The sequence below is a fragment of the Tiliqua scincoides genome, chromosome 3 (assembly GCF_035046505.1).
Source record: "Tiliqua scincoides isolate rTilSci1 chromosome 3, rTilSci1.hap2, whole genome shotgun sequence".
NCBI classification, from domain to species: domain Eukaryota; kingdom Metazoa; phylum Chordata; class Lepidosauria; order Squamata; family Scincidae; genus Tiliqua; species Tiliqua scincoides.
Window position 1 is genome coordinate 149,958,233 of NC_089823.1, and position 1,147,060 is coordinate 151,105,292.

General features: G+C 43.3%; 11 protein-coding genes, 1 non-coding gene and 1 pseudogene across 20 annotated transcripts; 8 read left to right on the plus strand and 5 right to left on the minus strand.

Moving 5' to 3' along the window:
• Positions 1-22,772: 22,772 nt before the first annotated feature.
• Positions 22,773-831,271, minus strand: CTNNA3 (catenin alpha 3). Its single transcript, XM_066622270.1, has 18 exons — positions 831,148-831,271; positions 826,739-826,845; positions 814,218-814,410; positions 796,901-797,067; positions 784,376-784,495; positions 688,912-689,175; positions 663,518-663,721; positions 403,424-403,504; positions 397,721-397,873; positions 323,407-323,499; positions 283,236-283,392; positions 232,710-232,910; positions 181,224-181,375; positions 93,740-93,832; positions 79,929-80,110; positions 44,390-44,495; positions 38,697-38,831; positions 22,773-25,287 (listed from the first exon to the last, which is right to left on the minus strand). The coding sequence occupies exons 2-18, from the start codon at positions 826,838-826,840 to the stop codon at positions 25,000-25,002; spliced, it is 2,691 nt and encodes an 896-aa protein (XP_066478367.1). The 5' UTR covers positions 826,841-826,845; positions 831,148-831,271; the 3' UTR covers positions 22,773-24,999.
• On the plus strand, positions 479,427-611,802 carry LRRTM3 (leucine rich repeat transmembrane neuronal 3). Its single transcript, XM_066622271.1, is given in 3 exon segments — positions 479,427-479,449; positions 479,451-481,023; positions 611,614-611,802. Coding segments are annotated over 3 exon segments (1,785 nt in total).
• On the plus strand, positions 665,209-665,325 carry LOC136647035 (5S ribosomal RNA; annotated as a pseudogene).
• Positions 831,272-843,383: 12,112 nt separating the features above from the next.
• On the plus strand, positions 843,384-846,737 carry LOC136645154 (plasma membrane calcium-transporting ATPase 1-like). Its single transcript, XM_066621397.1, has one exon. The coding sequence runs from the start codon at positions 843,384-843,386 to the stop codon at positions 846,735-846,737; it is 3,354 nt and encodes a 1,117-aa protein (XP_066477494.1).
• A 14,341-nt stretch (positions 846,738-861,078) lies between these two features.
• Positions 861,079-861,160, plus strand: TRNAS-UGA (transfer RNA serine (anticodon UGA)). Its single transcript has one exon. It is a non-coding gene; the product is annotated as a tRNA-Ser (tRNA).
• A 12,648-nt stretch (positions 861,161-873,808) lies between these two features.
• On the minus strand, positions 873,809-884,774 carry DNAJC12 (DnaJ heat shock protein family (Hsp40) member C12). The gene is made up of 5 exons (XM_066622512.1): positions 884,697-884,774; positions 882,209-882,287; positions 876,247-876,386; positions 874,315-874,510; positions 873,809-873,903 (listed from the first exon to the last, which is right to left on the minus strand). Exons 1-5 carry the CDS (start codon positions 884,772-884,774, stop codon positions 873,809-873,811), a joined length of 588 nt encoding a protein of 195 aa, XP_066478609.1.
• An 11,862-nt stretch (positions 884,775-896,636) lies between these two features.
• SIRT1 (sirtuin 1) lies at positions 896,637-922,295 on the plus strand. 2 transcript variants are annotated; one of them, XM_066622024.1, is made up of 9 exons: positions 896,637-896,955; positions 900,699-900,824; positions 902,427-902,668; positions 903,095-903,247; positions 906,880-907,027; positions 910,716-910,795; positions 914,045-914,231; positions 915,039-915,614; positions 920,279-922,295. In XM_066622024.1, exons 3-9 carry the CDS (start codon positions 902,456-902,458, stop codon positions 920,596-920,598), a joined length of 1,677 nt encoding a protein of 558 aa, XP_066478121.1. In that variant the 5' UTR covers positions 896,637-896,955; positions 900,699-900,824; positions 902,427-902,455; the 3' UTR covers positions 920,599-922,295. The 2 variants fall into 2 exon arrangements, with proteins under 2 accessions (XP_066478121.1, XP_066478120.1); XM_066622023.1 differs by lacking the exon at positions 896,637-896,955 and having other exon boundaries at positions 900,732-900,812.
• Positions 922,296-924,682: 2,387 nt separating this feature from the next.
• LOC136645408 (cytochrome c oxidase subunit 5B, mitochondrial-like) lies at positions 924,683-933,836 on the plus strand. Its single transcript, XM_066621640.1, has 4 exons — positions 924,683-924,885; positions 928,287-928,357; positions 933,126-933,225; positions 933,634-933,836. The coding sequence occupies exons 1-4, from the start codon at positions 924,783-924,785 to the stop codon at positions 933,744-933,746; spliced, it is 387 nt and encodes a 128-aa protein (XP_066477737.1). The 5' UTR covers positions 924,683-924,782; the 3' UTR covers positions 933,747-933,836.
• A 2,263-nt stretch (positions 933,837-936,099) lies between these two features.
• HERC4 (HECT and RLD domain containing E3 ubiquitin protein ligase 4) lies at positions 936,100-986,579 on the minus strand. Of its 3 annotated transcripts, none has more exons than XM_066621638.1 (25): positions 986,371-986,537; positions 982,165-982,261; positions 980,667-980,954; positions 974,540-974,699; positions 972,917-972,993; positions 971,136-971,357; positions 970,294-970,385; positions 967,859-967,989; positions 964,946-965,106; positions 963,975-964,051; positions 959,828-959,961; positions 959,430-959,489; positions 959,164-959,275; positions 958,062-958,251; positions 957,025-957,197; positions 955,832-955,951; positions 949,091-949,189; positions 946,712-946,879; positions 945,840-945,983; positions 944,639-944,805; positions 941,400-941,466; positions 941,136-941,218; positions 939,944-940,127; positions 939,023-939,125; positions 936,100-936,468 (listed from the first exon to the last, which is right to left on the minus strand). In XM_066621638.1, the coding sequence occupies exons 3-25, from the start codon at positions 980,890-980,892 to the stop codon at positions 936,260-936,262; spliced, it is 3,159 nt and encodes a 1,052-aa protein (XP_066477735.1). In that variant the 5' UTR covers positions 980,893-980,954; positions 982,165-982,261; positions 986,371-986,537; the 3' UTR covers positions 936,100-936,259. The 3 variants fall into 3 exon arrangements, 2 of the variants coding, with proteins under 2 accessions (XP_066477735.1, XP_066477736.1); XM_066621639.1 differs by lacking the exon at positions 986,371-986,537 and adding an exon at positions 986,223-986,237; XR_010794126.1 differs by lacking the exons at positions 936,100-936,468; positions 939,023-939,125; positions 939,944-940,127; positions 941,136-941,218; positions 941,400-941,466 and having other exon boundaries at positions 944,722-944,805; positions 945,840-945,970; positions 986,371-986,579.
• Positions 986,580-993,451: 6,872 nt separating this feature from the next.
• On the plus strand, positions 993,452-1,073,990 carry MYPN (myopalladin). Of its 2 annotated transcripts, none has more exons than XM_066619480.1 (21): positions 993,452-993,508; positions 1,018,945-1,019,814; positions 1,035,033-1,035,208; positions 1,036,277-1,036,328; positions 1,037,460-1,037,586; positions 1,038,687-1,038,758; positions 1,039,110-1,039,251; positions 1,041,918-1,041,941; positions 1,044,121-1,044,237; positions 1,045,198-1,045,567; positions 1,046,921-1,047,541; positions 1,049,078-1,049,222; positions 1,054,967-1,055,059; positions 1,058,803-1,059,024; positions 1,060,835-1,060,984; positions 1,063,890-1,063,972; positions 1,064,188-1,064,314; positions 1,064,597-1,064,804; positions 1,066,427-1,066,592; positions 1,068,533-1,068,666; positions 1,069,928-1,073,990. In XM_066619480.1, the coding sequence occupies exons 2-21, from the start codon at positions 1,018,946-1,018,948 to the stop codon at positions 1,070,095-1,070,097; spliced, it is 4,068 nt and encodes a 1,355-aa protein (XP_066475577.1). In that variant the 5' UTR covers positions 993,452-993,508; position 1,018,945; the 3' UTR covers positions 1,070,098-1,073,990. The 2 variants fall into 2 exon arrangements, with proteins under 2 accessions (XP_066475577.1, XP_066475576.1); XM_066619479.1 differs by lacking the exon at positions 993,452-993,508 and adding an exon at positions 1,005,212-1,005,392.
• A 3,382-nt stretch (positions 1,073,991-1,077,372) lies between these two features.
• Positions 1,077,373-1,077,819, minus strand: ATOH7 (atonal bHLH transcription factor 7). Its single transcript, XM_066621398.1, has one exon. The coding sequence runs from the start codon at positions 1,077,817-1,077,819 to the stop codon at positions 1,077,373-1,077,375; it is 447 nt and encodes a 148-aa protein (XP_066477495.1).
• Positions 1,077,820-1,099,347: 21,528 nt separating this feature from the next.
• PBLD (phenazine biosynthesis like protein domain containing) lies at positions 1,099,348-1,115,648 on the minus strand. Its single transcript, XM_066619798.1, has 9 exons — positions 1,115,565-1,115,648; positions 1,110,156-1,110,255; positions 1,109,494-1,109,592; positions 1,109,290-1,109,399; positions 1,109,169-1,109,198; positions 1,107,874-1,107,962; positions 1,103,799-1,103,965; positions 1,100,768-1,100,830; positions 1,099,348-1,099,460 (listed from the first exon to the last, which is right to left on the minus strand). Exons 1-9 carry the CDS (start codon positions 1,115,646-1,115,648, stop codon positions 1,099,348-1,099,350), a joined length of 855 nt encoding a protein of 284 aa, XP_066475895.1.
• A 6,593-nt stretch (positions 1,115,649-1,122,241) lies between these two features.
• HNRNPH3 (heterogeneous nuclear ribonucleoprotein H3) lies at positions 1,122,242-1,140,975 on the plus strand. Of its 5 annotated transcripts, none has more exons than XM_066619800.1 (10): positions 1,122,242-1,122,383; positions 1,135,045-1,135,163; positions 1,135,673-1,135,811; positions 1,136,339-1,136,523; positions 1,136,878-1,136,964; positions 1,137,361-1,137,476; positions 1,139,725-1,139,860; positions 1,140,178-1,140,258; positions 1,140,340-1,140,429; positions 1,140,681-1,140,975. In XM_066619800.1, the coding sequence occupies exons 2-10, from the start codon at positions 1,135,049-1,135,051 to the stop codon at positions 1,140,755-1,140,757; spliced, it is 1,026 nt and encodes a 341-aa protein (XP_066475897.1). In that variant the 5' UTR covers positions 1,122,242-1,122,383; positions 1,135,045-1,135,048; the 3' UTR covers positions 1,140,758-1,140,975. The 5 variants fall into 5 exon arrangements, with proteins under 5 accessions (XP_066475897.1, XP_066475898.1, XP_066475899.1 ...); XM_066619801.1 differs by having other exon boundaries at positions 1,136,339-1,136,478; XM_066619802.1 differs by lacking the exons at positions 1,135,045-1,135,163; positions 1,135,673-1,135,811.
• Positions 1,140,976-1,147,060: the final 6,085 nt, after the last annotated feature.

Genomic DNA, 1,147,060 nt, shown 5'->3' on the forward strand with positions numbered 1-1,147,060 from the left:
AGAAATTGACAGAAATCAAATACTCAGAAGTGTAGCTTGGGGGGGGGGCAAGGGGTAAGTACTACAGGCACCACAACAGGCCGTGTAAGCAGCCCCTTCCACTCACCATTGGAGCCATTCCGGGAAACATTGCTTGGTTCAGTGAGCACCTGCATGTAGGCTTTGCTGTCCAGAACGGCTCTGACAGCACGTGGGAGGGGCCGCTTACACGTCATTGCAGCACCTTCTGTACTTATCGTTTTGCCCCCCCCCAGCTACACTACTACAAATACTGACCATTTAATACGCAAGGCTTTACTGAAACTGCACGGTTTAGGGATGATTGGCAGTGGTGAGCAATCTGTCTGTCAGGGAAGCTTGCCATTCCTCTTTGTGAGGAATCTGACAGTCTTCCCAGGGACCACAACTGGAAAATCCAGAACACGGTTGGAAAAGCACTGCTTGAGGGTTGCAGGCCCAATGGAGTTCTTCTGTCAGCTGCCTGTGTGTGTGTATATGTCTTGCTTTCCAGTAAATCTAGTAGCTATGGATATTTTTGGGGAAAAGCATAGTTTTTCTTCTGCACTGCAGTCGCTAGCAAAAAGTTGATTGCTTTTTCCATAGCAGAGATGCCAGTCACATCTTGAGCAGGGCATTTAGTGATCCCATTGAAGATAGCAAAAACAGTGAAAGAGATGTCAAAGGAGAATACATTTGAGAAGAAAAATCAATTTTTTATCCATTCCAATTGCTTATATTATGAATTTCATTATATCCAATTCCATTATATGAATCCATTCTCTCAACATAGCCAATAATTGGAAAATGAAAGTTCAACTGGATTTAATAATTCATTCAGTGGTCCCTTAAACTACTTCAGTTTTCTTCAATATAATATAACAATTATGGAAGATGATACCATAAGAGACAAATTGAAACTCTTGTGCCCAAATGTTTAAAATATATTTTTAGTCTCTGTACATTATATAAACTACCATACTAGAATAATTTATTAAAGCTTAGTAGCAGAATCAATTGGTTTAAAGTCATAATTCATTTATCTAGTTCAACTAACAACTGGTTCTGAGATGGCTGAGGTAAATAACAGGTATCGGCTTTGAAAATACTGGTGGATCAAGACATATGACTTGGGTGACACAAGTGTGTGGCCGAATTCCATCCCTCCCCTCTCCCTTGTGGCTGCCTTTAAATGCTTTGGTTCTGTGCCGGCCACATAGGGCAGTGATTCTCAAACAGGGGTGTCGCGATACCCCAGTCAGAGAGCCCTGGCCTCTGCCCTCTTAAGAGGTGGGGAGGGGGGAGGCAGCGATGCAATTGCCTGTATAGCGTTGCTTTGGATGCACGCAGGGGCTTGGCTGGACTCACTGCAGCCTACAGCAGCCTTCCAGGGGTGCAGGGAACCCCGCACCAGCCTCTGCAGAGCTCCCCAACATGCAGAATATGTAAAACTAATGAACATGACCCACTTCCAGTTTGTGATCGTGAAATCGAAAGTGGGTCATGATTGTTATTTTCAGTCTCCACATGTTGGGGAGCCCTGCAGAGGCTAGCGCGGGGCTCCCACACCCCTGGAAGGCTTCTGTAGGCGGTGGTGAGTCCAGCCAAGTCCCTGCACCTCTCCAAAGCAACGCAATCCTGGCGATTGCATTGCTGCCTCCCCCCCACCTCGCAAGAACTTATTGTGGAGCTCAGATTCCCTATGAATTTGAGAACTGCTGCCATAGGGACTTTGGGAGCTTTCCCAAGGACAAATGAATAAAAGTTCATAGAATTATAGTGTTGGAAGGGTCCCATAAGGTCATCTACTCCAATCCCCTGCCTGTAGCAGGAAATCCTCCTGGAGCATCTCCAGCATCTGTAGACCTTTTTGAGCCTCTGCTTCAAGATCTTCAGTGAGGGAGAATCCACCATCTCTCTTGGTAGTTGGTTCTACTGCTGAACCACCACCAAGAATTTCTTCCTGATATCAAACTGGAATCTCCTCTCCTGCAGTTTGAACCCATTTGATCTAGTTCTACTCTCAGCGGCAGTGGAGAACAAATTTGTTCCGTCTTCCATGTGACAGCCTCTCAGGTATTTGAAGAGCACCATCATATCCCCTATCAGATTCCTCTTCACAGCTTTCACTTATCCTGATGAGTCCTTTCCAACTGCCCCCTCCCATCATAGGATGAAGCATGTGCCTCCTTGGTGTGCCTGCATGCTGTGGGGAGGATTTAGGTTGGATTGAGCTGACAATTTCCTGGCAGTATCTTCCACTGAATTTAATTGAGTTTCCTTCTCAGTGAACATGTCTAGGATTGCCCTGTCAATTTCATAATCTATTCCACAGCTGTGCTTCCGGAAGAAGTATCAATTGCACTCCATCACCACTGTGTTAAAGGTGTGGGGACAACCACTGTAATTGTCAATATTTATGCCAGATTTGTAAAACAGAATTTGAACGAATGTAATTTATGTTTATTAATATTTTGTATATATTGACTATCCAGAAGGAGGCAGGACAACATGTCAGTGTTCTCCACACAGCCTTGCCTGGTTTCTAATATTCTGAATTACTCTCTTTTAAAGGTGTGATTTATGTATGGGAAAGGTTGTGGTAGATTGTACAATGCAGGTAGCAACTAAGGGTGCAATCCTAACCAGCACTTATGCTGGCGTAGGAGCCCCGGGAGGGTTGCAAATGTGCCGTAAACCATGTTTGCGCCTCCGTGCCATAAAGCACGTTTGCTCCTCTGTGGGAGGAAGCTGCATCTGTGCATCTAGTTGTGCCGACGCATGGAGGCCAGCAAAAGCCTCCACATCAGCTTCCTCGCCGTCGCTTGTGCCAGTGGTGAAGGTAGGCATGGGGGCGTGGAGTGGTGAAGCAACAAAGGTAGGTGGCGAAGGTAGGCTTGGGGGGCATGGAGGAGGCAGGAGAGAGGCGTTTCTGGGTGGGGGGAGGGTGGGTGATGGGTGGCCCTGGGGGTGGGCGTACAGGGAGCCGGGGGTGGGGCTGGGGCCCAGCGGTTATGCCAGATCCCAACCCCCGTCCCTGGGGAGAACGGAGCAGCTTCAAGCCACCGCTCTCCTCGGACTTGCACCACCTCCAGAGGTGGCGCAAGTCTGAGGAGACACATTGGAGCGAGCAGCCCTTACCCAGGGGTAAGGGGAAGAGCTTCCTCTTGCCTCTGGCTGAGTCGCTGCAGCCAACGAACCTGTGTTGGATGCATTGCAAGCCTCCTGGCTTGCCGCTCCAGCGCAGGTTTGGATTGCACCAAAATCATTATTATTATTAACAGTATTTATATACCGCTTTTCAACTAAAAGTTCACAAAGCGGTTTACAGAGAGAAATCAAATAACTAAATGGCTCCCTGTCCCAAAAGGGCTCACAATCTAAAAAGATGCAAAAAGAACACCAGCAGACAGCCACCAGAACAGACACTGCTGGGGTGAGGTGGGCCAGTTACTCTCCCCTGCTATAAAGAGGAGCACCCACTTGAAAAAGTGCCTCTTACTCAATTAACACTATAATTGAGTGGCAGGCATTGAGAATCTAGACTCAGCTGCTAGAGCAGTGGCTCTCAAATTCTCGTGTAGAGTTTGAGCTGTTCTAAGTGTTTGCAGGGGCGGGGGAATGGTGGTGGTGGTGGTGACATGATCCCCCAGATTGTGCCACTGCTGGGAACAAAGGGGCTTTTTAAAACTCTCCTCCATCAGCACTGGTCTCCAGGGGGTGTGGGGAACACTATGGAGCCCTCTCCAGGGCTCCCCGCATCTCAGAATATCTCCAAATGGCCATCACAAGCCATTCAGCTCCACAGGGCTCCTCGCAGCCCCTGAAGGCCAGCACTGCTGGAAGTGAGGTGTTGTTTTTTGAAAGAAACAACCCTTTGTTCCCCTGGCAGTGGCACAATCCTGGGGATTGCGTCATCACCCCTGCCCTGCCCCTTAAGGGGGAGGGGACAGGGCTTCCCAGGCTGGTGGGTCACAACCCACTAGTTTGAAAATCCCTGTGCTAGAGGAACAATACAGTAGGTAACAGCAAGAACACTAACAGGAAGCAGACAACAGGGAAATAGACAGTCAGCGAGAATGCTAGTCTCTGCTTCCTGTTAGTATAGTTCTTGTTGCCTCCTCTATCATTCCACTAGCAGCTACTATTCATGGTTTTCAGGATTCACAATAGCAGTAGAAATGTATCCCCCATGGATATGGGGGGACACCTGCACCAGCAAGTGGTGCAAACAGAGTCTAAGGCCCTGAGCAGCCGCCCAACCCCTGATGCCAGCTCTTCCATGCAGCATGATCCTAACCACAGTTACACAGAAGTCGGAATAACATTGATATGAATGAGACTTACTGTTTTGTACTTAGATTTGCAACCTAAGTGCGCTCAGGCTGGAATCTGCTCATCATTTTTTTAAGCACACTTTAGCCAGAATTTGCCCTTATTCCTTTGATTGCTAAGACGGAACCAGGAAATTCTCTTCGAGCAGTTTTACTAAGCTTGTTCAATTAGAATCTGTCCTTTCCTCTCTTTTTTTGCTGACTCAATAAATCCAGGCAGTGAATCACAAAGGTCTGTTGCTTCAGATTGGCATTTTAAATATGAAATAAAAATCACACTCGGGGCATTAAAGCGCATGATGGTGGCGGCTGAATATTCATTCATCCTACGGTGCTTCCATGAATTCTTGTAATTACGGGCTCTGTAAGTTCTGGTTTCTCTGCAATTTATTTGATAAATGCTTTTGCACAGAGAATGTAACTGACACTTTTCTTTTGCTAGTTTCTGAAGTTATTTCAAGAAGGGGGTGGGCAGCACTTTCACAGAATTGGCGATTCCACATCTATATCTTAAGATGAGCCCAAAATGAATATTTGTGTAATCTGGGATACTTAAATGACATGGAGTAAGAGAGACTCATTTGTATGCCTTGGCAAGATAATTAAATATGGATCCTGATGTAACACTTAAAGAGGCTAATTAATAATGGGCATGCTAAGCTTTGCAACAAAATCCAGTTTCCAAAATTTCAATATTTCATTCAATATATACATCAACGACGACAATTCAAATCCTGCCAAGGTGTCCATAGCCGATCAGACCCATTTACGATGCATACACATTTGATTTGACTCTTTGCAGCTAACATATGCAGTGTTTGCTAACAAAAATCTTGATCGAGTCAAAGATGGGTGCTTTAAAATCTCATTGATTTTAATGAAAGAGATTGAAGTATGTGCTGAATTTGCCAATTGAAATCATGAGTTTTTACAACTCTGAATTCTCCAGTTGAAACCATGAGTTTAAGTTTTGCTCTGTTTGTGCAGATTGTGTCATGAGAATATATCAAGCTGGTGACAAAACATCCTGGAACTCCAGCAGTGTGGGCAGCAATTGGGGGGGGGAGCACGAGACCTATGCTGTGGAGAGAATGCAATGCCATCCTTTGAATGGGAGGGGTATATTGGTGATGTTCAGTCGAGTCTATTACTGCTGGGTTTGAAGGATGAGGGAAATAAATAGGCTCTGTAGCCACAACTCCGATACGGAGGAAGCCAGATCATCATGTCTAAAAGCATTTGCACTTTCATCTGTCCTCTCCAGTCTGCCTGATCAAGAGTTCTGTGCACTCCCGGCTCCTCCGTGGACTCTTTCATGAACATAAATGGGTTCACCAAAGAGTTCATATTTTTCCCCAATTAGAAAAGCTAGCATCCTGGAACGCTGGGCACATATCCGCCCTCAGGAGCTCTCAGTAGTCCAGCCAGGCGTTCTGTCATTTCCATCACACTGTGCCTACAATGTGGCCTGCCCTGTCATGGCTAAAGCAGACATTCTTTGGAACTTTGCACCAATAGACAGAGGTAAGCACCAGCTGTAAGAGAAATGACTCTCATATGACTAATGGGGGGGCACTAAAGGTGAGCTATACATTGTTGCTGAAGTTTGGTTTCTGGTATTATTGTATTTTGCTTGTCCACTGAGAGAGAACCTTCCACTGAAGAGCTCAAGCAATTTTTTTTTTTTAAAGTGTTTCCCTGGGAAAGGATGGGATATAGAAGAATAATCACTAATCTTGTTCTTTGGATCAGCTTCTAGAACTGACAAGTGAAGCTTAAACCCTTTACATGCTGCTGGGCTGCACTAGCCACGGGGGCAAGGGCAGGGGATTTACAGAGGGTATATAAAAGGGGTCTGCCTAAGCTTTAGTTCAGTCTACTATTTCAGCTTGGTCAACAACCTCAGGACTACACAGCTCCTTTGTTTTCAAGGCTCTGGAGCTTCACCAAGCTGTACTTGTGAAAAAGCTCAGGGAAAGCATAATTCCCACAGCCCAATCCTGCTCAACTCCCTACGCAACTGCCCCAATGTGGCACACAGTGTATAGGGGGGGGGAGTTTGGGGCTCAGACCAACAGGGCTCTTCCAGCCTAATTGCTATCTCTAAATACTTGAGTGGGAAAAGTTGCAAGGGAATTGACAATGGGCATGTCAATAGCAACTCACAAAATTGCCTGCAGTGGCCACTCCAGATGCGTGGGCATGGAAGTTTGTGTGTCAGAGTTATTCTCTTCATCCTTGCCCTCCCACCCCAATCTATAAGCCACATAAGTGACTAGTGCAATGCCTGCCTTGCTGACTCAAATTAAGATCCATTAAATGCAGCAAATTGGTTCTAACAGCAAGCAATTGCAGGCATTGGGAGAAAAGGAAGTGACAATATTTACCACAATCAAGTGTTCTTCTCTGGCTTCCCAGTGCCTAATATACCTCTCCTAACAAGAGACTGGCCATATTAGGCCAATGTGCAAGCAGATGTGGGCAGCCAAGCTTTTTAAAAAATGGATAGCTTTTCTCAGCTAATTTGCAAGATTGTTGTACAGCTTCTGGGGGAAAAAAAAAGACACCTTGAGAGCAAGGCTACATTTTCCAAAGTCGGGCAGGAAGCACAATGCACACGGTCGTCACCACCTTGGATTGGTCACTGGGGCAGCCCCTGTCTATAGTGCATCTCTTCACCAAGTGTGGCAAACTGTGATTGCCAATATGCAGGGAGGTCTATTGTGAGAAGATGGGAGTGCCACTTCTGTGCAAGAGGCTGGCCTTTTGTTCTCTTCCAACTCTACAATCAAAGCCTATTATTTTGAAATTATGCTTTCATTGTCTACGCCTCCATAGTCACCCAGAGAAGACAAAAGATGACAAGTTCCTCTGCAATCAGAAAAGCAATGCCGGGTGACCAGCAGAACCAAGAATGTGTCATGCCAGTGCACCACAGACCAGACTCTCTGTGATCACTTCTGTTTTGCTTTATTCAGCTCCTAATTTGATCATTGGTGCAATAGTCCACATTCTTTTATACTACTCAAATGATACAGGAACACTGAGCTCCTTTAGCTACTTTTTGCCATGGTTCTGCTAACTTCAGCCCACCAGTCTGCATCCATGAGTTCTGGTTTACTTCTGCAAGGCATTCTGGGGCCCGTGTAGGCCAATTGAGTGGGTTGTGGGTCCAGCATGACCCAGGAGGAATCTCTGGTGGCTCCCAGTAATGTTTTGCAGTGTGATAGCAAGCATCTGGTCACAGCCCAGTGTGGAATAAAAGGTGGGTAGTTTCATAAACACTGTCAGGTTCCAACTGTCAGCCCAACGAAATCCCCCCTGCCAAGGCAGCCTGCAGGAGGGGGCCCCAGAGGTCACCACCGTGTAAGGCAACATTTGTTCCCTTGCCCAGGAGGAAGCCTTCACTGCCCTGATGGGTCTCATCAGGCATGTTGCCAACTACACTGCTGTTCAACGCTGGAAAGGCAGATCAAAGCCTGGAAGGGTGATAGAATATCAGCAGTGCTGCCACCATCACCCACTTCCCAACCTTGATCCACCCCATTCCTCCCCCTCTCTGCCCCATTCTGCCTAACCCTGCCTCCCTCCTGCCTCTGCTCTGACTTACTGGTGCTGGGAGTCCTTGATGGGCCGCAGGTACAAGACCATCCTGAATGGTGTGTCACCATTAGTCACAGCCAGATCCGGCAGTGCAAGGTCCCCAAAGGACTGGGGTCTGTGTATGTAATAACCGTGTGGAGAATATAAACACTATCTTTATATATGGTCTATGTTTGGAATTAATTCTTCAAATGGGTAGCTAGGGACTTTGTTAGTTCGCTACATTTTGTCACAATAAAAATGCACAAAAAATGCTTTCGTATGTGATTATCTGTAGGTACAACATGTAAATTTTCTCTCCCTGCACTGTTGGTATTGGAATACCAGTCACTATCTTGACAGTTAAGGGCAACTTGATGGATGGTGGGATTTAGCCATCTTTAAAAATGTAAGGGTAGGAAATGGAATTATCGAATCCAGCAGCAGCTATATAAACATGTGACCTCCTGCTGCTGTGACAGTTGTAACGTTTAATGTTTGAAAGATTGGTTGCAATTACATTGATGTTGAATAGCATTCTTTTAATCCCCCTCACCCATAAAATGCACTATAAATTAATAGTGCTTTTAAATATGTTAAAGAGATAACATTATTATGGGGCAGTTACTGAGCATAGTTACAATCCAATTAAGCTATATGAGCACACTGGAAAGAAATGACATGCGCAGCAGCTGATTTCTTTGAAGTGCAGTATTGGATACCAAAGTTGTGCCAGCCAAAATGGCAAGTGACTTTTCTAAATTGAACAGTGGCTTGCCTCTTCAGCCATGGAACAGCTTCAGTAAGAATCTTTGGCTGCATATGTCTTTTCTTTTTCCTTTTTAAATGAGTATAGCTCATGCTCTAAAAAAATTTTAAGTGTGTTTTGTGGGGAAAAAATGGTTCAGGGAGAAAATGAAGCTCTGTCCCTTTTGTTGTTAAGAGTTCATGGTGTGGCAAAATGAGAATCCATGAGACTCCTATGTGTGGTATGACTCAATCTTATTCACACATTGTACTCATGGACTGCAAGGGCCACTGGTGCAACAGCCTCTCCACTGTTCTGCAGAGCGCTTCCACTGGTATGAAGCCTGGAAGGCTGCATGCCACCAAGGTTGGTGCACAGATTGACTGAAGGACCTTGCCAGCAGCAAGGTAAATTCAAGGGCATTTTGAGGGGTGGATAGGAGGTGGGAAGGGGCAGGGTGGAAAGGGTTGGGTCCGATCTCAATGGCTCTGCTGCACTCTGAATCCTATACCTCCCTCCTGGCCTGGACATGCCCCCAGAAGGCTCTTCAGAGCCACTGCAGCAAAATAGCCAACATGGTTTTGAGGAGTCACTTGGGGACCTATGACAGAAGTGGTGGAGGTCCTCAGCCTGCCATGATGAGTGACCATTTGCTTGTCACAAGTAATTATGGACACTTCAAAATTAAAACTGGCTACCTCTCCCACTAAAACAGTGTCTTACTTTGAATCCAGTTTCTAAGAGGCAAATAGCAGCCCAGTGACTTAAAAATAAAATAACCATAAATATTATCATTTTTCAGTATAGGGAATTTCATTCCTGCTCTTGAATGGCCCAATCCCATCCATCATTGTCACGTGGGATGCAGGACCACCAGCTTGTACTGCATTGTACATGCCATCTGGGGACAAGGCCAGTCAAGAGGGTAAGAGGAGAAATACTTACCTCCTTGGCCACTATATGGTCCTGAATGGAACTCCTCAGATCTATGCCAGTTGTGTTGCTGGTGGCTTCTTAGGAGACTGCTGGGGGATGTCTGGCCAGAATCAGAGGATGATCTGGAGGCTGATCTGGGATCTGGAGGCTGCTGACTCCACTGCAACCCACCTTGTCCCACCCCCAATCCCCACCCCATTCCTGCTCCTCAACTGGCAGAACTCAAATGGTGGCTGGTCCGTGCCATGCTGTTGGCAGCGCACAGCTTTATGGCTGCTGCACCAGTGGCCGAGCAGCAGCTACCACCAGAATACCTGCTGTGATGGCAGGGTCCTCGTTAATGCTGACCTGTCTGGTGGTACGCCAGTGCAACTAGCCCCTTGTATTCAATGAGACTTTCTCCCAGGAACTTGTGCATAGGACTGCAACCTAAAGCTTTAGCAAAGCGCTCTGTTTTGTGTCACTCTGAGATACATATGCCGCATCCAAACCAGGTAGAGTTGAATATATACCTTTCTATAATTTAGGAGTCTATATGGTGACCAGCTGACCTTGAAATAAGACAGGAAGGAAGGGGATCCTTGGACACACACTCTCTTTTCTTTATGTGTCATTTAGTTCTTCCAGGCAGAATGAATTAACTAAGCGATGGGGCCATAACTCTGTAGTAGAGCCCATGCCTGCCATGCAGAAGGTCCCAGGCTCAGTGTGTGGCATGTCCAAGAAAGGGCACACCCCTGCCTGAAACCCCAGAGGCCTGCTGCCAGCCAGCAGAGGCAACACTGAGCTAAGTGGATCAGTGGCCTGACTTGCTACACAGCAGCTCCATATATTCGGTGTGAGGAAAACACATTAGAGCCCATCCAGCCATGGCTGAGCACTTTGGAGTCTCATGGATTACAGGAGCAGAGAGTAAAGCACGCCCTGAATTCAAATGGAATGTAAAAATGTGTAGCCTTGGCTGAATTGTACCCATTAAATAGGAAAATATTTATTGGAGAGGAAAAATAGAAAACTTTAAATTTTTATGATACAGAAATAACAGGCTATTATTCATTTTGTTCCTCTTCTAAATTTTAATTGCAAGCTACATAAATTGATGTCATCTCGAAAGAGAACTTGCTAGATGTACATGAATGCAAGGAAGAAGATCTTAGGGAGACCAAAAAAGAAATATGACCATCAAGGCATTTTTTTCTTCTAGCTTTGATTGCCAATATATTACTTTTACAACATCCTGTAAATCTCATCCAGAGAAGAAGCAGAATAAGAAAACATCATGTTTTATATGCTCCATTCTGTTGATCAGCAGCATGAATACATGGGCAGAGTTTATTCCAATGCAGGGCACTGTATAAATACTATTAATTTGCATGCCCGCGGTGGACTGGTTTTTTGTCTATCTAGGGCAGTATTGTACCCAAGAGCATTATTTTATTCCCCCCCATAAGATTCAAAATGCACACACACAGTGCGCTAAAAGGGCATGCTCTAGGCAGGAATTGCATCAGCAGTTGGCCTGTGTGAGGCTATGCCCATCATAGTCTACAGTGGCCTATAGTTGGCCTATAGCGAGACTATGCTCATCAGAAGGTTCAACTGGCTGGGCTGACCCTGAACTCTCAGTACTGCCCAGTGCACTATCAGGGGGTGGGTAAGTGCAATGCATGGAAGGCCCAGTGCAGAGCTTTGCCTCAGCAAGCTGATGCTGGCACCAACTCAGGCATCACTGTGGCTAAATTCATCCATGGTGAGCTCAGTGCTTGGGAGGAGGGCCAGGTTTTGCCTCTTTGAACTGTGTTTCAATTTGCAGGCTAATTGACTTTGGCTGCAATCCTAACCACACTTTCTTGAGAGTAAGCCCCATTGAACAAAGTAGGACTTACTTCTGAGTAGACCTGGTTAGGATTGTGCCCTTTGTCTCTAGGATTCAAGTGCAATCAATCCAAAATGGCCCTGGCTGCATAGCCTCATCCTTTAATAGGGTGTCACAATTATTACATTATTAATTGCCCTCAATTTCCCACTGACATCATGGCAAACTGCTAAAGCAGCAATTTTCAACTGCTGTGCTGCGGCATCTTGGTTTACAGGTGTACCGCAAATGTATGAGGAAGAGTCATACATTAGTAGGGCCATTGGGTAATGTGAGCCCCTGGCCATCAGGGTAAAAAATTGTCAATTGTAAAAAATCTGATGGTGTGTTTTGAGGCCTTGTCAGTGTGTCTTGAGATTGCCTCAGCAATCTCTGAAAATCAGAGCAAACTGATGGGCTACCAAGGGGTGTGTCCATCCCTTGGTTAGTCTTGGGTGTATGAACATTTTTTGGTTTCTTTTTTCTTCTTTTGTTTTTGTTTTTAGTTTGGAACCCCATTTCCACAATCTGTTTGAAAGAAATGGTCTTTATTTCTTGAACCCAGTATCACAATCCCATTGTCAATCTTAGCATAGCGCTTATTTGACAGTGGCGACTCCTAGAACAAGACCATAATTGTTCAATTTACCCTGGCCTTTGTTCCCTTACAGCTGCCTCATGTCTTCATTATCTGTGGATGCTCTCTGAACTCCCTAATTTATATTGGTCAATTACAGTCTGGCCAGAGAGGGTGACTGAAAGGAATTGGAATGGGGGGGGGGGAGGAGAACTACTCTGTGCAAAGAAAATGGTGCTCTTCCTCCACCACAGTGTATACCTTTTGTACCCTTTCCGAAATAGCCTTGGCCAACAATCGAAAATATCATTAGACCATTTCAGCCTTAGACAGGAGCAAAGGTGATCCCAAGCACACTGATTTTGAAGGAAGGTTTTTGTTTCACCAGGATGCGAAGCATTCTCTTTGAATGTCCTGCATTTAAAAGGCAAATAAGCCACATGGGTGAGAAAAATAAAAAAGATACATTTCAAAGCGGCCCTCTTCTGCTTTCTCTTGTGCATAAACACTCTACAAGTCAATTACATTCAGGATAAAATGCATTCTCTGTGAAACACCTCAGTGGTACCACTTAATGTTTCTGTAGCACTTCACCTTCATTTTTCTCAACAACCTGTACAAGAATGTGGAAGGGATCATCCTGCTCATGTTAACAAAGAGAAAGGTGAGATTTGATTCCAGTTGTCAATTCCCAAGAGACAAAATAAAGTACCCAGGCAGGGCTCTGGGATGGAGTGTGGAAGGGTCAAGCCCTCAGAAAACAGTCCATTCATTGACAGTGTACAAGTAGTCTATATGCATACAAATCCATTGCAAGCAAGCAATAAGTCTGTATATGGTCAGTGGTGTCACTAGGGTTCGTGTCACCTGGTACGGGAGGCCAGCACGTCACCCCATGCAGTGGGCAGAGCAACACCCCAGGTGGTTGGCATGGTGATGTACCATCACTCCAACCCCACTGGTTTTTTGGCTGTACCTTTGATAGTACAAAGATATTTCAACATGGTTTGTTCCATTGCATAATGCATGAAATTACACATTGTTTGATATATAACATGATGGTATTCTTACAAACTGCGATCTTAGTGATTTTGGTCACTAGTGGTGTCACACACACACACGCACGCGCATGCGCGCGCGCACACACACACACACACAATTGTGTCAACTTACTAACACCTTATTGCAGCAGTTCTCAAACTTTTAGCACCGGGACCCACTTTTTAGAATGACAATCTGTTATGCATTTTTTGTTTTCCGTTTTTTGGGGCAATAGCTTTGGATAGAAAGGAGATATTTCACTCTGGTTTTTTTCATTACGTTCTGCTGGAAATTCTGCTTTCAACAGTATATAATGTGATGGTATTATTCCTAACCACCGCGATTTTAGCGCTAGTTAGTACTTTGAACTGGGTCAGGACAAACACACTGGTTCTTGATCTAGGTAAGATGAAAGTGCTATTGGCTGCAGTCCTGGTGATCTTGGAGCAGATGTAGAGCCTGTTTTGGATAGGTTTACACTGCCCTCTGAAGCAGTAGTTTTGCAACTTGATATTACTCCTGGAGCTGACCTTATTCCTGGATGCATAGCAAGTGGAGGGGAGCCAGGAGTGATTTTTTCCCCAAGGTCTCCCCCCCCCCCAGGTTTGCTTTTTCACCAGCTGTGTCCTTTCTTGGAGGAACTTGCTTTGGTCTCAGTCACTCATGCCCAGGTTAATTACTGTAATATGCCCTACATAGGTCTGCCCTTGAAGACAGGTTGGAAGCCACAATTGTCTTGAAATATAACTGCCAGGGTTCTGAGTGGAGCCAGTGGAATGGATCACATCACAGTAACCTTTACCTGCTGTATAGGTGACCAGTTTGTTTCTAGGATCAGTTCAATTTGCTGCAATGAACTATAAAGCTGTTAACAACCTGAGGCTAGAATGATTCTAGAATTGTCTCTCCCCATATCAAGTTGCTCAAGAACTTGGTACTTCTTCTGAAGCCCTTCAGTGGGGTCTTCCACCCTTTGAAGTATGTCAGGTTGGCACCAGCAAGAGGGTTTTCTTTGTTGTGATGCCCCAAATTTAGTCTACCCCCCACCCCAAGAGTGGTATGGCTGGTCCTTTCATTGCTCAGATGTGGGCAGGCAACAAAACCATCTCCAAGCAGGGCTCCTGAAATATCATTTTCAAAGAATGTTCTTTGATGTTGCTTCTATGATTGAGGGATGCAGTTGGGCTTTCTTTCAGATCAATACTGTTTTTTAAAAAATTGTTTTAGCATTTGTAAGCTGAACGTTTTGAGAAAAGTGAGATAGTAATTCTCTAAACAGACAAAGATCTATCCTAGACTCTGACTGTATCAGAAGCATAATACCAGAACTGAAAGAGGATAACTAAGTAGGTGAGTCCATTGTAATCAATGGAAGGGCTGCTTCTTTTATTGCCATTTTGACCATCTGAGTGAATTTGTAGGACTGAATTCTATAAGTGAATTGGGCGTTGTGCAAAGAAGGACTTTCATCTGCAATGTCTAAAAAGCACCCAATGGCTAGCACTGTACTGGATGCAGTAGTGACTTTTTAGTGCTCTGACTGCACTCATCACATGCCTTAGAACTAGGGGGCCTGAGTCCAGTACTGTCATCTTCCTCAAACTGGTAATCAACAAGCTCAGGACTGCCAGTAGCGTTCATAGGATAGTGACAAACTTGGTGTGTACCCAGCTATTGTATAAAAAGATCTTTGGATCAGGTTTTTGTATTTGTCCGAGTGGCTAACAACAAAGATAATGTTGTCTGGATTAAGCAGTAATCAAATCTGCATGCTTAATGTCTATATCAACGTTTGAGAATGATCCTTTTTAAAAGAAATTAGTTACCAAATCTAAATGGAAATTATGATTAAAACTGAGCATTTGAATCAAGGCTGGCTTGTTGTTAAATCGTGATTAAAACTCGTGCTGTAAATCAAAGTGATTTAAATCTATTCGGCCGGCTCCTGAGATTATTGGAGAAATGCTAATTAGATTTGGAAGCTCGGAGATACTGTAAGAGGGAAACGATAATAGAGACCCGCATCACATTGATTGGATTGGTAAAATAATTAGGGGTTTGATTTAAATAAAACAATAGAAATGACTCACTGAGTCACGACTGGTTTGAAATAATTGAGACAATTTGCAGAAAACGTAGTAGGGAGTCAGGGTGGCAGAATGTGGCCTTTACTAATCAGGAGCATTAAACACAGAAGGAAACCATGACAACAGCTGAAGGAAGTTCATTGAAAGAATAGCAGCCACGGAACCCTTTAAGTATCAAAAGCATAAAACTTGGGAAAGTTGCCGTGTGCCCCTCCCCTCCAATTATGGCACCCATTTCAGTTTCTTCCCTGAGTTTCAAAATCGGTTTGCCAGTATTTGGGGGTGTGTATGGGACTGGTGTACAGTCTACCCCTTGGACTAGGGTAGCCTCGTGAGGTACTGACCCCCTCTGAGGTACTCCATATGAGGACTGCACATCATTGGGATGGGGTGTGCTTCTGGGTTGCTCTTTGCTCCCTCACAGAGGCTAGAAGAGCAAGAAGAGGAAGGCAATTCTGGTGAACATTCTAGAATGTGGAAAGAACTACACAGCAGGAGCAGCCATGACCTCCTGATCTAGATGTTATCTGCCCCTGGACTGGATGACGGTTAACATAGAGAGGCTTACTATTTGTCATGGGTAGTATCAGAGGTTGGCCAGGTCAGACATGGGTGAGGATCCACAGAGCCTGAGGGCCCGTGCATTCAACCCTTGAAGCTTCCCAATGTGCACTTGGGGCAGCGATGGAGACATACCCTCAAATGAGCAGGTAACTCCATGACTCCTCTCTGCTGCCCTTCCTCAGAGGCCCTTGAGAAAGCCCATTCACAGAAGTGGAAGGCAGGAGGAGGAAGTAAGCCCAAAATGATTCACTCTGCTGAGCAACACAAAGCCAGCAGTTTGTTTTTCCTCAGCTGTGTTGAGGGAAGCAGGCATCTTACCTTGCTTCAGTTCTCCCTTTTGCAGTGGCTGAGAAAGAGAGGAAGAGTGCTATTGTTGCTTTGTTTGTGCAACCCCCCCCCCCAATGAACACTCGAGACAATGGAGCTGGGAGAAAGGGCCACTTTATTAATAGGTAGATAGTATAGAAGGAGAGACAGAGAGACCTGCAGATGCTGTGGTGCGGAGGCTGGACCCTCGGAAGGCACCAGAATCGTATCTGTCCCCCGGGCTGGGCATGCACCCGACTCCTTTTCAGGCCTTCTGCTTGCCAAGCAGTGCTCTACCACTGTGCTATAGCCCTGGCTGTGCTAAGCAAGTCAATGAAACAAATCAGCCTGATGGAGGGAATAAAACACGATTGCATTTGCTGATGTATCCTGCAAGGGGGAGTCCCTCTAGCATTAATTAAACAGGCCTCCTACTGACCCCAGCTTCACCAGTCCCATAACCTGCAGCCTGGGCCTGAACATGGGGAAAGGAAATATTTTACGGGATCTGGCAGCCAAGAATGGCCTGGCTCCGTCTGCAATCCCATTAATGTGATGAAGAGAGGGAGGTGCAGTTGTCAAGCATGCTGGAGGCTGCATATGCACACTGATTTTCCTTGCTCTGTTTTGCAAAATCTTTGGTTTAAAAGTCAAGGTGCTTACAAATTCCGGAGGCACCAAAAAGCATGGCACACCAAAAGTACAGACTCTTCTTTCCCTTTCTTATCAATTAAGCAGTAAATGCATCCTGTAGTCACATTTATTGTGCTCACTTCCAGCTTAAAAAATGCTACTCCTACATCTGCTTAGTCCTGAATATAGGTCTTGACTCCTCCTCCCTCTTTTTTGCATCTTCTAAGAAGAGTGCCTCTGGATCAGGCCAAAGGTCCATCTGTCCCACTTCCTGTAACTCACAGTGGCCCACCAGATGCCTCAGGGAGCACAAGGCAACAAGAGACCTGCATCTTGTTGCAAATCTCTTGCACATGGCAGACTGAGATAGCCTACTTCTAAAATCAGGAAGTTGCACATACCATCATGCCTTGTAAGCAGTGATAAACTTTTCCTCCAGAAATCTGCTCAGTCCCTTTTTAAAGGCATCTGGGCCAGATGCCATCACCACATCCTATTGCAGAGTTCCACAGACTATTTACACTCTGGGTAAAGAAATAACTTCTTTTGTCTGTTCTAACTCACCCAACATTCAATTTTAGTGGATGTCCCTTGGTTCAGGTGTTGTATGAGAGGGGGAAAGAATATCCCGCAATCCACTCTATCCATCCCCTGTATAAATCAGGCACCTTTGTTCATCTTATGCAGAAATTGACACATCCTCAATGCACATGTGACCCGAGTTGTGCATGCCTCTCTGCACCCTTCCTTGATCACCCTTGATTCCCATGAGGGTTGTGTCCTCTCCCCCCGCCAGTGTTTTCTCTTATTTTTCGAGGCTATGTGTGCAAACTCTGCCAAAAGGCTCATCAGCTTTAATGGGGGGTTTGTTCTTAGAACTTCAAATGTTGCTGCAGTGAAAGCACTGTATGTTCAGTAGGGTTGCTGGGTCCCTAACTGCTGCCAAGTGCCATCTTCTATTCTAGAGTGAACCCAGCCCCCCCCCCCCAGCAAACACCAACAATTTCACATGGGGCTGCCCATGAAAACGAAGGCCCCTAACACCACTTTTTTTCTGGAATTTTTGAAACCAGAGCAAATATTTGGATCAAAATCATATGTGGCTTATTTGGATCAAAATCTAACTTGTTTATATCACTGATCTCATTTCAGAGTCATTAAAAGTTATGGAGAAGTCTTTTATATCACAATCCTATACAAGTTCAGCATAAATCTCACACTTTTCAGTAGGGCTTGCTTCTCAGAAAATATATGAGAAGCAAAATATATGAGAAGCATATACACAATTTATTCTATTTTCCATTTGGTTATGTTAATAGAAAAAAAATGTGAGAATCCAGTTGTGTCTGTGCCATGCAATATTTATTCAAACTTATTAGCAATGTGTTCCATCAAACTGTGAGTCACACCATGACTCACAAATAACATGGTTCATGAATACCAAAGTGCACTGTAACGAAGATTTTACCCCAAGAGGTTAAAGACTTTGAATAAAAGCATGATTATGTAGGCGTGTTGGAAGATCTGCCATCTGAAGCTTCTTGTGTTTTAGGTTGGTTAAATTCTGTGGCCCAATTCAGATACTTCTTAGTTCCCAGATGATCACCTGCAGGAATCCACATGTCTGCAGGTGGGTTCATGACCCAACTGGGACCATGCAGAAGAGGCAGCTGAATGAACTGATGCAGTCATGTAGAGCAGCAATTTTCAACCACCATGCCGTGGCACATTGGTGTGCCACAAAAGATCCACAGGTGTGCCATGGGAGTTTGGGGGAAGGTCATTTATTAGCAGGGGCATTTGGGGATGTGAGCCCCCGCGCTGGCAGCACAGTGTGCCTTGTCAATTGTAATGCCAGTGTGCCATGAAATGAAAAAGGTTGAAAATCATTGGTATAGAGGGTATGCACACAGATGTTGCCATCTGAACAACTCTTGTAGCCCTTTTTTAAGCTGCCATGATTGCCTGATCAAGTGTCTAGGCCCTATGCAAAGACACTCTGTTATACAACTGGCATCGCCACACAATCCCAGCCAAGTAACAAAGCAGCATCAGTCGCATGGGAGCCAAGTGCATGAACCAGGCCAAAATTGCCAACAGGAGACCAACTTCTAAAAGTGTGCACTGCATTATTATTATTATTATTAACAGTATTTATATACCGCTTTATAGATGTTGTATAGATCGGGGCACAAACCCTCACTCCCCTTGTAGTCTGTGGTAAAGTTATAGTCCTCTGAATCTAATTGAGGTTGCACAGGATTACAGCCATAGAAGACAAACACCCTAGTGTGCCAGGCTACAATCTAGGCATCCAGGCGGGCCAGCAGAAGGTGACCTTCCGCCTCTGCTGTGCATCACCCACCCCACAATGTGGAAGGTAGCAAGCCTGCCTCTTACCCCTAAGTTTTCTTCTTCACTGTCCCTTCAAGCAAAATAGGAAGTGTGGAGTGCACTGGGTTGGTGCCCAGCATGTCCCTGTTGTCACAGGGGCTGCAAAAAAGAAGCAAGGAAAGGAAAGAGGCTTGGAGGCAGACTTCTGATGGAGTTCCTGCTCACATTTAGCAAATGGGCAGGAATAGCTTTGTTCACAGTTAGCTGCAGGGCAGAAGCAACAGACTTGGGGTGAAAAGCACCTCAGTCTTTTTGCTGCTTCCCACTGCTCACTGTTCATTGTGAGCTGCAACAGTCATGTCACCCTTGGGTCGCCCTGGTGTTCCAGAAATAAAAGTTGTCCACATACACTAATAAATATCTAATGGAGGAGGAGGCATGGGAAGAAATAGTTGTCTTTGAACCAATTCCTCAAAATAAAATGAAAAAATGAGTTGAAGCAGTAGAGATTGCTTCTTTCCAACCCTACCTACACTTGCTAACTAATCACAGGAGCTTTGAGGTCCACTAGCTCTAATACACATTTGCCTGGATATTATTAGCAGTTTCCTAGCAACTGCTGTAACAGATGCAAAAGCTTTGTTGTGGCTCATCCATAAAAAAAAAAAAAAGGATAGTTTTTTAAGACGGCACACAAAATTGACTTGAAAAGTGGAGAGAAAAGCTATTCTTCTATTATACTTAAAACTTAACCCCATGTTATGTGGCATAATGTTGACTCTACAGAGATACTTGCCGCCTTGGATAAAGATCCAACATTTAGTGGAAGGAACGGGGGCTATTATTCTCTTCTGCCAAAAACACTAGATCAGCAGTTCTCGAACTGTGGGTCACAACCCACAAAGTGGGTCATGGCCCGATTCTGGGTGGATTACGGGGCTGCCATGACCCAGAAGATGCAGGGCTTTCTGGGTCACACTGTGCCCCAGAATAGCATTCTGGTGTGTGATGCAACTGCTGCAGCCAACAAAGTGGGTCATGGTGGTAAAAAGTTTGAGAACCACTGCTCTCGAGTATTGATGGAGCTTGAGCATTGACAGCCTGCTCCTGGTATAAAATGGAGTCAGCTTCAGACCTATGATGTATTTCAAGTACAGGTAAACATGGCATTTGGCCAAATTAGACATGATTTTTTGTCCAGGAACAAGAGGCAGAAGTGAACATAAGAAGAGCCCCACTGGATCAGGCCAAAGGCCCAACTAGTCCAGCTTCTTATATCTCACAGTGGCCCACCAGATGCCTCAGGGAGCACACAAGACAATAATTGCCACTCCTTTGCACCTGGCATTCTGATGTAGCATTAGAAAAGGTATTGAGAACAAAACGGCTAATATTATAATGCCGTTGTACAAATCGACGGTAAGGCCACACCTGGAGTACTGTGTCCAGTTCTGGTCACCACATCTCAAAAAGGACATAGTGGAAATGGAAAAAGTGCAAAAGAGAGCGAGTAAGATGTTTACTGGGCTGGGGCACCTTCCTTATGAGGAAAGGCTATGGCGTTTGGGCCTCTTCGGCCTAGAAAAGAGGCGCCTGAGGGGAGACATGATTGAGACATACAAAATTATGCAGGGGATGGACAGAGTGGATAGAGAGAGATGCTCTTTACACTCTCACATAACACCAGAACCAGGGGACAGCCACTAAAATTGAGTGTTGGGAGGGTTAGGACAGACAAAAGAAAATATTTCTTTACTCAGCGTGTGGTTGGTCTGTGGAACTCCTTGCCACAGGATGTGGTGATGGCGTCTGGCCTGGACGCCTTTAAAAGGGGATTGGACAAGTTTCTGGAGGAAAAATCCATTACGGGTTACAAGCCATGATGTGTATGCGCAACCTCCTGATTTTAGAAATGGGCTAAATGGGCTAAATCTATGTCAGAAGCACTGGAGGGCACCAGGATGCAGGTCTCTTGTTATCAGGTGTGCTCCCTGGGGCATTTGGTGGGCCGCTGTGAGATACAGGAAGCTGGACTAGATGGGCCTATGGCCTGATTCAGTGGGGCTGTTCTTATGTTCTTACTTCTAAAACCAGGAGGTTGCACATACCCATCACAGTTTGTAACCTGTGGTGGACTTCTAGAAATCTGCCCAGTCCCTTTTTAAAGGCATCTAGGCCAGATGCCATCACTACATCCTGTGGCAAGGAGTTCCATAGACTAATTACACTCTGGGTGAATATTTTCTTCTGTCTGTTCCAACTCTCCAAACATTCAATTTTAATGGCGCAATTTTAGTGTTCTGGTGTTGTGTGAATGGGAGAAGAGCATCCATCTATCCATTCTATCCATCCCCTGCATAATTTACTACATCTCAATCATGTCCCCCCCCCCGGCGCCTTTTTTTCTAAACTGAAGAGCCCCAAATGCTGTAGCCTTTCCTCAAAAGGAGGGGGCAGCTCACTGCCAAGCGGGACGATACAGTCTCATAAGAATCCAGGACTTCCTTCATCTCACCGCTTGTTACCAGTGTCAGAAAGTAACATCAGATACTCAGCCAAAAAAAAAAAAAGGAGAAAAAATTGATGAATGAATGAATGAATGAAGTTTACAGTGATATATCTGAGCTTGTTCATTCTGCATATCTGATAATCAACTATTTCAAAGCCCTGTCATTGTCTACTTTGAAATATAGTAATGCAATAATCTTCTAAATTATTCTCTTTCTCAAACTGTCGGCTTTCCAGAACTGAAGCATCACAGGAAAAGCACAGACCTAGCAAGTCACCTTATCACAATATAGTGACATTTTCTTAATACTGTGGTATTTTTTAGGATCTCAAATAATGGTGTTTTTGTTAATTTTTAAAAAAAAACTTGATTGGTTGCAAAATCTTATCAAGTACTTTTTACGGTTCAGGGTTTTATAAGAATTATACTTTCTTGACACAGATGTGAGGAATAATTTGTGCAACAAGATCAGTGTGAAGGGAGAAAAAGTCACAATTAATGGGAACATGCCAACACTGCCAGTGCCACAACTGTCTTGTAGATAATATAGAAAGTTACATATCATATGCAATGAAAGGGGGCTTTCTCTGGCAGTCAATAATATCATTCTTTAATGTTTTGGCAGATATTTAGTATTTTGGGGGGGTTTGGGGGGGAAACGACACTTATAGCTTGATTTTTTTGTTTGTTTATTGTGTATTTGGTTTTCTGATGAAAGGCCCAATCCTATCAACCCTCAGCACAGGCGCTGGATGTTGCAAACATGTCACAAGGCATGTCCGTGGCACCTGGAGAGGAGGGGCCTCCAGCACTGGGCCAGCGCCAGTAGGAGCTGAGCCTCAGCACTGCATGGAGGGCTGGTTGGTGCTCCTGCAGTGCCAGCCAATTGTATTTTGGGGGCAGGGAGAGGCAGGGAATGGGGTGGGGGAGGAACTGGCCCAGGAAGGGGGTAGGATTGGTGGAGCCCTGCTCCACCACATCCTATCCCGTGTTGGGCTGCAAAGCCCGACACAGAGGCTTCCAAGTCTGCACTGGCAAAATAGCTGGTGCAGACCTGAGAAGCCCCATTGCGGGATCTGGGGCTTTCCCCGGGGGAAGGGGATGAAAGCCCCCTTCGCCCAAGGGGCCCTCTGGTGACCCTAGTGGTGCTGCTGGATGCAGCAGTAGCTATTTTGACACTGCTGCACCAGGCACAGCTACCAGGGATAGGATTGGTCTGGAAATCTACAATATCACGTGATCTCATTACACGATTGTATCAGCCAATCAGACTATGCCATTGGTAAATTTTATTAAAGTAATTAATCCAAGTGGTAACATATTGCACAGGGAAACTAAAAATATGAGGAACATCTTACAAATTCAAGATGGGTCCTTGCTGTTTTTGTCCTCTGTCAGTATTACACTTTTATTACACATGACATCTGTCAGTATTACACATTTTTTTGTTATCTGTCACCAGTATATTACACAGAGGGATGACCTTATTTTTCCCCCTCTACAGCTTGTGGTTCTGTTTGGGAGGTGGGAGGGGCAAAATGTGGGGCAACTCACTGCCAAGGTGGGAGTTCTTTGTGGTGACTGCTGTTTGATTCTGTAGTGTTGCTCTGAGGGGGCTTCTGGTAAAAAAACTGCACTGTCCAATTTTGGGACCATATGACCTTAAAAATTGCCTGGGGCAGAGGTTCCCAGCATTGTGTGTGCTGCGGGCTGCACAAACAATGGTGCCACATGTACTCTTCTTTCTGGCTCCCTGGGCCAACATCACGCAAAATCTCACACAAATAATGCACAATTTTGTGCTATGTTGGTATGGCAAGCTGGGAAGAAGAGGATTCACACTGCTGTGCCCCTGTGAGTGTGAAGGGTGCCATGATCCCAGTGAATTTGGGAATCACTGGTTTGGGGTGTTGTCTCCCCAGTTTAAACCAAAATTATTAAATATTCTCACTGAAAAATGTACTTTAATTCAGTAGTGTTCAATGTATTGCGTCACCGCCAACACTAATATGGGACCTATCTGCAGGAGCCCAGTGGGGGGGAGGTGATTAAACAACCACATGTCCTCATCTTTTTACACCCATTGACAGCCAGCCAGCATGCATTGCTACTGTGTCATTCTGCTCCTTCTGTGTTTTCAAGCCAATTGGAATGTGAAGGGGGTCAGGACACCAGTGTGCGCTCGGTTTTGACAGGTGGAAGGTGAGAAAGAAGAGGCAAGGCAAGGGAAAGGCAGAGGGAGTGCTGAAAGCAGGTGACAAGCATTGGATGAGAAGGAGTTTGGAGGGGTTATCTGAAGACTGGAGGGCTTGGCCAAAGAACCTCTCCAAAGTCAGAGTCTCTGGCAGCATTCACCTCATCCAACACTGGCTACTGTTCAAACTGTGCTGTGCGTAAGGAAAGAGGCGATCGTGGTGTGTCATCTGGAAGAATGAGCAGGCTACGTGAAAAAGACAGCTCTGGAACACAAACAAAAAAAGGCGAGAGAACCAGGCAAAAGTTGGCATGAATCATAAGGTTTTCATTCTGTCCTGATGCTCTGCACATCCTGTCCCTGTACCATTTCCCATCGCTTGAAGTGCTGACCCAATTATACATTCTCCTTGTTGAGCTGTTTATTGTAAGATTTTCTGAAGGGCGCCCATTGACTTTAATTAGACCAGCTTTTCATAACATGAACAACAATCCAGTTAACCAGATAAATATAAAGGAGCAGGAATAACATGTGATAGCTGCTGGAAAACAGTGCTTACTAGAAAAGTGATTAGACAAACCTCTCATTAAATCTCAGCCACCAAGTCACCAGTTGACACTGGGCAACCTGCTTTCTCTCTGCTGCAGTCTCAGCAAGGTGGGGACAATGCTTATCTACCTTACCTTACGAGTTGTTAGGTGGATTATTGAGATATTGTGCATGACACACTTTACACTTTTTCAAGCTTTGAATACACGTGAAATCTTAAAAAGCAATATACTGTGGTTTGTCAGTTGCACGACTGTTCCGCTGTCTTCCTAAAATGGTGTGCAAAATGGTGATGTGCCAAATCAAATATATAACAGTGAGTGATCTGGATTCAAGCACATTTAAAAATAAAGGAGTACATGTTTAAAAAGATGTAATAGTAACTATGGAAAAATGGGTTGAAACATATATAGGTTGCTTCATTGTGAACAAAGGAAGGGCCCAGTCCTATCCAACTTTCCATGCAGCCATGGCAACGGGATACAAACTGCATCCTGTAGTGGTGGAGGCAGTCACCAAGGCCTCCTCCAGGTATGGGATTGTTTGTTTCCTTACGCTGGGGCTGAATTGTGGCTTTATCAACCCTGGAAAGTTGAACAGGATTGGGCCCGAAATAACTGATTGCAAGTGTTACAAATGTGAAAGAAGTGGTCAGATATGGCTGTACTTGTGGGATTAAGAAGTGAAAAAATAACTATAGGGATGAGCAGCGTCTCAGTATATGAAACCTCTGCAATGCACAGAATAATAACTTCAGTTTATTTCCCGTCCTCGAAATTCACTCATGATTTGAACGGGATGGATTTTCTTCTTAGCCGAACCTTTCCTGACAGCTGCATAGATCTCCTCCGGCTTCTCTCTCTTAATCAAAGGCTTCTTTTCGGGAGCCTTCATCCGCCACATCACCACAGGGTGTCGTGGGCCAGCAGGACTTTGAATCCTGATGATCTTTGTCGAGGCGATGTAGGACATCTTCACTGTCTGCACTACGGCATTCATCAAGTTTTTGGCAGCCTGAATTAGTGAAGTCACACTGTCCAACTGCAATAAGAGACATGACGGTTAGCTTCATCACTCAGGCAAGTTTAGTCAGACACAAAAGTATTTAAAATGCAGTTGACTTCTGCCTCCTTTTCTACACTGCATGCAAGGAATGACACCACAGGAATGTAGAGGGTCAAAAGAAATTTGCATTTTTGGCATTTTGTTCTACCTGCAATCCCAAACAAAACACAATACAATCTTGTAACGGTAAAAAATCATTAGATCGTCAAACGAATAAAAAATAAATTTTTCTTTAATTCTAGCAAGTGAGGTTACGCATCTAGTAATCTCTTGCACACCACTAGACATCTAATGATGTCATAAATAGACATTGATGCTGTAATTCTGCCCCTCACCATTGGTGCTGATGCAGCTATGCTATGGAGGTGCATGCATCATCCAATGGTGGTGAAGGTGGGGAAAAATCAGAAGGCCTCCTCAAGGTAAGGAAACTTTTGTTCCCATACCACTGGGTAAGTCTCCTGATGTCCTCCTCAGACAATACCAGCTCTATAGCTGGCATAAGTCTGAGGAGAAAAAAGGGGGGACTGGGTGAAGGGACCTGAATAGGTTCCTGGCATGTGGCAGGTGCCACAGGGGCCACCCCTCCCTTGCCCAGTCTACCCACCCCTATTCTGCCCTAAAGCTCCTCTGCCCTCTGTCTCCTCACCCATGGTACAACTTTCCTGGTATTTATTTATTTATTATTTATTATCCCGCCTTTCTGTCCCAGTAAAGGGCACTCAAGGGGGCTTACAAAAGAAAGAGCTCCCATAGCACCACTGCACATACCTCTCTGTGTGCCATTTGTGGCATGGCCTGGCAGCGTGCGATAGCATGTTGCATTTTGCAACATTGTACAGCACGGTACACTGCCAGAATGCAAGTTCTGGCAGCACGCATAGCCCATATGGCATTGTTAGTCTTATCATGTCAACAGGTTTCCTGAAGCTGCTGTAAGCCCCAGGAGGGAAGCTTCCATTGTGTTTGTTTGGGCAAAGGGAAAGGGTTACATGCAGCCTCCCCATCTACCACAGTCCCTTGTGGTTGCCATTTTGCCATTGTCTTTTAAAAGCCCACAAGATTAACTAGCGCATCTGCTGTGACCTAATTGCATGCAGAAGGAAGCCTGCACCAGAATAATGAAAGTGAAGTCAGTAGGTGTAAGGGGATTTATTTACGAAGTGAAAGCACACTCTGGATTTTCATTTATCTGGGAATGATCTAGTATTTGTGCAGGTGTCAGTCACTCCTGAGGAAGAAGACTGCAGTCACGCACTGGGGAATTTGGTAAGCATTCACCACTTTGCATTTAACTTTGCCTCTTCTGCCTCTCATTCCACTGCCCTTAGGATAGGATCAGTGCTTTCTTGACCCCAATACAGCTAGGGATATGGAAATATTCACCAGATATACTGTATGGTCAATTTCAATTATACTTTATGCATTATGAAGTCCTATATAATTTTTGGCATGCTTTGATAATCTTGATAAAATGCAATTTTTGAAAAAAGATTTTAGGGCACGGAAACAAGCTTCTGCATGTGTTCCCCTAACTGGATAGAAATAATTCATGCAGATGGGTCCAGTTCACAGCCAGGGTGGCATGCATACAGACTTATGAGATAATTGGTGACAAGCAGCAGTTCTGGGGAAGGGGGTGGGGGGCATGATCAGTATGATTCTTGCTCATTACAGGGTTATTGTCATGGGTTCTCCATGCTCATCAAAGGGTCTCCCAACTGGATCAACCCCTGAACACTAAGAATTGGTTGCAGCAGTAGTCCAAAGGAGCCATCAAGGGTGCCACGGTGCGCCAAGGCAGAATTTTGCAGCAGGGCCCTCAGCAACCTGGAGTTTGTGTCGGCTTATCCCACATTTCTCCCCATGTGAGGTCAGCCCTATGGGATATGCTCACACAATTTGGGATCTCTAGTTTGTTCCATTTTCCGGTCTGCCCATACTTCATTCTTACTCATACTCTATCCTGATAGAGGATAGTCCAGCATTCTTGGCAAATTTTTCTGTTTTGCATTAAAGCCTCTTTGTATTCTTAAGATTTATTACACTTCTAACATTGACTATAGGCCCTTTAAACACCTGGGTGGGGGAACAGGAGGAAACTCTAGAGATGTTCCCAATAAGCAAATGAGGGGACCAAAAGAAGTGAACCCTTTTTAAGTCAAATTATTTCCAACACGGACTGCACAGCACTGCAACAATGTCATATTTCATTTTGTGTATGGGCCTCTTGGTGAATGTTAAAAATTCTTCAGCGTTCCTGTTTCTGTGTTATCGATGCTACCTTCAGCATTAAGCTGCCTGTGCTGTTGTCGTTTTGCATTGGAAAATTGGCAGGGGATAAATTTACTGTAATTCATAGTGGTGACCTGAATGAATAACTTTAAAGCTTCAAAGAGTCACTATGCTCATATTTAATTATAAGGCTGACAATTTCAATTTAGAAATGCAACTCCATTTTGAAAACTTTAAAAGAATACTGTGTTCTGATTTTCTTCCTGCAAATAAACCTGATTATTCTGTCCATTTTTGAAGTTTGGATGTAAGTGAAACAATATGCAGTTTCCTGACACAATTTATTTCAAATACTACTGTGGGAAACAGAATTAAGAATGAGAAGGATTTAAGCTGAACTGTGAGGAGATGATCAAGTGAATTTTGAAGTAGTGCTCAAAAGTTATTACCTGATTTTTTTTTTCTTATCATGCCACAGTGGCAGCCAACCTTTCTGATATTGTGCCATACTTCAGGACCAAAGTAGGAGTCATTATTTTTGAAGTTGTAATGTTCATACACTGCCTTTCAACAAAGCGCTTTACAGAATGTTTGATGACAATTAAAACATGCCAACCTGTCATATGGCCCAAGCCTAATCCCCTTCTCACCATGGTATAGGCTTCCTCAAAAGGAAGTTGCTTGAACCATTCACTAACGGAGCTATGCCGTTTCTCCAAAACTAGAAGTGATAGGGCCAAACTGATGCCATTTTTCAAATCAGCGCCATATCCCAAATATGCTCCCAAATAGGTCTAACTTTTAAAATGCTTGTTGGCCTGTGATATCTGACATTCTTTTCTGTTACTAGCTATCCCCATTACAAAGAAATGGAAGCATCAAAACAAGCTTTCTCTTATCTGTCAATTCCACTAACATTCATAACTGTAAACACCTTTTATAAAGATTTTAAGCAATCATTTAAATAAAGATGATCTTCTAACTCAGTGTTCTGTACTCGTTTTTATCATTACATATTATGGTCTGTGCAAGAATGCATAAAAAGCAACGGCAACTTAATTTTCAAATTCAAAACTCTCATTGGAACCTCCCATTTTAAAGCTTGAAGTTCAAATTCTGAAACAGCCAGAATCATTCCCATACAAAAACAGGTTTATACTCTCTGCTCTGCCAGGGGCACAACTGGCTGACACAGTGAGGAAAGTCCTATGACAGACTCACAGTGCAATTGCATGTCTCGCATGTCATTATTTGCATGTTGCAGTGTAGTTATATGTATGGCTGCAATCCTAACCACACTTTCCTGAGAATAAGCCCCATTGAACAAAATAGGACTTACTGCTGAGAAGACTGGTTAGGATTGCGCCCTATGTATATCTACTCAGAAGTAGGTCCCACTGAATTCAATGTGATTAAGGGTGCAATCCAAATGTGCCCTTGGGCCGACGCAAGTCCCTTGTGCCAGGAATATGACAGCACGGAAGTTTGAATTTGATCCCTATTCCCACTGTAGATTAACGTTATGGATGAATCCAACTTCAGAGATTAATATGGAATCTTTTTTATGGAGGAGCTGGACTGATAGGGCAATTTTTACATTAGATCAACTTATTGATAGGATCAGGATTATTTTTCTCATTTGATAGACTTAGTGAACAGTATCACCTTCCAAAGTCCACTAGCTGGCAATATTTACACAGTTGCAACATTAGTTTTTTAATTTGGTTCCTCTGCACTATCTGCTTCACAAACTCCCCCACTCCTAGACGTACTTATGCAGTCTGTTGATATGAAGAAACCAGTAATATTTGTTTATAAATATCTAATGTCATGTACTAATTTTGATACACATTTACTCTGAACTAAATGGAACTCTGAATTGGAATGCCCTATCCTGGGTGAGCAATGGGATGTGGCACTTAAGAATATACACACAATATCTAGAGACCTTAAATTATACCTAATACAGCAAAAAATACTATTTAGAATATATTGGGACACCACAGAGAATATTTCTTAAAGGGCTTAGCAATGAATCTAGATGTTGGAAATGCTCTAGTCTGAATGCTACACTTATACATATGATGTGGTCATGTCCTGTTATTGTAAGCTTTGGGGATGAAATAATAATAATAATAATAATAATAATAATAATAATAATAATAATAATAATAATAAACAACTTTATTTTTATCCCGCCCTTCTCCCCAAAGGGACCCAGGGCGGCTTACAACATATTAAAAAAAAACAACAGATTAAAACATAATTTAACAGATAAAAACATATTAAAAACACATTAAGAGAAACCATAAAAACAGTAATCAGATAAAAGTCAGAATAAAAAGAGCATAAAACAGCAGTTCAAGGAGGAATCACGCCTGTAAAAAACTAAAAGATGTATAAAAGATGTTTAAAAGGCCATAGAGTCAGAAGGCTTGTGTAAACAACAAACAATATTATAAAGATAGTGCTACAGCAACCTTTAATTTTTACAGATATATATGTAATTCTTAATTATCTACCCGTTATCTGGAGACTCACACCTGGACAATTGAAATGGACTCTCTGTGCCCTCACGGTAGCAAAGACTTAAATTACTTCATTGGAAGGAGAGACGCCCACCTACATATGCCCAATGGATGAATGATATTTTGCATTTATCAGTATTCGAGCGAATGGAGGCTGCCATTAGCCTCAGCGCCAGCTTCCTCCTCGACACTTGCATCGGCCTGGCTGGAGAAAAGGTAGGCAGGGAGGAGGCGGGAGGGAGGCGTTCCTGGGCGGGGGGAGGGTGAGCAGTTATGCTGGATCCCAACCCTGGGGAGAAAGGAGCGGCTTGAAGCCGCTCTGCTCTCCTCAGACTTGCGCCACCTCACCTCTGGCTGAGCCGCTTATGGCCACAATCCTGCACTGGATACAGCGCAAGCCTCTTGGCTTGCCTGTTCCTGCACAGGATAGGATAGTGCCCTTATTCCCAGGACAATATGTATAGGATTGCAGTCTCACAGCTCAGTCCTATGGGCAACTTACAGCAGCAGATCTAGTGATCCACTTCCATAAATCACACTGCAATGGCACAAATGTCGTGCCGCTATGGAGCTGCTGGTGGAAATGGCTGGGGACTCTGTGCATCACAGTGCTTTACCAGTATAGGTAAGGTGACAGAAGGGGCTGTTTGTGGACAGTTTGAGAGGGTGGGCCAAATTGGGTGGGAAAATTTGAGGGCAGGAGGGGTGGATTTCAGGGGCAGTCACACAACCAAATTCTATCCCTCTTTCTTGGCCCAGACCCACCCACTGGTTCAACCCCCTTCCTGCCCCGATCCTCCCACTGGAACTTTCGGTCTAGTCACAGAATTGAATTTAGACCTTCAGTCAAAGCAGTGATTGTTTATAGGGGAGCCAATAAGATGTTTTTCTGCTACTCGCTACGTGACATATTACTCTGAACCAAGGGTAATATTCACTTGGATGCTCCTTCCTCAGCTTTTCTCTTTAGCCTTTGTCAAGGTCTTATATCATCACAGCAAGGAGAACTGATGAAATGATGCTCCTCATAAATACAGAATTGAGAAAATACTTCATCATGGAATACTGAAGTTAATCTTTCAAGGCTGTGTCTTAGATGGCATTTTATTGTCTGCTTCCTGAGAACAAAATACATGCATCTTGCATCCATTAAAAAGCACATATCCTGAGATAAATCACCATTTTCCCCTTCCAAATACATAGGAAATTATCAGACCCTGATTCATGTGTAATGGAAGGAAATGGAAATGACTTAAACATGTTTTCCCTTCCCTAACTAATGTGGGATGATTTGATACTTGGGCACAGAAATCAAAATGCAAAACATCATACCAAATTTCCCTTGTTTAGACGTATGGGGCTACAAATGCTTCCATCTAAAGATGCATTAGCTTGGTGGCAGTATTGACAGGCTGGTCCTGCCTGTGTGTGTGCTTAACAGCCCACTCCTATCCTCTCTTTTTGCCTGCAGAACACTCATTCCATTGTCAGAAGTGAGATGCTGGCAGAAGTGACTTCTGCCAGGGTAATGGCTGCCAGCTGCATGGGCCAATGGAGAGGCCACCATTCAGTGGCAGTAGAGGAAGGTGGTAGATAGAATGAGATGGGAAGGGGTGTGGAGGGGGAAGGGCAGGAGACCGAATGGAGGCGGGGGGCAGTTACTGGATGCAACTCGTGTGTGCCCGTATTCTATGCTCTCCCTTACTCACCTTGGTTCTGCCCCAGCAAAATGGGTTACTGCAGAGTAGAGAAGACCTATCAGGGAAGCAAAAGTTCCCTTACCCGGAGGAGACCTCCAGGACGGCCCCCACACCATAAGATGTGGCAAATGCTCCTTTAGCATGGCTGCATGGGCAGCAGGATTGAGTTTTAAGTGAGTTTGTGGTCCTTTCAGAACCTCAGTGGCAGAAACTTAACACTGGGGCAACTGGTAGTTTTCGCATGCAAAGCACGTGCTCTTCCACTGACCTATAGCCCCATCACTAGTATTTGAAAGGAAAATTACCATATATCATTCTAACACCACATCTCTTCCATGTAATACCTATTCAGGGAAATGCTTGACATCCCATCACCACGTCATGGATTACCTCACTTGCTCCCAATCGCAGGCAACATTTTGGAGTGGGGAAGTATACGGCATGGTGATGCCATCTTGTGCATTCCCCTAACTAGTTATTGACTTTTAAAAAATCTCTGCCCTGCACTTTCTATTCTGAAGAACACTCAAGAGAGCTTCACAACATGAAATTAACACAGTTGGGGTTCTATAAAGGTTTAAAAAGATGGGGAAGAAAGTCAGCATAAAACAAGCAGAACATCATCAGAATCAAATGGGAGGCAACTTCACATCAGGCTGAAAGCCCTTTGGAATAATATTGTTTTTGTCTTACATTGAAAAGGCATCCAGGAAGGGCTAAACAGATCTCTAATGATAGTTACAGATTTTGAATATCCTGACCAGAGTACTGGCTGACTATACTTCCATCAGTGGCTGAATGTGGAGCAGGGCCTCCTGAGAGATCTTAGTGGCAGGGTGGAAAGGTGATTTTTTAAATTCAGCTAAAGCTGGCTGGACTAGATATGCAGCTACCATTGATGGCATTTACAATATCTAGTTATATGCTTTCCACATGAAACCATGTGATTTTCCCACACTTGCACTTTAAAGTGGTACCACCATAGGTTGGTCTGCAACATGATAAGTCTGAACATGTTTTTCAATGTCAATTCAGTTGTTGGTACTGCAGACAAAAAAAAGTTATCTTAGATACTGCTTCATTTGGTGGCCTTATTTGTTTTGTTGGCTTGTTCCAGCCATTTGCTTTGCTTTTTACCCCATTTGAACTGTTGCTTTGTTTCAGTTCTGAGTCATTTTAAAATTGTTTCCCATTTATTTCAATGGGCAAAAATCAATTCACTGCAGCTTTTAAATTATTTTTCAGAACTAGATGACATTTGCAGGGATGGAAGCACTCCATAAGGGGGAATAAAGCCAGCTAAATGTCATCCAAATAGCTGCAGGGGCTTTCATTTTAGGGGCAATTGAAGTTTGATCATTTTAAAAGGTTTCTGCTGGCCTTGCCACATGTTCTTGTGACCAATTTGTATGAAACTCAGAGATAATGGAGAGGCACCCCTAAGTAAGATCTCTGCTAAATTTGAAGAAGATTGGTATAGGAATTTAGGAGTTATCCATAAAAATAGTATTTGAGGTTTGAACTTGTAATTGTTTTGTTTTGACTCAATTTCCACCAAAGTCACAGGAAATGCAGGGCTGATCCTAGGAAAGTTCCCTGAGATTTCTCAGAAAGATAGATGGAGGAACTGTAGTTTAAGTGCTGAGTCAAAGCAAAACTAATACAAGATTCAGGAACAGGTCAGGAATAGTCTAGGACAATTTGGTTCAAATTAGCTGTTGGGAGAATGGGTCTGGGTCCTGGAAAAAATAGAAATGAATTGCACCCACAAGAAACAAGGTAACTTTGATGAGGAAGAATGGATAGTTTTGGAAGAATGGAATGGGAAAGAATTTATTGAGTTAAGAACACACCAAAACCTTATAGAAGCTATCAATACAAGGCAGAACATACACAGGGCAGGGAAAACTGCAAAAGACCTCTATAATTTTTTTTTTCTTTGGTAGTACCCAGGTCAAAATCACACTAATTGGAAGAGGAAGAAAACATCTTAAGCAAAATGATTCCGTTTGGAGTGTGATTATTTCAGAATTGAATGCACACTTTCAGTAATTATTATTACATTAGTAATGGCCCAGTCCTATTGGCCATTTACATTGGCAGCACTCGTGTGGCATAAACGGTTTTATGGCTGTCACAAATATGACAGTGCAAATGTGCACAGCATGGCCACTGTTGCAAGCAGCTGGGTCCACTGAAAGACAGGTGCTGGACACCCACCAGAGCAGGTAAGGCAGTGCAGGGGTCGGGAGCTGGGGAGGGGTGGAACAGGGCAAGGGTGGGCAGAATGGGGAGGAGATGGGGAGGGGGAGGGTGGATTGGGCCTGGGAAGGGGACAGGTTTAGTGGCAGCGGCATCTGCCAAATCTTAACCCCATTTCTTGGCCTGATCTGCCTTCATGGATCAACATGGGCCTTCACCAGCAACTGAGCTGGTGTGGGTCCGATCTGACCCACAGAGACTGCTAGGGCTTACTGCAGGGCAAGGGAACAAATGCTCTGTTACCCCAAGGAGGCCGCTGCATCGCCATGCAGGGAGTTAGTTAGGACTGGGCTGCCCAAAGACTTCTACAGCTCTTCAACAGTAACAACAACAAAATCACAAAGCCATTTACACAGATAACAAATACATTTTTCCCAGTCCCAAAAGGGTTCAACATCTAAAAAGATGCAGAAGAAACACCAGCAAATGACTACCGGAAATTTGTCATGGTGGAGTAAAGAGGGATGACTCCTCTCCCCTTGCTAAATATAAGAGACGCACCACTTGAAAAATGCCTCCTTGCCCAGTTAGCAGGGGTAGCTATCCCGCATCTAAGCACCATATTGAAAGGTATGAACCAGCTGACAATGCCTATTTAATTTCCTCAAGTATTAGGAACCATGTGCTAGACAGAAGGTGGTTAGTCGTCTTTAGGCTAGGGTTTATCTAGAGATTTTTGTACTCAGAATCTCAATTTGGAATGGAATAAGGTCTGTCTGTCTGTCTGTCTAATTATAGAGGAAAGCTTTTCCAGGTAATTTGCCAAAGAGCCCAGGGAAATTCCTTCACTGTTGCAAGCTCTCCCATGTACTGGTTATCCTTTCTTCTTTCCTGTGACCTTTGATTTAACTCTCATAACTGTATCTTTTCTCCCTGCTTGTCAATGAAACCTCCACTTCCCAGAGCTCACATTGCAGGAAGTCCTTCAAAGACAAGAACAGCTTCAGCAGTCTTTGGCTTTATCCTTGGCTGCTGTTTTCCTCCTCCAAAAGTTGCAGTTTGGTAAGCTTCTAAAAGGAGGGGGGACAGGAGAGAAACTGGCAGATGAAGGGTCTGTTCCCAATCATTACCAGTCCAGGTGCAATTCCAAGGGGCTGCAGTTTGGCTTGTAATGGCTAGGAGAGATCAGAAATGGAGGAGTCCGTTTCTGACTCCCGGCACAGTTTCTCAAATTGGTCTTCAGCCCTTCTCTGGGTCAATTTATTTTCTGTGCAAAATGTGAAGATCAGATGACTGCCAAGGTCTGCGTTTTATGTTACAGTATTTTAGATAAACTGCCGTCCTGGGAGAAAGAGCAAGATGTAAGAACCTGCCAACTGGAAAAAAAAATGCAGATTAAACCAAAATCAGTAGATGTAAACAATTCCTCCTCCTGCTGAACAAATAAGGGCTTGCAATTTTTTGTGTTTCATCTTGTTTCTGTTGGTCTCCTCCACTCACTGTTACCCAGTCAGCTGTTAAACATTTCTGCACATATGATCCAAAGAATACAAGACAAAATCATACATAGCGTCAGGCCATGAAAATAAACATCACAATCCAAGTGTGCAAATACAAAAGCAGAGGCTCAGGGATGTCTCTGATTTGTCTACATTTTCCTGGTTAATCCGTACTGCAGCAGCTGAACATCTGTAGCAGAAGCTGGCATACAAAGGAAAGTGCAAGAGGGAAGGGCAGGCCATAAGGAACACAATTTGAGCAGAAGTAACTGAGTTTGGCAAATGCTAACCAGAGTTAGAATTGGCCAGAAATCAAGGATCTGTAAATCAAGATCAGCAGTTAAGAAGGATAATAGGTAGAGTCTCCTGAAGCATCCAAAATGAGCCCTGAGGCAAGCCTATCTGTTAAACCTTAACAGGAATCAAGAGAATGGCACATGAAAGATACTATAACATAGGAAGGTTACAGGAAGAAGAGACAGGGATGGCAGCAGGAGAGCCAGAGGCAAACTTGGCAACGGCAGAGAAAAGGCATGAGGTGCAAAATAAATGAAGATTGCTATTATTTTTCCATCTTAAGCAATTGGAGTACTTGAGGACAGTTTAGTACACAAGTTCCTGACTTACAGATTTACAAATGTCCTGACATACAGAGAGCCACTTCTGTGCTGGTGCAGTTCAACCAGCCTTGAGCTTTCAAACCTACACAGTAGCACTGCTCCAACTTACACCTGTTTTGACTTCTGGACAAACATCTGGACAAAATACCTGTAATGTTGTTAAGGATGCCTATCACCAGGGCTTCATTCATCAGTACAACTGCTCAATCCTATCCCGCACCATCAGTGCCAATGCTGCCATGTTAAAAAGGGAGGGGGAACCTGAAGGCAAACTGGAAATAAATTAAAACATGTTTACTTGCCTCCAGTAAGCCCTCAGGCCACCAATAGGTCCCTTCAGATATACACCACCTACTTTGGCCCCTCTCAGTTTTTCATAGACAAGAAGCAGAAAGGTCTGAGATGCTTTTCACTGTGATAAATGCAACACAGCGTGGGAGTGGCAGCCCTTCCAAAAGAACAGTCTTTCAAATGAAAAAGCTATCTTATCTAGCAACATTCCTTATTCTAATTCCTTATTCTTATTCTTATTCTGGCAACATCCCTTAGTTACAAAAGGTTCCATACACATCTCAGTGAGTCCTCCCCACACGCAGATGTTCACAGGTTGCCCTTTGCAATATCTTTGAATGATTATCAATAGACCGTTAGCTCTCCTGCTCTCTTATGTATGCTGTGCAAGTACTTATCTGCTTTGAAGGAAGATTGTCAACTTACTTCTGTAGCATGTGTAGCACATTGCTTGTTCCAGGGACCAGAATTCATTTATAGACACTATGTATTGGCTGGGTGTGAGGTATCCACTTAGTGTATTCACATGAAAAGATACAGACTGCTAGGGAAAGCTCATGGGATATGCCTGTGTGTGTTTGCATGGCATGTACACGCATAAGAATAAAAGTACGGGTCAGGATACAAAAGAAGGAGTTGCCTTCAGGAAAAGAGTTTTCTTTCTTCCTGCCTGCTGCATTGATTTTCTGTCCTGCATTCACTTTTGTTTAGCAGTTCATTTGTCATTCTGCCAGTGGGTGGTATTTAAGATGATTATGAAAAGCTGGATGTGCCATCAGTTTCTGTGTGCTTTTCACCATCATGAGAACTTCATTAGAAGTGGGAGGACTGTTTGGGGCAGCGGAGAGGGGGCTGCTCATAGCCCATGTCTTAATCTCATTTTCAGGGTTGGTTGCTGGTTGATGCTCATGCTGGAGATCCTGATTGGGCAGAAGTGTTTGAACTTCATTCTTCCATGAGAACTTCTCTAGTCATGGATGGCACTGGCACATCATGGCCAAATGTCCCTGGGGGCAGCTGACAGACTGGAAGCAAGTCAACCAGTACATGAGACAGAGAATGTCAAAGGTTACTGCCGCAGCACCAAAGAGAGAAATCCTGATGTTTGTTTAATTAATTTATATCTCACATTTCCATAAAAAAGTGCAAGGTGGCTAACACACTTCATCATAACTACAATGCAAAAATCGTATCTTACAAAATCAATAATGAAACCATCAAATTTACGAATTCAAAAAATTCCAATTTTATTATAATTTTTTGAATTTGTAAATATAATTGTTTCATTATTGATAGTACAACAATAGCACATCAATTGAGCCAATGAAATTTAGTTAAACAACCAGCACCCAGATAACAACATCCCATTGATGGACCGTCAGCACATATAGCTTAGTTTTACTTTCCATAGGGCTCAATACATTCTTCAGCTTGAAGGGAGGGACTTCCTTCTTGGGTGTTTTTGGGGGGCTGCGTTCATTGGATTGGGACCATTCTGATGTTGTTGACTTCCTCTCAGCCTGCCCTTCACAATGGACCAGCGCGCCTTCATCTCCTCATGAGTAAATGTGCTGTGTGGATCAGTTTCACTTTCCATAGGGCTCTCTGTGCATTTTGCATCTGTTATCAGTTTCTCAGTTTCAGCTTCGTGACCCACCAACAATCAGATCACAACCCAACAAGTGTATCGTGACCCACAATTTGAGAAACCTTGTTCTACAGTAATAATAATAAATATCAGACTGGATCAGGGCTGAATATTATGGATAGCTTCCAGAATTATTCTTCCTTTAGAGGAAAAACTCTTCCTCTAGAGCAAGCTAGTCTGGATGCCACCCCATACCTCCAAATATATTTGATATATTAGTAGGGCAATAAAACAATGTAGGAATTCTCCCAGTAAAGAGACGTGAATTGTGCAAAGAAGGTCGGCTCAGAAAAGAAACATGCCAGTTTTCTATTTTCTGGAGCTGAAATAATCTGATGCAAATCCTCATACGTCCATTGCTGACTAGACTATTTTTCAATTGAGAGTAGAATACTAATGATAATCTGACTCAAATAACCACTTTTTATACCATGAAATAAGAAAATGAATAACATAGCAAAATGTGATTTAACTTAAACCCAGATTAAAAATCCAGTATCTGCATCAGTTACAAAACTGTGGGCTAAATTGCTGCACTCCCAAAAGCATAAAATACTGTCTTATGATGTGACACCCTGTCTAATTATGCACAGGTCTCAAATGGGAGATAACAGTATATCTGAGTGGTACAAGGAAATGTCCTCAGGACAATCTGCACTTACTGCTGACATGATGAGCTCTCCACCTAAATTCTGGATTTCCGCTTTAACTTGGCTGCAGATTTTGAGCTGATGAGAGTACAGTTTGATCTGCTCCAGGTAAGCCAATAAGTCCTGCTTACATGACAGGTCTGGACACTAAAAAATAAATACAATAATTGTCAGGATAACAATGACTTCATTTTGCTAATATTTTTTCATTGCCTAAAATCTGAAGAGCAACTGAAGAATTTGGATGCAGGCACACAATGGGATCTTTTCCCTTGTTTCTCTGTAAAGCACCAGGACTTGCATATGATGCCCTAATTTATGACATGGAGCTGAGAGATAGAATTTCAATGTTCCCGTGTATGTGAGGTAGTTGTGTGGCTCTTTCAATCTTCCCCCCATGCCTGACTTACCTCTCTGCCACCAGGCACTTGGAACAGAGTGCCTGGCAGCAGATTGCCGGCCTCTGACTGGTACTATCCCAGCACAGGCTCATGCCGGACCAGCTCCAGTGCTGGGCTGATGGTAATGTTCACAAATGTGCCTTACAGCACATTTGCAACAGTGCATGCCGTCGGTGAGCCAGTGCACACACAAGACTCTAAATCTCTTACCTATTCTCAAGACTCTAAACCTCTTAACTACAGTTTGCTTTTGCATTCCTGGCTTCAGCATCACAGAGCCCAAATCCCCACTTTCCAGTGCTGATGCAGCTGTGTCAATGGGATGTGCACTGCATCCTGCGGTGGGGGGGGAGCAGTCCCAGAGTCCTCCTCTAGATAAGGGAATGTTTGTTCCTTTACTACGGAGCTGCATTGCAGCTGGCTGGAAAGTTGGATAGGATTGGGTCCACAGTGATGTAAGCATCAGCTCTAGTATTTTAGCTGCTAGGTGACCGTTCTTTGTTAAGTAGATTACTTGCTAATAGTCAGGGCTGATTGTGAGATGTCGCCTCAATGAGAGCTGATGACTGGATATGATCCTCTGAATAGGCAATTTACTTGCAGGGTGGGGATGAGACCAATGCTGTGTGGTAGTTAAATGTGGCTGAGAAAAGGATTAGCAGTTCTGAATTTGGGGGAAGTTTGGGGAGAGAAATTAAAATTGGCTGAAAGTGAGTGGATGAAATCTGTTTTGCATTGGTTTGTTATTCTCTACTTGTCAGGAAATAAAAGTCATTACAAAGTCATCCTATATCTCCGATGTGCTTGTTCTCTCTCCCTCTCTCTCTTTCTCATCTCCAGATGTTAAACTCTTGGACTACTTATTGCTTGAGGTAGTGGGAAGCCCATTTTTTGAATTACAAATTCAGCATCCTAAGTATTTGTGGTTTCTTGGATTTGCAGCTGCTGTTCCTTGCATTCTGTGACTACAAAAAGTGAGCAGTTCATTACAAATATATTCTAACTCCTTCCAGGGAAGTCACATAATTTTCAACAGCAATTATGTTCTTTTTCAGTTTGATAATATATGCATTTACTGGGAGCCTGAAAGATGTTCTAAAACGAAACCAATTGAAAACAAACCTCTACTAGTAAGGAATGTATCTGAAAGATATAAAACAGAAAATATAGACAGACTGTCAAAGTACCATAGATGACAATTACAAATTCAGTGGATGTAGTCCATGTTTCTAGTTAGATGGATGGTCTCCCATTGGTTTCTAATTTGATTTGCCTAGCCAATTTATTTTCCCCAAAGGCAATAAACAAATTCAAACTTAAAGTTATCAAGATGTAATAGTTATATCTGAAGAAAGTACAGCAGTTCAGGTAGAAGAAAGTAGATGGCTGGTAGCAGAGAATGTATTTTGCTTTTAGTTATAAATATTTTCTCTTGTGGTTTTGAGATTTGAACTGGGAGGGATATGATATGAACTGGGGATGTATCTTTAATTTGGGGCTAAATATCTTCTTGGTTTAGACCATTATTTACCTGATGGAATCTCAATGTCATTGTGAGCCAAATCTTATTCACTTCAACATAGAACAGCAGCATCTGCGTGTTTTAAGGAACTCAAAATATGCCTAGACTGATGATGACAAATGCAAAAGAAGAAAATGTGCTTTGAAAAAAAGCATAGTCAATGAATAGACTAGTAGTTAAACTGCTGAACCAATCAAAGCTTCAGCAAAATGAATGTGACTTGCACATTAGCCACAACACTTCAGACGGCGTGAGCAGTGGCGATGAAGTGAAGTCATGGGCATGCATACAGGGCCAGAATGGAAACAGTTTGCAATGCATCAAACACCTGAATGTAGCAGGAGTCCAATGGAAGTGTCAGGGACCCTGTGGTTATGATCTCTGCAGCCCTCACTTGGAGACTAGAATGTAGGGGAGGAGGAAGGCTAAGGGCAGAGATAAGAGATGATCTACAACTGCTACCCTTTACCACCTCTTGGGAGTATAACTGCAAATCTTCTGCTTGTGAAACAGCAGACACATGAGGTGTCTGCAGTTTTGCAGGTGTCTTACTGACAATGTTGAACATAACAAATAAGCTTGCCCCCAATGCTAGGAAACAATCATTCTTCAAATTAGACACATTTTAAAATGTGTTGTTTACAACTTAGCAATGAATAAATCCTTACCAAACATTACATGGTTTTTTTGACAGGTAGCCCAATCTTAATGTGCCCTGTGGGGCCAGAGCAGTCACCAAAGGACTCCTCAGGATAAAAGGAAACCTTGGTTCCCTGCTGTCCTCAATGGGTCTCCTTGGATCTGCGCCAGCTCCTGAGCTGATGCAGAACTGAGGAGACCTGTGTTGGGTTCTGTGGCTCGTGAGGAGGGATAGGATTCAGTGGTAGCCTCTGCCCCCATCCCAGGCCCAATCTGCCCTCCAGCCCACCTGCCCTCTGCCCAGTTTTGCACCCTTCCTGCCTTCCCCCCTCCTTCCCACTGTCCAGTAGATATACTGGCCGGTGCTCCTCTTCTGCGTCCTGCCAATGCAGAGTCCCAGCACTGAGTGGTGCAGACCTCTCTGCCGGAGCTGCACATCTCCTGCCAGTGGCAAAGTGCCTTACAACACTTTTTTGACACCCACTGCCAGTGCTGGGGCTGTAGAACCATCAGTGGGCACCATAGGTTTGGGCCCTAAAAGTTGTTGATGTACTTTAGACCTGCAGTGAAAGTGGACTAGAACATGAATGGACTCAGCTGCTTGTATTGCTGTGTGTCATATTTTTTTTTAACAGCAAGAAGTAATGTTTTTTCTGTATATTTTCAAAATGACTTTTGGTAATATGATACGGCACAGTTAATGGTAAGACACGGCACATTCCCCCCCCCCCCCCAGGTAAAAATCTGCAAGGTCTAATTCAAACACTTTCACAGTTCTCCATTTTGATGATCTGAAATTGCATGCAGTCTCAGTAAAAGCCATTCGTTTGAAACTGTTCTACTTCATGAACTGGAAAAGGTCAAAGAGATGCAACGATGAGTCTTCATTACACAGTGATTGCTTATTTCAGCTGCTCTCCCACTTCAGAAACTTACATGGAAGAAAGAAAGATTTGTTTTTCTCACTTGCATGTCATTTAGGGGACTTAAAACTCTTTCGCACATGGAGGCTGGGGAGCTGACTAGGAAAGCAGTGTCAAGCTAATAGAGCTGTGCTCTGTGAGGTCCTCTGAGTGATCAACTGATGTGGCCAGACAAAAAAGTGACAATATGGACTCTGACACCAGCGACTTAAAACAATTCAGTTATGCTTTACCTTTGGCAACTGGAGAAAAATACGTGTTCAAATTTCACAACATCTATAGCCCCAATCTAAGCATATATAGAGGTTGGATACTCAACAACAGTCAACTGGCTGTGCACAGGGAAGAGGGGGAGGAGGATTCAGGGGCACTAAATCCAGCTCCCTACTCTACCTCCTGAATAATGAGTTTGGAGTATTGCCAGTTTCCCGACAAACTACAGAGCAGCTAGATCAGAAGAGTAAATTCACATACAGTGATCCTTTGCCATCTGCTGTATCGGCACCTGCAGATTTGATTATCAGCTGATCTGCAGATCCCTGATGACCCAACTGCAGGGCAGTCTCTGGCACTCCCAGAAGCCACTTCCAGAAGCCACTTCTGGGTCACATGCAACGGCCTGTGACCCCTTCTCTTGGCCAGGGTCAAGCCAGAATGCATTGTAGAAGTATTTGGGGAAACAATGTGTGATTCATTCCAAAGCATGCCAGGGCCAAGGGAGGGGGTTGCAGGTCTCAGCATGACCCATACAGCATACCTGTGAAACAACAGGCATTTCACCAAGCACTGATGGAGTTTGTAAACCATTTGACCAAGATGGTTTCAATAGGTTGACAAACCAAGAAACAGTCGGTGTGCTCCTGGCAGTGGCCATTTCCTCAGGGACAGGATGCCAGCTGTGACAATTCTCAGCTACCCATCTGGAACAGAAAATAGGCTCCTGAAGAGGAAGGGACTTTTCTCTAAAACTGCTGACAGCCTTTCCTCAGGCACTTTGAACAGCCCTGTGATCTCCTCTCACTCTCTCTTTCAACATCTTTCTCTTTGGGTGCATCTACACAGGTCATCTTGCAACAATGGCCTCAAACAACATGTTCACCATCTTTAGCCTGTGCTGGCCATGTCTGCATCTGGAGATCATATTTCAAATGATCTCACAAACTCTTCTTTCAACTTTTGTTCCTCATTCCCTCCCATAAACACTCTTCCTAAAGTCCCTATTTTGAAGCCCCCATCACCCATTATTTGTATCACTCCGTGTGTCTCAAATTCCTTCCCTAAAATCTAAAAAATTCCTTCCCTAAACCTAAAAGAGTTCTTTTATTTCCACCTTTAACTATCACCTTGATTCAATAGTCAGGATCCAAAGAGGCTTACAGCGTGTCTTGCCTTTTCAACAATATGGGTGCCTGTGCAGTGTAGACTTGAAAGAAATCTCTGGTTGTGTTTACGGTTCTCCCCGCTACAGGCATATAGCAAAGCTGGTTCACAGCCTATGTGATCTCAACCCAGAAACCTCATTTATGTGATGCTTGCAGAACGGATGCTAATGAAGCTCATCATATCTGGAATCAAACACAAGCTTTGGGAGCTCATAATACATATCTCCAGGAAGAGGCAAGTATTGTGCTCTGAAGCCTTCTTCGGGTCAAATTAAGCAATTTCTGCCCAATGCTGCATATACGCATCACATGTGTACATCTGTGGGCTAGGCAGAAATGGGTTAACAGCCCAATCCTATTCAGCGTTGGCGGAGCAGGACTGCACAGCCTATACCAAATCCAGTGCTGAAACTGGGCAGGCTGGAGGTCTTCTCAGGGTAAGGAATATTGGGCTGGATTCAGCACTAAGCGGCAGGTGGCCAGCCCTGGCCACTTGCAAGTTGTCACAAACAAGCTTTATGACACATTTGCAATGGCTAATGCTAGTACAGAGCTACAACAGGATTGGACCATTATTTTTACAGCATTTGTGTAGAGCTGCATAGGTAGTCCTGTTGAAAATACATTTTCCAAAGGCCACCAAGGGCTTTGGATTCTTGTGTACACCTGTGATGTGTGTTATGCAATACCCCAGGTGCTTGGGAGGGAAGGAGAGGCCTTGCTCCTTCCTCTCCCTGCAGCCAGAGTCTACCACTGCTGCTGTTGGCCTGAGTAAACACATTATGGTAGCAGTTATAAAAATTAACAGTAGATTTAATTCACTACTGTGATCACCTACCTGGTTAGAAATGAGCCTTGCAAGTATATCCATCCTTGATCCTGATTCTGAAATCATTTTTGCTGCATTAATCACATCTGATGTGTTCTTCAGTGGCCCTCTTCCTCTTTAATTAAAGAATATTTATACATACAATGAGAATTTGGTACAAATTACAATACTGACAAGCATGAGAGCAGAAAACATGTAAATTCAAACTTTCTTTACAAACTAAAAGCAATTCATATTTGATTGCTATGGTTTGAGAGGCATTGCATCATCTCAACTGTACTGTTTGTTCCTTGTTTAATTACACTTATAGCAGCTCTACCCCAATGGTAGAGCTACTCCAAAATAGCCCCCAAAGATTATTCAGACAAGCCAGTCTGAATAATGGCATCGTATATGGGGTAAGCAACATTCTCTTAGTTAGCTTAGCTTGGGGCTAAACTAGCTTAGTTAGTACAAAATGCTTTGGTAACTTACTGCAACGTATTTCTTTACTTACATAAAGAAATGTTTGCCCACTATTCTGCCCACATAGGGGCCACTGGGGCAGCTCACAACAAATATAAAAATATATACAACAGACAAATCATTAAAAGCATAACATAAGAGTACAGACGTTCAGGTTCAATCTCAGAATCTGTGGGAGTTCTTTTCCAGAAACCCCCCCACCCCCCCACGGATACTGGAATCTGCAGATACTTGAGGTCCCAATTTCAAGGTCTTTAAATAGGAAAAAAGCTATGCAACAATTGGGTTTCTTACCTTGAAGCAGCAAAAGCATGTCATTTCCACGGCTCTCAGAGTTAAAAATAGCTCTAAAGACCCACTTCCAGGTCTATGCTGCATTCAGCCACAAGATGGGACTGCATGTAATGCAATTTTATGGAATGAAATTATTCCATTCCATTCCATTCCGTTCAGCTGTCTAGTGGCTGAATGAGTTACAGACCCGGAAGTGGGTCTTTAGAGCTATTTTTAGCCCCTAGCGCCTTGGAAACAGTGTGGTTTTGCCAGGCCAAGGTAGGAAACCCAAATTTTGCATGGTTTTTTTCCTATTTAAAGATCAATCAAATGCACAGATGCTGGATCCATGGATGCCGAGGTCATATTATACCCCTTAAAAATCATATAACCCCTTAACTTATTACCCCTTAACATCATATTAAAAAAATACAATACAAATAAATCAATAAAACCCATACCAAAGTGGAGTAAAATCAATACCACAATATCATAGTCATCAGGGAAACATTACAGTCCAAAAGTCAGCAAGAAAAGATGGGTTTTTACTGGCATTTAGAAGCACCAGTAAAATGCCAGTAAAATCAATACCTGGGTCAATCAGTCCTCCTGGGGAAGGGAGTTCTATCATCTGGGTGCCATTACTGAGAATGCCCTGTCCCTTGTCCCTGCCAGTCTAACCTCACCCAGAGATGGGGACAAGAAGCAAGGCCTCTGATGAGTAGCAAAGTATGCAGATAGATACATGTGAAAGAAGGCAATCCTTCATGTGTCCAGCAGTACAGAACTTTAAAGGCAATGACCAACAACTTGAATTGGGTCTAGACGCATACTGGTAATCAGTGCAGATGGTAAAAAATGGAAGTAATGTGGTCAGATCAATGAGCCCCGCATAAGCCTCCACCTCAGCTTCTCTGCAGTCACTTGTGTTGGCGCGCTCGTGGGCAATGGGCGCCCATGGGCAATGGGCGCCTCAGCTTCCCTGCAGTCACTTGTGTTGGCGCGCTCGTGGGCAATGGGCGGCCCTGGGGGTGGGCGTGTGGGGAGCTGGAGGTGGGGCTGGAACCCCCCCCCCCAAGCTGCCTCATTCTGGACTAGCTGAGACTTCGGTTTCCTTTTCAAGGGCAGTTGCATGTAGAGTAGATTGCAGTAAGCATGTTAAGACCAGGGCACAGAGCATTGTGACCAGATCTGCTTTCAATATTCAGGATGCAGCTGGTACACTAGTTAAGCAAAAGCATTCTTGGCCACAGATGATTCTTGGGTCAGTGTTGGGGCCAGGAGCACTCCCAAGCTATGAACCTGATACTTCAAGTGCCCTTGGGTCTAGAAGCAAGTGCAGAACTCGGCCCAGAACAGCTGCACTTGCGACTCCAAATCAGTGCTCCTACTAGCTCCTAATTGTTAATAAATCTGTGATTACATGGAATTCCTCAAATCTACACTCACTTCAGTATGTTATTAATGTCACAGATTCATATTTATATTGGCCAAATCCAGAATGAAGAGTAAGAACTCAAAACAAGGTCTTATTTTCAATGAATTTTTAAAAAGTAAATATTCGCTTCCAGACATGCATTTCAAATGAATTTTCAAATGAAGTAAGCAAGTCTGCTTTTAGCTATCCCACTCATTTACTGAGGGGAAAAGGATAATACCTTTCTAATTATGTTCTCTTCAAAAGCAAATAACATGGCTTAAATTTATGCCGCCAGTCCTTGCAATTACTTCTTAGAAATCACTTGGGAATTAAGTTCAAAAATTATTGTCATCACAATTTCATTTTCTAAAGAACTAGAAGAGCTCAGCCTTTTTACCAAGGGTGGTGCCTCAGGTCAGCCAGGGCAGGCACTGGTAATGAGTTCACATCCATCAGAGGGCCCATTTAACCAGGTCAACCTCTAAACCATCAGTACCTGGTGTAGTGGTAACACCCAATGCATCATCATTGGGTAGTAGGAGCATCATGGGGGGAGGCAATGTAGGAAACTGCCCTAGCAACCCAGCATTGGTAGCAATCAGGTTGACTTAGGGCGCAATCCAAACAGTGCCTTATGCCAGACCACATAAGAGGGTCGCAAACATGCCGTAAAGCATGTTTGCGCCTCCTTGTGGGGAAGCCAGGCTGGCGCTCCAAGAAGCGCCGGCCTGCGGAGGCTAGCATAAGCCTCCGCCTCGGCTTCCCTGCAGCCACTTGTGTTGGCGCGCTCGTGGGCAATGGGTGGCCCTGGGGGTGGGCATGCGGGGAGCTGGAGGTGGGGCTGGAACCCGGCAGTTATGCCAGATCCCAACCCCCATTCCCGCGGAGAACGGAGAGGCTTCAAGTTGCTCCGCTCTCCTCGGACTTGCGCTACCTTCAGAGGTGGCGCAGGTCTGAGGAGACCGATTGGGGCCAGCAGCCCTTACCCAAGGGTAAGGGGAAGAGTTTCCCCTTGCCTCTGGTTGAGCCGCTGCTGCCCACAAACCTGCTTTGGATGCAGCGCAAGCCTCCTGGCTTGCCTGCTCCAGCGCAGGTTTGGATTGCTCTCTTAGACTCTAAATCAATCTACTCAATTTTAATTTGAGATTGCTGGCTTGTTTTACTGTGTACATTTGGGAGATGTAAAATAAGCTGTATTTTGTGACTAGACATGTTACTTAAATAATCACAACAATAGCTCACTTTATTAGTAGTAGGCCCAAAGAGATTAATTTTAAAACAAACAAAAACCTCATTGACGAAATAGAAGTGGAGCAAATAAGGGAACCTGGCAGGAGGACCCAGAAAACCTACTTGTGGCACTACCACAACATAGGCACATGGTCTTAGTGACCTCTGCTGTGTTACAGCACCACCCAAAAATGGACAGAGACGGTATTGCAGCTCATCAGCCCAGATGACATAGGGAGCCAAACTGATATTCCCTCTAAGGCAGGGGTGTCAAACCTGTTTCATACAGTGGGCTAAATAGCATTCATGGTGCCTTCTGAGGGTTGGAAGTGGTATCGTTAAACAGGAAGTGACACCATTAAGCATCTGATGGTCAGAAATAAGTACTTTCTTCTCACACAGAAATTCATTTGCTGCAAATGACAGAAGAGAAAATGTGCAAATCCTGTTCATAATCTCAAGAGGAGAGCCCAATTATCACACTAGGAGTTCCCAGTTATAATGGGGGGGGCATATAAATTGCTTCTGGAGGCTGCATCCAGCCTGCTGACCTTAGAGGAGAGACACTGCTGCTTTAAGGGGTCCACACAGTAAAAACTGGAAGTGCCTTCATGATGCCTCCAGGAGGCTTGCTGAGGCATGGAGAGGCAGTATGCAGACACATCCAAGAGATCCTTTACGGGCTTTCCACAGATTTAATTATCTGCAGAAATCAGTATCTGCAGGGAGGTCCTGGAACGGATTCCCCACGGATACCGAGGACCCACTATATATGCTTTGTTCTTCAGGCCCTTCAGCAATTTCCTTCATACTGGTAAGTTCTGTTTCTTCAGGTTGGCTCAAGAGGGGAAAGAGACAGAGGCAGCATCGGCAGGAGCAGTGAAGCTGCATAGATGCAAATGCAATAATATCACTGTGTACCTGGTGAAACTATGTTGAGTTTTTAAAAATTCAATTAAAAACCATCTGTATTTATACTCAACATATATGCAAGAAGGCTATTTTGCATTAGGACAATCATTATCTGTCTATAGAATCACAGAAGATTAGAGTTGGAAAGGACGTTGGAGGTCATCTAACCAACCCCCTGCTCAGTGCAGGCAACTGCTACACCATCCAACCTCGGCTTGACAGCCTCCAACAAAGGGGAATCCACTATTGCCCAGGGCAGATGGTTCTAGTGCTGGACAACCCTTTTACCAGGGAAATTCTTCCTCATGTCCAGCCTAAATCTACTTCCCTGCAGTTTCAACCAACTGGTTCTAGTCTTGACTGCAGGAACCACTAGAAAGCAAGACCTGCCATTATTCTGTGCAACAGTCCTTCATCTACATGAAGACAGTTTCCCCATATCTTCCCTTAGTCTTCCCTTCTCCAAGCTAAACACACCAAGCTCTTTTAACAATTTCTCACAGGACAGTTCCCTGCAAGAGCAGCTTGCTTTTAGGATAGATCTTATGTTACAGTGATGCAATGGTTCAAATGAAGCATTTAGATCACATTCTAAACATTTTGCATCCTCATTATGTAATAGAGAGACCTAGTTAGAGTCATTATGTTTGACATACTAGGCCTAAGATGGACAAGTCAGCACTGGTTGCTTTTTTTTTCTAGTGGTCACCATGTACTGCTAAAGAATTGTGTACAAATGAGTCAATGAATTGGCAATGAAGATGTTAATGCAAAATTAACGGCAGGGCAGGCATCTAGAGCGACGGTGGCAGAAAACTCGTGATGAATCCGATCGGACACGGAGTAGAGCTCATTACAGAGCCTACTCCGTGGCGGTGGTAGCAGCGAAGAAATCATTCTTCTCTGCTACCATTGCGTCTGCTGATAACCGTCCGGCAGAGCTGTTCCGTGTGGTGCGGGGCCTCCTCCATCAGGCCCCGCCAGTGGACCAGGAGGAATACACGGTCAGCCGCTGTGACGTGTTTGCACAACATTTTGCAGATAAAATCGATCGTATTCGTCACAACTTGGATGCCACATTGACAGTGTCTGACGATGTCCCCCTGGCAACTGCTTGTCCAGTGTTGTGGGATTCTTTTCAGCTTGTGCAGCCTGAGGATGTGGACAGACTCCTTTGGAGTGTGAGGCCGTCTGCCTGCCTGTTTGACCCTTGCCCAGCTTGGCTGATAAGAGCTGCCCGGGGGGGACTGGCTGAGTGGACGGGGAGGGTGGTCAACTCTTCTTTGGGGGAGGGGACACTGCCGCTTGCTTTGAAGCGGGCGGTGGTTCGCCCCCTCCTGAAGAAGCCCTCCCTGGATTCCAATGTGTTGAACAACTATCGGCCAATCTCCAACATCCCGTTTCTGGGCAAGGTAATTGAGCGGGTGGTGGCGGCCCAACTCCAGAGGGTCTTGGATGAAGCGGATTATCTGGATCCTTTTCAATCTGGTTTCAGGCCGGGCTTTGGGACGGAAACTGCCTTGGTCGCCTTGGTGGATGACCTACGCCGGGGACTGGACAGGGGGAGTGCGTCCCTGTTGGTCCTGCTGGACCTCTCAGCGGCTTTCGATACCATCGACCATGGTATCCTTCTGGGCCGATTGGCCGAGTTGGGAGTTGGAGGCACTGTTTTGCGGTGGTTCCGCTCCTACTTGGAAGGTCGGTCCCAGATGGTGGTGCTGGGGGATGCCTGTTCGACACCCTGGCCATTGAGGTGCGGGGTGCCGCAAGGCTCAATTCTGTCCCCCATGCTATTTAATATCTACATGAAACCGCTGGGAGAGGTCATCCGGGGGTTTGGAGTGGGGTGTCATCAATATGCTGATGACACCCAGCTTTATCTCTCCTTTCCTCCAGACTCCAGGGTGGCGGTTGAGGGCCTGGAGCGCTGTCTGGAAGCAGTGAGGATCTGGATGGGGGCTAACAAGCTGAAATTAAATCCGGATAAGACAGAGGCTCTCCTGGTTCGGAAATCCTCGATGCAGGTGCTGGATTATCAGCTTGCTCTGAATGGGGTTGCACTCCCTCTGAAGGAGCAGGTCCGCAGCTTGGGGGTCCACCTGGACTCGCAGCTGCTCCTGGATTCCCAGGTGGCGGCTGTGGCTAGGGGGGCCTTTGCTCAGCTTCGGCTGGTGCGCCAGCTGCGTCCGTACTTGGATCGTGCAGACCTGGCCACGGTGATCCATGCTACGGTGACATCGAGGTTAGATTATTGTAACGCGCTTTATGTGGGGCTGCCCCTGAAGACGGTTCGGAAACTGCAATTAGTGCAGAATGCGGCGGCCCGTGTGGTCACTGGAGCTAGGCGGTTTGACTCTGTCAGCCCGCTTCTCCGGGGGCTACATTGGCTGCCCATTCGTTTCCGGGCCCAATTCAAGGTGCTGGTTTTGACCTTTAAAGCCCTATACTGCTCTGGGCCAGGTTATCTTAGAGATCGCCTACTCCCATACAATCCGGCTCGTCCTCTCAGGTCATCAGAGAAGGCCTTTCTACAAGTGCCGCCGCCTAAGGAGGTACGTGGGGCGGCGGCAAGAAATAGGGCCTTCTCAGTAGTGGCACCAACGTTGTGGAACTCCCTTCCCCTTGACTTGAGAATGGCTCCCTCTCTTGAGTCCTTTCGGCGAGGCCTGAAGACCTTGTTGTTTAACCAAGCCTTCTGACGTTCTGGCCTTTTTAACATCTTTTATATATCTTTTAGTTGCTTTTTTACAGGCCCGATTCCTCTAAGAACTGCTGTTTTATGCTCTTTTATTCTGACTCTTCTGACTACTGTTTTTATGGGTTCTGCTAATGTGTTTTTTAATATGTTTTTATCTGTGAAATTATGTTTTAATTTGTTTTATATGTTGTTAGCCGCCCTGGGTCCCTTTTTGGGAGAAGGGTGGGATAAAAATAGTTTTATTATTATTATTATTATTAATACAAGGAGCTTCTGAAAGCTAGGAACTTATTACAGCCTTCCTCTGTTCTGAGCTATGTTCTGTATTTCTATTCAAGACTTTCCTAAATTTTTAGTCACGATGCAATTACTTTGAATGGATTTTTTTTTTTAAAAAGGAATAGTACATTTTCTACTAAGCAACATATTTTTTCAGAATAGTTTAGTTATGTATATATATAGCTTTGCATTTTCTTACATGATTGTTTTTTAAATGTCATTGACATGTCAATTATCTGCACAACTCCAAAACTCCTTAAAACATCCTGAACGGGGGCGGGGGGCAGTAGATCCAGTGGCAGTCACACACAAAATGGGTCCTATACCCCAGTTTTTGGCCCACCGAGACTCCTAGCTGTTCTTGGAATTTTGCCAGCTATTTAGCTAATGTAGCTCCGAGGAGACCCACAGGTCATCAGGGAACCTAGGCAGAGGCAAGGGACAAATATTTTCCCTTCTCTTGCAAGCCTCCTGATCCTCCCCCCACCACAGCATGTGTCCCACAGCACCCCCACACCATGTTGGAGAATAGGATTGTGCTATATATTAGATTGCTTTCTTATCCTGAACTAATTTTGCTTCATTCAAAGGTGTCACCCATTTCATCCCAAACTCCTGGAGTCAGCTACCTCTGGATTGGGAGACTAGATGCAAAGCGACAAACACCAGTAAGAGGCTCGGGGCAGACAGGAGGGCTTTTTTGAGCACATGAAAAGTGCACACTAGAGCTCTGCCTGCTGAGCCAAGATTCTTACTTCTGCTTGTTGTGTTGCATTGCTGTTCTTGCTGCCAGGCTTTCTCCCATTTCCTTTCTTCACCCTATTTCTGTCACATGAAGCCAGAGGAACATTGTACACACAGGGCTGGGACTTAGAGATGCCATTCCATATGTACAGAGAGCCTGGAAAGAATAAGATTACATATGAAGTTATTTCCAAGAAGCAGACCAACTTGACTGAACCATTTGCCAAAACAAGACATGTTGGGATGCAGGGAAAGAATACCGAACATCTGTACAGCATTTTCAAGTATTCAACGCACCTCTCGTATATTATCTCCTTATAGTCCTCCCAATGACCCTGTAAAGGAAGTACATTTTATTATCCCCATACTGCAGATGAGGAGAACCTCTAGTTTGACCAACCATCCAACCAGTCAAGCAGTTTTCTGGCAGTTAGCCTGTCTCAGGGTCTGAAAAGTCAATAAACTTGAAAAACAGCCCATCAAAGATTTTGCATTATTGACTCTGCCTCTGAACTTGTGACTTTCTGCCCCATAACTCACTTGGAAAAAAGACTGATTCAACTAACAAAATCAATTCTCCAGAGGGTTTTGTCTTTTCAGTGATATAAGATCTTGTGTATGTGTGTGTGTGAGAGAGAGAGAGACTATGGGCACAGTCTTAACCAACTTTCCAGCACTGACATAAGGACAATACAGCTCTGAGGTAAGGGAGCAAACATTCCCTTACTTTAAGGAAGCCTCAGTGAGTGCCCCCCAACTGCAGGATGCAGCACATGTCCCATTGGCACTGCTATGCCAGTGCTGGAAAGTGGGTTAGGGTTTAGGCCTATGTGTTTTAAAGAGCGGAAAATACCTAACAAAGCTTTTCCAGAGCAAGGCAAACCACTAGAATATGTATGTATTTAGTAGTCCTTATCAAACCTTCAGGGAATGATTGTGAGATCTAATGCAGATAAGAGGTTTTGAACTTGACACAAACATGAAATATCTCAATGACAGTCTCTCCCTTAAAGAAAGAAGCCAGGCTAGTGGACAGAAGTGTCTGAAAATGACTGAAAGTGACAGCACTGATTCAGCTGCCAAGTGTTGTATTTTATGTTTGTCACAGGTGCTTTTTTGAAAAGGTTATTTTAATAATGTTTCCATCTTACCATGAGAACAGAACCTGGTGAAGAGATCTGTACCCAGGCATAAGTAGCCACAGTTTTGAAACTTGCACAATGAGGACAATTCCAGTAACAGCTAGTCACAAATACAACTGACTTTCAACAAAGCTTTGTCACAGTCAACTTTTGCCTGATTGGGCCCATTGTGTTCACAGGTTCTTCCCAAACTTGAGTGCTATTAACTTTAAACCAAGCATCTTTCATGCCTTTTCTAAATAGAACATGTCTCTATTACTCCGACAGTTTCCATAAGAGAGGCTTGCCAGTATCTCTTTTGTGTCTATTGAATCCACAACTAGGGATGCTATGTAACAGCCACTATAAAGCTTCAATGCAAGGATGCTTTTCTCCATTAATCCACTGTATCTCAGTTTATCTTACTCCTCAAATAGACATTAATTATCCATGGGGCCAAGCAGGGAGGAACACAGGCAATTAGCAAATAACAGCCCCATCATACCTACCACCACCTCTGCCAATGCAGTCACGCCACTGGAGCGCATGCTACATCGTTGAGGTGGCGGCAGACTGGGAGGTACATATCTTGTGGTTACAGTGAATCCTGTGTCCCGATAGGCACTCGCCTATAAGGCGATCTCACAGATAAGGCGAGGGCAGGTTTTTAGCCAAAAATCATGGAATGTTCCATGACCCTGGGAAACACTGGGGGTAAAACCTGGGGAATGGTGCTTGTGAGGAGGAACTGCAGCTTGCCCTGAAGCCAGATTGAAAGGGGAGAAAGAATCTGAGCCAGGCCACTGTTTCTGAAGACACTGACAAGGTGCTTAGATAGTATTGTGTGCTTCCCCCAAAGCAACAGAACAGAATATTGTGTTCACTGAATTACTTAAAAAAAATTCAGGTTTGAAACTGTAGGAAAGCATTTGCAGTTTTAAAAACCATCCAAAACAAAGCAACATAAATGGCAGCATAACACTCTGCTTCAATTGCTGCCGGACATCTTCATTTACTGTTACTGTTGTTTTAAGAGGCACTCCTGGGTTTGGAGTTAGGGAGCATGCGCAGAAGACTGTAAAATGGAGCTCCAACAAATGTCAACAAAGCTGCCTGTTTGTAAGCTGTCTGCAATCACTCAAAATGTTCCTCAGATGCTTCACAGACCCTCCACAGATGCTTTTAAGGCTCCTCCAGGCTTCTGGCTGCAGACACACACCTGACCCAGAGTGACCCACAGATAAGACGAGGTGTCAATCTACACTTGATTCATCGGCAGAAATTTCGCCTTATAGGTTAGGTACATGCTTAGCCGTCACTCCATTTTTGTTTTTCCTGTACTTATCAACATATAAGTAAATTTCTGTCATTATTTTTATAGGTGTAATAACCAGCATCTCTGAAAAAACATAACGTAACAAGAGGGAACACAATCCAGCCAAGGCAAAGCACTTCTAAGCCCCATTAATCCAAATGGGAGAGATTAAAACATTTTTGTTAACCTCTCATTTAAATCAGTGAGGTTTAAACATCTTCTATTTGGGGTGTTTTATTTGAAAACATCCATATCCCACCTTTCTTGCTAGTGATGATCCAAAGTGGCTAACAATAAAAATAAAACAGAACAAACAGTAAAAACACAATAATAAATTTGGGTAGATGATACCCCAAAATGTGCAGTCTCTATAAGTAGTCAGTTGGACTTTGAAATATGGAGACCAAAATGAGTTTTTCTGGGGCTGAGGAAATACCACCCTGCAGAGTCCTTGAGAACAGGTCCCATTGGAATGTGAGAGCTGTGCAAGAACAGAAATAAGTGTTCATTCTGTTATGGCAGTCTTTTGTGACTAATATAGAGTTTTCTGGACATTAATTTTAGAAATTAATATAATTTCCAGCCCAATCCACTGTAGCTCCCTCTGCATGGCAATACAACAGCGCCAACGTCCACTATATCCTGCAGGGGAGTTTTGGCAGTGGTGAAGGAACATTTGTTTTCTTGCCCCAGGACAAGGCCAATGATGGCCCAATGGGTTACTTGGACCTGCACCAGTAATACCATGCTGACCCATGAAGGTGGATCAGGCTCAAGAAGGGGATAAGGATTTGGTGGGCATTGCTGCCACCAAACCTGCCCCCTTTGAGGACCCCAATCCACCCTCCCTCTGCCCCATCTCCTCCCCATTCTGCCCCCCAATCCCATTCCGCCCTCTCCCCACCTCCCTCCTGGTCCATTGCCACAGGACCCAACTGCTCGCCACTGGCAGCAGCTAGGATGTGCTCTCCAGTGCTGTCAGACTTGTGACAGCCAGAAAGCATGCTATGCTGGTGGAACACAAGCGCACAGTGAGGATTGGGCCTTGCATATGTGAATATTTGTATGTAACAGAAGGTTCACACAGTTAGAAGATCAGTCCAAAATAGATGCAACTTGAAGTGAATCCCCTTAATTTTAGCTGGATTTCATTCCAAATAAGTAAACAGGAGGCATTTACTTATTGCAACCAAAGAGCAATTACAGTTTTCACAAGGCAGCAAAAATCAAATAGCAAATCAGCTTATATTAATCTGATTCCCTGAGGTGCCAAACACAGCTTTTGAAAACAATGAAAAGCAAAGGATCTCAACTTGGATAATAAAATTAAATACGGTTAGGAACAAATGGACTGCTTTTTTTTGAATGATTGAACATAAATGGGAGTAAAAGTTAGCATTCATGGCCTGCAAAGAAATGTTTATAGAGTCATACTGTGAGACTGAAGATGTCTGACAGGTAGGAATTCTTCTAAGAGGAAAGTGGCAGTTATGAAATAGAGCACTTATTCAGAAAGATGAAGTGAAATGATCTGGATAAATTACACACCTAAATGAATGTAATTGAGCAATAAGCATATTTATGGTTGATGGTCCAAACAGCTGACCTACCATTTTTTAAATCAAATTGCTTATAATCTTGTTAATCAGATGGCTGCAACAACTGGAAGGAAAAGTTAATGCAAAGCTGTTTGCTTTGACACATTTCAAGCCAACATAGTTAAATGGTATGTCTTTATTACTGAGGCAATTTCAAGTGTTTGGTAGTAAAGGCCCTGGTGACCATCTAGATTGCCCAAGGATTCAGTTCCATACCCATCAACATTTTAGAGATGGAAATAGAACCATCCTATAGGACTATCCTGTGATGTGATCCTGTGATGCAGGGAAAAGCATCCAAACTTTGGGCAGCCCTATCCTATCCCCCACCAGCCTGTGCAGTGCAGCAGCGCTGACAGAGCACATACTATATGCAATGGTGTGCGGGAGGGAAGGGGGTGACAAGAACAGCATGAGAGAGGCAAGTAAAAATAATTTGTACTTACTTCCCCATAAGCCACCTGGCTGCCAATGGGTCTCCTCAGATTTACACAAGCTACTTAGCTGGCATAACTTCACAGAGCCTCAGGGGGTATGTCAGGTCTGGAAAAGGGGGATAGGACCTTGGGTGTGCACTGGTGCCACTGAAATCCTCCCCTCCCACCTCCAAACCATCCCTGGTTAGGCCCAGTCTGTGCCCTGATACTTTCCCAAACTTACCTGCTTTGGCAAGGCATCTGGGAGCCACTGAAATGTACGTGGAGCCTCTAGCTGTTTCCACCAGTGGTGCCAAAGCACACAAAGGTGGTGTGATTTTGGCGACACCAGAATGGAGCTTATGGCAAAAGATTGCAAGATCTACTGCCAAAGGCCTTGAATAGAATTGGGCCATATGTCTACATGTCCCAGAAGCAGAAACAATGGAAGAATAATATGCACAAAAAGCACATTTCTCCAGATGACCAACGCATGCAAGTCAAGTTACAAACTTAACAAAAATATAATATGCACACACACACATGCATGTGGAATATATTGTTATTAAATTAACTATGTGTACCATTTAGAAGATAGCGTATAATTCATTTATCCTGTTTTAGTAATGGGAAATGTTGAAGATGAGAAATATGTGACTTGCTAAAGGCAATTAATGAATTCACGGTGGAGAATTTTGAAGCATAAAATTGTATACATGGGGAATACCAAGAGAATTTATATAAGCCCAAGGACAGATAGTAAGTCCTTGGTGGAAAATTCTTAAGCACACAAGAGACTGAATCTACTCCAGTTTATGAGTATTCATAACTTTGTACTCCTAAAGATATGAATCCAGAATAAACAACTACTTCTCCAATTGTATCATTCTAGACAAAAAGATGAACAGGAGTGAGTGAAATTGTGAGTGAAGAGAAGATTACATACCTTGGGGGGAAAAGCACTACCCCCAAAAAAATTTCTACTATAAATAAAAACGACTTCCTAAGTCCAACAGTACTGATCAGCTGTGTCTTAAACTGTACCCCCAGATATGTAGGTATCTACCTACAATATCCACCTACATACCTGGATATTCAGCGAAAGCATTTTTCCCAGACCACTATCACTGATGCTATTTAAACAGAAGCCACTGTGCATATGCTCAAATGCTTATTACATCTCATCTACAAGCAATCAGAAGCTGTACCTCTGAATCTGAACCCCAGTTCTCAAAGGAAGGAAGGAAGCAAGGTAAGAATTGCCATTACCCAGCAGCATCATGGGGCCGAATGGCGCCCAGGCAGGGTGACATGGTGACATCATCCCCTGCGTCACTGTGTTGACTCCTCCCCCCCACCTGCATGCTACACCCTCAGCTTCTGGAATGGCTTCGTTTCGGAATCAAATGGACATGGGGGAGGGTGGGAGGGTGCAACTTTGCTTTTACCTCTGCTGCTACTTGTCATCACCGCTGCCGCCACTGCTGCCTGTGAATCCATGCCGGTGCGCCACCTGAACTGGCACCTGGGGCGCATGCCCCCACCCTACTCTAGATACACCTCTGTCATCAGCATTCCCACCTGTTCTTTTTTGTTGAAAACTGTGTGAAGTGTGTTGGCAACCACTTTGAGGGACTCTTAAGTAGTGCAAAGGCAGCACACAAATACCGTAAACAAATTCTACCCTTGATCTGTGTGATTTTTTCCCTCCTCCTACAATACCAATACCTGTTAATAATACTGCTATTATTTAGTAGCAGGGTACTTTGGCTTTGCTGGTGTATTGGCAGACTGTGCAGACCTTTATATTTCAAGGAGTTAGTGGTCTGCACAAGTTCTTCCTGATGGACAGTCTGCCCTTTCACAGCTTGGTTAAATCACTAAGATTGCAATCCTAAACACACTTTCCTGAGAGTAAGTCCTTCAGGGTGGTTCTTTCTTGAACATTTTGTTTCAGTCCTACAAAATCTGGTGAGTAAAATGCCAAATTTGAAGACAACTCTGTGCAGCAGCGAGAATACACACACCGTGGCCTCATCATGGAGCACCTGCCCTGCATGCAGCAGGTTCCAAGCACAATCTTTGGTCTATCCAGGGAGAGAACAAGAAATTCCTGTCTAAAACCCTGGAGAGTCGCTGCTAGTCTGTGTTGGCAGTATCGATCAATAGTCTGGTTTGGTATTAGTCAGCTTTGCATGAAGTTTCCCACAGGCTTTCGTTAACATATTTATAGGGCAATTAACCTCTCTTTTAACAGGAGTTTATTTAAGTTATTTGTTGTTGTTTTTCGATGAAAGGACATCGTGGCAATGTGCAATTTTGCCACGATCAGCAAAGCTGCCATTTTCCTTCTCCCCGTTTCTACCACAGTCTGCTCAAAGCACTCAATTATGTCACATTTGTGTTAATCACCTAAAAAGCGCAACTTGTTTTAAAAGCCTCCGAGTGGCTGACCATTTCCATCTAGCTGCATCTCACTGCTTACTGTAAAATTAAGCCCACCTGTGAGAGAATCAAAGGAAACTATTTCCCGCGCTTTTCTCACTCATTCTCCTGCCTCCAAACAGACTCAGCTCAACTCAGGTTCCTCAGAAGTTGTTTTTTTTTCTTCTCACATTTTTAGATATTCATTTTACTCAGATAGTCACTAGATACAAAAAGCCAGAGATCCTTCTTCACTCTACACTTGTTAAGTTCATTTCAGTTACTGCATTAACAAAAATTAGTAGAGAGAAAATGACATTTGTCTTTTAGTTTTACCTTGTAGCCACCTCCTATAAGTCCAAGATGCAAAACCATCCAGCAATTTTAGCCAGAGGGTATAATGAGCAAGAATCAGCTTGACTGGCATTCAGGTTGATTGGCTAGTACTACCCAATCAACCTGAAGGTGGATAACTTCCACCTTCATATATAATGTATGATCCATCAGTCTTTTTCAGATGCATATACAGTGAATGCAAGTTAGAAGGAGGAGCAAGATCTTCATGGTAGGTTCCACACCTGACCTACATGTGTTCATTAGACTGTCTGCACAGCCCTTGTACCCCTAGTATGTGTGTGTGAAGGGAAAGAACAGACTGTCTGATGTACACATGTGAATTGCGAGTACAATTCACATTTGCCTTAGGGTACACTCCTAACCTGCGCCAGTACAGCCAGGCCACAATGGTCTGCTGGTGGTCACTTTGGGGTGTGGGGATATTTTTCCCCTTACCCCATGTCAAGCCATCCTGTCCCAAGACTCTTCTCAGATCTTCGCAAGCTGTTTAGCTGGCACAAATCCAAGCACCTGTGTACAGTTGCCAGGTCTGGAAGTGGGGATTAGGATGCTCTATTGCAGTGATTTTCAACTTTTTTCATCTCATGGCACACTGACAAGGCACTAAAATTGTCAAAGCACACCATCAATATTTTGACAATTGACAAGGCACACCATACTGACACCAGGAGCTCGCATCTCCCAGTGGCCCTACTAACAAATGATCCTCTCCCAAACTCCTGCGGCACACCTGCAGACCATCTGCGGCACATCAGCGTACCACGGCACAGTGGCTGAAAATGGCTGCTCTACTGCCACCAATCCTGCCCCCTCCTGAACCCGAACCTCCCTTGGTCCACCTCCCCACCCAGAACTACCCACTCCTCATCCTTTGCGCCGCCCAGCACAAACTCACCTTCTCCAGTCAGCACAGCTGTGGGATTCAGCCGAGAAGCTGGCATGGGCCTCTGCAACAGCCCAGGCAACTCTGGACTCAGTCCAGATGTGCCTTACAGCACATTTGCAACACTCAGGAGTCAATACGGGGCCTGCGCCAGCTCAATGCCAGATGTGGATTGGGCTGCCTGAATGTACTGTTAGAATGAAAAGTTTAGTCTCTTCTTTTTCATCCTCTATTACAGTAACACAGCAGAATAAAATAACTTTAAAAACACATTTATGTATGTGTGCCCTTAGTTCATGGATCTGACAATTAAGATTTCCCCTCATTGTTAAAACTGGGCCGTACCAATGAATCAGCTAAAGCTTTCACTGAATCATCTGTCAATTACATCAATTAAATTCTGCACATTAATTAAAGGGCATGAAGAAATTCTTCCACTGTGATACTGTAGGAGATGTGAATGCAGCCAGTGGGTTGCTGAGTTCTAAGTTAAAACCTTTTGGCTTTAAAGGTAATGTTGTCATTCAGTTTTCTAGTGTAAAAGTATTGAAATGGCTTATAGAATTTGCAAGAGTTGGACATATGGTTTTACATTTATTTATGTAGAATTAGATATCATCCTTTGCATGAAAGTAAATGCTCTCTCTCTCTCTCTCTCTCTCTCTCTCACACACACACACACACACACACACACACACACACACACACACACACACAACTCTATTCTAGTAACGAGATGGCTAAGAAAATGACAAGTCCAATATGTTCAGCAAGAATTGCTAAATCCTTTTCTGTGGTATTCAGTCAGCCACAGAAAAACAAGATTACATGAATCAGCTTCCGGATCCATAGAGGCTCAAGTAAATCCTGGCATGATATATCTATGTGTTTTTTCAAATAATTCTCAGACTAGAAGAGAAGGGAAACAAGGACAGAAATGAAAGATTTTATGCTTATAAGGCATAATTTCAATAGGATGTAGCAATACTGAAATAAGATAATAATAAAGCAGGAACACAATTTAGAAGGGCGGATTCCACAGAGAAATTCCATGAAGGAAAAATTCAGGAACATCCCTAGTATATTATCATCTAGGATCATAAAGTCCAGACAAACACAACCAGCAGTATATCTTTATAGCTAAATAATAGCCAAAGGATGATGCTCCAATTTATAGTTAATGACTCAAACCAATCAAGCACTCTAAAATCCCACTGGTTTCACTGGGATAATTCGTCATTCTCTTAACACATGTTTAAATCACTTCCATTGACATCTATGAGAATTAAGGCCCAATCCTATCGCTTGAATGCAAATTCTGGCACTGCAGCGCAACTTAAGGCACCACAAAATGCAACACATTCTTGCGCACTATCCAGATGCAGCCAGAAATGGCAAGTGGCACTGGTTGCATGGCAGTGGCCCTCCTGGATCCCCAAGCACTGGTAAGTAAGTGGTGAGGGTGGGCCATGGGCAGGGAGGGGGAAGAACAGGGTATTTCAGGGGAGGAATAGGGGCAAGGACAGGGAGGTGGATCTGGAGGAAGTTACACAACCCAGATCTTATCCCCTCTTCATAAACCCCCCCCCTTTTCTCTTTTTGGACATATGCCACTAAAATTGTGGCATATGTCCAAGGAGACTCACAGTGAAATCCTAACTTGTACTGGAACGAGGAGGACAGCAGGCCTGCCCCATATCCAGCGCGAGTTTGGAGCTAGTTGCGGCTCAGCCCAGTTGCTGCTCAGCCCACTTCCCCTTACCCTGGGGAGAGCCACAGCAGCCCCAATGGGGCTACTCGAATCTGCATCACCATCTGTGTCTGTCCTGCATACATGTCAGCTTTGCCTCATTCAATGATACCACATGGAGCAGAATCTCAAAGATCTCATGGACAGGTAGATTCATATTGATGTTGCCTTGGCCTGAATACCTACTTCTAGAGTTGGCTGACTATGCCCCATGTGGTTTCAGTGAAGTGAAGTAATCATTTCAGGATACTCACCATGCTCCCCCACAAGGCTGCCTCATAGATGTGGTTAAAGAAAAATGGCCTGAGCTGGAGGAGCAATGCTTCAGGTAAGCTACGAGGGTCGCCCAGAAAGTAATGCACCACTTTTTTTTCTCAGCCTACAGTAATGGTACGAATGCGAAACTTTAGATATACATTATTTGAATTTTCAGGAGTGCACACACAAATTTTTGGTTTCTTCAGACAGATAGCGTAGCTGCAGCAGTGTTTCGAAATGGCGTCTGTAAGTGATGTACGTTACAAGCAGCGTGTCGTCATTGAATTTCTCACTGCGGAGAAAGAAACTGTTGGGAACATTCACAAACGTTTGTGTACAGTTTATGGAGAATCTGCAGTCGACAGAAGTACGGTTAGTCACTGGGCACAGAGGGTGAGGCCATTAGAAGGCGGTTCGGCAGAGCTCCAAGATTTGCAGCGTTCGGGGCAGCCATCCACGGCTGTCACACCTGACAAGATGCAGCTTGCTGATGTGCTCATTCGCGAGGACTAGGCAGTTGGTGCTGAAGCTGTCAATCAGCAAAGGAAGTGTGGATGCCATCATCCATGCTCTTGATTACTCGAAAGTGTGTGCACGATGGGTTCCGCGCTGTCTTACGGTGGACCACAAATCTCTCAGAAAAAACATTTCTTCTGAGTTGCTGAAACGTTTTGAAGATGAGGGGGAAGCGTTCTTGTCCAGGATTGTGACAGGTGACGAAAACTGGGTTCACCATTTTGAGCCCGAAACAAAACGACAGTCGATGGAATGGCGTCATCCTCAATCTCCACAGAAGAAAAAATTCAAAGCAACTGCTTCCGCTGGTAAGGTCATGATCAGTGTTTTGGGACTGTGAGGGCGTCATACTCATTGATGTGATGCCAAGAGGCAGCACCATTAATTCTGAAGCTTATGTGAAGACATTAACCATACTCAAGAAGCGCTTCCAGCGACTTCGGTGCCATAACAACCCAGGTGAATGTTTGATTCAACATGATAACGCTCGGCTTCACACAAGTTTGAGGACTTCGGAACACATCACTAAACAGGGTTGGACTGTGTTACACCATCCACCCTACAGCCCTGACCTAGCTCCCTCAGACTTCCACTTGTTTGGGCCATTAAAGGATGCCATTCGCGGAAGACATTTTGAGGATGACGAAGAGGTGATTCGCGCAGTGCAGAAATGGCTTCGTGACCAGAACAAGCAGTGGTACTGACAGGGCATACATGCCCTTGTGTCTCGCTGGAGGAAGGCCATAGAACTGGACGGAGATTACGTGGAAAAATAGGGAGTGTAGAAGAAACATCATTCTTTCTTGTGTGTAAGTTTCATTGTGTTCAATAAATAATTGTTGAAGAAAAAAAATGTGGTGCATTACTTTCTGGGCGACCCTCGTATTTAAGGGCAATCCTAGCCAACTTTCCAGCAAGGAGGTCAAGGCAATGCAGCTCCGAGGTAAGGGAACAAACATTCCCTTACCTTGAGGAGGCCTCCATGTCTGCCTCCCAATTGAAGGATGCAGCACATGCCTCACTGGCACAGCTATGCCAGTGTGGGAAAGTTGGTTAGGATTTGCGTCTTAGTGCATGGAGAGGCACCCACTGGATGGGATCCATCCAGGATCCCAGTCGCAATTACAATACCAGGGTAATTTGCAAAGTAAGCTTCACAGGGGAGGTTAGTTGGCAACCTTCAGTCTCGAAAGACTATGGTATCGCTCTCTGAAAGGTGGTTCTGGAACAGCGTCTAGTGTGGCTGAAAAGGCCGATTCGGGAGTGACAATCCCTTCCACACTGGGAGCAAGTGCAGTCTGTCCCTGGCCTGTCTCCCTGGCTACGGGCCTTCCTTCTTTGCCTCTTAGCCTCAGACTGTTGGCCAAGTGTCTCTTCAAACTGGGAAAGGCCATGTTGCACAGCCTGCCTCCAAGCGGGCCGCTCAGAGGCCAGGGTTTCCCACTTGTTGAGGTCCACTCCTAAGGCCTTCAGATCCCTCTTGCAGATGTCCTTGTATCGCAGCTGTGGTCTACCTGTAGGGCGCTTTCCTTGCACGAGTTCTCCATAGAGGAGATCCTTTGGGATCCGGCCATCATCCATTCTCACGACATGACCGAGCCAACGCAGGCGTCTCTGTTTCAGTAGTGCATACATGCTAGGGATTCCAGCACGTTCCAGGACTGTGTTGTTTGAAACTTTGTCCTGCCAGGTGATGCCGAGAATACGTCGGAGGCAGCGCATGTGGAAAGCATTCAGTTTCCTCTCCTGTTGTGAGTGAAGAGTCCATGACTCGCTGCAGTACAGAAGTGTACTCAGGACGCAAGCTCTGTAGACCTGGATCTTGGTATGTTCCGTCAGCTTCTTGTTGGACCAGACTCTCTTTGTGAGTCTGGAAAACGTGGTAGCTGCTTTACCGATGCATTTGTTTAGCTCGGTATCGAGAGAAAGAGTGTCGGAGATCGTTGAGCCAAGGTACACAAAGTCATGGACAACCTCCAGTTCATGTGCAGAGATTGTAATGCAGGGAGGTAAGTCCACATCCTGAACCATGACCTGTGTTTTTCACAGGGGAGGCTTACTGTCATAAAACCCCAGTTAGCAACTGAAATGGAACAAAATAAAAACAAATAAATTGCAGGATAGGTAATGTAATTAAAAGCACAGTGAAGTCTCCCAAATTTGCATTTGATATGTTTTCAGAACATCTGTTATGCAATTGTGACAGGTGTTTATTAATATGGATGTCTAATCACATTTCAAGGTTGCTAATGCCTCAGTAATTCATCTTTCAAATATGTACGTCTTTCATTAGACATTACAATCACTTATCAAAATGTTTTACATTTATCTTTTGCAGATGCCTGTATCTGACCCACCAGGAAAATGTCCTTGCCGACTATATTTCAAAGTCTTAATAAAATGCTGCTTTGATTTCATATCTTAATATGACAAAATTGATCAATATCAATAATGAGCACCATATGGCCGCTCAGAGTGTGTTGATAGCTCTGCAGGGGTTTCCCACACATTGACGAAAACTTGCATCTGTGCACAAAAGTGGGGCGCTCTGAACACCCAAGGCTCTAGGTACCTGTGCCTCTATGTTGAGTTAATTGGGGGTGCATAACAAATACTGCTGTGATTATGCACATTTACATGAAGGTTGTGCAGAAGTCTGGAAGTCTTATGTTATAAGAAGTCTTATCTCCTGGGGGCTAGGGATAAGAATAGGCCCTCAGTTTGGCTGTACTTGTCGCAAGAGCCGACTAAGCCACCGGGTAGATGGGACTCGTCAGCCTGGGAAGGCAGCTCATCTGAGCAAAGAAAAACTCTGATCCCAAACCTCCACTGCCTTGTGGCTACATCCAGTTATGGAAAAGGCTTCAGGAGTCAACCTCGAGGCAAAATCCGAAGCCGGAGTCCTTGAGGCTGTTCATGGCTGAACACAGTCACGTTCTGGCAACTCCTGCGACGCCGCTGGAACCAACCGTATTGGCCTCTGCCTTTCCATTGGACCATTTCAGCGACGTGGAGAGGGGGGATTTGCTGCATGGGTAACAGTCTATCCTCCATATCTACTCTACCCAGGCTTTGCGCACTGGAGAGGACACTCTGTTCCAGAACCACCATTCAGAGCACGATACCATAGTCTTCTGAGACTGAAGGATGCCAACAACTGTGCAGAAGTCGGCAACTCAGAGGGGATTTTCCACAAATGCTCAGTCGAACTGAGAAAGACTGTGGGAGGACATGACTTGATCAGGTAGGTATGCAGCAAATACAAAGCGTTTTCAGCCAAAAACATGATCGCTCTGTCTTTCCAAACACTTCAGTGAGGAGTGGAAGTACCTTGTGGAAGGAGCCTGCAATGTGTGACTCAACAAGCCAAATACAATGGATTGTTGGCCTGCCAGGTGCTTGACAACCACCCCCCTCACATTTTGGTGCTTTTAGGCAGGCTCCAAAAGTCGGAGTCCATGATAGGTTGCCATTTGGGAGTGGTAAGTAGAGTTTGGTTTGCTGGGTGACAGGTTGTGGAGGCTTGATTTAGAATATAAATAAGAAGACAAAAATGAGAGTAGGGAGGACAGTGGAGCAAGAATGTATAGAGCAAAAGCAGCTCACTCAGTCCCACTGGTCCAGTAGGAGACTTGGGGCCCAAACCTATTCAGTGCCTGCCAGCTCACCGCTGGTGCACACTGTTGCCAACATGCCATAAGGCACATTTGTGGGCCCTAGCACCAGTGGAGCACCAGTGGTAGCCCAGCACTGGCCAGAGCTGGCCTAGTGCCGGTGGAGCACCAGAGCTCCACCACTCAGCGGTCACTTGGACCGCTGGCCAGTGGAGAGGTAGGTGGGGGCGTGGGGGGCAGGCAGGGAGGAGATGTTCCATGGCGGGGGAAGGCAGAGGGAGGGCAGGGAGGATCCATGCCGGGGGGAGGGAGCGGGGCAGGAGGGAGGCAGGACAGGTGGAGCTTCACTCCACCAGATTCTGTGCCTCCAAGTCAGACTGTCCGTGCTCGGGTCATTGTAGAATTGAGTAGCCCCATTGCAGGGCTACTCGCTTTTTCCAGGGGGACAAAAGTCCCCTTCTCCCAAGGAGGCAGTGGCAGCTGCCTGGGGCACGCTGGATGCAGCGGCAGCCATTTTTGGTGCCACTTCAGCCCCGCACGCCGGGCGGCTCAATTGGGCTGCTCAAGCCAAATCCTATGCATATCTGCTCAGAGGTAAGTTCCATTACTCCCAGGCAAGTGTGGATAGGATTGTAGCCTTACAGTCAAAACTCTATGGGAATTCTTCTTGAAAGAAATTCTGCTTTCCAACACTACTTTGCAATTCACCTCTTCCTTCATTAAACACAAAGATAATGCTTTGCACTATGTAAAAAAAAAAATTGCTTTCAACTGTACTTTAACTGTACAGTGTCTGAAACAAAATAAGCCAAAAGTTATCCAGTTGGGACAACATCCAGATGGCTTCTAAATAAATCATAAAGGAGCCTTATGGTCAGGGCTTGGATCCAAAGAAGTCATGTGTGTGTACAACCTGAGCTTCATTTTATATTTTTCCCCGTGTATTTGTTCCCCAGCCAAATAGACTGGCTGCTTTGAAATGAGCCAGAGGCTTTTTTAGAATGTTATGGTGGATGTCATGAAGAAAATGGCAAGTATAATCTTGCTGTGTCTTTAAGAATCTTCGAAAGAAAATTCTCATGACATCTCCACATGGAACAGTGCAATGTTGTGCTATCTCCTACTCTGGAACTCTGTCTCACAGCTAGTGACCCAGTGCCCTGGCAGCAATGATCTTGCTGAGTTTCACCCTCCACACACAGTACAAAGGCATTTGAGACATCCTGAAGTTGAGCCTTTGAAATCCAAATATAGTTTCAATCATCCTGAAGCTTTGATGTGCACATGAAGAGTACAGGAAAGACTGGATACCCACACCAGTGTCATCAGATTTCAGTTGCCTCCAGTAATGTTTTTCATTCACATCAGTGCATTTTTTAAGTAATCATGTGCCTCTCAGAACTCATGTCACAGAATAAATCAGTCCTGCTATTCATCATGTAAATGACTCCACCCCCCTCCCAAAAAGAGCTTTAAAGTAACACACTTTAGTTCTGAAATGATAGAACAGAACAAAATCTCATATGAATATAATTGGAAAAGAAAATAAGCAAGTGGACTTACCAAAGGCAGGAATTGTACAGTTCATACTTTTTCTGTTTCTTTTCCTGTATTAATAATTCTCTTTCCAGCAGAAGGAACAAATCTAATTATTAAAAGAATTGTCTATCATAGACCCCCACTTTACAATAGGTTTACTTTAAAATCAAATCACTTAACAAAGGACCCCAGCAATAAAGCAAGTTCTACTATATGGTAAGTTATTCAGTTTACAATCGGCTCAGGACTGTCACCAGCCAGGCCTCAAGGGATACAGATAAGCCAATCAGGGAGGCAAATGCAAGAGTTTGGTAGCATTTCAGCCAATAGCAGTGTTTTAAACATGGTGGCTGTGAGCATTGAGGGAAGGATATAGCTGATGCAAGCACTGATGCTAATGCAAGCCCTCTAGGTTGCATCTCAGCCAGCAGCAGTGATGTCAACATCAAGGCTGTATGTATTGAGGGAAGGATACAGCCCTGTGATTTGTGTTTTATAATTATAACATTGTGTAAGCTGGTAACCATAGCTCCTATTAAGCGCAGTAGGCACCTTTAAACCACCTTTTGGAGAGGGAAAAAGCTTATGTCTGTGGCAGAAACGTCAACTTTTTGGGTTTTGGAACAAATTACCCAAAAACAGAGAGTTATTGCCATTATGCGTCATTAAGGCAAGGCCCAGTGACAAACATTGCTGAGCAAAAATCACTGCATCTTTTTATTGTTAATCCAAAAAATGCCCCCTCACCCTGGAAGTTGAAAGAAAGAACCTTTGCCTGATAAGCTTTTCACTGTGAGGAACGTGGTCAACTCAGTTCCAGCCTCATCTGAGGTCCTGTGCTGAATCCTGTTGCCATCAGAAGTTTTATTTGCTGGGATGTGGGACAGCCCTTTTTACTGCAGCATCCAAATTGTGGAACTCCCTCCTACAAGAGGCCCAGTTGGCCCTGTCACAAACATCATGTAGGGAAGGACCAGGGGAGATTCCCAAGTCAAGCAGGATTTAACCCTTCTCCACCTACACCATCCTCCATAAACCTCCAAGGGCAATGTTTTCTATTTTTCTTACTTCAAGCCCCAGGTTCTATTAACATACATTTCCTTGGTCAATTATTGCACTCAATTTTCACGTATAAGATTTTTATTATAACTTTAAGGGAGCTTCAATTGCTCCCAAAAACATATTTACATGAATTACAGTAGCTAAAACAAGAAAAGATCATATAACTAAAATAGGCTAAAATTACCACCTTACAGGTCTCTCAGTATTTCTTTCAGTGTAAAAGCTGTTAACCCCCAGCTCCCTTATTCCTGCTGTCCATTCTTTTCAGGCACCCACACCCAGGTTTTATTCTCTAAATTACTGATACACTACACCTGGGTAGCCAACAACCAACTTAATCCATCTTAAGGGGAAAGGCACTTGCCCCACCCCGTGAAAGGCCCCCACTTATTTTGGTTTTCAGTGAGTGGTAAATACATGTTTATTTCAGCAAACTTTTGGTGTGAATGGATTTTTGTTTTGACCTGCAGCAGTATGTTTTAGCTGGCATTCATTTCTAGCTCTCTGTTTTCATTAGCTTTCTGTTTTTTTATTATCATTACGGTATATTGTATTGTGGTTTTACCATTTGTGACTATGAACCATCTTGCAAGACCAATGTAGTGGAGGGATAAGACTATTTCAATAACTGACTACAAAAGCTTAAAAAAAACCTGAACAGAGAGATGACAATGACACAAATGTTGTGGAAGACAATTCTTAAAGCTGAATATTGACAGTACAGCAATGGTATTAAAAATTGGATGCACTGGATGGAATGCCATTGCTTGAATTTTCTGTTCTTAAGTATATCTCTAAAAATATTTGCAAATATTGCAATGCAATCCTATGTGAATGACTCAGGAATAGTTCCACTGTATTCAACAGAACTAAGAGCCCAACCCTATCCTCCTCTCCTCTACTGGCGCAGCTGCACCAAAAACAGGTGTGCTGTAGCCAGTGGGGGGGGGAAGTTTGGGAGACTTTAGAGGGGATTTAAATCCCCTTACCCCTCTGTAAACCTCCTGCTCTGCAGAAGGTCTCGTCAAGCCTGTGTCAGTGATTTTACTGGCACAAATCCGAGAAAGGGGGTGGAGAGGCTTGAAAAAGAGGGGATAGGATCTACCATGCACCACTGCCATCAAATCCACTCCCTTCTGCGACCTCCCATTCCACCCCCTCCCCGTTGCACTCCCTCCTGCTGCAGTGGGTACTGGGTCAGAGTCCACGCTCCATTGGTAGCCATTTTACAACAGTGGGACTGTGTTACACTGTTGTAAAGCCTGTGCATGACAGTCCAATGCTATTTAGGATGGGGTCATAACTCCCAGATAATCCTGTGCATAGGATTGCACAGTTAAACTTGTCCATTACCTAGTACTGAGAATGGCAGAAATAGGAGTAATCAAGAAACAGGAAATCCAGACCTTTACTGTTGGGTTAAGGAGCTTTATGCATTGTTGACATGATCATTTCATATGCTTTATTTAAATACCAAACTCCCCAGTAGTATAAGGCTGTTTGATTGCTGAGGTCAAACCACTATGTTTATATACCCAAAACTAAGCAAATTTACATTCACAATCCTGTTCACTGTGATGCAAAGTAGATGGTTGCTCTCCCTTTTTGTTTTCTTTACTCTGCGTAAATCATTTTCATCACTTTTGCACATTAAAAGGAAATCATGACTAGAAATAGAAAATGGAACATTGGGTGAAGACTCCCCCCGCCTAACTTTACAATGCATCAAATGCGACCAATGGAAAAAAGTTGTCTGCAATATATTTTAAAACCATTCAACGATCATGTTTTAGGGGTGTTACCAGTGTGAGATTTAGACATAAGCCTAAAATTAGCAGATTAGGGCCTCACGAGCTGCAGTGGCCTCAACAAATAAACATAAATATATAAAACATACATCTTATTTAAACACCTCGTGCAGCAAATGTTGGTGTAATAAAATATTATTGGGGGCTTCAAGCTTTACACAGCTTAGAGCCGCACCAAGTGTAAACCCAGCACTGGATGTTACCCATTTAATTCTGCATGGTGGTCATTTTCAGATTTACATACAAAAGCAACCTGAATTTAAAAATAGTGGCACAAAAATGGTAATAGTGATGCAACAATGGCAGTGATGGGTGTGAAATAGAGGGAGATACGACAGTGCCAATAAATGGCAAGGATCTATATATGGATGAGGATAGAAAAGGAAAGAGGGTCTCATCACGCATGGTCACTTCCACCTTTTCTTTTAGGGCTGTGGAAGTGTCCCTGTCCCTGATGCAAATTTGCAAGGCTCATTTAGCATAGCAATATAGAAAGGGAAAGTTTGAAGTGAGTTACAACAGCACGTCCTGGATTGCACTAGTCCACCTTCTAAGTACAGGCAATTTACCATCATGATTAGAATATGTGAAGAATTATATACAATAATATAAGGGCTATAATTGACAAAGCCACATTATAGCTGCCTTTCTAACATCCTTAGAAGCAAATAAAACACTGAAAGGTGGTCTTTCATACTGCGAGGGCATCTATAATACGCTGTATAAAACCTCAGTTCACATGGTACAGAGTGTGTACTTCTAATTTTAATTAGAAGTGAACTATGATTTGGAAATACAGTTTCTTGTAGAGACCTTTTCCACGTACACCCTTGAGATAGTCTCAAATCTCAAATACAACCGACATGAACTGGCATTTAATGGCAAACAGTAAAGAGTAGGAGGGAACAATGGGAAAGAGTTGTGATGTATATAATTAATGTTGCCTTTCAACTGATACTCTTATTTCTGACCTTTCTCTCAGTAAATATCTTGGCTTTTCTGCAAAATGTAAAATTGAAAAAAACATCATGACAAGATGTTATACCACCATAGCACCATTCCCAAATCTCTGCAATGGAAGGTACAGCCAGGATTGAGTCCCCAGGCTGGAGTTTTCTAACCCTGTCTGTCTGGTCTCCTGTCATTGCTTTAGCTATTACTTACCTACTACTTACAACTGGATTGGCAAGCCTCCTGGGAAATGTAGGCAGACTCTTGATCATGAATTCAAGCTGCTGAAGAAGAGGGCTTTGATTTAGTTCTCCAGCTTCGTTTTTCAAAATCTTGCTCTCCATTCTCTGTTTTCCCCTGGACCCTTGCCTGACTGCTTGATTTGCCTGGCCTGCTTCCAGGTTTTTTCTGAGCTGAAGAGCTAGAACTATACCTCAGTCACCAACAGCCTAGCATTTCAAGACTTGGCTTGCTTTCCTGGAATTCCTGGGTCATAAGATGGGCTAAGAGACTCCACATAGATTTGATTCGGGTTTTGTTCCTAGTATTGGCTCTGGACCATGGCTCCAGGGCTGTCCTACTTCCACCAGCCCCACGTGGTTTGGCTCATTCTTTCATTTTACTGATGGGATGGGCACAATCCAGTAGAATATGTCAGGTTCTTAGATTTGGAGGCCTGGATCAACAAAGGAGCTGTCCAGAAGGAAACAGGCAGCAGGAATGTTGATGGAACATTCATGTAGTGGGCACCACTACCCTTCCTGGAGATCAGCAGGGCTCTAATCTAGAGCACGTGTTAATGCTTGCCTCCTGAACCCAAATAGAATCTTGGGCTACTATCCTGTTCAAGGTTGTTGTTCAGCCAGAACAGGGGTCCAAAGTAGTAGCACTGGCCTACACAGGTGATCTAGACCTCTAACAGCTCTGAGGGCAGGCAGGAGTTCCAGCATGCAGAAATCAAAACAGAAGGTCAGCACCTCTAGAAGATCCATGGGTAGGAAAGAAGATCTGGTTGAATACAGATCTCAGAACGGGCTCAGATGTTCCAGCACTCAGTGAGAGTTAGCAAGCATCAGTATAGCGCTCAGTGAGAGTTCATCAGTGTTACAGCATTCAGTATAGAACTCAGTTACTGCAACTAGTTAGTTGGTTCTGTCCCTTTCCTTAGGGAAACCTCCTTAATCTTAAATGACCCTTGTCCATTTTTGCAGGAGTTTGCTCCAGTGAGGCTGGGGGAGGGGAGAATTGTGGTTAAATTACAAGAACATTCAGGGCGCAATCCTAACTTCTTATGTCAGTGCTTTCCAGCACTGGTGTAGCAGTGCCAATGAGCCGTGTGCTACATCCTGCAGTTGGGTGTCACTCACAGAGGCAGCCTCAAAGTAAGGGAATGTTTGTTCCCTTACCTCAGAGCTGCATTGCCCTTATGTCAGTGCTGCTATAAGGGGTTAGGATTGCGCCCTTAGTCATGTTTTGTGGCTTCAGAGGGGGAGAAGGGTCTGACTTCTGACGTCCCCATTTCAAGAGGTTTCAGTCGAATGGGGGCATTTGAAATCTGTGCTGAGTATTTCCTTCCCCAGCATGTCTTCTCCTTGAGGTTATCCATATCATCCCCATGTTGAGTTCTCAGGGATATAACAAATGGAGGGGCTTTGTCTTTGGTTCTGGGCTGTAACATAAGCCCATTGTTGCTTCTGATCCTGAGATGCACAGGACAACAGTGGAGCATCCTGAACTGGCATGCAGATCCACTCAGGAAGCATTGGGTCCTCCACTATTGCAGACTTTCAGGTATGGAATCATCTGGGATGGTGGCTTTGACTGTGTCTCAGAGGGTTTTGACTCCCCTGACAGTCCATGCTGGTGTCTTGCTCCTCTACCTCTGAGGCTGGGTGCAGATATGTTCTGATAAGGGATGAGACTTATATTGTGGGCACTGTCCTTAGCTGCACTTAAGCCCCACTCATTTCAAAATAGAATAGCCTGGAGAGCTAAACCAGCAGCTCCACTTCCCACATGATAAACACCTGGACTTCAAACATGCCAACATTTTGCAAGAGGCTTGTTAAACAGTCCCACCAGATTGCAGCTGGTCACAAGGAATAGACGGGATTGAAGCCCTCGCACGAGCAGGCCAGAGTGATCCAGGCAAGGGAGTTGATCTTGAGAGTCGGCCACTCCAAAATGTGGCGTTTATGTGCAACTCTGCAATTTTTAAATGCCCCTAAAACAGGGATTGTAACATATATCTTCTGATTTGTACTTCACTTTAGCTATATTTTCATTGGGGCTATATACATTCACAAGAATCTCAGCATTTCATTCCTTGTTTCAGTTTATAGCTTTAAAAAAAAAGAAAATTCGCATAACGTGTGTTAAAGTCATGTGTTTTCTCAACCCTGTGTAAACCAGATGGCACCTTTAACTAGGAAATTCTTTCTTGTCTCCAATATAATAGATTGCAAAAATCCCCATATTAATTTCATACCCACTGCTTGCGGAACACCACATCTCAGTATTGCAAGCCCCAGCACTAATCCACCATCTGCCTTCCAGATCGAGATGCCTGTACACTTTTTAAAAATATGCTTCTGTTTATTTTACTGAGAAGAATCCATATGGCTGATGCAGTGTAAAGTGAAGAGGCTTTTATGCGCTTTGTGCAGCTTTCTTGAAAAGTCAAGACAGTAAATTTATAATTTAAGCCAGTGGTTCTCAAACTTTTAGCACAGAGACCCACTTTTTAGAACGAGAATCTGTCAGGACCCACTGGAAATGAGGTCCTGACTGGAAGCGACATCATCAAGCAGGAAAATTTTCAACAATTCTACGCTGCAATCCTACCAACACTTACACAGGAGTAAGTTCCATTTACTATCATTGTTAAAAGTGTATACATAGTAACTTGTTAAAAGTACAGATCTGCAACATTTCCTCAAATGCAGTCACATACCATGGTGGCATCAAGTATAATATATTAAAAATAAAATACTGAAATGAATGGGGACCCACCTGAAATTGGCTCGCAACCCACCTAGTGGGTCCTGACCTGACCCAAAGTTTAAGAAACACTGATTTAAGCTAAAAGACTGTATCTGACAGGGCATACTGTGTGGAGGTCGAGGGCTGCTCTTATATACCATTGAGTGAGTGACTGGAAGTGTGTGAAATGCAGGCTCCTGAGCTGCAAGGACCTGTAAAAACAGATCAGAGATAGCAGGTCAGTAAAGTCCTTAGTCGAGGTATCTATTTTAATCCAAACTGGAGGAGACTAGAAAAAATGGTGTTTACGTGCATGATGCTTAAACTTAAAATAAAACAATCAAGTGAATGTAAAAACTACATTGGCTACAGAGACGCAATCCCATTGACTTGTTCTGTTAATGCTGCTTACATTAGTACTGGCAGCAGAAGATGTATTTGAAGATTGTCAGCCCAATCCTAACCTGTTCTGGCACAACCAGGTCATTTGGCCTGTGCTATATCCAGTGCAGGTTAGGAAGCATCTGGAAGTCTCCTTAGAATAAGGGAATATTTTTCCTCTTATACTATGTCAAGCCCCAGACTACCTTACAGGGCTTCTCTGACCAGTGTTCACTCTTTAGCCAGCACAAATCCGGGAAACCAGGTGCAACAGCAATATGGCTGGGAAGGGGGTTAAGGGCCAAATCCTATCTAATTTTCTGGAAATCCTGCAGTGAGGAGCATCCTGCAGTGAGGAGGCAATCATGGAGGCCTCCTCCAAATAAGGGAACATTTGTTCCCTTTCCTCAAGGCTGCATTGTGGCTGCACCAGCACTGGAAAGTTGGATAGGACTGGGCCCTAAGATATAGCGGCCACCACCAATCCCGCCCCCTCCTGGGCCTGTTAACCTGTTATAACCTTCCTCACCCAGAAATGCCTCCTCCCTGCCTACCCACTACCTTCCTTATGCCCTTATGCCGGTCAGTGCAGACAGTCTCATAAGAACATAAGGAAAGCCCCACTGAATCAGGCCAAAGGCCCATCTAATCCATCTTCCAGTATCACACAGTGGCCCACCAAATGCTTCAGAGAGCACAAAAGATAGCAAGTCTCAGCTTCATGTGTCAAAGTGCTTTTTGAAGACATTTCCCAGCAGTATTTGGACAAGTACAATGTCTTCTTTTACGCTGCAAATTTTAGATGTGATGGCAGATAAGGTCTTATTTTAAAACTGAAGCTCACTGTAGATTTATACATCAGAATGGAGTCATTTCTGTATAAGACAAAGGATATTGATTCAGGCCTTGTAAAACCTACGCTAACATTAAGGATATTGTTTACCTGACTTTGTAATTCTCTTGGATTGTATTAAAAATTTAGTATGAAATCTTATGGACAAAAATTAGTGATCCTTCCTTAAGAAATTCATAAAGACCAGAAGTAGGGTTCTTCTTCTAATTCTACCTCTCCTCCAGATAGAATCATATAATCATAGGGTTGGAAGGGATCCCACAAGGTCATCTAGTCCAACCCCCTGCTTATAGCAGGAAATCCTCCTAGAGCATCTCAAGCCTTGAGCGTCTGCCTGAAGATCTCCAGTGAGGGAGAATCCACCACCTCCCTTGGCAATCTGTTTCACTGCTGAACCACCCTTACGATCAAGAATTTCCTCCTGATGTCCAACCAGAATATTCTCTCTTGCAGTTTGTACCTACTTGATCTAGTTCGATTCTCAAATATATATATAGAGAGAGAGTAATACAAACATAGTAAAAGAAGCTATCGTTTTCAGAGGACACTGGGGAAACCCTGATGTATTCAATCACTCGGGCATGGGCAACGGGCTGTTTGGATCATCATCTGTCACTTTGCCAGCTTCTTGGGAACTCTTTCGGACAAAAGGGGAATAAAACTGCAATGTTCTCTATGCCATTGCCTTCCCCTTTTACAATGATAGGATCAAATCATCAATAGAGAAAGGTGTCTTTTTTGAAAGTGTATTTTTTTTTAAATGGTGCAAGAGAATTCAATGAAAAAGAGGCCTCAAGAATCCTGATACATATGGGAGATCTCCAAGCACAGCTCCTTGGATCCCAGTTATGAACTGGGAAAAATTCAATATAGACATAAAAAACCACATTCTCACTCCAGGGAAAAAAACAAAGATCCATATCTGGGCCATCTTTCTACAAAAAGAAACTGCAACGCTTCTCCAGCACGTTTACTTACAGTTCCACAAAGATGTAATGCCTCACAATTTTGTGCAGATCATTACATGGATTTGCAACATCCTTAACACTTTACAAAGCTAAACCAGCAAACAGCCATAACAGGGCACTGAAGCGATGATAAAAATTAGGGTTTTTTCTGAGTAGGTAACTGAGACCATGAGACAGACCATCAATAAATTCAATTTCTCACCAGACGCTAGTTATCGTTCTTGTTTTCTTGACATCCTTACAGAATCTTTTCATGCAATGGGTGACTGAAAAACAATTTAAATGCCTACAATCTATAGTTTTCAAAAAGATCTATCTGTTATTTAATATTTTACTATATTGTTTGCCAGGGAAGGGAAAACCCAGCACAGCTTGGCTTGAGTCGAGTCACTGAGTCACAGTCCTCTGCAACTCAACTTGAAAACAAGTCATAAATGGGCACTTTCTGCATTGCCTAGTCACCTTTCAGTGACGTCACAGGACCCGAGCTGCCCCGCCCCCTTTAAAAAGCCTCCTATGGAAAAAAATGGGGCTGCTGCTGGGTGTATGTGTATGTTGGAGTTCTCTTTACTCACTCCCCTCATGTCCTTGCCCATCTGTAAACAGGGCGGGAGGGGTGGGAGGGATACCGAGAGAATGGGGATGGAAACGACAAGAGGGAGGAGGGTCACGAGCAGCAGCTGTGAGGCTTACCAGGACGACCCAATCCTTGGCAGTTCTACTCAGAAGTAGTCCCACTGGAGCCAGTCATTGAATGAGAATTCCTCCTCTCAAGTAACAATGGAGCTCGGTTTACAGCAGCCAATGTGGAAAATGTGACCGCTACGAACCTCCCCCCTTTCCGCTCCTACTTTAATCTCCTCCCTGGGCTTCTGCAGCCAATTGCAAGGTGCCCTTGGCTCCTCTTCCTGCCCTCCCTCAGTCAAAGACAATATGAGAATGCCCATCCTTTGTCCTATGATAATCTGTTTCTTTCTTCCTTCCTATCAGAGACGGCAAAAAGCTCACTCCTGCTTCTCCCCTCCCACTTGGTTGGAACTCCCTGCTGCTTGCCCAGCTGGAATGCTGGCCCCACAAAGTTTTTCATGCCACAAAAACAGTAAGCAAGCAACCCAGACACAGGCAGGCTTGAGTCAGCATGCACTGAGTCAGGGGGGGCCCTGAACTGAGTCTTTTTCAGTCTTCCACATGCGTGACTCACAAGTCGCAGAGTCAGCAAAAATCACGCATTTTTGCAACTTGAGTCCAAGTCATTGACTCAAGTTCCCAACCCTGTTGTTTACTAGATGTACTCTGAGTAGTAAACTCAGCCCTTCTATGTTAGCATTATGAAGAAGTCAAGTGTCATGCAGTAGTACAGAAACATGGATATTTTGCTTCTATCTAGAAAGGCCACACACTAAAACTATTTTTAAAGATATCCTATCCCATGTGAACCCTGGGAACTTAGGGTCCAATCCAATGGGTCTCCAGTGCCAGCACTGGGTGTCGTAAACATGCCATAAAGCCCATTTACGGCACACTGTGAGGAGGGAATGCCAGCATGGGCCCACACCAATTGGTGCTGGGCCCAGTGCCAGACAGCGGATGCCGTGGGAGCGCCCAGAGACAAGTCACACTGCCGGGTGGCAGTGTAGGTTTTCAGGGCAGGGGGAAGTGTTCCAGGGTGGAGGGGGGGAGAACTGGCTGGGAGGGGCTGAAAAAGTCTGATACAGGCTGAAAATTCAGCTTTTCATATGCTAAAAAACCCAACACGGAGGTTCTCTTGTCTGTGCCAGCAAAATACCCAGCACAAACTTGAGAAGCCCCATTGTGGGGCCTGGGGCTTTCCTCAGGTGAAGGGGATGAAAGTCCTCTTCCCCCCAAAGAGATCTGTGGCAGAGCCACTGGATACAGCAGTTGCCATTTTGGCGTTGCTGCACCCAGTGGCCCTGCCGAGCATAGGACTGGGCTGTTAGTTTGTGAAGTGGGATTGAGACCCCTTAACAGGAAATTCTTCACTCTCCCTAAACCAGCGGTTTTCAAACTTTTTAGAGGCCCTAGAGGCTGCTGCCTGATTTATAAATGCCAAGAGTTGTGGCTATAATGGTGATTGGGCAACAGTGCTCCACCCACAAGTAGCAGTTTGTTTAACCCTTAATGCACATAGCCTAATCTGCCCTGACAGTTTTGCAAACCACCAAAAATTGGGTCACAACCCACTAGTGGATCCTGCACCCATAATTTGAGAACCACTGCACTAAATTATAACTCCAGAATTGTTTGGGGAACACCAAGACAGTCCAACCAGTATAAAACAAATGCTAATTTCTCTTTCAGATAGGTTGAAAGACCACAACAAAGAACAAGTGCTCTACATGTTCAAGACTTATCTGTTTTCATATATGCTCGTTTTTTAACACAGACTTGGCGACCATTAGGTCACTTTGCTGTTTAACAGTGCTAAAATGATCATCCAGAGAAAAGGCCCCAAAGCAAAAGAGAAGGAAAACAAAAAGGACAAAGATAAACATCACACTACCTCTCCCCAAGCAAACTCAGTGTACAATAGTTTAAACATGCCTCCTGGCATTTCAGTATCTCATGGTGAATATTTCAATTTTCAGTTCTATTTGTTTTGACACTCACTTGTCACCTGTCATTATGAATCCTTTGTGCTTTCCAGTCTGAATGCGACAATAGCTTCTAGCACTTACAAATATATAATATATTTGAAAGCCTGCATAATTACCTTGTGAAGTCTGTCAGCTCCATCATAATTACACACATCCGTTTTGCCAGAACGATGATGTCATTGCTGGTATCGTCCCATATTTCAATTTCTGCATCAAGCTTACTCTTGACTTTCTTAAAGTCAGCCACTTGTTCAGCTATCTTCTCTTTCTCAGCTTCTGGCAACTGAGTCATCTTTGCCTGTAACAAGATAATGTGATTTGCAAAACATCTGCCTTTGTCAGAGGGGATCCTCTTTTTGCCAATGCAAAGGGACATTAGCAACCCACTACTCTACATCAGATGTCATCCTGAGACATCAGCTGAGATCTGAACCCCATATTCTTGGGCCATCTCTTTGACAGACACCTGGCTATAAGGCACCTGGTGCATTCAGCACATGCAGGAGCCACATATAGTTCACTAGCAAATACCCATCATAATTAGGGGGGGTTGTGCACACAGTCAGAGCCTATATATTGCAAAGGGCAACTTCAGGATGCAGGGTGTATTCTGCATATTACAGGTTGAGTCTCATTATTCAAGTGGGTTACACTCCCAGAACTCAGGTGGATGGCAAAAATCATACTATAGTAAATCAATTTAAAAAACAAAGTCCTGTTGCTCAGGTGATTTAAAAACAGCCTTGCTGACCTTTGTAATGTTGAGACAGAGTCATTAAGATGACAATCCGACAATCAGTCTCTCTCCAGGTCCTTAGAAAGATAATAATCTTTCTTTCTGTTCAGGGGGAAGGGAAGAAGTCCCTTGGAGAGAGAATGATTGATGGATTGTCAGCTGGCTGCCCTCTCTCTAACTATTGTAAAGGACTGTCTTCCTTTAATTTAAAGGGCCCTTCTCATCCTGTTGAGATAAAAATCTCTACAACAATAAGAAAAGCATTTTAAAGGGATGCATTTTCCCCCTTCTCCAGGGATCAGCACATTCCTTCTCATTTGCAGTGGCCATTCCTGCTGAGTCAAATCTGTGTATAAAAAAATCAGTGTATAACAAGGCTGGACCTGTATTCCTCTCCATCCCTTCTGGCTGACATAGGGCCCAATCTGAACTAAATGCTGCCCGCAAAGCACAGCAGCAGCAGCAGCACAGACTCTGCTGTATCCTGCAAGCAGTTGGAGACCATGCATGGGCAGAGAGGTAAGTAAAACATTTTTTAACTTACCCTGTTTACTGCAAGCTTGCACAGCTTCCAATGGATCGGCTCAGATCTTCACCAGCTGTTTATTGTGAAGTCTGAGCAGACCCAAGGGGGCACATGCTAAACATGAAATGATGGTTGGCATACCAGCAGAGAAGGCCCTGCCGATACTTGCCCACCGTCCACCCACAACACATCCACCCATGACAAGTTGACATATCTTTGGATGACTCCCTCAGCCTCTGTTCATATTGCCTCTTTATTCAGGTAACTGGTGTTAAGTTGTATAAATTTTAAATCAGTAGTTCCCAAACTTTTTAGCACTGGGAACTGCTTTTTAAAACAACACTCTCTATCAGGACCCATCTAGCTTTACTTTAAAAAAAAAAAAGTTTCACTTTACCATCCGTTCAAGCCTCTGTTTTTATCTTTTTTACTATGCTGGGGCAGGGGACTACCTTCTGGAACATTTTGTGAGCTCTACATACATCAGATCAGGTCCATTCTGGTGGCCTTGCATTCCCCTTCATCTGACTTTTGAGAAGGACCAAGATGTGTTTGCCTGCTTATGAGTAAATGTGCATGTGCCTCTCAGTTTCCATAGGATAATACATTTTTCCTTGTCGGCATGGAGAGGAGAAACTTCCTTGCTGAGCGTTTGTTGGGGCCTGCATTCATCGATTTGGGACCATTCTGGTGGTGCTGCATTCCTCTCAGCCTTTGAAGTGTAGTGAGGCATATTTGCCTACTCACAAGTAAATGCACATGTGTGGTTCAGTTTCCCTTTTCATAAGGCTCAATACCTTTTCCTTGTTATCAGCTTGTCAGTTTCACGACCCATAAAAAATCTGCTCATGACCCACTATTGGGTCCAGACTCACAGTTTGGGAAATACTGTTTTAACTATTGATATGGGTATTTTATTCTATAGACTTTTTGGAGGATGCTGTTTTCGATGTGCCTGCAGACTTCAAGTCCTTGAACATGAAAAAAATCAGAAATCTAAACCATCTAAAGCAAGTTGAGAAAGATGAATTCCAGTCTCTCTCAAATGGGACTCTCTACCAGTAGGACTGTTGAGCAAGAGGCGGGAAGCACTGGCAGAAAACCCACACACACAGAGCAGCACATGTAGGAAGGAGTGGGGAGGCTGCAGCAGGAAACTTTATCCTGACTCTATAGTGTCTTCACTACACTCCTAAGCAGTACTAGCTGAATTCAAATGCTCTTTAAGCCAATGGATATATTTATTTACAAAGACAATAAGAAGCTTCACCCCCTAAGGCATGAGCTATGGAGAAACTGCTCAGTCATTTTCGATGCCCATCTTCCTTCCTCCTACTACATATAGGCTCTAATTTTCAGGAATTTGCCTGGAAGCTTGTATTTCAACTTGTTGGTTTGTTGTTTTTTTAATGATGGCCAGCCTCTCTGCAGCTGTCTATGATTATACCATCTGCCTTGCCAAAAGGAGCTTAGAATAAATGCTTGAGGAGGGATTACTTTGATATTGTAAGAGGATTGGCCAACATTTTAAAAAACTGCCAATGCTGGTCTGACATATTCAGAAACAAGATGGTAGCCCCCAGGTGTAGAGATTTTCTCATTTGTGTAGTCCCCATGGTACAAAGCAAACCTATTACAATCTGGAAGACTGCAGAGCAGGGACAACACCTCTTTGCTGGATAAATAAACTGGTCCAGTGGGAGACACTGTTGAAATGGAAGGCAAAAGACACATACCACACTAATGATTAAAGAATACGCAAACAAATATATGTTTAACATTGGCTGATCAGCTCAAAATGACTCATCATGGAGGAAGAGCTATTTCACTATCATTAAAATGGTTCACATTTCTGTGTGCTTTTCAAAAGCCTTTGGACATGTCTGAAAGCCCAATCTTATCCTTCTCCACCCCCTGCTGGTGTAGCTGCATCAAAAGCAAGTATGCTGTATCCAGTGGGTGGGGGTAGCGTGGGAAGGTTCAGAGGGGAAGGGAGGCTTACCTCTCCATAAGCTTCCTGCTCCACAATGAGTCTCTGCACCAGTGATTTCACTGATGCAGGTCCAGGGAGTCAAAGGGGGGAGGACTTGAAAAAGAGGGGATAGGATACAGCATGCGCCATTGCTGCTAGATAAACCCCCTCCTGCAGCCTCCTTATCCCATCCTGTCCTTCTCCCTGCCCATTTCATTTGCTTGGGCAATGAGAAACACAGAATGGAATAGTATTTTATTGGACCTAATGTAGCTCAAAATATATTTTGAACCAGATGCATTCTCCACAAAGCAAAAAAGAAGATAAAATGAAACAGGATGTGTACATATCTGGGATTGATAGGTACTTTATTATTTGGTTTTAGGAAAAATAATGGCCAAATTTACTCAACTGCTTTGGCGGATTTTTTTAAAGGCAATAGAACTTGATTTTTTGAGGTGATTTTGAGCTCAATCCTGTGGTCCGCGACACAGAGCTGTGCCACAGACCACAGTCGCAAACGTGCCATAAGGCATGTTTGTGGGGCTCACCGCTGGGCTCCTGCTGGTGCTAGCCCAGCACCAGCTGGTGCTGGGCTAGCACCGGGCGGTGACCCAGGTTCCGCGGCTCGGCAGTCTCCTGGACTGCCGGGCTGCGGAATGGGAGGCGGGGGCGTGGACGAGAGAGTGGGGGAGGCATTCCGGGAAGGGGGGAGGCCGGCGGGGGCGGGTGAGAGGTGTGCCAGGGGGCAGGCGGGAGGTGTGTCGGGGGAAGGAAGAGAGGTGGATCCGAGGAGCTGTGCTCTGCAGGATGCAGGGCTGCGCGCCCTACACGAGTACCTTTACTTTAGCGCCAACCTTTTGGACAGCGCTAAAGAAAGTAGCCCCATTGCGGGGCTGCTTACCTTACTCGGGGGAAGGGGACGAACATCCCCTTCTCCCAAGGTGCCTCCCGCGGTAGCACAGGAGGCGTAGGATTCGGCGGGAGCCCTCCTGTAGCTCCTGTAGTTCAGGACTGGGCTGCCCGGCAGCTGCACTGATCTTGTGAACACATCCATATGTGGAAAGATTGTGAAGGGCCAACCCTCTTTTCCATACATTTTGCAATGTAGCAAGTATGAACTAGGAACATATTGGTTTTGATATTTTAATAATGTGTTAATTGGATTCAGGTAAATTTTAATTAAGTTTAGCCACTTAAAAAAAAACAAGGGGACCAGTTAAACAAAAATGAAAACAGCAAAATCTGTTCTGCAAGAATAACAGTTGAAAACATCTCCCCCCCCCCACTATGTGCGTTTGACATTTTACTGTTCTCAGAGTAAGAGGTTAGCTCACAACTAAAACATAAATGCGATGCATTTACAATGAACTGTGAAGAAATTCTACAGTTATGTTAGATGAATCATTTAAAACTGTGCAAATGATGGAGATTACCATTTCTCTTCAGTTTTGGAATTCTGACAGTTCTACTAAACCTCAGGTAAACACGTTCCGTTCATTGCAAAACATGTTCCATACACTGTTTACAAGGTTTGTGATATTCTTTGGCACAAATATCAGGGTTCGTGATATTTTTAGATGCTAAATCATACATTTAAAACCTTAACAAGCAACATGTTCAGAAGCAAGATTCTCTAGGTCATTCACTCTAACTTCTATACTAGCACAGTGCGATGCGGCTCATAAATCATACACAATAATCAGACTATCGGGATTGATCTCTATGATAATCTCCTCTGATGTCTAAGTCACAGATACAAGGACTTTTCAGATTTAAGTGGGACAAGATTTAAATATATTGCCAACTGAAACAGAAGTTGAGGCTTCCTCACAGCTACATTAAACTAAATTTTAACATTCAAACCAGAAATTGAATTCTGTCTCTCACTTTATAGTGCTTGAATATCTCTTCGTCCTCCTCTTGCCCTTTAATAATGCAAAATGCAAGATATGACAATACTGGTTGAGTATCCCTTATCTAGATTGCTTGGAATAGGATGGTGTCTGGATTATGGAATAATTACATAAATATAATTAGAAAGATATTGCTCTTTTTACTGTTACCCATATGGATGTCTGCTGGCCTCTCTGACATTTTTCAACAAGGTCTATACAGGTACACACCACAGAGCAGAGAACAGAACAGCCTGTACCTGCACTGTACATAGGGAATGAGCACAAGACCTTCAAATGTTCACACTATAGTAAACACTACACAAGTGCTCCTTGTATTTACAATGAGTTCACACTTCCTCTGTTCACACTTCACCAGTGCACCTTCTACAGTCCAGTGTGTTGCCTGCTCGGCTCTGCACTTTGCCACTTTCTGCACTCCTGGGAGTCACAGTGCCTCAAAATTCAGAGCCACAGAAAAGTCCCTGCAGGCTTGCTGCACTGAGCCCATGCAAAATTTAGCACTGAAGCGCACCCTATAAAGCATTGCGACTGAAAAAAATCCCTGCTGGCTTCCTTGCTAGGTTGCGCTGAGCATGCAAAAACTGCCTACAACAAAAAGTTTGCTGCTTGTGAGTAGCACCTGCCAGGTTTGGGAGGGGGAGGAGAAGGTAAAAAATAAAAATCTTAGACAAAAATGTCTGGATTTCAGAATAATCTGAATTTCAGATGTCAGGATAAGGCGTTAGCTACCTGTATTGTATTTTTAGTTACCCCAACCCCCATAATTTCATTGGTTGTGACTGCTGGGATCAGTACACTTGCAATGCAAAAACTTCACACCACTTATTTTGGATTATGAAGAAGTACTAGGTGAGACACATTATGGGTGATAGCCATAATGGCTAGTTATGGCCTGATACAATCAGCCGGTTAATATTGATCTATACAAAGTGGGAGAATATTTCATGGAGGAAAAAAATAGAATAATTATTTTTTTTTTGAAGGAAGCAAAGCAAACCTACCAGAAGTTTAAAAACAAATCAGTAGGTTAGCTGCATTGCCAAGTGAGTGCATTGTATTGAACCAATGAAACAATGAACGTGATGGAGCTGCCTGCACCTTCCTTGCCAGTGCTGCATTTGGAGGCCCAGAGCAAGCAGGTAAGGCACTCAGCAGCAAACGGGCATGGGGAAGGTGGTAAGTAGGCGGGGAGGGGGGGTTTCAAGGCAGGTGATGGGCAGGGGGCAGGTCCAGCCCAGGAGGCGGCTGGGATCAGCAGAACAGCCCTCTGTCATATCCTAAGCCCCTTCCCAGGTCAGGCAGTCCTATATGGGGCCACTAAGACTCCCTAAATAGCTGGCAGAGATCCAAGTAGCCCATAGGGGTGTCTGGGATGTTACTCAGGGTAAGAGGAAAAATATCCCCTTACCCCGAGGAGACCTCTAGCCAGCTCCAAACTAGCACTGGTTACTGCACAGGCCAGGTGGCCTGGCTGCGCCAGCACTACTTATGATTGGGCTGCCTGTTTATTAAAGATGGGAGTGCACTTATAATTTTGTATATTATAGTAAGACTGCAATCCTATGATCATTTTCCTGGGAGTAAGACCCATTGAACTTCTGCATAAATATGTGCAGGTTAGGCTGCTTGTGCACTGTATATTTGTTTTGTAATTGGCCTACAGAAGAGATTCTTAAGTCAAAATGTGTTGGGCCTTATAACATCTGATTCCTGTAGATCTGTACTTTTCTCTTCATTTCTGATAGTGGCCCATTTCTTCTTTCTTTTGGTTTCATGTTCCTGCACATCTCTACCAGAAACCGCTCCTGCAATGCAATCATATGCATGTCTACTCAGAAGTCATACCCATTAAATTCCATGGGACTTCCTCCCAGGGATCGGTGTATAGGATTCAGTATGGGTTTAACAAGAAGATATTTCTTTTGACTCAACCATTTGATGGGATAATCCCATGAAGAGTTGTGACCTGCTGGAAAAGTATTGTCTTGTGACTTCTACATATATTGCACATTATAAAAAACAAATAAAGAGCTTTTATAGCCTATTACTTTCTTACCTGTTATGAACAGTAACTGCAGTGGAGCGCTATTAGGTTTTGACAAAGAAGCACAGCATGGAAATTCAAGAATGTAGAGAAAAACAAATAAAGAGGAGGTTCCCCAGAGACAACTGTAGAATAAGCTTGAAAATAAGGAGGAAGCTGAATTATTCTTTGTAAATGTCCTCAGTATCCAACTAGTAGCTGTTAGTAAGTGCCTATTATTGTTCTTTAGAGCTGAAATCAGGATGTCTTCTGAAACCCTTCAGTCTTCAAACAAGGCCAGTGTTTTGTGCTAGGATGTATCTCATACGTTATGTGTTTTTATAATCATCATAGCTGAAGGACATCTACTCCTTTAAGCACAATGTGATAGAGTCTCCTTGCTTCTCTCAAAAATAATGTATTTGGAATTTCAATGGTTTGGGGGGAAAAAACCAGCTTTTGCTTGTAACTGCTCAAGGCATCTTATTAACATAACTTTTATTGACTACATAGTCAACTGTATGGAGATCTATTCTAGCTTGCAGCTCACTCCCTGTTCCTTTCTCTTTCAGGCATGTGAATCTTACATGTATTTAACTAAAGGGAAAGAGCCAGAGGGAAAGAGATGCCAGCCCTCCCATGCCATTCTGCTCCTTAATGAAGTATCAGTCTCCCATCATTATTTATGGTACTAAAAAAAAATGGGGGGGAAAGGTATACATGACTTGAGTGTGTTCATATTGCAATATTTTTCTGAGCTTTAAATTTTAACACATTAGTACTGTTGCTTTTATCTGTGCCCTCTCGTTAAGCCATATATTAACCTGAAAATGTATTCAAGTACAATGCTCCTTCAGACTTCTATAGGTTGCTTCTCCTAGGATCAAGATGGGGTTAGTTTTCTGGTTTGGCATATCTCAAAAAAACAGAATTTTCTTCACTGCCGTTCTTAGCCTATTAAATTAACCTGGGCCTTTGGGGTGGGGGGTGTCCCCTTTTGCTGTTTTTGTTTCAGTCTGAATACTTCAGCAAAATGATTCTTCTTCCCCATACAAATTACATTCTTTTCTTTTTACAGGGCCTGCATTTTTAAGGGAATAGTTTCCACCACAGAAAAAGGAATTTTCTGTGCTGATTGATTCAGCATTAGCCCTGGATTTGCTTATTTTATTCTTTTTTTTTTTTTTAGTTTGTTGCACTTCAACAGTTGGCACAGAACAGTGTTTTAACACTTTTGTTATGCAATATGTTCATAAATCAATATGATTTACATGATGTACATTCAGTAGCATCTTGCACTTTCGTCTGGTTAGGGACCAATATATATGTACATTCAGCAGCAGCATCTTGCACTTTCGTCTGGTTAGGGACCACAGCATGGATGAAAGTTTTTTTTTGTTTGTTTGTTTTTAAAGATGAATATCAAAGCATAACCTTATTTAGCTTGCAAATTTATTTTGGCCAGAGAAAATGAAAATAACTATATAACACATGCAAAATACACACAAGACTTAAATAACCAGAAATAAAAAAACATAACGTTGGAAAATGTAATGGAAGGTTGGATAAAATCAAATTAAAAAGCATGCAGACAAAATTTGAAATGTGGTGATAACTGAAAATGACTGAAAGAGCAAAGCAATGAAAGTCAAGTGGATGAAAGTCAAGGTATTGCTGTACACACATGTAAACCAATAGATATGAACGTACATGCCAAATTTCCCACAAATTTTCCAACACAGCCCACATCCATCTTAATGTCCTTAATCTGAAGAGAAATAGCATACCTAGACAGAAATGTGCATTTGTGCACTCTCTTTAATCTGGCTACAAATTGATAACTTGGGAATTAATGGTGCATATCTCCATCCATTAATCTATATCATCGTTATGCCATTAAGCCAGAGAACTAACAAAATTTCTATAAAGATGTCACTGATCCTTTATTGAATGCATTCTTGGCCTCAAAAGACCTTTAAAAGATGTAAGATCCCTACATTCTGAGCCCAAATACTAGGAAAAATCAGGAAGTACTTGTACCTACTTTTGTGATATTAGAAAAAAAGGAATCAGTATGCCATAGGATAGCTTTTGAAAGGCTGTTATCTTCAAGGTTCCAATGGTCTTCCTGAAAATATTTGGTTGCCCACAGTGGGCAACTAGAGTATTGGATCTGATTAACTCTTGGTCACTTTTTGTTCTCTTTGGCTTAAAACAATAAATGTTTTGCCAAAACAAGAACTTGAATGCAAGGCATTGAATGCAAGCAGAAATGCACTTGTGCTCATGTGGGGTAAGAAGTCTAAAATTTCCAACAATATCCATCTCCATCTTCCGTCCTATGCTCCATATCCCATAATCTTTGTCAGCATCCATTAGGATCAATTTTTCTGGAGGGGTTGAAACTGCAGCTGAGAAGAGTGGACCAATAAAACCCCTTCTGTTAGGAGGACACAACTCATAGCTCTTGGGATCCAACAACACAATCCTATGCACATATACTAAGGAGTAAGTCCCACTGTGTTCAGCATGGCTTAGTCCTGTGGTTTTCAGACTCGTAGGGAGTTTGAATCCCGCAGTAAGTCTTTGCGGGGATGGGGGGAGGCAGCGGCGCAATCCGCAGGATCGCACCGTTCGGGGGGCTGCAGGGGCTTGGTGCACTTGGCCAAGCCCCCTGCAGCCCCCTGGGGGTGTGGGGAGCCCTGCGCGACCTTTGGCAGGGCTCCCCAGGTCAGGGAAGGTGACATCGGAGCGATTGTACCCCGCTCCACTAAACCGGAAGCGGCGCACAATCGCCCCACTTCCCCTTTTGATCGGGCTGCAGGGACTGGAGTGCACCCTCCAGTCCCTGCAGCAGCCGTCCCTGGCTGCAGAGAGCAGGGCGCAAACACCTGCAGGGCTCCTCGGGTCAGGATTCTCACTTTCCCTGACCCGAGGAGCCCTGCAGATGCTCACGCCTGGCTCCCCGCAGCCAGGGATGGCTGCTGCAGGGACTGGAGGGTGCACCCCAGTCCCTGCAGCCCAGTCAAAAGGGGAAGTGGGGCGATCGCGCGCTTGGCTGGAAATTGGTGGAAATTTTAGACTTCTTACCACACATGAGCACAAGTGCATTTCTGCTTGCATTCAATGCCTTGCATTCAAGTTCTCTGGTTTAGCGGAGCGGGATGCGATTGCTCCAGTGTCACCTTCCCTGACCTGGGGAGCCCTGCCGAAGGTCGCACAGGGCTCCCCGCACCCCCGGGGGGCTGCAGGGGGCTTGGCCAAGTGCACCAAGCCCCTGCAGTCCTCCTGAACGGCACGATCCTGGGGATCGTGCCGCTGCCTCCTCCCTGCCTCCTGGCTACCCCCACCCCTTAAGGGGAAAGGGACCAGGACCCTCAGGCTGGGGCATTGCCACGCCCCAGTTTGAATATCACTGGCTTAGTCCCAGGAAAGTGTGTATAGGATTGCAGCCCAAGTTACTTAAAAAATAAGTACACCATTTGACTGGCCTTGTATGCTTTATTCTTATTGTGACATTTCCCAATTCAGAATCAACATAATTTTTCTAACCCATTGTTGTATTTCCTATTCTCTGGGTCAAGCACAGTCAATATAAGATGGCAGTGCACATTTTAAGGCTTCCTACTGCAATGCTCTCTACCCCCTTCCCCCTTGCTCAGATCATGTAATCTTTCATTCTTTGGAAGTGTGACTGTGGTGTTGAATGCTGAACTGCTGCGGCCCATGAGGAGCAGATCTTCTTGGATACCCTCTTGGCTTTATTTTTAATATGACCCAATACAGAAGTGCGCACAGTTCTCAAAGGGCTCTGACAAAAGCCGGTTTCAAAGAGACAAACTGTTTACGAAAGAAATCATGATTCTGAGGAAAGGGCAAGTGGGGTCAAAACTGGCTGTTATATTCAAGGACAGCCAACCCGCTTTGAGGCGACAATGTGCATATAAATCCATTCTCAAAAGGGAAAAGATAGCAAGAGGGAGAGTTGGAAGGCCAAGCAGAAGCTACTATGAAATCATGCCATGCATCTTTTGCAGAACAACCACTTCACTGCGAGAGTTCTCAAAAGTTGCACAAACAGAGAGCTTGTCTGCGAATTCCATTTTGTATTTAAGATAGAAGATCTGGTTGGGTATCTCTCATAAAACAATACAAGATGAAAGAAGGTCACTGAATGTTAATGTCAGTGCTGTCTTTTGCCTTCTCTCCCCACTTCTGCTCTTCCATTACAATTAGGTATCCCATTCTTGGGTTTAGGTCATTTTGCCTGGTTTCATGTCACAGTAAAGACCAGTGTGGTCTGAGACCATTGGTACTATGGGCAGTGTTTTAGGCACATGATCATTAACATTGACCTGACCATACTTTCAAACCCCCTCAAAGAAAGTCAATATGAAGTGTTTATGCACTTATTTCTGTCACTGCATATCTTATATGCATGAATAACAAAGAAACAGCCTTCCATACAGAAAGTTTCTGAGGGAAGAGCTTTATCTGCCTTAGCCTTCAAAGGTAGTAATTTTAAGGCATAATTCACAGTCAAATAGGCAGCTGCAGTAGCTTAATTGGCAAGTGTTTAAGGCCTTATTGTTTAGTTATTCTTGGAGGGTGTCATCATTGCACACAGTATGTTTTCAGAGCTGTTGAAATTCAAACACAGTTAAATCGTTGGGGAAGTAAATGGCTTGGGTCCCACACTGTTTGTTGAAAAATATAGATACATTTTTGAACATCATAATATGGTACACCATCCTGAGAAGAGATTTTGCCCAGTTGCCAATAACAACTGGTCAATAACACAGAAAAGGAACAAACCAGTATGCCTTTACAGTGCACAACCCTCATTCCTTTTGAATGGAGTCTGCATTGGTTACTTACACCTGGTTAACACCAACCACCACAATATAATGACCCTTGTGTGCTTGCTTTTTTGTAAAATAGCACCTGTGAAGGTGAACAGGATCAGTGCTGTGATGTTAACCCTTTTCTCATGGTCTTGATAAAAATTGGTCCCCTGGCTATTATCTCCTCTGGATAGTAAACTTTCATTTCCTCCCTTCCACAGGAAATAGCAGCTGCAGAGGAGGGATTCTAGACTGAGACAGAGCAAGTGAAAAGGTTTAAACCAGTTTTGCTTGTGCTGTGGTCTTGATCTTGATTATTCCTCCAACTCTTCACAGCTGCTAATTCACTCTGAAAAATCAAGCACACAAGAGCTAAACTACATATTTAACATAATGTGTAGTTGCCTGGTGAGGATTATGATCCTCTGATTGCTCTTTCACCTGGACCAAAGCAGGTGTAGCTCCTGGAAAGTGTGTAAAAGACAGCCGCTGATCAAGGTTACCGCCTTCAACAGCTGCCAAAGTGTGACTGTTCAGCAGCCATCTGGCCAGTTTGGACACTTCTCCAATTTTATTTCACTTCCAGCAAAAAGGAAATAGTGGCTTTGCAGCATATGAGTTTAACTGAATGAATGGCAACTAAGCAATAAAGCTCTCAAGCCCAGACATACTGATCCCTAGGAAAGTATGCTGTTTTGCACACAGAAAACAGATTACAACTGATTGACTAGCTCACCTAATATACAGTTGCCCCTGCAAACTGAGCAAGTTCACCCATTGTTTATTGTCAGAAGGGAATTGAAAGTTTAGTCTTTCATCAAGTATGTATTAAGTATGCATTATGAGAAGAAAGAGTTTTTTCCTTGTTCTGGGGTTGCTCAGAACTCCCTCTTGATTGTTCTAGCACACGAAAATGAGGAAGTGTTATTAGCTATGTGACAGGCAAACAAAACAATTACCCCTAAGGTGTAATTACCACTAAGGTGATTTCTGTGATCATAGGAGTTAATCTTATTAACAAGGTGTCCCCAGCTGAGTTTTTTCTTTCTTTCTCTAAAGAAGTTGTGGTATCTGCATTGAGTTGTATGCAAGACTAATACAGGAGGTTTTAAAAAAAAAAAAATTTCCAAGATGCAGAGTGCTTTGGGCTCATTGTAATATGACTAACAATCCAACCAGACATAATCATTGGGGGAAAATAAATTCCAGGAAGGCATTTCTACCAGGTCATGGCTAACTCTATTTTCTTTTCTTCCAGTGAATTGTGGGTTTTAATGGAAAATTGCAAGATGCATGAGTGTTAAGGTCATGTGGATTTTCTCAGTCTTCTTAACAGTTTTTATTTTATGAGTCTTGTAGATTTTTTTTTTCAAAAATGGATAAAACCATGAACTTAATCAAATTTTCACATTCTTTTTCAGAGGAACACACGAGTCCCAAAGTTCACATTTCTGGAGGTCTGGCATCCTCCTTGAAAATAAGATACCTGCAGTCTTATTTTCCAAATGTTCATGTCACAGCCATTAAAATAAATTTAATATATATTTTCATGTCCTTTAATGAAGTCTGACTGGGAATTTCTCATTTAATTCTGTTCTCTCAATATTTACAACTTCATTGGGATGGCCTCTTTTGTGTCATTGTGTACCTATTTCAATCTAAATCTTGTATTAAATCATTTTTATATTTTGCATTTTATTATATTTTATATTGCATGTGACCCCAGTTTGCAAGGAGAGAGGTAAGATATAAATCTTTTAAAGAAAATAAATATGCACATTCAGAAATCAGTTGATGAAAGACATAACGTTTTGGCATGATTCACAGCCTGAATTGAAAGTACTCAAATGAACAACAGTACAGGCCATTTTTCAAAAACTTCTCAGTAAAACGAATCTGAGACATACCCTATCTGTTTTCCCTTCTGTTTGAATACTGGTGCGACTGCATGCGTCATGGTCGTCTTCAAAATCAGATACATCATCTAGTTCTTCAGCAGTCTGGGAGAAGAAAATACAAAAACAAAGATTAGAAATGAACTCTAGAAATAATCTGGCCTACAGGGTTATGTTTTTGGACATCTGTCAATGCTTCCTCAATAGATAAGACCTGGTATGCCCTCACTGCCTGAAGATCTTTTAGACCTGCAACAGCAAACTAGGCCACAGCCTGAAGGTAATATTGGGGTCCTGGCATGCTACCCTATTCCCCAACAGCTCCCACTCCCACACTGGATGTAAATACAGGAACAATGTAGGAGTTTAATACCATCCTTGTTACCTTTTCACCTTATCTAGCCAACTTTCAACTTTACTTTGTATAACACATTATTTTATCCAGTAGCATAGCGGAGGGTGTGCAGGGGGTAGCAATTGCACTGGGCAACAAGCTTTATGGGGGCAACAAGCTAAGCTTGACACTAGTGGCCAAAATTGTGAAAACTTTGGTATGTATGAATAACACCATCATTTTATGAATCATTGGAAAGGTGATCTAATGCAGAATGCAATTAAACCAACTGCACTGAAATTTCTAAATTCTATCAAAAGGTATGACCAATTAACCAGAAAATGAGAACACATCTGCCTTATGGATTTCAAAATGATGATACAGCATGGAACCAATAAGGTGTCAATATAAGTCAGCTCTCATTTCCATGTATCATAGTACAATTAATACATAATACTTCTGCTAACTGGATAAAGAGGCACTTTTTCAAGTGGTGCTCCTCTTACATTTAGCAGGGGAAGAATAACTGTCCCTCTTCCCAACACAATGTCTTTAACCAATAAGGGGCATACTTTTAATTTATTTATTACATTAAATTTGATTTTGCCATTGGGGGGGCTACAAAATCTTCTTTGACCTCAGGTAGCAGGTAGATGCCTTAGCTATGCCACTGGCTCGTGGGAGGTGGTAGCACAATTGAGTGGTGAGCTGCTGGGGGAAGGAGGCAATTTTCCTTCTATCTTCACTTTTTTAAAAACCTGGGCATGATGTCACTTTCAGTTCTGATATCATTATTATTTTGAACTTGGCACTGGCTACACGATCATTAGCTACGCCACTGATTGTATCACACTGAGACAGGTGTGTAGATGTATGCACAGTCTGTTTCTACTATATTTACATTTTACAACTGTGATCATTCTTTATTTTCTTTCATGTATTATTGGTGACAATTGTATGTTGGTTACCTATCTACGTGATAGGTTAAAAAAATGCTCTACCAGTTTTCTATTACAATGTTTTATATCTAAGGTTCCCAACCCATAGTCCGTGGACCACTGGTGGTCCACAGCGTCCCCCCAGGTGGTCTGCGATGTCTCTGGTGAAAGAAGAAAAAAATGCCCTTCTGGGCAGAAAAAAGCCTCTGCAGCGCCAGCAGTCAATCAGAGCAGCTCAGAGCCAATCAGAGCATAGCCTTTCTCCATCTTCTGCCTCCCCCCTCCACCTACCTTCCCTCCTTGTCTGTGAGTGCCCAGACAAGCAAAAAAGTGAAGTGCAGGTGCCTTGTAAGGTGCGCGTGTTTGTGCAGCCTTGTGGCTTAGCTGCATGCAGAGGAGATGTGCCCTGCTGCCCACTGCCACCAGCCTGCTGCCTCCATTCCTTCACCCTGTGCCTTCAGGTGAGCCCTTGCAGCCTGGTTTCTCAGATTGGGAGGGGGGGCTGAGGAGGAGGCGGTGGGGGGACCTGGGAAGGGGGAGGAGGGGGGCCTGAGGAGGGGGAGGAATGGGAATGAGGAGGAGGAGTAGGCTCCCAAAGGCACTGCTGGCTGGCTGGGGGGGTTTCCCTGGGAGTGGGTTTCTATGATTTCCCTGGGAGTCCGGACTCCAGCTGGCCAGGGAACACAGAGGAAGGGAGTTGGAGGCAGTGTGGCAGCAGGAGAGGGGAGAAACAGTATGCTCAACCCCCAGCCCTGGTACCTCCTCCCCAGTTGGCAGGATTGGGCCCCCTGGATGTGCTCTTCTAACACCCAGGGGTGGAGTAAGGGATCGAGGCAACCAGGTTTTGGCACCCCTTTTGGAGAGGGAAACAGGCAGCACCTCTGCTGTCTTACTACAAGCTGCCCACCCGGGGAAAAGCAATCCCAGAAGTTGCAGAACAGGCACCACTGTAGCCAAGCACAGCAGGTATAACCCCTGACTCTTCCTCCTAAAAAAGCAGCAGCAGCAGCAGTTTTGTCTATGGGGAGCCCTCCCCCACCCCACACTTGGCCAGTTCCCTATCTCCTCAGATTGCAATCCTATGCATGCTTACCTTGGAGTAAGCCCCACTGACTATAATGGGACTTACTTCTGAGTAGACATGCCTAGAATGGGGCTGTTAGTCACACTGTGGCTGTGATGAACTTCTCCAGAAATTTCTCCAATCCCCTTTTAAAGGCATCTAGTCTAGACACCATCATCACATCTTGGGGCAAGGAGTTCCACAGACTAATGGCAGAGTAGGCAGCTGTTGTTTTGTGGCTGCAGCCTACCTATAGGCTTGCTCACTCTCTATTAGCTCCAACCAAAGTAGTCCACAGCTAGAGCATGATAGCAATCAGAACAGGAAGTGAAGAGAGGCTTCCCCCCCCCCCCAAAGACCTTGCAGTGCACACCAAAAGGACTTTTCTTCCTGAGACATGCAGCAGCCATTCTGAGATGTCTCTCTGAGCTGGTGCTTCTCCCTCAGGACTGACCTGCCTAAATTGTGTTGAACACTTTCCTAAGGACTCTGGACTCACAAGTGGGGGGGGGGGGGAAGCAGGGCCAGGGCTGTGTAACAAAAGGAACTGTGGAGGGATGTGTGTGCTTTTTGTTGGCTCATTTAACTACCTTGCATGACTTGTCTATAATCCCCTTGTGCTTACCCTCTCCCTTTTTGAGGCGTTTTTCCACACTTAAAAAGGCAAGGGTCTTAATGCGTAATGTGGTCTGGTGTGGGGGAAAAGAGACTGGATTGAATTGGGTGGGTGTGAAAACCTCTGAGTTGGGGGGAATTATTTTGTGTCCCATGTAAACCCAAGACTTTCACAGTTAGTGAAGCAAATGCAAGCACAACCATCACATTAATTATTAAATAATCTTTTTATGTATTACAAATTTAATTGTATTTTTTGTGTGCGAGGGCGGGGGGGGGGGTTGCATGTGGTCCCCATCGTCTCCAAATTTTGCCTTAGTGGTCCCTGAGCTCCTAAAGGTTGGGAACCACTGTTTTATATAAACCTAAACTTTTGCAAGTGAATATATGAAGCATGATATAAAATATTTCTCATCATATTCTCCTAATAAGTGCTATGATTTATTTTGTTACCTTATATATACACATTGAGATGTGTATAGGTTCTCGGATGTGAGACTAGTTGTTTCAAAACTTTTCTGTATCAGTTCCCCCATTACACTCTTACACAAATGCACAAATAAACACACTACTTACATACACTGTTCACACCCCACTATCATACACACAAAAGTCTTTGTCTCTTTCTCATGTGTGCATGCATGTACATGCCCACATACATATGTGCACACACACAGAGGGCCCAATTTAGTTCTTTTTTTAACTTGGTTTTCTCCCTCTCCTGCATGCACTACAGGCATTTCCCCCTATGGGCACCCTCTTAGCCTCCCCATGAACAGAGAACTACGTAGGACAATGGTATGCAACTAATGGTGAATGTATGGGTCTGATTGTGTGGGATTGGGCCCACACAATTTAACAACTAATCAACATTTCAAAGATGCCTTCTGTCTTCTTTGCTGGAATCCCTTTGCACCAAAAGCATCTCACCCTCTCTGTACCTATCTGTTTTTTTGAACTTCAAAGCAGGAACATTCTGCAACACCAATGATATTAGAACTGTGTTGACGTTACAGCCCTTGCAGCCAGTAGCAATGAAATTTCAAAAACTGCAGGCTGCCATTTACTTCTTTTCTTTAGTCATTGTTCTAAAAAGGATGGGGGGCAAAGTTTGCAGAAACGTGGCTTTGCCATAAAATCTGTGATTCAATTTCATGATTCAACCTCATTCAACCTATCATTCAACCTGTGACTCAACCTCATTTCTTGTCTCTCCTTGACTACAATAACTGCCCTAAAAGATTATCCAAACTTGACTTTACAAAATTATGTACATTCCATGCTTCATATGAGTGGAGTTATAGTATCAATTGGGCGCCCCTCCTCCTGCTGAGATTAAAGGCAGTTGCATTTTCCAGCAATGCTTACATTTTCAATTTGGTACTCAGTGTCAGACTGAGAGCAATGGGAGCTGCTGCGTGGGTGTACCTCTGCTCATTTATTTATTGGCGCATGTTGAGTTTTCCATTGTACAAAAACTATTTATATAGAAACAGACTGCTTAGATTTGGGTAAATGCACTTTAAGATGCATATAACTTTACATGTGAATTGATTGCTCATAAAGTTTGTATTTTGAGATAACAAGAAATTTGGTTTGACTACAATTGTTCCGTACTTATCCATTTTTTAGTTTGACTTATGAGTACTAAAAGACAGCATAGGTGGTGTGCTTTCATCATGGCAGTGAAACTGACGTCTGGAATAACCAAGGCCATCTAAAACTTGTCTGCACACCATGCTTAAAATCTATACATTTAAACAAATTCTAGAAATTCCTGTACTGTTTGAGCAAATATATGCCAATGAGCAAAGCATGCAAAAATCTCTTAAATCAGTATCACAAAAAAGAATGATTGTACATTTATAACTCCTTTTTTTAAAAAAAAAAAGCAGACTTTTATTGGAACACAGTTCTAAATGTCCTCATGATCACTAGAAATGTTTCATCTAATTCATTGTGTTACAGCTACTAAAAGTTTGTCTGTGTACCACCCAATGAACACTCGAGACAACAGTTATGGGAGAATGGGCCATTTTATTAACAAAAATTACAAGAAAATAAGAGACAGAGACCTGAAGCTCACATGACAGCGAAGCACCTGCAGAGCAGAGGTTAGATCATAGAGAGGCAACAGGAATGTTTCTGCCCCTAGGCCGGGTATGCATTTGACTCAAAGCCTTGTCCCTATTCAGGCGACACAGCTTATCCTTGTCAACCCATGAGAGACTGGGGCAGCCGGACCACACAGGGCCACCTTGCGCCAATGAGCCTTTGAGGCAGCCCCACAGTCTTGGCCAGGGACCACCAATCCAGACTCCTGTGCTGCTGGGCCTCTGAGGACCCGAAATGGGTTCAGTCCTGCCTTTGCTGCCCCCAAGGGGCACACCAGTGGCCATGCTCATGTCTTCTTGCCCACACTACTTGCAACATAAAGTGACCAAGATTAGATGAGATTGAGAGAGCCCCCCCCAACCACGAATAGTCTGGGGTAGGCGAAAAAACTGCTCAACACAGGCCTAACAAGATGGACAGAAAAATTCCTACCTGGCCCTAATACACGACCAGTAAGACTCAGACTGCTGTAAGGGCGGGCAGGTGGATGTCAGTAATTTTGACATCCGTTTGCAAAGAGGAAATGTGTCTGAATTGGGTCCCCTTACAAGCCCTCAGAACCTGCCCTGCTCCAGCTTGCCACCAATCCCCTGCAGTGGGGAGGAAAGGCTCAAGTGCCCCAGGCAGGTCAGACAAACTTAGATCCCAGGCTTGGTAGCTTGTGATCGGCATTCACTACATTCCAATGACAAAGAAAGGCAGGTTGGATTAAATAATTTGCAGACTGAAATACAGTATCTTTCCCCAGCTGCTTCTATTTTTCCAGATCCATGGTCACTCGCATGCAGGTCGACCTTGCCCAGCCCTTGACATCTTGCAAGACTAGGGCAAGATGTGCAAGGAAGCGAATTGGTGACTGCTGGTGAGGGGCAGAGCGTAGCTGGCAGATTGCTGCTCTTCCAGGGACTGCAAAGCAGTCCTGCTCTAGTTTTTGACACCTGCATGCCCTCCCTCTTATACAGTCTGGGACTAGCTGGTTGCCTTTGGAGCTTGGTAGGAATTTTTTGCAGTTCGCTTAATTGGCCTTAATTTTTTCCCATACCCCAGACTTTAATCGGTTGGTTGTTCTTCCTTTCCTACTTTGGTTATGTTTACATGGCAGGTTTAGCGAGGGCCAGGGAAGGAAAGAGAAGGGAATCTGGTGCACACTGAGGTCAGCAAAGTCAATGGGAGACCCACCACTCCTTAGAGACTTGTTGGCTTGAGGAAGCTGGCTTGTGAGCCCTCTGGTTTGGATTGCAGTGGCCATTTGGGGGCTTCTGCAGTCCAGCTGCCTTAACCTTTGGAATTAGCAGTAAGAAGCGTGGACCACTCACAGATGGTTGCTGCTTAGAGTCAGGGCAGGAACGCTCATCCTGGGAAATGGACAATCAACTTCTGTCTCCCCAAAGTCGGCTGTCCGCACTTAAGGGGGGAGGAGATTCAATAATTATTTTGCTGCAGGTTCCTTACCTTTCTGGAATTGCCTGCAAATAAAGTGGCCCAGTTCACCCAAAGCTTTTGTTTCATGTGGTTATTGGGGGGGGGGGGTGCACAGGCCATCCCTATAACCACTTTGTTTCTGTACAGTTCAAAAAAAGCTAAGAAAAGCTCTTGGTTCTCTGAGCACAATTTGCTCTTTTGTAAACATAGACCAGTTCCTGTCATCGCTAGGCTACATAGTTCAAGCCTCTTCTCATATGGAAATCTTTTTATGCCTTCCATCATGTTTGTCTATTCTCTTGCTCTTTGTCTTTTATTCTTTTTATATCTGATGACCCAAACTGAAGCGGCTTTTGATGTACCAGTAGAAATACAATACGTTTGGTTTCATGTATATCTTAGGAAAGCCTGTTCGTTTTCTGCAACTGTTAACAGTCCATTCAGAAAAGGAACTTACTAACAGCACAAGCCTATGCACGTCTACACAGAAGGAAGACTCACTGAATTCAATAGGAGTTACATCTAGGGAAGTGTGTATCGGATTGCAGCTGAGCAGCCCAATCCTATGCTGCCCCGGTGTCCAGAGGAGTAGCGGCGCCAAAATGGCTACGCTACATCCTATGCGTGAGAGGGCAGCTGCCAAAGTCTCATCAGGGTAAGGGATCAAACATTCCATTACCCCAGATAATGCGGCTGCAGCCCCAATGGGCCTACTCCAAACTGTGCCTGCTATCAAGCGGGCACAGAATTAAGGAGGCCTGTGTGAAGTTTTCCAGGCAGGGAGGAAGCACAGGATATTGTGGCCGAAACTGCCACTGTCTCCACCCCCTCCCGGGCCTGAATCTCCCCTCCCCTGCTCAGCTCCACCTTCCCCCCACCCTCCTTGTCCTGAAAAGCCTCACTGCCAAGCAGCAGCAATACTCACTGCTAGTTGTTCTTTGGGGACATCTTCCTGGGGCTGGCCCAGCACCAGCGCTCCCTCCTCTTTAGGTGCTGTGAACGTGCTTTGCAGCATGTTCGCAACACTCAGAGCCAGCAATACACGTTTGCTGCAGGCACAGGATGATAGGATTGGGCCCTAAGTTATTAATTTAGGATCCAGCAATAATTCCGCATTCCGAAAATCCTCTTGAAGTCCTCCAGAGACCTCTGCCATTGGTGCAGTACATTGCTTCCTGCCCAGTTCTTTCAGAATTTCTCTTCTACCAAACCACTCAACAACCACCTCTCCTCTCCTGCGAAAAACTGAGGATACTTTTTCAGTGCTATACAGGAACATATACGAATATATGAAAATGGCCTTATATTGAGAAAAACCTTAAAGTTGCAAACCTACACACATTTATGTGAAAGATAAGCCTCAGTGAACAAGGACAGCCTCACTGAAGTCAATGGGATTTACTTCTGAGTAGATATGCATAGGATTGCACTGTTACTTCATCTAGTACAGTTCTCTACTTCAACTGATGGCAGATCTCCAAGATCACAAGTCTTTCCCCATCCTGCTTTTCCGCCTGTGCCTCTTTCCCATAATGCAGTAGGATTTAAGGTGTGCCCCTCGCCATAGCTCAATAGCAGTGTAATCTGTATTCCATGTGAGTGGTTAAATTGCATTTAACCACTTAAATGTTAAATGCAATTAATTTTAAGAAAAACTTTGCTCCCTGGAGACAATCACCATTTATTGCGACAATGAGCTCCATAAATTATGTATTGTGTGGAAAATACCCTCTGTTGATATTTTATCAGATTAATTGCTTGTAGGTATTGCAAAAAAAGTGACATGGTCCTTTCCTGTCTTGGAAAGTTTCCAATCTGTGATATAACGGGCAGCCCAATCCTAAACTGCACTGGTACATCATCCAACACAGCTTAGAAGCAGGCTGGAGGGTAAGAGAATATTTTCCCCCTTACCTCGAGTAACGCCTCAGCCTGACCTATGGGACTTTTTGAATCTCTGCCAGTTATTTAGCTATTTAGCTGGTGGAAGTTCAAAGCAGCCCAATGTAAAGCCAGCAGGTCCGGGAGGGGGGTTAGGATATGGTGGAGACCTTCTCCACCAATCTTGGCCCCTTTTGGGCCTGAGCCACTCCCGTTCTATCTCCCCACCCTGAAACGCCACATCCCTGCCTGCCAGCCACCCTAAGGCATGTTGCAAGACCTGGAGAGTAAGCAGAGATGGTCTGCTGACGCGGCATCCAGTCTGACAGCTGCTGGCAGAGGTAAAGTTTGTGCCTTTGGTCGTGGAGGGACGTGGGGAGGGTTGCGGGGAGGCAGGGATGGGGTGTTTTGGGGTGGGGAGAAAGAACAGGAGTGACTCAGGCCCAAGAGTGGCCAGGATTGGTGGAGAAGTGCATATTTTCCTGATAGTAAGTCCCACTGAAGACAATGGGACTTGCTTCTGAGTAGATAAGCACAGGATCGTGCTCTAAAGCTACCCAATACTTCTCAGGCATTTTATTTAGACATATGTCACTTCTTGTCATACATCACCTGCCATCTACCCCTCTGCCACTGGGCTTCTTTTGTTATTCTTCACATCTGGTTTATGCTGAAACCTTACACTGTACCTTAAAGGATCTGTGCTCCAATTCAAAACACATGTTCATGCAAGGCTTGTGAATATCAGTAGTTCTTCCTTCCAACCATTAGCTGTGATCCCTGAATAGAAGCTTCATGTACAGAGGCAGCATCTCCAGATATCAGGAGACAAACAACAAGGGAAGGCTCTCCCTTTCATGCTCTACTTCTGAGCATCCTGCAGCATCTGGTTGGCTGCTCTTGGAAACAGAGTGCTGGGCTGGAGAGAACAAATTAGAGCCAGCAAGGCAATTGTGTTCTTGAGATCAAAGAGTATAATCCTACATCTACTGGACAATGAGAGCTTTCAATAAGGTTAGGAGTGCTTGCTTAGTAAAGAAAATGTTTAAAATATTGCTTCATTAAATGGGTATATATATATATTATGCTCGCAGGCAGAGATTTTATCACTCTATAGTATATGTCAACTTTTTCATTTAAGTAAAAGACAATTACTGCAGGCAAATATGCAAAGTCACCAGTCATAGTGAAGGGTACGTAATTGGACATTTTTTTCTTTAAAAAAAGAAAAAAAAGAACTTCAGACCCCAAAGCAATGCTCTGCTGGTATCTTATCCGTAACGCAAAAAGAGCTTGACTGATCTAAACCTACAGCTTTCATCAAAACAAACACTAGTGTGCTTCACATGCATGGAAATATAGGACTCAGTGTTGCTTTTGAAACTTGGTCCAGTCCTTTTATGAGAGGAGTTAACCAAAACAATTAAACAAACAAAAAAGGGGGCTCATCTCTTTTCTCAATATTTAACAGAAAACACACACACACACACACACACACACACACACACACACACACACACACACAAGGAAGTTATAACCAGTGGCGTTGCTACGGAGGTGAGGCCCGCACCAGGTAACACACACAGGGGTGTGTAACAGGCACTGGGAGAGTGACATGACTAGCGACCAAAATCGCTAAAATCACGGTTTGTAGGAATAATACCATCATTTTATACACCATTCAATGTGTAATTTACAGCAGAATGCAATGGAAAAAACTGGAGTGTCCTATCTCCATTCTATCAAAAGGTATGGCCAAAATACCAGTGGGGGCAGGGCAATGGTACATCACCACAGTCACCACCCAGGTTGTTGCCCCGCTCACTGCATAGGAGGAGGTCCATCATGGGGGTGATGTTCTGGCCTCCCGCACCGGGTGACACAAACCCTAATGATGCCACTGGTTATAACCCCACTGAAAAGAGTGTTGGGTTTATTTTCCCCCTTCTCAAATTCACTTGAGACAAAATATTGATTAAAAATAAGCTTCTGTTTTGGTATAATCTATTAAGAAGTAGTTCTAGCTGATAATCCACAATAATAAATATATTCACACTTTAATTAAACCATAAACATATCATTTTAAATTAAACACTTAGATTAAAATAAGTATACAAGTCCTTTCCTTTTCTCTGAGAAGAAAGACAACATTGCAATGGTGAGAGACTGCACCCATTGTTCAACAAGTGCAATATAACGCACCCTAGATTATATCCATGACAGGGCTCACTGTCCCCACTGTAAATTTTTCAGAGAAAGGCTATGTCAAAATGTACAGGCTGACTAGTGGTTGTGTTGTCATTTACTGAGATACACATCTTCAGAAAGGGACTGCACAATTACTACTTTGATGTTGTCCCCACAGAGGTTATCCTTCCAAGGGCTTAACAGGTGAAAGTGAAATCTGGTTCACACTTCAGGTGGATGGATGATATGAGACTGTCTATAGCAGTGATTTTCAACCTTTTTGTCTCATGGCACATTGATAAAGGACTAAAATAGTCAAGGCACACCATCAGTTTTTTGACAATTGATAAGTCACACCATGCTGTTGGTGGGAGGTACACATCCCCCAATGGCCCTATTAATACATGATCCTCCCCCAAACCCCCGTGGCACACCTGCAGACCATTCATGGCACACCAGTGTGCCACGATACAGTGGTTGAAAATGGATGGTCTATAGTCTCCTCTCTCCAACCAGCACTTCACCAACATTACTCCAATGTTACTGTCTCAGGCCCTCCCATCAAGCAGAACTCAGGCAAGCTGATTTATATACCATTTCCCAAGGCCATTTTACATAGATGTAAGGAGAGATGTCAGTCCATATGACGCTTTCAGCCTGCGGTGGTTACAGTTTTTAGTCAGCCTGGGCAGATGTTTAGCAACGTTGCCACAGAATGAGCCAGTTAGGTGAACAGCTGATCCCACATGCTGAAGTCAGCTGACGTTTGCTTCTGTTACTTTGTCTGTTTAAATGAGCTATATCCCACCTTTCCTTCCAAATAATCAAGAGTAATAATCAAGAGTACCCAAAAATTATGAAAATTAGCAGTTTTAGTGGGACAGAGTTTTTTTTAAAGAAACAGTGATTGTAAAAATATTCACCTTGTTCCATGCAGCTGCCTCGTCCTTGTCATTAGTCACATGGGAGAGACCAACCAATCCTGCCATCAGTAGGATGGGGCCTTATTGCCAAACAATTGGCTACATGACAACACTGTCAAGGGCCATATAAATGATTGCCATTGCCAATGCAAATGATTGCATTTCTGACACAGCTGAAAATGCTCGTAAAACTATGAGAGGTTTTTGGCTTTGCTCTACTTTTTACTAGGAGAGTTAGTAGATTTTGGATTTTGCCCAGAGTGAGCTTCTCAGTGAATTCAGAGGTTCCTACTCTGATGAAACCACTGAGGCATTCTGAGCGCTTGTTAAAACTACAAATGAGATTATTTCTCTACCGTCCTTGTCATTAGTCACATGGGAGAGACCAACCAATCCTGCCATCAGTAGGATGGGGCCTTATTGCCAAACAATTGGCTACATGACAACACTGTCAAGGGCCATATAAATGATTGCCATTGCCAATGCAAATGATTGCATTTCTGACACAGCTGAAAATGCTCGTAAAACTATGAGAGGTTTTTGGCTTTGCTCTACTTTTTACTAGGAGAGTTAGTAGATTTTGGATTTTGCCCAGAGTGAGCTTCTCAGTGAATTCAGAGGTTCCTACTCTGATGAAACCACTGAGGCATTCTGAGCGCTTGTTAAAACTACAAATGAGATTATTTCTCTACCGAGCTATTCTTCAACAATGTATAATAAATGTTGTTTGACTCAATTAATACGCATTTCCTGAGGGTCCATTCTTCATCTCTCAGTTATTATAGTATTCATCAACAAACCTATGTCTCTAAGACAACATGTGCTAGATCTGCCTGTAAAAATTAAATAGCAGTATTAAGTAAAATACCAAGTGTATTGAACGGTAATACCTCCAATGATGCAACTCCCTGTAGCACTGTTTCATTAAAGCATTCTTCAACCTAGGTCAATTGGTAGCTAATACAGCAAATATAGTAGTATATTTGCTGTAGTAGTATACTACAGCAAATAGTATATAGTAGTAGAGAGCAGTATATTCAAGCAAATCAGCACTGTTTTCCTGAACTATAATCAATGAGGTTTCCAATAGTTCTGTTTCAGACAGCACTCCACTTTCTAGGAATGGATTGGAGGTATTACTGCACTTGTAATGGAACTTCGGTTCAATGACCTAAAAAGTCATAAGTGACCTGGGCCAACATACCTAAGAGATTACTTCCAAATCAAGTTACATCACAGTCTCTAAAGTCAACTGAGAATAGACTCTTGAGTTCACTAGCTTTGCGCCAAGTCAGAATGATAAGAGTGTATCCAAGGTTGACTCTTCCCCTGGAAGCTTGCCAAAGCTAGTCAAAGGTCCTCTTCAGGCCATATTCCTACTTATAGTTAATCCATGAAGGGAACACACCACCTGGTCATGCCCCCTGAGACAACTGGTCATGCCCCTGGTGTTTACACATTCAGTGCTTTTCTGCATAACTGAACACACTGACATTTTGTCCAAGTGATTTGGTATTCAGATCAGTTTAGGATTATCATGGTGCAATCATAAGTTCAAGCAACACTGGTGTCCCTGTTACATTGGTGCAATATCTGAGCGATGTTGGCCAAACCCTAAGGCGACCCAGCACAAAAGGGGGAGGAAGAAAAAGAGCCCGAACTACTCCACAGTGCTATAGCCGCCCCCAAGTAACTCAACCAGCATCAACAGAAACCCAACATCACCCACCAATTACAGGTTGGCAGACCCACAACGGCCACACATTAGTCAGATGCGCAAGAAGCTGATTGCTGCAACCGCTCCATCCCCAATTCCAGCTGCTGGGGAAGTACTAACATAGCTAACACTGCACGATGTGGTGTGACAGGCACAGGTCCAATGAATGGTCACTGCCAGGATGGCAGCCCTTGGGCAGATAAGGCCAGCTTCTGTTGCTACCAATGAATAGCAACTGCTGAACCAACACCCCTACAGTCAGGAATGAGTCACACAGCGGCAGCCCCTGCTGCCAATCATGGGGAGGCACGCCCATAATACCACACACACATACACACACACACACACACACACTCAAGGATGACACAGCACTTTCACTGCAAGAGCTACTATGGCCCAGGTATCAAGAAGGCAAAAGCAGAGAAGAACTGCTTGGAATCCCAGCATCCAAAATTCAAGACTATTTATGCTACTAACGTAAGTATACACTTCCATGAAATACCTTTTTGACTATAGCAGATCAAGGGAAGGACGATAGCTCCCTTGGGAAAGACCATGCAAATAAAATAAACATATGAGCCTCACCAGGGCAAAGGTTCACAAAGGAGGAAACCTAGGAGGAAGTCCATCAGCTGAAAGGGGAAGGACGAGGATGAGCAACATGGGGAGCCCTAACAACATTGAGACAAGCTAGGATATTGATATCCCACTACAGAAATCTGAACTGGAAGCTAGGAAAGGTAAGTTCAAGCCTAGCCAAGGGGCTTGCTATAATCAACATCACAATTTTCATGTGTGACCAAAAATGCTCAAGGTTGGCAAGTGAGGCACGGTGACCCCAGATTGTAACCCACAGGTAAAGGCCACTGGAGCAACACATACGATGGTAACAGAAAAGCTGCTTGAAAGAATCATTTTGGTAGCCAATTGTTAGTTTCACAGAAGTTTTGCAGAAGCTGCATGGGGCCTCAAAAGCTGTGTTATATGACGGAAGGTGACAGCAACCTGGGTAACATACCATTTGTGCAAAAGCTTAAAAGCCACACTGCTAAAGCATAGAAACACACAGAATAGTAAAAGGCTGCTTGACTTCATTTAAAGCAAAATTGTTATTCTCACAGAAGCTGCTTAGGTGTAAACACCTTGGAATGCAAATAGAAAAAGATGCTAGGCAACAAGCAGATAAGCCTCATTTTGGCAGAAGTAGCAAGGACAGTCTGCCTGTGTTTACTCATAGTTTTAAAATTGTTATTCTTCCATGCTTTCAGAGGAAAAGGCACATATAGGCAAAATATTCTTTGCCCTAAAGTGTAACCAACATGTATGGGGACATAGAAGTCATTAGAAGTAAGTCTTAATGAACCAAAAGTTTGCTTGATTTTAGAAAAGTCCTAAGAACAGACAAAAGCTTTAACATTGCAGGAAGGCTTCACAGGTGTTCTTATGTTGACATTAGCATAAGAGAAAGGTATGCAGATAAAGATAACATTGTGTCATCTCTTTTAATGATAATGGTACGGAGACCTGTCAAGGAAGTCCTAATTGGATTGATGGATGTGAATAAGGGTCAACACTGGGTCAATACTGGATAAAATGATATTATAGCACTCCCTGCTGGCTTTTGAAAACTTTGTAATTCAATGTGCTTAATTGTTTAATTTCACCTTTTTTGGAAACCTGTAACTTGAAACTCACCTATGAGGTGTCTCTAAGGTTATCTTTAGGCTATTGAGAGTTAGCCCCATCTGTGATGTCAAATCTTCAGTGAATGAGGACAAAGAGCTATGAGAGGTATAAAGGTTAAGGATCAGCATTCAGACAGGGCTCTCAATGCTTTGGACATTAGTCCCATGAGATGCCCGTTGCTAGCAATGAAATGAAACCTGCAAATGATCACCCTTGAGTACTGAGTCTTGCTTTCTTCAACCTTGCAACAGCAAGGACCAAAAAGGAGGTAGACATAGATCTGGAACCTGTAGCGGCAGTTCACAGGGCTGATCTCTAGCCACCCATCACAACCAGACAAACACAAAGAGTCCCTCATGAGGAATTTAACGTTCTGCAGCATCGCAAACAGGCACACTTGGCTGGGAGACTGTAGCACATGAACCTATCAAAGGGGGTGCTGTGAGGGCCAATCACTGGGTTTGTACATAACACAGGGTTCCTACTGTGTCAGCCCACCTGTTTAGCTAGACACAGACACACTGTGCTCTTTGCATAATTTGTTGGTACTTGCTGCACAGCAGCCCCGGTGTAGCTATCATAAGGGTGCCCTCTCCTCCCCTTCCAATAGTATGCCTTATACATCATAGCAGAATAGAACAGGAAGCTAAGGGGAGCCCAAGAAGATAGTGAGGATACTGCAGATCCCAAGCCCCAATATTGTCGAAAAGTGATTTTTTATAATAAATAATAATAATAATAATAATAATAATAATAATAATAATAATAATAATAATAATAGAGAATGAAGAAGTTAAAGTGTTCTAGGATTTTAGAATACAAACCAACAAATATCTGCCACACAACACACTAGACATAACCATCATGAACAAGGATAAGAAAGCCTGGATAGTAGACATTGCAGTACCTGGTGACAGCAGAATACAAGATAAAGAACTGGAGAAAATCATCAAGAATAAAGATCTACAAATAGGAATTGAAAGACTGTCAGCCCAATCCTATCCACACTTTCCTGGGAGTAAACCCCATTGATTTTAATGAAACTTACTTCTGAGTAGACATGCATAAGATTGGGCTGTGTGACACAAGAAAGCTAGAGAAATCCCAATTGTCATAGGGGCTTTGGGTGCTATTCCGAAACACCTAGAAAAGCACTTGGGCACCATCAGGAAGAGCACAAGCACCATCGGTCAATTACAAAAGGCCGCCTTATTAGGAACAGCGCATATATTATGGTGATACTTGTAACGTGACAATATAAAAACAAAACTAGCTGCCTATCCTAGGCCCTTGGGAGGGACTCAATAGGTGGATATATACAAAATACAAAGATTTACAAATAGAAATTGAAAGGCTGTGGCAGAAGACCAAAGTGATCCCAGTGGTGATTGGCGCCCGCAGTGCTACTCCAGAACACCTTGAAGAGTACCTGAATAGCATTGGGGCCACAGAAATTAACATCTACCAACTACAAAAAGCAGCATTACTGGGAACAACTTACATTTTGTGATGGTCGTGATAGGATAAAAACCAGGCACCCCAGGTCCTTGGGAAGGACTTGATGTCTGGATAAAACAAACCAATCAATAATATCTACCTGACTGTGCGAAAATCTCATAATAATAATGGCAGAAAGGCTCCTCCCCATGCAGAGTCCCAATTAGAGTTGGGAGAAGGGATCCCTTTATGACAACCAAGCGTGACCAAGTCAAAGTTATATTCCACAGTATCAAAGATGAAGCAACCCTTGAAAGAGAAACATAAAATGGAGTAACCACCCAGCTCATCCAAGCAAGATTCTTGTCCTTTGCAAGGTATCCACCAGGCAGAAAAGTAGCAAGTGCCATTCTTGCATAGCCCGTGAATGCTTAATCCTTCTTCTCCAAGATAGTTGGAATTATATGGCAGCAGTAGCACTTAAAGCAGAATTGTTTAAAAACTCACCAAAGGAGGGTTTTTTTGGTAGCAGAAAACATAGCATAAACTACAGGAAGGTGTGGCATGGGGTAGATTTTAATGGTATGAATGTGGAACACTTTCATTATATGCAATTGAGCTGTTTAGGTCATGCCAAATGAATTTCAGTGCAACGTTTATACTCAGCCACACTGCAAAATATCTGATGTATAAAACATTTTACAGAAACAGTATTTCAGAGATGCTTTTACAGAGTTCCTCAACATTTTATTGGTATGATTTTTCACTCTCCTCTGCTCTTCAAGCAGAGCTTTTCTTGGTGCCATAGAAATAATTCTACAGGCCTTGCGGGAAGAAACAAAAAATGACAGTTATTTTGAAAAGCTCTAAAAGGACTCCTAAAATAACTTGTCTGGATTTTAGACAATATTTTACATAGGGCTCTGAAGCTTGAAGGAAAAGTTTCACAATGCAAAAGTATGTCTTACCAAATGATATAAATTCTTGGGGATGTAAAGGAACTATGGATGTGAATGAGGAACTTGTCAGGAAAGGAGCCAGAGGCTGACCAAGGGGATTAGGGCCTAGGGCAGCAGTTTTCAAACTTTCAGGGAGAGTCTGAACAGCAGTAAATCTTGGTGGGGGTGAGGGGGAGGCAGCAATGCAATCCCAAGGATTGCATCACTAACGGGGCTGCAGGGACTGGGATGCACTCACCAGTCCCTGCAGCAGCCGTCTCGGGGTGTGGGGAGCCCTGTGCAAGCATCTGCAGGGCTCCCCAGGTCTTCAAAAGCAAAAGTGGGGTGATCGCGCTCCACTTCCGCAAAACTGGAAGTGGCTGCTTCCCCCCCCCCCCCGACTCCTGGCTGTCCCCGCCCCTTAAGGGGACAGAGGCTAGGGCCTTCATTCAGGTTGGGGTATTGCGATGCCTCAGATTGAAAACCACTGGGCTAGGGGATTTGCATTCAGGGTACCATATCAAACCAGGCAGAGAGGAGCAACCTAGCACAAAACCAAATACACTGATGCTTTCTTGTACTTAGCCATTAAGGTGTGTTCTGGTGTTTCCACACAGTTCTGGCCAAATGCTCTTTCTGACAAAATGCACACATAAACCCTGATTATTTCAATGAGGCATCCAACAATTCAATCATAAAAGGTACATTTTTTTAAAATTACAGATTGAGTGATACAAGAACTTTCCCCTTCTATTCTGCCCTACTATTTCCCTAATACTGTCTGAATAAAATATTGCAAAACATTGTACAGGCTATCTTGATTTACAGCACAATCCTATGTACGTCTACACAGAGGTCTCACTTAAATTAATAGGACTTCCTCTTAGGAAAGAGTATATAGGATTGCAACCTTAGAGATTTTACAGAAATCCTGATCTTGCCTGCTTGAAAATTAATTACACCAACTAATTTATTGATATTATCATTCTTCTGTGGCTGCTCTAGTACTGCTTATTATCATATTCTGTAATCCAGCGGCATCATGATGGTTTGCATCACCTGGTGTGGGAGGCCAGTACATCACCCCTATGATGGACCTCCTCCCATGCAGTGGGCGGGGCTATGCCCCGGGCAGTGGACGTGGTGATGTACCATTGCTCCACCCCTGCTGGTTTTTTGGCTATAACTTTTGTTGGAATAGAGATATTTCAACGCAGTTTGTTTCATTGCATTCCGCATGAAATTGCAGATTGATTAATGCATAATATGATGGTATTATTTGAAAATACCACATTTTTAAAAATTTTGGTGAGTAGTGATGTCACCCCTCTGTGTGTGGCACCCAGTACAACCTGCTGCTGCTGTAACCACTTGATCTACCCTAACTTTAAGGGTAAAAAATGTAGACATTACCCCTATAGTAGCATGGTGGGACCACAGGTCACAATTAACATGTAGACACGGCCTGAGAGTATGTCAGCATTCGTACCTAGTTTTTTCCCCCTTTCAGGGACTTTCATTCATGCTGATGTCCTTCCATTCTCATCCGATTTATTCTAATAATATTTATAGTTGAGCCCAGTTCTGGTGTATTTTACGCCTTGTTCACATTATGCTCCAAGCTGCTGTAGTCAGTCCGGTCATAACTCATATAATTCACATCTACCTATGAACTGCCTTTGGCTAAAAGAAAAAGCATCCAGCTGATTTCATAACTTCTGCATTTGATTTACTAGTTATAACTGAACAGCACAGATCTGCTGCATTAAGAAAAAAATTGCTTAAAGTGGACTGTGCCAATTTCTGTTCCACCTTCAGAAAAAAAAAAATAGTCCTCAGTTCATCAGAAAATTGATGGTGATATTGTAGCCATGTTATACTAGTGCAGCTAGCCAACATGCTGGGACAAAGATCTGGGGCTGTTATGGAAGTAGAATGAATACAAATCAATATACAGGTCCAACCTTGTTATACATGGATTTGACTCAACACGCATGGCCACTGCAAATGAGAAGGAATGTGCTGATCCCTGGAGAAGGGGAAAATGCATAGGCAAGGGCCTTTTGCATTTCTAATTGCTGACTGCCTTTCTACAACAATATGAAAAGCTGTTTTTAAACCACAATTGTAAAGGGACACACTTTTTAATTTTTTTAAAAAATTGCTTTTATTTAACAGATTTTATGGTATCAGCAGGGAGTCCCAGAATCAAACCCCTGTGAATGTCGAGAAATGACCGTATTAGGAGCAATGGAGGGGCAAGAAACCTAGAAGTGGGTCTTTAAATATATTTTTCCACTTTTTTAATCCACTTTTTTTAATCCACTAGGGGTTCTGAAATGGAACTCTAGTGGATAACGAGAAATGACCTGTATATAAAAACGAATGTCCTTATTGGCTCATCAATGCCCAGCCCAAACCCTTGAACCTAGAAACATGAAACTCGGGGAATATATTCTTTCCATGATGTAAGGACCCACTAAGGATTTTTAGAAATTTGAACCCGAAGGGGGTGAAAAGGGGTAAAATGTGTTTTCACAGATTCCTCAATATCTCTTAAGCCTGATATCGACTTGGTTTTTGCTTACAAAGGTTATCAATACAAATAACTCAGGATTATAATAATAATTATAAAAGTAATCCTGAATTAATAATTCAGGATTTTGCCTTAATCAACCCCTACAGGGGTGAATCTAAATTTAGGGGTGAATTATAGAATCCTTCCTATTACTTTGACCTGGCTGAGGTTTTTCCCCTGTGCTACTGCCTGAGAGAGGCCTGTGGCCTACATGGCAATTGAGGCCAGGCCAGCCCTTTTAACTTAACCCTTTTAAAGTTAGCATGGCAAGGAGCAGTAACAATAAAATAACAGAAAAATAACAGTCATTTTAGTGTTTACTCTGAACAGTAAAATGAAGTGTATTTCTGGCTCAGTGCGACATTCTGCTACCCCAAGATTCTAACAAGCTTTTCTCCTGAGAACTTGTGTTATTACCAGCCCTTGCTCTGCTTATCCCTGTGTTCCAGTGAGAGGGCAAACTGCCCTTTGGCAAAGCACGGGTAGTATGCTATTACAGCACAAAGCCAATTCAAAATACAAAAATAACATTTTATTAAACAAAAACATTCAATGGAACCATGACTTGCAGTAATTAACAAGGTCTTGCCTGACATGGGGTAGTTGTGCTAAATTTCATTGCAATCAAAGGAATGTTTATTGGATTCAAAATGGATTTAGTGAAACATCATAGCAAAGCATGGGTATCACACTAGTATTTTATATTTTAATAATAAAGTTCTTTGTATTCTTTTAGTTAGTCTTTTTACAGCCTGATCTGTACACTTACACTACTCAGAAATCAAATTGCCCTGAGTTCAGTGGCTTAATCCCATATTAGTGGGTTTAAGATAGCAATTAATTCCACAGCTCTTGCTAGGATTCACTATTTTATAAAACAGGAAGCACAAGTGATAATATGGCCACTGTGCTCCCCTTGGCAGCACTTGTACTTTGCCCCTGTGACAGATACATAGTACATTGCAGATGAGAACAATTCAGCAGCAGCCATTTTATTAGGGTTTTGGATTAGTGATCTTCTGCACATAGGAGAATGGGAGGACATCCACAGCCCTCCCTCATCACCTCTGCTTCATACATATCTTGCTGGTTTCTGATAATGTAATCAGGCAGAGCAGGGGGATCTGATTTTTGCTAATATTATTCAGTTGTCAGTCAAAATGTTGCCAAACAAACCACACACTCTAAACAGCACATTTATAACCAAAATCCCCATACGTACATCAAGCCATCAAAACTATAGTGAAGAGACTCAGCCATGAAACTTAGGAAATTTAGAGGGAAGGCTGAATCTCAAGGTAGACATTACCCTAAATTTACTCTACTGTGTAAGCAAAAACAAAGGCACAATGACACGAAACAAAATAGAATGTCAATCTCTCTGCAGACTGACTCATGGGCTTGTCAGAGCTTATGCTAGAGATCCTTTTGTTTCACAACACCCTTAACAATCATATGTTGTTTCAAATAAATGGTGACTACATGGTCCTGATGTACTTGTGGACCCAAGAGAGAAAAATGGCTCTTCCAAAGCCACTATACTAGATTATGAGTATACACCAGGACAAGGCTGTCTATAATCTAATTTAGGCCCAAATCCTAACCCAGTGTCCAGCACTGGCATAGCAGTGCCAATGGGACGTGTGCTACATCCTGCAGTTGGGGGCACTCACTGAGGCCTCCTTAAAGTAAGGGAATGTTTGCTCCCTTACCTCGGAGCTGTATTGCCTTTATGTCAGTGCAGGAAAGTTGGTTAGGACTGTGCCCATAGTCTGTCTGTCTGTCTGTCTGTCTGTCTCTCTCTCACACACACACACACACACACACACACACACACACACACACAATCTTGTGTTATATCACTGAAAAGACAAAACCCTCTGGAGAATTGATTTTGTCAGTGTCAGTGCTGGAAAGTAGGTTAGGATTGCATCCTTAGTGACCCAAAACAGGCTCAGCAAACATGCCAAGTTTAACTTCAGCAAATCAAGCAGCACATTTCAGTGGTGTTGATGGATCTATTACTGAAATCTTTTATCATTTTTAGGCATTTGTTGTCCTTAGGGCTCTCAAATCAACAGTTTATTCTGGTCTGATCCTTTGCATATCCTAAGCATCATCAAAAGAAACATTTACAGTGCAATCCTATAACATCTACTCAGACATAAGCCCCACTGAGTTTAATAACTACTCCCAGGTAGGAATGCACAGGATTGCAACCTTAGAGCCCAGTCCCATCCAGCTTTCCAGCACTGATGCAGCTGCAATGAAGGCCCAGAGTAAGAGAAACAAAAGTGCTCTTACCTTGAGGAGGCCTCTGTGCAGGAAAGCTGGATAGGACATGGCCCTTAATCAGTTCACTGAGGCCCAGGTAAACTTCATGATGTATATCTAGTGGTACATCTACTTAACTAGGGGTACCAGATAGAAAGAGGACCTCTACCTTATAACCATTGTATAGAAGAGGGAATTCGGGCAGGTGCAGCTTTTGAAACCCTTCCATGTTGAGATGCACCTGCCCAAATTCCCTCTTCTATAGAAAGGTTAAAGATATAGGCACTCTGTTCCCCATTGTATCTGGTATAACTGCATGCACACAGTCCATGCTAGGAGCTTCCCTTGTTGGCTTGGGGCACCTGACAGATAACTGCAATGCAAACAGAAACTGAGTGAAAGTTCCCATATTCCCTTGCAGTCTCATCACTCTAATAGAACAGCACTTGAGTTTGAAATCTCACAGCACAATCCTATGCATATCTACTCAGAGGTAAGTACCATTGTAATCAGTAGGGGTTACTTTCAGGAAAGTAGGTTTACAGGATTACAGGCTCACAGCCCAATCATATCCACACTTTCCTGGGAGTAAGCCCCATTGACTCAAATGGGACTGACTTCTGAGAAGACATGCATAGGATTGGGTTGTCAGTCTACAAACATTATCCTGATGCGATCTTGACAGAGTGGCAGAAAACACCAAAGGACTATACAGGGTTTCACTGTTAGATGCCGATGATTAATTACCAAAAGAACATCTGTTATTTTTTGATAAACTCATTCAGCTGTTTTTCCCCTTACTTACTGAGCAGACATACATGTGTGCCATCTAGTGGGAAGACAACTTAAAAATATGACACTCCATTAAAATGTTCTTTGGAGGTTTGTGGACACTTCCAGTGGTAGCTCCCCCAGCTCTCAAAACAAGATTTTTTTTTTTCTTATTCAAGTTGATAGACTGGTTTGGTACATTTTCCTGAAGATTCTGAAACACTTTTCACTTGGAAGAACCCATACAATGTGACCCTAGTGGGCCTCAATGGACAGAGGGTTCACTGTGTGAGAACTCTCAGCATTGCTAGTTTGGCCCCCTGCTAACTGGACAAAGAAGCACTTTTCAAAGTGGGCCCTCTTATATTGAGCAGAGGGAAAGCAATTGTCCCAATTCAATCCAACACTGCATTCTTCCCAGTGGTTGTTCTTGGTGTCTCCTTCAAGTTTCTTTTCAGTCTGTAGTCCTTTTGAGACAGAACACTTTGAGATTAGAACACTCTTCTAATTCCTTTTTTACAGAACGAACTGCTTTTGTGAATTTTTTTATTGAAAATAAGATACAAATAATTTACATGAAAGAATGAAGGTTCTTTTGCGCTCAGACTTCAGGTCCATGACTCAGTAAGAACAATAAATGACAATGCAATAGTATAATGCAACCACATGGCTGCTCTTAAGATATGAAATATGAATATGAATTCATATGAATTCCAGAATATGCCAATCCAAGGAAGTCACACAGGAATAATGGAACTGAGCTCACAACAAGAGCTTTCTTTTCAATTTCCAAAAGCTCCCATGGCATTCCTGAAGAAGCAAGCCACCATTATGTTTAAAACGTGGCTTGGCTCTTTGGCAGTAAGAAGGAATGAAGTGCACAGCCAGAGCTTTCTTTAAAATTATCTCTGAAGTAACTTAAAAGAGAGATCTGGATGTGCACTCAGTTCCTTTATCTAGAGTCACAGCCTTTTCATATGAAATTCAACATCTTGCATGAAACATCAATGTACCAAAGGGCACAGTTTTACACCATCTAAGTCTGTATGTTAAGCTTCTTTTTGGAGTCACATGGTAAACTGAGAACTTTATGCAGCTGGCTTTTTTTTCTTTTTTATTCTTAGAACTGTGCTGAAAATAATAGACTTCTGCATGAATCTACAAATGAAAAGCATTGTGAATATTCATACTTTTATGCCAAAGAAATACTCAAAAAGTGAAATAGCAGCAATCTCCAGTATAACATTCATCTTTTAAAAGAAAGCTTCTACGAATATGACTTTTAAATTTGCATCTGGAATGAAATGTTTCTAAGTGACACACAAGAATGATCCATATTCTAACTGAATTTTGTATAAAATGAGAGAAATAAAAATAATAATGCAAAGTTCTAGAAAGTGCGCTGTTTCAGGTCGATAAAAACAATGAAAAAATATATATTCTGAAAAGGGTTTCAGGATTCCAATTTTACTGTATATCAAAACATGAACAAAGGACCCATTTGGCCAACAAAATGTCTAGTTGAGATTTGTTTTCTGCTCCTTTTTGTGGTAATTGGCAGTTCATCACATCAACTGCTACAGAAAAATCAGACAAGGAGGTGGTGCAATGTGCACACAATCAGTGATCACTCATTACTGTTGACTGCTCCACTTGCAGATATCTTCCTGCTCTCCCTGTTCCTGGTTGTTCCCCTGCCCCTCTTTCCATCATCGTTAGAGTCTATCTCTTAACAAATACAGCATGTTACATAATCCAAATGAAATGTAACCATATGGAAAATCATGATCAGGTCTAACTGACCCAGGAAAGGATACAGCTGGTGCACCAGCCCAAGCTGGGCAACAGTGCTTTGGACCATGGTTGATGCATTAGCATCTGTATGCAGAGCCAGACCCAGAAGTACTTCCAGGCTAAAAATCCACTTCTTCAAGGGAAGCGCAACCCCCTCCAGAATGGGCTGACAATTCATAAGTCGGATCACAAGTGTCCTAACCAATAGCATCTCTATCTTGTCTGGATTCAATTTCAAATTTGTTTGCCCTCATCCAGCCAACCAGTGACTCCAGACTGTGATTCAGGACCTCTACAGCCACCCTAATACCATATGGAATTGAAAAACAGAGCTGCAGGTCATCCACGTATGGATGTCACCCAACCCAATATCCTTGCATGTTAACCTCTCCCAGTGGTTTTGTGTAGATGTGGTATTACACAGGGGACAAAACTGTGAGACCCTAAAGGCCATGGCATCAAGCAGGAGTGTCCCAATGCTGCCTTCTGAAACCTACAAACCAGGAAGGACTAGAACTACAGCAAAGCAGCACTCCCAAGTCCCACTTTGATCACACAATCCAGGAAGATATCATGGAACTGAACACTGCTGGAAAGACCAGAATGACCAAGCCTATTTTTGGTCTGACCATAAAGACCAAGTCTGACCAAGTCAGTCCCCATCCCAAAACCAGACTGACAGGGTGTTGAGATAATCAGTCTGATCCAGAAATTCTGTGATTGAAATCACCACCACCTACTTGAGCGCTTTGCCCCAAAACAGGAGGGCTAAGACTGGTTGACTGAAGAAGGAAGGTCACCCATGTAGATGGAAAAAAGTACTGCATAAGGTGGGTGGGCTGCAGAGGTTGTTCTAGGGCTGCTGCTCAGATAAGGTTCTAATGACCTAATGAGTCACACCACAACTCTGAACTCTGTGTTGAAGCAGCAAAGTGATTTTTAAAAACTAAAATCAAGTTGAAACTTTCTTTGATGTGAGGGAATTTCCATAGTGCTTCTGCATCTGGGGACTGGAAAATTACACCACACGGTCTCCACTGCAATCCAGCCAAGAACAAATCAGTAAAGGGTCAGCAATAGCAGTGACTTTATGGACAATTTCAAACCTTGCCCTTTGTAAATGAATCTGTGATCAGGGTCAAAGAGCAAATGTAGTACACATGACTGCTTATGCAGGCAAAGATGCTGGAAGGTGATGCTGTGGGAGTTTCTGCTATGAGTAAAAGAAAAAGCATATGAAATCCAGGTATGGAAAACTTTGTTTTACAGTAGCCTAAAAACAGCTGAAGATAAAGGACAAAGGTCTTGATGAAGTCAAATAATGTTTAGTTTTTTTAATACCTAAAGAAAATATAAACATCTTTGCTGAAGTACAGCTCTGTTGATCGCTTTGGAATATCGGGCCTATGGTGTTTTTCCCCTAAGATACAAATGTTTTCTTTTTCTACAAGGACCATAAATTGCAAGACAAATTAGGGCTCTATAGGAATTGCATTGTAATGCTAATTAGATAACTAAGTCCTGTCAAATGGGTGCAAAAAAAAAATCCAATAATCATTATGCTTGTTTTTCATTATTGCAGCATATTGTTAATTTCCTCCAGGGCTTATTATTGCTTAATTTAGAGAATAGCGTTTACAGTATGGGGACACTGAAAATGCACTCGTCTAGATAGGAAAAAAATAGGAGCTAATGTTATTAGTAAAATAATACTGATTCACCCAGTAAACCTGTTTATGAGATATGTAAGAATAATTGGGTAACGGGCTGAGGATGAACACAAGGGTCTGCAATGTTTTTGTGGCAGCTGAATGCAGATTAGAGTCCTAGGAAATAATAAAATCATTTCTCACTGAAATTTCACATCAGTTGTATCTTATTTTAAGTAAGCCACCTTAGGCACATGGGGGGGGGGGCAGAAAGGCAGGGTATAAATGCCTAAACAAGATACATTCATTTAAAAAAATGTGTGTGTGTGTGTTGGCATTTCCAACTCCAGCTACATTTCAATTGGGAAAGACATTTAAAATAAAAAGCAAGACTTGATCCAGCAAAAGGGACAAATGCGTGAAAGCATGTTCTTTAATAATAACAACAACAACAACAACAACAACTTTATTTTTACCCCGCCTTTCTCCCCGAAGGGACTCAAGGCGGCTTACAACATATTAAAAACATAATTTAAAAACAAATAAAAACATATTAACACATCATAAAAAACAGCAGTCAGAGTAAAAATAGGTAAAAAGAGCATAGAGCAGCAGCAAGTCATAAAAGAATCAGGCCTGTAAAAAATATGAAAAGATGTTAAAAAGATGTTAAAAGGCCGAGAACTCAGAAGGCTTGTTTAAACAGAAGGGTCTTCAAGACTCGCCGAAAGGTCTCAAGAGAGAGAGCCATTCTTAAGTCAAGGGGAAGGGAGTTCCATAGCGTTGGTGCCACTACTGAGAAGGCCCTATTTCTTGCAGCTGCCCCATGTACCTCCCTAGGCGGCGGCACTTGTAAAAAGGCCTTCTCTGATGACCTAAGAGGACGAGCCGGATTGTACGGATCTCTAAGATACCCTGGTCCAGAGCAGTATAGGGCTTTAAAGGTCAATACCAGCACCTTGAATTGGGCCCGGAAATGAATGGGCAGCCAATGCAGCCGCTGGAGAAGCGGACTGACAGAGTCGAACCGCCTACCTCCAGTAACCACACGGGCCGCTGCATTCTGCACTAGTTGCAGTTTCCGAACCGTCTTCAAGGGCAGCCCCACATAGAGCGTGTTACAGTAATCTAACCTCGATGTCACTGAGGCATGGATCACCGTGGCCAGGTCAGCATGACCAGGTCTTTCTGGACTGGGAAACCTATACACCAAACCAGTGTGAACAGACAACCAGATGTGCATTTGTATAGCACTGTGATGCATCCTTGGCCATGAAGGGGGGAGTTGGAGCCAGGCTCCAGCCCTTCTGCATTAGCAGTGCTAGTTTCTTGGCAACTCTGACAGACTAACAACCTAATCCTATCTAACCCTCTCACCCCCCTGATTCAGCTGCACCCCCAGAGCTCATGCTGCATCCTGCTGGGAGGGGGCAGACCCAGAGGTCTGTTCCCTTGCCTGGGGGTAAGCCTCTTTTGCCCAAATGGGTCTCCTTGGAACTCCCAGTCAGTAGCGTAGCGAGAGCAGTGCAAAATGGAAGTAGCGCAGGCTCCCAATCACGAGTGGAAGCAGCCCGTCCCATTTGCCCTCAGAGCCATTCAGGCAGCAACAGCAACAGGCAGCTCATTAGGACAGACCAGCACAAAACATGACCTGCTAACCAATTGCAGCACTTTCCCTGGCTATTTGTGGGGGAGTTTTAAAGACTGTTTGAGATGTTTCCTGCCGTTTGATGGAAGTATCTTTAAAAATATGTACTAGATTTTAGAAAGACATAAAGTATTAGTTATAGGTCTATATGCTTTCATGTTTATGGGAGTGCTAAGGCCAAGCCCATCAAATGTGGGGATGAGGATAAGCAGGGGCCCTCATCCAGAGTGACCAGATACAATGGAGGTCAGACTGCCTCTACCTTTAACTATTGTACAGAAGAGGAAATGTTGGCAGTTGCAGCTTTTGAAACCCTTCCATGCTGAGTTGCACCTGCCAAAATTCTCTCCTCTCTCTCTTCAAAATGGTTAAAGGTAGAGGCACTCCGTCCTCCATTTTATCTGGTCACCCTGCCCTCATCACTACCAGCACTCTCTCTCTTCTCCCAAGATTTAGGGAGCTCTGGCACCCATTTCCCTTTGGATGTTACAAATAAGGACCACCAGCTGATTGTCAAAGAGAGCGACACTGCTGGCTGGCAGCACTTGTCCATCATGTCCAAAGACGCCTGTACAGTGTAAGCTTCCTGGACAGGATCTGCAACATTTCAGTGCTTGACCCTTTGGCATAATAAAGTAATGTTCATAAGTTTGATCTACCTGGCCCAAAAAACATTACAGTCATTGAACACCACTGATGTTATTTGGTCATGGTTATACTCTGATCAGCTCTGAATGTGAGCAGATGATAACTGTGGCTTGCTTAGAAATTAAACACCCTTTGACTCTGATTATACGCCACTTGTGAATGTATAAGTTTGTTGACCATGTAAATTGTGCTGTGTATGTAGGCAGTGGAGCAGTGAAGTGTGCATTTCTCCAGTTTCCATAGCAAAAGTAAGAGTTTATTTTTAAATCAGCTTTTTTTTTTTTTTTTAGATGACATCCAGTCACATATATAATTAGAAACATCAACTGGGAATTGGAGATGTCTAAGGGGAATGAGACAGTCACATTTGCCTGAATTTCAATGTAGCTGAGTGCCTTTGAAAAGGATGGATCAGTGAGGGAAAGAAGGCAAGAGGGAACAAACATAGAATCCTTGTGTATCCTATGACAGTAGCTGGACACAGCTCTTAGGCAGCATTTTAAAACATTTTCTTCCAAGGACACAAACCAAGGACACAAACCATATTTCCACATGTGAAACCATTTTGGGCAGGCTGTTGTTTTGCAGTGCTAGACAGCACTTCCAATTTGTTCTCTTGCCATCCATTGTTACAGGATGGTGTTTTAAGCTATTCATACAGCTCTCAAATGATTGCTCTCTGGAGAGCTGATAAACCTCTTAGCTCATCATCATAGTCCAGGATAAACTGAAAAGGCACATCAAAGCACACACACACACAATGTCCCTTTGCTAGGTGATTTAAAAACAGCCTTGCTGAACTTTGTGATGTAAGACAGGGTCACTAGGCCATTTCATGGCTTTCTTAAGAACAGAACAGAGGCAACTCTGCCTGCTGCCTCCCCAGAGCTTGCTGATGCAAGCATCTTGCCTTTCTTTTATTGGAAGACAGACACCCTGCCTGTTTTTGATTGGAAGCCAGTCATGGCTGCAGCCTAACCTGCTGAGGCAGTTCTGCCTGTTGCCTCTCCAGCAATTGCTGATGTAGGCGTCCTGCCTGTTTTTCATTAGAAGCCAGCCATGACTGCAGTGAATCCAGTGGCATCACTAGGATTCGCGTCACCTGGTACAAGAGGCCTGTGTGTCACCCCATGCAGTGGGTGGGGCAACACCCCAGACGGTGGGCGTGGTGATGTACCATTGCCCCACCCCCACTGGTTTTTTGGCTGTACCTTTTGTTAAAACACAGATGTTTCAATGTGGGTTGTTTCATTGCATTCTACATGAAATTACGCATTGATTGATATATAACATGATGGTATTATTCCTCCAAACTCTGATTTTAGTGATTTTGAAAACTTGTAGAGACTCACACACACACACTCACACCCACTCATGTCAACTTACTAACACTTTATTGCAGCAGTTCTCAAACTTTTAGCACTGGGACCCACTTTTTAGAATGACAATCTGTCCAAGACCCACCAGAAGTGATGTCATGGCCGGAAGTGACATCATCAAGCAAATTAAAATAATTATAATTAAATTAAAATAAAATAAATAATTAAATAAGGGGGAGCCAGTCCTGTTCTACCAAGTGAATCTACTCTGAAGTAAGTCCTATTGTGGTCAATGGGGCTTACTCTCAGGAAAGTGTGGGAAGGTTTGCAGCCTGTGAGCCCAATCCTATGCATGTCTACTCTGAAGTAAGTCCCATAGTAGTCAGTGGGGCTTACTCTGTAGTCTGCCTGCAATAACAACCCCCAAAAAGAATCAGTGAGATTTCCAGCCCTCCCCAGTGCCCAGTTTAAAGTTCTTCTATTTCAGGCATATCAAGATAAAGACCCACCTGGCTTTGCAAGTGCAAAATAGGAAACTTTCCCCTTACCATTCAAGCCTCTTTTTTTGTCCTTTTTAGTGGGGGGGGGGGAGGAGGAGGCTGCCTTCTGGAGCATTTGTTGCACTCCAGCTCCATCAGCATTCTGGTGTCCTCACATTCCCCTTTGCCTGGCCTGACCACCAGCCAAGGCACGTCTACCTACTCACGAGTAAACACAACCGTAAGGCTGCTTCACTTTCCACGGGGCTCAACAAACTGCAGCTGGGAGGGAGGGACCTCCTTCTCCCTTTTGATTTTGGGAACTGCATTCATGGAATCAGGACCATTCTGACATCCTTGGAGTTCTCTCAGCCTGCCCTTTCTGACGGACTAAGGCAAGTTTGCCTACTCATGAGTAAATGCAGCCACATGGCTTCGTTTCGGGCTCAATAGACTCACAGCTTGGAGGGGGAACCTCCTTCTCGGGTTTTTTGGGGGGCTGTGTTCATTGGATAGGGACCATTCTGGTGTTGTTGGATTCCTCTCAGCCTGCCCTTTCCGACGGACTATGGCAAGTATGCCTACTCACAAGTAAATGTGTGATACAGCTCACTTTCCATAGGGCTCCATGCATTTTTTTCTTTCTGGTTTTTTGGCCATAACTTTTGAAGGAAAGGAGCTATTTCAATTCTGGGTTTTGCATTACATTCCACTGGGAGTTCCACATCCAACTGTGTATGGCATGATGGGGTAGCTCCTACTGCTGCAATATTAGTGTGTCCTCCCCCAGGGCGCATCACCCCCCCCCCCCGTGCATCACCCAGTGTAGCCCACACACCCCGCACCCCCTAGCGATGCCAGTGAGTGAATCAGCTGATGTTTCCCATCCTTTGTAATGTGTAGGCATACTGCTTAACTCACTGAATGTGCTGGAGAAGAAAGGAGTGGAAAGGCAAGGTACCCTTTTTCTTTTCTTGTTGGGTCTGATGAGGCTCTGCCTCCCCTGCCTCATTTGACTGCATGTCACTGCTCAGAAGTAAGTCCCATTCTGTTCAATGGATATTAATCTCACTAAAGATTGTTACCTGAGCTAGTTATCAGTTCAATGCTGGATTTCAGCTCCCAGGATATAAGCCATTGTGAATCTTCAATATTAATTTACACAGGGATTGAATGAATAATACCATTGAGTTCCAAGAATGAAGAGAGAGTGTTGCCATACAGCCAACCTGGGTCAACTGTGGGGTTTTTTTTGGGGGGGGGGGTTGTGGGGGTTTTTTTGCATAAAGGGGGAGGGAGACAGAGCGAGTATTTAGAGGGAGTCACTGAGGAGACCAGTAAACTTACAGAAAAGTAAGGGGGGGGAGACATCACTCAGGCAGGTGAGATCATCAACTTCAAAGAGCATAGTTTTTCCCACCATTGCCTAAGGGGCAGGAAGACCTGCAACTAATCATAAACAGAATTGGCCCTATAATAGATGAATACTGCCTGTAGAACAAGCGGGCTTTCACCAAAATCGTAGCTGTGTTGACCAGGTGCTGAGCTTGACAAGCTACATTGAGGTTGGCTTTCAACAAGGTTTAAAAACCACAGTTGTATTTATTGACCTAACTGCAGCATATGACATTGTGTGGAGGGAGGGACTGCTAAATAAAATGCGTCACATCATCCCCTGTGAAAAACTGTATCGATTAGTCAACAATATGCTAAGTGACAGATCTTTCCAGATCATAATGGGGGACAACGCAAGCAAGGTAAGAAGGCTAAACAACGGCCTCCCACAAGGCTCTGTAATGGCACCCACGCTATTTAACCTGTACATCTCAGACTTGCCAGTAACAAGGGGATGTAATTTTGGATATGCTGACAACCTGGCTCTAGCAGTGCAGGGAAAAAACATGGAGATGTTGGATGGCCTCCTCTCAGAAGACCTTAAGATTCTGGGAAAATATTTTGCTGACTGGAGGTTAATACCCAGTATCAGCAAAACAGTGACTACATACTTCCACCTAAATAATAAACTAGCTAATGCAGCCCCGAAGGTCTATCTAAATAACAACCTACTCCTTTACAATCCCCATTCAAAATATCTTGGAGTAACTTTGGACCGGACTCTCTCTTATAAACCACACCTCAAGAACAGGGCTGCAAAAATCAATACCAGGAACAACATACTCCAGAAATTAACAGGAACAAGATGGGGAGCTTCAGCCACCACTCTCAGAACATCAGCATTCAGATTGATCTACTCCACAACAGAATACTGTGCTCCAGTATGGCTTAACAGCTGTCATACTAGCAAGACTGATGCCAGATTAAATGAAACCATGAGGATCATAAGCGGCTGTATAAGACCCACTTCTGTCTGTTGGCTTCCCATTTTGACCCACATAGCACCACCAACCCTACAGAGACAAGAGGCTTTAGTGAAAGAATATAGAAAAATCACCAACAACCCACTTTCACCAGTGCATGCTGATCTTCCTCATCTATCAATCAGTAGGCTCAAATCCATGAAGACTTCTCTGGCACTCGCACAACATCTGCTCAACAATTTCAACATCAATGCCCAATGGAAAGCTAAGTGGGCAGTCGAACGCCCAGAAATGCGTAGATATATAGACAATCCTACATTTAAGGTGCCAGGTTTTGACTTACCTTGCCAGCACTGGAAAACTTTGAACAGGATCCGTATCCTACATGGTGTTTGTCAGGACTCAATGTTTAAATGGGGGCTAGTATCTATCCCTCAGTGTGATTGCGGGTTCTCCCACCAAACCATGTACCACAGTGTGTCTGGCTGCAAACTGAGGGCGTATACTGGCCCATAGTCTGACTTTTTCTTTGAAGGTAACTCTGTTCTTGAATGGCTGCATGAACTGGACATTGACATTTGATCTAGTCTAACTGATATATAAGTCCATATATGCCATACGCTAAATAAAACCTGCAAGAAAAGGTACAAATCTGTTCATCTCTTATTTCTCTTTGGGGGTGGTGCCAACACTTCTTACTTTGCTATTCAAATAACATTTGGAAAGTGGATTGTCTGTCAGTGCTGTTTTAATTGCAATTCTTTGATTGTCATTTATTCTCTTTTCTGGCTTGTTTTGTTTCGCTGGGTATTTTTTTTTTTAACTTTGATTTTTGTCAGGGCTTTCCCTGTAGATTGATTCTCAGTATCCAGCAGCTCCTGAGCTTGATTCTCTGTGGGACAACTGGCCAGTTAACAATTGGAAAGCTGCTATTTCTCACATTTTAATGAAGCATCATGCACTTACTCTTCAGGAAGTTGGTAATTGCAACGATTTCCAGATCTAGAGCACCTCCTACCCAGCAGATTATTAATTCATGGTTTCTAGCAGTACAAATGATACCCAACAGGGTATGATGAACAGAGACACAAATATTTTAAAGCCTTTTTTAAAGCCTTACCCTGTGCATATATTTGAATGGCCAAACCGCCATGAGTTTAGCTGTACATCTTCCTAGTTGAAATGACACAGAATAGTCAATCACATGCTCTTTGGCATACCACCCTTAAGGGTACTTAGTTACTGCAAGATTTTAAGAATCTAGAAAGCTAATTAAACATTCTAGAAAAGTCTGTTTTCCTGAAAAGGAGAGGGCGCCTCTAGTGGCTGCTTAGAAACACACACATCTTTAGGATGCAAACCTATACACACTTCCCAGGGAGCATGCTCTACTGAACACAACAGGACTTCTGAGTAGAAATCCATAGGATGGCCCTATTAATCTTCACCATGAGTAACTGCCGTAGCATTTCATCTCCCAGTACGTTGCAGAAGCACACACAGCTATAAATGATACACGTTGTGACATCGACTTTTCTCTTTATTCACTGCTTTGGCTCCACTGTGTGTTCCAGCAGGCCCAGAGCTCAGCAGCTTGGTGGCAAGCCACACAGCAATTTGCTGCTGCAGATCCTTTAATTTACTGCCTTACCTGATGCCTAAGGCTATGTAGCTTTAGCAAGGGACAATGCAGAGTTGCCAGAACAGATAATGATTCATTTACACTGTAAAAGACATGCAGCTATTCTAGAATCACCCCTTCTGATGCCATTTTCTGGCTTTTTTCATGTCAGTCCAAAACCATCTGCCACTAGAAGATGCAATGGGACACTTTACTCACACCTTGAGGTTGCATGGGTTTTCTTTCACACATTTAAACTACACATAAATTTGTTTCATTGTCCTGGCTTCCCACACAATGGATTCTGGAAAACAGTCCTATGAGGAGGCTTGAGATCTCTAACGCCTTCACAAAATTTTCTCAGGTTTCTTGGAATGTAGTCTGCAGGACTAAACTTCTTCACTCATAATCTAGAAACCTTCTCACCCAAGGTTTTGGTACTACAGGTGCAGCCTATTTATCCACAGATTTTTTTATCTGCAGATTTGTCTCAATGCTAATGGGGTGGGGGGAACTGAAAGTCACACACACCTTTGCCTCCTTTGCCCTGTGCTGGCAGCCCAAAACACTGCCAAAAGGCTCAAAACAGGGAAATAGCCCTGGAGCCTGGAAGAGGTTCCCCTTGCGAAGGAACAGTAAGACTCCTGGAGCCTCTGAGCAGAGGCATGGCTACAGGTGGGGCAGTGCACTAAGTTTTGCAGAGAGCCTTCCTGCAGAGTGCAAACAGCTCCTCCCTCTCCATCTGCCTCACCCTGCCCACATGGCTCCCAACGGGAGAGGGAGGAGCTCTTGTATCCTGCAGGAAGGCTCTCTGCAAAACTTAGTGCACCGCCCCCCCCTAGCAACACCTCTGCCCCTGAGCCAGCAAAGAGCCTGAAGAGGGGAAGGGGGGCTGGAAAATCTCTGTAGCCAGAGCACATGCAGCAAGGTGGAGCGCTCTCTCGCACGCAGGGGCAGGTGCACCAACAGAGGGGATTGCTTTAAAAAACCCAGGGAGTGTTTGCCCAACCCTCCCCCCCCCCATGGTGCAGGCTTTCCTCCTCCAGCCTAGGGAAACAAAACAGCCCAGCAAGGCTACAATCCTCTCCACCCTTTCCTGGGAGTAAGCCCCATTGACTACAGTGGGGCTTACATGAAAGAAGCAGGACAGCTGACAACAGGGAGGGCTGAGGGCGGAGGGGATTGAGAACAGCTGCCTTAGTTTCCTTCCATCCGGAAGTGTCAGGCTGCAGCGAATTTGCTTAACTGTATGGAACTCAGTACAAAGTGTTTTTTTGTTAAACACGGCAAATCACAGAACAGAACTAACGCGGATAAATAGGCTCCACCTGTACTGCTTCCTCTTTCTCCTTTATTTTTTTTGTAGCAGTGCAGAAAGACAATATAAACCTATCTATCCATTGGTTTTCTGAACTGCATAGCCTGATGGATCATAACATTCTGTTAAAAATCTCTCTAGACAGGCAGACAGCCACTTCCACTGTCATCTTGCCAAAGTCTGTGTCAAAGCACCTTTCTGAAAGAGTTAAGTGCCAAATGTGTACAACAGAAGCATGCCTCCAAATGCCTCTTGTTTGTAAAATATAACTGGGCAGCGTTCCACTGTGGAACTGAATCCTGTTGGAGACTGGGACGTGCAGAATGGGGGAGCTTCAGCTTTAAAATCACTTTGCCCAGTGGAAGAGTGGACCTGCCCTTACCTCCATGAGCTCACCACTCCACCCTGTGTATCTCTATTACACAAATAAGGGTGCAATCCTATCCTGCGCAGGAACAGGCAAGCCAAGAGGCTTGCGCTGTATCCAGCACAGGATTGTGGCCACAAGCGGCTCAGCCAGAGGCAAGGGGAAACATTTCCCCTTACCTCCAGGTAAAGGCCGCTTGCGCCTATGGGTCTCCTCAGACTTGTGCCACTCTTGAGGTGGAGCAAGTCCGAGGAGAGTGGAGTAGCTTCAAGCTGCTCCGTTCTCCCCGGGAATGGAGGTTGGGACCTGGCATAACTGCCGAATCCCAGCTCTGCCTACTGCTCCCCACCAACCCACCCGCAGGGCCGCCCACCACCCACCTTCCCCCCGCCCAGGAACGCCTGCCTCCTCCCCGCCTCCCCAAGCCTACCTTTCTTCCTTGTGTTGGCCCAGCAGGGAAGCCACCACAAAGGCTGGATTCAGCCTCTGCGTGTCAGCACATCTCCTTGCGCCGATGTGGCTTCCTCCTGAGGAGGCACAAACGTGCCTTACAGCATGTTTGCAACCCTCCTGGGCCAGTGCAAGGGACTTGCGCTGGCCCAAACCCAGGTCAGAATTGTGCCCTAAGAGGCATTTCTGTTTGGAGGCAGGCCTCTGCTGTTTGGCCCCAAGTCATGTTATTTAAATCAGCCTTGGGCCTTGAGGTTAATCTGAGAAGAATGGGGAAATTTCATTTATTGCATTTCAATATATTTTATTTGGGGAGGGGGAGCTTTTCTTTTTCTACTCTTTGGAGCAGGGCAAGCTATCTAGGCCCAATCCTATCCAACTTTCCAGCACCAATGCAATCGCTATGCAGCCCTAAGGTAAGGGAACAAATGCTCCTTTACATTGAGGAGGTCTCTATGACTGCCCCCACACAGCAGGATACAGCAAGTGCCCCTTTATGGCTGCTTCAGCACTGGAAAGTTGGACAGGATTGGGCCTTAAGTAAATTACAGATGCTAGTAGATATGTAAACTCCTAGGAACATGGAAGTCTGAAGGAATAGCCTAAGCCTGGCACCTCCAAAAGCAATAGCGTGGACTGTGGCCAGGGTATTAAAATTAGGATACATGCTATATCCTGGGATAAATATGAACATAATTTTAAATCTAGATGGGACAAAATATTAGGAATCTCAATTTTTTATTTATTTTAGGTCCTACGACTATGCCATGTATAATAAAAAAGAACTACCTTGAGGTGTTGTATACTTGCTGCACTGGTGAGTTGCACAAGGGGGACTGATCAGCCTTAAGTGGGCATGAGGCCCAGTGGATTGGGATTTGGCAGTACAGGCACATGTCCCCTGCGCCCTCCACCAGCTTGGAAGCTGCGTGGAGAAGCAGAGCATGGGGGGGGGGCTGGGCTGGGCTGGGCTCAGGCAAGAGCTTGGAGATGGGGGTAGGAGGGGGTTGTTGTGCGGTCAGGCAGAGGCCAGGTGCCCGCCCACCCTGCACCCATCCAGCGAATGCCTCTGTTTTGCTCCCCCCCTCCTGGAATGCCTCTGCAGGGGAGGGGTCCCTGCAAAAAGGTGCCAGAACGCCATCCCCCCGTGTTTCATTAGAAAAAAAAGCCCTGGGTATACTACATTATTTTGTCCCTGCCATATTGAATAAACTTGAACTTAAATTAAGAATGAACACAATACACAGATGATTATCACATCACAAACTCACCAGTGCACAAGACTGATAATACTTAATGTCCATATTAAATTGAAAAGAGATATAAGATCGATGACCAGTGTTTCTCAGCCAGTATACAGTATACTCTTGTGTAAGAATTCCTTTTTTGTTCTTACTCCCACAGTTGCTTAGAGTAATTTTACTACATGGAACTCATGTAAGCCATTTTTTGGAATCCATTCACTGCTTCTTCTACTCAAAGTAGTGCCACACTACATACTACATGCTGCAAGTGCACCTGTACAGTATTTTTCCCCATGTGTAAAAAAAGTAGCTAGGGGGAAGGGGATGTGGAGATTGACAGCCCAATCCTATGCATGTCTACTCAGAAGTAAGTTCATCTTTAGGGGGGGAAGCACATAAAAATATTTTATTTCTCCAATTAAAAAGTTTAAAAATAAATAAATAAATAAACAAGTTGTGAGTTCCTGCACTTTTTTTTTTTTTTTTACAAAAAAGCACTAAGTATACCTAACCCCTGCACTAATATAACTCCTGTTCTTGCTCTTCTTCCCTTGTTCTGGCATTAGAGCCCAATCCTGAGCTTGGTGCACACTGCTGCAAATGCACCATAAAGCATGTTTGCGAGCCCTAATGTCAGATGAGCGCCTGTGCTAGCCCAGCGCTGGGCTAATGCCAGGTGGGTGCCTGGCCTCCACTGCTCAGCAGTCGCACGGATCACCATGCAGCGGAGAGGAAAGCGGGGGCATGGGGGAGGCGTTCTGGGGAAGAAGGTGGAGGGCAGGGAGGAGGTGTGACGTGGAGGTGAGTGGCAGGGAGAAGGCGGGGGGAGACATGCCGGGGGAAGAGAGTGGGAAGGGAGGGAGGCGGAACCAGTAGAGCGACGCTCCACCAGATCCTGAACCTCTAATGTCAGGCTTGGTGCCTGACACGGAGACTTCTTCCTCACTGCTCACCTTCTGGTTGGCGGTGAATCTAGTAGCCCATTGCAGGGCTACTCTCTTTATCCAGAGGAAGGGGACGAAAGTCCCCTTCTTCCAAGGTGCCGCCCATGGATGCCTTGGGCGCACAGGATGCGATGGCAGCAGTTTTCAGTGCTGCTGCAGCCGCGCACCCTGGCAGCTCAGGACTGGGCTCTTAGTCAGTGTGTGATCAATCATATCTCACTTGGGATGTGCTTTCTCTTTAGAAAAGACAAAGGGCTTAATCCTATCCAACTTTCTAGCACTGATGCAGCCACAATGCAGCCCTGAGATAAGGGAACAAACATTCCCTTGCTGTGAGGAGGCCTCTGTGACTGGCATCCCACAACAGGATGCAGCACATATCCCATTTGCATGGCTGCATTAGTACTGGAAAATTGGATAGGATTGGGCTCTAGGTGAAGCAAACATTTCAGTGTAACCAACAGGGTGAAGAGCCTCTCCATGAATCCTTACATATGGGTAAATGCCTCACTGTCCCACAGTCCCACATTGACTGCCTCTTCCCCCTTCTAGTCCTGACTTCTGCATCTACTGACAGATGCCATTTCCGATGTGATGGGCCACAGCACAAGGACCCAGCTTCAGTAGCTAGCACCTTCTGTTAATATGGACCTCAGGAAATAGCTGGACTGAGATCTGAAACAATATTTTGTGAAAGGGACAAGGAAATAGGAATTCAGGAATAGGGAAACAGAAATGTATAAAGAGTAGGGGATAGCTATGAGGACTGGCAGAAATCGACAATAATCACAGATGGGCGTACAGATATATAGTGCATTTTATGTGCATGCATTACGTGCAGCCCACCTCTAAATTAAATGGCCATTTTAAAAAACGGACGATAAAAAGATGAATTCATGGCATTTTGCCCACAGCAAATTCTACCAATACAACCCTAATAGAAGTGCGAAAGAGACAGAAAATTGAAAAATGAAATTGTAGGAGTTTGTGCCTAATTAATTATTATTGTTGTCAGCATACAAGATTACTGTGTATTTGAATGGCCTAAGAAGAAGAAGCGCCCTCCCTCCACAACAGAGATATAGGAAATATTAATCTGAAGTGTTTGGTAATAAATTTTGTTTTATACAAAATTGAATTTGCTATCTGGCTACTTCTAGTTAGGTTTAATAGTGCTATTCTTTGTGATTATTTTTCATTAAGCAACTTGTTATTAAATTATCAGTTGCAGCATGGTATGAATAAAGGTTGGATACAGGCTTCCTAGTAACCCCGAATAAGGAAAAAGATGCCACTGGCTTAGAGACCAGAAACAGCCTCATAATAAATTAATTGAAATATTACACAGCCTTACAGTGGCGTTGCTAAGGGGATGTGGTCCACACCAAGCAATGCGCACAGGGGGGTGACATCACTACTTGACAAAATTTTCAAAATCTTGGTATTTTCAAATAACATCGTGTTATATATCAATCAATGTGTAATTTCATGTAGAATGCAGTGAAAGAAACCATGTTTAAATATCTCTATTCTATCAAAAGCTATAGCCAAAACACCAGCGGGGGTGGGACAATGGTACATCACCATGCCCACCACCTGAGACCTTGCTCTGCCCAATTCATGGGAGGAGGTCCATCATAGGGGTGACGCACTGGCCTCTTGCACTGGATGACAAAACCCTAGTGATGTCACTGCAGCCCTAACACTATGGAATTATGCCTCTCATACAGTGCAATTCTTTACATACAGTGACTCAGAAGTAAGTCCCACTGTATTCACTGGGGCTTACTCCGCGGATAGTGTGTACAGAAGTGCTGACCCATTCTTGACGACAACTGAAGCAGCCAACCCACCCTGCCTACCCATTTGCTTCCACTGATTCGCCTCCCCCCACTCCCTCGATTGGAAAAGAAAGAAGACAGAGCAGAAATGTGGAGGAAAAGAGAGCAGTGGGCTAGAGTGTCAGAGGAACACAAGCCAGCAACATTACCAGGTTGGGGGGGTAGTATTTGGCATGCCACCTCAGGTGCCAGGTGGTTTGGGGCAAGCCTTGGTACATAAGATTGCAGTCTTGTGCTACAATCCTATCCACACTTTCCTGGGAATAAGCCTTATTGACTATAATGGGACTTACTTCTGAGTAGACCAGCACAGGATTTGGCTGAATTGTAGAAAATAAGGAAGATACTATCCAAACTTATGCAGTGCTAAAATGAGACTTGGAATAATAACACACTGAAGAGAACTGAACTAATACTGAAATACATCGTGACCAGACTTGAGACTAGTCAGGTGAACTGTGCAATGAAGGAGAAGTTACCAGGTGTCACTCATTAGGATTGTTTTCATGCTAGCCATATGTATTTAAATGGTTGTGGAACACTGCTTGGTGGGTAGCCTCCATTAGTCGGAAATGTTGGCCATCCGTTGAAGCCCATGAAGTCACAGGAGGGAGCCCAGATTCTTTTTCACAATGAATTAGAAGCCCAGAGCATTCCTCAGCTGCTTCTAATGAGTTCGAGATACTGGTGAGCTCAAGGACCACAGAAAGTAGAATTCTTGGTGCCCTTGACAAAGCTAAGAGGTTATATAGCCAGGTGTATGTTTAAGGTCATTTCTCATAAACATTGGGCACATAGAACTAACCTGAAATTCCTGCATGTCAGCTCTCTGTCTATGACCAGTCAACTTGTATTCAACCCTTCTTTCACGTTAAGCCATTTCTGCCCAATGTTGCATATACGCAACAAGGATCAAATGTATTCACCTGTGGGCTGGGCAGAAATGGGTTTTAAAGTTTTTGACAAGAAAAAAAAAATAGTTTGTAGCTAATGAAAAGTAGCTTGTCTAGTTTAGTTATCCATTCAACAGGAACTTAGGTGGAAAGATAAATGGTTTGCCCAAAGGAAGATAGGAAATCTGCAGCAGAAAATTCTCATAGATATTCATACTCAAATCCAATTAAACTTAAAGGCTGTTTACACATTATGCTGTATCCAGGAATGGGTACACATGGACCTGGGAACAGTTGTCTGTACATGGATACATACGAGTATTTCCCTGTGAATACCTGTACTTGGGTTAGAGATCAACAATCCATTTACACTATTCACCGATTGTACCTGCATTGAAAAGAATGTGTGAATAAACTGAACCCAGGTTCATATTAATGTTGACTATACTCAGGAACACCAGTGTACCTGGGTGCAGTTTATTGTGTGAACGGCCCTTTACTTGTTACTCAGGCTACATTAGTATCAGCCCAATCCTAGGGAGGCTGTACGCTGGTGGAACGCGTATTCTGCCAGTATAGGCTGCCTTACTGCAGTCGTAAAAGGTGCTTCAGCAATGTGCAAAGCTGCATGCTGCATGAGCACTGGTGGAAAGGCCAGAGTGACCTCTTGTGTGTCACCAGATCATCATGGGTCTGGTGACAAAGGCAGGCGGGGGGGGTGCAGGGCAGGGGAGGTGGGAGATGGTGGAATGAGGCAGTGGCAGGGCAGGGTGGATTGGTTCTGAGAAGGGGTCAGGTTTGGTGGCATCGATGGCTGTTGAATCCTCACTTCCTTCCTAGACCTGATCCTGTGGCACAGATTCGTGTGGACCTGTGCCAGTGATTTTGTACCTCAGATCCAAATAGACACCTTAGCACTCAGAAGGCTTACTGCCTCCTTGACTGCCCCTTGTAGGATGCAGTGGTAGTCATTTTGGCATTGCTACATAGCGAGGTGGGGAGATATGGTAAGGCTGTAAGTATGCTTATTTAAGGAAATAACATTGCAGTGCTATGCATGTCTACTCAGAAGAAAATTCCACTGAGTTCAATTTGGACTTACTCTCAGGTAAGTGTGTACAGCATTGCAGCCTGTGTCACACTGAATCCATTGAGATTTATTTCTGAGTAAACCTGGGAAGACTGCATCTCCCCTTAAAAGCAATAAGATTGTTCTGTTGCTTTCAGTGCAATTTAGGCTGTAATTCATGCACAACTACACTAAGCCCCAATGAACACAGTGGGACTAACTTCCAAGTAAACATGCATAGGATTCCTTGAGTGGTCATGATTAACAGTGCTGTGCAAGAAAATGTGATCATTGTGGTTGAATTACTCATTCATGAAAAATCACATTCATTTCATTTTTTTAAAATGTAATTTTATGTGTGTGCGAGGGTGACATTATTTTTTGAAATCACAGACATTATTTTTTGATACCACAATTTATCTCATTTGGTGGCTGTCTCTCAGTCAGGGTGACCAGATGCAATAGAGAAACCCTTTAACCATTGTATAGAAGGTGGGATTTTGGTAGGTGTAGCTTTTTAAACCCTTCCATGTTGAGTTACACCTGCCAAAATCCCCTCTTCTATACAGTGGTTAAAGGTATAGGCACTCTGCCCTCCATAGGATCTGGTCACCCTGCTCTCAATGGCTATCATTTTCCAGGTCATTCTGGCAAAACCAGTAACCCACACTCTGAATTTTTCCCATAATACTCTGAAACAATGCAACATAAGGCATAGTGGGTTAAAAAAATATGGCAGTTGGGGGTTAGCGCCCCCCCTAGTTCCACCAAGACTAGGAAAGCTTACCCAAACAAAAACAAAGCAGCAGCGAAAACAGTTGAGTTTTTTTTGTTACTCCTGTGGTTCATTTTTCATTCAATCTGAACAAAATGCATGTTCCTAATTACTACAGTTAGCTGAGTGAAGGCCATGAACTCCTGCTCGTTGCTATTACTTCCGTTTCACAGGCAGTGAAATGAGGGTGATACTTGCATATGACTCTTCCAGAAAACACATTTAAAATATGCCTTGTGCAATTTGGGTTGCATCCTAGTAAGATGAAATCGTCTCCCAAAAAGCTTGCATACCTACAGTATCTCCCTTTTCATTCTCTGGGAAGGAAGGGCTGGCATTCCTACTGCTGGGAGGCAGGATTCGGACCATGATGAATGGATACTCCTCCCACGTTGGGGGAGGCATCCTTTCCTGTCCCAGTTCCAATCCTGCCTTCCAGGAGTTAGGACGGACCTTGGTCATGCTCCCACATGACCTCTCTTAATCTCACTGATTTCGTCTTGGGGTGGGGGGTGGATTCTCCCTGCAAGCCAGCGAATACAGGCTCTGAGAAGCAGCCGGAGCACTCCGGCTGCCAAGGGGGCTGCTTCAGGACAGCACTGCCTCCTCTCCGCACTGAAAGCCAGCAGGAGTGGCAAACAGTGGCAGCAGGGGGCAGGCAGCAGCGACCCGCGCCCACAGCCGAGCCTCCCCAGCGGAGCAGGCGGCAGTGGAGCTTCGGCCACGTGGCGGGTGCCATCGTAGAGCCCTCCCCCTCCTGCATGGGAGGACTCATGGCCGAGGAGTGAGCTGAAGCCCCGGCTCCTCAGAGAAAAGGAGCGCCTCTGCAGCCGCCGCTCCCCCCCTTAGTGGCAGCGGAGTGGCAGCCCAGGCGACAAGGCAGCAGCAACAGGCGGCGGGGCTTCCCCCGGTCGGTGCACCCCCCCACGACCTCTCACCAGCACTGGAGCTGGTAAGCACCCCTGACGGGCGCCACCACCCTCTTCCCACGGGACAGCGCGCAGTGCAGAGAGCAGGCAGGGGGGAAACCGGGACCCGCATGAGTCCTCCCCTCCCCCCAAGCGCCCCAGTCCCCAGGGAGAGACCCCTCAGGGTAAGGGGGAAGGGCACTCGAGTGTATGCTCTGCTGACCCTTTCCCCAATTTCCACCTTCCCTGTCTTCCAGCACCACGTGGCCCCATGGAGGACGGGAACCTGCAGCGACAGGGGCTGCAGCTCCTCGGCGGAAGGGGGGAGTACCAGGCAGAGCCATCCGGTGCCTCAGACACCACATCTGAGCAGGGACTAACCCCAAGCCTCAGGGGGGGCTATCTGCCCAGTCCCAAGCCCAAATTGAGGCCACTGTGCTGCATATCCTGGGGGATTCCAGGGGGCCCAGGTCCACAGGGAGCAAGAGGAGGTGCAAAAGGACCCCACCATCCTCCCCCAGCTCTGACTCCAGTAGTCCTGAGAGGGAGCCCCCCCACCACAAGTGGCAGAAGGCCAAGAGCTCCAAGAGCAAGGCAGCCAGAGTGCCACACCGCAAGCAGGCCAGGGAAGACAAAAGGGCAGACCCCTGGGAATCGATCACCCCATCTGAGGATTCCAGGGAGGAGGGGGAGCTCACAGGTAAGGAAGAGGACCCCCCAGAGGAAGGGACGGCAAGCTTTTCCCACTGGATGTCTACCCACATCTACAGGCCAAGGCGGCAAGCATCCTGAACCAAAGGCCAGAGGGGGTAACAGAGGCAGCCGAAGCCTCAGGATTCCATGGGCCTGGCTCCAGATTCCTCCTCCCCCAGAAAACTTCTCCCAAGACCGTGGTCCCCTTTCCTGACCCCTTCAGGGAGGTCCTGGAGGCGGAATGGGCAGTGCCCACCAGGTCCAGGTGCACCCCACGCTCAGTGGACAAATTTTATTCGCTCCCAGCAGATGTTATGGAGCAGCTAAGAGTCCCAGGCGTAGACCCCCCCAGCGTAGCACTATCTTCCTCCGCTGTGCTACCCTCATAGGGGGAGGGGGGCCCCAGGGACCCTTGTGACCGCCGGGTGGAAAGTGCCCTCAAGAGGGACTTCAAAGCCTCCACTTTGGCCATCAGAGCATCTGCTGCCAACTCCTACCTGTCAAGGGCCCTTATGGCTTGGGTGGAGGACCTATTGGCATCAGACAAGACCCTGTCTAGGTCAACCCGCAATACCCTCAAGAAGCTGTTGCTGACTGCAGCCTTCTCTGCAGACACAACACTAGAGGCAATGTAGTTCAGTGCTAGGGCAGTGGCCGCTAACATAGTGGCAAGAAGAAACATCTGGCTACCCCACTGGGATGTATCTGGTCGCTTTCCCCTTCACGGGTCCAAGCTGTTCGGACAGGCCCAAGACTCCCTACTGGTAGAAAGTTGAGACAAACGCAAGGTGCTGCCCACGGCACACAAGGAGGCCAGCAAATCGTCCAGACCAGGCCGGTCCTTTCGTTCGCAGTGCCCCTCATTCAGGCTCAGAGGCTCATTCAGGGACTCCAGCAACCGCAGACCCAGATGGGGCAAGTCTAAATTCTTCCCTAAGTCTCACCCCCCCCCCACAGGAGGAGACTCTTCTTTCTCTTCCAACAGGACCGCCAAGTCCAGTCACCCAGTGTGACGCCAGGCCCCAGACGGAGGACCTGAAGATTAGGGGCCATCTCCAGCACTTTATGGCATATTGGAACAAGATCACCACAGACGCCTGGCTGCTGGAGACAGTGACAAAGGGTTATGCCTTGGAGTTCAATAGCCAACCCAGGAACCACTTCTGGAAGATGCCAAAATACAAGATCCAGGAGAAGCACTAGCGCATGCAAGCAGCAATTCAGCACCTACTGGACATCGGAGCAGTCGAGCCAGTCCCACAGGCACAGAGGGGCAAGGGAGTATACTCCAGCTTCTTTCTAGAACCAAAGAAGAACGGGGATATGCGGTCAATCCTCAACCTCAAATGGCTGAACCAGTTCCTGTGGAAACGCTGGTTCAATATGGAAACCTGGAGATCCATAGTAGCAGCCCTGAAAGGGGGGGCACGCTGTGTTCTGTGGACCTTTCAGAGGCTTATATGCATATTCCCATGCGCCAGGACCATCACCATTTCCTGCGCTTCTGCTATGGATCGCGTCACCTGCAGTTCCGGGTTCTAGCTGTTGGCTTGACCTCAGCGCCACACGTGTTCACGAAGGTTCTGATAGCGCTCGTGGCACACCTGCACCTGCAGGGGATATTCCTGTACCCCTTTTTGGACGATAGCCTTCTCCGGGCTCCCTCCAAGGCACGTGCCCTGAGGGACATCCAGATCACAGTGGACACCCTCGAGGAAGTGGGGTTCGTGATCAACAGAGAGAAGAGCTGCCTGCAACCAAGTCACCAGTTGGTGCACCTGAGCCTGCTCCTAGACACTGCCAAGGACACAATCTCCTTGTCTCCGGAGAGGTGCAAGAAGATGTGGCAACTTCTGGAGAAGTTACTCATGGCACAGCAGCAGGGCATGTTGTCCCTGGCCAGGCTGCTGGGCATGATGGTGTCTTGCCAGGACATTATACCATGGGCTCACTTCCATGCTAGGGTGCTCCAGAGATTCCTCCTCCACTACCAGCAAGAGATAGAGGACAACAACGTCAAGAACTCCATCCCCCCCAAGGTCAGGAAGGAGTTGACATGGTGGAAGAGACACCCCAGGCTGGCGGCGGGCTCCCCCTTTGGCCACACGGATTGGACAGCGATCACCACGGATGCCAGACTTCTGAGCTGGGGAGTCCACACCATGGGGGCAGTGGCACAAGGAACATGGTCCAAGGAGAAGTCCCGCTCGCACATCAATCTCCTGGAGCTCAGAGCTATCCGTCTGGCACTGGACAAGTTTTCACATCTGATTCAGGGCAAACAGTTCCTGGTAAGAATGGACAATGTGATGGCCAAGGCGTACATGAACAAACAAGGAGGCCTGCAATCCACAGCCCTCCACAGGGAGGTGGCAGCCATCATCACTTGGGCTGAAGTCCGCCTCGAAGCCATTTGGGCAAAGCACGTGGCTGGGGCAGACAACTCCACGGCAGACTGGCTGAGCAGGCAGCAAATCCTAGAGACGGAGTGGCGACTAAACCCTCGGGTCTTCAGCCAAGTGAGGGAGCATTTTGGGACACTGCTCGTGGACCTCTTCGCCACGAGAGAAAACGCACAGCTACAGAGGTTCTTCTCGAGGGGTCCTCAGGAGGGAGCAGAGGCCATAGACGCTCTCCTCAGCCCCTGGCCACAAGGACTACTGTATGCATTCCCACCATTTCCGCTGCTCCAGTGCCTGCTCAACAGAATCAAGCTACTCAGGGCAGAAGTCATCTTGATTGCTCCAAGGTGGCCCAGGCGACCGTGGTTCCCAGAGCTCTTGCGTCTGTCAATACAGAACCATTGGACACTCCCCCTACAACAGGATCTACTGATCCAGGGCCAGACCGTACACCCACAACCTCACCTCTTCAATCTGACAGCATGGAGGTTGAGCTGGGCCTGTAAGGCAGGATGGGATACTCTGACAGAATAATGAACACCATGCTGGCCTCATGTAAGTCCTCCACCAAGAAAGTGTACCAGTCCATCTGGCACACCTTTACCAGGTGGGCAGAGACCAGGGGGGTAAGGGCAGTCAAGGCCAAGGTGAAGCACGTCCTGGCCTTCCTTCAGGAGGGCCTGGACAAGGGACTATCCACCAACACCCTTAAAAGACAGGTGGCGGCTCTAGGCAGCATACTGGGAGCGGGCTCAGGGGAACCCTTTTCATCCCATCCTCTCGTATGCAGACTCCTGAGCGAGGTGGCACTCCTGAACCCCCCAGCAGTCCACAGGTTCCCCAGCTGGGACCTGAACAAGATCCTAGAGGCCCTCACCGAGGCCCCCTTCGAGCCATTGGCCTCGGCTCCCAACAGGGAACTCTCTTTCAAGGTACTGTTCCTGGTAGCGATCACCTCAACTAGGAGGGTATCGGAAGCTTGGGGCACTCTCCATCAACCCCAAGTTCTGCATATTTCATAAGGACCAGGTGGTACTCCGACTGGATCCGACATTCATACCCAACTCCTTATTTCACAGGGCCCAAGAGCTAAGACTTCCATCCTTCTGCCCCAAGCCGGTTCACTCCATGGAAAAGGTGTGGCACACCCTGGACGTACGCAGGGCCCTGTGTTGCTACCTGAAGTGTACCAGGAACCTTAGGAGGTCGGAGGCCCTGTTCATAACCTACAAAGGCTCCAACCAAGGCCACAAAGCCTCAGCTAGTTTGCTAGCACGCTGGCTGAAAGCGTGTATCCAACTGGCCTACCAGGCCAGGGGGAAAACTCCACCAGAGGGGATCACGGCCCACTCCCTCAGGAGTGCTGCCACTACGGCAGCATTCGACGGATACGCATCACTTCTCAAGATCTGTAGGGTGGCGACATGGTCTTTGGTCCACACCTTCACCAAGCACTACTGGATAACCGCAGCCGCTTCATCAGACACCACTTTGGGGCGTAAGGTGTTGCAATAGGTGGTGAAGCCGTGAGCTAGCCCCTCGCTGGCCCACCCTTCCTGGTCGGCTCTGGTATATCCCAGCAGTAGGAATGCCAGCCCTTCCTTCCCAAAGAAAGCAGGAATTTCTTACCTGAGAATTCCAGTTCTGGGAAAGGAAGGGTGGCATTCCGCCCACCACTTCTCCAGTTTGGGGGTACACTGGTAGCCAGGCTCCCCCACAGGGGACATCTCTCCTTCCTTTCCACCAGGGGCGGGACAGTTTTATCATTGTCTAGCTGTTATCCTTATAGTTGTAGCTGTGCAACTACAGTTGGATAGGTTTCCTACCAAGCAATCCTTGCAGTGGATACACGACACGACACGGGACAGACCACAGCAGAGGATCAGGGGGGCATTCGGGGTTCTTTCCTGCTTGTCGAGTCCGGACTGGGACAGGAAGGGAAGCCTCCCCAGCGTGGGAGGAGTATCCATTCATCGTGGTCCGAATCCTTCCTCCCAGGAGGAGGGGTATCCCAGCAGTCAGAATGCCACCCTTCCTTTCCCAGAACTGAAATTCTCTGGCAAGAAATTCCTGCTTTTTCATGCAGAAGCCTCCCTCCCCCCAATCTACAAAGGTTACCCTGCTCCTATATTCTATAATAGTCTTCATTTATAAATACAAATATTAATGCTTTGCACTAATAAAAACACAAGTACCGTTTTGAAATAAATACAGTGCAGTTACTTCTGAGCTAAAAACCTCAAATGAATACTGTTATTGTCTCTTTTACCTTTATCCTCCTTTCCTTAATTTTTTTTTCTACAGCTTTTTCCCTAAGTAAATGAGCATTTAAGCAAAGCCATTTGCAAAGAGTGGTTGCAGTTATTCATAAATCAGTAAGGAAACCAGTAAACCTATTCTACATTTACATTTACTTAACAGGAGAGGAGAATGGGAAAAAAAAATAAGATTGACTTTAAAGGGCAAAAATGTTTTGCTCTGCTTTGGCTATTCTGTCTCTGTTTTCCAAAACAAAAAACTGCCCCAGATCCAAAGAAGGATGCAAGCCGACAATCCTGCATGTCCAAAGAATGTTGGAAGGGTGAGTAGCTGCAAAAGCGGCTTGTGATATGGCATGAAGGCCTGCTGGATGAAAATGGAAATTCAGAATTGCCACTGAGCATGCCCAAGCCCCTAGGCTCATGTACAGTTGCTCTGTGGATCTTCACTATTGATTTGTATCATAATCCCAAAGCCTAGGCAGGGGAACAGCCTCCTGAATACAGACAAGAAATCCCAAAGTGTAGAGGTTCTGGTGTTGGGCTTAGACCTAGAAGATCCAAGTTCAAATCCCCACTCAACCATGAAGCTTCCTGGGTGACCTTGGGCCAGACACTATCTCTCTGCCTCACCTACCTTGCAGGGTAGTTGTGAGGACAAAAGGAAGGGGAAGAACTACATACACCACCTTTAGTTCCTTGGAGGAAGGGTGGTATAAAAATGTGAAAATAAATAAATATTTTGGAAAAGGTGCCCCTAATTCTACGACCCCACAGAACCCAATGAAAATCATTTTGTTCCAAGCATCATTTTCAGCTTAACTTCATTCCACATTTTGGAGTACCATGTTCAAGTGGCACCATCAAAACAAAATAAATTAAAGGCTATTTTACAGAAGAAGGAAGCAGAAATGGCCCCCATCCTACTGAAGCCACCAAGATCCTGGTGATGAGTTGAAGAGGGGTAAAGTAAAGGTAATCACGCCTAGGACCTTCAGTGTTGAGAAGGGGAAGTGCGTGTGAAGTGTCTGGAATGTTCTTCCACCTGTGATGGGATTGTGATCGTTTTGGAAACAGGCTTCTGTTAAAATGGATATACACTGTTCTGTTACATTCACAGTGTTACAAATGAGTGTTACATTTCTCTGAAAATGACCATCAGGATGGTCTGTACAGGACTTCTATAATTTTCTTATTGCTTATTGCTTGACTAGAGCTATCCTGTCGCTGGAAAAATCAGCAACCATCCATGATGATGTAGTAATATCAGTGGAAATGGACCTTGGCATTAATGGACAAATTAACACAACAAATCCATGCCTCTAACAGATGAGTTGGCCCAGACTCTTCCACTGACGTGTGCTTGCCATTCATCTCATTTGTAAACAAGGGCCCATCTGTTAAATGATTTTTGCGGAGACAAAGATCGTTTGGCCTGATTTACTCACTGTATTATCTTTCCAATTTACTGTTTCTAATGCCCTAAATTAGGTCCCTGTTGAACTTTTCCTTTAGCAATGTTGTTATTATGTCACAGCTCATGTATTGTGTTACTGCTTGGTTTGGTTTGGTTTTTTTTTAAAAAAACAAAATAGGTGTTTTTTTTCAAATAAAAACATAGAATAGGAGGGAAGCATAGAACCAAGAACTGGCACATATCCTCATACAAAAGATTATGTCTTTGTACTCTGTGTGAACACAGAATACAGAATAATTACCACTTCCTAACTCAGTCACTAAGGGTCAGTCCAGATGTGCAGCAGTGATGATTCTGCATTTCATATGTGAGAAGTCCTCTGGCTTGCACTTCCCAAGGTTGCAAACACTAAAGTATTTGGAACTAACAGCCCAATCCTGAGCTGCCTGGGGTGCATGGCTGTGGAGGTGCTGAAAATGACTGCCGCCGCATTCTGCGCGTCCAAGGCACAGGGACATGCCCCCGGGAAAGCACATTAGCCTCACAATGGGGCTGCTCGATTCACCGCCAACCCACAGGTGAGCCCTACACAGGCTTTGAATCCGGTGGAGCAAAGCTCTACCGGTCCCACCTTCCTCCCCCCGGCACACCTCACCCTGCCCTCTCCCCACCTCCCTGACACACCTCCTCCCCACCCTCCACCCACCTCCTCCCCATTTTCCCCCATGTCTCTTCACTGCTCGGCTGTCCACACGACCACCAAGCAGCGAAGGTCAGGTGACCGTCAAGTGGCGGTGGTTGGATGCCTGTATGGTGGTAGCCTGGCGCCAGCCAGAGCTAGGCTACCACCGGCGCTCGCCAGGTGGTATGACCCACAAACATGTCTTACGGCACATTTGCAACAGTGCACACTGGCGCCAAGCCCAGGATTGGGCTCTAAAGCACTGTGGTAAGAGGGAGATTTGGTCACTAGGGAGATTTGCAATGGAACAAGAAAAAGCAAAATCTCATTTTTATGCAGCCTTGGGCTTGCACACAGTGGTCCTGAGTGTCCCACTTCACACTGTCAGAACCAAGAGCCAATCTGCATATGTCACAGAATGAGGCAACAGGCTCAGTTGGTAGAATTCTTGGCAATACCACTTTAGGCTGTGGGAGCATCTGTGTCATTTTTTCTCCAAGAAACTCCCTGCATGTAGCAGCCCAGAATATCTGGGAGAAAGGGCACATGGAAACATTATCTCTAATGTGCTATTTTACTACCTGCATGAAATTTAATACATGAAGAATAATTAAAAAATATGACCATCCTTCTCACCTGCAATCTCTACTAGAACAGTCCAGAATTCTACAAATTTATTCTGGGGAAGGTCAGCGAGTCAGCATGCAATGAAGCTCTCCCTTTGTCTACTGGAGCATAGCCACCTTGAAGTATTGGTGCCAGCTTTGATCTGACACAACACCTGCATGATCTGACACAACACCTGCATATCTCTCCATTTTCTGATTTTTAATGTGAAACACCAGGATTCCTCCCACTATTTCTGCCAGGAAATCTTCGGAGTGGCTTTTAAAAGCAACTTAATAAGCAAAAAAAAAAAAAATCTATACCTTTATAACTCTGTACTTTGAGCCCTGTGAATTCTGCCCCCACCTAGTTTTGAGCGCATCTGCCAGCAGGCCTGTCAATAATGGTCTAGTGGAAGTCATTAGAGTATCCAATCACCTTCAATACCTGTGTAAGGCTGACAGGATGTACTTGTTCACTGCTGAGCGACTCCTCCCATACCTGATGTATGGCTAGAGAGCATGAAAAGATCAGTTTTAGAGAAATAGAAGAGCAGTCATGCTATGAGCAAAAATAATATTTCACAGATTCCAGCTAGCGAGAAGAACAACTCTTTTTGTTGCTCCCTAGATTGTTGAAATGTCTTAGTAAAGATGATTCAGATTCTGCAGAAAGTAGTTATGACAAGACTATGGGATGACAGGATGAAAGAAGAAATTCATAAGATGCAGGGATGATTTCAACAGGTTTTGGTTCTAAGCGCTCTGACTGAAGGCAAAAACAGGGAATGTTCTTTAAAACTTCTGAAAAGATTAGCTTGAGGAGAAGTGATACAAAATGAGAAGGCTTCATTGTCACTGCCAAGTTTAAGGAGGGGCCACCCGCTTCTGATTCTCTCTCCACCTGTACTGTCCTCCAGCAAAAAGTAGTGGGCTCACTCAGGGCCCATGAGAGGGGGTACACGAGGTATATTATACCCAGGCTGAGGGTCAAAAAGGGGGCCCTGGAGCTAAAGTATGTCATTTCTGGCCATGATTTCACTTCCAGATTAATGACATTACTTCCAACATATTGCCATTTTAAAAAGTGGGTCCCAGTGCTAAAATGTTTGAGAACCACTGCTCTAACCTTAATGTACACTAGCTGTGTAAAGTGAAATTCAATAACAATTTTTTCCACTTTAAGTGTCATGGGCTGCCCCAAAGAATCCTGAGAATTATAGTTTGGTGAAGTTCTAAGAATAGAGACCCTAAGCCATAGAAGTTTAATTCTCAGAATCCCCTGGATTTTGGAATTACTATTAATTAAGTCAGTACTGAGGTTATGCTCTTTGAGTTTTGTCACATGCATCCTCTTCTCAGATCAAATATTTCTAAAATTGTATATTTTCTGTTGTATATGGAGCAACATTATTAATTATTAATTATTAACTGTATTTATATACCGCTTTTTAACTAAAGTTCACAAAGCGGTTTACAGAGAAAAATCAAATAACTAATGGCTCCCTGTCCCAAAAGGGCTCACAATCTAAAAAGATGCAAAAAGAACACCAGCAGACAGCCACTAGAAAAGACACTGCTGGGGTGAGGTGGGCCAGTTACTCTCCCCCTGCTAAAAAGAGGAGCACCCACTTGAAAAAGTGCCTCTTACCCAATTAGCAGGGGTTAATTGGCTCCCTAATAGCAACCATAATTCCAGGGGAGGTGGGGGTGGGGAATCAGCGGTTGGTCATGTTGCACACTGGTCAAGCGTCTATCTGAATAGGCTGACACCATGACGTCACCACAGGCTTTCACCATGGTGGCAGAAACAGGGCCCAGTCTGCTAACAAGGGTGCCAAGGGGAGCAATTTAGAGCTTGGCCAGCACTGATTCCCTTTCACTCCTGAGTACCAAGTTATTGCAGCATCACCCTGCATACACAGAAGTAAGGCAGAATAGTCTTTTTTCATACAAACTCTGTTTTTAAATTGGAAGAAAATCTTATTGAATGAAATTGATATCTTGCTTTGAATAGAACCTTTCTCTGTGCTGCAGGGATGTTCTAAGGATTACCAGCTATTAATTTTTTGCAAACTTCTAAGATGCTAGAAAACTTAATCCCAAGATTACTGCAGTGTTATTTTATTACTTGTCGTAAGTGGCCAAGAAAATGGGCCGTACACAGGAAGTGCACGGACAGTCATGAAAGTCACCTAGTTGCTTCCAGTTAAAGGTGACCCAAAAAGAAAAGAAGCTGATGTGACGTTAATTGTTTAAAGGGCTTTTAAAAATGCACCATAGTCTCTAATGCCCAGAACCCACTTCAGAACGTCCTGTTATCCCCTCTCTCACATTCTCAACATTAATAATAGAGAGCCTAACAAGTAAAGGAGACTCTTTAATTAGAAGTGTTCCAAATTAGTTAGGACACCGAGAGGCCAGAAAAGTTCAGGAGCAATTTTTCTCTCCAGATTGAACACAAGATTAGGAAAGGTCCTGTGCAGAGAAAAGCCTCAGACTAATTGCATTTTTATTTCTCTTCCTAGACCCTGTGATTCTGGCACTCCATTCCTAAACATATATGTTCCAGGAGCTTTGCTGTAACAAACCCAATTACCCAGCATAAAATCAGGGATTGAAACAAATGCTTGGTCCCAACTGTTGGTTGCTCCTCCAACCATTTCTTAGCTGGCAGAAGAAGCCTACGGTAAAAACTTGTTCACAAGATATATCAGAATTGACATGACCACATGCAACCTTCAGAGTACTCTGGGAAATTTCAGTTTGAGTTTCGAAGCCAATGTAGGTTTCTTGAACCCTGATCAGTATAAGGCCCATTCCTCAAGCAATTCCCCGTCGAAGCAAGAGGGGGAACTTCCCCTTGCATGAGTTGAAGCAGGAAAGGGGGATAACATTTGTGGGGTATCACAAAGGGGAAGTTTAGGGAGAGTCAAGAGGGGCATAGCTCAGTGTTGCTTCCAGGGCTGCTGAGAGCTGGCACTGGACCTGGGGCAGATGCCTGCGTGGGGCCCCCTTTCCTAATTTTTCCTACAAATCAGGTGTTACTACATTTTAAAGCAAGTTTTAAGTGACAGTTTTAGGACAGATTGAGATTGGGATTTATTTTGTAATAAATTTGTTTAGTACTGTATAGTTTGTTTTATCGTGGCCCAAGCTGTGTGCAGCCCAGGCCCCAGGGATTTTGCCCCGTCCCCCTCTCTTCAGGCCTGTTTGCTTCTCGGTGTGCCCTGGAAATCAGAGTGGCCCCTCACACCATCACCATAGTGGCACTCCCTGGAGGATAGTCTGGAATTAGCTGGCTGCCCTTGAGGGGAGCAAGTGGAAATCTTTTTCCTCCTTAGCTGATTGGCACGTGGTAAGGATGAATCAAAGGTCTCTCTACCTTCATAAAAAAGTATCCTTCAAGGAAATTCTGTCACTATAGGTAGACCCCACAGCATGTCCATGCATTCCCCTCTTCTTCTTTCTCTCCCCCTCCTCAATGCCCGGAACCTAACCCTAAACATGTAACCCTATTCTAGATGCTGTGTTCCTAACACAGAGAAAGCCCTGTCAAAAAATAAGTCACAATCAACTTGAAAAACATTAACATAGATATTCACCTATAAAGAAATTTCTGCCAATAAATCAACTGTAAATCAAAGATAATCTCCTCACCTTATCTGTGGGTCACTCAGGGCTGTTCAGGCCCAGCAAGAGAACAATGCAGAGATAATTAGAGAACTATTTGTCTCCAGGGCAACAAGGCTGAATGCTTCAACCAAAGTTAACCATTTCAGTCCTCCTGGGACAAAGGTAAGTCAGGGCTCAAAGCTTTCTTTTAACTCAAGCAAGCCTCATTCTCTTTGGCAGAATCACACCCAACCTTCCTGCACCATTTGCAAATATTTGGCAAAGGTCTGGTTATCAAAACACCAGAATCTAATCCTCATTTCCATCTGAAACAAAGTTCCAGGCTATAATTCAGTGCACCATTACTTAAGAATAACACCCTTGGAAAGCAATGAGTCTATTTCTAAGTAAATCGAATTGCAACTATATGTATCTGTGCTTGCTCACAGTCATTTCGTGTTTACTTGTCTCTCCACTGCGAAGTGAATTGCACACTCCCAGTTATGTGTTATAAATTGTATGTTATATGTTGAACCTCTGGCTTAACACAGCAGGCACCTTATAGAAGGATTTGATTAATGCAGTGGTTCTCAAACTCACAGGGAGAGTTTGTAATTACTCTCAGGGAGAGTTTGAGCCACAGTAAGTGTGTGCAGGGGCGGGGGGGAAGACAGCGACATGATGCACTAGATTGTGCCGCTTTGGAGGGACACAGGGGCTTGCTGCCACTTACCAGAACCTAAAGCAGCCTCCCAGGGATGCAGGGAGCCCCCACGCCAGCCTCCGCAGGGCTCCGCACACTTCAAAATCACTATTGCGACCACTTCTGGTTTTGTGTTTGCAAAACTGGAAGTTGTCATGATCATGATTTTGACTGGCTCCTCATGGAGGCTGCTGCAGGCTCTGGTAAGTGGTAGCAAGTACCTGCACCCCTCCAAAGTGGCATGATCTAGCACAGGGGTGTCAAACATAAGGCCCGGGGGTTGGATGCGGCCCCCAGAAGTTTTTTATACGGCTCTCAGACTTTTAGCTGCTGAGTAGTGCTGAGGTGTTACTGCTGAAAGGGCAGCCCACATGAAAATTGGACTCTCCCATATCTTGAAATATGATCAAGGTTCATATATTTTCTCTTTTGTTATTTGCAGCTAATGAGTTCCTAAGTGAGAAAAAAGTGTTTATTTTTGTTATGACCTGTTTAATGACATCACTTCTTGCCTAATGACATCACTTCCGGCCTCAGCAGGCATCATGAATGCTATGTGGCCCTCCGTATGAAATGAGTTTGACATCCCTGATCTAGCGCATCATGTCGCTGCCTTCCCCCTTCCCCAACCCTTAAGGGGGCAGACGCCAGGGGTCTCTGGCTGACGCCCTAATTTGAGAACCACTGGATTAATGGTTCTACTGGTATGTTGTTTACACTGCACTTACCCAGAAGTTGTGAAAAACAGAGTTCAAAAAGTTAAAGAATAAAAATGTATCTTATGATCTTTTATTATATTTTTAATAAATTAGAGACTTTAGGTAGCAATTACTGGTAGGGTATTTTTCAGAATCTGGCCTAGGGTAAAATCAGACAAAATTATAGTCAGACACCCTCCTAAGTTTAAACCCCCTCCCCCCCCCCCCAATTTATCCAAAGGTCATAGAAAATTCCATGATTTTGGCTCAAACCTGCCCTCAACATATATGTGAAATCATCTTATACTTGAGTGCCTGCAGTGGTATCAGTGGGATTTTCTTACTCTGTATTGCAGGCAACCATTTCCACAATTATACTTGCAACACAAGGAGGAAATGCACCTCTATGCTTTCATGGTAGCCATGAATTGAAATTTTTCAAGAGTGAAATGAGATACCTTATACTTGAGAGTAACAGGTCAGAGCAAAAATACTTGAAAGTAAGTGTAACTCATAGAATATAAAGATGGGCTTTAACTAGGCTGATGCATTTACACCGTTGTGCACAGTACATGATAATAACTGCCAGAATTATTTTTGTACAGATGTAGAATTATATAGAATATTGCCAGCATGAAAAGACAATTCATCCAACCCTGCCAACAGCACGATTTTGCAGTACAAAGGTAGGGAAGGCTGTACTCTTACTGATTTTTACTTTTTAAAATGTTTTTAAAAAGGAACCACAGTGTCTGCGGATAGTGAAATTTGCTTGTGCGGGACCCAAGGAGAAGGCAGCTCCACTGTAATTACAGACAAGATGTTCAGATTCTAGAAAGATCATTAACAGGCCAATCCTCTGGTTCCCGGTGCCTGGGGGAACAGCGGAGCCAAAATGGCAACCACAGTATCCCACAGGTGCCAGGAAGCAGCTGGAGGTCCCCTTGAGGGAAGGGGACTTTCATTCCCTTCCCCCAAGAAAAGCCCTAAGCCCTGCAATGGGGCTTCTTATGTCTACACTGACTATTTTGCCAGTACAGATGAGAGAACCCCCATGTTGGGCTTTTCAGCCCAACATGGAGGATGGGATCCAGTGGAGCAGGGCTCCACCGATCCCACCTCCCTTTTGGACCAGTTCCATACCTTGCCGCCATGAAAGCCCACACTGCCTCCTGGAGCTCTTACCTTGCTCCAGTTGGTGTCCTTCTGGCACTGGGCCCAACGCCGGCACTCCCTACTCAGAGGGTGCCATAATGCTTTACGGCATGTTTACGACACTCAGTGCTGGTCCTAGGATTGGGCTCTAAGTATTTTCCCTTAGAAGGTGGGGCAGCTCCAGAGACTGAATAGGATTGGGCCGTAAGTATTTCCCCTTAAAAGGTGGGAAGGCTCCAGAGACTGATTACAAACATACACATATTCAGGATGCAAACCCCTACACACTTTCCTGGGAGAAAGCCCCACTGAACACAATGGGTCTTATTTCTGAGCAGACAAGCTTAGGTTTGCTCCATAAGTCAACTAAGGACCCAATCCTAACCCCTTATGTAAGTACTTTCCAGCACTGGCATAGTGGTGCCAATGGGACATGTGCTGCATCCTGCAGTTGGGTGTTACTCACAGAGGCCTCCTCATAGTAAGGGAATGTTTGTTCCCGTACCTCAGAGCTGCACTGCCCTTATGTCAGTGCTGGAAAGCACTGACAGAAGAGGTTAGGATTGCACCCTAACTTGAATGAATCACCACTGAGAAACTGGGAAAATTGGAATGATGAGCTTCTCTCACTTTTCACTTGGCCCCAGCTGCAAAATACTTTGGGCCGGTGGATGGGGAAAATGGCCGCCTAGTAGGTTATCTCTGCCGGCCGCTCCTGTCGTTTCTACATTCTTTTCCTTCCCTAGATAGGACCTCAGGTTTACTTCTTCTCTGGGAGGTTCCAGTAATTGTCCCTGAACCGAAAGGCACTGGCAGCTCCTGTTTTTGCTTACAATTACGCGTGGATTACAGTGGATGGTTATTCCAAATCTTGAAACGCGGAGACCATGGGGAAAAAGAGGAGACAGAGAAACCATTCAGAACATGATAACTCCCCCGGCAAGTCATCAAAACAGAGATGCCTGGATGAACTCTCCTGGATGCAGCATGTGAGTGAGCCTAATTTTATCTCCTCTAATAAGTTTTCTGTCCTTGATGTCCAAGATACTGCCGTGGAGTCAGAAGGGGGAGACCAACTGCCCCCCTCACCCCAGCTGGGAGATATCTATAACTCACAGTCGCCACATTTCCCCGCTCTACAAGACAAGCTCTCGCTACAGGAGGAGAGTGCTACCAGTAATCAGTTTTTAACTGTTTTAGGAGATTATTCCATAACAATGGGGAATACGATTGTATACACCTGCCGGCAGTTCAACTCTGTTTTATCAAAGCTGGACTTGCTTCATAAGGATATCCAGAGCCCTCCTCTCTCACCCCCCCATCCTGCACAGCATTTGGACACTCACTTCAGACACCCAAGAAACCCACTCCTGTCTGTAGAAGGGGTGAGCCCAGAACCCCCTGTGAACTCGGACCGTCATTTGCTGAGAAACCAACTGATGTTAGTGATCTGGCACACGCCCCTTAACTGGGGGAAATGGACAAATAAACCACGAGCACTCGACTCTCTATCCAGGCTACTCTGTCTCGACGTACACGACATTGATTTAATTGAATTGATTAGGCTCCCTCGGTGGCACCAAATGCCACAATGTTCCCGCATCTTGTTGAAATTCAAGACTCACAGGATTCCTCGCTTGCTTCATGAGAGGAAGTACATTCTCGAAAAATGCAATATTTTCCAAAACCGGGTGTTTCGTGAAACACATACTACTCCACTACTCCAGAGAAATCATTTGAAGCCTCCATTATCAGCCTCTTCTACAGTTCCAAGGCCGGCCAATTTTGGCCAGATGCCCAACCCTCAGTCAGGTGATAAGTGTAATCAGCTTGCTGAAAACGCAGCTGATCCCTGGTCCTCATTACACTTGGATGTTATGTCAACAGTCTCTGATCTAAAAGCGGCCACCGACAGCTTTGCTAGTCTACTACTGAAGTTAAAAGCCTCGCTCCCAGTGCAACAAGGCAAAGCATCCAAGGATGCATACAGCCCACCTAATGTCCAACATTCAAAAGCTGGGAAAGGAATGCCTAAAAGGAAGAGCCCAGCATCTAGCAGCAGCCCCCAGGCTCAATCGCTGGTTCCCAAGCCTCCACCCAAGGTACCAGTAAATTTGCCATCACGGAAGAAGACCTTCAGACCCCAAGAGGACCTGCATGGGTCTCTGAACGGACAGAGTACAACTGAAGCTGCTGTATCCTTGGAGACAATTGCATCAGTAGTCCAAAATGGCCTTCTTTGCAAAGCATGTGCACCTTTAGATGTCAGCAGTGCACACACAGAAATAGACTGCCCAATGGAGACAATGCCTGCCATTTCTAGTTGCCCTGTGAGGATTACAAACTCATCCACAGAGGTACAGGATGAGTTGCCTGCCTCAGACACAGTGCGTGTCAGGAATCATCTTCTGAGGAATTCTGTGTTCAGCTCAGAGATCTCAGACACTGGTGATATCACTCAGTGTTTGCCCAGTGTTTCTTCACAAGCTACAACGTCTCCTCAGAATACTAGCCCTCACAGCGGTGAGACAAGCTCCCAGTCCTTGGACCTGCTGCTTCAACTGGATATAGACGAGGACACACTAACCAGAGAGGCTCTGGAGGCATACAGAGCTCTCCCTCAACAAAAGCAGTTACAGATGGTCAAGAAAATTGAGATGGTTTGGCAGGAATTAACAAACATCATTCTGACCCAATGTTCTTCTACATCTTTGGAGAGTTCACCTCCACCAGACCCTCAAGCATCATCTCTAGAAGCAGACCCCCTTCGGAAGCTGCCTATTCAGGCTGAGATCCATCAGGAGCCTCCAGGTGGAGGAAATTTGCCTCCCTCCCCTTCTCCAGAAGAAGATGAGATTGTGGAAGGAGCTATAAATGCCTTCAAGAGTCTTCCAAGGATGGAACAAGCAAACATAATAAAATGCCTGGATAAAGTTAGAGCAGAACTTATTAGCCCTAATGAGGAAGCTCTGACTGGCAGAACGCATCCTTTGGTTCTTCCAGAGCAAGTTTTGGGTCATCAATCTGATTCCGAAATGACTTTACCCAGGGAACATGTTACTAATTCAAGAGATTCTGTGTTACTCATGGAGGCAAACTTAGCCTCATCTAACTGTGTGTCTCATGCCCCCCTGGAAATTGAGAACCTGCCCATGAATGAAGCTTGGCTGATCAACCCTTCTCCTGACTTGGTCTCTCCCTTTTTGAGAATCCTTTCTTGGAATATTGCAGGATGGAGGAGCAAGAAAAATGACACCAATTTTTTAAGTTATCTTAGAACTTTTGATGTAATTATGTTGCAAGAGACATGGGTCCAGGGCCAATTGCACCTTAATGGATATAAAGCTTTTTTGCTCCCTGCTATTAAACCTAATTCTAGTGGGCGCCCATCAGCAGGTTTAGCCATACTGGTGGCACAGCATCTTAAATCTTGCCCCCTACTCACAACTTCAGAGTGTTGTAAGATGCAAGCTTTAATGCTATCCTGTGAAGCTATTGACTTATTATGTATTAACGTTTATATCCCCCCTATACTTAACAGTTCTCAGAGATCCCAGCTCTGGAGTGACCTCTTGACTGGTATAGATGACCTCAAGAGGAATCATCCTCTAGCTGAGGTTGTTTTGCTGGGCGACCTGAATTCCAGGGTTGGAAACTCTAATCAAATCTATTCTAGAGCATGGATGGTGGATGAAGAAGATTCTTTCCCCTCATTTTGTAAGTTAGATAGATGGTCAAAGGATTCTCACTACAATGCTAATGGCTTGGCCCTTGCAAGATTTTCTGTTATTTCTAATCTGCTCTGGCTTAATGGGCTAAAGGAGTACCCCAATGCTGGTGAATTTACATGCATGTCCCCCCGTGGGTCAAGCGTCGTAGACTATGCTCTCGTGTCCATGTCTTTGAAACCACATGTGAAAGAGTTTGACATTGGGGATCTTACTATTAGTGATCACCTTCCTTTAACCCTGGTGCTTGATCTACACTCGGGGAGAACACCAGCACACCCAGGGGTTGAAGTAAACACAGAGAGTAGCGGCAAAATCATAGTGAACAACACCCTTTCCCTAAATTTCCATCAGTTAATTAGGGAATCAACAAGTATAGATTCATTATCATCCACCTTGAAGGAGCCTGACCCCTTTGCCCAAATCCAGTCATTTGAATGCCTAATTGACCACATCCTTAGGACCCTGGGTTCCAACCCTAAGCGGAGCACTGTACATGGTGTATCCGATAAAAAGGACTGGTTTGATAAAGAATGTAGAGACCTCAAGGCATTGATCAGAACAACTTATTTGGCCTTCAGAAAGTCTAACGCTCCATGTGAGGCGGTTAAATATTTTTTCTACAAAAAACAATTTAATGCCTTACTGGTAGATAAAAAGCAGAAGTATACCCATGCTCAATGGATTAAGTTGTTGCAAGCGATACAGCAAAAAAATAACAAACAATTTTGGGCCGTGGTATCAGGCTCTCTTAGCTCCAAAACGGATGACCCAGTTGTAATCTCTTCTTCTGTATGGATTAAACATTTTTCAGAACTATTTTTTGATAAGTGCAAATCCCCAGATACCCAACTCGACTTCAATTCATCTGATCTACCTACTTGGCCCCCTGTGATGCCAATGGAGATCATACAGATAACAGATCAATTGAAATCAGGGAAAGCTGCCGGACCGGATCTAATACCTCCTGAACTTTTAAAATGTGACCCTGAGTGGTGGGCTCACTTGCTTGCACCCCTCTTCACAACGATCGATAGGACTGGCTTAGTTCCCAAAGATTGGGTCTCGGCAACAATCATCCCAGTTTTTAAAAAGGGTGATCCTAATCTCCCTGCGAATTACCGGCCTATCAGCTTGCTCTCTATAATAGGCAAAATTTATGCGAAATACCTAAATAATAAGCTTTTTACCTGGACCAACTCTAAGGATATCCTAGGTCCTGAGCAATCAGGATTTTGTCGGGGCAAATCAACAATGGATAACTGTTTAATTTTATCTCACCTAGTTTATAAACAGATTAAGAAAGCCAAGGCAAGACTCTATGTGGCTTTCCTTGATCTAAGAGCTGCGTTTGATTCCATTGATAGAGATCTTCTTTGGTCTAAATTAGCCAGCATGGGGATTGATAAAAGACTATTGATGTTAATCAAGATCTTATATTCTAACACATCATGTAAAGTTAGATATACCAGGAGTGGTAGCCTCACACACCCCATTGCTATAAACAAAGGGGTTAAGCAGGGATGCATTTTGGCTCCCATGCTATTTAACCTGTTCCTGAATGATTTAGCCCCAGCCTTGAAGACAGTGGATAGTCGCTGCCCAATACTTGGGTCCCATCCAGTGCCGCTATTACTGTATGCGGATGATGCGGCTCTTATTTCTCGAACAAGAATTGGCTTAAACGTCTACTTAATCAATCTATAGAGTATTTTACATCCAACAAGTTACAGATTAACTACTCTAAATCTAAAATCATGGTGTTTGCCAACAATTGGAAACCATTTAAATGGTCATTTATGGGCAACAAAATGGAACAGGTAAAGACATTCAGATATTTAGGCATTAATTTCCACTATAAGCATTCGTGGGTTTCTCACCGTAAAGCAGTCCTAAATGCATCAAAAATCTCATCCCTTGCAATTTCCCGGTTTTTTTTTAGCCAAGGTAACAGATATGTCCCGGCTGCTTTAGAGGTATTCAAGGCTAAAGTACTTTCGCAAGTTCTTTATGGCTGCCCAATCTGGCATAAGGCCTTGAATCATTCAACTGAGAGCATACAGGCATCCTTCCTGCGGAGGATCTTGGGTTTTCCCAGATGTGTCCCATACTCTGCTATGTGTCTTGAAGTGGGTTTTATTAGACTTAAAACATTGGCTTGGTTGAGATCAGTAAAATTTTGGCTTGCAGTCCTCTTCAGTGCTGCCCCATATGGGCTAATGTACCAGCTTCTGGCTGATCCAGTACTGCCTGTGGCGGTTGCGGATTTACTCACCAAGCTTAAATCGATAGGACTAGACACAGCAAGCCTGGGTATGATTGGTTTAAGCGAAGCCTACAGGACTATCAAGGAAAGATTGCTCGATATTGAGCGTCAAGAGCTACTCTGTGCAGCTAACACCATTTGCTCCCCTCTCCATCTGCACATCCCAGTCAGCTTTGGGAAGCCAGCTTCTTTCCTTTATCATCTGCAGTGCCCACAGGCTCACAGAACATTCTCCCTTGCGAGATGCAATGCCTTTCCATCAGCTCTGCTAGCGGGCAGGTTTAGTGGCATTCCCTACTCAGAAAGAGGATGTACCTGTGACAGGAATTGTGTGGAGACATTACATCATATATTACTGCCCACTCCATGATACCCTTCGTAAGATCTATCTGGCTCCACTGCTGAACAAAATGCAGGGCTGGGAGGATTCATTTAAACGGAACTCTTCTTTCTATAGAGGAAACTGACTCTCTTGACAAGGTTGCCAACTTTGTTTCTGGGATTCTGGCAGGACGGAATTCTGGGTCTTCCGCTATATTATGGTGAATGGGGGGAGGGGGTATTGGATGATTATGAGTGCTTTATTTTATTGTGTGTTCTGAATGTTTAATGTTTGGTTGTTGTTTCGTATTTCCATTATCTATGCCAATAAAGGTCTTATGTATGTATGTATGTACTTTGGGCCAGGGAATCTTCTGAGAACACTCTACGCTGTCGGATTGTTAAGGATGTGGACCTGGAAGAAATGATAGTGCTAGCTCTATAAGATCTTTAAAGGTGATCAGGCAGTATTTGTTCTAATTCCTGGCTCCTGCAGAGTCAACCTCTCTCTTCTGGAATACAGAGCTCATCATCTGAAGCAACAGTTAGCATTTGTGGTATTTCCTCTGATGAAGCAACCAGAACTTGTCTTACAGTGCCAGCGTTTTGTGAATTGTGACCCTGCTTTCTCTTGTTTCATTTAGAGCTTTTCTAACAGCAGGCCAGAAAGTATTCCTTAAAAGTGCTGTCTCTCTCCACACTCCTTTCGCAGGAAGCAATTAGATTTTTTTCTCTCCCTTTTTGGTTCCCAATTGTACAATGTTTGCTCAATTCTTGTTTCAACTGGGATTTAAAATGTCAAATACCACAGCAGGGCCATGATAAAAATGTATGTCATACTGTGACTTCTGACATTGTTCTCTAACCTGTGCAGTTTTCTCATTCATCTTAACAGCTTTTCTCTATATTTTTACACCAGCTGAAATTTTCCTTATAAAAGGTTGCAAGGCTATTTTCTTGCATGGTTTTGGGGTTTAAAAAAAGAAAGTATATTGGCTAGATCATTGGAGGGCGGGAAGTGCCTTTCGATGAAATGTCATTGGAACTGTGGTAATTTGGAAACATCTAATACTAGAGAAAGTATCACACCATTTCTCTCTGGGTGGGTGAACTTCTGCATTGATGAAGGAAGGAAGCTGGAGTGCAGCCAGGAATCTGTTCTGCTCTGTGCACATATAATTTCCATTCCTGGAAAAATAATGTGGCACTAGAGGCATGCCTTGTGCTCAAGACTTAAGTTCATGTAACAGAAACATGAGAATGAGGAGGAATAATTATCATGGTGCTAGAATAAAAAAGAGAAAAAAAACCACACACCCAGAAGCTCCCACTAGACACACTCAGGCCCTTGGGTAGCTGTCTGGATCTTTGTAACAGGATGGCAAAGAAGGGGGTTTGCATCACTGGAAGTCACATAATGTTTTGATTTTCACAGCCTTTCATCCCCCCCACACACACACACATACAGAAGTGAAGTTGTAAAGCCACAAAAAGACAAACATAAATACCATCCCAGAGCAGAAGCTTCTGGTTCTTTTTCTTTCTAGAGTAATTCCTTCTCTCCCCAAGTCAAACAGAACAGCCTCTAATAGGCATGATCCAACATCTTCTAATCCACCTCCTGATGGTTTGCATGATATACCAAAAACACACATCAGCAAATAAAGGGTACAAGTCACCAGAGAACTTAGCAATAGTTAAACACAGATCCAATTCTGTACTTGTGGTGTCATGCCAGGGCCTGCTATTGTTCTACCAATCTGCCATCTTGTTTCTCAAACTGTATTCAGAAGCTCTGGTAGAATCTGTAAGTTATCCTCCTGCTGTGTCTGGGAATGTTGCCAATGTTCTTATGCTAGCATCCATCCATCCATCCATCCATTAATTCACTCACTCACTCTATATCCCACCTTTCTCCCCAAAGGGCATCCAAGGCAGCACACACATTAAACATACATAAAACTATAAAATATATAAAAACACCATATTAAAACAGAAAACAGCAATAAAACAGCAGCAATAAAAAACGTCAGTCATAAGAACATAAGAACAGCCCCACTGGATCAGGCCATAGGCCCATCTAGTCCAGCTTCCTGTATCTCACAGCAGCCCACCAAATGCCCCAGGGAGCACACCAGATAACAAGAGACCTCATCTTGGTGCCCTCCCGTGCATCTGGCATTCTGACATAGCCCATTTCAAAAATCAGGAGGTTGTGCTTACACATCATGGCTTGTACCCCATAATGGAAACATTAATAAAAATCAACATGCACCAGTCTGCAACCAACAAGAATTCCAAAGGTTTTTTGGAATAAGAAGGTCTTCATACCTTATGAGAAGGCTTCTAATGAAGGAGCAGTTCTCAACACAAAGGGGAGGGAATTCCATAGAACAGGCACCACTAACAAGAAGGCCCTATTTCTGGTCACCATCCCTCTATCTTCTCTCAATGGTGGCACATCTGAAAGGGCCCTCTCAGGTGACCGAAGAGAGTAGGCTGGATTATACAGAAGGAGGCAGTCTCTCAGTTATGCTGGTCCCAAACCGTAAAGGGCTTTAAAAGTCAAAACCAGCAGCCGAGGTCCAAAAGGACAGCATAGATGCACTCTCCCCCTCCAAGCCCTTGGTGTAGGTCAGGGGTGGGAAAACTTTCAACTTCAGGGATCCTGAACCTTTAGCAATTGTACAGAAGAGGGAATTTCAGCAGTACCTGAAAGTACCTGCTGAAATTTCAGTTGTACCTGCTAAAATTCTCTCTCCTACACAATTGCTAAAGATCCAGGATCCCTAAAGTTGAACGTCTGCCCACTCCTGGTGTAGGTCATACACCAAGGCGACCAGGCCTTCTCTGTCCCAAAGCCCAGCCTGAAGCCATTACCTCTACCTCTTTTGGCGCCAGCCTATCCTGAGGTACTTTCTGTCAGTAGAAACCAATGGCTGGATGCCTACCTCCCAAGCCTCCTCTTCTCCTTGCCTGCAGCTTCTTTGCCCTCATATTGCTGCCCATTTTAATAAGAGAGAAACCTTGCCCACAACTCCTGCTTTTGTTCTCCGCAGTGAGAAGGATGTATGTGTCCACACATTGCTGCTTCACGGAGAGATATAGGTTCCATTGTGACCTCAGGCTGAAGGTGCTTTCCTGAAGAGAAAGAGGGAGGGTGGGAGGGACTGGGCATTCTGACCTCATACTGATGGTGCCTGCCTGAAGGAAAGTGTTACCATGGCTACTCCAGGACTCATATGGTACACTTCATCCATTTACTACACAGGTTCCCAATCCATGGTCCCTGGACTACAGGTGGTCCTCAAGACCCTGAGAAGTGGTCCGTGAGGTCTCAGGAAAAAAAAAATCATCTTCAATCACTTCCAACATCTTACCAAATGAGCACTCCCCCATGGACCACCACAGAGGGTGGAGAACGGACTGCCCACAGCTTCACCCGGCAACAAAAGCAGCAAGCCCCAAATCTTCTCTAAACCAATGGACGTCGCTCATCCACCAAAACAAGAGTGCAAAATAGGAAGAGTGCAGGATAAATGATATAAGATTCATTACAGGATTGATACAACAGCAGGGCTAGAAAAGAAAAGAAATCAGAACCATTTAATCCAAATAAACAAACTGTTTTAAGATTACAATATTTGAAACAACCTGGAATGTCATTGTTTTTAATGCAGATCTAAGAACTGAATATGGCTATATAATGTGAATTTGAATTCCTATGTAAAAACTGGAAGGAGTAGTGAGGAGACTGAACCATCAACCCAGGAAGGAGAATTCCAAAAAAACACAACAAAAAACAACAACTGTGATGTGGCTAAAATAAAACCTAGTTTTTCCGGAGTCAAATGGCTTTGGACCAAGGCGGGTAAGCATGCCCAAGCTGTAGCCCTTTTGTGGGAGTTTTTCCATCTCCTAGGCTTAGCTTCAGATAAAAGGGGTGAAAAGATTAAAGGGGGGAAAAGATGTTCTTTTAAAACCAAATTTGGACTCCATGCTCCATTTGACTGCTCTGGCAAATTCACCTTTCCTATTCCCCCTGCAGTCTTAGGGGGTAGGACTTACAAGAGAAACAAACTGTTGCGACCTTATGCTGATGCTGCCTACCAGATGGAGAGAGAAACTGACCAACATGCCTTCTTCAGCTGCTCTCCACCTGAGAGAAAGAGATGGGCTCCTGAGTGCACATATTGCTGACAAATATTTCATGAGAAAGGTATTGTGGTGCCTTGGCTGGGCTGGCCCATCACTCCAGGAGGCAGCTGATTCACCTGGGGAAGTCCAATACAGCACCTGGCCTTCTAGGGCCAGCCCCCATCCACTGACCACTTGGTAGAGAGGCTGTGGAACCAGATGATTTCCTCACCCAAGCAAGGGGAAACAGTGTCCAACTACATGGTTTATGGTAATCTCTGAGCAGCCCCTGAATGGTCAGAGAGACCTAGGGGATCCCTGACCCTGCCACAGCCATGGACGAAACCTCCCTCTTGACAGCAACTTTCCTGAGGAGTCCTCCAGGCTGCAGATCTGCACATGGGTGAATATAGGGCTGCAGAGCTGGGAGCTATGCCCTCTGAGCAGGATTAGTGGCAAGCATGAGGCCTGGAGGGATGGATATTTTAGGTGAGAAGGAGCACGAACCTTTTGGTGGATAGACACTAGATGCCAGTGATGTCACTAGGAGGTGTGGATCACAGAGGTTGACACCCTCAGGAGAATGACACTACTAGAGGCCAAAACTTTGGAAACCTTTTGGAAAATTTGTATTTGTGACTAATACCTTCATGTTATATACACTGGAAAGGTAATTTCATGCAGAACATAATGAAATAAACTGAGTTGGAATTTTCTGTATTCTATCAGACATTGTGGCCAATTAACCAGAAAAATAAAACACAATTGCTTTATGTAACAAAAAGTAGAGTTTCTTAACTCAAAATTGACCAATGAGACTGATTGTTCTGAGAGCCAATGAGGCTCCCTGCCACAGCAGAGAACCTGTGTTAATATGAATCAACTCTCATTTCCATGACTCAGCTAATACTAGAACACTTATTCAGTTGTCTCAGTGTTATCAAATTGGTCACTGGCTTTTGTTGGTTACTGATGTCTGGTCCAACAAGAAGCTGACAGAACATACCAAGATCCAGGTCTACAGAGCTTGCGTCCTGAGTACACTTCTGTACTGCAGCGAGTCATGGACTCTTCGCTCACAACAGGAAAGGAAAAACGTTTCCACATGCGCTACCTCCGACGCATCCTCGGCATCACCTGGCAGGACAAAGTTCCTAACAACACAGTCCTGGAACGTGTTGGAATCCCTAGCATGTATGCACTGCTGAAACAGAGACACCTGCGTTGGCTCGGTCATGTCGTGAGAATGGATGATGGCCAGAACCCAAAGGATCTCCTCTATGGAGAACTCATGCAAGGAAAGAGCCCTACAGGTAGACCACAGCTGCGATACAAGGACATCTGCAAGAGAGATCTGAAGGCCTTAGGAGTGGACCTCAACAGGTGGGAAACCCTGGCCTCTGAGTGGTCCGCTTGGAGGCAGGCTGTGCAGCATGGCCTTTCCCAGTTTGAAGAGACACTTGGCCAACAGACTGAGGCAAAGAGGCAAAGAAGGAAGGCCCATAGCCAGGGAGACAGACCAGGGACAGACTGCACTTGCTCCCGGTGTGGAAGGGATTGTCACTCCCGGATTGGCCTTTTCAGCCACACTTGACGCTGTTCCAGAACCACCATTCAGAGCGCGATACCATAGTCTTTTGAGACTGAAGGTTGCCAACTACTAATTAGGGGACCAATACTATTATATATTAAAATACATAAATAAAGTTAATGAAGGTTACACCAACCCTAGTGATGCCACTGCATTTAGGCTGTGTGTATGATATTGTAATTTATTCTGTATGATCTGTTACAGGAGGAGGTTCATCATGGGGGCAATGCAGTGAGCTCTCCAATCCGTGACCATTAATGCTTTTGCTAGATGCTGCTGGTTTGTGTGAGGAAGAAGGGGCAGGAAAGAGGCACACAGCAGCAGGAGATATCAACCATGGAAACTGGAGGCATTTACAAGCAAATAAAGCAAATGCACAAGCATGGCAAAAAGCAAATAAAGATACAATTGCATGAGGGAGACTGGGTAAATGTAACCCTTTCCAACTGTTCTTCTGCTTCCCAAATGGATTCAGAATACAGAGAAAATTAACCAATTCCCTGCTTCTTGGTCATCTTTTCCTACCATGATGCATGGGATTTTTTAGCAAAGCTTTTGCAAGAATTTAATATTCGTCAGTAAAACTTAAAAAGAAGTTTTTGAGGTTAGCTAAGGGGATCTCACCTATCACTACTCACATTCGTAAAACTTGAGTCTGATTTTTTGAACTTTCTTCTGCTTCACCATCCCAAAGGCCATGAACTTTAAGGCAAGAGACAAGTAATTGGAACGGTTGTCATTTTAGACCTTTGACAAGCTTCCCTTAAATATGAACTGGACTGACTAGGCAATAACCTTGGGAGACTGATGAAGTGGCCCATTTTCCTCTTGTTGGTTGGAGGATAATTTTCAGTTGAAATAATGATCCTGAGCTTCAGGCAAGAAAGTCTACATTCTTTCAGTCAGCCTACTTTCAATAGTAGAAGGAATATGCAACAGAGAAAAGTCAGGGTTGGATTTTGTGAGAGGACCAACCTAGTGTCTTTTTTTGACACCAGATAAATATTTTTCTTTAGTTGGTTTCTCACAATAAAGTTTATATCAGAAAGCAAAGATCACAAGTCAGGTCAGCAGATAAAACCTTTAGTCAACTCCACCCAAAGGAAAACCAAAAGAAAACGGAAAGAAAGCCACTATGGAAATGCTTATAGAGACAAATTGTCAGCAGGATATTCACTTCTGGAACGGGAGATTTGAGCTTACCTGTGAATTCCCCTTCTCAGTGGATTCCATGGCACGGCCTTGGTGCCCCCCCCCCAATAAAAAAGTGAAGGTGCGCTGGCTTGCCAGACAAGCCAGCAAGCAAGGAAGCCCAACCTGCTTCTTCAGAGGCAAGGTCAGTCTGGGGAACAAGGGGGAGACCCTCCACTCAGGAAGCTTTTGCCTGACCCGCCTATAATGAGAGGAGGAGCTATCCACTTTAGGAAGCAGACTAACCATGGAGAACCCACCAGAGAACTAGCAGCAGTTGTCCCTCTCCTCATCCTTTCCTACCTCTGCCACTGTCTGTTCCCTCTCCAACATTAACACAGTGCTGGGTCCTGAATGCAACAAGAAAGGAAGCAATTTATCAAAGGTCCTTACTGCAGGAACTCACTTTTCCCAATAGCTTTGGGGGGCATAGAGAGCCATCAAACCATTTATCAAGTATATCTTCACAGAGCTTCTGGAGGCCTAAGGAGCTACACGTTCCTCCCAACTTCTCAAAGAAGGCTGATCACATTTTGGTTAATAAAAAGTGACTGGCACATCCCAATGATCAGCTGATGAACCTGCAGCCTTCATCACACTCTTTCCAAGGTGCTGATGGTCTGGTTGAAGTGTTGATGACTGTCTACTCCTCAGTCACAGTTGAGCCACTCTGGGTGTTACTGCTTCTGTCTTAGATTTTTTTCACAACATTCTGCCCATCTGAATTTCTCCCTGGGTGTGGAGAGATCCATATTCCTGATTTTGTTCATGGAACGGCATCAGGCATTAGCAACCATTCCTCCATTTTTTAAAATTTCTGAACATAGTTCAGACCTCTACACCTCTGTGAGGTTCATCTCAGTTTTCAGTTTACTTCTTTTGTTAAAAGTTATACATGTGCACAAACACAAAGGTCATGAATTAAAAACACTGTCAAAAAGGAATCTTGATGCAATCACAAATGCAAATATACGGCTGCGTGCACTGTTTGCTTCACAGAACAAAAACAAATCCTGAAGTGATCGTGTGATTACATCATGGTTCCTTTTTGACAGTGTTTTAATCAATATTCACATGTGCTTACATCAGCATTATGTTGGGGGGGGGAGGTCACAAACTTAAAGTTGCAACAAACTGAGCCTATACCAAGAATTTCACCAAATAAAATGGGAAGGCAGGCAGGGCAGAATGCAGAACAGAGCTAACTCACCAAACAACAATGAAATGAAAGGACATAGACTTATTTCTATTTCTGATTACCAGGTTATTCTGTTAAGGGCATCCTTTACAGGGCTGGGTGCCTGGTAATGGATTGCATAGAGTGCTCTTGCCTAAGATAATTGCTGTGTTGCTTCCTCTCTCTTTTCTTAGACGTTTATTCATGTTGGATCTTTGAGCCAAGCGTCTCCAAACTGGTACTTCCAACTCGTTCATTCATACCCCACCTCACTTTGGAACTCTGTGTCAGGGACCCCCTGCTGGCAGCTCGGGGGGGCGGTGTAGACCCTAATGGGACAAGCGGCAGCCCCAAAGCAACTCCCTTCCCTTTGGGGAGGCTCAAACAGAATGGCCTGCAGGCTCAGGGCCTTCAGAACAGGGCAGGAGGGAGGGACTGCTTCTTTAATACTTTGGGGAGGGAAGGAGCAGGGCTGGAAAGCTTCCAGGCATAAAAGCTGGCCCAGTCAGGGATGAGAGAGGAGAGGCAGCCTGATGCAGGGAAGCCAGGCTGCCAGTGACTGGAGAGCTGGGGAGCCTCTGCCTGTGGGGAGAAGGAACTACTCGTAGGTGGAGCAACCCCCTTACCCCACACACCCTTCTGAGGCAACTTGGGGCCGGCTGATTGCCTCAGGAGCTGGTGCCCCTCTGGGACCCCGCCACTGCCTCATGAGACATAGTGGGCCCCCAAGGGCCCACAGCTCACACTCTGCAAATTTGGTTCCAACGTGCATATTTTCATATCACTACACTGAAAACAACGATGTGGCAGGTACTTGCCAACATGGAGGAAAACTGAGCGTTGTGTTATTTATCATCATGCATCTAATGAGATTTACTGCAGTCTATGAAAGTTTATGCTGAAATAAATTGTTTTGTCTTTAAGGTGCCACAAGATTCTTTGTTACTTTAACTTTTCTTTTCATTTATTTTGGAGCACCTGTGAGCCCCCCAAAGCCTTCTTTTACTGCAAATATTTATTGTAAATCCATACAGTAGGTAATTTCATTTAAATCTCAAACAAAGTCTAAGCAATTTCTGTAACAGCACAATCCTATTTATACCTACTTAGAAGTAAATCCCATTGAGCTTAATGGGACTTACTCCCAAGTCATTGTACATAGGATTGCAACCTTAATGCCCTGCAATCAGGCCCCTACACAATCAGGCAAGCTTGTCATACATATGTGGATTTTTCCTGACAGCATTCTCTCCAGTGTCAACTGAGACTCCATATTCCCACTACAGTGCTCATATAATAGGAACTTGGACTTAGTTCTAAATTCTTATATGAAGTGTAGGAAGAAAGCAATATAGCATCTAATAATCTGGGTCACTGCACCATATAAGGCACAATACCTTCAAAAGCCTCTGATCTTCTCTACTAGATGCAGTATATTTCCCCAGATATTAAAAGGAATAGAATACTGTAGATCTAGTTCTTCTATGTCCTACAATAGAGGACCTGACAAAAAGGAGGGCATTTTTGGCAGTAATGAAAAGTACCCCTTTAGAGATCCAGAATCCATCTGCTGGTTCAGATCCATCTGCTGCTCTAGAAAGCTATACTCATCCTCTTTCACTATGCAACATTGACTAGGATTTCTGTCTCATGGCAGTGATCATGAATCTATTTACATTCTACAGAATAACTCCAGTGCAAGACAAACAGAGGGAAAAAGTGCCTGGATTGTGTAGCCTGACTTCACAAAAAAATTGCATTCTTGACTAGATCCCCTTATTGCTGCCAGCCTAGCTTCAGTTATGAGGGGCACTCGGAGGAGAGCCCTTTCAGATGACTTCAGGGGACTAGCTGGCTCATATATGCAAGAAGGCATTTCCTCAGATACCCAGCCACAAGCTGTCAAGTGATGGGCAGTCCCATCCTATGTCCCGCTGTGACGTACAGCGCACCAATATGGCCACTGCTGTATCCTGCAGGGCTGGGGCAGCCGCCAGAGTCTCCTTCGGGTAAACAGAATGTTTGTTCCCTTACTCCGTGTTGTGCTCTGCTGGCAACAATGGGTCTCCTTGGATCTGCGCCTGCTAAGTGGGAGGATGCTTTCAGGCACGGGAGAGGGCATATAATTTGGCAGCAGACTCTGCTGTCATCCCCATCCCCTCCTGAGCCTCATCCTCCCCTCTCTGCCCTCTCTTCGCCCAGTTCTGCCCTCTGCTCTCACAGAGGTACTATAATCTCTTTCAGGTCAAGTTTACAATCCAGCACTTCAGTCATAGTCACTGTAGTTGTAGTTGATGTTATTGTTGTTATTACTATATAGTTGATGGTCATAAAAGCCACTGAGAGGTCTAGCAGATCCAACAGAGACACATTGCCCCCTTCTAGTCTCTGGCGCAGATCATCCCAGGATGACCAAAGCCACCTCTGACTCAAAGAAAATATGGCATGTAGCCAGATTGAAAAAGGTCCACACAATTCACTTCATCCAAGACTAAATGTATTGGTATTGAAGACACCACTAGAAATGGGAAGTCTGAAACTGACCAGTAATTATTCAATATGGTGAGGTCCGGGGGAATTTCTTTGGGGAGGCAGCTTCAATATTACTAGCAACCTCCTTTGTCAGAGATGAATTAATCACTCTCACTGCCTCCACAGCCAAACCCCCCTCCCCCTGTCTTGGGCAGATTGAATAAGCAAAGCCCGACAAGGATCACACAGGCAGGCAGTAGGCTTCACATTTCAAAACTTCCTGGTCACATCCTCAGATTGCACAAGCTGAAAAGTATCCAAAATAACATGACCTACAGATATCACAAGGATATTGACAAACACAATGGATGTGACTGATTTTACTTGCAAAGTGCCTAGAAAATGGGACACAGCAAGCAACCGAGCTGTTAGTCCCCTTAGGAGCCGGATGGAACAAGCCCCATATAAACTAGAAAGGGACAGCTAGACAAAAGCAAAACAAGGAGGGACACTTCCCATGGGGAACCTGACTAAACTGGTTATTTGTCTCTAATCATCTTGAGTCAGACTCTTGAGTTATAGGATGGTCACTGACCAAAAACACAGAAAATAGTGGAAACAACTTCTGTCAAGATGTATTCTATTTAATGGAAAAAAAGTTTCAAGCCACCATTTTAAGTAATTCAAAGAGTGAAGTAAGGTAGTTTCAGCAGCATGTCAAGAAGCTACTATAAAGGAAAGTCTTCCCTGCTACTCACAGTGATGGAGCAAAAAGTGAAGCTTTTTACTCAAGCAAGAAGTACCTTCAAATTCTTTTAACAATTTGCATTGCTAGAACATTTCATGTGCATATATGCACCTGAGTGTGTGTGTAGGGGCAGTGCACATGAATGTGTATGCCATCTTTGAGGCCAACTGAATTGGTCACCTCAGGCAGATTAGTGGAGAACGCCTGTCTCTGTCTGCCAACCTGCCTCCATTAGTCCTCCTCCTCCTTCCACTCTCTGGATTGGAAAAGGACGAGGGGGACAGAGAGGAAGAGGAAATACAGGCACACGTATCTGGGAGCTGGTTTCATTGAATCCAGTGGGACTTAGGGCCCAATTGTATCCGTCCAGCACTGATGTGATCTTAACAACAGGGTGTGCTCTGCATCCTGCAATGGAGGGGCAGTCACAGAGGCCAAGGTAACGGAATGTTTCTTCCTTTACCTCAGGACTGCACACACAGGGGCAACCCAATCCTGAGCTGCCTGGAGTGCAGGGCTGCTGTAGCACCAAAATGGCTACCGCGGCATCCAACTTGCAACTGGGCAGCCTGCGGCGGCTCCTCAGAGAAAGGGGACTTTTGTCCCCTCCCCCCAGGTAAGGGAAGTAGCCCTGCAATGGAGTTACTCAATTCTGCAGCGGCTCTTGAGATAGGCTCGTGAGCCTGTGTCAGGCTGCACAGCCCGACATGGGAATCAGGATCTGGTGGAGCCAAGCTCCACCGGTCCCGCCCTCTCCCCGCCCTTCCCCCCACCCTGAAACGACTCATCCCCACCTTCCACCACCTCTCTGCCACCCGATGGTCTGGGTGACCACCGGGCAGTGGAACGTAGGCCCAGCATTGGAGCTGACCCAGCGCAGACTCACGCTGGGTTAGCTCCTGCGCTGGGCCCATGGTAATAGCTTGCAAACATGGTTATGACACATTTGCAACAGTGCACGCTGAAGGTAAGCCAATGCACACTGTTCAGGATCAGGCCCATAATCATACTGGACTGTGCTGCATGAATCTAAACTAAAGATACAACCTTTGCATTGAAAACCCAACTCAATTATTTTTAAGAAAGCAACAGTTTCAGAAGGGGTCAGTTAAAAGGGGTGAACAGATGCTCAACTCTTTTTCCCTGTCCACTTTTTGCTCTGCTCCCAATTTCCTCTCAAGTTGCTTTTCTCCCTATGGGGCTGTAAACATGTGCCTGCATGAGTATACACATTTCAAATGCTGTAGGAGGAACATTTGCATAGTGCATAGAGAACAATTTTGCAGAGTTTGCAGTTGAACACCCCCTGACCACTTCTTGAGTTGAAATTACCCTCTCTCCCAAAAATGATTTCCTCTTTCAAAAAGGCCACTCAGGATTCCAACAATTATTTGCATAAAGTGCTTAAGGCCCAAGAAGCACTGCTGCATAAGTAAACAATGGGCTCATCTAGCTTAAAATCCAAGAGAGAGAGAGAGAGAGAGAGAGAGAGAGAGAGAGATTGTTTCCTTTTCTTCACTCTGTATGCATTGCCCTGTTTGGTCCTAAGCAGCATGGCCTCCTACCACTATGTATGGAAATGATGCCTTTTGATCAATTAAACAATTAAGCATGTAGGCTGCAAAAGAAAAACAAACCTGTTCCAGTTGTTAAGAAGTGATCTGTCATTTGTATTACGCTCATTGGGGCTGTTTCTATGCTCAGCAAATAAGAGAAAGAATTACACAGATATAACTGGTTCCTATTTTTTAATTAATTTCATTGTACTGTGTAGAATCTTTATGTATCCTATTGATTTTCAGCTCTTTCTTCTTGTGTGAGTGTTGTACTCAATGCTCAATACATTGACCATGGTCTCCTTTTGGCTGGGCTGTCTAGGTTGAGAATGAGGCACTGTACTTCAGTGTTTAACATCTACATGGAAGAAAGTGCTAAGTGAGGTCAACTGGAGGTTTGGATAAGGTGCTATCAGTATGGTGATGAAACCCAACTCTTTTTCATCTAACTGAGGTGTGGCAGCAAAAAGGCTGAATCAATGCCTGGTGCACCAGGATGAGAGCAAATAAACTGAGGCTTAGGGCCCAATCCTATCCAACTTTCCAGGTCTGATGCAGCCACGCCAATAATAATAATAATAATAATAATAATAATAATAATAATAATAATAATAATAATAATAATAATAATAATAGCAGGTATTTACATACCGCCTTTCTTGGTCTTTATTCAAGACTTGAATAAGGCGGTTTACATAGGCAGGCTTATTTAAATCCCTTATTAAATAGGGATTTTTACAATTGAAAGAAGGTTCTTTCTTTCAAAAACCACTAGTTTCTGGAGGAAAAATCCATTATGGGGTACAAGCCATGATGTGTATGCGCAACCTCCTGATTTTAGGAATGGGTTAAGTCAGAATGCCAGATGTAGGGGAGAGCACCAGGACGAGGTCTCTTGTTATCTGGTGTGCTCCCTGGGGCATTTGGTGGGCCGCTGTGAGATACAGGAAGCTGGACTAGATGGGCCTATGGCCTGATCCAGTGGGGCTGTTCTTATGTTCTTATGTTCTTATGTTCACTACATTCAGGTGTTTCATTCCAATCTGGCTTCACATTCTGGCCTCCATCCTCCCACGCTCAGAGCAGATGGAATAGCTCAGCTTCAGCTTGTCAGCTGCTTCAAGGTCACACGGTGCCGGTGGCCTCGAACTGGCGACCTTGTGGATGTTATCTTCAGGCAGACAGAGGCTCTACCCTCTAGACCAGACCAGAATGGGGTGCATGCTGCATTCTGTGGTGGAAAAGTAGTCACAGAGCCCTTGTAAAGGTAAGGGAATATTTGTTCCCTTACCTCGAGGCTGCATCAGTGCTGGAAAGTTGTTAAGGATTGGGCCTTCAATCATGTCAAGATGAATGTAAGTGATTGGTTCATCCAATGCCCTATGTGGGAAAAACTGCCCTCACTCTGAATTACAGGTCCAACCTTGTTATATATGGATTTTTTATACACAGATTTGACTCAACACAAATGGCTACTGCAAATAAGAAGGAATGTATTGATCCTTGGAGAAGGGGAAAAATGCATCTCTTTAAAATCACAGTTTAAAAAATTTGCTTTTCTTACTGTTGTAGAGGGAGAGTGAGAGTCATTCAAGTGATCATTCCATTCTTCAGCTGAGCCAGGCAAAGGCAGGGGGTCCTTTGCATTTCTAATTGCTGACTACCTCTCTACAACAGTAAGAAAAGCTGTTTTTAAACTACAATTGTAAAGGGACACAATTTTTTGATTTTTTAAACTGCTTTTCACATTTTATGGTATCAGCAGGGAGTCCCAGAATCAAACCCCTGCAGACATGACCTTATTAGGAGCAATAGAGGGGCAAGAAACCTGAAAGTGGGTCTTTAAATCTATTTTTCCAAGGTCTTTTTATCCACTGATTTTTTTTATCCACTAGGGTAGGGGTGCCCAAACCCCAGAACCACTTGTAGCCCTCAAAGACTCCCAATCTGGCCCTCAGGGAGCCCCCAGTCTCCAAAGAGCCTCTAGCCCTCCGGAGACTTGCTGGAGTCTGCACTAGCATGATGCAACTGCTCTCAGCATGACAGCCAACTGTTCAACCTCTTGTGTGAGCTGTGGGACAAGGGCTCCCTCCACTGCTTGCTATTTCACATCTGTGATGCAGCAGTGGCGGCAAAGGAGACCTTGCTTTGTGCAAGGACTTTTATAGGCCTTGAGCTATTGCAAGACCTTCATTCATATAAATTCAATCTCTAATATATTCATTTATGTAAATTCATTCAAATTTGAAATGTAAAATTTTTTTTCCTGGCCCCCGACACAGTATCAGAGAGATGATGTGGCCCTCCTGCCAAAAAGTTTGGACATCCCTGCACTAGGGGTTCTGGAACAGAACCCTATCAGTTAACGAGGCATGACCTGTAGTGTCATTTGCTCTCAGTTTCATCATCGCATAGTCAAATCTCTTTGACAAATCTACAAGTTTGCAAAACTATTACTACCCCCCCCCAAGTGGGTAGTACAAAGAGATTTTCATACAAAGAGATTGTGCTGAAGCTACAGCTAATGGGAACTACAAACAGTATTAAACTGAAGCTGTAAAAATGAGCTTAAGTGGGGTCTTTTTAAGAAACCTTTTCCCACTTCTGAAACCCCCCTTTCATGCAAAAAAATAATCACTGGTGAATATCCAGCTCACCTGGCAGGTTACACTGAGACTGCAATCCTAACCACACTTTCCTGAGAGTATGCCCCATTGAACAAAATAGGACTTACTTCTGAGTAGACCTGGTTAGGATTGTGCCCTGAAATTGTAAAAGCAAAATATTAAAATGGTCACGATTCAGATTCTGAAATGTTGCTGAATTTCAAATTATACAAAGTTTTCACCAGTTTGAATTCTTTTCTAGAGATATCATGAAAGGTAACATCTTTAGAGCCAATTTGGATTTCACATTATTAGTATGAACAGGAAATGCAAGAATTGCACTGAATTCAATTATTCACCTGTATTATTTGCCAATATAGGTGGAACCTCTGTATCTGCAGATACCAGAATCCAGTTTTAAAGTCCCTTAAACACAAGAAAAGCAGGCAAAATTGGGTTTCCTACTTTTGCATGGTCAAACTGTGCCATTTCTAAGCTTCTTTTGCTATTTTTTGTGATGCATTCTGGGTTGAGGATGGGAGGAGCAAAGAACCTCTGTGTGACCCGGAAGTGGGTCTTTGAGTCCTGAAAATAACCATAGAGGCTTGGAAATGGTGTAGTTTAGCTGCACTAATGTAGTAAACCTGATTTTGGTTTGCTTTTTTGTGTTTAAAGAGCTGTAAAATCGAACCTAGGTATCCACCGGCATCTCTGGTGAGTCAAATCCATGGATGCCAGATCCACAGATGCCAAGGTCCTGCTATAATGCAATGTGCAAATTAATTATATATTGATCTTACCCATAGTTTGTTCTATGTTTTGAAGTGACATTTTGAGAGATACTACTCTAGCCATATGAAAAATCTATGTGCCAATGAGTTGTACATCAGTACAAATAATAACATTAACATGAATACGTCTACCTTCAATATATTGCTCTAACAATATATGTAAATTGAAGGCTGTAACAAAACATAATGTAGAAAATGTGGCAATGGGAAAAAATCAAGTAGGGAAGGCTTCAAGGCTCTCTGGCACTTACACAGAATTGACACACAATTTTATAATTTTAAACCAGTCATCTGGTTTGGGTTTATTTCGCTCACTTCAGTGGACTGGTTGGAAGGACAATAATGGAGTCTGCAATAGGAGAGATGTTATCCAGCAGTTCATTCAGCATTTCACAACCATTTCAACAATGCATCACAGTACTTGCTTATGATCTTCTCTCCAATGCCCTACAATGTTACAGCATTTCAAGGACTGCTTACACTTTGAACTTCACCACTGACAATGTGAGCGAACAATGGAATTTGGCAGAAGGGTGTTTTCAGCAGTTAAGACCTCTCTTCACAGGAAAAAAAAATCCCAGACTAATTAGGTGGTTGAAATTGTTCCTGCGGAGCTGCTGTGGAGAGATTCTCCTTTTCATTTCATTTTGAAAAGAATCCCATGAATTGGTGTCCTTGTTCATTTACATCACCCAGTTATATTTTGATCAAGGATTTCTTTGCTCACATTGGTTCTGAGATCCTGTGTAATCAGAAACCCAGTGTGTCTGGCAGATAATCAATGTGTCCCAGCAGCTGGCTGGAAAGCATGTTAATTTCTTCACCTTGGCTGCTGTGAATAGTGCAGATGCCCAAATAACAGTCAGATTTACCAAAGCTTCTTATAGGCAGATTGAAATAAGCCTGGCATGGATTGGACAGGATCTCATTAGCGATGTAAATGTGTCTCCCCTTTCAAAACACAGGTCATTTTTCCCAAGGCAGTGTTCAGAATCACATTGTTTTGAGTTCACGTATATGGGAATTGGGGTAAGGAGAGGACAGCATGATTTTTTATATTCTGCTAAACCTCAACAAGCCTCAGAAAGTCATCTCTGCATGATGAAGTTCAAGAATGGACAGATTCAGACATCCTATTTTATCATTTAACCTTTTCAAGTGTTTGTGTTGCTAGTGCCAAGCATTTGAATACAGATAACGCAGAGGCTGGAATCAGCACCAAACTTGGATAGCAGCCTAGGACCAGTGGATATTACAGGGTCCACCAACCTGAACTGGAAGTCACTGTGATCCCTAATCCATTTTCCCTCCTGCTTTCCTAGCTTGTATTGGCAACCTTCAGTCTCGAAAGACTATGGTATCATGCTCTGAAAGGTGGTTCTGGCACAGTGTCTAGTGTGGCTGAAAAGGCCAATCCGGGAGTGACAATCCCTTCCACACTGGGAGCAAGTGCAGTCTGTCCCTGGTCTGTCTCCCTGGCTAAGGGCCTTCCTTCTTTGCCTCTTTGCCTCAGACTGCTGGCAAAGTGTCTCTTCAAACTGGGAAAGGCCATGCTGCACAGCCTGCCTCCAAGCGGACCGCTCAGAGGCCAGGGTTTCTCACTTGTTGAGGTCCGTCCCTAAGGCCTTCAGATCCCTCTTGCAGATGTCCTTGTATCGCAGCTGTGGTCTACCTGTAGGGCGCTTTCCTTGCACGAGTTCTCCATAGAGGAGATCCTTTGGGATCCGGCCATCATCCATTCTCACGACATGACCGAGCCAACGCAGGCGTCTCTGTTTCAGCAGTGCATACATGCTAGGGATTCCAGCACGTTCCAGGACTGTGTTGTTAGGAACTTTGTCCTGCCAGGTGATGCCGAGAATGCGCCGGAGGCAGCGCATGTGGAAAGCGTTCAGTTTCCTCTCCCGTTGTGAGCGGAGAGTCCATGACTCGCTGTAGTACAGAAGTGTACTCAGGACGCAAGCTCTGTAGACCTGGATCTTGGTATGTTCTGTCAGCTTCTTGTTGGACCAGACTCTCTTTGTGAGTCTGGAAAACGTGGTAGCTGCTTTACCGATGTGTTTGTTTAGCTCAGTATCGAGAGAAAGAGTGTCGGAGATCATTGAGACAAGGTACACAAAGTCATGGACAACCTCCAGTTCATGCGCAGAGATTGTAATGCAGGGAGGTGAGTCCACATCCTGAACCATGACCTGTGTTTTCTTTAGGCTGATCGTCAGTCCAAAATCTTGGCAGGCCTTGCTAAAATGATCCATGAGCTGCTGGAGATCTTTGGCAGAGTGGGTAGAGACAGCTGCATCGTCGGCAAAGAGGAAGTCACATAGACATTTCAGCTGGACTTTGGACTTTGCTCTCAGTCTGGAGAGGTTGAAGAGCTTTCCATCTGATCTGGTCCGGAGATAGATGCCTTCTGTTGCAGTTCCAAAGGCATGCTTCAGCAGGACAGCAAAGAAAATCCCAAACAAGGTTGGTGCAAGAACACAGCCCTGCTTCATGCCGCTTCGGATGTCAAAGGGGTCTGATGTGGAGCCATCGAAGACAACAGTGCCCTTCATGTCCTTGTGGAAGGATCTGATGATGCTGAGGAGCCTGGGTGGACATCCAATCTTGAGGAGAATCTTGAAGAGGCCATCCCTGCTGACCAGGTCGAAGGCTTTCGTGAGATCTATGAAGGCTATAAAGAGTGGCTGTCGTTGTTCCCTGCATATCTCCTGCAGTTGTCTAAGGGAGAATACCATATCAGTGGTGGACCCGTTGGCTCGGAATCCGCACTGTGATTCTGGATAAACACTCTCTGCAAGAACCTGGAGCCTCTTTAGTGCAACTCGGGCAAACAACTTTCCTACAACGCTAAGGAGAGAGATGCCACGGTAGTTGTTGCAGTCACCCGTCACCTTTGTTCTTGTACAGCGTGATGATGTTTGCATCCCTCATGTCTTGAGGTACTTCACCTTCTCTCCAGCAGAGACAGAGGATTTCATGCAGTTCAGTAGTGATGGTCTCTTTGCAGCACTTTAGGACTTCAGCAGGGATGCTGTCTTTTCCAGGTGCCTTGCTGAAGGCAAGGGAGTCCAGGGCCACGTGAAGTTCTTCTAGGGTTGGTTCACTGTCAAGCTCCTCCAGCAAAGGCAGGCACTCAATGTTGTTCAGCGCTTCTTCGGTAACTACATTTTCTCTGGAATATAGCTCAGAGTAGTGCTGCACCCAGCGTTCCATCTGCTGCGCCCGGTCCTGGATGACCTCGCCTGTGGCAGACTTCAGAGGGGCAATTTTCTTCTGTGTTGGACCTAGGGCCTGCTTGATGCCGTCATACATCCCCTTGATGTTGCCTGTGTCAGCTGCTACCTGTATCTGGGAGCAGAGCTGAAGCCAGTAGTCGTTAGCACATCTCCTGGCAGTCTGCTGGACTTTGCTGCGAGCAGCTCGGAGGACCTGCAGGTTGCGCTCACTGGGACAGGCCTTGTCTGCTGCTTGAGCTCTCCTCTTTTCCTCAATGACTGGAGTCAACTCCTCAGAGTGGGCTTCAAACCAGTCTGCCGTCTTGTTGGTCTTCTTGCCAAATATGGACAAGGCGGTGTTGTAAACGGCATTCTTGAAATGTTCCCATCTGTTGGATGCGTTTGCATCGACCAGGCCTGGAAGAGATTCCTCAAGCGCTCGTGCAAATTCCTCCACTTTTCTCTGATCCCGGGTCTTGCTGGTATCAATGCGAGGTCTTCCTTCCTTTTTCGTGTGATACAGTCGCTTTGTTTGCAGTTTCACTCTGCTGCACACCAGGGAGTGGTCAGTGTCACAGGCAGCACTCTGATAGCTGCGTGTGATCTTGGTGCTGGGAAGGCTGGAGCGTCTGGTGAGAATCAGGTCGAGCTGGTGCCAGTGCTTTGATCTTGGGTGTCTCCAAGAGACTCTATGTTGGGGCTTCGTGTTGAAGAACGTATTGCTGACACAGAGACCATGATGACAGCAAAACTCTAGCAGGCGTTGGCCATTCTCGTTCATCTTCCCAATGCCGAACTGACCTAAGCAAGTGGGCCACGAACTGTTGTCAGCACCAACTCTAGCACTGAAATTGCCGAGGATGAACAATGGCTCTTTTATGGGGATCTTCTTGATAGTGGTGGCCAGGTCATCATAGAATTTGTCTTTGGCTTCTACTGGAGACGACAAAGTCGGTGCATATGCACTGATGAGAGTGACAGGTCCTGCTGATGACTGAAGCTGCAGGGACAAAATTCTTTCACTTCCCACAGTAGGTGGGATGATGGACTTCAGCAGGGAATTTCTGACTGCAAAGCCAACACCATGTTCCCTGGTTTCGTTTGGTGGTTTTCCCTGCCAGAAAAATGAGAAATTTCTCTCCTTGACAGATCCAGAATCTGGCAGCCTCGTCTCTTGAAGGGCGACGATGTCCATCTGCAGTCTGCTCAGCTCCATGCCGATGACAGTTGTTTTGCGTGTGTCGTCTATTTCTTGCAGGTCATCAGAGAAGCCAGGTGTCATTGTCCTAACGTTCCAGGTGCCCAGCTTTAGGGCAGGAGTTTTCTGTTTTCTGTTGCATGGTGCAGAGTTGTCGATCCGCTTGTTGGTTTTCACCCTAAACCCCACGCACCCCGTGAGGTTAACGGACTGTGGCGAGGCAGCACCTTACTGGCTGGGGACTGCCCAGCTTAAGGCGGGTGGTAGCTGCCCAATGAGATGCAATGATCTCTCCCACCGTCGGAAGCAGCCCCTGGCATCACGCTCTACGCCAATCGAGCGGAGACTTATAACCGGTAAACTGCTGCTTCCCGTGTTGTGCCGACGCCGTATGGCGAAGTTGGAGTGTCCTCTCCAGTGCGCGAAGCCTGGGTAAAGAAGGTATGGAGGATAGGCTGTTACCCATGCAGCAAATCCCCCCTCTCCACGTTGCTGGAATGGTCCAATGGAAAGGCAGAAGCCAATACGGTTGGTTCCAGCGGTGTCGCAGGAGTTGCCAGAACGTGACTGTGTTCAGCCACGAACTGCCTCAGGGACTCTGGCTCCGGATTTTGCCTCGAGGTTGACTCCTGAAGCCTTTTCCACAACTGGATGTAGCCACAAGGCAGTGGAGGTTTGGGATCAGAGTTTTCCTTCTCCTAGATGAGCTGCCTTCCCCCCTCCCACCCCGCACCTTCCGTTTCACTCACACATCTCTCTTTCCAATGTCCAGGAACCCACAATGCCCTTCCCCCCCCTGCATCTTCCGTTTCACTCACACATCTCTCTTTCCAATGTCCAGGTACCCACAATGCCCTTCCCCCCCGCACCTTTCTTGCGGGGTGCGGGGGGGGGAAGGGCTTTCCTAGCACTCCATAGCAAAGATGGAAGGGAACCACTTTGAAGGAGGGGCAGTTCCCCTATCCACAGTATATCAGTGCTCATGAGCATTTGAGAAACAGAACTTGTCTTTTTGCTCATGAGAGATAAGAAAGTCAACATCCCTTTGAAGTTTTGACTCCCTGCAATTGCTCAATAAGTTCAGACTTTCTTCCCAGATTATGTAATGAACATATTGATACTGTAGCAAAAAGTTCACTCTGCATAATTTGCATGTATTATGTGAGGGTGACAAATGTGGAAGAAGGCTGCCATTTAACACAATCATGACATTTTAATGGGGGAGAGAGAAGTCTATTTTTCTGAAGGATTTTTATAAGCCTAAAGAATATGGCGTTCGTAATGATAATCCCAATCTTATAATGCACCAGGAAATGAAGTGGCCTGCTCTTCTCAGCTGTGTCAGTAAAATGGCATGCAACCAAGTTTGTTCTTCAGCAAGAGGTATATTAGAGAGGATCACACAGGGTCTGCCCAGCCAGACCCAGGGTCTGCATCAGCATGGCAAATTCCAGGTGCCCTTCATCCTGAGTCTGCCACTGCCTCCCTCTAGCCTGCCATGGTGTAAGCCACACTGAGTCACTTCCTGGTTGCTAAAAAAAATGGAAAGCAGATCATCTCCTTGCTTTCGGTATTCCATCACACAGTTTTCACAAACCAGGAAGTGTAGGGCTTCCAGTGTTATGTAAAGGGACTGCGCAAGCAAAGGAGCTGCTTCATTCATGCAGTCTTTTTAAATAAAACCAACAGTCTCTACTTTCTGATCTGCAAAAATTGTACAATGGAGCACAGGGGCTTGTTTTTAGCATGCCATGGCAAATGCACCACAGGAGGACCCTGAAATCATGGTAATATGACAGCTTGGATATTGAAGTAACTCAAAGCCCCATGCAGTACAAATTCTTCCCATACCAACAGGGTAGCATGAGAGGCCCTAGCTGTATGGGAGATGCCCATGCAATACCTCCTCTGTTTCGAAGGAGTAGGTCTGAATTTCTGATCCAGTTTTTTCTGTGAGCAAATTTAAACAACAGGCTTAGGGTATGGATCGTTTTATTGCTGAATTTGGTACCTCTTTATTTTCAACCCTCACTTGTAAAAATGCTGCACAGCAAAGTTGTTCACAAAGTGATAACTGGTGAAGAATGAAGGACTCAAGACTTACCCGAATCATCATAACGGAACATCTGATGTCATGAATGGTGTCATAGACCTTCTTAGAGATGTCAACAAACTGATTGTCATCAAACAGGTGAATTGCATTGTGGCTTAAATGTTCCAGAGCAGTGTTGACTTGAGTAACAAACTCTGGAATCACTGTCATAATAAAAGGAAAAAAAAGTGACGATTATAGAAAGCACTTCAATCATTACTTTGGTTTTACAAAATCACGTTTCTGGTTTATGAAACATGTCTGAAGACTCAACTGGGAGAAAGAAAAACAGAGGGAAGGGAGATAGAACACAAACAGCTATGGATATACCATTCCTTTAGTTCTCATGAAAACCTGTCAGTGGTGAACAAAACGCTGACTTACAAGAGAACCTATTGCACTGTAGGCAGTGGAAATCTACCTGAAATTGATTTTGGCTCCCAGCTCATGTCTGAATCAGCCCTCAGTGTAGTAGGTCTAAGAAAGGAATGAATGTACAGATACCAACAAGAACAAATGGCAAGACCGGAAAGAAAGACTGGAAACAAGGGGCTGGGAAGATTGGAAACAGGGAGAAAGAGAGAGGTGAGAGAGGCTGTTCAATGGTGAAGATCCCAACCCAGTCCCTGCAGTTTGACCCAAAGTATGTTTAAAATGAGGTTCATGGAAACCAGTAGAAGTTACTTCCAGGAAGATATAAGGACTGTGGCATTATATAGTGGGACCCCTCTTGCTCACAAAGTGAGGGTGCATCCAGAAAGTCAAATTCTATGTGAAACAGCACCAGAGGAGACATTGCTACCTTTCCAGGACAGGAAAGTGGTGCTGATTGGCCCCACATTATCCGTTGCTCCCATTGGCTAGAATAGCTGTCAATCACTCTGGGAAAAGAACACTAATGAATCAACACTAAAGGAAGCAGTGTAGTGTTTGTATATGTGTCTGTAAATAAATTTGTTAGTCTTTAAGGTGCCACAAGACTCTATTCCAGTGTTTCTCAAACTGTGGGTAGGGACCCAACTAGGTGGGTCATGAGCCAATTTCAGGTGGGTCCCCAATCATTTCAATATTTTATTTTTAATATATTAGACTTGATGCTATTATGGTATGTGACAGCATTTGGGGAAATGTTACAGAACTGTATTTTTAACAAGCTACTATGTATATTCTTTTAACAATGATAGTAAGTGGGACCTACTCCTGGGTAAATGTGGGTATGATTGCAGCCTAAAATTGTTACAAAATTTTCCTGCTTGATGATTTTCCTGGTCATGACATAACTTCTGATGGGTCCTGACAGATTCTTATTCTAAAAAGTGGGTCCTGGTGCTAAATGTGTGAGAACCACTGCTCTATTCTTCAGTTAAGTTCAGTGGAAGTTTCACCTTAATGTGAAGTGCTGGATTAATTTTGATTCCTCTTCTCATTTATTTATTTACAATATTTGTACCCTATGCCTCTGCCAGCAAGCCTTTCAGTGAGACTTACAGTCAATTAGCAGGACAATCATTGCAATAGAAAAGGTATGTGTGGGGAAACAGGCATGCCTTGCCTCACAGGTTTCTTTGTTCTCCTTTTCCTCACCTCAGGGCAGCTGGTGGTCCAGTGTTGTATGGTTTGGTTCACAAAATCAGTTGCATTGTTCCCCAATGGTAATGTATGTCTCTTCAATGAATTTATCATTGCTGAACAATGCTGCCAAACGTGTGGCCCCAGACTGCCAAAAAACAGGCATTGCTATTGCCTTTCTTAAGTTGTCATGACCCAAACCAGCAGCTGCAGACCTCCGCAGCCCTGCACCTGGGACAAAGCTCCATGATGGTGCCCCCCATGGGCTATCACCACTACCCCCGCACAGAAACCCACCCCCTTACTCACCAGAGGCTCACGGAACCTCGCACGACCTCCTCCCACACCAGAGAAACCTCTGTAAGGTTCCCCTGTGCTATAAATTGTGCTTCCGGCAAACTGGAAGTACAGTTTCCACACACCCCCCCCCCCGTTGAGAGCCTCAGAGAGGCTTCCGCAGGGTCCTAGTGGCCGGTGCCTGGGGCATTTGCCCCAGGGAGGTCTATGGCAGGCACGCAACTGCAAACCAGGTATATCATCTTTTCTCATGATGAGGCTTTCTCATAAAAGCTATGTGAGTGAAGACATATGTTCTGACTGAAAAATAAGAAAGTAAGCAAACCTTTGACATAGAAGCTCAGGCATGAGCTGCTTTTTTGCAGTTGCAAGAATCCTGTTTACCCACAACTTATGAGGTGTTCTGTCTGTTGCATTGTAGAGTTTTTGCATTATATCTAGGGCATTCCTTGATCTGTAAAAGAAGGACTGAGGAGAAGCTTATTGTAATGCAAGAATTCCTGACTGAACAGCTTTCAACCTTCTGAAGACTTCAGGGGAAAGTACTTGAGAGCTCTCTAAAAATCTGAAACAGGGTCTTTAGTAAAAGATCAGGCAGGTTAGTTAGCTAGAGAAAGATTAATTTATTATAATCATAACAGCCGGTATTGCATTTCATAGAAAGTGCCTCATACTAAGTCAGACCATTCACCCTCTAGTTCAGAACCTTCAGCAATCTGGCAGTATTTCTCCAGGGCTTTTGAGAGGAGTCTTTGCCCTATCTGGAGATGTAAAGGATTAAACTTAGGACCTTCTGCATATAAAGCATATGGACTACCAATGAACAACAGCCCTTCCCTAAATTAATATACTGTATTTTTTAGGCTTGAGTTAAGCACTATAGGATAGGTACACACTATTGGATAATACAAGAGGGAGAGAGAGAGAGAGAGAGAGAGAGAGATTTATAAACTGTGGTTTATAAACTGATTAGACAATAATATGGAACAGTCATTATTACTGATTAGTAGCAAAGTTAATCCTGACAACACAATTCAAGGAGAAAAATGCCCTGATTCCTAGTTTTCATCAAAACTCAATAAAAGAAACTGGCACTCCAAGGAGACTTTTCTTCTCAAGTAGATGCTCCTCCTACCAAAGTAGCAAATTCATATGACTGCTTTGAACATGTTGGGATTTGGTTTGGTTCATATGGTGATAAGAAGCCTAGGCTAGTACAGGAGTAAAGGCAGAAATCCTATGCCAGTTTACATAGCAGTAAATTCCACTTCGGATGTCAAAAGGGTCTGATGTGGAGCCATCGAAGACAACAACGTGCTGGAATCCCTAGCAAGTATTCACTGCTGAAACAGAGACGCCTGCGTTGGCTCGGTCATGTCGTGAGAATGGATGATGGCCAGATCCCAAAGGATCTCCTCTATGGAGAACTCGTGCAAGGAAAGCGCCCTACAGGTAGACCACAGCTGCGATACAAGGACATCTGCAAGAGGGATCTGAAGGCCTTAGGGATGGACCTCAACAAGTGGGAAACCCTGGCCTCTGAGCGGTCCGCTTGGAGGCAGGCTGTGCAGCATGGCCTTTCCCAGTTTGAAGAGACACTTTGCCAGCAGTCTGAGGCAAAGAAGGAAGGCCCATAGCCAGGGAGACAGACCAGGGACAGACTGCACTTTCTCCCGGTGTGGAAGGGATTGTCACTCCCGGATTGGCCTTTTCAGCCACACTAGACGCTGTGCCAGAACCATCTTTCAGAGCGCGATACCATAGTCTTTCGAGACTGAAGGTTGCCAATACAAAAAAAAAAAAAATTCCACTATTTCAGTGGAATGTTAATCTGAGTAAACATATTTATTTGTAGGTTGGACAAGAATTTGAACTGGAAAGTGCCAGCTTCTTCTTCATCATGCTGGTTGATAAATTTAGAGGAGTACAGGACGGGAGACCTTCAGATCTGCTTGTGCAACATAAGAGCATCTCCTCCTTCCCAATACACTTTTTTTAAGGATCAAACTGTAAATACTCAAAGGTCTTTATATCTTCTTTCCTAATAATAAATTTATGAAATACAGCATGTGATCAGGTAAATAAAATAGGACAGAGAGAAAAATAGAATGCCATTCAATATCTCAGATAGTGTACTGAATTTGTAATACAGAAAAAAGAAAAATTCCAATATCATAGGACTGACATATTTAGCTTGACAAGACAGTTGCACCCTCAGATCTCTAACAGTACCAGCTGGCCCTAATGCATTTTAAACTTCAGCAGATGAACTGATAATATATTAAGTATGCTAAGGAGCCAAAGATATATTTTGATTTTGAATGTTGGTGAACTAATGTTGCTTATCTTAAACCTCCATGTTCCAATTTCCAGTGCTATCTATAATTGAAGTACTAACACGAAGGTTTTTGATGGCTGTTTTTGATTTGTGTTACATACTTTGAAAATAGATGCTGTCTGTATGCAAGCTAGGCAAGGCAACAGTGTGTCTGTTCCTGGCCACATGATTTCCAAAAGAGAATTCAGATTGATGTGGATGTTTTGGTTCTGAAAATGACTTCCCGTTAGAAGTGACAGATGGGGTGACAGATGGAGCATCTGGGCGAGGAGAAGGCAAGGAGATCTCTGAGTTTTGGAGAAGGAGAGGAGGAGGAGCAGGAGGAGGAGGAGGTAAGTGTACTCATTCTAACTCCCTGTCTTTCTAACTCCCTGTCTTCTAACCTTAACCTTACCTTTAAAGCAACCTTAAATCAAAATTGAAAGTTAGCACCTAAGGGAGGTACATAGGGCTACTCTGAGCAGGAGCAGAGTCCTACTCGTGAGTAAGAGCAGCGTCCTACTCGTGAGTAAGTGCCCAAGGGTCAGGCATTTAAATCAAAATTGAAAGTTAGCTGCACCTAAGGTAGCACTTAATCGAAGGAAGGGAGGAGGATAAAGTGAAAAGCAGGTTTTCTACTTGTTTAAATTAAACCTATACTTAACCCAGGTTAAACCTAATCTAAGTTAGAACATAACCTAAACAGGTCAGTAAATTGGGACACAGGATCTAGAGAGCAATAAATAATTAAACAAACCCAAATAAAAACTAGCTTGAGGTTACAAAAACAGTCCAGCCTAAGAGAACAGAACTAGGAGGGAAAGGACCTAGGAAGGGCCAATTCCCAACCCATTAAGAGCCCCAGTAGGCTAATCCAAGCAGTCCATTCAGGAGCCTGCAGAGTAGGTCACGCCCATCAGCAGCCATTTGCCTTCCTGAGCTTTTGTAAACTCACCTGGGAAGGCCAGCCCCCTTTCAATCAGGAAGGAAGGAGGGGGGAGGAGCCAGCCAGGAGTAGAAAGCTAGGCAGGCCATCGCGTGAGGCTCTCTGCAGACGCGTGTGGCCTCTGGGACACCAAGTGCCTCTGGGAACTAAGTGCCAGGTAAGGCACAAGAGTTTAGCATCTGGGCGAGTTCAGCAGCAGGGCGAGGAGGCCAGGGCCCCATACACTGCCCTTCCTCTTCCCTTGAGAAGAGGGCTGCTATCCAGTGTACGGTTTTTTAAAGGACCCCTAAATAAAACAACAACAACAACAAAAAAGCTATGCAGTCAGACAGCCAGCAGCAGGGTGGGGGCTATCCAGTGTTCTGCATCGAGTGCCACATGTATGATTATATGCCTCTGGGGCATAAGTCATGGGTGTGTCCTCGCTGCAAGGAGCTCCAGGCTCTCAGGGAACGCGTCCGCTCCCTTGAAGCCTTGGTGGCCGACCTGGAGAAGCGCAGGCAGCCAGAGGAGGACCGTGGGGAGACTTCCGGGGACGATCAGGCTTCGTCCCAACCTCAGGCGTGCAGCTCCTCGGCTGCCCGGGTGGGAAGTCTCGGGACTGGAGGACGTCATCCTGGAGAGGAGGGAAACAATCCCCTAGGGGGGATCCCTTCTCCAGGGGATGGGCCCGTATCCGGGCGCACTCGGGATACTCCTCGGCGGGAGGGGGGTCGGGGGCTTCTTGTAGTGGGGGATTCGATTATTAGAAACATAGAGAGGGGGGTTTGCGACGGATGTGAGGACCGCATGGTGACTTGCCTGCCTGGTGCGAAGGTTGCGGACATCACTTCTCGTCTAGACAGGCTGGTAGACAGTGCTGGGGGAGAGGTAGCGGCTGTGGTGCATGTCGGCACCAACGATGTGGGCAAGTGTAGCTGGGAGGTCCTGGAGGCCAAATTTAGGCTTTTAGGCAGGAAGCTGAAAGCCAGGACCTCAAAGGTAGCGTTCTCTGAAGTGCTACCTGTTCCACGCGCAGGGCCAGCTAGGCAGGCGGAGATCAGGGGTCTCAATGCGTGGATGAGACGGTGGTGTAGGGAGGAGGGGTTTAGATTCGTTAGGCACTGGGGAACGTTTTGGGACAAGCGGGGCCTGTACAAGAGGGACGGGCTCCATTTGAACCAGAATGGAACCAGACTGCTGGCGCATAACATTAAAAAGGTGGCAGAGCAGCTTTTAAACTGATCCCTGGGGGAAGGCCGACAGGAGCCGAGGGGCATCCGGTTCGGGACTCCTCATCCCTATGGGACGAGGATGGGGAGGTTAGAGAACAACAAGACAAAGGCAGGGTAGGAGAAGAAATTGGGAAAGTTAGGGAGATGGGATGTGATAGACGGTTTGGCACAATGAGAGGATGCGGGGACAAAGGAGCGAATAAGCAGCCCATCCTGGGGCATTCCGTGTATAAATGCTTTTATGTGAATGCCCGAAGTCTACGAGCAAAGGTGGGAGAACTGGAATGTCTGGTGACAAGGGAAAATATTGACATCGTGGGCATAACGGAAACCTGGTGGAATGCGGAGAATCAGTGGGATACCGCAATCCCGGGCTATAAACTCTACAGGAGGGACAGGCAGGGGCGTGTTGGAGGTGGGGTGGCCCTTTATGTTAAGGAAGGGATAGAATCCAGCAAAGTAGAGATTGAAGGTGGGTCCGACTCCACCGTAGAATCTCTGTGGGTTAAATTACCAGGCTTGTGCAGCAATGTAATACTGGGGGTGTGCTATCGTCCTCCAGACCAGAAATCTGATGGGGACCTTGAAATGAGGAAACAGATCAGGGAGGTGACAAGGAAGGACAGGGTTGTAATCATGGGGGACTTCAATTATCCTCATATTGACTGGGTCAATTTGTGTTCTGGTCACGATAAGGAAACCGGATTTCTTGACGTGCTGAATGACTGTGGCTTAGATCAGCTAGTCACGGAGCCCACCAGAGGACAGGTGACTCTGGATTTAATTTTGTGCGGTACGCAGGACCTGGTTAGAGATGTAAACGTTACTGAGCCATTGGGGAACAGTGATCATGCTGCGATCCGTTTTGACGTGCACGTTGGGGGAAGAATACCAGGCAAATCTCTAACAAAAACCCTTGACTTCCGACGGGCGGACTTCCCTCAAATGAGGAGGCTGGTTAGAAGGAGGTTGAAAGGGAGGGTAAAAAGAGTCCAGTCTCTCCAGAATGCATGGAGGCTGCTTAAAACAACAGTAATAGAGGCCCAGCAGAGGTGTATACCGCAAAGAAAGAAGGGTTCCACTAAATCCAGGAGAGTGCCCGCATGGCTAACCAGCCAAGTTAGAGAGGCTGTGAAGGGCAAGGAAGCTTCCTTCCGTAAATGGAAGTCTTGCCCTGATGTAGAGAATAAAAAGGAACATAAACTGTGGCAAAAGAAATGTAAGAAGGTGATAGGGGAGGCCAAGCGAGACTATGAGGAACGCATGGCCAGCAACATTAAGGGGAATAATAAAAGCTTCTTCAAATATGTTAGAAGCAGGAAACCCGCCAGAGAAGCGGTTGGCCCTCTGGATGGTGAGGGAGGGAAAGGGGAGATAAAAGGAGACTTAGAGTTGGCAGAGAAATTAAATGAGTTCTTTGCATCTGTCTTCACGGCAGAAGACCTCGGGCAGATACCGCTGCCCAAACGGCCCCTCCTGACCGAGGAGTTAAGTCAGATAGAGGTTAAAAGAGAAGATGTTTCAGACCTCATTGATAAATTAAAGATCAATAAGTCACCGGGCCCTGATGGCATACACCCAAGGGTTATTAAGGAATTGAAGAATGAAGTTGCAGATCTCTTGACTAAGGTATGCAACTTGTCCCTCAAAACGGCCACAGTGCCAGAAGATTGGAGGATAGCAAATGTCACGCCTATTTTTAAAAAGGGAAAGAGGGGGGACCCGGGAAACTATAGGCCGGTCAGCCTAACATCCATACCGGGTAAGATGGTGGAATGCCTCATCAAAGATAGGATCTCAAAACACATAGACGAACAGGCCTTGCTGAGGGAGAGTCAGCATGGCTTCTGTAAGGGTAAGTCTTGCCTCACAAACCTTATAGAATTCTTTGAAAAGGTCAACAGGCATGTGGATGCGGGAGAACCCGTGGACATTATATATCTGGACTTTCAGAAGGCGTTTGACACGGTCCCTCACCAAAGGCTACTGAAAAAACTCCACAGTCAGGGAATTAGAGGACAGGTCCTCTCGTGGATTGAGAACTGGTTGGAGGCCAGGAAGCAGAGAGTGGGTGTCAATGGGCAATTTTCACAATGGAGAGAGGTGAAAAGCGGTGTGCCCCAAGGATCTGTCCTGGGACCGGTGCTTTTCAACCTCTTCATAAATGACCTGGAGACAGGGTTGAGCAGTGAAGTGGCTAAGTTTGCAGACGACACCAAACTTTTCCGAGTGGTAAAGACCAGAAGTGATTGTGAGGAGCTCCAGAAGGATCTCTCCAGACTGGCAGAATGGGCAGCAAAATGGCAGATGCGCTTCAATGTCAGTAAGTGTAAAGTCATGCACATTGGGGCAAAAAATCAAAACTTTAGATATAGGCTGATGGGTTCTGAGCTGTCTGTGACAGATCAGGAGAGAGATCTTGGGGTGGTGGTGGACAGGTCGATGAAAGTGTCGACACAATGTGCGGCGGCAGTGAAGAAGGCCAATTCTATGCTTGGGATCATTAGGAAGGGTATTGAGAACAAAACGGTTAGTATTATAATGCCGTTGTACAAATCGATGGTAAGGCCACACCTGGAGTATTGTGTCCAGTTCTGGTCGCCGCATCTCAAAAAAGACATAGTGGAAATGGAAAAGGTGCAAAAGAGAGCGACTAAGATGATTACGGGGCTGGGGCACCTTCCTTATGAGGAAAGGCTACGGCGTTTGGGCCTCTTCAGCCTAGAAAAGAGACGCTTGAGGGGGGACATGATTGAGACATACAAAATTATGCAGGGGATGGACAGAGTGGATAGGGAGGTGCTCTTTACACTCTCACATAATACCAGAACCAGGGGACATCCACTAAAATTGAGTGTTGGGCGGGTTAGGACAGACAAAAGAAAATATTTCTTTACTCAGCGCGTGGTCGGTCTGTGGAACTCCTTGCCACAGGATGTGGTGCTGGCGTCTAGCCTAGACGCCTTTAAAAGGGGATTGGACGAGTTTCTGGAGGAAAAATCCATTATGGGGAACAAGCCATGATGTGTATGCGCAACCTCCTGATTTTAGGAATGGGTTAAGTCAGAATGCCAGATGTAGGGGAGAGCACCAGGATGAGGTCTCTTGTTATCTGGTGTGCTCCCTGGGGCATTTGGTGGGCCGCTGTGAGATACAGGAAGCTGGACTAGATGGGCCTATGGCCTGATCCAGTGGGGCTGTTCTTATGTTCTTATGTTCTTATGGGTGCAAAAATGTAAGCCAAATTAAGGAGCAAGCAAGCAAAATGATACTCCAAATTGCCAGTGAGAGGATGGATCCTGTTCCTCTTGGTTTATTCTGGTCTGTACACACAGTCAAATGCTCTCTTTTTCACTGTCTTCCTTTTTTTTTTTAGAAGTTCCAGGAGTTGAGAGATTCCAGGAACCAAATTACTTAGAAATGATAGCCTCTAACTTGCTGCAGGATGTGATTATTTAGCAATGAAAGGGCAGATTTCTACATATGCTCACAACCAGCCTGATTACTATCACTCATGACTCTGTTGTCAACATCTTGAAAACACCAATCCATTTCATACAATATGTAAAGAAGTCAAAAATAATGGCTACTATGGCTACTAATCTAAAAGAATGGCACTGGCCAAGATTTTTCAAGTGCAGTTGGGTCATCATTCATAACTCGCACAATTTTCTCTAGAGCTTACCAACACTGCATTAGAATTCCTAATGAGTTGTTGAGAAATGATGTGTTCAAAAACAGATCACAATTTAAATTAAAAAATAACTGTGACACTAATGTGGTAAAAATCTATTTTGGCTCTTTGCTGAGGTTTAAACGGAATGACACAAGCAATCTTTCAACATCATAGACCTATAAAGTTTTTTTTTTTTAAATAATTAGCCCTTGCAATACAGTGCAGAAGAGGAAAAGTTTAAATTGTTTCTAAATTTTGCTGCACTGTGATGTGGACATCTTCTAATGTTTCTATAATTAAATGTCATTGGTTTCACATTTTGCACAATATCATGAGAGACAACTGATAAAGGCTTTCATAAATGGAGGGCTAACCAGATCTGCCACAACCTGCCTTTGATATCTGCTCTACATCTTAGTCCTTTATTGTTCATATTTAATAATACATTACATGCTAACAGACTTGAGTAATACAGTCAAGAAGGTGAATCAAGCACATTTCCGAAATAAAAACTGCAATGACTCAGGGCCCAATCTTATCCAACTTTTCAGTGCTGGCAGTTGTGCCAATGGGGTGTGCACTGCACCCTGTGGTGGAGGGGCAGTCACTGGAGCCTTCTTAAGGTATGTGGTTGTCCCTTACCACAGGGCTGCATTGTGGCTACACTGGAGTTGGAAAGTTGAATAGGATTGGCCCTTAATTCCTTCTTGGTCAATCTTCCTGTGGGAAATGCTCCTAGCAGAAAAGGCTCTGGCCCTCCAAAAGCCTTCTAAGGCTTTCGCCCGAAAACCAGAAGTGGGATTTTAGGCCTTCTGGAGGCCTCAGAAGGCCTTCAGATGGCCCCAAAATGCAGGGGGGGGGCAGTGGCAGCAACATTCCAGGAGGCAGCATTCTGCAAACTTGGTCCCAGGTGGCACAGGAGTGAGGTTTGCAGGTGGGGTGTCACCCCAGCATTGGCCACTCTTCAGCCCTGCCCCCAGGCCTGTTCACCCTGATGGTGTTCCTCTGGTCACCAGCACTGGGGCAGGGTGAATGAAGTGATTGGCTCCTTGAACATCATACCGATGATGCACAGACATGCACAGATCAATGATGCATAGACATGACACTGATAACATATGAATGTCGTTCCAATGACATATGGATATCGCGGACATCATGCAAAGGATGTCCTGATGTCAGGATGCTGTTCTGGGGATGAAGGGCAATATTTGAATTTCCATGGGTGCTATCAGCATTGCTGGGAAGGACTATGGCAGTGTTACTGCCAATACCCAGGTTAATATTACTGAAAGGGCTATGATGGTGTGGCCTTGCCTGGGTGGGCTTAGGATATGATGCACATCACACCACAATGATATAACACCGGCAAGATGTACAAATAAGGCTAGGCCTTTAATCTTTCTGCCTGATTTTCACTCACACAGACTCTCAAATGTAAGTTTCACTTCTTAGGCAGGCAAGCAGGCAGGCAGGCAAGTCCCACTGTCCACCAGTGCTGTGAAGGACATGGGATGACTGCTCTCTACCTGGGTGCTAGTGATTAGCATCTCTCCATGCCATACCTGATTGCTGCTTACCAATTATTTCCCTAATGAATGGGAGCCACTGGAGAGGTTGCATGCACTGTTTGGGGATGAGAAAGCATCAGAGATGCTTTGCAGTTATTTCTATACAGAGCAATGGAAAATGAAACAAAAAACCTAAACCTAAAACCAAAATCAAAACTAAAATACTGTTTCCTATACATTACATGCACATTGTTCATTTTGTATATAACGTGACAGTCGTAGTTGAGAATATCTTTGTATGGATTTGGATTCATTTATTTAAAAAGATGTAATGGGAATTGTTTTCAGTGGGAAAAATGTGTTAAGAGAAATGAAGATGAATTGAGAGTACTTGTGCCTTTCATTATCATAGCAAAGTTAATTTAGAGGTCAGTAATAAAAAAAGGAAAATATTTAAGTAGAAAGGAAGCATGTTACAAATATAATAACACTGAGGAATAAATGATTGAAGGTAGACTTACTCCCAATCCTATCCATCACCATTGGTGCTGATACAACCACACTGGTGGACCACGAGCTGCATCCAATGGTGGTGGTGGGGGGCAATCAGGAGGCCTGCCAGCGGTAAACAAACCTATGTCTAACTTTATTTTGCATAAGCCCTCTGATGACTTGTGAATCTCTTCAGACCCATGCCACTTATACAGCTGGCATCAGTCGGCAGAGAGAAAGGAGGAGGGGAGCAAAAAATGGGGAATAAGATCTGGCATGCGCATTTGCAGCTGGGATCTTCCCCATTTGGCCTACTCCCCTCTCCTTGCCCCAATCCCGCCTATCCACCCCCACTGCTAACTTATTGGCACCCGTGGAGCCTCCTGGAGCCACTGCCATGAGTGCTGCCTCTCTCAAAATTTGTGGCAGCAGTCAGGCAGCACACAATAGTGGCCCTAATTTTACAACACCAGAAAAGGATTTTGTGGTACCAGAATGCTAGTTCCAGCAGTACAAGGCCCCAATAGGATTGATGCCCTAGTTTGTCTTTGCATGTTAAAACAAAGAAAAAGAATTATTGCTTTATTGCTTGTGAAAATAACTTATCTAAAGTACAGACATGAAATACAGCACTCAAACCTTGTTGCATACCACCTGATGGGAAAATACCCACTTCCACATCATTTCATTACCCCTTGATTCTAGGAAGAAAGACAAGAGATTGCAACTAGAATAAATACTGACATACCTGTAACATGATCAGGGAGCTGTAACTCAGCATACACTGTGTGAGCTGAATCTGCTCCCACCAAAAGAGCAAGGGAGGTGACACATGAGGCTATACCGGAAGGGAGGAATTTCAACAGTCAGATAGTGTTTCCTTATACAATCCTCTGCCTTGCATCCCATGACATTCCTAAGGATCCCTTGGCTGTCAGGAGTGGCTTTTCAGGGGACTACACTGGAATCCCATACAGTGGAGAGGAAGAGTTGAAAATGGCCATTGTATGAGCATCATTCCACTTATACATTTGAATACTATCCAACATACACAGGATCACCCCTTAGGATTCTGGAGTTCTATTTGGTCTGAAGAAAGATCATACCTGTGAAACTATGCTTCATTAGCAGCTGAAATACTATGCAGTTCGATACATTATTTTGTCAAGGCACCTCTCCAAAACTGTTTCCATAATAAGGCGGGGGGGGGGGGGAGGAGGCTGCCTCCGGGGCTGCACACGTTTACTTGAGCTCCGTCTAAAAAACTTCCTTTTTTCCTGTTTATGTGTGCCTTATTACAATATTTTCTTTTCTGCGGCACCTCTGAATGCAGTTTTGCAAGCCAAGTGTTTTGGTTTGCAAATGTCCCTATTGGGGATAAGAAATCAGCTTTTATCTGTAAGTATGAAGAAACGAAGTAAACGACAGAGAACCAGCCCAGCTGCCTCCGGGGAAACCGCCCTGAAGAAGAAACGCAGCGTCAAGGTCTCTAAACAGCTGCTGTTATCGGAATGTCCACTTAATTATGGAAAAGTGAGTAAGACTGTGGAATTAATCTCAGAGGGTGCCGAGGTGGTAGAAGAAGGGAGTCAAACATTAAGTCATCCTGGAGAGAGGAGTGAGACGCCATTATCCTCCGGTGCTTTCAAGGGGGCAGTGAATTCCAGCTCTGTGTGTAATGCAGCTACCAGCACAGACAATTTGGAATGGATAGGTCTCAAGGAACTGAAAGCCCTGTCTGGCAAACAATGTGCTCTTATCTCACAAACTCTGCTTACTATCTTCAGAGGCCAGCAGGCTATGGCCTGTAAGTTAGAGGCTTTGTGTCGTCAGTTGAAAACATTCACAGTGAAGGGCAGGTCTCCCTGTGTGGGTGACATTCCTGTTGTTCCCTCAACGTCAGAAGTGAGGACAGGAAGAAGATTGCAACCTTGCAAGATCTCCCTCTCCATTTTTCAAAGCCAGTTAAACTATGGCAGATGGCACACAAAATTCAGAGCAAAATCTTCTCTGAGCAGTCTGTTACGCTGTGATTTGCACGAAGTGGACTTGTAGAATGTGACCAAATTAAGTTCTTCTCCCAATTGGCAAAATATCCTGTTGTCTTTTCGACAGGATGTTAAACCTCAAATGCTTCTTAAGTCATCTTCTCTTTTACATCATTTTGGAAAACGACCTAAGAAAGTCTATTATGAACCTCCCATTATTACTTTTACTCAATCTCAGGGAGTTAGACATCCCGATACAGTGAGGGCAGAAGTTTTTCCTATTAGGCCTAGAACTTTTGAGCATCTGGATTCGCAATTCTTGGACCCCACTTTTGAACTTCAGTTGAAAGAGTCATTTTCAGAGCTAGCTCTGCTAGAACAGGAGCGTTTGATTTTTGCCTTGAAAGAGCTGGTGCAAGATTGAAAACATACAAGACACATCAGCTTCTACTCCTTTCCAGAAACAGGATGATTCTCCAGAAGATTTGATGGATATGGAGGTAGCTGTGAAGCAGATACCTGCTCCTAGGACTTTTCATCCAGACCTACAGTGTCTAATGGACTTTAAAGAACAGTCCATGATATCTTCTCTTTCTTCAACTTCTCTGTTGCTCCCTTCTCAGGTTGGAGAGAATACCCTGGATGAAGTAGAGTCTGCGTCTGTTGCCCATGGCTCGGTGCTCCTATCTACACAAAGTGGATGTCAAACCCCTGGATTAATAGAAACTGATGTTTTACAGCAAAGTCATCTATCTAGTAATTTGACTGTGTTGGAGGCTGTTGAACCTTCATCTGGCAATGATCAGACAATTTTGGATTGTCCAGCTCAGGGTTCTCCAAAAACTGCAAACTTGTATCCTGTTGTGGAGTTGGGCTCAAGCCCAGTTGGGATTCAAAGAGTTTCCAATGGGGTTCCCTGTAGAAATGTGGGGGCTGTGACCCCGATATTGAATCCCTGTGTGGCAGCCGATACTAGTTTTACCATCTCCTCTGTTGCAAATAGTCAGGCTCCTTCAGTGGGTATTTGACCCGAGTGCAGCTAATGTACTTCATCTTGTTTCATGGAATGTGGCGGGGTAGGCCGGGAAATTTGGGCAGTCTGATTTTTTTGATTTCATCAAGAAATGGGATGTTTTGTGTTTTCAGGAAGTCTGGCTTTCCTCTCCCCCCCAAGTAGATGGCTTTAGAGCTTTCTTAACTCCGGCGGTCCCTGGTTTGGGAAGGGGTAGACTTAAGGGGGGATTACTTTCATTGGTTTCTACGAATTTGTCTATTGTAGTGGAATCCTTGCCCGCTTTTGACCGTTATACTCTGGTGGTAAAACTTAATTTACAGCCAATTCCCTTAATTTTGGTAAATGTGTACTTCCCGCCACTTGTGGGTTTAACCACCTTAAGGCAAATATGGATCAATTTTGAGAAGCATCTCGGGGAGATCCAAGAGGCATATCCTTCTGCTCAGGTGGTCATTTTGGGGGATTTTAATGCAAAAATGGGCAGAAATGATTTGGAACTTTTTACAAAATTTGGAGCTTTCCCCCCGACTTTTTCTGACCCTCCTCCATTGCGCAAACGGGTTTCTAACGACTGTAGGTGTAATCGTCAGGGCTTATTTTTGGCCCAATGCTGCATAAAGCAAGATCTAATAATCCTTAACGGCTCATGGCCGGAGGATCACCCAGCAGTGTGTTCCTTTTGGAAGGGGACTAAACCCTCACTTCTTGACTATGTGGCTATTTCTAGGTCGTTGTTACCGGATTTGTTGGATTTTAGGGTACTCAGTAGATCAGAGAGCTACCATCTCCCTTTATCGCTCAAATTTTCAACAATTGAGCAGTTTAAGTCAAGAGAGATCCATCACCCTACTGACCATTTAGGTCCTGTGACAAGTTGTGTGAAATGGACCAGTCAGGTTAGTGCTAAAATTCAAGGGCTTTTGAGTTGTGAGCGGGTAATGGGCTTTAGGGATGCAATTATAGCTAAGGAAGGTGATCCTTTGTCACATTATAATAATGTTGTTGCTGCCTTAAAACCTTTTTTAAGTAGTTATACGCGCAACAATATTAGTCAGAGAAGTAGATCTTATGACTGGTATGATTCTGAATGTAGGATCCTGAAGAAGCAGGTTACTGCTGCTTTGATTATGGCGAGAGAATCTCAATTGGAGGTTCATTATGTGCATTTAAAAAATTTAAAAAAACAATTTAAGGAAACTATTAAATTTAAGAAGGAAATCTTTATAAAGAAAAATTGGGAAGATTTAATTAGTGCAGCTAATCAGAAAAATACATCTCTCTTCTGGCACATAATTAATCCACTACTGAAGGTGTTTCCCTCGGGAACCTCAAATTATATTACAGCATCAGAATGGGTGGAACATTTTCAGGGGATTTATGCATCGGAGGAACCCCCTTGTCCAGATTTAAGATCTAAATTATTAGCTGAAGATCTCCCATCTTGGGAACCTGTAACCAGTGAGGAGGTTGTCTCTCTTATTAGGAGAGTTAAAAGTGGAAAAGCTCCAGGGGAAGATTTTATTAGAAGTGATTTGCTTAAAGAACATCAGGATTGGTGGGCTCCAACTTTGGCTGCCCTATTTTCGTATATTGATGAAACAGCTAATATGCTGATCGTCATGTTCCTGTTCTGGCATATGCCGACGATGTGCTTATATTATCAAGAACACAGGTCGGCATGAGGAGAGCTCTTCGCCATCTAGCCCTGGTCAGTTCACAGGAGGAATTAATTATAAATTCTGATAAAACAAAGGTGCTGGTTTTTGCTAGATGTTATAAGGCTTTTCGATGGCTCCTTAATGGGAAACCCATTGAGCAGGTTAAAATAATAAAATACCTGGGGGTGATCTTTCATTATCAAGGAGGCCGTTTGGCCCACAAAAACTATGTCGGTCAATTAGCACAGAAAACATCTGGTGCCATTTATCATTTTTATTCATCTAAAGGCGCCAAATTTCTTCCTGCAGCTTTAAGGCTGCACACTGCTAAAACTAGGGTTCAATTGCTCTATGGCTCTGAGATCGCCCCATATTTAAATACCAGGTCTTTGGAGGTGATCCAGACCAAATTTTTGCGCCAATTGATGTATGTTCCCCGATGTGTACCGAACACTGTGGTCAGGTTGGAATCCGGTACCCCAAGTATAGAGATGTCGATGTGGCTAAATGCCTTACATTATTTTTTGAAGATTCTCTCGCGACAGGATAACTTTACTTATTTGATCTTTTCGGATCCTTTTGTAGGCACCTGGGAAAAAAGGTGCTTGGATCATTTCAAACTCTGTGATCTCTCCCCAGAGTGTTTAATGGTGATGAGCCCGGGAGACGCAAAAGAAATTTCGCGTCAGAGGTTGGTAGACCTTGAATTGAGATCTGCGAGAGCCAGACTTTCTGTGTATGTTTTTCTTGGGGATCAAGCTCTTGCGTTTTCTCCTGCCAGATATTTTTATAATATTGTTATTCCTAAATTTAGGATTGCTTTTACTAAAGCTAGGTGTAATGCACTTTTATCAGCTGTTCTTTTGGGTCGTTATGCAAGGCGTCCCTACTCAGAGAGACTGTGCCCCTGCCCTCAAAATGTGGTGGAGACAACTGCCCACATTCTATTGCAATGTCCATACTATGATGATTTGAGATCTAAATTTATCTCCCCAATCTTCGGTATTGAAACGGGGATGCAGGTGGAGGAAAAGCTTGCTTTTTTGCTTTCTGATGTATACTCAGATATATCACTCAGGGTTGCCCGCTTCTGTTATGCTGCACAGTTGGTAAGGAAGAAAATTGAGAGTGTAAATCTCTGATTTTATGATTTTATATATGTGTAACGGGGTGTTGGTTTTAATTCTGTGTATTTTGTTTTGTTGTTTGTGATCAGCTGGTTGGATGACCGTAAATAAAGTATCTATCTATCTACTATGCAGTTCCTAAGTGTAGGATTCTACAGAGAGCATAAAAGAGAACTACATATTACACGAGAACGCCTTTATCAAAACCCCATAACCATTTTTTTCCGATGGAAATGCAACTTTGGGAAAGGTGCACTGGAGAAAGAAATGATGGAGAAGAGAGAGGTATTTAACTCCCAGTGTTGGGAAAACCCAGCGGGGCTCGACTCAAGTCGAGTCGCAGAGTCACCTCTCCCTGTGATTCGACTTGAAAAAAAGTCCTAACAGGGGCACTTTCCACGTCTCCAAGTTACTCTTTAGAGACTCTAATGGACTTGAGTCAAGTCATCCCCCCTTTAAAAAGCCAGCTGCGGAAATAATGGGGGTGCTGCCAGGGAGTGTCTGTGTGTTGGAACTCTCTTTACTCACTCCCCTGCTGTCACTGCCCATCTGTAAACAGGGCAGGAGAGGTGGGAGGGATGGAGAGAGCGGAGACAGAAGCAGAAAGAGGGCGGGGGAGGGTCACAAGCAGCAGCTGGGAGGCTTACCAGGACAACATGATCATTGCAGCCCTACTCCGAAGTAGTCCCACTTCAGCTGGTCATTCAATGAGGTTCCTCCCCCAAGTAACAACAGAGTCAAGAGCCCCACCTCCCTGGGCTTCTGGCAAGAAACCCCTTGGGCTCCTCTTCTTGGTCTTCCTCAGCCAATAAAAATATCCAAATGTCAACCCTATGTCCAATGATCATTCGTTCATTCCTTGCTATCAGAGATGAGGAAAAGGACTCACTCCTGCCTCCTGCCCAATTCATTAACCCTTCCCTGTCTCCCGGCTGGAACTTCCTGCAGCTCGCTTTTGGAATGCTTGCCCCAAGAGGTTCTCCACGTGGCGAAAACAGTAAGCAAGCACCCCCAGACACAGGTAGATGAGTCAGTACACATGGGAATGAGTGCTGAGTTAGGGGGACCCTGACTCAAGTCTTTTTCAGAGTCTTCCATGCATGCGACTCATGAGTCACCAAGTCACCCCAAAACACGCATTTTTGCGACTTGAGTCCGAGTCACCTGACTCGAGTTCCCAACACTGTTAACTCCCCCCTCACTTGTCACTTATCCTCACCAATTCTCCTCCCTCTGCTGCTTTGTCCTTCATGTGTTTCCAAATATGTGTCTTCCCTCGCCCGGCTTCTCCCTCTAAGGTGTTTTTCCTCCAAAGCTGTGGCCATCAAAGCTGTGTTACATGTATTCATGTGTAACATGTAGTTCCACCCTCAGTGACCAGTACTGTGTTGGCAGTCAACAGTGATTTGTTTACTATCTCCATAGGCAGGAATATGCTCAAAAACAAGTCCTTATAAAAATGCCAGTCTGAAACATTGATCATGTGTAACTCGATTAGTGCTAATGAGCCAATCTATGTCTAAGTGCATCCAGTAGTGGATTCATTTCTGTAGATGCAGTACTAGAATCTGTGCCAGAAAAACATCCCTTATTTTCTCATCCAACAGCAACTCTATGCATTTTCCCAGAGGATCTTTTAAAAAATGATTTCTGCTTATTCTATTTACAGAAGGAGATATATTCTGCTGATTTCCATTTGCCTACATATTTGCCTTTACAAAGCTCATAAAATAGGAGAATTTAATAATAAAATAAAAATAAAAAGATAATATTCATTTCTGCTTGAATGACAGAGAATGGTTTTTGAGCCATTGCCTGGAGCATGCTTTTTGCAAATGCAAAAACAGAAAACAAAGCAGTTTCCTGAATGTTTCCTAGCTGAGGCTGAACTGAGGCTGAACTGAACTGAGGCTGAACTGGGAGAGTGATGGCATGGAGCAACAGTGATGACAGATAATGGAGATCTGGTAGGGCACAGTGGAAGGGATTGGTCTCTCCCAGGTTTGTCTTCCACATTTCCAGGCAGTGACCACAACCAGGGCTTTGTGGGGCAGGGAAGTAGAGTTGCAATAGTCTGTTGAGCTGCTATTTCCTTGTCCAAGGGTGAGGAGAAGTTCATTCAAGTTTAACGTTCTGCTCCCCATGGCTTCAGTTTATCTGCTACTGGAGTATGCAATATTTCAGCTCCATATCCAGATGGAAACACAAACTGCTGAGCCTCTTTCAGACACTGGGATCATAAAGGGACAGGAACCCTCTCCAAGTAGGAGAAAAAGGTGCTATCTTCCAATGAGGCATCTGCTAGCTTGCTGAAGGCAAGATGCCAATGAAAAATGGGAAGGAGGCCTTGTTTATTCACTACAATTAATTCCGAAGGAAAACCAGCCTCTTGAGCATGGAAGCTGGTGGTGAATCACCACCTCCCCAAGGTTCCAAAATATCTCTGGGCTATTGCTTTCAACTTCAGTTCTAACTGGAAATATTCAGCACATTCTCTGACATAATGGTGTTGTAATCTTATGGCAGTTTGTCTTCCGCTGTACTACTTTACATAGTCCGCCTATGCAAGTACCACTAGAAGTAACAGGCAATGACATGATGCAATGCAACAAACACCAGTAAGAGGCCCAGGGTAGACGGGGAGGGGGGTGCTTTTCAAGCATGGAAAAGCATGCTTTGGAGCCTCCTACTGCTGTTGGTTGTGTCACATTCCTGGTCTTGCTGCTGGGCAGCAGGTGTCCAGGAGACCAATGAGTACCACCAGGCACTACCTTAAGTGCCATTGGTGGTACCCGTACCACTGGTTGAGAAACACTGCCATAAGGGGTCCAATGATCATGTAGCTTAACCCCTGCTTCCAAGCTAGGCCACAATGCACTTGTCAACCTGTGCGTTGACCCATACCACACAGGTATAAAGGAGACTTTATACCACACAGGTATAAAGGAGATCATTGCAAATGAACCTTGGGACAGAAGGAACAGTAATAAGTCAGTAATGAAATATATTAAATATATACAAGAATAATCATATATCCTATCATGATGATACAACAGATTCAAAAAGTAAAAACATTGTAAGTGATAGACAAGGTACAGTTAAAATTCTACCAGCACATGTTCAGATTCTGTAGACTGACAAAATTCCACAGCAGTTCAAAAGTTTAATGATCTGTAAAAACAGAGGGCTTAATGCATAGTTGCGCAACCAGCTTCAGAAAGTCTTCATCAAGAATTAATTTTTATACAGAGCTTTCTATACAACACACTTTGCAGGCTAAAATATGCTCAAGCATGACAATAAAAGTCCTGCGGTTTCCCTGTATTGGCAAAACTGGCATACTTCTCAGATTTTCACGCCACTCATCCTGCAACATTGTAAAAGATGATGTGAAATCAATCTCAAAGACAACAAAAAAAAAGTAAGGTACTGTGTCAAAAATATTTTGTTATTTTTAACTTGTGGTCAACACTTTTAAAACCTTGCCTGAAAGTCATAGAGCAAAGCTCTCTCAAGGGAGGCACATCAAATTAGTCTCTATGCCTAGGAAATCAAACCAAACGAAAAATGTAGGATCACAGCCTAGCAAATGACCCCATTCGCCTGTAGCACACAGCTTGACTAATTTGCTTTGGGTCACCTGGATTATTTTACTTTGTTTATACAAGCACCTCTGCCTTGAGTGACCTTGTTCACCCTTCCCATTTTTCCCCCCAATAACATGGCATTGGGTAGCATGAAGTAGAAATGAACCTCTGGGAATAATAAATCACACTACATGTCACGTTTAGTCATATGAATATGTCCCACGATAATTTATACAAACCAAAATAGCTGCAAGAAACGGCACGCTGAAGCCAAAGTCCATGCAGAGGAGGAGGAGGTGCTTATTTCCTTCACCAGGGGTCATTTTTTTTTCAAATTTGCCTTCTCCAAGCAGCTTTTCCCCCCTTATGAGAACAGAGATACAGGTATCCATACTGTCTCCTCAGCAGGTTGAAATTTGATAAGCAAAGCATGAAGCGACCCACCTCCCTGAGCTTCCCACAGCTGGGTTGCTTAAAAAACCCTCACAGAATTTAGCATCACATGAAGTTTAACTCCCAGGATGCTCCCATTGTCTTCAATGGGATTTAAGCAGGCTTACAGTATGCAGGGATGCAATCAGGTTTATTAGCATAGGCACCCATAATGCAGGTTTCCATTCCTGGCACAGGTCCAAAGCCTTCACTTAGATGTATTCAGTGTTTATATTTTAAGAGCATTTATTATAGTTATTCATATTTTCTCTTATACAGGCAAAAAGTACTCCAGGGGAACCATCACATGAGACAACAAGTACTGAAAAAGGTCTGTTTCCGATATCCCTAAATGGCACCCCTGATCGTGAACAAGCCTAACCTCACAAAAGTCTCACCAGACCCTAAATATGACAATTAGTTACCACATAACTGTGAAGCAAAATCTGTCCATTAAGCATTTTCAAAAATGAAGGTATTATTGATTTTCTGCAACAAGGTCACATCATCAAGCATTTCCGTTCCAATTTCCAACTGGAAAAAGAACAAATGCTCTGGTATCAATGGGCCCATATAGAAGTGACAGATTCAATAATAAAATACGTTTTGTGTATTTTTTTCATATATGAGTTCTAAAACTCATGAATTTGTTTCCACAATTGTCTCATCAGGTTATAACAGAAGTGTGTACTTCAAATAGTTAAAAATGGCTTTCTGAGCATCCATCTAAATTCATGAATGGACACTATCACCTTTAACCCATTTGTGCCTGGCCCACAGGTGTACACATTCAGTCCCTCTTGCATATATGCAATATTGGGGAGAAATGACATAATGCTTTGTGCCTTACCCAATGTTATTGTTTCTGCACTATTCCTTCTGGAATTGCCAGGTCCAACAAATCCCCTGCTTTGCAGCTGCATCACAAGGCCAACTAGCACCTGATAAAGCTCCCCAGGTTTCTTTCCTCCTTTGTTGGTTCCAGCTAATGGGTTCTCAGACAATGCAAATGTTTAAGTATCTTGCTCTTCGTGAAATGAACATAATCCAATAAGAACTGTTTAAAATATTCTGATGAAGTTCCATTAAAGTGCTCCATTGTTGTGTACACTTATCCCTTACCTTGTGATGCTCTTGAATGGTAGAAGACAATATATAACCTACATTTTCAATGACAGAATGTTTGAATTGATTCTGCTTTATATTCAGAAAGTTGCACACATGTAATCCATTGTTCATTCCTATTAATGGATGTTGTTATCCTGATACAGCTTCAAAAGGATTGAAATCCCTGGCTTAGGGCCTGAACCAGAGCCCTGCGTGCTGTAAGGCACGTCAGCTACCATTATCACGGGCCAAGTGCTAGAGCTGGCCCAGCGTGAGCCTGCACTGGGCCTGCGGTCCACTGCCTGGCGGCTCATCCAAACCACCAGGTTGTGGAGAGGTGAGTGGGGGGAAGTGGAGGGAGGCATTCTGGGGTGGGGGAGGGCAGGTGGAGAGCGGGGAGAAGGCATGGCAGGGGATGGAGCATGGTGGGAGGGGTTGGGACTGGCAGAGTTCAACTTCACCAGACCCTGAGTCCTGCGTTGAGCGTCGCAGTCCAACATGAGACTCCTTGGGACTCAAGAGCCACCAAAGAATCAAGTAGCCCCATTGCAGGGCTACTTCCCTTACCCAGGGGAAGGGGAGGAAAGAGCCGGTGCTGGGTTAGTGCCAGGCGAGTGCCAGAGCTCTGCCACTCATCGGTCTTGCAGACCACCAAGCAGCGGAGAGGTAGGTGGAGGCATGGGGAGAGGAGGGGAGGGTGCATTCTGGGGAGGGGGGAGGTGGAGAAAGGGTGGGGAGAGGGCGGGGAGGAGGTGTTCCGGGGGAGGGAGCGGGGCAGGAGGGAGGCAGGACCGGTGGAGTTTCACAACCCGACACGGAGGCTCTTGATTCTAGGCCGACCTTTGAGTCAGCTTGGAATCCATTGTGGGGCTACTCGCTTTACCCAGCGGAAAAGTCCCCTTCTCCCAAGGAGCTGCTGGAAACTTCCTGGAGTGTGCAGGATGTGGCAGTAGCCATTTTCAGTGCCGCTACAGCCCCATGCGCTGGGCAGCTCAGGATTGGGCTGCCCATCAGAGGATGTGGGGTACCTGTACTGAACCCAGTTTCTTTGTGTATATTGCCATTCTCATAAACCACATTCTCTTCACTGCAACACATGGATTTGGGAGGCATTTGTTCTCCCTCCACTACACAGCATTAAGAGAGTATTGTTATCTACTGCCCTTGTATTGGTCCTGTTTGCATTTTCCTGAAGGTGTAACCATGGTTACTGGTGAATTATCACCATTTTCTGAATTGCCAGGACTTGTAATAAAGCCAATTACAGGAGTTGGAAAGTTACACACTCTTCAGATCTCTCTCAAACACCCTCAGCAATACTCTCTTAAATTCTGATTTTTTTTTTAATTGCAACCATAAGGATTTGACCTTTGTGGATATACTGCTAGAAAATGCCAGTTGACTGTGATAGAATTTCCTAAGTTAACAGGACTCTATATTAGCTAAGCTTACATTTGTGAGAGCTGCAATGCCACACACAGTTAGATTGTTTTAATTCCACTAGCTTTAGTGGGTTTTAAGCAGCCCAAATATTTGCAGGATTGAAGCCAAGATCTTAATGCATTTATTTGACTTTTACTTTTAACCTCATTGAACAATTACACTCCCTGACCCAAATAATGCTGAATATATCCCATTTTTGTCTTGCTGGTTTGGACTTAATGAATTGATCATTAAACATGATAACATCTTTTGACCACATCTAAAAGTTGTCAAATGGATACCATTTTACAAAATCAAACTTAACTCACCTTTTTAAATGGCTTCACAAGTCTGCTGTCTTTCCACTATAGTTTAAGTAAAAGTGGAAGAGGCATTAATTTGTTGAAATGGCCAATGCTGCTTAGGGTGCTATCCTAATTTACGCTGGAACAGGCAAGCCAGGAAGCTTGCGTTGTATCCAGCGCAGGATTGTGGCCACCAGCATCTTAGCCAGAGGCAAGGGGAAACTTTTCTCCTTACCCCTGGGTAAGGGCTGCTGGCCCCAATGGGTCTCCTCGGACTCGTGCCACCTCCTGAGGTGGCACAAGTCCGATTAGAGCACAGCGGCTTGAAGCCGCTCCATTCTCCCTGAGGACTGGAGTTGGGATTCGGCATAACTGCCAGATCCCAGCCCCGCCTCCAGCTCCCTGCACGCCCACGCCGGGGCTGCCCATTGCCCTCTCTTCCCCCACCCAGGAATGCCTCCCTTCCTCCCCGCCTCCCCCACGCCTACCTGTCACCCTTGCGTCAGCTCATCCAAGCTGACGCAAGAGCCGGGAGGAAGCCAGCAAGGGGGCCTCCGCCGGCCTCCGTAGGCCGGCACTTCTGGGAGTGCTGCCCTGGCTTCCTCCCAAGGAGGCAAAAACATGCTTTACCACACTGTTTGCGACCCTCCCAGGCTGGCCCAAATCCGGGCCGGCCAAACTCAAGGTTAGGATTGCGTCCTTATTTTCTTAATGTTCTAAAAAAAGACTGACTCAATGAAACCTTGTCGATGTCTTGTACATCTTTCCAAGAAATCATATTAGTGCAGTTTGAATTATTCTGTTTAACATCAAGCAATAAATGCAGATACCCCAGTCCAGGGTTCAGGCATCTTATATGCACACATCCCTAAACAAATGAGGATTAGCAGATGCAGATGGCTGCTACAGTTATGGTTCATTTTCTGATCAAGCGGAGAAGCTGCACACATATAGCTTCAATCAGAAAACCAGCATCAGCGCTTGATCGCTTGAGCAGGATGTCTGGATTTATTATCCCTGCTCCTTCCTTCCACTGAAGAGGAATTTATATTGGTAACTGTGATGTAAGTGGATTACTGTAATGTCAGTATTGTCCTGATAACTAAACAGAGCTGGCGCAAGCATGAGGCCGGCTGAAGTGGTCACCTCAGGCAGCAGATCAGTGGTAGGGGAGTGTCCATCTTACCTCCACAGCTCCTCCCTCTCCTTCCACTCCCTGGATTAGAAAAGGGGGAGGCGGGAAGAGGAAATGTAGTTTAGTATGACTAAGGTACATGTAGCAGTTAATGCAGACATTTCAGAGAGTGTGTATGGTTGGTAAACTCCAGATTATAGGATCCTTTTGGAGGGTACAGAGACTGAGTACAAACAATACAGGATCTTTTGGGAGGAATTCCTGAGAGTAGATTGTTAAACAGACTGAGGGCCAAACTACACATTGCAGCAGATGAGGGACTAACTTTGAAAATGGCACACTGTGTCACACTTCCTCCTTTTCCTCCAAAATGTTCAGTTTCACCTGATGTCACCTTAAGCCAAATCCTGTCCCCTTCCCAGGCTGAAACTATGGTGCAGCCATGCTGAAAAGGAGTGCACTGTCTTCAGCTGGGGGGGGGAGGGGGCAGATAGGGAGACTTCAGAAGGGAAAAGGGATTTAAATCACCTTAGCCCTCTGTCTCCTTGGATCTGTGCCAGCTCTTTAGCTAGTGCAAGTCCAAGGAAGGAAAAGGAGCAGGAAGGCCAGGGGGGAAAGGGAGAATAGAATCCAGCATCCCCTGGCAAGTCTGATTGCCTGGGCTGGTGGTAGTGGATTCAGTCTCCCAAGGTTTTTCCCAGGTAAGGGAAATCCAAACAGGGGAGTGGGAAGGGAGTGAGCACGCTAAACACTAGGCACTACTGGTGCTGGTTTTGACCTTTAAAGCCCTATACTGCTCTGGATCAGGGTATCTTAGAGATCGCCTACTTCCACACAATCCGGCCTGTCCTCTTAGGTCATCAGAGAAGGCCTTTTTACAAGTGCCGCCGCCTAAGGAGGTACGTGGGGCGGCGGCAAGAAATAGGGCCTTCTTAGTAGTGGCACCAACGTTGTGGAACTCCCTTCCCCTTGAATTGAAAATGGCTCCCTCTCTTGAGACCTTTCGGCAAGGCCTGAAGACCTTTTTGTTTAAACAAGTCTTCTGAGTTCATGGCCTTTTTAACATCTTTCTATATCTTTTAGCATTTTTACAGGTCTGTTTCCTCTATGATCTGCTGCTTTATGCTCTTTTTATCTGCCTTTTTATCTGACTACCATTTTTATATCTGTTAATGTGTTTTTAATATGTTTTTTATCTGTTTGTTAAATTATTTTTTTGATTTATTTTTAACATGTTGTAAGCTGCCCTGGGTCCCTTTTAGGGAGAAGGGCGGGGTATAAATAAAGTTTGTTTATTTATTATTATTATTATTATTATTATTATTATTATTATTATTATTATTATTATTATTATTATTACTGTCCTGGATCAGCATGCAGTCACTGGCATGCCCTTTCTGGACTCTGACAAAGGGGAAACCTCATAATTCTAAGGACACTGGGAAAAATGTATCTTGATTGCAGCAAAAAACCAATCTTATTGTGAAGATACAATTTTCAATACCAAAACCTGTCAGCAAATTGTTCTTTCAATTTATGGTTTTTCTAAGGTTTCCCCCCCTCCCAGGGAGGGGCGCTTGGGTTCTCTTGGTTGAAGTATTTATTTTTCTGTAGCTCTGCCAATTTTTAGAAACTTATTATTAGATGGTTTTATTTTTGCCTGCTTTTCACAGTAGAGAGCTAGTGTAATGTAGCGGCTAAGAGACGGAGCTACAAATCTGAACTTCCTCGGTTTGATTCTCACCTCTGCCATGAACAAACTAGCAGCCTTGGGCAAATCATTCCCTTTCAGCCCCAGCTACAGTATAGGGATAAGGGCCCAATCCTAATATTGTGCCGGCCTGGGGTAGTTGCAAATGTTCCAAAAGGCACGTATGCGATGACTCAGAGTAGCCAGCAGACTGGTACACGTGTGTGTGTGCTGGCCTCTGGAGGCCAGATCCAGCCTCCGTGGCACTGATGGAAGGGTAGGTTTGCACTGGCCTGGGGAGGCTTGTGTGGAGGTTTGGGGAGGGCAGTGGGAGGGCGGAACAGGGGCATTCCAGGGCAGGGGGAGAACAGGTGGCAGGTGGGCTGGTGGGCAGACTGGGCCTGTGGGGGGGGGGTGCCTGGAGCTGGCACTTAGGTCGGATGCTAACCGCCCGCCCCCCCGAAGCAGCCTGGCATTACACTGGCCTACATGGATCTATGCAACTGATTTTGGTGGTGCAGATCTGAGTAGCCCCACTGGGGCAGCTGCTGTGCAACACGGGGTAAGTGGATTGATTCCTCTTACCCTGTGTCGCGCAGCAGCTACCCCAATGGGGCTACTCGGGTCTGAGTTGCACTGCAGCCAACCCCAACCTTGTGCTGGATACAGCGCAGGCCAGTTGCCTGCCTGTTCCAGCACAGGTTAGAATTGGGTTGCCCGACTATTAACTTACTGTACAGGATTGCTGTAAGGGTTACATCAACATAACGCACCCGAAATGCATTATATGCTCAGAAAGCACTACATAAGTGTTGTGAGTTGGTTTTATTTTAATTTTTGTTGTGGATTGCTTGGGACTACTCTGGCAGGAAAGATGAGAGGTAAGTGTGTTTAAATATATAAATGGCCTATGGTAAGGGAAACGTCTATGTGTATCCTCTGCCTGTATGCATCTTTCCCCCTTTTCCATGATTATCATAGGAAACATACATTCCCTTGGTTTTCAGATTAGCAAGATTTCCAGAATATAGTAAGGCACTGATTACTGAGGAGGAGTCATTCAACTATTTCTTTTATTTTACTTTTTTCCTGCAATATGTTCACACGAACTATCCCAATCTCAAGTTCAGACAGCCCAATCCTAAGCTGCCTGGTACGCAAAGCTATCACGGTGCCAAAATAGCTATTGTGACATCATGATTGCACCCTTATGGCATGTTTGGGACAGTGTGCGCCAGCGCTGAGGTGGCGCGATGAGCTCAGGACTAGACTCTAAGCCATCCCTAACTGTGGATATATATTCCATTGAGTATACAGGCAACAAGACACATTCAGCTTCAGCTACAGTTATGGGTAAGGAGGATATAAATCCATTAGATACAAACATACATATATACATACAAACACAAACATACACAGGGTATATGTGACTCTGCATGGCTCTGATAATTGCTAAGACAGAGCCCAATGTTCTCTTTAGAGGACATTTGACTTGAACATGGCCTGCTACAGAGGCAAAAAGCTGATCAAAGCTACCCCTGCCTCTAATCTTTCTTGCTACTGCCTGTTTTGCTGCAGTGGCACTACTTTCATTGGCTGGTGGTTGCCAATTTTTCCCCACAAGTCCTGCTAAAATGAGAATAGGAAGCACTGCCCCCATTCTGATTTATTTCAGAATAACACTATCATCAGATAGCATCATTCTGAATCCTTGCAAAGTGAGACAAATGCTTTTTCTAAGGGATTTACGGGGGACAAATGAAGGTCACCAGGAAGGGTCCGAAGGTCTTGCCTCCACCTCTTCACGAAATTAGCTGAAATGAACCCAGCAAATGTGATGCTGAAATCGGAGGGGAGTATAAGCTCAACCTTCAGATTTGCTACATGTACAGCCCAATTATATCTTTCTTTCCCCTGCTATAGCATGCAACCACACCAAAACAGCCTACATTGTATGCTGTGGGGGGGAGGCGTGATTTGAAGGATTGGGAGAGGTAAGGGAAAATATAAGCCACTACATCGCCAATGGGTCTCCTCAGACCTGCATGAGCTCTATAGCTGGTGCAAGTCTGAGGAGACCAAGGGGGGAGTGTCAGGAGGCTCCAGAGGGAATAGCATGTAACACGTCACTTGCACTGGGATTCACCCCATCCTGCCTCCAACACACCCCATCCCTCCCGATCTGCTAGGATTCTCCCATTCCAGCCCCATCTTGCCCACCCTGCCTACTTCCTGACATCATTGGGCCCCCTCCTCACTGCTGTGCACGGAGTCCTCCCTGCTGTCTGTGACAGCAGCCTGAAAGCATATACCTATACGTGCTTCTGGAATGGCATTTGTGATGTCTTAAAGTGAGCTCTACCACTGGAACAGTAGTTCTGTGGCAGATCCATTTTATAAAATTGGGCCAATAGTTTCTAATACAGAATTTGACTCAAATGTTAAGAAACATTTTTCACCTTCTAATTGGGTTGTAGTTTGATAGAATCTCCACAGCCTATCAGTACGCAACAGTGGTCTTGCAATTTAAGTAAATCAAAATCAACCAAGAAAAAATGTTCCTTGAAATCCTCTTGTGATATCTGAGCTTTTAATTGGAAACAGAAACCCAGGTATTTTGTCCCTATGAGAACCATGTTAGCAAAAAAAAACAAAAAACCCCGACAACATAAAACCAGACCAAGTGGCCTGTGGTAAAACCTAATTTAGGAAAAAGGTCATTCTGTTTCTTAGTACTGTATCCAGCCATTACAGTAAATAACTTGGAAAAGCTGAAATCATAATTTAATCAAGGCAAGGTACCTTTCTTGGCAGACAGCTGACATTTAATGGTAACTAGAAAAAAAAATCAAAATAAAACTCCTAGAATCTTAATTAATCTGAAAACCAGCAGATATGCAGCATTGCCAGTTGCCAGGAATATTTTCAACGGACTGGCACCCGCAAGATATTAAATTTAAGATTAATAACCAGTATCCAGAATGAGCTCAGGTATACTAAAAGATAAAGCCCCCATTTGTCAGTTTCCTGCACTTTACTGTGTCATCTCTGCTATTGCATATTGTCAGTTCCAAATGTTTTATGCCATTACATATATTCTCAAGTAAGAGGAAATAGCTATCTTTCTTATTTAGGGTCTAATCCAGAGCTGAAGGAAGCAAACTTGAAATCTTCCCTAAGTGGTTCAGGTTGGCTATTATAGTCATACCATTTACTCTAGTGCTGTGGCCATTAAGTAAAGAGGTGTCCTTTTACCTTTGCTTTTAGCAGTTAAACAAAGCTAGCTGCCACCAGCCATCAACACTCATTTCAGTACCCATTGAAGTAGCAATTTCTTAGAGCAGTGGTTCTAAACTTTAGGAGTCCGTGGACCACTGAGGCAAAAATTGGAATTGTTGTGGACCACATGTAACTCCCCCATCCCCCTGCACACAAAAAATGCAATTAAATTTGTAATAAAGGAGATTTATTATTTATAGAGAAGATTTGTGAGTTGCTGCTTTTGTTGCCAGCTGTTGGTGATCTGTTCTCTGTCCTCTCTGGTGGTCTGTAGGGAAGCATCTCTCCAGAGAACTTTTCCCCAGAGAGGGTTGAACAGACCATCCAGAGCCACAGCTGACATTACAGTGCTGGCTGGGGGTGGTCCGTTCTCTGGTCTGTCTTGTGGTCCGTGGGGGAGTGCTCACTCAGCAAAATGCTGGAAGTGATCAAAGATTTATCATTATTTTTTCCCTGAGACCCTGCAGTCCACTTCTCAGAGTTTTGCAGACCACTTGTGGTCTGCAGATCATGGGTTGGGAACTAGTGTAATGGAAGATCAGAAGATCATTAGGTGGATGATGTGGTGTTGACAGCGATTCCCTGTTTTGACAGCTGTTTGACAGCTCTGGGAAGTGCAGGGCTGGCTCCACAGCTGTAATCAATCAAGGCCAATGGAGACCTGGATGGACACCTGAGCTTCATTTGACCTTGATGAGACTTTGAATGGACATGGACTCATGGACTGAAGAGATGGCTCAGCTGAGCCTAACTTGGACTTAACAAGGTAGCTCACAGCTGAGCTGAGTTTGGACTTAACAAGGGGCTGCAGGATAAAAGGCAGCTTCAGAAGGAGCAAAGGGCTGGCCAAGCAGGACACTGACCCAGCTGAAAGCAGGATGCTGACGGAGCCAGGAGCTGGACCCTGACCTACAGGAAGGGAGGACTGCCAGGACCCTGCTGGAGGAGACACTCTGCTGGAGAGGACACTGCTGGAGAGGAGGGACTCTTCTTCAGAAAACTGGACTGTGGAGACTGGATTGGACTTGGACTGGAGGATTCAGACCTTTACTCACTAAGTTAAGTGGAGTTTTGGGGAGGGAAAGCCTCTGGACAAGAGGACTTGCAGGGAGTATCTGTGTTTGTAGCAATAAATTCTTGTTAATTGCTCAAACAGATAAGGAGTTCTGTATTCATTTCTTTGCACACTGCAGCTGTTGTTCTTGGAAAAGGAGGGTGTTAATTAGCCAAAAAGCGGGCATTAGAAGGGAGTTGGAATATTTGGACGGGACAAATTGGTGTAGTTGGCAGGAGTCGGATATTTGGCAGAACAACCAGTAAGTTAGAGTTACAGCCTCAGTGGACACTGAGTGGTAAAAGATGCTTGCTTAAGTTATCGTTGATGTCTGGTGGCTAATAGTTCCTGAATGTATCCCACTTAATTTGGATGAGGGCTGGAGGCATTAGGAACGTAATAATGAAGGAAGCTCTGGTTCTGTAGCTGGCTGGTGAGGAGCAGCCTTGGGATGGTACAAGGCCATGCTGTTTGCTCACAGGGAGTACTAATATTGCTTTAAAGACTATCACTACTTATCTAGGTGCCTGCCAACTCCTCCATGCTCAACTTGTTTACTTGTGAATAGACATGTATCATAAAACACCACAAATCTCCAATGTCCTGCTTTCCCCTCATACTGAAAGTGACTGTAAAAGGTAGCCTTGGGAATCTCCTGCTGCTTGGGGAAGGAGGGAGCAATACAACACTAATTGTTGCATTGCCTTTAACAGCAGGACTAGCAGAGGGAATGTGGTTTAAGAATCACACTAAATGAAATCATTAAAAGAAACTTAAGAACGTAAAAAGAGCCCTGCTGGATCAGAGGCCCTTCTAGTCCAGCTTCATGTATATCACAGTGGTCCACCAGATGCCTTAGAGTAGTGATTTTCAACCTTTTTCATCTCACAGCACACTGACAAGTCACTAAAATTGTCAAGGCACACCATCAGGTTTTTGACAATTGACACCATGCTGCCAGTGGGGAGTTCACATCCCCCGTACTAATAAATGATCTTCCCCCAAATTGCTGTTGCACACCTGTGGACCATCCACAACACACAAATGTGCCCTGGAACAGTGGTTGAAAATGGCTGCCTTAGAGAACATAAAAGACAACAAGTTCCCTGTATCCTGTGCTCCCTTGCATTATGGACTAAACTTAATGCTTCTTTAATTGAATATTTGATTCTTGTGCTTGAGACCCCTGACATTTTTGATACAAAAAGCAATTGTGAGGGACCCCAACCAAGAGAGATGGGCATGGAGATAGAGAGACATACAAGGTGTTTGTTGTAAATAGGTGAATCTTCTGAACTGATAATTACAAAAATACCCATAGATACCTGGGCTTGGTAACATGGTTCCAGAGGTTTCTGATGGTTATGAGTAAACAGTGCTTCTTCATTTATTTCTTTAAGAGCCCCACTTGGAAATGTTGCAGCTACACCTAGTGCAGAAGGCTGATTGTGACCTGTTAATACCGCATTAACAAATGTATCATTTCATCCTCCCTGCCCCAATCAATCAGCTAAGAGAGGCACAACTTAAGTGGTGGTATATATTTAGCAAGGAAAGAGCAGCTAATCACAACAGTGAATAGTGTCTTTTACAATGGCTGTGGCTGGGGTCTCTTTTACATCATTTTTAGACTGTGAGTCCCCTGCGACAGGGAGCCATTCAAAAAAATTATTTTGCTATGTAAACTGCTTTGTGAACCTTTGGTATTGTAAATATTTTATCATCATCATAATTTTAAAAAATGAAGTAAAACTGGAGCATGCTCTTTTTATATCATATTGGACCCATCTTCTCCTGGACAAAGTAATTTTTTTCTTAAGACACCACTGACTTTGTAGGACACTACAAGTACTTTTCTGATGGATTCCTCGGGTGCTAGCTTACCAAGCAGCAGTGGCATCACTCGGAGAGTGTGGGGGGCGCAGGCTGCACTTGGTGATGCACGCAGGGGAGTGACACCATTACTTGCCAACATTTTTAAAATCTTGGTATTTTTGCAAAATACCATCATGTTATATATCAATCGATCCATAATGTCATGCAGAATGCAATGAAACAGACCACACTGAAATGTCTCTATTCTATCAAAAGTTATAGCCAAAAGAAAAAAAAAAAACAGCAGGGGCATAGCAATGGTACGTCACCATGCCCACAGCCTGGGGTGTTACCCCAATCACTGCATGGGGTGACAGGCTGGCCCCCTGCACAGGTGACGCAAACCCAAGTGACGCCACTGCCAAGCAGTACAATCCCAAACATGTTTACGCAGAAGTAAGTCCTATCAGGCTTGCTTCCACATAAATGCGCATAGAACTATAGCCTTCTATTCTGAGCTGCACCAGATCACCAAATTTCAGCTGCCCAAAAACATCCTGAGTATAGAGGATTTGTTTTTCTCACACATCTTATAATGTAAATATGGTGCTATTATTTGATTTGTTACTAATATTTTTTCCTAGAAGAGTAATTTTCCAAATGCTTACAGTAACACTGATCTCTCTAAATCCCAGCTGGCAAGATTATTAAACAAAGAACATTCAAGGTAAAATAACAGAGCATTTCAAAATCAATTATCTTGCCACAATTTGTTTGTTAGGAAAAACAGAACAAGGACTCACAAAATGAATCCTTTTCAACAAGTACTAAGAGTTTAGATACATAGATACACTAAATATAATTAGGGAGTTAAACATCATATGCTGAAAATGCAATTGCAGTTCTAAAAAGGCAATCTCAAAGTCCAGGGATGTACTTGCTACTCTACCCTCCAAAAGCCACACACACACAGCATTTCAAGAAAATGTGCACACACTTTATAGTAAAAATTTATTATGCTGTAGTTCACACATATACTGCACATAGTATACACAGAAATGATTCCTTGACCCTTTTAATTAATTAATTTGACCAAGTGCTCGAAATGTTCCCCACTGGCATCTATATGCCACTGACATTGCTGACAGGAAGTCCAATCCTGAACTTTCCGGCAGCTGCTGGAGCAACAGTGCCAAAGCAACTACTGCTATATCCAGAGGGTGCTGGGGAGCAGCCAGAGGTCCCCTCAAGGGAAGCCCCAAGTCCTGCAATGCGGCTTCTCACATCTGCACTGGTTCAGTGTATCCTGAACTTCCAGCCTGACACGGAGTTCAGGATACAACAGAGCAGAGCTCTACAGATACCGCCCCTTCCCGCCCCAGTTCCTCCCCCTGCCCTCATTCCACCCTCCCCCCACTCCTCAGAGGCCACACCACCACCCAGCAGTTGAACTTACCCCTGCTGGCAGCACATCTTCTGCCTGCTGGCCCTGGACCTGACTGTTAGTGCCAGCACTCCTTACTAGCTAGGTGCCATATACATGCTTTATGTCACCCAGCGCCAGCGCTAGGCCTTAGCGCTGGTGCTGGGTGACCTTAGGATTGGGTTCCAAGGGGTCTGCAGATATCCACCAATATGTATGCTAGGGTGGTTCCATACGGGCCTTATGTTTGACACCCCGCCATAGCTGATGATGCAAGGAGTGAGCGGCCACTTTGTCCTGCCTCCTCTCAGTTCTTCAGTTCAAAGCATACATTGGTACAATCTCTGCCCATTCTAGACATTTTATTTTTCAAAGATATAGGAAAGAAAAAGAAATATTTGAACAACTGTGAAAGCCACAGAACAGTAAAAAAAAATGTTTGCCTTCCTAGGAATGAAATCTTGCTCTTTGATTTGCTACTACAGTAGGTATGGCAAGTGTAGTATTCCTCTTCCCTATGACTTACATTCTCTTCCTACGGATCACAGACATCATGCTTTTTAAGGCGAAGAAGCTTTAGTGCCCCGGCTGGCTGGCTGGCTGTCATGCTGAGAGCTATTTATTTTCACAATGTCCTTTTAACTATGTGGTGTGCCGTTTACCAAAGACAGGTTTCCTTCAGTCCAGAAAAATGACAATCAAATCATTTTTCCTGCCTTGCATGTTACAATGAATTCCAGTTTGTACATCCACATGAGAGTTTGTTTTTAATTTTATGATGATTAAGTGCCACAAATTTGACAGCTTTCCTCCTCCAGCCATTGAAACCACAAGTTTTGTTACCATTTTATGCTCAGTTCTCTGTACAAATGACTGTATTTGGCTAGACAGCAAATGATTGTTCATATACCCAATTTATTTTGAAAGTATTTTAAATTGCAGAACAATTTTAATTAATACTGCATATCCTTTCCAGTTTTACAAAATAAAAAGATTTTATTGCCTTCTACCAGATTCCAAGACGAGTGTCATAGCAGGGGGAAAAAATCAATTTTAATTGCTGATTCCTCACAAGGGAGTACTAACTCCATGAGGTTGTCATTGCTATCTGCCCTAATCACTGGGGAAAAAAAATATTTTATATAAAGCCAATTGAATTGGTACATCCTTGTTAGGTTTGGGAAAGCAGGTCATTGTTTTCAAAGCTGTGCAAAAAAAATTTCCACACGTAAACAGAACACATTTAAAGAACAAAGCAAAGGGGCAACCTCAGAATAGGAGGGGTTGGAGCTGGATCTCTGGTGACCCAGCCCAATCAAGAGGCACATGCTGGAAGATCACTAAATGATGATTACTGTGAAAGTAGAACCTCAGATTTTGCAGTTCCTCAGAAGTTCACGCTCACAGGGTTGGATAAGAGCCAGTCCAAAGATTTGATAGATGCACGTATTCTCTGAGTATTTAGCTTCTTAAAGATTCCCTGTATGCTTCAGAAGACAGTGATGATGAAAGGTCTCCCAACCTCAGCTGGTGAATTGCTGATATCCTCCCAAAATCCACAGGTTGCTTAACATCCCTGTCACTGAACAAGACAGAGGTCCCCTTGGTTTAGAAATCCATGACTCAGGTGTTGAACTGTTAACCAGCTTAGCTGGTGTATTAGCTGCAGCCATAGCTGAGCCAACTGGACCAAATCATAGTGGTCCATGATTTGATGACGTTGAAATTTAACTACTGTAATGTGCTCTACATGGGACTGCCCACGAAGACTGTCCAAAAGAAAAATAAATTTGCACTTAGTGCAGAACGCACAATGGCAGCAACATTGTTACAGAACTTCCTCTTGGTAGAATTAAGAACTATGCCCACCCTACCAGCCTTCCAGAGAAGGCTAAAATGTTTACTTTTTCACCTTGCTTTTCCATTTCACATGTTATTTTGTACTTGGGATTTTCATTTTCTTCTTTTGATTTTCTTTGATCATGTGCACACACCCCATGCACTATTGTTGTTGTATGCTATAAATAGGATGCTATCAGGGCGCAAGTTGCAGCAAGATTATGTACTACAGTCTCCTTATCCCCTGCTGTTATTTCGAGCTATTTTGCCTCCCCACTATTTGTTTACACAGTAAATAATTATAGTCAATAATACTGTGCACATCTCAGTTTCATTGGATGACCATAAACTGTAGTATGTCTTTCTGTTCTCTCTACGCTGTTCTTATTTCATTAGTGATGCTTTTTCTAAACTGAACCTGCTCAAAAGCTTTGCCCATTTCTTGTAAGAAAAGTGCTCCAACTCTTCAATCCATTTTTTTTTGCCCTTTTAAAAACTTTTTCCCAGTTCTACCACATCATTGTTTAAATGAGAGCCCCTATTTTGACCTAGTATTGACAGGTTCATCTGTGTGACTCATAGGATGCTGAGTTTGAAGAAATTAATGGTCTCACTGAGACTGGGAGATTGTTGTTCCAAATAATGCAGTATATGTTCTTGAATGAAAGGGAAGATAATACATGGAGAAAAAATCAGTAATTTCAAACAGTGATCAAATTATGAAGACAGAGGCAAGTATGAAATTTATGAGCCCCAATCTCTTATACCCCCAATGTGAACAAAATCATGAACCTGTAGTCTTCTAAAATAAGAGAGCCATCAGAAAAGCTGACAGGGCCAGTCCCCCTCTGGACCCCTATAATTCAAGCACTGAATTACTCAAGCTAAAGTTTAACAATTTATAATATCCCTGTTATAACATGATCAGTCTCATAACAATTTTCACTTTTCAGCTAGTCTTTGCTTCCTCAGAACTAGACTAAAGAGACAGAAATGAAAAAACAAAGAAAATTCTTTAAGATCTTTTGGGAGGGAAGAATGGAAGGTTTTAATAGAACTCAGTGGGACAAGCTGTTTCCGTCACAGCAACTACCTGCACAAAAAGTAACAACAAAAAGTGGTGTGTTAATGGCCCTAGTTCCCTCAAGTTTTCAGCCTAAAATCTGTGACATTTGTGACAACTCTCCACAGGCAGACTGGAAACCACCAATAAACTAGCAAACCAAATCAAAAGATTACAGATATACCATCCCAAAATAATGTTTGGTTTTGCCTTTGAGGTTTTACTTTGAGATTTTGTTGTTGTTGTTCAGTTGTTATTTCTGACTCTTCGTGACCCCATGGACCACAGCACACCAGGCCCCCCGTCTACCATTAACTTCCTGAGCCTGTCTGGAGATGGAGATTTTACAGTGGGGCAGATCTCATCCTAAAACGATTCTTGAAATCAGGACGTAGTGATGATCGCATAACCACTTCCATCTCTTAAACAAGAAATCATTTGTTAAAGGAAATGAAAACTAAAGTTAGATGCTTTCCAGAAAATATCTCAGGTAACAGACTGAGAGCCCAATCCTAAATGGGCCTAGTGTGGCACTGAGCGTCACAGACGTGCTGTAAGGCATGTCCATGGCACCAGTGGCGTACCTAATGAACGTGTAGCCGGGTGCAGAGCTCAAAATGATGCCCCAGAAGCAGTGGCATAGCTAATGATCAGGTAGCCCAGTGCCAAGCTCAAAATGTTGCCCCGGAAGTGATGTTACAACCAGAAGTGACATCACACTCAGGCTTTTTAAAAAGTGAAAATTGGGAGGAATCCACCTCCTCCCCCCAGCAGTTCACCGCCCACTTGCTCTGCTGCCTCCCTCCAGTCAGTGGCATAGCTAAGGCATCTATCTGTAACCTGGGGTCAAAGAAGATTTGGTAGCCCCCCACGCATGACAAAATCAAATTTAATTAAGTAAATAAATAAAAAGTTATTGGTTCCATGCTGCATCATAATAACATCTCATTGGAACTCAGAACAATCAGTCTTATAGGTCAGTTTGGAGTTAAGCAAATCCACTTTTTGTTCCACGTCAGTTATGTTTTCATTTTCTGGTTAATTGGCCATAACTTTTGATAGAAAACAGATATTCCAGTGCAGTTTGTTTCATTGCACTCTGCATTAAATTACCTTTCCAATTATATATAACATGATGGTATTATTCATACATACCAAGATTTTCACAATTTTGGTCACTAGTGTCAAGCTCAGCTTGTTTCCCCCCTAAAGTTTGATGCCCGGTGAAACTGCTACCTCCTGCACCCCCTTAGCTATGCCACTGCCCAGAAGTGATGTCACAGCCAGAAGTGACATCACGTCCTGGCTTTTTAAAAAATGAAAATCGAGGGAAAACCTGCCTCCCCCCCCAGCAGCTCACCATCCACTTGCTCTGCCACCTCCCCCAGCCAGTGGCATAGTTAAGGCATCTATACGCTACCTGGGATCAGAGAAGATTTTGTAGTCCCCCCTCCACAACAAAATCAAATTTAATTAAGTAAATAAATAAAAAGTGTGCCCCTTATTGGTTAGAGACACTGTGTTGCGGTGAAAGAGGGACAGTTATTCTCTCCCCACTAAATATAAGAGGAGCACCATTTTAAAAAGTGCCTCTTTACCAGTTAGCAGGATTATCTATATTATGATACATGGAAATGAGAGCTGATGCATGTTAACACCTTATTGGTTCCACCCTGTGTTATAATAACATCTCATTGGCTCTCAGAACAATCACTCTCATAAGTCAGTTTTGAGTTAAGCAAATCCACTTTGTGTTCCATAAGGCAGTTGTGTTTTCACTTTCTGGTTAATTGGCCATAACTTTTGATAGAATGCAGATATTCCAATGGGGTTTGTTTCATTGCATTCTGCATTAAATTACCGTTCCAATGAGATATACCATGATGGTATTATTCATACATACAAAGCTTTTCACAATTTTGGTCAATAGTGTCCAGCTTGTTGCCTGGTGTGACTGCTACCCCCTGCACCCCCCTGTGTGGCACCTGGAGAGGAGGGATTGCTGGTACTGGATGGCCAGCTGGTGCTCCTCCAGCACTGGCCAGCAGTGAGTATTTTCAGGGGGGTGGAGAGTGGGAGGAATGGGGAGGAAGGGAGGGCAAAGGAAGGAGAGGATTGGGCCTGGGAGCAAATGATCCTTACCCCAAGGAGACCCCGGCGGTAGCCTCAGTGCCCACAGGATGCAATGGCTGCCATTTTGGTGCAGCCACTCCTCTGAGCACCACCTGCCTTAGAATTTGTTTGCCCTCCTCGAACTTCCCCAGGTGATAAAGTCTAGAATTCAAAGATTAAAAGATTTATAATATTTCTATAACTTTACATCCTTTCTTTTTCTACAAAATAATTTTGTTAGCACTTCTGGTTATATGGGGAACCAACAAGGGTATCCATTGTCACATCTGTTGTTTGATATAAAAGTAGGCTTTTGTAAGACCCATCTGGGCAAGGATCCTGAGGATACACTGGGAGTGGAGGCTAGAGGGCTATGCCACAAGTCTGATCTTCTTGTGGACAATGTATTTCATTACTGTCCAAATGTATTCACAGCCCAATCCTATCCTCCCCCATAGCTGCACCAAAAAGACTTGTACTCCATCCTGCATGGGGGGGGGGGAATTAGGAGAGTTGGAAAGGTAAGGGAAAATATTTTCCCTCACTTCTGGGTAAGGCTCCCATTTGCCAACAGGTTTCCTCAAACCTGTGCCCACTCTGGAGTTGGTGCAAATCTGAGGAGAGAAGCGGGGATGGTGGGAAGAAATAAGAGGTCAGCATACTGGCTCAGGTCATACACACCAGTATATAAAGCGGTATATAAATACTGTTAATAATAATAATAATAATAATAATAATACACAACCAATCCTGCCTTAATCATGCCCCCCACCTTCACTTCATTCTACCCACCATCCTCCCCGCATCTCCACCACTGAATTACCAGGTGTGGCGGGTGCAGCAGGATCCAGAGGCAGAGTTGCTGCACTGTTGCAGTAGCATGCACAAAATTTCCACCAACGGAGCCCTGCGTGTGCCAATGGCAGCCATTTTGTGATAGCAGAAGTCACTTCTACTGTTGGAATACGCTCTACCCTGCAGCTCAATCCTGCATAGTGTGGGGCAGGGTGAGTGGAATGAAATCCTGTCATTTTCTGAACCTTCAGCATACAAAGTATGGGTTCTGCCACTGAGCCATGGCTCCAGTTTCCTTTCATAGTCCAAAATCTTCTTGCTACTTCAGCTCATAGAAAGATTACTTTTACTTCCCAGGGCCGGATGCTACTTAACTAGCTGTAATCTCCTATTCCCTATTTTTAACAACAGGCTTGTCATACCCATTCCAGTTTCTAGGGAAACACACACACACACACACACACACACACACACACACACACACACACACACACACACAGATATAACTTAATTATCCACAGATTTTTCACCTGCAGTTTTATCTCAATGTGATGAGATGCGCCCTTTAAATTAAAGGGGAAAAGTCATTTAACAATAGCCTCGTTAATGCGAGAGAGGGCAGCTGGCTGACAATCCACCAATCTTTCTCTTTCCAGGCACTCAGAATGGCTTCACTCCAAGGCAAGCAACCCCTCCCTTCCCCCTGAGCAGGTGAAAGAATGATAATCACTCTGGGTGAAGGGAGGGATCGCTGGCTCAGAATGAAGCCTTTCTAAATGCCTGGAGAGAGACTTATTGAAGGATTGTCTGCCTAATGACTCTGCCTTACATCACAAAGGTTAGCAAGTCTGTTTTTAAATCGCCTAGCAAAGGGACTTTGTTTTTTAAATGGATTTGCTTTAATGCGGTTTTTGTCATCCATGTGAGTTCTGGGAACAGAACCTTCGTGAATAATGAGACTCAACCTGTATGCACTTCAACACTGAACATATGCTTATAGATTGTTACAGAGGACTCATATGATCTAGACAGAGAACAGAAATTTCACTTTTACACATGAGGATTTCTCCTATTCTAATGCTAGAATTATTATACTATCTAGTGGTTCTTAAACTGTGGGTCTATGGCCCACCCAGTGGGTCATGAGCCAATTTTTGGTGGTTCATGAAACTGACAAGGCAGATTAGGTTATGCAAATCAAGGGTTAAACAACCTGCTTCTGTAGGGGGGGAGTGCACACTGCTGACCAATCGCTATTATAGCCACAGAGGCTTGAGTGACTGGGAAAGTGAAACTTTTTTTAGGTGCGTCCCAATGCTAAACAGTTTGAGAATCACTGTACTATACAAAGGAGCAAAGAGAACCTGAGCAGTTGATGGTTAATTTGTAACATTTGATTGTTCGCTGATTTAAATCTAATTCTGAACTGAGGATTCCAGACTGGATCACTAATTTCTCTCTGACCATACCCAATTTTCTCTGTCCCTTTCATTTTTTGAACAAAGCTAGTGCTTTTATCTTGCAAGAGAAACGCAACAGGCAAAGCCAATTAGCTCTGATAATAATTCAATAAGCAATTCCCAATTCATTTCAAATATTTTCATCAGGGGAAATGGCTCAGCAGTTAAGTGGACACAAAGTTGTATCTCCTTCTAGATCTCTATCGGTAGAGCAGATTTTTTTCCTCATGCAGATTTCCCCCCATCCCCTCCCTCCCCCCGCCGCTGCCACCATCCCTTCCCAATTAAACATCAGAATCAGGTTTCTGTTTCCCAGTCTGATCAACAGTCTCAATCTGTGTAGCAATCAGCAATTTCCCAACAACTGCTACTATTAGGCTGGTGTCCAGGCTTAACTCAACTAGAGGGTTGCACTACACTACAGGGAAGCAATTCAGAATCAGGAAAAATACTGAGAAAAGGTGCTGTTGCTGCTGACCTAATTTAGCTGATTTTATTTCTGAGTCAGTCAAACAGAGCAGCCTGGCAGTCCGATCCTACACGTATTTACTTGAACAACTGGGCATATTTTTAAGGACACTGACACAGGACTATAGCTTTAGGTCGCATAAGATATATAACTCTAGAGGAGCCACTGTAGGTTTTCTCCTGTACCCTTTACTCCTTTGTTGATAAAGGGTTCTGTCTCCAATTCCAATAGAGATTTTTGCCCCTCCCCAATTCTCTAGGTAGCATTTTGTTTTATTAAAAAAAGACTCAGGCATTAACATATGTTAATGTAGTTAAACAATTCAAAAAGCCAAAATATTCATTTCATTTTAAATTTGAAACATTGCTCCCAGTAGGGCTGAGAGGAAGCGACTCCATGATTGTCACAAGGGCCAGCCAATCAGCATTCTACACAATTGGGGTGGGGGAATAGGAGTGACTTCTTGACTATGCTAAGAGCCAAATGATCAGTACCCTGCACAGTTAGTTCCTGCTGAAAACTGGAAGAACCCGTTGTTCTTAGATTATCTTAGGAAGGATGCATGACTGTCAAAAAAAGAATGAGTGTTGATCCACAGTGGCTTACCATTCAAGACACGTATGGCTGTAAATACCTTCAGTCTACTTTTATTTGATACTCAGAAGTTGACTAATTATCTTGGCTCAAGCTGGACTCTTTTGACCTGTTGACACATAGTGTCTATGCATTACTTGATTATCCAGAACTAGTTGATTCATCGATTCATGAGCAGAGGTGGCATCAGAGATCATCCATTCCAGTTTGAGTACTGAATGCCAGTCATCCACTAGGGTGACCAGGGTAATTTCTGAACTAAACTGAGCTGAAAACCCAACTGAAAGGGGTTTAGATAATCATAATTGTCCTGTTGAACTTGACAATACAGGCCAGAACAGTTTGACTATTTCCAGTTGAAGGAAAAAACAACACATTCACAAGAAAAAAATGGACATGAGAGTTTCATAAGAGATACTGTGGTAATACTCCATTTCTTTACTTTTTAAACTTTCTGGATACATTTCTGGCTGGAGCAAAAGAGATTAGCCTGGCTCATTCACCAGCGAGTAGCTTCAAGCCACTCCGAGGGTAGACTTTTGCAGGTCATTTTGTACTCAGGTAGAGACACTTAAGTAGAAGATAGATTCAAATCAATTGCAAAGGAGGCAGACGAATATAAATCTAATCACATTCTCTTTTAAAACTCATGGAAGAAGCACAGGGAAAAGGCTGTAGGCCCTGCCTTCATGTATATTAAAGGGAAATAAGGCTCTAGGTGCATTCTGATAGGCTTCACATTTGACACATTACAAATGAATTTTGTAGTTAAGTATCTATACCAGAGAGAAAAATGTTAAGAAGGTGGATCAACCCATGAAGTGGGTTCCTATTGCTCTTAATAGCTTTGTAGAGGCTTGGAGAGACCTGCAGAGGCATCTTTGGGGCTCCACACACACCCTGGATGCCAATAGTGATAGAGATAAGTCACAAAAAATCCTTTTGCGCCCCAACAGCAACGCAATCATGGTGATCGCATTGCTGCCTTTGCCCCTCCCCCCACACACTTACCTCAGTTCTCAAACTTCCAGAGAGTTTGACAATTGCTGTGGTAGGGAGAAAGTAGGATCTTTCAAATAAATAAATAAGTAAGTAAGTAAGTAAGTAAGTAAATAAATAAATAAGAATTTCTAAAACACCAGATTGCACATTCTGTTCTCTTAGGGAAAATCCCACCACTATTGGAGGAAATGTGATAGGGTGAATGAAAGAAATTTGTTCAAACTAATCACTGGAAGGCAGTACCCGTTCAATGATATATGATGCAGCCATAGCAGTATTTGCGGGTAATAAATTGGAAGGAGAAACTGCTATTCCCTTGTTCCTATCTTTATAAAAATTGCTGCCATGTTCAGTCTACGTTTTCAAATTTGTGGGCTACAGGGGATTGAGGGTAGTGGCTGTGATCAAGAGAAGGCCTCAGGCATTTTGCTAACCAAAGCAAAACATTACACACATATGAACACAAATTATAGACATACTGTAATGAATCTTTATCTTCCATGCAGAAGAGAGAGGAAAAGAAGCACTAATCAAGAACTATCTGGGGCAGGCAAAAAGATAAGGTTTAAACAGTAGTGACAGAACATCGTAAGCACATGGGCTGGTGCAGGAAGTTGAAAATAAAGCTGGTTCAGACAATGAATAACAAACATAAGAGAGACCACAAAATTATCAGGAAGATGTCTGCATTAATGTTCATTATAGCTAACATTCCACTGAGGGTTCTAAACGTTCCAGCTACTGGCAAACCTTGTCATTTAAAAATTACATCACATACTGCTCTGGGCAGTTTGTATAGAGATTCCTAGTACACTGGAGATCCTAAATAGTGACTGCACTTATCCATGTTTTGGACCACAACATGAATATAAACACATAGACCACCCAAGGGTCTTGCTCCTGTTGCCCTTTGGTGGCATTTTATAGCAATTCATGGAAGACAACACTTGAGCCCTCTCCTCATATTCTTCTCCCCCAGTGAATGCAGGGAGGAAGAGATGGACTGCATCTGCTGACACATATGATGGCCACACTCCCAGAGGCTACATATTCAACCTACGTGAGAAAGGGGCAGTGCTCATGTATATTACAGAAGCAGGGATACTATCTGAATCTGAGAGGACACGGGAAGATTTATTTAAGAGGCAAGTTCTACCAATGCAGTTGGTAGATAGGGGGATAGGATTGGGGGATAGGATTGGGCAGTAAGATACCCATTTACCCCTTTCTATCTCCATCCCATTTGTTCCCTTACTACAGGGCTAAATTGCAGCTGCACTGGCACTGGAAAATTGGATAGGATTGGGTCCAAAAATGTATTAGGCACTGTTGGCTGCACACTAAAGTCCCACTGCAGAGGGCCTTGCATCTGAAAACATAGGATTGGGCTCCATGATTGTCAAATCCAAAAAACTGAGAACACAGATGATATTCTTTTCCTCCTCCAAACTCGGCAAATCCTATCTGACAAATTTGTACAGGATGTATCTATAATCCTATTAAATCACTTCTTATTCCTGCAGGTGAAACCTCTGCTCTGTCTCTGAGGACGTATCTTCTCTAATCCTGTCAGTTCAGTCCTTCTCCAACTTTAATGGGGAGCTGTATTTTACAGCAAATTTGTGACTCTTTGGATCAATGCTTATGAATGATTTGCAATTCAAGGACTATTAAAGTACGGTTTGCCTTTAAAATAAATCACTCTGCTGAGAGCTGGATGTTGATCCTACAACTATAAGCATCCAAGTTTGCTCCAAGTCAACTGAAATATTTATATGTGTAAAGATACTCAGGCAGTTGCAGTCTTTTGTACAGAGCACAGCACAGCACAATAGGTCAATGTCATACCAGTAGATAGCTACTGGTAGAAAGATTATGAACTTTCTTAAGAGGAGAGTATGAACGCTCTCCTGCCCCCGGCCCCTTATTCTCATCCCAAAGAGGCAGGTTTGCATCAGAGAGTGTGGAGTACATGACATCAGCAAGATTGGTGAGAAGAGTGGGGGATGTGGCACAAGCATCCAGGGGACACTGCTACAGTCCTTATTGCTAGTTCCACTGGGATGATAACATCAGAGGTGGTTTCTCTGGGGTTTTTCTAATTGCCGTTCACTCCCATAGTTGAACTTGTTGCTGGATAGTTGGAGCTTCTATGAGCTTTCATCATAGATAAGGATGTAAGATTTCTACTGATCCAGGATACAATCCCTCCTGATTCTTATGCCCACCCTTTTATCCAGGTTGCCTGCTTAAGATGGTAGGTGAGGGTGACTCTCAGTTTCCTGACCCCACCCCAGAGAAGACTGGCCCCTTCTTCCCAAGAAAAAGTCATTCTGCGTCCATAATCAAAGTTCTGCCTGTCTCTTCTCCTCAGGCCTTGGCTCCCTTCCCTCTGTCCTTCTGCCTCGCCTCTTTTTCCATCTCCTTTCCCCCTCATTTTTTTTCCTCCCTGTGAACTTTTTCCTTCTTTTTCCATCTCCTTGCTGCTTGGATATTTTTTCTTCTTTGTTTCCCTCTCCAGATCTTTTAAAGGGCTCCCACTGAGCACTTCTACCCTCCCTCCAATCACAGTTAGCTGGTAGACTGATAGCATCACAGAATTTCCCAAAGCTTGGTGATGAGACCCTCACACAACAAAACCCCAGGTGGAACTTGCACAGCAAGTCATATCACTTCAAGCACAAAGGTTTTCAACAGAGTTAAAACCACATTTTCAGTTGCCATTCATGAAATATAGAGAAATCAGAGGATGATGAATGTATGAGCCAGTCTGGAGTAAACAACAGTGGTATTATTTAGGGATGAGCAACTCAACCCATAAGGCTCAGTCACCAAACACATGCTTCCTGGACTCCTGCAGACTTGAGACACATGCATTTTGAAACCGGAAGTGACACCAGAGTTTTTCTCAGGAACAAGTGGTTGCAGGGGTTCATAAGAAACCCATCAGCACTTTCTGCACTGCTGCACTCACTCAAAGAACAGAGTTTTGTTTTGTTTTTGCAGATGGGGACATCAGGGGAATGTTAAATATGTACTCCGACACACACACACCGCCAGAGGCTCCGATTTTTCTGCAGAGTTGCACCTGACTCCTTAATTGAAAAAACATGGACTTGAGTCAGAGTTCCAAAAAGGCTCTGGCCAAGTCCTGAAGGTCACCCATCAAGACTCATACATGAGTTGAGTCTGAGTACGAGGGGACTCAGAACTTCTCAAGTCTCCCTGCGGTGGATTGGCACATCCCTGATAGTATTCTTAATAACAATAACAATAACAATAATAATAATCCACCTGAGTCACTAGTTGCTATGCAATAATAAAGTTAAAGAGAACAAATTCTACCACTGCTCCCTTTTAATTAGTATCCAGAGGCATACTACCTGGAGGTAGTGAATAGTCATCATGACTAAGTAGCAAGTGACAGACCTCCATGGATTCGTCTAAACCTCCCTTTAGTCATCTAAGCAAGTGGCCATCACCACATCTTGTGGTAGTGAATTCCATACGCTGGTTATACACTGTATGAAGAAGTATTTCTTTTTGTTCATTCTCAATCTTCCACCACTTACAGCCCAATCCTAATTAAATTCCCCCTGCCAATGCAGTCATGTTATTGGAGCACATGCTACATCCTGTGGGGGGCAGTCATGGGGCTGTCCTCCAGATAAGGGAGCAGTCATTTCCTGACTTGGGGGTAACCATTTCTTAGCCTAACATACATAGCCTAACAGTGTTACCTAAATGGGTAACACTGGATCTGCACCAGCTACTTTGCTGGCATAAGTTCAAGCTAAGAAAGAAAGAAAGAGAGGAAGGGGTGGGGGAAATGAGACAAGGATATTGGTGCAAGTCTCTGCTGCCAATATTCACCCTGTTCCAAATCTTCCCCTACCAGACACTCCCCTGTTCCTCCCCCTCCCTGCCCAGTTCTGCCCACCCCTGCCTCCACCACTGGCTTTCTGATTCCAGAGGTGAGGTTGCAGTGCTGTTGCCTTTATGTGAAATGCGGTAGGGGGGCTGCCCCAATGTGTATCACTTTATATTTATTGGCACTGATCTGCATTTTGCCCATCCACCCAGCCTGGAGAGATCCTCTTGCTGCTGATCAGAATTCATTTCCGTTTTCACCACCTGAAGAGTTGGGTGTCATCTGCAAATTGAAGCACAGTTTTGTGCCAATAATGAGCTGCACTAAGGATTCCCCCCACCTTATATTTAGCAAAAATCTCCTACAGACTGCTGGTTTAGCTGGGATTCCACAAGCCTCTGTCTCTTATGCTATAGCTAAAACTGTGGACACAGTGAATAAATCATTGGGATGGCTATAAAGGAAAAGTAAAGGATAAGAAGGAGAACAGTGGCAGAGATTGCTGGTGTAACAGAGGAATGTTTTATTCTCCTGGAAAAGAAATGTACATAGTGAAGCATGTTTTGGCAAAGTGACTCTATATATTGAGTAGTTTCTGATTTGGAAGAAAATGTGTCACTGTACTTTGCTTTCAGTGAACATGTTTTTCTTGGGGTGTAGAATGAGAATTTCTTGGAATTTCAGTTTGATTCATTGCTCATGGTTCAGGGGTCAGGAATCGTTTATACAAAGTCCATTATTAATTATGGAGGAATCATTTAAAGTGGATTGTATTTTTTTCTTTTGATGCTGAAAACTGAAAACTGAGTGCATCACATCCTAGCGATGCTGTGCCCAAATTTTCCAACCCAAAGGTTCTAGCTGCAGCTGTCTTTTGTCAGATATGGATTTAGAAGACCCAGGTCCATTACTGTTGCAGCTGTGCAATAGAACAGCAATCAGTGCCAATTCACAATGTCCTTGAACCATGAGGAAGGCCTGAATTTCTACACAGAGGCCAAGGTTTTTAAAAATATTTTCCAGTTGTTTCCTTCAAGAGATAATAAAAAAAATGTGTTGTGTCACCAGACTTCAGCTATTTCTTTCCGAGCGTCAAGAAGGAATAGAAAGAGTGCCAACTGGTTGTTCTAAACTTTCTGCCATCAGACACTTTTGACAGCTCTCTGGGACCACAATCTGATGGCAACAATACTCCTTTAACTGTTTTACACCCAGGATAAGCTGAACACACAGAGCACAGGAAATATAACTTGAATGTAGCCTTGTTCAGATAGACATTTATCTGGCTCTCACGCAGGGATGTGCAGTGTGGAGGAGCAGGTGAGGCAGAACCTCCCTATTGTAGGCCACAGAAAATAGTTGCAGCTTCCCCGGAGTCCCCTGACTCAGAAAGTGAGTGCAGCACGTGTGTAGTTTCAGGGGAGGCTGTGGCTATATTCCAGGGGAGTCCAAACTTTTTGGCAGGAGGGTCACATAATCTCTCTGACATTGAGCCAGGGGTTAGGAAAAAGTAATTAATTTACATTTCAAATTTGGATAAATTTGAATAAATTTATATTAATGAATATATTAGAGAAGGAACTTATATGAACGAATGAAAGTCTCACGATTGCTCAAGGCCTACAAAAGACCTTACGCAAAGCAAGGTTGGCCTTTCCTTTGCTGCTGCTGCTGCTTCACAGACATGAAACAGCAAGCAGCGGAAGCAGCCCTTGGCCCGCAGTTCATGCAAGAGGTCAAACAGTTGGCCTTCGTGCTGAGTCACGCTGGGCCAGCACGGGCTCCAGCAAGTCTCCAGAGGGCCAGAGGCTCATTGGAGACTGTAGGCTCCCCACAGGCTGGATTGGGGGTCCCTGAAGGCCACAAATGGCCCTCAGGCCGGGGTTTGGGCACCCCTGCTATATTCTGTGGACTACAATAGGGTAGTTCCTCCTCAACTGATCCCCCCACACCACTCGGACCTGCTCCACATTTAGGAGGAAGTGCATACTCACATTTCCTACTCCATGCAAATTATCTGGTATATCAGCCAGGTACCCATGACAACATCAGTTTACACAAATGCCCTATTTGTGAAATTACTCTTCCCACCCTCATTTTCAAAAGAGAAACTGTTTGAGTAGAAGTCTGTGTAGCTCTGAGGGGAGGGGAGACCCTACTTCTGTAATCCCACACAAGACAGATATTGAACTAAGCCTCTGACTTCAAAATTTTGAAAGTTGTGTTTTAGTAGCAAATGAATAATTATCGTAGTCAGCTTTTAAAATGGCATTCTACAGGGGCTCAATGCACTTCACAGATACTATCACAACAGGCTGAGAGAAAAGTGGCTGTACCTGAGGCCACCTGGTTGGAGAAATCTGAACTGGAGACTTTCCAGTTTCCATCTTGGCACATGCTGCACAGCTCTACCCATGCATTTTGGCAGCCAAACATGTTTCAGTTAACTGAGACAGCAGCAGAGCACAGGATCCAAACTAAAAGTCCTAGCACTAGGATTTCACTGCATTGAGGTGGCAGCATTAGGTCAAAATTACTTGATAAGTTTGCTGGTCAAATAACGGACCAGTGCTTAAAGCACTAAATTATTAGAATTGTAACAGGAACAATTACAGTGGGCCTTCAGTATCCACGGAGGATCTGTTTCATGACCCCCTGGGGATACCAATTTCCATGGATAATCAAATCTGTGGGGCGGTGCCCTGCCAGCACACAAGAACTGCCTGTCAGGAGCCTCCAAGGGGCCTCAGAGGCACACATGCTGCACACAACCTCCCCATGCCTCAGAAGTCATCCTAGACGCTGGAGAAAGGTACTTCTGGTTGCAACTGGGAGGTCCTTGAGGCCCTCCATATGTCAAGCCTCCTCCTGGCTTGACATCCAGGTGCTGAATGCACGGATAAGGAGGACCCATTGTAATCCTGACAGTATTTAGCTAGTGGTATACAATGAAGAATATGCATCACAGCACAATCTTATTATGTCTACTCAGAAGTAAGACCCACTGAGTTCAATGGGACTTACTCTCAGGTAGATTGGTACATGCCTCAGTCTCCAGAAGAAAAGTATGATAACACAAAGCTCTTGGGGCGGCTGAAAGACTTTTGGTTCTTATTCTCAACCTGATGCATTTATTGTCTTTTTAAAAAATGAAACAAAAACATTGTAAGTCCAATTGCAATTTCTCTCTGAAAACCCAACGCTAATTAAATTCCAAAGGGAATGTTCACCTACCCGCATCGGTCAGATACTGCACATTTCTCATCACTCCTTCGCTGTAAGCTCCAGGCTCAAAACTGTCCATCTCACCAGAAACAATGTGTGCCACTCTTGCTGCCCGCCCTCGAATGGCTCCAGCCGCACGATCTAAATCATCGGCATTGTGTTCTCTTAGTGCAATGATACACTTGTTGACATCCTCAAGGATATGACTTTCTGTGCAAGAGAGAACAAAAAATAAAAAAATTCAGACTTAACTACTTGACTGTTTCTTTTCAGCTGATGACAAGTGAAATTGACCAGATCAGTCCATTTACACTCCAGCTGATTTTTCAAATAGGATCCAGGAGTCAGGTGTTCCATACAAACAATTCAAATGTATATATGAAATCTTTGTTGACCTCTACGTAGAATGTTTAATTCTGCTTTTCAGTGTTTCTTGAACACTTGAAAAATCATACGTTCCTTCCTTTCTCATCTCGCATTTTTTTGCATTTGAAATTTCCTGCTGCCTGTCCTTTTTATTAAACTTTTAATCCCCATCCTTCCTCCATAGAGTTAAGAGCACTAAACATGACCCCACTCTCCCTACATTATCATCATATTATAACCCTATAGCTGAGAGAAAGTGATTGGTCCACAGAAACCCACCAAGAGCACAATCCTGAGTTTGGCGCGCTGGCTTACCACTGGCACACACTGTCACAAATGTACCATAAGGCACATTTGTGAGCCCTAGCACCAGGCAAGCACCAGTGGTAGTCCAGCACTGACTGGCACTGGGCAAGCGCCAGGTGGGTGCCTGGGCTCTGCCACTCAGTGGTCGTATGGACCACTGAGCAGCGGAGAGGTAAGTAGAAGCCTGGGGGAAGGCAGGCAGAAGGCATTCCAGGGAGGGGGGAGGTGGATGGGAAGTGGGGAGAGGGTGGGGAGGAGGCATTACAGGGAGGTGGGGAGGAGGCGTGCCAGGGGAGGGAGGTGGGACCGGTGGAGCTTTGCTCCACCTGATCCAAAGCCTTTGCATCAGGCTCACCACCTCGCATGGAGGCACTTGATTCACCGCCCACCTTTTAGTTGGCGGTGAATTGAGTAGCCCCATTGCGGGGCTTCTCTGTTTACCTGGGGGAAGTCCCCTTTCCCTGAGGTGCCACCGACGACTGCCTGGGGATGTGCAGGATGTGGTTGCAGCCATTTTCGGCACCACCACAGCCCTGCACCCCAGGCAGCTCAGGATTGGGCTGTAAGCCAGGTGAATCAGTGGGAACTTTAACCTGAATCTTCCCTACTTTTTTTTAATTTCATTTTTTATAATAATAAAAGAAAAAGGAAAGTTAAAACACAGTAAAAAGAGAAGAAAAAAGAAAAAACAATATAAAAGATACATTAAAAATATAAAAAATTCAAAGAATACCTAAAAATGTAGCACAGGCAAAGTCTAATGTTCTAATTACTTACAGCTTTGTATCGTAATAATCTAAATTTCCACCCATATAAATCTCCAACAGCTCCTCTTATCTTCTCATTATAAGTATTTCATTTCAGATTAGTGTTCTCTATTCCTTTCAATCTTCAAATCCACAACTCATTAATTCATTATTCTCTCATGTAGAAAGTCAATAATTGATTTCTAGTTCTTCATAAAAATTTTTGTTGATTTCTCTTTAAGTAAGGTCATACGTTTGTCCATTTCTGCAAAGTTCATAACTTTCAGAATCTTCCCTACTTTAAATTAAGAGGCAAATGCCTACTTGTCTTTTAAGTCTGGTCCAAGACTACTTTCATAGCCTTTGGAGAAAATTTAAATTCACATTCTTAACACTCCAGCTAAAAAAGAGAATACTAAGTGAAGTCTCTTAATAGCACCTCTTAATGACACTCAATTTACTCTCCCTCTGTTTAGATCAAAATGTCACACTTTGTTGTTGTTGTTAAGAATACTTATAGCCCACTTTTTTACAAAGTGGCCGAAATGGTTGTGGAGCTCACGTGAATTTCACACAGGATGTGTTGCATACCATTTGGGCCTTCAATATTCTCTCTCCATTCTCTACAAAGGTATCTGCTGTTTCTGAGGATTTTACAACAGCTGAAAATGGGAAGAAAAATCGGTTTTCTCTAAAATTGGTGCTTATTAATAAGGAAATTGTCAGGAAAAAAAGGGATGAATTTGGATTATTTTAGAACTGCAGATAAGTGTGGTTCTTGTTGAAAGATGTATATCATTATTTGGACTCCTCAGAGGTTTAAAACTATCCTCCATGAACTGAGAAAACCAATAAGAAATATTGGAGAAGATAAAAAAAAGATACTCTACAGAGCCATAGCATAATTAAGTAAAGTATAGACTTGCTAATAACAACACTATAAAGTTTAGTATTTGTACAGCTGTTCTGAACGTGAAAAGCACATCACAGACATTCTCCAGGTTGATTATAAACCCATGAAGTAGATGATTATGACAGATGGAAGGCTGAAGAGGAGATTTGAACTGGTACTAGGGTATTTGTGTCCTGGATGATTGAGTCCTTGTCATTGGCATCCCTGCACATCTAAGTTTTTATGTAACCTAGTTATTTACATCCCACTATAACTGGGCAACAACAGATTATAACTGGAGAACAAACCTCATGTTATATGTCCTAGGACCCAATATTTTACTTGGGCAGTGCTGGTGGCTGCTGTGCTGCCCAGGCAACCACAGTCACAAAAGTGCTGTACAGCATTTCTGCGCTGGCAGTGAAGACACAGTGCCAGCATTGAGGCTCGTGCCAGTTGGTGCTGGGTCTCAGCACCAGGAAGACAGCTTCGCAGAGCAGCCTGCGGTGAGAGTTCCCACTGGTTAGCAGAGAGGCTTTTTAGTGTGGGAAAAGGTAGGGAGGGGCTAGAACTGAGCAAGGGAAGGGCATGTCAGAGAGAGGATCAAACCTGGGAGGAGGGCGGAGACTGAAGCATTCTCTGCCGCCAAATCCCATGCCCCCTCCCAGCCCACAAAGCCCTACACAGAACTCTTCTGTGCAGGTAAAATAGCTGGCACAACTCCAAGGAGACCCATTTCAGAGATGCCAGTAAAATATTATCAGAGCATAATGGTCATCTAATATCAATATACATATACTGGGACACAAATATCTGGGACACAAAAAAGAATGGGTGCAAATGTCCAATACTAGGATGCATTTGACCAAGACACAGTTGTCCAGGATGCAATGTTCTTGCCACTATTTGAACCAGAATACTGGCAATGTCACACAACTAAGCTCATGGCTGAATTAAAATTTCAACTGGGAACTATTTGGTTCAAGTTTCATTTTAAATCTTTCAATACTACTTCTAAGTGGGTACAATGAATCTGTGAAGTAGCAGTGTAATGGTAGTCACAGTCAGTCAGAGTAAATAATACTGAGCTAGATGGACCCATGGGCAGATTCGAGGGGACCATGGGTTCAGGCCCCTCCAAACTGAAGTAGAGGGGAAGGGTACCTACCAGGACAGGAAACAGCCCAAGCTTGGCCAGGAGCCCAGGACTACTCACCTGGAAGAGGTGGAATGGGAGCCCAGGTCTACTGAGCAGGTAGATCTGGGTTCCTAGTCCAGGCAGAAGCACAGGTCTATCCACGCAGTGAACCTTGGCTAAAGAGGCCATAAGTTCAATTGGGAGTCCAGGTCTACTTGGCAGGTATATCTGGGCTCTGAATCCAGGTGGGAGCCCAGATCTACCAGCCCAGCAAACCTTGGCCAGATATCACAAGTGCAACCGGGAGCCCTGGTCTACCCAGCAGGTAGATCTGGGCTCTGAGTCCAGGTGGGAGCCCACGTTTACCCACCCAGTGAACCTCAGCCATGGAGGACATAAAAGTTCAACCCAGAGCCCAGGTCTACCAGCCTGGTTGACCTGGGCTCTGGAGTTGGTAGTGTTCATGCCCCACCCCCAAATAGAAACACTGGATCTTCCCTTGGATTGACCAATAGTATAAGGCTGCTTCTTACATTCTCAATCTGAAAGAGCCTATCTGGTTAATGCTTGATTGCTTATTCACACATGCTCATTTTACTCACTTACATTTGATTATTCTATGCTTGATCGATAGATGATATATAATTAAACAGATGCCATGCCACCAAATGGATGCCACTGAATTGCATTTCAAAATGCTCTGTCTGTAGTTCTGTGATGGCTCATTCACACATGCCAATCATCACCTGTTGTTGCAGCTATCAAATTCTGAAAATGCCTGTGTGAACTGGCCCCAAGTCTGACAATGGAGACACCAGTTCCTTTGTTATCTCTCTCGTCTTGTATCGTAACCAAGTGGAGGTTACCACACATGCTGCTGAATGCAGGAGTTGCTAACTTTTCCCACTACTATCCATTTGAACCTTAATTTAGCAAATTGAGCAGCAGAAATCTCTTCATTTCTTATCCATAGCTAATCAAATCCCACAAAGAAGATGATAAGAAAGGACTGTTTAAACCCAGGACGTTTTCAGCAGCACACATGAAAAACTTTTTCCAGTTGCTAAAAGATACTGTGTAGTACTAAGACATCTGCCATTCTTTTTTGATAATCACAACAAAATAAGCACACCACAAAATGGGAGCTAGACTACATTTTCAAGGTCATTCAGTGCTGATGCTGAAAAGTAAGAAGTTTTTTACACTCCCAAAAATGTTTTTGCAACTTTTCCATCTATAGCCAGAGGGCCTCAAGTCAATTCAGCACCTTTTTATGACAACTCCGTTCACTTTGAAACAAATAAATGAACATTCAAATTTTAAGTCTTTCCCCCCCTTTGCTCCATTATCATTATATGACTGCAGACATCTCAGCAATGTTTTTATTCCTTGTGCAATGTGAATAACAGAGTGAACATCACATCAGATTATGCATTGCTAAGTGCTATCCATTTCAGAGATGCCAATAAAATATTGTCAGAGGATAATGGCCATCTGCTGCTCCAACATAATTGCTCAGGTGAAGACACTGATTTTGTGGAAATTTTCTATTGTAACTGCTTTACATATGCTCTACCAAACCCTGACACAAATAGGATGTCTCTGCAGCAGTGAATTTGTCCTCTGTGTCTTTGTTGGATAGCAGGTGGAATGTGGTATTTAAGGCACAATCTAGATACCATTTTAATCTAGGCTGGGGGCCACACCACACACAACTGTTTATAATTATGTACCAAGTGGTATTTGCTTGCTTCAGACACCAAGGAGGGGCCTACTGGATGCACAGAGAAGCAGTGCTGGCAGGGATACTTAAGCCTTTCCTTTCTGGCTGTTTCCCCACCTTAAATTGTCTCTAAGTAGCTTCCCCCCCCCCACTTCAAGATTACACTATCATACCATTGAAAGAATACAAATAAGCAGAATGATATTGACAGGATTCAACCTGCATGTCACGGCCCCAGCCCCCCTGTTTCATCCTAAGGGGGCAGGTCCATGTCAAACAATGTGGGGCACAAAACTTAGAGGGCCATGGAGAAGGGCCGGAAATACAGATCCAAGCAGCAATAAATGTTGCTGAATTTTTTCGCCAACAGTTCAGGATGTAGTTCTTCTTATAGTTCTGATGTAATTCTTCTCACTTGGCCTTGTTGGCTTTAATTGAGTGTGCTTTAACACAGGGAGGCAACAAAGGATGGAGGCAGACCTAGCTACAGATCCTTCTTGGCACCCATGGACCTTCCACAACAACTTCAGGAAATAACCCTTGACTTCCGACGGGCGGATTTCCCTCAAATGAGGCTGGTTGGAAGGAGGTTGAAAGGGAAGGTAAAAAGAGTCCAGTCTCTTCAGAGTGCATGGAGACTGCTTAAAACAACAGTAATAGAGGCCCAGCAGAGGTGTATATCACAAAAGAAGAAGGGTTCCACTAAATCCAGGAGGGTGCCCACATGGCTAATGAGCCAAAATAGAGAGGCTGTAAAGAGCAAGGAAGCTTCCTTCCGTAAATGGAAGTCTTGCCCTAATGAGAAGAATAAAAAGGAACATAAACTGTGGCAAAAGAAATGTAAGAAGGTGATACTGGAGGTCAAGAGAGACTATGAGACTAAGATGATTACGGGGCTGGGGCGCCTTCCTTATGAGGAAAGGCTACGGCGTTTGGGCCTCTTCAGCCTAGAAAAGAGACGCTTGAGGGGGGACATGATTGAGACATACAAAATTATGCAGGGAATGGACAGAGTGGATAGGGAGATGCTCTTTACACTCTCACATAATACCAGAACCAGGGGACATCCACTAAAATTGAGTGTTGGGCGGGTTAGGACAGACAAAAGAAAATATTTCTTTACTCAGCGTGTGGTCGGTCTGTGGAACTCCTTGCCACAGGATGTGGTGCTGGCGTCTAGCCTAGACGCCTTTAAAAGGGGATTGGACAAGTTTCTGGAGGAAAAATCCATTATGGGGTACAAGCCATGATGTGTATGCGCAACCTCCTGATTTTAGAAATGGGCTATGTCAGAATGCCAATGCAAGGGAGGGCACCAGGATGAGGTCTCTTGTTATCTGGTGTGCTCCCTGGGCCATTTGGTGGGCAGCTGTGAGATACAGGAAGCTGGACTAGATGGGCCTATGGCCTGATCCAGTGGGGCTGTTCTTATGTTCTTATGAGGAACGCATGGCCAGCAACATTAAGGGGAAAAATAAAAGCTTCTTCAAATATGTTAGAAGCAGGAAACCCGCCAGAGAAGCGGTTGGCCCTCTGGATGGTGAGGGAGGGAAAGGGGAGATAAAAGGAGATTTAGAGATGGCAGAGAAATTAAATGAGTTCTTTGCATCTGTCTTCATGGCAGAAGACCGTGGGCAGATACCGCTGCCCGAACGGCCCCTCCTGACCGAGGAATTAAGTCAGATAGAGGTTAAAAGAGAAGATGTTTCAGACCTCATTGATAAAGATCAATAAGTCACCGGGCCCTGATGGCATCCAACCAAGAGTTATTAAGGAATTGAAGAATGAAGTTGCTGATCTCTTGACTAAAATATGCAACTTGTCCCTCAAAACAGCCACAGTGCCAGAAGATTAGAGGATAGCAAAAGTCACGCCTATCTTTAAAAAGGGAAAGAGGGGGGACCCGGGAAACTATAGGCCGGTCAGCTTAACATCTATACTGGGTAGAATGGTGGAATGCCTCATCAAAGATAGAATCTCAAAACACATAGACGAACAGGCCTTGCTGAGGGAGAGTCAGCATGGCTTCTGTAAGGGTAAGTCTTGCCTCACAAACCTTTTAGAATTCTTTGAAAAGGTCAACAGGCATGTGGATGCGGGAGAACCCAGAGATATTATATATCTGGACTTTCAGAAGGCGTTCGACACAGTCCCTCACCAAAGGCTACTAAAAAAAACTCCACAGTCAGGAAATTAGAGGACAGGTCCTCTCCTGGATTGAGAACTGGTTGAAGACCAGGAAACAGAGAGTGGGTGTCAATGGGCAATTGTCACAATGGAGAGAAGTGAAAAGTGGTGTGCCCCAAGGATCTGTCCTGGAACCGGTGCTCTTCAACCTCTTCATAAATGACCTGGAGACAGGGTTGAGGAGGCTAAGTTTGCAGACGACACCAAACTTTTCCGAGTGGTGAAGACCAGAAGTGATTGTGAGGAACTCCAGAAGGATCTCTCCAGACTGGCAGAACGGGCAGCAAAATGGCAGATGCATTTCAATGTCAGTAAGTGTAAGGTCATGCACACTGGGGCAAAAAATCAAACTTTACATATAGGCTGATGGGTTCTGAGCTGTCTGTGACAGATCAGGAGAGAGATCTTGGGGTGGTGGTGGACAGGTCGATGAAAGTATCGACCCAATATGTGGCGGCAGTAAAGAAGGCCAATTCTATGCTTGGGATCATTAGAAAAGTATTGAGAACAAAACGGCTAATATTATAATGCCATTGTACAAATCTATGGTAAGGCCACACCTGGAGTATTGTGTCCAGTTCTGGTTGCCACATCTCAAAAAAGACATAGTGGAAATGGAAAAGGTGCAAAAGAGAGCGAGTAAGGTGATTACTGGGCTGGGGCACCTTCCTTATGAGGAAAGGCTACTGCGTTTGGGCCTCTTCAGCTTAGAAAAGAGGCACCTGAGGGGGGACATGATTGAGACATACAAAATTATGCAAGGGATGGACAGAGTGGGTAGAGAGATGCTCTTTACACTCTCAAATAACACCAGAACCAGAGGACATCCACTAAAATTGAGTGTTGGGAGAGTTTGGACAGGCAAAAGAAAATATTTCATTACTCAGTGTCTGGTTGGCCTGTGGAACTCCTTGCCACAGGATGTGGTGCTGGCGTCTGGCCTGGACACCTTTAAAAGTGGATTGGACAAGTTTCTGTAGGAAAAATCCATTACGGGTTACAAGCCATGATGTGTATGTGCAACCTCCTGATTTTAGAAATGGGCTATGTCGGAATGCCAGATGCAAGGGAGGGCACCAGGATGAGGTCTCTTGTTATCTGGTGTGCTCCCTGGGGCATTTGGTGGGCCACTGTGAGATACAGGAAGCTGGACTAGATGGGTCTATGGCCTGATCCAGTGGGGCTGTTCTTATGTTCTAACCCAATGAGGTCCAGGAGGAAGCAGTGCCCTGTGCCCTCTGGCCCTCTCTCTACTGAGAGGAGGATAATTCCCCTAGTAGGACACCCTTCTCAAGCCTTGCAGCCAAATCTGGCTTCTCCTTTCTCCCTTTCCCTCTTTGGTCCTTCACTGCTCTCTCCTCCCCGCGTCTTTGTTCTTTGATTCCTTCTGTCTCACAGGTCTTCTTTGTACCTTCTTTCCCCTCTTTCACCGCACCTTTCCCTCCCCGTTTTTTCCTTTCTTTTCCCTTCCTCATCTTGGTTTCTGGTCTCCCCTTTCCTGATTCCTATTCCTTCTGTGACTTTTGTCCTGCCATTGGAGCAAGATGGAATCTGGGACGAGAGAGTGAGGCTGACTATGCGTACCTCTCCCTCACTTTAATCCAATTCATGTGCAAGTCTCTTCCCTGGGGGTTGGGGGTTAAGAATAGGCCCTCAGTTTGGCTGTACTTGTCTTAAGAGGTGACTAAACAGCCACCGGGTAGATGGGACTCGTTAGCCTGGGAAGGCAGCTCATCTGAGAGAAGGAAAACTCTGATCCCAAACCTCTACTCCCTTGTGGCTACATCCAGTTATGGAAAAGGCTTCAGGAGTCAACCTCGAGGCAAAATCCGGAGCCGGAGTCCCTGAGGCAGTTCATGGCTGAACACAGTCACGTTCTGGCAACTCCTGCGACGCTGCTGGAACCACCCGTATTGGCTTCTGCCTTTCCATTGGACCATTTCAGCGATGTGGAGAGGGGGGATTTGCTGCATGGGTAGCAGTCTATCCTCCATATCTACTTTACCCAGGCTTCGCGCACTGGAGAGGACACTGTTCCAGAACTACTATTCAGAGTGTGATACCATAGTCTTCCGAGACTGAAGGATGCCAACATTGATTGAACATTGATTCCTTCCACAGTTTGATTCCAGCCCCTTTAAAGGACTTCTGCCAAGGACTGAGTGACACCCCCCTCAAAATCACAGTCATTCTTGCAATTTCATGGTGCTTGATGATGACAACATTGGCCAAGCCCCCAGTATTTATACCAGACCTGGCCAATCAAGGGAATTTACACTGCCTGCCAATCACAAAGGTCAATGTCACACACTCCATTCCCTTCTACACTGATGCTGGCAGTCCCAAGCAGTTCCCCAAGCCATTCTCTAAATATAGAAACTTAAAAGGATGTATCTACTGAAGAGCAAGGAATTAAAATGCTAGATAGAATAATGTTTGGAATTACCATAGTAAAGTAAGAGATGCCTGTGTTAATTTAAAAAAGTGTGCCAGCCAGTTTTTAAGGCTGCTGCTGTTTGTGGTGCAAAATACAAACAAGAGACATCATAGGGAAATAAGGAGAGACCAGCTGGCTCATCAAACTATTCTTCTTTTAGTACTAACCTTCTCCTGTCACAGCATCTCATCAAACTTTCTTGACGGAAATCAGCATTATTGCCTGGGAGGCCATCCTTTGCTTTTAAGCATATCATGATGAGAAACAAATTCACATCTGCTCTGATGTTTGTGTTTTGTTAATTTTTGTTTTGCTGCTTCTTCCAATCATCTTTATTAAGACTGAACATAATAATTCTGAGTTGCCATCATCAATTCTCATTTCACTGCCTATCTCTTAGGTTACAAGTCAATTTGGCTTATGCAACAAGGCCGGTTGTGCATGGAAAACATCTATTAGTTGATTAATCTAGAGAGAGAGTCAATAAAAATACATTGGCTGCACTCCATCCTAATCCACTATGCATCAGCTATAATGTAAGCAGCGATCGTTTGAATCAACATTTTATCTACTTCAACAATATTTTTTCCTATATTGCATTTTAATAATGGTTCAGGGAAAAAAAAAGATCTTTAGCATTCAACAGTGTGCTACAAATTACTACTTTTTAATTAAGTAAAACTATAAATAATAATTCTTGCATTTTTGTAGAACTCTAGTGAGTTCAAAGCATTTCAGACACCTGATCTCACTGCAATTGTTATAGTAATACTACAAGATACCTCAGTATCATTGTTCCTGGATTGCCTATCACCATCTTTGAGTTCATGGCTGAAGGGAGATCTGAACTAGGAACTTCTTAGTTCATAGCTCAATAGCCTATCTATAGCTCAATCCTATCTAACTCCCCACACAGCGATGCAGCAGCCCTGGTACAGCTACTGTTGCATCCCGTAGGGGATTTTGGGGAGTTTTAGATTTTGGGGAGTTTTAGAGGTCTCTTCAGGGGACATTTTTTGCCCTTGCCCCAGGGTAAGCCACAGCAGCTGCTATGGGTCAACGTGAACATGCACCAGCTCAATCACTGACACAAGTACATGTTGACCTAGGAAGGTGGATCAGGCCCAGGAAGTGGGTCGGGATTTGGTGTGCACTGCCATCACCAATCCCACTTCCCTCCTAGGCCTGATCCACCTTCCTCCCTGCCCCATCACTGCCCCGTTCCACCCACTCCACCCTCCCATTGTCCCATTCCACTTCCTGCATGGTGCTCCATTCCACCCCCTGCATGAGACATGATCCACCCTCATTCCACCCCTTCTAGAGACATGATCAGATGCCAGTCTGCTGGTGCATACACCAATAGCATGCATGCACTGCTAGAGCATGCTTCATGGCTGCTTTGTAGCAGCCAGTGCCAACAAAACACACATTCCACCAGTGTCATAGCCCATTAGGACTGGGCTGCTCTTAGCCAATTGGCTTACATGAACAAGAGTACACACTACTGCAGATACTCCCTTACCTTGTAGCCTTACCTTTTTTTTCCTACCAGTTCTTCATTTCAGTTCTTTGGGGTTTTAAACTAAAACTCAGTTTAGAAATAAAGTTTAAAATCCCATTATCTATTTGCACCATACCAGAGACAATTGCGGTGACACACATATTTGTTATCCTCAGAACAATTCTAAGGTGATTCTACCATATAAAAACAAGAGTAAGCTAGCCAGCTTTCACAATAGGACCTAACATGAGGTATTGTCACCATTTCATTCCTTTTTTTAAAGACAGAGTAGATCGGAATTCCTGGAGTTCCAACAGATGGGATAGAAATGAATAGAGTTCTAAGCACACCTTCCGTAATTAATCTGGTGGCTTTCCAAAATCTCATTTAAACCCTCTGCTGCATTTGCAAAAATTACAAGTATCTAAGTGGGGAAAAGTTTTTATGGGTCGATGCTTTTCACTTCAGACAAAACAAGAAATCCAGACAAAATTCATTTAAAGGAGGGGGGAAAAAGAACATACATTCAGTCATATGAGAAAATCAAAGAATGAAGTAATAACCTCTAATGAAGTCATTTAACTTATTTTTTTAGAAAGTAGAAAATTGAACATCTTATCATTTACATACAGATTGTTTGTGCAAAATCACCCTCCTGTTTCTTCATTCTCTTTGGAGAGAGAGCATGCGGGGATATGGACTAACAACACATGAAGCCCTCATAACACCCTCTGTTCCTCCCAGACTGAGGCTCCCAGGATACAGCATGAAACTCAGAATGGGACAAGAAGCCCTGGATCTAGCAACATTGTTTACAATATCCTGGGGATCTTGATCTTATCCAGGAACAATTGTGCACTGCCATTTTAGTGTTATTGAGTTGTGTCTTAGAATAATTAGGGTAACCTCATTAATGCCCTGTGCGGTTTACTATTAAGCTCACCAGTGGGGAGTTCGGTAAAAATATCTTTTTGTCAGTTATTGGCTCGTACACACCATGAGTGCCAGTGGTTCCTTCTACTTATGGAGATGGATGAAATAAAACACATCCAGATGCTTTGTATAGTTCATGTTGAAAGTACTTGGCCTAAAGATTTCCCGAGCAAGGAACTAGAGAAAAAGATTGAAAGACAAATCTATACTGAAATACTTATGGATGAGTACAGAGTGGCCAAGATTCCACCTCCAATGCTAGTCAGTTTGAGTAAATCAAGAAATAATCTAGAAGTACATCCCACACAAAATTAGCAAGTGATAATATCAGTCCTGCTATTTTGACTTTCTTGGTAATTGCCAATGTCTGGTTGCTTAACTCCTTTTGTGCAAATGTTCAGCAGCGTTAACAAATAAGCAGAGTACATGGCAGACATAGGGAGCAATGGCCAAAGGCATTTTGCATTTGCTTCCTGCTCCAGCACTTCAGAGAGTACCACTTCAAACGAGGAAAGGTGAATTGTGTCCTCTGATGAATTGTGTCTTCTGGTGAACTGTGTCCTCAGGGAATGATACAAAATTACTGAACTGAGGCAGTTAGCAGCCCAGACCTATCCCCCACAATCTTCCACCACGCAGCTACTGCCATGTATTGATGCAGCACACGCTGCATGAAATGGGGGGGACGGACGGACAAGAAGTATGTTTTACTTAACTCTTGGTAGGCCGACTGGTTGAAGGGTACATACACATCCAGGCCACCATCAAAGAAATCAAAGAGAAACCACCCACATGCAGGCCACCATCTCCTTAGCCAGTTGAGAAACCAAGTTCAGCATGTGCTTTATTGCATGTGTTGGGCCAGTGGCTGGGCCCTGTGGTTGTCATGGAGGCCATAAAATCCTGAGCTGCCTCAGATAAGGAAGACTTGGCATGGAATTTTAGGTCTCCTGAGACAACAAGACTTCATCTAAGGTTCTTCAGCACTATGCTTGAAATCAGCTCAGGTGGGGAGATAGGCAGCAGGGTGATCAGCATACCAACAGACTCTCCACTGTCCCTAGCGCTCAACGGCAGGCACAAACATTCAGTCACAACTGGAGAGGAATCTGTGGAGATGGAATCCCTTGACACCAGCAATACTTCCTTCCTAACCCTCAAGAAGATGCTAATGTGGCACCAAGACCCAGATGGTCACAAATAAAAGAACTCACTCTCTCCCCCTGTTCATCCACTCAGGACTCAGCCGGGTTTACACCATTTTTCAAGATCAAAATATGGATGGCAGATACATTAAGCAGCAACAGTTTAACAGCAAGGGTCCAGTTTTAAAAGATCATTATGGTTGAAGGCAGAACCAAATCAGGAGATACTTAAAAGTATCTAACCTCCCTTTATGAATCCAACCTTCCCCTCACCTGGTTCACTCAAGGTGTATCTTGAATTATGCTAAAAAACAATTATACTCACTGAATGATTCTTGGATCACAAAGTGAACAGGCATCTGACAAGATGTTAAGTGTACCTTCCACAGTGTATTTTTCAAGTTTTGTTCTACCAGAAGGTGCACATTTGATGAGAGAACTTCATTTCACCATGTAATGAATGGTACTGATGTTTACTTGGTATTTTTTTTATCAGGATGTTAGTCTTATTTAAATCGCACTGTGATTGCAAAGAAGAGTGGGAAAAATGCACAAAATAATAAGTGAAGAGATGTTGTATATAGCTAGTGTTCTGTGGGAGGTTGATTGATTGCCTAAGGAAGAGATGTGCTCACTCACTGCGCTTTCTTAACAGTGCCTCTGGAAAGGTCAGCATTACCTAGCAGGTGGTCATTTCACTCTTAAGGCTCCACAGCACAATGAAAATTACAGCCAAAAATCAGTAGTATGTGAGGCAAAAACTGACTGCAGATACAATTAGTTTGCAAAGGAGCTGAACTAATGCCCTAATCCTATTGAACCGGTGCGCAGCAGAGCACACAGTCTACCAGTGCACACTGTCACAAAAGCGCCATAAAGCACTTTGTGAAAGAGATTCTAGCCAGCATGACATGGGAAGGCCAGAGACTTCCTGCACAAGCCAGCAATTGTAGGGACACCTGCCGGAGTGGGTAAGTCCAGTGCAGGGTCAGGGAGAGGGCAGGAAGGGCAACAAGGGGCAGGATTGGAAGAATCAAGCCTATGAGAGGGGACAGATTGGTGGTACTGATGTACTCCATATCCTATACCCCTTCCCAGGCCTGATCAGCTGACAGATCAACTAGGACTTGCGCCAGAGATATCCCATAGCAGCGATGACCCATAGTGGCTGCTGGACCCAGGGGCAAGGGGTCAAATGTTCCCTTACCTTGAGGAGATGTCCAGAAGCGAAAACTCCCCCATAGGATGCAGCGGAGCTGTGTTGGAATTTAGTTAGCATTCCCCTTGCCACGGGTTGAGCCGCAGGTAGCCTTGACCTTGCTCTGGATATGGGGGAGGTCAACCGGTCTCCCCATTTCAGTGTGGGTTAGGATTGGGCTGACCCACACTCACTCACTTAGTCACTCAGACACACACAAACCAATCCTAACCTCTGCTGGAACAGGAAGGCTGGCTGGCCTGCCTCATATCCAACACGGGGTTGGATGCAGGCAGCTCAGCCCAGGGCAAGGGGAATTCCTTTACCCCGGGTAATGCCACAGCAGCCCCACTGGGGCTACTTGAATGTGCGCCAACTCAAAAGCTGGATCCTGGATCCAACACCTGCTCACCCACAGCCCAACCATGGGCCTGTCCGCCACCTGCCCTCCCCCACCCCGAAACAACTGTCTTGGCCAGTGTGGCCTTACTCTTCTGCTGGCTAAGTGAGCTTGTGTCAGCCTCCCTCCTCAAAAGGTGATGTGAATGTGCTTTATGGCACTCTCACGACACCGTTGGGTCAGCGCAAGGGAGTTGTGTTGGCCCATCATTGGGTCTGGATTGCACTCACCCCCCCACACACACACACACAGTGCAAAGAAGCTGTGCTCAAACACAATATATTTAATTGAAGATATTACCAGACTATCAGGAGGTAGTCTGACTTGTCTGCTAATCTGGAACCACCTAGGTTCTGAAGGGCGCCAGATTGTCGGAAGTCTTCTGCATTTTTAATGTGCATAAAAATGTTTAGAAAGTATGCTGCATAACAGTACATTTTTACAATCAGTCAAGCAGTACAATCCCTAGGCATACCTTCTCAGAAGTAAATTCCACTGAGTTCAATATTTAAACAAAGTACTTTGAATAATTACTTTTTTCTGCCATCTGTATAACTTTACGAAAATGAAACCTAGAATTAGCACTGTGGGGTGTACTCATCAGATAGCTGGTTATAGGGAAAGAAGAATAATGTCAATCAGACCTTTGAACTACTGATGGAAAAGTAATTGCAAAGAGAAATAAAGATAAGAAAGTCTAAGATCTCAATCATTGTGCTAGTCACTATCTATTTACAATATGTTCTGCAATTTGCTTTGAATGACTTGGAATTTTCCAGATTATATCTTAATGTCTGCAACTTGTCCAAACTAATTGGAAGTATAAGGTTGATTATCAACTAAAATGTAATGTCACACAATCCCATTATTCAAGATTTTTGACTAGTGCAAGCTGTATTCACTTGAATTGGGTTTGCACCAGTGGATCATTACAGAGGATTGGTCTAGCTGTGGCTTAAAGCCGCATGGTCCAAATGGAATCTTTGCTAGCAGAATGTCTACAGCTTGAGCTTAACATCTCAGAGTATTGGGGGTTTTTTCCCCTAAGAAAATGTTATTTAGTACAATGATACCAGCTGCAATAACATTTCAAAAGAGTGACAAGTTTTAGCTTTAAAAATTGCATGTTCTTCCATCCCAGAACCCCAAATGAATATGAATATCTGACATTATAAAGCAGCTGTAAGTAATACACAGTTTGTATCTACAATGCGCTAATTTGCAACTAGTAACAAGGAAACCTTCTTATCTACAGACAATGCTGTTTTAACTCATAGATGATGTCCCCTAAATTGGAAGGCAAATACTGTATTGCAGAATCACAATTTCCTAATAATTAAGAATGCAGACTACTGTTTCTTTCCACAATTAAGAGCCTAATCCTATTCCTGCTATGCTACAGCATGCAGTCACGCCAAAAAAGTGTGGTGGTGGAGCGACCTGAAGGTAAATGGGAAGTAAGTTTTTAAAAAAATACTTACTCCCATATAAGCCCTCAGGCCACCTATAGGTCTCCACGGACATAGACCACCCACTTTGGTAGCATATGTCTGAGGACAGAAAAGAGGCAGGAAGTTTTAAAAAGAGTGGATAAAATCCAGCAGGCATGATTGCCACTGCCTCCCAATCCCTGGTTTCTCCCAGAAACACAGAGGAAACTAGCAGCTGGGTAGTGTGTTTGGCAATGCCATAAATCAGGCCATGGTGCCAGAACATGAGTTCCAGCAATGCAGCCAGATGATAAGATTGGATAGTAAATCATACTAGTTCTACAGGTAGAAACAGTCAGTTTATATTTGAATTAACGTGTTTCCATCTTAACTGCGGGCAAGAGTATGTTGATCTTGGCATGCCAAGATCCTATCCCCCTTTCCCCAGCCTAAAACATTCCCTGAGTCTCCTCAGATTTTTACTTACCTCTCTCAGGTTATCTGGCCACCCACCCCCTACCACAGCATGCGCCATGTGCTCTGTCAGCAGTACAACATGCAATAGTACAACTTGTATATTGCCATTCAGGGCTGTTCAACAGAAATGTTGCCCTCCCATGCAGCTTGTAGTATGTTACTGATAATTTCATCAAGTAATCGCTGATACGCTTCTGAGGAACCAGTTTGGAAAGTTTGAAAATCCCTGCTTTCAAACAATGCCATAGCTACTGCAGGGTTGGCTGAAATTGAGGCTGTAGCCTCTTCCATCACTGCAAAACTGTGATGGGAGAAAGTGCACATGCTTCTAAACAGCTATGAAGGGAAGCAGAGCACTCGTGAAGTTGGCAACCCAACCCCTGACACAACTTCATTTAGCTGTCTTGTCAGTTCTAGACAAAATCAGTTATCACATGTGCAACCCCCCAAAAATAAGGGAAAGATAAATTGAAAATGATTTTTCAATGTTGTTTTAGTGTAATAAATTATGTTAAGTTGAAGATTGCCAATGCCTTTAAAGAACATTTTCAATTACAGGAAAAGCTCTGCTTTTCAGCTCATATAAATTATAACCTTCAGTACAATGCAGCAGCTACCGCATTACCAAAGGGCATCTATCCAGCTCTAGCAAACACCACCATAGTCTTGAGAAATTCAGTTGATGACTCATAGTGTTCAGCTATGGATCATTTTTAATTGCTCCTTTTGAAACTATTAGAAACCATATATAGCAGAACTTAAGTGATAAGTTAAACATTCCAGCACATTATTTAACAGTAAGACAAACTACATGTATGATTCTGTTCAGGGGCACCCAACCACAAGGCAGGCCAAAGTGCTTGCTTTGAGGAGTGGGCTGGCAGTCCAAGCCGTCAAGATGCAGGAAAGGGTGCTGGACTCTTGAGGCTGATGGGCAGACAGGCCTCAGTTGCTTATCAGAAGTTATGGGGTGATAGTAAGTGTACTGGTAGCCTGTAGTGTCATGAACAACCATCACAGCTACAAAAACAACATACAGCATATTCGTTCTTTGGACCATATCACAGAAAGGACCACCCACGTCTTCAGCTGCATCACACTGTACCTCAACTACCAATCAGTTACAGAGGCTAGATAGTCTCCTGCTCAGAAGCTGTGCAGTGACACATAATCCTTACTTAACTGGAAACAAGGGACTATCATGGGGAGTTAAGGAAGCAATGGGTTAAGTAATGTAATTCAGTGGTCTTCAACCTTTTTTGCTCTGTGACACCAATATAGAAATAAGTAAAATATGAGACTGGGGAACCCACTGTTGGTCTTTCCCCCTTCCCAGGCCCTTGCCCAACCGCGCACCCCATCACCACTCACTCCCCATCTTCATAATGCCCTCTCAGAGTCAGCACTATTCACTACAACCAAATATTCTTATTAGAGAGAACAGAAAAAGTTACCATGAAGTCTGGCACTAGTGAAAGCTGTTTTAGTATAATTGCTAAGAACCTGAGCAGGACTGGGACACAGTCTCCTGGAACCTGAAAGAATACATCAGATGCCTCCCCCTTTACCTGGTGGTGCTCTAGTACAGCGGTCTTCAACCTTTTTCCTTCTCATAAGTTGCAGTGACCCCAAAACTGAGACTTCATTACCTCATTGGGGTCCTGACCCCAAAGTTGAAGAACACTGATATAGTTCGTAAGTCTCTGTCTGATGCTGTTTCACTTAAATATGCCTGCTTTCCTAACAGGTGAAGCTGCATATTACTATTGATTCTCCATGTTTTTCATCCCTGTCCAGTATTACAAACTAGTCAGGTCATGCTATTCTGTCAATTTTGCAGGCAAGGTCCCTCAAATATACAGGTTCAACCTTGTTCTACATGGATTTTTTATACATGGATTTGACTCAATATGAATGACCACTGCAAATGAGAAGGAATGTGTTGATTCCTGGAGAAGTGGAAAAATGCATCTCTTTAAAATCACAGTTTAAAAAACTGTTTTTATTACTGTTGTAGAGAGACAATCATGCAATTGATCATTCCATTCTTCAGCTGAGCCAGGCAAAACCAGGGGGTCCTTTGCATTTCTAATTGCTAACTGCCTCTCTACAACAGTAAGAAAAGCTGTTTTAAAACCACAATTGTAAAGGGACTCACTTTTTAATTTTTTTAAATTGCTTTTATTTAACACATTTTATGGTATCAGCAGGGAGTCCGAGAATCAAACCCCTATGGATGTCAAGGCAATATCTTATTCCATTAGATGCAATGGAGGGGTAAGAAACCTGAAGTGGGGTCTTTAAATCTATTTTTCCACTTTTATCCACAGATTTTGTTTTATCCACTAGTGGTTCTGGAACGGATCCCCAATGGATAAAGAGGGACGACCTATACACCCAAGGCATTGATTAAGGATCTTCACTGGGATTTGGCAGAAGCTATACTCCCTAAATTCCACATTAAGAAGAACAGAGAGACAAAGACCAAATGAGTTTTGATTTCTGGCTTAATGTCTTATGATAGATCCTCTGCAGTTATGTAAGATATAGCCTACCTCAGTGTTTCTCAAACTGTGGGTTGGGACACACCAGTGGGTCTCAACCTGATAGTTGGTGGGTCCTGAAACTGAAACTTACAAGCTGATAGCTGACAAGGAAAATGTACGAAAAACACTTAAGAACAGCCCCACAGGATCAGGCCATAGACCCGTCTAGTCCAGCTTCCTATATCTCACAGCAGCCCACCAAATCCCCCAGGGAGCACACCAGATAACAAGAGACCTCATCCTGGTGCCCTCCCTTGCATCTGACATAGCCCATTTCTAAAATCAGGAGGTTGCACATACACATCATGGCTTGTACCCCATAATGGATTTTTCCTCCAGAAACTTGTCCAATCCCCTTTTAAAGGTGTCCAGGCCAGACGCCATCACCACATCCTGTGGCAAGGAGTTCCACAGACCAACCACACACTGAGTAAAGAAAGACTTGAGAAGGAAGTCGCCCCTCTCCAAATTCACAAGGAAAATGTATTGAGCCAGATGGAAACTGAAACAGAGCAGCACATGTGCATTTACTCATGGGTAACATGTCTCATCTCCTATTGAAGGCCAGGAGAAGGGGAATGCAAGGCCACCAGAATGGTCCTGATCCAATGAATGTGGAGCTCAAGAAATGCTCCAGAAGGAGGTTGGCCCCCACCATTGTAAAAAGGATAAAAACAGAGGCTTTTTGAGCAGCTGGTGAAACTTTTAAAAAATGTCTTGTAAAGCTAAGCGGGTCCCAATCGAGTATTATTTTATTAAGTGGGTCCCAGTGCTAAAACGTTTGGGAACCACTAGCCTATCTGCTTATTTCATCAGCTAGTGTAAGTATTAGAAGTTAGAACTAACATTTTCTCTGTTTACTTCTCTGACTGCAGTTCTATGGTCTACGTATTTTGTTAATAAACCTCAACTTTTGGTTAATTAAACTGGTGAGAGTTAGTGTAGTCTACTAGCAAAGAGACTGAGCTGCAGCTTTCCTGGTTCAGATCCCACCTGTGCCATTAGCTCTCTAACAGCCCAGTCCTAACTGGGTTTTACAACTGTGGAACCAGTTCTGCTGTTGTAAATCACTATAATCTGGAGCATGCAGCACACTGCCAGTGGCCATTCTGAGACCACCACTGCAAGCTGTGGAAAGGTCAGAGGCCCACTGGCGTAGGAACACAGGTAAGCCAACATGGGGCGAGGGCAGTGGGAGGAACAGGACAGGGAGGCAGAGGAATGGAGAAGTGTCTGGGCAGGGAAGGAGAATGGGAAGGGACGTGGTGGATCCCAGCAGCACTGGCATGCATTAGGATCCTATCCTCATTCCTCTTCCTTACTCTCCTTGGCTGACACAGATGTGAGGAGAGCTGAGATCTGCACCTTAGTAAGGGAACAAAACTAACAAAACTTTGAGGCCTCCAAGACTGCCCCCTGCAGGATGCAAAATGTGCTCGTTTAGCATGGCTGTATGGGGGGGGGAGGTTGGAATTTAATTAGGATTGGGCTGTAAGTGGCCTTAGGCAAGCTGTTCCATTTCAGACCCCTATCTGTAATACAGAGATAGCAATACTCACAGGGTTGTTCTTGATAATATAATTGACCTTGATAATATAAGGGTAGCACTTGAAAGTGCTAACAAACACTTAACATTATCTGGGGAGATTCAGGAAAACATTATCTCACTCATTTCAGCCAAGTTTCTGGGAAAGTGTGTTAACTCTCTAGGGGAGCTAAATGTGTAGAGACCTGGAGCTGACAAGAGGTGTAACTCAGAACCCCATCTGACCTCCCCCTCAAAAAAAAAAATGTTTAGAAGTCTTTTAACTCTAGAGGTGGTTATAGCTATTGAATCTCTGGATCTAATCCCAGTGCCAATACTAAAGCACCTAGACCCAGCCAATTCAGAGTACCCCCTCAGGTGGCAGGATAAACCACTTTGGTTACAAATCAAGCCACTTGTGGTAAGTAAGTAAGTAAGTAAATAAATAAATAAATAAATAAATAAATATGTCTCCCAAGGATCCCAGGGACATCACAGAAACCTTAATGAACACATTAAGAACAAAGAATGGTAAAAAATTTAGGATAACATTTCAACATCTGTGAGTTTTGCCTTCCACATAGCTAAAGGTACAGCAAATTGTAACATTTTAGTTCATCTTTTAATTCTACTCGAGTTTTTTTAAATTAAGTATTCATTTGTAATTTAAGTTCCCATTGTTTTCTACAAGAATAACCACACTTCTTCCCAAGGTGATTCTCTGATGCTTCCTCTGTTCTGTTAGCGGCTAACTCTTGCCCGTATCCTTCAGAAAAATTACTAATGGGCTGCACACAGGCATAGAACAAAGAGATCCTATCCCTGGGAGTCGGGAAAAAATTAGAGGGTAGTCATCTCATGTACTAAGTACTTAGACAGGGAGTCTGACTTCTTAACTGAGGAGAAGTGAAACGTACATTCAAGACTATTGAAAAGCAAGAAAGTTAAAAAAAAAAAAAACCCTGCCAGCTGTAGGGTACAAAGGAAATATTCATCATGAAAGTGGGAAGCAATGTCCAGAGATGAAGGTCAGTGCTTCTTTTTAAAAGGTAGACAGCAGTTGTAGGACAACACAGTTTATCTCTCCTTCAGCTATGTAGCATCAGTATGAAAGCACAATAGCCAATCTTTCTCCTTTAGGCAGGCAGCATCAAAAAGAGGTCACAATGGCCAATCTCTCTCTTTAGTTGGCAGTAACAGCCTGAGGATACAATGATTACAATGTTTGTTTCTTACTGAGAGGAACATATGAAGGAGCGTGGGGGTACCTTTAGACTACCACCAGTGGTACTGGACACTATTTCATTGCTCCCCAAGGAATCTTTTTCATTTCAGGCAAGGAAACAAGATGAACTCCTCAACATCTTCTTGTTAGTGATGAGAAATGCTTACTACGAAAGCTAGAAAAGCAGAACAACACTTTTAGTGTCTGTACGGTTTCCTTAGCTGTTCCATGAATGGTTCTCCATCACTGAATGTATTTTTCACATACATCTATAAGTCAGTCTAGTCAGCTAGTATCCTGAGCGTACATGGGCAGAATCTCATTTTACATTCTGAGTCAGACAGCAACTTCTGGGGGAAAAGTGCCCTCTGTGTAATGCATCTGAGCATTGTGAGTGGGATAAATTTGTATTCCTCTTTATGTAATTAGCAAACTTTGAAAAAAAAATTTTTTTTTTGCTTCTAACTGAAAACAAGCTCCTGGAATGTCATAGCAGGTAAAAAATAAACTGAAAGCAGAGTGCTAAACTTCCTACCTGGATCTAACTCTGAAGAACCTGGTAGAGAGAAAGCCAAAGACACAGTGGTCAGGTGAGGTTGTGTCATGATGATAAGCAGAAAGGACAAGAATAAATTATTCAGGATTGTAAAAATAAGAGACAACTAGAGCCACTGAACAAAAATTCATGGGGTGAAAGCTCACAGATTGGATCAGTTCCAGTGACTTTGGTGCAGCTTGAGCACAAAACAAAATCACTGTAAGTTTAAACCTCTACTGTTTTTATGGATAACTCCAGAACTTCTCTACCTGTTTTTTTTCTTTTCTGAAATTAAGCAGGGCTCTTACTTAAGGCATACCTACATTACTTGCAAGCTTCATGCAAACTGACCACAAAAATATGTGGCAGTACCAGCAGAAATCTTTAAAAGGATCAAATTTCAATTCCTCCAAGAACAAAAAAGCCAGCTCTATTTGGATTAATGTTTGCTGGATCTGTCATCTCATGGAGGGTTTCAATCCTGTAAATGCCATACAATTCTGATATGTAATTACCGTAGATACTCAGCTATAGTACCTGAAATTTTTGCCAAGTAATCAAGCTCCAATTCTCACTCCACCTTATCTCTGGGTCAATCAGAGGGCAGAGCCTTTCAACTCTGAACAGGTTCTTTCTCTGCTAAGCTTAGGCAGGTAGCTGGTTAGTTGCTATAGTTACTTTCCTGGGATGTTTCAGCCAAAGTTAACCTTTTATTCCCCTCTGTTCCCTTTTGCTGCTGCAACCCAATTCCCTTTTGCAAAGGCTTTGCATTTGGCAGAGGTCAAGCAACAATTCCCAGGGTACAGTTCAATTCAGCATTACTTAAGAATAACACCCATGGAAAGCAGTGGGTCTACTTCTGAGTAAAAAGGATTGCAAATATATGCAGCTGCATCTCTCTGCTCTGAATTGAATTGCACACTCTCAGTTATGTGTTATGGGTTGTATGTTGTATGTAGAGCTTCTGGCTTAACACACCAGACACCTTAAAGGTGGATTTGATTCATGGTTCTCCTGCAGTGGTTGCCAACATTTTTCACTGGCATATCCCTTGGCAATAATAAATTGTACCCTTCATATTAGCAAAATGTTTGTAATAATACAAGCCCTCATTTCCTCTCTATGAAAACCCAGACTTCATGTATTCATCACTGTGTTTACTCTTTTGATCTGTTTGAGGAACAGAAGAGTCTGCCTTTGCACTGTTTTGCACCAGAAGTGTGCTGAGAAATTCTGGGTGATTGATTACATATTATGCTTCAGCTTTTTAACTGTGCTGGTTTTCAATCACTGGTTCATACATGAATTGATGACCAAAAACTAGCTGTTGGTGGGGCTTTCAAAGCCAACTACCTCCCTCCCTTCCTGCCTTGCTGGTCCTTGCAAGGCATTCTGGAGCATGACCTGCCTTTTTCTACCATTATTCCATTCTTTTTCAAGTACCCCTAAAGGTCCTGTTGAGTGTCCCTGGGAGTACATGAATACCAGGTTGGGAACCACTGATTTACTGGTATGTTGTTTACAGTGCACTTACTCTGATAGTGTTTACAAAAAGGTGGTGAAGACCAGAATTTAAAAAGAATAAAAATGTATCTTATGATCTTTTACTATGTTTTTAATAAATCAGAGGCTACAGTTCTTAGGTAACAATTAGTGGTAGGTTATTTTTCAGGATCTGGCCTGGGGTAAAATCAGACAAAACTATAGTCAGACACCCCTCTAAGTTTAACCCCCGAATTATCAGAGGGTCATAGAAAATTCCATGGTTGTTGGCTCAAAACCTGCCCTCGGCTTATCTGTGGGGTCGACTTATAGGATGGTGATGCCTGAAAATCAGTCTCGAGCCCCCCCCCTCTCTTCCCAAAGCAAAAACTTGTGACAGCCATCAACACAGAGCAACACAGAGAAGGAGAGGGAGCAGCTAACAGAGACAGAAAAAGGCATGATTTAGAGGAAGTTAGAACTTACAGCTGGCTAAATCTTATCACTAACAGACCTTTTTTGCAGACAAGCTAATAAAGTGCCTAACCTAACTGCGGACATATCATCAGACACTAGATGAAAATAGAACAGCAAGCATCGCGAAATGGTCAAAAACAAGACTTCCCTTTGAGGAGGAGGGGACAAGCAAAAGAGAGAGTGAAGAGGGTGGGAGCATAAGAAGGACATTTAGGAAAGTTACCAAGGGAACTTCCCCTTTTTGGGGGATGCTTTGTTTTGAATGACAACTGAAATGTATAAAAGGGGTCCCACCCTTTTGAAAGATGCCTCTGAATTTTAGTGTGCATCTCTCAGAGGTCACAGACATGTCTTGTTGAATGAACCTTCATAGCCTTCCACCTTCAGTGTCTTGCTCATTGGTCTCAGCGGCACTGGACAGAACCTATATCTATACCTGTCTACCAAACTGGCTCTGCCCTCCGGGGCAGGGGTACAACATGAGTATCTATAGTACATAAAAACACTGCAGTGAAAGGGTTTGAAAATACCATTTGAAAAGTCATTGGGCTCATTAGCTTTTAAAACCATGTACTCATTACTGAATAAATACCTTTCAGATATGATGGAACACTTGTTATTTCCCACACCAAAATGCTTTCTAGCTATGTGAATGACTATATGCTAAACAAATACTCAGCCCTCCCCCCCAAATCCATACCTACCCATCAAATCTATGCATGATCTCATTTGAGCTCTGAGATGGTCAAGTCCTTCATTCATTCAAATCCACTTGCAAAAAGGTATTCATACTACCGTACTTCTACCCCTAGCAGTCGTCTTGGGTTAACACACAGGAAAGAGTTTAGTGTCTGTGCCAAACAAATGGCACAATGGACATTTCCTGTTTGTAAGGTGGAAGGGGGTGATCTTTGGCAGAGATCTGGTTTTTATGCACTCCAACAGAATCACACATTTTTTATAATGCTGGAAGATGAGAAAGTTTGGCAGTTTTAATTAGTAATGAAAAGAAAGACAGAGCAGGATGAGAATTTAAAGAGAACACCTGCATACCCGGTTCTTTTAGCACTACCTCTGTAACCTGTTAAGTATTTTGAAATGTTCTGTATGTTTATTATATTTTCATTCTCTATACTCTACAAAGAATCCCTGCTCGCTGCTGATGCTGTGATCCTGATCTCTTGATGGCATCTGAGCATTCCACCTACAACACTCCTTTCAAGTTAGCTGGCCAAATGCTCAGCAGGTTTAGTTTTGACAGTTCCACTGAAGCTTCAACAATTTACGTCAGAAGAGATTCTGATTCATTTGCTTCATCATTAGAACTACGCCTTCACTCCTACATTTTTCCATCGGGTGTAAATGAACCTACAGAAAAATCTCTTTACCATCTGTGCAATGTATCCTTTTATATCTGCAGCAAATGCCTTCCAAGTTCCCTCCAACTGCAATCTGATCGTTGTTTGCCTCTTCCTCAGTCTCTTGGTGCTTATTTTAAAAGTTTTTGGTAACAGGAGTTGCTTTGGCTCTTTTTACTTCCTAAGATGAACATGTCTCAGTTCCTGTGTCCACCCACTGATTTCCATTGTGCAGAAAAAAAAACCTGTCTACTGCATTCCATAATTCTAAAGGCACACACTCTGCTGCACACCCTTAAAAAAAGTTTAGTAAACTTGCCTTCATTTTGGCCTTCTACTTTGCTTGCATTTGAAAATCACTTCACTTCAATGCAAAGCATCATTTGCAAGCAAGTATCATTTTCCTCAAACTCCCTGTCAGTCTGAAATACCAGCCATCTTAGACTTGGCAAGATTACCAAGGTTGAATAATTTGCTCTTGCTCTGCAGAACCCCATCAAATGAATGGCAACATTCATGTCCCTTAAAAAAAGAAAAGAAAAGGCATTCCTACTTTCTCCACTGGGTGCATTTTCTGCAATCATAGTAGTTTTCCTACAACACTGGCAGAATAAATGTCCATATTAAGGCACGTATCATTTACCTCCTGCATAACTCCTACTGAGGGATGAATTTTCAGGAATATCTGCAAATATGGGAATGTCACAATATTGAAACCAGCATGTAGATTTGAAATTACCCACCTTTAGAAATGTGTAGGACTGGGTAATCAGATCAGGTGTCTAGTAAGTTCTAAGAAGTGTTATGATGAGTTAAAATTGTAACAGAATGCTTTTTCAAAAACAGAACTATTGATGAAATAACAGCCCAGTCCAAACCCGCCCCTCCCCACCAGTGCTGATGCAGACAGGCCAGAAAGGTGAACTCTGCATCCTGTGGTGGGGGTGAGGGGGCAAATCAGACAGCCTGCAGAAGGTAAGTAAAAACATTTTGTGCTTACCTCCTGGTTGGTTGCCCAATTGCTAATGGGTATCCTCAGACATATATCACCCATTTTGGAGAGAGACGCAGCAGGGAGAAGGGGATACGGTGCAGTATATGCCTATGCTGCTGGATTCATCCCCTCCCTGCCTCCTTCCTGCCCCCAGGTCCTCTCTCCTCGTGCCCAGAAATGCCCCCGTTCATCCTATTTCCTCCTGCGTCTGTTCCACTGCCCATCCCCTATCATTGCCTTACCTGGCACTGGTGGACGGTAACCTCACTACAGGCAAACATGCACAGCCACCACCAACTGTGTTTGTCAGTAGTGTGGACAAACATGACAATGCTCCGCATCGTTCACCAGATCCAGGCACCTCTACCTGAATTTTGATGCTTCTGCCAATGGAATGTGCATTCCGCCAACAGTTCCAATCCAATAGGATTGGACCATTAGATAGTGACACTAGAGAGAGCAACCCACTTTTACCAGTACATGCCGATCTTCTTCATCTATCAATCTGTAGGCTTAAATCCAGGAAGCCTTCTCTGGCACTCGCACAACATCTGCACAATAATTTTAACATCAATGCCCAATGGAAAGCTAAATGGGCAGTCGAACGCCCAGAAACGGGTATATAGACGATCCTACACTTAAGGTACCAGGTTTCAACTTACCTTGCCAGCACTGGAAAACTTTGAATAGGATCCGTACCCTACATGGTGTTAGTCAGGACTCAGTGTTTAAATGGGGGCTAGTATCTACTCCACAGTGTGGTTGCAAATTCTTCCACCAAACCATATACCACATTGTGTCTGGCTGCAAACTGAGGGTGTACACTGGCCCATGGTCTGACTTTTTCAGTGAAGGTAACTCTGTTCTTGAATGGCTGGACGAACTGGACACTGACATTTGATCTAGTCTAATTGATATATGTCCATGTATTATATGCCATACGCTAAGTAAATAAATAAATAAACTAGAGAGAATGGCTTATATGCACACTTTTACAGCTGAATCCAACCTAAATCCCTATGCAGCAGGGGATTTAGGAACTAATTCTGTGGAACTAATTTTGCAATATTATGGATCTTGATCTACATGTCAACATGCAAATGATTAGATGTTTAAACCTTTCTTAGATTGTACCACTTCAGGCAGCAGATTAGGAGGCATAAGGCTCCTCTGAATGCTTCTCCACAGGGAAAAGCCTATTACAGAGAACACCAATATGTCAGGAACAAGCCTTATCCCCACCTTACCTCTGACATGCTGTTTCTCTAGGTGAAGGAATGCTTCACTGGGGAATATTCAAAGTTGCCCAACTCCCCACCTGCTATTGGAGGAAGTACTGTCCCACAGAAGTGCCACCATTTCATTTTGCTGAATGTAAAAGGGCCTGAAATCATGCCACATGGTTTACCCCACAACTGTGCAATGCTCCTCCAATGGAAATTTGCCAAGCAGTAGATTTGAGCATTTTCTCGAAATCTTTTCTTGCTTTGTCTGGCTTTTATAGAAGCTGGGAATAAGGTGGTAAGGGGTCGTTTCCATTTGCTGACAAAGTTAACCGAGACAGTTTTCATTCCCATGTTTAAATGTTGATTTGGTGCTAGATCTTCTCACTTCCCACTCTGATTGCCATACTATCATCTGTCACCCCCAGTATCTCTGCTAATGGAGATGGACTCAGTGCAGTAGCAAGAGGCTGGAATCTGAGAATTCCTGCAGCACATCAATCAAAAGGTTCAGAAGTATTTCTAAAGGCTGTACTCTTACCAGCAAAGTTAAAGTTTAGAACAGTCTAAAGGGGTTGTTGTTGTTGTTTTGTATTTGTGTGTTTTAATCTGCAAAACATAGCCCTGAATCTTCTCAAACCTCCTATCCAAAAGCAGCCATTTCGAAGGCTTGTTTTGCTTCAAACAGATCATGCTGAGTTATGATTTTAACAAGCCTCTGTGTACCTACTAAGTGAAAGATGTTACATTAGCACTCACCTGTAGATCTTTTTTTTTTTACTTGACAGGAATATAAATGTGAGGTTTTTCTATTTATAATGGTTAAAGGCAGAAGAGGTGAATATGTAACTATTAATGTAAAAGCGTTTTTGACATTTGTTTTCTCTTTTTTCCCCTCACTCACATTCAGAACACCCAAAACCCTGCTCTGACTGGAATGTTTTCAATAACTGAATAACAATAACCAAAGTATTATAATAATAAAGAAAAGCACAGCTCCAGCTTCAAGCTGAAAACTTGCAAAAGCCAACAGAGTTTAGAGGAGGTCATTCAAGGTTATGGGGTTGGTTGTCACCAGCGTGCAGATGATGCTCAGCTCTGTCTTTTCTATCCAGTGCTGGGGAAGTTATGGATGTCCTGTATCACTATTTGGGGTCAGTGAGGGGGTGATGAGGGCTGCAAATGGAAATAACTGGTCGCGACAGAGGTGCTTTTACGTAGAACAGAGGCCTCCAAACTGGAAACCACTGTGTCTCAAAAAAGCCCTCCCAGTCCCGAGCAGTGCTTACTATTTTGCCATGGTGCCACGTTTCTTTCAAGCTGATCTGGGCACAAGGATGCAGAATAGTAAACACCACTCACGGGGGGGGGGGGAGCTTTTTCCAAACCCATATTCCAATCTGTGGGCCAGGATTTGGAAAGCCCTGACTTAGAAGATCTGGAACCCAGGTAGTTGGCTGTCACCCTGTCCTTGAGGGGTTTAAGCTCTCCCTGAGGGATCAGATTCACAGTTTGAGGGTAATTCTAAATCCAGCACTGAGCTTGGATTATATGATGGAATCTCTGCAAAACTGAATCCATTAAAGAAGTTCATTATGGTGAAAGACTTCATTAACCCAATACACAATGACTCTTCATTCATGTTCTGAGCACCGTTGAAGGAAAGCTATAGAAATGAGTGCATCAAATTCATCTCCTCATCTGCCTTATATCTGACTAAACACCACAAATATACAGTAGTTCCACACCAACTCTAGGAATCCTTAGCACCTTTTCTCCAAGTGTGATGCCCTCCTAAGGTCTGTCCCTTCCCCAGTGTTCTTCGCTCCTCCTTTTCAAGACTCTTCCTCAAATCTCAGTATCAAACTTGAAACCATCCACTCCGATCTCCTACTCCTGCCCTCTCTCTTCCAGGGTTTCCCCTTCCTTCAATCCTTTCTTTTCCCCATCTAACTTGATGAATTGTGAACTTGTTGTCCTCATCAAACCTCTATATGTGATCCTATACCCACCAAATTCCCGGTTTCCACCTCTGCCACCATCAAACTATCACTCCCCTGGTTCCTTCCCTACAGTATTCATACATGTCATTGTCTGTCTCATTCTCAGGAATCCATCCTTGATCCTTCCTCCCTCCTCTCCCCACCCAGGCTCCCTTCTACTTTTTGCCTCTAAACTCTTGGTATGTGCTGCATACATCCGCGTCTTGACTTTCTCCTTCCCAACTCTGCTCTTGATTCCTTCCAGTCTATACTTCCTTCCTTCTGTACTTCAATAATTCTGCTCTCAGAAAATTAACAATGGTCTCATTGCTAAAACCAAAGCCTCTATGCTATCCTTATTCTTCTTGACCTCTCTGCTGTATTTGATATACTTCATCATTCTCACTTACTTGACTCACTTTATGACTTAAGTATCCATGATTACTCACCTTCCCTTACTCAGTTGTCCCCCTTGTTTCTGTTTCAGATTGTGAGTGCCTTGGGGCAGGGACTTGTCTTCTATTGTAAAGTACCATGAATATTGATGGTGCTACCCAAATAGCTAATTATAACAATAGTCCAATCTTATGCATATCTACACAGAAGTAGGTGCCACTGAATTCAATGGAACTTCCAACTTAGTGCATAGAACTGTAGCCTTAGGGCCCAATCCTATCCAAATTTCCAGTGCTGGTGCAGCTTTCTAACAAGATATACAATGGGGCATGCACTGGGGAGGCAGTCACAGAAGTTACCTCAAAGGCAACTTGTTCCCTTATCTTGGGGCTGCATTGTGGCTGCATCAGTGTTGTAAGGTTGGTTTAGAATTGGGTTCTTGGTGAGCAAAACAAATTGAGAGGGAGGGAGGGGTTACAAAGTATCTCATTCAAAAATCATAGCCTTACTGACATGTCTTAAATAAAAGGTGTTCATAAGAGATGAGTCCTTTGTTCCTGCTTTTAGTACTTAATTCTCTTCTGTTCTGAGGTTAAGTTTAGCCCTCTTTTGTAAGATCAGGTGCTCTGCTTAATCAGTTGATGGTAAACGAATGGATGAATTGCATATAGAATAAGATACTGTCTTTTAATTTGATGTAGTCATTTGTTCTTTCTTGAATGACTTTCAGAAATAAATCTTGTGACTTCAAACAACTGTGATCTCCTTACTTGCTCCCTCCACCTACAATTTATGATACTAGCTTCACAAAATTGAAATAATGACATTTCTGAAAGTCAGAACCATAGCAACCCCCCTCGTAATTAAATGGGGGAGTCTTTAGGAGAGCTGTTTCTAAAGACATTCATATTTCAAATTGATCTAACCAAAGTGCATTTGCCCAGAATTATGGCAGGAAGAAGCAGAAAAAACAGCAGCTGTCACAAGAGGAAAAGAGATCCTTGAGGAAGGATCTTGAACAGTTCATGTTGTGGAAACTACATGAAAAGCAATTTCTAGCTCAAACCATAAACTGCTTGCTCCGAGAAATTAGGGCTGAACACTGTAACTATGAACAGCTCTTCAAGGCTGTATCCATACAAGCAGTTCAAGTAATTATTGAAAAAAAACTAAAAGAGAGTGGGCAAGTGAGGCCAAGCAAAGTCATCATTTGAAAGGTGTTAACTTACAAGTCAAAACTGTTAACTTAGAAGCTGTAAAGCAGTAATTTTCAACCACTGTGCCAGAGCACATTGGTGTGCCATGAATGGTTTGCAGGTGTGCCACAGAGTTTGGGGGAGGGTCATTTATTAGTAAGGCCATCAACGGATGAAAGGCCTCTACCAGTAGCGTGGTGTTTGTTGTCACTTGTCAAAAAATGGATAGCGTGTCTTGATAATTATAGTGCCTGCTCAGTGTAACATGAGATGGAAAAGGTTGAAAATTGCTGCTGTAAAGTATATTTTTTCATTTTGGAATTGTAACGTTTAATATTTAATTTTATATTTAAAAGTAAATATACATATGCATTAGTAGAATGGTGCTATTATGAGGACTACTTCTAAGTACTGAGATTGAGAGTGTCTCTGAATTGAAGGTTAGGTACCAATATGACAAACTGCCCACACTGGAGAGACGAAGTGCAGAGACCACAGCTTAGCACTGAGACTTTAGAATGCTTTTAAAATGTGCGTTTGTAAGCAGTGGTTTTTACCTCAACAACATCCTGGTTGTCAAGCAGACAATTCAGACATGACAGACTCCGGGCCCAATCCTATCCAACTTTCAAGTATCGATGCAACCACAGTGCAGTCCTGAGGTAAGGAAACAAACATTCCCTTACCTTGAGGGGGCCTCCGTGACTGCCTCCCCAGCAGGATGAAGTGCACCCCATTGGCATGACTGTATTGGTGCAAGAAAGTTGGATAGGATTGGGCCCTCCGTGATCAAAAGCTGAGTGACAGCTTGCTTGAGTGTGAGCACCCAAATCCTTTCCAGGATGAGTCCCTTTAAGTAGTACAAAAGGCTTATAGTGGGGCCAAGGAGTCCTCTGTCTCTCAGGATAAAGCCAGTTTTGTCAATTTCAATACAGAAGGTTTATGCCCAGGCCTCAGCTTTATACATAGCACATGAATATGAAAACCACGCTCTCTCAAGACAGAACCAGTCTAGGCAGCATCAGCATCAAAGGTTTATTTCCACTGTTGACTTCATGCTTCCTGCATGAATCTGAATGCCAGAATCCCTCACAGAATCAAGCCTGTTTAGTCAGCTTCAGTTCAAAAGACTCATGCCCAGCCCTTGGCTTCAAGAGTTGGATGCCAAAATCCTTCCTGTGATCAATCCTGTATAGGTAGCTTCAATTCAGAGAACATGTCTAGGTCTCACCTCTGTTCCTCCAGCATGAGCCTTAAAATTGAGACTCCTTCCTGGGAAGCATATTCAGGCAGCAACAGTTCACACCAGGAGGAGAAAAATATTTCCACCTTTTTTTTTTAAACCAATTAAAGGAGATAGGTTTAGAGGTATGAAGTGGTAAAAAAATATTCTTTTACTTTCTTCTCACATTTTTATTTCTAAAAATCCACTTCACAGAATTATAATGAAAAGAGATAAGATCACATAAAATATACCTCCTTTCATTTCTTGTCTTCTTGTTGTAGCAGGAGAGGAACAAAATTAAGAAAAATCTGAGGTAATTATTTTTCTCTTTTAAAAGTAATCCTGCTTGTCATATGGCTGTGTATGTCCATGGTGGGATCCACGCTCCCCCTCAGGGGCTCTAAAGGTGATCTAGACAGGGCCCAAGTGGCAGGAGACTTGGTAGAGACCACAATGAACACTGGTTGCTTGGATAGAGACAGTTTATTCTAGTCAGGTGCTTGACATTCATTAGCCTCTCATTACGCCATGAGGCCTGAAGGGTAAGGGTTAGTCCCTCCCTCCACAGTCGTACCACCTTTTGCCCTAAGAGTCCATAAGCCCTGAGTTCTGTTGGGCTCCTCTATTTGAAGTTCACACACCCAAAGTTCCAAGAGTCTCTATCAACACAAGCTCTGGTACTGCCACCTGGGGCATGGTCGGTAGTCCAGTGTCTGTGATGGGAGCCTGCCACTGGTGGATGGGTGCCGGGAGGCTCCAGTGCTCAGTTGTTCTTCACCAGCCTGCTGGGTAGAGGGCTCCTGGGGCAATCCCTTGGTTTCCTGCCTGCCTGTTGTGCCATGGGGTGCCTTTGGGGCTGCTTACCCTGCTGCCGAGCCAGGAAGCTGTCCCCACCAATCTGGGGTCAGGGGTCCATCTCTCCCTTCCCCTGGTCTCCCTCTCCCTGCTGTGAGATGGTGTCTTCTTTCCAAGGTCAGAAGAGTGGCTCCTGCTCTCCCCCTAACCAGTGACTCGAGCCTCAGAGGAGAGGGGTAAGCCCCAGGGAAAGCCGTCTCTCCCTCTGGCTGCTGGGCTCCTTATGAACCCAGCAGTCAGCCCCGATGGCTCCACTCCTTCCAGCCATGTGATCATCCTCAGATCTCTACGCCCACGGTGACCATTTGCCTGGGGGATGGATCTGGGAAGTACTTATCTTTTTCCCTTACTTCCAAGGAACCCTTTACTCCCAAAGAGCCCCTTGCCGGGGCCGGGCCCTGGTGACAGGCTGAACAAGGAACAACTAATAAACAAGTATTTCTTTTTTTGCTGTTTTTTGTAAGAGTGCTAATAAATATAACCAAAAATTAAGGTACAAAAATGCTCATTTTTTCAACTGCATAAGGTGAGGAAGAGAAGGACAAGCCTGAAGAGTTCCTTTAGTGATGCTTCTGAGGCAACGACCAAAAAGAAACTGAAAAATTAGGTGTTCTTTTCAGTCTTGAGGCACATAGTGTGTTCATGGTTTTTCTCACACTTGAGAATAGGGGCTAAAAGCTTGACAAAAGATCAATGGCACAGAGACCCAAAAAAAAGCCAGGCCCCAGTAACCCCAGAACTGTACACACCACATGATTCCTGAATAGTTTTTATCCCACAGCCATAATTACATTGAATAAGGCGATATAGTTGTTACCATGCTTCTGGGCATTATGGTCTGTTAAACTGTTTTTATATTATGATGCATGTTGTATAGAATGTGTGGGTGAGTGTGTAGAGTGTGATTGTTGGAATTGTAGTATATATTTATACTTGTATCTCAAAGGTGCATAAATTTCCTTGTGCTGTAGCACAATGACAATAAAGTTACCACTACTACTATTTAAAAAGGGATGAATTGGAGGCAGCACACTTATTTTTGAGAGCAGAACTAACCAATCAAGATGACCCATGCTTCCAGTGATGAAGAAACCTTCTGCTCTTTGTTCTGCATAATTCAAACTCAACATTTATGGTTCACAGTGGTGAACACAAATGGGGGGCTAGGGGGGCCATAGACCCCATGTGCCAAGCTGCAGGAGAGTGACAGAGACCGCCTCCCAATTTTTAAAATCTTGGTATTTTTGAATAATACCATCATGTTATATATAATTTGATGTGTAATTTCATGCAGAATGCAATGAAACACACTGTGTTGAAATATCTCTGTTTTATCAAATGTTATAGCCAAAAAAGGACAATACAACTGCCTTACGTAATAACAAAAAAATGAATTACACTGCAAATCCTGTAAAAAAATAAATAAAAGTTATATACTGTAACAAAAAGTGGATTACACTGGGATTACCACTGGGAATAATTAGCTTGTTGCAAGCATTTCAGAATAGCAACTGTATTATACATAAATGTGCGTATGTTTTGCCTTTTTAAATATATTACAACAAAACTACTTTTATATGTATGATAGACTACAAGCTCACTGCATATTATCTTGAAGGGCATTCCTTCCTTGTTTTGATTTGGATTATGATCTCTAATGTTCACAACATACATGAAACCTATTACATATAAGTTCAATAAAAGAAAATGTTCACTGTCTGTGCCTCTTCTCTGGCCATTATTATTATTATTATTATTATTAATTTCATATCATGACTATTACTGAAAATAATTTTGTCACGGGGAGGGTGCCAAAAATGTATCAGCTCCAGGTGCCAAATGACCTTCATACGCCACTGCACAGCTCAACCAAAATCCAAAACAACCAACAATGTAAATTCATAACATAAATGACTCTTCAAGAGTCCACTGATGATGACAACATTTTCAAGAAAGCCTATTTTTCTATGCCTTAAGTAATTTCTGCATGCTCTGTGTCACTGCATGACCATCTCAAAATACCTTAGACAATCTTTTAATAGAATTCTTGATTCTATAGATGAGATGTGCAAAAGTGTAGGACAACAACGAAGCACTTGATTCCCTCCTTGGGTATATATCTCTTTGTCTGGGCACAGTCCCACACTCAAGACAACACATGTAGGAGAAAGGGCTACTTTATTAGAATTTTAATACAGAAAAGGAGGCTGAGACCTGCAGTTGCAGGGGCAGCAAAAATACCTGCGTGGTGTGGAGGCGGGACCACTGGGCGGCCCCAGAACCAACTCTGTCCCCCAGGCTGGATGTGCACCTGACTCCAAGCTGCGCTCCGTTCTTGGGCGACACAGCTCATCCAGGTCTGTCCCATAAGGGGAAGGCAGCCAGACTGCGGGCTGTGACGCCTCGAGCCGCTGAGCCTCTGAGGAGGAGCCCCGCGGTCTCGGCCAGGGCCCCAGTCAATGTCCTCATGCTGGTGAGCCACTGAGGACAGCTATTGAGCCACTGAGCATGTCCTCATGCTGGTGAGCCACTGAGGACAGCTATTGGGTTCTGCCCTGCCTATGCTGTCTGAAGGTGCACTCCATAGTCCCAAGCATGCCTCAACCGCACCACCTGCCACAAGGAGGGGTCAGCCTGACCCCCCCCGTTCGCAAACAGGGGAAGAAGCGCCTTAAGGCCATCCTGCAGGTCTCTCAGAAAGATGTCCACCACCTGCTCAGACAAGTGCCCCCATCTCCTCTGTAGAGAGCAGGTATCGAGAAGGCAATGGCTGGATTCACAATGACCTGTTCACCGGTCCGTGCCACAAACTGGCCAATCTCTTTGGCAACCTTCCTCATCCTCTCCACCTTAGCACAGCGGCTGGCACCACACCACACCCGCTGTTGTAGGAAGTCCAACCCAACCACCAGGATGCCGGGCAGCCAACCCTGAAGGGTGGCGAGCTCCTTGCCTGCTCTGGGCCTGAGCGGCAGCCCGGACATCCAACACAGATCATTTTCACGCCGGTGGAACACCAATACGTCAGGTGACAAGTTCTCCTTCAATTACTCTGCCATTGCGGGCAGCAGCTGGCCCCACTGCATCCCCTGCTTGGCCAGCCAGCCAACTTGCAGGGCGGGGCCAAGTCCCAGCTGTGTTCCAAACTGCCTCGCGGCCGCCCACTTGTGGGTCCAAACTACCATGGAATGGCTGCAGAACAGTTCACGAACCGGCTTCTCACCGCATCCTGCAGAAGGGGAAAGAAGTTATTGCCACAACCCCTGTCCTTTCAAAGCAGGCTGTCATCAGAACATTGCCCCTCCCTCACCAGAGCAGGGACTGCTCACCTGTTAAGTGAGTTGGTGGCCTTGCCCCTCTCTACAACGGAATAGGGGTTGCGTACCTGTTAGCAGGTTGTTGACAGCACATTCCACCTCTCCCACTGCAGCAGGGACAGTACGCCCATTAAAGCGGTTGGTAACACTGCCTGTTAAGCAGGTTGGTAGTAACATTGCTGACATAAACTCCCCCCTCCCCCGCTTCCCTTGGCTTCCACTCAAGCAGACGGGGGGGGGGTGTAACACAAAGTTAAGCAGCTAGTAACTATCAACCACCAAAGACCATTAAGAAGTCCCTCCAGCTAGCAGACACTGAGGGAAGGTAATCTGGCATATCCAAGAAGCATGCTGACGGCAATATACTTGCAAACAGCTCTTCAAAAGAGCTATTTTGCAAAAAAGCAAAAGTGGAAATTTTAAAACAAAGCAATAGCAAGTTTCATTCATCAAATATTTTAAGTACAAGACTTAACGTTTTCCTAAAACAAAAGTGAGCAAATTGGAGATCAGGGGCTGCAAAGAAACCAAAACTACTGAAAAACAGAGGTATTTTCCAAATTTGCTCCCTAAAAGGTTTGTTTAAAACCAAGCTAAAAGTTGCTCTATGGCTGCTGATACCTGGAGCCTTTTCCAGGGGGGGAAAAAAGTGTGAATATTGCTGCTGGTTATATCTAATTTGTAAATAGATTCTGGACAAGAATAGTCTTGAACAGTCTTGAAGAAAAGAGAAGTAAAATTCATCTGGAACAGTTAAAGGTCTCCGGTGACGCAATTATTCATAATTCTAGCACATACCATGCTCTCCAATTTTTAAATGAAAGTCAATCCAAAAATAGGATGCTTCATTGACTGCAATAGTTGTGCAATATTCTTAAGACATTCGTTATCAAGGCATGCAAGCAGTGGTATCACTAGGATTCGCGTAACCCGGTGCGGGAGGCCTGTGCGGCCATGCAGTGGGTGGGGAAACGCCCCAGGTGGTGGGTGCAGAGATGTGCCATTGCTCCGCCTCCACTGGTTTTTTGGCTGTACCTTTTATAATAACACAGATATTTCAATGTGGTTTGTTTTATTCCATTCTGCATGAAATTGCGCATTGATTGATATATAACATGATGGTATTATTCTGCCAAACTCTGATTTTAGTTTGGGCTCCATTCATTTTTTCTTTCCATTTCTTTGGCCATAACTTTTGAAGGAAAGGAGCTATTTCAATTCTGTCTTCTGCATTGCACTCTGCTGGGAATTCTGCATCCAACGGTGTATGGCATGATGGGGTAGCTCTGAAAGCCGCGAAGTTAGCATGTCCTCTCCCCAGGGTGCGTCACCCCCCCGGCGCATCACCCGGTGTGGCCTGCACCCCCCGCACCCCCTAGCAAGGCCAGTGCATGCAAGTATAAAAAATTAGCGTTGAGTAGTGAAATGATATACCATGAGAGGATACGGGGATAAAGAAGCTAATAAGCAGCCCATCCTGGGGCATTCCATGTACAAATGCTTTTATGCAAATACCCGAAGTCTCCGAGCAAAGATGGGAGAACTGGAATGTCTGGTGACAAGGGAAAACATTGATGTAGTGGGCGTAACGGAAACCTGGTGGAATGTGGAGAACCAGTGGGATACCGTAATCCCGGGCTATAAACTCTACAGGAGGAACAGGGAGGGGTGTGTTGGAGGTGGGGTGGCTGTTTATGTTAGCTGTTTATGTTATGTTATGTGTTGGAGGTGGGGTGGCTCTGTGGGTTAAATTACCAGGCCTGAGGAGCGATGTAATACTGGGGGCGTATTATCGTCCTCCAGACCAGAAACCGCAAGGGGACCTTGAAAAGAGGAAACAGATCAGGGAGGTGTCAAGGAGGAACAGGGTTGTAATCATGGGGGACTTCAATTATCCTCCTATTGCCTGGGTCAATTTATGCTCTGGTCACGAAAAGGAGACCGGATTACTTGACATGCTAAATGACTGTGCCTTAGAGCAGCTAGTCATGGAACCCACCAGAGGACAGGTGACTCTGGATTTAATATTGTGCGGTACTCAGGATCTGGTTAGAGATGTCAATGTTACAGAGCCATTGGGGAACAGTGATCATGCTGCGATCCGTTTTGACATGCATGTCGGGGGAAGAGCACCAGCCAAATCTCTCACAAAAACCCTTGACTTCCAACAGGCGGACTTCCCTCAAATGAGGAAGCTGCTTAGAAGGAGGTTGAAAGGGAAGGTAAAAAGAGTCCAATCTCTCCAGAGTGCACGGAGGCTGATTAAAACAACAGTAACAGAGGCCCAGCGGAAGTGTATACCACAAAGGAAGAAGGGCTCGACTAAGTCCAGGAGGGTGCCCACATGGCTAACCAGCCAAGTTAGAGAGTCCGTAAAGGGCAAGGAAGCTTCCTTCTGTAAATGGAAGTCTTGCCCTAATGAGGAGAATAAAAAGGAACATAAACTGTGGCAAAAGAAATGTAAGAAGGTGATATGGGAGGCCAAGCGAGAGTATGAGGAACACATGGCCAGCAACATTAAGGGGAATCATAAAAGCTTCTTCAAATATGTTAGGAGCAGGAAACCCACCAGAGAAGCGGTTGGACCTCTGGATGATGAGGGAGGGAAAGGGGAGATAAAAGGAGACTTAGAGAGGGCAAAGAAATTAAATGAGTTCTTTGCAACTGTCTTCATGGCAGAAGACCTCGGGCAGATACCGCTGCCCGAACGGCCCCTCCTGACCAAGGAATTAAGTCAGATAGAGGTTAAAAGAGAAGATGTTTCAGACCTCATTGATAAATTAAAGAGCAAGAAGTCACCGGGCCCTGATGGCATCCACCCAAGAGTTATTAAGGAATTGAAGAATGAAATTGCTGATCTCTTGACTAAAATGTGCAACTTGTCCCTCAAAACGGCCACGGTGTCAGAGGATTGGAGGATACCAAATGTTACACCGATCTTTAAGAAGGGAAGGAAGGGGGACCCAGGAAACTATAGGCCGGTCAGCCTGACATCTATACCAGGTAAGATGGTGGAATGCCTCATCAAAGATAGAATCTCAAAACACATAGACAAACAGGTCATGCTGAAGGAGAATCAGCATGGCTTCTGTAAGGGTAAGTCTTGCCTCACAAACCTTTTAGAAATCTTTGAAAAGGTCAACAGGCACGTGGATGCGAGAGAACCCATGGACATTATATATCTGGACTTTCAGAAGGCGTTCGACACGGTCCCTCACCAAAGGCTACTGAAAAAACTCCACAGTCAGGGAATTAGAGGGCAGGTCCTCTCCTGGACTGAGACCTGGTTGAAGACCAGGGAACAGAGAGTGGGTGTCAATGGGCAATTGTCACAATGAAGAGAGGTGAAAAGCGGTGTGCCCCAAGGATCTGTCCTGGGACCGGTGCTTTTCAACATCTTCATAAATGACCTGGAGTCAGGGGTGAGCAGTGAGGTGGCTAAGTTTGCAGAAGACACCAAACTTTTCCGAGTGGTGAAGACCAGAAGTGATTGTGAGGAACTCCAGAAGGATCTCTCCAGACTGGCAGAATGGGCAGCAAAATGGCAGATGCGTTTCAATGTCAGTAAGTATAAAGTCATGCACATTGGGGCAAAAAATGAAAACTTCACATATAGGCTGATGGGTTCTGAGCGGTCTGTGACAGATCAGGAGAGTGATCTTGGGGTGGTGGTGGACAGGTCGATGAAAGTATTGACCCAATGTGCGGTGGCAGTGAAGATGGCCAATTCTATGCTTGGGATCATTAGAAAAAGTATTGAGAACAAAACGACTAATATTATAATGCCGTTGCACAAATCGATGGTAAGGCCACACCTGGAGTATTGTGTCCAGTTCTGGTCGCCACATCTCAAAAAAGACATAGTGGAAATGGAAAAGGTGCAAAAGAGAGCGACTAAGATGATTACGGGGCTGGGGCACCTTCCTTATGAGGAAAGGCTACGGCGTTTGGGCCTCTTCAGCCTAGAAAAGAGGCGCCTGAGGGGGGACATGATTGAGACATACAAAATTATGCACTGGAAGGATAGAGTGGATGGAGAGACACTCTTTACACTCTCACATAACACCAAAAGCAGGGGACATCCACTAAAATTGAGTGTTGGGAGAGTTAGAACAGACAAAAGAAAATATTTCTTTACTCAGCATGTGGTTGGTCTGTGGAACTCCTTGCCACAGGATGTGGTGATGGCGTCTGGCCTTGATTGGACAAGTTTCTGGAGGAAAAATCCATTACGGGTTACAAGCCATGATGCGTATGGGCAACCACGTGATTTTAGAAATGGGCTATGTCAGAATGCCAGATGCAAGGGAGGGCACCAGGATGAGGTCTCTTGTTATCTGGTGTGCTCCCTGGGGCATTTGGAGGGCCGCTGTGAGATACAGGAAGCTGGACTAGATGGGCCTATGGCCTGATCCAGCGGGGCTGTTCTTATGGAATAAAGTTCAGCACCAATATTATTGAGAGTATTTATTTTTATTTTCTCGAGAAGCACATGAACCCTGATCTCTGGGGCCATTGTATCCTAAAGCCTAATTCACAGCGGAGAAGGAAAGGAGGTACATTGCTAATCATCAGTTGCCCATTATAAAAGCATCCGGTCACAAAGTCATAACTGAATTTCTGCAATAAAAAGTATGTCCTGCACTTCTTAAAGAGATGACTTGGTCTGGATAATTAGCAAGCATGGCACAATCCTTACAAGGTATCCCTTTTCATATAGAACAGGGGTGTCAAACATAAGGCCCGGGGGCCGGATGTGGCCCATGGAACCTCTTTGTCTGGCCCTTAGGCTCACAGTACCACCATCAGCTGCTGTCAACTACTGTGATGTGCTGAGGTATCACTGCTGAAGGGGCAGCCCTGAACAATAATTGGACTCTCCCATATCTTGAAAATATTTTCAGTATTTGCATATTTGCTCCTCTGTCATTTGCAGCTGAATTCCTTGTGAGAAAAAAATTTCTGGTCATGACCTGCTTAATGACATCACTTCCTGCTTAATGATATCACTTCCATATCACAGAGGGCCAAATAGCATTCATAGCCAAATAGCATTCATGATGCCTGCTGAGGGCATCCTGATATAGATGGCTTCATTCCAAGATACCCACTTAGGCAATGTCACCTCATTATCTACTTAGTGCAAACACAGCCAGCCCTTAATTGGTACAATAGAAGATATATGTATCCTTTCACTTCATAAACAAAGTGTTCTGTACAAGCACACACACGGAGTTTGATAAATTGTTTGTGCCAATTAATACATGGCCACAGACAAAAGGGTACAGAAGGGGCAGGAGGTCTGGTCTAGAGGGTAGAGCCTCCTTTAGCCCGAAAGTAACATCAGAAGGTCACCAGTTCGAGGACACTGGCAGCTCCCTGAACGTCTGAGAATGGTGAGACCTTGAAGCAGCTGACAAGCCCGGCTCAGTGATTCCAGCTGCTCTTGGTGTGAGCAAGAAGTGTCTTGGCTGCCCTCCATGTGAGAGATGGAGCTGCTTGTCAGCCTGCCTGGGAGAACTGGAGGCCAGAAGTGAGACCAAACCAGGAAGATCCACTCTGAAATGTTGTTGGTTCTTGAAAGAGAGAACCTCTATGTTTGTAAAAATTCCCTTGAGGGATTTATAAATGCCTGCCTATGTAAACTGCCTTGAATTAAGTCAGAGGAGTAATCTGATGACCAGAAAGGTGGTATATAAATACCTAGTTATTATTATTATTATTATTATTATTATTATTATTACTACAGAAGAATCATCTGTGGGGAGCCAGAGGCTAAAGAACAATCATCAAACCAGGGGGTGATCCCCAAAGAAGGAAGCTAAATACAAAAAGTATCTGCCTAGAAGTTCCTGTTGGCCAAGTCAATGAGTCAGTCCTACCCTTCAATAGTTCTCAGTAAGCTATGATTGTCAAACCCTAATGGACTGTTGCTGCTATTCACCCTCTGACTCTAGCCCAGGGGTGTTCAAAGTTTTCAGCAGGAGGGCCACATGGTCTCTCTGACACTGTGTCGGGGGCCGGGGAAAAAAAGAACTAATTTACATTTAAAATTTGAATAAATTTACATAAGTTTACATAAATGAATATATTAAAGATGGAACTTATATGAATGAATGAAGGTCTTGCAATAGCTCAAGGTCTATAAAAGGCCTTGCAAAAAGCAAGGCTGGCCTTTCCTTTGCTGCTGCTACTGCATCACAGATGTGAAAGAACAAGCAGTGGAGGGAACCCTCACCCACAGCTCATGTGAGACGTCAAACGGTTGCCCTCACACTGAGAGCAGTTGTGTTGGGCCAGTGTGGGCTCCAACAAATCTCCACAGGGCCAGAGGCTCACTGGAGACTGGGGGCTCCCTGAGGGCCGCATTGAGAGGCCTCGAGGGCCGCAAATGGCCCCAGGGCCGGGGTTTGGGCACCCCTGCTCTAGCCTTTTAATAAAGTGAAATAAATTTTTAAAAAGCATACTACACCACCACTGCACCACAAAGAGCTTACAGAAACAGAGAAAGATCTGTTATCTGACTCCAGACTATTTAGTCATTCAACTATATTCATCAGGTGTGCTTGTGAGCTTCTGGCTGGCCACAACTGAATACACTGGACTGAACTGGACTGAATGAACCTTTTGTTTGATTCAGCACAGTCAGTTCTTCTGGTCACTGGAAGAGAGGCTCCCACTGTTGCCTTAAGGGGAGGAGCAAGTGTCATTCAGGCACCAGTTGTGTTGTGTCATACAAAGCTGGAACATATGGGCTAACACAGTATGCCCTTCTTAGGTTCTATTTATACAGTATATTACCTGAAATGGATGGTTGACCAAGTAACCAGTGGTTAATTCCCATACATTAAGTTGAGGGGTGCCTTAATGCAGTTTGGATATTTGTGGTTGCACTTTGTCACAATTAGTTCCGGACAGCATCCAGTAAAAGTATGACAAAAAAATATCAAAGTTAAGGAAACCAATGGAGACCCCTAGGACATTCCGCCAAAATGACCTGAATTGCTGAAGATTGACCTTTGAAAGATTTGATGATTCTTCCAAGAGATGCTAAGGCAGAATCAGACCCATAATACATGAGAAATAAGGGAGCCACTTGTCATCCCTTCTTTAAATGCAGAACAAAGACCTTGCAGAAAACCATCTAATGTAATCGAAACAGTGAATTTATACTGAATACATCTTTAGTGCACTCTATTTTACAGTACATTTTCCATGACTAATATGTATATCTTTCTGAGACTTTGAAAATGTGGATTTGGTACAGTATATTTGTTCAATTTAGGAAGCGCTTCAAAATAAATCACAGCATGAAAGTGCAGATTATAGAATTTCATTAAAATATATATATCCACTTGCCTAGCTGGGAAATGCTTCCAAATATATACATTTATTTATTGTTCACTTTGTTGCAGCTGAAGACTAGATACGTACAGGTGAAACTGTAATGTCAGACTCTACAGACGGGCATCTTGCTGCTGCTAAATAATATTCAAGATTGCTTTATGTCCCATTTATCTTGACAAATCTGATGCCAGTGTGACATACAAGAGGCACCCTTGTGCCTAGCCTTTGGAAACTAATAGAGAGCCAGGAGGTAGCTGAAGAGTCTAAAGGGAATGAAGTGGCAATTACTTCCTTCCCCTGGCCCTAACATGTGCCCAATATTATCAGCAAGGATGTCAGGTATCTTCAGAAAGATTCTGCATTAAGGACCTAAATCACATAGAAGTACAAGTACTTCTGTCTCTCTCATGCTTGCCAAGTCCCTCCAGTATATCACCATTATCTTTTCCTTTTGTACTGGTATGTTACTTATTCAAAATACTTCAAACTCTGCAAACTATCAAATGTGGGATTTGTATTTCCTGCAAACTACCTTGAGCCTAAGGTTGAACATTCTAATTGATTATGTACCACTACAGACTATTCCTGCACCAATGAGAATGTTCATAAGGCTCTGAAAACAATTTTGACTATCCTGACACTTTCTATCAAGAGCATTGTTTCTATACAATCTTTCTATCTGCAACTATGCACAGTGGCATAGCTAGCAGGGGATGGGGCAGGCCACCCCAGGTATCATCTCAAAGTGTCAATTAAGGAGGTGCTATGGGAGGCCACCAGTCAAGATGTGGTCATTTGAACCAACTGCAGCACCAGTCAGCATTAATCTTAATTGCAGAGACATCTTTGCTCTCTTACAATTAGCAGGGGAAGAGTAACTACTCAGCGCAGCATCCCTTGCAATGGCTGTTGCTGGTGTCTCCCTTGTGCCCCCATCAAGAGTAGTTCCCCTCGCCACACACACTTGGCTTGGACTGTCTTACAGACTTTTTTTATTCTGCCAGGGTTTCCACTGTATTGATTATCCACTTGCTGAGTTTGATTTGTTTTTGCTTGGGCTGTTCTGGTTTTATTTTAATTTTGTTGCTGTTTGTTTTAATTTCTGTTTTATATTTTGTTCTTCTAATTGTATATGTTCATTTTATTCAATTCTCGTTGTGAGCCACTTGGGAGATCCCTTTGGGAGTTGAATGCCAAGACAGACATTTCTAAAAAAACAAATATAAAGTACTTCCCCAAAGCCAAATCAAATCTTCGAAAACTTGCTTCCCCCTCCCCAGCCTCAGCAGTCCCATGTTGCTGCCATGCACTGATCATTCCACCATAGTCATTTTATCTATTTTACAGTGCATTCTAAGACAATTAGATGATGTATCACATGAGATGATGATCCTAGGATTAAAAAAATATATATTCACTGATATGTACCATACACTCTAACCAACACTATTTATCATGACTGGTCCATATTTTAGACTTCCTATGCCTGGCTCTGTTTTGTTTTTTTGTTATGGTTTAGAGGAGCACTTCCCAAAGTGTAGGTCATGATCCACTGGTGGGTTGTGAGGCCAAACACAGTGGGTCATGATCTGGGCCCTCCCACCTATTTTTGCACTGGTTTTGCTCCAAATAGGAGCCATTCCAGAAGCCCCATTACTTACATGAGCCTCTGGAGGCCTTTCCTAGCCCATCAACCCAATCTATAGTCCTCCATGAGCCTCAGAATGGCCCTCAGAAGCCTCCATAAGCCACATCTGGTTTTCAGAAGCCACTTCTGGTTTGCTTCCAAAGACAAGAAGTGGCTTACTGAGGCTTCTGAGGGTTGTTCTGAGGCCTGCAGAGGCCTGTAGAATTGATTTCCGAGCCAGGAGAGACAAGAGACCACCAGGAGTGTCACAACCTACCACAGAGGATGAGGTGGTTTGTGGTGCTGCAATTTGTGAACCCTTGGTTTAACATTTTGTCCCTATGAACAGTTGTTTGTGTCTACATAGGTGCACCTTCTTCCCTTCCTTCTGCCTTCCAGTCTCAGATAATAATTGTTGCTTAGCTTCACATTTTTCAGGGGTTATTCCCTGACTCAGGAGCACTTTTCCCATAAAAACTCAGTTAGTCACTTTGCCCTTTTAGAACATTGCCTTAGCAGTTTGATGCATAAAATTTTCAAAGGAAAATTCTTCCAATCCACAAAAAAAATACTTGGAATACAGCATCACTCAAGAAACCCACTGGGGTAACTTTGCACCCCAGTTAAGTTTCATTAGTGTAGTTCCGCTCATTTTAATTTCTTCACTCCAGCTAGTTTCTCCATCCCAACCTCCTCATTTCTTTGTGCTAGAAAAGTACTCACTGCCCCTCTTTCAAGTACAAACAATCAGAACAGATGGCCCAAAGTGATCTATCTAAAGAGGGGGAGTAGCTCCGATGTTTAGATCTTAATGAACTGAGGCCTCATGGGCAGCCCAATCCTGAGCTGCCTGGAGCACAAGGCTGCCATGGCGCCAAAATGGCTACCGAGGCATCCAACGCACAACCAGGCAGCCCGCAGTGGCTCCTAGGGGAAGGAGACTTTTGGCCCCTTCCCCTGGGTAAGGGAAGTAGCCCTGCAATGGGGTTACCTGATTCTATGGTGATTAAAGAGCCACCACAAAATCAGAGAGTCCCTTGTTGAGTTGTGTGGCCCAACATGGGGCTCAGGATCCAGTGGAGCTGAGCTCCACTGGTCCTGCTCTGCTCCCTCCCTCTGCCACGCCTCCCTCCCACCCTCTTTTTCGAAACTTTCCCAATAAATGAAATCCCTAACATCAGATTTGGAAAACAGCATTCAAAATCCTGAACCTGTCATATTCCTGGTGTTTGTTTGATTGTCCTTTGATACAGATCCCTCTTTTATTTAAAGAGAGTCATTTTAAACTTTAAGTACATATGCAGACATTGCAAATAATGGATTTCTACAATCTGTGGACTGTTTGTTATCAGGTGTATATAGCAGTCAAATCTGTGTTCACTTCCTTTTTTTTGAGGAGGTTCATTTCATGGGGTTTTGTTTATGCTCTGGATTTGATTGCCAGATTTGGAGACTGGAAAGGAAAATACAATTTCCTTCTTCTAGGAGGCACCTTGTGACCCCTGAGATTTTTCTTGTTTCTCTTTCTTTAGAGTCCAATTCTGAGCTCGGTGCTCCTGCTTTGTGCCAGAGCGCCCTGTTGCAAATGTGCCATAAGGCACATCTGCAAAGCTTCCCGCTGGGCCAGCGCCCATGCTTACAGCTGGGTGGGCACCTGTCCTCTGCTACGGACTGCTGAGCTGTGGCACGGTAAGCAGGGGCAGGGAGGGGGGCAGGCATTCCGGGGAGAGGGGAGGCAGGCGGAGGGTGAAGAGAGGGGGGAGGAGGCATGACGGGGAGGCAGGAGGTGGGGAAAGGGTGGGCAGGAGGCATGCCGGGGGAGGGAGGGAGGGAGGGAGGGAGGCGGGTCCAGTGGAGCTCTGCTCCACCAGATACTGTCCGTTCATGTAGGGCTAGGTGCCTTACACAAATGCATTTACCTTACTGCCGACCTTTTGGTCATCGGTAAACTGAGTAGCCCCACTGCAGGGCTGCTTCCCTTACCCGGGAGAAGGGGACAAATGTCCCCTTCTCCTGAGATGCCGCCTGCAGCAGCCCGAGGTGTGTAGGATGTGGTGGTGGCCATTTTCAGTGACACTGAAGCTGTGTGCCCTGGACAGCTCAGGATTGGGCTGTTAGTCATTTCTGTGCATTCATTCCATCCCATCCTACACTGACTTAGGTAACTAACCATAAATTGCTTTATTATTTATTTTACAGCCCACTTTATGGTCTTAAGTTATTTGGGTTTAAAAAAATCTTTAGAATATACAGCCATATTAAATTTAGTACAACTTGTTCATTCTTCCATTCAGGCAACTAACAATGCAATATAAAGTAATGGTGCTGGAAACTCCTTAAAGATATAGAGCTGTGGGTGGTAAGCGTCAGGTTGATGTGATTTCTCATACCACATGCAGAACCTTCAATGTGGACCACGGCCTACACACAGCAAGTAGATTTCACACATATGCTTCAATCAACCATATTTGAGAAGAGACTCCACACGTGGAGCCTACTCACATAGGCATTTGTGTGTGCAAGCCACAGTTCACACTGCATTTGGCACGGTGGGGGAAGGATGCATGAGTTCAAAGTCTACTCCTGAAACCCACCAACTGGTAGATGTGGACCCATGAGTGAACTAGCCATTAATCCTAGATTTGCTAGAGTAGCGTTTCCCAAACTCTCTAGCTTTCTGGGGGCTCTAACTCTCTGGGAGTTTGGGAACTTTAGAGCCCAATCCTGAGCTCTGGGGAGTTCCAGATGGGCAAAGGCAGGAACACGGTCACTATGATAGCGCTGCTGCTGAGGAAAAAGGGGTGGCTTTTTTTACTTACAGAGCCAGCCCTCCAAGGGCGCTGGGGAGCCCTCTGCAGAGCTCTCCAAGCCTCCAAACTGCTGTAAATATAGGGGGGCCATATCCATGGATCCCGTATCTGTGGATTAACTTATCTGTGAATTGGGTTCACCTCCCCCCAGCATGTGCACCCCCATGTGCATTGCCTCTTGGGGACTCTGAGCTCAGCAGAGGCCAAGGAAATCTGTCCCCAGCCTCTGCCAAGCTCAAACTGAGCTCTATAGTTGAAAAAAAGGCAACTTCTGGTTTCACAGGGAAAGCAGAAGTGACATTTTAAATGCCTTATAAACTCAGAGCTCAGAGGCCCCCCAAGAGGCAATGCGCATGGATGTGTGCACACTGGGGGGGAGGCCCTGGACCTGACCCACACATAAGTGAATCCACAGATACAGCCCTCTGCTGAGCTCAGATGCCCCTCCAGAGGCAAAGGGAATGAAGTTCCCCTCACCTCCAAGCAGTCCCCCAGGACTGCAGAGATGGGTGTTCACCTGTATGTGTGGTTTCAGCTAACCATGGGGGGGAGACCACAATGGAACGTGGATAAGGGGGCACACCCGTAGTGAAAAAGCCACTTCTGGTTTCGAGACAAAAACCAGAGTTGGCCTTTTTCACTATTTACAACGGTTTGGAGGTTTGGGGAGTCCTGCAGAGGCATCCACGGGCTCCCCAGAGGGTCCGCGCTGCCACAGGTAAGTAAAGAATAAACCCTTTTTTCCCCAGCAGCTGCGTGATCATAATAATACAAATAATAAACTTTATTTATACCCCGCCCTTCTCCCCACAGGGACCCAGCGATTGCATTGCTGCCTTCACCATCACCCTGTCCCTTAAGGAGGCAGAGACAGGGCTTCTCTGACTGGGGAGTAGCAACGCCCCAGTTCTGGAACCTCTGGACTAGAGGATTTTGACTCCCTGTATTTATCTTGAATATTAAGGGTTTCATCTCAGCCTTGCTATTTTTGATATTATTTTAAAAGCTTGCATAGATGCTGGTGAAATGTGCAATGCTACTAGCTGTTCAATGCTTCTTGTGGAGGAATAACGCTTTCAGAGCATTTTTTTTTCAATCAGACACAATTATAATTACTTTTTACTTAAAACCCAAGTGTGAGTGCAGTCCACTAATTAGCTTTTTATCTTAGACAGAAGTAAAAACAGCGAGGCTCTCAAAGACTGCCTGGAAATGCTACTAATTTTTTATTGAAGGGCAACCCACTGGTGGGCAACATGCTTCAAGGCATATAGTGTTCTGCTGTAGCAGAGGATGAGGTGAAGGGAGCAGAGGGCTTCTGCTGTCTTTTGCAAACTCCTACAGGGATTTGCAGCAATTGCATTCCTCTGTCTTCATATTCACTTTCCCTCACACTAATTTCACACCTGACTAGATACTGGAGGCTGGATGATATAATGCAGCTTCCTGAGGGATTGTGTCTTCTCTCAGATAATCATTAAAAAAAGAAAAGTATCTCAAAGGGAAAAGATGAAATCAAAAGCAGCACACCTGATACAGCCAGAAAGTCATCAATGCTTGTAATGTCATCCACAGCTTCAGTGAGCACACGTATGTGGTTTTCCCATGTGTTTTTATACATTTCCATGTTGCTTTTCACCACCTGGCTTTTGGGTCTGGCAGCAAGAGCTAAAGCAGCATTGACAACCTATAGAAAAAGCAAATATTCATTACAAAAAAATATAAAATCAGAAAGAAAAGCATTAATGACATTGTATTTTCTGGACCCAACTGTAAGGACCTACGGACCTTGAACTGAGAACTCAAGCACATCCATCTGCACTGCTGTAGATGCTTGCTAGAAAAGGGTGAAGCTTATCTGCTCTCTGTTCCTCTGCAGTACCACCACCGTGGATGGCCAGATGATGGTACTGCAGTTGCCACCTCGGAAGGGCTCTCATGATGCAATTAGTGAATACAATCCTAGCTGGCCCTATACAACTGATGATTCTGGCCTAGTTCAGTCTGAACAGAGTTGCTTGCTTAGACATAACCTGCGTACTTTGCTTGTTAAGTAACAGTCTTGCATCCAGTCTTCAAAATAATGGCAAGAAAACATTTTTTATTCTTATGTGTAAGTGCCTATTACTTAAATAATATTCATCATGAATTTTATCAGGAAAGGTTCTGAAAAACAGTCCCTCTAAAGTAGATATAGATCTTTAAAAAAAATAGTATTAAGCTGCAGTCCTATATACACTTTCTTGGGAGTAAGTCCTATTGAGCACAATCGAATTTCCTTTTGAGTAGAGATGCAAAGGATTGCATTGTCAGTGTAGTTAATGTTACCTGTTACTGTCATCTGCTAAACTGGTTGCCCACCCAAAGGCTTTGAAGCAAGATACAAGTTGTAATAGGTGATACATATAAATATTGGAAGCATATTTAAAGAAGGCCTTGCTTGAATGAATGAATGAATGAATGAATGAATGAATGAATGAATGAATGAAGAGCATCAATCACCTTGCACAGTGAGGTGTTCTCAATACTGAGCAGTTTTCAAACTTACCAGGACCATAACCCACCTTGTCTTTGGGGGGGGGGGTGACATCACGACCCACCTCTGGCAGCTGTCCTGACTACATGTTGGCCGAGGAAGGCCTCCAGAGGCCTCCAAAATGGCTCTGGCAGTGACTGCTGAGTCACTTCTGTTTGCATTCATTAAACCGGAAGTGACTTGGAAGTCACTTCTGGAGCCATTTCTGAGGCCCATGGAGGCCAGGCCAGGCCAGTGCAACACCAGAGTGGCTGCTAGAGGTGGGTCACAACTGGACATGGCCTCTTATTGCATCAGTCTGGCTCCAATTTGGAGTCAAATGGACTCAAGGGCAGGCATGTGTGCCCCACTTGCAATCCACCTTAGCATCGGGTAGCAACCCACAGTTTGAGAAGTGCTGCAAAAATGTATACAAATCATGGAGTTTCAGCATGACATAGAAACATTACACGACCACAATGCATGGCCCAGCAAAGGTTGAAAAATATGCATTTTGTGACAGCCACATAAAAGGTGCAGCCTGCACATCACTATTCTGAAGTTCAACAGGAGTTGATATCTGTCTTGTCAGAGGAAGAACAATTCTCTGAATTTCAATTGAGGTTAAATTGCTTCCAGTCATAGTAGATGCTAAGAAATCAGGCTTCAGAACAGAGACATTTTCTGCTTAATAAATATTTATTATTCAGGGATATTTCAAAATAGTTCATTAAAACACAGAAACCAAAATCAGTTTAGAAAACCTTTTTGGTTTATAGATAAATCTTGCATTTCTAATAGAATTTCTTTTCCCTTCAAAAGAGAACTGCATTTGACAGACAGAAAAAATAGTAACGAAAAATTAGAAAAAAATTAAAAGCTCTTAAGCATAAACAGTATCACACTGGCATTTATAATTTGCATTATTAAATAAAAAGCATAACAGGAAAATAAATTTCTGATGTAGATTTAATCATGCTGGCTGGATACTAAGATCCCATTGAAAGATGTTCACGTGAATAGATCTGCATTCACATATATGTTAGGTATTTAACAATTGCTGATCCATACTGCAGGTCTATGAAAATGTAATTAGCAAAGATGAAAGGCAGTGTTTCTCAACCTGTGAGTCAGTATCCACTAGGTGGGTCTCTGTGCCCATTCATTTCAATATTTAATTTTTAATCTTTTAGACTTGATGCTACCATGGTATGTGACTACATTTGGGGAAATGTTACAGATCTGTACTTTTAACAAGCTACTACTGTAGATATTCTTTTAACAATGATAGTAAATTGAACTTACTCCTGGGTAAGTGTGGGTAGGATTGCAGTCTAGGATTGTTAAAAATTTCCCTGCTTGATGATGTACTTCCGGTCATGACATCACTTCTGGTGGTCCTGATAGATTCTCATTCTAAAAAGTGGGTCCCAGGGCTAAACATGTGAGAATCACCGATGTAAGGTATTACACTGCCCTCCTTCCAGGGATTGATTGATGCCACTCTTCTGCATTACAATGGTAAAGACACTATTTTTAGACTACTGTGCAAAGAGCCTTTAAAAAAAACAAAAAACCCCGATTTCATTTAACGCGATTTTCAACATCCATGGAGGTTCTCCACGAATGCCAAGACTCAATCTATATGTGCAAAGCACCACTATGGCATCCAGATAACAGCCAGAGGAGCTCTTAAGACTGGGTATAGGGCATAGGAAAGGATTTGGAAGATTACACAGACACACACACACACACACAGACACACAAACACACACACAAAATTAAAGAAATACTTCTCCAAGCAGCACATATACGAAGTGACAGTTCTGGCTGAGACTCTAGGTGGAGGGAGTCCCAGCCTTCCACTAAGGGTGAAGAGACAGCTGCAGCAGACACCCAAGACTGCTCTACAGACCATTACCAGTAGACCTAATGCTATAGTACCAATGTTGGAACCTGCTGTATTTGAAATGTCATGCCAGTGTCTCATATACTGCAACCTGGCAGTTTGTCTATCAAACTGTTCAGTTGCGTCAGATTTTTGAAGTTTCCATCCAGTTACATATGTGGTCCTGCCAACATTTCTGTGTGCTTCCTTCCTTACCTCTATCTTTTTTGTGTCACCCTGGAATACTGTAAGTAAAAACTTACTAGAATAAGGACTGGCCATTAGGACTTAAGGATGAAGCTGCCTACCTGAAAGGGGGGGGGGAGAGAGAGAGAGAGAGAGAGCGAAGGCCATTGTGACTTCATGGTGATATTCCCTGACTGGAGATTGAGAGGGACTTGCCATTGTGACCTCATGGTGATGTTGTCTGCCCGAAGAGAGAGAGAGGGACTGGCTATTGTGACCTCAGGCTGATTGTGGCCACCTGAAAGAGAAATAAATTGGCCAATGTGCCCTCTCACAGCTGAAAGGACTCCATGGCACCCTGGAATAAGTGTGGTAGGTTCTTAACTATCTGTTTTACTCTCCAATGCAAGTTTTGTCTGTCCTCAGGGAGGCACCAATGTCCACCAAACATCTTTCTTTACTATGTCCATCTGCTGCCTGCTGGTCATCTCTTTATTGAATGGGAGTCTGTAGGGAGTGAACACCCACTGTTTGGATATGATTAAGCATGAGACAGATTTGAGAAAGTGTGTGGCAATTCCTGGGATTTAAAAAAAACACAAAACCATACCTGGAGCTAAAATCAAAACTACAGGGGGGTGGGAGCATACATCTGTGGATTCCAAGCTGTGCACCTCTCGCCTCGGGAGGGGCTTCTGAGCCCAGCCAAGGCCGCAGATGTCCACCCACAGCCTTGGCGGGCCTCAGAATGGCCGTTTTCAGTCAAAAAATGTCATTTTCTGTTTTTGATCAGTTTAATGTCCATAAAAGGCATGAGGGGGGCCAGGGAAGCCCTTTGGGCTGATGCTGCTTTCTGTACTTTGTAAATATTACATTTTCAGTGTGCTTCAATTTCTCAGCATCTATAAAACTAATACAGAATAACTTCCAGTTAAATTTTATTAAAAGAATTATTCAGTTTGTTAAAAGTGCTTTAATTATGTCTTAGACCAGGGATGTCCACAGTTTTTGGCAGGAGGGCCACATCATCTCTCTGACACTGTGTCGGGGGCCGGGGGGGGGGGAAAGGATGAATTTACATTTAAAATCTGAATAAATTTACATAAATTAATATACTAGAGGTAGAACTTATATGAATGAATGAAGATCTTGCAATAGCTCAAGGCCTATAAAAGGCCTTGAACAAAGCAAGGATGGCCTTTCCTTCACTCCTGCTGCATCACAGATGTGAAACAGCAAGCAGTGGAGGGTGCCTTCATTCCACAGCTCACGCAAGTGGTCAAACGGTTGGCCATCATGCTGAGAGCCGTTGTGTCAGGCCAGTGTGGGCTCCAGCAATTTTCTAGAGGGCCAGAGGCTCATTGGAGACTGGGGTCTCCCTGAGGGCCACATTGGGAGTCCTCGAGGGCCGCAAGTGGCCCCAGGGCCGGGGTTTGGGCACCCCTGTCTTAGACCTATGATTAATGCCATATAACAAAACACAGTTGTACCTCTAAGAACAAAACTGTTAAATAAGAGTAAGGAACTGCCAAGGTTCATCTCATTAACCATTTCCAACAAACTTGTGGCCCAATCCTATCCAAGATTGGGCCTGCATGTGCTGGGGTTTATGACAGAACTGTGTTCCGCTGAGTGCTGCCAAAAGCCATTTCAAGACAGTTGGTCATGAAATGGCTTTTGGCCGCACACAATGCTTGCCATCAGCAGCCATTTTAGGAGCACTGCCACTTACAGCACTACCACTGCTGGACCCAGACAGGTAAGTCCAACAGGTGGCAGGGGTGGGTAGAGAAGACAGAATAAGGAGGCAGTAGATCAAGGCCAGGAACGAGCAGCCTTGACAGTAACTGTGCCATCAATATCCCATCTTCCTTCCTGGCCTCGATCTGCTTTCTCAGATCCAGTTGGACTTGTGCCAGCAAAGTAGCTGATGCAAATCCGAGTAGACTCATGTAGGTGGTGGAGGCATAGCCCAGGTAAAATGTTCCCTTACTCAGGGGAGACATCTGGGGTCTGAAATTCCCCCACAGGATGCAGCACATGCCCCACTGGCATGGCTACATCAGCATGAGAAGAGTTAGATAGGATTGGGCTGCCCATATCCTAAATCTTTATGATCACATGTTAGCTCCATTAAGTAAGTGTGGATAATGCATCAGCTGGGACCAGTGAGATCTGGATTCAAATCCCTATTCATGTATGCAGATGGTAGAAGCTCTCTGCTGCCTGTTGTGATGAAAGAATGGAAATGCAGGTTCATGATTTGTTTCCTTCATTCCCTTGTCCACACTACTGCATATGATCAACCTATTTGAACTTTCTGAAGGACAATTTATCATGGGCTGTGCCTCCACCAGTTTAAGAGTTAGTACTGCAAATATTTCATTGTTGGGAGGATTCAAACAGCCCACCTATTCAAATACAAGATCTGCATCATGGCTTGAGCTGCCACCCTTTTTTCCTGCCTGATAAAGTTTCTGTGTCTTTAAGAACTGTATGGCAGGCAGATGTTCAACTGAAGTTTTCCTTACTGCTGTATCTACATGCGCGCAGAAGGTCTATCTGTTGAATTGTAGCCTTTCATGCAGTTGTTACTGCACAATGGCAGAAAAATAAGGCAATCCTACATGCACCACTACTGAATGCTTACTGTCAGTTGTGTTTCATATTTCACTATAAAGACTTGCAAATAATAGATCAAGGACTACCATGGGTGGCATCCACAGTTTGTCTTCTTATAGAATCAGGAAACCTGTGGATGTTACCCAATCAGCCACTGGCATTGGGGGGGGGAGGGGAGAACGGGGAAATCTATGCCCTATGGGAAAGTGAGAGTAAAACAGAGGAGAAGCAACTGGCTTAGAAGCCAAGGGATGGGGCCACCTTAAACAGGCATCCTGGCACTTGAAGGTTTAGCATTTTGCCCCTGCTCCACGAATGCCAGTGCAATCAGCAGACTGCTGTGCTCCAGACAGTAAATATAAGGAGAAACTGTGCAGAATAGGCTATCATGAGTTGTTGAATGATCTCTGGATCAGGGTTAGTTTGGTGGGTACCAAATCAAGACAAGTTCTGTTTTCTCAGGGAAGCACTGCAATCCTTACTGAATATATCTACACATACATTGGAGAGCCCTTGTAATTAAAGGAGGCTGCACTCTTCCCACTGTAGCTTCAGGAGGAGCTTTCCAAAGTAATTCCATTCTTGAACCACATAAATGGTTTTGAAGGAAGGGACTGCCTGACACTCAAACCAGCATATACACAAAACTACTTTCTGAACATTTGATTTTTCCCTCAGTGCACAATTTAGCAACCTACTCACACATAAAGTAAAAGGACAGGCTTTGTGAGCTTGGTAGGATATGTTATATAATTTGCCTAGAGCAATCTTGGTTCATCACATTCAATATCCCATTTGAGAGATACATATGCAATGTAGACAAAGGCACAACTGTTAGCCTAGGGGCTGACTAGAAGGGTGCAGGAGTTGCTTATTATGCTCTTGGAACTGGAATCCCACAGCTGTGACCCTGGAGTCAGGTTCTGCCCTGCATCAGCTGTCCCAGTCTTGAATACATCATGAGCCTTTGGTTATCCACCTGCACTGCCTTCAATTGCTCCGTTAATGCAGTTTTTCTTATTGTCTGAGACACAATTCCTACATCTACTTCTTTATGCTGATACTACAAATAGAAGCGTTTGAAAACGGCATTTAGTTTACTCAAAAGTAAGCCCACTGTGTTCAGAAAGACTTACAGCACAATCCTATGCAGGTCTACCAAAGTAAGCCTCACAGTGTTAAGTTGGGCTTACTCCCAGGGAAGTGTGCATAGGATTACAGACCTAGACTGCAAACTGATCTTACTCACCAGAAACACTCTAACTATAAACAATTCCAGAATATGTTTTTGACTGGTAAACCTTGTTCTCTTTCTGTAATCTGTACACTGAGCTAAATGTAACTACTGATACTAGTATTGATTCACAAATAATGTTATTCACAAATAACACTGCAAATAAACATGTTTGCAATTTCATGCGCCCTTACTTGACAGTCAGGTCACATTCCTAAACACACTTACTAGGAAGTATGTTCCATTGAATTCAGATGACACACTTCTGAAGAAACGCATCAAACCCAGCTACATGTCTCTTTTCTGTTCTGCAGTCATGATATTATGCTTTTATCCTTTCATGTTAAAGAAAAAGGAACATTTGATATTATACAGTCTATGTGAGGTATACAAATGATCATTTTGCATCTGTATTATGACATCAGAATAAAAGTAATACAACACACACTGAACTTTTAGTATGCAAATAAGCAAATGGCACTTGGAGAGTTTAATCTGGCATGCAGGTAATATCCACTTGCCATGTGTGAAGTGGTCCAAGGAATAGGGCTTAAATGGGACTGAAGAATAAAAATCCTTTAGGGACTAATTAGTAGGAGTATGCAAGAACTTTTCTTCTGGCTCAGAATGCCATTTAATTGTTTAAGCCCTAACACTGATTTAGTGAATTCACTATCATTTCAAGTGAATCCTCCCATTTCCATTTGTTGCTGTGACAAGGGAAAACAGCTTATTGTGTAGCAGGACAGTATCAGACCTTTATTCTTTAAACTATCAAATCAGCATTGGTACATGCCATGTTTTTTCCCCACAGAGCCCTGGGAGGTTATACTCATCTAGGACATTGTGGAGGAAAAATGGTAGTCACTGCAAAAAACGTGGCAGCTTTCTCTAATGATGCCACATTTCTTTCCCTGCAGCATCTGGGACTGATGCAATGTCTGCAGCATTATATCTGCAGCATTATGGAAAAAAATGGCAATTGCCAGGAAGCAGCTGCTTAAAGAAGCTCTCACAGTGTTGGAGGAAATTAAAAATAGTTTCCTCTTTGGGGGGAAGCAGAGTAGTTTAAGCAGCAGACCCACCCCCCTTTGGGTATCACCCCAGGGAACCTCCCTCACCCAGCTGACTGCTAATCAATAAAAAAGACAAAGAGGCAATGGCTTGTTAAAGTTGCAAAAATAAGTTATTTACTTACAGTTCAATTGAGTGTATATTTACAACATCTGATTAGGATCAGAGGTTCAGCTAACACTTAAAGATAGCAAGACCCTGGAGCTGCCTCACCCTGCATGCCTTGTGCTCAAGATGGCCTGGGCATCAGAGCCCTGGTGTGCACATCTTAACAGGTCGGTGGCCAGAGGACAAGAGGAAGTGCTCAGAGGAAAAGGGAAGGATAAAGGGTTAGGGCCACACCCCACAAGGATCACAGAGAGAACAGGTAGAAAGGTCAGAGACACTGGGCCATAGCTTGACCCCTTCTGGACAGCAGACGGAGTTGCATCAACTCCAACACACAGCTCTTTTACATTAAGATAGTTTAAAGATAAAAGCCCACTGCCTTTGCATAGTAAGGCCCCCTTTCATTACAAAAATGAATGCAACTTATAAAAATGGTAGATGCTAATAAACTGCATAGACCACATACACACATTGAGTTTTCCCCATGTATACCTAACAGCTTTTCTTATAGATTCATGTCTCATAGATTCAAGGCAGTTTACATAGACAGGTTTATGACCCATAAACCCCCCCCTTTTTTTAAAGGGTTTTTTTTACAAGTGCTATTCTATGTGAGAAACTTACAGGCTCCTCCAGATGTTTCCATTCATGGTGCCACCATCTTCTACGCTGCACAGTTTTTATGCTTTCCAAGCTTCCACAAGCAGATGTAAAACATGCCTCAGGCTGTTTCACAGGATGTTAACCATTTCTTGCTAGTCCACATGGTCTCTGGCCAGCAACCTCTGGTGACCAGGCAATACCTGATCAGATCCAACTTAGCTTTTTCAGGTAAGGCAACGGGCTCAATCTCTAGACCACACCTCCTGTCATTATCTCACACTCTGTTTGCTCCAGCTGCACTGGTTGCCAGTTTGCTTTCAAGGTGACTTTTAGAGTCCTAAATTGCTTGGAATGATATTATCTGAAAGGATAACTACCCCTGTCTGAACCTGCCTGGGAGGGGGCTTCTTGCACATCCTTTAACTGCTGTGAGTGCAGTCTCAGACAATACATTAGATGCATCTCAGCTGTGTTCCAGTCCCTGTGGAATTCTCTTTCATGGAAGATTTTCTGTGTTCTGTTTTCCTTTTTGTGGCAATGACACACCTATCTATTTTGTGCAATCTTTGCAGATTGTTTTATTACTGTTAATTCCCTTAGTTACTGCTTTTTGATTTTGTATTTGATTGACTTGGATTTTTGTCCTTGTTGTTTTTAATTATGTTGTTAGCCACTTCAAGTTCTTGTGAAAAAGGCAGGATATATATCATCATTTAAAAAAACAAATCCTGAAATTGCTCTGACAGGTTCATGGTTGGCCCCAGAATGCCACAGCAGCCAACTGCAGACTTTCTTCATGTGGATCAGGAAGCAGCTCAGTGGCAGCTGCCATCTTGGGTGACCTTTCTTGCATGTGAGGTGGCCCCTCACATGACCCTCCTGCCTTGCATCCAGAGAGGTCTGCCCCCTGGCTCCCCCCTTAGCTACACCACTTCTGTGAACAAAGTAAGTTTGCGAACTGCTGCCTTAGGCCCAAATCCTGACCAACTTTCCAACACTGGCATAGCTGTGCCAGGGAAGTGTGCTACATCCTGCAGTTGGATGGCACTCATGGAGGCCTCTCAAGGTAAGGGAATGTTTGTTCCCTTACCTTGGAGCTGCATTGCCCTTATGCTGGTGCTGGAAAGTGGGTTAGGATTACACCCTCAGAGCCCAGTCCAGAGCTTGGCGCTCTGGCTTTCCGCCAGAGTGCACTGTCGCAAACATGCCTAGGCTTACTGCTGGGCTACTGCCTGTGCTAGCCCAGTGCTGGCCAGCAGGTGCACGGTCTCATGAACCGCTGAGCCGCAGAGAAGAAAGTGGGGGTGGGGGAAGAGGTGAAGAGAAGGTGTGACCGGGAGGGGGCAGACTGGCAGAGGGTGGAGAGAAGGCGAGGAGGAGGCGTGACAGGGCGAGGGTGGGCGGGAGGCATGCGTGGGGGGGAAGCAGAGAGGCAGGGAGGTTTGGTCGGCGGTGAAACAAGTAGTGCCATTGCGGAGCTGCTTCCCTTACCCAGAAGAAGGGGACAAAACCCTTCTCCTGAGGTGTTGCCCGTGGCTGCCCAAGGCATGTAGGATGCGGCGGCAGCCGTTCTTGGTGCTGCTGCAGCCACGCAACCTGGGCAGCTCAGGATTGAGCTGTTAGTATATTTGAATGAAATTAGATTGTAATAAATTGACCTACTTAAACAAAGGATGACATCCAGTATATTCATCTTATTGTATTTAAATCCTCAGTTATTGTTGATTTTGGAGCTCAATACACATAAAAACCACATTGAGTTACTTTTATTGTAAGACAACCAAATGCAATCAGATGATGATCAAAATCCATTTCTCTTAGGCACAAACCTTATCTAGCAATCCAAATTTTAAAAAAATCCACCCAAAAAATAACCCTGAGAATATTTATATCCAATCCTTCGAAATGCTAAGGATTTTTTTTTTTTTAAGATACAAGATTAATGAACTCCTTTCAAGGTGGAAATTAATTCCAGACATTGTTGCCAGATCACAGGGCCTGCAGTCAGGCTGTTTGCCGAGGAGCTTTTTGGCAGTCAAGATGAAGGAATGTTCCTCAAGTGATACCGAGGCAGCAGAATCACTCTGCTATTCTAGCTTCAGGGACAGAGAAGCCTCCATGCCAATAGCTCCCTGAAGAAAACAGGAGAGGGGGAGGAAAGCACTCCATAGCTGGCCTTCAGAGCAAAGCAGCAGAATCCAGAATTATTTGGATACCAAAACAGAGAGCAAGACAGTGTAACAAAATATGCCAGCAACATAAATACTCCTGGAATAGGAGTGATAAAGGTCAGGCAAGTTTATGAAATAAGCCTATAAGAAGAGATGAAGTTTATATATTGGAGTCAGCCAATCACAGAGCAGGTGACTTCATTATCTTGTGATCACTATTTCACAGTATTGAATCAGCTAATTTACACAGCACATTCATGGTGACTCAGCACTTTTCTTTTGTCTTGGTCACATGGTAGCAACACAGGCAATGTTTACATTTTCCCCCATGTAGGTTTTCCAGTAACCTCAGTGCTTTATCATTATCCAGGCTGAAAATTCCTTTTGTGCCTGAAGCTGCACAAACCTTGACAATGCTGCAAGGGAAGAACAGGGTACACAGGAGGGCAGGGAGTGGGGTGTGTCAAGGCTGGGAAAGGATCAGTATCAGCGGCAGTAGCCCCACCAATATCCTATCCCCATGGTCTCTATCCACCTACCACGTCCGCCCAGACTTTCGCCATCAATAGCACTGTCACTGGTCTGAGCAGACCCATCAAGGCAGCAGAGGCTTACCTCTGGGCAAGGGAATAAATATTCCTTTACCTAGAATTGATCTCCAGGACTGCTTCCCAGCAGGAGCAGTGTGCACTCTGGTGGTGCAGCTGGATTGGCAGGGGAGCTTTAGATAGGATTGTGCTGTTAGTTCATTTACAGTACAATCATATACATGTCTATTTAGAAGTAAGCCCCACTGAGCTCAATGGAATTTACTCCTGGGTAAATGTGTACTGTATAAAATTGCAGACTGATTCAGATTGGAAAAATGTTCCTCCTCTGATTCCCAGTATGATTTTGAAAATCATAATCTTTAGAAGGTTTCTCAACCCATTCTAAAGTCTCATGTGTCCAGCCTATAATTTGCTACCTTCTTAGAACAGTATAGCAAAAAATACTTCAGTCAAGCCAATGATCCATCTAACAGAGGTACTGTCAGAGGATCTGTCCAAATAATTAGATAGAACATTTCTTCTCACTCAGACACTTCAGCACTTACACTATAACTAAGCTAAGGGCCAAATCCTATCCAATTTTCCAGCATTGGTGCAGCCGTACCAATGGGGCATGTACTGCATCCTGTTGTGGTGGGACAGTCACAGAGACCTCAAGGTACGGAAACATTTGTTCCCTTACCTCAAGCCAGCAGAAGCGTTTGGGTGCCTATGTATAACTCTGCCTGCAAATGCAAGAATAGCTTCCATCAGGCAGGTTCTGGACAGCTTTGGCTGGTTTACGCCAATGTTCGGCTCCCATTTGTCTTACCTGGCAAGCATTACTGCAGATTACAGTGGTTTGTGCCCAAGCTTCTGCTGCACTAATGTGCACGGTGCAGAAACAGCAAATCCTTTTTTCCCCCTAACAGTTCAGCTGCAAAATCTGTTGACTTCATCAGCAGTTGGCAAATGCAAGAATCCATGGAGATCAGGTGCTTTAATGTATGAGCTAAATTTGCTCATCTGAAAGCTCTTAATGGGCTTTGGGAAGAGGGTGACCATTACCTATGCATCTTATGATTTGTTTTCTTGCTTTACACTACTGTTAAAAATGCATTCATAAAATGCAAGCACAACCAGAGCAATTTATCATCTTGATGTTCCTGTCCTTGCATTATTTTATTGCTGTAGCTTGGTTTAGTCATGACCCTGTTACCCAAACCAGGTACAAAACTGATTTAAAGGGGAAACATGTCAAGTCCTAGTGTGAGGTTCAAACTGTTAAGCGGAATGTGACTTCAGTACACCTTTGAAACTCTGTTCACTTGAATCATTCCCATCAGCTACGCAAGATTAATTGAGAATGTTTACAGATAACCATTGACTAAAGGCTGTGGCTTTTAATTTTACAAAGGGGCAGATTTAACCATATGTTGGTTAATGAGAGCTGGTCTTACTGCATCTGGCCATGAGATAAGACAATTTACTTCATCCCCGCTACTGAAAAGAGAGGTGGAAATGTGATACGTTCATTTCAACAGGCTGCTGGATGCATCAGATGATTAGTTCCCCAACTGGATGTATGCACCTTGTAGTAAGAATGGCAAATGTCCCTGTACAGTAAATGGTCACTGCTAACTAGGCAGCAGGAATAGGCCTACTTCACAGTAACAGCAAACAAGGTGGATGCAGCAAACAACCCTTCCTGAATGTAAATCACTTCACAATGCAAGTGGGAGATACCATGTCTGGATGCTCTTACATATTAAAACATACCTACTTGTACCAAGTTAAAGATAAAAGAGAAGTGTCTTAGGTTACATTTCTTCCTAACATGCTAGCTTTAGCATATAAAAGGAATGTTATCTTTGGAAAGACATTCAATCATAAAGCCCATGCCTACAGTCTGAAGCTGTGTTGCTGAGGTACAGCTTTTCCACCTCGTCTGCTGTTTCTATATCTAGTCAGGAACCAAAAGAGAGTTCCTCTTTATTCTTACATTAATCTATTATCTTAACCCTGTGGAGCAATCAAGGTCTAGGCACTCTAACTAAATTTATTTTCTTCTTATGATGCCCACTTCTATCTTGGGTGCAGTTCCACATTATGTAGCTCAAGATATTTATTTCCTGATCAAGTTGGATGTGGAGGAAGCATGCCATGAGCAAAAGAGGCATGAAGTTGACATGGTGCATGATGGGAACAATTAAGTTTATGATCCTATTAACTTCAGCTGAAATAGTGACTCAAGAGATATCCTCAAATAAACTGAAGGGTCTAACCAGTACAGTATTATGTCACTTTAAGTATACATTTAATGGATATGCTTATGCTAACTTCAAATTACAAACTGACATGAGGGCAGAAAATAAGCCTGGCATTAACATATTGCTATGGCTAAAGCTAACCTCCTCTTAATGCCACCAGTTAAGCATTAATCATTTTAATGTGACTATTTGTGACTGCTGAGAAACAGAATAAAAATAATTCCTCATAAATAAACAGGATATTTTTTACTGAAGAAAAAAAATGTCAATACTATTTGAACTTCTATGATATAATTATTGGACTGAAAAAAAAAAAAAACTCCTTAAGTGAACCCACAGGTAGCTTTACAGGTATGTGTTGCTTCATAATGGGGATACATTTTGAGATGCGAATCATTAGGCGATTGCATCATTGTGCGAACATCATAGAACACAAAGTACAAGGCTTATATGGTATATTGAATCTAGGCTACAAATCTGTACAGGATGTTACTATACTGAATATTGTCGGCCAGCAGTTCCCAAACTTTTCAGTGCCACAATCCACCTTGTCCTCCATGGTGGGTCACAATGCGATGCTTCCTGTAGCTCCACACTGCCTTATTGAGAGGCTACAGAGACCACTTCTGAGTTGCACTGGACCCACAACCCACTCTATTGGATTCTGTTGGCCCCAGAATGCCACTTGGAAATGACCAAAACCAGACTTCTGGTGAAACAGGAAATTGTGTCTACAAACCAGAGGTCACTCCAGTTGCTTCCAAGGGGCATTCTGGAGCCTGTGAAGAACAGAGAGGATTGCAGGCCCGGTGTAACCCATAAGCAGCACCCGGGTCATTCCAATAAGGCATTGCAACACCACAGGGAGCATCATGTCAGGCCCAGTCCACAACGAGTACCATCCAACCACACATTGACTTGCAAGCCACCAATAGGTTATTACCCACAGTTTGGGAAACACTGCTGTAGGCAATTCTATTTGTGTATCTAAACATAGAAAAGGCACAGTAAAAATACAGTATAAAACAGTGATTCCCAAACTTCTGCAGGGGAGTTGGGAGCACTGTGAGTTGTTGTAGAAGAGGGGGAAGGCAGCAGCAGCACGATCCCCAGGGAGGGATCTGGGGGGCCCGGGAGCCTTCCAAAGGGCTCCCCATGTCTGCAAAAGTTTAAAGAAAAAAATGGGACTTCCAGTTTTCGTGATGAAACTGGATGTGCCCGTTTTTTCTTCTTCTTTTTAGACTTTTGCAAGCATGGGGAGCTCTGCAAGAGGGCCTCCCAGACACCCCAGGACTGCAGCACAGGCTGCAGGTAAGTAAAAACAAAAAAGCCTTGCATCCCCAGCAATTACCTTATCTGCACCAGTGTAGCATTTGACAGCTGCTGCCACATGTGCAGGGCCTCTGGCATTTGCTATTATTTGTTGTAATATTCCTGGAAGGCCAGCATAACATCATGGCACATGGTTCTATGCTGTCAAACATGCCCACATCCTATTCACTCATTTACCCGTGCAGCAACTGACAAATTGGGTTTCAAGCGCTAAAATGAAACTTGTCCTTTGTATTGACTAACATTGGATTAATTCACAAGTCCACATGTCAAAGGTTCCTTCTCTCAGCAATGTTCACTTCCTAATTGATAAAGCACCCAAAATGATAAGTTTGTTTTGGTATGTTTTGCATCTCATGAACCATTTCCTACAGGCTTTCAAATAAAGTCAAAATGCTGTTAGTCCACAAAACAAAGAAATGCACACCTGTTACAGCCTGTTTTCCAATACATACCTGCACCTTAGAAGAAAGAGTGGCAGGAAGGCAGGACCAACTTTTATTGAGATCCCCCTGCCTCGGCCACCACAAGAAGGTGACTCTTATTTGTCACAAGTGACAAGGTAAGTAGCTGTTTGCATGCAAACCTGGTCTAGCAGGTGTGGTTCAGAAAATAATTTGAATGGATAACAGCACTCCCCATAGAATACTAATAGAAACTGGTCACCCAGATCTCAAGGGCACCTTTGAGATCTCATCTAATGTTCTTGAATGCATTTTAAGGAAGCCCAATTACTATCTTTCTCTGTTTTCTTGCAGAATATAGAAAGAAAGCAGAAAGTGTCTTTTTAATGGAAAAAAGTACTTAGCACCTAAAGCTTCTTCTCCCATATTTGGATATGCTATGTAGTCCAATGCACGTTTACCCAAAGTAAGCCCCATCCTAGTCAATAGAGTTTAATCCTAGGTAAATGTGCACAGGATTTTAGCCTTATGGCCCACTCCTAACTGACTCCCTGTGTGGCGATGCAGCGGTGGTGGCATGGCCTCCACTGTATCCCGCGGGGGAGATTTGGGTGCTGGAGGTCTCCTCAGGGTAAGGGACATTCGTCCACTTGCCTTGGGGTAAGCCCCAGCAGCTGCTATTGGTCAACTCAGACCTGCTGAAGCCATCTCAAAATGCCAAGAAGGAATCAGAATTAGCAGAAAATAGTATTTGTTTGTCATCATACCAATAGCTGATATACTTGAGTAAGTTCATAAACTTTATTAACTTAATATACACTACTCATTAGCAATGTCATTTTCATAACACTGAGAAGATTTACACACTAGCTCACAATTTGTATAATAGGCTTAAAATCTAACTGGCTCCTATTGCCTACTCCCTGCAGCCATTTGCTCAGCTGCAGTGATGTAAAGTCATGGAATATTCAAAAACATTCAAAACAGCTGAGGGGAAAAAAATCCTGTTAAATCTGCATTGTAGCTCTCAGCTGAAGGTTCCTACTTCTAAATATTATCAACCTACTTTCTTGCAACATCAAACTATATAAACTCCTGGGATTTCTAACAAGGGCTGAGATTTCTGTACCTAAGACACAGTCTGTCTTATTTAATTAATGCAAATTAAAGAAATTTGAAAGAAGAATTTAGGTTTCCTTGCAAATGAACAGCAAACCAGAAAAATTTTGAAATATGGGGGAGAAAAGAGTATTTATCAGGAATATGTGGCATCGCAAAACAAATGTGGCCTTTAAATTCCTTTACACTTCTGTAAGCCTCCCAACTCACAGTGGGTCTCCTCAAACCTGTACTAGCACAGAACAAATTTCACTAGCACAAATCCAAGCAGAGGAGGAGGGAAAGGTGGATAGGATTCAGTGCGCACATCTCAATATCCTCCATTGCACCCCCTCCCCACCCTTCCCTACCCTTCCCTACTCCCTCTCCTGCTGACTTACCTCTTCTGGCAGACAGTGGGAGAGCTGATAATGCAGGCAGGCCAGTAAGTATAGGATTGAGCCACTAGGGCAGATTTCCATTTTTCAATTTTATATTAGGCTAGCAACAGCTGTCATGGAATTTGCGGCTTGCTGGAACACTCCCAGGGATGCTGTAATTATGAGGACTCTTCACAATGATAGCATTTCTAAATAGGACTTGTGGCAAACAGGAAGCATGTACCTGGTTTGGACACTTGTACTTGTTAAATAATTATCAGTGTTAATTTTTGTGTCATTCTTATAGGAATTCAGAGCAGTATATTTGGGATGCCCCCTTTTATATCACAACTATGTGCAGCACTTCAGATGTGTCCGGTCCAGACACATGAATAAGGATGTGGATAAGATGATTAACAGTGTCACTCTGACAGGAGTGGGTGGCCAACTTCTCTTAGCTGAAGGTATGCACCACAGGGCCTAGGAGAGAGGGGTAAAAGGGGTAATTTGTACCCAGGCCCAGGGTCAAAAAGGGGGCCCAGCAGCCAAAGGAGGGGGCCCAGAAATTTCCTGGGATCTTACATTTTCCTATCTACTCAGACTTGTTGCCCTCACGGGATGCTGGGGACACTACAGCGAGTGTGCGGCTGCAGCTACTGGCAAGCCATATATGCTGGGCTGAAGAATGAATACATGACACTCCTTAGCACAGTGTCATATCTGGGAGCAAACTGGCCTGCTGCAGTAGTTCCTTGGCTTGTGGATCTGCTAACCATGAAGGAATGGATAGGAATGGAAGGAAGGAAGGAGGTCAGGGACACGGCTGCAAGACTACAGCTGCTGCAGAAGCAGGTTCTGGTACGCGCAGGGCACTTTCCATTCTAGTGTGAGCCTAAATATAATGCTAATTTTCTGCATGATTTTCTATATTTAAAAGATTTTAGAGAGACTTAGGAGTGGGTTTGTTTTTCTGTATCTAGCTGCCAATGCCACATGGGTGGGTAGACCTGGGCTCCAAAGACTTTTCCAGCGATTTCTACTTTCCCCCATCTTGTTTTGCTCCTCCTTGTCCCCATTCTGCTCACCCATCACCACCCTCCCCTGCTCTTTGACCCCTCCCCCTTTGTAAAGGGGCCCAAAAGAAACTTTGAACCCCCTGAGAAAATTCCTGTAAGAGGCCCTGATGCACCCCATCCTATTTCTTCTGAAGGATCCTCTTCTTCCTTGGCGGTGCTAGGGAAAGAGTCTCCACCCCCCTCCTGCTCTTGGCCACTGAGAAAAAGAGGATCAGGTGAGTTGATGTTTTCTCATCTCAGTGCCATTCTTAGTTGCACAGAAACAGAGTGGAGTGGAGAAACACTCCTGAGGAGAGTGTTTGAAAACACACTAACTACTCCCTCACTGCCAGAAAAGGGGGTCAAGCAAGGGCCTTCTTTTCCTAGCTCTCCTAAGAAAAGAAGGCCCTCGCCTGACCCCCTTTTCTGGCAGTGAGGGAGTAGTTAGTGTGAGCTGTGCATACTCATGAGCATAAGAGTGCACTATGGGGTGGGATCCAAACGCAGGACTTTGCTAAGGGCCCCTTCCTGAGATCCCAACACAGACTCTGCTGGCACCATATGGAAGACATATTTTTGTTCCTGATACAAGACTTCACCTGAGATTTCACTGTGCAGAGCTTTTTGAAGCTGCTTTGAAAACCTCTTGGGGCTATAAAGTTGGATGTTTTTGAATAAATAAATAAGTAGCAGAGCCAAGGTGCACTGAGCTCTGACAACCTCCCACCCTCAAGTTTTAAAATATCCAAGCACAAAAATTAGTAATATTAGCCGTACAAAGAGCCTTTGCATTTAGTTCTTTTACGTGTAAAGCTTAAATATTTAACTGATTCAAGCCTTAAACATTTCTGAGACAAGTTTTCAAACTGCCTAGAAAACAAACAAAAAAAAGAAGTATGAAAAGAATATTTTTACATTATGTTTTTTGATATTATGCATCTAACAATGCAATCCTATGCATGTCTACTCAGAAGTAAGTCTCCATGTGTTCAATGGGGCTTATTCCCAAGAAAGTGCGTACAGGATTGTTACCTTGCAGTCTTGAAATATTATTTTCATCACCTGAGGCTGCACATGAGTTTCATCAACAGCACATGAGTTTTTCTCCTCAAACAACCTTACTTTAGAAGTGCCTGCATGTATATTTAATCATGCACCTCTACTTGACATGGGGCTACAATTGTACACCATTCAGAAACTTCAGTTCATGCAGAATGCCTGTTTTCCATCACCTGCATTGGTTGCTGGTGTTTTTCTGAGTGCACTTCAAGTGCTCATTTTAACCCTTAAGTCTCCATATCGCTTAGCAGTAGGGTATTTGAAGGACTGCCTCTCCTCATACGAAATTGCCCATTCCCTGCAGTTGTCTATGAGGGCTCGTTTGCATGTTTAACCACTCATGGGAATATACCTGGCAGTAACATAGAGAAGAGCCTTTACTGTGGTGGCTCCCAAGCTGCAGAATTCCTTCCCCCAAGGAGGTGAAATGGGTGCCATTACTGTTGTCCTTCCAATGATGATTTAAGTGCAGAATTGTCCCTTTCTGGTATTTTTTTTTTAATGTTATTTTGCTTTGAAACTGCTGTAATTGTACTTGATGGTATTTTACTGCCCAGTCTGATCTCTCTTCATTGGCATCAATGCAGCTGCACTGACAGCTGCATCCACTGGTGGTGGAGGGGCTGCAATCAGACAGTCAGCAGATAGTAAAAATATTTTTAAATTCAAATAAATATATTTTACTTATTCACCACCCCAGTAGGCCTACAGGCACATGATCTATGCCAGCCATTTTGCTGGCAAAAGTCTGAGGAGATAAAAGTGGTGGGATGGCCTGGAAGAGAGGCGATAGGATTCCAGTGCATGCTGGTGCCCCCAAGATCCCTCCATTTCCCACCCCCTGTCATCTCCCTCCTGCCCACAACATGCTTCTGCTGCCAACTTACCAGCACTGGGAAAGACTTCGGGAACTGCTGATGAGCACTCCATGCCACTGCCCTTTTATGGCAGTGGCCCAACTTTTGCACCACAGTAAAGGGCCTTGCACTGCTGGACTGCTAATTCCAGTAGCACAAGGCCCCAATAAGACTCTGCTGACTACTGCTTTGAACACCTCTTTGATGGGAGAGGAAATTGTCAGGCATATTTTTTTTAAAATATAAATGCACAGGCGAACCTGTAAATACTCCTGCAAGCATCATGTTGGCAACCTATGGCCCAAGGACTAGATCTGGCCCACCAACCAAAGTCATCCAGCCTGCAGTCTCAAAGCCATTGCCAACTGACAGGTGGGACTGTGTGAGGCTGGGCAGGCAGCTTTGCCATTGCCTTCCAGCATACAGCAAATCAGGTAGGAGCTTGGCCTCCTAAACCAAGCTCTACAGCATGGAGCTCAGCAATCCAGAAGTTCAGCAAAGACATGATGGCATGATTGCCAGTCATCCAGATGTCATCACTGAACATCTGGCCCCTATGCCAGCAAAGGTTGCTGACCCCTGATGTAGGGTATCTTCCAGTGATTCATTTGTCCGTCTGCGTGCACGCACGCGCTGCACACGTATGTGTAAAAACTTCACTCTGTCAAACACAGTTCAGTGTTGTCAGCATGGATAAGAGCACCATATAAATAACAACAACATATAAACAATCTCAATTTAAAATAAGCTACAAAATAAGATACACAGTTTAACTCTGCTGGAAAGAAAGATGACCTATCTCATAATGATAATTCACAATTCTCTAATTGGCTAACGGAGGCAAACAAATGTCCTATTGCTTTTTCTCTTAGTGATCACATGCCAATGTAGAAGATATTTATTTTTGCTAAAATGCATCCACAGATGATGTTTTAATCATACATGTGAAAAAGGAAACTTCCTGTTAATGACACAAATTTATTTTCACTGTTCAGTTTTCAAAGCTCCTCTCTTGTTTATGTTTGAGTATTCTATGACTGCAAAACAAATTAAAAATACATGAAATTTAAAAAAAGAGCAATCACAATGAAGCTTCCGAGTTATTGGCATCACTCTAAATGCACAAGTGTCAAAAGCATAATTTGTCCATAATATAAATGCCTGGGCTGACTGTAGAAATTAGCTTCTGGTAAAGCATCTGTCTCTAGTTATTAGCAACAAAAGGGACTGAGACCCTTCTGGCTATAAAGAGACAAGAAGAATTTTCAGTTGTAGGCAAATATGCTAATAAAGGGGAAACATTCGGTTTATTGCAAATGTTCTAATTGTAACTGGTTGCGTGAATTCTTGCAGTCACATGCTATCATGAACGCTCATGTATAGATTTTATGACAATAATCAGAATTTCTCAGCATTTAATCCCAGTTCACTTAGAACTCTGTGAATGGGATGAGATGCTCCATGTGGTGAGACACCTCTCTAGCAGGGTGACTGTAACAGTGGGGATTCCAAGAGCTGCTACAGGCATCTGCACCCTGAGCAGTGCTACTGCCAGCCTACTTATTCACATTACTCATTCTACTTGGACTCAGAAAGAGGAACAAGTTCCAAGAAGAAGATGGATGCTATGAGAGGGACAGAGGAGAGGGGTATAAAAGCATTTGAAGCTAAGCAAATATGCCTCAGTCCACTTCAAAGGGTAGGCCGTGAGGAACACAGAGCCACCAGAATAGTCCCCATCTAATGAATAGAGGCCCCAAAAAACGCTTGAGAAGGAAGTGTCCACACCCAAGCTGATAAGGAATATGTATTGAAAAGTGAAACTAAGCCACAAGTGCGCATTTACTTGTGAGTAGGCAACCGTGCCTTGCTCCTATCAAAGGCCAGGCAAAAGGGAAAGCAAGGTCACCAGAATGGCCCCGATCCAGTGAACGTGGAGCTCAATAAATGTTCCAGAAGGCCCCACCATAGTAAAAAGGATAAAAAGAGGTTTAAGCAGCTGGTAAAGTGAAACTGTTTTTAAAGCTAGGTGGGTCGTGACAGTGTCATTTTGAAAAAATGGGTCCTGGTGCAAAACAGTCTGGGAACCACTGGGGTAGTGCAATCCGATATCATTAAAGGGAGTGAAGAAAGACAAAGCCTGTGATGTGAATAAGCAGTTCTCCATGCCTCCTCCTTCAGATATCACATGATACAGGAGAAACATCTTGGTGCTGCCATGAAAAATATCTCAGAAAGAATATTTTTGCTATGCAGAAAGGGTGAGCAACAACATTCAGATCTATGAAAGGGATCCAAGTTTGCACAGAAAGCATGACACAGTTGCATGTCTACCATTGGGCGTGATGGGGCAAATGCCCCAGGCGCCAGCCATGAAGACCCGCGGAAGCCTCTCTGAGGCTCCCGACAGAGGCAGAAACTGTGCTTCTGGTTTGCCAGAAGCACAGTTTATAGCGCGGGGGAACCTCACAGAGGTTTCTCCAGTGTGGGTGCAGTCACGCGAGGCTCCATGAGCCTCTGATGAGTCGGGGGGCGGATATCTGCGCGGGGGGCGGCGATAGTCCACGGGGGGCACCCTCACAGAGCTTTGCCCCAGGTATGGGGCTGCAGAGGTCTGCAGCTGGCATTACACACAAATCAACCACATGCGTCCTTTTTCATAGATCACTGACAACACATACCAAATACTTTATTTATTAAAACATTTTTACACCATACCTTCACCCTTGCAAGATCCTTAGGCTGCAATCTGAATCCACTTTCCAGAACTGATATAAGGGCAATGCAGCTCCAAGGTAAGGGAACAAACATTCCCTGACTTTGAGGAGGCCTCCGTGAGCACCACCCAACTGCAGGATGCAGCACACATCCCATTGGCACCGCTATGCCAGTGCTGGAAAGTGGGTTAGGATTGAGCCCTTAGAGTGGCTTATCATTCAGATTTTAAACCACAAAACCATGCAAACCACTTAAATTGACTGCTGTCAGTAAAATCAAAAGGCCCTAACAGTAACCATATAAAGGAAAGAAGGAGATCTCTTATATTTAGCAGAGGGACACAAACTGTCCTATTCATCTCAGAACAGCCTCTCCCAGTGTATATAGATGGTGTCCCTCTTGTGTTTTTCTTTTTTGATTTGGGAATGATAAATCATTTTTTGATTTCTTTGCTATGAAAAATGCTTTGCGAATGTTGTTGATGATGATGATGAAAAGTAGTTTGTAAGTATTTTTTGATAATGATAATTATAAGAAACCAGGGCAATAGTTACCAGGCATTTCCATCAAATGCCTCAACAGGAATGTCTTGGTCTATCATTAAAATGCATCCAAAGAAATAGTAATTCAGGCCTTTTGGGGCAAAGATTTCTACAGCCTGGGTACCACTGACAATAAGGGCTGAACCACATCCCCACCCTCCGCACCTCACAGTAAGAAGAGATGTGGAGCAGGGATGATTGCAGGCAGGTTCATGTGAAAGGAGATGATCCTTCAGGTATCTTGGTCCTAAGTCAGAACTTTAAAGGTAAGAACCAGCACCTTGAACTGAGCACAGAACCTAACTGGGAGCCAGCACAGTTGATGTAATAGTGAGCTATGCTCTCACTAGCTGCTGAACTTTCAAGGGTAGCCCTATGAATTCAGGTAGTGTAATTTACACAGGAATTTTTTTAAAAGGTGCAATAGAACAGAATTGAAATAGCTTAAAGATGTGAAAAACCCACAACACAAAATTAATCCATAAAAATAATGATGGGACTTAAAGGGCCATGTGTGGAGTTTCGAGCCCCCTTCCCAGCCTGTCACACCCTCACAAAAGCTGCTGCTGAAGGTCAAGAAACCCATGTGGCAGGATTCAATACAGCACAAAGGGTTGTAGCTGAAAAGGAAAATGAGTAACCCCTCTCCTCATGAGTAGGAGCACTTTGTACTCACTCATGAGGCTCTTATGGTTCTAGCCATGCAGATATGTGAAAAGAACAAAATGAGACATGATAATGGTACAGTACTCACATACAACAACCATTTGTTACTCAGTTTCTCCCACTAGCAAGTGTCATCATAGAACCCAATCCTATGCATGTCTACTTAAAAGTAAGTCCCATTATAGTCAATGGGGTTTACTCCCAGGTAAGTGTGGATAAGATTGTGGCTGACGTCAGATAAACTGCAGGTCAACACATATCACACAGTGTTGTTGTGAGGACAAAAAGGAGGGAAGAAAATGCATACATCACCCTAAGCTCCTTGGAGGAACAGTGAAAAAAAATGTGAAAAATAAACATATTTGAAATAAACATAAAGTAAAATGCTTACATCTAACCTGCAATTCACCTGAACATCATATTGGCTGCCATAATGTTTTTTCAAGTAACTAGGAAGCCAGGCTGGGCACTGACTGAGGGCTCATGACTATCAGAGACCCACCCAGCAGGCTAATCCTGAATCCTCAGGACCAGTGGCAGCAGTATTTCCCAATATGCCTTCAGGGGATGGGCAGGGTATACCATGGGCAGCCCAGGACAGGGCTTTGCCTCAAGGACCTTGGCAACCTGACATTGACACTGGAGTCAAGAGGAAGCTGGATTATGAGAAAGTGAGGCTGGGAAGCAGGAAGGCATTTGACCCAGATGTGTTAATATGTGAACTGCTGTATCTCAGATCTGAATTACTGCTGTGCTGTGGCTGTATGAGGAGAGAAGGGTTTAGTAAGGAAGCCAGGTTGAAATTGCAGAAACCATTGATACCAGTGCTCTGGATATAAACCGTGAACATTTCATAAATACTAATGAATATTTTGGTGACTAATTATTTGACTTTTTGATTTATAGAGGTATCAGTTTGAATGGGAGACCCCTAAACAGAAACCCAAATAAGTGTGCTATATTACCCAAAGGCCAGTCCTTTTGAAAGCATCTCCGTGGTCATGAATTTCTGCGTGGGTGAGAACTGTCCTTGAGACACACATCAAGCCTTGCAGGCAATATATATTTTCCTCTTCCAAAAAGACATCTGAGGTCATTCAGAAGGCGAAGGACCACAGTAGCAGAGTCAGGCTTTCTGTTTAGATTAGTTTCCCATTCCCAGTAAGAGAAAAAAGAGACTGTAGCAAGCACATAACACACATTTCTATGAAATGGCAGTCTCTCAATGGATGCTGGATGGCAGGTAACTAACAAGCCAAACCTATCTCCCACCAGCCCACAGCAAACACCACCGCTGACGGAGCATGCGCTACATGGTGTGGTGGGTAGGGGACAACAAGACAGCCTGGGAGAGGTATGTAAAAATCGTTTTTACTTATTTCCCCATAGGCCACCTGGCCTCTAATGGATAGAGGCGTACTAGAACACTTTTTAAGCAATAATAAATTTATAATTATAATTTCTAAAATTCGCCCTTGGAATAAAAACACATAAAACCATTTTCGGTACTTCTCCTCCTTGAGGGAAAAATGAAATCTGCAAAAAAAATGAAAACTGTAAATAACACCCCTAATAATGGGGCTCCTCTGAACTATGCCGGCTTTTTTGGGAAGGAGGGGAAGGAGGGGAGGGGATCTCAGCCTATGCTACCGCCATCAAGATCTTTCCCCTCCCACTCCTGGCTCAGCCAGCTCCCTGCCCACAATCCTCTCCCTTTCAGTCTGCTACAGACTTTACTGGTGGCAGCACAGGACAGAGGAGATTCAGTGGGCTGCTATCGCCCGCACACAGCCTCTGACCATTTACCCTGTCAGCCAAAGCCAGCAGAACATGGCAACTTTTGCACCAATGTTCTGGGACTTACACTGACAGATCACATTATCCATCAGCTTAAGCCGTGGATAGGACTGGGCTGTCAGTTGATAGCCCAGTCCTAACTTGCGGTGGAACAGCTAGGCCAAATGGCCTGCACTGATTCCAGCACAAAGTAGGTGCAGGCTGCAGGGCGACTGGGGTAAGAGGATATTTTTTCCCTTACTCTCTGTCAAGCCCCAACCACTCCATGTGGCTACTTGAATCTGAGCCAGTGAAATTGTTGGCACAAATAAAAGAAGCCAGTGTAAGGCTGATGGGGCCAAGAGTGGGGGGTTAGTGGCCAGGGAAGTAGTGACGAGGAATGGGGAGGAGTGGATCGGCTGCCGCAGCCAATCCCACTGCCTCCAGGACCCGATATGCCTCCCAGAATGCCCTCCCATCACTCTGAACATGCTGACTTGCCCAGGCTGGCACAAACGTGCCCCTTCCACACCTGGATCCAGTGTCCAGGAGTCAGTACAGGCTTTTGTGGAGGTTCAGCTGGCTCCAGAGAATGTGCTTTACAGCATGTTCACAATACTTCTGGGCCGATGCAGGGATCTGCACTGGTTAATTGCTGAATCTGGGTTGTACTCTAAGGGATTGATTAAAAAATAGGAAAATAACTTGAATTTATTTCTTTCACATTTTTATACTACTCTTTATTATAACAGTCCAACTGTTTGGAGATTGATCAGCCTACCAAGAGGTAAGTGTAAAATGTGTTTACTTACCTCCTGCAGGCTGTCCAATCCCTGCCCCACCATATGATGAAATGCATGCCTTTTTGGTGTGCATAAATCAGTGGGGGGGGGGGGGGGATTTGGATAGGAATGGGCCTAAATTTCTTTACCTTCATCCTCTATGATTTCCTCTTCCTGCCTGCAGTTTCACAGCCCAATGCTTCTTGACTCACCGCACGGTGATGGAGCCACACCAATGGAGTGTGCACACACACTATACACACACACACTGCAGTCCACAGGGGAGTTTCAGGTTGCAAAGGCCTCCTCAAGGTAAGAGAAAGTTGTTCCCTTGCCCCAGGATAAACCTGCAAGAAGGCATGGGCCCCAACAATTAAGTAACATACACACAGTTTTCTCAGGTTCAATTGATTTGTTTTGGTACTGTCTCTTCAATTCTGTGAAAACATGATTTGTGGTTCTGATTGCCGAAAATACAGCAAATGAGTAATGCTTTGTGTTTCCTAGTACAACTCAAATTCTTCTTAAAAAGAAAAACGAAGTACATTGGAAGACAGCCAAATCTATTGTGCCTGACAGGTCATATGAAGACCTGACTGTTACTTTCAGAATAGGCTAATTCTCATATATCTTTTGGAAAGCTTTGAAGTAATTCTATTTAATAAGCGTGAATACACAGCGAGGAAAATAGCAGCAGCTACAAGATGGAATCCATTCATTTTTGTGGAAAGCATCTTAAACTCCTTTGTCAAAAAGCAAAGGCTGCCATCATAGCTCATACAATGGAATATGCTGCATACGTACAGTTTCCTAACTTGCATTTGTTCAACTACAGAATGCCTACATTCTTCATATTTACCATTGGTGAGTTGAAATTGCACTTTTAAAAAGTAATACTTGAACAAGGATCACAAAAGTATAAGGGTCAATTCAGAAATTATACTTCTGTAAGATTATTCCTATATCTGAACACAAAAGGGAGCATATTCTGTTAGCTACATACAACAAAGACAGGCCTTGTGTTTGCAGTTTGATTTCCAGATAGCCACCACCCACAAAGCTGAAAATAGCACAAATACCATGATCTCATTAGAGTACTTCAGCAGTCTCTTGCATCAGACCTCCAAGCTAGCCTTTAAATTGGAGGGTGGGTAGCTAAGGGAAGGCCAGAGAGCTGACCAGGACATAGTCTCTAGGCATTAGCAGTTTGCAGCAGACCCTGCTCTCCTCTCCATTCTCTACTGGGCAAACTTGCCAACCTAGGGAACTCACAGCCCAATCCTATCCACACTTTCCTGGAAGTAAGCCCACTGAATCTAATGGGGCTTACTTCTGAGTAGACATGCATAGGATTGGGCTCTCAGTCAGAAGAGGCTGCCTTGGAAAAGCCCCTCTCCCAGAGTAATAAGGAACTCCTAAAAATACAAACAGTTCCCTTGCCAAATTGTAGTGAAGTTTAAATACTTTCAGAAAAGTGGCAACCTACTCTTCCCATATGAGCAAATATGAGGCAGGTAAAACAGCCAATACCCAAAAGGTTTATTAAAGTGGTAGGGGGAAAAAGAAAAAGGGGGGGGGATAGTAAATGTTTAGTATGGTGTTTGCAAAGCAAGCTGAAAAGATATTCTGATGCAGTTAAATACTGTCCTTATCTGATTTTACTCACATTCTCCAAGCTTCCAGTTCATTCACTCTAAGACAGCCAATGGCTTCCATGCTTGGCCAGGGCAACTACACGGGAGGGGGCGCAGTGCTCCTAGGTACTTTAGCTAGCAGGCATATGCTCTGTTTTCTTTGAGGGAGACATTTGGAGTTAACTGAGGCATTTGAATTTCCCATGGTGGCTCCAGGATCCTCACAGTCAAAATTTCTTTGGATACCAGACAAGGGGGAAATGCTCTTGGGGGAAAAAGAAAATTCCAAAGAGTAATGGTGATTTTGACCTGGATGACTCCTCAGGAGACATCTCAAACCTTTAACTAGAAAGATCCAACATAAGTGGAAAAAAAATAAGAGAAACCCAGGGATTTGCAACATAAGGTATTAAAAAAGGAAGAATGGTTAAGAGAAATCAGTCAAATAACTTGATTAACAGTAAACCGACCTAAAATCTCTATTTCTGGACTATGGTCTACATGCCTGTTTTTCAGGAGTACTGAGATGTGACATCTCTGACTAAATTCAGGCATCAAGAATTAATGATTGTTTTCTACAAGACAGATAAAAATAACCAGCCATATGACTACAACAGCTTGATGAAGCTCCAACTATTATACTATCAGGACCCAGTCAGACACAGGCCTTAACAAAGTCTCCTCTGGGGAGGAGAAAGACGCTCAGACCCCACCAGAACTTCCCAGCACAGGTAAAAATTGCTCAGAAGCCAGCACTCCTAAGGAGCCAATGCCTGAGTCCCCTGTAGAAGAGTCCTCTGTGAAGCTTAGGAACTCAGGGGATCAAGCACCTTCCTAGCCAGATTCCAGCTGCACCCTCTAGGACCCCAAGAATAATGGCATCATTGAACCTGAGCTGAACTGTTGGCAACCTTCAGTCTCAAAAGACTATGGTATCGTGCTCTGAATGGTGGTTCTGGAACAGCGTCTAGTGTGTCTGAAAAGGCCAAACCTGAGCAGAACCTGAAAAGGTCTGAACCTGAGCAGAGCTGCAAGATGAAGATTAAGGACCTTTCTAGCTGCCCAGGCCTTCCCATCCACTAGAACAACTCAAGAGAATGAGGGAACAGGCTGGGCTGAATGCTTTGGACCAGGACTGACTTCTTTCCTGCTGCAAAAGTAGCCCAGCCAGACCTTTTCTGGTTCAACAGCTTACTTTAGAAGCTCTCCTGAGAGTTAATACTCAAATCCTGTGCTCTAGTCTCAGTTGTGTTCCATTATCCCTACCTCAATCCACCCTTGCTCGCACTTACTGCTAGGTAGCACCAACTTGATTGCAGAGATTGTTAGGGACTCAGTAGCAAAATAAGCATGCTGTCTCCAGACCAAAGTATACCAAAGACCATCCTTGCTAGAACACACTCCCAAGTAACCCATCCTTTTAAATATTTCTTTTCATCCTGAATTTCCACTCACTGTTGCATTTTTGTAGCCTCAGACTTCTTCCTCTCTTTTGTGAATTCAGTGGAATAACTACACACAAACACACACACAATAAATTGGTGACATCTTTGTACTGTGCTGTTGTGCCTTATTCCATTTTATAGTCTTCTTTCAAATTGGTAGTTTGCTCATTAAAGAAAGCAACTTTCTGATAAAAATGGTGTACTTCTCTGACCATGGCCTTTCTGTTTTTCTGCCTCTGCTATCTTCAGAATAATATTATACCCACAAAATTACATGGATTTTGGAAAAGAAAATAAATAGGGGAAAAAATTTATACATTAAAAACATTTTGATGCAAAAAAGGCAGACCAAAAGGATTATAGGTTGCAAAACATGACCTGCCATTCTGTGCAGCTGCGCTGCTGTGTACCAGCAGGTCCTGGAAAAGCCCCGGCACTGGTAAGTCAGCACAGGATGAGGACAGTGCTTACAGGGTGGGAAATGTGCAGGGGATGGGCAGAAGAGGGCCAGTACTGGGGGAGTGTCAAGGACAGGAAGGGGGTAATATTGACACCGCCAAAGATGGCCTTCACTGAATTGCATCTTGGTCCTTAACACTGGAAGAATGTTGCTTGGATTTCAGTGGAACAGACTTCCAATAAGCAGGGGTAGGATTACATCAATAGTGGTGAAGACAGAACTAAAACTTTTTTTTTCCAGCTTTTTCAAAATGACATTTCCACTTTTTAACAGCACCAATCTCAAGACTATGATATGCACCCTTAATTAATATCCTTACAGAGAGACTGGAAATGGTACTAAAGAAAATCTTGACGTTGTTAGAGTGACTAACATCTGTTTTGCCAGTTTTAAAGCAGATGGTTAGCAGTTCGCTGACTCTCTCTTTTACTCTTATTATTTCTGTCCTTGTTCCATACTCAGCCTGTGATAATATTACCAGATAATTCTATCAGAAAATAGCGTTAGATAGTACTAGTAGCAGAACTTTGCCCATATCACACACACTTCAGAAGAATTCAAGGGGGATAAAAATTGTGGTCATTTCAATTACTTTGATGAACAACATCTATGACTCCTTAATGACATCAAGTACAAGAGAAGAAAACCAAATAGATACCTGACACTCAGTAGAATAAAAGAAAATATAATTTACAGAAAATTGAAGTTTTTCAGCTCTAAAAAAATTCCTTGTGACACAAACAGTTTTTGAATTCTGTATTACCTAAAAATCACCATACTGAAGGAGCAATTTTGCAGATGTACATTCCTCCCAGCATTAGCTTTTGTATGAAGAATTTTGCTATTTTAAAAGCATAATTATGCCTTCAGGAGACATGAATCAATAAACGTAAGAACTAACATAGGCTAAATGATTCTAAGCTCAATACGGACTAAGAGCAAACCAAGAAGGAAAACGCAAGACAAAAAACAAAAATGAAGGGGTGAGGTGGCGATGAAACTGGTATGTATCTATCAGCTTTTGAGGTATTTAGATACTGTTTTCATTCAATGCTTCGGTGTGATATTCAGCCATTATGCAAGAGCATGATTCAAATATTAACATTGGTTTTGCTATTGCGTCTGGAAAGAAAACCATAGTGGAGAGAACCCAGAGAATAAGATAGGAATACAGCATGAAGCCAAAAGATGAGGTAAAGTTTGGCCAGCTAGGGCAAGAGACTTCCAGGACCCAATGTCCCATCCATGGATACAGAACCATATAGAACCCACCTCCTCACCTATTTCTCTGCCGCCTGGTGGTTCAGGCCACCACTGAGCAGCGAAGTACCAGCAGTCCAATGGTGCTAGCAAAGCACCCTGCTGGTGCTGGGCTAGCTCTGGTGCTTGGTCGGTGCTAAGCCTTGCAAATGTGCCTTGTGGGACGTTTGCGACAATGCACGCCAGTGGTAAGCCAGTGCGCAGTGCTTAGGATTGGGCCCTTATGTAACAAAATATGGATGTCCTTAACTCAAAACTGACCAATGAAACTGATTGCTCCAAAAGCCGATAAGGTGTTGTTATGACCCAGCAGGGAACCAATGAGGTGTTAGTATGAGTCAGCTCAGTTGCGGACCTACCATATGGTCCAGTGGGGCAAAAGCCCCAGGCTCAAGGCACTAGGACCCCACAGAAACCTCTCTGAGGCTCCCGACGGGGGCAGAAACTGTGCTTCCGGTTTTCCGGAAGCACAGTTTAAAGTGTAGGGGAACCTCACAGAGATTTCTCCAATGCAGGTGGAGGTTGTGCGAGGCTCCGTGAGCCTCAGGTGAGTAGGGGGGTGGATTTCTGCACGGGGGAGCAGCAGTAGCCCGCGGGGGGGGGGCGCCATCACGGACCTTTGCCTTAGGCACAGGGCTGGGGAGGTCCGCTGCTGAATCAGTTGTCATTTCCATGTATCAGAGCTAATCAGGTAGACAATCTTGTGATCCACCACCGTAAGTGGCACTGAGGTGTGTTAGTTAACTGCAGTTAAGCTGGGGTTGGAGATTTGCTCTAAAAGGGCGGAGGAGCACTGCGTGGAGGGAAGAACAGATTTATGTAGCTGACTCCCATGTTCTTAACCATGTAAGTGAGAGCCAGTGCCACATCTGAACCAGCCCAATTTTGACTTGTTCCAGGCTATCCATAAATTGAAAGACTGAAGAGAGGTGGCTGAATTCAAGTTTCCCTCTTGAAGCTTTTCAGTCTTCTAGTTCAGCCTCCTAGTCATGGTTAATTGGTCTTCAGCAGTTGGTCACACTCCAATTTAAGGTGGGTTGCACCACAACATTACCATGATTTTCCTCTTTTTGTTTATGCTTTCTTTTGAGAGAAGAACCAAGTGAAGACAAAGAGAAAGGGAAGACAGAGAGAGTGAAGGAGAAGAGCAGACTCACAAACATTAAAAATGCATCCTGTCTTGCAGGTTGAAGCTGGGACACAGATCTGAAAAAGCTGATGTTGATCACTCTGTCTCATAAGAACATAAGAACAGCCCCACTGGATCAGGCCATAGGCCCATCTAGTCCAGCTTCCTGTATCTCACAGCGGCCCACCAAATGCCCCAGGGAGCACACCAGATAACAAGAGACCTCATCCTGGTGCCGTCCCTTGCATCTGACATTCTGACATAACCCATTTCTAAAATCAGGAGGTTGCGCATACACATCATGGCTTGTACCCCATAATGGATTTTTCCTCCAGAAACTTGTCCAATCCCCTTTTAAAGGCATCCAGGTCAGATGCAGTCACCACATCCTGTGGCAAGGAGTTCCACAGACCAACCACACGCTGAGTAAAGAAATATTTTCTTTTGTCTGTTCTAACCATCCCAACACTCAATTTTAGTGGATGTCCCCTGGTTCTGGTGTTATGTGAGAGTGTAAAGAGCATCTCTCTATCCACTTTATCCTTCCCATGCATAATTTTGCATGTCTCAATCATGTCCCCCCTCAGGCGTCTCTTTTCTAGGCTGAAGAGGCCCAAATGCCGTAGCCTTTCCTCATAAGGAAGGTGCCCCAGCCCAGTTAATCATCTTAGTCGCTCTCTTTTGCACCTTTTCCATTTCCACTATGTCTTTTTTGAGATGTGGTGACCAGAACTGGACACAATACTCCAGCTGTGGCCTTACCATAGATTTGTACAACGGCATTATCATATTATAATGTATTAGCCGTTTTGTTCTCAATACCTTTTCTAATGATCCCAAGCATAGAACTGGACTTCTTCACTGCTGCCACACATTGGGTCGACACTTTCATCGACCTGTCCACCACCGCCCCAAGATCTCTCTCCTGATCTGTCACAGACAGCTCAGAAACCATTAGCCTATATGTGAAGTTTTGACTTTTTGCCCCAATGTGCATGACTTTACACTTACTGACATTGAAACGCATGTGCCATTTTGCTGCTTATTCTGCCAGTTTGGAGAGATCCTTCTGGAGTTCCTCACAATCACTTCTGGTCTTCACCACTCAGAAAAGTTTGGTGTTGTCTGCAAACTTAGCCACCTCACTGCTCACCCCTGTCTCCAGGTCATTTATGAAGAGGTTGAAAAGCACCGGTCCCAGGACAGATCCTTGGGGCACACCGCTTTTCACCTCTCTCCATTGTGAAAATTGCCCACTGACACCCACTCTCTGTTTCCTGGTCTTCAACCAGTTCTCAATCCAGGAGAGGACCTGCCCTCTAATTCCCTGACTATGGAGTTTTTTCAGTAGCCTTTGGTGAGGGACCGTGTCGAACGCCTTCTGAAAGTCCAGATATATAACGTCCACGGGTTCTCCCACATCCACATGCCTGTTGACCTTTTCAAAGAATTCTATAAGGTTTGTGAGGCAAGACTTACCCTTACAGAAGCCATGCTGATTCTCCCTCAGCAAGGCCTGTTCGTCTATGTGTTTTGAGATTCTATCTTTGATGAGGCATTCCACCATCTTACCCAGTATAGATGTTAGGCTGACCGGCCTATAGTTTCCTGGGTCCCCCCTCTTTCCCTTTTTAAAGATAGGCGTGACATTTGCTATCCTCCAATCTTCTGGCACTGTGGCCGTTTTGAGGGACAAGTTGCATATTTTAGTCAAGAGATCAGCAACTTCATTCTTCAATTCCTTAATAACTCTTGGGTGGATGCCATCAGGGCCCAGTGACTTACTGATCTTTAATTTATCAATGAGGTCTGAAACACCTTCTCTTTCAACCTCTGACTTAATTCCTTGGTGAGGAGGGGCCCTTCGGGCAGTGGTATCTGCCCAAGGTCTTCTGCCGTGAAGACAGATACAAAGAACTCATTTAATTTCTCTGCCATCTCTAAGTCTCCTTTTCCCTCCCTCACCATCCAGAGGGCCAACCGCTTCTCTGGCGGGTTTCCTGCTTCTAACATATTTGAAGAAGCTTTTATTATTCCCCTTAATGTTGCTGGCCATGCTTCCTCATACTCTCTCTTGGCCTCCCGTATCACCTTCTTACATTTCTTTTGCCACAGTTTATGTTCCTTTTTATTCTCCTCATTAGGGCAAGACTTGCATTTACGGAAGGAAGCTTCCTTGCCCTTTACGGCCTCTCTAACTTGGCTGGTTAGCCATGCGGGCACCCTCCTGGACTTAGTCGAGCCCTTCTTCCTTTGCGGTATACACTTCCACTGGGCCTTTATTACTGTTGATTTGAGCAAACTCCATGCTCACTGTAGACACTGGACTCTTTTTACCTTCCCTTTCAACCTCCTTCTAACCAGCCTGCTCATTTGAGGGAAGTCCACTTGTTGGAAGTCAAGGGGTTTTGTGAGAGATTTGCCCAGTATTCTTCCCCCGATGTGCATGTTGAAACGGACTGCAGCATGATCAGTCTGTTTCATGCTGATCATGGGGAACAGTTACTGTTCCCCAACGGCTCCGTAACATTGACATCTCTAACCAGGTCCTGAGTACTGCACAATATTAAATCCAGAGTCACCTGTCCTCTGGTGGGCTCCATGACTAACTGCTCTAAGGCACAGTCATTTAGCATGTCAAGTAATCTGGTCTCCTTTTCGTGACCATAACATAAATTGACCCAGTCAATATGAGGATAATTGAAGTCCCCCATGATTACAACCCTGTCTCTCCTTGACACCTCCCTGTTCTGTTTCCTCATTTCAAGGTCCCCTTCCGGTTTCTGGTCTGGAGGACGAGTGTACGCCCCCAGTATTACATCACCTTCTTTACATTTCTCTTGCCCTAGGTCTCTTGCCCTAATTAGCCTCACCACACAAAACACAGCAATTATTCAAATAAAGATTCTCATGAATCAGTACTGAGAAGCCTTATGCATTTAAACTGCCATTTGTAAAGGAAGCAACCACAGTGCTTTAGATGTAACTAGAGGTGTTTGAAAATGGTGTTATTTTCCTTACTCAGCCTATTATGTTCAGTAAGACTTGGGCTGTAATCCTATCTTAGGGCCCAATCCTGTGGTCCGCACCACGCCTCCACGGCGCAGACCACAGTAGCAAATGTGCTGTAAGGCATGTTTGCGGGGCTTACCGCTGGGCTCCTGCCGGAGCTGGCTCAGCTCCAGCCGGCGCTGAGCCACCACCCAGTGGGCACCCACGTTCCACAGCTCGGTGGTGCCTGCGACTGCTGGGCTGTGGAACGGGAAATGGGGCAGGGACAGGGGCATTCTGGGGAGGGGGGAGGCCAGAGTGACATGGGGAGGGGGCGGGGAGGCTAGTGTGACGCAGGGAGGGGCGTACCAGGGGTGTGCCTGGGGGCGGGCAGGAGGAGGATCTGCGAAGCTCTGCTCTGCAGTATCCTAGGCGCTCATGAAGGCTGCTTACCTTACACGAGCGCCTTTGCTTTAGCAGCACCCTTTGGGCATTGCTGAAGAGAGTAGCCCCATTGCGGGGCTGCCTCCTTTACCCAGGGGAAGGGGACGAATGCCCCCCACTCCCAAGGTGCCTCCCGCGGTAGTGCAGGAGGTGCTGGATTTGGCGGCAGCACTTGCGGTGCCGCTGTGCTGGGGCTCCCCAGGCAGCTCAGGATTGGGCTGCCCATTAGGACTGGGCTGTAACTCACCAGAAAGAAATACCTAGATAAACCATCTGGGATGGAAACTACCTAACTGGCCAGCCTATCCAAGAAGAATGGCGGGCAGTTTCAGGTTCTTTTCTTGCTGTGAAGTCACAGATGACTATGTAAGGGAACAAACTGTGGCCTGGGTCTGCAATCAGCTCAATTAAAGCCACAATTGGCTTATGGGATATCTGCTCAGAAAGCATTTCAGGTACATCAGATGTTCTTTTTGCATGGCATCACCTTACTTCAGATGTTTATTCCCTACTTTTGGACTTTTCTCATTGCACTTCTGTAACAATGAATATGGTTCTATTTGTAGAAGGTCCACATAGGACATTTGCCAAGTGTGTTTCATAATATCCTGAAAAGATTTAGCAGATATCTTCAACGTATTGTGATTGGTACCGGAATAGTCACAGAATATTAGATGGTAACATTAAAAATAATTGCTGCCTATAGGGCTCCCAACCAGCAAAACAGGATGACATAAAGGCAAATATTACGGTACATTAATATGCTGCATATTTATGCTTTCATAAAGTAACAGCGTAGGCAAGGATAAAAACAGATGGTTGTACCAATATGCCTACATTTTTAAAAAAGTTGTTTATGCAAGCTGGAGACTAGAACTAAAATTCTCCACTGCTACATGTGTTTCATAGGCTGCAATCCTAACCACACTTTCCTGAGAGTAAGCCCCATTGAACAAAGTACAACTTACTTCTGAGTAGACCTGATTAGGATTGTGCCCATGGTTCCATATTTGTCAAACTGTGGGGCAGCCCCCCACTCTTGAGGTATATGAGAGATCCTGAGGATGATGGATTACCAGCCGAGTACCCAGAGGAAAATATTTCTTTACTCAGTGTGTGGTTGGTCTGTGGAACTCCTTGTCACATGATGTGGTGATGGCATCTGGCCTAGATGCCTTTAAAAGGGGATTGGACAAACTTCTGGAGGAAAAATCCATTACGGTTACATGATGTGTATGTGCAACCTCCTGATTTTAGGAATGGGCTATGTCAGATGCAGGAGAGGGCACCAGGATGCAGGTCTCTTGTTGTCTTGTGTGCTCCCTGGGGCATTTGGTGGGCCGCTGTGAGATTCAGGAAGTTGGACTAGATGGGCCTATGGCCTGATCCAGCGGGGCTGTTCTTATGTTCTTACTGCTCGTGTCAGCTTTCTCCCACCCACCTGCCAACAAAGACAATACTGAAGTGGTACATATTCGTGCTATTAATTCTTCCCACATTATCAGCATTCTCATGTTACATTAATGGAGAGGCAAGAAGCGACAATACAGTGATTCCCACAACACTTACAGCCAAATCCTATCGGCGTCATGCTGATGGATCTCATGATCTGTCAGTGTAAGTCCTGACCCATCATCAAACAAGTTGCTTCTATAACAGGCAGCTCAGATGGTGCTATTGACTGAACACTGGACTTTTAAATTAGTTTCTGTTATCTGTTGTTTATATTCTCCACTGTAACACCTCACATGGCCCACTTATTCAAAGTACCACCAGAAGTAACTAGTGATAACATCATCACCAGTTACTTTTGGGTTGGGAAGCCAGATGCAACAAGACAAACACCAGTAAGAGGCTCAGGGTGGGTGGGAGGACTTTTTCAAGCTGGAAAAGCATGCTTTGGAGCTCTGCCCACTGAGTTGAGCCTCTTACCACTGTTTGATGCATTGTGTTCCTGGTCTTACTGCCCAGCGGCAGGTGTCAAGGAGTCCTATGAGTACCACCAGACACCAACTCAAGTACCACTGGTGGTACCCGTACCACTGGAAGGAAGAGAAACAATGCTCTAAACCAACAACAATAGGATCTCAGTACTAACTAATATATCCACTCCATTTTATTTTTTCAGGGAATGAGTCCAAGTCTTAAGGCATACATAGGCTGAAAATTAATGAGAAAAGCAGCACAAGCCTATGTATGTCTACTCAGAAGTAAGTCCCATTAAGTTCAATGGGACTTACTCCCATGTGAGTGGGCTTAGGATTGCAGCCAAGATTTGATAAGCTAGAAAGTCTTTGGTTTTCAGATATTTTTATTTAACAAGATTGTTTGCCTGTATCTAGGCAGCACATGCTTAGAATAGATTATACAAGACTACTAATGTTCTTTCGTGGAAAAGAAAAAGATTTTCATTTAATAGGATCTTTTCAAGAGGAAGAGAACAAATTATAACACACTGTATTAAACAACAGACATGTTGCTGGGTTGTAACTCAGATCAATATGTAAAATATAGCTTCCTCCATCTAACACTAGTTTCCTGTAACTGTTGTGCTGCCTGGTCTATGGATCCACAGCTTCTAAAATTCCTGTCCCTCCATGTGCCAGTACCGATGTAACCAGGTCTTCCTGTCACTAGGCCCGAATGAAGTTTTACCACGACACCTCTTGAGATGTGTGACTAGGCAGCACACTACTACCACCACCACCACCACCCTCCTCCCATGTTCTGGCTCTCCCTACAAGGAATGAAATTCAAAGAGGGCTGTGCAAACAGAACCAAGATCTTCACCAAGCCAATAAAGAACAATCTAGACCTACAGAAACCAGTGGTGACAAAGGAAACAGGCATAGAGTGCAATCCCAACCTGCACTGGAACAGGCGAGCCAGGAGGCTTGCGCTGTATCCAGAGCAGGATAGGGGTCAAGAGAGGCTCAGCCAGAGGCAAGGAGAAACAAGGGACTTGTGCTGACCCAAGTGAAGGGCAGGATTTCGCCCATATACACATATATGCTTGTGTATTGGTACTATGAATGTTTTTGGTTTAGAAGACACATACTCTGTTCAATACAGAAAATGTGACCACTCAGATGAACAGGACCTGATGTCTCAAGCATGCCTAAATTTTCATATGTCAATTCAAATACGTAGTGATTTTATAGACAGTTCTTGTATAAGGTCTGTAATTCTGAGAAACAAATTACAGTCATGCATCCTTGGTCTCAGATAGTCCTCTTCCAACACCACTGAGGGTGCAATCCTAACTCACTTTCCAGCACCAACATAAGCACAATGCAACTCTGAGGTAAGGGAACAAACTTTCCCTGACTTTGAGGAGGTCTCCTTGAGTGCCACCCAAATGCAGGATGCAGCACATGCCCCACTGGCACCGCTATGCCAGTGCTGGAAAGTTGGTTAGGATTTGGGCCTGAATCCAAGTAGATTGTGCCTGCATGTGTGAGAAGCCTCCAGCTGAATTTCCTGTCACCTGCTCATCCAGCTCCTTGCAAGACCCTAAAACCTCATTCCCATTTCTGTTCTCCATGGAATTTTCAGGGGAAAGAGGTCCAGATCTTTTAAACAACAAGAACAACAATGATATTCTTATTGAAAATACTCATATGCCGCTATTCAAGGGAAAATGCTATTGCACCCAATAAAAATACCTAACAAAAAATACCTTAAAAATTCCCTATTTCATTAGGACTGTGATGGCAGTTTTTGTTTGTTTTGAAAAACAGTATTTTCCCACAGTTTGTGTAATTCTTGTGATGTTCAGCTGTGGCATTGACTGAAACCTGGATTTTAAAATTAGTTTCTGTTATCTGTTGTTTATATTCTATATGTTTTATCATTTTTATCCTCATCCATTTTGTGGACTGGAATAAAGTCATGTTTGGAAAAGTGATATATAATTTTTTAATCAATCAGTTGCAAGAGGAGAAAGTGGTATAAAAACAAGCAGGAAGTCAATGCCCTCTCATCTGTTCTTGAGAGAAGTTCGGCTTTTTATCTCTTTTATTTTCCACTAACCAGTTCAGATAATTGTTCACTTGCCTATCCCATTCACTTAGGGCAGGCAATAGGGCTTTCAAATAGACCTGAGCCCCATGTCCTAACATGGTGTAGTTGTGGATGAAGATGAAGGTTGTTGAGCTAAAAGAAAAGCATCCCCCTAACTCTTTTTACATAGGATGACAATGAACAGGTTGCACAGAAAGGTAGATTAGCAAAATGCAACTATTTACTCTGAGAGAAGTCATTCAATGCCCATTGGAAGTGGTATAATTAGAATGCTATGTTCATTATTCTTTAATCAGATTTTGCAAGTACTAATAACAGAGACAGTCACCATATAATATTTTTCCTTTGTGCTTATTAATAGCCAAGGAGAACGGTTTAAATCATTATACAAACAAAAGAATATTATATGCACATTGCATACTGAAATTGAATAGAAAAGTCATACCTGCGGACACAAAGTCTCCAAATGATTGGCAGCCGTTTGGACAATTTTAATTCCATCTTCACTTGTTGATATTGAGCAAGCAAGATTAGCCACCTAGAGGGAAGAAAAAGCAGTCTCAGCATTTCCCCCCATTACAGGTATATAAAGCGGTTTCGCTTAGGAAGTTGTTTTCATGACTGACCATCTCATTCTTGAATGGGGTTTTCACTGTCCTTCAGTTCCAAATACTGCACTCTATGTATTAAGAAGGGCAACATGCCAAGATGCCAATCAGAAGTAGATTGTGAGACGATGGTCAACAGGAAATTGAAGATGTGTGCCATTGCCTGTTATCCTGCCCAATTTAAATGTTCTTCTAGAGAGAACTATTATTGCCATGTTTTCCAAGATTGAGGAGAGGATATGACCTGGGAAAAAATCTCTGTTCTGTTCAATAACTAAAGGGAATAAATTATTGCTATGACACTTCTTTTTGCTGTAGTTACACAGATGCATAGGAGCTGTTTTCTTCAGTTAAATGTCGTGGATTGTAACTGAGTTGCTGAAATAACTGCCATGAAAAAGTCTGGCTTGACATATTTCATTTCGTATTTTAAATTTTAACTTGTGGACATTTTTATCAATTTATTTTGAACTTCATTATGACCCTTGGTTGTAAAAATAAACCTAAAATAATAATAATAATAATAATAATAATAATAATAATAATAATAATAATAATAATAATAATAATAATAATATTTTGGGGGGCACCAAGCTAACACATGACACATTTATGTAACAAAATTTGAACAATTTCATGTTTATCTGAATATTTTAATGCTTATTAATTTTGGTGCAAGGATTTCATAAATGCTGCTTTTTTGGCATGGCATCAATAGTTTAGTCACAATTTACGCTATGCAGTTTTATTAGACATGTATTATAAAGCATTAGGCAACAGGATAGCTAAAAACACAAAATTTAAGTTAACTAGCAACATTTTTATGATTTAAAAAATCCCTAATATTACTGTTGGAATCAGCAACTCTGAACTGTATAAGAAACATTAAAAATTAAATATAAACCATTTTTGTGTTACATAATGAATGTACAGACTGTGTTAAGCTGATTACTTGGGCAGAGATTTGGCTGATATGTCATCAGTGGAATCTAATGTTTCCTTAATGAGCAATCTACCTACAATCCAAGACCAATGTTCTGCTTAGATATGGGGGCAGAAGATACAGAAAAAGAGACCATTTGCGGTCTGAATTTGAGCAGATGAAGCAGAAAGTAGGAAGAATTAGCTAAAGCTAAGATGCAGCCAGCTACGTGTTTGCACTTGTTGCTCTTTGAATCTGATGGACGATTAGTGATTGTGCTGCTTCCTGCTTTAAGAGCAGAGCAGCCCAAAGACTAGAGGTGCCTGAAACATGGGGCCAAATGCTACCTTATCCCACCTCCTTTCTATTTCGCCTTCCTTTTCTTCTGTCCTTTCCCTGATCTGAATAATCTCTTATCTCACTCCTTTTTCTGCCTCCAAGTGGAGTTCGTCTTTTCTTTTGCTTCATTTCCTTCCTAATTTCCCCCTGCTCCCGTGAGAACTTCTGCAGCAGTTCATCTCCACACTCCACGTTCTAGAAAAGGAAGCGAAGGATAAGAGAATGGTGGGCAGATGCTCTAGCACAGTGGTTCTCAAACTTTTAGCACAGGGACTCACTTTTTAGAATGAGAATCTGTCAGGACCCAACGGAATTGATGTCATGTCCAGAAATGACATCGTCAAGCAGGGAAATTTTTCACAATCCTAGGCTGCAATTCTACCCACACTTACTCAGGAGGACGTCCCATTGACTATCATTGTTAAAAGCCTACACAGAGTAGCCTGTTAAAAGTACAGATCTGTAACATTTCCCCAAATGCAGTCACATACCATGGGAGCATCCAGTCTAATATTTTAAAAATAAAATATTGAAATAAGAACATAAGCACATCCTGGTGCCCTCTCCTTCATCTGACATAGCCCATTTCTAAAATCAGGAGGTTGCACATACACATCATGGCTTGTAACCCATAATGGATTTTTCCTCCAGAAATTTGTCCAATTCCCTTTTAAAGGTATCTAGGCCAGATGCCATCACCACATCCTGTGGCAAGGAGTTCCACAGACCAACCACACGCTGAGTAAAGAAATATTTTCTTTTGTCTGTCCTAACCATCCCAACACTCAATTTTAGTGGATGTCCCCTGGTTCTGGTGTTATGTGAGAGTGTAAAGAGCATCTCTCTATCCACTCTATCCTTCCTGTGCATAATTTTGAATGTCTCAATCATGTCCCCCCTCAGGCGCCTCTTTTCTAGGCTGAAGAAGCCTAAACGCCGTAGCCTTTCCTCAAAAGGAAGGTGCCCCAGCCTAGTAATCATCTTAGTCACTCTATTTTGCACCTTTTCCATTTCCACTATGTCTTTTTTGAGATGTGGCGACCAGAACTGGACGCAATACTCCAGCTGTGGCCTTACCATAGATTTGTACAACAGCATTATAATATTATAATGTATTAGCCGTTTTGTTCTCAATAACTTTTCTAATGATCCCAAGCATTGAACTGCCCTTCTTCACTGCCGCTGCACATTGGGTTGACATTTTCATTGACCTGTCCACCCCACCCCCCAAGATCTCTCTCCTGATCTGTATCGGACAGCTCAGAACCCAAATGAATGGAGACCCACCTGAAATTGGTTCAAGACCCACAGTTTGAGAAACACTGCTTTAGCTAAAGTGGTTCCCTACCACTTCTCACTCCTCCATTTCCTCTTTCAGAAGGAAGAGAATGAGAGAATGAGAATGAGACACCAACAGGACACCAGTGACAGCAGCACAGAGCACACCGGGGAAAGATGTGGAGAAAAGAAGCATTCAGGGAGGGGGAGGAAGGAAGGAAGAGGCTATGGGAGCGGCAACAGCAAGGGTGGGTGGATGTGGAAGCAGACTGGTAAAATGATACCCAGTGGGAGGTGGTGGCCGCCACCTCCCGGCAACTGTTACCTGAAACATCTGCTTTACTGAACCTTGTGGAAGGGTCAGAGGCATAGCTAGGTCATTTGACACCCAGGGCCCATAAATTTTTACCACCCCATATGACATAATTAATTAAATAATTAACATTTTAATACCACCCTTCCTCTAAGCAGCTCAGGGTGGTGTAAATGGTTCCTCCCCTTATTTTGTCCTCACAACAACCCTGTGAGGTAGGTAAGACAGAGATAGTAATAGTCATAACATGGAATGAATAATAATAATGGCTAGAAAAATAAATGCAGTTAGTATTTCCCCACAAGAAATGGATGAAATTCTGCAGCAAATGGTATATAACATGATGGTATTATTCTGAAAAGCCACGATTTCCAGAATTTTGGTCACTAGGGTGTCGCTTCCCCCCCCCCCCGGATGTCTCATTGGCCTGTTTTAAGGCAGTGTTTCTCAAACCTTTAACACTGGGACCCACTTTTTAGAATGACAATCTGTCCAGGACCCACCAGAAGTGATGTCATGGCTGGAAGTGACATCATCAAGCAAAATAAAATAATTATAAATAATTAAATTAAAGAAAAACAGATAAATAAGGGGAAGCCAGCCCTGTTTCACCAAGTGAATTTCCTCTGTAGCCTGCCTGCAATAACACCCCCCCACACAAATAAAAAATCAGTGAGATTTTCAGCCCTCCCCAGTGCCCACCTTAATAGCTCAAGCCTCTGTTTTATGGGGGGGGGGGGGTTGCTGCCTGCAATAACACCCCCCATAAATAAATCAGTGAGATTTTAAGCCCTCCCCAGTGCCCATCTTACCAACTCAAGCCTCTGTTTTATTCTTTTGGGGCGGTGCTGCCTGCAATAACACTCCCTCACAAATAAAGCAGTGAGATTTTCAGCCCTCCCCAGGGCCCACCTTACCAGCTCAAGCCTCTGGTTTATTCTTTGGGGGGGGGGCTGCCTTCTGGAGCATTTGTTGAGCTCTACTTTCATCAGATGGGGACCATGCAGCTAGCCTTGCATTCCTCTTTGCCTGACTTGACCAGAAGCCAAGGCACATTTGCTTACTCGCAAGTAAACGAGACCCTGTGGCTTACTTTCGCTTTCCATAGGGCTCAATACATTCGTCTGCTTGGAGGGAGGGAGTTCCTTCTTGGGTGTTTTTGGGGGGCTGCTTTCATTGGATAGCAACCATTCTCTCATTGGATTGGATTCCTCATTGGATTCCTCTCAACCTGCCGTTTCTGATGAACTATGGCATGTTCACCTAATAGCAAGTAAACGTGCTATATGGCTCGGTTTCATTTTCCATAGGGTTCCATGCATTTTTTTTGTTTCCAGTTTTCTGGCCATAACTTTTGATAGAAAGGAGATATTTCACTCCGGTTTTCTCCATTGCATTCTGCTGGAAATCCCACACCTAACAGTATATAGCATGATGGGGTTACTCATAACCTCCACGATGTTAGCGATGTTTGACATTTGTGGTGTCACCCCCCCAAGGGTGGTACCTGGGGCGGACCGCCCCTCTGCCCCCCGCTAGCTACACCACTGGGAAGGGTTGGCTCTGCTGGCCTCTACTATGTCTATCTGTATATATAAAAATTCAAATATATTCATTAAAAGGCTTCGGTTTAAGATCAATAAGTATTAAGGTCTTTAAAACGTTCCCTCATGCTCAAAAAAGCATAGGAGATTGAAGATTAATTTTGTGACATAGCAGTAGATGTACATACACACACACAAATCATTTGTTTCAGATTTCACTGTGATGTTTTGTTTGGTGGCCTGATTCATTTCACCAGCTCATTTCAAAGATTTGCTTCATTTCATGCCCAATTCAAATAGTTGCTTCTTTTCAATGTTGATTGTTTTTTAATGGTTTTCTATTTATCTTCCATTTATTTCAATGGGCAAAATTCAACTCACAGTAATTTTCTAATTTCCTTTTATAACTGCATAGACTTACAGGGACAGAAGCCCTTCATAAAAGGACAAGATAGCTCAAGTGCATCCAAACAGGTGCTGCCATTTTCATTCTCAGAGCAACTGAAGCTTGATGTTTTAAAAGATTTCAGCTGGTCCTGCCATAGGTTTTTGCATCCAAATTGCATGAAAATAAAGGTAACTGATATGCTCTTAAATAAGAGCCTTGGTAGATTTCAGAAAGACAGATGGACAGGCTCAGGAGTTATCTATAGAATGGTAGTAGAGTTTTGAATGTATAACTATTTCCTTTTCCCCTTCCAATTTGCACATGCATCACAGGAAATGCAAAGTGGACCCTGCAAAATTTTAGATTGACATGCAAGAGCACCAAAGGAAATGTAAAACTGTAATTCCACATATTGTAATTGAAGTGCCGTGTCAAGGCAAAACTAACACAGACACAGACATGGAAACTGATTTGGAATGGTTGGACTGAACTTGGAATTGGGAGATGGATCTGGGTCCTGGGAACAGCAGCGGAAAATAGAAGTGAATCACACCTACAAGAAACAAGGCAATGTTGATGGGGAGACATGGATAATTTAGAAGCAATGCAATGGGAAAGAATGTATTGGATTTAAGAACACAGTGAAAACTCCTGGAAACATTTCTTCCAAGAAAGAACTTGCACCAGGCAGAGAAAACAGCTGGCTCAAAGTTGACATGTTTTTCCATGTTCATCTTTCCCTCCCCAAAATCACACTGGATGGAAAAGGAAAGGAAGCCCCAATTTAGCAGCTTTCAGTTTTCAGTCAGCTGCTCTGTGCCTCGCTGACACCTCAGAGCTGTCAATCAGATTGTCTCTCGCCTGACCTCCCTCTTCCTGCTACCTAGCTGCTTGGAAGCTGCCTCCCATGTATAGAAGAAAGGGCTCCAGGCATTTATTGGAAGACAAAGAAAAGAAGGAGAAAAGTCGAAGAAGGTAGCCAGGCATCTGAAGCTGCTTCAGGCAACTTTCCTTTGGTTCACAAGTGCTTCTGTGGGGCCTTGCTTTGTTTAGGACTTGCTCCAAAGCAGGGTGATTTGTTTCCCAGTGTGATTCCTTCTGAATCATAAGCACATCTCTAGTAAGCACAAAACAAACAAAAAAACACTTTGTACAATCTTGCATATTATGTTGGCCTTACAAATTAGGCTCTGTGGTGAGTGCACGCGCACACACCCTGAGGCCTCAGAATGGGAGGGGTTGCTCTGTCATCTGGTTCCTTCTGCTCCCATGTGGCCACTACGGAGACAGCAGCCTCCCCAGACTGAATATCTTCAACTGTCCATTCTCCTCCCTGGTCTCCTCCTCTCTGGTCCCTGAAATAGGTGCAGCAACTTGTACCCAAAATTCTCTTATTTTTTGCACAACTTGCTCCAAAACACTGGGGGGGGGGTCAGTATTGTTCTCAGAACAGGACAGCTGTGCCCAGTGGTGTCACTAGGATTCGCATCACCCGATGCGGGAGGCCTGCATGTCAGCCCATGCAGTGGGCAGGGCACCACCCCAGGTGGTGGGTGTGGTGATGTGCCATCGCCCCGCCCCCACTGGTTTTTTGGCTGTACCTTTTGATAGAACTCAGATATTTCAATGTGGTTTGTTTCATTGCATTCTGCATGAAATTACGCATTGATTGGTATATAACATGATGGTATTATCCCTCCAAACTCTGATTTTAGTGATTTTGAAAACTTGTAGAGTCACACACACACACACACACACACACACACACACAACCGTGTCAACTTGCTAACAACTTATTAAAGCAGTTCTCAAACTTTTAGCACTGGGACCCACTTTTTAGAATGACAATCTGTCCAGGACCCATTGGAAATAATGTCATGGCCAGAAGTGACATCATCAAGCAAATTAAAATAAATAATTATAAATAATTAAATTAAAATAAAAGAAATAATTAAATAAGGGGGAGCCAGTTCTATTCCACCAAGTGAATTTTCTCTGTAACCTGCCTGCAATAACACCCCCCCCCAAAAGGATCAGTGAGATTTCCAGCCCTCCCCAGTGCCCAGTTTAAAGTTCTTCTATTTCAAGCATATCAAGATAAAGACCCACCTGGCTTTGCAAGTGCAAAATAGAAAACATTCCCCTTACCAGCTGAAGCCTCTTTTTTTGTCCTTTTTAGTGGGGGAGAGGCTGCCTTCTGGAGCATTTGTTGCGCTCCAGTTCCATTGGATTGGGACCATTCTGGTGTCCTCACTTTCCCCTTTGCCTGGCCTGATCACGAGCCAAGGCACGTCTGCCTACTCACGAGTAAACGTGACCGTGAGTCTGTTTCGCTTTCCATAGGGCTCAATACATTCGCAGCTGGGAGGAAAGGACCTCCTTCTCGGATGTCTTGGATGTTTTGGGGGTTTTTTTGCCAATAACTTTTGATAGAAAGTATATATTTCACTCTGGTTTTTTGCATTGCATTCTGCTGGAGATTCCACATCCAACAGCATATGGCATGACGGGGTTGCTCCTAAAACTGTGATTTTAGCACGTCATCCCCCTAGTGCACGTCACCCCCCTTGCGCGACACCTGGTGTGGCCTACACCCCCCGCACCCTCCCTAGCAATGCCACAGCCACAGCTGCCAGGTCTTCTTGCTGCCTTGCTTTTAAGCCTACATACGTGAATGGGATTTGCTCTGTCTCCCTCCAGACTGACCAGTCATGCACCCTGGCATAAGGTGAGTCTCAAGAGGCTCAATCCTCCCATAATTTGCCTTTGTTTTTAACCTGTCAACTTTGAGCCAGCTGTTTTCTCTGCCTGGTGAAAGTTCTTTCTTGAAAGAAATGTTTCCAGGAGCTTTCACTGTGCATATCTGGCTCCACTACAGGGTACAGGGCTTCCCTAAAATGTCACCTGTGACTGTGATCTTGTTACTCTGTGCCAAATGTCAGGACAACTGTATGGAGAGTTTTGATTTTATGATTGACAGAACATTCAAGGCTTATAATAGTAGAATGCTGTTTTTCCCTCATTTTAGGAATCCAGGCACCCCCATGCTCCTATAATAAACTAGATATTGAAAGAGATCAATGTCTCTTGCTTTCTCATTACAAAGCAACAGACCCTGTAAAGAGGTCACTCTTGGAACTTCCTGTTGTCCAGGAATGAGCATCCTCCCCAACCCTTTGTAACATTATTTTGCTGAAACTGAAAGAAATCCAAGAAGGATTTGGGATTAAAGACTTCATTTTAACTTGGCAATGCTGCGGTAGAACCCTCAGAACAGCACATAGCAAGAAATTGCATGAACCTTCTTAATTAGGAATTAATTCAAATTGGCACAGAAGGCCTAGATGTAACATTTGCCTGCTGCAAACTCTTAACAGAGACAATCATCACACAGGGTTACAATCCAATTACTGTAGATACTCGCCCATAAGTCGATCCCACGATAAGCCGAGGGCAGGTTTTGAGCCAACAATCATGGAATTTTCTATGACCCTCAGATAAGTCAGGGGTTAAACTTAGGGGGGTGTCTGACTATAGTTTTGTCTGATTTTACCCGAAGCCAGATCCTGAAAAATAACCTACCACTAATTGTTACCTAAGAACTGTAGTCTCTAATTTATTAAAAACATAGTAAAAGATCATAAGATACATTTTTATTCTTTTTAAATTCTGGTCTTCACCACCTTTTTGTAAACACTGTCAGAGTAAGTGCACTGTAAACTACATACCAGTAGAACAGTGGTTTCCAACCTGGTATTCATGTACTCCCAGGGACACTCAACAGGACCTTTAGGGGTACTTGAAAAAGAATGGCATAATGCAGGTCATGCTCCAGAATACCTTGCAAGACAGGAATGCCTTGCAAGGACCAGTAAGGCAGGAAGGGAGGTATATAGTTGGCTGTGAAAGCTCCACCAATAGCTAGTTTTTGGTCATCAATTCATGTATGAACCAGTGATTGAAAACCAGCACAGTCAAAAAGCTGAAACGTAATATGGAAAGTGATCAATCACCTAGAATTTCTCAGCACACTCTGGTGCAAAACAGTGCAAAGGCAGAGTCTTTTGTTCTTCAAGCAGATAAAAAGAGAAAACACTGTGATGAATACATGGAGTTTGGGTTTTCATATGGGGGAGATAAGGGCTTGTATTATTAATTACAAACATTTTGCTAATAGGAAGGGTACAATTTATGGAAATGGGCTGCCAAGGGATATGCCAGTGAAAAAGGGTGGGAACCACTGCAGGAGAACCAAGAATCAAATCCACCTTTAAGGTGTCTGGTGTGTTAAGCGAGAAGCTCTACGTACAACATACAACCCATAACACATAACTGGGAGTGTGCAATTCAATTCGCAGCAGAGAGATGCAGCTGCATATATTTGCAACCCTTTTTACTCAGAAGTAGACCCACTGCTTTCCATGGGTGTTATTCTTCAGTAACGGTGCACTGAATTGTAGCCTGGGAAGGAGGGTCCCATCCTGGTGTTTCAAAAAACAGACCTGCTTTGCAAGCATTTGCCAAGCAGAACCAGGCTGCAGCAGAAGGAAGGAGAATAAAAGGTTAACTTTGGCTGGAATTTCCCAGTTGCTGTAGAAAGGATCTCTGCCCTGCCTGCCTGCTGCTTGAGAAACTTGGCGCCTACCTGCCTGCCGCTTGAGACAGAAACTGTTCGGAGTTGAAAGGTTTTGCCCCCTGATTGACCCGGAGATCAGGCGAAGTGAGAATTGGAGCTTGATTACTTGGCAGAAATTTCACATACTATACATGTGTATCTACGGTAATAGTTTGCATCTGATAATTTATTATTACAGAAACCTTTTGTGACCTTCTCGTTCTTCCCTACTTAGACAACGCTAAATATCTCACAGGAATGCCCTTGAATAGGATAGCCTTTGTACTTCCAAAGCATTAAGAGTTGGAAGAGCCTTTATAATGACAGCACACTACAAAGAAGTATTTTATATGGTTTCATATTGTTCCTAGTTTTAGTTTAGAAAATCATTGTCTATAGGAAGTCTGTCAACTTCCTTTTAGCTCATCAAAAACTGTTAAGATTCTACTGGAGGAGAGGGAGAGGACAGCTAACAATGCACCACCACTGAAAAAATGTAATTATAGCTTCTGAACTACTACAGTTCATATTGCTAGCATCTTTAATTATCATTAAATACTGAAAGAATATCTCAGGCACAATCATTCCCCTCTATCATTAATTACCCCATTAGGAATATTACAATCAAGAGGTAAAGAGCTCAATTATTTGGTCATGCAAGATTTAGTACATATAAACAGAGAAAGAGTGTTGTGGGATCACTGACATATTTGGAAATTTGTAGAGTATTGTAAAACATTATTATATAAGAATGTCTCAGAAATCCTCTACGATCCATTGTTATAGAGATATTGATTGAACACAAATACAGGATAAAGGGCCTCATGAAACAGATTTGAATAAGCCACAATTATGTATTTGAGAAAATCAGAGAATTTAAATTAGAAATATAGTTAGCAAAATGGTCATGTACCAATGTACCCAGTACAACTAAGGGTGCAATCCTACCTTGCACTGGAGTAGGCAAGCCAAGAGGCTTGCGCTGTATCCAGTGCAGGATAGCGGCCAGATTCGGCTCAGCCAGAGATAAGGGGAAACTTTTCCCCTTACCCCTGGGTAAGGACCGTGACCCCTAAGGGTCTCCTTAGACCCATGCCACCTCCGGAGGTGGCACAAGTTCGAGGAGAGCGGAGTGGCTTGAAGCTGCTCTGAACTCCCCAGAAACGGGGGTGGGGATCCAGCATAACTGCTGGATCCCAGCCCTGCCTTCCACTCCCTGCCTGCCCACCCTCCCCCTGCCCAGGAACTCCTCCCTTCCATCTCCTCCCCACCTCCACCCTGCCCACCCCAGAGCCTTGCGTCGACCCAGCTGGGCCAATGCAATGCTTGCCGTGCAAGCCGCCATGGAGGCTGGATTCAGCCTCCATGCACCAGCGTTGCTTGCTGGTGAGGAGGCGCAAACTTGCTTTACAGCACATTTGGACCGTCCTGGATAGGCACAAGGGACTTCCGCCAGCCCAAGTGCAGCTTAGGATTGTGCTGCACAGGAGATTTCCAACAAAAATTAGAGGAAATGTTTCAAGGAGCATTGGCAGTTTTTGCTCATAGCAAAAAGGACTAGGAACATCAACTTTAATACAGAGGAGTCATCTGCAGACTGGATGAGCATCCCCTTTACTCCCTCATCCAAATAATTTTTAAAGATATTTAACATTATCAGGCCAAAGACAGAGACCTGAGGCATCTCACTCATCACTTCCCACAAGATTGACAAGGAATCATTGATAAGTACTGTACACTCTGAGTATGGTTTGTCAGGCAGCTATCGATCCACAAAACAGAAGCATCATCTAGCCCACATCCCACTAGCCTGTCAAAAGCCTTACAGAAATCCAGATTTATTATGCCCATAGAATCCCCCCCCATCTACCACATTAGTTACACTAGATCATCATTAGATATTAGAAACATCTGCACAGTCTCTTCCACACGTGGTGGGGCTTGTTTATAACATTCCGTTTGCATAAGCAATTCACACAGACTATATTTGCATCTTCAGCGTCTATAATTTTCCCATAAGTTCTCCTTTGGGAGACCAAAGGACCACAAATGTGGTCTGGGCTGTGGTATAAGTGGCACAAGCAGGTAGTGGCTGATGGTGCTTGTGTGTAACATCTAGGGCTACTCACAGTCGTAGATCGTTTGAAACTTAAAGGAGCACTACAAAACCTGACAACGATCATGATAACTTGATGAAACCTGATTATGATAGCTATAAAATACTGTATTACAATGTGCCTAATAGTACAGTAAGGAGTTCATCAAGTTGTGGGGGGATTGTAAAGTACATTCCTTAAGTGTATTTGACAAGACTGATTGAGCATATGTTTCTGAAACAGTGATCTTTTCCCAGTCCATTCAGAGGTCAAGTAGAAACATGGTTGTAGGGCTAATAATTCTTAATAGGATAAGTGCAAAGGAAATTAAGTGCCAACAATCTTCTGATTGTCATTTGTGATTATTGTAATTGACAGAATGTCTGGGCATTTGTGGGTTACTCATATGAAATACAAAATGATAAAAATGGTTCTTAGTTAAAAAAAAAAAAAAACAACTATAGTCATCACTGCCAAAGATTTAAAAAGTCACTTTGAAACCAATAAAGCACAGATAAAACAGCTCTACTCAAAAAAAATTTTTTATGTATCATACAAATTATTTTTTTAAAATGGCAAAGAGGTTGGTGTTCAAGGATGGCTATTTTCTTTCCAATATGGAAATAGCTGAACATGAGACTTTAAGAAAATATTTTTCTAAGTGTTCAAATGACTAATTGTGGTTCTATTTCACACTTTTCTTTATTGCAAAACTCCAGACAGAACCCAATCTTAGGCATGTCTACACAGAAGTAAGACCCACTGAGTTCAAGATAAATTACTCCCAGGTAACTGTATATATGCTTGCAGCCTTAGTTATTCCACTTACATATTATTGAAATCTTGTATAGCTCAAACCTATTATTCCCCCCCCCAACATTTCTATAAAGCCCAAGATTTCTGAAAAGCTGAGTCAGATTTTAAATTCATTACTTAGCTGCAACCCAACCCATACTTTCCTGGGAGTAGGCCCCAGTGAGCACAGAGTGACACAGAGGACTGGGCTCTTTGAGGCTTTCCTTAGCACTGTACATCTCCCTGCAAGCAGTACTTCCACAGGCTTTGCAAATTATTAACAGCCCAATCCTAAGCTTCCCTAGTGCCCAGGGATGCAGTGGCACCAAAATGGCAACCACTGCATCCAATGGGGCCAGGGAAGCACTGCCAGTTCTCCTCGGGGTAAAGGAACTTAAAACTTACATTTCCTTATCCTTTGCAAGACTGAGGCGGCCCCAATGGGTCTCCTCAGATCTGCATCTGCTATTGAGTGGGCGCCGATTCAAGGAGACCTGTGTTGGATCTTCTGGCCCAAGAGGGGGTTAGGATATGGGGCAGGGCCTGTTGTATCTGCCCCCCTCTTGGGCCCACTCCTCCTCTCCCCTAGCCCTCCCTCACCCATCCTCCCCTCACCCCAGAATGCCCAGCTGCTGGCCAGCAGCAAAATCTACTACTGGGTGCCTTTGCTGCATGTCCTTTGGCGCTGTAGCCCTGCATCAACTGCCACTAGGCCCAGTGCAGGAGATGCACCTGTTACTCCGGCACAGAAGTGCCTTATGACACTTTTTGCGACAATCAGGCCAGTGGCACCAGTGCAGCGCCAGCACTGGGCCCACTAGGATTGGGCCCAGAGTGTTTCATACCTCATTGAATAGCACAATTCTATCCATGTGTACACAAGTCCCACTATGTTCAGTGCGGCTTACTCCCAGGTATGGCTATAAAGGGTTACAACCTAAGGGCCCAATCCTATCCAACTTTTCAGCACTGATGCAGCCTCAATGCAACCCTGAGCAAACATACATTCCCATACTTTGAGGAGGCCTCCATGACTGTCCACCCACAGCAGGATGCAGCACATGCCCCAATAGTACAGCTACATCAGTGCTAGAAATTTGGATAGGCAGTGGTTCTCAAACCACTGTGGTTCTCAAACCTTTAGCACCGGGACCTTCTTTTTAGAATGCGAATCTGTCAGGACTCACCAGAAGTGATGTCATGACCGGAATTGATGTAAACGATCAGGAACATTTTAAACAATCCTAGGCTGCAATCCTACCCACACTTATCCAGGAGTAAATCCCATTTACTATCATTGTTAAAAGCATATACAGAGTAGCCTGTTAAAAGTACAGATCTGTAACATTTCCCCAATGCAGTCACATGCCATGGTAGTATCTAATATATTAAAGATATAAAGTCTAATATATTAAAAATAAAATATTGAGATGAATGGGGACCCACCTACAATAGGCTCGTGACCCACCAAGTGGGTCCTGACCCACAGTTTGAGAAACATTGGGATAAGGCTCTAAGTCAGTGATATTTGAAGGCACTAGATAGGATCAGGTCAGTGATGTCAAATTAATAAGGTCTGTGTTCAGTGTAAAATATACCATTTCCCCATTTAATGTTAGAGGCTCTGACAAACAAAACTTTACAAGGTTTTTTTTTTCCTAAAAACTATGTTTCTCTAATCTCATTTACTAAAAGTAATCCAACAGATGCACAGATATACTAATTCTACCTTTAATAAGATAAAGTAGAATTCTAAAGTCTTTGATAAAAGCTACCATAACATACCATGCATTAGTTCCTGCTTGAAATGCATTACCATTGATCTGGCTAATCTTTACTAGGGGGGAAATAACAACAACTGAGCATGATTAGATCTCTGAAACAAAATTATCTAATCTTAAAAGTCTTAAGCATCAATATCTTTCCTCCTAATGAAGTGAACTTCTTTGATTTTCCAACAAGCAAGAAGAAGACATCTCTGCAAACAGCCACAATCCCCACTGCAAAATAATGATGGTCCATAAAGTTACTGTGTGATTCAGAAATGGGTAAAGAGAGATGAGGTGATACGGGACCAGAAATGGCCAGGGCTGGCCCAGCCATGAGGCGGACTGAAGGGTCACTTCAGGCAGTGGGCTGGAGGAAGCAATAAATAGAAAAGGGGTGCCCCACAACTTATGTCTGCCCACTGCCCTCATGGCCTGCTCAGCCGCTTCACTGTGCACTCCAATCTTTTCCTTGTGTGCTGAGAGCATTAGGGAGAGGTCTGGGGCAGCAGCAACCTACCCACTGCCATCAACTGGGGTGGACCGATCCTGCCATCATCACTGCCACAAGCAACTGGGGTGGAGCAATCCTGATTGCTTTCTTCCAGGAGAACAATCAAACAAGGGCCGCTTCACTTCCTTTTATAGCTCTCACTCATGTCCCTCTTTAAGCACGTTTTTTTCCCCCAAGGTAAACCACCCCAAGTATTGAAATCTTAACTCTTAAGGAAGGTGTTCCAACCACATAATCAAGTAGTTGCCTCTTTTGCACCTTAACCAGCTCTACAATATCTTTCTTGAGACATGGGAAACTATATACAATATTCCAAATGTGGTGACACCTTGGATTTATAAAATGGTAGCAATCTTATGGCCCAATCCTATCTGAGCCTTGTGCTGACAGAATTTGTGTTCCATCAGTGCAAGGCCTAGGCCACTGACATGACAGCCACAGCACACAGATTGGGGCTGCCAGTATGAATGGCTGGCAGCCCTGACCACATGCCAAAGGAGCACCCAGTCCCTGGAGGAGCAGGTAAATCTGCAGGGGGAGAGGAGCATTCCAGGATAAGGTTCAAGGCCAGCTTGGGGTGTGTTGAAGGCAGGCTGGGAGTGGATAATGGTGGCAGTAGTGCTGCCAATATCCTATGTCCCCAGTCTGGTATTGATATGCTCCCCTGGACCCACTCGGATTTATTTATGCCAGCCATACAGCTGGTACAAGTCTGAGAAGGCCCACTGGAGACTATGGCATGGTGGAGCAGATAGGCAAAATCATTATTTACTCACTTTTTCATCACTGCCTGGTCCTTGGCTAGCCCAAAGCAAACAGGGGAGGCTGCGCCAGCACCACTGCATGCTACGGGCCAGTCCAGAATAAGATTGGGTTGTTATTCTCAATAGCTTAAATGCTAAACAGGCAAGGAGGCAGCACAGACACACAAAAAGGTACTGCTTTGGGTGCCACTTCAACATGGGTCAAGCCTGAGAAGGGAGATGACTAACACATAATGTGTAGATTAACCCTTCAGGGCACTGAGATCCCTTTCAGAACTGAGTGCATGACAATATCCAAGAGATGCCAAGCCCTCCGAAGATTGCTTACAACATGCGCATCATGTTTGTGTGTGTGTGTGTACAGATGCAGAATCGTTTTGTATTTTGAACTTCATACCACTACAGTCGTGTTCTTACTTTGCAAAGCCAGACCCTAAAAAAAAGGATTAAAAAAACAAAACCAATCAGTATAAGTAGTTATGAATCCTTTGTGATAATTGGCAAGTTGACATAAGCTCAAGATTTAGAACAGTGATGAATGCTCTTTTTGCCCACTTTTCATTATCTTTTGGACACTTCTAACTCCCCAGAAGCTGCTGTGCAAGTTCAGCAGTCTTATAGCGGCTGGAAAATCTACCTGCAACATTCTTGTTCTTTGCTTGGAAACACCAGTATTCTCCAGCCATGTGCTGTATGTGGATTGGGGGGCTTCTTTCTGTTTGGTATAGCTATTCGGCCTTGCAATAGGCCTGGCTTGCCCCTTGGACAGCAACCCTTTTTGTCTAGTTAAAAAGGGTGGGTTAGAGAAACTGTTGTCCAGTTACAAGGGCTGGGTTGGTATTCACTCCTCCAATCAAGTAACTTGCTGACATCATCAAGTTTTTCAAGTTCAAGTTCAAGCACAGAGAAGCTTGGGGTGCTTTTCTGTCAGTCAGTTCTGAGAACCCTAGTGCTGAAATGCAGTAAGCACCCACTTACTCTTCAGTTAGTGCAAGGACCAAGGATTCCTGGGAAAACGTAATTCACTAAGGACTGTAGTCCTAGCTGGAGTAATTTTTATATTGTTCTGTTTGTGTTTCTCACTCCAAGCCAGCTAGCAGATTTCACTGGCCTAGAGACAGCATCATTTGGGGGGGGGGGATTGTCCTTGATTAGCATCCCAGCTCCAACTGCTGGGCACTGATGGTTACAGTATCGGTTTGATCCAGTATGCACTTTCCAGCTGAGTTCAGGAGTTTTCCATCAGCCTGCTTGTATTTTTTCTATTCACCTCCCCCTCCCTTAAATCTGAGATAGTTAAAAGACATTTAGGATTACATGCCATGTGTTTTGGCTGTTTCATTTTTGTTTTTGCATGGTGTGTGGACACAATGAAACCAGGGGTTTTTAATGTACTGCTCCCACTATGATTTTGATTTACCCCACCAAGACATACCCCCCCCTCCCCCACATTAGCTGTTTTTGGAAGGAAGAAATCTTCCAGATACTTCATTCCAGATACTTCCAGATAATTCAGAAATCTTCCAGATACTTTGAGCACAGCTGCCCTTGGCTTTGGAAACTTGGGTGGGGGGAAACAGTGACCAGTGGCAGATCGTGGCATATGTGGCCTGTCACTGATCAGAATGTCGCAAAACAACATTCACCTATAGAACTGCTGGTCTGAACACAGCAATCCTGGGCTATACTGGGTTCAGGTCCATTTCTTAAACTGAATGTGGCATGATTGGCCTAGTCTGTTGAGGCCCTGCTCTTCTGCTGCAACTAGTATCTGTATTTCTAGAGGTCCTGAAAGCAAAGGGAAAAAAAGAAAAAAAGAGCAACAATTAAATATTCTGTTTGTACTGTGACTGCTTTAGAAGGTGGTAACTATATGTGTATCTTCAACAGAAGTCATGCTCACCGCAGACATCCGCCCATAAGTCGACCCCACAGATATGTCGAGGGCAGGCTTTGAGCCAACAATCATGGAATTTTCTATGACCCTCAGATAAGTCGGGGGTTAAACTTAGGGGGGTGTTCGACTATAGTGTTGTCTGATTTTACTCGAGGCCAGATCCTGAAAAATAACCCACCACTATTTGTTACCTAAGAACTGTAGTCTCTAATTTATTAAAAACATAGTAAAAGATCATAAGATACATTTTTAGTCTTTTTAAATTCTGGTCTTCACCACCTTTTTGTAAACACTATCAGAGTAAGTGCACTGTAAACTTACATACCAGTAGAACAGTGGTTCCCAACCTGGTATTCATGTACTCCCAGGGACACTCAACAGGACCTTTAGGGGTACTTGAAAAAGAATGGCATAATGCAGGTCATGCTCCAGAATGCCTTGCAAGACAGGAATGCCTTGCAAGGACCAGTAAGGCAGGAAGGGAGGTTGGCTGTGAAAGCCCCACCAATAGCTAGTTTTTGGTCATCAATTCATGTATGAACCAGTGATTGAAAACCAGCACAGTCAAAAAGCTGAAACGTAATATGGAAAGTGATCAATCACCTAGAATTTCTCAGCACACTTCTGGTGCAAAACAGTGCAAAGGCAGAGTCTTTTGTTCTTCAAGCAGATAAAAAGAGAAAACACTGTGATGAATACATGAAGTCTGGGCTTTCATATAGAGGAGAGGAAGGCTTGTATTATTAATTACAAACATTTTGCTAATAGGAAGGGTACAATTTATGGAAATGGGCTGCCAAGGGATATGCCAGTGAAAAAGGGTGGGAACCACTGCAGGAGAACCAAGAATCAAATCCACCTTTAAGGTGTCTGGTGTGTTAAGCGAGAAGCTCTACGTACAACATACAACCCATAACACATAACTGGGAGTGTGCAATTCAATTCGCAGCAGAGAGATGCAGCTGCATATATTTGCAACCCTTTTTACTCAGAAGTAGACCCACTGCTTTCCATGGGTGTTATTCTTCAGTAACGGTGCACTGAATTGTAGCCTGGGAAGGAGGGTCCCATCCTGGTGTTTCAAAAAACAGACCTGCTTTGCAAGCATTTGCCAAGCAGAACCAGGCTGCAGCAGAAGGAAGGAGAATAAAAGGTTAACTTTGGCTGGAAGGTCCCAGTTGCTGTAGAAACAAATTGCTTCTAAGCCTGCCAGCTGCTTGAGAAACTTGGTGCCTGTCTGTCTGCAGCTTGAGACAGAAACTGTTCAGAGTTGAAAGGCTTTGCCCTCTGATTGACCTGGAGATCAGGTGAAGTGAGAATTGGAGCTTGATTACTTGGCAAAAATTTCACCACTATAGACCAGTATCTAAGGTAGTTTTTTTTCTAAAGCCACATAGTGTGCATGTATATGTTAAGACCTAGGTGGCACTCCTGGGAGTAAATTCCACTGAAGTCAATCGGACTTCCTTCTGAGTAGATATGCATTGGCTTGCACTGCAAGAGTTTTCTGTCACATTGGCTTCCAATTCATGATCAGTGTAGACAGTGGCAACTCAGCATCTCAGTCTGAGAGAAAACAGAAATGGTCACCTAATCATTGATCACCTCCCTCAGCGTAGAAAACGGATTGCATGTCATACACAATTTGTGAAACCTGCACAGTGTGGTGGAATGATAAATATAGCTATCTAACTGCCTCTTATTCTTCCTTGTCCAGGTTTGCTTTCATTAAGTTGACAATCATAGCTTTGGTGGTTCGACAACCTGATTCATATATATGATGAGAAACCTTACTATCTTTCCTACATATCTCCCAAACTATCATTTGAAAAAGACAACCAATTGAATTATTACTTCCTACTTGAGGTTTGGATAAAAATAAAAAGTGTTGAGAGTAAAAAGGGAGAATCTAATGTACTCTAATGTTGCTTTTTATTTTGCCATGCTCTAGGATGTGCATGACCCGCTTTGTAAATCATTGCAAATGACGGAAGATGTTCATGAGACAAAAATCCTCTTGAATAAAATAAGACAAATTAAGGACTGCTTCTTAGGTTATGTTTCGCAGCTCTTGTGCAACAAAAATGCATAATGCAATAGCTCTGAAAAGCATGCAGATATAAAAATCAGCAGTTTCCTCTCTAAAATATCTAAGGGCTCAAGCCTAAACCAGGTCTACTCAGAAGTAAGTCCTATTTTGTTCAATGGAGCTTACTCTCAGGAAAGTGTGGTTAGGATTGCAGCCTGAGAAAGGTTAGTGGTGAGCAGGAAAGGATCTGCTCCTCAACTCCTGTGTTGCTGTCCCCACATACAAAATGTAATCTGAAAAGTAGCATCTACCAGATATCTGTTATAGATTAGAAGGTTAAACATGGGTTTAGTCCTTGGGATACTTTGCTTAACTGGTGTACGTTATATTTTGAATACCTAAAATATTTCTTCTGGGTTTGTCCTATAGGTAGCGATGGGACCATTTCAGTGTAAGATATTTGAAGACTATAATCTCCCCTTAAGTGCCTTAATGTATTGAAAGCTAGGGCACAAATGTTTCAAATATACAATGTTATGATACAACACTGCAATAAATGGGAGTTATCCCACTGATCTGGGAATAGAGTTTCATGGGCAGGAGGTCTGGTCTAGAGGGTAGATCCTCCGTTTGCCTGAAGATAACATCCACGGGTCGCCAGTTCGAGGCCACCGGCACTGTGAATGGTGAGACCTTGAAGCAGCTGACAAGCCAAGCCGAGTTATTCCACCTGTTCTTTGGTGTGAGCGAAGAAGCGTCTTGGCTGCCCTCCATGTGAGAGATGAAGGAGCTGCTTGTCAGCTTGCATGGGAGGAAACTGGAGGCCAGAATGTGATACCAGATCAGAAAGATCCATCTGAAATGTTGTGGTTCTTGAAAGATAGAACATTTCTTCAATTGTAAAAATCCCTACGGGGATTTAGAACAGCCTGCCCATGTAAACTGCCTTGAATAAAGTCTGAGGAGAAATCTGACGACCATGAAAAGTGGTATATAAATAACTGTATTATTATTATTATTATTATTATTATTATTATTATTATTATTATTATTATTATTATTATTATGCAAGCATTTTGATCCACAGAACTACAGAAATACTGTTGTATCAGACTTCGACCTGGTAAGCATGATTTTTCCAATTCCCTTCCCCCGCATTGGGGTCCATGAGTGAGACATACCCTGCAATGTAGAGCTTCCATCGTGGGACAATACACTGTATGCAATCCCATTCTGAATAAAGGCTTCCCTCTTGTGCAAATTTTTGAGATTTTCACACAATATATGCCCACGTTCTTCTAATAGGCTAAACTGTTCAAGACAAACTACATATCCTGGTAAATGCACAGTTTGGCTCTTATTTGCTTCTTCATGTGTTTGTTAAGAATCAGCCAGGAGGAGATCTGTCTCAAGACCATGGTTGAAGCAAGGCTTTGATCCTTTCCCTCTGCTGCAATATCAACTTTTTGGCTGTACCTTTTGATAGAACACAGATATTTCAATGTGGTTTGTTTCATTGCATTCTGCATGAAATTATGCATTGATTGATATATAACATGATGGTATTATTCCTCCAAATTGTGAGGAATTCTCACACACACACATACACACGCACACGCACACACACCCCCATGTCAACTTACTAACAACTTATTAAAGCAGTTCTCAAACTTTTAGCACTGGGACCCACTTTTTAGAATGACAATCTGTCCAGGACCCATTGGAAGTGATGTCATGGCCAGAAGTGACATCATCAAGTAAATTAAAATAAATAATTAAATTAAAATAAAAGAAATAATTAAATAAGGGGGAGCCAGTCATGTTCCACCAAGTGAATTTTCTCTGTAGTCTGCCTGCAATAACACCTTCCCCAGCCCTCTCCAGTGCCCAGTTGAAAGTTCTTCTACTTCAAACATATCAAGATAAAGACTCTCCTGGCTTTACAAGTGCAAGATATAAAACATTCCCCTTACCAGTTGAAGCCTCTTTTCTTTGTCCTTTTTAGTGGGGGGGGGGGGGCAGACTGCCTTCTGGAGCATTTGTTGTGCTCCAGTTCCATTGGATCAGGACCATTCTTGTGGCCTCACATTCCCCTTTGCCTGGCCTGATCACAAGCCAAGGCACATCTGCCTACCCACGAGTAAATGTGACGATGAGGCTGTTTCACTGTCCATAGGGTTCAATACATTCGCAGCTGGGAGGAAAGGATCTCCTTCTCAGATGTTTTTGGGGGCTACATTCATTGGATCAGGACCATTCTGACGTTGTTGGAGTCCTCTCAGCCTGCCCTTTCCGATGGACTAAGGCAAGTTCGCCTGCTCACAAGTAAACACAGCCACGTGGCTTCGTTTCACTTTCCATAGGGCTTAATACACTCGCAGATGGGAGGGAGGGACCTCCTTCCTAGGTATTTCTGGGGGGCTGCATTCATAGGTTAGGGACCATTCTGGTGTTGTTGGATTCCTCTTAGCCTGCCCTTTCTGACAGACAATGGCAAGTATGCCTAATCACGAGTAAACACGCAATACGGCTCAGTTTCACTTCCATAGGACTCCATGCATTTTTTTCTTTCCATTTTTTTGGCCATAACTTTTGATAGAAAGGAACTATTTCACTCTGGTTTTTTGCATTGCATTCCGCCGGAAATTTCGCATCCAACGGTGTATGGCACAATGGGGTTGCCCCTAAAACCGCAATTTTAGCGCGTCATCCCCCCAGTGCATGTCACCCCCCTTGTGCGTCACCTGGTGCAACCAGCAACCCCCTCACCTCCCTAGAGACACCACTGCGATTATGTAACTTTTAAATTGCCAGGTACATTGATAGCATTATATACAAAATGAATAAGAATAATCAAGTAAATTTATCCTGATTTAGAACATAATATGCTTTTTACAAACCAGGGTTGTTGTGTATGTAAGGGCACATCACATGAATAAAAACAGCGCTCAAAGATAGTAGAGCTAATTTATACACAGACATAAGGAACTAGGAGATCAGAACAGAGTTCCATGACAATTGGGATGAACACCTACACTATGACCATAGCTCTACCCTATTTTACTTGAAACTAAGGTAGAGCTGATTTTATTTGACATTACAGACTCCAACTCTCAGTAGTCTCCCCAGCAGTCTCTGAAAGCTGCTGGCAAGCTATTCAGCAATTCAATTTCCATAGCTCCTGCAAGACTAACGGAGCAAGCGGTGTAACTTTTGAATGCAATTTCCAAAGCTTATAGGAAAAAAATCTTATTAATAACATGACAAACAAAGATAGATCTCAGCTACAGTGTTGTACGACATCCCTGACATATATACACACTTATATATCATTGCAGGAAGACTTATGCAAAGATGCATTGTATTTCTATGAAAAATCTGACAGAACCTATGCACTTTGTAATAAACAATAGTTCTAGCTTATATTTTTCAAGAGTGAGATGTATTGAGGTATATAAAGATTCTGTTTAACAGTATTCTTTATGTGTATTTATGGATATATTTTCACTGTGCTTCATAACCTATGTAGAGTGAGAGGGAAGCTATATTTCTCTGGGTTGAAAAAGTTACCTCTGACACCCGATAAATACCACAAAGTCAGTTGATTTTTCAATTTATTTTTAAATATGAAATTGAGCTTCAGCTGAGTTTTCCTGTCTATGAAATACTGAGCCATAATTACTGCATGACATCTCTATTATTTCTCAGCGTTCTTTAGAAAGTCATTAAGAGTTGCACTGTGTCAAACTATGTTCAAAGTTATAACAACACTGCCATTTAATAGCAGTCTAAAACATTTCTTTAATATTAATATATTTTCCCCCTGTTTCATATACATTGTGTGGATCAAGGTCTTAATCCTTTGGTAATTCTTCTGGAGCATTTTTAAAATGTGGCTGCTTTGTTTTGATCCCACCATTTCTCCCATCACAAACCTGAAAATCCATTTCCTTAGAACCTGGATCCCTTTTAAATGTTGCTGGAGGGCAAGTGCAGTGCTAAATCTGGTAGCCCAAGGCCCTCATAGGCCATTAAAGAATCATATCACTCTGGAGATGAAGGAAAATGTAATTTTTCAAGGATGCCACACACTTGAGTCACAGCACAATCCTACCTCATTTTTGAGCTGGTGCAGCCATCCCCACGCCAACTCAGAGTGTCACAAATGTGCCATAAGGCAACAGCAGACTCCCCAAACCTGTGCCCAGGGCAAAGGTCCGCAATGGCATCCCCGCAGGCTGTTGCCACCTCCACGTGCAAATCTGCCCCCTCCCACTCACCTGAGGCTCATGGAGCCGCCCATGACCTAAGCCCACATTGGGGAAGCCTTTCTGAGATTCCACAATGCTATAAACTATGCTTCCAGAAAACTAGAATCAGTTTCTGACGTCAGGAGCCTCAGATAGTCTTCCGTGGTGTCCTAAAGGCTCGCGCCTGGGGCATTTGCCCCATAGGCATCTATGGTAGGTCTGCAACTGCCATAAGGCATGTTTGCGGTGACTCATGAACTGGCAGCACTGACCCAATAGCCTGCAGCAACCTGCCAGTGCCACATCTTGCCCAATCACAAGCTGGCACAGAAAAGGTTGCACTGGGGAGCATGGGTCTGGGAGAGGGTGGGTGTGCAGGAGGTGAGGAGAGGGCATTTTTGGGTGGGGGAGGGCAAAACGAGAGGAGTAACAGGCCCAGGAAGGGGTGTAATTGACAGAAACAGCACATGCCACATTCAAACCCTCTTCCTGGGACAGGCAGCCCTACACAGGGCTTCCTGGATTTGCACCAGCAATATAGCTAGCACAGATCTAAGAAGTGACCATAGGGATGGCTGGGGCTTTACCGGAGTAAGGAGAAATGCACCCCCTTACCCCAAGGAGACCTCCAGCATTCTCCTGAATGGAACTGGATTCAGCGCAGGCCATGCGGCCTCGCTGTGCCATCACAGCTTAGGATTGGGCTGCCTGTCACTTAACAAATAAATTGAGAGTTAAGAAATTACTCTTGGTGGTCTTTATTTCTTTTCATCTCCTTACCAAAACTGCCATCTATTTTGGTATAGCCCCAAAGTACAGCTTATATCAAAAATTGTAAAGGGTGGACCATCTACTGAGTTTATTTCAAGGCTTTGGAAAGTTTTCCCTGGGGAAAGAAGTTCCTGTTCCTTCATTTCCTTCCACAGGGAATGGAAAACATATTTCTTCCAGAAGGCACTGGGCCACTGATTTCATTGCTGTTCTTATAGTTTATGCTGTTTTATTGGTTCTGTTTTTTCTCTGGATTTTACTGCTGAATTGCTGTCCTCTAAATGATTTCTGTGTTAACTGCCCTGTGCTTAGGAAAAACAGGATAAAAATATTTTAGACAAACAAAAAATAGAAAGTAATAATTACTAATTGTTGTAAGTCTTATCATAACAGTCCATCTTACTGTCATCAACCCAGGGGCCATGGCCTTTGCTCTAGAAAATGCTTTCTGTTTATGAAATTTGTTATACTGTAACTTGTATTGAGGCCAAAGGGAGGGCTAGGTGGGATATGGAAGGCAAGCATAGCTCCTGCTAATACCCACTGCACTGCCTATTATAGGATCCCCTCACATGTATGCAGATATAGGGAAAGAAAAAAAGGGCTATGTAGCCTATCAGTTCCTCAAGTACTCAGGTGCTATATCCAAGGTATGAGAGAATGACAAGAATGGTTGTGTGTATGATGTGATTTCATGGAAGAAAATTATGTCAGGCAAGGTATTCATCTTCCTGAAAGTATCAGCTTTTATTTGAAACCTAAATTGAATTTCCAGCTTCAAATTACAGCAGTGAAGATACATCTGAAAATGGCTGTAGGAGCAGGCGTTGTTTACCTCACAGCTCCCTGCTTCACACTGACTGACTCTCATCCCTGGCCTTCCTGTTTTATGGAGCACACCCGCCCCCTTTTGCCCCTCTCCTTCCTCCAGGTGGGGCAGAAAAGGCCTTTCCTGTTCCTGGCTTGTTTCCTGTAGTGTTCCTTGTTTGCCCTGCCAGCCCCCTCTGGCTGGTTGGGGTGAACCAACCTGCTTTGCCCCCTTCAAGGGCAGGGAAGTCTACCCACCCTGGGCATGGGGTGCCTGCTCCAGGGTAAGTCGGGGGTCAGGGCATCTGGGAGGGGCCCCGACAATGTCATTACTAAAATGTATAAGTTATTGTTAATATATGAGACAGAAGAGGAACAGGTTAAGGAGTATATGATACAATGGGTAAGAAATGTTGGTCATGAGATATCCATGGAGCAATGGGAGAGCTTGTGGATTAAAAGATTGAAATTTACTTTGAATGTAAACCTTAAAGATAACTTTTATAAGATGATGTATAAATGGTACTTGACTCCAGGTCGATTGGCAAAAATGTATGAAAATGTACCAAATAGATGTTGGAAGTGTAAAAGACAAGAAGGAACGTACTATTACACCTGTACAAAAGTGAAAAAATATTGGACTGATACACCAGCAAATGCAGCTGATATTGAAGGTAAATTTACAAATGAAACCAGAAAATTTTTTGTTGAGAATATTGGATGACTCGATTCAGAAAGATTATGAAACTATTTTTTTATATATGACAACCGCTACAAGAATATTGTATGCCAAACACTGGAAAGTTCCAGAGATACCCATATTGGAAGAGTGGTGGTTAAAGGTATTGGATTTGGAGGAAATGGACAAACTTACAATTTTTCTTAAAGATAAGTCAGTAAAATCTTTTATGGACAATTGGAAACCATTCATGAACTTCCTGCACGTTGAGGGGAAAATGGACCAAGTGATCTATGGATTTGATGAATAGATAGGAGTTAACTTTTATTTTTTTTAATTTTTCTATTTGTTTGGAAAAGGTATTTTATAATAGGTGTAGATTGTTAAAGTTTGATAATTTTTTGCATGTTTTTGTAGTAGAATAAGAAATGTCGTTTGAGATCTCCACATTTGCCACACAACTTGTAATGTTTTTTGAATTGTTTTTGTGTATGCATGTGTGCTTTGTGCTTGTTTTTAATAAAATTAAAAAGTATTAAAAAAAAAAGAATTATCCAAAATTGAACTGTTGATATATTGAGGGGTCATATGCAATCTAGTACGATGCAAAATCAGACTTCATGTGACAGCTAGCTTAAAACAATCACAGAATTCAAAATTAACTTCTGCAGCATTCCTGCTCTCTGATCAGAAACGTAACTTGGGGTGGGTGTGTGTGTGTGTGTGTGTGTAGATAGACAGACAGACAGACAGACAGACTCACTCTCAAGGGCCTACAGTTCAGCTGGGGCTCCCAGGTCCCAGAAGGGAAACACCCACTCCTTTGGCCATATCACAACTTCTCATTTACACTGTGGATTAACCACTGTGGACCCTGTGTGACCGTGTTATGTATATGTAACAAAAAGGCCAAAAGCTAAAAAGGCGACCTGCCTTTCCAGTAATGACACATTCTGGTTCCTTTTATATAGCAGCTACATGGGCAGTTAAAATGAATGTAGTAAAAAAAAAAACCCAATTCATTGCATTTCTATAATTTGTTAACTGCTTTGATATATTGGTAAAAGTGATATAAATATATATTGTATTACTAAACAAATTACATAGCTATTGTCTTGCGAAGATGGTGGATCACACAGAAAGGATCTCCATGGGCTACATGTTGTCACACCAGCTTTAACATAATACTAACATGAGACTGTTTAACAAGCACTATGTATTCTAAAGAATAACCAAGTGGACTGCATCATGAATAAAGAAGATTGGTGTCAGGGACCCCCTGACTTACCAGCTGGTGGCTCAGGGAATGTAGGCTCTGAAGGGACAAGCAGTAGCCCTATGGCAAACCCCCTTTCCAGTAATGACACATTCTGGTTCCTTTTATATAGCAGCTACATGGGCAGTTAAAATGAATGTAGTAAAAAAAAAAACCCAATTCATTGCATTTCTATAATTTGTTAACTGCTTTGATATATTGGTAAAAGTGATATAAATATATATTGTATTACTAAACAAATTACATAGCTATTGTCTTGCGAAGATGGTGGATCACACAGAAAGGATCTCCATGGGCTACATGTTGTCACACCAGCTTTAACATAATACTAACATGAGACTGTTTAACAAGCACTATGTATTCTAAAGAATAACCAAGTGGACTGCATCATGAATAAAGAAGATTGGTGTCAGGGACCCCCTGACTTACCAGCTGGTGGCTCAGGGAATGTAGGCTCTGAAGGGACAAGCAGTAGCCCTATGGCAAACCCCCTTCCCTTTGGGGACGCTTGAATAGACTAGCCTGCAGGCCCAGGGCCTCCAGAACAAGGTAGGAGGGAGGGGCCTGGGACTACTCCTTTAACACCCTGGGGAAGGAAGAAGCAGGGGGCCAGGAGGGGCCGGTTCCAGCCATAGAAGCTGGCCCAGCTAGGGATGAAGGAGGAAAGCATAGGCAGCCTGCTGCAGGGAAGCCAGGCTGCCAGTGACTAGAGCGCTGGGGAGCCTCTGCCTGTGGGGAGAAGGAAATGGGTGGAGCAACCCCCTTCCCCCACATACCCTTCTGAGGCAACTTGGGGCCAGCTGATCGCCCCTCTGGACTTCCGTCGCTGCCTCATGAAACATAGTGGGCTTCCAGGGGCCCGCAATTGGTATGAAATCCAATGTAGCTTCTTACATGTCAAAAATATATCAAGTACAGTATTTAGATACATTTTTGAAATTTAAGTTAAATTAATACCCTCATAACCCTCTTTGGATCAAATAAAGCTTTTTGTACTCAAAGTTAGCATCCTGACATTATGAGATCTCTTAATTAATGTGCACACTGCAACCGAAGCAAGGGATGTTATTTATGATGTTGGGAGCCTAAAACTTTTCAACCTAATAGATTTATAAAGTGCTTTGACACTACCTTTCCTGTTCAGCTGGCCCATGAGAGCTGTTCAGGGAGAGGAGACTTAATGAGATCTAAACAACATCAGATAAATGCAGAGCTGTTAAAGTAAACAAAAATCCCATTTGGTTTGTCAGTTTATTGCAAGGAATATTGACTGTAAATACTAATGCTCACTACCACTAGATAAGAGCTGATGTATGTTGTAGTCCCTGGGGGCTGGGGATAAGAATAGGCCTTCAGTTTGGCTGTACTTGTTGTAAGAGGCGACTAAACAGCCACCGGGTAGATGGGACTCGTCAGCCTGGGAAGGCAGCTCATCTGAGAGAAGGAAAACTCTGATCCCAAACCTCCACTGCCTTGTGGCTACATCCAGTTATGGAAAAAGCTTCAGGAGTCAACCTTGAGGTAAAATCTGGAGCCGGTGTCCCTGAGGCAGTTCATGGCTGAACCCAGTCACATTCTGGCTACTCCTGTGACGCAGCTGGAACCAACCGTATTGGCTTCTGCCTTTCCAATGGACCATTTCAGTGACGTGGAGAGGGGGGATTTGCTGCATGGGAAACAGTCTATCCTCCACATCTACTTTACCCAGGCTTCGCGCACTGGAGAGGACACTCTGTTCCAGAACCACCATTCAGAGCGCGATACCACAGTCTTCCGAGACTGAAGGATGCCAACAGATGTTGTTGACAGAGAAACAATCCAAACTCAAAGCAATACACTTCAGAAGCAAGGCTATATTTGCAATTGCACCTGAAAATTGCAACAAATATTCCCTAAATCATTGTTAGTGAACTCAAAATGCACTCTCGTAAATGACACTGTATACGCATATCTCGAACCACAGTATCTTTCCCTTTCAAAAAAGAGTGGGTAGAAAAATCACAGGAACCATAGAACAACTTTTCATGTATTTTATAAACATTTTAATAAAACAAAAATAGAGATGATGTGCCTCCACATCCTAGTTCACTTACACACAGGAAGATGGGTGTGTGTTGGGGGGAGGGGAATCAGTTCCATGCTGTATGTACTAGAGTTCCAGCTGGTGATTCTGAGATCTGGTCCTTGGACTGTGCTATCTTTTACATAACACCAATGATTCATACTAAAAAGAACTCAGAGCTACTTTTAATATGAATGTCATTTAAATTTGTGCCAATTTATACTAATCTCAGGAACCAGAACTAGAAGTTCCCACAGTACATAATACCACAATCCAAAAAAGAATTTGGATCAAATAGTAATTTAAAACCATACATGCTTTGAAGAACATGTTGTTCACTAGGCACAGAAAGAAGAAGAAATCCCTATATATAGGCGTACCCCCTATCCACAAGGGGTTCTGTTCTGGAACCCCCTACGGATAGCTGAATCTGCTGATGCAGGAGGATGTCCCCCACCCTCTGGCGCCTCCAGAGAGTATTCTGAGCTCTGCAGAGGCTGCGTGCGTATGCTCACGCCCCCTGCCTGCCCCCAGGCGCCCCCTCTGGAGGGTGTTCTGAGCCTCACAGAGGTCGTGTGTGTCCGCCCATGGCCTCTGCAGGCCTGAGAATGAACGTTACAAAGAAAAAAGTTATTTCCAGTTTTATCATAAAGGTTTAACAGGCCACAGAATGCCTTATAAGGCAGTACAAACATCACCTATGGTTTTACAATAAAACGAAGTAACTTTTTTCTCTGTAACAGTCAGGCTCAGGCAGATGTGCATGGCCTCTGTGGGATTTAGAACACCCTCCAGAAGGGGTATGTGGGGCATGGGGGGGGCAGTGGATTTGATCCACAGTTAAGTGAAACAGCAATTATGCAGACACACAGCCCCCCCTCCCCCCAAAAAATAACCACTTCTCTTTCAGTATAGGGCTGGATTCAAAGAATTTGAGTGGAGGGAATATAGCCACTAAAAAGATTCTGCAAATAATTCTACATGGGTTTATGCAGTGCTATAATAGGGAGGTTCCATGGTAGCAGTTTGCATGCTACCATTTGTGCAGGAGGATGTGCACAAACCCTTGTTGAGCAGAAAAGGTTTGGATTTAGTGTCACTTTTTCACCGATCACTCTTGTGCAAGCTATCAGACAACTGGGAGCAGGAGACATCTTCTGAATGCAGAAGGGCCCCTTTGAATCCAATTCATAGACCGTATACATTATCTCCAGACAAGTTATCTATGACATTTGTCTCTGGTTGTTCAGGGCAGTACACAGGACATATTTTCCTATTTTATCTGATACCAAATCCTGACCCTATTTCCTACCTCTGGCTTACGTTGCAGATTGTTACCACTAGAAATAAGACCTGGAAAATTTGGATATTAAAGAATGTGTTTTGGTAGCAGATTTTAACAACTATTTCAAGAGAAATAAGCTTTTAAAAGCCTGATATATTGTTTGTACCCAGAAGTGTACAATGGCCAAGAATGGCTAAAACAGGCTATTTGTCAAAGAAAATGTAACTCCTCCATAACCCTTTGTAAAATGTCATAAATCTCAGCTGCCTGAACTACAAGCCCCTACATTGCTTCTCTTGTTCATCCTTACTCTTCGTTAAACTTTGGGCTAATACTTGATGTTATGGGATTGAGTGCTCTGCAATATTGCTCTGTTGTATTGTTGTGCTACAGTTTGTTCCTGTGTTTTGTTCTAATTGTGTTTTTAACAGTGTTTTAACATGTTTTACAGGTGTGCGTCACTTAACAACTGTTGGGGAATAACAACACTGAGTAGTACTCATCAGTTGAATATCTAGTTCTTTAAAAATGAAGTTGTATGTGGTCCTTTTAATGGTTTTTCTAAAGGGTGTGTCCTTTTGCTGATTCCTCCTTGTGTATATATAACTTCTTGTTTGCTGACTTTTGCAGTACAAGAGAGTGTATTTTAATCTCTGCTTTTAGCTATTGTTTTATCATACTTACATGCATCCAGGGGCAGCTATTTAGGGCTCCTGGTCTTCCAGTTTCAAGAATCTTGATGTGAGAAAAAATGTTTGTATAAGTCTGCATCAGATTATGAGTAAACTGCTTTTGGTCTTAAATTTTTGGGTCTGAGTTTTTGTGCCTTGGTTTGCAAGCAGCCGGCGTAGAAGAGCAATAACTTTTTTGCCTGAAACCAACAATCTCCAATCCCTGTTGTTGTGTGATTAGGTTGTTAAGTGAACATTCACTCCAATCTATTGCCTTTGTTGTGTAAACAGACACTCTCTGCCAGACACTAGCGCAGGCTACTGGAGACCAATTGCCTTTTCTTTGCCTTTTCTTTGTTGTGCAAACAGACACACTGTTGCAGGCTTGCTTCATTCACAAACTGTTGATTGCTTCATTAAGAGCCCCTTTGTTGTGCTTTAACCACTGTTGTATATGTGTTCGGTAGGCGGAAATCTGTTAAGCGACACATTCCTGTATATTCTTTAGGGCCCAATCCTATTTGAGTCTTGCAGTTCCAGAACTTATCTTCCAGCAGTGCAAGGCCTCTTGTAGCAGTGCAAAAGCTGGGCTATTGTTGTATGCTTCTGGGCCTCTGCTGCAAACAGTGAAAGGTTCAGTGCATGCGGCAACAGCTCCCAGAGATTCTGCCACTCTAGGTGAGTTGGCAGTGGAGGCTAGTCATGGGCAGGGAAGGGGAGAGCAGAGGGAGTATGGGGGCAAGGAGGGGAAGGGTATGGGGTAAGGAGGCAGAGGGGTGAATCTCAGCACTACCAGCATGCACCAGGATCCTGTCCCCTCTTTCCCACCCCGGCCTTTCCCTTTCCTCAGGCTTACATCTGCTATACAGTCAGCATGGGTCCAAAGAGACCCATAACCCACCAAGAGGCCTGGTAGAGGTAAGTAGACTGTCGGGTCTCCTGATCCAGATCATCTGAACAACTGCCTTACAGGCACATTTCTGTGGTGCCCCTTCTCCATTCATCATGGAGTTGGAAAGGGCTAAATCAGAATTTGCAAATATTAAACCAGGTGTCCCCCCCCCCCCAGGTACTTGGCAAGTCTTCAGTGGAAAAATGATTATACTAGCCCAAGGAACACCTTATTGGCTACTGTTTAATAGGGGTATGTGAGGTGTAGAATTTTAATTTCTGCATTGTTTTCTTTTACTTTTTTATAAATGTCATTTTAATTTGGTTGTCTATTGTTCCCCTTGGGGAAACACTCCATCTCAAGATGTTTTGACATTTTTTGCTCTCCAAATGGGGGGTGCTGACTTGTCAGTGGCTTCCATTATTACAGAAATGGCTGACAAGTGGTAGCCAGACACAGGCAAACACTATTAGTGGCAGCTAGCAAGAGCAGTCACTGTATGTTCTAAAGCACTGCTTAACAGTGGTGCATACCTATCTGAGGCAAAGTGAAAGTATGTTAGAGTAAGGGAGAAGGTTAAGAAACCCCTGTCTGGTACAGGGTGCGAAGGTCACCTTTCTTGAGGAACTGGTCACCAACATGTGCGCTCAAGGTTCAGTATCTGTCTTTTCCAAGTGGACACATCAGCTAACTACTAGGCTAGGCAGGCAGCATCAGACATGCAAGCTCACAACGGCCAGTCTCTCTTTCTCTCTCCAGGCAGGCAGCCTCACCATGAGGTCATAATGGCAAGTCTCTCTCTCTCTCTCTCTCTCCAGGCAAGCAACAACACTATGAGGTTACAATGGCCAGTCTCTCTGTATTCAGGCAAACAAAATCAGCCTGAAGTCACAGTAGCCTCCCTCCCTCACACACACACACACACACACTTCACTGAAGACTCAATCCTACCCAACTTTCCAGCACAAATGCAGCTGTGCCAATGGGGCATGTGCTGCAACCTGTGGTGGTGAGGGCAGTCATGGAATCTTCCTCAAGTTCAGATAACTTCCCTTAGCTGGGGGCTGCATTGGCATTGGAACATTGGATAGAATTAGGCCTTGAGGCAGGCAGAAGCAAGAGCATACCTGCAGAGTTTCTCACTGAGTCAGGCAGAAGCAAGAACATGTGGGCACATTCCATGAGGTTTGCTGCTGCAGCATGTGGGCAAAGAGGCAGGCAAGGGTTGTACAGGTGGAGCCTATTTATACACGTTAGTTCTGTTTGATTAAGAAAAACACATGTTGCGCTAAATTCCATAGAGTTAAGCAAATACGCTGCAGCCTGACACTTGGGGCTGGAAGGAAACTAAGGCAGCTGTTATCAATTCCCTCCCCTCCTCCCCCTTTCACAGGTGGGATGCTGAGCTTTTAAGAGTCCAGTCCTAAGCGTTTCTATTCAGAAGTAAACCCCATTCCAGTCAATGGGGATTACTCTCAGGAAAGTGTGGAGGGAATTGTAGCCTAAATCTCATGCTTTGCTTGCTGGGAAGGCTTGCTTTCTGGGCTGTTTTGTTTGTGTAGGCTGCACCATCTCAGTCTGAAGGGGGGGAATTCAGCAAACACTCCCTGGGTTTTTTAAAGCAATCCCCTCTGTTGCTACCACACCTGCTCCTGTGTGTGTGAGCGAGGGGGGAAATACCATGAGTCACTCTAAAAGATGCTACACAACAGGCACTTTTTCAAGTGGGTGCTCCTCTTTTATTTAGCAGGGGGAGAATAACTGGCCCTCCTCACCCTGGCAGAGTCTTTTCTGGTGGCTGTCTGCTGGTGTTCTTTTTGCATCTTTTTAGATTGTCAGCCCTTTTGGGACAGGGAGCCATTAGTTATTTGATTTTCTCTGTAAACTGCCTTGTGAACTTCTTGTTGAAAAGCAGTATACAAATACTGCTAATAATATGATTTTTTTATTATAATTATTAATAATGCAGCTTACATCTTGTTATGATATTTATAACAGCAAAAAATAGGACAAAAACCAGACATCCCTGGTGCTTGGGAAGGACTCGATGTCCGGACAAACAAACCAGTCAATAACATCTGTCTGACAGTGTGAAAATATAATAATAATAATAATAATAATAATAATAATAATAATAATAGTAATGACTCCCACTGTAAGAAGTGCTTCTTCGCACAGTAAGCGGGGGTTGGCAGGCAGACACCCCAACTATTACACAATTTCTACTTACAAGTGTCTTATTGTGTTCTGGCAGGGGGGGGGGGAGGAATGTTGGCTTAACTTGCTTAACCCGCCAGAGCTGGGCACACTTTGAGAAACAAACTTGCAGGCGGCAGGTGTGCAGAAGAATAGCAACACTTGGCATGACATCCTAAAGCCAGTATTCCGGACACCAGCTGTTAGAGATGAGAAAGGATGTGTATAATGGAGGGACTGGAGAAGCCATGCTGAGATCCAGCTGAGATGGGCAAAAGATTAAAATGAACATTAAAAATGACCATCAAAGTAAAACAATAGCTGGGCAAAACTAAGAAGGCAGAAAAACCGAGACAAGAATATAACAGCCCAATCCTATCCACACTTTCCTGGGGAGTAAGCCCCAGGAAGACTTTCCTGGGAGTAAGTCTGATGAGACTTACTTCTGAGTAGACATACATAGGATTGGGCTGTAAATGTGTAGCTCTGGCAAGGGGGAATGACTTGGCAAGCAAATACTGCAGGGAAAAATCTGCCAGGCACTCTGCTGCATGCAGAATTAGCAGCAAAATGAAGCACAAAGCAACTGTCCCCCTATGGGAACAGCTATCACAGTGCCCCAAATAGGTATTACCTAGTTGTGATGGCATTGAATGATGGGAAGGGATATGTGTCATAGTGCTACTTGATGTTTTTGCAGTGCCAGCTGCCCAACAGGGGTGCCAATTCTTATTATTCTTGCATTCCTTATCACCTACTCCACCCCTCTGTTCTGGTTTAAATTGCATCTCACAGCCCAGTCCCACCAAAATTTCTGTATGGTGATGCAGCGGTGCTGGCATGCACTACACTGCATCCCATGGGGGAATTTTGGCTGCTGGAGATCTCCTTGGGCTAAGGGGACATTTGTCCCAGGGTAAGCCCTGGCAGCTGCTATGGATCAACTCAGACCTGTGTCAGATAGGTCGCTGGCACAATTCCAAGTCAAGCCAATTTATTAGTATGGTCAAAGACCAGCATAACAATTCCAAGTTGATCCATGCAGATGGGTCTGGCCCAGGAAGGGGGATAGGATATGACACATTGTGCCACTGATCCTTGCCCCCTCCTGGGACAGATCTGCCCATCCCCCACCATCCCCTACCCTGTTCCATTTCCTCCCCACCCTTCCCCCACTCCTATACTGGACTTGCCTGATCCGGTGGGCATTCCTGCAGCTGCCAGTGCCAGTGGGAAGGCTCTGGCCTTTCTGCTGGCATGCCTGGCCATAGTGTTGTTGCAAAGCACTTTATGGTGTTTTTGTGACAGTGTGCACAGGCGGAAAACATATTATTACATTAACTAACACTAAACAAAAAAGCAAACATGATTTAGTGTTGCCTCACACCTGCCTCCCATGAGACTGATGGCCCAATCCTAACCATTTTAATTTTCTCCACTGGCGTAAATTCAAAATTACCATAACAAAATTCTACAGTAGAATAAACCAAATAGAACCTGAATTTTACAGAATCTCCTGCATCTTGTGTCCTACATTCTGGTCTATTATCATTCAGGTTCCATTCAATGGTACATAAAGGATATTTTCATATTTTTGCCACTTTGCTGTCAGCCATAGGTCTGCCTCATTGACTCTATAGTTAAGGAAGTTTGATAGGGTTGTTTTGCCATCATAAGATTAAAAAAAAATCAACAGAAATAAAACAAAAAATATAAACTCTATCTTTCAGCCTGAAACTACACGGGGTGGTAAAAAGCCATAATGGTGTAGTGGTCCAGGGGTTAGACCTGGAAGTTCCAGGTTCCAATCCCAACACCAAACCATGAAGCTTCCTAGGTCAGTCACTCTCTCTCAACCTCACAGGGTAATTGCAAGGACAAAAGGAGGGGAGGACACCACCTTGAGCTCCTTGGAGGAAGGGTGGTATAAACACGTGAAAAATAAATAAAATTAGGAATGGGATTGGTGAATTTAGTTATGGCAACACTGTAGTCTCGGATCTAAAATCAGACTGAAGATAATTTAATTTGGGTGCTCCATTAATTATTACACCAACATCTACACGATACATGGAGCCCACCATATGCAGATTAAGGTCATATCATCCTCAGTGTGAGTACCTCAAGTGGAGAACAGAAGCAGAAACAATGCCTATAAGAATCAAGCCACAGCTTAGCAAAGCTATTGAAATAGCTCAAGCAAGGCAGTCAAACCTCATGCAAAACAAAAGCTCCAAAGTCACAGCACAAAGTTAAAGCCACTCTGCTGCTAACTGAGGACAGGAATGATTCAATTCTGCACGTCCTTGAACCTTGGCATTCAAAGGTTCCTAAAGCCGTGCTTTAACATTTTACTCAGTTTAACTCAATTGAGATTTTGATGCTGAATTCTTCCTTCTGAAGTTCCAGTTTCTTCAGAAACATAACATTATGGCTAAGTGTTTCAGGAGGCAACCTTCAGGAAAATTATCATCATGTCATGGAAACTGTTTTCAGTTAAGACTTGTCTTTCCCCTTCACTCGCTCCCACCTTTGTTATAATGTGGCTCCCTCACCATTATTATTTTTCTCCCAGTGACCACCAAATCACTTTTGATTGTCATCCTTGACACTCTTGTCACCACTTCTATACACTCCCTCTTTAAGCAACTTCCTGTATACGTGTATCCATATCAGGTTTTCAGTGACAGCTTTCATTTGTGCTTCCCTGTCTATATAAAAATGTAAGCAGTAGATCCAGAGAGGTGGGGAAGGAACAGAACAGGGAGGAGGTAGGATGGGGAGGAGTGGATCAGGCCCAGGAAGGGGGCAGGTTCTGCAGCAGTGGTGCCCACTGAATTCTAACCCCCTTCCTAGGCCTGATCCACCTTCCTGGGTCAACATGAACTTGTGCCAATAATACTGCTGGCACAAGTCTGGTTGATCCACCAGGATGGCAGGGGCTTACCAGGGCCCTGCCTTACCCCAGGGCAAGGGAGCACATGTTCCCTTATTGCACAGAGGCTACCAGAGGCCAGAGCCCTTGCTGGAGGTAGCAGACATCACACTGACCCCATTACTTCACTGTGTGGTGAGTTGTGGTGGATTGGGCCACTAGTTTCATCCTCATAATGCTAAACCCATTTCAGCATTACAACAGAACCAGACCTAAATCTTTGGGGGGGGGGGGGGGTGAGAATGTGCTTCAGCTATCAAAAATGTGGGCAAAATGTTTATTATTCTTCTAAACCATTTTTATTATTGTATAAGCAACTTTGAGCTTTTTGTGAAGATTAGCAGAATAAAGCTTTATTTTAAGTACCAACAAAAGCTTTCATCAGCAAAACTATTTTAACCCTATCTACCATATATACAAAGTCTCTTAATTAGTTATAGCCACATCAGACAGCAGGGATCTAGGTTAATTACGTTTAGTACTTTTAAAATATGCTGATAAACAGACGGAGGAGAGAAAATAAGAGTTTTCTGTGAGAAGCAGAATAACAAATGTAATTCAGGTAACTAAGTAATTCATAGACCAGAGAGACTGTAGTCCCACTACTGCTTTTGTTTCACAGCCATGCCTGTTTCAGGGGACTGAGGGTGGCGGCATACTAGAGTGCAGAGCAACCGTGAGGAGACTCAACAACACACATTTATCTTTGTGTTGCTTCCCTTCTTCCAGGGGAGGCTATTGCACAGTCAATAAAAAGGTCACCTTTAAAGCCATCTTCTACAGGCATTTCAAATAAACCTTTGCAGAAAACATTTTCAGATTTTATTTATATCTGGTATAAGAATTCTCATTAAACATCCCTTGCCATAGATACAGATATATAGAGGCATATATGGAAAGGTGCTGAAAGTGACTGAGAGCCCAATCCTGTGCTTGGTGGCACGGCTCCATGCTGCAGAGCACAGTCGCAAATGTGCTGTAAGGCACTTTTGCGAGGTTCACCGCTGGGCTCCCGCCTGTGCAAGCCCAGCGCTGGCTGGTCGCCCAGCTCCCGCGAGCTGCAGGCCGCTGAGCTGCAGAATGGGGGCGGGGGCAGGGAGAGGGCAGGGGCGGAGAGAAGGAGGGCGGGAGGTGTGCCGGGGGAGGAAGGGAGGAGGATCCACAGAGCTCCGCTCCGCAGGATCCAGGGCGCTCATGTAGGGCTGTGCGCCCTACTTGAGTGCCTTTTCCTTACCAAAGACCTTTTGGTCGGCGGTAAGGTGAGTAGCCCCACTGCGCGGCTGCTTACTTTACTCAGGGGAAGGGGACAAACATCCCCTTCTCCCGAGGCGCCTCCCATGGTAGCGCGGGAGGCGCTGGATTCGGCAGCAGCCCTCCTTGGTGGCGCTGAGCCTGGGCGCCCCGGGCAGCTCAGGATTGGGCTGTGACATGTTTGTGGGGGTCTTTAAATACTTATGGTGCTTTCCTGTCAACCACAAACCCTGAAATAACAGGACATGTGTAGTCCCAAACAGTCAGATAAGTAGAAAAATTCCAAAGTGGCCCATTTATCTGTCCCTTCCTGACAGCAGACATGGTATCCAATGGTGTACCCAAACTGGTTGAGGTCTTTTCATGCTAGCTACACCAGGCTTCCATGTGGCCCAAAAAATCAAGTGCAGCCTTACGGCATAGCTCACCCAGGGCTTGATGAATCTCCTGCTTTTGTGACCTATGGCTGCAAATTCAAGAAAAATAAACAAACAGAGGGGGAATTGCCAAGCATCTGGTAGGTCATAATACATGGCTGGCTAGTCACACGTTATAGTCAGCCTGAGTCAGGCCTCCTAACATTGACATGAGGTGCCAGCTGCTGGGGACTGACTCACACAAGAAGGACCAGTCCCTTCCTTGGAGCATCTTTTAGGTCAGTGGACAACTAAGGGTCCGATCCTATCCAATTTTCCAGTACCAGTGCAGCTGTGCCAATGGGGCTTGCACTGCATCTTGTGGTGGGGCAGCAGTCACAGAGGCCTCCTTAGGTATGGGAATATTTGTTCCCTTACCTGGGGCTGCATTGCAGCTGCACCAGTACTGGAAAGTTGGATAGGATTGGGCCCTAAGGTGTCTGTCTCTTAATAGAGGCCAACTCTCCTATGCAAAGCCACACGAATCACAAATGAGATGAAATTGTGGACCAAGAAGTTCCTTTTCCCCTTCAAATACTTCTATCAGCCTAGGGAACTACTAGCCAGGTACCTGCATATGCACTTCTAGAATGCAATCAGAATTTAATCCATCTCACTCAGGTGGTTGAGTGAGAAAAAGCAAAGGTTAAAAAGGAAAAAAAAAAAACCCAGTCTAATGCAGACTAGGCATGGATAGTGTACCCCCCCCCAAACAATGAATACAATATGATTCAGCTTGGAGAAAAGCAAGAGCAGAGCATGGCACTGGGGTATCAGAGAGAGGAATTAGCTTGCTTGAGCCAACTGCACATGATTTTTGGGGTGATTAAATATTTGTGGCTGGTTCCACTTTCATTTTATAAATGCAAGAAGATGTACAAGAGCTGCCAAAGTATGATATTTCATCCCCCCCCTCCAATATAGGAATGAGTCACCCATACTGTATATTATGTCTGATGCCAAATGTCTGGAGGCAGCAAGTTTCATATCCTTTGGAAGAGAGAACTTTGAAGACTAAGCTTCTTTTGTATTATTTACTTTATTTATAAATATAAAAAACAGAGCATTAGTGGAGACAAAACAACATTCCTGCTGCAGGCAAAGGACCAAAGAGAGTAACTTGGGCAGCCCCCCAAGGCTACACCTCAGTTTCAGGCAACTCCAGCCAAAAAGCTCTCCAAACCAAACAAGACACTAAATACGTGTTTCGACTAGTGTATAATAATAATAATAATACTTTATTTTTACCCCACCTTTCTCCCCGAAGGGACTCAAGGTGGCTTACAACAGATTAAAAACAATTTAAAACAAATAAAAACATATTAACACATATCATAAAAAACAGCAGTCAGAATAAAAATAGGTAAAAAGAGCATAGAGCAGCAGCAAGTCATAAAAGAATCAGGCCTGTAAAAAATATTAGAAGATGTTAAAAAGATGTTAAAAAGGCTGAGAACTCAGAAGGCTTGTTTAAACAGAAGGGTCTTCAGGCCTCGCCGAAAACTCAAGAGAGGGAGCCATTCTTAAGTCAAAGGGAAGGGAGTTCCATAGCGTTGGTGCCACTACTGAGAAGGCCCTATTTCTTGCAGCCGCCCCACGTACCTCCCTAGGCAGCGGCACTTGTAAAAAAGCCTTCTTTGATGACCTAAGAGCCAGATTGTACGGGAGTAGGCGATCTCTAAGATACCCTGGCACAGAGCAGTATAGGGCTTTAAAGGTCAAAACCAGCACCTTGAATTGGGCCCGGAAACGAATGGGCAGCCAATGCAGCCGCTGGAGAAGCGGACTGACAGAGTCGAACCGCCTACCTCCAGTAACCACACGGGCCGCCGCATTCTGCACTAGTTGCAGTTTCCGAACTGTCTTCAAGGGCAGCCCCACATAGAGCGCGTTACAGTAATCTAACCTTGATGTCACTGAGGCATGGATCTCCGTGGCCAGGTCTGCACGATCCAAATATGGCCGCAGCTGGCGCACCAGCCGAAGCTGAGCGAAGTATCTCTTCCCCGCCCCCCACAATACTATCTATGGCAGGACATATCCATATTAGGATATCTGGAAAGTTTGCCTCCCATTGCAATCCTGCTCTCTCTCTCTTCTCCCCCCCCCCGAGCTGTTTCTGAAACACAATCTGCCCTAGCCCTCAGGTGAACTGCCTGTTCAGAAAACCATCTGCAGCCATTATAGGAGCATTAACATTCTTTTGTCAAATTCTGGACTTTAAACAGACAGCACCTTCAGGAAAAAAACTACAGCGACAGACCCATTCACAGTACTTAGGCAGCAGACTCATAGCAATATAATTTGGACGTTGTCCAATAGAAAGCCCAATCACAATCCTGTCTGCGAACAAGATTTAACTTCATCAGCAGCTGGCCAACAGAAACTGCTGGTACCTGATTATTTTCCTCTTTCCTCCCCACCTTCTTTTCCCTTTTTATCATACTGGATTGTGAGTTAAGTGTAAGATTATATGCTTGTGCCACATAGTGAGAACGTCCAGGGACAAAGAACCAAGGTTATGGGTTACCTTGGAGGAGAGATCTCTAGGGACATGGCATATTTGTAATATGTACTTTATATGGATTGAGCATTGGATGGAGGCAAGGAACACAGTATTCCTGCAAGCAAGATTGGGTTACCTCAATTACACAGAATTCTACAGACATTCCTAAACCCCACAATGCTCTGTCCCATTCTCATCCAGTGTCCCTGTTCTAGCCTCAATTTCTCACACATCAAATCAGCCTGTCTCACTCAGAATGCTTACAGCCCCAGAAACTTCCTTTGTTTTTCACTGACCCAGACAACCTGAAAGAAGGAATGAGTCACCTTGCATCCTCATCTCACCATTTATGACACTTACCTCTCATCAGGCCACGCTTTGCATTTAGGTGCATGCCTTGTTTGGCTCTAAATAACTAGGTAGCCAATTCTATGGGCCTCTTCCATTGACAAAATTAGCAGTTTGTCAGTGGAAGGCCCACTCCCTCACTGTGGTGGCTGCAGCACAAAAGGTTGGTGACCATGCCAACAGAGTACCCAGCCATTGATGGAGGAGGTGAGTTGGCATGGGTGATGGGCTATGGACAGGAAGGGGAGGATTCAAGGAGGGAATCAAGGCTGTGGGGAGGCATGTCAGGGGAGGGTAAGGGACAGATATCAGCAGCAATGGTGCCAGTGATATGTTATGCCTCCCAGCTTGCATTACCATGCCTCCTTGGGTTCATTTGGACTTGGACCAGCCAAAGACATGCTGCAGATCCAAATGACTGGGGACCATGGCATGGTGTAGTAGGTACTTTTAGAATTTTATTTACTTTCCTCTCCGTCATACCATAATCCTGGCTTGAAGGATGCAGCAGAGACTGAGGGCCCAATCAATTTTCCAGGACCAGTGTAGCCATGCCAATGGGGCATGCACTGCATCCTGTGGTGGGGAGGCAGTCATAGGGGCCTCCTTAAGGTATAGGAACATTTGTTCCCTTACGTCGGGGCTGCATTTTGGTTGCACCGGTGCTGGAAAGTTGGATAGGGTTGGGCCCTGAGTCAGCACCACGCAAACCAGCAGAGGGTACAATTGGACTATAAGTAAATAAACAATCCAAGAACAGAATAATAATGAATTCTTGAACATTTTTGAAAAATGCTCCATAAAACTGAGAACTAAGAGCAGAATCCTGGGCTCGACGTGCTGGCTTACCACCGGCGCACACTGTTGCAAACATGCCATAAGGCACGTTCGCAAGGCCTAATGCTAGCCCAGTGCTGGCTGAGCTGAGCTGCAGTAAGGTAAGCGGGGGCAGGGAGGGGGGTGGAGGGTGAGGAGAGGGCAGGGAGAGGGTGAGGAGAAGGCGTGACGGGGAGGCGGGGAGAGGGCAGGCACATGGTATGCCGGGGGAAGGAAGGGAGGTGAGAACTGTGGTGCTCTGCTCCACCAGATCCTGTGCTTTCATGTGGGGTTTGGCGCCGGACACACATGCTCTTACTTCACCGCTGACCTTTTGATCAGCGGTTAATCGAGTAGCCCCATTGCGGAACTACTTCTCGTACCCAGGGGAAGGGGATGCAAGTCCCCTTCTCCTGAGGTGCTTTCCACAGCTACCATTGGCACGCAGAATGTGGCGGTAGCTGTTTTCGGTGCTGCCACACCATGGGAGCTCAGGATGCCATGGAGCTCAGGATTGGGCTGCCCACAGTCAAACAAGAAGGTCATAATCCTAAAATCATTTACTACAAAGTAATTCAATTTTCTTCACTATGACTAAGAGGTCTGCTGCTTCATTGTATTTAATAACTATGCAGGTCAATGACTTGTGAAAACTTTGAACAGAGATGCTCTATCACTGTGAGGACAAAGGAAAGAACAATTTCATGACCATTAGGCATTTGACCATTTAAAGTTTGTACATAAAGTTTAGACATACATAAACCATTTAAAGTTTATACATACTCATATAACTTAGAAGTTGTAATCTCTGAAGTTATACTGGAGAAAAGGTAGCTTAATATATTCTCCTTAGGAGCACTTACCACAGGGGCTTTGGCTATTTAGTTGTCTGATATAGGCTGCAATCCTAACCCATTTTCCAGCACTGACATAAGGGCAATGCAACTCTGAGATAAGGGAACAAACATTGCCTTACCTTGAGGAGGCCTTGAGGACTGCCCCCCCAACTGCAGGATGCAGCAGGATAGCTATGCCAGCGGTGGAAAGTTGGTTAGGATTGCACCCTTAATTGAGGAGCAGGAGAGACTGTGCTAATGGTCTGAAAATACTCTTTCCCCCCTGCACTGCACCCGCCAATCAAGAGGCCCACACCTTTTCTTACCTCATGCCCCAACAAAATGGGGAATGGGAAAAACCACCACCACTGTCATCAAAAACCAGTACCCTGTGGCTCTCAAACCGGGGTGTCACGACACCCCAGCCTGAGAGCCTCAGCCTCTGGCTCCTTATGGGATGAGGGAAGGGGGAAGGCAGTGACACGATCCCCAGGATCACACCGCTGCCAAGGGTTGTTTTTTTTTAACTTACAGGGTAATGGAGTGGCCTCCAGGAAGTGCAGGGAGCCCCACTGTGACCTCCACAGGGCTCCCCAGAATAGTAAAAATAAGCAGTCTGGTTTGCAATCACAGGAAGTGGTTTCTAATAAGCAATTGGAAACCACTTCCGGTTTTGTGATTGCAAACTAGAAGTTGTTTCTAATCACTTATTTTTACTATTCCAAGACTTGGGGAGCCCTGTGGAGGGCTCTGGGGGCACCCTGCACCTTCTAGATACCACTGCATCGCCCTGTAAGTAAAGCTCCCCTTGGCTCCGAGCAGCGGCATGATCCGGGGGAATCGTGTCACTGCCTTCACCCCTCCCCTGGCAAGACTTACCCCAGGAGACTGACAACCAAATCCTATCCACACTTTCCTGGGAGTAAGCCCCATTGACTCTAATGGGACTTACTTCTGAGTAGACATGCATAGGATTAGGCTGTTACTCCCCAAGAGTTTGAGAACCGCTGCCCTATGGCTTTCCTTCATTCAAGTCTTTTGCTTCAGAGTTGTTCCTGCAAAAGCAAACAGCGTCTTTCCACTTCCTAGTTTGAGATGGAACCTCAGGTAAACTTGTTCCATCCTTTTTATCTCAACAGCATGAAATCTTTCCTTAAACCAGAAAAGGACCAATTCCAACATGAAGTTAGCAACATAGTAGCTGCTTCTGTTTGGCTAATAACACACATGCTGTTAGAATAATGTTTGTTAGAATAATGTTGGTGCTATCCCATGGAGCCTGATCACACCAGTGCACTCTGGGAAGATGTGTTGGCATGGAGACATTCCACATATCCCTCGACTACAAATGTGGTTACATACTGTTGACCAACATGACATCGGCTTCCTTGCAGAAACCACTTTTTGGCAACTACTGCACCACTAGCATCTCATTTGAAAGAGGTCTTAGTACTCTTAGCTTTCAAATCAGTTTCATCAGGATTTCACAAAGCCCACTATATCTGCACCAGCAGGAAACTGAAGATTGTTTTTCAAAGGGAAAAAGAAAGAAAGAAAAAAAAACCATTTTTGCACATTAGTATTAATCATTTGCCAGAAGCAAGTGTTTTATTTGTGGAAATGTAAGAGTGCTGCTTCTGTCCATTAAAAGGGGAAATCAAGCAGAGATGGCCTCATGGGAAAGCAGAGATTGGCTATTACATTGAAGCGAGATATTGCTTTTCATATACAATTATTGGAAGTGCCACTTGTCCCTAGCTAAATTAAACAGCTGTAGAGGCAGGCCATCTTACTTCAACCAATATCAGTACTTTTTTCTCCCTGTACTGAACGATCTTCCACAAATATAGATTCACATCAAGCAAAATAGATCATGCTTTGACTTTTAAAAAAATATACTGATGAGCAAAAAATTCAAACCATTTGAGTGGCAGATGTTTGAGTCAGGAAGGACCAAAGCTCACATTCAGTTTCAAGTGTGGTCCAAGAAGAAGCAGTGTTTTGAATCAAACTAGCAGCACCAGGATGCCACATTCTAATAACAGCCTCCGTCTTGGGGAGGTTACAGATATGACATTGGAGGCTTTCATAGGGCTTTATACACCATGCTGATTACAATGATGCCTGAACAGTCATCAGAACTACAATAAAGCTGTGTTACTGGGAGAAACTGGCATGGTTTTCATGGAACTTTCATTTTGAAAACATAAGAGAATTCCCTAAGGATAAGGCACGTACCAAAGTTTTCTCATATACGACACACTGAGCTAAAACAGGTAATTTCTGGACTTGTTCAGGGGAGTTTTATCTAGAAATATTAATTTAAAAAACTGTCCATACCCTTAACACATTCAGAGGCTGGTTTTAAAGAAATCAGTATTTCTATGGTGATCTATTGCCCTTCATGCTAACGTGATATTGGTTTCAAATGTCAAAATAATTCATACTTCTGTGCTCCAGCAGGGAAACTGATTCAGGAACACAAAGCAGGGGTGGGAAGACATTCAGAATGGAAGGATCTACTTTGTTTTCTCGTAGACTTAGGAAAAAAGTTTTTTTTTCTCTAGACTGTTGTTTTTTCAACAGACTTATGGGGTTATTGCTGCTGCTACTGCTATTGTTTAACTGTTTAAAAAAACTATTCATGATCTGCAAATCACAGTCCAATCCTACTCAGCCGCCCTGCTGGCGAAATGAGCATTCTGCCAGCTTTACAGTTGTTAAAAATATCCCCCACAACAGACATGGAGGCACATGTTGCTGGAGCACTGGCAGGAAAGCCAAAGCCCTCCTAAATGCACTGGCAGATCCCCCTGGACACACCGAGGAGGATAAGCTGGTGAGGGAAGTGGAATAGGATGGGGGTGGCAGAACAGGGGATGAGGAGGGCAGAACCAGGAGGCAACAGGGCAGGGGATAGCAACAGGAAGGGGGTGGGTTTGGGCAGTAGTGATGGCCGCTAAATCCTAGCCCCCTTCTAAGACCAGATCCCACGGTGCAGATTAATGCAGACCTGCACCAGTAAATTCATTAGCACATGTCTGAGTAGACTCCTCTTTGTTGTGGAGGCTAACACCAGATAAGGGTGTTATATTCCCTTACCTGGAGGAGAATTCTGTAATTGCCTCCCGCAGGATGCAGTGGTAGCTTTTTTGGCACCACTGCATCAGCTGGGAGCAGAAATAGATATGATTGAGCTCTCAGAGATCATCCAGAAGATCACAGTCTGTCTTCTACCCACCATGAAAGGTTCTCATATTAGTACACAAGACTATACAGACTAATTTGCACTGCAATCTCTTACTTAAATTTATTATGATTGACTCTGGCCCTGGTTTTGAACAACTGGTTTTTCCAACTACAGCCTAAAGCCAGTTTAGACTTTTGATTAGCCAGCATCTTGCTACTGCACAGTTCAAGTCAAATCCAGAAATGTCCATAGGGTCACTGTCACGTCCATAGCGGGAGGTGGCCCCTTCCCTGGGGTTGTAGGTGGGCGCGAGGGGCTTACCCGGTCCCTGAGCGATGGTCGGCGATGGATTAACAGACGGGAGGCAGGTGCAGTTGTTCGATACAACCGGTTTAACGTCAACCGTTTTACATTCATGAGGCCTGTTTCTTCACAGGCCTCCGTACATTATGCCGACTTGTGGCGATGACGTTGGATGGTCCCTGGACCTAACCCTCCCCGTTTCTGGGCTTTCTCAGCCCTAGGCTTCAGCTCCACACCCCTTGCCCCGAGGTCTGGGCTCTTGTCGGATACAACTCTACTGGTCAGGGTCAGGCTGCCTGGCCTCGGGAGGGCCCCTGCTGTCTCTGTGCAGGTTCTCCAGCCAGTTGGCCCCCTCAGGGTATAGTAGGCTTCAATGCCCTGTCTCTGCGACCCAGTCTCTCTGGGGGTCGCCCCCGGGTCCAGGAGGGTCCTGGGTCAAGTAAGTCTTCCCCCCAGCCTCCTCTCTCCGGGGCAGATCCCCATCCCCTCCCTCTGGAGGCCTCTCTCCTATCCCTCAGGCAGGGAAGCTGCTTTCCCTCTCGCTTCCCTTGGGTCTTCCTCCCTTCTGGAGAGGAAGGGCCTCTCTCTTCCCTTTCCAGGCTCCTTATGAGGCCTCTTCCCCCCTGGGCCGGCCCCACCCCTCCTAACCACGTGCCTGCCTGATGTTCCCATCTGGTCCTCATTCCTCCTCCCGGGTAGGTACTCGGTAAGGGACCCCAGTCCTGCGAGTACTCTGGGTTTTACTTCTGAGTAAGCCTCTACCTCAGAGGAGACCCTTGTTCCTGGGGAGCTCCCCACTGCCTGGGCTGGATCCAGGTGACAGTCACACTGTCACTGAACCAGGAAACCTGGGCAAGCTAGGGCAGAAGGTTTCTCAAACACAGTCCTAGGGTAACTCCACATAGCATTTTCAGAATATGTTAGCAGGTATCATGCCATATTTCTAAATAGCTGGATCTGAAATGAAGAGTATACACTCAACCCTCTTAATTAACTCACAGCCCAATCCTTCCCCCCAGCAGTGCAGCTGCACCAAAAAAAAGGCGCACTGTAATGGGGAGAGAGGGGTCAGGAGGTTTCAGCAGGGAAAAGGTATCCTCTTACTCATGCCTAAGCCTCCCAAACCACAATGGATCTCTTTGGACCAGCAACTGCAATTTTGCTGGTGCAAGTCCAAGGAGAGAAAGGGGGCAGGGAGGCTAAAAAAAACTACCGAATAGGATTCAGTACATGCTGTCGCCACCACACACCGGCAGAACAATGCATAAGAATGAGTTATCAGGACTCATCCATTCTCAAGTCCACTGCTGAAGTCGTCTATATCAAGTAGCATCATACAGCCTGATGTTAAGAGATTTAAATTAGCTTAAACTAATTTAATTATTTTTAACTTCCAAAGCAAAACTCATTACAAAAGCAAAGAAAAAACTTATATAAGAGGAAAAAAGAACATCAGGCACATAAGAAGATAAGCAAAACTAAGCTTTGTTCTAGCTTAGATGTTCAATGTTGAAGGAACAGGGTGTATAGAAGTGGTTATATGACCAGATATAAATCCATATCTAGTAATTATAGTTACACTCCCAAGAAAGTATGCATATTTTTATTATAGATCATATGGTGAGTGCTCTTTGTGGTACAACTGTACATGCATGAGCTCTGTTTCTTCAACAAAATGCAAACAAATCAGGGGTAGGGACAGAATGCACAATCCCACCCCACACATGGGCATTTAGAGTGCACTGACTAAAGGTCTGAAATGGTTAAGATATAATTTATACATACCCAGGAAAGTAATATAAAGGTCCTACTGCTGCATCTTAAACCATCACTTACTACATTAGGGTGCAATCCTACCCTGTGCTGGAACAGGCAAGCCAAGAGGCTTCCCCTGTATCCAGCACAGGATAGGGGACCAAAGTGGCTTAGCCAGAGGCAAGGGGAAACTTTTCCCCTTACCTCTTGGTAAGGCACCTTTGCCCCTATAGGTCTCCTCAGACTTGCGCCACCTCCCGAGGTGGCACAAGTCCAAGGAGAGTGGAGCGACTTGAAATCGCTCCAAACTCCCCAGGAACAGGGGTTGGGATCCAGCATAAGAGCTTTGCGTTGGTCCAGCCAGGCTGACGCAAGACTCGCTGAGGAAGCCAGCGCAGAGGCTTGTGTCAGTCTCTGCAGGCTGGCACACCTCTGTGCGCTGGCCTGGCTTACTTCTGAGGAGGCACAAACATGCTTTACGGGATGTTTGTGACACTCCTGGGCCAGCAAAAGGGACTTGTGCTGGCCCAAGGGCAGGACTGTGCCCTTACAGTGCAATCCTAACCAGGTCTACTCAGAAGTAAGTCCTATTTTGTTCAATGGGGCTTACTCTCAGGAAAGTGTGGTTAGGATTACAGCCTTAGGGCGCAATCCTAACTGCCCCCTATGCCAGTCCAAGTCACATGGGCCGGCCTGGGAGGGTCGCAAACATGCTGTAAAGCACGTTCGTGCATCCTCGGGAGAAAGCCAGGACGGTGCTCTGAGAAGCACTGGCCTGCAGAGCACTGGCCTCCGCACTAGCTTCCCCCCAGCTCATTGTGTCAGCTCGGATGAGCCGATGCAAGGACAAAAGATAGGCATGGGGGGTGGGGAGGAGGAGGGAGGGAAGCATTCCTGGACAGGGGGAGGGAGGGCGATGGTCAGCCCCAGGGACGGGCGGGCGGAGAGGGGGAGGCGGGGCTGGGATCTGGCAGTTACGCCAGATCCCAACCCCTGTCTCTAGGGAGAACAGAGCAGCTTCAAGCCGCTCCGCTCTCCTCGAACTTGTGCCAACTCAGAAGGTGGTGCAAGTTTGAGGAGACCCATTGTGGCCAGCAGCCCTTACCCAGGGATAAGGGGAAAAGTTTCCCCTTGCCTCTGGCTAAGCCGCTGCTGGCCACAATCCTGCGTTAGATACTGCGCAAGCCTCCTGGCTCGCCTGTTCCAGCGCAAGTTAGGATTGTGCCCTTAGTCTTTCAATTATTGTGTTAGGACCCAAAACTTTGTGGCTGTGCAGTCCTAAGTTATGTCATACTAGGGTACAACCCCCCATTGTCTTTTATCTTTTTAATTATTTTTTAAGTGATTGAAAGTGGGTAAAGCAGAAAAATGGGAGGCATGGAGAGAGGACAGGAAAAATTAAGTGAGGAAGAGAAACAGAACATACATATATCATTTTCGAAAGTTGAGTTTAAAAGTGGCCCCCTGTCTAAAAAGGTGGAAGAAGATGGTTTTACAATTACAAGTTATAATTTTCATGCTACTTCAGTGTACGTTAATCCATCCATGAGGCCGATTGAAGTGGTTGCATCAGATAGCAGGGGTACTTCTCTCCATTCCCCCCACTTTCTTCCATTGCTTCTCTTCCTCTCACTTCCTAGATCAGGAAAGGAAGAGGGGGTGGAGAGGAAGAGGGTGTCATTGTCTGTTCCATTCCCCCTCTAACTTATCTGATCCCAGGAGTGGGAGGAGCAGAGGCTGGCCCGTCACCAGGCAAGCGGGGCAGGGGGCACCATGCAGCAGGATGTGCTGGGAGATCTTGAGCCAGTCCTGTTTCATTGTTGTCTGGGTAGTTCCTGCACATCACAAAATGTGACTAATACGACCGTTCCACAAGAAACAGGATTAAGAATGTTCTCTGTTATAGACAAGTTGTGAAGTGGAAAAATAATCAGTCTAACATTGAAGCTATATAGCTATTCCAAAATTCATACACAGTAATTTGGATGTTACCGAGTTCTGCTGCTGTCCATGGAAAATGCCCCCATTATGTGAGTTCTGGCATTCGTTCTGCGTCATGTGATTCTCAGCTAAAATAGCATAGCAGCAGTTGAAAAAAGTATGTCTAGTCTCTGTAGCAGACACACTGCCAATAAAGTATTTATTTATACACAATGTCCCTCCTCTATTAACCCATAAACATAGAATTAATTTTGCCCATTCATACTTCCGGTTTTTCTATAAAATGTAGCAATATATGCAGGTTCTATACCAGGAAGTTGCACTTTCTTTTTAATTTAATCTTTTTAATCTTTTTTTTCCCTCTTGCCTCTTCTGTGTGTAGTTGGAGGCACCAGGGACAAGGATTATTTGCTTCATGCAGTTACCGTGGAAACCCTATGTGGAATCAGAAAGCACTAGCTTCTAAGAATTAATATACATATATATACATTTATGTATTTATATATCTATATATAGATAGATATATAGATATATTTGCACGCATGCATGCATGTACAGGGTCTGGTATAAATTACGTAAAATAACATTGAAATTATTTAAAATATGCCACCATGCCCTCAGAATTCATTAGATGACTTTAATTCAATTTAAGAGGGTGATAAAACCTTTTTACAAGTGTTCCTCACTTTTTATAGTAAAATTACTGAGCAAGGAAAGGTAAAAAAAAGCATGGTAAAGGAACATATTAAAAACATTTATAAGGGTGATAAACAAAACTGATTTAGGGTTCAGTGTACTCCAACCTAGAAGAGTACTTTATTATGCAAAAAAGTTTCAGAAGATGAACTTATTAACTGGAGCTATTCTTCCAGGCGGAGAGTTCAAGAGATAAAAATCTCAAAATATCTTCCAGTCATTGCAACTAGAACGGCTGCAAATGTCTATAATTTATCTACATTGTAAGCTGACAAGGCTGTTTTTCAAAACCAATTTAAAACAATGGTTGAGATAATATACCTCTGACTTTTTGAAAGTAATTTTGACATGAGAATTTTCTTAGTCTCTCTCTTGTGTCATTGCCCCTCCCCCACCAAATAAGCCTTAATTTCAGTTCTTGCATAGTTTAGGACAATCCAGTCAGACAGTCCAGACAACTCGTGAACTTTGGAGACACCTCCAAAGTTTGTATAACATGTGTAGATGAATCAGGTGGGAATGTGATGGTAGCGTTCTGATGTTGTAGCTTGGACTATATCTCTTCAGAACAGAAGTGGGAGATCACAATTTTGAAAACTGCCTTGCATTCAAAAAAGCTACTCATTCCAAGCAGAAAACTAACTTGGCAAGAAATAGTCTGGACTTTTCTCAGGTTGCAGCTATTTTTTATTTGTAGAATTTTGTTCTTTTCAGCATGGGGGAGCACTCAAAATGGCATGATGCACCTGTAGTCAGAAGTGGTACAAATCCACTCATACTTCTCAGAATTCCCCCACCTTGTTCTCAACATGTGTAGACTGGGTGTCAGAAGTAAACTTTACTGTGTTACAGAAAAGAAAAGCAGTCTGAAAATGCTTGCCTGTGTAAATATGACAGACATATATAGTATGATATAGCATTCAATTCTACTGCTGAAGTGAGATGGATCTTCCAATATAAATTTTGTTAGAAAAAAATCACAAATCTTCAGTCATGTAAATGTGTATGATAGATAGAACCATAATATAATATTAATAAGGCATTTGGTAGGACAGTCCAACTTTTAAGTTTCTTCTTGCACAACATACCATCTGCCATGCCTGTTAAATGTTGATTGATTGACATATCTAGTTATTGAATCTCTCTCTCTCTGGCACACTGCATCTAAAAAATCATTTTTGTGCTTATGGAATAAAGTCTGGAATTATGGGCCCAAATTAATCCTCATGGTATGCTGACATGTTGTGATGTCCGCTGGCATGACAACTTGCCTGTTGGTTTATGGAGCGTTGCCAATTGTGCAAAGGTCACAAGGCCATGTGGTGCTGTGCAGACTAGCTGCTGATCGTGGTCGTGATGGTGGTGATGGTGGTGAAGACTGATTGAGCAGGGATTGGGCCAGGCGGGGGTGGGTCTTCTATCCCTGGTATGACACATGTCCTTTGGCCTAACAGATCAAACCAGCAAAAGAGATGGCATAAATCTAAGTAGGACCCACACAAATGCTCAGGATCCAGTGGAACAGAGCTCCACCCGGCCCACCTCCCTCCCTCCCTGCTCCCTCCCCCAGCACTCCTCCTGCCTGCTCTCTCCCCACCTCCCCGTCATGCCTCCTCCTGCCCCCACTTACCCTACCACGGCTCAGCGGTTTGTGTGACCGCCGAGCGGTGGAGGCCAGGCGCCCACCTGGCGCTAGCCCAGCAGTAAGCTAGCATGTCGAGCCCAGAATTGGGCTCTGACTCTCTACCTGCCTACCTGCCCTGGTAAATTCAATTCCTGGAGAGGGAGTCAGGCTTTGCCCCTCTCAGCTACCACCCAGACTGCTGTGTTTACTTTCTCCACAGAACTCAATGAGCCAGCCTCTTTCTGTACAACCCACCCTGAGTGACATTCTTAATGTGATATTAGAAGGTGACAGAGCCTCAGGAAGTGGCTTGTATAAATCTATGGCACAGTCTCATGGACCATTTACAACAGCAGAGCTATCAATCCACTGTCATAAATGTCACTGGTCCTTCAATGGTGCAAACATTGTGCCACTGTCACTCACAATGGAGCTGCTGCTGGAAATGGCTAGTGGCTCTGCACACATGCCAGGCTCACCCAGACGCTCCACTGGCCCTGGTAAAGTGGTGGAGGGGGCTGGCCATGGGTGGTTCAGGGGAGGTTTGGAGAAGGGAGGGGAGAGTGGGCTGGAGGGAGTGAAACTCAGTGGTAAAAGCACACAGAGGATTCCTATCCTTACTTTTCCAAACCTACCCACTGCCTTCCCCTACTGAGATTTACACCAGCAAAATAGGTGGCATGGGTCCAAGGAGACCTATAAGTGGTTAGGTAGCCTTCCAGGAGGTAAATAAAAAAAGGTGTTTTTTTAAACTTACCTCCTACTGGCCATCTGACTGCCCCCACCCCACCATAGCATGCAGGACGCATTCTGGCTGCATGTGTTAGATGGTGAGGGAGGTAGTATTAGGCTCTTACAGTTGTAACTAACCTTAACCCATAGAAATGTGGAAATCCTTCCTACATTTAACCATGGGTTCAAGTCAGTGTTTCACCCTCACCTAAACCTATTTCACAGGGTTGTTGTGATGATAAAATGAGATAATGATGTATGCTAACATACTCCAAGCACCCTTGGGATAAATCTGGAACACAAAAATCTAAATAAGATACATTTCTCTTTGGCTTAATGTAGCTTTCATCACTAGCAACCCATAATGTGAATTCAGGAAATAATTGGTTTTCTTAATTATTTCAATCTGCTTCTCAAAATTATTATCAAAGAAAGAAATAGCATGGCTCTTGAATTCCAATCCATATGCATAGTGTTTGTCAGAGATTTCAGCCTCTTAGTTGAATTAGGAAGGTCATTAGCCTGTAAGAGCCATCCATGTTCCTTCAATCATGATACCACTTAGGTCAAGACAGCAGACAATTTGGCTCCACTCAATTAACATTCTACATTCAAAGCAACTTCAAATGAATGCACTCTTCTTCTAAGTCCTTATTGTTTGTATTTAAGAGGAACTTTCATGTTCAGACAAAAATGGAAACCGCCATTGATATTTTAAGTACCTCTTCCCATTTCCATCACAGACTTTCTGCTGGAACAATCTGTGTGCAAAGCAGAACCTTTGCCTCCATAAACTCCAATTCTCTACCTATTGTATTCAGCACGTATAATTATCTCATAATAAATTCAAAAATTCATATTCAAACCCTTCAGTCTTTTCACATGGTAAGCACTAGGATGCAGTGAATAGTAGGATTGTTATAATGACACTACACATGCAGTGGAGAAATAAAATGTATGCTATCAATGTCCTTCAAGAATACCAACCCTCATCAGTCAGCGATTGTGCCATGGCAAGCATATACATTGCACAAGAGAACAGCCATGTCATGTCCATAGCGGGAGGTGGCCCCTTCCCTGGGGTTGTAGGCGGGCGCGAGGGGCTTACCCGGTCCTTGAGCGACGGTCGGTGACAGATAAACAGACGGGAGGCAGGTGCAGTTGTTCGATACAAGCGGTTTAATAACGTCAACCGTTTCACATTCATGAGGCCTGTTTCTTCACAGGCCTCCGTACATTATGCCGACTTGTGGCAACGACGTTGGATGGTCCCTGGACCTGACCCTCCCCGTTTCTGGGCATTCTCGGCCCCAGGATTCAGCTCCGCACCCCTTGCCCCGAGGTCTGGGCTCTTGTCGGATATAACTCTACTGGTCAGGGTCAGGCTGCCTGGCCTCAGGAGGGCCCCTGCTGTCTCTGTGCAGGTTCTCCAGCCAGCTGGCCCCCTCAGGGTACAGTGGGCTTCAATGCCCCGTCTCAGCGACCCAGTCTCTCTGGGGGTCACCCTCTGGGTCCAGGAGGGTCCTGGGTCAGGGAAGTCTTCACCCTAGCCTCCTCTCTCTGGGGCAGATCCCCATCCCCTGCCTCTGTAGGCCTTGCTCCTATCCCTTAGGCAGGGAAGCTACTTTCCCTCTTGCTTTCCTTGGGTCTTATTCCCCTCTGGAGAGGAACGACCTCTCTTTTCCCTCCCCAGGCTACTTATGAGGCCTCTTCCCTCTTGGGCCGGCCCCACCCCTCCTAACCACGTGCCTGCCTGGTGTTCCTAGCTGGTCCTCATTCCTCCTCCCAGGTAGGTACTCGGTAAGGGACCCCAGTCCTGCGAGTACTTGGGTTTTACTTCCAAGTAGGCCTCTACCCCAGAGGAGACCCTTGTTCCTGGGGAGCTCCCCGCCGCCTGGGCTGGATCCAGGTGACAAGCCATATAAACGAACATGGAGCTGCAGAGGGGGAGGAGAAGGATCATTAGATATGCTTTAGAAAGATACAAAATAAACATTAGCAACCAAAGGATTGCTCATGGGGAAGCCTGCAACTAGCTATTAACAAGTATTTTCCTTTTGCAATAACTTAATCCTGGTGAGCCTAGACAGGGAATGGGGCAGCTAGGAAGATGATGTCCTCTGTAGGAAGGGCTCCCTCCTCTAATATCATCAACCATCAAAGAAGCAAGGATAAAAAAAACGCTCTCATACTTCCCCCCAAAAACACAATCAATTATGAAGAGAGAGCAAACAGTGAAACAAAAGACATCTTCTGATAATTGCCTTCCCAACCTCTAGGACCTTGCATACTATCAAGCCACCACAGACAGCATATCTGGCAAGAGACAGCAGAGAGGTGATCAAGGACCAGCTACCAGAGCAGAGAGTCGGTCCTTTAAGGGCACAATCCTATCCTGCTGGAACAGGCAAGCAAAGAGGCTTGCGCTAAATCCAGCACAGGATAGGTGCTCAAAGCAGTTCAGCCAGAGGTAAGGGAAACATTTCCCCTTACCTCCAGGTAAGACACCCTTGCACCCAAGGGTCTCCTCGAATTTGCACCACCTCCTGAGATGGTGCAAGTCCGAGGAGAGCAAAGCAGCTTGAAGCAGCTCCAAACTCCCAGGGAATGGGCGTTGGAATCCGGCATAACTGCTGGGTCCCAGCCCCGCCACCCACTCCCCGTCTACCTGCCCATGGCTCTGTCCACTGCCCACACTCCCCCTGCCCCAGACTGCCTCCCTCCCACCTCCTCCCTGCCCACCCTAGAGTCTTGCATCGGCCAAGCTTGGCCAAAGCAAGACTCGGAGCCTCCATTGGTGCAGAGGCTTACTCCAGCCTCCGCGTACCAGCCTAGCTGACTCACGAAGAGGTGCAAACATGCCTTACGGCACATTTGTGACCCTACTGGGCCGGCGGAAGGGACTTGCACCAACCCAAGTGCACCTCAGGATTGTGCTGTAAGTCTTATATTCCTCAACAAGGAGGCTGAGCCAGGGAGAGACAATCATGCCCATGAAGTCTATAAGGCCTCTGATACCACCTAGCCCTGGTGTGAAACAAGTTTTTCTCTCCCTGAAGCTTGTCCAGGGTTTTGTACAGTCTGTCTCTGACCATCTTGATTCTTGGTACCACCTTAAGGTGGATCCACAGTCCCAGCCTGCCACGCTATTGTTGTTGCTCAACACTCCAGACCTCTGCCTGACCTGTGAAGGGGGCTCAAACTCACCTGGACTGTCAGGACATTCTCCATCATTTACTGTCTTTCAGAGCAGCAGGCATACAGAGACAAGGAACCAAGATTCATTGAACAGCATCACAGAGGTATGGAAGGTTTACTGAGCATTAACCCTGCTGGTTCTCCAGTTTCTATCAATATAATCCATTCAAAGACTTAAAAACTTTATTAGTAGGTTAACCATGCAATCCAGGAAGAAAGTGCAGTGAGCTCTTTGGGTATTATTTGGTTTATTTTTTCTCTCTCTATGACACCATAGAAAATATCAAGGGTTTCTCACTAAACACTATTTATTTGAATATGGCATAAAACATTATCAACAGTCTATAAAAGAAAATGGTGAGATTGGTATAGTAGTATATGAACTGTATATTGAGCCACTGAACATGTAGAGTCATGGTGCACCTTTAAATTTTAAAACTAAATTCTAGGCTACTAAACTTGTATGGAGAAGGGGCAAATGACTCTGAGCCCAATCCTATTCAACTTTCCAGCACCAGTGCAACCACAATGCAGCTCTGAAATAAGGGAACAAATGTTCCCATACCTTGAGGAGGCCTCTGTGACTGCCTCCCCACCACAGGATGCAGTGCGTGCCCCATTGGCACAGCTGCACTGGCACTGGGAAACTGGACAGAATTGAGACCTCTGTCAGGCCCTGGGTCCCAGGCACATTCCCAAAACGCTATGCAAAATACCATCAATGATTTTATCATCAGGCCCACAATATAAACAACATTTGCCATGCAAGAAATGCATGCAATGCATTTCTTTCTTTCATGCAAGAAAGACACCAAAGTTCCATGTTCCACCAAAGAAAGACACCAAAGTTCCATGAAGCCTAAAGGCCCACATCCCATTTTACTGACAGCCTAGGAAAACTGATCACATTTTCTATCCTGTTGCCTTGTGATTCTGAACATGGTGTCATCTAATAATTCAAACTGAATCAGGATCAATTAGGATTTTCATTAACAGACATTTCTCCATTTCCTAGATTAAAAGAAGTGATTGAGTGAATCTACTTGAGGAAACATGGTTGTGTGATCCTTGTGGGAAACTCTGTTTGCCCTGCATTGATCTGTCAGGTCATGAGCATCAATCAAGTCAAACCTTTTTGTGCTCTTTTTCCTCACTGGTGCAGTTATTCTCTCACAGAAGGGAGCCAAATAGTGAACTAACTCAACAGTCTCGTTTTAATGCAGGATTTTGGAATGTTCTCAGCCTGGGGATTTTTCATAGAGAGAGAGATGAAATATAAAATACCCTGCAGGAAATGCAGAACGGATGTGCAGAGTCTGAGAAATCCTGAGAGGATCAAGGACAATCTGTATTATTATAATTCATTGTTTTCTGAGCTTAGGGGCTGGTAGGAACCAGCAGAAAGTGCTATATTTTTTAGCCACTTACATTATGTGCAGTAAGCCTCTAGATATTTTAAAAATCACTTAATTTGGACTATCCAATAATACCACAGTACTAACACAGAATGAAGATGTCTGGGGAAAGAAATCCCTTAGGAGTCTCTCTCTCTCTCTCTCTCTCTCTCTATCTCTCTCTCTCAGATAGATAGATAGATAGATAGATAGATAGATAGATAGATAGATAGATAGATAGATAGATAGATAGATAGATAGATATCTGTATATGCGTGCACACACACATACGGAGAGAGAGAGAGAGAAAGAGAGAGAGAGAGAATTTAAATATATATATAATGAAAAGCAGCCTGCCAAAATCATTACTTAGTAAAGAAACGTTTACAAATTAGAATAAATGAAAAATGACCAGCCAGAGGTGTCAGGAAAAGGGCTACGTTATAATTTTGAATATGTATCTGTATTGTTAATTGAGCTGAGACAGATCAGGTTTGTATAAGTGCTTTATTTCAAGAACATTTCCAGAAACATGGCTGTTCCCTCTCCTGATGACATCTTCAGCACTACAGAACAGGAGGTTAATCCTTTCAACTACATCCTCTTTTCTCTGGAAAGGATTCAAAAAGATAACAGTAACTGTATTCAAATTCATAGCAACTGGCTTATTTTTTTGCCTTTAAAAAAAAAAATGACTGAGCCTTATACAAAACTAATCTCTTCACAGAAAAGGAAGCACATCCCACTGCAGTACAATAAGCAGCAGGAATGTGATGGTAGTGTCCTTGATTATAATGAAAGAGTCTTTTTAGTGCACTCCTTACATATGAGGAAGGGATTTCACACTAGCCTAGTCAGTTTCATGTACTCCATTGTCTGGAATGAAAACTTTCCATTCTGGGGAAAGAACTGGAAACTTTCTCCTTCTCCGTCAAGTACGGAAACTGTGTCTCTGACATCTTTTATTAGAAAATGAAATTGTTGTATATCCACATCTTTTTGGAATGAAATCCGTTGCAATACCTATAGAGCCATTAATTCATGAGCTGCTGCTAGGCTCTGAGTAGTATTATAGGAAGCTACATAGATGTCTTCATTATTTAAAGATTGTTCTTCATTATCTGAACTCCCTGCTTCCATTACTTCAAGGGAAGTCTAGATTGCTAGTCATATGCTAAAAAGTCACCTGAAAAATATTTGAGAACACCACCACAAAAGTCTAGCCCCAAATGGAAGGCATGCCATTCTGTACAAATATGCTCTTTGCAATATAATAAACCATTTTGCAGTAGCATTCCAAAAAACAGAAATAGTAATCAATGGCAACTTTTTTAAGCAGGGCATTGCTGCAACTGACTGACACTGGGCACAAACTTGGCAGTTAGTTACCCAAGCCTGTGTAACTCTGATGCTAGCCCTGTTCCCTCCAATATACATGCTTAGCAGTCATGATGGCCACCCTGGAGAAGATTTCACCACCTGTTCAGTGTTAATCTCTGCAGAAAATGCTGATCACGGAGAGGACGGGGGAGGTAGGGCTAAGTGTGCACATAGTCAGAGAGGATGGGCTGAGTGTGGCGTGCCTCGGAGGAGACCTCACAGGTCTGCAAACACATGAACAAATTTTTGTCATCTTTTATAGAGGGCACAGTTTGGAACCCACTTTTGGTTTTTGAGCACTTTAGTAAACTTTCGTGCACCTTCACCCTTGTCTCCATTTTCCTTTCACTGCAAATTATACAGTCACACCACTGGCCATTATATTGGAACCCTGCACCCAGCTGATCTCCCATGTGAGCATGTTATGGGTGTTTTAAGAAGTACTGCTGGTAATAAAAGAGGGGAGAGTTCTATATGTGGACTGCAATAGGCATGTACGAGTAGTATGGTTGTGTAACTGCTGACTCTGTGTCAGTTTTAAAGATAACTGGGTGGCTGTTTATCTCTATCATTCAGATTTATCTGTAAGTTGAAAGCTCAATCGGTTTTGCTAGTAACATTATTTCTTAATCACCTGAAATTGGTTCTGCGATTTCATGAACTCATCTGCAGCACAGTTGTCTTTCTTTTTACACCTTCACCATACTGCAGAAAATATGTATCTCATGGATTTGTATCACAGCTCCTCTTAAGTTACCTTTTAATTATGATGTCACCTAATTAGGTTTGAGAGGATTTTCAGATTCCCTTTGTTGTGGCTTGACCAACCCAAATGCGCAAGCTTGTTGTCATGGCTTCTTGAAGTGTTAGCTCAGAATGCAAAAAGCATGAAACATCTCTGGCTCACAGAGATGAACTTGATCACAATTTTTTCCTTTCCTATGAAATGGGCTGCCACCAGGAGATGGTCTGTAAAGACCATCACTAAAAACTTTGCACTATTTCAGGAGGAATAGTGCCATTTCCTGAATCAGTTGATGCACCTAAGCCATCAAGGCTGCATTCAAGAAAGAACAGCAGTCAAACAGCTCTTTTGGTACTGTTGTGAATGCTTCCACTTTGTCTAAGGTTGAAGGATATTGTGACATGGAGTCAGGGCCTGCTGAAGAAACGTGTTCAGTCATTTCAGCATTTTCCTTTACAAGGTTTTTTTTTTCCCCTCTGAGCCACAGTTTGCATTCACCACTGCTCTTCTTGGCATTTCCTGAACTTCTGAGGCTAGTGTTCGCTATGGAATATGGTACAGAGGTGTAGGTACATAAGAACTTAAGAACATAAGAAGAGCCCAGCTGGATCAGGCCAAAGGCCCTGTGGGGATCCTGGTGCCCAGTGGGGCTAGGGCATAGGGTGTCCTACAAGGATCCCTGGGCCAGAAGGCCCAGCTGCCAGTCCAGCTTCTCTCTCTGAGTGTCCAGCGGTCTTGGTCGGGCTAGCCTCAGTGTTGACCGCACCCTGGTCCCCCGCTCAGGCTTGAGGCAGGCTTCTTGGGTCACTGGTAGGAAGGCTGGAGCTCCAGCCTCCTACCTCCCCTCAGCCTGCTCTCTCCAGACTGACTGTTATCATGGGCTGGCCCGACATTAAGAAGCCCCAGGGCTCCTCCTCCTAACCCTGTCACTTCCTGGCTTGGCAGATCTAAAAGGGCCAGTGTCCGGCCCCAGGCTTGGGTTCTGGAAAGGGGCTTCCCTGTGCCCGCAGGGGGATCAATCCCCCTGAAGGACCCTCCTCTGCCAGTGGCCTGTACCTCCTGCCAGGCCCCCCCTTTCCTGTCCCTTTGGGTATCCAGGGCCAGCGGCGAGCTTTGTTGCCCACTGACATCATCAGGCAGGGAAACCTGGGTTTGCCAGGCAATCCAGTGGGCTGTCCTCTGCAGCCGGCTGTCTGGTTGTCACTGCGGGGACGCACCTCCACCGCAGTTGGTTTGGGAGGGTTGGTGGCCCACCTGCCCACTGGCCTGAGCACAGGGTCGCCCGCGCCCCATCTGCCAGGCAAGCCAGGCATAGGCTTGCCCAAAGAGGATCCTACCTCTTCCTGGGTTGTGGCACCAGCGCTGCAGAGGGCAGGACAGGATCTCCACCCATACCGGGAGGAAAGGGGGATCCGTGACTGGTGGCTGCTCCCCTCTAGCGGTAAGTCGGGGCCCCGGGGAGGTTGCCGCTCGACAGGCCCATCTAGTCCAGCTTCCTGTATCTCACAGCGGCCAACCAAATGCCTCAGGGAGCACACAAGACAAAAAGACACAACCTGCGTCCTGGTGCCCTCCCCTGCATCTGGCATTCTGAGGTAGCCTACTTCTAAAATCAGCTGCTTGCACATACCTATCTTGACTTGTAACCCATGATGGTCTTTTCCTCCAGAAATTTGTCCAATCTCCTCTTAAAGGCATCTAGGCAAGATGCCATCATCACTTCCTGTGGTAAGGAATTTCACAGACTAATTACACGCTGGGTAAAGAAATATTATCTTTTGTCTGTCCTAACTCTCCCAACACTCAATTTTAGTGGATGTTTAGTTAAATTTAGCTGAAGTCCTTTTAGCTTTCAGAATATGTGTTTGCTGTGGAGTTGGTGACAGAATTGTGCCAATGCAGACACCATGTATCAGCTGAACAGAGTTTTTTTCACAGGCATTATTTCAATAACTTTACAAGCTGTCCCCTCTTAATGATGCCATCCATTTATATATGGATGGGCTGTGCAGATAGGGGCTTATCTAGGGAATCCCCTGCATGGTCATCGCCATTGTTTTTCCATGATTAGGATGGCAGTGCAGGTCTTTCTTCCTTTACCTTGCTTTCATTTCCTTAAACAGAAGTCAAGACGTGCAGGCTATGAGACTCCCTCTAGTGGTCAGGCTGAACATCACATCTTCTGTAAGCAAGTGAAAGCAACTTAAAGAAAGACCCGTGCTGGCATCTTGACCATGTGAAAACAAAGGTAATGGCCATGCAGATAGGGGGGCACCCAACATATAGTGCCTGCCATATCCACAGTTTCCATAGCTGTGGGGGTCCATGGTACAGATCCCCTGTGGATAAGGGGGCACGCCTTCAGACATGATGCAAAATCAAGCCAACTGAAGATGATATATGAGATGTGAAATACTTATTCAGAATTGCACAGTGAAAGCCACAGATCTATATTTTGAATATCTGTTCAGAACACATGATGCCAGAATGTGGGAAAACTGAAATATCCATAAAAATAAAGGGACATGTTTTGCATAATCCTATGAATGAGTGTCTGCTACTATGCAATATGTAGGCTTTAGAGGTTGGTTTTCTCTGGATTATATGATTGTACAATAAGGCCAAAACACTAAATTAACATCAGATTGGTGAATAAAGAGTTTCTTTGGGTAAAAAAAAGCGCAACACAATAGAAAGTAGGAAAAATGGGTTGCATACATTACTGAGATGTTTGGGAAGCACTCTAAAGTCTCCAAGGTTGTGCAATACTAAATAATAATTTTAAATGGCTATGAATGAAGCTATGAAAGGGCTATTTAGGATTACAGGTATAGATGTGTCAGCTTGACCCATGAATTAAAGCAAGGCAATCAATAGCAAATCATAAACACAACAATTTTCAAATGGAAAACCTTCAGGCCTATGAAATCACAATTTTTTCTATTTCAAAATTGTGCCCAGACTTTCACATCCACAACCTCTGTAGTTATGCTCACTACAGATTTTCGGTTTGAATGTTGGGTCTATTAACACCCTAGGGAACTAAACCTCTTCCCTGAATGTACATTTACTAAATTTGGGGGCCCAAAAGCATTGATAGGATCTATATGTATGCCAAACATATTTCAAATCTTTGAATTATCAGATATTCATCTTCTTGAATTCTTAGCTGGTGCTTGGGGAGTAGGTTGACCACTGAACCAAAACGCCAGAGGTGTCGCTAGGGGAGTGTGGGCCACACTGGGTGACACCACTACTGGTCAAAATTTTTCAAATCTTGGTATTTTTGAATAATACTAACATTTTATATATCAATCAATGTATAATTTCATGCAGAATGCAATGAAATGAACCATGCTGAAATATCTCTATTCTATCAAAAGTTAGAGCCAAAAAACAAGCGGCATGGGGCAATGGTACGTCACCACGCCCACCACCCAGGGCACTGCCCCACCCACTGTATGGGAAGAGGTTCATCATAGGGGTGATGCACTGACCTTCTGCATTGGGTGTTGCAAACCCTAGTGACGCCACTGCAATACACTTCTGTAGGTGCTGCTGGGTTCCGTGTGCCATTCATGACATGCTTCCACTCTTGGCTATTGGTGGTGGTTTCTAGCCTTGAATGGTCAATCACTAGTTCTTTAGATCTTCCACAATATGTTTGAGCCATGTTTTGTTTGGGGCAGATATTCACGGCTCAACTATCATATCCAATTTCTAGTTCATCGCCTTCAATTTTTGTTATAAACTTTCATGGGCCACTGTGGTCATTTCAGGCAGAATGTGAAGGAGAGCCACAGAAAAATGACTCTTTTAGTGTTAACTTTGTATTGATATGATAATTGCATCACAGGCATATGGGCGATAAACCTGTGCACAGAAGTGATTGGAATCTTGCCCAGAGAATCTGCACAGCCCGCTCTAATATTGCAATTGTTTTATGTCACTTGTAATATTCAAGATTCTTCTAAACAGCTTACCTTTTAAGCACAATGTATTATTTATACTGAGTTATTATGCCACCATTTCAGAAGCCAGGTATCCAGCATTTCATTTTTAAAAATGGCTTTTACCATGGTTAGATAAGCTACATTATGAGGTCTTAGTGGCGTTTTCATCTTTTCCATATATTGTTAGCAACAGCAAAAACATTAAAGGAAGAAAAACAGATTCTTAACACTGCATGAATTGATGTGTGAAGAGTGGATACTGAAAAAAATGAACATGAGCAGTTACATGATACACAATCGTAAATATAATTTTTTTAAAATAGGGAATTATTGCATATCACATATAAAAATGAATGGATTCTAAATAAGATGGGTCTAAATTACAAATTACATAGAATCATAGAGTTGGAAGGGGTCCCACAAGGTCATCAAGTACAACCCTTTGCCTGTAGCAGGAAATCCTCCTAGAGCATCTCTAGCAGGTGGTTGTTGAGCCCCTACCTGAAGATCTCCAGTGAGGGAGAATTCGCCATCTCCCTTGGCAATCTGTTCCACTACCCAACGATCCTTCCATCAAGATTTCTTCCTGATATCCAACCGGAATCTCTTCTTTTCATGTTTGCAGCAATTTAGTTTTAGTTTAGTTTAGTTTTAGCAATTTAGTTTAGCAAAAATAGTTCTAGATAGGTATTTGAATAAGGGTGCAATCCCAAAAGGGAGATGGGCCAGTGCAAGGACTTACACTGGCGCAAAGCTGTTGCAAATGTGCTGTTGGCATCACTGAGCGAGGAGGGAGGCTGGCCCAAGCCCTGCGGGCCAGTGCAAAAGGTAAGCCCACACCAGCTGAGTGAGGATAGTGCGGGGGGGGGGGGTCTGGGGGAGGGTGGGAAGGAGACGGTTAGGGGAGGGGGAGGGCAGGCGGCCCGTGGGCAGGCCATGGGTGAGTGGGGGTTGGGGTCAGGATCCTGCACTTGTGATCCTAACCCCAGTCCCTGGCAGCCTGGAGCAGCTCCAGGTTGCTCAGATCTATGCCACCAGGTGGCACAGATCCAAGTAGCCCCATTGGACTGTTGCAGCAATACCCAGGTAAAGGGAAGGAATTCTTCTTGCCCCAGCCTGAGCCATAACCAGCCCCAACCAAGTGTTGGACATGGGGCAGGCCAGCATGGGTTAGGATTGGGCTGACATAAACATAATTTATTCTATATATTCTAACTGCAGAATTCTGTCTCCCAAAGCCAGTTTTATGAATTTTGTCTTGCAATTAAAAATAATTCCTTTCCTCTACTCTGGTATTGGTTTACCTCAGAAGACAATGCAATACACATACCTATAACTCATAGGTACAATGGGTCAGATCTTGACCTTGCATGAGTAGAAGGAAGTTACACAATGGAATTTTCCCACTCTTTCTGCCTACAGCAACCCCAAAACTTCTGTTTCTGAAGGACAGGGGACCCTCCTGGATGGAGTGGGATAGGGCATTGCTGAAATTGGGTAGTGGTGCCTTTCATGAGTGAAGCTCCACCTTCACAAGGCCTCTACTCTATGTTTGCCAATTTCCCCTTTCTCCATGCCCCAGGTGCCACATTCCATCCCATTTTGGAGGTCCCCTAACACTCAGAAATAGCTTTTGGGGGAGTTCAGGGGACTACTGTGGGAAGACACACTTCCTTCTGGAAACTTCCATCTGCCTGCGCAAAATCTGGATCCAAGTTCTATTTGCAGGTCATTTAGTTGCAGATTTAATTTTCACAAGTATTTTCACTTTGTTCCCATCTAAGATTAGATGGCAGTACCAGCTGTTATTCTTCAAACATGTTGAGGATGGAATTAATTTTAAAAGAGAATAGAGGTCTTTGACCACAGTGTCAGGGCTCAGCTACTTCACCATAATGAAATTCTATTCTTCTTGCTAAATAAATACAGAGTACACCTGTGGTTCAGCTTGAGCTTGACTAATATTAAAATGCTACTGCTCCAGACAATACAGGTGGCAAAGGGTGGCAGTTGAAGAGAAGAGACACCAGCAAATTCAAGTGCCCTGTGAAGACTTACTGTGAAGAGAAATCAGTACCAGTGCTTTGGAAATATATCTCCTGTAGCAAAATCACTTGCACTCAAAAGGGAAGAAGCCTCTGTATATAGTTTCCAACATATGTAGTAATTTGTACATGATTACTCAGATAATACTGTTGCAATAATGCCTCATAATCTTGTTCAGGATTGTCTGCACAGACTGGAACCAGTTCTCCAGGGTCACAGACAAGGATCCTTCCTAACTCTACGTGGAGATTCCAGGAATTGAACATAGAATCTTCTGCATCCAAAAAAATGTGCTTTCCCACTGAGCTACAGTTCTATTCACATCTCCAACACAGAATTGGGCCATAAGTGCACTCGGAGTTTGTATCCCCTGCCTCCCAGGAAGATCATCACAACAAACCCCCTCTCAGCCATGAAGCTTCCTGGGCAATCTTGGACTAGTCACTAACTTTCAGTGTCATCTGCCTCACAGGATTTTGTGAAGACAAAAGGAGAGAAATAGCTGAAGGGAGCTTGCTTCCCCTTTCCCTGTCAAAAAGAACACTCTGCTCGAAGCTGCTTCCAGCTTTTGACATAGGAGAGGGACTCCAGTGGCCAACTTACCCCTCCCCACTCCCAGAGCAAAGGTCTGTGATGCTGCCCCCTGCAGGATGCCACATGCAAATCTGCTCCTCCTACCTTTCCAGTGCACGATGGCGCCTTGCGCAAACTTCAGATTGACTGGGGAAGTGTTCTGAGGCTTCCCCGTGGTCTTAAACTGCACTTCTGGAAAACCAGTTGCATCAGGAGCTTCAGAAGGCTTCCCACGCAGTCCTAGAGGCATGTAGACCCAGCACCTGGGGCATTTGCCCTGTTTGCCCAGCACTAGATCCTCTGCTGAGGGGCTCATTGCTCAGTGGCCAAGCACATGTTCCGTGTTCCAAAAGTCCCAATCCATGACATCACCAGCATGGGCTGTGTAGGATTCCTGTCTGAAACCCTGAAGTCCAGCATCTCCTACAAAATCTGATTCTGCCCCAGCTGTGTGAATGGAACTGTTTACTCAGTGGTAAGAAAACAAAAAATGCTTTGCATGCAGAACATCCCAGGTTCACTCCCTGGCTTCTTCAAGTAGGGGCTGTAAACGACCCTTATTCATATATTCCTACCTGCCAGAGCTTCTGTATATGTATATATGGATTTGTTTTACTGCCACGTTTTGTGTTCCACATTCAGGGTCTTTCAAAATATAAGGTGACAATCTCCTTAATAAACATATACTGGGGCAGACCTGCCATCATGAGTAGCATACAGCCTGTTCCTGGCCCTCACCATGCTGTAGCATAGATATGCTACACTTCATGCTACGGGGGGGGGGGCAATCAGGAGGTCCCAAGAGTTAAGGGAAAATATTTGCATAGGCCCCCTGATGGCCTCCTTGAACCTATGCCAACTCTATAGATGGCAAAAGTTCAAAGAGAGTCAGGAGGTAGGGCAGGCTTAAAAATGGGGGATAGGATCTGGCAAGCATGACTGCTACCAGATTCACCCTCCCCTCCCTCAACTCACCTCCCCTCCTGGTTCCTCCTCTGAAATGCCCCATTACTACAATTGGGAACAAGAGTTTTGTTAAGCTATATTGTCTCTATGTTGAGTGTCTGACCTTTCTGTGAACTCAGGCTGACAGGTCTCCTGCCTGAATGCCCTACCAGAAATGAGACTTCTGCTGTACCAGAGGGAAGACTTCCTTCTGAAGGCTAGCTGCATTAAGCGCAGTAAGATTCCATAAAAGAGAGGGCACCAGCAGAGCAATTCAGTTAGAGCAGTTCAGTTAGTTAACTCCATCTGTGACTGCAAGCTGTGACCTCGCTCAGGATATTGATCCCTGGTAATATATGCGCTTCTGTTATGCTAATACTCACCTCAGTATATTGCCAATTTATTGTTCTTCTCTAAAATGTTGCAATAAATTTAGCATTGGTTTAAACATACTTGACTTCTTTTCTGGGTGTTGTTGGGTTACCACCAAAAAGAGTCCTCAAACCCTTTGATGCTGACTTTGGGGAGCTTACCTCAACCCAGGTTGGGAGTGATTTTTCCATCACTTCCCCATATCCACTGCTCACCCCCACTGCCAACATACTTCCTCTAGCAGTGGCTGGGAACTCTGGTGGCGCGCACACACAGTCACCAGTCAATTGTACTGGTGGCCCCATTGTGCACTTTGCTGCAGCATTTGCCATGTCAACGAAGAAGGCCTTCCACTGATGGAATGCTAGGTCCATCAGTGGAAGGTGCCCATAGGATCAGGCTATGAGGTACTTTAGAAAGGACAGCAAGATTCTGTAAGTGCTACATACTTAAAATAAGCAGTATTAATTTGTAAGGCATCATTACACAATAAAAACACCAGATCTATTTGCTTTTGAATTGTTAACAGCCAAGCTAGATAAAAAGAGAACGGCATGTACTGAATATTCATAATATTTCTCAGTACTATCAATCTAGACAGAATTCAGGCTTATTGAAAAGAGATCTTTCTTTATATGACAAAACTTTCTTCATTCTTTGGTTTTTGCTAATAGTACTGGCAATCTCTAGGTATTTTTCTCCCCAGCTACATCTATTAACTTCTATGTCAAAGATCCCCTTGTGGGACTGCTTACTTGGCTGTACTTAACATGTGATAACCTGCCAAATGCAATATAGCTGCTATTTAATTAATTTCCTGGAGTTCTAACCACTGTTATACAGGTGGAGCCTATTTATCCGAGTTAGTTCCATTCTATGACTCATCGAGATTAACAAAAAACATTGTGCTAAATTCCATAGAGTTAAGCAAATACGCTGCAGCCTTTCACTTGGGGCTGGAAGGAAACTAAGGCAGCTGTTATCAATCCATTCCCCTCTGCTCCACTCCTTCACCTCCCCTTCCTCCCCCTTTCACAGGTGGGATGCTGAGCTTTTAAGAGTCCAGTGTTTTTGCAGAGCCTTTTTGCAGTGTTTTGGGTTGCCTTGAGACTGATTGAGAAGCCAGAGCAGGGCAAAGGAGGGTGTGACTTTCAGTTCCCCCCACCCCATTGAGACAAATTCGCAGATAAAAAATCCGTGAATAAATAGGCTGCAGCTGTATATTGAAAATGTTCTCAATATCATTGATCATGTTGTTGCTCAGAAAGACATGTGAGTATGCTATGCTACTTTTACATAAAATTTCTTATATATGTCATTATTTCATGGCACATATTGAGTGGCAGGATGATGACTCTCAAGTTCCAGAAAGTAATAATGGGAGACCATCAGGAGCTAAATTAAAATAATTAATATCACTACAGTGAAATGGCAGCATTTATGCATACTTAAATAAGCATGACAATTTCTTTGAATCCAATGTGAGAACAGTCCTACATGCTTGCTACACTGAACAGTAAGAATACATTAAACATGAAAGTAGTAATTTCCTCTAAGGGGAAACTCTTAAATTAGGTACAGCAATGACTCAATCTCAGTGATAAATATGCATAACAACTCCCAAATGGATAGGACCAACAACTCATATTTTTCTTGCTGTATTTAGGGCAATGAGAAAAGTAACAAACAGATATGTATATCAGCTGAAGTGTGGTTGGTAGTATGGAAAATGGGTGACTGTGACTGGGTCAAAACTCTTCATGCTAAAGATCCTGGAAAGAAGTTTGCAGGTCCTTAACTAGAGGAAATTCCTATAAGGAAGTCCTCTGTAGGTGGGGTTCTATGTCCATCAATTCCTCTGCCCCCTTTCTCCAGAGGTGCTATTGAAATTACTCAGAGTGAAAGAATGCTGCAAATGGCCCTTCATTTTGAGACTTGAGTCTGATCTTTCAGTTAGCATGTTTCTGTAGGATCACCTAAATGATAAGTAGAATGGGAGAACAAAACAGAATATGTATGGTGTATGATCACTTCCATCTGACTCTGAAGACCTTTCCTCTATGTGTTTTGTCTCTAAATCCACTCCCTTTATAGGGACTTCCTTCTTACTGGTAAAAGTTGGACATTTACAAGAAAGGTACAAGAGGGCAACATCAAAAGGACATCAGTCCTGCCCTTGATTCATGGGTGCTGGATATGCGAGTACAACGCATTGTAAAGTCGTGGTCTAGCTCTTAAGTCTTGGTGGCATAAGATAATTCTATTTCAGTCTTAGAAGAAAAGATAGTGGTTCTATTCATGCACCTAGCTGACCCCTGAATTTGCTGAATCTTTGTTTTTGAGCTCCATTAGTACTTCTTTTTAATTTTTAACTTTAGTTGGACGGCAAGAGACAGGCATGGCTACAGTCATTCTTGTGAGAGACAGAAGCATGTAGAAGCCCTATTCAGGAGGACTAAGACAGGACTTCTTATTTTTATCCCATGAATACAATCCAAGTTGAAACTGCAAAAAACCAAAAACTCTACTTCTAACAGGAAGCAATTCTCTCACTTAGCTTTGCAAGAGACTTGTCTCAAGCAAAAGTCAGACAGCCAGGATGCTCTATTCCAAAAAATATGGGGGCACAGTTGGTGCAGTTCTCAGATATCCAGCAATGCGTTGGGGGGAGGGTTTAATCTCGTATTTCCACATAACTACCGCTCAGACAATAGAAGAGGAAGAAAATGATACTGGGGTATACATGGCAGCCAGTTTTAGTGGAAAATGATTCCATATAGTTAGACATTTCTGCACACTCCCTTTCTTGCTGAAGCAGAAGAATAACTAGTCACATGAATGAAAAGGAGTAGTCCCTTGACTTTGGCACAGAGTGAATCACTTAACACAATACAGCAGAAGTGGGTGCACATGAGAAGTACAGTGAGTAGCCTCTTTCCCTCTGAGAGACACTCCATGGTTTTCAGAGTACTGAGTGAGAGAAGAAAGGTATCCCCTCTCTGACCTGAGCTACACGCACTGAGATCCTGCTCACCCACCCCCTAACAGCTTCCATAAGCTCTCCACTCCACAGGGAAAGGGACTGTTTTCTGGGTATGAGGAGTTGAATCAAGGGAGCTTTCTTTGGTTCTACAGGAGGTTGTTTGCTTTTCTGGAAGGGGTTCCAAGACAGGCTTCCTGCCTACCACTCTCCCCAACACAATGGAGCACGGCTGATAAATAGAATTAGAATTGCACTCAGAGAGAACCACCCACTCCAGCAGGGCAAAGGATGCAACACATCAGGCAGCAGATGCTGCCCCTTCCGTTAGACCCAAATGGTTTCTATCCAACTTATATATAATTATGAAATAAGTATCCCTCTCCACTGCCTCAAATGCTTAGGAGAGCAGCAGAAATGGATCAGCAGATAAGAAGGATACATTGGGGACTGCAACAGCTGGCTAGAAAGGGCACTTGGTGGATGGGTGTCAGTAGTTGTCCAAACTGGCCAAGTGATGGTGCTAGGATATGATCCCTTTAATGTATAAAGTGGCTACTCCATAGTCATATTGCACAAGGCAGCTGGGATCAACTGCAGCTCCTCTCAACGTGTTTTGTGCTGGACATGAAATTTTTCAAAAAATGATGTTAAAGGGACAAAGTGGATACATGCTAAATTTTTAAGAGGTACCTATGTCTTCTGAACATGGGAAGCATTGTCAGGATAATAACAATAATAACAATATTATTACAATAACAATATTATCATAATGATAATAATATATAAATATAATATCTTCATTTTAGCTGAAGAAGGAACAGACGTGCTAAAACTGAACAAAGGCAGAAAAATGCAGATGTGTGAAAAAAGTTAGGAGCTTGCAGTGTTTGCCAAGAAACTCATTCTTTTATGAGCTGATTATTAAAGAAAATTTAAACACACACATGAAAGGATTTGTTCTCAAAGACTGGAAAAGGAGGGTGAAAGAAGAAAGAACCTCAGATTTTTCAAAGAAATTAGGAAAGAAGACTGTTTATGTTTTTGAGGTTTACAAACATTGACAGTGTTTCTAATAATGCCCATAGTCACTAGATTTTGCAAACAAGTGCATTTTTCCCAACTTTTTCTACTGCATAATTTAAAGCCAAGTTTTCAAGCACAGTTAAAAAACACAGGCTGCAATTCTAACCTCACTTTCCTTGGAGTAAGTCCCGTTGAACACAACAGGGCTTACTTCGGAATAGACTTGCTTAGAATTGTGCCCACAATTGTTTAGTGGCACAGTTGCAAGAAAACTGATTCTGTCCAAGTTTCAACATGGCCTCCACTGAAAAGAGACTGGGCAGATGCATACAGGGCTATGATGGCTGCATCTGTACTCTGCCCCAAGGGCTATTGTTAAATTACCCATTCCATATAAATGAACAAGTGCCACCAGAAGGAGAGCCAAGCCAAATGCCTCTGAATTTCAATTTTCATGCTGAAAGCTGTCACTAGAAAGCTGGCCACCTGCCAAAACAGGCATCCCAGTGGAGGAGGCAGGGGGGTGGAACAGGAGTGGGGGGGGGTGGAACTGAGTGGGGAAGAGGGAAGAATTGAGGCAGGGAGGCTGTTAGAGGGGCTGGATCCAACAGTGATGGCACACACCTGATCCTATGCCCTCGGGTAGTAGCCTCTCCACTCCCTTTCTCTCCCACAACTTACACCAAAAAAAATCAGTGAAAAGGAGTCTCCTTTCCAAAGTTATCTGCTCCCCACCCCACTGGATACTGTGCATCTTTTCAGTGCAGCTACAACAGTGGGACACACACAAGAAGAGTAGGATTGGGCTGTTAATCTAATTTACAAAACAGATTTTGAAGGGATACTAAAGAACAGACTATGCAGTACATGTAAGATTTATAGTTGATTAAGGATGCAATTCTATACACATTTTCCTAGTAGTGAGACCCAGTGAACACAATGGAACTTACTTTGGGTTAAGCAGGCATAAGATTGCACTGCAAGACTTTTATTTATGGAATTACAATTTTTTTAAAATCTACTGTATAGCTGCGGTTTTCAAAACTCTCAGGGAGTTTGACGACTGCAGCAAGTCCTTGCAGGGGAGGGGAGGGAGGCAGGGAGGGAGATCTGCGTGAGCGTCTGCAGGGCTCCCCAGCCTTCTAAAAGTGAAAGCGGAGCGATTGTGCTCCACTTCCGGTTTTGTGGAAGTGGAGCGCAATCGCTCCACTTTCACTTTGGGAGTGTCAGGGAGTCCTGCAGACACTCATGCAGGGCTCCCTGCACCCTCAGGATGCTACTAATAACCCCTGCTAATTGGGTAAGTAACCCCTGCTAATTGGGTAAGAGGCACTTTTTCAAGTGGGTGCTCCTTTTTTTAGCAGGGGGAGAGTAACTGGCCCACCTCACCCCAGCACTGTCTGTTCTAGTGGCTGTCTGCTGGTATTCCTTGGCATCTTTTTAGATTGTGAGCCCTTTTGGGACAGGGAGCCATTTAGTTATTTGATTTTTCTCTGTAAACCGCTTTGTGAACTTTAGTTAAAAAGCGGTATATAAATACTGTTAATAATAATAATAATAATAATAATAATAATACTGCAGGGAATGGTGAGTACTTCGCAGTCCCTGCAGCCCCCCCATAGCAATGCAATCCTGGGGATCACGTCACTGCCTTCCCCTTGCCCCTTAAGGGGACAGAGGCCAGGGCTCTCAGGCTGGGGCACTGTGACGCCCCAGTCTGAATAACTCTGCTGTATAGGGTAGAAATTACTTGTTTTTAAAATGAAGAAATTTTTTTGCACTAATTTTAACCCTTATGTATTTTAATGCACCTTGTGTATTGATTAAAATAAGAGTAAAAATAACATAAAATCCCCACTTCCATATTAACAAACATGGGTCAAATCATTTAGAAAAATGGATTGAACATAATTGAAAAACCAAATATATGTCTTTGGGGGAAACTACTAACATAGGTAGTGTTTATACAATGCGTTAAAACATAGACACAAAAAGTATTCCAAGAAGAAGGCACCATTCACTGCGTTAATATCGAACCCACCTCAATAAGCCTGCATGTGTGTTCTTTAAATATAGCAGCATATTCCTTTATTTCTGCTTCTCTTCCATTTTTAGCAGCTTCAGTGAGCACTAGAAGTGGAACAGTTGTGTCCAAGAATGAGTCGGAGATATGGTCAATAATAGCTTTACGAAGCTGGAAAAAGAAAGCCCCCATTAACAAGTATATTGTATCATTGCAAATAGTGTTGTGTAAATGATATCCTACACTCTATATGTGATCTAAAATCTACAAACGAGCAGACTTTTCTACAGCCTGGTTAAGCAAATAATGTAGTTCTAAATTTTGTCAAGTCTGCTGCATTCTCCCATTTTCTGTATTCACAGTCACCAAGTTCATACATCATATTTCTCCACCAAAGGAATAGACTTTACAGTTAAGATATGCATAGTGTGAATCACATGTGAGAACACATCATGAGCCAAGGAACATAACCTCTTTAATCCAAGGACAAGGTGGAAGACCCAGGGTTCCCTTCGAGCAGATCCCAGTCCCTCCCAGCCCACCTGCAAAAGGAAATACCAGGATATAGACCCATCACCCCTGCTCCTGCCCAAGGATGTTGCTTTGTCGCTGCCTTCAGAGTCTAAGGACTCCATTGGGGACCTGCTCAGAAGCCAAAATCTCCTCAGCTGTCAAAGTTGATGCTTGCAAAAGACAAGAAGGTTTGTCTGATGACAACAGTGGGCCAACTACCCTAATTAGCTGGAATATACATCCATATCCTCAGTGAAAACTAGTTCCCTTGCTGGATCTAGTTTAATTTCAGCCACTTAGATACCAGCATTAAGTCTAGACTTTTTTGTTTCCCCTTGTCCAACATCTTTATCAAGTCTATCAGGTCTCTCAAGTCAATCTGAGCCTCTGCAGGACTAGCTTGCAACCCCAATGGGGAAAAGATAGATCCCAGGACAAACTAAAATAATATTCTGCGTGGAACAACCAACCCATGCTTGCATTATCTTTGCCAGTGAAAAATAACCCAAATAGAAAGACCACGCAGCACTTGAAAGGATGTCTCATGTGTTCAAGGGGAGCTAATTCCATAAGCATCCAAGTAGCTACTGAGATGCTTCTCTGTGCATTCCCAATATATTTGGAGCATGCTATTAGAGGAAGAGCATTTTCATCTGTCCTGACAAATTGTGCTAGGCTGTTGATAAAGCAATTATTTTCTTAGGCTGAATTGAGATGGGGGCATCAGGGGAGCTACTATACCCATAAAGACAACACTAATTAAATGTTAAAATAGATGGTTAACTAGAATATATCGCAAACATTATAATCTGTCTAATTGCAGCAAATATTGGTCTTTGTATTACTGAATTTAAGAAAAATTAAGTATATATTTAAAAGACAAGTGTTCCCCTATTCAGTTTTCCAACTGTATTGCCCAACACTTCCCCCAGTACTGTGATTCCATGAAATGGCTAAGGTACTGGTGTACCAAGAGATGACCAAGAGATGTGATGTGATATCACATACTTCTACAGCTTACAGTGAACCATCTACTATCTCACAAAATATTTCTCCTTTTTATTTTTGTTTAAAGATGTCACATGCCTTTTCCAAACCCAAGTGTAGTGAAATAATGCTTGCCCCCTTACAGACACATAGTATCTTTGGCATTGTGTATTTTCAAAGTTTTGGTGTGATGTACTGCTAGACTTTGGCCTGGAATGTCCCCAGTTTAATGGCAATATTTCACAACCTTATTTCTCCTCTCCCATTAGCCATATTACCATAAAATTACTAACTACCTTACTCAGGTTATTTTATGGTTTACACAGGCCTACAAAACTGACGGTCAGAAAAGTTTTCCCCAAACTTTATGGTGGTTTGATATGAATTTGGGGTGCCGATTCCAAAAATGGCATCCATTTTGCCCTATCACGTCTAGTTTTGGAGATATAGTATAGTCTCATTAGTGAATGGTTCAAGCAGCTTCCTCATGAGGAAGCCATGGTGTAGGTGAGGAAGCTGCTTGAACCATTCACTAAAGAGGCTATGCCATGTCTCCAAAACTAGACGTGATAGGGCAAAATGGATGCCATTTTTGGAATCAGCACCCCAAATATACCCAGGAATTGGTGTAATGTTTAAGGAAGCAAAATGTGTATTGGCCTGTGTTATTGATGTAATGTATGTGAAGTACATGAACACCCAGAAACACACACAGGTTCCGTTTCAGGAACCCATGAAGATACCGAAACCTGCAGATGTTGAAATCTGTGGGTCTTGCGAGCCATCTAACCCTCCAGAGGCAAAAGGAGCTGCACTACCATCATCTCAAGAGTATGTTCCGAGGGAAGGATGCGTGCAGCCTTGCTGGCCCTCAAAATGCCTTCTAAGGCCTTTGGGAGGCCTTAGGAGGTCACTTTCAGTTTTACGGAAAAACAGAAGTGACATTTAAAGGTCTAAAAAGGCATTCCGAGGGGCGGGGAAGCCCTTCCACAGCTTCTGAAGGATTAGAGGGCCCCCAAGATTTGTGGATTTCAACATCGGCGTGTTTCAGTGTCCATGGGAGTTCCTGGAACCATGCAGCCTCCACTGGCCTCATAACACCCTCTAGAGCTGACTGGATTGCAGCTTCATGTCATGTCAAATCAGATCAAATTCATGGGTCCCGAATCCATGGGTAATGCATACAACCTGTACAAATACTAATACAGGGGACCCTGTACCTGCGAATCCCATATCCACAGATTCATTTATCCACGGATCGTGTCCTTGGGACCCCTCATGTAGGCCCTGCTCCCCTTGCCTCCGGAAAGGCCTCTGAGCCTAGCAGAAGCCACAGACATCCATTCGCAGCCTCTGCCAGGTTCAAACTGAGTGTAAAAAATGCTACTTCCAATTTCTCCTGGTGGTGTTTGGAAGTGACTTTTTAATGCCTTATAAGGCATTAGGAGGCCCAGGGTAGCCTCCTCTGGAGAATGGGGGAGGCATTCACCCACATCCGCAGTTTCACTTAACCACGGCAAGTTGAGGAATGGAACCCCCGCAGATATAGGGGCACACCTGTACTTAGACGTTTTCTATATTTCTACATTTTATACATATTACTGGAAGAACTCAGTAATACATCTGATTATCTGACTTTTAGATTGCATGATAATTACACCAATAAGATCACCAATTATGCCAATTGGTAATAGAGGAACACAGCAAGAAATGCAATAAGTTTGGCATCTATTTGCATTAATTGTTCTTGAACTTTCTGTTTAAATTGTTAACACTGTGCTTCAAATTAATTATCTTCAATTAGATTTCAATGAAGTTTATAACTGGTGCTTAGACTATTTCTGAGTTCTGTATCTCAAGAAATTCTGTTTATTATAAACCTGGTCTCCAAGAACTACACTGAACAAAGCATTACTGAGGATTCTTTTGAAGATACACCTTAAAGTATGTGGCCAGAAATGACAAATCACACGGTCTATATTTGTATCACTACAATAATAAAACAAGAAGTGGGCTGATCCACATGGGAAACTGACACAAACACACTCGTTCACCATTTGGAGCAGCCATCATGTGGAAACAGTCACAATGTCTACATGATGGCTGTAATGAAAAGCAGTCCTTGCCTGTGATTTCCACGATCAATGGGGTCACATCATTCATTGTGAAATATGCTCCTATTTGTTTCTCTGCACATGTAAAAATGTTTACTTAAACACAAAAATAACAAAAGGCTTCAAACATGATTTTAAAGAGGAAAGGTGCTAACTGATTACAGGTGGAGTCTGTCTGTCCAAAGATTTTATATCCGTGGATCAGGCTCAACGCGGGTCCACCGGACTGTCAGACTTGAGCTAGACTTGGCTCCACCTGAACCTGCCGAATGTGACCAGAGCTGTGCTCCAGTCACCTCCAAAAGGTTTACTGAAGCCCACAGAGGCTGTGCATGTCCTCTGCAGCCTCTGTGGGCTTCAGAATGCCTCGTAGAGGCAAAAATCGCGACTTCGGAAGTGATGTTTTAAATGCCTTATAAGGCATTGGGAAACCTGGGGGCACGTGTGTGGCCTCTACAGGCTTCGGAAAGCCCTCCAGAGGTGACCAGTGTGCTGTGGTTGCCTTAAGAAGCTTTAAAGTGGCCAAAATCACGGATTTCAGTATCTGCGGATTTTGCTATTCGCAGGAGGTCCAAGAACAGATCCCTCGCAGAAACTGAGGCCCCAACTGTAACTTCCAAAAGATATTCATGGAATTCAGATTCAGCTTCCTGTTACACATTATTTATTTACTTAGAGAATTTATGGATTGCCTTTTTAATATTATTTTAATAATATTTTAATGTTAAAATTAACAAACCGGTTACAGAAGATTTAAAAAGCAATGTTGTCTGCTCAGAAGTCATTTAGCTACAGAAGTTATTAAACCCAAACTGTGTCAAGACCTCTGCATCCTGTTTTGTCTTGAATTTTTGATAATTCTGCTGCTCTAAACACAATGGCCTCTGCTGGGCTCAGACTGAGCTCAGCAGCTCAAAACACATGACTTCCAGTTTCATGGAGATACTGGAAGTGATGTTTTTAATGCCTTATGAGGCACTGGGGGGCCTGGGGAACCCTCGGTAGGTCAAATCCGTGGATACCAAACCTGCAGAAAATGAGTATCCAGTGTAGTCTGTTTTCCTTGTTATGGGTATACAATTGTTCAGAGATACTGGATGACAACAAACATTCAATAAAAACAACAAATGTTAAGGGCCCAATCCTAAAGGCAGGTTATGCCAATGGAATGCATGTTCTGCCAGCATAGAGCAAACATGACTCAGCAGGTTATTGCACCCTGGCCGCCGCTAGAAATGACAAGTGGCCAGGTTCATGGAGCAATGAATGCTGGACATCCATCACTTGAGGTAACGCTGCACAAGGGCTGGGAGGGAGGCAGGGAGGGGAGCAGATTGGACCAGGGAAGGGGGTGGGTTTGGCAGCAGCAGCACCTGCTGTATCCTGACCCCCTTTCTAGGCCTGATCCTGCCTTCACATGTTAATGCAGACTTGCACCAGTGATACTGCTGATGCAGGTCCATGTTCCTCCATCAGTCATGCAGAGGCTTACTTCAGAACAAGGAGTAATGTTCCCTTACCCTGAGGAGGCCTCCTATGGCCAAAACTCCCCCAAGGGATTTAGCAGACACCACACTGGCACTGCTGTATTGCCACACAGGGATTTGTGGTGGATTGGACTGCCTGCTACAATTAAATCCTCTCCTGTTTTTGTTGTCTTACACCAAGAATACCCTGGAAGTTTATATACAAATGATTTCCTACACATTACTTGCAGCAAGTACACTGGAAAATGAGAAATATTCCAATTATGTAGGAATGGGAGGAAAAATTACATTATTTTGCAATAATGGCAAATTTGACAGCGTATGTGAGAGTTAAAGAAGATAAAGAAAAGATGACTTTAAATGACTGGAATTATATTGCTAATATAAAGTGTGCTCTTCAGATGACATTTCACATGTGTTTGCACAACTTCAGAGGTACTTTCTTGCTACTGCACATATCAAGGACATCATGTTTGTTTGCATGATCTATCATCTTGTTAGTAATACGTTTATAAATACAGGAAAATATAAAGAAACAAATCTTTGTTTCTCTTTCGTAATTGTTTGCACAAGTCTACAATGAATACAGGGGAGATTCTTTTTGTCCCCAGGGAGATTACCTGTCTGCGGAGATCTCTTGTCCTCTTGCACATGTTATCTATTGCAATATTCAAGGCATTGCTCTTTTCCTTTTTCTCAGCCTGGACAAAAAGAAGCAGAAAACAACATTTGGAACATACAAAAGTATTAGGACATTTAACTTCATTAACAAAACTAGCAAAGAATCATGTGGCATCTTAGAGACAAACTATGTCATTCCCTCCCATAGTTCTTCTTTAGCAATTCAAATCTTTCTGAATGTAACAGAAGTAATAAAGTACTGTGTTGAATAGGGGTGATTAAGGGGCTTTAATATCTACCTTAGACACATTTTTGAAAAAGTCAGCATAAAATTCCTTTAACCAGAGAGCAGTGGTGTTGCAAGTGCTGGGGTGGAGGGCAGCCGGCCCATGTGTCGGAAGGGTGTGTCACAAAGTGTGAGTGTGGACATTCACAGCAACAGCAATTTTCAACTGTCTTTTCATGTTCACTGACAAAAAAAGGAGGCAGCCACCTCTGCGGGAACCCCGAAGTGATGTCACATGATGTTACAATGTTGCCATCCTGGGTGCAGCAGTTTTTGACAACACAGAGTAAAAGCAATTTGCAGCCCACTTCCAGGTTTCTTGCTCCTCCATTGTGGCCCCAGAATGCATCAGTGGTGGCTGAGTCCTTGCCACTGTGCTATAGCTGAAATGAAGCCTGAAGGGGGGTGGGTTGCCAAGATCACCCTGGCTCTCACAAGAGACAGGAGTAAGAGGATGGCTGGAGGAGGCAGAGCCTGGGCAGCTGGCATCAAACCTGAAACGGGGCTAAACTACCGACTTGAGAAGGTTTTCCAGTGGGGCTTCTGGATGCAGCAAGAAGAAGAAGTGCCATGACCACAACCAGCCCACAAGAGGCAGACAGCCTTAAATGGTGCTGGGCTGCTGGCTGGGGGCCGCAATTGTCCTAGTATTCACTATCACGAGAGCCAGGATGGCCGCACCAAGCCTGAAAGGGGGCCGGGCTGCCAGCCGGAGAAGGTTCACTGGTGGGGCTCCTGGACCAGCCTGCAAAAAGCAGCCAACCTCTGCACAGCAGGAGGAAGCATGTGTAGAGCTCAGAAGGGGAAGGGGCCACGCCAGAGCCAGGAGGTAAGCCTGGGACTCTGAAACAGCTGCCCCAACTCCCGACAACCATGAGGATCCAGCCTGCATGATGCCAGGTCAGAATGGGAGGAAGGCTGGGAGCTTAGAGACAGTGGCAAGGGGGAAAAAAAGCAAGAGAGGGGGACAGAAAAAAAAAAATAAAGGAGCTGAATGTGTTTGCAATGATGTCAATTCCAGGTTAATGACATCACTTCTGGTGGGTCTCGGACAGGTTGTCATTGTAAAAGGCGAGTCTCGGTGCAAAAAGTTTGAGAACCTCTGCTGCATTCAGTCACTAATGGGATGAATAATGGAATGGAATATTTCATTCCATTATTCACTCCATCTAGTGGCTGAATGTAGTATAGCGTCTAAACCAATGCATTCTGGGGTGACAGTGGAGGAGCAAGAAACCTGGAAGTGGGTCTTTAAAGATATTTTCCCACTGATTTGGTATCCACTGATTTTTTCTTTTAATCCACTGAGGGTTCTGGAATGGGACCTCAGTGGATGACAAGGCACGACCTGTATGCATAACTGAGTGAATGCACATTGTTCTCTTTCATCTTCCTGTTGTCCCTCTTCGCCTCACTAGACCAATCATCTTGCTGTTAATCTGCAAAGCGTAATGTACATGCTTGGCACATAACGATAACAACTCTAGTGAAAACCAGCTTGGTGGACTTCCAGAGGGAATTCTTTAGTACAGCAGAAAAGGCAATGCTCCTTGTAGCTGTCAGTCCAACTTTCGATCAGGATGGAAACTGGCATCTCATAGAATGCTTGAAGTAACTTTCAAGGTCCATATGGGTGCAGGCATTCCCTAGGGCAGTGATGGCAAACCTTTTAGAGACTGAGTGCCCAAACTGCAACCCAAAACCCACTTATTTATCGCAAAGTGCCGACACGGCAATTTAACCTGAATACTGAGGTTTTCGTTTAGAAAAAATAACTCATACATTAACATCTTTGTGCTCCTTCCCTCAGCCTGTGCTGTGCAGTGTAGAGTGCTGGCTGGGTGGCTGGTTGGCCATATGAGCGGCTGGAACATAGGAACATAAGAACATAAGAAGAGCCCGCTGGATCAGGTCAATGGCCCATCTAGTCCAGCTCCTGAATCTCACAGTGGCCCACATCTATAATAAGGAGGTAGCACATACCCATCAGGGCTAGTAACCCATGATGGACTTTTCCTCCAGAAATTTGTCCAATCCCCTCTTAAAGGCATCTAGGCTAGATGTCATCACTACATCCTGTGGCAAGGAGTTCCACAGGTTAATTACATGTTGGGTAATTGTGCTCACTGAGTACACACTAGGCAATTACATGCTGGGTAAGTGGATGTTCCTCTTTTATTGATCAGGGGGAGAGTAACTGGTCCTCCGCACCCCAGCAGTGTCTTTTCTAGTGGCTGTCTGCTGGTGTTCTTTTGATTCTTTTTACATTGTGAGCCCCTTAGGGACAGGGAGCATATTATTGCTGTCAGTAATAGTAATACTGTGCAAGATTGCATTTATTTTTTAATTAAGCCAGCAGTATCCTAGTTGGATGGCTGCATCATGCTGTATTTCATGAACACTCACAGCTACGTGAAATTCTGCATGCACTTCTTTTCCAATAGGATTGGAGAAACAATTCTGTGGTTTACCTTTAAAATCATATAAAAATTAGTTTTGTGTGACGTTCTTACAGATAAGCCTCCAGCGGGCAACAAGGCAGGGCCAGCAGCATGTGCAAGGCTGGCGCCACAAACCCGTGCTATGGTCCGAGCGATCTGCTCCCCTCCAGCTCCACTCCCCTCCAGCTATGCCACGCTGTGAGCTATGCTCCCCTCCAACCTAGCTCCTCTCCAACCCTGCCACAGGAATGTCCGCACCGTGCCCTCAGGCTGCAATCCTACCCTCACTTTCCTGGGAGTAAGCCCCACTGACTACAATGGACTTACTTCTGAGTAGACATGCATAGGAGTGGGCTCTCAGGCTGCAATCCTAGCCCCAATGGAGCAAGCCCCAATGACTTTAATGAGACTTACTTCAGGACCAGCACCAGTGCAGGGCTGGTGCCCCAAAGCCTGCAGCAGCAGCTTCCTGTGTGCTGCCTGCCTTACCCCATACAAGGAAGGGAGGAAGCGCTCCCATTGGGCTGCTGGGCAGAGGGGCGGGTGATGTGAGAAAGTCCCCTCACAGAGCCTCTCAGCCTTCTTCCTCCCCGGGTGGCCTGGGGTGCCTTGGGAGCATGCCTGGGTCTTTGGCATCAGCCCCCCTCCTGATCTCCCTCTTCCCCCGCTGTCTGTTCCTTCCCCCCCCCTTCGCCTCGCCCCTCCATCCTTTGCCCCGGCTGAAGCAGGAGGAGGCTGGCTTTGTGGCCTGGAGTGGGCTCCTCAGCCTTCCAGGGCAGATAGGCAGCTGCTGGTGCCTCCCAGGGGCTGTGAGCCTAGAGCTGCGAGCTGGGGTGACGGCGCGCATGCCCACAGAAAGGGCTCTGTCTGCCCTGTCTAGCAAGTGTGCAATAGGTTAGCCACCACTGCCCTAGGGGATCTCAGGCCCAGAACATACAGGGTCTTGAATGTTTCAACTGTATTTTATTAATTATTAATTTTAACACCTGCTGATCAACTTTAAAAAAAAGTTTTCAAAAACTTAACATATGTATATTTTTTTCATCCTTATTTAAACTTAACATACTTCCTGAAGATCTATGATCAGCCCCCTTCGTGGAGCACTTCCAATGAAGCTTAAAGTTAAAGACATTTCTGTTTTAGCAAGCTTTTGAGAAGGTGGGTAGGGACATAATATTGTGTTATTTATATTTTTTATGTTTATGTGTTTTACGATTTATATATGCATTGTTGTAAGCCATCTTAGGGGCCCTTCAGGGAGAAAGGCGGGATATAAATAAAAAATAATAATAGTTAAACCAATCTCCTCTTCCCTTGAATAAGGTACAATTTCAAATTCTCCATAAAGTTCCTCCTGATTAATTTTGGTCCCGCCTAATTTGTTTGTTATGAACCTTTGACACATTCAATCACTGTTTGTACCTCTATATGCATGACAAACAGGTAATCAAGTAAACAGGAAAAGAACTGAATAATAAAAGGGGGGAAGGATGCAAGAGAAGGGGAATGAAAAACAACCAGATGAACTTTCTTTTATATCTCACTTTTATACTGTGAATGTATTATTTTTATGTTGTGCCTATTTCCACAAAATTGTCCCATATTTCTTGATATGTTTTTTCCCCAATTTCATTTCTATATGTTACTTCTAATTTAGGTGCTGGGACGCTAACAGCCCAATCCTATCCCCGCCATCTTCCGCCACGCAGCCGTGCTGAGCACGGCATGCTAACAGGAGGCCAACGAGAGGCAAGTAAAAATCTTTTGGTCGCCTCTGGGACTCCTCAGACCCATGCCAGCTATTTTTCTGGTGTAACTCCAAGGAGAGGAACGGGGCAGGGTGGGTTGAAAAATTGGGGATAGGATCCAGCAGGCACCTTTGCCATCGAGATCCACCCCCAGCTCTCTTTCCACCCTGCTGCAAACCTCCCCCAAACTATCCCTTCTACCACTTTACCTGAGCTGGTGAAGTAACTGGGTGAGGGCCCAATCCAATGGCCCATGCGCCAGCCCAGCACCAGTGTGCATTGTTGCAAACGTGCCATAAGGCACACTTGCAACAGTTTGTGTTGGGCGGGCACTGGAGCTGGTGCAGCACGAGCTGCACTGAGCCAGCACTGGTGCAGGCCACCACGCCTTCCCCCTGCTCTCTCCCAGAATGCCTCCCTCCCTGCCCCAACTTACTCCTCCACTGTTCGATGTTTGCACGGAGCTCAGACGATGCCAGTGCAAGCATCAGGCAGTGGAGGAGTAAGTTGGGGCAGGGAGGGAGCCATTCTGGGAGAGGGCAGGGGGAAGGCATGGTGAGGGAGGGAGCAGGGGGGCAGATATGATGGCAGGGCCTGCTGCCATATCCTATCCCCCTTCCCAGCCTGAAAAACCTGACACAGGTCTCCTCGATTCTGCACCCGGTCAATAGCGGGGAAGCTCAGGATGGAGCTGTGAGTTTGGCATGTTCACAGAGCTGGTGGCCATTTCTGCTACCTTCTCCATTAAGCACAATGGCAGCACAGCTTTCACTCCACTGCTATGAGGCCTACAGCAGTGGATTGCAGGATACACTGCCATGGGCCCCTGATAAGATTGGGTCATAAGGCTCCAATCCAAGACATACTTAAATAGGAGTAAGTCCCACTGAACTCAATGAGACCACTTCTGAGTAGACATACATAGGACTGTGATCTATTTTGTGGTGGCTCTGTTTCAGTTTTATCTTTTCATTTCTGAGGCACCTCTATCTCCAGGTGCATTTCAAATAGCTGGATTGTGTCCTAATATTAATTTGAAAGGCCACCTCTGGAATATTATCTTTCCCCTTAAGATTTCAGTTTTGGACAAAATGAGAAGGGAAATATTTGTGTATATATCTTAGTTTAAATGAATAATATGTTCTAGTTTTATTCAGATGTAATTTTATTTATTACTGTTTATTATAAGTTTGTTAGAACTACAGTATTTCTTATTGGACTATTCCAAAGTAAAATAACTTTTTAAAATATGACCACTAATTTGTCTAAGTGAATGTGAGAAGGCAGGATCCCTAAAACACTTTAGACTAGGAGCTTATACCACATTTACACCAAAAATGGACCACATCTTGTCAGATGCAAAGTGAGGTTCCACGATGAAAAGCCTCAGGGGGAGGATATGTTGCTTATATGCAATGTTGGGCAGAAATGGCTTAAATGGAAGCATCAGCATGGGGAAGGGGGTTAAAAAAGAAAAACCCCTTCCCTCACACTTGGAACTCAAAGACCCAAAATTACTTTTTGAAAAAGAAAAAGGTATTGTGATGTCTGATCCTTAGACCAAAATGGAGTTTTTCTTTATCAAATAGATTCCAAATATCACTTGACATAACTAAAGTTAGAAAAACACCTGGTGCAAACCAACTGCAGTTGGTACTGAGACCGAAAAAGAGGCAGGAATGCTCACATGAGATGGGAGGAGAAAGGCGTGTATGAAGTGGAAGCAGAATGAAGACACTGCAGGAGGAAGAGTGCACTAGTCCATGCGGTATTCCCAATCATCTCACTTTGGCTAGGCATTGAGTATGGCCAACTGAAGCTACTGTGCTGCCTGAGGCAGCCCAATAGTGCCTCTCTCTGCATTGTCACGTCTGCTGCTTCCCAAGCCTGCACACCCCCTTCCCAGGCTCTTTTCTCCACATGGGCTCTTTAACAAAGTAGGAAATGTGGAGAGTGCTAGGACACCCATCAGGCACCTCATTTCCTGCTTCATTTAATGAACCTGTATGGAGGAACGGCAGGTAAGGGGGCTAGCTCTGTCCACAGTAGACTGGAGGAAGGCAGCAAGCAGTTGTTTGCTGCTCCCCCCCCACACACACACACAATGAGAATGAGAATGACATTGTTCGATTCATGGATAGACTGGCTGTGCCCCAAGGCATGGTTAGATCTGAATCAACCCTATATCAAGTGTGACATTAGGCAAAGCTTGAATAGCAGAAGTAATAAACATGTGAATCACCAACACAGTGCTGCAATTTAAAACTACTCATTAGTATCAAGGAAAGTACATAATGCCTATTGCACATATATACATATATGCTTCCAACCAAATGAATCAATAAATTGACTAGAGTGTAGAGTTAGAAACCCGGGTTCAAATCATGGCGCTCGAAGATGTATGCTTCAGACAACCACTACAGTATTTCTCAGCCTATCCTAACTGTTGCTCTGAGCTTCTCCAGGCAGGGCATGATAGAAAGGCAGTAAGTCAGTCAAGCACATTCAGAGCAATCAATGGCAGCGCAAAAGGAGAAAACAAAAATAGAAGATGAAAGGAACCTTGCCAATGAACGGGTCCTATTGCTGTAATGTACACAAGCTGACAGTAATTGGGGACCTGAAATAGCTGTCAGATTCACCAGCTCCTAGAAAGAGTAATTCACTTACTGTGTTACCTATGGGGAAATCTACTCAGGCTTGCTTAAGATTTTCCAAGATCTGCAGCAACCTCACAATCTTGACAGTTTACAATTTTCTTAGAGACTGAGTGATCAAAGGAGCTGCTACGGACGTGTCATGCTGAAATTTCATCATGAAACATTGAAAAGGAGCTTCAGGACATTCCATCCCTTTCCCCACCAAGCCCAATATCAATGCCTGGGTTAAATGTTTAGATATATAATGGTTGTTGTGCTACACTAAACAGTACAAACAAGAACAGAATTATGTTCATGTTTCATTAACAAATGCCAGCCCTGATAGCATAGTAGTAGTAGTAGTAGTAGTAGTAGCAGCAGCAGCAGCAGCAGCAGCAGCAGTAGTAACAGTAACTTCATTGTCATTGTGCTACAGCACAACGAAATTTATGCACCTTTGAGATACAAGCATAAATATATACTACAATTCCAACAATCACACTCCACACACTCACCCACACATTCTATACAACATGCATCATAATATAAAACAGTATAACAGACCATAATGCCCAGGAGCATGGTAACAACTATATCGCCTTATTCAACGTAATTATGGCTGTGGGATAAAAACTGTTCAGGAATCATGTGGTGCTGCTCTAATAATTCTTTATCGTCTACCCGAAGGCAACAGTTCAAAGAACTTATGAGCCGGATGGAAGGGGTCTCTCAGAATACTATGTGACTTCTGCAGACAGCAAGATGTACACGTCCTCCAAAGCTGTTAGATGAAGATTGATGATGTGCTGCGCGATCTTAATAATTCTCTGCAGAGCTTTTTTGTCCCCTGCAGAGCAATGTCTGTACCACACCAAGATATCATAGGCTAGGACACTCTCAATAGTGCAACGACTGTAAGACACAAGCAGCTGCTGTGACAAATTTAACCTCCCAAGCCTCCTCAGAAAATATAACCGCTTTTGTGCCTTTTTTAATCAACATGCTGGTGTTAATAGTCCATGAGAGGTCTTCTGTGATGTAAATACCTAGGAATTTGAAACTAGCAACCCTCTAGTTTCATGCACGTGCATACAGGCATGAGGGTGCTAGCAGGCAAAAGCACTGAGCACCTTTTCAAATTCTTTACTGGGATGCAATTGACAGTGGCGCAGACTGAATTCTGAGCCCCTTCCTGGGCTTGATCTGCCTGCATGGAGCAATGTAGACTTGTACCAGTGATTGAACTGGTATAGGTCTGAATTGGTATAGTTGCTAGGGCTTACCCAGGGCAAGGGAACATGGATGGGTTACTTTAGCATGCCACTGTAGCCACTTGATTAATAACGTCCATTAAGCTTCGTGCATGGTAGTGCCAGTCATTCAACATGCCGCAATATACACTGAACATCAATCAGAGGTTGAAGTACTGATTTGACTTGGACCTTCCAATCTAAATGTGGATCAAGCCCAAGAAAGAGGTTTGGATTCAGCAGACACTGCTGCCACCAAACCCACCCCCTTCCCAGTTTCGATCTGCTCTCCTCCCTGCCCCCATCACCACCCCATTCTGCCCATCCCTGTCTCCCTCCCACTGCATATGAGATCTTACCAGGCCCAGCAAAACTCATTTTCTAATTCCGTAAAAATACGTAATGCCCTGTGTTTCCAAGTCTGTGATTGTGTCTGTTAAAGAATTTGATTAGTAATTTTTCTCTCATCTTGCTTATAATGCCAACATGAAGGGGGGTAAGTGACCACAGAATAAAAAAAAATTAGCAACATGGCTGGAGAAATTGCCCCTGAGAGGCCACTTGTTGCAGAAACAAAAAAAGGCAAATAGCAACTATATCATTTCCCCCTTCCTGTGAAATCCAATAGTCACCAATCCTAAAAGTATAATCTCTTCTGGTTCTTTCTTCCTCACATGCATGTCTGAATACCTGCTGGGAAGGATTATTGCACGGGGAGAATGGCAAAACTTAATTTCTCTTACCAACCCAGGGAGAATCTTTATTTTAGGATCTAAAATAATCCTAGAATTACTCAAGAGGCAGCACAGCTCCTTCCCAACTCTTTACTCCAAGCTGTGCTGAAAGTCATACGCAGCCCACAGCCTCTGGGTGACAGTGAACAAACAAATTCAAAACCATAACAGGTGCTGGTATGTGCAGCTGGCAAAGGATAATAGAGTTTATGTCACTCATATGTGCATTTGTTTGTCAGTATATCCTATCTATGATGTATTGCTGTGTTCACATTTGACATATCTACAGCCATCCAAGCTTCTACAAAAAATGGTGTCCGCCTACCCACGATGCCAAGTTTTGTTCATGCTACTCTGTAGTGACTGTCCAAATGATTTCTCAGAGTAACAGTTTCCATATGAATATCTTCTTCTTCCCTTCTACTAGCTTTCCTTGACAAGCCACTGAATCTATGGTTTCATATTCCTTTGACAGACAAAATAATAAAAATCTTCTAAGTAATGTTCCTCATTCTGTGTTTAGACTGCCTGCCAGTGCTCCACATGAGTACTCTCTGTCTGCCTTGTTCTTAACAATATGGATGCAATATTTAGCCAAGGTTTTCTTCATTGTTTCCCATGGTTTCCCTTTGGGGTACTGTTCCCCTGTTGAGTCTTCAATGGTCTCAAGAAATCCTGCATTTCTTCCACACTCAGTTTTTCAATTACAAAATCTGCTTCCTCATCACCTCTCTGTCCCATCTGCCTCTGTTTGTTAGATAACAAATAGATGGAATGGGGGAGGGTCCAGGTCACTTTCTTAGACTTTTCCCCAACTCACTCAAAGCCTAATATCATTCCTCAGTCCCCATCGTCCCAATAGGGGAAAAGAGGAAATCTCTTCTAAACCCACTTTTAAATACGGAAACCAAAGCAAATAAATGGGACACAGTTCTTGTTCATTGTTTACATTCATTTCGGGAACCAATTTACCTTGAAATAATGACTTGGTCTCCTGAGAGGCTGGTATGCTGCAAATGATATTATTCACACCACACAATTCAATGAAACAGCATTTTACACTGCCAACTTGCCTTCTCAGTGCAGTACCCAATGTCATCTTGTGTTAAAAGTGAGTTACATACCAAAGATGGGTTATGGCGAGGACAAATGGGGTAGGGGGACTCTGGAGCTGTCAAGTGGTGGACTGTACTCCTCCTACATGAGCATATGAAGGTTGATTAGGTCCTTTTATGCAATCAAGATAGGTAGTGTGGACAGAAGTACTGAAAACCAAAGTTCATAGTACAGCTAACCAGACTTTAATGGTTCCTTACAAATACCTTACAGCTGTACAGCCAGCCCATTTCTATGTTATGTTCATCTGCATCCCCGCCATACAAAATCACTTCTAGTTTACCATTTGCCCTTGATGGCTGCTAGGTGTCCCAACTAATAATGCCTGCCTTGCTTAAAAATGCCTTACAGCTGAATTTTAACCTGCGCTGCAACAGGGAGGCCAGCTGGCCTGCCCCTTATCCCATATCCAAAATCTAATTCCTTCCCCTTACCCCAAGTAACACTGCAGCAGCCCCAATGGGGTTACTTGGATTTGTGCCACCTCAAGAGGTGAGCAGCACAGATCTGAGCAGCCCAGAGCTGCTCCGAGCTGCACAGGATGGGGGTTAGGATCGAACACAAGTGCTGGATCCTGTCCCCACCACACACCCTGCTCACCCACAACCTGCCACATGGGCCTACCTGCCACCTGCCCTCCTCCTGCCCCAACACAACTCCTTCCTGCCCTCCCCCCGCCCCCCAGACCCTCACACTAGCCTGACTCAGTTGGCACAGGCTTACCTTTTGTGCCGGCCCATGGGGCTTTGGCCAGCCTGCCTCCTCACTTGGTAGCACAAACTTACCTTACGGCATGTTTGTGACACCTCTGTGCTGGCGCAAGGGGCTTGCACCAGCCCATCTCCCTTTCGGGATTGCATCTTAAAAGACTTAGGGCCCAATCCTATCCAACTTTCCAGAGCCGATGCAGCCTCAATGCAGCCCAAAGGTAAGGAAACAAATTTTTCCCTTACCTGGAGAAGGCCTCCATGACTGCCCTCCCACCACAGGACGCCATGCACATTCCATTGGCACTACTGCATTGGTGCTGAAAAGTTGGATAGGATTGGGCCCTTAGAAGGATATATGGCTTCATGCAATGAACAGTATTTTGTCTTTTCCCCCCTATATTTTACAAGGTGTACCTGAAGTTACACATTAGCTGGAGACAGATGATAGCTTTTAAGAGAATTGAATATGATACAATAAAGGTGTCAATGCTCTTGAGGTACATACACCCGTTTCTTTCTGTCCCACTGCTTCCTTTGGCCAAACGTATTCTCAGCTCAATCCTACGTAGGCTAGACTACATAGTAGTTTGTGACATCAGAAGATACTGAAGACAGTGGAAGAGCAAAAGATGGCAGTGCTCCATGCCCATTGTCAGAACTCGCTGCACTCACTGGAGAGGGTAAGGCAGGGCTGGAGTCAGGGAGGGGGCATAACAGGATGGAGAGGGGGAGGAACAGGACGGGAGGCTGTGGGAGGGAGAGGATGCAGAGGTGATGGTATGCTCCGGATCCTATCCTGTCTTTTGCAAGCCTGCCTGGCCCCTTTCTCTCGGACTATAGAGGTGTTGCTGGGCCAAGGAGATCCACCGCAGAGCAGGAGGCTTATGGAGAGGTAAGGGGATTTAAATCCCCTTTCCCCTTCAAAGCCTCCCAAATCCCCCTCCCCTTGCTGGATATAGCATGCTTCTTTATGGCATGGCTGCACCAACAGGGGGAGGGTAGGACTGGGCTGTTTAAAAACATTAGAAAAATCAGCCAAATGTGTTCACCAGTGGCAATGGTGGGGTGAGTGAACGCATCTCAGGAGATGAGTCCTCTCTCATACCACCAACAACACTTTGAAGAAACTATGATGATCCTATCTATGAGCCTACAAAGCTCCCTTATTTTGAGACAGACCATTGGTCCATCTAACAGAGTGTTGTCTGCTACAGCCTTACCTACCTGGAGTTGCCAGAAATCAAACCAGGAAATTTCAGCACAGCAAAGCTGTGCTCTATTGCTAAGCCCCCCCCCCCCGGCACCCTGTTCATCTCCTGCTACTATGTGATGTCACCATTTCAGATCCTTCAACAAACTTGCAGATAGTTCAAGCAAAAAAAAGAAGAGAATCCCCTACAAATCATAATTCACAGCACCAGCCAGGCCAAGGAACTGTTACAGGAGAGGCAGAAGAATCCTAAAATGCAAACCAATATTTAATTTACTTTGAAACCCACTGCAAAAATTGGTAGGCAGTACGACCTTCCAATATGCATTTTTTGAATGGCCTTTGAAAATATAAGGAGTGAATAAATAGCTAAAAATGAGAATGGAACCATATCTATAACAGCACAGCATCAAAAATAGCCAGAGTGAATTAGGCTCTATCTTAGAAACAATCTTTGTGGTAGAAACAAGTGAAATTAAATATGTCCCACCTATATCCACTTACTATTCTCCATAGTGATTTTGGCACTTTAGTTGAGAGAAAGCTGATCCCAAAATAGCACTACTGTTTACTGCCATGAACAACAATCACAAAATGGTTTCTAGATTACACACTATAGAAAAGCAGAAAAGGGAATGTGGGGTAAAAGAGAACAGGAAGCATTTTTTAAAAATATACGTCAACTTACAACAATATACAACACCCAGATTCAGCCTCTGATGCAACCCAAATGCAACACATCAGTTATGGATGGAACCCCAATAAGGGCCTGAAAGTCCTCCTTTTTTACTGTCTGTGGTTGAAGAAACAGGAGCATTATCACAAACCTGGCAGGCCACAACACACACCTACACTGGGGTTCAGTTTGGTGAACACGTTGTTCCACAGAGGCCTAAATTAAATCAAAAAGGTATACTTTTTAAGATGGGATGATTCAATGGTCTGGCTGACCCACCATATTTGTCAGAACTTTTCTGAAGTAACTTTTATTACTAACAAGCAGAACCAGGCTGATGGCAGTCATGCTGGCACCTCTCAAGTAGCAATCTTTCTCTTTCTCTCCCAGGGGATTGGCACAGCCAGAAGTTGATTCAAGTTCAAAGTGCTATTTCCACAAACCAATGACCTAATGTTTGTGGTACCTGAGAATTATTTTATTTTAAAAAACAACACTCATTAACTCAAGGAATAGACAGGTGGAGTCCGTTTATTCACTGAATTTCTATCCGCGAATCTTGCTCAACGTGGGTCCCCAGGACACGCGTGGAGTCAAACTTGCCCCCACCTGAGCCCTCCAGAGGCTCTTCCAAGGCCCATGGAGACTACAGCACAGCCTCCACGAGCCTCAGAAAGGCCTCCAGAGGTCCTAGAAAGCCAGTTTTCTGCATGTGACTTCCATGGGCCTTAGAAGAGTCTCCAGAGGTGACTGCAGCCCATCTCCAGTCGCCACAGGAGAAGCGGCCTCTGAGGCTTTCAGGGGCCTTTCTGAGGCCTGTGGAGGCTGCGCATAGCCTCCAAGAACCTTAGAAAAGCCTCTGGAGGTCCTAGAAGGGCACTTCCGGTTTTCACCTGAAAACCGGAAGTCCCCATTCTAGGACTTTCAGAGATCATTCTAAGGTCTGTAAAGGCTGCGCACAGCCTCCACGGGCCTCGGAACGATCTGGACTTGACCAGAGGAAGGTTCTGGTCATGTTCGGAGCTTGGTGGACCCTGAATTTCATGTGACTTCATTTCACGCGAAATTTGGTATTCGCAAGGATTCCAGGAACTGAACACTCGCAAATGAGGGGCCATCTGTATATATTACTGACAATTTTGGCAGTAAGTTGGGGAGCAGTGACCTGGGAGGACTTTGGGGGCAACCCCCTCCCCAGCTTTCCAAAGCCTACTTAAGATGTTTGTGCCCTAACAAAAAAAGAGGCTCCCAGTTCAAGGGAATTCATACAGCTCCAATCATCAAGGACTATGAATAGCTTAAGACCACTCTGGTTTATTTCTTGTCACTTTTTATCGATGTTGTTTCAGTGTTGTTAAAAATTCGAAACCACCTTGGGCACCAAAGCAGGAATGTGGCATACTAATGCAATATGTAAATGAATAAATAAATGCATTGTGAAAGATCAGGTGTGTTGGAAATTAACAAAGGATCACTTGAATCATGACATGAAGCAACAGTTAGTGAGAAAGAAGTTACTCTAGAATAGCTATTTTCAAACTTTTTCATCTCACAGCACACTGACAAGATGCTAAAATTCTCAAGGCACAGTATCAGTTTTTGACAACAGAAAGGCACACCATGCTGCTGGGGTAGGGCCATCCTCAATGGCCCTACTAATAAACGACCCTCCCCTAAGCTTTTGTGGCACTCCTGCAGACTATTCATGGTATAGCACAATGGTTGAAAATTAAGGCTCTCACCCAGTGGTTCCCAAATTTTTTAGCACTGGGATTCAGTTTCTAAAAGGACACTGTGTTGGGACCGACATAGCTTTACAATACTTTAAAAAAAAAAAGTTTCACCGTACCGACTGCTCAAGTCAACCTCTGTTTTTATCCTTTTTACTATGGTTGGAGGGGAGCCTTCTGGATTATTTGTTGAGCTCCATGGTCATTCAATTGGGACCATTCTGGTGACTTTGCATTCCCCTTCACTTGGCCTTCAATAGGAGCTGGGGCAAGTTTGCCTACTCATGAGTAAACATGTATGTTTGGCTTCATTTCACTTTCCATAGGGCCCAATACCTTTTCCTTTCAGCTTGAGGGAGACTTCCTTCTCAAGTGTTTTTGGGGGTTTGCCTTCATCAGACTGGGACAATTTTGGTGGCGTTACATTCCTCTCAGCCTGCCCTTCGAAGTGGATTGAGGCACAGTTGCCTACTTGCCAGTAAATGTAGATGTGCAGCTCAGTTTAACTTTCTATAGGACTCAATACATTTTCCTTGTCTGCCAACAGCTTGCCAATTTCATGGCGCACCAATAATCAGGCCAGGACCCACCTGTGGGCTGTGACCCACAGTTTGGGAAACACTGCTCTACACTTTTCTAGAATATAGAAAGATTGATTGGGATGGTGACAAGCTGTAGCATGTTCATAACGGATTAAATTTTTAGGAAGCTTCAAGGAATAACTCGACCTCCCCTGTTTAAAAATATGACAGAGGAGGAGAAGAGGACATTTGGTTAAATACAGCCGCTAACAAATGAAATAGAGGAGGCTGCTTTCAATGACACACAATGCAAGCAACTGACGATTATAGCATCCTGCAGGGCAGGGATGTAAAGAACCCTGAGGAGGGATCAAGAAAGCTCTGCACTGTGAGCATTGTCCTCTGCAGTTCCCTGCAGGAATTATCTGTTTTTTCAACTACTTTTTTTAACCTCAAGAAAGAGCAGCACATCTGAACAAATTCAAAGAAAACTGTGCTTCTGGAATGTAGAGTTCATGGAAGACCCTGGTGCAGGGCTTCACTAGATCATTATTCCATGTACAATTCTCTCATATGGGCATAAATAATTTGTATCCGGTCTCCCCTTAGAAAAAAATCATTTTCAGTTTCATTTGTGAAGCATCCCTATGTGATGCACAAAGCTCATCCAGATCACCCTTTGTGAACAGTAATGCAGACATCTGATTATTTCTACATAGAAAGAGGTCAATGTATTCTCACCAGCTTCCTGCTACACAGCAGAGATGTTCTGGGTCAGCGTTTGAACATGTAACACAGCAACCCTAATGAATTTTGCAACCACTGTGATGCTGTGGATGCAGGTTCAAGGCAAAAGCCACAGCCTTGCTTCCAATTTCTTGATTAGCCCAAGAATAATAGCCAGTATAATAAAAGATTGCCACTCCTGGGTTCATGAATCTCTTTAGTTTTAGGAATAATCAAATTGGATGACCTGCAGACATGACATATAACCGAGCTAGCCCCAAACCTTGAATATAATGCCAGTGTAATCAGCCTGCCAGTCATTCTAGTTAAGGGACTCTGAGATGTTTTTCAATTGCTAAAACATATCACTTTGCCTAACCATCGTTTCTCACAAAGATATGAAAATGCACAGCCTTTCTAGCAGCTCACTTAAAACCAGCCCACATAAAAGTTTCACACGCATATAACTACACTGATATCACAAAAGTGTTAACAGCTATCACAATACCTGACAATTATATTTGCAACCACTTCTCAATTTGTTTTTATGTCAAAACAAGTCAACAAATTTCCCAGCCAGATTTGTCATGTATCCTTCAGTTACTGCAGTCAAACTATCACTGCATCACCATTGTGTTGTTGTTCCTGCATGGCTCCATTAGCAAGAACAAATGACAAATAATAAATGAAATCAACCAGACAAGACTTCCAATGCTAGCAAAATGGATTGAAAAGGGAATTTTTCAAAGTGGGTAACACAGTAAGTAAAGGACACACGATCCAATGATGCATACAAAATAATAGTTGACAAATGAAAACTGAAAAATTTTTACCCCCCAAAATGTGAGAAATCAGGATGGATCCCAGCACAAATTAAAGCATGTACAAAGTCAGAGTGCATTCTTATGTATGTGTATTCAAAAGTAAGTCCTATTGTGCTCACTGAGACTTCTGTCCCAATCCTAAGTAAGGCCAGCCTAGAATGTGCAGCACTGCTGACACAGCCTGCTCCGGCTGCTACAGGCTGACTGGAAACCAGGCAGCCTGCGAGGCGTAAATAAAGAAAATTTGTACATACCTTTCCATAGGGTCCCCAATGGGTCTCCACAAAAATACACCTGCTGGCATAAGTCTGAGAAGGTTTTGGGGTTGGGTCCAGGCCAGGAAAGGGGAATAGGGTTTGGCATGCATGGTTGCTGCCAAGATTCACCCTCCTTCCATTCTTGGCATGTCCTGATCCCATCCTGATACGCTCCTGCCACCAACAGTGGAGGTTCTGATGTGGGCTGCTGCCAGTGAGGCTTTCTGGCTACTGCACTGTCAGCAGCGAACAGTGGAGAATGGTGGAGCAGATCCAACAATGGCAGTTCCAGCATTATGCTGGTGAATTGTGAGGTGTGGCAGGAGGAGCAATCTAGAGTTTGAGCTGCTGCCTTGCTTGAAAAAACTAAGCAAGATCAGCTGCTTGGAAAAGAGATTGAGAGACTGTGAGAGAGGCTGTGAGAGGTTACTGCCATATCTCTGCAGAGTAGGTTGGAGGAATCAGGTAGCCACCAAAAAAGGATAACATCTTGAGAACCGGTCTGAAGCCCAGTTTGCAGCTGCCTGTGAGAGCTTGAAGATTACAAGAGTTGGCAGCCAGCATGATGACTGCACTATGAAGAGAAACATCTGGAGAAACGGAGGGTTCTACAAAATTTTCTCATAATACTTGTGAAAACCTCATTGAAAAATTGGATTTATGTTCAGCCTCCCTATGTAAACCACCTTGACTCTATGAGAAAGGTGGAATATAAATACTGTAATAAAGAAATACATAAATAATACAATGATAGGATTGGGTCATTACTCCCAGGAAAGTCTGCATAGGATTGCAGGGTATATCTTCCCACATTGTTGTCTGCTCTTGAAAAAATCAGTGTATTCTGCAGAATCTGAGTGAAAGGTGGCCACAAAACAAGTCTCTGATGGCTTGGCCCTCTGTAACTGTTAGGAGAACAAAGTGCTATCATCATCATCATCATCATCATCATCATGTATCACCCTTTTACTTCCACCATCTTTAGACATGCTGTGAGTAAGGATTGATGGCAGCAGAAAAAAAATTTGATCAGAAACTTCTCTGTGGCCAGTTAGGTATGAAACTTTCCCCAAATTTTCTCTTAATGCTTCAATATTATTCAATATTTTTATAAGTATCTGAGATCCAATGCTATTTGATTTGAAGACTTGAGAGTTTTCTTGGATGGTTAACATGCAGTAGTATTCAGCAGCTGAAATCTTATAAGTTTTTATATCTTATGCCTGCCAAAATCAAATCTGTCAAAAATGCCAACAAGTTTAAAACATTCACATTTTGAATTTTGAGTTGTATTTCACATACAAAATGCAAATTAATTTCAAATCTAAAATGCCATATTCCAAATATGAATGGCAAGGATTTCCACTGAATGTAAAATATTTTTGTTATTATATCTTAACATTTTATCCCACTCTTTCTGCAAGGTGCTCAGCATAGTGCTGATGCTACATGAATTCACATGTATCTTCATAACAACTATGTAAAGTAGGTTAGACATGGACAGAGTTACAAGCCCAAAGTCAACCAGTAAGGGTCACATGGATCATGTGGGAGATATGTAAAGTGTTTTCCAATGGCTTTTGTTTTAATTTTAATGCAGCAGAGGCAGAACAGTGAGACAGGAAGTAGCTGTACTTAAGTCTGTCCTTAGGTCATTTTCCTGATCTATTCTCTCCAAGTTGCTTTTCCCTTGCAGGGGGGAAAAAGTGCCAGGTATTTGTATTTTTTCCCCTGTGAAGAGAAAAGAAGCTGGGGCAACTCTGAGCAGGAAAATGGCCAGTGGGAAAAAGTTTAAGTGCCATCTTTCCTGTTCCACTGCTCTGATCAAGTTCAGAAGCGTCCTTTGCTTCTATTTAAGAAAAAAAAAACATCCAAAATCACATTTCTCCCACTTAATGTCAAGTTTGGCCCTAAACTTTGTGGCCAAAGGGAAAATTCACCCCAGAGTTCCTTAATTCAAGTCCAAATCACTGCAGATAGGTTATTTCAGCTTTCCTGTATTGATTGTCCATTAGGCCTCTAAGGAGAAAGAACATTAAAAGACTTTCCATTTTAGTATACATAAATCGGATTCACTACAGGTAATACAACAAGGTCTATTGAGAGAAGCTAAGTCTTGGAAAAGTGGGAGTCTTATGGACTCTTTTTCTATACATACCCAAGATGTGATAAAAAGCTATGATTATGCTTCTGGAGGAGTTAAGAGATACAGCCTGCAATCTGGCTAAGGATATGAGCACAGATCTCTATTACTGTCTTGCATTTGCAACAGCTGTTTTCACTCTGTTGATGTTTTTCCTGTTAATAGCCATCATTACTCAGAGCAATAACAGCCAATGTGTGCAAACTGCAAATCTAAACAGACTTGAGACAATCATCTCTTCCCCCTTCCCAGTACAAAAAGCTGCTTTCTTGACAACATGGAAGCTGTGGATCTATTTTACTGTTCTTTGTAACAGTTACATAATTTCACTGAGAAATGTAGCTATCATCATGTAGATTGTCTATGATCAGTTCATAGCAGCCCAGATACTCAGGGAATGACATGTGCAATGAAAGTGATATACTTGGAATAAATTCCATCCACTGAAGAAACCATTCTTGCTAATCACATTCTAGTGTCCTGTGTGAAAGAAAATGACATGTACGTTTCATCCTGAAATGGCTGCTCATACCAAGGCAAGCACAGGAAACAACATTACATGAATACATCTGTTAAAAAAGGCAACTATCTATATCCAGGTAGTCCCACTTTTGACAGCCAGGAAGCTGCACAACTCTGGCATTGCTGCCCAACTGCACAAATGAGGAAGTAATTGGCAGTGATGGGGAGATGTCACCACCATTTATTTCTGGGTTTTGAGCTGCCATAGTCACTTCACAGACTCAGTCAGCAAGAGGCAGAGGCAGTGGTGGGTGTGGTAGGGCTTTTCAATCTTCTTGCCACACCATTCCAGCTTCTCCAAAGATTGCAAAGCCGCTGAAGTGGGAGGAAGCGGTGGGTGGCAACTGCATTGGGGCTTTAGATGGCCGCCACAAAGGACCTCATGGGCTGCATGTGGCCCTTGGGCCGCATGTTAGAACACCCTGATACATAATGTAACACAGTTGTGGGGTGAAGCTTTAGCATAACCTGAGCAGGACTGGGACACAATCTCCTGGTACCTGAAGGGGTACACCAGATGCCTCTCCCTTTACCTGGTGATGCTCTAGTCCAGTGGTCTTCAACGTTTTTCATTCTCATAAGTTGCCGCAACCTCATAACTGAGGCTTTGTGTCCTTATTGGGGTCCCAACTCCAAGGTTGAAGAACACTGACATAGGGCGCAATCCTAGCCCCTTATGTCAATGCTTTCCAGCACTGACATAAGGGCAATGCAGCTCTGAGGTAAGGGAACAAATATTCCCTTACTATGAGGAGGCCTCCGTGAGTGACACCCAACTGCAGGATGCAGCACACGTCCCATTGGCACCGCTATGCCAGTGCTGGAATGTACTGACATAAGGGGTTAGGATTGTGCCCTTAGCACATCACCTGACAAAGTCATCCATCCATCTTCATTAGATTCAGAGGGGTGTCACTCTGCACTGATCCTGCTCCACTGCACCCCCACATAAGACTCATAAAATTCATTTTTTGCTTCTATACATGAGAAATAAGCACTGAGCCCTTCCTCCATTGTCTTCCTGCTTCCCCACAGAAGCAAGCAAAGATAAGAGAACATTGCAAGTCTCAGGGATATGCCAGCAGGATATGCCAGAGAATATATACTGAGAATATAACAGTAAAAGTCCCCAGTGGGAAGAGTTTGCAGCCTGTGTTAATGGATATCAACAATAAATGAAAATGTACCATAGGGAAAGGAAAGTAATAAAAACAAAAAACAAAGGGCAGCGACTCTGGAGACATAACCACTTAATTAACTTAGGCAAACATATCTGTTTTCTGTTTGAACATATTTTTCAGTGCTTTCCTTTAACTTAAAGTGTTTAAAAATGAAAAAGGGAGTGATGAGGGGAAAGATATGTGAGAGAGAACCAGATTAAATAGATGCCACATCCTGATAGTCACTGAAAGAAATACACTATTGAAAAACTATCACTAATAATAAGTAGCAGCCATGAAGCATCTCAGCTGTCCATACATTGGAGTGCTCCCAATGGTCTTGAAAAAAGCTATACTGTAATCCCTACGTGAAATGTTTAGCTTATATTCACATTCTGGATAAGCTGTATATAAACTATTTGTATTTGCTGACCGTCATAACTGCACTCTTAAGGCCATTTCACAGAGGCAAAGTCAGGTTTGGTACTAGGGGCCAAACAATACTTCACATTAAATGCATCGTTTAAAAAAAACAAAAAACACCGCATGCAGGTTCAAACAGTTATTTTTTAAAGCTTATATAGAGTACTACCTTCTCCTCCAGGACCCAAGGCATTTTGCAACAGAAAATTAAAAAAAATTCAGATCCAAAATCAGAGACAGTAACCATAACCAGAATAAAATTAAACAAACAATTCAGCAGCAGACCCAAAAACAATGACCACAACAATGACCAAAAAAAATTAACTGCAGAGTTCACTCAGATTTTTCAAAAAGTCAGGTATTTGCCATGTACCTAGAGTGGAGTATGTGGAGTGTGGGTTTCTGGCCTTCATTGGGAGGACTTTTAAAAATAATAATAATAATAAATGACTGTTTTAAAAAAACTCAGAAAGGTCAGTCACCCAAAGCAGGACCATCAGCAGTCAGGCAGTTGCATTTTCCACTGACTGAAACTTTCAAATAATTTCCCAGGACAGTCAATGTAGAGTGTGTTACAATAATCTGATCTATAGGTGACCAGAACATGGATGGCTGTGAGCAGTTCTGAGATTTTGAAAAACAGTCACAGTTGACATACAAGCCAATGCTGGTGGAAGGTATTCTTTGTCACAGCTGCCATCTGCAAGGAATACACCCCAAATGTGAAGCTGTTCTTTCTGCAGGAGAGTAACCCCATCTGGAGCAGTCACAGGCCATTTCCAAGTCAGCTGACTCCTCATCCAATAGCAGCCCATCCTCGTTTGGATTAAGTCTCAGTTTATTTATACTCGCCTAGTCATCGCGGCTGCCAGACAATGGTTAAAGACACCCGCTGCCTCCTTACCCGCTGTAACTGTCCTTCCTTTCCCCTACCTGGCCACAGCCTGAGCAGCTGAAGTGGACCCAATCAGTGGACTGGTAGTGCAGTGTGTAGGAAGAAAGTATTTCACCCTTTTCTTCTGTACCTTCATCCTGATGATAATCACAACCCTGAGGCTGCCATTAACTCTGAAAGGGAAGCTTCCATTCGTGCCAATCTCTTTCCAATACAGCAGAACCTACCAGTACAAGCACACGGTGCATAGTAGATTCCAGCCAGAAAGGGATAGCTGTGTGGGCCTTTAGGCCCACGAGTCAGAGTAACGCACATCTGCAACACATCTTTTAAAATGTATATAAATAAAAAGTCTCTGGTACCCAAATCCCCAACAAACAACAGTCATCCATTAATAAGCTGGGACCCTTGTATTCTTTTTCTAACTGCTCTCAAGAAAACTGCTTGTTCTGTGGCACCCTTCCCCAGCCAGATTGAGAAGGATTTATCCAACGGTTTTGAACAAACACTAGTACCAGGAAATACAGAAGGCTGGCTCTCTTCCTATGTAGTGTAGGTGTAGCAAAAAGCAAGCCACATGGTCTGCACATCTGTAAGGAAAGCATCAGGATTCACCCAGAAGTTTAACTCCTTAGGATTCAACATTATACACTTTGGAAAATGCAAGAGCTGCAGCAAGACTGATGACAATTGAAAACTGGAAAGGGTACACTGTGTCGCCATGGTGAATTGAAGTTTGCTCCCTGATGAAATTTAACAAAATCAACAGACATGAAAATGAAGATTCTTCTCTCCACCTAATGTAACATTCAGTGAGCTTAGTATAAAATATGTCACGTCTGTGTATACTGTGAGGATTATGAGTCATGTTCGTACATGGAATATTCATGACAAATGGAATGATTGCTGCTCTTGTTCTGGGGGGACAGAGAATGGAAGAACAAGGGATATCAGAGACTGCTCCTTAAAAGTGCAATCTTAACTTGCGCTGGAACAGGCAGGCCAGGAGGCCTGTGCTGTATTCAGCACAAGGTTGGGGCTGACTGCAGCTCAGCCTGAGGCAAGGGGAAACTTTTCTCCTTACCAGGGTAAAGCAGTAGCAGTGGCTTTTTGCCGGCACAGACTTGAGAGACTCTGGGCCTTCAGAACCAACACATAGTTCAGATCCAGTGGAGCAGAGCTCCACCGGTCCTACCCACCTCCGACCCCAGTTCCTCCTCCCACTCCACCCTTCCCTGCCCTCTTTTCATCCTCCCTCACCCCCAGAGGCCGCACCACCACCTGGCAGCCAAGCTTAACCCCAGTAGTAGAGCATTCTTCTCTTGCCAAAGCTGGGCCCGGTGCCCGGCTGGCATGCGCTCAGTACCAGCTCTCCTTACTCACCAGGTGCTGTAAATGTGCATTACGACATGTTTACGGTGCCAGTGCTAGGGCTCAGCACTGGACTAAGCGACTTTAGGATTGGGCCTTGAGCTTCCTGTCAATTACATGGGTGGAAAAGGAAGGCAAACAGCCAGCTGAAACTTACAAGTAATCTTGACTTTTGCTCCAAAGTATCTTGCTAGATCAGAATGCAGCATTTTTCTTTCAAAAACAGCATGACAGATGCTCACAGGCAGAGCTGGTGGACATTCCCAAATGTCTCTGAAGGCAGTTGATTGTAACAGTAAAGCTGCTGGCTGAAGCCTATGTTCCTTTTGCACTGGATTCTTCTAGGTGCCAGAGGCACAATCTGCATGATCCCAAACTGTGTGAGTTTGTATCATTAAGGATCAAGAGACACTGACGGAAGAGCAACACATCCAGGTTGTTCCATTTGATAACTTATTTAATATACCTGTGTCCTTCCCTTTCACGCCAAACAATGGGGCACCCAGGGTGGCTTACAATCATAAATTAAAATGCCATACAAATAAATCACAATAAAAATTAGCATTAAAAATACAATAATTAAAACACTAAAAATTATACAAAAATATACAGCTGAGCAGACTATTAAACAACACAACAGGAAGAGGAACCAACAGAAACTAAGGTAGAAAAGCTTACTGAAAGTAAAAAGCCAACAAAGATGGTAAAGGTCTCGGCTCAATTGGAGGGAGTTTCACAGTACTGGTGACACCACAGAGAAGGCTCTTCCCTTTGCGGTAGCCAATCTAGCCTCAGCCATACGCAGCATCCAGAGGAGCTCCCCCCCCCCACTGATTTCAGAAGACAAGCTAATACACAGCCCAATCCTGAGTTGCCTGAAGCGCATGGCTGCAGCGGCACCAAGAACGACTGCCACCGCATCCTGTGTGCTTCAGCCTGCCGCGGGCAGCACCTCAGGAGAAGGGGACTTTCGTCCCTTCCTTCTGGGTAAGGGAAGCAGCCCCGCAATGGGGTTACCCTTACTGCCAATCAAAAGGTTGGCAAGAAGGTAAAGCCATTCGTGTAGGGTGCCAAACCCGACACCAGTGGTTCTCGAACTTTTCCAGCTCATGCCTCCCCTGATCCTTGTAGCCATTGGCCACGACTCCCCATTACAACACCTCACCTCAGTTACCCCCAAAATGGGGATCAAGGTGTTATAATTATACAGGTGAAACAAGGCTGCCAGCACTCTGAGGCTGCAATCCTAACCACACTTACCTGAGAGTAAGCCCCACTGAACACAATAGGACTTACTTCTGAGTAGACCTAGCTAGGATTGTGCCTTTTGTCTTACAATAGCAGCCAACAGAGTACCCCCCCCCCCAAAAAAAAAAAGGAGGCAGGAGGAAAAAGGGGAATGGCTAAAAGGAATGGGGATTTTTATTTTTAATCAATTTTTGGAGACAAAGCCATCAAGAGTGGCTTTTTTTCTTTTTTGAAGGGGAAGGAAAAAGAGAAAGGTGAAGATCCTGGGTTAAGCTGACACAGACCCCAAGCCTATGTAGGTCTACTCAGAGGTAAGTCCCATTTGAGTCAATGGGGCTTACTCCCAGGAAAGTGTGGAAAGGATTGCAGCCACATATAGCAAGTTTACAACCTACCCCAAAGTAGATGGGGGCTGTTCACACATATACACCCAACATGCAGATGCCACTCCTGTTCCCCCCAGGCAAGACAGTGGGATGCAGGCTGGGGCATTTGGACACCCACCCACTAGGAACAGGCTGGCTCCTTCCTTCCCAATCAACCTTGACCAATCCCATGATGCCCAGGGTGAGGGGCACACTGGGAAATGTAGTCCTAGGGGCGAGGTTGCACATGGAGAGAGATCCATGATGAGATGCAGCACCTCTGCCTGCCCAGCCAGCCTCCTCTCCCACCCCACCCCCCACATTTCACACTGCCCCACCCACCTCGTTCTCCGCCTCAGAAAAGCAGCAAGTCAGGAAGCAACATGTGCAGCTCAGCTGAGCACAGCACCTGCCAGCCACCTCTCTCTCCCTGAGATGCAGCACCTCCACACTCTTCTCTCCTCCAGCCTTGACCAATCCCAGGATGCCCAGAGCGAGGGACACACTGGGAAATGTAGTCCTTGGGGCAAGGTTGCACATGGAGAGAGCTCCATGATGAGATGTGGCACATCTCCCTGCCCAGCCAGCCTTCTCTCCCACCTCCCCCCACGTTTCACACGCCCTCCCAGCCTCACGCTGCCCCACCCATCTCATTCACAGCTGCAGAAAAGCAGCAAGTCAGGAGGCAGCACATGCAGCAGAGCAGAGCTCAGCAGCAGAGCAGCTGCTGGCCAACTCTCTCCTGGAGATGCCTGGCAATGCCCCTGGAAGCTAGCCACGCCTCACTAGGGAGCTGGGACACACAGATTGAATACCTCAGCCCTACATGAACGGACAGGATCCAGTGGAACAGAGCTCCATCAAACCCGCCTCTGCCTCCCTGCTCCCTCCCCTGGCACATCTCCCACCCGCCTTCTCTCTGCCCTCCACCTCCCCTCCGCCCCTCTTCAGCCCTCACTTACTGTGTTGCGGCTCAGCAGTCTTGAGACTGCCAAGTAGCAGAGGCCGGGTGCTAGCCCGGCAATAGCCCAGCGCTGGTCAGCAATGGGTTAGCACAGGCGATAGCCCATTGGTGGGACTTGCAGACGTGCCTTACGGCACATTTGCAACAGTGCGCAGTGGCACGAAGCCCCTGCACTGAGCTCAGGATTGGGTTCTCATATGGGAGAAGGTGGCTCTTCAGATTTCCTGGTACCAAGCTGAGAAGAGCTTTAAAAGTCAAAACTGGAATTGTGCCTGGAAATCAACTGGCAGCCAGAACAGCCACAGGAGCAGTGGCCCAAATCAAATTGCCAAGCTCCTGAGACCATGCAGGCCACTGCATTCCACGCTAAGGGCAGGATCCAGAAGTCTTCAAGGGCAGCCCCACATAGAACATGTTACAGTACTTGAGTCTTGATGTCACCAAGGCATGGACCACTTTGGTCAGATCAACTCAAGTACAGTAACAGTTAGTGCACCACCCTCAGCTGGGAAATGCCCTCTCCCAGCTACCCCTGTTACATGGTGATCCAGAAGCAGCAGACAATTTGTAAGGGCCTCCAAGAGCAACTTGCTCTTGCAGAGGGAGTGCAACCTCATGCAGGACAGGTTGACAGATCAGCACCTAAGTCAAAGGTCTCCAAACCAGGACAGCCTCTGCTTTCAGTTTGTTAATCCTCCTCTGATCCCCAACTGTCTCCAGGCAGCACTCCAGAATATTCTCCCTGGGACTAGATGGCTTAGGCTGCAATCCTAACCATACTTTCCTGAGAGTAAGCCCCACTGAACTTAATAGGACTTGCTTCTGAGTAGACCTGGTTAGCATTGTGCCACAGAGAGATAAGACCTGGGTATCACCTGCATATGTGTGATATCCAAGCCCAAAACTCTGGATGATCTCTCCCAGTGGTTTCATATCAATGTTAAAAAGGTCAGTGTTAAAAAGGGGAAGGTCATATGATATGATGTTAACATATCAATGTTAAAAAGGCGAAGATCATAAGCCAGGATGCCAAACAGACATTCTCCAGCAGCATCTCTTCTAGGATCTCTCAGCCAGAAAGGATTAGAATCACTGGAAGGCAGTGCCCCCATGTCCCAGCTCAGTCAACCAACCCAGAAAGCTGCCACTATTGTTTGTGTCAAAGGTCACTAAGAGGTTCAGCAGGACCAACAGGTACACACTCCCCCTATCCAATCTCTAGCACAGATAATCCATCAGAGCAGTGTTTCTCAAACCGTGGGTTGGGACCCACTAGGTGGGTCATGAGCCAATTTCAGGTGGATCCCCATTCATGTCAATATTTTATTTTTAATATATTAGACTTGATGCTACCATGGCATGTGACTGCATTTGGAGAAATGTTACAGACCTGTACTTTTAAAAAGTTACTATGCATATTCTTTTAACAATGACTGTAAATGGGACTTACTCCTAGGTAAGTGTGGGCAGGATTGCAGCCTAGAATTGTTAAAAATTTCCCTTCTTGATGATGTTACTTCTGGTCATGATACCACTTCTAGTGGGTCTTAACAGATTTTTATTCTAAAAAGTGGGTCCCAGTGTGAGAACCACTGCACCAGAGGAACCTGGGTGCAGGAGCTTCTAGCAGTTCTTTATTTTTACTTTTTACTACTGATGCCACATGTTGCTGATGTAACTCCTGTAGGAGATAGGGGTTCTGTAGTATCCTTGAGTCATGTTGTGTATGTGTTTGTGTGTAGTGTTCTTGGGGGATTTTGCCATTAACTAATTAACGGTGCCTGTTGCTGAATTGCTCGTTTCTTCTGGCTGACCGAGGGGTTTCCCCCAGCATGGGCCACTTCTGCCTGCCCTCACCACCTGCTCAATTCACCCTGGTAGCACTTCTATAACCTCCAGCGTTGGGGTGAATGGATACCGTGATTGGCTCCTTGAACATCACCCTGATGACATATAAATATCACACCAATGACACACAGCAATAATGAACCAACATCACACCAATGATGCGGCAATATCAGGGCACCGCTTCACAGATGACGGGCTGTGTCAGTGTTTCCATGCGTGCTGGGGGTGTTACTGGGAAGGACTGCACCAGTGTTGCATTGCTAGGGCAGGCTTGGCATATGACCCTTGTTGCACTGATGTCACTGTGCCACTGGCAAGGATGGGCTTAGGATTTGACAGGTGTCATGCCAGCACCTATGCAACATCAGCATGGCACCCCAAATGGAGTAAACTGTTAAAGGAATTTGTTCTACAGTAGTCAGTGGTCTGTGATGCAGCTCTAAATCCACCCAGCAGCAGCATCCTCTGGAAAGCAATGGAGATGCAGTTCTCTTCGCTGAACGTCTCTCAGGTCTTTTCACAATACTTGGTCAAGACAAAAACAAATGTAAGGTGCCTGACACTAACTTAAAAACAAAGCATTGCAGCTGGAAGCAGAACATTACGAACAGAAAAACAAGATCAGTTACATAGACAACAATCCAGGCTATGTTCGGAAAAAAGGAGACAACTGACTAACAAGATATAGTAAGATAATACTGGCTGTTGCCTCTGGGTTCTGACGTTAACTGCATTGCTTGCCTTAGCTTTACCTTTTTCTCAGTACTTTATTTTATTCTTTAAATAAACAATTAAGGTAACATTAACACATGCCGTAAAGCAGAGATATACACTTTGCATACACTCGCATTAACTCATGCTTGAGAGCACAATAAATGTAATGAATTTATTTGCATATTTTATATTTATTTTAAGGAAGCCAGAATATCAGCTATTTCAAATTATTTGCTCAAATATGTGTGAGGGGGGGAAACGCTGCCTGCTCCATGGTCTGGTTCTGAGTGGGCAGGACCTAAAGGGGCCGCCACACACTAGGGCAGGGGTGGAGTGCAATTCTGCCATTGAAAACTAAGATGGACCCTCAGATGCAGAATCCGTATCCATATCCAGCACTGAGGGACTGCAATGTCCAAATAATTTCAGGTGGAAAGCTTATATATCAGAGAGAAGGCCACGTAAGAGGATGCTCATCAGTTTTCCATGAATGCATTGAAAGACTTGTTTAATATCACCACCACATCAAAAGTGCCTTCTGTGTGCAAAAAAAATAAATCCAAACTCTGCCTTCCATAAACAGAGGAATTCCCAGCCATGCAACTGTGAGGTGATTTTCCCTGATACCCCTCTTTCCAGCCCCTAATACCCCTTGAAAATCCATTCTGAAGGATAGGGGACTCTCATAAATAGAATGGTACGTGGCATGGGAGACTGGAGAGGGAAGAGGGATGGATAAAAATCCCATCTCTTTCACAGTCAGAAGAAGTTCTTCCACTCATGGCAAATGGGGATTGGATACAGTTCAAGGTTTTTAGGACAGGATCTGATTCAAAGAAGTGGTTCTGCAAGTGCATTCTGAGATGCTCCAGTTCTATGGGGGACTGTTGCATGTAAGAATCTGCGGACTGCTGTGAATTAAGTATTTGAAATAATCTCCTTGACAAAAATCCTCTGCATGCAATACTTACAGTAAAGTTATTTGAGAGGACTCGACTAGGTTTGAATACTGATAAGTAAAGAGGAAATAAGAAGTGAAAAATTTCCACCAAACAGAAGTCCTGTATCCAAAAAGTCTGGCTGCAACCTGGACAGAGGAAGGAGGAGTGTGATGAAATGAGGACTTGTGGTTTCCAGAATCTACTTTGCTTTAAAAAAAAAAAAATTTGATCAGAATCATGAGGTCCACCAAATGGGGAAAAAATTATACCTTTTACAGAATTCAACAGCAAGCAATTGCGTGGATTACATCAGAGCTGTCCAATTTGTTGCTTGTTTCATTTTAATCATGTAATAGAAATGCAGAGCAGTCCACAGAAGTTGTCTACAAAGAGTTGTATGTATGCGGGAGACTAAATTCTTCAGTCAGAAAAAAAAAAACCCAATACAGATTTATATCAGAAAGTAAAAGAGGGAGTTGATTGCAGAAGCACCGGAGGCAGTCTAAAATGGATTATTCTAGAAATATCCAGATGCGTCTTCCATTTAAGAAAAGACATAGTAGGTGAAAGTTCTGAGATGTTGTGCCAGAAAGAAAACATGTATTGAAAGGGGAACAGCAGCTGTTGTTAGTCGATAGCATTTTTTATATAATATTGTGCCATTTTGCACTTTTCAGTCAGTAGCAAAATGACAGGAAATGTCTACAGAAATAGACCACTGCAAAATGCACTGCATTCAAAATATACACATGCCCTCCCTTATGGGTTTCTTCCATCTTTCAACCTTCCTGCATAAATATGGACAACTTTCTCTGGTGTATTTTGATGAGTTATATATGAGTGGGCTGTGGAATGCTCATTCGAGCTCTGCAGAATGAGTCAGGAAAACATGGCATTTTTGCTAATTGAGAAGGAATTGAGTCAGGCCCTTTTATCATGAACGCTTTTACTTCATACACATAAAATTATTAATCATGTATCAATCTAGCTTGGCTACCTCACCAGAGAAATTGCCATGAATGTCAAGGCTGATTTATGCCACTTTATGCTGATAGCTATGCACAGGTGAGTAGCCCTTTACCTAAAACCTGATTTCAAATAGGGCTGCTCAGAGGTTTCCAGAGGCATAGAGAGATACTAAATTGGAAACACCTGGCTGCAGGAGAAGTTCAATTGTGTGTGAAAATTAAGACGCTGTGTACTTTCCCCAAGTATATTTAGATTGGTTATGACCTATAGTAAATTACCAATAACAGGCATGGCACTGAACTACTTAAAATGATGCAGGGTGCAATCCTAACCCACTTTCCAGCAACGAAATACAGGCAATGCAGCTCTGAGGTAAAGGAACAAACATTCCCTGACTTTGAGGAGGCCTCCATGAGTGCCACCTGACTCCAAGATGAAGCACACGTCCCATTGGCTATGCCAGTGCTGGAAAATGGGTTAGGATTTGGGCCTTAAGGAGTTTTTTTTTGCCACATTAAAATAAAATAATTGTGCACTGCAGAACTGAAACAACTGTTGAGGTGTGTGATGCTGCAAGAGCTACATTTAAAAGCACAAAGCACAAGACAGGGCATAAGGTTCCATGTTAGCTGGGTGCAGATATATTAAGAGGATAAATACAGGAACTTGCCCCAAGTTATTGGGTCGGATCCTGAGCTGAGTTTGTAATCACTGAGGAAGCAAGTCATAACAAAATCCCATCAATTTTGTCTAAGCTAGGGGATGCAAATTACCCCTCTCCCTCAAACAATCCCCTTTTTGTAAATGTATTTGATTTCTTTTGAATACTGAAGCCTTGAATGCAACTCAGGTCCCCAAAGGCTGATTATGAAATATGAAAACAAAACTCATGACAGTTTTCACCCACATACAGAAAGTGATGTTTGCAGTGGGGTTTATTTTAGTATGCAATGACTTTTATAGTTATTTTCAGTGCCACTGGGACTGGATGTAATTAGAACTTAATATACATTTCCATATATACTAATTGGCCTTTCCCGAATTGACCTTTTCAGCCACACTAGACGCTGTTCCAGAACCACCATTCAGAGCGCGGTGGTTCCAGAACCACCATTCAGAGTGCGATACCATAGTCTTTCAAGACTGAAGGTTGCCAACAACATATACTAATGAAATGTATTTGCCACATTGCAATGAAAGCTGTTTGCATCAATGCTGTATACTGAAGAATTTTAAAACTTTCTGTAGCTGATGGATTTTGTCATCTGCCACAAGAAAAAGCATTATGCTTGAGGCACATTGGGATCACCTGTTTTGGAAAATACAGAACATACAGTATTTGTGGCTTTCCACCTTTACTTGTTAGGCTTAGACACCAGTTTAACTTCACCAATGACCCAGCACCAGCTGCTCGTAGACAGTGGTTCCCAAATTTTTAAGAATTGGGACCCACCTAAAAAAAATGTTTCACTTACCAGCCACTCAAGCCTCTATAATTATAATGGTGATTGGGCAGCAGTGCTCCCTCCAGTAGCAGGTTGTTTAACCCTTGATGTATATTGCCCAATTTACCCTATCAGTTTCACGACCAACCAAAAATTGGGTCATTAATCTTTGATCTAGTCTCTTCAACTGTTAATAATAATAATAATAATAATAATAATAATAATAATAATAATAATAATAATAATAATTCAAGTATTCCGGTTGCCAGTAGCCTGCATGCACGCACTATAAGCACACAAGCTTATCTCAACCTGTAAAAGCAAGAAACACTTCAATGCAGTAAGCTTTTGAACAAAATTAATTGGTGTGCAGGGTGCGTGGGAGGGCCACCCGGATCATGGTTAACTGAATTCATGGATAGCAGATCTGCAGATGGGGGATCCGCCTGTATAAGCAATAATGTATTTTCAATATTCTTTTGTTGGTGGCATCTTGTATATGCTCCTAATCTCAGTTTTTTTTATTGTATTTTGCAGCATTAAACGTTCCGTCATATTTATCAACTAAAAATCAAATACCCTGTTTGGTTTCCAACTGTTTATGTCTAAGCTGTTGAACATTGTGGACTGTCTTTATATTTCAGCCAAAGGCCTTTGTCCACTGCACATTTGTTTGTGAGGAAGCTTCACTAATCTCAAGAGACTTACCCTCAAGGAAACATGTGCAGAATAATTCTGAAGCTCATATATCATACTGCATCCTGAGCAAACACAACAGAGGCTTTGAAGATTAATTACATTCTGATCAATTGCCAGTGGCATTTTCTTCCAATTACAAAATTTCATGGCAGAATCCACACACACATTTAAGTATGCTTAGAAGACATGCCATACAATGTAAAAGAAAAGATTCTCAGTATTTGTGCCCGTGAAACTCAACTGCTGTGCTCACTCACACTTGGTAAAACCTGGAATACTTGGGAATCTAGAGTAAGTGAGGATTCCATTGGGTTCGCTAATTTGCAAACAAGACTAGAGAGGCTCCAGGGACTTCTTTGAATGGGGCTAGAGTAAGTGGCTTTCCTAGTCATTAAGTTTACAAGCCTTTGCAAATCGATAGACTAGTCTGTTACAAAACAAATGTCTGTCTTAAAAAAAATGTAAGGAGTGCAGCACAATTATGCAGAGAGTGACTATCACTGGCACAATCCTCAACATGTTTCCTTAAAAATAGGCATCACTGTTCAGTGGAATTTACTCCTTATTTACTTTAGTGGAATTAAAATGTTTTTAGGATAGCAATCTAAGGTGACTAAAAAGTTGTAAATCATCACGTTCAATTTCCAAGTTTAAGACAAGAGACAGGCATTGGAGTGTGACAAAGATACGCTTGGCTGATGCATAAGTAGTCAAATCAGAGTGTGGGAAAATCAAACAATTGCTGTGAAAGGGATACAGAAATCCCTTTTCTCCAATCACATGTCTCCTCCTGACACCTCATCTGTATTAAAGTGATCCACAAACAGAGAACGGCAGATATGCTATAAGGAAAAGAGATGCATGTCTTTAATGGGAAAAAGATGTGAAACATCACTGAGTACCTGGCAATTTATGCAATTCAGCTGGAGGAAACCCCTTACCATTCTAGTTGGACAAATGTGGAAATGCTGTGTGAGTTACACCGATATAATACAGTGATTTAACTAGGGGCTTACAATGAATTACCACCCACCTAGATTTTCAGTCCTTAGGTGCTAGAAAATACAATTAGATAACTACAAATGAGACCAACTCCTGGACCCAGCAAGGCAATCTCATGAGAAATCTCAAGATTTCTTGAGATCTCAAAATTTTGTATATGCATATAAAAAAGCACACACCAAATTAATAGCCTTAGGCCCCAATCCTATCTCCCACTACCAGCACCAATGCAGCTGATCAAAAAAGCTCATGCTGCATCCAGTGGGTGGAGGGTGATCTCAAGGCAAATGGGAAGTAAGGAAACATTATTTCCACTTACCTCTGCATAAGCCCTGAGGCCACTATGGGTCTCCTTGGAGGCTTCAGTAAAGGTTCTCCTTTACTAATCTGTTAAGGACTCCGAGGAACAAGGAAGATCACAGCTTCCTCATTCTTTTTTAATTTTTATTTTATTAAAAACAAATAAAAAAAAGTAAAGATATTGTAAGTTGTGTGGAGATCTTGAACTACATTTCTTTGCTCTACTTCAAAATCATACAAAATTAGCTATCAAATCTTAGGGCCCAATCCTATGGTCCGTACCGCATCTCCGCGGTGCAAACCACAGTCACAAACGTGCTGTAAGGCACATTTGTGAGGCTTACCGGTGGGCTCCCACCAGAGGTGGCTCAGCTTCAGCCAGCACTGAGCCACTACCTGGTGGGTGCCTGCGTTCCGCAGCTTGGCGGTGCCTGCCACCGCCAGGCTGCGGAACAGCAAATGGGGCAGGGACGGGGGCGTTCTGGGGAGGGGGGGAGTCCAGTGTGATGCGGGGAGTGCCAGAGGCGTGCCTGGGGGCAGGCAGGAGGAGGAACCGTGGAGCTCTGCTCCGCAGGATCCTCGGCACTCGTGGAGGCTGCATGCCTTACACAAGCGCCTTTAATAGCCCCATTGCGGGGCTGCCTCCCTTTACCCGGGGGAAGGGGACAAACGTCCCCTACTCCCGAGGTGCCTCCCACAGTAGCGTGGGAGGCACTGGATTTAGCAGCAGCCCTCATGGTGCTGCTGAGTGGGGGCTCCCCGGGCAGCGCAGGATTGGGCTGCCTATTAGGATTGGGCAGTTAAACAGTCTACTAATTAAAAAGTACATTTTCACCACCAAAGAAAAATGAAGAAAAAAAAATTAAATTGCTTTACTCGTCGAATCCATGGATTATTTGGCCCATTTTCCCCTTGATGCACAGAAAGTCCAAGAATGGTTTCCAATTGTCCATAAAAAGTTTTTACTGACTTGTCTTTAAGAAGAATTGTAAGTTTATTTCTGCCAGAAGCTTCCTCATGGTTCTTTTTGAAAGACTGAGGTATCAGTTGAGAGAGACCACACAGTGGGAGAGAGTAAGAGCCCGATCCCATGGGTCTTATGCCGGCCCAGTGCTGGTGCACACTTTGCAAACATGCCATGAGGCACTCCTGTGACAGTCAGTGCCAGTCTGGTGCCGGAGCTGGCTCGCACTGGTCAGATGCCGCCTGGCACTCCAGGCAAGCGCCAGGTAGCAGGGAGGTATGTCAGGGTGGGGAGGGAGGCGTTTCAGGCTGAGGGGAAAGTGAGGGAAAGGTATAGCGGGGAGGGGGCAGGGCAGGAGGAGGTGGAGATGGCAGCAAGCCCTGCCACCATATCCTATCCCCCCTCTGAGCCCAGGAGACCTGACATGGGTCTCCTCAAATCTGTGCCCACTCAACAGCAAGTCCAGATCCAAGGAAACCCATTGGGGCTGCCTGGTCACTCCACGGGGTAAGGGAGTATAAGCTTCCTTACCCCAAGTAGCCCAGCACTGCTTCCCAGGCCCATGGGATGCAGCAGTAGCCATTTCAGCACTGCTGCAGCCCTGGGCACTGGGAAGCTCAAGTTTGGGCTGTAGATCACCTGCCACAAGCTAGTGTAGTATTTTACGGCCTGTTGAGAAGCTCACTCATTGCTGATACCCACTGCTACAGCATGTAGTTAATTCCTGCCCCAACTGCAGTCTCACACCTTGTTCGGAATCCCCACTTTCTTTGTATTACAACCAGAATTGTATCTGTCCCCTGGGCTGGGCGTGCACCCGACTCCAAGCCTGACCCCATTACAGGCGGCGCAGCTTATCCAGGTCTTCACCCCATGAAGGGGTGAGGCAGCCGGACTGCAGGCAATGCCACCTCGAGCAGCAGAGCCTCAAGGTGGCCCTGCAGTCCTGGCCAGGGCCCCGTCCCTGCCCTTGTGCCGCTGGGCCCCTGAGGACTGAAAAAGGGTTCCGGCCTGCCTATGCTGCCTGAAGGTGCACCCCAAAGTCCGGTTCACGCCTTCTACCCCGCAGGCGAAAAAACTGCCTGCCACCAGCCAATCCTGGCAGACAGTAAAAAATTCCTACGCAGTCCCAAATGGCTACCAGTAAAACTCAGACTGCTTTAGGGATGGGCGGGTGGGTGTCAGCACCGTGCCCACGTGCAAAGGAGGAAGAGGGCTAGGCACTGCTGCCCTAAGAACCCTCTGGGCCGGCCCAGATCCCAGCCCCCCCCACTCCAATCCCTTTCAGGGGAGGAGACTCTTGTGTTCCTGGTTCGTCCAAGTCCCAATCCGCTGCTTACATTGCGTGATCAGCATTCCTCCAGCTTCCAGAGCTTCTCTCACTCAACCTAGAAACCTGTATCTTCCTTCCTAACCCCTTTACCCTTCTAGGTAGGTAAGCAGTTTTACATAAGACAGTAATATTTCTCCTTTCACCCTGTTGATCTGTCTGTTCTCCTGCTCTGCCTTCCCTTCCTTCCTTCCCTTCCCTTCCTTACAATGCCACAGCATCTCCTCCATAGTATTAGTAATTTGACTGTTTGGAAACTGCTATCATATACTGCAAATTAATCTTTTCTTTTCCCTTCATTATTGTATATTTATTGTATATTTATCTTCCAATAAATATTTTGTGTGAATTTGTATCTCTCATTTTTTGTGAACACAACAGCCACTGGATGTGCCATCAGCCAACAACACAAAGACTCACATGAATCAGAGAGCACATGTGGTAAACAGCTTGCTCAATTATATATTTTTATAGTTGGACATCACAAACCAGCATTCATATACATGTTTTTCAAAGCCAAACCTTAGCACATGATAAGCACGATTGATAGGATATCAGCTTTCATTCTTTGTCATTAGAGCCATCACCCACACAAATCCATTTGGAGCACATGCTCCATTATTGTTGTTACAACTGAGAACCAACCAAAGCAGTCAGGAGATACTTTCAGAGGTTTTTGTGACTGGTAAAGCCTCCTTTGCCTATTGTAGCTGCTCCTTAGCTACCCGCTTAGGATCCAGTTTGTAGACTTCAAGTGGTAGCATGGGAACCCTCAGGAGTTCCCTAGCAACAGTTCAGTATTGTAATAATGACTCATAATGGCTAAAGATTCTACCCAGTTGCTGCAGTGCTTCAGGAGAAGAGCTATCATCTCTCTGATAGCTCTTGAAGCATCACCTGATTCTTTCCTGGCTCTGACACCACCAGACAAACAAAATAGAGTTGGCATATAGATCTTTAAATACTCAAAGAGTTGCATGATGGGAAAGCATCATATAAAGATCTTTTGAGATCCTGATGATCATTCCGCTGAGGAGTCTCTGGTGACCTGAGGGACGCTTTGGGCTAAGCAGGTGAAAATTGGGAAAATAATGAAAAAGAGGAGTATGAAAGGAGAATAGAAGCTTTCAAGTTCAGCAGAAATGGGTACTTGACCGTTTCAGGCAATTTAAGCCTTTTTGGGTTAATCTGGCTTCTGGGAGAGCTTCTATTTTAGCAGTCAGACAGGGATACCGCAAGTCCTCTGGCAGTTTCAGTATGATCTGCATTAAATGGAGTGCTTTGAGGCTGAAGGAACAATTTTAACATGCATGGATAATTAATTGTTCAGCCATCAATAGTGATAATCTAGTGACTGCCACTTCTCAGTCCTGACATCCAATGGGAAGTGTATATTGCCACCAACAAACCTATCACCATTTTTTGGCAATCTGAGCTTCATTTATTAATGTTGTGTGATGTTTCCATAAGAGGCAAGTCTAAAATTTCTCAGGGTGTGCAGAACTAGAGAAAACCACTTTGCTTTCGCAGCAGAGGTCTGTGCGAGTGGTTGAGTCAATATTATCTCAGTGGCTTAAGTCCTAGGCCCAGATGGATCACTTACCAGAAAAAGGTTGCAATTAAGAGGTTATTTCACTAACCTCAAATGGATGTTTTCCTATCTTCTGTGAACCGCAAACAATAAAAAGTTAAATTATTACAAGTTTAGTCTACTACAGTGTTTCTCAAACTGCGGGTTGGGACTCACTAGGTGGGTCGCGAGCCAATTTCAGGTGGGTCCCCATTCATTTCAGTTTGCTATTTTTAATAGATTAGACTTGACGCCTCCATGGTAAGTTACTGCATTTAGAGAAATGTGATAGATTTGTACTTTTAACAGGCTACTATATATATGCTTTTAACAATGATAGTCAATGGGACTTACTCCTGGGTGAGTGTGGGAAGGATTGCAGTCTAGGATTGTTAAAAATTTTCCTGCTTGATGATGTCACTTCTGGTCTGACCTCATTTCCGGTGGGTCTTGACAGATTCTCATTCTAAAAAGTGGGTCCCAATGCTATATATGTTAGAAACACTGGTCTATTATTTATAGACCATTTAGTTATTTGATTTTTATTTTGATGGCTATTATTTATAGCCATTTAGTTATTGATTTTTCTCTGTAAACCGCTTTGTGAACTTTTAGTTGAAAAGCAGTATATAAATACTGTTAATAATTAATATTATATGCAGCTGTTCTTGCTAATGCAATAGTCAGAACTACTACAAAAAACAAAATGAATGAAAGCTAAATTAGACCACTTGTTATCTTTCCCCAGGAAGTGCAGATTTGACAGGGATAACATAGCTGAAAGCAGCCAAATTCAAAGCATGTCTAGTTAGAAGTAAGTCCTATTTATAGACAATGGGCCATACTGCCAGGTAAGTGTGCATAGGATTGCAGCTAGGCAGCCCAATCCTATCCAGCACTGGTGCAGTGGGGTTGTATGGCCCACACTGTATCCAGCATTGGAATTGAGCAGGTTGGAGGTCTTCTTGGGGTAAAAAAATATTTGCTCCCTTACCCCGTGTGAAGGCCCAGCCTGCTCAATGGGACTACTTGTGTCTGCACCACCAAAATCGCAAGTCCAAGAAGGCCTGTTTAAGGCTTTCAGGTCCAGCAAGGGTGTTAAGATATGGCAGGGGTCTCCTCTGCTTACACCACGCCCTCCTAGGCCTGATCCACATCTAAGTCCACCCTCCTCCACCTTGTTCCAGCCTCCCCCTGCCCCTGTACTCACCAGTACTGGTGGCACTGGACCGGATTCAGCGCCTGTGGTGCAGTGCAGGACTTCCTGCCATTGATGCCCACTTCTGAGCTGTTGCAAATGTGCTTTACCACACATTTACAATGGCTAGTGCTAGCACAGTAGTTGCTGCGTTGGTGCAAGCAACCCTTAGGATTGGGCCATAAGAGGAGACCTATGTCGTTCGCAGACCCTCTCACACACAACCTAAAGTAATTCACAAGGGGTTCATTCTTCAGAGAGAACTGAAGGATAGACGCTGACACAAACAAGACAAAATCAATTCTTAACATACACAGTGCAATCGTTTTCTTACAATGAATATGGCTATTTTGGGATCAAAGTCCCAGTTTCTAACCCTTATCCAACAATTTTGGCCATCCCCACACCCACCCCTGGAGGGAAAGCATGAGTGGTTAACACTGAAATCTCAGTATCTAATACCCAGCCTAAAAGAAACAAAATTTTATTCCTGCCTTTCCACGCCCTGATACTTCTCTGCAACTTATTTTGAAGTAAAAGCCCTCTTGTACAGAAAAGGTGAGGTTCAAGGTCCAAAGTGTTTGTGTTTTTCAGTAAAGTCCACTCATTTATATTTATGGCACAAGCTCTTCACAATCATATATGGGATTCTAGTTGTGACCTTAAAAAAACATTAGCATTCAAGTTTTCATCTTGGGATACCTCCCTAACCTCATTTTAGGGGTAACCACACTGATGAGTTGACGGACATACAGCCCAATCCTATCCACACTTTCCTGGGAGTAAGCCCTACTGACATGAATGGAACTTACTTCTGAGTAGACATACATAAGATTAGGCCGTAAGATTCCCTTCCTGCCAGGCTTCCAGGTTGCCCTATCCCTATTAGAGTAGAAACCTATTCAAGTCTACTCAGAAGTAAGTCCCATTGTGTTCAGTGGGCTTACTCTCAGGAAAGAACAGATTGCAGCCTTAAACAAATCAAACTCAGGGCGCAATCCTAACCAACTTTCCAGCACTGACATAGCTGTGCAGGTGCAATGCATCCTGCAGTGGGGAGGTAGTGAAGGAGGCCTCAAGGTAAGCACATGTTTGTTACCTTATCTTGGGTTTGCATTGCGGTTAGGTCAGGGCTGGAAAGTTGGTTAGGATTGCGCCTTCATTCACCTAAAGAGAAATTGCTCATTACTCAGAAAAAAAAAAAACCTGGAGAAGCAGGAGATGGCTTGGAAAGCAAAAGGAAACTAGGTGATAGGACAGCATCAGGGGACAGCAGCTGTTGAGAGCAATATAGAAAAATTCTCTCACTGGTTCACTATTCTGATCACTATTGTTTGTGTCCTCTCTTTAGGAGACAGCATCCTTTGTAGCATGACTGTATCTAGTCTTTATAACGTCAGGTTGTTTTTGTATTTTGTATTTATTTTAAAGAGAAAGTACAGATGGAGCTGGCTTTAGACCAATTTGGATAAATTGGTCCCAGCTCCTAAGATGCACTGCACTAGGCTGGTGGATTTTTGAGTCTGAGAGATCACATTCAGGCAACGCCACACCAAGCCGGAGTAAGAGACTCTGCCTGGACTGAGCAAGCATTTCCAAAGCATACATGACCCTCCCAGTCCCAGAACCAGGGCCAGCTTTAGGGCAATTTGACCAATTTGACTGGATCAGGCCCTGCACCTGGAGAGGCCCCTCACTGGGGCATTGAGCAGAGCACCCACAGCAGAAGCCAGGACCTTGCTCTGTAGCTGACACTCTGGCAGGAATCTTCCTTGCCACTGGCGTCGTTAGGGGTGTGGGGGTGTGTGGGCCGTACCAGGTGACATGCCAGGGGGGTGACGCGCTCTGGGGGAGGACGCGTTAACATGACGGGGTTAGGAGCTACCGCATCATGCCATACACCGTTGGATGCAGAATGGCCAGCAGAGTGCAGTGCAAAAAACAGAATTGAAATAGCTCATTTCGTCCAAACGTTATGGCCAAAAAACTAGAAGGAAAAAATGCATGGAGCCCTATGGAAAGTGAAAGTGAGCCATATCGCGCATTTACTTGCAAGTAGGCATACTTGCCATAGTCCGTCAGAAAGGGCAGGCTGAGAGGAATCCAACAACACCAAAATGGTCCTGATCATTGGATGCAGCCACCAAAAAGCACCTGAGAAGCTCCCCCTTCCCAGCTGCGAGTCTGAGCCTGAAACAAAGCCGCGTTTACTCGCGAGTAGGCGGACTTGCCTTAGTCGAGGCAGGCTGAGAGGCTCCAAGGTCATCAGAATGGTCCTCATCCAATGAGTGCAGCCCACAAAAACACCGGAGAAGGAGATTCCTCCCTCCCAGCTGCCTCCCTCCCAGTCTATGGAGCCCTATGGAAAGCAAAGCAGCCTCACAGTCGCGTTTACTCATGAGTAGGCAGACGTGCCTTGGCTGGTGGTCAGGCCAGGCAAAGGGGAATGTGAGGACACCAAAAGGGTCCTGATCCAATGGAGCTGGAGCGCAACAGAAGGCAGCCTCCCTCCCTAAAAAGAACAAAAAGGAGGCTTGAATGGTAAGGAGAAAGTTTTCTATTTTGCACTTGCAAAGCCAGGTGGGTCTTTATTCTGATGTGTCTGAAATAGAAGAACTTTAAACTGGGCACTGGGAGGGCTGAAGAGCTCACTGATTCTTTTTGGGGGTTGTTATTGCAGGCAGACTACAGAGTAAGCCCCATTGACCACTAAGGGACTTACTTCAGAGTAGACATGCATAGGATTGGGCTCACAGGCTGCAATCCTACCCACACTTTCTTGTGAGTAAGCCCCATTGACCACAATAGGACTTACTTCAGAGTAGATTCACTTGGTGGAACAGGACTAGCTCCCCCTTATTTAATTATTTCTTTTCTTTTAATTTAATTATTTATAATTATTTATTTTAATTTGCTTCATGATGTCACTTCTGGCCATGACATCACTTCCAATGGGTCCTGGACAGATTGTCATTCTAAAAAGTGGGTCCCAGTGCTAAAAGTTTGAGAACTGCTGCAATAAGGTGTTAGTAAGTTGACACAGGTGTGTGTGTGTGTGTGTGTGTGTGTGTGTGTGTGTGACTACAAGTTTTCAAAATCACTAAAATCAGAATTTGGAGGAATAAGACCATCATGTTATATATCAATCAATGCGTAATTTCATGCAGAATGCAATGAAACAAACCACCTTGAAATATCTGTGTTCTATCGAAAGGTACAGCCAAAAAAACAGTGGGGGCAGGGTGATGGTACATCACCACGCCCACCTGGGGCGCTGTCCTGCCCACTACATGGGGTGACGCACAGGCCTCCCGCACTGGGTGACGCAAATCCTAGTGACGCCACTGTTCCTTGCCAAGGCATCACAAGGAGAGCATGGCAAGCAGAGCATTGCTGCTGGCTGGCCCTCCTGCCTGTCCCCAGGTTCAGTTGGCTCAAAATTGCCCCCTGGAAGCATTTGGTGGTTACATCATATCATTACTTCCAGATGCCATGCTTTTGCATAGGGCACCATCAACCTTGGGCTTCACCACTGCTGCTCATTCTGGTGAATAGGGGGCCCCGCAAGGGATGGGAGGCCAGCAAAAATGTTTTGCATTGGGCCCCACAGCTCCTGGTGCCAAGGCTGGCCCTGGGTACAGAACATCCAATCTGCAGATATCAGGGGTGGGCAGAAGGTAGATCAAGATCTCCAACTGATTTGCAGCAAGTCAGCAAAAGTGTCCAAGAGTTTAACAATAGCAAGTCAAGTTGTAAGCAACCATTTAAAGAAAATCATCTGCATTGACTGGCCTTGTCCAAACCACTTCTTTCTCCATCTCAGTGTTCCTTTTCTATAAATGAAGAATGTTAGGTCTTGCACAGTTCTGCTAGCCAGTTTTCAAATTCCTGATCTGTGGGCATTTATTCATTTACATACCACTTTTGAACAAAGTGTTCTCAAAGTAGTTTCTGTAACAAAATAATGAGATGGTCCCCTGTCCCAGCTAAGTTCACGATCTAAGAGGAGACACAGGGAAGAAGAGAATAATAAAAAATAAATAAAAAAAATAAGGGGGCATATACAACATACATCCACACAGAGAGAAAAATGCCAGCAACACAGGTGCCCAATGAACCTGCTGGGAAATCCAGATAGATCTGACAACCTGTTCACCTTTTAAAGTGGTATTTACCACGCTAGCTTTTCCTGGAAGACTTTCATAATCCGGATTGCATACAATTTCAGTTCATAAATTGTTCCTCCTTTGCCAACATCACCAAGGCAAGATTTTCCCTTATTCCAACTGGCAGTACCAAAGTCAAGTTGAATATGATCAATTTTCTCTACAAAGTAGAGAAATTGCAAAAATGGCTCGGTATCTCATCAAGGACACCTTCACCAAGGAGTCATCACGGACTCATTCACCAGACTGCTAACCACATGGAGTACATCCACTGGACCACTGGACACCACATTGAAGGTGCAATTGTAGTGCAGGCAAAAAAATTGCTATTGCTGCAAGATCAGACATTATGAAAAGAAATTATCCTATAGTCAGCCAGCATGACTCAAAGAACTAACCATGCTTCAGTAATATCTCCTCCTTCTTCATCCACTTCAGCTCACACATGTACCAGAAGCTGCTAGATGAAATAAAAACACCTTGCCTTTGGAGATATCAGAAAATGCTCTATCAGCTCATTTTACAAGAGAGTTTCCACTTCTTACACTAAAATATTTTGTGAAAAGAGAGTCCCTGAAGAATTGAAGTTAACGAGAATAAGGTGGGAAGAATATCTAAAATCAAATTGAATACCACTTGTCAATCATTTCCAAAAATCTAGAAATCTTACAATATTTCTTGCCACATATTGAAAAAGTGAAGCTGAGACGCAAGTGGCTTGATTGACAAGAGGAGATAATTTAAAGCTGTGGTTTCAGAAGCCCATTATCTTAACTGGATACCTGTTCTATTTAGGGGGCAAATGATCACTTCCTAAACAACTTTGTCATGGGGCCAAACTGGGCAGTTAATTGAGGAATTAAAGCTGAGGAATAATCACAGAAGTGTAAGATGAAGCCCTCTTTCCCCAAGCTGAAGCTGTATTTTGAAAAAGAAAGAAAAAGGAGTTCCACATATGGAACCCTCAGGTGTGACCCTGGCAGGACATGATGAGCTGATGGGGAGAGGGCATGGCCCTGCTGGTTGGCAGAACATGCTGCTCGGTCAGCTGGGTGACAGAGTGATGGCTGATGATGGCACTGCGCCGGTGCAGGCCTTCGTTGGGATTGGGACATAACATTCTTCTCAATATTCATGTTTTTTCCCCCTTTATTTAATACATTATGACAGTAAGGAATGCATCACATTCTGGCAACTAACACATGCTCTTTAATATACATTTGGTGGTCTACTAGGACTCAGAATTCGTTTACATTGTTATGGGCTGAGTCATTGTGCCTTAGTTTAACAAAGACAATTCACCTTATCATAACAGCTAGAATCCTGAATATCTTGAGAGAAAGCTGGGGAGTCTTTTTTATGGCATGTCCTTGGGAGGCATCAAAACAAATCCAATTAACAACAACACCCTCCCTTCTTCCTAGTCAGCTTGCACATCTATTCCAGTCCTAAGTGAATGACACAAATGGGAGCAAACCAATTCATTTGACAAGGTGGAGGACTTCCCTATTTTTTCTGATCTTATAGGCTTCTCACAGAATAATGCTGAACTGATCATCCTGCTTCTGTTCCATCTGAACATTTCACCATTTCTCTCTCCCACAAAAAAATCCTGAATTCTTTCTTTTTCCCACATCAAAAACCCAACTGCATATTTTTCCAAGTTTTGTTTTCCCAAAGAGCTAGTGGGATAATTGCAATTTATTTAAATGTGCATGTTCTAATGCAAACATCCAGAATGCCAGAATTCAGACATCTCCCTATCAAATAAAATACACTTTACTGGGGAGTAGGAGGGTCTAGAACAATACATCCTATCCTATCCAAGAGGAATCCAGTGACATTCTTATACTTTCATATTCTAGAAAGAAGAGATACTTGTTTATACTGTTATGAGTATGTGTATTCCTCTTGGACCAAAACATAGCCATCTGTCTGAGGGAAAGCCCATCATATTCATGCTTCTTACATTAATAGAGTTGAGAAAATGAAAATATTAATAATTAGCAATCGCTATGAGGTTTCTTCCCTTCGTGCAAGCCTCCTCAGACAACAGGTCCAGGCACCTGCTACATCTATTATAATTTCTATCCCGGACAGATGATGGAGGGCATTGAGCCTAATCAATGTTCTACACAATTCTGTATTCCTTGATATAAAACTGCAACAAAAATATTGGCTTCTTGTCCCTTCTCCTCAACCATTCTTCTCTTAATATATATAGCAAATTAGACTGGCATTGGGCACAAGAAATACTGAAAAGCAGATACACATGTGAGAGGAAAATTATGCTAATATTATGGAGTCAATTGCCACTAAGTCTAATAGAGTGGGAATGTGTTTAATAGCTGACCAGTTCCTTACAGGAAAAAAGAAATTATACTGGGAGCCCATAGCATCACTACTAATGATCCAAATGCCTCGGACATACAGTATACCTTCATGGGAATAGCCAAAACTATAACTTCCTTTAAGTAAATTGCTTTGAGTAAAGGAAAAGCCACATATATAAATGTCTTACATAAATAAATACTGTGCAGTAGTGTCGCTAGGGGGATGCAGGTTACACTGGGTGATGCACACGGAGGGGGGTGATGCACACTAGTGACCAAAATTGCTAAGATAGCTGTTTGTAGGAATAATACCATCATGTTATATATCAATCAATGCATAATTTACTGTGGAACACAATGAAAAAAAACTAGAGTGAAATATCTCCTTTCTATCAAAAGTTATGGCCAAAAAACCAGAAAACAAAAATACAACTGTCTTATGTAATAAAAAAGTACATTTCCTTAATTCTAAACTGACCAATGAGACTGAACAGCCAATGAAATGTTATTATGACACAGCATGAAACCAATAAGGTGTTAGTAAGGTGACACCCTGGGGAAGGGTGACACCACTAGTGACCAAAATTGCTAAAATCACAATTTGTAGGAATAATGCCGTCATACTCGTATATACCACTGATGTGTAATTTACACCAGAATGCAATGAAAAAAACCACATTGAAATATCTGTGTTCTATCAAAAGGTATAGCAAAAAAATCAGTGGGGGTGGGGCAATGGTACATCACCATGCCCACCAGCTGAGTCATTGCCCCACCCATTGCATAGGAGGAGGTCCAGCATGGGCATAATGTACTGGCCTTCCGCACCGGGTGATGCAAACCCCAGTGACACCACTGATACTGTACAAAGTATGATATGTGCTGTGGAAAGAGGACAACGTGCTGTATTGGAATAGCGGAAGATCTGGTGAGGAGGTAGATGTGGTGTCAGCAGTGGCCCCTTTAAGGGTAAGGCCAGGGCATCCAGCAGAGTGTGCTGCACAGCTGCAGCCACTTGAAGGCAATAGATCCCTCAGGATATAAGGAGCACCTGAGACAGGAAGCGGGGTGGGTTGTAGAAGGAATGTATGGTGGCGGAGAGGAGAGGAGACCGACCGACCGACCGACCAACCAACCAACCAACCTTGGACTCTGACTTGGCATTTCTGACTGATTTTGTGACTAACGGACTACTCGAATAGGCTGCGGAGAGCTGGAGAGCTGAGGTGTGCTGCTATTCCGGGAAGGACTACTGCCTTAGGAACTGGGTCCCTGCAGTTTAAACAGGCAAGCTACCCTGGTGGTGGAGTCTAGCAGTGCTGCTGTAGAGAACTGGGGCCATTGTTGAGGAATGAAAGGGGAGCTAAGTAGCTTAGAGTGGGCATAAGTTCCCTAAGTGAGGCTTGGAGTGGGAATCTGGCAGAACACGTGCTTTGTGAACAAACCAGAGTAAACAAGAAATGCAAAAAGCTTGAGTTCGGTTTCCTTGATTAAGGAAGCCATGACTTCCCTTATAGTGGCAGAGTGTGGTCTAAACCAAATGGATATCAAACCTTTATTTCTCCCCATAAAGTCTACAGATCAGGGATTACTGTCAAATTTTAGGTCTGGCCATTGATGCCTGGATACCGAAACATCTTCTCAAGAGGTTGCAGTGTCTGTAGCAGCAAAACACCATAGGCACCTTGTGACACTAGGGCAGTGGTACTCAAACTTTTCCGGCCAGTGGCTCCCTTGACCCCTGTGGCTGTTGGCCATAACTCCCCATCATGTTCCTGAGGGCTGGAAGTGACATCATTAAACAGGAAGTGGCCAGAAATATTAACTATATTAAATATAATATTATAATATTATATTTATTATAATATGATATTAAATATAAAATATATATTACTATATTAATATTAATTATATTAATCATATCATTAATGAAATGCAGATCTTAAAAATATATTATTAATACACAGTAATATACCTGCTTTATAAATGATCAGCTGCTGATCACTGTTGGAGACAGGATGCTAGAGTAGGTAGATTTTGTCTGGTCCAGGAGGACTCATTTTTTTAAACTTTGTAAGCATACCAATAGAATTGTTTTATCAAATGAACTTTGTGAACAACCAGTCTGACCAACATTACACACACACACACACCCCCATGGACCCCAATCCAACTAGTCATTTTTCCCATTCTCCTTGGATAGGATTGAACCCTTTATTAATTTAATGAAATTAAATTTTTCCAGCAGCTGGTGGGGAAAACAAAAATAGACCATGAAAATATATCAGAACTGATAAGGGTTTGGTTAGGAAGCTGATTTGTCTCCTATACTAGGAGATGCACAGCTCAAGCCTATGCATGTCTACTCAGAAGTAAGTCCCATTAGAGTCAATGGGGCTTACTCCCAGGAAAGTGTGGATAGGATTGGGCTGGCAATCACTTCATCAATGGCTGATAAGTATTCCCTTCAAATAGCAAGAGTCATCACTTTAAAAATACAGCCTCTCCTCTACAGTCAAACAACAAGATTAATAAATCACTTTAAAAACAGTACCCTTTTTCTGCTCCTGACCAAGTCAAGTGTGTGCTCGTCTCTCCCCTCCCCCTTTGCCAACTGCATAGAAGCAACTTTAAGAGTCCTGATGACTGGTAAAATAGGAAGCGTTTTATTTGGGGAGGGGAAGGAAAGTGGGAAGGTTTGGAGATTGAAAGGGGGAGTGGAAGAGGGAGGGAGTTGAAAAGAGAGATTTCAGTTTTGATGAAAAGCGATCCCAGGCTGGGAACTAGGAACCAACCAGACAAGGATCAGCGAGGGTTAAGGACTGCAAGCTGAGCATGCTCGGTACTTGCCAGATGGGGGTTGGAGTCGAAGAGCTTTGGAAACAACATGCAACGAACACAGATCGGAGTGGAGGGAGAAGAGGGCGGGGCGGCAGCAGCCGTTTCTTCTGCTTTCAACTCCCATTTCTTCTGCTTTAAAAAAAAGCGCAGATGACGGGCAGAAGACGGGTTCATATTCTGCCAGGGGTGTGACTGTATCGCTGCGAAAGGACATCCCGCACCTCCCCTTCGAGTTCTTAGCATCTCCTAAAGAGCCGCGCTTCAGTTTGAATAACACTGCACTAGGGTGAGGAAGTTGTTATCACTTACTGATATTCTGAGTGATCGCCAAGCCATTATCATGTATACTTTTAAACTCATCACAAGCCTAGGCCCCTTGCTTCTCCTGCTATTTTATACCCTTCTTCTTAATGCTTTTTCTCTACATACCATATGCATATACTTACTGAGAATCATACATCATGCATCTAAACTGAAGCAGTCTGCAGACCATGCAAGTTTGTGCTCCAAAAGACTGGTTAGTTTTTAAGGTGCCACAAGACTGCTTGTTGTTACAGCCACAATAAGCAGCTCTCTTTGGCTTCAGTCCTGCTTCTTCCACCATTCTCTCTCACTCTCCCCCCCCCCCCCGGAAACGAAGAAAACAGTACTGATTACAAGGAAGATGAAAGATTAGTGTGAGCTGTTGGGGGAGCCCCCAGCTCAGCCCATGGTGGGCTGAAGGTGGGATAATAACACAGTATCAAGAACACAGTGGCCATATATGTCCAACAGCTTGCAACAAATTTATTTCCAAGAGGTTTCTAAGGAAAATAATGAAACCACCTGTAGTGTCCAAACTCCATTATTAATCATCTCAGTGCTCTGGAAATAACAGCATGCCCCTCAGGGGAAGCATATTTGTGCAAACTATTGAGCTAAAAATATAACTCACAGCTGATTATCAAATCTAAAGAGCTGTGAATATTCCAGAAGTTATGAGTGAGGGCTGCTTCACAATGACTGCAGGAAACATGCAAGACCCCTAGAAATCCTCCACTTCCTCGATCCCACCCTGTGGGCAGCCAGGCATTTACATTTGCTGCCATGAGCAGGATTTCAAAATGCTATCAAAATGTGTTTGAACATTTTGAAGCATGTTCCAATAGCTGTGTCCTGTATACTGCAGAATAGAGACCACTTTTCCCCATGACAACTATGTGCCCAATGGACACGTGAAGTGTTCTCTGAACTCTTCCCCCACCTCACATTTGCTCCCCAAATTATGCTAAACATACAGTGCCTCTAAGTGCAAACCTTTAAGTGCTTCCAGAATCCCTGCAGATGTTTTGCCTGAGTAGGTCTTCCCAAAGCATCTTAAATTGCAGAATACAGCAATAACTTAGAGGTATCTTTGTGAAATGGGGTTAACATCCTTCAAATTACCTCTAGCATTTTGCCTCAGCATGACCCTCCAACTATGCTATGAGTGTCACTCTAAGTGAAATTCTGTGGCAGCTGTATTCATTAATCACTAATAACCATAATAACCACTAATAACTAATAACCCCGGGGGCTGGGGATAAGAATAGGCCCTCAGTTTGGCTGTACTTGTCGTAAGAGGCGACTAAACAGCCACCGGGTAGATGGGACTCGTCAGCCTGGGAAGGCAGCTCATCTGAGAGAAGGAAAACTCTGATCCCAAACCTCCACTGCCTTGTGGCTACATCCAGTTATGGAAAAGGCTTCAGGAGTCAACCTTGAGGCAAAATCCGGAGCCGGAGTCCCTGAGGCAGTTCATGGCTGAACACAGTCACGTTCTGGCAACTCCTGCGACGTCGCTGGAACCAACTGTATTGGCCTCTGCCTTTCCATTGGACCATTTCAGCGACGTGGAGAGGGAGGATTTGCTGCATGGGTAACATCCTATCCTCCATACCTACTTTACCCAGGCTTTGCGCACTGGAGAGGACACTCTGTTCCAGAACCACCATTCAGAGCGTGGCACCATAGTCTTCCGAGACTGAAGGATGCCAACAACAAATAACCATATTGGGACTTTGCACAGGTAGCATTTTCTGGCTTGTTATCAGTATATTAATATTACACAGTATATGAAAAACAGAAAATAAAGTTTTCACCATGTGCCCTTAACTGAGTTGGAAGTGGAACACTACACAAATCACCTCAAGCCTGTTTTAAAAGGCCAAGAGTTGGTTTCATTGGATGAGAATGTTTTCTTCCTTCGCATTCAAGCATTTGACCTCTATCCCAGACACGATTCTGTTACAAGAAAATTGCAGGACTGCAAAAAGAAAACTCCCACACATTACATTTCTTAGCACTGATACCCTATTTCTCATCTTCCATTTCTAAAATTTAAGCAAAACAAGCAAGTTGTGGTTTTGTATCTTTTCTAGCAAAGCAAAGAATAATACTTCCCCATTCCACAATAGTTTATTGCCATAAAATAAATACACTGTATTACAAATTAGGGGCACAAAAACATGGAAACGCATTCTGTACATTTAATTAAAAGCTTTACATTTGTGTGGATGTAAACAACATGATGTCATATGATAAATGCATTCTTATTATGATGTGGTTTTATTACATATTTTTTAAAGCACATTAGATATGCCCATTGCAGCACTAGAAGTTTTTAGGCAGCCAGGATCAAATAACTGCTTTTTCTTTATATTTGACAACTCTCCTAAAAATCCAGTTTTTATGCTGGAATTCTTCTCATTATTTTCACTTTGCCATATCTACCATGAGCATAACATTTGCTTCTGGTCTGAGCCCTGCTTAGTCCAACAGCCTATAAAGTAATTCAAGCACAACTTAGGAGGGAAAAATATCATTTTTGTAAAAGCATTGTGCCCATCATGACCTATAACATACATCTGGTCTGGAAGCTATAAAAATTTTTCCCACCTAGATGGTTGTAGGAGGTTTTTTGGCCTTACAGATCATATTCCTGAAATGGCTGAAGATATGCAGTGTTTATCTAGCACTATGAAATTAAGGCAAGGCGACCTTTGACCCTAATAATAATAATAATAATAATAATAATAACAACAGTATTTATATACTGCTTTTCAACAAATGTTCACAAAGCGGTTTACAGAGAAAAATCAAATAACTAAATGGCTCCCTGTCCCAAAAGGGCTCACAATCTAAAAAGGTCTAACCCTAGACCTGGATAGCCCAATAGAGTATAAATAAAGTATTGAGAATTAGTTTAATATTATAGCATATGCACAATAGAAGAGAAAGCTGCTTGATTTTTAGAAACAAATGCTTAAACTGCTTGAAAAAACACATTGCTAACTGCCTGATTTCATTAAAGCACAGAAAAGTCATTTTAAACATCATAAGTTGGTCTCACAGAGAACAGGATGGAAAAAAACCAGTATTTTTAGAAGTTTGCTAGTTGCATAGGAGCTACACAGAGAAGGGAGTAAAAGGGAGTAAAACCAGAGATAATGGGCTATTTGGCAGGCGTACAGGTCTCCATGCCAGGTGCCCAAAGTCACTTGTTTATTCTTCTAAGCTTTCAAAAGTATAAAGTATAACCTATATATATAACCTATATCATATATATATGATAGTAATTAAATTAAGTCTTAAAAAACCAAAATGCTTAATTTCAGGAAAGTTTAATTTTAACACTGCACACAATCCTTATCTTGGCAAGGATTTTTTTGGCAGACACCTGCAGAAACAAGTTTGAAACATTTAGTTGGAAAACAGGACCATCTTTAATAAAGAGTCTTTGTATGAGTAACAACTGAAGATAAGAGAGGGGTGTTAGTGTGGAATTGCCTCAAAGGCAGTTTTTGCTGAAATCACATATGCAGAGTACTATTTGGGTTGTTTTGTGTTAAAATATAGAAAGGCCACACAACTAGCTGAAGCCTTATGACACTTTAATAAGTGCTAGCCAGTCACAAAAGGAAAGGTCAGAACCCTCAATAATTAGTCATAATAGTTATATAGAATTATATAGTAAAATTCTTAAAAAGTTTAAAGATTCTAGTTTACACAGGTTAGCAAAAGGCCCACAAGAAACATACTAAACCCAGGAGAGAAGGGGTATGAGTAGCATGAGCAAAGCCATTCTAATTAAGAAGAATTTAAAACAATAAAAGTCAATAAATGGGTTAGAAGTTCTGCCAAATTAAGATCTTCACACCCATGTTTAGGTATTTGTGTGTTAGGAATAGTATGAAAACTTATTTTCTCAAAGAGGTCCCTGATTAGACTAATAAATGTGAGTGAGGGTCAGTGTTGGATAAAATGATGTTACAGTGAACCCTACTGGTTTTGGAAACTGTTGGAAATTGTGTAATTTTGGCAAAGTTTTGAGATGAAACCCCACCTGTATGTAAATAAGAGCCAATCAATGGTTTTGCTCACTTGTTGCCCACCTATTTTCCATCTTGTATGTAAATACAGTAGTATGTTATCTATGTCCTATTAAATTGAGCCCCATTTATGATGTCAAACGTTCAGCAAATGAGAAGTCTGGATTTTCAGACAAAGGATTGAGTAGTATAAAGTTGGGGACCACCGTTTAGACAGGGTCCATGATCTGGACATGAGTCCTGCGGACCAATTGTATACAATTCAATAAAAGCCTGTGAACTTTCATCCTTGTGTACCGAGTCATTCTGAGTTGCTTATTTGAGTGGCTGTTTGGCCTTACAACATCATCACTAATAATCTTATGGAATGAAAGATATTACAAAATGTGTTAACATTCCAAGAATGGACCGTGTGTTGAGAAAAAGAAAGATGGCCAAATCAATACTGCTAAGAGGGATCTGCAAAGTCTATGGGACTGAAGAGAGTGGGTAGGTAACAGATAACCTGTAAGTGGCAAAGATTATAGGAAAAAGCAGCAAGGGAAAGAAAATAATTGGCCGGCCTAAAAGCAAAAATAATAGGCAAGAATATGTCATGTCAAAAGACCTCGACAGTGTGTGTGTGGGGGGGAACCTTTTTATCTTGGAATGCCATATTTTATTGATTTACTGATTTTTTATACTTTTATATAGAATTCATTATTATTTTCCTTGACTAGAAAAAGCATACATTTTTAACACATTATAGTTTTTTCCCTAAGAAGCTCTGAGGTGTATAGTGCAAGGCACTAGGTGGTTGCCAGTTCACCAATTTCCAAGTTGCCACTGACAGGATAAAAGTCACACACAAAAAAAAAAAAAGAGGAGGGGGGAGAGTTTGGCATTATGTAATGAAATAAAAGCCAGGTTTAGTATTTGTGGACAAAAACAGAAAAAGCTGCCACTGGTACTTCAAAAGACCACGTGAGGCCTTAAGGCTGCAGGTTCCCCATCCCTGCACAAGACTGTAGCCTTTGCCTATTCACTATCCAAGATGAGGGGTACATAACTGGGTCACCTCAGGAAGAGAAACACTGGACAGACAGACAGACAGACAGACAGACAGACAGACATCATGTCATACACATTAAAAGGAAAGCTGAATGATTAACAGATATAAGTCCCAAGAATGGACCAATTCTGCTCCCACAGTGTGCCTGGCTCATAGGAGCCAAGCAGGACCCAACTGCTCTGGATGTCACACCATGTCAGAGAAGCTGCTCTAATGCAGCCAAACTATACACTGTACATCAAGCAGGGGCCATTTTGTGCCCCCCCACAGCCCCATCTCACAGCCTGGTCTTCTCCAAACCTCAAACACAACTTCGCTCTTGCAAAGGAAAGAGCAGGATTGTGGTCAGAGACCAAATCTTATCACATTTACTTGGGGATAAGTTCCATTTATCTTAATGAGGTTCCTTTTTGAGTAAACTTTGAGTAGAACTCGACAAAAACCTTGGAGTTTCTAAACAGGCACCAAAAAGCAATACATCTCATCTCCAGCAGCTAGCTGTTGCTAGAGTCCATTGTAAATACATTATACTACTCTTGTGTGCTTCTCTGTAAAATGTCTTCCACCTGGTAGTGCTGAGCAGAAGGATTTATTAAAAAATGAAGGCTGGAGTTTGCAAGCGCACAATGCTAGGTGCAAAGTCCATGAAAAACTAAAGTGTTTGACGGTACAATCCTAACCAACTTTGGGCCTTCGTTTTCTCTCTCTCTCTCTCTCTCTCTCACTCACACACACACACCCACACACTTCAGTCTTTGAATCAAGAGGGGAGGGATTCTTACACAGTAGTGAAACACATCCATTTCTATTAAGCTAATTAAAACAAGTTGTGAATTAAGCACCCACTTCTCTCCATGCTATTCAGCCTCCGCTTTACTATAACCAGCAAGACTCTCTATTTGTTCTCCTTCCAGAGAGAGATAAAAGAGGTTTCAAACACCTGCTATTATTTGTGGAGGTTATTTCACCATGCCCAGCCACTCCCCCCAACCCTTTTTTGGGGGCTTTGCTTAACCTTCAGCCTTATGAAGAGTTCTGAATAACTCAAAATCTTGCTGAAGGTTTTGTTGAGTTTTTCGGTTGTTACAATCAAGGTATTACCAGATGTGACATTTTTTATTTTTTTTAATCCCAAATGGACCCACACCAATTGTGTGTATATGCATGCATGTGTGCATAAAAAAGGGGGGGGGGACTTTAGTTTTGCTTCTGGCAGCAGGTTCTCATTTCTTTTTCACTGTTTCAGGACTCAGAACAGCTTGGCCTGGGTGATCATGCTGCTGCTGGTGTCTCCAGGCTTTGATTGCTGCTGATCAGCTGGGTGGCAGGGAAGTATGTGATCCCTGATCAGCTGGGTGACAGGGAAGTATGTGATCCCTGCCACCCAGCTGATCAATGGCAATCAAAGTGCCGCAGACAACCTGGAGCCACCAGCAGCAACTCAGACAAGGCAGACACTTCCTGCCTTGCCCGGGGGGTTCATGTTCACTTCCGGATCACCCAGAGGGTCTTGTGGCACAACAGGAAATGCAGCCCCCCCCCAAAAAAAAAAGTAAGCAAGAGCACAAACACACACATAGCAACTCGGAAGTGAAAATGGGTTTGAATCCCGAGTTGAGTCACAAGTCACTGTCTTTCAGTCACTGCCTCAGTCACATGTTGAGTGCGAGTCAGTGACTGATGGAACTTAAGTGCAACTTGGGAGTCAGTAGTGGGACTTGAGACTATATCACTGACAACAAGCAAATAACTCATTGGCTCTGCTGTCCCGGTTATTTTGTCTTTCTCTGTGACCAATCAAAAGACCAGATGTCTTCTGGACTTTGATGTTCTTGCACATTCAAACCTCCACAGTTTTGTCATTTTTGAGTAGCTGGTATAAAGTGGGCCCTCAGTATTTGTGGAGGATCTATTCCAGCACTCTCCACAGATACTGAATTTTGCGAATAATTAAATCCACGGCTGGGCCTTAGAGGACCTCCTGGACATGACTAAGACCCACAGTTTTTGCTTGTATATATTCAAGAAGGGGTGGAGCAGGTTGAAAAAATGGAGGGGGGGTAGGCCCTGGCATGCATCTTTGCTGACAAGATCCACCCCCTCAAGCCCATACCAATCCTCCCCCTTCCCAGCCTTGATTCGTCTTCCTGAGTCCAAGTATAGCCTCCCCAAACCTCAGAAGGCATCTGGACGCAACCAAAAAGTGTCTTCCAAACTGAAAGTGCCTACCAGACGCAATCAGAAGGCACTTCTGCTTGTGTCTGGGAGGTCCTCTGAGGCCCTCTAGCCACGGGCTCAGAATCTACAGATGTCACACCTGCAGATAATGAGGGCCCACTGAAAAGTACAGTGACTGAGAAAACTCAGCCTTCTCTCTCCCTCCCTCAGCACAGCATGTCAGTATTAAGGCCCATACAACATCTACATTTTCTCTCATACTCCACCAGCACAGCTTTGATATTTAACCTGAGGTTCTGATTACAAACAAAGGTTCTGATTACAAACAATTCTAACCAACTTTCCAGCACTGCCATAGCTGTGCCAGTGGGACATGTGCTGCATCCTGCAGTTGGGAGGAGGCTGGTTAGAAGGAGGTTGAAAGGGAGGGTAAAAAGAGTCCAATCTCTCCAGAGTGCATGGAGGCTGCTTAAAACAACAGTAATAGAGGCCCAGCAGAGGTGTATACCGCAAAGAAAGAAGGGTTCCACTAAATCCAGGAGGGTGCCCGCATGGCTAACCAGCCAAGTTAGAGAGGCTGTGAAGGGCAAGGAAGCTTCCTTCCGTAAATGGAAGTCTTGCCCTAATGAGGAGAATAAAAAGGAACATAAACTGTGGCAAAAGAAATGTAAGAAGGTGATACTGGAGGCCAAGCGAGACTATGAGGAACGCATGGCCGGCAACATTAAGGGGAATAATAAAAGCTTCTTCAAATATGTTAGAAGCAGGAAACCTGCCAGAGAAGCGGTTGGCCCTCTGGATGGTGAGGGAGGGAAAGGGGAGATAAAAGGAGACTTAGAGATGGCAGAGAAATTAAATGAGTTCTTTGCATCTGTCTTCACGGCAGAAGACCTCGGGCAGATACTGCTGCCCGAACGGCCCCTCCTGACCGAGGAGTTAAGTCAGATAGAGGTTAAAAGAGAAGATGTTTCAGACCTCATTGATAAATTAAAGATCAATAAGTCACCGGGCCCTGATGGCATCCACCCAAGAGTTATTAAGGAATTGAAGAATGAAGTTGCAGATCTCTTGACTAAGGTATGCAACTTGTCCCTCAAAACGGCCATGGTGCCAGAAGATTGGAGGATAGCAAATGTCACGCCTATTTTTAAAAAGGGAAAGAGGGGGGACCCGGGAAACTATAGGCCGGTCAGCCTAACATCTATACCGGGTAAGATGGTGGAATGCCTCATCAAAGATAGGATCTCAAAATACATAGACGAACAGGCCTTGCTGAGGGAGAGTCAGCATGGCTTCTGTAAGGGTAAGTCTTGCCTCACAAACCTTATAGAATTCTTTGAAAAGGTCAACAGGCATGTGGATGCGGGAGAACCCATGGACATTATATATCTGGACTTTCAGAAGGCGTTTGACACGGTCCCTCACCTAAGGCTACTGAAAAAACTCCACAGTCAGGGAATTAGAGGACAGGTCCTCTCGTGGATTGAGAACTGGTTGGAGGCCAGGAAGCAGAGAGTGGGTGTCAATGGGCAATTTTCACAATGGAGAGAGGTGAAAAGCGGTGTGCCCCAAGGATCTGTCCTGGGACCGGTGCTTTTCAACCTCTTCATAAATGACCTGGAGACAGGGTTGAGCAGTGAAGTGGCTAAGTTTGCAGACGACACCAAACATTTCCGAGTGGTAAAGACCAGAAGTGATTGTGAGGAGCTCCAGAAGGATCTCTCCAGTCTGGCAGAATGGGCAGCAAAATGGCAGATGCGCTTCAATGTCAGTAAGTGTAAAGTCATGCACATTGGGGCAAAAAATCAAAACTTCACATATAGGCTGATGGGTTCTGAGCTGTCTGTGACAGATCAGGAGAGAGATCTTGGGGTGGTGGTGGACAGGTCGATGAAAGTGTCGACCCAATGTGCGGCGGCAGTGAAGAAGGCCAATTCTATGCTTGGGATCATTAGGAAGGGTATTGAGAACAAAACGGCTAGTATTATAATGCTGTTGTACAAATCTATGGTAAGGCCGCACCTGGAGTATTGTGTCCAGTTCTGGTCGCCGCATCTCAAAAAAGACATAGTGGAAATGGAAAAGGTGCAAAAGAGAGCTACTGAGATGATTGCTGGGCTGGCTCACCTTCCTTATGAGGAAAGGCTACGGCGTTTGGGCCTCTTCAGCCTAGAAAAGAGACGCCTGAGGGGGGACATGATTGAGACATACAAAATTATGCAGGGGATGGACAGAGTGGATAGGGAGATGCTCTTTACACTCTCACATAATACCAGAACCAGAGGACATCCACTAAAGTTGAGTGTTGGGCGGGTTAGGACAGACAAAAGAAAATATTTCTTTACTCAACATGTGGTCGGTCTGTGGAACTCCTTGCCACAGGATGTGGTGCTGGCGTCTAGCCTAGACGCCTTTAAAATGGGATTGGACAAGTTTCTGGAGGAAAAATCCATTATGGGGTACAAGCCATGATGTGTATGCGCAACCTCCTGATTTTAGAAATGGGTTATGTCAGAATGCCAGATGCAAGGGAGGGCACCAGGATGCAGGTCTCTTGTTATCTGGTATGCTCCTTGGGGCATTTGGTGGGCCGCTGTGAGATACAGGAAGCTGGACTTGATGGGCCTATGGCCTGATCCAGTGGGGCTGTTCTTACGTTCTTATGTAAGTCAGACAGGCCTCCTCAAAGTAGGGCAATATTTGTTCCCTTACCTTGGAGTTGCATTGCTCTTACTTTGGTGCTGGAAAGTTGGTTAGGATTGCGCCTAAAGTTACCTCTTATTCCTGTTTCTTCACATTTACAGAACTGGATTTTTGTTTGTTTGTTTGTAGAGATCAACTCCAAATAGGCACAACTTGGATTGAATGCAGTGAGGGACCTTCCAGGAAAAGGGTTACATGTGCTCTTTCAACTCTCTACTCTTACATGTGCTCTTTCAAGGTTCAGCTCTCTACACAGCTATGAGTTGCACAATATAATCCTTCTGCAAGCCAGGATCTCTCAGCCAAACCTACCTCATAATTTGGTTAGGCTAGGAAAAAAAGCAGAGCAGAAAACAAATAAATAAAAATGTTGCCAAACCAACTCAGGACAAAATGTCGGGCTCAGTCACTCCTTTTCTTTTACTGATGTAAATGCAGAGGGGAAAGACTCTGAGTCACAAAAGTACACTACTTTGAAGTGCTTCAGTTTTCCCTCTCTTTTCTGTAAATGTTGTGCTTCCAGATTCAGTACATGTTTTCAAAACACATTAAATTCTTTCAGAGTTTTTGGAAAAGGCTATTCTTTTCAAGAGGGCTTAGTGAGAAAGGAATCCACTCAAAACCAAAATTGGCTGGAACTAATGGGAAGAGACATTGTGCTTCAAACCATTTGGCAGGATATGCTGGACACATCAGTACCTAATCTGGGGACATCTACATTTCTGTAGGAATCGCATAAAGCAAACAAACAAAAGCCCACCACCCAGATTTATTTATTTGTAATTGTTCTTTTAAGAGTGTCATTTTGACCAAATGCATTTCAGGACATTGCAAGTGACAAGACCTGCTCCATAAAGCAAAAATCACACCAGCCAGCCTCCCCCCCACTCATCCCCTCCCCCCACAAACCAGGGTGCTTCAGAAAGTCTTCAAAGTTATTAGGTTACTGTACATACTGAATACAAAGCAAAGCACATTTTGTAGCAGTAGAATGCCTTCCACAGAAAGGTGTATATTGGTCATATTAACCGCAGACTTGAATTATCTTAGCAGTAGACTGGATAATACATCTGATCAGGGAATTTTGGAAGAAATGAATTAACTGGACCCCTTTTAATCCAGTTTCAGGCTGGGCTTTGGGGTAGAGACATCCTTGGTCACCTGGATTGATGAACTGCATTGAGCACTAGACAAGGGGAGTGCATCTGTGTTGGTCCTGCTAGACCTCTCACAGGTTTTCTTTAAAAAAAAAAAAGTATTTTATTTATTTATTACAGATGCAGGTGAGTAAAATGGGTTAGACTTTGGGAAGGTACTACACAGGTTACACATGAGGATATGGCCCTAGATTACAACATGCATTATCCAAAAGAAAAGAAAAGAAAAGCAATCAAACGACTGAAAAAACACAATAATCTTCAATACAAAAGCTATATTTGCCATTATAAAAATTTAAATTTATCTAAACACTCAATATTGTTTAACTAAAATTATCCAATCATAAAAAAGGCTTCCAATATTTTCTTACTCTACCTAAATCTCTCTCTTTCATTCTTTCTGTTAAAACTTCCATTTCTGCTATTTCATATTTCATATTCTGCTATTTGCATATTTCATTTTGTCTGTTAAATTTTCTCTAGGTGGCACGTCTGTAGATTTCCAATTTTGCACAAACAGTATTCATGGCACTGTAACAATATGGACAATAAGGTATTTTCTATATTGGTCTTTAATTTCTGATGTCACATTTAGGAGGAATGTTTCTGGTTTGAATGGTAATACACAATTCAATATCTCTTGCAAGAATGTATGTATCATTTTCCAGTATTTCTCTGCTTTTTCACATGTCCACCACATATGATAAAAGGTTCCTTCAACCTCTTAACATTTCCAATACTTATTCGATGACCCAGAATACATTTTTGCTAATTTATCTGGAGTTAAATACCATCTATAAAACATTTTATATAAATTCTCTTTAAAAGACTCTACTTTAGTTATCTTAATATTTATATTCCAAATTTGTTTCCAGTCGTCCATCAATATATTATATCCAAATTTTTTTGCCCAGTGCACCATTGCATCTTTAACTATTTCATCCTCCATTCTTATCTCCAGGAGAAAATTGTACATTTTTAAAATATATTTCCCCTCATCAATCAAAAATATTTTATTAAAACTTATATCTTCTTCATAAAAACCTATTTTTTGGTCTTCTCGTAATCTTGTTCTTATTTGCATTTCATTCCACCAGTCCAATTTTATTCCTTTCAGACCTCTCACAGGTTTTCAACACCATCAACCATGGTGTCCTTTTGGACTGGCTGGTTGGGTTGAGTCTTTGAGGCACTGTTCCTCCAAGTGATTCCATTCCTTCCTGGCTGTTCGGACCAGGAGGTAAAGCTGGGAGATGCCTGTTCAGCATCCTGGTTGTTAACTTGGAAGGTGCCACAGAGATCCATTCAGTCCCCCATGCTGTTTAACATCTACATGAAATCACTGGAGGAGATCATCGAGGGATTTGGAGCTGGGTATTACCAATATGGAGATTACACTCACCTCTTGCTCTTCTTTCCACCAGTTTCCAAGGGAGCTGTTGGAATTTTGCCTGGAAGCAGTTGGGGCCTCGATGAGGGCTAATACTGAAATTAAATCTGGACAAGAAAGAGGTCCTCATGATCCAGAAAACCTCAGTGCAGGTATTAGATCCTAGCCATGCTCTGGAAGGGGTAGTAATCTCTCCAAAAGAGCAGGTGTGCTGCCTAGGAGTCCTCTCAGATTCATAGCTGCTCTTGGATTTCCAGAACAGCTGTACCCAGGGTGGCTTTTTCCCACCAGCTGTGATCATACCTGAGTCAATTTGATCTGACTATGATGGTCCATGCCTAGTGACATCTTGTATAGACTACTGTAATGTGGGTCTTCCTTTTAAGATTATCTAGAAGTTGCAGGTAGTACAGAATGCAGTGGCCGGTATGGTTGTGGGGCTTGGAGGTTTGATTTTGCCATGCAATTGCTTCAGTGGTTGCACTGGCTACCCATTCAATTCAAATTCAAGGTGTTGGTGATTACCTTTAAAACCACCTTCTCCATCATAATCCTGCTCATCTCAATATCTTCAAGTAGGCCTGCTTAGAAGATCACTGCCCTCTGAGGCGAAGAGGCAACAAGATGCAGGGCCTTCTCTATTGTGGCACCTTGTCTATGGAATTAATTTCCAGAAGGTCTGAGGATAGCCCCCTATCTATATGGTTTCTAGCAGGGTTTTAAAACACATCTATTTTGTTTAGCAGTTGAGGAGGGATGGTCCCCCACTTACCCTTTTCTTTAGTCATTGTTTATAGGCTCTGTTTTATTTAGTGTTGCTTTTATGGTTTTATCTTGCTGCTATTAAATGTTACTGGTGTTAGCTGATTTTGGTGATACCTACATATCTCTATTGTCGTTTATATATTTTGTTTTTAGTTATTTTAAAATTTGTTTTCATTATATTGTACAAAGCTTTGAGCTTTGGATAAAACAGAATAAAAATCTTTTAAATAAAAAATAGCTACTCAGCTGCAGAATGCAATTGACAGATATGCTAGATATGAGGCTAAAGTGTTATAGTCTACAAAATCTAGTTCCCCTGATGACAACAGGCTTCCACAAAAGCACATTGCATTTATAATCTTCAGAACCGCATCCCTAAGTGAATTATTTTAGGGAAAATTTAGACTGGAAATCAATTCATCTAGGTGCATGAAATTAGATGCCTGGAAAACAACAAACTGTGTTGGCAGCTATGACCTCAAAGGAAGCAAACTAGCTAACAAGTCATTTAAATGACATAATAGGCTCTTCATTATTTATCCTTTGTTGGCAGAGAAAATGGCAGTGGGGGGAGATGTAAAAAAAAAAAAAAAGAACAGTAAAAAGAAAACCTGCAACAAAAAGCAAGTTGCATTCCATTTTTAACCAGAAAATCAGTTTATGTCCTTGCAGGGCATAAATCAGTAGCAGCTAAGACTAAATAAAAGTGGTTGACAAGCTAATTTACTAACTAGGGCTGCCTGCACAATTAAGTTCCTGCCTTTTCCCAAGGATATTGGCTATCACAATTATACCATCCAGAAACTTACACTAGCTGGAAAATGATTTGACTGATTTTATGAACAAATACACTTCAAGTAGAAAAGAAATATTTTTAGCAAAGAATTTTGCCTCTCTTCAAACTCCCCACCCCTTCAAGCAATATCAAACTGGCGTTTGGGGGAGGGTGGGGGTTGGCTAAGCACACAACTGTAATCATTATGAATAGACCATCTTGATTCTCGCCCCAGAATGAATGAATATAATTATATGCCTTTTTACTATATTCATGTTTTCTTCTTTGACTTGCAAATCTACTCAACAGCCATAATGTCATTTTCCTTGGTGGTACCGAATACCATATGAGAACTGTTCTTCCCATCTGTGGGTTTTAGCACATGACCTCACAGTTCCAATCTGAAAATCTCATGTATAAGTAAGCACTTTCATTTAAAGAAACTGATATGCTCTCAGAATCTTTTACAACCAGTATAGAGGCTCAAAGAGAAACAACAGTGAGTTTTAAAATATTTTGAAAGGGCAAGTGAAATTACAGGTAGGCTGTACTCTAATTGCTTACACCTGAATGCCTGCTTGCATTTCATAGCAAATGTCTCAAAACCATGGTGGTGAGCCAGGAGACTGCAAACAGAAGAGGGAAAAAAGCAATGATCATAACTCAGTATTCAGATGCACAAGCATTTACACAAGCTGTATGCAGAATGAGCTGTGGCACTGGCTCCATTCATGTGCATGTGAAACATAAGAACATAAGTGGAGGAACCATTTCGTGATTTCACACCAATGCAATACGTGTGAAGAGTGGAACCACCAGAGTAAAGCTAATTGTGTGCTTTCCTATTCAATCCTTTCCTCCAACTGACCACAAAATAAGAAAGAATCAAATGGTTCTGGTATTTACGTACATGCTCCAATTGCGCCACAACGAAGTTGCTCTCTCAGAGAGAATGGGGACATTCAGGCTTCCACATGTGGAACATGTTCTTTGGAGGTAACAAACACTAACCCACTGGAATACATTACTCAAAGAATTCAGAAAAGTCAAAATCGACAGATAAAGGCACAGATTCCATCAGCTGTAAATGTATTATCACAAAGCCAACTGATGATTGTTAAGAGTTAGGACCAAACTACAGATGATGATAAATGCATAGTTTGGCCTAGTTTTTGTTTTGCTTTAAAGCTATATACTGGAAAAGTCAGGGGAAGCATTAAGGCTAGCAAGCACAGCATGTGGAAAGAGAGTATTTAACCCTTTCCTGCTACACCATAAATGAAAATCACACTGCAAATCCACTTTCAATTCTGGTAAGGAACCTAATTAGCAGTAAGAAGCTTTCCATGTAATGGAGATTCCCTCCTGGGGCTTAAAGCAGTGGTGGGAGCCCAGTTTTGCACCGAAGGAATCTCTTTCCCACATAAACAATCCCCATCCTGATAGCTCCCCTTAAAGCTCCCATTTGTGTAACAAAAAATACACAAGGTCAAACAATGCATTTATCATAACATGAAGTTTGGCTCTTCATAGTAGTTGAGAAACTCCTTCTCAGGGAACTTTTGACATCAAAACCAATGCTGAGAAAGTGAGATCAATTTAAATATGAACACCTGCTTAACTAATCATTCTTTTCCACTCTGTAGATAATGAAGCTAAGAAACTGAGGAGGCTATCCATAGAATAAAATATGTAGTCATAACAACAGATTTATCAAATAGTCTCAAATTTAAAGCTCTCTTACAATATTTCTAGGAACTAACAGATTGGGCTTTCAGCTCTCTCCCAAAGATTACCATCTATATTTAGGTAAACCAGGATTCAATACCACTTAGAAATATGTACATTTATTCTGAATCAGTAAGAGGGCATCATTTTACAGTGGTGGCTTTGAATTCTTTTGGACATAACAGAGAGAGCTTAAGTCAAAGAAAATGGAAATTATTAGGCAGGAATAGTGCCAATATGTGCAAACACTGGACAAAATGCAAAAAGATGAGAATGTGGTCTTATGGAAGACAATTCCACTTGTCTCATGGAAGAAACAGTGACCACAAATGTGACTTCTACATCCAGTTTTTCCCAAGATCGATAGATGAGTTAAGCACAATCACTTAACTTTGAAGTTCTTCAGTTATTCCCATTTGTGATACAGAATTCCACAGTGCTTGAAGGAGTGCTGTTGAGAAGTGGTGGATAAGATCTTGTAAGCTTTGTCACAGAGTAAGGTCAGATAAGATTCTGCCCAAGTCTACAGTTTAACACATCCCACAGTTGGGCAGACATCTACTTATTGCAGTCTGGAAAAGGAAGTGAAAAGTGTTACAGCCTTCTAATTTTTGCCCGAAGTTCTTAAGTCTTTTATCAATGGCTGCTTTAGGAATTTTATTTACTGGCTACTGATTGTAGAGAACTCTTACTCAGAGGGGGAAAAAAGGTAGCATAAATGTACTTTATATATGAAAATGCAAGTGTTATTTCACAATCCCTGCATTTCACCTCCCTGCATTACAATCTCTGAGCATGAACTGGAGGTTGTCCATGACTTTGTGTACCTTGGCTCAACGATCTCCGACACTCATTCTCTCGATACCGAGCTAAACAAGCGCATCGGTAAAGCAGCTACCACGTTTTCCAGACTCACAAAGAGAGTCTGGTCCAACAAGAAGCTGACGGAACATACCAAGATCCAGGTCTACAGAGCTTGCGTCCTGAGTACACTTCTGTACTGCAGCGAGTCATGGACTCTTCGCTCACAACAGGAGAGGAAATTGAGCGCTTTCCACATGCGCTGCCTCCGACGCATCCTCGGCATCACCTGGCAGGACAAAGTTCCAAACAACACAGTCCTGGAACGTGCTGGAATCCCTAGCATGTATTCACTGCTGAAACAGAGACGCCTGCGTTGGCTTGGTCATGTCGTGAGAATGGATGATGGCCGGATCCCAAAGGATCTCCTCTATGGAGAACTCGTGCAAGGAAAGCGCCCTACAGGTAGACCACAGCTGCGATACAAGGACATCTGCAAGAGGGATCTGAAGGCCTTAGGGATGGACCTCAACAAGTGGGAAACCCTGGCCTCTGAGCGGCCCGCTTGGAGGCAGGCTGTGCAGCATGGCCTTTCCCAGTTTGAAGAGACACTTTGCCAACAGTCTGAGGCTAAGAGGCAAAGAAGGAAGGCCCATAGCCAGGGAGACAGACCAGGGACAGACTGCACTTGCTCCCGGTGTGGAAGGGATTGTCACTCCCGGATTGGCCTTTTCAGCCACACTAGACGCTGTGCCAGAACCACCTTTCAGAGCGCGATACCATAGTCTTTCGAGACTGAAGGTTGCCAATACAATTTCAGAATACAATATCACTTTCACTGGTGCACCTACTAATTTAATTTCTAGGATGATGGACAAGGAAATAAGCAATAATAATAATAAGCAATGTCCATTGAAAGGAAAAGCTGATTGAAAAGTCACCATGGGGTGACTTTAGCATATGGGCCACTTCATATACATACATGGAAGAAATTTGAGAACCACCAGTAAAGTGTTCATAAGCTATTATCAAAGACATTTATATTTTACTCATGCTGCAATTGGCTTAGGCTCCATTTCTATCATGCATATTGACAGAATAGGAAAAAAGCCTGAATGTTTGCACTTGTCAGATCAGACATGATGATCTGTACAGAAAATTCACATCATTTCCCACACAGAATCTACGGTAATTCTCAGTAGGAAATCCGTAACATGTGGAATGGCTCTTAGTCTTTGAAAGGCTCCAAAACATTTCTGAATCCCTGTTACCAGGAAACTAGTGGCAACTAGGAAAAATCAGGTTTCTGAGCATATGATGTTTGGACAGCTGATTATATGTTGGTGACTTGATTCACTTGTGAGTAGGCCTCACAGCACAATGGATGAAAACAAAATTGATCAATGTCTTCTTTTCTTTGCAAAGAGGAACATGAACACATATGCGGATAAGCACCCATCCTTTCACTTTAAAAACCATTTCAAATGTGCTCCTGGTACTGGGGTGGAGGAAGTATGTTGCTTATCATGGGCTCTTGCCACGAGGTGCTTGCAGCTGTCACACCACAACGAATACACTGCTGCAACCCTGCTGCTACTTCTGGGATTTAATTTGGACTTTTTTCAGGATACAATGTGGAGCACTGGGAAAAGGTGTAAATCTGGTTTGACCAGATGTTATGGCAGGAAACAGGATTTAATTATAAAAACAATGACAGCTCCGCAGTACCATCTCGGGCAGCCCAATCCTAGGCATCAGTGTAGACTCTGCTGCATCCAGCGTGGGAAGAGAGGCTGTTTGAGGTCTCTCCAAGGTAAGAGGACATTTCTCCCCTTGCCCTGGGGTATCTCCCAGCAGCCACTATGGGATTACTCAAGCTTGTGCCAGCAAACTCACTGGCACACATCTGTGTTGCCTCATGTCAGGAAATCAGGTCCTCTACACCCTCCCCTGCCCCTGCCACTGGCCTGCGGAAAGCCTACCTGCTCTGGAGTGCAGAAGCCGTCGACTGGCACCAGAGCCACAATAGTCCTTGCTACTGATATGTGCTTTGCAGTATGTTTGCAACAATACATGCTTTTGTCCTGCAAGGCTGGTTAGGATTGTACCATAAGTCTACCATTTAAGAAGATAAGAAACAATTCACCCAGTTCTTCCTCAGAGATGTAAGAATGTTCATAGAAATCCATTCATGTGGTGCCATTGCAAATACCAATCAAAACATTTGATGTCTTCCATTTCTGCATTCATTTTACCTTAAGAAGTCTCCATCTAAAGGTAGTTGCAACAGCACAAATTTCTTTAGGTGTCCGAAATGTTGATTCACACACACAAAAGTCACCTTGGGAATGCTCCTAAATGTTTCTGTCTGGGGTATTTCTTTACATTTCCTGAAGGCCCAATCCTATCCAACCTTCAAGTGCTGATATAGCCATGACAATGGGGTGTTCGTTCCCTTCATTGGTGCTGCATTTGTGACTGCATCCGGACTGGAAATCTGGATATGATTGGGCCTCGGATCTTGTAGGAAACTTCTTTTCTCTGAATACCACTCACTCTAGAATCAAAGGTATTCAGTCTTTTTCTGACCTTTCATCAGTTTCTCCTCCACTACTGCAACATACAATAAATAAGGAAAACATAAGTTTGTAAACCTGCTGAATCTAGATCTCCAATAATATCAGCTCTGGCTCAAAATACAAAGATGCATGCTGGGAAAGTATAACTGATCTATTTTTCTGAACAAATCTAATGACCAGTTTGGGGCTATGAAGTTTCCCACATTTTGGCTTCTAAATTACATGATTTGTCAATATGAAATAAATTGTGTGATTTGACTTAGTTTATACTCCCCAAGAGCTGGGCTTAATATTACTTTTCTTCCAGAACAAGTCAAAAATTTTCACAATAGCAGGTAATTTCAACCTAATCCTCAAAAAAATGCTTATATTCATGCTCTCTGTTGATAATGGTTTAGCTTTAGTTCACGAATTCCTTTAAAAAACCCTCACAAAAAAGTTAGCATTGTCTGATGTAGTGGATACAAAACTGTAGGGCTATAGGGCTGAACTTGGTTTGGGGCGATCAAGCATCTTTTCCATATTATACATGAGACTCATGAAAAGAGACTGCTTTTGCCACAGGGAGAAAAATGTATGTTCTTTCCCATATCTTCTACAGCAGGGTTTCTCAAACTGTGGGTCGCGACCCACCAAGTGGGTCGCGATCTGATATCAGGTGGGTCCCAAGAAGGTCCAAGACGCCATCTTGGAACCTGGCAATTTAAGTGGGTGCCGCCAACTTGGAAACTGGAACCTGGCAAAATACATTGTTGGCTCCACCTCTGAGTTGTTACAGGTTGGAACAGCACTAAGCTCCTCCCAGGAGCAACAGAGCGGCAGGCACAGGCACAAAGGAGCAGGGCTGCGCCTGCCTAGTCTTGTAGCAGGCTGCTGCAGTATCGAGTGCGGCATCCGACCGTGTGCTTCTCGATGTAGAGGTGGGCTGCCTGCTTTGCTTTTGTGTGTGCCTGGAAAGTGCCTGGAAAGACAGGCACATTTCTTTGCTCTCTCCCCTCCTTAATTATTCAGGGCAGCCCTGGTTCCTGTCGACTCCCCGCTTCCCTTCCAAGGCAGTGCAGGGAAGCAGTTTGATCCTGCTTCTTTCATTACTTGCAGCAATCCTTGGGAGGGGGTGGTAGAGCCCTTCTCTTCTCTTATTGAATGGCTAATCTCCAATCCTTAATTATTCAAGATGGCCTGCCCTCACTCCTTTCACCTTCCAAGGCAGTGCAGAGAAGTGCTGAATCCCACTCTGAGGCAGCAGGGAATCACCCTGCCTGCCTTTGTTATTGCTTGCAGTGAAATGTGCTTCCAAGTGTTCTCCTTGGTCATTGCTGGGATGGGGTGAGGGTCTCTTTGAGACCAGAACCATTTCTCTGTTCGTTGGAATAACAAAGGGAGGCCCCTGCCACCACCCCTCCAGCCACAAAGAGCTTCCTGATTAACTTCCAATTAAGCCACTAGAAATCCTATGCAGAGCTACTCAGAAGTCTACTCACAAGTAAGCCCTACTCTGAGTTCAGTGGGACTTACACCCTAGTCAGGTGGATCACACAGATACAAAATACAACTATTTATTTATTTAATATAATTTGACCTCATCTTTCCTCCACTTAGGTGAAGTGTAAATATGTTGCGACTCTACCTCCTTTATCTGCCCACCCCTTTGCCTCCTCTCTCTCTCTCTCTCTCTCTCTCTCTCTCTCTCTCTCAGGTTCTTTCAAACCCCCCCCCACCTCTGCAATGACTGAACCCTGCCCTCCAGCCCTTTTCACCCTTCTGTCCCCATACCCTTAGACTGCAATACTATGCACACTTTCCTGAGAGTAAGGAGTAAGCCCAACTTAACACAATGGGGCTTACTTTTGCGTAGGCATGCATTGGATTGTCCTGTTAATAGAACATGTGCATAGTATGCAATACAACTCTAAGAGACTGGTTGATGATGTTGTTTAGAGATGTATGTGGAAAGATGCATCTGTTTAAAAGAATGGTCTCTAAAATGCAAGGCAGGCAACAATCCTTGGGCTCTCTTTGCAGCCTGCTGTTTGTTGGGCTTTTCTAGTTATACTGAGCCAGACAGTTTTCTGAGCCTGACTTTCAATCTGTGGCTTACTGTGCTCTGAGAAGCCATTGGTAGCGGGGGGGGGGGGAGAAATGGACAAAGCTTCTGAGCTGCAAAATTTTATTTTATCATTTGCAATTTGAGTTCCTAGGTGAGAACGGTGATGTCACTTCCTGCTTGATGACATCACTTCAGGCTCTGGCATAATGATGGCATTTTCTGTTTGATGATGTCACTTCCAGTCATGACATCACTTCCAGGTAGATGACATAACTTCTGGTGGGTCCCGGCCAGATTGTCATTCTCAGAAGTGGGTCCCTACCTAAAACATATGAGAACCACTGGTCTACAGGACTGTAACATCTGCTTAACATTTCCCTAAAGGTAAGTATGGGGAGAGGGGTATCAGTGTCTGTGGCATCCCAGCATCTTATAGCCAGTACCTGTGAAGATGAATCCTTGTGAGAATTCTTTCTACGACCTACTGTGGTGAATCTGTAACAAGCACAAGAGATTAACCTGAGAAACCAGGTTTTCCTTAAATAAATCATCAAAATAAATCATAAATCATCCTTAAATAAATCACCACCCCACTAACTGGGCAAAGAGGCATCTTTTAAAGTGCTGTTCTCTTATGTTTTGTAGAGAGAGAGCAACAGTCCCTCTTCACCCCAGGATGGTGTCTTTTCCAGTGGCTGTTGTTGGTGTCATTTCTGAATTTTTTTAGATTGTCAGCTCTTTTGGGACAGGGAACTATTTCTTGATTTATTTTACTATGCATACTGCTTTGTGAACTACTCTTGTCCAAAAGCAGTATATAAATATTCTTAACAACAACAAAACATTTGCCTTGTTATAAAATAGCCCTGATAACAACTTATAAGAGCATGGGGTCAAGTATAACTAACAGACTAATCCCGAGCTGCCCGGGGTGCGGGGCTGCAGCATCGCCGAAAATGGCTGCTGCCACATCCTTTGTGCTCCAGGCAGCCACTGCTGGGCAAAGCATGTAGCCCCACAATGACCAGTCCCACCTCCATCCCTCCCTGATCCCTCCCCCCAGAATGCCTCCTCCCCAGAACACCTCTCCACACCCTCCACCCGCCTCCCCAGAACACCGCCTCAACTTACCCTTCTGCTGCTCAGCAGTCTGCGTGCCCAGTGGTAGCTCAGCGTTGACTGATTACCACTGGCGCTCACCCAGCGCTAGGGCCTGCAAACGTGCCTTACGGCAAGTTTGCGACAGTGAATGCTGGTGGTAAGCCAGTGTGCACTGTTCAGGATTGAGCCCTAATTCCTCAGACTAAAAATATAAACATATAAGAAAGTCACAGTATTCCCTTAAAGACAGACGTTGTAAAACAAAAATTGGACCATTTAGGTCAAAGTAGAAAAACTAGTGAAAAACGGGGGGAAATACTGCAAGTGTATTTCATAGCAATGTCTTGCTTATCTATTACAAGTAGAACAAGACAATTACAATACTGGATGGTCACTAATCATCCACTTGAAACAGATCTCCCAACATCAGTAATGTCACCAGTCTTACAGAAACTTGTTTTTATTTCCTTCAAAATTCCTCAGATGTTCTGCCTTAGCAGCACCTCCAAATTCATCTCAGTATTTTTGTGTCGGTACAATTCAGGATAACTAGCCCCAAGGAAAGGGAAGTACAAAGAGGACCAAATGGCGATATATATGTTATTGTAAAATGGGTACAAGGTCTACATTTTGAATTTGTCTGCAGGACTTCATAACTGTGGTTATGAAGACAGTTATTTTGAACACAGTTCGGCTTCCTGTACTACATGTCAAACCATGTGGTGAAGGTGATGCAAATTACTTATACATGAATTCAAGTCAGAAATATTCTCCCCAAATCCCAATGGCATATATTCACAGATGGGCTCCGAAGTCTGAACTGGCAGGGACTAAATAAGGAAGAGATCTTGAGGTCATGGTGAGGTAGCTCATGAAAAATATTACTTCCACATCCTGCAACAATACTGTAGCAACATAACACAGAGCAACATTAAGGAAGCGCCTTTCATGTGAATGTGCAGAATCTTACTCTGAAAGCCCCCGTGGGGGTGTCTCAAACTGGGCTTCCCGCAATAGTTTCTGCCACTTTACCCAAAGAGCTTTGGTCCCTCGGCAAACCAGGGAGATTAGGGACTCTAATCTAGAGTCACTCTAGATTAGACACTCTCTAGGCTGCAGAGTTGGTTCAACTCTGTCAGCTGATCCCACAAGCCAACGAGGATGCACCAGGCCCTATGCAATTCCTGTCATGAGGCCAGATTTCCAGTAAACAGCCTACTGCACTATCCTTGCCTTCTTGCTACCCATCCCCTGCCACATCTCCTGCCTTTGGTCCTCTGCTTGTTCTTGTGCCTGATCCCAACCTGGCTATGATTGTGCTTTTGGATTCTGGCCTCTGCTCCATGCTTATCTGAGCCAGAACCAGACTTACAGCACAATCCTAAGCTTCCCAGCGACTGCTGAAGCAGCAGCACCAAAATGGCTACTGCTGCATCCAGCGGGCTCTGGGAAGCAGCTGGAGGTCTCCTCAGGGGAAGACCCAAGCCTCGCATTGAGGTTTCTCAAGTCTGCACTGACTATTTTGGAAGGCCCAACACAAAGTTCTGGATCTCGCGGAGCAGAGCTGCAAAGAGGAGATTGTCTGCAACCAAAATGCTCTCATTTTGTAGCTCGACTGGCCACTTCCCCAATGCCTCATCTACAATCAGGCCTCAAGATGGAAGTTTGGGGAGCTGTAGGGGCCCCATGTTTCCCAGCAGAACTGAAGAGTATCAGGGACAGAGATGAGAAACACTTTTACAGACCCAGAACTCTCTCAATGTCCCCCACTTCCAAACTGGAGACAACTAGGAAAGTGGGGTGGCTTGCCAAAGAAGCTATGGAGGACAGCACTCCTTTCCTGCACTGACCACAGTATGGATACCATATTACTTTGTTTATATATTTTAAATACTTATGTTCCACCTACCTATATGAATACTCTCAAGATGGCAAACTATTTATTTATTTATTTATTTATTTATTTATTTAAAAGATTTTTACCCCACCTTTCCTCTGTCAAAGCAGATACCTAGGCAGTTTACAATTAAACAACTAAAATATACAATATATAAAAACAATAAATAAAATCACAAAAAAACCATTTGGAGGAGGACAAACTATTTACAACCAAGGTACTGCTACAGAGGCACAGGAGGCAGACAACCCATCACCCAAACACCAGACAAAACTAAAACATTTTGAGCCCTCGCCCAAACGCCATGAGGGAGGGGGTAGATCTAATTTTCGTGGTAGCAAGATCCATAATTGTGGTGCCACTACTGAGAAGGCTCACCCCCGTGCTGCCACCCCCTAACTTGGGAGAAAGATGACACTTGCAGGAAAGCCCCCACAAATAACCTAAGAGGGTGGGCTGGAATATATGGGAGAAGGCAATCCCTCAAATAACCTGGTCCCAAATTGTGAAGGGATTTAAAGGTCAATACCAGCAGCTTGAATTGAGCCTGGAAACGATTGGGCAGACCGCCAAAGCAGCGGTCCAAAAGAATCAAACCGCCTAGCTCCAGTAACCACCCTAACAGCCACATTCTGCACTAATTGCAGCTTACAAACCATCTTGAAGGGCAGCCCCATGTACAGTGCATTACAGTAATCCAATCTTGAAGTCACTAGGGCATAGACCACCATTGACAGGTCTAACAGACTCAAGTACGGCCACAGCTGGAGCACTACCCGGAGCTGGGCAAATGCATCCCTGGCCACCGCTGTGACCTGGCTTGCCAGGGAGAGCAGAGTCAGGAGCACTCCCAAACTGCATCCCTGCTCCTGCAAGGGTAGTGCAACCCCATTCAGACCTGGCAGATGACTCAGTACCTGAATCAAGGCTTTCCTGACTAGGAGGAAAGCCTTCCTCTGCCTTTTTTTATTCAATCTCAACCTATTGGCCTTCATGTGGACTCCAACCACCTCCAGGCAGTGCTCCAGGACTTCTACAGCCTCCCCAGCACAAGACTGCAAGGAGAGACAGAGTTGTGTTTCATCAGCATATTGGTGACATCCACTCCAAATCCCCCGATGATCTCTCCCAGCGGTTTCACATAGATGTGAAAAAGCGTGGGGGATAGAATAGAACCCTGCAGCACTCTACACTGAGCAGGTTTTCCCAGCATCACCATCTAGGACCTATCAGCCAAGAAGGAGCAGAATCACTTCAGAGTAGTGAACTTAAGCCCAAGCTTGGCCAGTCAACCCAGAAGGATACTATGGTTGATGGTATCGAAGGCAGCTAAGAGGTCCAGCAGGACCAGCAGAGATGCATTTCCTTTATCTAATTCATGACAAAGATCATCCCCCAGGGCAACCAAAGCTGTCTCTGTTCAAGGCACAGCCTGAAGCTGGATTGGAAGGGGTCCAGATAATCCATCTCATCTAGGATCCCCTGGACCTGAGATGCCACCACCTGCTCAATATTAACCTACTATTTTTTTTACACAGAAATTCACCAGAGTAAAATTAATCTAAAACAGCATTAAAACACTCAAGAAAAGCTGCAATCAGGTTCTATCCTGAAAGGTTGTGCCAAAAACAGAGAGAGTTGTTCTGTCTGCCTTCAGTGGGTAAACAGCAAAGAGGCTGTGGGCTTCCCTTGGCATAGTGTTCCCAAATGTTGGTGCCACTACAGAAAATGTTGTATACCTTGTGCCCACACACCAAACTTCATATAGTGGGGGGGAAGACACATGGAGCAGGAGCCTCAAGGTAGATCTCAAAGGTCAGTCTCATATGGAGTTCTTTGTCTCCCAGGGAACTTCATTATTGCACACTGGTTAGCAGCATACAGATGTGTGCCCATAACCACAAAGGAATTAACTGCACTGGTAAGAATGCTAACAGAGCTTCTGCCTGTTTACTCGGTTTCCACCATCTGTACACAAGGATCAGCATGTTTTGCATGACAATGTGATACCAGTGGGGTTCCATTGCACCCATTATACATCAACAGGACCCTGTGTGGATGAATTTGCATGTGTGCTGCTTTCATGCCTAATGAAAAGAAATGTGACATGCACGATTTATGCTAGGTAAAGTCCCACAGCAGATGTTGGGCTTAAAAGGTTTTGTTAAATTATCCAAGAGGAAAAAAAAAATAAAAGCCTAGGGAAATTTCAAGCCATTTCCCTAGCATACACTGAGGCTGACCAGTCTGCTCCTATTTAGTCACCCAGAACAATCACTCATTTCCCAGCACAGAGCTTACTCATTTGCAAGTTTTTTTTAAAAGGAAGACATTTCTGCACATGCCCATAATATTCTTCACCACTGGGGGCAGCTTTACATAAGACTGCATTCACCGAAACCAAAGCAACAGTCGGAGGAGCTTTCAGAATGACAGTATGCAGAAGTGAACAGTGCTTGTTCATTGTACAGGATCAGCCTGGCTTCTGTGCTCCAACGCAGTTTCCTTAGCCGGATCGGGGTGCTAACTATGAGAACTGCTCTCCAGTGGAATACAGACAGCTGAATTCAGATCACTGAGAATCACTTGGGAGGAATCTATCATGCTATGCACTGGGAGATTCTAAAGAAGCCCGCTTTCTCAATGTAAAGATGCAAAAACGCACTATCCATGAAGATCCTATTACCTAGGAAGAACCTGACATCCTGCTGCAAATGCTGTGTTGGGATTTATTCATTCTTGGGGTGTTCAGCATGGCTGGCAAAGAATAATGTTCCAAAATCGGTCCATCTCCCAAGGGGTCCAATTTTTCTTCCCGGGTGTCAGCAAGCCCTGACTCACCACAGAGCAGCTGACAGGGGCTGTCATGCTTGTGGCACCCTAAGCAAAAGCAAAAGACCTAAGGACGACCTTTGAACAACACAAAGGATGGGTATGTTTTCCATTTTATTTATTTATAGCTAGCCTACAGTAGTTCCTGCACTGATTCTAAATTAATGACTCTATAGGTTTGCCTCTGTATAAGCTCTGCCTAGGGTTAAATTGCCCAGTGACCGTATTTGAATGTGACTAGCATAAATACAGATAGAGATATGATTTCTTTTTGTTTATTAAGATATGGTAGATGGGGGAATTAAACAGGTTGCAAAGAAGTTGTCCTGCTGGGGATTTCTTGTTATGCATTTAAGTAAGAGTTTCAAACATGATTGAAATAGATCTGGATTGGTTTTTGGGGGGATAACTTTTCTAAGTTATTTTTATTTCCAGGTTTCAATGTATTTAGGCTATTGAGCGGATCAGCTGTAGCCCTGGTAATAGCCCCAACTGTATTACTGACAATGCTTTCGTCTGCTGAACGAGGATGCCCTAAGGGCTGTAGGTGTGAAGGCAAAATGGTATATTGCGAGTCCCAGAAATTACAGGAGATACCCTCAAGTATATCAGCTGGTTGTTTAGGTTTGTCCCTTCGCTATAACAGCCTCCAGAAACTAAAATACAATCAGTTTAAAGGTCTTAATCAACTCACCTGGCTGTATCTAGACCATAACCACATCAGCAATATTGACGAAAATGCTTTCAATGGAATACGCAGGCTAAAAGAGTTGATCCTGAGTTCCAACAGAATTGCCTATTTTCTTAATAACACCTTCAGACCTGTGACAAATCTCCGGAACTTAGATTTGTCATACAACCAGCTGCAGTCTCTAGGATCTGAACAGTTCAGGGGCTTAAGGAAGCTGGTGAGTTTACATTTGCGGTCCAATTCCCTCAGAACAATCCCTGTCCGAATTTTCCAGGACTGTAGGAACCTCGAACTCTTAGACCTGGGCTACAACAGGATCCGAAGCTTAGCAAGGAATGTCTTTGCAGGCATGATCAGGCTGAAAGAGCTTCACCTGGAGCACAATCAATTTTCTAAGCTTAACTTGGCACTTTTTCCAAGGCTAGTCAGCCTTCAGAACCTTTATTTACAGTGGAATAAAATCAGCGTTATAGGACAAACGATGTCCTGGACCTGGAGCTCATTACAAAGGCTTGATTTATCAGGCAATGAAATAGAAGCATTCAGTGGACCTAGTGTTTTCCAATGCGTGCCCAATTTGCAGCGCCTCAACCTGGATTCCAATAAGCTCACATTTATTGGTCAAGAAATTTTGGATTCTTGGATATCTCTCAATGACATCAGCCTTGCTGGGAATATATGGGAATGCAGCAGAAACATTTGCTCCCTGGTAAACTGGTTAAAAAGTTTTAAAGGGCTGAGGGAAAATACAATTATCTGTGCCAGCCCCAAAGAGCTTCAAGGGGTGAATGTTATTGACGCAGTGAAAAATTATAGCATATGTGGCAAAAGTACTACGGAGAGGTTTGAATTGCCACGGGCTCCCCCCAAGCCAACCTTTAAACCCAAAGTCATCAGGCCTAAGCATGAGAGCAAGCCCCCTCTGCCCCCCACTGTCGGGACCACCGAAGCCAGCACAGAGCCTGAGCATGACACCGAACACATCTCCTTCCACAAAATCATCGCAGGGAGCGTGGCCCTTTTCTTGTCGGTGCTTGTGATCCTGCTGGTGATCTACGTGTCGTGGAAGCGTTACCCTGCCAGCATGAAGCAGCTGCAGCAGCGCTCTCTCATGAGAAGGCACAGGAAAAAGAAACGGCAGTCGCTGAAGCAGATGACTCCAACCACACAGGAATTTTATGTCGATTATAAGCCAACAAATACTGAGACCAGCGAGATGCTGCTGAACGGAACAGGACCCTGTACATACAGCAAGTCGGGCTCCCGGGAATGTGAGGTATGAACCATTGTGATAAAAGAGCTTTTGAAAAGCTGGGAAAATAATGGTACTTTTGTTGAACTCTGGTGACCATAAAGGGAACATGTCTCTTTCACTTTTCTGACACAACACATCCATACCACCTCTGTCGCATGTTCATAATGTTGTCCTTTACTCTCCTTTGTTTGCATGTCCATAAATCCATTGAAACAGAAAAGACCATGAACAAGTGTACTCAGTGTATTTAGTGGGAGCTCAGGTTTGACATACCTGTCGTACAGTCTCTTTACTGTTTTCAAATTCCCTTATTTTCCAATAGATAACTTATTTCACAAGGAATACAATATATGTTCTTTTGTTTTTAAAGTTGCTATATGAAAGTGTTGCTCTCACGTACACAAATCAGGATTAAGAACTAAGTACAGTGCAGAAAAACAATACAAGTATTCTAAAATTCACTTCATGATTCAAGGACACTTTAGATCAGCCAGGTGCTGTCATGAGCTTTAGAAACACTCTAGGGCTTGCTTTGGCTTATAGATGGTGCAGGAACAACCCTGAAAGAATGCCTGATTTCTGATCAGTGCAAGGCACTGTCAGAAGCCAATGGTCTTAAAGCAACATCCTGAACTACTGGAGATGGGGGCAGGGGAATCACTTGGCTGAATGAAAGGGAGGGGGGAGCAACGCTTTCATAAGGAATAAAAGGAAGGGTGATGGAACAGAATGGGATTCACAGCACTATGTTATCAACACAATAGAGTTTGTAGAGTTGAGAAGTCCTAATTGAAACCTGCTCATGTGGTTTCATATAAAAGGTGCTAGTGTTTCTCCCTCCTCACAGCCAGTTGCCTTTCAGAAAGTAGTCAAAAGGCATTCATTAAACAAGGAGCCCAAATTCCTTATTGATGCAATTAGAGGAGCTGAAATGTACAGTTACAAAGGCAAAACCACTTCCTGCACACATTTGCTTGGGTGCTCATTAGAAATTCTGTTTTCTACTGTGTCAAAGGCATTAATGTGATTGATGATGAAGCCATTAAATCTGTCATTTTTCCTCTTTCAAAAATGCTATGTTGTACTTGGTGGTGTTGCATTATGCAATTTGCCACTTTGGGTATTTAGAAAGCGGGTTGGACAACACAATAAATACAGCCCAGCTACTCGGAAAAGCTGTAGTGAAAATTCAATACCTACCCAGGCTAAGGGAAAGCACATCAGAAGGTTTTTTTAAAAGGAAAAGTCCATGGATCAATGGAAAAAAATTAATCATTTCTCTTCTATAACCTTGTTAAGTGATATTTTAATTCACTTGCATTTTTTTTATATGAATGTGATGTTCAGTTGTATTTGAGGGGAATCAAGATGGTTATTTGTAATCAAGACCATCACTCATCAAGTGTTGTGACAAAATATAATTCATTGAAAATATCTCTTCATGTTTTGAAATAAATGATGGTTGGATGTTCCTTAGGAAAACAGCTCTCATTTCTCAAATGAAATCAGGAGTATGTTTATAAAAACTGGCAAAGAATTCCACCACCTCTATTGCGTAACTTGATTTGGCTTCATACACTGCCCAACTCTGACCACTTGGGAGAGAATGTTTCTCTAAAGCAGTTCCACTGCAGCAATCTAGAAATGGCTTCCATGTTCTGCTTTATTTTTTGCCTTCTGAGAAAAATAATGAAAGAAAATCACCTTGGAGTGCTCCAGAGATAAGAGCTGCATCATTTGAGCAGCATTAATACACTTATGGTGATTTTCAGGTAATAAACTGGCATTCAGTTTTTTGTGGGAGCATCAGCAGAAAGAGAGTGAGAGGCTTCTTCATAGTTTTACTAATATGGAACTAGTATATCATGCATTTGTTGAAAAGCCAAGAGTAAAAGATTCCAATCCGATTAACAATGCAGGCATATGATGTACTTTACACCGGAGATGTGATTTTCGGAGCGAAGATCTCCATTGAGATTCATATAATATGCTCATAAAATTGAATATATCTAGTCCTATCAGACGTCCAACATTATACCAGGCAACTAATGTCTAAGCTGAAGACTCTGGCTTGTTGTAAGCACCATATTAGAAGATGTCTATTGGTGGGCAATGCCAAGTTTATACACAACGGGTAAAAAAAATCACCACCATCAGGAATTATAACACAGAAGTGTTTTCCTAGTTTTTGATTTCTGGCTGTTAATTTGCATTGGAAGTATATTTCATAGTGCTAATGAGGGACTGTTTTGTCATGGAAATATGAGAATGTTTTCACAGGAACTTAGTGTTCTCAACTGAATACGATGACAGACGGGTTGCAAATAACACTAGAGTAACTTTAAAAGTAGGTATGTTGGTTTGTTACCATATTTGAAGGGGACATGACACGGAAGTAAACCATGTGCTCCTTTCTGCAAAAAGCTATGGCTAAAATGATGTGCTACAGCACTTTATAATTCAGGGATGGGGGAATATAGGAAAGGGAACCTATGGACATTCCGATAGTCAGCAAACCAGTTGAACTATTAATGTATTAATAGCCATCATGATGATACAGAGTTAATATCCAAAAAATAATGTCCAGGCAATTTAAAAGGCAATGAACTCAATTTTTACCTGAAGAACTTGTGACAGGCTATATTTATATATGTGCATCTTCAATGATAAACACAGATGAATTAGTAATTAAATACTACAGTCTTCTGAGAAAGAAGCTGCTGGCTGGCTGGCTGCACAGCTTATACATGCCATTGCCAACGACAGAACTTTAGAAACAGCTGGGTTGAATAAAATTGGTTCCAGGTGAGAGAGATTGATTGTAAATGGTCTCAAGAGAATCCAACTGTGCTTTATTCGTTATTTTGGACAACCAACAAATAACAGGTCAGGGGTTTCCATAATGTACCTTTCCAAGTCTAGAGTGACCAGATACAAAGGAGGACAGACTTTCTGCATCTTTAAGGTTATGCAGAAGAGGGGGTGCTGGCAGGAGGCAACTTGTCATGCAGGGATGAAAAAACAGCACCTGAAGTCTAAATATATAGGAGCCCTGTACGCCTTTGCATCTAAGTCAGCCTACTCATATCTCCTAACAAAGACCAAATAAATATTTCTCAGTGAAACAGACCCATGCTATCATTTATCAGGTAGCAATATCACAGTAAAGCCATTTTCCTCCTCATGTGATGAAGTGGCCCAATAAAAAGACACTTCTGTGACAAAATTGCAAGCTATTGTGTTCTGGAAAATGCTAGAAAACATGCATTTTGCTTGATTTCATATCTTGTGATTATGACATGTGTGTGCACCATATGCCACTTTCACAAAACCCTTTTATCACATTCATATGCAAGAGGGGAAAATAGAAACATCGCATGACATATCCACCTCAGACATAGGTCAAGGAAATCCAGTGAGGCCAATGCACAGAAAACAGGTGGAAGTAATCTAAATACAATCAGAGCCAAGCAGATTAAAGGACAAAAGGAAAGAGTAGGGCACACAACTGTTTTAAGGTCTGTGAAGGATGGATTGCAAGGCAAGAGGAAGAGCTGACAGCATGAACATCAGTAGGAGCACAGCCCCCCTAGTCAGCAATTGCAATTATGAAAGGGCAAGTGGGTGGGTATTCTAGTACTTGATTAATAAATGGTGTTGTGATATTTCAGGAAGAATACTATCCTTCCTTTGCAATTACATGTGCTTCCTTATACAAGCCCATTACAATTTGAGAATGCTGAGCTCTAAGTGCAACCCTGCAAGATGGATAGATGGTCTCAGGGCCAACCCAACTCCCTTTCCCAAAGTTTTTGAAGCTGCAAGTCACCATCACCCCATTCTTGGACACAGGTGTTCCTCTACCTTTTTTTTCATCAAGCAGCAGCAGGCTTTGCACAACTGCTTTTCTTCTTCCTGCAGCGCTCTTCATGGCAGAGTCTGGGGAGCAAAAGAGGAAGTGAGAAGAGCAGAGTGGTGGCAAGAGAGGCTCTAGGCTGCTGCCACTTTACTCTCCTCACTTCCTGTTCTGGTTCCCAGACTCTGCCATGAGGAGCATTGCAAAAGGAGGAAGGGTGGCTGGTAGTGTAGGCTTGCTCAGGAGGGTCTAGTCTGGTGAATGGCCAGTGGATGGTGTGGCTTGGGTGGGGGGGGGGGTGAGGATGACAATGTGCACTGCTGGAACATGTGTCACATTAAGCAGTTCATTCACCTGGCCAAGTCATACAACAATTTCACCATTTCACTCATTTGTTCTCTAGTAGCAAACCAATAAAAACAAAATGCAGGTGGGAGTGCTCCTGGTGAGAAAAGCAGCAAAGTAGGTCAGGATGAAATCTCAATGTTGTAAGTCAGTAAGCAACAGAAGAGGAACTGATAAGTTAAGATCATTGCTACTGACAATGGGGACACTAAAAGTGAGCTGAAAGTGAAACTGGTCTGTAAATTGACCAGTTTACAGAGATGACTCTAGCCCAAGTTATTTTGTTTACTCACTAGGGATCAAACAGACTGCAGCTCCCCATCATCTCTCTGGCCCAGGGGATCCAGGGCTTCTTCCCATATTCTTATTTGACCAATTCATATAAGCTCCCAGTGACATGAGAGTTAATTTCCTTCCATGTGATTCCACTGGTCTGAGGCAATGTGTACAGTACGTGTATAGTATATGGGTGGTGCTCCTGTTGTGATTTCTTATCATAAGAATGTTGCCCAACTAGGAGGCAACAGGAGCCTGTTTAAGTTCCAGGAGCAGAGAGGCACTGCACTACAGGGAAGCAACTCCAGGCCCAATCCTATCTAGTTTTCCAATGCCAGTGCAGTCTCAATGAAGCTGTGAAGAAAAGGAACAAGCATTCCCTCACCTGGAAGAGGCCTCTGTGACTGTCTCCCTACTGCAGGTTGCAGTGTATGCTCTGTTGGCAAGGCTGCACTAGCACTGGAACATTGGATAGGATCTGGCCCTCCAAAACTCCTGCAAGTAAAGGAATACCTGAACATTGTTTCATTTAAGTCTTCAGGACATTGTCCTGAGGGCACAATCCTAACCAACTTTCCAGCATTGACGTAAGGGTGATGCAGATCTAAGGTAAGGTGACAAACATTCCCTTACCTTGAGGAGCCTCTGTGACTGCCACCCAACTGCAGGATGCAGCACATGTTCCATTGGCACAGCTATGTAATGCTAGAAAGTTGGTTAGGATTTGGGCCTGAATTTGTCTCTCAGTTCCATAGTGTTTTGGACTCCAAGTTTCTAAAACATGACATTGCACATGTTTAAGAAGAGTTGGTACTGGCACATGACAGGGCATCACTTGAATATTCAGTGACATCACAATGACTTAATGTGTCAGCACACTCATGCAGCATTTGTCTGCCATTCCGGCCAAATGGGTTCCCTGCAGCTCCAACCTCCACCACTCTACCGCCAAGGCCATAAAGGTTACACAAAAGTCTTTTAAGAGATGCTTTCAAACTGAGTGTTGCTAAAACCAGCTTCTATCTTATATTTCTATTTTGTACATTTGTTTTGTGGATTAATAACTTTAATGAAGTCGTTTTGACCCATTTTTACACCAAAGTCAAATATATTTATATATTTCCCCAAATGAATTTGTTTTCTGGAAATGGTTTGTACTAAGGAGATTAAAGTTCGCCACATTACAGCAATCTTTGTGCCAAACACACATGTTTAGATAAATATTCTATCAGCCAAATATTCAAAGAATAACAGTGACATCCAGTGGTGGGACTAAGTAAAGCACAGGGTTAGGGTGACTTCGTGTTATACTGTTTTGCTTACTCCCAGGAATTTTAGCTTTGGGGTTGTATTATTTTCCATGGGGTATTGCTGCAATTGCATTAAAGGTCCCTCTTGTTCCCATTTATGCCATTTTTTTTTACTTGAGCTGTAATCTAAATTAAAGCACTGAATGGCAAAAATGTATTAAAATACTCCAAACTATATGCAAATGAATAAGGATGCAAATTACTAAATACCAGCTATTTGTGCTAAGTTAGTGAAACAACAACAACATGAGCATTGCTGCTCCTAATATTCATTGCCTAATATCAGGCAAAGGAATATCAGGCAAAGGAATATCAGGAAGCATTGTCATCAAATATCAAGATTTGGGCTGCACTGACAAAAACATATACAAAGAGTATTTAACATTTCTCTAGGGTTACACATTGTGACAATACTGTTCACACAGGAGCAAAAGTAAGAGTTAATATAACTGTTTGAGTAATGCATGTCATTAAACTTTATTCCCTCTTTAAAATGATTAATAGAAGGACTTGAAAATTATTGAATACAAATGCCTCTGGTACTACAAGGAAGGCTAAGGGTGTGCCATATTGTCAGGAGGCAACACATCTTTGTGTTATTGTTAAAATAATGAATGGTTCTTTTCTGAGAGCAAAAACTATGATGCCTCATATTCACATATCATCCCTTCAACTGTATCACAGCCTTTCCCCAGGGTGTGATCTGAGCCACATGATGCAGCCAGCCTGTTGAACATACTATAAGCTGGCCTAGTGACTGATTGGAAGATGACTGAGAACCCCTATATGCCACCTTGAATTCCATGACAGACAAAAGGCGGGATTTTAAGGGAATTTGGGACCAAATCCTATGAAACTTTCCAATGCCCATAGAGCTGTGCCATCAGGGCATGCGCTGCATCATGCGGGGGGAAGGAGAATCAAAGAGACCTCCTCAAGGTAAGGGAATGTTTGCTCCCTTGGGTCGGGGCAGCTTTGTGGCTGCATTGAAGCTGAAAAGTTGGATAAGATTGGGTCCTTTTAAAAAAAGATAAATTCTAAAAAAAAATAAACAGTGAGTACAAGCATGCCCCGGTATCTGTGGGGGTTCCTTTCTGGAACCTCCCCCCCCCCCAGTTACGTGAAACCATGGATATTAGGGAACACCCCCAACCCTCTGGAGGCGAGCGGAGCAGAGAGTCTACAGAGCACAAAAGAGGCCATGTATGCCTCTGCCGGGCTCAAACTGAATCTTCAGAGTAAAAAAAAGTCACTTCTGGTTTTTTAGAAAAACCAGAAGTGATGTTTTCAATACCTTATAAGGCATTGGGAGGCCTGGGGAAGCCACTGAGGGCTTCACAGAGGGTTGGACTAAATGGCCTATGAGACTCCTCCAAGTCTTTAATTCTATTTTGAAAATGTCTGTGATGGGTTCCTTGCCAACTTCCCACAACACAGACCATGTATGGCTATTTCCTTGCAATAAGGCAGGAGAATAATGACCAGGTCAGTTCGGGGGTAAGTTAAAATAGTACCAACCAGCTAAGTTAGCACACCAAAATAAATGTGCTTCCTGTAGCACAGCAGATTTTGAGTGTAGGATCAGCAGAACTGAGGAAGATGCTTGCCTATCAGCAGATGTCTGTATGGCTGACTCTATTTATGTGCATGTTTCAAGGACAAGAGAGGAGGTTGCACATGAATCAGAGATATGGAGAGGCATATCAGAATGTGGCTAAGCAGGGGGTCATTAATGCATTCATCAAGCAATGATTAGAAGGATTTACAAGATTTAGCACTTTGCAAATGCATTCTAAATAATAGCTAATTAACTCTACTCTGCACTGCAGCACCTCTGGGATGGATTATTTAACTGCTCACTATAACTATGAAAAAGTTAGACAGAAAGTTAAGGGGAAAAAATTGTGCTTTGAAGAAGCTATTTGTGTATGTGGGTGAGAACTGTACACCTAGACCTGGGTTTTATTGTAATGCTCCCCTCAGTAGCTCTCAATCAGAGATCCAAACCATGTTCAGATTCAAAATAAGCCTGCCTTTAATAAACAAAAGATGGGGCTTATCATCTTATCATTAAGATGCTTATCATTAAGATGGAAAGGCCATCTTTAATCATTGTTATGCTTGAGAAGCCCAGGGGTAGTGCTACAGAGTTTAATTTTCTTTGGATGAGAGAAATCACTGGAGACTTATAGTGTCTTTCTAATATATATTTTATTTACATATACACTGGCAGAGCACTTTGGGAGCAAACAGACTCCTAAGGCAAAACTGCATAGCCACTAATCCAGCATCTGATTCCCAAACAGAGCAAGCACACCCCAGATATACCTCAATTGTAGCCAAGAAGAATCTGCCAGCTTGTCTTCTAGCCAAATAAGAGCCACAAAGTAAACAGGTGTCTCTCCATGTCTCCAGCTAATTCTGTTAGGTCCTAGATCTCCTGATCAAGTTTGTCAGGCTAAACCAGGGGTTGGCAACCTGCGGCTCTTTCAGCTGTCTGCTGGCTCCTCCCGGTGAAGGGCAGGCTGCTTCCCTCCGCCCCCTGAGCTCACTGCCCTCCTCTCCCTTCACCCCAACCTGCCCCGCATTGGTTTCCCTTTTCAATTTTGCCCGCTCTGCAGGCTTAAGCTCTCTGTTTTTTTCTTCCCCAACTCTCCAGCAGGACACCCTCCTCCTCAGCCATTGCGAGCCCTTGCAGCCTGCCTTTCCCTGAGCAGGTCCCCACTCAGTGCAAGGAGAGGCTTTTCCTCCACAGCTGAGGAGACATCCTGTGTGTCTACTCAGTAGTAAGCCCCATTACAGCGGATGAAGCTTACTCCCAGGAAAGGGTGCCTGGGATGGCAGCTTGGAGCTTGCTCAAGGCCAAGCGCAAGGACGGATGAGTGGGAGCCTGCGCAGGTCTGTTAGAGAGCAAGCCCCGATGTAGTCCCTGGGCCACTCCCAGGAAGGTGTGGAGGGCTGTAGCCTCAGCCCCCTCCTGTGCAGGTCTACTCACAAGTAAGCCCCACTGTAGTCAATGGGGCTTCCTCCCAGGAAGGTGTGGAGGGCTGCAGCCTCAGCCCCCTCCTATGCAGGTCTACTCACAAGTAGTCAATGAGGCTTCCTCCCAGGAAAGTGTGGAGAGGACGGCAACCTGAGAGCTCCAACCAACTTGTCTGCTCAGAAGTCCCATTGTAGTCAATGGGGCTTACTCCCAGGATAGTGTGGAGAGGGTTGCAGCCTGAGTGAGGGAGGGCAGGCAGGCAGGGCAGAAGCTGGCCTGTGGCTGCCCCCCCACCTTTCCCCCCCACCTCTGGCTTCTTATCTTCCCCACCTCTGGAGTCTGTGTCCTTTTTTCCTTCCAGCAGGGTGCCTCTGGAAGGTGGGGGGAGTTCTTTAGTATCAATGTAAGATAAGCAGATGTCATAACCACCATTTGTATTGGAATCCTGGAAGATCTGGTGAGGAGGTAGATGTGGTGTCAGCAGTGGCCCCTTTAAGGGTAAGGCCTGGGCATCCAGCAGAGTGTGCTGCACAGCTGCAGCCACTTGAAGACAATAGGGCCCTCAGGGATATAAGGAGCACCTGAGGCAGGAAGGGGGTGTGTGGGTTGTAGAAAGAATGCAGGTAGGAGTGACTTGCCTTATTGACTTTGACTTGGATACTCTGACTGATTTGACTGACTTACTTTGGAATCTGACCTTGGACTATGACTTGGCCTATTGACTTTGGACTCTGCCCTGGATACTCTGACCGACTTTGTGACTAATGGAGACACTGGAGTTTGGTGTGTGGCTGCTGTACCCAAGACCTGCTGAGGACCAAGGGCCTGCTGTAGTGGTGGGAGGCTGTTGGCAGGAGAGGACCTCTGCAGGTTAAACAGGTGAGCTACTCTGGAGGTGGGGTCTAGCAGGAGTGCAGGGCAGAACCAGGGTCATTTGTTGGGGGAAAGAAGGGGAGCTAATTTGCTTAAAGTGGGCATAATTCTCCAGGCAGAGAATGGCCTTGGAATTGGGCAAAACACCATAGAGGACCAGGTGTCTGAAAACACAGGACAAGAATGTATGACAAAACTAACTAAAAGCTACAAGAGGGGGCTACATTATAAAAATGGAACCTATAAGAGCATAAAGGTAAAAAAAAAAACAACTATATATGCAGTGTTATCTTCATTTCAGATGTCAAAAGGTTTTTGTGGCTCCTGAGGTTTTAGTCCACTGATGCTAATCAAGCCTACCAAGTTCATCATCATATTTTCTTTTTCATTTCCCAGCACCATAACAACTAGAATTGGCTACCAATTAAATCAAGGCTTTAGTTGGCTCGCCTAACTATTTAACAGATTAAAGGTTGCAGCCCAGTTTGTTTTAGATCTTTTGTTCTTGTCTTTAGGGTAGAACTGGTGTATCTTTCCCTAATATCTTCTGAGAAAGAGTTTGGTCCCTAGTAGCAGTATTCTAGCCTAGATTGCTTTGTAATTTAAGCACATTGATTCTCATACTTTCAATCAATGAGTGAATTTAGCAAAGCCCAAAACAATTCAGTGATCAATACTTTTAACTCTCAGAGTTATGAGAAAAATCTCAGCCTTTTTTTGAGAGAGAGAGAGGGAGAGAGAGAGAAAAAAAGAGAGAGAGAGAGCGCTATCAAAGGGTCAACAGCCAAACAGCAATTGTCTCAAGATAAAAAAATACCTATTCTAACATTATGTATATAGTTCATGTTTACAGCAAAACTACAATAATATTAGCTATCATAAGTTTCTTTGTTTCAAGTCAAAGTATTAAGGCAGTATCTGCAGTCACAGTTACAGAACAACCACTGGAAATAGAAGAAATGCATTATGGCCATGGCCCCAAGGCTCTGATTGCACATCAAATGAGTGCATGGTTTGTCTTTTATGAAAAGGTAGGGGCTCCATGTATACAAAGGGAAAGAGGAAGATACTGTTTTTTCTTTACTCATAAGAAAGAACTAGAAGCCATTATGTGGACATGGCTCCATGATGAGGGGGTTTAAAGTATTATTCTTCTAAAATATGTGAATAGGGGTGGGAGGAAAGTTGTGAACTTTTTTGGGAGTTGAGCAGTTCTTGACCTATTTCCGATGCAAATATAGCATATCCTCATGCAAATCAGTTGGCATCCTTCAGTCTCGGAAGACTATGGTGTTGCGCTCTGAATGGTGGTTCTGGAACAGAGTGTCTTCTCCAGTGCGCGAAGCCTGGGTAAAGTAGATATGGAGGATAGACTGTTTCCCATGCAGCAAATCCTCCCTCTCCACATTGCTGAAATGGTCCAATGGAAAGGCAGAAGCCAATACGGTTGGTTCCAGAGGCGTCACAGGAGTTGCCAGAACATGACTGTTCAGCCATGAACTGCCTCAGGGACTCCGGCTCTGGATTTTGCCTCGAGGTTGACTCCTGAAGCCTTTTCCATAACTGGATGTAGCCACAAGGCAGTGGAGGTTTGGGATCAGAGTTTTCCTTCTCTCAGATGAGCTGCCTTCCCAGGCTGACGAGTCCCATCTACCCGGTGGCTGTTTAGTCGCCTCTTACGACAAGTACAGCCAAACTGAGGGCCTATTCTTATCCCCCAGCGCCCAGGGGTTCTATTCTTATCCCCCAGGCCCCTCATGCAAACATGACTATAAAAATATAGTAATTATATTTTACTCCTTAATGCTGACAGTGCATCAGAAAATGCAAGTTCAGAAGAGATCATTATTTTGAAAATGTTGCATTAAAAAAAAGCTTTATCACATAGAAGGCATGTTTAGCTTTACATGTTATTCCACTGCTGCTAAGTGATAATTGCTGCATTTACTTTTAAAGAGCTGCAAGTTCACTGCTACTAGTGGCTAGACATTGCTCATTAGGTAAGTCAAAGATGTACACAGTGAATGTAAAAGGGGGCACACTGCAGGCTCCTTCTGGTAACAGAATGCAACTAGCCTGGGAGACAGACAGACATTCACACTCACTGTACACCATTGCAACTGCATCCACTCCCTAGGCTCAAAGAGGAAACATGGAAGAATGGAGAGTGGTCGACTAGAGCTCTGCTCTGTTCCTTTTCAAATCTAGGGAGCGGGCTGAAGAAGAGGAAATGCAGCTGTTGAGCCACCAGACAAGGGATGGCAACATTTGGCAGGCTGTGTCAGGTGTCAAGAAGTCTTGGGCCTGTTCAGCAGGACCAAGGAATAAAATAAAACTTTTCATGGAGCGAACCAAATCAGGTTGCAGATTGAGAGCTTGCACATTTGAATTCTCCCACAAGATTTTTTTTAATGGTCTATGCATGTAGAAAAATAACATATGGTGCAATCCTGAGAAGACCCATTGGGGCAAGGGCGCCTTACCCAGGAGTAAGGGGAAAAGCTTCCCTTTGCCTCTGGCTGAGCTACCTTGGGCCCCTATCCTGCACTGGATACATCACAAGCCTCTTGGCTTGCCTGTTCCAGCGCAAGGTAGGATTGTGCCCATAATCAGAAAAAGACTAGGCCAATCCCTCCTTTCTAAACAGGAATAAAAGAGTAATAATCCTAACATCACTTTCTCAGCATGAATGTTATCAGAAGTAAGGTTTGCTTTTTTTCTTACTAAGGGTGCTTCTGCCCTCCAAATCAAAAACAAGTAGGAAAAATAGGGAAGAACTCTGGGATAACCCTGACATTATTTCATTAACTCAGTCAATTTCTTTCTCATAGTAACTCCTCTTAATGTGAGCAACAGAGGAATTCTTGCAGGTCTGCACAGCTTGTGACCCACTAAGCTGAATACAATGTGCCAGCCATGTATTGTGGCCTGCCAAGTGCTTACTACCTGCCCACTCAGTTTTTACAAAGCCAGTTAAAAGGCTAACAAGGAGAAACTTGGTTCCCTTGGGGAACCAACATACACATCTGGTGGGCAGTGTGAAGTCCCATGGGACATGTGGTGCAGACCTGAGTTAAAATCATTATAGACTTAAGAGTGTATTTGCCAAAACTAAAATAGCTGTTTGTGTAAAACCTGGCTTCATTCTGCTATGAAGTGAGTTAAAGATGAGATTCAAGCATTCGCATTCAGTAAATATTCAGAATAAATGCCATGTCAGAGGATAGGCTGAAATATCCACATGAATGTTATTTACTTATATTCCAGAAAAGCAAAGATGAAATGCAGGAGAACTTGTTTTCTGGGGAGGAGGGTAGTTGAATCAAATGTAGATGTATCACATGATTCTAGTTTTCATTTCCTTAGGGGAGTAGTTGTCACTATGCATCTCAATAAAGCTACCTTTTCTGTTTCAGGAGATATATTACTACGTTTGTGTCCTTTTCTCTCAGGACAGCTTAGCTGTTATTGGAAAAAGGAAAATCATTCCATTTTCTCTCCACGTAAATTTACTCAATTTAAAATATTCCAGCTGACTGCATTTCTGCTGATGTCGCCAATTGTTACTCATCCTATTGTACTCTGCCACTTCCTGGTCTTATCTTGCTAGCCAAACAATGAGTCATTTCTCCACAACAGAGCATTATGTCCTAGTCTGCTTTCTCTTGTCATCTTCTTATGAATTACAAAGTGCTATCTATGTGGGACACAAGTTAATGCATTTGCCATATTTTTTCACACATTATAATTAGAGCTGAAATAAAACAGGTTTTCTGGATAAAATATGAGTTTGGGGTATATTTGACTATCCTCTCAAAATATCTATTTTCACCCAGATCTTAGATGGCAATAGCAGCTGAGCCAAAACTGCACCAAAGTCTCCCAAAGCTAGTTTTAAGTTTCCAAGGAACTGTGCAGCCCCTAAACCAATCCACAAGGCACAGCTCAGAGAGCTGGCAAAGTGAAACTTTCCACCTGGACTAAACTAAAGCTTAGGTAAACTTCCTGTATATCCTCTCTGTAAGCTCACTGTCTAGTCCGTGAAGGGGCGGGTTGAGGTGATGAGGGTTGCATCAGCAGCAGATTGCTGGAGGGTGAGAGGGCAGCGGATTCAGGCTGGCCTTCATTTCAAGTCTGCCACTACCATCATCTTCCAGCCCACTCTGGATGCAGTCTAAACTGATTAGCTTTCGTCCTGCTCAAAGTGAGCAGACAGCATATTACTTGCCTTTTTGCTTTTGGTGTGGTCTCTTCAAATGCAGAAGTGCAGGACTTCCAATTTGATTTACAGGGATCATGCCAACTGAAGAGCTCTTCCATTAGCGTGATCCCTTTAAATTAAACCAGGAGTCCTGCACTCCTGCCATTGAAGAAACTGCATGAGGAACATGGTAAAGGACTGCTCTACATTAAAACACTTTCAAAGGCCAGGAACAAAAAGCAGATTTCAAAAAGAAACCATTATTGCTGAACTGACCAGAAGGCAATGAGGCAATAGAGGAAACTATAACAAACTATTAATGGAATGCTATTATCCTAAGCAGTCTGTGATGTAATCTGTCAGGATTGTTGCCAACTTGTGTTTATGAATGCTTAATACACAGAAGAAAATATGGGGAGGTCTCATAGCCCTGTGGTAGAGGATAAGCTTTGCATGCATGCAGACAGTCCCCAGTTCCATCCACTGTATCTCCAGAACCCATTTCTGACTGAAGTTGCATTTGTGCAACTTTATGAAGTTGCACTTTTGCAACATGTTCAGGGGACCTCCACAAAGGAAAACATCTCTTTGGAACAATTTCAAGGTATTCCCATATACCTGAAATGAAATTGATATGTTTGAGCATTGATAGACAGACACAAGGGTCTCTCTCTCTTTTTTTTTTGCACTGTCTAAGGTACTGACTAAATTCCTATAGAAATCCTTAAAAAAAAAAAGTCTACCTCACCCCAGAAATTAAAAAAAAACACATAGTTTCACTAAGTACAAAAGTTAGCTGCTATAAGATCTTGCAGAGGAAGGTTCCAGCTTGGGTCTCCTGGAGTAAGAAGTCTTTGGTTGGAGAACCTAATTTTTTACATTGCTTTGACTGCAGCAACAGCTAATTTGGTGTTTCGCTGGCTTGTAGTACAGGCTGCTCCTTAGCTTTCATGCCCTGTAATGAGCTGGAGACAGAATCCTTCATTACTCTTCTTGACCTTTGTTTGGTCTGTCATTAAATTTTCAGTCAATGCTGGCAGGAGACCTCAGATATGAAACAGAGCAGAACTTCCACCCCTCCCCCCACTTTGAGAACCCTGCTTGTCCACCAAGGTAAAAAAACTGTTAGTTAGCCTAGGTCTCCACACTATGGCCCAGGGGCCACATCCAGCCTGCCACAAGATTTTTAAGTCAGCCACCAGCCCCTTTTTTTAAATCAGAGCATTTACTAATGTTTGAAATTTTTACTCCTTATACATCATTTTGCAGTTTAAAAATGGCATTGTTTCTTTAATTGTCACATTTCTCTTTTGTTCTGAATCATAGCACGTTGGTAACCCCCCCCCCAAAAACAATCTGAGTAAAATGTATTCATTCATTTAAATTTCATTCATTCATTTATAAAACTGATTTTATTTTGGCCCGTAAAAATACATAAAATATACTATGCGGCCCTCATACTGAGGAGACCCCTAGCCTAGAAAAACACAAAGGAGAACAGTTTGGAAGAGAAGAGACAGGAAAACGACATTAGATGTGTTTGCAGCACATTTAATTCAATGTGCTTGCAAATACATCTAATTCAAAACATAATTACAGGTGCTTATTTGTACCTAAAAGCTTTGACTCACTGGCAAAATTGTCCCCTAACCCATTGGTTTTCAAACTCTCCAGGAGAGTTTGAGCGACTGTAAGTTCTTGCGGGGGCGGGAGGGAGGCAGCAGAGGTGGGTGGGTGGGTGGGGGGCAGCGGCGTGATCCCCAGGATCATGCCACTGAGGGGGCTGTAGGGGCTTGGGAGCACTTACCCAAACCTCCTGCAGCCTCCCCATGGTGCAGGGAGCCCAGTGCAAACCTTTACATAAGAACATAAGAACAACCCCACTGGATCAGGCCAGAGGCCCATCTAGTCCAGCTTCCTGTATCTCACAGCGGCCCACCAAATGCCCCAGGGAGCACACCAGATAACAAGAGACCTCATCCTGGTGCCCTCCCTTGCATTGGCATTCTGACATAGCCCATTTCTAAAATCAGGAGGTTGCACATGCACATACACATACACATCATGGCTTGTAACCCATAATGGATTTTTCCTCCAGAAACTTGTCCAATCCCCTTTTAAAGGCATCCAGGCCAGATGCCATCACCACATCCTGTGGCAAGGAGTTCCACAGACCAACCACATGCTGAGTAAAGAAATATTTTCTTTTGTCTGTCCTAACCCGCCCAACACTCAATTTTAATGGATGTTCCCTGGTTCTGGTATTATGTGAGAGTGTAAAGAAGATCTCTCTATCCACTTTATCCTTCCCATGCATAATTTTGTGTGTCTCGATCATGTCCCCCCTCAGGCGTCTCTTTTCTAGGCTGAAGAGGCCCAAACGCCGTAGCCTTTCCTCATAAGTAAGGTGACCCAGCCCAGCAATCATCTCAGTAGCTCTCTTTTGCACCTTTTCCATTTCCACTATGTCTTTTTTGAGATGTGGTGACCAGAACTGGACACAATACTCCAGGTGCGGCCTTACCATAGATTTGTACAACGGCATTATAATATTAGCCGTTCTGTTCTCAATACCTTTTCTAATGATCCCAAGCATAGAATTGGCCTTCTTTACTGCCGCCGCACATTGGGTCGACACTTTCATCGACCTGTCCATTACCACCCTAAGATCTCTCTCCTGATCTGTCACAGACAGCTCAGAACCCATCAGCCTATATGTGAAGTTTTGATTTTTTGCCCCAATGTGCATGACTTTACACTTACTGACATTGAAATGCATCTGCCATTTTGCTGCCCCTTCTGCCAGTTTGGAGAGATCCTTCTGGAGTTCCTCACAATCATGTCTGGTCTTCACCACTCAGAAAAGTTTGGTGTCGTCAGCAAACTTTGCCACCTGACCGCTCACCCCTGACCCCAGGTCATTTATGAAGAGGTTGAAAAGCACCGGTCCCAGGACAGATCCTTGGGGCACACCGCTTTTCATCTCTCTCCATTGTGAAAATTGCCCATTGACACCCACTCTCTGTTCCCTGGTCTTCAACCAGGTCTCAGTCCAGGAGAGGACCTGCCCTCTAATTCCCTGACTGTGGAGTTTTTTCAGTAGCCTTTGGTGAGGGACCGTGTCGAACGCCTTCTGAAAGTCCAGATATATAATGTCCATGGGTTCTCTCGCATCCACGTGCCTGTTGACCTTTTCAAAGAATTCTATAAGGTTTGTGAGGCAAGACTTACCCTTATGGAAGCCATGCTGATTCTCCCTCAGCAAGGCTTGTTCGTCTATGTGTTTTGAGATTCTATCTTTGATGAGGCATTCCACCATCTTACCTGGTATAGATGTTAGGCTGACCAGCCTATAGTTTCCTGGGTCCCCCCTCTTTTCCTTTTTAAAGATAGGCGTGACATTTGCTATCCTTCAATCCTCTGGCACCGTGGTCGTTTTGAGGGACAAGTTGCATATCTTAGTCAAGAGATCTGCAACTTCATTCTTCAATTCCTTAATAACTCTTGGGTGGATGCCATCAGGGCCCAGTGACTTACCGATCTTTAATTTATCAATGACTTAATTATATCAATGACTCAACCTCTATCTGACAATTCCTTGATCAGGAGGGGCAGTTCGGGCAGCGGTATCTGCCCGAGGTCTTCTGCCGTGTAGACAGATGCAAAGAACTCATTCAATTTCTCTGCCATCTCTAAGTCTCCTTTTATCTCCCCTTTCCCTCCCTCACCATCCAGAGGGCCAACCGCTTCTCTGGCGGGTTTCCTGCTTCTAACATATTTGAAGAAGTTTTTATTATTCCCCTTAATGTTGCTGGCCATGCTTCCTCATACTCTCTCTTGGCCTCCTGTATCACCTTCTTACATTTCTTTTGCCACCGTTTATGTTCCTTTTTATTCTCTTCATTAGGGTAAGACTTTGACTTGAAACAAGGAAGCTTTCTTGCCCTTCACAGCCTCTCTAACTTGGCTCATTAGCCAGGCGGGCATCAGTTATGTGGGCACTTAGTGGAGCCCTTCTTCCTTTGCGGTATACACTTCCGCTGGGCCTCTATTACTGTTGTTTTAAGCAGCCTCCATGCACTATGGAGAGATTGGACTCTTTTACCTTCCCTTTCAACCTCCTTCTAACCAGCCTCCTCATTTGAGGGAAGTCCGCCCGTCAGAAGTCAAGGGTTTTTGTGAGAGATTTGCCCGGTATTCTTCCCCTGACGTGCATGTCGAAACGGATCACAGCATGATCACTGTTCCCCAACGGCTCCGTAACATTGACATCTCTAACCAGGTCCTGAGTACCGCACAATATTAAATCCAGAGTCACCTGTCTTCTGGTGGGCTCCATGACTAGCTGCTCTAAGGCACAGTCATTTAACATGTCAAGGAATCCTTTTCTTGACCAGAACACAAATTGACCCAGTCTATACAAGGATAATTTAAGTCCCCCATGATTACAACCCTGTCCCTCCTTGTCACCTCCCTGATCTGTTTCCTTATTTCAAGGTCCCCTTCTGGTTTCTGGTCTGGAGGACAATAGTACGCCCCCAGTATTACATCGCTCCTGAGGCCTGGTAATTTAACCCACAGAGATTATATGGTGGAGTCAGACCCGCCTTCAATCTTGACTTTGCTGGATTCTATCCCTTCCTTAACGTAAACAGCCACCCCACCTCCAACATGCCCCCTCCCTGTCCCTCCTGTAGAGTTTATAGCCCGGGATTGCAATAGCCCACTGATTTTCTGCATTCCACCAGGTTTCTGTTATGCCCACTATGTCAATGTTTTCCCTTGTCACCAGACATTCCAGTTCTCCCATCTTTGCTCGGAGACTTTGGGCATTTGCATAAAAGCATTTGTACATGGAATGCCCCAGGATGGGTTGCTTATTAGTTCCTTTGTCCCCGCATCTTCTCACTGTGCCAAACTGTCTATCACATCCCATCATGCTACCATTCCCAATTTCTTCTCCTACTCTGCCTTTACCTTGTTGTTCTCTAACCTCCCCATCCTCGTCCCATAGGGACGAGGAGTTCCGAACCGGATGCACCTTGGCTCCTATCGGCTTTCCCCCAGGGATCAGTTTAAAAGCTGCTCTGCCACCTTTTTAATGTTATGCGCCAGCAGTCTGGTTCCATTCTCGTTCAAGTGAAGCCCGTCTCTCTTGTACAAGCCCCGCTTGTCCCAAAACGTTCCCCGGTGCGTAACAAATCTAAACCCCTCCTCCCTACACCACCGTCTCATCCACACATTGAGACCCCTGATCTCCACCTGCCTAGCTGACCCTGCGCGTGGAACAGGTAGCACTTCAGAGAACGCTACCTTTGAGGTCCTGGGTTTCAGTTTCCTACCTAATAGCCTAAATTTGGCCTCCAGGACCTCCCAGTGACACTTGCCCACGTCGTTGGTGCCGACATGCACCACAACTGCTACCTCCTCCCCAGCACTGTTTACCAGCCTGTCTAGATGAGAAGTGATGTCCGCAACCTTCGTACCAGGCAGGCAAGTCGCCATGCGGTCCTCACATCCTTCGCAAACACCCTCTCTGTTTCTAATAATTGAATCCCCCACTACAAGAAGCCCCTGACCCCCCTCCCGCCGAGGAGTATCCTGAGTGCATTCGGATACGGGCCCGTCCCCTGGGGAAAGGGTCCCCCCTAGGGGATTGTTTCCCTCCTCTCCAGGATGACGTCCTGCAGCCCTGAGACTTCCCACCAGGGCAGCTGAGGAGCTGCACGCCTGAGGTTGGGACGAAGCCTGATCGTCCTCGGAAGTCTCTTCATTGTCCTCTGCCTGCCTCTGCTTCTCCAGGTCGGTCACCAAGGCTTCAAGGGAGCAGACACATTCCTTGAATCTCTGGAGCTCCTTGCACCAAGGACACACCCATGACATGCCCCAGAGGCATATAGTCATACATGTGGCACTCGATGCAAAACACTGGATAGCCCCCACCCTGCTGCTGGCTGTCTGACTGCATAGCTTTTTTGTTTGCTTGTTTGTTTGTTTAGGGATACTTAAAAACCCTTCACTGGTTTGCTGATTTGCCCTCTTCTCAAGGGAAGAGAAGGACATTGTCTGGGGCCCTGGCCTCCTCGCCCTGCTGCTGAACTTGCACTGAGGCTAAACTTGCGGTGCCTTACCTGGCACTTTGTTCCCGAGGCACTGGGTTCCCAGAGGCCGCGCGCGCTTTTGCAGAGGGCTCATGCGGTGGCAGGCGCTAGCTTTATGCCCCTAGCTAGCTCCTCCTCCCTCCCTCCTTGCTGATTGAAAGGGGGCTGGTCTTCCCAAGTGAGATTACAAAAGATTAGGAAGGCTGCTGATGGGCCTAATCTATTCTGTAGGCTCCTGAATGGGGTGCTTGGATTTGCCTAATGGGGTTTTTATCACCTCCTAAAGGACAAAGACTATGCTAATTTGCTAAGTTTATGACTATGCTAAGCTAAATTGCCCAGCCTGGCTGGGAAGGAGCCCTTCCTAGGTTCTTACTCTCCAAATTCAGTTCTCTTAGGCTGGACTGTTTTTTAACCTCAAGCTGCTTTTTATTTGAGTTTAAACTGCACTGGTTTAAGAGTTTTGGGGGCAGAATTTACACATTAAAAGTTTAAATCCTGTTTATTTTATGTGTACTTTCTCCCCCTATTACCCTCTTCTTTGTTTAGTTTGGGTTCTAGCTTCCTATCTAAATTATACCTCCTGCTTTTATTAAGTGTGCACATTGATTGATTGATTGCTCTCACCTAGATCCTGTGTTCCAATTTACTGAACCTTTAGATTATGTTCTAACTTGGATTAAGTTTAATTTGGGTTAAGTATAGGGTTAATTTAAACAAAATAGAAAAACTTGCTTTCTACTTTATCCTCCTATGTTTTATTTACTTTACCAAGTGCCTGTACCTTGGGCCCTTACTCACGAGTAGGACTCTGCTCCTGCTCAGACTAGACCTATGTACTCACTCACATATACATTTTTATTGCCCTCACCTAGCTCCTGTGCCCCAACTTGCTGGACCTTAAACTCCCTCCCTCTGGTTAGATTAGGTGCTAACTTAGGTAAAGCTTAGGTAAAGCTAAGCTAAAGGTAAGCTAAATTTCAATGTTGATTTAAGGTTAGAGGACAAGAGTTAGAAAGAGTACACTTACCCTCTCCTTCTCATCGTCCTCCTTCTCTCCTCTTCACAACTCAGAGTCCTCCCTCTCCTTCTCCAAAAACTCAGAGGTCCGCTTGCCTTCTCCCTCTCTTTGCACTGAGGCTAAACTCGCGGTGCCTTACCTGGCACTTTGTTCCTGAGGCACTTGATGTCCCAGAGGCCACGCACGCTTTGTTAGAGCTCCCTGAAGCAGTGAATGTAAAAGCGGAGCAATTGCGCCCTGGCTCCGCTAAAGTGGTTCAACAAAGGTTCGCACCGGGCTCCCCGCACCCTGGGGAGGCTGCAGGAGGCTTGGGTAAGTGCTTCCAAGACCCTGCAGCCCCTTGAGTGGCGCAATCCTGGGGATTGCGCCGCTGCCTACTCCCTGCCTCCAGGCTGCCCCCACCCCTTAAGGGGGCAGAGGCCAGGGCCTACAGGCTGGGGCATTGCGATGCCCCAGTTTGAAAAGCCCTGCCCTAGCCTGATATAGGAAGCCGAAATTCCTATATATCTCCCTGGCGCACTGCTGCTCTAGGCCACCCCTTTCCTCTCCTCCTACAAAGGAGGAGGGGATGGCCCAGAACTCAGCTGAATCACAGCCGGAGTGGCCACAACTTGCAGCTACCCTGGGTGCGATTCTGCACTGTCCTCCTCCTTCATCAGGAGGAGGGGGATAAATGGTCATTGCTCTCCCTCCCCCCCCCCCCCGGAATGCCACTGAGTAGCAGAACTGGGCAAGACCTCTTGCCTGAGACTCTGAAGAACCACCACTGCCAGTCAGAGTAGGCAACAGCTGGCTAGATGGAGTCAAGGTCTGATTTACATGATTAACAATGGAAAAACTCCTGACTGCAAACATGGAAATGAATCAACTCTTTGCTGTAGTCACAGTAGAATTGCCATTTTTGTAGCCTTAAATAATAAAACAATTCAATATAGTTTGCATTTTAAACAGCTTTTCCTTTGGGATTTAACATTATTCTGAACTTTAAAACCCTGCCTATCAGTGAAATCAATAAGTCCCTCTGATTTGCTTCCCCTAGTCTACAGAGCCAGTGATTTGTATGCTTTGACTTCCATGTATAACTGGCATGGCAAATACAACACTTAACAAAGCCAATTTCTTTAAAAGCCTTGTCGCACTAATTACATCCAGCCAGGGTGCAAAAATACATTTTGTCAGGAGAAGAAAAGAGGACTTCAATTAAATGTAAATCCTTATTCAGCACTGTAAGCTCTCGGTTGCTACAACTCATTAATGAGGTGGTAAATAAAATGGTCCTAAAAGCATATGTTGTGGTGAGAAAGCATTGCAAGTATTCATTATTACTACTTATTCCATAAGCCCAAGCCAGTTGTTTTATTAATCCGAAGTATTTCATTTCCTTGGGTCCAGGATGGTGCAACAAGGTCTTTCCAAAAGAGCTTAAACTAGATGCATTGATGGAGGCTTAGAACAGGACTCCAAGGTGAAGTTTCCCTTTCACCATCAGTAATGTAGTTATGGAAACTACATTCTGACATCCTGCTGAGTGGTTCCCTGCCCCTCCTCTACATTACTGGCTAAAGGAAAACAGGTTTTGCCATGACCACACAGCATGTATTTCCATAACTACCCCCTATGGAAAGAGGAGGAAGAACTCAGTAGAGGTTTTCTGTTTTTTTTATAAACTGCACTCCCATAGTATATTATCTATTTATGTAGCTTGATTTATATTCTGTTCTGACCCATGGGCTCAGAGTAGCTTACAGCATTTCCCCCCCTACATCCCCCAAGAGGTTCAATAATCTAAATTTTTTAAAAAAGTGAATTCTAAATGACTTCATAAACATAAAAAGAAAAAGTAAAAACAGCTAAGTGCTGTGATGATAATGTCCCTAGAGCTCTTCCCAGGAAGCAAAGAGATGTGAACTCTCAAATCCTGGAGTGCTCCTCCTTGTTCATTGTCACATCTAGTTTCATCCTAAAAGGCATCCGGCTCATGTAAAATCCAGATCTCTTCTCAATATATACACTGTGGGATTTCAATAGATAGTCTATGATTTGATTAAAACACTAGATAACCATTGCATGGAACTCAGTAAAGCTTGCCATCAAACCAACATTATTTAAGCATTTGTTTAAAGTCCTTGGAGGTGGAAGCCCATCACAGCAGCTAAGCTGTGAAATACACTCAGCTTCCTCCTTAGGCAACCAGCAGACTGAGGGGTTACAGAGGGATGTCACGTAAGCCACCAATAAACTGCTCACAGTTATGAGATGCTAAGTACATGTTCCTAGGCAGTATATCTGCCACGGGGAGAAGTCAGATTTCCTGACTAACCTTGTTTCTTTGTTTTAATGTTCTGGCTAGGGAGGTTTTAAATATAATAAACAAAAATGTCAGCATGCAATGTAGAGTTAACTGGAAAAAATTATATCCAGGAATCTACCAGCTTTGCTAGCTTACAATTCAATCCAAAGAAATAAGTTACCATGACAGCACTAGCATGCTTAGGGCCCAATCCTATGGGCCTGCTGCACTGCCAGAACTTGCATTCCAGTGGCAAAGCATGCTTTACTGTGGTCAAGAAAGGTACATGCCGTTTTGCCAGCCAGACTGCCACTGCAAGTGGCGAGCAGCCGCACACCAGCAGCCTTTGAAGACACCCTGGTGGTGGTAAGTTGGAATGGGTAAGTTGGGGTGGGTGGGTAGAACAGGGCAGGGAGGGGGAGGAACAGGGCAGAGACCAGAGCAGGGAGGGAAGTGAGTCAAAACCAGGAAGGGGGTGGTATATTGGCAGCCAATACCTGGCCTAGATCCACCTTCCTGCGTCCACTTTGACTTGCTCCAGCCAAATCACTGGTGCAAGTCCAAGCAGACCCAGCAGTCAAGTCTTACCCCCAGGCAAGGAAGTAAATGTTCCCTTACTCAGAAAAGAGCTCTGGGATTGCCCCACACACTCCAGAGACACAGTTGGATCAGTGGGGGAGGGGAGTTACATAGGCTCTTAATTGTTGCTGCCTTGGCACTAGCCATAGGATTTTTACAATATAATCCTATGCATGTTTATTCAGAAGTAAATCTCATTGTGCTCAATAGGGCTTACCCCCAGGAATGTAAGCATGGAATTGTAGTCTGATTCCCATTTTTATTGCTACCACTGAAATGAATTGAGGGCAGGGTCCTTGTTCAAACGCTGTGTATTATTAAGGAATTAAATTTGCAGCATTATTTATTTATTTAGCCCCTGCTTTCAGATTAAAAATGACAAAGTGGCTTATAATCAACCTGCTAAAACCAATTTAAAATAGATTCACAAAAACAAGAAAAGCAAAGCAGCAGCACAGAACAAATAATGGGCAATATCAAATCTATTCCAAGCAGAATGAAATTCCTTCCAAAACAGGAAAATCTTCAGCACCTATTTAAAATCAGAAAGACAGGGAGCCACCTTGATCTCCACAGGGAGGAAGTTCCATAACTGATGTATCACTACTGAAAAGTTCCTGTCTCCGGTAGCTGCCAATACATGTTTTAAAATGTTCACAAAACGATTCCAGTCATTCTGACTTGACTTAACCACCAGCCGCTATTTGTGATCCCCACCAATAGCTCCCCTCTCAGTGGGAGGTGAAAGAAACCATCAAACTAGTCATCCAAATATATTGTGGAAGGAGGAATGGGTGGTTCCAGGCTTTAGTAAAAGGCACAAGCAGTGCCACCTTTCTTTTGCCTTCTGTGAAAGCCATATAATTGAAGGGAGGAAAGAGCCATGCACACTGAGAAGCACTTGCTTCTGCTCTCTAAAGCCCCCAGCTTTTGAATGCATCTTTTGGACTGTGTAAATGGTGCAATGGCCACTTGACCATTAAATTCACATGTACTCGTGAGCAGCGGCTTGAACACTGTCAGAGGAAGAGCAGGCTGCCTTCTCCTTAAAAGGCTCCCTCTGGCTGCTAAATTCAAAGGAGGAGGAAGCCAGAAGAATTGAGCCCAGGAATAATAAGAAGGCATGCAGTGCATGCCTCGCGTGCATGGATGATACGTCCTTGAGAGCTTTCCTTAAGATCAAGAGCTGGCTGCCTGTGCATTAATAGGTAATGGGAGCAGGGATCCAATTCCCTCTTCCTCCATGTCTATAATTTTATATAATAGTAATGTCTGCCATCTGCAGTTTCATTACAGTTTCTGCTGTGTACAGTGATGGAATTTAGATGCTCCCTCTTCTTCTCCTGTTGGTTTGCAGTTTTTTCTCCCCAGTTAACTTAAATATTTCAAATGTTATGATAGTTCATGTGTATAACAGACTGTGGGTGCAAGTCCTTCTTGTTCTGTTAACCACTCTTATTCATGCCCATTCAGAACAGAACAGACCTATACTAAAAAAAGGTTGCATTTAATAAAGAAAAAATATTCTTGTTTTGCAGCTAAAACTGTTTGCTTACGGTTCTTAGCTAGAACTGCTTTGTCTAGGGAACAAAAGATGTACAGTCAATCAAGGCTAACAGCTAAAGGCTAACATTAAGCAATATTGCCAAATTCACAGGAGCAGCAGGTCATCTGTGTCACCAGAATACATTGTAGACATGTTCATATACTATTTCAGAGAAATGGCTGGTGCTTGAGATCATTGTCCAAGCAATTGCTGAGTTAGGAGGTTCCCTCCGGCAGTGTGCAGAGTCGCCAAAAATGGGATGGTTGATTTCTTGACCCACTTATATCTGGTCATGTAGCTACTTCCAGAGTTGCAATGACCTCACATTTCAACTAAGCAGAAATGAAATGTTTAGCATTATCATGGCATGTAAATCAGAGTCATGACATGTCCTTACACTTGAGGAAGGCAGCAGACTTGCCTAAGGCTAAGTTCACAGTAGTTTAATTATTAAGCAACGCCATCCTTTCAAATGTATTTCCCTGAATGTATTCAAAAAGGCGGGGTGGCGGGGAATGGAAGCTTTGGACAGAGGAGATCTCTGTTTATCAACAGGGCAGTTTTAAAGCAGACAGCTACACTGCAGTACACAGACAACATTTCTTCAGCTGATCTGCTTAATTAAAATGCAAGCTTACAACAGGCTCTCTTAGAGCTGCAGCTGAATAATCCACGGCTTTTTTTTCCCCTCCCTGCAAGGCCATAGTGCACTTTGGGTAAATGGGACAATTCCAGGAGAGTTTAATCAGAGACTTGCACTCTGCAACATTGTGGAACATGAATCTTCCTCCCTCCCTGTAGTCCAGGCTCAAGGCCAGTGCTTAATTTCTAAAATGCGTGGCAACATGCCAGGTTTGAGGAGTGCCTGTAACATAGGCTTTATGAATATTTAAGATCACAGCTTCCAAACCAGGCCAGCACCACAGCTACAGTCTTGTTGGGCATAAGCTCAGGGATCCACCCTAGGGAAATAAAGACCCAAGAGCTGCCACAGAATTTGCCAATAAAGTACAGGTTGAGCCTACTTATCTGCGGATTTCGGGTCCGCAGATTTGGCTCAACGCAGATCCCCTGGACCCCCGTTGAGCCAGATTCAGCCCAACTGGAAGCCTCCAGAGGCAATTGCAGCTGCGCTCCAGTCACCTCTTCTGAGGCGCCCAAAAGTATTGGAAGGCCACTTCCTGTTTCGCCTATCTTTAACAATTGTATAGAAGGAATTTCAGCAGGTGCAGATTGTCATCTCACAGATTTTCTCTCCTACACAACAGTTAAAGGTCCAGAATCCCTAAAGCTGAAAGTTTGCCCATCCCTGTTTTAAGACATTATTATTCACATCATTGTTGTGAAGAAAAGTCACTCATCCTCCCAGAGTGAGGGTGGCAGCCAAGCCTGTCATAGCTCTGATCTCAAGTGACAGTCAGGTCTCAGACTTGGAAGGGGAAGAGCCAGTCAGATCTCTGACATCAGTACCAGCAGCCAACCTGCAGGACCTAGACCCTGTCAGTGAAGATGAACCACCAGCAAGGAACCCAACCGGGAGTAAATGAAAACGAACCCAACTCAACTGAGAGTTCAGACCCTGACATGTTAGGAATTTCGTGCCCCACCACCTCAGGCTGGAAGTGGCAGAGCAGTGGCAGAGTGCTTTGCTACCAGCCAAGACTGTCCCTTTAAAGATCCTTTCTCTGCAGCAGAGGAGCCTGGGATGGGTAGTCAGAGCCAGAAGGGCTTCATTGGGACTGAGTCAGATTCAGTTGCTGAGTCTGTCTGGGTTTGAGGCTGAGACAGGACAAAGTCAGAGACGACTCCAAAACAGCAATTACTTCAGAGTAAATACATGTCCCCTCGCTTCACTGGGTTTTCTTAACATGGAATTTGAGGTCATTTTTACAAGAAAATTATACACAGCCCTGTATGAGCATTTGTGACACTCCTGGCTTGAAACATTAACACTAGAACATGAGTCACCGTTCCCTTTTAAAGAGGGACGACATAGTGATTACATGGTGTGGGAAAACCCTGCACTGATATCACATCTGCCATGTGCCAGCAGTGCAGTCATGCCTCTTTGCATTGCAGGCAGACATGAGGCAGCACAGAACTCAAATGCCTGAATGCAAAGCAGGACAATACTCCTGTATCTTTAGTAGGCAGGCCGAAGAAAGAAATTTAGCACATGCCACTCCCCTCACCCCAGCATGATAAGTGGCACTGCCAAGACCCCCTACTGAACTACTACTGAAAAACAACTACAGAAAGGTCTAGGGGTCCTGTCATCTTTGCCTCTGGCCACCTTCCAGAAGGCAGATTGGAGGTGCTGGGTGTTCATGATAATTGTGCTGATAGTCATACCTTTATAATAGTTCTCCCGATGTCTAACTAGCAGCAGACTGGAGCAACAGCACAGGTCCAAAAAAATCACAGTGAGTTCTGAGAAACACTGCTTCCCCTTGTAAAACCAGGACAGAATGATGGCTTTAATTAAGGCAGAATTAGCACTAAGAGACCATTGGCCAGCGATAAACCAGAGCCTCTATAGCTAGAGGATGTGTTTAATAAAGAAGATATTGAGTGTTGTATTTTTCAGCTCTGTTGATAGCTTTGGTTACTGACCATCCCAGATCCATGCTCTTCACTGGGAAGTAGTGTTTGGTTGACAGTGGTAATACTGAGTACAACAACTACAGCTCAGTATCAGCAATAACCTTGTGCTCCTACCCCCATTTATGATCCCAGAAACCTAAACTTGCACAGCCTATGGGAATGGAGGCAATTACAAAGCCAATGATCTTCCTTCTCATTTCACTTTTCATACTGAATATGACTTTAACACCAACAGTTGTGGAGGTTGTGGCACTGAGGGTGGGGGTGTGTGTGATTCAGTGCTGCACAATGAGCACAAGCAAATGAGTGCATTATATTTAAATGGCAGCACCTGGGTGCAAATAAAAGATAACGGCTCCAATCCAGCTAAAGTTATTCATCACTAAGCCTCCCCTGAACCCAACTGAATGAGGTAGTGGTGCGAAACTAATGATACAAGTTAGTCACAACTAGTTGCAGTCCTATTCACAGCTTGGAAGGACTTCTGAATCCAGCTGTGCTCCTGGATGCCCAGGTGACAGAAGTGGCCCACAGCACTTTTGGCCAACTTTTGCTGGTGCACCAACTGCACTCATTTCTGTCTCAGCTACAATTTCCCAAACATCATTGTTGTTATTTATTCTTTACCATCAGCATGCATACCATTTTCCTCATACAGTGAAAAGATAATACACCTCAAGGAGCTTACAATCCAGATATTGGGCCACCTCTCACCTATATTACAGCAACATGCTCAAAATGAGGCTACCATTAGAAAGCTATTATCTTTCAGGAACTTCAACAGGTACAGACTGTAGTTAAATAATCATCCCAAGGTTGACTCTGACTTGAAAATTAGGGTGAGGTGGAGTGGGATAAACTTAGGAAGTATACAGCCCAAAACAAATAATGAGAGCCTCTACATAATTTTTTCCTCATTAAGCAAGTGTAACTAAAAAAATGCTTCAGTGGATTTAAAATGCTTTCCAATCACTTGGAAATGATTTAGCAATCTGTTAGCCAGTAACATCAGAAAAAAACTCTTGACCAGCCTTTGAGACATGCACATGAATCAGACCTGAACTAGTAGAAGGGGTGAAACAAAACCTTTACACTGATTTTAATTGTACAGGCCCTGACACTGTGACTTTCAGTAGCTTAAAAAAAATATTTCCTTCTTCACCTTTGAGAAAACAATCCTCAGGGGTTGCGTTGTTTGTTGTTGTTGTTGTTTTTGGTAGATTGGGTTATTCTGGTGCCACCACAAGTTTGATTGTATATGTATATGAACAGGTTCCATCTACTATTGAGATTCCTCCTAGTCAGAGCAATTAAAGGATGCTAATATGAAGTATCCTCTCAGGCATCCAGAACCATTCCATCCACAGCCTGTAACTATGCACTTTGTGTTACTCATTTATTTATTTTTTTCATGTGCTTCAAACATTTGACAAGTTTAGTTGTTGGGAGACTCAGTGAAAGTTATACATTTGTTTCTGCACCTTTAAATATAAAGAATGTGCACTTCATTAAATGCTGTATCAAATAGGCCCTTATGTAGGGAATTGCTCAACTTCTGCATAAATTCTATAACTGTAGACAGTGTGGTATGATGATATATGCTTATTCATCCAGAAAAAACTCCTTCAAGCATGGTAAGGATTTAGTATATTTGTTCATGTCTAAAATGTAATGAAATATAAACAGGTTTTTAAATGTATTTGTGGGCAGAGTTAACTTTAATTAACATTGTGCAAGGAACAGAGCGTGTGTTCGAGACTGTTCAAGACTGAAGCCCCAGTCACCCATCACATTAAATATTTTGTTTATTAAGCAATGCTTCTAATCCTTGTGAAAAAGCTGCTGGACTCTGGTTTTCCTGATAGCTTGTCAGACGTGATACAAATGATGGCAACTTGCAGACTTTCAGGATAAACATATTGCTTTTACCTGCAAGTCAGCAAAAGAGCACCGCCATCCTGTATTCTTTTCATTAAAGTAAATGGATTAAAATTCCCACAATCGCCAATATAGCAATTAGGGCCAAAGTAATAAAACAGAAGTCAGGGAGTCTAATTTTAGTATTAAAATCCCTCCATCCCTCTGTGACTGATGGTCTATTAATTTGAAGCATTATTCCAAAGCTGGCTGAAGACCTGATGTGGATAAATAATTCATTGTTTATATGATTGCAAGTTCAATGTTGTGCAGATGAATACATTCAGTGCTTTCCTAAAGACGATTACAGAGTCTTGATTTTCCTGCTTTGCATCATGAATTCAGGTCAATGAATGAATATGGGCTCCCATTTAAGATAAGGTTTTGCTTAGCGTGGTGGTGCACTTAAAATGTTGTTTCTTCACGGCTATTGATGAAGCTAAGTCTTAAAGCCCTATCCTCCCCACCACCACCAATGCAGCTGTGCCAAAAACTGTATCAGTGCACTGTATCGGAATTGAGAGACTTCATAAGGGAAAGTACTTGTCCATAAGACTCTCCATAAGACTCTCAGTCTGCAATGGGTCTCCTTGGACCTGTGCCAGCTCTGTAGCTGGCAAAAGTCTGAGGAGACAAGAGGGGTGGGGAGGCTTTCAAAACAGGGGTTGGAGATGGTGCACATTATCGCACCTGAATCCACCCCGTCCCACAGCCTCCCTGCTCTCTGTTTCTCCCCCCACTCCACCCAGTTTTGCCCCCGCCTGGCCCATCCCTTGCGCCCACCACTGCCTTATCTTCTCTGGTGGTGCATGGGATCTGGTGGAGGTGAGGCGCTGCCACCTTGTGTGGCAGTACTCTAAAAGTGACTGCTGACAGAGTACTCTACATGCTGTCATTGGCAATTTTGCAGCAGTAGAAGCGCCTTCCGCTGACACAAAGCACTCTGCAGTACAGTCCAACCCTGGCTATATTAGACTCATAGCCAGGGAGCTCTCTACAGCGGAGATTCCCAAGTCCCAATTATCCTCAATTCTGTTGCAAAATGACCACCAACAGCGTGCAGAGCAATTTGTCAGCAGCCATTTTGGGAGCATTGTTGCAAGTGGTGGCAGCGCTCCCCAGTCATCACCAAGTCCCACCACACCTGCTGGATCAGGTAAGACACTGGCGGGAGCAGGGCAGGCAAAACTGGGGATGGCACATGTTTAAAGAGACCCACTGTGGATTGAGAGGCTTTCAGAGAGGTAAGGGGAAGTAATTTCCCTTTCCCCTCCAAAGCCTCCCAGTCTCCCTCACCCACTGGATACAGTGCACCTGTTATTGGCATGGCTGCATCAGTGGGGGGGGGGGAGGATTGGACTGAGTCCTGGGACTACTTAAGCTTATGTAGACTGATCCAGGATTGCAGTCTTGAGTTTTAAATTAGTAAGGGCACAATCCTAACCATGAGTTAGGCCTAGGAGGGTCATAAACGTGCCATAAAGCACGTTTGTGCCTCCTCAGGAGTAAGCCACACTAGCACATGGATGCGCACTGGCACAAGAAGGCTGCATCCAGTCTCTGTGGTGGCTTGCAGGGTGAGCTTTGCATTGGCCAAACTCAGCCAATGCAAGGCTCTGGGGTAGGCGGGGAGGAGGGCAGGAGGAAGGTGGGCAAAGGGAGGTCCCGGGGATGGGTGGACAGGGAGTGGGAGGCGGGGCTGGGATCCAGCTGTTATGCCGGATCCCAACCCTCGTTCCCAAGCAGCATGGAGTGGCTTCAAGCCACTCTGCTCTCCTTGGACTTGTGTCACCTCCTGAGGTGGAGCAAGTTCAAGGAGACCCATAGGGGCTGCAGTGGCTTACCTGTGGCTGAACCACTTTGATGCCCTATCTCGCGCTGGATAGGGTGCAAGCCTCCTGGCTTGCCTGTTCCAGTGCAAGATAGGATTACGCTGCACGTAGTGTAAATAGTCTACTGAATATTAAAATCTCAACATTTTGATCAATGATTGCTTTGAAAATAAAGTCAATGCAGCTGCAGACCTCTGCAGCCCCGCGCCCGGGGCAAAGCTCTGCAATGGTGCCCCCCCCCGCAGGCTATCACTGCCCCCCCGGGCAGAAATCTGCCCCCCCACTCACCAGAGGCTCACACGACCTCACAGAAATCTCCCCCCCCCCACTCACCAGGAGCCTCGCACGACCTCCTTCCACGCCGGGGAAACCTCTGTGAGGTTCCCCTGTGCTTCCAGCAAACTGGAAGCACAGTTTCCGCCCCGTTGGGAGCCTCAGAGAGGCTTTCTCAGGGTCCCAGCAGCCGGCGCCTGGGGCTTTTGCCCCGTCCCAGTCTATGGCAGGCACACAACTGAGTCAATGTATGAAAGTCTGCCTGGTCAAATGCAGTCCTAGCGTAATTAAGTATGAATTGGACAGAAACTCACACACACACTTAATGAGGAAGGCTTTATTGCAGTTGCAGAATCCTAACCAACTTTCCAGCACTGATGCAGCTGCAATACAGTCTCAAGTCAAGGGAACAAACATTCGCTTACCATGTGGAGGCCCCCGGGACAATCCCCCCACAACAGGATGGAGCACATGTCCCGTTGGCACAGCTGCATTGGTGCTGGAAAGCTGGTTAGGATTGGGCTGTTAGTGTTTCAACATATAACTTATAAGCAATCTAAAATGACTTAAGTATAACAGGAACAATTTTATAGTGAGTGAACTATGAGGAACTAGAGCCTGCCACCAGGGCAAGTGAAACAGTCTTGATAAGCAATGTTACGTTTAAATGTACCATATATTTTGCCACTTAAAATGCTCATGGTTGATCTGTAAAGTTCCAGGCTCAATGGAACAAGATGGGAGTTTGTAGTTAACTCCCTAGATCAGGGGTGTCAGACATAAGGACCACAGGCAAGTTGTGGCCCCGGAAGCAATTTATCCAGCCCCCATTTTAATTGGGTTCTCCCAGCATGATAATTGGGCTCTCACATATCTTGAAAATATGGACAAGATTTGCACATTTTATCTTTTGTCGTTTGCAGCTAATGAGTTTCTATGTGAGAACAAAAGGCTTATTTCTGGTCATCATCTGCTTCATGATGTAACTTTAATTAATGACATTAATGATGTCACTTCTGGCCCTCAACAAGCACCATGAATGCTAACTTTGGCCCTCTGGTAACTTTGGTACAATCAATGCAGAGATAGGGAGCAGGACTGTGCCTGCTGCCTCCGGACTATGTGTATATATGTAAATATAGGCTCTGTACAAAAGAGCCTAGCAATGTGTGGAGGTCAAGGGTTGCCAACAGAAATGATCCTACTCCTCTCTCCACGTGTTGATTGCACCTAGAATTGTTGTCTGCACAAGGTTTTTGTTTGCAGAGATATGTAGAGTTTCTAAATCATGTGTACATTATCCCTTTCACAATAATTACTTTAGTTGCCTAAATAATCTCCTGTAATGGACCCTGTCAAAGGCTTTCTGAAAGGCCAAATAAATTATATTAAGTAGCCCTACTTCACCCAGTTTATCTTGTCAGAAAATATTGATTACCCAACATGGTGAAGAAGTCACAGAATCCAATATTACTTTGTTTCTGGTACAGCAGTCGCAGTGTTTTGAGAGGTATTATCATTCAAACCCCTCTCAGCAGTCTAGAAATATTAAACCAAGTCATTGTGAGGTTGACATAAATAGCAAAGTATAAAATTTCTGCTGTCTTCCATTTCATGTCTCAAGAAAAAATATTGGGAACAGTAAATTCAAATACGGTTCTAAATTATTTAGTCTTTTGCAAATCAAAATAAAATCATGGCCCAGCCCAAAATGGATTAAAATCAAGCCAGTTCTTGAATATGAACCTCCAAGCCAATTTACTAGAGGTGTTGAAGGTTTCAAATCCTACCCATATATAGTACAGTCTTCTATTGCCTTTAGACCCTTTCCAGAGGTCCTACTGTTCTTCCCAGAGTTCTCAGTTGGCCTCTGTTTGTCACCATTAATTTTTCCACCGCAGTTTTATAAACAGAATAGTTATTTTTACATTTTAAATGGTCATTGTATAACAGACTACATGGTATCATGGACATGAAAGCTCCAGAAAAGAAGAAAGAAATCAGAGACTATATATAGAAGGTCAGGGGCTGGAGCCAAGGGACTATGGGTCTCGCCCCACAACCAAAACTTTGAATCTTAGAAGACGGAACCCAAATACCCATGAGATCCATAACTCATATGTAACAACAGAGCATTTGGTAACATGTAAATATAGAGGGATCATTCTCATTTAACTGTACTGGATGAAAATGAGATAAGTAGGTTTATTATGAAGTTATCATTCTGAAAGAAAATATGGTCAACAGCTCTTTCTGTCTCTTAAAATCAGTGCAATATGCAGGGAAATCAAAACCTATTATGTGAAAATGTCAAGGCCTATGGCATTATGAATAGAACCCTATAGTGTAAGATTAAAAATCTCATAAACAGCAAAATTAAAATCTATTCTCTTATTCTGTGCAAACAGAAGGGTGAATACTGGTAGACCCAGATATCACACATGCTTACAGGGCATAGCCAATGCACAAATCAGAGCACATTTATTTCCAGAAATGCCTATTATTTCAGCAATTCATGCATCAGTGTATCTATATTGCAGCTTGAAGTTAAAAAAAAAAAACTATTATTGAAAAAAGCACTAGTATACACAATGTAGATAGGAAATCACAAGGCTATTTTAATCTTGATTTTATGGTTGTATTTATTTGAAATATACTCACAGAACAATTGCAATTTTTCCTCTTTTACTGCACAAAGGACAACCACAGATTTAGAAAACGGGGCAAAAGCAAAAGTAATAATAACACTAATAATCCCTTTGGATTTTTTTAAAACCCCAGAATGGTTTAGTTGAACAAAGACAGCAAATCAATACTTTGTTACTTGGAGGAATGTTATAACTGGTGAATAGTTGAAAGGAAGATGATCACATGAAACTGCCTTATCAAGATTTTTTGTTGTTTATTTTTTAATAAACAAGAACCTAATTTTAGAAACCAGCATTCTCTTGAACCAGTTATAACGTTGCCCTGTTTTTCTCTGCCCAGGGGCTCAATGCCTTTAATAAATGCACATTTTCCTGTTCTTTCATTGCCATTCTGTTTATCTATGCCTGTTGTATGGCTCTTAGCTTCTGCTCATAAAAAGGTGGCAAGCCCACAATAATAGTGTGGTGTACCAAAATCTACAAACAACGTATCTAATTTAGTAGAAAGCTATGCTTGCATGAGCCAAAACAAACACTTTGACTACCAGTTGGCTTCCTGGGTTAATCCAAGATACTCATTTTAAGGCCATAAGTGACTTTATAGTAGTAATATAATATAAATAAAAAATTAAATGTCATTTCTAAAAAGAATGGGCTTTCCCTTCTGAACATTTAAGGTCTGTCTGGTCAGGTGGACTCTCTGATGGGCATGATCTCCCAATTCTAACCATTAAGAAGTTCCTTCTAACAGTCAACTGAAATTTACAATCTTGTAACTTGAGCTCATTAGATCTAGCCTTGCCCACTGAATGTCTTCGCCCTTGTCTATGTGACAGCTCTTCAGATATCTGAAGAGTGTTGTCTTTCCCTGTTCCCTCTAGTCTTCAGTTCTCCAGGTTTAAGATAATAAGAATCTCTTAAGAATTTTAAGAATACAGCAGCAGCTTTATAGTATGTCAATGAGATTATTCCAAATGCATGTATATGAAAAGTTTTCTCAAGTATGTGGCTTTTATTTAAGAAAAAAAACTTCCCATAAAAAAATAATTTTGGCATGCATTAGAGTTCATGAGTTTGCCCCTCCAACATTGCCAATTCCACTTTCCTCTCTCATGTGACAGAAACAAGTTGCACAGAGATTCAGGTAGTTTTTAACAGAAATCCACTAGAAATGCTACCATCACAGAGAGTAGACAATAAACTGTTTTAGTAGCTATGCTAATTAAAACAACGCCAAATCACTTTGGCTGCAGCGCTTCATTCTCTTCCTTCCTGCCCATGAAAAATCTTAATGACTGCTAGGATTTTGCAATAGGATTTAGCACCAGTGAAACATCAGTGAAACATTAAGCAACATACATACAGTACCATCTTCCCCTCCCAGCATTTCAAACTCTAGGAGCGTAACAACTATTTCACTGACCTTAGTATTGTATTGGCAGCCTTCAGTCTCGAAAGACTATGGTATCGCACTCTGAAAGGGGGTTCTGGCACAGCGTCTAGTGTGGCTGAAAAGGCCAATCCGGGAGTGACAATCCCTTCCACACTGGGAGCAAGTGCAGTCTGTCCCTGGTCTGTCTCCCTGGCTATGGGCCTTCCTTCTTTGCCTCTTTGCCTCAGACTGTTGGCAAAGTGTCTCTTCAAACTGGGAAAGGCCATGCTGCACAGCCTGCCTCCAAGCGGGCCGCTCAGAGGCCAGGGTTTCCCACTTGTTGAGGTCCATTCCTAAGGCCTTCAGATCCCTCTTGCAGATGTCCTTGTATCGCAGCTGTGGTCTACCTGTAGGGCGCTTTCCTTGCACGAGTTCTCCATAGAGGAGATCCTTTGGGATCCGGCCATCATCCATTCTCACAACATGACCGAGCCAACGAAGGCGTCTCTGTTTCAGCAGTGCATACATGCTAGGGATTCCAGCACGTTCCAGGACTGTGTTGTTAGGAACTTTGTCCTGCCAGGTGATGCCAAGAATGCATCGGAGGCAACGCATGTGGAAAGCATTCAGTTTCCTCTCCTGTTGTGAGCGGAGAGTTCATGACTCACTGCAGTACAGAAGTGTACTCAGGACGCAAGCTCTGTAGACCTGGATCTTGGTATGTTCCGTCAGCTTCTTGTTGGACCAGACTCTCTTTGTGAGTCTGGAAAACGTGGTAGCTGCTTTACCGATGCGTTTGTTTAGCTCAGTATTGAAAGAGTGTCGGAGATCGTTGAGCCAAGGTACACGAAGTCATGGACAACCTCCAGTTCATGCGCAGAGATTGTAATGCAGGGAGGTGAGTCCACATCCTGAACCATGACCTGTGTTTTCTTTAGGCTGATCGTCAGCCTAAAGTCACTGACCAGACTATTGGTTTTATACACACAGCAGTTATACTTGGACACACAATTCAGATTAAAGCATGTTCCACTCAGAAAGTTGCACTGACTGCTACCTCTTCTGGTATTGTTGAAAAAGATGGTGTAGAGTGAGTGACTGCCCACATAAATTATTTTTTCTCTTGAACCCACTATATAAAGACCATCCATTTTGTCTAATGATTTTCTCAAATTCCACTTCTGGTGGAATTCAGTGGCATATATGCAGCTGCATACATGGGAGAGCCATACAAGAAGAGTGCAGAGTCTGTTGCCAGAACTCAGTGAGTGTTGCTGCTGTTCAGACAGCTTCAACCATGCAGTAGGACTCACTATGTACATGCAGAGGCTTTTAATACTCCTGAAGTATGATGATGTCATTATACCACAGTGGCCTAAATACTTACCATTATGATGTCATAAGCAGTGGGCTGAATTTGCTCTTGGTTTCTCAGACCAGCCCAACACATTGAATCTCAGGTAATTTTTATGTACATTTCTGTTTAATCATATTGACCAAATGACTGAAAACTGCTTCACTCAAACTGGTGGAAGTACAACATTTTTAGTCCTATGCTTCTCATGGTCATTTTGAAACTGCCTCTGGATTTTTGTTTGTATGTACTTCTGTGAGCTTATAATTGCCACCAAGAGAGGGGTCCACCAAATGCCACTGGTAATTAGCAAGTAATACATGAAGTAGGAATGCCTTTTTCTAAAGATAAAATGAAAGGATCAAAAGAGGGTCAAGAATAAACTAAAATTTATTTCAGTTCACTCATCTGTTCACCTTTGGGATCCTCTGTCTAAGTCACTAATAACGTTTCATTGGCACAAAATGAATACCAAAGAGATAATTTTTCATTTTCATACAAGAATACCTGGGTCAGAAGTGCTTGCCAATCATGGACTAAAACCTCTCCCAGTTGCCTTACCTGGCTCATTCAAGTGAAAAAACTGCTGAAGTTCAATACCGAGCAACAAATCTCCCACATAAAATGCTTCTCAATGAACACATTATGGAAGGTGTCTGGTTTCCAAAAGGAAGACGACATATTCTGAGTTCTGAGGGAAGGCAGAAGTTCCACAAATATGGCTTATCCCCTCACAGAGCCTGCAAATGTGGTACAATCTCCTTGCTGTTCATGTGGTCCTGCTTAGAACTCTCAGAAGGGCAACAGCTTTGTCTCTTTTGTACCATTATCCTTCTAGGCAATTTCCTTTACAACATGAGTGTGGATGTATTTCCATGTGAGAGACGATATACTCATGACTGCACATAATGCTAATTATGTAATGGGAGGAAAGGATTCACAAATCATGTTTTAGCTCATGGTCAAAAGATTAGAGCAGGTCTGAATCCAGAAGTGGCTGAGAGCCATTCCCTCAGGGGACTTGTCTGGCCAGGTGGAACCCTGAACCCTTAGTATTGCGTCAATAGTAGCAGTGTGGGATGGCGCTGTGGGGGGCTTAATGCAGGGGTTTGTACTAGGGCCCCCAGGAATATGACACTGGCAATGGAATAAATCTAATTGAGTAGATCTAATTGTATTTTGCTGTTTTGTTACAATGATGGAGTAGAAATAGGTAGAAGTAGTTTAATACATGATAAATAATAATTATTAGCTATTGCTCTTGCTCCCTTTTCCATGCATCTTTCGGTACGTTCCTTCCTCATGCACCTAACCCAAGATAAATATCTGGATTCTCCTAGCACATTTTATCTATATTGTTGGCTTATAAAAGAGCAGCTGAGAAAAGTTAATTTTGCTACTTTATATACAACATTGTGAAATTATAGGAATGCATATTCTAGCTTTTGTTTGTTAAGGGTTTATCATAATTAAAACAGCAGAGATCTTACTCAATTATACAATGAACTTTTAATCACAAAACTGTATCAAGTGGGCCTAATTTCTGCATTCTAACAATTACTGTAGATTGTTTTGAATTAGAATAAAATCCATTAGCATATGAAGGCCTTTACGTAAGACCCTGTTTATTGAGTAAATGATGACTTTCTCACTTTTGATTATTCAAAGTTCATGCACTATTACAGAATTAATGCAAAGGATATGGAAATCTTAATGCAACAGAATCCATTACTTCTGGAGGGTGTTTATTTAGACTAGATGTGCAAACTCATGCCTGTTTATTTAGCACTACAAGTCCAAGATTTTCAGGCAGCTAAGGCAGGGCACCAAATGTTGCCATCCCTTTGTCACCGCCACAGCTCAGGTTTGACCACATGAGAGCACCCTTTCCACCAGCTCACCACATTCCCAGTGCCTTGCTCAAAAAGAGGATGGGGTCAGAGCAGAGAGGAGAGAACATAAGAACATAAGAACAGCCCCACTGGATCAGGCCATAGGCCCATCTAGTCCAGCTTCCTGTATCTCACAGCGGCCCACCAAATGCCCCAGGGAGCACACCAGATAACAAGAGACCTCGTCCTGGTGCTCTCCCCTACATCTGGCATTCTGACTTAACCCATTCCTAAAATCAGGAGGTTGCGCATACACATCATGGCTTGTACCCCATAATGGATTTTTCCTCCAGAAACTCGTCCAATCCCCTTTTAAAGGCGTCTAGGCTAGACGCCAGCACCACATCCTGTGGCAAGGAGTTCCACAGACTGACCACGCGCTGAGTAAAGAAATATTTTCTTTTGTCTGTCCTAACCCGCCCAACACTCAATTTTAGTGGATGTCCCCTGGTTCTGGTATTATGTGAGAGTGTAAAGAGCATCTCCCTATCCACTCTGTCCATCCCCTGCATAATTTTGTATGTCTCAATCATGTCCCCCCTCAAGCGTCTCTTTTCTAGGCTGAAGAGGCCCAAACGCCGTAGCCTTTCCTCATAAGGAAGGTGCCCCAGCCCCGTAATCAGCTTAGTCGCTCTCTTTTGCACCTTTTCCATTTCCACTATGTCTTTTTTGAGATGCGGCGACCAGAACTGGACACAATACTCCAGGTGTGGCCTTACCATCGATTTGTACAACGGCATTATAATATTAGCCGTTTTGTTCTCAATACCCTTCCTAATGATCCCAAGCATAGAATTGGCCTTCTTCACTGCCGCCGCACATTGAGTCGACACTTTCATCGACCTGTCCACCACCACCCCAAGATCTCTCTCCTGATCTGTCACAGACAGCTCAGAACCCATCAGCCTATATCTAAAGTTTTGATTTTTTGCCCCAATGTGCATGACTTTACACTTACTGACATTGAAGCGCATCTGCCATTTTGCTGCCCATTCTGCCAGTCTGGAGAGATCCTTCTGGAGCTCCTCACAATCACTTCTGGTCTTTACCACTCGGAAAAGTTTGGTGTCGTCTGCAAACTTAGCCACTTCACTGCTCAACCCTGTCTCCAGGTCATTTATGAAGAGGTTGAAAAGCACCGGTCCCAGGACAGATCCTTGGGGCACACCGCTTTTCACCTCTCTCCATTGTGAAAATTGCCCATTGACACCCACTCTCTGCTTCCTGGCCTCCAACCAGTTCTCAATCCACGAGAGGACCTGTCCTCTAATTCCCTGACTGTGGAGTTTTTTCAGTAGCCTTTGGTGAGGGACCGTGTCAAATGCCTTCTGAAAGTCCAGATATATAATGTCCACGGGTTCTCCCGCATCCACATGCCTGTTGACCTTTTCAAAGAATTCTATAAGGTTTGTGAGGCAAGACTTACCCTTACAGAAGCCATGCTGACTCTCCCTCAGCAAGGCCTGTTCGTCTATGTGTTTTGAGATCCTATCTTTGATGAGGCATTCCACCATCTTACCCGGTATGGATGTTAGGCTGACCGGCCTATAGTTTCCCGGGTCCCCCCTCTTTCCCTTTTTAAAAATAGGCGTGACATTTGCTATCCTCCAATCTTCTGGCACCGTGGCCGTTTTGAGGGACAAGTTGCATACCTTAGTCAAGAGATCTGCAACTTCATTCTTCAATTCCTTAATAACCCTTGGGTGGATGCCATCAGGGCCCGGTGACTTATTGATCTTTAATTTATCAATGAGGTCTGAAACATCTTCTCTTTTAACCTCTATCTGACTTAACTCCTCGGTTAGGAGGGGCCGTTTGGGCAGCGGTATCTGCCCGAGGTCTTCTGCCGTGAAGACAGATGCAAAGAACTCATTTAATTTCTCTGCCATCTCTAAGTCTCCTTTTATCTCCCCTTTTCCTCCCTCACCATCCAGAGGGCCAACCGCTTCTCTGGCGGGTTTCCTGCTTCTAACATATTTGAAGAAGCTTTTATTATTCCCCTTAATGTTGCTGGCCATGCGTTCCTCATAGTCTCGCTTGGCCTCCCCTATCACCTTCTTACATTTCTTTTGCCACAGTTTATGTTCCTTTTTATTCTCTTCATTAGGGCAAGACTTCCATTTACGGAAGGAAGCTTCCTTGCCCTTCACAGCCTCTCTAACTTGGCTGGTTAGCCATGCGGGCACTCTCCTGGATTTAGTGGAACCCTTCTTTCTTTGCGGTATACACCTCTGCTGGGCCTCTATTACTGTTGTTGTTTAGGAGAGGAGAGGAAGGAACCAGTTCCTGCCATTAACCACTGCACTCACTCTTATCTCTACATGGTGAGGAGAAAGAGCTGGGAGATCTTTATAAAGTGTCAAAAGCCCTGAGAAAACTCTGGTTGCCTGAAGTGGGCAAGAGAATTCCTATCCATTCCATTTCAAATTGCGCCAATCACTTCTCTTTCTTAACACTGCAGAGGACAATCATAATTAGAAGACATCTGCTGCAACAGTGTTTACCCAAGTGTGATCTACAGTAGTTAAGACCTTAATGGAAGAGCAATGGGAAAAAAATACCTTTTAAAACATCATTGAGTTAATAGAGATAATAGCAATGAGCTACTCTACGAACAGTTCATTTGCTGCCCCCTCAGGAAATAGGCATTTTCCTGCAGTGAACAATTATCTAGATCCCTAGTGGAACGTCCTCATGAAAGAAATATCTTGCAGGTGAACGCTGTAAAGCTGACAAATGACAATCCCCCCCCCCCCCAAATAGTGCAATGCAATTAATGCATCCCATCAGAAAGTGATTTTTACATTTTAATCTTTTAAAAATCAATACATTTTATTTATTTTACATTTTAATAATTATAAAATATTTTATATTTACATTAAAAGTTAGAAGGATTAAAGAAGCACACACTACTCTCTCTGGGGAACCTGTATATACTTTTAGATATTTTTTGGTATAATATGAATGTACTGAACAAAATTGGCTTATTGGAAAACTGCAACAACTCAAATAGCAAATAGATGAGGAAAAAGCTGTGAAAACAAGAATTCAGAAGTGTCGATTAGTGTAGATAGGCGAAACATAAATATTAATGGCAGCTATAAAGTGTTCTAAAAATATATTCTGGATGTCAAAAAGAAGATGCAATCAAAGACAGACCATACTCAGAAAAACATCAAAATCCTTTAAAAGCAAAGCAATTGCTGCCAGTCTTGGAAGCAGCTGTTTTTCTTAATATTTATAATGCCCTAGTAAATAGGTTATATTTATGTTTTGGTCATCTAACTTTTCAGAAGAAAAACAATATGTAGACTGAAATCCTATCCATATTTAGGGAGGATTGGGAGTCAACTGGGAGTAAGCCCCATTGACTACAATTGAATTTACTTCTGGGTAGGATATGCATAGGATTGGGCTCTAAATCTTTTTCTTCTCTTTTTTAAATATGTGACTTCAGTTATTACTAACCAATGAAGATCATGAATTTTAACCCTATCAATCTGTGTTTAGCCATTCAAAGGTCACAGTAGAATGGGCAAAAACTAGGGACTATTATATTATCCTTCAGAAAAAAGTATTTTGACTTGCCAAGACAAAACAGAAAGGGGATTAGCAGCAAATATAAATAGCTGCCACTGCAAAAAGATTTATGTACACATTATGCATGGTAGAAAAGCCTCAGGTTGTAGTTGTTGACTGTCTTTCAGCTTATACCTCATTACAGGGAAATTTCAGGCATTGTTACAGCCCAAACCTATCCTTCATTTGTGACAGCCAAACTTGCGTTCCACTGTTGCAAATGCAGCAATGCCTCTACCAATGGTACACTGTGCCAGCTGCTTTCGAGCCACTGATGTGAAAGGTTGGTGGCTCTGCATGCCTGCCACCCCAGAGCCCAGACTGTGCTGGCCCAGGTAAGGGGGTGGCTGCAGACCATGGGTGACAGTGGGAGGGGAGGTCAGGGGCAGAGAATAGGCTGGATCCCAGAGGCAAAGGTACATGACAGATCCTATTCCCCATTTTCCAACCCACTACACCTGCTTTCAGATTAATGAGGATCCAAGGAGACCCACAGGCAGCCAGAAGGCCTACCAAGGAGTAAGTAAAAAAGTGTTTAGGTGAATTTTGGAATGCTTAGAAAAGTGTGTAAAAGTTTTAATTTTTGTTTTTTACTTATCTGTCATTGGCATGGTAACTAAGAGCCCAATCCTATGGAGGACTGGGGTGCCAGGGTGCATTTCAACAGTAGAATCAGACCCCGCTGTGCCCACTGGACCCCATAAAGTGGGGGTGGGGTGGGTGAGGATGGGCATAAGGGGGCAAAACTGGGCAGGGAGCAGGAGGAACCAGGCAGTGTGGTGGCAGGAGGGAGTGGATCTGGTGGGAAAGACACACAGCAGATCCTATCTCCTCCTTTTCGAATATCCCTCTCCTTTCCTATCCTCAGACATTCACCACAGAAAGTGGTGGCTTATGTTCGAGGAGACCCAAAGGTGACCACAGAGCTTTCTGGGAGAGAAGCAAAAATGTTTTATACTTCTCATTTGCCCTGGGGTCTCCTCCCCACCTTGCTGGATGCAGCATTCATCTTTTTGGCATGGCTGCATTGGCAGGAAGGGAAGAGGATACTATTAGCAGTGTTGAGAACTCAAGTCAAATGGACTAGAGTCACAAAAATGCATGATTTGGGGTGACTCAGCGACTTGTGAGTCACACACATGGAAGACTCTGAAAAAAAACTCGAGTCAAGGGCCCCCAACTCGGCACTCATCCCCATGCATGCTGACTCAAGTCTGTCTGTTTCCAGGGGTGCCTGCTCACTGTTTTCAAGGTGTGGAAAACTTTGTGGAGCAAGCATTTCGATGGTGAGCAGCAGGGAGTTCCAGCTGCGAGGCAGGAAAGAGTTAATGAATTGGGCTGGAAGAGGGAGGCAGGAGTGAGTACTTTTCCCCCATCTCTGATAGGAAGGAAGGAACCAATGATCATTGGACAAACTATGGGCATTCAGATGTTTTTTGGCTAAGGGAGAGCAGGAGGAGGAGCCCAGTGTTTCTTGCTTTACAACTGGTTGTGAAAACCTAGGGAGTCGGGAGAAAATGCTTTTGCCTGATTCTGCTTTCCAACCTTATAGCTTCTTAGCTCTGTTGTTACTTGGGGGAGGAAGCCTCATTGAATGACTGGCTACAGTGGGACTACTTCTGAGTAAGGCTGCAAAGATCGGGTCGTCCTGGTAAGCCTCCCAGCTGCTGTGTGTTACCCTCCTCCTCCCTCTCACTGCTTCTGTCCCGGCTCTCTCTCACTCCCTCCCACCCCCTCCCACCTTGTTTACAGATGGGTGGGGACAACAGGGGAATGAGTAAAGAGAACTCCCACACACACACACACACACACACACACACACACACCAGCAGCAGTCCTGTTTCTTCCACAGTTGGCTTTTTAAAGGGGGAATTCAACTTGAGTCCATTAGAGTCACTAAAGGGTGACTCAGCGACTGGGAAAGTGCCCCCATTATGACTCTTTTTCAAGTTGAGTTGCAGTGACTTAGTGACTTGAGTCAGGTCCAGCTGGGTTTTCCCAACACTGAGGATTAGGCCCCAAATAAGTAAAAGCTGTAAGTTTAAACATTTTTTTTTCATACCTCTCATTAGCCTTCTGGTTGCCTCTCCCACCACAGCATGCAAAACACATGCCATTGGTGCAGCTGCATGCTATAGTGTGGCAGGGGGATAGGATTGGGCTGCTAGTTTAGTAGTACGCCACACCACCTCAGGTCTCAGTGCTGAGGCCCAAAGAAACAGCTGAGACAGGGTCACCAAACACAGTTATTTCCAGCGGTGTTTCGGTGTTTCTGACAAGACCCAGAAGTGTCTTTCTAAGCCCTCCAGCAGGCCTTCTGAGCTGTGTGCAGCCTTCCCAACCCTTAGAAAGTCTGTCGGAGATCTCAGAAAGGCACGTCCAGTTTTAGTGAAAATCCTTTCACTACGAAAGTGCCTTTCATAGGCCTCCAGCAGGACCTTTAAGGCCTTCCAAGGTCACACATGGCCTCCCCAGGCCTCAGAAGGCCTCCAAAAGGAACCCTGACACTCTCCCCTGGTGGGGCACCCAGGGCAATTGACCCCCTGCCCCCTTAGCTATGACACAGGTTCTCCCCTAAGCAACAATCTCTCTAATCATCAATACAACCTGCCATCTGAACTAAAAAGTGTTCCAAATTTAATAAGGAACATGATCTATGAGATGTACATAGCCCATGACAATGGAGTGCTCTTTGAGTAACCACTCTCTCAGGAACACTAGTACAAATGCACAGAACAGTTCATTGCTACCAGCAAGACTGAATTTGCATCCCATCTCTGCCCATTGTCTCATTCTTCAGAGCAGAAGAGTAGAGGTATGGCTATGCAATTATTGCCCAAGATCAGAACACTCATGCTTCATTAGACAGATGAGACAATAAGGGACCTTTGCCTACACAAAACTTAGAGGCAGCTACAGCAAGACAAAGCTACTTCTAATTGTCTTCCAGCAACCTGCAAGAAAGCAGAAACTGATAAATGGGAGAGGCAGACATGGACAGAACTATGTCATCTTGCTTATTGCCTGTTATTGAAACATAAGACAATTCATGAAGACTACTATCTTTGCCTAATAATTTTTGTATGTGCTCCAGAGTTCTTAAAAGATTTGCTCTAGATGTCTGCCTTACGGGTTATAGGTTAACCAAATACCTTCCACACAGCACAATCCTTTGCATGTTGACTCAGAAGTAAGTTTCATTGACCAGTTTCATGGGCCCTCTCCTTTGGCTCCTGGGCCTCTCTTTTGACCCTGGGCCCAGGTACAAATTACCCCCTTTACCCCCCTCTCCTAGGCCCTGTCCTAAGCCCCTTCCTAGGCCTGGCTACTTTGCTGCTCAGATTTGTGCCAGTGGCTTAACTAGTGCACATCTAAATATCCCCATTGGGCAGGCTGAAGCACTACATGGGGTAAGGGGGGAAAAGGAGAACTTCAGCCTGCTCCTAACTTGTGCTAGATATGGCATAGGCCACTCAGCTGAGCTGAGCTAGTGCAGGTTATTTATTTACCATATTTCTATCCTGCCTTTCTCCCCCTGAGGGGACCCAAAGCCATTAGGATTGGGCTGATAGTCGCTTAAGTTGCATGCCAAAGCAAATCCACATCAAATGTAGCTACTTTTTTACTTGTACCTATTCTGAACTGTTTTTAAGTTCAACAAGTCTAAGTGGAAACTTCAATAGAATAAGTCACCCTTGTTTCATATACTGATCTCTTGTATTTATTTCAAGCCCCTAATTACACCATATTCAAATGTGTTTAGAGAGGTCGATGAAGACAGTAAATAGTTCAGCAAGCCAATATAAAGTTTTAAACCCAGATCCAATGTACACTTACATGGAAATAAATCCTGCTGAAGCAAGAGGATTTACTTCATAAGAACATAAGAACAGCCCCGCTGGATCAGGCCATAGGCTCATCTAGTCCAGCTTCCTGTATCTCACAGCGGCCCACCAAATGCCCCAGGGAGCACACCAGATAACAAGAGACATGCATCCTGGTGCCCTCTCCTGCATCTGACATAGCCCATTTCTAAAATCAGGAGGTTGCACATACACATCATGGCTTGTAACCCATAATGGATTTTTCCTCCAGAAACTTGTCCAATCCCCTTTTAAAGGCATCCAGGCCAGATGCTGTCACCACATCCTGCAGCAAGGAGTTCCACAGACTGACCACACGCTGAGTAAAGAAATATTTTCTTTTGTCTGTCCTAACCCTCCCAACACTCAATTTTAGTGGATGTCCCCTGCTGCTGGTGTTATGTGAGAGTGTAAAGAGCATCACTTTATCCTTCCCCTGCATAATGATTATGTCCCTCTCAGGCGTCTCTTTTCTAGGCTGAAGAGGCCCAAACACGGTAGCCTTTCCTCATAAGGAAGGTGCCCCAGCCCAGCAATCATCTCAGTCACTCTCTTTTGCACCTTTTCCATTTCCACTATGTCCTTTTTAAGATGTGGCAACCAGAACTGGACACAATACTCCAGGTGTGGCCTTACCATCGATTTGTACAACAGCATTATAAGCTGTTTTGTTCTCAATACCTTTTCTAATGATCCCAAGCATAGAATTGGCCTTCTTCACTGCCGCCGCACATTGGGTCGACACTTTCATTGACCTGTCCACCACCACCCCAAGATCTCTCTCCTGATCTGTCACAGACTTCCAAGTAAAGTATTTAGAATCAGGGTCTAAGGGCCCAATTGTAAACAACTTTTCAGCACCAATGCAGTTGCAATGCATCCCTTACCTTGATGAGGCCTCTGTGACTGCCCCCATCACCACCTGAGGTAGTGCACACCCTATTGGCACAGCTGCATAAGCGCTGGTATGATCTCAATCCATAGTGTCATTCTTGATGTGAAAGAGCACATTGGACAAAATGGGCCCCGAGGGAAACCGGCACTCCCTCAGGCATGTTGAAAACCTGTCCTTCCTCCCAGCAGCGGCGTGATTCTAGGGATTACATTGTTGCCAAACCGCCGCACACACTTACAGTGCTCCCAGCTCCCTCATAGGAGTTTGGGAAGCACTGATTTAGGGTATTACAAACAGAAGGTGCTATAATCTTTGCAGGCTGAGGGTTGCTACCCTAGAACGTTGTGCAGGTATCCTCCTCCAAGCATTTCTCAGAACATTATGTGTTAAATTATGAAGCAATGACCCTCAAAATGCAGGGCACTGCAACTCATTCACAACTCAAGAAACATTTGGTGAGCAGGTGTGAGTTTGCAAAGCCAGTGACACTTAATGCTGAAGTTTTAACAATAGCAAAGAATGCTGATGTCATCGCCCCCATATGCACTCACAGGTGAGGAACGTTTAAAAAGAGGTATACCTTAATAAGAGGTATATAGCAATACATAGCAATAGCACAGAAGGTAGAAATCTATATGAAAGCAATATCTGTGTGGTGTTTTTGTGTGGACAGAAGGGTTAATGTGGATCTGTATGGGGGAGTTTGGAAGAAAAGAAGGCATTCTTTAATCTCAGGAACCAATTTAGCTAAAAGCTGACCATGACTGCATTCCTGCCACTAGCAACAAATGTACCAATTACGAACAACTATGCCTAGTACGTATTTAGATGCCTCTCTATTCAGAGATGAGGCAAAGACCAAATTCATTTATTGGAGGCCACAGCATAGTTACCAAACTTAAATGATTTTCAGTCATGACCAGCCAAGATAATTTAGAAATCATATTTTCCTTTGTCATTCTTATATTCAGAAAATTCAAGAGCCTCCCAGCAGTAGCCTCTATGCGAGCCCTTTGAATTGACTCTTTCATTACAGTGGAGGTAAAGAAAATGCACTTTAGAAACTGCACGCTGTTTTTTAATTAAGGTTTCTTAACCAATGCATGCAATAATAATGGAAAATTATTATGGTAGTTATGAAATAGGTCAACACGTGTTTTGTGTGCACCGTAATCAGAGGTGCCATTTCAGGTTTCAGTGGAGGAAGAGAAAAACAAATCATGGGTAAAGGAAGGGGGAGTTCAGCAACATTCACAACAGGGTTCCAAAGCAAAGATTGCAATGCAAAACAAAAACAAAAAGAACCCAACCCCACATTTTTAAAAAGAGATTTATTGTAGCTGTGCTTTTTAAATACCTCACAATAATGAGAGACATAGATGTTCAGGGGTGGGAGGAAACTTTAATGGGTTACACACAGAGAATGGAAGATTGTCCCCATCTGCCTTCCCTAAATGGCATCTCTCACAATTATTTTTGTATTTATTTGTTTTGTTGTTATAAGAACCTGTGTACACGGCTTGTACTCTCCCACTGTTAACCTGAGAAAGCTTAGGGCCCAATCCTATGCAACTTTCCAGCACCAATGCAGGCGCAATGGGACCCTGAGGTAAAAGAACAAATGTTCCCCTACCTTGAGGAGCCCTCCATGACTGCCCCACCACCACAAGATGCAGTTCACACCCCATTGGCACGGTTGCACTGGGGCTGGAAAACTGGATAGGACTGAGCCCTTAGTCTTCAAGTCAGCTGATAAGAGCCAAGTGCAGGGAAATTCTCCTGCTGGCTTTAAGATCGCTGACCCTTTTGTACTAAGAATGCACCCAGCTCTCATACAAAATCTCAGGGGGGGCCAGTTTGAAGATGTTGTTGCCTACCTTGCCTGTTATGAATGCTGCCCTTTTTAAAGAGGCTTCAGTGGAAGCCATGACAAATATATGTCTGAACCCCAGTTTCAATTAACTTTTATAAAATTTATTGCAAGTTTTTTTAAATTGTTCATCAAATCAACATTTCAGTCATTGCAAGTTGCTTTTTATTTCTTATCACTTTCCCAAGAATGAAATCCTTTTTTTAGATTAGTATTGGAGATGCCAGATAGGAAGAGTTTCTTTCTCTTGCATTTGGCAAGATTGCCCAAAGATTGAGACATGTTGGAAAGATATCTTGGCGCCGCTGGATCGGTGGAGGGGAAGAATAGGATTGGACTGTTAGAGACAGGTGGGTTATGCTATACTTTTTAATGTTTGTGTTATGCAATTTTTCTAGACATGTGAGAAACAAGCATAAGGTGTCCATTTGCACCCCTAACCATGAGAAGGTTTTAATTGACAAGGCCTGGAAACCATCTGTGATCTCGTGCTTGCTGTATATTTGGCATACTATATTCCTTTGCAAAATAACAGTATATAATCAGGGATGGGCACTCATGACTCGCAGACTCATGACATGTTTTCATAACATGTGTTTTCCAAGACTCATGGGGGCTAAAGTCATGCACATTACTGACTGGGGCACTGACTCACAACTCGGGGTTTTTACCTGAAAAGAGCCATGACTCGTAAATACATGAGTCATGAAGACATATTATTTTGGGCCAGCAACTGGTATGTGTGTACACACTTGATCACTTTTTTTTTTTTTGCCACTTCTGCATTGCCCCAAAAGACCTCGTGGGCCATCCAGAAGCCTGCATTCAAACCATCACAAGCAGCAGATTTGGTGGGAGGAGGATAGGTTGGCTCCAGGAGGCGGGGGCTGGAGGTGGCAGGGAGGAAGGAGGCTGCACAATGCTGGGGGGAAGAACCAAAAGAAAAGGAGGGCAGCCAGGACACGGGGGGAGTGGGCTCTCTTGTCCAACTCAGAAGGAGCAGACAATTGATTAGCAAAATGAATGGTATGATTTTTTTCTCTGGACAAGGGGTTGGAGAAGGGAGAGCCCAATGGATGGGGGAGGGAATTCTTGTGAGAGGAAAATGCCTGGATAGCCTAGGGAGGAGGCTAAGGAGTCAGGCAAAGCAGGGGGAGGTGTTTATTTGCAATATAAGAAGAACACCTTCCAAACTCGTGGCTCTTTTGAAGTGAAGGACTTCAACACATTGCTGATGGCAGATGCGATGTGAACATCAAAACAGTGTTCAGTGAGGACTCCAACACACCCTTACCCCCACAAGCTCCTCTGTTTTTTTCTGTGGAGCCACACCTGACTTGCAGCTTGACTCGCTTTTCGGAAAGACTTGAACTCGAATCGAAATGACTCTAATAAAGGTTCAGGACAAGTCGTGACAACGGCCCATTATGACTCGTGAGCAAGTCAAGTCAAGGGGTGGAGACTCAGGACTTAACTCGAGACTTGGCACTGGGACTCCAGCATATCCCTGCATAAAAGCAACTATAATATATATGATTCTTAATTATTCTTAATATGGGAAAGGACTCAATCTTTGGACTACTTTCTCATCTCATAAATGATTCATTTAAGTATTAATTTATGGGGGAGGCTTGGGGGAATGGTTTCACTTTCATATATTTCTTTAATTTAAAACTAGCTTTTAAAAACTCAAAACTTTTTAATCTGAAAGAAAAGGAAGGAAATCCACCCCTTAAGATTATGGGTCAGCAAAAACAAAACTACTTCTTTTTTTACAGGTCCTGATCTCCTTTATTGGCCTCACTTTGAGAAGGATTTCATTTGCTAGTAATTTTGTTCCAAAGTAAATCAGAAGAGCTGTTATTAATTCTGTAGATGCATTAGAGAGACGCAATTAAAATGTGGCATCTTTTTCCATCAGCAAGAAGTGATCATAGCCTTGAACATTTTACTTTTGGAAGCATGCCTAATGGTCCTTGAAAATGTGCAAAAGTAGTTCCTTGGCATGGGAAATGCAGAATTCCTCACTTAAGGAAGGTGAAAATCTTTCTTATTAACTCTTCTGTAAGCTCCAAAGCCAGCTGAAGAAATGACTCTCATTAATTAAAAATATGGAGAAAATGAACATTTCTATAGCACATTTGCACATAAATGGCAATTTTCCTGATATTGAAAAAATACCACTAAAAATATATATGTATACAAATATAAAGCCTATAAAAACACAAAAAGTGATCTGGATCAAGTCTGCGTCGACACAGTCTGATTTGGTTTACATTCAAAGCAAAGAGGAATTTTTTTGTGCTGTTTTTCGTGGCACAAATTCCTAAGGGGCAACCTGCCACATAAAATCCCACTACAAGGAAGCTGCAAGCCATTCATGTATAGCTGCTCTCCACATTGACAACCCAGTCCTGAGCTGCCTGGCGTCCAGGGCTGCAGCAGCACTGAAAATGGCTGCCACTGCATCCTGATCACAACCTGCGCAGCACTGGCGGCTCCTTGGGAAAAGGGGACTTTCATCCCCTTCCCCTGGGTAAGGTAAGTAGCCCCACAATGGGGCTATTCAATTCTATAGCAACCCGAGGGTTGGCAAAAAATCAAGAGCCTCCGTGTCAGGCCGGCAACCCCGTCTCCTCCCTGCCTCCCACACCCCTCCTACCTTTCTGCCACCCAGGGATCTGAACAGCGGAGCAGCGGCAGTCCACCGGCACTAGCCCAGTGCTGGCCAGCACTGAAATATCACCGGCACTATACCAGTGCTGAAGGCTGCAGATGTGCCTTACGGCATGTTTATGACAGTGTGCGCCAGCACTTCTAAGTCTTCTATTTTCACCATCCTCCCACATTCCCCCATTTATTAGGCTTTGTGCTGGCCCAGGTACAGTGAAAATCTGAAGTTCTACATTGTGATTGGGAGCTGCATACTCAAACACATGGAATGTTCTCCACGCAGATTTAAATCAGCCCACTATCTGGTTAATAGATTGTAAAAATCAAGATCATCCTCCACTTTTTGCTACAGTGATCCATACTAAACTGTTTTGGAATGTGATTTAATGTGACCAGGAGGCAGTGTTGCATATAATATGACTCCTTGACATGCCAGATACATTTGTTCATGTTGATGTTGGTTGAGTAGGTTAGGTACTGAAAGAGCAAATGAATGATTCAGCATATGTAGGAGGGAAGGAGCGGAAGAGAAACAGCAATAAGCCCAAGCAGAGGGACAAAAAGCACAGACAAATATAGAATGGCATTAGGCTAGAGGAGATCATATATGAGAGTAATGAGCAAGCTGAGGTCACTCCTGTTGCAACATAGCATAGAAACCTTAGAGAGACTAGAGCTACTGAAACAATAATACTTTAACAATAATAAGTTCTCTCTTTATGCAATTCATCAAGAGTCTTGTACATTCTCTGTATTTTTTTAAATCAATTGGACTTGCATCCAGTTCTGGTGTGTTCAGGGTTGGAGTGGCTACACCTGATCAGTCCAGGGACTTGAGTGACTTGGGTGAGTGAACAAATTTAAATTAAGAATATCATGTGGTTCATCATTATTTTAAATTAATTATTAAATATTTTTAAATTAAGTGTCAATCACTATTACATTAATTAAATTAATTTAATGTTAATTAACTACATTATCAGGTGGTTCATTTGGATCATTGATGCTTTTCACATTTGAGCCTTGTTCTCATTTCAGAGAATTTCACAAGAATCCTAGAGTACAATTTAAAAAAACAACACCAGCATAACTAGATACAAGCAGGCAGAGGGCCTTTTGCTTTTTCCTCCTAACACAGTCCCGCATCTTCCACAGCACATGAAACCTGCTCTTGAATATGGAATAACTACAGAAGTGCCAGGGTCTGGTATATGTGTATGCACACATTTGAGCACACATGCAAGATTACTATTTATTTCCTTTGCATCCTTCCCTTTCTGTAGGGAACTGAAGGCAACATATATGGGGTTCTCTCATTATATCCTCACAACACTTCTGTGATATTTATTAAGCTGACAAATATTGGCTGGCCTAAAATAATTCAAGTGAGCTTTATGCCTATGTAGAGATCTGAATTCAGGTATCTCCCAACTCAATTCCAACCCCTCTAGTCACTATATAATACTGGCAAAAAAGCCCCAAGTCTCATTTTGGCATGAAACCTTTGTGTACGTGCAACCTATTATTTTTTGGACTAATAATAATAATAACAACAACTTTATTTATACCCCGCCCTTCTCCCCAAAGGGACCCAGGGCGGCTTACAACGGTTAAAAACAGATTAAAACATGATTTAGCAAACAGATAAAAACATAATAACACATGAACAGATTCCAGTACTATTAACTAGTGATTATATTTTCATGACTCACTCTGTGACATTTGATGATAGCAGTTTGACATTTGGGTAATTGAGGGATAACTGCAATTCATGTGTATCTTATAGCACAATTCTATGAATTTCTACATAGAAGTAAGCTCCATTTATTTCAATTGGAATTACTTTCAGGTCAGTATAGGATTACAGCCTTATTGCCCAACTCGTGTTCCCTCATCAGAATGCCCTGGCTGCTGACACAGAGAATGCAGTGACAGCATGTGGGCAAGGGCCGCTAGCACTGGCAGTCCTGGGTGTGTGCCAGTGGAGCCCTGGAAGCCCTGGGTATGTGCCAACCTGAGCACCTAGACTCTGCCAGAGCTAGTCAGTAAGCACAGTGGTTGTTTTGTGGCATTCCAGGGGAGGCTCAGGGCTGGCCAGGGACAGTGCCAAGGTGGGATGGGGGCAGGTATCAGTAGTGGCAATGCCACTAATATCACATGTCCCCTTCTCAGCCTTGACACACTGCCCTGGACTCACAGATTTATGCCAGCCAAAAGGCTGGTGCAAATCCTGGGAGGCCCAATGGAGACCACAGTGCTGCAAAGTAGGTAAAAACAATTTTTGCTTACCTCTCTCTCACACTATGGTCCCCTGCAAGATGAAAGCATGCAGCAGAGGCTCAACCAGCGCTGATGCAAGCTATGGACCAGCCCAGGATAGGATTGGGCCTTAATTATGTTGATTCACCCTCAGAAGAAGGTGCAGCAAACTAGCGCACAGGTGTTATGGCACTAGCCTTGAACTTCAAAGATTTCAAAACTCTAGCAATAGGATGGAAGGAATGCAGCTGAGCAGCACAGGCTGCAATCCTATCCACACTTTCCTGGGCCCTGTTGGCTATAATGGAATTTACTTCTGTGTAGACAGGCATACGTCACAGTAGACATAATACTGCCAATGGAAGTGCAGATCTGGATAAGCTGACAGCTGACACGAGCTACTTCAGTAGTGTGCCCAATTGTCAGCTTTTTAAAAATGCATTTGAAAGCTGTTAGGGGAAAGCAGGTGCATATTTAAATATTAGAAATGTTGCAATGATTGTCTGGGTATTCTCAACCACAAACTCTCTTTTGACATTTTCTGTAATTTCTATAATGATTATAATTAGTAAGTGTCTCTTACTACAGTTTTCATATCAGAATGTCTTCTCCCAGCACTATAAAATTTAAACTCTTTTTACAGCAGTTTTGCAGCACTTCAGGCTCAGCTGCTGTACAAACTGCTTTCAGGCTGGGATGTGCCAAGTCGCAAGTCAAGTTGCAAGTCTCTGCCCCTTAATTTGACTCACTCATGAGTCTTAACAGGTGGCTCATCCTGAGCCTTTTTTTAGAGTCATTTTGACTCCAATCAGTCTTTTTGAAAAGCAAGTCAAGCCGTGACTAAGGTGTGGCTCTGCAGAAAAAAGGGAAGTGCTGCTGGAGTGTCTGTGTGTCAGAATTCTCATTTAACACTCCCCTGATGTTCCTATTACATCTGCTGTCAGTGATGTGTTGAAGTCCTTCACTTCAACCACCCTTTTCATTTCATTGATTTAAACCAGTGGTTCCCAAACTTTTTCAGGCTAACGCCCCCTTGAGGCCCAGGAAAAATTCCTAGCGCCCCCCACCTCTTTGCTTAATAGTCTACTGCAAATTCAAAACAAGTAATACAACACTATAAAAAAAAGCGTATGTATTTGACAAATAAATCTAGTAAACAGTATTTAAAGTTAAATATATAACATTTAACATTTTTAATAAATAACATTTTTAAAAAGCTAAATTTGCATCTCTTCTGCAACTACGTTGTCTTCAGCAGGCCAAGTCAAGAAACACCTGTGCAAATCACACACCACTACTTGCAGCAAACTTTGCAACCAACCTTTTTGCATCCAGCATCAACCATCTTGTATATGTATAAATTTATAAATAAATATGTATAAATTGCATATATTGCATATATTGCATATATTTTTTATCTTGGGGCGGGGCGGTGCATGCATGACGGGATTTTCTTTGGGGCAGTGCAGGCAGGTCCAGAGGGGTTGGGGGGGCAAGAATAGTTAGGCTGCAATCCAAGCCACTTCATTTCAGGGGGCTTACTTCTGAGTAGACACAACTGGGATGGGGCTCAGACTGGGAGATAGAGGCTGCAGGTGCAGGGGGGGTTGGGAGGGGGAGATTGCTGGACTGGGGGCGAGCCCAACTGAGTAATGGACCTTACTTATGAGTAGACACAAGTAGGATGAGTAATGTTTTTAACGTAATGTATTGAGGCTGCAATCCTTAAGACACTTTCTTGGGAGTAAGTCCCATTGAATATAATGGAACTTACTTCTGAGTAGACAGCCTCAGGATTGCACACTTATACTTCCTTCTCCTCTTTTACCTGGATATCAATGGAGAAGGCTGCTGCTGAGCTGTGTTGGTCCCAGCCAGGCAGCACAACGCCACTGCAGAGGCTGTGGTGGCGATGGCAGGCACACGGCACAGGCAAACAGCTGTGGCCACACAGGCAGCAGGCAGGCACCACGACCAGCGTTGAGGCTGTGGCCACACAAGCAGGGAGGCAGGCGGCAAAGCGGCGCAGGGGAAGAGCACTCACGAGGCTGTTGCCTCAGAAGTCTGGAGCGCTCTGAGCGGTGAGGGGGGAGGAGCCTCCTTTTCCCGCTCATTGACTCCAGGCAGAGAAAAACAAATCAGAGGCGCACAAGGACAAAGCGCGCCAAATTCAAATGCTGGCCGCCTGGATCCCCTTTTTTTGGGTGGCGGCCAGCGTTTTTCACCTGGCCTGACCTGTCACTGCCCCCCTATCGCCCACTTTGTCCCCATCGCCCCCCTAACGCCCATTTTACTTTCAACGCCCCCTTGGATCTTTCCAACGCCCCCTGGGGGGCGCTAGCACCCACTTTGAAAATCACTGATTTAAACAAAAGCTGTGCTGTTATTCAAGTGAGTGCAGCAGTGCAGACAGCAGTTGGTTCCTTAGGAACCCCAGCGATGACCACTCCCCATTCACTCATGACTCCCGATTCCACCTTCAGAAGGAGCACTGAGCAGCACACCACGGACCAACAAGGAGGCATCTGAGCTAGGCAAGGTGGGAGGGGATGGGCAGTGTGAGGGGATAGAAATGGCAGACAGGAGGGAGGGTCACCTTCAACAGCGTGGAGGCATACAACCCAATGCAGCTCTAGTCAGAAGTCCCATTGTGGTCAATGGGGCTTACTTCCTCCCCTTCTATTGCAAGGAAACACCTCCCCCCTGCTTTGCCTGTCTCCTTCGTCCTCCTCCCAGAGCTATTCAGGCATTTTATTCCTGTTGTGAGAACCCCCCAACCCTGTCTATTGGGCTCCTCCTATTCTCCTCCCTCGTCCAGAGAAAAAAATCAGGCCATCCATTTGGCCAATCAATCATTTGTTCCTTCAGAAATGGACAAGACAGCCCACTCCCCCTGTGTCCTGGCTGTCCCGCCTTCTTCTGGTTCCTCCTCTCCAGCCTCATGCTGCCTCCCTCCTCCCCTCCAACCCCAGCCCCTGCCTCCTGGAGCCAAACCACTCTCCTGCCACCAATCCTGCTGCTTGCACTGGTTTGAATGCCGGCTTCCAGATTGCCCAAAAGGTCTTTCAGGGTGACGTGGAAGCAACAAAAAAAAAACTAGGAAGCAAGCACACACACGCACACACAAAGCTAAGTCACTGAGTCACAGGCCCAAAACCACAACTCTTCATGACTCTCAAGTCTATATGAGTCATGACTCTTTTCCAAGTCAAAGCCCTGAGTCATGAGTCAGCACCTGAATCAGTGACATGTGTAACTTAAGTTAACATGAGTTGTGGAAAATGCGCATTTTTGTGACTCAAGTCGAATCTTCAGGACTTGAGTGCCCATCCTGCCTTTCAGGCAGCAGTTAGTAGCTGTGTCATCATCATCTCAAGAATAAAGAAGTGAGTGGAATGAAAGACAAGCTAATAATTATTGGGCGATTTTGATTGCATCTGTCTGTTTTTCTGTTCTGGTTTGTCCAGATAGTTTTGTAATACATAAGCCATCCTACAGTTCAATCCTATCCAGTGCTGGTGCAGTGAGGTCACACAGTCCATGCTGTATCCAGTGCTGGGATTGAGCAGGCTGGAGGTCTCCTTGGGGTAAGGGAACATTTGTTCCCATAGCCCATGTCGAACCCCAGCCTGCCCATCAGGGCTATTCATATCTGAGCCAGTGAAATTGCTGCTACAAGTCTGAGAAGCCATGTGTAGGGATTCTAGGCCTGGAAAAGAGGTTAGGAAATGGTGGAGGCCTCATCCGCCAATCCCACCCCTCTCCCAGTCCTGATCTGTCCCCCGTTCCACTCTCCCCCCACACCTGTGCCTCCCGGTGCAGAACTTACCTGTACTGGCAACAGTTCATCAGGATTTGGTGCTGGTAGGACAGACACTGGCCTTCCCGCTGGCACTCATTATGTTGGCAACCTTCAATCTCGGAAGACTATGGTATCACGCTCTGGATGGTGGTTCTGGCACAGCGTCTAGTGTGGCTGAAAAGGCCAATCTGGGAGTGACAATCCCTTCCACACTGGGAGCAAGTGTAGTGTGTCCCTGGTCTGTCTCCCTGGCTATGGGCCTTCCTTCTTTGCCTCTTTGCCTCAGACTGTTGGCCAAGTGTCTCTTCAAACTGGGAAAGGCCATGCTGCACAGCCTGCCTCCAAGCGGGCCGCTCAGAGGCCAGGGTTTCCCAACTGTTGAGGTCCACTCCTAAGGCCTTCAGATCCCTCTTGCAGATGTCCTTGTATCGCAGCTGTGGTCTACCTGTAGGGCGCTTTCCTTGCACGAGTTCTCCGTAGAGGAGATCCTTTGGGATCCAGTCATCATCCATTCTCACAACATGACCAAGCCAACGCAGGCATCTCTGTTTCAGCAGTGCATACATGCTAGGGATTCCAGCTCATTCCAGGACTGTGTTGTTTGGAACTTTGTCCTGCCAGGTGATGCCAAGGATGCGTCGGAGGCAGCGCATGTGGAATGTGTTCAGTTTCCTCTCCTGTTGTAAGCGAAGAGTCCATGACTCGCTGCAGTACAGAAGTGTACTCAGGACGAAAGCTCTGTAGACCTGGATCTTGGTATGTTCCGTCAGCTTCTTGTTGGACCAGACTCTCTTTGTGAGTCTGGAAAACGTGGTAGCTGCTTTACCGATGCGTGCGTTTAGCTCGGTATCGACAGAAAGAGTGTCGGAGATCGTTGAGCCAAGGTACACGAAGTCATGGACAACCTCCAGTTCATGCGCAGAGATTGTAATGCAGGGAGGTGAGTCCACATCCTGAACCATGACCTGTGTTTTCTTAAGGCTGATCGTCAGTCCAAAATCTTGGCAGGCCTTGCTAAAACGATCCATGAGCTGCTGGAGATCTTTGGCAGAGTGGGTAGTGACAGCTGCATCGTCGGCGAAGAGGAAGTCACGCAGACATTTCAGCTGAACTTTGAACTTTGCTCTCAGTCTGGAGAGGTTGAAGAGCTTTCCATCTGATATGGTCCAGAGATAGATGCTTTCTGTTGCAGTTCCAAAGGCATGCTTCAGCAGGACAGCGAAGAAAATCCCAAACAAGGTTGGTGCAAGAACACAGCCCTGCTTCACTCCGCTTCGGATGTCAAAGGGGTCTGATGTGGAGCCATCGAAGAAAACAGTGCCCTTCATGTCCTTGTGGAATGATCTGATGATGCTGAGGAGCCTGGGTGGACATCCGATCTTGGGGAGAATCTTGAAGAGGCTGTCCCTGCTGACCAGGTCGAAAGCCTTCGTGAGATCTATGAAGGCTATAAAGAGTGGCTGTCGTTGTTCCCTGCATTTCTCCTGCAGTTGTCTAAGGGAGAATACCGTATCAGTGGTGGACCTGCTGGCTCGGAATCCGCACTGCGATTCTGGATAGACACTCTCTGCAAGTACCTGGAGCCTCTTTAGTGCAACTCGGGCAAACAGCTTTCCTACAACGCTAAGGAGAGAGATGCCGCGGTAGTTGTTGCAGTCACCCCTGTCGCCTTTGTTCTTGTACAGCGTGATGATGTTTGCATCCCTCATGTCTTGAGGTACTTCACCTTCTCTCCAGCAAAGACAGAGGATTTCATGCAGCTCAGTGACGATGATCTCTTTGCATCACTTTAGGACTTCAGCAGGGATGCTGTCTTTTCCTGGTGCCTTGCCAAAGGCAAGGGAGTCCAGGGCCACGTGAAGTTCTTCTAGGGTTGGTTCACTGTCAAGCTCCTCCAACACAAGCAGGCACTCAATGTTGTTCAGCGCTTCTTCAGTGACTACATTTTCTCTGGAATATAGCTCAGAGTAGTGCTGCACCCAGCGTTCCATCTGCTGCGCCCGATCCTGGATGACCTCGCCTGCTGCAGACTTCGGAGGGGCAATTTTCTTCTGTGTTGGACCTAGGGCCTGCTTGATACCATCATACATCCCCTTGATGTTGCCCGTGTCAGCTGCTATCTGTATCTGGGAACAGAGCTGGAGCCAGTAGTCATTAGCACATCTCCTGGCAGCCTGCTGAACTTTGCTGCGAGCAGCTCGGAGGACCTGCAGGTTGCGCTCACTGGGACAGGCTTTGTATGCTGCTAGAGCTCTCCTCTTTTCCTCAATGACTGGTGTCAACTCCTCAGAGTGGGCTTCAAACCAGTCTGCCATCTTGTTGGTCTTCTTGCCAAATATGGACAAAGCGGTGTTGTAAACAGTATTCTTGAAATGTTCCCATCTGTTGGATGCGTTTGCATCAGTCGGGCCTGGAAGAGATTCCTCAAGTGCTCGTGCAAATTCCTCCACTTTCCTCTGATCCCGGATCTTGCTGGTATCAATGCGAGGTCTTCCTTCCTTTTTCGTGTGATACAGTCGCTTTGCTTGCAGTTTCACTCTGCTGCACACCAGGGAGCGGTCAGTGTCGCAGGCAGCACCGTGATAACTGTGTGTGGCACTCATTATGTGGTGCCACAAACATGCTTTATGGCCCATTTGTAACACCTTATGCCAGTGCAGCAGCTGATGCACTGGCATAGTTAGCAAGTAGGGTTGGGCTGCTTGTAAAGCATTAGAGTACCTCATTTCTGCTGTTTCCAGGCGGAATAGTCGCAACAGCCGTGTGAAGTAGGTTCTTTGTATTCTCAGTGTACAATTAGAAAATTAAAGCTGAGCAACAGTGAGCAGCTACAAAAGGTGTCTATGGGCCAATAAGGCTTCAACCCAACATTTTGCTGTCTACTGGCCTAGCCTCTCATCTCTTACATTTTCTAATAGAAGACAGTGAATTTGCTTTTATCTCTGGCTCCTTTCCCTTTCTGCTTTGGCATCTTATAGAATAATCTGATCAATTGCTGAACTATGCTACCATCTTGCCAATCACATACACAGGAGTGTGTCATAAAGGACCTTTTGGAATATTAATATTAATAGCCTGGCGAGGACGTTAAATGGCAGTTTTAGACACAAGGGTTTTGAAGTATCAAATGCCATCCTCATCACATGTGGATTTCTTTTCATTTAACATAATTGGAAGTCTCACAAAGCAAAATCCCTGCATCTAACTGCAGAGTATTAAGAGTTCAGGGTTGCTATGAGTAACCTTAGTAAAGCTGTCCTCTGTTGCCTAAACTGTCCCCCTCCCACGAACACCTGTCAATTAACAGCAACAACCAAGATTTAATAAATACAAGTAAAATCAAACTAGTAATTTTGTGTATATGGATGTGGGTGGGAAAGATAACTTAATGTTAGGTAATTCATTGCATAAGGCTGTTTTTGTGTGTGATGTTTAAATCAGTTTTTCTATTATCTATACCAGTGGTACCCAAACGTTTTTGACTGGTGAGGCCACTGACTGCAACTCCCCATTTGGACTACAATCCTACATAATGTATAGGTGGTAGGTGTTTCACGAGGATTCAGTGGCTCCCCTGGCTGGTTTCTACAGCTCCCTGGGGAGCCACAGATCACAGTTTGAGAACCACTGATATATAAATGGACTTGCAATTTTAAGATGGGCTCTCTTCCATTTCAAAGCCAGCATGAACCAAGATCACAAATGTGTACTCAGGGACAAACTCAAACTTCAGGTGCCCTGTGAGAAAAATATCTTGTGAGCACAGATGCAGCCCTTCTACATCACATTTTACAATTTGAATATGCCTTTACTTTGTTGCTGTTTCACTGCTTAAGCATTTCAGGATTCTTCTTAAGTTTCAAGCACAATGGTGATGCTTTAGTGGTTGTAACAACCTAGAGCAAGTTTATACTTATTGTGGCAATCATGTTTGCTAACAGGACTTCCCAATGCACAGAGGTCTGTTGATAACCACTTTACAAGTTTGCTGCAGGAAATATCAGTGCAACACCAATATGGACATGTGCTGTTCCTAGACATGCTAGCAAACAGGTGTTTTGAAACACCATATTGTGAAAGTTATTTACTGGTAACCTGCTGATCCCCTATTGCTGTAAATCAGCAGGATACCTGGAATCTGCTGGAGCAATGTTGAATTGTACAGATACCTGTCTCACATGATCAAGGAACAATGCAGAATTGTTCTGTAGCAGCACCATTCAGGTGACCCCCTGCCCTGAATCAATAATGAAATAATGAGGTGCTAATGAGTACTTACGTGATCTGTTCCCAGAAAACAGAAGGCAAGCTACTAATTTTGTGAGGTCCTGCCCTTGGGTTGATAGAACTTGCTCAGTTTCTGCAGATGTTGGGGAATACAGTATTTATGTCCTTTTAACCTTTTAGTCTTCCAACTTTTTTGATAAACAAATCCTGCTGCTTTTTCTGAATTTTAATTTCTATTTTGTATTTTTTTTGTTCTTGGCATACAGGAAAAGACAGTAAGATAATAGGAATAATTGTGAACTTCTTCCCCATTCCCTTTGCTTCCCAAAATAAATTCCATCACCCCAGTCCAGGTAACCTGTTTCAGGTATGTGTAAGGTAGTAGATTTAAATCATGGTATTAATAAGGGATGGTAACTTCAGTATTCTCAAGAGCCTCTTGGTTCTCTGGATATTTGCCTGCAGGCTAGAAGTATATTGTGGCACTCAATTTCACTGCTTCATGGATCATTGGTTTCTGCGATGAAGCCAGTGCCAGTCAGTGGCAAGGGATGCAGATTTGGAGTATATGCCAATGCCGGCACCAGGTTGCTGGGAATCCTGTACAATGCCTTGCATTGGGCTCTGTATGGTACAACTTGATAGTGCAATGGGTGCTATCACTGCCTTTGCTACTAGGGCTTAAACGTTTGGCCCATCCATGAGGGTACTTGGCCAGTGCCTTACCCTGGTGTATGCACTTGGCATGACTGGTTATTATATGCAAAAATAAACACTTTTTAAAAATTGCATCTCTCACAACTTATGTGTTTACCACCTTCGAAATTAATGGTAGCCTTTACCTATATAATTTTAGACAACACTTTGGCAGTAAGCAGTTGGCAATAAAGTGGGTGGAACACGTCCATCCTGATTTGGAATGGACTGGATCTTTCTGACCCTTTTTGGAAAGTTGTTGGGAAAAGCTGGGACGGGGTTTCTCATAATTTTCCAATGTTCAGAAGTCTTACACCAGCAGTTCCCAGGGTCACACCACCCTCCTTTCATGGTGGCCTCCTCTTCCCAGTTCTCCCAGGTGCTGCCATCTTGGATCAAGTGAGATCTCAAAATGATTCTCATGAAATTTTGTGAAATTTGCACAAGATCTGACACAATACAAGAGTGGAAGATACAAGATGGTGGCACCCAGGGACATACCCAGGGACTGTGCCACAGCACGCAGTTTGGAAACCACTGGCTTGTACCAAGGAAATGCTTACCACCACCATCAACTCAAGTTCTCCAGCAAGGAGAAAACCTTAAGGTCAGATGTGAATCAAAGCCAAAAGAGCAGCAGCTGACTCAAATGGAAGAGAGCAAGAGTTGAACTAAGGCTCTATTTCTCACAGTAAAAGCCATTTTTTCTCCACATCTATGCTATACAAAAATGCTAGGACTTAGGGGGTTTTTCTTCTTCCTGGTAAGTGAGTTGAGGGAATACACTTCCGAGAATCCGCAATGAAGGCTCCCAGCTTGCTGAGAAATCTTCAGTACAGCGAATGCCAGAACAACTGAGAAGCAGCCTTGGACATTTGCCTTGGCTGCTGTTTCCCCTTCTAGTTCACAACTTGGAAAATTTATGAAAGTGTGAGAAAGGGGGCGGAAGAAGAGAAACTGGCAGATGAAAGGCTGCTGCTGTTAGGCATTACGAGATGGGGCAAAATTTGGTGGGAAGGGGAGTCATTGGGCCTAGCTCAAGAATTTCCACACTGTCAGATCTCTCTCTCTCTCTCTCTCTCTCTCTCTCTCTCTCTCTCAAATTCCTCCCTATTCCAAGTTATTTAGTAAAATCATAGTTTTGTAACTGGTGAACTATACATTGCCAAGAGGTTATTCATGCCACCTCACTTTTAAGAATTTTTGCATACATAGCATATTTGAAAGGTTGAAGTGGGATCCTTTTTGGCTGCCCTCCCACTTCCCCGAACTAAGCTTTTATGATACCACGGCATGTATATAGCCTTTCTGCCCCCCCCCGACCATTAAAAAGAATTTTTTTTTATACAACAGAGAAGGAATTTAAAATGTATACTATACAACTGTGCCCAAAGCTATGCACAGCAAGCTATCATTATGCAGAGTAGTCAATATATTATTGCCAGTGGTTAGATTTTTGGAATCCTCTCTTTGTTCTTCTTTGCTTACTAATCTAAACTCTCTCATTAAAAAAAACAATTATTTTTAACACACACAACTATGTGTCATGTCGGGAAAATAAAACTATCAGGAGCAAGTAAATGTCACAAAAATATGTGCACATATAATTCACAAACTTTCAGCAATTTACTAGCTCATAAGAAGTTTTGCGAGGCCATCTGCCCACACAACCCTATGTAAGTCCCTTGTGGCACATAGATGGCTAAAAGAAGAAAGAATCCCCTCTTTCAGTGAACAAAAGTTTATCTGCCTGCTGACTTAAAAAGTAATTCTCACTCAACACAGTCAGGCAGTGGGTTGGTATACATTAGCAATGTTTAAAATTGGAATTAGAATGAGCAAGTGTGACAAAGGATGACATTAAGCCATTTTTGTCCAACGTTGCATATATGCAATAGGGATCAAATGTGTACACCTGTGGGCAGGGCAAAAATTGTTTAATTTAACTACAGCAACTCCATACATTACAATACAATTGTTACAGTGTTGTAGGTAACACCAATTGTGATCCTGGCCCCTGTGCACAAGGGTCAGGACAACAAAATGATCCCCAACCTAAAAACGTCAGTTATGGTTTTGGGCAGTGGGGAGAGGGGATCATGGTGGTGCCCCTTGCCAGGTCGAGCCCGGGGTATTTGCCCCTCCCCAAACCCACCAGGTAGGCCAGTGGGTAGCACCAATGTTACACTGGTGTTGCTCACAGTAATCACATAAAGTGTGGCTGTTCCAGATGCATGTGCATGAGTCTTTAAACACGTCCTATGTAAGCATCTGGGAACCATATTAGACAGAATTTCCAGAAGAATGTAGAACATCTATGTATTATAGGTTTGCTGTGGGAAACACTCACAGACTATTTGTAGTCTGCAGAAAACAGACTGTTTCTGCAGTCATTGTAATATGCACAGCTGCCTAAAGTCTTCTGCATGGTTTTCATGAGTCATGTTGTAAGCTGCACTAACATCTGCCCAGTTTAGAACGTGAAACATTATGGCAGAAATTCCAGGTAGCACTTTGATCATTACGTGATGATACATAACACTTTGATCATTCCACCCTCCACTAGGTTTATGCACTCAGAATATGCCAGTTGCATTCAGCATGTGGCATAAGTATTTCGAGTATCACCTCTCTCAACCGCACACTTCAGTTTTCTTAACCGTGCATTTTAAAATCTACAAGAAAAATAATTAAGAAAAGTGAGCAAATCTTGCTTGGATGTAATATTAAGCAGCCTGAGAAATCTTGCTCGAGAAGGTTCAAGGCAAAGCATTATAATTTCCAGGGGCTCTTCAGTTATTCACAGGGATGGGGGAGATAAAAAGGGAAAAGATTGCTCTCTTTTTAACAAACAAATGAGCACTTCGGTTTTCATTGTGATATAAGCCTATTATTCCTGGAGCTGACATCCAAGTTGTTTTATAGGAAGAGGTGAAAAGCAGAGGACGCCAAACTAACAACAGTCGGTGGTTCACGATGCTGCTGTGAGGTGAGGGAAGTGTGCTCTGTGAACACAACTGGCAAGCATATTTGTGGTAATAATGAGCATCTCTCTCCTAATTGCTGTATACTTTGACCTGTGCCAGTTGTTGGGTTATCTTTTATTTTGTTCTAATGAGGACAATGCAACCAGTGCTTAAAGTGATTCCAAACAGAAGATATTTAATTGCTGGTACAACACAGTTGAGCTAAAATGTATAGTTTTCATAGGGAATTTTGCCGCAAAAGTGAAGGCATTCTATTTTTACCTGCCCTGTATTCAGCTGTACAGGCGTGGAGGACTTTTCATGTTGAGGTTCTTTTCACACTGTTCTCCATCACTGTTCAAGTCTCATACAGATTACTCTCAGTGAAAAGCAGAATCCCCAGTGTAACAGCATTTGTATAATGGCACCTGTAGTTCTATGAGCCCAATCCTATCCCCCGTCTTCTAATGCCATGCAGCTGTACTGCTGGAACACACGTCGCATGCTATGGTTTGAGGTAATCCGATGGCCAGCAACAGGTGAGCAAAAAAGGTAGGGCGCGATCCAGACCAGCAGATGGGCTGCTGCAAGTCCCATAAACCACTTTCACGCAGACATAAAGGGAGACCTGGACCCCAGGGAGGGTGAGTTTGTGCCATTTGAGCTCGGCCGGCGCAAGGATCGGGGAGTGTGGGGAGGGAGGGGAGGGGACAGGAGGGATGCATTTTGGGGCAGGTGGAGGGTGGGCTGCAGTCGTTCCTGGGGGCAGGCAGGTAGAGGGAGGCGGGGCCAGGATCCAACACTTATGCTGGATCCTAGCCTCATTCCAGTCAGCTCAGGGCAGTTCCAGGCTGCTCGGATTTGCACCACCGATTTTGGTGGCGCAGATCTGAGTAGACCCATTGGGACTGCTGCAGCTCTCCCCAGGGTAAGGGGAAAAGTTTCCCCTTGCCTTAGGCCAAGCCTCAGACAGCCCAAAACTTGCACTGATTACAGCACAGGCCTGCTGGCCTGCCTGATCCAGGGCAAGATAGGACTGGGCTGTTATTTACTGGGCTCCTGGAAGGGCACCTGCTCCCCTCTTGGTCTCCTTGGACATAAACCAGCTATTTTGCTGGTGTCTGAGGAGAGGAAGGGACTGGCTGGATTGGAAAACTGGAGATAGAACATGTGTTTTTAATGCTGAGATCTCCCCTCCCCCGCTCCCTTCCCACCCACTGCTGCTTGTAAGGACCCACTTTTGGTCCGTTGGGTGCTAGGCTATCCGCTGAACTAGGTTCTACTTTCCTCCCTCCTAATGAAATGCATCTGGTTCCTTCCTTTTGTAGTGTTGTTCAAGAAATACAACTGCAATATAAAATAATCTCATTATTCCTATTCACTAAGGGAGTAGTTACAGAACATGTTTCCAGAAATCCAGAGCAGCAAGGCTAGAAGGTCAGGACCCTGGAGCGCTGGCAGGGCTCCGTGGGAATGTTTGCAAAGGACCTGCTTGGCCTTCTGCAGTAATATCAATATTTCACCTTCATAAAGATTACATGTTACATCCCCATTTCTCATCCACCAAAGGCAGCACAGTATTCCAGCATCTCCTTTTCAAATCATCCTTTTAAAGTGCAGAATTATTTTTTAAATGACTTTGGTATATTTTTCATGTGCTAATATTACAGATTCTGAGTGGTGCATATTTTAACCTTCGCTAACATCTGAACTAAGATTTAGCATTAACATGTTAATGTGAACACTACTATAATAAACCAGAACAGAATTTTCATTTGTAGGCAACAGTACCCAAGCATCATTTCCTGTTAACTTGTCTTATACAGAGTTACAAGGAATCATGGTCCAAATTTGTAATTTGGGGCAGACGCACAGACACCTTCTAAGTTTTGAAAAACTTAGAGCCCATTTCTATCCTTCTCCCTTCCTCCATTGTGCAGCAGCACCAAAAAGGCTACTGCTGCATCCTGGGGTGGGGGTGTCATTCTCCTCTGGGTAAGGGAACATTTGCTGACATCCATCAAGCTATCATTTCAAGACTCTCTGTAGGCTTGAGTACTAACAGATCAGGTGTGCTGTGTCAATTAATCTTTAGGAACGTGGAGGGTAGATGGGCCTATAGCATTTGACTAATGAGAACATAAGAAGAGGCCTGCTGGATCAAGCCAAGGGCTCATCAAGTCCAGTTTCCTGTATCTCACATTGGCCCATCAGGTGTCTCTGGGAGCACACAAAACAACAAGACACCTGCATCCAGTTTCCCCTCCTTTGCATCTGGCATTCAGAGATAGAATACCTCTAAAATCCAGAGGCTGCATACAGTTATCACTACCTGTGATAGACTTCAATAAATCTTTCCAATCCCCTTTTAAAAACATATATACCAGATGCCATCACACCATCATGTGGTGGGGTTCCACAGATTAATTATGTGCTGAGTAAAGAACTATTTCCTTTTGTCTGTTTTGACTCTCCCACCAGTCAATTTTAGAGACTATCCAATGGTTCTGGTGTTGTGTGCAAGGGAAAAGAACTTCCCTCTATCCACTCTATCCATCCCATGCATAGTTTTATGTCTCAATTATGTCCCCCCCCCCCACACAGCTTCTTAGACTGAAGAGCCCCAAACATTGTAGACTTTCCATGCAAGGGACATACCCCAGCCCACTAATTATTTTGATTACTCTCTTGTGCACCTTTTTCCAGTTCCACTACATTCTTTTTGATTTGTGGCAACCAGTACAGGACACAACACGCTAAATGTGGCTTTACCATCAATTTGTACAATGGCATAGGAATATTGACCATTTTAAACTGAATGGCCTTTTTACGCTCTTCCTGTTTGCCCTATTTGAAATCCATCACAGGTTTAGATGCTTCCGGTTCAGGTACCACTGCCACGAGGGACTTTATAGACACCCTCTGATATTACTTATTTTATACCCTTTCCTTGCATCAGTTAATGAAAAGCTATATAGCAATGGTAATTAAATGCAGTGAAGGTCACCTGATCAGCAGAAACTACATTATATCTCTGGCTACATAATACTAGTCACCGCTCTGTCAACTTTAATTCAAAAAAGTCATTAATCATGCTTGCAAGATAAATTGCTATTTTGATACAAAAAACTCTTTTTTAAATATTATGGTTAGAAACCAGAAATATCATGCAGTAGAGGGGGTAAGTCTCCCCATTATACAGTTCACCATATTTAAGTCCTCAACTTTTTTAGGAACAAAAAATTCCCCATGCTTATGTCCTTTATGCCATAGCTCTTCCTGCATGGTCTTCTTTCTCCACCAAGCTCTTAAGGCAGAGTTTCCAAATGTACCTGCAATGTGATGCCCTCTATGTGCAGGTCGTGGAACCCTGATGTAAGTGCTGATGGCATGCAATGTGATGACGTCATCAACACTAACTTCTAGGTTCCACAACCCTAGACAACCCAAAAACCAGAGTAAAACAGGTCAGGGCAAACAGGAGCCCCCCCCCCCCCCAAAAAAAAACAACCCAGTGAAACAACATGCAGCCTGCAAAGCAGAGACTCTTTACCACAGTGTGTGGCATTGCATTGCCATTGCACTGCTGTGCAGCTTGTCTGGTACACAACCTGCGATGCCCTTGAGGATTTGTCATGATGCAGACTTTGGGAACCCCTGTCTTAAAGGAACAACCCTGGATATTTAGATTTTGCTGCTACCTCACCTGCATGCTCATCTTTCTCCTTCCTCCACCCTTGGAGCTCTTAAAGAAACATCATTATTTATTACTGTATTGTCAATTTTGGTGATGTTGTCATTAATTGGAGTAACAGGAAGAATGAGCCCCTGGTCCCTACCCACTTTACTCATCTCTCTCTCAGCTACCACCATTGGTTCTTCTAATACAGGGGTCTCTGAATTACAGTCCAAGGACCACATTCAGCCCACCACAAGATTTGAGCTGGCCCACAGTAACTTAAAATATTTTTCTTTCCCCAACCATGCAGACAGTTAACACATGCAGTTCTGTCCGCCACATTTCTTTCCATACGGCCAGAGTGGAGTCGGCCTGGCTAACCCTCATCTTCAGTCAGTTGGGCCTTATGCTTTCTCTCAAACCATAATTATTCAAAGTTAACCTCAACTCTGCTGATAAAACAAATAGGGTTTTTTCATGTTGACTTTTCAACAATGCTGTAAAATGATCCACACTGTCTGCAGCTTCTTCCTGGTCATGCCAAAGCTCCTCCCTTCACTCAATGTCCTCCCAGAATGGATTGCAATGCGTTCTCTTCATGGTCACAATGCATTCTGGGGTGACATTGAGGGAAGGGAGCAGCCTCAGCTTGACCAGGAAGAGGCTGCAGGCAGCTTGAAAGACTTCCTTGAGACCTGAAAATGCAGCGGTTTCATTGTGCAAAGATAGGCGCAGCTATTTTTGGCATTTGCCTTCCCCACCTTTTTAAAAGGTGTCCTGGTATCCTCCAGATCAGCGGATAATTGAAACAACTGGTATAAGATCAGCAGATACCAGAGCCTGCCTGTACGTATAGGGGGAGGATTCTCTTACAGGAGGGATTCTCCTTTATAAGTTGTATCTGGAACCCAACAAGATTTTATCTGGTCCTCAGCAACTTACAATATTTTTTTCCCCAAACAGTTTAATCCAAGCCATCCAAGATATTCAGTCCCTATCCCCAATTTATAAAGGAGAATTCCTGCACCTTCTTTTGATATATTGCTCCCCCCCCACCAAAAAGCAACATTGTCTCTTCAATAAGAACAGTATATGCCCTGTTCATACAGCACATGTATGGTCACTGCATAAATGTCGATGGAATCACGCCTGTTAGAATGTCCCGCCAGCTTCCACATCTAGCTTACCTTTTATAGCCTATAGCTGCGGTTCTCAAACTCTCAGGGAAAGCATGTGCAGGGGAGGGGAGGGAGGCAGCGGGGACGGGAGGAAGGCAGGGTGGGGGGAGGCAGCAACGCAATCCCCAGGATTGTGTCTCTAAGGGGGGCTGCAGGGACTGGGATGCATTCTCCAGTCCCTGCAGCAGCCTGTCGGGGATGCGGGGAGCCCTGCACAAGCATCTGTAGGGCTCCCCAGCCTTCTAAAAGTGAAAGCAGAGTGATAGCACTCCACTTCCAGTTTTGCGGAAGTAGAACGTGATTGCTCCACTTTCACTTTTGGAACAACAGGAAACCCTGGGAATCACGTTGCGGCCTTCCCCCCTGTCCCCACCCCTTAAGGGGGCAAAGGCCAGGGCCTTCAGGCTGGGGCGTTGCGACACCCCAGTTTGAATAGCTCTGGCCTATAGGCATATAAACTGTAATCCATAGGCTTTTTACAAATTATATTTACTTGGTAAAATTCCTGTTATTTAACTTTTCGGGGACTAACATGTTAAATGAATTTTCATTTAATTTCACTGAGGTGTTTATTTGCGCTGGCAAAGGAAGATAGCCCTTGTTGTTGAATATCTTTTATAATACACTATTGTAGTGGTTCTCAAACTGGTGGGTCACGACCCACCAGTTCATGTAACACTTCCCCTGTTCCTTTAAGGGGGGGGAGGGAGGCAGCAACGCGATCCCCAGGATTGCGTTGCTAAGGGGGGCGAGGGGGGTGCTTGTGCCTTACTTTGCATGATGCTGGGCTGCAGCAGGCTGCAGGAGGTGCAGGCAGCCCTGCACAGCGCTTCCTGACGCTTGGAACCTGCAAAAGAAGCGGGCGCAAAGCACTTCCGTTTTGCAGGAGGTGCTTTGCACCCACTTCTTTTGCAGGTTCCAAGCATTGGGGAGCGCTGTGAAGAGCTGCCTGCACCTCCTGCAGCCTGCTGCAGCCCAGCATCATGCTTCACAAGTAAGGCACAAGCACCCCCCACGACACGATCCTGGGGGTCGCGTTGCTGCCCTAGCCCCTCCCACACAAGAACTTACTGAGGGAGTAAAGCTCCCTCAAAGTTTGAGAAACCCTGCACTATTATAAAGATTTAGTAGATGGATAGGAAACAGGCGGTAGTTCTGGGTCACTTGTGCTGTTCAAGATACTTGCCTGCAGCGAGGTTATATATTCAATCGACCTGGATTCCCCCTCCTTTTTTCTTGATATATTTCTCCTCCCTTGTCTCATGCTTCAACAAAGGACAGCTGTCACAGCTTCAGCCACAGACAGGAGGGAGAGTGGCACGTATCAGCAGAGGGGAGCACTGCTAAAATCAATCCGAAAAGAAATCAACCTATTCAAAAAGCATTTTTACTCTTCAGACGGAGAAACACTGCACGAATTTAAAGGGTTGGATATGTTTGAGTGAAAGGGAGGAAAATTACCTATGAACAACAAAACTAAAGTTTAACTCTTAGGTTTTAAATATATGCTGTGAATGTCCATAATCATTTTTTTAAAAAAATTCACAAAAAACCCTTGTTGGGGGGAGGGGAAAGCATGTGCATAAATTTAACAACTTGATGAGAACCTCCATTAAAGATAATCTTTATTTTTTTTTAACGGTAACATTTGGATTTTTATATTCAGGAGTGTTACTTGTTTGTTTAAGCAACATTACACTCTTAGGCCCAAATGCAAACCCACTTTCTAGCACTGGCATAGCTGTCCCAATGGGACATGTGCTGCATCCTGTAGTTGGGTGTCACTCACAGAGGCCGCCTCAAAGTAAGGGAATGTTTGTTCCCTTCCCTTGGAGCTGCATTGCCCTTGTGTCAGTGCTGGAAAGTGGGTTAGGATTGTGCCCTTACTGTATCAGGCTCAGCTCTATTATTCTTTTTATTAAGGCATAATTAATCACTATCCCAGAGACAAAAATAAATTTGTCTTAACTAGAAGTCCAAACATGGGGTGCAAACCTCAGTTTGGCAGTTTGGCCAAGGACTAACAACAAAATATCCTGCTTAAAATATATATCTTTATTTCCCTATAGGTAAAACAACTGTTAAAAGTGTGGAGAATTCATGAATCTCATTACTGGCAAAAACAATGTTTACTCTATGCCACTTACAGTACTTTCTACAGAAAATTTGTCCTATCTGCAAATATGTATTGGGAATTAATCACCTACATCTCCACTGCATCCTAAACACACCAGAAGCAGCCACCACAGTACCAACCATATTGGTACCACAGTCTTTGGTCACAAATACAACTGTGGGCGCAATCCTAACCCCTTATGTCAGTGCTTTCCAGCACTGGCATAGCAGTGCCAATGTGGTATGTGCTGCATCCTGCAGTTGGGTGTCACTCATGGAGGCCTCCGCAAAGTCAGGGAATGTTTGTTCCCTTACCTCAGAGCTGCATTGCCCTTATGTCAGCGCTGGCAAGCACTGACATAAGGGGTTAGGATTGCACCCTAAAGTCTTGTCCAGCTGACAATGCACTGTCCTGCACAGCCTTCACAAGGTATTTCTGCAAACCCCAATCCAAACGCAAATAAAATTATTTCCAGTTCACATGCAATGGATGGGAATTGTGGGGAGAGGAGATGGCCATGCTATTCTCCCCCTTCCACTTTTTAAAAAGCCTGCCTGTTGTCCATGTGAGGCACATGAGAAAGGGAGCACTAAGCTGCAGGAACTTGTATAACTCCTAAAATGGCTGACACTCAACTCAGAGCCTGAACAGGTCTATTTTCAGTGTCATTCATATTGGAAACAAGTCCAGCTGAACAGAGCTGACAGGGCAAATCCACACTCTATCCTGAGACCACTGAGCTTCAGCTTTCATGCTGACAAAGTGGCTTCTTGTCCACATGCCATAGTAAAACTGTAATCTTTAAGGCGCCACCAAGACTCTTTGGTGTTATGTTTCATGCACTTTTCTCACACTTGAGTATCCCTCATGTTTGAAAGGACTGTGTTTGTTGCAGGCACACTGTCCTTCAGCAAACATGCAAAGTGTGAGTGACAGACATGCAGGCTTAAACACTATTTTTGTTCTTCAAGGAACTGCATTTCATGGACCATATTATCTACATGGATTTAAGGACACTCATCTGTTCTTCACAAGTTTAGCTACTTGCTAAGAGTAACATCAGTGCACCTGGAGGAAACGCACTGGCTATGTAAAAGTGTGAACTGGACTGTCTGAAATTACAACTGATTGCATTCCTTCTTCAGCAGGAAATAAGAACATACAAAAAGCCCCACTGGATCAGGCCATAGGCCCATCTAGTCCAGCTTCCAGTATCTCACAGTGGCCCACCAAATGCCCCAGGGAGCACACCAGATAACAAGAGACCTGCATCCTGGTGCCCTCCCTTGCATCTGACATAGCCTCTGAAATCAGGAGCACATACACATCATGGCTTCTAACCCGTAATGGATTTTTCCTCCAGAAACTTGTCCAATCCCCTTTTAAAGGCATCTAGGCCAGATGCCGTCACCACATCCTGTGGCAAGAAGTTCCACAGACCAACCACATGCTGAATAAAGACATATTTTCTTTTGTCTGTCCTAACTCTCCCAACACTCAATTTTAGTGGATGTCCCCTGGTTCTGGTGTTATGTGAGAGTGAAAAGAGCATATCTCTATCCACTTTATCCTTCCCGTGCATAATTTTGTAAGTCTCAATCATGTCCCACCTCAGGCGCCTCTTTTCAAGGCTGAAGAGGCCCAAATGCCATAGCCTTTCCTCATAAGGAAGGTGCCCCAGCCCAGTAATCATCTCAGTCGCTCTTTTGCACCTTTTCCATTTCCACTATGTCCTTTTTGAGATGCGGCGACCAGAACTGGATGCAATACTCCAGGTGTGGCCTTACCATCGATTTGTACAAGAGCATTATAACATTAGCCGTTTTGTTCTCAATACCTTTTCTAATGATCCCAAGCATAGAATTGGCCTTCTTTACTGCTGCTGCACATTGGGTAGACACTTTCATTGACCTGTCCACCACCACCCCAAGATCTCTCTTCTGATCTGTCACAGACAGCTCAGAACCCATCAGACTATATGTGAAGTTTTGATTTTTTCCCCAATGTGCATGACTTGAAACACATCTGCCATTTTGCTGCCCATTCTGCCAGTCTGGAGAGATCCTTCTGGAGCTCCTCACAATCCCTTCTGGTCTTCACCACTCGGAAAAGTTTGGTGTTGTCTGCAAACTTAGCCACCTCACTGCTCAACCCTGTCTCCAGGTCATTTATGAAGAGGTTGAAAAGCACCAGTCCCAGGACAGATCTGAAATGTGTGTTAAAAAATAATGGCTGTCTGCCACTCTCATTTGAATGGAGTGAAGCTGGTAGAACCTTCAGTTGTTCTCGACATTTTATGTAAAAGCACTTAAGATACATAGCCTACCCTGCACTGGAACAGGTAAGCCAAGAGGCTTGTGCTGTATCCAGCGCAGGATAGGGGCCCAAGGCAGCTCTGCCAGAGGCAAGGGGAAACTTTCCCCCTTACCTCCGGGTAAGGTGCCTTCTCCCCTGCGGGTCTCCTCGGACTTGTGCCACCTCCTGAGATGGTGCAAGTCTGAGGAGACCAGAGCAGCTTGAAGCTACTCTGAACTCCCCAGGAATGGGGGTTGGGATCACCACCCGCTCTCCACCCACCCGCCTCCCGGGGCTGCTCACCGCCTACCCTCCCTCGCCCAGGAACGCCTCCCTCCCGCCTCCTCCCCACCAACCCAGAGGCTTGCATCAGCCCAGCTGGGCTGATGCAAGCCTCAGTGAGGAAGCCGCCATGGAGGCTGGATTCAGCCTCCAAGTGTCGGCGCACCTCTGTACGCTGACACAGCTTACTCTAGAGGAGGTGCAAACGTGCCTTACGGCACGTTTGCAACCCTCCTGGGTCAGCACAAGAGACCTGCACTGGCCCAAGTAAAGGGCAGGATTGTGCCCATAGGCATTGAAAGGGAGGGCTAAACAGGTGGAGTGCCTAGTGGTTAATGATGGCATCCTTTGCGCCCTGATTCACACCTGTTACTGGATTAATTGGGAATGAATTGGGAAAAGGTAGTTTGCTACCAGCTCCCAAATCTAGAGAGCCCAGACAACAGGATGTCACCTTGGGAAAGCCTCCCTGCCAAGTGAACGCAGAGCCCCCAAATTCAGATGGTCTCCTTAAAATCACCCAGTAGTAGAATACAAGCAGTGTGGCAACCTACACCTTTCTGAGTGAAGTGAGATCAGGCAGGCAAACCACAACACAGCACTGTACAAAAATTGGAAATAAAACAGATCTGACTACAGGCTTACAATAAAAAAGAAAAGGCAAGATACATCAGGGAAGAAAGGAAGGAAAGAAGAAGGGAAGGAGGTCACTGCAAGTGAAGTTGTTAAAACAGATTTTCTGCACTCACCAAACCCCCAAAGTCTCTCTTAAATGCTTGAAAAAGGTATTTTTACTTTCTTGCATTCTGGGACTCAGCTAAGTGTAAAGCAGATATTTATCCCAGCGTTAAGAGATACATGACATCTCTGAGCAATGAAAAATACCCTTGAGGCAACCAAGAAGAAACTAGTGTCCAATAATAAGACACTGGTTTGCTTCTTTTAGAAGACACTTAGACATGCAAAGAAATAGGCTTATAAAATAAAAAAGAATAAAATAAAAAGAATAGTGTTGTATACTAAGATATCTTTCCACTCGTGTCAGAGGAGCTTGAACACATGGAATGATAGCGCAAAGTTCTTGCACACAAAAACTGAAACAGAATCCCAACAAGGCTTTGCATTTGTGCAGCTTGTTACACAATATGTTTTACAAGATGTCACACATAAAACTGATGTGCTTCCATATGCATTTGTACAATCACACATGGAACAGCACAAAATGCCATCTTACTCCTAAGGATGTGTAATCCATAATTAATTTCTACATATGGACTGGTTTTTAACCCTAAAAACGAACACACTTTTCACTGTTTCTTGAGCAAGGCTGCATGCCAAAACAGGGAAAACAGAGTTCCCCTTGTTGCAGAAAGGTAAATACCAGGAAGGGGAACTCGAGTCAGGTGACTCGAGTCCAAGTTGCAAAAATCAGTATCTTCGCTGACTTGTTTACACTCAAGTCACATGTGTGGAAGACTTGGAAAAACACTCTAGTCAAGGGCCCCTTGACTCTGCACTCATCCCACACATGCAGACTCAAGTCTGCCTGTGTCTGGGTGTGCTTGCTTACTATTTTCGCAGGGTGGAAGACCTCATGGGGCCATCATTCAGACTGGGAGAGCAGCAGAGAAGTTCCAGCCAGGAGGAAGGAAGGGTAATGTTTGCTTTTGCATCTGAGCAGGAGAGGGGGAGATGGGAGTGGGCTCTCTTTTCCTTCTATGATCATTGGACAAAGGATGGGAGATTTGATATCTTCTTTGGCTGAGGTAGAGCAGGAGGAGGAGCCCAAGGGAGTTCTTGCCTTATGATTGGCTGGAGAAGCCCAGGGAGGGGGAGGAGGCAGGGGAGGAGGGGGTTTGTAGTGATCATGCTTTCCTCATGACTCCATTGTTACATGAGAGAAAGGAGCCTCATTGAATGACTGGCGCAAATGGGACTATTTCTGAGTAGAGCTGCAAAGGATTGGGTCATATTGGTAAGCCTTGCAGCTGCTGCGCGTGATCCTCCTCCATCTTGCCACTTCCATCCCCGCTCTCTTGCAGTCCGCCTTGTTTACAGGTGGGCGGCAATATATCAGGGGAATGTTTAAAGTGAACTTCTAACACATCCGATGGCAGCTCCGTTTTTTTTTCTATGGCAGGCTTTTTAAAGGGGGTGATTAAACTTGAATCTTTTCAAGATGCAAATGGGCGACTTCTGAACAGGAATTCAGAAAGTGTCCTGTTGTAACTCATTTAAGAGTTGAGTTGCGGGGGGCAAAGACTCCTGACTTGACTCAAGTCAAGCCACACTGGATTTGCCCATCCCTGGTAAATACTATTGTATAATTTCACATGTATGCAGTCATGCTGAATTTTTTTAACTTCTTGAAATTATTGCAGAGTGGCATTTAACTGAGAAAGAATTTTTAATTATCTTCTAGCAAATATAAACAAAATACAATAAGCTGCAACAGAACTATGTTGTTTAAGCATCTGATCTTCCATAAGATCTTGCTTATGAATTGATCTTGCTTGTGAATTAAATTTATCCTTTTTAGTAGCAATGACATGAATAAGACTGGCAGCAAATCCTATGCATGTTTTCTCAGAGGTAACTCCCACTGAGATCAATGGTATTTACTTCTGGGTAAGTATGTATAGGATTTTAGCCTTACTTTCAAATATACTTGGACTAATTTAGACATGAGCTTTCAAATCTGCACCCACAGAAATTGGAGAAGGATGACTTTTTGGCTTTTGATCATTGCCTTTTATAACTAAATGATGTTTAATAAACTTGTGGAGGCTTGTGTTGTATCCAACACAGGTTCGTTGGCTGCAGCGGCTCAGCCAGGGGCAAGGGGAAGTTCTTCCCCTTACCCCTGGGTAAGGGCTGCTCGCACCAATGGGTCTCCTTGGACCTGCGCCACCTCTGTGCAAGTTGCTTGAAGCCACTCCGTTCTCCCCGGGGATGGGGGTTGGGATCCGGCATAACTGCTGGGTCCCAGCCCCGCCCCTGGCTCCCCACGCACCCGCCCCTGGCGCCACCCATCGCCCACCCTTCCCCCGCTCAGAAACACCTCCCTCCCGCCTCCTCCATGCCCCACCCATGCCTACCATCGCTGCTTGTGTTGGCGCGGGTGCGCTGACACAAGCGGCAGCGAGGAAGCCACTGCAGAGGCCTCTGCTGGCCTTTGCGTCGGCGCATCTAGATGCGCCAATGCAGCTTCCTCCCACAGAGGCACAAATGTACTTTACGGCACGTTTCCAACCCTCCTGGGGCAACTATGCCAGCCTAAGTCTGAATAAAGTTGAATAAAGTTCAACTTTAAGTTGAATAAGTTGAATAAAGTCTGAGGAGAAATCTGATGACCAAGAAAGTATTATTATTATTATTATTATTATTATTATTATTATTATTATTATTATTATTATTATTATTATTAAGTGCCAGTTAGGATTGCGCCCTAAATTGCTTAAGTGTAACCAAATATGGCAGAGGTTATTTTTCCAGGTTCTATGCAGCCATTTCATCCAGTTTGCTTTTGCGGATTACTGTATTAACAAAGTGAGACAAAAATGTTACCTTCTCTTCAAACTGGAAAATATTTGTTCAGGCTTTATCTTACTGAAGTTCTGTTCCTTTTATCAACACAATGTGCATGAAAAACAAACAGCAGGAATGAGATGGAAAACCAAGAGAGACCTCTGTGATGCAGTCAAACAATGTCACTGCAAGTCAGTGGGGATGGCATGGCAACTAGATGACAGCAGTAAAATCTTTGAGATGGCACCATTTCGATAGCAAAACAACTTTACTGCTGTTTCATTAAGGCTGAAGCACAGTGGAAATTTAATTTGATTGTTTGGCACCCAAGTCATTTACTCATCCATAGTCATCATGCATTGACTATGCATGATCATAGCAAAGTGATCATGCATTGACTCAGTAGCATTCATCACGGAAGAAGTAAAAAGAGACACTTTCAAAGCACATGAGGCAGGATAATGTAGTCAGAAGAGAGAAAACCAGCATATTTGCAAGTTTTTTCTAATGTACATGCTCTCCTCCACCCAACATTGGGCAGGGTATGAAATCCCAAACCTATCAGTTATTATAGGATTCGAACTCAAAATTAAAATCTAGATTTCAGCTACTGGTCATGTATCTCAAAATAATACTCTGCCTCAGAATTCCACAGGCCCTGAGATACAGTTCCTTCTGAACCAAATAGCTTTCAACCGTGGTAATTTTAAATAAATCATCCATCATTATATTGTGCAAGAGAAGCCTCTACATAAAATAGCACTTACTCAACATACACTTGTATATTGTTATCAGCCAACTAATGGAGAAAGATCCATTTTCTATGGATTTGTGAACAACAAAGAGGAAAGATGGGGGGAAAGAAGCAAAGAGAGTATTTTGGCTGGAGATAGATGTACATTATTTATAATACTGCTGATTCCTTAATTTAAAAAATAAAACACCTGCAGCAATATTTCACTTTGATCTTATCTTCATAAGCAGATTTTCTTTTATCTTGTACAACTAAGTAGACCTTGTTATGTTCTAAACCTGTTTAGTGGCAGGGAAATGAAGTATACTGTCTGTTCCTTGCCAGTCTAAAAAAAGGAAGTAGAACAACATTCACTGTGCACTTTCAAGAATGATTTGTGAGTGAGTTTCCAAAACAGCAGTTATGGAAGCAAGGGAACACGAAATACCTGGCTTTTGAATAATAACCATCCCCCTGATTGCCTGTGGCAAGAGACATCTCTCTATTCTTCTGCTGCTATCAGCGGAGGTAAAAGAAAGTGGTGGGGAAGAAGGGGCTTGGGGAGGAGGCAGAAGGGTGGGGAAGAGATTAGATCTGCTTTGTCACACTCCCAGTGACAATGTTGGAGATGCAGGTAGATCTAAACAGACTTGAGGATGGAGGCAAAAACAACAGATTATTTTCCACGTTGGGGTGGGGGAACACAGTGGCACCCCACTTTACAGTGGGTTCATTTTCAATCAAATCACTTTACAATGAACTCTCTGTAGTAAACCAAGGTACAATAAGTTATTCACTTTACAACGTACTCATGATTGCCAACAACAGGACCTTGTGGGTGATAAATAAACCAATCAGCGATGTGATTGCAAACAATATTGCAAGCAACGTGATTGCAATAGCAGTGCTTTTAAAACTGTGGCTGTGTGTATAGAGGGGAAGATATAGCTGATGCTAATGCTGACACAAATGCAAGCCTTCTACATAGCATCTCAGCTGATAGCACAATTTTTAACATGATGGCTGTGTGTACTGAGGGAAGGATTCAGCAGTGCTGTTAGTAGGAGGCTGTGGGGGCTGCGAACTGCAGCAGGTGACAGCGTGGGGGGACACACACACACCAAAATGACAGTCTATAAAATTTTTGTGTGGGCAGGTGGAGGGCTTATCGCATTCCAAACCCTATGAGACTCATCACAGAGGAACAGCCCTTCTCACCTTGAAGGGCACCTGCACACAACAGGGGCAGGGCCAAAGCCAAAACAGGTCCAGGGTGATAACGTGAGTTACTACACTGGGTGACACCAATCCTACTGGTGCCACTGGGACACAGCCTTGTAATTTGTGTTTTACATTAGAACATTGTGTAAACTGATAATCATGGCCCCTAAAGAGCACAGTAGGCACCTTTTATATCAACTTTCAGAGAGGAAAATAGCTTAGTACTGTGGCAAACTTCATTTTCAATGATGCCGGACAGTGAGCATCAAAGGTAGGGCCAGCAGCACCGAAGCTTGAACTGGGAGGATAGTGCCTAAATCTAAACTTTGTTGCCACTGCACAGCAGAGGACATTTCATCAGGCAGTGAATGCACTTGGTTTCTTACAACATAGCTGTGTGTGCCTATAAGCCAAAAGGCAAATTTATAAAGAAGCTGGGCTTGATCAGCAACTGCAGAAAAATTACTTGTCGGCAACAGGAGAGGGAAAACGTTCGGCCTTCAAATGTATTATATTATAAGTAGTTGTTGTTACCAAAAAGGATAAATCATCCCTGTGACTGTCTGGCTTTTATATTTCTAGGGCATTTAAGTAGAAATATGAAACCTGAAAGATTAAACCAGGTTTGTTGCCCAGGAGTCTGCTGCAGTTTGCTTCAGCCTTCCTTCTCTTTCACAGCTGTGATATCTCAAGAGGTCATCACTGAAAGGTGGTTCGAAGGGACCAAACAGAACCATCACAGAGAATTTCCAGTTGCTTTATGAGAGTTCAGTCAGCGGTGTCACTAGGGTTCATGTCACCCGGTGCGGGATGCCAGCGTGTCACCCCCCCATGCAGTTGGCGGGGCAATACCCCAGGTGGTGGGCTTGGTGATGTACCATCACTCCACCCTCACTGGTTTTTTGGTTGTACCTTTTGGTAGAACAAAGATAGAACACATTCTGCATGAAATTACACATTGATTTATATATGTGATGGTATTAGTCTTCCAAATTGTGATTTTAGTGATTTTGGTCACTAGTGGTGTCACCCCCCCCCCAGGGTGTCAACTTACTAATACCTTATTGCAGCAGTTCTCAAACTTTTAGAACTGGGACCCACTTTTTAGAATGACAATCTGTCCAAGACCCACCAGAAGTGATGTCATGGTGGAAGTGACATCATCAGGCAAATTAAAATAAATAAGTATAAATAATTAAAGTAAAACAAATAATTAAATAAGCAGAAGCCAGCCCTGGTCCACCAAGTGAATTTTCCCCCTCCAAAATCAGTAAGGTTTTCAGTGCCCAGTTCAATTTAAGAACTTCTGTTTAAACCAGATCACTGTCAGGATCCACCTGGCTTTGCAGGTCTCAAAAAAGTTCACCTTATCAGCTGCAGCCTCTATTTTGATCCTTTTTAGGGGGGGGGGGAGGCTGCCTTCTGGAGCACTTGTTTAACTCCAGGTGCATAGGATCAGGACCATTCTGGTAGCCTTGTACTCTCCTCCACCTGATCTTCCATACCAGCCGAGGCACGTTTGCTTACTCACAAGTAAACGTGACTGCGAGGCTTAGTTTCGCTTTCCATAGGGCTCAATACATTCATCTGCTTGAAGGGAGGGACTTCCTTTTCAGGTGCTTTTGGGGGCTGCATTTATTGGATCAGGACCATTCTGGTGTCATTGGATTCCTCTCAGCCTGCCATTTCCGATGGACTAAGACAAGCTCACCTACTCACGAGTAAACGCGTGATACAGCTCGGTTTCACTTTCCATAGGGCTCCATGCATTTTTTGTTCTCCGGTTTTTTGGAGATAGAACCTAACCTTTGATAGAAAGGAGATATTTCACTCTGTTTTTTTGCATTGCATTCTGCTGGAAATTCCACATCCAACGGTATATAACATGACAGTATTACTCCTAACCACCACAATTTTAGCATGTCACCCCCCCTGTGTGCATCACCCAGTGTGGCCCTCGCCACCCGCACCCCCCTAGCGATGCCACTGTTCACAGTCCCAGTGAGATTACTACTGAAGGGTTTACTTCCCAATCCCTTTGAAGGCACTTGCTGCTCCCGCACAAGTGGGACCCTGCTTAAAGTAATGTTGGCCTGAATGTTTCAGCCCCAGAACGTTTACAGGATTTCTGGTTCAGTTTTGTTTTCATGCTGGAGTTCATGGGGTGAGGGTGTTCATTCTTTTCTGCACTCAATTTTTAGGGGTTAGGTGTTGTTTCTCTCTCCTTTTTAATAGAAAAAGCTGACAACTCTGAGGTTGCGCTTATCTTCCCAGCTTGTGCAGGTGCTATTTCCTGTCCTGGAATGCAGTGTGGTATTAACCTTGGAGAGTCATTGCCAATCTCTGTAGACCATGTATTCTTAACTGGGGGTTTCCATACCCCTTGGGGGTATGGGAACCAAATGATGGGGTTATGGGAGTTGATCTCTGCATAATTAAAAAAAATTGTTAGATTAGATTAACTGTCAGAGTAACAGTATGAATTGAGGCATTCTGTTCCTAGCTATCCATAAATTAAAACCAAGGTATTGACAACTTTTGAAGCTGTAATGGTACCCAACAGGACTAGTTGTGATGATAATTTTGACAGTCTGGTGAAAGGGGAATGAAGACATATTGGGAAATCCATTAGGGGTCTGTGATGATTAAAAGGTTTAAAAAAAAAACAAACCCTCCTGTAGGCAATACTGAGCTGCATGGAGCAATGACTCCATCTCCATATGAAGCTATATGGAGTCTGACTCCATATAAGCCAGGTTCATAAATTGCATAGCACAAGCAAAATGCCACCGAATACCATTTGCTGGGGAGCAAGGACAGAGAAGGGCTGTTGTCTTCAGGCCCTGTTTGGGGCTCCCTCACAGTCATCTGGTTCACCACTTTGGGAAAGCAGTTCCTAGACTAGGTGGATCCTTCCAGGCTCTTCTTATGCCCTGTTAAAGAAAGACCTACACACACACTGCTTTAAATATGAACAGGGCAGACACATGACTAATGGCCCTGTCACAACCAGTTTGTCCCTTAGACGCACTCTAAGAATGCATTGCCGTTAATTGTGGAAGGGTTCCACAGGGGACTTTCTCAGCACAGTGACTTTGAAAAGAACACTGGGGTTATATCCTTGCTCAGTAATTTGACAATCTATCCTTCCTTCCTTCCTCTTTTGCCTTATTCTATGTCTACAAATTGGATTACACCATTCAAAGTCATCACCTGAACGAAATAAAGAGTTTTTGAATCAAACATATTTCCTGCATAATTTTGAGCTAATGTATGCAGCATCCCACTCCTGATCTAAATGGTGTGTGACATCTTCTGAATTAGGTTTTTTCTTGCTCCCAAATGAAAGCATTTTCAAAATAAGCTAAATAAAAAGATAATGAAAGAGAAATAACTGTAACTTGAGGCTGCTTCTTTGCCCACCTCCCCATTATTCAAAGCTAGCTTTTCTCTGCACTAACTAGACTCTTAATGAGAGCTGTCATAGCTGAATAAAATGCAATCATTAGAAGTACTGTAGCATTAGTAATTATGCCATATGTGAATGTGTCCTTGCAATAGTACTTCACAATATTTAAAACAGCACCATTCTGCCACAGGCGTATAGCAATGAGCTGAGGACTTTCTCAAGTCACAGAAGTGGGATCTGTAATTATGCTCTTTAATTAAAATTTGCTCAGTGTCTCTAGAGCAAAGACTCCTACCCCTCAAGTAGGGTGGGCTGACCTGTCTAGATTTCATCATGAAATATCTCTTTGAATTATCATAGACAGCTTTGCACTTTTCAACTCTTGGAGAAAATTCAGCAGGACCATAAAAACAGAACATGATAAAGGTACTTGAAGGAAACAATGGTATGCAGCCAGTTTTCACCCACATTTACTCTAATCAAACCCACTGAGTTCAGTGGAGCTTACTCCCAAGTAAAAATGCTTAAGAACCTAGTCAAGATGCCCAAAATAAGCCAGGATTCTTTGTCAAATTAGATTCCATAATTCTGAAACTGCCATAAAATGGCAAATGTTGAGTCATTACAATCCTTATGGCAATTTTGTAACATACTCAATATCTCATGGCCCCACAAAACAAATGAAATGTTCTTTGATTTTGGGGTAGCCAACTGGCTGGGTTTCCCCTTTCCCCCATCCCCTCAACCTGGCCTTTTTTGTTTTTCTTTTCTTTGTAATGGCTAACAGCCCAATCCTATCAACTTTCCAGCACCAATGCAGCCACAATGCAGCCCTGCGATAAGAGTACAAACACTCCCTTACCTTTTGGAGGCCCTCCCACCACAGGCTGCAGTGCACACCCCAGTGGCATGGCTGCATCAGCGCTGGAAAGGTGGATAGGATTAGGCCCTAGGTCAGCAATCTTCAACCAGTGTGCTGCAAATGATCCACAGGTGTGCCATGGAAGTTTATTGCTTATTAGTAGGGGCAGTGAGGGATACGAGCCCTTGACAGCACTGAGGTGTGCCCTATCAATTGTCAAAAAACAGATAGTGTGCCTTGACAATTTCAGTGCCTTCTCAGTGCACTGAGAGATGAAAAAGATTGAAAATCACTGGGCTAGGTCCTAGAATTTTTTGTTACTCAACCTAGAATTTTGATGTGAGAACAAGATATTTTTCTATTTTTTTTTCATACACACATGTGTGACAAGAGTGCATAAGTGCACTAAAGCAAAATAGGCCCACTTTGGAGTTGTGGGATCTATTTTGAGTGTTTGTAGAACCATGAGGTCCACTAAGAGGGAAGGGCAAAATAATGGTTATCGGGGGCAAAGCAAAATGTAGAATGATGGCTTAGGTCATTAAACTTACCAGTTTCCAAATTTACCATGGTCATGGCACCCTTCTTTCACTGTCACCTCTTCTTCCTGGCTCTCCTGGATGCCACCATCTTGGATGTCATGCTATCCAAGATAGTAGCACCTGGGAGAGCCAGGAAGAGGAGGCCGCTGGGGAAATCCCATGGCACCCCTGTGAGTTCATTGCAGCGCCCTCAGGTGCCTCAGTGCACAATTTGGGAACCACTAGCTTAGGCAGTAGCACCAATTCCCTGTTGCACTCTATGAGTTATATAATGAGTAATTGTACAATTCTAGAACCGAGTGTTTTCAGGTCAGGGGTTCTAAAACTGGTCAACAGAACCGCACAAGCACCTCATCAAAGGCAACCAATTAATACAGCACTTACATTTTACAGATGAAGTACACTGTAACATAGAGATAAGCAATAAGCACAAAGCAATTAACATGTTTAGCAATAAGCACAAAGCTAGGCATAGCAAAGAATTCTTTTTTATTTGCAGTTTTAAATATGCAAAATTAATGGTGCTACAACTTTGCAGTTTCAGAAGGTTGTATCCAAAATTTAGCCAGATAACATGTACATTTACTTTCTGTGAATAAGCAAATACCTAAGGTAGAATTTTCACTCCAGAAAGAATGTCAGATTCCCCCAGCATGAAAATTCTACCCTCAGCAATCTATCCTCTCTAAGAGAGAAAGGCACCAAACGAATTCTGAGTGCTATTAATTACCTTGTGAGCAAATGATTAATCACAAGAGATTGTCTGTAGGGGGCCCCCATATTCGAGGATTCAGTAATCCGCAGATTGGGTCCAGTTCCCCCCAGCATGCACACCCCTGTGCGCGCTCCCTCCACAGACCAGGGGAGTCTAAACTCAACAGAGACCAAGAACGTTCATCCCTGGCCTCTGCTGAGCTCAGACAGAGCTCTATAGCTCAAATAACACAACTTCCAGTTTCACAAAAAACCAGAAGTGATGTTATTTATACCTTATATGGCATTGTGAGGCCCAGGGTAGCCTGGCAGAGGCTGGGGATGGACTCCCCTTCAGCGGCGAGGGGAACTCTGCTCCCCTCACCACCAGAGGGGGGATGGCTCCCAGACCGCAGGGTCGGGCATTTGCCCATATCCACAGTTTGAGTTATCTGCGGGGGGGGGGGGGTGGTTCTGGAATGGAAACACCACAGATAAGGGGGTACGTCTGTTTTTCTCAACCAGTAATCTGCATTTTTAAAGTATCTAATGTACCATCAAGGCGGGGGAGAGCTTAAGGGGGAGCCTGGTGCAGGGTTTTGTTCCCCTATTAACCTGGCCCCAGTACTGAGTGATGAGATCCTCTCCTTTCAATCCAGTTTGTGTCCTGAATTAAGGCTGCAATTCTCTAAACCAGTGTTTCTCAAACCCACTAGGTGGGTCACGAGCCAATTTCAGGTGGGTCTCCATTCATGTCAATATTTTATTTTTAATATATTAGACTTGATGCTAGCCTGGTATGTGACTGCATTTAGGGAAATGTTACAGAGCTGTACTTTTAACAGGCTACTATGTATATGCTTTTAACAATAATAGTTAATGGGGCTTACTCCTGGGTACATGTGGGTATGATTTAGGCCTAGGATGGTTAAACATTTTCCTGCTTGATCATGTCACTTCCGGTGATGACATCACTTCTGGAGGGTCCTGACAGATTCTTATCTAAAAAATGGGCCCTAGTGCTAAATGTGTGAGAACCACTGCTCTAAACAGTTCTTTCTCTGAGAGTAAGCCCCATAAAACTAGATAGGAACGCAGGCGGGGAACAAGGAAAAAGTGGAATTTGGTCATGCAGTCCTGTTGTTAGCTTTAACTTCATGTATTCACATTGAACTTCATGTATTTACTCAATGTGTGCAGGAATGAGATTTAATTTATTGGCCTGCATCTGACCCCTCCATTTCAATGTGGCTGTGTTTCCCAATTTATGTGTGTTTAGTTGAAGGTAAGATCAGGCTGTATGCATGTACAATTGTAAGTGCCTGGTGCAATCAGAGTTGACAGCTATGAGCACAGACCCTGCATGAGTACAACTGGGTTGTAAATACTGGTGGAAAGACTGCTACTGCTTCCTTCAGGACATAAAGAAGGATACCATCCCACTGTCCTGACCTTCACCTCTTAAAAGCAATACTTACGGGGAGCTCTCCTGTGGAGAAAGGCAAACCCAGAGAACTGTAGGAGACAATGATAGAGTTCATTTGTCTCCTAACCCATGCAGAATATTCTTGTGTATGTATATGCACACCAGAAGTTTGGCATGGACAACAGACAGAAGACCTATATTAAGAGGATGCACCTGTTCTTGAACACAACCAATTTCCTCTTTATCAAAATAGTTTGTTAACTGCAACAAACTTGGGAATTGCTGCAATAGAAATGAGGTCACTTGGGACACCATTTAGCCAAAGTTAAGCCCTTTTCAATATCACTGCCTTTACTTTGAGAGGGTTGAGCATTAGCTTAATCCTCCATTAGAATCAATGAGACTTGAATATTTAGTTATTTACCTTCAACTGAATTGTACTCGCTGGTAGTGATAAAGGTCAAATCAATTATTCCCTATTTGTCTAAGTTTTCCATTTGGAACACAAGACATCAATAACTATTCTGCTTGTCTTCTTACCTTGATCCCATAAAATTGAATATTCTCTAGAATGACTTTTTTTAATTATTTTGTAGCTGGACAGTATCCAATCACTGCAACAGACTATAAATCTAACAATAAATCAGCAATATCTTTGGTAATCCACATGTGTTTTTATTTAAATAAATTATACTGGTTTAATTAGGAAATTGAAACATGCAAAAATTCTTCTGCTAAAAAACCAATAAATAATGAACACACATCAGGATAACAAGTAGCAAATGTGTTGACTCTAATAATGCATGTAACAAGTACTAGAACAACTCCTTCATAGGAACCAGCATCAGTGTAGAGAAAAACCACATTATCTCCCACATTTGCTTGCAAGCACCCATTATGAAGTCTAATATAGGCTATTTCATTCTAGGTAACCAACTTAGCTGGTTTCCGTTGCATGTAAATGGGTGTGCAGATAAAATATTGACTACCGCAAATATCCATTTATATCCTCAAAAATTAAATGAAGTTGTGCCTGCCTGTCCTGAGTGACTTTGATGCCAACACCTTCTTCAGGTTTCATTTGCATGCAAAACAGCTGCCCACAAACACATTGGCTACTCTTCCATGTATATTTAATTTGCTATATTGCTGTAAGATCTATCATAAAGACAATCAGGCATGAGATTAAATGCAGTTTATGACATAAGATTGTCATTTGTTTAATTTGTTTCAAAATAATTCACCTCTGGTGCATTTCACATCATAATTATGCTAATACCACGATTCCTGTTCTACTCTGCTGCATCAAGAAAATGTGTACTTATGCCTAGCACAAGGTCACTTTCCCCCCTCAACTCTCTCACAATTCAAAATCATTAAGCTGCTGTCAAAGGTGTGACACAAATGCATGTTCTCAAGGAATAACATAGGGAGGTGCTCCACATGGACCTCTAACTCCAGTTGTTGTTGCTCCTAACAACTGTAGCTGCTGAGCCAGTTTAAAAACATAAGAAAAGCCCCACTGGATCAGACCAAAAGCCCATCTAGCTCAGCTTCCTATATCTCACAGTGGCCCACCAAATGCCTCAGGGAGCACACAAGACAAAAGACCTGCATCCTGTTGCCTTCCCCTGCCTATGGCATTAGGTTGCACATACCCATCACGGCCTGTAATCTGTTATGGACTTTTTCTCCAGAAATTTGTCAATCTTCTTTTAAAGGCCTATACAGGCCTTTAAATGTATGTATGCCTATACAGGCCAAATGCCATCACCACATCCTGTGGCAAGGAGTCTCACAGACTAATCACATGCTGGGTAAAGAAATATTTTCTTTTGTCTGTCCTAATTCTCCTAACACTTAATTTTAGTGGATAACCCCTGGTTCTGGTGTTGTGGGAGAGGGAAAAGAACATCCCTATATCCACTTTATCCATCCCCTGCATAACTTTGTATGTCTCAATCATATCCCCCCTCTGGCGCCTTTTTTCTAGACTGAAGAGCTCCAAATACTGTCACATTTCCACATAAGGGAGGTGCCCCAGCCCAGTAATCATTTTGGTCACTCTCTTCTGCACCATTTCCATTTCCACTAAATCCACAGTTTGAGGCCAGAAGTGAAAAGGGAGCAAAACTAATGGGTAGTGATGATAAGGATGTTCTTGAATAGTGAAATAGCGAGGCCAGCATCCAATTAAAAGGATGGGTTTTTCCTCAGCATTCCCCCCCCCCAAAATCAGGCTGGACAGCAACTATTGGGGGAGGGGGCTGCTTCTATGCCCCTGCAGCATGTCTCTTCAATTGCTTGAACCAGCTGTATCAATGTGCTTCGAATGACCATTTGTTTTGTCTGTGGTACACCGTGACTTGAATGGCTTTGGTAGCTATGTGTGAGGAATGATAATGCTAGATTTATGTTGCTGTTCCTGCAGTTTTCAATTGCAATGTATTTTTATATTGTGTTGAATTATTATTTCTTGTTAGTTGCTCACGGAATGTTGGAGGGCAGCATATATGCTTTTAAAATAAGCATATAAGCAAGTATATGGACAGAACAGCCCAAGAAATGTAGTGGCCCCCGTGGTAGCTAACACTCATCTACTTCACCCACTTTCCTATGTAACAACGAAAAACTGGATGAACTGTGGGAAGGGCAGGGGAGGACCGGCATTTGTGCCACTGTAAAGGACCTTGCACTGATAGAATGCTAAGTTCTGGCAGCGCAAGGTTAGGATTGCCTTATTAAGTTATTACGTAACTTAAAGCCTGCACTGGCGTGGTCATGTTGTGAGAATGGACAATGGCCGGATCCCAAAGGATCTCCTCTATGGAGAACTAGTTCAGGGAAAGCACCCCACAGGCAGACCACATCTGCGATATAAGGAAATCTGCAAGAGGGATCTGAAGGCCTTGGGATTGGACCTCAACAGATGGGAAACCTTGGCCTCTGAGCGTCCCGCTTGGAGGCAGGCTGTGCAGCATGGCCTCTCCCAGTTTGAAGAGACACTTACCCAATAGACTGAGTCAAAGAGGCAAAGAAGGAAGGCCCGTAGCCAGGGAGACAGACCAGGGACAGACTACATTTGCTCTCAGTGTGGAAGGAATTGTCACTCCCAAATTGGCCTTTCCAGCCCCACTAGACGCTGTTCCAGAACCACCATTCAGAGCGCGACACCATAGTCTTTCGAGACTGAAGGATGCCAACAACAACTTAGAGCCCAATTCTGTGGGCTTCAGCATCAGCAGTTCGTTCACACCTCTGCGGCTGGGTGTTGCAAACATGCTGTAAGGGAAGTTTGCAACATCCACAGAGTAAGCGCCACCAGTGAGGAGACTTATGCCACGCCGTTAATGCCGCCAAAAAGGCCCCAGCTGCTGGGCGCAGCAAGGTGAGTGCTGGGCAGGGGCGATGCTTCTGGGTGGGGAGGGCAGAATGGGGGGTGGGACCAGCCCGTGAGGGGGGTGGAACAGGTAGAGGCCTCCTTCATTAGATCCTATGCCCTGATTTAGCTGGCATAGACTCAAGTAGCCCCATTTCAGGGGCTGCGGCTTTAGTCAGGTAAGGGGAGGAATGTCCCCTTTCCCCAAGGAGAACTCTGGCAGCTTCCGAGGCCCCACAGGATAGGCTATTTTGGCGCAGTGTAACCCATAGCACCAGGAAGCAAAGGATTGGACTGTTAAAAGTCTAGTTTTTAAGGAGTGGCCTTGCCAGGGTAAAACAGAAGTGGTGTGGGACTCACTGTCTTATTGCTGAAATTTCCATTATTCATTTTTCCTCTATACAGAAACTCCTGAAAGTACCTCCATTTCTTTTCCTCAGAATCACATCTCCAAAAAAAAGATGGTTTTGAGTGATGACGCCTTGCTTGATCCATAACCTCCAAAGCAGTTGCTCACTTGTTTGCACTGAGATTTGCAGCTTTTCTACTTAATATGAACTATAAATTGTGCATGATGATATATTCTCTAGTTTCTCTTCTGTAATCATTTATATACCTCAGATAGCATTTATATCTGGCAAAAATAAGACTAGATTCTAAAAGGAGAAAATAATTCTAAATTAAGGATCTATAGAGAAACACAGTACATTAGGTTGTAGCTAATGTTTTGATGTCAATGAGACAAATTAATAAGGGAGGAAGGAGAAACGAAACATAAGTCCCAAAGGAACATTTCCCCAGCTGCTGCTGCTGCTCAAGATCCACTGAAATAAATGTGATTTGCATAAAAGAAGTACTTTGATTATGGTGCCCTCCAAATGCTTTCAGACTTCACACTCATAAAACTATTCATAGGTTTAGTGAACAAAAAAGGGCAGAAAAACAGGCAGACTACCACCCTAGTCCTTTTATCATTATGGACTTGCTTAACTTGCATGACTGAAGGTCAGACTAGATGTGCTGGGGCAGTATTTCAGTTGGCTGCCCCATCTGCATATCAAGCAGGGCAGGATGATGCTCTTTGCATGCAAAGATATGGACAACAGAGCAACACACCCCTTTCACCACCTTGCTTCACTCTATTCCACTGCTTTAATCAGGACTTTCCCAGTTCAGATATGATGGAAGATGTAACAAAGAGGACCAAATGGGCACAAAGCCTAGCATTTAGCAGCATCCCTTTCTCCCTCACTATTCCTCCACTCATCAAACCTCATCAAACTCATCAAGTTACTGGGATAAATAATAGCTTCCACTGCCACCACGCAAGACTAGGGGGGGAAATCCAGACAAGAAGAGGTCTCCCTGGGAAAACTTTCCTCCCCGTTTTTTTAAAGGACCTTTATCCAAGGGGAATCCCACTTAAAATCAAACAGGACAAGGGCTGAGCCACCTGGGAGAGTATGGCCAAGCCTCTGAGGGACTGAGACCAAGCAGGCAAATAAATAAGTTTAACTGCCTAATCCTAACCTCTCTCTCCCCCCACCCTGCCCACTTGCGCCAGTTTGACTTGGAGCGCAGCCAAATATGGGTGGTCCGCATCTTACGCACACTTTACTTGCATGAATTCAAGTATACGTGCTTGGCACACAAAAACAAAGACAGAGAAAAAATCCCAGTTTAAACCATAAATGCAATTCTGCTGCCATTCCATTTACTAAGTATATGCCTCAGAGCGAGTGTGAGATGAGAGAATGAAGCTGCTGTTCCCTTAATCATGTCAGTTCCCACAATTTTAGTTCTTAAAGAGACAGTACATTTTTTAAAGATTTAAAGTAGTTTTGACTAGTTTTGACTCAGTTTTCCCCCATGTGTTGACTTTAGCACCTAATCCTTGCGTAAGATGTGGGCCAACTGTATCTCCATGAGCATACCTTTTCCCACCTCCAAATACCCACTAGGAAAGCCATTTTAGAGTATTTGTGACACTCTAGCTAGCGGTTAATTTATATTGTCAGAAATCTTTATGAAGATGACTTCCAAACGGAAAGGTTAATAGCGTGATAACCTGCATGAAAAATTGAAAACTATGCTCCTTTTCCAGTTTACTAAGATAGTCAGCATAATGCACTCAAGAGGCCTTTAAAAGAAGTGGAACTACAGGTGGAGCCTCTTTATTTGCGATATTTTTAACTGTGAATTTGACTCAACAGGTTCCCAGGACCTGCGTGGAGCCAGACTTGGCCCCACCTGACCCATCCAGAGGTGATTGGAGATGTGCTCCAGTGGCCTCTGGAGGTGCTTCTGAGGCCTGTGGAGGCTGCACACAGCCTCCATGAGCCTCACAATGGCCTCCAGAGGTCCTAAAGAGGCACTTTCAGTTTTTGGCTAAAAACCAGAAGTGCCTCTCTAGGACCTACAGAGGCCATTTTGAGGCCCGTGGAGGCTGTGCATGGCCTCCACGGGCCTCAGAACAACTCCGGACGTGACTGGAGAACAACTTGTTCGTGTTTGGAGGTGGGTGGAGCCCAAATTTCATGTGACTTGGTTCCATGTGAAATTTGGAATTCGTGTGGGTTTCAGGAACAGAACCCTAGCAAATAACGAGGCTCCACCTGTACTTAGAACATAAAATGATTCATTGTTACCTCTTAGAACTATGTGAGAAAGATGCCCATTGGTTTAAGTGTAACTTGCAAGCAGAAGAAATCAACGTAACTCCATCAATTCAGTGCCAGCATAATGGAGATACAGCATTTCAGTTCAGTATCCTAATAAATACCCAGGCCAGGCACATAAAGCTTGCAGTTGACCCCAATGAAGCATGAATAATGTAATATGCAGCAATGTAGTGTAAAGTGTCAGAAATAACGGCTGTAATATGATATGGTGCAAAACAAGGATTAGCTATAGAGGTATCTGATTGAGTTCCAACCAGTCTCCGATAAGAAGGTTAAAATTAGCGAGTGAAGTAGCATCGTAATGGTAAATGTGCTTGGCGATAGCACTAGGCAATTTGTAAGGAAACATTATATTCAGTTCAGTTCAGGGCCCGTTACTAATATTCGTAGTGCACTGAAGATGGAGTGATCATTGGGTATCCTATGCCTCTGCTTGCAGAATATATCAGGCCACAAAATCCACAAGGCACAATTACTTCATTGCTCATCAATGCAGGGTATAATCTGTGGTTTGTTGGATCCTGAACATGGTGGAAAGGAGCACTGAGCATGGACACTCTCCCTCCCCATTCTCTCTCTCCTTTGCACAGAATCCTAGTTAGTTAAACCACAATTCCATACATCATCCAAACCTCAGAGCTATGATTTAACTATGGTTTAACAAAACAGGTTAGGAAACCAAGATCAGATTCTGCTTCCATATCCTAGTCTGTAACTGCAGTAAAACATTGTTCCTGGGTTTGGACAACACACAGATCTGTGTTTTGCCTAACCAGGATTTCTCCCTTTCAGTTGGAAATGCATGGAGGGAGGAAAAGGCAAGAAGGAGCATGCAGGCCTGGCAGTCCTTCCTGCTTTGTCCACAGTCCAATGAAACATGTTGGATCTCCTGAACCAACCAACCAACCAACTCATAAGGCCATATGTCATACAAATTTCTGTTTCCAAGTGGCTACAAAAATCACATCTCAGTGGGAAAGTAGAATGCAATACAATTTTTGTCATGTGAAGGGTTTTTTTTTTTTCATTTTTAGAAGTGCTTTCTCTTCGGGGAAATGAAGCAAAGAAGATCAAAATAATCAATGCTAATTTGAAATTAAACTAAAATGGCAAGAGCTATTTCAACCCAATTTTAGCACTTAATCTCACAACAGCCTCAGCATGCTGTGACTGTCAGACACAGCCTGCCCCTTAAGTCTTCCAGCCACTCTCAGCTCACAGCAAGCCTGACAACTGCACCTCACAGCAACACTCGAGATCCAATTTTTAGAACAGCACCACAAACCACCTTAAAAGAGAGTTGGGAGTAGCATGTCAAAAGCTGACTTGTAAGTATAATGCCAAGTCACAAGACTGGCTTGTCATGTGCTAGAAACAAGTAAGAGTCCGCCCAGGCATGGTCAACATACACTGAAATTGTTGTGCAGATAGGGACAACAGCATTATAAGGACTCAAAGAGAAGAGCATCCAAGAGCATCAAATTTATCTTTCATTGCCAACCAGTTAAAGTGAAAGGGGAACAGCTGGATACTCCTCTTTCAATGTCCCAGTGGTGCTGAGGGACAGTTCTTCCCATCTGTGAATGGTCTTTCTAGAGAGGCCACTGTTACCTGAGCAAAGAGTCACTTTTCAAAGTGGTGTCCTCTTATACAAGTGTGCATCACTTAATGATGGGGATACATTCTCCAATCCCCATTGTTATGCAATTAGGGGCGCAATCCTAACCCCTTATGTCAGTGCTTTCAAACACTGACATTAGGGCAATGCAGCTCCGAGGTAAAGGATCAAACATTCTTTTACTTTGAGGAGGCCTCCGTGAGTGCCACCCAACTGCAGGATGCAGGACATGTCCCATTGACACCACTATGCCAGTGCTGGAAAGCACTGACATAAGGGGTTAGGATTGTGCCCTAGGTCATTGTGAACATTCAGACCAATCTATTGCCTTTGTTGTGTAAACAGACACTCCCTGTCAGACACTAGCTGGCTGCACAGGCTACTGGAGATAGATTGCCACTTCTTTGTATTAAGAGCCTTTCTGTTGTGTAAACAGATGCTCTGTTGCAGGCTATGGAGCCATGATTGCCTCATTAAGAACATCTTTATTGTGCTTTGACCACTGTCATATATTCAGCCTGTCGTTAAGTGAATGGTTGCTAAGTGGTGCACACCTGTATTTAGTAGATAGGGGAAAGCAATTGTTGTCTTCATCCCAGCATGGTCTTTTCCAGTGGCTGTTGCTAGTGTCTTTTTTTCTGCATCATTTTTTTAAAAATAAGACTGTGAGCCCTTTGAGGACAAGGAACCATGCATTCGTTTATTTTGTTATGTAAACCACTTTGTGAATGACTTTTTGTTGAAAAGCAGTACATAAATATTGGTCATCACAGGGGCACAGTACCGAGTACTTCATTCCACCCTCCACAAGTTTGGGTCTTCAGGAGTCAGCCATGTGGGTCCTCAGTCAGTGGCTGCCGCGACTGATCCTGGGGACACGCACGCATTACTTCCTGCCTGCAAACATAGAGACATGCCTGGCTCACTGCCATTCATTTCCCTCTCAGACTCCAACAATGCATTCTCACCCCCCCCATTAATTATTCCCCCTGTTCCGTCCCCAAAGAAAAATATCCATTTTTCTTGTGCAGGTCAGCTCTGTCTGTCTCCCCTTCAGACTTCTTTAAACTACACAGACATATCTCATGTGTTCACTTTGCTGCCAAACTCATAACTGCACTGTATGGCGCTGACCAAATTTGAAAATGGTGTATAATATTTAGCTACTCTTTGAAGGAACTGCTTTTTAACATATTATGTCATACGCTGCACCTATATGCAGCTTCTGGTCCTGAAACCAATGGATAAACAATGAGAAAGAATCCAGTAAAATATGCTGCAAGCAAGCACACTGGAGATTTTTATGAAATGTGCCCTTAACTGAATAAGAGTAGAGTGAATTAAATAGACCTGATCAGTCAGTCTTCCTTAAAACACAGAAGAATGGATAGCTTCCTACAAATATTAAGGCTGTAATTCTATACACACTTTCCTACCAAGTAAGCCTTACTGAACCCAATGGGGCTTACTTCTGAGTAGACATGAATAGGCTTGTGCTGTAAGTGTTATAAATTAAATCAGTATGTTTGGAATTTCTTTGTCAACATACTTTTTGATTAGATGAAGTATAAGAAAAATATTTGTAAATCAAACATGTTAAGGTTAATTGGCAATATCTCCTTTTGTGTGGTAGACATAAATTGTAGCATTTCTAGCATTTCTTTAATCTCAAAAGAACAAGCCTCTGATAATTATTTTTCCATTACAGCAGGCTCTATGATTAAAAACCAGATATTAGGAATAAATGTCACACAAAAATTAAAGCAACATAGATTAATACATTGGAATATGGTTGGTTTTTAGTTTATCAAGATTGGTAAAAGTGAATGTAACACTGTTAGACAAATTAAAGATAATTTGGACAGCTGATTAGGTTATATATTTCATTTATGTGACATATTAGCATGGATAAAATTAATATTATGCCAAAGATTATCTGTTTCCTAATAAAGAACCTGGGATTTTCAGGTATTGCAGAACAAATAGTCAAGGACACTGGAGAGTTCCAAATGAAGAAAGATCTTATGACTCACACCAGTTATGTCTCTTGAAAGATTGGTTAGTCTGACATTACACATAGTAGGGATGTCAGATTTAGAACACGGTGCAATTTAAACTTTTTTTAAAAGTTTGATCCTGGAAATATCCCTGATGCAATAAATCATTGATAGGTTAAAATTGGATGAATAATATGATGCTTAAATCTATCATGAAAACCTGGGAGAAGTTAACATGAAATATCACTGCTAAAACTCACACATTATAAATCCAAAGAACATAAGATCAGCCCTACTAGATCACACCGAACAGGGTCCATCAAGTCCAGCACAAACCAGTGCAATTGTGGCAAACTGGAAAGTCTACAGGCAGCACATGAAAGCAATAACATTATCTTGCATTTTGTGTTCCCAGAAACTCCCTCTGAAGTAACAGCTCTATCCTATGCTGGCTGCTGCCCTGCAGTATCGCAGCAAACAGCCACTGCTGTATCCCACAGGGCCAAGCTGGCAGCCAGAGATCTCCTTGGGGTAAGGGAACATCAGTTCTTTTACTCCATGTAGGGCTTCAGCAGCCCTTATGGATCTGCACTTGGATCTGTGCCAGCTGTTTAAGAGGAGGAGGAGACCTGTGTAGGGCTCCAAGGCTCAGGAGGGGTGACAGGATGAGGCAGCTTCTGCTGCCAACCCCACCCCCCTCCCCGGCCTCCCTTGGGCCACCTTCCTCCCACCCAGAAATGCCCCTTCCTGCCACCCTCCCCACATCCTGGAACATCTCTCTGCCATTCAGCAGGGAACTTACCACTGGTGGTTCCCAGTGGTTATCCTACTAGCATGGGGGCCCAGCGCCAAATGGTGCAGGCCTCCTCATCAGTATGTTTTCCCTTACAGCATGTTTGTGATGGCCATTGCCTGGGCAGTGCCTAGGAGACTAGCGTTGCCTGGCAATGGGTTGGCCCTAAGCCAAATTACTTCTGAACTTGAAGGTTTTAACCATTATGGCCAAACACTGGCCTGATAGATTTCTCCTCCTCCATTAATTTGTATAATCCCTTTTAAAATCATTGGAGCCAGTGGCCATTACACCTTGTGGAAGCAAATTCCATATATTGAGTTCATCCTGATTTTAATTCAGAAGGGTTTATTAAAGTGGGAAACGGGGAAAAAGTTCCTAAAACATATACATTAATATAACAATTGGAATGAAATAGACATTGTATAGAACAGGAACTGGGAAACTAAGAACAAGCATTAAGTTCGGACAGATAGAGAAATGGAATGAACTGGATGTCTTTTGTTTAATTTGTCATTCACAATGAGACGGACTTAATAAGAATTAACAGAGATCTACTCGGTCAATTCAAGTCTCAGTCATTCCTTTCATGCAGCAGAGTAGCTAATGATCATGTAGCCCAGTGCCAAACTCAGAATGTTGCCCTGGAAGTGATGTCACAACTGGAAGTGACATCATACCCAGGCTTTTTAAAAAGTGAAAATTGGGAGGAACCCACGTCCTCCCCACAGCAGCTCACCACCCACTTACTTTGCTGCCTCCCCCCAGTTAGTGGCATAGCTAAGGCATCCATCTGCAACTATCTGTCAAATAAGATTTTGTAGCCCCCCATGCATGATAAAATCAAATCAAATTAAGTAAATAAATAAAAAGTTATTGGTTCCATGCTGAATCATAGCAACATCTCATTGGCACTCGGAACAGTCTCATAGGTCAGTTTGGAGTTAAGCAGTTTTTGTTCCACAAGTCAGTTGTGTTTTCATTTTCTGGTTAATTGGCCATAACTTTTGATGGAAAATGGATATTCCAGTGCCATTTATTTCATTGCATTCTGCATTAAATTACCTTTCCAATGATATATAACATGATGGTATTATTCATACATACCAAGATTTTCACAATTTTGGTCACAAGTGTCAAGCTCAGCTTGTTGCCCCCCTAAAGCTTGATGCCTGGTGCAACTGCTACCCCCTGCACCCCATTAGTTACACCACTGCTTCCATGTTCCCCTCGCCAGCCACAACAGCTGAGAGAGCAAGTGGGGTAAAATTAAACAAAGTAAACTCCAAATTGACCTCACAACATATTCTAACCAAAGTGTCCAAGAGCCTGATGGGGCTTCTTGACCTACAGAAACCTCCAATCACAGAGTGACAAGGAGAGGACTGTCCTGAACATAAAATGTAAAACATAATAAAAACATGTAGTTTCATCATTCAGCTGTCATTGCTCCATGGCAAAGAATAAGAGAGAGATAGCTGCAGATTTGTGCTGGGTGAAGAAAACACAACTTTCAGTTCCATTTACAATTTTAATTCCAGCACTGTTCTTCTGAGTTTCTTTAGGATTTGCCTAAAGCCAAAGCACAATTTTAATTCCATTTTCTCCCTGTCTGGGCCCACATCACGCTATCTTCTTCGTACTATTATATTATTTCAAGTGTGCTTTTGTTTTGGAGTGTTTTGGGGGGCCTTGGCTTTAGCTGAAGCAGTTCATTTGAAATCCCTTCGAGCACTGACTCACCCCCACTCCATTTATGCCTTGTTCTCTAATCATATTATTCAGAGAATGGCTGCACAAGATTTGGTGGGGAAGTCTTCCTTTTAGCCGGGACAGGTAGTTAATTTGAAATATATTTTTCCAAATTCTGATCCACCCAGACTGTGTCCCTGTTCCACCAGAATCCCTTGTTCCCTGTTGCCTCCAGGTAGGTGGGTGAACAAGTGAGCACACCCCCACCTCCCATTCCCTTTACTAACAAAGGCTGTTCCATGCAACCTCCTTGGCCTGCACCTCTTATGTTTGAAATGAAGGAGGAAAGGAAATGGTGAGAACTCAGCTTGGGGCTTGTAAGCACCAAGTAGGTTGAAAGAAGAGCTTTGCTGCTGTGGTAGCTTGTGTTTTTTTTTTCCTCCTCCCTTTGTTGCTGCTGCCAGGGATGGGAACTCAAGCCAGGTGACTCAAGTCTGAGTTGCAAAAACACTTGTTTTTTGCTGACTTGTTAAACTCAAGTCACCCATGCCAACGACTCAGACATTGACTCAAAACTGAGGCCACTGACCCAACACTCAGTTCCCATGCATGCAGACTCAAATCTGCCTGCGACTGGGTGTGCTTGCTTACATTTTTCACCACACCCTAATCCTTGTTCTCTCTACAGTTTAGTCTTATTCAATGGCTGACAGTGAGCTGGGTGTTGGGGGCGTTCTTTTCCAAGCATGGAGGGATGCTTGATTCATTTGAAATTCAGCTTCCACACACCCCAGTATTCCAGTCCTTGTCATTGCATGTCATTGTTCAAACTTTCAGACAGTATCTGTGACAGCAAGTTGGGTATTGTGGGGAGAGAGCTTCCCTTCCCTAGCAGCAATAGCTAGCATTCTCTCTCCACTCCAAGCCTGGAAGAAAGCAGCTACGTAGTGGAGATGTCTGTCTGAGTGCCTCACCAATGTGCCTACCATTTGTTGTTTAGACAGAAATAAGGCTGCACGTTTGTTGCAATGGCCCCCCAAATTGCTCCATTGTGCCTGAAATTTTACAAGTGTGATTCCTTGAAGGATCCTAGAACACCTGCCAATTTCATGTCAAAATGGCCAAAAAGCAGCAAAGTAAAGGCAAGACGATCACATGTGGTATCCCCATTAATAGCAGTGGGAACTCATGAGCAAACAAATTGGATGAATTGCATGGACAAACTGAACATGTTTTAAATGCATTAAAATCAGCACAAAGGAGACTTTTAGCAACAAGTATGAAATATTTTTTCTTGCATAACCCATAAGAAACTGCAACTTGTTGCATGTTGAGCCTGTGTTATAAAATCTTTTTGTTTTGTTGTATGATGTGTGCGTTGATAAAGGGTGTTATTTCCCTGACTTGGATTAGCTGCATTTAATACTAGTGAAGGGCATTTTTTTTAAAGCCTGCACATACTCTCTGAAGAAGAGAGGCATTGATAGCAAAGGGAACAGTGGACTGCCAGAGGCATCTACTTACTAGAACTTGGCTCTAGTGATTTTCATGCTAAATATTTTGCTGCCTAAGCAGCCCACTGAACTGTTCCTTTTAGATGCTCTTACTGAGGGAAAAATACTTAAGGAAATGCACCTGGAAAGTATTAACAGTAATGATCCAAGAATAAAATTATGCACAAATGGTGAGGGGGAGATAATTAGGCCAGCTGCTTAACAAGTCATCCCCAAAAGATAGCTATGTTGCTCCAGCTAAGGGCTATGCATGTGCCAAAGCAGGACTCTGCACTCATATCCCTAAATTGGGTGGGGAATCATATGTCCATATAGATGTGCCCCATTTAACTACACAGCTCACTTTAGCAGCTGCACATATGTAGCCCTTAAAAAGCTGGAATCCAGAAGGGGATGGGGGTGGATTCTGTCCCTCCCTCTGCTCCCCATTTGCTGCCAAATCATAAATCAATGGAATCCCAGCTTTTGCAAAGGGCTCTTTGGCTCAGCTGGATTTGTATCAGATGGGGAAAGAGCCTTTTTAGGACATAAAATTTTACCAGTTATAGAAAGCAACACAGGGGGGTGGGGAAAGCTGGTGTAAGGCTACTCATTGTACAGATTGAGGAAAGACAGGCCTCTGGTATTAATTGTGCAGCTTTATATCTGTTTTGGTTCAGATATTATTTTTTAACCAACCACATATGGTAAATTATTTTATTTATTTATGATTTAAGAAATTTATACCCCATCTTTCCCATGCCTAAGTAAATGCCCAAGGTGGTTTTACAAAGCTTTATAATCTAGTACAAAGTATCTCAAAAAGTAAAAAACAACAAACACGGCATTAAAATGTTATTTTTAACATTGCATGGTGAAAAACAGTATCAAAAACAGAGCAAAAAATTTAAGGGAAAAGGACCCATTGAGCCAATGGGGAACCGATGAGTCCAGAGAGGCAGTCAAGTCACCACAGTATATCAGAGAAAGGGAGGGTAAAAGACACATCTGCTCCTGCAGCACACATGTCCTGGCCCATCCCCTCCTGCTAAGGAAATTTGGGCATTTTCTTCAAACTGCCTCCTCCATGTGTTTAAAGAAAATGTCCCAAATTCCCCCGGACAACAGAAGAGCGGCTAGGACGTGCATACTCTGTGAGTGTGCACGTTGTTTTATCATGTGGGATACAGACCAGTCCTGTATCTGGTCTGGAGGGAAAAAATGTATTCTGAACCAGTCCTCTATGTCTTTAAGCCAAAGTGCCTTGTTAAAATCTCCCAGATTTATTTAATCAGAAAGAAGCTGGAGATTGATGAGGATTTCTGGAGACTCCAGGTCAATCCTGAAGAGGTGGCCAGGGCCTAGGAGAGGGGGGTAAAGGGGGTAATTTGTACCCGGGGGTACAGGGTCAGAAAGGGGGCCCAGAAGCCCAAGAAGGGGGCCCAGAAATTTCCTGGGATCTTACATTTCCCAGTATCACCCAGACTCACTGCCCACATGGGATGCTGGGGACAAATACTGTGGCCCATGGCGGCAACTACTGTCGCAAGCCATGCACACCAGATCCAGGAATGCATACATTCCTTAGCAGTGTCACCTCTGGGAGGAAACTGAACTGTTACAGTAGCTCTTTGGCTTGTGGATCCACTTACCATGAAGGAGTGTATAGAAGCTCAGCAACTCAGCTGCGGGAACACAGCTGCTGCAGAAGTCCGTTTTGGTGCACACAGGACACCTTCCAATCTAGTGGGAGCCTAGATACAATGATACTAATTTCCTGCAATGATTTTCTATATTTGAAGGATTTTAGAGAGACTTAGGAGTATGTTTGGTTTTCCGTATTATTGTATCTAGCTGCCAACGCCGGGCAGGTAGGTAGACTTGAGCTCTGCATTGGAAAGTCTGGTAGACCTGGGCTCCAAAGACTATTCTGGTTATTGCCACTTTCCCCCTGCCTGTTTTACCCCCATTCTGCCCACCCCTCCACTCTGTTTCATCCCCTCCCTCTTTGGGAAGGGGCCCAAAAGAAATTTGTACCCCCTGATAAAATTCTTTTCAGAGGCCCTGGAGGTGGCAACCGTATTCCCCAGTGCCCACCAGGTGTACTACAGGAGGTAAAGCAATTTGAGGAGGGTGAGACCCCACTGTAAAAATATGAATGCCATGCAATATTTTTAACATGGGAATGAGCCATGGGAGAGTTGAGATGGATCCCTGAGATGAAATGGGGAGGAAATCTCACTTGATAATGCAGCTAAACAAACCCAAATATCACAAGGTGAGTTTATCACAGGCCAGGTTTGATTCTGAGCTGGAAAAGAACCAGACAGCAAATGATTAAATAGCATCTCCCCATCTGCTCTTCTTTCACTTTTGGGTAAAAAAAAAAAAAAATCCTACAGCGGAAATTATCCCAGAACTCCATGTAACATGTAGTTTGAGCTAAAAGCATTTTCACATAAAAAACTAGAGTCATTATCAAGGAAGCATCCCTGCCAATAATGCCATGCAGAACGACATGGAAGAAGGAAAAAAAATGAACAGGAATCCATTGCAGGTAGCTGATACACAAGTTCCTGCGTAGATATTGTGCAGGAACGTATGTATCATCATCACATTCCTATGACCAAACTAAGTAGAATTTGATTGGTGCATCAATATGCCATAAAAAGATTTTGAAAAATGTGCACTTACTGGAGTATTTTCTTAATGAATGGAACACAAATGACCTTGTAAACATGGGACATTTTTCAGCTAAGAAACTGACAAAAAGGCAAGGGCTAGGATCAGTTAAGAAGTGATATGGTAGAAGCTTATTTAGAACCACAAGACTTGTAGTTAAGGCTTCCATATACATCCCACCGAAACAATTTCTTTTCCATAGCTGGGAAAGTAAAGGATAAATTTAACTTCTCCATTCTAGAGCCACATGCTTGATTTACACCTTTATTAAACATTTCTTGCATTGTTCCATTGTAGCTGTTGCAAAGTGCTTCACTTAGCTAAGCTGTCTTTACCTTCCTTTCGTTTATTTCTCCTAACAAGCCATGTGATGTAGTGATCTTCCTGCACAGGTCACAAGATTTTTTTCATGGACCAAATAGGCTTTACTTCTAATCATCAGGATCAATGTCACGTAGGCCCTTGGGCCCATCAAGTAGCATCAGTGACTGAAGTACATTGTAGCCGAAACCACAATGTACTGTAGTCTTTCCTCCTGAACGTCAGGAATCAGATTGCTGCAGGGGAACCAGACGATGTCTAAAGCTGGGATACTTGTTACTAACACTGCATGTGTCTAGGGACAAGGAAGAGCAGCAGGGCCTATTAATTAGCAATGTGAAATATGAGACAGTCCAAGTACATCACACATCAAAAGGAAAAGGAGGAACAGCAAACTTGTAGCAATTTGCAACAAGGCAGCAGGTGGATTGGTTGTGTGGCACATCACTTTAACCTGCTCACTTCTACATCTGAACTATTTAATGCTAACTGCCTGAAGTGTGTTCCATTACTCGCTCTCTCTACTCCCATTATCTGTATCAAAGGAAAAACATGAGCAGCTTTTATCAATGGAAAAGGGCATTAATTCAACATTGGGAAAGTGACAACAAAACTGGAACCAAAATAAAGCTTTGGGATACTGGTGAAAAGCACAGGGGAAAAACTACTTTGGCATCTTCTTAAAATGAATTCAAATTACTGTTTAGCTAAAAGGATTCTGTATTTTTCTACTAAGAAAAAGGAATTTAGTGAGAGGTATAACTCTCATTGGAATTTAAATGAGAATGTATTAACTTTGAGGGCTCTATCTATTGGTCAGAAATACTGTAACCAAAAAGAAGGCTCAAAAAAGCATGTTATGGATAGCATCTCTCACGATTTTTCTTTTCTCCTTCTTGAGAATAAACTAGGCAGCAATTCAGAAAAATAAAACCTATTTTCCAACATTAGGAAATAGCTCGTACATATAATTTTAGAAAGAGCATTATTAATAACACCAATTATTAATTATTATTAATCCTGAGCTGCCCGGAGCACAGGGCTGCCGCGGCACTGAAAATGGCTGCCACGGCATCCTGAGCACAACATGTCAGCTGCCGCCGGCTCCTCAGGGGAAGGGGACATTCATCCCCTTTCCCTGGGTAAGGGAGGTAGCCCTTCATTGGGGCTACTTGATTCTACGGCAATCCTTGGGCTTGCCAAGAGCCTTTGTGACAGGTGACAGACCCAACCCAGAGGCTCAGGATCCAGTGGAGCTCCCGACTCTCTCCCGCCCGGCTCCCTCCCCCAGAACACCCCCTCTCCACCTCCACTCATGCCTCCACTCACCTCTCTGCCACCTGGAGGTCTGCACGGCCACCAAGCCATGCGGATCCATTGGCACTAGCCCATCGCAGCCAGTGCTCAACTAGCACTGGCACGGGACTGGCGCTGAGGGACGCAAATGTGCTTTGTGGCACGTTTGCGACACTCACCATTGGCGGAGAGCCTGCAGGCTCAGGATTGGGCTCTGAGGCATTACTTTAGTGACATTTATTTCCATGGTCTCAACTTTCCTTTGTTCGCTACGCAAATGGTAGTTTTCAAAAACCCATTTGGCTAGCATAAATCTAATACCTCTTTATAGTTTTCTGTCCAATTCCATAAGTATCTGAAGAAAGCCAGACTGAGTGAAAGAGAGAGAACCTAACGGGACATTTATTACGTTCAAGAATTCCTTTGGGGGGAAAAATGCACAAATGAAAAGTCAACTGCATCTAACCTGTCAAAAAACCCAACATGTCTGGACAACTCACTTAAAAGCTCTGCTACTGCAATAAACTATGTTTGCGTTTGTTTTTGGCATGCTTTCACATTTACAAAAAGATGCATTCATATTAAATCTGCTTTTTATTTGTAGAACAGAATCCAAGGCAGCAAAAACAGCTCAAAATGATTAGGCTTGTTTTTAGAATAGGACATTTCTTTTATTCACAAGATTGTTCACATTCAAAGCAACATGAAACAAACTTGCAGCCCAATCCTAATCTGGGCATGCAGTGGCACTGATACAGCCTCTGCTGCAAGCGATGGGCTGGCTGGGGACCAGCAACAGAGAGGTAAACAAAAAATAGGTTTATTTACCTACTCCACTGCTACCTTGTCCTCAATGGGCTTACTTGGATCTGCATCAGCTCTTTGACAGGGCTACTGTTGCTGCTTAGGACTCCCACACCTGGTCCTCATCCCTGCTGCAATCCTCCCACAGAATATCCCCTCTGCTGACTTACCTGCTTTGGTGGGAGCTCTGAAGGTTGACTGTGCTAAGAGCCTGGCCTATGCACCATTACAGCAACTGCTGCACCAGAGGCCCGGACCTCGCACTGGCAGAACATGAGTTCCATCAGTGCACACCCTGAATAGGACTGGGCTGTGAGAGAATGATCTCATTACAAACCAATATTAAGTTTCCATTTGATGAGAAGTATGTAAAACCAGCTTAGCTATCTTCCATAAAGTACGTATATCTGTATAAAAATTCAATCAAATGGTCAACACCCAATTGTAACCATAGGAAGTGCCAGCATACTGTCATGTACACCAGTGCAAAGACAGCCCCATGATTGCAGAAGTCCCTCTGCCAGCAGGTGCTACGAAGATACCAATGCAACGTCCAGAAAGCCATGTGCCACCATTAATGGAGTGCAGCTTGGTTGCTGGCAGAAAATGCCAGTGGAGAGGCGGCAACAAGGAGGAGAGTGGGGTGGAACAAGGCAGAGTTGACAGATTCCAAACCCCCTTCCTGAGACAGATACATCCCCAACAGCTACAAAGCACTACCCCAGGAACAGAGCTGGCATAAATCAGAGGAGCCCTGTAGGAAGCAATTCAGCAGTCATCATATTAGCATAACATTTCTCACCTTTCCACCACAATAGTACATAGGATCTGATGGACATCATGCTAGCACTCCTATGCTCTCAGCTTGGTGGCCCCATATAGCATTGGGCTGCTAGTCATTGTTCATGATACTTTATGGCTCTTATATGTTGATGGCGCTTGAAGAAAAATCAGTACATTAAAGTGTTCTTTGGTTACCCAGAATGCTTTTCTCAGGCCTTGTTTCCTTCCTGCTATCTCTCTCTCTCTCTCCCTTCCTCTGAAGAGAAGACATGTAGCCATGCAAACTAGCTACAGTATACACACCTACCCTTTCCTACAATTAAGTTCAAATAAATTTATCTTTGACTTTAGGACACAAGCCTCACTCAAAGCTTCCTATCTGGATTTTCCAGTGTAATGTGCCTTTTCTTACTTTATTTCTGCCAACAGCCCAGTCATTATTTCCTCTTGTTTGGGGAACCCATGAGGCAAGAAAGAACTAACAGCCCGAATCTGCGCTGCTGTGGCACACGGCTGCAGTAGCACTAAAAACGGCTACAGCCACATTCTGTGTGTCAACGGCAGCCGCAGGCAGCACCTCGGGAGAAGGGGACTTTTGTCCCCTTGTCCTGGATAAGGGAAGTAGTCCCGCAATGGGCTCCCGCCTCCCTCCCTCCCCACTCCCTCCCCCCGGCATGCCTCCCGCCCGCCATCTCCCCGCCTCCTTACTCCCCGTCACACCCCCTCCTCGCCCTCTCGCCACCCTCTCCCTCCCCAGAATGCATCCCCCCGCCTCCCCCCGCCCCCACTTACCTTACTGCAGCTCAGTGGTCCATGCAACCACCAAGTGGCAGAGGCTGGGCACCTGCCCGGCACTCACTCAGTGCCGGCCAGCGCTGGGCAAGTACAGGCACTGGCCCGGCGTTAGGCCTTGCAAACATGGCTTATGGCACGTTTGCAACAGTGCTTACCGCCAGCACTTTGAGCCCAGGATTGGGCTCTAGGATTCTTCACGCCACTGCTTTAACTGCTGTTGTCCTCAACCACACTACAGCCCGCTTATCTGAAATGGTTAAATCTAGAAACAGATTCACTGTTGGCTCTTTGTGACAATTGGGCCAAAGCTTTCCTGCATACAACTGAGTAAAAGCAGCAAAATTGACTACTATACACTAGATTACTGCCATAAACTACCTCATTAGAGAACATTTATTGTGAATAATTGATTGTAGCAAGTGTAAGTATGGATCTTGCTAGAATAAACAATCAATTGATGCCTTGTCAGATCCATAATCCACAAAGAAGGATGATTTCTTTTTCCAATTCACAGATCCTTCCAAATGCAAAATCTAGGTCTTGTGTGTGCTACATGGAGTTCGAAAAGACAGTCCAAGAACAATTTTTTTAAAATTGCTTTCCTGTATATGTTTTTATCATCTCTAGGAGACACACCTGGTTAGTCATTAAAAGAATATTACACTGTAAATCAATTCAAGTTATGAATGTAGCTCAGGCCTACTTTTTATTCAGCGTTACTTTTTGAGAACCTCATGTACCAGAAGACATCACTCAACTGAAAACTGATGTCAAAAATGTGAAAGGAGAATTCACTTATTGTATTGTTCACCAGCCCGCCTTTAGCCATCTGCCTCTTCCTGAGTCATGGTTTGTGTTGTACTGATTCACTACCAGGCTTTCATCTCAAAATGTTGCAACATGTATTAGACAAACATCAAGTACACAATCATTTGCATGGAGGAACTTTTCCCATCTTCGCTAAAAATGTGGATGGCATCTCACTATTGTCTTTCCTGCACATACACATTCTTTATAAGTGATTCTGTGGACCGGGAAGACATAATCATATTTTAAGTTTTTAAGTGGTGCTTTTCTTGAGTATTTAATGGAAACAGGCCCGGATTGGAGAAGAGAGATTATACAGGATCCCAGGAGTTGGCACCCTCACCAAACAGCCGACTGGCCAATTGCTAAATACATATACAGTACAAGGAAGGGCAAGTGCCTTCCCACTGGGCTCTTTCCTAACTGTGCTGAAGCAGAGTAGGATCTCTAATATACTTTCATTTTATGGCTCTTTCCCCTGTGTTGCTTGACAAATTCACACAGCCCAATCCTTACCTGCACTGGTACAGCCAGACTGCATGGCCTGTGCTGTATTCAGTGCAGGTTAGGAGGAGGTTGGAGGTCTCCTCAGGGTAAGGGGATATTTTTCCCCTTGCCCTGACTAAAGCCCCAGCCTGTCCTATAGGGCTACTCAGATCCCAAACAGCTATTTAGCTGGTAAAAGTCCAAGAGGCCGGGTGTAATGACAGGAGGCCCAGGATGGGGGTAACAAGACTGTAGAGGCGGCCTCCCCCAGTCCCACACCTCTCCTGGGCTTATCTGCCCGTTTCCCCTCCTTTAAACACCCCTCCCCATCTCCCCACCACCCTCCCACTGCCCCTCCGCTGCCTGGTGCAAATCTTTCCTCCTTACAGCATATTTGTGATACCCTTAGAGACCACTGTGCCAGCAAGCTTCAAGTAAGGGTTGTGCAGTAAGTGAGGCAGTTGCCTCCATTCCTTTAAGTTTCCCCTCTCCACACCCACCTGGGGGGAGGCTTCTTATATTCTTCAAGTATTGAAGAATCCTCAAGCCAAGCACCACATATAACACACTTTCTCCTCTCAGAGAGAGAGAGAGAGAGAGAGAGCTTCTGATATGGTAGACGCAATGCAGATCTAAAACTGCCAAGTCATGGGTAGACATAAGTAGTATAAAGCAAAGCAGTGGCTGTCTGTGGTACTTTTGGCCAGGAAGAGGGGAAACCTGACTATGGAATAGATACCCAACTGTCTTTCCAAAGAGGTAGCCCATCTCTTCCTCTAGCTTGATATAACAAGCCAGCAAAACAGGAGCACTCAGGTCTACCTCCTTGTCCTACTTGCTCATCTAAGGAGGAAACAGAGCTGGATTGCCTTGCCTTGTTCAACCAACTGCTTCTCTAAGCAGCCATGAACAAGGAAGGGGAGGGGAAGTTTACAGCAACAACGGGACACATAGGTGAGGTTTTTTTAAAAAACAAAAAACAAACAGGGGAATTAGCAGGGTCAGCAGAACTACCCCAATTCAGGCAGCAGATTCACTCAGACCACTCCAGCTTAGCAGTCATGGAGTAAGAGGGCAGGTCTTTTTATGGATTGGGAACTAGTGAAGCAGAGAGTAGAAATAAATGAGCAATTTTCATAGTGGATGGAAATAAGAAGTGGGGTCCCCCGAAAATCTGTAGTAAGACTAGTGCTTTTTCAATGGTTCATAAATGGTCTGGAGTTGGGGTAAACAATGAGATGGCCAAGTTTGTGAAGTGTTCCAAAACAATCTCTCCAATAGAGTGAATGGACAACCAAATGGCAAAGGCAGTTTAGTGTTAATAAAGTGTAAAGTGATACACACTGGTGCTAATATTATAAAGTCCCCATATAAAAGTATTGTGGGACCACATTTGTAATACTGTGTACAGTTTTGGTGGCCACATTTCTGAAATGATATTGTACAGCTGGAATAGGTGCAAAAAAGGGCAACCAAAATAATCAGTGGATAGGAACACCTTCTTTATGAGAAAAGTCACTGCTTGGGGGCTTTTTAGCTTGGAATAAAAGCCAATTAAGGAAGGACAGGATCATGGCTTCAAAAATTATGTCTGGTGCAGAGAAAGTGGAGCATTTTTCTCCCTCTACTACAATATTTGAACCAGGGATCATCCAATGGCGGGAGATTTAGGATGGACAGAATGAGATACTTCTTCACACAGAGCATCATTAGTCGGTGAAATTCATTGTCCCAGGATGTCATGATGGCCCGTAGGTTTGATGGCTTTAAAAGGGGATTGGACAAAGTCCTGGAGGACAGGCTTATCAATGGCTACGACTCATGACTATGCACTACCTATTCAACAACAGTGTGCCTCTGAATACCAGTTGCAGGGGAACAAAGTTGGGATAGAAAATTATGCCTTTCTTAAGTATGAGCTTCCCACAGGAAGCTGGTAGGTCGCTGCAGGAAACAGGATGCTAGACCTTTTCTTATGTTCTCAGAAGGCCTTTTGATCAAAACCCAATAGCTATCCACCAGAAAAAAATTAAACGCTCTAATTTTGTTGATCTGATTATTTCTTCTAATCCCACAAAGGTCACTGTTATCTTACGAGAACCATATTTCCATAATTTGTTTTCCCTGTAGTGCAATATCAAGTGTCAGGGTTTTGCACACAACTGATTAACATTTTAACAGCTCTATGTTTGAGAGATGTGGAAGCACTCTTGATAAAGTTCTTAACATCTGAGTAATTGAAAGTTTTTTTTTTTAAATTCTAAATGCCCAGTTACATCCATACAGTTCATACATCCCAGTTCATCAAATAAAACAATAATACATTCACCCAAAATATTTTAAAGAGGACATCGGCATATTTTATCCAGACTTCTTATTACCAGTGCCAAATGCATAAAACTATGCTTTTAAATGAATGATATGTTACTATGTTTGAACTCTGTAGACACATATCCACCAGAGAGAAGCTTTTACTGTTCATAAGTTACGTGACTGTGTAAGGAACATTTTTATCCTTCCCCTGGTTTGTCTCATCAAATGCGAGATAGCCCAGTTTTAAGGTCTGTAACGAACTCTCAGTTTACTGCCTATGAAGAACTTGTTCTTATTCACAAATATTTCTTCTACTGCTAGTTAAGTGACATATAATTGTCACTCATTAGTCTTTGTAACTTTTATGTAAAGAAGCCGACAAATTTAAGTTTATCTAAGTCAGGGGTGTCCAAAGTTTTCGGCAGGAGGGCCACATCATCTCTCTGACACTGTGTCGGGGGCCAGGGGAAAAAAAAGAATTAATTTACATTAACATTTGAATAAATTTACATGTTTACATAAATTAATAGACTAGAGGTGGAACTTATATGAATGAATGAAGGTCTTGCAATAGCTCAAGGCCTATAAAAGGCCTTGCAAAAAGCAAGGGTGGCCTTTTCTTTGCATCCCAGACGTGAAACAGCAAGCAGTGGAGGGAGCCCTCATCCCACTGCTAATGTGTGAGGTCAAACCGTCGCCTTCACACTGAGAGCAGTTGCGTCGGGCCAGTGCGGGCTCCAGCAAATTTCTGGAGGGCCAGAGGCTCATTGGAAGCTGGGATCTCCCTGAGGGCAGCATTGGGAGTCCTTGAGGGCCGCAAGTAGTTTGGGCACCCCTACAAGTTAAAGAGTTCGTGTAAATAACGGCATCAAGCTATAGTACCACTATAGCACTATAGCATGTTGAGCCTTCTGGGTCCAGTATTCTGAACTTTTTGATTATGAAGACCATAAGAATGTGTTTTAAAGAGTCTCTTTATACAGGAAGTACAGTTGTGCCTCGGCATCTGTGGAGTTTCCATTCCCAGAACCCTTGCAAATGTCAAAACCTGCAGATAATCAAATCCATGGCACTCAACTCTCCAAATGCAACCAGAGCTGTGCTCCGATTGCATCTGGAGGGTGTTCTGAGGGCCGAAAATCATTGGTTGATGCACCCTTCCGAACCATCAGAATGCTTTCTGAGAACTGAAAATTGTCACTTCTGGTTTTCAGCCCAAAACCAGAAACAATTTTCGTTCATTCAGAACAAACATCTTCTGGATGTGATTGGAGCACATCTCCAGTCGCATTCAGAGGGTACAGGTTGGGCCTGGTTAGGGTTCAGTGAGGATCAAGAGACCCACATATTGAGTCAGATACACAAATGATAAATCAGTGGATGTTGAGGCACCACTGTATAATATAAGATAGGCAAGGAGAGTCTGGAAAGAGGAGTGCAAAGAGGCACCCAATATAAGCAGAAAATGGGGCAGTGGATCAGAACGGTCCAGCTGCCACTGTCAGGAATGTCTCACACCCAATGCCTCCAGAAATGTACTTTGCCCCTTTGGTTTTGCTTCTATATATATATATATATATATATATATATATATATATATATATATATATATATATATATATGCTTTGCTTCTGCTTTTAGAACCATGGGAGTCCTCACCCCATTGAAATTTTAGGAGAAGCCCTTAAAATAAGAATTATTGCTTCAATGTCAAGATGACCATGATCAGAATTTAGTCCAATACATTCATGTGGCATAATTTATATTCCCACTGATCACTTAATACAAAAGCTTCTCAGGAGCCTGAAAAGCTCCAGCTGCTTGGGCCACCAGCTTTGTATTCAGTGCTCTGCACAAGGAGCAATTTCTTGGTGTTTTATAGCTTGCATTCAATGAAACTAATTACTGGAATTATTTGCATTCCAAGGCTATCTGTGATATTAGCGGTTTAGAAATACTTTACTTAACATGGCAGATTAGTTTGTTAAAAATAAATCACAGTTGCAAACAAACAGCTCTATGATTTGCCTTGGTACTTGTGGAAAATGAAGTAGTCCAGAGAGCATGTTAAGAGGAAGCATGCCTCACACTGATTTTATCCTATTCATGTCTGTTGCCTTCCTTTTATGTACATGTAGTAAACAGGCAGAAATATAACCAATCTTTTTTCTCTCAAGAGTTTTAGTATCTGCTTGGCACTCTGAATATTTAGAATTCAACAGCTCTGCCGTGAATGTAAAGTTACGTGTAACAATTCAAAGTTGAAGGTTGACAAGGTGAAAAATAATCAACAGGAGCTCGGCGTCTAGACATGAATGCTACAAGCAGTAGAGTTTTATTCCACATACAACTGTTGACATGACAATATCTTCAACTTTTTAGACATTCTGCATCTGTTCATCCACAAAATTGCTGAACACTGCCATCTTGCAAAAAAAAAAAAGGCTACCTACGTTAGGAGCTTTAAAATGCTTTTATTCCCACAGTGCTCTAGTGGAACGTCATCGCTCCCAACCTGGCTCGTTCTTATAAAGCTTCAAACAGTTTTGGACACTGGTAGCAATTATTGGGCCAGCATCTGCTACACTGAAAAATCTGAAATAGTCCTGGTGAATTCACATTGGTGAACTCAATTGAGATATATGTTCACTCTGCTTCAAATGCTGCATTTTACATAGGCTTCAGGGAAGAATCTTCCCTCAAGAATGTAAACTTTGTGGTTCTTATTGCTCACCCATCTGGGGCCTAGAAACCAAACCCTGATAAAAGATGTTGCCATTTTAGCAGGCATTATGTTTTCATTTTGGCTACCTGGAAGTATCTCTGTAAGAGCATCATTCCTTTGCATCATTTTCAGCAAGAGTAAGTAGAGCACCATTCCTTTGCTGAAAAAAGGATCTATAAATTAGTAGATTGGAAGGCTTGGAAGAGGAAAGGGAAATTATTTTCCCATACCTCTGTATAAGCCTCCCAACTGCTAATGGGTCTCCTCGGGCCTGCATCAGATCTTTAGCTGGTGCAAGTCCAAGAAAAGAAAGGGGAAATGTCAGAAGGCTAGGATGGGGATACCATCTGATACAAGTCACCCACACTGGGTGCCACCCCTCCTGCCTCTGTCACACCTCCACCCTTCCCCATCCTACTCCATATAGCATATTTCTGCTCCTGAAATATATTCCAATTCTGACCAGAAGTCAATACTTCTTAATAAAATACTGTTAATAATACTTCTCTGATTTTGACTCACCCAGTTAATAGCCCCATTGCCACAGAAAAACAAGTATCTACTGATTGATTTTCAGTCAGAGCTTCCTCCAGCCCTATTTGAACAGTGTAGCCTACAAGCCAGATCTGGCCCAAGACCTCCTGGCATCTGTGGTGGCAGGTCAAATACTGCCTCTCTTATCTGGAGATGCGCCAGCCTCTGCTGCTCCCACTCCCTGGACTGTAAAAGGAAGAGGATGATGGAGTGGAAAAGGAAGTATGGAGGAGAGGCAAGATGCTCTAGCCCACCACTCCTCTACGCTGTCCCTCCACCCCTTCTTCCTTTTACAGTCCAGGGAGTTGGGGGAGGAGGAAGAGCAGTGCAGGTGAGTGTGCAGGCAGAGGTGGATGCCCCCAGTACTCTGCTGCCTGAGACAACCACTTCAGTTGCCCTCATGATTGGGCTGGCCCTGTTACTAGCCTTGGACTGTCATCAACTGGCAGCTTTAGTTTGAAATCTAGAGTCCCTTCAGATATCTAGTTACTCTCTTAACTGCAGTCCAAGCTCTTTCTGTGGGTGAACTGGTTTTTTTGCTTAAGATCACTACAACAGGTATAATGTCTAATCTGGTTGTAGTACACAGATACTGAAGTTTTCCTGTAGTTATCCTGTACTGACTGTTGTTTGGCAATGGTTCACTTTCTTCACTTTGTTTAGGAAAGTTTGTTTCCGTTTGCATAGCCATTGGGGTTGGCATCTTTGAGTCCTACAGACTCTAGCAACTCTATAGCCTTTTGTCGTTGGACGATAAGATAACTGCCATCTTGTTCTTTCTCTGTTTGAATGCCTGAGTAGCAGGTGACACTTCCCAACTCTTTTATCCCAACTCTTTTATTCCTCCTTCTTTGTTTGGGGGCAAACAACAGTCATAAACTCTTTCATAACATACAACCAGATCATTGACACAGGACAAAAGGAAAGTGCATTTCCTATCTTGGTTCTTAGCAAACAAATACGGGTTTGCCTCATTTGATCTACCTTCATACCTGCTTTAGGCTGCATAGCCCCTTTCAAAGCTTGTTTATGAGATGTCTCTCTTTGCTATTTATGAAGCCTGCTCCATGTAGAGCTCTTCTGTTATTTTACCAGGTAGAAAAACAGTTTTAACATCTAGGTGCTTAACACTCATCTGTCCGGTGGCTGCGACACTCAAAAGCATGTTTGTGGTGCTGTGTTTTACCATTGAGGCAAGGTTTCATCACAGTCTTCCTCATACTTCTGTGAGTAGCCTTTAGTGACTAGTCTTACTTATAGTGCTGCACTTCCCCATCTGAGGCTTGTTTGACTTTAAAGATCCACTAGCAGCCTATTACCTTCTTGCTGGGTGGTAATGTGGTTAAAGGCCATGTGTTTGTTCAATGTGTCCATTTCTTCCTCTGCTATTCTCTTCCACTTATTCTTTTTCAGCCTAGGGCATTGCTTCAATGTCTTCCCATGTTTCTGGTTCATGGCATAATACTGACCTTGTAAGGTAGAAATGGAGTGTGGCAGATATGGCTTTATTGATCAGAATGAATGTCTGGGTTCAGTTCCTGGAGCCTAGTCTGCTTCCTCTGTGAGATCTGGCTCTTCTTCTCAGTTTCTCCTTCTCCTGCATTGGTCTCTGCCCCTTCTTGATTTGACTGTCTCTGGTGACAAGGCTCTGGGCAGGCTGTCCTTACATTTTGGCATGTAGATCAGCTGCTCGTGGTCATCTGCTTCGAACAGGCCATCTATGACAGAGTGGTGCTTATCTGTTTCCTCATGTTCATCAAACTACAGTATAAGGCAGAGTCCAAAATGTGATACACAGACATCCCTGCAGTCAAAAGTAGTGCAGTACCACAGGGGATTCTACTGCATGGGCAGACCAAGCCCATTATCCAAGTGCCAGCTGATGATCCACTTTCACTTGGTCTAGAACAATTTAAAGTCAATTTACGACTTGATAAAATACTGTGTGTTGGGGGTGAAAGGGAGGAAGAGGAAAATATCACAGCGTGGTAACACTGAAAAAGAAGGTGCTTCAGCCCAGATACTCAGATCAAAAAGATGTGGGTACAACAGACACATTTATTCAGGTTTAGGCCACCATCTGCCTGGCTACAAGCAAGCTGTTCCAATAATGTACTCCAATCACTACTGGTTATTTCCAGCATAGATGTGCATATTTTAATTACACAAAACAGCATCATCCTGTAAAGTTATCATCTGTCTTGAGAAATGCCGTATTAAATGCCTCCTTTCTTAACAGTTGCAACTGAAATATGGGCAACATCGGGTTGCATGTTTGAAGTTGAATTGTATAATATTTTGTCCAGTTTCCAAAGGAGGTGTAACTATGAACAGGCTTCAAGGGATTTAGGGCCATATGTTACCTTCTGCTTCTGCAACAAAACCTGGCTAACTGGGCTCTCAAAAGGTACAAAATAGGATCACTGCCAAAGCAAGGAAATCCTTTTCCTTTCCTATGATCCTACAGAAGCTTCTTGGTAGAGGCTCCTTGGGGAGTGAGCTGTTTGGACTACCATCTGGTAAGGCTGAAACAAAAGTTGGTTTTCTGGGTAATGTTGCTATCCTCATAGGATATTACATTGGGTGTTTAACTGAATATTAGCATTACTAACCTTTGTGTTTATAAGATCAGTTCCAGCTAAATAGTTCATACGACACTTTATATAAAAATAATACAGTACAGCAAACAATAAAACTGTTTTAAGAACTACAGTTTGACCTCTGTATCCATGGGAGATCCATTCCTGGACCCTCACAGATACTGAATCCCCGGGATAAGAAAATTCGCAGGTCCAGTCAATTAAACCTCCAGATGCAACCAGAGATGTTCTCTGGTCACCGTCTGAAGGCGTTCTTTACATTCACAGCAGAGCTGTTGAATTTTAAAAATTCAAAGTCCAGCCCTCCATTGCAGGTTAAAAACCTGTGATGAGTTGAATCCACATGTCCTGAATCCGTGGATAAAAAGGCCAGACATGTCCTGAAAATAAGAGGGTGGGGTATGGTAATGGAAGCAAAAAATCATCACCAAATAAGCAGAAAAGTGCTCATTGGTTAGTGGCCCAATCTTATTGGCATGGTATGCTATCACAGCAGCCTCTCCACTGATCTGTGGAGGACTGCCATTGATGCAAGTCCCAAAAGGCTGTGTGCCGCTGACAGTACCCTGCAGATTGCCTGCCAGTACCAGTGGCATTGCTATGGGGTTGCGGGCTGCACCAGGTGATGTGCACAGGGGGAGTTACACCACTATTCAAAATTTTTAAAATTTTGGTATTTTCAAATAATGCCATCATATTATATTTCAGTCAATACTGAATTGATTGAATGCATGAAACAAACATTGAGATATTTCTAGTCTATCAAAATTATAGCCAAAAAACCAGTGGGAGGTGGGGTGATGGTACATCACCACTGCCCCACCCACTGCAAGGGAGGAGGTCCATCATAGGGGTGGACCTGAACTTTCCGGCACCCAGAGCCACCTCTGCATTTGCGCCCCCCCCATCCTGACCTGGAAGTAATTAGTGTAAAAGGGGGAAGGAAGGAAGGAAGCAGCCCAGGATCCGACGGGTGTAAAAAACTACTTAGGAGCACTATGGGGCTGCTGTAAGCGGTGCTCAGGACAGGCGAGCATCACTTCCAAGAAGCGGGCAGTGCTCGCCTCCTGGACGCTGCTTCTGAGTGGCCCCAAAGTGCTCTGAGGGAGACTTTTACGCCCCTCAGAAGCAGTGCAGAAGGTTCCTCAGAGCCGGAGAAATGGCACACTCTGCTTTCTACCACCTGAGGTTCGATTCTGGGCACCCCTGCCAGCTTCTTTTCCTTGAAAGAAAAAAAAGACAAATGGGTGGTGGGGGTGAGGTTGGCAGAAGCTCCCCCAGAGGGTCGGCGCTTGGGGCATTTGCCTCACTTGCCCCCCCATTAGGTCCACCACTGGGGTGACACGCTGGCCTCCCACACTGGGTGACGCAAGCCCTAGTGACGCCACTGGGGAAATTTCAGCAGCAGTGACACCCGCCATATCCAAAACCTCCATCCCAGCCTGGATGCCCCCAGAAGGCTCCTCAAGGTTACATCAGCAAATGAGTTGCATTGCTTTGAGGAGTCCCATATAGAACTAGGCAGCAGCCAAGGAGATCAATAAAATGTTTCTTTACTTACCTTTGCCATCCAGCCTGATCCCCAGTTGGCCCAAAAGAAGCAGAGGATGCTGCATTAGTGGCTCTGCATTGTGCAGGCCAATCCAGGAGAGGCTTGGGCCATTGGGATATAAAGAGAGGCAAGAGCAAGTGCCATCATGTCTGAAGGTTATATATAACTCCTCCTAATCCTTCAGTTCACTGTATTTCCATTCTTCACACATTTCTATTTCTATTCTTAACACAGACACATGTTAGTGTAAGAACCTGAAACCATCACTATGTGTTTCGACTGGTCAAAATGTAAAAATCTCAGGGATTCGCATCCTAACTCATCAGAATACAAAAGCCCTGGGTGTTTTGGTACAGCGCTTTTTGGTTTTTACTAGTCAGAACAAGAATCTCTAAAGACTCCCCGGAGAGTCACTTTGGACTAGTTGAATCCAAGATGCTCAGGAGATTCACATTTTGACTTGTTGAAACTAGTTTATTGCAACATGTGTGTGTGTGTTTTATGCAGTAGTACCCCCTCCTAGAATCCATGGATCCACAGTTTCAGTTATCCACTGGTCGAAAATATTTTAAAAAATTACAGCAAGTTGTTCTTCCTTCCTCCCTCACCTGCCAGTGCTCCCCTTTGAAGCAGACCATATGTGGTTGCAGGTTCTGGCTCACCTCCAGCAGCACTTTACCAGCAAGCAGCTTCTCCATGAAGGTGGAGCAGGAGAAGGCCATGATGAGGTGGAGTAGGGGAAGTCTACTATGCTTCCCTCTCTGCCTCTTGCAGCTCTTCACCTGAAGGCTACCTCCAGCCCAGAGACACTTTGGTGGCTATCAACATGGAAGCAGCCAACCAGCCTGTCACACAGGCAGAACACTTCTGGGTCTTAAAACCTGCCACCTGCAAATACTGTACTGTATATAGGGTTTGCAGCTCTTTGTGGTTTTGGGCATATGCAGTAGTTTTGGAATGTATCTTCTGCAGAATTGGGTGGGCTACGGTATATATCATTTCTTTTTTTGAGATTAAAAAAAGTACGTTGCCATAGAAGACCAGACGTGATTGTGAGGAGCTCCAGAAGGATCTCTTCAAACTGGCAGAATGGGCAGCAAAATGGCAATGTGTTTCAATGTAAGTAAGTGTAAAGTCATGCACATTGGGGCAAAAAATCAAAACTTCACATACTGGTTAGTACTTGGATGGGAGACCACCTGGGAATACCTTGTGCTGTAGACTTATACCATAGTCTTTCGAGACTGAAGGTTGCCAACCAACCACATATAGGCTAATGGGTTCTGAGCTGTCTGTGACAGATCAGGAGAGAGATCTTGGGGTGGTGGTGGACAGGTCGATGAAAAGTGTCGATCCAGTGTGTGGGGGCAGTAAAGAAGGCCAATTCTATGCTTGGGATCATTAGAAAAGGTATTGAGAACAAAACGGCTAATATTATAATGCCGTTGTACAAATTGATGGTAAGGCCACACCTGGAGTATTGTGTCCAGTTCTGGTCGCCACATCTCAAAAAGACATAGTGGAAATGGAAAAGGTGCAAAAGAGGTCAACTAAGATGATTGCTGGGCTGGGGCACCTTCCTTATGAGGAAAGGCTACGGTGTTTGGGCCTCTTCAGCCTAGAAGAGACGCCTGATTGAGACATACAAAATTATGCATGGGAAGGATAAAGTGGATAGAGTGATGCTCTTTACACTCTCACATAACACCAGAACCAGGGGACATCCACTAAAATTGAGTGTTGGGAAGGTTAGGACAAAAGAAAATATTTCTTTACTCAGCGTGTGGTCAGTCTGTGGAACTCCTTGCTGCAGGATGTGATGACAGCATCTGGCCTGGATGCCTTTAAAAGGGGATTGGACAAGTTATGCAGGATTGACAGAAACCACTGAAACCAACGTAAGTTCAAGGCTTTTACTGTGAGGAATGGAACCTGAACCAAAATGATAACACCCTTGTTCCAAATTCCCTGATTGAGTGAGGACCTGAGGCAAGCACTATGCAGGCAGGAAGCAGCAGGACTTGAGGTAAAGGCTGGCTTGTTGCTCCCTGGCTCTCAGTGGCTCTCCCAGGGGCTCCTTGCTGCAGCTCTCTCTCCTCAGTTCTCACGTTTCAGCTCTGCTCTGCAGCTCCTTCTCTCCTAGCTCGCCTGGTGATCTTTCTTCCTCCACAGAGCTTGCTCTCCAAGGCTCCTCACAGCAGCTCTTCCCTGGTGGTCTATCCAGCTCTCGCTTGTCCAGCCCCTTTTATAGGCCTCTGCACACAGCAGCCTCTACCTTCTCTCCACTGGTACTGCAGCCTCCTCTCCTGCAGCAGTTTTCCCTCAGGTCCTCCTCAGACTGAGCCCAAGTTTTACACATAACAGTTACAAGCCATGATGTGTATGTGCAACCTCCTGATTTTAGAAATGGGCTATGTCAGAATGCCAGATGCAAGGGAGGGCACCAGGATGCAGGTCTCTTGTTATCTGGTGTGCTCCCTGGGGCATTTGGTGGGCCGCTGTGAGATACAGGAAGCTGGACTAGATGGGTCTATGGCCTGATCCAGTGGGGCTGTTCTTATGTTCTAAAAACTAGGTATAACGAATATATGGAGGAGGTCTGGAATTATACCCACTGGCCCCATACTGTTTGCACTGATCATTCTTTGGGCAGAGAAAATACATTCTATAAGGGTACAGGGTACAGACAGAGCCCATGGATCTACAGTTCATTTGTGTGTAGGCTCTGTCAAAAGAGCTGACAGAGGCTCTGTCAAAAGAGCATGACTTGTAATGTTTCTACAACATATTTTTTTGCCCAGGCAGCCAACTACCGCAAACCTACATCTGAAAATCTTTTCCTTAGTTCAGCCTATCGGAGCTGGCACTGTCTCATTTTGTATTATATTGTATAATTACTCTTCTTCTCTCACTTTCTTTGCTTTAATCTTTGCTTTAATACCATCAGCTGTGAAATCTACCTATCACCCATTCTTACTTGTTCAATTTTATTTTTGCAATCACATTGCAAAACATTGCTGGTGTCATTCAAGAAGCCAATTCTGATTATTTCCTCTATCAGTGGTTGGTCTGTGAGCAACCAAAATGCAAAATGAAAACCAAAGATCTAGTTCTTTGACAAAGATCAACAGGTGGAGATCCTTAGTTCCAGTAAACCATTCTAAAATGTGTATGGAAATAACCATAATAGATAGAAGGGTGTGTGTGTGTGTGTGTGTGTGTGTGTGTGTGTGTGTGTGCGCGCGCTCTAAGAAAAGCAACAACACAATAAAACAACTTAAACATCCTAGTGTTAAATAAAAATAGCAAGCAACTAACAACAAAAGAAAAAGTGGCCCAGAGCACAAAGGATTACATGGCAAAAGAAAAAAAATGAAAAGAAAAACTTCCTTCGTCTCTAGACAGATATGAAGACACAATAGATCACTTAATGCCAAACAACACATTACAGGAACTTTGTACTTTGTCTTATTTATTTTCTATTAAATAGCATAGGGTTGCAAAATGGGGAAAAGTACAGGAGAGCTTTAGAACTTCCCAGTGCTGAAGTTCTGACTTGACTGCCCCCGACTTACCTTCAACTTTTCCTTCAAACTGTGTTGATTTATTTACAGCATAGTTATTGTCACTGGCTTTGTGATATCAATGGGAAAGGGCCAGGACAAGAAGATCTCAAAGAGGTCAATATAGAATGTTGAGCAGTGGGAGGGGAGGAATAGAGACTAGAAAAAGAGCATCACCACATTAAAATAGTATCAAAAAGCTAGTGGGAAAGGAGTGAAAGATACTGGGGGAATTGGTGAGCCATGACCAGGTGACTGGTTTTCACTCTGAATCTATCCCTTTTTACATTTGTCCATACACTGATATCTGGTCAGAAAGAAATACTTCCAAGCAAGGAAGGTTTCCCCTTTTCTATATGTAGTTTAGTAGCTCTCAAGGTGCTGCAATGATTTAAATAACTCTGTTTGAGAATATGGCAGAGAGAAGGTTGTTGACATAAGGAACCTAGTATGTCTCCATTGGCACACAAAGGGAGTGCACCAGGCCAGATTATCTAGTATAAATGATGGTTTTACTTGATCAGGAATGCAAGCTGAGTCTGTGCACTTCCCTTTCCTTCTTACCTCATGCACTGTCAGACATTTTCCTTGTTAAACCACAGCTCCATGGCACATGCAAAACCAGGGACTACATACAAGTGAAGATGTGAAACCATCAAGTTAGTTTCACATCCTGACTTGTAAATCACAATAACCAACTATATCAAGCTAAGTCTGAAAGTTCAGATTCCATGAGGAGTCTTCATGACCTTCATGAGGAGGTAAGGGAAGGGGCAAGAGGAACTCACACACTTAGTTTGTGTTTCTGATCCATTAATTTTTTGGTCACATCAACCAGTCTTACATCTGTACTATGCACTAATTTCACAATGATTAGTTCGGTACAACATCAGACTCCATCACCAAAGATTCCAGGAAATCTGGGCAATTGACCCTTATACACACTTGAAAGGAAGAAAAGTCAGACAAAGTCCTTTACAAAAGGAATTGCCTTCATTTCAGTGCCTTCTTTATTCACTTCAAGGAAGCATGACAATTCAAAAAGAATATTCTTCTTAGCAATGAGCTGTCAGGAAATGAACTGGTGGCAGGAAGAATAGCTACATCTCACCGAAATGATGTACACTTGCTACAGAAAGAAAATACTACAGTTATCAAGGAGTGGGCTTCCTAGCTACTTATAATGTTATGTATTTTTCATATTTAGGAGCTTTGCTAATAAATGGAACATGTATTCTGCCTTCACAGAAATATGTGCAAATTCTAACCATAAAAAGTAGAAAACATATGACAGATGGAATTTGTCCATGCTTTTTGCAAAGACAGAATTGTATGTCCAGATACACTTCAATCATTCCTGCCTTCAGTTTCAAAAATGTGCGTGTGAGAAGAATGGCTTCTGTAAGTAGCAAGAACAACCCTTCTAGTGGGTTGGTTTTTCTGTAGGAAAAACACCACCTAGCAGTTATTTTGTTTGTCATTCCTCCCTTGAAACTAAAATTGTATGTAGGCTAAGGGACCATTAGGCATAAATGAACAGTTTCCAGCTCTATAGATCGTCATTCAAATATGAGACACAATGTTTATCTTATAGTGCCAACAAGCTCTTTGATGCCCCACTCATGTTGCCCCACTGATTTGATGAATGACTAGCTATTCATACCTTGATAAGAGGGCAACTCTTTTGGGAAGGGAAGGTTGGAGGGAGACCCAGCCAAATTTATACCACCGTCTACCCTTTCACATTCATGATTGTAAGGCAGATGAAAATCTGCTGATTCTTGTGCCAAAAAATTATAGCTTACATATTTCAAACAAGCAGGCATTAAAAAGAGAATGTTGCAAAAGTACAGCCACAATTTAAGTTGTAGAGGAGAGTGATAAATCAACATTTTAAATTGGCAGCCTGCAGTGTACTTTTGATAGAAGAGCTGGAAAAGTCGCGTAGTCTCATTTCACTGTGTTCTGTTTAGAATTTCCCACTGCTTCTCAAGGTAAATTCATTTTATTTTTTAAAGAAAGGATGGAAACCTCACACACAGTGTTCTGTTGAAGGAAAACAAATAGAAGAAGCTGTCTCAGAAGCTAGCAATTTCATGAATTTGAGTTCATGAATTTTTATGAGGACAGATAAGGCTCACTAGTCACACACTACAGTCAATTCACCCTTTATGCGCATTTTGGATTCATCACACAGGAGAAAAGAAGACAAAATTCACAGGATTCCTGTCCCTTATCATTTTCATATGATATAATATATATTAGATTTTAAGCTTTGCGTTATTTGTAATTTACGGACTGACCACTTGGCAATCTCAAGGTAACCAAGCGTTAGGAGCTGTACGACATGGCTTAAGTAGACAGAAGTGCTTCTCCTACCTAGACATTTAATTCACAAGTATTCAATCAGAAACTAGTTCTGTGTGCACACGTTTCTCAGAACCTAACGTATGCCAAGAAAACAAGGACCCCTTACATTATGGAAATGTAATGTGGAAATTGTGGAAATTTTCTTAGCATATATTAAGAGGGTTTCTTCATGTGCAGACTATCAACCGTAGAAGTTTCAAAATCAGTCACCAAGACAAAAATCTGAACTTTAATGCTGTAATGTGGCCCAACCAGATGACTATTTTTTTTAACCCTGCTTCTTTTGTTGTGTAATGTACAAAATGGACTTTAGAGCAACGTAGATGGGGAGGGCTGCACTGTATTAGTTGCATTTTAAAACTTGCATTTTACATTTGACAAGTTACAATTTGCATTAGTACTAGTTAGAGAGGAACATGAGTACAGTTCTATTAAGCACTGCACCGGCTCTCCTTTACTCACCACTTCTACATCTCAGTCTCCAAAACCAGCAATATCATGCCTGCACAAAGATGTCAGAATGCAATGTAAGCAGCGGATCGTCACTTTGTTTGGCACAACCAGGAGCACAAGAGTCTCCTTCCCTGATGGGGGGCTGGGAGCTGGGCGGGCCCAGAGGGTTCTTAGGGCAGCAGCGCCCAGTCCTCTTCCCCCAGCTATCCTTAAGTTGGGACATCTGCAAGTTGGATATCCTTAAGTCAGGGACTCCCTCCCTGTGCAATATTCAGTATTGATGGGAGAATTCTGCCATGCTTGCTTTCATTAACTCAGAAATGATCCCCCATTCGGAAGAAATTAGGGGCGCAATCCAAACTGTGCCCTAGTTCCTTGCGACAGCCTCTGGGAGTTGCAAAAGTGCTGTAAGTCATTTTTGTGCCAACTCAGGAATCAGGAAGCTGGTGCACAACATGTGCTGGTCTTCAGAGGCCAAATCTGGCCCCGCTGTGTGAGTGGACAGGTGAGTTTGTGCTGGCTGAGTCAGGCCAGTGTGGGGGTCTGGGCAGGGTGGGCTTCAGGCAGGCCCGTGGGCAGACCAGGCCAAGGAGGGAGTGGTGACAGCATCCAGTGGTGACTGGATTCTAACCCCCCTCCCAGGCAGCCCAGCCTAGCACCAGGCCTCTCAGATCTACCTCTTTGGGTGGCGCAGATCTGAGTAGCCCCATTCAGGCCACTGCTGTGTTACCCGGCATAAGAGGAATAGATTCCCCTTGCCCTGGATTGTGCCGCAGCCAACCTCAACCCATGCATTAGATACAGCACAGGCCCACCAGCCTATTTTGTTCCAACATATGTTAGGATTGGGCTGTAGGTCATTTTCCAAGGCGATCTAAGGTTCAGAAAATGTCTCCCATCAGATGGCCCCCACCAAAATCCTATCCTTCCTACCAGCCTTAGTAGGAAAAGCAATGGCAGCAAGGAGTGAGGAGAGCACTTTTCTCCCATTGCCCTGTGCTGCAAATCACAGAAGAAAAACCTAATAAGTTGCCTTGTACGCAGTCAGATCGCTGATCCATCTAGCTCAGTACTGTTAACGCTGACCAGCAGCAGCTTTCCAAAGTTCTGCTTTTCATATGTTAAAACCCCCCACAGCTGGGAACATGGCTACTGCTTTGTCAGATGCCGAGCTCACAACTGCCATTGTGCGTGTGAGCTATGTTCTTCTGTCGAGATACTCATACTGAAACAAATATATTGTCGGGATATTGTTTTCACCTTCATGCTAGAATGGGGGAGGCACAACAGGTGCATCAAGCAATTTTATTTACTATGTTGAGATAAGTTTTGGAGCTTTACAGAGCACAAAAGAATATTCTAGATAGAATGATTGCTGTTCCTGAAAGATTAGTCTGTGAAAAATCAAACCAACTGCAATAGCTTTTAAATTACTTACTTTTGTCTTGCCTGCAGCATGCTTTGATTTAATGAAAAATATTACTCAACACTACAGTCTGGTTCCTCCTTATTGCCTACAGCACAAGGGTCTCATTATACTGCAAGGTGAAGGGAGGGAAGAAGCACATCGGTGTGAGCAGTGTACATATGCTCCCCCCAAATCAAGTGTAGCTCCACTCCTGCTTCATAGCCCCTCTATCAGCGAAACAACCCATCCCCATGGGTATACTTCCTGGAGCTTCTCATTCAGGCATATAATCAGACCCAGATCTATTCAGCTTTGCTAAAGACAGGGGATCGTGCACCTTTTCTCGAACAACGATTTCAAAGAACTATATTTAAGCTCAAAGAAGCCACCTGGACATAAAAATATAGGGGGGGGGGCATATCTGCAGATTCAGCTATCTCTGGACATGCAGGGTCCATGGGACCCTGCACACATCCCCACTGGAGGCGAGGGGAGCTCTACTCCCCTTGCCTCTGGAGGGTTCTCTGAGCTCAGTAGTGGCTGCAGACAGATGTCCACACCCTCTGCTAAGCTCAAACCAAGCTCAGAGAGTGAAAAAACGCAACTCAGTTTCATGGAGAAGTTCTCCAGGGCTTCCCCAGGCCTCCCAGTGCCTTACTGGGCATTAAAAACATCACTTTCAGTTTCTCTGTTTTTTCACTCTCTGAGCTCAGTCTGAGCCTCGCAGAGGCCCCTCCGGAGGTGAGGGAAGCCAAGCTCCTCCTCCAGAGGGTTGGAGACCATGGAGATGGGCATTTGCTTGTATCCACTGTTTCAACTATCCATGGAGAATTCCAGAATGGAACCCCTGCAGAGAAGGAGGCACACCTGTACACTGAGGCAAGGAATGCATGGGACTGATGTCTATGTGCCATGGGAAAAAGATTGCTCAATTGTCAGCTGAAAATACTTGTCACAGATCTATCAATTAAAGTACTAGAACACTGTTTCTCAACTAGTGATACTTGAAGTGGTGTCTGGGACTTCCAGTCCCCTATCATTTGGCAGTGAGACCAGCAATGCAATACAAGAAGCAGCCATAGGAGGCTCGGCTCAATGGGCAGAGCTCCAGTGAGCACTTTACACGCACTCAAAAAAGCCCTCCCATCTGCCCTAAGCCTCTTACTATTGTATGTTTTGTTATATCTGGCCCTCAATCCAGAAGTAACTGGTGATGATGTTATCGCCAGTTACTTCCAGCAGTATTTCCAATAGGTGAACCATGCGAAGTGGTACAGCGGGGGACAATCGTTGAGAAACTCTGTAACAGAGCACAACTATTAACTGCATTATTAGCTACTACAGTTTGGCTATGAATTTAGCTACTAATTAGTTGAGAAGCTCTTGTCTCACCAGTCACCCACACAGTAAGAAAATACTTATATTTGACATACGATGAATGTAAGCCTTTGTGACAGGCAGCTAACAACCTTTGAGAGACTAAGCTGTGTTACTGAAAAGGCAAGTGGAGGAACTTACATGTTTTGAAATAATAAAAGTTATGGAGGTGTCAAAACAACCTGCTACAAGACTTCATTTTGCAGGACCATCTCTTTCTCAAGAGTTGGATACATTTATGAATATTAATTGTATTCTGACGACAGAATGTGGTCCATCAGGTCAGAATGATGTTTCCACCTTCACCTGTGATCTGGGGCTTTTCCACAGAAGTGGAAGTGGCCACAGGCCAAGATGTCCAGTGCCATGATACAATGCAAAGCTCTCTACAGATCACACTGGATAAAACAGCCCACAGTGTGCTGGCAAGTCTTGATCAGGCACACTATGGTTAATGTTGCACTTACAAAGAAAATAGGTCTATGTGATTCAAGCAAGTGGATTGATGTCATTTGACACTATTTGCCCTGCAGGTATCTTACACACTTAATCTTACGATCAAGATCTTAATGCACTTGATCTCTTTTTCTTCAGCTGGTACATCAGAGATCGCCACAAAACAATATAGAAATCAGGTTGGGCTCAGTAAAAATTCCCTTTCAGAAGGCCTGCTAGATGAGTTTTGCCAATTGCTCAGGGTCAAAGGGAATGTTCGTCCTAGTTGGACAGGTGAGTGACCCTGTCACGTGCAACTTGTTTCATTAGGAATCATACTGTGTTTACACAGGCTTAGCACCTGACCTGCTCTTGTTCTCTGCTTATGAATTGGGGTAGAGGCAATACTTGGAGGATCCTCCCTTGTGATATTAAGGTTGAATACACTTGGCATTGATATTGCATTTTTGAGCATTCAATTTGATTCACATACACTGCTTTCATAATCACAAAAAATTTGTGAGATAGATCGTACTATCATATTCACCTTAAAGATGGGGGGGGAGGCTGATAGAACTGCTGTGGCTTACCTAAGGCCATTTAGTCAGTCCATAGATGATATCTGAACTCTGTAACTAAGGAGTGCAGGGTGGTACATCCTGCACCCCCGACAGCAGATCCAAGGCAAAAAAAGGTCTCCTGGAGGCCTTGAAAGATACTTCTGGTTTGTGTAGACGTTATTCCTGGGTAGACATGCATATGATTGTACTGTTACTCTTTAATAAACATGCGTAAAATGGCAGCCATGATACAACATCAGTATTTGATGAAACTCTTCTCATCCTTTTCAGTGATACAATCCTGAAAGTTTTGCAATATGATACACCTCACAGGAGTACTGTGACAATGAAAACATTAACAAACAAAAAAGATCCTTAATTAAGTTTTCTGTATGGTGTGGGCTTACATATAAATCATCGTTATTATGTATGGGTTTCTTTTGTTGCTCAAGTTTCCTTGTTATAAATGGTTTTATACTCTGCATTAGCAAGAGACTATGCCAATACAACTTTTCATTGCCATTGTCATCACTTTCACAAACATGCATGTGGAGAGTGCAATTGGACAGGACACTGGCAAATCCTTGATCAGAAGTCCCACTGTTTTGTAAACATTCATTGCAGCCACAGGATCTGTGTATATTCAAATCTGATTTCAATTATAGTTCTGGCAGAGGGAGGGCTTCACACTTTCCTGTGACATTTTCCCAATGAAAATCACACATCCGTACCCTGAAGTTGCAATTTGACCCCTGAGGCAAACATACAGATAGCATACAAGTATCGGTATGCTTTGCCTCATGGGGCAAATATCACTGAGAAAATGCTGTTGGGGGAAAGAATTTAACAGAGCCCCATCCCCTGTGCCGCAGTCCTGGCTGGATTCTCCACCTACTCCCTGCAGCTGCTCTTCAACGTATTTAATAAAAGTATTAAACAGCAGGAGGTCTAAGCATGAATCTCCCAGTGTTGCATTTAGTTTAGCCCTCTCTTTACTACTACTTTTCCTGTTTATTTCCTTCCCTAGATACCTCTATCTATGAACGTGTCAACATTTCTCGCATACGATCAGCCCACAATAAGTTACTGTGGTGTACACCATGAACTTCTTGCTCATAAGCCCTATGAATCAAACGCACAGGATGAAACAATGGAGACACACCTAGAGACTGATCTGGATTTGAGCACAATCACAACTGTAGCACGAAATCAGTGATCACACTCAGCTGGCTTATGGAGTCTGAAACACAGCCAAGAGTTGCCACCAAATTTTTATTTCACATAAAGGATGAAATGAAGAAGATTTCGTCAGTGATGGATTCCAGAATTCCCATTCAGTTACAAAAAGAGTTGCATATTAAGATACAGATTGTTTCAAGTCACTATTTGTAATTAGCTAAGTTGTGCAGTATTTTTTGACTTTAAAAACAGAGTATGATCCTTACAATAAATCTTTTTTCAAAACTCATCCTACCTACCTGTAAAAAAAACTGTACAGATCTAATGTATTTTTTCATATTGTAAAGTTTCAATATACTGAGACGTACTGGTATGTACAGGACCATGATTTAATTACATTTTACTTTACAAATTTCAGTTTCTAAAATTTTAAATTAACAGAAGTTATATCTTGTGTTATATTCAGAGTTTCTTGGTTTTGTAGAAACTGTTTTGTTACTGCTTTCATGCCCAGAAAAAAAATCCTCACTCTGAAATTCTGAGTTGTGCAAATCTTGCATTACTTTTATCTCACTGACTGCGTAGAGAATTATACTTGTTCCCGAAATAATCCATTAACCAAATTTGGGGTGGGGGTGGGGGAAAGATTATTGAAACTTACACAGAGAAGTTTTTTTCTTTTTCCTATAAATAGATATCAAAGATTTTTTAACAGTTCTCAGAATTAACTGTTGCCTTGAATTACAGCCTCGTTTCTAAAGCAATGAAATGTAATGATAAAGAGGGATTATTTTAACAACAAATCTCTGAATGAATGACTCATTGTTTTATTCCTTCCTGTAGTACTGTATCCAAAAACAAAAACAAAATACCATGGACAAAAACAGCAGTGAAGACAAAGGCAGTAACCACAGCAACCAAGTTCCATACACTTGCAAAATGCAGTTACTGGCTGACCAGAATGTTGTGTTATTTTCATCTCACTATACTGCAGCATAATGCAGTTGAATAGGCAAGATGATTAGTTGTGTTTCAATCCACCAAGCATTTTGTGCAAAGCTCCAGCATAGTGCACTTTGGGATCTTTTACGGCTGTCTCAGCAGTGCCCTGAACATAATCATAAGACAATATGCAATTTCCAGGTTTTTCATAAAAAATGACATGCATATTTCAATGTACACGAACATCTTGTATGACATAACATCCAAAGCGGTCTGCACAGTAATCTTTTGGAAACGCAAATAGAACATAACAAATAATCACTGTGGGATAAAATGTAAGGCCAATTCATGCAACTTCTGAGGGCTTTAGTCCATCCATATCAACTTGTTTTAGTTTAGATCAGATTGGATGTTGAAGTAATCCTTTATGCACTCAATCATGTTCACAATTCAGCAATATAAATGCTTCAGAACTATTATTTGCAGTGGCATTTGAGGGGCTGGTTTACATTCTCGCCAAAGAGATCCTATCCACATAATGGAGGTGTATGCACATATGCATCTCTGCAAATAAGGTAATAAGCTACCTGGACATTTCATTCATAGGTCTATAGTCATGTGGAGTTGATTGCCATGTTGTTTCTCCCTTTTGTTCCTGAGCAAGAAGGATTACCTGAACTGGGTCTACACATGCATGGGCTTATGCATGCACTCCTGGCTCGACTACAGTACATTCCCTTATGAGCAGAGGTTCCCAAACTATGAGCCGTGGCTCCCTGGGGAGCTGCAGAAACCAGTCAGGGGAGCCATAGAATCCTCATGAAAAACCCATGGCCCAACAGAATGTATAGGAGTGTAGCCCTAATGGGGAGACACGGCCCATGGCCCAGTAGGTCAAGGGAGCAACCTGTTGAAAAGGTTTGGGAACCATTGCCTTATAAGTGTAGTCAGGGAGTTCTCATGAATCCACTCTTCCACCATACAGAGCAATTCACTGAGAATGTATGTGAAGCATTCCTAAATAACGCTCTATGCTCCCCAATGCCTATAGACTACAGCTAAACCTCCATTTTGAATCAAGGGTGACAAAGAAGTCAGACCAAAAGGAAATGAAGACCAAAAAGCAATGGAAAGAATTTCCTGTGTCTCACCTAAGTCTACCTACTGACTGCTCAAGAGCATTATCAGATCCCAAACCTTGATAATTCAAATTCAAAGCTATGTGGAATAAAACTATTCCCGTTACCTTCAGTTGTTAAATAATTTTGTTTGTTTGTTTATCTATTAAACATTAGGAACCAGCAGATAGTTTAAACTATGGAAATATTTTTACCAAAAGATAAAGTATAACAAGTATTTATTGCATCACACACCAAATGAAAAAGAAAAGAAAACATTAAATATAATTAAAATCAAAATAAAATTGGTTATGCATTTCAGTTCTTCCTTTAGAACCACTGATGGCCACTCAATGACTGGATGAGAAAAAAGAAAAACTAAAAACCACCTCTTATATTTCAAATTTCAGTTTTAAAGTTTCAAGACCATTAATAATACTGTGTTATTGCAACAAATGTTATAGTGCAATTAGTTTTAAATTATAAGCAGATGCTTCTGTTAGAAGATTTACTTTGTGGTGTGCTGAGTAGGGGATAGGTAATCAGAAGTATCTGGATTTTCAGAATGTTAGGACAAAAGGGTTTCATACAGTAGTAACAACTTTTTTATAATAAAGGGAAGTTATTTAACCACAAATCTATTTTCTCAGTATTTCTCCCAAATATTTTACAGTGGCTTCAATGCATAATGACATTTAAAACTCTGAATTCCACCATTTGTATAAAGCAACTTACTGGAAAAAAAATTACCTTCAGAATATTGTTAAAAAGAAATATGAGGATAAAAAATGTCAAAAGAAAGTACATTGTATTATTTATTTAGCATCCTAGATTTTGTAACATATTTTGCATAAATTATTTGCTATTCAAAAATTTTTATTTGTCATTTTTAAGACTCATCTTAACTATCATTATCTTTTCAGTTTCTGATTTCTTCACTGTATTATCATAGTCATTCTTGGATTTCTGGTGTCTATCTAACAATCCGGGGCAATTGAAAGAGGTCTGAAAATGGGATCCACTACCTGTAGAAGGTCATTAAAAATGAAGTGGTAGACATATTCACATGAGCTGCATTCTCAGACAACGGTTTCATGTATGTACTTTTAAGTTTAAAGTTTTATTATTACAGATGTTTAAAGAAAATCTCTATTTCCCAGATGATGAAGTTATTAATGAAACTAATATACAGTGGACTCTCGACTTACGGTGCAATCATATTTGGATGACAACATCACACAGATGCCAGTGCTACATCCAACGTATCCTAACCCATCCAGGAAATACCACACCAGTGCAGCCCTCCCAGTAATGTTGGTGTGACGCTTCCCAGCAACCTAACAATGTCCATGGAAATCTCAGCACAGCCCATCTCCCATGGAGCAACTTCTTGACATTGGCACATAATCAGCATGATGTTGGCATGAAGACTGTGCATCATTGGTGTTAATGTCTAGCAATCGCTGTTACGTCCAAAGAGCCAATCACTGTATATACCCAGCCCTAACATTAGTAGTCAGAGAAGCACTGTCAGGGTGCACAGAGTAGGGGACAGGGTTGATGAGCAGCCAGTACTGGAGATGCTCCCCACAGAAATAGGCACCTCTACTGACCACACACAAGCACATACACACACACACACAATATGACACAAGGATGCCACACCACTCCTACCTCCTATGGGAGCTGCAGTGGTATCAGTAAAGAAGGGGCAAATGTAAAGACCTGTTAGGAATCCCTGTAATCAAGGTTGAGTCCCCTTATCACACACACATATCCAGGGAATGCCATTTTGACACATCTGACGAAGGAAGGAAAATAGCTTCCTTTGAAGAGGGCAGCCATGTGCAATAGGCATACAAGTATCTCCATGGCAAGGGCTTTGAGTCCCTGTGGTGGCATTCATCAGCTGGAATGAACTTTTTGGCCAAGAGAGGGACTGGGACAGGTCACAGGGGAGCCTCAACAACAAGCAGGCAAAGCAGAATGCTGGCTGCTCACTGCACAATAACACCGGCCTGGACCACACACAATGGGTTTGAGCCCAGCCAAGGGATGTGCCTGAATGAGCAAGGCACTCACCTTTTGTATGACTGACCCAAAACACCCATAGCAGGGACAAAAGAAGAGTGGGTGTCAGGTGTAGAACTTACATCAGCTACTCCACAAAGCAAAGTAAGCAATGTGCACCTCATCTGGTATTTAACAACTCGCCTCACCACAAACAGGCACACATGACAGGGAGGCTGTAGTACACGGGTCTATCAGTGGGAGCACTTCATGGACCAATCACTGGACCAGCATGTAACAATGTAAAGGGTACCTCCTGTAGCAGCCTGCCATTTGGTACCACACACACACACACACACCCTTTGCTTCATTACTGGCATCATCTGGGGTGGCTGTCAGTATGCTGCCCTTCCTGCCCACCATATACCTTGGCAGTTATGGCTCAGGGGGCTTATGATCAGTGAGAAGTGACCCCCTCCTCAGAACCCAAGACATCATGGAGTGAGGATGCTTCAAACTCTGGGAGGAGAAAGGCCCCTTCCCCATAGAGTCCCACTCTATGGCAGAACTGAGTCCCACTCTATAGCAGAACTGAGAAACAACTGAAGTGGGAAGAAGGGATCCCTATCTGCTAGCAAAATAACAAGTGTGATCCAGTAAAGGAGTTTATTGAACAGTATCAGTGACAGAACAGTATTTGAAAGAGAAACACATAAGTAGGGTTGCCAACCATCTCCTCCCAGCAGGGTGAGCTACACCAGCACAGCATTTTTCCAACACTGCACCAGAGTCCGTGGCACATCCATCAGAGGGCAGACTTCTATACCAGTGGGGCTATCACTGCACTGATGTACATGGAGATACACTGGTGTATCTCAAGGATAGGATTGGGCCTTTAATGGACTAATGCGGGTAAAGGGAGTCTTTTAACATTGAAAGTTCATTAAAATCTAAGTACAATGCACAAAATATAGATGAGCAGTTTTTAATGAATCAGAAAATGTCCCTTGTTTCTGTTAAATCAAGGTCTGTTAAATCAAGGGTTTACTGTGCTACTATATTCCGTCTACACTCTTGCCTTCTCAAACCAGTTCATATGCTACCACTTCAGCATGGTACCCACAGAAAACATACCTACATAGATTCCTTCTGTGAAGAGGTTTTGCTGGCATGTTTAAAATTGTTGCACCCTCATATAGAGCTTATTGACACATGGAACGATACCCTTAATCCTTATTTTGTACTGCAACTAAGTTTAAGGACATGAAACCGAAAGAACTGCATGTACTACCCCTTTCTCCCTGCCTCTGTTATCTCCCCTGTGTCAGTTTCTTGGGGCAGGAGGGGACTCTCATTTCGCATCATGTACACTGACGGTGTTATATAAATAATAACCAGAACAATCACCACCGCCATCACTGGACCACACTGGCTCATGACTAATGCCACAATCCTACACACGCTTACTTAGTAGTAAGCCCCACTGAATATAGCAGGATTTGCTTCTGAGTCAGCATGCACAGGATTATGCTGCAAGTCTCATTCTATTACGTTCACTGGGGCTTAGTCATGACTAACTTTTGTTGAATTGTGCCCATGCTGTCTAAGAAATGTAAACTGGGATGAAAGAGACAGGTAAATCACAAGTGGAACAGAATGCACTAAACAGAAGATTTATACATACTTCAACACATATCAGAATAAAACATAGGCTAAGTATATGGAAGCATTTCCTTGGTGAATCATAAATTCAAACCAAATAATTCACATGCGATGGCCAAAGTAATGAAAAGGAAACAATGAATTATTTAAAGAAACACTAGTGACAGATTCACTGATCCATGCACAATGGCCCTGGCACACCAGCAAAATGCAAATACTCATATTTGTGAATTTGAACCGATCTGTAAAAAGGGCAGTTGTTTCACTCAGGAATATGCAGCTTTTCATTCTCAAAACATAAACATGGCAGTCTATGCAGGAGATCAAACTACGTTTAAGAAAACTGGTAGAACAACAAAGGACAACTGCTGATCCAGTACATCTGGCACAGGGGTGGGGGATGATGGGGAGGGGGTGGAATAGGGTGAGGGAGGAGGCAGGGATTGGGCAGATCAGGCCTGGGAGTGGAGGTCCGACTGGTGACACCGGTGCATGGCATATCTTATTCCCCTTGCTGGGCCTGATCAACCTGCACAGATCAACTCAAAGTTGACCCATAGCAGCTGCTGGAGCTTATGCAGGGGCAATGGGACAAAGTTCTCTTACCCTGAGGAGACCTCCAGCAGCTAAATTCCCCCACAGGATGCAGCATAGATCACACCAACACTGCTGCATCACCACACCAGAATTTAGATAGGATTGGGCTGTTAGTACCGTACATTGAAAGTACATAGAGGAACGGACCTTCCTGCCAGGGGCAGGAAGTAGTGTTTAAAGAGCCTTTATCATGCACTGATGTATAAGTAGCATATACATGCCACACTGCCCCATCTGTCTATAAATAAATACAAGTCCAGAAACTTGAGTTTAAATTAATGAAATGAAAAGAAGCAAAAAGAGATCAATCAGTCGCCAGATTTTTCAGAATGGACAACATCATTCTTGTCAATTTTTCAAAATAGAGAAAGGATTGTGGGGGGAGGGGTGTCACAAGTTCATATCCCCTCCCAGAGATTGAAAAGGGTGAAAATAGAGAAATGTCTCCATTCTAAGGATCACTCTCGCAATAGATAAAATCCCTTCACATCACCTCAAATACAATGCTTTTCAATGAAAGTAGTTCACTTTTTATGATTCTATGCTTCTTATCCTCTGCATTCTGAAAATACTCCTTTCGTTAACATATTGCATGTTTCAATGGCTTTTTGCTCAGCCAAAGATACCTTCCACGTTCACTGCATTTGAAAAGAGCAGAGAGGAGGATTTTCCACTTCGTTAGGAATTGGGTGGCAGGAGTACAGAGGAGCGTTAAAAAATAGAACCACCACAGATATTTTGCTGTTAAAATTATAGCCAAGATTCCAGATTTTATAGTATCACATTTCAGGAGTGAATGCAAAACTTTAATGTGTTTGTAGAGCAAGTATCTGAATGACACCTTCCATAGGATGATTACTACAAGATCTACAGGGGGTGTATACATGCAGGCCACAGTCTAATATAAGACTTACCCGGCAAAAGTGTCACTAGGGTGTGTGGAGGGTGCAGACTGCACCAGGTGATGGGCATGGGGGTGTGTGACACCACTCCTGGCCAAAATGTTTAAAATCTTGGAACTTTAGAATAATATATAATAACTGATGTGTACTTTCATGCATAACGCAATGAAACAAACTGCATTAAAATATCTCCATTCTAGCAAAAGTTACAGACAAAAAACCAGTGGGGCAATGATGCACCACCATGCCCATTGCCTGGGGACTGCCCCGCCCACTGCATGGGAGGAGGTCCATCATGGGGATGATGCAAACCCTAGTAGCACTACTGTTACCCAGTGCATAGAAGGTCGATGAAATAAATGGGCTGAAGAAAGCTTAGCGCTGCGTTGGACTATGCACACAAGAAAATAACTTTTACCCAAAAAAATGTATTTTATGGAAAAGAGGACAGCGAAATGGCAGAAGGTTGGTTGCTGTCAAACAAAGAAACTAAAAGCATATGGTAAAAATCTATTGCATTATGTTGTTTTGTGTTTGTTCTTGATAGTAGTCATAATCAGAGTCAAAGTGAAATGCCTCACATATGGCTTTCCGTTCCTGTTTGCTGGCTACCGATAGACTGCCCTTGGGGCAATTTTTCAGGGGGTTCCATGAACAGAGGTAAATTTTTCTTTCATCCCACCTTAGCATCAATGGTAGACCTTGCCTGCAAAGCAAGGGCCGTCCCACCTGTATCAATTCTTTATCTTATATGTAGTTTTGTCACAGAATCATATCTGATTGGTTGCACAGCATTATGACAAAGTCTAAAGGCAACAGCACTATCCTAACTCTTATGGATGGGAGTGCAGCCAACACATGATCCCCATTTGTCTAACTTATGTCTGTTTGCCTTGTTGTCATCATAACTACAGTGTGTTGCCTGACAACTTTTTGATTTGAATGCACCTTGCCTGCACAGCACATTTGAATCTGTGAACAAAATTTACATCTTAGAAGTAAAGGAAGTTGTTAGCAACACAAAAGAAGGGTCCCCAACGCTACCTGTTCCACCAACTCCATGGCCAAATTGGTCTTAGCAGTCTAACTCTTGACTCCTGAAATGCAGCACAAATGAATCAGGAGAAAAAAAAGACTGGTATCTTTGGCTCTAGGCAGGCCATTTATAAAGCAGCTGATGTGACTTGTGTTGAACTGTGGGTGGCAGGGAGTGTCAGATTTGGTGTGCCCTTCACCTGAGTCTGCTGTCCGCTCCCTCAAGCCTGCCATGGATGGAACCACACTGATCTACTTCTTGCTTGCTAAAAGAGAGTGGGAAGCAGATCACTTGTTTCCTCATCTTGTTTCTTCCTTGGTGGTTCTTTCCCAAAAACAGGAAGTGCAGGACTTTCTATTTTATTTAAAGGGACAGCACAAGGAAGAAGCATGGTGAATGGGTAGTGATGGGCTTGTTCCTCATGTGACTAAAAAGGACCATGTAAGGAATGAGCACTTTCTTACTCCCTCACCTTCCTCCTTTCTCATATAGTCCTTTTAAATAATACATGAAGTTCTGCACATCTTGTTTCCAGGAAAGAACCTGAGTGGCAGTCCTATGGTGCAGGTTAGTGGCAGCAGATCTGCCTTAGTTCTTGATGCAGCCCCACCATCAACCCACAAAACTCCCTCTATCTTGTCTCATGAGCTGTCAAATTGATGACATTTAGTGCCTTTGCTATGCTCCCCCTGTGTGTGAAAGCTGTGTGCATGTATGTTGTTTTAGTCTATTTTCAAACTTTTCCAGGGATGCCTGAGAACAGCCTCAGGTCTCCTTTGTAGGTGGATTCAGTTAAGTGTCACAGCAGCTAGTCAAACAGCCAGGATGCTCTGTTGAGAGAACAGAGCATCCTGGCTGTTTGACTAGCTGCTGTGACACTTAACCGAACTTCCAAGGGCTGCTGTGCCAGTTAAGAGGGATGAATTGCAGGGAAGTTGTGTCATTTCAGGGCCTGCTGCTCACTTCCTGCTTGCAGCCCTTGCTTCAGGTTACGGAGAACCTTATTCTAGCCATAGCGTTTTGGTATGGCCAGAATTCTTCCTCAACCAGCTCTTCTCTTCTCCTACTCTCTTCCACTACCTTTTTATTTTATATACAGGGGCATCCATATTCAAGGATCCCGTATCCGTGGATTCAGTTATCCACTGATCGGGTCCTACCCCCACACACACCCCCGCACATGCCCCCTCCAGAGGCAAGAGGAGCTCTTGCCTCTGGAGGGGAGTCTCAGCTCAGCAGAAGCCAGGGATGTCTGAGCCTCTGCCGGGTTCAGACTGAGCTCTACAATTGAAATAATGCAACTTCCGCAACTAAGAATAAGAATACAACAGATAAAAACATAGACTAAAAACCATTAAAACAGCTAAAAATTATGCCTAGTTTCCTAGCCCCTGTTTTCTCTGAGGAACCCTCTTTGCCCTACTCCCCTCATTTCTCCTCTCCTTGTTTACACCACCACCTGCCCCTTTTCCTTTTTCAGGACTTCCTCTTTTCTCTCACTTTTTCCCTGTAAATAGTAACTGCTTACTTTTAGAGCCTAGTTGTATGAATAGCTAAGAAACATTGAACTGCTTATTTTGATTCCCCCATCCTAGAAGTGTGTTTGTTGCATCTGCACCCTTGCCCCTCTCTTTCTTCATTGCTGAACCACTGAGCCATGCTATTGGCCATTGCACAAGGTCCTAGCGTATGAAATAGGTTTCCCCCAGCTGCACATATTAACACGTGTTCTGCAACGCACACTCTGTAACAAATGTCTCTGGAGTCAGTGCATTTACTAATTGTGCTCATCTCAGGGCCCCAATTATCAGGAAAACAATTTATTTGCTGTAAAGCACTGCTAACTCTGTTTAGCATATTTCCAAAAAGAATTGCACAGTGCTAGTTGGCACAAGGATACACAAAACCACCTATTCTCTATAGATCAAACTGTTTGATCCATTCTTTAAACTGTTCTTGGTATTAAATTATTCCCATCACCACTATATTTCTGAATTTAAGGCCAGTAGATAGCATAGCATAAAGTAGGTCAGCTCCTATTTTTCTTCTCTGGCTAATGATAGAATCTGATTTATTTTAATTAGAAGGTTTCCAAGTAAATCAACATTAGCATCAGCGGAGTTCATCAAGATTGATGGTATTTTAATGAATACCAAAGGAATTAGTGTACTTTAATGTCTTGCCACTGGAACACTGAGAAGAATGTTCAAGTAAACTGAAGGTGCAGTGAAGACAACTGTGAAAATTCCACATGGCAAGGATCTCATAGCCTATTTAATCTACCTGTTTTGCACATAAATAATTTTTAAGCTGCCTCTTTAGTTGGGTAACCAGAGCAGCACTTACTGTGTGGTGGAAAATGACTCGCAACACTAACTTCATAATGACTAGCCCTATTACCTCAAAGGCCTAATGCATTCATAATGGCGGACATTTCCAAGTGTCACCAATTTAGATATTACATATGTAAGGGTAATAATCTACAAGTGAGCATTAATGAATATTAAATTACCATTGAGATATCACATCTTTATTAATTTCAAATCCTCTCTGAAGGAAAGATAGGCAAGGCAGCAAGAGAAAAGAAATGGGCAGCAGGTCTTTGGAACTTTCTAGCAGAAGGGATGCAATTCTGCCTAGGGCTGATCATTTTTGAGAGAAAAATATCGAGCACTGAGGCCAGTGGAGCTGAACAGTCAATCAGCCTCTGTCCCCGCTCCTGTCCCCAACTCACAACATTGATCTTATGGATTTTCAGGAAAGAAATGAGTAGTGGGGGAGATATACTATAGTAATTTTACTATAGTATTCGAAAATGTTACTAAACTCCGTTGTCACCCAGAGATGCTTTTTGTTTCCTTGTGCAAAGTCCTATAATTATCCCTGCTCTGGAAGCAGAACTTTGTCACTTCTCAGTCCCTTGGAGATGTCCACATGGAATATTTTTGTCACTTCTCAATCTTTTGGAGGTGTCCATGCTGCACCTTTGGAGGTTTCTTTCCCCATAAGAAGCCTACTCCAACCTAGTGCATTTTCTTCTCATAAGTATCCATGTTGCTGAGTGGTTTTTGTCACTTCTTAGTCCTTTGGAGGTGTCCATGCTTTGTGTTCTGAAGGTCTCTTCCAGGTAGAGCAGGGCTGGTGGAACGCAGGCTCAGAGGTTGGATGCGGGTTTCAGCAGAATCCTTCCCTGTGGTGAGCAACCTTTAGGTTCTGCTCCCGCATGGCTCATTCTCCTGGTGGACAGAAGAACATAAGAACAGCCCCACTGGATGAGGCCATAGGCCCATCTAGTCCAGCTTCCTGTATCTCACAGCAGCCCCACCAAATGCCCCAGGGAGCACACCTGATCACAAGAGACCTGCATCCTGGTGCCATCCCTTGCATCTGACATAGTCCATTTCTAAAATCAGGAGGTTGCACATACAACATCATGGCTTATAACCCATAATGGATTTTTCCTCCAGAAACTTGTCCAGTCCCCTTTTAAAGGCATCCAGGCCAGATGCCATCACCACATCCTGTGGCAAGGAGTTCCACAGACCAACCACACGCTGAGTAAAGAAATGTTTTCTTTTGTCTGTCCTAATTCTCCCAACACTCAATTTTCATGGATGTCCCCTGGTTCTGGTGTTATGTGAGAGTGTAAAGAGCATCTCTCTATCCACTTTATCCTTCTCATGCATAATTTTGTATGTCTCAATCATGTTCCCCCTCAGGCGTCTCTTTTCTAGGCTGAAGAGGCCCAAACGCCGTAGCCTTTCCTCATAAGGAAGGTGCCCTAGCCCAGCAATCATCTTAGTTGCCCTCTTTTGCACCTTTTCCATTTCCACTATATCCTTTTTGAGATGTGGCGACCAGAATTGGACACAATTCGCAAGGTATGGCCTTACGATAGATTTGTACAAAGGCATTATATTAGCCATTTTGTTCTCAATACCTTTTCTAATTGTCCCCAGCATAGAATTGGCCTTCTTTACTGCCGCTGCACATTGGGTTGACACTTTCATCGACTTGTCCACCACCACCCCAAGATCTCTCTCCTGATCTGCCACAGACAGCTCAGAACCCATTAGCCTATATGTGAAGTTTTGATTTTTTTGCCCCAATGTGCATGACTTTACACTTACTTACATTAAAACGCATCTGCCATTTTGCTGCCCATTCTGCCAGTTTGGAGAGATCCTTCTGGAGCTCCTCACAATCAGTTCTGGTCTTCACCACTTGGAAAAGTTTGGTGCCGTCTGCAAACGTAGCCACTCACTGCTCAACCTTGTCTCCAGGTCATTTATGAAGAGGTTGAAGAGCACCGGTCCCAGGACAGATCCTTGGGGCACACCGCTTTTCACCTCTCTCCATTGTGAAAATTGCCCATTGACACCCACTCTCTGTTTCCTGGTCTTCAACCAGTTCTCAGTCAGGACAGGACCTGTCCTCTAATTCCCTGACTATGGAGTTTTTTTCAGTAGCCTTTGGTGAGGGACCGTGTCGAACGCCTTCTGAAAGTCCAGATATATAATGTCCACGGGTTCTCCCGCATCCACATGCCTGTTGTCCTTTTCAAAGAAATCTAAAATGTTCATGAGGCAAGAGTTACCCTTACAGAAACCATGCTGATTCTCCCTCAGCAAGGCTTGTTCGTCTATGTGTTTTGAGATTCTATCTTTGATGAGGCATTCCACCATCTTACCCGGTATGGATGTTAGGCTGACCGGCCTATAGTTTCCCAGGTCCCCCCTCTTTCCCTTTTTAAAGATCAGCATGACATTTGCTATCCTCCAATCCTCTGGCACTGTGGCCGTTTTGAGGGACAAGTTGCATATTTTAGTCAAGAGATCAGCAACTTCATTCTTCAATTCCTTAATAACTCTAGGCACCAGGACACCCGGGCGCCTGGGCACCAGGACACTTGGGCAGTTGTGTCTGCACGGACATCCAGTCGTGCAGCCTTCTGGGATGCTGAGCAACAGACGTGATGTCCCAGAGCATCCTGCTGTCCACGTCTAGCAGGAAAACGAATCACATGGGAGCAGAACCAAAAGCTGCAGTTTGGATGGGGACAGCATTTCCAGAGGACTGCAGTTGCAAATTTGGGCGTTGCTGACATAGACTCTCTCCGTTTTGTGATGCTTTCTTCCCTGCTGAAAGTCTCCACGTTATCCAATTTTGCCAGACTGTCATGCAGTCAGGAGATCTCTTGCTCTTGTAGCTGCCCTTGCTCTGGAAGAAGTTACATTCCCTGGCTCAAAGGACCACATATTTTGCTGCAATATTGTCCCTTAGAATCTGGAATCGCACAGCCCAGAACTTGCTGCTTAGAAAGACTTCATACACAAACCCTGCCTGGCAGAATAATATTAGTAATCTCTCCCTTTCTCTCTTCTGTTGATCCTTGTAACACAGCTCTCTCTCTCTCCCTCCCCCCAAAAGCCTTCTTTGAGATGTGCATATTTCAAAGCTCCCTGCTAATCGCCTTCTTCCACTGGCTGATTTGGGATGAAACCCAGTTCAACACAGCCTCACTGAATTGCTGTCTATCCTTTAATAGGGGACCTTTAATAAACACTATCTTCTTTTGAAAATCTCAGTCTTATGATTTCCAACAGCCCACTTTTGAGGTGGTTTGCTCTGTTCACCCACTGTAATGATTCCAAAGCGGTCAGACACTGCTGAATTTGACCTCTTGCTCTGGAACAGGGATGGGCAAACTTTAGGGATCCTGGATCTTTAACAATTGTGTAGGAGAGAGAATTTCTGTGAGATGACAAGCCACACCTGCTGAAACTCCCTCTTCTATACAATTGTTAAAGGGCCAGGATCGCTAAAGTTTAAAGTTTGCCCACCCTTGCTCTAGAACAGGAGTCTCCAAACTTTTTGGCAGAGGGCCGCATCAAATATCTGGCATGGTGTTGAGGGCTGAAAAAAAATTTAAATATTAAATTTAAATAAATAAATTAGAGATGGAACTTAGATGAGTGAATAAATGAATGAATGGGTTCATTCATTCAACCTCTCTGGCCCTCAGAACACCCTTCAGACACAACCAGAGCAACAACTCTGGTCATGTACAGTTGAATGGGGCAGAGGCTTTCAGGGGACAAAAGGCTGACTGTGGGCTAAATAGAGGCTTGTCACGGGCCACATCTGGCCCCCGGGCCGGGGTTTGGAGACCCCTGCTCTAAAAGTATAGCTAATTACCCAAATTGAGTCAACTGTGTGTGCATGCATGACGCAGTGTTGGCAACAACCTCTTATCTGCAACCACCTCACTCAGCCCCGTGAATGCAGCAGTCTTGGTCCACCCTTATTATGTACTTCGACAGCTCACTACAATGGTCAATTCACACCATGAATGCCATCAAAGTGTCCTTTGCATTGTGGCTATGCAGAGGACCAGCAGAAAATCTGGTGTCAGGCAGCATAAGATTACCAGTTTCATGAACTCTACTACAGATTGTACTGTTCAAATATTTGAAAAGTTGAAGACTGTAATATATTGCACCTACTAATCCTGTGCTCTTTTGGAGGGGAAAACCATTTCATTAGAAATAGGCATGTTCATTAATAACAAATCATGTGTCACCTCAGTACTGCATACTTCAACCTTCCTCTGCCTTACTGATAAAGCATATAATAAATGAGGCACAAAAAAGCCATTATATGAAATATTCAGAATGAACAGATTTTGTGTTCTTCTCAGCCTCAACAGAGATAATGAACTATTTTATTTCACTGCAAATGATAATGGTACACCTCTACTCCATCTGTGTTTTTTGCTCTGAATTGTAAATAAATAAACAATACAATTTCAAGCAAAAATAATAACAACCCAGAATTCATAGCTTGTTTTTTTTCAGGGGGAAAAAAAGGGCAGGCTGGTCCTTTTAAAGAACTAAATCTGAATGCAAGTGTGAAATGGAAGGCAATGATTTTTTTTTTGTCAGTTTTGTCCATGTTTGCTTCTTCTCATTACACTTTCACAGCTTCCTTCTTCTGTCAGAGATCTCACTGGCATAAGTGAGAAAGTTAAGTAAGACACCTATTCAGATATATTTGGAACAGCAAGGAAAAACTATCCCTCAAACTTCCAGTTCAGCTAGTGTCATCAGACAGATGTCATTCGCAAGAACAAGAAGAGGAGACTAAAAATTCCTTATCAAACTTGAACTGATAAACCCACATTAAAACAAAAACTCCCTGCAGTCCGTAACTCAACATCTTCACATCTTGCAAAGCAGTGTTCAGGGCTGATCCAAGGGTAATTTGGCCACATTGATCAAATTGGGCCCACAAATGAGGGCCACACACTGGGTGGTGAGCAGAGTGCCTACCAGCACAGCCACCACGTTGCTCTGTGGCTAATGCTTTGACATGGGATCTTCCATGCCAAGGCATTGTAAGGAGAGCACGGCAAACAGAGTTGCTGCTTGGAGGCCCTCCCACCCATCCCTGGGTCCAACTGGCCCCAAAGTTGGCAGTGATGTCATCATGTCACTGCCACCTAATGCCAGGTGCCACACTTTACATAGGACATCATCAACCCTGGGCTCACTGCTACTGTATGTTTCAGTGAGTAGGGGACCTCACAGGGGTGGAGGTGCCACCAAAATGTTTTGCATTGACTCCCACAGTTCCCAAGGCTGGCCCTGGCATTTTTCTAAAAGTAAGTTCACACATGCATGTTCATGACTCAATAACTGCTATATTAAGCAATCATTTATTTTCTTATTTCTATCCTGCCTTTCTACATGGAGTACATAGGAGATGACTCTCAATAAAACTACAACTACATAGACATCATAAATAAGCTATGAATAGACCATCAAAATACAATACAAAGTTGCATTTCAGAACATAATATGAAAGAGCAAATTATGAGTCAAACGGAGTGTTATGTTAAACACATCGCTGGACCCTCTGTGCCAGTGGTTCTCTGTGCCAGTGGTTCATGTAAAGGTTCCCCCGTCGCTTTAAGGGGTGGGGGAAGGGGAGAAGGATGGAAGCGATCCCCAGGAACCCATCCCTATGGGGGGCAAAAGTGGGGTGCTTTCACTTACTTTTATGTAGGTAGGGCTGCAGCAGGCTGCAGGAGGTACGGGGAGCGTTGTGCAGCCCTCTGCAGTGCCCCCCAAGGCTTGGAATCTTCAGTAAAAGCAAGTGCAAGGCACTTCTGTTTTGCAGGAGATGTTTTGCATCCACTTTTACTGAATGTTCCAAACCTCAGGGAGCACTGCAGAGGGCTACACAGGGCTCCCAGCACCTCCTGCAACCTCCAACAGCCCTACCTAAATAAAAGTGAAAGCACCCCTTTCACCCCAACTTAGCAATGCGATCCTGGGGATTGCGTCACTGCCTTAGCCCCTCCCCCACAAAGTCTTACTGAGGCAGTAAAGCTCCCTCAAAGTCTGAGAAACACTGCTCTGTACAGTTTGTGTGTGCATGTTTGTGCCTTTTATGAAGTGGGGGATTACGATTAGGGCCAAAATGCATTAGTAAAGGTATTTAATCCAATTGTCCCCTCCCACTATTAGCCCCAAGAGGGAAGCACCCATAGGCACAGTTTCCCTAAAGTGCCTAATAGCTGCTCCAGGAGCAGGGGATGGGGCATTTGCATCAGTATTGCCCCTATGTAAATGCTCACTAGAACGAACAGTGTACATTGCTTGGATTACAGGTGGAGCCTATTTATCTGCATTAGTTCCGTTCCGTGACTCGGCGCGATTAACAAAAAACGCATTGTGCTAAATTCCATAGAGTTACGCAAATACACTGCAGCCTGACACTTCTGGATGGAAGGAAACTAAGGCAGTTGTTATCAATCCCCTCCCCTCTGTACTCAGCCTTCCCCGTTGCCAGCTGCCCAGCTTCTTTCACAAGGGATGCTGATCTTTTAAGAGTTCAGCCCTATGTGTTTCTACTCAGAAGTAAGCCCCATTGTAGTCAATGGGGCTTACTCCCAGGCAAGTATGGAGAGGATTGTAGGCTATATCTCATGTTTTGCTTGGTGGGAAGGCTTGCTTGTGTCGGTGATAGCCTGCACCATGGGGGGGGGGGTTGCTCATGTCGGTGATTGCCTGCACCATCTCAATGGGGGTGGGAAATTGGCAAACACTCCCTGAGTTTTTTAAAGTAATCCCCTCTGTTGCTACCACACCTGCCCCTATGTGAGTGAGAGTGAGTGAGAGTTCCACCTTGCTTCCGGCTACAGAGATTTTCAGCCTCCCCTTCCCCTCTTCAGCCTCTTTGCTGGCTCAGGGGCTCCAGGAGTGTTACTGTTCCTTTGCAAGGGGAACCTCTTCCAGGGCTCCAGGGCTATTTCCCTGCCTGGGCGAGGCAGAGCCTTTTTGCAGTGTTTTGGGCTGCCTGGAAATGGAGCAAGACACCAGTGCAGGGCAAAGGAGGCAAAGGTGTGTGTGACTTTCAGTTCCCCCACTCCATCTGAAACAAATTCGCAGATAAAAAATCTGTGGATAAATAGGCTGCACCTGTACTATCGTAAGAAAGGTATTTAGAAAATAAACACTGCAGGAAATTCTCATCAAAAAACAAACCACACAGTTACTTTTCCATATTACTTGATACTATTTCAAATACAAATTATTTTTAACAGAGACAAATCACACATTGTCAAAGATCACACTGGCATACATGATCAATCTAAAAATCACTAAGTAATAACATCAAAAGGGATGTCAATGTACTTCTGCATTAACACTCAGTCAATTGTTAATTCTCGAACAGTCATTTTAGAGCATATCTGTAATCGGGTCTGTAATTGAATCATGAGTCTGGAATGCTACTGCTGACATATGACCTGAAGTGTGGTACGTGTCCTTGAAAAAGACAAGTGCCCCTTCCCCCAGTACATCCTCAGGCTCACAGGCGAAGTTGGTCATGCAGACAGCACCATATGTATTGGTCCAAAGCTGCAATCTCTGACACAAGCAATTTATATGACTTGAATTTATCTGATCCCCCAGAAGCACTGGATTAATATACCTTTACCCAAGATCATCTGCTCACAAGCTTCTGAAGACTGTGCTACAAAATGGAAAAGCATAAGGTTACACGCAAATAAGTTTTTCAAGAAACATTTTTTTTTTCACTTTCAGCTTGAAAATGTCTGAAAATTGACTTTTGTGTAGCAGTATTTTAGGACAGTAGAAGTTACACAAATTTTGCAATCATCATAATAATAATAAATATAAACTTTATTTATATCCCGCCCTTCTCCCTAAAGGGAATATGATTCTCCCTAAAGGGAATCATATTTTCATGCCAGTGACATTGCACTCTTAAAACTGAGACAAATTTGTAACTCTGAGAAAATGCAGGGATTGGATTCCAAATCCATGCTTTTAACCATTTTGGAACTGAAACTGTGGTGCTGGGGACATTTTAATGGCTAAAGTGTTGTGTATTCACATTCAATACTAAAAAGACTAAACTGAAAAAAAGGAAATGTCCTGTGGCTGGAAATTCCATACTCTCAATAAATTAGACAAATAAGACCCAAATCCTAACCCATTTTCCAGCACTGGCATAGCTGTGCCAATAGGATGTGCGTAGCATCCTGCAGTTGGGGACACTCACAGAGGCCTCCTCAAAATAAGGAAATGTTTGTTTCCTTACCTAGGAGCTTCATTGCCCTTACGTTAGGGCTGGAAAGTGGGTTAGGATTGCACCCTAATAGTGATGCCAGTTTAAAGTTTTTGCATACCTTGTTTTGAATCTGAATTCTGAATCTGAATCTGTGTGCAGTCACTGAATATTCTGCAGCACACCAGCAGACTCCACCTCAGTACCCCTGCCTGCTCTTGGCTGCTACGAAACCAAAATTTGGTGACCTCTCACTACTGGTCTAAAATGATGATGATATTCTTCCTAGAGCTGACCTGCAACTTCCCTTCCATTTTCCCCACTACCTTTTCAGGCAGCAAAAATAGGATGCCAATTCCAGCCATTTTTTCAGGGAAACTTGAAAATACAAAGACATTTCTCAGCCCACTGAATGGGACAGTCACCATTTTTACTGAGAAGCCTCCTCAGAATAACTAGTAGTAGTCTGAATAGGTCACATTTTTGGGCAATGAACAGTAGGGGGAGTGTCTGGTGCATATGTGGTGAGGGCACAGCATTCTTAAAGTAAGGCCTACTACTGGTTGATGGTGATGCAGCTATCCATTAAAAAAAAAAAAACTTATGCAGCCCTTCTGTTGGTAGCAGTGGCAGTAGCTCAGGAAGTGCTATATCTCTTCCAGTAGCCAGCTCTATCCAACCACCATTTTTTCCCAGAATGCCACAAGAATTAAAGCTATGATGTTGTATCCATGGCTCCATAAGATAAGGAACCATCTTCTCATTCCTTTCACAGTCCATTCTGATAACATTTTGCTTTAAAGTCACCTATAGCCTAAATAAATAACTATCTGAGATTGTAGCAACCAGGGAAACGCATCCAGGGCTGCTAAGGAGACTGCAATGCCACCTCGCATCCAGCAGAAGTCACTGGGGTAAAGTCTGCACAATAGGCAATGGAATAGCAATGTTTACTATGCTGCCTACATACTGTGTTTTCTCTAATCCCTCCACCAGCAGCAGAGCAACTCAGAATGGAGTCTGATGTTGCTCAATACAAGAAACTGGTGTCACGTTGTCTTGCATGCTCCCTGAGGCATCTGGTGGGTCACAGTGAGATACAGGAAAACGGACTAGATGGGACTCTGGCATGCCTCAGGCCTGCTGCCTCTTCGTGTGTGGGCGCGCGCGCACACACACCCCGCTGCTTACTACATGCCTCATGGAATTGCTTCAGTTGCAGAAGTGCAGGACTATTGTATTTGATTTCAAGTTCCTTCGAAAATGAAGGACCTCCTTTGTTCACTTGGTCCCTACAAATCAAATGGGAGAAACAGCTCAAGGAGCACAGTAAGAAAGTGGGCAGACAGCAGATCAGTTTGGGTTCCACCTGAAGTGGGCTGGAGGGAGATGGTGGCAGCAGCAGAGCCGGGGTGAAGGGCACCCCAAATCCACCACTCTCTTGTCCTTGCAGTAAGCCATGAAGCAACCCACATCACCTTGTCACCCCTGCCCTACGCAAATATATAAAATGATTGCATCACAGTCCTTTTCCAGATGTTCGCTTAATATCCAGTGGAGTGGAATAAAGGAATTGGTGCATGCTGTCCTTGTTCTTGACTCCTGCATATTCTTTTGAAGGTCAGAATATAGCCTACCCCATATAATTAGAAGTTCATAGGGCTCTTGCCACATAATCAGGAAGGCAGGTGTTAGAGAGCATGTTGACCCAAGCAATACGAGAGAGGCAGAATTCTGAGGTCCATCCAAATGCTCTCAAACTGGAGTGTCTGCTGCCCCTAACATTGCCTTATAGCTGCAGTTTTCAAACTTGCAGGGAGTTTGAATCCCACAGTAAGTCTTTGCGGGGGCGGGGGAGGTAGCGGTGCGATCCCCAGGATTGTGCTGCTCAGGGGGGCTTGGTGCACTTGCCCAAGCCCCCTGCACCCCCCCGGGGGTGCGGGGATACCTGCGCGACCTTCGGCAGGGCTCCCCGGGTCAGGGAAGGTGACAGCGGAGCGATCGCACCCTGCTCCAGTAAACCGGAAGCGGTGCGCGATCGCTCCATGTTCCATTTTGACCGGGCTGCAGGGACCGGAGTGCACCCTCCAGTCCCCACAGCAGCCGTCCCTGGCTGCGGGGAGCTGGGCGCGAGCACCTGCAGGGCAAGTGCAACAAGCCCCTGCAGCCCCCCTGAGTGGCGCGATCCTGGGGATCATGCCACTGCCTCCTCCCTGCCTCCTGGCTGCCCCCGCCCCTTAAGAGGAAAGGGACCAGGACCCTCAAACTGGGGGGTCGCAACGCCCCAGTTTGAATACCACTGCCTTATAGTTTCAATTTCCATTCTTTTTTTTTAAATTTTATTCTCCTCATCCTCCTGCTTCCTTTAAATATACTTTGAATCAGCACTTAGCAAGAGCTTGCTTTATACTTCTTGGCAATGAGAAACAGTATACTACATCCTGGTTTCAAAACTGCTTACATTAGAGGAAAATATTCCAAGCTTCCTCAGAGTAATTAACTTTAAAACTATACTGAAAACCAAGTTTGCATATCAAGGCAATACGAGAGAAAGTACATAACAAATGAAATGGTCAGGAAAGTAAATGGTTTCCCCTCCTTTATGGGAAAGTAAATATTAATACATTAATACACCACATATTAAAAAGAATGAAAAATGAAACTATCTGCAAAGCAGCACTGCAGCAAACAGTTCCAAAGGAAATCAGATGGAGGAGCAATCATGATGGTATTGGGATGGCTATCTCTTGAAATGAATACGTCTCAAAGGCTCCCCCCCCCCACAATGAGACTCACTATGAAAGAATTTTAATATGATCCTGAAGCTGTTTCAGAATTCACAGATACCTTAACTTTTAATCAACTATTTTACCAGCTTAATTATAAGTCGCATCCAGACACATTAGATAGGGTTCATAAAACTGTATGAAGACAGACTAGTAGTTTTTTTATCATGAAAATGTAGAACTCGGCATCCATAGACAGGCAAAGTAAAAAGTTTGATTTATGAACCATATAATGTGGATTGATTTAAAAGACAAATTCTTACTTTGTATGCAAATCTGTACCTTAGTCAACTATTTTAACACTCCCTAAAGAAGCAAAAAGGGAGTGGGAAATATGTCTATGAAAATTATATGAGTGTGCTTTGAATGCATAATGGACCACAAAGATCCTGATGGAAGGTGACAGAATAACCAGGGTAATATGCCATTGGGGCAAAAGCTTAAAAGCCACACTGCTAAAGCATAAAGGCATACAGAATAGAAAGGCTGTTTTTATTTAGAAAAATTGTAGTTAGTCTCACAGAAAAGCTGTTTGAAAGACTCATGTTGACCCAAGCTGTTTTGCTAGTTTCACAGAAGCTGAGACCTTGGGGCCTCAAAGTCTTGCGTTGATACATTTTGGAATTTGGAAAAGGGACTGGTAGCTAAGGCAAAGAAAGACAGGCTTCATCATTGGCAGAAGTACACGACTTGTCAAGGACATCACAATGCTGGGAAAACACATATGTAACAATTGTAGTCATTAGAGGTAAGTTTTAGCTGCTGGCTTATCAGTTGGCAATGCTTCTTGGCAAACTAATATAGCATCTAGCTAGCTAACCACAGACACCTGCAAGAGACAAATTTAGAAGACAGTACACATTTTAATTAGATAAGCAAGAGCAACCTTGAGAATTAAGAAACTTCTGCTTTTGGAGTCTTTGTTTGAATTGCAACTGAAATGGAGAAATATATGTTTAGAGGGATTGGTGAAAGTTTGTTAGGAAGGTGCAGAGAGAGAGAGAGAGAGAGAGGACTAGTACATGTAAAGTAAGGAAATCTGAGCAACTTGTTTGAAGGTAAATGGGAGAATGATTTGTTAAAATATATGAAGAATCAAGCAGGGAAGGTGATGTTGTTGTGATGATTCAAGGATATAAGAGAGCAAAGAAGCTAGCTGAAGTCTTAGCTCAAAGAGGTCACTTCTTAGCAAGGATATACACTACTATACCCCTTAAATGTACTCAAAGTAACTGGTCACAAATAGAATTAAGACATAGAGTGACACAGTTAAAGGAAGTTTAAAGGACTTTACCTCGCAGAGGTAGGCAGAGGACCCCACAGTGTTTTGCTAAAGCCAGTAGAAGGAATGTAGGAGAGATAAGACAGGTGGCTCAAGCAAGGCAATCCTAACAGTCTGATGGGAATGTATGCCAAGAAATGGATTTGAAGTTCTGCCAAGAGGGACAGTCCTGGATAAAATAATGTTATAGCATCCCCTGCTGGTTCCTGAAAACTTTGTAATTCAATATACTTAATTGTTTAATTTTACCTTATTTGGAAACCTGTAACTTGAAGCTCACCTATCAAGTGTCTCTAAGGCTATCTACAGCCTATTAAGCATTAGCCCCATCTATGATGTCAAACTTCAGCCAATGAGAAGTTCAAATCTTCAAACAAAGAACCCAGAATGTTATAAAGAGTCCGGTTAACATTGATACTGGCACTCAATGCTTTGGACAGTAGTCCCATGAGATGCCTGTTGCTAGCAATGAAATAAAAGATTGCAAACGATCACCCTTGACTACTGAGTCTTGCTTTTTTGGACCTTGCAACAATTCCAGCTAAGACAATCTGCTCCTCTCCATATCAGCTACCCAAATCCTGTTTTCATAAAACAAAGAATTGTTGTAGCACAACACTGAATATTACAGTTTAGATGATGGTTTTCAATATATGCACAGCAGGATATAAAATACAACAACGCAACTTCTACTTCTGATTATATTTTCATACACTGCATAGCTTTGTTTATTGTTTTGGGCCCCGAAGAGTGTGGGTAAAGGTGGAATCCAAAATGCAGTGCCATCCTATCTTGCACTGGAACACGAAGGCCAGGAGACCTGTACCAGCGCAAGATTTGGGCCAGAAGTGGCTCAGCCGAAGGCAAGGGGAAACTCTTCCCCTTAGCTCTGGTAAGCCCCCACAGCTCCAATGGGTCTCCTCGGACCTGTTCCACTGAGGAGAACAGAGTGGTTTGGAGCCACTCTGTGCTGATCGGGGAACAAGATTGGGATCCAGCATAACTGCCAGGTCCCAGCCCTGCCTCCCGCTCACCACCTGCCCCCTGGAACTCCCTCTCACCTACTCCCTGCCCTCCCCAGACCCCTGCATCAGCCAAGGTCAGCTGGCCCAGCTTTCACTCCCCAGGTCGGCACGGAGGCTGAATGCAGCCTCCATGGGCTGGCGTGCATCCCTGTGCCAGCCTAACCAACACACAAGGAGGTGCAAACGTGCTTTACAGCACATTTGTGACCCTCCTGGGCCAGCACAAGGGATTTAAGTGAGCCCTTAATTTCCCATATTTAAATAATGGAAGATCCACAAGCAAAACTTGGAAAGTTGGTGTCCTGTCCCAATTTTTGACTCCTGCCGACCACGCCAATTTGTCCCGTCCAAATATCTCAACTCCCTTCTTTTCCAAGAACAACAGCTGCGGTGTGCAAAGAAATGAATACAGAACTCCTTATCTATAGCAACTAACCAAATTTATTGCTATAAACACAGACACTCCCTGCAGGTCCTCTTGTCCAGAGGCTTTCCCTCCCCAAAACTCCACTTAGTGGTTAAAGGTCCAAAGCCTCCAGTCCAAGTCCAATCCAATCTCCAAAGCACAGTCCAGTCTTCTGAAGCAGAGTCCCTCCTCTCCAGCAGTGTTCTCTCCAGCAGAGCGTCTCCTCTAGCAGGGTCCTGGCAGTCCTCTCTTCTGTGTCCTCCTGCAGAGTCCTGGCAGTCCCCTTCTCCTGTAGGTCTGGGTCAGGTAGCCCTCTTGGTCTGGGTCAGGGTCCGGCTTCTGGCCGGGTCAGCGTCCCGCTCCTGGCCCCGGGTCAGCATCCTGCTCTGGTCAGCCCTTTGCTCCTTCTGAAGCTGCCTTTTATCTTGCTGTCCAAATTCAGCTCAGCTGTGAGCTACCTTGTTAAGTCCAAATTAGGCTCAGCTGAGCCATCTCTTCAGTCCATGTCCATTCAAAGTCCCATCAAGGTCAAATGAAGCTCAGGTGTCCAACCAGGTCTCCATTGGCCTTGATTGATTACAGCTGTGGAGCCAGCCCTGCCCTTCCCAGAGCTGTCAACCAGCTGTCAAAACAGGGAATCGCTGTCAACACCACATCATCCACCTGATGATCTTCTGATCTTCCATTACAGTTGGCTTGAGTTACTTGTTTAAGGTTAATAGAAATCATTCATTCATTGCACACACAGAGTACAGCAGCTATGGAAATTACAAAAAACTGAGAAGGTTATGATTCCCAACCCCATGAGAAACGTATTCACTCATCTCTTGAAGCAAAATGAGAAGTTTATTAAAGAGGTTATCTGGAAAAGCTTAAAAGCAAACAATTACCACAAACATGTGGAGAAGAGGGATCAAAATAAAAAGGTCTAAAAAGCTGCAACCTACATTCAGACAGAATTGACTCAACAGCCCAATTGTAATTAAATTCCCACATGGTGATGAACAGCTGGTGGCACAGGCTATGCTGCATACCACAGGGAAATTTTAGCTGTTGGAGGTCTCCTCAGGAAAAGGGGGCATTTGCCCCCTTCCCCAGTGGGAAGCCCCAGCAGCTACAATGGGTCAAATACAGACCTATGCCAGCAATATCGCTAGTGCAAGTCTGAGTTGATCCACTCATACAGATTGGACCCAGGAAGGAGGTTGAATATGGCACGCACTGGTGCCGGTGATCCCACCCTCTTCCAGGACTGATCTTTCCACCCCCATTGTCACCCTCCCCATGCCCCATTCCGCACCACGCCACCCCTACACTGAATTTACCTACTCTGGCAGGCGTCCTTGCAAGCACCAACAGAAACGGGAAGGCTCTGGATTTGCTGCCAGTGCACCAGCTAGAAGTCCTGTTGCAAAACACTTTACTTTTTTGTGACAGCCCATGACAGCAGAACACATGTTCTGCTGGTGCATCTCTCCAATAGGATTAGGCCAAAACAGCACAATCCTAGCCATGTCTACTCAGAAGTAAGTCTTGTTGGGTTCCATGGTAGTTACTCCCAGGAAAGTTGATATAGGATGTAGCCCTAAATGGTAGGCTTCTATGGAACCATCTAGTTCAGGAGTGGCTGAGGAAAATATGGAAGATCACAGAAACAGCAGTGCTTACTGAGTGTAGCCAATTAAGACTGCAATCTTAAGCACTCTTACCAGGGAATAAGTCCCATTGGACACAATGGAACTTACTCCTGAATAAATATACACAGGATTGCACTGTAAGAGAAGGAAAATATGCTTTTGAAAGGGCTTGGTTACTGTTTATTGCCTTTTAGAAACATCTGCACATGAAGAAATATAACTGCTTAAGTTGGTAATAACTTGCTTTTCACTTGCTTCCTGCATTGCACACTGCAACAACACTGTAAAGTCACTTGTTCTTCTGAATACATGAAGGGAGATGGTTATGTATTGCAATTTAATGATACTCAGACTTGTCAACTGATTACATATTAATAAAAACACCCCAAATTATGCATCTTCTGAGAGAGACAAATGGGCTTCATTAGTCAGGAGTAGTCATGGAAGCTTGCATACCTGAACCACAATTTCTGTACTGAAGAGGTAAATTTTCAGAGGCAAAATTGTCTTCCACTAAATTCATGATATAAGGATTCTATAGTTTAACCATGAGACAAAAAACAGGCAGGACTGATTCAAACATGGTACCCTGAGAAGCACAATTCTTGTCACTGTTTTATTCATGCATGTTCACTTCTTTGGGCCCAATCCTATACTTACCATGTGACATCCTTCCTTGCGCTCCACTGGTACTGATTGCCATAAAGCAGCCCATGCCAGTCGTCAAAGGTGCTCCAACAGTATTTCCTGCCTGCAATCACCTTCCTTCCCACCTATGCAATCACATCCCCTGCCGCTTGCCAGAACAGGTAAGTCAACTGGGGATGCAGGAAGGGGAGGAGGGATGGGGTGGGGAGTGGCGATCGGTTCTGGAAAGGAGGTGGGTTCAGCAGCAGCAGCAGCATCACTAAATCTTATCTCCCTTCCCTGACCCAACCCCACAGTGCAGGTTCAAGCAGACCTGCACCAGCGAATTCACTAGCTCATGTCCAAGTAGACCCCCCTCTGCACCATGGAGGCTTATCCACACTAAGGGAACAGCTGTTCCTTTACCCAGAGAAGACCTCCGCAACTGCCCCCATAGGATGCAGCTGTAGCCATTTTGGTGCCACTGCATCAGCAGGTGAGGGAAATGGATAGGATTGGGCTATATGTCACATCATAGGAGGATATGCAGCTAAATGCATGTAGGGTTGCCATTGCACTTGAAGTTGCAATTCAAATTTGGGCCTTTGGCCTGATCCAGAAGGGCTCTTCTTACGTTCTTGTTCTATCAAGTGAAATGAACGTTCTCTCTGATGTGTGATGGCTCTTTCACACATGTTTTCACACATACACATACAATGTATTGCATTACGTTGAGGTCACTGACTGATACATGAGCAGGTTCACCTTATCATAGTGATTTACCACTTTTAGACTGTGAACATTTGAATCAGTTTTCCAATGTAGCAACTTGGCAAAGGAGAACAAAACAGGGTGGCAAATTATGTGGGAGGAACCATGTGTCAAAAATGTGCTGTGTGAAGGATTCCAAAAAGATTTAGACAGAACTCCTAAGAATCACAGCAATGGATTAGACTGAATATAAAAAAGAGGAAAGCAATGAAAATAGGGAAAATAACATTGTTGATTTTATGTATCAGGGTATGCAAGTTAGATGTAATGATTAGGGGAAAGGTTTAGGGGGTCATTGTGGATAGTTTAGCAAGGAATTTGAGTCATATGAAACAATGTTACCAAGGCAGCTAAAACATTTACAGCCTACACACCACAGTCAAAACTAGAGTTTGGGGGGGCAGTACTTGCTTTACGGTGTTGCAAACACCATTCCAGAAGTATGCACAATTTCCAGGCTACTGCTGCAGATGGCAGGAAGGACCCCACATGCAGTAGCGGCAACAAGTAGCCCTGCTGACTGAATAAGTTGGTGAGTTGAGCAGAATGGTGTGGGAGGATGAGGATGGATTGAAGGGAGGACCAGGGGCATTTTGGAGGTGAGCAGGGGTGGCACACGATGTAAACAACTTGCACTGGATGCTATCCCCTCTGGAGCCAGCCAACAGACCCCCTTTATCTCCATGGACAAGCCAGCTAAATAGCTAGCACAGGTCAAAAGAAACCCATTGGTGGTTGAAAGGCTTACAGAAGGATAAGGGAAAATATTTTCCCTTTTCAGTCCCAAGCCTGCCGATTGCCCCCCCCCCCACCATAGCATGCAGCACAGCCTGTTCTGGCGCAGCTGCATGCTATACCAGGGAAAAGGATAAGGGTTTGGCTATAAATCTATAATAGGAAGGCAGTCAAAACACTATATGACAGTATCAAAATAAGACCACTTTTGATGCTGCATTTATGTTTAGCCACATTAGAAGCAGGCAGATAGGCACAATCCTGCTTCCCTGAAGAAAAAAGTCAATGCTGAAGTTTTGAGACTGAAAAGTATCCACCATGAAGGATCCTTCATCATAGTCCTTATGGAACGCCTCCTCACACAAGTGTTGCTCTGCCCTTGATCAAAGGATGGCAGTTCCCTCCATGTACCGAAGAAAAATGTATTGAGACAGGAAGCAGAGAAAGATCCACAGTGGAGGAAAAAATAACAGGGAGACCAGATTGAGAACTGAGAATCTAGCCTCTAGTTACAGTGTTGGCACAACTCAGAATTCCACCTGATGTCCACTGCTGCTACATAATAATGAAAAAGAAACCACTTTCCATGCTCCTGATATGGTTCCTGCAATTGTGGAAGTCCAGGGACTGTAAAGGTACTGTATGAATGAAGGAGCTCCTTTCCCTGTAAACTGCAGTCCCTGTAAATCAAATGGGAAATTCTGCACTTCCATGTTTGAAGAAACCATGCGAGGAGCATCATAAGGAGATAAGTGATCCACTTTCTGTTCAAATTATTTGACGGAACCCAATCCTAGGCCTGCCTACTAAGAAGTAAGCCCTATTATAGTCAATGGGGCTTACTCCAAAGAAAGTGTGGATAGAATTATAGTCTCAAAGTGAGTCAATGCAGTGCAGGCTGCAGGGAGGCGGTGGTGGTGGCAGTAGACCCAAGTTGAAGGAGACACCAAATCCATCACCCTAATGTCCCCTGAAATCTGCCACTGATGCAACCTGCAACATCTTGCCTCATGGATGGGTGTGACAGGCTCCATGACCTCCCCCAGAGTGTCCTGCAGTCTGCTTAGTGCCCCCAGAGGTAATTAACTGGCCATAAACCCATCCAGCCACTTAACACCTCTCAGGCTTCTCCTGTTTCAGTTGCCAGTTGCTCTACAATCATAATTGCTTCCAAACCTGATAGTCAGGTCACTTTAACAACCCCCTTCAAGCCGTGCTCCAGCCTGAGCTTCCCTGACTCAGCCTGAACCCAGGAACAGGTCTCCAGTTCACATACCAATCAATCATGGATTAGCTCCCACAACCTGACCCATCCACCAATTAGAACTTGGATCCAGCCAAACATTATGGGTGTGGATGTGCCACAGGCCTTCTCCATCATGGTGGACTCCCCCTACCCAACCTGAAAAGTTCACAGCTGCACCTTGTTGTTAATCAAGTGGCCTTGGAGCCAATTTAGCAGCTTGGTACCTTGTCCGAGGGCCCTGTGAAGCGGCCGACTCCACAGTTCTCTCAGACCTGGTATGTGCTAATGAGCACTCTTGGTTGTAGCTGGTCCTTGGAACTCGGGCCTACCAACATGGCCAAAGGCAGAGACTTTCCTTCCTCTGGTTTTTTACCTTGTCCACCCAATGTTAACTTTTCTGTCACAATGGGCTACCTCTGTGTCACCCACTTGGGGAGCAATTGTAACCCTCGGGTTCAGATGGTACAAGACACTTGCACCGACCTAGGGGTGTCACAAACGTTCCATAAGGCATGTTTGTGCCAACTCAGGAGATGGGGAGGTCAGCACAAGGAGCTGTGCTGCCTCCCCATGCCAGATCCAGGCGCAGTGGGGTAAGTTTGCATCAGCCAGGCTTGGCCGAAGTTTGAGGGGGGGGCATGGGGAAGAAGTGGGGTAGGGGTATCTTGGGGTGAGGAGGGCAGGCGGTGGATGTTCCTGGCAGCAGGTGGGTGGGGAGTGGGAGGCGGGACCAGGATTCAGTGGTTATGCTGGATCTGACCCCTATTCCTGGGCAGTGTGGAGCAGCCGCTGCTCTGTTCTCCTAGGATCTGCACCAGCTCAGGAGGTGGTGCAGATCTGAGTAGATCCATTGGGGCCAGTGCAGCGAGTCATGGGATAAGGAGAACTTTTCCACCTTGCCTCGGGTTATGCCACTTCTGGCCCCAAACTTGCATTGGATGCAGCGCAGGCCCACTGGTCTGCCTGCTCCAGCGCAAGTTAGAATTGCGCTGTTAGACATACACAAAAAGGGCAGCATAAAGATAGTGCAAGAAGGCAACCATCTTAAGAGATGCAAGAGGTTCTCCAATGCAGGTATAGAGGACCAAATACTGGTTCGATAGAGATACATTAATGCAAATATTAATATATGAATTGTAAAATATTTTGCATTTTGAAGCTTTACATAAATGTAATAACTGTTTCATTCCAGTAAATTCATTCAACAACATCTAAAATAAAATGCCAATTCAAAAGCAAAACATACAAACAGTTGTCCTTTAGAGCTCCCCTTTTACACTTCTGAGGCACTGCTCCACAGCAATGAGCTGGAAGCAGCATTATAGCTGTGATTTCACTTGGCACTTAGAGTGTAGCATTTCCCACTGCAAACCCACAATGCCCATCTCCATGGCAAAGGCAAAAGTAAACAGCACAACTTTACCATTGCTAAGACTGCAGCTTTACAGTGAGAGCCTAGGTAGGCTTATTTAGAAGAAATTCCATTTGAGAACAGAGGACTTCCTTAAAAGTGAGAGAAAAGAAAGGGGATTAACACAGGAATTTACCTTTTTTATTTGTTTTGAATACCTAGGTCTGAAAAAAGGAGTAAAAGACGAAGAGGTAAAATAAGCACAAGAGTCGCCTTCAGTGCCTCAAAACTTCATCTGTGCCACCCAGTATTGCATCTCTTGCATTCCACAACCAATGTTAAGGTTGGAGATCAAAGACAGAAAGTGCACCAATCCTCCCTGACTTTTGGGTTTGGGATGGGGGCTCCTCTTGTTATCTTTAGCCCTGGTTCTCAGTTCAGCTTTTCTCCTTCTGCAGTGCCTTGCCTTCCAGTTGGTTTAAATTTAAAAAAAAACAAAAACCGGTGGCAGAAGGATGCTCAGGTGCCCACCCCCACTTCCACCCCCAGGCCTGATCCCAGCTCCAGGAGGAGACCAGTACCAGTAATCCATCCTCTTGTCAGCTGGCTGCCAGCCTGCCTCTGGTGAACAAATGATGGCAATTCCAGACCAAATTGCTTGTTTGGAAGCAGCTACAGCTGTGAAGAGTAATATTAATATCATGTGTTTCACCTGTGTTTGCCTGGCTCTTTTTCTCTGCTATCCACTCTCCCTGCCAGAAGCTTAAACAGAAGCCTGCCAGCTACTAGAAAGGGGAGAACCTGGGGGTTTTGGACTGTGTGACACTGCAGCATATATCAACAACATATTATCAACAACATATTAATTTGTGGTTTAACTGTTCCAAGTGTGCAGGGGGCAATAGTCGCTTCACATTACGTTGTTGGTAGGGCACTGTAAATATATTATCCCATTTAACTAATGCACAGTCAGGGAACACAATCTGTAGCAAGCAGCTGAAGACGTGTGGATACTGATAAGGCGCAGGAGCAATTTTGTATCTGTATAAGTAACATCCACTCTCCTTTAGACAGATAGGGTATCAAGAATCATCCCTCATGCTAAGCCAGGTAACTTGGCAATCAATGGCTCAAGTTCCATGGGAATCAGGCTGCCTTACAGGAGGCAAGCCCAAGTAGTGAATTACGAGCTACAGAGCCAGGCATCGATTGTGCCTTCTCCTTATTTATTTCCCAGAACTCTACAATGACAAAGTACCACTAATTCTATCCCATAAATCTTTAATATTTCTATTTACGGTTTGTTGTATAACATATAATTTTAGATCTTAATGATGCTTTTTGGCAACATTTCCACTAAGCAAAGTTTGCCCATACACTGCATTTCATGTTTTCTTTGGGGTAAGTAATGGTCACTGCTGGAATCTCACTAAATGGCACAGGTCAACACAAAAATAAAATTGGAATTCAGACGATGGAAGATTTTTCTTTTTTGAGATTCTGCTGTGTGGTCAGCAAGCATTTTGATTGCAATTAGTGTCTGACTTCAATGATACATGTTCTGTATATGATTTTCTTTTCCTTCCAGTGCCTCTACTCCTTTGGGAACTATGTAGTTACATAGCCTAATCATTAGCAATATGTCCAGGATTGTTGAGCAAGCCTTCTTCCCACCTAGGGCTGCAATCTTAACATACTGTACTCATCTGAAAGTAAATCCAATTAAAATCAATGGGACTTACATCCAAGCAAACATATCTAGAACCATATAAATCTGATAGATGCTAGGTTCTGGAAGTGACTTTGAAGGAGCAGTTTTGTTTCTGGAATAGGCTCCATCAATACCTCCAAGGGGTGCAGAAGCCTGCCTCAGTTCCCATTGTTTTGTACTGCATTGTATATCCTAAGGCATACTGAAGTGGGCTGCAGAGGTGAGGGAGAAGAACAATGAAGAAGTGGTGAGGCATAAAGCAGATGGTAGACCCCAGAATGCCCCCCCTTTCCAGTGCCTTGTTTCTAGTCCAGCAATTATCAGGTAAGAAAGAAAAGGAATTCAGAGGTAATCCACACAAAAAGCAAGGCACATGGTAAAATAGACTGTATGATGAGACTGCAGGATGAGGGGATCACATGACTGAATTCTCCCTCAAATAAAAAATCCACTATACTGTACATAGTAAGCTAGAAGCATTCTTGTCTAGTCTCATGTCTGAAATGCTAGATATTTACATTGATGCTTTCACCTATGAATGAGCAATCAAAAATACAAAAAACACCTACCACCACCACCACCACCCCAGCCTACAATCTGAATGTATGTAATCCAGAATTGGTTTTTCCACATGCTTTTCTCTTTGTGTTGGTCAGTCCTCAGTTACTGAAGCCTTTCAAAGATAGTTCACAGCACTACGCACATTTCTTTCCTCACCAAAGACTACAGTTATTGGGGCTAAGACATAAAACACCATGTCACAATATACCCATTATCACTTTCTTGGACTGGGCAACTATCTTCCAAGACACTCTCTTGTATAAGTCCCATTAAAATACAAAAGGGCTGCACAAGATGACTACCTGTGCTCGTAGAACTGCAATTCATTTAAACTATGCTTGCCCAAGAACGTTCTGGATTGTATTGTTGGAATCTGAGCATTATTGGATTGGATTGTTGGTATCTGAACAATTCATTAGAAGCCAAACTGATTTTGGGGGTGCCAACTTCAAGGCAGGATCCTTCTGTTCTTTAAGAGCTAAACAGTCCACAGAACATTTTCTTATCACTACATCATCATGTCAGGAAGAACTTCACCTGTTGAATTTTTTTGTCTCAAAGATACTAAATGCTCAAGAGCCCTTATTGGAGGGGGAAGGAACCTGCAAACTGTTATAGTTCAATCCTATCTCCACTGAACACTACTGTACCACAACCACACCAGCGCAAACCACACCTGCATCATCACTGCAGCTCCTCTGCTGGCAGCTGCTTCACAGACCCCAGTACGGCAGCCATAAAGCCACATGGCTTCAACAGCATAATGCAGACTGGCTGCCAATGGGATTCTGCTAGCAGAGGAACAGGAAAAGGGCAGGGATTGATGAGGGGCAGGGGTGGGACAATGTGGAGTTGGCACTGTGGCAGCCACCAGATCCCAAAACCTTATCCTAAGCCAGACAGGCTCCCAGCAGGCTCCTCCGTGTTAAACCAGCAACAGACCTGGTGTAGCTTTGAGGAGTCCCATACAGGACAACGTGGCAGCTGGAAAAGTAAGGTAAGGACTCCTCTTACCCCTGCTGCCAGCCTCTTCCCCAGGACAATGCATAACATGCAGTAGCCCTGCATCCTACACCCCATCACCGGATAGGAATGGGCCACAAGTAACTTTATCTCCAGAAGGTGGGTGATCCAAGTGGCTGATCATGGATTGCTCTTGAAATTGTTTTGGCCTCTCCTAACATTGTTTGGTTTCTTGTTGTTTTTTTGTTTGTTTTTTGGATCCCCAGAGAAAGTAAAGGAGATTCTCAAATGTTAAGACATGTCACTAAATAGACAGAGGCATACCAAAGCCTCAGAGAACCTGGGGCGGAAGAACCGGAGAGAACCAAAGCCTCAGAAAACGTGGAAGCCCAAGAATTCGAAAGTTACATTATGACGTCACTTCCGGGCTCTCCCCAGAAAAGAAGGCAGTGATGATGGATTCGCAATGAGCCTTCGCCACCTTCCTACTGCCTCTGGAGGCTCTGAGTTTGCAAGAGGAGGAAGAAGGCAGCGATGGGCACCTTGTGAATCAGAAGACTGTAGTAGCAGCAATCAGATCCGTGTTTCCAATGTGATTGCTGCCTCCTCGCTTTTCCAATTCACAATGTGCTGCTCCTCTGGAGGAGGAAGGTGGCAACAGGCATGTTGCAAAGCTGCCACTGCTGCATGCTTCTTCCTGATGAGGAAGAAGCTGCTAGGTCCAGCTTGAGCAACCACTTCTTTGCACACCCCCTAGGTTGGCATCATGGCCAAGTCGCCACACCCTCCATGTGACATTCCTGGGTGATGACTGGGATGCCCTGTGTCCTCCACTAGGTATGATACTGTATACAGAAGCCTGAATGTACATTGACAGATGAACAGATAAACAGATTTATGTTTAAGCTCCCATAAATATCAATATCCCATAATTGTGTATTTATTGCAGTTTTCACATTCTTTAGCAGACTTTGGACATCATGTTTCAGAAATTATGCACTCTGGATGCAGTGCATTATCAGATCTCCAGTGAGAGGGGGGAGCCGTTCACATTCATGTCAGTTGCATTTTTTTTTAAATTAAAAGTAACAATTTTGCAATCTGTTAATGCATAAAATCAGCTATTCGTGTTCTAAAAATAATCAAGTTATGTACGGAAAGTTGTTTTCTGCATTTGCACACCCATTTTATTCACCAAAATAATTTACAGCAAATGCAGGCACATAGTTTGATGTGACAGTCACGGTCTGTCGAATGGACAGTTACTTCTTTACCCCAATCCTAAGACAAGGAAGAGATGGACAGAGGGCAGGAGAAAAATAAGATCCTGACAGCCCATTCTTGAGCTGCCTGGGGCGCGCGGCTGCAGCAGTGCCAAGAACAGCTCCCACCGCATCCTGCGTGCTTCAGCCTGCCACGGGCAGTGCCTCAGGAGAAGGGGACTTTCATCCCCTTCTCTCAGGTAAGGGAAGCAGCTCCGCAATGGGGCTACTCACTTAACCGCTGAAGGTAAAGGCATTTGTGTAGGGCGCTGAGCTCCACACGAACGCCTTGGATCGGGTGGAGTGGAGCTCCACAGAACCTGCCTCCCTCCCTCCCCCAGCATGCCTCCTGCCCACCCTCTCTCTGCCCCCACCTACTGTCACGCCTCCTCCCCTCCCTCTCTCTGCCTGCCTCCCCCCTCCCCAGAACTCCTCCTCCCCACCCCCACTTACCACGCCACAGCTTGGCAGTCCTTAAGACTGCTGAGCAGCGGAGGCTGGGCGCTGGCCTGGCGGTAAGCCTTATAGCACATCTTCGACAGTGCAATCTGGTGGAAAGCTGGAGTGCCAAGCTCAGGATTGGGCTCTAAGTTTGCATTTTCAGAAGACAGTATTATGGCTTTAGAGAATTATAAAACTAGGAATCAGCAATCTGGTTAGTAGCACAAAATGTTTAATCAAAGGAAATAATCACAGAATTAAATGCTGATCTGCACTAGACCCCATAATATTGCAATCAATTAGACAGCATGAAGTTCTTCTCTGAGAGGAAATTGGAGCACTGAGCATTATACATGGAGAGAGATGCAGAGTTTTTCTTTTTCACTTGATCCTTTTGAGTGCGGGGAGTTAGAACCCTGCACTGCCATTCTGCTGACTCTCCTTGGCAACTGGATGGGGGCTAATAGTGTCAAACAATAACACAAAGGTGCAAACTCTTTTCTTTAAAGAAAGGGAAAATGAGGAGCACAAATAAAAGAGCCTTTAAAAAAACCATAAAATAGAAGACTCATTAAGGTTAAATTCCTTCACCACTTAAAGTTAACAACCAAAGCAAAAAGAAGAAATGGGTATGGTAGGATTGTTCCATACATGCAATATGTATGCATTCATCCCAGGAATGGGGGGAGGAGAAACAATGCATAGTGCTTCAGAGGCAGTAGCAACATGGAGATAGCTTCTATCTACCATCAACACATGGAAGGAGATTAGGATTATACCCTCAGCAGCAATAATCAGATCTTCTACACAAAACTATATGCAGACTGCATATACATGATCTGTATCATGAAAAGAAACGCAAGGTTCCAGATTGTATGGAGATCGCCTATGCATATACAGTTTGTGCATGTGTTGAACTGGTGCAGAAAAAGAGGTGAATATGTGGAGATCAGGGAGCAGGGTCAATTGGCATGACCCCCCCCCCCCCACACACACTTTCATTAATTCAACTTTGAATGTCTGAATGTATAGCAAAAAGACCATACATATATAATGTCTACAAGCATACTTTTTGTTCATTTAAGGAAGGCTGTCAGTCACTCTCCCATATCTTTTGATATGATACCATTTTTCATACACCTGTATTCAATTCATATCCTGAGACAGAGAACTCAGTGGAAGGGAGGTAGAGAGGGCCAATCTGCCAAGCCAGTTCAACAGCAGTTAAAGGACCAAATGGAGAGATTAACTTCAGTTGGTGTCAGGATCAGACACTGGTGGAGGGCCCATGACCATCAGAGAGCCCAGCCAGTCAGACTAATCTCTGAATACACAATACCAGTAGCAGTGGCGTAGCTAATGATTGTGTAGCCTGGTGCCAAGCTCGAAATGTTGCCCCGAAAGTGATGTCACAACCGGAAGTGACATCATGTTGGGCTTTTTAAAAAATGGAAATTGGGAGGAACCCACCTCCTCCCCCTAGCAGCTTGTCACCTAATTGTTCTGCTGCCTCCCCCCATTCAGTGGCATAGCTAAGGCATCTATCTACTACCTGCGGTCAAAGAAGATTTGTAGCCCCCCCAGACAAAATCAAATTAAGTAAATAAATAAAAAAAGTGTGCTCCTGATAGGTTTGAGACACTGTGCTGGGGTGAAGAGGGACGGTTATTCTCCCCCTGCTAAATATAAGAGAGGCACCACTTGAAAAAGTGCCTTTTACCCAGTTAGCAGGAGTAACGATTGTGATACACAGAAATGAGAGCTGACTCATATTAACACCCTATTGGTTTCATGCTGTATCATGATAACATGTCAATAACATGATAATATGTCACTAGCTCTCAGAACAATCAGTCTCATAGGTCAGTTTTGAGTTAAAGAAATCCACTTTTTGTTCCATAAGGCAATTGTGTTTTCATTTTTTGCTTAAATGGCCATATCTTTTGATAGAATACAGATATTCCAATGCAGTTTGTTTCACTGCATTAAATTACATTTCCAATTATGTATAACATGATGGTATTATTCATACATACCAAGATTTTCACAATTTTGGTCACTAGTGTCAAGTTCAGCTTGTTGCCCCCCTAAAGCTTGATGCCTGGTGAAACTGCTACCCCCTGCACCCCCTTAGCTACGCCACTGACCAGTAGGAAAGGTAGCACTCAGTGTGCTATCAGGGAGCTGGTGTGGGTACCTTGTAGGATTTTGCTCCATTTGTTAACACAACCCCCACTGTTGAGGGTTCACTGTTACAGGAATTGCCTCCAAACAAGGTTATTTGTCAAAGTGTGTCAGATGTCAACAATATCTCACAATTTTTTTAGAATAAATTATTTTCTTCAGCATTGGCCTGGAGGTCCCTCCTTCTTTTATTATTTGCGTGCCATGCTCTTTTTCTGCTGTGCTTTACCCCTGCCCCTCCCCCAGCAACCTGACACCAGCATTGAAGGAGGGGATGCTTCTCTACACCACAGCTTTCAAATACACTTAGCTGCTAGTTATAACTTGGGTCATGTATTTCAATTTTTGCCTTGAGGTCAGAAATGTCTTTTAAACAAGACAGTTTAAGGCCAAGTGACCGCTGTGGACTTCTACTATCAAGACAACAGTATTCCTCTTGCCAAGGTTTAAGAAAATTTATTTTAGCCAATAAATATTTGATAGTAACTAAATCATTAAAGATTTTTTTTTAATTGGAATGATTGCATATCATTTATTTTCCACTTTCTTTCCCCTGAAAGTAGCTTTCCGTGATTTCAGCAACCTATTTTAAAAAATAACAAATTTAAAGAAAAATGTGGTGGTATGTCATGCCTATGTTCTCATTAATCTAACACATACTTTCAAGAATGTGCCTTATTGTGCAGTAATCCATAAACATGTATAATTAAGAAATTACTGAGCAGAAATTAAACATGCCAAGCTTTGGATACAGTCTTCAGGTTATAGAAATCAAATATCCAAGCAGTGCAATTAAAATGACTTCCTTATATTTTTACGGGATGAGTGGAATTTTGCTAATTGTTACAACTGCCAAAAGGGCATTCATCCTATTTCACATTTTCTGTACAACTCTAACCCCGTTTTATATGGCACTGAACTGCATATGTTCAGATTCAGATGTGAATGTAAATGCTAATACCCCTGATCACCAGGAAGACCACATTCTGCTGAATCCAAATATGGCCTTCTAGCTCCTATTCATTAAACAACAAAACCTCAAAGTGGCTTAATAATAAGGCTGAAAGCATTAGCTAATTAATTGGTGTCATTAATTTACTATTTCATTAATTGATTTAATGTGTAGATTGCAGATTAATTAAACCATGCTGAACTGGCAGACAAACCACAATAAACATGAGCACTTAGTGCTGTCAGTTGTATTGTTAACAGGCTTTGTACATCTCTTGACTCTTATGTTAACAAACATATTGGCAAAGCTCAAACCAAAGTCACTGAAAGAGGCAGGATCACATTTTCAGATACTATATTATAGGCAGGGCCGATGCCATTACTGCACTTTTATACCTCTCTTCAACCAAGAACGCTTATTACAGCTCAATCCAATCTGAACTCGACCCCTGCTGATGCAGACATGCCAAGGAGATGCATGCTGCATCCTATGGTGGGGAGCAGTTAGAGAGGCCTCCTCAGGGTAAGTGAATTTTTGTTCACTTGCTGTGAGGAAAGCTCCCATAGTCCCCATGGCAGGGTTTCTCAAATTGTGGGTCATGACCTGATTATTGGTGGGTCCTGAAGCTGAAACTGACAGGCTGATACCCAAGAAGGAAAATGTGTGAAGCCCCATGAAAGGTGAAACAGCCACATTGTGTGTTTACTTGTGAGTAAGTGACAGTGTCCAGGTCCATTGCAAAAGGCAGGCTGAGAGGAACCCAAGATTACCAAAATGGTTCCAATCCAATGAACGCAGCCCCCAAAAGACACTTGAGAAAGAAGTCCCTCCCTCCAAGCTGACAAATGTACTGAGCCCTATGGAAAGCTCATGGAAATGTACTGAACCCTATGGAAACTATATGTTTACTCTTGAGCAAGCAAAAGTGCCTTGGCTTGTGTTGAAAATCAGGGAGAGGGGAATGCCAGGGCACCAGAATGGTCTGGATATGATGAAAGTGGAACTCAAGAAATGCACCAGAAATCAGCCCACGCAAACACTAAAAAAGATAAGGAGATTTTTCTTTTTCTTTTTTAGATTTGTAAAGTTAGGTGTGTCCTGATAGTGATATAAGAACTTAAGGGAGCAATCGTAACCCACTTTTGAGGACTGACATAAGGGTAATGCAGCTCTGAGGAAAGAGAACAAATATCTCCTTATCTTGAGGAGGCCTCCATGACTGCCCCCACCCAAATGCAGGATGCAACACGTGCCCCACTGACACAGTTATGCCAGGGCTGGAAAGTTGGTTAAGATAGCGCCCTAAATTGTTTAAATTTAAATATATCAGTCTGAATATAGAGTTAAACTTAAACATAGAGTTAAAATTTAAATATAAGGATTAAAATTGAAATGGACACTGGGTAGGTCTAAAAATCTTACTGATTTTTTGGGGGAGGTGGTTTATGGTTATTGCAGAAAGGCAACAGAGAGAATTCACTTGGTGGAACAGGGCTGGCTTCCCCATCTCATCTCCCCTTATTTATTTTTTATAATTATTTATAATTTATAATTATTTATAATTATTTAAATTTGCTTGATGATGTCACTTCCAGCCGTGACATCATTTCCAATGGGTCCTGGACAGATTGTAATTCAAAAAAGTGGGTCCCATTGCTAAAAACTTCTCAATCACTGCCCTGTGGGACTCTGATCTTGCACCAGCTATTTTGCTCGTGCAGGATCATGGCATGTAAAGACAGAGGAAAGGGAGAGGGAAAGGATTCAGCTACACACTTATTGCTGCCAAACTCTCCCTCCCTCTTCCCTTGCCTCCCCCTCCCTGCCCAGAAACTCTCCCGTTCCTCTTCCTCCCTGCCCCATTCCACCCACCACGGATGGGCAAGTCCAGTACAGCTTGACTCGAATTGAGTCGTGAGTCTCTGCCTCTGTGACTTGACTCAAAAACAAGTCCTAACGGGGCAGACTTTGGAAGTCACACAGAGGGATTCTGTGACTTGAATAGACTCAAGTCTCAAGTCTTTCCCCTTTAAAAAGCCAACTGTGGCTCTGTGGAAAAACAGAGCTGCTGCCAGACTGTGTGTGTGTTGGGGTTCTCTTCAAACACTCCCCTGCTGTCCTCGCCCATCCCATCTGTAAGGCAGAAGTGCAGGATGTGCCGATCAGATCCCTCCATACGATCCCACCCCAGCTGTGACAAAACCCACCCCCTTCACAAACCCACCGCCTTCACCACCTTCACAAGGTGGACCTGCAGGGAGGGAGGGAGAATGCATCCCAGCTTGGCAAGGCAGGAGGAGATGGGAGCAGTGTGAGTGATCGAGCAAGGGGACAGAAGTGGCCGTGGGTGGGTGGGAGGCTAACTTATGACCTACCCACTCCTCTTTTGCTGCTCTACTCAGTCAGAATTCCCTCTGAGAATCTCACAAGGGCTTCCTCCTCCTCCCAGGTGACTGTGGCGGAAGAGACTAGTGAGCATAGTGGACATTCATTCATTTATCATTCATTGAAGCCTTGCTTACAGCATACAGGCTGAGCTGGGCACAGGACAGAGGTACACACACAGGCAGTCTGAGAGCAGGCAGCTGTGCTGACCGAACTGCCTCCCCTCAGCTTCCCCCCCCTCCTCCAGTCCCTCCTGTTTGCAAAACTCACTTGTCCCTATGGCAAAAAACGGCTCCTCCTCTCCCCCTCCCTCTCCGAGACACATCCTCTGTCCAATGGATGGTCCAGGGGACAAGAAGAAGTGCCTCTCTCCCCCGTGTGCGGAACACGCGCAGGACCCTCACATGGAATACCCAGCCAGATAACTTTTGCAAATGTATCAATTTTGTTAAAAGTTCTGCAACCAGAGACCCTGCACATTTTAAGCCCAAACAAACAAAAACCATTTCGATCCACCACCACTACCCCCAGTCCCTGTCTCTGAACATAACGTACCCTGTTGCTGATGCTGCTGCTTGTGCACGCAAAGCCCAGCTTTCAGATCAACGCAGGAGCTTTTTGGGGCAAGACGGAGGCAGTGCAACACCTAGCCCATTGTTTCTCAAACTGTGGGTCAGGACCCACTAGGTGGGTCACAAGCCCATTTCAGGTGGGTTCCCATTCATTTCAATATTTTATTTTTAATATATTAGACTTGATTCTACCCTGGTATGTGACTGCATTTGGAGAAATGTGACAGATCTGTACTTTGAACATGTTTATGCTTTTTACTCTTGGGTAAATGTGGGTAGGATTACAGCCTACAGCCTAGAATTGTTAAAAATTTCCCTGCTTGATCATGTCACTTCCTGTCATGACATCACTTCCAGTGGGTCCCGACAGATTCTCATTCTAAAAAGTGGGTACCGGTGCTAAAAGTGTGAGAACCACTGACCTAGCCATTTGTGGACAATTTGAATTGCCCAAACCCACGGTGACTCCCAAATCAGGAGCCCTGGACTTGAGTGTTTTTCCGAGTCTTTGACACATGTGATGCAAGTCTGCACGAGTCAGCGAAAAGCATGCATTGTTGCAACAGACTCTAGTCACTTGCCCCTGCCACCCATCCCTAGTGCCACCTGACCTTTGGCCGGTGGATAGTGGCCAGGTCATCAGCTGAAGTGCATGAATACCAGCAACTGCACTTGCTGCCTCACTGTGTAAGAATTGTGTAAGCACTGTGACAGCATTGTTGGAGTGCTCAACACAATTGCATGAGTTCAGGGAAGGATCCAGACATTTTCACTGAATCCTGTTGGCTTCTCTGGCAAAATCAGAAGTGGAGCGCGATCGCTATACTTTCACTTCCAAGCAGCTGGGGAGCCCTGCAGGCACTCGCGCAGGACTCCCTGCACCCCAGGAAGGCTGCTGCAGGGACTGGTGAGTACATCCCAGTCCCTGCAGCCCCCCTGAGCAGCGCTATCCTGGGGATCGCGTCTCTGCCTTCCCCCTGCCCCTGCTGCCTCCCTCCCTCCCCGGAAAAGACTTAGTGGCTCTCACACTCTCCCAGAGAGTTTGAGAACCACTGCCTTAGAGGGAACATTAATCACAAGATCCACTGCTCTAAGTCCCCAATGAGATTGGGGCACATCTCTCTCCAAAAAATCTATATTCTTAAAAAAAAACAAAAAAAACTGTCTTGTGGTTACTGGCAGCCTAACTGGAGCTATTTTGAGGTGGTCCACTTTGCTATCCAGTCAAGGATCCCAAAACAGCCATACATTGCAGTCATATACCCCTCTGTCTAAGCAGGCAAACAGGCACCTTTTGAAGTGGCATCATCTTATATTCACAGGGGAAGAGCAACTGCCCCTCTTTACCCCATTAAGGTGCCTTTTCTAGTGGCTGTTGCTGATGTCTTTTCCATATTTCTTTTTAGACTGTGAGCCCTCTGGGGCAAGGAACCATTTATTTTGCTGTGTAAACTGCATTGTTAACTACTTTCTATTGTATTCTAAGGCTGCAACCCTAACTAATCTTTCTCGTTCAAAAAATGTGATCTATAAGCAGACTTAAATAGTTCACTTCTATTTCAATACAGAATAGTATGCAATAAAGGCCAAAGTTCATTCAATTAAAGATGGCGAATATTTTGAAAAATGATATGACCTTCAACATGTCCTTTTCAAAAAGAGTATCACAAAAGACAAGAAATGTAGATACATTGGCCTTCTTTCAATTTATAATGCACTTATTCACAATAATTTCAGACAAAACCTAAGGAAAAGTCCTCCTTCATATGAATTAAAAACGGAGGAAGCTGTTTAGTCAGTGAGCACTTGCAGTATTTATTTATAGTGCTGGGTTATTACCATAATCAAGGATTTATTCTACCTTGGAGGGAGGGAAAACACCATTTTGTTGAAGGCTCCCTGGAAAAAAATTGTCTTCAGCAGTCTAATATATTTTGGGTGCTGTCAAGTATACCAAATATGAATTACTGACTATTGTACTGAATCATCCTCTCTAGATCCATGAGCTGAGCATTGCCCTATATTATTCCAGAGCAATCCTCAAGTAAGTATCTGTTAATGCTGAAATTGCTGGCTTGGAACCATTTAATGAAGAACAAGGCTTACGAAAGGAAAATCTTTAATTTTCTTTCTCCAGTACTATATACAAATAAAAAATCAGTTCACTTAAGAGAAGTAAGCTTTTTAAATTCTACATCTATCAAAGCATTTCAGTACCTAATTTCTCTGAAATTCTGGTTTCCAAGAGATCCACCAGTTAAAAATATTTATCTTAATTGAATCTTTGATAAAAGAAGTGCACCATCATAATTTTCAGCTTCAGTGCTGTGCCATACCACAAATGGAAAGTTATACCACTATACCAGTATTTATGACCCCACTAGAAAGCAAATAACAGAAGATGAAGAAGCAGCAAGAGAGAGAAAAATGAAATTGCATTTGGAAAGAACACTCAGACACTTTACCTTGCAGAGTTGGAAAGCTAACTGGCAACTATAATTGCTAGATGGCTGGGATGAGTAGGTGGGAATCACTGGATATTAAAACGAAAATATGAGACACATTTGGAGCTTCTTTGGATGGTGGAATCTGGAGTGAGATGTAGTGGAAATGATGAGGGTGGGACTGAGAGTAGCTCAGGCACAATGTAGTAACTGTTCTTTCTTCCTTGTTCTTGCACTCCATTCTTCCTACTGGGACATACTGGGAGTGGACTGTGAGGCTCTTTGCTGCTTGACACCACCAAAGCTAGGAAGCTCAGCCAAAAATATATTGTCTTGGGAAAGCTTCTCTCCTAGAGTAAGCAAACAGTTCCTAAATCCAAGGGATCCCCAAACGTAGCAGAATGTACGTGACAGTTTTAGGTGGTGTGGCACACCCACTCAAACTCAAAAGAGTTTCAGGATTGTGAAGCATTCAGGATGCTTTGGCTGCGTCTTAGGAAGCTGAGACATCAGAGGAGCCTCGGGCAGGGGGGTGGTGTTGAAAGGGTCCCAAAATAGGGGGCAAAAAATAGGGAAAAAATCTGAGATTTTTACCACAGAACTGAATACCTTCCTTTGAGATGGAATTGGGGGAGAGTGCATCCAAGTTGTTGCTTGCAGGGACATTAAACCCTTTCCTTTTTAAAAGCTTGGGCTCATCAAGAAAAGGTACTATTTTTAATTCAATTGCCCTTTGGAACTGCTGTAATAATGTCTGGCATAATTTCTCTATTGAAATGGCAAGAGTCCATACAATGGCACTCATAAGGTCTCACATTCATGCCTGTGTGTTCCCAGTGTGGATTCTCTGGGGACGTGCTGCGGCTCTAGTAAGAGACATGTTGACGGCAGAAAATTCTAGTTGTTTGCATGCATCAGTGTCGCAACACTTGCTCCTGGCTAGTTAGTTAGAATATAACTAGCATGACTAACGACTTGTCATAAAACATAATGTGTTAACATGTGCCCCATCATAGTGAAAGTAACATCTCTTAAACTCTCAAGTGCATTTGCACAGGAGTAAATCATCCAAGCCTGAATATACTGACAGTGAAATTGTATGCATGCCTATTCAGAAGTAAATCCCATTGTGTTCACTGGGCCTTACTCCCAGGAAAGTGTGTATAGAATTGCATTCCTAATCTATAAGGATTATTTTTAAGGGCTTTCTTTTTGCAGTTTATTTTTACTAATTATTTACAATATGTACTCAATTCTGAGTCATTTGTACTCATAACAAGACAATAATGACATCAAAACATGTTTCCACTACACTTGCAATTTATTATAGCATTAATTTGATGCTTAGTCTTAATTTTTTTAGGTGTTTTCAGACTTGATGGCTATTGTGAAAAGAGAGGATTTAAAAATATTAAATATATGAATGTCTGCCATCACTAAAACATCATTTGGGTTTGAGGCCCCCACCCAAAATAAAAAGCGTTACCAAATACAAAGGAGGACAGAGTGCTTCTGCCTTTAACCATATTGGCAGGTGCAGCTCAACATGGAAGGGTTTAACAAGCTGCACTTGCCAAAATTTCCTCTTCCATACAACTATTAAAGGTATAGGCACTCCATTCCCCTTTGTATTTGGTAAACATAATACTACAGGGATAGAGAGCCTTAAGATTTGAGACGTCTTTGTCCCAACCAAAGTTCTACATTCTTCTTACCAGTCAGACAATCTGAGCATAATGTAGGCCTTTTCCAAGAAAGCACATAACCAAGCAACCAAAGGGCCAAACTGCAGATTACATGAAGTACATGCTTGGCCATGACTTGATTTATTCTTATTCACTATATAGAACCATGAAGTGGGAATCTGGATGAGGACCATGTTGTGGGGGCTTTAACCTGTTGTCTCCCTCACAGTCCCAATTTGGATTTCTCACAATCACCTCTGGGGCTACTATCTGTTCTGGTAGGGGAGGATTTCCAAATTACATAACTTTAAAAATGGTTAGGTCTGTATCATAGCAGAAGTGGGTCCACAAGCCTTGGAAATGAGTTTCTGTAGTTTATGTCAGTGTTTCTCAAAATGTGGGTCAGGACTCACTAGGTTGGTCACAAGCCAATTACAGGTGGGTCCCCATTCATTTCAAGATGTATTTTATTTTTAATCTATTTGATGTGAAGCTACCATTGTATGAGACTGCATTTGGGGAAATGCTTTTAACAATGATTACAGGCCAACACACATTTTGCTTCCTTAAACATTACACCAATTCCTGGGTATATTTGGGGTGCTGATTCCAAAAATGGCATCCATTTTGCCCTACCACGTCTAGTTCTGGAGACATGGCGTAGCCTCTTTAGTGAATGGTTCAAGCAGCTTCCTCATGAGGAAGCCTACACCATGGCTTCCTCATGAGGAAGCTGCTTGAACCATTCACTAATGAGGCTATACTATCTCTCCAAAACTAGATGTGATAGGGCAAAACAGATGCCATTTTTTAAATGGGCACCCCAAATTCATATCAAACCAACATAAAGTTTGGGAAAAACTTTTTTGACCCTCAAATTTGTAGGCCTGTGTAGTCAATGGGGCTTACTCCTTGGGTAAGTGTGGATAGGATTGCAGGCTTTGGGATGTTCGGGGAATTTTTTTTCAAACAGACCAGAAACTGCTTGGGAGGGTTAGAAAGGGTTTTTTTATTTTAAATTTTTAAACTTATACTTATTGTAAACTTTTAATTTACTTATTTGATTTGATTTTGTCATATGGGGGTGCTAAAAATTTCCCTGCTTGATTATGTCATTTCTGGCCATGACATCATTTCCAGGTTAATTACATCACTTCCAGTGAATCCCAACAGATACTAAAAATGTGGGTCCCAGTGGTAAAAAGTTTGAAAACCACTGTTTATGTAACATAGGTTGTCTTTTTAAAAATTGCTGCATGTGAACTACTTGGAAAGGCAAAAGGAAGGAGGCAATTTTGCTTTAAATTAAAAAAAAAAACTTAGCAAATCTGAATTAAAGTGTAATATGCAATAAAAAAATCTTTTCTATAATAAAACTATAGAACACAAGAAAAAATTAGATGAGTCTTGCAGAAAGGCAGACTTGTATCACTTAAACTGATCATGGTCTCTTCTTATAGTCAGTCCGTTTAGATTATCAACTCTACCATCTTTTTGCACGCAAGCATCTTAATTTAGACATTGCTTAAAATATGCCCATTCATCGTTATCTCTGTTCTTCGGAACAGTTTTTGTTTTTGCAGAGCACAGTATCTTCATTGAACATGAGCATGCCAGGACATTATGCTGATTTAGAAGAATATCTTAGGGCTAACGCAAATGAATCCTGGGTGTGTGGCAGATCCTGGAAATTTGATTGCTCAGTGGCTCCTGGCAATCACACTGTAAGCAGCTACAATGCTCAGCAAGTCATTGTGGTGAAAAACTGCTGCAGAAATGCAATGTGTTGCTAGCTGTTTCTTAAAGTGCCTTCTTGTTTGATTCAGAAAGTCCTGCTTCTGTGACAGGGTTTCATTTATTTCATGCAATGGGTATTGTGTTCAACGCTTTTTATATACTAGCTACTTCAAAGTCAAAGGAACTGGCATGTACTACAGTTGAACCTCATTTATTCAAATAATTCCCCAGGCATCCTTCAGAATAGAGGTCTGGGTAAATGGCCTTAAAGTAGGTGACAGTAACATGGGGATATGAGAACCTTTGAAATCTGTTTGATAACTGAGATTTGAACAACATTTGAACAGTGTGGTTGGTTCTATAAACATATCAATACAATAAACTGAAGAATCCTCTTTTTTGCTGGAGCCTGATCTACCCTCTCTATAGGGATATAACTACATGAGAAACAAACTTGCTTGCTAACAAAAAGACATGAGATTATTAGGTCTTAATTATTATTATATAATAATCATCATGTTGTTTTATTGTAGTTGTTATCATAGAACTAGTAATATAGTTCTTCTGCTCCAAAACAGATCTTTATGGGGTCAATGCCATAGTCACAGGGCAGAAGCCTGGTTCCACCCTCCCCCCCCCCCCAGAACTTAACGGGGCAAGTTAAGAATAGTTGTGGAATTCTAAAGGTACAGTTACCAACATGCCAAGTACCAGGGATGGGAACTCGAGTCAGGTGACTCGAGACCTAGTTGCAAAAATTAGCAAAGCACTCAAGTCAAAGACCCCTTACTCGGCACTTGTACCCATGCATGCAGATTCAAGTCTGTGTCTGGGTGTGCTTGCCACTGTTTTTGTGGCATGAAAACCTTGTGGGGCCATCATTCAAACCAGATGAGCAGCAAGGAAGTTCCAGCCAGGAGGCAGAGAAGGGTTAATGCTCTGCTTCTGCAAGGAATAGGAGGCAGGAGGTGGAAGCAAGCTCTTTTGCCTATATCTGAAAGAACCAGTGATCATTAGACAAAGGATGGGAGGTTTGATATTTTCTGTGGCTGAGGTAGGGCAGCAGAAGGAGCCCAAGGGGGTTCTTTGCTTTGGAATTGGCTAGAGAAGCCCAGAAGGTAGGAAAGTGGGGGGGAGAGCTTTGTAGCAATCACACTTTCCAATTGTATGACTGCTGTGAGATCTGTTGTTACTTGGAGGGAGGAAGTATGAATGACCAGTTGCAGTGGGACTACTTCTGAGTAGAGCTGCAAAGCATTGGATCGTCCTGGTAAACATTGCACCTGATGTGCCTGACTCTCCTCCCTCTTGCTGCTTCTGTCCCTGCTGTCATGCCGTACGTCCCACCCCCTTTTGCCTTGTTTACAGATGGGATGGAGCAGCAGGGGAGTATTAAAGGAGAACTCTCTCTCTCGCGCGCGCTCTCTCTCTCTCTCTCTCTCTCTCTCTCACACACACACACACACCCCGGCAGTAGCTCTATTTTTTTCCTGCGCCTGACACATGAATCAAAAAGACTCATGACCTGAGTCTTTTCAAGTCGCAAAAATGCTCCAGACAACTCAGAAAGTGCTCCTGTCAGGACACGTTTTTGACTCGAGTCACAGGGGGTGGAGACTTGTGACTCAACTCAAACCACACTGGATTTGCCTATTCCTGGCAAGTACTCACTTCTCAGAGGACCTGCTGCACAAACAAAACATCCGTCTGCTCAGTAGCAGCTGGATTTCTCATGGAGGTCCTTTAAACATTTATCCTTTCCCTATAACTGGGCAAAGAGCAGTTTTTCCAATGGTGCTCCTCTGACATTTGGCTGGGGGACAGTAACTGTTCCTCTTCACCCCAGCGTAGCATTTTTTCTAGTGGCTGTTTGCTGCCACTGCCTGCTGCTTTTTAGATTGTAAGCCCTTTTGAGTCAAGGAGCCATTTGTTTGATCTTCTCTGTATAATTGCTTTGTGAACTTTTTATTGAAAAACGGCATATAAACATGCTTAATTCATCATCATCATCATCATCATCATCATCATAATGGTGACCACTAGCATGAACAGCTTGCTATAAACCAGGAGCTATAAACCACACTAGACTTCGTCTGCAGTAATTCCAAGATGTTCTTCTAAATCCGCAGAATGGTTCCAAATTTTGTTAACAAAAGATTATGTTCTCTACAAAAACTTGCTCTAGACCACCGACAGCTATGGATGATCCTGTTTCAAACAATGTCTAAATTAAGATGTTTTTGTACAAAGAGAAGCAAAGGGGAAATTATCCAAAAGTATAAATGCTGACAGACACTATGGCATCAGAGTAGGACTGCAGTTTGATATACACTTAACCAGGAAGTAAGTTCCACAGGACACAGTGGCTTTTACATTCAAGGAAATATGGATAGGATTGTGCTGTAAGATACCTAAGGATATATTCCAAATTATTTCAACAATTATAAAGGGGAAACTTTTCATATCAAGTTTATCAAAATGATCTTTCAGCTTCCTGAAGAGCAGAATACCTACATTCATGGCCCACATCCATTAGAGACTCCACCTGGGTACATGGACTCCAGAATTCTCAATACCGGTGGTAGCAGTGGTGCCCAATTCACCATCAGGGAGCAGACAGTGGGTGCCATGAGGACCCAAGCACAGGGCTGCAGCAGCCTGTCACTGGCGCAGGCAGGATACCCCATCCATCAGCATCTGCCTATGTAATTATTGTCTCTTCCCCCCTCTTTTAATTCTGGCAGTACCTTTCACTATAACAGTGGTTCAATCTAAACCCTACTCTCAAGGCATTATAGTCTCAAAAATTAAATTTACTTAATTACTTAAATTAACTTATTAAATTTACTTATTTATATTCTGCCATTCCCTCCTAACAAACAGAGCACACAAGGTGGTGTACAAAACAGAGGAAAAAACAAGAAGATGCAAAGTATAGGAATGAAATATAAAGTGCAGTGATCATAAGCAATTATAAAGACTGCATAACCCAAAAGCAACTAATTAAGAAAGGAAAGCCAGGCAGAAAAGGAAAGTCTTCCACCCTTGCCAGAAGGCTAACAGAGAGGAAGCAGTTCCTAATCCGACCAGAAGTGTATTCCATAACAAAAGGTGCCATCAAAGAGAAGGTCCTGTTCCTCTCTACTTTCACACTAGCCTTTGCCAGAGGCTTCACTGCCCCCTTGTTGACCTTCGTCAATGGTTGGTTGATGGTTCAAACCAGATACAGCTTTAAAGATCAAAGCCAGTACTTTGAATTGGTCCCAGGAATATATGGGCAGCTAGTATAAACACAGGAATTGCAAGGGGGGCGAGTCAAATCGCCTAGCCCTAAGACTACATGGACCATGGCATTCTACACAAACTGCAACTTCTGGGCAAACTTCAAGGGCAGCTCCACATAGAATGTATGCAGTAGTCTAGATTTGATATCACCAAGGCATGAACCACTGTGGTTTGTGCATATTATAATTTCTTCAGGCTGGTGAAGCTACTGCTGCAACCTAAACACATTAGAAAAGGAGCCCCATTGGGCATTCATAGGAACCTCCAAACAAAAAGGCAAAGAACTGCACTACACAACATTCCTAACCTCAACGAACTCTTGGTCCTTTAAGCCCTTTACACTCTGAGTAACCAGTTGTTCCAGAAGAATCTTTAAAATAGGTATAAAACTATAACAACAGAGGTCTTGTTTCTGACCTCTTAAAAAAATTGCAAAAACTCAGTGACTGACTTCTCTTCTGCTGACATATTGTTGAAATGTTACTATCAAGTGCAATGAACACTGAAGGCACTACATACATAATACCTACTCAGCCTACAAAGAGACACCATCTCTGCTAACAACCCACAATAGAAAATCTCTGTTGATATACTACAGCATTTCACCAGTACAGCACCCTCCAGCTCAATTTGTACAGCTAAAGTTTCCATTCCATATGCAACTTGTTTGGTATTATTTGAGAATAAGCATCATAGGAAAAAAAAACTTTTCAGAAAACTTTGACTAATCTTGCTTACTCATAGAAACCAGTTACTATTTGACCAATGTCACATCAACAGCCACACAAAAAACAAACTGAAAATTAGGAGAAGAAAAAAAAAAAAAACATTCACTTACATTATTCATGTACTCAGAAAGGAGATCCTGGAGAGCCTGGCGAATGGCATTGCATTCAGTGACAATGCGCTCTCGGTGAACATCACGTGTGCAAGAAGAATCTGCTAATAAAGCAGCCCCACTGATAATCCCTTCTAAACGCTTTTCTAGCGATGGCCTTATTTTTTCTTCATTCACAGAAAGGGGATCCAAGGAAAACAAGTTCTAGGGAGAAAATGAAAAGAGGAAAAAATAAGACTAGTGCTCATACTCTGGCAAAGATAACGAAAGCAATTCTTATCACTTTCCCAATCACCCTACCCATTGGAATCTTTCCCCTTGGCTTCAAGTCTCTCTCACCTTCATTTCTGAAGTAGAGCAAGACAATCAGAACAAGATTGTGAATTTAAATCATCTATTTCAATGATACCAGTTCAAAATTCTTGCCCATTCCATGCTTTTAATACATGTGACAGGTGGCATCAAAGGTCCTTTGGGACATAACCAGACCAGACCAGTTGACAGCAACATTATTTCTAGTGAGGAGAAAAGCTACAAAGAAACTCCTTCCAGAATTCCCTCTTCAGTACTCTGTATTATTCTATATAAATCCAAGGAGAGAGTTTATAGATAGTCCTAAAGGAACATTTAACAGAGAACAGAATCCTTGTAATCTGAGTGAAAGTGATTCTAAATTCCTTGGTTGTTTTCACATGTTCTTTCAATACATGCAGTGGGGTAGTATTAAACAGGACCATTCTTGCTCCTGACCCCAATTCCTACCTCCAAATGAACACGGAGGCAAGGAGCAGGGAAACCATGTATAATTCTGCTCCTCCCCTTTGCCACACATTGAAAGAATTGGGTTGTTACCAGAATTCGTGCTGTGCTCTGCACACATTGTCATATTAAGAAAATCATGTATATGGTTGAATTCCAATAGTAAAATTTTGTATTTCACATTCATATAAACAAAGGGAAACTGGCACACAGAAGTTCCCGATGGCTACAGCTCATTGTGAATAAAGTGTTCTGCAAGCATCACTGAAGACACACAATATATGATAGCAGACTGAGACATTTCATAACAAAAATGTACTTGTATACTTGATGGTAACTCCATGCAAGTGCTGCCCACCATATAGATTCATGGCATTTGTACTGTTTGTATCTTCATAGTAGTCTTTTAAACACATTGAATCAGGGACAGTGGATATGGTTTCACACAGGGAGATTTCCCAAGATAAGCTACTGCCTAAGAGACCCTTTGAAAGATTTAACAGAACTACAGAAAAGGAAGCCAAATACATTTGCTAGATGACACCATGGGTGGTGTCAGAGATCAAGCCAGGCACTCACTGAGGACCCATGACCATCAGAGGCCCACATGTCAAGACTGACATCTGAAGCCTCAACAAGCATGGAAGCATTGGCACCCAATATGACAGCAAGGAGTGGGAAGGGGTTCCACATGGGCCCAACGCAGGACTTTGGCCCCAAGCCCCCAGCAAACTGGAACAGGCCTTGATTGTTCATTCTTCCTCCTTCCCATCCACCCACACACTTAATGACAATGCTTTTTCAGTGTCTAGGCCAGCAATTTTCAACCACTGTGCCATGGCACACAGGTATGCCACAGATGGTCCACAGTTGTGCAGCAGGAGTTTGGGACAGGGTCATGTATTAGTAGAGCAATTGGGGCATTTGCACCTGGCAGCAACTGTTACCCTGCACATGCCCGATCTTGTCTGATCTCGGAAGCTAAGCAGGGTCAGGCCTGGTTAGTACTTGGATGGGAGACCGCCTGGGAATACCGGGTGCTGTAGGCTTCTACCATAGTCTTTCGAGACTGAAGGTTGCCAGCCAACCTACCAACAGCATGGTGTGCCTTGTCAATGGTAAAAAAAAAAACTGATGGTGTGCCTTGACAATTTTAGCATCTTGTCAGTGTGCTATGAGATGAAAAAGATTGAAAATTGCTGGTCTAGGCATAGGCTAAGTATGACTACTTCAAATGTATCTTCTCTTACCACCAGCATAGTGCCTAGTTTCCTAGTAGATACTTAGTAGCAACCATAATTTATTTAACTATGTAAACTGCTTTGTTAAATACAGAGGTAGATATTCCTAATAATTCTTTGTATTTCCAAAGGGTTCCACTGCATACAGATGTACTAGAAATCCCAACAGGGTGGAAGTCAGCTGAGGAGGAGCATGTCTTTACTGATGTAAAGCTCCCCAGGTATGCAGAAAAATATTTAGGGGTCAGCATTACGCCATCTCACACCAATCCCTAAACACCTGCAGGAACCACAGACTATGCATTATGCTTCCTCAGAATGCAGGCAGAGCAGTACAGCAGAGTAACAGCCCAATCCTGAGCTAGCCAGGGCGCGAGGCTGCAGCACCGCCGAGAGTGGCTGCCGCTGCATCCTGTGCACCTCAGCCTGCCGCAGGCAGTGCCTCAGGAGAAGGGAACTTTTGTCCCCTTCCTCCAGGTAAGGGAAGAAGCCCTGCAATGGCGTTCGTAAAGGAGGAGGAAGTAAACACGTTTGTGTAGGGCACCAAGCTCTGCATGAACAGATAGGATCCACTCCCTCCCCCGGCACGCCTCCCACATGTCCTCTTTCCGCCCTCCCCACACCTTCCCCCTCCCCGGAATGCCTCCTCCCGCTCCCCTCCCCGCCTCCGCTTACCATGCTGTGAGGCTGGGCGCTTACCATGGTGGAGGCTGGGCGCCCACCCCACACTGGCCCTGTGCTAGCCCAGCGCTGGCTGGTGCTGGGCTAACATGGGTGGTAGCCTGGCAGTAAGTGTTGCAGACCCTAAAGCACGTTTGCAACAGTGTGCGGTGGCACAAAGCTGCTGCGCCAAGCTCAGGATTGGGCTCTAAACCAGCTACGGAAATCAGAGAAGGAAGTGGCTGGGGACTTAGAAGCAGAAACTGCGCTCAGAGGATCAATAGCCTCCTCAGACGTATGTCTTTCAAGTCCAGTTCCTCCACAATAGGATCCTTCAAACAGAGGCAAGGATACTGAAGATGGGGGTGGAGTGGGGGGCATTATCACCAGGGGAGAATTTGGCAGAGAAATTGCATGGCCTCCACAAAGCACACTATCTCCCCTCAAAAGATCCTTTGAAGCATGGTGAGGAAAGCCCATCACAGGGTAGAAAAGGGAATTGGCCTCAGATGTGCCTTTTTGTCTTGAGGAGTAGCAACCACACTGATTGGAGCTCTTGCATACCTCAGATCCCTCTTCCTATTTCCTTCCAAGTGACATTTACTAACAATACCGAGGATAAAGCTCTTTCTAATTAGAGACTTATGACACAATCCCATGTGTGTCTACTCAGAGGTAAGTTCAATTAAGTTTGATAGGACAACTGTGTATAGCACTGCATCCTAACAGATGTTCATTCAGGACTCTTCTTGTCACAATTCCACGCAGCTTGGTGCTCATGAACCCTCAGAGCATGGCACCTACATAAATGGCAGTGGTTTCTGGCTCCCTCCTCAACTTAGTAAGGGCAGTTGGAGGTTCACTATTTGATATCAGAATGTGACCATGGATTATGCATTCTGAAAAGGAATGTATGTGGAGTGGCTGGAAGGAAAGCATCAAGAGACACCTGTCACAAACATCACCCGTGGGGTAGGGAAGGACCAGGGGAGATTCCCAAGTCAACCAGGGTTTAACCCTCCTCCACCTACACCATCCTCCACAAACCCCCAAGAGCAATGTTTTTTATTTAGCTTACTCCAAGCCTCAGGTCCTATTAACATACATGTCCTTGGTTAATTATTGCACTCAAATTTCATGTAAAAGATTTTTATCATAGCTTTAAGGGAGCTTCAATTGCTCCAATAACATATCTACATGAATTACAGTAGCTTAAAAACAAGAAAAGATCATATCTAAAAAGAGGCTAAAATTACCATCTTACAGGTCTCTCAGCATTTCTTCCAGTATAAAAGCTGTTAACCCCCAGCTTCCTTCCTCCTGCTGTGTGTTTTCAGGCACCCATGCCCAGGTTTTATTCTTTAAATTACTAATGCACTACACCTGGGTAACAAACACCCAACTTAATCCATCTTAAAGGGAAAGGGACTTGCCCCACCCCATGACAACACCCATCAGAGTTGGGAACTTGACTCGAGTCGTGAAAATTTGCATTTTTCGCTGACTTGTTGAGTCATGTGCATGGAAGACTTGGAAAAACACTTGAGTCAAGGGTCCCCTGACTTGGCTTTCATCCCCACGCATGCAAACTCAAGTCTGCCTGTGTCTGGGTTTGCTTGCTTACTGTTTTCGCAGCATGAAAAACCTTGTGGGGGTCATCATTCTGAGTGAGCAAGCAGCAGAGAAGTTCCAGTCACAAGGCAAGGAAGAGTTAATGCATCCAAGCAGGAGGCAAGAGAAAGCTCTTTTGTTCATCTCTGATACAAAGGAAGGAACGGATGATCACTGGACACAGGATGGGAGGTTTGGAATTTTCTTTGGCTGAGAGGCCAGGAAGAGGAGCCTAAGGGGGTTCTTGCCTTATGATTGACTGCAGAAGCCCCGGGAGGGGGCAGGGAAGTGGAGGCTGTTTATTGTGATCACACTTTCTATTGCATGGCATGGCTGAACTCCGTTGGGAGGAGGAACCCTCACTGAATGACCCATGCAAATGGGACTACTTCAGAGTAGAGCTGCCAAGGATTGGGTCATCCTGGTAAGATGACCCTTCTCCCTCTCACCACTTCTGTCCCCTGCTCTCTCGCAGTCCCTCCCACTCCTCCCGTCCTGTTTACAGCATGGGAGTATTAAAGGAAAACTTACACACACACATGCCCCTTGGCAGCAGCCCCATTTTTTCCACAGTGGGCTTTTTAAAGGGGGCAATTTGACCCCTTTAGAGTCATGAAGGGACAACTCGGAGACTCAGAAAGTGCCCCTGTTAGGATTCGTTTTTGAGTCAAATTGTTGGGGGCAGAGACTCTAAACTCTACTTGAGTCAAGCTGCACTGGACCTTCCCATCCCTGACACCCTCTCTTTCTTCCAAGTACATATCTTGCTAAATCTGTACAACTGTTTCATTTGAAAAATGAATTCATTTTGCTTTTTTTACCAAAAGGGATTGCCAATTGCATAATGTAAAAATTAAGCAAATCACCTTCCTAATTCAAGAAAATGGCAACTGGCATTAGAAATTCCTCAAGTCACATTCCTTTATCAATTCTTTTTCTGTGGTAACGTCTTTTCACGGCAGGGAGAGTGTGCGTGATTGAAAAGGGAAATTACATGCTAGAGAATGGAGGGAGCTTCGTTGGGAATATTTTTCAATTACATAATTATTTTATGCCTAATAAAGGTTGACTTGACTATTTTTCAATTACAAAGAAATAATTAAATACTGCTAATTTTCATGTAAGCAAAATATATATTTTTTCAGGGCTTTGTTCTGTAGAAGACAATCTTGATAATGAAGCACCACAATGTGTGCTTAATTTGGAAGAAAAAAACTATTTTTGAGGGACTAATGACTATGTTTTGAAGGAAAACATACTCATTTGTACCACACTGAACAAACAAATTAAAATCCAGAAGTAAAAACATTTTCAAATATGGTAACTGTCACCTCTGTCTCGTCTACAACTTGTTGAAGCCATAAGAGTCAAAAGTGAATTAGTTCTTTCTTATAAGTATATAAGCAGCATGTGCCATTTGGGCATTTTTATCAGAAGACTCTAAAATCTCTGAACCAGTTCATAACAGCCAGGAATCATTCAAAGATCTGAGATGCTCAGGAAGAGATAATGCAGTTTAATTTAGTAAAAGTTACTCATGCATCTTAGAATCCAGATCTCTTGAAGCCACTGACTAATCGACTCTGCAGTTCCATTCCCTCTTACTGCTCAGTTGACTGGGCAATCTTTCTTTTATTTAGTTTTAAATAGTGTAGGCCACCTCAAAGTTCCCAAAGGCAGAATATAAATTGTGAAATGATTTTAAAAACCCAAATAAATACACAGTAATCAGAAGGGATGTGACACACTAGCTACACAAAACCCCTTTCACATTGGAGAAATCAATGCAAAGTATTTTTTTTAATGTGGAGCATTCAGAGAATTTACAAAATTCAGAGAAAATATTTTTATAGGAGACTAAAAATCCCATACAGTGTTATTGTACTGAAAGGTCCTTTGCAGCCAGTTATGGGTAGCTGCAGAGGTGTCAAAGAATTCCTTGACAGATTCTGGCCACGCTTCACATCATGGTGACTCAACACCAATGAATACAGCTCTAAAAGAAGATTTGGGATCTTTCAAAAATGACAGTTAACGTTTCTCCCCTTGCTCCCATTTTGGGGAGCATTTCCATGGATTTTTGCAAACAAATATGCAAAGGACAATGTTACAATATGACTAAAGAAGAAAATACAAAGAACCACCAATCAAAAATTAGATGCACTTACATCTTAAAAAGAGCCCAATCCTATCCAGCCATACCAGCACCAGAACTAGCTTTCTAGCAGCAGTTGACACTTTACAAAATCATAGAAGGCACTCAATATGCACACAGAGTTGCATGCTTCCAGGCCACACTCACAGTTGGCACGGAGGACTTTGCACATGGCGGCAACAAAAAGGAGCCCAACAGATGCTGGTAACTCAGTTGGGTGGGCAGAATGGAGCATGGGGTGGAACGGAGCAGGGTGGAACGGGAGGGCCGGGATATGTGTGAGGCAGGAGGGAATGAAACCCACTGAGCAACTTGCACTGGATGCGGTCACCTCTGGTGCCAGGTGACACGCCCCTTTGTCATCTCAAACGTGCACCAGATAAAGACTGAAAATAATTTCTCTTTCTCCTCCCAAGCTTCCCACTTGAAACTGCAACCCACCACAGCATGCAGTGCATCCAATTTTGAACATAAGAACAGCCCCACTGGATCAGGCCATAGGCCCATCTAGTCCAGCTTCCTGTATCTCACAGCGGCCCACCAAATGCCCCAGGGAGCACACCAGATAACAAGAGACCTGCATCCTGGTGCCCTCCCTTGCATCTGGCATTCTGACATAGCCCATTTCTAAAATCAGGAGGTTGTACATGCACATCATGGCTTGTAACCCGTAATGGAATTTTCCTCCAGAAACTTGTCCAATCCCCTTTTAAAGGCGTCCAGACCAGACGCCATCACCACATCCTGTGGGAAGGAGTTCCACATACCAACCACATGCTGAGTAAAGAAATATTTTCTTTTGTCTGTTCTAACTCTCCCAACACTAAATTTTAGCAGATGTCCCCTGGTTCTGGTGTTATGTGAGAGTGTAAAGAGAATCTCTCTATCCACTCTGTCCATCCCCTGCATAATTTTGTATGTCTCAATCATGTCCCCCCTCAGGCGCCTCTTTTCTAGGCTGAAGAGGCCCAAACGCCATAGCCTTTCCTCATAAGGAAGGTCCCCAGCCCAGTAATCATCTTAGTCGCTCTCTTTTGCACCTTTTCCATTTCCACTATGTCTTTTTTGAGATGCGGCGACCAGAACTGGACACAATACTTCAGGTGTGGCCTTACCATAGATTTGTACAACGGCATTATAATATTAGCCGTTTTGTTCTCAATACCTTTTCTAATGATCCCAAGCATAGAGTTGGCCTTCTTTACTGCCCCCACACACTGAGTCGACACTTTCATCGACCTGTCCACCACCACCCCAAGATCTCTCTCCTGATCTGTCACAGACAGCTCAGAATCCATCAGCCTATATGTGAAGTTTTGATTTTTTGCCCCAATGTGCATGACTTTACACTTACTGACATTGAAGTGCATGTGCCATTTTGTTGCTCATTCTGCCAGTCTGGAGAGAACCTTCTGGAGCTTCTCACAGTCACTTCTGGTCTTCACCACTCGGAAAAGTTTGGTGTCGTCTGCAAACTTTGCCACCTCACTGCTCAACCCTGTCTCCAGGTCATTTATGAAGAAGTTGAAAAGCACCGGTCCCAGGACAGATCCTTGGGGCACACTGCTTTTCACCTCTCTCCATTGTGAAAATTGCCCATTGACACCCACTCTGTTTCCTGGCCTTCAACCAGTTCTCAATCCATGAGAGGACCTGTCCTCTAATTCCCTGACTGTGGAGTTTTTTCAGTAGCCTTTGATGAGGGACTGTGTTGAACACCTTCTGAAAGTCCAGATATATAATGTCTACAGGTTCTCCCGCATCCACATGCCTGTTGACCTTTTCAAAGAATTCTATAAGGTTCGTGAGGCAAGACTTACCCTTACAGAAGCCATGCTGATTCTCCCTCAGCAAGAGATTCTATCTTTGATGAGGCATTCCACCATCTTACCTGATATAGATGTTAGGCTGACCAGCCTATAGTTTCCCGGGTCCTCCCTCTTTCCCTTTGTGACATTTGCTATCCTCCAATCTTCTGGCAACGTGGCCGTTTTGAGGGACATGTTGCATATTTTAGTCAAGAGATCAGCAACTTCATTCTTCAATTCCTTAATAACTCTTGGGTGGATGCCATCAGGGCCCGGTGACTTATTGATCTTTAATTTATCAATGAGGTCTGAAACATCTTCTCTTTTAACCTCTATCTGACTTAACTCCTCGGTCAGGAGGGGCCGTTCGGGCAGCGGTATCTGCCCTAGGTCTTCTGCCGTGAAGACAGATGCAAAGAACTCATTTAATTTCTCTGCCATCTCTAAATCTCCTTTTATCTCCCCTTTCCCTCCCTCACCATCCAGAGGGCCAACTGCTTTTCTGGCGGGTTTCCTGCTTCTAACATATTTGAAGAAGTTTTTATTATTCCCCTCAATGTTGCTGGCCATGCGTTCCTCATAGTCTCGCTTGGCCTCCCATATCACCTTCTTACATTTCTTTTGCCACAGTTTATGTTCCTTTTTATTCTCCTCATTAGGGCAAGACTTTTACGGAAGGAAGCTTCCTTACCCTTCCTTGCCTTTGGTGCGGTTACATGCTATAGTGGGAAAAAGGATCGGATTAGGTTCTTAATTATGTTAAAAATATTACCACTAGGCCAGGGGTGTTGAACACATTTCACCCAGGGGCCACATCAGATTTGTGGCACCTGCTGAGGGCTGAATTCCAAATGCGCCCCCAAAGTGACATGAACACTTTCCCATTTTAAAAAAATGGGAAAACTCCACCTCCCCCAGCTGCTCACTGCCCCTTGCTCTTCTGCCTCCCCCTACCCTAGTCCTCCTCCTATTCAACCCTGACAAGCCCCAATAGCCCCCCCCCAGCCCCCAGAGCAAGGGAAATGAGTGGGCAGAGGCTGCATTCACCATCCCAACTTGCAAAAATTTCAGGATTTTTTTTTCCTTTGAAAAAACCCCAATTTTTTGCAATCAGAGGTGGCAAATACAGCACCCCCTCCTGCCCAAGCGGCATCCCCCTCCTGCCCTCCTGCCCTCCTATTTGCCCAGGTCTCTGGTCGCCCTCCCCACGCCCTCCCCAAGCCCCAACCTACCTGCCACTTCAGCTGTCTCCTCCTGCATGCTGGTTTCCCTGAATGTCTGAATGCAACCAGAGTTCTGCTCTGGTCACCTCAGACAAAGGTCTGAGGGGCAGGGATGCCGCATGCAGCATACCTGGCCCTCAAAATGATGTTTGGAGGCCTCAGAAGGCTTTAAAAAGGTTACTTCTGGTTTTTCAGCAAACCCAGAGGTGACTTTAAGGCCTTCTGAGGCCTCCAAACATCATTCTGAGGGCCAAGAATGCTGCATGCAGCATCCCAGCCCTTTGAGTGGTGTTTTGAGGCCCTGGAAGGCCTTATTATGTCACCTTAAGGTTTTCTGAAAACCCAGAAGTGACCTTCCATGACAAAGCTCCGGTCGTGGTCGAAGTGAGCGGGGGTGGGGCGGTCCCGGAACTCCCCCAGAGCACAGGGGCTGCCAGAAAAGGCTTTGCGGAGGTTGTCTTAGCTGGACAATTCCTAGCTGGAGGTTGTCTTAACTCCTACAGAGAAGCCGTATTATGCATATAACATATTTAAGTGAAAGTAGACCATAATGATTGACTATATATGTCAAGGGGGGAATTTTGGCAAGTGCACCTTCTCAAAGCCCAGCAGCACTGTCACAACAGTGCTGAAATTCCCCCTTTTAAACAATGATTAAAGGAGAAGAAATACTAAAGTTAAAAACGAAGGTGCCCGATTACCCCATTATGCCTTATTAATACTCAGGACAAGGGTCACAACCTAACATAGCCATAGCATGCATGGAGAAAAAAAACATACACACCCAGAGGTATGCTGACAGTTTTTCCAGCAGCCAATCAGCCAGTGGGATGGACAAGTTGCTTTTCCATTTAAGATGACAGCTTGACCTTTCGGTCAAGTGATTGACTCCAGGAAAAAAAAATTCAAAACTTCTGCAGCTGCATGCATGTTTCTCCCCCAAACTACAGTTTTATATAAGCACCATGAAGTCCAGATGTCTTCAAGCACTTCACGCAAAGCTGATTGAAGTCCATTCTTCTTGCTGCAATAAGTTTGGATTAATAGCTGTGATGATGCAAACCTGAATCCATGACTTCCTACCATCATCCTGTAACATTAGCATAGCTTTTCTCTAAGTTGTTGAGTTGTGGTAACATCTTCTAAACTAGAGGCAGCCAACTTTTCAGCACTGGGCAGCATTAATACCTGCATGAAAAAGGAGTTTCTGCATCTCGTAATAATGCAGGGCTGCAACATTTGCAACTGCCAAGATTCTACAACTGTAAATGGTAAGGCAGTGAAAAAGGTTAATTTTGAAAGCTGGCCCATTGGAGTCTACATGCCAATTCAGCAAGGCAGAAATCAGAACCTTAGCTTGAAAGTAATAGCCAGAATAAAAATCAGGAATCTTAACTGGATCTGCAATAAAGTGATTACTAAGAGACAACAAGCCTAGCCTCATAAATTACTACACTTTCCTTCCTTGACAACAAGGTGATGATAAACAAGATTGGCCAGGTCTTCTTAAAAATATACCTATATTTGATTAAATTACCATCTCTTAGCTATAAACAGAGTTGTCAACTGATGGGGGGGGGGGCAGAGAACAGCCTGGGCAGAGAACAGTTTCTACTTCTGGGTTAGTTTTCAGATGTTTACTGCAAAAGCTAGAATTTGGGGGCTGGTTGCCAGCAATTCAATATTTGGTGTAAGAAGCCAGCAGCAGCATTTTCACTTAGTGTGCATGCTTGCACAGACACCGGTGCACTGAACTTGGCCTCAATATGCAATTTACACATGCATAACATCATAGTGCATATGGACAGCCCCTCTGTATCTAGCTATCCAGTCTTTTTTCTCAGTCTATTTGAGTCAAAGTGATGGTGTAGCTGAACCCTAGAAGACAAAGAAGTCTGCACCATTATCTTCGGAGACTGTCTTATTGGAGACAGTCTTTGGGGACTGTTCACTTTCTGGCAGTCCCCCTACCCAAAATGTTGGCTCAGACCACTGCCTTTGCCAGTTTCTGTTAGATACAAGGGTGAACAGAAAGGTTGTGCTATTGCCTCTACCCAGATATCATAATTTTGGGAATCAAAAGCTGTTATCCCTACCTGTAAACCCATACTTGTGTTTTCTATCATGGCATTGCTTTTTTAGGTGGATCAGGTCCCAGGAGGGGGTGGGAACGGCAGTGGTGGTGTGCCCCATATCCTATTCCCTTACCTGGACAAGATCTGCTAACACAAATCCACTGGGACTTGTGTAAGTGATTTAGCAGATGCAGGTTCAAGTAAACCCATTGCTGCAGTTGGGGCTTTCACCCAAGCAAAGGGGCAAATGTCTCCTTACCTTGAGGTGACCTCCAGCCTGGAAAATTCCTCAGCAGGATACAGCACAAGCTGTGCTGGCACTGCTGCATTGGCACAGGGGAATTTTGCTAGTATCAGGCTGCCCAGCAGCTTAATTACACCACCTTCTGCAAGCCTGAAAATCTTTGAGGTTGCAATCCAAGCCTGAGGGGCTACCAGCAAACATCTCTGAACCAGACAGCCTATAACAACTGGTACTGCCCCACCAGTTCTTGTTTATTTCATGGTGCTCACCAAAAATGCTTACTCCCTGTCCTGCACTATATCTGCCAGTTTGATTTGACTGGACAAAACACCACATCCTAAGAACAGTCTGCAATAGGCAAAAACTGTTCAGCACTTACAGATCAGGTGAACAGCAAACAATTTCTACCCAGCCCCAGATGGAAACCAGTTCTCACAAATGTTTTTTAACAAAAGACACTGATGCTAGATTCCTAATAATAGTTCCAATTGGTATTTCAATTATTACTGCATCTTCCATCATGTTTCCATACTTCATAAAAATTAAGACTGGAGGAAGGTTAAAGATAAGAGCCATCTTATTATCCAACTGATACTTACCAATCGAATCAGATATGCAGGGGCCAAATTTGCATTGATTCGTTCAACGGAAGCAGTGAGGGAATCAATACAAATGATCGAGCATTTGCAATAGACAGATCTGATTTTCTAATGGACCCTGCCTGAGTGCTTCATGCTTCTTGCACAAATGGAAATAACTGAGAGATAAAAAGATTTTTAAAGTGAATGGTTAGGTACAGATTTTCTTCCCTGTCAAGTTTCCAGTTGTATATACACATAAAGAAATGGCACCATCACAAATGGTACCTTAGCTCCCCTCTAAATCAGAGCTGAGATATATGTGTAAATTTTTGTGGGCTGCTCTTGGGCCAGGAACTCCTGGTCTTTGTGTGGGTGTCTGCCTTCTCCATCTCATCCCAGAGCAAGAGTTCCAGAGGGAAGGAGAAGGATAGTAGGGTAACCAAATAAATGTGAGGACACCTCTAGTAATGCTGTCAGGGGCAACAAAGGCAAAATAATTGGGACAAATGTAACAAAGCAGCCCTCTTGAGAGGAGCTCATGGTAGATGGCTGGTAGTTGCCTCAATTCGGTCTCAGATTGGCTGTCTTCTAAATTGCACCCAGTTTCTCCTCAGCAAATGAGGCTACAAACCTTAAGGCCCAGCCGATCTGATTGAGATAGTCTCAGTTGCCATCTGTACTGGTGAGATTGTAACCCCTCCTGTAGGGTGAAATAAAGGAAGGTGCACCTGTGGCCTTGTCTAGTTTGCCCTGGCAGCCAGGTAGGGTACCTGTTGCCTTTCACAGTGGTTCCCCTCTGGGTTCCTCTTCTCTTCCTTCTTCCATGCTGGGTTCTCCCTTTTCCCTTGATGTGGTTCTTTCTTCCTTCGGTTCTCCTGCGGTTCTCCACAGATCCCAGCTTCTCACTCTCCAGAATTCTCCCCACCAGTTTTTTGTCCTTTTCTCTCCTCCTTTTGTTCCATTCAGGTCTTACTTTCCTCTGTCTTCTTTTCCAAGTCTTCCTTCTCTTCTCCTTCCTCCTGCCACATTGCAACCCATTTTGATGGGGTTAATTCCAGCTGGTCAGCCCCTGATCTGACAGAACACTGCCAGCTGAGCAGCTGGCAATCAATGGCACCAGGCAATGACTAGCAATGAATGGTGTCTGGCAATAACTGGCAATTAACCCCCAAGCAATGGCGTCTGGTAATGACGTAATTGCAAGGCACCAGAGCTATTGGCCACTGCCTGTGGTGTCTCCCAACAGCTTCCCTGTAGTTGCCTTGGGCCTCTGGAGCTCAGTCACCAATGACCACTTATCACTTTATTTTTAGAAAATATGTTTACATTCTCATAAATTGCACCATGGTCTTGAGACATGCAGAAACTGGATAATTTTTGGATAATTTTCCAAAAATAGAGGTGACGAGCCTCAAACTGTTTATGAGCAATACCTTTCCCACTGTAATCCTAGTGATGCTGGGACTGGCTATAATTAATCAGTGGAGAGAGAAACAAGCCCAGAGACACCACTCAGTGTTCCAGAGTTAAGACTTGGCACCAAAAACAAGCTTTATGGCTTAGACATGGCTCAACTCAAACAAAAGTGGGATTACAGTGATGCTGGAAGGCAAAAACATGGAACAATCACAATCAAAGAGTAAGAAGATATGCTTCATAACAGCCAAATGTGCTGCTTGTTCACAACTTTTCCATAACCTCTTTTCAGATGACATATGAAGATGAGACAGACTCGTTATCTTTATTATTTAAAAAACATTTCTGGTCCACTTTTCCTGCCAAAAAATGGGATGTCCAAAATGGCTCACAACCCAAAATTAAAAAAATAATAAGCATATAATAAATATAGTCCAATAAAAACAAGACAGCAAATAAAAACACTCATAGCAATAAAAGCAGCAAAGGCAGTAAAAGCAGCAGTGAAACACAGAGGCACAACAATCCATTAACAGCAGCCGATAGTCCCAGAAAACTAAACAACAACTGTAGCAACAGAAAACCTGAAATGGTAAAGCCAAACAGAATGTCTGAAGCCCCCAACAGAAGGTTAACAAGGGGGAATGCAGATCTGAATTCAAAAGGAATGGAGTTTCACAGTTGTGGTGCTAGCACAGAAAAGGCCCTGTGCCTTGCTGCTACCAGCCTCGCCTTAGCCAGGTTTAGCACATGCTGAAGGGCCCCTTCCGATAACTTGAAGGGTATGGGCTGGGTGATAAGGAAGAAGGTGTTCCTTTAGAAACCTTGGTCCCAAACAGTAAAGGATCTTAAAGGTGAAAACCAACACTTTGAATTGTGCTCAGAGACAAACCAGCAGTGCAGAGCAGTGCAGAGCAGCAACTCACAAAGTCAAACCACTGCACCTTGGTCATCATATGGACCACTGCATTTTGCACTATCATGCTCATTGGCTCCACCTCTACTCACTCAAACCTGCTTGAAGGTTCAGTTAAGTGCTTCAGTGAACATATGGATGATGGAGTGGGGACAGCAGGCATCACCACATTTCCCTTTGTAATTTGAAGAGGGCAATAAGTACAGTTAATGTTGTTCAGAACAGTCCATCAGAATAGTTGTTGACGCTACCAGAGACTCCACCATCCTTCCTACACTCTGCTATGGAACCAAGAGGTGGTCACTGACTAAAGCCCTTGTAGAGCAGCTATGAGTGGCCCACACCTCTCTTGAACAGAGACTCGTTGGACTGACTCTCCAACAGCAGTGAGACCGACGGCTCCATCAAGAGGATATCTGCAGGCTCTCTGGCGTGAAGGATCCGCTCATCCACGTCAAGAAGATGAAGCACCAATGGGCGGGCCACATCGCAAGAAGAACTGATGATCGTTGGAGCATGAGGACACTGGAGTGGTATCCAAGAGACTGGAAGAGACCACTTGGATGACCACCGACACAATGGGCGGATGCATTCGCAGTTGAGCACAATGAGAGGGATGCAAAAGGTCAGGTCACCCGACACTGGTTGACGAAAGCACAGTGCCACCAAGAATGGAAGAAATGTTGGGACCCGAGTGAAGGAAGCTAATGTCAACACTGTGAGGAATGGGTCGCCTAAGTATCCTAAGTAATAAGTACAGTATAACCTCTAAGAACATGCTTAGCTTTAAACATTAGGATGGAAAGCACCCCAAACCATAATCCACTAGAGTTCTGCTATAGCCATGTTCCCACAGGAAGGCTGATCAAAGAAACATATATGGCAAGCATTTCTCGATGTGCTGAAATCTCCCCTTTACTGTACTCAGCTGACTAGACTGCAGCAGAACAACTATTCATCTATTTTAACAGGGGTTTTAGTATTCAGTTATTATCTATGGCAGTGGTTCTCAAACTGGGGTATTGTGATGCCCCAGTCTGAGGGCCCTGGACTCTGCCTCCTAAAGGGATGGAGGCAAGGGGAAGGCAGCGATGCAATCACAAACTGGAGGCGGAGCGTGATCGCTCCACTTTCTGAAGGAACCCTGAGGAGGATCGAACAGGGGTCCCTGCACCCCTGGGAGGCTGCTGCAGAGACTGGTAAGTATATGCCAGTCCCTGGTCCCTGCCTCTTAGTGACGTGCTCCTGGGAATAGCGCTGCTGCCTTCCCCCGCCCCCTCTGCTTTCCCCCTCCCCAGCAAGGACTTACAGGACTCCCCCTGGGAGTTTGAGAACCACTGATCTATAGCATATTTAGCATTCCAATATTGATTACAGTCACAAACCTAACCTTAAATTTGTTTTAAGACCAAAGCATGAGGAAATTCAGCTCAGATTTTGCCAAACTGTATATTCTAGCTTAGTAGGTATGAAAGATATTAAGAAAGGCTGTACTTGTTGAGTAAGATCTTTCATACATTTCCACACTATAAACATTTAATGAGATTGGCTCCCAACAGACTGTTTACTACATCCATTTGTTTCATGGCACTTTATTTGCAATGCAGAAGCAAGATAGAGCAAAGGTTATTTCAGGTTCTTATCCAACACCATTTTTCTATAAATAAAGAAAAATGAAACCATTTAATTTACAGCACATTCTTAAAAGGTTAAATGCTCAATAAATTTTGCTTTATCTAACTCACTCAGCCACAAGTACCATTGTACTACTTGGGGAAAAGATACATAGAAAATTCCATAAAGACACTTAGCAATGCAGTTCAAGGTCAGGATTTCACAATAGTGCATGCAGCTGCTCCCCTCAAACACAGGGGTCTTTCAGATCCCCCCACTCTCTGAAAACACAAGTTTGGGTGTCTTTCGGAGTAGCAAGCTGTGGGCTGTTACCAGAGGGTGAATTTGTCCCTTCCTCTGTATGTGAGGTGAAGTGCTTTCCACTCATCTACTCAGGGAAGGGGCCTAACAGTTTTTATTTCTAGTGTTGCATTAAGAATTGTTTGGGCTTAACGGCCATGGTCTATGAGGATTTTCATTTACTAATGTTTCACTCATGACTTTGGTGGGCATTTTTAAAGGACTAGAGGTGAGAACCACAGACCATTCATCTCACCCCAGACCAAAAGTCATTAACTGTCTACCGATCTACTTGTGAGCATCAGCTTGCATGGCTACTAGCACTTAGAAAGGTAATGATCCAGGGATTTGGAAAAGGAAAAGAATCAAGTTGCAAAAGTGCATTGTCCTTTAAGGAACACACAGATCATTGAACTAAGAGTGGAAACTGTTATCATTTTTACTATTAATATATCACTTTTCAACAAAAAAGTTCACAAAGCGACCTACAGAAAAAATCAAACAACCAAGTAGCTAGGCCACAACATTTCTCTGTGAGCTTTTCAATAAACAATAGGTGAACAAAAGGGCAGTGGTTCCCACCTTATCTGGGTCACCCCCAAAGCCTCTTTTTCCTGCCTCAGCCAGGTGCCACCATCTTGGATGTTGCAAAATCTCACTATATCCAAGATATTGGCGCCCAAATCTGGTGAGATTTTCTGAGATCCAAGACAGCGCCACCTGGGGAACAGGAACGAAGAGCCACTGGGAACATCCTGCAGCACCCCTGTGAGAGAACGCACACTCTGGGAACACCTGGACTGAACGGGGAAAGAAAACCAAAGACAAATGTAGAACAGAGGTTCACTAACACAATACCTGAGATGGCCAAATGCTTCATGAGTAATTTCTATCCACAAACATACTTGCTCGAACTTGAGTAATGATACACATTAGGCTTTTTTATGGTGGCCCAATGGTAGCCCCACTGATCTGGTTCTTGGCAGTTCCACAGTTCAGAATGAGGTTCCACATCTCCTGAAGATACAGGGTCTGGAAATGCTCCTTAATCTGGCACTGCTCCTAAAACCTCAGCCAGAAGCCATTGTCAGGAGCACCTTTTACCAATTTAGAATAGGAAGCCATCAGTGGCTGGCATTTCCCAGAGGCTGGTGACCTTGTCTTCATATTACATACGTTGATAACCTCTGCCTGACTTACTACAATGGACTCCCTGTGGGACTGCCTTTGAAGGCTGATTAGAAACTCAGTTGATTCAAAATGCAGCTGCCTTCTTCTTAGCTAGAGTGTGATAATGAGAACATATAACATCTCTGCTGAAAGAACTGCGTGGGCTTGTAATTTGTTTCCAAACATCATTCAGAAGTAAGATATTTAAACTTTAAAGACTCTAAATGGTCTTGATATCTATTACCTCAAGGACGCTTCCTCCCATATGAACACTCTCCTACCACATACTAAGATAATCAGAAGAGTCCCTCCTCCAAATCTCAGCTCCTTTTGAGGGTCTTCTCAGAAGTGACACCCTCATTATGGTATTTACTCCTCTGGGAACTCTACTAAACCAGTGTTTCTCAAAGTGTGAGTCGGGACTCACTAGGTGGGTTGTGAGCCAATTTCAGGTGGATCCCCCTTCATTTCAATATTTTATTTTTAATATATTAGACTTGATGCTATCATGGTATGCGACTGCATTTGAGGAAATGTTACAGACCTGTGCTTTTAACAAGCTACTATGTATATTCTTTTAACAATGATAGTCAATGGGACTTACTCCTGGGTAAGTGTGGGTAGGATTGCAGCCTAGGATTGTAAAAAATGTTCCTGCTTGATGATGTCACTTCCGGTCATGACATCATTTCCAGTGGGTCCTGACAGATTCTCATTCTAAAAAGTGGGTCCCAGTGCTAAATGCGTGAGAACCACTGTACTAGACTGCTTCAATTTATCCTTTAGCAAAAATGACAAAGATCTTTCTTTTTTTACAGGACTTTTCTGGCAGATTGTCAACAGGCAGGCAGAGCAGACCTGAGAAGAACTTACTGCCATAAGCTTTGGGGGCAGTTTTATTTGTTGCCGTTAACGTTTCTATCACTTTTAGTTTCTAGAGTTATGATTTTGTGGATTGGGGTGTACTGGCCCCCTGCCCTCCACTGCCTCCCAAAGAGGTATCTCAACATCACTCAGGTTTGGGAAGGGCCTTTCTTCTTCAAACACTGCTACATAAGTGGGGTTTTAGTCTCAATGCAATACATTGGGGGAGGGGGTCCAACCACCTCCTCAGGGGCCCCAACTTTGGTGACTCTGGTCATTGGGGTTGCCAGCTGAAGCTCTTTGTATACAGAGCTTCACCAACTGAGGAAGCTGGAGGGCACCCAAGGTTGGCCAACCTGGCTGTATTATCTGGAGATTAAGGGGGAGTGCTGGGCAACAGTGGGTGTGCTATGGCTCCAGTAGCCCCAGGACAGTGACCCGCTGTAGCCAAGTATTAGTGACCTCACCTCCACCCAACTCCTAGAGTCATTGCTCCACCTGTGCTCAACCCTCTCCAGTACCTTCAGAACTTCTTCTTGCTCTACCTGATGCACTGATGGGCAAAACTAGGCTCACTCACTCACCAACCTCTTCTCTGCTTTTTGTCCTCTCAACTCCTTCCTTCCCAGGCCTCACACCTACATTATCACGTCTTTTTGTCTCTTCCATCTCCATCCACTCACTGCGTCGTCCCTCTCTGCCTTCTTCTGCTCTAATCCTCCCCCTCACACTACCCTCTGCCTTGGTCTCCACTGCATTCACCTCCTTGCTTCTGTCTTCAGTGGTGTTTCCCTTCTTGCTATCACTTGTCTCCTGTTTCCTTCCCAGTCCTCTTCCTCCTCTCTCACTTTCTCACTTCCTTGTCCTGTCCCCCTCCATAGCCTCTCACCTCCCAGGCCTTCTCTCTCTCCCCACGTTTTGCTGGCTTCCTCTCCTATCTCAGCCCTGCTCTCTCTCTCCCCAACTCCAACCCCCCTCCATTTCTCCCACTCTTCCCTATAGCCCTTCCCCCTACCTGGTTCCACTGTCCTGTCACTACACTGGCTGACTACATACAGTAGCTGTGGCCTCCAGCCATCAGCACACGGCACTGACATCACCACCAGGTCACCTTGACTTAGAGCTGAGCCACAGCTCAACATTTCCTGCTGTGATGGTCTGTGGCAGCAATGGATGAGCTCCATAGGGTGTTTTAATGCCTTATTATGATCTTATTTTGGTTTGTATGCTATATTATAAACTTCCCTTAGAACTCAATAGGGCCTTTTAGAACCCAATCCTAGCCATATCTACTCAAAAGTAAATCCCACTGTACTCAATGGGGCTTACTCCCAGGTAAGTGTGGATAGGGCTGTAGCCTTAGTTAAGTACAAACTTCACAAACTAATAAATAAATATACATGTTAGCACCAAAACATACACAGTTAGTTCTTGTTATCCGCTAGGGTTAGGTTCCTAGAAAACTTAGTGGATACCAAGTTAGCAGACACTGAATCACTGAACCTATGGGAAAAGGGGGGTTAGGTTCCAGGGGACCCTCTCCACCATACATTCTATGAACCTGAATCTTAACTTGAAGTCTATAGGGCTGGGTGACAACGATGGCTCATCAACATCTCCAGCATCTGATGCTTCCTCCTCTGTGCTGGATATCCCTTGATGTGTTGAAGGTCGATTGTGATGGCAATGTCTCTGTGCTGCTATCCCTCAACCAGGGCTGTAGCTAGGGGGGCTTTGCCCCCCCCCCCGCCAGCAGTTTGCATTTTTTCCACACTTGTCATGTAAATGTGGTTGAATGTCCTCCAATTTAGCTCCTGTTCCTTGAGAGCTCAGCCCCTCCCTGCAGGCAGCCTCCTCCAATCAGCTCAGGCTGCTGATGCTTAGTAACTCATCTTAGGGGCCAATAATAGCGACCTGCTGATAGTCACAGGACACCAGAGAGGTGGACATGAAAAAGCCTGGAGGGAATGTGCTCAGTGCCTTCAATCACCTTCCTGGGAGCTGAGTGGCTGTGCAGGCACTTTGCAGGACCCTGGAGGCTGCTGCTAAGTGTCTCTGACATCATTTGGGGGTGAGCAGGCAGGAGATTTTGGATGGGCCATTTCTGCTGTTTGGGTCTGGTATGGCCTTTCTCTTTGGGGGGGGGGGGGGAGAAGAAAGCAAGGATCTGGCCTCTAAGATTTTGAATCTTTCCTAGAGATCTCAGAGTTTTTTCATGGGTATTGGAATTCAAAGTTAGTGTAAATTGGAATAATATAGATCTAGGCCCTAAACTCCATGCCTGATATATGGTGTGGCCCTCCTTTGTATATGTTGGGTGACCACTGAACACTTGACTTCTTTGCTCCTGCAAACTGTTATATTTTCATTAAAAGTGTGGTTTTTTGCAATGTTTTGTTGACAGGTGCGAATTTGTGAATATACACCACCAAATAAACAGACATTTACTCTGAAGAACCTGAGTGCAAAAGAATTAGTGTTGAAATCTTCCAACATGGACTGTTTTGTTGTCAGGACAATCCGAGCTTCAAACTCAAGTAATCAAGAAACTTTGGAAACAACAGGGGGAGACAGAGATATCATTGCTTCTGGTAGCACCAGTAAAGCAATTAATGAGAAGACTCCTGATGATTTAGCATGAGTAGGAGAGCCTATTAAACAAATTAAACTTGGTAAATATCCAAAGAACAAAGATGGCAGATCATTCAGATCAGAGTGGTTTCAACATTTTAAGTGGTTGGAATATTCTTCAAAACTAGATGCTGCATTTTGCTATCTGTGTCACCAATTTGTTCCACTTACTAAAGAGCAAGCTTACAAAAAAAGGGGATTTAGCAATTGGAAGGCTGCATTGGATAAAACTAAATCAGGATTTTTCAAGCATGCTTCATCTGAGACCCACGTGCAGGCTATGTTAATGTGGTCTGAAAGAAACCAAAGAACTGATTCAAATACATATATTTCAACTCTAATGACAATGTACTTGAAAAACATAGGTATTACATTTCAAGCATTGTTGAAATCATTCAGTTTCTTGTAGCTAATGAGCTTCCAATAAGGGGAATATACAACATTTAAAAATCTTTTCAAATATACCCTCAAAAAGGACCCAAAACTAGCTGAATCTTATAAAATTATTCCAAAAAATGCTGCTTACCAATCCCCAGAAATTCAAAATGAAATATTTAAAGTAATGACTGATCTCATCCAAGAGGAAGTTTCCAATGACATAAAGAATGCAGATGTCCCATTTTAATCTGTCTTGGAGGATGGAACAAAAGACAAAAATCGAAGAGAAAATATAGCAATTGCTACTAGATATGTTAAAGATGGTGAAATTTATGAATCCATGCTATCCATAGAGACAACAACTGCTTTGGGCGCTGAAACTTTTACAAACACAACTTTAGATACGGTTCCAAAGTTATGGTTTAAATCCTAACAATCTGTTGAGCCAATGTTACGATGGAGCATCAGTTATGAGTGGCAAGAAAGGTGGTGTCCAGGCATTAATAAAAAAAACGGAAGAAATTCCATACATCCATTGTTTTAACTACAGGATGCATTTAGTTGTAGTTAAAGCAGTTGAAGTTGTGCCAATGGTGATGGAATTTTTGGGACAATGTGTGGAATTATACAACTTTTTGTCCCGTGGGGTAGTAGCTACTGAGTATGAAGGCAAAGCTCTTTGTCGTCTGCTGGAACAGAGATGGTCAGGACATCTTCAGGTGTGTAGGACAATTTTTGAAGAACACAAACATATATCAGAAATTCTTGAACTAATATCAATAAATAATGGAAAAAGATTTGCTGGGGAAGATGTGGTTCTTAGCACTGGTCTCCATCTTATAATGTGGAAGCAAAGTTTATTTTTTGTCTAGTGGTAATGAAAAATATTTTGGAAATTCTTTCTCCAGTAGATGAGGGACTCCAAAGTCATGACATTTCCTTGGAGCAGGCCTATAACTTAATTCAAGCTATGGAAAGTTCACTAGAAGACTTAAGAAACAGTGAGACTTTGAAATCAGTTATGCAGGAAATATCAAAACTGGCTAAAGAGGAAGAAGTAAAAATGCCAAGGAAAAGGAAATTTGATTCCTTACTTGATGATTATGTGGTGTCTGAAACAACAGGTAACAGAGCATCATGTAGTGACACCCACAGTAAGCATGCTTCTGACTTTTTTGAAATTCTGCATGTAGTGCTAGCCAAAATAAAAGATTCCACGACAATGAAGAGATTCTTCAGGCAATAATTGCAGCAGAAAATTTAGATGATGAAAATGGTAGGCTTAATTATCTAAAAAATTTCAATATTACCATTCCAAGTAAAGAAGAAATGAAAGTAGTAAAACATTTCCTTGAGAAGAACAAAATTGAAAAGCAAAATTTCTTCAGTGAAATATACAAACACCAGAGTGCCTTTGAAGATTGTTACAGTACATTAGTGGCAGTAAGAACTTTTGCATGTAGCACAGCAGTTTGTGAATCGACCTTCTCAGTGCTTACACGAATTAACAGACCTCAAAGACGATCAATGTCTCACTCAAGAATGGCTAATTTAGTATACCTAGCTTTTGAGCTAAAGAGAACCAAGAATTTAAGTGTGGAAAAGGTTCTCAGAAGATTCAATTCTCAGAAAGATAGAATTCAGCTCTACTAGGTAGTTTCAAATCTTCTGTACCTTGCTTTTTAAAAGTAATGAATAATGTAAAAAACTAATGTTCCATGGCGTTGCTATATTTTACTTCAATATCTTTCCTCTTGCTTTTAGGTAAAGTAAATTTACTTTTGTCATCAGCAAATAAAAGGCTTTCAATATAAGTAAATACTACCTGTATCATACCGATATGTTTTACTTTTGCAGTGTTGCAAGTCTGTGTATTGCACTGGTGTCCAAAATGAAAAGACAAGTTGCATGTTATTTCTATGTAGACAAATAGATTTTATGTTGCATACAGAGACGCATTTATTCTATGCAGATCATTGTTAGATTGCTTTACAGATAATGAATGCATCTTTCAAAAAAAACAAAAAAACACAACCCAAAATATTTCCTCCTAATGAAATTTGGGTTAGTTATAGGACTGATGTTTCTCCATACTTATCCTTCATTTTGTACACCAGTATAGATACCTGACGTAATTGCCCCCCCCACCTCTAGAATCCTGGCTACGGGCCTGCCCTCAACTCACTGAAGGTTGTTGATCTCAGAGCTCAGCAGTGGGGAGGGCACTGCGTCACTTCCCCCTCCCCCACCTATCTCTTGGTTCCTTCCCTGGGCTTGCCCCAGCCCCAGAGCAGCCGTCAGGTAGCCTTCCAGATACCTCTCATCTCTACCTCTGCCATCTGTGCCCTGCTTCATCGGTAGGGTTGGAAAGGTTCTGCTGGAGCCCCCCCCCCCACCAAGATGGTGTGCAAGATGGTGGGGTAAGTCTGGAAGCAGACAGAAATGTGTCCAACAGTTGTCCACAGGCCAGTACCAATGCCCTTTTGATGCAGAAAATTGACCTAATTGAGACAACTTTATTAAAAAAAACAAACAGTATAATTGGCTGGACTGGATTATTGCAAACCCCTTCCACATACTGAATAGTTGTCTCTTCCTCTCCCTTCTGCACAGCCCTGACACTGTTTGCTGTTTGTGAGGTGGCCACTGTCTCTTCTCCCAGCCGCCCTGGGTCCCTTTTAGGGAGAAGGGCGGGATATAAATAAAGTTTATTATTATTATTTCTCCTCCTGCAACCTCTCTTGCCCCCGCCTCCCTGCTTGTAGCTGCACCAAGCCCCACGCTCAGCACACTGGCACAGTATTCGCAGATAAGGTTGCAGATAACAAGAGGTAGGTGGCAATTCTGCCTCTTGGGGATAAAAGAATTTGCAGTGAATTGGAATATAAAGAGAACTGACTCGTATATATACTGAGGAATACAGAAGGGTCAAAGTATATTTTGAGGGACGAGATTATTCTGCATGTTAGATTTCTAAAAGAGAATCACTGGTATATTTGGTATTGACACTCCCATCCTAAACGTATTTCCTCCAAAGTAAATCCCAGTGATTTTGCATGGATTTCAGTCTTAGGGCCCAATCCTATCTAACTTTCCAGCTCTGATGCAGCTGCAATCCCAAGGCAAGGGAACACAATGTTCCCTTAACTTGAGGAGGCCTCTGTGACTGCCTTTCCCCCACAGCACAAGCTCTGTTGGCATGGTTGCAACTGCGCTGGAAAGTTGGATAGAACTGACCCTTATTTTAATTTCCAGTTTACAATTGGGTCTGCCAGCAACAAGACAGACCCAAGGCAGCAAGATGGAGTCTCAGGGAGCTTGCCTACATTGGCAGCGCCTATGAAATATACAGTCATCTGTAAAAATGAACTGGTGAGCTACATCAAATCCCCAATGGATGTCATTGGTTGTCATTGTTACCAATTCCCTGGCTTGAAGAAAACAAGTACATGTGGAACAGGCATAGATAGCAATCTATGAGATCACTCCCAGAAGCAAAACAGTCAGATCAGATGTGTCTGTGAGTTTGTGAGAAAACCTTGTCATGCAGCTAACCGCACAGGTCAACAAGATTTGGATGCCTGCCATTTTCCATAACCGCAGCCACTCTGAAGCAGGTCAAGGCTGCAATTCTATGCACGCTTGCCTGGAAGAACTCAATTGGACTTATTACTGGGAAGACAGGTGCATTCCGATTCTGCTGCAAGCCATTCTATAGCACACGCTGCAGTACAGAATATTCACTTACCTCAAGTTCATCAAGGGCACTTCCAAGCATAGCTGCCTGTGATATGGGTTGAACCTTTGGATTTCTAATTCCTTGAGAAGCATTCGAAATGACATCAAGCGCATTCTGGATTTCATTACATACGGAGTCCTTGCTAGCTGCGAGAGATGCAACGTCTGAATGTTCCAAACAAGCAGAACAAATTGAATGTAGAAGAGAGGAGTTTTCCTTCAGAGAAGCACGTGCTGCTGCAATGTCATCTCGTTGATTGTTGGATTTTAAATCCTGTCAGAAAAAACACAGTGGTGTGTTTTTAAAAAAAAAACTGTTTAAACACTTTAGAACTGACAAGTAATGTCGCAACAAATTATTGCAATCTGTTCTGTATCCACTGAAGAAAAACAAAAAGATAAATTAAACAGATTGATTTACTGTGTTTTCTCCTGTAGCACACTTTGCTGATCATTTCTAAAATGCCTGGGGTGAAAGGAAAAAATTAATTCAATGCAAGGAAAAAAGGGATGGGTATGTTTTTGTTTGGTTGGGTTTTTCAGACACCCAAAGTAGTTCAGACCATAGAAATTGGTCACTGCCCATAAAAAACACATTTGCTGATTCAGCCAGCCATATTCTCTGTCTCCACAGCAGTAGGAAGCCAAGAGCACTAAAGATGCTCACAAGCAGGGCATGGCAGAGAAAGGCATCTCTGTTTGCAGTACCTGGCATCAAGGCTGGTTAAAGGCATATCTATGACATCTTCTTAACTGTGGTTAAGAGACTGTGAAGCAGCCATGGAAATGTGCAATTCCATCCTTTTCCTGACAGTGAATTCCTCCCACTCACTTTAATCACAGGTAAGGAACAAAACAGTACCAACCCTACCATGATGAATGAATGCCCGATTTTCCCCCTCTTACTCCTATTTTTTCAAAACTTATAACCTCCCAGAAGCTTTGGGCTGTTGAGGCAGCCTAAAAGGTGCTGGGATATGCTCTTGCAGCAGGCTTTGTCCATTGCTGAAACACCATTAACAACCAGATATGTGCTCTTGTGGATTTGAGTCATTCTTCATGTCTGGAGTAGCTAACCCTCCTACTGATTGGCATGCATCTGCCAATTGGCATCTGAACCTGTCTATCTAGGCAAAGCAGTGGGATGGAGAGGCTAGGTGGACTTTCCTCCTCCAGTCATGTAACAGAATGATAACAAACATTGGTTACATAAATGCAAGCACAGAGATGGTCATGTATGTTTCACCAGATTGCCCTGATATCTAGTGATGGCTGTTGGCTCAATAACTGCAGCCACTTCCACAGACTCCTCCTCTCCTGCACCCTGCACAATCTGTTTAACCTCTTCTTTCCTGGAAGCCTCTTCCCACTTTCACTTATGTTTTCTTGGGCCACAACTTGGATCTTAGAAGCAACCATTTTGTTTCTGTAAAAGTTCTTATAGTCAAATTCTAGTTGCATCTCAGGCAGACTTGCCATCTTTTCTGTAAAAACTGCACTCGGTTGCCAACATTTGGTATAGTCTAAACCAGACTTACATATTCTCTCCTTTGCCAACTCCATAGCATGCAGCTTCTTCACTGGTTCCAATTCCCCCTGCTCTACTGGTTGCTTCCAGTTCGCAGAATCAGACACATCCATTCCAGATGCCACTTTTGGTAACTCCAATGTATCATTAATTGGTTCCATCTCTCTTTCTTGCCATTGCAACTGTGGGAAAGTAGCTTTGGCAAATTTCCACCACTGGACTAGCATTTGAATTTGATTTTTCAATATCTGCCTCAGAATTTGTACTCTGGTCTCTGACCCTCAAAAACTAGTAGTAGGTATCAAACTGTCCGCTGCCTACATCATTACACCACCCTCTTGCTTCTGGGACAGACAAAACTCCAAGCACTCCGTTTTGGGTGTAGGAAAATTCCACAACTCCCGATCACTGACAGGAAGCTATACCGCTTCTGGGACTACTTCAGCAGCTCCCTTATCTGTCCTAATCTCTTGTTGCATTCCTTACTCCACAAAACAAAAAACAGCTACTGCAAAATACAAGTTAACCAGTGCAAATTGACCAAGGACCATGTATCATTGGTTAGCACCACCCAGTTCTATTTCAGGTGACCAACACCACTATTCCTTCTGTTAAGTACAGGTGTGCATCACCAAACACCGTGACTCACCACACCCACCTAACAAATCACCCCTGGAGGTATCCACCACTAATTACCATGCCAGGCACTTAGCAGAATCCACTACTATTCACCATGTCAGGCACTTAAGAACCCTGGCTGCCACCATGTCACAAACATCACCCTTGGGGTAGGGAATCTCCCCTGCCACCCAGGGGAGATTCCCAAGTCAAACAGGATTTAACAATGTTTGTCAAGCTTGCCCAGCAATGGTCAGGCATTTTTCTCTCAGCCTATTTGTACTTTTCTTATTCCCCCTTTTTCCCCATTTGGTTTTATTTCTTTTCTTCTATACTTGCCTGCCTTGTTCACAGGTAAAATAGTTGGTTGTTATCTCTGATCACTCTCAAACACTTCTGTGGTTTTGACTTTAAATAGAACCTCTTGGGTTCTGTGCTCTCTTGGGAGGGTTTTTTTTTTACCAGATTATCACCCCCACCCCACCGCCGCCTGATCTCTGGAGCCTGGGAAGGTTCTAATCTAGCAGCCAATCTAGTTCTAGAAGTTTGTTCCCCAGTTCACTGGTGGCCCTGTAAAAAGGAAAAGCAGATAGCAAGAAGGTATGCATGTGCGCTAGCCACTAGGCACTACTCCTCTCAGTCAGCCTGCTTTCTCTCAGTAGCTTCCATGACATCACTGTTAAACAGGGTTTCCATTTAACCAGAATCTGAAGCCACAATCTTAGGTTAACTATATATCCAGTAAGGATTGAATGAGGGCAGGTACACTGAAAAACCCAAGGGAATTCTATGTTTGCGCACGTACAGCCATGCAAACACTTATAAGCATACATGAGACTTTTGTGTTGCTGCTCTCTCTCTCTCTCTCTCTCTCTCTCTCTCTCTCTCTCTCTCTCAGATGCTACATGAATGTTTGGGCTATTATCAGATTTTTAACTATCTCATGAAAATGATTCTTTTAATGGTGTTTAATTTGGTGCTGGCGGGTCTTTGGATCCTGCATTAGAAATGCCATTAAACTATATATGAGATGAGGCAGGAACAAGGTGTTTGTGTATCTATAATGAACAACACTAAGGCTGTGGAGTCACCCATAATATATGTTTATGGGTACAAAAGCTAATGGAGCACCACAAACTGTTTTATTAAAGAATGCACATTAACAGAAACACAAAGGGTTTAACTGAGAGCCAAGTGCAGTAGGTTTCAGAAATGCCATCTAGTTTCAACATAACATACAACAAACCTTTATTAGGCATATAGTTCCATCTAGTTTCAATCATTGATTGATATCTAATGAAGTTAGTATATCTAGTGTCACAACCACAGGTTATAACAAAATTATTAATATGATAATCAAAATAAAATGTGAACAGGAACAAACAATTCAGCAAACTGTGGTGCTCATGTATAATATTTATGCAAAAAAAGCCATAGGATTGAAAGCTATGGTGTTTTTAAATACTGCAATAGTGATTATTAACAACCCTCTGGTAAGGATTCACAGAGTCCTTAAATTTTACAAACTGTAAAGCTTGAATGGGAAAGTTGCTAATGTTGATAGTTCAACTATCATCCGAATGTAATAAAAAGGCCAGTTTTTAATTTCAAGGAATAGTCCCCACCAGAAGCTTAAGGAGTCTTGATATCAGTTCTGCAGGTTTCAAGTCATGACCTGGAAGAATGGCTCTGGCGTACCAACAGTGCAACATTCTGCAATGCTGAATTTTGCCTGGCCAAAAGGAACACACAGTGGGCCTTCCATATTCGCACATTCAGCACACACAGACTTTACCCAATGTGGGCGCCAACCCAGCACTGGATGGCCTCATATGACCACCTGGACACATCTGGAAGTGACTTCTGGTCATGACTAGGAGGAGTTCTGAGGCCTGAGGAGGCCACATGAACCCTCCCTGGCCTCAGAAAGCCTCCCAAAGCCTTCTAAGAGACATTTATGGTTTCCTCACCAAACTGAAAGTGCCTTTTAGAAGGCTTTGGCAGGCGTTCTGAGGCCCAGGGAGGTCACATACAACCTTCATGCACCTCAGAAGGCCTGCCAGAGGCTTCTGACAGGTACGTCCAGTTTTCTGGACCCCCTGGATTCAATTATCTGCAGCAACTGGTATCTGAAGGGAGTCTGGGAATATACCCCGCCCCCATGGATACCAAGGTCCCAAGGTACGTACTTACCACTGGCCACTGGTTTAACTTGTCACAATGTAGTTGTATAACACTTTGGCACGATCAAACATTTCACAAACCTATGGCCCAATCCCATGCTGCCGTTATGCCACTGGAACTAGCAGCATGGCTGCAACAGTGGGGGAAGGAAAGGATAGGATTGGGCCCTTACAGTTTTTGTAATTCTTACAACTCAGACTGCTGTTCTGACTAGATTGCAGGTGCTTACTGCTCAGCTTTAATTCCATGGAGGGCCATCACATCCCTTCCTCAGAATCCCTGGCTGTTCATTAATCTGACCCTGATTGACACAGTGCCCTAAGGCGGTTCCCAAACATTTTAGCATTTGGGATACTCTATCAGGACCCATCTAGCTTTATGAAACTGAAAGAAAAAGTTTCACTTTATCAACTGCTCAAGCTTCTGTTTTTATCCTTTTTGCCATGGGGGGTGGGGGTGGGGGAAGACCACCTTCTGGAGTATCTATTGAGCTCAACATTCACAGGACCATATTGGTGACCTTGCATCCCGCTTTGCCTGGCCTTTGATAAGAGCTGCCTACTTACAAGCAAATGCACAGGTGCAGCTCAGCTTCACTTTCCATCGGGCTCAATACATTTTCCTTAGCTGCAGGCGGGGGGGGGGGCACTTCCTTCTTGAGAGTTTGTTAGAGCCTGCATTCCTCGGATCTAGATCATTCTGGGGGTATTGTATTACCCTTGGCCTGCCCTTTGAAGTGGATTAAGGCATGTTTACCTTCTCACAAGTAAATGCACACATGCTGTTACGTTTCAGTTTCCATAGGGTTCATTACATTTTCTTTGCCAGCTGTCAGCTTGTCAGTTTTGCAACCCACCAAAAATTGGGTTGCAAACCACAGTGATTTGGGAACCACTGCCCTCAGGTATTATCATCCCCATACTGCAGATCAGTTGCTGGGAGCGAACACATTTTGGCTTGCCTAACAGCACCTTAATGCAAAACTGAGGTGAGACTTTAACCCAAAGTAAAAATAGAATTGTTGAGGAGATGAGATACTGGAATATTTGAATATAAAATGCACAATGACCAAAACTACAAACAAAACACAAGCAAGTGAAGAGGAGAAGTATCGGTAATCAATTTTTTTGACCAAAATGTTGGCTACCTTTACCCAATGCATTCCAGTTTGAAAATAAATAAAAACAACTTTAGAAATTTCTGGCAATAAAATCACCCAAGGCAAATAACTGTAGCTCCACAAACCATCCTCGGATACATAATTGCCAACAGGAACATGCTGGCATTTCTGACACAGATAAAAAGCTAAAAAAAATCCAGCATGTTAATTTTCCTAGCCATACAAAGAAAGTAAATTAAATCCCTTCGATAATTTATAGTTTGCAGCTCAAAATATACTCAGTCACATTTTACAATATAACAAAAGCACAGAAAAGATGGGAGTTAATCTTTTTTTAAAAAAGAAAATATCTGTCTAGATTCTTGTGTACCATTTCTATCCTCTGCCATAAAATCTCTCATAAATGCAGCTTAATTAACATCTAACAATACCATTAAGGACAATGATACGCATATGCCTCAAGATTCATTAATATGTTTTCTTGCAACTTTTTCTTATTCTTTCCATTCAAATATTTAGCGTATATTTCAAGGAAATGTGTTGCAAGCAGTGTGAATAAATCTAAAAGAATGTTCTCCAACACCATCAGCTCCCTCTCATAGAGGTGTCCAGACTGCTGGTGCTAGCTGCTTTGCTTTTTTTTTTTTTAACCCTTCATGGAGCACAGCTCCAGTCATTTCTGGATGGGTACAGGTCAGGGGCAGCCATGGAAGGTGTGCCCCGGGGCAGCACTCCTTCCAGCTATGCCACTGAAGGAATGTTGAGAACTGGTTTTTTTTTAAATATAAAATCATATGCTTCAGGTCTTTGTTTAACTGCAGTTTGTTAAGCAAATAAATATGAAGCACTTAACTCTTCTTCCAAAGAAACATAACAGACTTATTGTCTGGTATTTGTCTGAATGCAAGGCATGCTGTAGTTGGGAGCGGGAGGTATAATTGCAGCATAGGCAGACAAAGGCCAGAGGCTGTAAACAGAGTCATAGCAGAGGCAGAACCCATAGGTCTAGGCTGGGTCTGAGTACCAGGTAGTCAGTCCAGAGAAAAGGTAAGGCAATCTGATGTGTTTCTCAGACTGAGAAACCTGGGTCTATAGTAAGTGTTGCATAGACTGTTTCCTCATGTCATCTGGGCACAAAAGAAGCAAAACCAGCTCTGGCCATTGGGGGTGCTACAATACAGCAGAGATCAAACCAGCAGCCTCTTCAGACTGGGAGATGCCCTGGTGGTGCATGGAGTAAAGCATCTGAATTTTCCTGCCAGAACTTGAGACACACAGCACCTTATAGGTATGTTCAGTTAAGACTTTTATAAAACTTGAGCACAAACAATAAAACCCAATCAAAATAACTTTCCCAAGCATGCTTTTTAGGATTCTCTCTTTGTTAATGTTCACAGAAGACTTTAAAAATTTGCAAATCAAAACATTAAAGAAAATTCTCAAATATTGAGCAGAGGGAAAGGGGGAAAGATCCTATTTTTGATCTGACTTACAGCCCGCTTCTATCCCCAGCAGTCTGCATGATGCAGCAGCACCAATGGAGCATGTGCTGTATGCTATGGTGGGCAGGCAACCAGATGGGCCAGGAGAGGAAATTAAAAATAGCTTTTACTTCTTCCCTATAAGTCACCTGGCCACCGATGGGTGTCCTCAGACTGACGTCAGCTATTTAGCCGGCATAAGTCTGAGGAGCCTAAGAGGCTGTCAGACCAGGAAAAGGGAGCAAGATCTTGGTATGCACAGCTGTTGCGGAGATCCTCCTCCCCATCCCTGAAATGTCCCTGGTTCAGCCCGCTTCCTGTTCCAGTCCTCCCCACATCACCACTTTCCCTGTTCTGGCGTGGGCTGGGTGATCCTGTGGTGCACACGTGGGGAATGTGGCTATTTGTGCCAGTGGCACCAAAGACATGGCACAGCTCTTGCAGCACTGGACCTGGAATTATGGCAGTAGATTGTGAGATCTGCTGCCACAGGCACTGGTCAGGCCTGGGCTGTTAATCTTTTTAAACATGTGTTTTGCATAACCAGCAAATATTTACAGGCTGCAGGACCATGAAGGGGGAAAAAAAAAAAAAAAACACTTGTAAGCCCTTGAGTTCTGTACTGAATGTTAATGCATTTGTATATGATAGATTTAATACAAGAACTGAGATAAATGACTTTCAGCAGCTGCACTCTGGACCTATAAATCGCTCTCAGTACCACAAAATCCATACAGGGGAAGAACAGCTGTATAATTTACAACATCAGCATTTGTCAAGAAAAGCTGCACATACAGGTCCTTCTTTTTCAGCATCAGAAATCATCTTTTCAAAGAGCCTACTTCTATAAATAACATTCATTCAATTTTCAAATTGCTACTTAATATGCAGTATCCTCTTTTAACCCTTAGCAGATTTAAGTGAAGTTCAAGATGTGTAAATGCCAAGACGATTTAAATATGCAATTACAATTGTGTGAGATTCATTAGTATTTACCTTATTTTGCACGGCTAGTGTCATGCTCTGGTAAAGAAAGAAAAGCTGCTCAATTCCACACAGCCAAGAAAAACACAATGCTAACAAGGTAGGGATTTGATGGATGCTTAATTTCTCTCAATCTGTTCCCTTTCCAGTATCCTAAAGACAGGCTAGAGGCATATGTTTTGTCCTTCTATATCAAGTTCCTGAACATTTAGAAATTACAGTTCATCTCAGGCAACCCAATTCTATCTAACAGGTAGGCCAACTGGCCTGCCGCATATCCAGTGCGGGGCAGGGGATGGTGGCAGCGCAAATCAAAGTAAGGGGAATGAACTTCCCTTACCCCATGTCGCAACATATACACAGCCAGCCCTATGGGGTTACTTGGATTTGCACTAGTGAAATTTTGCACCAGTGTAGTTCTTTATTCCACTCCTAATGCTTAACTTTTTTCACCTTCAGCAGCTCACTTAGGCCGCAATCCTATACACATTTTCATGCAAGTAAGTCCCATTGAATTCAATGGAACTTACTTCTGAGTATACAAACATAGGACTGTGCTGTTAACTTTTTCCATAAATCTACACTATAAATCAGGGATAAACAAACTCACTTAACATAAGAGCTACATATGATAAATTTCAGTTGTTTCCGCAAGAGAAACAAATATTACACAAACATTTGTTACATGCACATGGTTACAAAAATTTTATATAAATATTAATGCATGTACATAATAGTATTCATGAATGTAGTTTTTAAACTATTAATTTGTGTTAGTTTCAAAAATCACAAAGTAAAAAGGAGTAAAAGCAGTCATTTTTATCACACTAACACTTTGCAAATATCACTGCCTGAAGCACAGCCACAATCACAAATCACACCCATTAAAACCAACATTGTCAACATCAGCTTGTATGATTACAAATTCACCAGCACAATTCCTCTGTAATCCTTGCTAATCTGAAATTTCTTTCACCACTACTGACCAAAAATTTTTAAAATCTTGTTATTTTTGAATAATACTATCATGTTTTATATCATTTGACGTGTAATTTCTTGCAGAATGCAATGAAACAAACATCGATGAAATATTCATTCCAATGTTTCTCAAACTGTGGGTTGGGACCCACTAGGTGGGTTGTGAGCCAATTTCAGATGGGTCCCCTTTCATTTCAATATTTTATTTTTAATATATTAGACTCGATGCTACTATGATATGTGACTGCATTTGGGGAAATGTTACAGATCTGTACTTTTAAAAGGCTACTATGTATATTCTTTTAACAATGATAGTAAATGGGACTTACTCCTGGGTAAGTGAGGATAGGACTGCAGCCTAGGATTGTAAAAATTTTCCTGCTGCATGTCACTTCTGGTCATGACATCACTTCTGGTGGGTCCTGACAGATTCTGTGAGTGTGGGAGTGTGTCCCAGTGCTAAATGTGTGAGAACCACTGCTCTGTTCTATGAAAAGTTATAGCTAAAAATCAATCAGGACTTGAGCAATGCAGCCTCACCACATTCACCACCTGGGGCACTGCCCTCCCCACCTGGGGTGTTGCATGGGAGTAGGTTCATCGTGGGAATGAAACACTGGCCTCTCATACAGTGTGACACAAGTTCTAGTGACACCACTGAAAATACAGTTACAATAGCAGCCCGATCCTGCCTTCCCCAACTGGATAGCTGGTCACCCACCCACAGTTTGGGAGGATCTGACACTAGGGGATTCCATCCTGCAGCAAGAGGGTGGCTGGGCCTTGCATCCACTACCCTGGGGAGATAGCAAGCCTCCACATCATCTCTAGCAACAGAGACAAACCCAAAGGGCTGGGCACAGTTTCAGATGCAGAAACCTACCAGGGCTGGGGAACCACTCAACTTTCTACTGAGGTTCCCAACCTTCCTCCTTTGTCTGTGATTTAACCATTAGTAAAAGCAATCATAAGGCATCATTGCTCAAGTCCAATCTGCTCAGTCATCCATGAACCCAGATCCATGTCCCACCATGGTCTCTTTGAGGTCAGGCTGCCTCCTTGGGCAAAGGTGAGGAGACCTTCATGGTCACCAAAGCCAAGATTCTATACAGCTACAATGTAACATATAGTTTGGCTCAAAGGGAACATATTAAATCAAAGCCACATTTAATTGAATGAGTTTTTAAAAAGAAATGTACAACATACACTAGGCAACAGCTTCTGTCTTCCACAGCCTCTGACTACTTTTTAAAGCTTCTGTTTTTTAATAACTCAAGTAAATTGAGAATATCTCACAATTGGTTATATTTAATTACAAGGTAAAACCCATTATCACAGAAAAATACCCATTGAATGTACTTTAGCTAAAATAAATATATCAAAAGAAACAAAATCTTCTTTTCTTGTTGTTGAATCTAGATTACATAACAGCATCAGTGAGAATAAAAATAACCTTTCTATTGAGTCGAAGAAGTCTCCTTTGTATTAACTGAAGCCCAACCCCAGCAACATTTAATTATACCGTAAATGAATTTGGAGCTCAAGATAAAAATAAAACTCTAACACAGAGTTTTTTATTCTTTTTGAACCAAGAAATAAAGTAGAACCATCTTTAAAATGCTCTCTGTAGCTATTAACTAATTTGCCATCATGAATGATCCCAATGCAGTACTTGACTTAAATAAGTCATTGGATATATCAAGTTTCATGATTCCAAGTAATTATTTGTAAAGTGAAGGAGATTTGGACAGTAACCAAGAATCAGTGTCTTACTCCTTTCTTAATTTGATCAAAAAGGGCTATAGTTACTCTCTATATGTATATCATTTTCAAATAAAATGTATAAACTCCTCTTGAAGCAAAGAAATACTGTTCATGAATGCACAAAAACCTTAATACATACACTGTATTCGTAATTCTGAATCTTGAAGCAGTACAGTGTTTATATTTTTTGCTCAAAAAATGCTGTTTATGTTTGCCAAACAGATATGCATGGTAAGGAGCTTCTATCTATTGCAAATTGCTAGCAAACCATATTTGCTAGAGAAATATAATTCAAATTAATCAAATGCAAGATACCTGTTAAAAAAAAAAAGAGCACAAATCCACCATGTTCCCTCTGTTACCATTTTCTGGTACAAATACGGGCTATTTTTAAATAAGATAAATATTTCATAGCTGCTATATTTCCAAATTTCTAGAAATCAGAACGCCCTGCAGAGTTCTTTGTCCAGCTATGGCAATGACTATATCTGTCCTCCTACAAGGACTGTTCCTTTTAGAAGTCAGAGATTTTTCCATGAACAAATTAAGATAATTTCTGTAAAAGATCACAAAAGTTCTAAATTTTGTCATAGGATACACTAGTGAATTTTTTTCTCTGATTTGAAGTGGAATAGCAGTGTCATGTTAAAATGGAAAACCTCCAGTTTTTCTGCGTTGGTCATCTCACATGAAATTTTATAAAATCACAAAGCGTAATTCCACAGGAACAGCTATATGGCTTACGAGTCTCACACTGTGCCTGATCGACAAGATTCAATTGCACCTATTATTGCTCAGCTAGAGATCCTTATTCTTATTGCTCCATCTGTAAAATTTCATGGTTTCATACTGACCCAAAATCCCCAGTGTGGCAGGCACGGCAGCAGCACAGCACACTACGCAGCCATCCACTTAATTTGAGAGGGGAAAAAAAGGAAAATTATTTTTATGTTCTTTTTTTATGTGGCACAGTCCCTGCATCACATGATTATCCCATGGAGAAATGTTTGTCTCAAATCACCCCCCTGTGAAAACAATGAAACTTAGCACACCGGCCAATATAATGGGCATAATTTCAGATAAATAATAATCAAGCTCTACAGTCCCATGCAAGGACTGTAAAAATCAACCCTTCCACAGGTCCCAGCCACCTTGGAAACTTTGATATTGTAGGCATGTGTAAGACAACAAAGTAAATTTCAGCATTTTTAAAAAGCAGACCATGCAAATATGCTTGGTGACACCAATCCACAGTTAGGATCAAGTTTCAAGCTGCCACAGAAAGAGTCCTGATGCTGTTAGTCACCCATCTCACCTACAAAAGTGAATGTTCATGTATCAGGACTCGAAGTGATAATCTCAGTACATGGACACATTCATATGGGACAAGATAGTGTTCTGCAAAATTGGAGAACCACTATGCCCGAGCTGAATTTACCCCCCGTAACTCAGAACCCCAGGCCTCAAGGACAGTAGCAAGTCCCAATTAAAGCTCAGACTTGATAAAACAGAACTCACTAGGTTGCACAAGGCATCCAATTCAGAGCTATACTTGGTGGAAGCTCGACATTACTTGTGGTGTGGGATCCAATGCCTTCTAGTACACCAGGAAGGGTAGGCATCATCTGCATAAAGACTTAGGGCCCAATCCTATCCATTTTCCAGTGCCAGTGTTGCTGTGCCTATGGGGTATGCAATGCTTCCTGTGTTGGGAAGGCAGTCTTGGAGGCCTTCTCACAGTATGGGAACATTTTTTCCCTTAGCTCAGGGCTACATTGCAGCTGCCCCAGTGCTGGAAAGTTGGATAGGATTGGGCCCTCAGTTGCTACCTGAAAGCCAATGGAAAAACAACTTCCATAAGACAATTTTTAAATCTAGTTGTTTTCTGAATTGTTCCTCTTTTGCTCAGCATTGGGCCCTCTGATTGCTAGTCTACCCAGTGGAAAACTTTAACACAGATGATCAGCAGAACAGGTTCTTGTTGATAACCTGGTTGCTGTGTTCTAAACCAGTTGAAATTTCTAAACATTTATCATGGGCAGGCCCATTTATAACACATGACAATGATAATGCATTTGGCGTTTTGCTTATTGTCTCTTCATAAGTAGGTTGTACAAATCAGTATTTCTGTCAATCAATATCTTACAAATTACTAACTGCATCCATTAGGATGGAAGGTGGCAGCTTTATCAGTCAATTTTTTCTTCCTTGAAATTCAAGAGTAATTGCTTCTTGTTATTAGAAGGTATCCAATATATGATCACTGAGCACAGGATTTCAACTTTTCTAATAACTCCTCAGCGGCTGCCTTGTAGGGGTCAGATGGGGTGGTCTTGTCTAGTAATAACTTTTAGTGTTAATCTTTGTGTCAGCCCAATATATTCTATAAAGGAATGCAATTGAGACAATTTTTATGTTGAATGAGCTATGCGTGGAGATCAACAGGTCAAGTACAAATACAAAAGATGTCTTATCTGAATAGGAATTTAGTGGCTTGGATTACTTTTGGCTATTTTAAGTGTGTGAGATTGTCACAACTTGGATCCACCAATGTGTTAACAAACACAGCTGAGAAGAGCTTACCAACTTTTAAGTGTTCCATTCTTCCTTGACTCTCCATCAACCAGAAATACAGATGCTGGGAGATGAAGACAAGTACTGCAGATGCATAGTGAATGGCTGTGCAATGCCTCCCATCCCAAAGATCACACACAGGAAAGTGTCCCGTGTGCCCTATGGATTAGCTGGCTCTTCCACTGAAGCAGCAAAAAAAGCATCTCAGGTACAGAACAAGAATGATGAGAATTCCCAACCCATCTCCATCTTCTTCTTCATCACAAGATGACGGAAGGTTTCTAGACTTATAGAAAGGATAGGACACAAGGCAGAAATCTGCCCTTCCTCATCAGCCTGGGAGGAAAAATAGACTGAGCGCGCAATTCTAACCCCTTGTCAGTGCTTTCCAGCACTGACATAAGGGCAATGCAGCTCTGAGATAAGGGAACAAACATTCCCTGACTTTGAGGAGGCGCCCGTGAAACCACCCAACTGCAGGAAGTTGCACTTGTCCCATTGGCACTGCTTATGCCAGTGCTGGAAAGCACTGACATAAGGGGTTAGGATTGCGTCCTGAGCCACTTTAATAACTGGTTTTGCCTGGATGTGGTCCTCTGCACTCAAACCAACCGCTGAAACTTCAGTTTATATTTTAAAGGGTATAGACCTTTTTAGATGCAAGTCTGGGGTGAACTGAACATGCAGGGGAGAGCGGCTTTACAGCAGTAGGCTACATATGAAGGATCCCCCTAACATACCCTATGGCAATGGTTCTCACACATTTTCCACCAGTAACCACTTTTTAGAATGAGAATCTGTCTGCACCCACCAGAAGCGATGTCATGACTGGAAGTGACATCATCCAGCAGAAATTTTTTTTAACAATCCTAGGCTGCAATCCTACCCACGCTTATCCAGGAGTAAATCCCATTTACTATCATTGTTAAAAGAATACACATAGTAGCTTGTTAAAAGTACAGGTGTGCAACAGTTCCCCAAATGCAGTATGGTAGCATCAAATCTAATAAAAATAAAATATTGAAATGAATGGGGACCCATCTGAAATTGGCTCACAACCCACCTAGTGGGTCCTGACCCACAGTTTGAGAAACACTGCTCTAATATATGTTCTAACGAATACATGTAGGTTGTATGAGGGAACCACTGCCACAATTTTCCTGTCTCCCATTGTTGATTTCACCCCAAAGTCATACTAAAAAGGGTTTGTCTGCTACTGGTCCAAAGATATATTGCGAATTTTCTTTTGAACTGCCCCCCCTTTTTTAAAAAAAGCGTTAAAAGTGAACTGATTTAGTAATATGGATCTGCACAACAACATGGCTGAGACCCACTGCTACAGGCTGCTTATGCCAAATGGTACTGGGGAAGCTATGGCCTGGGTCATCCTTAAGGAGTCAGTGGAGCATTAATCCACTGTGCATTAATACAGAACTCATTAGTATACCTGTTCATGCAGTCTACCAAGCATAGGAACATTATATACCGAGAGAGAGATCACTGTATTTAATGCTCTCCTGTAGAAGACAAGAGTGGGGGAAACTACTTCCCAGAATCAATTTAAATGGTCAGAAGATTCAAATTACTTGTTCAACATTTGATAGAACACAACAGGAATCTCACCAAGTATGGTAGTTTTGCTTGATTAAAGAGAGCCACTTCTTTGTATCCTCTTTAATTTTATTATCTAAGAATTCTTTATTGGCACACTTGATTCTCCTTGTGGGAGTGGCAGACAAATTACAGAACATCCATTAATTTGTCCTAAGGGCTATGCAGGTTTTCATGGCCTTATTATTCTCTTCCTCTGAGCATATGACAAACACTGTTTACCTACAGCTGTTATTGGTTTAATATCTCTGAGATACACTTTAGTAGTCCAGGGGATGTAACTGCCTAGAAATAGACACCATACCTAGAAACAGACTCCATGGTACTTAACAAATATTAATGACAAATGGTTTACAGTGTTATCTCCATCACTACAACTTTTACACATTTCTCTGAGGTTTCTAAACAAACACTAGATTACATATCTGTTCGGATACATAAAAGAGTTATCCACTATAGTCTGCAATTTTTGGTATATCACAGGACCACTGTGACCAAGAGGAAACAAGGTGGTCTGGGGCGTGATGCTGTACGATGAAACGGGTTGCACACTGGCACAGCCCAGAAACAACTTCCAGTTTGCATCCCATAATGCCTGGCAGCTTTCTGATTGTGGAATGCCCTCAACCCACCAAAAAGTAGGTCATGGCCCACAGTTTGGAAAATGCTGATTTGTATCCCTCCTTTCCCAACAAATAAATGGAGTGGTCATAGGTTTTCACCTGTAAGGGTTTGCTGAAAAGGTGGTATGCCAAGGGAGAGTAAGAGCCAATCCTATCTCCCCCCCCCCCGACCCAGTCATGCAAAAAGAAAAAAAGTGCATGCTGTATCTGAGGGGGAGAGATCAGGAGGTTTCAGAGAGTAAAGGGGTATTACATTGCAGAGCGAGAGGCTTACATCTCCTTGTGACCTGCACCATCTCTGTAGCTGACACACATCTGAGGGGAAGAAAGGGGTGGAGAAGTTTGGAAACCAGGAGATAGGATCTGGCATGCACCATCACTGCTGGATCCACTACCTCCCGCTGCCTCCCATCCTCTCTTCCTCACCCGCCCCCACCCACTAATGCCCCTACTTCCACCACTGTCTTACCCATTCCCACAGCCCCTGTGGGAACCAGTGGTGGCACTGCAGTACTGCTGCCTGTTGCAGTAGCTCATGCAAAATGGCTATCAAGGGAGCGCTTCACACACTTTTGGTGGCCATTTTGCGACAATGGAAGTAACTTCCACTGTTGCAATGTGCTCTGGCTGGCAGCCCATCCTCAATAGAATTGAGCTCTGCAAGGAAAAGTAGAAAGAATGAGAAAATTACTATTTTCCCTTCCATTATTATTATTTTTGCTGATTACATCATACAGTGTATCTCACAAGATTCAGATGGGTAATAAAGGTCTTAGAGAATCTTCACTGAAAGTGACAAATTCTCTTTAAGTTTTAAGTCATTTACGTTTTCAAAAAGCCATCACTCACACATTAGAGATGACAAAACTTAATTAGCATCAAGAAATCAGGAATCAGGTATTGCTTTGGCCTTCCCAGGTCTATGAGTAACTAGTGCAACAACTTCCCAGTCCACTCTAAGTAGCACCTAGGATCACATCTTCAAGAGATTAAGGGCCCAATTCTATCCCATTTTCCAGCACTGGTGCTGCTGTGCCAATGGTGTATGCAATGTTTCTTGTGTTGGGGAGGCAGTCACAGAGGCCTCCTCAAGGTATGGAAACATTTGTTCCCTTACCTCGCAGCTGCATTGCAGCTGCACCAATGCAGAAAAGTTGGATAGGATTGGGGCCTATTGTCCTCAACAATATCCACAACACTGACCATTATCATAGGATACTGATAATCAAGAGGTTTCTTTATTTATACTCTACATTCCTCAGGCAAGTGTAATTTCTGGAGTACAGTAAAAAGACAATACATTAAAGAGTAATTGGCAGGGGTGTGTGTGTGCTACAACAGCCAATTTGTTCACTGAATTTTTATGACAGTATGTGTGTACTTTTTTTCTGCAGCATTTTATCATGAATTATCCCATTTGTAAACAAAAGCTTATTCTTAAAATCAATATTAAAATCTTATTGTGAATCTAGATTTAAAGATAGAGATTTTCTTAAATCCTTCCTATAGCTTTATTGCATCTCCCACACGAAAAGTGAGCTAGAACAAATCTGCTGTAGCCATTGCAACTTTAGGAACAGAGAACAGCATATACAGTAATGTCTAATAAATTGAAAACTATCAGAGGCTCACTGGCATCCATTCAACAAGCATCGGAGTAATTTATTTCCCATATAGTTGCTAGGGAACCCCTCAGTGTCTCCTCTCTTTTGTAATAGGAGGTTATGACACACAATGTTCCTCTGAAATGAGTGTGCCAAAAGGGAAAGCGTGAATTTTCATATTGGTTTCCTTAATGAAAAAGCACCCACTCTTCATGTGGGAACGCTATAGTTCTGAAGGCTGCAGCAAGGTCTACCTGGCTCAGTGACTGATATCAAGAACAGAAGAGAATTTTTAAAAAGAAAACCATGCAATCAAACATAATGGACTGACAAATGCACCCCTGCATTTTATTGCATATTTTAGTACATTAGTAGCTTTGTTTGTACTTCAGCCAGGGACAGATTTTGTCATAGTAGCTTGCTGCCAACCCAAGCAGGCACCAAGGGATGCTGTCCTGCACAGACATTCTCAAACACAGGAATTTCTCGGTGGAGGGATAGAGTGGCATGTTGTGCCACGGCTGGCAGCAGAGAACAAAACAGTGGTGTGCCAGCTGTGCCAAACTTCTTATTAAGGCATTCTCAGGTTGCTTGCTGAAGCAGCCCTCTTATTATAGTAGCAAGAAGAGGGAGTGACAAATGTCTTTGGCTTCAAAATTGCAAGAAGATAAAACAGATGTAGAAGGATATGAAGGAAAATAAGAAAGTTCCAGGAAAAAGGCAAACTGTCTCAGACATAGCAGAAGAGGGTAATATGAAAATCCAAGGCTCCGCTCCTCCCCCCGCTCCAGTCCAAGGCCAGATGCAGGAATAAAAAAGGAGTCAGCAATACCACGTAAGAAAAGCTGACCATTGGAAACAGGAGATAGTGGTCATAAGAACATAAGAACAGCCCCACTGGATCAGGCCATAGGCCCATCTAGTCCAGCTTCCTTTATCTCACAGCGGCCCATCAAATGCCCCAGGGAGCACACCAGATAACAAGAGACCTCATCCTGGTGCTCTCCCCTACATCTGGCATTCTGACTTAACCCATTCCTAAAATCAGGAGGTTGCGCATACCCATCATGGCTTGTACCCCATAATGGATTCTTCCTCCAGAAACTCGTCCAATCCCCTTTTAAAGGCGTCTAGGCTAGACGCCAGCACCACATCCTGTGGCAAGGAGTTCCACAGACCGACCACGCGCTGAGTAAAGAAATATTTTCTTTTGTCTGTCCTAACCCGTCCAACACTCAATTTTAGTGGATGTCCCCTGGTTCTGGTATTATGTGAGAGTGTAAAGAGCATCTCCCTATCCACTCTGTCCATCCCCTGCATAATTTTGTATGTCTCAATCATGTCCCCCCTCAAGCGTCTCTTTTCTAGGCTGAAGAGGCCCAAACGCCGTAGCCTTTCCTCATAAGGAAGGTGCCCCAGCCCCGTAATCATCTTAGTCGCTCTCTTTTGCACCTTTTCCATTTCCACTATGTCTTTTTTGAGATGCGGCGACCAGAACTGGACACAATACTCCAGGTGTGGCCTTACCATCGATTTGTACAACAGCATTATAATACTAACTGTTTTGTTCTCAATACCCTTCCTAATGATCCCAAGCATAGAATTGGCCTTCTTCACTGCCGCCGCACATTGGGTCGACACTTTCATCGACCTGTCCACCACCACCCCAAGATCTCTCTCCTGATCTGTCACAGACAGCTCAGAACCCATCAGCCTATATGTGAAGTTTTGATTTTTTGCCCCAATGTGCATGACTTTACACTTACTGACATTGAAGCGCATCTGCCATTTTGTTGTCCATTCTGCCAGTCTGGAGAGATCCTTCTGGAGCTCCTCACAATCACTTCTGGTCTTTACCACTCGGAAAAGTTTGGTGTCGTCTGCAAACTTAGCCACTTCACTGCTCAACCCTGTCTCCAGGTCATTTATGAAGAGGTTGAAAAGCACCCGTCCCAGGACAGATCCTTGGGGGACACCGCTTTTCACCTCTCTCCATTGTGAAAATTGCCCATTGACACCCACTCTCTGCTTCCTGGCCTCCAACCAGTTCTCAATCCACGAGAGGACCTGTCCTCTAATTCCCTGACTGTGGAGTTTTTCAGTAGCCTTTGGTGAGGGACCGTGTCAAACGCCTTCTGAAAGTCCAGATATATAATGTCCACGGGTTCTCCCGCATCCACATGCCTGTTGACCTTTTCAAAGAATTCTATAAGGTTCGTGAGGCAAGACTTACCCTTACAGAAGCCATGCTGACTCTCCCTCAGCAAGGCCTGTTCGTCTATGTGTTCTGAGATCCTATCTTTGATGAGGCATTCCACCATCTTACCCGGTATGGATGTTAGGCTGACCGGCCTATAGTTTTCCGGGTCCCCCCTCTTTCCCTTTTTAAAAATAGGCGTGACATTTGCTATCCTCCAATCTTCTGGCACAGTGGCCGTTTTGAGGGACAAGTTGCATACCTTAGCCAAGAGATCTGCAACTTCATTCTTCAATTCCTTAATAACCCTTGGGTGGATGCCATCAGGGCCCGGTGACTTATTGATCTTTAATTTATCAATGAGGTCTGAAACATCTTCTCTTTTAACCTCTATCTGACTTAACTCCTCGGTTAGGAGGGGCCGTTCGGGCAGCGGTATCTGCCCGAGGTCTTCTGCCGTGAAGACAGATGCAAAGAACTCATTTAATTTCTCTGCCATCTCTAAGTCTCCTTTTATCTCCCCTTTCCCTCCCTCACCATCCAGAGGGCCAACCGCTTCTCTGGCGGGTTTCCTGCTTCTAACATATTTGAAGAAGCTTTTATTATTCCCCTTAATGTTGCTGGCCATGCGTTCCTCATAGTCTCGCTTGGCCTCCCCTATCACCTTCTTACATTTCTTTTGCCACAGTTTATGTTCCTTTTTATTCTCTTCATTAGGGCAAGACTTCCATTTACGGAAGGAAGCTTCCTTGCCCTTCACAGCCTCTCTAACTTGGCTGGTTAGCCATGCGGGCACTCTCCTGGATTTAGCGGAACCCTTCTTTCTTTGAGGTATACACCTCTGCTGGGCCTCTATTACTGTTGTTTTAAGCAGCCTCCATGCACTCTGGAGAGACTGGACTCTTTTTACCCTCCCTTTCAACCTCCTTCTAACCAGCCTCCTCATTTGAGGGAAGTTCGCCCGTCGGAAGTCAAGGGTTTTTGTTAGAGATTTGCCTGGTATTCTTCCCCCAACGTGCACGTCAAAACGGATCGCAGCATGATCACTGTTCCCCAATGGCTCAGTAACGTTTACATCTCTAACCAGGTCCTGCGTACCGCACAAAATTAAATCCAGAGTCACCTGTCCTCTGATGGGCTCCGTGACTAGCTGATCTAAGCCACAGTCATTTAGCACGTCAAGAAATCCGGTTTCCTTATCGTGACCAGAACACAAATTGACCCAGTCAATATGAGGATAATTGAAGTCCCCCATGATTACAACCCTGTCCCTCCTTGTCACCTCCCTGATCTGTTTCCTCATTTCAAGGTCCCCATCAGATTTCTGGTCTGGAGGACGATAGCACGCCCCCAGTATTACATCGCTGCACAAGCCTGGTAATTTAACCAACAGAGATTCTACGGTGGAGTCGGACCCACCTTCAATCTCTACTTTGCTGGATTCTATCCCTTCCTTAACATAAAGGGCCACCCCACCTCCAACACGCCCCTGCCTGTCCCTCCTGTAGAGTTTATAGCCCGGGACTGCGGTATCCCACTGATTCTCCGCATTCCACCAGGTTTCCGTTATGCCCACTATGTCAATATTTTCCCTTGTCACCAGACATTCCAGTTCTCCCACCTTTGCTCGTAGACTTCGGGCATTCGCATAAAAGCATTTATACACGGAATGCCCCAGGATGGGCTGCTTATTCGCTCCTTTGACCCCGCATCCTCTCATTGTGCCAAACCGTCTATCACATCCCATCACCCTACCTTTCCCAATTTCTTCTCCTACCCTGCCTTTGTCTTGTTGTTCTCTAACCTCCCCATCCTCATCCCATAGGGATGAGGAGTCCCGAACCGGATGCCCCTCGGCTCCTGTCGGCCTTCCCCCAGGTCATTGCCTCAACAAGTCACTGTATGGGAAGAGAGAGCCTGTCAAGCAGAGCAAATCTAAAATGTTTGGTTGTACAACACAACTTTACTTGCAAACATCGAGAGAGAGTGTACTGCTTGGCTCTTTGGTCATACTGGAAAAAAAGGTATTGATGTGTCGTAATAACACTGCTCGGGGGACTAAAGAAATAGATTTCCACCAAAGAGTCTAATACATTAAAAATGGATAAAGCCCTTAATTCATAAACCCTTTAGGCTGTACCAGAATATAATTTTTAAGAGAATTAGCTACTTTTTGCAATTGTAAGAAAAACAGAGGCAGAGACCATGACACAGGAATGTCAATGTACACTTGCATAAGTCCACCCCTATTGCTGATATTATTGGCACAGATATACACAGCCTTCTACATATTCAGTTTAAAATGGAGGTTTAAAACAAGGTTAAAAGAAATATTTTCTCCTAGCACAGGCATCTTCTTTCCTTATTCAGATCAAAGAGCACTAGCAGAATATTGCTGTTGATCTTTTTCTCTATTTTGAGCTTGTCCCTGAAAGCATTATCTGATGCAACACTAAACTCACAGGCTTTGGGGATCAAAACATTCTCATTACCCTAGATCCCTAAAGGTTTCTTTGATCAGCCAGGCAAAATTTGCAACAAATGTGGAAAATTGGAAAACATTTGATTTATTGCAGCTGTAGGAGAGGTGGTTCCACATGCATGTGGTGGTGTACATCTTTGTAGCTAGCTAGACTCCAACAAAAGCAAAAACTCAAGCCCACATTTTGCTTCAAAAAGAGCTGTTGAATTAATCAATATGTCCTCCTCCCTGCAACTCACCTAATCTTCAGATTTTTGAAAGACATTTCCAAGACAGGTGGAGTGTTTTTTGTTTTTGTAAATTATGTACTCTGAGTACTTCATATTTGTGCATTAACTGGAAGTTGTCTCTTAATGGTTAATACACGAAGTCCCCTACTTACAGAGAGTTTGGATTCTAGACATCTGTTCCCAACATGAAACCAGTGTTGACTGGAACAGCCAGGTCTGGCTGTCCTAGTGCTATTGCACCTGTCCAGAAAAGGATGTACTGCGCCTGCACAAAAGTGCCAATGCAGCCATTGATAACTCAGATATCTCTAAGTTGGATGTTTATAACTCGGGGAGCACATGTGGTTTATTGATATTGTACATATACTCTTCCCCTCATGGCTGGCAACCTCCTTTCCACACTGCTTTACCATACTACCCTTGTATCTCCATTTACCTTCTTCGTCCTGCACTTCTCTCACCTTTCTGCGCCTCTTTTGCCTTTCCCCATCTCACTCCCCCCCCCCCGTTTAAATCCTTCTGCTTCCTTCAGCCCTGCCCTGCTGTGTCCTGAGAATGCCGACAGTTGTGTCTCAGGTTACTCTGGCATTCAGTGATGACATCATTGCCAAGCAATGACAGCCACCATTGCTTGGTCAGGCAGCCACCTCTCTCTGTCACTCTGCACAGCTTGGCCCTGTTCACAAAGGGCCATAACAATCACTAACAATGAAACTTAAAAGTTTATCCCAATTGCATAGGGCCAATGCTTGAATGACAGAAGAACTGGAGGGAAGTCAGCCCCCTTAATTTTTATGACAGCTCCCTTTGCTACTATTTTTAGGAAGTTATAGCCCTTGCGGGGACTTGGTTGGTCTAAAATTAGAGAGAATCAAGGGATGGAGGTTATAGATTCACTAAGGAACTGCCTACCTCTTCTTCCATAATTCAACACTGCATAGGGCAATCATTGTTGCCCAAGTGCTTAGCTCTCCTTTAAAAGAATTTGCATGAAATGCCATTTTTTTAGCATCACATCCCATGTCAGAATGACAACAGATTGAGCTAACTCTACAACTGCAGTAATTTTCTCCCTTTAATTTCATCCTTTAGCCACCATTCAATTGCAGTCTTTCAACAGATATTCCTGGTTATTCCTCTCTCATAGCTGAATGATTTGAGTTAGAGGCAATCTTCCTGCAACACAAAATTTCAGCTCTTGTTTTTTTCTTTCATTTTCTCGAAGTTCTGTTATTTCTTTGAAGCATAATTGTTGTACACATCAGATAACTGGTATTATGGGATCCCTTATCTTCAAAACCAGTAAACTGTAAAGGAAATCATTTTACAGTTAATTTGTTGTGTATGTTGGTGTTGATGTAAAAAAAAATAGAGATACTGCTTGTGCTCAGTCAAAGAAAGGATGTTCTGCTTTAAGATCAATTACAGATACAGTCACCAGAATAAAGTACTGGGAAATGCTGCATCCTGCCATTTAGAACAGGATCCTTTCCTAGAATTACTTTTCTTGAGAGTTTCCTGCATATAATATGTAACCCAGATAACTTCACTATAGCGCTATCATATATAGATGATGCAACAGCAACAACATTTACAATGATAGATCTCTCTTCCAATTTTATAGACAGTCTAAAAATTAACATCTGCTCCAGAGGTTAGAGCTCCAGTGCATACTCCAAAATACATAGTCAGAGCTTAATACTATCCCTTTTCCTGACAAGATCCACCACCACTTATCTTGCTCATCAACAGGCCAAGTTTTGTTTTAAAGTGTTTGCTAAAAATGATTTACTTCAAGTGAAAAGAATGGTTGCTTTACTATGATGAATTATCTTTATGCCAGTACTACTTGCCAGTACTACTATCATTTTTTTCCCCTCCATCTATCCCAATTTCAATTGAAAATTCAAGCTTTTACTAGCCTACTACATTTTCCTTTTATCTTTTCCATGGTGTGCACACATACACGCACAAATGAATTATCTTGCTTCACCTGCCAGCTTCCTTGGTTTGTGAAATGTAAGATGAAGAAAAATGCACTAATGCTCCTTCCCAATACTGCATTTCATTCAGCAAAAAGTACAAGAACAATTGCAAAAAAAATGTTAGATGTATGTATATAAAGGCAGCCTTGCCAACACTGAATGCCAAGACATAAATAATGAAGCTTCTTCCTATTTATTGTTTGGGCTTCCTTTACAAAGAAAAATGAATAGTAATGTGGCCTAACTCTCATCATACTGGACCAAGAAACCATTCATCCAATTCAAGAAAACTGAGAGATTAAACATAGCTGCTGCTTTTTTAGGAACTCATCAAAATATTTGACACATACCAGTACTCAGGATGAAATGGATGCTAGCTGAGTTTCCTCTGAGAATGTAATGGAAAGTAGTCCCTAAGTTTCTAAAGTCAACAAGCAAAGTCAGAGTCAACTATCTTCATATATCCTCAAGCACATCACCATGGAAGCAAAAAGCAAGTTGATGCTACAGACCATTCAGTGCTTATGACATCACAGTTTGCCTACAATAATATGTCATATGACCACACTGTAGGGAGAGGGCTTTAAATTTAAGGTTTTCAGTACATGTTGAGTCTTGTTACTCATTCCCATAACTCACTTGGATGACAAAAATCACATTATAGCAAACCCATTTAAAAAACTTCCCTAGGCGATTTAAAAACAGCCTTGCTGACCTTTGTGATGTAAGACAGAGTCATTAGGTAGACAATCCATTAATCAGTCTCTCTCCAAGTGCTTAAAAAGGCTTCACCTGAGCCAGCGACCCCTCCCTTTACCCAGCTTAACGCTGGGAAAGAATGCAAACTGATTATCTTTCTTTCACATGCTCAGGGGGAAGGGAGGGGTCACTTGCCTTGGAGTGAAGTTGTTCTAAGTGCCTGGAGAGAGAATGACTGATGAATTGTCAGCCAGCTGCATTAACAAGACTATTGTTAAACAACTTTTTTCCTTTAATTTAAAGGGCCCTTCTCATCACATTGAGATAAAACCTTGGATGAAAAAATCCATGGATAATTAGGTTATACCTGTAGTATAAAACAAATTGGAAGCACTACAGGAGGCACTAAATTGGGCAGGAGGTCTGGTCTAGAGGGTAGAGCCTCCATTTGCCTGAAGATAACATCCACAAGGTCGCCAGTTCGAGGCCACCGGCACCGTGCGACCTTGAAGCAGCTGACAAGCTGAAGCCAAGCTGTTCCATCTGCTCTGAGCGTGGGAGGATGGAGGCCAGAATGTGAAGCCAGATCGGAATGAAACACCTGAATGTTGTGGTTCTTGAAAAAAAGGACCTTCTTTCATTCGTAAAAATCCCTACGGGGATTTAAATAAGCCTGCCTATGTAAACCACCTTGAATAAAGTCTTGAATAAAGACCAAGAAAGGCGGTATATAAATACCTGTATTATTATTATTATTATTATTATTAAAGGACTCCTAGTAGACTTGGAAGATTTAAAGAAATGTTGCAAATCATTCTACTAATGACAAGCCTATTTAGAGAGAAAAAGAAGGAATAAAGGGAACAGAAATATGGTCAAGTGATTGAATAGAAATAAGCAGCACTTGTTTTTTTGAAACATTTCAGAAAAATTTTTCAAATGCAATTACTTTTTAGGAAACTGCATTGTACAGTTTTACCTTTTCCATGATTTTCAGCAGCTGTTTAACCCATCTATATTACATCTCAAAAAAAAAATATAGTTTTACTATATATGTTGTAAAGATAAGTGTAGTACACACATAAACTTGATTATTAGTATTAGTGAAATCTTTTTGTACAGGCACTACGGGTGGTGGTCTTAGGCTCCCACCTACACCTGGGTCCCTTCCCCATATAGGAGCAGCCGCCCATGTAGGGCCTCCAGGGCCACGCTCACCTAGTTTTTCTTCCTCTTACTCCCTTGGACCTCTGAACAGAGGCAAGGAGGGGTTGACAGCACCCAGCCTCAGGGCCTTCTCCAACCTCACAGGGTTCTACGGCCTCCCTTCCCATTAGTCTCCAGCCCTCAACCAGCCTTTTCTCACCCCTAGCCCTTATATTTCCCAGGCCTTGGCTGGTCCCTTCTCCCTACCGGGTTCTACCCACCCAACCTGATTACCCTCTGGGTCCCAAACCTCCTCTCTGAGGAGGCAAGAAGGTTCCTGCCAACACTTGCCCTGCATCTGCTCCAGCGTGGGCAGGAGTACTCCACTCTGCTGACGACCCATGCCCTGCTACACCAAGGTTTTTCCTGCCTCTCCAGGCCTATACCCAACCCTGTGCCTGCTGGGCAAGTCTCTCCTTGGGTTGAGTGAGTCCAGCCCTGAACACTTCACTGATCTGTGGAATTCTCTGCCACAAGATGTATTGAGGGGCCATAGCTTAGACCAGGGGTTCTTGCCCTTTTCAGCCTGGGACCCACTTCTGAGAATGACAATCTGCCTGGGACCCACCGGAAGTGATGTCATCAACTGGTAAGTGTTGTCATGGCCGGATTTGGCATCATCAAACAGGAAGTGACATCACTGTGTTGCCAGAGCCAGAAGTGATGTCATCAAGCCGGAAGTGACACCACTGTTCTGACCTAGGAACTAGGAACTCTTACCTAGGAACTCAAACTATAAATGACAAGAAAAAATATTCCAGCTCAAAAGCTTCTTCCAATTCTCTTCCCCACTACCATTGCTATCAAGCAAAAAGAATAAAAACAAAACATCTGTAAAAGTACATCTGTAAAACCACCACCAAGAAGTAGGAAGTTTTAAATATATGCCAGAACTGTCAGCTGACAACAGTAAAGCAAAATTACAGGTAAGACAACAGCCCATCACGCACAAATTTCCCATTCAGATATTTTGATTCCCTTTTCTATGCATTTGCCCTGCTGACAAACTACAGCAGAAAACAACCAGTTATGGCTGGTTTGGGTGTGCTTTCTTTTGTATGTCATTTTACACATGAAAGAAAATACAATATTTGTTTTACATCTTTCCCTGACAAAAGTACAGCAAAAACAAATTTGAATTAAATACCTATGAAGCTGCTTTATACCCAGGGAGACTTGGGATTGGAAAACTGGAGATGTGGCAGTAGTGGGAAGCAGCTAAAAGGAGACAAACAGTGGGGTAGCTACATTATAAGGAAGGACTCGCTTGTCATAGCTGGGAGAGGTGGCAAGACACAACAATTGAGGGGGTCTCCATGATTGCCTGGCTACATGCTCAGGAGAGGGAGGAGGGGGCAGGGGAGAGGCTCAGCCAGGAGAGGTGTGGGCCCTACAGTCTCTGCCACAGGTTCCACCCCAAAGCGCCTTTCCACACTCCCTCCTGCCTGGCTGAGCGTTTGCCAGCACAGGTGGACGCTGCAGCCTCTGCCACCACCCACCCACAGGCTCCTCTCCACACTCCCTCTCGCCTGCCCAAGGTTAAAAAGCAGCCAAACAGAGGGGCTTGCACCCCAATGATGAGGGAGCACACACCTGAAAATCTCCAAGCACACTCTCCTCTCCTCTGCTTCAAATGGGGCTGGGCAGCAGCATGCTCACAAAGGAAAAGTGGCACGCTGCCTGCCCTGCGCATGTGCGAGCCACTCTTTCTGTTTATTTACTCTGTGTGCCTGGTAGCCTAAAATGGTGCCCCCAGGGTCTGTTTGCCCTTTTTCAAAATGGTGCCGCCCACTTCATTTTGCCCTTTTCCAAGATGGCGGCCGCCAGCTTCTTGTGACCCACCAGAAATTGACTCGCAGCTCACCAAGTGGGTCGCTACCCACAGTTTGAGAACCTCTGTCTTAGGCGGTTTTAAAAGGGAAATAGATGAATTCACAAAGGACAAGTCTATCAATGGCTGTTAGTCATGATTATATATGGCTGCCTCCAAGTTTGGAGACAGAGTGCCTCTGACTAGCAGTTGCAGCAAAAGAGGAAGAGGATGGTGTCTCAGCTTCTGCTCATGGGCTTTCCAGAGACATCTGGTTGGCCACTATGAGAAACAAGATGCCAGACCATAAGGGCCTTGGACATGATCCAGCAGGACTCTTCTTATGCTCTTATACAATTTTAATATGCTTTCATTCCTTTTCCCCAGATTTCACAGTCCTCCATTCAAAGGTAATTAAACTATGAAAAGCCATAAACCTGAGCAACTGAAATTGCAGCATCTCACCTAGAATGAAACCTGTAACCAGGCAGAGGGCTCAAAGGAGTAGTTTCCTTACATTTGTTACAAGTAATCTTTTGCCTGGACATAAAATGTGCTTTATTATCTTTTCCACGGGCAATAATGTACAGAATAAAAGGGTTCAAAAATTAATCCCAAACAAGCAGAATGAAAGTAAGCTATGATATTTATTCACTCATTTTCAAGAGTCACTTATAGTAGTGTGGGTGGTAGGGGTACTGGTTGTGTTCAAAAAGCTGACGGAATTTGAGCATTTGGATGTTTTTCCATTTATTTCTGCCCTACCCTGCCCCCCCCACTATCACAGGCACCAAAAGAGGGTTAAACTAAAAAAGTCTATTTGTTCTATGATTTATTGTCAGAACACGTATTGTACACATACAATGATTTATATATAATATTAAGCTGATTAGGTACGGTCAACCACAATGTATATTGTTTCCCATTTCATTTCAGAATGCATGAGGTTCAATATCTGATCCCCTTTCCAACCTGCCTTAAGTCAATTCACCATTACCATCACATCGCATCTTTGTATCAGACTGATGCTACTCATGGGGTCTTATGGGAGTTATGTTCATGGTCTATGTGCAGATGGAGGCACAAACTGATATGGATCTCTGTCCCTCACCCCATAGCTTCTATGTATGTCAGGGCAACCTACAACTGTTGGCTATGAAAATATAGAGTTGTGCTGTGAATAACTCTATGCAACTTAAATATAGAGTTAAAAAAAAGAATCACAGCCTACATTCCCTGTTAGGGGTTTGTGCTGGTGCACAGACCCCTCCTCTTGCTGCTTTGTGTTGCAACTGTATCACAACACTCTCTCTGGACACTCAGTGATGACATCACGCATCATCACCAAACTTCCATGTTGACAGGCTCTGTGCTGTGTGGAGCTCAGCTGTGAGCTGTACAGCTACACAGTTTAGCAGGAACCCTGGGTCACTACATGATTCTATATTTTCATGACACAGTTCTAGGCCGCCACAGCTCACACAGCAGTCAAAGTGCTTCCAGTGGTCTCCTGTGATAAGGCAAGAAGCCTGCCAAGAGCAGGATGGGGGAGAGGGTTCCCTCCTTTAAGCGCAATCCTAGGCATGTCTACTCAGAAATGGTAAAATAATAGTTATAGTACTATTACAGTACAACGAGTACACCCCGTTATAGTAAATTGGGTGTACTACCAGATAAGAAAGGATAGGATTACAGTGTTGGAGTAGGAGACAAACTGGAACTGAGGAGAAAGGCCTAGAAGAGATACAGGAAGAAGGTGGCACAGTTCTCTGAGGAGTAAGACTGGACGAGTGGAGATTAAGAGATGCAAACCCAGGAAAAATGGACAAAGATTCAAGGACAGTTTATGCAGTCAATATTCAGATATTATCTTGCAGAAGGATTTGATAGTATGGGTAAAGAAGCAAAGGAGCAAGAAGTGGGAAAGGCTCAAAACATTACACTACAGCTTTTCTTTCTGTGGAGAAAGGTAACAGGAGAGAAATATTGTTGTGCTGATAAACACACCAGATTGTCTTCAAAGCACTCTGCTGGCAATTCTTTAAACGCTTCAGTCACTAATTTTTCAAAAAGCTGATATGCCTAGTACAGGCACTTGTTTTCCCATATAAATGCTAAATGATAAGTCTGTCATCTTCATAGGCCAAGTTGCTATGATTTTGATGCTAACAATTTATGTAGCATACAAGGTTATATGAAATACACTTAGAGCATTGTAAACGCGATATTCGGTCAAAAAATGAGCCAGTCATTGTTGTTCCTGGTTTCCGTAGCTACAACGAAGATTCAGGAGGTAGTGGTGGGTGGCCTTCAAACAATTTAGTACCTGCTGATATATTTAGCATATACTGAAAGGTTGGTCAGTATTTTTGGCAGATCTAGGTGTTTTTGGGGGGGCGGGAGTGCCACATTACCCAATTCCTTCATACAACTTCAAAGACTTGGCCCCTTGACAGGTTCCTTCAAGGTAGAAAATACTGCAAGCATCTTATGGTTTCACCTTTGTGTGCAACTCAGTGACCATTAGTGAACAACTCAGTGAACATTAAATGTACTTTAGGTCCTAATGTAATAACGAAATCAACAGAACTAAAGTGTAAGTTAAATTTTTACTGAATTGTGCTCTATGAATTTTACAGAGTGGCATAACTGGCCAATTAGTTTAATTTTGCTTTGCTCATTAATAAGCAGGGGTGTAGTCAAGAAGGAACAAAGATCTGGAGTAGTGACACCATGAGGTGCTATAGGATCCCAGCAGCTCCTACAGCAGCATGTTGGTTGAGAACCTGCTCCCCAAGTGCCAGATAAGGACTAAAGAAGAAGATACCTAATTCTTGGTGACTGGGGGGAGGAGAAAGCCATTCACCCAAATGATGCCCTCAGTTTTTGGGACTAATAATTTTGAAGCCCTGCCACCACCATGGTTTTCTTGTTGGAGAGAGGAACTCACTTGCCATTCTGGGTTGGCAGAAAGGTGGTGGCCTCTAACTTTTCAAGAAGGCAGTTGTGTGAAGGGTGGAAACTTCAAATACTATAAGCTAGTAGTTCCCAAACATTTTAGCATTGGGACCCACTTTTCAAAACAACACTCTGTTGGGACCCACCTAGCTTTACAAGACTAAAAAAGAAATTTCACTTTAGCAGCCGTTCAAGCTACTGTTTTTATCCTTGAGCCTTTTATCAGTACAGCCCCAATGTGGCCTGAATCTTGCTTGATCTTCTTGGTTAGTCTGTTCACAATGTTTCTGCACTCTTGGTTGCATGATTTTCAATCATCTGCAAAATATTATCACCTTTCTTCAGGACTGGCACAATGACTTTTTTCCATGCTAGTTGGATGTATTCCAAGTACCAGGTGTATGTCAGGAGGACATGAAGCTGTTTCAGCAGGATGTCTTCCCCAGCTCGTATAATTTTAGCAGCGACTTGGTCCACTCGGGCACCTTTCCATTCTTCAACGATCTCATAACATTCTTCATTGATCATTAGCTCACCATCGAGGAATGGATTCTCAGGCAGATCAATGAGTAGGGTTCCAGTGGTGGTCCCTACACCAAATAGGTATAGCTGGGAGATCAAACTCAAGTTTCAATCCACCATTTTCACAATTCAAGAAAAGAATTGCAGATAAACCATTGCCAACTCAAAACCACTGCCAACTCACACCACATCGGAAGGTTGCGGTGCTATCATTTTGTTGTTATTCATGGTTTTGATTCTATTTTGTAACACACATGCAAGACAAAATTAGACGTAAACAATCTTTTAAGGAACAGGTTTTTACCCTCTCTTTTCTCTTCATGAATTCAGCTGGCTCTTTATAGAAATAATCATATATAATTTGCATCAACTTTAATGAGCAGCTATGTCCCAGAGTAGCTTTTCTTACAGTAATTCACACCTCTTAAGATATGCTGGATAAAGAAGCAAGCACACTCAGGTAGATGCCACTGCACTGGAGCTGATCACACAATTTTAACACTTTCACTGCCTTCCTTATCTCAAAATCTATTTTTGAAAACTCTCAGCACAGTAAACAAATGAGTTCTGTAAATGAGGACCTAAATAAAGAGATTATATCCATCATTTCAAACTGTCCTGCTTTAGATCTTAGCTAATTTTTTCTTTAACTCTAAAGAATGGTCTAATGGTCTAAAACCATTAGAAACCCTTTCCAAAGAACTGAAAAAAATCAATTCTAAAGTACTAAAAAATAAACCAAACCCAAGGCAGGAAGTCTGACTAAAACTCTCAACTCTTGCACCTGTGCTCAGAACCACACACAGTGGCTTTGAGATTAATACTCAAAAGGCTTTCACCCAAAAAGAAATTTTTAATGTAATTGCTCCTGTAAATATTTATCAGTTGTATCAAAGCAGAATTAAAGAACAATGGATCTAGCCATATCCCTGCACTTCTGATCCTAGAGTTTAAAATGAACTGTAGTTTGGCTGACAAAAGAAATGTAAAATATACTGGTTACTTTACTATAATCTCAGACAACTAGATGTTCCCTTTGAAAGTGACATTTTCTTTCTTCAGCTTGAACATCTTACCCAAGGATATTGAATACGTATCTTCTGACTCAATGTTGACGTCAGTGAACGTTGACGTCAGTGACTGGTTGTCCCAAGTGAAATTTTTTTTAACATTACAAAACAGTGTTCATTAATTCATCTTGATTGCTTCTTTGGGTTTTCTTCAAGAATCTAGCTTTAATTATTTAAAATTACAGTAGGCCCTCAATATCCATGAGGCTTTGGTTCCAGAATCCTGCACAGACGCCAGAATCCATGGATGCACAAGTCTGCAGTTGTAGTTGAGAAAATTGTGGTAATTTCTGCAAATTGCCTAACTTTGCATGAACTGTGGCAAACAAGGTGAGATCGCAGCAGCCAGAGAGAGCTCTTGAATGGCAGGAGGCTACAACAGGGTGTATAAAAATATACATTTTCAAACAGCAGATAGTTAAATCAGTGGATGCGGAGCCTGCAAATACCAGCACGCCCACTGTATACAAGTACTTCAATTCTACAATGTACAAAGAGTCAGGAAGCTTCATTGATTATAAACAAACTAAACTGGTACTCATTCGTACAGTTAAGAAATTGTTTCTGTCCTGACCTGGTCCCAAAGGGGCTGGAATGTAATTTAATGTAGATAGCACAGCTGGGATGTAATATTGTCTAAAATTTGACATCCTGGCACTTAATTTCACTGGCTCCAGTCTTTTGCAGAGAGCAGAGAAATTTGCAAGGTATGCAGGACTCAGCAGTTATTTGCTCTAGGGCAATGCCATCTTATCCTGATTGAGATATCAAGGTTCCACATTTAATTGATCATAACCTCCAGCAAGCTCACAGAGCTATAGATGTTGGATAAGCTCTCCCATTGTATCCCCCATAACAAGTATGTTAAGGCAGGGGTAGGCAACATACAGCTCACAGACCAAATCCAGTCGGCCAGCCAATACCAGTATAACCTAATTATCAGCGTATTTTTCATCTGAGGTTTTATCTCAATACGGATGAGGTTGACCACTTAAATTAAAAGGTAAACATCCCTTTAGGCAATGGTTAAAATATCATAGTAACAGGACAGGAAGGCAATCAATCTCTCTCTCACTCTGGGGCTTAGAACAGCTTCATTTCAGCTGGGAGACAGAACCTTCCCTGCCCCCTGGAGCACATTCCTGAAGAAAAGTAATGCAAAGCAATTAGGAACTCCTTTTTTTTGCTTTGCATTCTTTTGCTGCTCCAGAGGAAGGCAAGGGCCTGCCTCCCAGCTGAAACAAAGCTGTCCTGGAGAGGGGGAGGGAGACTGATTGCCTGCCCCACTACCATGGTAAGCTGCCTGTTGTTCAACTGCTGCCTAAAGGGTTTTTTAATTGCTTTTGTTTAACAGGAAAATCAGCATCCACAGTTCCTGGAACGGAACCCCAAAACCCTCATGGATGCAGAGACTCAACCTGTATCATCCAGCCAAGAGCCCCAAAGAGATATATATCTGCCTGACCCAGCAATTTTCAACCTTTTTTTTCTCACAACACACTGACAAGGCACATCAGTTTTTTTGACAATTGACAAGGCACACCTATTGATAGGAGGGGCTTGCTTCTCCCAGTGGCCCTGCTATTGGTGGGCCTACAGGAAGCTGGACTAGATGGGCCTATGGCCTGATCCAGCGGGGCTGTTCTTATGTACTAATAAATGATTCTCCTCCAAACTCTCGTGGCACATCTGAAGACCATCTGCAGCACACCATTGTGCCACAGCACAGTGAATGGTCTTAAGAATTCAGGTTTGTAATTCTATCTCTGCAAGTGTAAGTGGACCAAGGGCAGAAGCTTTCTTTGTGCATCATTCTCTGTCTGGGCATGAGTCTATGTGCCATGCCATCTCTTTTTTCTTAGCTCTATGGCCCAATTGGGAGGTTTGCACATGCATTCTTACTATTGACAGAACCAATGTCTGGCCTGTATGCAAAAGAAGTTTGCCACCCCATGGTATAAGGTAAATGAAGCAGAATGAGAATTACTGGCACAAAGCCCCAATAGTGAGATCCATGAGTGAGCAGGAATTTGAATCTAGGTTTTTGCCAGTCCATCCTGGTGTAAGGTCTCAATGACAGGTACTTAATTTCTATTTAGGTTAATTAAGTCATGCTCCCATCCTAAATAATGTTTGTTGTATGTATGTCCCATAGGCTTTACAGAAACAGAAGTGGTAATCAGCATACTCCTCGCTAACCCTTTTAAAAATAAAGGTTAAATTTTCAGAAATGCTCAACACATTTACTGGCATCCATAAGCAAAAGGATTAACAAACACTAGATCCCTTGTTTGTTGCTAGCAAAAGAAATCTACAAAAAATATAGTCACGGATCTAATACAATTAACATACACGGAGTTGCTTTTGAAGCTATACACAGGGATATGTAAGTGAATTCAAGCATCAACATGCATGCTAATAAATTTCTACAGTGAAATGTTAAGACAAATTACACTGGAAAAGAATGATATACTTCAACATTTGGACAGCTGCTTTAGGATACAGTATATGCTGAAATAAGAGGCTGAATGAGCAAATTTCATCTGTGTTAATAATTAAATTATTGTGAAGAAGCATGTTCATGAAATGTTTTGAATAAGGGTGTGCTATAATTCAAATAAATGATACAAATGATAGATAAGAGGAAGGATTTTCTTCTCTCAAGGCTCTTTGATACACAGAAATTTTTAGTATGGATTTCCAAGATAATGTGTTATCCAAAATGTCAGTCACAAATATTTGACAGAACCCAGTCACAAATATTTGACAGAATTTGTTTAATCACATGAAAAGGCTTATCAAACTGTTATTATATGTATTTTGATAATAATTCAGTACATTACTTATATCTCATTGTGGAAGTGATACTGATCTCCTCTTGTAGTAGGATGCAGTCCCAGCTTCCTTCATGGATAGAGTTCCCATTATTGCACAGAAATTTGGCCTGTGAAGTGCTCTGACAAGGGAATCAAATGACCTTAGGGAGGAATTCTGGGGTTCTGTTGATTGGCAAAGACTAACCATTAAATTTAGATGCTAAAGGAGATATATCACACTATAAAACACCCTTGAGTAGCATTAAAAGCTGCCTGGAGCACAATTTGATCATGTAAGTGTTTTGATGGGAATTCACAGCAGGGAAAGAAGCTGCATATGAAGGAAAGTCAAGGCGGCAAGCTTCTCCACAGAATGAAGGAGAGAGTAACAGCACAGACAATTATAAAAGCGCTGTGGACAAAAATACATTTTGCTAATAATAGTGATCATCATAGGAATCAATATAGATGAAATGCATCTTCATATACTCACAAGACAAAAGCTCTTGAGGGCATACTGTATCTGCAACATATATCTTGCCAAACGAAGAACTCATTTTAAACAAAGGAATTGAGTTTAATTAGGAATACATGTGTATTTCATTCATCCTGTTAAACAAGCCTTGCTATGCAGAGGTTTTATGGAGTGCTTTATTTAGTGTCATTCCAACAGGACACAGTATAAATCAGTGGTGCCCAAAGTTTTTAGCAGAAGGACCATATCATCTCTCTGACACTGTGTCAGGGGCCAGAGGAAAAAAAGAATTCATTTACATTTAAAATTTGAATAAATTTACATAAGTTTACATAAATGAATATATTAAAGATGAACTTATATGAATGAATAAAGGTCTTTCAATAGCTCAAGGCCTATAAAAGGCCTTGCACAAAGCAAGGCTGGCCTTTCCTTTGCTGCCACTACTGCATCACAGACATGAAACAACAAGCAGTGGAGGGAGCCCTCATCCCACAGCTCACGCGAGAGGCCTAACAGTCGCCCTCACACTGAGAGCAGTTGTGTCGGGCCAATGCGGGCTCCAACAAATCTGTGGAAGGCCAGACGCTCATTAGAGATTGGGGGCTCCCTGAAGGCTGCATTGAGAGGGCTCGAGGGCTGCATGTGGCCCCAGAGCTGGGGTTTGGGCACCCCAGTATAGATGTATGCCTAAGGAAAAAAGATATGCTGGCAAGCACTGAATTGGGTAGTAGACTATACCCAAAGCATATCCTTTCCATAGATGACTGTGGAAAACACCACCACCACCACCACCACCCCACACATACACAAAATTCTCAGTTCTGGAGTGAGATAAGATAGAAGCATAAACTACCTTTTTATACTCTTCAATTTTTGCCTCTCAAGACATTGCACACTCAACACCAATAACTATCACTTTGCTTCCTCTGAAATTTCTTCACTGGTTCCTTAGGAATACTAAACCAGTAACAGGCTGTGAGGCAAGGCTGCAAATTTATGAAACTCTGCATATCCATAGGGCGATTGCCATCACTGCAAGTAATGGACTATTTAGAAGTCACAACTTGTGGCTGTGCCACTGATCCCAGAAATGTGATCTGAAGACCACAGATTTATTGAAGTGGCCTCACTATCTTTTGCCTGATCACACATCATTTACCAGATGCCGTAAAAAGCACACATGCCTCCCTGTGGTGTGGGAAGATTTTGTGGGAATGCAACCTATATAAGAACATAGCCTGAATGATTTTATAAGGGTAATTCATTGCTACTCTGTAATTAAATTTTGAGCAGCAGTGAAAGGTTCCATCAACCTACCCTGTAGGATTAGTCATTTGTCATCAGTAAATGGAGTCTTTGCTGAAAACTGGAGCACAGCAAGCATAACCATTCTATAAAGGAAACAATTCCGAAACAAAGAAGAAAGCTATGGAGCAACTGCTTTACCGTTTGCCACAGGGGAAACCTTGGTAACTATCTACAGGGAACACCTGGGAAAGCAGTTTGATTAAGGACAGAGAGCATGGCTGCAGGCAGAGAGGTCATGGTTAACTAACCGCTCAAGTTCTTTGAAGATATTACTGCTATGATAGATAGGAGAAATTCTGTGACTATTCAGGCTTTAGTACTGGGTATATATACAGTGTGTTCTACATCCATTCAGATACATACAGAATCTTATTCATGGCATAATTCCTTACAATCTGAATTGTTTCTCCCCATCCCTATAGCAAATATAGCCAGTTTGTGTTATGTTTGTGCTACCAGCTTAGAATTATTCCTGATGCTTAATCCCTAAAATGGAGTAATATGCATGGTTGAGAGTTTGACAGTGCCACTGAGCCATATTGCACCCAATGAAATGATCCTAAAAAGAGGTTAGCATGTAAATAAATGGTCACACTCAGAGACAAAATGGTTTGACCATTAGCGTTGGGAAGCCAAGGAATCAGAATTGCTCCGATAACCAATACACCTTACACAATTACAAAAACAAACCCACCTCATCCCCTAGAAAAGATCTAAAAGTGATGTAAGGGTAAGGGGAGTAGAATCCAGTAAGGACTACATACAGCTGATGGTCATTGAGGGAGATCGCATAAATGACCCAATGGATTAGCACAGTGGTCCTCAAACAGGTGGGTCACGACCCACCAGTTCATGCAATGCTTCCCATGTCCCTTTAAGGGGTGGGGGAAGGGGAGGGAGGCAGTGATTGGATCCCCAGGATCCTGTCACTAAGGGGGGTGGGGAGGTGCTTTGTACTTACTTCAAGAAGGCAGGCTGCAGCAAGCTGAATGAGGTGTGGGGAACCCTGCACAGCGCTACCAGAGGCTTGGAACGTTCACTAAAAGCGGGCGCAAAGCACTTCCGTTTTGCAGGAGGTACTATGCGACTGCTGTTAGAGAACGTTCCAAGCTTCAGGAAGCACTGTGCAGGGCTGCTCAGGGCTCCCCGCACCTCCTGCAGCCTTGCCTACACAACACGTGCAAAGCACCCCCCTCGCCCTCCTTAGCAACGCAATCCTGGGGAGTTGGAGGCAGTGTGGTAGAAGGAGAGGGGAGAAATAGTATTCAAGCCCCAAGTTTGAATTGCATACATTAGGCGTGTGTGAGTGCCCAGACGAGCTTGGAGGGAAAGCCACAGAGCCCCGGGAGGATCAGGGCACACTGGCACATTGTAAGGAGGGCAGGCACGTGTGCCTGTGTTTGTGCAGCCTCCTAAAAGGCCTCAGACCACAGCACCTCAGATTAGCTGCAGCTGCGCTCTGGGTTCTAGACATGTTTTTCCTCCAGCCAGCCAGCCAGGGAACATGGAGGAAGGGAGTTGGAGGTGGCATGGTAGCAGGAGAGAGGAGAAACACTATGCTCGAGCCCCAGCCCTGGTACCCTCCCCCCCCCCCGCAGTTGGCAGGATTGGGGCCCCTGAATGCGTTCTTCTGACTCCAGGGGGGGGTGGAGGAAGGGATCCAGGCTACTAGGTTTTTGCACCTCTTTTGGAGAGAGGAACAGGCAGTGCCTCTGCTGACTTGCTGCAAGCTGCCCACTTGGGGAGAAGAGATCCCAGGAGTTGCAGAAAAGGCACCACCATAGCCAGGTACAGTCAGCTGTGACTCCTGCCTCTTCCTTCTCAGAGCAGCAGCAGCTTTGTCCACAGGATAGCCCTCCCTCACCCCAGTTCCCCCATCTCCTCAGACTGCAATCCTATGCACTCTTTCCTGGGAGTAAGCCCCATTGACTATAATGGGACTTACTTCTGAGTAGACAAGCATAGGATTCAACTGTTAATCACACTGTGGCTGTGATGGACTTTTCGTCCAAAAATTTTTCCAATCTCCTTTTAAAGGCATGTAGTCCAGACACCATCACCACATCCTGGGGCAAGGAGTTCCACAGACTAATGGCAGATGGGAGTGTAGGCAGTTGTTTTGTGGTTGCAGCCCACTGCTGCTCTCCTTGGCTATACCCACCTATATGCTCACTCATGCTCTCCTAGCCCCAACCAAAGTAGTCTACAGCTAGAGCATGACAGCAATTAAAAGAGGAAGTGAAGAGAGGTGTTTTTCTCCCCCTAAAGACCTTGCAGTGCATGCCAAAAGGGCTTTTGTTCCTGAGACCACATGCAGCAGCCATTCTGAGATGTCTCTCTGAGCTGGTGCTTTCTTCACACATCTCTTCTTTATTGCATTATGTATTACAAATTTAGTTGTATTTTTTGTGTACAGGGTGGAGGGGTTGCATGTGGTCTTCGCTGTCTCCAAATTTTGCTTTAGTGGGTCCTAAAGGTTGGGAACCACTGCTCTACAGGCTGCAACCCAAGTTATAAATGCCAAGGGGTGTGGCTATAATGGTGATAGGCAGGAGCACTCCCTACCCCAATAGCAGCTTGATTAACTTTTGATGCACAAAGCCTGATCTGCCCTGTCAGTTTTGCAAACAACCAAAAACTGGGTCATGACACACTGGCATGTCCAGCAGTTCTCAAACTTATCATAGTCTCCGCCGTTCAAAATTGCATGCCCCAAACTGTTTGTTCTAGCGGTGGACGAGGGTCTATAAAGAGAGACAAGTAGAAAAACAGTAGGCAACAGGCAGTGGCAGCAGCAACACAGGTAAAACAGTTGCATTCTGCAAATAAGTTTTTGCAAGACTGGCTGGAGGTGATAAATTTAAGTGCTGTCACTCATTTCAGTTGCTGGAGTCAAAACAGTTAACATGTTTAACTGTTTGAACTTTTAAACAAATACATTCCCTCTGGGGGGGGGGACCTAACCAACCTGTTGTTACTTTTGTCTTGCTACTGCCAGACACTGATCTTTGAAAAGTAAAATTGTCATTAGAAGTAGTTGACTGAAATTATTGGAGGTGAAAGGAAGCAATCACATTAACTACATGAAAAAATCCTGTTCCCTCAAGAGCCAGCTCCTTCCAGCCAAAAGACTCACCTCTCATTTTAACTGTAGCTTTCCTTAAGAAAGTTGCTTCAATGTGGGAATAAAGGGCAGGAAAAATTGATGTTGCTAAATTTGGCCACATTTGTTCACAACACTTAAGGGGGGGGGATGTGCTGAGAACAATATATTCTGTAGCACAAGAGGGTGAATAAACTCTTGTTCTACTAAAAGCTCTATGTTTGGATCAGGTAAACAAAAAATCAGGTATACAGTACAGTTGCTACATATTTAACTTATATGAATTTAACTATATGCGCTCAGCAAAAAAGGGGAACAATTTAAATAGTGTGGGCCATTCCACTCAATGTGTATGTCCCAGAAGGAGAGTAAGAACAGCAACATGAATTTGCTGTTCTCTGTTAGTCTCAGTTCCTATATTTCTCTTGTACTGCGATTTTAGCTTTAAGGAGACAGTATGTATTTTCTGCTGAAACAGAGACGCCTGCGTTGGCTCAGTCATGTCGTGAGAATGGATGATGACCGGATCCCAAAGGATCTCCTCTATGGAGAACTCGTGCAAGGAAAGCGCCCTACAGGTAGACCACAGCTGCGATACAAGGACATCTGCAAGAGGGATCTGAAGGCCTTAGGAGTGGACCTCAACAAGTGGGAAACCCTGGCCTCTGAGCGGTCCGCTTGGAGGCAGGCTGTGCAGCATGGCCTTTCCCGGTTTGAAGAGACACTTGGCCAACAGTCTGAGGCTAAGAGGCAAAGAAGGAAGGCCCATAGCCAGGGAGACAGACCAGGGACAGACTGCACTTGCTCCCGTTGTGGAAGGGACTGTCACTCCCGAATTGGCCTTTTCAGCCACACTAGACGATGTTCCAAAACCACCTTTCAGAGCGCGATACCATAGTCTCTCGAGACTGAAGGTTGCCAACAACAATGTATTTTCTGGATTTAAAGGATTTTCAAGGATAGTTTTGGGTATATGCAATGTTTGTCTTATATGCCAGCTTTGGAACTTAACCTCTACATAAGTGGCAACTATACTGTACTTCAAAGAATTTTATAAGACCAAAGGCTGGAAAAACCCCATCCAACTACTGTTGCAACCAATGTACACTTGGTAATATCCCAAGTATATCACTAGAAAGCAAAGTTCTTTCCAATTAGTGCAGTGGTTTAACAACCAACTAAAAATAGGATTTAAGCCAGCCATGCTTATGAACTTGATTACTGAAGTTCAATCATCATACTTACAATATTCTTATTCCAGCAAGGATTTAGATTGAATTTATACTTTCTACCATTTTATTGATACTGGACATGATTAACAAACACCATATATTTATATATATTTATATATTTTAGCTGTTTCTTCTTGTTTTGCTTTAGTTCCACCTTTGAACCAGAAATGCCTGTGCCCAACATTATGCAGGTGGTGTTTGGAGAACCTGAGAAAGGGCAGCATGGTAGGGGACTACTCGCAAAGCTGATCACTCTTCTCACCCCCTACCTGGGTACACAGATATCAGGCCTCCCCTAAAATAGTTTAAAAATAGGTGAACTCACACATATACAAACACACTCACATGCAGGAAGAAAATGATACAGGTACAAAGAATTTTACCCATTTGCCTGCACATGAGATAAGAAAGAGGAGCTTCATGGGACCATGGTGACGTTGCACCAAGGACCAAGGTTAACAGACTTTTCCCTGCAGACTCTTTGGCAGTGCTTTACAGGAGTCACAGGGCTAGAATGCCAAGACCAAGTGATCTGCCTTTTCAAAAGCAGGAACTATATAACAAAACTGGAAGGATGCTGAAACAAGGTATGTAACCATAGCTGTTCAAGGAGGGAAGCAGGGCAAGAGAGCCAAAACTGTTTTCCTGGGAAGAAGGAGTGTGGTACAAAGCAGCCTAAAAGGGATTGTTGTCCAACCCACACTGGCACAGTGGCTTCAGTTGTATTCAAAGAAGGGAAATGGGGTAGAGAAGGGTGAAAAGAGGAGAGCAGTTGGTTACCAGTCATGGGTGCTATCATGGCACAGCAATTCCTAGTACACAGCTGAAATGGGGGTGCTTCATGTTTGACCAATGGGTCAAACAAATGAATATAGCAAGGCAGAGAGATGAGCAAGAGATGAGATACATGAATGTTTGGTGAGCTCCAACTTTTTATATTTTCTGTTCCCATAGAGTCATGTGGAATATTTTGTGGGGTTGTTGCAAGGTGCAAAAACCAAGATGTTACAAGGGATCCTAGATGTTACAAGGGATCTCAGATGTTGCACGGTAATCACAGGTTCCAAAGCAAACTCAGAAGGCAAAGGTGATCAAATCCAGGCCTTTATTGTAAATCCAAAGTGAGAGAAATCACACCAACGTTACGCGAAGCTTTGAGAGAGTGTGTGTACAAGTCAGAAGTGGAAGTAGAGAAGCGAAGCAAAGCCCAGAGTGCCTTCTGCAGCTCACTTTTATAACAAACTGGGGTTCCCTCCTTGAGACACATACATTTCTTTTTGGAGTCAATTCATTGGTGGGTTCAAAACATCAGTTGTTCTATAATAGGCTATCTCATACATCCAACATACAGATTTTGTGCAGGCAGTCGATGGGTACTGCACTTGCAATCTCGCTCACAAACCTGACCTCATCCATAACCATCAGATGACTACTTCTGGCCTTCGAAATGCAACAAAATTGTTATTAAAAGGTTGCGAGCTCTGCTAAAAACAACAAAACTGCTATCTTTTGCATTTCTGTGAGAACCTGACCTTTGCAATGTGTTAATCCGGAAGTGCTTTGATATTATGTCTCTTTACACTCTAGAATGCAATTAGACCTCTAAATCTTACTTAAAAGACTGTTATGTGTTAATGCACCAAAACTGGTTTTAAAATGAAAAACAAGAAATGTAAGGAGAGCTAAGCTTCCTAGTGGTTTCTATAAAAGCTGGTGTAGCATTTGTGTGTGCAAGTGGTGCTCTGAAAAATATTATATAGCTATCTACCTATATATGAAGTCTGAGCTTAAAACCATGCTGCTGAGCCTGTGTGTTAAAAAGAGAAACTGAATTTTAAAAGCACACAGGAAAGATTTTTTTCCCTGTGGTCTGAAGACAAAGGAACATTCACTGTGCTTGCATTCTTATCTGTCGTGAGAGAACACTGCGGCACGCTGCCAAATCCCAGCCAAATGCTTGTGAGAAACCGAAACCGTCCCTTTTACTCTTCCACTCCAACCTGCTTGGACATTTCCTCCTTACAACTTACACATACAAACTAATCAAAAACGTTTCAGGTAAGCATCCTATACCATAACTACTAGGCTTACCTTCCAGCAGGGTGAGCGTCTCACAGAAGCTGAGAAGGAATTTTCTTTTGTGGCTTGACGGCTGAGCCCTAGTTCTAAATGGGTGCGATGTTGCTTTGTGCATTGTGAAGGGTGCAACAAAAAAACTCATGACAAGCTCTGGAGGCCAGCTGTTTCACTAGCACTGGCTTCTTGATTGAATTTGGTCAGGAGATGGAAGAATAGAGATGCTTCTTTTTATTCCTAAAGACTCTGTTTATTCCAAGTTAGGAAACTGCCAAGATGTGACTTTTGTTCACAAGATCAAATGCACTGTGCAAACCAGGTAGTCACCCATGGAATTTTCCAAGGAACAAGAGTCAAGCAAGGCTTCTTCTAACCCAATCTGGCAGAGTTGGGGAAGCGGTTGCTCTGACAAATAGAAAAAGAAGTTTTGCTGTGGGGTCTGAGGCCTCAAGCCATAAATTCAGTTCAAAATCACAGCATCAATCTGGTTTGTGCTCTCCTAGCAGGCAGCCAGTGCCATATAAACATGTATGCAACACATCGTGCATCCTGCATTCGAATAAAGAAAATGAAAGGTTGTCAGGCAACGACATGCAATGGACAAATATTTTATCATATGCATTTCTACTCAGCTAGACACTAGGCTTTACTCTTATGCTCACTATCAAGCTGATCACCATTATAAAAATGTTAATAAGAACGCATGGTTTTTTTATTACTGAATTCTGTGGAATGAATTCTGTGGAATTGTTGACTTAGGCGACCCTTCTACATCCACAGCTGCCATGACATTCTGCTGCTTTTCAATGCTGCTGTGCTCCAAATACCTGCTTACAACTTTGGAGTGACCTCCCACCGATCAGCACATCTGTTTATAATTTACCTTCCAAATGCACTGTTTCATCACATTTGATTCTCCGTAGGAATCTTTTAACAATCCCCATACAACAAAGCAGTGGCACAGCTTGCTTGGCCTTACACAAGTACCTTCAGGTTGCCATTCGTTTCACAAGTAAGAAGCAACAACTCTAAAGTGCTCTCGCTTCAGTCCCATGGGAGCCTGCTGTTCTTGAGTGATCAGTAAAGTACTTTGGGGCATTAGGTCCTAATTGAAAGGACTGTAAGACATGAAAAAGCATTCTTTCTTGAAAGGGAAAAAAATACTGAATATTTCTTATACAATCTAGTTGTTGCAGGGAGTTTCCCCTGAAAATAAACTGATAGATGCAAATTCACAATATTAATGACATGGCAAATCCATGAGACTTCAGAACAAGAAGTGATTACAAGTTAGATCTGCAAGTATCTGCCAAGTCACAGCAGAATTTACAGTAGGTCTCTGGAGGTGATCCAGACCAAATTTTTGCGTCAACTGATGTATGTTCCCCGATGTGTGCCGAACACTGTGGTTAGGCTGGAATCTGGTACCCCAAGTATAGAGATGTTGATGTGGCTAAATGCCTTACATTATTTTTTGAAGATTCTCTCGAGACAGGATAACTTTACTTATTTGTTCTTTTTGGATCCTTTTGTAGGCACCTGGGGAAAAAGGTGTTTGGACCATTTTAAACTCTGTGATCTCTCCCCAGAGTCTTTAATGATGATGAGCCCGGGAGACGCAAAATAAATTTTGCATCAGAGGTTGGTGGACCTTGAAATGAGGTCTGCGAGAGCCAGGCTTTCTGCGTATGTTTTTCTCGGGGATCAAGCTCTTGTACTTTCTCCTGCCAGATATTTTTATAATATGGTTATTCCTAAATTTAGGATTGCTTTTACTTAAGCCAGGTGTAATGTGCTTTTATCAGCAGTTCTTTTGGGACATTATGCAAGGTGTCCCTATTCAGAGAGACTGTGCCCCTGCCCTCATAATGTGGTGGAGACAACTGCCCACATTGTTTTGCAATGTCCATATTATGATGACTTGAGCTTTAAATTTATTTCCCTGATTTTTGGTACTGAAACAGGGATGCAGGTGGAGGAGCAGTTTGCTTTTCTGCTATCTGATGTATACTCTGATATATCATTCAGGGTTTCTGTTATGCTGCACAGTTGGTAACAAAGAAAACTGAGAGTGTAAATCTCTGATTTTATGATTTTATATATGTGTAAAGGGGTGTTGGTCTTAATTTTGTGTATTTTGTTTCGTTGTCTGTGATTAGCTGGTTGGATGATCGTAAATAAAGTATATCTCTCTCTCAGTAGGTGGAAAGGGAAGTGACAGAAAGGAGACCCTACTCATCTTATTGGATAAGATTGCCATCCAGAGTTGGCATCCTTCGGTCTCAGGAGACTATGGTATCGCGCTCTGAATGGTGGTTCTGGAACAGAGTGTCCTCTCCAGTGCATGAAGTCTGGGTAGAGTAGATATGGAGGATAGACTGTTTCCCATGCAGCAAATCCCCCCTCTCCACGTCGCTGAAATGGTCCAATGGAAAGGCAGAAGCCAATACGGTTGGTTCCAGCTGTGTCGCAGGAGTTGCCAGAACGTGACTGTGTTCAGCCATGAACTGCCTCAGGGACTCCAGCTCCAGATTTTGCCTCGAGGTTGACTCCCGAAGCCTTTTCCATAACTGGATGTAGCCACAAGGCAGTGGAGGTTTGGGATCAGAGTTTTCCTTCTCTCACATGAGCTGCCTTCCCAGGCTGATGAGTCCCATCTACCCGGTGGCTGTTTAGTCTTACGACAAGTACAGCCAAACTGAGGGCCTATTCTTTTCCCCAGCCCCCAGGGGATTGCCATCCATCCACATATATTTACATATACAGTAGGCCTGCTGCATTTGCAAATTTGGAACCTGCAGATTTCATTAACAGTGGGTCCCTGAACCTGTGGGTTGGACCCACATGGACCTTCCAAAGATGACTGGAGCTCAGGAGGGTGTTCTGAGGGCTGCCGAGGCTGTATATGGCCTCCCCCGCCCTCAGAACGCATTCCAAGGCCTTCAGGAGGCCTTAGAACAGCCATTTTCAACCACTGTGCCACGGCACATTGGTGTACTGCAAATGGGTGCTGCAGGAATTTGGGAGAGGGTCATTTATTAGTAGGGCCATTAGGGGATGTGAGACCCCCATTGGCAGCACAGTGTACCTTGTCAATTCTCAAAAACCGATGGTGTGCCTTGACCATTTTAGTGCCTTGCCAGTGTGCCATGAGATGAAAAGGTTGAAACCACTGACTGGTCATTTCTGGTTTTTTTGTTTTTTTTTTTTTAAAAAGAAGTGATGTTTTAAGGCCTTAGAATGACTTTGGAGGACTTGGGTGGGTTCCCTGGTCCTCAGGGCAGGAAGAGGTCGTTCTTGGCAGCAGTTATGCACGCCAGATTCCATCCCTCTTAGATGTCCCGGACCCATTCCCTTCCTCTCCTCAGACTTACACCAGCAAAATAGCCAGTGAATGTCCAAGGAGACCCACAGTGGCAACCAGGTGGCCTAACAGGCCCAACCATCTGATTGCCCCCTCACCATTGTATGCAGCATGCAGTTCATCAGCACAGATACATGGCAGAAGATTGTGGGGGAAAGGATTTGGCTGTAAATCAGTATTTGGGTAGTAATGCTGATCCCAAGAAATCATAGTTTTAGAAGAAAAAATTCACTAGAGATTGCTCTTCCCATCAACACAACACTTTGGTAGAAAAAAATCAAATTATGAAATTCTTCAGTTCAACCAAAAAAGGTTGAAAAGTCCTTTCAAGGAAGAGACCTGCTAACTGTCATCAACATTAATCATGAATCAACATTAATCATCTCCTGATCTTCCATGGCAAGCCAGCATAAACATGTTAGTACAGTACTGTATAAGAGTATTATTCCCATTCATTGATCTTGTAGCATAAGAAAATATATTTCTCCTTCCTTAAAAAAGCCAATACTCAGCACTGAAGTGGAATTTCTTTCCACTCAAACATGTTATTGCAGACCTTGGTGTACAGAAAACTCTCAGTACTCAGCAAAACCACAGGGAATAATATTGGAAAAGAATTAGTCTTCTAGGACAACTGCAAAATAGTTGTTAAATAAGATTAAAGCCACCTCTACAGTAGATAACAATGTCAGACTGATCACTGATTCTAGTAAACTATTGAATTTGGCCAGCTCCTTTTGCCAATTATAATGAATGGAATTATCGTATGAGGTTGCTGGAAAGGTTTATCCATATGCAAGAAAAGCACTGTATGCATTTTTATTCTTTTCAACTACATCTCCTGAACTGATGAGAAAATAGGTTTCATTCTGCCAAACTGTTATTGGCAAAGTAAACCAGAACACTTAGGTTCTTAATCAATAGCTTATCTCTTGCCTAAATGTCTGATCACTCTTGCAGGGGGAAGGGAATATACTTATAACAATATTTTTCTATATTGTTTAGAAAAAACAATATTTTTCTAAACAATATTTTTCTATATTTTTTATTTTTCTATAAAATAGAAAATTTTATAGAATTTTCTATTTCTATAATATTTTTCTTTAATTCTATAATTTTTTATAGAATTAAAAAAAATTATGAGTGTTTCATGCATCAGTTTTTTGTTTTTGTTCTTTTTAAACAGAGATCAACACCATGGAGGAAAATGCATTTGTATGTGTATTTGTATGTGAATATTTAACGAAAGAGTTTTCTGCACTGTGGGCAAGGTTGGGCCTGATCAGCATACCCTTGATGTAACAAACCATTGGTGCTGCACTTCATTTGTTACTTAAAGTAACACTTATTTTCCTACACAAAGATTATCTCCTCAGCAGAAAGTTATAAAGCCCTTACTGATCATGAGACAGGGCACAACTCGACATACTATCATGACAATAGTGCAAGAAGAAATAATCTTTGAAGAAAAGAAGTGTCAACAGAGTTAATCACATCCATAACTGGAATCTCCAAGAAAAGCAGGCAGAATGAAACACTGTCAAGCAATGGGCAATTTTCATAATGGAGAGAAGTGAAAAGCCGTGTACCCCAAGGATCTGTCCTGGGACCAGTGCAGCAATGTTGTTGGGAGCAAGCAGGACTCAAGAGTCCAGCTGCTGGATGTAGTACAGGAGCAGAGGCACTCTGAGGGTTGAGGGAAGGAACTGAAGCAGCAAGGAGTCAGAGAGGCAGAAATGAAGAGACAGCAGGCAGGTTTCAAAAGATAGAGTGCAAGGAGGCAAGCCTGTTGTACCAACCTCTCTCCAGCCTTTTATTCACCCTCCTCCAACAATACAGAGCAAGCTGATGTTACTTTCGGTTAGAGATAACGCTAGCTGGCAACAACACATTCCTAGGTCTGACCTGGAATTCCTATTAGGGTGCATTCCTATCTCATCCTGTTGTTTACAGCACTGGGCTCAGACACTCAGCATAGTACCAAGGCCAGTAGAGTTTGCTCTGCACAGAAGCAGGCATGCCTGCTGTTGCCACATATGCTAAAGCATTTCAAAGCCCAGTGCTTCTGCACTGCTACAGACCGGTGCTTTTCAACCTCTTCATAAATGACCTGGAGACAGGGTTGAGCAGTGAGGTGCCAAATTTGCAGACGACACCAAACTTTTCCGAGTGGTGAAGACCAGAAGTGATTGTGAGGAGCTCCAGAAGGATCTCTCCAGACTGGCAGAATGGACAACAAAATGGCAGATGCGCTTCAATGTCAGTAAGTGTAAAGTCATGCACACTGGGGCAAAAAATCAAAACTTCACATATAGGCTGATGGGTTCTGAGCTGTCTGTGACAGATCAGGAGAGAGATCTTGGGGTGGTGGTGGGCAGGTCAAAGAAAGTGTCGACTCAATGTGCGGCGAGAGTAAAGAAGGCCATTTCTATGCTTGGGATCATTAGGAAAGGTATTGAGAACAAAATGGCTAATATTATAATGCCATTGTACAAATCTATGGTAAGGCCACACCTGGAGTATTGTGTCCAGTTCTGGTCGCCGCATCTCAAAAAAGGCATAGCGGAAATGGAAAAGGTGTAAAAGAGAGCGACGAAGATGATTACTGGGCTGGGGCACCTTCCTTATGAGGAAAGGCTACGGCGTTTGCGCCTTTTCAGCCTAGAAAAGAGGCGCCTGAGGGGGGACATGATTGAGACATACAAAATTATGCAGGGGATGGACAGAGTGGATAGAGAGATGCTCTTTACACTCTCACATAACACCATAACCAGGGGACATCCACTAAAATTGAGTGTTGGGAGAGTTAGAACAGACAAAAGAAAATATTTCTTTACTCAGCATGTGGTTGGTCTGTGGAACTCCTTTGCAAGTATACTAAACTTGTTAGATAATCTTATTACAATGTATATGCATGCTTAGATATATAATAACTACAGCATGTATTGGCAACCTTCAGTCTCGAAAGACTATGGTATCGCGCTCTGAAAGGTGGTTCTGGCACAGCGTCTAGTGTGGCTGAAAAGGCCAATCCGGGAGTGACAATCCCTTCCACACCGGGAGCAAGTGCAGTCTGTCCCTGGTCTGTCTCCCTGGCTATGCATAACTACAGCAATAGTCACACATAATGAGGTAGAAAGTGAACAGGCATCTCCCACATTCCACTTCGGTCCTTCATCCACTCAACTTCATTGACTCTCCAGACTCAAAAGTGTAGAAAGAATTAGCTGCCAAAAAATCTATTATTTAAATTCAAGCCTCATGGATTGGTAGTCCTATTCAATCAAATGGATTCTTCATACTTCACAACTATAAACAGAAGATCAAGGAATAAATGCATTATATTTTAAAATGAAATAAAAATATTACAGGCGGGCCCTCTTTATCCTCAGGTTTGGAACCCACAGATTTGACTCAGTGCAGGCTCCAAACCCATGCTGAAGGGCCTCACCTGACCTCCAGGAAGCATCTCCTGGCTGTAGGAGATGGACTCCGCCCATGGATTCATTTATGCACATGTTTCCATATGGGGGGTCCAGAAATGGACCCCCCACGGTTACCGAGATCCAAGTGTTTACAACAGGGGTGCCCAAACCCTGGCCCTGGGGCCACTTGTGGCCCTCAGGGAGCCTCCAGTCTCCAATGAGCCTCTGGCCCTCCGAAGATTTGTTGGAGCCCACACTGGCCCAGTGCAACTGCTCTCAGCGTGAGGGCGATTGTTTGACCTCTCACATGAGCTGTGGGATGAGGGCTCCCTCCACTGCTTGTTGTTTCACATCTGTGATGCAGTAGCAGCAGCAAAGGAAAGGCCAGCCTTGCTTTGTGCAAGGCCTTTTATAGGCCTTGAGCTATTGCAAGACCTTCATTCATTCATATAAGTTAATCTTTAATATATTCATTTATGTAAACTTATGTAAATTTATTCAAATTTTAAATGTAAATTAATTCTTTCTTTTCCCCGGCCCCCAACACAGTGTCAGAAAGATGATGTGGCCCTCCTGCCCAAAACTTTGGACACCCCTGGTTTACAACAATGTAATCAACTCTGGTCCTTAGGAGGAATTACAGGTGCAGCCTATTTATCCACGATTTTTTATCTGCAGATTTGTCTCAACTCGAATGGGGTGGGGGAACTGAAAGTCACACACACATTTGCCTCCTTTGCCCTTCGATATGGCATCTTGAGGGGAGGGGTTTGTTAACAGCTGCCTTAGTTTCCTTCCATCTGGAAGTGTCAGGCTGCAGTGTATTTGCGTAACTCTATGGCATTTAACACAACTCTTTTTTCGTTAATCACACCCGAGTCACGGAACGGAACTAACGTGGATAAATAGGCTGCACCTGTATTCTGAATCACAAGGTATCTGCAGTTAAAAGTTTCACAGCTGGGATTCCTAATCTTGGATTAAAGCCTCTCCTAAAATATAGTTCAACTATCTAAAATATTTTTATCCCACCTTTTCCCATCAAGAGGAGTCCAAGGCAGCTTACAGTATTTTTTCTACATATCAGTAGAATACAAAAGTAAAAGGAGGGCACTTCTCCAGCTCCTCCTCCTCACTGGGCAGTTGGTGTTTCTCTGTGAGGGGAGAGGAATACAGATCATCTTCAAAAGAAGGCAGAAGTAGTGATGGTAACAATTTATCCTGCTCTTCCAATATCCATGCCATTGCTGGTTCCTAGGTCAGGCAGCATGTAGCTCAGTGCTGGCACATTTATTATTCTTGTCTATAAACAGATGATTCATTAGACGGTTAGTGAAGGAAATAATACCTATGTAATATTAAATAGAGGAGTACATATGTAACATCATTATTGCAACAGGAATTCAATTTCACTATTGAATGACCTCTATTCCTACCAAGAAATTTTCTACTGAACTTCCTTGCTCCTTTTAGTGGTTAAAGGAACCCTTGTTACCCACTAGCTCAGGAACACATAGGAACAGGCCTACACATGTACCCAAACAAGAGCATTAAAGGATGCATATTTACAGAGAAAAAGGGAGAAACAAAAGCATTCAAATCACAATGCAGTACACATTAAGGAATTTACAATAATAGGAGGGAGAATCAAACACAAACACAAGGCAAATAAATGAGCAAAAATGCCCTCACTCCGCTTAGAACAGCCCAATCCTATCCAACCTCTCCCATGCTGATGCAGTGGTGCCAGCGTGGGTTCTGCTGCATCCTGTGGGGGAAGTTGCAACACCAGCAGGCTCGCAAGGTAAGGAGGTGTTGGGGCATGTATGTATGCCCTAATAACTACTTTAAAGCAGTGAGATCCAGGCCAGGAGAGGCAATACACATTCACTCTTCCCACCCCTCCCCCAGCTTAGTCTCTGGGAAACACACACACACCCCTCCCCCATAAACAAACAAACACTCTGAAACACTCTCTCCCATCACCTCAATTTTTCTTTTTCTTTTAAACTCATCTCTTCTTCCCCCACTCAGAGCTGGGGAGAGCTTTTCTCCTGAAGCAACTGGAAAATGGCCGCTCCTGGTGCTCTGGAGAGCTGGTCCATTGTGCAGGCGGTTCCCTGCTTTTTAATTGGTTTTTGTTTTCGTTGTATTTTTAAACAGAAGAGAAGCAACTTTAGGAAATTTTTTAAGAAGCAATTTTAGGAAATCTAATTGTAGGACAAGAGAGAGGGAAGACTGAGACCAAGATGAAAACAAAAATGATCCCCAGGATCACGTTGCTAAGGGGGCTGCAGGAACTGGCATTTACTCACCAGTCCCTGCAGCAACCTGTTGGGGGTGTGGGGAGCCCTATGCGAGTGTCTGCAGGGCCCCCCGCAGCTTCAAAAGCAAAAGCACAGCGATCATGTTCCACTTCTGGTTTTGCAGAGGTGTAACGTGATCACTGCGCTTTCACTTTTTAAACTGCAGGGAGCCCTGCAGGCAATCGCGCAGGACTCTCCACACCCCCAATAGGCTGCTGCAGGGACTGGTGAGTAAATGTCAGTCCTTGCAGCCCCCTTAGCAATGCAATCCTGGGGATTGCATCGCTGCCTCTCCCCTGCCCCCACCCCTTAAGGGGCTGAGGCCAGGGCCCTCTGGTTGGGACGTCTTGATGCCCCGGTTTGAGAAGCCCTGCATTATTAGACAGTAAATGAAGCCTCACAGCTGTTAGCTTACGTGAATTCTGATTTAAGAAAACATGCAGTATTTTGTTGTCAAAGAACATAATGAATTGTTAATTGCAATTTATTCAGCTTTGAAATACCAAGGGCATTCAGAATGAACAATACTTCAGTAGCCTGGCTTGTTAGGGATAGAATACTTTACAAAGGGTGAAACTAACCCACTTTTTTCCTTGAAGAGGCACAAAGAAGGTATACTTTTACAAATGTCACCTACATACGAACTGTGGTTGGAATATAAAGGCTAGGACACTATAACGTCAGAAGTTTTGTTCTGAACCAACAATTATTCCGGTGTGCTGAAGCCATTAAATACGGACACGTTTGTAAATTGACTATTTGTGTACATTTCAACAAAAAAGAAAAAATGCCCACAATGTAAATGACTTTTCCAGTATTATTTCATGCTTTTCCTATCTCCATCTCAGCACAAAGTATTTTAGGTTGCAATCCTAGCATACTTATCAGAGAACACACACTGCTGAACATAGCAGACCTTACTTCCAAATGGGCACGCAGAAGATTAGGCTGAATGTCCTACAGTATCTGGTGTACAAGGACCCAGGTAGTATCCCCAGTGTTAACTTTCCATGAACCATCCCTAACAAAGCCTCACCCCAATCAACTGTAAGGTATACCAATCTCCAAGATTCTCTCCAACAATGCTGACTTTTGATAGCTCCCCATAAAACCAGTGGTGTTGCTAGGGGGGTGCAGTGGATGCAGGTCGCACCAGGTTACGCGCACAGGGGAGTGATGCACACTAGTGACCAAAATTGCTAAAATCATGGTTTCTAGGAATAATACCATCATGTTACATACCATTCAATGCGTAATTGACAGCAGAATGCAATGAAAAATGACGTCAGAACATCTGTGTTCTATCAAAAGGTATAGCCGAGAAACCAGCAGGGTGGGGTAATGGTACATCACCATGCTCACCAGCCAGGTCACTGCCCTGCATGGGAGGAGGTCCATCACGGGGGGGTGACACAATGGCCTCCCGCACCAGGTGACACAAACCCGACTGATGCCACTACATAACACTGAAGTTAATTTGTATTCTCAAAACACACTGGCTGGGTTTCTTAGCTGATTACTCATCCTAACATTATACTTATTCTAAGCCTTGGAGCTGCCAGGGCAATGGAGGCAGGGCTTTTGTTGCAGTAATGGCTGCTCCAACATCTTCTCTCTCATTTCGTCAGAGAGAGGTGTCAGATCAATAGTCTTCATGGGATTGTTTTGCAGCTCAGCATTTAAAAAAGAAAAAAGAATTGACACACAGTATATATTCAGTTCTCCGGCTCCTGATTTTGCCTCGAGGTTGACTCCTGAAGCCTTTTCCACAACTGGATGTAGCCACAAGGCAGTGGAGGTTTGAGATCAGAGTTTTCCTTCTCTTAGATGAGCTGCCTTTCCAGGCTGACGAGGCTCATCTACCCGTTTGTCTCATCACTGCTCTCTCTTCAATTTCCTGATACCCACAAACCCCTCTCTTGCCCCTCCCCCAAAGGATCCCAAAGGATCTCCTCTATGGAGAACTCGTGCAAGGAAAGCGCCCTACAGGTAGACCACAGCTGCGATACAAGGACATCTGCAAGAGGGATCTGAAGGCCTTAGGAGTGGACCTCAACAAGTGGGAAACCCTGGCCTCTGAGCGGCCCGCTTGGAGGCAGGCTGTGCAGCATGGCCTTTCCCAGTTTGAAGAGACACTTGGCCAACAGTCTGAGGCTAAGAGGCAAAGAAGGAAGGCCCATAGCCAGGGAGACAGTCCAGGGACAGACTGCACTTGCTCCCAGTGTGGAAGGGATTGTCACTCCAGAATTGGCCTTTTCAGCCACACTAGAAGCTGTTCCAGAACCACCTTTCAGAGCGCGATACCATAGTCTCTCGAGACTATGCCAACAACATATATTCAGTTACACAAAGCTTTTTTGTCAGCATAGATCATCGAATTTTAATCGTTTTCATCACATAGCACCCCGGTAAGGTGCTAAAATTGTCAAGTCACACCATCAGTTTTTTTTTACCATTGACAAGGTACACCATGCTGCTGCTAGGGGTCTCAAATTCCTTAATTGCTCTACTAATAAATGACCCACTCCAAAATCCCATGGCACGCCTGTGGACCATCCATTGCACACCAGTGTGCAACGGCACAGTGGCTGAAAGTAGCTTGCGTACACAGTATAATTAGTACTGAACCTAACAGCAACATGGCTGGAACAAATGTAAGGTATATACTCCTTGTTGAAGTATAAATCAAAGAGAAATCAGCACAATCAGCTGTAATTGCTTTTGCATTTATTATCCTTGCCATGTTCCCAATGAAGGATGACAAGCACAGGTATACAAACACCTTATTCTACAGTAACGGCAGCTATTAGGGCAAGATCAACAAGGCCACATAGTGTTTTGTGTGGACAGGGTTTACTGCGTCTTAACTCGCCCTACCACACAGATAATTCCACCACAGTTCTTTGATGGTCTATCAAAGAACCAAGGAAAGGAATGAGCAAGCTCACATCCTGAGGCATGGAAAGAATCTCCTAAACCTTTATCAGCTGACTGCAGGCTTTGTGTCTGATTTTTTCCAAAGACCCTTGGATACCTGTTTTGATTACAGAACAAGATATGGAAGGTCTAAAAGATTCATAGCCTAAAAACAACCCAGATAGAACAAAACCATGAGTGCAGAGCCTCCTTTAATGGCATTTTTCAAAGCCCTCTCTAGCATTGGTGAAGAGCAACCAAACAGACTGCCCTTATCACACTGAGAAATAAATTACTATTCATGACAAAGTGAAAATTACTTGTCATAACATTTGGAGCAATGTTAAGGAACCTTGTCAGAATCTATTATTATGAACATAAAATTTTATTCACGTTTTCAATACTATATAAATATTTACATGAGATTATACAGACACCACATTTTGTATAACCTAACAAACACTCTACGATTAGGAATTATGAACTAAGGGCCAAAACAGATGTGACCTAAAAGATTTGTGATCTGATGCCCCACCCCTTTTATTAACATTAAAGTAACTGGGGGGACGGGCTTACCCAGGTTTCACCCTGGAGTGTCACGTGAAGGGATTCCAGGCAGGAGCCAGCCAAGATGGTGGCCACTTTGTTCAAACACTTAGAAGCAGCAGATGTAGCTTCATAGTCTCACTACCAATGCTGTTCCTTTGCCTTTGGAAGCTCAAGCTACCAAAGGCGAAAGAGCCAGCAGCAAGATCAAGAAGCTGCAACCACCACTGCCACCTCTAAGCAACATGAAAAGACCACTCAGTCAAAAAGCTGACTCTGTCACTGTTTCACTGTGCTCTGAAACTGGAACACAGCAAAAAAAACAACAACACAGAGATTGCAGCAGCTTGCAACCTGGAAGTAATTGGCGGTGACATGGTGACATCACCCCCAATTACTTCTGCGTCTGCACGATGGGGGGGGTGACTCCAGGAGTCACTGCCCTGCACCACAGAAGCAGCCCCCATGCTTCTGCAGCAGCATTACAGGGGGGGGGTGTTTCACCATTTCAGCTGCACTGTTTTCCCAATAGAACACCCCCACCCAAAAGAGGTGCCATTATAGTTGCTGGAGAAAAAATATAAACATGATACAGGTATGTGTCGCGTCACCCCCCCCTCCACACACACACACACACACACACACACACACACACACACACACAACAGGACTGATAGCTTCACAGGGACTGCAATTTAAGTTCGGAAACTAGTATAGGGAAGCATTAAGCAAAATTTCCCTCAAAGCTGGCACTCTGATTAGAGTCTTCTTAAAGAAGAAAGAAGACTCATGACTCTACCAGGTCATCTTGGCCCCGTAAGACAACACAGTATCATTAAGCACATACTGTTTTTCATTCAAGCTGTTTCTCACCTAGCATTCTTCTCCAGTGAATTGTATATGTGACTTAGGGTGCAATCCTAACCGCTTATGTCAGTGCTTTCCGGTACTGATATAAGGGCAATGCAGCTCTGAGGCAAGGGAACAAACATTCCTTTACTTTGAGGAGGTCTCCATGACACCCAACAGCAGGATGCACCACATGGCCCGTTGGCACCGCTATGCCAGTGCTGGAAAGCATTGTCATAAGGGGTTAGGATTGCACCCTAAATCGCACATCATTTAATAATATCAATGACCAATTATCAAATAAAATTGTTATTTGAAATAAAATTGTTTACTACATAATTGGTCACCACACTTTTTATCATTACTTACAATTTTATTCCGTTTTCAAAACGGTTTAAGTATCACTTACCCAACTAATTCTAGACTGCTATCTTATTTCTAACCCCTTCCTAACTTATCCTTCACCTCACCATCTTGCTTATATGTATACCACTTTTTAAACCAGGAGCTCTGAAACATTTCAAAATGGCAGCAAACAAAACAATTCAAATCACTGTCTTGGAATCTTTGTAGCATCCTTGTATCATCTCACACTTATTGAGAAAGATATGAATGCTAGCCAAGAGATCAGGACAATTTATCTCTTATTCCAGGAAGCGCTGGGGATCTGCAAATTGCTCCTGGACAACCACCAACAAAGGCAGGCTAGGAAGATCATGTTTTCAACATCTCTTCTACAGGATTCATACTGTAATTGGCATTTCAAGATACAGGATATTGTGATGAGTCTCCAGCATAGCACTAAAAATTTGTACCTATTTCCTATCATCTTTTCACTCATAGGATGTTATACTCAAGTATACCTTCTGTCTGACCAAAAATCATTTTTACCTCTTCAAGGTCTATTATTGTCTTGGCCTTGTACATTACAAGCATGTGGTGCTCGCAAAATGTGTCTGTGCTTTCATGGAGAATTTTATATGATAGTCAGAATGACTTCAATAGTTACAACTGTAATATTTTTAGGGTGCAATTCTAACCTACTTTCCAGCACCAACATAAGGGCAATGCAGTTGTGAGGTAAGGAAACAAACATTCCCTTACCTTGAGGAGGCCTCCATGAGTGCCCCCCAACTGCGGGATGCAGCACACGTCCCATTGACACAGCTATGCCAGTGCTGGAAAGTGGGTTAGGATTTGGGCCTAAATGAGACATTCTACTGTTCCTTTAAACTAGTGAACAGGTAAAATTAGTACAAGAAAGTACTATTTATTTTTGATGCCCAATTTGAAGGCAGTTGTAATACAGATTGAAAATATAAAATAAAATTTGCTCTAAAACTAAGGATGAATACAAAAAGTTGTTTTGCCTAAAATGTTCTGTATCATGGCTCTTTCATTGTTTCTTACAAACATGTCAACCTTCACGAGAAAAATTTTTTTTTAATTTTTAAAAGATTGCTGTTAGGAAGTACATACAGTAGAACCTCCAAAGTTGACCACCTCTCTGTATTGACCACCTCCTTAAGTTGACCTAATTTTCACAGTATGGACAGGCACTGCATATACACTATGGGAGACCAACCTCTATATTGACCACCTCCATAAGTTGTATCTTGACCATTTCGACCATAGCACAGAGTATTAATTTACCCTCCATAAGTTGCCCACTGAACGTGATACTGTGGGCCTGTGTTTTGTCTGGTTTGTCCCATCTTGGAAGAGCAAGAAGCCACGCGACAATCCCTCCCCTACGCCTGCTAGTGCATGTGCGAAAGGGTTTTTATAGGTGGGGGCACACTGCACATAGCTGACAGACCTGCGCCGGCTGCCAATTATACCTGGACATGTACCAAGTTGTGAGGGATATAAGGTTGCTTGTGCATAGTGAAGCCACTGTCCTTTCACTTTGGTTCCCATCACCAGTGCATTACTTTACACTTGTATTGAAACACAACTGCTATTTTGCTGCCTATTCTCCCTGTTTGGAGAGATCCTTCTGGAGCACTTCACAATCCCTTCTGGTCTTCACCACTCAGAAAAGCTTAGTGTCATCCACAAACTTGTCCACCTCCCTGCATATCCCTGTTTCCAGGTCATTTATGAAGATATTGAAAAGCACTAGTCCCAGGACAGATCCTTGAGGCACTCCACTTTCCACCTCTCTCCACTTTTTTTGTCAATTGCCCTTTGACACCCACTCTCTGTTTCCTGGTCCTCAACCAGTTCCCAATCCATGAGAGGACCTGTCCTCTCATTCCCTGACTGTGGAGTTTTCTCAACAGCTTTTAGTGAGGGACCGTATCAAACACCTTCTGGCATTTAGTGAATCTGAGGAGACCCAGTGGAGGCCAGGCAGCCTAAGTAAAAAAGTGTTTTGTTTTATTTTATTTTTTCAGCTGTTGGGGCTATGTAACATGCTACATGCTATGGGCTGGCAAGGGATAGCATTGGTCTGCCTGTCTGCTATGAAACCAAGTATTTTTTTTTATACAATTTTTTTTAAGCTTATGAATTTTCAGGGTTTTTTTAAAACTCTGGTTGTGGGCTGTTTATTCTCTGTCTCTTGATATAGATGATATAAATAGTAAGCATCACAAGAGGATCAATTCTAATTGATATTTGCAATAAAACTTTTTAAAAATCAAATCTAAATAATAACTTGGCCTTGCATTTGTTGTCCCGGGAGCTAAACATGATAATATTTAAATGCCTTTTCCCCGTATGTTGACCACCTCCCTATATTGACCAATTTCCTCCAGTCCCCTGGGTGGTCAGCTTAAAGAGGTTCTACTGTATTATCCCAATTCATTAAAAATTACTTAGGACTAAAGTCTACTTTTAAGCTACTATCAAAATATTTTGGAAGACAGAGGGCCCAATCCTATCCAACTTTCCAGCACTGATGCAGTCATGCCAAGAAAGTATGCCCTGCATCCTGTGGGTGAGAGGACAGTATTGCAGCTGCATTGGTGAAGGGAAGTTGGATAGCATTGGGCCTTAAGAGATGCTCAAAATAAATTCAAGAATTTAATATTTTTGTTAATAAATTATGAAACATTATTTAATGTGCTATGTTCCAATTTCTAATCCCTGACCAGAAAAATATGCCCAATATTTCTATACTAGTGTAGTTTTGATACAGAAGAATGACTACCAAGCTTGAAAATCATCCAATAGTTCTAGGGTTCCATTTCATCCTGCTTTACTCTCAACAAGTCATATGATATGCTTCTGAGCAAGAATAAAGCTTCTGTGTCATCACAGTATGGGGCAGTATTGGTTATACCAATAGTATAACCAGAGTATAACCAAATGTCAAAGGAAAGGAGAAAGTGATTTACAAATGCTGCTTGACAAGACAGACCTAGGGATCAGGAAGATTTGGGCATCCAAGGGTCCTTTTACCCTAGCCCAGCAGTTCTCAAACTTTTTAGAGGCCTGAGAGGCTGTGCCTGATTTATAGACGCCAAGGGATGTGGCTATAAGGGTGATAGCACAGCAGTGCTTCCTCCCTCCCAGTAGCAGTTTGTTTAACCCTTTATAAACATAACCTAATCTGCCCCTTCAGTGTCACAAGCCACCAAAAATTGGGTTATGAACCACTGGTGGGCTGCTCTAGGGGCTGACCTGGGGCTATCAACTTTCTTGAATCATCCTCAGGAGAAAGCAAGACAGATGCCCAAATGTTTATGAGTTGGAATAATTAGCACAATAAAGCCCCAAGGCTGTTACTATTAGCAGGAGAAGGAGGGTTTTAGATGGAGTTTCAATTGGTACAGACTAAGCTAGCCATTCTGTTAACACTGACCACTGTGAACAGATGACTCTTAAGTGGAAAAAAAAAAAAAACAATCATTGACTTCCAGATTGTTTCTGATCACAATTCTTAGTTAGTTGGGACATTAAAGCTGCTCATTTAATGGTTTCATTGTTTAAAAAATTGTTTTTTAATATATCAGCCACATTTAATCAAAAGGCATGATAAAAATGCCTTAAATAAAGCCAGTAGGCACTTATGCCAGCTAAAGAATACCATATACATATTTTCTTATTGAATTCTATAGATAAAAACAATCAACTTAGCTAGGTCTCCATCAAAATAAACATTATTTGGTAAGATGATGTTTACCGCACAGATTCAAATATTTCCCTGCTTTCTGAGCTACAAATCCTGGCATGTGCTTATATTAAAAATTGAATCAGAAGCATACTATTGCTTGATTAATCTTTCAAAAGCTCACAAAGCCTTCAAGACAAAAGGATATCAGTCTCTTTAAATGGAGAAAAGTCATATTTTTCTGCCCTCAAAGAAAATACATTATGTGACTGGAGAAGACTTACTCCCATTTGGATAGAAGTTATTAAAAACAACTGGGATTCACTTTACAGAAATGGATCTCCATAACAATGTATCAGGATTTACAGAGACAGAATTTTCTACAAATAACATTCCACTGGACTCTCAAACAGGAAAAAAAAAAAAGAATTACCTAAAGTGAGAAGAAACAGGTGCGCCTTTTACAACAAAGAAAATTGAAAAAAACAACAGAACAGCTTGATTCTCTAGGCAAAAAAAAATCTCTCAAACAGGCTCTCTGGTTTTATCTCAGAGCCTCCAGCTTTCCCAATGGATACTCAGCAGTTTGTAGCCATCCTGCTGTGTTAATTGATAGAGTAACAAGAAACACCTGTCAGCAGACTCAACTGCTTCTTAACACCCACTGGGGCTGAGCACATCTCTCTGCGGTACAAACAAGGCTAACAGGGGTTGTTGCCAGTCACACGCTTCCAAGAAAGGATGTGTCTCAAGTCCACAGGGAGTTCTCCCTCACACCCTGAATGGGGCTACCCCGATTACAATGACATCATAAACAAATCTGGGGCATGCACATAAGCATCCACCAAGTCATCCAAGCACAAGATGTTATATATCATCAAGCAAATTACATTAGCCATTTTTCAATTGGCTAGTCCCAGAGCACAAGCATACTTGCAACAGAACAGCTGGTAAGGTAAGTATAAAAATTAAGCCATTCATTTCAAATAGGTAATACCTGGAGATATAAATCAGTAGATACTACTGAGAATAATAATGTTTGAGCTATCACTGTCATATAGGTGCTTCACGTGCATTCTCATTTTACAACTTCTCTGTAAAACAGGTCAATGTTACTATCACAGTAGTTTATAAAGGGCCCAATCCTATCCAATTTTCCACTGCTGGGGCAGCCTTGCCAATGGAGCATGCACTGCATTCTGTGGTGGGGGAGCTATCATGGAGGCCTCCTCCAGGTAAGGGAACATTTGTTCCCTTTCTCAAGGATGCATTGCAGCTGCACCAGCACTGGAAAATGGGCCCAAAGAGGGCTAGGAGCCTATCACTTCTATAAGGGTCAAGCTCCCCACCCGAGTACTAAGCCCCCCCCCATCATGCCTGGGCTGGGGGGATGGTTGGAAGGGACCCAGAAGAAACTTTGTACTCCCTAATAAAATTACTTTTGGAGACCCTGATATACTAGATGAACATGCAAACATGTACTATCTAAGCATACTTCCAACAAGAAACTCCTTTTTTTGGCTAAATACAGTTGAGATTTTATTTTAACACTGCCAGTTCAATAAGCCGATCTTCAGCTTTAAAACCACACACTGGAAGAGTGAATCTCCCCCTCCCTGCTCATCCCAGTCCTACCCAAAGCTGCAATCCCAACTGCCTGCTTCTTAACAAAAAAAGTGGAGCTTCTGGCTGGAACCATGCTTGGATAGCACAGGCTTGCCTGCAAATCTAGTTTGATCTTAAGGCCACTAAGGGCCCAATCCTTACCAGTGCACACTAGCTTACCGCTGGCGCGCACTGTCACAAACATGCCATAAGGCACATTTGTAAGACCCTAGCACTGCCTAAGCACCAGTGCTCAGCGCCGACTAACGCTAGCCTAGGGCTGGTGGATCACTGGTGCTCCACTGTTCAGCAGTTGCACAGAGCTTCAGGCGGCTGAGAGATAGGTGGGGGTGTGGGGGGAGGCGGGGTTGAGGTGTTCTGGGGCAGGGGAGGTGGGTGGAGGGGGGAGAGGGCAGGGAGGAGGCGTGCTGGGGGAGAAAGTGGGCCAGGAGGGAGGTTGGGCCACCAGCTCGACATAGAAGCTCTTGATTCTACAGTGATCTAAGGGTTGCCATAGAATCAAGTAGCCCCATTGTGGGGCTACGTGCTTTACCCAGGGCCCCGAAAAGCCGCCAGCGCTGCCTGGATAGAACTTAGGATGCCATGGCAGCCAATTTTGGCACCCTGCACGCTGCACCCGGCAGCCCTGCACGCTGGGCAGCTCAGGATTAGGCTGTAAGCAAGTTCATAGCCAAGCGGTGAGACCTGAATGAGAAACTTCCTGGCTCACACCTCATACTTTTAGCTACATCAACTCTACTAAAACTTGCTTCTTCAATAACATTTGCCAGTCCATGCAAATTTAAAACACTGATGCAAAATAAAAAGTACAGTAACTAATTGGTCACATGTATCTGGGCACTGTATATATATATAAATGCATTCACCTGTATGACACATATTACTTGTAAACATCACTGTGAACATCTGCAGTGTCTTGTTTTTCACCAAAATTTGATGGTGTGACATGACATATCACAATGCTGCTACTATGTTGACAGCTTCTAACTGTATTTGGAGTGATCACTAAGAATGACTCATGCAGTGAAAATGTACCAAATTTTGACAATTTATTTTATTTTATTTATTTTGACAATGGACAATTGCTTTTCAGAACTGCCATTCTGTCAAGGTTGTTTTATTATGACAGCAGAGCCAGTCAAATTCAGATCTGCCAAGAGAGAGTCACAGGAGGGTAAGCCTTATTTCTGTATTGTTCACATACACACACACACAGAAGAGAATCTAACAAAGACAATCATGCTTAGCAAAAGAATAGAACACAAAGAATATAGCACAATTTTTGAGCTTTAATTTAAAATGCATGTGGCACACTTCATCAGTTTTTCTGTAAAACAGTGGTTCTCACACATTTAGCACCGGGACCCACTTTTTAGAGTGAGAATCTGTCAAGACCCACCGGAAGTGATGTTGTGACGGGAAGTGAAATCATGAAGCAGGAAAATTTTTAGCCATCTGAGGGCCCAATCCTATTCCACTTTTCAGCACTGGTGCTACTGCAATACAACCCAAAGGTAGGGGAACAAATGTTCCCCTACCTTGAGGAGGCATCTATGAATGCCTGCCCACCACAGGATGCCGTGCACACCCCACTGGCACAGCTGCACTGGCACTGGAAAATTGGATAGGATTGGGCCCCTAGGCTGAAATCCTACCTGCACTTACCCAGGAGTAAGTCCCATTTTCTATCATTGTTAAAAGAATATACATAGTAGCTTGTTAAAAGTACAGGTCTGTCACATTTCCCCAAATGCAGTCACATACCATGGTAGTATCAAGTCTAATATATTAAAAATAAAATATTGAAACGAATGGGGACCCACCTGAAATTGGCACATGACCCACCTAGTGGGTACCAACCCACTGTTTGAGAAACACTGCTGTAAAACAATGGCTTACTTTATGGCTAGAAACATTTGTAGGCACTTGATCAACAGAATGGAGGACATTGCCTCGAGGCATCCTCCACCAGATCCTGTCTTCCATGTCCAGCCTGACACAGAAGTTCTCAAGTATGCGCCAGCAAAATAGCCAGTGCAGACTTGAAAAGCCCCATTGTGAGGCTTTCCCAAGGAGACCCAAGGTGGCTTTCTGGCACCTGCAACTGTTCTTAATAAAAGGTATCATAAGAACATAAGAACATAAGAACATAAGAACAGCCCCACTGGATCAGGCCATAGGCCCATCTAGTCCAGCTTCCTGTATCTCACAGCGGCCCACCAAATGCCCCAGGGAGCACACCAGATAACAAGAGACCTCATCCTGGTGCTCTCCCCTACATCTGGCATTCTGACTTAACCCATTCCTAAAATCAGGAGGTTGCGCATACACATCATGGCTTGTACCCCATAATGGATTTTTCCTCCAGAAACTCGTCCAATCCCCTTTTAAAGGCGTCTAGGCTAGACGCCAGCACCACATCCTGTGGCAAGGAGTTCCACAGACCGACCACGCGCTGAGTAAAGAAATATTTTCTTTTGTCTGTCCTAACCCGCCCAACACTCAATTTTAGTGGATGTCCCCTGGTTCTGGTATTATGTGAGAGTGTAAAGAGCATCTCCCTATCCACTCTGTCCATCCCCTGCATAATTTTGTATGTCTCAATCATGTCCCCCCTCAAGCGTCTCTTTTCTAGGCTGAAGAGGCCCAAACGCCGTAGCCTTTCCTCATAAGGAAGGTGCCCCAGCCCCGTAATCATCTTAGTCGCTCTCTTTTGCACCTTTTCCATTTCCATCATCTCTAGACTAGGGGTGTCAAACATAAAATGAGGCCTGTGGAAGATCCTTATCTAGCACCCATGATAATTGGGCTCTCTCTCAAATATAAGGGTCATTATCTTCTTTCAGTTGATGAGCTGCAAAGTTGTAGTAGAAAGACTGAAAGAAGTTGGGGGATCTTACCTGCTCTTATTTCTTTCTATTGTTCTCTAACACTTCAGTGAAGCTATGCAATGTGTGCAGATTGCTGATAGAAACGGTACTTCATAGCCAGACATTAGCGCAGATAATTTATAGAAGTGATGCAGGCGTGAGTCCTATGCAGACAGAAGTGCACTTCTGTTTGCCCCATTTCCACAAAAATATCATGGGGAAAGGTATAAAGAACCACTGTACTTTGTACAGAGATGCAAAGAAGAGCTGCTGAAGTGATCAAGAACTTTTTAGCTTGGGGAAAAGGGGACAGGGTGAAAGTGTGGGTTTATTAAATTAGACATTGGAGCAGGAAACAGAAAAATCAAACTTCAAAAAGTTAAAATATAGTAGTATCTTTATTAATATCACCCAGAAAGACACCACATCTTAAGGAAGTTTAATAAGGATAATGTCCCACTCCCAGCTTCAATCCATAGCATACCCAAATAGGGCTGGAATTTCTGGTAAGAGACACTGATTTACAGTCTAAGGGCACAATACTATCCAATTTTCCAGTCCCGGTGCAGCTGCAATGCAGCCCCTAGGCAAGGGAACAAATGTTTCCTTATTTATTTATTAAATTTGTATTCTGCATTTCTCCCCAAAGGGCACCCAAGGGCACCTTCCCTTACTTTGTGGAGGCCTCCATAACTACCCTCCCAACGCAGGATGCAGCGCACTCCCCATTGGTACAGCTACACCATGGTTCAAAAATTGGATAGGACTTGGCCCTAAGGCTGCAATGCTACACTCACTTTACTAGGAGTATGTCTCATTGAACACAGTGGGACATTTTTGAGCAGACATGCATAGGCTTGTGCTGTAAATCTGTGTTTTCAGTGGGACCACTGCAGCAGAATAACTAACATTCATTAGATGGAGGATATATTTTGTCAGTTTGGAACAGTGCTGCCAAATGGTCATGAATAAGGCATGTTGTGTATGACAATTCTGTGTAAACATGCCACCTGACTGCTGCATGAGCAGTTGTAATGCATGAGCAGCACCTCATTTATTGCCTAGAGATCAGACTGGCCTTTGCCCATTTTAAGATGACAGTGGTTATATACTGCTCAGGTCATTAACTGCTCCACACAGTAGGGAAAATACCAGAAGAAATACTGCTCATCAGAAGCAGTATGAAAGAGTGGCCTGTGTAGTGACTGGGCTCTCCCATATCTTGAAAATATGATTATTTTTTCTTCTGCCATTTGCAGCTAATGAGTTCCTAGGTGAGAGCAAAGTACTTATTTCTCATCATCACTTGCTTAATAACATCACTTTCTTCTTAATGATGTCACTTTCAGCCCTCAGCAGGCACCATGAATGCTAATTTCAGCCTGCTTATGAAACAAGTTTGACACCCCTATTCTAGACTCAGGACCAAATCCTATCCAATTTTCCAGCGCTGGTGCAGCTGTGCTAACAGGGCATGTACTGCATCCTGCAGCAGAGCTGCAGTCATGGAGGCCTCCTCAGAGTAAAGGAATGTTTGTCCCCTTTTCTTGGAGCTGCATTGTGGCTGCACTGGCATTGGAAAGTTGGATAGGATTGGGCCCTAAATGAGTCTGTTCTGGTGGATCAACACAGCATTTAGAGATGTATTGGCTCTTAGATCTACTGAATCCTTTAACATTGATTTGGCAGATTCTAATGATGTTCCTGATCTGTCTCATCATTTGGGCCTGAAAAGGCCCATTTTGCTTTTCCATTGCCATGTTTTAGAAAGCCAGGAAATCTACGATGTGGTCTGGCTGCCAGCTGATTGCTAGTTCATTTAGTTCACACTTTTGTGCTATCCAGGGTGCACCACAAGGAGGCAAACTAGCATCACACCCCAAGGGTTAGTATCTACCCCTCAGTGCGATTGCGGGTTCTCCCACCAAACCATGTACCACATTGTGTCTGGCTGCAAACTGTGGATGTATACTGGCCCATGGTCTGACTTTTTCTATGAAGGTAACTCTGTCCTTGAATGACTGCATGAACTGGACACTGACATTTGATCTAGTCTAACCGATAAATAAGTCCATGTATGAATGAATGGGCTTTCGGATGAGGCAAAACTGAAGTGTCTCCTAAATGACTGCTCACCAGATGTGCTAGAGGGAATTTCTAAATTTTTACTTTTGGTGATTTCCAAGCCTTCTTAATGTAATTTGTCAAAAATGTCGATATTTTATGTTGAACTGTAAATGTTTTAGTAATTTAGTATCTTAACTATTTAGTATCTTAACTCCGTTTTTGATAAACGGGACTAGGACTAATTATGTTTGCTTTTATGATTTCTCTATCTATGCCTAATAAAGGTTCATTCATTCATTCATTCATTCATTCATTCAAGTCCATGTATTATATGCCATATGCTAAATAAATAAATAAAACACAGCATTTTGATTATGCAGGTGGTTTCGTTTGTTCCTCGGCAACCAGTTAAATATGTTTTGTGTTTAGCAGAAGCACTGGCCACACTCCTGATATACCTTCTGCTAATAACCTCTACTGGTAGCTTTTGCAGAACTAAAACTTAGCTTTTTGATGTCACTCCATCTTTTGCAAGACAAATGCAAGGGCAGATGAGAAATAGGAAGCATATTAAATAGAACCAACAAAATAAGGTGTGGGCATCAGGAATAAATATATGTGGTGCAACAGCCTCAGAGTATGAGACCAGCTTTGACAATCCAAAGATCTAACGCCAGACACTGATCATCTATATGAAATAGAGCTCTTGTTCTAATAAAATGTTCATTTTTGCAAACTTAGCTATTCCTAGAGGAGCAGCTGGGGATCGTGAGCCTATGGCCATTTCTGCCATGTGTTAAGCACTACAGATGTTGAATTTCACTCAGTGTTAGACAGCTAAGACATTAACTTTTTGACGCTGAATTTTGTGGCTGTTTAAAGCTCCAGAGAAGTGATAATCCATTTTGTAAGATTTCTTCTTGAGGCCCTCACTTATCTCGGTCAGATTCTGCAATATATTTTTGTGAAAAGGCATAGGTTTCTATAGCTATATATAGTTATGGCATGTGCATCTTAAATGAAACAATTCCTGCTCCTTTAATTTTTTTACAAAATTAAAAATTAATTTCATCTGAGTATTTTTTGCAGAGTTTTCAGTTATTTAAATATGTTGGATTGATTACTCAACTGCTTTTCAACTGCTTAATCAATTAAATCTGAGTAAATTTTGTAACAAATATTATCAAAACATCAGTATAGGTGCCATTTCGTGGATGTAGTAGAAGATAACATACAATTCTGTGAATAAAAGCTACCACTCGTGTGAGAAATGCCATATTTAGAGTTTTCCTTTTTTATAAAAATATCTCAGTTGGGCTTTTAAAGATATATGCAATATACACAAAACCTTTTGGAGAACCAATAGGATTTCCAAAATACATAAATATACCTGTAAACAGTTTGACTTCTGATTAAACCTGTTAAATCTTGCAGCCTTGATTATTTTTTCCCTTGGTACATATATGCTATGCAAGGTAAGTCTAAAAGTTTGACTAGGTCTATCATTTTGTGTTCAACAGTCATTGCCAGTCTAACCAAGCAGTAAACCAATGCAGCTTCTATCAGTGGCAGCTAGCAGCAAGGGGCCCTTCACTCCAAATCTGACTCTGCCTTCCTCCAGCCCATGCAGACACATCCACTCAAACAGGAAATGGTTCATCCACCTCCTAACCGTGTTTCTCGTGCATTTTTTGCAAACATGGAAGTGTGTTACTTCCAGTTTTATTTACAAGAACCACACGAATGAAGGAGTTCATTCACACAGTCCCTTTAAATAAAACTAGATGTTCTGGGTTTGCTAAAACCACACTAAGTGTGGAGCATGGTAAGGGTCTTCCCCCCCCTTGGTGTACTATAGCAGAGTTGGCAGCAGTGATGAAGGGCAGCATCCCAGATCACACTGCCCCAGTCTACAATGGCCAGCCAGATGTTTCTAGGAAACCCACAAGACAAGAAGGTAACAACTCTCCCCCACTGTTAGTTCTCCAGTAACTGGTATTCAGATATAATACCTCAGAACATGGAGGTTCTGTTTATCATGGTTAATAGCTATGGATAGACCTATCCCAGGGTGTCCAAACATTTTGGCAGGAGGGCCACATCATCTCTCTGATACTGTATCAGGGGCCAGGACAAAAAGAATTTACATTTAAAATTTGAATAAATTTACATAAATGAATTTATTAGAGCTGGAACTTATATGAATGAATGAAGTTCTTGCAGTAGTTGTAATGGAAGATCAGAAGATCATCAGGTGGATGATGTGGTGTTGACAGTGATCCCATGTTTTGACAGCTGTTTGACAGCTCTGGGAAGGGCAGGGCTGGCTCCACAGCTGTAATCAATCAAGGCAATGGAGACCTGGTTGGACACCTGAGCTTCATTTGACCTTGATGAGACATTGAATGGACATGGACTGAAGAGATGGCTCAGCTGAGCCTAATTTGGACTTAACGAGGTAGCTCACAGCTGAGTTGCATTTGGACTTAACAAGGGGCTGCAGGATAAAAGGCAGCTTCAGAAGGAGCAAAGGGTGGGCTAGAAGCAGGATGCTGACCCAGCTGGAAGCTGACCAAGAGAGCTACCTGACCCAGACCTACAGGAGAAGGGGACTGTCAGGACCCTGTGGGAGGACACAGAAGAGAGGACTGCCAGGACCCTGTTGGAGGAGACACTCTGCTGGAGAGGACACTGCTGGAAAGGAGGGATTCTTCTTCAGAAAACTGGACTGTGCTTTGGAGACTGGATTGGACTTGGACTGGAGGATTCAGACCTTTACTCACTAAGTTAAGTGGAGTTGTGGGGAGGGAAAGCCTCTGGACAAGAGGACTTGTAGGGAGTGTCTGTTTGTAGCAATAAATTATTGTTAATTGCTCAAACAGATAAGGAGTTCTGTGTTCATTCCATTGCACACCACAGCTGTTGTTTCTTGGAAAAGGAGGGTGTTAATTAACCAAAACGCGGCCATTAGAAGGGAGTTGGGATATTTGGACAGGACAAATTGGCGTAGTTGGCAGGAGTCAAAAATTGGGACAGAACAGTAGTTCAAGGCCTATAAAAGGTCTTGCACAAAGCAAGGCCAGCCTTTCCTTTGCTGCCACTGCTGCATCATAGATGTGGAACAGCAAGTAGTAGAGGGAGCCCTCATCCCACAGCTCAGGTGAGAGGTCGAATAGTTGTCCTCACAATGACAGCAGTTGCATCAGGCTAGCACGGGCTCCAGCAAGTCTCTGAAGGGCCAGAAGTTCATTGGAGACTGAATTGGGAGCCCCCGAGAGCTTTTATACTTTTGTCTAATATCTTTTTCAGCTGTTCAAGGCAGACACATGCACTTCAGTAGTTTTTTTTTTCTTTTCCTGAGCTGTTTATTTGAATATTCTAAGTGCTCCAGCAGAAAAGAAAAAGATTTGCTTTGGCATTTTGCTGTCATAGCTTAGAAGCCTGAGCAAGTAATGAAGATTGACAAACAGAATTTAAATACAAGAAAGAGGTTTTCTTCTGTTAAGTCCTTGAAAGATTCATCTTCTCAAAACTGTTCTCATAAATAGCTCTGTTTTCAACATCACATGTATACTGTCAGTGCAATCCTAAACATGTTTACTCATAAGTGTCATTTAATGGAACTTACTCCCTATGAGGTGTTTAGGATTCCAGCTCATGTATCCACTCAGGCAATGTCATTATGTCTTGCTCTACACAGAGGTTTCAAGGCATTTCCGGCACAGATGTGTTTTCAGTGAAGGAAACCTATAATATTTGATGAGGTTACATGAATAAGCAACCCTCCCCAATCTTTTATTCCTTAAATGACAGCACTTTGTGTACACTGAGACTGTCACATCCTCCATTTTGCTCAGAGTGTTCAATTGCATATAGCACATAGCATTTCCTAATCAAATATATATTGGCATTCCACGAGTGTTTGGTATCACCTGGATCTCTGTTTGGTTTCACTCACAGCTAGTCATTGGTCTAGTCAGCTTACCTGACCTGGAAGCAGGAAATTGAGGATTCATTAATTTCAAAGCCAGACAAAGCTTATCAGAGTTTGGACAGCTAGTCTCCCCAAAATGGGATATAAGATTGCTGACCAGTGGGGTTGAATTGTGAAATGCTCACTAGCCCCCCAGCCCCACCCCTTCCTCCTCAGGGGTGTCATAAGGTCTGCCCCTTCCTATCTACTCACATCTTGTCCAGACCCTGTCCTTCTACCAGCTGTTTCTGTGGCTGCGGCTGTGGCAGTGGCTGCTGCCCTGGAAAGGGGTTGAGCATAAAACCCAGTGCCAGCTGAGAATGAGGGTCAGTGTTGGCTAGGCTGCCAGCTGGCGTGGAAGCTGGCCAGCCCCTAGGCTCGAAGCTACAGCGCTTAGAGGCCCTGCGACCTTAGGAAGAAGGAACTGGGTGACGCTACCCCCTTCCCCCACAACCCTACTGAGGCTTTTGGGGCCGGGTTGTCCATACCAGGGCTGAACCCAGCAGTGCCCTGCCGCTACCCTCCCAGGGACCCAGCCTGGAGCCTAACATGAAACTTTTTTTTGCACAAATGTTCCTATCAAAGTAACTTCTACCAAAATCACCCCCCATTGCACCATTTTTACCCAGAACTGTTTTAAAAGCAGAATTCTGACATAGTTTGGATTATGTTTGGATATGACCTCTAGATTAGATTACTATAACACACTCTACGTGGGGCTGCCTCTGAAGACAGTTCGGAAACTGCAACCAGTGTAGAATGCCACTGCCCGTGTGGTTGCTGGGGCTCGTCAGTTCGACTTGGTCAGGCCACTGCTTTGGCAGTTCATTTCTGGGTTGAATTCAACATGCTATTTTTGACTTTTAAAGCCCTATATGGTTAGGGACCATGGTATTTGAGGGACCGCCTTCGTCCCTATAATCCTACCTGCCCTCTCAGGTCATCTGAGGGGGCCCTTCTGACTGTGCCGCCACCAGTAGAGGTGAGGGGGTGGTGGCTAGAAATAGGGCCATCACATTTCTGTTTATGGAATTCCGTTTATGGAATTCCCTTCCCTTGGAATTAAGAACAGCTCCCTCTCTGGAGACTTTTCAATGGGCCTCAAGACCTTCTTATTTATGAAAACTTTTAAATGACACTGAGGGCTGGTGCTTTTTAATGATTTTTTTTAATTAAATATTTTATTTATTTATTACAGGTACAGGTAAGGAAAATGGGTTATACTTGGGGCTGGTACTACACAGGTTACACATGAGGGTATTGGCCCTAGATTACAACAGGCATTATTAAAAAAAAAAGCAATCAAACGACTGAAAAAAACAATAATCATCAATATGAAAGCTATCATATTTATCAGTATAAAAATTTAGATTTATCTAATCACTCAATATTGTTTAACTAAAATTATCTATCCAGTCATAAAAGGCTTCCAATATTTTCTTACTCTATCTAAATCTCTCTCTTTCATTCTTTCTGTTAAAACTTCCATTTCTGCTATTTCATAAATTTTGTCTACTAAATTTTCTCTAGCTGGCACATCTGTAGATTTCCATTTTTGTGCAAACAATATTCTTGCCGCTGTAGCAATATGTACAATAAGGTATTTCTTACATTGGTCTTTAATTTCTGATGTCACATTAGAAGGAATATTTCTGGTTCGATATTGAACACAATTCAATATCTCTTGCAACAATTTATGTATCATTTTCCAGTATTTCTTTGCTTTTTCACATGTCCACCGCATATGATAAAAGGTTCCTTCAACCTCTTTGCATTTCCAACACTTATTTGATGACCCAGAATACATTTTTGCTAATTTCTCTGGAGTTAAATACCATCTATAAAACATTTTATATAAATTCTCTTTAAAAGACACTGCTTTAGTTATCTTAAAATTTATATTCCAAATTTGTTTCCAGTCATCCATTGATATATTATATCAAAAATTTTTTGCCCAGCACACCATTGCATTTTTAACTGTCTCATCCTCCATTCTTATCTCAAGGAGAAAATTGTACATTTTTTAATATATATTTCCCCTCATTAATCAAAAATATTTTATCAAAACTTATATCTTCTTCATAAAAAACCTATTTTTTGGTCTTCTTGTAATCTTGTTCTTCTTTTTAATAATTTTTAATTGTCGTGATCCTGGGTGTTTTAATGTTTTAATTGCCTTTAATATACTATAAATAAATAAATATTTGTATTAAGCATATCAAGTTCATGTTTAATACTTGAATTCAAGGAAATACATTAGCGTACATTGATTAAAGGTGACATTTGAGCATTAGCCAAAACATGAAGATATTCATGTAGTTCTGCTCTCCTCGCGTCTGTTAATTTAACTTGATTTTTTTCTGACCAATCGTTCAAACAAAAATTTAATCCCCTCATGACAGCAGGCCAGAGGACTAACAAACCACGATGTTTTACGAGGTCAATATTTGTGTACATGTAAGATAGTAGCTCTGAAGTATCACCTTCATGGGCAAAGGTTGAGAGATGACACTGTAGGCCAGCGGTTCTCACTCTCAGGGAGCTTGAGAACCGCTGTAAGTCTTTGCGAGGGAGCGGGGAAGGCAGCAATGCGATCCCCAGGATCATGTCACTAAGGGGGCGCAGGAACTGGCATGCTCTTACCAGTCCCTGCAGCAGCCTCCTGCGGAGTGGGGAGCCCTAAGCAACCCTTCACAGGGCTACCTGAACTTCAGAAAATGAAAGTGGAGCTATTGTGCCCTGCCTTCAGTTTGCAATCGCAAACTGAAGTGGAGCGTGATTGCTCCGCTTTCACTTTCTGACACTTGCGGAGCCCTCTGGAGGGTCACGCAGGGCTCCCCACACCCCTGGGAGGCTGCTGCAGGAACTGGTAAGTACATGCCAGCCCCAGCGCCTCCCCTTAGCGACGTGATCCTGGGGATTGCATCGCTGCCTTCCCCCCACCCCTGCCCCTTAAGGAAGCAGAGTCCAGGGCCCTCAGGTTGGGGCATTGCGATGCCCCAGTTTGAGAACCACTGCTGTAGGCAAATGTTTTTCATTTTCCAGATGCACATCTGTTATACTAGTTTTCCCTTCATAATTGGGATTCCTTTACTTACCAAATAAGAGGAAAAACATACACTCTATGGTTGCAAGCTTCTTTTTCCCTTTCAAAAAGCCATGCTAAAGATACCATATGTGACACATTTGAGGCTCACCATCTTTAAAAGTCATGGGCTGTATGTGTACTGCACTCAATCAAGCATGAACACAGCATGTCAGTCACGCTTTATCACATTATACAGTCTGCCGACTTACAACCATGAGCAGCTTTAAATAGATCCTTAGTGGTCACAATCAAGAATTTCACTATTTATAAGAAATATCTGACTGCAATCTATGTTCTTTTTACAATAATCTCAATAAACTGAGGTTGGGTTATCTTTAAGGTACCTAGATTTAGATTTCATGCCTTTTTTTTCCTCTTCAGGCTAAACTTAATGGACATTATTTAAACTGGTGCCATTCAATTATCACTATATTAAAGTTAGTATAGTAACACACTATAACAGTGATCCCTAGCACTGGCCAAGAAAGATTTCGCAATAGTGTCTGGCATATACCCCATAAGATGAAGACATATAAAAAGTTGTTCTCATCTGCTTAACCCCCAACTTTGCAGATTTCATCCTTTAAACATCCTGCAGGACCTGAATGTCCTGTCATAGCAGTGTAAAATAAAGGGACAGTTATATGCCCCCTCCTGCGTTTTAGGCCAGAGGCAATGATTCCTTGTGAGTCATGGTGTCTCCACTTTTCTCACTCATTCTGTACATTGAGTAGCTATTGTTATAGACAATTAAATGGGTTTATGGTAGATAGGTATACCTAAGGCACAACTCTCTGTGCTTTAAGAAAGAGAGAGACTGTCTTGTGTTTATTTTTATCAGTATATAAAAGAAACAATAACCACATTAAATCTCAGGAAACACAAACTAAATGCACTGGCATTGCTAGGGGGATGCGGGGGGTGCGGGCTGCACTAGGTGACACGCCGGGAGGGTGACGCGCCCTGGTGGGAGGATGCGCTAACATAGTGGGGTTAGGAGCTACTGTGTCATGCCATACACCGTTGGATGTGGAATGGCCAGTGGAGTGCAGTGCAAAAGGCAGAATTGAAATAGCTCCTTTTGTTCAAAGGTTATGGCCAAAATACCAGAAGAAAAAATGCATGGAGCCCTATGAAAAGTGAAAGTGAGCCATATCGCATGTTTACTCGTGAATAGGCGGACTTGCCATAGTCCGTCAGAAAGGGCAGGCTGAGAGGAATCCAACAACACCAGAATGGTCCCGATCCAATGAATGCAGCCTCCCAAAAAAACACCTGAGAAGCTCCCCCCTCCCAGCTGTGAGTCTGAGTCCGAAACGAAGCCATGTGGCCGTGTTTACTTGCAAGTAGGCAGACGTGCCTTAGTCGAGGCAGCCTGAGAGGCTCCAAGGACATCATCCAATGAGTGCATCCCCCAAAAACACTGGAGAAGGAGGTTCCTCCCTCCCAGCTGCATCCCTCCCAGTCTATGGAGCCTTATGGAAAGCAAAGTAGCCTCACAGTCGCGTTTACTCATGAGTAGGCAGACGTGCCTTGGCTGGTGGTCAGGCCAGGCAAAGGGGAATGTGAGGACACCAGAAAGGTCCTGATCCAATGGAGCTGGAGTGCAACAAATGCTCCAGAAGGCAGCCTCCCTCCCCACCCCCCACTAAAAAGGACAAAAAAGAGGCTTGAATTGTAAGGGGAAAGTTTTCTATTTTGCACTTGTGAAGCCAGGAGGGTCTTTATTCTGATGTGCCTAAAATAAAAGAACTTTAAACTGGGCACTGGGAGGGCTGAAGAGCTCACTGATTCTTTTTGGGGGGTTGTTATTGCAGGCAGACTACAGAGTAAGCTCCATTGACCACTATGGGACTTACTTCAGAGTAGATTCACTTGGTGGAACAGGACTGGCTCCCCCTTATTTAATTATTTATTTTATTTTAATTTAATTATTTATAATTATTTATTTTAATTTGCTTGATGATGCCACTGCTGGCCACGGCATCACTTCCAATGGGTCCTGGACAGATTGCCATTCTAAAAAGTGGGTCACAGTGCTAAAAGTTTGAGAACTGCTGCAATAAAGTGTTAGTAAGTTGACATGGGTGTGTGTGTGTGACTCTATAAGTTTTCAAGCTCACTAAAATCAGAATTCGGAGGAATTAGACCATCATGTTATATATCAATCAATGCGTAATTTCATGCAGAATGCAATGAAACAAACCACATTGAATAACAAAAGGTACAGCCATAAAACTGGTGGGGGTGGTGCAATGGTACATCACCACGCCCACCTGGGCATTGCCCCGCCCACTACTTGGGGTGACGCACAGGCCTCCCACACCGGGTGACGCGAATCCTAGTGACACCACTGCTAAATGTTTCCCCACAATTGTAACCTTTCCCCACTCCCCACAACCATGAGCAAGATTTTTTTATATGAACAAGTATTAAGTAACTTAAAGTAGTAATGATTTCTGGACAACATGAGCCATCACAAGTCTAGTAAAGACAAATATGAATATATAAAAGCTTGAAAGAGAAATACTATGAAAAGTGAGATGATTGAGAATGAGACTCAAGGCCTATTATTTCTGAAGACCACAATCTGCTGTGCTATCTTCCTCTGCCATACTTGGTTCCTTTCTTATACCTGGCTACGTGGTGAATGGGGCACCTTCACCTTAATAGGAAAAAAAACCCTCTTTGTGTAGAAGATGTGATTGGCTAGTCCGCTTGGGCATATTGGCCATTCTGACCCCTCTAACCTGCATGTCCACAGGGGGAGTAAAACGGAGTTATGCATTAAGAATGGCAGAGAGTCTGGTCTTGTATGAAGTGAAACAAAAGGTCAGATAGCAAACAGCCCGCACACTGTTATGTTTTGCTATCACCTGTCTATTGGTCAAGTCCATTCACCTGACAGAGTGCTGCTGAGATTTGTAGACAAAGGATGATCAGCAGCACAAGAGGAGGGGTTGTCATTGCTTGTGCCACAAAGAACTGGATTGCAGTATAAACATGTGGTCATAAATTTCCACTACTTGAGCTAAACTGGTCTTTTGACTTTATAAGTGCTGATAGAACAGCATAGGGTGGTGTGGTAAGGGTTAATCTCCTACCCTGCAAGGGATAGGGTAAGCTGTTAGAGTCAGGGTTTATTCAAAGTACGTTCCCATTAGAAGGCTGAGCTTGGTCTCTGTTCTGCATTCCACAAGTAAACTAGGCCCAGTTACATCAGGTAGTAAAAAAAAACAACTCTTTTTACTAAAAGAGCAGTTGGTGACTTATTCCTACATTTTGGGGGATAGAGGGTGTGCCACAAAACAGGAAAATGGGGGGGAGATGAAGAAACAAGAGAAACCCCTTTAAAAATGACTACTGCATTGGCCATTAAAAAAAGAAAAGATGATAAACCAAAGAGCAGAAACCTCACTATAGCAATATGTTTGGAAGATGTTAGTTATATGCTTCATGGATTATCTGACCACCTAAGAAAGATACCTGGTTAAGTGTTTTTAAATTGATAGATGGTTTACCAGCTGCCCTACCAGAAGTAGTATGCATTTTCTTTAGGCCAATAAAACTAGCAAAGCCACCGCACATTCATGTCTGACATAAATACAGCTAGCTGTGATTTTGCACAGTCCAAGTTCCTTCTAATCAATTGCTCTGAGGATTTGCCAATATAAAATAACTATAAGAAATAGTAAGTAGCATACATATAACATTTGCAAGTAACCTCTGAGCTCCATCTGCTTCCAAGATCACACTAAACCCTGAACTATTTTGTTCTGATCTCAAGGAGACAGTTTCATCAAGAACATAGACCACACTTCATAAAGTTTCCTTTTGATCTGAAAAGCACAGGGGGTGCCTGGTACCCATGGCACCATATTGGTTAAATTTTGCCCCAGGGAAGCCTATAGCCAATAAATTCTCCCTAAGCAAAAGGGCTAGTGGCAATTAATAGAAATTACTACAGAGGGTTGGGTGATATAGATTAATCCTGCACAAGAAAAACAACATAAATATAAAGGATTGCTTGATATTTCATCTTTATTAGTTTTCTTTCCAGGGTTGTTGAATGTTTTAAATAATTTTTATTAGTGCTGGAGGTTTCAAGAAAGGGAAAATTGCCTCAAAGCCCTTTAGCAATCTGAGTCTTCTAGACTTTCCCGCTAAGATAGAGTGTTTTCCATTTTTTCTTGAGCAGAAAACCATACATGAAATGAAATGTAATTATGCATAAATGTAGTAAAACACTAAGGAACCTTGCCACTTTTAATAAAAAAGAATCAAGAAGGCCTTAGCTCAGTGGCAGAGGGAGTGCTTGCACAGCCCAGGATATCAAACAGCATCACATAGAGAAGACAATGCCAATGTTTCCTGTTACTTCATGAAATCGAAATAATCAACTCAAAATCACAGATCAATAACAACATCCATTGTCTCTACATTTTAAATGAAGTGTCTACAAGCGGTAAAACCAGCACAAAAATCTATGGGCAACTTCATTTTTAAAGATTTAATTTACAGAAATACAGAATTTGCTTCTGATCCAAGTAACACTACCATACACAACTCTCTCTTCCTTATAGCTGCCAATAACCTAAAGTCATCTAAAACACTAGTTTAGAGGAACCGCAACCTATGCTCCCCAACAGCTCAATTATGACACACAAACTTTGTTGATATGCATTTCCTGTAGGGAAATCAGGAATATCTTGCCATAAGCAAAGTGCTGTGAGTAGCAAAGGATGCACATTCTGAGTTCATACAGCACTTATTGGTTCTACTTAATACAGCCTGAACCTCCATGTTCAGGATGCTTGCTGCATTTATTTATTTTTATCATCAAAGATACAGTGAGGGTACTACTTATGAAAAAAGAGATTTGGCACAAGGTCCAGCATGACATATATATGTGAAAAACAAGTTAAAAAAAACAAAACCCTTAGCCTTTTCAAATCCAGCAGGTGAACATCTTCTTCATGAAATTTCCCTTCATGAAATTAACCCCTGCTAATTGGGTAAGAGGCACTTTTTCAAGTGGGTGCTCCTTTTTTAGCAGCAAGCCCTTTTGGGACAGGGAGCCATTTAGTTATTTGATTTTTCTCTGTAAACCGCTTTGTGAACTTTTAGTTGAAAAGTGGTATATAAATACTGTTAATAATAATAATAATAATAATAATAATAATAATAATAATAATAATAATGAAATTTCCCAGTATGGTAACTAGATACCCTAAATTTTTTGACGAGGGGGAAAAATGCACAACCATGCAAACTGAACATTTAATTTTAAGAATTCATTTCCAGTGCAAAATCCGGAGTGTGTATAAATGTTGAAATGTTTTGGGAGGTCCCTTGATGATGGAGTGAAAAATATGAATGTGGAAATAGGGGAAATATCTATGTAGTATAATAGGAAACAGAATGGGTGGCTGTGAAGAAAGGGAGCCATGCCAAGAGATGCTCCATGAAAGCACCATAAAGCCAGCATACACAGTCCCTGACCAGCAAGCAGCAGGGAATTCCAGCCAGGAGGCAGGAAAGTGTTAATGTGAGCAAGAGAGGGAAGGTGGGACTGGGCTCTCTTTTCCAGTCTCTGATAGGAAGGAAGGAACGGATGATCATTGGACAAAGGATCAGCATTCTCATATTTCCACTGGCTGAGGGAGGGCAGGAATTGGAGGAGGGGAAGGGCAACCCTCATTGAATGACCAGCTACAATGGGACTACTTCTGAGTAAGACTGCTAAGGATTGGGTGATCCTGGTAAGACTCCCAGCTGCTACTCTTGACCCTCCTCCTCCCTCTTGCTGCTTCTGTCCTGGCTCCCTCGCAGTCTCTCTCACCCTCTTGTCCTCTTTACAGATGGGTGGGAACATCAGGGGAGTGAATGTTCAAAGAGAACACCAACACACACACTCCCCAGCAGCAGCCCCATTTATTCCACAGTGGGCTTTTTAAAGGGGGGAAGTGACTCAACAAGTCCATTAGAGTCACTAAAGGGTGACTCAGAAAGTACCCCCATTAGGACTTTTTTCTAGTCGAGTCACAGGGGGTGGTCACTCAGCGACTTGACTCAAGCCATACTTAACATCCCTGGTGAATGGAGAAAATTTTTGGAGTGGCTCCTCCTGCCCCCACCAGTAATGCAAGAGCCTGTGGAGAATGCTCCCTACTTATGGACAGGGATGCAACATCAGACTAAGCAACTATGGTGAACATGTCTTAGCTGACCCACAGCCCAATCCTATGCATGTCTACTCAGAAGTAAATTCCATTGTGTTCAATGAGACTTGCTCTCAGGAAAATATGGCTAGGATTGCAGCCTTACACCACCACTATCACAAGTACTAGAAGTGTTCAATAGTCAGCCTTGACAGATGGGCCTCCAAATCAATGCCCATCAATGTTCCATCAATGCCAAATCAATGAAGCCCCCATCAATGCCCAATCTAGTGGACCTTTAATGCCACCCCTTGTCAATGTGTCAGCTACTTCTAAGGCTTATAGAGTGGAACCACAACTCTCCATAGCAGTGCAGGCTCACAGCTGCAGGAAGCTGTAGTGTACTGCCTCTTTAAAATTCAAGTTCAGCAGGGCTTAGGATGAGAATGTTATGGGAAAGAAGTGGTGGAAACATTATGCATTTAGCAGTAGAAGCAGCTGGCCCTGTAAGATCGCCTTGGAGGCCTGAGCTGTCCTATGCCAAATGGATTACTCAGTTAAACTGTCCATGTTTCTTTCACCAATCAGCTTTATACTCTGGACTTTTCCAGGGAAATGTTAGTTTAAAGAAAAGAAGCACCTGAGTTTTCAGAAAAGTCTGTTATGCGTTCCTGTTCTCATATGTCTGCAAGTAGCAATGGGATTTGTCTTCGTACTTAAAAGGAGTGTGGCAGTGCTACCTAGCTTTAAACATCTGCTTACCTTAAACAGGATACTGTAGTACCTGTGGTGGTGCTGCAGCCCTCTGCTTGCAGTACCATAGTTATAGCATAAGACAGGATCAAGTGCTCAGCCTTGAGTGACTCATCATACCTCAATTCTACCCAAAAACACTCTTGATGGAATTTACTCTTTCAAGAGAAAATCCAGTGGTGAAGGTTTTAAACATGCTTTCTAGTGGGGGGGGGGGTCAGTTACATGGAAAGGACCCATGTGATCCACTCCACCCATCAGTGTAGCAGGGATTTTCAACCTTTCATCTTCAAAGCCCACTGAAAAGATGCTAAAATTGTCAAGGCACACCATCCGTTTTTTGGCAATCGACAAGGCACCCCACATTGACAGCAGGGAGTCACATCCCCCAGTGGCCCTACTAAGAAATGACTCTTATGGCACACCTGCAGACCATCTGTGGCACACCAGTGTGCCACAGCACAGTGGTTGAAAATGGCTCGTGTAGCTAATCACCTGTGGCCTTTTGTAATGCTTTATTACATTTACAATCTCATGTTTCTCTTTTGAAAAAGAATATATTGAAAAATCAATTTAAAAGATATTTTACAGAATGAGAGTACGAGTTCTTTTTCAACTGAGCCATTATGCTGTTTTCAATTTTCAACCTAAAGTGTATATCTTGATTTTTAAAAACCTAATCTGTTACTTATCACAGTTGCATACTGATTTCAAAAAAGTATCTAACACATATTTACTGAGATAATGGTTCTCAATGCTTTTCCATAACTTTTTTTTTAAATTTCCTCAAAATAATGCACTTGGCTTCATCTGGAACTCTTCCAGCTTCCATCACAAATAGAAAAAAAAACTGCATCCCCCTTTTAAAAAATTTCAGTAACAAAATAATTTAATAACATAAATTTTAATTCTTTAATTTTAAAAAATTATAATTTTTAATAACAAATTTTAAACATACAACATTTCACAAATTACACAGGCCAACACACATTTTGCTTCCTTAAACTTTACACCAATTCCTGGGTATATTTGGGATGCTGATTCCAAAAATGGCATATGTTTTGCCCTATCACATCTAGTTTTGGAGACATGGCAAACAGCTTCCTCATGAGGAAGCCTACACCATGGCTTCCTCATGAGGAAGCTGCTTGAACCATTCACTAATGAGGCTATACTATATCTCCAAAACTAGATGTGATAGGACAAAATGGATGCCATTTTTGGAATTGGCACCCCAAATTCATATCAAACCACCATAAAGTTTGGGAAAAACTTTTCTGACCCTCAATTTTGTAGGCCTGTGTTATAAAAAGTATCTATAATATATTTCATACAAGATTAAAAATACAACTGTTGAGTTGTGTTATTTACAACCCAATCCTATTGGGCATTTATGATGGCAAAATTCACACTCCACCGTAATAAATGCCTATGCAATGCTGTAAATGGCACATCAGTGCCAAGCGCATCAGAGCTGCCAGCAAAAACGGTCAGCAGCTCCATATCCCCATAACCAGTGGACCCAGCCCATGCCAGAGCAGGTAAGGTGGCAAGGGAGGGTTGTGGGAAGTTTGGAGGGGAAGTTTTCGGGGGTAGTCTTAAGGGTGGGAAGGGGGACCATGGAGCAGTTTGTGGACAGGAGGGGAAGACTCACTGTGTTAGTCATGCATGCTGGATCCTATCCTTTTTCCTGCCCTGGAACCACTCCTTGGATTTCAGTCTCTGACTACCACCTCATTTGAAAGACCAAGCTTAGGAAAATCACACCTTAGAATTAGAGGGAGGATGTACTTCTTACAGGACTTCCTATAACAGTGCTCTTCAACCTTTTTCATGCAGGCAGGCAGATAATGATGCTGGGGACCACCATTGATCCTGTTGTCCTGGGAACACCCAACCCCTGTTGCTGCTCAAGCTCCTGTTGCTACCCACCTCTGCACTGCTTGAGCCGACAGCTAGAGCCATTCACTGTGTTCAGGCTGCAATATGGCCAGTCCTGCTGGCTCAGCTTCCCCACGGGGCCAGGAGCCCAGTGAGGATGCTGGGAAGGTGGCATGCATGGTATGGTCAGGCAAGCCCAGACAAAGATGAAGGAGCCTGAGTACTGGTAGCCTTGTCCTGTGTGCACATGCTCCATAAGCCCACTGAACTGAGGGGATGTCCAATATCTCTACTTTTGACTCCCATACTACGCCCCTCAGACTGCAACCCCACAAATGAGGCTTCAAGACCCCACTGGAGTATCGATCCCAAGGCTGAAGAATGCTGTCCTACGGCAAAGGAGGAGGATGCTTCTGCTCCTTGGTTTCTATCATCAGTGGGGGTAAAGCAGCCTTCCTTTTCATGCCCAGCTTTCACACACTTCCCAAAGGATGGGACTAACCAGTACTTGCAAAAAACCAGCTTGCCTCATTTGTTTGGATTCTGTCAGGCAGGCTTAGCAGTCTAAGCTGAAACCTGGCTCTGGGGGGATGGCATTTATCCTTTAAACCGTTCTTCTTTCAGTTTTCATGTTTAGAGTTTATCATCTTTTGCCTAACATTTTGACAGTTCTTTTTTGGACTATATTTCTCCTCCTTCTTTCTTATCTGAGTGCTAAATATTGTAAAGCTAAGCATCAGAAGATGGTGCTGATACTGTGGACAGCTTCACCTATAGCATTGCTTCAGGCAGCCTTCAGGACTAAAGACAACCATACTAGAAGAGTGAAAGATCCATCACACACAGTTCAGCACAGCTAAGAAAAGAAAAACAGTTGGACGTTGTTCTATTATGTCTACTGAAACACTGCTCACTACTAAACTTCCTATAACATTGATTGATGTGGTGCAAGTTATCAGGTGCCCTGGCTTCATTAAAATTAAAAACAAACCATTAGTAATTCAAGCTGCAATCCTAACCACACTTTCCTGAGAGTGAGCCCCATTGAACAAAATAGGACTTACTTCTGAGTAGATCTTGTTAGGATGGTGCCCTCAGTTTCTAAAGATGTCGCAGCTGGCTCAAATCTTTTTACAGCATATCTTGTCTAAGGAAGCTACATTTTATTCATCATATATGGCTATCTTTTGCTTTTTGTCTTGCCTCACTATTTGCATGTTCAATACATTCCAAAGTTAAAAGATGTTCTTAGAAAGAAAACATTCTGAAGTACCAGATGATGTGGGACAGTCAGCGTGGTGTGAAGCACGAAGTGTTGAAACCCGTTGGAGAAGACCTGGGTTCAAATCTCATGTGCTTCATTCTGGAAGAACAGGATACTATCTGCTTGTGTACTTATCCAGAGGGGGTAAGGCCCTTAAAGCACACCTGAACTTGGCTGCTGGTGAAACAAATGGACTAAGGTGCTGGGAGAGACCTCCGGCACAACTGCCAACCTGGAAGCTCAAGCTTGTTGCAGGCCCTACCCTGAAAATTCCTCACAACACCAAGGGGGAGTAGGGTCAATGCAGAAGGCACCCATCTCGTCTCCTCCTATAAAAGACGAGGGGGCGGTACAGTCAGCGCCAAGACTCTGCCTGGGAGGCAGCGTCCGGCTCCGGAGCAGCCCCAGATTGCTGCCATGGAGACCCCCGCAGTGCAGAAGGCTCCGTGGGGGCCTTGGCTGCCTCCTCCGTTCCCCCTTGTTTTCTAAGGGAGAACAGAGGAGGCAGCTGCGCGGAAGTAATTGCGGTGACAATGACGTCACCGCAATTACTTCCAGGTCACGTGCGCAGGGAGCAGAGAAGGGGGGCAAAATGGGGTGTGGGGGGCAAAATTCTGGGGGTTGCCCCGGGAACGGGGACCCCCAGGAATGCCACTGCTTTTTTCTGAAATTTTTTTAATTGCCTAAAGAAGTGGTCACAGCATATTCTTATATAAACTTAAAATAGCACTCTTCAAATAATTCATGAACAATTAAAAAATTTCAGTACAGACAAATTAAAAGCTGTTTTATCAAACCTTATTAGCCTGGGGGCATACAATCAAAATTAAACAAGTAGCTTAATGTCTACATCAGAGTGGAGTGATAGTTTTATATTTTTAAAGTTCTGTTGTCAGCTATTATGTTATCATACTATCAGAGATATCGAACCAGAAACAAAACTTCCTTTGCATTTGAGCCAGCAGCGCCACAAGCATGCTAAAATCGCATACCCACATTAAGAAAATCTAGTTTGACAACATATTGCTTTGATGGATTTTAATATTATTTCATATAAGATGACCATATAATGCACCCACACAGTTTTCCTAATGGTCTAATTTTAATCAAAACATTTTAAAGGTGATATTCTCTTGCACTGTTACAAAGTAAAGGTCAGTAAATTAGCTAGGATCCCACAATCTTGTGATTTTAAAAAGCTAAAAATATTCACCATTCCCATTTTAATGAAAATATATTCAATTAGCAGTACAGAAGTAAAGCACCACCTCAAGATGCAACCCTCTCAAAATCCACTGCTTTCTGTAGTCTGGAGGTTAATAGCTATTACCATCACTCACATATAGTACATGAAATTTTTGCCAAGTAATCAAGCTCCAATTCTCACTTCACCTGATCTCCAGGTCGAACAGAGGGCAGAGCCTTTCAACTCTGAACAGTTTGTTTCTCAGCTAAGCTGTTGCTCAGCTAAGGCAGGCACCTCCTTAGTTGCTATAGTAATTTTCCAGGGACATTCCAGCCAAAGTTAACCTTTTATTCTCCTTCCTTCTGCTGCAGCCTGGTTCTGGTTCTGCTTGGCAAATGCTTGCAAAGCAGGTCTGTTTTTTGAAACACCAGGATGGGACCCTCCTTCCCAGGCTACAATTGAGTGCACCATTACTGAAGAATAACACCCATGGAAAGCAGTGGGTCTACTTCTGAGTAAAAAGGGTTGCAAATATATCACCTCTCTGCTGTGAATTGAATTGCACACTCTCAGTTATAGAGAGCTTCTGGTTTAACACACCAGACACCTTAAACACCTTAACCAGACACTAACACAGAGCTTCTGGTTTAACACACCAGATACCTTAAAGGTGTCTTTGATTCATGATTCTCCTCATGTCCACCTTAAAGGTGGATTTAATTCATGGTTCTCCTGCAGTGGTTCCCAACCTTTTTCACTTGCAAATCTCCTGGCAGCCCATTTCCATAAATTGTACCCTTCCTATTAGCAAATAATACAAGCCCTCATCTCCTCTCTATGAAAACCCAGACTTCATGTATCCATCACAGTGTTTACTCTTTTTATCTGTTTGAGGAACAGAAGACTCTGCCTTTGCACTGTTTTGCACCAGAAGTGTGCTTAGAAATTCTGGGTGATTGATCACTTTCCATATTATGTTTCAGCTTTTATACCATTCTGGATCCTTTGTTTGAAAATCTGAACTTCCCATTGGCTGAAGTTTGACATCATAGATAGGGCTAACTCTTAGTTGGCTAAAGATAACCTTAGAGACACCTCATAGGTGAGTTTTAAGTTACAGGTTTCCAAAAAAGATGAAATTAAATAATTAAACATATTGAATTACCAAGTTTTCAAGAACCAGCAGGGGTTGCTATAATATCATTTTATCCAGTAGTGACCCAGTGCTGACCCTTATACACATCCATTAATCCAATTAGGGACTTCCTTGACAGGTCTCTGTACCATCCTCATTAAAGAGATGACACAATGTGCTTCGACTGGAACCCTTATCTTTCTCTGCATGCCTTTCTCCTATGTTAATGTCAACACAGAAACACCTGTGAAGCCTTCCTGCAATGTTAAAGCTTTTGTCTGTTCTTAAGACTTTTCTAAAATCAAGCAGCAAAGGTTGCTTAAGACTTACTTCTAATGACTACTATGTCCCATATATGTTGGTTACACTTTAGGGCAAAGACTATTTTACCTATATGTGTCTTTTCCTTTGAAAGCATGAAAGAATAAAATAAGTGAGCACTGGCAGACAGGCATAGTGATGTCCTTGGCAAGACGTGTACTTCTGCCAAAATGAAGCCTATCTCTTCGTTGCCTTAGTTGCACTATCTTTTCTAAATTCCAAAGTGTATAACACAGCCTTTGAGGCCCCAAAGTCCCAGCTTCTGTGAAACTTCTGTGAAACTATCAACTACCAAAATGTTTCTCTCAAGCAGCTTTTCTGTGAGACTAACAATTCACTTTTAAATAAAGTCAAACAGCTTTTACTAATCTGTGTGCCTTTCATGCTTTAGCAGTGTGGCTTTTAAGCTTTTGCCCCAGTGGCATATTACCCTAGTTATTCTGTCACCTTCCATCAACATGATCTTTTACTATGTTTTTAATAAATTAGAGAATACAGTTCTTAGGTAACAGTTAGTGGTAGGCTATTTTTCAGGATCTGGCTTTGGGTAAAATCAGACAAAACTATAGTCAGACACCCCCCCCCCCAAGTTTAAACCCCAACTTATGCAATGGTCATAGAAAATTCCATGATTGCTGGCTCAAAACCTGCCCTCGACTTATCTGTGGGGTCGACTTATAGGCGAGTGTCTGCGGTGATTGATCTCATTCAGTAAATGCTATTAATGAAAATGCTATTGAGTGTTAAATTGTAGGCACACAAGATAACTTCTGCAGGCCAAAACAGTATTTAAACACATATCATAATTCATACATCTTTACACTTATGTAATGATACAGAACCATAATACAACCTATTGTCTGCAGGACTTCAGAAAGAGCTCTGCATGAAACACATGCAATATAGCAGCTCCCTTTCACTAAGCATTACAAACACAGTAGTCACTTGAGCAGGATGGCAGGACACGTGACTTTTTACGTGTCTTATAGTTTGAATCATATGGAAAGTGGTTCAAAACAGATCAAAATAGAACCTGTACAGAGAAATTCTTCATTTCTTCAAATGGAGCCCAATCCTGGGCTCAGCGCTCTGGCTCATGCCTGTGCGCACTGTCACAAATGTGCCATAAGGCACGTTTGCAGGTCATACCGCCGTGCGAGCACTGGTGGTAGCCCAGCGCTGGCTGGCGCCGGACGTGAAGAAAATAATCAGGGGAATACCGGACCTTACCCTTTTGCTTACCTGGACCTTACCTGTACCTTACCCTTTTGCTTACGTGACAAAGGCCAGTGAGCACACTCAACCCCCACCCTCGGAGCACACTCTGGGGTGACATCCAGGTCATGAAACAGACTGGGTGAGGTCTGAGTCAGGAAACATACTGGGTAAACAGGCTGAATCAACAAAGGGAAAAATCCCTTGAGGAACTTGCATTGTTCCCCGACTGACCTTTGTACTAGGCTAGAGCGGAGCTAAGGAACTTACAGTGTTTACCTGCTGACCTTTGTACTGGGCTGAGAGGGAGGTTAATAAAAGAAGGTGAGGAGGCTGGCTGGTGTGTGCACTCTCTCCCTGAAGCTTGCCAGCCTGCCTTGCTCCCTTCATGAACCCTGAAAATGTGACTCTGAGTCATTGCTTCAGGACAGGCACCCGACCTCCACCGCTCGGCGGTTGTGCAGACTGCCGAGCAGTGGAGATATAAGTAGGGCATGGGGGGATATGGGAAGGAGGCATTTTGGAGAGGGGGAGGTGAACAGAGGCCAGGTGGAGGATGGGAAGGAGGTATGTCGGGGAGGTAGGACATGAGGACATTATATATCTAGACTTTCAGAAGGCGTTTGACACAGTCCCTCACCAAAGGCTACTGAAAAAACTCCACAGACAGGGAATTAGAGGACAGGTCCTCTCGTGGATTGAGAACTGGTTGGAGGCCAGGAAGCAGAGAGGGGGTGTCAATGGGCAATTTTCACAATGGAGAGAGGTGAGAAGCAGTGTGCCCCAAGGATCTGTCCTGGGACTGGTGCTTTTCAACCTCTTCATAAATGACCTGGAGACAGGGTTGAGCAGTGAAGTGGCTAAGTTTGCAGACAACACCAAACTTTTCCGAGTGGTGAAGACCAGAAGTGATTGTGAGGAGCTCCAGAAGGATCTCTCCAGACTGGCAGAATGGGCAGCAAAATGGCAGATGCGCTTCAATGTCAGTAAGTGTAAAGTCATGCACATTGGGGCAAAAAATCAAAACTTTAGATATAGGCTGATGGGTTCTGAGCTGTCTGTGACAGATTAGGAGAGAGATCTTGGGGTGGTGGTGGACAGGTCGATGAAAGTGTCGACCCAATGTGCGGTGGCAGTGAAGAAGGCCAATTCTATGCTTGGGATCATTAGGAAGGGTATTGAGAAAAAAATGGCTAGTATTATAATGCCGTTGTACAAATCGATGGTAAGGCCACACCTGGAGTATTGTGTCCAGTTCTGGTCACCGCATCTCAAAAAAGACGTAGTGGAAATGGAAAAGGTGCAAAAGAGAGCGACTAAGATGATTACGGGGCTGGGGCACCTTCCTTATGAGGAAAGGCTACGGCGTTTGGGCCTCTTCAGCCTAGAAAAGAGACGCCTGAGGGGGGACATGATTGAGACATACAAAATTATGCAAGGGATGGACAGAGTGGATAGGGAGATGCTCTTTACACTCTCACATAATACCAGAACCAGGGGACATCCACTAAAATTGAGTGTTGGGCGGGTTAGGACAGACAAAAGAAAATATTTCTTTACTCAGCGTGTGGTTGGTCTGTGGAACTCCTTGCCACAGGATGTGGTGCTGGCATCTAGCCTAGACACCTTTAAAAGGGGATTGGACAAGTTTCTGGAGGAAAAATCCATTATGGGGTACAAGCCATGATGTGTATGCGCAACCTCCTGATTTTAGAAATGGGTTATGTCAGAATGCCAGATGCAAGGGAGGGCACCAGGATGAGGTCTCTTGTTATCTGGTGTGCTCCCTGGGGCATTTGGTGGGCCGCTGTGAGATACAGGAAGCTGGACTAGATGGGCATATGGCCTGATCCAGTGGGGCTGTTCTTATGTTCTTATGAGGAGAGGGGGAGGGGGAGGCATGCCAGGGGAGGGAGCTTTGCTCCACTAGATCCAAAGCCTCCATGTAGGGCTCACCGCCTTACACAGAGGCTCTTGATTCACCGCCTACCTTCTCCTGAGGTGCCTGCCGCCAGCAGCTGCTTTGGATGCGCAGGATTCGGTGGCAGCCATTTTCGGTGCTGCTGCAGCCGCACACCCCATGCAGCTCAGGATTGAGCTGTAAGAGCCCAATCTTGAGCTTAGTGCCTCAGCTCACTGCCAGCAGTAGTCCAGTGCCAGTCAGTGCTGGGCTACCGCCAGGTGAGCACCAGAGCTCCACCGCTCAGCGGTCAGAGAGACTGCCGAGCAACAGTGAGGTAGGTGGAGGCGTGGAGGAGGTGTTCCAGGGTGGGGGGAGGCAGAGGAATAGTGGCGAGAGGGTGGAAAGAATGCATTTTGGGGGGAGGGAGAGGGGTGGGAGGGAGGTGGGACCAGTGGAGCTTTGCTCCATCAGATTCAGAGCCTCCTTGTCAGGCTCATTGCCCGACACAGAGACTCTTGATTCTCCACCGACTTTTGAGTTGGCACAACCGCCGAGCCTCCATTCACCTCCCCCTCTCCAAAATGCCTTCTCCCCGTCTCCCGCCATTCCCCGCTTATCTCTCCACTGCTAGGCGGTCCACACAACCGCTGAGTGGCGGAGGTCGGGTGCCCGCCCAGTGCCAGCCAGCGCTGGGCTACCACCAGCGCTCGCCTGGCGGTATGACCGTTTTGGGGCTACTCACTTTACCTGGGGGAAGGGGACAAAAGTCCCCTTCTACCAAGGAGCCACTAGTGGCTGCCTGGAGCGTGCTGGATGTGGTGGTAGCCATGGGCATGGTGGTAGCCATGAGCGCCCTGGGCAGCTCAGGATTGAGCTGTAAATTATTTCTCATTGTGTTTTTCTTTAAGCTTTTTAATGAACTGGCTGCATTTGTTTGTCCTTACAACAACTGAGTCTAAACAGGAGCCATTTCCCGTTTCTTTTTCACCAGCGGCAATGGTTATGTTCTGGCCGCTCTGGAGGAGTTTAAGGGAAAGGTTCTTTCCCAGGTTCTTTATGGCTCTCCTGTCTGGTATAAGGTTATTAACCAACCACTAGAACGCATCCAAGCCTCCTTTTTACGGAAGATTTTGGGCTTACCCAGGTGCGTTCCCTACTCGGTTCTGTGTCTTGAGGTGGGGTTAATTCGACTAAGGACTACTGCATGGTTAAGACTTCTGAAATTTTGGTTTAGGATTTTATTTAACCCCACCTCTTCTGATCTAATGCATCAATTATTATCGGATCCAGTCCTGCCTATAGAGATCACTGATCTTCTAACTAAAATTAAGTCAATAGGGCTGGACACTGCAGAGTTAGGTATGATTGGCTGTGATGCAGCTTACAGAATTGTCAAAGGAAGAATTCTGGATATCGAACAACAAGAGCTGTTTAGTGCCGCCAGAACCACTTGTTCTCCACTCCATCTTCATATTCCAGTCAGTTTTGGGAAACCGGCCTCCTTCTTTTACCACCTGGTGTGCCCACAGGCCCGGAGAGCTTTCACACTGGCAAGGTGTAACGCTCTTCCATCAGCCTTGTTAACGGGCAGGTTCAGCAGTATCCCCTACTCAGAGAGGAAATGCAAGTGTGGTAGGGATTGCGTTGAGACTTTAATGCATACCTTTTTTTACTGCCCACTACATGATGTATCATGCAAGAAATATCTAGGTCCATTGTTAGCTAGGATGCAGGGCTGGGAGGATTCAACCATGCTTCAGTCTCTCCTTTCCACACGTGATTCTGAGACTGGATAATGTCGCTTCCTTTTTATCTGGGGTAATAGCCAGGCAGAGCCCTGGGACTCTGGGCAGTGACTGATGTTTATGCTTATGTTGTGTTGTGTTGTCTTTGTATATTCCTGTTTTGTTTTGTTCTTTCTCTGTATTTTATGCCAATAAAGGTCTTACTGAACTGAACTGAGTCTAAAAGGAAATTGCTTGCCCAAGTCTTCCACTGAGTGAGTTAGGCAGGGATATGAACAGAATGTGCCACTAATCCTAACTTCAGCTATTAAAATTAGGCCTCATCAAATAAACCTATTAAAACCTGCAGCCTAAAATCTAATACAATATATGATGGTATAGTAACTGTACACTACCGAAAATATAAGCCCTGAAAATAAACTGAGATAAGTTTGAAAACACTGTCACCTGCTGGCAGTTTTTTAAAAGAACAAGATAAGAAGAAAGCCACATAACATATTAGTTCATATAACTTCAAAGTAAATGGAATTTAGTATTCTGAAGTATTTGATACAGGTAAAAGGATGAAACAAACTAAGGGGACAATCCTAACCCACTTTCCAGCACCAACTTAAGGACAATGCAGCTCCAAGGTAAGGGAACAAGCATTCCTTTACTTTGAGGAGGCCTCCATGACTGCCACCCAACTACAAGATGCAGCACATGTCCCATTGGCACAGCTATATCAGTGCTGGAAAGTGGGTTTGGATTTGGGCCTCAGTTGATGAAACAATGACAGGTGACAAAGGTGAAAACTTTATTTTAAATTCAGTCATAAATCACAAGGACAAAGTTGAGGCTACACTAAATGTGATATTGGAAATCACATTTATTTAAACTATGTTTAGAATTGACCCAATTTTTAGAGGATTATGCAGGGAGATGTTCTCACCCTATATTTGCTACTTATTCCTGGTAGCTTCTCCTCCCAAACACTTTTCTCCCAGTCAAGCTTGCTTCCTATACCAGAGCTTCCTCTACGCATACCCTCAGAGGCTGGGGAGAAAAGCATATGGGGATCAGGCTCCATGGAAGGTAACCATGGAAGGGGAACCTCCTGTCCTCTTTTGCTTTCAACAGTCTCTGTTTATATGATTGGGGTAGATTGGGGCCAATTTACATTTGGGGGAGACATGAGCCTAATGTCCTCACACTTAGTTTGTCCATTAAATAATATTTAGCAAGAGAAGAAGCATACTCTGCTTAGGAATTCAGTGAACCTCCTTTGAATTGAACCAGGTCAATGTTGTATCTAGACCAGTGCCAACAGTCTCAACCTAGGAACAATTTATGAATCCAGTTCTTCAAAGTCTAAGGGTTACTTCACATATTTAATAAATCCATTAGTTTTCATATTGCCCAATATAATATTCTCATGGCAGCTAACAGAACAATAAAATAATATCCCCCCAAATCAAATAGCAGATATAACCAATTCCTAAACATTAAAAGCCTAAGAAAATAAAAACAGTATTTGTTTGCACTTAAAAGGCAAGGGGGGGAAAGCAACAGGCAAATCTCTCTGATGAAAGCATTCTATAATCAAGGAATCACACCTGAGAAGATCCTAGTCCCATTTAAAATTCCCCTCATCTCTGATGGCAGGAGCACCCAGCTGGAGGCTCTCCAGTGATACTCTCATTGCCCATCTCCACATTACTAAAAGGTACAAGTTGCAAACCTCCATACAAGGCCTTCGCATCGGACCATTCATGTAGGCAGAAAGTGCTGGTATACACAGATACTGCTCCTTGTAGAAATGTATTTTAAATGCATCCATTTTAAAAGACAACAGAGGAACTGGATCCCTTGAAAGTGAAGATTACAGGTCACTTGCACCACTGCACAGTCATCGGAATAAAACGTGAATAAATATACAGGGATACAAATAAAAAAGCATGGGTGTACTGTACATGGAATATAAGTTGGGAATACAGCAATCATGTACACACTAAGCCAAACATTTTGAAGCTCACAGATGTCTTTTTTCAACATAGGCATTCTGTAGAAATATACTGTGGTGAGACAGTAACAACTCCAGTCCTACTGCCTCCTAGAGCAACATACCTGCACACCTTCTTTTCCCTTCCTCCCTTCTCAACAATGAACAGCTCTCCAGCTGATGAAGGCTGGTTTGAGCCCTGAGACATAAAATAATATCCTTTCAGATGCTTCTTTTTGAAGCACTAACTTTAACTCTTCTACATTTCCTTATTATGCATAAAAAAGCCAATTCTTCAGTATTGCCCTTGGTGTCATCTAGCAACAGTTTTAAACTCTAATTACACATTATGTAAAAAAAAAGGCAGTTTTAGTCATTTTGGATCTTTTTAACTCCACTGAATGTTCTTTCGTTCTGGTAGGATAAGAGCGATACCCGCTCCACCCTCTGTGTACCACTCATTTCTTGTGTGCTTGTAATATATTTCTTTTCCTTCCTCTTCATTCTTTTATTATTATTATTATTATTATTATTATTATTATTATTATTATTATTATTATTATTATTATTATTATTATTATATTTTTATCAGGCTTTTACATAAACAACAGTTTCAGACAAGTGAAACAAAGTTCACATTATCAGCCAAACTTACTGACTTCATACTAACTCTGATAAATATCAATTATTTTCCACACCCATGTCATACTTTGAAAATGCATATTTCTGCCTGTGATCCTTCCAAATGGAAACAGTTTCCATATTCTGGTAAATTTATCTGGATGGATTCTTCCTTCTCTCATTTCAACAACAGTTGTAATGTTCTTCTTTAATAATATCACCCTCTATCTGCAGCTCATTCACTTGCTAATCCTCCAACATGGTATATATGATATCCTCTGTCACAAAGCCTATCTACACAGCACAAGTAAGTTAAACTCTACACAAATTTTTTTTTTAATGAGCAAATTCCCAAGACATAAAACATGACACAAAAAATTCCCATGACATAAAACATGGGAAACCAGGGACACAACTTTTCAACCTTCCAGGACACCTTACCACTGACTGAGAGTCAGTTACTATCCTGCTGCAGGTCTGAACTTCAATGACAGTTGCTGCAGTACTGAGCAATCCCACATTTGGTTATTACCTTTCATGTATAAGTGTCCAGCATAAGGAGATATAAAAGAGCTTGGGTTTCCTTTCTGTTTAGTTACTCTTGTGTTAGTTTGCCAAATTCTTAATCTGATGTCCTCTGAAGTCCATAAGAAATACCCCAAGGGAGCATCATCCCCTTTTTAAAGAAAACAATTTAGTCCTCTTCATATAATAAAATAAACAATTGCATAGCATTTTCTAAGTGTACAGCACTTGTTGGACTGGGCCTTAATTAATTTTCAATAGGCTTAAATCCTATACACACTTTCCCAGGAGTAAGCGCCACTGAAAACAATATTTCCAATTAGACATGTGTAGGTTTGCGTTTTTAGACTGCAATTTTTTGCATGTTTAGTCAGAGTGAGCCTAGTTGAGTTCAATAATCCAGGTAAACACATATAAGATTGTGCTGTTAAAATTTGCTTTGGTGTTCTTACTTGTTGTCGCTTGTATGCCAAATGGTCCAACTTTTTCAGCTCTTTCTGAAGGTTTCTGTATGTTTTCTGTAGTTCAGATTTACTAGACACATTTTGCAGGGACATGAATGTTTTTTGAACCTGCAAAAAAAAATTAATATCTATATATTAATGATGTCCAAGCTTCCCTGCCCTTGATTTGGAAAGGATTCACGAGAACTAGGGCTCTGTTGGATTCAGGTCTAAATTCACTCATTTTAAATATAGATCTATTCCATCCATCTTGTTTTGTTACACCCCTGATGATATTGGGAAATGACAATGCTTGGACACTCCCCCCCCCCACAATGGAAAGAAGACCTGGTGGCCTGTCTCCTTTCCTCCTGAACTGTACCTGTTGGTGACAAGAAAGGGCACTGTGGTGTGATGGTGGCCATCATTAAGCTGCAGTAGCAGAGTGAGCACCAAGGCTTCAAGAAATAGAATTTCTCAGAATTTCTGGGTCCTGGCTCCTGACATGTACATTTCAGGAAGAAAGAAGATGCTGGGCTCCTGGCCAGGGCTACAATAATTACCAGTTGAACCTGAATACTTTAGGCCCTGTTCCTAGTTGGCCTGAATGTTTCAGACTAGGTATGTCTGTACCTTGAACTCCCCATTTCAAAATATTAATTGTACTACTACCTTAGTGTCATTATCCTAGACATTGGTTTTGCATCAGCAAGAAAGCTCTAAGCTCTATGGACTCTAAGTATCATGTTGTTCTCAGCCCTCCAACCCACTTCCTGTAAGCACTTCCTGCTTTCTGTTAGCATTTGCAGACAGCACAGAAACAGCCAGGCACAGGAGACACAGTGACACGAAAGCTGCAGTCAGAGACCAGATAAGTCATTTGGAGGGATTTGTGAACTGCTTCTTGTAGGGTTTGCTGCTATCAGCAGTTTCCGGTATCCATGGTGACAGCTTGAACCTGACCCCCGCAGATAAAGGGGGACACCTATACATTTGGCTATTGAAAACAAAATGACATTAAAGGCTATTCAATCAAAAAATGCACTCAAATTTTCTAAAAATATGAATTTTTTGAAACAATTCAGGGACTCAACGTGAACTGACAGTCCAATCCTGAGCTGCCCGGGGTGCCCAGGCTCAGTGGCACCAAGAAGGGCTGCTGCTGGATTCTGCGCCTCCCAGGCTACCGCAGGAGGCACCTCAGGAGAAGGGGACTTTTGTCCCCTTCTCCCAGGTAAGATAAGCAGCCCCGCAATGGGGCTACTCACTTTACTGCTGACCAAAAGGTTGGCGGTAAGGTAAAGGCACTCATGTAGGGCGCGCAGCCCTACGCGAGCGCCCTGGATCCTGCAGAGCAGAGCTCCGTGGACCTGCCTCCCATCCCTCCCCCAGGCACACCTCCAGCCCGCCCCCTCCCCATGTCACACCTCCCCATCACGCCTCCTGCCCACCCTCTCTCCACCCCTGCCGGCCTCTCCCCTCCCCGGAACACCTCCTCCCCACCCCATCCCCGCCTACCGTTCCGCAGCTCGACAGTCCAGGAGACCACAGAGCTGCGGAAGCCAGGCGACCACCCTGCGCTAGCCTAGCACCGGCCGGCGCTGGGCTAGCACCAGTGGGAGCCTGACGGTGAGGCTAACAAACATGCCTTACGGCACGTTTGCAACAGTGCTCTTCGGCACGGAGCCATGCCACCGAGCACAGGATTGGGCCCTGAGTCATTTTTGATGAAACAAAGTTATAATTTGGGGGGAGGGTCCTCAGCATTCAGACAAGATTTTTAACTGTTGCGTATCTGTCATTTATCAACAGATGTGCACCAAATTTGGAGGTGTAGTGGAGAATGTGATCTAGTTACTTCATGCTAAATGCTTACATAATGGCATAGAGGCATTGGATTTTATGATCAGTAGTGCTCAGGCTTATAATGGTGGGCTGAGGTTTGTCCATCTCACTGTAATAAAATAAGCATGGCCATGCCTGTATAATTAAAACTTGTGCAATGATACCACTTTCTCACCAATGAAAGGAGCAGAGAAGCACTGTCTTGGACTTGGATATCTCACCTAAGCAGGGAGCTATAAGTTGTTAAAATGCTTCCATAACTAGTTCCTAGTTTAGTTCTGATGAGCAACATATACATTGTTAGCAACTGTGTGGTGTGAATTTTTAAAATTCTCCATATAATATAAATCTCTTATATAGTATAATGTTATGCACTGCCTGTTCCAGTCCAGACAGTACGACTCAAACACCAAAGAGATAAAATATTGTGCCAAGACCCACTTATGTGTTTGGCACTTTTCTCTCCCCCCTTTATACATTTAACACATACCTTCCTTGGTCAGCAATTTCATTTTGTAGTGAATGACATAACCTTTGAAATTAATTTGGTTCAGTGATCAAATTCCAGTATTTTATTCTATGAAAATTACAAAAACCCCAAGCCATGGAACTGAAGAGCAAAGAAACTCTTCGTCTGCTCTGCAGTGATTAATGATGAGTCTCACAGCCAAGATCCTCGTGAAAGAACAGTACAATATGTCAACACTACCATTGTATAAGAACACGCTCAAGGGAAAACTTTACAGGCATATATAAAAAGTATTGCCTTTTTAATTGATGTGTGCCAGCAAACCTGCCAAAAAATGGTACAGCAAAGACAGAGGCTGCTTTCCAGGCTATACAAGGTTTCTGAAACCTTGTTAAAAATCAGATGCCTTTTGCTGGATCAGGTCCACAGTTAAGAACATTTCAATTGCCTGAAGGAGCTCTAAAATATAATCATGAAAGTTAAAGACTTCCAAAAGAAAAAAGCAAAGTCAGAACTCATTAAAGGTTTGAATTCTAATTCAATTGAATTAGAATTTGGCCCTTGATAGCAGTGACTAAAATGCTATTAAGCATTTGATGGCTGTTCAGCAGCATATGCTAAAGTTGCCTGATATTCTCCTCCCCCCCCCACACACACACACCAGTGCAGCCACACCAAAAAGATATGTGATGTATTCAGTGGGGGGAGGGGAAGGTTGCAGAGGGGAAAGGGATTTAAATCCTTTTTCCCCTCTGTAAGCTTCCTGTCCTGCAGTATGTTTCCATGGACCTGTGCTAGCTCTTTTGCTGGCACAAATCCAAAAAGAGAAAAGAGGCAGGCAGACTGCAGAAAAGGAGGATAGAATCTGGCACACAGCATCACCCCCAGATCCACCCCCTCTCGCAGCCCCCCCCACACCATTCCTTCCCTCCTTGCCCAGTTTTGCCCTCTCCTTGCCCCCATTCTGCCCTCCCCCACCCACCTCCCACATTGGCTTACCTGCCCCAGCAGGCAGCCAGTGCTGGGACAATGTGCATGGGAAGGCACCCACCTTCCGGCTGCCGCTCCAGCAACGCATGGTGCTGGAGCACACTTTATGGCTGCCTTACTGCAGCCAGCACTAGCAGAACACACGTTTCTGTCCAATGCCAGTTTCTACACCCACTGACCTGGGAATAAACTCCAGTAAGGTATGTATAGACATGCATAGGATTGTAATGTAAGTCTATATAATTATTAATGTAACAACATAGATCAGAAATCTGGCAAATGAAGTAAGAATGACCAAACACTGCAGAGGAATGAAAAATGTACCATTTCTCCCATAGAATGGTGCTGAGGAAAATGCTAAGCACTCTGGGGGAAGATTAGGCAACTAACCTGCTCTGTAAGGACAGAAATATATTCTTTACTGATGGTTTGTTTTCCATGAATACTACTTTTCAGAAAATGGAAAAAAGAAGATTACAGTATTCTTTGGTACAAATTCAATAATTCCAAAATAGTCAATAGCATACGACTGTGGCTTTCAATCATTTTTGCACTCTCTTCCAATCCAAATAATAAAGTAATTTTTAAAAGTTTGAGGAATACTGAAAGCATATACAAGATGATTACCTAAAATTGGTCATTACTACAGTACATGAAGTGTAGTAGCATCATTATTTAGAACTCTGATAGAAATGCAAGCAGTGGCATAGCTAGCAAGGGGTGGGTGGCGGTCCGCCCCAAGTACCAGCCTTGGAGGGGGTGACACCACAAATTTCCCAACATTGCTAACATCTCAGAGGTTACAGGTAACCCCATCATGCCATATACCGTTGGATGTGGAATTTCCAGCTGAATGCAATGCAAGAAACCGGAGGAAATTATCCCCTTTCCATCAAAAGTTATAGCCAAAAAACCAGAAACAAAAAAATGCATGGTGCCCTATGGAAAGTGAAACCGAGCCATATTGCGCATTTACTCGCGAGTAGGCAAATGTGCCTCAGTCCATCGGAAAGGGCAGGCTGAGAGGAATCCAACGACACCATAATGGTTCCTATCCAATGAAAGCTGCCCCCAAAAAACACTAAAGAAGGAAGTCCCTCCCTCTAAGAAGGCGAATGTATTGAGCCCTATGGAAAGTGAAAGTAAGCCACATGGTCGTGTTTACTCGCGAGTAAGCAAATGTGCCTTGGCTGGTGGTCAAGTCAGGCAAAGGGGAATGCGAGGCTGGCTGCATGGTCCCAATCTGATGAAAGTGGAGCTCAACAACTGCTCCACAAGGCAGCACCCCCCCCCCCAAAGAATAAATCAGAGGCTTGAGCTGGTAACGTGGGCACTGGGGAGGGCTGAAAATCTCACTGATTTTTTTTGTGTGTGGGGGGGGTGTTATTGCAGGCAGGCTACAGAGAAAATTCACTTGGTGAAACAGGGTTAGCTTCCCCTTATTTAATTATCTGTTTTTCTTTAATTTAATTATTTATAATTATTTTATTTTGCTTGATGATGTCACTTCCAGCCATGGCATCACTTCTGTTAGCTTCTGGACAGATTGTCATTCTAAAAAGTGGGTCCCAGTGTTAAAAGTTTGAGAACCACTGCCTTAACTCAAAACACACCAATGAGACATGGGGGGGGGTGTGCGACACCCTAGTGACCAAAATTCTGGAAATCATGGCTTTTATGAATAATACCATCATTTTTATATACCATTTGATGCAGAATTTCATCCATTACTTGTGGGGAAATATTCACTGCATTTATTTTCTGACCATTATTATTATTAATTTCATGTCTTGACTGCAAGAGGGATCTGAAGGCCTTAGGAGTGGACCTCAACAAGTGGGAAACCCTGGCCTCTGAGCGGCCCGCTTGGAGGCAGGCTGTGCAACATGGCCTTTCCCAGTTTGAAGAGACACTTGGCCAACAGTCTGAGGCTAAGAGGCAAAGAAGGAAGGCCCATAGCCAGGGAGACAGGCCAGGGACAGACTGCACTTGCTCCCAGTGTGGAAGGGATTGTCACTCCCGAATCGGCCTTTTCAGCCACACTAGACGCTGTTCCAGAACCACCTTTCAGAGCGCGATACCATAGTCTTTCGAGACTGAAAGTTGCCAACCAACTAACATGTCTTGACTATTAATATCTCTCAGTCTCACCTACCTCACAGGGTTGTGTTAAGGACAAAATAAGGAGAGGAACTATGTACACCACCCTGAGCTGCAAATGTGAATTACCGCAGATACCCGCCTTTAAGTCAACCCCACAGATAAATCGAGGGCAGGTTTTGAGCCAACAATCATGGAATTTTCTATGACCCTCGGATAAGTCGGGGGTTAAACTTAGGGGGGTGTCTGACTATAGTTTTGTCTGATTTTACCCGAGGCCAGATCCTGAAAAATAACCTACCACTAATTGTTTCCTAAGAACTGTAGTCTCTAATTTATTAAAAACATAGTAAAATATCATAAGATACATTTTTATTCTTTTTTAAATTCTGGTCTTCATCACCTTTTTGTAAACACTATCAGAGTAAGTGCACTGTAAACTACATACCATTAAAACAGTGGTTCCCAACCTGGTATTCCCGTAGTCCCAGGGACATTCAACAGGACCTTTAGGGGTACTTGAAAAAGAATGGAATAATGGCAGAAAAAGGCAGGCCGTGCTCCAGAATGCCTTGCAAGGACCAGCAAGGCAGGAAGGGAGGTAGCTAGTTGGCTGTGAAAGCCCCACCAATAGCTAGTTTTTGGTAATCAATTCATGTACGAACCAGTGATTGAAAACCAGCACAGTCAAAAAGCTGAAACATAATATGGGGAAAGTGATCAATCACCCAGAATTTCTCAGCACACTTCTGGTGCAAAACAGTGCAAAGGCAGAGTCTTCTGTTCTTCAAACAGATAAAAAGAGAAAACACTGTGATAATACATGAAGTCTGGGCTTTCATATAGAGGAGATGAGGGCTTGTATTATTAATTACAAACATTTTGCTAATAGGAAGGGTACAATTTATGGAAATGGGCTGCCAAGGGATATGCAAGTGAAAAAGGTTGGGAACCACTGCAGGTGATCCATGAATTGAATCCATCTTTAAGGTGGACTTGAGGAGAACCATGAATCAAAGACACCTTTAAGGTTTCTGGTGTGTTAAGCCAGAAGCTCTACATACAACATACAACCGATAACACAGGGCTTTTCAAACTGGGGTGTCGTGACGCCCCAGCCTGTGGGCCCTGGCCTCTGCCCCCTTAAGGGGCGGGGGCAGCCTGGAGGCAGGGGGGAGGCAGAGGCACAATCCCCAGGTTCGTGCTGCTCAGGGGGCTGCAGAGGCTTGGGAGAACTTACCCAAGCCTCCTGCAGCCTCCCCAGGGTGCGGGGAGCCCAGTGCGAACCTTTGTTAGGGCTCCCCGCAGCAGTGAAAGTGAAAGTGGGGCGATTGCGCTCCACTTCCGCTTTAGTGGAGGCAGGGCGCAATCGCTCTGCTTTTACATTCACTGCTGCAGGGAGCTCTAACAAAGGTTCGCACCAGGCTCCCCACACCCTGGGGAGGCTGCAGGAGGCTTGGGTAAGTCCTCCCAAGCCCCTGCAGCCCCCTGAGCAGCACCGCAGCCTTCCACCCACCCCTGCTGCCTCCCCCCCCCGCCCCCACAAGAACTTACAGTGGCTCAAACTCTCCTGGAGGGTTTGAAAACCACTGCCAAAACACATAACTGAGAGTGTGCAATTCAGTTCACAGCAGAGAGATGAGCTGCATATAGTTGCAACCCTTTTTACTCAGAAGTAGACCCATTGCTTTCCATGGGTGTTATTCTTCAGTGATGGTGCACTGAATCATAGCCTGGGAAGGAGGGTCCCATCCTGGTGTTTCAAAAAACAGACCTGCTTTGCAAGCATTTGCCAAGCAGAACCAGGCTGCAGCAGAAGGAAGGAGAATAAAACGTTAACTTTGGCTGGAATGTCCCTGGAAAATTACTATAGCAACTAATAAGGTGCCTGCCTGAGCTGAGCTGAGAAAGGAAACTTTTCAGAGCTGAGAAATGAAACTGTTCAGAGTTGAAAGGCTCTGCCCGCTGATTGACCCGGAGATAAGGCAAAGTGATAATTGGAGCTTGATTACTTGGCAAAAATTTCAGGTATGTAGTATACGTGAGTATCTACGGTTATTAATAATTAATAAATTAATTAATAATATAATAATTAATTAATTTTGTCACCCCATAGGACAAATTAATTAATTAATTAATTATGTCCTATGGGGTGACAAAAATTTATGGGCCCCAGGTGCCAAATGACCTAGCTACACATCTGAGTGCAAGTTCTAAAAAGCATAGAAGACTAGGTTATAAAAAACACCACTAGACTTACATAAAAACAAATGTTCTGTTTTGTTTAGATAAAGGAAGCCTACACCATGGCTTCCTCATGAGGAAGCTGCTTAAGCCATTCACTAATGAGGCTATACTATATCTCCAAAACTAGACGTAATAGGGCAAAACAGATGCCATTTTTGGAATCGGCACCCCAAATTCCACCAACCACCCCAAATTTATCAAACCACCATAAAGTATGGGAAAAACTTTTCTGACCCTCAATTTTGTAGGCCTGTGTTATCAATGGAGCACCAATGATGTGTGTTCCCTCTTTCCCTTTCTATCTACAACTGCATGAACAGTTGTGAAAGTATAGTTTGTTCAACCACAGCTTCACATAACAGCCATAGACCTGGGAGCCATGGCTGAATGGTGGTTTAGAAAAAAAAAAAGGCTGAAATCCTATGCAGGTGGGGCCTTGGTATCCGTGAGGGATCCATTCTCAGACGCCCTCCCCCTGCAAATACCAAAAACCACAGATAACAAAACCTACTGTTTTAGCCCCTTTAAACCCTTCAAAGGTGACCAAATTGGACCAAAAGGTGGAGCTCTGCTCCCGTCACCTCTGGAGGACTTTCTGAAGCCTGCTGAAGCCATGCACACCTGCCCATAGCCTCTACAGGTTACAGAATGTCTCCTAGAGGCAAACAAAAACCAAAAAACCTGCAACTTCCAGTTTTTAGACAAAAACCCAGAAGTGACGTTCTTATGCCTTTAAAAGGTATTAGGAGGGCTGGGGGGCCCTCCAGGATTCAAGATAAGCCAAGCCTGGTTCAACGTGGATCCAGGGGACCACCGTTGAGCCAGATCCACAGGTAGAAAATCTGCAGATAAGTAGGTTCAACCTGTACGTACTTTCCAATGCATCAAGATGCATTCTGGGGTGAACCTGAGAAGAGCGTGGAACCTCTGCATGACCTGCAAGTGGGTCTTCCGAAAAAAGAGCCATGGAAGCTTGGAAACACATCACTGCATGAAGCAGTAGGAGCCCTGATTTTTGCACTTTTTTGTTTATAAAGCATTTAAACAGGGACCCTTGTATCCATAGATTCTGGTATCCTTGGGGCATTCTGGAATAGAACCCCCACAGATACCAGGGTCCGACCTGTAGATAGCTTTCAACTCCTATAGAACTCTTCATCAGGCAGATAGTAAGCAAAAGTACAAAAGGGGAAAAAAGGGAGTATGTTGGAGGTCCCCAATAGTCTGCAGTTTATAAAATCTAAACATGTAGTATAGGAGAAATTTTTACAGACCTGGCAAATCAAATACTGATTTAGGGCCAAATCCCATCCAATCTTCCAGGGCCGGTGCAACCATGCCAATGTGCTGCATCTTACAGTTGGGGGGGGGCAGTCACAGAGGCGTTCTCAAGGTATGGGGATATTTGTTCCTTTACTTTGGGGCTGCATTGTGGCTGCACCGGTGCTGGAAAACCGGATAGAATCGGGCCCCTGATTAAATGCAAGTCCAGGATCAAACACTGATTTCATATCCTGGTTTGTAAACCAACAAAGCCACAATTCCTGGGCTCAGACAATACATGGAGCTGTTTTTTAACAATTCAGGATTCCTTCATGCATGTGGCACTCCTTCAGTTTGCATTCCAAATCCTTTGTCTGAACTGGGCTTAAGACATAGTACATCTGGGCAGACTGGAATTTCACCAATGACTATTGCAACCTCTCCTATATTTGGCTAGCATCGTATAACGTTTGGAATCTGCAGCTAGTACAAAGTGCGGCTGGTTGCCTCTGAACAAGAATCAACACACTGTGGAAGTGCACTTGTTGCATGGAGGGCACATGTTCTCCCCCCAGATCAAGTTTTGAGGGAACCTGTTCTTCTGGCTGTTAACAGCTAGAAGGGCTGTGCATTATGATGAATGGCTGGCCCTTATGTCAATCATGAAGCCATCTCCTCAAATAAGGTTTTCAAATCTTAGAGAGAGAGAGAGAGAGAGAGAGAGAGAGAGAGAACATTGAGGATGCTTAAAATGTCAAATAAAGAAATCACTGAAAAAAGATAAGATGATGCAAAGCACTTTTAAAAAGTGGACACTTGACTGAAATGGAAGAGGAAGGCGGGTACAAAGAAGGAAGGTTTAGTTAGCATTCACTCTGAAGCCTATATGTGTGCAAGTTGAAGGGAAAAAAATCAGGAGGGAACAGTCTTCACCACACACCTGTTGTTGTTACTAGGTACATCTCCACACACCCTATGATCAATGGTCTCACAGCTGCACTGACTACCAGTTAGCATCTAGGCATGGCTCAAGATAATGGTAATTATCTGTAAAGATCAAAGGTCTGGGCTTATCAAAGCTTAAACCCATTTCTGCCCAGGTGTACACATTTGATCCCTGTTGCGTATATGCAACGTCGGGCAGAAATAGCTTAAGAAATGCCTTCTCTTCTATGACCCCAGTTCTATAGAGTGGCTCTCTAGAGAGGTATACAGGTACTAACTGCTTAGATAATTGAGACATGAAGACCCAGAGCAAGACAGTTTGGGTTGTGGGACCATATCACTGGAATTCACTCCTCCAAAGCCTAACCATAAATGTGTTTAAAATGCAGATAAAAGTGTTTCTTTACAGACAGACATTGATTGATTTCAGTGGGATTTAGTGTCATTAACTTTGGTTGAACTGCGACCATTGCTTTCGACTCTCATTCCTAAAGACTGATTGATTGCATTCTAGGAGTGCTATGCTGACTTTCCAAAGCAAACTACACAAGGCAGTTCACAGGGATAAAAACAATGTAATAACCACAATTTATACCTAAAAATTTGTTCCAGCTGCTCTCCAAGCGTTTAATGCTAAAGTTACACCTCAAATTTCGTATGGCATTCCTATATGGATGCCAGCATTAAATGATTTGATTGAAAAGATCCATTCAAATTTTTTATACAAAATCTTAGGTGTTCCGCATTGCGTTCCCTATGCAGCACTCTGCCTGGAGACAGGCCAATATAGGCTGGAGTTTCTAGCATGGTCCCGTTTCTTAAAATACTGGGCCAAAGTGTGCTTCAGGGCTGATCAAAACCCTTTGTTAAAAGGGATACTGTCTGACCCACTGTTATCTCCCTGCTTTGCTCTTTTCTATAAGAAAATCAGACAAATGGGCCTTGAGGCAGATCTACAAGGAGCTGCTACACCTGAGGTTTCTATTAGGCTCCTGATAACAAGATTAACTGATATAGAAAGGCAAGAGATTCTGGGTGCAGCACACAAAAAATGTTCGCCCCTGAATTTCCACCTAAGTATTACATTTGGTCAACAACCAAAGTATCTGACATTCTTGGAGTGCCCCTTTGCAAGGAGGGCTTTTACATTAGCTCGCTGCAATGTGTTGCCTTCTAAAGACCTACTTGGCAGGTTTAGAAATGCCCCGAAGGAAGAACGAGTCTGTAACTGTGGCCTTAGAGAGGTAAACTCTCTTTTACACATTGTTTTGCACTGTGTTGGCAATCAAGTGCCTAGAGATCAGTACCTTCTCCCATTATTAAGAACTAAAAAAGGTCTTTCTGAGAATGTTTGCCTACAATTTTTGTTAGCGGGAGATTCTAACAAATCTGGAAGGGTCATTCGTGACCCTTCCAGTTGCGAAATTTTTACACCTGAGTAACTTGAAGAGGGCTAATCTGTTGGTCCTAAGCAACCTGGAGTTACCGCGCAAGTAAATTGTTGTGTTTTAACCTTTATCTTTATTTGCTTTTTTAACATATATTTATATATTGGTTTGTTTAGAGATACTATGTGTTAATTTTTATGCCTAATAAAGGTTTGATTGATTGATTGATTGATTATACCTAAAAACAGCAAGATAAACTTATCCTAAAATAAAAGTCATGCTAAATTTCTCCACAGCCAACATCCTCAAGTCTGGAGTTAAAAGAAAACAACACACTAAGTCTAAGCCTATAAACATCAAACAGGAATTAAAACCAGTAAAGACTAACAGCCCCATCCTATTCCTGGCCAGAGCCATGCATGGCTCGGGAGATGGCTGTCACAAGCATCACATAAGGCATGTTGTGGTGACCAGAGGGATGAAGGCACCAGCAGGGAGGCCAGTATGGGTGGGCGCTGGGCCCCTGTGCCAGTAGGAGAACCACCTAGAGCCATGGGCGGTAAGTTCCCTGCCAAGCAGCAGGGAGGTGTTCTAGGACATGTGGAGGATAGAGGGAACAGTGGGACAATGGGCAGGGAGGAGGTGGTTCAGGCCCGAGAGGAGGGCAGGGATGGCAGCAGAGGCTGCCACTGCATCCTATCCCCCATCCCAGGCCTGAAAGCTATTGAGCTGATCCAGATCCAAGTAGACCACTAGGAGCTGCCAGGGCTCGACACAAGATAAGGTAACAACTGTTCCCTTATTGCAAGGAGACCTCCAGCTGCCCCCCTGGCCCCACAGAATACAGCAGTGGCCATTTTGGCACCGCTGTATTGTGGCATGGCAGCCCCATTGGGATTGGGCTGTAAATGTGGGAGGCCTGGTAAATAAGAAGAGGGCACAGTCCACTGAGCTCCCATTGTTTCCAATGACATAGGACAGAACATCCCAAAAGGTTGTATCCCAAATTAATTAAAACACAATATAGTACTCCCATTGCATTTGATCAGATGGAGATGGCAGGTTGTAAGTTATGGGGCATCTCCACAAACAAGCAACTGAGCTATGGGGACTCCATCCCTATCCCTCTCCCCCCCTCTTTCCATTAGTAGCTAAAAGTACCATGGCTTAACAGGATGAATATTTTTACACCTAAAACAAGGTCCAAACACATGCAAAGAAAAAATCAGCTTGATAACCAAGAATATGAAATGTACAGTTCCATTATCAACAACCAAAGTTACTTACCGTGGTTAAGTGCTGCAAAAGGTATGACACATCAATCATATCTGCTAGAATAAGAAGTCTTGTAACAGCAGTAAGAAGAGCTCGTGCTACTTGCACAACTGCTTCCCTTTTAGGCAAACAACAAGGGTCCTCTGTAAATGTTGTTGCTGTTTCCCTTAAGGCTTCACCTACAACAGAAAGTTACAAGTAGCGTAGTAGTTCATTCTCTGAGGAAACTCATAATGCACATGGAACCTTAGCAGTTTTAACTGTACAGTACTAGTTTTATTTGCAAGCTATTGACAAGGAAAATCACCAGCAGTTTAGGATTCATTCATATCTGGATATATGTCATTTTATTACATCTCACACAATCTGTGATCTGTCTCCCAATGAACAGCATGACAATATGAAATATTTGGTCTCTGATGGGTTATTCATAGGTCATGAAGGAAGCAATCATGCTGTGATGACAGTCAACAAGTGACATACACCAGAGTTAGGTTTCTCCAGAACCTCAGAAAATATTTTTTTATAAATGTGATTTTATGCAATCACTTCATCAAAGAACTCCACTCAAAACTAGTCATGGGAAGAATTTGACATGCAATGCTATCACATGCCAACATGAAACTGTGTTTTATTTATGCTTCTTAAAATATTTATATTCTGCCTAGCTGTTAAAAAGTGGTTAAAAACCACTCCACAGTTATAAAGTTTTAAACTAAAGCAGAAAGAAAACAACTGTAAAAGCAGCACGAGACGGGGAAAAAGGAACCACTAGTCAATGGCAACAGCAATTAAAGGAGGCCAAATGCTCTCTTAGCTCCACAACAAAAGGCAACTCTGATGCAAACAAATTAACCTTCTTGGAGACAGCATACCACCATCTAAGCATCATAGCTGAAAGGCCCTGTCACATATTCCCTTCCCTTGAACGTCAGACACGGAGAGGATCACCTTCAGCTGTTACGCAGAGCATTTGGGCAAGCTTATAGGGGTGGAGGTGGTCCTTGAGAGATCCTGGTCCTGTATCATTAGGGCCTTAGAAGGTTAAGCCAAAACCTTGAACTGACCTTGAAAGCAAATTGGAAACCAGAGCAACTGAAATAACTCTAGAGCAATATGAACTGAACTTCTCACCCCAAACTAGCAATCTTGCCGCTATGTTCTCAACCAGCTGAGCTTCCAACTGCTTTTCAAAGGAAGCTCCACATGGAGTGCAAGCCAATAATCCAACTTGAATGTATCAGGGGCATGGATTACCATTACTAGGTTCAACAGGTGCATCACTTGTAGCTGCTGAAAAATGTTCCTGGGCACCACTACTACTAGGAATAGTATCAGTCCCAGCAGTGCTCCTAATTGATGTACTTACTTCTTCGTGTAAAGCACAACCCCATCCCAAACCAATCAAATTCCTACACCCAAATTAGCAGAATTTTTGGCCAACAGTACCTCCATCCTGTCTGGATTATCTCTGAAATTCTGTAACAATCTGCAGCATTTCTATATCATATTTGGAAAGTTTTTATGTCCTAGTTCTTTTTGATTGATATTGGTTTCTCCAGTTAAGCACCATTCCTTTGTCTTTATGCTTTTCTTTCCCCTAACTAAGGAACCACAGGATTAGTTGAAGGTCATATTGATTGCCAAGCTTATTACTTGCCATCCCTCTGTGGTCAAGTGGATGAATGTTATTCCTTTTGAATTTTTGTGTGCTTTTGTGTGTTTCCTTTCTACAGATCTGTTTGACAAAGATTTGCCAAGTGTCATGGTGGCAGCAGGACAGGTAGTTATAAAGTTGATCCTAATTTTACATTGTGGGATTTCTTATATGTTCTTGCAGTTAGTTTATTGTCAGATAAATTTCTGGCTATTCACTGCAAAATTCAATATAGTTCATGTGTGTGCATGTGCACACATGCATAAGATCACCCTGCAGATCTGTGGGCTCCCCGCACCCCCTCCAGAAAGCTGGGACTGCCCCTGGAAAGTACCAAAACCTACCTTTCCTCCCTGGCAGTGACGTGATACTGGCAATCGCACCTCTGCCTTCATCCCTCCCCTGCAACTACTTACATGGTTCCCAACTTCCCTGTATAAATTTGGGGACCACTAGTCTACTCCAAGAGAACTTTTAGTCTGATGCAATCTTTGCACTTCTGCTGTCTACTTTTGCCACATAGGGATGGCCCAAGTGTGAGATGACAGCTGCATTTGAATAAGCAGCAAGCTACTGGCTGCAGCAAAGAGACTTAGGGTGCGTTTCACTACATATCTGCTTCCACCTCCCAGCAGCCCACCATGAACTGAGCAAGCAGGAAGCAAATCAGAAGACAGCAGGCCGCCTCCTACCTCCTTATTTTTCTCCTTTGCAGTTCCTTTAAACAGGGAACTGCACAGATAGGAACTGCGTAATGCAGCATGTTCCTGTTTTATTTAAAGGGACTGTAAAGGAGGAAGGTGAGGAGGTAGGAAGCAGGCTTAATGCCTTCTGCATGGTGGGTGAGGGGTATGCTGCAGAGGCAGCATCAAGTGGTGGATCACCTCCTGCTGCCCCTACTGCCACACACTGTACTATGCAAGTCATGGGCCGCTTCACATAGTACCCATAGAAGCCATGAATCTTCCAATCTGTGAGTATATCATAAGGAGCACCTCCTCAGAAGGAGCTCACTCCAGTGCACACGCTCATTAAAAGCATGTTTTAAACACTTTTAAAACATATAACGTATGAAGCAGCTGTTAATTTGGGAAAGAAAGGCTAACAGATGCTATGTGTGGCCCTATGGTGGGGTAAAATTTTATGACCTTCTGGTTCCTTCCAGCATTACAATTCTGAGAATGTTAATTTGCTTTATAACTGCTTTGCTCCACCAAAGCCAAGAGCAAAAATGAAATGATCCCCATTTCTTTTTGCAGAGTATTTCTTTTTTTTTTTTCCACTGAAGTGTTTCACAAGAATAAAAAGAAAGAAGAATCAATACATTAAACTGTTTTCAAGTTGTATCTCCTGAGCCAAGGAAGAAGTACTGGCTGCAGCTTTGAAGAATTGCTGCAGGAGAGCTAATAGATTTGTTGGGCACAGAAAAAACATCATTGAATTCAGGGATGGGGAAAAATGGGACAAGGGAGAACTGATTAACTTGGCAAAGAGAATTTATTACTGCAGGCCAGAAAGAAAAGAGAACAGAAAAATTTGTGAAGGGAAAAAAACTGATTAATTCTGCATTCAAAACAGCAAAGCTTTGATGATCCAAGAATGAATGATAAGAGATAACGTTGTCCATATATGCATTTTCTTATCCCCAAATTTCATTAAAGTGGTACAGATATTCCCACAATTGGACTAGAAGAAATTCTGTGCTGTTCTTCCTCAGCATTGATTATCCTGTCCCTTATCGTTATCTCATAATCATTAATTTGCTGCTTGCGGTATTAGAGTCATTGCATTCCTGCAATCATTATCCATATACAGCAATGTTTCCCAAACTGTGGGTCAGGACCCACTAGGTGGGTCGCAAGCCAATTTCAGGTGGGCCCCCATTCAAATCAATGTGTATTTTAAATGTATTAGACTTGATGCTACCATGGTATGTGACTGCATCTGGAGAAATGTTACAGATCTTTACTTTTAACAGGCTACTCTATTTATGCTTTTAACAATGATAGCCACTTACTTCTGAATAAGTGTGGATAGGATTGTAGCCTTTGGGATGTTTGTGGAATTTTTTTTAAAATAAAATTTTAAACTTATACTTTATTTATTTATTTATTTGATTTTATTTGGTCATATGGGGTGTGTTAAAAATTTTCCTGCTTATTGATGTAACTTCTGGCCATGACATCACTTTGAGATTAATGATATCACTTCCGGTGGGTCCTGTCAGATTACCATTCTAAAAAGTGGGTCATGGTACTAAAATGTTTGAGAACCACTGATATACACTATTTTATTTGGACAGATTACTAAACCATGACATGCGAAAGTCATATTTCAAGATATTCCCCATTCTGTTTGGCACACTGTATCTAATTTATTAAGATGTGTCTAGGTACCTGAGTGTTATTGCAGAAATTGGTCCATGGCCACCTGATACTCTTTAATGACATTGAACTTCAGCAGTAGGGACTGTGATTAACATGAGCTGACCTGATATTTGGGAAGAGTCAATTTACTCAAATCACTGCTACAGAGACAAATCACCACTTCAGGCAGGAAGTCTTCAACTTAAAAACAACCTGGGGAAGACCCAGTGTAGCGTGACTCGAGTTGAGTCTAGAGTCTCCACCCCCATGACTCAACTCAAAAACAATTCATAATGGGGGCATTTTCCAAGTCGCCGAGTCACCCCTTCATGATTCAAGAGGACTCGAGTCATCGCCCCTCCTTAAAAAGCCCTCTGCAGAAGGAAACGGGGCTGCTGTCAGGGTGTGTGCATGTGTTGGAGTTCACTCTAAACTCTCCCCTGATGTCCCCACCCATCTATAAACAGGATGGGAGGGGTGGGAAGGACTGTAAGAGAGCGGGGACAGAAGCGGGAAGAGGGTCACATGCAGCAGCTGTGAGGCTTACCAGGATGACCCGATCCTTAACAACTCTACTCAGAAGTAGTTCTATTGCAGCCGGTCATTCAGTGAGGCTTCCCCTGCCAAAGTAACAACAAAGCGCCTCACAGCAGTCATGCAGTGAAAAGCATGATTGCTATGAACTGCCTCTCCCCCCGCTTCCCTCCCTCCTCCCCCTCCCTGGGCTAAGCATGCACACCTAGACACAGGCAGACTTGAGTCAGCATGCATGGGGATGAGTGCATGCTGATTTGTTTTTATCATGCCAAAATTTGTCATCTGAAACCACACTGAACATTTTCCCTACCCACCCACATACCCTTTTCTATAGTTAACACACTACAGTCCTTAACCTATTTACATGAATTGAAAGTAAGTTCCATTAATTTTACTGAAAGTAAGTATGCCTAGAATTGTACGATCTGTTTCCTCCCTTGCTTGTTCTGGCCCACACCTTGCTCTCCTCTAGATATCTTTTTTTAGTTACTAGCCAGAAACCTAAGCTGAAAGTAGCAGACATTCCTATCTCCTTCCACAAAGAGTCAGAAAGCTTTGTTCTTTCTGCCAGGAAAATTGTCACTCATTCTGAAGCCCTCAAGCTGGCCATTCCAAAGTTTCTGAGCAATGTTAGCAGTAAGGAACTGAAGGATTTGCCAGCTGAAGGATTCCAATGGAAAACTTCAACATCATCACAGACAACCTGCATATGAACTGGCATATTAAGAATGAAGTGTACACTTATTTTCATTTTGTCTCATTGTTTCTACCTCTTTCAGCCTGTGCAAGATCAATAAATACTGTCCTCAACTTACTTTTGATTTTCTAACCAGTTCAATGGTTTGTTGTCTGCAAAGTATTTGGTATGTGGGAAATGGCAGAACTTGTATCAGCCCATCAAAATGCCTCCATCATGATCAAAGGGTTGGGGTAGGGGAACAAGCTCTTATTGTCATTACAAGGAGTGAAGATGTCTATCAACATTCCCAACTGTACACAATTACTGGAATCCTCCTGACTCTTAGGCCTACTTGCCAGTGTTTCACTTTCGGCAATTAAAAGCATCTTTTCTAATAGGATACAAAAAAGAGAACTCTTCTCTGAAGGATATGTTATGATATGTGTAAAAGAAATGAGGTCTAAAGATAGGACTTTGGGACCTTAACCAAGCACAAGAGGTCTCAAACATTAATCACCAGTTGATTACTAATTCGAATTAACTTATTCTTGAAGTAAGAAAATGTCAGGTTAAATCATTACCTAAATATGCATGACTGTAATAAGCGGAAAATAATAGTACAGTCCTATTAGATTTTGGCTTGAACTCTAGAATTTAATTCTTTTCCTCTTTAGGTTGTTGCAACATAAATTTAGACCAGGGTTCTCAAACTTCTCGGGAGTAAAACTCCCAAGTTATGTCTTGGCAGGGGAGAAGGGAATGCAGTGACATGATCCCCAGGATTGCAACACTTTGGGGGCTTTCTTTTACTTACATAATGCAGCAGCAAGCTCCCAGGAGTGCTGGGAGCCTCGCAGAAGCTTCTGCAGGACTCCCCAAGCTGCGGAGAATGCGAAAATAACAATCACAACCCACCACCACTTTGACAGTGGTGCAATCTTGGGGATTGTGTTGCTGCATTCCCTCCTCCCTGCCCCTTAAAGTGGTAAAGGCAAAGGTCCTCAGCAGACTGGGGCATCTCTAATTTAGACCAACAATGAAAGTTACTGGCTCATTCCCACCACCACTATTGTTTCTGACTTTCTCCTTCTCAGCACAGCTCAGGGATGAAAGACAACATATTGCTTGACAGATACTGCATCTTGTAGTCAGGCTCCTGCTGTCTGCTTCTGGGATCCAAGAAGCAATTTTGGAGTATTTGAAATTGGGGATGTGACCAATCAGGTGCATTCCACAAATCTGTGGCCTCCTTTAATGGAGCACCTTCCCAAATGGTAGTCTTGTGAGGAGGATTTCAATGTCCTTTGACTTCCCTTGATTGCCAAAGGTGTTAAGATTGGTGATGGGTCCTTTGAGGAGGTATCATACAGTTCTAGGCTTGTTTTGTCAGGAAGGTGGTGGGACTGACCGTTACCATGCACCAGAGATGGGAACTCAAGTCAGGTGACTCAAGTCCGAGCCGCAAAAACTCTTTTTTTTTGTTTGTTGACTTGTGTACAGTTCAGTCATGTGTGTCAAAGACTGTGGCACTGACTAGAGTCTGAGGCCACTGACTCAGAAATGAGGCCCCACATGTGCAGATTTGCATCTGTCTGTGTCTGGGTGTGCTTGCTTACTTTTTTTGGCACACAAAAGATCTTGTTGGGCCATCTTCATACTAGGCAAGCAGCAGGGAAGTTCCAGCTAGGTGGCAGGGAAGAGTTAATGTTTTGGTTTTGCATCAAGCAGGAGGCGGGAGGAGGGAGGCAGAAGTGCGCTCTCTTATCCATCTCTGAAGGAACCAATAATCATTGGAATAAGGTTTTTTTCCCCTGGACAACTTAGGGGAGAAGGCGGGGGGAGGAAGCAGTTCCTAACAATTGAAGAGAAACTCATGGCTCCAGTGGGCTCATTGAATGACCAGCCACAATGGGACAATTTCTGAGTACAGTTGCAAAATGGATGGCAACCTTCAGTATCAAAAGACTATGGTATAAGCCTACAGCATCCGGTATTCCCAGGCGGTCTCCCATCCAAGTACTAACCAGGCCTGACCCTGGTTAGCTTCCAAGATCAGACGAGATCAGGCATGTGCAGGATAACAGTTGCTGCACAACTGCAAAGGATTGGGTCATAGTGGTAAACCTCCTGGCTGCTGCGCTTGATCCTCCTCCCACTTGCCTCTTCTGACCCCGCTCTCATGCAGTTTGTCCCCCTCCCTCCTGCCTTGCTGAGCTCAGGCGCCTCCCAGTCCCTGCTGCTTCGTGCCCTGGCATGCCTGGCACACCTTCTGAAGGCATCATGTGAATGGGGGGAAGTGTTTCGTGGCCAGGGTTCATTAGGAACCAGTTGGTACTTTCTGCACTTTGTTTACAGATGAATTGGGGCATCAGGGGATTGTTAAATGAAACCCCCTCCCCCCCCCCACACACACACCACCAGGAGCTGTTTTTTTCCACAGAGCTGCGCCTGACACATATGTTTAAAAAAACTCCTGAGTCAAATAGAGTCCCAAACACACTCTGGACAAGTCCCCATGGTCACCCGTTAAGACTTGTTCATGAGTTGAGTCTAAGGGGGCAGGGACTCGACTCAAATATAGCCACAGTGAATTTGCATATCCCTGCCATGCACCAACTTCCCTTTAAAGAGAACAAGAGGATTCATCCTGAAATCAGTACCACAGTAATATAACTACCAAACCTACTGTTAAACAGATAATAAAAATTTTGAACTTTTAATCCAAAAAAACTCTCTTTGATGTTCCTTGTTGATAGAAAGTAGACTTGCTACACTACTTTTATATCATAAACTCACATTTAGCTATAACTTTGTTTTGCTGGGCAGTCACTGTGCAAAAGGGGGTTTGGGGAATCAGAAAGGCCTCCAAGCTGAAAACAAGATCCCTAGCAGCTGTCCTGCTTGCATCTTCATACTAGAAGAACTGGCAACCTCATGGACCCTTGCGCCCTCCTAGGGATCATATCATGTCTTTTTTTCTGCTGATACATCCTGCTGTCCCAGTATTTCATTAACAAGAATTTCTTACTACTGAAATAAAATCTAAGATTTCTCTTTCATCTCTTAGGTTAGGCTCTTTTTACTGCTTTTTTTGCAACCAGTACCTTGTTGAATGAAGAATTGCCCCATTAAATGGAAGGTAATAACAGGTTACCTTGAGCTTCACTTATCTTTATTGCCTGCTTAATTCCAACCTGGGCAGAGCCATCTGTTCTTCCAACTTTATTGTGTTCACACTTCCTATTTTTCACTCCCAGTTCTACTACCAAGAGAACATCAGTTTTAACTGAATAAGCCACAAGCATGGGTCTATTGAGATTTCACTAGTCTTGTTATCTCCTGGTATCAGTACTTGGCTTAGACATATTTTGCACCTGCGAAATCAGAATTAAACCTGTCTCCTGTTCACTTTTTTTATAATGCACAAAGGAAAAATGGAGGCAGGAAAATGGTACCTTCTCTGTAAACTGCTGCCTGAAGTATCTATTTCACCTTGTTTCGTGATATGGCCAACCTGGCCTGGCATTGCCCCAATGTTTAATTCATCCGAACAAATATTATGAGTAACTCATATTTCTTTGTGGTAAGAACATGTGAAATATGGGATGTTTTCTGCAATAAATACTGCAGTATTCAGCAGTAAACACATGCAGCAGTGAAATGCCATTTCTTATTACTAAATAAAATGTCATCAATGTATTCAGCTATTAAAATGCTATCTTGAATGCAGCCTCTTGTCATTAAACCAGAGTTGTTATGCAATACTCCTTATAAATATTATTATTTTATTGCTTTGCTGCTGGAATCTTATGGTCTAGTTCAGGGATCTCCAAACTAGAGACTACTGCATAACAAAAACTCCCTCCCTGTCCTGAGCAGCTCTTACCGTTCTGCTGCTTCTTTCTTCAGCCATGTGGGCATAGGGATGCTCAGGGCAGTCACGTCTATGGCCCGAACATCTGGTGCAAAGCCTGCTGGGACGTCAAGCCATAGACACAATTGCCCAGAGCATCCCTATGCCCACATGGCTGAAGAAGCAGCAGAACAGTTGAAAAGTAAGGGCTGCTCACAGAGGGGAGGTATATAGGCAAACACTGGATCTGGCCTGTGGGCCAGGGTTTGGGTGAACCCTGGTCTAGTTCAGTAATTGCCAAAATTAGAAGGAGCCACAAACCAATTGTGAACATGTTACCCCCAATGCCAAACATGATACTGTTTTTGAAACTCAGTAGAGTCCCACAAATTAGAGCAGCATGAAGCAGATGAGTGCCCAGTTTGAAAAACAGCTGTCAACAGCTCTGCTTTGTATAGACAAGCCCTTGTGCGTGCCTAAGGCTCAATTCTACCCTGCAGTGAGGGAGGTAGTCACAGAGGACTCCTTAGTCTGTTCCCTTACCTCGGAGCTTCATTGCGGTTGCACTGGTACTAGAAGGTTGGATAGGATTGGACCCTAAGGCCCTTGATCACCGCTAATGCCTTCTTCTTAACTTATCTACTTATCCCATTCTTGACTTGGAACTTATGCTTCCCTTAGCTTTTTGAACTAGTAACACAGTGATTTTCAGCCTTTTTTGTCTCACAGCACACTGACAAGGTACTAAAATTGTCAAGGCACACTATCAAACTTTTGACAATTGACAAGACACACTGTACTGCCAGCAGGGGGCTCACATCCTCCAGTGGCCCTACTAATAAATGACCCTCCCCCAAACTCCTGTAGCACACCTACAGACCATTCACGGCACACCAGTATGCCATGGCACAGTGGTTGAAAATGGCTGCACGAGCAACTTGACTGAACTAACCAAAAAATATAGAACACAGATTAACCATGATCCCATGTTTAAGAATCAGTAGAATAAACCACTGTCCTAAGCTGTCGTAAGGTAAGAAGAAAGCTCTCCAAAATTGGTGTGTCACCAAAAAAAGGAAAAAAATCTACTGCCCAGTGTGCAATTTGTCACCCACATGCAATTACACCACAGTTACACTAATTATACCAGTTATACCATAGTTACATTCAAGTTAATTTCCTTACAGAAGCAGTTGCCATCAAATATAAAATGTCAAATCCATATCTTTCCATTACCTTTCAGTTCAAGAACAAACCACATTTGAAGTACACCATATTTATTTCTAAGCGATTTGTGAGTTGTGATTAGTGAAGTTTATCTAAGAGTATACTTGAGATGTGATAGCAACTAACTGCATGCAATACTGACAAGGCAATAGATGGAAATAATGCAAGCTGTGCAGCTGTTGTCTTCGAGACCATATATAGGCTGTAACTAATGGAAATAGATACCAAGCATTTGAGCTATGCCTGAAGCACTCCTGCCTGGGGGAGGAGAGAAAGGAAAAAAATGCACAAAAGATTATCCTAGAAATACTTTACATTGCTGTCCTAGTTTTACAATTATTAAACATCAGACTCCATAACAAGCCATTAATTAAACTGTAGTTTGATATGCAGAGTTTAAATCTTTCACCATAGAAAGATTGTCTTCTTTCTCTTTGAATTAGTTTTTCCTTGGGTCATTTTTCTTGAGTCCTTGAGTTATTTTTTCCTTTCCTATTAGAAAGGATTTCATAAGTCAGAGATATAATCTGAAATAAAAAATATATGAAATTGATAATGAAGCTCTTTTCAAAGGCTGTGCATAGAGGGAAGTGTTTCACTAATGCAAGGATAGATAATTCATTTTGTAATTTAGCATCTCCAAGTAAGAATAACCCGCTAGAGTTTCTGTATAACCAAAAGACTCTGCGGTGAAATCCCAAGATCATCAGGGAGCAGAGCTACATCCTTCCCAAATGCTCATACAATTTTTGTATGCTCATACAAATATCCTTTTCAAATGCCCATACAATGCCCATAAAAATTGGAAAAAGTTTGGGGTCACTGGGAAGAGAGATGGATTCTAGCACCCTTGTGTGTTAGTTCCTTCATATTTCCATGATGTGCCTTAAAACAGTGTTTTCCAAATTGTGGGTTAGGACCCACCAGTGGATCACAAGCCAATTTTTGGTGGGTCACAAAAAGTTTTTGAAACAACAACAACAAACCCCACTTCGCAAGCACCCTTGTCTGGTCTGCAGAAGAAAACTGTTAGCTGGAATGCTAACCTGTGGTAAGAGGCAATGTTATACCCCAAATTAAAATGTCATATTTTCTGATTTTCTCTAGTAATTAGCATGGACCAAATTTCAGCCTGTTGTCTGGCCTGGAAGTTCCTAACTGCAGATCTTGCTATCTAGTTCAGCCTACTGGTTACTGTGGAATGACTATAAAGGTTTGGGGAAACAGTACTTGAACCCCAATTCTAAGGAGTGTCTAGCAAATGTCTACACACACATACTGTATGTTAGGTCTCTGGCAGCCTCAGAATATTAATTAATAATGCTAAATAAAATGTTTCTTTCTAGATTACTTTTTTTGTTCAGTGAGTCATTTAGATTTCATTTTAAAAAGTGGGTCCTGGTGCTAAAATGTTTGGGTGATCACCGCCTTAAAGTATTTGCTCTTTTATACAAGAATTCTAGCTCTTTCCTATGTAAACCACTTTGTGAACATTTGTTGAAAAGCAGTATGTATATATAAAAGAAATGAATTACAGGCATGTCCCACTATCCAGGTTCTGTTCTGGAACCCCCCTGCAGTTAAGTGAACCAGGGAATGCCCCCTCACCCTCCAGAGGTGAGAGGAGTAGATCCCCTCTGGAGGATCCTCTGAGTCCAGCAGAGACTGCGTGTGTTTGCTTGCAGCCTCTGATGGGCTCAGACTGACTCCTAAAACAAAAAAAAGCAACTTCAAACAGGAAGTGACATTTTTAACGCCTAATAAGGCATTAAAAACATCACTTCCAGTTTTACAAAGTCTCTCCGGTGGGGGCGCTCCCCTTGCCTCCAGAGGGGGCATTGGGGAGGCTGCGGACCCAATCCATGGAAGTGAATCTGTGGATACGGGGGCCCCCCTGTAAATGTTTGGATAGCATACTATACCCCAGATAGACTTTTGCAGGTCTATATGACTAACAGCACTGATCAGCATAATCCTATACATATCAATCAGAAGTAAGTCCCAGTGAGTTCAATGATGCTTACTTCCAAGTAAAACTGAATAGGATTGCAGCCCTATAGCATTTACAAAACTAGATTATATGGTGCTGCAGTTCTCTGTCTGCTTATAATTAGCTTGAACAATTCTAGTTGCATGATGTAGGTTTTTATTGCATTATCTTTCTTTGCATAATGCCAGAAGGAAACCCTGACAAAATTCCTATTAAAATGCATGAACTCTTTGTAATTGGCTTTATGAATATTTTATTTTTGGCAGACATCTTAAGTTCTGGCCCACAGTCAATAGGCAAAGTGGAAGGCTGGAATATGTTTCAATTTTAAATTAATACAAAATATTCAGCAGATAAAATGAGCGATCCTACAATCTTACATGATTATGGCTCTGTTAACCTCTTAGATCAAACCACACCAGCTCTGCTAGACCACTTGGTGGCTTTCAATACTATTAGCCAGTACGTCTGCATTTCCTGGCCATAGCAAGGCACGGGGACACTGGTTTATAGTAGTCTTTCCTAGAGGGACAGTTCCAGAAGGTGACACTGGGAAAATCACTACCTGATTATTGGCCTTTGGAATATGAGTGTACCACATGGTTCCAACTTATTCTCCCATGCAGTTTAACATCAACATGAAACCATTCAGGGCGGTCATCTGCAAATTTGGTGTCATCAATATGAGTCTGGGGGTGATTTTGGTCTTAGATTTGCACCTGTGTGTTTGAGTACCAACTTGGCTAAAAACGCTTTTGCCCTACTTAGGTTGGTGTTCAAGTTGCATTCATTCATGAAAAATGCAGATCTCACCATGGGACACATGGCTTATATATATCATGTTTGGATCTGACTGTGGCTAGAAACTTCACCTGGTCCAAAATGCTGCAGCTAGGCTGTTGTCAGGGGCATGCAGTTATCAGGGGCATGCAAATTCCCTAATAGAACAGCTTCACTGACTTCTGCTCCATTTCTGGCCCAATTCAAAATGTTCTCTTATCCTAACGCCTTGCAATTGCATAAAGAAAATCTCTAGTCCATATAGTTATTACTCATGAATAGCATGCTACATGGAGATAGCCACAACAGGAAGCAATTAAAATCTACTTCTGGCAGTTGCGGACCTACCATAAGATCCAATGGGGCAAAAGCCCCAGGTGCAAGGCGCTAGGGCCCTGCGGAAGCCTCTCTGAAGCTCCCAACAAGGGCAGTTTATAACGCCAGGAAACCTCACAGAGGTTTCCCCGACATGGGCGGAGGTTGTGCGAGGCTCCGTGAGCCTCTAGTGAGTGGGGGGGAGGGCGGATTTCTGCACAGGGGGGTGGCGATAGACCGTGGGGGGGGTGCCATCGTGGACCTTTGCACAGGTCCACTGCTGACTTCTGGAGATGCCAGTTTATACTCACCAAGAAAATGGATTTAGGAAAGCCCTTTGGTTGCAACCCAGAGTACACTTACTTGCGAGTAAGTTCCACTGAATTCACTGGAACTTACTTTCAACTAAACATGCATAGGATCACACTGTTACCAGCAGTTCATTACCATCTCCAGTAGTTACCAGTAGTTTATCTCCTCTTACCATCACCACTGTAAAGCTTGAAGAACCATGTTTAAACTTACAGGATTCAAGGAATTTTGTTCAGCATTTTCCTAATGATAGGGTTACCAGATACAAAGTGGGACAGAGTGCCTATACCTTTAACCACTGTATAATAGAGGAGGGAATTTTGCCAGGTGCAGCTTTTTAAACCCTTCCATGTTGAGCTACACCTGCCAAAACTCCTCTTCTATACAATGGTTAAAGATATAGGCACTCTATCCCACTTTGTATCTGGTAAACCTTTCAAGCTGCTGATTTTTAAATTTTAAAATCCGATTTTAAAAAAAGTTTCACTGGATTTTGTAAAGTTTCTGTTATAATATGTTTCTCTTAAAAAAAAAATCTAGACTCAAGTCTCATCTGTAGTATCACTGGCCTCCAAGGGTCCACCCAGTTGACCCCTGAAGGTTTCCAATGTAATAGCTCAACCAGGTAGAAGAGATGTAGAATTTCAACAGATTTTAAAGCCAGAGAAAGAATTTTTTTTTTCTTTTTTCCCTAAACCAGAAACTTGGGAGGAAATTGAAATATATACAATATTTATTTATATGTGCAAAATTTAAATCTAAACTTGCTTTAGTAACATGCAGTGCAAAATGTTTGACTTCGCTGGCATATAAACTGTACTGTTGGATATAATTAGGAAATTTAAAAGAATAAATGCCTTAGTTTTATTTAAATAATAATTACAAATATAGCCAATATTAGAGATTGAGCAGCCACTTGCTGCAGCCTGTGGAACCTAAGACATCTTGGACTTTGTTGGATGTAAAAATAGGGAAAAGATAAAAACTTAAAATAGCAGGTGCAAAGGAGAGCGACTAAGATGATTACTGGGCTGGGGCACCTTCCTTATGAGGAAAGGCTATGGCATTTGGGCCTCTTCAGCCTAGAAAAGAGACACCTGAGGGGGGGCATGATTGAGACATACAAAATTATGCAGGGGATAGACAGAGTGGATAGGGAGATGCTCTTTACACTCTCACATAACACCAGAACCAGGGGACATCCACTCAAATTGAGTGTTGGGAGAGTTAGAACAGAGAAAAGAAAATATTTCTTTACTCAGCGTGTGGTTGGTCTGTGGAACTCCTTGCCACAGGATGTGGTGATGGCATCTGGCCTGGATGCCTTTAAAAGGGGATTGGACAAGTTTCTGGAGGAAAAATCCATTACGGGTTACAAGCCATGATGTGTATGTGCAACCTCCTGATTTTAGAAATGGGCTATGTCAGAATGCCAGATGCAAGGGAGGGCACCAGGATGAGGTCTCTTGTTATCTGGTATGCTCCCTGGGGCATTTGGTGGGCCGCTGTGAGATGCAGGAAGCTGGACTAGATGGGCCTATGGCCTGATCCAGTGGGGCTATTCTTATGTTCTTAAGCCAACAATGTTATGATAAACAAAAGGAAGTTTTCATTTTTATCAGGGATGGGAACTTGAGTCAGGTAACTTGAGTCCGAGTTGCGAAATTCAGCATTTTTCGCTGACTTGTGGAGACTTGAGTCACTTGTGCCGATGACTCAGGCATTGACTCAAGTCTGAGGCCACTTCTCCGCACTGATTCCCCATGCATGCGCACTGGAATCTGTCAGTGTCTGGGTGTGCTTGCTTACTTTTTCCAAGGCATGAAAGACTCATGGAGCCATAATTCAGATCTGGTGAACAGCAGGAAAGTTCCAGCCAGGAGGCAGGGAAGGGTTAATGTTTTGCTTTTGCAATGAGTGGGAGGGTAAGAGGTGGGAGACAGGAGCTGGTTCTCTTATTTAACTCTGAATGAACCAATGGTCATTGAACGAAGGATGGGAGGTCTGTTTTTTTTTTTATTTGGATGAGATGGGGCAGAAGGAAGAGTCCAAGGGGGTTCTTGCCTTAGGATTGGCTGTAAAAGCCAGGGATAGGGAGGAGGCAGGGAAGGGGGGGGCAGTTCATACTGATCACGCTTTCCAATGCATGGCTCCTCATGGCTCCATTGTTACTTGGGAGGAGAAAGCCTCATTGAATGACTGGTGCAAATGGGACTAGTTCTGTGTAGAGCTGCAAAGGATTGGGTCATTCTGGTAAGCCTAGCAGCTGCTGCAAATGACCTTCCTCCCTCTTGCTGCTTCTGTCCCACTCTCACACAGTCCGTCCCACCTTGTTTACAAGATGGGATGGGGACATCAGGGGAGTGGTTAAAGAGAACTCCACCACACATACACACCCAGCAGCTTTGTATATTTGTATTGGCAACCTTCAGTCTCGAAAGACTATGGTATCGCGCTCTGAAAGGTGGTTCTGGCACAGCGTCTAGTGTGGCTGAAAAGGCCAATCCGGGAGTGACAATCCCTTCCACACCGGGAGCAAGTGCAGTCTGTCCCTGGTCTGTCTCCCTGGCTATGGGCCTTCCTTCTTTGCCTCTTAGCCTCAGACTGTTGGCAAAGTGTCTCTTCAAACTGGGAAAGGCCATGCTGCACAGCCTGCCTCCAAGCGGGCCGCTCAGAGGCCAGGGTTTCCCACTTGTTGAGGTCCATCCCTAAGGCCTTCAGATCCCTCTTGCAGATGTCCTTGTATCGCAGCTGTGGTCTACCTGTAGGGCGCTTTCCTTGCACGAGTTCTCCATAGAGGAGATCCTTTGGGATCCGGCCATCATCCATTCACACCCAGCAGCAGCGCCATGTTTTTCCACAGAAGGTTTTATAAAGGGAACAACTCGGGACTTGAGTCTTTTCAAGTCGCAATCGCTCCACTTTCACCCTGCAGGCGCTTGCACAGGGCTCCCCACACCCCAGGACGGCAGCTGCAGGGACTGGTGAGTATATCCCAGCCTCTGCAGGTCCCCTGAGCGACACAATCCTGGGGATCACGCTGCTGCCTTCCCCCTGCCCCTGCTGCCTCCCCCTGCCCCCGCAAGAACTTACAGCGGTGCAAACTCTCCTAGAGAATTTGAAAACTGCTGCCTTAGGACCATGGACCTGCATGCTTGATCTTCCTAATATAAACAGCATGCAAGGGTGACCATTATCTTGTTCAGGAGTATGGTAGGAAAAGGTGGCTTTTGCCAATGAGAGCTTTTTTCCTAGGTGCAGCAATTGCCATGGGGGAGGCAATCTGGGTCAGGACCATGAAGAAGATAAAAGATTAAAGTCTCCAATGCCATAGGCCAAATTCAGATCTCTCCCCCCCCCCCCATGTAGCTATGCAGTAAAAAAAATTTAAGTGTGTCATTCTCAATGATATATTTAATGTAATATGTAGTTTAACCCTAAATTGAGGAGACTGTGAAACCAGGCAGCATATTAATATGTTTGTGGGACTTCTCTGCAGTTTAAAGAAAAAGGCTTTGAAAAAGACAATTCATAAGTCAGTTTGATATGCATTAAAAAATGCATACTACTTTTTTAAATAGCTACCTTATTGTCATAGTAACTACAGGCTTACTTTCTTTGCGAACATCACGAAGTGCAGCATCAAGTTCCTCCTTCAACACAGGGGCCTCCTTAGCTATCTTTTCCCCTTTGTCCAATAAGTTCCTTGTAGCTTCTTCCACGGAAGAAAGGATAACCAAGGCTCTTTTGGAGCGTCCTTTTTTCTTGTTAGAAGGGTTTTGAGGGCAATTCACAAGTGTGGTAACCTAAAACATAAAAGAATTTTAATATATTCAGTTCTAGAATTAAATTACCCACTTTCATCTTAAAATTAAGAAAATAATGAGCCCAGATAGCAGCGACTGACAAAGCATTAAGGGTCAATTTGTAAGGGATTCATGGTTCATGATTCAAGCACATAACACTGGCATCTCCAAAACAAGCTAAATGAAGACGAAAAACAGCTCAGAATAAAACATACATGTGCATGTGCACACATAAACAGTGGCATACACAGGGGCTGTGGCACCCGGGGCAGCAACGTTGTGACATCATGTGGCATCACGCAACATCATGACATCACCTGACATCATTTCCAGGTTCTCCAACTGCTTCCTCAGTCATGAAGAAGCTGGATCTCATGGGTACTCACAGCATCAGCTGGGGCAAGATACTCCCAGCCACCACTGTGAGTGCCCAGGCTCTGCAGTCACTTCCTGACTTGGGAAGCAACAGGAGCACATGCACACTCACAGCATCAGCTGGCACCCCTCTTCAGGTGGCGCCCAGGGCACATCCTCTGGTGTGCCATACCCTAGATACAAAAAACTGCACACAAATAGTCTCAATAACTGTCCTTAAAGTGATCTGTAGTTTGCAAGATGTTAGGATCTCTCTCCCATGAATGTAAAAGTTGCACAAAGGAAAACAATGATCTGAAATATTATGCAATTTCAGTATCCACTTTGTTGATACATGCTTTTTACAGAGAGATGGCGTGGATGGTTCCTTTGGATAAACCTATTTCCAAGATAGTGCCTGAGCAGAAGTTCCCTGGGCTCAATAAAAGCATGTAAAACTGGTCTTCCAGAATCTTGTCTGCAATTCCTTGCAGTGCCAGCTTCAGAAAAAATTCTGGGACAGGCACATAAGAAGCAAAACACATTTCTGGGGGATGAGAATTGACACGTTTTAGACTTGTGAAAGAGAAATAACTATTCATTTAACAATGATGCTCCTCCCCTAAACATAATTTTATCTGAAGTATCAACTTTGATGGAGCTAAACCAATTCAGCATGTTTAGGATTGCATGCTTCTTTTAATAATAAGTAACCACAGCTGAAATAAAGCTGAAATCACTTGAAGCGGAAATCACCCCAGGTAACATCTGAAGCATGCTTGGCTGGTCCTCTTGTTCTGCACCCACTTTATTCCCCCCCCCCTTTCCTCAGATATACCTAATAACTGACCCAGAGTGTAAGAGCCAAATCCTATTCAACATAACTGATACAGCTGTGCCAATTGGGCATGTGGTGGAAGGGGTTGCTTGCTCTGTGAGTGTTGCAAACTTGCCTTACCGCACATTTGCAACACTCTCCGCTCTCCCCAAAAAGCCCCTCTTCCTGCCTCTGAACCACCTTCCCCCACCCTTCTGCTGCCCAGTACAAATCTTTCCTCTACTGGTGGCTATCAAGCTGAATGCAGCATTGGCAGGGAGACTCAGGCCTCCCACTCTCTGCTGATGCAAGTAGGATAGGATTGCACTGCCCACTACATAAACCTGAGCAACACAAGTAAGGGTGCAATCCTAACCCCTAATCCTTTCCAGCACTGACATAAGGGCAGTACAGCTCCGAGGTAAAGGATCAAACATTCCCTTACTTTGAGGAGGCCTCTGTGAGTGACACCCAACTGCAGGATGCAGCACATGTCCCATTGGCACCAGCACGCACCACTATGCCAGTGCTGGAAAGCACTAGCATAAGGGGTTAGGATTGTGCCCTAAATTCTCCAGTACAAACTCATCTCAGCAGATAGGTAACATAGGCCAGTTAATTTAAAGCAATTTTCTCCTTCATGCATGCAGCTCATTGACTTGCACCTTTTCACTCCTTGTTTTGTGTTTTACTGTTGTTGTTTTTCAGTTGTTGTTGTTGTTTTTCACCTGGGACCGGTGCTTTTCAACCTCTTCATAAATGACCTGGAGACAGGGTTGAGCAGTGAAGTGGCTAAGTTTGCAGACGACACCAAACTTTTCCGTGTGGTAAAGACCAGAAGTGATTGTGAGGAGCTCCAGAAGGATCTCTCCAGACTGGCAGAATGGGCAGCAAAATGGCAGATGCGCTTCAATGTCAGTAAGTGTAAAGTCATGCACATTGGGGCAAAAAATCAAAACTTCACATATAGGCTGATGGGTTCTGAGCTGTCTGTGACAGATCAGGAGAGAGATCTTGGGGTGGTGGTGGACAGGTCGATGAAAGTGTCGACCCAATGTGCGGCGGCAGTGAAGAAGGCCAATTCTATGCTTGGGATCATTAGGAAGGGTATTGAGAACAAAACGGCTAGTATTATAATGCCGTTGTACAAATCGATGGTAAGGCCACACCTGGAGTATTGTGTCCAGTTCTGGTCGCCGCATCTCAAAAAAGACATAGTGGAAATGGAAAAGGTGCAAAAGAGAGCGACTAAGATGATTACGGGGCTGGGGCACCTTCCTTATGAGGAAAGGCTACGGCGTTTGGGCCTCTTTAGCCTAGAAAAGAGACTCTTGAGGGGGGACATGATTGAGACATACAAAATTATGCAGGGAATGGACAGAGTGGATAGGGAGATGCTCTTTACACTCTTACATAATACCAGAACCAGGGGACATCCACTAAAATTGAGTGTTGGGCGGGTTAGGACAGACAAAAGAAAATATTTCTTTACTCAGCGTGTGGTCGGTCTGTGGAACTCCTTGCCACAGGATGTGGTGCTAGCGTCTAGCCTAGACGCCTTTAAAAGGGGATTGGACGAGTTTCTGGAGGAAAAATCCATTATGGGGTACAAGCCATGATGTGTATGCGCAACCTCCTGATTTTAGAAATGGGTTAAGTCAGAATGCCAGATGTAGGGGAGGGCACCAGGATGAGGTCTCTTGTTATCTGGTGTGCTCCCTGGGGCATTTGGTGGGCCGCTGTGAGATACAGGAAGCTGGACTAGATGGGCCTATGGCCTGATCCAGTGGGGCTGTTCTTATGTTCTTAATTGCTATATGTAAGAACTCAGACAGTCTGGCATCAGGCTCTCTAGGAGATTAACAGCGCAATCCTATCTAGTGCTGGAACAGGCAGGCCAGGAGGCCTGCGCTGTACCCAGTGCACAATAGGGCGCTATAGCTCAGCCAGGGGTAAAGGGAAACTCTTTCCCTTATCCCCAGGTAAGCCACTGCAGCCCCTATGGGTCTCCTCACACTTGCGCCATCTCCTGAGGTGGCATAAGTGAGGAGAGTGGAGCGGCTTGAAGCTGCTCCACGTTGCTTGGATATGGGGGCTAGGATTCTGCGTAACAGCCAGATCTCAGTCCTGCCTCCTACTCCCTGCCTGCCTCTGGGGCCACTTCCCCCTGCACTGGAACACCTCCCTCCCACCTCCTCCCCACCTTCCCCAGACCCCTGTGTTGGCCAAGCTCAGTCGATGCAACTCATCTACCGCAAAGGCTGGAAGCTACTGCAGAGGCTGGATGCAGCCTCCATGCTCCACCACACCTTCGTGGGCTGGCATGGCTTGCTCCTGAGGAGGCACAAACATGCTTTATGGCATGTTTGCAACCCTCCTGGGCCAGTGCAAGGGGCTTGCACCAGCACAAGGGCAAACCAGGATTGCGCACTAAGCTATTTAGCAAGACTTCTGAGTATACAATGTCTGTCTGTGTTGGGTAATCTTTATATCTGAAGGAATGAACACCAGTCCATCTCTGCTGTCCTTCAGAGGCTCTGGGATGTTGGTTATGAGTCCCTGCAGTGAAAAGAAGGTTCCCTAAATATGGGTGAAGAGCAAGGCAATTTAGACCCAGCCTCCTCCCTGTTTGTCTCCACTTTCCAACTCACTGCATGCACTGAGTCATCAACACACCCTCGGGCTTGATCACGCTCTCTGTTACTTTGCACCTGGCACCTGATTTTTTTTCTTCCACTCCTCAGTGACATGTTAGCATCTCTCTGCTCAGCATGATCTCTCTTCTCTCTCTTCCCTCCACAGAAACCAAGTTTACATCTCTCTCCCTCGCTCCATCTTTCTGCTTTAAGCATCAAACAGCCTTTATATTATTCTTTGGGTCAAAACACACACATAAAGCTGGGAGTGTTCATGTATTTTTGCTTGTTTAGTTGCTTCTCATGCATGTTATTGTTCTGTTTCTCTTTTGATTATTGTCATTCACACTGCAGTCACTTTCATTCCCCCTCCTACTATTCAGGCAAAAGGGCAAACTCCTTAATAAATAGTTCCAGTTAATAAAGTATGTATTACAATTTGTGCGGCTGGCTGGCTCTCTTTCTCTCCCTTCCTCCTTTTCCCCACTAAAATGGCAGTTCCCCAAGTGCACCACAACCAATGGGCAACACTTGTATAACACACTTGTTTGGGTATGTGTACAGGTGGATTTCTATGTATAGTTTGGTGGTGAAGCAGCTCCAGTAAGTCCCCAAGCTCACAGCAGGCTCTTTTCAGGAACTGCAGTTACAGGCAGCATTACATTGGGAGATTTCTCCCAGTGGTGTCTCTGGCTGGGCTATCCTGCACTGAAGGGGACAGTGCAGAGACTGGCAGCAACAACAGAAGGCCATAGGAATAGACCTACTTTGAGAAGGGGGTGCGGCAGAGGAACATTGGAATGCAGCCTCTCAGGACAGGGAGGAGAGAAGGAAAGTCAATCACCCCCACCCCTACTGAGATTTTTGACAGACAGGAGAAGCGGGAAGAAACAGCTTCAAGAATTACTCAACAATTCCTTTACAAGATCACTGTGGAGGGAATGGAGGGAATGGGGAACACAAACAGCATTCACTTTGTGCATAGAACACAGAGTGACCTATTCCTTTAGGAGGACACAGTGCCTATTCCTTTAACCATTGTATAGCAGAGGGAATTTTGGCAGGTACAGCTCAACATGGAAGAGTTCAAAAATTTACACCTGCCAAAATTCCCTTTTCTACACAGTGGTTAAAGGTATAGACAGTCTGTCCTCTGTTATTTCTGGTCACCCTGATAGAACATAATGAGACATACATGAGGAAAAAAAAAATGCACAATTGGTCAAGGTGCACATGCTCAGTTGCAGCTCTATATGCTAAATAACATGGAAACACAACCATTGGATAGTGCCAAGAAATCTCCATCTTCAAATGCTTCTTCAGATGCCTTTAAAGGGGAATGACATTCATGGAGGATAGGGCTAGAACCCTACCAAGGGCTAGAACCTCAAGCTTCAGAATAAGTGCAGTAAGCCACTGGATGCTGCAAACCAACAACAGAGTGAACTGTTGCTTTCTTTCCTTCTTGCTGTGGGCTTTCCAGAAGCATCAGGTTGGCCACTGTATGAAAGAGAATGCTGGACTAGGTGTCCTGATGGAAGAAACCAAAGGTCCTCTTCTAATATCCTTATTTTGGAAATGGTATTTGGTCTGTTCTGGATAGGATTGCACCAGGGATGTGAACGTCCAGCACGGCTTGACTCGAGTCGAATCTCTGATTTCACTGCCCCCCCCCGAACTTGACTTGAAAACAAGTCATAACATAATGTCCATCCTTTGTTCAATGATCATCGGTTTCTTCCTTCCTATCAGAGACAGCAAAAAGCCTGATCCTGCCTCCCCCCTTCCACTCAGCTTGGAAAGGAAACATTAACTCTTCCCTGCCTTGTGGCTGTAACTGCCTGCTGTTCACCCAATCAGAATGCTCGCCCCACGAGGTTTTTCATGCTGCAAAAACAGTATGTAAGCACACCCAGACACAGGCAGGCTCAAGTTAGCATGCATGGGGATGAGTGCCGAGTCAGGGTGGCCCTAACTCAAGTCTTTTTCAGAGTCTTCCACACACACGACTCACGAATTGCCAAGTCAGCAAAAATCATGCATTTTCACAACTCGAGTCCAAGTCACTGACTCGAGTTCCCAACCTTGGATTGCACATTCCACTGGTATCTTTTAGACAGATTAAAATTATTCTTCTTAGAAACACTTTTAGACCTTTGGATACTAGTGAGTCTTTTTAAATGTACCTGCTTTCTGGATGAGGTTTGGGATGAGGACAAATATTTCAATTGATTTGTACTTTTTTTTATTCAGTTGCTTTGAACATTTATTTAAATGGAAAAGAAGGACATATGTTTTTAAAATAATATAAATGTTTATGATGTTCTCTTCTTCCATATGATATATGGAAGAGCCCTGAGGCTCTGAAGAGGCAGTCTATTAAAATGATGCACAATTTTGATAAAATGCTTTCTAGAAAACATTATCTGGAGTTCAATATTCTTTATTAGCTTTTAAAAAATATTCTCTCAATATCACTTCTTTCAAACTTTTGTTCTTTTCATAGGCATTTCTGCATTACGTTCAATATGTATCAATTCCTGCATTACATTCAATTCCATTAAAACATTTGCCTTTCAGCTTGTTAATTTTACTGGGCTATGACCTGGTAATCATCTTTCCAACCTCAGTTTAAAAGCACCTTTCTCCCTCCACCACCTCCACAACTGCAGAGCTTGCATTTTAGCCAAGATTTTAAAGGGATAAGTTACAATGAATGCCTACGAGTTAATGACCTCCGACACGTTATTTAATGTGGATTTATCAGGCTCAGCTATTGAGGAAAAAAAATGTCAGTTTTCTTCAGACACTGTCATTGTCCAAAAACAAAAAACAAAAACAATGCTTCCATCTGCTGTCAGATGGAAGCATTGTTTTCATTTTTTGTTTTTGGACGATGACAGTGTCTGAAGAAAACTGACATTTTTTTTAGTCCCAAGAATGGACAAATATCTTGAACACCTGCATGGCTGACTCCTGATTGGGGGAGGCAGGAGCTTCGCAGGATGCCATTAGATGGAACTGCCACTGAGGTGGTGTAATAGAAGATCATCAGGTGGATGATGTGGTGTTGACAGCGATTCCCTGTTTTGACAGCTGTTTGACAGCTCTGGGAAGGGCAGGGCTGGCTCCACAGCTGTAATCAATCAAGGCCAATGGAGACTCTGATGGACACCTGAGCTTCATTTGACCTTGATGAGACTTTGAATGGATGTGGACTCATGGACTGAAGAGATGGCTCAGCTGAGCCTAACTAGGACTTAACAAGGTAGCTCACAGCTGAGCTGAATTTGGACTTAACAAGGGGCTGCAGGATAAAAGGCAGCTTCAGAAGGAGCAAAGGGCTGGCCAAGAAGGACGCTGATGGAGCCAGGAGCCAAACCCTGACCCAGGACCAAGAGCGGGACCCTGACCCAGAGCAAGGAGCAGGATGCTGACCAGAGGGAGGACCCAGAGCCAGAAGCGGGATGCTGACCCAGAGCAAGCCGGATGCTGACCCAGAGGGAAACCCGGACGGACCCACACTGGGAGAAGGGGACTGCCAGAACTCTGCTGGAGGACACAGAAGAGAGGACTGCCAGGACCCTGCTGGAGGAGACGCTCTGCTGGAGAGGAGGAACTCTACTGCAGAAGATTGGACTGGGAAGATTGGACTGTGCTTTGGAGACTGGATTGGACTTTGACTGGAGGCTTCAGACCTCTACCCACTAAGTTAAGTGGAGGTTTGGGGAGGGAAAGCCTCTGGACAAGAGGACTTGCAGGGAGTGTATGTGTTTGTAGCAATAAATTCTCGTTAATTGCTCAAACAGATAAGGAGTTCTGTATTCATTTCTTTGCACACCGCAGCTGTTGTTCTTGGAAAAGGAGGGTGTTAATTAGCCAAAAAGCGGGCATTAGAAGGGAGTTGAGATATTTGGCAGAACAGGTGGGTACCCTAATTGCCACTTCGGGGAGCAATAGCTCCTCTTCTGCTTTCCCCTCCTGGAAGCAGTGCCTCCATCCATTATCTGTTCTGCTGCCTGCAGTATTACTTCTTCCTTCTCTGCAGGATGGAGGGAAGGTGGTAGTGGCAGCTACTGCTGCCTATCACAGGCAAGTAAGCCAGCTGCTGCCACCCACAGCAGGTGAGCAACTAGTTGTGGCTGCTTCTAGTCAATATTGCTTCTTCCTAGCCCACATAAGTGGGTGATAATGGTGGCTAGAAGCACCACTTGCTTACATTCCCTCTCCCTGTGGATGGCAGCTTGTTCCTAGAAGCCACTGCTACAAACATACTCACCCACCTAGACAGACAACCAAGTGGTACGGCAGCAAGCACTAGCAACCACAGTTGTCACCTGGTAGAGGGAGAAGAAGGGAGGGAGTTGACGCTGCAGTTAAGACAACATGGCCCAGAGGAGTGAGATCCATTACGGCCACCACCAAGAAAGGGAAAGAAGGCAGTGGAGGCTGTTGCTATGGGATTGGTAATGGGTCAGTAGTGGACCCTCTCAGGGCTCAGCAATGCCAACCCCCGAGGCCAGTCCTAGATAAATTGGCAGGCAGCAGAAAGTAGAAACGCAGTTGATGTGCAGGCAGCCACAATAGGATAGGCAGAGACTAATCATACAGCAAACAGACCAAAGACCAGGAGTCTGGCAGCAGAGAAGGCAGCTATGGTACCCTCCCTCAGTGACTAGTCATTCACAGCAGACATAAGGGCTTCATATCAGACAGTGGCCTTGAAAACAAATTCATAAAATGATGAGTGTTGCTGCAGTTCCATAGGCATTTTTCTATCAAAATGGAAAGGACTCGACAGCAAATATCTGCATCCCTGTCTGGCTGCTGCCTTGTTCTCTCCCATTTCACTGTTGCGCCCTTCATGTTAATGACTGTTTTTCAGGGCAAGAGAAAGTATGTCATATGAAAATCCCCAGAAAAGAACATCAGAGAAATTGCCTGCTATCCACTTAAATCTGTCAAAAAGCAAGGGGGGACACCATTTTTCAACTCAGTCATAATAACTTTAAGGAAAGAGAATTTGCAACCATTTCCTCAGGGTTTACTGTATAAAACAAGCATTGGAGGAAACCCCTAGAAAACCTTGGCTAACTGTGGCCCTCATACTATAGGAGTTTAGTGGCTTCAGTATAATTGTAAAATCACACAATCCACCAGGAATTTTTGTATCATTTTTTTTCACCAAAATGAATGTGAATCATGCAATAGCTATTCAAACAAATTGAAGTTGTCAGGGATGGTGGAAGGTGATCCACTGCTACCACTGCACACCACCAACTCGCCCCTGCCATGGCACAGAATGCAGAAAGTCTGTCTCCTACCCTCTTACCTTTCTTCTTCGTGAATCCTTTACACCAGTGGTTCTCAAAGTCCTACACAGACTTTGAGACCCCAGTAAGTGTTTGTGGAGAGTGAGGTGGAAGCCCCAATGGCATTACAGCAATCACTGTGGCACCAAGACCAAGGGACTTTTACATGTACCTGGGGGTTGCGCTGGCCTCCGGGTGGGTCTGAGAGGCTCGTAGCCCTCTTTGCGGGCCTCCCTGTTGCTGCAAATAGCTCCGACTGGCTATCGGAGCCCACTTCCATTTTTGATCAAAAACTGGAAGTGGTCTCCAATGGGTGATCAGACTTATTTGCAGCCATAGGGAGGCTTGCCTCCCCTGGTGGGTGAGGACCCACCAGTTTGGGAACCACTGCTTTAGATAGAACAGGAAGTGTGAGATACAAAGGAGAAAGGTAAGGGGATAGGAGGTAGGCTCACTACCAATTCACTTTCCATTCACTTTTGGTGAGTGGGAAGTGGATCATAGCAGCTCTTTCCACAGTGGGCTACAGGGAGATGGCAGCAGATTCTGGGTGAAAAGCACCTCAAGTCTTATGCCATTCTCCACAGCTTACCACTTGATGCAACCTACAAGTCACCTCATCACTGGGCCAGCCCTGGAGGTGGTACAAGAGAAGTCCAGAAAAGAAATCTGCAATGTGTTAATCACATTGGAGAAGAGGGGCAACTACAATTTGGGTCAGGCTTCAGGAGGAGGAATCAAGTGGAGACAAACTACTTCCCCTCCATAGCTAAGTACCATCTGAAGCATCACACTATTTTTAAACAAAAACATTTCCAAGCAGTTTACATAGCAACTATACAGTCAATAGCAACTGGCAAAATTTTCTGTATGGGTAAAGGCCAAACTATACGTTACAACAAGCACGTGACTTTGGTCCTGATTTTTTTTTTCTTTTGTCGTTCTAAATAGTGTGCAGGGGCACACAAAGCCCTGAAAAAGCAAAGCAGGGGAAGGTCTTTAGCACTTAGCCCCAGCATGTTTTTTATCCTGATTGAAAGCCAACTGAAGCTTTTGAGAGAGAGAGAGAGAGAGAGAGAGAGAGAGAGAGATTGTACATGGAGGCACACAATCAGGAGAGAAACTATGATATTACCTTCTTTCTGCTGTGGTTTCACAGCATTTTGTATGGCCCCTTATATACTTTTTTTAAGGACCAAATTCACATTTGTCATAATTTGTAGTCTGGCCCTAAGGTAAAGGAAATGAGCAAAAGAGTCAAAATTAATGTTCACCTATAAACAAACAAGAGGGTAGTAACTAGATTGCCAGATTCAAACTAGATCAAATTCATAGAGTCATGCTAAAGAGAAGTTACAGCTATAAAAATGTGCAACTCTGCAAAAAATAAACGATACCGAGTTTTTCATGACTTGGCCAAGTGAGAATTTAAAAAGTGATAAAGTGCATATGCATATAGTTACAATAATAAAAAAAATGCAATTACTGGAGAAAACATGTGCAATCAATTGAAGGAATATACTGCAAATAGATGCTGCTGTGAACGTTATAAAACGGAATAAATGGAACTGGATGATTGAAATACATCAGAGGCTAAGCATCCATGCAAGTTAGTTTACTGATGTACCTACATACTGGGAGAAAGTTTTAGGTCCAAGGTAAATCAAACTGTGGAGTGAACACTGAGGAACAATAGGAAAACTAAAAATGCCTGAATAAATTCATCTATAAACTTAGAGAGAAGCATAATAGGGCAACTTATCAACTATCACAGATATTAAACTGTAATTTGACAGCCATTATATGTGAAGATAGTAAGTTATGGGGAGGTGTAGAACATTCTGTTTTCTTGACGCCACAAGGAGGACAATAGAAAACAGTGGAAGTTTTCATGAAACAAGAGACTGTATCGGTTGTTGTCCGGGTTGTGGACTAACCAGGGACCATTCCCAATAGAGAGGCCAGCCAGTCAGCCAAATTCGCTGGCTGGCTCATTGCCAGTAACAGTGGTGATGGTGGTTCAAGTTGGCTGAGAGACTTCCAGCACAGTCCTACTCAATTATTGAGCAAAAACTGCTGCCATTCATCAGAAGATAATATCTTGTTTACTTCAAAACATAAATTTGCCCATTGTTCTGAAACATTTGCAGAGCACCTTCTAGCATACTCTAGACACACTTGCATGGCACTACTTGTGTTATAGCCAGGAGATAGCAAAAGATACACTGCATCCTCCATCCAGTCTTTCATTCACATACCAATCCTGATGCAGAAGGATGACTTGGGTATTTTGTAAACCACCTTGTAATAAATCTCTGCCTACCTCCAAGCCTTGTACTGCACTTAATAGAAAATAGTGTATTACAGTATGTATGTATGTATTTATTTATTTAAATACTGCCTTTCCCATAGACTTAAGGCAGTTTACATCAGCAGGCTGAGCAGAAATTCCATTTTTCAATGAGGTGTTTACAAATTATTCCATGAGTGAATCTCATAGATCCTCCAATTCTCCAGGTGTTTTTCCCCTCATAGTGCAGTCGTCATCCTGGCTGCCAGCTTCTTGCACTTTCCAAGCTCTCACAGGCAGCTACACCAAGCTTCAGACTGATTTCTCAAGAATGTTATGCATTCTTGCCAGCTAACTCCTCCATAGTGCCAGCGGCTCTTGGTCTCAAGAGGATCAGCTGCACCCAACCAAGCAGCTGATCCTTGCTTTGCTTTCTTAGACAAGGTGATCTCATCCTCCAGACCACACCTCCTTCCTAATTACTCCTATGATTACCATAATGCTACTACTAGAAAATAGTGTAATTCTAGTTTCTTCTCTGCTCCTGACACTACCACTTGATGGACACAAACATTGATGGTACTGTAGGGATCCTGGCTTTCACAATTAAAGTAATCCTTTTCCAGAAACGCCAAACTCAACTTCAGTTTCAATCTCTTTCTCCTCCCTGAACGTTCCCATATCCCACCCCACATTCCACTGCACAGGATGGAATATAGGAGTGTCCAGAGGGGGAATGTTGGCTAACCACAACAGTAAGCTCAGTATCTAGTTTCAGCCTAGCATGAGATGAGCACATCTGACAAGCAGTAGAATATGTGCATGTAAATATGTGCTTTGCCTAACATTTGGGGTGATTCCTTGTATTCCTTGCTTCGTCTTCTAATTCCACAATGTGCTTTTTCTAGACTGAACGTACCTGAATTATGAGGGGTTCCAGCAACTTCTCCACTGTATGTGTCTGAATCTGCAGGTTCAGTGGATCAATTTTCATTCTGATGTATGGTACTGCTGATGACATTTCTCCTGTGATCACAAAAATAATTTATTATGTAACACAGTGTTTCTCAAACTGTGGGTCAGGACCCACAAGGTGGGTTGCAAGCCAATTTCAGGTGGGTCCCCATTCATTTCAATATCTTTTTTTAAATATATTAGACTTGATACTACCATGGTAGGTAACTGCATTTGGGGAAATGTTACAGGCCTGTACTTTTAACAAGCTACTATGAATATTCTTTTAACAATGATAGTAAATGGGACTTACTCCTGCATAAGTTTGGATAGGATTGCAGCCGAGGATTGCTAAAAATCTTCCTGCTTAATGATGTCACTTCCAGTCATGACATCACTTCCGGTGGGTCCTGAGAGATTCTCATTCTAAAAAGTGGGTCCTGGTGCTAAATGTGTGAGAACCACTGGTGCAACAACATCAATAACCATGAGACTTTACAGAGCTGAAGATGTGTGCTTACTACAAGGAGCTTACGGTCACACAAAAGGTAGATTGTGAGAAGATGACAGTAAAGAGAAAGCAGAGAACAGTCGAAAAGACAGGCTCCAAATGAATGCAACTGTATTTATATTTAGATACATTGACAGAATCTTATGAACCTATGTAATAATGCCAGCACATGAGGACAATTGGACCAATTCCATTTGGAGAAAGAAGATGAAGGTCTTAAAAAATCTATTGCTGAACTAACATGAGAATTATATTTTAGCTCTACGCTATGTAAAAGAATAAAGCTACTTGTAATCATTATGTGAAATGAAATCAACCCAATTTGCAGGTATTGAAACCTTAATTATTTGACAGTGAATCCTAGGCAGGGAATTACAGATTTTATTAATGGTCAACAAAACTAGATCTTCACTGAAAAGTTTGTGCATAGAACTCAGTGTTGGTTGTGAATGTGAATACAAAACATGACTTTGAAAGCCTGTGTACAAATATTCTTTTAGTGATGGGGGAAAAAATCATTCACATATTATTCTGTTAATTCTTTGTCAGGAAAGTTTAATTATTTAGCACTGGAAGAAAAAGGGCACATTAAAACTTCTTTATCAGAAAGAAGCAATATGTTATTTCTTTATTGTAATAATTAGCCAAGAAAAAGTTTCAAAAAAGAACATAAGAAAAACCTAGTTGGATCTGTCCACCATGTAGCCACACAGCAGTTCAAGAGGTGATCCTGAACTCTGCGTCGGGTCAGAAGGCACCAAGTTTAGGATTGGGCTGTTCAAGTTCAGGCAACTCATTCCACCTGCCCTTGGTCTGAGATTAGCTGGCCACACTCAAGGGTCAGGTAGGAACATTTTGCTCTCCACCTGATCGGCACATGGTGGAAACTGTTTTTTTTCTCACCTACTCTGGACCATCTTCTTTGGTGAGATGCTATATTAGCCAGTTTGTTTACTTCTGGTAGATATGGTCTGGGATTGGGAGTAGGAGTAGCTGATGTGCATCCTAAAGTATGCAAGGGCTAGAGGGAAAGCCATTTCCAATTCAAGAGGCTCTCTGGCTTGGGGCTGGTGACACTTAATGCCTGAACTGCAAAGTCTATCCTAAAGGCTTTCTGCCTTGGGTGAACTGGATAATTTGAATGCCTTGACTGCCTTTCAGGGGTTGGTGGTGAAAACCAGCATTTGGCATGAGTTGAGCTCTGGTTTTGAGTCAGAATGCTAACACCCAAAGGGCAAGTGAACAGTTGCATCTGTGTCCCTCTGGGCAGGTGCCTGCACTAAAGAGGAAAGAGTTTGGTAGGCTGAATCCACTATAGGATTTAAGATTATTGAAACATGGAATTAATAAATTGGCACTGCTTTATACCAAATATTACTTTGTCTTGTGTAATTTATGTGGGGTGCTTGGGCATTCCTGTTTCCCATAGTATCTCACCAGCCAGTGCTCTAAGGGGTCCATGCCACTGCTACCAGCGGCTTCTGGGGAGCCCACAAACAGGAGAGAAAGGCAAAACTTTTTTGCCTTTGCTTCCCTACAAGTGGTATTCAGAGGTATAGTGCCACTGAGACTAGAAGTAGCATATAGCCACCCTGACCAGTAGACAGACCCATCCTTCATGAATTTTCGGTGGGCCTTTTCAGTGGTGGCACCTACACTATGGAATTCCCTCCCCTTTGAATTGAGAGCTGCTTCCTCATTATTAGCGTTCTGGCGGGACCTGAAGACTTTTTTATTCAGGAAAGCCTTTGAGGCACCATAAGGGCTGTTGTTATAAATTTGACTTTTACTGTGTGCTATGTATTTTATCCATGTATTTTATCTTTTTTTAATTGTTTTAACTGTTTTGTATTTTTAACCTGATTGTTAGCCGCCTTTACTGCTTAATTGCACATGTGCCACTCTTGCAATTAGCCTGTATTTCCAAGCTGCTTACCAAATAGAGGAAAAAAATAGTTATCAAGGAAGTGAGTCTTTTTTTTTGCAAAAAAATAAAAAACACCTGATTCTTCATATTACACACAGGTAAATGCCACAATATGAAAACCTTTAAACTGTGATTTTTGTAGCAAAAATTATAAGTTCTCTCAAAACCTCAAAGCTCTTTGAAAAAATCCTCTTACACATTTATCCACAGATCTTTCATAGCCATCATTTCTTTCATACATATGACCTTTATCTTCCATTCACTTTCCCTTCCTTGGAAAAGTGATTTATGGTCCTATCCTTCTCCCTTCCCGCTGGTACGAGTACATGTTCTGCTGAAGGCAAGGCCCAATAGAAATGGGCTGTTAATATTGAGGTTCTAGCCTTTATTACCTATTCATTACACCCGTTGAATTTAAATTTTTGCCATGTAAATATAACAGTTTGTCAGATCACTAGTGGTGCAATTCTCTTAAGCTTTAAAAAAAAAAAAGTATTCCATACTTCAGACAATAGAATATTTTCTGCTGCTATGTTGAATTAAGGAAGTGTCACCACAGGACACTGAACTCATTTCAGCTAACCACAAAAGGAACACTCACATGCTGTCATTTGCTCATGGATGCAAACCCACAAGAGGTGGGTAATGTCAGCGGGTTATTACAAGCATATGGTTTTACTTCATTCTCCCACTCAGTATCTTATTTGAAATGCCCTTTACAGAGTTCTCTCTCAGAATCATGCCACAGTTTACTGGTTTTCCAATCAGTGCCAATAACTAAGCCAGGGCTAAATTCTGAGCTGGGCCAGCACTGGTGCTGATCTCCAACGCAGAGTGCAGAAAGTGGTGTTATGTATTTTTATTCAAAATTTACATTATATTATAAATTATAATAGCTTTAAAAGTGTACTAGGTAAGTGATATAGCTGGTATAGTGTCAGCAGACACAGTCATTACCCGTGCATCTCCCATTAAAAAATCAATAAAAACCAAATAAAAGTTTTGGGGGTATTTTTTTGCAGATATTGGAGTTTTTGTTTGTTTTTTACAAAAATGAGAAGTGCAGAAAGTGGTGTTATATATTTTTTTCATTATTACCATTTTCTGCTATCTCTATTCATGGGGAAATTTCAGTTGTTCAATTTGCTTGAAATCAGGCTCATAGAAATATTGCTTTATATGAAAAAGATTTGCTACATTTGCAGTCTCAGGTGATGGCTAATGTCCTGCAAAATTAGGAAAAATTAGCAAAGAGACACCTGTTGTAGGTAGACTCATCTTTGGTCAACACTCACATAGCCCAATCCTATGCATGTTTATTAGCCAGATGTACTTAGAACAGAAGTCTGAAATAGCTGGTCAATGTTTTGACTGTACTTTCCATATATTTTCACCAGTCTTCATAAGTAAATTCTTTAAGAAACTAGATATCAGAAGCACAATATATTTCACAAAGTAAGGTTATGTGCAAATTGATTTTTTTTAATTTATTCTGATTGCAGAATTTGAATTTTCTTAGAATATGTTTGGAACTTGATATTTAAGGAGTAGCACAGAATCCTACACACGAGAACATACCTGTGTCCCCTTGAGGCAGGTAGAACTAGAAGATGTCATAATTGCCAGATCTTTCTCTTAACAGAATTAAATGGGATCATCTTTACGCACCCAATGTTTCATTACAAAGCAACATGTTAGTTCATTAAGGGAAAAACAAAGTTTGGCTTTACTGAAGTGAACGCTTTTTGTAAGTTGGACAAGTACAGTTTGAACACAGCTATCAGAATGACAGTTCCCCAAATAAATGTGCCCTACATGTTACACTGGTTTTCAAAACAATTAATCTGATTTTAACAAGTCAGTTGCAGAAATTAGTTTAACAGCAATTTGGGAGAAAGGATGTTTTAAAACTACCAATACCACACACATCACTCACCTATTTCAGAATGCAAACAATCAACATTCAAATTCTGATGCCTAGGCAATTTCCCCAGAGTTTAGAAGTTCGGTGCAGCTTTTATGTCTCACTACTTGGCTTATCAGACATCTGCAAACAGAAAGCCTGACAAGCATGCTAGTGTATTTCAGGGTAAGTGACAAGACATAGTGGCTGCTGGACAGGGGGATGGGCAATCCTTAAAGCTATACAGACTAATAAAATTCCTGTAGGAATAATTTAAGAGAAATAATAAAACTATACTTTCCTAGTCTACATAGAATAACCAGATGAAACAAAGCACAATGAAAGATGCCTTCCCATATCATGAAAAAACTGTTTTTGTTTTCAGATATCTTTGCGGGGAGGGGGTGTTCTACACTCACACAATTTGGTCATATGCCAACTTCAACCTCAAAGCAATGACTCAGAATCTCAAAGAAGACAGTAAAGGGATTCATAAAATTCTCACCCACTGCATTGGGATTGCAATGAGTGTTTTTATTTTTCTGTGTCATATGGCATCCCACAGGATGCTGTATTTGGCTCATAAGATGCATTTTGTTTTCCACACTTATAAACAGAAGTAGATTGGTAAAAAACAGAACTTGCACTCTGTCTCATGCCAGTTTCACTGAAAAAACAGCCTCAGAATTTCCCCCACCAGCCCCTCCGTATGCAATGCTAGTGAAGTCTTTTGGTGTTTTTTCCACCTTATGTTGGATGAAATTAAACAAATTTGCAATGTCTCCCTTGTAATCAATTCAGGAATGGAAGAAGATTTTTAAAAATCATCATCAGTTAAGTTCAATCACATCCTTACACACTTTTAGAAAAACAAGGACACTGAAAAAGTACCAATATCAATTTTATAGCCCACTGCTATACAGACTTTGCTGCACTGCAAAGTGCAGCGAACAGTGCGACGCTGGCAAGATGATCACTGTAACCAGAGCCTGCCCAACATAAAAGGGGAGGAGGAATACCAGAGTCCAGGCAAGGCTGTCCCAGCCCTCCCAGCTGTCCCATGGACAGCCAGTGTCCATGGAAACTCTGATACAGCCCATCATCCATGGAGTGGTGGCTTGATGTTAGTGTGATGTCAGCCCTGTCCTGACGTCGTCAGTCCTGGAACGTGCTGGAATCCCTAGCACTGCTGAAACAGAGACGCCTGCGTTGGCTTGGTCATGTCGTGAGAATGGATGATGGCCGGATCCCAAAGGATCTCCTCTATGGAGAACTCGTGCAAGGAAAGCGCCCTACAGGTAGACCACAGCTGCGATACAAGGACATCTGCAAGAGGGATCTGAAGGCCTTAGGGATGGACCTCAACAAGTGGGAAACCCTGGCCTCTGAGCGGCCCGCTTGGAGGCAGGCTGTGCAGCATGGCCTTTCCCAGTTTGAAGAGACACTTTGCCAACAGTCTGAGGTTAAGAGGCAAAGAAGGAAGGCCCATAGCCAGGGAGACAGACCAGGGACAGACTGCACTTGCTCCCGGTGTGGAAGGGATTGTCACTCCCGGATTGGCCTTTTCAGCCACACTAGACGCTGTGCCAGAACCACCTTTCAGAGCGCGATACCATAGTCTTTCGAGACTGAAGGTTGCCAATACCATGATGTCAGCCTGACATGCAAGGAGCCAATCACCACACCCATCTAGCCCCAATGTTGCTGGCCAGAAATGAGCCATCAAGGTGTACCAAGCTGAGAGTGGGGGCAAGCATAGGGCCAATAAGCAATCCCCACCAGTCCCTAGAAATGAGCAACACAGCAAAAGCCATCACCAAACATGGGAGATCCCCCCATGACACATGACGCATGCTCACACACACAATACAAGGATAGCCAGCATGCCCACCCCCCTACAAGAGCTAATGTGGTATAAACAGCAAAGGGACAGAAACAGAGACCTTGTAGGATCCCAGCACCTAAGGTTTAAGTCCTCTTATGCACCTCACACAAACACACATGCCCAAGAAATAACATTTTTGACCACAGCAGTGTGAAGGATGGAAGACAGCTCCCACAAAAGAGGACAGCCATGTAAAGTAAGCACACAAGTCTCTCTGTAGTAGGGGTTCAAGTCCCCCGCTAGAAGGAATGCTTTTGCCAGGGGAGGGAGAGGGAACAGTCACAAGGGGAGCCTCAACAGCACTCATACAGTGGTGTAGCAAGCAGGGAGCAGCCCCAAGTACCACCCCAGAGCACTATGTGAGGAGGTGTCACGAGAGGCTAGCCAAAAAAGGTGGCACATCCTCTTAGTGTTTCCGGAAGAAGCCACTTGGCCCAACTCGAAGTGGCCAATTCTTCACTTCTTCATTTCTTTGTGTATCCCCTTCAGGCAGTCCTTTCTGGCCAAGCTGCTCCAAGCTCAGCTGATGGCTTCATGTTCTCAGAGTGGCTCAAACAGAAGAGGGTCACAAAGAAATCACCACCACCCCTGCCCTTCTCCTTTGGAGGCTCTGAGCTAGCAACAGCCTCCCAGCTGACTCTCTGCTTCTGCTGAGCCACTGCAAACCTCCAAACACTGCGCTCAGAGGTTTGCAGCAGCTTGGTGAAATCTGTCATTCAGGAAGCTGCTGGAGAAGGAATGGGGGTGGGAGTCACATTCACTCTCCTCCAAACCTGGAAGTGGCATCATGGCATTCCAAGATGTCATGATGTCACTTACTCAGGCAGAGCTGCCCCTTGCTATGCCAGTGCACTCATGTAAAGCAGGGTGCTGCTAGTCCACGGCAAAGAGATACAGGCTAGAAGCTGGGCAACACAGGTTCAAGCCCATCAAAACACTCATCTTTTGTATGACTCACTAGAAACACCTGTGACAGGGACAAAAGAATAGGAGGAGGGAGCTCTAGAACTAGCACTGGCCAGTCCATGAAGTAACTGTCTAACAACTCAGCAATGGCAGGAGACAGGTAAAAAGTGCCTCAGGGAAAATTTAGCATCACTGAAAACAGGAACACCAGGCTGGAAGGCTATAGACCAGGGGTGCCCAAACCCTGGCCCTGGGGCCACTTGCGGCCCTCGAGGCCTCTCAATGCAGCCCTCAGGGAGCTCCCAATCTCCAATGAGCCTCTGGCCCTCTGGTGATTTGTTGGAGCCCACACTGGCCTAGTGCAACTGCTCTCAGTGTGAGGGCAACAGTTTGACCTCTCAGTGAGCTGTGGGATGAGGGCTCCCTCCACTGCTTGCTGTTTCACATCTGTGATGCAGTAGCGGCAGCAAAGGAAAGGGCAGCCTTGCTTTGTGCAAGGTCTTTTATAGGCCTTGAGCTATTGCAAGACCTTCATTCATTCATATAAGTTCATCTTTAATATATTCATTTATGTAAACATATGTAAATTTGTTCAAATTTGAAATGTAAATTAATTCTTCTTTTTTTCCCTGGCCCCTGACACAGTGTCAGAGAGACAATGTGACCCTCCTGCCAAAAACTTTGTTCACCCCTGCTATAGACCTATCAGAGGGAGCACTGGATGGGCCAATCACTGTACTTGTATGTAGCTCACAGCACATACTTTAGCAGCCCACCTATCTACCCCCATCTACACACACCCCTTACTCATTGCGTTGTTGCTGGCACCTCCCAATGAGGCTATCAAAATGTTGCCAGTATACTGGAAAGCAGCTACAATCCCTAAATCCAGAAAATGGCTGTTGAAATTATGGTACCTAACAGTGCAATCTTAGGCCTATTCATGAGTAAACATACATGTAATCTTCCGTTTTGGTTTCTATAGGACTCAATACATTTTCCTTAGCTATCAGTTTGTCATTTTTACAACCTGCCACAAATCAGACCACAACTCACAGTTTGGGAACCACTGCACCAAATAATGTGCTTTAGTTAATATGCTGGCAACTGCATTGTGGGTTAGTGGTTTCATTACACTCTTCAAATGCAGCCCCACATAGAGTCCATTACAATAGTCAAAGGGTCCATTCCTATCCAATTTTCCAGTGCTAGTGCAGCCATGCCAATGGGGTGTGTGCTGCATCCTTTGGTGGATAGGCAGTCACAGAGGCCTCCTTAAGGTAAAGTAACATTTGTTCCCTTACCTTGGGGTTACATTGCGGCTGCACCAGTGCTGGTAAGTTGGATAGGATTGAGTTCAAACTGAGGTGTTACCAAGTATGTTAGCATGCTTTGGCTAAACTAGAGGAAGAGTGAGGGTTTCAGCTTCTTTTTTTTTCAAACTGTCCATGCCTTCTTTGAAATTTGGTCTAGGCTCTCTACATGAGAATGTGTCACACGTTCTACACAATTCATTGTTGTCATTGGCTGCTGGAAGAATTCTGATTCTACTTCCTATCCTGCTGTTAACTGCCACTTTGAGCAGTTACTGGCCAGTGTGGGAAAATGAGAGCTTGAAACACAGGGCTGGAAAAGGACTTAGGTCAACATACTGTTGGGCTGGGGTGTGAGTTGAGAACTTGGAAATAGGGATGTGGCAAAACTGTGGATTAGAATTGTACAGTTGGCATATACAGGATGCTGCAGGGTCAGACCACTGTGCACTTATACAACCAAAGGAGTATGCCTATGTGGATCACTTTTATGCCCTGACATAGCTAAGAGCCACAGAAAACTTGCACCTGGCATCTTTCAGGAGCTTGTCTCTTTTGAATTTTCAGTAGATTTGCTTCCCCACCTCATTTTTCTGCATCTAGTGCCTCCAGCCAACTGCATAGCCAACAAGATTACATCCAATAGACCTTGTTTCAAGCTGGAGTTTCTTCTCAGTTCTTTTACATGTGAGTAGACATTCATCTTAGAGCATTTCTGTACATAACTAGATAAAACAGCTAGCTGTTTTTAAGATGCAGGGTTGTTAATTTCCAAGAGTTACTAAAAGAAGGGCAAGACCACTATGACTGCTGAAATATCATAAAGGCTGCCAATTTTTTTTTTCTGGCAGGACTCCTCTGACTTTAGAGCTACCTGGCAGGCAGAAATTTAACAGATGAAACTTTTCTAACGTAGAAATTAAATGAAGTGAAAAATTCTACTGGCTAAATTTCTGCTGAACAAGCAGTAGTTAAAGCCCCAGGAGATGTGCCAGGAAGAACAGTTAGCAATCTTGCATGTTTTCAAGGTGTGACATATGGCAATGTCTTCAGTTTAAACTAGGGTTGCCAATTTTGAACCAATCTCTGTTCCTGTGTCTTTAACAGTATCACAGTCTTTGGGTATCAGCAGGTGATAATGTTTATTTCTATGGCTGTGGAAAAACTTCAAATAGTGAGTGCTGATATTAAACTGCTGTTAAAGAACTGCTAAAATGAATTGGAAAAGCAGGCAGGCAGTTTTTCCTGGTAAATTGGCACTCCTGGTTTACACCTATTATTAAGGCACCTTGGCTAATTGTTCAGTTTATTCAAGCTAACAGGGATATAAAACTTCTCTCAAAAGTTTCTAAATTTATTTATTAGTGCCTGACTGCCAACAGTTCCAACAAAGCATAACAAATGGATTTTTTACCACTGTGCAATACTTCTTGACTACATCTGGAAGTGTAGAAAAATGAAGATATAAGTCTTCTCCTCTGGTGAAAAAAAAATACAGATGATTAACGCAGGAATCTGTGAACCAAAGGGGTATGTTATTAATGTGAAATGATGGGTATGTTGCCTGTAACTGTATACATTGTTAACTTTCTCATACATACAAAGAAACAGTGAAACTGTTACTGAAGAGGGTGTTCTTGTAAACTATTAAATTTTCTGAGGTGATTTGTTTAGGGGAAAAGGAGTTTGGAAACATGTTTGGAGAGCTGGATGTGGGAATACAATTGAAAGTGTTTGGATGCAGAGGAAAGCTTTCAGTTGGAAGATGAGTGCAAGATAATTGTAGTGATGCTTATCATTTTATACAAAGCTATAAGAGCACAGGCTGTAATCCTCATCCATTTACTGTTCCCATTAAACTCAGTAGGGTCTGCCTCTGAATGAACCTATCCAGTTCAGACTGTAGAGTTCTATAAATGCTTGCTCCATTCATAATTGGTAAAGAAAATTGTGATGAAGTCCTTGTTTAGAGGAACCAGTGGTATTATGCCTTTCACAGATTGGATCTGGAATCCCTTAGTATGCAATGATTTCAGAGTTGTAAATATGAAAAAGTATTTCAAAATGTCTTCCACATACTGAGATGGGTATGGTTTCTGTACCTTTAAGGGTCAAATTAGATCACTATTTCTCAACCAGTAATATAGGTACCACCAGTGGTACTTGAAGTGGTGTCTGCTGGGACCCCTGAGCAGCAAGCCCAGGAGCACGACACAACAAATGGTGGTAAGAGGCTTACTTGGTGAGCAGAGCTACAAAGCATGCTTTCCAACACTTGAGAAAGCCCTCCCATCTGCCCTAAACCTCTTACCTGTGTTACTCACATTGCATCTGACCTCCCAACCCAGAAGTAACTGGTGACTTTGAATAGGTGGACTATGTGAAGTGGTACCATGGAGGACAAATGTTGAGAAACACTGAACTAGATGTTATACTCTATATAATGTGTCCCAGTGAGTGGGTGTTTTTGTTTGATTTTAAATAGTAAGGGTGGGTGGGTAATATTGTCCTGTGACTGATGCTATTCCAGGAGGCTTTTTTTAACCCAACATGATATAATGTTGCTAAACCAAGGAGGCCCAGTTAAAAACTCCAGGATTGCTCAGAGTCTGAATGCTTCCACTCTATTTAATGTTCAACTTATTGCTTTTTAAAAAATACACACAAGCCCAATATGCCACATTACATTTGCAGCAGAACACGTTTGACCCCAAGAGGGAGGGAATAAATGCGGGATAAATGTAAATAAGGGAGTTTTGGTAGGTCCAGCTTTTTATATAGCAATGAGAATTTCACATTCTGAGATTACTATTCCTTGTATTCTCCCCAGGGTGTGTATGTGTGTGTGTGTGTGGTCCTATTACAAAAGTAGTCAAACATTGCAGAGAAGTAGGCTCTGAATCCCTCAAGAATAGTGAAATATGGGAAATGTGACAATTCAACAGCCTCAATCTAGTAATTTTTAATTAGGTTCAATTAAAAAGGCACAAACTTAAGTAAGCTTTAAGGTGAAATTCTATGTACTCTTATCTAGGATTAAGACTCACTGAACTCAGTGGGGCTTACTTCTGAATAGACATGGATAGCAATGCTCTGAGTTCTCAATAATTCCTCATGAGGCTGGCTATTAGGCAAAAGAAAAGTAGTAACTGGGCTTGTTTTAATAGCTCAAAAAGACTGCAGCCTTGAAGGTTATTGGAAGAATTAAGCAGATTTGTGTTGATTATCGTGGTAAATCATAGACATGACAGCTAGCCCACCAGTTCAATCTCTCACCTCAAATACTAGGGTGGGGGAGATAGCAAACTGGTAGGGAGTATGGTCACATGTGCCTGCTCACAGACTGCCCCAGCCCTACCCCGCAGCAGCTCTAGGTAACTGTCTCATCCTTGATTTGCACACTTCAAGGAAATCATACAAGATGAGGCTGGGAGGGCTTACCACTTCACATGGAACATGCAGCTCAGGCTCCACTTTATAAGAAGCAGTGGCAGAACTGCAGGCTCTGTGCAAGGAGGAGGATGGAAATGGTGAAGTGAGTGTGCTGGTGGGAGTTGAATTTGGGTGATGGATTGCCTTTGACCACCTCTGCTCAGATGCTAATTGTGGAATTGCAGCCAGGTTGCTGGGATAAAGAGGAGACAACAGTAGTTCCCCTATCTTTAGAAAATACAATCTAGGCAGCTCTGTTGGTCCATCTGAAACAATTCAAAAGCCACAATATAATGTTACCCATATTAGGATCAATCAGATACACAATCTTATGGAATCTTCAAGTTCTCCAGAAGTCTTCATCAAGTCAGATGTTAAACAAAGCAGCAGCAGCAGCAGCAGCAGCAGCGGTGCTAACTGAGCTTTACAATAGCCCTGAAAGCCTGCAGTTTACAATGTTTTTAAGATGGAATATAGGCAGATTTAAGCAGATTCAAGAATGCTGAAAGAACCTCACTGGGTGGGAGATGCTAAACTCTGGCCATACCCAGAACTTCTGGGGTGAAGAGACAATTGTTAGACATCTAGGGCTATTGCTCTGTACCCAGCTACCACTGCCACTGGTTTTTTGCCTAACATCCAGGCCAATTTGCATCTCTTTGGTTGGTTAAAAGTATTATCTTGTGTCTTTTGGACTTCTTTCTAGAGAACCAATGAATTTACCCCTACTAGCTGAACACAAATGAACCTTTTAAAGTGGTAATTCTCTTCTATCTAGCAGGGAGACAACAATTGTTTATCCCTGTATAACACCTTTTTCTTTAAAAAAAAAATTGTGAGCCCTTTTGGAAAAGGGAACTACGGTACTTTCTCCCGCCCTTCCTATACCAATGGCTTTGTGCACATTTTTGTTGAAAAAGCAGTATATAGTCAAGTTCTTTTTTCCTCCTAGTACATGGGAAACACAGGGCAAAATGGGTGTCAAAGGCCAATCCCCCAGCAATCTGTCTCTTTAAGAGTGGTCCCTCTGCTATCATGGTCAGCTTAAGGAGTAGCAGTTGCTGGGGTGACAGTTAATTCTCTTTGTTTCCCTCATTTCTCTGGCAAGCATATCCAATGAGTAACATCAGAGTTTCAATATGCAAATAAGTCTTGTCTATCTCTAACTTCAATTCAAAATTGTAAGTACCTTCCTATCTGCTTCTGCTACTTGGCTACTTTGGCAGAACCATTTTGGGATCCAGCCAACAACTAGACTGACCATTAAGGAAAAGATCCCCAGTCACTAACTCTTATGTCCCACTAGGGAAATATCATAGTTGCTAATAGCCAACGGTGATTAGAGGTGAATCACCCAGCAGCCAAAATAATACAAGTGCTTTAATCAACTGAAAGTGTTCCAGATGATGATTGAACTGTCAAGAGATTTCAGGAAAGACTTCAGAAAATTCAGCGGTGTATGCACATACAGAACAAGCTGGGATTCTCCCCCCATCCCAGTATAGAAAAGCATTTCTTCTCGGCATCTGCTCCATCTTACAATTCAGTAAGTTTTATTTCCCAATGCCTTCTCCTGTTTGCTAACATCTTCTTGCAATATGGAACACAGAGTTGATTGCAATGTTCAGATTAAGGACTTCTCACAAATACCTAAAAACATGGATCTTGATCCAATGCATAGTTTTAAGTGGCAAAGAATAACCAAGAAACAAGCCTGACAGACTAATACATTATTGTTACACCTTTTATAAATATGCTCAAAGTGCTGACATCAGGTTATAGGCTAGCAGGCTAGATGTGCTTAAAGAACATGTCAGTGGGATAAACTAGGATGAAACATAATGTTCAGGCCAGAAATCATAGCTATATTGATCAGCTAATTAAATATAATCACATAAGTTCCATTGTAGGAACAATTGAACATACACATTTGTGCCTTCAAAGCCAGAACAGATTCCATTTGAGGAAGACCTACTTGAATGTAAAGTGAGGGAACTGTTACTGGACTAAAAACTGTTACTTGTATTGCATCCACCACTTTTGCATTTCTTGCCCTGTGTTCCAGCACCATATAGAATCTGGGCAAAAATACCCATTAAAGTGAAAGTGGATTACCAACATATCAAAAAAGTATTCAATTTACTGAAATCATATATGGTACGGTTCTCATACTGAGAACCTCATTTGTAGGATTACAGTGCTACGTCTCAAGGTCTAGTATCCCATTTTGGAATTCTAATTTGAAAGTCTTATTGCAAGACTTTCTGTCTAAATAAAACCCTGTCCAAAGTATTTAGACTTTCTGTCTAAATAAAACCCTGTCCAAAGCTTCACCCACTTAATTCCTTCTTGTCAGGCTACTATGAAAGGTACAACACCCCCCCCATGTGGTGTCCCTAATCACCAGTCTAAAGAACGTTCTGCAGGATGGTGTAGTGGTTTGGGAATTTGATTTGGGTATGGAAGACCCTGGTTCAAATCCCTGCTCAGCCATGAAGCTTCCTGGGTGGCCTTGGACCAGTCACTCTCAGCTTCACCTACCTCACTGGGGTTGATGTGAGAACAAAGGAGGGGAGGAACTATGTAAACCAGCCTGAGTTCCTTGGAGTATATAATATAATATAAAATGTGAAAAAATAGATCTCGTTAACAGGTGGGCCTCTAATGACATCTACAAATCCATCCTGATTCTTCTCCCTCATCCACTTAATCATATCATGTACTCCCCTTCCCGATAACTTTCTAAAAAGAGTAGCTAAGAGAGCCTGAACAAAAAACAGATCTTGTCCCCTTGTAATTCAAGAATAGGTTCCAGGGAATTAAACTATCCCTTGATAAAGCAAGCAACAAAGAAGAATTGGCAATCATGCATTGCAAAAGGCACCCATGTCTAACTTCAACAGAGATGGGAAAAGAATTCTGTAAATTCTTTCAAATTCATCCTGATTAAAATGGACAATTTTACTCTGGTCCAATGCTTACTCAGGAAATTTACCCAGCAGCACTAAGGAAGGAAGGAAGGAAGAGCAGCTAAATCTCTCTTTTTACCATCCCAGAAACCTGTTGGTGATTCAGAATATTCACCTGTGAAACATGTTTACTTGAACTAGAGCTCATGTAATTTAGATACTGCAGATACTTGCCTATAAGTCTATCTTACAGATTAGTTGAGACCATGTTTTGAACCAAAAAAATCATAGAATTTTCTACAACTCTCCGATAAGTCAGGGGGGAACTTTGGTGTGTGTGAAACTTTTTGATAATGAATTGCCAGCAAATATTCTGAGGCAGCAGCAAAAAGTAAAAAAGGAGCAATTTTACCTTTTCCAAACCAGAAGACAGATGAAGTCGCTTTTGGGAGTTGTAAGCTTTGTGAAGAATACAGTGGTGAACTTCATAGTAGTAGCCCTCTCACAGACTACAATTCCCATAAGTGCCTTCTCTCCTCTTCCTGTGTGGAAAAGCTAAAATTGCTACCTATTTTGTTACTGGCTCTGAGTATCGTAATTACTGGTAAGGAAAATTACTTCTTTTTTCTTTACCCCCATGTCTTGCTTCTCAGCCCAGTTCCACCCCCATCTCACCAAGCAGCTGCTCTTTTATTCACCATATTGACCCATGTATAAGTCAACCCATGTTTTCAAGGCCAATTTTAAGGCATAATTTTTTTACTTATATGAGTATCTACATCGGCAGACATAGACTTGTGGACTAAAATTCAGAATACTGCATTTCTTTTTCTTAGTAAAACAGTGCTATAAATATGCATGATACCTTCTTGAAAGGTATCTGGTTTGAGGAGCTGACCATCTAAAATTCAACATACAGTCAGCAGTAGGATAGAGGAAAGGTGAAGGTGAGGGTAACAGAAGAAATAAATGTTAACTGAATATGTCATTCTTGGGCTTCATTTCAGTTCAGTTTTAACAAGTAAAGGTGTCTTCCTGCAACTGTTATGAAAACAAAGATCCTACACAGAGTACAATTTATTGTGATAAATTAATGAAGGATATAATTTCTGTCTGATACTTCAGCTGTGGTTCAATTAGATCATGCAAAGTTCTCACCTCCCAGTAAAACCAGATAAGACAAGACTAAGGGCACAATCCTAACCAGGTCTACTTAGAAGTCCTATTTTGTTCAATGGGGCTTACTCTCAGGAAAGTGTGGTTAGGATTGCAGCCTAAGAAAGATCCGTAATTGAATAACCCAAAATATTTTAAAGTTTAAAAACAGCAGCAGAAGGGCCCAAACGATATTGGAGCTGCACTGCTGGTGAGGAGAGGTCAGATGAGAATTGAAAGTGGCATGAGGGAAAGGCTTGTTAAAAAAGAATCTTGTCCTTCAGTGACTCAACCCCAGTCTAAACACTTGCTCCTCTGCTGCTCTTAACTCCCCCCCCCCCAAAATGCCACATTCCATGGGCCTCTTGCATTATACCTAGATTTTACCTTCCCTGTAGGACTCACAGCTGTGAATTGTTCTTTGCCACAAGATGTATTTACAGTTAGGTCCTCTTCATTACTCAAGAAAGAGATAGCTTGCTGCCAGTAAAAAAGTTTTAGATTTGTTTGTTCTGGCTCCTGTTTTGTTTTTTTAAATTGAATTTCCTTTCTCAGTATTGCATGGAGTGATTTTTACAAGCAGTAAAAGAAAAGTCAAGTGCTTCTCAAGTTCAATCTTTAGTGCTAATAAACATTTTCTGACTTCTTGTAAATTAATAGGAAGGCAGAATGAAGGTGACTCCAGTCCACCTTGTGGCAGCAGACTTCAAGGTCACTGTCCTGGAGCTGAGAAATTTGATGGAATTACGAAAGACAGACGCAGTAACACACATAAAGGATACTTATGGTGACATCTATGAGATCTGTGAACGGCTGAAAACATCTCCCACAGATGGGATTCTTGGTACTCCAGCAGAATTGGATGTAAGGAAGTCAATATTTGGACAAAATTTTATACCTCCTAAAAAACCCCAGACATTCCTGGAATTGGTATGGGAAGCCCTGCAGGACATGACATTATTCATCTTGGAAGTTGCAGCCATTATATCATTGGGACTTGCTTTTTATCATCCATCAGGAGGAAGTCTTGCAGCATGTCCCACAAGTGACTCTGGAAGTAATGAGGAAGAGGGAACAACTGATTGGATTGAAGGAGCTGCAATACTTTTGTCAGTAGGTTGTGTTGTGTTGGTAACAGCATTCAATGACTGGAGTAAGGAAAAGCAATTTAGGGGGTTGCAGCATCGAATTGAAAGCGAACAAAAGTTTACTGTTATCAGACATGGAGAGGTAACTCAGGTGCCAGTAGCTGACTTGGTGGTTGGGGATATTGCACAGATCAAATATGGTGACCTTCTACCAGCTGATGGTTTGCTGCTTCAAGGGCATGATCTGAAAATTGATGAGAGTTCCCTTACAGGGGAATCGGATCATGTCAAGAAGACTTTGACAAAGGATCCCGTGTTGCTTTCAGGTACCCATATTATGGAAGGCTCTGGAAAAATGGTTATTACAGCTGTAGGTTTAAATTCACAGACGGGAATTATTCTCACTTTGCTTGGAGTTGGGGAGAACAAAGAAAAAACAAAACAGAAAGAACATAAAAAACCAATTGATTCTCCTGATTCTGTAGTTGTAGAAGACATGCCTGAAGCTTCTAGAAACAAAACATCTGACAGGAGGAAAAGCTCAAAGAAAGAGCCTTTGCACAAAAAGGAAAAATCAGTTTTGCAAGCAAAACTCACAAGATTAGCAATTCAGATTGGTAAAGCTGGGCTGATGATGTCTGTAATCACAGTTATTATCCTCATCGTCTCTTTTTTACTTAGAAATTTTGTGATTCATAAGTATGTCTGGACTGCTAAATGCACAGCAGTTTATATGCAATATATTGTGCGGTACTTTATTATTGGAGTTACAATTTTGGTTGTAGCAGTGCCAGAAGGCCTTCCGCTTGCAGTCACTATCTCCCTTGCTTACTCAGTGAAGAAAATGATGAAAGATAATAACCTAGTGAGACACTTAGATGCCTGTGAAACGATGGGCAATGCAACAGCAATTTGTTCAGATAAAACAGGAACCTTGACCATGAACAGAATGACAGTAGTTCAAGCCTTCTTTGGTGGCAAGCATTATACAGTTATTCCAACACCTGATTCAATTCATTCAACTATTTTGAGTTATCTGTGTAAAGGTATTGCTGTCAATTGTGCTTATACTTCTAAAATACTGGCTCCGGAAAAAGAAGGAGGCCTGCCCCGCCATATTGGCAATAAAACTGAATGTGCTTTACTGGGCTTTCTTATGGAATTAAAACAGGATTATGAGGCTGAAAGGACTAAAATACCAGAAGAGGCTCTGTATAAAGTATACACTTTCAATTCTGACAGGAAATCTATGAGCACAGTTTTAAAAAATGCTGATGGGAGTTATCAAATGTTCAGCAAAGGTGCTTCTGAAATACTCCTTCAAAAATGTTCCAGAATATTGAATGCTGTTGGGAGACCTGATCTCTTCACAAAACAAGACAATGATTACATGATACAAAATGTGATTGAACCAATGGCCTCTGAGGGACTTAGAACAATTTGTCTAGCTTTCAAAAATTTCCCAGCTGGTTATTCTGAACCAATGTGGGACGATGAGAATAAAATTCTCAGTGACTTGACATGTATCGCAATTGTAGGTATTGAAGATCCAGTGAGACCTGAAGTTCCTGAGGCAATAAGAAAATGTCAGAAGGCTGGTATTGTTGTGCGTATGGTCACTGGGGATAACATTAACACAGCTCGTGCAATAGCTATAAAATGTGGCATCTTGCAACCTGGGGAGACCTCTCAGTGTTTGAATGGGAAAGATTTTAATAGACTAATACGCAATGAGAAAGGGGAGATTACACAAGAGCTTATAGATAAGATTTGGCCATCAATTCGTGTGCTTGCAAGGTCCTCACCCAGTGATAAGTACAACTTGGTACAAGGGATCATTGACAGCAAGATATCTGTTCAGAGGCAAGTGGTAGCAGTAACTGGTGATGGTACGAATGATGCACCTGCATTGAAAAAAGCAGATGTTGGCTTTGCAATGGGTCTTGCTGGCACAGATGTAGCTAAGGAAGCTTCTGATATCATTCTTACAGATGACAACTTCTCAAGCATTGTTAAAGCAGTTATGTGGGGTAGGAACGTATATGACAGTATTTCTAAATTTCTTCAGTTTCAGCTTACTGTCAATGTAGTAGCAGTAGTGGTTGCTTTTACAGGAGCATGTGTCACCCAGAATTCCCCTCTGAAAGCTGTTCAGATGCTGTGGGTCAATCTCATTATGGATACATTTGCTTCTCTTGCTTTAGCAACAGAAAAGCCGACAGAAGCTCTGTTAAAACGTAAACCTTATGGTAGAAATAAACCTCTTATCTCTCGTACAATGCTGAAAAATATTTTGTTCCATGCCTTTTATCAGCTTGTAGTTATCTTTGTGCTTCTTTCTGTAGGTGAAAAACTCCTTGATATTGAAAATGGACGAACTGCACCAATGCAGTCCCCACCAACCCAGCATTACACTATTGTATTTAATACATTTGTCATGATGCAGATCTTCAATGAAATCAATGCACGAAAAATTCATGGGGAAAGAAATGTTTTTGAAGGAATATTCACAAATACTATCTTTTGTTGTGTCACTTTGGGAACACTGATTGTACAAATACTCATTGTTCAGATTGGAGGAAAGCCCTTCAGTTGTACACCTCTTACACTAGAGCAATGGCTGTGGTCGATCTTCCTAGGGTTAGGATCATTGCTATGGGGACAAGTGATAATTGGTATTCCAAACAGCTGTTTGTGCTGTCTGAAGGAAGTTGGTGAAGGGCCACCAGCACAAATGACTGAAACAGAACTAGCTAAAGACAAATCAGAAATTGACTATGATGAACGGGAACTAAGCAGAAGCAGTCAGATTTTGTGGTTGAGGGGCTTAAGGAGAATACAGACTCAGAGCAAGGTAGTGAAAGCATTTCGTGCTTCCGCATATGACTTGAGAGCAGCAACCATGGAAGCAGTAACCAGCAGCAAAACTATCTAACAGAGTATATGTAGCAAATCTTGAAAACTTATGCTTATTGTTCATTCTCAAAATGAGCAAACTACTCAATGTTGACCCCACTACAAAATGAGTAGAAATTTCCCCACAGAGATCAAGACACTCTTTTTCTTTTTTATGCTCTCTAGCAGAAACACTTTTCTGGAGGATTGAAGGGGTGGGGATTCAAGGAATCAAAATAATAGACCACTTCAAACTTCATGTATGGGTCTGAGCATTATGTTAGCAGACCTCTACTAACTCTTGAGCTCTTAAATTTCTTTTTGCAGGCAGTATCTAAAAAAAGATGAAGCCAAAATTCTGGTCTTAAATTTTTTTATATTTTTTATTTATTAATTAAAATGTGGTGTATTATATAAATATAACAAAGGTTACATTATTATATTATAGTATTGTATTATGTATTGTTGTATTGTACATGTATTATAAATACAACTAAGGTTAATCAACAATGTTTTGTCTTTTATTTTTGCTCCTGTTTATGCTTATGAATGATTTCAAAACCTCTACCAAGGCTATCTTGTATTCTGTTAAATTCTTTCCACCTGAGAGATTTCCTTTTTAGTCTTGCTAAAGAGGTAGCTCATTTCCTCCTGGAAAAAGGACTAATTCCTTGAGGGGGTAAATATTATGCTTCTGTACCACTTTCTTTAGACTGTAGAGCAACAAAGCAACCTGGTTCTTCTAAGCCAGGGGTGCCCAAACCCCGGCCCTGGGGCCACTTGCGGCCCTTGAAGACTCCCAGTCTGGCCCTCAGGGAGCCCCCAGTCTCCAATGAGCCTCTGGCCCTCCAGAGACTTGCTGGAGCCTGCACTGGCCTGATGTAACTGATCTCAGCATGATGGCCAACTCTTCGACCTCTCACATGAGCTGTGGGATGAGGGCTCCCTCCACTGCTTGCTGTTTCACATCTGTGATGCAGAAGTGGCAGCAAAGGAAAGGCCAGCCTTGCTTTATGCAAGGCCTTTTATGGGCCTTGAGCTATTGCAAGACCTTCATTCATTCATTCATTCATTCATATAAGTTCCATCGCTAATAAATTAATTTATGTAAATTCAAATTTGAAATGTAGATTCTTTTTTTCCATAGCCCCTGACACAGTGTCAGAGAGATGATGTGGCCCTCCTGTCAAAAAGTTTGGACATCCCTGTTCTAAGCAATGCCCTATCATGCCACTTTTAAAGGAACACAGATCTGTCCAGGATGAAAACTGTCAAGTCCCTCCACCTCCAGCTGATGAACTAAAAGCTGTCTCAGTCTACTCCTAGTCAATAGTATTTTTGCACTTGGAATGTATTGTTCTTGCTTTATTGTTCTTGCTTAGTTTGCCTTACATTAGAGTAGCAAACCTACATTTGACATTGAATGTATGTTCAACAGGGACCAGCAGCTAATCTCTACCTCTTTAGTAAGTGTACTGCATCATATACATTATTTACATTATGAGAAAAATACTATACTTTAAAAAAATGTTAGATGTACACCAAAATATGTGTGGAATGAGTTCATACATTATTACAGTAAGTTGTTACAGGGCACAAGAATTGTATCTTTTAAAAGTAGTACCAGGGTGGGGATTTTTTCCTGACAAATCTACAATACTTGCTCAGAAATGTTCTATTCACCTATCTCACTTAAGGCTTTCTGATGGAAGAATAACAGCAGTGAAGACTGGCTCTAGGAACATCTATTTATGATATTTTTACCCTGTCTTTCTCCCCCAGGAGCCCCAAAGTGGCTTACAAAGGTGCAGGTACAGAAAAAGTAAAAATCACAGTTAAAACAATTGTATTCTGCCCTAAAAGTCCATAAAACTTTAAAATATAATTCCAACAGAAGAGCAACAGCAGCACCTCAAAAGGACAAACCTGTAAAAGCTGGATGTTAATTAAAAAGGCCAGGACTCAGAAGACTTGTACCAAAGGGATGGTGCTCTTAGTAACAAGCTATCCAACTGCTGCCCCTGCCTCTTCATAACCTCTCTTTATTAACTGTGCACTCTCTCCTCAATCAGTGCCAGAGTACACTAGCCCTCCTACTGCTTGATGTAGTGTGACAAATGCTGCATGCCCCCCCCCCAACCTTGTGATGTATCAGCTTCTAGTTTCTGGACTGGATAAAGAGGAACTATGGAGGAGAGGAGATTAGTAAATTCTAACAGATTGGGTAGAGACCCATTCACTTCAACTGAAAAAGGAAGGAGGAATGGGCTATCACTATTCTTCCACATTTCCTTTTCCAGTTCAGGGGCTGGGAGGGGGAGGAGCAGTAGTAGAAGTGAATAGGCTGTCAGAGTTGGTTGTCCCTCAGCAATGTACTGCCTGATGCAAGTGGTTCCATTGGCCTCAGGAGTGAGCTGAACCTGTAGTATATACACACCTGTTTAGAATAAAACCCAGCAATTTCAAAGCAAGCCACTGGTAACCTCAGCTCCACTTTTTTACAACTCCATTTAGTGAGGGCTTTTCTTCCTCTCTTCTAGTCCACCAAGCAACAGGAGAAGCAGTAAGGAAGGCTGCAGCTGTAGCAATAGTCACATGAGGCATGTAGGGTGGGATGGGTCAAGCTTGCAAACAGCTACTTGACATCTGCCTGTGGTAAGAAGTATTCTATCCAAGGAAACTTGTAGAATGTTGATTCATTATTCTTCCAAATAGTCTGTGTGCCACAAATGATGAATATATTGACATATGAGGAGAGGCATGCTAGTACAAATATAAATGCTAGTAGAATTTATTTACAGGGCTGATTAGGTTATCCTTGCCTTGCATGTGTTGTAATGAGAGAGATATAGCCAAGCAAGCTCATGAACTGAAGTGTGAGAGTAGCAAGCCAAACATTGTAGTCAACAAACTCCACGCTGAACATTCATCTGCTAACTTTGCTTAATCTGCCACCTGAAAGATCCCCTCAGTTCAGGTATCCCCTCTCGGCAAAGCTCTTAGATGCTCTTCATTAATGTAGGAACTAGATGTTTCACCCTTAGCAAATTTCAAGGTTTATGCTAGTATAGTGAGAATATAGGTTCAAACTTGTTATACACAGATTTTTTATACACAGATTTGACTCAACACGAATGGCCCCTGCAAATACGAAGGAATGTGCTGATCCCTGGAGAATGGGAAAAATGCATCCCTTTAAAATCACAGTTTAAAAAACTGCTTTTCTTTATTATAATTAATTTATTGTTATTTCATTTATACCCCGCCTTTCTACCCAAGGGACCCAAGGTGGCTTACAAAAATGGTTAAAAAGAACACAATTAAAAACATGATTAAAAAACAAGATAACAGTCTGTTACTGTTGTAGAGAGACAGTCATGCAAATGCTTACAGGTATAACCTAATTATCCATGGATTTTTCTATCTCAATGTGATGAGAAGGGCCCTTTAAATTAAAGGACAACAGTCCTTTAACAATAGCCTCCTTCATGTGAGAGAGGGCAGCTGGCTGACAATCCATCAATCATTCTCTCTCCAGGCTATTAGAACAGCTTCACTTCAAGGCAAGTGACCCCTTCCTTCTCCCTGAGCACTTGAAAGAAAGATAATTACTTTACTCTGGGGGAAGGGGGGATCGCTGGCTTGGAGTGAAGACTTTCTAAGCACCTGAAGAGAGACTGATTGATGGATTGTCTGCTTAATGACTCTGTCTTACATAACAAAGGTCAATAAGGCTTTAAATCGCCTAGTAAAGACACATTGTTCTTTAAATGGATTTGCTTTAATACAATTTTTGCCATCCACATGAATTTTGGGAATTGAATCCTCTTGAATAATGAGACTCAACCTATATTAACAAAAAACTTAGGGTTTGTTGCCTGGAAAATCAGTATGATTTGTGGCTTAAAAAGCAGGTGAAAGAGAATAGTATTTCTACCTCAGATGAAGAGAGAAGAAAACAAGAGTGGTAAGAGTATAAAGCTATAACCCAACCATTTTCAACCTTTTTCAGCTCAGGGCACACCGACAAGGCACTAAAATTGTCAAGGCACAGTACCAGTTTTTTTACTTACATTAAATCACTACATTACAATTAATTGTTAATATAATTAATACAATTTATATTATTACATGACAAAGAAACTCACAAGAAGCTTGGAGAGGAAAGGATATGTGATTGTGAAAAGGATGAAAAATGTTATTAAAGTGTTATGCGAGAAAGTGCTGGCAAAGAGAGGTCAGATTGAGCACATTGGAAAGCTGTGGGGTAAGGGGCAATGAAGAGACATGAGTGAAACATCTACAGGATTCAGCTGGAGTGGGGGGAAGAGAGAACTTGAAGCAAGTGATTCTGAACCTTTGGAAGGTGCAGAGGAGTGAAGGGAGGGACAGTAAGAGAGGTGCTGACTGCAATTATGAGATTTGGGGGGCAATTGCCTGTGGGAGGGAGTGGGGTGGGGAGAAGTGCCAATTGGCTGCTCCTGTATTTAAGAAAAAAAAATGTGACCAAAAGCCCAATCCTAGGCATGTCTACTCAGAAGTAAGTCCCATTATATTCAATGGGGCTTACTCCCAGGTAAGCATGGAGAGGATTGGGGCCCAATGCCCTTCCCCTAAAAGGCAATGCAGGGAGGGTCGCTTTGGGGAGTTGCAGGCAAACTGTGGCAAGGAAAAGGGACTATTCAGGACCCTTTGAGCGAGCCAGTTCTTAGGCTGGTGGCCTCAGCAGACTTACTCGCTTCATACCTGCTTGCCTGCTCCTGACTCCCTGATTCTCACTCACTCATAAGAACAGCCCCACTGGATCAGGCCATAGGCCCATCTAGTCCAGCTTCCTGTATCTCACAGCAGCCCACCAAATGCCCCAGGGAGCACACCAGATAACAAGAGACCTCATCCTGGTGCCCTCCCTTGCATCTGGCATTCTGACATAACCCATTTCTAAAATCAGGAGGTTGTGCATACACATCATGGCTTGTACCCCGTAATGGATTTTTCCTCCAGAAACTTGTCCAATCCCCTTTTAAAGGCATCTAGGCTAGATGCCAGCACCACATCCTGTGGCAAGGAGTTCCACAGACCGACCACACGCTGAGTAAAGAAATATTTTCTTTTGTCTGTCCTAACCCGCCCAACACTCAATTTTAGTGGATGTCCCCTGGTTCTGGTATTATGTGAGAGTGTAAAGAGCATCTCCCTATCCACTCTGTCCATCCCCTGCATAATTTTGTATGTCTCAATCATGTCCCCCCTCAGGCGTCTCTTTTCTAGGCTGAAGAGGCCCAAACGCCGTAGCCTTTCCTCATAAGGAAGGTGCCCCAGTCCCGTAATCATCTTAGTCGCTCTCATAAGTCACTCCACCCGCCTGAACCTCCTCCAAGCTTCTCTGGTCGCCCAATCAGCACGCAGAGGAGGCAAGGACTTAATACCCAATTCTAGGTGTGTCTACTCAGCAGTAAGCCCCATAATAGTCAATGGGGCTTACCCCCAGGTAAATCAGGATTGGGTTGCAGCCTTCGTCTCACTCAGGAACAGGAGCAAGCGACAGCAGAAGGCGCAAAGCAGCCTCGACCAGCCCCTTCGCTGGCTGCCTGCCTGCTCCTTTTCCTTCTGCTGCACGTAAGGCTCAAAGTAGCCGCTTCCCCCTGTGTGCGTGGTTGCTGCCTGTCTGCTCTGATCGAAGCAGCCGCTTCCCCCACGTGTGTGGCTGCTGCCTGTCTGCTCTGATCTCATGGCACATCTGAGGCAGCCTCGCGGCACACTAGTGTGACGCAGCACAGCGGTCAAAAAACTCTGCTCTAACCTCTTAGAGCTCAAACCATTGTTTCTTTCCCACATCAACCCTCTGCTGGGTGTCCCCTATGACACCCATGTATCATCATTTGTTGAAGCTGAACAAGGAATACTCCATAGAAATGATGACATCTGCCTATTTCAAATTCTTTAAAGGACCAACCATCAAATCCATAAGTAGTACAGTACCTGAAAATTCAAGTGAATCTACAGAGACCCTGTCAGAGCCATCTCATAAAACTGACATTGATGTCACCTCTCAGATTGCCACTCGTTCTGGTTGAGTTATTCAGAAGCCACTGAGATTTACAGATGAGTGTTGAACACTTGGTGATTCACTCAGCTTCATGAACTACCTAGTGTTCAGTAGTGCTGATTTATATAATATTCTTTATATAAAAAGAGAAATTTGTAAATTAGGGCCCAATCCTAAAATGGTCACGTGCCAGAGCTGAGCCCTAGTACTGGTGCTGGGTGCCATAAATGTACCATAAAGCACGTTTGTGGCATTCACAGAGTAGGGAGCACCAGTGCTGGGCACAACAAGCCCAGCACTGACAGAAGGAGGACACACAACTACCAGGGGTAAATGTGAACACTGGGTAGCAGTGTGGCCTCTGGGTGGGCGAAGGAAGGGCAGGGTGGGAAGAGGAATTTGGGCAGTAGGGAGGTAGAATCAGCGGGACTCTACTCCACTGTATTTTATTTACTATTATTTTCCAAAATAAAAACAAACAACAAATATAAACACATAACACAAACTCAATACACAACACACAAAAAGAACAAACAAAAAAAACACAAACACACACTGTTGGAGGATGCAGGCAGTCATATGTCAATATATCTAATCAATCAATACATATCTTCTAATCTTGTTCTTCTAGCTTAGCCTCTTAATATCATTTATCTATCATATCATATCTTGTATAATATATCATGTATACAATATATTCATCTAAATGCCCTATCTTATACAACTACAACTCCATTTTCAACCAAGCATAAAATGATCTCCATTGCTCCATTGTGTCAGTTTACACTGTTGATCCAAAGTCTCTGTAAGCCTATCGATTAAGAAAATAAGAACATAAGAACAGCCCCACTGGATCAGGCCATAGGCCCATCTAGTCCAGCTTCCTGTATCTCACAGCGGCCCACCAAATGCCCCAAGGAGCATACCAGATAACAAGAGACCTGCATCCTGGTGCCCTCCCTTGCATCTGGCATTCTGACATAACCCATTTCTAAAATCAGGAGGTTGCGCATACACATCATGGCTTGCACCCCATAATGGATTTTTCCTCCAGAAACTTGTCCAATTCCCTTTTAAAGGCGTCCAGGCCAGTCACCATCACCACATCCTGTGGCAAAGAGTTCCACAGACCAACCACATGCTGAGTAAAGAAATATTTTCTTTTGTCTGTTCTAACTCTCCCAACACTCAATTTTAGTGGATGTCCCCTGGTTCTGGTATTATGTGAGAGTGTAAAGAGCATCTCCCTATCCACTCTGTCCATCCCCTGCATAATTTTGTATGTCTCAATCATGTCCTCCCCAGGCACCTCTTTCCTAGGCTGAAGAGGCCCAAACGCCGTAGCCTTTCCTCATAAGGAAGGTGCCCCAGCCCCGTAACCATCTTAGTCACTCTCTTTTGCACCTTTTCCATTTCCACTATGTCTTTTTTGAGATGCGGTGACCAGAACTGGACACAATACTCCAGGTGTGGCCTTACCATCAATTTGTACAACGGCATTATAATATTAGCCGTTTTGTTCTCAATACCTTTCCTAATGATCCCAAGCATAGAATTGGCCGTCTTTATAGTTGGCCCATAGTGATAAAAGCAAACAACCTTTTCCTTTCCCACACAGAACATGCTGAGATAGAACGGCTTAATACTGCATTTTTCTGCCAATGCCACTGCTTCCCTCATGGAGCCATTCTCCACAGTGTTTTATCTGCAGTTTGGGCAAAGAACACTTGAGGGCACTCCAACATTTAATTTGTTCTATCTGTGTACTGCAAGCTTCAAACAGACACACTTTTCTGTCTACAAGTACCATAGGACAAAAAATTGCATCAGATGAATTGAATTAAAATCTTCATAATAAATAGTTCCTTGTTATGATTAGCAGAGCATCGAAAGGGCCTGTATATCATGTACCATGTCAGCTGCAAAATTGTCCCTGTGCATCACTTGATTGTTCTCCATAAGCATTATTAGTATTATTAAAACCTATAACCCACTTTACAGCCACAAGGGGATTTCAAAATGGCTTTCAAAATATCTTCAAAATAAAATCCCATTCAAATATAGTATCAGAAACAGAATGACATTGTTTTCACATGATGCCAGGATTATTAAGGCAGAATTTCATTTCCTTGGACTTTCCAGTCACTATTTAGCATCATTCCAGACAGCAGCTTCTGCCGAAGATCTCAGAGGAAAGGGAATGAGGTTAAGCAGTTGAACTTGTCTCAGCTCTTGATGGAAGCAAGCCTCCATTCATTACTGGCAGCTATTTATTTTTGTCCAAAATGAAGGGATTCTCTGCAACATTATGGGCATGGAGGCTAAATCTGTTCCCCATCTTTGATCAGTGGTAGCTGTTAAGAGCCAAATTTGCTTCCACATGAATACCCTCATCATGGAATCTGTTTGTTGGAGCCCCATCCTATGCATGCCTACTCAGAAGGAAATTCTGTTATAGTCAATGAGGCTTACTCCCATATAAGTGTGGATAGGATTGTGGCCTCAGTCACACTCAACTATGACAGAATGTTGGGAAATTGCTTTTATAGAGATGTTTTCAAACACATGATTAAAGCATTGACAAAGTTTTCTTTCTAAAATTCCCCGTGCATCAGATAAGTTTCCATACTTTCTTAGCAAAGCTGAAGTTAATGAGTTTCAGCTTACCTTAGAATCAGTCCTTTGCACTGCTTGCATAGTAGTTTAAAACTGCCAAAGAAGAAAGTTTTATTTAAAAAAGAAACTGTTAGATATAAATACTAGACAGATAGTAGTTTCTCTGACTTATCTCAGCAAATTGTGCTACAAATAAAAGAAAAATCATCAACTTTCTAATATTACAACATAGTGAAGTTTCATCTTGGTTTAGTTCCCAATTATTTGAGCTCTATGACTAGTAGACCTCCACCCCACCCCCCCACCCCCGTGCCATGGAGGCTTAGCCCCAGGTAAGGGAATGATTGTTCCCATTTGGTAGCCATATGTAGCCATTGTGGCACTGCTGCATCAGTGTGGGGAGAAAATGACAGGATTGAGTTATGACTCACCCCATCCATACATTCCAGATAAATGAATTTTACCATAATTCCCTTCCAATGCTGGTTGTTGAGAAATTTTCTGCACTTCAGTTAACAGTATGGTTGGTAAATGTGGGTTTCTCTACTAGTCTGTAACATAATTTACTCTAGATCTGAATGATACATTCAGATACTGAGGGCAAACATAAGAATTGTAATACAATTTTATAATGCAGTACTGGCAACAATGAATTTCACTTTTGTACTCCAGTAATCCTCCAATTCTAGAATATGTTTGTAATTGAGCAGACACTGAGAGACATAAATTGCTTAAAGCTAGCGAAATCTTCAGAAGGTGTGACAGTACACAGAACTGAGGCATGGCTTGATCTTAAGTGGATCATTCTAGTGCTGCAGCCATCTTTTTTTTTTTTTTTTTAGGCTCAGGCCTTTGCAGTTTGAACAGTAGCCAGGTCTAGGGGCCCTAGATGAGATAAATCCCAGGAATATTGGAAGGGTTGCTTTGGCCAAGACCCCCAATATTCAGCAGGTCACTTCAGTTTTTCACCCATGGCATGCCCTTTGCCCTGCCTAGCCTCACTTCCTCTTTCTTTCCCTCCAGCTTTCAAAACTGAGTACCATGCCACTTGCTGACTTCTTTCAGTTGGCCTGGAAAGAAAGAAGGGTGACAAGACAGTATCAGCACACATTGATAAGCCACTGCTGGGCGAGAAAAGGAGCTGTGGTGACTCACTTTTTCACCCTTCTTTCTGGCTGGCCAAACAATATATCTACCACATCATACCATGGTCAGCAGAGCAGATTTGCCAGCCACCATCATACGTGCACACTAGCCACCTGTTGCAGCCACTGCAGCCAGGTATGCAACACTAGTTCATATATATGTCACCTAGTGGGGAACAGCATAAACAACATAGCAGGATCAACTGTCAAGTTGTCCCTGTAAAGGGGAATGACAGGTGATGGGTTCATGAAATCCTGAAGATGGGCCCATGTTGTAACCTAGGGTTTGAGCTATGTGCCAGCTCTTGACATGTTTGGGTAAAATTAATCTGGACATGATGGTGAGTTAAAAAGAATAAACAAATAATGGTGCCTTTTTGGGAAATTATCTTGCACCTGCTCATTAAAAAGTCCCAGAAAATAACAAAAATACATACTGGATGTAGGTTGTTCATACCCATCATGTTGTAAGTAATGAGTACAGTACATTCGGCAATGAGTACAGTACATTCCTTGTTAACTGCAGACCTTGTTAACAGTAAACTGCTGTTAACTGTTAATGATCAACATTAATAAGCTATTCAAAGGGCCATACAGCACAGTGAGATTGAGGACTGAGCATATCCAACCTGAATTATATTCATGACAAAATGCCTGTTTTAGGTTGAGTGCTTCACAAGTCCATTTTACTGGGTAACTGCAAAACTCCCAAAATGAATCGTAACACTTCATTGCAGTTGCAAGCACAAGGACCATTTCAAGTATAACAAGCAGAGTTGTAATACTTCTTTTCCTGATAGCTTCTGTTGTCACTTTCCAGATTCATAATCTGCTGCCATCTGAGGAGAAGCAAGAGAGGACTACAGAGGACTCAAAGTTGCCTCTGAAGCTGGATAAAGCAGTGTTTCTCAAACTGTGGGTCAGGACCCACTAGGTGGGTCGCGAGACAATCTCAGGTGGTTCCCCATGCATTTCAATATTTTATTTTTAATATATTAGACTTGATGCTACCACAGTATGTGACTGCATTAGAGGAAATGTTACAGACCTGTACTTTTAATAAGCTACTATGTATATTCTTTTAACAATTATAGTAAATGGGACTTACTCCTGGGTAAGTGTGGCTAGGATTGCAGCCTAGGGTAGTTAAAAAATTTTCCTGCTTGATTATGTAACTTCCAGTCATGACATCACTTCCGGTGGGTCCCAACAGATTCCCATTCTGTCCCGGTGGGTCCTGGTGCTAAATGTGTGAGAACCACTGGACTAGAGCAGGTGTGTCCAAAGTTTTTGGCAGGAGGGCCACATCGTCTCTCTGACACTGTGTCGGGGGCCGGGGGGGAAAGAATTAATTTACATTTAAAATTTGAATAAATTTACATAAGTTTACATAAATGAATTTATTAAAGATGAACTTATATGAATGAATGAAGGTCTTGCAATAGCTCAAGGCCTATAAAAGGCCTTGCACAAAGCAAGGCTTGCCTTTCCTTTGCTGCCACTGCTGCATCACAGATGTGAAACAGCAAGCAATGGAGGGAGCCCTCATACCACAGCTCATGTGAAAGGTTGAACAGTTGGCCATCAGGCTGAGAGCAGTTGCATCAGGCCAATGTGGGCTCCAACAAATCTCAGGAGGGCCAGAGGCTCATTGGAGACTGGGGGCTCCCTGAGGGCCGCATTGAGAGGCCTCAAGGGCCGCAAGTGGCCCCCGGGCTGGGGTTTGGGCACCCCTGGACTAGAGGATCAGTTATGTCATAACTGCATCTTAACCCACCTTCACGAACAGTTGTCAGTTTCTCAGTCTGATTAAGTAGACTATTGACTAAAATGTCATAATACCCAGTTCAGTTTCTGAAGTATCATAGCACACTCTCTTTTTTGTTGCTAGAGATTAGCATTGCAATTTCTCTGAAATTTCTCCTTAATCAGTCCAATCCTCATTTATTTCCATTGGATAGTCAGTGATGGAAATTTGGATTAAATTAGCCATAGTCTGACACCAAACTTTTATACTTGTGTTCCTACTTAGAAAACTGAATTGTGGAATGACATAATAAAGTAGTTAATTACCAAATAAAATGTAAGCAGAAAAGAGGGGGAAAATTTCTTCTCCTACCAAAATGTTCAAAGTGGAATCTTGAAGTTCTGACATCAATAACAGGATCTATGCAACTGCGTTAAAACTGTTTTCTCCATAATTAAAAGATTTCCAATACAATAAATAAACTTGTTTCAGGACAGTACTGTAATTATGGCATGCAAGTATTTTTGAAAAATGAATTCCTCTTTTTGAATTTTGAATAACTTTAATCTAAAACAGTTGCTTGTGATAGTCCTTTATGCTATCAGATGTTAAATTATATAGGGCACAAGCCTAACCAGGTCTACTCAGAAGTCCTATTTTGTTCAATGGGGCTTACTCTCTGGAAAGTGTGGTTAGGATTGCAGCCACAGTCTCCATTCTTCAGAGACACTAAATTTAATATGAGTCCCTTCTCCATGCAGTAGATATTGCTGCAGTAACAGCAGTTGATTATTCAGAGTCTTATTTCAACTAAATAAAACTTCCTTGGCTCATAGGTCCTGTGAATCACCATACATGAAAGACAGGTTGTGCTTGGCTTAGAGCCCAATCCTATGCATGTCTACTCAGAAGTAAGTCCCGTTATAGTCAATCAGATTTACTCCCAGGAAAGTATGGAAAGGATTGTCGCATTAGTGAGTTCCACATTTATATATCTATATAAAGCTCACAATACAATGCGGGTATGGAGGCTGTATCTCTCTCAATGAAATTGTGAGCACTATCTGATAGATGTGTGAAGCTTTGCACCTGGTAACCCCATTCTTCCCATCAACGCACCTTATTATGGAATAAAATGACCATTTTATATTGCCACACCAGGGCATCTTTACCTGACTTTGGACCCTAATCAGAAGAGTTGCTGTGCAGTAGGGGGTGGCACCCACCTCACTAACACACATACACAAAATGCTGTACAGTAAAAATTATAGTACAGTGCAAACAGCTGTGTTTTTCCCCACCAAATGTTTGAACAGTTTTATGGATTTTAATCTTTTTCTTATTTTTATAATACTGTGTACCAGTGGTTCCCAAACTGTGGGTTGGGACTCACTGGTGGGTCGCCAACCAGTGGATTTTTGGTGGATTACCAAAGGGTGATGGAATGATCAGATAACTAATTGCCTCAAGTCCTGAAGCTATTCAAAAATCAGATACTGTAGCTCTCATTACCATGCAAAGAGCTCAGCTCCTGCAGTTTGCAAGCATGTGTAAATATAGGGAGAAAAATGTTTGAGAGTCTTTTTATCAGGCTATTATTACTGTACTTATAAATAAATAAATATTTTTTTCTTTCCAGATCTCCTTTTTCAAAAGTCTGGTAAACCTAGGTGGTCTAAGTTCCAATAGAGTGGTTTAAAAAAGTGGGTCCCGGTGCTAAAAAATATGGGAATCACTGCCATGTACTGTAAAAATTACATCCTGGACAAAGAGTGCTATAACCAACCAATGTTACAGAAAGTATTACTATGTCTGTGTCTGTGTCTGAGGACCCATTAAAGGCTAGTCTACATCCCCATCCCATAAGCGGCCAGGCCACCCTCTTCTACACACAGAACCAGGGATGTGTGGTGGGTGCAAAGGTAGGTGAGGCAGAGCCTCCCCACCGGAGTCCTTTGAAAGTGCCACTACCATGTGAGGGATGGGGTGGGGAGGCAGGTGAGGCATAGCCCTGTGAGGCATGGCATGGAGAGGCAGGTGAGGCAGAGCTTCCCCACTGGAGTCCTTCGAAAGCACTGCCGCCATGTGAGGCACAGGGTGGGGAAGCAGGTGAGGCAGAGCCTCCCCACCAGAGTCCTTTGAAAAGCGCCATCGCTGTGAGTTGAGTGCTTGTGCGCCTCACACAGCGAGGGCACTTTCCAAAGGACTCTGGCGGGGAGGCACTGCCTCGCCTGCCTCCCCACCCACGGCACGTCCCTGGCTACACTTCTCTTCGAAGCTGAGGGATGAGGTCTGGGGCTGGAGTGACACAAAGATTTAGGGGGAAAATGTGTTCCTAAAGCGGGGCTACTCTCTCTGAGGAGAACTGGCGCCTCTTACTGAGGGCGACGTTTCTGAGCCCAGCTCTCCCCTCAGGAACTTTCCCCCTGGAGGTCGACGACCTTCCTGCAACTGCCCTGTGCACACTGTGTGAGGGAGCAGAGAGAGGCTCCTTACAGGGAAGACAAAACGGGGAGGGGGCGGGAGGCGCCGTGTTCGTGAGGGGGAAACAACGGGCATTGGCGCCAGCAGCTCCCAAGCAGACACTACACGACGGGCTTCCTGCAGTCGACTGAAGAGTCGGTAAGAGTTTTCTTCCTTCGGTAAGAAAAAGGCATCGAGAGGTGTTTCTGCGCAGAACCCGCCTCTGTGAGGCTTGGATTGGCGGAGCGGGAATGGACTGCTTTCTAAGTGGGTGCTCTTCAAGTGATTGACAGGCAAAGCTCGCTCTAGACAACGCTTCCCGTTCTACTAAATACTTCTGTTTCCAGTCTGAGATTGTGTAGCAGCGATGGCCGAGTGGTTAAGGCGTTGGACTTGAAATCCAATGGGGTCTCCCCGCGCAGGTTCGAACCCTGCTCGCTGCGGAAAAGTGAAAGTTGCTTTTTTATTCCCATTACAAAAGCTTCTGTTGAAAAAAATAAAATAACTATATAGTCTTTAAAAATTCCTTACAGTTCAATGAAAAAAATGTTCACACCGCCTGGACTACATTTCACTTTGCCTCATTTTCAGCCCTGAAAGTTGTCTGTGTTCATTGTGAAAGTATGTTGGAGTAATATTAATTTGCAAAAAAAAAAAAAAAGCACTCATAAGATCACATAATACACAATCTTTCAACATCACAAACTGCTACCACAGTAAATTAATCTCTACAGCAGCCATTTTCAACCACTGTGCCATGGCACACTGGAGTGCCACAAGTGGTCCATAGGTGTGCCACAGGAATTTGGGGGAAGGTCATTTATTATTAGGACCAACGGGGAATGTGAGCCCCCCACTGGCAGCATGGTGTGCCTTGTCAAATGTCAAAAACCTGATGATGTGCCTTGACCATTTTAGTGCCTTGTAAGTGTGCCATAGGAAAAAGACTGAAAATCGCTGCTCTACAGGATGCCAGGGCCCTCTTTACCTTTTTGAGATTATCAAGATAATTCTTCAATGGGTAAACAATATAGACAATTCTTTGCATGGAAATAATTAGCATATTAAGCTCTTTCAAAGATCCTTGAATTTCAGTTGCTGTATTCATCTGTTTTAGCATAAGGAAGTAATATGTCTCTATTTGGTGCATGTACACCCTTGCTTGGATTAAATGATTTAATTCATAAATGTTGCATTTACAGAAATGTCCATTCTGAGGGGACATCACAATAGTACTAAAATCCTGGATTTTTCTATTATTTTATATGGACAGGTATCACTTCTGAGGAACGAATATCATTTTGTAATGTAAATGCTTTGTCCGCATCTTTGACTGGCCTGCTCCCGCTGGCCTTGTGGGCCCCATAGCTTTCGGCCAGCAAGTCAGGTCCACGTTTGTCAAACAAACAAGTGGGGAAATTCTGACAGGGAAGTCTGGGGAGCAGCCTGGCAGAGCGAATGAACGGGTGGCTAGGGGGCCTCAGATGGTTGCTGTGGAAGGGGTTGCCACACCTCCAGGCCTCAGTACCCTTCCCTGGGCCCCTTGCGGTGGCTGAGAGCGACCCAGCCATCTGTCTGCCCTGGGGGGGGGGGGTGTTCTCTTCCTCACTGGCCTCCTCCTAGGCCAGTAGGTCAGGGTTTTTTTTGGCCAGCTGTTAAGCCTCAATGGGACTATACTCCTTCCTTTCCCTTCCCCAGTATCCCTTCCACAGCATCAGCCTTCTCCCAGGTGGGCAAGGGAGGGGAAGGCAACCATTGGCCATGGCAAACCTGCAAAGGCAGGACTTGGGAGGCCAAGCTCTGCCACCATCCACAGCCTCTGCAACCCCATTCAACCATCAGGCCCACAAGCCATGCCAGTTACACACCGATCTCACCAGCCTCACACCTCTGCAGCTGGTATCAAGCAGCCCCAACCTCGCATCCATCTCCTGCCTGGTTCCCAAAGGGGTAGATGAAGTGCATATGTGTCTTCCACAGTATGGGAGAGTATGCCATTAGAGGTCTTTTGTTCCAGGGTCCCCCAAAAGCCTGGGCCACCACTGGTCCTTACAGTGTATTTTATTTATTTTTCACATTTTTATACTGCCTCTAAGGCAGCCATTTTCAACCACTGTGCCATGGCACACTGGTGTGCCGTGAATGGTCCCCAGGTGTGCCATGGGAATTTGGGAGAGTGTCATTTATTAGTAGGGCCATTGGGGGATATAAGCCCCCATTGGCAGCATGGTGTGTCTTGTCAATTGTCAAAAACCTGATGGTGTGCCTTGACAATTTTAGTGCCTTAAGAACATAAGAACAGCCCCACTGGATCAGGCCAGAGGCCCATCTAGTCCAGCTTCCTGTATCTCACAGTGGCCCCACCAAATGCCCCAGGGAGCACACCTGATAACAAGAGTCCTGCATTCTGGTGCCATCCCTTGCATCTGACATAGCCCATTTCTAAAATCAGGAGGTTGCACATACACATCATGGCTTGTAACCCGTAATGGATTTTTCCTCCAGAAACTTTTCCAATCCCCCTTTAAAGGCGTCCAGGCCAGATGCCATCACCACATCCTGTGGCAAGGAGTTCCACAGACCAACCACACGCTGAGTAAAGAAATATTTTCTTTTGTCTGTCCTAACCCTCCCAACACTCAATTTTAGTGGATGTCCCCTGGTTCTGGTGTTATGTGAGAGTGTAAAGAGCATCTCTCTATCCACTTTATCCTTCCCATGCATAATTTTGTATGTCACAATCATGTCCCCCCTCAGGCGTCTCTTTTCTAGGCTGAAGAGGCCCAAACACCGTAGCCTTTCCTCATAAGGAAGGTGCCAAAGCCCAGTAATCATCTTAGTTGCCCTCTTTTGCATCTTTTCCATTTCCACTATATCCCTTCTGAGATGCGGCGACCAGAACTGGACACAATACTCCAGGTGTGGCCTTACCATAGATTTGTACAATGGCATTATAATACTAGCCGTTTTGTTCTCAATACCCTTCCTAATGATCCCAAGCATAGAATTGGCCTTCTTCACTGCCGCCGCACATTGGGTCGACACTTTCATCGACCTGTCCACAACCACCCCAAGATCTCTCTCCTGATCTGTCACAGACAGCTCAGAATCCATTAGCCTATATGTGAAGTTTTGATTTTTTGCCCCAATGTGCATGACTTTACACTTACATTGAAACGCAGCTGCCATTTTGCTGCCCATTCTACCGGTTTGGAGAGATCCTTCTGGAACTCCTCACAATCACTTCTGGTCTTCACCACTCAGAAAAGTTTGGTGTCGTCTGCAAACTTTGCAACCTCACTGCTCAACTCTGTCTCCAGGTCATTTATGAAGAGGTTGAAAAGCACCAGTCCCAGGACAGATCCTTGGGACACACCGCTTTTCAGCTCTCTCCATTGTGAAAATTGCCCATTGACACCCACTCTCTGTTTCCTGGTCTTCAACCAGGTCTCAATCCATGAGAGGACCTGTCCTCTAATTCCCTGACTGTTGAGTTTTTTTAGTAGCCTTTGGTGGGGGACTGTGTCGAACGCCTTCTGAAAGTCCAGATATATAATGTCCACGGGTTCTCCCGCATCCACATGCCTGTTGACCTTTTCAAAGAATTCTATAAGGTTTGTGAGGCAAGACTTACCCTTACAGAAGCCATGCTGATTCTCCCTCAGCAAGGCCTGTTCGTCTATGTGTTTTGAGATCCTATCTTTGATGAGGCATTCCACCATCTTACCCGGTATAGATGTTAGGCTGACCGACCTATAGTTTCCAGGGTCCCCTCTCTTTCCCTTTTTAAAGATCGGAGGCCTTGCCAGTGTGCCATGAGATGGAAAAGGTTGACAATCACTGCTCTGAGGAGCTCAGGGTGGTTTACATAGCTCCTCCCCTCCCTTTGCCCTCACAACAACTCCGTGAGGTACTTGAGTGAGAGAGACTCACCAAGGTCACCCAGGAACTTTCATGTCTAAGTGGGGATTTGAACCTGGATAAGTCCAACTCCCAAACCAGTGCACCATCAAGACTGTATCATTGACTTGTCCTTAGTTATTTTGCCTCAATCAAAAATATTTTCCCTCAGTAGTGTAGAGCAATCCTAAACATATATGTTTAAAAGAATATAACTTTGAGTTAAATGCAGTTTAAATTAAAGCCTTTGGCTGTCATACTATTTACAATTAATTTGGATAATATCCCATTTAAATTAGTGGAACTTTCTTCCAAGTAAACATACATAGGCTTGAGCAGCATGGCTGTTTTTGTTTTTGTAATTTTGTTATATAAACTTATGACTTGAAGCGCAATTGTCTCCCACCACCACCAATGTTCTAAGTACCAGCCTTAAGTGCACTAAACATGTGAAACTTTGATGCATTCTCTTGCACAGTCCAATCCATCTACGTTAAACTTCTTGAATTTAAATCAATTTAGTCCCATTGACGTCAATAGGACTCAACTGACTTGAACCAAATAATTTGCCTTAAGTAGTTGATGAATTGCATTTTTAGATACTTAGTGTAGCAGGGATGCCTTGAAAGATTTTCCTGCCACATCAATAGTTTTTCTTAACAACAGTTAATAAAGAGGATAGTGAATATTCAGACACTCTGGCACCACAGCTTGTTAAAAGACTCCCCATTCCGGACATCCACATCATAAGAGGCATGTGTTCTTCATTTTAGTTACTCAACACAAACCTTTGCAATAACAAAAAAAATATTACAAAGGGTCACAAAATCTTAATTCAGACCAATAGTATTTCTCTGTGTCCTAAATATATGTCTTGAAGATCTGCCATAGTTCTTTGTGCAAATGGACTGTATTCTGGATTATTAGACTCCTACTATATAAATTGTGACAGCGTATGAAGATGGCGGAAAGCTGGGGCCAAGGACAATGGATAAAGCAGAATAATGTGCATTTTCTTCTTCTTTCTTTCTTCCTTGGTGGAGGGGACGTTGCCGCTCGCCGTGAAGCGGGCGGTGGTTCGCCCCCTCCTGAAAAAGCCCTCCCTGGATTCCACTGTGTTGAATAACTACCGGCCAGTCTCCAACATCCCGTTTCTGGGCAAGGTAATTGAGCGGGTGGTGGCGACCCAACTCCAGAGGGTCTTGGATGAAGCGGATTATCTGGATCCTTTTCAATTTGGTTTCAGGCCGGGCTTCGGAACAGAAACAGCCTTGGTCGCCTTGGTGGATGATCTACGCCAGGGACTGGACAGGGGGAGTGCATCCCTGTTGGTCCTGCTGGACCTCTCGGCGGCTTTCGATACCATCGACCATGGTATCCTTCTGGGCCGACTGGCCGAGTTGGGAGTTGGAGGCACTGTTTTGCGGTGGTTCTGCTCCTACTTGGAGGGTCGGTCCCAGATGGTGGTGCTGGGGGATGCCTGCTCAACACCCTGGCCTTTGAGGTGCGGGGTGCTGCAGGGTTCAATTCTGTCCCCCATGCTATTTAATATCTACATGAAGCCGCTGGGAGAGGTCATCCGGGGGTTTGGAGTGAGGTGCCATCAATATGCTGATGACACCCAGCTCTATCTCTCCTTTCCTCCAGATTCCAGGGTGGCGGTTGAGGGCCTGGAGCACTGTCTGGAAGCAGTAAGGATCTGGATGGGGCTAACAAGCTAAAATTAAATCCAGATAAGACAGAGGCTCTCCTGGTTCGGAAATCCTCGATGCAGGTGCTGGATTATCGGCTTGCTCTGAATGGGGTTGCACTCCCTCTGAAGGAGCAGGTTTGCAGCTTGGGGGTCCTCCTGGACTCGCAGCTGCTCCTGGATTCCCAGGTGGCGGCTGTGGCTAGGGGGGGCCTTCACTCAGTTTCGGCTGGTGCGCCAGCTGCGGCCGTACTTGGATCGTGCAGACCTGGCCACGGTGACATCGAGGTTAGATTATTGTAACACGCTCTATGTGGGGCTGCCCCTGAAGACGGTTCGGAAACTGCAACTAGTGCAGAATGCGGCGGCCCGTGTGGTCACTGGAGCTAGGCAGTTTGACTCTGTCAGTCCACTTCTCCGGGGGCTACATTGGCTGCCCATTCATTTCCGGGCCCAATTCAAGGTGCTGGTTTTGACCTTTAAAGCCCTATACTGCTCTGGGCCAGGATATCTTAGAGCAGGGATGCTCACACTTTTTTGGCTTGAGAGCTACTTTGAAACCCAGCAAGGCCCGGAGATCTACCAGGGGGGAAGGAAGCGTCTGACAGACACCCCCTTTGATGTATGGAGCCCCTGCTGGACCAGGTCAGAGGAGGCCCACCAAGTCTAGCTTCCTGTGCCCCACAGTGGCCCACCAGATGCTTCAGGAAGCACACAGGAGGCCTCTCCTCTCTCCCCACCCCACATACTGGGGGCAGCCACAGGTCCCCCCAAGAGGCACAGCTGCCCACTTTAGCTCCTGCTCTTCAGGGAAACTGATGAAACTGACTAGAGTCTAGTCAGTTTCGTCAGTTTTGTTGCTGCATGCCTGAAGAGCAGCTAAAGTGTCAGTTTCAGTGTCAGTTTAGTGTCAGCTAAATATGTCAGTTTCGTCTAGTCACTAGACAAAACTGACATATTAACAGTTTGGAGAGATAGGGCTCCGCGATCTACTCATTTTGCCTCGCGATCTACCGGTAGATCACGATCCACCTATTGAGCACCCCTGTCTTAGAGACTGCCTACTCCCGTACAATCTGGCTCGCCCTCTCAGGTCATCAGAGAAGGCCTTTTTACAAGTGCCGCCACCCAAGGAGGTCCGGGGGGCGGCTGCAAGAAATAGGGCCTTCTCGGTAGTGGCACCAACATTATGGAACTCCCTTCCCCTTGACTTGAGAATGGCTCCCTCTCTTGAGAGTTTCCGGCGAAGCCTGAAGACACTGCTGTTTACTCAAGCCTTCTGATTCTTTGGCCTTTTTAACATTTTTTACACATTTTGTAGTTTTTACAGGCCTGACTCCTCTGTGACTTGCTCTTTTGTACTCTTTTTATTCTGTCTTTTAATCTGACTACTGTTTTTTAAGGTCGCTGTTAATGTGTTTTTAATGTTTTTATCTGCAATTTGTCTTAATCTATGTTTTTAAATGTTTTTTTTTATATGTTGTTAGCCGCCCTGGGTCCCTTTAGGGAGAAGGGCGGGATATAAATAAAGTTTTATTATTTATTATTATTATTATTATTTTCTTTTGCTGGCTTTCCAAAAAAGTACTCTCTCTCATATATAAACATCCAATTGCACATGAAATGCAAGCCCATGTATTAAAATCCCAATGGCTGCCTCTGTTGGGGTAAAACAGCTCCAGGAAAGACACATTTTCCTCCAGGAAGCTCACAAACAGGCCATGACTGCAACAGCCTGCTCCAGTTGTTTCTCTCTAGCAGCTGGTATTCAGTTGCATACCATTCCCCATGAACATGGACACTCCATATAGCCATCATGGCTGATAGGGGTGCCAGATGCATTTCAAATCATTCCTTGACATTGAAGCCAGTCCCCAACCCACCCTCTAAATTGGCCTTCTGTCAGTCTGTTGTGTATACACCTCTGCTCGCTGATGGGTTCCAACGCTCCATTTGGAAACTGCAGGTACAGTCAACTGTATGGGAAATGGTAGAGAATAAGCCAAAGTAACAGTAAGCTCTCCCACCCACAGAAAACTGCTGTCTGATGCTGGAGCCTAGGCAGCATTGCTGACACTGATAGGTCACACAGATGCTGAGAAGCAATAACACCAAGCGCACACAGCTGATGCATATCACAGTATCCAAATCTGAAAGCGTGCAGCATCTTTTATTGCACAAGACAGACATCATTTGCTCTGTTATCACATCAGCTTTATAACATTTCACTTGCTGCTAGCCTCACCAAGCTGTCTTGCCATTCAGTGGCCTGTGAGAGGATGGTGATTACCTTCAGGAAATTAAAACTCCCCACTACCCGTATTACTCATCATCAGTAGCACTTGCTGCTATTGATGAATGTGGTGCTATTATCCTATTTCTTAGGACAAAAGGAGGCAATCTCTCCTATAGTTTAGGCAGAGTGAGATAAAGATTTTGAATAACATGCTTTTTGCAATCATACCAGTCTGCATGGTTATATTTCACTTCAGGGTGGTAGTTACATTGCAAGTTAGTTCTAAAGCTTTTCAAGTATTTTAGTCCTAGATTTTGGGCCCATTCCTATTCAGCTTTCCAGCACTGATACAGCCATGGCAGTGGGGTTTGTGCTGCAGCCTGCGGTTTGGGGTTAGTCACAGAGGGCTCTTCAGGGTAAGGGAATGTTTGTTACTTTATATCGAGGCTGCAGTCCAGCTGCATCAGCCATGGAATGTTGGATAGGATTGGGCCCTTAAACAAGTTCTAAATTTACAATATAACTTTGAACCTCAGTTATACTTCCTGCCATGTGCAAAAAGGGCATTTCAGGCAGCTTACATTAAGGGGTCAGTTCTGATGGGACAGGAGTCTTCCGAACTAATACTAGTAGTGAAATTGAAGGCTGAGCTGGCTCATTATATAATACGTAATAATAATACAGGTATTTATATGTCGTTGATTTCTCCTCAGACTTTAATTCAAGGCTGTTTACATAGGCAGGCTGTTTTAAATCCCTGTAGGGATTTTTACAATTGAAGAAAGGTTCTATCTTTCAAGAACCACAACATTTCAGGTGGATCTTTTCTGATCTGGTATGACATTCTGGCCTCCAGTTTCCTCCCACGCAGGCTGACAAGCAGTTCCTTCATCTCTCACTTGAAGGGCATCGCTCACTCCAAAGAGCAGGTGGAATAACTCTGCTCGTCAGCTGCTTCAAGGTCTCACCATTCACGCGTCTCGCCATTCACCGTGCTGGTGACTTCGAACTGGCAACCTTCAGATGTTAAAACGGAGGCTCCATCCTCTAAACCAGACCTCCAGCATTATATGCACAAATGCATGTTGTATGTCACAAGCTTTTCCATTGTATTGAAAAGTCCATATAATCTGCGCGTAACCTTAGTACAAGCTTGAAGCAAGATACTTATTAGTTGAAGATGTTTTCACTTAGGAATGTGCTTTGAACTTATTTTGACATGAACCAGTGTCTTCATAATGAGCCATGCTAAGTTCCACCAGTATTTTATTATGAGCAGCACCAAAACATATCAATAGTTAGAAATGATATATTGTTGGATGCTTAGATTACACTACCAAAATTTGGGGTTGTCATAATGGGGAAGTAATATGGTTTTGGAGAAAAGGAAAGCTAAAAATGCATGTAATGTGCATGTCAAGGTTTTGGGGAAAAACAACCACAGGTACTTCATTTTATGCAGTAGATGGTGGGATAGTCTCCTGTGACTATAGATGCAAGTGAAGCTATAAAAAACAAAACAAAAGATTGGTGTGCATTCCTTCCTAGCTGATCTGCATGTTGGCTACGTTGTCTGTGCACCAGGTAATTGAAAATAAAAGAAATATATCTGAACTAAAAGCTGCTTGTGTCTTCAGTGTGTGATTTCTCCAGATCACAGGAGAACTGATTTCTCTAGCTCACAGGATCTCCAGGACCCAGGGGAATAGCTGGTTCCCCAACATGACTAGGCTTATTACTACTCTGATATTCTGTAGTTTTATCAGCACAACCAGAGGGGTTGTTTGGACAATATGCTACTTCCTACAGTTTCAGGATTTGGGGCTTTTCCCACTGGATGCGAGAGGAGAGGCCAGGACCCAGTGCTCTCTGTAAGCACACATAACATGAAGGGCCAGTTCAAGTGGTTATATAATCCAAACTAGTCCATATCAATAGAATCAGCAGAGTAACCTATATAATTCTGGAGATGATTAATACAATGCCTTAGATTAATCACCAGAAAAATCCATGAGATTGCCATCATGAAAGGGATACAGAATCTGTTGACATAATTCAGGAAAGTGAATGGTGGGGGTGAAGGAGTAGGGTTGCTAACAGAAATTTCAATATATAGTTCAAGGTTTATGCTATTTAAATACTAAAATGTTGACTCGATGTGGTAATTTCAAGAACTGAATAATTTAAGAAATAAGGAGGCACAAAATGTCTTGCATACTACAAAATTCATTTTCAAAACACTTACTAAAAATATGATCTGTCCTGCTGTTGCTGAAAGATGCAGCCAAACTGGAGCAGGTTCAGAGGAGAGTGACGAAGATGATCAGGGGGCTGGAGGACAAGGCCTACGAGGAAAGGTTGAGGGAACCTTGTATGTTCAGCCTGGAGAAGAAAAGGCTGAGAGGGGATATGACAGCTCTCTTCAGATACCTAAAGGGCTGTCAGATGGACGAAGGGAATAATTTATTCTCAGCTGTCTCTGAAAGTAGAACTAGAACAAATGAGTACAAACTTCAAGAGAGGAGATTTCAATTAGACAGTAGGAAAAAATTCCTGACAGTCAGGGCGGTTCGGCAGTGGAACAGACTGCCGAGAGAGGTGCTGGACTCTCCCTTGCTAGAGATATTCAAGCAGAGGCTCAACAAGCACCTGTTGGAGATGCTCTAAGAGGATTTCCTGCCTAAGGCAGCGGGTTGGACTAGATGACCTATTAGGTCCTTCCAACTCTATGATTTCATGCAGATGGGGCTAAACTACATTCAGTGTTATTTTCTTCAGTGTAGTGTACTTCTCAAACCAGAAGTGAGCTTTTAAAAAAAAAGTCAAAAGGTAAATGTCTGTGGACTGTTATGTGCAAAGGGGTTAACATCATACCTGTGCTATTTTCCTGCTGAAGTCCCACCCAAGCAGCTCTTTCCCACAAACATTCATCAGCATTTCTCTCTGACCAGCAGACATGAGCTGTAGCTATCATGGACAAGTAGCAGAGAGGAATGTTAGAGCCATAAGGAACTGCAGAAGGAAAAAACAATGTATTTTCCTGAGCTTGTCCCCTTTACCACAGTATTTCTTCATGTTGCAATTTACACCATTACACAAAGAAAACGGAGGGGAGAAGGAATAGGCAACACCTATGCACAACTGCAAAATAGTTTACTTTATTAGCACATTAGCCATTAGATCAGAAAGCAGATGAAACAAACCATGTCACACACTTGTTAGATACCATCGTAAAATACACAAGATATTATTCAGTGAATTAAAAGCCATTTCAAACCATCATTTAAAATTTTAATGAGCTACTGAATCTGCACTAAGAGTTTTTTTTGCACACCAACAGGATAGGTACCAATCACAAGATTTTAGGTGCCTAGTTCAGAAAAATAGAACTTTTGGAGGAAGAAATTCAGTTCCTCCAGGTATTGTTCTGTGGCTACCTAATCCATGATTCCACGCCTTTCCCTCCTTTCATTTCCCTTAGTCATGTCATTTTCCCCAAACATGGTAAAATTCACCTAAGTAGATCTTTCCAAAGGAATATATTGAATAACCAAGCAAATAACTGCAACTTCATTTTGTGTACATAATCATAATTCTGACTTCCAAACTTTAGTTTCTCACTGGCATTAGGGAGGGTGGTACACAGGCACTAGGAAGGGTGCCTACACAGAGTATTCACAGATCACCTGTAGATATTGTCACAAATTGTGACTCTCTGCCAACATCTCCACTTGATCTTCTTACAGTCACATTTCACTAGTGGCATTTTTAACAGCCTGTCCAACGCACCCCATCAATTTTATCAATTCAACACTGATGCAATGTGCTAATAGTACACCAATTAAACCTTCTATCCAGGAAACAAAACCTTTCTTCTCAGACAGGTGTTTCTATTGCCATTCTGGGCTACAAGATTCTTCTCAGCAGAAGAACCAGCCTAGACTACTGGTTGAACAATTTCAGTAACACTGTGAGCACAGCAAACTAAATATATGAGAGCTCATGAAGGAATAAGGCTAAGACACCTCATTTAAAAATATACAAGTTGTACAATCTTATGCATGTTTACTCAGAAACAATTCCCACTATGATCAATGGAGCTTAATCTCAAATAAGTATGCATAAAATTGCAGCCATTGTTGCATATAAGAAAAATGTTGGTTTCTGGGCAGTTCTGTAGTTCTTAAAGGCAAGTTTCTGCAGCTATAATACTATAACATTTATACTGTATAGTGCCATCAGTGTGCATGATACATGTGGAGTACCACAAGTAAGAGAAGCCGATTCCAGCTCCAAACAGCTCAAATCTAATGTTTTGGCAATAGATAAAACAGAGGCAGGGAGGGAGGGAAGAGGGACAAGGATAACATGCAGTAGATATTAGCAGATGCAGTTGCACAAACTTAGCTTTTAAGTTCTGCCCCAACCTCTTCTGAAACAAAGGCTTAGCTTCTTAACCTTTTCACAATTACGGACACCCAATGGATTGTCCAATACATCCCCATGCCCTTTGCCAGACTGTCAAAATCATTAGCACCACCAGTTCTAATAGGTACCAATATTGCTGCAAAAGATGTCAACAGCTTAGTTAACCTTTACATATGGATAGCTAGAAACAGGATGCCTCAACTGAAAATGACAGTTAATATAATTTAACAAAATTGTTCAGAGACAATTGCCCATACCCCCAAGGGGCAGGGATACCCCCAGTTAAGAATCCCTGGACTGGACCAAATGTTTCCCCAGAAGAGATAGTTTTTAAAAGGGAGATAGAGAAAGGGCCACAACATAAAGTTGCAAGTCTCAGTAGTGGCAAGGGAAAATAAGAGGCATTGTTTAAGAGAGCAAGAGACTTTGGATGGCAGAGGGCTATTGAGCTAGAAAGATGAAAATCACATGCAGGTACATAAAAACAGGAAGGGCAGGAAGACAGGGCAGAAAAGCAAGACAAGTCAACATTGTGGCATGAGATTATAATACATGGTTTTTTTTCAGTTCTCATACATATTTTAAGCAGCCACTCAGGAAAGGAGGGCTAATTGTACTCAGTTATTCCTTAGGGATAAATAAAAAGTGAAAGTACCTGACCACAGTTCAAACACAACAGTATTTTATATGGGAAATTGCAACATCATATTATGAAACATACAGTATTTAAACTGCACTAGTAGACACAAGAGGCTATAAACATATAGAAGAATACTGAAACGGCAAACACAAAGTTCCACACATATTTGGTCTTCTGCGGATATTTGGTCTTCTGCTTCATATTTCATAGTTTCTGAACTTCCTCAGGAGTTCAGATGGGGTGTCACCAGACCAACGGAAACGTAAGTGCCAACAGTTTGGATCTGAAAATCCTATAGAATGAAGGGGGAAGAGGTGAGAAATTAAGTTGGCATGTAGAAGACAAATGGTGCTTTAGGGACCTTAAATGTTTATTACATTAAACCCCTAATCTGCTGAAGCCACCAATGCCTTCACTTCCAGTCATGATATCACTTCTGGTGGGTCCTGACAGATTCTCATTCTAAAAGTGAGTCCCGGTGCTAAAAGTTTGAGAACCACTGCATAGCATGGGGAGATCCAGATGAGTTGCTGACAGGGATACTTGGGATCAGCTACACTGTATCCAAGTAAATCCCAGCAAGGACATGTCCTAACAAATACTTTTAAGTATGACCACATAATGTGCTGACCTGGGTTCCTTTTCAGTCATCTTAAGTTACAGGATATTACTGACGAGACAAAGTTATCACTCACTACTTTACCTGGGGAATCAGGGCTCTTTGGTGAGAGCAGCTTCCCATCAGATGGATCAAAGTCTCCCAGCCTTCTTGTGTCATCCAACAATCCACTATTATTGTTTTCAATCTTCTGGGAACAATCAGCCACTTTGTGATTAAGGTTTAAATCAGAAGCTTCCAGCATTGGTTCTTTTTTATTTCTGACAGCCCAATGCATTGACTAGAAATAAACAAAAAAGTAGCATTTTTGTATTGTATCACAGCAGCGTTTGGTTGCAAAAGCAACTGAAAAAGTGAAAAAGCAGAAGATGGCACATATCAAAGAGTTTTGAACAGATCTTATCTGCACACCACTGGTATTTGGTCATATACAGAACTGCTGTATATTTGGTCATACACTGGTATCTGGTCATATACAGAACTGCTGATGGGGAGAAGAGGGAAAGAAGTTGGGGGCTGGACAAGTGGTAGGAAAAGTTAAAACACATTAGCTGCAAAAAGTTAACATTTAAAGCTGTTGAGATTTGGAGGAGGCAGCAATATGTAAGAGAGGGGATGTTACAAATAATGTTTGTTAGAAACTGAATATTTCAGCCAGCCACTCGTATCAGTGTTGGGGGGAAAGGTTTATTTTTCAAGAAGGTAGACCAGGAGCATCAAACATAAGGCCCACAGGTCTGATAAGCCCATGGAAGCTCCTTATCCAACGTGCATGGTAACTGGGCTTCCAATAATCAAGCTGCACAGTGATTCCTCAGCAACAAACAGTTGTTGTAAGAGCTGAAAGAAGTTGCTGCCAATTTATCTCTCTCATGCTGGCTGAAGCCAGGCCTGGTGTGCAGATCACTTATAGAAGTGAATCTTCTAAGTAAGTCAGTAACTTAGGGCCAGGGTGTGGCGATTGAGGGAGGCAGCATTAAAGGGTGAAATCAGTGGAGATGGGTGGCATGGTCATTAGAGTTAAGTCAGACTAACCATTGCCCATTTTAAGATGACACTGGTTATATACTGCTTGAGTCATTAACTTCTCCGCATGGGAGAGAAAAAATTAGAAGGAACACTGCTTAGCAGAAGCAGTACTGCTGAAAGGGCATCCTGTTTGATTAGGGCTCTTCGTATCTTGAAAATATGAACTAGATTTGCTTATTTTCCTCTTCTGTCATTTGTAGTTAATGAGATCCTAGGTGAGAAATGCTTGTTTCTGATCATCACCTGATCAATGATGTCACTTCCTGCCCTCAGCAGCATTCAAAAGCTCATGTGGAAGAATCCAAACTCACAAATTAGGGGGTGATGAATGGCAAAGAGATACTTTGGTATTCCATGGCACAAAACCCACAGGAGTTTGCATCTCAACATGCACTTATTTAGTGGAAAGTGTCCATTTTCATATGGATTTCTGCATGTGTGATTTGGGCTTTAGTGAGTTCATGACTGAGGTGCCAGCTCCCAATCTTAGCCACTATGCCATGCAAGTTCTCAGGCACCTGTATCAGAGGCATAGAGTCTGAATATGACACCGACTTATAGCAAGTCAGGCCAGTGGTCCATCTAGCCAAGCATACTATCCATTCTGACTGACAGATAATTTACCAAGGTCTCAGGGTCCTGTCCAATATCAATTTGTTAATATAATTTAGAAGTTTCCATCTGATACTTTCTGTATATGCTCTACTCACCAAGCTATGGTTCCCTTCCCATAATTGTCCATGCCCTAAAGTAGCAAATTGACTCAGGGTAAAACTTCTGATGCTATTGCTATTTTCCCACTTCATATCTTTCTTCCACTGGGTCATTTGTTGAAGCTTTTTTTTTTTTTTTAAATACTGTATACCATAATAGCCTTCATTTTCTCTCCATCACTGCCTAACCTCTCACCCAAGAGAATTTTCCTCCCATGAAATGGTATCATTATTCTATTTCTCCAGAACATTTTGCTGAATACACCAAACTAACTGTTTTGACAGAATTGCTCAGAGCCTCCCATTGCTGGAATGGAATAGCAATTTTGCTTCTTCGCCAGTGATCATAACGAGCTCGGCTGTCTTCATTGGCAAGGATCTCCTTAGCTTGTTGCAACTTCTGAAAATCTTCCACTGTAAACCAAAGACAAAAAAAGGTAAATTTGGTTACAACTACGAATTAAAAAAATAAAGTTTAATTCCTTGGGAGAATTTAAATCACAAGCATCGCATGCTGCTTTTATTTCATTACAACAAGACAGCTGGATATGAATGAAGCAGAGCAAGGGCTTTGATTACCATGTCAAAGTTTTAAATGCAATATGCATAAGCATTATACAATATTTCAGAAGACTGTCCACATTCTCTCCTAACTGAAATGCAAAATCTCATATTTATAAAGAGTTTTATAAAGTGTTTTAAAACACTTAGGAACACAAGTGCTCAAGTAGTATTTGAATTGACCAAAGAAAAAAATTAAAAAGCATGTTACTTAAGAATAATCATTCAGATTGGAGACAGACAATAGGTTTTGGTTTCTTACAGCCCAAACCAAACTTCATGCAATGATACAGGTGTGTCAACGGGGCATGCACTGCATTCTGTGGTAGGGAGGGCAGTCACAGAGATCTCCTCAAGGAAATGTTTGTTCCCTTACCAAGAAGTTGCATTTTAGCTGCATCGGTGCTGGAAAGTTGGTTAGGACTGGGCTGCTAGATAGAAAAAGGGCTTACTAAGAACATAAGAACAGCCCCACTGGATCAGGCCATAGGCCCATCTAGTCCAGCTTCCTGTATCTCACAGCGGCCCACCAAATGCCCCAGGGAGCACACCAGATAACAAGAGACCTCGTCCTGGTGCTCTCCCCTACATCTGGCATTCTGACTTAACCCATTCCTAAAATCAGGAGGTTGTGCATACACATCATGGCTTGTACCCCATAATGGATTTTTCCTCCAGAAACTCGTCCAATCCCCTTTTAAAGGCGTCTAGGCTAGACGCCAGCACCACATCCTGTGGCAAGGAGTTCCACAGACCGACCACGCGCTGAGTAAAGAAATATTTTCTTTTGTCTGTCCTAACCCGCCCAACACTCAATTTTAGTGGATGTCCCCTGGTTCTGGTATTATGTGAGAGTGTAAAGAGCATCTCCCTATCCACTCTGTCCATCCCCTGCATAATTTTGTATGTCTCAATCATGTCCCCCCTCAAGCGTCTCTTTTCTAGGCTGAAGAGGCCCAAACGCCGTAGCCTTTCCTCATAAGGAAGGTGCCCCAGCCCCGTAATCAGCTTAGTCGCTCTCTTTTGCACCTTTTCCATTTCCACTATGTCTTTTTTGAGATGCGGCGACCAGAACTGGACACAATACTCCAGGTGTGGCCTTACCATCGATTTGTACAACGGCATTATAATATTAGCCGTTTTGTTCTCAATACCCTTCCTAATGATCCCAAGCATAGAATTGGCCTTCTTCACTGCCGCCGCACATTGGGTCGACACTTTCATCGACCTGTCCACCACCACCCCAAGATCTCTCTCCTGATCTGTCACAGACAGCTCAGAACCCATCAGCCTATATGTGAAGTTTTGATTTTTTGCCCCAATGTGCATGACTTTACACTTACTGACATTGAAGCGCATCTGCCATTTTGCTGCCCATTCTGCCAGTCTGGAGAGATCCTTCTGGAGCTCCTCACAATCACTTCTGGTCTTTACCACTCGGAAAAGTTTGGTGTCGTCTGCAAACTTAGCCACTTCACTGCTCAACCCTGTCTCCAGGTCATTTATGAAGAGGTTGAAAAGCACCGGTCCCAAGACAGATCCTTGGGGCACACCGCTTTTCACCTCTCTCCATTGTGAAAATTGCCCATTGACACCCACTCTCTGCTTCCTGGCCTCCAACCAGTTCTCAATCCACGAGTGGACCTGTCCTCTAATTCCCTGACTGTGGAGTTTTTTCAGTAGCCTTTGGTGAGGGACCGTGTCAAATGCCTTCTGAAAGTCCAGATATATAATGTCCACGGGTTCTCCCGCATCCACATGCCTGTTTGTGCTTACTGTTTGTGCTACTATGTACACCCTATTTTTACATCTGTCAAACAGGTTTCTATATTGTGCCAAAAACCTGAAAAACTTGTTTAACTAGAGGCAAGCAAAATTAGTGCACATATGCACTGACAGGAAGTAGTGTGACTCAATCTAGCTATTTTCAGTCTTTCATGCAGCTAAATCTTATGCATGCTTACTCAGAAGTCCAACTGAGTTCATAGACTCTCTCTTCAGGAAATGTGTATAGAATTGTAACCTTAAGAGAGGCCACATAATCTAATGAGGGACATTGCAGGACGTTTGTCCAGACTAATCAATCACAGTAAGATTTGTATCTGTTAAAATGAAAAAGGAAAACAGCAAGTGTTGCTCTGAACATGGAGAATTAGTTACAGACCACAAGATAAATAGTAGACACCACCAGCTTCACACTACAATCCATAATAGATTGTGTGCTTGTGCGTATACACACGCACGCACACACACACACTCAGCATGAAGTATACCCAGCATCTTGCCTACCAAATCTTTTCATACTGGCACCATTTAAGGAAAGCAGTGCTTAAATGTTGTAGATGCAACTGTAATGGCTCTATTCAGAAAATGTTTAGCTTGTTGTACCTTCTCCCAGAAATGGCAGCTGCAGAAGTTGACCAGGACCATGGCAGGGACGTTTGACCCATGCCATAGTCTCCCCCCCAACCCACAGCTTCCTCCTAAAACAAATGGTAAAAGGAAGAGAATTTGTGTTGAGACTCTAGCATGGGAATAAAGGGATATAAATTCTCGCTAGGGTTCCAATCCTGATCAGCCACAACTCACCCCCACTGGCAGCTATCTCCACCTGAAGATACATTCAAGGGCCAATGATTTGATCACCATCACATCTAGCTTGGTTCTCAATCACTAATACCAGCCATTCTTGGTACAGAGGAAGAGGTTGTTCCAATAGCACCTCTGGAGTAGCCACACAGAGAATTTTCACATTGCAGAGTGTACCTCACATACCTCAATCCTGTACTCAATTTGCATAGCACAATATTAACTGTCCCATTGTGTCATGCTGATCTCATTTCTCCCAGGGAAAATACAAGTTTCCTCACTGTACTAGAAACACAAGCCACATCCTTGGTAACTTTCTACATAAAGATTAAGAAGAGTTGCATTTCATCTGTGAATCATTTTTCTATTATGTGTTCATTATTGTTTATGCATTTATTCCACTTTGCTGGAAGAGATATTTCTTTTGAAGTGTGCTAAGCTCAAACACTAACTGAGATGGATAAACAAATTAAATGGCCTTTAGATTGATTTTCCAGTTATGTTTTTTTCCTCCCTACCTCTTGTCTGATAACTTTGGGAGTCCGATAGCTAAATTGCTTCCTCTATTGAAGTTAAAAGGGACCTGGCAGTTAATATTTTCCCTTCTACTAGTGACGCAAATCATAAGAACTGGATGCACGCTCTGGAACTAATAACTAGTAGCTGAACTTTTTCATAGGTGGCACATACTACTCACTTTTAACAATATTAAATTCTGAGCATAGGCATAGCAGAGTAGGTCTTTAACCCCTCTATCAACTATCACTTGTTCTAAACAGCCACTTCTAACCTGTTGTTTCCGATTGGGTTACACACTTGGGACTCTGCAGTACTTTTCATGGGAAGGTTTCTTTCTCAGAAAGCTGCAGTGGGGCCTCAGGAAACCATAGCCAGCTGGGTGCTTCTTAGTTGCTCAGGAGAGCCATGTCCTGATTAGAATGAAGTCCTTAAATGGCTTGTCAATGACATTGGTGAAGTAAGTCAGAGCTGAAGGTACACTTTTGTGACCACAAATCAACCTATTTCTCTGAAAGTCAGGAAGCTCCTAGGATGTGGTGTTATTTGTAGGTCTCAATAGGATGGGGTATTGCTCCAACAAATTGAAGGGCCTTTTTATCTGAAGGCCTGTTGGACCCAATGCTTCCTTGTCACCAGCCCAAGCAGTGGCATCACTAGGATTCATGTCACCCGGTACGGGAGGCCGGCGCGTCACCCCATGAAGTGGGCAGGGCAACACCCCAGGTGGTGGGCGTGGTGATGTACCATTGCCCCGCCCCCACTGGTTTTTTGGCTGTACCTTTCGATAGAACACAGATCTTTCAATGTGGCTTGTTTCATTGCATTCTGCATGAAATTGTGCATTGATTGATATATAACATGATTGTGTTATTCCTCCAGACTCTGATTTTAGTGATTTTGATAACTTGTAGGGTGTCTGTCTGACTGTCTGTCTGTCTCACACACACACACACACCAACTTACTAACACCTTATTGCAGCAGTTCTCATACTTTTAGCACCTGGACCCACTTTTTAGAATGACAATCAGTCCAGGACCCATTGGAAGTGATGTCATGGCATGGCCAGAAGTGACATCATCAAGCAAATTAAAATAAATAATTATAAATAGTTAAATTAAAATAAGAGAAATAATTAAATAAGGGGGAGCCAGTCCTGTTTCACCAAGTGAATTTTCTCTGTAGTCTGCCTGCAATAACTGCCCCCAAAAGAATCAGTGAAACCTTCAGCCCTCCCCAGTGCCCAGTTTAAAGTCCTTCTATTTCAAGCACATCAATATAAAGACCCACCTGGCTTTACAAATCTGAGATCCCAATTCTAAGCATGTCTACTCAGAAGTAAGTCCCATTAGAGTCAGTTGGGCTTACTCCCAGGAAAGTGTGGGTAGGATTGGGCTGTGAGGGAAACTGCAAGTGCAAAATAGAAAACATTCCCCTTACCGGTTCAAGCCTCTTTATTGGTCCTTTCTAGTGGGGGAGGAGGCTGCCTTCTGGGACTTTTGTTGCACTCCAGTCCCATTGGATCAGGACCATTCTGGTGTCCTCACATTCTTGGCCTGGCCTGACCACCAGCCAAGGCACGTCTGCCTACTCACGAGTAAACACTACATGAGGCTGCTTCGCTTCCCATAGGGTTCTATACACTCACAACTGGGGAGGGACCTCCTCCTCAGGTGTTTTTGGACCTGCATTCACTGGATCAGGACCATTCTGACATTGGAGTCCTCTCAGTCTGCCCTTTTGGATGGAGCAAGCAAGGTTGCCTACTCACAAGTAAAACAGCCACATGGCTTCCTTTCCCTTCCCATAGAGCTGAACACACTTGCAGCTGGGAGGGGGAACCTCCTTCTCGGTGTTTTTTTGGGGCTGCACTCATTGGATCAGGACCATTTTGACATTGTTGGAGTGCTCTCAGCCTGCCCTTTCTGATACACTAAGGCATGTTCGCCTACTCACGAGTAAGCACACAGCACAGCTCACTTTCACTTTCCATAGGGCTCCATGCATTTTTTCCTTCCGCTTTTTTGGCCATAACTTTTGAAGGAAAGGAGCTATCTCAACAGGGTTTTTTGCATTGTGTTCCACTGGTCATTCCGCATCCAACACTGTATGGCATGATGTGGTAGCTCCTAACAGCGCAGTTTTAGCATGTCACCCCCCAGCGTGTCACCTGGTACGGCCCACACCCCCCTAGCGACGCTACTGAAGCAAAAGCAAAAGCAACATGAAATCAGCCTGGTTCATGATCACCTGGCATGTGCTTGGTACCACATACATCTACATGTCAAGCTACAAAAGTTAGAGGGAGCAGAAAGAATTATTGTCTGCTGAGTTCTTTTGCATCTTTTTAGATTGTGAGCCCTTTTGGGACAGGGAGCCATCAGTTATTTGATTTTTCTCTGTAAACCGCTTCATGAACTTTTAGCTGAAAAGTGGTATATAAATACTGTTATTATTATTATTAACTATTGATTTACATTATAGGCCCAGCCACTAGGAGGGCAAGTGCACCCACTAAGGGTGCCTGCATGCAATACTATATGTATTTTTAGAAGGGGAAGACACTTACCAGCTTTAGGGTTTCCTGGATGCTTGTCAGGATGACACTCAAGTGCTCTAACTTTAAACTCCGAAATGATTTGCTCAACCTAGCAACAGAAAAAAGGAACATCAATGGTGTTATTAATACCAAGACTATTTACTTAAGAATGGATACCACCACTGCTTCACATGCAATATTACATGTAGAAGAAATAAGCATACGCTGTCTGTGTGATCATACAAGTGTTCATTTTACTGCAGATGCATAAAGCTTCTACTGGCACCAATTCTCAACAGGAATACACACAAGATTATCAAGTAAAGATTGTCCAGTCTTCACACACAATAGGGTACCTATATATAGGTGCAAACATCTTTCCCCCCCTTACAGTTATAACTACCACATTTTGTGGTTAGAGCACTCACTACCTAGCAAAATAAAGCCCCAAGATCGCAATACACATGCCATTTATTCCACAGCAGTTCCATGTGAGTCAAAATCCAACTTCACAGTAAGATAGTTTGCTACTCAACTAGCAATCTAAAGGAACAGACCCCCATCTGTGCAAACGTAGCAAAGGACATGAAAAGACCAAATCTTCCATACATCCAGAATACTTTGATTTTTAAAAATTTTTTGTTTCAAATAGTAGGCTCCCCTATGATTAATGGTGGTTCTCTGAAACATTGTGCCTATGACCTATATTTGCAATGTACAGCACCAGTTTCTTCCTTAAATAAATCAGTCTTGTGTAGTGGATCAGATTTCACAATTAGTAGGCAACTCATTGCCTCTCTCTCAGCTTACATCAATTATCTCAGCAGGATGCTAGCCACCCATTTCAGTTGAAAATAACTGTTCTAATTAATCTGACAGAGCAACTCCTTACATCAAAAGAAAAATTAACTACCCAATCTTTGATTGGGACAGAAACTAATGTTTCTTGCAGGAAGCTATCCTGGCAAACTTTTAAGGTAATTGTCTATATTGCAAGAAGCTATTTTCCAGTTATAATACTGGCTGAATTTTAATATAGGTTAAAGCACAGAATGCAGACACCTTACTAATAAACTGTACACTTGTAGTCATAGCTACAAAAGAGATAACTTTGCCTGTACCATACCATTACGTATTACGGCAAAAATTCTACAATCCTCCTAATAACACTACTGAAACTATGCAGTTTTCATGGCCATCAAGGATTTCCATGAAATCTATTGAGCACTAGACTGCAGTAGGGATGAATGTCATTTCAGTTGCTCTGCTCAAAAAGCCTTTGCTTGCATAAGCAAAGAACAATCTTGACCACAAATGAAATATCAGATACTACAGGACCACTGAGCTAATATGGGGCACCTACAGAAAGTGCAGGATTCTTTAATTATTCAAGTGCCATACAAACAACTCTCATCTTTCACCTCAAAGCAATAATAAACTTCAAACAAACCAATATGATTACCAGTGAGTGGAAATGAAATGCACATTTGGGTCCCCTCAGGGGGAGAAAGGCAGGATAGAAATATAGTAAAATAATAAAAATATTTTAGTTGCAATCCTATGTAGTACACATTTACTTGAGAATAACATTTTTATTTTATTTATTTAAATGATTTTTATACCACTTTCCCAAAAACAGTGTCTTAACATAACTGAATACAGTACTGCAAGTCATATCCACACACACCAGCAAGTTAATACATCTTTTGGTTCTGTTCCTGAAGATGTGTTTTTGTTTGTAGTCCTGAACTGTAGTAACTACTACTTACTGTAAGTACTACTTATAGCCATGCTTAGGGAAGTACCAATATTTAACTGTGCTGCAGGACTTCACATTTTAAACATGTGTGTAAATCACGCACACTACAGACCATACCTGTGTATCCCCCACCCCCAATATTTGTGGTCTAATATTTGGGGAATGTTGACAATCCCACACACATTTTGTTAACATGACCCTTCAGGGTAGCATATCCTTCCTTAATGAACAGAACACCTGTGAATGCCCACAATCACACATAAATGGCTGCCAACATTCAGTGATAAGTTTCATGAATATCCACAATTCAGAAATACATCTGAGATCATCAACATTCCAGACATTCCTTGTTACATATGTCTCGAAGATTTCCAGCAGCCTCCACATTTTATCTTTAGAACTGTTTCATGTTTACATTATGAAATGGTTTACTAAAAATCCTTACAGTAGAAAAAAGTTGCACAGCCCATTACATTTAGAGCCCAATCCTATGAATGTCTACTCAGAAGCAAGTCCCTTTATAGTCAGTGGGGTTTGCTCCCAGGAAAGTGTGGAAAGGATTACAGCCTTAGTTAGTTATGCAAAGGATATATTCGCTAGATACAAGATGCTCAACCAGGAGAGTTAACAGATCAATTACCAGGACACCACAAAAGAGGGAAAGGAAAATGAAGAATTATAGGGCAGGAGGAGTTTACTCCATTTACACACCCCCCCCCCATGATCATTAACAAAGAAACATTCAAGAACTACTCTTACGGTAGACAATTCATCACATCCTAACAAACTGTAATAATCCTCCAAGTCCTCCTGTCTGCATGTCAGTATCGCATCCATTTATTCCAATGGCAAGCTCTTCTCCGCTGTCTAGAAAACTGCGACACAAGTAACCCTAAAGGTGGACTTCAAGCAGACTGGTCTGGTCCACCCAAGGACTGTACACGCAAACCACTGGATGCACTGAGGATGAAGCGTCTCTCCAGCTGATTTTATGCACTAAGATGACACACGACTAAATTACTACCCTGAATTATCCTCCCTTCATTGGTGGAAGAAAAATCAATGAACACAGTTTAGTTTTGCAAAGCTGCATGGGATTTGTAGTTTTCATGTTAAAAACACACTCATCCAAGAGCCCGATTCATTTATTTTTTTTCCTCCTGCAAAGAGTCTTCGGGGTGGTGGTACCCTAAAAATCATCTTGCCATCGTTCTCATTTTACAAATGGAATGTTTTGATATAAATTGTCGTGCCTCATTCCATATAGGTTAAGCTTATGTCTGTTTTTTTTAATTATTTACAGAATTAAAAAAAGAATAGTGGCTGCTCCCAGATCCTAATCATGCATCATCACCACGCTATTAACATATACTGTGGTGTGTGTGTGTGTACATTATATATGTAATATGTCTCTATAATCGTAACACTGTATCATTTTCAAACATGAGCTTCCCATTGTGACTAGTTTAGGACTGCAAACAGGGTGACCAGACACAATGGAGGACAGGGCACCTGTACCTTTAACCACTGTATAGAAATGGGAATGTTGGCAGGTGCAGCTTTTTAAACCCTTCCATGTGGAGCTACACCTGCCAACATTCCCTGTTCTATACAATGGTTAGAGGTAGAGGCACTCTGTCCTCCATTGCATCTGTTCACCCTGACTATAAACAAAATCAGATCTTCAGGAAAGCAACCAAAAGAAAGATGTATTAACAGGGGGGTGGACTAGATGACCTATTAGGCACCTTCCAACTTTATGATTCTATGAACTGGGGGAGGGGGTGCGTGGAGGTTGTGAAGCCCTATCCATTTTACATACCTGTTCCTGGTAAATCACCATCTCTGTCCTTGCCATTTGGGAATCCCTTCCACTGTCACAACATTCTCCAGCCAGCAGCCCAATCCTGGATAAGATTGGGCTGCCTGTGATTTGGTTTGGCTGGCCATCAAATAGCACCTGCTCATAGAATTTTATTAATCTTAATTTTTCCAATGAGATAAGCTGAAAAGCTATATTATTCCACCTTTGGCCCTAGATGTTAACAGAAATAGAAGCAAATTATGTACCTACTTAATATAAAAGTGGCAAAATAGAATTCAGAGATTTTAGCACAATAACAGCACAATCCTATCCCCCACCATTGATGATGATGCAGCCATGCTAACAAAGCATGGGGGGTGGGGGGAGAGAGAACAACCAGAAAGCAAAAGGTGAGGCCCACCTCACTCCAGCACTGTCTGTTCTAGTGGCTGTCTGCTGGTATTCATTTGCATCTTTTTAGATTGTGAGCCCTTTTGGGACAGGGAGCCATTTAGTTATTTGATTTTTCTCTGTAAACCTCTTTGTGAACTTTTAGTTGAAAAGCGGTATATAAATACTGTTAATAATAATAATAGTAATAATAAATAAATAAATAAATAAATAAATAAATAAATAAGTGGTAAGACTGCAATCCTATGCCTACTGTGTGGGAGTAAATCCCATTGAACACAATGGGACTTACTTCTGCACAGGCATGCATAGGATTGTGTTGCAAAAAATCAGGTTTGGTTACCTCTGAGTAGGTCTCCTGGTGGTCATTGGGTGCCCTCGGACCTACACCAGCTAAGTATAAGTCTGACTAGAGAAAGGGAAAGGGCGGGCTGAAAAATGGGGGATAGGATCCGGTGTGTGCTTTGCCATAGATATCCACTCCCTCCAACCCACTCTGTGTCCTGTGCCTTTTCCATCCCCCCCTGAATGCCCCTGGAATGCCCCTTCCCACCCCCACTGCCAATTTACTGACACAGTCTCTGAGAGCCACTGGCATGAGGGCCGCACCTCTAGTCATTTGTGCCAATGTCCTGGAAGCACACAATGGTGTCTCAGCTTTCCTGCCACTGCAAAATGCCTTGCGCTACCAGAGTGTGAATTCCAGCAGCACAAGGCCCAGATAGGGCTGGGCCATAAGTGAAAGAAGTATTCTTATGAAACACATGTTGAAATCTGAGAGAGGGAGGATGTAGCAAATAACACAGGGCAATGAATGCCAGACTCTCAATGAGTTTGTCATTAGCTTGTCCACATGGTTACAAAATATTGTCTACACTTCTGTTTACACAGTGTTGTTTACAACTTAGTGTACAATTGTGACGTAGAAGATGACAAAACCTAATATTTGCAGTTCTGACAGATGTGGACAGTTTTCATCAGATTAAAAAAAAAAAAAAAAGCACCTTTGCTTAAAACTCTTGTTTATAGAATATCACCCCAAATAAAATAATAAGGTACGGAGCAATTTAACTTCAATGGAAGTTGCCATAAGCATGGTAACATCTAGTTTATTCCTAAGCTCCTAAATAAAACCTGACTCATCAATAAAACCTAGTAGTTTTAGGTCACTGGAGGCAGTGAGGATCTGGATGGGGGCTAACAAGCTGAAATTAAATTCGGATAAGACAAAGGCTCTCCTGGTTCGGAAATCCTCGATGCAGGTGCTCGACTATCGGCTTGCGCTGAATGGGGTTGCACTCCCCCTGAAGGAGGAGGTCTGCAGCTTGGGGGTCCACCTGGACTCACAGCTGCTCCTGGATTCCCATGCCACGGTGACATCGAGGTTAGATTATTGTAACGTGCTCTATGTGGGGCTGCCCTTGAAGACAGTTTGGAAACTGCAACTAGTGCAGAATGCGGCGGCCCATGTAGATACTGAAGGTAGGCGGTTTGACTCTGTCAGTCCGCTTCTCCAGCGGCTGCACTGGCTACCCATTCGTTTCCAGGCCCAATTCAAGGTGCTAGTTTTGACGTTTAAAGTCCTATACTGCTCTGGGCCAGGGTATCTCAGAGACTGCCTACTCCCGTACAATCCAGCCCGTCCTCTTAGGTCATCAGAGAAGGCCTTTTTACAAGTGCTGCAGCCTAGGGAAGTATGTGGGGCAGCGGCAAGAAATAGGGCCTTCTCAGTAGTGGCACCATGGAATTCCCTTCCCCTTGACTTAAGAACTGCTCCCTCTCTTGAAACCTTTCGGCGAGGCCTGAAGACCTTCTGTTTAGACAAGCCTTCTGAGTTCCTGGCCTTTTTAACATCACTTAATATTTTTTAACATCTGTTTACAGGCCTGATCCTTTTATAATTTGCTGTGCTATGCTCTTATCTGACTAGTTTTTATCTAACTACTGTTTTTACAATATGTTACAATTTGTTATTTTTTAATCTGTTTTAAACTATGTTTTTAATGTGTTTTAACCTTGTTTTGTAAGCCGCCTTGAGTCCCTTTGGGGAGAAAGGCGGGGTAAAAATAAAGTATAATAATACTATAATAATAGTTAAGGTTCAGTCTTATTTAAAGCCAATTACATATTACTGATACTTCTTTATTGATCTTTGGGTGAAAAGAGTATATTTTGGTGTATTCATTTTAAGTACATATTTTTCTTAATAATAATATATATAATATACAGTATTTATATACCGCCTTTCTTGGTCTTTATTCAAGACTTTATTCAAGGCGGTTTACATAGGCAGGCTTATTAAATCCACGCAGGGATTTTTACAAATTGAAAGAAGGTTCTCTCTTTCAAGAACCACCACATTCGAGCTGTTACACTCCGATCTGGTTTAACATTCTGGCCTCCATCCTCCCACGCTCCGAGCAGATGGAACAGCTCAGCTGCAGCTTGTCAGCTGCTTCAAGGTCGCACGGTGCCGGTGGCCTCGAACTGGCGACCTTGTGGATGTTAATCTTCAGGCAAATGGAGGCTCTACCCTCTAGACCAGACCTCCTGCCCTATCTGTACTATCTTGATTGGAAGCTGTTTTTTCATCCATACTGTTTTGAGCTCTCTTTCTAAGGCTGTAATACTACACACACTTTCCTGGGAGTAGGCCCCGTTGAACACAATGGGACTTACTTCTGAGTAAACATGCAGAGGATTGGGCTGTCAAGCTATGATAGTGTAATATAGAGCCCAATCCTATCCCTGGCAGGGCTGCTAAATGCAGTGGCACCAAAATGGTGACCGCTGTATCCTGTTGTGGCCCTGCGGAGGCTGCTGGAGGTCTCCTCAGGGGAAGGGGATGTTCATCCCCTTCCCCTAAGTAAGTGCACCGCCCTGCAATGGGGCTACTCAAGTCTGTGCCTGCTATTTTGCTGGTGCTAATTGATAACCTCCATGTAGGGCTTTGCAGTCTGACATGAAGGATAGGATCCGGCAGAGCCCTCCACCAGTCCCACCTCCCTCCTGGGCTGGTCACTTCCCCCTCCCAGAATGCCTTCCCTGCCCAGAAAACCTGCTCCACCATCCAGCGGTGCGACTTACCCTCGGGCACTCCCACTGCATAGCCATTCAGTGCTAATGTCCAGCACTGGAACTCAGGGGCTTTAGGATTAGGCCCATAGTGGCTAACAGTATACCAACTTTGTTCCTGATTCAAATGTCGGCTCTGCCCACACAAATCCAGGCACACATAGCTATTCTTACTTTTGGTTGCCTCACCCCCTCCTGTCTCTGCAGTCTTCTGCAGTATAAACAGTTGTAAGCTGGATTCCTGCATTCTTCGCTCCTGACAGGGAGCCCCAGAAATGATGGGAAGAGCCAGCTGAATGGTGCCCCAAGGTGCCCCACTCTGATAACATGTGGGAACACCATCCGACTGAGGAACCATCTAGTCCCACCAGAGGAGGTCACAAGGTGGTGATAGAACAGTTCCAGCCCATAAGCAGAGATCTGAGCAAGGAAGGAAAGGCATTAAGAGAGAAGTGAGAGAAGATTTCAGCATGGAACCAGGGAAAACTGGCTTAAGATGGGTAGGTGGGAGGGGGGGAGAGGAAGGCATCTGACATACTGAAGGGATTCAGATCCCACAATAGGCACAAGCACAGCAGTGTAGCAGTGGATGGGTTGGGATCTCCGATATCCAGACAAACAATTTTCACCCCATTGAGGGAAAAGGCAAGCCTCAACCTGAGATGAAGTCAGAGGCCATGAAGAAGAGGGGATAAATGGAAGACAAGCTGCTCTAGTAGCCAAGGAACTCTGGCACAGGGAAAGAAGACCAGGGGAACCATAACTGCCTTGTGTATCCTTATAATAAAAGTAATTGAAGAACTCCAGGCATGAACTGACTGCTGTGGCATGAGGATGACTTTTTTTGAGTTCTTACAATGTCAAGTTGAGGGTGGGGGGAGACACACAACAGCTTTTCACAGCTCTTGCCAGCCAAATTATTTTAAAGTAATGCAAAACTGAGTCCCTTTTGTGTAATTTCTTTCACAGACAAATTAATCCAGACCTTTTGAACCAAGTGGTTACAATGGTTCGGAAAGGAATTATACTGCACATGTGACATGCAAAGATATCTATGGGAAGCATGCAACAAACTTCTCCAACACAACCATGTCCCATGTGGATTCTGTACTAGTACTACTACTCTACTTACTACTACTCTACTACCAGCACTACTACTCTACTCACTGTGAACAGCCCTGGAAGACTGCACCAGGGCCAGCCCAATACTTCTTGAAAAAAGATTAACTGCTTGTGGTGTGTATGCTCATCCCATTTTTCCCTCTGTGAATAAGATTTTTATATTGTTGCAAAAATATGCAAAATCTGTCTGACCAGAAACAATGCACATACATATATACCCCAGACACCTGCCCATAAGTCGCTCTCACAGATAGGTTTTGAGCCCCAACTCATGGAATTTTCTGTGACACTCAGATAAGTCAGGGGTTAAACTTAAGGGGGTCTGACTATAATTTTGTCTGATTTTACCCAAGGCCAGGTCCTGAAAAATAACCTTCCAGTAATTGTTACCTAAAAACTGTAGTTCTAATTTATTAAAAATACAATAAAAGATCATAAGATGCATTTTTGATCATTAACTTTTAAAATTCTGGTCTTCACAACATTTGTGTAAACAGTGTCAGAGTAAGTGCCTGTAAACAACATACCAGCAGAATCATCAGTCAAATCCTTCTTGAAGGTGCCTAGTGTGTGAAGCCAGAGGCTCTACATATAACATGCAACATAACACATGCAATTGGGAGTGTGCTGTTCATTTCACAGCAGGGAGACAAGCAACAAGGACTGAGCTGCGCACAGTTGCAACCCTACTGAGTCAGAAGCAGACCCAGTGCTATCCATGGGTGTTACTCTTAAGTACTGGTGCATTGCAGCCTGGGACCTTGTTTCAGTTGGAAATGAGGATCCCATCCTGGGGTTTTAAAAACCAGACCCCTAAACTTGGGGGGGGGGGTGAAATTCTTTGCAAATGACTTGCCAGGAATGTTCAGAGGCAGCAGCAAAAGAAGGAGGCATTTCCCTTCTTCTCCAAACTGGAAGGGAGACAAAGGAGCTTCTGGGAATTGTGGGGAGGCTTTGTGGGAGCATGTGCTGCATTCCATAGCAGCAGCCCATACAAACTACAGTTCCCAGAAGCGTCTTCTCTTCTCTTCCTATCTGGAGAAGAGGCTATCTCTGAATACCGTAATTACTGGTAAAAATTATCCTTTTTCTCCACCTGCTTCCTGCTTCTCAGCCCATTTCCAGCCCCCCCCCCCCAACTTCACCAGACAGCTGCTGAGTTTCTGTAAGCTTCCCAGAAGCTCCCAGAGGATCCTGCGTCATTCACTGCATTGACCCAGGTATAAGTTGACCCAGGATCTCAGGCTCCATTTTTATGCATAATTTTTTCAACCTATAGGCGAGTATATGCGGTGTATATCACAGGGGGTGATCTCTCTCCCTCGCTCCCCACCTCCCTCTCAAACTACTTTCAACACTTTAGATCAGGGGTGTCAAACTCCTTTCATAAAGCAGACTGAATAGCATTCATGGGGCTTGCTAAAGGCCAGAAGTGTTACCATTTAAGCAGATAATGGCCAGAAATAAGCACTTTGTTCTTGCATAGGAACTCATTAGTTGCAAATGACAGAAGAGAAAATATGATATGATCTTGATCAGATTTTCAAGATATGAGCCCAATTATCATGTGGGCCAATCTTTTAGCAGTGCTGTTTCTGCCAAGGCACTTTGCAGCTCAGGTGTTCTGTGAAGTGACACAGCACCAGAAGGTGCTGGTGAAAGGGTGGCCCATAACTGGGCTCTCCCATCTTCTTGAAAGCATCTCCCTCTCTCACCCCTTTTGGTCTGCACCTTACTCTGTAGCATTCCTTGCCTTCTGAGGCCTCCTTCCATCTCTCCTTCAGAGGTTTGGCAGAAGTGGCACGGCTGACAGGACAGCTCTGGGAGAGCCCAATTATTACCAGATAAAGAACTTCCATGGCCCATATCTGGCCTGTGGGCCTTATGTTTGACCCCCCCTGCTTTAGATACTAACTTTTGTCTTCAGTCTCAAATTGATGATTCAGGGAATAGCAATGCTATGTATCAACATTGTGCTGCATCAGGACGGTATAAGTGGAGTCGTGTTGTTGACCAAGACAGCAGAAAATTGAGGGAAGGAGTTAACAATGGTTACACCTGAGTAGAGGCAGCAGGAAGGTCTTTTGGGATTAGAGTTATGTGGGGCAACTAAATATAACTCTGCACTCCTTGCCCTCCCTATGTCTTTTGTCCAGCCTTGATGAGTTTGCCCGGTGCTTCTCTTTTGCAAAACTATACTAAAGGAACAACAAGTCTGCATCTATGTTGACACAGAGAGCTCCACCAGCCTGCCACTGTGTCAGGTGGCCAGAGGCAAGGACAGCTTTATTTATTTAGGTGTTTTAGTTTATTTAATTGCTATCCCACCTCCTCCCAAAGGGCAGGTAAAAATACTTACAAATCAAACAAAATAAGTATTATAAAATATATTATTTTATCTATTATATTTTCTATATTATAAAAATGAAAATTGCTATCTATTTTATATACCATTCCTCAACAGGGATTATCAGAGCAATTAGCAACAATTAAAATAATCAACAAACCAATATAATAAAATATTAATAAAAATATTAAAAGAAAAGGAAAGTAGCAACTACAGTAAATGTTTACCCATACCTGCTTAATTCTAATCTCTGAGCCATTGCCCAAAGAGGACATTTTTCACAGTTCTTCCAGAAACTAGAATACAAAGCCAAGCTCAGATCTAAACATATTCTCAAAGACAGTAGCTCCACAATTGCAGAGCAGTCACTTAGAATGTCTGTTGGCATGCCCTAATTCAAACTTTTGCACACAGATGAAAGACAACTTTAGTTAATAGTACTGTGCAAGCTTGTCAATACGCACTATTGCAAATTTACAAATAAAATCTGCCACTGCCTTAGTAAGGAATGCAAGAAGCAAAGAGCAGGATCACTTGCCTCCTCTCTCAGGACGTCAATAATGGCATAGTGATTCAGATACTAAGAGTTCATGCCTACTCAGAAGTAGGCCCAATTATATTCAGTGGGGCTTACTTCCAGGTAAGAATAAGGATCAGATTGCAGCCTAGGGGCCCAATCTTAAAGATGCACAGCGCCAGTGCTGAGCTCCAGCGCCAGCGCTGGGTGTTGCAAATGTGCCTTAAAGTGCATTTATGACATCCTGTGTCAAGTCAGCACTAGCTGGACACCACCCAGAGCTAGGTAAGTGTTCTGGGCAGCAATGAGGGCCTTGGTAAAACAGCTGGCGTAGACACGAGAAGCCCCATTGTGGGGCTTGGGGCTTTGCCCAGGGAAAGATAAATGTCCCTTCCCTTGAGGAGACCTCCAGCAGCCTTGGCAGTGCTGCTGGATGCAGTGGTAGCCGTTTTGGCACTGCACCTACACCTACATGAGGAAGCTGCACCTACACCTACACCTGCACCTACACCTCATGAGGAAGCTGTTTGAACCATTCACTAATGAGGCTATAGTATATCTCCAAAACTAGATGCCAAACTAGATAGGGCAAAACAGATGTCATTTTTGGAATCAGCACCCCAAATTCATATCAAACCACCATAAAGTTTGGGAAAAACCTTTCTCCCTCAGTTTTGTAGGCCTGTGATAATTTACAGGCCTGTTATAATTTTGTAGGCCTGTGATTAATTGGAGGCAGGCTGTGCAGCATGGCCTTTCCCAGTTTGAAGAGACACTTTGCCAACAGTCTGAGGCTAAGAGGCAAAGAAGGAAGGCCCATAGCCAGGGAGACAGACCAGGGACAGACTGCACTTGCTCCCGGTGTGGAAGGGATTGTCACTCCCAGATTGGCCTTTTCAGCCACACTAGACGCTGTGCCAGAACCACCTTTCAGAGCGCGATACCATAGTCTTTCGAGACTGAAGGTTGCCAATACAATCGATAATTTACTGACTCCCTGTGCTGGATACTGTTTTATGATAGTTAATGTTTAAAGGCCACCGGGTAGATGAGTCTCATTAGCCTGGGAAGGCAGCTCATCTGAGAGAAGGAAAACTCTGATCCCAAGCCTCCACTGCCTTGTGGCTACATCCAGTTATGGAAAAGGCTTCAGGAGTCAACCTCGAGGCAAAATCAGGAGCCGGAGTCCCTGAGACAGTTCATGGCTGAACACAGTCACGCTATGGCAACTCCGGCAACTCCTGTGACACCTCTGGAACCAACCGTATTGGCTTCTGCCTTTTCATTGGACCATTTCAGTGACTTGGAAAGGGGGGGTTTGCTGCATGGGTAGCAGCCTACCCTCCATATCTACTTTACCCAGGCTTCGCGCACTGGAGAGGACACTCTGTTCCAGAACCACTATTCAGAGCACGATACCATAGTCTTCCGAGACTGAAGGATGCCAACACACAATGTTTAAAGGATAGGCTGCATGGCATACTTTTGACAGACAAGAATCCTGAATAGATGTATCAATGGGACTTATTTCTGGGTAGGCGCTCTTAAGATTGATCATTGACGTCACATACTTTATGAATGCATCTGTTATTATACTGGGAAATTTTACTTGGGTTTTCTTTAGTTCTACACACATTAAATAATATGTTGAATTCCGCCAGAGAAGAAGCACAGTAGTATCTTTAGATAGTCAAATATGGAAGCATCTTTTGTTAAATCAGGGGCAATGAAAGCAAGAGAAGAACTCCGGTGAGTCCACGCTGCATACTCATCCCCCCAGACACTCCTTCTCAGCCTCTTTGTTAAACACTACGATGCTCTCCTCCTGCCTATTGACGCTCCTCCGCTCCAATGACCCCTCCCTGGGTTCAGTCGCGAGCTGGGGCTTCCGCAGCCCTGCCTCCTTCCTCCGTCACCGCTCGCCCCCCCCCCCCGTGCTTGCTTTCCCTTTTAGATGATCCTTTCCCATAGAAACCCTCCTGAATCTCAGGTTCACACGCTTTCTCTGCGAGCGCTCGCTCTCTTCTTATGTACTCCTTCAGTGACTTTCCCTCTGTGCCTTTGTTGCTTGTACCTGCCTTTTGGAAAGATTTGTTGCAATTTTGCAGCCCGATTCCATGTTTCTTAAAAGAAAGACAGGCTGACTTGAATAAATTCCCCCTCCCCCAATAAAGGCAGCCCTAAGAAATAAAGGCTGCAATCCTAGCCACACTTTCCTGGGAGTAAGCCTCACTGGACACAGTGGCACTTACTTCTGAGTAGACATGCATAGGGTTGGGCCCTAATGACGCAATTCTATCTATGCAGCATTACTTGGAAGTAATTCCCATATGTTCAATGTTGTTGACTCCCAAGAAAAGTTAAAGCCCAATTCTATGCCTTTCTACTCAAAAGTAAGGCCCATTATAGTCAATAGGACTTACTTGTGGAAAGTGTGGATAGGATTGCAGCCCAATTCCTGTGTTCAATGCTGTTGACTTCCAAGGAAAGTTAGAGCCCAAGCCTATGCCTGTCTACTCAGAATCCGCTAGGGCTTACTCCCAGGAAAATGTGGATAGGATTGCAGCCTGAGAGCACAAGCCTATGCATGTCTACTCAGAAGTAAAGCCCAGTGTAGTCAATAGGACTTACTCCCAGGTAAGTGCAGATAGGATTGCAGCCTGAGAGCCCAAGCCTATGCCTGTCTACTCAGAAGTAAGGCCCATTATAGTCAGGATACTCCCATTATACTCCCAGGAAAGTGCGGTTAGGATTGCAGCCTGAGAGCCTAACCCTATGCATGTCTACTCAGAAATAAGGCCCGTTATAGTCAGTAGGGCTACTCCCAGGAAAGTGTGGACAGCATTGCAGGCTGAGTGAGCACAGGAAAGGAATAAAAATGAACTTCACAGAACGCAGGTGATTTTTTAAAACCAGCTGCTGCTCCCTGTATGCAGCGCAGTCTCAATGCCTGTCGAACAGTTTACAAACGAGCTGAACCGGAGAGGAGCAGCCAGAGAACGTCACGTGACGGAATCCGCAGCAGGGAAGCGCTCCTTTCTCGGCTGCCCTCCCCCCCCGCCAGGTCACGTGACCCGGTTTGTTGTTGTTGCGGCCTTCTGCTGGGCGGGTGCCCGCGTGGGCGTCGGCGGGGTCACGTGCCGCGTTTAAATCTCTCTCTGAGGGGGGAGGGAGGACTGTCTTTGCTGTCTCGCGGAGGCGCCGCTGGCTGGCCGAACGGGGGGAGGGGGAGGGAGCGGTTGCTCCTGCTCCAAGATGGCGGACGAGGAGACGCCACTCCTCCAGCCCCGGAGCGGCGGCCGCAGCGACGACAACGCCGCCGCGGCGAGCGCCACGGAGAGCCCGGAGCCCGCCCTCAAGCGCCAGCGCCGGGGCTCCGCTGACAGCGCCGAGCCGCTGCGTGCGGCCGCCGAGGGAGCCGGCGGCGAGGCGGGGACGGCGCCCCTCTCGGGAAGCGCCGCCGAGGAGGCTCGGCGGGAGGGGGCGGGCGCCGCCGCCGTCCCGGACGAGGCTGTGGGAGCGGCAGAGGAGCGCTGGAGCGGCGCGGACAGCGGGCCGAGGCGCCGGGGCCCGGCTCGGAAGAGGTCGCCGCCTCCGCCGCTGTCCCAGCCGCCGCCGCGGCCGAGCCAGGGGGAGGGAGCGGAGGCGGCGCCCGCCGGAGACGCACCGCAGACAGCCATTGGCTGCGGGCCGGCGCAGTGTTCAAACGGCGCTGCTGCGGTGGAGGCGGCTCCGCAACCCGGTAAGAAGCCGCCGCAGGAGCAGGGGCGGGAGGGAGACCACGGGCGGGGCGGAGCCGCAGCGGCGCTTGCTCTCCGGGGACGGCCTGCAGTGACAGCGCCGCGTCCCCTTCCTTCTGTGTCTGCCTGTCTGCCTGCAGTCCCGGAGCGGTGATGTCGCTTGGCGCACGAGCCTGTGCGCAGGGCGGCCAGATGCAGTGACGGGCAGGGCGCCTGTAGAGAAGCCTTGGAAGGGTTCGGGTGGCAGCACCTGCCAAAATGCCCGCTTCTGTGTGGTGGCTCATGGCACAGGCGCTCTGTTCCCCGTTGTATCTGGTCGCCCTGCCTGTGCATGACTACTCAGGAGTAAGTTCCATAGTGTTCAGTGGGGCTTTCTCCCAGGGAAGTGTGGATAGGATTGCGGCCTAACAGCTCAACTTTCCACACTTTCCTGGGAGGATGCCCCATTGACTCTAATGGGACTTCCTTCTGAGTGGACAAGCATAGGATTGGGCTGTCAATTCGCTGACCCTAATGGGAGAACAAGGGCCATATGCGATCCGAATTTCTAGCGCTAATGTAGCTGTGCCAGTGGGGTATGTGCCGCATTCTGCCATTGGGGGGGGGCAGTCATGGAGGTCTCCTCAAGGTAAGGAAATGTTTGTTTGGTTACCTAATGGCTGCACTGCAGCTGCATCGGTGCTAGAAAGTTGGATCAGACTGGGCCCTGAGATGCATGCCCCAACTAACTGCTTAAGATCTGGGGAAACTCTTCCCTGCAGCTTTAAATGTTCAGTTTCAAATCATGACTGTTCCATCTCATGCACCTGTTATGGGACAGGAGAGAGAGAGAGAGAGAGATGGGGGGGTTACAGTTTGGACTTTTGTATTTTTTACTAGAATGTAAGCCTGTCTTTGAGGTATCTTCTTAAGCAAGTACCTTTAGGATGGCATCCTTGATCAACAGACTGCATCTGTGGAGGAGAAGCTGGGGTAGCTCAGCAGCTAAGAGAATCTGGTTTGTATCTAGTGGTTCCCCCAGCAGGGAGATAATAATATCTAACAGGGAGATGGTATGTGGTATGGAGATAATATTTACCTTTCAGGATGGCTATAAGGATATCAAAAGAATTGCTGTGAAGGGATTTGCATACTCAAAGTGCTATATAAGTGTTACGGACTATTATTTAATCTGGGGGACCATACTGTAATCGATTTCAAGCAAACATAATATGCTTGGGTGCTAATTGATAGCAAGTCCCACTTAATTCAGCTGAGCTTACTCCCTGGTAAATGTACATGGAAGAACCACTGCCATAAACTAGATAAATCACTCTTCTTACAGTGGGGTTGTCATGGTTACAGTTGCTACAGTGTTTAAGAAGGATGGACTGCTTTTACTTTCACCACAGCTGTAATTTGAAACACTTTGGAGTAAGCCCACAATGACTTCAGTGGAACTTATTTCTGAGTAAACATATGTTAGAAGTAGTTTAAAAGTTTGAGAGCAAACTAGAGATCTGAAGTCATATTAATAATTTGCAGGCATAGAGCTAGTTGATAGTTACTCCAAAGTAATCAGTGCAGAACCCAGAGATGCACATTTGTGAATGGGCTGTGTGTGTGTGTTATCTTAAATAGGCCTGTTTCCCAGGCCTTTCTATCTTGCCCTAATAAAATAATAGATGGTACAGTTACTTAGATTAGTCTTTCAACAGCCTGATGCTATGCATCCCTTCAGAAGTACATTCTATTAAGTTAGTAGGACTTATTTTTAAGTAAGCCTTTATTCACCAGAGCTATGAATGAAGTAGAGTGTTTGGCTGGTCTATAGTAGAAAGAGTGTATTCTAGGCATAGAGAAGTAAAATACAAAATTACATTCTTGTTTCCATATTAAACATAGCCTCAGTAACAGTTGAACTACCATTCTTTGCTGATCGAGTGAAAACTATTGATCATTATCTGGTTTTAAACTGGAGGGCCCACTGTAAAATGTGCCTAATGTCTTATGGAAAGCTCCTGCTTCTGATTTTTATTTATGTTGCATTAACTTATAAAGGGGGTCTGCACACGTGAATAAACTGCTGTAGAATTTTGGATGGATGACAGAGTATAAATATTTTAATATACGTTGGTTTAATATACATTGGCTCTGAAAATCTTCATTTCCTAGAACAGAAGTGTCAAACAATGAGTCAGATGTGGCCAAATGCGGGCCCCGGAAGCAATTTATCTGGCCCCTGTTTTAATTGGGCTCTCCTAGTGTGATAATTGGTCTCTCTCATATCTTGAAAATATAAACAAGATTTGCATGTTTTATCTTTTGTCATTTACAGATAATGAGTTTCTGTGTGAGAAAGTGCTTATTTTTGATAATCATCTGCTTAATGATGTCACTTCTAGCCCTCAGCAGGCACCATGAATGCTAACTTTGGCCCTCTGTATGAGATGAGTTTGATATCCCTGTCCTAGAAAGATGTCTTACCTTTAGCATTCTTCTGGAATACCCACGTGCATGCCAATGTGATCTTGCTCTGTTTTACTCTCATTCAATCTAGCCATCTGTACCCTTGTATTTAGCAAATGTTTATGTAACAAAAAAAGTAATTTATGCTTAAAACAGAGATGGAATTTTTTTCTCAACTTTTAATACCACCACTATATTATGGGGAATTGATAGGATTCAATTTCCAAGTACACAGGTTATATTAGTGAACAAGTGCAGTGAGAACGGTATCTTTTAATGATTCTATTGGATAATTGGCATCATTACCTCTAATGGCTGCCTGAAAAGCAGAAGTTCAGCCTGTAGTTGGTACAGGTATAGGAGACCTGTGTGGGGAAGAGGTAAAGTGAAAATTTTGGCAGATAAAATCTCTCACTTCTGCAACACTCAGGGGTGTCAAACCCGTTTCATACCAAGGGCCAAACAGCATTCATGGTGCCTGCTGAGGACCAGAAGTGATGTCATTAGGCAGGAAATGATGTCATTAATCAGGTCATAACCAAAATAAGCACTTTTTCTCACTAAGGAGAAAAAGCATTAGCTGCAAATGACAGAAGAGAAAATACACAAAACTTGATTATATTTCAAGTTATTGGAGAGCCCAATTTTCATGTGGGCTGTCCTTATAGCATTAACTCCTCAGCACTGCTCAGCAGCTGAGAGTCTGAGGGCCGGATAAAAAGCCTCTGCGGGCTGCATCCAGCCCCCGGGCCTTATGTTTGATACCACTACACTATAACATGACAAGATGCTCCTGCAAAACTTTGGCGTACTATACAACTGTTCGAGATACAAGAGTTTGTCTTTTGTAGCATCTGGATTTTCCCCAACATTGCCTGTAATGTCTGCAGGTGTATTAGCACCTCTGGAAATGTGCTTCTGAACACAATCTCCATGTTTTCTCAAGTCATTTAGTTTTCATAAGACTACTTGCATGTCCTACCTTGCAAATATCTCAAGGGGAATATGTTGTGCTTCTGTGATGAAACTAGTGATATTGAGGTTCTTTCTCAAATTTTAGAACTGCAATTTGCTTGTGAACTTGTACTTGTTAACTTATACTTGAAATGTACTTGTTAAAAAAAATGGGTCACCAGTTTATTAAAATTTACATAAACAATTATTGAATGTTCCTGCATGACAAAAATTCAGTTTAAAAAGAAATTTATTTCTCTTTGTAAGTGAAGTACAGTTTAATTTGCTCTAAATATGAAGACAGTACTTTTATCTGACAACTGTTTTCCTTCTGTTTTTTCAGATGTCTTTTTTAGTGATGAAATTATTGCAAATGGCTTCCATTCCTGTGAAAGTGATGAAGATGATAGAGCCTCTCATGCAAGCTCTAGTGATTGGACTCCAAGGCCACGTATAGGTAGAAATTTAGGTGTTGCTTCTTCTGTCATTATACTTGATTATCTTTGAGACTCCTGCCCACCTTTGGTTTTCCTCCTTTTTGTTCCTGCTTGAGGCACATCTAGGTGCCTGTGATGTCTTATATTAGTGTGACACTGTGGTTGTAATACAATGCTTATATGGCAGGAGTTGTGATTGTGCCCATTTGAGCAGCTGAATGCTTCTAGACTTCCTTGGCATGGAACTTTGGAGCTCTTATAGATACTTTTTCATTCCTTTAAGTCCAGGATAATTGCCTGAAGTAGAACAATGTACAGGGGAGCCCCTTGTATCCATGAATCCCATATCTGTGGATTCACTTATCTGATGATGTAGGCGCCCTCTGGAGGTGAGGGGAGCTGTGTTATCCTCACCTCCGGAGGGTCTTCCAAGCCCCACAGAGGCCCCGTGCATGTGTCCACCTGCAGCCTCTGGGTTTCAGGATGGCCATTTAGGCCAAAAAATGTTACTTCTGTTTTTTTCCATAAAACCGGAAATTGCATTTTTATGACTTTTAAAAGACATTAGGAGGGCAGGAGAAAACATAAAAATGTTATTTCTAGTTTTACAAAACATCTGTGGGGCCTCTGTGTGCAGCTCCCCTTGTTCCCTCATTATCTGCAGTTTCAGCTACCACACAGGAATGGAACCTGGATAAATGTGTATGCCTGTATTACATTCATTGCTTCTTTTTGAAGATTTTTCATTGTATAAATACAGCCACTAAGGGTGTGCTTTTGAAGGTGGAGATTAGCACAAGGTGAGAGGAGCTTCTTAACCCTAGTTTTTGGTTTGTTTTTCCATTGAAAATTGCACACAAAAATATCAGTGAGGCAAAGAGTCTCCTTATTCTTGCCTTTGCATTCAGATGACATCACAATGCAATTCAAAAGACAGGTTGTAAGGAATAAAAGTGTATTCATGGAATAATTGTATTTAACATAGCTCAATAAACAGGCAGTTAGTTGACAGGCTTTCAGATCATTAATAGAAAAAGGGTTTTACCAACTGCGGCACTGAAAAATAAGTACATCCGCTGAGATACACTATTCGCCTGCAAAATCAAAACTCTGCATTTGGCAATTATTGTAAGCCAACCTAGGATGCTGGATAAATATTACAGAGTGGGTTGGAAACTCCTCTAACATATCAGCCTCTGTTGTGTAAAAGCATAATGTGGCACAGAAATTAATGTAGGCATATGACAGAGGGAGAGTGTGGAGAGATTTGGATAGACACTATCCTAAAGACATCCCTGCCACCTCAGAGCAATCTATGTTATAGAAGTCTATATACTTAATATGCAGTAGTAAACTATTAGTGAGATTAATACCAAAATATGATCCTGTGAAGAAAACCTGCTATATTGGTTCCTCACAAGATATCCTACTTGTAATGTTTGTTCATGCTTTTCCATTTGCAGTACAGTACATTTCAACGTGTTTTTCAGATTATTGTGTTTTGAAACTAAACCAGCTCTGCTGAAAATGTGACAAGAGGGTGTAATTCCAAAAGTTTTTACTATGGAATTCTCTCATTCAAACTGAGCATGCCATGTCAGCCAGATTATAGTTACTTTATTTTTTATTAACAGGTCCATACACTTTTGTCCAACAACATCTCATGATAGGCACAGATCCACGTGCAATTTTGAAAGATTTGTTGCCAGAAACAATTCCTCCCCCTGAACTGGATGATATGACTTTATGGCAAATTGTCATTAACATTCTGTCAGAACCACCTAAAAGAAAAAAGCGAAAAGACATTAATACTATAGAGGATGCTGTAAAACTTCTACAAGAGTGCAAAAAAATAATTGTCTTGACTGGAGCTGGGGTATGTACTTATTAGAATAAACTGAGTTCTGAATTATTTTGATGCAGCTATGTATGTAATCTAGATGGACTGCTCTATATTGTGTTAATATTAATGAAATATCTGCCCAGAAGCAACCCTATCTTAGCTAGTAGGGACTGATTATTTGTTTAGCCTCCAAGCCCACACATTATTAAAATACTCACACCATGCTCCATAGGATACATATTTCAGCTTGCACTACCTACAGATGCAGTCCTAATTTCCTCACATGCACCTTTTTCAAAAGAAATGTAACTTTTTTCCAAATGAATACAAACTACGCAGTTGGACTATATGACTAAACATTATATTTTATAACATGTTGCCTTAATGTCCAAAATTATTAGCGAGAAGCACAAGCACATGTGAATATACTGTTATTTACTGTGGTGCAATTTATTTCAGGTATCTGTTTCTTGTGGAATTCCTGACTTCCGATCAAGAGATGGTATCTATGCACGCCTTGCAGTAGATTTCCCAGATCTTCCTGATCCTCAAGCAATGTTTGACATTGAATACTTTAGGAAAGATCCAAGACCATTTTTTAAGTTTGCAAAGGTGCTATTTTTCTCTTTATTATACTGGAAAGCAGACATTTATAAACTGCCTGCAAATGTACTGTATCTTACCTTCCCTGTGTCCTGAACACAAGCCCAGGAGTTTGTGCTTCAGAAGGGGCACACTGTGGTGCACCACTGGCATATCCCAAATAATGACAGGCAGGTGTGTCAGAGTAGTGGTCAGAGATGTATATTTTCTATAGCCATAGATGTCTTTTATCTGATATGATGTAAAGGAACTAAATTAAGAAACTAATTGTATAGAAAACAGGACAGTGTTGCATCTCATATCACTAGTTAAATCTAGGTGCTGCGGCACTAGTCTTGTACATCTTAATGTTTTAATTAGTATGACACCACAGATTTCTATTTCAAATTTTTTTTTTGTGAGGAACATACCGCAAGTACTCATGGTTATATCTGTGTCATGCATATTTCTAAGTGGCTATTAAGGAATTGACTGAGCTGGACAAGGTAGCATGACAGGAAGCTGTTGCTGTATCTGATATGAAAATAAAGTATTAGATAGCATATAAGCTGTTAGATCTGCGATTTTCAACCTTTTTCATCTCATGGCACACAAGGTGCTAAAATTGTGAAGGCACACTCTCAGTTTTTTGACAGTTGACAAGATACACTGCACTGCTGGTGAGGGGCTCATGTCTTCCAATGGCTCTGCTAATAAACAACCCTCTGGGGGAGGCACACCTATGGACCATTTGCGTCACACCAGTTGAAAGTCAGTATGGTAGAAGAACCTAAATTAGCACAATAATTCCAAAACATTTCTACCCCAGTCCCTATTCATGGTTACTTGGAAGTATCTCCCATTGAAATGGTGGGACTTATTCCTAAATTAAGTGTGTGTGAGATTGCAGCCTTAGCTGATGAATGTGGAATTCAGATGGCAGTAAGACCTTTCTCTTAGAAAAGGTTTCTTCATCTCCACTGCTATGTAGTATTCACAGCTTAATTTTCTTATAAGTAGGCATATATGTAATTGTTTTTATAGTTGAGGCTTGGGGAGCTTTGCAGAGGGGCCTGCAGACTCCCCACATCCTCTGGAGGACCAGTGCTGCCAGGAGTAAGTGAAAAAGCCCCTTTGGCCCCAGCAGTGGCACAAGTGTGGCAACCATGTTGCTGCCATCGCCCTGCTCCTTAAAGGGCAGAGAGCACATTCACCTTCCTGAAACTTTCTTCTAATGAACATCAATACTACTATCTTTTTGGATTAAGTTTCAACTTCTTGGTTGATATCCAGTCGATCACCATGTCCACTGACTCCTTGGGATCAAATGACATAGTAAAATAGAGCTGGATGTTTTCCATGAACTGGCGATGCCTCGGCCCAAATTTCTTGCTGACCTCCCTAGCAGTTTCATGCAGCGATTCTGTATGCTTTTCAACAAGAAGTAGCTTTTGAGGTCCCAGCAGGGTGCCATGACATGGTAGTAAGCAATAACCTCCAATCATCACCCCCTATGTCTGCCCTCTAGGAACAGAACCATTCTAACAGTTGCAACCCTGAAAGGCAGTCTAGAAGAATACCATGGTTGATATTAGTTCTATGGAACCTCTCAGCAACACTCAACAGAGATGCATGTCCCTTACCTTATGCCCACTATAGGTCATCAACAAGAGCAATCAAGACAGTTTCAGTCCTGAAACCACTTCAGAAGCCAGACAGAAATGGGTCAGGCTAATCTATTTGGGAGCCAGATCTGGTGCCCTGGAATTATCATTCTGGGTGGTGTGGCAGTGGCGAAGCCTTGCTACTCTGCCCCCCCCCCCGCCACTCTTCATTGTGCCTGATCATCACAGAGCCTTAGGCCAGGCTATTTCCCCTTGGAAATAGAGATGCAGTGCCTTCTGGTTGATCTGCAGCAGATGCCCCCTCCCGGAACAAGAATCCCAATTTACAACAGTTTGGAGACCGCTGATCTATTTCATTCAAGATGAATTGGAGTCAAATCACCACTGCATACTTGGAGATCTTGCCTAAAAAGAAGACATTAGAAAGAGGTGTGGGTAGAGATCTGGGCCAGGCTTTATATATAATGCTCTCTCTAATGCCTCCTTCAAAACAGCATTTAGTCCTCCCTGAGGGATTCACAGCCCTCCTCCACCAACTGAGCTGCCTCCCTTTGGGCAGCTTTTATCAGGCAAGAGCTCAGGTGGACATTCCCATACTTCCTAAGATATTATTCACATCACAAGTTGAAAAATATCCAATGCAGCAGGGCACAGTGCTTGGGGCACCTCTCTTGGTACTACAAATAACTCACAGTCTAAGTTGTTTTGAATATGAGCAACTTTATCGAGAAAGTGCTGAGAAAATAGATCAAGGTGGGCTACTTAGGCTGTGCCTTGATTCCCTAGGGAGCAGTATGTTACAGTGAGCCTGCGGTTTGGCATAGTTCCCCGACCTGCATGGACTAGATACAGTGGTGGCAAAGTTTACTTTGTCACCATCACTGCAACAAAGTAGGGTCAAAATGGCTTATGGTCTGTGCCAGGTTGGATTCATTGCAAGTTGTCCTCAATTGCTACTCTAGTCGCTTCAAGATGTTGTATGGCCATCAACTATGTGGAAAATAATAGAGCTGCTCAAGCTCCACTGAACTGGAGAGGTCATTTTGGAACAACTGTGTCAGCCACCCAGATCATTTCCTTATTCCAGAAGTCAACCAGAGCTTTGATAGAGTTCTTTGTCTTGGCAGTTGGGACATCCCTAAGAGCTGTCAGGAAACTGAGCAGGTCTATCAGTCTCTTGGCATTAACCACTTTAACTGGTCCTGCAAAGATTAGATTAGAACCTAAACCTAATAAGACAGTGATGTGTATGAAGACAGAGTTGTCACAAACACCCCCATCATTTTCATCCCACCCAGCAAAAACCAGATCCAAGGTGTGCCCTGCTATGTGAACAAGATGCTGTATTAATTGATATGGGCCCATGATGGCCATGAGATACTCCTACTGGGGTGACCTTGCCACAAACATTGAAATCCCCCAAGATGGCAACTTGTGGGGAGCTCAGTGCCACCTCTGAGACCAGTCCTACCTGATCAGAGATTGCTATACAATGGGATTGTCAGTACACCAGACACTCCTGACTCAAGGATCTACCATCAGGTGCAGATGTTCTAGGATTGCTGGATGGGGATAGAATCACAACAGATCACTGCAACTACCCCCACCCAACTAGGTCTTCTGTATGACCCAGAGGACAAAGATGGGCACAATTAACGCCTCCTACTTCATCAATCTAGGTCATTGTGACAAATAAGTAGGTCAGCCTGCTAATCTGAGATCTTGTATTGTTGGGGTCTTACCATTCATCAGCCTGGGGGTATGTTGCAAGGACATGCAGGATAAACCAGACTGGAAAAAGGACCTGCAGAGAGGGTGTGTGTGTGGATAGACATATCTTAACCTTCTTTCTGCCATTACAACCTGTCCAGCTTTCACTATCATATCTACCTCTACCCATCACTCGTTATTGGAGCCCCCCCCAAATTCCATTCTTCTCTCAATAGCAAATATGGCTGAATTTTAAACAAAAATGAAATGTGGCAATCGTAAAGTTAATGTATGTTGTAATGAGTTTGTTTGTTTCTAATTCTGCAGGAAATATATCCTGGACAGTTTCAACCATCTCTCTGTCATAAATTTATAGCTTTGATGGACAAAGAAAGAAAACTGCTTCGCAATTATACTCAGAACATAGATACATTGGAACAAGTTGCCGGAATTCAAAGGATAATCCAATGTCACGGTCAGTCAAACTTAAGTTCTATTCTAGATCTAGGAATTATGTTGATGTGCAGGATAGCTGGTACAATGAACTTTGCAGAGTTTCTAACTCTGACCACTTGTTTAATTCCTTGAGAATATGGATTCAATATGTTGAATTGATACCATATATATACTGTATATACCAGATTAGGTTTTAGTTCCCTGACAATAAGTCCTGTTATAGAGCTTCTTCATAGTATTGTCAATTTTTATCTAATATAGCAAAAGCTGATGGTCTCTAGACTTATGGAGATAAAAGAAAAATTTTCAGAGATTTTACCCAAAGTTCAGCAAGAAGGAAACCTACTCTCATCTTCCAGGGCTCTGACCAATAAGTGGAAAAAACTGGAGTGACTGACAAGTATTTGGCACTTTATTAATATAATTAAGGGCCCAATCCTGTTCATTTTCCAGTGCTGATGCAGCTCAGAGGTAAGAGAGCAAATGTTCCCTTACCTTGAATAGGTCTCCATGATCCGCCCACGCCCAAATAGCTGCATCAGCACTGGAAAGTTGAATATAAGTCTAGGATTTGACTTTCTTGAAGTTGTATAACCTCCTCAATGTATTCTTTTTTAAAAAAAAAAATTAAAGTTTATATCCCTTCCCACTTTGGAGCAGTTCAAGGCAGCTAACAGTATAAAATTAAAAAACAATAAGACCTCTAAAACAAAGCAGGCATCTGATGTCTACATCTACCTCCTTTTTCTGGTTTTCCCTCAAGAGGGCAGTTAGCATTAAATGGCCCCTTGAGAAGTGGGAGGAAGAAGCTCATAATTCAGTAGAAGCAGAGCAGGTACCTGGTGTCTTTGCCTGCCTCTTTCTCCCCTGGTTCCTTTGTCCTACCCACTGTACAATTTCTGACTATCAGTCTGTAACACTGAAAGAAATGAAGCCATACTTAGAACACATACAAAGCTTCAAAAAATGTCAGAATAGGAGAGGACAAACTGAGCACAAGTCCTTTTTGAGACCATATTTCACTTACTGCTATGTTACCATCTCTCATTTATTACTACTGTATCTAATAGCAAACTTTGATACTTTCCCTTTCAGTAGAGCAGTGAGAAGTATATTTGAGTACTGGGATGGGACTCCTCAGAAAAAAGCAAGTCTGTAAATGAGGCACAGGAACCTTCCATGGCTAAATGAAAATGGAACTTTCTCCATTTCCTAAGCCAGCCAGCTTAAAATGTGTGTGACTTCTCTAATGAACCAAAGTTTGGCCTACCCTTAGAGGCCTCTGGAACCAGAGGCCTCCTGTCATCAGCACAATTCAAAATGCCGCCAGATTGATGATGGGTCATGTTCTCCTGGGATGAGTTCAGCATCATATATATGTGCAGAAAAATGTGCAAAGAAAAAACATTTGGCAACCGGACTCTTTCAGATGCAAAGAGGAGTAGAGCTCCTAACCATTATGGAATGGTGTGTGTGTGTGAAAATAGGGTTGGGGAACCTATATGGAGGTATCTGTGTATCTCAAATTCTTCCATACAGCATAAGGAGAGGAAGAAATGTCTCATTCCATACACTGTACCACTCCAAGTCTAGATGGGTAGCTTTTTGCTCGTGCTATAGGCCAGGGTTTCTCAAACTGTGGTTCAGGAGTCAGGACCCACTTGGTAGGTCATGACCTGATTGTTGGTGGGTTGTGAAGCTGAAACTGACAGAGAGGGAAACTGAGCCACATTATGTGTTTACTCATGAGTAGAGAAACATGCCTTGATCCATTGGAAAGGACAGGTTGAGAGGAATCCACTAGAATGGTCCTGATGCGATGAAAGCAGCCCCCCCCAAAATACTTGAGAATGAAGTCCCTCCCTCCAAGCTGGCAAATGTATTGAACCCTATGAAAAGTGAAATTAAGCTACACAGTTGTGTTTACTCATGAGTAAGCAAATGTGCCTTGGCTCATGTTTAAGGCAAAGGGGGATGTAAGGCTACCAGAATGTTCCCTATCTAATCAAAGTGGAGCTCAGCAAATGCTCCAGAAGGCATCCACCCCCAACCCCCCCCCCACACACACACACTGAAAAGGTTAAAAACAGAGGCTTGAGGTGGTAAGGTGAATTTTTTTTTTCTTTTTTAGACTTGTAAAGCTAGGTAGATCCTGATAGTGTATCATTTGAAACAGTGGATTCTGGTACTAATAGGTTTGGGAACCATTACTTTTTTTGGAAAGGGTTTTTTCCCCCAGACTCTTCTCCCGACCCCAGTGGAGCCTCATTTCCTCTCCTCATCACTCTGGGGTTTTAATGCTATTTCAAGGGAAGCTTTGAATCTCAGCCCAAACAAAAAGCATGTTGGATTTAAAGCTGGTTTCATTCCAAATTTCACCAAACTGGTTTAAATATAAGAACTTATATTGAACTGGGCACTGGGTAGGTCTGAAAATCTTACTGAATTTTTTTTTTTGGGGGGGGGGAGGAGTTGAGATTAGTACAGGCAGACTACAGAATAATAATAATACTAATAATAATAATAAAACTTTATTTCTATCCCGCCCTTCTCCCCAAAGGGACCCAGGGCGGCTACAGAAAGAATTCACTTGGTAGAACAGGGGTGGGTTCCCCATTTCATTTCCCCTTATTTATTTGTTTTACTTAAATTATTTATAATTCATTTTAATTTGCTTGATGATATCACTTCCAGCCATCACTTCTGGTGGATTCTGAACAGACTGTCATTCTCAAATATGGGTGCTGGTGCTGCAAGTTTGAGAACCACTGCTATGGGCTAATTGTGCTTTAGTATTAGATTTCTGAAGTTTGGAGGTTGGTGAGCAGGAATTGGAACTAAGCCCACAGCTTAGAAATCCTATTATATGTCAGAAATTGTCCAGTTGTATCTCTCTCATATGTATATTTTATTGTGAGCCCTTTTCTGTTAGTGTAGCTCAGAACAATGCATAACCACCCATCACACTACTTTGGAGTGCAGCCTAATCCTATTCATGTTTAGTTAGAAGTAAGTCTTGCCGATATCCACAGGACTGACACTCATATAAGGATATATTTGCTTTTACAAGGTAGTGAAGTGGCCCAGTTCAGATGTCTCGTGTACTTGTGGTTTTACCCTGCTTCTACATGGTCTCCTAGCTTTGGATATGCATGCTCCTGTTTTATGTAAGAGGGAAGGAAGAATGGTGTTCCAATGCTGGCTTAAAATAAACCAATATTTGCCATTGTATCCAAACCCAGAAAATCCTGACATTCTCTGTGTGATATCTGAATTGGCCTAATGAGCCTAACTGCACAATCCTATGCATTTCTACTCAGAAGTTCCATTGTGTTCAATGAGATTTAATCCCAGGAGAGTGTGGATAGGATTGTAGACTAAGAAGAGTTACAAAGAAATGTTGGGAATGTGGTGCTCTTGCCTTTTACTCCCTTTTCTAGTGTTCCTATTAAGACTATAACGTTGTAAATAAGAATCACTTTATGGGGAAAGAAAGCTACTGATGAAACTCATTCAATAAATAACAATGAGTTTTATCAGCGAGCTGAAACATGTTGAAGGCATCTGTAACTTTATGTTTTCAAATTCTCTGGTGAATAAGTTCTCTGACTTAGTATTTGAATTAATATAACATTTGTTATGGTCTGACTTTGGCATGTGCAACTATATATCTCACTACTTCCCGGTTGTTTGGTGTTGTTTCCCAGGTTCCTTTGCAACAGCTTCTTGCCTCATCTGTAAATACAAGGTTGATTGTGAAGCTATTCGAGGCGACATTTTTAATCAGGTAAGAACACTAATCTTTAAGGATGCTGTGGGAAAGAGAGAAACAAAGAGAAACTGTCAAGTAAATGTAACAAAAAGTCTTCCTAAAATTCTACCTTCACTGAAAAATTATTGGACAAAATCTTTTGTTGTTCTTGCAACCTAAATAGAAGGTTAATGTTCACTGAGCTTCCTTGTTATAGCAAAATGAGCTGTAGCAGTTCAATTACCATATACAGTGAACCACAATATAACCTCAATATAAAGTTCCTTTAGGAACTTATTGATAAGTTCTTAAAGGAAGGGGAGATGTTCCTTAGAGCTGCAGGTAAAAAATAAACCATCTACCTAAACTACAACACATAATCTTTTAAAAGTCAAGAAATGTATGCCTTAAATCAGGGCCACGCAAATCTGGCCCAAGGGCTGCATCCGGTGTTTGGGCGGATCTGTATGCTTGATAAGCAGACCTTTCGGTTCCGTGTGGGTGCAGCGTGAAGTCTGCCTGGATGTTCTGTTGCACAGCCTTCTGGGATACTGGACAGACAACACGACTGCCCAGAGCATCCCTGTCCTTCGAATGAGGGAACTTTGTGCAACGCCCGGGCACAGCGCTCAGATGCAGTCCAGACAGGGACTGTATTCCGAGCACACAGCGATCGTGAGTTTGAGCACAGTTACCTTAAACTGACCCTGAAAACATGGGTAGACTTATACACAGGTCAATAAAGCTTCTGCTTGGTGAGGTGGGGGGGACCAGGCTGAGAAGCAGGATGCAGGGGGGCGGATTTATAAAAAACATAGTCATTTTACTTTCCAGTAATTGTTCTGAGGTAGCAACAGAAAGCAAACAAAAAATGGAATCATTTTATCTTCTCCAAACAGCGTTAGGTGAACATGCTTATGGGAATTGTAGTCTTTATGAGAGCTGCTATTATGGAAGTACTGTAGTGTACTGTATTTCTCACAAAGCCTACAACTCCCATAAGTCCCTTCATCTCTTTTCCTGTTTGAAGAAGAAGGTAAAATGGCTCTTTTTTTCTTTTTGTCTTTCTCTTGCTGCCTCAGAAGCACCCTATGCTGCCCTAATTAGAATTGCAGGCTTCCCACTTCTATTTATTAGCGTTGTTATTAAATAGAACCCCCCCAGCCTCTATTTAATAGCGTTGACTGTGATGGGGTGGTGGATGTCATGAGCAGGTGCCCCTAAGAATAAGTAACTTAAGGGAAAAGAGGTGACTTGGAAAGGCTAAGATGTAAAGAATGAAGTGTCAGTAGGGGTGGTGTCATGGTGATGACATCCTGGGTTCTTTCTGCTAATGACTAAGTTTAAAAAGGCGGTGTTTGGACTTAACCGTGTTTGGTGGCAGCGAGAACCCAAGTTTTATGGTATCTCCAGCTGTTTCCACAGATGGGTAAATCAGAATCCCCACTTTTTTCACTTGGGCAGCAGTGGGATGGGGAACCACTATCCTGGTATCACCACTGTATCGCCACTTGCCTTAAGGGAGAGTACATAATTTCCCACAGCCCTGGGGGAGTTGCAACTCCCAGGGTTGGGAAACACTGTCCTAGAACAACTGATCTTACCTCCACTGCCGTATCTTCCTTGGCTCACAACAAGCAGCACAACTTGTCCCTCCCAAGCCTGCCCAGCATATCCTATCTGATGGAGCTCACGCCCATAACAAATACTACTCCGTACATAACCCCAATACCCCCACCCCAATCACCTCTGAAAAAAACAGAGAAGAAAAAAAGAAAATGGATAGGGTTATTCTGTTCTACACATGGCTAAGCTCTGTGCCAGTCAACCCTCTACAGTGCCCAATCCACAACCTAGCAATGCCCCTATAACTGGGTCAGGGTTGTGAGCAATGGTGGGCCCTTACCCTTCACCCACAGGCAGGGGTTTCCAAAGTGTGCATCATGACACCTTAGGGCAGTGTATCTCAAACTGTGGGTGGGACGGTCTAGGTAGGTTGTGAGCCAATTTCAGGTGGGTTTTATTCATTTCAGTTTTATTTTTAATATATTAGGCTTGATGCTACCACGGTATGTGACTGCAGTAGGGGAACAGTTTCAGATCTGTACTTCTAGCAGGCTACTTTAATGCTTTTAATAATGATAGACAATGGAACTTTCTCCCAGGTAAGTGTGAATAGGATTGCAGCCTTTGGGATGTTTGGAGGATTTTTTAAACAGATCAGCAACTACTTGGGAGGGTTATTCTTTATTTTAAATACATTTTTAAACTTAAACTTTTTGTGAACTTTTGTTTTGATTTTGTTGTATTGGAGGTGTGAAAAATTTCTCTACTTGATGATGTCACTTCCAACCATGATATCACTGGCATCACTTCCAGTGGGTTCCAATAGATTGTCTTTCTAAAAAGTAGGTCCAGGTGCTAAAAAGTTTGAGAACCAATGCCTAAGGGCATCGCAGCACATTCAAAGGGGTGCCTTATGTTTTCAGTGGCCCCTCCTACCTGTTCTCCTGGGTGCCGCTGCCTTGGATCTCATGTGATCCAACATGGCGGTACACAGCTGAGCCAGGAAGAAGAGGCTGCAGGGGCACCATGACCCTGGTAAGTTTGGGAGCCACTGTCTCCAGGGACTACATAAGGGGATTATATCCCTTTGTTGTTGCCCTTTTGGGGTGACCTGAACCATGGGGGTGCCTGAAGAAATACTCCCCACGCAGAAGTTGTTCAGTCCAGGGGATGTTGCTTTCTTATCAGACATCACGCTCTGCTGTTCCACGCTGCTTCTACCACCCAAAATTGCTGGTGCTGTTACCACTTTTCTTCTTCCCCTGGTAACAATGGCAACAGGTTGGAGAAGGACCTGGCACAAAGCTCTGGATTCTTGTTCTCTCCTCTCCTGCCAGCTTGCAGAGGGCTAATGTTGGAGCCTGTTACTATTGTCAGTGCTGAATGCTATTGTTTGTGCTGCTTTCTAGATAAGCCTCCAGAGCTAAGAACCAAGAGCCTTTTGGCTTCCTGCCTTGTGTGCCCCCAGAAGGCATAGGTTCAGAGCTTGGAGTGCTCCTTGAACCAGCATTATTCTAAGCCACTTTAAATTCACTGAAGAAAAGCACAAAATAATTTAAAAAAAAAAAGAATATACCAATCTTGTATAAATTTGCTATCCTACATATTTAATAATCGCTTGCAGTTTATGAATTGACAAAATGACTTGTATGGCCATCTTATGGAAGCAAAATGCTAAAATGAAATATAACTGAAATGAATACAACTTTCTCTATGCAGGTTGTTCCTAGATGTCCCAGGTGTCCACCTGATGAGCCACTTGCCATTATGAAGCCAGAAATAGTTTTCTTTGGTGAAAATCTACCTGAGCAGTTTCATAGGGCCATGAAATATGACAAAGATGAGGCTGATCTTCTTATTGTTATTGGGTCTTCACTTAAAGTAAGACCAGTCGCACTGATTCCAAGTAAGTGTTGATTAATCTCTTATCAATGATAAGGGGATGGAGGGGTGGAAGTAGATTTATTTTTTTTTAAATTTGTATGTAACATTTTTTAAACTGCCATGTGATATGATGTCAGGAGGCAGATGAATATAGAGAGCTTCTTAGATTTGTCAGATCTACAGATACAAATGTATATTTTTATCTAGTATGCTGAGTTCTCAAAACTTGTTCCTACCCCCCCCCAAAAAAAATTACAAATGTGCACGTACTCCCCAATATTATAGCTATTGATTTTTATTAAGATTATGTAGGCTGTTGGAGATAAAGAACACTCACATTTGTTTCCATGCTTGTTAGTTACAGTAAAAATAATTACAATAATGCTAATAATGAGTACTCCTGCAACAGTCATTACATATAGTATGCACTGATTCGCAGTAGACTAGTCAATATAAACTTGATCTTCCTGTCCACTTGTCTCATTCAGAATGGGAGTGGGATGCTCTCCATGTGGCATGGGGGGAGGGAGAGGATGGGCAGCCAGATGCAGCTGTGAGAGTTAGAGATGAGCAGGTAACTCACTTGCATAACAATATTTTACTTCTTCAGAGCTTTGTGACCTCCTTCCAAGCTGCTCACAGCCCCCTTAGGGGTTGCAACACATGTTTTGAGAACCCCTGTTGTAAGTAGAATATGAAAACTAGAATTCTAGGTCAGGCTTCATATCATATAGTTACAAATAATGCTTAAAATTGGTTAACAGGCTTATAAATGACAGTTAAATGCATTAAATATTTGTGTTTAACACCTTTTTTTAAAAATATGTAGGTTCCATCCCCCATGAAGTGCCTCAGATTCTAATTAATAGGGAGCCATTGCCTCATCTACACTTCGATGTGGAGCTTCTTGGTGACTGTGACGTCATTATCAATGAATTATGTCATAGATTAGGTGGTGAATATACAAAACTTTGTAATAGTTCAATCAAACTTGCAGAAATAACTGAAAAACCTCTACGACAGCACAAAGAATTTGAAATACATTCAGCTGAGTTGCCACCAACTCCTCTAAATATTTCTGAGTATTCTAGTTCACCTGACAGAATTGCACCACAAGATTCTCAAGTGGCACACTCAGAGCTTTCTTCAGAATATAAAGCAGAAAATTCTGATGCTGCTTGGGAGTCTAAGGAGAACTGTGGAGAGGAGAAATCACAGGAAGTTCAAAACTCTTTAGAAAGTGCTGAAAAGCTTCCTGACCAGTTGGAAAACCCAGAAAATGTGAAAGAAAATGGATCTAACCAAGGAGGAAACAAAGAGAGAAGTGAAAGAACATCAGTTGAAACACTAAGAAAATGTTGGATTAACAGATGTGCAAAAGAGCAGATTAGCAAGCGACTTGATGGTAAGTCCTAATGAATTTGTAGATCCCATGAAACAATTCTAAGCATTATGGGTCCTTAATTTGAAAGTATTAAAATATAAGCTGTATGTAGAAGACATCAATAAATACAGAACAGCATTTTGCAACATCATTATTTTAGAGTTGGAATCCTCAGCAAAAATACAGTGAGTTCTTGTTATCTGCTAGGGTTAGATTCCTGGAAAACCTTGTGGATACCAAATTAGTGGATATCGACTCATTGAGCCTGTGGAAAATGGCGTTAGGTTTCAGGGGACGCTCTTCACCATAAACTCCATGAAATTTATGAATCTATATTTTAACTTGAAGTCTGCTGGGTGATAGCAAGAGCTCATCAACATCTCCAAAAACTGATGCTTTCTCTTCTGTGCTGGCTGTCCCTCAATGTGTTGAAAGTAGTGAGGATGGTGATTTATCTGTGCTGGCTATCCCTCAACTCACTGAAGGTTGCTGGCCTAACAAGGAGACCTTAGAATTCAGTAGTAGGGAGGGGGTTGCTTCACCCATCCTCCTTGACAACTTCCCTGGGCAACTTCCCTGGGCTTGCCGCAGCCCCAGAGCAGATCTCACATAGCCTTTCAGAGACCTCTCATCATTGATAGGTTTGTGAAGTGTCAGCCAGAGTCCCCAAGATGGTGGGGCAAGTCTGGAAATGACGATACTCCATGGGCCAATACCAGTGCCCTTTTGATGCAGAAAATTCACCCAGTCCAGACAAATTTGGGATATTTTCCAATCTTGTCCCTGCCTGCATGCTTGTAGCTGCACTGAGTCCCTGAGTGCACATCTTGTATTCACAGATAACAAGTAGGTGGAAATTCTTAGCCTCTCAGAGAAGTGAATTTGCAGGTAGTGAATTCATATATAAAGAGAACTGATTGTATGTCCGTTCATGTCAGTAAAACTTATTGGTAGTACCTGTGTTGGGCCCATAGGATGGGATGTGGAACAAGCAGAATGATACCTTTGACTGAACCAGCTAGTCAATTTCACTTGCGAGGTGATATGAAGGCAATATGATAGAATCTGAACTGAATTAACTACCTGTGTTGAGCCCTGCTGGATTAGGTCAGAGGCATATCTCATTCAGCATCCTGTTTTCCACAGTGGTCAGCCAGATACCACAATTTGGAGCTGCAGTGCAGGCATACCCCTCTCCAGTTGTTGCCTGCTATGTAGTGCATCCCCACACTGCTTTTCATACTGGCTTTCAAGGGACATGCATTTGCACACTCCTTTTTATCTGTTTTTGTGCTGTGTTTGTGCACATTAGTGTGAATATGGGTTCCAAAGAACAGAAGGTGAGAGAACTTTCTGGAAGAGTGGAAAAAAGGTGAAATGAAAGAGAATTGCTCATAGTTTGGAACATAAAGCTTGAGGTGCTAACGCATATTGAATAGATGCTAACACATAATGACTATGGTGAAAGAGAAAAAGATTTCTTGCTTTAGGTTAATCAAAATGTATTGTGAACACGATCCATTTATCAAGAGAACAAATTATAGCAAGAGCTCAGAATGTGGTTGGTGGTGATAAGCTTACAAAAGTTACATGTGGGAGACATGAAATTTGTGGAAAGCTTCTTTTCTCTGTCTAATTCCTTTGCTTTATTGATATGTAAATTGTTCTATTTTATCATGCCACATAACTCTTTCCTTATTGTATTAGGCATTTTTCTGTGTACTTGGAATGGCTTTGGAATTAGCTAGAATTTTTTTCCACTGAAATTTAATAATGGTATTTATGATCTGGATTTTTGCTATAAGGGATGTACTAGCTTATCTGGAAGTAAATCATGCTGAATGAATTGGGACACTTCTGAGTAAGCATGAATAGAATTGAGCTATTTATTTGTTCAGTGAAACATCCTGTTTTATTCAGTCTTTGCCACACTAAGTTATTGAAGTGCATTAGGGGCTATTTCAGATATTCTGACCAAGGGGCAATAAAAATACTGTTTCTGTGTCTCCTTTGAAAAGGAAAATGTGTATCTCTCGACAAGTAGATACATATTCCAGCCTTATTCTATTCATGTAAATAACCCACTTTGTGACTTTTTGTTGAAACACAGTGTATAAATATTCTCCATCATATCTCCCCACAAGGAATACACATCTTTTCTCTCCCTTTACTGGCAAGCTTGGTGAAAGAAGCAAAAAAGGAAAAGTCTAAGGATTGGAAATTAGATTCACATGTTCCAGTTTTCTCTGGAGGGAATATCTGAGCAAACAATAGTTTAGACATTATGGAAAGCTATCATTTGCTCAAACCAGGAAGGGAGGCTGAATGCACAAGGGAAGAGGGAGCATGTGATCCCAAGGCTTGTTTCTAATCTTCCAAACCAGTGATCTTCAACCTTTGTCACTTCATGACCCCTCCCCCCCATTTTTAAAAAGCACGAGTCTGGCGACCCACCTTGTGGCAGCTGACCCTGCCACTTCCAACATGTACTCTTGCACCCATTCAGCTCAGGGCCACCTTCTGTGCCGCCTGGCATCGCAGACGGCAGCTGTGGCTGGGATTGCGGTGGCAGCCCGTTCCCTTAAGAAGCTGCTTTTCTTGCTCTTCTGGACAGCAGCGGCTTCTCTTGCAACAAGGTAGCTACCCACTTTGTCCATTGCCACCCAGCATCTGCCCAGCCTGAAATGAAGCCTGCAGCTATGGCAGCCAGTCCCTCGCCTTCCAGGTTGCAGTAATTCCGTCCCAGGCCACCCAGCTCTCGCAAGTGTGCTGGCACCATTCTGGGCGCTCCACAGACTCCTCCTGCCATTGTAAAAAAAGTGAGAGTGAAACTGCTAGGACCCTCCAGATGAGGCTTCATAATCCCATTGGGGTCATGCCCACAGGTTGAATGAAGATCACTGTTCCAAACTATGGTTTGAAAGATTGAACAAACCCAAATTGTAAGTCACTCATCCTTCAGTTATGATGCATGCTTTAGATTTGAACATCCAAAATAACCCATTGTTGCAAGAAAAACCTGGAAAGAATTTAGAACAATTGTCACTTGTCCCTCAACTAGTGAGGCCTACATTTCAGTGCCAAGCTTTTTGTATGAAGTAGTTTTCAATATGAATTTGTGTGATTTTTCTTCAGAACATCACATTCTTCTCTGCAATGGTATGTAGAAAACAACTGTTTCTATGGTGAGCTACTATGAATGACTCTTCATGTGGTGGCTGTAGTGTGTTGCCACCACTCTTAAGCTTCTGTTTTTGCTTGCCACGTTTATATTACCTGCATTGTGAATTTTATTTAGATACTTATATTTTTTAAGATAATGTTAGTTTCTAAAGCAGGTTACATAAAAACAATCAATAATAACATAGCCATAATAAAACCATCAATCACAGCAGAACAACTAAAAAACTTGGGGGGAATAAAAAGGTCTAGTTGGTGTTGAAAAGATAGCAGTATTGGCACCAAATGGTTGTCTCGAGGGAAAGCATTATGCAGAGGGAAAAGGACTTATCACAGGCCTCCATCTGAATTACCTTGGGATGTTGGGGGAACCTCTTATAAGCATATTAATATTTGAACAGGCTTATGAAGAGTGTTAAAATAGAACAGTATATTTCCTCTTTTAGGCTGCAATCCTATTCACACTTACCTGGGAGTAAGCCCCATTGACTATAATGGGACTTACTTCTGAGTATACATGCATAAGATTGGGTATTTAGAGTATCTGGTAGTATCTTGGAGATAAAATGTGACTAAATTCAAAATCTTAGTCAAATGCATGGATTAGGAGAATATATTTTCATCTACGCGTATATGTAGTGTGTAAGGCTTGCCTCCATTTCATGAATTCTACATGTCTCTTATTCTAGTCTGCAATTTCACAGCCCATCAAAAATGGTCTTGTAGTCAATTAGCTTTTAATATGAGTTTAGAGTAAAATCTACTATGGTTGTATTTGATACAGTCACTAGCACATACGTATATGTGAAGAAAAACAAGGTATATGTTTGGTAATAGGAGTTGAAAGTTGCAATCCTATACACACTTACCTGGGAGTAAGCTCCATTGAACTCAGTGGGACTTGCTTCTGATGTGCCTAGGATTGCACTGTTTACTTTATAATTATATAAACAGGCGTAATTACTGTTAAAGTTTATCTTTTTGTTTCTTCACCAAGTTTTTGGACCATAGTCACCAATAATCAGCATGGATGGGAGATACTCCTTTAGATCAGTATTAAAAGAATGCATTTTCAGTGAGGCGTTCTTGAAGGTTTATGGTTTAAAGTTAATGTTTTCATATGTTTTCAGCCTTTCATATGAGGCTGAATTCAGAAAAGCATTTACCATACAATGAGCTGCTAAGGGAGATTCTGTACATGTAAAATTAAAAGGTAACTTTAAAATTATCTTATAAAGATGCTATAGAACACTCTTAGGGAAGAAATAGAAGGTGGACTGAAGGAAGGATATGCTTACTGCAGCATCATGTTGTAGAAACCCTTTCCATTGAATCCTAGTATAACCTTTTCACAAATCTCTCTGAGTTACTGGGCCTTCACTTGCAGTTATTTCCTGAATTGGAGATGGCAGAGTACAAAATGTAACTGAAAGAGCTCAAAATCTTATTGTGTATTCCTTTGATTATAAATACTGAAATAATTCTTTCTGATCAATATGTTTCAGGTACTCAATACTTGTTTTTACCACCAAATCGTTATATTTTCCATGGTGCTGAGGTGTACTCAGATTCTGAAGATGATGTCATATCTTCCAGCTCTTGTGGAAGTAGCAGTGATAGTGGGTCCTGTCATAGTCCAAGTTTAGACATAGAGGATGAAAGTGAAATTGAAGAATTCTACAATGGCATTGAAGAAGATGATGCTGCTGATCGAGAAGAGGATAATGGATTTGGAGAAGATGGAATTGAACTTCAAGAATCTGTAGATGAGTCAGTTTCTGTAAATGAGGCTGTAGGACTTGACTGTTCAGTGGACAAATTGTAGAGTGGTTGCAGACTGACTGGTTTCAGGAACTTTTCCACCAGCATTAGCAGTTTTGGCATGTCAGAATGAATGTGTACTTAGAGCAAGGAAAAAAGGATGTAATGTTTATAAACTAGAGTAGATTTTCATGCATAGTTTTCTAACTTTTCCAATCAAATTCTATAAAGGCATACTCAACACTACTCTTTTGTGTTTTGAATTTGAAAAAGGTACTAAGTATCTTTTTACTGTCACTGCATTCACTCTTAATTTCATTGGTGTGAGCTCTATGTATATATACAGTATTTTTGCTTAACAAATTTCAACCTATTTTATTTTTGAACAGTTGAAAAAGCCATTGGAATGTTAATATAATATAAAGGGAACAGCTAATCTAGACCAAAGAATGGTATTTTCCACACCTCTCTTGCTTTGTAATGCTTTATTTAAAACCTGCTTATGTTTCTCTTAACTGTTACTGCATAGTCTGTTTAAACACTGGTATTTCCCAAAAGTTACAATGGCAGCTATTTTTATTTGTATTTTCAAACATTACTCTTCATGATAAGATGCATGTGAGTATATTGAAAGTTAATTAGGGGGCATATTGAGCACCTGAAAGTCCCCGACAATTTAGTTAACTAGAAATTACTTTAAAAGTCACGCAACTTCCTGTGGGTATGTAATAGTACCTGACAAAACTGTAGCAAGAAAGTGCTTAATTAAATAAGAAATCATCAGGCTTGTTTTGGTTTGACACATAATGGATGCATGGGGCAGGAAGTTAGTATACTAAAACAGTGTACAGAAAGAAGTTTATACACTGCCAAGTTGTGAATACGCAAATATACTGAAGGCTTGTAAATAAATCTGAATAAGGAAACAAATCCTACCCAAATGCAAAAGTGCTTCTATACTTTTCAGTTCCATAAGGAGCTACTTAAGCTTCCAATATGATACATAAAATGCAATTTAGCATAATTTTAAAAATATGCGGCTTGAGGACTTACTACTTTGGAGATTTTAACACCACTTTTTGGTACACAGTGTTATTCAAAAAGCAGCTGTTGACTTTGGCTGTCTTAACATAAATCTCAGTTTTCCAGAGATAGATTTGTTTCCATCCTTCACAATTGTTTCTTAATTGTGTATTAAATAGTAAGTTTGCATTTGTTCTTGAAACCACTTTTCATCTGTGTCCCAGGAGAGTTGTAGCAGTTGTCACTCACCTACACTGCTTTAATATTTATTCCGTTTTGAAATATGTATAGTAGCTGTCCTTTAAAGCAATTATTGCATCTGTAACACAGCATAACAAAGTGTTAAGAATGGCCTTCTGTGTTCATCTAAAAATATTGGCATGTTTTCTTATGGTCCAAGTTCTAAATTACAGAATTTATTGGGCTACACTAAAGAATGCAATATGATTAGCATTGCTTGCATGTTAAAATGTATTTGTGCTATAGGAGATATTTTAAATTGAAAGATTTTGTTTTTAAATTATTTTTACAGTGTGAATTGTTTTCTGCTTTTATATTGTATATAGTGTCTTTTATGTAACCAATTGGCAAATGTTTTGTAGAAGATGGTTTTAAAATGACTGGCTCTCTTCCTGCAACTTTTGAAATACAAAACCAGTGTTTTATACTCATACAGTCTGTTTTAAAGTCTATTAAATTGTCATTTAACTTTTGGTTTCTCTTAAGAATGTGTGTATAAAGCCTCTAACTCTTCTCATTGAAAGTTGTTGTTTTGCCAGTAGATATAAAAATGAATTGATATTGTGGTGCTTCCCTATCACCTTTGTCCAGTTAGGATTTCTACTTATGTAAATGGTGAACTGGTAATCAGGAATGTATCAAGGGCAAGCAAAGCAGGGAATGGTCTGCCCTGACTGCCTGCTGTAAGTGAGTACCAGAGTGCCTGTCCCATCAAATGCCAAGGTGGCTTTCCTGGGGGCGGGGGGGGGGAATCTCAAGGTGGAGGCCAGGTCTTACAGCATGGCATTGAGAAGCCAAGGGTGGGCTAGTGGGAGCAGTCCAACCCCAGTACCAGTGGTGCTAGGTATGCTACTGCTGGTAATTAACGTGAATGAACATCCCTCCAATTAAGAACATTCAAGTGATTGCCCTAAAAGTTGGAACTTAGATTGGCAAGCTACGATTTTAGCTCTAAAAATAAAGCAGGGCATAAAAGAGAGTGCGCATGTGAGGAAGAGCTTCATGTGAGCCTGTATGTTGAAACATCTAACTGTAGATAAATGAGGTTCTCTTACACCTATACACAGCCTTGGTGCTTTCCATTCCTCTTCAAAGTAAACTTTTCTTATCTGTTCTGTGTGTCTTGAAAGAGGGGAGTGGCAGTGGTGGCCGCAGCATCAGAACATGCTACAGCCCTTTGGAAAACACTATTCTGCCATAGTTCTCTTGATGAAGCAAGCCCTTAGTGTGTACTGATGCCTCATGGCCTTGGCTGTCCTCTGTAGTATTGAACTACAGATCCTTGACCCAGAATATCTCCCATGTTTCACCTGAACAACTTGCCAGCTGGAGATGATTGCAATACCTGAATAATTACTTTAAAGTCCTCTCCACATGATGGTCCATGAACTTGAAGTGTAAAGAAAGTGGGGTATGTATTCCACTGGCACTGCTTTTTATTTTCTAAAGCAGTGGTTCCTAACCTTTAGGAGCCCATGTACTACTGAGGCAGAAATGGGAATAGTTGTGTACCACATGCAATGCTGGCTGTGGGTGGTCTCCATCCTCTTTGGTGGTCCATGGGGAAGTATCTCCCAAGAGAGCACCCCCCCCAGGCCCCCAGAGAGGATGGGGAACACATTGCCCACACATTGCTTCAACGTCTCCACTCTCTCCAGTGGTTTGTGGGGAAGCATATCCCACGTGAGCATTCCCCCACAGAGAGGTTGGAGAATGGAATGTCCACAGCCAGCACTTTCTCTGCCCTCTCTGATGGCCATGAAGGAGCATTTGCTTGGCAAGGCACTGGAAGTGATAAAAGGTGATTGTTTTTTTCCTGAGGCCTCGTGGGCCACTTTTCAGGGTCTTACAGACCTCCTGTGGTCCCACAGGTTGGGAACCAGTGTGCAAAAGAAACAAGATAGAATTAGCACCTTGCGGCTGTCACCAGAGGGGTAGAATCAACTCTAGCTGAAGAATGTCTGCTTAACAGAAAATCCTTTGGCTATGAAATGTTGGTCAGACGTGCATCTGTGAGCAGTGGGGGCTTCTCACCTGCCCTGTGAAGAATCATCAGTAGTGCGGTGGGAGTTCTGAGCCTTGAGGCCCAGGGTAGGAGAGCGCTTAGGAGCCGTTGTCTGAAGCAGAGCTGCATCTGCCCAAGTTCCCAGTGGACCTAAGGAGGCTACAGGTAACCTTCTGCCTTACCCTAACGCTCCAGTACAAAGCACCACTCAGAACTTCGCCTGGGGCTCTTTGGCCACTGAAGCGCCACCTTACCAGTGTCCTGCTTTCTTTTGCCCTCCTCCCCATTTCTGCCCCATAGGTTTGGGGGTCCCTAGCCCCTTCCCCCTCCACGGACCCCGGTTTGGAAACCGCGACCCACTGAGCAAGCGCCGCTGCCTCTCGCTGAGAAAAAAAAAAACTTCTCTTGAATTGGTCTGATCCTAAACGCTCTTTTTTCAGTGCACCAGCAGACGGGAAAGAGCTTTTATGCTGACTCTGAGAGACCACGATGAGGATGATGAATGTCATCAAAGTGCCTTCTGGATGGGGCGTTGCGTTCGCCTGAGACCGTGAAGTGCTTTCTGGGAGCCTACTCCTCTGCCTGTCTACTCGGAAGCAAGTCCCATCAGAGTCACTGGGGCTTCCCCCCAGGAACATGTGGCGAGGCTTGCAGGCTGGGAGCTCTGCCTGTCTGCTCGGAAGCAAGTCCCATCAGCGTCACTGGCGCTTCCTCCCAGGAAAGGGTGGCTAGGACTGCAGCCCGAGTGCTGCAGGAGCGTGAACGAAGGGGGCGCGGGCGCTGCGCGCAGCCTAAGGTTCTCCTCCCCGCGCCAGGCGCCCCGAGCCCTGTGGAGCGGACCTTGAGCCCGCCAGAGGGCACCGCCTCCCGTCGGGTGGGCGGGGGGAGTGCGGCCAGCAGCGCCTGCCTGGCAGCCCCGTGAAGGCGCGCGGCAGCTGGAGGGCTCGCTGACCTTGCTCAGCTGCCCTCCCTGCACTGCCATGGCGGCCAGGCTGCTGCTGCTCCGCGTCCTCCAGCGAGCTGCGCCCCGCGCGCCCGCACGGGCTCCAGCGACCGGCCCCATCCGGGCCTTGAGTGCCGGCGGTGCGTACAGGCCCGCGGGGGCGGGGAGGGCGCTCTGGCTGGCAGGGGCGGTGCAGCCGCCCGTGCCCTTGGGGAGGGGAGGCCTCCGTGGCGCTGTGGCACTGTTGGGGCGCCTCAGCAGCAAACCCCCCCAAGTGCCGCCACGGGCCTGGGGGTGCAATTCCCGCTTTGCTTCTCCTGCCTCCAGGCATGGCACAGTCACCACAGGACAAGGGGTCCCCTTAAGAGGGGGCCTTCCCCCCTTTGAGGCGACATATCAGCTGGTTGAGGCGCAAAACCACCAGTCCCCCCCTCTAAAAAGGACAGTTATTGCCTCCCAGCCCCCCCCCCGTTGCACATAAAGCAGGAGGGTGCCTGAGGGAGCCAGGAGACTAGTGAATGGTTAACAAGACTGCGCACTACTAGACCTCAGTGACATGTGGTGGGGTGGGGAGAGCCTCCCCACTAGAGTCCTGCTGTGAGGCACCCACGCACCTACAACTCATGTGCAAGTGGGTTGGGGGCGTTTGGGTCCCTCCTAAGAATTCCAGCTAGGAAGCTCTGCGTCCCCACCCACCGCATGGCCCTGCTCGACACAACAGGGATTTTCTACTGCCCTGTGTTGTAACATTTGCCCTCACATTGGAGGAGCACTGCTTTGGGCACAGTAGTAGGAGCTGGAGGTTCTGAGATTCTTAAGCCATTTCTGCCCAATGTTACATATTCACAACAGGAATCAAATGTGTGCACCTGTGGATTGGGCAGAAATCAACACACCCAAGAATCACCCCTTTCTCATCACACACCCACACCGCCCCAAACCACCTGCTACATAGTTTAGTACTTTTCAGCCACTAGGGCTAGTAGTGATATGGTGTGACAGGTGGCATTGGATTCCCTCCCCAGCCATCAAGACTAACTGGCCCTACTGGAAGCAATAGTACACTAGCATCAAGGTGGTGGTGTGTAACATCCTGGCCCTCCAAACAAAATGTTTGGATAAGAAAAGTGCAGAGCTAAGATGAGAGCAGGAGTCAAACTATCCATTGCTGTAGCTATGTTTGGTGATAGTGGTACTAGGGGGAAAAAATGCTACCTACAAAAGGTGGTAGAGGAGGGGGGATAGTTGAAAAGTCCTAGCATAGAACCTCAAAAGATTGCCTCCTTGGTGTCAACGGAAGGAGGTGACATAAGAACATGCATCCATCACTATCAGTAAGGTAGAATTAGTCCCAGCTTCCCCTTATATACACCCATCGGACAGGGTTGTAGTTGAGATATTAATTTAAATGGTGTTGCAATTGGACTTTTCTGCTCATGTTGCTTAACTCAAATTTTCCTTCCAGAGCACTGTGCAAATAGTACATGGCATAGATTTTAGTTAATGTTTAATGCCACTAAGGCTCCAGTCTTGAATATGCTTACTAGGAAATAAAGCATTTTGGGGCTTGCACTGTGGATGCACAAGTTTGGTTTGTTTTTTTTAAAATTTGTCACAGTGGAGTCAATATAACAGATCTACATTAAGCAGCAGTGCTGTTATTATACCAAAGCTTCATCTAGGCTCACCACTTGCTTTCCACAATAGACAATCAGATGTCTCTCAGAAGCCCTCAAGCAGGGCATACATACAACAGCAGCTATCTCTCTTGCTGTTGTTCTCCAGCAACATTTTGCTCCTGCCCAGAGGCTCCATATAGCCATTGTGAATATTAGCTATTGCTAAACCTAGTCTCCCTGAATTTATCCCATATAAGCTAGCAGCCATCACCATATTTAAATGTCCTACATTGCGTTGTATTCTATGTCTGTCCAGATTCTACCGCCATTGAACTTCATTAGATGACCTCAAGTTGTAGTGTTTTGAGAGGGGGAGTCCATGCACTTTCTATTCACACATCATTTCCTTAGGGCACAATCCTAACCAGGTCTACTCAGAAGTAAGTCCTATTTTGTTCAATGGGGCTTACTCTCAGGAAAGTATAGTTAGGATTGCAGCCTTTATCACATTTTTGTGTGAGGGTCAAATTACAGACTACATTAAATGTATAGTTTAGCCCTGTGTGCTTTTAAAGTTGAAAAGCAGCAACAGCAGGGAAGAGATTAGAATTGGGACTGCAGTTTACAGTGTATAGATTCTTCTCCTAAAACCCAGAGATCATAATTCTAAGGAGCACAATATGGTGGGAAAGGGCTAAATACCTCTCTCAGTGCTAAGGATCTTGATTTCTACCACATCCCCCACCAAGACTTATTTTTGTTGCCCTTTTCCTGAACTTTTCCCATCTCTATAATATTTTTGAAACAGGGAATCCAAAACCGTACACATTATTCTAAATGTGACTACATCATGTGTTTACATGATTACAATACAATAGCAGCACTTGGCCAACGGACTGAGGCAAAGAAGGAAGGCCCATAGCCAGGGAGACAGACCAGGGACACACTATACTTGCTCCCAGCGTGGAAGGGATTGTCACTTCCGAATTGGCCTTTTCAGCCACACTAGACGCTGTGCCAGAACCACCATTCAGAGCGCAATACCATAGTCTTTCAAGACTGAAGTTTGCCAACATGGAATACAATAGCGGCAGTTTAAATTTTAACCCCTTTCCCCAGAACCGTTTCTTTTTCACAGCTGCTCCAGAGTTGGTTTTCATTTACTATATATACAATGTAGTTTCATTGAGTGTATACAATGTAACTACATTTATCATAGGGTAAAGAAAATGTAGCACATACATACTTAAATCTCACCAGCTGAAACCAATGGAACTTAAAAGTGCTTACCTTTGGCTGTTCTGTGCCTATTCAATTTCTTCCAGCTGCTTAATTTATTGTCTCACCTACCATTAGTGAACTGGTACATCCTAAAGGGATGTCCAAATTTGTTCACTTTCAGAAATGAGGGTGATCCAATAGCATTACTTGCCACATCTGATGTCCAAAAGAGATGAAATATGTGGAATCTGTGATCACCTCTCCATGTCTAATTCTGAGCTCTCTATGAAATGGCAACATTCTCCTGCAACTAATTTATTAACATGCTGGCCAAGAGAGCTTATTGTCAAGCAAATGAGAACAACTTATGAACATGGTCACTCTATGTGAAGATTTTGGGACATCAGTCACCAAATACATGAGTAGTTGATGGATTGGCTATGAAAGACTGACATTTGGGGGTACTGACAAGGTCTTAAAAAATTTACTATTCATCCTGAATCTGTGCTGAGACAGCAAGGCCTCTTAGGCTGCAACCCTTACCTCACTTTCCTGGGAGTAAGTCCCATTGAACACAGTAGGACTTACTTCTGAGTGGAAATGCTTAGGATTGTGCCCTTAATTTCAAATGATTAAAAATGGAGAGCTCTACACATGACACTTCATTCAGCTTCTGTTTTCTGCATATACATTCTTCTCAGGTATCCCCACTGATGAAGAACAAGCTACTGGACTTGAACGGAAAACTTTGCTAGCCATGAAGAGAGGGGAGGTATGTTGAAGATGGTAATCATTCTCTACACTAAACAGGCCTGGCAACTTTTGTTAGGAACTGTTCACTTTTAAATGCAATTAGTAACAGACTGCAGTCCCTAATTGGAACAGCTTGAGGCTACTATTTGAAGCAGCAGGCTGGGACTGCTTGCTCAAAAGAAGTCATTCTCATGCTGCTCTTTGTTAATTCAAACTGCACACCTAAAAGATTAAGCAGCAGGCTGGTGGAAGGAGAGGACAGCTGGTCTTCCCTTCTTCTAGAAATAAACTGGATGTGGTGAATACTAAAGCTGTCATGTGGTTAACCAATTTCTGCCCAGCCCACAGGTGTTCATATTTGATCCCTGTTGCGTATTTGCAACATTGGGCAGAAATGGTTTAAAGACATTTTAGGAGATTAATCAAGGTACTTTTAATAATTACATTTGCCTAGAACTAAAACAGTATTTTTGAAGGAAGCACATGCTAAGATTTCTGAGAGATGCACAAGATCTTGGAAGAAGCATTTACTCTATAAAGAATGCCTCTTTTTAAGGGTCAAACTATGCTCTATGTCAGTGGTTCTCAAATTAGTGGATCGCAACCCACCAGCTCCTGTAAAGCTTCCCCAGTCCTTTTAAGGGGCAGGGGAGGGGTGAGGGAGAACCTGTGGACATTATATATCTGGACTTTCAGAAGGCATTCAAAACGGTCCCTCACCAAAGGCTATTGAAAAAACTCCACAGTCAGGGAATTAGAGGGCAGGTCCTCTCCTGGACTGAGACCTGGTTGAAGACCAGGAAACAAGAGTGGATATCAGTGGGCAATTTTCACAGTGGAGAGAGGTGAAAAGCGGTGTGCCCCAAGGATCTGTCCTGGGACTGGTGCTTTTCAACTTCTTCATAAATGACCAGGAGACGGGTGAGCAGTGAGGTGGCTAAGTTTGCAGACGACACCAAACTTTTCTGAGTGGTGAAGACCAGAAGTGATTGTGAGGAGCTCCAGAAGGATCTCTTCAAACTGGCAGAATGGGCAGCAAAATGGCAGATGCATTTCAATGTCAGTAAGTGTAAAGTCATGCACACTGGGGCAAAAAATGAAAACTTCACATATAGGCTGATGGGTTCTGAGCTGGCTGCGACAGATCAGGAGAGAGATCTTGGGGTGGTGGTGGGCAGGTCGATGAAAGTGTCGACCCAATGTGCAGCAGCAGTAAAGAAGGCCAATTCTATGCTTGGGATCATTAGAAAAGGTATTGAGAACAAAACAGCTAATATTATAATGCCGTTGTACAAATGGATGGTAAGGCCACACCTGGAGTATTGTGTCCAGTTCTGGTCGCCACATCTCAAAAAGGACATAGTACAAATGGAAAAGGTGCAAAAGAGAGCAACTAACATGATTACTGGGCTGGGGCACCTTCCTTATGAGGAAAGGCTATGGTGTTTGGGCCTCTTCAGCCTAGAAAAGAACGCCTGAGAGGGGACATGATTGAGACATACAAAATTATGCATGGGAAGGATAAAGTGTATAGAGAGATGCTCTTTACACTCTCACATAACACCAGAACCAGGGGACATCCACTCAAATTGAGTGTTGGGAGAGTTAGGACAGACAAGAGAAAATATTTCTTTACTCAGCGTGTGGTCGGTCTGTGGAACTCCTTGCCGCAGGATATGCTGGTGGCATCTGGCCTGGATGCCTTTAAAAGGGGATTGAACAAGTTTCTGGAGGAAAAATCCATTATGGGTTACAAGCCATGATGTGTATGTGCAACCTCCTGATTTTAGAAATGGGCTATGTCAGAATGCCAATGCAAGGGTGGGCACCAGGATGCAGCTCTCTTGTTATCAGTTGTGTTCCCTGGGGCATTTGGTGGGGCAACTGTGGGATACAGGAAGTTGGACTAGATGGGCCTCTGGTCTGATCCAGTGGGGCTGTTCTTATGTTCTTATGAGGACAGCAACACAATCCCAGCATTGCTAACAGGTGAAAGGGAGTGCTTTTATTTACAAATGGCTGCAGTACATTGCAGGAAGTAGAGGAGCCTCACCCAGCCCTCTGGGGGGCTCACCAAGGCTTGGAACATTAAAAAGTTGACAAAGCACTTCCTAGCTGCGTTTGCAAACGCAACTAGGAAGTGCTTTGCGAACTATTCAATGTTCCATGCCTCCGTGAGCGATGCAGAGGGCTGTGTGGGGCTCCCTGCAACTCTTGCAGCCTGTAGTTAGTAAAAGCACCCCCTTTCACCCGTTAGTGACGTGATCCTGGGGATCACTTCACTGCCCTCACCCCCAGCCCTGCAAAGACTTACCTTGGGAGTAAAACTCCCAAAAGGTTCGAGAACCACTGTTCGATGTAATGTGCATTTTAGAGCACAACCTGAGATTGCGCTGGGCCAGTGCAAATCCTTTGCGCCAGCCTGGGAAGGTCAAATGTGCCGTAAAGCAGATTTGTTCTTCCTCTGAAGTCAGCCAGGCCAGTGCATGGAGATGCACCAGCCTGCAGAGGCCAGATCCAGTCTCTTGAGATGATGAAATGGGGCAATGGATATTATGGTAATGGGGAATGGATATTATAAAATACTGAGGGATATGGCCAAAATAGATTCATGTTTCCCAAAAAGTAATGAGTCTAACTCCCTAATTTCAGAAATAAGGGATGCAAGGACCTTACATAGCAGGATCACAGAGTATTTGCCTATCTTGCATTTGCATATTCTCCAAGCAAAGGCCCCAAATAATTTTTTGTCAATTAAGGTCACTTTACTTTTGGGTGCTGAGCCCACACCAATAGGAAGAGAACACACTACAGGCAGGAGTAAGTGCAACCACCACATGGGGGGGGGGGTGAGAAGAGAGCAGAATGAGGGTGGGGGAAGGGAGGAACTGGGGTGGGAGACCCGACACAGAGTCTCTCAAGTATGCGCCAGCAAAATAGCTGGTGCAGACTTGAGAAGCCCCATTGTAGGGCTTGGAGCTTTCTCCAGGGCAGGGGTGCCTAAACCCCGGCCCTGGGGCCACATGCGGCCCTCGAGGCCTCTCAGTGCAGCTCTCAGGGAGCCCCTAGTCTCCAATGAGCCTCTGGCCCTCCGGAGATTTGTTGGAGCCAGCACTGGCCCGACGCAACTGCTCTCAGCGTAAGGGTGACTGTTTGACCTCTTGCATGAGCTGTGGAATGAGGGCTTCCTCCACTGCTTGCTGTTTCACATCTGTGATGCAGTAGCAGAAGCAAAGGAAAGGCCAGCCTTGCTTTGTGCAAGGCCTTTTATAGGCCTTGAGCTATTGCAAGACCTTCATGCATTCATATAAGTTCATCTTTAATATATTTATTTATGTAAACTTATGTAAATTTATTTAAATTTAAATGTAAATTAATTCTTTTTTTCTTTTTTCTCTGACAGTGTCAGAGAGGCGATGTGGCCCTCCTGCCAAAAACTTTGGACACCCCTGCTCCAGGGGAAGGGGATGAAAGTCCCCTTTCCCCAGAGGAGATCTCCAGCTGCTTCCCCGGCACCTGCTGAATACAGCAGTAGCCACTTTAGAGAGCCACTGCTCCAGTGGGTGCTGGGAAGCTCAAAACTGGGCTGTTAGCCCTTAAAACTGTGTGATGGGGAGTATAGAAGAAAATTGACATGTGGGGAAAAGGGTTTGCCAATTAGTTGCAGTTTTGCAAAAACTACCTTCTCACTTTGCGATATGAGGAAAGCACAGAGACAGAAACTCCCATGTTTTCTTCCAATTATGTGCCTTATGTTCAAGGTGTATGTTTGTTGTGCAAAAGATAGTGTTTTAAAAATGAAGCCACCTTGTGGCAGAGATGTGAATTACACCCTTTGGATTCTCTATGGCCCCAAACAGCAAATTACTTTTGTGCGTGACCTCCTTAAAGTCAGAGATTAAACTTCCAGATTAGCATAATCACTACTCAGAAATGTGTGTGAATCAGTCACACCCAACCCTCCAAACATACCACCAGCTGGTTTGGTGTTCCTGGCAGACAGTATATCTTTGAAACCTTCCTCTCTTATAGATCCCAGCTGGGATGAATTTATGTGTTAAGTAGTTTTTGCCCAACTTTTTGTTTGTTTGGGAACCATTTCCCAGACTTTTAAACAATAGAACTTACTAATAAAAGAGTCTCTTTAGAAATTTTAATTGCTGAGATCTGATGGCATAGGAAATGTGTTTGCAAAATACTGTTAGCAAATATTTAAATTTGGTATGAAAATCTGGTACACGGTCAATTCAAAGCATATATTAGTATATACATTTTGTATGGAAAACTTTTTTTGTAACTTTTCTGTATGAAATTTTATATTAGCTATCATCCCTATCTATTAACAACCTCATTGCTTTAGATTTTGCCAGACTGTGAGACCCACCATTTGGAAATCTCTCACTGCATATCATAAGGTCCCAAGTCTGTACACACAATCTGGGCTTTGGTCTGCAGCTTTCAACATTGTTAGCCTGCATGTACTGCACTACCAATATCCTAATCCCTGCAGTTAGAAGAGGTTATATTCATGGAAGAAAGCCAAGCTGGGAGCTACAGGCAGGGAAACGAAGGAGGCTAGAGCTTCAAATCTACAATAATGTTTTCTTAAATTCGATAGTTCATAATTCTCATTTTTACATACGTATTATATACTAGTTTTTACAAATACATCTTTGGTCACAGAATATGGGAACAGCATAGCAAAAGAATGTATCTACTAAGAATGGAGTTTCAAAAACACTTTGATGATGTTTCTAGCTAACATTTTTCTTGGTCTTGCATAAAAGGATCCATACAGCATATTCAAACCCAAGAGAAATTCTGGAACCAGAGAAGATCCTCATATTGTTCCATCGATCGGGGACAAGAGACTAGTGGGCTGTATCTGTATGTATCAAAATTAGTTTGGTATGGTACATGTTAATGTCTTTATGATTCACACATTGCAGAATCCAGCTACAGCTATTCAAAAGTATATATTTTAACTAGTATTAGTGGCATTGGCACAATCCAGCCAACTATAGCATAGTATCCATACAGATTCCCACATAACTCATAGGGCTCTACCCCCCAGTGTGTGCACATGATGCAAACATGGTGTAGTTACATGGTGTAGCTACAGTTATTTCCAAAGCTAGTTAGCTTTGGAAGCTATTCCTACTCATCCCCTCCCACTTTCATGCAGTTGGGAATCCACTCACCAGACTAATATGTCATTCTGTCCTATGAGGAAAACTGCCTGTACAAACATTACTGCTATATGCAAACCAAAATAAATAAATATTTTTCCTACAGGTGAGGAAGATAATTCTACCATTATTTGGTTCTGGGTACACAAAGGAGACAGTCACCGTTGTCCTCAGTGTGGAACTCATTACAAGCTAACTCATCATGAACTTCCCCATTGAGAGAACCAATACTGGAAGAAAACCAAAGAGATTTTTAAAAAGCTGTTTAACAGTTGTACACTTAATAAAAGTGCCTGACTCTTAATTGCATCAAGCTTTGTTGGATTACTGCATCTAAGGTCAAATTAAAAATCACACAGGAGATCTGTAAACAGAATCCTGCAGTCATGGGACCTGCAGGCTAGGGTGTTCAATCAACCTGGTTTTAATCAAGCTCACTCCCACAAAACTGCTATTTGCCCTGCTGGAGATAGAATACAGGTACCCATATGATGGTAGTTGATATACAGCTGGAACCTTGACAGCAATGCTTGCTGGTACCTTTAACATCCATATCTCACAACTATCTCCCCCCTCCAAATCTGATAAGTAGCCAACAATTTATTCCAAAAGTAGTCCCAAAGTTTTCACTAGGACTACTCCAGCATAAAGCAATTTGAAATCTATAGTGATAAAGATTCAAATTATAAAATAATGGATTTTTAGGCTATGCTTACTTCTCTTTACAAGATTACTTTAAGACTTTAGCATTAACACATTTTGTTATAAACATCTGCAAGTGTGTATTAAGGGGCTTGTGATAGTTTCCTAAAATAGGTATACATGCTGGACACACACATAAATAACCTTATACTGCAGTCTGGCATACATACACAACAAACTATTAACAAGGGAGGACCCATTCAGATGTAAGAATGTTTGCTTCCTCTTTTCTATTTTGACAAGGGAAGAAATGTCAAGGTTTAATACATAAAGGAGTTCCCTGAACAGCTATGCCCTGCCGCTTCCACACAGATATGTCAAAATAAACTGCTTCAGAAAAATTACATCTAGGATTATGCACTGTGAATTGTTCATCCCTTCTCCCAAAAGGCTCATCTTACATAGCATCCACTCAATATCCCACGAGACACTGTTTGACTTCCTTCAAGTTGTCAATCATGTGGGTTATGGATACTGCATTGGTCTTGCCAAATATGAAGACACAGCAAAGACACTGTTTGACTTCCTTCAAGTTGTCAATCAAGTGGGTTATGGATACTGCATTGGTCTTGCCAAATATGAAGACACAGCAAAGCATTAATAGGGTGTGGAGCCTGCCAGAATCATACATAGTGTATGGACACATATGCCCCCAACATCACCACACTCCACCCCATGTAGGGAGCCAAAAGTCTGAAAATGACTGCCTAGACATGCATAGCTATCTATTTTCAGACCTTCAGCTATATGCATGGAAATTGGAAGTGAGGCCATTGAAGCACACTTCTGCTTCTTCCTCCACATGCAGTATGTACACGTTGAGAATATCTGAAAAGACCTAATGATATGACCTTAAGTAAATACTTTTCTGTTAATTACTTCATGGAATCAAGTTAAATTTTGCTGAAAGGACAACAAATCTACATGCATACATGTATGCAATCCAATATTTTCATTCAAGAACGTTTATTTTATGTTTGAATTGTTTTCACTGTAGTTTATAAATCTAAAAAAAATAAAATATTTGTTTCACAGCTGAAAGTCACATACTATCAATAACATGTAAACATTCAGAAATTTAAGTCAGTCCCACCCATCCCACTGCATCAATCCACACGTTCAAGTCAATGTGATCATCTCACAAAAAGTTCTACTGCAGTCCAAAAAAAAAAAAAAAAAAAAAACTTTTAAAAACAGGGCATTAAACATTACCTTAAAAAGTGAAAATTCAACAAGAACTCCAAAACTGCTCTCCCAGCATTTAAGAATGAGAACAAGGAATGCAATCTCTGCTCTGTTGGTTAAAGGCAAAAAGTGGATATTTTGCTAACAATGTTAGGTACCAAGTGCTCCTAGATTCAAATTACTGCTTAAAGATGGAATTCCAATATTTAAAAAATGGATCCATAGTTGATAATTCCTCCACATGGTTAACAAGTGACCACTGATATCATTTTGATAACATATGTAAAGAAAAACCATCTCTGATCCTGTATGAAAGGGCTGCCATACAAACTATTTCTAGTGTCCTGGTTTTCATCTTAGATTTTCAAACAAAAGCAAAGCTCTCTGCTAAGATATTATGTTTTTTGTCTGTGTTCATAAGATAAGCCCCAATTCAAAAAGACAGTCTACTGCTACTGGAGCACAGCTAATTTATTACAAAAAAAGCTACTTATTTACAAAATGAAAAATCTAAATGCGACTCAGTTGCAGTGATTGAAAAAAGTGTACGCATATCTTTCCACACACACAGCAAGTCATTCTGTAATATGTGAAGTACTAAAATTTAGTTAATGAAACTTTCATTTTTATTCCAAAGTTGCATTTTTATTGTTTATGGAAAATGTGGCTCCAGAAGGTCATCAAGACAGTTCATTTGTGTAAGGATTTTTGGCTGCCATAAGTAATCAGATGACACAAGTTTACAAACAACTTTTTATATCACCATCTCACTGTCAGCCTTTTTACTGAATGTGCTACTGCAAAATAGATGCAGAAATCATTTTAATGTTCCCAGCTTCTATAAGTTATACTAAATTGAAGCCTTCATAGTGATCAATAGCCTGGATCAGCTTAGATCTGAGCACTTCCTTGTCCGTGTATTTTGGAAGATCAAGAAGATTAAAACACGTGTGAGATACTGGAAGATACTCATCTCCACCTCCTGTTGGCTGGACAACAAGACTAAGACTCTTCATCCCAAGAATAGGAATACGATCACTCCCTGTCAAAAATACTACCAATAAAGGGGGGGGGGAAGAGAAAGAGAGAGGTCCAAATAAAAATGCCAGAAGAGTCTCACGCACAAGTACTACATAACAGACAATACTGCTTTCTATATTCGGTTTGCTTCGAGATTAAGCACCACCATTTTAAAACAAGGAGCTACCAAGACAATCTGGTAATCAGCAATGTTCTATACATACAAGTTACATGTTTTAATTAACTGTTATACATTTGTTTTTAAATATATGAGCATTTATTTTACAGAGCTATAGTTCAGAGTTAGAGCATGTGCACAGAGAAAGAGTCGGACATCTCCAGGTAGGATTGAGAGAGACCCCTGCCTGAAATCTAGGAGAGCTGCTGTCAGTCAGTCAGGATAGATAACACTGAGAAATCAATGGCCTGACCTGGTATTAAGCAACTTCATACTTTAAATTTTACATAAATACATTTTACATGTATTTACATAAGTACATTTTATAGTTTTCTCAGAGAATGTGGTTTTAAGCTATTTATTGAAGTTAACAGTTTCTGCATAAATCACTATAAAAAATTCATTATTTGAAAACACATTAATCCAGCAACAAGTACATAAATTGTTTAAACCGTTAGGTGAAAGCTCTATTTTCAACCTTCCATTAGTCATATCAGTCAATCAGGGCAGATGCAGCAGTGTTTTCCACTGGTATTACAAATATCTCACCAAAAGCAGCTGCAATTAATCCCTTCAAACATGTGCCTGTAGGCATACAGGGTGTACCATGCATTCAAAATTCACACCAAAGCAAACAAGGAAAAACTTCCTTGCAATCCTGAGCTGCGTGTCCAAGGCAGCTGTCGGCGGCACCTCGGGAGAAGGGGACTTTTGTCCCCTTCCCCGGGTAAGCGCAGTAGCCCCACAATGGGGCTACTTGATTTACCACCAACTCAAAGGTGGGCGGTGAATTAAGAGCCTTGGTGTAAGGTGGTGAGCCCTATATTTGTTTCAGTAGTCCTGCCTTTGCAGCGCTAGCATCTAAATACACCAGTACTGATTAGCAAGAAAAGAGATATTCCAGGCTATAAGCTTCTCCCACTGGCACTCTCGCCAAAGGGTCTGTGCCTTTTTCATCTTCCTAGCAACAGGTTTGTTCACACATCTCTTCCCCCCCCCCCATTTGAACTGCCTAGGCTGGCAGTTTCTCTGCTTAGCTATTCTGCCAAGCAAATGTAAATACACCTCAAAGGCATTTAGTATAATCCCAAACAAGGAAAAGTCACATCTTGTAAATAAAGTTGTTTTAAAAGAAAATCTGTCTAGACAGTTTTAAATATCTTTTAAAGGGGAGTAAAACTAGATAGATACACTGTGGGGTGTATGATTCCTTGGGGAAATGGATAGAAAATAATTAACTTTTATGGATGAGAAGAAGGAAGGAGAGGAATGGGAGCAAAACTATTGTTTTTCATTTTTGGTCATGCTAAGATATCTCCAGACAAACTGTCATGCCCCCTTTCTTCTGCAAACCAATGGCTGGGCAGAACTGAAGTATTTGGGATTTAATCCACGCACCTTATGGAACGACAGTGAGTGGGACTAGGTTTGGAACAAACCACAATGAAACCAAGCAATTAGAAAATCTTGGTTTAACAAGCCAGGATTGGTACCAAAAAGGCTAAGCATGGTTAAAATAAACCATGGTTCCACATAATGTCTGAACCAGTTGTTTCCCTTTCCTTCACCTCAAACCTGTACCATGAGTCCTCTTTATCCATTGATTTGGAACCCATGGATTTGACTAACAACGGTTTCAGAACCCACATCTGGAGGACCCACAGAGGACCTCATCTTCAGGAGGCCATCTGAGTCACAGGGAGGCCACAGAATCTCCCTGTAACTCAGAATAACTGCTGGAGCCTTCTGGCAGACGCTTCCAGTTTTCGTGAAAAACCAGAAGTGCCTGCTAAAAGGTTCCGACAGGCATTCTGAGTCATAGGGAGGCTGCGTATGACCTCCTGCACCTCAGAAAACAGGTTGGACTGCAGATTTCATTATCCGCTGTTTTGGGCATCAATGGGGGTTCTTGGACTCAGTATTTTTTTACTTCCAACATCTGTTTCTTCTCCCCCCAACTCCTTTCCAAGTTTTTAAAGAAGACACTGATAACAGGGACCCTACAAAATTGAGGGTCAGAAAAGTTTTTCCCAAACTTTATGGTGGTTTGATATGAATTTGGGGTGCCGATTCCAAAAATGCAATCCATTTTGCCCTATCACATCTAACTTTGGCAATATAGTATAGCCTCATTAGTGAATGGTTCAAGCAGCTTCCTCATGAGGAAGCCATGGTGTAGGTTTCCTCATGAGGAAGCTCCTTGAACCATTCACTAAAGAGGCTATGCTGTGTCTCCAAAACTAGACGTGATAGGGCAAAACGGATGCCATTTTTGGAATCAGCACCCCAAATATACCCAGGAATTGGTGTAACATTTAAGGAAGAAAAATGTGTGTTGGCCTATGTAATTGTTGCTATAGAGCCTCCATTTGATTTCTTATATCTAGGAAGAGATATAAGATATACTTACACAAGAACTGCTTTTTCTTTTCCAGTGGTAACTCATGGAAAACTTCCCAGAAAAATTTAATTGTTGGATGCTCTGCCCAATATTCTCCTTTGTATTCAGTATTCTAAGGGGAACAACCAAAATTACAGCATCATCTCAAGGTTATAAATACAATGAATCTAGATATGCTGCATTCTGAACAAAAACCTAGTATATGAACAAAATGTCATTAAACTATAATGCATTGGGTCATACTGTAACCAACTTTTGTGCAAACTGAAGGTAGTTCCATTCATTAAGGGTGGGGATGTTTGCCTACCCCCCCAACCCACACACCAATTCTGCCTGGAAGGGTTTTCCCCCCTTCAACAATGGATTTTTAGGCATCTAAGGTGGCCATCATGTGGAGGAGAAAGAAAGAAGTTCTCATGTAACCACCATCTGTGCTCATCAAGATTAAGATACAACCCACCTGGAGGCTCTGTTCTTAACCTATAGGAATAGTGATTATTGCTTTGAATCCTAAACAAAACATCTGGCTCTGGGATGCGTGTGAAGGGGGGGGGGAATCAATTGCCTACTTTATTTAGGGCAGGCTATAACACAATCAGCAAGGTAAACATCAGTGAATATATCGCATTCATCTTTAAAATAGACTGAAAAGAGTTTTCATCTTCTAACTAAATTATAAAGTTCTATCATGAGAAGTGCAGTAGTCAGCTTATGGCAGTGGTTGCCAAACTCGATCACGACCCAAACGAGGGACGTATGGATGTTCCTGAGGGTCACGGGAAGGCAGCATTCCCTGTTACTATTGTTAACATGTACCAACTCCATGGATCGCTGGACAGAGAGAAAAACCGAATTTGGGGTCACAGTCGAAAGAAGTTTGGGAAAAGCTTGCCTGTGGGCACTAAAAACTTCCACTATGAAGCAACATACCTTCTCCAGTTCTTTCCAATCATAGTTCGTGTTCCCAATCACCATTGCCTGCAGCTCATTGGGTTGGAAGAGCTGAAGAACTGAACCTCCACACACCTTGTGAAAGCCTGCATGGAATGCATCATAGAGAGAAGCCACGGATTTATTGAAGATGTAGTCCACATAGGCATCCACAAACTCTTGCCTAAAAATCAGATGGATATATTTTCAAAAGATAAGAATGTTCAGTTGCAATCACCCTAGAAACAAAACAGCAGCAAATTTAGCACTATTTATAGCTATTCTCAGTTAAAAATTATAATAGAACCACAAAGAAGATGCTTTGGCCTAAGCATAGGAACTTGTGTTGAACCAATTACTCCACAAGGCAAGAAAGTGCCTTAGTGACCACAGTGATGACAGATAACGGAAAAACAAACTGTTTAAAAGCTTTTCAGTGTAATCCTAACTCCTGGGTTAGGCTGGCACAATTCACTTGTGCCAATCCAGGGGTGTCACAAACATGCTGTAAGACAAGTTTGCGCCAACTTTAGAGTTGGGGAGGTCAGTACAAGATTTGCGTTCGCCTCCCTGCATCAGATCCAGGCCCAGCGGGGTAAGTTTGCGTCAGCCGAACTCAGCTGACGCAGGGGTTGGGGGGGGCGTGGAGAGGGCAGGGACGGGGCATTTCAGGGTGGGGGGAGGACGGACAGTGGACATTCCCAGGGGCAGCGGGGCCAGGATCTGGCAGTTATGCCAGATCTTGACCCCTTTCCTGGGCGACATGGAGCAGCCTCTGGCTGCTCCATTCTACTTTGATTTGTGCCACTTTCTAAGGTGGCACAGATCCGAGTAGACCCACTGGGGCCAGTGCAGCACGTGTTTTAATCTTTTCCCCTTACCTTGGGCTGTGCTGATTCTGGCCCCAAACCTGTGCTGGATGCAGCATAGGCTCGCCAGCCTCTCTGTCCCAGCACAAGTTAGGATTGTGCCCTTTGTCTATTTGCTGCCCAACAGAAGCATGTTTTTACAAGCTCTATGCTTCTGAATTAGAACAAATATACCTGAAGTCAAGCATGGACAGACATACATATGCACACACCCCCCTTTCAGTTCAAATCTGAATTACCACCCTTTCTAGCGAAAAGCACCTTCCTCGCTGATCAAATTGAGCCAAGGCAAACATATTCTGTCCACATACACCAAGACTCACCTATTCTGTTTGACAACAGGAATATCGGCACCATTAGGAATTAGCTCTTTAACTTCTGTTGCTCCAAAGTTTTCAACAGTGATCTATTTAGAATATGAGAGAATATTTTATTTTATTTTTTTGTTACAGAGAACTCATCATTCACTACAGATTAGCAAAATATCTCATACAAAATTTAAACCCAGAATTTTAATGGGAAAAGGGAGCCAATTATATTTTATTAACCATCACAACGACATACAAGGTGACAAAAGATAAACTTACTGTAAAGTTGAGGCAGAAAGTATCTTCTATATCATCTTCAGGATAGTCCAGTAACTGCTGCATGCTTCTGCAAAGCAAATGAGGTGAATTACATCCCAGATTAAGAGGCAGCACATCTAGAAGTTTGCCAAATCAAAATGAGTTGATATCCTTTCACAATAATTTTGTTTAAATACTGTATTTGTTCCAACAGTGATTAGAATGTCACTGTCTATTCAAGTTTCATTTAAAATAGTTGCATATATGCTGATATTTTACACTACATTCAAGAAACTCAGTGAAACTAATATTGCACAGCAGCTGTATGGAATGTTAAGAACATAAGAACAGCTCCACTGGATCAGGCCATAGGCCCATCTAGTCCACTTTCCTGTATCTCACAGTGGCCCACCAAATGCCTCAGGGAGTACACAACACAACAAGAGACTTGTATCCTGGTGCCATCCCTTGCATCTGGCATTCTGAGGTAACCCACTTCTAAAATCAGGAGGTTGCACAAACACATCATGACTTGTAACCTATGATGGACTTTTCCTCCAGAAATTTGTCCAATCCCTTTTTAAAGGCATCTACGCCAGATGCCATCACCACATCCTGTGCAAGGAGTTCCACCAACTAATTATATGCTGAGTAAAGAAATATTTTCTTTTGTCTATCCCAACTCTCCCAACACTCCATTTTAGTGGATGTCCCCTGATTCTGGAGTTATGTGAGAGGAAAAAGAGCATCTCTCTAGCCACTCCATCCATCCCCTGCATAATTTTGTATGTCTCAATCATGTCCCCCCCAGGCGTCTTTCTTCTAGAGCCCCAGTCTCATGTTAGTCCAGCGGCCTCTTCTATGCTGCAAAGCACCCCTTAAGAGTGGGTGCTTTGCAATGAAGAAAGTAGTATAGTAATGAGGAAAGTAGCATCCTCATTAGGTTCTCTTCCCCCAATGGATTCCAGAGCTATGTTTATGAAGTAAACACTGATCCAAAACAGTGTCAAAGTAAAACAGCTGACACTAGGAGAATTAAAAGGAAATAATTGTATTTCTGATTAACTCTTCACCATCCAGTTAAGGAGGGAAAGAGTTGAGCACTCAATTCCCTCCCCTCCATCTTTACTGTGAAGTGTCCCCTTTCCTAAGGGGGCCTTACAATGGAGAAGGCACAATTCCACTAACATTTCTTGTGTAGTATGACTTGTAGCACTAGCAATGGCACTGGCTACAATGGCAATCCTCCCCTTAGTATACATCAATACTAAAATGCCCATCCAAAGACATCACTATTTCTGACTATCCTGGAAATGAATATGACTGCATTATTCCATGAGCAGCATCTTAGGGTTTATTATTAATCAGTGTTCAGTCCCCTGAAAATCTAATAATTTTCAATTACTTTTTAGGCTTTAAGATATACTATAAACACTGATGGTTCCGAGGTCCTGACATGAACTTAACGTCCAAGAACCAGCAATGTTTGAAGTTATATTTCAGGGCAGAGGTGTCAAACCATTTCATACAGTTGGCCAAACAGTATTCATAGCACCTGCTGAGGGCTGGAAGTGATGTCCTTAAGCAAGAAATGAGGTCACTAAGCAGGTAATGACCAGAAATAAGTAATATTTTCTCACCTAGGACATTAACTGAAAACGACAGAAGAGAATATGCAAATCTTAATCATATTTTCAAGATATGGGAGAGCCCAATTATCATGTGGGCTGCCCGTTCAGCAGCACATCTTCTGCCCAGCCCCTAAAACAAGCCCCTAAGAAAAACAGGTCTCACCAAGCAAGGAGGATCAGAATAATAATTCTAATAAAACATTCCAGTCAAGACAGGAGAGGAAAAGCAGGAGTACTTAAGTCAATTGGGGTGAATGCTGGGTACAGTACTGATTCATATAACATAAAAATATGTGGTGGCATGTCTGTACACAACTAAAGGTTTATTTTCTCAGTTTAGCTATGGAGAAGGTTCAAGTGCAGAGAAATTTTTGTTGTGAATTAGTTCAGCCCCTCTTTTCTGTAGAGCTGCTGCATATGAAAAGCTTATGGCATGAAACAGTGGTAATATGTGTGCAATTTCAAGTTGCCTTCACAGCGTAGCAGGCCAAGTCTATGACCCAGTTCTCTGAGGAGGTAAGCCTTTGCGCTAAAGTGGCAATACTTCAAATTAAGGGTGGCAGTTCACAACTCAATGCTCCTCCGTTAAAAAATCTCTAAACTAAAAAAAAAAAACAGAAGTGTTTGAAAACTGTGTTATTTTACTCAGAAGTAAAATAAATAACGGAGCACACTCACTGTGTTCAGTAAGATTTGGGCTATAATCGTAACTTACTCACCAGAAACAAACACCTCTATCAATAAGCCTAGGCAAGAGTGCTTCTTTCTGACACACCAGCTTCAATACAAAGGTTTATGAAGCTTTTTTGGGGGGGGGGATTTAAGTGCATTTAACAATGCAATCTGTTATATGTTGTTCAAAGTGGTACAGCAGAGATATAGTTGAATTTTCTCAGTAATAGCTAAACTTGGGGCATTATTAAAAAAAGCAAAAGGATAATTTGCTGTCCATTAACACTTGCATAACCCACTGACTCCAAGGGAATACATCAGTGAAAGTAAACACAAACTCTCTCTCTCTCTCTCTCTCTCTCTCTCTCTCTCTCTCTCTGGCATCCTCAAAGTCCTGCCAAGAGCTGAATCCTTGGTGGACTGGTGGTGGACTCTCGTGACTGTCTCTGTAGGCTGGTGGACTCTCGTGACTGTCTCTGTAGGGCTAATGTGATCACAAGCCAACATCGGCTTACTTCTTCCTCACGGCTGTCAAGCTGATAACATGAAGTGGTTCCAACTCAAGGAGAGTTCCAAAAATCAGAATCAAGCAAGTTTTAAAATACAGTTTTGGGATATCAGGCCACCAATATTTTCAGCATTTAATTTTATTTGCTCCTTTCATTGCCATTACTGTTAGTCTCAACAGAAGGACAGATGATATCGACTGCCTGAGTTGATGCTGCAACATGATACCCTAGTCACTGCTTGCATGTTTTGTTGAACACAGACAGGTTAAACCAAGTACATCTACTCAGTAAAAACGAACAATTGTCCAAGCTGTGCAAATTAGTGAAAAGATTTTGACATTATCTTCTTTCCAACAGAATTTTCATTTTATTTCTTTGCACCAATGAAAAAAGCTACATTGCACAGAGATGTGTGTCTACTTACTGACCTTATTTGTTATGTGCTCACCTGCCAACATCAGGCATTAGCTCTCTGAGGTCTTCCAGGGAAGGTTTCTTGTTCAGGAGCTTCTTGTATAAAGCCAAAGGGAAGTGAAGGTCTACAATAGTAAAATTATATATTGCTAGCCCACACACAACACCAATCAGATGAAATAAGTCACTGTCTTCAAAGGTCTGTGAATATGAAAAAACTGCAATTAAACTAAAGTAAGTGTCAACTGTTTCGTACTATGAAAGTATGCATATTGATCAGTTTTGACGAATCACCCCAAATTATTATTCATGCATATTTACATCAATTGTGGAAAGACTGGAATCTATGGGATAAACAATGTCCTATCAAATTAATATTTTAGAAGTTAAAAAAAGGGTATCTGTTTTCACAATTGTTTCTAATAAGGCAACAACTATAGCAGGCGAGTAATTAGCGTGCATTAGAGTGGCAATATTTCAATCATAAGTTGCACGATTAACAGCATAGACTCTTGGTCCAAAAAGTTCCACAATACAAAAACTAGCCAGGTATGCCTCATCACATATGAGCCATAACAGACATAGATAGATACTTTATTTACGGTCATCCGACCAGCTAGACACAGACAACAAAACAAAATACACAGAATTAAAACCAACACCCCTTTACATACGTATAAAATCATAAAATCAGAGGTTTACACTCTCAATTTTCTTTCTTACCAACTGTGCAGCATAACAAAAGCGGGCAACCCTGAATGATATATCAGAGTATACGTCAGAAAGCAGAAAAGCAAGCTGCTCCTCCACCTGCATCCCCGTTTCAGTACCGAAAATCGGGGAGATAAATTTAGCTCTCAAATCATCGTAATATGGACATTGCAAAACAATGTGAGCAGTTGTCTCCACCACATTTTGAGGGCAGGGGCACAGTCTCTCTGAATAGGGACACCTTGCATAGCGCCCCAAAAGAACTGCTGAAAAAAGTACATTACACCATAATAGACATACCTGTGACCATGGACAAGTAAAAGGAAAGGGAAGAGATAAACATATTCAGGATGGAACAGTCTACACAAGAGAAGACAGAGCAAATGCTAACCATCCCAGAGCACTGAATGACAGCGAGTTCGGTGATAATGTAGCAGCATCCTTCAACAGGCACACACAGAATCGTGTGGAAGGAAAAAAAGGTAATCTTTTATTACCACTATAATAAGATAATAATTATATACCTTATCTGAGAACCAGATGAGCCTAGATTCCTCATAATACCTAAACATTCCATACTTGGGATCCAACAGCTCTCTCATGATAAGCAAGAAAAATTCTTTGCGGAGTCCTCCTGCATCAACAGCTTCTTCCCCTACAAAAATAACCTAACATTGGCAATGCAGTTAGCAAATTATAATTAACACACACACATAAAGGTTTCTTAGTTGGATATCAACACATAAGATAAAAAGCTGTATTAAAGGACACTTCACAAACTATATTAAGTTGTACAGGTCATACAGATGGTATTTGACTCCAGGTAGATTGGCAAAAATATATGAAAATCTACGGAACAGATGTTGTAAGTGTAAAAGACAAGAAGGAATGTTCTATCATATGTGGTGGACCTGTACAAAAGCAAAAAAATATTGGACATTGATACACCAGCAAATGCAGTTGATAATGAAGGTAAATTGTACTTGTAAAATGTTTTATACAATCACATAAAATGTGAGGTTTGAACGTGACAAATACACTTTGAAAAAATATATAATAGAAGCACATTAGCCACAGACTCAATATCAGTCTGACTCTGATGATGTACACTGAGGGACAGACTACATGTTACAAGCAAATGTGTGTGATGAAACTGAACAGGTGGTACCACGTGTGAGTGTGTGGGCATGCATGATCACCATGCACATGTGCACTTTTGAGTGGAGGCACAGCAGGAGGAAAGGGACACAAAATTATTTCTTTGCCTATCTCCTCAAAATCTTCCACCCCCATCCTGGGTTCTAGATGAAAATTCAGAAGAGAAAGGAGGAGCAGCAGCTTGGGGTCCTTGAAGCAAATGTACAACACAAACTGTAAACATGAATACAGAGTATACCTTGAGAGGCTTCTTGTAATCTACATTTTTAGTTTTCCTTAGGACTTCCATGGCATCGCCCACAATGTTTTCTCTGCGCACTATTAAGATCAGACATGGATTGACAGATTCAAGTACTGGGATAAAAATAGATGAAAAATTCTGTCTGTGAGCCTGGTCAACAGCCATCTGGGAAAAACCAAGTGAAAGCCTTAATAGTAGCAGCAGCTGCAACGAACACTGAATGCAAGACAGGCTTGATGCTCAAGAAAATATGCCATTGGCTATAACAGTTCTGGCTCATGATCGCACCAATACAGAATTTCCCAAACTTTTGACACCCAAAGCAAAGATTTTTCTAGATACAACCAGTGGCACGCCTCACTAAAACAACAAAAAGTATTTTCTCAGTCAGCACCCCGAACACCAAGAAGATCTCTTCCTTGCAACTGCAAGGTAGCTTCCATTAATGCTGCCTCCTGGTCTCTAGCCAGTCAGGTTTAGGGATGAAAACATGCTTTGGAGGCAACAATGTTTTGAGGATACCACTGCATCTATCAGCTATAGTGCAGGCTGCATCAGGAAACCTCAGTGCATTTTTATTCCCTCCCTCAGAATGTTCTTTCTGCCCACAGACAAAGAGGGAATCAATTTTGCATGGGGTCTTCACCACGCCAACCAGCATCCAGCACTTTGGGTTAATCTTTTAGGGCACATTTCAGCTCCTTTTGTGACACATAAATCCTTTAAACATCTATGCAAGTGCTATCTGACAGTAGCAAGCTTCAGTCATTCTGATCTTCTTATTGAGAACTTACAGAGAACTTAAAAGGCCAAAAGCAAATGTGCAAAAACTCCCATGCAAATCAGCATTTCCCACTGATGTAGCACATTTTTGGATAAAAAAATCCACATCAGCTTCCATATCCGTGTGTTTTGCCCCACAGAATAAGCCATATAACTTTTCCACTTCCTAATCTGTGAATTCAGGGTTGACACTCAGGTTTTGAATGTATGTTTGGAAACTTGGGTGGTTGTCCAACAGCTGTGGGTTTGAATTCTCAGATTAGAGGAAGGATGACTGACAGTACTAGAGGTGGGCCTAGTGTGACTTTTTCTACAGATAAATCACTCCCTGGTTAGAGTGAATGTGTGGTTACAAATTCCATGGGGGGGTGACACTCACAGATATTATTTCCCACAGACGTGCTGCATATTTGGTCTGAGTACAAGTCTATGAATGTAACCAGTTCGCCAGGTTTACTAACCCACCTGTCTACATGCATCTACGTTAGACACAGTCTCCTAAAATGGAAACAATTTTTTTTGTAGATTTCCCTCTTTCTGGTCTCCCGTAGGCAATTCGTATTCACAATAGGCAACAATAGGCAACCAAGTGAGTTGTCACCTTTAACAGAAGTATAAAAGTCATCACTCAGTCTTAAGTAGTAATGACTTAGGGCCAGGGCCAAACTATAGAGACCAGGTGGGCCCTCCGTATCCGTGGGGTTCAGGACCTGCAGATTTGACCCAACATGGGTCAGGAAGGCCTTCCTGTACCTCCTGGATACAACAGGAAGAGTCTTCTGGTTGCATCTGGGAGGGAGGCCTTCTGAGGTCTGCAGATTTCATTATACGCGTTTTGGTATATGCGAGGGATCTGGGAACAGTTCCCACACAGATACTGAGGTCCAACTTTATGTTATGTATCACTGGTCCTTCTGTAATTAGTTTTTGTTCCTAAGCAGCAAACATGGGATCCAAGGTTAAGATAGTGGTTTGGGAAGAGAGGGGGTTTAATACTTTGGCCCCACCACGGTCCTGGTCTAGATGAGACCCCTGAAGCTAACTTAACTAATTTCAGCCCAGCCCACAGGTGTACACATTTGATCCTTGTTGCGTACATGCAACTTTGGGCAGAAATGGCTTAAGGAGAAATAGGAATGGTTGGAGGAAGGGCTCCAGATTGGGATGTCAGTAGAGGCAAAGGGTGAAATACCCTCTCATGCTGTGGCCCCAATACTGATCTCTCCCCATTGCTAATTTAGCAAACTAAGCATACATGGGAAAATTACATGCTACCATAATGTATAATTCAGCCCTTCCCAGAAAAACAAGAAGTTAAGCAAAATTTACATGATTAACAACAATCCAAATTGGATTTGAGGGTACCTGGGCCCAGTATTCAAAGCAAAGAAAGCTCTTACAGTGCACCTCATATGACTGTACAGTTTCTTTCTTTGTGCCATACACAAAGCATCCCTTGCCACCTTCTTAAGACCAAAATGTAAGAGAAAAAATCTTCTTAAACGATGAGCCCACAGACTTGCATCATAGCAATCCAGGAATAACTAGATATGCTCCTTATTTTAGAAATACTACAGCAAATTACTGCTTTACCTGCATCTGTAAAACTGCATCTGTTTGCAAGAGTGTTGTCTTTGCCTGTGCATCAAACACAAAGGGGTAGGTGCAAATTATAACTGGCATATCTGGAAGCTAGAAAGAACAGGAGAAAAGCGTTAATGTGTGCAATTATCTGCAAAAAGTGTCAATAAAACTGTTTTATTGACAACATAATTAACCAATGCAGGAAACATTTTTAAAGACACATATTACATCTCAACAGATGACACTTGCCAATTTGGAATCTGAATTTAGCACACACTACAGAAGTGTGCAATCCACAGTGGTGTACCTAGGAACTGCGGCACTCTGAACAGGAACAGAGTGATCTCATGGGATATCACTTCAGGGGAACTGATGGGAGCGCCCAAGCACTCACAACAACAGCTGGGGCAACTCTGCCCCAGCAGCTGCTATGAAAATTGCCCCAGCTGCTGCGATTGCCCACATGCTGCAGACACTCAGGAAGCAACTGGAGCGTGTACATACTTGCACACTGGTGCCCACCTCCAAATGGTGCCCAGGACTCATGCCCTGGTTTACCAAACCCTAGGTACACCACTGACTATCAAGTCTACAAAGGGTGCTTTTTTCCCACTTAAGCTATTAGGTGTGCCTAATCAATGAATTCTGTACACAATGTGTTATGCTTATGAAGTAGCTCTACTACTTGCTACATCATTCAAGATCACACAACATCAAGCAGTTATAATGTCTATGGACAAACCTGACAAGCCATAGTTTTAATGTCTGATTTCCAGAATTTTAACATAGAAATCAGATAACCCCTTACCTCATTTAATCCATGGCTGATATCCTACCCAGCAATGTACCAAAGGCAGCAACAATTAAGAGGAAAAAATAGTTAGTTTCTGCATATATATCCCCCTTTCTCTCACAGTACCCTCCCCCAACCCTGAAGAATTTGCCTGCATTTTTTTCTTTAACTGATTCATGTCAGTCTCCATATTCATAGAGAATGGTGCATGCAAACCACCATATACAGAAGCATATCCCAAGGCACGCAAATGGTGCCACCAGATCCAGAACCAAGGGTAACATACATGTGGAACCACCACAGTCACGTCCACTAGAACAGACTTCGGCCAAGCTCCCGTACCTTCCAAGTATATTACTCCTACTTGGAGCATGCAGACAGATATGTGCTGTTCCCATACAATCCTTCTAGCAAGCCTTATGCCTCTAGCAACCATAATTGTTTGTTTAACATTGATTAAGCATTGATTGCAAGTTATTCTACATGCATAATGTACTTTGAACCTGAGACCATAGCAGGTCTGACATGTAGCAGTATGGACATTAAATTTTGATATAAAATATGCTCTATACATAAACCTGGATTAATAATAATAATAATAATAATAATAATAATAATAAAACTTTATTTTTATCCCGCCCTTCTCCCAAAAATCTCCCAAAAAGGGATTATTGTTTCATTTACAGTTTAGAACATTTATTCAAAATATCTACCTCAGTCCAAACAAGGAAGATGTCATAGATAACAGTTTGTTAGTCATAAGAAAAAGGAATAAATCAGTCAAAATATCCTAAAAACCAAACCACATAAACATAAAATAAATGTTGGTGGGGAACCATAATACATAATGGTTTTCAATGCTTTTGTTCGTGCTCCATCCAGCTTTGGTAGCAGACACGATGACTATATGCACAGTTGATCTATTTGACAAAAAATTTATTTTGAACAACTTTCTCAATTTCTCAAGCTGTTAGAGAAGTTTCTCCTCAACCAGAGACCCTAATTCACCCAGACTGCCTACTGGCTCTGCTCCAAGTCATTACAAAAATAGTTCAAACTCCTGACTTGAGATATACAAGCAGGGATAGTCACTTCTGATCTAAAAATAAAACTGATATCTTCAGAAGTGGCTTTAAATAATCAGGACAGCAAGAGTGCACTTTCTTTGAGAATGTCACCGTTACCGAATGGATGAGTTCAAGGGGCAATGGTGGCATGTGGTTGTATGAAGCCAGACATGTACCCTCTTAAAAAGCAATATATTTGAGAAACTCATGAAGAGGGAAGTTTGAAGTAGATAGTATTCTTAGGCTACAATCCTAACTACACTTTCCTGAGAGTAAGCCCCATTGAACAAAATAGGACTTACTTCTGAGTAGACCTGGTTTGGATTGTGCCCTTATATATTCAAGTATTTGACCAGTGCCATTTGGTGATGCAGGCATTCTGACTTCTGTAGTCTTCTTTGAACATTTATTTAAAATCCATTGCTACTCTCAGAATAAACTCAATTTTCTGACTTTGGACAGTATCTCAAAGTGTTTGGCAACAAGCAGCGTAACAAACCAGAAATGGAGATAACCATTTCTGAGCAACAGATACCCCATACCCCAGTAAGTCTCATTTCCAAGATACATCCTGCTTTTCATTTAGCTTATGGATGCATTCTCAAAACATATCTCTGCTTGTATCTTACAAGTTTCACATCTGTAATACATATCAATCCAACTAATTCCTATACTTTGTTCTGACCAAGTTTAAATCTAGATTTTCATGTACAAAATAGCCTAAGAACTAAAACAAACTTTAAAATAGAAATGAAAGGAAAAGAAAAATAGGAAGTTTTAAAACACATTTTTGGAGAAAATAACTTCAGGGAGTAAGTGTCAATAAAATTGCAACCAATTGGAGCCAACAGAATACATTTTGACAGGTATTCAAAAATACACCAAAAATTCTTGTGACTTAGTATTTCCAGATTCATATCCTTCCATTTAGGACAACAGTCCAGTTCAAAACACTAGATGGCATGAAGAGTCCAAACTCCTTTGTTACGCTCTTTCTTTGTAAGCAAAAAAGGTTTGCATTCAAGTTAAAAATAACGTACAGTTCCACTTTACATATGAACTCAAGGACCTGTAGTTTTGCTAACTAGAGTAAGAACAAACCTAGATAGCAAAAGATTTTTTCAGGAAGATTATTGAAATTTCACAGGGATTTTTTTTTTTTAAATTCACACACACATACATACAAACATATAACATACATTTAGGAGTGCTAAATACCATATACCATTACTAATTAATCATACTATATCTCCTAATCTACTTACTCATCTATTTCTACCTCTTATTGATTTATCCATTTATTTATATAATATACATTAAATTTTCCCTAATGCCCTATACTATATTTTCTAAATATTCACTTTCTACCAAGCATAAACTAACTTCAATTGCTCATTAATATTAAAAAAAATAATCTAATTACCAAAATTATCACCTCAGCTATTTCAACTCCAATCTAATTACACTTTTTTTCTTTGACACAATAACCACATATAGAACAATTCTTCCACATGTTTACATTTCCAGTTATATTTTTTTAATACATTCTAATTCATATTTATCAATTTCATACGTATTCTTTTTTTTCCCTTCAAATAAATTTGGGCCATTGTTATTAGCTGAATAAATCCTCCAATTTTCTTAAACCCTCAGATTACCCCCCAGGGTTCTTTTTCTTTCCTACTTTCCATTTTTTCTCCTGTAATATCTTTAATAATTTATCTCTATAACAGAATCTGATAAATCCACACTTTCTTATATAGGGTGTGTTCATTCTTCTAGTTAACTGGGATATATTTTCTCCTTCTTGTTCCAACAAATTTTGTGATTTGTGCACTCCTGTTACTCTGTCCTTCTTGATCTCCATCAACGCCTCTTCTTTGTCCTCTTGATCATCCTGTTGATTTTCCTCCTTGTCTGCTTTTTCACTCCCTTGTTTATCTTCTGCTTGTTTCTTCACATCTTCCAATTGTTCCTTACAGACATCTATCTGTTGGGAAAGAGTCTCCAGACTGGCTTGAATCTGCAAGGACCAACTCAGCTGTTGTCGCTCCATAACAAGCAATCTCTCTGTATTAATCAAGATTCTCTGTATCCACATTTCTGGAACAGAGTCCATTTTGCAATTTCTCTCTAGTCCACTAGATGTCCACAACATATTATTCTCCTCACTTCCATCACGTCATTACTGCTCTGCCATCCGCATTCCTTACATACCTCTTGCAGATAACAGTCCAGTGCGGTGAACGGAGAGAAAAATAAAACGAAAGAAAACAGGCTCACCATCTCCGGTGCAGAGAAAACAAAGCTCTTTCGAATCTAATGAGAATTATACTTATATCCAATTATGTACAAGAATAATTCTGGATTTTAGTTCACACCCAAGTTATAGTTGTAATTATAATCACCACCAATTTATTCCACAACAGAGAAAAAGAGCACTTTCATCCTCCTTAAAAAAATCTCTCGTTGATGCCTCCAATATATCCAGGGCTTTTAGCCAAATCAGTCAATCAGAGCCGGAGACAATATTAACACTTGCTTATCTTAAATTTACAGCTTAAACTTTACACTTCACGCTTTTTTTTTTCTCCATATGGCATCTCAGCACGGAGCCAGCAGCTTGATTGCAGATCACTGCACCTCTCCCAATACTGTCACAAACGGTTAGATTTCTCTGAGAAGAAAGTCCCCCCCCCCCCCCAGGTCAGGCTTTCAGTTTCCCAGATACCTGCACCAATGAAGATCTTGTCTCTCCTAACAAAGATCTTCAGGTCCACTTCAGACCTGCAGTATTTGGGGGAAAACAAACTGTCTCCCAGGAGCTCCTGGGAACATGTCTGTTCGTCCACTGTTGGCTCCTCCTCTGAAATTTCACAGGGATTTTTGAAAGATGTTTTGAAAGGGAGAGATATTAAAAAGACAAAGAGGGATATTTTGAAAAAGATTCTTGAGAAAGACGTTTTTGGAGGAGAAAGGAATTCTTGGAAAAAAAGATTCTTATAAAGCATATTCAGAACTAAAAAGATTTGACAGCCTCTTTAGGTCACCCAAACACACAGATACAATGTTCAAAGTGGCAATGGGAGGACACATGAGAGAAACATTGCAAAGATAGGCCTAATCTACTAAGAGGACCAATGCTATAGATAGATTAGGCTTAGAACCACTGCAAAATTATCTAGGTGTAAGAGAAGAATCCTGGAGCCCTGCTTCCAAAGATCTCAACCTAAACAGAAAAGGGAAGATTACAGAGAAACAGCGGTGGCAGCTTCTGCTATCAGGGCTCCTCTATGCAAGTAAAGTAATGCCCCAGTATCTGCAGTGGTTCAGATTTGGAAACCCACACAGTTAACTAAAACCTTGGACACCTGGGACACCCTGTCCTCCAGAGGCGAGAAGCTTTTTTGAGACCTGTAGAAGCCACCTGCATCCACCTGTGGCCTCTGTGGGCCTCAGAATGGCCATTTTGGTCAGAAAATACAACTTCTGGTTTCTGGAGGGAAACCGGAAGTTGTGTTTTTGGGGGCTGAAACAGCCATTCCAAGCCCCACAGAGGCCACAGATAGACATGCATGGCCTCTGCCGGGCTCAGAAAAGCCTCCGGAGGAGAGGGGAACACAGCTTCCCTTGACTCTGGAGGGGACGTGACGGGGGCCTGCAGATGTAATTCGCAGTTAACTGAAACTGTGGATAGGGGCATCCTGTATTACTATCCTCTCTAGGAATGACAAGAGATACTGCGTGTGTGTGAGAGAGATTGAAACAGTTGAATTCATCTACATTTGAGACATACTATGAGCCTGGGCTGGGCAATCCAATCGCCTGTTCAAACTGAGTAAGTTAGTAAGCATCCTTGTTGCTAGCCTTTATCTCCCATTCTGAAGTGAAATGATGTTCTGCTCCTTTAGATTAGTGCAGGGCTTTTCAAACTGGGGTGTCGCAACGCCCCAGCCTGTGGGCCATGGCCTGTTTCCCCTTAAGGGGCGGGGGCAGCCAGGATTGCTCCGCTCAGGGGGGCTGCAGGGGCTTGAGTCCACTTATCCAAGCCTCCTGCAGCCTCCCAGGGGTGCGGGGAGCCCTGCGCAACCTTCTGCAGGGCTCCCCGCAGCTTTGAAAGCAAAAGTGGAACATGATCACTCCATTTTCACTTCTGAAGGTGCGGGGAGCCCTGCAGAAGGTTGCGCAGGGCTCCCCACACCCCTGGGAGGCCGCAGGAGGCTCGGGTAAGTGGACTCAAGCCCCTGCAGCCCCCCTGAGCGGAGCAATCCTGGCTGCCCCTGCCCCTTAAGGGGAAACAGACCAGGGCCCACAGGCCCCGTCCTTCCTTCCACCCCCGCTGCCTCCTCCCACCCCTGCAATGAAAGAGCAGCTCAAACTCTCCCTGAGAGTTTGAAAACTGCTGGATTAATGTCATGAACTAGACTCCTGCCAAACAAGTGAAGAGGCAAGGATGAAATGGTATCAATAGTGCACACCAAGCTATCAGAGAAAAGTCAGAGCAGGTGGAAGAAAGCTGGGGTAGGCAGAATTGGCCTGACATCACCTGGTGATGCACCAGTCAATCAGGACTGAAGTTCTGTCAGCTGCAAACCCATCATAAGGTAAAACTGTGCCTGGGTTGTACCGCTTCAATTTTTTTTTTTTTGGGGGGGGGGGGAGAATGTTCATCTTTGGGAACAAAAAAAACGCTACACACAGAAAGCTAATACTGTATGTCAAGAAGGTTGGTATAGAACGCTTTTACTTGACACCTTGTTTTCTGTGGACAGAACTTTTATACAAAAGAACACTGAAACATGCAGTTCACCCAGCAACAACCTGAAGTCAAATCCAAATACCGGTTTATCACAAAAGCTATACATTTGTAACAAAAATGGCAACATTTACCATTCCATAATGCTGCTGCTGGATCCAGTTGAAATAGTCATTTCTTATATCGATCAAATCCTGTATTTCATGGATGTAAAATTTATCATACTGTATGATTTGCCCACCTCTTTCATTTACCTAAATTTTAAAAAAATGCAATTTGTCACAAAGTATATTTTACATTTCATTTCATTAACCCAATTCTTCCCAGAACACAGATACACACACAATTTATCCCTGTTGCGTATATACAACATTGGGCAGATATGGCTTAAGACTAAAAACTTGTTCCGAATCTTAATTATGAAATATTGCCAGCTATATAAACATACTTTCTTTACAAATTAGTGCAGATATTTAAAAAAAAAACTGCACAAAAGATCATTCCCTTTTACAAATACACTAACATCAAATGAAATTTAGGAGAACAGAACATGCTTTTTAGAAGAGGAGAACTGACACATGAACCAGGCCCAACGAATTAAGAGTGAAATCAGGATGCTGCTCTGTGGGCTGTGAGCTCAATCCTATCCAACCTTCCAATACCAATGCAGCTGCGCCAAAAGGCTTGCACTACACCCTGTGGTAGTCAAGCAGTCATGGAGGCCTCCTCAAGGTAAGGGAATGTTTGTTCCCTTACCTCAGGGCTGCATTGTGACTGCACCAGTACTGGAAAGTTGGACAGGATTGAGCCCAAAGTTTGACACCAACAGAGCAGCATCCTCACATTGGTGCGTTGATAGGGTCCTGTGTCAGGGTTTCCTTGGGTGGTGTCGGTGCTGCCGGGAGGGCTGCACCAGGGGTGGGCTGGCATGGTATTGCCTGGATAGGCTAAGGCTAAGATGGACATTGCACTAGCATCTGTGCATCATTTGTGCAGCATCCAAACAGGTTTTGGCCTTAGATAAGCTAAACATCTTATAAAATTCTATTTGCCTTTCTCTTCAAGACAACAGAAAGAAAACTCCCTCCAATGACAAGTACGTACATGGATGTCAAATTCCAATGATCCAAATAACCAGAAAAAGGTTAATTTCATCTTTAACTGAATATCCAAAGAAGAGGATTAATAAAAACAGAGAAAGGTAGTGGGTAGATATGGGTGTTTGTGAGAGAGAGAGTGTGTGTACGCGCGTAAACAAATAAAAAATGAACTACATGTGACAAAATGTACATGGCAACTTAGAAAGAATAAAATTGACAAGACATACCCGGTGCAAAATTTCCAAAACTTTGAGGGCAGCATGTAGACAGCTAGTGAAGATTCTCTGCTCTGAAGGAGGGATTCCCATTTTGTACAATTTCAGAAGGTGGACCACAACATCCTTGTAAAGTTCTACTATTTTGAGGAACAACGGGGGCTCCAGTACAGACCACCAATTTTCTATAAATAAAGAGAAAAGCAAATGTTAAAACTTGCCATTGCATTAGCATACAAAAATGTCTGCAGACATTAGCAGACAAAATCACACAATTTAACTGTACTTGTATGGAATAAATATTTGCTGTGTCTTCCATTATTTGGTTTAAAATAAAGGTTGGATATCAATTTATCCACTCGCTACATTTAATGTTTCAAAATTGAGGGGGCTTAGATATGGGGTTGGCAAGTAAGATCTACAATCATGGCCCCATTAGGCTTATCTACAGTTCACGTTGTGACATGACATTGCTCTCAGAAAGGGAAACATAAAGCTTAATCATCTTTGAGAAAATCTCTCTCAAAACCATGGTAAGAAACTCTTCTGTTCAGAATTTATTCTTAAATAAATACCTTACACACTAAGGTTAAATACCTTACACACTAACAATGTTTAAAAACAAGAAAGGCAAAACCTATGAATTATGTAGTGCAATTCTATGCATGTTTACTCAGAAAAAGGTAGCACTGTATTCAGTGAGGTTTACTGCTAGGTAAATGCATACCAGAGTGCAAACAGAGTGCAATGACATAAGGGGTTAGGATTGCGCCCACACATACCTTGGAGTAAGTCCTATTAAACTCAGAGGTTTTTTTTCTGAGCAGTCATATAAAGGATTGACCTCCAGCTTATTTTTATAGACTAGCTCATCTCTCAGATATATGTTAGGGTAGAAAGACAACAATATTTCTCTTTAACAGTATATGAACAGAGGATAAAAACAGGTTGAGAGATTTTATATGTCTATTGTTAGTTTTGCAAACTGCTATATCTGCCATTTGGACAATTAACATACAATTCATAACTGATTGATTTTTGTTTCTTACCAAGGACTCTCAGTGGTGCTTTTTCTAGATTTACAATAGCATTTGCAAATGGAATAGCTAACGTCATGTAATTGTTCGCATCGCTCATTAGTGGGCATTCTGGCAGTGTCAGAAACAGTCTTAGGGCTTCAACATCGGGCAATGAACTAGTCAGTTTAGGAATAAGGTTCTTCTCCAAACTAGCTGCTACCTGCAAATGTTGTGCAACACAGATTCAAGTTTGAAATGAAAAGAACTTTTGACAAAACAAAAATCAGCAAATGTAACAAAAACAGGTACATATTACAGATTTTAATTAAAACAAATCTGAATGTAACTTTCATTTGCTTGATAATATGACAATGTCATTTATTAAAAATAAATGTCACTTATTAAAGAAGGAACATTTTAAAGCACAATCACAGTAAACATTTTTAAATGGTTACTTTTCTAGAACAATGGATACACACTATGGCTATTCATTTCTGTTCTAACATAAGACACACATTAATAAAAGTTATATTTATTGCAATACAAGTTGAATATGCCTTACTCAGACTGCTTAGAATGGAAAGGTGTCTGGATTTCAGATATGTCTAGATTTTGGAATAATTGCATAAATATAATGAAGAATGCTTCCTATTGCTCTTTCTTGCTGTTACCCAAACAGGTGTCTGCTAGCCTCTATGACATTTTTCAACAATGTCTGTACAGGTATACACCACAGAATAAAGAATAGAACTTAACAGCCTGTACTTGCACTGTATGTGGGAATAAGCACAAGACCTTCTATTGCTCACACTATAGAAAGTTTTTTAAAAAACTCTTGGACAAATATGCCTGGATTTCAAAATAGTCCAAATTTCAAATGTCTGGATAAGGGGTAATCTACTTATACTACAAAAGGAAAAAAGTATATTTTTTAAAACAAATTCCAAAAATTTAGTCACCACTCTAGAACTGATTATTTTTTAAATTAATACGAAACGCAAAAATCTGCATTACAAACCCAGAAAGAGCTGTTTCACAGTTAAAAGAGTCACAAATGGTTTGCTATAGTACGGCATCTATGCAATAATAGAACAGATACTACAGGAGATTCATGGAAATTTTCAGGACAAACCTGTTGAGAAATATGAGGATGTTCTGGTTGTATAAGTTTATGGAAAAGAAGTCGAGCAGCATTCATATCAACCCCTGAGAATCTGGCACTAGTTCTATAGTGATCATCATTGCTATGGAAAGAAAAGGGGGAAAAAAAGTAAATTCTTCTTTCCACTGACTGTTATCTATACTTTTAACTGAACACTGCATTCTAAATCATATAAAAACTTTTTATTTAATTAGGTAGTTTGGAAGTTTAAATATATAATAGGCCATATTACTTACCAGACAGCTAAAAAGCTTCCATTCAGGCAGCCAGATGAGGAAAACGTTCCATCTATTTCACTATTTAAAAGCAAACATAAGAAAACATTAGATTAGAAAACATCTAATCTACATTAGAACATTAGGTTGGGGCTTGGTGCCTGCTGGCTTAGACCAAAGCTTTTTATAACACTAGTTCCAATAGAGACCAGCACTGGACTGAGAGTTAGTTTTATTACTGCATTTTGGTTTTTAAGTGGAAGCCACCTTGGTGTGCTCTTTGGTACAAGAAATGCAGGATAGAAACACTTGAATAAATAAATATGTTCAAATGCAGGAACCACATGGAAGACTGAACAGGACAGAATCAAGCATCAATCAAGACTTACCACAAGTTCAGAAAAATAATTTGTTCTTACTTTGCTATTTCGACAGGAAGCCTTCCTGCTCCTGAAGACGAGCAGTTCAATGATCTCTGAATGAAGCTTTCACTCACAGTCCAGATTTGCTTTGATGCACTGAGACATCTGAAGTCATCTGGTGGCACTAAATCCTAAATTTAAGTAACAAATGATAAATGCAATATTACTTATCGAACAACCTTAGATGTTCCTTCCTCTGTGTTATGTTTTGTTCAGTTTGTCTCTGTGTTTTGTACTGTGTATCCATGTATTTTTTTTCTCATTAAAGAAAGCTCAGGTTGATGTGCCAACTGCAACCATATCTGAACCAATCAAACTGGTCCAGGCACTACTGACATTAAGACTTGATTACTGTAACACACTCCCTATGTGGCTACACTTAAAGACCATTCAGAATCCGCAGAGTGCAGGACATGACAGCTCAAATGGTCATAGAGGACTCACAGTTTGACACCATCACTCTGCTGCTTCTTTGGTTGCATAGGTTGCCAAGCACAATTCAAGGGGCTGGTTTTAACTCGTAAAGCCCTCCCACAGCTTCAGGCCAGGGTACCTGGCGGACTTTCTCCACCCGTATAAGATGGCTTTATTCCCCAAGGTCATCTGAAGGGGCCACCTGCATGTGCTGCCATCATCCAAGATTTAGTTAGTAGCAACAAGACGGCATTCTCTGTAGTTGTGCCACAGCTGTAGAACTCCCTCCCTTCCATTAAGAATGGAACCCTCCCTACTGGACTTCTGGCAGAGCCTCAGGCATTTTTTGAAGTGCCTTCTTTCATGATTTATGTTTTGCATTTGCTTCTTTGGATGTGGTATTAGTATTTTATGATTCTGCATTTTATTGTCTTTTACTGTATTTTAAAAAAAACATGTTCTTAGCCACCTTGGATTTCTTTTTTTTAAAAAGGAAGAGATACTGTAAATATTTTTACATAAATAAAAGAAACACAATATGAAACTTGTACTAGGTATGTTTCAATTAAGCAGTACAGGCGGGCCCCTGTATCCGCAGATCCAGTAGCCACATATGTGGGGGTTCCACTACTTTAGTTTTTGTTTAGTAGCACTGGAAGTGCTGGTGTTCCTTCCTTCCTTATACAAAGTGACATTTTTGCTGAACTGAACTGCAAAGTGAAGGCAATCAGCCTGTACGCTTGAAATGAGGAAACAGATCAGGGAGGTGACAAGGAGGGACAGGGTTGTAATCATGGAGGACTTCATTTATCCTCATATTACTGGGTCAATTTGTGTTCTGGTCACGATAAGGAAACCGGATTTCTTGATGTGCTAAATGACTGTGGCTTACAGCAGCTAGTCACGGAGCCCACCACAGGGCTGGTGACTCTGGATTTAATATTGTGCGGTACACAGGACCTGGTTAGAGATGTAAATGTTACTGAGCCATTGGGGAACAGTGATCATGCTGCGATCCGTTTTGACATGCACGTTGGGGGAAGAATACCAGGCTAACAAAAACCCTTGACTTCCGACGGGCGGACTTCCCTCAAATGAGGAGGCTGGTTAGAAGGAGGTTGAAAGGGAGGGTAAAAAGAGTCCAATCTCTCCAGAGTGCATGGAGGCTGCTTAAAACAACAGTAATAGAGGCCCAGCAGAGGTGCATACCGCAAAGAAAGAAGGGTTCCACTAAATCCAGGAGGGTGCCCGCATGGCTAACCAGCTGTAGAGAGGCTGTGAAGGGCAAGGAAGCTTCCTTCCATAAATGGAAGTCTTGCCCTAATGAGGAGAATAAAAAGGAACATAAACTTTGGCAAAAGAAATGTGAGAAGGTGATATGGGAGGCCAAGCGAGACTATGAGGAACACATGGCCAGCAACATTAAGGGGAATAATAAAAGCTTCTTCAAATATGTTAGAAGCAGGAAACCCGCCAGAGAAGCGGTTGGCCCACTGGATGGTGAGGGAGGGAAAGGGGAGATAAAAGGAGACTTAAAGATGGCAGAGAAATTAAATGAGTTCTTTGCATCTGTCTTCACGGCAGAAGACCTAGGGCAGATACCGCTGCCCGAACGGCCCCTCCTAACCGAGGAGTTAAGTCAGATAGAGGTTAAAAGAGAAGATGTTTCAGACCTCATTGATAAATTAAAGATCAATAAGTCACTGGGCCCTGATGGCATCCACCCAAGAGTTATTAAGGAATTGAAGAATGAAGTTGCAGATCTCTTGACTAAGGTATGCAACTTGTCCCTCAAAACGGCCATGGTGCCAGAAGATTGGAGGATAGCAAATGTCATGCCTATCTTTAAAAAGGGAAAGAGGGGGGACCCTGGAAACTATAGGCCGGTCAGCCTAACATCTATACCGGGTAAGATGGTGGAATGCCTCATCAAAGATAGGATCTCAAAACACATAGAGGAACAGGCCTTGCTGAGGGAGAATCAGCATGGCTTCTGTAAGGGTAAGTCTTGCCTCACAAACCTTATAGAATTCTTTGAAGGTCAACAGGCATGTAGATGTGGGAGAACCCGTGGACATTATATATCTGGACTTTCAGAAGGCGTTCGACACGGTCCCTCACCAAAGGCTGCTGAAAAAACTCCACAGTCAGGGAATTAGAGGACAGGTCCTCTCATGGATTGAGAACTGGTTGGAGGCCAGGAAGCAGAGAGTGGGTGTCAATGGGCAATTTTCACAATGGAGAGAGGTGAGAAGCGGTGTGCCCCAAGGATCTGTCCTGGGACTGGTGCTTTTCAACCTCTTCATAAATGACCTGGAGACAGGGTTGAACAGTGAGGTAGCTAAGTTTGCAGACGACACCAAACTTTTCCGAGTGGTGAAGACCAGAAGTGATTGTGAGGAGCTCCAGAAGGATCTCTCCAGGCTGGCAGAATGGGCAGCAAAATGGCAGATGCACTTCAACGTCAGTAAGTGTAAAGTCATGCACATTGGGGCAAAAAATCAAAACTTTAGATATAGGCTGATGGGTTCTGAGCTGTCTGTGACAGATCAGGAGAGAGATCTTGGGGTGGTGGTGGGCAGGTCGATGAAAGTGTCGACCCAATGTGCGGCGGCAGTGAAGAAGGCCAATTCTATGCTTGGGATCATTAGGAAGGGTATTGAGGACAAAATGGCTAATATTATAATGCCGTTGTACAAATCTATGGTAAGGCCACACCTGGAGTATTGTGTCTAGTTCTGGTCGCCGCATCTCAGAAAAGACATAGTGGAAATGGAAAAGGTGCAAAAGAGAGCGACTAAGATGATTACGGGGCTGGGGCACCTTCTTTATGAGGAAAGGCTATGGCGTTTGGGCCTCTTCAGCCTAGAAAAGAGACGCCTGAGGGGGGACATGATTGAGACATACAAAATTATGCAGGGGATGGACAGAGTGGATAGGGAGATGCTCTTTACACTCTCACATAATACCAGAACCAGGGGACATCCACTAAAATTGAGTGTTGGGCGGGTTAGAACAGACAAAAAGAAAATATTTCTTTACTCAGCGTGTGGTCGGTCTGTGGAACTCCTTGCCACAGGATGTGGTGCTGGCATCTAGCCTAGACGCCTTTAAAAGGGGATTGGACAAGTTTCTGGAGGAAAAATCCATTACGGGGTACAAGCCATGATGTGTATGCGCAACCTCCTGATTTTAGAAATGGTTATGTCAGAATGCCAGATGTAAGGGAGGGCACCAGGATGAGGTCTCTTGTTATCTGGTGTGCTCCCTGGGGCATTTGGTGGGCCGCTGTGAGATACAGGAAGCTGGACTAGATGGGCCTATGGCCTGATCCAGTGGGGCTGTTCTTATGTAGGGAGACTAACTGAATGTTAACAGGAACCATTTCCTGTTAACATACAGTTAGTCTCCTTCCTTTAGCATGCCGGCTCTTTAGTTCAGCAAGAATGTCACTTTGTTTAAGGAAGGGAGGAACACCAGCACTTCCAGTGCTACTAAATAAATACTAAGATATAATTGGTGGGGGGATGAGTGTGGGGGCTGCTATTTGAATAGCTTCCCTTGTATACATGGTTTCCATATCTGCACAGGGGAGGTGGAACTGAACCTACATGGACACGGCGGCTCACATGTAATAGACTTAAACAACTGGAAAGCACGGCAAGATTAGCTCTCAGCACCATACTGAACACAGAAGCCAATTATAGATTTCAATCATAAAACAAAATACCTGTGGAGAACAGTAATGTGAAAAGCTTTGGTCTCCACCAGAGAAAATCCTTTTCACACAATAATATTCTTCACCACCTATAATTAAGATATGGTTAATATCAAGATTATTATGTTTATAGTCTGCCCCTTCTTCCAAGGAACTCTGAACTGGTACATCTCTTTTCCCCCCTCCCATTTACTCCTGCAAAAATCTTGCGAGGTAATTTAGGCGGAATGTGACAGAGCAGGAAACATTCAACTCAAGAGTGTATCATGACTGAGTGGCAATTTGAACCCAAGTTGCCATGATCCTAATCCAAAACTCTAATTATAACACCATACTGATTTTTTACATTTAGAACAGCAGTTCCTAACCTTTAGGAGGCTGCAGAACAAAAATTGGCAACAATCATGCAAAATTATTTTTGCAAGGAGGTACAGAGGCAAAAATTGAAGTAACCATGGTCCCCGCCAAACCACCACTCCCCTGCACACAAAAAATATAATTAAGTTTGTAATAATTAGAGATTTATGAGAGATTTATTATTTTTAGAAAAGAGTTGCAGGTTGCTGCTTTATTTTGCTGTATGCAACTGTGAACAGTTCTTTCTCCATTCCCTCTGGTAGTCAATGGGTAAACACTTGCCCGGCAAGATCACTTTCTAAGTGATCAAAGGCAGTCTTTTTTCCTGATAGTTCCTCATGGACCATTTCGCAGGGACTCACAGACTACATGTTGGGAACCAGTGATTTAGAAAAATGATTCAGCATTCTCAATCAGCAGACCTTCAAAAAAAAACTAAAGTTCAAAAACAGCCTGAAAGAAGGTGCTTTGATTTATTGTGGTTAAGGTAAACAATTGTAAAATCTATAGCAAGAAGTTGGTGTACAGATACGCTACCAATGAATCCATTCTTTGATCTACAATCACAAATAGCCCTCATTCTGAACACGCCAACAACACTCTGAACACATATATGTTTTGGTTACCTGAACCTGGTGGGATCTGGCCATTATAAGGAAGCCAATTTCCTTTCACTGGGAAAGGGCTTTTCCTGTTACTGGTTGATCCTGTGCCTAATTGCCCATTACCTCCAAGTCCAAAAGAATAAATTCTCCCAGTTGAAGGAACAAAAGCAGATGTGTGCTGCCTAGGGCAAAAAGAGTTAATTTCAAAAAGTAAGAAAACTAAGAATGTAGCAGCCAACTACGAGTTATTCTAACTAAAAATATAAATACATTTGCCATTGTAAGCTCAGGTGGACCCAGATGTTCCTTATCCCCGAGACAATGAAATAGTAGCAGTTAACGGGCCCACCTCACCCCAGCACTGTCTGTTCTAGTGGCTGTCTGCTGGTGTTCTTTTTGCATCTTTTTAGATTGTGAGCCCTTCTGGGACAGGGAGCCATTTAGTTATTTGATTTTTCTCTGTAAACCGCTCTGTGAACTTTTAGTTGAAAAGCGGTATATAAATACTGTTAATAATTAATAATAATAACTGGAATGAGCAGCAGAACAGCAGAGGCTACTATTCCTATGATATAAGGATTGGTATGGCATCAATTAAAGTTTACAAGGAGCACGTTTCTAAAATGACTAGCTGTAATTTCTCTCCTCTGTTTTTCCTAGATTTACAATATGGAAAAACAACTTCACAAAAAAGGTTTAAGACAATTACAATATTCAGTTAGGACAGTATATGAACAGGGAGTTCTGTGACCTCTAAAAAGCTTAGTTCTTGCAATCCTGAGAGACAAAAGATTATAGTGACTATAGAATTGTCTTAGTGTCAATTCGATTAAACTATTCCTTGGGTTTTATAAACTACTGTGTTGTCAAAACTGTAGTGGCCTTTTCTCTACAATGGCACATCATCATGGCACTGCACTGAGATAAGGGGGTTTGAAAATGAGAGATGGCAGCTGCTACTGCAGCTGCTACATGTATCTGCTAAAGCTGTGTCCCGAAAAAGCCCTCTCCATCCTGAGCAGCACTTACTGTTCTGCCGTGTCACCACTTTTCTTTCAAGTTGGTCTGTGCATAGGGATTGTATCTATTGCCCAGCAGGCTATGCAGCAGGATGTCTGGGGAGGCGCAACTGCCCAGAGCGTCTCTGAGCACAGATCAGGTTGAAAGTGGCAATGTGGTGGAACGGTAAGTGCTGCTCATGTTAGGGGGGGGGGAGACTTTTTCAAAATTCCAGATTGGGCCCGTGGGACTGGGTTTGGAAAGTCCTGTGCTAAAGGAACACTTCAAGTGGCACTGTTTAGCCTTTCAGATGACAGTTTTATTCCATGCCAGTATTTTATTTACCACAACAAATACAAGTACTCAGTCTAATGAGGAAAGAAATCAGAGCCTTAACCTGAATAGCTATAGAGTACTTAAATGTTATACAGTACTAACATTCTTGAAAGATTTTTTTTAGCCTGCATGTCATGCATGCTTCTTGATCTGATCTTATGGCTCTCATAAGAAGCCTTCTCTGAATTCAGTATAAAAGCATAAAGGAACACAGACAAGCAAAAAGGTTATCATTTAGAGTGGACTGCTCTGTGTAGCACATTCTTGTTCAATATGACTCTAACCCTCCAAGTTTTCCTATCTGCTCTTCCTAATCTCTGTTTTATCAGCCAATGACCCTATTTTGAGCAGTACTCTTATGTCACAGTAAAAATGTTCAGAAAGCAATTAAACAGTCCTTTAATTAAATTAAATTAGACATTTAAAAGAAGCATGAAGTAGAAAGCTTTGAAACGGACAATATTAAATAAGCTATTTATTAAAGCCACTACAGAAACTCTTTGTATTTGTTTTGCTTTTGCCTTAGAGCAGGGGTGCCCAAACCCCGGCCCTGGGGCCACTTGCGGCCCTCAAGGCCTCTCAATGCAGCCCTCAGGGCACCCCTAGTCTCCAATGAGCCTCTGGCCCTCCAGAGATTTGTTGGAGCACACACTGGCCCAACGCAACTGCTCTCTGCATGAGGGAGACTGTTTGACCTCTCGCGTGAGCTGTGGAATGAGGGCTCCCTCCACTGCTTGTTGTTTCATGTCTGTGATGCAGTAGCAGCAGCAAAAGAAAGGTCAGCCTTGCTTTGTGCAAGGCCTTTTATAGGCCTTCAGCTATTGCAAGTCCTTCATTCATATAAGTTCATCTTTAATATTCATTTATGTAAACTTATGTAAATTTATTCAAATTTTTAATGTAAATTAATTCTTCCCCCCCCCGGCCCCCAACACAATGTCAGAGAGACCATGTGGCCCTCCTGCCAAAAACTTTGGACACCCCTGCCTTAGAGCAAGTATTTCTGAATCTAACTCACCTCATCTCCCTTAAAACTAGTCCAATACACTGTGCAAGAAAAAACTGCTCCAGAAACAGTTACTACCTGGAGTTGGGATACAACTATTCCACTCTGAAAGATTAAAACATCTTTAGGACCATGAGATGTGCTTAACTATATTGGACAACTGTCCACATAATAGCTGTTAATTAATAATTACATTTTAATTATAAATGAAAATCTGTGCTATAGTGCAACAATTATCTGTGGGGGAGAGAAGGGGACATAATCCAGACTTCCACACAAATGCACAAACCCCAAACAGCAAACAGTACCCCATATGGAGCTGCAAGGCCTGAATGCAAGGATCAAGTGTCAGCAGCAAAACATATAGCACACTTTTTTCTATACGGCTCCCAAACTAGCAAGAGATTCGCACAAAGAAGGCAGGTTTCATGTACAGATTGACTACAGTAGATCTGGCAAGTTACACTCATAATCTCCAAAGCACTATTCCATTACAACTACAAGATAAATTTAGATCTTGTCTGTTTCAAGTTGTTAAAAATTCAATAATGAAATATTTTCAAGTTGTAGGTCCATTCTGAGATAAACCTTACCTTCCACAGGCAATCTGTGTGACAATGCTCCCCATAAGTTCAAAAACTTTTCTTGGATTTATTTCGTGACCAGTAGAATTATGACCTAACTGCCCATAGCCTCCAGCTCCAAAGGTAAACACCCCACCTTCCTAAAAAAATATTTGTAGTTAGAAAGCAACTTTTAAAATAATTCCAGTACTTTATATGCACAAACAGCCACTTACAACTGGAGAGGACACCAAATAACTACCCTATATGTACAAAGGACATTGCTTTAAAAAAAAGCTGTCCATCACAAATAATAACACAAACTAAAACCCTAATGATGTGAAAACATGTGCCTCTACTGTGTGTTCAAACAATTTTTACTGTTATATTATTTCACAAGTTTTTAAAGCCCTGAACAAGTACAAATGAGAGTTTTAAAAAAACAACACCCCAAATGGAACACTTAGTCTTGTGGTAGAATGCATTCCCTATTCCCTTCTTTTCATCTTAACATTGCATCTGCATTGTGCACACCACACACAGGATGGCCTGGACTATCCCTTGAGCTTACACCAGCATGGCATTTATGTTACTGACCCTGAACTTAACATTTGGGTTAATGGGCCATGGTTGAATAGAACAGTTCTTGCCTAACATTTCACCTACTGCTTTGGTAGGCTCTCTCAAAGAATGAAGCTACAACAAGTACTGGATAGTTCGAAGAGCTACTTGTTATAGCTTCATCCTTTGAGAATGCCTACCAAAGCAATAGGTGAAATATTAGGCAAGAACTGTTTTATTTGTCCTCAGTGCATTAGCCCAAACATTGTTAATTCCAATGTCATGAATACCAGCTGTGAATGCCTTAGTATTTAGGTTACTGTTCTTTATCTTCTTAAAGTTAATTCTTTACATTCTAATTTGCAACAAATTAGATTAATGGTAGAAGTCATAAATAGCAGCATCCATGGAGAACAAAACACATGGTTATTGAATGTCAGCAAAGTTCTCAGATTTCAGTATGTCTGAATAGATACTCAAATTAAATTAGGACTACCTTTCTAAACTAGTAAGACTAGAGACATCTAGATAAGACTACTCACAGTGCCTTAGGGAACTTAATTATTACAGTTATATGATCAATTAAGGGGAAAAAATTGAACCAAGTTAACAAACTGAAAACCCAGAGATACCGTAAAATGCCATTTTCACATTCAAATTTAAGGATGCTTTCACAAAGTACAAATACATTTCTGAGTATCATCAAAATAAGAGTGCAGCTTTATCTCTAAAACCCCACAGATTTTAGAATATAAACCATATCTAAATTACAGAAGAGAGGAAACAGATAGTATTTAACACAAAATAAACATAAAATTACTTTTAAGGGACAGACACATTCAAATTAGGATGTATTTAGTAAGAGATACTTAAATAAGGTAAAATATGTCATAAATAAAAATTGTGCTGATACTAGTAGATGAGGACATCCATGGTTGAGACAGGCACTCACAGAATTACTAGGATTATGCTAGATGAGAAGGAATAATAGACTTATAAATAGAGGTGTTTGAAAATGGTGTTACTTAGCTTACTCAGAAGTAAGCCCAGTAAGACTTAGGGCCCAATCCTATCCAACTTTCCAGCCCTGGTATAGCTGTGCCAATGGGGTGTGTGCTGCATCCTGTGGTGGGAAGGTAGTTATGGAGGCCTCCACAGGGTAAAGGAACATTTGTTCCCTTACCTAGGGGCTGCATTGCAGCTCCACCAGTACTGGAAAGTTGGATAGGATTGGGCCCTTAGGCTGTGGTCCTATCTTACTCACCACACCTCTACTTAAAAAGCTCTGAAATAATACCAGCACATGCTCCTCTTTCCTATTCAGCAACTTAAGGCCAATTTACAAGTTACATTTCAGTCACTTGTTTTTTTCAGTTCATGTGTAGTTGTGAGCAGATGCGTGTAACACAACTTGGGGATTCACAATCATCTTTTTTTGTTAATACACAAGGAACTAAATTTAATGTGTGAATTGATCCTCAGATGAATGCTCACATGTGGGTGAGGGGAGGGAGAAGAGCTCACAGCCCAATGTTTGGAATTGGCAACTCATCACTTTTCAGGAAGGGCAAGGGTTTAAAAAAAGCAGACAACCAAAAAAACAGTGACAGAAAGGTCCTCCTCCTCTCTTCCTTGTAGATATAGGTAGAGGCTGACAGAAAGTTATTTTTCAACATTATGTTACAACTCAACTCTTGGACAACAGCCTTCATATTACAACTCCTAACCCCTTCACTACTGGAGATGTCAATCTGCATATGCAATGCTGTCAGGAGCCTCTACATCACTTACCCCCTTTGTCATGATCCATAGTGAAACTATATGCAGAAAAAAATAGTATATATGAACAAGAAAGTCACTGAACTAATTAGCATGTAAAATGCATTGTATTTTTAGCATTGTACCTTTGTAAGAGCTGCAGTGTGATCTTCTCCACAGGAGACATAAACAATTTTCTGAGATCTTAGTGACTTTAGAAGATTGGGAACATATCTATCTGAAAATTGTAATAATTCAGTAAATTTAACATGAATTTTGTAACAAATTACATAAAAAACCTTTTTTTTTTCTAAAAATCAACTACATGTCCCATTCCTTCTCTGCAGATAAAGAAACCATGGATATGGGGGAATGCTATCTAAGTAGCAGGCCCCCGAATACCCATTTTATTACCTTATTTTTTGTGTAGTTACGCTGAAAGTGTGGCTGTTTCTTGCTTTAAACTTGCATAAATAAAGCAATGCGGCATACAACTAGTCTGCATGATACACTAACAGGAAGTAGGAACTGTCCTGCTGATTACCGAATCAGCTGATACCGGATCCAAGGATTCGGGGGCCCACCTGTAATGAGCCTGTTTTTAAATACTATTTGCAATTAATTTTGTTGCTTAGAAATTAGAAAGTCACAAAATATAATGTTCAGAACAAGAAGTGTACAACAAACAGTAATACTGGAGCTATGCAGTTCAATCAATGTTTTGAAATTATCAATATTTTGTTCAATGAATTCATACATAGCATTACCAAACCATAATCCTCAACTGCATTATAGTGAGAGCCACAATTACTTTCAGAAACTTTGTGATTCAGTGGATCTCCCCATCCACCAATGTAAGTACCTTGAACATCAGTAGAGAAGAACATTATAATCCTTGATGAAAACAGTTTATTACAAAAAATATGGACAATTATTTGACCATAAACATTTAAGAAAGTAGTTCCTAATTTAAATTTCAAGTACTTACCATTTTCATCATTAAGTCCAAGTTGGCCAAATTTGTTGCGCCCCCACCCAAATACAGCTCCTGAAAGAGTCAATGCAAAACTATGTGCGCCGCCTGCTGCAATCTGTGCAAAAGGTATTCCCAGTAAAGATTTTATCAGCTGTGGGGAAGTCTGCTTTTTCAATTCATAACCTAAACCTAGCTGACCATGTTTGTTCTGTCCCCAGGAAAAAACTTCACTCCCTGTTGAGAAGGGGGGAAAAAAGCAAAAACACACATATTTCAGATGAGCAGTAATTTTTTAAAAAAACGTGTGATTCCAAGAATCTAATTATTCCATTATCTTTACACCACATAATTCAAGAAGCATGCCAGTAATCTCAGCAAAAAAAAGAAGAAGAAAAAAAGGTGTTTCTAAAATTAAGTGCATTTGCAACTTAAAAACACTGAGAGGTGTTCCAGTTAGGGCTTCCACCAGCAGGTGCTCACTCCACAGATAGTTAACTTCTGCTTCCTATAAACCTCGCTGTAGTTTGTTTTTTTCCCAAGCAATCAGGCTGTTAAGAAGCAGCCTGAAGGTCACTATAAGCTTGTAAGCCTATAGTAATCTAGTTAAGCAAGACAACTTTCACTTCGGTAAGTCCATACACAAGTTAATGGGCATGGGGGGGTAGATGTAGGCATCCCCTGTAGCCACGGTTCCTAGTATTTAGGGGGCCAGAAATCTATCCCCCACAGATACCAAGGCACTCCTGTACTGTCACAATGCCATCCATAATAGGGAAACCAACTTGCAGACTTATTCTAGCTCACAGGTTACCTCAACCCTATGCACACAGAGCACCTAGTTCAACATGAAGCCCAACATACTACAGAAAATTCAGAAAGTTTTTGATATAATTTTATGCTAGAATCACTTTGACACATTATATATATATATATATATATATATATATATATATATATATATATATATATAAGAGGGAGTACAAGAGATATAGCAGGGACATACTAAATAATACAGATATAACCTAATTATCCACGGAATTTTCATCCGCAGTTTTATCTCAACGAGATGAAAAGGGCCCTTTAAATTAATGGAAAAAAGTCGTTTAACAATAGTCTCCTTAGTGTGAGAGAGGGCAGCCAGCTGGCAATCCATCAATCATTCTCTCTCCAGGCACTTAGAACAGCTTCACTCCAAGGCAAGCGACCCCTCCCTCCCCCCTGAGCAACTAAAAGAAAGATACAGTAATCACTTTGCATTCTTTCTAAGTACTGTGCTCTGGGTGAAGGGAGGGTTCACTGGCTCAAGTGAAGCTTTTCTAAGCGCCTGTACTACGTATTCATTGCTTTCTTATTATACAGTTTGTTTTTCATGAATTATCTTAGATGTTATAAGTTGCCTTGAGAGCCTCCCTAGTGAAAAAGGCAAGACATAAATTTTAAATAAACGTATTCTGTACTTTTGAATAAACCAGTGACAATGGAACTAACATATAATAAGAGGCAATGTGGTAGAAGCCACAAAATGGGGGAGAAGAGGCAACAGCAATACAGGGCTAAAGGCACATGAGAAGGATACATCGTGTAACAAAGAATAAACCAGATAAATGCTCTTTTAATAGTTATTAGTTTCATAGCACAAACATTGCAGCTATTTAGCTTTATATAAAGTATTTTCTGCATTCTTGAAACTAAAATAAGATACATTTTACTTTATGACATGAAACCTTTCATATCAGCACTGCAGCATCTTAAAACACAGAAGAATGTAAAGATAGCCCAGAGAGACTGGTTACCTTTGGACAGTGCAAGTGAATGATAGAAGCCACAGGCAACTTGTACTATTTGGATATCTGACAAGCTTTTAATGTTTCTGCAGGAACAACAAGAAATGATTAGATGGACAGTTTTTGCACAAAACATTATAAAGCAAAAAAAATTTTTTGGAAAATTTTTGAAAATATATAGAAATTGTTAAAGAAAGCCAACATCATTTATCAAATTTTAAATGCAAGTGTTACTGTAATACCTTCTGATCTATTGCTTCTCAAAGCTTACACATCTTGCCTATAAAGCAAAGAAAGGCAAATTCTTTCCTGAAAAGCTAGTTGGGAAAGAAAGATGTTGGAAAGTAGAGTACCTGAGTCACCCAAAACATTTTAATTCTTAAGCTTAGATCCAAACACGCCACTGCTTGAGCAGAAGAAACATCTGCTTGCCTGGGGGAGTGGGATCTGCGCCTGATATTTGGCAACTGCTCCCTTCTACTGCAGTCCCCTGCACCACATACTATGCGACATGAGTGTCCCCGCACCTGTACTGAGCAGTGTTTGAAGGTGCAGGAAGCCCAATTCTATTAACAAAAAAATTCCACAAGAATCTAGAAATCCTTTATAGCGGCACAGAGGAGTCTTTAAGTTCAGTAGCACTTCTATCTTCCTTCTATTCCTCCATTCCAAGCTACCAACCATTTTTCTTCCACCAACTAAAAGTCCTAAATCCTCAAACCTCTTTTTAAATTGCCCTTTTAGAAGCCAGAAGGGATTTGGCAGAGGGAGCTGCTGAGAGCAAAAGGCACAGCACACATCAATGCAAACACATGCTATTACTTCTAGTGGTATGAAGTGCTATGTTTGGGCAGGCCCACATCTCTAACTTAGGCTGCAATTCTATACACGGGGGCCCTCATATCAGCAGATTCCGTATCCACAGATTCAATTATCCAAGGATCTGGTCCAGGCCCCCCACAGTGCACTGGTAAGTACATGCCAGTCCCTGCACCCCTGTCAGCGATGTGATCCTGGGGATCACGTTGCTGTCTTCCCCCACTGCCTTCCCTGCTCCCCTGCACATACTTACAGTGGTCCTTGAACTCCCTACAACTTTTGAGAACCACTGCTATACATTTGCTAAGAAGACCTATACATAAACATACATACATTTCACTGTGGGACCTACTCCCAAATACATATGTTTAGGATTGTAGCCTAAGAATTTACATAGCTCTTACAGCATCCTAGTAAGTTGGGCTATAATCCTATACCCCATTACCATGAAGTAAGTCAGAGTGAACAAAGTGGGACTTACTTCACAGTAAACATGTATAGGATTGCATTATGAAGCAAACTTTACAACTTCGACACTGGTGATTAGGGCTAAAAGAGGATGGCTTGTCTGTGAAGCTAGTTAACTGACAGCTAAAGTGACATTTGAACTAGGCCCAAGCCAGTTCCCAGTTCAAACTATTATTTATTACATTACAACAGCTCTCAAGAATCTACAGCTGAGGAATATTTTTTATTACCTTTAAAAATTCCAAAAGCATACAAATAGAGCAAGACATGCTTTTAACAAAAGTAAAAAGAAGAATCTTCTAAAGGATGCATATAAAGAAACCTCATGTCATGACTTTGTTTTACCTGGGCACTCTGATATATTCCTCGGTTCCTGGCAAGCCAAGCTGTCCATCTACAGCAAAACCCCAAGCATAGACTTGACCTTTGTCATTTAATGCTAATGTGTGTGCTTCTCCACATGAAACAGCAACAATGTTTTGAGCATCCAGGGCCCCAACCTGCTCTGTAATAAAAGAAAAAACGACATCATGTTTTACTGCTATTTTCTGATCATTTCCAGAATACTATTCACAAATGAAGTGAAAGTAAGCATTCCTACAAACTTACCAGAAAGACTTTAACTGAGGTCAGAGATAGTACCCCAAAAATCACAGTTCAGGGAACGTTATCACTATCAGTTACTACCTAGAGGGAATTTCTTCTGCAAGGTAAACAGCAGCTCAAGCATATAAGTGATTTTAATCAGGAAAGCAGACCAGGACAGAAAGGATTAAACCTCTCTCCCTCTCCAATTTGATTGGGGGAGGTGAGCAGGAGCACACCAGAGGTATTCATTTTTTTTAAAACCATGGGGACCTTAGTCAAATCAAATCAAATCAAAAACCTTTATTGGCATAAAGGAGACCTTAGTCAGATTTTCTGCATACCCAATTGCTCCACAAGTTAAAACACATAGAAAACAGAAAGAGAGAGAGAGAGAGAGAGAGACAGGCTACAAAATCTAGTTGTGGTTTTTCTTTTTTAGATGAGATTTCTTTTTTAACATGTTCACAACTAGTATGCCGTCAGCATCATAACAGTACAAACAAATAAAATACAAAGCACTTAATATCATCTTGAAACCTTCCTATGAAAAAAATGACCACTGTGCTCTTTTAATCCTGTCCCCAAATGAATGACATTCTTTATGAATGAAAAAAAAACTAAAAAAGAAAAGTCACAATTATAAACATTCCCAAACAGCTATACCGATCACCTCAACCTATTTGCAATTCTACATTAACACTAGATCATACACAATAGGATACTGCAGTAATGAAGTCAAAAGGAAACTGCACTACTCAGCTTCACATTACAGGCAGCCCTCAGTAGCTGTAGGTTTGAAAATTCGCAAGTTCCAAACATGCAGGGTGGGTCACCTGTTGCCCTCCAAATCCAACCAGAGCTGGGTTCCGGTCGCAGTGGCTTCACTAGGGTGCAGGATGCCAGCACATCACACACACACACCCCCCCCCATGCAGTGGGCAGGGCAACACCCCAGGTGGTGGGCATGGTGATGTACCATCACTCCGCCCCCACTGGTTTTTTGTCTGTACCTTTTGATAGAACAAAGATAGAACACATTCTGCATGAAATTACACATTGATTGATATATAACATGATGGTATTATTCCTCCAAACTGTGATTTTAGTCACTAATGTTTTATGCCAATAAAGGTTCTTGAACTCTCTCTCTCTCACTAATGGTGTCACACACACACACACACACACACCCACCCAGGGTAACAACTTACTAACACCTTATTGCAGCAGTTCTCAAACTTTTAGCACTGGGACCCACTTTTTAGAATGACAATCTGTCCAAGACCCACCAGAAGTGATATCATGGTGGAAGTGATATCATCAGGCAAATTAAAATAAATAAATATAATTAAAGTAAAACAATTAAATAAGCAGAAGCCAGCCCTGTTCCACCAAGTGAATTTCCTCTGTAGCCTGCCTGCAATAACAACGCCCCCCCCCCCAAAATCAGTAAGGTTTTCAGTGCCCAGTTCAATTTAAGAACTTCTGTTTAAACCAGATCACTGTCAGGATTCACCTGGTTTTGCAAGTCTCAAAAAAGTTCACCTTATCAGCTGAAGCCTCTGTTTTGATCCTTGTTAGCAGGGTGGGGGGAGGCTGCCTTCTGGAGCATTTGTTGAGCTCCAGTTCCATCAGATCAGGACCATTCTTGTGCTTTCGCATTCCCTTTGCCTGGCCTGACCACCAGCCAAGGCACGTTTGCTTACTCATGCGTAAACGCGACCATGCGCTTAGTTTCACTTTTCATAGGGCTCAATACATTTGTCTGCTTGGAAGGAGGAACTTCCTTCTCAGGTGTTTTTGGGGGCTGCATTCATTGGATCAGGACCATTCTGGTGTCGCTGGATTCCTCGCAGCCTGCCCCATCCGACAGACTAAGGCAAGTTCACCTACTCACGAGTAAACGCACGATATGACTCAGTTTCACTTTCCATAGGGCTCCTTGCATTTTTTGTTCTCTGGTTTTTGATCCTAACTTTTGATAGAAAGGAGATATTTCACTCTGGTTCTCTGCAATGCATTCAGCTCAAAATTCCACATCCAACGGTATATAACACAATGGGGTTACTGCTAACCACCGCGATTTTAGTGTGTCAAACCCCAGTGCAGCCCAAACCCCCCTAGCAATGCCACTGTCCAGTCGGGTCTGGAGGGCATTCTGAGGGCCAAAAACCAGAAGTCATCTGCTGATTTGAACATCCGTGGATTTTGGTATCTGCTCCTTTTGGTATAAATTCCTATATTTTGGTTCTGAGAAAAGAACCACTGCAGATAAAAAGGGCCACCCGGTATATTCTACATATTATAAGTCACAAACTCAAGTGATTAAATGCCCATCACACTGTACAGGAAATGGGGTCACCCGGTAGACAAAATAGTGGGTTCCATGCACTCAGAGAACTTTCTACCTAGGCAGAAGCAGACAGATAAAAAAAATAGCCTGATATGACCTAAACGTGCTAAAAGATATGACCTAAACCACCAGGAGCCATGGAATGTTGAGGTGTCAGTTTGGGGGGGAACCACCACAAAATACCTTAGCTCAGTGTTTCTCAAACTGTGGGTCGGGACCCACTAGGTGGGTCATGAGCCAATTTCAGGTGGGTCCCCATTTATTTCAACATTTTATTTTTAATATATTAGACTTGATGCTACCATGGTATGCGACTACAATTGGGGAAATGTTACAGATCTGTACTTTTAACAAGCTACTATATATATATTCTTTTAACAATGATAGTCAATGGGACTCCTGAGTAAGCGTGGGTAGGACTACAGCCTAGGATTGTTAAAAATTTCCCTGCTTGATGATGTTACTTCCAGTCATGACATCATTTCTGATGGGTTCAGACAGATTCTCATTCTAAAAAGTGGGTCCCAGTGCTAAATGTGTGAGAACCACTGCCTTAGATGTAGAGAAGAGGGAATTGGCCTGCCTGGACCTAGACATTAGGATCAGGGAAATACAACATTTTGTTGCATATCTCACTTATATACACCAATAGCGAATTCAGGTGGTACAGCATTATCAAACTGCAAGTAAAATGGAGCCACCCTCAAAATACAGTAGTGATTCCTATATACTAGGGGGACTGCTATAGTGGAAACACACAATTCCCTGAGGAGTTAGGGAAGCCGGGAAAACTTGGAGGGAGGAAGGAGAAAGGACCAACTAAACTAACTGGCTGGCTGATGAACAAATGGACTGGCTGGCAGACGGATGAACAGACAACAAACTGGTGGACTGATTCACAGATTAGCTAACAGACTAACCAACTGGCTAATGGACTGACTGCATGGTAAAGTAGCTGAACAAGAAACTGCTGAGTGGTGGAGAGCTGAGAGGGTGCTTGTGGGCCCCTCACCCAGAAAGCATAAAATGTTCACTTGACAGTACATAAGGGGGAGACAACTAACAATAATGTTTCCTGGCTGCTTTTCAACAAGAAGTCTCTGATCTGGTTTACATGGAAAATAGATGAAGATGGTTTCTTGTTCCAGACAGCTTACAATCTGAACATTTAATAACTGAACATTTGATAATTGTAAGGAGGTAATTTAAAGTCATTGAAATGTTGTGAACAGAAGTGTTCTGTTATCCACATTGAACAGAAGTGTTCTTTTGTGGATATCTCTGGTTTTCAGAAGCTCCACTAAATTCTGAAAACACTTTGATGAAGTAGTAGTTGCACAGACCGCCATTCTCATTCCATGAAATACTCTAAGCCAATTCAACTGACCAATTTTTTTAAAGACAAAACCATCCCATGTTTATTTCAGTTTCTGCCACTGGTGTTGTAAATATTCTAACACATACGAGCATTGTTTCATATGAGATTTTATACCTGTGAATAAATATCCTAATACAAGACACTAACATGTATCAGCTGTGACTACTCCTTTCAAAACTCTTATAATAGATGCATGAGAAAGAGTTTTACAAACATACTTGATGAGTATCTTGAAGGGAAAACCCATGTCTGAATAAATAGTAATCCCTCATATTTGACCATAATACATACAATGCAGGTCTATTCCAAAGTAGAGAATTTCTCATATGAAGCAACTTTAACACATTAAGACCACAGTTCACTATCTCCCTGGCTCAAACCAAATTTCAAAAATATTTCCAGGATACAACGTAAGATTTCTTTAAAAGTATACACTTTTCTTTCTTTATCAGTATGTTTGCTATAAGGACTTTTCATTTATCTATGCTGGATATATTAAGACTAAAGAGAGACTTAATAATCCATACCAAAATTTTTGATATAAGGTCCAGGAATAGTGGAGAAAATCAAAGGACCAAGGGTCCAAGTCTAAACAGTGCGCACTGGCTCGGCGCCGGCACGAATTGTTGCAAATGTGCTATAAAACATGTTTGCAAGCCCTTAGTGCTGGCATGGGGGGAGGGGGGGAGGTGTTCCGGGGCAGAGGGAAGTGTGCTTGGGGAGGGAGTGAAGCGGGAGGTAGGTAGGATGGGTGGAGCTAAGCTCTGTGTCAGGCTGCGTGCCCAACACAGAGGCTCTTGATTCTATGGTAGCCCAATGGCTGCTGCAGTATCGAGTAGCCCCATTGCAGGGCTACTTCCCTTAGCCAGGGAAAGGGGATGAAAGTCAGCAGCTCCTGTGCAATGGGCAGCTCAAGATTGGGCTGCAAGTCCCTTGTGGAGGCAAGGTTTATCTCCCTGCAGTATCTCCCAGGGCTACTTTGCGCCCTGGAAACATACAAGGGGATGAATTTGATTTGCATGGCCAGGAATGGCATCTAGGAGTTTGAGATCAAATATTGGATTTCTCCCAATGGTAGGACAGAGATCCAGAAGCACCCCTTTTCTCTGGAGTGGGGAAGCACTCTTCAGGACCTTTGGAGGACAGCTCAGGAAGAGGCACTTTTTTTTGTGTGAGACTCACTGCCTGATGGGTTGCAAGTCCTCACGATTTCAAGGTCCATGCATTACACACTCCCTTTTACAGTGTATCTATTTTTGTGCTGCAATTCTTCAAATTAGTGTGAATATGGGTCACAAAGATAACAATATGGAAAATTCATGAGAAAAGTGGAAAAAAGGTGAAACGTAAGACAGTTGCTCAAAATTTACAACTAAAACACGAGGTGCTAAATCTCATTATGTGATGCTAGAACTTCTAAAACATTTTCATCACTAATATTTTATCGATACTGTATAATGTTTTTAATTGTTGTTCTATTTTATCATGCCACACAACTTTTCCTTATGGTATTAGGCATTCAGGATGATTTTGAGATTAACTTGGAATGGCTTTGGAATTTTCCCTGAAATTAAATAATTACACTTATCTAGATCAATTATTTACTAGACTAATTACTGTAATTAGTCTGTGGAACCCCTTGCCACAGTTATGATTACATCTTGCCTAGATGTTTTTAGGTGGGGACTGGTCAAATTTCTGGAGGGAAAGTCCATCACGAGTTAGTCATAACTGCAAGTTCCTGATTTTAGAAGTGGGCTACCTCAGAATGCCAGATGCAGGGGAGGGCCACAGGATGCAGGTTGTGTCTTGTCTTGTATGCTCCCTGAAGCATATGGTGGGCAACTGTAGGATACATGAAGCTGGAATCGATGGGCCTTTGGCCTGATGTTCTTATGTTCTTATCTAGATTTTTGCTGTAAAGGTCATTTTCAGGAATGGATTATACAAGGATAATGAAAGAAGAGTGTACATTGGACTAGGCCCTGTATACGTTACTGAAAGGATTTTCTCAAGCTTAGGTTAAGAAAGTTGTTTCACAAAAAAAATTAGTTCTGGATTATTGTGATGCACGAAAGTGCCAGTACTAAGCATGTAAAATTAGTACCTGCATACAGAACATAAAACCATATATCCAACAATCACTTGCTACTTACCTGGTCTTTTTCTGGATTTTTCATGTCCTAATTGTCCTAGATCATTACATCCACATGTATACACAGTCCCATCAACCAATACACACACAGTGTGCCTTAGTCCACACCCTACATCCCGAATCTTTTTGTTCAGAAAGAAGTTGCATCTTCTGGGTTCTAGCACAACTTCTTCATCAATGCCCCCCAATCCAATCTGTCCAAAAGAGGCATTTCCCCAACAGAGCATGCTGCCAGCCTTCTCTCAATGATCTGCCAGCTTCAGTGTTTAAAGATATTCTTCGTGTATCACTGTTATAAGAGGAAAATATTCAGTATCAGAATACAGGAGGCTTAGTAACTTCAGAAGGATGTGCAAGTTGCTGCCTTCTATTAATGCCACTGGCTCAAATTAAAAATACTGTAAGTCTATAGCTTTAGAACTGAAGAAAATTAATCTTGGATCACAAATGCTGTGGATTCTCTAAAATATTTATTTGACCCCTGATTCCAAAGAATTTGTCTCCTATTTTTGGTATTTTCAGATTTCTAAATATTAGAACAGTCAGCATTTCTTAGTAGGCAACTATGATTGGTATACTACTCCGAAGCAAAAAAGGATGCCAAAAGTTATCATCTGAATCACTTATTGAAACATGAAAGCAAATTAAAGAAAAAAATTCTGTTGCAGGTTGAAAAAAGTTATGTACAAGTAAAATACATGATACCTTACCAAGAGTTGTTCTAACAGAAGGTATCACGTAAGCCACCTTATACTCTGTTTGTAAATATACCCTGATATCTAGGAAAAGCAAGACCAGAATAACTGATCTAGCAAGGACATATTGTCTCACATAACTCTTTCCTCTTTGTAATCAACAACAGCTCTAGATGGCTACAGACTGGCTTAAAGTATTAATCAGTCCCAACAAGACTATGATCACAGAGAATGACTTGAATCCCACATATAGGAGGGCCCCCACACCCACAGATTCAGTTACCCCTGGATTGGGTCCCCCCCAGGCACGCCCTCTGGATGCAAGGGGAGCTCTGATCCCCTTGTTTCCGGAAGGGCTTCTGAGCTCAGCGGAGGCCATGGACATCCATCTAAGGTCTCTGCCAGGCTCAGATTAATGCTTAAAAATAGAAAAAAGGCACATTCCATTTTGCAAGGAAAACCAAAACTGCCAATTTTTTCCTACTTTTAAACATTTGGAGGTATAGGGAGCCCTGGGGAGGGCTCCCCAGACCTCCCAGGACAATAGCACTTGCTCCTGATAAGTAAAAATCTCCCGTCCCTGGCAGCAGCACGATCGTGTTGCTGGCTTGGCCCCTCCCCCCCACAAACTTTGAAGAGTTTGAGAAACTCAGCCTTATGGATAAAGGTTTCATCTAAAAGTGGGAAGCTAAGAGGCCTGGCAGATTGCTCCAAAGAGAAAATTGCACCATTAAGGTTTCATCACTAAGAAGGCCCTGTCCCGGGTATCTGTCTCAAATAAGACAGCAGTTAAATATAGTCTACCACATTTAGAAGACACTCAAGATGGTGCTGCCTTGAGTTGGAACACACTTCTCATGGATTAATCTTCACATCCATGCCAATAGCAGCAAGTTATAATCTGTGTTACAAGAAAAGAAATACAAAAAGTTATAAGAATCCAAGCAATAATCCCTCTGATTAATTTTTTCAATTAGATTAGCACCTACAGAGTAATTTTGAAAGAGCCACTAGGAAAAAAGGCACTGCAATTTTAAGAATTCTCTTTTATGCATCCAGATATATGAAGGGGGGGAATGAATAGCCATTTTGCAAATGCCTTGGGTCACCATCATATATACACTTACCTGGGTGTAAGGCCCACTGAACTGATTGGGTCTTACTTCTGAAAGGATATGCATAGGATTGTGTTCCTAAGCAACTAATAGCCCAGTCCTATCTTGAAATGGGTGCAGAGGCCTCCCCACCTTTACAGGATACTCAGACAGATCCAGAGAAGTTGAGGGAACACAGCCAACAACCTACAATACAGCTGCAAAGCACCTGTTCATTTTTCATTTCTAAGATTCCACCAAATATGCAACATTTTCTAATGGATCATTATGTTTTTCCAAAAATTACAGTTTCCATGATTGGCAACAGTGGAAAGTGGACTTCATCAGTAGCACAAGGCAAATAAGAACTTACCTAGGATAATATCAGAAAAAGGCACTTTCCAATGTTATTAAAAGTAGATGCATCAGTTTTCAATAAAGAGAAATTCCTATTAAAATGGTACAAGGGCCAGCATGAAGACCTTTGCTGATATTTTCTGCCCTGATATTCTCCTAGATATTTCAAACTCTTTAGGGTTATTGTTTGGAAAAATCTGTACCTCAAAGTATCTGAAATAAAACTTCTAAAAATTAAATACCAACAGCACTTAACCAACAGCACTTGCATAGATTAACGAAGATTTATAGGAAAGAAAATTGTTGGAGATGTCCTGCCAATAAAACATATTTTATCCATATCTGGAGCATCAGATCATGAAGAAATACTGGGACTTCATACTTAAAAAAAATAAAGGTATTGCAGGTTATTGTGTTACTTTAGATGCAACTGTGATGCCATATTATTATTAGGAAATCTGAAATGCCTGATTAAATCATTAGATTTGCAACCTGGTTGCATTAACTAAAGGGAGCTACTTCATTTTATTGGAAACAATCTCCATTCCAAATCTCTGGAAGGCACTTAATGATCTGGGAAACTGCAATAATGATTAAACTTTACAAACTACATTAGGTTAACCACCACAAAATGCACACAGAAAAAAGTGGCCTTCATTTACTGGTTATGAGAACAAAGAATGCAATGACCATCTAATTTCTCTTTTCTGATTAATTTGGGTTGTTTTTGTTTTCCCATTCTGCAATATATTTAAAATGCATGGTGTAGTGGTTTGAGAGTTAGACCTGGAAGAGTCAGGTTCAAATCCCTATTCAGTCATGAAGCTTCCTGAGTGACCTTGGGCCAGTAACTAACTCTCAGCCTCGCCTACCTGATAGGGTTGTTGTGAGGACAAAATGAGGGGAAAAACCATGTGCATCACCTTGAGCTCCTTAGAGGAAGGGTGGCATAGAAGTGTGAAAAATAAAAATAAGTAAATAAAATATTTATCATGCTTTGTTAAAATTTTAATAATAAGGTATTAGACAGCCTGTTATACACACAAAAGGGTCAGAGGAACTATTTAGGTGAATGACAGAATTCTTTCAGCCACACACCCAAGATCTCAGAAAAGATCTACAGTATAAACCTAGAGCTTTCCAGAAGCATAAAGCACAATTGCATTACACATGATGAATCATCATTGCTACTTCACTTACTTATAGCAGAGCAATGCACTTTATTCAGAATGAACACTAACAAACTCCATCTGTCTACATTTTACACAGAACAGACACACAGAGAGAGAATTTGGATGGTGGCGAGTGTCAAAGTCTGTTCTTGTGCTACTTTTAAAAATAACATTGAGTCTCGTGTCTTATGAAGCATGAAGTAAGTGCTGATGACGCATGAGGTGCTGACATGATGACATCAGCAACACTTACTTCCAAGTCTACAGTATGCAACAGTTGAAGCTTCACGATACACCTGCATGTGGCCATTGCACTGTCACATGAATTCATATTTTTGGTAATCTGGAAAAATTAAATGGAAATAGATAGCTAGAATTCATATTATACTCCCTAGAATACACTGGTTCTTTTTCAGAACCATATGGAATTCAAACAACACTGAACGAAGCCTTCAAACAACGTTTAACTCCAATTTCACAGCCTTGATTATAAAACCACTGATTACAAGATTCTGGTACAAAACACGGATCTCAAACTTAACACACTTTATGCACTTCTGACCAGAGGAAACAGAGGAGATTTTGGTCTCAGACTTTGGTCTGAGATCTTGAGGTTCTGAAATATTATGTATTAAGTGGTCTAATGTGGTGAGAAAATAATCCACAAGCATTAGATTGGGGAACAGTGAGCTTACAATCCTATGCAAACCTATTTGAAAACAAGTCTTACTAAATTAAATGGGACTTGCATCTGAACAGTTTGGTTGCATGGCTTATAAAAGGGCAGCCCGTCAGTACTTGGCTGACAGCTATGTGGTGGGTGGTAGGGAACCACAGAACAGGACAAACAACAAGCTTACAGAAGTCAGCCCTACAGTTTGGAGGAGGTTGATAGAGTGTGTGAAAGAAAACATCCACTGAATCTGGCTACACAGCTCAAATCTTAACCCACCTAAATGGCATACTTTAAAAATGCATGGCTGATAATAGGAAAGAGGCTTGTCTGGATAATGCTATAAACCAGTGTTTCTCAATGTTTGTCCTCTGCTGTACCACTTCACATGGTCCATCTATTCAAAGTACCACTGGAAGTAACTAGCAATGACATGATCGCTAGTTACTTCTGGGTTGGGAGGCGAGATGTGACATGACAAACACCAATAAGAGGCCCAGGATGGACAGGAGGGCTTTTTTGAATGTGGAAAAGCATGTTTTACAGTTCTGCCCACCAAGCTGAGACTCCTACTGCTGGCTGGTGTGTCATGTTCCTGGTCTGGCTGCCAGGCAGCAGGTGTCCAGGAGTCCCATGAGTACTACCAGACACCACCTCAAGTACCACTGGTGGTACCTGTACCACTGGTTGAGAAACACTGCTGTAAACAGAGGTGAGCCTTCTGGTCCCTTCCAGAATATTTCAAGCCCTTTCCCTGATTTTTCAGTTCTCATTTTAAAAAAAACAAAAGTCTCCAACCTGTAGGCATTGAAGTAAAAGGAAGCAAGTAGGCAGCAAACCTCCTCCACCTCACCAGGCAGCAAACCTCTTCTAGCCTTTCTGTGCTCTGGCAATATATGCAAAGGTACTGGAATAACTTGACACCCCACCCCCCAGGCATTCAAAACTTATCCTATTAATGTTAAAGAATCTACATAGCTGACTGTATTCAGGCTCTGGCTCTTTTGCGCAGAACCATGCACTCACACACCACCACCCTTGGCATCCCCCCTCCCCAACATTACTAGGCAACAGGCCGGAGAGCCCCATCCTATGCATGTCTACTCAGAAGAAAGGCCCATTATAGTCAATGGGTCTTACTCCCAGTTAAGTGTGGATAGGATTGCAGCCCCAAAACCCAATCCTATGCATGTCTACTCAGAAGAAAGGCCCATTATAGTCAATGGGTCTTACTCCCAGTTAAGTGTGGATAGGATTGCAGCCCCAAAACCCAATCCTATGCATGTCTACTCAGAAGAAAGGCCCATTATAGTCAGTGGGGCTTACTCCCAGGTAAGCGTGGACAGGACTGTAGCCTGAGTCTCATTTCAGAGAGGCGAATCTTTCCCCAGCAACCCCCCCTTCACCAGCCTCGGGTGGGCGGGCTGGAGCTGTCAAAGTCCAGGCTCGGTGCCTGCCCTGCCCTCCGTACAAGAGGCGCTCGCCCCTCGCCCGCCACGTGGGGCTTCCGGAGGACGAGCCCCGCCCGCAGGAGGCAGCGCTTGAGGCTGCACCCGGGGAGCCCACCTCGGCCCTGGCCGGGGACTGAGCCAGAGCCGCCCGCGTCAAGCCCGGCTCCACCCTCAGCCCATCTTCCAGACCCCCGCCGGCCACCCCTTGCAGAACGTGCCCCGCGGGAGACGACAGCGAGGCCTCCGCGCCGGGCAGCACTCACCGCAGGCTGGCTCGGGGCGCGGGGACCGACGGGCGCCTCCCTCGGCGCGGAGGCTCTGCAGCCAGCGGCTCCGGAAGGGAAGGCGGGCGCGCCAGTCAAGTGGGCGGCCGGAGGCAGCAGAGAACAGGCCCACGAGCGCCGGCTGGGCTCTCGCAGTGCGCAAGCGCCTCGCCCCCTTGCGTAGGGGAGCGGGCGGGGGGCTCCGCCCCGGCGCTGTCGGCCCTTCCCCTGCCCACCCACGAGGGGGGACCACCGTGCTCAGGCGCAGCCGTCTCACCTGCGGGGGCAGAAAGCACCTCAAGGCGTCGGGAAAGAGGCGCTACACCCCAAGCCTAGGCGTGTCTACTCAGAAGTGAGGCCCACTGAGTTCAGCGGGGCTGACTCCCAGGAAAGCATTGCACGACTGCAGCCTTTAGAGCCCAAGCCTATCCAGATCTACTTAGAAGTAAGTCCCACTGTAGTCAGTGGGGCTTACTCCCAGGAAAGCAACGCATACCAGCATGCAATCCCAGGACTGCAGCCTTTAGAGCCCAGCCCTATGCATGTCTACTCAGAAGTAAGTCCCACTGTAGTCAATGGGGCTTACTCCCAGGTAAGTGTGCATAGGATTGCAGCCTTAGGGCTCAGTCCTCTCCAACTTTCCAGCCCTGGTGTAGCCCTGCCAATGGGGTGTGTGCTGCATCCTGTGGTGGCAGGATAGTTAGGGAGGCCTCCTCAACGTATGTCAACGTTTGTCCCCTTACCTCCTGGCTGTATTGCAGCTGCACTGGTGCTGGAAAGTTGGATAGGATTGGGCCCCTACTTCCTCAGTACTATCGACTATAGCCACCCCCACAAACACACACGTTAAGCACCTGTACTTGGAAATCCCACTGAAGTCAGTGAGGGGGCTTTGCAGTTTAGTCCTGACTGCGTGTTTATTCAGAAGTGAGTCCTAGTGTGCTCAGTGGGGCTGGCTGCTCAGTAAGTGTGCCTGAAACTGCAATTACATTGCAAGGTCGGAAGGGAAGGAACCTGCCTTTTTGGACTATGTTACTCAGCTCAGTGCCATGTATATGCAGATGGTGTTGCATAACAGGCCTGTTGTCCAATTGAAGAAACTTATTAACTAAGCATAGACCTGCATGTCCAGGGTGCCCCATGTCCTCTTTTTTAGCCTTGTGTCCTGGAAAAGAACTTTTCCCTGTTAGTGGGCCCCTATTACATATAAAATTATACATTATACGTATAATATATACGTAATATAGTTTTAAATTTAATAAGTAATATAGTGTTTAAATTAACCGCATAGAATCCATATATGAGTGTTTTAAGCTTTTATTTTGTCGCGTTCTATGGGGTTTTTTTGGATGACCTACATTTTGGGGTACCTTGTTCTCTTTTGCGGTTATGACATCTGGTCACCCTGTGAATGAGTAAAAGTAGCTCTGAACATTCGAATTTGTATATTTATGAATATGCACACACCCATCACATGAGCCACCATCTTAGAACAGTCTATGTTCCCCTGCTGTCCCCCATTTATTTTTATAAGTACAGTACTTGCATTAAAAATAATTACCTTTTCAAAAAAAATCAGCTAGTGATTGGAGAGGGATATTTTTACTTGATCAAAATGTCTTTAAATGGTTAAATAATGTCAGTAAGCAACAATAGATTGTATTTAGAATTGCTCCACAGACCTGTATCTGTTGGTGTGCTCTATCATGGGAAACAAAGCTCTTCACTAAATAGTCTTTACTTTCTTGTTGTGCCTGATGAGGAATTCAGAAGAATTCAAAACTTTGCAGACTCCTGCTGCAAAAGTTGAAAAGCCAACAGCCAGCCTGCCTGCAGCAACCAGTGGGAACCCAGTAGCTTCAAGATGCAGTTGCTGGCCCACCCCTCCCAGTCAGTCCCCTATGACTTTGCAGATTCTAGCATGGGCAGCCAAACAACCAGTGCAGCTAGTCACATCGCACACTCATGGGTTAACATGAAATGTCATGACAGCCCTGCTGGGAGGAGGGAGTCAGCCCCCATACTTGGGAGCCTCCCTCCCAGATGCTGTCCAACCACCTATGCAAGCCAATAACAACAGTGACCAGGTTGCACCTGTCAGTCCTGAGTTCCTCATCCTGTCACCTCACCTCAGCCTGCTCTGGAAAGCCATGTCCATGCTATTGCAGGCCATGCCATGCCCCTCATTTATGGTGTTATATCTTGCTCACCACTGGCATCCATCCCACCGGTGGAGATACTTCTCAGACCCCATGGGAAGCTAACAGCATGCAGCAACCTGCATGAGCCCAGCAACTGCTTGGCAAGGTTGCCAACCTATTCATTCCAGTCAGGTCCCTGTGGCTATGCAAACACCATGACAGACAGGAACCAACATGGTGCAGACTGACTCTGCTGCCACTTGTTACTATATTTGTTGTGGAATCCCAGCATTTCTCTTTTCCATAGATATTTAATGTCTTCCAAGGAGTTAAATAGGATTATACAACCATTTAAAAACAATTATCGTTAAGGTTTAATTATGTAGAAAACTGAACTTTCACTAACAAATATTTCCAAATGGTCTCTGGAATGTTATTATTTAGAATATTTATATATGACTTTTCTACAAAAAACAGTTCAGAGTGGTTTCAATTTGAATATATTTGTTTAGTGAAATTTCATGTTGAACTTTATTTCATTTTGCTGCAAAAGGTTGATGACATTTTTTTCTGCTTTATAACACTCCATATGAACCTTTGCTAAACTATTCTTATTTATCTAATAATTCTATTTTGTACCAAATCAAAAAACACCAACAGGTTTTCCCATTATTACCAGAGTGGAAGATTAAAAGTTCAATTTAGGTAAACATCTAGATCAGTAGTTCCCTGGGGAGCCATGGAACCAGCCAGGGGAGCTGCAGAATCCTTGCAAAAAATCTGCCACCTTATATAATGTATAGGAATATAGCCCTAATGGTGAACTGCAGCCAATGGCCCGATAGGTCAAGGGAACTGCCTGTCTAAAATGTTTGGGAACCACTGATCTAGAGGATTTTTTCTCTCTGTTATGTGTATCTCATGTTGCTAGAATTGCTTCTATAATGTTGTCAGATGCATATCACTTTTTCTAGCTCTTTTTATTGATAACAAATTATCTAATGGAATCTCACCATACCATTTCAATGCATTCTCATACAATGCATTCTCAAATTTCAGACATCTAAACAAACCTACTTGCATGGTAATATCTCCATATTCATGGAATGGCTAGCCCTTCCTCTTCCCAAGGTCTCCAAGCAGAGCCTTCATTGTATCTTCTTGTTTTCCTGTATGAATGTTGAAAATAATTGTTGCTTCTCTTTCAAAATCTTTGGAGTACTGGCACAAAATAGTACTGGCACATTCTGTAATTAAAAAAAAACAACCCTAAAAAAAAATCCTGAAACAACCTACATCACATATTTTCTGCCTAAATAGGAACATTTTCAAATGAGCCAGAATTCAATAACTGTTTACATCTGTTTTATAAAATTGATTGAAATTCATATGCATGTTTTTATAGTTGCTGGAAAAGAAGAGTTTCATACCTCCCCCCCCCCCCAGCACTGGACTTGCTACAATGCATTATTGTTTTTTTGCACTGGATAGGCAGAGATGTAACTAGGGTGGAGCCTGAGGGGCATCAGCCCCAGGCGCTATGTCAAAGGTGACTCATGACTGCCCTCAGACTCCACCCTAGTTATGGAGGAGGTGCTGGCAGCTTTGCACTCCCCATTCCTTCTCCTTTAAAGGGAAACCTCCACAGAGAATGAATGGGAGTGTGTGTGAAGCCACCACCAACCCCTTCTCAGGGAGAACCTGGAAGTGATATCAGTATATCACATGGTGCCAGGGCACCTTGGGCACAAGGGCAGTTAGTTACAACTCTGTGGATGGGACTTTTTTGTCTCCCATCTGTTGAATGGGAACTACCATTTTAAAGCTAGAATGCATCTTGGGTATCATTCTATAATAGGAAATAATTCTGGATATCAGTTTGCACAGAGTAAACAGGAATATCTGTATACAAGTTCACTTGTTTGTGGAACAGTATCTTCCATCTATTTCCTCCAGTTGTCTTCCGCATGCCTGTGTTTTAATTCTGCTTATATGAAATATAACCAGTGGATGCAGTTCCTTCCAGGTAGCAGTGTCTTTGCTTACAGGCAGAGGGAACCAAACTCTCAACCTTATACTACAAAACCGATAGCATAATTGTTATCAAGTCCTATGGAATCAAGACAATGTAATAAAATCACCTTCAGCATTAACTTTCTTTTTGCCAATCTAAAGTGGCTTTAAAGCATTAAAGAAATACAATGATTTGTCATTACAAGACGAGGACTCACTTTATAATCTTGCTGAGTAACAGCAATAGTATAGTCTTCAGTTACCAATCCTGACAGTTGTGGATTGTCTCCAGTATAGCATAAGAACTGGTTCACATAGATATTCCCCTTGCACCCTGCGCTTTATATTACACATTTTATGAAGGGAAAAGCCAGATAGCTACACACATCTCTTCTTTGAAAAAAGCAGCATATAGTAGCTTTTATTATTGTTGTTGTTGTTGTTGTTATTAACAACAGTATTTATATACCGCTTTTCAACTAAAAGGTCACAAAGCGGTTTACAGAGAAAAATCAAATAACTGAATGGCTCCCTGTCCCAAAAGAGCTCACAATCTAAAAAGATGCAAATGAATACCAGCAGACAGCCACTAAAACAGACAGTGCTGGGGTGAAAAGTGCACAAGCTTAGGATATCATAATCATCACCAACTTGCTAATAGGCAGTATATTCACAGGTCTGGGATAAAATTATGAAACCTAAATGATCCCCTGATCAGCACATTATTCACATTTGTGAGAGACATGACTTTTTCCAATTACATTTTTGTATAAAAACCAAACAATTTTCTGACACGTTTATTTCTGCTGGAAGCTTAAAAAGGTTTTCTTCCAAATCATCGTTTCATGGTTGCATTTGAAAAGAAAGCAGACAGCACATCACCAGTTATCTTTGTAGTGTTGAAACAGTCAGATGTGAGAATGAGTCATGTTCACCATCATCATCTCACCATCTCCTCCATCATATGACTATCAAGGTTGTGTTATCTATTACACTAATATTAATATATCAATTATGTAATAAGAATCTTTATATTTTATTAAGAAACTTTGTATTTATACTCAACAAAAAAGCTCACACAGTGGTTTACAGAGAATAGCAAAGTGCCTTGCATAAGCATCACAGTGGGCATTAGAAGAATCTCCCGAATTCCCCTGTGAGTTTGTTACAAAAGCCCCCACACTATGCAGAACAGCTCCACTGGATCGAATTCTGCAGATGCAGTGGTGGCAGAGAAAAAGGCTTTCTTATTATCATTACCACAGAGAAGGTGCTAAGTTATGCTCTAGCCTACGTTTAGTCAGATTCATCTCGTCTTCCTCCACCATTGCTGCAGACATTGGCCCAACCAGACTCTATGACCTGGCCATACATGGGAGTGATTTAGAGCATTTAATAACCATTTCCCCATTCCACAGAGCAAACAGAGCAGTGGATGAATCGCTGGCCCTAGTAGCAGGAAAATCCTCCAAAGCCTTCAGGAAACCATCTGGATCAATCAGCCTCCAGGATAGACTGTCACATTTGCCCCCTGCCCTTCCAGAAATAAGGTGCCACCATCAATCTATATTCCACCAGTTAATGCAGCCATTTTCAACTGTGCCATGGCACATTGGTGTGCCGTGAGTGGTCCACAGGTGTGCCACAGGAATTTTGGGAAAGGTCATTTGTTAGTAGGGCCAATGGGCGATGTGAGCCGCCCACTGGCAGCATGGTGCACCTTGACAAATTCTAGTGGCTTGTCAGTGTGCCATGAAAAAGGTTGAAAATTGCTGAGTTAATGGTTCTGCCTTTGATCATCAGCTGTTCAGCATAGTATTGGACACCTGATGAGTGGCAGGAGAGAAACAGAACATGGAGCAGAGCTCAATGAAAAAGCAGTTGTGCTCTCTTAGGTCACCTCTGGCTTATGACAAGAGTGCTCCTTTCAGAGTTAAACCAATACCAAATAATTTGTAATACAGTACAGTATGTATTATATAGCATCATTGATGTGTATCAACTCCAGAATGGCTAAAGAAAAAGACAGGCCCCTGCTTCAAGGATCTTACAATTTAAGTTCCAACAGGGCAAAAAAAGTGAAGAGGGAGAAGAGCAAAAGCAGGGTCTTACGGGGAGAATCTGTAAGTATGCAATATAGGGCGCAATCCTAACCCCTTATGTCAGTGCTTTCCAGCACTGGCATAGCGGTGCCAGTGGGACATGTGCTGCATCCTGTAGTTGGGTGGCACTCACAGAGGCCTCCTCAAAGTAGGGGAATGTTTGTTCCCTTACCTCAGAGCTGCATTGCCCTTATGTCAGTGCTGGAAAGCACTGACATAAGGGGTTAGGATTGCACCAATAGTTGCATATATTGAAGCAGATAAGGTCTAAAGGGTCTCACAGAAAATGTGGGTTTGGAGAAGAATTTGTAGGAAGGGAGGTGGCAGCTCATGGGTGATCTGGGTGGAAGTTTCAGGCATATGGGGCAGCTAGGGAGAATGGGTGGAGTTGTTAGAGTTGGCGGAGCAAAGGTCACATGTAGGAAATAACCTGTCCCAAATAACTGTGAGCCCAATCCTAGGCATATCTACTCAGAAGTAAGTCCCCTTATAGTAAATGGGGCTTACCCCCAGGTAAGTGTCATGCAGACTGTATCCATTATTTCCTGACACTTTTTCTTGAGGATGAATGTATGGTAATTAAAAAACATTGTCATGAAGTACTAACAACAAGCAGCGTCCTACCATATATCAAAGGGAGACCACAATCATTCTCCACTCAGAAAAATAGCAGCCCAATGCAATGCCACATACTGCTGATACTAAAATGACACCATGCCTTTCCATGGCACTATGATGAACTATCCTAAAATTAGCCTTCTTACTACTTTTGTCAGGACTGCATGCAGGGAGGCAGGCAGCCTGCAGTGAGGAGAAGAAAGAGGCACAGGAGAGGACAGACCTGGGAGACACTCACACACAGGCAGGTCATGCCACTTCATGGTGAGCTGAGCTGGCTTCTATTCAAATTTCCACAATGGATTATTCAGATACAATCCATTGTGCCTAAATGTTCTGGGCTGGAGCTAGGGAAGATATTACAGTGACAGCTGAAACTACCTGAGGGTACCGGGAAAGGAACTGTTTTCCCTACCTGAGAACTGGTGGGGTGGGTAATAAGGTTACATGTACAAAGGGAAGGTGTATAAACAGAGAGGTGAAGTAATGGTTGTGGGTGGTGGTGCTGTGATACATTGCTAAAAGTCTAATAGCATTGAACACACTATTAAAGGGAAAAGAACTGATATATGAGGAAGGAAATATGTGTAAAGATTACAGCTGCAATCTTTTATTGGTCAATTAACCAAAATTTTAGTTGATTAACTACTGGAACTGAAAGTTGAGGGAATGCTTATTTTTCAAAAATATTGCAGATTTGGTAAGTTATTATGATACAGAATAAAAAGTGTTAAAGAAGTCTGGTGTGAAAAGGGCTATATTCACTGCTAGAAAGTATATTACTTCATATCTCCTTCAGTATATTACGACAGCAGTGTACAGCTTTGATAATTTGTCTTAATTAAAATTTAATCTGCTGAAATACAGTTAGGGTCCAGTCCTGTCCAACTTTCCAACACTGATGCAGCCATACCTGCGATTGGGGGGTGGCAGTCACAGAGGCCTCCTCAAGGTAAGGGAGGAGGTTTCTTTACCTTGGGGCTGCATTGCAGCTGCATCAGTGCTGGAATGTTGGATAGGATTGGACCCTAACAACTAAATATTCTTTAAGGGTTTCATAGCCCTACTGCAGCAGTTCCCTAACTGTGGGTCTGGGACCTACTAGTGGGTCATGACCCAATTTTTGTTGACAGGGCAGATTAGGTTATGTACATCAGGGGTTTAAACAAGCTACTACTTGAGCAGAAGCACTGCTGCTCAATCACCATTATAGCCATACCCCATGGCATTTATAAATCAAGCAATGGCCTCTAAAAAGTTTGGGAACTAGTCTAGTGAATACAACACCAGGCATGAACTTTTTTTCTGTTATTTTCCCAGCAGGCTATTTCTGTAGAACCAAAATATCCATTTGGAAATAAAGAGTGCTGTAAGACTACATTGTTTGCTACAAAGAAAGACACATACACACACAGGGGCTGTTTCCTGTCCTATGGCTGACAGCAGCAAAACCATGCTGTGACCTGGAAGACATCTACTAAAACTGTAACCAGAATATTTTGAAATGGCTGTAGTATGATATTTGTAATTACACACACACACACACACACACACACACTCACACACACAGAGTCACATGGCTGAGATTTAAAATCTAAAGAGGTTAGCAAGTAACCTGACCTAGTTACATTATTAGACTTTACAACTTTTCTTAGAAGAGAGAATCAAAGGTTTATTGTGGTCACTTTGGGGGAGAGCCAGATCAGGGCTGGGTCAAACGACCACCGTTTGAAGTATCATTACTGAACAGCAAATTTATTTTGCTTGTTACTATATTTTAATCAACATTGTGACAAAAGGAGGAGGAGAGAGAGAGATTATGAGACACCATTTGGATTATCAGTCTCATAGTTCAATCTGTTGTTCGTCTATTCAGAAATAAGTTCCACTGTGTTCAATGATGATTACTCCAGGACCGTGTATAGGATTGCAGCCTCGGGCACCAAAACACCACTTTTTTGCTTAAGGATTTCTAACAGTTTCGTCAGCATTCAAAAGAACTTTGCATGTCCCTAGTATTTAGTATGTGTCTCACCTGCAGTAAGTGCAATGAAAGGAAGGACTGATATAGGGATAATAGGAAACAGAGTTCAAACTGTATCTATTTGAAAAGGAACAATATGTGCCGTTTTAACTTACATTGTAATGTAATAACATTACAGTGCAAAAGTACACCCAGGACTTTCCTAGGAGATTTGCAGTATTATAGTTTGAGTACAAGATGTGTGGGTCGAGAGTGTAGGTAGACTGTAACACTTCTTGGAGGTATGACCATCTTTTATGCAACCAAGGGGGAAAAACCACAGAAAGGAACAAAATTCCAGTGAACTCTGTAGAGCAGTGTTTCTCAGAGTGTGGGTTGGGATCCACTAGGTGGGTAGCAAGCCAATTTCAGGTGGGTCCTCATTCATGTCAATATTTTATTTTTAATACATTAGACTTGATGCTACCATGGTATGTGACTGCATCTGGGGAAATGTTATTCATCTGTACTTGGTTTTGCGCTGAGTACAAGACAGAGCTGGGGTCTGAGTCCCAAACACCAAAGCAATCCTTTTGCTGCAGCAACATCCCAAAGGCAAACTAACAAGGATGAGAGAGGAAGGACTTGCCCTGAGTACAAGACAGGTGATACTGAGTTCCAGACACAAAACTCTCCAATCAATTACCCTTCAACTAGTTTACCAACTAATACTAATTTCCCCTCTGCCTCCCCAAAGGAAAAAAAAACCCTAATTTTCCCCCCACTCATGTATACCCAGAGTTGTTCTGAACAGCCAGAGCCTGTACAATAGCAATCTGATCCTCTCTCCCCAGGAAAGGAGGCAGCTGCTGTCCACTCAGCAGCCATTTGATGTGCCAGCCAACCTACTCTGCTCTGCCTCTATTACACTACTCTGTCAGTCTCCTTCTCTACCCAACAACCATACAGGTATCAACATGGTATCTTTCATTTCCACTAATAGACAGGGAATGAACTCTTTTTGCATTCTTGTGCCAGCACATTTACACCAGAACCTCAAAGTCTTAAAAAAAATCTCAGTTCACTATCTTACAAGCAAAGAAAGAAATAGGAGAGGGGGAGGTAGTTATCTAATTCTTTTTCTCTGTGAGAGGGTAGTTTGACTCTCTACATTTAGTTTAAGGATAAACAAATGCTTCAGCCCTGAAAGCAGATTGAGTCCTGACACAAAGTCAATTGCACCAGCACCATTTTATTGCTTACTTTCTTTAAGGGGGAGCGAGCACCCGCACAGAAAGAATCCCTGTTGCAGATTAGGGTTAAAGGTGGGTTGTGGGTTTGAAAAGGTTAAAAACTGTTGCTGTAAAGGATAGATTGGGAAGAGACTTGCCTTGTAAAACTCATTACTTCCACATCTTGCTCAATTTAAACTATTATGGGAAACTTCTACAATGTTCTTCACATACAATACTTCCTCCCTTCTCAGCCATTCCTAATAGATTTTTAATAAGAAGTAATTCAAACAAAAGACTTCAGTTATCACCACCTGGGGGCTTTACATAAGAAATTAATAGATGAACAATTCCCCACATCAGATGTGAAGCTACATATGTATGCAATCTGTCCCTATAGGGAGTTAAACTAAAACACATCCTGCTTTTCACAGAAAATCCAAATGACAGTGAAAAGTATAAGGAGAATCTGTTATGTTTTCACAGATAAAAATCATAAAATTAATAGCTTTCCTCTTATAAATACCTCATAAACATGAATTAAAGTATCTGTTTACAGTTTTCAATTTGGGAGCTTAGACTTTGTGTTAAATATTCCAGAGTGATTTCTGAGAAATACCTAAATTTGTAAAACACATCATTATGGTCTTCAGTGTTTTTCTTTGGACCTTTTTCCAAATTATTACCATCTTTCTAAGCAATAAAATCTTAAATACATTTAATGTGTTATTACACTGGAACTACAGCCTGTATTTTAAAAACAATTTCCAATAATCTGGATGTTGCAAATAGCTGTTAAGGGTATTTTATTTTTATTTTTAAAAGTCTAATGCCTTAATTAGAGGTTTAGCAATGTACACACATTATTGCAGATTTTTTTTTAAGTTGTCTATTATAAACTTTTAGGTCGGTTTTACTCTATTGTTCTTCCTCACTGAAAAAATAAGGGTGCATATAACCTAGAAGGAATAAACGTTATGTCCTACTTGGAGAGACAAAGTTTTTTTGTTTTTTGTGAGCAATATACTAACTAGTCAAACAAAGCAATCCTGTGCCTGTCTACTCAGAAGTAAATTCTGTTGAGTGGGATTTACTCCCAGGTATGTATATAGGATTTCAGTCCTGGTATGTTTGGATTAACAAATGGTTCATGTCAGATGACACTTTAAATGCAATTACTAGGGATGTGGTTGAGGGGGAATGGAGATCTGGGACTTTGATTTTTTTTTTGGGGGGGGGGAAACAGTATTAAGTTTATATTACATTATGGTTACAATCTTATATGAATGTACCTGGAAGTTATTTAATACAGTGGGAGTTACTTCTGAGTAAATATGCATAGGCTAGCACTCTAAATATACCTTTATATTTGGAATATTTTTAAAATCCCATTGTTAAATTTTTATTCAATCATTTTAAAATTATTGCAGGCAACCAAGAGTTTGAGATAAAATGATCTAGATCTTAAAATGATGTATAACAGTTTTCAAAGTAGGAATAAGTGACTGGAGAAGAAAACACTATAATGAAGACATGGAAAATGTTGTTTTTTTTAAAAAGTTATAGTCTTAGACCCAATCTTATGCATGCATAGAAGTAAGCCCTATTATAGTAAGTGGAGTTTACTCCCTGGTAAATGTGGATAGAATTGCAACCTCAATTTGGTATGGCTATTGGGAATGTCAGCAGAGATGCTCTGGCACTTTAAAATGCAACACCACACCACTAGCAATGACTGTAATTGTTTTGTCCAATTGCAATGTGTCAACTGCTGGCTTAGACAAGAGGCAACTGGTGGGCTCAGGCAACAAATTAAGAAGATGAAAGGATGCATCTTAACTTTAAAGGCTTATAACATACCCTTCAGTTTTCCAGGGTGATGAGGTGCATGAGATACTATCCTGCTCTGGGCACACTATCCTCTGAGTGATCTGACAGCACAAGGGAACAGCACAAGGAAACAAAGACACAGTGTGAACTTAGTTGAGTTAGGCCTGCAAGTATTCAGAAGTTTCTAGTGGTACCAAAAAACCAGAACCACAGACTAGAATGACTCAAAACAGCATCTGATGTTGCTCCAATAGAACTGTTAGGGTGACTGAGGTTTACATAGGTGTTGAAGAGCTTAAGATAGATAGCTCCGCCCCTTCTCCTGGGAAACCCATTGTGACTTAAAGGTTCCCTGCTTGCTTTCTCAAATGTTGAGTCCTACAGCACAAAGTTAATAATGACTCTCTTGTGGGTTCTGCTGAGGAGTCCTTTGAATTCAAGAAGAGGAACAGGACTATATCTTCTGGCCATAGAAAGGGTGTTGTATCCAATTTCTATACATCAATTTCTAAAGAACTAGCATCTTGAGTCTGTGCTTGGGGGGTTTCTGGCTCTGCTGGCTCCTTGGACTCATCCATCTCATCCCCTCATTTTGGGAACTCTGTTCCTGGTGTTATGACAGAAACATGTTTTTTTTTAATGAAAAACAGAGGTATACTCAGGGATGGCCAATGGGGATCCACTGTCCCACCTGAAGGCCCTGCTGAAGCCTATGCATATCTGTGAAGAAGTAAGTCCTATTGAGTTCAATGGGATTTACCACGAGGTAAATATGTTTAGGATTGCTACCTCGGGGTGTTTTTCTTCATTATTGTCAATCAAGCAATCTCCCTTTCTCTCTCTCACATTGCTACTTTGTGTGTGTGTGTGTGTGTGTGTGTGTGTGTGTGTGTGTGTGTGTGTGTCACAGTTGAACCATGGCTTCACTTCTGTCTATATTTAGAATGGGACTCTTAATGTGAAATACATCATTAGTTCTCCTTCAGAAATCAAACATGTGGGGCATTTCTGTGTCCTATTTCTGCCACCACCCCCCATGCACTTTGTCCGTTCTGTGTCCCTTCAATATTTTTTGTGGTGCTTACCATTGCCTGTTGCAACACTTTGGTTCCTTTGGTGGCTGACAGCTACTATAAGGTTGGCAGACATGTCTCTCTTTAATAAGGAGCTATTTAAATATTGTTACAGCACACTTTTTCATAGAAGTCTCCACCTGTCACTTTACATGGAAATGAATGAAAAGTAAGGTGAGAGAAATGAAATGATTCATTAACTTGGCAGAGGAATAAGTGAATTCCAGGCAGATGGTTTTACAGGGAGGGAACTTAAGCTGATGAGGTCATACTGGTTTTCAGCAGGGTTTCATGCATAAGGGTGTGTATGTGTAAGGGAGAGACAAATTCTAAACAGGATTTCCCAAACCAGCATTTAGAGTGGATCAGGGCTAGATAAGTTAACATTTGTGAGCCCAATCCTATCCAATTTTCCAGCACCGGTGCAGCTGCAATGCAGCCCCAAGCTAAGGGAACAAATGTTCCCATACCTTAAGGACGCCTCTGTGATTGCTGCCCCACCACAAGATGCAGTGCATGGCACAGCTACCCCGGCACTGGAAAATTGGATAGGATTGGGCCCTGTGTCTCATAAATTATATTAGCTGCTACATCCATAAAATACATACTGTATATTAAGAGAATTTCAAAATGTATAAAAACTTCTCTCCCAACTTAGTACAGCAAGTCTTTAAGTTGTTGATAAATTCTTGGAAAGTGCAACTTTAAGCAAAATAATGTATAATGAAACCTGTTTTACCATAGGCTAAGTGAGATACGTAAACAAGAGTTACGTTCCTACAGCATATTTCTGGTCACAGAAACATTACCAAACTTCTAAATAAAGACCCAAAATACTTCTAATATTAAACACTGAAATAAATGTGAACTTTCTGGCCCAGAGAAAACCCACACAGACATGGGGAAGATGGGCAAACTTCACACATATGAAAGAGTTGGGTTGTTTTTTTTTCTTCAACAACTTTATAATGAATGACTTTAAGCTGAATGACTTTAAGTGAGGATTTGCTATATTGCTATTGGTTTCACAATATCAGTCATGGTCAAAGACTGAGATATGAATATGTTTTTTGTGGCACTCATAAAAATATCTTTATTGATTTTTTAAATAAAATTAAAGCATGCCTTTCTACCCTACTGGGAGCTCTCAGCAAATAATCAATATATTCAGCAGTTCCTGCCAATCTTTTGAATTCTCAACCATGTTAATCATTTGGAAAGCCTTAGATGCAATACTTTGTGATGGGGAAAAACATATACAACTGACAGCCCAATCCTGAGCTGCCCAGAGCACAGGGCTAACGCAGTGCCAAAATGGCTACCACAGCATTCAGCATTAAATCTGGCAGCGGCAGCAGCTCCTCAGAGGAAGGGGATTTTTGCCCCCTTACCTCAGAAAGGGAAGTAGCCCCACAATGGGGCTACTTGATTCTGTGGCAGTTTTTAAACCAGCGCAGAATTGGAGAGTCCCATATCGGGCTGCGCAACCCAACATGAGGCTCAGAATCTGGTGGAGCTCTCAGCTCCATTGGTCCCGCCCTCTTCTCGTCCCCCTCCCCCCCACACCTCCCTCTCGCCCTCCCCAACCTCACCCTGCCCCGGAATGCCTCCTCCCTACCTCCCCCCCACACCTCCATTCACCTCTCTGCTGCCTGGCAGTCCAGGAAACTGCTGGGTGGTGGACCGCTGGCCTCCCACCAGCGCTGGCTCAGTGCGGTCTTGTGCTGGGCCAGCTTTGGCACTTGGCCGGCGCTAACCCTCACAAACGTGCTTTGTGGCATGTTTGTGACAGTGCACGCCAGCAGGAAGCAGGCACACCAAGCTCAGGATTGGGCTGTGATTTCCCATGAACATTAAGAACAGTTGGGGTGGGCACCATCTGGGCTGGGTATTACCTAGTACTATCTTTGGTAGAAGTTAGGTTAACCTCTCTGAAGAGCAGGGCTTTTCTGTATTGTGGAATTTCTTCACTGTTGAGACTTGATTGCCACAGTGCTTGCTGGATTTTGGAAACAAGCTAAGCAATTCTTTTTGTTCTAATGGGTCTACAAAATCCACATTTTGTGGCTGTGTATCTTATTTTTATTATGCTGCTATGTTATTTCTTTTATCATTTGTGTTGATTTGCTTTATTTTTGCTTTTAGTATTTTAATTTTAACTCATCCTGAGTACATTGGCAGAACAGTGGTATATGAATACATAAACTATTCATAACAATTAGTTAGTCATATGATTTACCAATGTATTGATCACATTTATTTTCAAACAGCAGAGTTCCTAGTTGTGTGAACAAGTCTGTGCACAAGCAGCCTATATGTGTTTAAAATCTGTTTGGCTGGTAGACTGAATGCATGAAGACTGGGGGTGGGGCCTGTCTCCACAATCCAATGTCCCACTTTCCCATGTACATTTGGTCTATCAAGATTGAACATCTGCCATTGGGCTTGTTATCTGGGGTAATTGAACATTTCATGAGGTGTAGTATGTGCTCAGGGACAGTAGAGGGAGCATGACAAACAACCAAAGTGAAGAAGGAGAAATGTAGGGCTGTGATTCAAATTAAAAATCAACTGATTGTTTTTTCATCCACTATGCACCACTTGCCAAACAATTACACTCAAAGGATCATGCTCAAGAAATACATTATGTCAACTCCAAACACCATTCAGCTGTTTCACATATGCAGTCTATGTTTCACATTTAGATATACACCATGATGCAGACAGATCTGCACACATGCTACCCAGTACAAAAAGGGGATTTGTGTGCTTCCACATGTTTCTATTTACACTATACCACCAATGTGCATGGTATCTTACAAAATTACATAAGCAGCTTAGACGGGTCCCTGCTCCCATGGAGCTTACAATCAAAGTGGAACAACAAGGGTAAGGAGGGAAAAATACATACAATCTATGCCATATATTGTATGTATTCTTCCCTTCATACCCTTGTTTTTCCCATAGATTCTATGGGAACAACAATGGGAAGGAGAGAAGAATGTGGGCAAATGCTATTCCACAAACTTAAAAGTTCAGCTGCAGTCAGAAATGAAGATAAAAGGACAAGTCACAGGTCACCAAGATAAAAAGAGGGGATGAGGAAGGATTTAATGAAGGGAGATCAATGGTACCACACAAATGTCAAAGTGGAAGCTGATTTTTAAAAACCAATAATTAATATTTTCCACTACTATAATGATAATGCTAAATAATACAGATGAAGAAGAGTTATAACTAACAATCAAATACAAATTTATAGTTTAGAAAAATTTGGGTGGTGCAAAGTAACCCTTTGGGTGGTACAGAACTATTGAGAAGACAAGGAGCTTCTAATAATAATTAAATTATGTGCCTGTTGTTCGGATCTTATTGGTAGGGCCTCTGTGGAATTACTGAATACTCAGTATTCTGTTTTTAGCCACAAAAGTATGAAGCAAAAAACAAGAAAGAAAAAGATAAAAGGGAGACAAGAGGTTGAAAGGAGGGGGTAGGAATAAGTTGGGTATGTCAACTGGGCAAAGGCTCAGAAGATTACCAGGTTTCAACAATTGTCATCTGTTAATATTATTTAGGCTAAGCACAACAAGAAGGAAATCCCATGTGTGGAGGACAGCAAAAGAGATTGGCCTGAATAGTATAAAAGAGCAGGAGACCTTGAGTCATTGGAGAGTGGAAGAGGTGGGACAGTGAAATTTACAAGCAGGGAGATAACAAGAGACCATGAGTAGCTTTAAAAGTAAGGACCAGGAATTATTGTTGGATATGAAAGTGGATGAGATGCCATCGATGGGATCTGAAGACAGCAGCATATACTCAGAACAGTGGGAGAGATGCATAATTCTGGCATGCAAATCTATGGCAATAACGTTTTAGTATTTCATTTTGTGTAAGTTTATAAATCCTTAATTACAGGAACTGTTAGAAATCTGCCTTCTGTTTTTGTCTTATTCTCCAGTAAAACAAACACAACTGGAAATACTCTTTAACTAATATCCACTTAAATAAGTTGTTTAGTTTCCACTTAAAGAAGTGCTTTTCAACCAGTGGTATTAGTACCATTAGGGGCATTTTTCAGTATGGCAGGCAATACTGGGCCCAACTGCCCTGGTGTCCATGTGGCACTGCCCTTGCTAACCGAACCCCTGTGGAAGATGGAGTCAGAGATGGCTGAGGTAGTTGTTCTCCAGGGGAAAAGATATGGCTGTGCAGCTGCCAGGCCCTTCAAAAGAGGCATGGTTAAGAACAGAATTTGGGTTTCAAAAAGTGATTATTAATTTGTCTGGTTTTTGTTTTTGCTGATTGTAATCTTTAGGGTCCTGATCATTGTGAAAGATTGTAGGTGACTTCTGTGAGAGTGGGAGCAGCAATCCCTAAATGACTACAACCCTACAACTCTATAACCATAACTCTGTCTTCAAGTGTTATTTGTTGGAAGTATTTAAACTGTGTTTATGAATGGCTCTGTGACACCCATATATATATATATATATATATATATATATATATATATATATATATATTGGTTTCAAAAGATGGAATGTATTTATTGCTATATTTGTGGAGTGCTAATGTGGCATAATCCATATCAGGATTCCAAGCAAGATTTAAAACCTCCGGAAGAGTTTCTGTAGGACAGTGAAACTCCTTAAGGGTCTCTCCAGAACTGCAAAACTCTTGGAAAGTCTGTACACACTCTTACAATACAGTTATAAGAACTCCAGTTGGGCAGGATTGCAGACATTTAAGCAAACATCCTGGTTCTTCCTGAAGATAATGTTTGCAGCCTGTTATACTGCTTTATACTGTTAAAGATGCATGCAATCAAAGTGAAATTGCAGTATGTATAGTCTGTTAGGAACTCTCAAGGAAGCTGCTTGAATTAGCATACAAGGTGGCTATACCATACCCCCCCCCAATTAGAACCAAACTGGCAAAACCAATGCCATTTTTGGATTCAGCACCCCAAAAATATCCTAAATTTGTTCAAACATCCTTGGTAACTAAAAAAAGTTCTTTTTTTGTAGACCTGTGAATAATTCTTTGGTTCATTTGCCTCATTATATGCAATGTTCTTTAGACTTGATGAACTAGCATAAAATGACATCATGAATTAAAGCATCAGTGGCACCTCACAAACCATGACCTCATGCAACTGTTGGACAGGCACTCTGATATTGCAGATTTATATTTTTCTTTGCCACTGTTTACGATAATGTTTCTAGGATACACTCTACAGCTTATTAAGGTCAATCACAAACTACAATGGACCTGAATGAATCTCAACAGTGCCCTGGGGCATCAATTTCAATTGGCAAATTAAGCATTTGCTTATATAATCTCCCACTGAAATCAATGGACCTTAAAAGTGTTTAACTTTTAAGTTAAGGATCACACCCTACATACTGTATTTAAACCACTTGCTTAAAAAAATAAACTCTTAGCACCAAATCCACTTCTTTAATATTTAAAATGTTAAGTGGAAATGGATATCTTTATCACTTGTACATAATCTTAAGCATCTCGTACATTCTGAGCATAAGAATAAGCTGGATCAACAAGGAAAAACTTAAGTCCCACTATTTCTAATTTTAAATAAAAACCACCTGCTTTAAAATGATAAAAAAATTAGTGTTGGATTTTATTGTGAATGAGTCATGCCAAGAATGCATAAGCATCTATTGAAGACATTCTGTGAGGAGAGAAAACGACTATCCCCCTGTAGGTGCTATTACAGCAGTGGAATCCCTTTGCTCAATATTATCCTGTCCAATGAGGTGGAATGTTTCGCAGGCACATGGTTTGTGTGTCTCAAAATAACTTGGGACCTGCAAACTGACAAATGCTATTGCTTCAGTGGTGACAGGTTGTCCAGCTTCTTACAGCCATCTTCACCAAAAACGAAGGTTAACGCCTTTTTGCCCGATGGACTCCATGTCATTTCGGTTACAAAGGACCTGAAGGAGTACCATTTCTTTGGACATTTTAATCTCGTGTCACTGTGATTGTGTACCAGGGTTGGATTTCAACATCTGGACAAATTAGAAAAGGTAACACCTTTGCTTTCAAGAGTTAGTGTGTTTTGATAGTATTGCACAGGTGCACAGAGGATCAGGGGCTATGTTATATCTGTATACCAGTTATTGCTGATAAATCATATTAGGGAAGCAGATAACTTTTTAATTGCTTGTCTTAAATTACCCAGAGGCACACAAGGCTAAACAGAAACAGAATGTTCTACAGAATCAGAAAGAGCTTGAATAGAGGAGGGGTGGTGGTTTCCAAATTCCTTCTGTATCTGTTTAGTGTATTTGAGAAGAGTCAACAGAAGACAGAAATGTATAATTGCATGGGTGAAAAATTCCTTATTGTTCCCTTCTTTAGAATTAGTCAAAACTGTTACTTTATAACATCTAGCATTAGTTTATATTGCTTCCTTAAGGAAAAAACATAGAACCAAGTTTAATATTACCCTATGTTTAAAGTCTTTCTGTTTTATCTGTTTGTGTGTGTATGTGAAAGAGAGAGAGAGAGAGAATGTGTCATGTAAAATGACACTGCTAGCTATATTTAGGGTTTGGAGATCTGCTCTGTGGATTAATGTACACAACAGCTGCAGAAACAGTCTTGCTAGAAGGGCATTGCTCTCTCAATCCCCTCCCTTCTCTCTCTATCCCTCTCCCACTCTGCAAAAAAATTTTTTGACTGTCAGTAGCAAATGTTTGGCCTGCTATATTGCCACATTAAGCAGTCATCAAAAGTGTATCATGAATTATAATAAATATGGTATGACCAATATAAAAGAGAATCTACTAACCTGATGGATGCTCTCTTTGGAGCAATTATTCCATATGTAACATAGCAGCATATTTATATAGGTTGATGGAAGATACAATGAAGTATTGTACAGATAAACCTTCATTAAAAAAAGCCACTTGTAGATTCGCAAACTAAATTTAAAAAAACTGTAAACTTAAAACGCTTAAGCAGCTGCATAAATAAAGATCCTTGAAGGAAAAGTATACTTGCCACCTTTAGCAAGACTCTTCAGAATTAAAATACTTAAAACGGTGATCATTAAAGCAGTCAAGATGTACTCTGCAGTATTTTGTAAGACAATTACCCTTCAAGATACTAATGTAAACATTAGTATTAGTAAACATTATATTTTGCAAGGCATTTACATAGGAAGGCCCTACTGACCTGTGTGAAATGACTCCAGAATAAAAAGTGAGAGAGTTGCAGTAAAATCTTCTTAGGACCATAACCCTAATAACAGATAATCAGCTTCAAAATATAATAGTTCAATTAATTTGAAATATTATACTTGGAATGTTAACATGGTTGCCTTGTAAAAAGTGTGATTAATATAAACGTTTATTCACCATATTAAAATATATAACATTCAGAACTGAGTTTTTATATAAGATGTTCTTAATACACACAGTTATGCTATCACAATTTTGACGTATTTAATCAACATAATCTATAGTTTTTTTAGAATACACTGATATGCACTGAAGGCCAACAGGTGTCATAGCTATTAAATGAATGCTGGAGTAGCAATTCAGGAGTGCAATAACATGTCAGCACATAAAAAAATCAATAGACATCAGTATTATGCTTCATATTCATCCAGATTTCAGCAGATTACAGTCCTAAAGTCATTTGCTCCCTAATAGTTCCACTGTATGAATGAATTTATTTTCTTTCTGATTATTAGGCTATAACCTAAACTTATTTATTTGAAAATGGTTGGTTGGCAACCTTCAGTCTCGAAAGACTATGGTATAAGTCTACAGCACCCGGTATTCCCAAGCGGTCTACCATCCAAGTACTAACCAGGCCTGACCCTGCTTAGCTTCTGAGATCAGGTGAGATTGGGCATGTGAAAATAAGTTCCAATTAAATCAACAGATGTTATTGTGATTAGTCTCAAGATGGTAGCTATGCTAGCTGAAAGAGAGGGAGAGTGAGAACACTGTGACTCTTCTGACAAAATACATTTCTGCTGTTACATCCTTCCCCACCGCCACACCACACCACACCGGTAAGAGGACCAACAGGCTTCAAATATATCAAACTCCACTTGTTGTTACTAGCTCCTCCTCTCCACTAAACAATGGTGAACTGAATTTTGCCATGAGACCTAACCATGCAGTACCCCCCTCTGCCCAGTTCTGTGCTTGTACGTGCATAGCTGTGATAGAACAGAATGTAGCACTGAGTTTAATAATATAAAAACTGGTATAAAATTAGAGCTTGATCGTTTTTTAGCAGTCAGAAACTCTCCTTAATTGAGTGTACTAGGCAGGATAGAGCACGCTCCAGCTTCTGAGGAATAGAAATAGAAATAGAAATGGAATGCTGTATGACCTACATCTGAGGTCAATAAAAACTCAACTTCATCCACAGGGGCTACGATATTCTACTTACAACAAAGTATAATTTGATCTGGGTTTGTTAGGGCTTTGCCAGATCAAGTCTAAGCCCTGGAGTGTGTTGAATGGAATAATAATTCATTTGTATGTGTTGTCAAAGACAAATTATATTCTACCCCCTGCTAGCAACTATTTCAGTTGCTATTGTATTCCTATTCTAAATCAATATACTAGTATATAAGACAGAATCTACCTATTCGAATTATAATATTACTTAGTATTTATATAGCATCTTTCAAGCATTCAAAGTACTGCACATGAATTATCTTGTAATCCTTACAAGAACCCTTTAAGATAAAGGAGTATTATTACCCCCATATTGCAGCTGAGAGGCAGGCAGCTAATCCTAAATTGGATAGCATTAGAGCCTCAGATCACAATCCTATGTGTGTCTCCTTGGAAGTAAGTCCCACTGAATTCAACAGGACTTACTCCCATGAAAGTGTGTATAGGATTGTAGGCTTAGGGCCCAATCCTGAACAGTGCGTGCTGTCTTATTACCAGCGTGCACTGTCGCAAACATGCCATAAAGCATATTTGCGAGCCCTTGACAACAGCCGAGTGCTGGAGCTAGCCCAGCACCAGCCAGCGCTGGGCTAGTGCCGGTGGAACACCGGTGCTCCGCCACTCCGCGGTCACTCGAACTGCCGGGCAGTGGAGAGGTAAGTGAGGGCATGGGGTGAGGCAGGGAGGAGGCTTTCCGGGGCAGGGGGAGGCAAGGGGAGGGCAAAGAGAGGGCGGGAGAGGAGGCAAGCTGGGGGGAGGAAGCGGGGCAGGAGGGAGGCAGGACTGATGGAGCTGAGCTCCACATCATGCTGTGAGGCCCGACACAGAGGCTTTTGATTCTACAGCAGCCCAAGGACTGCCACAGAATCAAGTAGCTCCATTGCAGGGCTACTTTTCTTCCGCGGGGGAAGGTGACAAAAGTCCCCTTCCTCCGTGGAGCTGCCAACAGCTGTCCTGTTGTGCAAAGGATGCCACAGCAGCCTTTTTGGTGCCATGGCAGTCCCGGCACCATGATCAGCCTAGGATTGGGCTGCCTGTTTCTTAGCCACTATGTACACCAAATGTCAGAGAGTAGAAGCATTCGATGTGCTTGACAACAATTCTTTTCTGGCTAGCCCACTTTCTCAGTTAGGAAAAACAAACTGAAATATGTAGACACCGCTTCAGGTTTAATTTGAACTAAGAATTGCCAATGTCAGAATGTGTTTTTTTAAAGGACAGGTCCTAGTAGTATTAGTAAACCTTTATTGGCATTAAAATGATAAACAACAATAACATCAGTAGTAATAGCCAGCACAGTGGCTGGGTTGCCGAGAAAGAAAATCAAAACAAGAAACTGATAAGGGAAAAAGGGAGGGGAACAAAAGGGGGAATAGGATCAGGGTGGAGGTTTTAGCTTGGAAACTACAGAAAGAAAATCTGCTACTGCATCCGTTATGGCCACAGAGTTGTCGCTCAACAGGTCCTAGTATTTGAGCCTTCTGAGATGTCAAACAGAAGTGATATGGAAGGATGTTCTACATGTGAGTAGTGCCATTCTCTTTTCTACCTGGTCTGCGCATAGGTATGTCACTTCCATGTCACTGAATCAGTATGGCCAGGCAGTGTGCATTTTGGACTGGGTTTTCTGACCCTGCTTCATTCTTTTCTGTGCGGTTTCTCTATGCAGCAAAACAGTATTAAGCGCCCATATCCATCATTTATATGCCAACATAGTTTGGAACATAGGAAGCTGTCTCATACTGAGATCATTGATCCATTAAGCTCAGTATTGTCAACACTGACTGGCAGAAAATCTCCAGAGTTTTAGATAGAAATCTTTCTCTATCCTACATTGAGATACAAGTGATTGAACATGGGACTTTTTGATGCAAAGCAGAAGCTCTTCCATTGACCTACAGCACCCTCCCTTTGATAGGTTACATGTATGAATCAGTCATCACAGATCAAACTTTATAAATGGGCTTTCATGACTCCATCTCAGGCAGAATACTTTTCACTGAAGGCAGTTCACATGTTCAGTTGTGAATCATCTTTGTCATCATCATCAAGAATATTTATATACCACTTTTCAAAAAGAGTAGTCACAAAGTGGTTTGTATAGTAACATAAACCAAATGATTCCCTGTCCCCAAAAGCTTCACAATCTTACAAAAAAAAATACAGAAGAGACACCAGCAACAGCCACTGGAAAAGACACCTTACTGGGGCAAAGAGGGATAGTTGCTCTCGCCCTGCTAAATACCACTTTAAAATGTGCCTCTTTGCCCAGTTAGCAGGGGTTAGAGATATTATCAAGAGATGAACTTTTGAGTGGCATTTGAGGAGCAGTCCAAGCCAATCTCTCACCAAAACCTATCCCCAAATTCCATCAATAACTCCTACCCCTGCCAACCCCCCTACCACTATCAGCACACACCCCACCATCTTTGCTCCTCCTTCTCCAGTTCTGCCACTGTTTTTTTGTAAAGTGGTTGGATGGAGAGACTCCTGGGAGGAGAACTCTCCACTCCCAACATTATCTCTGGCATCCACTTTACAAAACGTGGCCGTGGAGCTGGAGGAGAAAGTTAGCCCTTCATATCCTCCTATTGCATGCTCAGAGAGTACAGCAGAAGAGGGTGGGGCAGTCAGATGGAGCAACCAGGCAGGCAGAGGGTCAGGGAAGGTGGCAGCTGGGCACAGGGCATCCCCTGCAAGCTTGCCACCTCCCCTGGCCTGCTGGCTAAAACTATGGATTCAGCAGGTGTCACGGCTGGGCTGTTTCTGATGGCATGTTCACATATGTGAATTGCTTGTAAACTGAAGCCATACTTTAAAAAAAAGTATGCAGAGCAGTTTGCATACAGAGACACAGAAGAAGATGGTTTCTTGTACCAAAGGGACTCATGATCTAAAAAGAGACACGAGGAAGCTACCAGCAACAGCCATGGGAAATACTTTAAACTGGGTTGAATAGGGACATTTGATCTTCCCTGCAAAATACAAGACAGTCACCACTTTAAAAGATGCCTGTCCCTGTTATGTCCTTTGACAGAATTACTTTTCCTGGGTATATCTAAGAATGCCATTGACATATACAGTACACGTATCATGAGTTTTAGTAATGCTGTAAAATTGAGTTCTATATGATATTCTACAAAGGTTAAGGGTGTATTTTTGGGATACATGGCAGAAACATCAGACAGGATGTGATCCCCTCTGTTGAGCACAAATCACTCCTCAGCTAGAATTCTGCATTATAAAGCTACTAACAGTTTGTCCTTCAGTTCAGCTGAGCCAGAATATTTGGACTGAAGCTTATCATAGTGAAATTGATAAAATAAAATGGCTTCCTTGACAACCGCAGAGGAAGGACATTTAACAGTTCTGTGGCCAAGCTATTCCACTGCTACACCATACTTGACTGAAAGACTTTCTCATGTTTAACCTAAAACAATCCTGCACAACCCCAGACTGGCCATGAAGGATGATCAGTAGTTTTCATGTTTTAAAAATTGGACCACTTTAACTTGTCACCAACCAGTTAACCTCCTACTGTTATTGCCTGCCTGGGACAGCAAATAAATGTATGTATGTATGTATGTATGTATGTATGTATGTATGTATGTATTTGAGGCACCCAAACATGCAATATATGACTGAAAGGCTGTGTTTGGTTTAGCAGGCCACAAATTGTAGAGGCCTGGAATAAATATTACATTACTTTCATTGAAATCCTATTATGTTCTCAGTGGATGTGAACACTTGCTATCTTTCCCTTTTCTCACCCTGGGGGTTAGATTTATCCAGCCACTTCAGGAGCGCAGTTTCTTTCTATCAGTAGTGACTCTGAACAACAGAAGGAGAATTGAACATTGTGAAAAAGTCCTTCACCATGAAACCTGGTCTAATGTTCAATTGCACATATTTTTTTAAAAGTTTGAGTGGGCCTGCTGCTGCTTGCAGGGAATTTTAAGCATTTTTGGCTCCATGATGTCATGTTATTGTCAATATTATGTCAAAGCTTCAGGTTGCCAAAAATGTACAGAGTCAGGTCTGGTGCCAGGTTTTTGAGAGACCTCAAGAAACTTGTAAAGGAAGATTCTGTGACTGTCTTGGAATGGGTGGAGGAAAAATGTGCGCACTTGAACTGGGAGAATCTAGTTTAAACAACTTGGGGTGCAATCCTAACCCACTTTCCAGCATGGACATAAGGGCAATGCAGTTCCAGATAAGGGAACAGGCATTCCCTTTGAAGAGGCCTCCATGAGTGCCACCAACTGCAGGATGCAGTACATGTCCCATTGGCACCACTATGCCAATGTGCTGGAAAGTTGATTAGGATTTGAGCCTTAGGGCGCAATCCTAACCACTTATGTCAGTGCTGACATAAGGGCAATGCAGCTCCAAGATAAGGGAACAAACATTCTCTTACTTTGAGGAGGCCTCTGTGAGTGACAACCAACTGCAGAATGCAGCACATGTCCCATTGGCACTGCTATGCCAGTGCTGGAAAGACATAAGGGTTTAGGACATAAGGTTTGCGCCCTTAGTTGATCGGTTGAGGCTGAACAGGAATCATACATAGGTCAGGAGAACAAAGAGTGGATGAGAGGTGGAAGCAGGGAAAGTAAGTTTGAACAGCTAGAAACGGAGCAAAGAAATTCTAAAAAACAACGAAAGCTAAGAAACAGCCAAGCTGTCCTAAACTGTAGACTGAACAGGTTTGGGGTGGAGGAGGGGTGGAGAACAGGGTGGTGATGTTGTGGGTGGATTGAATCCAGGAAGGGAGCAGGTTCGGTGGCAGTGGTAGCTGCCAAATTCTAACCCCCTTCCCAGACCTGATCCCACAGCACAGGTCCACGCGGACCTGCACCAGCTGTTTAGCTAGCATAGGTCTGAATAGAGCCCTCTGCACTGTGGAAGCTTACCCCTGGGTAATGGAATGATTGCTCCTTTACTCAGACCTCTGTAACTGCAACCCCCACAGAATGCAATGGTAGACATTTTGTTGTCCCTGCATTAATGGGGGAAACAATAGGATTGGGCTCTATGGATGCAATCCTAGCTTGCCCTTGCGCTGGTGCAAGTCCCTTGTGCCGGCCCAGGAGGGCTGCAAATGTGCCATAAGGCATGTTTGCACCTCCTCGAGAGTCATCTGGGCTGGCGCACGGATGCTGCATCCAACCTCCGTGCCGACTCTTCTGAGGAGCCTTGCATCAGCCAAGCTCGGCCAACGCAAGACTCTGGGGTGGGCGGAGAGGAGGCGGAAGGAAGGCTGTTCTGAGGCGGGGGAGGGCAGGCGGAGGGCAGTCCCAGGGGCAGGCGGATGGGGAGTGGGAGGCGATCCATGAGAGGGACCCATAGGGGCTACAGTGGCTTACCCGGAGGTATGGAGAACAGTTTTCCCTTACCTTTGGCTGAGCCACTTTGGCACCCTATCTCACACTGAATACAGTGCAAGTCTCCTGGCTTGCCTGTTCCAGCGCAAGATAGGATTGCACTGTTAATCAGACTTTCTAGACTGACAGAAACACATTATGCATCCTTCTGATGCTGGAGAGAAAGATATTTTAGGAATTAACCATATCCTAGCAGGACAACATCAAAGCTTCAATCATAGCTTGGCTGGAATCTCCCACACAATGTACATCTCATCAGCACAGCTGGCCAGCTCTCTTTTATTCCATTTTGGGAGTCAAGTCCCCCTGCTCTGACAGAATACTTTGAAATTAACAGTCGTTCTGATTTCCTGCTCCTCAGGCAGGTAAGTGAACTTTACTAGTGATCAGTTGTGAGCTAAAGGGGATGTCAAGGCTGTTGTCCTCTGGTGAAACCAGACGGTCATGGGACTCCAATATACATTTGCGGAGTGCTATATGTGATACATGACTAGAGCTCTGGATAGAAGGGAGGATGAGACTGGCTGATTCCTAGGTCAGCCTCAGTTTATAGAAAGCACTATCGTTTATAGGGAAAGCGGTTTCCTCAGAAGAGGATGTTTGTTTGAGGCACCTTGTGAAGATGCCTTGGTATTGCTGAAGAAGTAGGTAGACTAGGGGTGTCAAACTAGTTTCATAACAAGGGCCAAACAGCATTCATGGTGCCTGCTGAGGGCCAGAAGTGATGTCATTAGGCAGGAAATGATGTCATTAAACAGGTCATAATCAAAAATAAAGCAGTTTTTCTCACTTAGGAACCCATTAGCTGCAAATGACAGAAAATACACAAATCTTGATGATTTTTCAAGATATGGGACAGCCCAATTTTCACATGGGCTGATCTTGTAGCAGTAACACCCCAGCAATTCTGAGCAGCTGAGAGCCTGAGGGCCAGATCAAAAGCTTCCCCTGGCCACATCCGGCCCCCGGGCCTTATGTTTGACACCCCTAAGGTAGACTTTCTACATTTATTTTCTCAGTGTTTATTGTTATGCATGGGTCTTAATTTTATATTAAATAGCAATTTAAAAAACCTAATAAGAGGGATGTGCTAGAGTCACTGCACTTGAGTTCCAAGTTGCCAACCCCCTGACTTGACTGGTGAGTCATAGCACGTGGCTGTCACAACTCAACCTGAGCCATTTTGACTCAAGTCATGAGTTATTTCGAGAAATGTGTCGAAATGTTATTTCGAGTTAGGTGTGATTCCACAGAAAAAATGGAGGTGCAGTTAGTGTGCGTTTGTATGTATGTGGGGGAAAGTTCTCGTTTAACACTCCACTGATGTTCCATCCCATCTGCAGTCAGTGACGTGTTGAAGTCCTTCACTTCAACCACCATTTTCATTTCATTTATGTAAACAAAAGCTCTGCTTTTATTGAGTGAGTGTAGCAGTGCAGAAAAATGATTGGTTCATGCAAACTGAGCCATAAGGTCTTGAAGGTGTTCTCCTTCTATCACAAGGAAATGCCTCCCCTATGATTTCTCCACCTCCTCCCCAAGCCCCTCCCTGGGCTTCTATCCAACAATTTTTTCCTAATGCAAGAACCCCATCCCCCCCTCCATTGGGCTTCCCTCCTTCATCCTGGAAAAAAAACCAGGCCATCCATCATTTGTTCCTAGATGGCCAAAAGCCTCCTCCCCTATGACTTGGCTGCCTCAGCCATCTTTCGCTTCCTCCCCCCCCCCCAGCGTCGTGCAGCCAGCCAGACAAAAAACACCTAAAACCTCCATCTTCCCCTCCACTCCCACCTCCAAACCATGTACCCTCTTCCATCATGTCTGCTGCTGCCACCAGTCTAAATGCTAGCTTCTGGATCACTCCACGAGGTCTTTGGCACACACAAAAACAGTTTTTTTAAACAGGAAGCACGCATGCACGCACACGAAACAGAGTCATGAGGACACACAAAAGGCAAGTTGTCACGCAAGTCAATTTGAGTCATGACATTTTCAAGTCCCTGGCTATGAGTCATGTTCAAGTCAGCGACATCTGTGTCTCAAGTTGACACGAGGTGCAGGAAATGTGTGTTTTCATGACTTGAGTAAAATCGTCGCGATTCAAGTGCTGCTCCCTTCCTAAAAACAGGTAAACATCTTCCTTGATTTCTTGTAAACAGCTGAGTAACCACTTAATATCCTCAACTTCTGAAACAGAAAAAAAATGAGTAAGAGTGATCTGTTTTGTTTGCTCCCAGCAGGTGTTCTGTGCCTTAAATAGTTGCCTCAGAGGTAGAAATCAAGATTTGTTTTGTTGTATGCATGTTTCCCCTACACAGTCAGGGAAGAAAAAACCTTTACCTGCTAACTCCTATCAGTTAGTCAGCTCTCAAAACATACAAGAGAGTTACCAGAAAAAAACTAAGATGGCAATTCTAGACATGAGAGTTCCAACTGAACAGGTGCCACTGCCAATAACTGGGAGATTAAAGGAGACGTCTTTTAGAACACAACACTGTAACAAAATTTGAACACTTGTTTTTATCTGAATATTTTGAGGGTTTTTTTATTAATTTTGATTTCAAAAATGCCTCTGTTTTTGGCATACCATCAATCGTTTAGCCACAATTTACCCTACTCTGTTGTGTAATATGACATGTATTACAATGCATTAGGCCAGTGTTTCTCAAACTGTGGGTCAGAACCCACTGTGGGTCGTGAGCCAATTTCAGGTGGGTCCCCATTCATTCCAATATCTTATTTTTAATATATTAGACTTGATGCTACCATGGTATGTGACTACATTTGGGGAAATGTTACAGACCTGTACTTTTAACAAGCTACTATATGTATTATGTTAGCAATTATCGTAAATGGAACTTACTCCTGGGTAAGTGTGGGTAGGATTGCAGCCTAGGATCATTAGAATGTTCCTGCTTGATGATGTCACTTCCTGTCATTACATCACTTCTGGTGGGTCCTGACAGATTCTCATTCTAAAAAGTGGGTCCCAGTGCTAAATGTGTGAGAACCACTGCATTAGGCAGTAGGAAAAATACAAACACAAAATTTAAAATAACTAAAAAAGTTTTGATGATACAAAAAAATTATGATTAATGTTGGAATCAGCGGCTCTGAACTGTATAAGAAACATGAAAAATTCAATATAAACAGTTTTTTTGTTACACAGTGTAATGGCTCCAACACCCCCCCCCCCAAAAAAAAACACAAACTGACAAATCTTGTTATGAAACAGATTTTAATATACCATATACCAATGGTCCCCATACTTTATCTGAAAGTAGAGACTGCTGTATGTGTGCAAGGGGGGGGAGGCGACAGCACTTCCGTATTCTTGCTGCTGCTGAGAAATCAAGGGGTATTTACACATACCTGGGGGTTGGTATGGCCCTTCAGGTGGTCTGGGGGCCTCCTCTGCGGGCCTCCTCACCCCTCAAAACAGCTCCCTGCATTAATCATGTTTTTGTCACAAAACCAGAAGTGGATCACAATCACTGCAAGGAGCCATTCTGAGGCATGGGGAGGCTCACAGAGGGGACCCTCCGCACCCTCCTGGTTACTGTCCATAGCAACCCCAGCACTGACTTATCAGCACCAGTGAAATCAGCAGATCCCCTAGCAGGCTACAGCTGCCACTCACCACTTGCAGCAGCAGTCCAGCTGCTCCTGATGGCTGGTAACATTTGCGACTGCAATAAAAGCACTGTAGGCCACCAGAACACTTGTTCCAGCAGCATAAAGCCCATATGGGATTTGGCTATAACTTCAGTTATCTTTTGAGTTTGCAGATATCACAGGAACAAATCCTTTCAAAGTCAGATACTTACCATCATCCAACTTGAGGCACAGTTGGGGTGATAGAGCAGTTTAGGGGGGCTTAAGCTAGATGAGGCTTAAGCCTACTGTGTAACTGGAGCCATGTGCTTTATTTTTCAAATGTAACTAACAGTTACAGAGTAATCTGGATTAGGACCTTAATGTAGATGGAAGGGAACTCTCATCATTTGCCCCCAAACCATAGTCCAGATATAGATCAGAGGGCTTGCAGGTACACTGGGGGGGAGGGAATCTCCTGGGATGGGAACTCAAGTCAGGTGACTTGAGTCCAAGTCACAAAAACAAAAAAAACTTGTTTTTTTGCTGATTCATGTACACTCAAGTCAGGCGTGTCAATGACTCCAACACTGACTTGAGTCTGAGGCCACTGATTCAGAAATGAGTCCCCATGCATGCAGACTTCAGTCTGCCTGGGTTACTGGCTTACTGTTTTCATGGCATGAAAGACCTCATGGGATCATCATTCAGAACAGGTGTACAGCAGGGAAGTTCCAACCAGGAGGCAGGGAATGGTTAATGTTTCAGTTTTGCATTGAGCAGGAGGGAGGCGAGAGCAGGCTGTCTTGTCCATCTCTAAAGGAACCAATGATCAATAGATGAAGGGGAGAAGGTGGGGACAGGCAGTTCCTAGCCATCCTGAAGAAACTCATGGCATGGCTCCAACAGGTTCACTGAATGACCAGCTGCAATGGTACTACTTCTGAGTAGAGCTGCAAAGGATTGGGTCATACTGGTAAGCCTCCCAGGTGCTGTGCATGAGCCTCCTCCTGCTTGCCCTTGCTATCCCTGCTCTCATGCAGGCCACCCCCTCCTGCCTTGTTTACAGATGGGGTGGGGACATCAGAGGAGTATTAAATGAGAACTATAAATGAACTTTAAATCAGAATTAAAACTGTATTACACAAATTGGCAATGACCAATGAATGGGCCCTGGGGCAGTTTTATCTGCCTTCCGTCATGAACTATCAAACTGTAACTGAAGTATGGTAGAAACATTTGCCCACTGATTTACTTATAAAGGAAAGAAAATAATTTTACATTGTAAGAAACAAAGATATTACATACTTTATACCTTTTAATTTTCTATGTAACATATACCTAACATGTTAATGCATATATTTGTGTCTATATTGCCTGAAGCATCCTAACCACTAGGAGGGGCAATAGCTCAGAGGTAGGCAGCACATGTTTAGGGAGGAGCCTTTGTAAAGTTGCCAACTCTGACTATTCCTGGAGCTATTTTTCCAACATGATGTAATGTTGGAAATTCCTAGACACTCTGTTATAATCTCCAGAGTTGCTTTTGGTAGTTACCTGGAGACTGATGCTGATTGGTGGAGTTTCTAATCCAACCCTGAAAGGTTGGCTATGCCTTACGTGTAGAAGGTCTAAGATTAGTTCCTTGTATTTCCAGTCAAAAAGATCTTGGGTACTATGACTAAGAAAAACCTCTGCAGGTGGCCCTGGACAGCTGCCACCAGTGAGAATAGGCCGGGGTGGGCAAACTTTCAACTTTAGGGATCCTGGACCTTTAACAATTGTGTAGGAGAGAGAATTTCAGCAGTGCAACTTGTCATCTCACAGATGACAACCCTGGTTTGCCCACCCCTGGACTAGACAATACTGGGATAGAAAAATGGGCAAGTTCACATGTTCCTGGTACCGTCTTTATTATAGGCTTTGTGAGGGGACCAGTTTGTGTAGCAAAATACGTTTCAGGCTCTCAGAGCAGTTTGGAGAATATGGTGGCTTCCAAGAATACCAAAGTTGGCCATCCGAGACAAAGATCATGTCCTAATTAATATAAAGAGGCTGTGCACATGGGCAATAGTCTGTGTAGAAATGCTCCTGTATTTCAGTTTGCAGAAACGTAGTACCTGCAACAAACTTTCTATTGATGAGGTTATGGTTCTATTTGTACTCTTTGTTCACAGCATGCAAGACAATACTCCAGAATCTTCTACTTCAATAACTCAACTTCTGAGAGAGAGCTATTTAGCTGAAAACAACCATCAAGGGAATAGTGAAAGAAGCCGATCAGAACCGTCTCCACATTCTTTCCATTGTGGCAATACTTCTGGGTCTTCAGATGAGGTGGCTGGCCAAGAGGACCTTCTAGATCTTTCTGCCTTTTTAAGCCAAGAAGAACTAGATGAAAGTGTGAACCTGGCAAGACAAGCCATCAATCAAGATCCACTTGAGAACAAGCCAGACGAGCAACAAATCCATGTATTTTATCCCTCTGAGTTGAAAAGCTCTGGAAATACAGTTGCAAACAAACACTTCCAGTCTACATCACCAACTTCAGACAATAGCCTAAAGAAGCAGCAGTTTGGCACAGAGGCAGAATCCAAGAAGGAATTCCTCAACAAGGCAGCAGATTTTATTGAGGAACTTTCTTCTCTTTTCAAAGCACACAATTCAAAAAGAATCCGACCCAGGACATGCAAAAACTACAGGAGCAAACTTGACTCTAAGAATAAGGCTACCCAGGACAGTAGTTCTGGTTTCACAACTCTGTCTGAAAACAGAGAAAGGCCTTGTATTCCAGTACCTCAAGACATAGATCAAACTGAGCACTCACTTGAAAACCCAGAGAATCCTCAGCAGGCAGAGTCGGAAGCTGTACATAAATTAGAAAGTTCAGAGTTAACAACAGAATCATCAGCTGCATCGTTTTATTCTGAGGAGCCTATAGGCCAACAACCACATTTTTCTCAAAAGCTGAAGAGCAGAGAGGTTCCTGAAGGAACTAAAGTGCAGTTGGACTGCATTGTTGTAGGAATCCCAGCACCTGAAGTCAGGTAAACGTGTCATGTATTTCATGTCCCTATTGTATAGTATACACAGGGTGGATTACTGCATTCTAATGTCCTAAACGTTTCCTTAATGTGTCGATATTAGAAGCCAGAAGTTGCTGTTATGATCTTGCTTCAATTCCCCTTGGGACCTTGGAAAGGTCACTTACCAGCTGCTCTGCACAAGGCTGTGACTTTGAGATTTGACCTCTATTTAAGACCTTTATTCAAGTTTAATAGAGGGTTTGGTCATGCGTTTACTTAAGTCAACAGCCACTATCAGATATATGTCTCTATGCAACATAGGGATCAATGACAGCCTTACAAGCAAAGAGAAATTTGGAGCTGTAGACATGATAAATGCTCATCTTAATGGGGCCTAAAATCTCAAATAATAGAAGTAGCTGCAAATATGCATTAACCACATCTACAGCTATGACAATTTTTGTACAAATTGTGCCACTCATCCACACAGGTGTGCATACATGTGATTGGTTGTGTGCTTCTCTGCACTGTAATCACTCTAAGGGCACAATCCTAACCCACTTTCCAGCACTGACATAAGGGCAGTCCAGCTCCAAAGTAAGGGAACAAACATTTTGAGGAGGCTTCCATGAGTGCCACCCAACTGCAGGATGCAGCTCATGTCCCATTGGGACAGCTATGCTAGTGCTGGAAAGTTGGTTAGGATTTGGGCCTAAATGTCACAGATACTAGATATTTCACTTTTAAACCTCTGTGAGTGCCTAAGGGTGCAATCATGACCTGGGCTTGGGCCAGCATGAGTCCCTTGTGCCGGCTCAGGAGGGTTGCAAACGTGCCGTAAGACATGTTTGCGCCTCCTTGGGGGTCAGCTAAGCTGGCTTGCAGAGGCACGCCAGCCTGTGGAGGCTGGAACAAGCCTCCACACTGACGGAGGCACCAAGCCTTGCGTCGACCCAGCTGGGCTGATGCAAGGCTCTGAGGTGGGTGGGGAGGGGGCAGGGAGGGGGCACGAGGGAGGCATACCTGGGCAGGGGAGGGCATGCGGTGGGCGGCCCTGGGGGCAGGGAGCGGTAGGTGGTAGTCAGTTATGCCGGATCCCAACCGCTGTTCCTGAGGAGATCAGAGCGGCTTCAAACTGCTCCATTCTCCTCTGACTTATGCCACCTCAAGAGGTGGCACAAGTCTGAGGAGACCCATAGGGGAGAAGGCGCTTTACCCAGAGGTAAGGGGAAAAGTTTCCCCTTGCCTCTAGCTGAGCCACTTTTGGCCCTATCCTGCGCTATCCTCCTGGCTTGCCTGTTCCACTGCAGGGTAGGATTGTGCCCTTAGTGTGTGACAATGGCACATATTCATGTGGACCAGCCTGGATAATCTAGGCCGTATCCCAATCTCACTCCTAGCCAGCCCAATTTCATTGGCACAGTTCCAAGTGACCCCATAGGGATGGCTGCTGCACTCCACAGGGAAGGGGAAATAATTCCCCTTACTCTGAGTTGCATGGCAGCCAATTCCTACCCTGCACTGGATAAGGTGCAGGTCAGTTGGCCTGCCTGTTCCAGTGCAGGATAGAATGGGCAATTACTGTGTTACTTGAATTCTTTGGCAGTCACTATCTTCCATTGTCAGTTCCCAATATAAGCTGCAATTCATAGTGGCCTGCTTCACACAGTATTGTTGTATGCTTAAAGACTGTAAAATGCTTTGTGAACAAAAAAGTAAGTTCCTGATTCTGTGACAAGCATCATAGGAGTCCTATAACCCAGAAATGGAAACAAGCATAGAGCTATGCAGATAGAAAGAGCAGCCTTCATTCTCATTGGTTCCCATCATGTTCTATGGCAGTGGTGGTTGTGAACCACCACCACGGGCTGACCAAAGTGGTGGTTATGACCCACCATCAGGAACAAAAACTGAACCATTCCCCCTTAAAGGGAGTGGCCCAGTAATGTGTGTCCCAAGAGTACTGCAGCGATCATAGGACCCCAGGCATTTTCCCCCTTACCTGCAGGGTCCTGCTGGCCTTGGGGATAGTCTGGAAGGCCGGCAGCCCCCTCTGCTGGCCTTCCTGATGCTAGAAATCACTCAATTTGGGGATCAGAGTGCACTTCTCGTTTTCACGTGGGACCCTGCAGGTAAGGGGAAAAAACCCTGGATCCATGTGGTGCCACAATAAGTGCAGCGCTATTGGGACAAACTTCCTGGCCCAGACCCCAACCTTTCAAATACTTACCTGTGGTCCCAAGTCTGAGAAGGACTTTGAGAACCTCTGTTCGATGGGATGAGCTGAGAAAGGTGGAGTCATTCTTGGAGAATGACTTATATTCCATCCCTTCTCCGAGGAGTTCAAGGTGGTGCATATTGTTCCCAGCCTCCCACATGTTTATCCTTAGGGGCATTCTAGAACAATAAAAACAAAATACTGCAAAATAACAAAAAAATTGGGCTTATAAAACAATAAAACACTATCTCCTGCTCAATTAACAAAATAACACAGAAATTTACCTATTAAAGTGGCTGTGGAGCATCTGTGAAGCATTCTGAGTGCTTCTGACTGTGTTCCTAAGCCTCTAACTCCACGTGCAGCTCTGCTGCTTTCTCCTAACTAGCTGTAGAAACTTCTAAGCCTGCTCAGAAGCTGCCAAGGAAAATGCGTGGAGCCCTATGGAACGTTAAACTGAGACACACTGTGCATTTACTCAAGAGTAGGTGAATGCGCCTCAGTTCACTCGAAGGGTAGGCCAAGAGGAATGTAGTAGGGCAGGAGGTCTGGTCTAGAGGGTAGAGCCTCCATTTGCCTGAAGATTAACATCCACAAGGTCGCCAGTTCGAGGCCACCGGCACCGTGCGACCTTGAAGCAGCCGGCAAGCTGCAGCTGAGCTGTTCCATCTGCTCGGAGTGTGGGAGGATGGAGGCCAGAATGTTAAAACCAGATCGGAGTGTAACATCTTGAATGTGGTGGTTCTTGAAAGAGAGAACCTTCTTTCAATTTGTAAAAATCCCTGCGTGGATTTAATAAGCCTGCCTGTGTAAACCGCCTTGAATAAAGTCTTGAATAAAGACCAAGAAAGGCGGTATATAAATACTGTATATTATATATATATATTATAGTACCACCAGAATGGTCCCAATCTGATGAACACAGGCCCAAAAAAACACCAGAGAAAGAAGTCCCTCCCTCCAAGCTAACAAATATATTGAGCCCTATAAAAAGTGAAACTAAGGGTGCAATCCTAACCTCACGTTAGGCTGGCACAAGTCCCTTGCACCAGCCTAGGTGGGTCACAAATATGCTGTAAAGCACATTTGCAGCTCCTTGGGAGCAAGCAGCACCAGCACATGGAGGTGTGCTGGAGCATGGAGGCTGCATCCAGCCTCCATGGCAGCTTGAGGAGCGAGACTTACGTTGGCCGAGCTTGGCTGATGCAAAGCTCTGGGGTGGGCGGGGAGGAGGTGGGAGGGAGGAGTTCCAGGGTGGGTGGAGGGCAATCCCAGGGGCAGGCAGGGAATGGGAGGCGGGGCTGAGATCTGGCTGTCAGATCCCAACCCCCTTTCCTGAGCAGCACAGAGCGGCTGCAAGCCTCTCCGCTGTCCTTGGACCTGTGCCATCTCAGGAGGTGGCACAAGTCCAAAGAGACCCATAGGGGCTGCTGTGGCTTACCTGGGGGTAAGGGAAAGAATTTTCCCTTACCTCTGGCTGAGCCATTTTGGCACCCTGTCTTGTGCGCGATACAGCACAAGCCTCCTGGCCTGCCTGTTCCAGCACAGGATAGGATTGCACTGCATGCTACACATTCATGTTTATTCACGAGTAAGCAAACATACCTTGTTCCAATGAAAGGCAAGCCGAAGGGGAATGCAATGCAAGGCCACAAGAATGGTCCCCATCCAATGAGCATGAAACTCAACAAACACTCCAGAAAGCACCCACCCATGGTAAGGTTATTGGTGTTCCCCTCCCCACAGTTTAAAATCAGGTTTTTTTTCCCCCATAGCAATTCAATACTGTGTTCAATTCAGTTGGTTTAAGTTGCTGTCTTCTCAGTGTTTTAACGTTTCTTTTTTGTTTGACAGCATTCAGTTCATTGTAGTTATCAAGTTACATGCAAATCTTAAATGTCTCCTGTACAATTACTCAAGGGGAGGGGGTGTTTTATTGCTGTGGCTATGTCAGCTGACAGCCACAGGCATAAAACATACATATACCACCTATATGACCGTGATTACACTTGATAAAAATGCTTTAAAATTGATTAAAATGTTAATTTGGAATAAAAACACATAACCGCTTTCAGCCTTTTTTTCTTTTTTTTAGGATAACACCGAAATTCACACACAAAAGCCATTTTAGATTGCCCCTATTTATCCTTACCTGTATGTATTATAGTAATATTATCAGAATTGCTGAGAGATTTAAGAAGTGGGCATTCAAAATATCATCTCAAAATTTCAACATGTTTATAGAATTGTTAGTATAACACACTGAAAGACAGGCAAACAATATTATCAAGTGATGTACATAAACTTATGAATCAACCCTAAAACTCATAATATTTTTAGGGTTGATTCATAAGTTTATGTACATCACTTGATAATACACTACTTAACGACTTATAGCTGAATATGTGAATTGTTCTCACTGAAGTATAATGCTTGATGTATGAGAATATGAAAGTCTCGTCTGGTGTGCTTGATCTGAAGATAAAACAATGCTAGACCATTAGTCCATCTAGCTCTTATTGTCCAAAGTGAGTGACAGCAGCTTTCCAGAGTTTCAGACAGGGGTCTTTCCTAGCCCTACATGGAGATGCTAGGGATTGAACCTAGGACCTTATGCCAGAACTAGGACTACTGAGTTACAGCCCATTCCCATCTATGAGAGCCATTTCACACATCCAGGTCACCATCCGATTATACAGTCATTGAGTGATGGACAGGCACATATGAACTAACCGTTAGGCATCCTATTTTTTTTTTTAATCCAACTCTTCCTCCAAAGAGCTCCATGTGATGTATATGGTTGTTCCCCCACTCCATTTCAAGAGTTCTGTGAAATCGGTGACGCTGAGAAACTGTGACTGACCCAAGGTCACCCAATGAGTTTCATGGTTGAACAGAACTGGAACTTGGTTAAAGTCCTAGTTGGATACAAGCAAAGTCATCATATATTAATAAATATAAAGATTGGCCAGGACTTCGCTTTATGTTTTTTAAAAATCTGATCACAACTGATGTATCTGCACAGTTCTGTCTCTATAATGCATGCATGTTCATTGAATGCAGTTGGGTTTACTTAAGTTTCAAGTGTGTTTTAGAATGGGATCTTGCTGAATTGTGGAATCCAATTTCACACTGTCTATAGGTAGTGATGAAGATTTCAGAAAACACACAATATGAATTCATAGTGAAGGGAAATACCCTTCTTTAGCTTCTCAGAAGTTCTGAAGCTTGTACAGGTCCAGCCTATTTATACACGGATTTTTTATACACAGATTTGACTCAACAGGAATGGCCCCTGCAAATGAGAAAGAATGTGCTGATCCCTGGATAAGGGGAAAAATGCATCCCTTTAAAATCAGTTTTAAAAACTGAACAGTCCTTTAACAACAGCCTCCTTAATGAGAGGGGGGGCAGCAGGCTAACAATCCATCAATCCTTCTCCCTCCTGCGGACCCCTCCCTTCCCCCAGCACTTGAAAGAAACCTGATCATTTTGCATTGGTGAAGGGAGGGGCTGAGTGAAGTGCTGACGGATTGTCTTCTTAATGACTCTTATCTTAGAGTCAAAAGGTCAGCAAGGCTGTTTTTCAATCACTGGAGCATTTGTTTTTTAAATTGATTTGCTATAGTTTGTTTTTTTTTAAATCCATGCAAATAATTAGTCTCAACCTGTAGTGAGTAATTAAGCTTTTTCACTTTTTCACTGTTGTTATTATTAGCCACAACTAATGGCTGTGGCAGGATCTTTGTGCTATTTTTTGGTCTCCATGACTTGGGTCAGTTCTTCATAAGTTCCCTACAATTGTTTATGTTGTTGTTGTTGTTAAACAGTATTTATATACCACTTTTCAACAAAAAGTTCACAAAGGTTTACAGAGAAAATCAATATCCAAAAATTGATGCATTTGCATCTGAACGTTGACAGTCTGAGAGAAATTTTGTGAAAGTTTGAAACCTCAGGCACACCAGTGATTTTGCGCCCATTATAATCCTATTTCCCCCCCCCCCCCCACTGTTGCAGCTGCACAAAAAAGGTGTGCACTGTATCCAGTGGGGGATGGATTGGGAGGCTTCAGAGAGGAAAGGGGATAAATCCCCTTACCACTCTGTAAGCCTCCTGCTCTACAATGGGTTTCCTCAGACCTGTGTCAGCTCTTTAGTGAGTGCAAGTCTGAGGAGAGAAAGGGGACGCGTAGGCTGCGGAAAAGGAAGAGAGAATATGGTGTTCACCATTGCTGCCAGATACACCTCCTCCTGCAGCCTCCTGCTCCTATTCCTCCCCCCTTCCCTTATGTGCTCTGGTGGGTCAAGGTAAGTCTGGTGACGGATGAGGAGAGCTACCGCCTTTGCAGCAGTGCTCCCAAAATGGCCACTGACTGCTGTGCTCTCCATTGGGAGCCATTTTATGGCAGCAAAACTCAGTTCTGCTGTTTTAAATGGCTGTGCATGACAGCCCAATTCCATATAAGATGTTCACTTGTGTACATCTGAAAAGCTGGGACATATATAAAGCTGGTTTAGGCTTTAGACACACAAAATTCATTTTGGATTGTTAGTATTTACATGTGAATGTCAACATTTCTGAGACTTACAGCACAATCCTATGCGTGTTTACTCAGAAATAAGACCCACTGTGTTCAGTGGTGTTTACACTCTGGTAAGTGTGTTTAGGATTGCAGTCTTTGGGTGTTTACCGCTACTTGTGCAAATGTTTTACTGGTAATGCTAATTACTGAAATCCTCTGGAAACTGGGTCTATTTATTCTGGGATCTTGTCTCAGTTTGCATTAGCTGACTCTGAGCAAGTTGCATAAATGATATTCCACTGGAGCATTTTCCACAAGGATTATTCCAGGAGGCTTCCTATGAGTGCAACATACTACGTCAGAGCTGGCCCACTGAGACAGAATACAGTGCTAGATGGATCACGAGGGTAACCTAGTAAGGCCAGTGTTAGGATCTTATACATTTCCTCCATTGATTGTAAGTGATTCATATTTGCCACCTCTACTCAGAGGTGTCTGCGTTTTTTCCATTTTGGCATTTTTTCCAAACTATTTAGCTCACCTCTGTTAGGTTAATTTTACTTTGGCTTGGCACACACAGCTATCCTGTGAAGTGTCCAGAGGATTTGAAGACCTATAAACAGGCTGTATGTCATACATTTTCTATGAGGGTACTCTAGTCATTGGCATAAGAATAGTTCTGAGGAGCACATTCTAACATTGCTTTGTTTGAGGATTCAAATCTTTCACACTTTAGTTTCTGTTCCTAATCATATATACAAGATCCTAAGAATGCTTACTCAGAAGATCAGTGGGACTTACTTCTTGGTAAACGTAATTAGAATTATAGCTATATTCTTCATCAACATACAAGGTCACTTACTTCTCATTACATGTCATTCACAGTACAACAGTATCAAGCTGCAGGGACCATAGCTCTGTAGTGTGGCAAATATTTTCCACAGAGACCTCCTTTGCCATATCCTAACCCAGCTCCTGGCCGTCCCACTGTTACACTGGGCTTCCCAGATTTGCACCAGCTAAGTAACTTGCAGGCTGGGACTTGATAAATATTCCCTTACCCTGTGAGACCTTCAACTACCTCCAGTCTTGTGCTGGATACAGTGCGGGCTGTGTAGCCTGGTTGCGCCAGCACATGTTAGGATTTGGTTGCCCAAAAGCTAACCAGGAATTAAATGGATTCTCTTCCTTCAAAATCACCACCAAGCGGAAGGAAGTGAGTCTGTTCACTGCGTGGCTTGCTTTCTTGGGCAGTTGGTAGGTAAGCAGGTTAACAGGAGGTTCCCAGCAAGCAGGGTTGTATAAAGGGGTTGATGCATGTATAACATTTAAAATGGCACTACTGCTGAGAGGAGAGCGTGATGCTGCTACTCACCATTGCCTAGGAAGGCAAGCAGAGGGATAACTGACAGATGTACTGACCGGGCACCAGGGGCAGTGATGTCATAATGCCACATGATGGCATGATGTCACTTCCAGGTTCTCCCTGAAGAGTGGGACACTTGCTGCTGTGGCTTTGCACGCCCTATTCTGTCTTCTGTGGAGGCTTCCAATCAAGCCAAATCCAGTTGGGTTCCTTGAAGTTAGTGTGCTGTTTGGAATCAGTTCACCTGTTCTGACTGATGTAAAATACAAAGTATTTTTTAAGTCACAGTGCAATTCTGTAATACAGGTTGGGCATCCCTTATCTGAAGTGCTTGGAACCAGAAGCATTTTGGATATCACATCTTTCCGAATTTCAGAATACTTGTATATATACATATAATGAGAGATATTGTGCTTAGATTTAGCCCAAGTCTAAACACAAAATTCATTTATGTTTCATATACCCTTTATACACATAGCCTGAAGGTAATTTTATACAGTATTTTTAATAATTTTGTGCGTGAAACAAGGTTTGTGCATGACACACAGTTCATAATTTTATTTCTTTAGGTCAGTGGTTCTCAAACTTTTAGCATCAGAACCCACGTTTTGGACCCACGTAGTGGGTCCCAACCCACAGTTTGAGAAACACTGCTTTAGGAAAAAAAAAAAAGTGTCATGTTGGTGCTCCAAAAAGATCCATATTTTGAAATACTCCATATTTCAGAATTCCAGATAAGGGATGCCCAACCTGTACTTGTCCAGGTGTAAGACCCATTGAATACAGTGAGATTTTTTTTTGCAGTATCTTGAACAGTATCCAATCCATAGCAGGCAGATCACTGCCCTATAATGGAAATGAGATGGATAAAATTTTCATTATTTTTGGACAAGTGTAGAAATTGCAGATCCACACAGGAGAATTAAAGTGGATAAACAAATGCTCACCAAGACTGACACAGAATCCAATCTTGTAGCAGTGACTAACATTGAAAACTTTTCAACTTCTGCTCTCTATAGCCAAGGTTCATCAAGAAATATTAATCTATTTCCTTGTTTCACATTCTATTATGCTAACATAGTAGTAGATGGCAGTGGTATTCAAACTGGAGTGTCATGACGCCCTAGCCTGAGAATCCTGGTCCCTTTCCCCTTAAGGGGCGGGGGCAGCCAGGAGGCAGGGAGGAGGCAGCAGCGTGATCCCCAGGATCACGCTGCTCAGGGGGGCTGCATGGTGCACTTGCAGCCTCCTGGGGATGCTGGGATCCCCTGCAGCCTCCTGGGGATGCTGGGAGCCCTACACGACCTTCGGCAGGGCTCCCCGGGTCAGGGAAGGTGACAGCGGAGCGATTGCGCCCCGCTCCGCAAAACCAGAAGCAGAGCACAATCGCCCCATTTCCCCTTTTGACTGGGCTGCAGGGACTGGGGTGCACCCTCCAGTCCCTGCAGCAGCCGTCCGTGGCTGCGGGGAGCCGGGCGCGAGCACCTGCAGGGCTCCTCAGGTCAGGGAAAGTGAGAGTGGGGCAATCGCCGCTGCCTCCCCCCGCCCCCGCAAAGACTTACTGCGGGATTCAAACTCCCTGCAAGTTTGAAAACCGCAGGTATGTGGTACTGTCATATGTGCATTGTTAACCACTGAGGATTCCATGTATAGAATGAAAGGTGCAGGGCTTACTTATTCTCATAAATACATAAATGTGAACTTTTCGTGGAAAAGTGGTATATAAATACTGTTGTTATATATAAATAAATAAATAATAACATTCTGGCGGTTTGCAGCAAAGGACATTTTCTTAATCTTACATATTCCTTTCTCTTGAACACTTTGGTGTGGCAAAGCATTTCCTCCTTCTCTCCACTTGAGGGTTGATTCACATAACCACGGGGTTGGTAGCTGCTGGAAAACTATTGAAAATCTTATACATGTTGGTTCTATGCCTATCGGAAGACAGTTGCATACAGCCACCACATGCAAGATTTATCTTTCTGTATGTTACTGCAAATGCTAAAAGTACGTTTTGCAAGCCAATGTAAAGAAGTTCTACCAAAAAGTGTAATCTTGAACATGAGGGCTGGGGATGACCAAATGGCCATGAGCCTGATTTCCAAATAGGATTTCCAAGTACCCAGCAGTCAAGTGATCTGTTGGACTCAGTAATCAGTTTTCCCATCCTGAAGAGAGGCAAAGCTATGGCAGCAAACAGACCAGTTTATTCATGCATAGTTCCTATAGCTACAATATTGTTGTAGTTAATACCATGGTCCAATACTTCAAAACATTAGGACTTTGTTTGTGCTGCTCCACATGTCTCTGTGCCAGCCAAAATCGTTTTATCCCATTTCTGCCCAGTCTGTAGACTGACTTAAGCAAGTCATCTCCGGTTCAGTCGATTTAAGCAGCACCTAATGTCTTATTGCCATACTGCTACATGCCAGATTTCATGATAGTAGCTATTTTCAGCTTGGCATGCTATTGATCTGGCATGATAGGGATGGGTCATAGTAAGGGTGGGTAGAATACATGCTTTGCATGTATAAGGTTCCAGATACAATCTCTGGCATTTCTAGTTAAAAGGTTCTCGGGTAGCAGGACTAGGGAAGACCCTGTGTCTGAAATCTGAAAGCCACAGTCATAGTCTAAGTATATGGCACTATCAAAAGTGCATTTGGTATGCAGTGTGCTTTATGCAGCACTCTTGGTTAGGCATCAGTCAAACCTGACAAACTATGAACAGTTCCAACCAGTCATAGCATCAGTGAGGCAGATCAATGTATATTTTCTAATCATGATATAATCATTTTAACTTGTTGTGATGATTACATATGGAAAGAAATTTCCTAGTCTGGCAGCATTGCATCAACATGACACAAAGTTGGCGACAATGTAGATTACGCTGTATCAAGGGAGGATGTATTGATTAATTCAGGGTATCAAAATGTTGAATACAGCATCATTCATTTGAAATTTAATGTTATCCACTGGGATTTCATTTCTCATGAGAAATAACTTATGAGCACACATATACACAAAATGTACACCACTCAGTCCACAAGTTTTCCCCTTATTGGGATCGGTGTTACTAAAATACAAAAAATGTATACGAATTATGAATGGAAGAGAACCCTAAGCCTTTTTGTCTTCCCCTGATCATGGCTATACTAACGTATCAATCTGCAGGAATAATTGTTAAATATTTGGATGTAGAGCTTGTACAGTGCAAATTGGAATCTAGATCTAGTCCAGGAGTGCAAACATATCCAGCTCATGGAAGCGCTTTAGCCAGCCCTCGGGCTCTTCCAGCACCACCATTAGCTGCAGTCAACTACTGAGCTGTACTGTCGCTGTTGAAAGGGTGGCCTGCATGATAATTGGGTTCTTCCATATCTTGAAAATATGGCAAAGATTTGCATATTTTCTGTTCTGTCATTTGGAGCTAATGAATTCCTAAGTGAGCTTATTTCTGGTCATGACCAGCTTAATTATATAACTTGCTTCTTAAGGACATCATTTCTGGTCCTCAGCAGGTCTCATGAATGCTATTCGGCCCACTGTATGAAATGAATTTGACACCCCTGCTCTAATCCCTTCCTCAGGTCCCTTCCAGCCTTGATATTTACCATAATTTGATTGTCCAGCACTAAGGGGTGAGAAGAAAACATTTCCTCTAGATATGGTATTGCCTCTAACTTAATCTTGCCCTCAGTATCTGTAGGGGATCTGTTCCCACACACACACACACCCCATGGATACTGATTTCCATAGGTAATGGAATTCACATGGCCTGAAAAACTGGAAGTGCCTGTCAAAAGGCTCTGGCAGGCTTTCTGAAGCCTGAGAAAGCTACTTGCAGCCTCCTCGCCCTTCAGAACATCTCCCAGACACGACCAGAAGACACTTCTGGTCGTGTTCAGGATGTCATGTGAGGCCCTCCATCAAGGGTCAGCACCCGTGTTGGACCAAATGCATGGGTGCTGGGCCAAATGAATAAGGAGGGCCCATTTATATGCCTATGCAGCATCTTGTGTGAAAATCATATGGATGTTTATTTTGATACAGTTGAAAGTTGCTGCATGCTATGCCTTCCTGTAAGGATCCATGTAAGGAGGAAAAAGTAATGAGTAATGCTTCCCTTAATATTATTTGAGACAATTGCTATCTTCCATCCATCTCTGAGTTATGTTAGACATAAGCTGCACTGAATCATTTGACCACCCTTATTACATAAGAATGTATTCATTGCCTTGCTGCATCAGATCACAGTCCATTTATTCCAGCATCGTATTTGCAGCGGTGGCCAACCAGATGCTTCTGGAAGTCCACAAGCAGAGCATGAAAGAAACATACCCTCTTCTGTTTGCCTCCCAGCAAGTACTATTCAGAGTTATACCACCACTGAACCAGGAGATGCTGCTCAACTGTCAGCCACTGAACTGTCGTAACTAATAGCTTTTGATAAATTTATCCTCCATAATTTATCTAATTCAGTTGTTCTCAAACTGTGGGTCTGGGACCCACCAGTGGGTCATGACCAGTTTTTGGTAGTTCGCAAAACTGACAGGGCAGATCAGACGATATGCATCAAGGGTTAAACAAGCTGCTGCTTGGGGCGGGCACTGCTATCCAATCACCTTTATAGCTAGACCCCCTGGCATTTATAAATCAGGCAGTAGCCTCCAGGGCCTTTAAAAAATTTAAGACCACTGGTCTAATCTAATCCCCTTTCAGAGCTACCCAAACCAGTGGGTATTATTACCACATCTTGTGGCAGTGAATTTCATAGGGTAATTATGTGTTGTGAAAAAAGGTCCTTTGTTTTTGTTTGGACTGACTCGATCTCCCCCACAGACTTCTAGCGCTATGATGAAAGAGGGAGAAAAATGGTTCTCTGTTTCTCCACTCCAGATATAATTTATAACCCTCTAGTCATAGATTCTCAACACTTAAGAATTACATCTAACTTCTTGTGTGTCAGTTATTGTTTCTAGCTTTTCAGCAATGATTTTGAACTAGCGGTAGTTCCATTTTATAATATCTTCCAGTTTTCCTTACCTCTTCATGCTCCTTTGTATAAGGGAACTGGCAAGAGTTATTGCATGTACTGAGGGTCATGTTTTGCCTTAGGAATGTATGGGTTGCTCCGGTCTGGGGTGAGTGGGCACCTGGGTTTTTCTTTTAGCTAGGGGTGAGGAGAGATGTGTCCTCAGCTCATGTCCCAGGGCCAGTTCTAATTTAATATATTCCTGTGTGGTGGCTTTAGAACTATACTAGGGAGCTCTGTATGTCAACAAATTATATGTAGATGAGTCCTTTCCTATGAAACGTTAAATAGGTATCCGTGGGAATCGTTCAAAATGTTACTTATGGATGTAAAGTCAGAAATAGTCAAAGAAGAACAGGAACATTCAAGGAACAGCTCCATAACAAAGTGCAACTTTATGAATTAATCCTTTAAAGTTCTTATACATTATTCAAATATGTGAAATGTAGTTTATTATTAAGCATTTAAAATGCATATCACTCAGAATACTTTGTGTTTTTCAAACTATGGGTCAGGAGCCAATTTCAGGTGGGTCTCCATTCATTTAAATGTGTATTTTATTTTTAATATATTAGTCTTGATGCTACCATGGTATGTGATTGCATTTGGGAAACTGTTACAGATATGTACTTTTAAGGCTACTACTATGTATGTATATGTTTTTAACAATGATCATCAATGGGGCTTACTCCCAGGCAGGGCCTATGAGAGGAATTTTATCAGGGGGTACAAAGTTTCTTCTGGGCCTCTTCCCAAAGGGGGAGGGGGCAATGGTAGCAGGCAGATGGGGGGGCAAAATAGGGTAGGGGAAGGGTGCTGACAGCCACAATAGCCTTTGGAGCCCAAGTCTTCTAGGCTTCTTGATGCAGAGCCCAAGTCTACCCGCCCATGTGGCATTGGCAGTTAGATAAAGTAATACTGAAAACCAAACACTCTCTTAAAATTTAGAGATTTTAAGTCTCTCTAAAATCTTTGAAATACAGAAAATCCATTGCAGAAAAATAGCATTATCGTATTTAGGCTCAGACTAGAATGGACCAAAATGAACTTCTGCAGCAGCTGTAGCCCCATAGCTGGGTCCCTGAGCTTCTATACACTCCTTCATGGTTATGGGATCCACAAGCCAAAGAGCTACTATAGCAAGCCGGTTTCCTCCCAGATTTGACACTGTGTTAAGGAGGATCATGGAAGCATTTCTGGCACTGGTGTGTATGGCTTGCAGCAGCAGTTAGCACTGCATGCATGTGGTTGTGCCCCAACATCATGCATAGGTAGCAAGTTCAGGTGAGATTGGAAAATGTCAGATCCCAGGAACTTTCTGAGCCCCCTCCTTTGGCTCCTGGGCCCCCTTTCTGGCCCTGGGCCCGGGTACAAATTACCCCCTTTACCCCCTCTCCTAGGCCCTGCTCCCAGGTAATTGTGGATAGGATTGCAGGTATTGGGATGCTTGGGGAATTTTTTTTTTAAACAGATCAGACTTGGAAGGGTTAGGAGGGTTCTTCTTTGTTTTAAATACATTTTTATACTTATTGTAAACTTTTAATTTACTTGATTTGATTTGACTTTGTCGAATGGGGGTGTTTGCTTGATGATGTCACTTCTGGTTCATGGCATCATTTCCAGGTTAATGACATCACTTCCAGTGGGTCCCAACAGATTTTCACTCTAAAAAGTGAGTTCTGGTGCTAAAACATTTGAGAACCACTGCCATATAGAAAGGTGGGATAAAAATTATTATCATTATTACAGTGTTCATATGTATGTACAGAGACAATAACTGGATAAAACAAAAGACTATAAGGAAAGTATAGAAAACAGAAGATGAATTATAAATACAAATGACTCTTCTCCCCCCCCCAACATCCGATAATATAAAAAGATATTCTCTTGTTCAGCTTTTCTGATAAGCTGGTAGAAGCTACAAAATGAAGCTCCAATAACATTTAAAGACAACAGGTTATTTAGCTTTTTGTTTCAATTTCATTTGCCTGAGATGCATTTCTGCTTAGTGCACTGGGGCAGCTGTTTTTATTGTTGCTGTCTGTCTCCTGGTTGTCAAAGTGTTGTGACAAATGGTGCTCTGCCTTTTCAGGTGGTACTGTGAAGGGAAAGAGCTTGAAAACTCACCAGACATTCACATCATCCAGTCAGGCAACCAGCATTCACTGATCATCCTTGAAGCTTTTGAAGAAGACACAGGGCGGTACTCTTGCTTTGCTTCTAACATCTATGGGACAGACTCAACCTCTGCCGAGATTTATGTAGAAGGTAAAGGCTGAAGTCTCTTTCTATTAAAACTGCATGATAAATGGCAATAGTAAGTTGTATTATGTAATGGATTTATAGAGCTTTGCTGCATCGTTGATTTAAATGGAAGTCAATGATCTGAAATCATGGTATGCAAAATCTGTCCGGACACTTCAGTTTGCACTGGAAATTAAAACACTAATTAAACAAAAATTAAAATTAAAAGCCTTCCTCATATCATACAAGTAAGAAGAAAATCTGTGCTACGGAGGAGATAGTCATGGTACCACAGAGGAGTGAGTAGCCCTGAAATAGTTTTTTGAAAGTTAAAGAAAAATCTGAAACTAATAATTTACAAATTAACATTTACATTGATGGGGGAATGTCTTACTAAGGAGGATGTACTATCAATAGTAGGCATGCAGGCTGTGATCTTTGGGCTTAAACATATTGAACTCTGTGTAGGATACATGCAAACTTATTGCACAGAAAATGGGCAACATAGAAAATCCCTCTTGGGGTTTATTCAGATGATAAATTAATACTGGCTTAAACCAAATTTTTCAATAGTGCTAAACTCCCATATGTGTTTTCTAACCCTGGAGAAGGGGAGTGCACAGACATTGAAGGACTCTAAGGAGAAAGTTGTGCTCATCAACTGACAGAGTGGAAAAATGCTCATCCAACAAAGAATTTAAAAAATAAGTATCTCCCCCACCACTACTGCATCACACAATGACACAGGAGAGCTGGTATGCCAATAGTTACTGTGCATGCAGAAAAAGGCTATGACCTTTCACATGGTATTGCACTGGCAATTACAGCAGAAGCTGGAGGAGAAATAATGTTTTCCTGACTATGCTAAATTGCTGTTTCAGTGCTGGTAAAGCTCCATATCTCTGCAACAGATGCATTGCATCAAGGAAAAATGTCTGGATCCATTGTTCCAACTGTTTACTAACAACTGCCCTTTGGTTGCACAAACAATCATAGCCTGAAAAATAAATACCTTAAATGAGGAAATCTGCATTGTCATGAAATTAAATAAATCAGTGTGTGCTCCATGAAATAAATTTTGGTTTTCCACAGGAGCCTCATCTTCTGAATCTGAAGCGGATACCAGCAAAGAAGAAATAGATCAGTAAGTGCTATATGAATGAACTGCTCATCTAATATTTTTCCTCTCGCAGTAAAGCATGTATGCATTTGTGACAGAGAAAAAGAAGAGGAGGAGGACAGAAAGAGAGAGAAGTTTAGCAGCATAATCCTATTCTCCATCTGCACATGCTCCACCAGCACAGACTGTCGCAAACGTGCCATAAAGCACATAGCGACAGGGTCAGAGTTAGCAGTGCCTGCGATGTCCCACCAGCTCCAGTGCAGGAGAAGGCCCTGACATTCAGGAAAAGGGAAACATTTTTTAAAAATTGTCTCCCTTGTTTGATTAACCCTATTAAAAAAAAATCTGAAGGTATAATTGCAGCAAACTCCAATGCTTATCTGTTCTCAGGTGGAAATTTTAAACCAGTGTTTCCCACCCTGGGAGTCACGACCCCCCAGGCAGGCATGCACTTTTTGAGGAGGGATGCTACCCTTTTAAGGAGGATAGTCCCAACTAGGGACCCCTAGCTGCTATTAGAATGGCACTTCTGAGTTTTGCTGCTGTGCTACTGCCAAACAGTGGTAAATTTTAAAGGGTTTTTTTACTTACCCATGTTTGGTGCCGGTGGCAGCAAAACCTGGAAGTGCCGTACTAACGACAGCTATGGGTCCCCTGGTCACTACCTTCCTTAAGAGGGTAGCCTCCCAATGAAGGTTGGGAACCACTGTTTTAAACAGTTGCTAAGACCATTTGCAAAATGCAGGTACGAGGAAGGCAATGCTGCAAAAGCTTAGAATGAGAAAAATGTGGAAAGGTCCATGCTTTGAACTGCGGAACCATCAGATCCATATTATCAGTTTCACACAGTGGAGTCTAGCCACCACAATCAAAATTTGTATGGCCAAAAGCCCCTTTGGCTCTCCTCTTCCTAAAATCAGCCAAGCTACCCATAACATAGGTTAGAGGTTACAGAGGTTACAAAGAACTGGCAAACATCTTCAGTCTGTATTATATACCTGGACTGCAAGCCTATGCAAGTTTACTCAGAAGTAAGTCCCATATTATATTTTTATGGCAGTATATTATCTAGGAAAAGCTATGAAATGGCTATCCTCTGATTGAAAGGCACTTTTAGTCTCTTTGTAAATGCCTTCTCTGATTTTTCCGCAGGTACCAAAACCCCACAAAGATCTCTTCAGACATGCCACCTCCTCCTGTTAATGCCACACCCACCTACCAAGAAGCACCCAAATCACAACCTTCTGTGGTGCATCCTGTGTCGATACCTGTCCACCATGTAAGAGGCACGAATATGGCACATCATTGAAAGAAAAGAGAAACTCCTAAAACGGAGCTTGTTTGCATATTGCTAAAAGACACTGATCTTCAACTGTTGCACTATTACTGTGTTTTTTTTCCCTACTTGGGGAACACTATCAGAAATTGGAATGCAGGGGAGAGAGGAGGTGTCAAACTGGTACAGCTGTGGGTGGAGGAAAGCAAAAGCAGAATGGAAGGAGGATGGAGGCAGTCTCTTGTCAATCAGACTAGGAGCGCAATCTCAACCTTTGGATGGACTGGCTTGCACTGGCCCTGAGGTGTTGCAAAAGTGCCGTAAGGCACTTTCATGCCACCGTTCAAGGAGGTAGACCAGCACACAGATGTTGGCCTCTGGAGGCCAGCGCGAGGCCCTATGCACTGTAAAGCCTCACTGGCTGAGTCAGGCTGGCACAGGGACTTGGGAAAGGCAGGGGGAGGGCAGGAAGAGGGCGTTCCAGGGCAGATGGAGGGTGGACGACAGGCATGCTCATAGGTGGGCTGCAGCCAAGTGGGGTGGGGCTAGGATCCAGCATTTGTGTCAGATGCTAACTCCTGTCTTGGGCAACCCAGAGCAGCTCTGTGCTGCTTGGATCTGTGCCACCTGCATTACCTGGGGTAAGGGGAGTGAATTGCTCTTGCCCTGGGCTGAGCCACAACCAGCCCCAACTCCCTTTGGATACAGGGCAGGTCATCTAGCCTCCCAGTATGGGTTAGGATTGGGCTGCCTGCCTCCTAATTGCTGTGGCCTGTTGGTGCAAGGAGACTTACCTGGCTAGTCTCAGAGCCAGGTAGTCTAATGTCCCTCATATTCAAGACCGACTGCAGTGTCAGTTTATTCTGATGCAACAGTCTCATGGGAGTAACCATGGGTAATAATCTAGTCTCCTGCTCACTGATCTTTTCTGCAAAGTCTGCATTGATATTCATTTCCAGCATAATATTTTTCCACAGGGATTTCTCTGTGAACCTTGTTGTGTGGAAACAAAATTGTTACATCAGCATCAGCACTTTGTTTCCCCTACATAGTCCCTAATAACCACTACATATCTGTATCTTCTTTTGCTTTTTCCTTTCCAGAGACAAAGTCCCACTAACTATTTGCAAGGACTGGATGGAAGGCCCATAATAGCGGCTCCTGTGTTTACAAAGGTAAATGTAAATGGTTTTAAACACCCTTTCCAAATGAAAAAACAAATGGATGTTATGGTAGGTCCCTATCCATCTCCAGGGTACTTGTCCAGTCATAACATCTATCCCTCAGAGATTATACAATCAAACTTGATTTCTAGGGTCTCTTGGCATGTCTAGAAATAAATCAATAAGTTTTATGGTATGCATATTTGAAAACTTTGGTTATTTCTGCTGCACAGAGTAGAAACATCCTCCAGCATATGTTCAAAGGCATCTTCTTACTATAATAGTGACAATGTTTTACACACAACTGTAGTTGTTTTACTTCTAAAAGCAATAAAACAACATAATGATCTGTCTCTGATTTAGATGCTACAAGAGATATCAGCCTCTGAGGGTCAACTAGTTGTATTTGAATGCCGAGTAAAAGGAGCCCCTTCTCCAAAGGTTGAGTGGTACAGAGAAGGGACATTGATAGAAGATTCTCCAGACTTCCGAATACTGCAGAAAAGTACGTTTTACATCTTTTACGCGATTATCTTAGAAAGGTCAATAATACTGAGAGTTATTGTAATTTTTGCTTCCTGGTGGATGTAAGTGCACTGGAAGTTTCATCTGAAGTGGCATTTCATTTGCACCTGAAGTTTGCATTTCACAAAGAAGTGTGGTATTCACAACCCTACAGTTTTGCAGTATAATCCAGAAAAGAATAGCAAGTAGTGGGTTGCATCCAAAGGTCCTCGCTCCACAGCAAGACTCCTTCCAGTGGAGGAAGGAAATGTTTGGCTTTCTATAATGGGGTTACAATCTTCACAGCACTTACAGGTATATTTTCTCAGTTATCTTTATAACAGCCTCCAAGATAGGGCATTATTATTATCCCCATATTGAAGATGACAGTGGCTAAAACTGAAAGATAGTGACTTGCCTTAGTCAGGCATAATATAGATTAATATACTAACACCCCAATCCCATTCTCCCCCCCCATATGGATGAAGCAACACTAAAATGGCTACTGCTGCATCCTGTGGGGGGGGGGCAGTTGCAGAGATCTCCTCTGGGTGAGGGAGCATACCTTACCCAGTGGTAAGCCACTGCAGTGCGAGAAGGGGTATCTACTCAGACTTGCACTAGCAAATCTGCTGGTGCAGGTCCACATGGATCCACACCATGGGATTGTGTCCTGGAAGGAAGCTAGGATTTGGTGGCTGCCTCTGCCATCTAACCTGGACCTGATCCATCTTTTCCCAGCACCTGTCACTGCCCTGTTCTGCCCTTCCCTTGCCCAGTTGCTGCCTTGTTCCACCATCCCCAGCTCCCATTTTTCCCTCTCCCCATCCCATCCCTCTTCCTCCATCTACCTTCTGCTACCTGCCTACATATCCAGGAAGGTCTTCTGATGCGCACGGGAATACTCTGCCTTCCTGCTGGCACTCCAGCAGCACATGAATTTGCATGCTGTCGAGTGATTTTCATGACTGCCATAAGGCCATTAGTGCTAGTGGAACACTTATTCTGCCAGTGCTGGAGCCCAATAGGATTGGGCTGTAAGGGCTAACAGGGTTTACATGCAGCAGCAGGTCACCAGACATGGAGTAACTTTGTGAGCTTCGTGTATACCAGCCAGTGGTGTAGCTAACGACCCTGTTGCCTGGTACTGAGCTCAGAATGAAGCACTGAAAGTGATGCCACACCTGGAAGTGACATCACTTCCAGGTTTTGATGTCTCACCCACATTTTTTTAAGTGAAAAAAAATCTACCACCTCCTCCCAGCTGTTTGCCACCTCCCCCCAGTACCAGCCCCCTCCTACTCATCCCCAAGCCCCCAGTTGCCCCCCATGTCCCTGGAGCAAGGGGCAACAAGTCCCTACCAGTTCTCCAAAGGAAGAAGTTGCTCCTCACCTCAGTTCTCTCTGAGGTGGACCCCTTCTCTGTCTCCTCTCCTACCGCTGCCTGTTTGTTTTCTCCAACTCGGAGCTTGCCCCCCAAAGCCCTGATGGCTACTGCTTCTGCTTCTCACTGGCCGGGCACTTCAGCCATTAATTCAGCTGCTGGGTAGCAGGCCAGGGAGCAGGAGCAGCACAATTGCAGCTTGTAGCCCTTCAGCTCTGCCTCAGGGAGGCCCACAGGGACAGCAGAACTGAGGACGGTGAGGCAGAAGTTCTGATGGCTGGTCTTAACAGTCTTGTTTAGTTCCTTGTGTGGCTGCTCCATAAGAATGAGGTGCATGGTCTTGTTTTCTCTTTCCTCCCTCCCTCCCCATTCAGCTCTCTTCAGCTGTCTTTGGTTGTGTTCAGGTTCCTGCATATGCACAGTAGGCAACTCAGAAGAAGAGCAGAAGAGGTCATGGCAGGCAGGCAGGCAACCAGACTGTTGCTCGCTGAAGTGTAGGTCACACAGTCATGGTGGGTGACTGACCAGACTGTTGTTCCCCCAGCAGCCTGCTGCCCGGTGCATTTATTATCCCCTGTACCTGTCTTGCTATGCTACCGATACCAGCTGATGAAATGCTGCTACATAGAAGGTAGAAAGGGGCTAAACCCAGAAACCTAGTACCATTTGCAGAAAACTGTGCACAATCCAGTGCAGAAGTTCATGCATACTTTATATAGGACAGCATACTATATGCCAGACACTGCAGTGTACCCATAGTCTTCTAGACTGCTGACTAAGGCCCAAATCCTAACCAGCTTTCCAGCTCTGATATACCTGTGCAAATGGGGCACATGCTACATCCTGCAGTCACAGAGGCCTCCTCAAGGTAAGGGAAAGTTTGTTCCCCTGTTGCGGAGCTGCATTGCCCTGACCTTGGTGCTAGAAAGTTGATTAGGATTGCGCCCTCAGTCAGATAAATGCAAATGAATTTTGCATCCCAGCAGTGTATTGAAAGAGCAGGTAATTAGTTCCAGTTAACCAGAATTGGATTTTCCACTAAAAAAGAAAAAAGAAAAATCCATTTTGAGGTTCATCTTTTAACACTAAAAATTGAGATACAATTCCTGACAGTGTTATGATAATCTGTATTACTGTGCCTACGTGTGTAGCCACACATCTGTGTGCAATTGAGGAAAATACCTAGCAAAACACGCCATGATTTTCTGGTGAAACTTTGGAAAAACATTGTGTGGCTTGAAATAAACATTGAACTTAGTAATATTTCTCTTCTTTTTCTTTAGAACCTCGCTCTATGGCTGAGCCAGGTAGGTATTGCTTTATAACAATAAGGAGTTGTATTAATAAGTTGTTATTAATCAGTCATTTTACTCTCACATACACTCAAATAAACAGAATGAAACAAAAATTATGATTGCACTCAGAGTGCTGTTACACATCTAGAAATATATCCAGATGCACCGCAGTAATCATGGTTAATGTTCTACACAGGCACAGTTCAAAATGATTTTTCTTTTTTACAAGGAGACTGGATTAGAGAGCCACTCATGTTTTCCACAACACGTTGCTCAATTGTCTAATTGCAATGTTTTCAGAACACTGGATTGCCACCCATGTTTGTATTTGGCTGTGGTGTGTTGCTGTTTATTCTGATTTCTGTTGACTTCTCTGTAATAGAGAAATGTGATTCCTTGTGAAGTTTTCCTTATAATCTGAAAAAAAAAATAATCCTGGAATGTGTGCTGACAGTGGGTACATTATTTTCATTTAGGAAAGAAAATGAAGGCCTGTGTTCTCTTCTGCAGCTGAGATTATTCTTATTTCAAATCTATTCTTTTACCAGGCAAGATGTGAATGAAATAAGCAGAATTCAATCCCTTATTTTCTTTGGGGTCAAATGTACCCCAGGTGACGTTGGGCTGCACTATTTTTATCCACTTTGCCAGTTGGAGAGTATTGTGTCACACCTCAGACCACGCCAGTCATTCTCTCTTAACCCTCAGCTCCCCACATCTCCCTACCACTCATGAAATATGAGAGTACCACTTCAGGCATTCCACCTTGGAAATCTGAGAATGCCACATCAAGCATTCTGCCTCTGAGAGGTGAATCTCAACTGTTACTAGATTTTTTAGTGATAACAGGACCAGTACAGACTATCTACAGGCAACACTGGATTAGAGGGTACAGAGAACCCAGATAGTGCTGTGTTCTAGAGACCTGTTTCTCCTTTGACAGGGTATTCTGTGTGCCTTCCAGAATGTGTTTCTGTATAGCTTGTTTCTATATAGCTCCTCATACAATTGGCATGGAGAAGCTGCTCTCGTAGGGACTGATTGACAGATGGCATGCCATCTGATAAAGGATGTTGAGAATTTTCACCTTAAAGCATAGATTTTCTTTTCCACCAAAAGTATGTGGGCTGCTTTTCAGAGCTTCAGATGGCACTATACTTACAACATTATTTTTAATTCAAAGTTAGATGAGGTACTGAAATGGGATTTATTTGATATACATGTATTTGAGGTATTTCTGCCCTGCTTTCCCCACAAATATGGCACAAGGTAACTTGTTTCAGTGACTATTCTATCAACCCATTCTACCAGAAAATAAGTACATTCAAGAGTATTCAGTTCTAGATACAGACCAGTAAATGGTACACAGGGAGAGATGAGAAGAAATAGGTGCTTCTTAAACAGGTGCAGCTGGAGAATGTGATTGCACATATGAAGGAGCCGCACCTCAAGACAGCATCCCTTTCCCTCTTCCATGAATCCCATACTTGGAATGTTGCTCATGGTTAGCATCAGGATCATCCCAAGACTTTCTGGTGGCTGAGGTTGTCCTTGTAAGCCCCTTGGGGATTTCATTAACATGAAGCACAACCACTGGGAATTCTGCACAAAGCTGACTGAAGTGAGTGAAAACTGTGCAAGAATATGGTTGATTTCCATGAGACTTGCACAGCCCATATCCTGTTCGACTGTGTTCTGCATGGTCAAGACCTGCCTGTCTACCACTCTGCTGCCTTTAATAGTGCTGAAAATCAGCCCTCCCATCTCACTTCTCCTCATGATAAGACAGAGGACCCAATCCTATCCAACTTTCCAGCACCGGTGCAGCCACAAAGCAGCCCCAAGGTAAGGGAACAAATGTCCCCATACCTTGTGGAGGCCTCTGTGACTGCCTCCCCATCAAAGGGTGCAGTGCATGCCCCACTGGCACAGCTGCACCTGCACTGGAAAATTGGATAGGATTGGTCCCTTATTCTCCACTTGCTGTGAAGGCTACTAATTAGTTAATGTCTACGAGACCCTTGGCATTCAGTGAGAAAACAGATGTTCTGCCATATGTGTAGAATTTTAAAGCAGCTTAATACATTGAGAGGTGCAGATACAGTCCAGGGGGCCTTGCTTATTCTGTAGTGTATTCCGTTGAATGGTGGATATGTTGCAAAAGTGCTGTTTTTGTTATTGTGGTTTTCAGAGGAGATTTGCACACTGGTCATTGCTGAGGTGTTTTCTGAAGATTCTGGGAGTTTTACATGTACTGCCAGCAATAAATATGGAACAGTCTCCAGTACAGCTTGTCTAACTGTTAAGGGTAAGGATAATTTTAGTACAAATTTCACAGTAGTTATGGACGGATCCGTTTGTGTTCTTTATTTGACACAATACATATAAAAGATTTTAGATTCAGCAGAGGAGCAGCATTTCTCAAATGAGATTAATCCTGTGAGAATATTCAAATAATTTTGACAGATTATTTTAGGTGAAATCCTGTAGCACTGAGGCTGAGTGTATTGGCCTGAAGATACTAATTTGATTTAAATTAGCATAATAATAAAAATGTAAATGTTTCAAAAATGTTGATGAATTCAAAAGAATATGTTTGTGAAAACAGAGCAAGGGAACAGGGAGGCACTGACCAAACAAAAGGCTAATAATTAAAGGGTAATGTGTTAAAAATTATTTGTCATGATCTGTAGTTTCATGGGCTAAGATGGGGGGATGTGTGGGCAGAAGTGTTGTTTTTACAGCTGCTGATGTGCTCCCTCATTGTTCCCTGCAGCACATTCTACCTGTCATTCAGGATCCCATTACTATATTCAGTTGCATAGCTGGGGGGGGGGGCACAGAACCCCGGGCAGCACTCTTCCAGTCACTGTGGTCCTGCCCTGCCTTGCTCCCAGTTGAGCTGTGGTCAGGTAATTCAGAGCAAATTCCGATGTCATCACATCACCACAATTACTTTTGAGTTGGAGGGGGCAGCAGGCTGACAGATGTGCTCTGGGGCGGCGCAACAGTAAGCTACACGGCTATCTGTACTTCCTTTATTTTCAACCACATATTTCCAGCCAGGCTTGTGAGGCTATAGGAAGGTCTAGCCCCTCTGTCTTCACCTGTCACACCCACCACACATGGCTTTTCAACCCTAGTGCCAAGGAAGGGGGTCAGGTTTAGAGCACTAGATATCTCTGATCAGAACACTTACAGCCAGTACATTTGTAATCCAGATTAGGATATTTGAGTAAAGGCACATATTTAATGCTTGCTATTCCAGGACCGGACGACCAGAACCATAATGCTGCTCTTCACACTATCAGTTCAATCAGTTTAGTTGCTGCTGAGCACCAGCTTCCTGCATCTGCCCCTTCAATTCCTTTGGTGGATCAGCCTCCAAAGCCTAAACTGGAAGGAGTCCTAGTTAACCACAACGAACCCCGGTCAAGTTCTAAGATAGGCCTTCACGTGCACTTCAAGCTGCCAGAAGATGACAAAGGAAGTGAAACATCATCAGAAGATGGGGGAGGACCTGCCAATCAGATCAGACCAAATTCTTTCCCGGAAAAGATCAATGGACAAACATTGAAAACACAGGATCCAGCTTCACCTTCAAAGGAGCCACCTCCAGTGTTAGCCAAACCAAAACTGTAAGTGAGAAGGCATTTTTTAAACCTTAGGCATGTCAGAATCATGTGTTAATTGTTCTGCATTATACTCATATTTCACACAGAAATAAAAGTAACATATTTTGCAAATGTTAATATTCTGTATCTTCTTGAAAACTAGAAGTTGAGCATACTGCCTGAATGTAAACAAAGTCTAACTGGGTCATTTCCAACATTCCAGGCTGTGTCCACTGTGTATTTTTTTTTCTTGGGCACTCGGAGACCAACGATCCATCATTGTCCCATTGTTGCTATTGGTGTTTGTAGATATGCAACCCATATAAACCAAGAACAGGAAAGCGTTGCTTGTAAGTTAGTATCACAGCCTTCAGGGCCAAGCATCTAGCTTGCCATGAACAATGTTATTCATTATATTTGACAGGTTAAGACAGGGGTCTCCAAACCCCGGCCCGGGGGCCAGATGCGGCCCGCAGCAAGCCTCTTTCCGCCCCGCCGCCAACCTCTTGTCCCCTGAAAGCCTCTAGTCCACTCAACTGAACATGAGCAGAACTGCTCTGACTGTGTCTGGAGGGTGTTCTGAGGGCCAGAGAGGTTGAATGAATGAGCCCATTCATTAATTTATTCACTCATCTAAGTTCCATCTCTAATTTATTTATTTAAATTTTATTTTAATTTTTTTTCCATCCCTCCACACCACGCCAGATATTTGATGTGGCCTTCTGGCCAAAAAGTTTGGAGACCCCTGGCTTAAGAGACTGCGGGCACAATCCTAACCAGGTCTACTCAGAAGTAAGTCCTATTTTGTTCAATGAGGCTTACTCTCAGGAAGTGTGGTTAGGATTGCAGCCTGCTTCAGAAATGGTACCTTATGGCAGAACTGAAAGTTGGATTGTCCATTGAAGAAGGATTTCTGCCTGAAATGCTGAAGGATACAGCTGAATAAATTGTTTTCTTGCAGTGGTTCAAGTCCTCCCCACAAGGAATACTGTGGGGAAACTAGAAACAGAGTCGCATGCATCTATGGCAGGCTTTAACTTTTCTGTAAAAAAACAAACAAACTTGCTGTATGTATGTATGTATGTATGTATGTATGTATGTATGTATGTATGTATGTATGTATGTATGAGAATGGAGTTCCTCCTGTTGAATCTCAACACTGGTATGGATGCATAACATCCTCTGTTGCACCAGTCAGAAGAAAGGTAGGTGGATTGACATTCCTTTGACTCATCTGTGACTCACATTGAAGGGTTTGAATGAAAATCCAGTCTGCCTGGAAATCAGTACTTTTGATTTAGTTCAAGAAGAAATGCCTCCATTCAATGGTTGTTATGCTGCATAAAATGGATTGCATTCATTTTTCTTTTTCTGCAGGGGTCCTACGCAGTTGAAACAGCTGCACAATCAGGTCATGTTTGAACAGCAGCAAGTACAGCAACCATTTTCCCCACCTCCACGAGAGCTGCTATTCAGTCTTGGCTCTGTGAATGCTGCTACAGTGCCCAGCCAGCAGCAGCAGCAACAACAGCAACCACCTTCATCAACAGTGTACAAGCAGAACAAGGGTTCCCTGACACAGATGTTCACCTACACTCGGCCTAAACAATTCCTGGCATCTCAGAACACCACTCCCACAGTCAGCTCTCCCTCCAGTTCCCCTATGCCTTCGTTCAGTAATGTACCTCAAGGAACTCAGAGGACAACCAACAAGGAAAACTTCTTGGGACCTCCTCCACCAGCCCAAACAAGGTCTCCAGGGGGCTTTACAAACCAAGCTGAACAGCCTGTAACAAGTCCCAAAGAACCTATATTACCCCCACTGTTGCTTTCTGTATCTAGTATGAACCAGTTCCAGCCCCACAACGTGGCTCCCACACCCCTCTCTCCAACTGGTCGGATTCAGAACCCAGTAGCTTTCCTCAGTGCTGTTCTTCCTTCACTTCCTTCTACACCCCCAACAAATGCCATGGGTCTCCCTAAAAGTGCACCAGCTGCGTAAGTGACACAAATCTTGCATGTCAAGAGCAGCAAAAGCACGCAAGTCACTATGAAAGAATAGTGTTTTGTACTCATTTAATTCAACCTGCATAGCCAAGAAAAAATTAAAAAAGCATTTCTGAGAAGAGAAAATTATGGGACACGCAAAAACATTCCAAAATGTTTCAATGACAGAAAGATTTCTCTGGGGTCCTGCGTGCAATATCACAACACTGTTATTTTTAAGATTATTTACTTAGCATTATTACACCAGGCCAGAGGCATACTTATAGGCCAATCCTATGGCTGTCAGAAGTAAGTCCCATTATAGACAATGGAACTTACTCCCAAGAAAAGTGTGGTTAGGATTGTGGCTTTAGTATGTTTGCATGAGCACGGTAGGATACTATACCACTGACACTTTTGTATAGGGTCTCATATTGCAGAAGAATTCTAAACTTTTTGGGTAATCAAACAAACATTTATTTTAGGACGGAATACTAACTTAGGAACAAGAAAGAAAAGTCTAAAGATGGCATCTCATAATAGAAGGTTCAACTTTTTAATGGTCATATGACTTACCACATAGACACCCAGCTCTATACCTTGTTAACTAAATATCCAGGAGCTATTATTTCTGTCCTTAGCCAATGTTTGAAAGCTGTATACAGGCAAATTGAAGGTGATGCTGGTGGGAAATCCCTGTGCCCTTGAAATGGTTAAATATGTCAGCAGCTGATAGAGTGGTTGTTATCTCACCAGTGCAGATATGCCACCCTAGCGTTATTCAAATCCTGTCTGGTTTTTGATAAGCAGGTTGCTGTGGCCTCTAGAGGAGCTTCTTATCAATTTTATCCATTGTATAGAATGCCTCTCTTCTTGGAGGACAGGGATCTCACAAAGCCTATTACAGTAGGCTTGCCTACTGTAATACACTTTATGTAGATTTAACTTTCCCTGGGTTCTCCTTTTTTGTAAATTCAGTGTTTAATAGATGTGTGTAGCTACATCAGGAATGTTTCAGCTGAGAAACAGGAAATAGCAACAACAATAACAGTAACAGAAGTAAATGGTTATAGATAATACCAAAGTATATACTACTGTATATGCATAGAATTGCAACTTTGGTCTATTTGACAATTTGTTGTTCTCTTTATTCCTAAATGGTTTATTACTGACCAAGATCCTGATTCAACAGCATGTGTTGAAACACCCAGCCCTGAAACAAACTGCAGTCACTCTGATTAGCTGCTTGGCCAGGAGAGGGAGGCAAAACTCAGCCCCCAGTCTCCCTCTATAGTAAATTGATGTTACTACCACTTATTTCATAGACCTGGATGCAATCAGCCCCAGCTACTGCATCAGACTGGGAAATCATAGGCAAATTGTACCTATTTGTATGTACTTCTGACAATATGTACTGCAGATATGGAAGGGTATATCCATGCATATGACCCATTGCTGGACCAGGGCTTTTGGGTTTTGTGTTGAAAAAATACATTGGTAGAAAATTATATACTGAAGCAGCATTTTAAGAGCAGGTTTGTTTTGTAGAGGAAACCAGGGAGCGATGAAGAAGAACCTCAGGCCCTTGCACTTGGCCACAGAGGATTCAATTAGAGATCACAGAGCTGCTGTGGTAAAGGACCTGGAGAAAAGACTGCATCCACGGGAAGATGTGTTTCCACATGGACAGCAGGTAAGAACACTAGCTGCTATTAAATTGTGCATGTTCTTCTGAGATCTTCAGCCCAAGCCTTGCTTCACCAGCACTTAAGTGTATAGAATAAGTTAGTCACTATCTTGAAAAGCTGGGCACCACCATCTTGGAAGCTTCTTTTGAACAACCATCTGCCGCCATGTTGAACAGCAGAGCTTAAGAACATGGTTAGTGAGAATGTGAGGTCGGAGGCAGGAGGTGTGGACTGATGGTTGAGTATTGGTACTGCCTGAAGAGCTTAGCAGGAGATACCATGGTCTCATTTCTGGATGGGAGACAGAATGCCAGGCTGTGACAAACTGCAGTATTCATTGTGGCAGAACAGAGTTGCTGATGAGCCAATTAGCCACCGCAGTGACAGTGCGGGGAAGCGTGTGTGAGGCCAGCCAGCAAAGAACTGAAACAACCTTGAGGACTTGTCCAGGCTTGATTTACCATAGCTGCTGATGACACATAGCCAGAAGAGATCATCCAGGCTGTGAAGGCAACATCTGGTGACTGAAGGATCTGTGAGTTGTCCACAGATCATATTGTAAAAACCCCATTGAAAGATGGTGGCTTAGACTAAGGCCCAAATCCTAGCCAACTTTCCAGCATTGGCATAGCTGTGCCAATGGGACATGTGCTGCATCCTGCAGTCGGGTGGCACTCACAGAAGCCTCCTCACAGTTAGGGAATATTTGTACCCTTACTTCGGAGCTGCATTACCCTTATGCCAGTGTTGGAAAGGGGGTTAGGACTGTGCCCTAAGCCATTTAAAGCACCTTGAATGCTGTTTAAAAAACAGAGAAAGGTGGTATATAAATACTGATATATGTATGTATGTATGTGAGGGGGGAGAGAGTGAACACAGTGAGAGCCTGAGCATTGGCAGTTGTTCTTGGAGTGATGGTAGTGAATATGCTTTCTTTACTATCTTTATGAAAGACATCTTCTTCTTCTTCCCTGCACCTGCTGGGGCCCCTTTGCAACTAGTGTTGTACGTAGAACTTTGCAATGTTAACTGGGAACAGTGGGAATTTCTGACTAGAGGTTTCCCTATTAAACTGCCACTTCCTCAACACTTCTGTCTGTGGGGGAAACTAGCCTTGCCTTGGGCTCATCTTGGTGTATGTATGTGTGTGTGTGCATGTTGTGAAGTCTCTCCTGGGTCTCTCTTCAAGCAGGCATCTTGCATTTTCCCTGGGCATGCCTAGATGGGGCTCAGCCCTCAGGGAAGGGCAACATAAATACTCTGAAGACCATCTAAAATCTGGCTTTTTCAGCAATGGCATAGAGAAGCCACAATGTGCAGTGTTGTTCTTAGTGCTTTATCAATCACTGAGTCAGTCACTGAACTCAAAACACAGAATGCAAAAGCATTCTGAACATTCTAAAGAGGATTTGGAGTTCTTTCGACTTTCAAAAAGTATGATTTATTAAGAACAAAGAAATTATTTTAAAAACAAATCATTATTTAAAACAATGACTTCATTACCTGTTTAATGTCATTGCTTCTGGCCCTAAGGACAGTGGCATCACTTCCTGCTTTGGAAATGGCATCACTTCTGGCTCTAGGACTTAAGGGGGTCCTGATACGTTGTCAGATCTAAAAAGGTGGTACCGGTGCAAAAAAAAAAGTTGGGAACCACTACTCTGGAACTGTGATATTACCCATGGTGGGGATTGATTTGTTTTTATGAAAAGCTAAAAGTTCAAGATATCTATTTCTGTGACAGCTCTTACTTAAAAGTTTACCAAAATTATATGGGGAATGAATGACAGAAGGGGAGAATAGGATAAGGAATGGAATCCTGAAGATCTTCTATATCTGCTTAATTTATTAATTATTCTGATCTTTTACACACTATCTGCTGTTCTTACAGCATTGGCCTGTGCTGTTCACACCATGTCATGTGTCCTGCAGTGCCACCTATCTCCTTGGCATGAGGAGAACGTTGGGGGAAGCTTGTATGATTTACAGTTCCTTTTCACTCATGGAAGGAGTGAATGTAATGCACTGTGTTACCCCATGTGAAGCTCTAGTAATAGTTTGATCTCAGTGTTGTCGGGCAACCTCAGGAGGGATTTAACTTTTTCCTCCTGGAATCTGTGCTTCTATTTAACTTTTTTCCTTCTGGAATCCTGTTCCTCCTCTATTGTTCCCCCATCGCCACCTACATACACTTTTGGCTGCATGTAAGTAACATTGGCTATTTCAGCATAAATGGGAGTTTATATTTTCCAGGATAAATAGAAATTATGAGTGGCCCTGATCTGTATCAGGACCATGGTGAAGGCAGATGGCAGATTTCCCCCTTCCTCTCACACACTTGATCTGCACGGGGGCAGGAAGGTACACAACAGTCTGACTGCTATTTTTTGCATAAAAAGCACCAGGAACTGAATGTGAGATCTTCTGTATGCAAAGAAAGTGCTCTGCCACATTTCATGCACCTTTGTGCCAAGTCCCATTTGCAGAAGAGAAGCCGAGGAAGGTCATCCTCAACTGCACTTTCATGTAGCTTAAAGTATGGTGTTGGCTCCTCCCATGCTAAGGAAAACTGCTTTTTCAGAGAACATTTGGAATTTCCCCTGAAGCTGCCCAGAGCTTTCGAACTTCATTTGGGTAACTGAGGCTGGAGAGAGAGTGGTTGAAGGTAACTTGAAAGAGGGACCTGTGCTATGTGCATTCACCCTATTTTTGCATCTGGTAGATGGGTGTTTTGGAGCTCTGTTTCAAAAACCTGCAAAGCTTGTTTGACCAGAGGCAAAAGGAAATGTGTGTACACCAAGGGAAGCAATGGCTCCCTCAAACCACTACAAACTTTCTTGAAAAATGTGGAGTTCACCAGCCAGTAGAGATTCTGGGGCAGACTTTCCCACAGTCACATTCCCTTCTCTTTATTCCTTCTTTCACAACAGAGTCACTGTGTTATAAAATTCAGGACAAAACAAGGTCAGTGTTTGGAGGCAGACCAGAGGATATGATGCAGGTTCTTGGAATGAATATATAGAACATGTAACAAAGTAGGTGCAAGCTAGTTGAGCAGTCACCTGTTGCTTTATATCCCTTCCAGGCAGTTAGATTGAAATTACATAGTCACCCAGACCCTGTTTTCAGTTGAGACCTAATTGTAAAATGTGTCTTCCTTGTACAAGGATACAAAGGTGTTTACCTGCTTAGGTTTGGGTATTCCTTTTCTCTTATGGAGTTTTTTGTCCTCTTTTGTCAAGCTGCCTGGAAACTGGTGTGTGTGTGTGTGTGTGTGTGTGTGTGTGTGTGTGTGTGTGAGAGAGAGAGAGAGAGAGAGAGAGAGAGAGAGGATCTTCTCATACTTTGTGCTCAATTACTACAGATAAATAGAAATGCTTTCTGTGGAATAAACAAATGAGGGTCTTTTCAAACCAATTTAAATCCCACGGAAATCCACAGCAGGACAATCATACTTGTCTCCAATTACCAGCAGCAAGAGGATTTAACTTCTCTATGTAATGAATGAGGAGTAACAGTGCTGCAGATGTGATAGCCTCACAGTGAGGCAAAACCACAATCCCACTGTCGGTTGTTTTTTTTAAAGGAAAGGCTGGATGAAGTATGTTCAAAAATAAAAAATAAAAAGCAAAATGAGAAAGGGCATTATCTGATGCTTTCAGATGCAACAAAGGCATTTTAAAACTTTTTAAAGTTACAGTTTAACAGTGCTCACCTGGATCTTGTAGAAGATGCTAGCAACCCCTGTGGACTCCCAAGGCAGAAACAACATTGTCAAGAAAGTTTAGAAGCGTTGGTCAATTTCTGAGTGAAAGTCCTAAATATATCAGCATTTCAGCATTCAGATCTCAGGGCAGGGGAGTGAAATAAAAATAATCTTTTGCTATGCCCAGATCTTTGATGCACATGACAAAACTCTTAGGGTGCAATCCTAACTCGTGCTGGAACAGGCAGGCTGACTGGCCTGCACTGAATCCAGTGCAAGGTAGATGCTGGCTGGGGTGCAACTTGGAGTAAGGGGATTTTATTGTACCTACCCTGTGGCATGCACCAGCCAGCCCTATGGGGCTGCTGCGGCTGGTCCCACCCCCTTCTGGTCCCAATCCACCTCCTGGGGCGCTCTCCCCCACCCTTAAATGCCCCCTCCCGCCTCCCTTCTGCCCACCTTCCACCCTCTCCAGCTCCCTGTGCCAGCCTGTCTGGACTGGCACAAACTTACCTTCTCCAGGTGCAGACCTGGTGCTGCTTGGCCAGCGCATGTTCCTATGCTGGCCTAGCATGCTCCCAAGAAACCAAAAACACGCTTTATGGCATGTTTGCCACACTTGGGAGGCAGTGCAAAGGAAACCAGGGATGGCAAAATTTGCAATGGAAGGGCCTCTTGTCCAGGAGATGATTTTGCTCAACTCTCATCAGTTTACTTGCATATCTAGTCTGGTCTAGTCTGTGAATTCTACCCATAGTGAGATGAAGTGTGCACCTGGAGCTTATACATTCCCTCTCCTACTGCTCCCCTCACGAAATACATATGAACTGGGGATAACCCCCCCCCTTTTTTTTTTAAACAGACACAGGGAGATTCTGGATAAACCCAGCATCTCCCTGTTTCAGTTGTTCTACCAATGGTGAGTGGAGAAGAGGAGAGAAAAAGTAAGTAAGGTGGTATGGACAAGCCCAAATTCTCCTTCAATTGTGTGGAATAAATGTCTTTAGCATTTCTATGTAAAAAAAAAAAAAGGATTTGGAGTTAATGTCTTATTGTATTTTTTTCCAATTCATTATAATAATTGAAGAAACACTCCTCTGTTTGCTATTGTTTCAACCCACACTACCTCATTTAACTTTTTGAAGTTAAAGACACAGAAAAAAACAGAATTTATTGAACACTTTTTGAATCAGATATTCATTAGTACAGGGGTGCTCACACTTTTTTGGCTCGAGAACTACTTTGAAACCCAGCAAGGCCCGGAGATCTACCAGAGTTTTTTTTTACAATGTTCGCGCCATCATAACATATAACATTTATGTGTACAATGTATGTTGGTGTACCTTGAGCCCCACTGAGTATAACAGGACTTACTCCTGAGTAGACATGCCTAGGATTAGGCTGTGAGGCTGCAATCCTAGCCACACTTACCTGGGAGTAAGCCCCATTGAGTACAATGGGCCTTACTCCCGGCGTTTCCTCCCAGAGGCACCTGAAGGGGGGGGGATCGGCACTCTGCGATCTACTCATTTTGCCTCGCGATCTACCGGTAGATCGCGATCCACCTATTGAGCACCCCTGCATTAGTACAAAGGAAGGAGCATTATCTGCAGGCCTCCTGCAGCCTTCCTAAGTAGCACAATTCAAGGTTATTTCTCTATGTCTTTGACTAGGGACCACTCTAAAGGTTTTTATTACTCACAAATTTACCTGGAGAAATGCCCCTCAGTTCCTCACTTCCCCACCCCCTTTGGGGAAAATGCTGAAGAATTTTTCCTTCAGTATTTGCAACCTTTCAGCCAGTGGGAATTTTGCAGCTGATGTCACAGGAAGATAAATTGCCCCCCTGCAATATGTAAAATACTCTCTGCTATAGTAATTATTTAAATAGATCGTACACTGCAGTGCTAAGTGATTAATTAAATCGCACGTTTTGTTTCTCCCTAGAAACCGCCTTCTCTAGCTTATCCCTTCATTTTGTCAAAATTATGCCCATAAATGTAATAACAACATTTTCCTAATCCCATTACTTCTCTCTACCAGAGAACAACTTATGATGAAAATCTCGCTCGCAAGCTTCAGGGACCAAGCAATGATACCCCAATCTTCAACTATACAGCTCAAGATGTATCCAAGGTACAACTGTGGCATCCCACCCTTGTTTGCCCCATATGTAAATCTGATGATTAAAATGTGAAAACCTGAAATGCAGCTTTTGATAGATAATGCAATTGACATGGGGTGGGGGGAAGATGCATTCAGGTCCAGCCTTGTTATAAACAAATTTTTTATACACGGATTTTACTCAACACAAATGGCCCCTGCAAATGAGAAGGAATGTGCTGATCCCTGGAGAAGGGAAAAAATGCACCCCTTTAAAATCACAGTTTTAAAAACCACTTTTTACTGTTGCAGAGAGACAGTCATAGAAGTGATTACAGGTATAACCTAAGTATCCATAGATTTTTCTATCTCAAAGCTGATGAGAAGAGCCCTTTAAAGTAAAGGAAAACAGTCATTTAATAATGCCAGAGAGGGCAGCCAGCTGAATCCATCAGTCATTCTCTGCAGGCTTCACTCCTCCCTTCCCCCTGAGCACGTGAAAGAAGGCTAAATGGCAGCGATTATCACCTTCTTTCACCCTTGCTGGGGCTCCTGATGAAGGGAGGGATTGCTGCCTCCTAGCGAAGCCTAAGCACCTGGAGAGAGACTGATTGACTCTGTGTGCATTATAAAGGTCACCAAGGCTGTTTTTAAATCACCGGAGCAAAGAAACTTTGTTTTTTAAATTGATTTGCTATAGTGCATTTTTTGCCATCCACTGTGAGTTCTTGGAACAGAACCCTCGTGAATAATGAGACTCAACCTGTACATATTACAGAAAATCATTTAATTATCACTTCTGATATTTAGTATTATGTATTTTAAAGACACCTAAAAGTGTCAAGAAGGCATACTTCAAGGCAAGGATGTTCTATAAAATATTATAAATAAGTTCCAAATTCTAGAAGAATATTACTCAATAGGTTTGCTGTGTTGTGTGTTATGGGCTGCTATGAGTCCAAACCTGAAATCCTATATGCACTTACCTGGGAGTAAATCCTATTGAACACAGTGGGATTTACATCTTAGTAAACATGCATAGGATTGTGCTGTAAATAAAGTATCAATAATGCTCAAGGTACACGACAGCTTTTCAACATTTTATTAATCCAATATGTCACAGTTGTTTACTGTTTACAGATGAGGGAACTGAGGCTGAGGAACAGTACTTGCCCCACTGAGCCATTTCACTGTTTACATTTTCAGCATTCTATAAGTACTGGATGCATTTAAATTGCAAAGTATACTTAACATTAACTTGTGAATGGTGGGTGGGTGTTTTAAATGCCTTCGTTTCTCTGTAATGTACAAAGAAGTAGGGATTGAGGAAGAATTGGTCTCCTGCTTCTGTGTGCACTGCCAAGAAACCCATGCATTGAAACACACATGTTCCATTCACCGCTGATACCCTCATGAATATAGTTTGCCATTTAACCCATTTCTGGCCAGCCCACAGGTGTACACATTTGATCCCTGTTGCGTATATGCAACACTGAGCAGAAATGGCTTTTAATCTCAGATGCTTTTTTGTATTTGGATACAAAAGCATCCTTTGTGATCTGGCACTGCACCTATGGCTTGAGTTGGAATATATCTAGAGGTTTCTGATGTTCAGCAAAACCTAATCATTAAGACTGCCATTGGTTTGAACTGTTTGGGAGGCTGGAAAGCACAAAGCAATAAGCTTGGTGTCTGATAACTTTTCTGGTGGAAATATATTGCCATGGAATACATGCTTTCAGCTGGTAACTATCAGAAGCACATGCCTTTCTATTTCTAAAGGCATTCTGTAACAACAGAAGCAAGTAACTGAGTAACTGGCCCATTTTGTAGAGCAATTTGCTGAGGCATGCTTCATGAAAGAGAAAACTAAACAAGGTGAAATTCTATAAGCCTATATTTTGCCGGCCAGCTGGTAAAACGCCATGAGGCATACCTAATCTAATGGTACAGAAGATGAGGTGACCCCATCTAGTGGCTGTCATTGTTACTTACTGGTTGGATCTTTCCCAGGTATGCATACTTATAAACACAGTTCTGTTAAAATTCTTTTCAAGGACTGCATTAAACATGATGTGAGAGAACCATCGTTTTGATTAAGATCTCTCATGGTTGGTTTATTTTAATCAAAAGCTCCTGTAATTTTTTAATGATAGGAGATCCATGATTAGGATCTTCTCCATCACACATGGTAAACTATGCCCCATGGTCAGTTATCCTGCCCCCCCCCACTGCAGTGCACACCTACAATAATATATGATGTTCTTGTACTCATTTTGTGTTATTTCCACTTTGAAGATTTTCAGGAATTTGACACTCACACTGCATCTTCTTCCACTGAAATCAGCAGGAATTCAATGTGTGTAACTTGTCTAACTTTGGTTGGATTGGGAAAAATGCTGGTTGGTTCCCATCCTGTCTTCAGTCATAGCAATCCTGCTGTCACAAACAAGGACATATGGCATTCATTTCCCCCATTCATATGGAGGGATCCTGGTTGCATTGGAGGAAGCTCAAATAATATTAGTGTTAACAATTTTTGGCAGTAGAAACTGAAGAAAATGTATGCCAAGAGATATTGAGGAGTTTTAAGAGAGCTTTTGGGCGCAGTCCCAATCAACTTTCCAGCATCAAGGTAAGGGCAATGCAACTCAGAGGTAAGGGAACAAACACTGCCTTACCTTGAGGAGGCCTCCGTGACTGCCCCTCAACTGCAGGATGAAGCACATACCCCACTGGCACAGCTATGCCATTGCTGGAAAGTTGGTTAGAATTGTGCCCTTTGACAGTTTGCTCGTATATTCCAAAACTACGTATGTTGCAGCAGTGATGTGTGGTGAGACCCAAACCCGGGGAGGCACAGCCACATGAATGCACCCTCCCTCCCTGCCCCTTAAGCTGAGTCTCTCTCAGTACTTTCCTTGAAAACACACACACACCAATAAATTTGAAAATATCTTGCCTTTCCCCACTCAGAGCTAGGGAGAGCTCAGCGACACACCCCCTGAGGCAACTGGAATACTGCCTCCCCTGTTGCTTTAGAGAGAGCCAATCCTTTGAGCAGACTCCCTGCTTTTTCATAGATTTTGTCAAACAGAATGGAGGCAACTCTTCCTGCTGCCTCCCCAGAGCTTGCTGACACAGGCACCCTGCTGGTGTCCGTTAGAAGCCAGTCATGTTTGTAGCAAATCATAGGCTAGCTGCTTCCCTGTGTATTGTAATGTGGGTGTATGCTGCTTAACGCACCCAGGGTGCAATCCAAACTGGCCCTTGGGCACTTTTGCACCAGCTTGGAAATTGGGAGGCTGGTGCACGGATGTGTGCCAGCCTTGGAAAGGTAAGGTCACATTGGCCACGTAGGACTGGCACAGGAGTCTGGGGAGGGCAGGGGGAGGGTGGAATGGAGGTGTTCTGGGGTGGGGGTAGTGTGGACGGTGAGTGGGCCAGGGCTGAGCAGGGGTGGAGCTAGGATCTAGCCCTTGTACCAGATCCTAACCTCACTCCCAGGCAACTTGGTGCAGTGCCAGGCTGCTCAGAATGAATTCCCCTTGCCCTTGACTGAGCTTCAGGCAGCCTCAACCCCGTGCTGGATATGGGGCAGGCAAGTTGGCCTGCCTGTTCCAGCGTGGATTAGGATTGGGCTGTGACTCTGTTCAAGAGGAAAGGAACAGAGCAGAAAGGCAAGGAACTCTTGTTGGGTCTTTGGGCCTTGTTTTTGGGGTCTGGTGAGGCTTTGCCTCCCCTGCCTCCCCTGAATGCATGTCACTGTTTTGCAGGAATATAAGATTTCCAGCTTTGAGCAGAGGTTAATGAATGAAATAGAATTTCGCCTTGAACGTACCCCAGTGGATGAATCTGATGATGAAATTGAACATGACGAGATCCCTACGGGCAAGTGCATTGCCCCAATCTTCGACAAGAGACTCAAGCATTTCCGTGTCTTGGAAGGGTATCCTGCCACATTCACTTGCAAAATTGTTGGAATTCCTATACCCAAGGTAGGTGAGGCCCCCAAAACCCAATGCAAAAGCATGGCTACTTTCCAGCTGTTAGTGCGGATATGCCTAACATCCATCAGTCTATCCTTCTGAAGACATGGTGCTTCAGACACTGTGACCATTTCCAGTTCAGTTAAAATGATAAGGATCATGCCACTAAACAAAAACATTTGGTTACAGGATAGGATAGGTTACAGGATATGAACCCTAAGCCATCCGTTTCAAGGCCTCCACCATCTTCCCTTCCTTGGTGCTTTGTAGGAGAGCAAGAAACATGATGCAATGCACAGATTCTTTCTCTGCTTAATTGTTTGTCAGGGAAAATAAGATGAACACTCCAAGTATGGGGCTGGAGTCATTGGACAGACATATCCTAGAAATTCTCCCTTCTTGTTCCACACACTCAGATGCTCTGGTCACAATCCTAAATGAAAGCATTAAAGAAAGTATTGGTACTATAAACTGAATAATTATCACCAGGACAGTTAACTCAAAAGACAATTTATGTAGATCTTCTAACAAGATGCCAAAGAAGAGAGATGTTGAAAACCAGCCCAACAGGCTTTCTTTTTGCAATGCTAATTTACTGCTTTGCTAGTGATGCATCCTGGTTTAGGAATCCAATGAAACCACTGGCCCAATCCTATCCTTGGCCAGTGTGCACAGTGTAGAGTGGCTGACACAGCATCAGCTGCATCCTGCGTACCGGCAGGAAACGAGGCCAACTGGGAGAGGTAAGTAAAGAAAAATTTTACTTACTTCTTCAGCTGCTGCCTGGTCCACTTTGGAACTCCTCAAAGTTATGTCAGCTGTTCTACCAGTGTAGCTCTGAGGAACCTTGTCTGGGCTGGGATAGGGATTTTGGATATTGCAAACACCAGTGCCTCTGTGATTTGCCCTGTCCTGATCTCAGTCTGCCCCCATACCTACTCCTCTGCCAACAGAACCTGTCAGCAGCCATTCTGCATGGCACTGTTGGCAGTGTGAAGCCTTCTGACTTTTGAACCAGCAGCAGTGCTCCACAGACCTATAGAGTGGCTGCTGCAATGGTGCACAGTAGTTCTGTTAAACCTGTCTTGCAAGTGAGGATGGGAATTGGATATTGAGAGAATATCCTCATGCCAAAGATGAGATATGAACTGGAAATGTCTTGATGCGCAATTTGACTTTGTAGCCAGCCATTATACTATAAAGGTATAACCTAATTATCCACAAATTTTTCACCCATGATTTTATCTCAACATGATGAGAAGAGCCCTTTAAATTAAAGGAAAAAAGTCATTTAACAATAACCTTATTAATGTGAAAGAGAGCAACCAGCTGACAATCCATCAATCATTTTCCCTCCAGTCACTTAGAACAGCTTCACTCCAAGGCAAGCAATGCCTCCCTTCCCCCTGAGCACATGAAAGAAAGATAATCATTTTGCATTCTTTCCCAAAACTGCGCTCTGGGTGAAGGGAGGGATCACTGTCTCAGTGAAACCTTTCTAAGCTCCTGGAGAGAGACTGATTGATGGATTGTCTGCTTAATGACTGTGGCTGCAATCCTAACCACACTTTCCTGAGAGTAAGCCCCATTTAACAAAATAGGACTTACTTCTGAGTAAAGCTGGTTAGGATTGTGCCCTGTGTCTTACATCACAAAGATCAGCAAGGCTGTTTTTAAATTGCCTAGCAAAGCAACATTGTTTTCTAAATGAATTTGCTTTAATACAATTTTTGCCATCCACCTGAGTTCTGGGAATGGAACCCTCATGAATAACGAAACTCAACCTGTATCAGCTTTTCTTTCTCTGCAATCTCTTCAGGTATATTGGTTTAAAGATGGAAAGCAGATTTCAAAGAAGAATGAGCATTATAAAATGAGCAGAGAGGGGGATGGGACATGTGCTTTGCATATTGAAACTACTACAAATGATGATGATGGAAACTATACATTCATGGCTGCGAATCCACAGGTAGGGGTTTGCTTCCTTTTTTATAGGGCTCTATGTTCTAAAAGAAATAATGTCCTGACTGTTTCTTTATTGTTGGGCAGAAAACAACTGAGGGCCCAGTCCTAACCAATTTTCCAGTGCCAGTGCAGCTGTGCCAATGGGCATGCACTGCATCCTGTGGTGGGGAGACAGTCACAGAGGCCTCCTTAAGGTAAGGGAACATTTGTTCCCTTACCTTGGGACTGCATTGTGGGGGCACCAGTGCTGGAAAGTTGGATAGGATTGGGCTCTAAGCTGGCAACTAAAAGGATCAAGAGAGAAAAGTCTACAGGTGGAATCTAGCTCCATTCCATAATAGAATTTCTAAAGCTTAACTGTTCAATGGCCATTTTATTATGCTTCCCTTTTAAAAAATTTTTGATTTTTTTTTCCTGCCAAGAGAACATGGGCAAAGGAGAATAGTATTAGAAGGTTCAATTGCCAGGGACCATCATTATATATAATATATAATCATCTGAGGCCCTGGTTGACCTCTGGAACAGGGAAATGTCCAGGGCAGTGGATGAGATTGCTCCGGAGCGACCTCTGCCACGTCGCAGACTCGGAGCGGCTCCTTGGTTCACTGTGGAGCTCCGAATGATGAAGCGGCAGGGCAGGCGTCTAGACCAACGGTGGCAGAAAACTCGTGATGAATCCGATCGGACACAGAGTAGAGCTCATTATAGAGCCTACTCCGTGGCGGTGGTAGCAGCGAAGAGATCGTTCTTCTCTGCTACCATTGCGTCTGCTGATAGCCGTCTGGCAGAGCTGTTCCGTGTGGTGTGGGGCCTCCTCCATCAGGCCCCTCCAGTGGACCAGGAGGAATACACAGTCAGCCGCTGTGACGTGTTTGTGCAACATTTTGCAGATAAAATCGATCGTATTTGTTGTGACTTGGATGCCACATTGACAATGTCTGACAATGTCCCCTTGGCAACTGCTTGTCCAGTGTTGTGGGATTCTTTTCAGCTTGTACAGCCTGAGGATGTGGACAGACTCCTTTGGAGTGTGAGGCCGTCTGCCTGCCTGTTTGACTCTTGCCCAGCTTGGCTGATAAGAGCTGCCCGGGGTGGACTGGCTGAGTGGACGGGGAGGGTGGTCAACTCTTCCTTGGTGGAGGGGACATTGCCGCTCGCTTTGAAGCGGGCGGTGGTTCGTCCCCTCCTGAAGAAGCCCTCCCTGGATTCCACTGTGTTGGATAACTACCGGCCAGTCTCCAACATTCCGTTTCTGGGCAAGGTAATTGAGTGGGCGGTGGCGGCCCAACTCCAGAGGGTCTTGGATGAAGCGGATTATCTGGATCCTTTTCAATCTGGTTTCAGGCCGGGCTTTGGGACGGAAACTGCCTTGGTGGATGACCTACGCCGGAGACTGGACGGGGGAGTGCGTCCCTGTTGGTCCTGCTGGACCTCTCGGCGGCTTTTGATACCATCGACCATGGTATCCTTCTGGGCCGATTGGCTGAGTTGGGAGTTGGAGGCACTGTTTTGCGGTGGTTCCGCTCCTACTTGGAGGGTCGGTCCCAGATGGTGGTGCTGGGGGATGCCTGTTCGTCACCCTGCCCCTTGAGGTGCGGGGTGCCGCAGGGTTCAGTTCTGTCCCCCATGCTATTTAATATCTACATGAAACTGCTGGGAGAGGTCATCTGGGGGTTTGGAGTGGGGTGTCATCAATATGCTGATGACACTCAGCTCTATCTCTCCTTTCCTCCAGACTCCAGGGTGGCAGTTGAGGGCCTGGAGCACTGTCTGGAAGCAGTGAGGATCTGGATGGGGGCTAACAAGCTGAAATTAAATCTGGATAAGACAGAGGCTCTCCTGGTTCGGAAATCCTTGATGCAGGTGCTGGATTATCGGCTTGCTCTGAATGGGGTTGCACTCCCTCTGAAGGAGCAGGTCCGCAGATTGGGTGTCCACCTGGACTCGCAGCTGCTCCTGGATTCCCAGGTGTCGGCTGTGGCTAGGGGGGCCTTCACTCAGCTTCGGCTGGTGCGCCAGCTGCGGCCGTACTTGGATCGTGCAGACCTGGCCACGGTGATCCATGCTACGGTGACATCAAGGTTAGATTATTGTAACGTGCTTTATGTGGGGCTGCCCCTGAAGATGGTTCAGAAACTGCAATTAGTGCAGAATGCGGTGGCCCGTGTGGTTACTGGAGGTAGGCGGTTTGACTCTGTCAGTCCGCTTCTCTGGGGGCTACATTGGCTGCCCATTCGTTTCCGGGCCCAATTCAAGGTGCTGGTTTTGACCTTTAAAGCCCTATACTGCTCTGGGCCAGGGTATCTTAGAGATCACCTACTCCTGTACAATCCAGCTCGTCCTCTCAGACTCAGGTCATCAGAGAAGGCCTTTTTACAAGTGCCGCCGCCTAAGGAGGTACGTGGGGCGGCGGCAAGAAACAGGGCCTTCTCAGTAAAGGCAGCAACGTTATGGAACTCCCTTCCCCTTGACTTGAGAATGGCTCCCTCTCTTGAGACTTTTCGGGGAGGCCTGAAGACCCTGCTGTTTAAACAAGCCTTCTGACTTCATGGCCTTTTTAACATCTTTTATACATCTTTTAGTTGTTGTTTTTTACAGGCCTGATTCCTCTATGAACTGCTGTTTTATGCTCTTTTTATTCTGACTTTTATCTGACTACTGTTTTTATGGTTTCTGTTAATGTGTTTTTAATATGTTCTTATCTGTTTGTTAAATTATGTTTTAATCTGTTTTTAATATGTTGTAAGCCGCCCTGGGTCCCTTTAGGGAGAAGGGTGGGATAGAAATAAAGTTTATTATTTGTTTGTTTGTTTGTTTCAGTTTTAAATACCATAAAATAACAGCAGAGAAAATTCATACTTGCTCAGTTAATGAACTATGGTACTTATCTTTTGTTCTGTTTTTGACAGGGAAGAATCAGCTGCTCTGGTCACTTGATGGTTCAGAGTCCCCCAATGCGTGGTAGATTAACAACAGCCACCCAGCCTCACAGGTAAAAAAAAAAATCTGATGCCTGAGATATAGATTGTGAGGTAAGCATGAGTGCACTTGACCAATTGGTGCAATTGTGAATTCACCGGCAGTGCTTAATTTCTAAGCACAGAAATGCCAGGGCTCAAGCTTGCCTGGAGACCCTTTCTACTAACATGGAAAGTCTGCCTACCTTTGATCCCACCACATACATATATTCTGAATTTTGTATTGCAGGGGAAGGTCTCGTATACCAGAAAGAGAAAAGGAACCAGTGCAAGAGAGGTTTTTCCGGCCATATTTTCTACAGGCACCAGGAGACATGGTAGCTCACGAAGGACGGCTTTGTAGACTGGACTGCAAGGTACTAGGATTAGCTGACTTGCTTTGCTCACAATATAATAATGCAATTATTGCATTCCATGACAACTGGTTTCAGACCAATTGCCATTACAGAAAAAAATAGTATCAACGTGTGACTTTTAAAAATTTGACTTCTATGGAAATTTTTTTATCAACAAGCTCATCTCCACTCACATCAGTTCTGTAGGGGAACTGGGTTTGTAAAAGTGCATCCAACAAATAAATAGATAAATAAATAAAACAGTCATTCTGTCATTTGCCTTTAGCTGTTTTTATCTGTTAGGTGAGCGGGTTACCACCTCCAGACCTGATGTGGCTTCTGAACGGCAAACCTGTCTTACCAGACACCACTCACAAGATGCTGGTCAGAGAGACTGGAGTGCACTCCCTACTTATTGATCCCCTAACACAAAATGATGCTGGAATTTACACTTGCTTAGCAACCAATAAAACAGGACAAAATTCATTTAGCTTGGAGCTTAGTGTTGTAGGTAAGTCTGGTTTTGGTGTTTAATACAAAGCCTATATAATGAATCACAATGCTTCACATGTATGCATATTATGAACATCTGTCACAGTCTATGTATTCATCAAAAGTCTTCATTGGCAGGAATTTGGTCATATGAAGAGAAGGACGAGCAAGCTTTGAAAACATGATCCCTTCATGTCGCAGTAATTTTTGATCCTGCTGTTTGTGTGTATGTAACTTACATGTAAAAAACAGCACTGGAATTGCTTGTGAGTAGGCACCCTGTTGGGGCTTTTACTCACAGGTAGACCTATTCCCTGCGGGAGCAGGAAATGGGGGCTTTGATTTTTCCCCATCTATGGTAGCTTAAGTCACAGGCAAGCAGCTGTGCCCTCCTTTATCAGAAATGTTTTGGTGGGGTGAGGAGAACTAGGAAAGAGGCAACATTTCTCTCTTGCCACTTATTTCTCTCTTTCCTCTGCTTCTGCAAAATGGGAATGAAGACATTTTTGGCTTTGATATTAAGGAGGAATTAAAACAGGGGAGCCAGCCTTCCTAATAAAGATCCATTAGGGAAGGAATGAGAAGAAGAGGCTTGGAGGAAACCATTGGAGGTTTGACTTGGAACAGGTTTTTTGCTATGGTAGAGTCATTTTTTGTGAACTTCCTCCCCAGTTTACCAAACCCAGTCCATGGGAATTTTTAGATAAACAATGAAGGTATTTCTGTTTTGCCAGGCTAATGGAGTGAATGGTCTTTTTTATGTTTCATGTTGCTGATTGTACATTGCTGGGAAGCACAATTCTAACCAGGGCTTACAGCAGAATTTCTCAAACTGGGGCGTCGCAGCACCCCAGCTGGAGCACCCTGGACTCTGCCCCCTTAAGGGGCGGGGGCAAGGGGAGGCAGCGATGTGATCCTGGTGAGCGATCGCGCTCCACTTCCGGTTTTGCGGAGGTGGAGTGCTATTGCTCTGCTTTGCTTTTTGGAGGCTGGGGGGCCTGCAGGTGCTTGCACAGGGCTCCCCACACCCCCAGGACGCTGCTGCAGGAGCTGGGAAATAAATGAGCAACACGATCCTGGGGGTTGCTACTTCTCCCCCTGCCCTCACCAGGTCTTACAGCAACTCTGTGAGAGTTTGAGAACTGCTGGCTTACAGTGATGGAACTTGTGATCTGACAGTGTAAGTCCTGGAAGAATGGCATGAAAATCACCTGTCATTTTGCAGGCCATGGCAAACAGCCCGAGTCCTTGCTTGGGCAGAAGCAGCCTGTTGAACCTCCTTTGTCCTGCGTTGCTTCCTGTAGGTCACTGTGGAGCAGAATAGGGGAGGATCATGAGAAAAGTGGGGAGTGGGCTTAGCCAGGGGTAAGAGAAGGAGGAACTTGGCAGCAGCCGTGCATGCCAATATCCTGTCTCCCTTTTCGTAGTCCGACACCAGATGTCGGACATCATACCTGGGGAGGTAAGTGGAAAAGATTTTTGCTTACCTCGCTTGGGGCATCTGGTCACACACCATAGCATGCAGCATATGCTCTACCAGCAGCACCACATGCTATGGGCTGGTGGGGTATACAGTTGGGCAGTTTGATTAATTTTGTCTTATATTAATTGGACATCAGCTTTTTCTCCTTTCTTTTATAGAAAAGGAAGTTAAGAAGGCCCCAGTGATACTGGAGAAGCTACAGAATTGTGGGGTACCAGAGGGGCATCCAGTACGACTAGAATGCAGAGTGATTGGAATGCCACCCCCAGTCTTTTATTGGAAGAAGGACAATGAAACCATCCCTCCCAGTAGAGAACGAATGAGGTACTATAAGCTTAAGTGTTTTGAAAATGAAATGGTACGCCCTCCTTTTACAAAAAGTCCCTTTGATCCTCCATAAGGCCTGTGGCAGTAGTTCTCAAACTCTCTGGGAGAGAGTTTGAGAGCCTATAAGTGCTTGCACAGGTGGGAGGAAGGCAGTAGGGGCAGGGGGAAGGCAGCGACAACAGTGCCCAGCATCACGCTGCTGGGGAGGGGTGTGGAGGCGCTGGGGAGGGCTGTGCACTCACCCCTGCCTGCAGCAGCCTCCTGAGGGTCGGAGGAGCCCAGTGCCAGTCTCAGCAAGGCTCTCCCTGCAGTGCAGACCCCTGCAGAACACGATTGTTACAACTTCTGTTCCTTGATCGCAAAACCGGAAGTGATCGCGTTCTGCAGGGGTCTGTGCTGTGTAAAGAGCCTTGCTGCGGCTGGCGCAGGGCTCCTCCACCCCTGAGAGGCTGCTGCAGGTGGGGATGAGTGGAAGCGTGGTCCTGTGCTCTGATCAGAGGTGGGATCCAGGGGATCATGTCTCTGCCTTCCCCCTCTCCCCATTCCTTAAGGGGGCAGAGCCCAGGGCCCTCAGGCTGGGGTGTTGTGATGCCCCAATTTGAGAACCACTGTAGAATGGCAGGGATTATGTCCAATACATTAAATCCATTTTATTCATGAAGGTCGTAATCCTACATACACTTACTTGGGAGTAAACTCAATTGAACAGAATGGAACTTACTTCTGAGTAAACATGTCTAGGATTGTGCTGTAAATGTACTCTTATCCTCTATGGCAGAGGTTCCCAAACAGTGGCATCGCAAGATTCTAGCCAGGGAAGCCCTCTCTCTTCCCCCTTAGGGGAAGAGAGGGAAGCAGGGAAGAGAGGGAAGCAGGGAAGCCCTGCCAATTGCCCCCTTTTGCAACTGTGAAACCAGAAGTGGGTTGTTATCACTTTTTTAGCTTTTTAGAGGCTTGGGGAACACTGCAGAGGTGTCTGCAGGGCTCCCCACACACCCCCAGAGACCAGCGCTGCCTTAGGTAAGTCAAACCCCCCCCTTTTAGCCCTGGCAGTGACACAGTCATGGCAATTGCACCGCTGCCTTCGCCCCTCCCCTGCATACACTTACCCCATTTCCAAACTCCCTGTGAGTTTGGGAACCGCTGCTCTATGGGTCTGAGAAAAGGAGAGAATATGAGAATATGTCTTTTCTGGTGTTTTTTTTTCCCCCCCCAAATCTGTCACAGACAGGTAGTGGGGGCAGGTGAAGGATGGGTCACATAATTAAGCCCCTCAAGCCATGAGCCTATTCAGTAGGGCTGCCTCATTACAAGAAATGGATCAAGTTTTTTTGCAAACAAGTAGTTGAATAAACTATTTCTTGTAAATATTTTTAAGTCTCGTAAAGCTAGCTGGGACCAGACAGAGCGTCATTTTAAAAAAATTGGATCCAGTACTAAAAAGCTTGAGAACCACTATATTATATCATAATCAAACTATAAAATATTGTCATGACTACACCACACACGCATAAAAAAAAATTCACATGTCTATGATGATTTGAAGACCTGAAATATTGTAAAATGTGTCAGAACCATTTAAGAACCATTACAGGTAAGCATTACAGGCTGTACACAGTGAACAACATTGGGCCCAATCCGGTCCAATTTTCCAGTGCTGGTGCAGCCGTGCCAGTGGGGTGTGCACTGCATCCTATGGTGGAGAGGCAGTCACAGAGTCCTCCTCAAAGTATGGGAAAATTTGTTCCCCTACCTAGGGGCTGTACTGCGGCTGCACCAGTGCTGGAAAGTTGAATAAGATTGGGCCCATTGTGTTAACTGATTTCTCTCCCCCCCACCCCCCACACACTCTGCTTTTGGATCAATACTATACACAGAATGGTTCTATTTTGCGATAGGCTGAAACACTGAGAACCTTTTGGGGTTTTTGTTTTTAGTATGCATCAAGATGCTACAGGGTATGTTTGCCTTGTGATTCAGCCTGCTAAAAAAGTGGATGCCGGTTGGTATACTTTGTCTGCAAAAAATGAAGCTGGTATTGTCTCCTGCACTGCTAGACTTGACATATATGGTAAGTAGCTGTTCAAGTCATGAAATAACAGAATTGGCATCTCTGACTAATACCAACTCAGCCTTCTCATCATGACTCATGCTTCGCTTTTGGGAAATTCTCCTGAATTAGGTTGAGGTAGCAGGAAGGGAGAGAGAGACTAATTAAGGGCTGACCTCTTCTAGCTAAGCTGAGGAGTCAGGAACCTGCAAGCTGACCTGCATGCAGGTTTTGCTTAGCAGAGAGACTGTTTACAGGCATCCTTGCCAGACAGTTTCCACAGAGTCTTAAAGGCGACAGAAGTTGCTTTGAGGAATTCCAGAGCCCAACTATGTCCATATAGCTTCCAACTCCTTTTTATAGTATTGTTCAATACCAGATGAAAATTGGGGAGAGCAGAGTTGACCCAGGCCTTTTTGTCACACCAGGCAGCTGAGATTACAATCCTAGTACTGCGCTCCCAAGTTCCTTTGCAGTTCCCAGAAAATTCTCATCACAGTGGCCATTTTCAATTCAAGAAATGTGCTTAGGATCCCTCTTCAATACTGCAAAGGATTGTTGACAGCTTCATTTGTGCTACCAAAAAAATCACTACCATACTTGAGGTGCTTATGCAAATCGGTCAAGATGTGAATTTGGAAACCATTTGCTATATGTCAGACTCTTCTAAGGAATTGCCATGTCAGTGGTTCCCAAACAAAAAAGTTGACTGGCAGCTCCTTTGATCTGCTTGGCCATTGGCCACAGCTCCCCATTAGGGTTACAATCCTATACATTGTATAGGGGCGGGTTTTTCTAGAGGATTCTGTGGCTCCCCTGGCTGGTTTTTGTGGCTCCCTGGGTAGCCATGTTTCACAGTTTAGGAACCACTGGCCTAAGTAGACTATCTGCCCAATCCTAATCAATTTTCCAGCACTGATACAGCTGCAATGCAGCCCTGAGGTAAGGAAACAAATGTTCCCTTACCTTGGGGAGGCCTCCATGACTGCCCCCTCCCCACTGCAGGATGCAGTGAATTCCCTTTGGCACTCCTGCACTGATGCTGAAAAGTTAGTTAGGATGGGTTGTTACTGGGAGAAAAAGTTGACAACTACTGAGTTAAAATGAATTTATCCCAGGAAAAATGATACAGAAACAGGTACCGTTCTCACTAATTCTTAGAGTTCCACTCTGACAGGAGATTCATTCTGCAGTCTTTATATGTGCCATCTTTATTTTGCAGTCCTTATGTGATTGAAAACAAATCTGTGTCTTGTATGTTCATATGTGTTTGTTGCTCCAGCCCAGTGGCATCAACAGATCCCTCAACCAATAAAAATTCGACCCAGTGGCACTCGATATGCAAGTCTCACAGGACAAGGACTTGATGTTTTTTCTTCTTTCCCTGCTGTTGAGAATCCAGTGCGGTTTTCATCACCATCCCAGCCTGTGGTGGAAAGTGAAGAACTTTAAAAACCTCTAGTTCCAATCCTACCTGGAAAAAAAATAGTAGAACTGTGAAAAGAATGATAGGTACAAGCCGGGAAACTCAAGGTTTACAAGCAACTTATATTTGTTTAGTAAGTGTACAGTTGCTGGAATTTCTCCACATGACATACTATATCTTAGTGCAGCATAGTACTTACTATGAGTAGGTCATTGTGGTATAGAATGCAGTGCAATAAGTTCAGTGCTGTGTTTTCTTCTCCAAGTATTAGGAAGAAGGAAAAACTAGTTTTCAGCCCTTACAAAAAAAAAAAAAAGCTATACCACTTTTTACTACTTCAGTTAAAAAGGTACTGCACCTAAAGAAGGCAATAGTCAGAATTTCTGGAGAGCAACCAGCAGAAGTACTGACACCCATAATTCTGAAAGAGAGTAAACAATGTGACTTCTTCGAATGTAACCGTTTAAAGGTTGCTGACAGTCACAAAGCACATGGCAAATTAAAAAAATGCAGATAGGTCAATTTAATAGGAATACACATCAGTAAGAGATCTGGAAACTCAAAATTAGATAAGCAGAGCATTTCAAATAGGAAACATTATATACAGTATAAGTTTTTATTTTAAAAAAATTTGTGTGTGTTTATATTCCATGAACTGTACCTAAAGTGTACTGACACATGCTTTAAGACACCATGCTTGTATTTTAGACATTAACATGTGCAGTTAAAGAGCCTATATCCTATGAAGCACATATTATATAGACACCACAGCTACTATTGCTACATGCATTTTGAAGTGTTCTTACTTGTTCTTTTTTATTTTTGGAATCATGTTTTTAATTTGAAGCAAAAAATAGGATCCAGGGTTTTTTTGTTTCATGGGCTTTAAGATATGAATTCCGTTCCCATTCTGAAGTTTTTTATATGTGTATATAATATACATGTATATTATACATGTATACACACAGAAGAGAAAGCACTTCTGCAGATGTTCTGTAGAGATCAAAGAGCAACAGTAGCCTGGTCCTATCAGACGTATTTCAGCTTCATTTTGAAAACTGACCTGTTCAACCTACTGTTTAAACAGGTAATTCTACATTCATGATTCTGACAAAGCTTTAGCACTTGGCTGAAAAGCAAAAATATGTTCTTAAGTGATAAAGGCTTTTAAGGAATAAAAGGTCTTTAATAGCACATCTAATTAACCAGTGTCTATGCATTTCTGCTTTATTCAATATTTTAAGCAACATCTCAATTAAGGCTTGAAATACATGTTAGTGTTTTGTTCCTACTTAAACTATTGGTCAAATGTGTAATTCAGATTTCACTCCCTGGAGCCAATCTGCTGCCAATCAAGTCTGCCAAGGATCATTCATAAGGCCCATGAATAATGCTGCTGTGTTAGTAAGAGTTAACAGACATATTGATTCTATAATCTCCTTGTAGTCCCAAACCTTCCAAGGATTCTGATTCAAAACCATAGCCTTGTCTGTTTTTGTCCTAGTGGTAAGTCCACCTGAGAACACTACCTGAGTCTGAAGGATCAAGACTGTGCTAACTCAAATGCAAATTCCTGTGATTCCATGTTGTCCAAATATTGCCTGGGATTTTCTTTGGCTGAGAGGAAAAGGGAGATAATTGGGAAAATGTTTGACAGGAGTGAGTTTTACAGGATGGATACATATGACAAGAAGGTGGATTATCCATTCATTCACTATGAAATTCCTGATGGCTCTTGATATGCTGAGACAGAATAAAGTGGGTGTCAGTTGAATTCCACCATTGCTAGCTAGCACAGTGCCAAATTCCGATCTCAGCAAGAGAGGATAACCTGGGAAGGAGTGGCATTGAGACCCATCTTCTCTACTTTGTTGTGAGGCCAGATTCTGGGCTACTCTAATGCACTATTGCCACAAGTTCTGTTACCTATACTTCAGCAAAATTCCAGTTGCTTTTTAAAAAATCAGAGCTTCTACCTTCTAAGGAGAGCAGAACTTGGTGGAGTGAATTTGAAATCAAAAGGTCTTCCAAGCTTTGAGAAGTAGATTCAAATCTTGTTTAGGGTGTGTATGTGAAATTAATGATCATTTTTGACTTTCCATGTAAAAATAAAAAAAGATTGAATGCATCCGTTTTACTATTAAATACAAACATTGTCTTTGTATTGTTGCTATGAAATTTCTGTGAAGGCTACTGTTTGAAAAACCAAGGTATCCTGCATTTTATGTCAGCTCTAGAGGACATCACTGAGGGCACAGATATGTTACAGTGAATGTCTAAATGTGATAAATGGTGACAGTTGCTTGTAAATGTTCCAGACAGATTTTGTGTGTGCCTTAAAACTTAGAGGTATGCTGGTGAATGTGGACAATCGCTGAACATGATGGTCAGCATTCACAGGTGTATGTCTGAAAAGTGTTAGAAATAAAAGTATTTTCAGTCATTAAATAAATGTAAAATGATGAGCTTTCATGAGTGAATGTAAACATTCATCAAGTTCAGACATTTAGTGTTAGAAATGCTGATTTAAGTCCAACTGACTTCAAAGAGACTGAGGCTACAATCCTATCCACACTTACCTAAGCCCCATTAGTTATAATGGGCCTTACTTCTGAGAAGTCATGCATAGGATTGGGCTGTGAATCATTACTAATTTTTACTGCATTGTGCTCAATATGTATAGGGGTGCCTTCAGTTATGTGTGATATCAATCAAGGAGCTAATGTTATGTGAAAATACTATTTTAGGCACTGATGCTGCCAGAGCTTTCTTCTTATTCTTCTTATAAATGTCTTATTTGACATTTACTTTTTCACCACATAGAACCCAAACTGACGTTGCATGATGATGCAGACTTTTTGTCTTATACAGCAAAGAAATCCAAAGGACATAATTTTCATGTCCACAAAATAAATGAATTCTCTTCCAGCTCATCATTCAGTAAGGACACCAGGTAGACAGGAAATATAATAAACCTAAACTGAATTTTATATTTATATATATAACAAGCTAGTATTTGCACAAGCAATGGTTTGGCTTCTTGTTCCTTTTGTGAGTTTGCCAATGCCACAAGGTCACCAGGTGATCCAGAATACACGAGCACCATATTGTGTATGAACAGTAAGTCAGAACATTGTTTCTCTGCTTTGAGACTATTTAATATACAGCAAATTTAAGATTTGATGTTCCTTCAAAAGGATGTTTTGAGTGGTGTTTAATTACTGCTGTGACAGCACAACACCAAAAATAAAGCTTTGTGAATGTGCTGTAGAGATGCAAATGAAGGCTTTGAAGATACAGTATATTCACCTGCACAAATATTTAGTATTGGGAAACCAATGTGGATGCATCTCTTAGTGGGTCTCTTATGTAGGCAAAACATGAAAAGACAGCAGCATTGACAGACTTGTATTTCAGAACTGAAAATATGTTTTTAAAAAAAGCAATTGGGGCAACTGACCAGTGGCTGCTTTGAAATTCTGTATGTAAAATGGAAACTGTGACTTCTAGTCAGAGAAATACAATGTGTAATGTGAAAATTTTGGTTTGTTTGTTTTTTTAAATGATACTAGTAAGGTCAGGGGATTGAAATTCAATTCTTTGAAGAAGAAAAAAATTGTATACCAACTATAAACTGTAATCGAGTTAAAGTAATTAAACTTTGTCTTTTAAATTAAATGCTGCGCAAACCAATGGCCTTGGTTCTACCAGTTGTTCTACAAGTATGAAGTTGTTATTTTTTCCATTAGAATTGAGTTTTATCCTGATGATGATGTATGAAGGTGCCTACCTTCAAGATGAAAAGGGGGGAATGAATGATGCAATTTCTAAAGTATATTTTAAGTGCACATAAAGGGAAATGTCAGACTGTTCAGCAAATGTATTTTCCCTCATCCATTAAATAAATGCTTCCAAGTTGCATTATGTGTGCGTCTCTTCAGCTGTGTCTTTGGAGAATTGTTGACAAGAGTTTTATTTGCCAGAAATATATTGCCGTATATCGCACCTTTTCAACCCTTATGGGCAGCTCAAGTCAGCTTACATCAGAAAAACAAACAATAAAATGCAGCCAAAGCCTGCCTTAGGCTTTCGCTTTAGGGGCGGGCAAATTCTGGAAATGCCAATATGCACAGGGCATGTAGGACTTGTGCCACTCACCACTTTGGATATGTTGTACTCCTCCTCCTCCTCCTCCTCCTTCCGCCTTTGTTGAGGCAGCAGGAGCTACACGCTTGCCAGGCTTGACAGCATTCATTAACACATTAACAGTCTTCTCTTTTCATGTACACCCACCCACCAATTTGAATCATGTGGTCAAATTTCCTATGTGCTCCTGCATGTTTGCCTGGCAGCATAGTCACATCTTACAGTAAAAATATTTCTAATTTATGCATTTTTAAAATAGGCACTGCTTTTCAAACAGGTAATCCCTGTGTAAAATGAGAGGTGGGTGTACTTGTCTGTTTTCCAGGGATGGACTTAACCAGGCTCCTCTCCCTCAAAATCCCCCATTGACAAGGCTCTCCTCCTTGTAGCGCAGGCTGTGCCTGGCACAGGAGTTACTATGCAGCCAAGTGAGGCCAACTCACCACTTCTGGCTGCACCTGAGACTGCAATGGACAATGTGTCTGATGGATGAGGCTGCAGCAGCCATTTGGCTCCTGATCAGCTGGCCTGTGGGCTTGTTACCACCAGTGAGGAGGTGCAGCGGCGGCCACTCCCAGGAGGCTCCTTGGATCAGTGAGGGTGGAGCTCGTAGGCTGGAGGGTGGGTGAAAGGGAAGAAAAAGGTGAGGAAGAGGGCCAGGGTGCTTCCTAACCCCTCCATCACCTATCTCTGAGGCACACTTTTGACCCAGCTTAATCTCCACATAAGACACTATAAACAGCCATTCTTTTCAGAATTGGTGTAATAGTGGCAAAGCCAAAAGTACACATTATATTGAACACCTATTCAAGAGATGGGTTTGTCTGACCCAGAAATTCAGCCCCTACCATTACTTTCACCATCTCTGCTGCCAACCCAGCAGCAGTAAGAGAGTTCCATAAATCATCAAGGAATTATCACCAGGTAACAGCAATTATCTGTTTCTGTTCCCATAAACATCACTCCAGATGCCTCAAATTTACTGCTAATGGAAGCGAAAGTGAGGAGTTGCCGTCCAGCAACCATCATTAAAATATGGATGTTTAATTATATTATAGGAAACAACATTATAGTATAGGAAACAAAAACTCACTGGCAGGTGGTATATACAGAAATTGATGTGCATTTGAATTATTGTTTTAAGCAACTTCTTCAGTATTGTGTTCATCAGTTGTTGCACTTTAAAATGGCAGAGGTATGACCAAGTTATAGAGAATTTAAATCTTCTTATGATGCATTTCAGCAGCAAAGGCAACTCTGTTAAAATTCTGCCCAACATTGCATATGCACAACAGGGACCAAACGTGTACATAAATGGGCTGGGCAAAAATGGGTTATTAAGTCTGGTTTCCATTATGCGTTTTGCAACCTCTTTAAATTACACTAACATTTGGGCAAAGTTAATCGCCTCAAAATCCTATTGATTTCAGAGGGAGATACTTAAGCATTTGCTTAAATCCCCCATAATTAATGGAATTTAAAAGTTGTTTTCAGTATGAGATTATTCCCAACAGTTGTCAGTTGCTTCAGGGAAATATGATTTTTAAACCTTTATTTTAGTGTCTGAGCCACATTTGTCAGATAGGGAAGAACTCTCTGATTAAAACTCTCATATACATGTGCTGCACTCAGATGGTGAACTTATGCAATAAAATACTTTGTAAAGTGGTGAATTGGGCCCTGCCCATTACATAACAAAGAATATCAACACTTCAAATTTTTTTTCTTCTGTGAACATGATAGAAGAAAGATATCCATGTCTCTGCTTTTCTGCCTCTCTGAAATTCTCCATTTTCCCCACTATTTAGCCTCCTGTTTTCCCCAGTATCACTCAACCTTTTTTGCCTGTCTAACATATGAGAGAAAGAGATAGAGAGAACAAAATTTAGAATTCTTTTAGAGCATTGTTCAGGCAGGAATATATACTGTATGTGTGCCACCTCCCACTAGCAAGTATTTGTAGACCAACCTTCTGTATTGATATAGTGCTATGGTGCAAAGGCATATGACCATTTAATCTCAAGGTTATATCAGAGACAGGCAAAGAAAGACCCGTTAATTATCTATGGGCTTTTGCTTTTCACTTAGTTTGATCTTATTGTATGCCTGGATTATATAATATGGAAAATCGGAGAGTGAAACTATTTAGCATTGTTTATTATGGAGCATATGTGATGGGATAAATTGTTCACGGACTAAAGGGCATGAGAAATAAAAGATTTTAGAACACTTTTTTGTAACATTTACAATTCCAAATCAAAAGGAAGTACTGTAGTCTCCGTAGAAACACTAATAAGGTATATTCAACTCCCATTGTAGGATGCCAACTGTTTTTTAAAAGTGAAGACATTTTGTAGGAGAAAAACATTTTTATTTACAAATTTCTTATGGCTTCAGGGAAACAGAACAATGTAAAAAATGCAGAATCAGCATAACTCACAAATTCTAAAGGTTAGATCTCTAGTTTCATGCAATTGTTTTACCATTATGTTACATGAACACGTTTTTTACAGTCAGCGCAGAGAATGTATACACATTTTATAACTGTACACTATTCAAAATTAGCTCTATTCTGAGCAAACACCAGAAAAACTGTAAATTGTAGACAAGCAAAGCTATACAATGTGGTCTTGAAGAACCCGTTAAGGCAAACTTACAAAGTTTAAGAATGTTACTTCTCTGAGGTCTAAACAGTATAGTTTAGTTTTCTAATTTATTATACTTAATAAGGAAACAAAAATGCATCCTCAAAGTAAGAGATTAATAAAGAAGTAGGATTATATTCATCTCAATTATAACTTCAGAGAATGTATCACCAGTCCATATATCAGTTTGGCTCGGCCAGCTGAATAACACATCAGCATAAACATATAAGGCATGAGTCATGTGAACTATGAAAGAAGATGGCAAAAAAGTCCAAATGAAATACAAAATATGCCATGCACATTTCATGAGTATGCGGGGGAGAGATACAATCTGCATCAATATATAGCATTAGAAAATGTTCAAACCCAGTGTATCAGCATCTTACAGGCAGAGACCATGAATACACAACTGAAGATTACCTTGCAGAGCTGCTTAGTTCTTGTTCCCAATTTTTTTAAGAATGACTAGTTTGGCCTGCACAAACACACAGTGATCTCTCAATTGGCAAGTTAGTAGTGGTCAGGCTGGAAACTGAAAAGTCTCTGTGCATAAGGGTCAACCTCAGCAGCCACCTTCTGTCCTGTGTAAGCGTGACAACTCTCCTGGTGGAAATGCTCACAGTGGAAATTAATCCAGTCTTCCTCCACACTGTATCTCTCGGCTTCAGCAAGGATCCTTGTTAGAGCCATGATGTAACTCAGGGCCATCTGAAGGGTCTCATACTTGGAGAGCTTTTTCTCTTGTCCCCACTGGGGGACCACTTTGCGTAGGCGGTCAAAGGCAATGTTAAGCCCTTGCATCCTTCTCCTTTCCCTGGCATTAGCAGCCAGCCTCCGCTTGGCTGCACTCTCCAAGCGTTCAGAGCCACACTTCACTGCACAGACTGTCCCACTTCTGCACTGGGTGTCAGCTTCCAAGCCAGAATCCATATTGTTAGTCAGTTTGCAGGGCTTCATGCTTGGGGAAGGGGATTGTAGCTGAGATATATAGTATATGTTCACAGCCAGAACTCTAGTATTCTAATAATGGGTAGTTGCTTTCGTAAAAGAGAAACAGCGTTCAAGGAGATGGCCTTCTTTTCCCAAATAGCATCTCTCCAGATTAAAACAGCCTGGAGGACTGGAGTTGTCCTTTTTTAGATTATTAATCAGAGACTAAAAGCAGAACTATGCCTCATAATTAATCAAATATTTTCATTCTTCTTCATCGCTCTCCCTTTGGCAAAGACAGGGTAACAAATAGCATCATCACGCTCAAAAATTCAGACTGTGAAATGACAAAAAAAGAGCATAGAGTCCATATAATCCAAAAGTATGTAAGTAGCTGGCAAAAAAGGAAGATCTATTCCAATGAACTGTTAAAGATGGGTGGAGAGAAAATCCTAGTCCTCTTCAGGATAACCTGATTTTCCTGACAGTTATGCTGCATTAACCTAATGCTAAGAGAAAGAACTCCTGATGATCTTTCTTCAGTTGCTACTGCTGGTCAGTGAACACAAGTTACAAGCAAAAGGCGTCTTTATAGAAACAATGGCAGAAGCTAAACAGGTGGCAGCAGGTGGGTGGGCGGCTCAGAGTTTCCATCCCAGCACCTTCCCACCCTGGGAACTACAGAAAAAGCCCTTCCAACAAAATCCTGACATTGCAGGCTTCATCTGTTGAAAAGTCTCCCGAAGCCATGTCTGTCCACCACTAACAACTTGCCATCTGGAGTAGTGTCTGGCTGGCCCCACAAGAATCACGACAGCTCAGCAAAAGGTCTTTTGAGTCAATAACCTTCTGCAGCTCAGCAAAAACCTTTCCTGACACATCACACTGTTCATTTAACTTGCTCAAAACTGCTTGGTTGGGAGAAGAAACTGTTAATAAGGCTATCTAAGCCCAAGAGGAAGAGAATTTGCTTAATGGTTTCTGGAACACATAAGCCCAGCGACAGAAAGAGTCATTTGGGAAGCACAGCAGAGATTTTCACATGGTTGTCACACTAGGAAGATGCAGTAAATTATTTTAGAATGCAGGTTTACAATAATTATCAATCATCGTGCATAGAACACCAAAGAACCTTAGCAGCTGAACTTTTTATAAAAGGATACATATTGTTTACGTGTATCTGAACAAATTAATTTTTGTAACAGTCCAAATATAAAAATGAATTTGGGAAAATACCCTCCAGTAATCAAAGGACGCATCATGAAACCACATATTGCGTTTACACATTATTAACTTCCAGCAGAAATACACGTGAAGATCCCATTAACAGTAAGTTACAAATTTCCAGCAAGCAAAGTATTGACTACTGCTCTTATAGACATACTTAATGAGAAGTCTGTCAAAACAAATTATAATGGAAAGAAAGATTGAAAAACAAATTACTGTGAGATTTTGGTGGTGATGGCAAGTATAATAAAGAGAATGAGTAGTTTATTTTGTAGTTCTTAATCTTTTTATAATATCTTTGTAAACTATTTCAGATCTCTCGGGAGGATGTTTTGTAAAGTGTAGATCATTTGATTCCTTTTAAAAACTTGCAAGGCCTTATAAAGCAAAACAATGTTTACTTTGATTTTCAGACTAATTAAATTGTTACCAAGTATTTATGAACGAGTCATGTTTTTATTCTGATTTGTAACATGGCATTGTGATCTAAAACTATAGACCAATTGTTCCTGTTATGACTCCAAAACATCATGTGGTTGCAAACAGTTGATTAATCCTTCAGAGAGGCAGTGACAATGAATGAGGTTGAATAATCTGCAAACAATAGGATGCAATTGAACATTAGTGGACTCCAGCATGACAGATGTTGAACCCAGGCTATTAGGTGCAGCCACTCTGCTCTTAACATTCTGCATCCTAAATGGCCTTGTTAATGGGGGGAGGGGCGGAATAGTAGGGAGTCTATATTATTTCATTAGCAAAATGTCTCCTGTATTTTCCATTTTTAAAGAACAGAAAAAAGTTCCAGTTCCATCAGGACACCTTGCTTGTTCCGTTTACGTTTTTTCCTCCATATTTTAAAGAGTTTGTATGTACTATTCCAATACTGTTTTCCTAGTGACCATTTGTGATTAATTGCTTTGGTCATATGGGTTACATATAAAAGCAGCAGCTATACGACTGACAAAGTTATTCCTCATTTCACGTCTTTAATTTCAGTGAACATTATATTTCACTTCTGCAAAGAACTGCACACATGGACACAATTTTCACAAGATTTGTTTTTATATGCAACCATAGGTTCACACATAGAGCAATTATGCTATTACCACAAATAATGCATCTGAAGTTTAAGGGTGTAATATTATGGTTAATCAAACTGCAATTGAGCTTTATTTACCCCTTGTGGTTTTCTTTGTTCAGACCAGCTTCTGAAGTGTTTTATTCACAGAGATTTCCTAAACATCCTGCGTTTGCTACATCAAATCGGAGTTTATTGGAAACGACGACTTTGAAAAAAAATAGGCTGCAAATCCATTATTATGATTTATAGTCATCAGTGCGCACAGCATGTCGAGACTAGAGTAACATAAGCAAAAAGAGAGGGAGAAAGAGAAGTCTTTGCTCCAATTAGCTTGCAGCCTAAATTTCAGCTGCAGGGAGGATAAGAAAAGGGAAAGAAGGGAAGACTGGGGTCAGAAAGGCAAGTGTCAAGGGCTGGATATGAGCAAATGCACTTACAGCACAATTCAATGAATGTTTACTCAAAAGTAAATCCCACTGTGTTCAGTAGGTCTTACTCCTGGGAAAGTATGATAGGAAAGCAGTCTTGATGTACTTAGTTTTATTTTCAGCTGGGAATGAGAACAATTAAGTTTTGAACTTACAAATGTGGGGGTGGGGGAAATCAGAAGAGGAAAAAATACAGCCTTAACATATGGTATTATAAAATTGCTTGGCATTTTGTAATTTATTGAAATTGATGTGTATGAATACAAATATTATATCTAACCTACAGCACAAACCTGAGTATGCCTTTTCAGAAGTAAGGCTGCAATCCTATACACACTATCCTGCAGTGGGACTTCCTTCTGAGTGGACACACATTGGCTCGTGCTGTTAGTCGTGTCTCACGGACTATTTAAACAATAAACTGCACCATCCTTTGGAAAGCACCAAGTATCTGCTTATAATGTGACCCATTTCTTCTGGAGCTTACGTGGGCCTGGAGAAGATGGGAATAATCATTTGGCAGTTTCTGGGGTGGAGCATAGAACCAGTACCCTCATGATTAAAGAAAATGCCCTGAATTCTCCCAGGTAGGAGGAGCCAAGTCACATGCACATCATGATTCTTCAGGATTAAAAATATTGTCCAAACCAGCTCAATGCCTTTCAATTATATTGTATTTCAAAATTAGAGACAGAGGGCCCAGTCCTATCCCAATTTACAGCACCAATGCAACTTCAATGAAGGCCCAAGGTAAGCGAACCTATGTTACCTTACCTTGAGGAGCCCTCCATGATTGTCTCCCCACAGCAAGATGCAGCACACACCCCACTGGCACAGCTACATCAGTGCTGGGAATTTGGATAAGATATGGCCCAGAGACAATGGCTTAAGCATGCTGGGGTTGTGCAGCCAACAAGATTCAATAATCATAAATGCACAAGGTTAGCAAGCATTGTTCTTAGGTCATCATGTAGACTAGATGTAAGAGGATTGGTAGTTGGTCATATAATATAATATAACTGGTGGCTCAAGGTCGGATATCCGCAGCCCAATTTACAGCACAATCCTGTGCAGGACTATTCAGAAGTAAGCTCCATTTTGTTAAGCGGGGTTACTCCCAAGGAAGTGTGCACAGGTTTGCAACCTTACTTATTATTCTTTTCCACTCTGACACGCACATACACACACACGCAAAGAGTACAATCTCCTTTTCACAATCTCCAACTGGGAAGCACTGGTGGAATTTATGTTACATGCAGCGAGATTAAGACATTCATAGATTTTCTGAATAAACAGTAAGTAACCCTGGCACCAGGTGAATATAATTATAGTAATGCTGTACAGTGGGGAGGTGGATTTAGGTGCTCAACACTGCAGATACACAACAGGGATCAAATGTGTATACCTATGAGCTGGGCAGAAATGGGTTAAAGAAGATCATAATTACAAAAACCAATGGCTACAAACTGACCACGAATAATATTTCTGTAGTACCAGAAATGTCAGATTCAGAAATGGTATCCCTGTAGTTGATATAGGAGCTAAAGAGCTAAAGTTTTAAAAGTTCATTTCAATCAAGTGGAAAAATATAGTGTACATATACAGGTGGACCCTCTATATCAGTGGAGGTTCCATTCCTGGACCCCTCGCAGATACAGAATTCCGTATGAAATCAAATCACATGGATTTTGGGCAGCACTGAGCTCCAAACATGACCAGAGCGTTGCTCCGGTCGTGTCCAGAGCCATTCTGAGGCCTCCGAAAGCATCAGAAGACCACTTCTGGTTTTTGGCAAAATTATTTTTAGGGAAGTTTGGTGGAGAAGTTTAATGTTTACAGTGGAACTGATCTCCATAACAGGAAATAAATTTTTACCCCAGATCACACTGACTAGTGATCCTGGAACGTAACAATATGCAGGATGAACATCTCATCACAAGCACTTCTTTACATCCAAAATTCAATATACAGAACTTTAAAACAAGCTCTTCCTGACCAATTACACAGGCCAACACACATTTTGCTTCCTTAAATGTTACACCAATTCCTGGGTATATTTGGGGTGCTGATTCCAAAAATGGCATCCATTTTGCCCTATCATGTCTAGTTTTGGAGATATAGTATAGCCTCTTTAGTTAATGGTTCAAGCAGCTTCCTCATGAGGAAGCCTACACCATGGCTTCCTCATGAGGAAGCCTCTTGAACCATTCACTAATGAAGCTATACTATATCTCCAAAACTAGACATGATAAGGCAAAACGGATGCCATTTTTGGAATTGGCACCCCAAATTCATGTCAAACCACCATAAAGTTTGGGGGAAAATTTTCTGACCCACAGTTTTGTAGGCCTGTGTTATATATGCTGGTCCCATTTATAACAAGGAACAAAAAAGACTCCTTTATAGTGCAGGTCAAACCTTTTTATACACTAATTTTTATCCACAGATTAGACTCAACACTGATGGCCACCTCAGGTAAGAAGGACCCTGCTGGTCCCTGGAGAAGGGTGAAAAAACACATCCCCATTCTAAAAGTCTATTTTCTAGGGCAGTAGTACTCAAACTTGTGGGTCTTGACCCACCATCTCATGTAAAGCTTCTCCTGCCCCTTTAAGGAGCAGGGAAGGGGAGAGGCAGCAAAGCAATCCCCAGGATTGCATTGCTAAGGGATGTGAAGGGGGGGCGCTTTTACTTACTTAAGGCTGCAGCATGTTGCAGGAGTTGCGGGGAGCCCTGCACAGCCTTCTGCAAGTCTCCTCAAGGCTTAGAACATTCAAATGGAGCAATCACAAAGCCACTGATCAGTAACACTGATCCTTTCTCTGCCCTCACCCCTGCAAAGACTAACCTTGGGAGTAAGACTCCCGAAAAGTTTGAGAACCACTGTTCTAGGGAATCAGTCAGGGAGTCAGACTATTAGAATTGCTATTTTCAGTTTGTTCTAGTAAAACAACCCCTTCCCTTTGCCCTGGCCCACTTTTAATCACTTTTGCATTAATCACTTTTGCATTCCACTCCCCAGGGAACCAAAGCAAAGGGCGGGGGCTACCCCTATTGGAGCGAGCTGAAAACAGCAGCCCCAATCAACCTGACTGATTTGTGCTTTGCTTTAACTGCTTTTATTTAACACGGTTTTTGGTATCTGCGGGAGTTCCAGAACCAAACCTCAGTGGATACTGAGACACGACTGTAATTCCATCTGCCAAAATGACTTTTGAGGGAGAACTTTTTCAGTAGAAAAATACAGAGAACACATAGTCTATTAAAATTCTGAACCTGTAGCACCAAGCCACACTCAGAACTCCACTTTTATTATTGCAGAATTTGTATTACCTTCGTGCAAAATTTTGATTTTGCAGCAAAGGTTTTACACTGGGTTTTTTCCCCCCAGCAAAGAGTACACACAAGCCTTGTGCAAACCTTATGCCCCTCTGCTCCAATCTATGATATCAATGGAAACTTCCCTTCTATAGGAGTGGGGCGATCTCGATTGGGACCATGGTGGAAACAAAACATTAAAACCCCCTCTCCCCTCTATGGTCCCAATCAGGACTGGAGCCCTGCACAGCTGCTATTTACATTTAAAAAAATAAATAACACATGCCTCAGTCAAGCATTCAACACATCATCTAGTTTGGCCTTGCACAACTCAGAATGCCTCAACCTGTAGGCTAGGCTGGCTGCTTAGACCTGGAGAACTGAATGCCCCCGATTAGGACAGAATTACATATGCAAAGAAGCTACTGTTATAACTATCCTCTCAAAATAGAAAAAATGACTCAGGGGTTGCAGAAATAAGTACATAAGGGAGATTAATATTGTAAACAGAAACTTGTCTCAGAATGTTAGTTACCAAGTGGTAATTTATCAGGGACAGGGGAAGCATAAAACTATTTGGGAAACTGGGATTCTGTAATGCCCTGCCCATGAGCTGAGTTATGCCCATGAGAAAGTTATGGATTTTTTATTCAGCGAGGATGTGCAGCTAACTACTTGGACTTGCCGCTTGGCAGGACGTTACAGACCAGCTCACTAAGACCAGCTTACAGACCAGCTCACTAAGTTATTACATACGCACTGTGGTAAATTTACTGCTTGGTAAATGGTCCCTGTATTCACCAAGAATTTAGCATCATAAGCAATGCCACAGTTTGTTGCTTGTTCTGTCAACCAATCAACTGTCATGGAAGCATTACCCTAACAGTACTGTGATGCTAGATGATGCTGGGCCATTATTTTTTAATTCAGTTATTTTCTTGTGCAAACAGCCATAAAATTATAACCCTCAACCCACAGTTGCTCATTGATTTCCAATTGGCACAGTTTGCCAGCTGCTGTTTGGTCTAAGTGCTGCTTTGACCTCCACTAGCAACACAGGCTGCCTTTTCCCTTTGTGGAGTAGTGTTTTCTCAGCAGGGAAGCCGCTACCTTGTGCTAAAGGCTTATAGGTTACCCATATGTTCTAGTGGAGTGGCTGGTTTGACTGGAATTAACTCAGAAGTAGCGTCCAACGTTATGGCTGAAGCTGGCCCAGAAGAGATTATAAATGCCCCCAGCCTAATTAAATATTTTGCCTCCTGCTGATAAACAAAAGAAAATGAAGGCCAAAAACATGATAAAATGTCCAGTTTCCCTAGAAGCTTTAAGGAGACAGACAAAGGCAAACCCAGGGTCAGTAATGCATGCTCTAAGTCTCTAATGGACCAAACCAGACACTTAAATGAGATGTTGCTGTTTTTTTGAGTTGTGTGCTCATAATCAACATTCAGATCGCTTCACTTCTGGGGACCAAAATTCAAGCTGACTTTCTCGCTGTCTGACTTCTAACTAGGGGAAGGAAAAGAAAACAGGATGTGATCGCTTTCCATAAAGAATTGAAAGCTATTGTATCATTTGATTCACACAAGAGCAGTGTCTTCTCTTGCACAGAGAAATTTGCTTATATTAAAATTATAAAATTGTAATTGTATAAGTATCGCATACTTATAAGTATAAAAAAAATAACAAAGAGACATACATTTCAGAACCAGTATAGCATAGTGACTGAGAGATGGACAGCCCAATCCCATGCACTGCTGGTGCAGCGGGGTCGTCAAGCCTGCACTGTATCCAGCACTGCAGCTGAGCAGGCGGGAGTTCTCCTGGAGGTAAGGGAACTTTTGTTTCTTATCCTGTGTAGTGCCCCAGCCTGCTCAATGGGGCTACTTGGATATACTTAGCTGGCGGAGAACCAAGTAACGCTAGCAGTCCCATTGCAGGGGTTAGGATACAGTGGGAGTTTGCTCCACTGTTTTTGCCCTCCTCCTAGGCTTGATCTGTCCCCATTATGCCCTCCCCTTACCCAGAAACACCCCCTGCCTAATATTATCTATTGCCTGCACTTTCAATGGATCTCAGTATCTTGCCGATACAGAAGGTACAAATTATTCAAGCTGCTTTTCTCCAGACATGGCAATAGATACAGAGATCTCTATCATTTTCCCTTCTGCAGGGGAAGGGGACAAGCTAGAGGACAGATTTAAGAGGGGGGAAAGTCAGCAGTGACAGGGTTAAACACCTACTCCCCACCTGCCCTTCCTTTGCCCTGAGTGAACCCTCCAGAGGCTGGTTTTTGTTTTAAAATAAACCAAAGACAGAGCTCCATGTGACACAAAGTATGCTGCTAGAGAAAATGCCACTGGCCAACTGAGCTCCACATCTTCTAGTACCAACTGCTCATTGGTCAGCCTATTGCTTAATGGTACATTTTGAGTGTGTTATAAGAGTTAAAAACAAACAAGATGCCAGCTCCCTAATTAATTAGCCTTCTAGTTAGTAACCATTCCAAGCCTGCAGTATCCTGGAACGGAATGTTTGCTGTGTTCTGAAGCATCACTTGGTTTAAGATTGATGAAGGGCTGCTGAGGTCAGATTTGTAAATACAAACCATCTGCAAACTCTCCTGGGTTGGGACCTGCAGCAGGATAATTTAGCAAGAGCAGGTGCTAATTTTGAATATTTTTTTTTTTCTGCTGAAATTGTTACTTTATCAAGGAAGTTCCTACCAATTGTCAAAGGTATCTTGTCTGTTCTTATTAGTGGGTATTTTAATTATGTCATTTTGCTTATAAAGTGCTAAATGTGCAGAGTCTTTTACATGTAAAAAAAGCATAGCTGCTTCAGCAGGGGAATTAATGTGGTGCACTGCTCAGCTCCACAGAGGACCAAAGACAACATTCCCTATAAAGGCAGGTAGCATTACCCCATTTACCCTTTGGGAGGGAGGATCAGGAAAAGCAGCTTCCAGAGGGGAGAATGGTACTGAAGGAACAGCAGGGGAAGGGGAATTCCCTGCCCATCATTTCACTACTCTGAGCACCCTATGGTTCTCCTGTGGTAGAGTCCAAAGGCACACCTGTGATTGCAAATACATATTTGGAATTACACAGGCCAACACACATTTTGCTATCTTAAACGTTAGACCTATTCCTGGGTATATTTGGGGTACTGACTCAAAAAATGGCATCAGTTATGCTCTATTACATCTAGTTTTGGAAATATGGCATAGCCTCATTAGTGAATGGTTCAAGCAGCTTCCTCATGAGGAAGCCTACACCATGACTTCCTCACAAGGGAGCTGCTTGAACCGTTCACTATTGAGGCTATGCCATATCTCCGAAATGTGAAGTGATAGGGCAAAAGATGCCATTTTGGGGATTGGCATCCCAAATCATATAAAACCACCATAAGTTTTTCTGACCCTCAGTTTTGCAAGCTTCTGTCACCTGAGGAAAAGTTGCTTGGAGGTGATTGAAATAAACAGTTTGTGGGAGCATCGCTTCTTTTCTACTAATCCAAGAGTGGCCAAACTTTCAACATTTGGACTCCTGGACCTCTAACAATTATGTAAGTTTCAGCAGGTGAAATGTGTCATCAAGCTGTACCTACTGAAATTCCCTCCTCTGCGCAATTGTTAACAGTCCAAGAGCCCTGAAGTTGAAAGGCTGGTCACTGCTGTCCTAACCACTCTATCCAGAAGCAGCTTTCTGTTTTCGAAAGGGTTCATCTAGATTAATGGGCACATCTAGCTTGGCTCCTAGCTGTAAAGCAGGAAATTTTGCCAAGATGATGTAGTGGTTTGGGAGTTGGTCTTAGACCTGAAAGATCCAGGTTTAAATCCCTGCTCAGCTATGAAACTTCCTGGGTGACCTTGAGTCAGTCACTGTCTCTCAGTCTCAGCTACCTCATAGGGTTATTGTGAGGACAGAGAAAGGAAAGGAACCACATACACTGCCCTGAGCAGTTCCCCGAGGTTGCTGGGGAGTTGTAGCAAGATGTGTGCTGTCATTTTGTCTGCCGCTGGAAATGGTTGTTTGCATTGTCAAATGGGTTTGGCTGTCCCTTTGGCCTCAGGGCAGCATGTAAGGGCCTCAGAGGCAGGGAGGGAGTTAACGCTGCCTCCTCCTCTGCTGTAGCTGCTGGCAGTCTGGCTTCCCTGAGAGGGAGGTTACCGCCCTGAGGTGAGCTTTATAGTCGCCAGGACCCTGAGAGCTCTTTCAGTCTTTCCTTTCCCCTGTCCTCCCCTATCATTGGTGGGTCAAGGTGCCCCTTTCTTTCCTCCCAGGAGAACTCAACCCCTCATTCCCTGGGGAGAGTGTCCTGCCTACCTCCCCGTTAGGGCCCATGTCCTTCTCACTGCTGCTCTGGACAGTGACTCTGTTGGAGCCTGCTGGTTGCTTCTTCCAACCTCTGGCACAGGCATCAAGGCTCCAAATCTCAGCATGCCCACAGCCTCCTCTGGCCTTGCGAGCATGCTCTCCGTCGGGTTGAGAGCATGCCTAGTCTCCAACCCAATGGGCTGCTCCCACCTCTGAAGACTGGGGAAGACCAGGTGTGCACCCTCTGATTACATTGTCCTCCAGCCTGGATATGTCTGAGATCGGACAAGTTTTTAGAAATAAGATCAGATAAGGTGATGCCTCGGAATATGTTGATGATGTAGAACAATGATTTTTAAAATGATTTCCAGGGAAGGACATCCTAGGATTTCTTAGAAACTTATCAGAGGTTTCCCATGAATAGCTAATGATGAACAATCTTCTTTGGAAATGGCTACCAGTGTCAGGTTGCTAACCTTTAAGTTTTGGTCTGGATTCTCTAGAAATCAGTACTGATCTCCAAATGACCACTGAAAGTTATCCTGGAAATCTTAACGACTTCCTTTCCATAATGACATTAGTACATGGGAAAGGGGGAAATCATCTCTAAGAATCACTTCAGTTACTATTCCAACAGCCTCCTATACTGCTTTGCCAAAAGGAAATGTCCTATTGGCAGAATTTACTCATTTAAAAGTTATAACTTCTTTAGAACAATCACAGCAACAACTTCCTAACTTTCAAAATCAAGGCTGCAGTTGGATGTTTTCTCAGAGGACCAGCCTGATAATATTACCAATTTGGTAGCTACACTGAACTGCCCAATCTGAAAAGTTTGGCTTTCTTCTCTGCAAGGCCAGTGTTTCCACATTGCTGCTTTTGTATTTGTAACTAAAGACAAGAAAAGTCCCTCATAATCTGTCCATTTACAGCAAATAGCAAAGCTATATCTGTCAGAGTAAAATTTTACCAGTTTTCCCTCACAGACTCTAAATGTCCCAAACAGTTATAGCCTCTCAGTTTCCTTTCTAAAAGTTTGTGAAACAACTCACGTTTTCTGAACATTTAGGGGAGCATATTAATTTAAACAAATGGGAAAAATATTGGGGAAATATTAGACTATTTTTATATGATTAGAATTTTTTTTTTAGAAAAATGCCTTTTTCTGTTTTAATTCAATTAGCTGATTTTTTTGACTGCTTTGGGGTCACCATAGATATTCATTTGCCTTTTTGTTCTTTCCTGGGAAAATGGCACAAGTTTTCCTTGTCACTTTATGGTGAATGATGAGACAAAGAAATGAGTTTGTTTCTCAACAGTGTTTCCCTCAGCTGTCACTGAGCTTTTCTTCCCATCCCTTTTGAATGCTCAGTCTAGCAATGATCTCTTGCTGTGCAGCAATCAGTTGTTTCTTTTCTTGGTTTTCTTTCCATCAGTGACCATTATTGTTATTAATATAGACTTTACTTTCATTTATGTTTTTGTCTTGATTTTGCTTAACTGGCAATACACAACAACTTCAGTAAGACTATTATCTATGGAAGCAGCATTGTTAATGAAATTTTGGCTTTTTCATTATTTTGTTTTACATACTTTTCCCAGTATTTCACTGGTTGTGTTTACAGAGGAAAGGATTTATCAATCCTTCAGTGAACGCTGAAACAGATGCAACGCTTCTAGGTAGCATCTCAACTAATAGCAGTGTTTTTAACATTGTGGTGGTGTATATTGAGGGAAAGATACCGTATTGTAATTTGTGATTATATTGTAATTATATAATTACAACATAGGTTCTGAACCTGCATCTGGAGGACCTTCCAAACATGATTGGAGGTGTTCTAAGTAGCAGGGAGGTTGCACCTCAGAAGGCCTCTGAAAGGCACTTTGCAGAGAAAGCAGAAGTGCCTCTCAGAGGCACTTGGATCACAATATCCATGAATTTGGTATCCATGAGGGGTCTGGGAACGGATCCTCCACAGATACCGAGGTCCAACCTGTAATGTGTAAACTGATAACCAGGCTCATTGCTTGGGGAGGACAATTGGGGTGGCTGCCCACGGCTCCATGCTTGGGAGGTCTTGACAAGACAAGCTGATGTCACCTCCAGTGTGAGTGGGAATAACAGCCTGGGTAGAAAGGCATTACTGCTGAAACCACATTGGAACCAAGCATGGGGGAGGAGAAAGAGGAAAAAATGTGCCAGCTTCCCTGTGCTGTCCTTGGTGTGGCAGGTGTGTGTGAGAAGAAGTTAGAAGCAGAAAGATGGTGGGGAGGCAGCAGGGAGGTGCCAGCAGAACGAGAGCAAGCTCCCAAGTCACCTCAGCCTAGACAGCCACCTCATGTGCACGATAAAAATATAGAAGTTGCATTCCTGCATGCCACTCCCTCCCTTAGGACACACTCCCTAGTCAGGCTGTCCCATTTGTCCCTGCTTTATCATGCTCCATGTTCCCTTTCCTCCTCACCAGCCCTGTTTGTTTGCTGTCCTCATCACACAGTCCCTCCCCTTTCTTGTCACCCCTCAGTGTGTGATGCTGCCCCCTGCCCAAGCAGTGACAGAACAATCCCCATCCCTCTCATCCTTCCTCACTCAGAAACTCTCCATTCACCTTCTCTCTTCATCCCCTACCTCTTTCTGTTAGTTGCAATTTACCAGAGAGCAGAATGCATCACATTCTGACATTCTTTTACACGCACAGCCATAATAGGTGGGCCCCCCCACACTGGTTGCGTTGCCTTAAAGTCCAGCTGAAATGTCTTCGTGACTTCCTCTTTGCTGACGATGCAGCTGTCACTACCCACTCTGCCAAAGATCTCCAGCAGCTCATGGATAGTTTTAGCAAGGCCTGCCAAGATTTTGGACTGACGATCAGCCTAAAGAAAACACAGGTCATGGTTCAGGATGTGGACTCACCTCCCTGCATTACAATCTCTGCGCATGAACTGGAGGTTGTCCATGACTTTGTGTACCTTGGCTCAACGATCTCCGACACTCTTTCTCTCGATACTGAGCTAAACAAACGCATCGGAAAGCAGCTACCACGTTTTCCAGATTCACAAAGAGAGTCTGGTCCAACAAGAAGCTGACAGAACATACCAAGATCCAGGTCTACAGAGCTTGTGTCCTGAGTACACTTCTGTACTGCAGCGAGTCATTGACTCTCCGCTCACAACAGGAGAGGAAACTGAACGCTTTCCACATGCGCTGCCTCCGGCGCATTCTCGGCATCACTTGGCAGGACAAAGTTCCAAACAACACAGTCCTGGAACGTGCTGGAATCCCTAGCATGTATGCACTGCTAAAACAGAGATGCCTGCGTTGGCTCGGTCATCTCGTGAGAATGGATGATGGCCGGATCCCAAAGGATCTCCTCTATGGAGAACTCATGCAAGGAAAGCGCCCTACAGGTAGACCACAGCTGCAATACAAGGACATCTGCAAGAGGGATCTGAAGGCCTTAAGGATGGCCCTCAACAAGTGGGAAACCCTGGCCTCTGAGCGGCCCGCTTGGAGGCAGGCTGTGCAGCATGGCCTTTCCCAGTTTGAAGAGACACTTGGCCAACTGTCTGAGGCAAAGAGGCAAAGAAGGAAGGCCCATAGCCAGGGAGACAGACCAGGGACAGACTGCACTTGCTCCCGGTGTGGAAGGGATTGTCACTCCCGGATTGGCCTTTTCAGCCACACTAGACGCTGTGCCAGAACCACCTTTCAGAGCACGATACCACAGTCTTTCGAGACTGAAGGTTGCCAATACTAATACCAGAGAGCAGAATGCATCACATTCTGACTTTCTTTTACATGCACAGCCATAATAGTTGGGCCCCCCACACTGGTTGCGTTGCCTTGGGCCCCACACTTTTCTAGGGATGGCCCTGCTGATAACCATGACTAAGAGTCATGAGTCATAAAGAGTGCAGTAGGCACCTTTTAAATCATCTTGGAAAGGGAATCTTTTAGAGAAGCCCCATGCTTGGAAGGTCTTAACAAGACAAGCTGATATCACCTCCAGTGTGATTGGGGATGAAAGCCTGGCTAGAAAGGCATTATTGCTGAGACCGCATGGGAACCGGCATGGGGGAGGAGAGGAAAGAAGAAAAAAATGTGCCTTTTAGAGGGAACTAGCTTAGTTCTTTGGCAGAAACTTCAACATTGGGGGTCTTGGAACAAATTACCAAAAAACAATGTGTTACTGGGTTCACATTACAATATTTTCACAATAGAATGGTATCTCCAGAGCAATTACCATCATAAAAAGGGGATCTGTTACATTGTATTCCCCCTTCTGAACTGTACATTATAACAGACTTGGTGCTTTGAAATGAGCTGGAAAACAAATTCCTCCTTCCCACCCCGTCCTTCATTGCTTCACTGCAGCCTCTTGCCAAAATGCAGTGAAACATCCCAGTGCCACTGATGGTATCAGGTTTTATCTGAAACCAGGGCTTACCTCCATTCCCAGCATAATCTCTGAAGACAAATGGTAATGTATTTGCAGGGGTATCTCTCCTGTTTCTCAAGGCTGGGTTAAATAGCCCTGTTAATAGTAGAAGTTTGATTCAATGTGTGTGTTAATGTTGGTTTAACATTGAGACTCTCTGCCTCGCACGTTTGTTAGACTTTCACTTCTTGGGCCACTGCACCTTTGAGATTTCAAATATGACCTTATTTCTGAACCATGTTGCACATTTATTAAGCATTCTACAGCTTGCTCTCTCTCCTACTGTGGAAGCTTCAGCTTTAGAACTACATTTTGTTGCTCGTATTACACACAGTTTTTCCTGTTTTACAATGGCAAACTGCCAGATTGAATTGCATCATTGTGAGCAAGGCCCATGAGAGGATGGTTAAAGAGGGTAATTTTTACCTTGGCCCAGGGTCAAAAAGGAAGCCCAGGCGCCAAAGGAGGGGGCCCAGAAATTTCCTGGGACTTTACATTTTCCAATCTCATCTGGATTCGCTGCCTGCATGGGATGCTGGGTGTGGGGCGGCTGTTATCAAAAGCCATATCTGCTGGGCCAAGGAATGCATATATGACACTCAACACAGTGTCAAATCTGGGAGGAAACTGGCCTGCTACAGTAGCTCTTTGTGTGTAGATCCACTTGCCACTGGCTGTTGCTACCTTCCCCCAGCCTGTTTTGCCCACCTTCCCCTGCTCTGTTTCATCCCCTCCCCCTTTGGGAAGGGGCCCCAAAGAAACTTTGACCTCCCTGATAAAATTTCTCTTGGAGGCCCTTGTTGTGAGTCAATAAACATATACAGCTACTTTCTACCAAGTCATGCTGTTGGTTCATCAACCTCAGAATTTGTCAATGCTGGCTGGCAGTGGCTCTCCAGAACTTCAGGCAGGGATCTTTTCCAGCCTTATCTGAAGATGCTGGGAATTGAAGCTGGCCTCTTCTGCCTGCAAAGTTGGGCTCTACCAGTGAGCAGTGGCCTTTCTTGCTCACATATGAGACCATCAGAAAAGTTGCTCATGTTTGACTTGGGGAGCTGTGACCCATACACCTCAACTTTTGGCTTCTGCACCAACAAAGTCAGCCAAAACACGCACTTTGCTTGTGTCTGTATATCTATTTATTCATTTTTGCTGACAGTTTTTTTTAAAAATGCCTTACGACAACTCTTGGCAACTAATTAGTATGGTCGGGTCAACACTATAATATTTCATGGGGAATAAAGTTTCATTGCTCAGAAAATGAGTGTTTCTATTCTTGCCACTCTCAGCAGCCAAGGCCTTGTTCTGCACATGGCTGCATGTTTAATTAGCAGTCCTTCTGTAAGTGTCTGCAATTAGCACTGCGATGATTAATAAAATAACCTCTTTAAAGCTCCATTTAGCCAGCAGAAATGCAAAATCAGGGATAATTAATTCATCATTAATAAATCATGGTTGATTAACTAATCTGTTGATTACAAACACATTTAGAGCTCAGACTCCCACCTGAGCTCTGACTCTTTTTTCCTTTGCTAAAAAGAAAGGGAGACACCAAAAAATAAATTATACAAAAAAAAAACTGTAAGCAAGGAAGAAAAATCTGCATTAAGCAGCAAGTATATTAGTTTAGTCAGGAAGATTAGAGAAGAGTTGCTTTAAAAAGTTGTTAGACATGGTGTTTTGTTTTTTTAATTCCCCCAGGAAGTAAAACTGCATTGTCTGTTTGTTAAATCTGGATAAGAGAACAGATTGAAGGAGTCAGACAAGGTACATTCTTGACTGTCCTCAGTGTCCTGGTCAGGTCCACTACTGTGAAGAATACAGTCCTAAACAATGTAAGTCACTTGTTATTCTGTCAGGGCCGAACTGTACATTATGCGCTAGCCAGCCAGTCCATAAGAAGTGCAATTTCAGAATTCCATTCTGGGTTAGCTGCTTATTTTGCATATGCATTTGTTCATAAACACCATCAAAGGCTTAAAGCCTCTAAATCTAGTTTTTGGAAGGTGTAGTCAGTGGCTACAACAGACCCAAGCCTCTCTGGCCCATCTAGGTCAATTGTCCCATGTGTTGTCACTGGGTAAGGCTTCATTAGGAGTTGTGATGACATGGCTGAAATCTGCTGAACTGCATGGGAAGCAGCTTCACATTAACTATCTCATCTGTCAAATGGCACATGTGGGATGGCACTCATCCACCTTCAAATGTCTGCCATACTACTCATTGATTTTGTCCCAGTTACATGCAGTTTTGTACTGTAAAAACTTCCTGCATAACTGGGTTTGGGGGAGCTAAAATTATACTGGAAGAGGACTGGGAGGATCTACATTTCTTAGACTTTAAATTGTGAAACTCCCTTCCCTCTAGAAGTTTATCAGTATCAGAGTCTGTATGCATCCTAGAGAAGGAGCTGCAAAATCTCCCACTTTGGGGCCATATATCAAACAAGTACAGGTGTGTGCCACTTAATTACTGGGATATATTCTCTGATCCCTGTTATGTGATTAGGTCATTAAGTGAACATTCAGCCCAATCTAGTGCCTTTGTGTAAAGGACGCTCCCTGCCAGACACTCACTGGCTGCACAGGCTACTGGAGGTAGAGCCTCTTTGTCATGTAAACAGACACTCTGCTGCAGGCTGTGGGAGTACTGACTACATCATTAAGAGCCTCTTTGTTGTATGTGAACCACCGTCATATATACGGTCTGTCATTAGGTGGAAGTTTGTTAAGCGGCGCATGCCTGTATATGGTAATTGGGGTTTAATTGTGTGTGTTTCATTTTATTTTTAACTCTGAGTATCTGTCCTCAGTATTTGTGAGGGGGCTTGATTGAAACACTTTTACAAGATAATTTAAAACACATTTGCTTCTTAATCTATTACAAACTGTTTTTCCCCAAACTGTGGGTTGGGACCGGTGGGTCACGACCTGATTGTTGGTATTTTGTGAAATTGTCAAACTGATAGCTGATAAGAAAAATGTATTGAGCCCCATGGAAAGTGAAACTGAGACACACATGCAAGTTTATTCACAAGCAGGCAAATATGCCCCTGCTCCAATCAAAGGCCAGACAAAGGGGAATCCAAGGCTACCAGAACTGTCCCAATCTGATGAACATGGAGCTCAAATGCTCCAGAAGGCACTCTCCACCATAGTAAAAAAGATAAAGACAGACGCTTGAGCAGTTGGTGATATGTGCAGAACTTAGGCTCAGTTGACTGCTGTAACTTGGCCTGGTTGGATTGTAGCTTGTGCTTTGCATGAGCCAATAGACAGCTTGTCTGAGCCAATAGGCTCACTGTTGCTGAGCAAAGTGAACTATGTATGACCTTGGAAAAGAGCCCTTCAGAGTTGGGAGGGGCTGAGCAGGAGATTGTAGTGCTGAGTGCAAAGAACTTGAGTGCCCTGTGCAAAAAGGCTGCAGGGGAAAGGTTGAGGGAAAGCTAGAGGGCTGTCTGTAAATTAGTACCATGTGCAGAGCCACTGAAGCTATAAAAGGGGCTGCACCAGCACAGAGAGCTCTCAGACTACCAGGGATGAGCTGCCGAGAGGAGCTTCAAGACCGAGCTCTGCAGGACGAGAGGCTACTGGAGATAGAGCTGGGAGTGAGCCCTGAAGGAGAGACCACCAAGAGCTGGAGCTGAAGATAGAGCTCTGTGGGAGAGCTAAGGAGATTGCTGCTGGAAGGAGCTGAAATCTAGGTGTAATTACAGTGTAATACAGCTGAAAGCAAGCTCTGCTGGAGCTGCAGACCTTCAGAGAGACTGCTGAAGGAGCCCTGAGAGAGCCTCTCACTGGAGCTGAGAACCAGAGGGGAACCTCCATCAAGCCTGGAGCAGTCAGGATAAGATGGTTGTTTTGCCAAATTCCCAGTCCAAGCTTGGCCTAGAGAACCTATGCCCATTTTAAGCTAATAGGTTATCCTGTGTTCTCCAACAATGACCCTAGTTCTGCACTGCTGGACCCCACCACCAGGGTAGTTCACCAGTTTGACCTACAGAGGTCCTCCCCTCTCCTGCCAGCAGCTTCTTCAACCACCACAGCAACAACTTGGTCCTCAGCAGGTCGTGGCAGCCACACACCAAGTTCCAGTGTCTCCAGCAGTTTCTGTTCCAGCAATCCTCAGAAGTCCATTCGCCCACCTGTCCATTAGTCCATTGGTCAATCAGCAGGTCCAGTAGTCTATCAGCCAGTCCATTAGTTCCTCAGTCCATTAATCCATCAGTTTAGTACTCTCTCTCCTCCAAGTTCCTCTGCGCTCTCAATCTCTCCAAACTCCTTCCTTCTATACCCACCAAACTCTCCCTTCTTCAGGTGCTGCTTTTATCCCTTAATGACCTGGTTGCCTCTAGTGGCTGCAAATGTGCAGCATACCCACTGCTAGTTAGAGCCCTGGGGTTAGCCCTATGCTTGCCCGCCAGAACAAGGGGCCACTGTTGACACCACACCCTATCTCGAGGGATCTTGCGCATTTCCATTACAATGGTTTACAAATGTGAATAAATACATACATGGCATGCTTTTGTGTGCTTCCTGTTTCCCCAAATGATGTGAAGTCCTGGGGTAGCTCTACTCAGAGTTGCTTTCACTGGATGAGAAATATTTTTGTATTGTTTTCTTTATTGACAAATATACAAGTAGTGCAAGAGTGGACTGTCATGAATATGTGCAGTTCAGGCCTCGTAGCATTGCAAAGCCTGAACCAAAGTAACCCAGTAACATGGAAGTGCCTTGCATCCTAGCCGCAAGGAATTTACAACTCAATGAAAGGTGATAATTTAGCACCTCAGCAGACCAAGAGGCGCCCATGAATCCCCAGTGGCGAGGAGGAGAACTAAGAGGGCTAGCATCCAGCCCCACTTCAAGAAGATTCTGTCCCTAAGAGTTCTGATTGGTCAGTTCAAATAAGTACAGAGTCACCTCATCCTGTAGCATGAGAAGTGTAAGAACAAAGCCCAAAGGGGTATCTTGTCTCTTTGTCTTTGGGTTTTGTCTCTTGGTGGGAAAGGTGGTGGGTGCACATCCTGCCCCGCCAGGACCATGTGGCCTCATAGGTAAGTGGGGCTGAAGATCTACAACAGAAGCTGACCCAGGTGAGAGTTAGGGAATAATAGAGATAGCCAGTTAGCTTTATTATTTTAATGCTGAGATATTTCCTAGAAGTTTCATTCCTCAGGTATTTGCTGCCTTTTGTAACTTTTTGTAACCCTATGTACTTAATAAAGTAAAAATCCTTTTACCATGTTGTTTCATTGTCTGTTGGGAACAAAGGTTCAGAATCCTGCCTAGCCGTTCAGCAAGCTACCAAATCCTCATTGAGGACTATTGACTTGAGAACTGAGGCTTTAAGTTAAAGAGAGTGCTCAGTGCCTGCAAGGGGTAGAATTATGCCTAGAGGGTCTCAGTGTCCCTGGACTGAGACACTGGCACATACAGGGTGGTGGCAGTCCTACCAAACAGGGGTCCTTGAGGCTCTAGGGTTCAAGAATCAAGAACTCTGAGCACCCAAAACCCTAGGAGTGTACGACAAGTATAGGACATGGACACAGACAACTGGCACCAGGCCCAGCCCAAACGAAGGTATTGCCTGAAGCGGCATCATATATCCCATCATAAAATCCCTATATTTTATGTGTGCCTCTGTTCCTTTCTGTGTATTTTGACCTATTCTTCTTGGTGTATTTTTGCTTATTCCTCTCTGCTTGGGACATCTCAGCCATTTTTGTGTCATTCAGCAGTTATAGGGGTGAGCAGGGCCAGCTCATTACTGATGCAACCAATGCAGCTTATACAGTATTGAGCCACAAGTTTTGGGGAGCAGAGGTGGTGCACTTTTATTGCTGAATCTGCCACTGTTTTCGGCTTGCTAAAAATAAGTGAGAAGCAGATCCAAAGGCAGCAGGCTGGTCCCCTACTCCCTTATCCTTTCCCTGGTCTCTTTAAACAAAATAGCATGTACAGGACACTGTGTTCTGCAACCAGCATTTTCTGCACTCCTTGAGTTGTTTAAAAGAAGCATTCATGAAGGAACAAAGTGAAGGGTAGGGAGCCTAATCACTGCCTTCTGTAGTTCTTTTTTGGGGAGGGGGACAGTGGTAGCAGCTCCTACCACCTGAAGGTAAGGAAGTAGGAAGAGGATTACACAGCCAGTTCACCTCCTTGCCCATTAGTTGGATGAATGAGGCAGCAGCAGCAGTAGTAGGGGCAGCAAATTTTCTGCATCTCAGGCACAAGCTAGGCCTGGGCATGGAGCACTCCACCAATTTGCCTCATCTTCCACCTTGTTGCTCAAAGCAGCTACTTTACCCACCTAACCTCATGGGAGAGGCAGTCTTGACTGGCAGGTGTCAGATCTGCTATCCCACCTCAGATCCCCAGTCAGCTCTCTACCTTTCAGTCAACTCACCACTCTTGGAATCTTCCAAACTGCTGTTTTTTCCTGTAAGCATCTTACACAAGTCCTCTCCCCTAAGCAGGGGTGAGGGAATCATCAATCCCTTCCTTAGTCTTTGAAGGATATCTCTCAACCACCAGTTCCCACTGAGGAAATAGCACCAGTATTCTGGACTATTAACCAGCAATCTGCCTATGAATGGAATGCTTGACCAGTAGTTAACAATACAGTTTTAATAGGTACATTTCCAATTGCCTTTCAAATTAAGTAGCAGTATTCTTCTAAGTAAAATATACATTCTAATGTATAAGAGAAAAGATGTTTATAAAGATAAAGTATTTTCTTTAAATGGTCAAAAAACCTTCTGAGACAATAACTGTCTGCCCACCAATGTCTACTCTTCCATCATCCCGGAGCAGAATCTTCAACTCTCCTCCACGAACAGAACACTGAAATGCTAAAGAAGGGAAAGGAATGAGGAGAAGGGAAAGAATGTTGGTGTCAGTATTTCCTATCTGTGTTTTCTGTTTATACTTTAAAATTGCTAATGCCAGCTATAATACAACAGCCCAATCCTATTCTGCCAATGCAGTGATGCCAAAATGGCTACTGCTGCATCCTGTGGAGGTCTCCTCTGAGTAAGCCTCTGCAGTGCAGAGGGGTCTACTTTGACTGAGCTATCCAATTTGCTGGGGCACATCTGCATGAACTTGCACCATGGGATTGGGTCCAGGAAGGGGGCTAGGATTTGGCAGATGCTGCTGCTGTCAAACACACCCCCTTCCTAGAGCTCATCCATCCTTCCCCCTCCCCATTGCCAATCTGTTCTGCCTTTTCCTGCCCCATTTCACCCTCCCCCACTCTGTCCTGCCTCCCCTGACATCCTACCTGCCTCAGCAGGTCTGAAGTGAGCCTCCAACGCCTCCAGAGTGCCTTTTCCAACTGCTGTAAGGCAGTCAGTGCTGATGGAATGCTAGTTCTGCCAGTGCTAAGAGCTCATAGTGTTGAGGTGTGAGTTGCTGTCCCTGGGCACCAGCTTACAGGGATACCACTGGAGCTTTGCACTGGCCAGAGTGAGACCACTCATAAGATGGTCAGAAGGCCCAAAGGGGAGGACACAAACTCCAACTGTATCCAAACCACTTGTTTGCATTGCTGAAGATCCATATTTAAGAGACACATTTGACATGACCTCAAATGGTCATCACTATATGGGTTTGCCTGTGGTTCTTATTGTCAGAAGGAAAGCCACAGTAATTTTATTTTGCATGCAAATGCAAGGGAAGAGCTAGCTTCTTTAAAAAGCTTCTTTGTCAGCAACATTAGTGGAGGGGGAAGAAACCAGTGCATATGTGCAGCTTGCACAGCACTGTAGTCATGAAGTGTCCAGAGTCCCTGCTTGTTCTTAGTCCTCCTAATTCAGCGGTTCCCACACTTACTGTGGTCATGGTGCTCTTCTTTTGCAGTTGCTTCTTCTTCCCGTCTCTCCTGGGCACTGCCATCTTGGATCATGCAAGATCTCATGCGATCCAAGATGGCAGCACCCAGGAGAGTCAGGAAGAAAAGGCCGCCAAGGACATCCAACTGCACCCATGAGTTTGCCACAGCACACTCAGGCGCTGCACAGTTTTGCACAGTTTTGGTACCACTGTTCTAATTAATCAAGGACATGTAGATCTAATTAAAGCTTCAGTTGATTAATCTTTGACAAGCATATTTGTTAAAATTTTCAACACAATAAAGGATATCCTTGTAAGTTCCTACCGCACATTTTGTTCTTTCCCAGGTGTTGTGCCCAATAAGTACTTAAAACAGTATGAGCAGATCCTTGAAAGAAAATGGAAATATGTGATGGTAAACAACAGCAATGATGATGATAATCAGTTTGCAAGGATTTCAAATTATTAAAAAACATAAACAGGCCCCAATAATATGAGTTCATTACAAATATTCATTTTGGTCTTTCTTTTTTTGGTTTTATGATGTTTATGCCAAAAGTTTAAATGCATTCACTTCTGTGTAGGAATCCAAAAGGATATATATTGTAGTCTCTAAACAGCAAATACTATTTCATTGTACAGTAATTCATTTCTGTTTTTAAGAATTCACAAAAATTTCTAAACCAAAAACACTTGTATACCAAAAACAAGCAAAAAAAAACACCATGGTATGTTTAAATCAAGATAAAGTACTTGCATATCACAAGAGTCCTGTGACACCTTAAAGGTGAACAGATTCATTGGGACATGAGCTTTTGTAGTATTTCAACAATTACTCCAAGGCTTACTCCAGGTTTCAGGGGATCCAAAGCAAACTGCCTCCCATGGATCCCCTACACCCGCCTAAATTCACCAAACACCCCTATGCAGAATTCAGAATTCAGTGTTTGTAAATGGAACATATGGTTAAAGGTTAAAGCTGAGCTAGAGGAGACTGAAAGCCCAATCCTAAGCTCGGCACAATGGCTTCGTGCTGCCGCACACTGTCGCAAATGTGCCGTAAGGCACACCTGTGACACTGCCGGGCTACCGCTCATGCTAGCCCAGCACCGGCTTGTGCTGGGCTAGTGCCGGGTTAGTGCAAGGCGGGCGCCCAGCCTCTGCCACTCTGTGGTCTCACGGACCACCGAGCCGTGGCATGGTAAGTGGGGGCGGGGAGGAGGTGTTCCAGGGAGGGGGGAGGTGTGGGGAGGGTGGAGAAAGGGCAGGCGGAGGTGTGCTGGGGGAGGGAGCGGGGAGGCAGGAGGCTCGGCACCCTACATAAACGCCTTTACCGCCGACCTTTTGGTTGGCCGTAAAGTGAGTAGCCCCATTGCGGGACTGCTTCCCTTACCTGGGGGAAGGGGACGAAAATCCCCTTCTCCTGAGCCGCTGCCTGCAGCAGGCTGAGGCATGCAGGATGCGGCAGCAGCCGTTCTCAGCACCGATGCAGCCGCACGGTTCGGGCAGCTCAGGATTGGGCTGAGCGACAATAGATACATTGAAAGGGCCTTAGGGTTGACAGGTGCGTTAAGGAAGAAAGCAGAGATTTGTAAGTCAGAGGGATATATACAAGCTACAAAAGATAGCAGAATTGTCCAAGTTTAAAGGCATTTCTGCAGTTCTGATTGATCAACAGTTTACCTCTTCCAATTAGTTATTCAAAATTCCCTCCAAACGTTCTCATTGACTTAACTCTGGATCAATAGTCAGTTGCTTTGAGAGAATGCATCTTCTGATCGCAAAGGCTGAGATGGACATTATAAAATGGGCAATAGCATGGCTGGCCTAGCCACAAGGCAACCTAATGCAGCTTGCATCAGTGTCAGATGGTGGGGGGCAGATTCAGGATGTCCTTCACCCCAAGTCTGCTGCCACCTTCCTCCACCCTGCCACTGGTGCTACTCATCGATCTTGAGTGGGAAGGTCATCCACTGCTCTACTGTGCTTCATCGCTGGTTTTCCCAAGCTCAGAAGTACAGGAGTTCTGGTTTTATTTAAAAGGACTGCACGAACAAAGTGTAGCACCTTCATTCACACGGCCCCCTGAAAGAAAACTGGAAGTCCCACACTTACCAATTTGCAAAAACTGTGACAGAGCACAGTAAGGAGTTTTTTTGCATGCCATGGCAGAGGTGGCTGCAGAGGACCCAAAAAGATGTTGGGTGTTGTCCCCAGGCTCGAAATCCTTGAGCAGCAGAGCCTGTGGGAGGGGCTGGGTGCTGGAATTTGAGAGGCAGTGTTGCCAGGATGAAGAAGCAGAAGACAGATCAGAAGAGGAACTTGTGGCTATATGCACCTTGCTTACCAGCAGGGAGAGCTTGAAGAGGTAGTTAGCAATGAACAGGTAACCCTTGTCAGTGCTTGAACAACAACCTATTCATATTCAAACTGACCTGCTTCTTTTAAGGCTTCCATCCTTTTAATTTTGTGTGTAAACTCTGATGTTTCCTTTAACAAATTTTATTTTATTTTTATCTATATATGATTTGACAATAGGAAAAAATATGAAACCAATCTACCCTTACTGGATTCAGATAACCAAACTGCCCTAGTCCAAAGAGAATTTCTTGATCTGCCTAGAGTTTTTACATGAGGTTTCCTACTTCTCCACCAAAACAAGGTGGGGCACAGAATCATTTTGGAATGCTCCTGAAGGAAACTAAAAACAATTTGAAACCCAATACCTGTGCATTTAGTTCCCCTTAGTGTTGATCTGAGGGAACACTTCTTGTCCTGCTTCTTGCTGGTCTACAGTTTCATATATTATTGTGTATGTGTGTGTAGCACAGAAGTGGGGTCCTGGAACCTCAGCAGACACCCAGCAACACCCATCCCTGTCATTAGCTCTAAATTCAAGAGATTCACCTGCTGCTAACAAAGGTTGATGTTGCAATTGTTCTGTTTAGTCTTTAAAGTGCTATAAGTAGAGGTGGTTTTGGTTTCTTGTTTTAAAAACACAAAACACAGCATTTCAGTGTTTAAGATATTTTCCAGAAATTAAAATAATTGCCTTTCCAGTTAGACATAATACTGTGACTGCATCTGCTGACACTATATCACCTACCTGGTACACTTTTAAAGTGTTTAAAACTAATAAAAAGAGAACTTGGAATAAAAACACAACACCACTGTCTGCCATTCAAATCATGAAATCTGTGAAAAAATAAAACTATTTTTAAACACCCCTAGCTATTTGTTGTTTTTGCTGCAACAAATTAACACCTCTGCTGTTCTAGAATGTTTACTTAACAAAGCATCAAGCAGGAATTATTCACCAAAAATAAGAGAAGTTCTGTGTAATCAAGCAAACATACCTGTGACAGGATCTTCTGAAACTCCATTCCATGGTGCAAAATAGCGAGAGTAAAAGTCATAGTTTTCACATTTTCCCTTAAGTGTCACTATTAATCCTTTGACTTTTCCAGTCTTCTCAGCAAGTAAAAGTTCTTGGGCATTCACCTTTAGTTTCTCCAAATCAGACCTTGATGTTAAACATTAAAATATGTTTTTCACTGTAAGTAAATATAGGGTTTAAAGGAACCAAGCAAGGTATGGGGATAGGTAGCCAGATAGTAGCCATGCCTTCTGCATGGTTTCTTTGGGGGGAAACATGCAGCAGCAACAGCAGAGGAATTTGTGCCCGTGTCACGGAGTGCTTGGACTTAGGCTAGACCTGGGGAGGGAGAATCTCCAGAAAATCAAGCAAGGGGACTTTTCTGTAACTACTAGGAAACATTTATACCAAAAACAGTTTGGCATATCCAAACTTTTTTAAAAGAATGTTTAAAATTCTGTTTATCCAACTGGATTTTGGGTATGTAACAATGTATGGGATTATCTGTGAATTTCACTTTAAAAGTTAGAGTAATATTGGACAGATCTGCTTACAATATTTATACATGGCCTGTCTATATATCTGTAGAAGTGGCAGCCTTGAGGTGGTACAGTAGACTGTATTCTTTGACTCTGGATATGAAATAACATGTCTACAAGTGTAGGAGAAAGGCTCTATGTAAACTCTCTTTCTGCTTTGCTCATTTTCTACTGCACTTGAAGTTTTTGTTGTTTTTTTAAGTAGGAGAGCATTAGAAAGGAGAGCATCTAGTCTGTGAATTCCTTCTGCCCCCATGCACATCTAGTGAGTAACACAATCAATTCTACCTGCTCAGGACTCTATTGTCTTATTCTGGAGAGATAACACTACTTGTTACCCTTGGTGTTATTTTACAGGTAGTTTGGTGGGGCATACTGTTTTTTGTTAATGTAAATAGCTGGAGAAGGATTAGCCAAATCAGGATTGTGGCATGAGGGAGGAGGGCTTTAACCCTATCTCTCATCACGGTCCCAATATGGATTGCTCCCCCTGCAACTGCTGTTTTTCCCAGAAGCTCCCACTGGTGACAATGGTATCTGACTTTTTGGTGAAATAGTAGCCATGGAGGAAGCAGGAACCTAGATCAGGGCTGCAGCAGGAAAAATGGTGAAGTCCCGCCTGATCTTGTTCAGGTCCTCCATTCCTATTCATATTAGTAAAAGCAAACATGCCTTACCAAACTGCAGCTGCAATCCTATACACACATGCCTTGGGAGTAAGCCCATTGAGACCAGTAGCGTAGCTCAGAGGGTGCAGGGGGTAGCAAATACACCAGGCTACAGGGTGGAAGGGGCTACAGCACACGGGCTACAGGGTGGGGGGCTACAAGGCACGGGCAACAATGCCCACGCGACTATTGGGCTACTACAAGGCATACACAGGAGGAGAGAGGCTGCTGCAGGCATGCAGTAGGAGATGGGGGGGAATAGTGGACTCACTCGCTCCTTGCTGCCAACCCCCAGTGACTTAGATTGGGCTGCAGGGGCGGGGCAGCTAGCCCAGCAGCTGAGATGGTGGTGGCTGCAGTGGCAGCAGCTGGGGACTGTGTGGTCTTCTGCTGCTTGCCCTCCGCGAATGCTGTGATGTCCATCAAGAAGATAGATCTCTGCTGCCTGCAGGGGCAGGGGCTGGGACAACAATTTAGCTCCAGACAGGCACACAGGAGAGAGGAGAGACTTAGAAGCCCAGCCCTAGGCATGTCTACTCAGAAGTAAGTCCCATTATAGTCAATGGGGCTTACTCCCAGGAAACTGCATAGGACTGTAGCCTAGGTTCCGCTGCAGACGCAGACTGACAGCCAAGAGGGAACTGCTTGATGTTGCTCCTCTTCCGTTTTTCCCCTCGCCTTCCCTCCTCCCTGCCTGCTATCTCGCAGTGCCAGTTAGGTGGGCTTGGGTGCCATGATCTTCCCCTCCAAACATTGTCAGGTGGGAGGGAAGAGCTGGAAACCAGAGGCGCTGGGACCAGCACGAGGGAGGGGGCAAAAGTTTAGCCAGTGCGTGCCTACAACTGCAGCCCAAACTAAGTTGCTCACCAGGGTTGCAGTCGTATGCACACTTTCCTGAGAGTAAGCCCCATTGACTATAATGGGACTGACTTGCAAGTAGGCATGCATAGGATTGGGCTCTCAGTTGGCTGGCTGGCTGTGATGAGTTCCGTGCACAGGAACCTGAAGAGGAGAGCATGCAAGGCAAGCTGCAGGAGCAGCACCTGGCACTCAGAGCAGGCCTGGCCTGGCCTCTTAGTAATAATCATCATCTCATCATTTATTTGTAATTCACTATCCCTATTCTATTCCAGTTCCTAAAGGTAAGCTGCTGGCTCTCATGATTGTCTCCAGCTCCGTGCACCTCTCAAACTGTATATGCACTTTCCTGGGAGTAAGCTCCATTGACTATAATGGGACTTACTTCTGAGTAGACAAGCATAGGATTGGGCTCTAAATTAGATATGCTTTTTAGATTTGTGGAAGTAAGAGGGGTGGTGGTTTGAAAGAGGGCCCCTTTGGTTTCCTCCCTTTTTAGAAGCCTCCAGTGATCTCTAAGAACTTTTCTATTTCAGCAAGCCTTCTAATTTTAGTCTTCTCTAGCACCTGACACCTGCTACTTTTATTGGTGATTTGATGATATATTGTATTTTATGTGCTTATGTGTTCAACCTTTATGCCTGTGATTGTTTGCTGCTTTTTTACATTGCATTTTACAGTTTTATTTTAGATGTATATATGTTCAAATTGTTGTAAGCCACTTTGGATGCCCCTGAGAAAAGAGTGGGATGAAAAATTAAATAGGTAAATAAATAAATAACTCAACTTAGTTTTAATTTAAACTACTTATGGCCCAGTCCTAACTTTCAACAAATGCTTGCTTTTTCAAAATATTAACTAACATTTCTCATTCACTTTAATTAATAAAAAAGACCCAATTTAATTAATTAATTTTGATTTCGTTGCAGGGGGGGCTACAAAATGTTCTTTGCACTGGGCAGCAAATGGCTTAGCTATGCCACTGATTGAGACTTACTTCTGTATAAACATGCATAGGATTGTGCTGCACGTGTTTAAAGCAAAATTGAGTTTGACCCTTAGCTTAAATAGGAAAAAGGAGATTATATAGCATCACCAGGGCTTGCATCACCAGGTATGGGAGGCCACTCCTATGATGGACCTCCTCCCATGCAGTGGGCGGGGCAATGCCCCAGGTGGTTGGCATGTTGATGTACTTTTGCCCTGCTGGTTTTTTTGGCTATAACTTTTGACAGACTAAACACTGTTTCATTGCATTCTACATGAAATTACACATCAATTGATATATAACATGATGGAATTATTTGAAAATACCAAGATTAAAAAAATTTAGCAAGTAGTGTCACTCCGCCTTTGCACATTACCTGATGTGGCCCACACCCGCTAGCTATGCCACTGCCCAAGACAAGTTATTCACAATACCTGTACCAACTCCTGAGCACTCTAGAAAAATGTGGAGTGAATGCCTAGTGCCCAGAGCAATAGCTCAGACACGTATCAGAAAGTGCAGTGATGCCATGAATAAAAAGAATTGAAATAAACATCTTAATATGTGGGTTGTGTCTGCATTTGCCTTCCATTTCTAGTATTGTTACCTCTCTAGGCTCCACCAACAATAACTACTGTATTTTAATTTTATGTTACTGCTTTATAGAATCCCTGCCCAAGGATTTGTCCACAGTGGGAAAGCAGCTTTCTAACAATCTTTGCTGTATTGGTGGGGGGGGGGGTTTGGTGGGGGGGGTTTGGTGGGGGGGGGTCCAAGGGGTAAGAGGAACTAAAGAAAGGAAAAAATGGACATGTCCAGGAAGGAAAAAAAAATGCTAACACAACATAAACTGTAGAATCCAGATATATAAACACATCTCATTCCCTTTTCATGGGCTCTGCAGAGTCAGACAAGCAAAAGAAGTCACCAGTGGAGGGGACGTGGAGAACATATTAATTTAAATATAACTACATGAAACATTTGTAACAAAAGAACATGTACCTTTCATAGACATCACTGAGACAGACAAGGAGCTTCTTTGTGTCGGGAGAATATTGAACATCTTGAACTTTCATATTACCTACTGCTCGCTGGTGAATAAACCAAAGAGAAGCATAGTTTATCACACTTCTTCATAATGCAGGTTTTTCAGTAACTGTTTTACTAAAGGTGAAGTTCACCTAGTAAAGTGCACAGATTGCAGGAGAATTTACAGACGTAAGGTGATAACAGGGTTAACAGCAGGGATGCTGACTTTTCTGCATAGTTAAAAATGCTCATGCTTTTAAAAACAAGATAGCAGCTGCTAAAATGGCTACAGTCTAGAGATTAACAGTGCAGTCCTATGCAGGTTTATTTCTAAGTAAGCCCCATTGTATTCAGTGGGGTTTACTCCCTGGTAAGTGTGTACAGGATTGCACTGGAAGTTACATGCAACTAAATCCCACTAGAATTTATAGGAAAGAGAGGCTAAACTACACATCACATTAAATACAAATACATATCCTTCCTCCAGGACACTAAAGGTAGTGTACATGGCAATTATCCCATCTTATCCTCACAATAATCCTGTAAGGCCAGAATGAGAGAGGGTGACTGGCCCACAATAACAGGTACCTCAATCCTAACAAACTTTGCATGCTGGGATGCAGTAGAGCCAGCATGAGCTCTGCTGCATCCTATGCATGTCATTGCCATATTGGCAACCTTTTTGAGGTAAGGGGACAAATATTCCCTTGCCCTAGGGTAAGCCATGTAAGTCATGGGGATACTTAGATATGCACCAGCAATTGCTGGTGTCATGTCAGTGGATCAGGGCCAGGTGAGGGGATAGGATCTGGTGGGAGCCTCTGCCATAGTCCTTGACCCCTCCTGGGCCCGATCTGCCCATCACTTGCTCCTATCATCACCCTTCCCTGTCCTTTTTCACCTTCTTCCTGCCTTCCCCCCAGAACACCTCCACCCCATTCAGCATGGGACTTTCCACTCTCAGCACCACAGGACCTCCTCTGCTGCTGGTGCTAGAGGCCTGCGCAGGCCTTCACACTGGTACTTCCTTTCAAAAGACCATCACAAAGTGCCTTATGGCACTTTCACAATGTCAATCTCCATAGCAGCGCATGCTGGACTGCTGTGCATGTCATGGAGGATTGAGCTCTTGGTTACTTTCAATGCATATGCATGTTTACTCAGACCTAAGTCCTGTTCTGTTTATTCCTAAGAAAATGTACATAAGACTGCAGGTTTTAATAACTTTATAGTTATTAGAACAATGTAATACATAACTACGTTATTACCTTAATTAATTCTTCTATTTCTTGAATATCCTGGATGGAAAAAAATAAATACATGATGTGTGCTTTTTCTCTTCTTTTGGAGAACAGTGGAGAATTGAAAAATGTATAATTTAAATCTAACCTGTTGATAGGTCAAGTAAGCGGGAAAGTCCAGGATAATATGATCTCCTCCTTGTCTGGCTTTTAATTCTCCACTCAGAGTTTTGAAAGTGAGGGCCGAATTCATGTTTTCTATTTTTAAAATCAGAAATGCATAATTGTGATTTAACTTAAAAAATATCTACAATTTCAACAACAAAAAAACCCACAGGTAAAATTTAATTACTCTTCTTGTGGAACAGCACAGCAGCTGATGCCAGGGTAGCATGACCACAGAGAGGGACCTCATTTGTTGGTGTAAACCACCTTAATCCAAAATGAGAACCTAAGAAAGAACAGAGTAGTATTAGTCCTATAGATAACTCACACAAGTCTCTCTGTTGCTTTGGAGGTATTCTACCAAATTACTAGAGAGATCATATGACATCAGTTTGAATCACACACAGTTTTACAGCCCTAGGTTTAAAATGTTTTTGCCAGTTTCTCAGTTTCATGTCTCATAGAAAGCATGGTCTGCCTTAGTAGGAAAATTTGACCTTCTCTGCATTTCAAAAGACAGGATCCAGGCATGATGCTCTCTCAGGGATCCAAACAAGGTTATATTGTGTTTGTAGGTAATGTGGAACTCAACACACAAATATTTACTATTGCACAAGAAAGGGAAAAGAGGGGAAGGGAAGCATTTGATCCCTGACTTTCTGAGGCTCATTTTTGTAGTGGGAAAACATGATTTCTTGTAACTTCCGAACCCACCAATTCTCATTTTACATGGCCTGTTAAATTGTCACCCTCTTTGTATCATCAGAGTGTATAAGCTAGTTTCTGTTGAAGCCAACAGCAAAAGTATTAGCACTGCAAAAAACGGGGTGGGGGTGGGCTGAGTCTTACTTTTGGTAAAGTCATCAGTAGGATGCAGCTTTCTGATGAATGCTGTCTCCGAGAGGTTCATTTCGGCTGCAATTTTTTGGTACCATACTTCTTCCAGCTCCTAAAAAATATAGTCAAGTAGTTGTCAACAAGTGGATTTCCTTTTTCTTATTGCAAAGAAAAAATATTTCACGAGTATCTTCAAATATTTTTCTGCCAGTGTCTGACAAGCAAAGAGCCCATCACTAAACATGAAGCTGAATCTGGTTCCCAGTACCTTATTAAGCACAAAGGTATAGAACTGAAGCAGCATGAACAAGGAACTGAGACATAAATCTCCATTTTCCCAAATCACCTTTATGCCATGGCAAATGACACTCCTCTCCTGATAGGAGACTGCCCTGACAAGAGAGGCCCTACTGCTATAGCTTGCTCAAAGCTTTGATTTTGTATAAGGTGCTTTCAGTACTGAAAGCATAAGAACATAAGAACAGCCCCACTGGATCAGGCCATAGGCCCATCTAGTCCAGCTTCCTGTATCTCACAGTGGCCCACCAAATGCCCCAGGGAGCACACCAGATAACAAGAGACCTCATCCTGGTGCCCTCCCTTGCATCTGGCATTCTGACATAACCCATTTCTAAAATCAGGAGGTTGCGCATACACATCATGGCTTGTACCCCATAATGGATTTTTCCTCCAGAAACTTGTCCAATCCCCTTTTAAAGGCGTCTAGGCTAGACGCCAGCACCACATCCTGCGGCAAGGAGTTCCACAGACCGAACACACGCTGAGTAAAGAAATATTTTCTTTTGTCTGTCCTAACCCGCCCAACACTCAATTTTAGTGGATGTCCCCTGGTTCTGGTATTATGTGAGAGTGTAAAGAGCATCTCCCTATCCACTTTGTCCATCCCCTGCATAATTTTGTATGTCTCAATCATGTCCCCCCTCAGGCGTCTCTTTTCTAGGCTGAAGAGGCCCAAACGCCATAGCCTTTCCTCATAAGGAAGGTGCCCCAGCCCCGTAATCATCTTAGTCGCTCTCTTTTGCACCTTTTCCATTTCCACTATGTCTTTTTTGAGATGCGGCGACCAGAACTGGACACAATACTCCAGGTGTGGCCTTACCATAGATTTGTACAACGGCATTATAATACTAGCCGTTTTGTTCTCAATACCCTTCCTAATGATCCCAAGCATAGAATTGGCCTTCTTCACTGCCGCCGCACATTGGGTCGACACTTTCATCGACCTGTCCAGCACCACCCCAAGATCTCTCTCCTGATCTGTCACAGACAGCTCAGAACCCATCAGCCTATATCTAAAGTTTTGATTTTTTGCCCCAATGTGCATGACTTTACCCTTACTGACATTGAAGCGCATCTGCCATTTTGCTGCCCATTCTGCCAGTTTGGAGAGATCCTTCTAGAGCTCCTCACAATCACTTCTGGTCTTCACCACTCGGAAAAGTTTGGTGTTGTCTGCAAACTTAGCCACCTCACTGCTCAACCCTGTCTCCAGGTCATTTATGGTTGAAAAGCACCAGTCCCAGGACAGATCCTTGGGGCACACCGCTTTTCACCTCTCTCCATTCTGAAAATTGCCCATTGACACCCACTCTCTGTTTCCTGGTCTTCAACCAGGTCTCAATCCAGGAGAGGAGCCTGCCGTCTAATTCCCTGACTGTGGAGTTTTTTCAGTAGCCTTTGGTGAGGGACCGTGTCAAACGCCTTCTGAAAGTCCAGATATATAATGTCCACGGGTTCTCCCGCATCCACATGCCTGTTGACCTTTGCAAAGAATTCTATAAGGTTCGTGAGGCAAGACTTACCCTTACAGAAGCCATGCTGACTCTCCCTCAGCAAGGCCTGTTCGTCTATGTGTTTTGAGATCCTATCTTTGATGAGGCATTCCACCATCTTACCCGGTATGGATGTTAGGCTGACTGGCCTATAGTTTCCCGGGTCCCCCCTCTTTCCCTTTTTAAAAATAGGCGTGACATTTGCTATCCTCCAATCTTCTGGCACCATGGCCGTTTTGAGGGACAAGTTGCCAACATGGTTTAATAAGAAACTGGGAGTTTGTACCTTAAATATTAAATTTTTAAAAAGGAATTCCTGATGGTAATGGCTGCAGCCTGGCAGAGACTGGGAGGGACACAAGGACCATCAAGGATGTGACAATTAGAGCCTGGTGCACAGGCACACATAGCCTGGAGGGGCCACCACCAGCCATTTGCAAGGCATTGCAGCTGCTTTTTCCCCTCTACTGCAGCAGCTGCTGCCCAAGGGCAAGACACACTCTATATATCCCCTTTGCTGACACCCCCCATTTTGCTACTTCTTCTCTCTCCTATGCACCTAGGTGTCAGGAAATCCTTCCCCTGAGTCTTGAAATCTTTTTCCCTAAGGCAGGACATGAGGTGACAGACTAACATTCCCTTCAGTTGGAGGACATCATTCTCAATTGTCATTGTCCCATACAAACTCTGTCCTTAGTTCCACCATGGTTTCTTCCCTTGACACTGCACCAACTTCTTTATTGTTGAGTGCGAAGTAGTGGAAGTGATGAATATCAAGTGAAGACACTGCATGTGTGAAATGTAATCATCGATTAAGCACCACAGTCACATCACCTCTGTTACCTCACTTTGCAGAAGAAACAGTTGACAAATTCAGCTGAAGGTCATCAAGTAATGAATATGCAGGGATAAAGCAGTCTGCAGTGGCATTTTCCCTTTATACATGATCAGCTTACATTAGCAAAAGTTAGCAAAGGTTTCCATTGAAAAGCAGTGCTCCTGCCTGTGAATGCCAGATTCTTAGCAGCTGGATTAAAGGGTAGGGGGAGGCCCTTCCAGTTCTACAAATATCTTATAAATTGTGCTTGTAATTAAAATAAGCAAGACTTGCTCTTATTTCTTTGAGGGTGCAATTCTATGCACTTTCATCTTTCTGGGAGTAAACCCCATTGAAAGTAATGGGACTTAGTAGTAAGTAGACATGCATAGGATTGTGCTGTGAGTCATTCTGTTAAACTTTTAGACAGAGCAATCTAAAGCAACTTCATGCACCCATTTGAAAAATGATTTTTCACCTATATTTTTATAGCAAGCAAAGAAAAAAATAAAAAATGACTCCTAATCCATGGAAAAACATATACAGTACTGTATTTTTTAAATACTGCCATCCTGTGGACATTTTGAAAAATAACAAGCTTTATTTTCTCATTGTATCTTGAGGAATTACTTTCTACCTCAAAGCATCAAAGATTTTTTGATTTCCAATATTTATTTTTAATGTTTAAATATTGATTTGCTTTGTGCATATGTGCACTGCACACACATGCACTGAACGGAGAAGGCTGGTAAAAGCCAAAGACCTAGTCTCCAGTGCTGACATGGTGAGGGAGGCAAAGGAGTAAGTGGCAAGGAGGAGCCATTAAAAAGCACAACTTGCTGGCTGGTGCTCAGCCCAGCACAGGGTGTTTGTGCAAATAAACAGTGGGAAGGAGAGTTAGACAGATGGTGGGCAGCTGCCAGCAAGCAGCAGAGGTGGTAGCAGAGTGGATCTACAGCCCCCACTATCCATGAACTGTATGATGGCAATAGTGAGGGCTCTTGGTTAAGGCAGCAGTGGCAGGTTGCTTACATTGGTGGTGGCACTGCAGTAAGTTTGCAGAAAACAGCCAGCAGCTTGAGTCAGTGGTAAACACAATTCAACTATCAAAAAAGAGCTCTTTTCCTTAAATGTCCTTTGTGAGTGTTTTATAGTATGTCTATGCATGCAAATGAGAAAGAAGGATCTGTGTTCTCTTTCTCTCTGTACCCTGTGTCTACCTCCAAGGTCCTTGTTTATCTTTCCCTGTGAAAGATCTGTCCACCTGTAACCTCTGTACTTCTCTGTAACTTCCATACTTTTGACTCTATCTCGTGCTTCTTTGCTCTCTGCGTGTCCACCCCAGCTAGCTTTTAAGAATGGATAAAGTTACACTAACTTATTTTTGTGGATGACTGTGCTTATGAGCTTTTTGCCATTAATTCACTAACTTGTTTGGTCATCTCTCAATATTTCCCATTGGTAACTGCTTCCAAGATGCATAATTCCTGGAAGATATATAATGCATATGCGCAACTTGACTTGCAATCTCTTGTTTGGTTTTTAAAAAAATTATCTGTTTTGCATGTAATATGTGTGATAGACAGCAGTTGAAGTTTGGATTGTGTTAGTGTTAGATACCTTGTAAATAGATGTTAGACTGTTATGAGAACACTCAAGTGGTGATAGTAAAAACTGTTTACCTTACTTGGGGTGCAATCCTAACCAACTTTCAGCACTAACCTAGCCATATTGCAGCCCCAAGGTAAGGTGACAAACATGCCTTTATCTTGAGGAGGCCACCTTGACTGCCTCCCCACTGCAGGATGCAGTGCACGCCACACTGGCACAGCTATGTCAGTGCTGGAAAGTTGATTAGGATTGCGCCCTTAGAGGCACAAATAACTTGAATCAGCTCTATGAGCCACAAGTTTAACTTACATTGATGAATATCAAATTAAATCTACATACTCTAGTTATGTAGACTATGGTTTGTAGACTATGCATAGAAATAGTATTCACATATACATGTTAATAACAATAATTCATGTCAGCACTCATAAATTAGACAAAATCAGTGTTCAAACTGTGTTCCAGTTCCCAGAAATCCCAGAGTCCTTTGAAAACTCATCAGAGTTTCCTCAGTGAGATCAGTAATGACAAAGAACCTTCCTTCCTGAAAAATCTGACATTTAATCAGCCCTCACAATGCACACTCTAGAGCAGGCAGTCTCTCAGTTTGCACTGGGCCTTGGAAGCCTCTCTGACAACGCATTAACTGAATGGTTCCCAACCATGCACCCTATAATTCTTTGTTCTGAGATGGACACATTAAGGTTCTTTGACAGACAGATCACTATGGATGGGATTCCTGAGAGTAGAAAATTTGGAAAACACTGAGCTGAATAAATACCACATGAGATAGAATTCTCTGTACCCATGGAAAACCTGTTACTACTCTAGAAAAAAAAATTACTGAAATGAACAGAAATTGTACTAGTCACACACTACAAAGACTAAGGGCCCAGTCCTATCCAACTTTCCAGTACTGATGCAGCCATGTCATCAGGGCCTGCGCTGCATCCTGCAGTAGAGGGGATGATCAAGGAGACTCCTCAAGGTTAAGGGAATGTTTGTTTCCTTATTTCACTGCTGTATTGGCACTGGAAAGTTGGATAGGATTGGGCCCCAAGAATGCAATCCTATGAAAGCTTATCTGGGAGTAAGTGCCATTGAACCCAATGGGGCTTACTTCTGAGTAGATATGCATAGAATTGTGCTGTACTACTTGATGATAATCATTTAAGGTAAAGGAACATTTCAAAGACTTACATCTTCAAGAAGACAAATAGCAGCAGGATTGCCACGAAATGGTTGATCTGTAAAGGCATCAACTATGAAAAGAGGAAATCGCATTTTCTTTTTCTTCTTGCTGCTTTTCCTTAAAATGGTGTTTTTCAAAGTGCTGATTCTTGCTCTCAGTTGCACCAACATCTAAGTTAATATTAAACCAAATGAATTGCAAGAACGAATAGTTTCATTGGTACTCAGCATTTTTCTTATCGGACTCACTATAGAGGCCCCATTTTAAAGACATCTGACCTTTGGTTTTGAAGAAATTTCTTCCGTTTAAAGGTGAATAATCAGTGAGACTCAATTAATTGATGCTATTCTTTTGTGAGAATTTAAAGAGTTCTTACCATTTAGTCCTCTCTGTATAGAAACACAACATAGTTATTTCACTCATGCAGGCTATCAATCTTTTATGCTTTAAACATGAGGGAGCAATTATTGTATGAGGTAATGCACTAAGTATGTGGACACTGTATGCATAGTCATTAATTGTCAATCCCTTTAATGCAGATAAGGCATTTGTCAGCTATAAATATACAGTAATAAAGCATAATTCTAGCATTTAGTTTACTATTGCCAGTAGTTAAATTGTTTGGTTCTTTGTCCTTTCTCTGGGCAATATTTCTGTAGGTTAGGGCAGAATTGTGCTGTGTGAGACTTCAGAATATGGACATGCCGGCTTGAACAAGATGTGTGCTTCCCTACTGCACAATGACTGTGACTATACACTACTAATGTGCAGTATTTGGCAACAGTATCAAACAATTCTGATACATAGTTTGCAAACAGAATCACTATGTACTCTTTCTATTTACTTTCCTCTTACTGCTATTGCAACTCCTTTATATAAACTCATTTATGTATCTAATAAAATGGACTCTAGTCCAGGAAGGCTAGTGCTGAAATAAATGTCTGAGGCTTTGATTTTTCTCACTATGTTTTTTTGTCTAGTTTGGATGCTTCTCAATCCCCCCTCCCCCGGCTTCTGAGATACCTCAGCATCCTAAAATGATTGAGTTATCTTGTTGCTGTAGCTATTATCTTGGAATGCTACCTTTTGTTTGTGCAGCCTCACCTTTCCCTTTGACTGGCGAACAAGAACTTGACCTTGAGTTTCCTCATTGGACTAGGAAGTCACCTGATGTCCATGAACAAGATATTCCAAAAGCCAGGTGACCCCCTAAATGATCTGGATATGTTATACTTTCTGAGAGGAACCAGGAACATCTGGCAACATCTTCTGGCTTGATCAGAGAAGCCACAAACCAATAAAATGCTGTGATACCTCCTCCCACAAAAGACCTTGTCTGTTTGACATGTTTCTCCATAACACAGAGCAAGAATATGCAGGCAATTCTATAGGACTTGTAGTTTGACAGACAGAGATGTGTGCCTCTTAATGGGACTTTTCAAGAACTGTAAGTCTCAGAGTTTGTTAGTTCCTGCAGACATATCCAGCATATAGGAAGAAAGAGCAAAGAGTGTGCTAGCTGACTGGTAATAGGAGGGAGGGACAAGCACCATCAGAAATATTATCATCTCAGGAAAAGAGGAATTCCCCAAATTATGAACATTCAACTTACGACCAACAAGGAGAATTGAGAGAAAGGGAAGAGGAAGGAAGGGGAAGGAGGGAGAGAGATTATGGGTTATCCCATTTCTGCCCAGCTCACAGGTATACACATTTGGTCCCTGTTACATATATCCAAATTGGGCAGAAATGGCTTAAATGATGTTTTGTGGGCCAGCATTTCAAGTTCCAAACAATCAACTTAAAAATGAACTTCTAGAACACAACTTGTCTGTAAATTGGGGGCTTTCTGTAGTGGTGAGTCAGTGCTGTTGTTAGAATTTAGAGGCCTCAGAACATTCCCATATACGTGAGTGACTTTAACCTCTGATCTCCATAGCAAAACTTATGTTCAGTTTCAGGGACAGGGAACAATGTTTAAAGGGCATGTCAGAGCACATATACATAAATGTTGAACTGTCATGTCTGATATAAAACAAATCAGGCAGCCAAAAAAAAAAAGGAGCTTATACACACAGTCCTAAGGAATACTTTACCCAAGGATCTATTTGTCAGTAGTTAAGCCTCCTCAATTGGGCAGCTAAACCTGCCCAATTGTAAAGGAGTGGGATGGAGTGGCCAGGTGGGTTCCACTCTTTCAATCAGGTAATTGCATAGCATAATCAAACCTCACTTAGTAACTAAGTTAAGTAGCTAAGTTACTTAAGAGGGGGGACCTGCCTAACATCTATACTGGGTAAGATGGTAGAATGCCTCATCAAAGATAGAATCTCAAAACACATAGACGAACAAGCCTTGCTGAGGGAGAATCAGCATGGCTTCTGTAAGGGTAAGTCTTGCCTCACAAACCTTTTAGAATTATTTGAAACGGTCAACAGGCATGTGGATGTGGGAGAACCCGTGGACATTATATATCTGGACTTTCAGAAGGTGTTCGACATGGTCCCTCACCAAAGGCTACTGAAAAATCTCCAGTCAGGGAATTAGACGGCAGGCTCCTCTCCTGGATTGAGACCTGGTTGAAGACCAGGAAACAGAGAGTGGGTGTCAATGGGCAATTTTCAGAATGGAGAGAGGTGAAAAGCGGTGTGCCCCAAGGATCTGTCCTGGGACTGGTGCTTTTCAACCATAAATGACCTGGAGACAGGGTTGAGCAGTGAGGTGGCTAAGTTTGCAGACAACACCAAACTTTTCCGAGTGGTGAAGACCAGAAGTGATTGTGAGGAGCTCTAGAAGGATCTCTCCAAACTGGCAGAATGGGCAGCAAAATGGCAGATGTGTTTCAATGTAAGTAAGGGTAAAGTCATGCACATTGGGGCAAAAAATCAAAACTTCACATATAGGCTAATGGGTTCTGAGCTGTCTGTGACAGATCAGAAGAGAGATCTTGGGGTGGTGCTGGACAGGTCGATGAAAGTGTCGACCCAATGTGCAGCAACAGTAAAGAAGGCCAATTCTATGTTTGGGATCATTAGAAAAGATATTGAGAACAAAATGGCTAATATTATAATGCCGTTGTTCAAATCAACGGTAAGGCCACACCTGGAGTATTGTGTCCAGTTCTGGTTGCCACATCTCAAAAAGGACATAGTGGAAATGGAAAAGGTGCAAAAGAGAGCGACTAAGATGATTACTGGGCTGGGGCACCTTCCTTATGAGGAAAGGCTATGGTGTTTGGGCCTCTTCAGCCTAGAAAAGAGACGCCTGAGGGGGGACATGATTGAGACATACAAAATTATGCATGGGAAGGATAAAGTGGATAGAGAGATGCTCTTTACAATCTCACATAACACCAGAACCAGGGGACATCCACTAAAATTGAGTGTTGGGAGGGTTAGGACAGACAAAAGAAAATATTTATTTACTCAGTCTGTGGTCAGTCTGTGGAACTCTTTGCCACAGGATGTGGTGACGGCATCTGGCCTGGATGCCTTTAAAAGGGGATTGGACAAGTTTCTGGAGGAAAAATCCATTATGGGTTACAAGCCATGATGTGTATGTGCAACCTCCTGATTTTAGAAATGAGATTTTATGTCAGAATGCCATATGCAAGGGAGGGCACCAGGATGCAGGTCTCTTGTTATCTGGTGTGCTCCCTGGGGCATTTGGTGGGCTGCTATGGGATGCAGGGGGCTGGACTGGATGGGCCTATGGCCTGATCCAGTGGGGCAGTTCTTATGTTCTTAAGTTCAAGCACAGGGATGACCGTCATTGTTCCCTCTTATCCTTGAAGGGGAGTGTGCAGAACCATATGACAACTGCTTGGGGCCAGCTCTGGAGTGCTTGGCAATGTCATTATTGTTGGGCTTTAGATAACTGTCATGAATATGTGCAGTTCAGGCCTAGTAGCATTGCAAAGCCTGAACCAAAGTAACCCAGTAACATAGAAGTGGCTTGCATCCTAGCTGCAAGGAATTTACAACTCATGGAAGGCGATAAATGTAGTACCTCAGTAGCCAGAGAGGCGCCCAGGAGTCTCCAGTGGGGAGGGGGAGAACTAGGGGGACTAGCATCCAGCCCCACTTAGAGAAGATTCTGACCTCAAAGGTTTCTGATTGGACAGTTTAAAATGAGTACAGAGTCACCCCATCCTGGTAGCCTGTGAAGTATAAAAAACAAAGCCCAAAAGGGTGTCTTTCTTCTTGGTCTTTGTCTTTTGGTGAGATAGGTGGTGGGTGCACATCCTGCCCCGCCAGGACCATGTGGCCTCATAGGTAACTGAGGATCTACAAAAGAAGCTGACCCAGGTGAGCGTTAGGAAATAATAGACATAGCCAGTTAGCTTTATTATTTTATGCTGATATGTTTCCTAGAAGTTTTTATGCCTCTAGCATTTGCTGCCTTTTGTAACTTTTTGTAACCCTATGTATTTAATAAAGTAAAAATCCTTTTACCATGTTGTTTCATTGTCTATTGGGGACAAAGGTTCAGAATCCTGCCTAGCCGTTCAGCAAGCTACCAAAAATCCTCATTGTGGACTAGAAACTTGAGGACTGAGACTTTAAGTAAAGAAAGTGCTCAGTGCCTACAAGGGATATAAAGCCTAGAGGGTCTCGGTGTCCCTGGACTGAGGCACTGGCTCTTACAGGGTGGTGGCAGTACTACCGAACAGGGATCTTTGAGGGCTCTAGGGTTCAGAACCAACAACTCTGAGCACCCCAAAACCCTGGGAGTGAGACCAAGTATGACAATAACCAACAGTGAATCTGTGTGGGACTTCTAGTTGTGTAGCTTAGAGGGAATGGCGATGATCATGTGTGTTCTGTTGAAGAATCTAACATTGGTTTGCTTGGACAATGTAAGTACATAGTGATAGGGACTGTAATCCTACTAGATGTATCAGGGAATTAATTTTTTTGTTTCTGTTTGTATTCACTGCAAGCCAGCTTGCAAATTTCACTGGTTTAGCTGTGGTGTGGGGGTTCTCTGTGCTTTGGTTTTGAGCAGCATTTCAGCTCCATCTGTTGGGCTTTTTTGGTCATTGAATCCATGTGATCAAGCTTTGTCTCCTTGAATCCAACCAAATTCAGGAATTTTCCATCTGCCTGATTTCTACCTCCCCCCTTCTCCTGTTGTCTTATTTCTTCTGTTTTTGAATTTATGTTGAATTTCTTCCTGATGTTTAATTTCCTCTAGATTTTTAATAAATTAGTTGTGGCTCTTGCTTGCCTTGTTTGGTGCTTTAGGAAGGATTTGTTTCCCCAAGATAGCCTCCCTCTCTCTGTAGCCTCGATTATGGCAACTGACCACTCCGGCTCACTCCCCTTTCAGCTACTGACTCAATTAAAAAAAGGAAAGTGAGCACTAACCACTAGATATCAATCCCCTCAGTGAACCTGCCTTTGCTTGGAACAACTCTTGACACAACTGTAACACATTCTGTGTGGAGCTGAAAATAGTTTGAAAGTTTTGATTAGAATGCTAACACTTGGTTACTATTAAAGGCAAACTGATAGGAGCCTATTACTGGTATCCTGTTCCAACTCTACTAGCTACCAGTTTGCTTCCAGGCTCAATTCAAAATACAGTGGTGCCTCGCAAGACGAATGCCTAGCGCAACGAAAAACTCGCAAGACGAAAGCGTTTTGCGATTTTTTTTGGTGACTCGCCAGACGAATTTTTCTATGGCCGTGCTTCGCAAGATGAATTTTTTTCCTTTTTTTGGTTTGTTTTAAATCGCACTTTGCAAGACGAAAATTTCGCAAAACGAAACGACTCGCGGAACGAATTAATTTTGTCTTGCGAGGCACCACTGTACTGGCTTAAACAAACATGTTTTTAGTCTGCCTTTCATTCCCCATTCATTCTGCTCTCAGAAAAGCTCTCCTGTCCACCCTGAGCCTCTTACTGGTGTTCCTTGTGTCACATCTGGCCTCCCAACCCAGAAGTAGCAATGGTGTCATGACTAGTCACTTCCAGTGGTGCTTTGAATAGGTGGACCATGTGAAGCAGTACGGCACTGGTCTGGTCCACTCTTTGACAGACCCCTTGTGCACATCCGTCTCCTTTTCGTCTCCCTAACTAGAGGCAAAATCGCTTCATATTTTCCTTTTTATAACCTGTATCAATAGTGGTGCCAACTTAGCACATGCTGAAGCTGTTATTGTGCTGCAGTATTTCTCTTTGAAGCACATAAGCCCAAGTTTTTGTAGTGCCTTGACAGCCCAATCCTATGTGTGAAGTAAGTCACATTGTACTCAGTGGGGCTTACTCTTAGGAAAGTGTGCATAGGATTACAGCCCCATCCTATGCATGTCTACTCAGAAATAAATCCCATTATAGTCCATGGGGCTTACTTCCAGGTAAGTGTGCATAGGATTGCAGCCCAATCTATGCGTGTCTACTCAGAAGTAACTGCCATGGGAGTCAATGGGCTTCCAACAAGAGGCAGATAGAACCTCCCTGTTGCAACGGGTGTGACTCAAAGGGCGCATGCGCGCCATTTCAGCGTTTCCCTTCTGCGCATGCGCCCGCCATCTTGAGCCCTCGTGCTCAACGGTCGTTCGCGCTTCCCATTTCCCCCTCCGCGGAGCCACGAGCCCAGCTGCGCATGCGCCGCCGCTCGCCCCTGGGAGACGCTCGCGAGATTCCCGTCGGCGGCGCGTTGTTCTCGCGAGACCTGCGCTCAACGACGCCATCCGTGTCGCCTCAGCCTGCGTAGCTCGGCAGCCTCGCGCGCGTTCAACGGTCTTCCTTGTTCCCTGACGGGGGACGCTCCGCGCTGCCGTTGGCGGGGATCTCCTGGGGAAGTGGGTGAGGTGTCGCCGGTGAGTGGGGAGGCTCTGAGCGGCCGGGCAGCCCGTCGCTGTGCGCCGGGAAGGCTGAGGCGAGGTGGGCGGGCCTGCCTTCTCGCTGCCGTAGCGGGCGCCTCGGGTGGGAGGCGGGGGGCTGGCAGGGAAGGGGTTGACGAAGGTTCGGCGCGCGCGCCAGTGAGGCGTCCGTTCTCTCCGCCGCCATTTTGAGTGTGGGGGGCGGGGGGCTGGTGACTGACAGAGTCTCGCTTGGAAGCGAAGCGCTCTTCAGCCCGCGTGAGCGAACCGCTGCGGCTCCTTCTGCCGCCGCCGGAACCGACGAGGATGGCCCACAAAGGGGCAGGCTGGGGACAAAACTCCGGTCTCGACAAAGGAAGAGGAGACGCGCTGCCCCCTCCGCTGCGTGGGCCTGGCGGGGGTCCTCCCCCCTCTGGGAGAGCGGGCACTCTACACTCCCCCACACCCCCTTTCCCGCCTCTGTTCTGGGCGCTTCTCCGCCCCCCGTAGTGTGTTGGCGACACTGACTGGACTTTTCTCTTCCCCACGTGCCCCGTCCGCTGCACGTGGAGTATTCTGTGACTCCGTTCCTGATCCCGTCCAGCTTTCCAGCACCGCTGCAGCCAGTTCAGCCCCAGGGAAGGGCGCACGTTCCCAGACTCTGAGAGGCCTCTGGGGTTGCCCCTCCACCGCAGGATGCAGTGCACACCCCCTTGACATAGCTGCACCGCCACTGGAGACTGAAATAGGATTGGGCCCTTAGTAGTTAGTTCCATTGAAGCCATAAGAACATCCCTGCTGGATCAGGCCAAAGGCCCATCTAGTCTGGCTTCCTGTATGTCACAGGGGCCCACCAAATGACTCTGGGCCCAATCCTGTCCAGCTTTCCAACACTAATGCAGTCTTAAGAAAAGGGAACAATATCCCCCCACCTCGGTGGTTCCCAACATTTTTTCACTTTCATACTCCTTGGCAGCCTGTTTCCATAAATTGTCCCCATCGTATTAGCCCTACAAGTCATTCTAGTGCCTATGTTAGACATAATGTCTTACAAGGCATTCTAATACAGACCTGTCTTTTTCCATTAAATTCTTTTTGAAGTACCCCTGGGAGTGCACATACCCCTGGTTGGGAACCACTGCCCTACCTGGAGCAGGCCTCCGTGAATGCCCCCTACTGCAGGATGCAGCATATGCCACATTGGCATGGCTACAGCAGCTCTGGAAAGTTGGATAGGATTTGGCCCCCAGGGAGCACACAAGACAACAAGAGACCTGCATCCTGGTACTCTCCCTTGCTTCTGGCATTCTGAGGTAACCCATTTATAAAATCAGAAGATTGCACATACACATCATGGCTTGTAACATGTGATGGACTTTTCCTCCAAAAATTTGTCCAATCCCCTTTTAAAGGCATCTAGGCCACATGCCATCACCAGATCCTCTGGCAAGGAGTTCCACAGACTAACTACATGCTGAGTAAAGAAATATTTTCTTTTCTCTGTCCTAACTCTCCCAACACTCAATTTTAGCAAATGTCCTCTGGTTCTGGTGTTATTTGAGAGGGAAAAGAGCATCTCTGTATTCATAAAGGAGGTGCCCCAGCCCAATAAACATCTCAGGGCACAATCCTAACGAACTTTCCAGCACTGGCATAGCTGTGTCAGTGGGGTATGTGCTGCATTCTGCAGTTGGGGGGCACGCACGGAGGCCTCCTGAAGGTATGGCAATGTTTTACCTCGAAGTTGCATTGCCCTTATGTCAGTGCTGGAAAGTTGGTTAGGATTGCACCCTTAGTTGCTTTCTTGCACCTTGTCCATTTCTACAATATTCTTTGAGATGTGGTGACCAGAATTGGACACAATACTCCTGGTGTGGCCTTACCATTGCTTTGTACAATGGAGTTATAATATTAGCTATTGGTAGAAATTTACTTTCAAGTAAACACTCGTGGTCTCGGTGAAAAAGTCAAATTCCCCTCATCACCATTTCAATCAGAAAAAATAAACTTAACTAAGGTTAAGCCAAGGGTATTTAACAGTGAAGTTTTGCAAAAATGCCTCACCAGTAGTGGTAATGTAGTATAGAACAGTGTTTATCAACCAGTGGTATTTGAGGTGATGTCTGGTGGTACTTGTGGGACCCTCAGACCCTCTCCACCTGGCAGCGAGACCAGCAATGCAACATGACAGGCAGCAGCAGGAAGCTCAGCTTGGCAAGCAGAGCTCCAGTGTACATTTTTTGCAGGCTCAAAAATGCCCTCCTGTCCATGAGTCTTTTACTGGTGTTTGTGTTTGGTCTCCCAGTTCAGAAGTAACTTGTGATGATATCATTGCCACTTACTTCTGGTGGTATGTCCAATAGATGGACCAGTCAAAGTGGTACAGTGGAGGACAAATGTTGAGAAACGCTGGTATAGACAGTAACTGAGAATAAGAAATTAAAAATCAGTACAGAGATACTCTGTTTCCCCAAAAGTAAGATCTACCCCGAAAATAAGATCTAGTGTGTTTTTTCTGAGAATTGCTGAAATATAAGACCTACCCCCAAAATAAGACCTACTTGTGATCAGGGCTGGGGGGGGCGGAAGGGGTCCCTGGGCAGGGGTGGGTGGACAACATGACTGGGAACGCTGTACTCCCATGCGCACCACCTAGAAAGCACCTGCTGTGCTATCTTGGGCAGAGGACACTGAGGAGGAGCTGAGGTGGGAAGCAACAAGCAAGGTAACCCTACCTACTTGGCTCTGAGGCTCTCCACACTTTCCAGGGAGTAAGTCCCATTAACTATAAAGGAACTGACTTCTGATCAGGTAGGCATCCTCTTGGGCGTTGAGGGGACACCCTCTCCATACTTTCCGGGGAGTAAGTTGCATTAACTATAAAGGGACTGACTTATGAAAAAAATAAGAGCTACCCTGAAAATAAGACCTAATGTGTTTTTTTGAACCAAAAAAATATAAGACAGCGTCTTATTTTCAGGGAAACACGGCAGTGGTTCTGTATAATGAAGAGCCAGCATCCACAAAGATTGGTCTGGAAAAACATCTTATCTACTTTATATCTCTTAATCGGCTATAAGGCATTGATGCTGATTGACATCTGACAAGGTCATTACTATTGCTAATCTACTTTTGCTGACGAAAAGAACAGAGGAAGCAATGTAATCTCAGTACATGTCACTTGACTTTCATAGGTAGCTGCTTTTAGTTGAACAAACTTTGAATAGTAGAACTATACTAGGAAAGAACAGACTGCCCACAGGACAGTATTACAATACCAGCAGCTGTAACAAACTTGGTGGTTTTTTTATGGTTTATTCTATACTTTATAGTTTTACTTTATAACTAAACCAAAATGCACTATTAAAATAGCTGCATAATATTGTATAGTTCTGAGACAATAAAATCAGATAATGTAATGTTTATTTTTCCAACAGCTTACCGAATTAACTGTTGTACTGTTTGTACAGAGCTATTTCTGTGAAGGGCAGACTTTCCAAGTGTGCCACTAGATGTTAATAAGTGCAATTCTGTGCCTGTCTGTTGAAAAGTAAGTTCCATCGAGGGCCCAGTCATACCCAGCTTTCTAGTTCTGATGCAGCTGTGCCAGTGGGGTGTTTGCTGCATCTTGCGGTGAGGGGGGTTACAGGGGTCTCCTCAAAGTAGGGGAATGTTAGTTTCCTTACCTTGGGGCAGCATTGTGGGTGCATTGGTGCTGGAAATTGGATAAGATTAAGCCCCTTGTTCAGTTGGGCCTACTTCCTAGTAAATATGCATGAGCTTGCAGCCTTAACTTGCTTTGTTTTTCAGGCAGCTTGCTAATGGAGTGGTATTTCGTTTACATAGAGAAGACAAGGCATTATAATACTGCTTCTTGTAATATTCAAAGTTCTTCAGACTGATAGTGTTTCAGTTTTTTGATTTGCTTGAAGGGTTCTGAAGCTCAGAATCTTTCACACTCTAACCTGCAGATATTGTTCAATAGGGGATATAATATTTGGTTTGTGTCATTGTAATTCATCATTAACAGTACAGTATATTATTCTGCACTGACCAGTAGATATGGCCACATTTCTATATGTTCATGAGTACTTGGAAAAACGCATTACAGGTTGAGCCTACTTATCTGGATTTTCTGTCTGCAGATCTGGCTCAATGCGGATCCCCCCGACCTGTATTGAACCAGATTTTGCCCAACCTGAACCCTCCAAAGGCGACCAGAGCTGTGCTCCAATCGCCGCCAGAGGGCTTTCCGCAAGCGACAGGGGATGTGTGCAGCCTCTATGGTCTTTGGAAAGGCCTCTTGAATGACTGGAGCAGAGCACCAGTCACCTTCAGAAAGTTTAAGGGGCCGAAATCTGCGATTTGCTTATCCACAGTTCTCTGTATCCGCAGGGGTCCAATAACTGAACCTCTGTGGATACCAAGGCCCTACCTATATATCTTTTTTGTATCAGAATGAATATGAAGAATGAATGGAAACTATGTTCATGTTAGCCTGGGGAAAGGTGATATGGAAATATTCTAAATAAACAGTTCCAACTACAGTTTGCAAATAATGAACACTTTCATGAGATTTCATATGTAGATACCAGTGGGTTTTTTTAAGGCTGCAATCCTAGCCACTCTTACTTGGGAATAAGCTCAGCTGATTATAGTGGGACTTACTTCTGAGTAGACATACATAGGATTGGGATCTTAGTATATGAAAAGATGAACTCCAGTTAACTTGCTGGTATTAGCTACAGTCTAAGGTTTCAGATAGAAATCTTGGCTGGGGAGTTGTAGATCCTAGGCTAGAAACGGAAGGCTGCATCAATGTTGGTAGAATAGAAGCATTCTGTATATAACATCCAACATGGTTTGCCTGCTGCGTACACATCATGAAGAATCTCTGGAGGAGTTTTTTTTTTTAATTTGTAGGATAAATGGAAATCATTGTAGTCCTGTGCACAGGCATTCTAAAAGCAACCAGTGAATGCTGCAGGTTTCCTCTTTGGGATAAATCTCCCCCAGATGTAGGCAGGGCCAGAATCTTTCATTTTTGCTTTTGATGCTGCTCTTCTGTGTTAGAAATGTTTATATTACTGTTGTTGCCTTGGCTCTCCATTGTGACTGAAAGGCAGAGTATGAAGTACCAGTAAATATTCCACTCCCAGACTTAGTGTAAGTAAACTGCTCTTCCCCCACCAGCTCTAATTAAACTTCACATTACTTGTGGTTTTGCTTTCCCAGTTGGTGGGGAGTAGTTTACTTTATGATGTCCAAGTGGTATTATCCCACACAGCAGAAGGCTGCAATCCGAACCACACTTTCCTGAGAGTAAGCCCCATGGAACAAAACAGGACTAACTTCTGAGTAGACCTGGTTAGGATTGTGCCCACAGTCTGTTACTTCAGGATACTTTGAAGCACCTTTCTAATTAAGGATGCAGTGAGGAATGTGACATTCTTGCATAAACCTCTATAATGCAACTGTCACTTTGCTGAAGTGAGTTTAAACTGCAGGTCTGTACACACACCTGGGAATAAGCCCCACTTAACTCTGTGGGATTTACTTCTGCATAGACATGCATGAATAGGATGTACAGTCAGACCTCAGTATCTGCGAGGGATCCATTCCTGGACATCTCAGATTTTGAAACCCCCAGATAATGAAATCCATAGGTTGGTCCAATATTACTTCTGAATGTGACCAAAGGTGTTCTCCGTTCGTATTTGGAGGTGTTTCTGAAGCCCACAGAGGCTGTGTGCAACCTTTACAGGCCTCAGAAAACACCTCCAGTCGTATCTGGAAGCTCAGGTATGGCACTCCACTGTGGGTGCAATACCTGCGAATATCAAATCCATGACTGGAGTCAGGACCCTGTACTGTTAGGTACTTTTTCTCCATGGATAATTCTTTTTAGAGGAAATAAAAAGTACCTCTGATAATGTGGATCATGTTAGAAATGATGCGAACCCAGGGCCTGTTGGACAATATATACTCCTCTTTAGGATATACAGATTATGGACACAAGGTAGGATAATATCTAGACACCTATGACAGGTGGAGTTGACCATAGAGATTAATGTGGATGTTGTGAACACATCCTTGTATCGAAAAATAGCAAATTGTGTATATGTCAGTTAAATAAACAATTTCTGAAACTTTGTGGGCTGAGGACACCATCACTAGGAACTCCATCTTAAGAAAAAGCTCATTTTAGAGAACAACAATAGGTTCAAGTGCAGGACCCAGAAGAGTGCATTCAACCTTCACATTAGTAATGTGTGACACACAGGAGAGCTGGTTTGTTTAGCTTCTCTAAATAAACTTTTATTTTTGAGGATGTGGCTTTATTCAAGCACAATCAAGTTTACTCACATGGTACACTGTTGTCTTTTAATAATGTTACTTTCTCTAGACTTCTGAAGGAACTCCAGAATGTCTGAGACTCCAGCCTTTATAAGTGAAACTTGTACTCACTTTCTCAGAGAGTACTGGGAAAGATTCCTTTGTACTCAGTTGCATTGCTGCCCTGACTATATGCTTCCTAGATGACAGAAGATTTAAATGCACCTTGTTTGAATTGCAAATTAAGGAGAGAGTATTCCTCTCAATTTCCATGACTTCAACTGGCATTATGTTAATTAGTGGCATAATATCAAACCTAAAATAGAAGGTATTCAGTGGAAGCTTCCCTGCTTTCCCAGTTGATAGATTTATCTGGAGAACCATGTGCTCTGTGGCCGAGATGGAGCTATGAGAATAGCTGATTTTTTTAGGAAATTGGTGAGGTGGTAAGGGGGAGGCAGGAACAAGTATATCAGCTTTCTGTACCATTTTGCTGCATTGATGTCTTCTGCCACTTCACAAGGAAACTTGTTAAATCAGAGACTTTTCTGATTCTGTTGAAATGTGAAGAAGTTATCAGTTAACCATTTCTTTGTATAATTTGTTGACAAAACTTCCCAGTCCAAAATCCACTCTGCTTGGTCCACCTGTTGACTGCCAAGTCAGTCCACAGTGTTCAGAGTACTTTGATGATACTTTGGTTTCAAGAAGAGAAAATTACACTGTTCACTTAGACACTGTTCACATGTCCTCATTGCCTCTTGATGAAGTGTTTGGGATCTGATTCCACCATGGTGACATTGTATATCACCATGTTTTTGTCCATACCATTACATGGTTACATGGTAACTTTGTATTCTTGGAAGAAAGTTCTTGAGACAAAATTCAAATTTTTCTGTTTTGAATTCTCACTAACTTATGCTCTGTGCTTCCCCTTCTGTTGAGAGTCACTGGGCTGTTCTGCCACCTTATTGGACTTCACAGCCTAAACGTGGCATCTCAGCCTTTTGTCTGACTTTTGGACAGATTGGAAAGATTTGTTCACCTGTAATAAAGGATCCTTACATAATTGGGGAGATTTAATTATATAGGTACTATTCTGTGGTTCTGTTTATTCAGCAGGATCCATTGTGGGGTTCTTTCATACTAAGTGGCCTGACTCCATACAAGATACATTGAAACCTTTCAGTTGTGTCAGGAATATACAGATAATGCTCTGATGTGTGGATTAATCGTGTCGGAGGCATTACTTTTGTTTCAGAAAAGAGGAAGAACTTACTTAGGAATGTGTTCATGACCCATTTATTAGAAGTTGAGGGGCTCTCGTTTTTGCTGAACAATTGTATTTTTGCTCCTTGGAGGCTTCCTGGTGTCATATGGGGTGGGTAAGTCTAGAGCAGGGGTGTCAAACTCGTTTCATACAGAGGGCCAAAGTTAGCATTCAGGACTTCGGCTGAGGGCCGGAAGTGATGTCATTAAGCAGAAAGTGACATCATTAAGCAGCTAATGGCCAGAAATCAGGCCCCCTTCTCATGTAGAAACTCATTAACTGCAAATTAAAGAAGAGGAAGTATGCAAATCTTGATCATATTTCAAGATTTGGGAAAGCCCAATTTTCATGTGTGCTGCCATTTCAGCTGTAACACTTCAGCAGCTGAGAGCCTGAGGGCCGGATAAAAAGCTTCCGGGGGCTGCATCCGGCCCCCGGGCCTTATGTTTGACACCCCTAATCTAGAGCTTCCTTTGTGTGGGCATTTGAACTTGGACTAAGTTGGACTGTGAGCCTCCCACAGAGTTAGGTGACTGGTAAGAGCATAAGAACAGCCCCACTGGATCAGGCCATAGGCCCATCTAGTCCAGCTTCCTGTATCTCACAGCGGCCCACCAAATGCCCCAGGGAGCACACCAGATAACAAGAGACCTCATCCTGGTGCCCTCCCTTGCATCTGGCATTCTGACATAACCCATTTCTAAAATCAGGAGGCTGCGCATACACATCATGGCTTGTACCCCATAATGGATTTTTCCTCCAGAAACTTGTCCAATCCCCTTTTAAAGGCGTCTAGGCTAGACGCCAGCACCACATCCTGCGGCAAGGAGTTCCAGACTGACCACACGCTGAGTACAGAAATATTTTCTTTTGTCTGTCCTAACCCGCCCAACACTCAATTTTAGTGGATGTCCCCTGGTTCTGGTATTATGTGAGAGTGTAAAGAGCATCTCCCTATCCACTCTGTCCATCCCCTGCATAATTTTGTATGTCTCAATCATGTCCCCCCTCAGGCGTCTCTTTTCTAGGCTGAAGAGGCCCAAACACCATAGCCTTTCCTCATAAGGAAAGTGCCCCAGCCCCGTAATCGTCTTAGTCGCTCTCTTTTGCACCTTTTCCATTTCCACTATGTCTTTTTTGAGATGCGGCGACCAGAACTGGACACAATACTCCAGGTGTGGCCTTACCGTTGATTTGTACAACGGCATTATAATATTAGCCGTTTTGTTCTCAATACCCTTCCTAATGATCCCAAGCATAGAATTGGCCTTCTTCACTGCCGCCGCACATTGGGTCGACACTTTCTTCGACCTGTCCACCACCCCCCCAAGATCTCTCTCCTGATCTGTCTCCTGTCTCCTGACAGACAGCTCAGAACCCATCAGCCTATATGTGAAGTTTTGATTTTTTGCCCCAATGTGCATGACTTTACACTTACTGACATTGATGCGCATCTGCCATTTTGCTGCCCATTCTGCCAGTCTGGAGAGATCTTTCTGGAGCTCCTCACAATCACTTCTGGTCTTCACCACTTGGAAAACTGACTGGTGACTCCCTTGACCTACTGGGCCATTCGCCATGGCTCCCCATTAGGGCTGCAATCCTATACAGGTGGGCCTCTTTATTTGCAGATGACATCCGTGGATTTGCCTTACTTACTTAAATCCGTGGATTTGCCTTACTTCGGATGCTGGAGCCCCAGATCATCCCCCTTGCAAACCTTCCACATGCGACCGGAGCCTTGCTCCAGTCGTGTCCAGAAACCCTTCTGAGCCTCAGTTGTGTACCACTGTGCATGGCCTCTGAGGCTCAGAATATCGCACAGAGCTGTTTTAACATGACTTCTGGTTTCCTCACAGTGGCATGCAACCTATGTGAGGCTCAGAAGAGCTCCAGATGCAACCCATGCAAGGCTCCAGTTGCATTTTGATTATCTGCAATTACTGCAGGTAAAGCACCACATGTAGACTGTATAGAGTTGCAGGTTTTTCACAAGGATTTCACAGTCCCATCCCCTGGGAGCCACAGCTTACAGTTTGGGATCTCTGGGTTAACTAATTCTTACTGCATGCAGACTACCTTGTTGAGTCTTGGTTTTTCCCTCGGTTAGGCATCTCCATTCTTTTCTCAGTATTTGAACAAGAAGTTTAAGAAAGGTACCACTATGCCCCGCTTTGTTATCATAGAGAACACATTTGCTTTTCCTAGCAATTTATAGTTAATCATTTTATTTTAGTTCTTAGTTGTAGGGATGCCCTGGAAGCTTGTGCTAAAAAGCCCTGAGAAAATGTCTCATCTCAGCAGGGCCTTGGTAATTGGCCCTTTTTTCTTTCATATGCTTCTGAACCTCCAACTGATCAAAGGACTGCTAAGGAGCCCTTTTTCTTGTTGACCTGGGTTAAGGAAATCCGGTAGAACGTTTTTGACTCTTTGGTCAGTTCAGTTCAGTTGAATGGAACTTAACCTGGTGGCTGCAAAGTCTGTTCCATACCTTGGTCTTTAGGGCAGGGTTGTGGAAAATGCTGTTGCTAGAAGAGCGCCAGCTTGTGTAATGGCGCTTGTGGTTTCTTGGTTTGCTGCTTTTGTGCCTCTTTATTTGCCTTTTCAAAATCTTTGCTGTTCTGCATGTTGCTGACTTGTTTCCCCAGTCACTGTGTGGGGAGGTTTCTCTCATGAAAGCATGAGGTCTGGAATGCCTTCTGTACCTTAGTTCCAATGAAGAGGTTTCTCATGCATGGTCTGAGGAAAGAATAGCAAATTCAGCAGTGTGCTTTTCCTCTTCATTTTTCCTGAGGTAAAATTCCTTCTTTGCTTTTGGGTATCAACAGTTCCCCTCACTAGGTTTGATGCCACTTGGTTAGAAGGGCTCTCAGCAGCCTCTGTCAGGTGCCGCAGCTGAATAAAAAAAAGAAACAGCAGGCATTTCTCCTGTGGTTTCTGTCTGTAGTAGAGGCAGGACTCTGCCTCTCCTTCAAGGCCTAGGAGTTTTCTGGAGGGAGTGCTAGGAGCATTGGAGAAGGCAAGAAGCTACATGTGGGTTTGCCTCACTGTTTGTCTTCAGAGCCTGCTCCAAGTCAGAGAAGACCCCATCTTTCCTAGCAAGCACGAGGGTTTCGAAAGAAAGGTAAGGATTTTTCTCACAGAGAGCCAGAACAAAAATTCAGTTATGGTTTGAGAATTTTCTCAGGATATGTTCTGCTGTAGTCTTCCACTTGAAAATGCAAACATGTGTTCAGAGAATTGAGTTGTGTATCTGTGGGAAATCTTAGGTCACATGACTTGGACCAGGTGGAGAAGACTGCAGTCTAGGCTTGGGAAAAGAATCTGCAAGTCAATTCTGTGGACTAACACGGATGAAAATATTCAAGTGGAATTGCAACTGGACAACAATTAAATAAAAAACCACATGAGAGCATCAATACCATATAATAAAAGTAACTTTTGTTCTGATTCTTAGCTGAGATTTTTTTAAAATAAGAAATAGCAGATATTTCTCCTTCTGTAACTTGTCCATACTTCCAGGCACGTGAAACGAGACTGCCTCTCCCTCAAGCCTGATTGCCTGAGGTAGAATTCTGATACTTGAGCAGTAGTTGGGGGGGATGACTAAGTAAGCTAGCTGATATTTGTGTATTCTAGTTGGCTATCAATTCCTTTTCCTCTTGGCTTCCCTAAAGTATCAGGTAGGATGAGAGATGGGGGCGGGGAAGAACTTTATTGTTGGTGTATTGAAAGGGGCTCCAGTGCAGGGTAGAGTTTTGCTATTGGCTTCTAGGTGGGAGCTGGCCTACACTGAAGAAAGGAAGTTTCCTCCTCCATGGTCTGTTCCTGTTCTAGTATGGAGAGAAATGTAGTCCTGCCTGCAGCAGTAGTAGGAGCTTCATCCCCAAACCCAGTGTTTTCCTCCAGTGCTTTCCTTCTATCAGCTGTCTACTATTAGAAGTCGCATAACTTGGTGAACAAAAATATCAGAATAATTTCTTAGTACTTCTATTTGAAATTAATTTACAAACCCTGTGAAAGGTTTTTTTGGATATAACTAGCATAACGAAGAATTAAAGTATATTATGTGAAAGACTATCCCTATGTTCTGTTGTGTTTGCAAATGTGCACCTCATTTCAGACTTGCTTTCCTTAATGTTTGCTGAACAAACAAGCATGTAGTTCCTAATCTTTCTCTGTTGACTATGCTTTGTGTTCATATTTATTTAAATGTATATCCTGCTTTTTCACTTTAAAGAGTCTGCAAACAGCTTTCAACTGAAGTTAATTACAGCCATCTCTGCTCAGTGTTGCATATATGCAACAGGGATCAAATGTATACACCTGTGGACTGGGCAGAAATGGGCTGAAAACTCACATGTTTGGCTTGTCTGTCTTGTTTGTTATCATTTCATCTTAATAGTGAAGCACAGCCTTTTATATGTCCTCCTTGCCCCCCTGCTAACTGAGTTTTGTCCTCTGCTCCTGCCCTGAGACTAGGATCTCTTGCTTCCCATCTGCTGCCTCAGTTATCAAGAGCTCCAATCCTGTGAGTTCCTGCAGGAATATTGCCTTGGCTCTTAGCTGGCAGTGGAGAGAAGCATGCATGTGGCTTGTGTAATGGCAGCAGAAAGAAATGTGCATTTGGCTTGTATGCATGTTAGAAAGTAGTTTTACCAGCCTCCAGCACTGCGAATTTTGTGATTCGGTATACAGTATGTGCTGAATGTGTTGGTGCATTCCTGGGCTAATGTGAGAGGAGTTGGGGAGGTTTGAGTAGTTCCCCAAGCAGTAGAATTTGTCTTCCTAGATAGATGTAGTTTAGAGGACCAGATGTCTTGAAATAGCTATGTGGCAGGCAGCATGAGCAGGTCATGCTAGTTGTTCTGTATGAGTTAAAGACAAATGGCAGTTTGTAACTATCAAAGCATTATGCTTCATGCAGCAACTGAACAGCTGTTGCTTTCATTTTTAATGTTTCAAGATATTGCTAATGTATGCAGTCCTGCTTAGGAAGGGGTGGGGGTAAATCTTGATTCTCAAATGCTGAATTTGCTGTTTATGTTTTTTATGGTGTTTGATTTTAAACAGCAAAATGGACTGGGCTGGGAAACATAATGGTCCAAATGATTCATCTAGTGATGGAACAGTACGATTGCGTGGTCTGCCATTTGGCTGCAGCAAGGAGGAGATCGTTCAGTTCTTTCAAGGTAGCTCTAGTGTTAATGTCAAGTGACTTTCAGTGTTTCTATGTCTGCAAGATTGATATTTGAAATAGTTTAATAACTTATATTAGCTATTTCTGGGGGTGGGAGGGGGTGGGATCAGTGTGTTTAAATTTTAGATTGCTAAATTTGGCATTTGTGTTTAAATACTACTAAAAGTTTAGAGATTGCATTGGCAGTGCAGGATATAAAATTTACACATTTAGATACCTTGCTATGAATCAGAATTTGGAGTATTTAGTTATTACATCATGTAGTATAGGTGGGCTTCTGTGATGTTGCTGTTGCTTTGTAGTTTGAACAAGAGATAGTAATAGAATGTCTAAACCCATAAATTTTAATGAAAGATATTTTAGTGTGTGTATTTGGGTTAGGTGGGGGGGAACTATTTTCTTGCATTTGTGTAGATTTGCTTTAAGTATTTTCTACAGATGGGAATGTTTCAGCCTTTAACACTCTTCCCCTTGATGGGGTTATTTGTCCTTGGGTTAAAGGGTTGGAAATCGTGCCAAATGGGATAACATTGACGCTGGACTACCAGGGGAGAAGCACAGGGGAGGCCTTCGTGCAGTTTGCTTCAAAGGAGATAGCAGAAAAAGCTCTGGGGAAACACAAGGAAAGAATAGGGCACAGGTGGGGATGGAGAGTTTGGGATGGCGTTAAATATTTTTTTGGGGGGTGGGGGTCAGTATTGCTTTTGGGGGGTTGGGGAGCATAAATTAACTGGCTATTTAAAAAAAAAACCTTATCACCCTATAGTTAAACTTGGGAAGTATCAAAGATGTGGTGGGAGGGGGAAAATGGTGATACTATGTAGCTTGCTAAAATTTGGCTGTTGCCATTTTTGTGGAGGGTGTTCTATGATAGCCAGACATTTTTCAAAGATATTCTTGTTGGGGTAGGGGGGGGACTGTGATTCAGAGTTTTTTTGTATTTAATGTGCAGCTAGAAGTCAGTTAAAAAAATCAGAGAAATTAATGTTTTTGCATTTAAAATTCCTAAAGTTTAAGTGACACTTGGAAAAATGGTGTACACTTTTTTTGAATGCTGCATCTAAATGTAGAATTCAGAGCATTTGTGCAATTTGTTACTGTAATTTTTTTGAGACATCATATACATGTATTCTTACATTTGTACATTGATGATCTTTTTTTACTCAGATATATTGAGATCTTCAAAAGTAGTAAGAGTGAAATCCGAGGATTCTATGACCCACCACGAAGAATGATGGGACAGCGACCTGGACCATATGATAGACCAATGGGAGGAAGAGGGGGTTATTATGGAGCTGGGCGTGGAAGTATGTATGACAGAATGCGTCGAGGAGGTGGTGGATATGACGGTGGTATGTGTATCTAATGACTGCAGGCTCTTGTCATTTTCACGTTCCTGACGTTTTTGTCAAGAAATACAGAAATGACAGTAATTATAATACATACCAAGTCTGAAATCTGGATGCGTATCAGTTATTTTACCAGCCGTGTGACTAAAGATTGAAAAGGTATGGAGAGGCACCTGAAATTAGATTTTGAATGTGGATGAAACTTGGTTTGCATGTTTTTGAGCCTGATCGCTTTGATAACCAAAAATCTGTCTTTATATTGGATGTCAAGAAATCTTGATCAGATGCACTGTGTTAACATCTATAATGTACTTTAAAAGGCCATTTCATAGTATGTTCACTTCTTAAATCTCACAGGATATGGTGGCTTTGATGACTATGGTGGATATAACAATTATGGCTATGGAAATGATGGCTATGATGACAGAATGAGAGATGGTAGAGGTAAGATCAAAACACTTTTAAGAGCCATCGGGCTGCTTCATATTGGCTTCCAAGACAAAGATCACATTTGTTTTCAAAGTATTAGTAAAAATGTGTAGACAAAGATTTCAACAGAAGTGACAACTAGATGAAGGCCCTTCAGAGACAAAATGTTTTGAATTCTTGAATGTTGTGTAAGTTCAAGTAAGTTGTAGAAAATGCTTGCTGCTTTAGAGTTGCTGTTCCTAGCAAATGGAATAGGTTGGAAAACAGTGCATATAGCACCTCCCTAAAATATAGGAATAGTAGTAGTCGTATTTGGCACTCTAATCCACTCGGGAGTAAGTGTACATTGGAAGTGCATACCCTGTACTTCAGCAAGTCGTGTACTTATGGGAATATGTTTTATTTTTTTAGGAATGGGAGGCCATGGTTATGGTGGAGCAGGAGATGCAAGCTCAGGTTTTCACGGTGGTCACTTTGTTCACATGAGAGGATTACCATTTCGAGCAACAGAAAATGATATTGCTAACGTAAGTTCTGTGGGCATACATTTCTAATTGATCCAGGATTCTTCTCATAGCAGGTTTACTTTTTCCATGCCTGAAATCAAATATATATAGTCATCTTTTAGAATGAGATTTAATGCAGTTGCTGTATCTTGAATTCTTGAGATTAACATTTTCTTTTTGGCTATCTTGTGAGGAGATAATAGAAGATCCATTCAATTTTTCAAACATCTGTTGGTGGCTTCTGTTAATATTTGAAAGTTTTGTGGTATGAACTAGTGGTTTCATGTTGGAACACTGCAGTAAACCTGAAAACCAGAGTTATATCCAAAGAACTGCATGGCCAATTTCATGCCAATTTCATGCACTTAATAGTGATTTGACCTTCTGTTTATGGAACAGCAGTCCCTGTCCCATCCCTCCTAGCCTGCATAGCAAAATTCTTTTGAAACTGAAGAATGTTTGAAAAACAGCTTAATGTTATATAGGAATATCAAGAGAAGAAGCCAGAATTCCACAGTGCATGCCCAAGCAGCTAAAGCCTTTTTTAAAATTTAGGAAGGTATTTGATTGACATTGTGGGCTGACGCTTTTAATGAGATGTAATTTTAATAGTTTTGTGTGATCCTGGGGTCTTAATGTTTTTAGTATTGTTTTAAATTTAATTTGTTTAGGTTTTTATTCTGTGAGCAGCCTTGAGTATAAGAAAAAGACCTACAAAATTGAGGGTCAGAAAAGTTTTTCCCAAACTTTATGGTGGTTTGATATGAATTTGGGGTGCCGATTCCAAAAATGGCAACCGTTTTGCCCTATCACGTCTAGTTTTGCAGATACAGCCTCATTAGTGAATGGTTCAGGCAGCTTCCTCATGAGGAAGCTGCTTGAACCATTCACTAAAGAGGCTATGCCTTGTCTCCCAGACTAGGCATGGTAGGGCAAAATGGATGCCAGTTTTTGAATCGGCACCCCATATATACTCAGGAATTGGTGCAACATTTAAGGAAGCAAAATGTGTGTTGACCTGTGTAATCTTTGGAGCCAAGCTAATGAATCTCATATGTCCCTTTGTAATCGGAGAAAGCAATAGTACTAGTACAACAGCAAACAGATGTTTTAGAGAAAATCATTAAAATGATATAAAATTACTGAACTCACAATATTTGCATTTTTTTCTGTACAGTGCTAGCAAATGAGTCTTAATTGTTGACACCATTTATTATTCAAGCAACGTACTTTAGTCATAAATGTGAGCTGTAGCAATTAATTTAAACAGAATGTTCATATTCTTCCCCTGAGTTTAATATAGAATCCGTAGTAGTTGCAACCGGAAAAGGCTTATGCGTTCAAAGCTGCATTCAGGGTTGAATTTCTTAAAATATGGTTTTGTGACCAGTTGCTTTTTGTGCTAAACATTTATTGCTTTATAAATATTCATGTATTTGGAGCTTGAAAACTTCAGATGAAGAGCTAGCTGTGTTAGCATGGAGACTTTGCATCATGCAATGCATTGGACTAGTATGTGCGCAAATACTTAAGTGTATGTGCAGATTAGAACTAATGGCCATAAATTATGAACGAGGATTTCCCTGGTTCAGATCTTGCCTCTGCTATGAAGTCACAAGATGGCCTTAGAAAGCCTCTCTCTCTCAACTTGGTCTCCCCCTGGAGTATATTATACACACACACACACACGCCTCAGCTTCCGTGGGAGTTGTTCCTGGTACCCCTGCAGATACCAAAACTCGCAAATAATGAAATCCATGGGTCAGGGTCCGCAGACCTCCAAATGTGACCAGAACTGTGCTCCTCCTGGAGGCCTCCGAACACCCTCCAGATGTGACCATCTCTGGTCACGTCCAAAGGGTACATGTCAGTCCAGCCTTGCAGGTTCAGAATCCGGCAGATAGTTAGATCTGCGGATACCAAATCTGCAGATAAAGAGGACCAACCTGTACATTACAGCACTGTTATAAGGACTATAGCACAATAACATGTGTGAAGCACTCTGTGCAGTCCAGAATACTCTATAGTACAAATGTATGTTTCAGTTGTTTGCATTCTGCTGTAATAATCAGACAGCTTTTTTATTATGGTGGTTCAGAGCAGATCAGTGAAGTTGCGTGAATAGAGTAAATATGCATGGAGGACTATGACATCCCCTGATGTTTTGTTAATAAAACAAGTAAAATGGACCTGATGCACTTAAAATATTGCTGAGAAAATATGAAGGAAAGTTCCTGCTAAGTATTTACTTCTTGCTGTTCATCTTTAGTTTTTCTCACCACTGACTCCTATAAGAGTTCACATTGATATTGGAGCGGATGGAAGAGCAACGGGAGAAGCTGATGTGGAATTTGTGACACATGAAGATGCAGTGGCTGCCATGTCTAAAGATAAAAATCATATGCGTAAGTCATAGCAAATATTGGAGGCATTAAAACATCAGTCTTGGTGCTTGTGTACTTGGAGGTCTAACTTGTTTGTAGAAATAGCATGAGACTAGGGCTGTTAAGGAAATGTTAATTTCCACTTAACACCTGATTTTCAGAAAAGTCTGCAAGGGAAACAATGTTTCATGTTATGTTAAAATCCTTTCTGCCCAGCCCACAGGTGTACACATTTGATCCCTGTTGGGTATATGCAGTGTTGGGCAGAAATGGCTTAACAGAAATAAAATAGAATCTTATCACTCAGTAATGTACTTTTCTTATTCCCTTTTTAAAAGAGCATCGATACATTGAGCTGTTCCTGAATTCAACTGCTGGAGGAGGTTCTGGAATGGGAGGCTATGGCAGAGATGGAATGGGTATGCTGGGTTTCAGATTCTGATTTCAAATTGCATACATACAGGGTCCCTAGATGCTTAACACTTAACACTGTTTTCCAGATCAAGGTGGTTATGGTTCTGTTGGAAGAATGGGAATGGGCAGCAGTTACAGTGGAGGATATGGTACTCCTGATGGCTTAGGTGGCTATGGTAAGTTTATTTAGGTAGGCAAATTTTGCTGAACAGAATAATAAAGTACTAGTTTGTCATCTTAACAGGTACTTCATATAATGAGGAAGCTACAAAAAAGCTATATGGTAGCCCATGTGCAAGAAAGACAACTAAAAACAAGGCATACCTAGTTGTTAATTATATTAGATAGTTATACTTCATTCCAATCTCATGTTAGCTTTTTAACACAAATATGACCTTGAGTATAAAGCATGGTTATTACTTTGCAGGTCGTGGCAGTGGAAATAGTGGTGGCTACTATGGGCAAGGCAACATGGGTGGAGGTGGATGGCGTGGAATGTATTGAAGAGTGACGTGTCTACAAAGCATATTGGAAGGAAACCATACCTGGTCTACTAGGCTTTCTTACAAAACTTAATTTCTTTTGTATTGAAAACTTTATAATGACTGAAGGAATGTGTTTTCCCATTATTTGGTAAGCAACAGATTGTGATGGGGAAATCTGTTTTCTGTAGGTTTTATTTGTTGCATACTCTGACTTTAAATAAATTTTTTATATTCAAACCACTGATGTTGATACTTTTTATACTAGCTGCTCCTAAAGATATGTTGCATATTCCAGAACTCTGTTTGTTTGAGATTTGGTTTCTTAAAGCAGTTGTACTATAGGTTCCCATTACAACATTCCATATGATGAAACCACCGTTTATAGTTCATTTGTTGAGATTTGAGATGAAAAGCATAGTTACTTTTAGTTAATCTAATATAAACTGCTTCACAGTGAAGACTAATTCCCATAGCAGAATGTCTCAAAACTGTGCTGGGCATGAAGACTGTGAGTTTAAAGTTCTGGAATGACCTAATGCACAACTGCTATATAAAAAATATGGTTGATGTCTGAACTGTTTGCATGCCAGAAATTCTCTAACTCCTGAGTTGTATGTTAAGTATTGGTACACATCTTTGTATCAATCTTCATACATGTCCTTGGCAATCAAATTTTCGGATAAGTTGTGAATAATACTATATGGGGAGGAAGCATTGGGCAATTTCAGTGGGTCAATAGCAAAATCCATAGAAGTCCAGAATAGTTTTGTTTCCTAGAAATAAAACTTAGGAATGTTGTTCCTATTGCTGAATAGTCCCCTGTAAGGATCACTTTTGAGAAGACCTGCCTAGCAGACACTTAACAGAGCTTGGACAATTATTTCAATTACACAAATATGTGGTCCTCTTGCTGTGCATTTAACATGTAAGATGTTTGGATGAAATATTGTTTAGACACTTAAACATTCACTGTGTATTGAAGAAAGGGTACAAATAGTCAAACATTTTTCTTCATTTCAACTGCTTGTCCTCCAAATTCTTCCCAATGTCAAATGTGATCAATTCTTGAAAGTTTGTTGCCTGTTTTTGCTAGTAATGTTATGTATGTAATAAATGTCTTATTGTGGGAGATAGCAAAATAGACTTCATTCTAGGAAGTGTGTGTTGTGTCAATTTATCTACCAGGGATGTGACCTGAGGGATAAAATACCTTTTAAAGGTTGTTTCTTTCCTGCTTTGCTTTAAAAAAAAGATGGCACAGGAAGTGATCTTTAACACTGACATTAAATTCAAGTCATCTGGCCCTAGAGGACTGGTTTTTTAACTGAATTCATCACACTACTGCTTGACATCAACCTCTTGCTTCATATGTGTGCTATAAGCAGTACTTCTCAGATGCAGCCCTGGCTGCTGCTTTGGCTAACCAGAACTTGGTATATTAAGAGCGTTAGAGAGTGCATATGGGATCTCCAACTGTATAGAGAGGAGGCAAGGAGTGTAAGAAAACAGTTTCATGAATCTCCCCTTTCCTCTGCACCTTCTGAAAACATTTCTGAAGGTGGGGGACTCTCAAGAAGATTTGAGATACAACCCAGGGGGACTGAAAGGGTAAGCAGGTGTTGATGTAAAATAACCAGTATCTATAGGTCTATCATATTATTTGTAAATAAATCAACAGTGGGAAATGTCTAATGTTACAGCTGCTGGAGTAATGACAACTTTAGATTACCAGATACATTTGCCCTGTGTCAGCTTGACTGAATAGCTTTCTAGGAGTAGTACCTCACTATCCACTACACATATCTGCAAAACTGTTCATTTAAACCTGCAAGTTTTTCTAGAAGCCAGATTAGAAGTAAAAGGAGTGAGTTGGAGACAAACACAGCAGTAGAAGAAAAATCATGGTCTTGGTACATTCTGGCCTGTATGCCCCTACCCGTTTCATGTAGTGCTTAGAGCAGGGGTCTCTAAACTTTTCAGTAAGAGGGCCATATCATATATCTTACAGATTTTCACAGGCAGAAAAAAAAGCTTTATATAGGGCAGAGACAAGCAATGCATGAGCTGCTGTCTCTGGCTTATCCATTGCAGAAACCTGGTTTATTTGTTTATGCGTGTGCAAAAATGATACTGTTGCCTCACTGCAATTGTTTTACAGCATAGCTGAAAAGTCGGCATGTAGAAATCCAATTTGTTTTATCAGCAGGGATAAGATTAACATTGAATAATTATGTTTTGTGGGTCTTAAAACATATGGTCCAGGTGACTGAAAATGAGGGTTAACCAGGCTGCCAGCCTCTGGCCATATGGAAAGGAGTGCAGTGGACAGAACTGTGCATGTTAATGACACAGTGGTGTGTATATATAAGTTTTAAGTTGAGGGCTAGATGTGGCCCCCCCAGCCATGGTTTGGAGACCCCTGACTTAGAGGACTAAACTTGCTAGGAAATCATTGCCTTTGGCTAGAGTAGACTGGGTGTTGTGAGAGATCCCTTGGGGCAGAGGTATTCAATCTGTGTGTCAGGGCTCCCTAGGGTGGCGTGGCTAGCCCCCATGGGCTTTGTGAGTGAGGCATCTTGGGGGGAGAGGTGGCCTTAGCTGCTCAGCTCAGCTGCACATGCTGCTTCCCTACTTAAGGAGGTGGGTGGGGCAGTGTGAGGTGGGGAGGGCATGTGAAACATGGTGGGAGAGAAGGGTGGCTGGGCAGCTTTGGAGATGCATCTCATCAGCACAGGGTGTGCTCCTGGCAGGCTTCAAACTGGGAGGGAAGCCTGACCTAGAGAGAGCAGTGAAGTGCTTTCCTCTACTTGGGAAGGAGGGAGCCCAGCCTGCTCTTACTGCGGGGGGGGGGGGGTGTCCAAATGCCACAGCCTGCATTCCCTTGTCTTGCCTGGGGGGAATAGGGGTGGCATCTGCATGCTGGGGTATATGTGTGTGAGGACGCTCCCATCTACTTTGGGGTGAGTTGCAATCTTGCTCGGTGTGGCTCAATCCTATCCACACTTGCCTGGGAGTAAGCCCCATTGACTCAAATGGAACTTACTTCTGAGTAGACCCATATAGGCTTGGGTTCTGTAAGCTTAAGCAAGGATCTTCACCTTTCTCTTTTTCCTCCCCCTTCAAAAAAGGGAAAAAAAGCTCTGATCAGTCAAGCTTTGTCTCCAAAAATTGATTAAAAAATAAAAATACCCATTCCTTTTCAGCCATCCCCCTTTTTCCTCCTGCCTCCTTTGCAGGGGGTACTTTCCATGTTGGGTGCTATTATAAGACAAAAGGCACAATCCTAGCTAGATCCACTCAGAAGGCCTATTGTGAACAGTGGGACCTACTCCCAGGAAAGTGAGGTTAGGATTGCAGCCAAACTGGGTCTCAGTTTCACATCAGTTTGCAATTAGCAGATACAAAACAAGTCTTCCCCTCCCCCAGCAAATTCATCACTTTTCCCTCCCTTTCCAAACCTTTCCAGGTATGCTGCTTACAAACCCAGGGCACAATCCTAACCAGGTCTACTCAGAAGTAAGTCCTATTTTGTTCAGTGGGGCTTACTCTCAGGTAAGTGGTTAGGATTGCAGCCTCAGAGTGCTGGCAGCTTTTTTTGTTTTGTTTCTAGTTTATAACACCTTCATCCCCATTTTGGGGGTAACTGAGGTGAGGTGATGTAATGGGGAGCTGTGTCCAATGGCCACAAGGATCAGGGGAGCCACAGGCCCGAAAAGTTTGAGAACCACTGCCTGGGGGGGTGGGGTGAGTGAATCTACTTATGCTCATATTCACTCTGATAATGATTGTATCTCTTCCAGAGCTAAGCCCTGAGAGGTGCTAGCGTACTACTTCCAAGAAAGATTTTTGAATAACTAGTAATAGCTATGGTGAGGATACTAAATGTGAGGTAGTGTTAAATTTCAAAGAAAAACTGCTTGATTTTTCTCTGCATTAGTTCTTAGGTGCTACTAAACACTTTTTGCTCATTGTTGAGGACAATTTTAAAATAACATTCTCACACATTTAGCACTGGGACCCACTTTTAAGAATGAGAATGTGTCAGGACTGACCAGAAGTGACATCATCAAGCAGGAAAATTTTTACAATCCAAGGCTGCAATCCTACCCACACTCAGGAGTAAGACCCATTTACTATCATTGTTAAAAACATACAGTAGAACCTCCAAAGGTGACCGCCTCTATATTGACCATCTCCTTAAGTTGACCTAATTTTCACAGTATGGACAGACACTGCTTATACACTGTGGGAGACCAACCTCTCTATGTTGACCACCTCTTTAAGTTGTATCTTGACCACTTCAACCATTGCAGAGAGTATTAATTTACCCTCCGTAAATTGCCTACTGAAGGTGATACTGCTTGTGCATAGTGAAGCCACTGTCCCTTCACTTTGGTTCCCATCACCACTTCGTTACTTTACACTTATATTGAAACACAACTACTATTTTGCTGCCTATTCTCCCGGTTTGGAGAGATCCCTCTGGAGCACTTCACAATCCCTTCTGGTCTTCACCACTCAGAAAAGTTTAGTGTCATCCACAAACTTGTCCACCTCCCTGCTTATCCCTGTTTCCAGGTCATTTATGAAGAGGTTGAAAAGCACTAGTCCCAGGACAGATCCTTGAGGCACTCCACTTTCCACCTCTCCACATTTTTTGTCAATTGCCCATTGACACCAACTCTCTGTTTCCTGGTCCTCAACCAGTTCCCAATCCATGAGAGGACCTGTCCTTTTATTCCCTGACTGGAGTTTTCTCAACAGCTTTTAGTGAGGGACCCTATCAAACCTTCTGGTATTTAGTGAATCTGAGGAAACCCAGTGGAGGCCAGGGAGGCTAAGTAAAAAAGTTGTGTTTTTTTTTTTAGCTGTTGGGGCTATGTAACATGCTGCATGCTATGGGCTGGCATTGTTATGCCTGTGCTATGAAACCAAGTATTTTTTTTAACTTACAATTTTTTTTAAGCTTATGAATTTTCAGGGTTTTTTTAAAACACTGATTGTGGACTGTTTATTCTCTGTCTCTTGATATAGATGTAGATTATAAATAGTAAGCATCACAAGAGGATCAATTCTAATTGATATTTGCAATAAAACTTTTAAAAAATCCAATCTAAATAATACATTGGCCTTGCATTTGTTGTCCTGGGAGCTAAACATGATAATATTTAAATGCCCTTTTTCCCTGTATGTTGACCACCTCCCTATGTTGACCAATTTCAGCCAGTCCTTTGGGTGGTCAACTTAAAGAGGTTCTACTGTAAATACAGTAGCTTGTTAAAAGTACAGGTCTGTAACACTTCCCCAAATGCAGTCACATACCAGGATAGCATCAAGTCTAATATATTAAAAAATATTGAAACGAATGGGGACCCACCTGTCCTGACCCACAGTTTGAGAAACACTGCTTTAGGCTACAGAGGACTTCCAGTGGCTATATTAAGTCTGCAGATTAGCTGTCCTACCTAAATGGAATAGAAACTCCAAACTGGTTTCACAGTTTTAGATAACTGGAGAATGTGAACATTCAAAGGACACTGTAGTTTAGCAACAGTAAACATGCACCAGCTATAAGCATAAAGTTGAACTAGTTTTAACACAACCTGTGGGTAACATCTATAGATTTATTCTTATCTGACGACAGTTCAAAGGTAACATACTAGTATACACTACACACTAATAAAATCTGAAACAGTAATCACTACATGGAGGAGGGGAATGGATATGTCCTACACCAGTTTGACCAGAAAGCTGCAGTGGTAAGTGACCATGTCTGCCATCTCATGGGATACACCCATCTGGACATTGGTCATGTAGAAATAGCAAGCTTGCTGTAAAGTTAACAGCAGTTCTAATTTAGTGAAATACTTTTTTACTGAATACAACTGTAGCCTTTGCAGATACTCGCCTATAAGTTGATCTCACAGATAAGCCAAGGACAGGTTATGAGCAAAAAAAAAGTTGGAGGTTGCACTTAGGGTATGGTTTTGACTGATTTTACCTGAGCCTAGTTCCTGAAAAATAACCACTAATTGTTACCCAAGAACTGTACAGTCTCTAATTTATAAAAAACATAGTAAAAAAATCATAAGATACATTTTCATTCTTTTTAAATTGTCTTTACCACCTTTTTGTAAACACTATGCGTGCACTGTAAACAACATAGCAGTAGAACAGTGGTTCCCAACCTGGGATTCATGTACTCCCGGGGCACTCAACAGGACCTTTAGGGTTACTTGAAAAAGAACGGCATAATGGCAGAAAAAGACAGGTCATGCTCCAGAATGCTTTGCAGGGCCAGGAAGGAAGGTAGTTGGCTGTG

Bases quoted from the DNA above. Each gene is read 5' to 3' on its own strand.
- MYPN (XM_066619480.1), top strand. From the start codon at position 1,018,946: ATGCAAGACAATACTCCAGAATCTTCTACTTCAATAACTCAACTTCTG. The intron at 1,045,568-1,046,920 runs GTAAGTGAGAAG...CTTTTTCTGCAG, and splicing joins GTGTTAGCCAAACCAAAACT to GGGTCCTACGCAGTTGAAAC. The intron at 1,059,025-1,060,834 runs GTAGGTGAGGCC...CAATCTCTTCAG, and splicing joins TTGGAATTCCTATACCCAAG to GTATATTGGTTTAAAGATGG.
- HNRNPH3 (XM_066619800.1), top strand. From the start codon at position 1,135,049: ATGGACTGGGCTGGGAAACATAATGGTCCAAATGATTCATCTAGTGAT. The intron at 1,135,812-1,136,338 runs GTGGGGATGGAG...TTTTTTACTCAG, and splicing joins AAGGAAAGAATAGGGCACAG to ATATATTGAGATCTTCAAAA. The intron at 1,140,430-1,140,680 runs GTAAGTTTATTT...ATTACTTTGCAG, and splicing joins TGATGGCTTAGGTGGCTATG to GTCGTGGCAGTGGAAATAGT.
- SIRT1 (XM_066622024.1), top strand. From the start codon at position 902,456: ATGATAGGCACAGATCCACGTGCAATTTTGAAAGATTTGTTGCCAGAA. The intron at 903,248-906,879 runs GTGCTATTTTTC...CTAATTCTGCAG, and splicing joins CATTTTTTAAGTTTGCAAAG to GAAATATATCCTGGACAGTT. The intron at 914,232-915,038 runs GTAAGTGTTGAT...AAAAATATGTAG, and splicing joins ACCAGTCGCACTGATTCCAA to GTTCCATCCCCCATGAAGTG.
- PBLD (XM_066619798.1), bottom strand. From the start codon at position 1,115,648: ATGCGATTTCCTCTTTTCATAGTTGATGCCTTTACAGATCAACCATTT. The intron at 1,109,199-1,109,289 runs GTTAGATTTAAA...TTTTCCATCCAG, and splicing joins CTTACTTGACCTATCAACAG to GATATTCAAGAAATAGAAGA. The intron at 1,100,831-1,103,798 runs GTATGTTTGCTT...TTTTCTTTCAAG, and splicing joins TTCAGAAGATCCTGTCACAG to GATCTGCTCATACTGTTTTA.
- DNAJC12 (XM_066622512.1), bottom strand. From the start codon at position 884,774: ATGGATGCGATACTGACATGCAGACAGGAGGACTTGGAGGATTATTAC. The intron at 874,511-876,246 runs GTTAGTTTGGTG...GTTTATTTCTAG, and splicing joins TGAGCAATTCTGTCAAAACA to TCAATGCATTGGGCTGTCAG. The intron at 873,904-874,314 runs GTAAAGTAGTGA...TTCATTCTATAG, and splicing joins AAAGAGCCCTGATTCCCCAG to GATTTTCAGATCCAAACTGT.
- LOC136645408 (XM_066621640.1), top strand. From the start codon at position 924,783: ATGGCGGCCAGGCTGCTGCTGCTCCGCGTCCTCCAGCGAGCTGCGCCC. The intron at 928,358-933,125 runs GTATGTTGAAGA...CTTGCATAAAAG, and splicing joins TAGCCATGAAGAGAGGGGAG to GATCCATACAGCATATTCAA. The intron at 933,226-933,633 runs GTATGTATCAAA...TTTTTCCTACAG, and splicing joins GAGACTAGTGGGCTGTATCT to GTGAGGAAGATAATTCTACC.
- ATOH7 (XM_066621398.1), bottom strand. From the start codon at position 1,077,819: ATGAAGCCCTGCAAACTGACTAACAATATGGATTCTGGCTTGGAAGCT.
- CTNNA3 (XM_066622270.1), bottom strand. From the start codon at position 826,840: ATGTCATCAGCAGTACCATACATCAGAATGAAAATTGATCCACTGAAC. The intron at 689,176-784,375 runs GTAAGAACACCA...TTTTTCTGACAG, and splicing joins TGGCATACAAGCGACAACAA to GATTTAAAATCCAACAATCA. The intron at 44,496-79,928 runs GTAATTATGCAG...CTTTAATTAAAG, and splicing joins GAGCTGACAGACTTCACAAG to AGGAAGAGGGCCACTGAAGA.
- HERC4 (XM_066621638.1), bottom strand. From the start codon at position 980,892: ATGCTCTGTTGGGGAAATGCCTCTTTTGGACAGATTGGATTGGGGGGC. The intron at 974,700-980,666 runs GTAAGTAGCAAG...CTTTTATTACAG, and splicing joins AAAATCCAGAAAAAGACCAG to AGCAGGTTGGGGCCCTGGAT. The intron at 967,990-970,293 runs GTACAATGCTAA...ATATTTTTTTAG, and splicing joins ACACTGCAGCTCTTACAAAG to GAAGGTGGGGTGTTTACCTT.
- LOC136645154 (XM_066621397.1), top strand. From the start codon at position 843,384: ATGAAGGTGACTCCAGTCCACCTTGTGGCAGCAGACTTCAAGGTCACT.